The sequence below is a fragment of the Carassius carassius genome, chromosome 3 (assembly GCF_963082965.1).
Source record: "Carassius carassius chromosome 3, fCarCar2.1, whole genome shotgun sequence".
Lineage (NCBI taxonomy): Eukaryota > Metazoa > Chordata > Actinopteri > Cypriniformes > Cyprinidae > Carassius > Carassius carassius.
In genome coordinates this window covers 9,505,377-10,658,809 of record NC_081757.1, presented here as the reverse complement: position 1 = coordinate 10,658,809, position 1,153,433 = coordinate 9,505,377, and the positions used below count along the sequence as shown (strand labels likewise).

The following is a 1,153,433-nucleotide window of genomic DNA, read 5'->3' as shown; positions in this document are numbered from 1 at the left end:
CTTGTCTTAGACTCAGTAACACACCACAATAGACATGTGGGTTCAGTATCTGTTTGAAATTTCTAACAAATGCCTTGACTGTTCAGATGCGCATCTGTTCAGCACAGCAGCAGTGCGCGCCGTTAGTCCGGTGAATATTCACAGCCACAGTGATTCATTCATTGACTCATTCATTCGTTATTTGTTTTTGTTTTCTTCAGAAATGGCTTTCTGTAACCTTTAGGGGGTCAAGTTTTTAAAAGAATTTCTTTGAAACGGTACACTTTCGGGGCGCGAATATGATGATTAGAAGATGCGTCTTACGCAACCCTAGCTTTTATTTGGCGCCCACAGTTAACTCATATTAAAAGTCTTTTTAATCAAATCAGTAAGGTTTATTGTGAACATCTGTAATAAGGTTATAAATATTTCAGTATTTTTGCTGATTAAATAATGAACTTAACGCACGGTGCTGATGTAGCCAACCGTCACTATATGAACTTGCGTCCTGACTAACTTCTGAGGTTACTTAAACATTGTGGGGGGAACTATTAAAACATCCATCTATCTATCTATCTATCTATCTATCTATCTATCTATCTATCTATCTATCTATCTATCTATCTATCTATCTATCTATCTATCTATCTATCTATCTATCTATCTATCTATCTATCTATCTATCTATCTATCTATCTATCTATCTATCTATCTATCGTGTAAAATGAATCCCCTTGTGCTGAGAGTGTCGATGAAAGTGACCTATTCGTGCTGGTGTCATCTGTTACAGATGGTACGTGGTTTCAATTACGGTCACCTTTTGATCACAATCACTCAAGGACAGTTATGTAATTGTTCTGAGTATATGAGACGACCATTGCAGACCAGAACTCAGAGCTCCAGCTGTTTCGCTCACTCTCTCTATCGATGTCTGCTTCCCGAGGCGCGCAGCTGATGCGCAGGATGAGAGAGGAAGAGGATGCTCGTCATATATTCAGTTTACTTGTTTGGAAACCTAACAATTCTCATAATATTATAAAGTGCGCGTTTACATGATAGTTACACGTCTTTTCGCTTCTAAGATGAATGCGATGAGTTCTCGAGCGCGTGCCGATAAGTTAAATCCATCGATTTCTTCATTCCGTTTGAAAGAGTGTGACTTCTGCAAGCTTACGGATTCTCTCCCTTATGCTTTTTCGATCTGTTTTAAGCCAAATTAAACCTGTCCCGAGTTTGCACAGTGAAATCCAAGGGGTTTCTGTCTTTTTCTGATATTTTCCTAAGACATTCTTCGCTCAGGCTGTCTGCCGCTGTCAACCTGGACGCGTCTCTCAACGTCGCACTGCCGCCTAGCGGAGACAGAGGGAACTTCTCAATCTCTGATTCCAGCGCACGCTGTCACGCATCTAACATATACATATAACCTAACGTCTTGTGAAGTGAAATGCTAGTTGTTTGTGAGGGGGAAAAACGAATTAAGGCATTTTAACTATAAGCCACTGATTTAGGACAAAATCTAGAATCCATAATAAAACTTCCTTCAGTGACAAACTCTATCACCTCTTGTCATCTCACATCAAAATCCACCAACATGTTTGTTTAGAACTGCTTTTAATTGTTTTCGCTTAGAAATGGTACTCGATCTGTTCATACTTCTCTCCTGATTCAGACGAGGCAACTTTTTACTGAAGAAATCAATATTATGAACAAAGGACCCACATTTTAGTCAGAAGCAACTATTTGAAGTAAAAACACCTTTTTTAAGTCATGGACTGGAGTCATGTGGATTACTTGTGGATTGGTGTGATGCTTTTAACATCTGTTAATCTGATGGTACCCATTCACTGCAGAGGATCCATTGGATCTACTATTTCTACTATTTTTGGACTACTATTTCTTTAAGTTGAGGTGTGATATACAGTATAAAATAACTGCAGCGCTTTTTAGCTTGCAATTTAAACACCAACCCAGCTCTATAACATGAATCTGATATGCAATGGCTCTGAGACCTTGTGACACAGCATTATGCCCTTGTATAAGCATTACATAATTCAAAGTAGGCTTTCATACGTAAATACACACCATTGCTGAGGTTGGATCAAAGCTCTTAAGACAAGCAACACTAACACCATTTCAAACCGAGGTCAGAAGATATAAAAGAGGGGAGAGATTACATGAATAAACATCTATGGGTCTCACACACACAAACCTGTAGTAACTATATATATATTATACAACTTTCCCTTCCTATTGAGGACACACTGAGGAGCATGTTCTGTGAGTGTGACATGACTCACCAGTGCTATTCAAACACAATGAAACCATTCTGAGTTGGCTCACAGTAATGAAGGAAATGACAGTGGAAATAAGGTACAGTGACTAATCACCATTAGGGCCACACACACGATTAAAGGATAAACCAAACCACCAAGTTTTCAAATCGTATACAAATAAAACCGTTAAAGGGAATGTTTCCACAGACACATATCCAAGAAATAATCATTAATGATCCACTTTTCCATAAAGTGATTAACGTTGCTCACATATTTTCCAATGTATACAAGACTTCAGTTCCCAAGATGAACAAGCTCTGATGAATCATTTGCTGTTCTTTATTTTGAACAACTACAACTTCAGGCGCTGAGAGAAACCGAGCATTATCAGCTGTCACTGTGGCGCTCATGATTCCTCAAATTGAGTTATATATGACAGATAGCAGGTAGATCGTTATCTGAAAATCATCAGCATATCCCAATTCACTTTGATTACACAGACCACAGCCGGAATAGAAGGGTCATCAGGAGGTCTGATGGCTTTCAGCTGCTAATCTGGTTTGCATTACAGCTAGTGGACGCAGTTTAGCCACAACAGTTTACAGTACATTACCTGATATAGAGGCTGAATCATTGTGTCTTGCCTATAAAAATCAAGCCAGGTCATTTCCATTGTTTCCAAAAACCATTTTAAAACCTTGTAGTATTTATTAATGTTTCTGAACCTAATCAAACTGTCACCCTGGAACCAATAAAACATTATCACTGGCTTAAAGAGACCAGGTAAGTCAGAGTGTAAGAACACCAGCAAGTTTGTCACTCAGTGAAATCGTGTCAATCCCATTCTTTCCCTTCAGTGAGAAGAGACAAATGGCATCTCTCCTTTAATTGGATAGACATCATCAGAGGTCATAATCATGGAACAATGTGCAATAAAGCACATTCTAGGCATCTGATAATGTCAGTCCAATTGTATAGTAAATAAATTAGCTTGGATTAAGGGTTTCAGTAGTTAAACACTGTGGTTTCCATAAAAACCGGTTCAGAGACACAGGAACTAAATTTCTGCCATGAATTCAGGCAGAGCCCCATACGATTTTCAGCTATCTTAGCTATCTAGTTCTTCTCTGTATTTACAAGTGCTTCTCAATAAATTAGAATGTCGAGGAAAAGTTCATTTATTTCAGTAATTCAACTAAAATTGTGAAACTTGTGTACTAAATAAACTCAAAGTCTTTGGATCTTTTAATTGTGATGATTTTGGCTCACATTTAACAAAAACCCACCAATTCACGATCTCAACAAATTAGAATACTTCATAAAACCAAAAAAAAAATATTTAGTGAATTGTTGGACTTCTGGAAAGTATGTTCATATATTGTACATGTACTCAATACTTGGTAAGGGCTCCTTTTGCTTTAATTACTTCCTACTTCGGCATGGCATGAAGGTGATCAGTTTGTGGCACTGCTGAGGTAGTATGGAAGCCCAGGTTTCTTTATCAGTGGCCTTCGGCTCATCTGCATTGTTTGGTCTCTTGTTTCTCATTTTCCTCTTGACAATACCCCATAGATTCTCTGTGGGGTTCAGGTCTGGTGAGTTTGTTGGCCAGTCAAGCACACTAACACCATGGTCATTTAACCAACTTTTGGTGCTTTTGGCTGTGTGGGCAGGTGCCAACTCCTGCTGGAAAATGAAATCAGCATCTTCAAAAAGATGATCAGCAGAAGGAAGCATGAATTGCTCCAAAAGTTCTTGGTAAACGGGTGCAGTGACTTTGGTTTACAAAAAACACAATGGACCAACACCAGATGACATTGCACCCCAAATCATCACAGACTGTAGAAACTTAACACTGGACTTCAAGCAACTTGAGCTATGAGCTTCTCCACCCATCCTCCAGACTCTAGGACCTTGGTTTCCAAATGAAATACAAAACTTGCTATCATCTGAAAAAAGGACTTTGGACCAATGGCAACAGTCCAGTTCTTCTTCTCCTCAGGAGTGGCTTAACAAGAGGAATACGACAATTGCAGCCTGTGTGTGGAGGCTCTTGATGCCTTGACCCCAGCCTTAGTGCATTCCTTATGAAGTTCTCTATAATTCTTGAATCCAGTTTGCTTGACAATCCTCTTAAGTCTACAGTTCTCTCGGTTGGTTGTGCATGTTTTTCTACCACACTTTTTTCGTTCCACTCAACTTTCTCTTAACATGCTTGGATACAGCACTCTGTGAACAGCCAGCTTATTGGCAATTAATTTTTGTGACTTACACTCCTTGAAGGGTGTCAATGTTTGTCAGAGACCATTTTGAAGGCTCAGGAAACCTTTGCAGGTGTTTTGAGTTGATTAGCTGATTGGCATGTCATCATATTCTAATTTGAGATTTTTTGTTAAATGTGAGCCAAATCATCACAATTTAAAGAACCAAAGACCTAAACTACGTCAGTCTGTGTGCACTGAATGTATTTAATACACGAATTTCACAATTTTAGTTGAATTACTGAAATAAATTAACTTTTCCTTGACATTCTAATTTATTGTGAAGCACCTGTACTTGTGCTATTGATTTATGACAGGAATCATTATTTACTGCTATCAGACGTAAAAAGCACCAACACAATGAGCCTCTGACTAAAGATGGAATACACTACATGTATTTTGTCCAGATTTTTGCTCATATCTGCAGTCTTAAGTCAGCACAATATACAAAGGGTCAGTGCCAATCTGCAGATTTTAAGCAGTCAGAGCTGACAGATTTCAAGGAAAATCACAGTATATGATGGACACACATCTAGAATCAGACTATGATTTCATGTAGTCATTTATTTTTGGTATTTTTTGCATTTTTTAAAAACATGCATCTCTTAATAATAATTGTGCTTAGAAGGACTTGAAAGTGTGGTAGGGTGTGATCCTCACTTGTTTAGTGCATGATGCCTATTTTTTTCCTCTGTAAACATTTACAAAGTCGGCAAGTGTAAGCCGACTAGTGTTTGGAAACCTGTTTACATTGTAAAGTTCATGTAGAGTTTTTTTAAAGTCAAAAAATGGGAAAAAATGAGCAAGATAATTCTGAGCGAGGCCCAGTAACAGCATTATAAATATAGCTCACCGGAAAATAAAAAATACTGTAATCATTTACTCATCCTTTGCACTCAAAACCCTGTATGACTTTTTGTCTGTGGAACAAAACAAAAAAATTGTGGAAGAACATCTTCATCTACAACTTGTGCTCTATATTTCAAGTTTTTACATACCACTAGAGCTGACTATCATCAGTAAATAACACCTTGGCCTTTGCACTACTTCATTGTATTGCTTAAGACTTGGAATATGGTGCATTACATTTATGACACTTTTAATAGTATTGTCAAAGAAATGTAAAATTGAAAGATCCTGCATGTATAGCTTTATAGAGCCTGTCAAAATTGATAAGTGAACTCGGTAAAGAGGTTAATGACTTATTTTGGTGACCTGGTGTCAACTGAATAAACACAATTATGCACAAAAGACAGATTTGAAGACACACTGACCCAGAATTCTATGCAACATAACAGGAACAGCACATAAATATATTGAAACCAAAACTCACATGGGATAAAATCTACTGGAACATGTTTGTAACACAAATGCAGCATCTCAAGTCACAAGCACAGTTCAAAAGGACATGTGTGCCCCACACTAACTCAAAACCAAGGTTGCCTCTAGGTCCATCTGGGGTCGATTCAACAACAAGATGCAGAAAGTGTGTTTCACATTAACACAGTCAAGTTATTTCTCATGTCCTCTTGTCACCCTGAGCCTGTTTTGGGGATATTGAATTACTTTGTTCTTTGCCTCCTATAAGGAATATTTGAATGTCAGTGTATAATTTGAGGCTAGCTTGTTTGGTAGTTTGCTTTGGGAGTACCTGGTTTACATGTACTTCAACAAAAACATAATCAATCTTGTGTAAATCTTAAGCATGGTGGTGGATCTGAAAGAGGCTCAAATGGAAATTGGGAAAATGGTCTAAATATGTAAAATACATGTGGGGTCAGGATTAAATTTGTCCGTACGTTTTTGGCCAATTTATTGTTCTTGTTTATTTTGTCTCTTATCTGAGATCAAATCTTTAAAAAAAAAAAGGGTTTAGGATCCAGTGTGGCAGGAAGTCAGGTACACTTCACTCACTGTGCCAGCTTTTGGGAGTTTCCAGGCCGAAGCTGAAAACCCAGGAGTAGAGCTGCAATGATTCACTGGATGAAAGAATGGAAAGACAAGGTCAAATGAGGTGGGAGAGACAAACAGGTGAGTATGTCATAAGCATACACGAGAAAGAGAAATTTACAGTAAAAAACTGGCTGCTGGCTTTACCAGAAATTCACAGTATTACAAGATGGAATAGTGGTGCCTGTTTTAAAACTCATAACTGTATATTTAAGTGAAATAATGATAACATTCCAAGCTACTTGCACTTTCTACATCCTGTAGAAGTGTACAGAGTTATAAACACAACAACAAAACAGCATCATTGAAATAAACAGCACTAAAATGATGCAATAAATATGAATTAAATAAAAGAAAATGTAACGTAAAACATCCTAATGTACATTACTGATGACAAAAATAAGAATATCCAAAACATAAGGATATGTTATGCGTCTCTTCTGGGAATGTTCTTTTATGGTTTTTCTTTCTAATTATATGCTACTTCATAGTGTTAATTTGCAAAAATAGTATTTTACAGTAGAATTCCATGCAATACAATTTTTCTTTTTATAAGATGAAAAATGTAACCAGTAATACCATTTTACGGTGATTTTCTGGGAGAGTGATGATACATTTTTTTAAGTAAAAAAAACTACAAATAAATCAATGAAATTTAAAATCGAAAGAGAAGTGATAACAAAAATGTTTCTCATGCTCATTACAATACTAATGGTACACTAGTATAAAGATAACAATAGTCCTAAAGAAAATGAGTGAAAAATCAAATATCAATCGGGTAATTTGAGCAGGACAGACTTAAAAGTTGTTATTGAAAGTCATTTGACTATTGATCACCAGGAGCTGGCTATTTCAACAAGTAAAACTTTACATTTTATGACAGACTAATATTAGAGAACTAATCCACAATATCTGCTAAACTTGAAATCTTTACCTTGAGAACTTTATCTAAGTTCTGTAGTTTATCATTTACCTATAAAAACATCAGTAAAGTGTGAGACGATTTGTATTAGTATGTTTTCCCAAAAGGATGCACACATGTATCAGCTTGTTTCTTGGTAAATGACAATTACGCACTGATATTAGCAAATAATTATTGACATAAATTTCTTCCAGAAATTCTGCACACCTCCTCACTTTGGGTGAAGCAAGAACATTTGTGACCTGCTGCTCAACGACAGATATATTCCTGTACCTCAAAACGGATGGAGAATAGACGATACAGATGAGGGACAAAGGAATATATTCTTGTGAATCCCTTTCAGTTTTGCTGTAAGAATGTGAGTTTAAATGTAAGACAGATCCAAATGAGCTAAAATCCTTCTCTGGGTTTACGCTGAACAAATCAGTATTATAGAAATGATTTATTATTGTAACTACTTATGTAATAAGTCCAATAACAAAAGACCTCCAACAAAAACTAAATAAAATAATAACTAATAGCTGAATAACAAAAGTAAATATTTAATATTGTAAGGATGTCAGAACACAACATGTTTGAAACGTTTCGTCATTGTTTGCTTCTCTTAGTTTAGCCAGCATATGCTCTTGTTTTGTTCCCTGTCAAATCACCTGCCTTGAAAACATCTGTGACTGAAACCGAAAGACCGTAACTGAAGTGACTCTGGAGTGGGCAAACATATGGAGAGCAGTTCCACAGAAGAGTCGATGCCTCAGAACAAGACAAACAACACTCACACTCAGTGACTCAATATCTTACACCTATTTTTAGATGCACAACAGTAAACCGAACGTCCCTCTGAAAATAACAGAGAAATGTTACTGCAATGATGTTCCAAGATCAACAAGGAAACTGGTCCTCAAACAGGTCCTATTTGGGCAAATCAATTCAAACTGTGTTTACACCAACTGAGGCTATGTTGTGAACCAAAGAGAACAAGTCTGCTCTCGAAAGCAATCATCTGAATATCTCCCAGACCTTTTCCTGTAGGTCCAACCCTAATAACACACCTGAACCTGAGATGATCAAGGTCTTCAGACTGACTGGTAACTTCCAGGCAAGTGTGTTGGAGCTACAGGATGTTGGACCTCTAGAAGGAGACTTGAGATCCAACCACCATACACTGTTTTTATGAGAATTGTTTATTATGATTAAACTGAACCATTTTCTATTTTAATACTTTTCAAAATGTAATTTACTCCTGTGAAAGCCAAAAGCTGAACATTTAGACATGTTTTATTATGATTAGCGTTGAAAGCTATTTTTAGGCAAGTAATTTTGGTAAAAATAGCAGTTTAAAGATGACAAGATTTGCCTTTTTTTAACATACCCTTCAGCTTTGACATGAAATCTCTGAATCGAAATAGTTGTAGAGACCCTAAATCGCTTTTTTTTTTTTTTTTTTCTTGAAGAGCAGAGGTTTTTGATTTCAGGTCAAGCGTCTAAAATAGAGATATCAGCATTTGGACAGTAACAGGACCCAAAAGAATCTGACAACTAAGGGAGTCCAAATCTAATCTAACCTAAATTCCTAGCAACTACATTCCAAAGCAGTCATTCAATCCAATTTTGTCTAACCAATTTTGTCTAAAAGAGGGAAGAATCAAAATGCCAGGTCCTTTGTCTCTAGCATCAGCTGTAATGGACAAAGTGTGGTTTAGGTTTTCCAGTACATTTTTTATTATAGTCAGAAACAGGTTGCTCATTTACCCCCTGCTTTATGTCCTAAAAGTCAGTCATGTAGGAAAACAACTTTTGTCATGGCAAGAGCTGGAGTGCTGGCCATATGTGAGGATGCTGGAGAACAGAGCCTTCAAAGTAATTGTAGACTTATGATTTTTAGAATCTTAAACAAATTTGTTTGGTCAAAAAGTTGATGCTGAAGCAATTCAAAGTAGACAAGGCATTACTTAAGGCCATATTGTAGATGACTGATGGAGATTTACCACACATAGTGTGTTAACTAAGAGGAAAACGTGGAGTGATTGAGCGGCTAGTTGGATGGAGATAGATGGCTCAATGATAACCCCCACTACCCACTGGCTTTGTGGGGGCCAGTGCTATTAGCATGTCCATGTAACAATAAATCGCCAATCCCACACACACACCCTCTGTGCTTCACAGCAATGATAGATGGGCCCCTTCAGGCTTGTGTAGAACCAGGGGTGTGTGTCGCTGTCAGTGTTCAAATTAAACCCGAGCCCCTCCCAGAATCCCTCCCAAACACCTTGACTGAAGGGGAGGACACACAGAGAGCGCACAGAGGAAACCAGAGTTTTGTTTCTGTAACCTTTGACTCCCAGAGCCCATCAATAACCTCCCAGCAGCACTGAGAGAGGGAGGGTGGGCTGCCATCCATCTTCATTGGGGGAGAGGAGAACGTGCGCTCGCTGTCTCTCCTCTCTTCCTCTATCACTCCATCTTCTCCCACACTCTCACTTCACTTTCACTCACAACCTTTTGTCTTGTCAGTTCTCCCTCCTTTAACGTTCGGGTTGTCTCCTGTGAATCTCGATGTTGATGTACAGGAAATCAGATATACAAATTGGCCGAGTTGAGATTTTCACCTCAACTAAAATAAACCGAACCAACTAGAAATAATAGTGAAACCAATTTCTGCTTCTAAAATGTTTTTTAGAACAACAAAGCACAGGAAACTATGAACAATAAGGTTTTTATTTATATAGGTTGTTGAAGGAAGTCATTTTGTACTTACCAAGGCTGTATTTGATTAAACAGTAAAACTGTGAAATATTATTGCAATTTAAATTACAATATTCAAATAGAAAGCCATTAATTCAGTTTATTGTAATATACCCCCCTGTGATGGGAATGCCTAACTTTCAGCAGCCATTATATCAGACTTAAATCAAATATGGTGATTTGAATATTTCTTATTATCATTTCTTATGTTAAAAACAGTTGTGCTGCTTAATATTTTGTAGAAACTATTATGCTTTTTTTTCTTTAATAAAAAAGAAAGTTCAAAATGACAACTTTTTTTGAAATATACATTTTTGTAACATTGTAAAAGTCTTTGTTTCATTTAATTTAACATATCATTGCTTAAAAGTATTCTACAATTTTGACTATTTTATTTATTTATTTATCATGTTTTTCTCGGGTCTTACACTAAAACCAGGGGAACTGGCAACGATAGGATTTGATGTAAAGAAACCACTTATGTTAACCCTAATTAAAGTTAAGGTACTAATTTGACACATTGCTGACTTATTACACATGATCAGTTTAATAATCAGTCTTATATTTACACTGGGGTTCATCCATCTCAATACAAAAAAGTATGCTGTCAACATCAAATACAGCTTTGATCAGTTTTCCAAGTGATTGTTGGTCACTGTCCTGGTACTGGACAGATAAACTGCGGCATAGAGAGAAAGAAACCGACTGAGATTAGTTCACAGATCACCATATTTCCATAATCAGTCAGATATGACACCAAGGCAGACACTATGCAAACAACAAGCCACTGTTCTTCCCTCTTTGGCGTTTTCATCTGACCCATTTGCAAACACTCTCGCAGATTCTAACAATAACTTATATAAAGGCATAAAAACATGCAGGTTTTTTTTTTACTTTCTTCCGTAAGAGACAAAGATCAATGGGTGACATGCTATCAGCCCTCGCCATCGTTGGCAAACTGCTTTTATCCATTTCATTTCTTTTTTTTTTTTTCTTCTTCCTTTTCTGTTCTGGGCAAATGTTTATTCTATGATCCCCTGCACGCTATGATGTCTCTCTGGATATTGAGACAGTAGTGACCTCACCTGACCTCTGCTGCTCCTGACACACAAAACAAGGTCTCTTTTACTATACATTCAATGTCTTTTAGAAAGTTGGTAAAACAAATATTTCTAAAGCGAATTCATTATCAGATATCAAAAATACTGAATTACAATGCACCTCCATTCATCTTGGGTTGTTTTGACATTTTGACTATATTCTAAGGCAATACTGATCCAAATGCAAGGTCTGCCTCAAGAAATGTTTATACACCGAACAGACACAAGCATATAGCCTACAGTATAATATTCCCACACTATGCTCTACTGGATCTTCTTAATATGTCCTGATAAAAAAAGTTGGAGTACTTTACTGAAATTGCTGACCAATTTTATGTATGTGGAAAATAACATTATGTGCAACAGATTTACTTAATGGGGATTATCCATTTTACAAAAAAATAAGCAAAACATAAGCAAAAAAAAAAAAATTTAATAAAATAACATGCTTTTCAGTTGAAATGCATATTTTAAATTATGTAAAAACCTAATTGTTTCTCTCAGCATCTGAATGTAGCTATATAGTGCTTACAACTTGGAATTATGCAGTTGCACTATATAATTATTAAATACACACATGCAGTTCATTAGTATATCCCAGTACTTGCATAAACATTTAAAATGTGATATAAAAAAACTATTTAAAATAATTTATCATTTGGCAATTATTCCTTAATTATTTCCTAAATGTGCATGCAGAAGAGCATGATCTCCAAAGACATTTTCTCAGTGTCTTGTAAAATACATTATTAAATCGGTTTCATCCAGATTTGTTTTTGTAGCACAACCCGGGAGATCGCAACATCTGTTGAAGCAAGAGATACATCTGTTTCTGGCAGACCATCCGTCGTCGTCGTCTTCTTTGTAATGGCCCATTTGAGGACACAGGACAATCTTTTTGTTCTGCTAAAAACAACATGCAAATGTGAAGCCTGATCTTGATCACATCTTCTCTGTCATCTCTTTCCTTCTCTCTAACACACGCACTAAACTCAAATCTTTAACCAAACATTGGTGTTGGGGTATTTGTAACAATGTAAAAGTCTTTATTGTGATGAAATTAATGTGTCCCTGTTGAAAAAATAAGATAAAATCTTACTGTCCCTCAACTTATATGTACCATATTTTTGTACCACATGTGTGGTATTTTAGGTCAGGCTTAAAATGCGATACTCAGGAGGTCCCAGTCGAAGGGTTATAGAAAACTTTCCAAGAGGACTGCATCACTAAATTCCCTCACCATGGGTTATATGACAAAAGTATAAATCATTCAAGCAAGTCCTTTATCTTGGACCGCAAGAAGAAACAATTAATCTTCAGTTTTACATTTGGCTCAACAGGGCCGTAACTGCCAGAACTTCCGAACTCCGCCATCGGTCCCGGGGCGCTGAGATGGGCAGTTGGAGGCAGGATTCATCATCCGGTTATAAGCTGGCACTGTTCGGTTCCTGAACCCCAACAAAAAGCCTGTCGCGCTCAAGTGAGCCCCAAAAGATTTGTTTTGCCTGACTCGCTCAAAACATGTTGGAGACCAACAGATCCGGAGGGCCACGGTGTCTCGTCTGAGAGGATGAAGGAAGATGTGTTTGTGGTGTGGTCACAGTTCAGTAACGTTCTCCACACACAGACATAAATGGTGATGGCAGGGGGCATCTCTCACTGCATGATGGGACAGTGATCGCACAAAATTGGATAAGGCAGGTTTTGTGCCACAATGAAAAGGCGGAAGATGGAGTAAGATAGAGTGGGAGGAAAGGAAAGAGGAAAGAGTTGTGTACATCAAGCAGTTCTAGGTCATGTGAGGTCTCATCAAAAAGGCATGGACCACCATAAAGCTCCACTGCACTGCATTCATATAAACATTTTGAGGCTATCAGAGCCACTGACCTGTGGTTCGTGCACATCTGGACAAGTATTAACAACTTAACCTTTTAAAAAAAATGGTTAATTGAAATAAAGCGTATAAAATCTAAATATTAAAGGGTTAGTTCACCCCAAAATGAAAATTCTGTCATTAATTATGCACCCTCATGTCACTCCAAACCTGTAAGACATTCGTTCATCTTTGGAACACAAACTAAGATATTTTCAATGAAATCGGATAGCTATCTGACCCTCCATAGACAGCAATGCAACTGAAATGTTCCCAGGTCCAGAAACGTTACGGTCCGCCATTTTGGAGAGTACCCAAGAATGTATTGGACCATTTGGAGGTTATCAGCATTGTTTACGTTTGGAGTAACTACGTTTCTGGACCTGGGAACTTTTCAGTTGCATTGCTGTCTACGGAGGGTCAGATAGCTATCCGATTTCATTGAAAATATCTTAATTTGTGTTCCGAAGATGAACGAAGATCTTACGGGTTTGGAACAACATGAGGGCGAGAAATTAATGACAGAATTTTCATTTTGGGCTGAACTAACCCTTTAAATTAAATGCTACCTTGGCAACAAAGTGGAATAAAATAGGTTGAAGTAATAAAACACTAAAATTGAAACAGGTGTAAATTAAAGCTAAACAGAAATTAAAATAAAAACAATAATGTAAAAATCTGATAAAATACTAAAAATGAAACAATTAAAATGTAATCCCTTTAAAAATAATATCATAAAATAAAACTTTTAAAATATTAATACTATAATGGAATACAGACCCTGTTCCCAAACTAAAAGTAAAATGCCATTAATATTACAATTCAGATGCAAAATACAAATACACATTTTCAATTTATTATTTGTTGGCATTTGCTGCATTTATTAGTATTTTAATATTCATCAGTGGTTTAATATAACAATCTGTACAGTGCATCTCTAACTGGAGTCAGTACTGTTCTCTACAATCAGAGCTGTTGGCTAAGGCTGAATGTTCTCATGTGTGCTCACATTCACCCACCAGCACATGTCCATTCCCTGGTCATACGTCCAGGACCAGGTGCTGTGCGAAGGCAAAAAAAAACCCACAATTAATTATAGGCATGAAAAAATTCATGACTGATTCCAGAAGACAGCTTAAAATCATTTGACATAGCGCTCAGTCTGTCCCTAAAAATGAATAATTCCCTTTATCGTTTAAAAGTGTTGCACCCATTGTAAGGGACAGGCTTCAAATACATATTTTGTGTCAGTAAAATTGGAAATGAAAAAAAAAAAAGAAGCAGCAGCAAACTTCCTTTAAACACAACAATCTCTGCTATCTAAAACTCTCAAGTCAATTAGAAAAAAAAGAAAAACTTAATATTGCACCCTCATTCCTATTAGAGAAAACATCAACGTTATGGGAAGACGACACTGTTTAAATACTAAAAGCAATTTATATTAGGTTTTAATGTACAGCTGTGTAAATAAACTCACATGACTGTATAAATGTGCTGACATTAGCCTGCTCTAGTATGTTCCCCTACCTTACACATCTTCAGTCAGTTTTGGCATTGAATGCAGGCTGATATATTTGCAATTAAATAATAACAAGTGACAAAAGCCTCTATTCTGCATATTTGACGTCTAGTCAAAAAACACCAAACTTTAATCTTAGCCTGGTCATTTTCAAGACGATAGTAAACTAATCCTCTCTAAAACTGCCACAGAGCTGTTGCTCTTTAAGGTATTAAGCTATAATCTATGTCTTGGCTGTAACAGACTAAAGCTGAAGTATGTCAAGTATACAATTACTACACATGAAAGATTTAACAAGGGCAGTAACTAGATTCCCTGTATTGAGAACTTCCATCATTATAATCAGCACTCAAATAAACCCTTGACCCATCTGTGAGAATATTCATTTATATTCTCACACATATTAAAGGGATAGTTCAGCCAAAATGATAATTCTGTCATCATTTATTCACATATGCTCCAACCCTGTATGACTCTTTCTAATATTTTTTGGCAGCCAAATAGTTTTGGCTATCACTGACTTCCAATATAATTATTACAGTTACAATAATATCACCTTTGTGTTCCACAGTGAATAGAAAGGTTTGGAATGAAGGGAGGGTGAGTAAATGATCAATTTTAGGGGAACTATCTCTTTAAATGATCCGTTAGAAATTATGACCGCAATATTCAAGTCTAGTTAGAGTTCCAAGTTTTCCTTTAACTTTGCAGCAACTGAAGTAATAACCACAAAACAGTGTAACTGTAGTTGTCAAATTCACAAAAGAGATAATACTTTAGAACTATTGTAAAGGCATTTCATATTGTGTGAAGGAAAGCAGTCCTTTTGTAAGACGCTCAATACAAGGCAATAAAAGGCAACCAAAACCTGTTTTAAAGAGAAAAATATGATGTGTTCAGGTAGTCACATAGGAAGACGTGGATACCATATCCCACAGGTACGGGATGGTTTAGCAGGTGGACCTTTCAGAGAGGTGCATTTATATGTGAATGTTAGTGCAAGTGTCTGTGTGGGAATAGAACAATACGTCCAACTAATAGAGGTGCATGCTGATGCGATGGCTTTCTCAGGCTTGGTTGGTGGCGATGAGATTTCTCAGCTGTTTGACAACGGTGTCTATGAGCTTCTGCTTGTCCCGTTCGTTTTTACGGAACTGAGCAAACATGTTGTTCTTGCGGCTGGTGTCCTTCATCCTGCACACAATGAATGAAGCATAAGAGATCATCAGATTGAAAAAAAACAGGAAAAAATTGATTGGTTTCTTCCACTTTGACACTCTTGAATCCTCAGAATTAAATGCTCGTAACTAAAGAGACCAAACAGAGAAAGCGTAACCAATCCGAATTCGTCATTCAAATGACCCAAGATGAATATGAAACAAGAGGGCAATATGTCGGTCACAGGGTGCTGCACCACTAAGGAGCTCGAGGAAGGGCACAGAGTTTCACTGTGTGGTTAAGAAAGGCGCTCCATATGGTGTTCCATGCAGGAGCCTTGGAGCAGTCCTGCATGGAGATTCTAATGAGCCTGCTCACTTTCCTGCCACTTGTGCCAAACGCTTCTTCTCAGTAGCCTGGAGATCACTGATCCAATGCCTGCACATTCCTCTCATTTGCAACCAGACAAATCCTGGCCAAGCTCTCAGAGTTTGACAAAATACTGAAGTGACCCATCATCATAAAGGAAAGAAGAAAAAAACAAACACATTATTCTATTCCGTCTGTAGTCCTCAACCTTAAATTTTTTTTTCAAGGAGGCAAATTATGAAAAAAAGCATTTTCCTTGCTCATTTCAAACAGAAAATTGGCAACATTTTTAAATGTCAACAAAAAAAACCTTCCAATTCAAAAGTATGGGGTTGTTGTGTTTTTGTTTTTTTTAATGATTCTAAAAGAAGTCTCTTATAACCACCAAGGCTGCATTTATTTGATCACAGTAAAATGGTAATTTAGCAAAATATTATTACTTGTTTCAATACATTTTATAATGTCATTTATTAGTGATGGCTGATTTTTCATTATGTTCAGTGTCATATGGTGCTTCCGAAATCTATATAATATACTGATTTAGTGCTCAAAAAACATTTCTTATTATTAATGTTTAAAACAGTCATGCTGCTTAATATTTTTGTGGAGTCCAAGATACTTTTTTCAGAATTCTTACATGAATAGAAATTTGAACATATATAAATCTTTTGTAAAATAAATCTTTCTTAAATCTTATTTAACCTTGTCTTACTGTCACTTTTGATCAAATTAGTGTGACCTTCCTGAATACAAGTATTAATTTCCTTTAAAACTTTCTGATCCTAAACCTTTTATAGCAGTATACATAAAAGTACATAATTTTTTTAAGGTGCAGTAACAAAAAAAAAGAAAAAGAAAAAGAAAAAAAAACACGCCTTTTTAGGACAGTAGGTAGAACGGGCCAAACTTTAACTCTTTTGCAAGAAACCATTTAATTAACATTCACAAACTTCACAGAAACCATACAATTCTACAAAGTCTAGAATAAGGGCACTATAAATACAGAATTTTATGTTACAAATATTGTTGAAGAGAGAGTCGATCTGTTACGGAAGCAATTTCATTATCACCATAGGACCAAATGCACTAGCTCTACTTCTGCCAACTGTCTTATTCGCTAGAAGTATTAGGCAAGATAGCCATCGCCACAGATGCATGACTGTATTGATATATTGAAATGCATCACTGCTTTATTACAGAGAGCTGCCTGTGATTACCATAGTGATAAGAACCACCACCGCCTAGTCCGGAATTCTTGCTTTATTGAGCAGGAGAGTTTGTGACTCACTTTTGGTGTTCAACAAAGAAGAGTGGAGATTGAGGCAGACAGAGTTTTAGAGAAGTGATGCTCAACTGGTTCTGCTTCAGGCAAGGATTTTACATTGAAGATTAGCTACTGACCAAACACAAGCAAAATTGTTTACTGTAAACTAAAAGTATTAACATGGCACAGACCTGTCTTTATAGTTTGAGTGTTTGGGTTTAAAATGTTTCTTGAATTTTGATGGTTTAATGCTCTTGGTTGGCGATAATTCACTGCACAAAACATACTGTGGTCGGCACAAACCATGTTTATTCTCACTGTAAGTGAACTCATATTTCCTTCTACCTTGTGTGGATGAGTACACTGGCCTGATGTGGATAGATGCTCTGGGGAACTAGGAGTGTCACTTAAAAATGAAAAAGCAAGTTATTATCAGTGTATTAATGTAATGTATTCACTTTTGAAATTGACAAATAAATTGACACTCAAGTCATTAATTTTCATGTTAAAAATAATAATAGTACAAACCTGATTCCCAAAAAGTTGAGACACTGTACAAATTGTGAGTAAAAAATAAATAAAAATTAACAAATCTCAAACATTTTATAGAATATATAGAATATTGATAACATATCAAATGTTGAAAGTGAGACATTTTGAAATGTCATGCCAAATATTGGCTCATTTTGGATTTCATGAGAGCTACACTTTCAAAAAAAGTTAGGACAGGTAGCAATAAGAGGCTGGACAAGTTAAATGTACATATAAGGAACAGCTGGAGGACCAATTTGCAACTTATTAGGTCAATTGGCAACATGATTGGATATAAAAAGAGCCTCTCAGAGTGGTTGTGTCTCTCAGAAGTCAAGATGGGCAGAGGATCACCAATACCCCCAATGCTGCGGTGAAAAACAGTGGAGCAATATCAGAAAGGAGTTTCTCAGAGAAAAATTGCAAATAGTGCAATTTTACTTCGGGCCCTTAGTGAAAAGTGAAGTGACATTCAGCCAAGTATGGTGACCCATACTCAGAATTTGTGCTCTGCATTTAACCCATCCGGAATGCACACACACAGAGCAGTGAACACACACACACACACTGTGAGCACACACCCGGAGCAGTGGGCAGCCATTTATGCTGCGGCACCCGGGGAGCAGTTGGGGGTTCGATGCCTTGCTCAAGGGCACCTAAGTCATGGTATTGAGGGTGGAGAGAGAACTGTACATGCACTCCCCCCACCCACAATTCCTGCCGGCCCGGGACTCGAACTCACAACTTTTCGATTGGGAGTCCGACTCTCTAACCATTAGGCCACGACTTCCCCCACGACTTAGACGGCACTGCATCACATACATGAATGCTACTGTAATGGAAATCACAACATGGGCTCAGGAATACTCTATAGGTCAAAAAAGAAGCCATATATAAACATGATCCAGAAGCGCAGGTGTTTTCTTTGAGCCAAGGCTCATTTAAAATGGACTGTGGCAAAGTGGAAAACTGTTCTGTGGTCAGACGAATCAAAATTTGAAGTTCTTTTTGGAAAACTGCGACACCATGTCATCCGGACTAAAGAGGACAAGGACAACCCAAGTTGTTATCAGCGCTCCGTTCAGAAGCTTGCATCTCTGATGGTATGTGGTTGCATGAGTGCGTGTGGCATGGACAGCTTACACATCTGGAAGGGCACCATCAATGCTGAAAGGTATACCCAAGTTCTAGAACAACATATGCTCCCATCCAGACGTCGTCTCTTTCAAGGAAGACCTTGCATTTTCCAACATGACAATGCCAGACCACATAATGCATCAATTACAACATCATGGCTGCGTAAAAGAAGGATCCAGGTACTGAAATGGCCCGCTTGCAGTCCAGATCTTTCATCTATAGAAAACATTTGGCTCATCATAAAGAGGAAGATGCGACAAAGAGGACCTAAGACAGTTGAGCAACATTACTATTCTTAAACTTGAGCAACTTGTCTCCTCAGTCCCCAGACGTTTGCAGACTGTTATAAAAAGAAGAGAGGATGCCACACAGTGGTAAACATGGCCTTATCTCAACTTCTTTGAGATGTGTTGATGCCATAAAATTTTAAATCAACTTATTTTCTCCTTAAAATTATACATTTTCTCAGTTTAAACATTTGATATGTCATCTATGCTGTATTCTGAATACAACATTGAAATGTGAAACTTCCATATCATTGCATTCTGTTTTTATTCACAATTTGTACAGTGTCCCAAATTTTTTGGAATCGGGTTTGTATAAATAAAATTGATCAATCATCTTAAATGCAACAATTAAACCACATGTATTAAGCATTTACAAAACCATAATCTGTGTCCCTCACGTCCAAGTTAAAGTGCATTTTTACATCCCTGGCAGCATGTACATACAACTGAAAATGCTTGCTATGACTGACGTAAGTTTGGTGCATTTCTATACCATATTCTTCTTATTCTAAATTTTTCTTGTTCTTAATGTTAGAAAATTGTATATTCAACAAGTACCAGTGAAATATTGGATATCCCTGCAATGAGGTATGACACACAACCACATTAACTCCTGGTCCACCTCAGTTTGGATGCTTACTCCACTTAGAAACAAATCAAGATTTTACTGGAATTAGTTTTTTGAAATAAACTAAAACTTACATTTAATCTTAATTTTCCCCTCTAAGCAACTAAAAAGCCTTGTCTTTTCAAGTACACTCCAATAAAGGAAAGCTTTTCTCCTGAAGCCAGTTGTGCTCTAATTCCACACACACACACACACACACACTGTATTTGTGTTCAGTGGTGTGCTAACCCACGCCAGGCTAAATAATACAGATCACTTTCACAGAGACAGAGGGGCAAGAGGGTAAAGCTGAGGTAAGTGCAGCTCAAATGGAATCAGGCGAGTGTGTATGTGTGTGTGGTTGTGTAATGCCAATCCAATGATGCCTTTATATCACAGATACAAGATGACAGCCAAAGGAGGGAAGGAGGGAGGGAAAGAAAAGAGAGTGACAGAGAAAAGCTGATCGAGGTCACAAGTCTAGCAAATACACACATAAACAACACTGAGGAATGCATGCATCCTGCAAACAGATACTGTAAGACGCTATAATGACAGCATGCAAAACACTGACATTAACACTCACACTTGTATGTAATGTACAGTAAAAGTCACAATGTGATCCAAACCTTAAACATAGCATACACTGAATGTGAATATTTAAAAAAAAATGTTATGAAAGGTCCAGGTATTATTTCACTCCAAAACATTGAAAAAGATGTAAATAATATAATATTATTTTTGTGTTTTTATGTATTGAGTGTTTATAAATGCATACCTAAACAATAATTGATAAATAAGTTATCAATGATAAATACTGGGCAAATATTTTCTAATAGAATTAAAAAAAAAAAAAAAAAAAAACAACCAAAGAGGAATATGAAACATCTTTTTTTAATGTAGGTTTTTTTTTTATAATAATGGAAATCTAGGTATAAATAATGCTTTACTGTCATGAAAACAATGTAACAATACTAAAATCTTAAAAAAGGGTTCATTTTCTACTAGGGCTGTCAAATTGATTATTTGCGATTAATTGAAATAAAAATAAAAAGTTTGTTTACATAATATAGGTGTGCAATGTATATATTTACTAGGGCTGTCAGTTTAACGCCTTAACTTAATTAACTAGTTTTAAGTTAGCAGTTAGCACACTGGCCTCGTCCTCAGATCTGCACATCGTCTTAAATTTAATAAAGTTAACAACTCCATAAATTCAGTAATGCCCCAAAATTCAAGATATTGCTGCAAAAAATGCCCCTGTATGTTTTTGTCTAATATATATAGAAAAAGATAAGCAATATCACACCAGCAGTGAGAGCAATATCAGACGAGTGTGGTTTATGCCGGATTAACAACACAAGTTTCAATGTGATTTTATACAACAGTTCTGTAAATAAGAAGTTGATTTGCGTTATATTTAAACAAAATATTATGCTTTTTTGCACAAATTTGCAGAGTACATATTACTAGTGTTGTCACGGTACCAAAATGTCAGTATTCGGTACCAATACCAGTAAAAATCCACTGTTCTCAGTACCAATTTCAGTACCAAAGCAAAACTTTGATTATACATTCATTTAATCCAAACTGTGTGCATATTTAATTTTAAAGGGCTTTTGAATTTTAAAGCCAAGAATAACAGCTAGCAAAAAAAAAAAAAAAACCCAGACCTTCTTTTCTTACTGATATGAGACAATGTTAACCATTTGTACATTCTTTAACAAGCATATTAGATGCACAATTCATTTAAAAGCCTCTGGCATGTAAAAATCTTAAATATCATCATTTCCTCTTTTTTTTTTTACCCTGATATAAATTATAAGAGGATTAAATAGTTAACTTAGTTCATTAACTTAATTCTAAATTTTCATTTTATTAGCGTTAGCCGCACTTATGCTAATGATTAACTATGATACATAGACTGAATCTGTATGTGTGTGTGTGTGTGTGTGTATATATATATATATATATATATATATATACACACACACACACAGGTGCTGGACATAGAATATCATCAATAAGTTGACTTCACTAATTCCATTTAAAAAGTGAAACTTGCATAATATTCATTCATTACACACAGACTGATATATTTCAAATGTTTATTTCTTTTAATTCTTATGATTATAACTGACAACTAAGGAAAATCCCAAATTCAGTATTTCAGAAAATTAGAATATTGTGAAAAGGTTCAATATTGAAGACACCTGGTACCACACTCTAATCAGTTAATTAACTCAAAACAACTCCGAAGTCCTTTAAATGGTCACTCAGTCTAGTACTGTAGGCTACACAATAATGGGTAAGACTGCTGATTTGACAGTTGTCCAAAAGACGACCACTGACACCTTGCACAAGGAGGGCAAGACACAAAAGGTCATTGCAAAAGAGGCTGGCTGTTCACAGAGCTCTGTGTCCAAGCACATTAATAGAGAGGCGAAGGGAAGGAAAAGATGTGGTAGAAAAAAAAGTGTACAAGCAATAGGGATAATCGCACCCTGGAGAGGATTGTGAAGCAAAACCCATTCAAAAATGTGGGGGAGATTCACATTGAGTAGACTGCAGCTGGAGTCAGTGCTTCAAGAATTACTACACACAGACGTATGCAAGACATGGGTTTCAGCTGTCGCATTCCTTGTGTCAAGCCACTCTTGAACAACAGACAGCGTCAGAAGCGTCTAAAGACAAAAAGGACTGGACTGCTGCTGAGTGGTCCAAAGTTATGTTCTCTGATGAAAGTAAATTTTGCATTTCCTTTGGAAATCAGGATCCCAGAGTCTGGAAGAAGAGAGGAGAGGCACACAATCCACGTTGCTTGAGGTCCAGTGTAAAGTTTCCACAATCAGTGATGGTTTGGGGTGCCATGTCATCTGCTGGTGTTGGTCCACTGTGTTTTCTGAGGTTCAAGGTCAACGCACCCGTATACCAGGACGTTTTAGAGCACTTCATGCTTCCTGCTGCTGACCAACTTTATGGAGATGCAGATTTAATTTTCCTACAGGACTTGGCACCTGCACACAGTGCCAAAGCTACCAGTACCTGGTTTAAGGACCATGAAATTTCTGTTCTTAATTGGCCAGCAAACTCGCCTGACCTTAACACCATAGAAAATCTATGGGGTATTGTGAAGAGGAAGATGCGATATGCCAGACCCAACAATGCAGAAGAGCTGAAGGCCACTATCAGAGCAACCTGGGCTCTCATAACACCTGAGCAGTGCCACAGACTGATCGACTCCATGCCACACCGCATTGCTGCAGTATTTCAGGCAAAAGGAGCGCCAACTAAGTATTGAGTGCTGTACATGCTCATACTTTTCAGTTGGCCAAGATTTCTAAAAATCCTTTCTTTGTATTGGTCTTAAGTAATATTCTAATTTTCTGAGATACTGAATTTGGGATTTTCCTTAGTTGTCAGTTATAATCATTCAAATTAAAATAAATAAACATTTGAAATATATCAGTCTGTGTGTAATGAATGAATGTCATATACAAGTTTCTCATTTTGAATGGAAGTAGTGAAATAAATCAACTTTTTGATGATATTCTAATTATATGACCAGAACCTGTATATTTATTAAGATATATATTAATTGCATCTAAAATAAAAGATTTTGTTTACATTATATGTGTGTGTATATTTATTATGTACATATAAATACATGCAAGTATATATAAATATACATGCATGTATATATTTCAGAAAAATATTTTATATATTAAATATATTTATTTATAATATAAATTATATGAATATAAATATAGACATAAATACATGTAAATACTTTCAAAATATATACTGCATGTACGTGTATTTATATATACATCATAAATATACACAGAAAATACACACATTATGCAAACAAAAACATTTTTGGGATGCAATTAATCATGATTAATCAATTTGACAGCCCTATTTTACTTGAGTTTATTTGACATGTAAAGCATTGTTTTGTATTCTTTTTCAGGGTGAAATACTACCTGGAAATTAAATGAAAATCACCCATGTAAAGGGCACTCTCATCACAAACACCAAATGCAGAGTACTTACGACCGAGAAATCCTGCTCATGAGAAACATAAGATGAGAGAAAAAATGGTTTGCATCTGATCTAATGTCTTAACATAAGAGCATGTGGTTTGATGAGTGAGGAGAAGAGCGAGACACCAGTGTGAGACTCACTTTTCTAGGAGGGCCAGAGCCGTGTGAGGATTGACTCGCAGGTACTTGCAGGTGGGTCGACCATAGTCAGCCAGATATGTCGACCAGTCCCACTGAGTGAAGAGATCCAGTAACTAAACAAGGCAGTGACCAGTGCAAGGAAGAAACGACAAAGAGAGATCATTAAAGTTCATTAAACACCATCGCTGGCCCTTGTTAGATCAGGCCAGTTCACTTCTCCCAATGTTACATAAGAGAGCAGGGCCTCTTAAATGAGATTATAGAGGAGACACAGGGGAAAGCAACATGACAAAGCAGGGGATTAGAGGAGAATGGAGAGAGGTTAAAGAGAGAACAGCCATTTACACTCTTTCACCCTCTTTCTGACCCGGACCTGACCAGATAATGGGCCAGTAATGACCCGTGATTGACCCGGCCATCTACTGACCTTGCTGGAGCCTGGCCAAAAATGCACCCCTCAGCACTGGCTCAATAAACAACAGAGCACATTCCTTCCTCCCAAACAAACCCACTCACACAAACACACACATTTAGTCGCAGATTCAGTGCTGGGAATGCAAACAAACACAATCAAACATGTCATCAAACTTTCAAAAAGAAAAAAGGCAATTGGCTATACAACAATCCCTGTATTCAATCGCAAGCAAGATGCACAAAGGACGGAGAAAAAACATTTGCCTATGTGCGTATGAGGAAAATACATACATGACAAAAATACATGGCTGTAAGTTAAATTCACTGTTATAATTGATAAACAGTGGTTTTTGTGTAGTCAAGCTATAGTCTTCAGCTGTCTTTCCAAGTATATGGTAAAAAAAAAAAAAAATCCTAAAATTTGTAGGATTAAATATACGTCACATATCAATTTTGTCTTTCAACAAACATACAAAGCTGGGGACAATCAAAGTTTGATTCAAGTTTATAAATCAATGAAGACGAAGCCAAGCTAAAATTGCTTGTTAAGTGAAATATCAGTAACATTCCATGTGCTGCTAACCTGCAAAATTAGCGTAAATTTTCAGTAGTGTTTCAATGAATGAAGTCACTTTCAAACCAAGGAGCTTTGTATGATCTGTATGGGAAAATGTTTTGCTCTCAAGCAAAATTCCTTATCATATTCCCGATGAAATAACTGGATTTCGCCTTACCTATGAAAACAATAGTAAACAGTAATAATAAATGCTGTCAACTTCGGGGCATAAATTTCTTCTAACAGTAAGGGAGGACAATAAACAATTTCTCTAGTAATTTTTGAAGGGGGCACAAATAATACAGCTAAAATTAGGGCTCAATGATTAATTGCATTTGTGATAATATCGCGATAAAAAAAAAAATCATCACAGTGGCTGCGATTACACTCGGTTACGTGACACGCAAGAGATAAGAGGTGTGTTCGACTGGACTTGAAGATTAATCGGTGTATGACATCAAAAGTATGGCAAAAGAAAGCATAAGGAGATGTCTGCTTTCTTATAGCTCTCACAGTTTCTAAAGCAGTGATTCTCAAGGTGTGGGGCACACGGGCCATCAGCAGAAAAATTCAAGAAATATAACAGTAAACAGCCAAAGGACGTAACATAGAATGGGAGATGGATCGGTTTGAGAAAGGGAAGAGAAAAGCCATAGATGATGTCACACAGGTGCAGGTGCTGGTCAAAATATGACGAGGAATATCTTGTTCTCTGCTTCACTCCTGTGTCTATACCAGATGCTACATTTGCAATGTTTCGCCACAACAGCTCTACTGTAAACTGGACGCGACAAAGCGACCGTTGCAAATCATTTAACTTTGTGTCAGTACATCATAAATAGAACAAGGCATCAGTTTAATGTCAGGTTTTATCACACAACGCCACATCCAGTGTAGACAGCGTCACTGAATGGTTTTACTGTATTTTGCCGCGGCTCACGTCCAGTGTAGACACACTGTTTAATGTCGTTGGTGAGGAGGAAAGCCTTAAGTGTCGTATGCCTTAGCGGACAGCATTAAACCCAGAATAAACAAATAACAGAGAGAATAATAATAATAATAATAATAATAACAACAACAACAAGTTATTCTCTCTATGCTAAGTGATGCAGGTATTTTTTCCCCGTATGTTTTTTTATTTATTAAAAAAGCATACATTTTTAATAATGTTTATTAAAATTATTTGGCGCAACCAAAAACGTTTGAGAACCACTGGTCTAAAGTTAACGGACAGTGTTTAAAAAGTGCAGTCCACATGTTTACATGTTTATTACAGTGACTTTGAATTGCCTAAAGTAGTGTGGTAAAGCAACATATTCTGCAATCTACTTTTGTTTGTTTAATTTGTATATTAATGTTTACACCAGGCTTATTTTTCAGTGCTTCATGTTGTCAAAGTTATTAAATGCTTATGAGGTTGGAAGTTCATCAAATCAGTCAATATACTACTGTGATTGTAGTTGTTTAATAAAAATTTTATTCATTTCAATTCATGCATCACCTAATTTCATCATAACACAGGCCAGGCCTCACAGTGTTGCCAAATCTGCGGTTTTCCAACAAAATTTGGCTACTTTAACACTGTTGCTGCAGGTTGAAGCGACCCCAATAATGTGATATTTAGCCCCTGAAATGCAAATTTTACCAGGCGACCGCCTCGAAACACGGCTAGTTTGGGTTAGTAATTGCGCAGGTTTTGTTGTGAAAACCTGTCAACCCTGTCTGTGAAGCAGGTAACGTTATTATGTAAGTGTAAGTAAGTGTAAGTCGTGACATTTGCCAAGTATGGTAACCCATACTTGGAGTTGGTGCTCTGCATTTAACCCATCCAAGTGCGCACACACATAGCAGTGAGAAGTGAACACACCGTGAACACACACCCGGAGCAGTGGGCAGCTATAGATCCAGCACCCAGGGAGCAACTGGGGGTTCAGTGCCTTGCTCAAGGGCTCTTCAACCATGGGTATTGAGGGTGGAAGAGAGTGCTGTTCATTCATTCCCTCCGACCTACAACTCCTGCCAGCACAGAGACTCAAACCTGTGACCTTCGGGTAACTAGTCCAAATCTCTTTACGGGCAGCTGTGGCCTAATGGTTAGAGAGCCGGACTAGTTACCAGAAGGTCGCCGGTTCGAGCCTTGGTGCTTTTTTGAGATTCTGCCCCTGTGTTTATTGCTAATAAACGAATCATCGAAAAATACTGTACATTGGCATCATCTGTTTTAAAGAGAAAATAACTTAATCTGATGTTTAAGAGAATAAAATAGCACTGACAGCTTTTTAATCATATTTTTACGGGAGACAACCCTCAGATGAGGGGGTCCTATCACCCCCCAACCCCACGCGATTTCCGCCTATGGTCACCTTTAGTCTGACTTCACAAAAAAATACTTGTACAATATCAGACTAAAGCAATTATCAAGTTCATCTGAAATCAAACTTAACAAACAACAGATTTAACCACCTGCTTTTCATACCATGTGCACACACCCTGTGTGATGACAGATAAGCACCTGCGTAAGATAAGTGCTTTTTGGATTTGCATTCATATCTTGTTTGTTCCTTTCTTCTCTCTTCTTCCCGCTGGCATGGTCTGCACAGACCCATCAAGGGAGCAAGGCTGAGAAGAAGCGAGAGAGAGCAAGAGAGAGAGAGAAAGCGAGAGAGAGAATGAAAACCGCAAGGTTTTGCTGCTGTCATTTGTAATCTGAATGCACTTGCATTCCACATAGTGCAAGCTAGTGTGTCAAACTCGTCCATGACCCTGGTTTCACCTTTGCGCTCTGCCTCTCCGCCCCGCCTTCACCTCCCAATGAACTTCCACTCGGTCTCTCTCTTTAACCTCGGCGTGACCCCCGACAGTGTTATCGGCCCTTTCTGAACAAACAGAGGGCCATGCTAGAGAGGATCTGGGGCATGGGGGCGGGCAAGCGGGCTCTGGATTATCACTTCCTCTCATTCTTTTAAAAGAAAGAATGATGGAGAGAAAGGGAGGGAAGAAACATGACGTAGCACATTGATGAATAACACGCTCTCGGTTCCCTCTCAGCCTCAGCGTCCACACTATCTCTCCCCACTCTGGGCCGTTGGATAAGGGCTTATAACAGTTATTATGACCATCGTACTTGTTTGTTTGGAACGCAGCAGGAATAGCTATTCTCGTTAATAGCCTAGGGGTGTTGGGAATTGACTGCCGTGTTATTCTTTTCTCCCCTTAGACTTGTTGCTCTTTCTTGCAGCGTTCTGGAAAAACAAGGTTTGATTTGCCACTTTACTGTTGCAATAAATCTAAATATGCTCTGGTGGGGAGCTTGTTATGTAATGATCACCTTTGCCCTAGTAACCTAGTAGCCACCTACAACGGCTTGTGAACAACCAGCCGATGAAGTACAATTATTCATCACGACTTAATGAGGTCAATGTGAATGAGCTGCTATGTAAAAGAAGGAAAACTAAGATGAGAGGATAACGTTCTTAACCTCAAAGTCAATTAGTTTTGTGTTCTCTAGTCACTAAAGTTAATGTGTTTTGTTCTCTTTGTGCCATCACTGCCACTATCACTTCAACCACTCCTTCTCCTCTCACCCCGTTTCTCGTTAGTTCTCCTCTCACCTCTGGCTGCCCTCTGGCTCTCAGCGTTGTTTAGTGCATTCTAAAACTGGGCCGTCAGCCCCAAAGGCTCACGCAGGCCAAAGTCAGTTGAGCTTGAGCCTGAATAATAATAACATTGATAATAACCAGCACAGAAAAGAGAGATCAGCCTAGTAAATAAAGCAATAACAATAACCCTCAACTCAAACAACCAGAAAAAGTGGCCAAATTAAAACTTAGTAAAACATATACGTGGCTGTCCTATATTCAGGAGGGCCTACTCCATTATCTGGCAGAGTAGCTTCAGGTTATGTCTTAATAAAAATGTATTTTAAAAGTCTATTAAACATAGGATGAGTCACAATGGGCTGGTATGCGAGTTGTGATTTGAACCGCAGCAAATGGGTTCAAGTGCACGGTCGTAAATGTGAACGACGAGTAAATCTGATACAGATACAGCAGCAGCAAACATCTGCTGGGAGCAAATAAGAGCATAAGAGATTCATAACAATTTCAAGTGTACTGTGAGAAAGAAGCCAGCAAAAAATAAATAAAACAACTGAAATCAAGAGGATAATCAAAGAAGATAGTAAGTATCTTTGTTGGCCTCTTCAAATGATTTGTAAACAGTTTTCTTTGATGTACTCAAAAATTTTAATTTTCCTAGTTTAAAGGCCTAGTTCACCCAAAAATAAAAATCCTGTTGTCAAATTCTTCCTAACCCATAAGATTTTCATATTTGTTTTTTATAAAACCAAGCGTATTTGTACCTCTATTGAAGTCAATTCCTCCAAAACTTTGATTATTAAAAAACAAATATTTGATCAATTCATGTACAGAGGGCGAATGGAAATGAAAGTGGAAATGGAAGATCAACAGTACATGATTGATGCGAACAAACCTAAGAAAAATTCTAATTGGTTATGTTTGAGATTATTTTTTATCATATTTGATGTTCTCCATGTATGTGCATTGATCAGGTTTATTTGTGAATAGAAACATAAATCTGTTCCCCATATAAAGTAATCTTCATTCTTGGGTGAACTATCCCTTTCAAGTGTTCAATTATATGTCTCTTGACATTTATCACTGATTCTCTGTCAAGTGTTTCAATACCAAATTTTCTTCAAATCAACATTGTGTTGCAGCATTTTCAATAGGAGTAAAAAGAAGAAGAAAGAGGTGCAAAACATTTTGACGTGCAAATTTGCTGGGTCTATGGCTAATTAAAATCAGAGGGTGGACTGAGAAATTTTATAGAATAAATAACAATTGTGATCCCCAATCATCCTGTCCACCCCGAGTCAGTTAACAAGTGAGTTACGAACTCACAGCTTTTAAGATGCCTAGTTAACATAAGATGCCTAGTTAACATATTTTCATTCTGATCCTTATGCCATCACCGCTTATAAACATTTCTAGAGTTTTTTTGTGGGAAATCTAAGGAAAGTCATGAAAAGAGTCTTACAAAATTGCCATGTGCAGATATAAACAACTTATAATGAACAGCGAGGTCCGAATCAAAAACCCTTCACTCAGCTATCCATGGTTCTGGATCATGTGAATGCAGAGAGGAGCGGAACGAAAAAAAGGGGAAGGAGCAGCACCTAAAGCATCATTCAACATCAGTCAAAGTTCACCGGGAGGAAAATGATAAGCAGTATCTGGGTACTGAAAAAAAGGAAAAGTGGCTCCCTGATTCTCAAGCAATATTTCAGTCTGCACAGTAGTAGCAGACAGAGGTCAGAGGTTAACCATAGAGGTTATCTTGGCTTAAGCTTTATCTACGCTAAAGCGTCCAGCAAAGCAGCAAGCATGAGACACTCAAACACAAATCTCAGGCTATGCAAACATACACACTCTTAACTGCTGGGAAAGGATACTCATGTCATTCATCAAGGATTAGCAATGTTGAAAATGTGCTATCTTTTCTGTCAAAAAACACTTACAAATGACACAGTCCTAGAAGCAGCAGTGCTGGAGATAACAGCAACTGTCAATCAAAACAAGAGAAAGAGTAAATAAAGATTAAGAAGCGAAGACAAAAAACACAAAATAAAGTGGTTCATAATTAAAAGATGACGAAGTGGAGGAGGAAGAGAAAAATGATGAAGAGGTAAAGGAAAAGGAGGCAGCAAGGGAGAGCAGGAGAAGAAGAAGAGGGAGTTGTGCAGGATTCAGATGAGAAGGGTCAAAGAGAGGGAATAAAAATAAAGGAGAAACATGATCTGAACTTTACAATAAGTTTCAAATCATTATCTTTAGTAAATACGCGTAAGTAACAATAGAAAGAAACATTTATTAACCTAGGTTGATATTAACATTGTAATATAACAAATTACAATAGATATTTTCTACCGTTTTGTGACATATCTGAGTGAATCGGATTATCGAAATGAAAAAAAAAATTTGGGGAAAAAAATAATGATTAATAAGTGCTGTTGAAGTGTTAACCATTATATTTTATGATGTATAATGCATTAACTTATAAAAACAAATACCATTTTATTGTAAAGTGTTACTAAGATATTCAAGTAAAAATCAAAACACAATCTTTCCACAATCTTAAAGACATAAGACATAGCTCACTCAAAAATTAAAATTCTATTATCATTTACTTATCCTCACGTCACTTTTCTTCTGTGGAATGCAAAATAAGATATTTTGAAAAATATCACATTGTTTTTTCTTTTCTTTTCTTTTTTTATATCCATACCATGTTCTTCAGAAAATCATCTCCTGTGGTCTGGAGAAGCAAGCAAGTCATGAAGGTAAATGAATTCTCATGAATTTTCATGAATTAGCTATCCTTTAAGTCCTATAAATAAGAATTTTGCTGCATATTATGTCAAAACAGTGGCAGGGAAGTATGTTTATAGAGTGTACCAAAAAGAGACTATACCCCTGAACTGAACTCCAGAGTGAGTAGGGCATAGTGATGCTCTCATTCAAATAGAATTCACCCTGCACTGAACTCTGAACAGAGTAAAATCTGAGTTTAAAAATGAACAATGACCACTTACTATTGGTCCACTCTGCTAGGATGCTGGTGGGGCTGTTCCACAACTGAGTGGCTCATATAATTACATTAGGAGAAGCAGAGACTTACATGATTAAGACAGGACAGAAGTCTCAAGAGGGCTTCAGAGAAATTTCAGATGAGCAAAAGCTCAAGCCTGTAGTCTTCTGACAGCCGTAACCTGATTAAAGGGTTTAGACCACAAAGAGATCATGTGAATAAGTTTCCACCTTTTCAACTCAATGACAATACTAAATTGATGCAGAGTTTTTACTCTTACTGGGTGTGTATAGAACAAGTCACTATAGCACAATGCTAATCTCTAACTGCAAAATGAACATTTGCTGAGGAAACTCTAAACAGGTTCAAAACGCATGAGGGAGGTTGGGGTCAGTGGGTTGTCAAGATGGCAATGGTTGCGGTGGATGATACACTATGTCTCTAAGCTGAACCCCACTCGGGTCATTGTTCTGTTATCAGTCCTTTTCGCTCTGTTAGCAAGCCACATCTGGGACAAGTGAAAACAGCCCTCTTCCTGAGGCCACAACCTCTGAGGAGCCATAGTCTGGGGAAGACTTGGCCTCAAACTTACCTTCCTGTCCTCTTCAGACAAGGAAGAGTTATCTCAGGGGTTATGGTGTGGTGAAGTGGTCACAGAGACCTGAGGAAAGTGGCTACATCCCACAGAATGCAAAACAGTCTCATTTCTGAAACATTTAAAGATTTCAAATAGCTGCGTAAGTGAACCTTAGAAAAACCTGGTTCACTGAAATCTTAGTAAAATCGGATGACAAACTATGACAGAAGGATTACAAGTTATTTAAAAAATGTCCAATATTAAAATGTAAATAATAAGTGTATAACTATAAATAAATAAATATTTAAAGCATTTTTTATATATTACTTTAATTAAAAGGTCCTACATAGTCTTTGGGTCACAGAACAGTTGATTTGGCACGTCCCTCTGTATACTCTGTGACCTTCTGGTTGACTTGTTTTGACACTTATTTTAATAGAGTTACAGACTGTAATTCATGGACATTTGACAGCGTTTACTTTAGCCTAGGGGAAGAGGTGGCCTCACTTTCAACTTCCTGTCCATTCAGGAAGAGAGTTATTGCCAGGTCAAAATGACAACAAAACAGTCACAAGCCCTTTCAGTCGAATGCAGGACAGATCATCTAAGAATGAGTGTTAATAAATGAATGCATAACATCTATGGATGAACAGTAATGTCTCGCAGGTGGAATATGAGCTCATTCTCACTGTCTATTTCTCCATATAACCCTTTTAAAGGTGTTGCTGCTGGTAATTAATAACCATTAGACTGAAAAACTTGGAACTAGACTGGGGAAGACATGACCTCTCTTTTACCTTCCTGTGGATTCCGACAAGGTAAAAGTTATTGCTGGAGCAGCAGTGTGACAGAACGGTCAGAGCTAAGAGCTGGTAGCAAGAAGTTAAAACAGTCTGCAATGTGCAAGAAGAACTGAGAGGAACACAGAACAGAAAAAAAAGAGTAAGGGTGAAATATTTAATACAGAAGAAGTTTTAACATTCTTAAATACATGCAGCCAAAATCATGTTCTATGCACGATCTACATACAGTATGTAACCTAATGTACTCAACACTGACATAAGATTACTCTTATTCTGAAGTAAATATATGATAAAAAAAATTATGAAGATGTACACAATAGATTTGAGCCTTTACATAACTGAGGACTGATTGAGGATTGATCAAAAGTGTTGGTAAAGATTTTACAAAAAGGTTGAATACAAAAAATTTGTATTTCAAATAAACACTTTTTTAACTAATTTTTTAACTTTTCATGAAATAATGCATTATGGTTTTCATAAAAGTATTAAGCAGCACAACTGTTTTTAACTTTGACAATAATGAGAAACGTTCAGTTGAGAACAAAATCATCATTTGGTTTTACTGTTTTTACTTCAATTTGATCAAATGAATGCAGACTTGGTGAGGACAGGAGACTTATATATGCTAAACAAACAAAAAAAAAAAGGTTTGAAATAAATGCTTTTAAAGATCTGTCTTTAAAGGTTTTGTAAGCTAGTGCAGAAAAGGCACTTTGCCAATGGAGAAAAAAATGGGATTTTTACTTTCATAACTTGACTAACGTGCTCTATTCTGAAATGTGCTAAAACAGGAGAAAATGCTGTGGAATATTCAAATATGAAAAGGAAATTCAAAACAGCTTTATTACGAGCTTTTGTTGAGGCATTTCCAGAAATCATATTGGTGTCAAGGGTGTCTCTCGTTCACATTTAGAAGAAAAGAGCCTTTTTAAGGCTTACAGGAAATGGACAAATCAAAACGACTCTTACAGCTGCTGTAAGAAAATGAAGATGGAATGTGGATCGGAGTGTGTTTGTGTGTGTGGTGTGGTGACAGACAATAAACCAGCATTACAGAACTCCTACCCCTTTCACAGGGCATGAATAACGATATAATCTGATCAAAGGCTTTTTTGGTGATGGCGTGGTGCTGTCTCTATAGACATGAACTCTGATAGACCTTATGATCAGGGTCACCAAAAGGCTACAGACTAAATACTGCTTACTCATGATCACCACAGCATTAAGACAAAGAGATAAACAGCTGCCAAAGAAAGGGAAAGAGAGACTGAGAGAAAGAGAGAAAGAGAGAAAGAGAGACTGAGAGAGAGAGAGACAGGTTGGTGCTTGTTATCCCGATGGAATTCACCAAATCTCATTTACCTTACTTAATGGGAAACAAATTGGCATTTGTAAATGGCCTACAACACATTGCGCTTTCCAGTAAGAAGGTGATGAGGGTTGAGATGGAGGTTATTAAAGAGGCAAGACTGGTAAAACAACTTTTAAAGGGATCCTATTATGCTTTTTAACTTTTTTCAACTTTGGTTAGTCTGTAACGTTGCTGTTTGAGCATAAAAAAGAAGTCCACTTCAAAGGGAGATATTTAATCTATCAGAAATCACTTTTCAAAAACTACAACGAACGACTCGTTTGGAATACAATGCATATTTTCGGGATTTGTGATATCACAAATATCGACGAATGGGACGAGACCTTGTTAAGCTGCACTAGAGAAGGCAACGAGTGATAGCACTATGTCGGAGTCATGCTAGCTTTCCCAAGGCAGACAAGCTTAGAGTGGTTATAATCAACTGGGTTTAAATCGCGCTCAAATTGATTTCATTTTGACGCAATATTTAAACTGAAGCTAGCAGATGGCTATGGTAAGGGGCATGACATTTCCTGAACCAGGTGCAGAGTGCTGTCAATCACAACACAAACTGGCCCAGCTAACCAATTACAGCACATTTCGCATTTCAGAAGGCGGGCCTTCATTTGATAAAGGAACTATTCGAGCCGTTCATGCCAGACTGGGAGAGAGGTGTTGTAATAATGTAAAATATGTGAAAAATAATGTGTTTTTCAAACAACCTAGAGTGAGAGCCTGTTCTAGTACACACCCAAAACAAAATCAAGACCTTGTAAAAGAGCATAATAGGACCCCTTTAAGTACAAATTCACAGAGGAGAACGGGAAAATAAGGAAGAAAAAAAAAAGAGGCAAAAGAAACGGCAGTAAACAGAGAAAAAAGGAGAGAAGGGGAAAATAATACCAGCCTCTCTTTTCAGTACTGCAGTGCTCTCCCATGAGGGCATAGCCCCTGGCATGGGACTGATCTGAATGGAAGGTGAAGTGGTACGGGTGAGGGGCTCAGACTTTAGATCCCTCCTGACTCCCTGACTGGACCAAAGCCAAGGTTACCCGAGGGTCAACTCGCCCCTTCTCTCTTTCTCTCTCTCTCACACTTTCCAGCATGTATAACATGCATAACACACACAAACTTACTGCTTTACCATACAAACCCCCTCGGCCTGCCAATACTAACTGAGCCTGTGAGAGACGGAGAGGGAGAAAGAGCGAGACAGATAGCACGTCAGGCTTTTCGTCCGCTGGCTCCAAGGGAATGCGAGCAGGGTCGGCCGGAGGCCACTCGACTGGCCCACCCCCTACTCGCTTACGCTCTCTCCCTTGGATGGAAAGACAGAAAGAAGGCTGGAGAAAGTGATTATACCTGGTCTGGTTTTGGCTGTTAACTAGAGGAAGGTCAGCCAGCGTGCGCCAGGGCCAGGATGAGTTCACTGTCCAAAATGTCACATTCATGCATCTTCCCGCTCGCTCTCCCATTCTCTTTCCGCATCACTTAGAGTTGTCAGCTATTTGCTATAAATAATACAATGAGTGAAGTTAGCATGCATAAACACAGCTATTTGTGCACATTAAAAAGATGAATATGCACAACAATGTTGCTATGTGCATGAAAACAGTGTGAAAATAGGAAGATCATGAGCTGTCGTTTTTTTGACATTCCAAATATGTAAGTTGCTTTCTAAGTTGCAATCTATCTATCATTTCATAACAATATGTATCAGTAATAATCAATAAAAAGGAATGATAATAATCAATAAAAACAAACATCTACTTATAATAATTAAACCTTAGTATGGCATTTGTTCCCCATTTATTGTCTCCTTTACAGCTAGTTGTTCTGCACATAGGAACATTGAGCACAGGAACATACAATACATGCAAATGGAAATTGGCAAATGGCTTTGCATGTTCATTTGCATTCGGGCTCTTTTTGCAAATAGCCTATAAGTCTTAATATTAACGTTATGTTGTATAAATAAAGCGTATTCTACATGAAAGTATGAGTTTAATCCCATTGATTAAAAACTTGCTATCAAATCCGTCACTCTAATGGTCATCTTCAGCGCATGCCTCTCAAAACAGAAATGCAGAACATTAATAACTACTGTCATTTAGGCTAACTTTATAATGAGAGCACTATTGTAAAAATTGTGAATTGTTAGGGTTTTGCTGACGTTTAGTGTTATCGATCTTTTAATCAAAACATGAAAACATTATTTACCCCGTTTGTATCTGCGAGGCATTTGTTACACATTTTCCCTGCGTGTTAACATCAGGAATTGTGACTGTAGAATGTCTGACTTAACTCAATGTATTTTGCCCCGCCCCCAAACATATGATTCAATTATCAGTCGAATATCAGCAAGATTCAAAAATTCCGATTTGACTATGAAAAACCTTAGTCGGGGACACCCCTAGTAAATAAAGAGAGAGGCAAACGCAGGTCTACGCAGAGACCAAGCAGCTCCGAACACAAGACGACGCATCTTTGCATTGCCTTCAGCTCCAAACATCAGGAGAGAGTGGATGATCTTTATTTTTAAAGGGGGGGTACAATGGTATTTCGTGTATTCAGAGTTGTTCACAGTGTTAAAGAGATGGATTCTCATGCTAAACATGGACAAAGTTTTAAAAAATAATTTAGAAGAATGACTGAGAATTTCTGTGCCGAAAATCTTATTTCCGGGTTGGTACAAGTTTTGGCTGTTTTTTTTTTGATCGTGGATCTAATGACGTAGAAGAGAAAGAAAGGCCTTATTTGAGCATTTCTCCTGGATAAGCGCGCCCGGGCACACACATTGACCAGAGGAGAGCGAGACCGCGAGCATCAACGAGCTTCAAAATCATCAGCAGCGCTGCATAGGATTTGTTCGAGAATGCCTCCAAATAAGTGCATTTTTGGATGTGAGGGAAAGTTTACCGTGTTCAGCTTCCCCAAGAACCCAGCATTACAGTGGATGCAGTTTGTTTTTCCAGGGCATCAACGGAGTGTATCAAGTGCGTTTGTGTGTTCTGTTCATTTGAGTGACGAATGTTTTATAAACAAGGCCCAAGTCGACGGTGGATTTGCACATCGTTTGCTATTGAAACATGGAGCCGTCCCTGTGATAAAAGTCCCTATTCAAGTACAATTGCATCAGATTTATGTATTTTGTTGGAAATCAGCACATAAGTGAATATATGTTAATGGAAACAAAACGAAACATCAGTATTATAGCTCCGCTCATGGCATGCCTCCAGGAGCTCGGCTTTTTCCGGAAAGAATCGGAAAGCTGTATTTTTCTTATAAATATGATAAAACTAAAGACTTTTTGGATATATAAAGGATGCAGTACTACTCTATAGGTACTCAAGATTAACATGAGATTAGGTGAAACTGTGTATGTTATGTACCCTTTAATGAGGTTCCAGACCACCTCAGTAAGAACTTGGTCTTTTGTTTTTTTGCCAAGGCTTTGTGCTAAACGAAGCACAATTTGACACAGGACTTTTCAGAAAGATTGAAACTAAAAGACAATGCTGTGCTGACATTACTGACAACACTCTCCGATTACTGTATCTGAGATTAATATCGCACCACACAGGTGTGCATAATTTTTATTACATGGTAACTTCCGAATCTACAATCTGCAATACCTATTCTGCGAGTTCTGTTGAGGGGGGACAAAACAGGATAGAAAATATCCTATTACTTCTAAATTAGGATTTGGTTACCTTTAAATAATTAAAACTGTGTCAACTGTTTTTGTCCATACAATGAAAGTCAATTCCAGACGATTGATATTTTGTTCATCATACAAAGTGATCTTGTCACTTCAGATATACCAGTTAGTTGTATGGTTTAATTTCAAGTTACTTTAATGTATTTTTGGACCTTGAAGAGTCTGTTGACTTTCATAATCTGCTGAAACTCTCTACAAAACACCTTCTGTGTTCCACAGAAGACTGACAGTAATACAGGTTAGGATCAACACTAGGGGGATCTTTTTAAGATTCCTTGATCTTTCACATCATCCACTGTGCTTTTATATACGAGAGAGAAATACAAAAAAGGGTAAGCTGGAATCGGTTGACAGTTTGTGTTCATGCTGGAGTGAGAAAGAAGATGCATGTCAGTGCCATCCTCGTAGGGCTGAATGGGACCCTGCCGCAAAAAGAGATGTCAACCCCCTGCTCAGAGAATATCTGCTCCCTCACTGACTCCATACAAGTAGGGCAGCTCATCCATCTGACCCCTGGAGACCTGTGACAGTGCCTCAAACAGGCCTTTCACTGACACACACCAGCCCGCCATTGAGAAGGAGCAGGGGGGATGGATTTAAGCATGACACACTCACTGGGCATTGAGAGGAAGCAAATGGGGGACGATTAAACTGTGACACCTGTCACTGGCTTGTTTAGGTCGACTATGGAGAAATGGTCTGAGGAAAGCGCTGCCTGTGACGTTTCTTTTTCTTTCTCATTCGTTTTTACTTATTTTCCATAAGCAAAGACATCGAAGTTCTGTGGTAGTCTTCATTCTTTCAAACTTTCTATCTCACCCTGAAGGAGCCACACAAAGAGCTGATCTGTGGGAGGCTGTATCTGAACAGGGTGAGAAGAAGAGCACAGCCCATATGGTTTCATCCTCAATCTCTCGTTCCTGCTCACCTTCACTGCCTTCTGTCTGACCTCAGCTACTGAACCAGGGTTCAGGGAGACTGCGGTTGACCGAGAGGCTCCATTAAAAACACAAACACACACTCGAGCTCTGGTTCATCCTACTGACATCACTTGAAGGGAATGTGGGACAGAGGTGGTCTTAAAATCTCCCACCGGCCCCAAAGGTTCCACGGTTCATTCAATCAGTGGACTGTCAGTGGATGACAAGAAATTGACTGGAAATATTATTAACTTTGAAAAAAAGTAAGGGAAAGAAATGCAAACATTAAACTGCAGGTTGTTTATTACTATAAACCTTTTTTAACAATTTGTTTACACTTTTTTAAAATGCTTTTTAAATAAAATATATATAAAATAAAAAAGAATAGTTCTCCACTAAAAAAAAATACTCTCAGTCTCAAACCAATATCATATAATAAAATAATGAAAAATATAAATAAATAACTATGATTACAGTGCAGCATTACCAATCCCAGCTTGCCTGCTCATATTAAAAAAATATATATAACTTTTCCAAAGTGTAAAGTGCAGCATCAACAGTTTCAGTTTTTAGACCTGCTCAGATTTCGTTATTGCGTTGGACCGATCGGAATTAAGAGCAAAGGTCTGTTTAAATCCCGACGGGAGCTGCATTTGAATTACAATCGTTTTTTTCCTAGTTGTAGTGATGTCCACACTTGCATGATGCCTTTTGAAAACCTTAGGCCGGTGACACACTGGCATATTGCACCTGTCAAACATAGTCTATTTTGCCGTCAATACTGTTGACGGTGTCCTTTATCAGTAGGCTTTATATTTATGCTCAACATGAAGTATAGATATTGTTGTCGTGGAGACAGGAAATAGATATTGTTGTCGTGGAAAGATCCTGGTCTGTCGGCGGCCTCCCTCTATGTCACCTACAGTAGCAGCAGAGTGCCAGCGCCGCATCAGCCACGCTTCTGGTGTGTAAAGACACAGAAAACGCGAAGCAGCCGTCACTCAACTGACACGCAGCAGAAACGCCACGCTCACACCACACAGCCAGTGTGTCACCGGCCTTAGAATCAGCTGCAGGGCAGGATTTGCGCTGAACGCGGAGAGTTCCGCCACTTAATATGTTTGTTTGGAAACACGAAAATGTACCTATGTTCCACACCCAAAAAAATTGCATTCGGTCATTCGGTACACACGTACACCGTACCGAAATCCCTGTACCGAAACACTCCGGTACATATATATATATATATATATATATATATATATTAGTGGTGGGCATAGATTAATTTTTTTAATCTAGATTAATCTCACTGTGATTTTAAAATTAATCTAGATTAATCTAGATTAAAATGGCTCATTCGAATTCTGCCGACAGCATTCAGAATATGTGTGTTACCCAAATAAAATTGACAAACAGTAAGTTTTTGAGAAGGGGTTTATCAAGCTAGATGGTGCATTAGAAAAGGGGCTCATCTCCTGTTTCCAAAATGCATCACAAAGTGCTTGAAAAAGCTGTAAACTAATTCCACATTGCACAAGGTGCAAACAGCCTTACGCCTGTTTCACACATACTCCGTCTGCAATGCGTATGCGTTGCATATTTTTTTATGCACCCATGTTGATGGATTCCAGTTGCGTTCCAGGAGCGTTGCGTCTGCAGCAGTGCAGCGATCGTTTACGTACCGAGTAGCGGACTGCAAACGCGTCCTGTGTGAAAGCACATCGAGTCCGTGCTGCACCACATACGTAACGCACACGGACTGCATACGCACTGCAGACGGAGTATGTGTGAAACAGGCGTGAGCAGGGCCGTAGCTGGGGTCAGCGGGGATCCGGTAAAGGTTGTACCAGTGGGCCCTGTTTGAAAAGGTTTAATTTGTATGTTCGTTTATTTTTATTTATTTGTGCTATTTACACAATGTTTAAGTTTTTTTCAAGTTTGTAGGTGTCAAGGTACAGAAACCAAAAATTAAATGTAAAATAGCACTGGATAGTCTTCAATGTAAAACTGAAATATACAATCAAACCTACATCTATTCAGACACCTTCAACTTTTCTCACATTATTACAGTTTTGCTATATATATCAAAAATTATATCTGGTGTCTGAATAATTTTTGGTTTGACTGTTAAAACTATAAAGTAATTAAGTCAAGAGCAGTGAGTGATTTTCATTTTCTTGGATTAACATTACAGCAGCCAGTAGCTAAATTAGGCGCGGTCACTTTAAGAGACGATGAACGCATCCAATATAATACACATCCCATTTTTTTCCTCAACTGTTTACTTTCACATAAGAAATAACTGACAGTTTTTTCGAGCATAATTTCCAAAGTTGATATTTTGAAATATATTGTATGTATTTGTGGCACAAGAGCAAAAATAAGCAAATTCGGTGTTCAAGTGTTTTGAGACGCTTTCTCTGCGTGAGCCCTGGAACACCAGAACACTGAGAGTACTGAATTGGGCTTTTTCACATCTTTTTGTTTGTTCAAACTGCGATTTGTATTTGTTCGTTCAGGTGCAGGAGGGACTTCGAGGAGAACTTCGCAAGAAGAGAGCTCGGTTCAGTGTCGCTGTTCGTGAGACACGGCTCTCGATCTCTCTCGTGCACACCGAACACAGCGCGCGAATAACCAGCTACTCTGTTCAGCTTTTCCGCGTCTTGTGTTTGGATGCTTTGATGTTTAAATCGACAAGCGGTAAGGCTTAAAAACAAATGAAAAAGATAAGCTTTCGTGACGATGCACAGCAGTGGCCCGTCAATTTTCCTGAGCATCTTTTTAGGCTGGCCTTTTCAATCGGTTATATAAAATATCAAGGTGAAAGTCATCATAGCTTGCTTAGTATAGACCTAGCTCCCAACCTAACTTTGGGAATAGATTAACGGCGATATTTTTTTTATCGCCCGATAAGAGTCTCCCGTTAACGCAGCACGTTAAAGACCGATAATGGCCCACCAATAATATATATAGTTTTTATAGTTTGAAGAGGAGAAAAAAAATACCCCAAGACAGTGTGAAGGCGCAGGACATCACAGCCAAGATAGCACAAATCAGGGGCGTAGATTACGCGGGGGACATGTCCTCGCACTTTTATCATCACGGAAATTCGTCTCCCACACTTTGTCGGTCAAGTGTGTTCGAATAGAGGTTTTCAAGAGCTGGTGTAAATAAATATAGATTTAAACTCAAAGAGACAGGATAGTCTCCGCATGACCTGATGTTTTATTCGGACCCAGAATAAGGCGAGTTGAACATCAAGGAGCGCTAAACACTCCTGCAGTGTGTGTGTTTCATTCATACTCAAAGACTTTTGAAACACGAAGACATTAATATACGATTATGACAATATATGGTTTTTCAAGTCATCTCCAGCAGGTGATAAAGTATATGAACAATAAATTGCTAATTGACATAGCATTACAGTATAGAAATTATTCTGCCTTATTATGTGATAAACAGTGTTTGTAGTATATAAACAAATCATTATTATTGGTTATTGTCCAGCAGTTATAGATTTCTAAGCCAATTAAAAGCTAGAAATTAGAGAAAAATTTAAGTTGCCTATACTACCAGTCAGACGTTTTTGAACCGTAAGCTTGTTAATGTTTTTTAAAGAAGTGTCTTCTGTTCACCAAGCCTGCATTTATTTGATCCAAAGTACAGCAAAACAGTAAAATTTTGAAATATTCTTACTAGCCTATTTAACCCTCTGAAGTCGATTAACGCAAATATTTTATGAGGCATTTTCTCCTGATAACCCCAAAAAGAAACTTAAATGACACTTTCAGTTTTGATCGTACAGATAAGAGCAATACATCAATCGAATCTGTAAAGGGTCTACTTTTTTTTGTATACAGACTTAACAAAACTTTGTGCACTTATAAAATAAAGATAACAAACAAGTTGTGTTGTCTGCGGCCTTTGTCTGTGCTGATCTTCATTTAGATACGCGTCATTAAAATGAACTGTAACTCAGAGCCATGAGAGATATATCTATAGAAAGCCTGACATGTCTACTTTTAAACTAAACAAGAAGCTGTTTGCTTCGTGATGAGAGGAATAAGTCATAATTCACCCCAAAAAGATGTGATGTGGTTGAGGATTTGAGATTTGGATTTCCTCAGAAAAATAGAATGAAGCACTTTATTCAGCAGAGATCATAAACATGAGTTTTATTTATATACTTGTACTAGTTTTCACATAACGTGTAAACATTTTACTAGTTAGTGTTTTTCCAAAGACTTTTTCAAAACTATAATTCCTGACTAAATGTATAATCAAGTGAAACATTATGAAGTTTCAATAACAATATACAATACTATACCATTCAAAAGCTTGATGTAAATAATATAAATGTAACAAATAAATGTAACTAACAAAAATATTCTCAGCTCTTTTCAACATTAATAATAATAATAATAATAATAATAATAATAATGATAATAATAACAATACATGATTTTTTTTGTAGAAAATAAGATTGTTAAAAGGATTTCTGAAGGATTGTGTGACTGGAGTAATGATGCAAAAAATAAACTACAAACATAAAATTATATAAATTTATTTTGTCCTCACATTCTTTCTTGTAACTCTTCCCTCTCAGTGACACAGATGATTGAATGGCTCATTATGCAGCTAACTATGCAGGCCTTTGTCTTCTCATGTGTAAATCACAATGATATTCATGATAGTTATGATAGATATGACTTTTTTCCAACAAAAAGTGTCTTAGAAAATTTAAATCAATATATTGTTTTCTATAAGTGAGTAAACAAGATGTTTTTTCACATAATTTAGAAAGAAAAATTCTAGGCTACAAGCTCCAGTTCTCAAAAGTCCCAGGAACCAATGTTCTGTATGTGTTTTTTATTGCCTTATTCAAGTGATTTAACATTTTTAGTTTTTCACTAACCACGCATAACATTTTTTTTTCTCAAAAACATAATCATGTACATACATGCTGCTCACATATTATAATAGCCCAGTATGTGCTGATTACAGTGAGATTAGACTTTAGTCATTTAGATATTTATAATAAACTGAAAAAAGCACAAATGTCAGGGCATGACAAAACTTCTCCAGGCCCCAAAAATACCCTTAGACTCCAGAGGGTTAAAATAGCTGTTTTCTATTTGAATATATTTCTAAATTTAATTTATTGAACATCCTGGATCTGTTTTGTCGCTCTTCTTTATTCTTTTTTTTATGTATTATAGAAGTATCAAATCAAGACTCGGTATCGGTAGATACTCAAAATCAAATGACTCTGACTCAGACTAGATGGCAAAAAAACCTGATCGGGACATCCCTAATTTTTATCTTAATTTGGGCCTTCCGTTTGTAGTGGCAAGACCACACCATAGCCTGATGTGTATGATCAAAATAATGTTTCAGAGTTCAAAATATTAGCAACATTTAAAGGGACAGTTCAACCCCCCAAAAAAAGAAAATTCTGTCATTATTCACCATGATGTGGTTCTGAACTTGTATGACTTCTGTGGAACAAAAAAGATAATATTTAAAAATGTCTGTGCTTTTTTTCCCTCTATACAATAAAAGTCAGCGGGCTCCAATATTGGTTTGAATTCTTAATCTTTAACTGCATAAACTCAAAAACAACACCGTTGACTGCAATGATGTGTGTATAAGGGAAGGTGGCATTACGGTTGCAATCACGTGGAAAGCAGACTGACACTTGATTCCCTCTCCCAAATGCACAAGTTAGACAGGGAAATACCAAACAGCAATTTTGGAAACAGCTGGAAATCCCACATCTAGCTAGATTTCAGTTTTATTTTCCAAAGCAACATTTATTTTCCCCATTTTCAAGCTCATTCATATCTTAGCCAGTATTTCTACTTCTTCAGTAATGATCACATAACGCCCTGACATTAATCAGTGTTTAGTGGTAGTTTGCTTTCATTTTGACTCACAACCTTTCACTTTTACTTGACTAGAAACTGTTAGTTTGAAATCATATGTATAGATCAATTTTTCCCCAAAGCCTGCATGTTGGTACATGCCGAGCAGCAACTGCCTGAATGTTCCTTGAATGGGACAACTCTGAACCTGCTCTGAACTTCCTCCAATACCACAGACAATATGAAGATTAATTATAGTGTCACAAATAAGAAAAAACAACTACTACAGGAAAGATACACTACCATTGAAAATCTGGGATGTCGGATTTTTTTTTAATGAAATTAATGCTTTTATTCAGCAAGTTTGTATTAAATTGATCAAAAGTTACAGTATAGACTTTCAACTGATTTCTATTTCAAATAAAAGCAATTTTAAAACTTTCTATTCATTAAAGAATTCTACAGAAATGTATCAGTTTCAACAATATATTAAGCAGCAGAAATGCTTTCAAAATGTATAAAAATATTTCTTAGCTGCAAATCAGCTCATTACAATTATTTTCATAGGATTATGTATCACTGAAGACTGGAGTAATTACTTGAATAAATTTAGCTTTGCCATCACAGGAATAAATTACAATTAAAATATATTAATATATTATATATTATTTATTTATATATTAAACAGGAAACAGTTATTTTGAAATGAAATATTTCACAATAGAGATCAATGCTAAGGATTTAGCGGGCCCACAAAAAATAAAATAGCTCCTGTTTTCATGGTTTTTGAACGGTTATCTTGTATTCTTATAAATAAGCTTATATGACTTTTAGACACCAATTCAACTTAACAATTCTCTATTTTGATACCACAGCAAAAATCACTAGCTAAAAATAAAAAGAAATATAACTATAAAGAAATATAACGAGTGACAAATGAACAAATTACAAGTAATAACGCAATTAAATATAAGCCTATAGCACAAAAATAGCAATGAAATAATGCTTTAGGTTTTTATGTTTGTAGATGTTCAGGTACAGAAATTGAAAAATCACATATAAAATAACATTTTCATATTCTTCACTCTTTGTTGCATCTTGATTTTTTATAACCATTTTAAATTAGAGGCAACCACTGCATTTTAATCATGAATTTTGAATGATGAAATGTTTGATTTATATTAGACTATATAATTTCAAAATCTGAAGCAAAAACAGAATAACCTGACTTTAGCTTTGTAAAATTATGCAACAAAAAACATTTGCACGAAAAAGAAACAGCAGGTGGGCTGAACATGCTGCGTCCCAATACGCATATTATGCATAACCAAATAGAATTAATATCGAAAATAGAATTAATATGTCCAAATCATAGTATGTTTAAAAAAGTATGCCAAAGATTCCCGGATGGTCCACTACTGCATGGTAGAATTCAAATTGCAGATCCATGCAAACTCTAATGGCTAATATTGCACACAACACATTGTACGAGGATTCGATTAGAACTACAAACACGCATTAAAAGTGTTAAACTACAAACATGGCAGATATACGCAACTGACGGACAGATAGAGAAAAGGATTTAAGTGATAATTAGTTAATGTCTAACCTGATGAAAAAAATATTAATGTTATCCACGTTAAATTTCATCTGCATCAATACTTTGAACTTTTATAATGATACATTTGGTCATTTTTTTAAATGCATCATTATGCAAACACAAGAGTAGAGTTCTCAGCATGATAGACCTACGACTAGCAGATCAACATACCTCTTCATTTCTCTCCAATATGGCAGAAAATTCACTTTCTGCCAGCAGGTGGCGCTTATGGTACAGTAATACAGCATTTCCTTGGATACTGCTGTTAACACGGTAGCACTGCGTGTATTAACACTAATTTAAATGCATCATATGGAGACAAAATTAAAAAAGAAAATGCCATTTCTGGAAACAGTTCCATTCCCCTCAAAAACACATTCATATAAAATGTTAGGTTTTTCTTCCTATGCTTTGCATAACGTGAACAGTGATCTTGTTCTGTCTGCTACAGTATTTTCTCCTCTTTGTGTCCATCTTACACCGTGTCTCTACTGGACGCTACAGTTGTCGTGTCGCGCCGCAACAGCTAAAGTCTGTCTACACTGGATACGACAAAGCGACTGTTGAAAATCATTTGAAATTTGTGTCAATACATCATAAATAGAACACAGCAGCAGTCTTCTGTCTGGGATTTGTCGTGTCGAGCCACATCCAGTGTAGATAGCATCACTGATTATAATGGTATCTATAGTGTTTTGTCAAGCCGCGCCACTCGTGTCCATACTGAGTTCAGCATCTGACTTAAGCCTCTGACCATTTACAGACTGATTATAATAATAACAATTTTCCACAAAAATGACCATTGGGAAAATAATTGCAGTGCAGCTTGTGTGCAGGCATGGAACTGAAGTGTATAAATTCAATATAGATTAATCATTGTTAAAGCTACAAAGTTACTTGCCAGGATGGGTATTTTGACATACAAAAGTATGTATTTGCCTGTTCAGAGGGCTCACGTATGTCAGCGATGTGGCTGTCTGAGAATGCTCTGTTCACACAGAACACAGCGTGCAAGTGCTGAAAGGAGTTTAATTTTTTAATGAACAAGTCTTAAAAACACATGCAAATGATAAAATGTTGTGATGACGCTGCAGTGGCCCGATCGGGCAAGTGACAAATCAGTCTACTGTCCCAAACGTCTTTCACACTGTCACCGGGCCATTGGGCAGAGTCCTTATTGTCGAGCTCTCCAATATTACAGGTTTTAATATATTTTTGATCAAACAAAGCAGCCTTGGTGTTTTCTTTTTTGTTTATATTTGAATCTTACTGACACCAAATACCTGAATTGTATATGCTTAACACACACACACACACGGCAATATTTAAACCTCAAGATAGCCTGCAATATTTTAATTATATATATTATGTTGTGTATCAGCTACACAAAGGTCTTCATCTTGAAGTTTGAAAAGGAGAACAAAATTGCTCGTTTTGTTACGAGAAGTCTTGTAACTGAGGGAACATTCTCCAGATTCCTTGACTCTTCAGAGGAGATTGCTGACTGAGAATTGGGAGCAAGCAGCAAATTTCCTTAAACCGCAGTGAACACTTTTCAGAGGGGGCTTCAACTTTCTGGCCCGCCAAAATGTCCCCGCCTTGCACCCTTTTCACTATGGGTCACTAACGGACTCTTGAGTTTGTTTAGCAATTACCAAAACACATGCACAAAAATGAAGAAATATAAACAGACTCCAAAATAACCCTGAGTATTAAATCATTGGATGGTGCAAGAACATTATAAGGATTACATTTCAATCATTCGTTTCTGTACAAGCATCAAACCACGCTTAAACCAACATAACCAACTCTGACAGCAAAATTTCACCTCAGAGCTCAGTGTTATCACAATAACACAAGAAAAGTGATGATAGAGAAAAAGAAAAGAGGAAATAAAGAAAAAAAAATACTGTAAGAGACTGTGAGGAGAGGAAATCAGACACAGCTGCCATTGGACATCTAGTTAGAGTAGTATGGACACTAAGAAATTGCCCCTAGGGTTCAGAAGGAAGCAAGCACAAGCCTCTAGTGGTGTCACTGGTGTTAGACTTTCAACGCCAAGAACTAAGAGAAAGGAATGGATGGGGTTAGAGAGGGGAAAAGCATTTTACATTGAATTCTTTTAACAACGTTCCAGGAATTCTAGGATAATGCCTGTGGAAAGGCCACAGGAATGCTTAGCAGCCTCATGGTTCCCAAATTCACGGGACCAGGATAATGTTCCCCCACCCCCTCTACTCTTCAATGCAGTGCCCCAGAATAGGTAATGAAGGGTGTGGAGGAGAGACACCACCGTAGGGGATGTAAATAAATGTCTCTCAACGATCACTCTCTATGGAAAAAATTAATGTTGGAAGCAACGGTATTCCATCTTAACTTCTGAAATCCCCTGTGGCTTTTCTGCACCTGTACCAGAGCACCAACTTACTACGAGCCCTGCAGGGTTACCCACAAATCAAAACTGACGTGAGAATGCCTTTAAAAATTACAATTCATTTAGAGAATTTATAATGAATATGAATGTAGAATTGCTATTTTAATTAGAATGTAAGACAGCAGAATTAGAATGAATGTAAATTCATATAACTAGTTTGAAAATATTTTAAGTTTGAAGATTATACAGGAACACAGAATGCCACAGACAGATAGATAGATTGACAGACAGACAGATAGATTGAATGACAGAACCATAGATTGATAGATAGATCCATCAAAACTCTCACAAAACTCTACTTAAATCAGCACTTCATATCAAATAACATTTCTGTGAGTCCATGAGGGCCTCCACATCAACCGAGGTCTGGCTGCTGGTTTGTTCCACCCCCACCCCTTGGAGCTGAGAGGAATTTGGGAAGGCAGAAGATCGAAGGCAAGAGTTGAGGCATGCGGCAGCCCAGAGAACATGCACTGCTGGGGGGCCAGCCTCACCGCAGAGGCCAGCAGGCCTCCGGCAGCAAGGCCAGCCAAGGGTTCCCAGCACCACAAACCTTTCCTAATATAATCTGCTAATATAAGACTCCTAAATATAGAACTGGAGCCTGCAGCACGCCATTTATAATCTTTTTTCTGATTCTTTAGATTCAATTGTCTGTTGTCACTCTTTGCATCTTGCTAAAATAAACACATTTTGAAATTACAGAAAGGCTGAGTTCACAAAATGTTCGTGAATGACAATCAATTTCATCTTAAAGGAGGTTATTTATATTCTATATGGTTCAAGCAACTCCTGCTGAGTCCAGCTTTTATGTCATACTTTTTCCCTGTTTTCCTCAAATCTGAACTGAAGGGTTAGCTTGTTCCCTGACTACATAATACCCCTATTTTTATGTATGTAGGTAGCCAGGCATTCTTCATGTGCTCATGCTATACATAATTAATTTAGCTATGGTAGATGAACCCACTCTCAAATTCAGCCGTGACCTCTGAAAATTTCAGGTAGGCATTTCATTTGAAGAATCAACCAAACACCAACGTATTTAGCACTCCAAACAGCAGTATCCCCCTGCTGTGTGAACATGGCTCATGAAATCATGAAGTCATTCATCATGTCAGTCCTCCATCAATCCTCTTACTCTTCACCATTTAAAGCACTTTGAAGCAGAGCCTGGACGTTCTTCTTTCCTTTTTTTATTCTTGTCTTTTCAGATAGGAGAGTGAATCCAGGTTCCAGTCTCTCACCAAAACCCCTCCCAATGCTTCCGGAACATTTCGTTGTCTATCTCCATAAGGATTGACCCGCGGCCCCATCCCAGGACCCGGGAGACCGGGATACAAACGGGCCCTTCAGGTTGATTTATCGGGCGCATTCAGGACCAGGCTCGTAGGGGGACAGAACGGTTCTGACGTCTCTGAACACCAGATCAACCCCTTGAAAAAGCCACCTTTTGAAAGAAGACTGCACCTCTACCGACTTCCATCAGATGCTATTGAAATTATAATAACAATAATAGTATTAATAATGAAAGATATCTTTGTAGAGAGTCATGCATCATGACAGCTCAAAAGCAAAACATGACATTAAAAAAAGCAAAATGGCTATTTTGTTCATTCTTTTCTTCAACATCCTCTTTTCTCCTCTCTTTTTAAAAAAAAACAAAGCAAAACCACACAAGCGCCTTCATGGTGAAGTCAGGTTACAAAAAAAAAACTAAAAAAAAAAACTAAATGGAAAACAAGTGGCACTGCATCATGATGGCAGGCGGGACAAAACGGAATTGTTTTAGTGGAAGAAAGAGCTATCCGTCACTGTCTGTCAGCTCATTCATCCAGTACTCCCTGAGCATCCAGCCCATCCGTCATCCCTTCTCAGTCTCTGACACCCGCCCAGGTTGGCCACTTCAGCAACGAGGGAGGGGGTCGCAAATATGGACCCTTATAACCCCACTATTATTGCTTCCCATCCTCTCTAGATCTCAGAATTCACGAACACACAAGCTACATTTTTCTTAACGGCCTCTTTTCAAACTTTCATTTGACGTGTCCCCCTAGATACAGTAGTCGTTTGATACAGCTGATGCACAACAGAATATAATTTTTACTACTATTTTATACTATTAGTTGCTGCCTACTTTATTTGGAAAGACATATAAGAGGATAGAAAATATGAAACAAACAGCGAGAGAAGTAAGATCGTAATCAAACTTGATTCTCCCATGTGTACATCACAGATTTTTTTAAATGGGGAACAAAACTGATTCATCAATGTATTGCAATAGTGTCTAGAGCAATTCTGAATTGAACTGATTTAGATAAGTTCAGTGAGATGCACAGACACTCACTCGATCGCTGTTTTTTGCAGTATGGAAGACGTGAGTACCCAAGCATGACTGCACATGAAAGCCACAATGGTGCAAAATAATCAATGTTCAGTATAAAGAATATTCAAAGTTTTATGATATTAAAATAAAATCCATAGGAAAAAGGTGTTTCTTTTGCAACAAACATTAACAAGACCAAACAAAAACAAAAGTGGTTTTAGTGTGGGTTTTGTAGTTACTACAACTGTCTCTGAATCAGAGCATGGTTGAATCAAACCTAGGAGATCTGGTTATTAACTCCTGACAAAATGTCAAGTTGCTGTGTTTTGCCTTTGCATGACAGAATAAATCCAATCAATAAAGATTTCTGGGAAAAGATGATAATCGTTTCTGGAAAAAGACTAAAATTACGAGGTAAAGGAGTATGCATGTTAGGCTACAACATTTTGAATGGTCAAATGAACTGCAGCAACAAAATCTATTCCGTGCTACCAAAGTGCTATCAAAATATTCTCTGAACATAAATAATGGGATGAGAGAATAATTCCTTGGGCTGTTGCCTTTCTGGTTGCAACATCACCTTGATGTTCTTCTCAGTGTGTTTCAGTTTGTGTTTTTCAAGCCAGAGCACAGGCCAACATTTGCTATAAAAGGCTCCAGCTCTGCAATGTTCAAGTTTGCAGAGGTGCAAATGGGATAAGATGACCCTAAAGAACTCTCTAAAAAAATTCTTACCTTAAACCGAACGGGAGGAGGTCTTGATGCCACCTCCGCACCACAATGGTATATACAAAACCACCAAGGTGAATATCAGGCCAGGCCTTGGGACCACAGATATGAATACAAACACACACAGGCTCACACACTGAGGAAAGAAACCTTGAAACAAAACTAAGGCTAGCGTGGAGGTTTAGGGGGTTGGGTTTGGCGGTAGAGGGGAAAATAAGAGAAAGAAGGGTGGGGGGTGTTAAGGGGTAAACAGGGGAAAACAGAAGAAAGGGGAAAGAAGAATGAAAGAAAAGAAAAAGGAGTGGAAAAAAACAAAGACCTACTTGTCTCAAGTCGATGAAGGCGAGCAGCAGAGTGTCCCCCTGGAAGCCAGGCACCGGGCCGGCCCTGGCAAACCCTGTGGGAAAGAGAGAGGGATAAAGAGAGCAGGGAATTCGCCATGGAGCGGGAGATTGGCAGACGGATGACAGCCGGGACAAGGGGAGGACAGGGGGAGGTTCAGTGGGGGTGGGGGAGGTGAAATGGAAGGGGGCTTTGAAGGTTTTGGGGGTGCTGGCAGAGGGGGTGGAGGGTTAGTTGGGTGTTTCAGGGCAGAGTCATGTCTCTTGGTCTGCCACCGCTTTGTGTGGCCCATTGGAAAAAAATCATCATCAAACTCTCATTAATTCTCCCCCAACGTTGATCTGACAAGCCAGATAGAGGCAATGTGTGGGGACGAGGGGGCTGCCTTTACCCCGTAAACCAAAACCTGATGACGATTCCCATGAGGCCGCTCTCCCAGTTCAGTGGCATGGTACTGAGCGAAGGGGCCGACGAAACTTGTGAAAAGCCAATGGGCTGGGGGTGTGTGGGGAGCGCAGGAGTTGTAGAGGTTTCAGAGGGCCATTGGACCTTTCTGTGCCTTTGGACGGGAACCCGTAAACAAGCAGCTTCGCCATTCTGAAAAACGGAACATTTGACACGCGGGGACAAAACAAGCCGGGGCCAGGAGAAATCCCTTTCACCTTGTGATGCTGTGTGCCTTTCTTGCCTCTCATGCAAATTACACGCCTGCCATCTTTATTTCTGACCCCCGCAAACGCTGAGCCAGCGACTGCTTACCCTCGCGCTTTTGTTGCAGCGTCTCGGTCCGAGATTCTGTCAATTTTGCGAACTTCCTACTCGCCTTTTTACAGGAGAGCGAACTGCAGCAAAGGCGGCATGGTTCACATGACGCGTGTCAGAGCGCATCTCATCAAGATTCAAGAACAGGGACCTCTAGGCTTTCACCTAACTGCCACATACCAGCATAAAGCCCTGTTAGTGACTACGCTAAGAAACCTCTCGAGGGATAAGCAAGGACAAGCTGTCAAGACCTTTATGCTCCCCAAAACTGAACAGGAAGCAACTCATGATGCTCGCTCCCTTTGAATGTTCCATCGCCCGCTTGCGGTGCCATACAGAGCAAAGAGGCACAGCAGACTCGGGAAAGGCCAATCTCATCTTAACAGAGCCTCTTGTGGGCTCGAGATTAAACTGCAGTGGTATGATGACTGGTAACCTTTAAGAAAAGAAAGTTATTAGAAGGCATTCTAGTATATCACTGAAAGTTAATCTGTATGTACTCAATCTTAAACAAAGAGATTATAAATTGAGTTACTCTTTACAACTAAGTCCAATTCCTTAGTTGATGCACTGAATATAATTAACAGTATAATTTTAATGATTAAACTACTAAAACTGAAGTCATATCTATTGAAGCACAAAGACCCCTTTAAAGAGTACAAGAGCTTGTCACTTGGCCAGTAACTTTAAAGGGACATCTTTGAACATATTCACCCCTAAAGGATTCATAATTAATGGGGTACAAAGTTGTCCTTTAATGTCTGCACCTTTAAGAATACACAGTGACTTGTGTCATTCTTTCTTTTTAAAACAGTTTCCAGACAATAAAAAAGCAGCAACCAGAATACCTGCACTTTACAGTTTACCCAAATTTAACATTATTTAGGTTTGCTTGTAATCAAACACATTACACATTTTTGGGCCTGGTTATGATCAAGCTTCATGCAAAGATCCTTATCGCTTCTTGAATTCACTGTGTCTTCACATTCCCCTGCCTCCCCACTGCACAGACACATCCAAACTGTTGATAGATTTAACCACAAACATATCATCTGTGCATTCAAGTGGTTACATCTTTAAGAAGCTATTTTAGTTCTGTATTATTTCCTAAGACCAAACCTTGAAACTTCCAGATACCGTAAACACAGTGAACTCATTCACCAAGACTGTGTATGGGGGAGGCAGTTTTCTTTTTACTTGAGTAGCATTTTGATTAAAGCTGTGGTTTGAGGCATACAAATACATGGGGGGGGGGGGTATCCAAATCAACAGTACGTGGTCTCTAAAAATAAAAGCAATCACTGATATGTTACTTATCAGGCTGCTTGGTAAACCAAAGCAAACCACACCAAAAAGGCAGCATACGGTGTGACTGACATGACCGTTTTATGACATGGGTCTTTGAAAAGCCATGAGGAGAGATGATCCAAGCGAAAAGTCTCAGGCGCTAGCCAAAAATGTTCTCCCCTTTTTCTCTAACTTTCACCTCAATCTCTTTTAAGTGGTGTCAAATAAAAAGTTGGTTACAGCATTGTGCAGTAAATTTGTAATTGGGCCACAACAGAATGAAGCACAATCATGCAATCATGTTTAAGTAGGCTTATGAATGGTCCAGGTCAAACTTACTCTCGCACTCTTTTACATCCACGTTGAACTGCTGCAGGGCTCCCATAGACACTTGCCTGACATCAGCCTCCAACAGCAGTTGCAGCAGAGAGGTTGAAAGGTGTTTACAGGCTGACATACATGCCGTCTGAGCCACCTTACCCTGCAGAGCAAGAAGGAAAGGGAGATTAAATAAAAAAAAAAAAACTGTGAGGTTTACATATGGGGTATCTTTCACATACAGTATGACCCTCTCATGCAGGTGGTAAAACTATGGACATTTATTTGAATAAAGTTTGCATGTTTCGGTCCTGATTTTCATCCCTGTCAAACTGAATCTCATGTGATACTCCTTTCTTTCAAATGACTGGCAGAGTCTGCTGCAGAGTCTGTTGCATTCTAGTCTCTAATGTAGTCTAGTCTCCATAAGCACACACACACACACACACACACACACAAAACACTACTGATATTGTATTTACAACCAAACAAGTCAGCGCTTTCATGCAATTCCACAAACATAAAAAGTGGAGCTTAGCAGCACTCTGGTGGACATTTAAGCTGGGAGAACCGCAGTGCTGTTTAAACATCAACACACGTTCACCATCACACATGCAGATACACACACAATTCCAGATCCAAGCCGAAAACCTCAAATATGCCCTTGTCTGCTTTCCAGCGCCTTCCTGACAATCAGGCTAATACTTCAGGGGAGATCCAAAGCTATTAATATGACACTAAACCTGAAAGAAAACAGCAGACTAGAGGGCCAAGAGTCTATGCGGTATTTTTATCTGATGGGGTCAAAAAATAAAAACAAAACACCATTATACAAGAGGACTTCCTGCACAATGGAAATAACTGGGCAAAAAATCTAGTGAAATGAGGGAGGAATACACAGTAAATCCATAGGAGAGAGGAAAAGGCCTTTTTTTATCTATTTTTTGCGCATGTGAGATCTGCAGAGAATGGAAGGAAAAACAGAAATCAAGACAATGCCCCCTTTGCTTAGTCATCTCGTCCTTTCCTCCTCTTCTTCTGTCTTTCTCCATCTGCCATGGAAACTCCACTGTGGTCATTTCTTAAATGAAAGTCACCAGCATTAACCAACCAATGCTCAGGTTAAATTAAATCAAATAAAACAAGCAAATGTTTAAATATCTTAAAATATATATTTAAAAAATCTAATTAAAAATTAAAAAGTAACAAAATAAAAGAAAATAAAAGCTTAAAAAATATTTAAGCCACACTGAATGAATGTCACTGGCATCAGTGATGGCATCAGAAAAGCAAATAATGTGTGACCTATTCTTAACTAACTTTTCTGAGCCAGATCTAACCAACTACTCCAAAGTTCATCACTTTAGCTATGGACATGTTTTCCACTTGCTCCATCTTTAAAAAGGAATTCCACTTCGACACTTCCACATTGAATGAAATGAACCTCATTTTTAAAGGTGTCTTAAGTTCACAAATACTTGTCAAGGTCACTTAACATTGTAAGCATGTACCAACAGCTGCAGCAAAGCCATAAGGTTGTTCTTACAGAATCAGATGCCTAGAACTGGGGAGGGTCAGCATCACCATACAGATCAGTTGGCCATATGGCTATGAACTTCACTTAGTATACAGTACAAACACACACCTGACCAACAAAGACCTGAATGGTTCAGGTCAGGTGGGGTCAAGAAGGAAAAGAGGAAGATGGAGGAGTGTGATTGTGTACTGCGTGGGGTCAGGTCCCATGTGTAATTGCTCTAATCCATCTCCAGCAGCTTCTGAAATACCTATGGCCTATGTGTTAATCTTCAGATGACATGGATATAATGAAACAAAAACAGTTTAGTGTGTTCAACATGACAGGTACAGAACACGGTTTACCAATACTGTAGAACAATCAGCACAGCTACATATACGTACACACATTGCAGTAGTATTCAGCCAGCCACTAATCAGGCTGAAGCACTAACTAGGCGATTATAGATGATTAGAGTGCATGCTATGCACTGCAGTGATTAAAAAATGAACACGCTTGTTTTCCGGCCTACCGTCTGTGTATGTGTAATAGCCATAATAAATCACAGAGGCCAAAGTAGTAAGAGGTTTGTTGTTTCTGGTCTTCATGGTGGAATGAAGACACACATGGGTACCTGTCTCCTACTGGGGATACACTAATCACTCATGAGTCATTTGGTCTGATTGGAGTGAGGCATTTATAAACTCAATGTGGTAAGCTTTGATTTTTTGCAACAGTCTCATAACTGAGGATTGCACAATCGTGGAGGGGGTGAATAGATACTCCTTAAATATTGATCTGTAATTTATAAGTGCATGCATTTTTCTGCTGTTCAATTAATGAAGAAATGAAATCATTACTGCACTAGATTACTTGCTGGAAGTTTTTTGTGTCACTCGTGTGAATAAAAACATTGCGTAATGCTCTCCCTTTTTTTATACAACTGGACGTGTCAATAAGCTTTTCGCAGATTGGTTTGCGCAACAACGCATCATACAAATTTTCTGCTCGAGTTGAAAGATTCAGAAGATGCAACTGAGGTAAAAATCACCCAATGCAATTTTGCATCTATTTGTGTTTTTGCATTGACTTTGTATGTAATCTACTTGCATGAATACTTAAATTTGGTTAGCTGGGTCAGTGATTCTCTAAACCGCCGAGCGCACGACTGCACATCCAGATATTAGGTTAGATTAGGTTTTGGTGTAGGGTTACATGTAATTATGCATAATTAATTGTTATTATAATAATAATAATTACATGTAACGTGTAACAAGGACACCTTAAAATAAAGTGTTACCAAATTCGCTTTTGGTGTGCACACAGAGTTACTGTGTTACAGAGTTACTAGCAAAGAAAATGACATAAGAGCAACTGGAATTGATCAATTTACATTTCTAATTTAGTCATTTTATTATTTATTTTAAATAAGTATTTTTTTTACGATTTCAGTTTTTTTTTTTTTACAGATAAACTGAACTAAATAGTGAACAAAAAAACTACTTTAAAAGGCATCACATTAAGTTGGCTGCCTTTGAAGAGACTAAAATAAATAAGTTGTAATGACTGTAATGAATTCAAAATGTTGAAAAAGATGATGTCTAAACTCTTGAACAATAGTGCATGTATCACATTGCGTATCATAAGTTCATAAGTGAAGAACTTTTATATGGACTGAAAACAGTAAAATTCTCAACCAATTAATCTCAGATGCACCCATTTACAGGCTTCAGCCAGCCATGTATAAATCTGAACAGATTAGCTACTGTCAACACTTATACACAGGAGCCATCGTTCAAAGATATGTGTGTTTAGGGTCTGATTTAAACAGTTCTGCTTCGTATGGCACACCCCTCTCACAGTAGCACATTTGTTTTACAGTTCAGGGCAGGGGGATGTTAACAATTAGCTCAGGGGCTCAAAGGAGGGCTCAAAGGAGGGAGGAAATTCAAAAAAAAAAAAAAAAAAGAAAGAAAGTAGGAATGGGTGAAATGAGCGAACAGTTTGAGGCCCCTTGCACTCCTCCTCTCCAGTCCCCTTAATTAAACAAAGGCTCATCAAAGCCCTCATTAAAAGCTACTCAAAAGCAATTGGCTGTCAAAATAAACAGAACACATGGTACAGTGAGACAGAAAGAGAAACAATAATAAAGCAAGAGAGAGATAAAGAGGAGGTGGAATACTAGAACAAGGGGTTCTGGACAGCACGCCAAAGATGGATTTCTTAATAATAATAATATGTTTGAAACCTCACAACACTTCTACAAACAACCCCAACACACACCACATGCGACCCCAGAGAAAACTCAGCAGAGAGCGCAGACACTCTTTCATTGCACTCATATTTCAAATGCTCCCGCTTATTTATGCAACACACACGATCCCCTGTTTGTAAAAACAACGAATGTACACTCACGATATCCTAAAAAGAAGCAGAGACTATCGCTCGAGGAGAACCGAAGCCTGTCTGCGCTGATTACGCTCCGGTCGGAGGAAGGGTGATAATATGTGTTGAACTTTTCGACACCATGCTGTACTGTTCCAGCATTTCACAAACACAAAAGGAAAACTGAGACGGCAGCCAATGAGTTTGGAGCTCAAATCATGTTTTAGTAAATAATGACAAATAGCGTTCGTCTTACAAGGTGCTTGATGATATTGATATGGAAGGCCTTTCTGTTACCTCTGGGTTTCCACAGCTACAGTACAGTAGGCCAAGAAGCAAATCAGAAATCCAACACACTTTGACACCTTGCTTTGGAAGTGAATAAAAGAGCTGTTTGAAAAGTTTTAACAAAAGCCAGGTGAAGTTTTCAACCAGAAAAAATGTGATCACTGTGTGATCAAAACAGAAGCTGTGTTTCCCACTATTTGAAAGACATTATAAAGATTACCTGCCTGTCTAAAACCACCTATTCACACTTTGCACATTTTAGGATACTGTATTAAAAATACTGAATGGAAACACTCAAAAGAAGGAAAAGAAAAAATATATATTCAGTATAGACATTTTTTTAGCATGAAGACGAGATTTTATTTGAAATGGAAAGGCTGCTTTATTCTGAATTTTTTTTTTGCAATGTTTTAAATTAAATTCTATTCAGAGTCAAAAACACCTAATGACGAAGCAATCTTTCCACTGTTCAAAAGTTAGGAGTCAGTGTGAATTTTTAAAATGTGTTAAAAAAAAAAAAAAAGCCTCTTTTGCTCACCAAGGTTGCATTTATTTAATCAAAACTACATTTTAAAACAGCAATAATGTGTCAAATATACATTTACTAATGTACCAAAAAATGTACATTTTAAAATACAATTTATTCATGTGATGGCACAGCAAAATTTTAGTAGCCATTACTTCAGTCTTCAGTATCACATGATCCTTGAGAAATCATTCTAATATACTGATTTGCTTATCAATGCTAAAAACATTTGTGATGCTTTGTAATGCTAGATCAGCATTATTTGAAATAAAAAGTATAGTAAAATTACTAATGTTAATGTTTTTAAGTTGCTCAACAAAAGCATTAACTTCTGTCAAAATAAATAAATAAATCATACTGACCCCAAATATTTGAATAGCAGTGTAAGTTGTTGACAGTAAATGTTGGTGATTTAAGACAACACCAGCAACAACAACCATTGGTTATGCAATGAAGCTGAGCAGAGTTCAACTTCAGGCAAATGTACATTGTAAATTAAACAGCGACTACAAATGGGAGAGCAGACAGGGGAGCTCATGTGATCCACCTCATACATGTAAAAAGCGACAATCAAGATTTTGAAACAATACCACTACCAAATGAAATAAGGAACACAAAGCCAGTGATACTAGCAGACAGAGTGGACGTCTATGTTGTGGCTGCATAAGACACTACAAGATAAAGCAAAAACACTGAAGATGGTAAAAACACTGAAGCATGTCAGTTTATGAACAGAACACCACGTAGAAACAGCGTGTTATGGCACAAAAAAGGCTCCACAACCCTTACTGACCTGCCAATAATTCAGTTCCATCAAAAAAAATTAGTTTTTTTTCTCAATAAACTTCAGGAAAAGAGTTGACATGATTTTTTTTGTTTTGTTTTTTGTTTTGCCTCAACCCATTTATAAAACCAATGCACAGCCAGGAACTCAAATCCTGACTGGTACCTGTCGTTCTCCTTGTTCTTTAGTGTACATGAGTGGGCCTTATGTGTTTAATACAGGCCTTAACATACTTGGACACAGTAAATCGCCATCATATGATCCTTAAGTTGTCAGTACATGATTTTATGCAAAGATCCATTTTCAAAAAGCTTGTTTACTCTGCATGTAAGTGTATGCAAAGTAACTGTTGGTGCAGGGCACACAAAAACTCACACCATTAGCTTAATTTTACAGTAAAGATCTACAAACAAATTCTAGAAACCTAAGCAGCACTACTGTCACCTCATTTGTGTTCCATAACAAGCATTAAAACATCATCCAAAAATCTATGAGTGGGTCAGATGAACACCAGGCAGCATGCGGAAGTACTGTGACGAGAAATGGCCAAGGTTATGCCTGAAGTTAGACCACACTGCAACCATACTCACCGGCAACGTGGCGTGCTCTATAGCATTGCCCTACAGAAGATAGACAGAGACAAAATTCTGGTCAAAGGTCGAGTTCATGACTCCCCCTGAGTTCAAATGAAGTCGGTCAACATCAGCTTGGCAGAACGGTTTACGATCGATACTGAAAGTCCCTCTGAGTGTCAAAGATGGTTTGTGGTCAGGTGGGAGAGGCCGAGCAAGCGAGGGTGACTGATGGGACTGTGGCTTTGGAGTCATTACCAGAGTTTTTGGCTGTGAAATTGATTGCAGGGCCGCTTTCACACACACAAAAACGATCAGTTCTTGACCTTTCCTGAAAGCCATCAGGAGTGTAAACTGGGGCTGATTGAAACAGGATGCACTATGTTCACATGCAGAGCTGGAATGTGCAAACACAATAATATAAGCGATATATCTGGAAGAGTACAAGATCGTTTGACTCTACGTGTGTTGTTCGGTGTTTTGTGTGTACGTGCGTGTATGCGTCGACTGAGAAAGTGAGACATTCAGCCTCGCTGTAACCCGACCTGGGGTTGTACAAACATTGCCCCCTGTTGGTGAAATCCAGCCAACAATGTGAGGGCTGTCTGCAGTGAACTGAAAGGGTCGTGCTTCTCTGTTACTGAAAGCTTAGAAAAAGGGCAGTCAGGAATTTAAGAGATTACAGGAGCGCAGGAAGCCGCATTACTGCCACCATCCCTGCATCAGAGACAATCCCAGCCAGTCATGCAGAGACGGGAAGGTGTTTGGTTGAGGCCCGTAGGAAATAAAACTCTTAAATTCTTTGATTATCAGAAATCCCTCATGACAGGGGTCAGGGCCGGGCTGTGCCAGTGCAAGACTTCCTGAACAAAAGCTGAAACCTAAGGTCACGCCACACAATCTCTTTAACTGTACGTCAGCTGAGCCACACTGGGGCTTGCAAGCCTAGAACACTGCAATCCTCTTACTTGCTATGAAAATGCTTAGCTTTCCATCAAAGTTCAAGTGTACTGTTGAGTACAATCTCCTTTAAAGTGATGGTGTCAAATAGGGGAGACCACAGGCTCAGGCATGTTGGGTACAAGCATGGATTATGGCCTGGGCCAACAAAGCCAGTGCACCAGGACAATTCAGCTTTAGTGAGCATGGAAAATCTTGCCAATCTCAAACTTTTAAATGGTAGTGTGTATAAAACTGAAGTAAATAAGCAAAAGAGATGTAGAGTGAGTGCCACCCTAGATGGTCGCCTTTGTCGCCACAAGATATCATACTCCTTAAAAATAGAGTTGGTATAGATTTGAAGTAAAAGTTGAAAGCTGCAATATCAGGAAGGATAGAAAGCCAAAATTTTAACCTTTTCTTAGCGGTGTCCAAAAAATATTCAGTTATCTTAAGTAATCATGTAATTAGAGTGCTTTTACACAAAAATAATAAAAAAATATTAATAAGTATGTTAATGAAATACTCACGGGCAAGTGAGTGAACACTGCAAAGGTGCTACAGAGAAAAGCGATGAGATCACTCAGGTAGTCACTGGCCTGCCCACCCCCCTGTGCTGCCGTCCAATCATAATCAGCCAGCTGCAGAAACTGGTCAATCTTTAGATTTAGGTTAGTGTAGATCTCCTCTTCAGCAGCATGTCTTGCATCCTATACAGACAGAGAAGTGATCCCTAACCAGTCACAATATGTTTTGTAAAAACACTGAATAATAATCCACACAATCCATGTGTGTAGCGGGAGGGTGTGACATGCAGGTTTGTACCTTGAAGGTGGAGGTTCCATAGAGTTTGGTGGCATTAATGGTGTCAGGAGGCACATTGGTTATGTTGGAGATGAACTCTTCTAGGTAGTGACAGGACTGCTCCAGGTGAGTGGTGTTGATGATGATCTGAACCAACTTTGGGAATCAAATGTGATTAGTCAAATTATGTCGAATCCTTTTTTGTCGAATTCAGTTTTTACTGACAAAGTGCAATTAGTTATATGCATGAAAAGGTTTTGCAGGTTTGTGACAATGAAGACTGGAGTAACGGCTGCTTAAAATTCAGCTTTGCCATCACAGGAATAAATTACATTTTTCGATGTACTGGAATAGAAAGCAATTATTTTAACTTTTAATGATATTTCACAGTATTACTGTTTTTACTTTATTTTTGTTAAAATAAAAGCGGTCTTGATGAGCATAAAACTTCTTTACCAACCACTAACGTTTAAGTTGTTAAACTTAATTTACAGTTATGTTGCTGAATCAGCATCTTTTATTGGTACAGGTACAACATTTAATAATAATGCAGCATATTTTCAACTGCATAGGTAGTACAGTCATCACAGAGAAAAGCAGTGATTTGGGGAAAAGATTCTGGAGGCATGAGTTAATAACAACCAGCAAAAGCCCCAAGTGTGGGAGTAATTCCAAAGGGGAAAGGGCATAGAGAAGAAGTCAAGGGTGCGTTTAAAGGGACAGAGAGAATCTGTCTGTGGGAAACAGACCTGGAGCTGCTCTACGTTCAGTTAGCTGTTCTGTGGTGCGGAGTTTGAGGTCCACAGGCAGGGCAAGGCTGTCAGCAGCAAGGCGCTGAGGCACATTGTTGCTAATTGAGCCCAGACCTTTAACTTGGACCCGGTCTTCCCTCCCTCTCTTTCTCTAGTCATGGTGCACCATGCAGGGAGGGAAGCCCGATGTAGAGCCCAGGTCACACTTCCGCACCTCCGCCAGATCCGGGGCAAGACAGGGGGAGGAAGGAGCTTGATATCTGATCTGGTGCATGTGTGTGTGTGTGTGTGTGTGTGTGTGTGTGTGTGTGTGTGTGTGTGTGTGTGTGTGTGTGTGTAAATGTAGTAGTAAGACTAGACTTTGCTTTGCAAACTACATGAAACCAACAATAAAGCTTTTGCTTTTTCAAAATACAACACTGAATATCTTTCTTTCTCTGCTATTCTTTCATCATTTTCTCATCAGCGACACCCAACTGAACTGAACACATCTGGATTTGAGGGGTTATAAACAGGCCAGACTGCAAGCAGAATAAGCAGAGCAGAGAAGAAATTAACCACATTTGAGCAAGATACACGGGCAGAATATAGCAGGGATAGAGTGAGAGCAGGGTGCCAGTGCCAGCCAGGGGCAGGTAAATTTGCCAAATCTGCCTGTCACTGTTGCGCACAGTCCATTTCAGAACGGGCTTTGACATTAAATGCTTTTGTTTAGAAACAGCAATGCACTTTTGCTGAAGTAACAACTTTTAAAGAGTCTGACCATTATTTGATCAAGAGCCTTATTTGTGAGCACTTTAATAGAAATCCCTTCGAAGAAAGCAAAATTGTTAACTTGATTTTGACATTTGCATATAGTCAATACTCTACTTGAAAACTTTATAAAAATTAAAAATTAAAAAAGGAGTGTAATTTAATGCTTTGATATAACATGTTGGTAATTAAAAAAACATTAATGTAATAAAAAATAACAGGAAATATTCTTATAATTCAAAGCCAGTTTTCCAGTCCAGAAAAGTAGAATTCAGACAGCCCAGATAATAATAATAATATTAATAATAATAATCCTCACCTCTGCCAGTCCTACGTTTTTCTTCTTTATGGCATAGTGTAGACAGTGGCTAAGGGTTCGTGTGAGCAGGAGGTTTGTAGACTTGCGAATCATGTCATCAATTTCTGTGGAGCTGAACATGAAAATTCACCCAATTAGCAATATAATTATAAATATATATTTGTTTATATCTATAAAGCAAATCAATAACCACATATTCAGATTTGGAGGGACAAAATGTATTATTAGAGGGCTGTGTCCTGCTTCATGCTCAACAAAAAAGGATTCACTTATTTCCTTTTTATTAGAAAGAATATGTTATTAGCTGACCTTAAAAATATGTGAGATGCTAAATGTCTAAGTTGATTAAACCACTTAAATACACTACTGTAAAAATATTGGGGTCAGCAGTTTTTAGTTTTGTTTGTTTGTTTGTGTTGAATAATAACTATTTTTATTTTGCAAGAATGCATTAAATTGATTAAAAGTGACATTATTAGTTACAAAAACAGTAACATTGACTGTAAAGATATTGTTACAAAAAACATTTTCATATAAACACTGTTCTTTTGAACTTTCTATTCATCTAAAACTCCTAAAAAAAAAACATTTCCACAAAATATAAGAATATATTCCAATATCGCATAAGATTTCAATACATATTAGGATGGTTTCTAAAGGATCATGAAATGCTGCTTAAAATTTAGCATTTCCATCAGAGGAATACATTTTAAAACAAATTAAAAAGATAATACAGTTATTTTAAAATGTAAGAATATTAGTGGTTTTACTGCATTTTTATCAAATAAATGAAGTACTGGTGAGCTTAAGAGACTCTCTTTCCATAACACAAAAATCTGACTCCCTATACTTACTGTAACATATATAAATATAGATTTTCGAAATATGCATTTTGTGCTACTAGTCCCATTGAACTCTTCTTACAACACTTGCAAATGATTTTCTTTCAGATCCAACATATGGAGAGCAGAATCACGAGCGAGATGTTTTTGTGGTCCAGACTTACATAAGCACAGTTCTGACTCACAGTGTGTCCTATGTGCTTTAATCCTTAATACTCCACCTCCTCTGAGAAAAAAAAGGCACAAAGTGGAACCAAAAAGATGCAGTGAATAAGATGGAGAGGCCTACACACATGAACACTCACAGACTATGGGCTGGATTTAAAACCACTCTTGAGGGCCCAATAACACCCTCTGGGTTTCAGTAACACATGTTCCAAAACCAGAGAACAACCACACACAGATATATGCTTTAAATCAACAGGAGTGGAAAAGGGGGGGATATCACTTTTCTTTACTCTTCTCTTCTGTTTTATTGAAGACCGATGGGGGTGGGGAGGAGTAAAGGGGGCTACCGCTCATTAGTACAGCTGAAGCTGCATCTGCCTCTACCCCCCCCCCTCCCACAGATTGGTTCACAAATAATTAAGAAGAGAGTCAAAAGAAAGAAAGGGACAATATGTCTCAAACGTGTCCATCAATGTGAGCCAAGGCCCAGGGTGCAATAGTTTCCCCCCTCGATCTGGGCAACAAACGCATTCCTCGCAAATTACTAAATCGTCTCTCATTGTGTTGAGAAAAGCAGAGGAGGAATTTGAAAAACGTTCCTCTCCTCAGCAGGGGGAGAAAACTCTGAGCTCCCTCCGCTGACTTGGCAGGAGGAGAGCCAAACGGAGCAGAGAGATGGAGGACATAAAGAGAGAAAAGGAGGTGCTTTCCGATCAAGTTGCTTCCAGAGCAATATACAGATTAAAATATTAGCATCTACTGTCCCGCTGCAAACTCTAGGTGAATTCGAGACATTTTCGGTGTTGGTTCTGTGCAAATTTTGAGCAAATGACATGTTGGGTTACGGTCATCGGTTTACAGATGTTGATTACCATAACATAGCTCTGATTTTGTTCATTACTATATGGAAATGTTCCCAGTACAGAACCTCAACTAGGGTGAAAAAGAAAGGCCTGGCTTTAAATCGAGGCATTGGTCTTTTTGTGACGATTTGGAAACTGACAGTGTCTGGATGAATCCAAAGGCCTCTGGCTATTCCTCATCTTAAGAGGGAGGGGGCTAAGAAACAGAAAGAGAAATTGTAGTCTGATTAAACACAGACGCTTTACTGGCATTTACATTTGATTTATTCATCCATTCAACTCTCTCGCTTTTCTAGTGAAAATTAGGCTGGGGGTGCGGTCTGATAAACAACGATCTGAGAGGAACAGATGAGCAGGGAACCAACGGAGACTGAAATTGTCCAATTTCATTCATTGGAAAATGAGAAACTAAACAGAAGGAGCAAGCGAGACAGATACAGCTCACATCAGTTAGCACATAATGTATGTTCAATAGCTATTCAACCATCACAAAGAGTAACATTACAGCTAGCTTCAACTCAAGGGTAACTTCAGGATAATACGGAAAATGCGCATTTGTAAAGTGGCTCTCGTGACGGAGGTCTAAAGTTCGCTGGACATGCATTGGTGGGGGGAGAGGGGTTTTGGTTGCACACGTCTGGTCTCCAGGCACTTGCACATGGACTTGAGCCCCTTTCTTCCCCCTCTGACCGCATCTCATCTCAATATTAGTGGAGGGAGACCACAAAGACTAATTGCCTCCGGTAGACTAGTCTGGGTAGTATGCAGAGCTGTACCTTTGCTCCTTTGGTGTGTCAGTCATAGGTTTCCGTTTCCAATAGCAACAGGTTTTTTTTCTCTACACCATTACATATATACCCAGAATCCTGACCCCATCATTCAAGACCTTTTGTTGAACGCCATCTGGCTTCCTCTTGCCCTCTTACTCAATCGCACTTGCTAATAGGGATTCATTTTTACAAATATGTCAAATACGAAAAGATCCAGCAAGTCGAGACATTATTTGACAGTATTCTTAAATTAGCTGTGTGTATGGGGGATTTTGGCTTGATCTGGAGCCCTTGGACCCCACACGCCGAGGCACAGACTCCTGTAAGCGCAGCCAAAAGAGGTCAAATGTTTGTTGTTGAATTTTAACTGATATTTGAGCGTGGGGATCATCCACATTCTAAAACCACATAAGGACATGACTGATGAATGTGAGGAGGTAGTGAGTAGCCAAAGTCTTGGTAGGGGTCCCAATAAAAGTGAGACAACTTCCTCTGCCAACAAACATATAGTGTTATATCATGGCATAGACACCTTTAAAACACGATACAAATGTAAAATACTAAATGGCTTCTTTTTCAGTACTAATCCCAGAGTTTAAAAGCCAATGTTTGGATTTTACCACCACACACACAGAATAATGTTTAGTGATAACGGGACAAAAAAAAACAATTTATCAGACAGAATCTATAAATCTAGACAGCCATGTAATAAATTAGTTTTGATAATGTTCTATACATGTTTTTACTATCTAACCTAAGGGGGTTTTATTTTTAATTGAGGACCAGATTGAGAAAAATTGCAATCTTATAAATTTCACCAGTGTGAATGCATGCAGATTAAATACTTAAATTAAAAAAAAATAAAAAATAACAATTAACTTTGACAAGAAAGAGAGAATACCACTGTTCTTGGCTGAATAACTATAAACATATTTCTAATTATTAACACAAATTGGACATTAAAAAGCTCAAAAAAACTAAAACTAAAATACACAGTGTGTAATTGTTAAGCCCAATTTTGATCAGGGTTCTGCTTCTCAGTTACAATTTAACAGCATCAAATCAGCATTACTAATGTATGTTTATTACATTTAATAATTATCAATTGGAGACATGAAAACAATTCACTTTTTACTCCTAATATTTTACTTGAACATATCCATTTCACATAAACTTAGATTAAAGTTACATTCAAACATTTGGCAGATGTGTGCAAGACGTGCAGATGTGTGATTTTGCACAAAATTAAAAGAAATGTTCCACTTATTTCAGACGCAAGGTTTAACAACAAAAAATTGAATAAAACAAATCAATAGAACAACAATATAACAATAATACTCATAATTAGTTGTTGCAAATGTTTTTAGCAAAGTTTTTCCCTTAAATCATTCTGCAGACAGTATTGGGCCCCTCCGTAGGCTAAATACTTTGACACCTCTTGATATAAACCAAGCAGTTAACCCTTAACGTCCAAAGCAGCTACACGCTGTACAGGATCTGGACATGTTAGAAGAATTTAGCACGCACAGACTCTGTCAGACAGGAAAAAGGTATTATTCCTCATTTAAAGTCATTCTTGCAGTGATTGTAGAATGCATCTCCAAAAACAATACTTGCACAGGTAGTCTTTGGACAGGGCAATCATTGCTTGAAATTAAGCCAATCAGCCTTTTCAGTCTTTTCTACGGTTATCATGGGCATCATCTATCTGACCACTCTACAGGTGAAACTGTTCAGAGTGTCTGGCTGGCTAGACAGTGTCTCAGACACTTATCGCTAATGATGATGATAATGAAGTAGTAATTTGGTAGGATGCAGGTTTCTACATGTTCTCGATTCTGAATCATGTTCCCTCATTTCCCCAGTAAACCTCTAAACTGCAATACACACCCAAATACTACACAAACATACACACAAGGATTAGGATACCCAACCGGGACATCCGCTTCTTAGGTAACCAGACCTGATGGGGCGCTCAAAGAAAGAGCCAGAGAAAGAGAACATCAAACGATAACAATCGGGAGGACTTGTCTTAGTGCATGGTGCAATCAGAAAGAGGCAGACAGAAATGCCAACGATAGTTCTGCAGACAGTGACCTTTAGCCTCGACCCCTTGACCTACAGTTCCGTTTGGGAGATTAGGAAATGGGGTGAGATATCAGATCACAACACAACGTGACTGGGGATAAGGGGTGTTTGGGAGATTAATGGTTGGAGATTTTAATACAAAAGTTTGAAGGTTTTGTCCTAAAAGGAGTTGACGCAGAATTTGAATCCTGCCTGAGTATGGTACTTAGTTTGAGGAACCAAATTTTTTTTGAAACTACTATATTTTAAGGTGCGCTATTGAAAACCTTGTCTAAATTAATTATGTCCAAATTAAAATTGTCTATTTAATAAATGACGCAAAGGCTATAGAAACTAGAGCTGCACTGATCGACCGGTCAGCTGATTCTGATCCCCGGCCGATTGATCTGTGCACTCACTTCTCTCCGATTTCTAGCCAATCCATTTTGTTACCAGCAACACAGGCAATAACGTCACGTCAGCTGCGCATTCTCGCTCTCTTCTCTCTGACGACCCCTTCTCTCTCACACATGTCCCATTCGCTCCGGTTAAATGGTGCTTATACTGCGCATTATTTTAGTAATTCCTGCAGGTTTCACGCTTACACCAAAAGCGCACACACCACCACTGATTTATATTAGTGGAGCGCACAAGCCACGCTTAGTCTCAAACAGCTTGTGAGCCACAAATACCAAAATTATTGGCTAACTGTGCTAAAACATTCAAATACATACAAAATTACCTCAAAATGCCCGTCTTGGCGAGTATTCAGTTAAACACAGTCAGTTTTGGAACATTACATAGTTGAGAAAGAGAAGGTATGTTGTGCAACAGTATATTGGGTCCATGGATAAACTCTTAAAGGGACCACAGTCCAATATTCCTGCTGATGTCTGTCATGTTAATCATAGAACAAAAGACAAAGAAAATCACTTTCTGCCTGAATACGTTTTATAATTTTAATGGTAAGCATTAATTTGCAATTTACAATTGTTTGCTTAAATTTCTAGTATTTACTTGAATGAGAACTTACTTAACCTGAAAAAACTTAGCTCTTTTTATTCTATTACATTTATTTGTGCTTTTGTTTGCAATTTTTTTTATTTGTTCTTATTTTATTACTGACTTTTTACTTGTGTTTTTTTTTTATGAAACTTTGTTGAAGAAAAGTAGATTTTTGTTTGTATATGCTGTCAATTATGTCTCTTAGGAAAAAAAAAATCGGAATCAGCTAAAATCAGTATCGGTAGATCACACTAACAAAAAAAATCAGAAATCTGAATCAGCTAGGAAAACTGCAATCGGTGAATCTTTAATAGAAACGAATATATAAGAGTAGATACCAATTGACAAAAATGTTCCCTTTTTCAAAGTGTGCAGTTCAGTTCAAGCATTTTGGGTCAAGTACATTTTTTTTTTGTTTTATATTTTTATATTTTTGAATATAAAATAACTGTTCACTACTTGAATACATTTTAAAATGTAATTAATTTCTGTGATTGAAATTTTTACATTTATCTTTTTTTCATTAATATAAAGTTCAAAATCACATTTATTTGTAACAAAAGTCTTTTGTAAAAAAAAATATTTACAGTCACATCTGATCAATAAAATTTGTCCTTGCTGAAAAGTAGTATTATTTTCTTTAAAAAAAAAAAAAAAAGAAAGGAAAAAAAAATGTAGTGCAATTGTGGATTGTCAGATAGATTTTGATTGTTTTTCGTGTTAACAGGCCTTAGTCTATAAATGAATAACTAGATTATAGTGGTGAAGCTCCATTCTCCATATCTCCTCCCTAAATATAGTCTGGATTCAAATTTAAATTTCAATTAGACGAGCAAGTCACTAAAAAGTTCATACGCAGGGCATCCTTTAGTAAGAGCAACAAGAATAGCAAAACTTGCCTTATTAAATTAAGTTCACTCTCTGATGTTACATAACAGGTTGCTAAACAGGTCTTTAGTCATTTTTTGGGAAACCCAAGTGTGCTTTTTTTCACAACTGTTTGTTCTGATACTTCTCTTCTGAGAAATATCATGAAGGGAGATCATACCCAGTCGTTTATTCTGTCCAACAGTCTGCAGACTGGGAATTCAGGGTAGGCCACACTAAACAGCTCGGCGCATCTGGCAACCTCATCAGTAATTCTAAGAACTCATAAACTGACCAGAGATCAGTCAACACTGGGAGAAATTCCTTGAAATAACACCCACTACCACCAAGCATGCAATTAATTAGGAAAACACACAGAAACGGTTTGGTGCCAATGGAACTTCCTCTCTGAAGTTCAGCGGCCACTCTAGGGGATACGCAAAGACAATGGGGCAGGTTTAGTGACTTCATGGCAAAAGAATGGAAGTTTTAAAAAAAACTCTGTAAACTGGCATCCAGGCAGCATGATTTGCATATAAGAACATTTGGGTGGGAGGATTATACATGCAGGTGTGAAACAGTTTAAAGAGTGTTTGCACGCTCTTACCTAAGGTGTAAGTCCTCCGAATATTTCAGGCAGGCATAGATGAATTCTTTGAGTTGCGAGTATACTTTAGGCACAAATTCAGAAAATGGCAGCTTCTTCGGAAAAGGCATCTGTTTGGAACAATTATAATAAGAGTAAGTAAATAAACACAGTATATATTACAGCACAGAGCAGGTGTTCTGAAGGATTTAAAATCAGAAATGTCAAATGTCTTTTTTGGTCGTGGACAAATGTGGTTCTGGAGTGCATTTTAAAAGATGCCTTGACGAGTACATCCATTGTAAGTGCTTTAAATGCAATAAAAAAATTGCTCGAAATTAAAAATATTGATAATCTTTAACAAATGCTGTTGATAGAACACTCTGGGAGATTTCCTTTATAAAGGAAACACAAATGGAAGCTTAATTACATGAAAAAGAACAGCTGCAAGTATGACCAAGAAAGGTAGCATCCTTGATTACTATAACAGTCTTGGGCAGTAGTTCTTGTTGACGTCAAAGGGAGAATTCAAATGTATGGCTTAGCTCAAGTATTTCAGGGGATGTGCATGTTAGTAATCAACTCCTTGGACAGCAGGAGGATATTTGTGCCTTCGAGGAGACCGGAGGGTGTGTAACTGAGGAAATCTGTGAGAAAATCTGCGGGATAAAAGCTTTCTTATGCGTCTAATGTTCACCTTGTCGAGCTCTGGATCCTGGAAGGGGAACTGGCCTGCTATTCGCTGGTACTCTTCAGGGGACGCCACGGGAATGGGGCTGTAGTTGTCCTGATCCAAGATTTGCCTGAATAAACAGAATAAGTGTGAGGGAAAAAAGACCTGACTTCACAGATGAACTGATCATAAACCTGAGGGCAAGAGCAGGATATTAAAGAAGACTAAATAATCTAAAAACCATTTACTGGACTCATGAGCAGTGTGTCTGTGTTTGTGCAACTCAGTCATGGCAAACACACATAATACATCTCCCTGAATGCCTGTTCCCACAGTAATGACATTCCGATCCATTCAACGAGTCCAAAGCATCATTCGTTTATGGAGTGAGTCAAGTGTCTCTGACAGGGAATGTAAAACGACTCCAGCAAGGTTACAACAACCTTTCCATGTCATCTGCTCTCAAGATTCAGCTGAACAAATCGTAACCATCTCCCTCCAAGGAGCTTAAACATATTTTTTTCGACAACAAATTACATTTTTTTTTTTTGATTAAATGGTTTTTAAAGGGATCTCGGTACAAAAAAAAAGAAGAAAATATTTGTCCTTCAAGCAATATATGATTTAGTCATATGGGGATAATTTGATCAGTGATTTTAGATGGTTTGGCCAGACCAAATTTCCTTGTCCTTCAACCGTCCTGCAATCCACAACCTCTGCAAATATAAATCTCTGAGCAGTAAAGGCAGTTTCCTTAAATGGTAGTTTGATATAGGGCATTAAAAATGGATATTTCATAAAAAAAATGGATGTGTGGTTAGCAAGTATTGAATTGAAGAACAGAACAAATGACGTTCAGTGAACACAGTCTGATTTAAGTTGATTTGGACATAACCCTATTAGTGTAATTCCTTCAGTATGGATTTCTCAAGGGTCATAAGGTGATAACCAAATCATCATTATCCTTACTCAAATGAGGAATAGAGATGGAAAAAAGAGAGAAAATGGAGAAAGAGAAGGCAGAAAGCACCTAAAGGACTGATTCCACTTTTTCAGCAGGATCTCTCCATATTGATCCCTCATCTCCAGCAACATATCAAACAACTGGTTTACTGGAAAACCATAACCCTGCAGGGAGAGAGGGTGGATAATATCCATTTCAGTTCAAAACAGAAAGCAAATGAATGCAACTCTAAGCAGAAAACAGGAAGAAACTGGGTTTGTATATTTACACTTGATATTACGATTAATTATATGGAAATAAAATAAACAAAATACTAGTGCTGTAAAATCAATTAATCGCATCCAAAAGTTTGCGTTTACATAATATACTTGTGTGTACTGTGTATATTTACATGTGCATATATAAATCCACACACATACATGTATGCATTAAGGAAATATATTTAATATATTTATATTTACATATAAACCATATATCAATTTAAATATAAACATGTAAATATTTCTTAAATATACAAACATATGTGTGTGCATTTATATATGCACATGTAAATATACACAGTACACACAAGTATATTATGTAAATGCAAACTTTTATTTTAGATAAGACTAATCGCGATTAGTCAATTTAACAGCACTACAACATTTGTAATGTCTACTCAATGCTTGTCTGTCACAGTATTTTTATGTTATATTCCCTTTTCTCAGAAAATATTTCTGCATGTGTTTATTTATAACTACGTGAAGTAATCAACATTTAAGTTGATCAATCTTATCCAGTGACACCCGAAGTTCTTAAATATTATCATTAGGTACTACCCCACTCACCTGCAGTGTATCTGCAAACAGCACAATAAGATTCTTCAGATCTAATATCAGGTCTGGATCAGTGCAATAAGACTATGGAGACACAAGTGAGAGAGAGGGATGGATTACAGCAGAAGCAGATCAATGTCAGCACAAGGATTTAGATTACCTGACAAAAACGCAAGAAAAGGATATCTTTTCAAAAGAGCTGTTGAGTTGCAGAAGAGCATTGGGGATCTCTCTGAAATTTAAGACTATTCTTTTTAGAATAGTGTTTTTAAATTAATAGTAAAATCAGGTCTGCAGTTTGCTAGTTACATAAGGACAACAAACCACAAAGATGTGCATTTATACTTTTGCTTTTTGCAGTCCTGCAGTACTTTTGCAGGAACTTACTACTTATAACATGTTAACATGTAAGGTACATTTGTGTGTAATTTACACTATTGTTAAAAATGTGTCAATTTTTCCTTCTGAAATAATTACTTTTATTCAACAAGGATGTATTAAAATTGATCAACAGTTACAAAAATAATTCCATTTGAAATATTTCTAACTTTATTTGTATTTTCTATTTGAATCATGACAAGGTTCTGAATGATCATGCAACAATGGCTTCTGAAAATTCAGCTTTGCCATCTCATTTTAAAATACTTTAAGTGAAAAACAGCTATTTTAAATTGTAAGAATATTAACTGTTTTTAATGCATTTTTGAACAAATTAATGCATTTTTAATGCAATTTTACTAGAAAATTAATTAAAATTAATTAATGCAATTTTACTAGAAAACCACAATCCTAAAAAAACCCATCAGAAACTCCAGAGGGAAGCCATTACCCTTCCAGGCTGCCCATAAAAATGATCAGCTCAGCTTGCTTAGTGTATGTTAGGCATGTAGTGTGCAGACATACTGAATGTGTACGCAAGGCTGCAATGGTCTTTGAAAGGGCCAGCTCCCACAATTCCTCCACATAAGCCCGGTTTACCAGGCCCTGTGTGGTGTGCAAGATGTGGTCCTCCACTACAAAAAAACTGCAGAACATATACAGGGAAATACAGAACAAATTAAAGAATGCTGGAAAGGGTATGAAAGAGAAACAGTAAGTACATTATACCATATCATTAAACGTCAATAATATCCCAAATGGGCACAATTAGGCTTTCCAGCACACAAAAGCCAGAGTCATTGAACATCCCAGCAACATTCCCCCCAAAAATCCCAGAGATCCTACAGTGCGAGTGCCCTAAGCCTTTTTTTGTGCCACTTAGGATGTTTGTAGAAGCCTCTATTCCAGACACCAGCCTTTCCGATATTCCCCTTCAGACGCTCGGAATAACACCAATCTGCCACTCCACATCCCCAGAACCATAAATTCTAAACCTAAGAGTGTTTTTCGGCAGCACTGGGATGGAGAATCAGGAAGGGCCAGAGGAAAGGGAGCGTCTGGCTAAAGGGAGGGTCTGTACGCCAAGCCAAAAAATGATTTGGCTGTTTTAATTTGCTTCTATATAAAAAATGAATGTAGTAAGCATGTATAATTGATTTTCTGTTAATTTGGCCATTCAAAACAAAATGTGCACTGCACTTACCCGACAATTTGATTGAAGTAGCGCCTGTACCCCTCTAATGTTTCATGCTGGAGACCACAGGAAAGAGAAAGAAGGGTTTATGAACATCAGTTAACTGAGCAGTCTACTATTACAGCTCTTTTTAAGGTTTTTATTATATAAGAAAAAAAAAACTAAATTACGACCTCAAACATTTTTTCATTTGTGTCAGAATTCTTTATTTGAAAGAATGTTGCCTTTGTTACTTCAATAAGTCATATCCCTGACCAAATAACAAAATTCCTGTACAACACTTCAACATACACTACCGGTCAAAAATTAAGGGCTATAAAATTTTTACAAAAATTTGAAAAGAAATTGTGTGCTCACTAAGGATGCATTAATTTGATAAAAAATAAAACAGCAATATTGTGAAATATTATTATAATCTAAAATAACTTTTGTTTTTCTGTTTTAATTCATAGTCAAATTTAATTTCTTATCAGTGCTGAAAACAGTTGTGCCACTTAATAGTATACTGATGGAAACCATTTGAAATAGAAAACATCTGTAACACTGTAAATTGTCTTTACTATCACTTTTGATCAATATAATACATCCTTGCTGAATACAAGAAATTTTTTTTACTAACCTTAAACTTTTGAACGGTACTGTATACTGTATTTTGTAATGACATTGAGTGCAGAGCCATTAAAAAAATAAAAAATAGAAAGAAATTTGGAAAATATGTACAATTCAGTTCTGCTATAAGGAAAACTTAAGTGTTCAACAGCTGAGTTATATTTTAACTGGAACAACGTTCCCACATCCTTTTCCAATCATTGTTCTAGCCAACGAAACCTATATGAACATCTATATTTTCAGGCCCTAAATAAACTATACATGTCAAGTCTCTTGTATTCATCTATTTTCAAATAAGCATGTTGTACGTTATGTAATGATAATGGCTTACCTCACAGCTCCCGAGAGTTTATTTGAGGTGTGGTTAGTTAGTGATTGGGGGAGGTGCAGTGAATATGATCGAAGGGTGTAAAACAGACAGTCAGACAAAGCATGTGCTCAGGCCGAGTGATGGCATACCATGTTAGAGTGAGGCTGGAGCACTAGTCGGGCCTGTTTCCGCCGCTGCTTCCTGTAGTAGTTCTCAAACGTGTCCCGAGCACCCTGGGTAAAGCAGACACACATTCTAAACACCCGAGTTAGAATAAGGCTGTTTATAACTAAGAGAAGCAGTTGACACAGGAAAACAGATTTTCACTTACAGAGGATGTACTAAACTTCAAATAAGAGCATATCGGGTACTTTCTCTCTCCTAATCTCATATTACGATTCAGAAAACATCACAGCAGAGGCTTGTGGTCTAAAAACAAAGGCCCACATTCACCGCTTAAAGACTTTATCTTTTTTCCAGAAACCCAGAGTGCAGTTTCTGTCCGCCTTACACAGACTGTTATCAAAGTCTATTCAGGCACGACACCAACACATGCACACACGTCCCGATCAGAACAGAGTGCAGAAAAAACACCGTAATGCACAGAGCAATAGAGATAAAAGCAGAAAACAGTGGCAGTACGGTGGGACTTATCGCTATTTCCAGTCGAGGGCCTCTGAATTTATCTAGCCAAAGCTGGTGACTATACCTCTTCGACAAAGATAATAAAACAGGACAAGACCTGACCACACAGAACCATTTCGTAAATGCTCGGTTTCAGACCTAGTGAGCTTTTTTGCTGGTCCGCAGTCTATATAGGTTGTTATAGATTGGACTATTTGTACAATATTTTAAAGATTTTTAATAGACTTATGCACTATATAAAATGAGTATTCATAGTAGACAACTTTTACTTTGTCTACCATTATGAATGACTTGTTGCACTGATTAAATCACAAGTCAGGATACATGAAATGAATTATAATGCAGCTGTCTAAACTTTGCATCAGCCTTCACGTTGGTGAATTAATGATGACTTAAATACTGTCTATGAAGAAAGCTCACTAGGTTTTCGAATAGAGTTGTAGTCTACAACCTTGTCATTTAGCTGATGCTACAGCGAATTACAGCATACTTATTATGCAAGAGCCTTCAGTAAGGGCACAATAGTAATACGGAGTCCCTTGGGGGTTTAAACCAGTAATCATTTTGGTAACAAAGCCCAAATAGTTAACCCAGACCACCCAAATGTAATGATGTGTGGGGAAGAATGAGGTTTGAGAAATAAGAATTGAAGGAGAAAAAAGTGGGCACAGAAATGGAAAAGCATTATATAAATTTGAATGACTTCAGAACAACTTTAAACCTTTAATAACAGCAGGGATCGAACAGATATTCTGCTTCGACCACAGAGGCCTTCAGAGCACAATGAAAGACAGAAGGTGAAAAAATTCAGTGAGGAACATAAGAAGAAAGTATAAGAAAGAAAGAAACTTGCTCCACACAAAATTTCTCACTAAAAGTGCTGGGAAGTCTGATTCATTTTAGCCAGTCGGTTCATTCATCAACTTATTAAAAAAATGGATTTAATGATTCATGACCACTTACTTTGAAGCTGCAACTTGTCAAACTGTAAGCTGCCCATAATTTAAAGTAGCTTCCCCAAAACTGAAAAGTCCACAGTGGGGCAAAATGACTCCTACACAATACACGGTCATTGACAACACTGGCTCTTTGGAGCAGGATGTGTATTACCTCAGAATCCTTAAAAAGAAATTTTGGAGAAGGAAAAAAGGATGTTTGAGAAGGATGCCATGTTCTGTATGAAGGGAATTTAACCGAGTGTGTCCATCCTGTTGGCTATGCAAGCTCTTCTGCGGTTACTAGGACGGAGAAGAGCAGGTCTACCAACTGCAGTCTAAACGCAGTTAATCGTGTCCAAACGCTCCATCTCTTATATATGTTCCTTAACCTAAACAGTCAAAATCAAAGGAAGACAGTGCCAACGTCAACTATTGAAGAAAGATGCGGACTAAAGTTCAGCTGAACTTCCCTCCACAGAGGTCTAGGTCCCCTGATCTCCAGAGCTCCACTAATAAAGACAGTGACAGATACAGTGGTGTTGGCCAGCTGAATTTTGGGTGTGGTTCTCTGGGTCGGAGAAGTAGGATGGAGGCCTGAACTGTGGTTCTCCTTCTCCAAGGTTTCCCACTGCAGCTATCCCATCACAACCAACCTGTGTTTACACTGATCAGAACACAGACCAGTACAGTCAGAAAACTGAGATAGTGTTCAGACCTTAAGTTCCATCAGGAGTAAAGAGCAGTTTAAGCTGGAAGAGGATACAGGAGAGTAAGAGAGAAAGTAACAATGCAATTTAATCTATCTCAGATGTTCTTGTCCAGAAAATTGACTCGTGTGCAGCTTTAAAGACATTGATCAAGAAATCAATGTATTCTTGTGCAAAATGCTACTAAAGCAACCACCAATACATTCTAATAACAAGTCAAAATGGACTAAATATATGACAGAAATAATTCAAATGAATAAAGAGTGGGCACATAGAGGTAGCTATGACCCCTTGAGATCTCCTTCAGCCTCTGATCTCTGACACAGTAGTGCCATTAAATCTCAGTGGCTGCACTTGAGGTCAGACTGGTTTAAAAGGAAAACACCATTTCAGTTTTGCTTTTTTCTGGAAGTGCAAAAACAATAAGCATTTATGGTAAGTGCAAGACCTTGAGGCACAGAGGTCACACTTTCAACAACTCATGCTTCCTCTTTTCTCTGTTTTCTATTCTATTGCAGTCCCCTGTTCTCTTTTAATTCTACCACTCCAGAGGAATAATGTGTTTCCTCTGTCTATTTGAACTTTATTATCTGCAGATTCATAAAAATGTCAATTCTTTGACGGCAGTGTGAAGAAAAACTTAAAACACATTGTCTTCAACTGAAGTTTTTCCAAGGCAAACTTGACCAAAGAACAGGTTGTACCCTCTGGCACTCTGACCTCTTCCTTGTCCTGTTTTCTTTCTCCATCCTTATTATTTCCATCCCTCGGCTTGACTTTCCAATGGGAGTTCAACTTCCTGTCCCTCCACACTTATAGTTCCAGGCCTCACAGGCCTGTACTGTCTCACACAGATGTTAAAAAAAGGCAAGGGACACTATGGCCAGGTCACAGCCCTCTGGTATGAAGGAAACCCAGGTGAACCCCCTCAGATTCCCAGCTTGGGCCATCTGGAGTGCAGCCAGCTCAGAAGTCAGAGCAGACCCCAAAAAAGGGCCATTGTACATCTACAGCACCAAGGTCATGAGCAATTTCTATATTTGGCTCATTTCCCTCCCTTTCACAAGTGTCTCTCAGTCCCACTCACTCTTTTTACAGTAGCAAGTAGCCGTGTTTACATAAAGTTTGTTTAAATTATCAGGAGCAATGTCACACTAAGGCCGATCGCCATATAAACATACAACAGCCTCAACAACTTCCTTCCTGTGGGGGCGTTCAGGACAGTGAATATACAGTGAATGGGAAGTATCTGCCATATGTGCGTTCAAACACTGGCATTCAAGTGGATGTGCTCACCGTTTAAACAAAAAAGTCCTTCAGGGACGTATAAAGTGCAATTCTGTTTGTTTTTGTATAAGTAAGCAGTGTGATTTCCCAGGGTCTGAGGTGACTCAAGGGTCACCAGGGAAAGGACACACAAAAACTTGAACATTCCTTCTTAAAAAGAAACACATCGACTCGCTTATCGGGGCTCTCTTCTCGTTTGTTTGCTTTCGTTCCTATAACCTCAAGACAGTGTTTGTGTGTGTCCCTTCTATGACTCCCTGGTCACTTTCAAACAACTCTTGTCCTTTACTTTTCCTCCCTTTCCTTTGCGTCCTCAGACGGCTCCTAGACCTGGTCTCCAGAACTGCTCAAAAAAGGGCAAGACGTGAACTTTAAAGACTTCCTCTCTACCCCGATTCCCCAGCATACCATTCTCACCAGCTTCCATTACAAAGACCATTGTAGTAATGACAGTTAGTCTGCTCACACTTGAAATATACAGGGTCATAAAAGTTAAAACATTCCACCAACTCAAACAATTCGGGAGTCTTCAGGAGGGGCTGTCAGCACGTACACTCCGAAAACAAACACGTGCATATTCACATCCACCCAAGCACATAGATCTACACACAATTATTGGTCATATTTTGAGGCATACAAAAAAAGCAAACCGTTTAAAGACTCTTGACTCCATAAATGCATGTCTAGCAAGTTAATAGGTAATAAATTAACAGTGATGCATTTAAAAAGTGTTTTTCATTACTTGTGGCTGTGTCAAATGCAATATTTGTTTGTGCAGGAAACATTCCAGGGTACATTTGGGTGGAGAACATGCTGGTAAACTATGGAGCAGTTTCCACTGGCAAATTTCAGCAAAGTCATTAACAAACAACTGTGGTAACTGCTTTGATTTAATATCACCAGCTAGCAGGGATTAGAAATACATCAATTACGGGCTACAGGATTTGTTGATTATTGTCAATTATTTCAATTTTGTAATTAGAAATACGATATTAAAAAAAATACCCTGATAATTAAAAAAAACAAATAGACATTTAAAAAAGTGCATGTGATCCTTTTGACTTCAAATTAAGTTATGTTTTAGCCATGGCGATTTAGATTTTTTCAATTAATCATGCAACCTTACACAGAATCATAATTATTTAAACATACACCAGCGTTCAAATGTTTGGAGCCAATACATTTTTTCAATGTTCACCAAGGTTACTTATTTGATCAAAATACCATAAAAACAGTAATTTTGTGAAATATTACTGTTTTCTATTATATATATATATATATATTTATTTGGTTAATAGAAAGTTCACATTTGTGTTTTTGTAACAAAAGTCTGTACTGTCACTTTTGATAACAAATAATGCATTCTTGCTAAAAAGTTTTTTTTTTTTTTTGTTTTTTTTTTGGACCCCAAACCTTGAATAGTAATGTAAAAGACTCATTCATAATATAGTCACATTAACATGTATCACACATTTTACATGAACAACTTCTCACACACACACACACAAATGCACATTCGTTCACACAAACTCACATTTTTGTGGTTTTAGGGAAGAAAGTGCAGGTTATATGTGTGAGCATGAGGGCCAACACAGAGGTCATATTCCGAGAAGAATACCTGAAAACCTGAAATAAAATAGATTGCAAACAGTACTCACCAATACAGTGTAGATGTGTAAACAGCGATACACAGGAGAGAAGTCCACCAGGTCCTGTGCACCAGGAATCTGCAATACAGTGCGAGTCAATGAGAGACACATCACCTGTACAGATGAGCAGCACTAAAGCAGGAAATCACTAGGAACAGACAATATGAAATGGTATTTTTCAACTAGAATCCATTTTGAATTCAAAGATCATTCAAATGAATGCAGTGTAATAGCTTTTACCAGATTTAACTTGTCACAAAATACATTTTCTTTCTCTTTAAATCACTTTGACCTGAGCCACCCTTGACCTTACCGGTAAGGAAAGACTCTTTTCTAAAAGCAAGCAAAAAAAAAATGGACAACTAAACAATGTCAGCTTTGATCTGGTGCCCACAAAATGGCAACCAGGGACATATAAACCCAACTATGTTATGGCACCACCAACAATAACCCAGAGAGAATGTGGAAAAAACAATTCAGGTCTTGATGCACCACTGGGACGGCGCTGGAAATGTCTGTCCGGTTCAGGGACGGCATGTTCACATTAACACGCTCCCCTAGAAACAGTTTACAGACAGGACAAAGGGGCGCAAGGGGACATCGTTCAGGTGGCATGGGGTCATTAAATGGGCAACGATCTGCATCTCTGGATACAACCCGTTTCTCAGGAAGCCCCTGAGTGCAGAGATTTAGGGAGATTAAGGGCTGGCACAAGCGGGAGCCAGAAGAGGAAAACACGATGACGCACAGGCTGATTGAAGCTTGGAGGGAAGGGAAGGGGGAAAGGTCAAACAAGAGGGCAAAAAGCATTAACCTTACCAGGGTCACTTAAAGGTAAGTTTTTCACTTTTTCACTTTGACTCATCAAAATGTTGAGAGCTGATCAAACAGATTTCAAAATGGTTTAACAATTCTGCTACATCATGAAATTGGGTAAGAGATGGCAACATTAGTCAACAAATCACATTTATTTAGCAGCTTTTTCTCAGCTGCTTTGGTGTAAAAGTGTCTGCTCAAAATAACAACGCACACAGAAAACAAAAGTCCATCACCAGTGCTTCAGCACAAACACAACAAGTGCCAATCTTGTGTTGCTTCGGTCTGACCAAGTGAAAACACCATGTCAAAACAAGTGAAGAAGTCACAACACAAACAACGCTTATCTGAGCACGTCAAAATAAACTCAAAATAAACAATGAAGACCGACTGAGAGTGTCTTGACTGCGTCACTTCAATTGGACCGGGAGGGATCATCTTTTCTCTCAGTGCTGGTGACGGCAGCCACAGCTGGGGAGCACGTCTTGCATGCTCCACACGTCTCAGAGGAGCGGGGCAGCCCTAATGACACTAAACGACTGCAGAGCTGAGACGCTCCATTAAGAAAGGGAGGGGATCCCGGACTGGGCAGGCAGCCCAACAGCAAGTCCATGGGGATATTAGAGTAAAGCAAGAGAAAGGGACTAACACTGACAGAGGAACTAGGATTCATCGATATTCAGAAATGGTTCCAATTTTATTTTTTTATATGGAATTGAATGATTTCCATGACTTTTTGCTAACGTGGATGGAACACTGTAAAATACTGTGATAGTGTTTTGCAGATCTAAGTCGATTCTTCAGAAGACATGAATCAGTCAGAGTTGAATAAATCTGACTTACTAGCTGACTGATTCATTCATGTTTAACTCAAACTAAAAGGATCAGTTGACTTCCAGAATTTTCCGATAATTCACTTTCATTTTTCAGTAGAAAAGAAATTAAGATTTTTGAAGAAAACATTCCAGGATTTTTCTCCATTTAGGTTTTATTTATTTATAATAAAAAATAGTCTTGCACTAGTTCTGCGATGAGCATCCACAACTTGCATGATGTAGGTGAAAGTACCATCCCAGTTTTTAAAAAGTAAACGTGCAAAGATTAAATCAAACGCACTTTACAAAAAAAAAAAAAAAAAAAAATATGTCGAATGATTTTGAAGTTGGAGGAGAAAATCTGTCCGTCACATGTGACTAAGTAATATGTAAAGTTATGGAAACACATCACAGAGCTACTGCAAGATGATTTACAAAGAGGATTTGTGGTTAGACCCTAGATAAGAGCCTCATTCCTCGGCTGGGTATGAGTAGAGTCTTTTGAAGCTGCACTGAAACTGTAATTTGGAGCTCCATCCTGTGGGTCCCTGTTGAAGTCCACTATATGGAGAAAAATCCTGGAATGTTTTCCTCAAAAACCTTAATTTCTTTTCGAGTGAAGAATGAATGACATCTTTGATGGCATGAGGGTGAATAAATAATTTGGACATTTTTACCCTGAAAGTGAACTAATACTTTAACCAGGAACCATTACTTTGTGCTAAAGGATAGTTGTTCATTTGACAGCATGTAGTAAAAGAAACATTCTATGAGTTGTGGTGTTAGAGGAACACCAGTCATATGGCCATCATTCTGAACTGGACAGTTTTTGCTCCAAACACGTGATCAGCAACAGGCTAGATTTTTTTTATTTTGTTTCTTTCAGCCAATCACTGTTCTGGACAGAAGTCTATAAATAGAACATTACACAGAGACGAGACACACTAAAGGCTGACTAAACTGGCAAATTAAAAGGCAATCGGTATTAGAATCAGCTCATTTGCTTGTTTTAAAAATGGCAAGCAGAACCAGCCATGAAATATCATGATCGGTTCATCTCTATTTGGTCTCAAAAGCACTAAAAAAGATTCCTCCCTAAGAAGAATCGGAACAAGAATCGATGCATTCCTTATGATTTCCATCTCTATAAAGAAATGAGACAGAAAGAAAAAGAGAATAATACCTAAAAAGATGCATTTACATGAATTTTCTTTTTCTGGTTTCATAAACTGCCTGTGAACAAAAATTGACTGAAAACTTGACAAAGGCTTGAAATCAGTTGAAATGCTTAATGGTTTTATTGTGACTCCTGAGATAAATTTTTCCTCTCTCACCTCATCTTTCTCTTCATCCTCCACATCCAGTATCCCAGAATCCTTTTCTGAAAAGGGGTTGCTTCCAGTTCTCTCAACCTCCTTTCGTATCCTCCGTCCACTCGTTGATCGCTGCTGTGACGTCACCGCATTATCACGAGCGATCTGCACCTGTGCCTGGAAAACAAACACAAACACACATGTGAAAGGGAACGTGTGTAAAAAATATTTGAATTATAGACACGTACACACACACACACACACACATTTATATTAGGGTTGGGCGATGTCTTCAAATTTGCCATCGGATGATGTCTACAGTGAAACATCGGAATGGACGATCACATCGGCAGGGGGGTTTATTGGGGAGGTGTAGCTGATGTGGTGCGGTGCCAAACGACAACATTAGTGTCCGTGTAAGGAGAGATGACTGAAGACGATGGGGAATGATTTGCAGATCCTCAGTACCACTGACAAACATAATTTTGTAAAATGTGTTGTAAGAACTGATCCATAGTATAAACAGTACGCTGGCCCAACATCGTGATCTCGATCACACAGGGGTGATGGATGATGGCATCATCTATTTGCCCAACCCTAATTTATATACACACATATACAGTATATATGCACTTCAAAGTAGGGAAGCAACAGATCCAATCTGATCCAGAAAATTCTGAGTATCAGCTGATTCCGATCCAATCTGATACAAGGGGAGTTTATAACGTCAACTGAAGTTATTCTAAAAAAATCATGAGTGCACAATTTTACAAAATCTAAACATTTCATGAAATAACATTATTTAGAGGGGAGCAAATGAACATGAATAAGTGTAGGACTAAATATGCTAAAATGTTACACATTGCTCTTTTTGTAAAATACATTAATGAAAACATTTAAATGTATTTATTTATAATTAAATCTAAACTATAAAATTAAAAGACAATTATTTTAAATGTATAGCACAGTAATGAAGGCAGCAACATATGATCGATAGGAGTCCTTTCTATCATTTGTTGCTGCCTCCATTACTGTGCTATACATTAGATTATTTATAGCCTTTCTTTTTCTGTCCTATCATCCTACCGATACTCGATTCGTCAGAAAATGCCAGTATCGAACATTCCCATGTATTCCCCTACTTTAAAGTTGTTTGCAGAAAATAGTATTATCTTGAGAAACAATTTTGATATTTAGTGAGCGCATTATTTATATATATATATATATATATATATATATATATAGACACACACACACAGTCATGGCCAAAAGTTTTGGCAGTGAAATACATTTTGTGTTTTGCTGCTTAAGCTGTTGTGTTGTTCATTCAAATTGTTTCTAGATTATTGTGTGATCAGTGATCAGGCTTTTAGGCAAGTCATGCCACTTGGCCGGCATCTTCACAACGCCTTCGGGCAGCTATTTCAGACTGACAAGGCCAGGCTCCTATCTAAATGAATGGGCAGAGAGTCAGAACTGCACTTTCACCGGTCACCGGGACATAAAAACTACATGTATAGAAACAGCAGTAAAATATAATAAAAATCGCTGAAAAATGTTGATGTCTTTGCCCCAAAATAAGGTTTAAAACACTTTTCCCCCACAGGTTATACTTTTACTATGCATGCGCAAGGGTTCCTCAACTGTGCGCATACGTCAGTGGAACCAGACGATAGGCTTAAATGTTTCCCGGCTTGACTGTTAAAAGCAGATGATTGGCTTTCCAGTGGGAGGGGCGGGACATGTGCATACAACCACCATCTTTGCAGTTACGGGTTTTCCTTATATAGTTGTATTGAGGATTGAGGAAGTGGCACGTCTCTTATAAATTGTCTCTGGTACTAGTCAGTTGAAACCACGGTTACACTTTATTTTACAGTACGTGCACTTACATGTACTTACAGTGTACTTAAAGTGTACCTACCTAAGAAAGTACTGGTAGTATAAGGTAACTACTTGGGGTATGGATGGTTCATTGGTAAGTTCAGGGTAAGTACCTAGTTAATAACTTGTTATTGTAATTACTATAATAAGTACATAGTATGTACATGAGTAACAGGACTGTAAAATAAAGTGCTACCGAAATCACTATCATACTAAATTGACTGTGAGAGCAGATTGACTGTTATAAAAGGAGGGAAGAAGCGCTTCCAATCGTTGTGTTCATGTTAGCAAAGGTTACATCCAAAAAAAACACGTGCAGCCATCGTCGCTTTGCATCAAAATGGCCACACATGCAAGGATAATGCTACAAAGTATATTGCACCTGAAAGAACCATTTACCGGATCATCAAGAACTTCAAGAAGAGAAGTTCGACTGTAGTGAAGAAGTCTTCAGGAGTGAAGCGCCAGGACCGTCTCCTCCTGAGGAGTCAGCTACAGAATCATGTCTCCGACAGTGCAGCGTTTCTGCAGGAATGGCAGCAGGTTGGTGTGAGAGCAACTGCATGCACAGTATGGCCAAAAGTTCTAGACAATGGCCTGGGATCAAAAAGTACAGCAAAGAAGCCACTTCTCTCCAAGAAAAACATCAAGAACAGTCTGAAATTCTGCAGGAAGTACAAGGATTGGACAGCAGAAGACTGGTGCAAATTTATTTTCTGTGATGAAGCTCCCTTCCAACTGTTTGGGACATCTGGAAAAATCTGGAAGGTGAACGCTACCATGAGTACTGTGTTGTGCCAACAGTGAAGCATCCTGAGACCATCCATGTGTGGGGTTGCTTTTCAACCAAGGTAGTGGGCTCTCACATAATTCTGCCCAAAAACACTGCCATGAATAAAGAATGGTATCAAAACCTCCTGCAAGAGTGACTTCTTCCAACGATCCATGAGCAATTTGGTGATGATCCATGAATTTTCCAGCATGATGGAGCTCACTGTCACAAAACAATAGTGATAAAGAAGTGGCTCAAAGATCATTACATTGAAATTTTGCATCCATGGCCAGGCCACTCTCCAGATCTCAATCCCATAGAGAACCTGTGGTCAGTCCTTAAACACAAACGTGAGTGGGCAAGCAGAAGCCCACAGATTGTGATCAACTCCGAGAACTAATATGGCAAGAATGGATTGCCATCAGTCAGGATTGGGCCCAAAAACGAATATCAAGCATGCGAGAGCAAACTGCAGAGGCTATGAATAAAATATACTGTAAATATTGACTCATTATTTTTATTTTTTTTGCCAATAAAAGCCATTCAAACTTTTTTCATTGTTTTTCAGTATACCATAGAAACAAGTGGAGAAATAAAATACAAATACTGAATCAGCAAACTTATAAAAAAAAATTTGTCACTGCCAAAACTTTTGGCTATGACTGTATTAATGCTGTCAAACGATTAATCGCATCCAAAATAAAAGTTTTTGTTTACAGAATGTACTGTGTTCATTTATTATGTATATATAAATTCACATATGCGTGTATATATTTAAGAAAAAATTTGTTTATATTTTAAAATATATTTATACATGTAATATAAATTATATGAATATAAATATTTTCTAGATAGATAGACAGACACACAAAATTCTAATGAAATCTCACCAAATATAAAAATAAAAATAACATTCTCAAGATAATACTAATTCATGCAAACAATTTTCAAATGCATACAACACTTAATTCTATAACAATGAAATGTATATTATCAATCAAATAAACCATGGGGTGAAAAAAGAAAGGGAGAAAAAAAAAAAGAGTTTAGTATTCATTAATTGCACAATCATGCACTCAAGAAGGAACAAAGTCTGAGCTTATGTCAATCTTTTTCCCTGTGACATTCCAAGTCAATAGCGATATTGTGCTACACAGTGACAAAGCACGTCTTTCCCATCAGTGCCAACAAAGAGAAAGGCACCTGGGAATAAGGACTTCCCATATGCAAAACGTGAGAGTTCAAATTAGTATTTTTCTCAAAAGAACACTATTCTTTAATGAACACCGTCTGACGTCATGACCAAGGTCAATGCTCACGCAACTTTCTCCTTACAGACCCCTCAAGTTATTTGGTGAGGGGCAAGATTCGGGGTTGGAGGGCTCTTAAAGCAAAAAAAGGGCCTCTTTATAGAAAAAGTGAATGGAGAGGAAACTTCAACACCATGAGGACAACAGAATAGAAACCAAGTAATGACAACAGGATGCAAGGTGGATGTTGTAGCTGCTCAGCAGTTCCACAAAAGGGAGTCAAGACTACAAGGTTTATTCTGATTATTCTTCTTGAGAACGAGAGGGTCTACATGCACTAATTGTACTGCGTAAAGATTGAGTGTTGTCATTGTATTTATCCTAGAATTGTGCTACATTTGTTTCTTTAGACTTGTCTGAAGTTCTAGTCCTCTTTTAATCTTGAGTAGAGGCATGTGCGTCATAGCAAGGACGAGGGTGTATCGGATGGTGGCACATGAAGAGACTTTTACAACTCAAGAATTCCTTCCCCATTAAGAGCATCAGAATTAAAGGGGATTCATTAAAAGAAGAGATGAGAACATTTCATCCCAATGTTCAAGCCCATTATTGTTCATACTTCTCACATATCTCAATGTTTTGGTCATGATCTTTTAATGAAAGAAGAGCATCACTTTGTCCCCAACAATTCTACATTCTACAGAGTAATGCTGCAAAAATTTCTTCCCTACAGGATCCCCTGAAGGGACCAAACTTCTTAATTTAAAAGAGAAAAGCATATTAGTTATCCACAGCTGCAATTTCAGGATTTAAACAAGAATGTAACTTTGTAAATACATTGATGGCAAATTCCAAATGAGAGAAAACTAAATCTGCATCCAGAAAACACCATGTGTTGTGTTATGTAATGTGATCTGAACTTCTTTACTTCAAAAATATCTGTACTTTGTAACTCCAACTTCCCTGAACCATTGCAAAAGATGTACACAATCTCAAACAAATTATATATTTATAAATAAAATATATAATTTTTTATACTGTATGCACTGACATTTAAAGTTACTATTATCATTACTAAAGTTCTATTTTTAAATAATTATTATAATGCTTGACTGACTGGTGTAAAGTGTACTTTCAGATATTAAAAAACTGTGCCATTTTACAAGCATATATATGTGTGTGTGTGTGTGTGTGTGTGTGTGTGTGTGTGTGTGTGTGTACAGTATGTATGTATGTGTGTGTATATAAATGTATTCATCAATTTTATGCACATAGTGTGGATAAGCTACAAGTTAACATGTTAGCAGTGTGGGCGCACTTCACTGTGACCAAAAAGGATTCTAGAGTAGCAGTACGTAAAATGTATTCAGCTAAAATAATTATAGAAATAGTAATTGCCAAAGAACTACTACTGGTTTAATTTGTAACCCAGCACATTAAAGGGATAGTTCACCTAAAAAATTTAATTCTGTCACCATTTACTCACCCTTATGTCATTCCATAAAAGAAGATATTTTGAAGATTGCTGGTAATCAAACAGTTGGTGGTTGTCATTGACTTCCATAGTAGGAAAATATACCATGATGATTAGGGCTGTCGAGGTTAAGAAATTTCCCCTGCGGTTATTATGGGTGGCTCAATAGCACGATATGCGGTATTACCGCAGTTTTTTTTTTAACATACCTAATTTATCCTGATTTTGCTGCATACAAAGCTCTATCGTTGAGTTATAAAGCATATATTGTTGCTTTTTTAACTGACAGAGAGACACGTTTTAAAACATTTTTGTTTATTGTTAAATGCCAAACAGCAACAAGAACATGCGTTTTCCAATATTTTTTTTTTTAAAGAAATCAAAGAGTTCTAACATGTATTACACGTATTTGCGCGCGACTTTGGACAGCAGCGGAAATCTAGACTGATTATCGCGGCACCACTGGCCCACCAGGACAGTGGATTTGTATTGGAGTCGATGCAGTCCTCATGTAGATAGCGTGTGAGCTCGTTATCTGCTCACGCACTCTTGGGTATGGGCACTGACGCGGAGGTTATCCGTGACTTCAGCAGTATGCCTGTTACTTTCACAGCTGTATTTTACAGATTTCACAAAGGCTTCAGCTACTGCTAACTGTCAGCTGGTACCGGTCTCAGCTGTTCTTTTTGATGTTGCTCCGCGACCTGATGCTTGAGGGGGCAGCTGCGCTGGATGACAGGGGACACTCTAAAACGCTTACCATGAAAAACGCTTAACATGGCTTAATGTACTAAGATAGTGATATTAACAGACCAAACTCACTAAAAATCATACTAATAAAGTATACTATCTATAAAAAAAAATCAGATGATCCCTGAATATGAATGCAACTCGTTTAATAACATACTGTAAAGTATTTTCCTCCCATAGAAAACCATTATAAGAAAACGCTTAATGTACTAAGACAGTGATTTTTAAAAACCAAACTCACTAAACATTATACCAATAAAGTATACAATGTACAAAAAAAAAAAAAAACAGATGAGCCCTGAATATGAATGCAAGTCGTTTAATAACACGTTAAGCCTTATGGTTTTCTATGAGAGGAAAAGGCTTAACGTGTTATTAAACGCATTGAATTCATATTCATCTGATTTTTTGTAGATAGTATACTTTATTAATATGATGTTTAGTGAGTATGGTCTGTTAATATCACTGTATTAGTACATTAAACCACGTTAAGAGTTTTTCACGTTAAGCGTTTTAGAATGTCGTGATGACCTCAAATTAGATGTATTGCCGCATCACATGAACCTTTTTGCAGCAAATTTTGCATATTGCCTCATCTATATTCGCTGGCTCGCACTTTTCATTGGCTTGAAAGCCAAAATGTTCCCAAACTGGCGACGTGACATTAGGTTTTGGGACCAGATCGAGCGCCTCCCATCATTTCAGCCGGCCTATTCAAAACAAACGAAGCACCATAAAGCTACAATGGCTCGCGAGAAAATTACAGTCGTAACCATATTGTATCATTAATTTATTTAACATTGAATGCACAGTGACAAATTGAAAAAACAAGTAGGCCACAGCCTCATAAAAAAAAAAAAAACTGAACACTGCGGTTGCCGCGGTTTCTGCGGTTGCTATCTTTCCTCTGTGGTTTGCTTGTCAATAGCGCGGTATTACAATATTGCGTTTATCGCGACAGCTCTAATGGTGATGACAGAATTTGCATTTTTGGGTGAACAATACTTTTAACTATATAATTACCCAAATTTAATTAGCCAAACTTTATTTTTGGTTTTGTTTTTAGCGAAATGAAAAATTTATTTAATCACTGATATATATATATATATTTTTTTTTTTTTCAATGTATACTTAAACTTACTATAAATCAACAGTTTTGTACTCTATGGTTGTTTTTAAAAAAATCCTTGAACTACTGCTAAATAAGTGGGTCAGTCTCCCACTGAACACTCCAGCTTTGTTAAATATTCAATCAAAAACATTTGCTTGGATTTACTAATAGCCCAGTCCACTGTTTTGAATATTCATATGATTGCCTGTGGAAAACAATGTTGCTTTATCAAGGTGATGATTTCCAAAGTAGTAGATATAACCAACCTCTAACCAACACAAAGCAGAAGACAAAGTGAGTATTTTAGCAGTCATTCTGAAGTTAGTGGAAACATTTGTCATTTAAATGTTCAGATGTGTTCCTAGATACAAAACATACAAACAGAGTTAAATAAAACATAACTGGAATAGAAAGGGGATAAAAGTGACTCAAAGAACAAAAGGGATGTGGGGGAAAAAAAGATTCAAAAGAGAAGGAAGATTCACATTCAAACTTGAGGTCTATAACATAATCTCTGACTAACCACTTCTATATACAGTACTCCACACACATACACAGACTCTCTGTGCTCCACAGCTTACAATGGAGCCATTATTACAGCACTGGATCTCCCAATATATTTATTTTCAGATCATTTGTTAGTGGAATTAAAACAATCACAGGCTCAGAGACTGGGCCTAATTTCCAGTGGAATAGGAACCAGTCTGCACGTCTGGATCACAGAGCCCCTAGACAAATAGCCTTCTGTTATTAGTGGTTCGCTCGCGCGCTTTCTCGCTCCTCTGGAGTTGAGGATGGAAGAATGGAGCAGGGAGGAGGGAAGGAGAGCCATCCAAAGCTCAAGAGAAGCCATCTCTGCTCTGGAAAGGGAAGTGGATCCACTTGAGGTTGAGGGTCTTGCCCTGAAATAACCGATTTATTGCCCAAAGGTATTCAGTGGTAGTAGAAATGCCATCTGTCTTGTGACATCAGCCTGAAGAACGTGGAAACTTCAAGTATTTCTCCACACTACACTAACAATGTGACCATAATATGGAGTGATGGATGGGCAAAAATGACTAAAAAGTGGACAAATACAGAGGCAAAAAAGAAAAGTGAAACCCCTGAACAGAAGAGAAACATAAATGATGGGAGGAAAGGCGCTCTGTTCTTCATCAGTCAGCAAAGAGCAACCAATCCATTCTTCTCTAGCTTCTACAGTCAGAACGTCTCCAACGTCACTCCACCACAAAACCACTGGAGCAGAAACCCACAAAAAAGGAGAAAGAGCGACGGCACCCTCCTGTATTTAACAGCAGAAACCACTACTGAAGCTGCAAAAAGGCCACAATGAGCGCCAACATGTAAGCAGAGCAGTCACATCTGTTTGCAAGGAGAAGTCGCAGGTCTGAACCAGGAGCCAGCGTCTGTGTCAGCAATCAAAACTAAGAGTGTTACAGATTGATTCTCCAAGTTAACAGAATGCTTGTGCAAGGTGACATTAGAGCTTGATTTATCGTTCACTTGGTTTACTTTTGAGGAACAACTCCATAGCTTTGCTCTAATCAGCACGTGCCGGGTTACAGCCAAAACACACACGCACGTGAACGCGCGCCAATACGACAAATCTTACAGGACTCAAAGACATGCAAGAAAACAAACTTTAATAGGAGGAATGTGAGGCTTTGGCAAGTGCCGGCTGGCCAGCCACTTTGTTCAAAGGTTACTGGAGTTTGAATTTTGGTTTAACTCTACACCAACATTCCACTTCTGCTGGAGATATTACAGAGCAGCAGACACAGGCAGAGTCCGGAATGAACTCTGCTGCCACTTACTGGATGCAAACGAAACTACAAGGTGGAAAACCTTTGCTAGTGGAAAAAAAAAAGGTGAGTTGAGATCAAATAAAGGCTGTTCTTTTGGTTTACATGTCAAGAAATAAATGGGAACATTTTTCTGAAGAAAAAAGTAAGTAATGTGAAACTCCTTGACATAATGCCAGGGTGCTGGTATATTGCTATACAGTTGTTATAATGTTTTGGGCAGGTTACTTAATGATCAAAGTAAAAACAAATCCCAAAGTCAATACAATTTGCTGATACAGGAAATAGAATTGACCTAAAATAGATTTAAATACATACTCAGCTTTGAAACGTTCTATTCTACAAAGAAACCTGAAATCATGCTTTCCCCAAAAACATTAAGTATAACAACTGTTTTTGACATTGAAAATATTTTTAACTGTTACTTGAGCACAGTATATTAGAATAATTTCTGACAGATTATGTGACACTGAATACTGGAATAATGTCTGTTATTATTCAGCTTTATTTCTATATTAAATCAGAAAAATGTTTAAAATTGTTATAATATTTTTACTGTTTTTACTGTATTTTTCATCTAATAAATGCAGCCCTGGTGAGCATAAGAGACTCTTTTCAAAAACATCAAAAATTCTTACCAACTTACCCAAACTTTTGAACTGAAACCTAATTTCATATTTGGGCATGATCAGAAATTTAAAACCAGTGCTAAATTAACAGTTACTTAATACATGCCAATCGACAAATAGATTGAACCTGGAATCTCAGCTAAAGCAGATACTTGAGGTTCAGTTGCAGTTTCCACCAAAACACATTTCCCTTCTCTCTTTTATTAGTAGATAAACCTGGGGATATGAAGTCAGGCTCCAGTGGAGAACGATTCATTCAAACAGTATGTTCCCAAAAGAGAGTCGCTGAAGATCAGCTCCAGCCGTACTCTGGATCAAGGCTTATCTCAGAGACTCGAGAGGTAGTTGAAGTTGGCGGCCAAGACTAGGTCAAACATGGATCGCATCAGCCTCAGCAGAATCTGGGTCAAATGGAAGGCCATGATGGGAGATGGTGAAGGCCGCTGGGGTGGGAGGAAGAGCAGCTAACCATGTTTTGAACCCAAACAGCCGCACATGGTTAGGACACCACGTGGGTATGATGGCACAAGTATGTGTGTGCATTTGCCTGGGTTGTTGTGCATGCTGCGAAGCATGTGTTCAAGAGCTTGAACCACTGATCTATAAATAAATGACTGGATCGCTCATTGTATTCTAAACTGCAGAAGGACAGTGAAGTCACCAGAAGTGTTCAAGCCGCTATCTTAAATTTTCATACCGGCAGAGAGGACCCTCGAGTCAGAGCCAAACCACTGACCTAAAATCAGTATAAGTGTAGGTAAGGTGTATGTAATTAATGTTTTACTTCAGATGTAATTGGCGATGTTTATGGTCTTTTTGGGTAGGATAAGCGATATATTTAAATCGTTAAAGTGATTCTCCACCCCAAAATTACAATTTTGTCATTAATCACTTACTACCATGACCCGTAAAAGCTTGGTTCGTCTTCAGAACACAATTTAAGATATTTAAGATGAAAACCGGGAGGTTTGTGACTGTCCCATAGACTACAAAGTAAAATATACTGTCAAAGTTCAGAAAAATATGAAAAGCATCATCAGAATAGTCTATCTGCCATCAGTGGTTCAACCGTAACGTTATGAAGCGACGAGAATACTTTTTGTATAATACCTCTGTGTCTCTCCACATCACCGTACGGACTATTCTGATGGTGCTTTTCATAAGCATTTGAAAACTGAAATGAAAAGCTTAACTTACCGTGCATCATCTCAGAAATGTATGGAACGTTAGTCAGTTATTTCTCTGAATAATGATGTGTATATTTATAACGCCTTGATTGAGCGACATCTATTTCAGACTCTCCAAAATTGTGTAAATATGTTTACTAGCATTGCAGTTTCCATTTAAAAATGTTAATAATTAATTTAACCACCGTTTAAATTATTACCTGCTTCAAAATAAATGCTGTTAATGAAATCATTGCTGAAACATTTGCAGTAAACCTACTCTACGAATAAAAACACAAACAAAATTACAAACAATTAAGGTATGTGTGTAACTCTTTATACAAAGCATAAATCTTCAGACTTCAGAATGAGCACTTTGTCATGAGGTCTAGTCCCTCTGATGTTTATCATGTTCATCTGATGTTCGCTACTGTGATGAACATAACTTTTTATTAAGCAGGGAAATTCCTGACACTAAAAAAATAACCTTTTAAGGTTAAGCCTAGAGTGTTTGCATTGTAAGCATGTACAGGGATACTTCAGTTACTGTTTTCTCATTCAATTTGCACTTTATCCGATTAATTCAATTGAATGTATGGGGATACCAATGTGGCGGTGCGGCGGCTTAACTTTTATAACGTCATGAGCAATCCAGTTCTCTGTTAAAGATCAGTGGTTTGAACACAGTTCGGTACAATTAGCTGCTCTAAGCCAGAGGCCACTGGAAGGGTAGGACAGGCACCCAAGAAAATACATAACCAAAATCACATGGACCAGTGTGTTTCATTATCGGTTTGGCAATCTATTCCACCTTGCATCCAACCAATATTACACTCGGGGATTAATCCGTACAGCTTATGTAAATGGTTTAAAATGGCACAAGAACTTATTTGCGCATCTGCATGGCTCTCTGTGGGGTTTTGTTACGGTCAGTAGAAATTTGTGGAAAAAAAAGGGGGATATTGACCGATTGTTCCCAATTTGACTCCATCTTGTGCAATCTACCCTTCACCCTGTTACGTGATTCCCTTCTTTTCTACTCCCTTAATCGCTTCAACAAATCCCAATTCTGAACACAGATGACCCACTAGACCAAGCAAACTCCAAACACCTAAAGGCACATGTGGTGGGCAGGCTGAAAAATTGCAACAAATACAAGCATTAAATTTTACATTTTTACTATTTGAACTTGAAGTTGATGAGAAGTGACAGTAAGTACTTTTACACGGTTACAAAATATTTATTTTTCCATAGTAAGACACATGTCTTGAACACCAGATCAACATATCAAAATGATTTCTAAAAATCATGTGACACTGAAGACCTGGGTCATGCACGCTGAAATTCTGAATAATTCACATTCTTTAAAAAATATATCAATATAGAAAACGGTTATTTTACTGTATTCACTTACTGTAATCACTATACTGGAGATATAATGTAGAAGCAAATTAGTTAATAAATACTAACTTTAACTACCTTTGATGAATACAATCATGCAATGTCTTCATAAACAGTACAACTTTAATTATATTCTGGTTCATAAGGCAGGTCTGTAATATGGCATGTTGAACTGATGTATATTCAGCTACCGCAATTATCCTTACAAAAACTAAATGGGAAAAAGTGTCAGCTTTAAATTTAAGGATAAAATGTCAAATAATTTTTAAAACTCCAAAGAATGATACCACATGGCACTAAAGGAAGAACACAAACTAACAGACGAGAATTCCCTTTGAATAACAAAGCAGATGATCAGATTCCGAGAGCAGACCATTAGAGAGTTCAAATTAAACAGTCCCCACCATCCAGATTGGACCGGTCGAAACTCACCAAGTACCAGAGCTTCGGGAGCCAACAGTTTACTCAAACTATGAACCAGGGCGCAGGCTGATGAGGAGAGAGGAAAAAGGGACAAAGTGGAACGAAAGGCTGGGACGGTGCGACTGGAAGCAGACCAGCAACAGAACAAACGGGTATCTCTGATTACAACTCATGGTGTCCACATGCATTTGCTCACATCAGAAGGTGAATGCATTAAAACCTGCTGGTAGAACACGCATTTACTGTACCTCAGTATAGTGATGAATACACATATTGTTTGATTCTCCAACTTGCACTCTTCTTCTTCAACATCATCAGAGACTAAATTAACTTTCCAGAAACCAGTGTTGGGGAAGCTACTTTGAAACTCTAGCTCTCCAAGCTACATGCTACTCATAATTTGAAGTGATTAAAGTACAGTAAAGCCTCTTTTGAGAAAAAGTTACAAAACTAGTCCCAGAAACAAAAAGCAGCCAACTACATTACTATTAAAGCTGGTAGGATAATATTAGTTGTTAAATTTAAAACTACATGATTATGTCATTCATAAAAGCAGCAACACAAATAATAAACAGAAGACTGTCAGCAGTGATAGACACTTTGGGTGCACCTAGTTTGAGTCCCAGATTGTGGACCTTTCCCAGTCCTGTTCCCCTTCTTTCTCCCACTTCCCTTCTTTTAAAAACTTACTGTTCTATCAAAATAAAAGGCAAAAATGCCAAAAATCTACCTAAAAAAAAAAAAAAACTAAATACAGTGCATCCTAACATATAGGATATAGCTGGAACCATCAGCAGAATTTAACTATATATTATGTTAAAAGAATACATATGTCACACTTCTGCACAGGGACACAAATGAGTAAATCATTTCTTGAATCGTTTCATTTAAACAAACCGACTGAACTAACAGGAGAATGGGTTGAATTTCCAACGCTTCATAGAAGACAGAAGACCGTTTAGGAGAGCTCCTCAGCTCGCTTGGCTGTAAAGCTGCATGCACAATAAAACGTGAAATAAAAACCAGCCATGTAGTGTTTCATTGCATAACACCTGGAAAAGCTACACTAAAAGCTGAACCAACTTCAACTACTGAAAAATGTCAGTTAGAAGTATCAATGCTTTTGTGTTCTTGAAAATACTGTGGAAAAAAGTGAACACGTTATAGCACGGCATCACACACACACACACACACACGTGCGCCTGGCTTTGGTCTTTTTCAGTGAGGAATATTTGAACTCTTCTGTGACATCTTTTTGGCTACTTTTACTCATAATTAGGATCAGCAACCGGTCCATATTAAAAGGAACTGCTAGCGATTAGAAGAGCAGAGGACTTTTTTTGAAGAAAATGGGAAGGTGGCGACTGTCTGTGCAAAATTAGCACTAAGGATTCTAAGGTGTTGCTAAGGTATCTCTAAATGGTTTTAACCAAGTAGCAGCGGTACTCAATCTCTTTGGCTTCAAGGCCCCCTACTGTCCAACAATATTCAATATCTCCTTAACTTTTTGTCTGTGATTAAGAATTTGTAAATATATTTTTACAAAAAATATCTGCCCAATAAAATTATATTTTCCTCTCAGTGAGCCTCAAGATTTTTAGTGCAATGTGCAATAAGTTTAGCAAAAGTAATGCCTGCCTCAGAAACCACCACCAAAGGAGCTTTCACACAATAACATCTATCACGGCTAGTTTTATTCCTCAGTGAAGAAGGATAAGAAAGAAAGTAAAAAAAGATATGTTAAAGAGAATGGAAAAAGCAAGACCAGATTTTTATAGTGCTTGGGAGATCTTAATGTCTATTTGGCATTTCATATTCTAATGCTCTCCTCACCCCATCTTGGTCTAATAACTTTAAAAGAAAGCAGAGGACTTTTCTGCATTCCAACGAAAAATCCACCCAATTTCTCTCATATGTGTTCCCTGGGTCTTCTCTGTGTCTCCGTGCACTGTCCTTGAAGTAGTGTCCATACACAGTGTTCCTCAATTCCTCTGGCATAAACAAAAGCGACCTGAAACGATCTTTGATTCGGAACAGATTGGTAGCTCTTTTTCCTCCAGACTAGATGACTAGATGGTCAGAGATAAGATGAAAGGAAAAATGGGGCAAAAGCACATTAAACTACCGAAGAACAAGGACTCTGTCCTTCCCTCAGAGACCTCACGTTCAAACCCAGTCATCAGGTCAGATGCAAGCACATGAGGCAACGGTCAAAGAATAGTTCTGATCCATCTCCAGGCATTACTCACTCTCTCGTTCGCTCACACAAGCACACACACCTGTTTCATGGCAGTCTCTCCGATCTTATCCGAATGCTTGCGGATGCTCTCCAGGAAGTCTTTGAGGTCAGACATGGAGACGTCTCTGATGTGCGTGCGCAGGCGTGGGATATTCTCTGACATGATGCCGCAGAAACGATATGATCCAGCTTGAGGCAAACAACTCTCCTCCAACTGTTCCAGGGTTCGTAGTGCTGGGTAGTATCTGGGTGAAAATACAGCAGGATCAGCAATGATTGCACATATCTGTCACTTCAAAAACCTTCCCACTATTAATGACCTCACATGCAGGGCTTAACAATAAGGTTTTTCAACGGCGACAAAGCAACAACTTTATATAATATTTCTTGATGCATTTTCAAATATATATATATATATATATATATATATATATATATATATATATATATATATATATGTGTGCATTAATATTTAGTATTACTTTTTAAATGTTAAATGTTACTTTTTAAATGTTATTAACTTTTTATACTTTTTTTTCAGATTGTCTATACTTTAACAAAAATATAACAAGCATATTATTTTTACTTTTATAAAAAAAAATTATAGTAAAAAAATTCATATTTAAATATTTTATTTTTTATATTTATGATTTTAAATAGAACTCCTACCATTTCTTTATTAACCATTTATAGTGAATTTTACCTTGGTGACAATGCATTACAATAATACAATCCTTGCTAAGCATGAAAAAACACATATTGTCCATGACTGACAAACATAAGATTGCACTAAAAGACAAATGACAGTCATGTAAACTGACCCAAAACTCAAAACTCTCCCCAGTCCATCCTTACTGTTGAGCCTTGCACATGCAGTACACGTTTTTAACCTTTGGTTAAAGACTTAGATCTCAGCATGATAACAATTTAACCCAATCAAGATGATCTCAGAGATGAGCTATGCTCATCACACACACGCACACACACTCAATACAGCATCAGAGTCACGCAACATTACACAGCAGACCCGACGCTGGGGAGAGAGTCTCTTTTGGCCGACCCTGCTGCTACCTCCAGGCTAATGGCAAAACCAAGCACACGAGAGAGAGAGAGAGATGGAGAAACATGGAGAGCAGAGATAAATAAAAACCAAAATGGATGGAAAAGTTGCAGGCCCATGCCGATGCTCAGGTCACACGGAGGACACGAAAAGACACCAAACCCAATGTTTCAAAAACATTTTGAGTGGCACTTTGAAACACAATTTAAGTGGACAACTTTTTAAGAGGTTTTTACATTTTTGATACACAAATATGACGATCCCTTAGAGAGGGACACTATTTTTTAAATATAAAAGCAACTATATATTTTTTTACATATTAAAATAACTACTTCTACTTTTTAAGAAAAAATGCCAAATAAATTACAATGAATTAATGTATTAAGTATTCTACCCCCTACCAAAGTGATTAAATGTCTGAATATTTTCCATTAAATCTAAATGTATTTTACAGTTAACTTTAACAGTCATATTATATAGTGTATAATCTTACTTTTTCTTTCTCACATTTTTCACATATGGCCCCTGAGGGTTGGAACATGCTTGTATAGAAGAGCTGAGTGCTCGTGAAGATGCAGGTTAAAGTCCTGTATCATCTCCACCTGTTTCCCCTTTCACTCCCTCCATCTTTATATTAGACGTCTACTATCCTTGACCATAAAAACAAAAAATCATAAATAAAAAAGATGCCTGATTATGCTGGGACAGTTCAATGTATGCAGCTGCTAAGAAAATCCAATCCAAATGTGTCCTCTGTGTCTCTGACTCCTGACAACTGCCAAATGCTGCTTTCGACATCTCAGACATCTGAAAAACTCTCTCTCTGTGTCTGTCTGGTCACTGCTTCAGTCACGTCAGACTGGATGAGATTACTCCAGTGGTCTACAGTCTGTTTTAATCATCAACACCTCGCTCTCTCTCTTTCCCAGCAGGGAATGTCCTGTTCTCAGATTAGCTTTTTTTAAGTAAAGGTGTTAAAATATTTTAGACATTGAACTGCACTTGTGTATTTCAGTTAAACCTTGATAAGTTTAACTCTAGTGCCACCTAGTGCTCATCTGCAGCTTACATACTGTAAAAAAGGCACGTGTGCAGATGTCATACCTTTTGGCCCTCATCTGCTCCTGCAATTTGCTGTACATCTCCAACACTGCAAGAAAAAATGCAAGTGGATTGCATTATGGTAACACAGTCAAGAGAACAGCATGTGAGCTCTCAAGCAATTACTAAAAACACTACAGTTCAAAAGTTTGGGGTGGATAAGGTGTTTCTGAAAGTCCTTTATGCTCAACAAAGCTTTACATTAGAAACATAATATAATTATGTTGTGGTAAAGAACATAATTATATTGTGTACATGACTATGTACATATATATAATAATTTTCCAGTGAAGACGTAATATTGTTAAACATTATTACAATACAGAACAAAGCTGAATTTTCAGCAGCCATTACTTCACTCTTCAGGATCCCATAATCCTTCAGAATCAGAAATCATTCTAATATACTGATTTCGTGCTCAAGCAGTAGTGCTGCTTAAATTTGTGGAAAACCTTTTTCAGGATTCTTCAATAAATATAGAACGTTCAAAGAAGAGCATTTATTTTAAATAGACGTATTAATTACTTAATTATTAATTAGCATTAATAACAACTTTTGAACATTAGTGTAAATACAACAAATATCAGATAAGCAAGATGTTTGAAAGCGCTCAGGCAGAGAGGCCTGATGTTTGGACCTGGTAAGCAGTGTGTGAGTTTGTCGATGGTGGTGGCGATATTCCTCTGCTGCAGACGGCACTGTCTCAGCTCATCCATCGATGTCAGGAGCTACAGAAGACGTAACCACCATTTTAATAATGCTTAATGTTATTAACAGATATTTGCTTTTAATGTAACATGTTTTGAATCAAAGACTAAACTACGCACACACCTCCTTGCCATCATTTTGGAGCTTCTGATTGGTCTCGGTCACCTGACACTGGGAAGACAAAGCAACCAATTATCCAGGCGTGATCAAAACAGAAACACAAACTATATAGGTTTGGATTTTTCCTGACATATAACACATGAGTGGTTGAAATCTTTTTTTAGTTCAGGTCTTTAATGTTGCTCTTTTTTCTTCTGTCTGGTTTTACAGGATTTCCTCAAACCCTCATTTTCTCTTTCTGCACCTTGAGTTTCTGGGCTTCTCCGCGCACTTTGAGCAGCTCAGTAATGGAGTCCACAAAGCCCTGGAAGTGATGGTTGCACATCTTCTCAATTTCGCGGTCGTGGTTGCGGATCCGCCCTTCCAGTTTATCCATGAAGAGTCCATGTTCCTGTCCATCATAAACAGACCTTCCAGAAAAAACAAGGACAAAATAAAAACAGTGTCAAATTACTATATATATATACAAAAATATGTAGTCTATATTACATCAACGCTACATGGAACAGATTATACTATTTACACAAGTACACGGAAACCTGAAAAGATTATCAAAAGACATATGAAGTGCCTTGTTGCTCTTTAACTGTTTTGAAGTTATGTAATATAATCAACAACACTATAAATGAAATGGACAGAGTGAGTGAATGCTAATGAAGTCTCTTTAAAACGTCAAATCTTTCTCCATTGGCGATGACACTAGGTGTTTACCACCAGATGGCAGTAGAAGATATAAAATAAAAACTCCTCAAGAAGCTTAGCGCTTCAGATGAATCCAAGAACATTTTCTAAGTGCATATGTTTTTTTCCATTTGAAAACAGACCAAACATCGCATATAACAAGGGTTATTTGAAAATATATGCAGTTTTATACCATATTGTGCTCTGCAAACACAAAAGAAAATTGATCTATACCACACAGCATGTGTTCTTGTAGATTCCATACTTAATTTTACACACCTGACTGAGGTCCATAACAAGTTTCCAGTACAAGTGACAATTGACCACAATTAGATTAGATCCGATTCAATTCGGTTTGGTTATAACTAAGGTGCTCTTCTCAATAAAGACCGTGCCCAGAGCAGTTTCACGGACAATATTGTCTTAATACCTGCAAGTTAGCAAGCTAATGGTGACAATGGACAGAACAAAAAAAGCATACGATAGTAAGGGAACAGGTTTAAGGTGAATCAGGACTCAGCAAGAGGAGCCCATCCCTCTCTGCTTGACTTACATATCTCTCTCCCCTGATAGAGGTTATCATCGTATAAAAGTGAACCATGATTAACAGACAATGTCATAGTGAGGAGGACTGTCAGGGAAGCAAACTATGTCCTTTTCAGTAAAATACAGACTAATTCAGGAAACGAACACACCAGGACATGGCTTCACCTGAGCACAGCCTTCCTGTCGCTCAGGAAATGTTGTCCATTGGCACAGTCTTGACGTCACTGGTGGCTTCCTCCACAAACACTCACACAGTAAACACACCTCAAATCCAGGGCTGCAAGGTGAACGCACTTCCCAACCTGAATTTAGCATTTTTATTTAGAGGAAGATGTTGGAAGGAAATATGAGCACTGTACAGGAAAAAAAAACAAGAACACTGGGACAGACAAATGAGCAGACATGTGCCTCAAATACTCAACTATTAAAAGTTGTTATAAGACAGAAGACCACGTTCTCAAAATAAATCTGGAATGACTTGATTTTTTTTTTTCAATCGAGAAATATCGGATTGGCCAGCACTCACAACGATGTGCATCATCAATGAGGAGATTAATATGAGGGATTATTTTGTAATTAGAAAAAAAAATTACAATGTGCATCGATAAGTCATTTGAAATAATCTTGACTCAAAGTTCTTATGCCCGATTCTTTCCTCTTACTGTTTCCTGTCTCATCAGACACAGTTTTAACAAAGCCCAAAATGATTGATGTTAATTTAACAATACGCCAAAAAAGAAACTAATAAAAAGAAAACCACTAAACATTTTGAAAGTAAGGGTCGTCTTCAATAATCTGTGTTGCACAACTCCCTTAGCAAAAAATCACAAAAAAAAGTAAAGGGATGGGAACAAAAAGCTGAACAACTGTAAAAAGCTCAGCTGGAGTGAAACTCTACCACATCTGGCTCAAGGACACCTCTCAGTCCAGTTATTTGAATGAATGAATTAATGAATGAATGAACGAATGATATAAGCATCAGACATCATTGTCCAGACTCTTCCTTACAGAGTCAAATTTAAAAAGTCAAAACAACATTTCTTTGCACTAATATCTCCTACTACTTGCATGAATTTAATGATTTTACAGCACTCACAGCACGTGTAAACCATGAATCAACCTTACTTGATTGGCCATCTGGCTCCCATTGTTACAAGCACTATTGGGAAACCGGGTGACGTTCCCAAAACTGAAACATGACACCCTCCTTGAGAAAAACTGGAGCCTGACATTTTCCCAACACTCCTTCGTAGAGAAATAATGGATATATGATAGAGAAGGAAAGAGAGAGAAGACTAAAAAGAAGAAGCAGTTTAAACATGTCACACACTCTCTAACATTTCAAAAATGTCCTTTTTTATTTGCATATGAGAACACACAGACATGCCGGTCACTTAACAGAAAAGCCGTAATGTCCAGAAATGTGTTGTAGCAAATCAGTGGACCATTACTTTGCAATTACTCTGCTTTTCTGCTCTGATATGAACACCAAGGGTGTCATAAAGTGAGCAGCTGAAGGCCATCTGTTTCTCCCATTCCTGAAAAACAGCTGTAAATTCAGCTTTGCCATCACAGGCATAAAATATATTCAAATAGAAAAACAGTTATTTAAAAGTTAGTGACACTTCAATATTACCATTAGATTATACTGGATCTGTTTGAACAAATACAGCCCAATTCATTTGGTCTAGGAATGCCAACATAGCTCTAAGCTCTCTCTCTCTGTGTGTGTGTGTGTGTGTGTGTGTGTGTGTGTGTGTGTGTGTGTGTGTGTGTGTGTGTGTGTGTGTGTGTGTGTGTGTGTTGACCTGTTACACAGCATTCCTATTCACAGCATTTCCTCTGCAAACTGTCGTCACCCTCTACTAACTTAAGGAAAACCTATGCTTATGTGTGCTATTATGTCATATCCTGCTGGCCAACTGAAATCTAGAGATAGCTCGATGGCAGCTGGGAAACAGAATGGATCGGAAATAGAGCAGAGGATCTAAACTTAGAAGCCCCACAAACACACGTCAGCACCTCACACCAACAATAGCAGTGCACTTTTCTGTCTATGATGTAATGGCATACCTACTGACCTGTACCTTTATCTTTTCAAACTTACTGTACCGGGTAGTTCAACAGAGACAGAAATGTGTAATAAAAAATGTAAAAACACTGCCTAGTCTTCACTGTATGTGATTAAAGCTATACAGATGGCTGCAACTGAGAGCTATCTTTATGAAAACCAAAAACTTTTTACATATACATACATATATATATATACACACATATATATATATATATATATATATATATATATATATATATATATATATACACACATATATATATATATATATATATATACACACACACATATATATATATATATATATATATATATATATATATATATATACACACACACATATATATATATATATATATATATATATATATATATATATATATATATATATATATATATATAAGACCTGAAATAAAACTGTTACAGTATTTTAGCTATGGTAGCAATTCTGGTATTTTACTAGTACTGGTACTGACCACTGGACACTAACCACAGGAGAAATAACAATTGAAAATGTTTATTATTATGTATACAGGTATATGGACAACCTCTATGATGACAGATTCAACAACACTAGGACACTTAATGATATGATCTTAGCAATGATCTCTGGGCCAAAATTGCAGATAATTTAAAAAAGCTATATATTAGACCATAAATAGGAGCAAATGCTGAAATGACTTATCTTTTCCCCTCCAAGGTTTCTATAGATATCACGATATATCGATATCGTGAATTCTTATGGCCACAATAACCGTGATATGAAAAATCGAATATCGTGACAGCCCTAATCCAAATAGGTAGCATCATTTTACCAGCGGTGTCCAGTACAGCTGTACACCATGTTACAGCCCAGTAGCACTACTGCAAACAGGAGCATGTATACAGCATATAAATTTTCTGTCGGCGCGGACATTGCTTTTCTGGTGAGCATGAGCGGTAGTCGAGCGAAACGCACATTCACAAAGCGGAATATTCAGTGGAGCGTCAAACAACACCGTGAGGAGGAGAGTGAAATATGCGCGGTGAACGGGCAGGGCGCAACGCGCCATATATTATTATTATTATAATATGTAGCCTATCTTTTTTGCTCGCATTTTCAGCCGTTTATCTCTTTGATCATTTTCGGGTTTACAAATCCGAAGTAAATCCATACATCCGATTTAAACGCAAAAGGGGCGATACTATATGGTCTCGATTTTTGCCCCCACCCCCAGTAATTACCAAAATTATTCTTTAGCTTTCTGAATTGGTTAAACCTCCAATATACGTAAGATTTTTAGAAACAGGTGTAAGCTATTTTTAATGCTATAATATAATTATTGCTGTTATCTGTGAAAGAAATGCAGAAAAAAAGTGCTCTTTTTTTTTCAAATTAGTAAAAAAGTACATAAACAATGCCAACAAGCATGCAAGCTGTTATCAAAGGCAAAGGAGGGCATTTTTGATATTATGTTAATAAATATGTAGTTGTTTTAGTTTGTTATTTGTCCAAAAATTTCAATAACATTTTTAGAATAATTTTTTTTTTGACTGATTCTTAAAATATTTGTGTTTTGTTTTATGACAGGTGGTTTAATAATTGTTACGCACTGTATGTATTCATAGCATTGAGTTGGCACATTTGTTTTAAGGACACAGGGCAGAATATGGAATAGTGTGTTTTTGTCAGTAAAATTAAAATAAAGAAAATAGGAAAAATAATCGGCCAACTAATCAATTATCAAAATAATTGTTAGTTGCAGCCGTACTTTAAATATCTGAATGTCAGTCATATCAATATGGCAGAAAATTAAGGCCCTGTAGAGGGAAGTTCCCTCATTCCCTGACTATGGCTGCAACAAATAATTAATAGAATTCATAATCAATAATAAAACTATAGGAACATAGGAAATGAATGTGTAGTTTATCGTGGAAATCACTTTAAACATGGACATACTGCTGCAGCACAACAATTGCTTTTTATAATGTAATTGCTTTACAGATTAACTTTATTTCATGAAGTCTCTGCATTCTCATACATTACATGCAGTGAAAGCAAACACTGTCCTGAACAAGGCTTGGGCCTCAGGTTCTGCTTTACTGACCCTGGACTAGATCCTTCTCTGATGGCGAGGACAGAACTCCATCTGGAGGTTCTGAGGTAACATTAGAAGCTCTAAAAGAGGAAATAGTCGTTCGCAGTACTGGCTGAACACTGAAATCTGATCACTGTCTAACAGAGGGAAGAGTGCGCAGTCACTGCAGTTCATGACTCAATCATGGACTAATCTCAAGTACCCAAATAACCTAATTAAACTTTGGGATTTTCACCTGAGATTCAGAGCCAAATTACAAGAGGGTAAAAATGACTTCACAATGAGATTCTGTGCAATTGCAAAAATTACCTTACCTAACAATATAAGAGCATCAGTAAGAATGTGTCCAATCACTAAATCAGTAATCAGTAAAAAAATAATAATAATAATTATATTTGCAAATAATTATGAAATATAGACAGGAAAAAAAAAATGTAAACAAAGCATTCAAGACTTCTTTCTAAAACATATACGGACCCCAAACATTTGAGTGTATGAAACTATTGCTAACAACTCTTTGATTATAGCAGCAGCACAGAAAGAACACAGATGCATGGAAACATGTTAAAAAAGAGGCACGTACCAAGAACGGCACGGCACAGAAAAACCTGAGGTCATGTGGGAGGTGACAGAGAGTGGGACTGAAAAAAGAAGAGAATGGTAGCAGTAGTCACCCTAGAAACTGTAAATTCCTCTGTGGGTATAAACACAGCAATAGTGAGGGCAGAGATGGGCCACAGTGCAACAGCTTAGAGAAAGAAAGAGCAAGCAATAAATCCTTCAAGCTGAAACAGACTGATAAATGATGACTGTAGCAGTGCAATACCAGAAGTAAAGCACTGAGAAACACCGAATGTTGCCCAACCTCTAGTTCAAAAATGACAGATTTTCCAAGTACTTCTTGCACACAGCAGAGCACAAAATGTCAATCTTAAATCTAAAACAAAATGAATTCGAGAGCGGTTCACAAGACTTAAAGGTCACAAAGATTAAAATTAAAGATGAACCAAGAAACGGTCTAAAAGTATGACAAATGCCACTATTTTTGTTATGGGTCACAAATATAAATAGGATATATGAATGTGAATGGTATATGTGTGATATGTGAAATGTTAATAGGAGATGTCTTAAATGGTGCAAAAAAAAAAAAAAACTTTTAAAGCTCTGTACATGCCAACAGGATTTGCCACGGGAGCACTGATGTACATGAACCAAGTGACAAACAAAACATTACCAGGTGCACAAGTAATTAATGTCTTTTTTTATTATTATTATTTAAAGTCAAATCAACTAAATGAAAACAACAGCAGGCAGTTTGATTGTGTATAAAACAGAGGAAGCCATTAAGCGCTTATCAAAGCTTTAATCTAGTAAACCACCAAGTCCACTGTGGAGAGAAAAGGAAAAAAATATTTTAAACACTTCTCTTGGACCACCAGTGTGTGTGTGTGTGTGTGTGTGTGTGTGTTTTGCAGTGACTCAGCTGGGTGTGGACCTGGCTGCACCTTTGTGGTAAATTGGTCTCTGCTTGTGACTGCAAACACATTACACATAGAAAACCTTAGCCAAAACTCTGCTTTGCTTAGCTGAACAGAACAAAGCAAAACACTTAAAATTTTAGTAAAATGGGGCTCCATACTGCAAACAAATATTTTCTGTCGAGATTTACTGAGAAGCATTCAAATTCTGCATAGAAAACAAAAAAACAGTCTTAGATCATCCAGGTAACCACATGCAGTAAGAACCAGGTTTATATATATATATATATATATATATATATATATATATATATAATTTCAGCAATTTATTTGTCTTGTGGACTAAATATGTATATATATTATATGTAAAATATCTTACTCAGGACAGTACTAAATAAAAAACAAAATGCTTTTTTGTATGATCTCTGTTTTTTTTTTTATTACTCACATTTTCAGATTCTGCAAAGGTTGGGAACAGAGGTCTGCAGCTAGTTGCAAGAAACACCTTTAGTTATAAAAACCGTTTATCCAAAGCAGAATGCTCCTAAAAATTTTCAGTCAGGGGCTACAGTGCTCCTATGTAGAAATGTAGCTTATAGCTCAGGACCCAATTGAAAAAATGTCTAAAGTTAAGAAAACTGGGATAGTAAAAAAAGAATACAAGAAAAAACAGTTATATAACAGAAACTAAAGAAAGTGTATTGTCATAAAGGGTTTTTATAACTAAAGGTGTTTCTTGCAACTAGCTGTAGACCTCTGTTTCAGTCTTGGACCCCTGAAGATGGAGATTTCATTCATCATCAAGGGTATTGTTTGCAGGTTTAATGTGTGTGATTGCAGCTCTGTTGTAAAGGTCATAGGTTGCCAGTCTGAAGATACCCCACTGTTCAGCAAGTAAATGGAACGTAATGGAGAAGAGGAGAGAAAACTGATAGGCGGCTTGTGGAATGAATGCCAACTTCCAACTGTGTGTGCATACTTTTGTGCTTCCAGATTGGTTAAAATGTATAATTAACTTTAGTTGCCTCACCACTAGTAATATTATTTACATAGGGTTAGGAGTAGTTCTAAATCCCAAGCCACATCTAGGGACCAGAATATCATGCAAACATATAGTTAAAAGAGCCTAAACCACTGACCAATGAATAAAATATGAAAATGTAGCTCATCATATTGTTATATAACTAAATACTTTACTGAATATTTTTACAATATTTTTTTTTTCAATGCAAGCAATGGAAATCCTATGAAACATTGATATACATTGTTCTCTGCGTCTGTTCTTGAAATAAGCAGACTTTGAGAAATGTTTCAACACGATAATTGCCAAAGTGCTGTGAAATGTTTGTTGAAATTCCTCAGGTGGATGCAGGAGGGAGTCCAAAATATTTAAAACATTCCTCTTGACATAAATGGAATGAAGAATCGTGTTTCCAAAGCTTCAGTCCTCTCTTCCTTTTCAAAGTGGTTAATCACAAAGTCCAGGAAATCAAGGACATTGAAAATACACAGTACTTTAAAACTTTTCACAGAAACAAGAGAAATTGGATGTGGGGGAGAGAGAGAGAGAGTTTGCGAGTGATGAGACGGTATATGGAGAACAAACAGTCAAGTGTCTAGCATGTGACAAGAAACCCGAGTACTCATTCCTGGTACTCTGAGATAAACACTTACATACAAACACACTGAAGTGTACAGCTCATAATCAAGACTCAATATTATTCCTTCAGATCTTCTTACATTTGAGCTCTAAGGGCCACATACACACTGCAGTTTAATATGGTGGTCACTGCTTAATAATGTTATATACTTGTGATAGGCACTAGTATGGAGTCATGTTACTGAATTATGAGCATTCAGTTACTATACACAAAAAAGGCAAAATTATTAATCAGACGGCCATTTTCTCCAACACTGCACAGCAACACTATTTAAAAGCTAAAAAGAGGTGCACATATAGTTTGGATTAAAAAAAACAATTTGCAAAAAAAAAAAACCTTGCATAGTTACTGCAGATATGTAAACTCAAATACTTGTGGCACTTTTAGTCAGTCTTTTTATATAATATAATTGCAACAATTGTGTAACAGGAAACAGAATGTTATGGCTGAATGTTATACTTTTGCGTCGGACATACACCGTAGCTTTAATGCCGTAGGATGTGCGTCAGTTTTCATTTATACTTCGGTGTCGTTGTCAGCGTCTACGTGCTGTACACATGCAAACCGCTAGTCTGCAGTGTCCATGGGAATGTTGCTTGTGTAACCCGCAGACCACGGTAAAAGGTGAAGAAGAAGAAGCTTGTCGGAGAAGCATCAGCCGTGATGGCACAAATAAATATCAAAGAACAGATCATTTATTTAAAAATACAAAAAAAGAGAAAACAACAGAACAGCAGGAGATGGCATTCTTTCAATCTCCACAAGGACTTGTACCAAAGCAGGACAACTGTTTGTCACGAACAACAAAGTGATGTAATGCTACATTTTATAATAAGTGATAAGACACTTGTTCTTTGCTTTGTTTTATTTTTCAACATTAAAACATATTAAAGTGCAAAACACACAAAACGTACTCGGTTACTAAACGTAACCTCGGTTCTCTCTAGAAGAGCGAACGAGTACTGCGTCTTAGCTAAGACGCTACGGGAAAAGTCTCTTTTCACGAAATACTGAAGCAAAAAATTATCCTTAATTTTGTATTTTTGTAAAGCGCATTTGCAGCAGTACACAGCCATAGGCGAGACGGCTCGTTCGCTCATTGGCTTGTTCTGCGGCAACTGCTTCGCGCCCTTCTTGCCACTTCCCGCCGAAACGGGGGTGGCCCAACCTATAAAAGGAGCTCGAAAAGGCTGACTCACCTGATTTATTTCATCGCCGAAGCGAACCAGAGTGAATCGTACGCACGGCAGAGAACGCAGTACTCGTTCGCTCTTCTAGAGAGAACCGAGGTTACGTTTAGTAACCGAGTACGTTCTCTTACGAGAGCTCTCTCGTACTGCGTCTTAGCTAAGACGCTACGGGAACCCAATGTAAAACGCCATGCGCGCAGGGATCACACACCAATAAACCTGAAGCAACGCCCAGGATTTACAGTGCACAGTCACCTGAGGGACTCACAGAGAGTCCAGGACAGAAAGGGGGAAAGCCCTCCGTCCCATATCTAGCAGCATCCAAGTAGATGCGGCAATATGACATCACACAGCGGAGGCAAGGCCTGACCAATGTGGCAATGCGGGTCTTACGCAATACTGCCCATATAACAGTCGGCAGCGCATAGCGCTCGTGAACTCAGAATTCCCCTCAGGGCCCTGATTCGTCTATACCGACAGCAGCCTTGCTTGCAAGGCGGGAACCTCCAGGTTATAGAACCTGATAAATGTAGACGGCGAGGCCCAACCCGCCGCCATACATATATCCTGCAAGGAGATCCCAGTAGACCACGCCCACGACTCTGACGCCCAACGGGCACTGAAGGCCCCTGGAAGCGTAAGCTAACGCTATGGCGTCAACTATCCATCTGGATAGAGTCTGTCTCGAAACAGCCATTCCCTTGGAACGTCCACCGAACGAGACAAATAGCTGCTCCGTCTGCCGAAAGGCAGCAGAGCGAGACACATAAGCTTTTAAAACCCTGACAGGGCAAAGAAGACTCGAGTCTCCATCCTCCCCTGACACCGGCAGGGCAGACAGGGCAATAACCTGAGCCCGAAACGGCGTGTTGAGGGATTTCGGCACATAACCGTGCCTAGGTTTGAGTATGACTCTTGAGTCATTGGGCCCAAACTCCAAGCACGACTGGCTCACTGAGAGCGCGTGCAAATCACCCACACACTTCACAGAAGCGAGAGCCAACAAGAATACTGTCTTGAACGACAGATGCTGAAGGCTAATTGATTGGATCGGCTCGAAAGGGGGACCCTTCAAGGCCTCCAAAACCGCCGTGAGGTCCCACATAGGGACTGATGGAGGTCTGGGAGGATTCAGCCTCCTAGCTCCTCTGAGGAACCGGATGACTAAATCATTCCTTCCTATTGACTGACCGGACGCCGTTTCAGAAAACGCCGCGATGGCAGCCACATAAACTTTGAGCGTGGATGGGGCTCTGCCCTTATTCAACAGCTCCTGAAGGAAGGAGAGGACCTCCGTCACCTCACAACTAAGGGGTGAATAACCTCGAGCTGTGCACCAGCTGGAGAACACCAACCACTTCGAGGCATACATACGTCGTGTCGACGGAGCTCTAGCCTGAGTGATGGTATTTAGCACTCCCACTGCGAGATCAGCGGGTAACCGTTGAGTGCCCATACATGGAGGGACCACAACTCCGGTTGAGGGTGCCAAATCGAGCCCCTGGCCTGCAAGAGGAGGTCTCTCCTCAACGGTACCGGCCACAGGGCGACATCTGCTAACTGCATCAAATCTGGGAACCATGGTTGGTTCTTCCAAAGAGGTGCTACAAGCAGTATTGAACATCTCGTTTCTCTCACCCGTTCTATCACCTGCGGAAGGAGGGAGACGGGAGGGAACGCATAAAGCGGGCAGCACGGCCATCTCCGTGACAGCGCGCTTTCGTTCTTGGAAAAGAACGCGGGGCAGTGAGCGTTTTCGTGGGACGCAAAGAGGTCCACCTCCGCCATGCCAAATCTCTCCCACAACAGCCGGACTTTTTGCGGGTGTAGAGACCATTCGCCCGAAGGAACATTGCCTCTGGACAGCCTGTCTGGACCCAGATTTTGCAGTCCAGGCACATGCACTACTTTCAGCGAGCGCACGTTGCACTGAGACCAAATCAGGAGGCGTTCCGTCAGCCTGCACAGGTTTCGGGACCCGAGACCGCCCTGGCGATTTATGTAGGACACTACAGACATGTCCGAACGGACTACGACGTGGTGATCCTTGATATGGGGACAAAAGCGCATCAGCGCGTTCTCCACTGCCAGCATTTCCAGGCAGTTGATATGATGGAGCTTTTCCCGTTCTGACCATAGGCCAAAGGACGGTCTGCCTTCGAGCAGCGCTCCCCATCCCGAAGTGGAGGCGTCCGTCGACACCATTTTCACACTCGGGGAAGTCCCCAGGCTTACACCTGATCGGTACCAGCCGTTTGCTGTCCAAGGTGCTAGAGCCGCAACACAGCTCTGATCGACCTTGAAATGCAGCCGGCCAGATGCCCACGCTCTGCGCGGCACCCGAGCCTTCAGCCAGAACTGCAGGGGGCGCATGCGGAGCAGGCCCAGCCGCAGAACCGGAGATGCTGAGGCCATGAGACCCAGCATCTTTTGACAGTGTTTGAGCGACACGGTCGCGCCGCAGCGGAAAGAACTCGCTGCGCGCTGAATGCCCATCTGTTGAGCGCGGTGGGCGTCGAGAAAACTGTAGCGAGTAGCCTCTCTTTATAATGCCTAGCACCCAATCCGAAACCCCTGGAAGCGCTGACCATGCATCTGCATGAATGGCTAAGGGCTGGATGCGAAACGCGCTCTGTTGACTGGGCAACGGCGGCGCTCGAGTGCGCTGAGCATCTGAGGCAGGGAGCGCGCTGATCACAGCGGGCAGATCGCTCTTTCTCGACCCCGTTCCGGCGCTTAACCGACTGGAGGGAGGCTGAGTGGGTCCCGTGGGACTCGATATATCTGCGAGTAACCGTGGGCTGCATGTGTGCACTTTTACCACTTTCAACTCGCTGTCTGCCTGTGCAGAATGTACGTGCACGGGCCTCGTTTTTACAGAAGCCCCGCGCCGTATGTGACAGTGTATGTGGGCACTGGGAAGTGGGCACGTTTACTATGCGGCGCGCTCGACCGATCCGTGTCGATCTTATGTGCGCTAGCCCTGTGTGCAGGGATGTGCTTACATGTGGAGATGGGCACTGGGTAGTGGGCATCGTCACTGCATTTATAGCACCATCGGCCGTGGCCGGACGAGCGTGCACGGGTTTCGTTTTTACAGAAACCACATGACCCGTGTGACATAGTAATTGTGGGCACTGAGGGGTGGGCACGTTTACTATGCAGTGTGCGCGACCGACTTGAGTCGACATTATGGGCGCAGGCCCTGTGTGCAGGGCTGTGCTTACATGTGGAGATGGGCACTGAGGAGTGGGCATCGTCACAACATTTATAGCACCATCGGCCGTGGCTGGAACACCAGAAAAAACACTCTTTTTGTGAAACATCTGGGTAGCCGTGATAACGGCTTTTGTGTGCAGGCAAGCGGGCACTCGTGCAGGCTTGCGCATTGCAGAAGACACTGAGGCAGTCACAACTCTTGGAACTGCAACAGCGGCGCGCTTGGGTGAGAGCTCGGCCGCAGCGGAACTCGAACACCGGCGCTTTCCCAGCAGTGCTAGGATGCTTTCGGGGCTTCTGGCTTCACCGCAATGCTCTGCCGCGGCTCCCGCGGCGCGGGGCGACGGCTTGAAGAGCGAGAACGGGGTCCCGAGCTGCGTTGCTGACGCTGTCGCGATGACGCAGCAGGAGGCGGTGGGCGCGACTGAGAGCTCTGTGGGGCCGGTCTAGAGCGGCTAGCTGCAGAACTGGAGCGCTTCGGCAAGAAGTGCTTGAACGCCTGCGAAGCTTTCTGGTCCTCGGCGAATCTCTCCACAAACTCATTGACGGAAGATCCGAAGAGGCCGGCAGGAGTTAGCGGCGCGTCAAGGAACGCAGCGCGCTCAGACTCCTTGATGTCAGAAAACGTCAGCCACAAATGCCTCTCAGCCACCGTAGCGGAAGCCATAACCCGTCCCATGGCCTGTGCAGCGGACTTAGTAGCGCGGAGGGAGAGATCCGAAGCACTCCTCAGATCCGCGAGACAGATCGCTTCAGGTCCCATCTCATCCTGCTTGCGGAGAAGATCGCCCTGGAAGATCTGTAGTGTAGCCATAGTGTGTAACGCAGACGCTGCCTGCCCAGCAGCAGAGAATATCCGTGCGAGCAGCGATGACGTCATGCGGCAGGCTTTGGATGGTAACGCCGCCTTAGTCCGCCGTCCAGCAGAGGGCGGGCAAAGGTGCGCTGCTATAGCCTGTTCCACCAGCGGAAGTGACAGGTAGCCTCTGTTCTTAGCACCGTCCAGTGTGGAGAATGCTGGCGAAACAGATGAGCGGATTCTCGCGGAGAAAGGAGCGTCCCAAGCCTTCGCCACTTCTTCGTGAAGCTCAGGAAGAAAAGGGGCGTGCTTTGAGCTTGAGGAAGAGCGCTCATCCGGAAGATAGCTACCATCCAGACCACTCGAGGCCGAGGCTCGCCGCGGCCAACGAGAGTACACGCATCAGCTCCTAATCGATATCCCCCCGTCTGCTGGGCCTCTGAGCAGCGGGCGCGAGATCCACGGAGCTCGCCCAACCCTCACTGCCCGAAGCAAGCAGAGAGCACGTGTCTTCTTCCTCCGACGCGGGTCTGAGATCCACTTCCTCAGATGACGCGTCGGCAAGCAGCGGACGCTGAGCATCGGGAAGCGATGCAGGAGAGACCGGCGAAGCGGAGGGAACCGGCGAGCTCGGCCGAGCTGGAGGCGGTTCTGGTAGTCGCTGCGAGCGGCGCTTCTTATGGCGCTGCGGCGCAGCGGATGATGCAGGCTTCGAGAAGGATGCCAGGCGAGTCCTCAGAGTCACCATAGGCATCAACTCGCAATGAGGGCATCTGCCGTCAGCGAGCGCGAGCGCTGCATGGTCCTCACCCAGACAGGAGACGCAGATGACGTGACGATCTCCTTCGCTGAGCGGGGCTCTGCACGAGCCGCATGAGGGCATCTTTAAAAAGACGCAGCTCTTTTGTGAATGTGCGTCGCAGGGCGAACACACACACAGGATATAACAGAACAAGGATGTAAAGGATATGGGCGCCGGATAGCGCAGCAGGAACGGCAGTGGAAGGCGGCGATGCCAGCGGCTTCAGGATGGCTCGTCCTGCTGATATGCTCTTCCAGGCAGCGCTTGCTTCCTCGTGATCCAGCGATGCGTGAGCTTCGCTGAAGAGATGAAAAATCAGGTGAGTCAGCCTTTTCGAGCTCCTTTTATAGGTTGGGCCACACCCGTTTCGGCGGGAAGTGGCAAGAAGGGCGCGAAGCGCCCTTATTGGTCTGATGTTGCATCAGCCTGCGCTCGATAGGCTGTGCAGTTGCCGCAGAACAAGCCAATGAGCGAACGAGCCGTCTCGCCTATGGCTGTGTACTGCTGCAAATGCGCTTTACAAAAATACAAAATTAAGGATAATTTTTTGCTTCAGTATTTCGTGAAAAGAGACTTTTCCCGTAGCGTCTTAGCTAAGACGCAGTACGAGAGAGCTCTCGTAAGAGAACTAGGGTACTAATGGCGCTTTTCCATTACCAGTACCAGCTCGACTCGGCTCGCTTTTCGCTCCGTTTTCCATTGCAGATAGTACCTCCACAATAGTACCTGGTTGTCATAGCGACGCTGCAGGAAACTGCCGTGACGTAATCTTCTACGCGACACACACCCGCTACCCACACACACAGGACAATGGAGGAAATCGAGTGCATGTTGTTTTTGATCCTCGGGATGTGGCTGTTTCTCACAGCAAGAAGACAAACGTTGTTTCAGGAGAGGCTGAGAGCAGCAAAACGAAACACCGCTGAAAAAAACAGGAGAGTTTGATGACGCAGTGAATAGTGACGATTCTCTCTGACCAATCAGCAGTCTGCTGTGTTTTCACGTCACATTATAGTATTGCCTCAGCTCGCTTGGAACCTCGCCGGAGGTGGTACGAAAAAAAGTACCTGGAAGCCGGTACAGGTACAACTTTTACACAGTGGAAAACCAAACAGAGCCGAGTCGAGGCGAGCCAAGGCGAGCCGAGGCGAGCTGGTACTGTGTAGTGGAAAAGCGCCATAAGGTAGGGGTACTAGCAGACCAATCACAGTGCTTGAGAACATGATGTCTGGCATGAAATCACCATGGCTTGTCAGACATAGCAACAGCAACTAATGGGGGCAGGTCTTTGCAAAGTCAATTTAATATTTTCATATTTATAATGTTACAACCCCTATGCTACACTGTAAAAAATAATTCTGTGGCTTAGTAAATATTACAGAAATTTTTAACTTTATTAACTTAATAAAATCTCTGAATATTGTGTACTTGATTGTTTGAGTTAAACATACCAAAATAATTGAGTAAAAATCCAACAGTTCATTTTATCTAAAATTTACAGATATATTTAAGTTGTTTTCAATAAAAAAAATTTGTATTTGACTAACCAATTATTTCTTTATAATATACTTAATATATTTGTGAAATATCTATCAAAATATTTGAGAATGTTGAATTAAACTGATCTGTTTCAAGAAACAAAAATATTACTTAATTCAAATCAATATTATTAATATATTTAACACAGTCTTAAAAAATGCACCCCTCCCCCGTCCTCTGACGTGACGACAACTCGACGGTTGGTTGAGTCAGTGAGAGCGGGCAGTTTGAACTCTCCAGTCTCCAGACAACAGCTCTCTTCTCAGCGTCGCAGATTTGGTGCATTTCCTCTGTGAAATTCAGGTTTGTGTATGTTTTATTTTATCTATAAAATCTTTACTGTGCTTTAAATCATATTTAATGCAAAACAACATACAGAGGCGTAATTCGACACCTAAACGAGAGTCGCGCCTGTCTTTTTGCATGATTGAAACGCTTTGCATAAACACATGACTTCATTCCTAATGATAATAAATATAATTATTATCATTTGGATGATAAAATGTCCTCAGAACCGTCACTGTTTGTTTATTGGCAGGTTATGTCAGTCACTCGCAGTATCTATCGGCTGTGAGTGAAACGCAGGACGGCGGTATGAAGTTCAAAGTTCACCCGCAGAGGCGAGTCCGTCTCCGGCACGAGGACCAGCGCTGATCCGGTGGATATTGGGTTGATTTGATTACACTTGAATTAGGCTACCTGAATTTTTTAATATTTAATTTTTACTTATAAAATGTTTGTTAAAGGAGTTTAAATGTAGGCAATATTGTATACAGTGTAAAATGTGCTGTATTGCTGTACTCATTGACAATAAAGGCCAATGTCATGTATACTGGTGGTTGTGTGGAGTACTATTTTACAAAGGTTTAGAGAAAATAAAAAGTTAATATTACTCATTAATAAAAACAGTTAATATTACTCATAAATATTGTTTTTAAATGTTTAAATGTTCAATTATTTCTACTTAATTTTATTTGTTAATGTACCAGATGCAGTTACTCAGATTTACCTAATTTTTTTACTTGCATTTACTCAATTCATACAGTATATTTCATTGATTTCACAGCTTTAAAATTTACTCAATTTTTTTGAGTGTAAAAATGTTTCCCCAATAAAATTGAGTAAATAATAGTTAAACTTTTTACAGTGTACCCTCAGTTTGGAAAGCTCTAAATTAATGGATTTGCTTTCATATTCACACTCAAAACCCAAGACTAAAGATTGAAACTGCAAAAGATTTATCTTTATAACTAAATGGTTGTTCTCTTTTAACCAGACAGACTGAAATGGGTTTAAGTAATCTCCATTAAAAACAAACCACTTCAGTGCCATCTTAAAGTTGAGGTATGATGGAAGTAGCAACAGATCATTTCTTCTGTATTGTGATTGGTGGTCGACCGAGGCCGATATATCGACCGATATTTGACATTTTCAAATATAGGCACTGGCCGATACATTTTCTGCTTGGCAAATTTGTTTGAGGTGGGACTATTAATTTGTCAGCGCACCAGAGAAAGGCAGTAATATACAGTCGTGGCCAAAAGTTTTGAGAATTACATAAATATTTGTTTTCAAAAAGTTTGCTGCTAAACTGCTTTTAGATCTTTGTTTCAGTTGTTTCTGTGATGTACTGAAATATAATTACAAGCACTTCATACGTTTCAAAGGCTTTTATCGACAATTACATGACATTTATGCAAAGAGTCAGTATTTGCAGTGTTGGCCCTTCTTTTTCAGGACCTCTGCAATTTGACTGGGCATGCTCTCAATCAACTTCTGGGCCAAATCCTGACTGATAGCAACCCATTCTTTCATAATCACTTCTTGGAGTTTGTCAGAATTAGTGGGTTTTTGTTTGTCCACCCGGCTCTTGAGGATTGACCACAAATTCTCAATGGGATTAAGATCTGGGGAGTTTCCAGGCCATGGACCCAAAATTTCAACATTCTGGTCCCCGAGCCACTTAGTTCTCACTTTTGCCTTATGGCACGGTGCTCCATCGTGCTGGAAAATGCATTGTTCTTCACCAAACTGTTGTTGGATTGTTGGAAGAAGTTGCTGTTGAAGGGTGTTTTGGTACCATTCTTTATTCATGGCTGTGTTTTTGGGCAGAATTGTGAGTGAGCCCACTCCCTTGGATGAGAAGCAACCCCACACATGAATGGTGTCAGGATGCTTTACTGTTGGCATGACACAGGACTGATGGTAGCGCTCACCTTTTCTTCTCCGGACAAGCCTTTTTCCAGATGCCCCAAACAATCGGAAAGGGGCTTCACCGGAGAATATGACTTTGCCCCAGTCCTCAGCAGTCCATTCACTATACTTTCTGCAGAAGATCAATCTGCCCCTGATGTTTTTTTTTGGAGAGAAGTGGCTTCTTTGCTGCCCTTCTTGACACCAGGCCATCTTCCAAAAGTCTTCGCCTCACTGTGCGTGCAGATGCGCTCACACCTGCCTGCTGCCATTCCTGAGCAAGCTCTGCACTGGTGGCACTCCGATCCCGCAGCTGAATCCTCTTTAGGAGACGATCCTGGCTAGTGTTGTCAAAAGACCCGGTACTTCGGTACCAAGTCGGTACTAAAAAAATTTAAATGTGATGGTACCAGGTTTCTTTAAGTACCGGTTGTACCGAGGTCCCGTTCGAACCCGGTTCAGCGCTATGATTTCCGCGAAGCAGAAAACGAGGACGGAATCTCAAAATCCAGTCATGAGAATGAAACTTACATTTTAATATGGACAGTCATGGAATTCGTCAAAAAGTTAGCATAAATTAATCAAATCAAATCTCCATATGGACCAGTCTCTGTAAATGTTAAGCCGCAAAAGTTGTTTGAAATATGAATCCGTGTTCTGCGCGTCTCTGTGTGAATTAATGAATGACAGAGACGTGCGGGTTTGTTTACTACATAGACTGAAGCGCACGACGCTTGCATTAATTTCAGCATCTGAGCTTCAGAGTTCTCTCTCCATCAAGCGATCTGAACTTTTCAGTTCATCTCAATGGACGCACAGCTCACCTGTAATTGATGCTCTGTAAACTCTTTGTGAAGGCACGCGACTCACCGTCGCTTTACTGATAGCGCTGTTTCTCACACATGCAAAGAGAGAGAGAGCGAGAGTCTTACCACGTTGAATCGACACGCTATATGTAAACTATTCTTTGTTGTCTTCTCCTGTCAAAATAATGGAGTTCATTAAGAATTATTCATATTCATTTTCGAACAAGCAGAAGACATACCGGTTTCTCCGGTAGTGGGCGGAGCTAATGCACAAATGGCAATTTCATTGGCTGGCGCTGATCTCTTACCGTCCCTGTTTTGATTTCAGCAAATCAGTTTGACCGAACGCAGACAACGTGATTAATATTCATGAGCCCAGCAGCTCATCAATTCATAGTGCATTGTATATACATTAGTATGATAGTGGAATTAGTAGTAGTATTATCTTTTAATAATAATTAATATGATCTATTACTATTTTTCACAGAAACCCTCAATGACCAAAAATACCTTAAGCATCACCACCAGTCTTAAGTTCAGTTAAAATGACAAATATGCATTCATTAGGCCTAAAAATAAATTTTTACATAAAGGCATTGTGCTAGAAATATTACTATTATTGAGTAAAATGTATGTGATACTGCTACTGTTGAAAAAAATTTATAAAACTTAATTTTTTAAAGAAATAAATCACAATATTTCTTCCATGTTTTAATTTTAATAGCAAATCCCCTTTATTTACCAAAAATAAAATGTTTAAATTTCATAAATTAAAAGACAAATTAAATTTGGGTGAAACTTGTTTACTGTTTTTCATAATTATATAACTTGTAGAAAAACTTTAAACACAATTGTAAATAAGTATAAAGAATGGCATTGGTTTTATTTTTAGTGCTAAAAAGTTTTTTTTTTTTAAATTAGCATATTTTTGTGTTTTGCTTTGGTTCCGAAATTGGTATCGAGAACCGTGGATTTTCACTGGTATCGGTACCGAATACTGAAATTTTGGTACCGTGACAACACTAATCCTGGCGCTTGCTGGACTTTCTTGGACACCCTGAAGCCTTCTTTACAAGAATTGAACCTCTTTCCTTGAAGTTCTTGATGATCCTATAAATTGTTGATTTAGGTGCAATCTTAGTAGCCACAATATCCTTGCCTGTGAAGCCATTTTTATGCAATGCAATGATGGCTGCACGCGTTCTTTGCAGGTCACCATGGTTAACAATGGAAGAACAATGATTTCAAGCATCACCCTCCTTTTAACATGTCAAGTCTGCCATTCTAACCCAATCAGCCTGACATAATGATCTCCAGCCTTGTGCTCGTCAACATTCTCACCTGAGTTAACAAGACAATTACTGAAATGATCTCAGCAGGTCCTTTAATGACAGCAATGAAATGCAGTGGAAAGGTTTTTTTGGGATTAAGTTAATTTTCATGGCAAAGAATGACTATGCAATTCATCTGATCACTCTTCATAACATTCTGGAGTATATGCAAAATGCTATTATAAAAACTTAAGCAGCAACTTTTCCAATTTCCAATATTTATGTAATTCTCAAAACTTTTGGCCACGACTGTATATATGCACTTGAACACACAAAGCTAAATTTCTCCCTCTTGTTCAATGACATCGCTAACAGTTCCTTTTAATACAGATAGTCCACCAAATAATCAGATAGAACGGTTAAACAAAGGAATTAATGTATACAAAAAGTATTATAACGATTGCTTTTATATTATTAGTAATAGAAAGGCAAACATTATAATACTTTCTTGTTTGCCGTCAGCATGAAGCAAATACACATTTATATCATTTAAACAAATCTTAGAATGGCTGATGAACATTTAATATTACAAACCTTGCAAACTCAATCCAGCTGTGAGATCTTGTGAAGTGTGCAGTGTTCTCTGAGTGACGGTTAATTTATTTGTGAAAAATACTTTGTCATCTAAAGTATGTTTATTTACATTTATTTTTTAATCCATTAGCAAATTATTTAAAATTTCTTAAATATTCCTTAAAATAAATATCGGCATCTGCTGTCAAAAAAAACAATATCGGTCGACCCCTAATTGTTATAAGAGTTAAACAGGTTATCTAAAAAGAAAACTGCAGGGTGGGACTTCACTCCATCCATCAGATTTTGATTAGATAGAGGCAGAATTGAATGTGAGCTAGCAGTTGATTGTAAGGGGTAGGTTTAGAATACGTCACCAGCAACAATTCTGACGTTCCATTTCATAGCCATTTTTAAAACTACCAGATATCTTGGGATGGATGAATGGACCAAGGAATGGCAGTGTGCATTACGCTACAGGGCTTAACCATAGGAATGTAATCACAAGTCCTGACGTGTGTGCACATTATGAAACAGCCAATCACTTCTTCTATAGAGAGATGAAAACTTGTACACTACAGACTGCATAAAGCAATTTCTAAAACTATCCATAATCAGTCCATTTATATTACACAGTCTGGGGAAACTGACTCACTAAGGCAGACCAACCCAGGATTCTCAGCGTTCTCTCTCTGATATAAACACACATTTCAGACCTAGAGCCCCAGAAGTCTTGTATGATCCATCTTCATGTGAGGCCAAATATAGTTCTCACACACTTAGGGAGTTTCATTTAAATACTTTGTGATTACAAGCACATGAGAAATGAAAAAATGTTGCATGAGACATCAACTATCACAAGGACACAATATAATATAAACAGCCCATGGTACAAATGCTGATTTCTACTAACAAAAGAAAACACATTGTTTTTTGTGGGAAAACAAGTCACATTCAGTGACAGCTGTGCCACAAAAAGCTAAAAAATTTAATCCTTCAGAAAATAGTACTAAAATAGAGATATGAGGATGTTAAACCTGTTTATATCAACAGATTAAAAGTAACCCACTATCAAAACATCCAATCTTAAAATGAGAGGCATTTAAAAATGGCAACAAAAAAAAGCTCAAACAGACATCTAAATTAAGGAGACAAGAAAAAAGACAGCGGAAATGATGATCAGGAGCCAGAGGGGGAAGGCTGTTTCAGCCAACCATTAAAAAGAAATGCTGTTATCGATTAGCTTGTTTACAGTTTATTGAGCCTTGTCTGGCAATGTGTTGTGCCATCCATTGCAAGGCATCTAAAAGCACATCAGAATGCAAGAGGCCCTGCACTGTCCTCTGGAAACACAGAGAGAACACACAGCCCATTAGCTCCACACAGCCAATTAGCAAACAAAAGTGATGTACCCTTGCTTTACTACACAACTTGACCTTAAAGTATGATACATGGGAAGTCTCTGCATTACTTGAGGTGCTTCCAGTGTGCAGTAATGGTAATAGTCCAGACTCAGAGATAAGAGCTGGATAAGCTGCACACATTTACTTCTGCTAAACAAACAAAAAATTACCTGGGGTAGTTTGGAAGGATACAGGTCTTAATATATGTGCTTCTGAATCAATATAAAATATGTCCAGGTAACATTTTTAGAAAAAAAACAAAAATTTACCCTCAACATTTTCATTACATTATACATAGATGTAAAACATTATTTTGAGATTCATATTTATTTTCTATTATTCACAAAGTTGATTATTAAATTCTTGGTACTGTGACACTGCATTTTTATATCCAATGTATATTTTATATACACGCATTTTATATATATACATCACGTTTTTTTTAATCTATTTTTTATTAGTTTGTATTAGAAATAGATCTGGATTAGATTAGATTGGCTTACATTACATTTTATGCTTAACTGACATTATTATGGCCCTTAATTTTCTTAGCAAATTCTTAAAAAAAAAAAAACTTAAATATATTTATTTATTTGCCTCCAACCAATCGATGACCAGTGGATAGAAGCAAGTACCTGCCTTTTTGCAAGGGGTATCGGTTCATTTTTCTTTTGATTTGTCATTTTAACCATAAGATCATGAAACGTATAGCTTTTTTCATCTTATCATGCCCATGCACTGAAAATACTATTTTTTTTAACCACAAAACAGGAAAATAAATTTCTCACCATTTTTCTTTAGTTGGTCAGCAAACATAATAAAGGAAACCTCCCCTTGTCTTTTTATGTGAAGCTGTCTTATGGGACTGCTGTAAAATAACCAATCACAAACAATGACTAAACATGCAAACATTAGCAAGGCTAGGAAGCCAGTCTGTGCTCGCAATTTTACCTCATTCTGCAAAATCTCATCAGAGGGTGTGAGATTATTAAACTGTTATCAATGTCCCTCACACACCCTGCTAGCACCAAAATTAGCATCACACAGTTCCACTATCTGAACAACATGTAAAACAAACTAGTCATCAAGTAACAGCAGCTGTATTAATTTAGTGATTGGTAGTAGTATCTGAAAAACATAGTTGACAGATGCAGGTCAGCTATGTGGAAAGTTAGTGGAAAAGGTACACTTATATTCACTGTTATATTCACACTATGCTCTCTACATTCTGTGTACTTGTTCAAGATATTGTGAATCAAATCATCACAGATCAAATTCACTGCAGATCTTCACTGTATACAGCTCAAGTTGAGTCATGATGCCTTCACGTCCTGGTAGGTGACATAAAAAATTACTCAATGAGAATAAATATAGGCCATGAAAGATAAACTAAAGCTGAACCAACTAACCAAAAATACTACTGGCTTGTTGATTTCATCTCAACATCCTATGTAACGCCCCTTTCCATAATCGTGAGCTTCATCTTTCAAAATAAATGTAAAGACAGTTAATAATGTCCTTTAGATTAACCATCAGTTCAAGCCCGAAAGGGGAACAGAGTGGCATGACAGACACAGTGATGAAGCTCATATATGTTTGCAGTACACAAGCCACGGACGGTTAAGACAGCTGATTGTCCTAGCAAAGTCAGAATTACCTCCTCTCCTAGATTCACGAAATGGTCATCCATTAAATGTGTTGCTGTTCTGTTGTATGTAATCTTAAAGATTCTTAAATTAATCTACTTTCTGAAGCCCAAATAAGCACCGCCTTTCTTTGCGTGAAAATTTGGGAGGCATTACTCAAATATTTCCACATAGTGATGTAGACATGTGAGGGTGTGTTTAAATGAGCCGTTTAAGGGGGCGTGACAGAGTCTTAACTTTGATAAAGAATCTTTGGATTTGAGACTTTAGTCTTTGCAACTTTACAGATTGTAGAGCTTGGAAGCTTGGAAAACTCCAAAGAGAAAGAAACAATTGAAATCGCATCATATGACCCCTTTAATCTGTGGTTTGCAAATGTAGCTCAATCTAGTTAAAAACTTGAAACTCCACAAGAAGTAACTATGCTAATTTGGTGACAACTGATTTTGGTTTTCATAAGCAACTTTTAATTTTCTAAACAAATGTGTAATCAAGCTCTAACGCAGAAATACATGTTAGGAAAAAGCAAAAAGCCTACTGTTTTAAGGAGTTAAAACCCTTGTTTAAGTTACTTCCCTAAATACAATGGACAGCAACAACACAACACAGTGTTCGCGTCTCTTTTGGTTTGTTTTCAAATAAAGAGCGTTATTCATTCACTCAAATATCCGCCTGCTCTCCGGGAGCCATGTGAGAGGAATACTAACGAAAACTTCCTCTAAACCGCTACTGAGCACCAACTTTACCAGCCTGACAACTTGAATGGAAGATTTCCTGGCAAGCCTCTGAGTGAGAAGTTGAGGGAACAAGGAGAACAGCCTCTCCGGGAACCTTTGAACCAAAATGTCACATCGCAACCAGAGCCCGTTAGCCTCCGGTATGGTTAAATGAAGTCTTACCGGAGTGTTGGCCCGATGCAGTTAGTGTCTGTGCTCTCAATCTCACGCAGGATTCGCTCGTGCTCTGCCGCTGTCTCGGCGCTCGCCATCTTCCATATCCTCGCGACGCGCTCTAGAGAACAAACACACAGCGCCCAAAGAGAGAGAGAGAGAGAGAGGGAAAAGATTGGAGCTTTTACTTCCGGTATTACTGTTAAACGATTCATTACGGCAAAATAACTTTTAGAGCGGACAAAACAACATTGTATTTATTTATAATACTTTATTGAATACATATGGAGGATAGGTTTAATTTAAAAGTACATTTTTATTATACAATTATGGACTTTTTATACCTGTGTCACAATATTTAAAAAATAATAATAATGCAGGCTATTTAATGAGGGCTAATGTCTTCAGTCAGGACTCAATATATAACACTACGTGAGAATTTTGATGCTAATTATTACAACCCCTGCGTAATATCAACTCGAAACACAAACCATGCGACAGCGACATCTTGTGCTTTATGTACCAAACACACTACCATTTGGATATTAATAGTTCTTAAACGTGACATGGACATAATTCTAATTCAAGACATATAAATAAAAAAATGTCCAAAACAAATATGTACCCAGTAATTTTATTATTATTCCTTTTTAGAATTATATATTTTTTATTATATATTAATATAATAATATCATTATTTATAATAATTATATTTCTATTCAGTTCAAGTTTATTTGTATAGATACATTTTTCACGATACCAATCGTTGCAATGCAGCTTTACAGAAAGGAGTGTTAGGAGTATTCCTTTTAGCACCGAAGATAGTCCAGCAAGGACCAAAACGTTTGCTTCTGTGTGTGTGTGTGTGTGTGTGTGTGTGTGTGTGTGTGTGTGTGTGTGTGTGTGTGTGTGTGTGTGTGTGTGTGTGTGTGCGTATGTGTGTGGTCACATTTTTTGTTTGTGTACTTTAGCTTTTGTTGCCACCTTCATGTAAATATTCAGGAATACATTTTTGTTCAAAATTACCTTTCGTTTGGTATGCGTTTTTTTCCCTTTGCTTTTTGTATTTTTCTCTGTTCCACGCACCCAGTCATAAATAACTAGCGCAGAATTGTGTCCTATTATTCCAATTAATTGTATTGAATCATTATCGCATTCATTTTCATAAAAGCTTTTATTTTTTTTATTTGCTACCAAACGTTTTATCATTATCAATTTATTTTCAATGCCACTATTGGCTGACATGAATTTCTGAAATAAAAAACTCTTTAACTTCCCACGCTCCTGATAAACGAAAATAAAATTTCTAAAATTATGAATTATTAATTTAAAATTAAAATTATGAAAAAAAAATTAAAATGGGTTTTCTTTAATTTGTTTAGGGCTGAAACGTTTAAATACAACAACGCCTGTGTGGTTAACAATTAATTACTTCACCCCGTGTCCTGCACAGATGATTTGCTGGTGCGCTTCTACTCCGCACAGCACGGGTGCGTGTCAGGACCGCAGCAGGAATCCAAACAGAGCCAGTCCTAAACAGACCCAGATCACCCGGAAGACTGTACGAGGTACGCCGACAGACTCCAAAAATCGGTGGGTTACTAATAGTTTAAATATTACTAATCAAACTTATACAAGATGCGATTTTGAAGACACTACAAAGTAGGGCTGAAACTTTTAAAAAAGTTATCAGTCCGCGGTTGTCGGACGGTACAACCTCTTTTTAAGGGTTTGGGGTGGCACTGAGCCTCAAAGTTGTACGTTAAACAAGTTTCCTTTTGATCCCCGTTTTTGTGTGTGACCGTGTGAGATTACAATCTCTTAATATTTTATAATTATGGTTGCCATCATAAGACGTAACTCGATAAGCATAAGTAGTTAGCATTTGCAGAACTAAATTTTAAAAACCTGGTATTAGTTATACTGTTATTGTTATCTTTGTTGTCTGATAATGCAGGTTATTTCTTTGAAACTAGCAATAAGAAATATGTTTGTGGTCATTTTTCACTGTAAACGATCGTTTCTTTTTGTTTTGTTTTTTGTGGTGGTGGCTCAAGAGAGAAATACTGCGCAACAGTGTTGCCTACATTAAGCAAGCAGTACTGCAATGTTTGGCTCATCTTTACCAGTAGCTTATGAGGATATATTGTTGATCCTGACTCTGCTTTTAGTTGATCTGTTTGATAAGCCATTTCAAAATGTGAAATAACACACAAACTGCAATATGTTTCAATTTACTTAAACAGCATATTTAAAAATGTGCATGAATGGAAATGTAATTAATCAAGTTTTTCTTTTAACTTGCAGTTTAATCATGGAACATATGTTCAGTATCTCTGACAATGAGTCAGAGACCGAGACATCGGAAGACCGTGAGAAATCAGGCCAGATGAAAAATAACAGTGGATTACCACAGAAAAAGCAGTATCTCCCGGTGCCTGATAAACTGAAAGGTGAGTCAGTCTCAAGGGCCTGTAGGATAGTTACAAGAACACACGTCATTTCTGTTGTATTCTGGATACACAGTGCAGCAGACCACAATTACAAGAGTGTTATGCATTCATAGGCACTCTGTGGTGGCATTGGTTTTTCTTTTAAAACCAATAATGAATCCAATTTATTTCACATTAAGAGATACTTTAAATATATTCTAACGTAAGGTCTGATCTGATCAAGTGTCATTCAATATTAAATGTCATTGTAGGAGAACAACAAGGGAGACAACGGTATCTTTCCATGAATGATGAAAACCTGCTGGAGGCAGCAGATGAAGGCGATTTGGTTGGAGGTGATCCTTTCAGGCCAAGATCTCGCTCGGCTCCTCCTGCTTTGTGGGCAGCTAAGAAATATGGCCGACAGCTAAGGAGAATGAGTGATGAGTTTGACATCCTCCTTGATAAAGGGGTAAGGAAACCTAGTTCCATTAAGAATAGTGATCAACACGCAAGGCAAATTAAAACTCTGTTTAACCTACTTATTAAGCTATGGGAAATTTTAAGGATTTTCTTATCTTACATCTTATCTTACAGATGAAGAGGGTGAAGAGCGCAGGAACAGCACGTCAGATGCGGCAGTCCCCCAGCTGGTTGGCCTTCCTTTGGAGTCACAAAGAGTCTGATGCCGAGTCACGCCCCGCAGAGTGACTGACAGTGAATGAATGATGGAAGAAGAGAGAAAAGACGACTACTGTACATAACAATTGGTGACAGAAGAAAAGGATGCACTGCTGTGAAGAGAAGGAATAATTCCATTGACTGGTTTTAAACCCTTTTCATGAACTGCACTGGGACCATTGACTGTGGAAAAGCATAATCAGTTTCCACTGGCACAAAAAAATGACAAAACCTCCTCTCACTCTGCCACATTGGTTTTCATGTTCAGATGAAATCAAAAGACATTGAAGGTATTTTATCATACATTATCTGTTAAAGGACTTTTTTACAATAACTTTAGACTGTCAGCTGTAAATAAAATCTGTTTTTACTGTAAGGGGCTTTGGCCACTTTGAAGAGTCCTTTTTCTTTATTACGATCTCTTGAGTCATACAAATCTACTGGAAGATTCTATAACTAATAAGCCCAAACACATAAAATCAAGAATGGTTCTAAATACCCAAAAGACCAGGGGACATAATCAAAGATTACTGGTATTACTTGAACATAACTGATTTTCAATGCCTAGTAACTTTTCTATTAATTAAAAACAACATTTTATTGTGATGTTATTGTTTGTAACCAATATATCCAATTAAGAAATGAATAAATCACTTTCATCAAGATTGTTCTTACTTTTCTCTGAAAAGTCAAACTGCAGTTGTTTACTACTCTTTTGTTTTATGTGAGGTGCAAATTGTAAAAAGAGGTTGAACTTGGACATTTGGCTTAAAAAAACAATCCTGACACTATTACAAACTGTTAGCCAACTAAATATTCTCTATGGGAATATGCTAATTCCTCAGTTTTTTTTATTCTGGTTTAATATACTGTTTGCATCAGAACATCTCTCATAGTTCCTTTTCAAGTGGTCAAGCAAAAGATAAAGTAAAGCTAGATTCAAGATTTTATTTGTCACGTACAAGTTATATGACATACAACAAGCAGTGAAATGTAGGAAGCAGACCGACGGCACCATCTTGGATCTGAATGAAATAAACCATGAAATAAAGAGCCATTTAGATTATTCCGTGGGATGTAAATTTGTAAATCTGAACAACATTGGAATTTCGGTAAGCCTACATTTTTTTATCAATGAGTTGTCTTTAAGACACATGTGTTGGATCCCAGCAGAACTTCTCCCCGCAGTCAAGAGCAGAGAGCTTTTCCACATCCTCCTCGCTAATCTCAAAGTCAAACAGACGCCCATTCTCCTCCACACGTTCTGGTTGACGTGATTTTGGCAGTACTGGAACGTTCTGTTGTATGGCCCACCTCAGCAACACTTGGGCTGATGTCCTTCCATACTTTTTTGCTAAATCCAGAACCACATGGTCTGATAGTAGAAGCCCTGTTCCAAGAGAGGAGTATGCCTGAAAACACACCTCTCTTTTCTTGCAAAGTGCCCTCAGGTCCTTTTGAACCAGCTTTGGGTGGAATTCCACCTGAAGAACTGCTGGGGGCACTTTACAGCTCTTCAGTAGCTCCTGCATGTGCTCTTCTGTGTAATTAGACACCCCAATGGCCCGAAATTTTCCTTCTGAGTAGAACTCCTCCAAGACTGTCCAGCTCTGAGCACGGTTTTTAGCGTTTCGTTTATCCCCCGCTGGAAGCCCCTGAGTACCTGGCCAATGAATAAGATAAAGGTCAATGTAGCCCAATCCCAATTGCTCCAGGCTCCTCAGGCAACCATCTCTGGCTTTGGACCCCTGATCTTTGGGACCCAGTTTACTAGTAATAAAAACATCTTCTCGAGAGAGGCCATATTTGGGCAACAGACAACGGAGGGCATGACCTAATTGTGCTTCATTATGGTACACTGCTGCAGTGTCAAAAGCACGATAACCAGCTGTCAAAGCTGCATCTACAGCATTAGAAGTGTCCTCTTGACCCTGCAAACGGAAAGTGCCCAGTCCCAACAGAGGCATCCGAGTCCCAGTGTTGAGAAGTACATGTGGCTGAGAGTCAGTCATTTGGAGAAAAGCTGTAGTGCATAAAGAAGTGACTAAGCATTTGTAATAAGAATAATATAATAAATTATGCATTGAGATGATAAACTGGAGAAACAGAGACGTAAACTCACCCTGCAGGTTTTTTGAAAATGAAAAAACAAACAGGCGCCAGTGAATTCAACACGTTCAAGGTTCAATGATCTGTAAATAACATTACTAATTAATCTACGTTCTACTTGTAACGAGTAAGCGATAAACTTTACCATACAGCCTTATCTATGTCACTGCTGTACGACCCGCTCAACCTAACTGAATCATGTGACAGAAAAGGGGCGGGATGTCTTACGTCTCAGTGGAAGTCGCTTTTGACCAATCAGAGTAGGTTTTCATGACCTTAGGGCGGGAACGCTGACAGCGCCTGACAGACCCGTGCTCTTTTTACAACGTTCTAAATCAGTTGGCGCGAAATACTTGAGGTGTTACGGTAACTTATAATTTTGCCTCTGGATGTTTATTAACAATGCAATTTCCATTTATACATAAAAAAATAAAAATAAACGGTTCTTTGTTGGTTTTATAAATGACAGAAACTCAGGGAATTGATCATTTGTCCTAGCAAGCTTGAGTTGTTTAGTAATCTGGATTTCTGTAAAATATACACATATGCATGCATTTATCATATAGGTAATACGATACTTCTTGTTTAATATTTTTCCAGTGAAGCTTCCATTTATACTCAAAAGAGTAACAATGTCAATCCAGGCCTTTTCCTTCCCTGCGCCTGAGACCAGATTTTTTCAGGCTGGACAACAAGTCTTCAAATTCAAGATCAGAAGAGGAGACATGAGCAGGCAAGACCATACAAGCTTATTTTATTTTATTATATATAGTATGAGCATGCAAGACCATACAATTTAAGTATGTTATATTATTTTGAATACCTTTACGATTTTAACCTTTACAATATACCTTTACCTTTACAATATAGTCTACCTTTTGATATTGGTTACAAAAAGAGGTAATTTCTCTAGAAATATCTGATTTGGACATTGTCTTTTATAGCGTTCATGAAGAAGAAATGCTGTATGGAGCGCTAGTCAGTGAGGAGCTGGAGGTTTGTTAAGACCAGGATTATCATTTTGGATTTGATTTCATAAACCTTGGGAAGATTTCATTCCTGATCTGATTTTGTTTTGCAGAATGCTGTGCGTGCGGTACTTGCAAACCTGGATGGTCTTCACCCCTTCACCACCCAGCATTTCAACATTTTTCCGTGTATGCTTCTCTGAATATAACTTAAACTCAAAAATGAAATTGTCATTCCAAACCTGTAGAGCTGTTATCTTTCTTTTGACATTTTGAAGAAAGTCAAGACCCAGACAGTTCTGATTACTTTTAACTTCCATTTTATGGGAAACAACGCTAAGACACTTTGTAAATAACATTTTTTTATGTTCAACAGAAGGTTTTACCGAACTATCCCTTTAATTGTATGAAAGAACTTAAGGAGTCTTGACTTTGACTCTTCTTTTTTAAATGTTTGTCATTTTAATAAAAACTGAACTGCTGTTGCATTCAGAGTCAGTTAAACTGTCTCTGGTTAAACTAAAGGTGATAACTACTATTCTTACAAATAATGGACCATTACTTCCCTTGACAACACACCACTCTTACAGACAAAAGTAAATGGGAACAAGTGTCCAAAATGAAGTTCATGAAAGAGGGTGTAAAACTGTCTCCGTACCCCTTCCTTATCACGCTGTATGTGGAGTATCGTGAACCAGCCTTTCCATATTCAGGTGGGAGTCCTCTCAATTTCACATTTTCACTGTGAAACATGCTTTAAATGAACTTTGACTCTTGTTCAGCAGTGAAAAATACCAATGCCTGGAACACACCGGTGAGTGTCTTTTGTTAATTATTAATTTCATAAGTTATGTTGTTAATTATTTTGTGGTAAAAATTCCATATGTAACGTTTTGCCATGGTGCTTGATTCCTATCATTGTGATTGTCAAAAGCTGATGAAAGTAAATGTAAATGCCCACAGGAGAAACAGTCTATATTGAAAAGTCCACTGTGTACTAGTGAGCCAATGAGGACAGACCAAGCTACTGCAATGGATCATCCAGAAGAGGGCACTATGAACCAACACAAGTATACTAAGCAAACCCCAGTGTGCTTTCAGTAAGTGTGTTGGTGTGCTGTAATAAATCAATGTGAAGTCTTGTCCTTCACCCCTGCAAATCTGTCTTTCCCTCAAAGTGTATTTTGTTATTTTTATTCCAACACTTGTAGGGTCATTTCTGTACTTCTTTAAAATTCTTGCTGAATGTATAATGTCACGATGCAACATAATACAACAATAGAACAGGCCCAAACTTCATCGCATGACTCATATACAGCAAACAGATGCCAATCATTTAAAAGGCCATTCGGAGGGATGATGAAACCAAGCCATATAATTAGAGGATGGTGTTTAAAAATACTTTTCATGGGACCTTGCTGTCAGACAGACACAAGGAGACATTTGTGGGATTTTCCACTTTGTTTTCAGTTGATAAGCTGATAAGATTGCTGACCCGAGTGATGAGATATTGAGTCACAAGCAGCAGTTATGAAACAGCAGAGCGGAGGAGCCTGAGCATGGGGCGCCATCTCAATGAAGCTGTCACTCAATCTGCACACAGAGAATAATAATTTAGCTGTTAAAATAACATCCCATCTCATCCAATTCCTCCGCATAGACAGAGATGCACAAATCAATAAGCCAGCGGAGAACAGAATTTGACATGTACTTTTAATTCCGTCATGTCCTCATTCTGTTTGTGGTGGGCGATGTTGGTTCATTCTGGCGAGGACTCCAGTAATTCGGTGGAGTTTACACAACTCACCTACTGCAGTATCAAAAATAGATGTCTTTTCGTAGGGAATTTGTGTTTATGTGTGCGAATCCTCAGGCTCATACGCTTGCAGACTTGCCTAAAACAGGTCTTTTGTTTTTATGTTAAATGTGCTGGAAAAGGGAACAGGAATTGGATATGTCAAAAATAGAGAACAAATAAATCTTTCTTTCTTTCAGGGAGTCCCCTTCCTCGGCCAGTGGTGCAGAAGAGATGGTTTGTGGCAGTAAGGTTAGTGGATGAACGTGTGTGTTTTGGGGAGCCAGTTTTTCTCTCCATCACTTACACACACACTGTCTCAATTGTTAATCATTTTTAATTGCCCCTGCAGGGTGCACAATCTGACATATTAGCTCGTTCGGGTGGCATAACTACTCCATTATGTTAATTATAGAAGCTGATAAAAATAAAAAACCTGTTTCAGGTACTTTTCATTTGTGAGCACATCCATCATTGGCATGTTCTTGATTTCTCTCTCTCATTTCTATTCTGTTGTAGATTCATGCTGATTCACATGTGACTTGTCTTCCACCACCAATTGTGCATGATGGTAAATTCCTTATTCAATATATGAGTGTCTTTCCTAATATATTAGTGATCCAGCCCAAGTAAGCATTTTGAATCCCACAGTTCTGCTCACAATTGTTTCTGTTATTAGTCAACAAGTCACTTCCCTTTTTTAAGTTTAATGGGATAGTTCACCCAAAAAATGAAAATTCTGTCATTATTTACTTACCCGCTTGTCATTCCAAACCTGTATGCACAAAAGAAGTTGTTGTGAAGAATGTTGGTAATCAAAAAGTTGACGTAACCACTGACTTCTAGTATGTAAAAATACTATGTAAGTCAAGGGCTACCATCAACTGTGAAAGTGAGTGAATGATGACAAAATTTTTGGGTGAACTATTACTTTCACTATCAAGTAATAAGAAATGTTAGTTGTCAACCGATATGGGCTTTCAATGACCAATGCTAATGTATCTAGAAAGCTGGGTGGCCAATGGCATAGAAGAATTCAGTGTATACTAACAAATGAGATGTACTAAAACTAGCTGAAATTAAATCTTATTTTACACGACATTTACTCAAAATTCTCAAATGAATGACAAACAAGCTTATTCATTGACAAAGACATCAGTAGAATCTGTAAGTGACTGGTGCAAACATTGAACTAAGTTACTTATCATTGATTGAAACTGTTGAAGTAAAATCTAATGATTATTAATCTTATATTGGTTTTTAACACATTGTTTAGCTGCCCCTGAAAGTCCTGACCCAAATTCAACAACTGGACAGAACACTGGGATCATCACTAGAATGGCCAGGTGAGATATTGAAGTGTATGAATCTGCTTAAAGTTCTGAGATTGAAAACTCAGAATGGACTTATTTGCTGCATGTTCTTCATAATGTTTTCACAGCTCGCTGTTCCCCTTCTCTCTGTTCTTCCGTAAGAGTCCTGCAAATTAAAAAATCCAAACCATCACTCCTTTACACTTACAGAGAAGAAAGAAAAAGCTGTTTAAATTTTAAGCTTCTTCAAGGTTTTGAATTGCACTTGGTTCGTTTGTGATGTTGGTGCATTCTGTTTGTGTAATTCTTCAAAACGTTTCATTTTAACTGTGTTCGAATGAGAGTTTCAAATATATACTAATATTTCAAACAGTTGCTTTGGGTGAAAATTCCTTTTGCTGCATGTCACTGTCAGTAAGCCTGAAATTACATTGTATGTTCTTTTATGTGCATTCACCTGAATAGGGTCGTTAGAACAGCGAGTTTTGTTGGCTTTTTTGTGTTTTTGTGTGTCTGAGTGTGTGCGTGTTGTTGCAGCGTTCACTAAATTGAGTTTGTGTGTGGCAGACCACTCTCAAGAAGGTGAGGTCATCGGCCAAGGCTATACACGCCCGATCCTCTTGTCTCAAAATCCACACCTGCTTCTGACTGCCTTTGCAAATGATTACAGGATCAGCAAAGAATTAGTTGAAGCTCTCCTGTATCTGTCAAAGACTTCTAACTTTGGGTTCATGACTCAAGAAAAAGCCCAGATTTATCTCTCTTGTAACTTGGAAACCAGTAGAGTCATGAAGAATTAGATTATTAATACATCCGCTTGCACTTTATAGCAGCTGCCAAAACAACAGGAGAGGGCATGGCCTCACGTTTTCACTTGTGAGCTGATTATATTAATATCCCGACCTTTAAACCTCTGTGTCAGTCAAACTTTTTGAGAGGCTGCCCCTGTATAAATCTTAATATCTTTTTATAATTACACTCCATTCTGTGATAAAAACCCTGGAGACCTTGAAATATGAATCATGCTGAGCGTGTGTGTTGTGGGGAGGTGGGTTGAGAGGATGTTGAATTATGTCATCCATTCCTTTTCCAATGACATAATGAATTGTGCGTGTTAGAAAGTGAATGGATTAATAGTAGTTTGCTAGTATAGTCAGCACCCAGGAATGCATTGTAAAGGACTTTCAATTTAGCCTTTACACTAAAATAGCATCAGGATCAATGACGGCATCAGCATCAACAACAACATTTACTGTACATGCACATCATTTTTTTAATGACTGCTTCTATTCAGCAAAGAATAATTCAGTTGATCAAAATTAACAGTGAAGACTGACATTGGTACAAAACGTTCTTAAAATAAATTATTCTTTCTATTCATCAAAAAAAAGTATCATGGTTTCTGCAGCACAAATCTTTTCAACTGATAAAAATGAGAAATGTTATATATCATGTAACACCAAAGAAAATTTAGCTTTGCCATCACAGTCGTACATTTTGAGTGATTACATATAAAGTGACTTCAATTTTATGCGTAATCTGATAATATTGATAATGATAATTTGATGATATCTGTTTATGCTCTATGAAATAAGTTCCAAACAAAGGCACATCAGAGCATTTGCATGTCGTTGAGGAGCACAGTGGTATTTTGTTTCTGAATGAATCTGCATTTTTGAAAGAATTTTTTGAGGAAAAAAATCAAGAAAAAAAAATGTCTTAACCAAAAATGTATTTCTTTAGTATATTGACTTCTCACAACAGTGTTAAATATCACCCAAAATGACATTTGTTTAAACGTGCAAATATAAATAAATGTTTAGGTAGATTTTTGAATAAGATGTTTACATGACCAGAAATTCAATTTAATACTGTATATAACAGCTGTGTTGACACAATATCTGCAGTATTGGTCTCTGCAATTAATGGGCATGCATAATTTTCAATTTAATGTGGTCCAAAAATCCAATTCATCACTGAAATTTGGGAATATTTCCAAATATTTAGATTTGTTTATATATATATATATATATATATATATATTATATATATATAGATATTTGTTTATATAGTTGTCATGCAGTCTTCATATTTACATGAATTGTTCAGATATTGTGCATGGATTTACAGACCTAAAGCAGTTTGTTTTAAGATGATTTGGCCATATCATGCATGACAAAGACCAGAGCACGAGAGATGAAATCACGTGCAAAAGTTTATAAAGTTAGGCAACATGAAAAGAAATGGGATGGGAAAGGGAACAACAGCAAATACAGAAAAACATTGGAATAATTGCAGTGGGGAGGGTCCGGTACTCCACATCCTCATGCATGAAGACACACTGGTAAGTGGGTGTGACTATGCTGGAAGCTGAGGGCTCAGTTCTACCTGCACTACATATATGTGCCCTGTGAGAGAGAACTTCACACCTGCACACCTGTCTGAGGTCAGCATCTCATCTGAACACACTTTGAAGCAGTATCCACATCTACAGGTACAACTTTGCCTTTTTCACTTAAGTCTGATTATTATACATGTAATGTGGAGGTCTTTGTATGAGATATTAATGTAACTGTAATGCTGATTTCTCTATTACCTAATATTTATGCTGTAGACGAAAGTTATTTCTGAGACATTTCCCTGAGGGGAAGTATAATTATTTTAATTTAACTATCCATCCATCAGTCCGTTCAACAGCAGCAAAAGCAAGATTCACACTCCTTGCTTTAAACAATTATAATTTGATTTGTACTTTCATGCATGTAGATTGTTGGACAGATATTTAAAATGTAGATGTATTTTGTTCAAGTAAGTTTACTATAAATAGACACTTTCTTTTTTTTTGCCTTTACTATATATGTATTTTTTTCTTTTTAGGCCTACTATATATTTATAGGCTGTATGTGTGTGTAGTTTTGAAAGACACTTTCTTTTCGTTTTTTGCCTTTAAAAAAAAAATATATATATATATATATATATATATATATATATATATATATATATATATATATATATATATATATATATATATATATATATATGTTTTTAAAATAAGAAAGAAAGACAACTAAATCCAGCGTAGGCTACATTTATATTCTGATTATATTGGTAAAAACACACACACACACACACACACACACAATTTCATAATTGTTCTGAATTGTTTCACATATTACCCGGTGAGACAGACACATCCGCTGATAATAAAATGTAGTTACTAATAAATAAATATATACCCGTTTACGGCATGGAAACCTTCACACACACTGTGATGTGGAAAGTGGCAGATTAATTTTCAGATTATTTTGACAACTCCCAATAATGAACTCCCAGGACAATAGTCAGGAAAGTCTGGTCAGTTCTCACAGAAATTATTCTTGTGAAGGGCCAATTGACTTAAATGTTTATTTAAACGGTATGAACTCATTTATTAAAGTCACGTAACACTAAAAGATGAAAAGATCATTTGGTTGACCTCGGATTCAGCCACTGGTCCAGTTTAGGAAAGAGTGTATAACAACAAAATTACTGTACTGGTATTATATTCTAGTGGCATTCTGGACTGAATCCGCTTGAATTGTTGTCACTCTTGCAGATAACATCACCATGTTCCGCTGCGTGACATCTGATCTGGCAGTGCTGCTGCTGCCTATGCTTCTGCTGCTGTTGCTGATGCCTAGCTGGAGTTTTCCAGCCCTGACCCCTGGCTGCCACCTTTACCGTGAGTGGAAACGACCTCATTTTTATGAAGCAATCACTCTTGTGAAAAGAAGTACTGATTTACTCCTCTGTCTACACACAGCATTCAACGTGACCATACGTACAGACAAGCGAGGGACCTGCCGAGGAACTCAGCTGGTGTACGCGTGCGTGGGCTACTGTGAGTCCAGCGCGTTCCCCTCGCGCTACTCTGTGCTGCTGGCGTCAAACTTCACGCGCAACATAACGTCTGCTTCCCGCTGCTGCACCATTAGCAAGGATGCCAAGGTACAGCACTGTCACCATCAACTAACCATTGTTATATTACGAAGACCTATTTTACATCAGAAGAACCAATTATGAACCATTATGACTAAAGACTTTAATTGTTATGGTCCTCTATAGATTTCTGGACATAATTTCCACCGGCCCAGTCATGCAATAACAATCTATTTTATTCTTTTAGGTGAATCGTTTCAGAATACATTGTCAGAATCGTTCAAGAGAATTGAAATATTTTTTTTAAGATAACATGTTGTTCCTCCGGTCTTTTCTCAGATCAAAGTTCGTCTGCACTGTCCTCGAGGCCGACATCATGATGATATCGAGATCTTGACTGCGCGTGCCTGTCGTTGCAACATGTGCCACAAATCCCGTTACTGAGATCCCACGTGAAGAACGTGACACTCATGCAGTACTGGACAAGACTAAACTATGCAGTTGGTTTTTTGCTTGTTTTTATTTTACTTGTGAATTTACATACAGATATTCTACCATTGAAAAATTTGGGGTCAGTAAAGATTTAATACTTGTATTCAGCAAGGATGAATTAAACTGATCAAAAGTGACAGTAAAATATTTTGCATTTATAAAAAATAAAAATAAAAAAACTATTTCAAATGAATGTTCTTATTTTGAACTTTCTATTTATCAAATAAAAAAAGTTTAACAATTTCCGCAAAAATATCAGGCAGCACAACTGTTTTCAAAATTGATAATACAAAGTATTTCTTGAGCACCAAATGAGCATATTAGAATGATTTCTGAAGGATCATGTGACGCTGAAATAATTTTAAATATTATTTAAAATTTTAATATTTAACAATATTACTGTTTCTGCTTACTGCTGCCTTGGTGAGCTTAAGAGATTTTCTTTTTTAAAAACATTTCCGCCCTCAAACTTTTATACAGTTTAATACGATAATCTCCTTTACTTTTGATCTTGTATCTAAAGTTCTAAGACGACACAGTTTGAAACAGCATGAGTGAAATGTTCTCCAGTGTGGTGTAAAGACAGAAAGCAAATGGCTACATAAAGCAATGCAATATAAAACAAAGGCAAATAGCATCAGATACTCTCTAGTTCAAATACAAATCACTTTTCTAATGTCGGTGCCACCTAATGACATAAAGAATGTATCTTACGTAATATATATTTATAAGGTGATGTTTGCACAAAATCTGTCTATTCGTTTGAAATAAAGGAGTACATGATGTTTTCTGTGTATGTTTTATTGTGACATGTTTTGTGAAATCTAATGCATAACAATATTTTACATAACAAATGAATATTTTTTACATAATAAGCAAAGAAGAGAATGTGTATAAATGAGTTGTATGTATGTGTGTGTGCCCTTAAAAGGTTTCACACTCTGTGTGGTTTGAGGCGCAGTAGGTGCAGTCACACTGTAAGGCCTGAGGGTAATGATAGATTGGGGAGACGCCAGGGCGACAACCTGGTAAATGTGCTGTCAGGTGCCGTGTTCGGCTATAGGTACAGACACGGTGGTGCCTCTGGATATACGGCGGCTCTGGAACTGGCCTCTGTGATATAAAACACGCAGAAATAAATACTTATACACCACGTGTTCTCATATTTTTCTATAAAAAAGTTGAATATTGCAGGTTTTGGTCACCTCCCAGGTGTGGCAGCGGCCCCAGCATGCATCAGTGTTTATTCGCAGACTCCTGCATCCTGGCTTCTTTGCCATGAAAGCAAAATCACGTACCGCACAGCCACGAAAACTCTGCAAGGTCGTCACAGCCATGGTGGAATAAAACCCAGGAAACAGGAGCAGAAAGGTCACAGCATACACTAAGAAGTGGTCAGGGTACATTCTGAAAGAAATTATGAATAACAATAATGTATTTCATGAATTAAAAAAAGGCTATATGCCTGCTGTTAAAGCATTGCTTAGAAGTTTCTTTTTTTTTAATCTATTAATAAATTAATAATCTCTGAGAGACAAGATTATGAAGGATTCATTGCCTTTTTCTGGCTACTATTTTCGTTCACCTGCTCCATTTATACCCCCCAAAATACTTAAAAAAAAAATATATATATATATATATATATATATATTAGGGATGTAACGGTACGTGTATTCGTACCGGACCGTTTCGGTACAGGGCTTTCGGTATGGTGCACGTGTGTGCCGAAGTGTGCCGAATGACCGAATGCAATATTTTGTATGCGTAACATAGGTACATTTTCGTGTTTCCAAACGAACATTTTAAGTGGCGGAAGTCTCCGTGTTCAGCGCAAATCATCTCGGTTATGTATGTAACCACGGTTCCCTGAATAGGGAACAAGATGCTGCGGTGACGTCACCGTATTGGAACACCTCTCGGTGTGACGAATGTCTGAAGCCCTATACCATCCCACTAATCCTATTGGCCAAATAGCGATTGCCACCGCCATACGCATGTGTACGCATTGTATACCTGAGTGCCGTGCGCTATTTCGTTCAGATTTCATGAACTGAAGTATGCTATCAAGGTACGGAACAGCCTGGACCGCAGCATCTCGTTCCCTTTTCAGGGAACTGTGGTTACATACGTAACTGAGATGCATGATGCGAGAGACTGAGCGCGCAGGAGAGATAGTCTTGCTGTCATCACGCGAGAGTCCAAGTGTATTCCCAGAAGATTATCCGCTGAAAGGGGATTAAAACACTCTTCTAGAAATTTGTGCATAAGTGCAGGCTGTTTAGATGATTCAGCACAAGATCCCGATGGGAGTGTGCTTGAGTCTGCGATTGTGCTAACACCAGCCAATCATCCAGGCAACTCAATACACGAACGCCCTGGAGCCGCAACGGGGCCAGAACTGTGTCCATGCATTTTGAAAATACTCGATGAGCCAAGGCTAAGCCGAAAGAAGAATACAGTATTGATACGCTTTGCCCTCTAAAGCGAATCTGAGGAACTTCCTGTGTCTCTTGATGATCTGAATATGAAAATATGCATCCTTCAGATCGATCGTGACAAACCAACTGTTTGGTTGAATCTGAGACAGAATAGACTTTACCGTTAACATCTTGATTTTAATCATCTTGAGTGCAAGATTCAAACGGCGTTAATTGTCACTTTTATTTAATTTACCAAAATAGCGGCTGTAAAACCTGACTCCATCTGAGAGGGGTCTACTTTTATAGCCCCTATTCCCCGCAGAGATGCTCCTGCCGCAGCACCACAATTTGGTTAACAACCATGGGAAGATTTCCACGGCAAAAAGGCGGGCCTTTCTGAACTGAATGGTGTATCCGTGACAAATTGTGCGTAACACCCATAAGTGAAAATGCCGGGCAAGCGTTGCCCTGCGGCCCATAAAACGTAGTGGTTTCCAAGCCTCCGCCTGCAGCGTTCCCACATGTATTAACGTCCTAGCACGGAAAGCTCACAGTGTCCGTAAGCAAGGAAAGCGCATGTGTCAAAGTCACTACATTTCGTTGTGTATAATCCTGAAGCATATCCACGGCAGAATTAAATCCAACAAAATGAACATCGGGCCACGCCGCTAGCGTGATTACGGCAGCTGTGTGAGCCGTCATAAACAGGCCGTCTTAGTCAGCCTCTTGTGTTGTCCCTCAAACTCTGAAGGCTGGATTGTGCAGAGTGTCTGAGGGGGCGCTCAAGTGATAGCTCGATCCAATGATGCTCGAGGTGCCTTTGCTGAGAGACAGTCAGTGTTAGAGCATGGGGACTGCAGTGAGAGGGTTGGATGTGCATTAACGGTCCAACAGCGCTCTCTAATGGAGGGCACAGTCCCTGACGAACAGGAAGGGAAGCGCATGCATCAAAGTCACTGCATTTCGTTGTGTATAATCCTGAAGCGTATCCACGGCAGGATTTAATCCAACAAGATAAACATCGGGCCACGCTGCTAGCGAGAACGCGGCAGCTGTGTGAGCCGTCATAAACTGGCCGTCTTTGTCAGCCTCTTGTGCCGTCCCTCAAACTCTGAAGGCTGGATTGTGCAGAGTGTCTGAGGGGGCGCTCAAGTGATAGCTCAATCCAATGATGCTCGAGGTGCCTTTGCTGCGAGACAGTCAATGTTAAAGCGTTGGGACTGCAGTGAGAGGGTTGGATGTGCGTTAGCAGTCCAACAGCACTCTCTAGTGGAGGGCACAGTCCCTGACGAACAGCCAAAGTATAGGAACTGCTGTAAGGGGATTGAGGACGAGAGGCTTTTGCCGTCCAACTCAGGTTTTTGTAATGTCGGCGAGATTAGCCAAGGTGGCGCTCGACCGTTAACATCCCCGTCATGGAACGGTTCACTGGTCGGGCAGCATGTTTGGTAGCACTTAGCACCAAATCTGTTGCCCCCCGCAGCTTTTTCAAAGCCTCCAGTTGTAATATCTTTCTTGTTAAGAACCGCCATAAAGTGAAATAAATTTGCCTAGATTAGAAGTGACTCGACACGCCTTCGACGAGACTTTAAGCCGCGGCCGAGTTCGGCGCGATCCGTTCAGCTAGAGAGTTCGTCCACCAGCGGCATTGCTGTATAACAGCAGTCCGCCATGTCAGCAATGGTGGCGAAACCTGCGGCGTTCGTGAAGTGCGCTGATTAAGGCTGCTTCCAGGACCTCGAAACCTCTTGGTGGAGGTCCGTGAAGAAGGGTAGCGGCTCAAGGGGGGATAGTTTATACACCACGCGGGTAACCACATTCAACAGCTCACTGAGGAAGGGGAGGCACGTTTCTCCTGTCCGCTCGGAGGGAGAGAACCGCATATGCCGCGGTGGACAAACATAGTTTGTAAAAGCAAATCTGCTGATTAACACACTCGAGTGGGGGAGAGCGAGCAAAGTGGAAAAAACTCCAGCGCATCACTGTATTCATAGTCCAAGCCGCACACATCGCCCCAAACCACCACCTTGTGCGGCACCTCGGCGACCGCAGAAGCGTAACGGTGGGGGTTAGACGCTAGGCGACCTATAGAAAATACACTCCAGAGCGCAGAACTGTAGCCGCAGGCTATCACAGAGAGAACATGTAGAGAGGCTGCTAAACGAACCTCTCATGAGTGCCTCCACGTGATAAACCCATTATACGGCTCTTGCCTTTCGTTGACTCATCGCGTCCGCGAAGAGGAGCTGAACACTGCTCGAAGAAAAAACCGCTGAGAACGCGAGATGGTTTCCATAGGGCACAGATGATTCGCTTTCCTGAAGGAAATTAAATCTGAGTGAAATAGAGCGCGTCACTCAGGTATACGATGCGTACGCTTGCGTAGGGGCGGTGCCAATCGCTATTTGGCCAATAGGATTGGCGGGATGGTATAGGGCTTCAGACATTCGTCACACCGAGAGGTGTTCCCATACGGTGACGCCACCGCAGCATCGAAGTGACCTATGAAAGGGAACCCGCCCTGCAGCTGATTCTAAGGCCGGTGACACACTGGATGTGTGGCGTTTCTGCTGCGTGTCAGTTGCGTGGCGGCTGCTTCGCGTTTTCTGTGTCTTTACACACCAGAAGCGTGCCTGACACGGCGCTGGTGCGCTGCTGCTACTGTAGGTGACATAGAGGGAGGCCGCCGACAGACCAGGATCTTTGCTGTGTCTGAAATCGCTCACTCATTCACTAATCCCTATATAGTGTATGGCAGTTGAGTTCACTATATCAGGAAGGAGTGAACAAATAAATAAGTGAACGGATTCGGACAGTGACGTATAGCCTACACTGCGCGTGAGACTTGGAGCTGTTGCAAAAACATTGCCATATGTACTTTTATATTACATGTACCTAATTTTACAAAATAATACTAATAGCAATAATACTCAAAATTACTTTATATTGCAGCTATACATACCTCCGCTTCAGCTTTGTGGTTTCATCGATGATAATTTACTTATTTTTATTTTTTTTGTAGTGCTTTTATGTTTATAAGCATTAAATGCTATTAAAATAACGTACTGAGAACAAAAATAAACACACATAAACACGTTCATAATTATGTATTTATTATTTTTAGTATCTTGACACTTGCTCAAGCAGAGTTGTTTTGAGCTCAGATAAGATGGTTGTAAAGCGTCCTCAGGCGACCGTTAATTTTACATCAGAATACACTACCTGTTATTAACGAAAAAATGTTAATTATCCATCAAATTATCATAATTTTTGTAAGTTAACAACGATGCCACCTCAGTAAATTAGTCAAATATTAAACTGAGTTATTGCCTACATAACATATTATAATATAAATAATGTAGGAAAAAGGTTAAAACAGAAAAAATAAAAATGTAAACTTCATCTCTCATTCAAACTCGCTCGCTCCCGCTCCTTTGGTGCGTTCAAGTCCTCCTGGGAAGTTCGTATGCACGAGGAGGGAAGTCGTGCTTACGACGGCATGTGCCTTCAAGTCACTTTGGTTGGAGCAAGATGGCGGAGTACTTTCTCTTAATTAAAAACACAAAAATACAGCTATTTTCTTAAACTCTTGTTCTAGAAAATGAAGAACAAAGAAATGTGCATTAGGTATACTTCGTTTTTTAATGTTTTAAATTAATTTAAGAAGCCGCTGCCAACTTTATTGTTATAAGTTGCATTGTTATATTATAATGCCATCATATTATGCGTCGTCGATTAACTTACTGCGCTGTAAATAGAAAAGCCTGACAATCACAGCTAAATACCTTTAAGTATTGTATATTCCGCCATGTTAATCACTGACACGCCCCCAACTCGTACAGATCGTGGCTTAAAGAAAATCCCGAGCTCCCCACTGGTATTTACGATATTGTGGTGGCGTTCATGTGCATTCAACTCGTAAATACGATCTATACGAGATGACTTGAACGCACCATTTCTTCCAGCTCGACGCTTCTCCATCTTGTAGCAGAACTTCATCTTGTAGCAGAACTTCACTTGCGTTAGCATCCCATTGACTCTCATTCATTTTGGCATCACTTTGACAGCGAATAACTTTACATCTGAGGCATTTAAAGACTCCATTTGTCCATTATTTATTTCTAAAGATACACGACAATTTATAAAGTGCTCCATTACATTCTATGTTACATTATGGCCCCGTAGAAACAGTTTTTGTAAAAACAGGCTAATGATTGCGTCATAACCACTCGACTCTCTGTCGCACAGTAGAGAAATTACCGTACAGACAGGAGGAGAAGCTCGCAGGCAATCGGGGAGTCGTCAAGAGAGAAGCCCATAGATACAAGCCCTGGCGTTAGATTTTAAAATACTATACAAAATAATTAATCAGAATACTTACTCCTGCTCACTCACGCCAAAGAACTCCCCGCTCAAGCTCGCCGTCTCTGCAAGATTAACGATGGCAGTTTGCACGCACAGCTACTAGAAGATTTACATCTGTCAGACAGGTTGCTGACGTCATCAAGCTGTCACGGTTGGTGAAGTCTGTGTGTTTCGCGTCGGCACTGATTAGTTTGTGGGCGTCTCCGTTAATTGTCATCAGCAGCAGCTGTCACTCATTACACACTCCCTATATATTGGCTTGTCTCACGTCTTGTGTTTGTGAGAACATTGTTTAATGTCGCTTCCTCTGTCTGTTGGCTTCAGTGTTGTATGCGTTTGGATGTCCGTGTTTTCCCCGGAACCTCATCCACTCTCCGCACTTTCACTCAGCAACAAAGACTTACCTTCGGCTCTATTCCCCGCAGTTCCTGTGCCATCATCTCCTGCTGCCTTCTCACCGTCATCACCCGGATTCCTCACCACCATCTTGGATTGTCGTCTTCTCAGCATCGTCTTTGTACTGCTGTTTGTTTTTTTACTTTTATTAAATTGTTAAACTCGCTATTGTTTCCAGTCCTTCATTCACCCAGTCGTCACAGAACGTTCTCACCCACCATGGAAGCAGCGAGCACCAACACCCTCACGGACTTTATGCACCACAGTGTGAAACGCATGGATCAGCAGCAGGAGAGTATCTCGAACACCGGACGCGCTGTCCAAGCGCTGGTGGCACAGGTGTCCGAGATCACCCAGCAGATCCATCAGCTCACCTCTCCCACTGCGCCCATCGCACCGCCTGCGCCGCTCGTCGCCCGTGAGACCCCCCAGGATCACTTCCGGCCAGAGCCGCGACTTCTGGTGCCAGAAAACTATTCCGGTGAGCCAGCTTTTTGCAGAACTTTTTTGAATAAATGTTCTATGCCTTGCAGCCCCGCACCTTCGCCACCGAGGAATCCAAAGTGGCATTTACGCTCACGCTACTGTCGGGCAAGGCGGCCCTATGGGGGACGGCGGTGTGGGAAAATCAACATCCGTGTTGCGCCTCGTTCCACACCCTCTCGGAGGAGATGAGGAGGGTATTTGATCGAGCCGCGGCCGGCAGGGAGGCCGCTCACCAGCTCTCTGACCTTCGTCAAGGTACATCTTCAGTCACGGACTACTCCGTCGAATTCCGTACCCTGGCGGCCGCGTGCCAGTGGAACGAGGCAGCGCAGTGGGATCGATTCCTGCATGGGTTATCCGACCGTGTTCAAAAGGAGATCTACCTCCTCGAGCTGCCCCCCACACTTAATGGACTAATAGACTTGGCCTTACGAGTTGATGCACGGATTAATCGCCTGGGTCACCAGCCCAGTCCTACGCGCCATACCATCTCTCCAGTTAGGGGGCGCTCGAGTCGAGAGAACGCGGTCGGTCCCGTCGACGACCACGAGTCCATGCAGGTGGGTAGAGCTCGGCTGTCCTGGAGGGAGAGGGAACGGCAGAGGTCCCAAGGACTATGTTTATACTGTGGAGACTCGGAACACAACATCTCCTCATGTCCGGTAAAAGAGTCAGCCCGGTAGTAAACTTGAGGCTACTATCGGGTGGGATCTCCGCTGGGAAGTCCTCATCAACCCTCCTTCCGGTGCAACTGCGGTGGAAGAATCACTCTCACGACTGTCACACCCTTGTGGACTCCGGAGCCGAGGGTAACTTCATCGATTCATTCCTCACACATCACCTGAACATTCCTGTCCTGCCTGTGTCTCTCCCCATCCAGGTCACCGCACTCAACGGCCAGGAACTGCCTCACGTCACACACCACACAGAACCCATCACACTACTCACTTCTGGCAATCATCGCGAAACTATATCCTTTTTTCTCAAGGACTCCCCTGTTGCTCCCATTGTGTTAGGTCACCCCTGGTTAACTAAACATAATCCACGAGTGGAGTGGGGTTCCAACACAGTCACATTGTGGAGTGAAAGTTGTCATGAATCTTGTCTGGTTTCTGCTTGTCCTGTTGTCCCTGTTTCTGTCTTTCAGAAGGAGAACATGGTATTGCCAAACGTGCCGTTCAGGCTCTCCAACTCACCCGGGGTTTTCCAAGCACTCGTTAATGACGTGTTGAGAGATATGGTAGATCAGTTTATATATGTTTACCTGGATGACATACTGATTTTTTCTTCATCTCTCCAGGAACATGTTCAACACATCAGACGAGTGCTCCAGAGGTTACTTGAGAATGGGCTTTTTGTCAAGGCGGAGAAATGCATATTCCATGCACAGTCTGTACCCTTCCTAGGGTATATCGTCTCGTCCGAGGGAATACGTATCAATCCTGACAAGATTAAGGCTGTGATAGATTGGCCATCTCCAGATTCCCGTAAGGCCCTACAGCGGTATCTGGGGTTCGCCAATTTCTATCTGCGTTTCATTCGCAATTTCAGCCAACTAGCCTCACCTCTGACAGCCTTGACCTCTCCCAGTACTCTGTTCAGGTGGTCGGACGCAGCTGAGGCTGCGTTCACTAACCTCAAGAGTCACTTCATTTCGGCTCCCATCCTTGTGGCCCCTGATCCCACACGGCAGTTCATGGTGGAGGTCGACGTGTCAGAGGTGGGGGTAGGAGCAGTGTTGTCCCAACGTGCGGTTTCGGACGATAAGGTACATCCTTGCGCATTTTTTTCTCATCGATTATCTCCTGTTGAACGTAATTATGACATTGGTAACCGAGAGTTGTTGGCTGTCAAATTAGCGTTAGAGGAGTGGCGTCACTGGCTGGAAGGCTCAGGGGTTTTCAGTCATTTTGAGTTTACTTTATCGTACTGCCCGGGTTCCAAAAATGTCAAACCCGATTATTTATCACGTCTTTTTGATCCCTCCGCCTGCCCGGTGACTCCCGAGTGTATTTTACCTGAGAAATTAGTGGTCTCAGCACTCATATGGGAGGTCGAGTCGAAGGTCAAGACGGCCTTACAAGGGGTAACGCCTCCATCTGGTTGTCCACCGAACCGTTTATTTGTGCCGGAGGAGTTATTGTCAGAGGTTGTCCAGTGGGGTCATTGTTCTAATGTGGCTTGTCACCCGATTTTGTTTTGGCTTGCTCAGTTTGCGCCAGTGGTAAGTCATCTAACCGGCCTCCTGATGGGCTTCTTCAACTGCTGTCTGTCCCTTCGAGACCCTGGTCCCACATCGCTCTAGATTTTGTTACCGCCCTCCCGCCCTCTAATGGCATGACGGTCTTTTGACTGTAGTGGACCTATTCTCGAAGGCGGCACATTTCATTCCCCTGCCCAAATTACCGACAGCCAAGGAGACAGTGGTCACTGTCCTAGATCACATCTTTTGGCTTCATGGCCTCCCGGTAGACGTGGTTTCTGACAGGGGATCTCAATTTATATCCAAATTTTGGAAAGAGTTTTGTAAATTGCTAGGAGCGTCAGTTAGCTTGTCTTCGGGTTATCATCCCCAAAGTAACGGACAATCTGAGCGAGCCAACCAAGATTTAGAGAGGACGTTGTGATGTTTGGTCTCGAAGAATCCTTCTTCCTAGAGTCAACAACTCTCTATGGTGGAGTACGCTCACAATTCGTTTCTCCATTTCAGTGTAGTTTAGGTTACCAGCCACCAGTCTTTCCCATTCTGGAATCTGAAGTCGCGGTCCCCTCCGCTCACGCGTTTGTTTGCTCCGGATGAGGGAGCTCACTAAGGCTAAGGCCGATCGCCACCGGTCAAAGCCTCCCGTTTACTTTGTGGGTCAAAAGGTGTGGCTTTCTACTAGTAACATTCCTCTGCGTTCCGTTTCTAATAAATTAGCTCCCAAATTTATTGGCCCGTTTACTATCACCAAAATCATTAGTCCGGTGACAGTCCGCCTCAAACTACCTCCAGCGTACAGGAGGATACACCCAGCCTTTCATGTGTCCAAAATTAAACCCGTGTTTTATGCACATATTAATCCCCCTACTCCGGTTCCCCCGCCGCCGCGTCTCGTAGATGGGGAACCGACTTATTCGGTAAATCGTATTCTGGACTCGAGATGGAGGGGATGAGGATTCCAGTACCTGGTGGACTGGGAAGGTTACGGTCCGGAGGAGAGGAGTTGGGTACCTGCTAGGGACATATTGGATCACTCCCTTATTGATGACTACAATCAGCAGGTAGGCCCTTCTGGGAACTCCAAGAGGAGTTCTTAGAGGGGGGGGGTACTGTCACGGTTGGTAAACCGTGATCTCTGGGTTTTTGCACTTTGTGGTGAAGTCTGTGTGTTTCGGTCGGCACTGATTAGTTTGTGGGCGTCTCCGTTAATTGTCATCAGCAGCAGCTGTCACTCATTACACACTCCCTATATATTGGCTTGTCTCATGTCTTGTGTTTGTGAGAACGTTGTTTAATGTCGCTTCCTCTGTCTGTTGGCTTCAGTGTTGTATGCGTTTGGATGTCCGTGTTTTCCCCAGAACCTCATCCACTCTCCGCACTTTCACTCAGCAACAAAGACTTACCTTCGGCTCTATTCCCCGCAGTTCCTGTGCCATCCTCTCCTGCTGCCTTCTCACCGTCATCACCCGGATTCCTCACTACCTCAACACCATCTTGGCTTGTCGTCTTCTCAGCATCATCTTTGTACTCGCTATTGTTTCCAGTCCTTCATTCACCCAGTCGTCACACAAGCTTAGTTTAAGTCTGCGCGTCAGAAACGGAAGTGCTAAAAATGGGCTTCACTTGTCTCAACTGAGTTCCAATGGGGTCGCTGTGTCCATTTCTTTTACTGTCTATGGCATAGATGTATCCTTCGCTGCCTTATCCCACAATCCCGTGCGTTCCATTCTGTGACAGTTAAGCCAAAAAATAAAGATGGCGTCTGAAAGTTGCAGCCGGTGGTCAGTTTGTGTGTAAATGTATGTTTCTGAACAACGTTTTCCACTTTTTATGTAATTTCTAGCGAGAAATTAATATTGCAGTAATGAGATATCCACTTAGTTATCACCAAAGCTCTCTATATCTTGCTGTAGATCATTAAACCATAATTCCGCCTCAGAAGCCTGTCCGAAATCCGTTTCATGAGGTGCCTTCGGGCAAAAACGCTGCCTGCAAAGTCATTGACTGATTAGACAGCAAGGTAGCAAGTCACCTGTCTAAGTTTTCGGATGCAGCCTACATCTGTTGTACACTCGAAATCAGAATGAATTGTGGGTAAAAAGTAGTGGACAAATGTAGGGAATGAAGTAGTTCACTCAGAATTCGGACAGCACTACAAAATGGCTGACACCCCATATAGTGCACTATATAGTGAATAGAGATCGCTAATGTGTCATCATCATGACGTATTCCCAGTGGTGAACACAAAGCATTTTGGGAATCCGTGGCACAAACATTAGGCGCCAGACTTCTTTGCATGGAGGGAAGAACGTAGTGTTCAAGATGCCGTCTACCTGCTGTGTTATAAACTGCAATAGTCGTTCTCACGATGGAAGTGGCATAAAGCTTAAGAACGGAATAGTCTTTTATCGTTTTCCAGCGTGGAAACATAATAGTACAAGCCATGTTTCAGAGGTGACAAAAAGGCGACGAATGGCATGGATAGCAGCGGTAAGGAGGCCAAGATTACCTTCGATAGCACTCCATAACACATGATGGTGTGTTCAAAGCATTTTCACAAAGGTAAGTTACAATTACTCTCTGTAAATGTTAACTGTTAACTAGCATGAAATGGCTAGAAAATGAGCTTAAGTTACCAATGTACTAAATTGCTACATTGCAATTTATTTGGTGACTGTGATTGCAGGCAAACCTGCCTATGAAATGTTGGAGTGTGATCCTGCTTTGATGCAGGAATAAATTAGTTTAAAATTAAAATAGGAAAGTCATTTTAAATTGTCATATTTCACAATATTACTGTTTTTATTATATTTTTTTTAATCAAATAAATGCAGCCTTGTTGAGCAGAAGATGCTTCTTTTAAAAACATTTAAAAGTCTTACTGACCCCAAACTTTTGAACGGTAGTGTATGTTGCCCCCTGTGTATAGCTAATCTGGATTCCTCAGGAATAGAAGTTGTGATATGACACGATTTCTTTATATTGTTACTGTCAGACACTACACCTGCACCTGAGATGGAAGGTCCTGTGAATCCACCTCCATCACCGGGCACTGTCCACACCACTAATGAGACTGAGCTGAAGACTTTGCTGGATAAAATTGTGGTTGTGTGCTGTGCTTTGACCAATATGTGTCCAAGTATTGTTGTGAAGGCGTCATGTTAGATTTATAGACCATGCTCACATGCTATGTTAACTGGCCAAATATACCCATAATTCTTTGCGTTCTGATGACGTTGCCGCCCAGTTGGTCACATGTGTTAGCGATCTCTATAGGGAGCGGTTTCGGACACAGCATATGTTTGACAGGTGCAAAATGCCAGTGTGTCACCGGCCTAATGTTTTCAAGAGGCATCACGAGAGTGTGAACATCACTACAACTAGGAAAAAAATGATTGTAATTCAAACACAGCTCCCGTTGGCATTTAAACAGACCTTTGCTCTTAATTCCGATCGGTCAAGTCCTTTCAGGCAAGTCGTGCCACTCGGCCGCCATCTTGGCAATGCCTCCGGGCAGCTATTTCAGAATAACAAGACCAGCTCCTATCTAAATGAATGGGCAGAGAGTCAGAACTGCACTTCCACTGGTCACCGGGACATAAAAACAGCATGTATAGAAACAGCAGTGAAATATGCTAAAAATCGCTGAAAAAATTTGATGACTTTGCCCCAAAATAAGGTTTAAAACGCCTTTTTCCCCACATGTTATACCTTTACTACGCAGGCGCAAGGGTTCCTCAACTGTGCGCCTACGTCAGTGGAACCAGACGATAGGCTTAAATGTTTCCCGGCTTGACTGTTAAAAGCAGATGATTGGCTTTCCAGCGGGAGTGGCGGGACATGTGCACACAACCGCCATATTTGCCATTACGGGTTTTCCTTAAATAGTTGTATTGAGGATTGAGGAAGTGGCATGTCTCTTATAAACTGTCTCTGGATCGGTCCAACGCAATAACGAAATCTGAGCATGTCTAAAAACTGAAACTGTTGATGCTGCATTTTACACTTTGGAAAAGTTATATATATATATATATATTAATTATGAGCAGGCCTACGAGCTGGGATTGGTAATGCTTCACTGTAATCATAGTTATTTATTTATATTTTTCATTATATTTTATTATATGATATTGGTTTGAGACTGAGAGTATTTTATTTAGTGGAGAACTTTGCAGCAGTATTTTATTTCTTATTCTTTTTTTTTTATTTTATATATATTTTATTAAAAAGTATTTTAAAAAAGTGTAAACTAATTGTTAAAAAAAAGTTTATAGTAATAAACAACCTGCAGTTTAATGTTTGCATTTCTTTCCCTTACAGTACCGAAAATGAACCGAACCGTGACTTTAAAACCGAGGTACGTACCGAACCGTGATTTTTGCTTACCGTTACACCCCTAATATATATATATGTATATATATATATATATATATATATAATCTAAATATATATAATAATCTAGCCAGTATTGAGCACCGGTGTTCTTGCACCTCTGATTGCATTTACATTGGTGTGACCAGCAGACGTCGCCAGCGTCTGGTATTCCGGGGGTTCTGAACTGTGAATCATAATTCTGAAGAAATGAGGTAAAAAGCTTCAGAAATCCCCCCTCTTCGACACACCAGTTAAAAATCTTCAGAAATCCCCATTTTCGTGCCAAAATGTTTTAACTGTCATATAATACCCGAACATACAGCTACAGGCTAACTATAACAACTAAAAAACTTTTATGCACGCAGTTATGGGGAGAAGGGATTATATATAGGCCTATATGGGTGTGTGTGGGTTTTCCTTGTTTCTTTTAATGTAACAATATTTGTAAATGTACAGTTTTATAATATGAGACAGAACAGTCTAAATTTTACATTATAGACGTTTTAAATTTTTAGCCTGTATGTATAAAATATGGTCGTTCTTTCTGAAGGGCATCAGTGGGCAAAAAAGCTTTGGTCATGTGACTGTTTACAACCGCCATGGAAAAATATTCACTTGAAATCAAGATCCTCTGCACTTTCATTTACAAGACTGTTAAAAATATATACCTTAACGACATTTAGGCTAAATCAGAATTAAACACAAAACAGCAATAAAACAAGAAACTGGAGGAGATTAACTCACTTGTTTGAGTCCACAAGCAGAGGCTTTTATGAAGAAAATTAGCAAACTGTGTCGGTTCGCCAAATGCCTTGCTGTTTTAAAGCTGTTGCTGTTTTAAAAGAACAGTCTGACATCACACTAATTATAAATCCCATTAATCTAGGCCGGAACATTACAACACACTATATGCAAACTTAACCAATCACGTTTTAAACATCTGCTCGTGTTTCAGGAATGAACTGAATGACATCAGCTTCATGTCAATGATGTGAACTGTTTTCAGCCTGACCAAAACTGGTCAGCTGTGAATCAACAGCACATTTCTGAAGTAAAAGAAAAGGTATAAATATGGTTGGCTACTAACAAGTGAACAAAACCCCCAGATGTGTCAAAGGTTTTGAGTGAAAATAATGACAAAAGTGTTCATGATGCGGAGATATTCAACACAAGTTTTCATGTTTACATCCCACTTTTATACATTCATATCCCAAAAGCCGCTTGTCCCCCAAAAATACATTGCTATGTTTAAACACAAGACATTGATCAAAAGGACAGTGCAACTTTAAAGTTTAAGTGATGCTACGTATGCATACAATTTCAGTCCATATTTATTGCCGTGTCTATTCTATTTCATTTTTCTTTTCCATTTTGTTCCTATGAAATGTGATGTTTCTGCAGATACCAGTTTTCTCAGAGGTCAACCAAAGGAAGTCAATCCAGATGCTTTCTTTTGAATAAGAACAAGACTGTTTGCTTTCTTCATCTTTTTCTTCATATGACAGACTGTAAACCAATAATCAACAGTGGCAGTTCATTTGAGCATTGATGCACACTCAAAGTGAATGGTATATTCTGATCTAATCCCCGTTTTCATCTAATAAACTTCTCTACAACATCCACACACACTCACACACTCGTGCATTCTTAAGCTTTTTCAATATGCCTACGCACACAGTTCCTTCGCATTAGCAATCCTCTACATCAATAAATATAAGCAACCAATTGTACTGAAATACAAAGAGAATGTTTGCAAGCAATTTGACTTGAAAAATAAATAAATAAATAAATAAATAAATAAGTAGCAAATATTTAAAACAGATGAGAATACTGCTAAATTAAAATATTTCCAATGTGATTTAAAAAAAAAAGGGAAAAAAACATAAGAACAGACTAAAGTGTTGTCACTTCAGAGCAAGTTTAGTTTTACCTAGCAGCATACTTCAGTCATGTTATGAGGTGCTACACTAGAATACCCCCAACAACACTATAATCAGACATAGATATCATATTTATAGATATGTATATATATATATATATATATAAACATCAGTTATGTTAGCATAGAAGTGGTACTCATAGAATAAGCTGTAGATGTAGGAACATTAGAATCTGTACTTTTAAAGAATTTTCATCTTTAAGCTCATCATAATTCATTCCTCTTCAGCGTTTGACAGTATGCAGAGTCTGTCTGTTGGTTGATGGACGGGGGGCTCGGTTCGGGCCCGAGAGAAACGAAGCCAGTTCTGGAATGACAATAATGAAGGATGTACGTGTTTGATAGCGAGTGTGTGCATGTGTTTCACCCCATGCAGGTATGTTACTCTTGTTGAGGTTGATGATCCCGGAGCATGAGGAATAGAAAGAAAAGAGCAGAGAGGCAGGTGTGTGAAAAGCATGTATGAAAGAGTAGGACGCATGTGAGAGGTACTCATTTTTTTCTCTTTTATATCTCACTCGTTGTGTGTGATGTGTGCTTCAGTGTTTTTCAGATATCTACATATGGACAGGCTGACGTTCATGTGCTTGTGACGGTAGTGTCTGCATGGTGTGTGCATGTGTGTGTTTTCAGACGGAGATTGAGGCATTGATTGGTTCCCAAGTCAGGTAATTATTGTGTTTTACAGTGCTGTGACATTGTGTGTGTGTGTGTGTGTGTGTGTTTGCGTGTGGTTTTTAGGTGGTGTTGGCAGCACTGGTCTCTGACTGGCTCTTGGTTGTGTTCTCTCTCTCCTGCAGGTTCTTCTGGTTTCTGCTGGCCTCGGTCAGACTCTGAAGCCGCCGGTCCTGCAGATCCTCCAAGTTCCTCCACAGCTCCGCTCTCTCCTTCTCTTTCTTCAGCTCCCTATAGAGAGGACACGGGGATGGGGAGGAGTGTCGAAGCATAAAAGGCTTTAGGTGCAGATGAGAGGAAGATAAAAACAATCATAATATGTGTTGTGTTCACATTTAGTTTATAATATAAAAATACACATTTCCAGCCTAACTGGTGCATCATTTATTACAAAAAAAAAAATCAAAAAAAAAAAAAAATTATATATATATATATATATATATATATATATATATATATATATATATATATATATATATATATATATATATATATATATATATATATATAAAATAAATACAGAATAAAAATATATTTTATAACTTGTTTTATAACCTACTCCAGATTCAGAAATTATTACTATTATTTTAGGAAAAATATTTGCATTCCAGAATTGGTTTTCAGTGGCATTTTTACCTTCACCTCTATTACCTCATATTACACAAGTGTTATTTTACTGTATCTTACATAATATTTTAGTAATTATTAATATTTTGAATTAGCTTTTTTATATTTGTATAATTTATTTTACATTAAATTACATTGCATATAGATGTATTACGTGTTAAGATATCTTCATATTTACATATAACCCCAAGCTCTGGTACATTTTTGAGCTTGATATACTTCAGAATTACTTTATTTTGTCTTTGATGTCAGCTATCAATTTGATGTTTTTTATTAGTTTTTATTTGTTTAAAAATACATTTCAATTTCAATTATATTTTAACTCATTTCATCCAACAACCTGGCTTCATTCTGGTATGTATTGACCACTTTTTTGTATGCAACCTTGTCCCACACTTTTACAGATTAAATATTTCGCTCAGAAATATATCTTCTTACATAAACAAAATGAGTTGTAATGCTGCTTCATGTTGATTTTAGCACTGTCATGAACTCACTTCTGTTTCTCCACTTTGTAGGAGGCAGTGAGATCATCAAAGAGCTTGCTGTTCATCTCCATGAACGTCTTCAGCACATTGTAAATAAGAGAGATGATCGTCCTAAAAAGACAACAGAGGAATGTCTTAATGTCAATAGCATTAACGTTAGTGAAGAGTTTCTAGATGCGTGTTAGAATGACACTGACTGGTTCCAGTGCTCTTTGGAAACTCTGTACAGCGTGCCGAAGACCAGAGGCAGGATGACCTGGCAGTTCTCTTCTATTAGACTCAGAATGTACTCATTATTCCAGAAATACAGAGCCCGCTCTGCAACCTAAGAGAGAATAAAGAGACAGAATGAGGGACCTGTACACAAACAGATGCATACATCACCTCCGCGTGTTCACAAGTACTACAGGAAGACGTCTGACGAGCAGCGCAGTGTGGGAGGAATGCTCAAGTGTGAAAGAGGAAGCTGACCTGGAAATGAGGGCTGGAGATGCAGGCAGCAATCTGTTTGAATAGAGGCTCCTGCACACGGATAAACTGAGATGGTTCAATCACGTCCAGAATCTCCTCGATCTCCCCCAGAAACATCACCTGAGATCACATGACAGAATTACATACTATAAAAACACAATACCAAATATTTCCATGCCAGCAGTCTTGGAGTGAAGTCCATTTTCAATCAGCTACGTGAGTGGATTTCTTTCAGCAAAATATGAATTAAAAAAAATGTCAAAATTCATAACAAACAACACAACCTTCAACATCCGCTTAAAATTTTGCTATGTAAATTAATTCACCTCAACATGTCAACCATTGGTCTGTTAAAAATATAGTATTAGTCTGTCTCTAGTGATTATCACTAATCCTGTTTTTATTCACACGTTTTTTTTTTTTTTTGAATGAATGAATGAATAAATTAATGAATTAATAAATTAAATATGCGGCTTGGAAGAAAACATAGTTTTATCTGAGACAGGGTTTCCCAAACAGGTGCTCTATAATTATATAGAATGTAAAATTGTATTAAATAAATGAGGCTGCTATAATTGTGATATTGCTTAGTGTTATTATCAAATCAAAGACTGCACTTTAATTTAATAACTGGTCTGATGCACTGCGTGTTTCAAAATGATTCATTATTATAATTATCAAATATTCATTTAATATTTTACAATATAAGTGTAATTAACTAGAGTTAAAACACTACTTCAAATAATACTAATTCTTTTTTATCAGAATCAGAGAACTGTGAACATGCATATGTGTTACAAATTACTAAATATATTTACATAAAATCTCAGGGGGTACTTCAAATGAATATGAATACTTCAGCACATTGTAAATAAGAGAGATGATCGTCCTAAAAAGACAACAGAGGAATGTCTTAATGTCAATAGCATTAACGTTAGTGAAGAGTTTCTAGATGCGTGTTAGAATGACACTGACTGGTTCCAGTAATTATCAAATATTCATTTAATATTTTACAATATAAGTGTAATTAACTAGAGTTAAAACACTACTTCAAATAATACTAATTCTTTTTTATCAGAATCAGAGAACTGTGAACATGCATATGTGTTACAAATTACTAAATATATTTACATAAAATCTCAGGGGGTACTTCAAATGAATATTTTCGGTCTAAAGGGTTCGGCTGACAATGGAAGTATGGGAACCCTTGTCTGAGAGGTAAAACTTTGCCTCAACTCACCTCTTTCTGAGTGCATGTTTTGGGCCAGTATCTCAGCAGCCCCCTGATGATCTAATGAAGGACAGAAAACAGAAAGACGAATACAACAATCATCTTTTTTGGTGTGACAGTACAGATATAATAGTATTAGTTAGCAATTCTGGTATACAAATGAAGTTGCAAGACTTACATGTTCTGTAACTGTGGCATCCTTCTCCATGAATTGCACCACACAGTAAGCCAGCTACATGAAGAGAGCACAAAAAGATTTTAATAAAGTCACGTACAGGCTTATTGATTTTAGCTGCAGGTGCTTATGATTAAAGGGTATGAGAGAGAGAGAGAGAGAGTGTGTGTGTGTGTGTGTGTGTGTGTGTGTGTGTGTGTGGAGCTGTTGGTCAGTGCAGCCATACTTTAGGGAGACTGTTCATTGATTATAGTGCAAGCAAACTCTTTCACTATGAGAAAAAGATTACAGCCCTTATCTTCCTTTCATGGTTTGATCTGAAGCACAGAGCTAACTTCACAAATAAACCATTCTTCTGATCAAGATACTAAATGCCACAACATGGCTTTATCATCATTCCTCCAGCAGTCAATGCACTGACGTGACGTATGTCTATACTAAACAATAAATATGAGGGTGCCAATAATGTAGACGTAACTGATAGAAGTGTCGACAAATGCTTTTAGACAATTTTCTGGATTAAGAGAAGAGTTTTATATGAAACACACGTGTGTACATCTTAGATACTGTGCACTAAAGCAACAGTAAACCTGCAGTATAAGCTGGATAGATGTAATAGCACACATGAAAATAACATTACAGTATTTTTATTTCCTATATGTTGGTTGACTTGATCAGCTTTTAACAGAGACAGTCCCACTGGAAGAAGCTTGGGTTATTTGCCTTGCTCAAGGGCATAATGGTGACAGCACATGTCCTGTTCCTTGCAAGCATCACACCAGACAGTGACGGAGCTTGCCTTTTCGGTACATTATGTGGGTGTAAGTGAGAAAGCCTGGGTTAGGTGCAAGCTCTAGAAATTGGATGAAGTCCAAATGCAAACATAATATATATATATATATATATATATATATATATATATATATTAAATATTAAATTAAATATCAATATAGAAACTGAATATAAATATAATTTAAGTTATATAATATATGTGATGTGTTTCATTGTGAAATTACTTTCATACAGCTCTGCATTAAACAAGTTAATATTGAGTAACTTCAGTTTTAGACCCAATATTTTCATAATTTGTTAAGAGTTTTAAGAAAGCCACCTATAAGAAGAACCACAGAGACTCAACATGACTAAATGATGACACATATGCTGCATTTATTTCCAGATTAATATTCCCTCAAGATAGAGAAACGCATGAAGCACCTGAGACTCTGAGATTACAGGCAAAAGTGTGAGAAAATGATTATCTTCCAAAAGCTGTGTGGGTGGGTGTGTGTGTGTGTGTGTGTGTGTGTGTGTGTGTGTGTGTGTGTGTGTGTGCCCACATGTGATATGGCCACAAGTGAGTGTGTGCTTTTTGTTACCACGGAAGCCCTTTTGCACTGTTGCCTGGGTGAGCTGTTATGGTGGTGATGGTGAGTGTGTGTGTGTGTGTGTGTGTGTGTGTGTGTGTGTGTGTGTGTGTGTGTGTGTGTGTGTGTGTGTGTCTACTTTGGAAGGGATGATGTCACATAAAACCGCTGTCTTTCCCCAGAGGGTAAGAGCACTGTTAACTCTTGATTTATTTTTCTCTCTCTTATTCTTTTCCAAATGAGAACATCATAATTATCCTTTTAGTTCTCGGTCTATGTAGTGCTTTACAAAAAAGTTCAGATGTTTATCTTGTGAGGTTATGTTTATGTGCATGTGTCTGAATTTATGTGGAAGGAAATGGAAGCCTAATGGCTTTAGAGTAAAACAAATGAAGAAAATAATGTTAATTTGTTTTGCATTATTTCTCCTAATATGCCACTTCATATCTAACAATCATAACTTTATATTTTACAGCTGCAACCTTGTCAATCATAATTATGCCTTTATCTCATAATTGCAGCTTTATTTCTTCATAATTGTGACGTCATATCTCACAATTACAACTTTATAACTCACATTTGTGACTGTATATCTCTTTATTTCTCATAATTTTGACTTTATACCCCACAGTTATGAAAGTAGTTGTTTATTCTTTTAATTTTATGTCTCACAGTTATCTTCTTTTTTTAATAGAAGGAAAAACAGTCCTCCATATCTGTATGTGTGCATTTGTGTGGGTCTTCATGTGTTTTGTCTACCTGAGAGCCAACCATAAATGGTAAATTACAGCTCAAAGTAAAACTAAGATTAAATCCCAACACTTTACAAAGCTTTGGTATCTTTTAGCACAAGATAAAAATCCCATGCCCAAGAGACACCTCAGTGAAAATATATCCCCTGGTGTCATTCAGTAGTTTGAGGCTCAATGGGGACTAAGCTCTAATCATCCAGTATAAATCCCCCAGACTTAACTCAACCACTCACCATTAGTTCCTGTGCAAACAAATAAAATATTAACCAAATCACAACAGCCACAGGTTACACGCAGGTCAAAAGAATCATCGAAAAGCACACTTAATGCTGGTGACAAAACAGTTTATAAAAATAGAGTTCGGTATTTAGCCTTTCATCTCACTGAGAGCTTTCCAGAAACGTGTGATGTTCTGAAGAAGCCTTGAGGGAAGTGTGATTAAGGATTTGGCTGCACTGTGCTTATGTTTCTATGGAAGCTACATAAAATAAGTCTGGCCATCCAAAGAAATTCCTTGGGAGAGCTCTATAGGCCCTTGTGGCAAGTAGGAAGTATAAACAGCCCGGAGTGTGGCCACTGAATTATGGATGGTGTGATATTGACAAGGGAAAGGGCGAGTGTAGCAATGTAGGACAAGCACTTTCAGAATACACACACACACATAATTATAGACATATTCAAACAGGCAGTACTAATATTACAATAGCACTTTCAGACAAAACATGCTGTTAATATATATATTAATCTACTGAAAGAATGCATTCAATACAGTTCAAAGGTTTTTTGGGTCAGTAAGATCTTATTGCTCACCAAGGCTGCATTTTCTTTGATCAAAAATACAGTGAAAACTGCAATTTTTTTGAAATGTTATTAATAAACAAATAAATCATCTTATTGACCCCAATTTTTGAACAGTGTATGTGTAAACAGCCGGGCATACACACACCTTTATATACACAAAGGCAAGTAAGTTTAGACTTTAATACAGTGGCCCCAAAATGTCCAAAATTGTCAATAGTCGCTAAAAAAGTTTTTATGTTATTACATACAAATTTAAAACCATGAGAATTCAGAATCCCATAGATACATAGATAGAAATACATAGATAGAAATCCACAGACAGACAGACAGACAGACAGACAGATAGATAGATAGATAGATAGATAGATAGATAGATAGATAGATAGATAGATAGATAGATAGATAGATAGATAGATAGATAGATAGAAATCCACAGATAAGACAGACAGACAGACAGATGGATGGATGGACGACAGACAGACGATGGATGGATGGATGGATGGATGGATGGATGGGTGGATGGACGGACGGACGGACGGACGGACGGACGGACGGACAGACAGACAGACAGACAGACAGACAGACAGACAGACAGACAGACAGACAGACAGATAGATAGATAGATAGATAGATAGATAGATAGATAGATAAAGTTGGAGATTATCACATTTTTGTCTTGCAATGACTTTTAACCAACCAGTCATTTTAGTGGATGTATCATTTCTGCTCAAGATTACAGCTTAACAGATATAATCACATAACAAAATAACATTAACCCGAGTTTAGAATGACATGACATTAAGTAAATGATAGTTGTGGGAACTTGTACACTTTTTGGGGCCACTGGATTTAGTGTTAGTATTTAGCGGCCCCTTGTGGTAGGACAGCCCATTACAGTCCATTAATTAACAGCATTAGATCTGTATGAGCATCCCAGTGTGAGTGTGTCTGGGCGTCTGACTCTAACCTGCGCATGAAAAATGGAGAGAGACTTGGCAGTGTGCAGGGGGATCAGGACCCTCACCAGGAACTGCTTGTGCTCTGATTTGAGAGGCAGAGCAAAGCCATTTATGATACTGGAGGAGAGGAGAGGAGAGGAGAGGAGAGGAGAGGAGAGGAGAGAGTAGTAGGCGGAAAAGAGAAAAGGCATAATAAACAGGATTAGTATCAGTCACCCTGATGATGCTCTGTATACTCATTCGCCACATTATTGTTCATCAGATAATCCCCGACTAAACCCCCTCATCCTTCCTCTCTTTCTGACTGTCTCCTCCTCTCTTTTCCTTAGTTTTATCTTTGTTCTTTAACTCAGGCTGTTCCTCCCATTGCTTAGATGTTATTTAATTCCATTCCATCCATACTGTCTGTCTTGATTTCTCTTTTATTATACGATCTTCTTCACTCTTTGTCTTTCTCTCTCACTTTACATAATCATCACATAATCATCATTCTTTCTCTAATTCTTGCCCGTCACTTGCCTTGCCTTCTTTTTCTTCTTATCTGTTTACTTTGCTTATCTGACTGCATGTGGCAAAATATACATTTATTATCTGGCTAAAATCTATTTGAAATACACAATGCACTGTAAACAGCATCAAGGTTCAATGAAACATATAATCTAAATGGAAAACAGTTTCAATTTGCGGCGCTTCTTTTAAACATATTTTTGGACATTTTTCTGTATTTTATAAAATATTACACATTATATATTTCATAACAATTATTCTGTATTATAATATTTCTATAATCTTACTCAAATAACTTTCAAATATACAAAATGGCCTGAAAATCTGTTTTAAAAAACTGTTATATAACATATTCATATAATATACTGTATACTATCAATATCCTTTTCCGATATGTTTTTGACCATATATTTAAAAAATATATAATAAAAGAACATGAAATGCAATTTTTTTCTGCATGGGACCCATCTTTTCTCGCTCTAATTCTGCAGCTCTCTCTCTTCAGTAGTGATCAGAGGGATGTGTGGGTGGGAGGCACTATAAATACTACTGGCATCAACCTGAATTTAGACCTCCATCCCCAACACTCTGACTCATGCCTCCCCCTGGTTGTCTCTCTCTTCCCCTGTTTCTCTCTGTCAAAAGTTTGCTTTTGTTTATGCTATTAAACACATTGACATACAGGCACCATTTTGTGTGCATTGAACCCAATATGCAAAGCAGCACTGGTTTTGCTGAGAACATGGCTGTGAATTATCGGGCTGGACACGCTGAGGATGGGAAACATGACTGAAGAACATGCGGCAGGTACATGCAGAGGTCTATGCAAAGCGTCTCAATCACCAGCTCACACACCATAAACCTGCTGCCACATTAAGTTACATAACACTATAATTTACTCATTTAATATTATAGTACAAATGTCATAAGATATTATATGTACCTCCTAACTCTGGAAACACTGAATAAACCACCTTATAATCTTCTCATTTACATTGGCTTGCTTTATAAACATCATCTGATCTGATTTTTAACACACAGTTAGTGTGCTTTCTATTATGACAGTTTGAAAGAATACCTTCCCAAAATTTCCAAAAGCTCAGCAACTCCATTGAAACGCTCAGTTTCATAGATGAACCTGCAGAGTTTAAAAACAGATATAATGACAGACATAAAGACTAACAAAAAGCAGTCACTGGCTGTGGAATATCAAGAGTGCGCATGTGTTCTGTCTGTATGACTGACCTGAGGAAGATGTTGTTGATCTGTTTGCGGATGTAGGCCCTCAAGCCCAGAAGTTTGCCATAGACACGGTGCAGGATAGTCTTCAGATATTCTCTCTCTCTGGGGTCCTCGCTGTCAAATAACTCCAGCAGCTACACACAAACACACACACACACACACACACACACACACACACATGTAGCCAGCCCTTTTGCACTTTATTGAAAGCACTACTTGTGAGTATTTATAATAGGTGTAAGTAGAATCAAAAATACAAACAGTCCAACACGGAGGTTAGACTGCCTGCTGGGTGTTTGAGAAATAGTGCGGTTTGACTATGATATGATACACATGTAAAATCTTATATTGCTGCTCTAAGATATCAAGGATAAAAGAAAAAAAAACTATTCAACAGAGTGTGCCAAAACTACAAATTAGCAATGTTTGTCTTAATTAATTTTATTTATTATACAATAATGCAAAGATAAATGCAGAATTACATATATTTTATTACATTTCAGCCATTTTATATTTACATAACAGACCTCTATGCTTATACATCTAAATCTATACAAGCTCTGTACCTGTAGAACGAACTTCTGGTCCACGTAGCGCTTGGCAAGAGAAGGCTGGAAATCTGGACTCTCAAGAAAGCGTAAAAAGAATTCATACACCAACTAGATATATAAAAAAAAAACGATAGGAGACACAGAGAGAGGAAATGGCATCAGAGCTGGTTTCTCACCCCAAGGTGTCAGTATACAGTATGTGTTTGTGTGTTTGTGTATATAAGAACTTGAGAATGTACATGTACCTGTAAGTGAGGCCAGGAGGCTTCCAGAGCTGGTTCATCCTCCTCAGGGTCAAACTCGGGGTTCTCACTGGGTGGGAGGGTTCGAAAAATGTTCACGGATATCTACAGGAAGAAGAGGGTTTGAAAGGTTGTGTTTCACTAAAGCACTGAAATATTGAAATGACCATTGTCACATAGCAAATGACAAGTTATAGTTGACCAATAAATTAAAATTCTGTCATCGTTGTTGGTAACCAATTTTTGTTGCCATTGTCATAGTATGGACCAAAAAAAAAACACTGAAGAAACATAAAACCATTTCTATGTAAGTCACTGTAGTTCTTTCAACATCGCTTTTCTATGCAACATTGGCTCATTATAGATTTCACAGAAGCCTATGCTATTTGCTTTGCACAATTGTGCATTTCGGTTAATTGGAGTTTCAGGTAAATGGAATTTCACTTTAAAAGATGTTTGTACATTTTCTACTGATCAGGGCAACAGTAATTTATTATTACCTGATTTACATAATTCCTCTAGTAAACAAGGGGCTAAAACAAACGCAACACAACAGCATATGCAATGAAGTATAATATCTGAAGGTGCCAATTCATTCTTAGTGACCCCCCCACCCCCACCTCCTTTTTGTCTTTTACATCAAAACATAAAAGGACCGGTTAACAAAAATCAATTGCTTCCCAATTAAGATGTTTTTGTATTTCAGCTACATACTGTACTGGGCTAATGTAGCTAAACACAAGGAAATGTAAATGCTTCCGAGTCTCTAAGTGCACTTTAGAGCACTGGAGATCCTGTGCATGCCTCAACAATTTATCTCCCCCTGCCTCCTCTGCTCTTTTATCAAATCCCATCCTACTCCATCACTTTTCCACTTTTTTCGCGATTCATCTCACCATCTTAATAGCCTCTGGGTACAGGGGTTCGATGAGGACTCCACGACTGGTGGCCACGCTCTCCACAAGCTCGTTCAGCGCAGCACGTTTGATCTCTTTCCCCTTCAGGTCGGCAACACAGTCCAGAAAGTCAAAAAGCACACAACACTGCTGCAGCTTCTTACAGAACAAGTCATGAAGTTCTGCCACTGGAGCATCTGTGGGACAGGAAGATGAGATCTATTGCACAAATATACTTAAACAATATACACAATTACACTACACATTTACTATTTACTATGCTTTTCCTAGTGCTAATAAACCTGGCATTGCACACCACTCTTAAAAAATAAATGTTCACTGGCATCTATGGTTAAATGAAGAACCTTTAACATCCATAGAGCCTTTCCATTGCACAAAAGGCTCTTTATAGTGGATAAAGGTTCTTTATATGATTAAATGTACTTCACACTAAAATTAAATAATTATTTTCAGAGCTGTTCACTAAAAGGTTCTTTAAGGAACCCAAAATAGTGTTTCTATGGCTTCGCTGTGAAAAACAAATCTTATATTTTCATATTTCATGAACATTGTTAACTCTGGGAAAAATTGCTTATGTTCCTTCATTGTAATACCTTTGAATAAAAGATACCCGCTAAATAATGTAATATTACAATCTTAAAAATAAAGGTTTGTCGTAGCAATGCAATATAACATTTTATTCAATAAGCTATTGAAATAAAAAATTATAAAAATACACTAGCACTGTTCTGGATTATTTAAATGAAAAAGAATGGTCACCCAAAATTTAAAATTATGTCATCATTTACTTTCCCTTATGTCGTTGCAAACGTGTATGATTTTCTTTCTTTTGCAGAACACAAAAGAATATATATTATATCGTTTTGGTGACTGTTGCCTTACATTACGAGGTGAGAAAAAAAATTGGTTACTGAGTCGTGTCATAAAAGTTGAGTAAATAATGACAGAATTGTCATTTCCATTTGTTTACTGTAATTCTTTTCAGTGCATTTTAAAGTAATTGTTTCTTATGCTACACGCTTACAAATAAAGGTTCCAGAAGTGGGGTTCCATAAGTAACAGGGGTATATTTGTAGCCATAGCCAACAAAATATTCTTTGGGCCAAAATTATAGACTTTTCTTTTATGCCAAAAATCTTTATTAAGTAAAGATCATGTTCCATAAAGATATTTTGTAAATTTCCTACAGTAAATATATAAAAAATGTATTTTTGATTAGTAATATGCATTGCTAAGAATTTCATTTGCACAACTTTAAATGCGATTTTCTCAATATTTAGGTTTTTTTACACCCTCAGATTCCAGATTTTCAAATAGTTGTATCTCATCCAAATATTGTCCTATCATCACAAACCATACATCAATGGAAAGCTTTTTTATTCATCTTAAAATATAAATAGGCCCTTATGACTTATGGTTTTATGCTCCAGGGTCCCATTTTTGGTTCCTCAATGAAGCCTTCAATGAACATTTCTTAAAAGAAACATTTTTTTGTAGTGTGAATAATCTAAAGTTTTTTGATCATCTAAAGAACATTTGTCCACTATAAAGATCATTTTGGGCATGGAAAGTTTGCATGAATGTTCAAGGTACTTCTTGGAACCATCAATGACAACAAAGAACAGCTATTTTTTGTAATTGTATGCACACACGGCACAATTACATTAAAGATTGTTGGAGTTACACAGACATTTGGATCTATAGAGTATATTAATGCAGATTTCTTGAAATGGATGGACGGTGTGCTAATGAGAAATAAGTGGAGGCGTCTGGTGCTAACAGGATTAACGGGTGCTATCTTTAACCCTGCGCTGTCTCGCCCCTCTGTGGACGTAGCGCCTTGAGCATAATAACCATGACAATCCACTCCATTCATCCAAAAACTTAGCCCACTACCGTTCCTTTACTTCGACATGTGAATCACTCTCTGTGTCTTTCTATCTCGCTCTTTCTTAAGCCTCATCATGGCACTTTATACAATTACTCTCTATTAAAAATGGATTAGTCTTAACAGCCTGCAAACAGCTAGACTCAAACCAAGTGGGCTGGAGTGCAGCAGGTTAGGTCAAAGGAGACAGATAGAATAAATAATAAACAGACAGTGCTTGTAAAGAGATCATAAAGAGAGGGATGTGATGAAAAGAGGTGATTTTGTAACGGTGTGTGTGTGTTTGTAGTCAAAGGGAAGGTTAATGTGCAAGAGAGCATGACACAGCCATAGCAGTCAGAATAGAAGAAAAAAAACTAAATTGTCCAGGGAAAAGTGTGAGAGAGAAAGAAGGTGGAGACACAAGGAACTGGAGATGCATAGCGAATGAGAGGAAGTGCAATTCATGAAATTGGAATTTGAAATTAACTTAATTCATGGAAAGAATGTAAAAACTATAATTACATATGTGAAGAAACTGCAACAGTTTTATGTTGCTCCGGTTAGACCCGTTGTTGCTCTAATAAACATGCTGTAATGTTGTACATGGAATGCTGCTAAATATAGAGCAGCCAATAAGCAACAGTGGGGCATAGAGAAAGAGAGAGAGAGAGAGAGAGAGAGAGACGCATGCTAGGGGAAGAAACAGTGCAAAGAGAGCAGGAGAGATGATGTCATCCCTCTACCCTGTCCCTCTCATCATTATCTCCTTTTACCCCTCCTCTCCATCCTTCTCTCACTCTCATTCTCTCTGTGGGTCTCTTTCTGTGGCAGTGTGATTTTAATGAGTAAACTCTTTCTGGTTAAAGAGTTATTACTGCATTTGGGTGGCACTTGAAATCCTGTATTTTTGAACCACCAAACCCACATAATAGCAGAGCAAAAATACTGCACAAAAAAAAAGGAAAGTTGAACTGCCACGTTTCACATGAGTTTTTTTGATGGAATATTGTAAGAAATTAAGAATTCCACAGAAAGTTAACCTCAACACCAGTACAGGAAGCTATAATATAAAACAAATAAATATGTATAATGCTATATTATAATATCTCTCAAATCAAAGCTTTTAATTAAGCTCTATGGTTAAAGCATGACTTAAATAAATATTAAATTACATATATTTATTGAAAGAAAATTTTATATTATAATATACCATTTTGATATGTTTTTACAATACTACAAAAATATTTCATATAAATGCTGTCATTTTAAACTTTATATTCATTAAAGAAACAAAAATGTATCACCATTTCTACAAAAATATTAAGCAGCGGTTTATATTTTTCGGTTTTCATTGATAATAACAAGCAATGTCTCTTAATCACCAAATCCACATGTTAGGATGATTTCTGAAAGATCAAGAGACACTGAAAATTTAAAATTGATATATATATTCCTTCACATTTTATACACAAGGACATGTATGGCTCAACAATAGCTCTCCCTCAGTACAGTGTTCTTATAGCCTCACATGCTCATCCACTTCACTCTCTCTTTCTCTAATGCTCTTTTTCTCTTCCCTGTCTCTATAATCACTCACTTCCTCTTTTATTCTCTCCCTCTTCCTCTCTTGCCCTCTTTATTGATCGGAGGAGGCCAGAGATGGAGCAGGCCTTCTGTGTTCTGTAACCTAACACCGGCCCTGACCAGCTGGACCCTGCACAAAGAAGCAGCCAGATAAACCCACCCCGAAAAAGAAAAAAAAAACACTTTCTTATACACAGACATTTGTTACCCTGAAACAACTCCAAGGTGAATGGCTAACAGATTTGAGAAGCTAGATAAAACTCACGAGGACTAGTCATGGAGTCACTCCAGAGGTTTAAATGCAAAAAATAACACAAATTAAGTTGAATAGCAGAACTCGGAGGTCTACAAATGAGGGTAACTAATAACCCAGGCTAGCAAACCTAGAACTTTTAGCCATATTTTTAGCTATTCGACCAATCAACGATTCAGGTCATGTTTTGGACTGAGCATCTCAGCTGTTTTGCTCACTTTCCCTATACAGCACACAGATAGAGACTCGCAGGTAAATTCAGAGGCGAAACAAACACTCACAGCTTCTGTGTCAGGTGGTGTTTGTCATGCTCTGCAAAGATAATCTTGTGTTTAAAAGGCATTATACATGTCACATCTGCGTAAATATGCTGTACCATTAATGGAGCTTAAATATGTAGCAGGTAAAAGTTGCAAACAAAAAAATCCTTGTATACATGTATTACTGACTGCCATTCTAATAGGCCTTGGTGTTATTTAGATGTTGTGATTATTAAAGAGGTTTCACTTTATTTTTTTGCCATGAGGGAGATAATGATTGTTACCTATTTTGAGTTCAGTAGAATTAAGAAACATCCCAAAATTGAGACTGGTCAAACCCTAACTTTAATTTTCATCAACAGTTAACAGCTATTTTTACATGGCTAGCATTTGTCAGTGGTTTAATGATATTTTACATGAAACTGATGCTTTATGTGGTATAATCAAACACAATAGCACATGCAACAGAACTGTGCATTTTATACAGTTGCATATTACGAAATAAAACCAGAACTAAATAAACCTAGTCATATGGGTTAATAAATACACTGTAATTAGCAAGAAAAAATTTGATGTTGATTTACTGTGGAGATGTGTTTCAGTGGCATGTGAATGACTAAAAGCAGGTCAGTTAGATGAGCAGAGATTCAGTCTGGACCCCCTGTGACACACCAACTGGCAGCACATCCTCAGCTGGAGTGTCTGATGAAAACTGGTACCACTACATCAAACTTCACTGGAAATGTCGCTCAGATGATTCCCATATTAGACTAAGCGAATCATATCCTGCTAAAGTGTGAATCATGAAGTCGTGCACAAACGGGATAACACTGCATCTGTGTATTCTTTGTGGAAAAATATGACAAAGTTTCATAGCTACTCTGAAAATTAGGTGCTATGCATCTCATCTTTATTATTTAAGACTTTAAGAAACACACTCTCTATAGCTGTTTACCTGAGCTTTATATGTTCTTGTCACAAATTGTGTCACTCTTACATTCTATAAATTAATGGATTATGTTAAACTAAAAACCCACCACACTAAATACAGTTACTTCCTCATCCACCTCCCAGTTTGTGGCTTACAGTTTCTCCATCGCTTCAGGTTGATGGACAAAATGAGCTCATGGAAGTAGAACTATTAGTCTCCTGTCTGAGGATGCTTTTAACCACAAAGCTTCCTAAACTAAAACAAAGTACTTGGCACTGATTATGACAAAAGAGAACAATGCATTCAGAAAGTATTTTTTCCTTCTAGTTAAATTAACTTATTTACAGTTTACTCTATGCATTTGATTTGGACTACATGAAAACTTGTTGCTGCCATTAACTAAACTGGACAGGGAATATCTGATTCCAAGCAAACTTTGCATAGGACTGTTGACTATAAATGTAATTTTGGTGTGTTTTGTGTTATAGATTCTATGGTTTATGTTGAACAGTTCATATTTAAATCTCACTGCAATGAGCAATCTCTTGCCAACATCCTATATTTTATCATATACGAAAAGTTACACTGCCATGCTAGCTAGTACTGCAAACGATTTCATTTCAGATACTTGTATATAATCTTATTGGGATTACTCAATTAGGTTTCTGCTACCCGACACAAGGTAGAATATCTCAGTTTAGCTGAATCTAATGTTACAAAAATTGCTTTCCAACAACATATATAACCAATATAAGTTCAGCCAAAACACTGAATATTTTAGTTTGGGCTATATACTTTGAATAACTGTATCATGAGAGGAAATTCTGCTCACAGAGGAGTCCTTGTTACATTTGGAGTCCTTATGAGGTACCATAACGTCTCTCAAGGATGCTCAAGAAGACATTGAGTTCATAACCACTAAAATGGCTGTAACAGCCTATTTCAGTATCAGGGGATTTGTTTTCATTTTCATTATTTCCTAACTAACATGCCATTAAAAGCCAACCACCTGACTTCCCAATTAAATGAACCTACCTTTAAGTAAGGGCAGCGGCGTGAGCTCCACCTGGGAGCTCTGATAGCGGAACTGTGAGGAGCTGTGGGACCGTCGCTGCCGGGCACGGCGCATCGAGCGGCGGGGGAAGCCGTCTACCTTCTCCGCGCTCGGTACAGAGAAGCCCGTGGTCGGCGATGATGGGCTCGACGGAGGTAGCTTCGTAGGGGTCTCCATCGCTGCGAAGGTGGTGCTCAGCAGAAGATTGTTCGAGGAAGGAAGCCAAAGGGGAGAAATGGCTCCTAAGGGCTTGTTATTTAGTCAAAATATATATTTTTTTAATCAACAAGCAGGGCTCGACTAAAGACAGAAGTTATCTAATCTGGTCAAAAATGTAGACAGTGATGGTGGAGTAAAAGCTATCGGTGTTCAATTTGACGCGTCTCTCGCTCCTGTTACATTAACCCCCCCAAAAAATGAGACTCGGAAATAAGCACAAGGGTGGATGTGATTGTCTATACCTTCATAAAGAGATATTCAGGCGAACATACATTTCTACAATAAAGACATCTATGCCGTACTGTCGTCATCAGAAAGTCATCGGCCTAAATGTGGTCTTTATTTAAATATTTATAGGCTAGAGGCATAAATCGGTACTGTATTAAAACTCGGATGTAGGCTAATAAGCATTCTATCCAGTGATCACGGGCCAATCAATTCATGTTGAAAAACAAACGGGCGATTCAAATCCTGTCATTTAGGCTATCTCCTTCGCACAGGTAGAAATGCATCACTTATTAATTAAAGGTTATCCTCATATTATCAGTCACCAGTTCTGCGCCTTTAGTCCTTTTCACAGCCTTCCAGCGACCTCCTATTAAATCCGTTACCGTGCAGTCGGTTCGGTTCGGGCCGGTCAGATCCACACAGGGCGGGGATGAACTGCTTCAAGCGTGCCTACATGTGTAGAGCATCACGGCGGCCGCTGCAGCACTGAGACACCCTCTACCTCCTTCCCTCAAATACAAGAAACCGCTGCTCAATTAGGCTACTTCTGTATCACATGGACGGTGACAGTCTCTCTGATTTACCCCGTCGCCCTTCCTCTGCGCGGATTGTTCGTGTTTTCCCCGTTAATTTATTTCCCAGCAGTCAGTGTCGGTCGTTGTCTTCAGGTGGTGCAAGTAGATGTAGATGCTACACACTGCGGATGACGCTCACGCGCTCTTATTTATTTATTTACTCATCTTACATCCACGCAACCCTCTCCTAGACATCGCGCTGCTATAGCTATATCGTTGACTCTATTCGCCGTTTAAGTGACTATATAAATGTTAGTTATTTGTTTTTCATCCGTATCTTAATTAGACAGCTGTCTTCTACCTCAGCCCTTTCCCTTCTCCTCCCTCACTGGCTGACACAGTCTGTGTTAGCCGCTGTGTTCTGGGACTGTCAGGTTGGCCATTGTTCTTGCTTCATTCGTTCATTATTCCGCGCGCTCACCCGTCGCTGTATCCTCGGATTTTTGTTCAATCCGTCGCTAACTGCGAGTCTTGTATTGGTCGAAAGGCGACGTGCTGCTGACCTACCTTAAAGACTACTAAACGTGATGCTGATCGTTATGGGCGTTTTGGCTATCGAGAGACCCTCAACTGCTGTACCGCCGAGAAAGATCGAGTGCTGCTGATATCATGGCTTGTTTTAGAGAAAATATTCATTCATTGGCCGTTTCTTATGAGTCATTGACAAATGCGAATGTTTACACAATTATTTAAAAAAATCAAGTTAAAAATGTAAGCCTACAATTTATATTATAATGACTTTAAAATTAGGCTACCATTTGCATAACCACCAATTACAACACAAAAAAATAAAAACAAATTCACCTTTTTTTTATGAAATACTAAATTTTTTGTAAACGTTAAAAAAAGACTAAATAGGCCAACTTAAAATAAAAAAAACAAAACAAAAAAAAAACATACTAATGCCTAAACATACTCTAGCAGAATATCCTCCTCATATGATTAAAATAATAAAAGGGCATATAGGTCACGCATGCTGATTTAAAAAAAAAATGTAATTAAAAAAATGAAGAATTAAAAACTGTCAAATTGTTTATGCCACCATTTCCTTTTATTTAATTTTATAGGCAATCTACAGTTACACCTTTTTCACTATAATCCCTACTAAAGCATTAATTCAAGCTAATAAAAAAAATGGGTTTGAACAATGAACAAAATGTTAAGTTTATTCACAGGACGTACCTAATGCCGTTTCACATTTATAAAATATTTCTCAATGTTTCCCAGTTGTGTTTTAAATGTGAGGTTGACATGATACATTTGTTTTGGGACTGCAACAGGATAAAATCATACTGTACAGAAGATTACTGGTAAATCCTTTGCATACTCGGTCTCCGTATCCATATCTTTTGAATTGTAACATTTGAATCGTGTCTTGACCATGGTACAGAATGAAAAAAGTTAAATGTTTGTACATATTTGGTAAAAATATGAGTCAGGCTACTTCTCTTAAACCGTTAAAAAAACTAACCTATGACTTACATTAGAGGCCTAATGACTTTTGGTATACTTGGTCACCTCTATGGGCTGACTATAAAAATCCACTGACCTCAGTACATATTTTGATTCTACGTATATGTTCATCTATTCTGGATTTTGGTTTGATCTTTCTTGTCTTCTTCCTACACAATGTCTTTGTATTGTAAGACAGCGATTGACTGTATATGTTGCCATGGGATACCTATATCACTGCTGTGTTATTGGCATATATAGATGTTGTGTAGCATGTCTTGTAAGACATTGCAGCAAATATGTACCTTTTTTAAAGTACCTTGAAACAGTGATATATTTTGAAGGCGCTTCAACATTGCCCAAATACATAAAACTACACACAGTTGCTTTAATCTGAATAAAATCATATAACTGGACAGGAATGAGTGTCATTGACCCATATTTCAATAAATAACATTTACAATTATTAAAAATAATTTAATGAAATAACTGAACATTTTCATATTACAAATCAAAATGGATTAAAGTATGGAATCAATAAGCCCAACATAGGCTGTGGTCCTACATATTAAAAAAATATAATGCCGTATCTAAAATATAGCTACATGTAAATGCCACCTGTAAGTATTGTTTATATAATATATTCACACTTTAATGGATTATGTTTTTTATAGCACCATTAGCATTTGAACACCACAAAAAGGGCTGTTTGCAAGATGTAGTAGTGTGTAAGCCTTGTGACCGAACAACTGATTGTACAGCACCTCAGAACTGCTGTAGACACCCATTTCCATTCACTGAGTCCCATGGACACCAATCAGCACTGTCGAGGAGGTCTGCTAGAGATAAGTCCACTGAATCAGTGTCTGGTAAGAATGCAAGTTCTGGCAAGAGGTTGGGGTCAGAGTTGAAGGTGACATCTGAGGTAGAGGGTGTAGCTGTGGACGGTCCTTCTGTAACATTAACTGATGGTTCAAATGGACACTGCTTAGTGCAGTGAGGTATATGTTGTTCCAAGGCTGTGGTGTAGAATTGAAGCTCCTTCTTCAGTTCAGCGATTTCTTTTATGAATGCGGCATTAGACTGCTCTAAGGTTTGGAGTTCCTAGGTAAAAAATAAAATAAAAATATATATTTTCTTAATTAGTTTATAGACAATACAATATTGGCATGACTTCAAGCAGAAGTAACAAAATTTAAGGAATGCGGCAGTAATGCAAGTAGTGTCAAATAAAAAGTCATTTAAAACAAATTTGACCTGAGCTGCTTTTCCCACACATAAAGTTCATAGGTCATCACACCCATTATTTAAAAATATAACAATAATTCAGACTTCCTCATATTTTGTTAGTCTTAGAAAGGATCTGAGATGTGATTATTGGGTTGGATAAAAAGGGGAAACTCCTAGATTTGTACATCATCTGGAGTGAAAATGAAAGTGAATGTATGACATGTCAGATGTTGAACTGAAATAACCAGTCAGCCACTAGAATAACTAATCTGTAAGCTGTCCCAGTCATGCTCTATGTTTCCAAGAAATGCCTCCTCTGCACTGAAAGGTTGTGCAATACAAATGCTCCTATACACACACACAGACTATAAACTATTCATTAACAAACACACAAACAATATCCTCCAGAGAAATAGACCTTCTTATGAAATGTATGATTATGGCACATTACTTCATGATTCCAAGTAAGAATATAGGCTATGTGGACAATAACAATAATAAAGAATAAAAGGTAAATATATAGTTGTGTGAGTAATGCAAATGAAAAGATACAACAAATGCATGGATTTGAAGAGGTAAAAAATAGGGACCGAGCAACACAAACCCATTAAAAAGGGGAAAAAGAGAGTGTCAAAGGTTTTAATTTGCTATTCACCTCATGCAGTATGTCTGCCTTCTCTGTGTGTTTTCTGCGACTCTTTCGAGCTGCATCTCTGTTTTTGTCTCTGCGATGGTGCCTGTGGTCCTCTGCATGTGTGCTCTAAAGACAATCATCAGATCATATGATTTACACTATATAATATAAATATAGATTTATTTATATATAAACAAATAATACATATTTTAGATATAACAAAATAATACAAAATATAATAATAATAATATTAATATTTTTTTGCTTGTAATAACTAAATCATTAATAATTAATTATTGAAATTAATTCCTACCCAATCAAGAGGACTTTGCGAATCACTTTGAGAGAAAGGACTTCCCTGGTCAAAGTTGTCCATGACAGCAGCTGGCATCTCCAAGTGCACTGATGCTTTTCGACAGTTAAATCAGAACAAAATGCTTGCATGTATACTTTCAGAATAAATCAACGGTCTTTAGTAGTATTTCAGTACTGCACGAAATGTTTCTAATTGAAAAGCAAGCGCGTTGAAAGAATGCTGAAGCAGAAGTAGGCTAGTCTGAACTACTGAAGTAGAGCGCCTGGTCATGATTTAAACTGCTCCGAGGTCTTTGTGATGTTGTCCGTGGGCGGCGGAATGAGCCAATAGCTCTGTGAATGGCCTGACGCAACAGAGAGCTGGACTCGAATGTTTTCGGTTTCGAATTATTTTAAATGGCCCGGTTAGCGGAGCAGGGAGATCATGGCTTCCGGCACGGTACTGCCAGTATGTAGGCTGTTCATTTCCCGCTTTACACTGACAAATACTGGGAATTCCAAGCAGGAAGTCCAAAGGGGTGTAGCTGTGAGGGATCTGAAGGCTTATGTAAGATATTATCTACAGGATGTCATTATTACCGAAATTAATATAACAAATTGACAAAATGAATCCAGCATTTTTTTAAATACTCATATAATTTAGTAGGAGTTACAAGCTTCTGCATGGAGAAATGTTTGCAATCGTGTCTTTCATTTACAGGCATATGGCGGCAACTAATGGACAGAATCTGCTGCAAACATAAGTGCTGCATTTTCAAGGAGGGGAAAACTGATACAAATTAAACAAACAAGGAATTTACCGTAAGGGGGGTTGTGCTGTCCAACAGTTAATGTAGATGCTAGACTTTTCTTTCGATGAAAGCCAAAGGACACTGACAAACATTAAAACTATTCAATTAGCTACACATTTTAGACCACAGTATTTCTGATTCATCATATGTTTATAATGAGATATAAACAATAAAATGATGATTGTACCCCATTACAAATGTATTATTATTATTAATAATAATAATACCATACTGTACTATGCTGCAATAAACTCCTTCACTGAGGTCTTCTCATTAATATTCTCATTATTTTTCTTAATTGTAATTTACCATAAACCCCACTAATACAAATGTTCTCTGTATTAATGTAATTATGGTTGCTTGTTTGTAATTTTTTATATTTTATTTTTATTCTAAAATATTCACCCTTAACCCTATTAATAATTAATATTTGGCAGAAGGTTTTGGCACAGAAGACCCCAAGTGACATGTCATTACTAGTTTTTATTATTTTTTAATTCTTAATTTTTTTCCATGAATTTTGTCTTTTTACAGATACATATGTGCAATTCAGACAACCTTGCTTTCATTAAATCCTATAGGTTAACTGAGTAAAATCATTACATTTTCATTTATAGTGTTTAAATTAAATTAAAATATGTAAATATTAATATGCTTGCATATAAATCAAATTAAATTGTAAATATAATAGTTGTTTTTCTTTAATGACACTTAAAACTATAAATATGAATAAGAATTAACAAATTTAATCTATACATTTTGTAAAAGTTTATCAGGGGTTAAAATAACAGGCCATAGCTTACTCCTCTTAATATTTGACACTTTGTGCTATAACAATTAAGTTAGTTTGATTTTAGTTCCCCTAATAACACTTTGGCTGATACATCATCATCCATGCTAAACTTATATCTAAATATGTAACAATTTAAAAGTAAATCCACATTGTTCACCCTCTCCCGTCCTACCCAAATAACAATACGGTTAAACTAGAATGGATGACCAAGCGATCAAACAATCAGTCAGACAAAAGAACGTGAGACGAACCTACTTTACAAGAAGTCGTTTTGGTGGAGCTCACATGTTTAGAAAATGCACATAAGGGGGCGCTATTGAAACTACTGAATTTACAATAACTTGCAGACACGCCCTTGCCGGGGTTTTTTCCTGCGCCAATAGAAAAAGGCCAAGAATGAATGACAGCTTGAACAGCCAATCATATACCTTCAGCTCCATCTTTTCGAGCTCTCTAACCAATCATAGTGTAGTTCTCATTACCTGTGATGCTAAAGACTGTTGTGGGTCCTTAACCTTTCTGTATAGAGCTCTTGACAATGCTGGAAAAACAACCATCCTGAAGAAGTTTAACGGCGTGTCAGCACGATCTCTCCAACATTAGGCTAAATACACTCGATCATAAAGAGCACGGCAGAAAATCTGATGGTGTTATATAAGTTTTGCATAAGTACGAGGTTGAGAGCATTATTAGATGCTAATTTTTAATTAAACTAATTGGCAAAAAGGCAATTATTTTGGATGCGATTAATCGTTTGACAGCACTAATATATATATATATATATATATATATATATACACACACACACAGAGAGAGAGAGAATGTGCAGGTATACAAACGGTTTACCAATGTTACTGTGATACATAAACAAGTGAATTATTTTTTGGTTCTCTTTTTCTTCAGAGAGACTATAGGTTTAAGATGAATACCAGGGATGTAGGTGGCCAAAAGTCACAGATCATACTGGAGGAATTATTTTGAGAGTACAGATGGACTAGTGTGGGTAGTGGACAGCACTGACAGATTGAGACTGGAGGACTGCAGGAAAGAACTGGGGGCTTTATAACAAGATGTTAGTGGACCAATATCTTGGACCTATGCAGAGTTTTATACATTTGATACATTGGCATCTTTTAGTGAACATAAAAGGCCACATAGTTGTGAATCAATAAAATGTGGTGTGTGGGTTTCTATATACATTACACTTTGTAATTAATGCATTCTCTTGAATAGCAATTAGCAGGAGCCACTCGGTTAGTTTTTGCCAACAAACAGGACCTACCTGGTGCTTTATCAAAAGATGCCATTCAAGAGGCGAGTCTTTTGTTAAACACAGTCATCTGTATTTTTATGAAACGGAATTGCTGTTGGAGAAATCTGTAAACATGCTTGTTTTCTAAATGTTGTGCAGGTTTTAGCCCTTGATGACATTAAGACCCATTACTGGTGCATTGTGGGATGCAGTGTTACATGTGTGGACTGGCTATTTAGATATAGCAGCTCGGCTCTTCACAGCTGACTGATGTTTTAACATTGGAGATGGACAATGAAAAAGAAAAACCCTGAATGGACTGAATATGCAATGCAAATGTTTTTCCAAATAAGATGGATGTCTAAGTAGCTGTACTACCAACAGGTAGTGAGTTTTTGAAAGCCCACAAAGCGATACACTTTAAAAGCTTGGAAATAGAAGCTAAATTGTTTTCCTTGCATGTGGTTCAACACCATTTGTAACTAGCCGAGTGTTCAGCTGCATTAAAAGATACATCATGTCTCCAAAGAAAACTCCACCTCAAATCTGGTCATCTTTCTAGAACAAGCTGCGGTCTTTTTACTGCCATTTAAAATTACAGGTCAGTCTTTAGCCTTCCTCTTTTGATTGAAGATCATGAGAGGGAGGCCGCTTCTAATCTAGCCACATTTTATATTAATCTTTCCTCCCCCTCATCAGAACAATTAAAATACCCTTTAAAAGGGTAGCAAATAACAGCATTGCTGCTTTTTAAACTTTAACACGGTTCAAGTAATCTTCCCAAGAGAAACAAGTTTAATTGAGCTTGAATTTCTCAATGGAAACAATTAGATTAGTGCTGACACTGTAGAATAACCATTTTTTGGTGTGGTAAAGCAGCAAGTAAGTAAACATGACACAACACTACTTCTAGCTCGAGTGTGAAGCTTTACATACCAACACCAAGTTGTAAAAAAAAATAGACCATTCATGATGCATAAATCTAGTGCTGTGTGAGCCTTTTGCTTTACAAAAAAAAAAGGAAACAAAAACACACAAACAAGGTGATGACTCACTATTTGAAACTGCAAATTCAGGAGACTTTTATTTTGCAATCTTCAGAATAAAGACAAAGAAAAAGTCACGAACACCAGTCACTTTAGTTCAGCAGATCTATAGTACAGGGATGAACATCAGGTTTCAGCAAGTTCAACTTCTCCGATGCAATTTAAGTGACCTGGGGGTTATAAAAGAAAGTGTCTGAGAGACTCTTAAACTAGTACATTTAAATAGTCTACATTTAATCAGAATTATCAATCAGTCATAACACATCAGACTGGGGCGATATAAGTCATCATTAAAAATGGAATCCAAAACCAAGCCAATATGAAACGAACCTTTAAAGTCAGTCACAAAACTACCTGAGGGGAAAGAGATAAGAATCAGCTAAATGTTTGACAAGTACAGATTTTAAATTGAATCCATTTACTGAGGTCAGAGGTTACCATTCAGTCAGATAAATCAGACTGGGGCGGTATCGCAGTCATCACACCTAGTTCACATACAACTAGTTTATAAAAAAAAAAAATAAAACCCCAAACACCCACACAACATACCAGCTTCAATACGTTCAAGGGAGCAGAACTTTAAGAATCCCCTGCAGTCCTGAAAGGAATCAATGAGGGGGGGAAAAAAAAAAAAAAATTAGGGAACATCTGAAGAGAAAACATATCTACGTTAAAGCTGGTCCTTCTCAGACTGTTGGTAACCCCAACGAGTCATCCCCTTATTGCCCAGGCAATACCAGTGGGTTCACCTTTTCAGGTTCTGGTATTGACACCGGGCGTAAGACATGTGCAGATTACATCATAAAAGGACCAGCTGCAATAGGGTCATTGTTTATTAGAAACAATTCTCACCTGTTAACTCCCCACATCAGGTGTGCCACCTAATAGATTAAGAAAAAAAAAAACTTATTAGGTTTCAGATGGGAGAGCTACAATAAAATGCAGATACAAATGTCAAATCTGTAACATCAGTAAGCTTAATTTAATTTATCAGCAGGACTTCAGACGAACGAGACTGTAAAAATCATCATAGTTACAGATGGAATCAAGCACTGAGAGGTAAAAGTTAACTAAAGACAATATCCAACGGAATGATATAGTAAGTGCATATGCTTACCCGTTGAGCGTACTACAGATGTGAAACCTTTAGAGAGAGAAAACAAATCTGGGTGTCACTTCAGACACAGAGCATGCAAAATGTAGGTGGAAACATGTACTGTAACGTCATTCACAAAGACTTATCAACAGGTTTTCAGACGAACGAGATTCCAAAAAAATTAATCATACATTACAGAGGGATTGAGTATTAATAAGTAGCACATGGGAACAAGTAATCTTACCCAATACCACCAAAAGGACTTGAGCCACTCAGTCTTGGACAAAAAACAGCCCTGTCAAGAAAAGAGGAATGATGTAGACATAGTCATAGTCATATGTAAAATCAGAATGATACGCAGCAAATAAGTCTCTCAGGTGTTCGTGTCTTTTCACAAAGGATCAAAGTGAGCTAAGTATCTTCATCACAGAGACTGAGCTAAACACTGCATTTAAAAAAAACAGCAGTACCTCGGGAGTTCCAGGTCTTTGGTGAGAGCTCATCATGCAGGCACTACCTAAAAGACAAAGAGCTTTATTAAAACTATAGAGAAACAAAACCAAGTTCATTGCGGTCTGACCAGGGTTTTGGGGACTATAACACAATGGGTCAATAAAGTGGTCTAGATATTAAAAACCCTCACCTCATGATGTACCCTGACCAACACGACAAAAGGAGGCAAATTACCTAGAGAGGGGAAGGGGGAGAAAAAAAAAAAAAAAAAAAAAAAACGCATTTTAAACAAATTAGCCACGGTTATAAAAATAAACCAAACCTGTACATAGTCTGATCATACTTTGGTGACTAGAATGCCATGTGACAAATCTGTCGTCCAGTTAAGATATAAATACTTAAATCACTTCAGACAACAGATTTGATACCCTAACTTGGAATTCGAAAAACTACTTACCAACACAACCCATGGTCATCATGCTCTCAAGTTCATGAGAAGGATGCCTTAAAATAAAACATAACAATTAGTTCCTGCAATAGGGAGGTGACTGGACTAGTCATCTACCTTATGTCAGAACAAAAAAGGCAAACATCACAGGAATTCAGACATATGCTTGTCTTTTGAAATCATCATAAATGATCGGTCTTAAAAAGAGGACCGTCAACACTTGGAGAGCTTACCTTGAATTTAACAGATCTCGGTCTACTCATCCCAGCAGAGGGCATGGAAACTGCAAAACAAATCCTTTAATAAGTGCCTGCATTCACAAACAAGCTAACAATAATGCTTTGCACTGTGAACTAGATGTCCAATGCTACTCAGTTAAGAACCGTTACATCAAAGCAATTCAGGAAGAGAGAATTCAGAGGTCATCACAGTAGCACTGGAAGTCAATTCATACATTCAGCACACAAGTGCTGCAGTTACTTCTTGGATGTGGTAGACCACAATTCAGGCCTAAACCACAGAACTAAGATCCTGGATCAATTAAACTTCGTTATAAAAAGGAGCCATGCAGTACATGTATGTAATAAACTAATATGCAGTAAAATTGGTTTCATTAGATGTTATGGTTTCAGTTAAGAGCTCCTTAATATCAGGTTTACATATGCAGCACAATCTAGCATGTAAAATGCATCCAATAATGCCGATGGAGTATTGTGCCCTTATAAGCAGCGGTTTAACGCAATATTTAAGTGATCTTCAAATACGAAACTGGCCAAAAGATTAAATTAATTAGATTTCCATGTATGCTTTAGGAAAAGCACTAAGAATTGCACCCTTACCTTCCCATAAGCCCATGCAAGTCATGCTCCTCGTGGTCGACAGCTGCAAAAGAAAACCGTGCAGTTGAGACACGTGTTTGAATTTGAAGCTTTCAGAACACGGAGGGTTTCCAATAAAATTCCGCGAAATTGACGTCAGTCTCTCTTCAGATAAATATAGTGCAATCACAGTATTTCAGTACAGGTCTGTGAGTTATCATCATTGAGAGATCTTGCCAAAGTCTTAAAAAAGCAAACCAGCAGAAAATACGTTTTAATAACGTTATAGAAGCATGTAAACTTTGATAATAATTGGAAGATTTCAAATAATAGCAATAGATAAACCAGGATGGGTTCAGATACAAATCAAGAGACTCGTGGGCCAGCGGATTGGAAATACCCAGAAGTTACCTAGTTAAGGACTACGGACTGGAATATACGTGTAAATGCATACTAAGAAAAAAAATAATTACATATAACTTAAGAACACTTTGTAGAAAACGACGCAATAAAAAAAACTGAACAACTACACCATAGATAATATAGATACTGCAAAACACCTTACCAGAGAAGAAGCTGCTCCAAAATGGACGAAGGGAAGGTCTCGGCGCCTTTTATACTTGTCACGTAAAATCCACGCCCATTTTACAAACAACCAATGAGGTTACTGGATCGCTTTTTATCAAAAGCGCCAACATTCGTTGTGGTTTATGAATTAAACAATTAATATTTAATATTAAAATAATAAACTGTAACTGCACAAAAGTATGTAAAACATTTTTTTCCAGTGCACATAATAACATATATAGCAAAACTAATAAATGCAGCATAGTGAGAGCAGACACTTAGAGGCAAAATAATGTATAACACAATTTGAACGTATAACACACGTATACGAGTATCACATACACAGCTGTAGAAGTTTTATTATTATAATTATTATTTATTTATTTATTTATTTTATTTTTGTTTGATTGTTGATTTGTAATATAAAAAGCAGATGAAAATCATAACTGTCAATTTTTAAGATTCACATTTTCCACTAGATGGCACCATATCTGCACCGATATAAGTTGCTGTTAGGCCTACAATTGATTTGAAACTGCAAAGCTACTCACAGTAGTCTACATCTATGTAGTATGTAGTATGTACAGTCGTGGCCAAAAGTTTTGAGAATTACATAAATATTAGTTTTCAAAAAGTTTGCTGCTAAACTGCTTTTAGATCTTTGTTTCAGTTGTTTCTGTGATGTACTGAAATATAATTACAAGCACTTCATATGTTTCAAAGGCTTTTATCGACAATTACATGACATTTATGCAAAGAGTCAGTATTTGCAGTGTTGGCCCTTCTTTTTCAGGACCTCTGCAATTCGACTGGACATGCTCTCAAACAACTTCTGGGCCAAATCCTGACTGATAGCAACCCATTCTTTCATAATCACTTCTTGGAGTTTGTCAGAATTAGTGGGTTTTTGTTTGTCCACCCGCCTCTTGAGGATTGACCACAAGTTCTCAATGGGATTAAGATCTGGGGAGTTTCCAGGCCATGGACCCAAAATTTCAACATTCTGGTCCCCGAGCCACTTAGTTCTCACTTTTGCCTTATGGCACGGTGCTCCATCGTGCTGGAAAATGCATTGTTCTTCACCAAACTGTTGTTGGATTGTTGGAAGAAGTTGCTGTTGGAGGGTGTTTTGTACCATTCTTTATTCATGGCTGTGTTTTTGGGCAGAATTGTGAGTGAGCCCACTCCCTTGGATGAGAAGCAACCCCACACATGAATGGTGTCAGGATGCTTTACTGTTGGCATGACACAGGACTGATGGTAGCGCTCACCTTTTCTTCTCCAGACAAGCCTTTTTCCAGATGCCCCAAACAATCGGAAAGGGGCTTCATCGGAGAATATGACTTTGCCCCAGTCCTCAGCAGTCCATTCACTATACTTTCTGCAGAAGATCAATCTCTCCCTGCTGTTTTTTTTGGAGAGGAGTGGCTTCTTTGCTGCCCTTCTTGACACCAGGCCATCTTCCAAAAGTCTTGGCCTCACTGTGCGTGCAGATGCGCTCACACCTGCCAGCTGCCATTCCTGAGCAAGCTCTGCACTGGTGGCACTCCGATCCCGCAGCTGAATCCTCTTTAGGAGACGATCCTGGCGCTTGCTGGACTTTCTTGGACGCCCTGAAGCCTTCTTTACAAGAATTGAACCTCTTTCCTTGAAGTTCTTGATGATCCTATAAATTGTTGATTTAGGTGCAATCTTAGTAGCCACAATATCCTTGCCTGTGAAGCCATTTTTATGCAACGCAATGATGGCTGCACGTGTTTCTTTGCAGGTCACCATGGTTAACAATGGAAGAACAATGATTTCAAGCATCACCCTCCTTTTAACATGTCAAGTCTGCCATTCTAACCCAATCAGCCTGACATAATGATCTCCAGCCTTGTGCTCGTCAACATTCTCACCTGAGTTAACAAGACGATTACTGAAATGATCTCAGCAGGTCCTTTAATGACAGCAATGAAATGCAGTGGAAAGGTTTATTTGGGATTAAGTTAATTTTCATGGCAAAGAAGGACTATGAAATTCATCTGATCACTCTTCATAACATTCTGGAGTATATGCAAATTGCTATTATAAAAACTTAAGCAGCAACTTTTCCAATTTCCAATATTTACGCAATTCTCAAAACTTTTGGCCACGACTGTATACTGTGCATAATGTGCTTATTTTCTGTATTCATCGATTCCCTAGATGACCCACCCTAATTATCAAACTGTCCAGACCAGTCATAATAAGAGAACACTGCATGGGATATAGTATCCCACAATGGAATGCGTCTGGCTTGACCTTCCATTCCAGTGTGTGATGAATGCTGAACCTTATCAACCACAATGTTTAACATGACTATTTTGCTATGTTAAGAATAGAATACTACTATACAACTTTTCTTAGTATGTGTATTTGTATTTCCAAAATGTATTTCATTGAGCTTCACTATATTTGGCATATATCTATATATTTTGGTATATGTATTTGCTGTTTAAAACATTATTATACTTTTTTTTTTTAATGTATGGGAAATAACACTACAACACTTTTGAGCAGTAGAACAGAATCAAGCCAAACTGATTGATTTTTTTCTCACTTTCATTTTTATTATAAGTACTGCTTTGTCACAATGCAGATTAAATGAGACATTACAAATACAAATTATCCTGCATTACATTAGGAAACTGGGTTCAGCAAGTAAGTTAGACAAGATAAATAAGTCCCAAGAAAACAAAAGCCATCTTCACTTTATCTCTAGGCTCAGTTATTTATATACTTCACTGCCAGTGATATTACCTGTTGATGACATTAAAAAAAAAAAAATTCCATGAGCTCCCAGTTTTTTTTTTTTTTTTTTTTTTTAAGAGTTAACTCTTTGGTACAAAACCTGTAATTTACGTTCATCGCCAAAGTACAGGAACTCTGCTACTGTTCACAGCTCATAAACATTATCACATCAAATAAAAAAGATCTGTCCACATTGGATAATTATAGGCCTCGTGTTTCCTCACAAGGGAACAAAGATCAGGTAGACGCCTCTTTAGTTAGCACTGTGATAACAAATTTATACACTGATAAAAAGTTCAAATATTGACCTTTCATTTCAGGTTACATAATGATCAGTTTAAAACAAGATCGATGGTTATCAGTTATATGCAATTTATATGCATATTAAATATTTGAGCACATTTAAATTAATAAATGAAATTACTCATCAATTTGAAAATACAAATCAGTCTGTTCTGCTGTTATCTGAATTCTGCTAAAACACGATTCCTGTTCAATTCAGTTTTGTTTGATGGTGTGGATGAAGAGGAGGTTGATGATATAGGTGTCAGTGTCACACTGTACAGATTGGCAACAAAAGTCTCCCATCCTCGACGGAAAGCTCTGTCCACGGCCTAAAAGTAGAAAGGCAAAAATAAATGATAAAGCCAATTTATCACAGAAAACAACACCCTTTATATGAACATACATCACTGTTAATTAGGAAGATGTTTGTTCAGTTCTACAGGGTCATTGCTCTGACAGAGAAAGAATGTGCCCTTATTAGCTGAACTAAAGGACAGAATGGAGGTGACAGGGTTGTGTGGTTATTCACATACATTCCTCTAATCAAGGTCACCTTGTGTGCAAATGAAAAGAGTTGTTGTCCCTGTATCACTTCCATCTGTCCGATGACCATATAAGAGAAAACAGTTCAAGAAAAGGACTAATACACAAGAGGGTGGGAATAAGGATATAACTATTAGGGAGGGTGGAGAGATGAAAAGGAGAGACAAGCATGCTATATTACACCAAATGTAAACAGTTATGGCCTGATGGACCCTATAGCAGAAATAACAGACTGCTTATTTCTGCACAATGCAGAAAAAGGAACTTTAACCCATATGCCTCTATAAAATATCTTCCTTTTTTAAACCACAGATGGTTATAGAGTAACCATAGCCCTGCCTGCTTAAGTGACCTGCCAAATAGTAGCTATTAACTCCTTAAGACTGAAATATTATAAGTAGATACTGGGATGATGCATAGGACATTGAAGGTATCGCAGTTATGCTCGGATTTATTCACAATGATATTATTATCAAGCAAAATTTGGAAATGGTCTGTAGACTGTCTGTTTAAGGTGCAATGCAAACCAATATTTTGTATTAACTATTGCCATATTAAACACCAATGGCACAAATATGGGAACACATTTAGTCTAGTTATAAAATAGCACTGCCATACGCTTGTATCTTTATCTACACACTGTTATGTGAACAATCAGTCATTAACTAATGTAATCTTACGGTGTTGTATGCAGTTTCTGTTTGATTCACTAAAAAGAATCGACTCATTAGAATCATTCGTTCTGACTAAGCGGGTTGCGGCCATGGTTTTATTCACCAAAAAGAATCGTTGCGATAGCAACGGCGATTTAAGTAGATTGCAGTTAGGGTATTTTAGTAGCTACGATATTTAGGCGGAGGAACGGACGCCAACGAAACCGAGCGCAATTCGGCGCAATTTTTCAAAATGAATTAAACAACCAACCCTAAGGACTAAATCTCACCTTGCGATAATTCTTCAAAGTGGTCCTCTTTATAACTTCCATTGACTCTCCATTCAGTTTGCCTTCTGCCTTCTTCTCTTTTCTTGTATCTTCCATTTCCCGTTTTCCCTCTTTCTTCCCTGATAACAGAATCTGGTCATCAGCATGCTCGCTCACAGAGAAATGGATCAGTGTTGCCGTTTTGCTGTTTTCCAGGGTTTGGGCTACTGGTGAAACCTCTGGGTTTAGATCTACAGAGGTGGGCTTGTTGGTCTCATCACAGAGTTCTTTTTCTGAGTAAAATTTGTCATATTTTCCCTTCCTGGAGCTCATCCTGCTCCAGCGGCGACTCAGTCTGCTGGGCTTTTTCTTCAGTAAAGTGATCCCATCATCATCCATCATTCCCTGATTAAAATCAACCACATGGTCATCTTCTTCTATCCAGCCTGGAGCTGTACTATTGTCTTGGGTGCTCCGGATTACGGTTCCTATCTGTTCCTCTGTGGTCTCTTTTTCCATCTGTACATTGTCTCCAAACACCTCATCCAAGCGCCCATAGAATCCATTAGCCTTGTCCAGAAAAGGAGGAGAACAAGGGGCCTTGTTCTTTCTGGAGCTCCTGCCGATAGTCATGGTCTTGTGAACTAAGGAGGAGATGTTAATCCAGTCTTTGCAATCTAAAGAGGAAGGAAGGAAGAAGGAAACATGTGACTTTGACGTGTGATGGTGGTCATCTGTTAAAAATGTTGGGAAAAGATCAGCCTTATATTTGTCATGAGAAAATTTTCAGAAGACATTTCTTACACAATCAAACAAAAGAAGAAGAGCAGCAGCATGTAGGCTTCCTTTGGGCTATTGTCGAAATTAAACATGGCCTGAGGTTTATCTCTCCCCTCCATCCCACATTAATGTGTGTTTATCAGTCACGTCATAGGCACACTGTTTAAAGTTCATTCTGTGTGTATACAGCGTATCAGTAAGTTTCTATTTAGGAACAGCATGTCTCCTAAAATGACAGGCTACTCTCTGCTTTATGACTTTTTGATAAGATCAACTCCAGCCTGTCATTGACTTTGACTCCAATTGGTTGTGCTGGAACTGCAGCTGGTGCCAAAACAGATGACTCAAAATCACTCATAATGTCATACTGTGCAGAGATTTACACAGTCATTATTGCACGTTTTTGATATTATTCATCTAAGGACGTGCATTAAGCTGGGCTTTCCATATATTTCACAAATAGTTGAACTACAAATGAAATGGAACATGAAATTAAGAACAAACTATGAATATTTTATCACATAAACGTTTTAGTAAAGCCCATAACTTACATATAGGAACTTAAAGTTAAAAGATATCATAATACATGATTGATGAGAACATATTTTAATTTAAATGCTGTGCTGAAGACTCCAAAACTTTGGAAATGTTAAGGCAGAATTAGTGGTGTAGTTTTCTTATGTTTGAAGATTTCTCAGTACTGGTTTGAACGTGTCGTATATAAAATTCAAAATGTTTCAGTAAAGGTTTTGCTGTTTGAAAGAAAGGAATTGACTAATTATAGTATATCATTTGATATTGTCAATTATAATTTATACATAAAAAATAATATATTTTTACCTGTACTGCTATACAAATAAAGAGTCTTATTTATCTATTCAGAATGCTTCATAATAAGCTTAAATATGTATACACTTAACATACAATGCAAAAATGTGAATGACAGAAAAATTAATAACAATAAACATACAAAACAAAACCAAGATCACTGGAGGTTAGTAATTTACCTTGTTGGTGTTTTTGCGTGAGTCTGCTCTCACTCGCTCTCTGTGTTCTGTGCCCAACTCACCTTACTCTGACACACACAATTGTCACACTGTCTGAACCGGTCGTCACTCAAGCACACTAATACCTCCCTCTCTCTCTCTCTCTCTCTCTCTCGGTATCTGTTTCATTTAATTAACTGAAGAAGGGAAGCAGCCTACAAAAAATAGAAAATGCTAAGCATTAGCCAACTCAGACCTAAATACACAAACAGTTTCTAAATTTTACTGCGCAAGTTGTAAAGTTGTAAGTACAAGTGTCGCCAAGAGCCATTACCAGAAGAACTGACTCACCTGAGCAGGACTCTTAAATGTGTTTTTGGGATTATTCACTGGGTGGGAACATGATGCACTGTGAGGGATTTCCATTTCCAAAAGGAATACTAATCCACTGAGCTCTCACTGTACACAACACACATACTCATAGCACAGTGTACCTAAATGCTCTTGGTTATTTATATGATTTTCCCCCTCAAATTAATCTTGGAATACATAAAGAGAGTAAAACAAGGATCTCAAAATATAAAAGTGACAGTGAAGGAAAGAGAATGATTGCAATAAATACCAGGACACATTAGGTGTGGCCTCTAAATGTCTGCTACAGGGTAATACTTAAGAAAGTGCATGTTATTGTATGTCGCAGTGATGCCTAAAAGTCTTTGGATCTCATGCGTTCTTTAAAACAATTTAAACAACAGTAGTTGTTTGAAGAATTCTCTATCCTTATGCATCTTCCAGATAAAAAAAAAGTCTGAAGAAGAGTTAAGGTCATTGCCCTGTGGCGACGGCCCCTACAGGATATATAAAAACAGCTGTTTCACAGGTGTGATTGGCCCACAGGTGTGAGGACACAGGATGCTGCAGTACTATTGAGTCACTATAAGGAGGGAGTACTGTCTGGTTGTTCATTCCTTGTGGTTTATAGAACTACATATATAGTGAGAGATCAGCAAACTCATAAAAAGGTGAGGATTTGTCTGTTCAGGATGGCTCCGAATTAGACATGACATTCAAAAATACCTGAGAAAATTATCTGGCAATGGCAACTGCTTTTATTTTTAGCAAGAGAAAGCCATGAGACACCAGTGGTGTTTAAACATCAGGGTAACATGGTTTAAGTGGCCTTGACATGATGGTCATTTGACATTCAGAAATAAACTATACATTACAAACTATGATTTGACACAAAAAACAAAGGTACTGAGTACTTGACAGCTTTGATGAGGGAAAGCTAGAGAAAATATAAAACTATTGACCTAAAGATTTACATCTATGCATCTGGCAGACATTTTCATCCAAAGCAACTTACACTGGATTCACATTTGATCAGTTTTTGCTTCCCCTGGGAACTGAATCCATAACCTTGGCATTTCTAGCACCTTGCTCTACTGTTTGAACTACAGGAGGATGTTATAAATGTTATAAAGAAGCAATTTATTTTACATTTATTGCAAAATGTACATATATGCTCAATTATTTAAGTCATTTGGGAATGTCGGGAGACTGACTCTATACTATGTAAGCAATATTTACATTCAATTCTGCGATTCTTTGCAACATTGTGCGTAATTCGGTTTTCACCAGGAATCCCACTGTTGAACATGATTATTTAAAAATAAGTTGAAATATTGCAGGCTGATGGCTTAATCAAAAGCATGTTACAACCTCATCTGTCTTTAATAGTTTACACATTATCGTTAAAAATCAAAATGTTCAACTTCCGAAACTGGACTTTTGCACACTACTCAACCTCCTCTGAGCTGTGGCCAGTTTAATTCACATGGAATCTGACAAAGTGTGCTAAAACCGAACTGTCCACTACATTCTCGCACTATCTACATTTCACATCAACACAGTAATTCTAAATGTTTTCACATTCTGTAAATATTTTCACCCTTTGTTTCACTGGATCAAGTGATCTCATCTGTACTTTACACTGTAACCTGAAGCTTCACCAGTGCCACGTACCCAACATGCCACTGGATTAAAGATAAGCACACCATTGTGATTCAACAAAGATTGTTCATGGCATAAGTAGACACCATATATGACCTCTTTATATCCTCCATTTTTCAGTGAAGAAAAATATTATCGAAGACTTTAAGACTTTATGTGAAGACATAAGACAAGTACACCTAGACTGAAGGAAACAGAGACATGGACAGCACAGACATAATGAGTTCACATTATAAATACTTTTCAAGCAAGCCTCACATTGTACAATTACATTTATAATCTATAAATACAAGCTCATCTTATTTATTGATTCCATATGTAAAATTCTCTTTAAAATACTGTTCAAGTGTACCAGTGATAGGGATGGTTTATGGAATGCAAGAAATCCATTTTCCTTTAGGCTACATGTTCCTTTGCAGTTTTTTACCCCTGCATTCATCACTTCCTTTCCTCATTCCTCATGTCTTTGGCGTGTGGCTCAGAAATCACACTTTTACATTTTCACCTCTTGCCATCAGAGAAATCAGAGAATCTGTTTGGCACAATGGAAGCGTCGAAGTTTGGTGAAGTTCAGGCATGTTCTGAGGAGGTGCTGCAGCTGCTCACACCTCCACATCTGGATCTGAACCCAACCCTTGCTTCTGCAAAGCGTCTTCCCTCTTCATCTTTGGCTTCTCAGTTCGGGTGTGCCACACCAGCACCTGAGCAAGAGCAAAATCATTTCAATTGTAAATAAAGGAATAGATGACCCCCAAAAAATCAGTTTACTCACCCCTAAGTCATTCCAAACGAATCTGAAATGGCATTTAACTTAATAACAATTTAGAGAAATAGGTCATGGCATTCAGAAAAATCTAAATATTATAAAATATTTTTCATATATAGTGAAAATCTGAAATGTTGCCTTGACAACTAACTAATATAACTAATAACTAATAAAAATGTTAAGCTGAAATTAAATTAAGCTTAATAAACACTGAATATACACAACATGAACATACAAAAACAAATAAAAAACTATAAACCATGAACCAGTCAATTGTTTTTTATAATCTTTAAAGTTGTTCAAATGAAGTTCTTAGCAATGCATATTACTAATCAAAAATTAGTTTACAGTAGGAAATTTGCAAACACACCTTCATGGAACATGATCTTTACTTAATGTCCTAATGATTTTTGACAAAATAAAAATAATTTTGACTCATACAATGTGTTTTTGGCTATTGCTACAAATATACCCCAGCGACTTGAGACTGGTTTTGTGCTTCAGGGTCACATATAATGACATTTATGGAGAATTGTTCATTTTAAAGCTTTACAGCTCAGTCTCTGTTGAAGAGAACTATTTCTTTTTCCTGCATGACAATGCAAGCAAATCTATTTTAATAACACTATATAAGCCAAAACTCCACAAAACTATGATGTTTAAGGTCATGTTGCATTATCTTAACATGCACAAAAGCTGGTTAATCACCACACAATAGGAGCTACCTTAGTGCACAGGTCTGCTTTGGGTTCGAGGTCATCCATAGTAACCAGGTGCTGAAGGAAGCTGCTTTCCAGGAAGCCCATCTGAGCATCACCGTCGAACCGTGCTTGGGGATTGGTCAGGATCATCCTCAGGGACACAGCAAAACCAGCCATGTCGATGGGAAACGGGCGGTTGGGACGCCACCCAGTGTGGAAACGCACAACCTTCCCATCCTCCACCACGGGCCGCTCAAACTTCATCCCACCCACCAGACCCACAGGCCACACAGAGACACGGTATGTGTACCGCATCTGAGGGAGACAGAAACACCAAAAAGTGATGGATAATGACAAAGAAACACCTCCTGTCCATATGATCGTAGGTAAAGACTATGTACAGATAACATTTTGAGGAGGGCTTTGAGAAGGAGTTTGATCACATCTCCACAAGAGAACATCTGACACATCTGTTACACCTCAGTACAACCCAAACACAGCTCCATCTGGAGGTTTAACCAGAAAACTCCTGAAATGATCTCATGTTAGGTTTTCTCACTGCTATTCTCCTAAACAATATGTACAACTGCATAGCTTTAGCATTTAAATCTAGTAATAATCATTTTATTAATAAACTTTTCAACATATCAGAAAAAACTGAATTGATTTGAAAAAAGCTACAGAAATTATGGAGTGATAAAACTCAATTTTCAGTTTTTACAAATTTAAACAGATTTTTCCCTCAAAAACATTTTTAGACAATAACGCAAAACAACAAAACACACAAAAAAAAATGCAGCCTTGATGAGCATAAGAAAACTTGGTCTCAAAAACATTTTGAAAAATCCTATCAACCCCATACTTTTGTACGGTAGTATACACTTAACCATTAAAAGCCCTCACCTCTTCGAAAAGCTGCAGGCTGTATGTGTTGTCATCATCAGCAAAGTACACCACAGCCTCCTCGAGTGCAGCCGCTTCCTTTCCTTTAGCAGCAGAGCCCATCTCCCTGAGCCAGCGCAGACCCTCGTTCCTCTGCTCAGCCCCCCGGGGCTTCAGCCAGCTGGGATCTCCCTCCTGCAGCTTCCTGTCTTTGGGGGTCAGCTTGTATAGATGGGTGTAGGTCAAGCCAGATGCAGCCAGAAAGTCTGTGACCAGCGGAGTCGGCTGAGGAGCGTCCTCCACCACGATCCAGTGCAGCTGAGGAACATGGAGGAAGGTGTGGGACAAACGAGTGAGCTCAGCCTTCTGCACCAGTCTGGAGAGAGGAGAAAGAGGGAGAAAGAGCGGGATTACAAACTAGTTTTATTCTTATCCACAAAACATGCAAACTTCATCAAACCTAATTCTGGAGATATTTCAATGTCTAAGGGGCCATGCATACACACAGAACACATTTTTTGCAATAAGAAAGCAATGAGATGCAGGGCAGTGGAACATTTTAAAAGCCATGCTAGAGTATTTGTCATATGTTTAAAAGAATGTAAATCTTAAATCTATTCAATTGCTGCCTTGCAAGCACTTAAATTTCCTTCTGCAAAACATTCCTGCACTATTGTAATTCTGAAAAAATCTGCTCACATACCTTGCATATGTGGGTGTTATCACATAAATTCTGGGCACATCAGTCTTCTTCGACAGCTCTGATGTTTTGATGTGTTCCTGCAGCTTCTGCAGCTCTCCTCTCAGCTGAGAGATCTGCTGATCTTTAGACATGTCAGGATCCCTACAGTCACAGCGCTGGCCTGCACCTAGAAATCAATGGCATGCTCAGAAATGAATGATTCAAGGGTGAATGAACAAGGTAGTGATGATAGTGATTCCAGTCTTACCCAGCTGCATCAGCGCATAGATGAGTCCTAGTAGTGACACCGTGAAGTACAGGACAAACACCGTCTTCAGCTTCAGTCGCATTCTCATGATGAGCTGCTGATGCTGAAATCAACTCTGATGGAGCACGAGGAAACCGCTGATCATAGACACAGCCCATATGAATGCATTATAACAGCCACGAAATATGGCTTAGCGAGAAAAATAAGCTATTGTTTGCAGATTCCCAAATACTCCCAGTGCATCCTATGACAACAGCGTTTAACTAATGTATTTGAATATACTAACTTACACTCAATGATATGTACATTACAGATATCTGTGCATACTAGTGAAGTACACTATGTACAGCCCATAGACAGTAAAAGAAATGGACACAGTCAGCGACCCCTTCTTCTTCTTCTTCTTCTTCTTCTTCTTCTTCTTTTAGAGTTTAACTGGCGGTTGGCAGACCAACTTAAGGTGCATTTACCGCCATCTACCAGACAGGAGTGTGGTCGTCGAGAATAGTTAGAGGGAATTGTTCACCTATGCGCATCCTTATGATAAAATATGTACATTAAATACGGTAGAACAACCCCGTATTTTTGAGAAACCTCATAACTTGATTTTTAACACTTTTAGATACATCTCCTAATAGATTAACTAAAGTAAGCGCTTTCCCTTCTTTATATAGGACTGATGTTAAACAACTACGCTCTTCCATATAATTATTACACTCTATTAGGACATGTTCAACTGTTTCTGGCTGACCGCAATAATCACAACCTCCTGTCTGATGTTTCCCTATACGGAATAAAGATCTATTGAGACCTGAATGGCCAATCCTTAAACGTGTCAGCACTGCCTCTTCTCACTTCCATCCCTAGATCTACCCCCTCCCACATTTCTTTGCACACAGTAAAGATGTCTGCCAGTGTCATTACTATACCACTGCTCTTGCCACATCCCAATCACTTTTTCCTGAATAATAGATTTCCCTTCAGCCTTGCATAGAGGGACATTGATGTTAACCTCATCCAATTTCAAGGCCTGTTTAGCTAGAATATCCACCTCTTCATTTCCATCAATACCTACATGGGCAGGGACCCAAACAAACTGAACACAAACACCTTTACTATGCAGCTGAAACAATATATGGTAAATTTTGTATAATAGATCTAGTCTGCATGACTTTCCTGTTTTTATGCTAAATAATGCAGCTTGACTGTCTGAGGCAACTACAGCTCTGTTTATGCCCCCAATATAATTCATAAACAACCAATTAAGAGCTAAAGCAATGGCAGTGAGTTCAACAGTATACACTGCAAGATAATCAGAAGGTCTTCTTTTAATTTTGATGTTATATTGTGGAATACTCACTGCCGCTCCTGTTCTGCCATTGTTGGGATCTTTAGACCCATCAGTATACAGTACAAGGTGTTCTTTAAACTGCTCAAAATAATTTTGAACAACAAGACATTCTGGGGTACCGCTACTTTCCTTTTTCAATGCCAGTTGTAGCTGCAAGTCCACTACTGGCATAACAAACAGCCATGGAGGTATAGATGAACATGGTACAGTCGAACTGAACTTAAATTGCGTCAGGCCTACATTCTGGGCTTTAATATCTACAATCCACCCAAAGCTATAGTCAGTGTCGGCCCGAGCCTCTTGGGGGCCCTAAGCAGAATTTGATTTGGGGGCCCCCCTCCCACCACATGAAGTCACCTGTGGTTGAAGATTACTGACACAAATGTCACACTATAATGTTACATTATAAATGAATACAGTGAGGTTATGTATTAATACAAAATAAATAATAAAAAAATCGATACTTAAATAAAATACTTTACTCTTAAACTTCTGAATACAAATTGTCACAAAACATGAAATAAATAATTTGCAAATGCAAATGTGCATTAAATGTGCAATCTTTTAAATAAAACCAAAATAGACAAACATTAATATAATCAAAAATATAATGTTACAAAAAAATAGATAAATAATGAAAGCAAACATAAGAATAGCAAGGGTTCAACAATGACAATTGTACAACAATGACCTCAAAATCGTTCCTTCCTAGCTTTTCTGGAGGCAAAGTCAGTAAGGACATCACAGTCAGTGATGACATCATTGTATGATATTGCTTGGCATAGTTGATCGAGCAGAATGAGTTTGTTTTGCCATCATTACTTACACAACAATCAATTCCACACCAGTGACCACACCTAACAATTCATATTCTATTGGCAAATGAGGCATAATTGCAGTATGGTGAAAACTTAACATGGTGATCTACTGCAGCCTATAAATATGAGGATAGCACTGCTACATCACTCGCCACCATATTAATATATAAATAATAAAGAAATAAAGAAATATGGCATCCCTTTCACTTAGAAGGTTAAGTTCCCATGTTTTCTCCAACTTAAACTAATATCTATAATCAATACGTGAAATACACCTAGATAAATGTATATTAATAATGCAAGACATTTCACTGTTGATGGCGGGGATTTAACGTTAGCTCTGGTGATGGCTTATGAGTCATGATTAGCTGCTACCTCAAGTGACGTGAGCACAATTTGTCCCAGCCAGCAATGACATGTGGGGCCCAGATGGGTTAAGTTCGGGTTCCATGGTTACTGTGTGGGCATGGGCTTTGGCTGGGTGAAATCAGCGGGTCCCATGTAGGTTTTGTAGTATGAGTCCCACATAGGAAGCCCATATGGGCTGATTACATGGGCCCCATAAGGGACAGGCATGGGCCAACTGGGCATGGGTTTGAACTGAGAACACATATATGGGTCCTGCATAGCATATTTATGGGCAAAATGGGCAAAATGGGCATGGGTTTGATCTGGGAATGCAAATATGGGTCCTGCATGGTGCATTTATGGGCCAAGTGGCCATGGGTTTGAACTGGGAACACATATATGGGTCCTGCATGCCATATTTATGGGCTGAGTGGGGATGGCCGGATGGGTTTAATCTGGGAACGCATATATGGGTCCTGGATTGGCATATTTATGTGCTAAGTTGGGTTTTAACTGAGAACACATGGGTCCTGCATGGCAGAGGCGCAAAGTCATGTAGGCCTATTGAGTTATGTAATTACTTACTGTACAATTTTTAGTAACTTGTAGTAACTCTACATGTAGGCTAATCAAGTATGTTGAGATTGAGTAATTGTAACTCAATACATTTCAAGTCACGCTAGTCACCAAAGAACAAACATTGCATATATGTAGATCTTTTGCCGAAACAATCCATCAGTCATTTTTGTTAGTCGTGCAGAAAATGAAAAATGTAACTTCCCAAAAATGTAAAAAAGAACAAAATAGGTCAAAGTTTACGCTGTGTTGAATTATGCTGATTAGTGGACTCTCAGAAAGGTTGCAGGCCTACCGTAACAATTCAAATAATAGCCCAGTCCCTGGCGCCTGTCCCTTGGGGCAGAAACACATATTTAGACAACTAGGGATGCTCAATATTATCGGCCGATATTGGCTTTAAAATTCAATATCGGTAAATATCGGTACCGGTTTAAAGATCCTTACAGAGCCCACTTTAAGCCCATAGGCGCATTCACGGTTGAATCCTGGTGGGCAGGTGGGGCCCAAATGGATCTGACATGAATTACCCAGACCCACATAAGACCCTTACAGGTCCCACTTAAAACCCATCTTGGCATCCACGGCTGGCCCCCGTGTGGATCCCGGGTGCAAGCCCATTTTAAACGCCCTTTAAGCAGTTTGGGCCCAAATGGGTCTGTCATGAATTGCCCGGTTAAGATCCCACAAAACACCCTTATAGATCCATTTTAAAGCCCATCCACAGCTGGATCCTGGGTGCAAACCCACTTTAGACCCATTTGGGCAGGTGGGGCCCAAATCGGTCTGACATGAATTGCCCAATTAAGACCCATGCAGTACCCTTACAGGTCCCACTTTTAGTACGTCTGGGCTTCCACGGCTTGCCCCAATGTGGATCACGGGTGCAAGCTCATAATGGGGCCCACATTTATCACCGATGAAGCCCTCATCTGGGCCCCACAGGTCATTACTGGCTGGGGTGCTGCTGCTGCACAAAACATACTGTAAATAATCATGCAAACATACATTTATCTTCCTCTTTTTTCTCCTCCTCTGTCCTTTTCGGCACCAGAGGGATACATCCTTTTTTGTGACATGGCTTATCATTTATATCATTTATTACAGTGACGCGCACTTGCGCGCCGGCTCGAATTGTCAATGCACACGAGGTGTCTAGGCGCAATTGCGCATGACTCAGTTGGGGCCAGGGGGCCCAAGCAGCCGCTTAGTTCGCTTATGCCTCGGGCCGGGCCTGGCTATAGTAGTTAGACTTCCAATGTTCCCAACAATCCTTCAACACAGCTTTTGCTGGGTGAACACAGCACACGGCGACCCCATTGGATTCAACGGAGAAAAATGAAGTCAATTAGAAGCACGCACTTCCTGGGGGTAGGGCGTACTGCACAGACTCAAACTGAGCTTGATGACGTAGATGTCACGTGAGCAACCTGTACGTCTTCTAATCGCTGTGCCAAGAAAAATCTGAATCACCCACCGAATCTTGCAGAGAAGGCGAGTGTGAACAGGAGCAAGACTTTATGCCTCCACGTACCCCCGATAGCCTCATAGACATTAAAAGATTGTCTGCGAGCTTCTCCTCCTGTCCATATGGTAATTTCTCTACTGTGTGACAGAGAGTTGCTGGTTATGATGCAATCGTTAGCCTATTTTTTTACAAAAACTGCTTCTATGGGACCATAACGTAAGATACAAGGTAATGGAGCCTTTTATACATTTACGTGTTTCTTTAGAAATAATTAATGGACAACTGGAGTCTTTAAACGCCTCAGATGTAAAGTTATTCGCTGTCAAAGTGACGCCAAAATGAATGGGAGTCAATGGTATGCTAACAGCAGGTGGGGGTCCGCTAGCCAATGGCGGCGCCCAGGGGTGCTTCAAAAAAATATAAAAACCCTGCCCCCCTGGTACTGCCGCCCCATTCATCCACTGCGCACTACCAACATCTTCCGCTTTGTGCAACACATTCAATGATCTCCATCCAGAAGCATGGAAATAAATAGTTCCGCCATCTAACTTTTGTTTAGCATACGAGGACATTTGAACCCTTTAACCGTCATTACAAGAACTGCCTAAAACACTTGTGAAACAGCCGATTCTTTTTTTTTCTAACCTGTGAAAAAAAAACGCTCAAAGTGAATGTACTAATTCTGAAATGCCATTTTAATGTTTAAAAGACATCTTTTTGAGTTCGTAAGTTAGCAATTTAATAATAAATTCTCTTAATTTATTCTACATATAAGCATCTCTGGCAGAATATGGATACAAGTACTTTTGCTGTTTATCTATGCTACAGGCCAAATTCATTTAAAAACAAAGAAATGTATACTTTTATTTGGCAAGGATGAATTAAACTGAAAAAAAAAATGCACTAAATAAACAAACAAACACAATTATAAAAAGAAGAAATGTTAGGTGAAAGCAGCATATTAAAATGTTTCTGAAGAATCATGTGACTGAAAACTGGAGTAATGGATGCTGTAAATTCAGCTTTACAATCACACCGATAATTAAAATTTTAAACGTATTAAAACAGAAAACCATCACCATTTTTATCTATTATTATTTCACATTATGCCTGTTTTACTGTATTTATGATAAACAAATGCACCCTTGGTGAGCAAGTTTCCAAAACTTAATGACCACAAACTTTATAATAGTAGTGTATATTTCTAAAATCTCTGTAATCGTAAATAGTGCAGTTGATATCCCTTAGCTAACCATTGCTTAAAATAATAAGCGTCCTCATAATACTGATGTTTAACTTCTGTCCTTTCCTCAATATGAACTTCAAAGGATTCGAACAAAGCAGCCTTTCTTATTAAGACCAAGGGTGGTGATTGCACTTTTTTTTCTTTTTTGCTTATGATCTACCAATAAATAGTTAAGAATAGGTTATGCAAGATTCATTTGAAACAAAATGTTAAAACAGCACCACTGAACGTCAATAAGTCAAACAAGATTCCTTTATTTGTTGCAAACAAATCAAACACATAACAAAGCTGGAATGACCTTTCGTTTCAGTTCAACAAGAGAGCACAAGCCCAGAACACTCATCTCTCAAACAGTTTTGTGTATCATTTTTCCAATGTCTTTGAAGGCAAATAAAATGTACATGGCAAACGGATTATATACAAAAAAGAAAAATGGAAATATACAGTAATGACATGATAAAAGAATGTTATGATAAAAACTAAAATGAAAGTATATTTCTTACACTAAAGGTCCACCACAGCTAACATGCCAACCCCTGTATCAAATCAAACAGCAACATAATCCTCATCCACCAATTCCCAAATACAGCGGTTATAAAACATTTTGTTAGAAGTTGAATGACCTGAGACAGTCTAGGTTGAGCGATTACTAATTATAAACAGTACAGATCGTCGTATTGTTTCTTGAAGTGATAAGCAAACATCAGCTTTTAGTTAAAATACAGTTACCCTGAAAAGTGGTATAGAGTGAAACTGGTGTAAAAACCACTGTGACCAACACCTGCATTCACTCACTATAGTAATAAAACCGCTGAGTGACACGCAGTTTCTGGAGAAAAAGAAGAAAACGCAGAACACAAAGACATACGGTTGAGCCTCACCATGCTGATACCTGAGGTGAAAAAGGTTACATTTGGCTCACAGTGGCCTTCACTGCCATTTTGTCGTCATTCAAACCTTTGAGACTGAAAATGTCGCTTACTATGTGAGATGGTGAATGAGCGTTTTAAGTTAAAAACCAAGAGCAAGCATCAACGGGGTTTCATTGCTGATTATGCACAGGAGAGACTGTTTTAAGGGCTTTCTAAGAGGGGATTGTGGGTGATGGAGCAGGGTAGGGAATGAGGATGAGGAAGCTCTGAAACAACAGAGGAAGGCTTGCTCTTAATGGCAGCAGCCTCCACAGTGGCCGCCCCCATGAGCATGTCCCGACGCCTCGCCGTACTTTGTTCTCCGGCTCAGAATCTCATAGGAGCAGTCTTCTCCACAGCAACCGGACATACTGGGTGACGATTCGTCAATCTCAAACCTGAAAGCAAGAGGACGGCTGTTGGTGAATTCGTATTTAACACTGAATAAGTAGAGCAGTCACTTGTTGCTATGGCAACTGCTATCAGTCAGCGTTCTGTCGATGTACAGGCCGGTATATAAATCTCCATTCAGAAGAGGAACGGGGATTTCATGCAGTGAGGAAGTGGTGAATGCGTATGAGTCCAGAAGGATGGGACTTACTGTAAAGCCTCCCTAAAGAACTGGTAAGCACCGTGGTTGTGTTTAAATACAGTCAGCATGACCTTTTTCATTTGCGTGCTGAGGGAAGACACAAGAACAAGAAGAGAACGATGAGTTTTGAGTTCAAAAGCAATAAGTTCTTGGAATGCTGGGTTTTGTGATGGTACCTGTTGGCAATAAGCTGAAGGATTTGGATGAGAAACTTCCCCAGGCCTTTCCGCCTGACTTTACTCTCCAACTGAACTTCATAACTGGGGAGACATTATTAGAATCCGTCAGACACAAACAGCACTCTCTTGAGGTCATGTGTCTTATATGACTCAGAGAATCAGTGAAGTCACACACTGCAAAAATAACATGCAAGAAACACTCCCACTTATATAATGTGTGCAATGAAGGTAGACCGATAGATACACATGCACAATACTAGAATTATGGCACATATTAATTAGCCAATAATTTTCATGTTAAAGGGATAGTTCAGACACAAATTAAAATTCTTGTTTAATTCCTCACCCTCATGTCGTTCCAAACCCAAAAGACCTTTGTTCATTTTTGATGAAATCCGAGAGCTTTTTGACCTTCCCATAGACAGCAAAGCAACTGAAATGTTCCCTGGCCCAGAAAGGTAAGACATCATTGAAAAAGTCCATGTGACATCAATGGTTCAACCGCAATTATGCAACCGGAATTATGCAGTGTATTATGATCAATCACGGTTGAGCATGGACTGTTATACCAATGTCCTTGGAATAGTCCAGTTGCGTTGCTGTCTATGGAGGGAAAGAAAGCTCTCAGATTTCAACAAAAATATCTTAATTTGTTTTCCGAGGATCATTGAAGGACTTATGGGATTGGAACGACATGAGGGAAAGAAACAAATTGACAATTTTCATTTTTGGGTGATCTATCCCTTTAAGTACAATAATTGATCAATTCTGTACTTTACTATACTTTAATTTAGGTATTAACATTATAATACATACAATATGAAAAAATTATATTAATTTTTAGATTTTTTTACTTCTTTTTTTTATAGATTTAAATGTGTTAGACGATGCGAAGGAGTACAAATAAATAAATAAATAAATGTCTGACATCAAAAAAAAAAAAAAAAATCTAATAACATTCAACAACAGATTTGTTATAATCCCCAAAGAGAAAATCATAGCTGTCCTATAAGTAATAATTAAAGCAACATTACCAATATAAAACCTCATCTCCACACTCTACATCAAATCGAAAGTTTGAAAATGCTACAGTTGTGGAGTCAGCATCCCGGACCAGGAGATACCAAGCTCTCTCGTCCTTCATCTCCTCCCTTTTCTCCCTCTCCTTCCATCCCCACTCACTCTGTTCATATCTGCCAAAACATAATGGAACACAAATGTATTTTGTTATTAACCGCCCAAATTGACATTTCTCCTGGAACTAGATTTAATAAATATCAAAATGACCAGCAGCAGCAATGTCCTCCAGCTTTGACCCACAATCATTTACTGGCCCTCATGTCACTCCAGGCCTGTATCCCTTGTATTATCTGTGTTAAAGAAGCCCACCGACTTTCATTCATTAGTCAGAGTCTTGGAATGGCATGAAGGTGAGTAAATAAGTTCTGTGTTCTGTACTTAAAAGCAAATGTTAACTATTTTTGGGTGAATATACCTTTAATGGTAAATAGCAATAACTGACTTCCATTCAACCCAAAACCTGTATATAAATGTCAATAGAGTACAAAAAAAAGTATTCTTTAAAAATCTCTGCATAAAAAAAAAATGCCAGACACTAAAAATTGACAAATAAAACATCTAAAGCAGTAACAATATGGGATGCTGGATTACCCCACATGTTGACTTGCTCAATACCTACAGCGTCTGCATGTTGGCTCTAGTCAACTCATAGGCCCACTCCACTGTATCTGGACTCAATGCAGTTACCCGTTTACACTCAATCTCCAGGTTTAGCCTGTGACAGATTCAGATATTCACAATATTAGTATTGGATATCAGAAAATGAAATGATCTGTTTACCAGTTTAGAGGCAGCATATGACACATCCGTCAAAGGGGAAACGTAGGGATAGCGTACCCATTTCTGTCATACTTTTTGAACACAGGCATTGCAGACAGAGGATCTTCAAGCTGTAAAAAGCCACAGAACACATTCTGTTAGTATTTCTCTATTGCAAGAACATTAACACTGCAATTTGAAGACGCGTGCACATATTTTGAAAAGGTTTTTTTCAGATGTTCTCAAAGCATACCTTATTGGCAGCCTCCACCTTTGCACAAACTGCATCCATAGCTGCCCGTTCTTCAAGTCTTCTCTGCTTTTTTTCCTTTGCTCTGTTTGATTTTCTCTAAATAACAATATAAAGATATTGTCAAACACTATTATCAGATAAAGAGTGAGGAAAATGGTTGGAAATATTTATACTTTATAACTTTGAGTTCTACTTTGGGAAAGAAAGCAGGGTGTAAATGTGTGTATAATATATACATACAGTGGGTCCTAAAATTAATACCACGACTTAGGTGCCCTTGAGCAAGGCATCGAACCCCCAACTGCTCCCCGGGCGCCGCAGCATAAATGGCTGCCCACTGCTCCGGGTGTGTGTTCACAGTGTGTGTGCACTTCGGATGGGTTAAATGCAGAGCACAAATTCTGAGTATGGGTCACCATACTTGGCTGAATGTCACGTCACTTTCACTAATTTAACTGAATTTTGATTTTGAAAATCTGTAATGCATAAACTATATAAATAAATGAATTAAATACATTTTAGATATTTAAAATCTGGGTATTTTATTATATGTTCTAGGATTTTGAAAAACTGAATGTTATGTAAATGAAGAGGAAATTAATCAAATAATCATACATTTTCAGTACTTGTACAAACATACATAAGATCCTCTGAAACGTCACAAATCAGAAAGTCGCTCAAACTGGTATGCTGACAATTATATAATTAAAGCTTATAAATGACATAAAAAAATAAATAATAAATCACTAGTATGCTAGTGTATTCGTATGGTACTTTTTGAACCCCGTTGTATACCATAATTGAATCGCATCAAATGAGACAGCACACAAAATGGAGGAATTAACAATTATTTCACAATATGATTTTTTTGGTTTTCCTTTTTTAAATAGCAACTACTAATTCACAAAAAAAATAATTTATAAAAAACAAAAACAGCAACTTTTGTTCAAAGCTGACAAACTCAAAATGGCCAAGTATTGTCCGACTAACCAATAATGCTGCCTTCGAAATATTTTGCATTAACACATTTATGTTTCCATTTGTTTCTTTGTAGATACATGTGACTGCATGGAGGTAGAGACAAATTATTGGACACTTTTTAATAATGATATGCATGTAAACCTGAGGGTTTGATGCCTGTTTTTAAGATTTGTATTGTGTGTCGAAAATAATACACCAGGAGGAAATATCTGGCTGGAGGCACAAAAAGCAAGCTGCTCTTTAGTTCCATGTACATTAATGGCAAGAGAAGCAGGAAACAGGTGCTGAGAAGAACACAAAGCACGTGGAGCAGAACAGTTTTCTGACGGCGGCGGGCTCAGTGCATGGAGTTCACTAATGCCAGACATAAATCTATCATCCAAACTCGAGCAAGCAATGATGCTGTCGCGAGGAGGTTTGATCTCGCAGTGGCTGCTGGCATCGTGCTAATTAAAAGCCTGCACGAGGAGCTCAAAAAAACTGTTTTTACACATCACCCTCATATCTCACCAGCTCCTCGTGTGACTAATGCATCGACTATTGGAAAAGGACAATACAGGCAGTCTGAGGAGAACAGCAACAGTTTGCCTTGATACAAATGTATCAGTGTTTTTGTGCTTAGTGTTTTAGAAATGGCGCAGTCGACGAGGCACATGAAATGAACCAGTAAGCGTTTGAAGAGGACACTTGTGTTACTCGGATGGACACTACAAGAATCTACTCAGGACCTGAGCATCTTTAAAACACCAAAATCTCCCCACCACCCCGTAGTTATTCATGAGTTCCGCGTTTATCTCCATCAAACACACACATTACACACACTCTCTCCGGGGAGAATGATTTGCTTCCATCAGTCTTTGTTCAAATTGCCGCACGCATTTATCAAAGCCCAAATAAGAGCAAAGCTAACAACATACAACACGGACAGACAAACTCACCCCCATTGTGCAGGTTTTATACGACCACCTCGACGCGACTAAAGCACTCTAAATAGCTTTAAAGAAGTTAGAGATCTGAAGATGAGATGTGGTGTGTGGTAAAGAATGTTAAAAATGCTAACGAGCGAGCTAGTCTACAGTAACACAAGAGCTCGAAGGTTGGTAGCTTAAAAAAACAGTAATCTATAAAGCAGCTAGCGACCGCTTTTTGCTTTTATTTTTCCCTGCCAGATTCGCGCCAAGAAACGGCCACGAAATTTCCGCGCTCTACTCTGCCTTTCTTTATCTCCTTCTCCTTTCCTCCCTCCCTCTCTTCACTCTTTCTTTCCCTCTCAGCAGCATTGGGCATTAGCCGCTGAGTCTTGGGGAAATGACGACATAGGGTTTGGGGTTAAGGGTCAAGCTCTCTCCACATGCTTCCTCGCGTTGAGGGTATTTTGTGACCTAGAGCCATAAAGATATATTTATGTAAATGACGAGCAATTGATACTAAAGGCAGTTTTCTTAAAAGTTCTGGTTTCCCTTTGCAAACTGAATTTGTAACATCATTTCAAAAATGGGAAGATAGAGGATACTGTTCAATTACTTTATTAAAATACACTGTAATAAAAAAAAAATGTAATTTTAAGTTTAATACTGTGCATACATATTATATTAAAAAGTTTTATTTTAATTATTATTTGAACTGACGGACAAACGTAGAAAAAAATATAAATCCTTGTTAGAGCTGTTTTGTAGCCTATAATTATGCATAAATTTTTTCTTAATCAGAATCAGAATCAGAAATCAGAATCAGAATCAGAAAGAGCTTTATTGCCAAGTATGCTTGCGCATACAAGGAATGTGTTTTAGTGACATAAGCTTCCAGTAAACAGAGACAACAACACACAGACAAAAAAAAAAAAAAAAAAAAAAAAAATTTACAGGAGAATTACAAATTGGCAAATAAATAAGTGTATAAACAATTGTGCTATAAATGATAATGGAATAGGATTGAGTGAGATGCAGGAATGTTCTAGGATGGAGGGGTAACAAATAAATATAAGGATATTGCACATTTTTGCATAAGCATACGTTTAAGTGGGAAACATTTAACTGTTCATGAGGTAGATTGCCTGGGGGAAGAAACTATTCTTGTGCCTTGCTGTTCTTGTATTTGCGGCTCTGAGGCGCCGGCCAGATGGCAAAAGTTCAAAGATGGGGTGACTTGGATGTGAGGGATCCAGAGTGATTTTCTGAGTCCTTTTCCTCACTCTGGATGTGTACAGTTCTTGGAGGGTGGGCAGGGGAGCACCAATAATCCTTTCAGCAGTCCGAACAGTTCTCTGTAGTCTTCTGATATCTGATTTTGTAGCTGAACCAAACCAGACAGTAATTGAAGTACACAGGACTGACTCAATGACGGCTGAGTAGAACTGTTTCAGCAGCTCCTGTGGCAGGTTAAACTTCCTCAGCTGGCGAAGGAAGTACAACCTTTGTTGGGCTTTTTTCACAATGGAGCCAATGTGATTGTCCCACTTCAGGTCCTGAGAGATGGTGGTTCCCAAGAATCTGAATGACTCCACTGCAGCCACAGTGCTGTTCATGATGGTGAGTGGGGAAAGTGCAGGGGGGTTTCTCCTAAAGTCCACAGTCATCTCCACTGTTTTGAGCGTGTTCAGCTCCAGGTTGTTAAGACTGCACCAGACAGCCAGCTGCTCAACCTCCTGTCTGTAAGCAGACTCGTCACCGTCCTGGATGAGGCCGATGACTGTAGTATCGTCTGCAAACTTCAGGAGCTTGACAGAGGGGTCTTTAGAGGTGCAGTCGTTGGTGTACAGGGAGAAGAGCAGAGGGGAGAGAACACATCCCTGAGGGGCACCAGTGTTGGTGGAGCAGCTGTTTGACATGAATTTCCCCAGTCTCACTAACTGTTGCCTATCTGTCAGAAAGCTGGTGATCCACTGACAGATAGAGCTAGGAACAGAGAGCTGGGTCAGTTTGGTTTGGAGGGTTGTTGGGATGATGGTGTTGAAAGCCGAACTAAAGTCCACAAACAGGATCCTCACATAAGTCCCTGTTTTGTCCAGATGTTGCAGGATGAAGTGCAATGCCATGTTGATTGCATCATCCACGGACCTGTTTGCTCGGTACGCAAACTGCAGGGGGTCCAGTAAGGGTCCAGTGATGTCCTTCAGATAAGCCAGAACCAGTTTTTCAAACGACTTCATGACGACAGACGTTAGAGCCACAGGTCTGTAGTCGTTAAGTCCTGTTATCTTGGGTTTCTTTGGAATGGGGATTATGGTGGAGCGTTTGAAGCAGGAAGGCACTTCACACAACTCCAGAGATCTGTTGAAGATCTGTGAAAAGATGGGGGCCAGCTGGTCAGCACAGATTTTCAGACAGACTGGTGTAACGCCATCTGGGCCTGGTGCTTTTCTTCTTTTGTTTTTCTTGAAGACCTGGCGCACATCATCTTCACAGATTTGAAGAGCAGGAGGTATGGAGAGGGGGATTGCAGGAGGTGTTAATGGTTGTGTAGGGAGATGGTCAGAGTGGGTGTTGGGGGTTTCAAATCTACAATAAAACTCATTCAGGTCGTTAGCAAGTCGTTGATTAGCCTCAGTGCAAGGGGATGGTGTCTTGTAGTTTGTGATGGCTCTCAGTCCTCTCCAAACTGAAGTAGAGTCGTTGGAAGTAAACTGGTCTTCCAACTTTTTAGCATAGGTCTTTTTAGCCGCTCTAATCTCTTTGTTCAGTGTGTTCCTGGCCTGATTGTACAAGACCCTGTCCCCATTTCTGTAGGCATCCTCTTTGGCCTGACGAAGGTGTCTGAGTTTTACTGTAAACCATGGCTTATCATTGTTGAATGTTAAATAAGTCCTGGTAGGAATGCATATATCCTCACAGAAACTAATATAGGATGTTACAGTCTCTGTGAGTTCGTCCAGATCGGTGGTAGCAGCTTCAAAAACGCTCCAGTCTGTGATGTCAAAACAAGATTGTAAATCCTGCTCTGTTTCGCTGGTCCATCTCTTCACAGTCTTTACTACAGGTTTAGCAGATTTAAGTTTCTGCTTGTAGGTCGGTATAAGATGAACCAGACAGTGATCAGAACGTCCCAAAGCTGCTCGTGGAACAGAGTGATATGCATCCTTTATTGTGGTGTAACAGTGATCCAGTATATTACTGTCTCTGGTGGGACAGGTAACATGCTGTCTGTATTTTGGCAGTTCACGGGAGAGATTGGCTTTATTAAAGTCCCCAAGAATGATTAAAACAGAGTCCGGGTGTTGTTGTTCTGTGTCTGTGATCTGATCAGCGAGTTTCTGTAAAGCTGAGCTCACATGCGCTTGAGGTGGAATGTAAACACTAACCAGAATGAGCGAGTGAAACTCCCGCGGCGAATAGAACGGCTTGCAGTTGATAAACTGCGTTTCTAGATCAGGACAGCACATCTTCTTTAACACAGTTACATCTGTACACCACCGTTCATTGATGTAAAAGCATGTCCCGCCGCCGCGCGATTTCCCCGTTGATTCTGCGTCGCGATCCGCTCTAAACTGCTGAAAGCCCGGCAGATGGAGTGCGCTGTCCGGTATGGCGTCATTCAGCCAGGTTTCCGTGAAACACAGAGCAGCAGAGTGAGAGAAATCCTTATTTGTCCGAGAGAGCAGAAGGAGTTCGTCCGTTTTGTTGGGTAGAGAGCGGAGATTTGCGAGATGGATGCTAGGCAACGGCGTTCGAAATCCGCGCTTCCTGAGTCTGACGAGCGCGCCAGCTCACTTTCCCCACCTGCGCGTCCTGAAGCGCTTGATCAGCGCCGCTGCTCCTCCGATAACAATGTTCAGTAAAACGTCTGTATAATAGAAATCCGGAAAAATATCATGTGGTGTGTTCTGCCGAATGTTCAGCAGTTCATCCCTGGTGAAACTGATCGTGTTTGTTAAACAAAAAACAGGAAAAACGAACAAAAACAGTACAAACACTGGAGAGCCAAGCACTGAAGCAGCCATGTGCGGCGCCATCTTGGATTAATTGTAACAAATTGAATCAAAAAGAACAAATAGAATGTTGAAATATGAATGCAAACAGATGCTCATATTAATTGAAGAGTTCATTTGCAAAAACAGATAACTCAGTTTTTAAAAATGTTCAAAAATCATGCTTTTTTATCCAAATAATAATGAAACTGCAATTGGGTTGTTTTGATTAAATTGTAATACCTAAAAAATAAAGCTAACGCAATAGTAACGTGATAATTTATGAGAATTAATCAAAACGGAGTTATCTGTTTTTGAATACAAACTCTTCAATTCTAAATTATGTGCACAACTGAAATGGCAAAACACGTTGTATCATATTTGTATGTACATATTTAATTAATGCAATATTATTTAAATTCATTTTAATGGAGATTTCAGTTTGAGTGAATGACCACTTTAAAAAAAATGTTCGAGGGAATGAAAAATCGGAGGCCTAGAATGGCCCTGCAGCACCTCTTTTGTCCACGAGGTTGCACTAGTTGACAGAACAGAAACTTTGCTTCTGTTTAGGTAGGAACTGCTACTGTGTGTCAGAAGAACCACCGTGTATGAAGATCGCGTTGTTTGAAATGCATCGAGTGCGCTTCTAAACGCCAGTGGTACTTAACTACAACACGTAGATTGGTCTGAAGCTCACATCTAGGACGCTTTTTGCCAGAATCCCTGGTTTAACACCCACTGCTTCTGACCATGATAAAGAAGGCACAGCAACAGCCATACCTTAAAGGGTCTGTCCATGTGTTGAATTCAACGAGCGCTGCTGTATATTCCCGGGCCACGCCCCTCCCGCAGATGGCCCGTCACGAAGCCCCGCCCCGAACCTTTTGTTTTCTGGTAATCTGTCTCGCGACGGGGAGAGATGGCATTTTCAGGAGGGGAAACAAGGGAGGGGGTCAGAGAGTTCAGAGCTGTTAAAATCTCCCTTTCCTCTGCGCCACAACTCACACTGAACCTTGATGCATGATCGATAACTAGTCAGTTATGATGGAGTGATTGTAACTGTTGTTACAGGGTATACATATACAAAACCAGGCCTAAAAGCCCATGCAAATCTAGCACGACAACAAAGGGTTGTGCAATCCATGTTAATGCTAAATAAAATAGAGACAGACTCCAGCTACACCTTTAGGCCTGTGGTTGCACGCAGAGATTGTTACTCCTGAAAAAAAAAGAAAGGAAAACCTCTTTTTCTGCTTGGTGTGCATGCGTGGGGGGGGGGGGGGTAGAGGGGAGAAGTGGAGGAATAGAGAGAGGGGGAGGGGAGGAAAGAGGAACTCAGAGGTGATGAGGATGGAGGAAGACTAACAGAGGAAGAGGAGAGAAAGAGAGAGAATCAAGTAAGGAGAGATCATCATACAGGAACTAAGGTGAGTTAGAGAAAATGGAGATGGTTCTTTTGTACAGTAATGTTACTGGCAAGATGGCACGAAGAAGGGGAGGGAGGAGATGGTTGGAGAGAGAAACACATAGACATAGAGGGGATGGCTGGGAGGGGTCTTGTGCCACAAGTGCTGGTATGTCTGTCTCTGTTTTTGCCTGCAAGGACCACAGAGAAAGAATATCAGTGTTATACATGCAATCCAAGGAAGGAACTGTCCATCATTTGGGCCTGCTGGTTGAAAGTGTCAAGAGGGGGTGTTGGAGACCAGTCTGAATCCAGGCTTTAATCCTTTTATGTCAGTATTAGCATTGTGTCTAGATATCAAGTTTGTTCTCACCTGTAATACCTCCAGGTTATGTTTAACTAATGTAGATCAGAAACCATGGCTTAACACAGTGTGAATGTATTAATTTCTGTAAGACTCAGTTACATTTTATCAACTGAATATGGTAAAAGAACTATAATTCACGATATCCATCATTAAATTCTCAAAATTATGCCAAATAGGCAAGTTCTAGTCTTTTTTCCTCTGTCTCATGCATACATTAGTGAAGGGTCTGGGCAGTCTCAGCACTGCATTGCACAGCTGACGAATCCCTCCGCGCACACAGTAGGAAGTAGTTCCGTGTGATTTAATGTGGGAGCACCGCAGGTAAAGCACAACGTAATGGGTCGCTTTTAAGTTGGTTTCATGAAAAGAACTGTATGAGATGCTCTAAATATGTTTACATATAAATGTAGCCGCATTTAACGGCTGAATAACGGTTTTATGACGGGAGGGTTTCATTTAACGTTTTTGTTTTTAATAATGCGCATATATGGAATGCGAGAGTTACACTGACTGGCACGAAACTAGCCTTTACATTGTCAGAATCACTGGTTATGAATTTGACGCCGGTTAAAGGGACTATGTAATTGACATGGAAGTTAGTTGGGGAGAGGCGAATAGCGCGGAAGGTTTTCTCGGTTCTGAGGAGTCGTGAGGTCTCCCCGGCACATACACACGGATAGGATCCCTATGCGGCCGATGCGATGAACTGGAGAGAATGAGAAACGTGCGAATATCCACAGAAGCTTTAACGTAGTTGTATATTAACAAACGTTCGTAGTGCTGATGTTTTTAATAACACTTTTTGTCGCTTTATAAGTTTGAATACGAGATAAAGCAAGCAAGCCAGGTAGTGAACTGCTATTCGGACTGGGAACTAACGTTTAAAGGCAAATGTTCAGCCAACAACTGGAATAGGGACATAAGCGTGGCTCTACACAAAAGGACTCAGACTTGAGTGAGCGACTGTGCGGAAAGTGAGGTGAGGGGAAAGATGCCTTTTTTTCTGTTTTTCTACTTTTTAAGTTTGAATGTTGGATTATTATTGCCCGAGCGAGATCCGTGCGCGTTTACTCACAGAAATGTTTAAATGAACAAGGGACGGATGATTGGATGGTAGTCGGAGTGATGCGACCTCTCGGAGTTTAAGGGGACAATCGATAACCGTTTTCCGCTGAAACACTATTAAGAGTTGATTGGGCACTCTGTTAAGCCAAGGGCAGTTCAGTGCCTCATACTGAGTGTTTTGGACGCATCTGAAGCGCACGTTTAATTCACACTGAGCCCGACGGCAACTTCAATCAGTAGAGACACTGCTCGTGACGTCACGTGCCCTGTTCAACGCTTCGTTTTATGACACATAACGACTTTTTGTTTTAAGAGCAAATATCTTATTTTAATTTTTGACGGCGAGTTATAAAGATAATCGTTTAGACGGGATTAATTTCGTATTCGATTATGCTAGTATTTCATCTCGCCAGTGTATCTTTTGTGTCCGTTTAGATTAGAAACATTTTAGTTTGATGTTTGTGTAACGTTAGTTGTTTTGTATATTCAAAATCAAAATTCAGGCAGCATTTTGAGTTATTATTAATAAAAACAGCGAGGGGTACAGTTTGGTGATTGGCTATCACAATGGCATTCGCTTAAGAATGAAAGGCTTTGGTCATTGTTTGGTTTTGTGAAGGATGGTACGTTATCTGTTGTTCTGGAGCTGCATGTACATGTTTGTGAAGTGATGGAAGTCAGCTCTACTGTTCACTCCCGGCATCGTTCATCTTCGCCAAACAAAGACTGCTTGTCCAGCGAATGAAAGTCTCATTTACTGGCGTTGAAACACATGAAAGTTATCTAAATTCGTTAAGAGATTTAGAAACATAACACTAATGCGTATATCCCGCGCTTTGTGGTTCGATACATCGGTGAACTGCTCCACTTGCCGTCAAAACACAGCCAAGTGCATTTAAACATCACATCTTTCACTGTCTTTTCAAACTTCATTTTCGTACACAAATGTTTTAATTAATTGTGACCCTGGACCACAAAACCAGTCATAAGTAGCTTGGGTTTATTTTGTAGCAACAGCCAAAATACATTCTATGGGTCAAAACTATCGATTTTTCTTTTATGCCAAAAATCATCAGGATATTAAGTGAAGATTATTTAGACATTAAGATATTTTGTAAATTTTCTACCATAAATATATAAAAACAGAATTTTTGATTAGTAATATGCATAGCTAAGAACTTCATTTGGACAACTTTAATGGTGATTTTCTCAATATTTTGTGTTTTCTTTTCTTTTTTGCACCCTTAGATTCCAGATTTTCAAAAAGTTGTATCTCTGCCAAATATTGACCTATCCTAACAAACCATACATCAATGAAAAGCTTATTTATTCAGATCATGTATAAAAAAAGGCCCTTATGACTGGTTTTGTGGTCCAGGGTCACAATTTGTAGTATTAATTTGAGGTTAATTTTATCACCATACTGGCTGTTCAGAGAGAGAAAAGATGTGTGGGCTATATTATATGACCGCTAAAAAAATGTTACTTGAAGAAGTTGGTAAAGATTCAAAATGCAAAGATAAGATTTGTCACTACACAGCAAATTAAAAAAAAAATACTTGAGGCAACTATTTGTAGAACCACACAAAAATCTGTGTGTTGTATATATATATATATATATATATATATATATATATATATATATATATATATATATATATATATATATATATATATATATATATATATATATATATTATGATGGGTCAGTGAGAATTAATTTGTAAACAGTTTTAACATTTTTCAAAATATGTGTTGTGTTCCACAAAAGAAAGAGAAACAGATTTAGAATGACATGAAGGTGAGGAAATGATGACAGTTTCCATTTGTGGGTGAACTGTCTCTTTAAGATGCTGAAAACAAAGGCCAGTGCTGATCCCCTTGAAAACACTCTCTCTCCCCTCTAGCCATGCCATCAGTGATGGAGCGATCAGGCTCTGGTGTGCTGTCCCGAAGCAGGGCCAAAACAGTCACAAATGGGAACAGCCAGCACTCTGAGGAAGAGAGCAGTGATGAGGAACACACACATGGTACGTCTGACACATTCACACACAAACTCCAAACCACCATCTGCACCTTGATTCACTTACATGGTAGCAAAGTATCAATCTTAATTGATTAATTTAAGTGTAAAATATCAGTATATCAGTGTCTGTCTGTGTATTCTGTCAAGCATTCCTGTTGTCTTTTCCTCCTCTCCCTCCCTCCACCCACTTTTCTCACCCACTTTTCTTCCTCTGCCCTCTGTGAGGAGGCACTGCCAGTTTCTAACTCTGCCTGCCTGTGTTTTCCCCTCTTTGACTGTCCTTTTCCCTCTTGCTCTTTTAAAGCAGACAGTATGATCCGCGTTGGTGGGGACTACCAGGCACAGATCCCAGAGTTCAAATCAGGTAAAGAGGGAGAAGGGAGTTAATCCCAGAAGAGATGAATATATATCTCTGAAATCCATGCAGTTTTTACAGTCTGCATGAGCATGATAAGATAAAGGGCTGTGTGTAGGTGTTTTTGTGTGCACTCAAGTTTATGGGGAGTTGGAGAGAACACAGCTATAGTCTTGGAGTATACAGACATGTAGACAAAAACAGCAGAGAGGCATAGAGAAGTAAAAAGCAAGGTTGGAGAGGAGGTATTTGAGAGAGGTTGTTGTGTTGTGTGTCAGACATGTTTCTTCTTTGTGTTGACAGACTGTGCATCTCGCTACAGTGACAGTGACCAGAGGAGCATGCTGGTCTGGTCACCAAACAGCCAAGTGTCTGATGCCATGTGTAAGGAACAATTATTCACACATAGAAATTACTAAAAACTGCTGAGAGTCTGACTCAGGCTATTGACGAGGAGTGCTTTAGAAAAAGAAACGAAACTAGTCTTAATTTTTAAAGGGAAACCAGTATAATGTAGGGCTGTACTCACACAGTCATGATGTGATGTGATTATTTTTCTCATCTATTTTAGATACTTTCACCTGTTTTCTAGATGCAAAAATATATACATGTATATATGTGTATGTTTGTGTATGTATGTATGTATGTATGTTATGTAGATATGTGTGTGTGTGTGAAACTGAAAGTAAAATTTTGAGATTATGTTAATTTGATTAAAGTTACTGTATAATCTCTGGTAATGTAGTTTACACTTCAAGCCTAAAGTAGTTTTTATTTTTTTAATGGTTAATCTGAATTCGATTCTTTTTAAAATGGTTAATCCAGATCTGATTGATTCTTTTTGAAATGAAAAAAAAAAAATCACATTTGAATCAAATCGAAACCCACTATATCATTATTTTGAATTGATTCACAGCTTTTATTTAAAGGTATTTACATGTATTTACATTTACGTAACGTATTATAATGTTATATAATCATGGTTGTGGATTTTGTTGTGAGGTAGTTGAGTAATACCCATATACAGTGTACACTGTGACCATATCTGCCATGTTGGATTGTAAAGAAACTGCGTTTTCCATTCTCTCACTCTCAGTGGATGAATATATTCTGATGGCCAAAGAGAAGCACGGATACAACATGGAACAGGTACCATTTCGCTTAAATATGAGGCATGATGGGTAAATCCTCTAGATGGAGGCATAGATCACTGATGGAGTCCTCCTGTCTTCTGTCAACAGGCTCTTGGCATGCTTCTGTGGCACAAGCATGACGTGGAGAAGTCACTGGCTGACCTGGCTAACTTCACTCCCTTTCCTGATGAGTGGACAGTGGAAGACAAAGTTCTGTTTGAACAGGCTTTCAGCTTTCATGGCAAGAGCTTCCATCGCATCCAACAGATGGTGAGCGGGTGGGATGGAGGCAAGATGGGTTATATAAGAGTCATCTGGTGCTCTCACATCTGCTTGCAACTCCAGAAGTATAGAATCCAGTGTAGAATCACACATATATGTAGAGAGTCACAGTGTGGTCTCGCTGTCAGCACTATGAACTGGTTGTCATCCATTTCTAACATGGAAATAATTGAAAAATGTTTCAAAGCATCATGTGCTTTCATGGAAGCAAGAACATCTGAGATTTTGTACAAAGAAGTTCAAATGCTCAAAGTCACAAATTTGATACGGGACATCTTGTTCTTTTTCACTGTACATGCTTAGTCATAACCATCTGTTATTTTTATTTCTCAGCTTCCAGACAAGCTGATCTCAAGCCTGGTGAAATACTACTACTCTTGGAAGAAAACCAGAACCCGGACCAGCGTCATGGACCGTCAGGCACGCAGGCTCCTTAGCAAGAGAGAAAAGGATGAGAGGTAAAAGGAGAGCAAAAGAGAGAAAGATAGAGAGAAAAGACAATGAATCATTACAAAGTGTGTATTTTTGTTTCTGCCAGTCACGATGAGATTGAGGAAGGAGATCCAGGCAGTGACAGTGACTTTGAGATCAATGCCAGGAAAGAGGTGAGCCTATGGTGTAACATACACTAAACTCCATATTAAACTATTCAATACAGTATTATTCTTTTATTCTTTGATCGTAGTTATATTACATACAGCTTTTAACTCCATATTAATTTAGAGACTAAATGGAATATGAAAAACATCAGCAGTTAGGGACTAATGAAGGCAAAAAAGTCACATAAACACCCAATTTACTTTAAACATTTACATGAATTTTAAACTAAAATCTTAAATTTAAAAAAATAGACTGCATTTACATGACTGTGTTTACACTGCATTTGTGCTGCTTTTCAGACGGCAAAGCAGAGCTCTGGAAATGGAGGAGGAAGTGATAAAGGTTCAAGCAAGCCTGGTCTGACTCGGAAAGAGAACCAGGGTGCGCAGTACCGTCACCACCCGCTTCGCGCTCGCCGCAGGCCTCCTAAAGGCATGCATCTGGAACAGGACGACATTGTTGGTCTCTCAGCATCCACTGATTCAGGAGCTGTTAGTCTCAGACAGCTGGACACACAGTTAGTGTCCCTGAAGAGACAGGTGAAGTGCCACGCATCAAATCACAATGCTTTGGGTAGTGTTTTTAAATCGGAGAAACTTGCAAGTGAATATACGATCGAGGAGTTCGATCGAGCAAGTGTTCAAAAGGTTCGGATCAGTTTTTTGTTGTTTATATTCAGAAAGGATTTATCAAATTGAAATTTTTATTTAGAATTTAACCTTATTGATTAAATAAAAAAAAAAATCAAATAATGCTTTGAAAAATATATTTCTACAGAAATATTAAACAGCAGAGCTGTTTTCAAAATTGATTATAAATATTTCTTGAGCACCAAATCAGCATATTAAAGTGATTTTAATCATGTGACACTAAAAATTCAGCTTTGCCATTACAGAAATAAATTTTAGAGTATATGAAAATAATAGTTCAGTTTAAATGGAAATGGTAATAACATATCCCAGTATTAATGTAAAAAAGAAAGACAGACCCCAAACTCTTGATTGGAAATATAACTACACAACAATCAGCACTTAGAACATTTTTGCCTCTCTGTTTTGCTTTTAGGTCCAAAGCATCAAGCAAACCAATAGTGTGCTCAAGCACAACTTGGGTGATGGAATTGAAGGCTTAAGACCATCGGAGGTATGTTTCTACCTGCATTGCTCTGATATACAAACTACAAACATTTATCATTTACACTCCATTAAAAAACTGGCATACATGTAGAAGTTAAAAAAGAAAGACATTATGAAATCCATGTAATGTATTTTGACAGTTTGAATGTACAGGTTTAGTTTCTGAGATACTGATAAGGCCTAATTACATAATATTTTTAAAGTACACATTTTTTTTCTCTAAGAGTTTGCCAAACCTGTAAATAGATTCTGGGCAAAATGCCAATGTTCTGCTACATGATCATTTTACTCCCTGTGCTGCATTTCCATCAGCCCACCCAAAAAATCAACTCTCGCTGGACAACGGAGGAGCATCTCCTGACTGTTCAAGGTGAGCTGGATTATTGTCTCTCAGTTCCTATGATCCCTGAATATACATGTAGCATTTAACACTAATGGTTTTAATTTTGAGTTTTCAGTGTTTAGACAAAATAGCATAGAACGTCAGCAGCTATTTATTGGTTATCAAGCAGCGCTGTAACATCATGCATCCCTGGTTAAAGCTTGTATATAAAAAAAACCCAATGCTTCTGTAATGCCAGGTTTGAGATCAGAGAAGACCTTCGCAAAACTAAAGAAGCCAAAAAGATCACTTCTTTACATCAAGATGATATTAAATAGAGGATACTCTAAACTATTCAATTAACCAATGAGTTAACATAAAATGTATGGTACAACTAATATCTGTCCTAAAAATATGGTTTCAAGCTAAATTAGTGAGTACCTAGTCACCAGTATGCAACTTTTTATGAGGGTGGGAAATTGTTCTAACCTTGCAGTGATTCAATTTAGCATGAAATCAAAATGGAGAATTCTTATTACAGTATTTATCATCAATTATTTATCTTTGCACAGTTTCCGGTTCATGCTGATTTGACCAAAAGTCATAATGCATGTGTATTCAGAGCAACACAAAAGGAATTCCTATCACGTACCTTGTTGCAAAGCAAGATACTACATACTGAAGTAATAAAAGTATTATTCTGCTTGATTACTTTTGTTTAATTTTAAGCATTGCTGAGAAGTTTTATCATTTTTTCATCCACATTCTCTCCAGCCATCAGGCGATACGGTAAAGACTTTGCAGCCATAGCGGACGTGATTGGCAACAAGACGGTGGCGCAGATCAGCTCATTCTTCGTCAGCTATCGAAGACGCTTCAATCTTGAGGAGGTGCTACGTGAATGGCAGGCAGAACAGGAAGTGGTGCAAGGGGGCAGTGGGAGGGCCGTGAACATGGAGCTGAACGGGTCGTCAGGAGCGGAAGATGATGAGGTGAGAGAGAATGAGGAAAAAGACTATTTGAATTTGTCAAGGCTTTTGAATAGGACATGTTCCAGCAGGCAGGGCTTATTCATCTTAGAGATAAAGAACAGTTAACAACAACGGAGGAATTCATTTTCTTTTTTCCATCTTTCTTTGTTGTTACAGGTGCAGATGGATGGCGTCTCTCCGCCTCTTTCTGACAGTCCACTGCCCTCTTCTGATGTTAGTGTGGCTGGGAACCCCAACTCTGCCCAGTCCTCCCCACCCCTCACTCAGCCTCCACCCTTACTGCGCCCTGCACCCCCCTCAGCACCCCCTAGCCTGCTGCGGCAGCCTCCCCCGCTGCAGACACGACCTCTACAAAACCGGACGCCCCACAATCACCCTCCCCCTCCTCCTCCGCTCATCAGACCCGCAGTGGCATCCTCGCTCCACCAGGGGGCACTGAGGAACCCTCTTAGTTCCTCCTCTGCAGGACAGCTGCCACCCTCACTAGTGGGGCTAAAGGTGGAATCCCCCCAGTCACACTGATCGCCATGTAGTATTTGCCCTTTTATAACGGTTTAAGACACCCAAATAGTCATTTAACAGAGAATTTGTTTTTAAATTGCTATAAAAGGGCAATGTGTAGTAATGCCTCTCAAACATAGGAGAAAAAACCCCCCGAGGTGAACTGGAAGCAAAGCTGGAAATGCACCAAAACACATATTTAGCAAGTCAGGAAGGATTAAACTATACAGTGTGATCCGCTTCTCCACTACAGGACCAAGGAGAACCCTCCATAAAATAAACCATAGTCTTGCCAAAAAACCAAACCCTGCTGCCCCACAAACCCATCTGTCCTCAGGTTCTACAGCTTTACCTCGTGAACAGTCTCAAGCACAACAGCTTCCACTGTAACTACAGCTATCTGTGAATCACCTTCTGCAATAGATGCTCAGCGGAAGTTGGAAGTTTAACCAAAATTGTGGGGTAAAAACCTTATACACTGGAATTAAAAACTGCCACGAAACAGACTCATGTGAGTTCCTTCCACAATCGCTTTGGCAACAGCTGCATATCATCTAGTGTGCATGACTACAGGCACTAGTGAGTGTTCTGAAGTGCACCTGGTGTCAGGATACTGTGTATACTCACTCTCCCATTGAAGAGCCATGCTGATAGAGTCATACTAGGTGAAGCGGTTTTGTTGTTTGTATAATTAGGTCTTTAAGATATTGTTAGGTAGTGAAGTTATGTAGTACTAGTTAATATTGACTAAGCACTAAGTGATGCAAAATACTTGATTTTTTTGTTGCAACTCTGGAATACACTGATTTCATATCGCTCTTAAAGGCACAGACACAGAGGCATCAAAACACTAAAGATGATTCCCGAGGAAGCTCGTGCAAGAGTTCTCGTTTCTTCCAAAATGTTGTATGTATGTGAGAACTGTTTACATGTGAACTGGATTTGCTTGTGACTATTTTTGTTTTAGATTTTTTTTTTCAAAATAAAGTGAAAATGACCAAATGATTTTGTTGTTAATCTGCAGGTATTTTAATATGCAAGACGTTACTTTATCAGTAGGCAATATACCCCAACCATGATGGTAGCTGAATGAACTCAAGTTTCAAAACCAAAGCAGTGCACTCAGGCTTTGTTGGTACTCTGAGGATGATCATCGATTCTATTGGATATAGATAATCTATTAGAATAGATAAACAATTTAAACTAATTTACACGAAAAGAGAAAGCTGTCCATGAAAGAGGAAAACTAAAAGAACATCTTGCCAAATCAGTGCAAGTGAAAGTTACTATTACTGTATATAGTTCATAATATAATATACCATGAAAGTGGCTTGGCGAAAAATAAATTTAAACTTAACCTAGCTAGCCAGCTAAACCGGCTTCATGTATAGACCCCAGGTGTCAAATTACACATTTTTTTCGAAAGTCCAACACCCATGACATCTATAGCTCTAACAGTACGAAATAAAAATCTAATCTGCCAATTAAAAAAAAAAAAAATAAATAAATATATATATATATATATATATATATATAGGCCTATATAAACTTTGTTTTCAAGAATCCCAGACGTATTTTCGGCTTACATGTGTGTGAACGGACTCGTACTGGACAGTCATTCAGAGCGAGTAAACCACTTTGGTTTAGGGACACTCGTGTTTTGTGTTTGTTGAGAGTGTCAGGGGTGATTTTAGTAACTTTAAGACTTTGAGATACGAGATGCCTGTCAGGTTTTCAGCTGCAGTCACCGTGTTCATCCGTAGTTTTGTGGTTTGAGCGCGACTCAAACTTTCAGGCTCTTCTACTCCGACATTGTTATACATAAAAGCCGCTGATGGTAAATTAAGATTTGAGGGATATAAACGCCCTCGTGTGTCACCTAAGATGTAACTTTCCAAAGTAATAATAATTGTCGCCATATTAAATATATTTTTATATAATTATCACTGTGGTTATGATACTCACACGACAAGCTTGAGAACCAAAAAAATGGGTCTGGCATCACTTCGTTGATCCACTGGCGAATGATGTATTTAAGGGGAAAGTTTGAGACTCACGTCTGTTATTAAAAGCGGTTGTCAATTCCAAACACATGCACTCAAAAACAAGTTTGTATTCATATTACCCTCCCGCCGTGTTAATACAATAGATCCTCCGTTTGTGTTAATTAATCACTTGGTCATTTTACAATTTGCAGTTTTTTTGTTTTTTTTTACCGACTGTTCATTTTTGGCAAATTACATAGAAACCGATGGGGTGTTCGTCCGCTGACCCCTAATATCATGGTAGACAAAATTTGTACAGCTTTTCCTAAACACATCTTGACATTCATGACCCAAATGAGGAAAATGTCACACTTCAACAATGCGCAAACACTTCATCCATTTTTAAAGCGGTTTAAATGTGGGTCAAATGCCACAAAAGTAAGGGTTAAGTAAATAAAATGTAATTTCTAGATAATTCCTAGATAATATTTACATTTCTTAAGGTTTAAGTACTGCACCTATATAAAAACTTTTTTTTAATACATAGCTTTCTTCATAATAGTCAACCTTAATATGTTCCTCATACAGTATAAATGGTTCATTCTAAATTGAAATATATAGCTGCTTTTATAGTTTAGGTTAGGTTCATTGTACATGGGAATCTTGTTTAGGACAACATATAAATTAACTCAAATTCATCTTGAATAGGACACAATTGTTACTATATGTCAATTACAAACAAGTATATCAAGAGCTTAGATTAGTAATCAAACATATCTTCAGAGATGCCCCAAATAGGTATTAAATGTCAGAACATACTGCATCAGTTTTAATACAGTCAGCTTGAATTTAATTGTTTTATTACTATTATTGATCATAATCATCTTTGCACAAAAACAAAACAAAAACATTTGGTGTATTTTTATGCGAATGCCCCTAACCCACCAGCAAAGAGTCTGACACAAATAATAAGATTACAGCAACGAAAAACTTGTGTGAATAAAAATAATCAACCCTGAAGAAAAAATAAACAATACTTAAGATAATTGGATCCCCAGCACCTTGAACAAATGATCATTTGTGAGAACAGCAAAGTACGACAAAAAAAAAAAAAAAAAAGATAATCATTATTTTCTATGAAGATATAAAACACACATGTGCACAGCTGTCCCTCAAACTGGTGACAGACTTTTTAAGGAGATCTGATCCCAACGCTCTTCCTCTTTACACGACAACAGAGGTGCCGTGCACCCGATGTCAACTGTACAGCTCAGGAGAAATGGATGGAAACTCTAGCTCATAGTCAGTGTACCTCTTTGCTCTCTCTTTGATGCAGACACATCTGCAGGTTGGTTCCCATCTGCTCGAATTACTGATCTGCTTGTGTGAGAATGACATCCGAACTGATTTCAATAGTGAAAATGATGATGCCAACAAAATATTGAAATTAACAGAACGCCAATATTTGACTCTTCATGGCAGGTACTTATTGTCTCAAGGCTATGTATTAATAGTCTCTGCATTGAATAGGAAACTAAGCAAGCCTTTTGGTTATTCAGATATAACACTCCATCATCTCTCACAAACACACATACACATTCAATCACAACACCTTTTCATACAGAGTGTACCACCAAATGCATAACGCCAAAAAGCAACCCTCAGACGAAACCGAGGTGGAAAGTTCTTGGCTTGAACCATGAAAGGTGTTGGATGCAGAGAAGAAGAGCTCGACATCAGTTCCTTAGTCACGAAAATGGCATGGGAATGATTAGTTGCAAAGATTGAGTCCTTTTCCAGTGACTTTTTGTGTTGTTTTAAGTGTGAGGAGAGTACTTGCTGCCCCATAATCCTTTGCGTCAAAGCGGGGCGAGAGTGTGAAAGGTTCAGTGGGAGTCATGTGGTGCTTTTTCAGACATTCTTTATACAAAGGCATAGCACGATCAATAACACGAGACCACAAAAGAAAAAAAAAAAGAATTTGTTTTTCCTAGGAATAATATTAAAACATAATAATTGGTAAATACAATAATGAAACATTTCATTTCTATAAGAAAATAAAAAGGCAACAGAAATTCACCCATTCCAGTGCAGCAAATCTAAACCCAGCCGATTAATAATTAAAATCACCTTTACCAGAATTTACAGTCCTCTCAGTATTGATCAAGTTCTGGCCCTTACTGAACAATGGTGAGGCCTAACCCTGACAATAGAAGAAATAAACAGAGAGAGAGAGAGAGTGTGTGTTTGTGTGTCTTAAGGGGGCACAAACTTCTGTCCTAAAGTCCCCATCTCCACCCTGTGAATACTTTAGGGCCACCCCTCTTACAAGTTTGGCGTGTTAAGCTCTATCTGTTTCAATAGGCAATAGGTGCGTTTGTGTGCAAGTGTACAAATAGAACGAAATGAATTCAAAATTCATTTGTCGCCTTTCTGAATTGAACATGTTCAGGACAATGAACCAAGAATCTGCTGAGATTACTCTTCCAAAACTCCTCAATGAGCAGGAATGAAGGGCCAGTGTGCTACTTTTTTCCCCCGTTTGTATGAATCTGATCTTATATCTCTCTCTGTACCTAGCTATACCAGCAGGTTGTGTTTGAGCAATACGATCCTCACTCATTCCTGTTCAGAGACTCTAATTTGCTACTTTTTCCACTTTTATCATCTCTTTCTCCTCTCACAGTTTCAGCTCGTTGGCGATTTTGGAGGCGATGTTTTTGAAGGCAATAGACTGCCCGGATATCCTCTTGAAGCGCACGCCGTTAAGCGAGAGGCGGGGCAGCTTGCACACCTCCATCTCCCATTGGACGAAGTCGTCGCTGGCGGGGTTACCAGCCATGCACAGCAGCATGTAGTACTCGCGCAGCTCATACTCGCAGCTGTTGGCGTCAAGAACTTTCCGAATCTCCTTCATCATATCGCCAGGCTCCATGGAAGACGTGGTCTTCATGCTCCAGGTGAAGCGGAGTGAGCGAGGCTTCACCTGTTCTTTAACTGAGGACACGGGAGCGGCCAGAGGAGTCCCGTCCCCAGGGGGCGAGGAGGAATCTTTGTTTTCGTCTTCCGGCCCTACGCTGGTCTTCTCCGATTTCTCTGCGCTGCTGAGCATAGATCTGTAGAGACAGGGATGGAGAGAAAAGGATGGAAGTGGGGAAGGTTGAGAGAATGTCGGTAGGGGGTGAACGAGGACAGAAAGGAAGGAACAAGAGAACAAAGAGGATGTGGGAAGGTGCGTGGGAGAAAAGTGAGAAATCGTTGAGAGACAAAAAAAGAGGGTTGAGGGAAATTGAGGGTGTTGAAGAAAGAGAGAGAAAGGATGAGGCAGTGGACATGGTTGGAGAGAGACATACGGCAATAAACAACTGGAAACATTGCAGAGGAAAGCATACATGCATCTGTTTGTGTGCAAATTGATGTGGCACAAACACATGGAACAGTGAAAGGCTTCTGCTTCAAGTGAACACCTTTCATTTAGGCATTCTTGTATCTCTCGTGCTAAGGATGTGAAGTCACACCTCGCATGCTTAAAGTAGAACGTTTTTTTGACTCTTGAGTGATTATGACAGTTGTGGGAAGCCTGAGCCTGTTTAGCTTCACGTTGAGCCTTTAAAAAGCTGTAAATCTCCCTCTCATAAGAAGACTACATATGATTCAGTTTGTTCAAATGACTTAATGTTGTTAGTGCAGGTCCGAATTGAGGAAGATGTGTTCACAGAATTAAATATTTGATTATTATAAGCAGTCCCCAAGCAGAAAACTTTTTAACTGTGCATGTGTTTGCCATGTAGAAATGGAGAGACAGGCAGTAATCTGAAATGTATTCATTGTAAACAAATTTAAGACACAAATTATGAATCAATTAAAAATCAAAACACATCCCAGGTACTCCCACACATGATCATCCACGCTGCGATTAATCCTCCAATTAAATCCCACCGGGTAACTACTAATATTTGTTAAAAACCAATTATCAAGCATTTAAAAGCCCCTTTTCTGCCCAATTACACCTCCTAAAGATCTACTGATTAGGTCTGATGAAGAAATCCTCATGTTTTGTTCTCACCTGGTCCCCTCCTCTTGACCCTCTCCCTCATAGGGGCTCCTCGAAAAAAATTCAAGAGTTTAGTCTTAGTCCGAGTTCTAGTGCAACTCATGCAGTACAGTGATCAGGAAGGACAAGGACTGTCTAGCACCACATGAAGTTATGAAATCATCTCCAGAACCACCACACTCCACTGATTCACTTGTTCATTCCTATTTGAAAACTCATTTCAATGCTACTTATGCAGTGTATCGCCTGTAGCCTCCTGCCCACAAAAGAGTTACAGCAGTGAAGTTATACAATCAATACAACAGCTCAGTACCCTGTGTGATATTGCTATGATATATATATATATATATATTTACAAAAAAAAATTGCACACTCAACGCAGTTACTGAGCTGATCTACTGTATGCAACTGGAAGTGTGCATGTGTAATGCCAATGAACAGATGAATCAGATGAATCTAGACTGCTTCAATAACATGAAGTGGGGTGGAATGATGCAGGTCTGTCCAAGACGCTCTTAAGGATTCTACAGAGCCCCATCACCATGGTAACTACTGCATCCAACAGTCACCTGCCCCTGTAGTCTGTCTGACCGAGCACACAAGCTTCCCGAACATACCACCAGACACACAAACAGACAAACAAGCCCTTAGCAAACTGACAATACCGTCAGAGCCCTTATGCTAAGAGTCACATTAAAAAAAACACCACACTGAAGACAGAAACACACCAACTCAGTCACGTGGTTAGACAGTGAGACAATGAAAGAAACAGCACAGGACTTTGTTAGCACGTCATACGGAATGGTTAAAAATAGAGCAAAGCAGCATTTGAGTTGTTTATGCACTGAAAGAAACACGAGCCATTACATTTGACGAGTCCTGCAAAGAACAGTTGGTCACCAACAGACATGAGTCACGTAAAATACAGTCTTCAGGTTTGACCACCAGAGGGCGCAAAGACATACATTTCCTTTAATAAACTGCTCGCTTATGCCCTCTGCTGGTCTCTAAAACGATATAAGCACCTCGCATCCCTTTAGTTACTAAAACATGAACACAGGTTATCAACATAATCATGTCAGTGGAAGAAAATGTCTTTGTTAATTCAAACTCCATGTTTTTGTGCCAGTGGCCCAAGTGGTTAGTAACTTCAGACAGATGGTAATGTCCATTCACCAGGTGCCTGTGTGTGTGTGTGTGTGTGTGAGTGAGTGGGTGAGTCATCAGTCAAACAGATTCTGACAATGGCGCATAAACAGAGTGAGGGAGAGAAAAGTGTGATGGGAAAAGTTTGGTTTTAGGTGTTTGAGCAGGACAAAGCCTGATAGCTGGCCGGTCTCAGCTTCAGAAGCTGTTGTCATTATTAATGAGCAAGTGAAAGAAAGAGAGATGAAATGCTTCTGAAGACGTTCAGCTGTTCAGATAACCATTCTTGATCCATCAGTCTTTGTCACCCTTTAACCTTTTTCCTTTTACATTTCCAGCTCAAAAAATATCTGATATTAACATTTACATTTACAATGGCAGACTGCCTTTAGCATAACAACATACTTTCTAGAAGTGACATTTACATGATCATAATTAATATTAATTGTTAACGGTATTTTGTTTCCCATTTTTTGCTCAGCTATTCAAGCAATGACTTCCTCTTTGAGCCAAAATGAGGAAGACATGGTGTAAATGACCTCTTCCAAAAACAATTGCAACATACACTAGCGTTCAAAAGTTTCTTATGCTCACCAAGGCTGGATTTATTTAATCAAAATACAGTAATATTATTACAATGTTTTCTATTAGAATAAACTTTAAAATGTAATTTATTCCTGTGATGGCAAAGCTGAATTTTTAGCAGCCATAGCAGCCATAACTCCAGGCTTCAGTTTCACATGATGCTTTAGAAGTCATTCTAATATGCTGATTTGGTGCTCAAGAAACATTTATGGTAACAGTGAATTTTTTTTTTTTTTACACAGGGTAATTTGGTGAATATAAAGTATAAAAATCTTTTTAAGACAACAAATACCTTTACTGTCACATTTGATCAATTTAATGCATCCTTGTTGAATAAAGCTATTAATTTCTTTAAAAAAAAAAAAACATACAGACCCAAAACTTTTGAACAATAGTGCATGAAAGTAACTGTGCTTGTGGATTTCTTTTTCCATGACACCATATCCTTTTAGCTTAATTTTGACATCAGGTCCTGTTATCATAGCCCTGTGTTATTCGAGCAGGCAGAGGCACTAGTCACACACAGAATCTGGGACACACAGGTGAGGTCACCAGGTAAACTGACAGGGAGGGGAAATAAAAGGATGGAGACGGGGAGGAGAGGCACTGGGTGTTACTGTGAAAAGTTGAGGACGGTAGTGTTTTTAGAGCTGAAGTTGGTTGTAAGTGCTGGTCATGATGACACTGCACACAAAATAAACAACCAGGAAAAAAGGGCCAATCACAGAACACACTGAGGGATGTAGATAAGGAACAGGGAAAGAGAAATAAAAAGGTCAAAACAAGCCTTAAACAAAGGGGGGTTAGGGTCATCGTTGCCTACCTTCTGGGGAACCTGAGTGACAGATTTCTACAAAACAAAATAAAAGAAAAAAAGAAGAAAAAAAGCAATGTATGTATGTAAATTAAAGGGCAAAAAAAGCAAATGAAAATGTCAAAGTGGTCGGGTTGCCCTGGACACAGCAACAAGCAGTCTGGGGTTATTGATGGGCTATCTGTTTAAACTGTACAAAAGGAGCAAATAACATTAGTAATATGGGTCACTGCATGCAATTAAACTATAAAGTCAATTATTAACACTCATAAAAGGGCTGGAATGCTTACACAAACTAAGTAGAGCTAAACCGGCTAATCTGAAGTATTGTTAAAGCCAACATGAAATCAAAACTGACCCAATTTACTTAATTCATGGCACAATAAGACTGGAAATTTAGTACATGTGCACAGATAATCATTGCAAATTACACTAAAGAAAAATAACTTTTCATCATTTAGCTCCACCTCTGAAATGACTAACCTTCATGACTGGCATAGGCCAGTAATAACGTAAACCAATAGCTCTCTTATGCTCATCAAGGCTGCAGTTGTTTTGTGTTTAATAATACAGTAATATTTTTACACTCTGTATTTTTTAATACTGGTTAATAGTTGAATACTATTACAATTTAAAATAACTGTTTTCTATTTTAATATATTTGTAAATGTAATTTATTTCTGTGATGGCAAAGCTGAATTTTCTTCAGTGTCACGTGATCCTTCAGAAATCATTCTGATATGCTGATTTGCTGCTCAAGAATCATAATGACCCCAAACTTTAAAATGGTAGTGTAATAAAAGTTGCAGATATTACATATATTCAAAGGCATTGCCATTAAGGTATAACCACATACATGCCTGGCCCCATTTTGGCATTGAATGCCCATTTTTCACTAATATTCTGCTTCATTTAGAAAAATATCATATCTCAGAAGTAAAAAGGGGTTGAGAATGCCATTTCATGTTGACTTTAAGAAAAGATGTTTACATTCATTTATTAAAACACACAAATCTGGTTCATCTCGAACCATTCCCACACTGGCTTGAACGTATACACAAAAGGACACAAAAACAAACAGATATACACAGACAAAACCCTTTCTTTTGAAATCTGAGACTGAATAGAAATGAAAGAATAATACTGAACATGAAGGTGTTCTCATGTTCCTCAAAGTGCAACTCAGATTATTCATCTAGCAGTTTAAACATGAGTTTTGTGCTTTTGAAGAAGCAATACAGCACAATGTAAGCCTTAGGTTTTTTGTAAACTGGCACTAGTGAGTGGATGCCAAGGTGTCCCCTCCACAAGTATTTATAGAGCAGGGGAATGCAATACCTTAGCTGTTACCAAGGATACTGTCGCCATGGAGGTGCGGAAAAGGTAGATATGTGTGAGATGATGAAACTGATGAGAAATCTGCATGTGTTTAAATGAGCTGAGATTCATGTTGGGATTATGGATACTGACAGCACTTTGATTGCCTTATGAAGGCCTGACCTTGCGGGTGAAATGATGACAATACCCAAGACTCCGTTGAACACTGCGATTGCATGTGCAGGCGTTTTGCAAGAACAAATCCACTTGTGAAGCTGTTTGATCACAGACAGACAACCAACCAGCATACTAACTGAATATAATGACAGACACCTATGAGATAACCCTCAGCAGGAGGTGTGAGAATGTGCTGATGTGTTCGCTTTTGTCTATTTTTCATCATCACCTATGCTATCTTTAACTGATGAATACATCCGGCATTCATCACACTCATCCTCACACCACCATGCTCGGGCAAAATCGGGCTACTCGGATTGTTAGCACCTCCTGAAATCAGTGACTTCCCCTGTCATTGCTCCAGCTCCACGTCAATCTACTGATTCATCCAACACTCGTTGTCTATCTCACCTGCGCACAAACTTGGAGGTGAACTTGCTGAAGATGCCGGAAGCTACGGGACGTCGTTGTTGGCTGTTGCCGTGGGAAAGAGAAGGGGAGGCGGGGGCTCCGTGGTAAGGAGAACCCTGTTGGTCCCGTGCGCCCCGCTGCTGGCCGAGGTGGAAAGTGTTGCGGGTGGGCACCCCTCTAGGGAAATTGGTACGGTCCGTCCCAGCTGCGCTGCTGATATTGTGGGCTGATGGGGAAGCACCAGGTGCTCTCTGTGGGGGATCACTGTGACAAAGCAATTTTTCCCCAGAGAAAAGGAAACAAAGAAAGATGAGGACATGGCAGGATCAGTATTTATATTCATATTTTTTTTATAAAAGCGATTTCAGTAAATATTTAAATGCATTTTAAATGTTTTATATTTAAACAAAATTTACTATTTAAAAAAGCTTTTTTTTTTTTAAAAAGAATCCTTGTCACACGTTGTTACAATAAATTATACATATTCATAAATATGTTGTTAATATAACTCAGTACTTAAATATACAATTACACTGTAACAATGACACTGTAAAATAAAGTGTAACCTAAAATGAAAATTAAATATATTTAAAAATATGTAATAAAATATGGAAGGTTGATTTTCACTACTTATGTCTGCAGAAAGAATAGCAGATAATGGGTGTTTCAAACCTGCTTTGTAAATATGAAAAACAATTGATTTATGTATTCATAAAACAATCTCCATAAAATCATGTTTAACTTCAAAAATACAGATTTCAATTATGGTAAACCAATAGTTAAGGTATCAGAAGCCCTGTTCTGGCTTTTACAGTGCTCAAGTACTTATATTATGTAATCTCAAAATAATAAAATATGTGGACTGCAGAGAAGAGAACACAGACATATTTCTGGCCCAATGCATAGACACACAATCCGTCTCTCTCTCTCACACACACACACACAGATCAGGGATATTGTGAAACTTGTGCACTCTAATTTGTGTGTGTGTGAGTCAGTGTGTCCAACCAAGCGTGTGTAGTGAAGCAGCACACCTCCCCCATAGCTGTCCTTTCTGCACACTGTCTGTGAAAATCTCATCCAACCATGACAGGTCCATGCCAACATCTGTTTAAGTGCCAACCAGTGTAGTAGAACCTGGCCAGAACCAGTCGCCAACTGGCACAAGCACAGCCAGGGAGGTCACATGACTCTGGGTAACCGAACCCACCAAAGCTAGATCACAAACACTGTCCAACCACTTCAGCCAGGAAGTGAAGTATGCTGGACCCTTCTCAGAAACATAGCTGTGTTTGGAATAACAAACTATGATCTGCTCTATAAACAGACACCACATTATCATCTCATTTAGGGACATGTTTATAGCTCCTGATTTGACAAGGTTACACACACTGGTCCACTTCTAGAAAGTAAAAACATAAAAAAAAATTTTTTTTATAGCCAACATGAAATCAAATTCAACACCATTTATTTTTCTTGTCTTACTGTGCAAGTAATTATTTTTTTTTTTTGCATGTTATTCTAAAGACAAATATTATGACTATAATAAAAAAAATGCAGGAATTTTAGGACCACAGTAATTCCGAAATTAATCATATTATGCAAGTAAAATGGGTTGTAAACATCATTTCATGTTGACTTGGAGTAAAACAAATTAGTTGATTCCTGAGGATCAGCATTTACAATGCCACTGACTCAATTTCTCTCCCTTTTTCACCTCAGTTGAGCTGTTTTTATTATTATTATAATTTTTTTTTTTACATTTCGGCAGCACCACAATTACTTACCTTTTGCAGATCCAGGTATGACCTCAATACACTGGCTAAAAAGGACCTTCTCAAACCCTCTTTACACAGACGTTTACAGCAGGTCATCACTTAAACTTAAGGATGGATTAAACCGGGGGGCCTGAAAGACTGCACATCACTGGGAGAGTGTCCAACTTTAACATGGAGCAAGAATACTCAGGGGCAGATTTTTGGGAAAAATTAATTGACTAACTCTGACTGTGCAAACTAATACACACAAACACAACATCTTAGCAAAGGACTCAGAAGTTCCCATGATAACACTGTATAAAATACAAGCACTCACTCTAGAAAATATGAGCAGGAGCTTAAGAACCAAACCCATGCCACTGGGAAAACACATCTGCACTTTTGACATGTCGCATCATACATGTTTCATGTGTGTTCTGACATGCATATAGTATTATTCACATATTCCATTTATGTTCTCTCTTGAAGCAGAGTTTTTCACAGTGGCAAACCACACAGTCCTAAGCTGTCAAAGTGAAGGCCCTTGCACGTGACTCATGTTGATGTTCTTCTTGGCAGCAAAGCATCAAACTAGTGTTATCACTGACACCAGGTTATACTCATGTAAATTGTTGGAATGTTTGATTAGCCTCTTACTTTTCATAATCATAAGATATAAGAGCAATTGATCCAGTGGCAGCTAAATGTGTCTTGAGACAGTTGCATGAACAAATTTTTCTTTCTACATTTACATTTGAAGGGGTCATTTTGTGTTTAGACAGTTTGTCATTTCACAGTTTGTGAATAGATAAGATCCCTAAAGTTGCAAAGACTAAAGTCTGAAACCCAAAGAGATATTCTTTATAAAAGTTAAGACTAGTCCACACCCCACTTAAACGGCTCGTTTAAACACACCCCCAAGTCTACATCACTGTGTGGGAACATTTGCATAACACTGCCCAAATGTTTAGACTAAGAAAGGTGTAACTTTTATTCTCGCTGTAGTATCGTTGCTGCCGCTATGTCATGGAGACGCTGTGTGTTTCGTTCGTTTTACAGAGTTTCCTAAACAATGCCGGCTGTTTGTGTTGCGCTTGTTGTTTGTCATTTTCCAATCACAAATGCAGACATGGTTTTATGTTTCTGCGGCGCGATGCAACGCAATCCATAAAAAGATAGTACAAGTATAACATTTCCGTCACACACTTGAGGTATTCGGCCAATCACAACACACTAGAAAGCTGTCCAATCAGAGCACACCTCACTTTTCAGAACGATGAGCTTTGTAAAAACGTCATGTTACAGAAAGGCGGGGCATAGAGGAGAAAAAATAATGTACAGAATGTGAAAAATAATGTGTTTTTTTAACCATAAACCGCATAAACATTTCATTACACCAAATACACAAAATGTTTTTTTTTTAGCATTTTCATATGACCCCTTTTAAGCATTCCCTGGGAATCAAACCCATGAGCTTGCCATTGCTACATCAGTTCTATGTTTTTCATCCGTTTGCTGTCACTATTTTCAGTTAAACCTTGTAAAATCTCCATTCCTGTATGCTATTTCTAGCACTTGTGGAAGTCAACACTTGTGTTCTGACATGAGTCACGTGAAAAGAATTTGAGAGACAGAATAAGCCACACTATGTGCTGTACATGGCCCCTCACTCACTCATATATACAGTGCACAGATCTGAATATATGGCCCTTGCACTGAGGTACATTTCACTCCAGAAGGGAGAAAGTGCACAGGGGGCAGAGATGTACAGAGGAGTGAGAGAGACAATGTAACAGGGCAGCAGTACCTTCTCTCAATGGTCCCCAACCACGCTCGGAAGACGCTCAGCTCACTGCATGCAACAGACCAGCCATTCACTTAAAGCAGCACTGACAGGCTATTTGAACCACTCACACTCCACGCTGCCTTAACTGCAGCGCTATAAATTATGGTATGTTCCTGGTGTGGTCAGTGTTTAGTGTGAATATGAGGTTGTTATTAGTAGCCTTACAGTGATGGTCAAGAGAGGATAGGAGACAATGTTTAAAAGAACAGACATTGCTGCATGTTTCTTTTTTCCAGTGAAGCTGGTTGACCAAGAAAGTCTTGCTGGTTTGAAGTAGTAGTTCACTCAAACTGAAAATTTAGTGTGATTTTTCTGGATGAGCCTGATGTCGTTCCAAACCTGTATGACTTTCATTTTTGTCCATACAATTCAAGTCAGTGAGGTCCAAAAGAACTCTTGACTTGCACGGTACAAACAAAAAAAAAACTAAATTTTCCAAAATACCATATACAGATCAGGAATGATACAAGGGTGAGTAAATTATGATATAACATTTTTGGCTGAACTATCTTTTCCCCTACTAGTGAAGAAGCCGTTACACAACTGTGGGGCACAAGCCAAAACATATGCTGGTGTCCAGCTGTGCTGGTCTTTTCAGAAGGGATATGAAAATGTGTCTTGTTTTAGCCTTGTATATCAGCCATCTCCCAGTGTTGACATTGTTGACATTTGTCATCCCCTGACTTCCTGCAAGCTCTTTCCTTGACAATTAAATGATTTCTAAGAATGCAGAAACCCCCTGAGACATGCTACATTTCCCAGATTTCATCACTTTATGCGACACTGTTCAGTAGTTGACATGACTGGTTTCCTGTTGGGTTCTCTCTTTGGTGGTGTGAGGACTTGCCTGGGCCGGTGTGAGTGCAGGTCTGCGGGGCAGGGATGGGCGGAGGTGGAGAGGGACTTGTGATGGCGGGTGCGTGAGGAAGAGGATGAGGAGAGCACGGCGCCCGCTGAGGCCGTGGAGGAGCGGGACCCGGGTGTGTTTAGGCTGAGGGGAGAGAGACAGCGGCCCCTCCATACACACACACAAATCGACGCACACACAAAAACGAGTGTGTACGTATGTGTGGAGGAGAGGGAGGGAGGAGAAGCATTCCATTAGAAACAACACTTCGCACACATTAGAGAGAATGATGAACACAGAAAGACCAACATACAGATCAACAAACAGGCAATAGATAGACATATATGGATAGAAAAATAGATAGATGAGAGCTTGATAGTTATAGCCATAGAGAGATAAATGGATAGAATGATAACAGCAATAGACAGGGCGACAGAGCAATAGATTGACAGAATACAGTGTAAAGGCCAAAGTATACTTTACTTCTTATGCGTACACGAGGAACAGTGTGCATGACGCGAATTTCGTCATCAGAACAGTACGTGTGTTCTGTACTCACAAGACCCAAATTTTGTACTTTGTACACGAAGGTTGCACATGTGCAGTTATACTGCAGTAATCAGTTCTTCCACAAGGTGGCAACACTGTCCCGAGCAGTTGTTTCCCAGTAGAAAATGAAACTAAAGAGATAGAACAACAACTACAAAATAGCGGAGACTGCAACCACAACAGACGCTCACATTGACAAGTGCTTGTGAACGAAAGGGTATGAGACAGCTCAGCTTTGGTTTAAAAGAGTTCAAAAATATTTGTTATCAGTCATAACGGGGAAAAACAGAGCAGACATAGATGAGGCTTTCTAGAAAACATGTCCTTTTATGAGCAAATGTGTCGATTTCTCACGTTCATGCACAGCATCAAATGGAGTATACATTGAAAGGCTACGCGTTCAAATGTAAGGCTACAAAAACAAAGTATACTTTGGACGGATAGACAAACGGATAGACAGACGGATAGACAGACGGATAGACAGACGGATAGACAGACGGATAGATAGATAGATAGATAGATAGATAGATAGATAGATCTGGGTAACTGAAGTAAGAGACAATGGTGAATGGTACAGGAGAGAGGCGGAAGATGGAGGGAGGGAGAAAGAGGTCAAACAGAGTGCTGATTTCACAGAAAAGCACAAAAGAAACACACACACATACACACACAACCACACATCACTATGCAGGGATTAGTTGAGCCTGTGGTGGAGAAATAACATGCTATCACCTTGCTATGTGGCAGAGAGAAGCTAAGCCTATTACAGACGACTACAGCAACCTTACAACAGAGTTAATGGTGCTTTTTTCCATCACAAGCTACCCTAATCCATTTAAAGCTATACATACACTAACAAAGACACACAAAGTCACACACACTCACAACGCAGACAGAAGAAAAACAAAATGAGTGTTCAAAGACAAACGATCCAGGAGAGAGAGAAAGAAATGAAAAGAAAGAGGGATGTGTGGGGAATATTTAACCCGACACACCGTCTGAATGCCTTCAGATAAGCTCATGAGAAAACACACAGGCAAATCAACAAAACCTGCAGTTGCATTAAAAGGACAAAAGGTTATAACTTTCAAAGACCCCATGAAATCGTTTGATTAAAATAGTTTTCTTTCCTGTGTCGAAACATTAGTTACTTAAACAGGAAGTTGGGGGATGGCATAGCGCAGGACGTTTGTTTTTAAATAGCCTTTTGTATATACAGTATCACATGATTGCTACTTGCTATTGCTAGCCAAAAGTTGATGTTAGGAACAGATGATGTTCTTATTCTAGAAAGCATAATTTGAATTCATGGGGTCTTCATCATTTATCAGTGTTATCATAACATACATACTACAGTAACAGAGCACAACTCCAATAACAACAGTTAAAGGCTTGTTCACACCAAGTTCAAGTGATACTCTGCCCAAAAACATCTCATCATTTACTCACCCTTATGTCATCCCACAGGACTTCTGACTTACTTTTGTTTAGACATACACAAAGATTTTTCTAAAACCAATCAATCTTTCTCCAAATAATGAAAGTGTACAGGACCCCTGCCTCAGAACAAGACATATGACAGTTGGCCAGAAGTGATAGGTTATAGTTAAAAAAAAAGTTTTACTTCAGACATTGATTCAATAACTTCGGCCGTGTGGATTACCTTCATGTTCATTTTGTGTGATTCTTGAAGCATCAGCTTTGGGAAAGAAAGTCATATACAGTCATATCTGGGTCGGCATGAGGGTGAGTAAATGATGAGAAAATTGAGAGAAAGTATAACAACTCCTTGCACCAAAACCACACACATCAAGTCCAACGATGAAAGTTTAAAAAATTAAATTAATAAATCCTGGTCAATGTGACCCACAGTACTACTGTGAATATACAGTAGTCTTCTGCACTCCTGATCCTATGCCATAATTTATCTTACTTCATGTACGAATACATATTCGTTTTTTATGTAGCAACTGTTCTGCATATACACTACTGTCTGGAGTCTTTAAGATTTTTTAAATTAATTACATTTTTTCATTATTCTTATATGTTCACCAAGGCTGCATTTACTTGATCTAAAATACAGCAAAATAGTAATATTGTGAAATATTATTACAATTTAAAATACCTTCGCAGTCACTATATTTAAAAATGTAATTACTCTTGCGATGACAAAGCTAAATTTTGTCATTACTCCATTCTTCAGTGTCACATGATAATTCAGAAACCATTCTTATATGCTGATTTGATGCTCGCTTAAGAAAACGTATCAAACCATAAAGACCTTTTTTTCAGTTGGTTGATAGGTCAGTTCCTGACACATGACCTAAAAGCTAATATCTTATTCGTCTCAGAGTTTGTTTTCTCCATCAAAACCATAAACAAATAATGGCACTAACAATAATAATAATAAAAGTACAACAAATGATCCATGTGGTATGTTATTCAGTGCTTGGTACAAAGGAGTTCATAGAAATGCATTGTTTCCTTTTGAAATTTTATCATCCCTGTATATTTAGACTTGGTCTGAACAAGCCTTCATTATTACTAACGGCATAGGGCTTTCTGCACTGGAGCTGACACTTGTTGACAGAGCAATAGTGCACATTTAAAGTTCAAATTCCCACAGATACGTTTGGTCTCAGTTGATTAACCACTGAAAATTTTTTAAACTACAAGGTACATGCATGTCGATTTGACTCATGACCACAATTAAAGCATCTGATGGTCACCATTCAACACTTTGGTAGCACAGAAGAAATCATCATCATGCAACAAGAATCCAGTAGGCAGAAAGCTCTATCTCCATTTTTAAAAATACTTCTCATGCATATGCTTATGCATAACTGATATAGTGAAGACACTGGAGTGTGTGAAATGTGAGTATAAGCAGCAATATGAATGCTGGAGGAGAAGGAGTTATGATGCATGAATGGTTAGTGGTGCACAGGACGTGAAGGATGAGTGACTTAGTGTTTTTTGGCGATGATGGTGGGAGGTTTATATGGGGTTTAGATGATGCTTTAATGCATGCATGTGTGACTGGGATTTAACCAATTAAGGCATCTAAAATGTTTTCAAAAGAATACTCTGGTGATGGGACATTTTTCTCTGTAAATTAGTGTGTGGGTCTGAATGAGATGGTTCTCTAGGCATCACTAATCCGGCTGAAATCCAGGATGAAGTATGCCAATCTGGCACAACTTGGCCTTTCTGTAGATCAAAAGCATGCCAGTCTGGGCTCCATGGCAGGTAACGGCCAACAGCACAGGGACAGGAGATAGAAGTAGACTGTGTGTGTGCAATGTAAAATAGAGAAACTGATGACTGGTTGTGTTAATGATCTTATCTAGAGGGATGAACTGTGCCCGTATACGTGTGTGTGACAGTAAGAGAAAGGTTAAGTGTTTTTCTGTACTTTGCCTTTTTTGAGATTTACACTCTTTCAACAGATGCATGTGTCTTTGGATGTACCTGTCCTTGCCGTTTTGCACTCCTAAAGTGGCTCTCTCAGAAATGGGGGAATTTCTGCTGCGGCTTGTGCCCGTGGACAGGATACTATTCTGAAATCACAAACACACACAGGTGCAAACCAATGTTGTTACTGTTAACTAATGCCAAATTTACACTCCAAAGCTTTCAGAGAAGTACTTTTGAAGTGGCATTTAGGTGTCTTCACACAGAAGGTCTAAAGCTGCTCGGAGTGGGCATAAATGCATTTACACAGCAATGATAACCATATATTTTGATACTAGGTACTGGCGTGGGTCACAGCTGGCATTATTTAGTCAGGCTTATGTCTTTACACAGAATTTGAAGCAGGCACAAAGTAGCCCTAACTCAGCTATGTAAAGATGCCTTAAAAACTGCTCTCTCATTTAACACACATTATTTCAGATCATCAGCTCATTAGAAGAGAATTGTGTTCTGACTGACATGGTCCCTACACAATGTTCCTGTGGCTCAGTGGTAGAGCATTGCATTAGCAGTGCATAAGGTTGTGGGTTCGATTCCCAGGGAACACATGTTAGGTAAAAATGCCTGAATGTACTGTAAGTCTTTTTGGATAAAATAATCTGCTAAATGCATACATTTATTTATTTAATTTATTACTCTCTGAAGAGGGGAAATCTGTTGATGTTTACTTCACTTCGGAACATTTATTCACAAATTTTTGCTACGCCACAGCCTGCTGTGTCTTCACACACAGACGAAACTTACTAGAGAAGTGTGGAGTGTGACATAATATACCTTTTTAAATAAATACAATTTATATTCACGTCTCACGCACTTGAATGCCCTTTGAATGGAACATATACGTTAGCTTCGAACTGGAGTCATGACAGAATATCCTGTCAATCACGAGCACTGGAACTGAAAACCTCTGCCCTAGAACTATTAATAACTGTTTTTGTAAACTGAAATAAGGCTGAAATAAAAATTAAATATAAATATTAGATGAAAAATAAACATACAAAAAAATGTAAACAACAACGAGAAAATGCAGCCTTGGCAACTAAGTGAAATAAAATAAATTTAGATCTTCCTCAGAGGACCTCAGATGATGCCAATTCTCATAAAACATACACAACTTCCAAATTTTGCTACAATCATTAACGTCTAACTAAATGCATGAATTTTACTGTACATTTCTGCTATATGGACATCAATGTGACAGTCACCACTGATAAGCTACTACCGAATATAATGTAGAAACTTTGAAATAACTTTAAAATAAAGCTGCTTTGCAATGATTTGTGTCTTAAAGAAGTGGTATACAAACAAAATTGAATTGAACTAAAAAAAAATTAAAGCTAAAATGTAATTATTGTTTTAATAATAAGAAGAGTAGCAGTTAGACAATAGATAAGGCCTATTCATACAATAGTATTTGCATTTTAAAAACAAAACGAAAAGGCACAGCATCTAAAGTTGTGCAAACCTAGAAACTAGTATTATGTTTATTATGTGGTGTGTTAAAGCTCAAAATAACATCCTCTGTAGCATTTTCACAGAAATAACTTGAGAGCAGGAGCCATGAGCTTTGGACGTGCCAAACATCTCTTGGTCAGTGAGTGCGTTTCAACCCTGGGCAAGCCCTTCCAGCCATCTGCTGCATGAAAAATATCAGTGTGGAAAGCTGCAGGCTTTTCAGAGCACCCTTGTGTAACTAGGAACAGAAGCAGTAGTTAAGATGTTTAAAAATTACCCTTTTATTATGTCAAAAGCTTCCTCTATCCATAATGTAATTACATGTTCTTCAAGTACATGGAAACTGAACTAAAGAACATGACGTGACTTTGGTACTGTATTAGTCCTGTTGATAAACTTGATTGCCCTAGCTTGCAAAAGATCAACAAGCACTCTGTCTAGATAAACGCTCTAATTAATATAGTTCCCTCTTTTGCATAATTGTGTTTTATAGTTTGAAAAAACGTCTTTGTTTGGCAGTCGAGAGTGAAAGTGACAAGACAAGAGGGGGCATAGAATTGGGAAAGGATATAAAAAAATTATATTTTTATACTGTACATAATGCATAACTTCACTTGTAGAATTTAAAATGATTTTAGTTAAGTAATTTAATTACACAAAATAATGTAGAATTTAAAATGTTTTTTTTATCAGTTTTCAGACACAATATAATTTTTTTTTATTTATTTTTTTTATAAATCTCTAAGAACCATATATCACCAAACAGAAACACACTTACAGTAGAGGGCGTGGAACTCTTTTTGCGTTCGCTGGAGATAACTGGACTGGGTGGAACTTTGGTGGAGCTACCTGAACCTTTCCTCCCAGAATCCTCCACTCTATGCTTGTTTTCTCCCTGAGGCCGTTTCGAGTATGAGCCTGAGGGACAAAGAAAAGACAGAGTATGAAGGGCAAACAAAGTACGTGTGAATGTGTGTTCATAAATGTTCTTCATTCACAAATTCTCCCAATCCGCTCACCCTGATCTGTTGGTCTTCTGACAGGTTTCTGAGTGGATGACACACTGCGCTGTACCATATGAGGTGGAGAAGGACCATTGCTGTTAGTGAGATCACTTCCTGGGCGTGGCTTTAGCAACAAGTTGACACCCTCGTCAAGCTGCGAGTCAGAAATTTCAAACAAAAAGTTCATCATTTAGCTGCCTCTGTGGGCATTAAAGTATGCGTGTGTTTATGCATGTGTGTACCTCTGAATTCCTATAGTCAAGCAGCAGGTAGGTTGCCATGACTTCATTGTATTTTTGTTTGATGAGCGATTCCTCTATTTCCTCTTGACTAAAACCCAGCTGAAGCATCATGTCTAAATGGGCAACATACACACAATGTCAATGCAATACCTTTGTGTAACACTTCCAAATCTTGGAACAATTTCTTAACATCTAAACTATTTCAAATGTGTGAGAATCACACACATACCTGTTCTCCTGGGGTCTTTGTAGTCAGGTTGGGGCTGAATGTAAGGCTTCAGCTCTTCATCTTCATGACCTACATTCATCCAGCGATCCTTCATGATCTGCTGCTGAGTCAACGGCAGACACAAAGATAGAGAATGGTGAGGGATGACATAACCATATCCCTAAGTGTTTTTAGGCAACCAGACCATAAATCATAAATATTGGAGAGGGTTTTTAATCACTCGCCCTTCTCCTCAGACTTGACGCACACAAAGGTTTGCCAGATTGATGACACCAACACAAATGAGTGCACTTGACCATAAATTTAATTAAATACACTGTGTTTTCCGCCAACTGGCAACCTGTGGTGCCGAAATACAATTGGGTAAACTGGCAATGGGCGGGTTTCACAAACCAAAACACAGACCAACATTCCGGCCCAGAATTAACATTTTCAAAAGGAGAATCAGTGACTGTATAGCATTGTTTTTCAGATAATCAAGTATGTTAACTTAGCATGTTTCTTAAATATCGGCAAACATATTGTATTTTTATGCTTTAGTTGAGTCAAAAAACTAAGGCCTTTGTATTTTAGTTTACAGTCAGATATCATATGTCTAAATCAAGCGCACCTCCAAACTTCCCCTCTTGGTAGGATTGAGGATGAGAAACTTCTTCAGCAGGTTCTCACAGTCTGTGGACATGTAGAAGGGAACCCTATATTTTCCTCTTAAAACACGCTCTCGCAACTCCTGCATAAGACGAAGAGAAAAACAATGAGGATGATACAGTACAAATGAGCAAGATAAATAAAAGGACCGAGACAAACACGAACATTAAGACAGATATTCAGTGTCTCCCACCTTCAGGTTCTGTCCATCAAAAGGCAGCGATCCACTGACCAGCGTGTAAAGTATGACCCCGAGACTCCACACATCCACCTCTGGACCGTCATACTTTTTGCCCTGAAAGAGTTCAGGGGCGGCATATGGTGGGCTTCCGCAAAACGTGTCCAGTTTATTGCCCACCGTAAACTCATTACTGAAACCAAAGTCAGCGATCTTTATGTTCATGTCAGCATCCAGTAGAAGATTCTCAGCCTGAGGGAGAAAAAGAGGATGGCATAATGGTAAGAAGTTTGATACAGTGAACAAGAAGTGTTAAGTTAAGTTAACACACACATCTCCCTTTTTGACCTCAATGCTCAATTGTCTATCGAAAATGCCTGTTTCTCTTCCTTCAGGGTGTTTGCCCAACTTTTCCTAATGAGTTCTCTCATGCTATTGTGTGTGTTTGTGAATGTGTTGAGACTTGTCCTCTGTGCTGCCACCCAACATCTACACACTAACTTTAGCCGCAAAGAGAGGTCATGTTGCCTAGCAACAGATGCAGGGTGCTAACTGGGCTCGGTTTGCAGAGTTAAATATTACTCTGCCAACAGAGCCAAACTTTTACAACATGCAAACACACAGCGACAAAGAAATGGATGAGGCTTGAGCAGCACGAAAATCTAACAAAAGTGATATTATATTGCCTTAGCAAGAATGAATTTGAGAATTTCAAATGAGAACCAAAATAGATGACATGTATGGAAAGGGTTATAAAGCCATTTCTTAGGCTTTGGGACTCCAGCGAACCACGGTCAGAGCCATTATGTACAAATTGAGAAAACTTGGAACAGTGTTGAATCTTCCCAGGAGTGGCCGGCCTACCAACATTACTCCAAGAGCGCAGCGACAGCTCATCCAGGAGGTCATAAAAGAACCCAGAACAACATCTAAAGAACTGCAGGCTTCACTTTATTTATTTAAGGTCAGTGTTCATGATTCAACAATAAGAAAGAGACTGGGCAAAAACAGCATCCATGGGAGAGTTCCTAGTCAAAAGCCACTGCTGACCAGAAAAAACACAAAGGCTCGTCTCACATTTGCAAAAAAAATATCTTAATTATCCCCAAAACTTTTGGGCAAATATTCTGTAGACAGATGCGATAAAGGTTGAACTTTTTGGAAGGTGTGTGTCCCGTTAAGTCTGGCATAAAACTAACACAGCAACATTTCATAAAAAGAACATCATACCAACAGTCAAACATGGTGGTGGTAGTGTGGTGGTCTGGGGCTGCTTTGTATGGAGCTAATATTATGACAAAATGATTTGAAATTGAATTGTGTAAATTTGAATTATTTGCAAGTGTAATCTAACAAAATTGAATTTTAGGTGGTAGTTTAAATAGTTCTAAATTTGATTTTTTTTTTATGAATACTGAACATTTGAAATTTATTAAATTGAAATGTTTTATGGCTGAATTTTATAGACATGCATTTTCAAACAGCTATTTTTTTTGTTCTGAATTCTTATACTGCAAATATTCAGTTTAAAAAAATTCAGATTCAAGTTTTCAAGATGAAGAAATTCGGAACTTCAAATTCAGTTTTCTAAAATTCAATGTCAAAAATTCAAACTCAAAAATTCAGATCTTACAGAAAGTAGGTCACAGGTCATCCACAGGGAAGAGTAGATTATCTCAGAAAAGTCGAACATAGCATTTTGCCCAATTGGGGACTGCGGAAGTTTTCCAGCGCGAACGTGGTGGTGGTTCAAGAGGTTGCCACTCTCTGACTCTGATCATGAATCGCCTGGAGGTAAGTGATTCTTAAACATGAATGATTTTGTGTTTATATGTTAGGTTAGCGTTCTCAGCACGTGAGACATTTGTCTAAGCGATCTCTGGTGTTTGTTTTAAAGTATATTTTGTGTAAAATTGATTTGAACGCCACCGTGTCTACTAGGCCTAAGTTACACAGACAGGACGCGAGCGACGCAACACAGTACTTGAAGCGACTGTTGCAAAGAGCTGGGACTAGGTCAGAAATAGGATTGGGAATCCGTGTGCTGTTGGGGATTTCACAGGTCGTGTCGCACCGTTCGCGTCCGGTGTTGTGTAATATTCGGTTCTCTTGAAAAACTGTTCCCGTGGGTGGAGTTTACTTGAATATTCATGAGTTCCCTAATCAGTGCACGCTCCTCAAATCGCTACTTGGATTATTTTGAAAAGGTAACGAAGTGTCTATGTTAAGCACTGAAGCATTGTAACAATGTCAAAACAATGCAGTTTGTGTAATATTAATCGTCTGTAAGCTGATTTGCTTGATTGATTGCAGGCACACAGAAAAACAATAAGCGAATAACCTATGCTAACCTTGGCATATATAGTCTCTTAATCATATTTTTTTATCTGTTTAGCTTTTTATACATTTCATTTGTGGGGCATTAATTGCTGTTTGAATAGTATGATTAGCTAAGTTAGGCTACTGGTGACTATTACTGCAGTGTGTTCACAACAATGCTTGAAACAAATATATATGCCGCCTAATGAATATAGCTGTAGGCTAGCTATCCTGTGTCATTTATAAAAAGTTTAGTTTGTATTAAGCCAGTGTTTCTGTTACCTAAATAAGTCACATACATAAGCTACTGAAAACAATTTTCTTGCAGTGAAAATGTTAATATTGTAATCAGTCTAATTTGTAATTGGTGCATAAACCTTAAAGTAGTGTTCTGATGCAGTCTTCTTGGACATAGGTCAGCAGCTACTCCAAGTATATTATTTTTACATTTGGATAAGAAATCATGTGTCTCATCATCACCAATGTTATAATATGGCTTTGATTTGCTTTTGTGATGTTTCCACATATATTGATCATCCTGTAAAGTCACTGTCTGTTTCAGACTGGATGAGAGAGCTGAAGTCACTGGTACAGTAGCTGATCACTGTATGAACTGGACATACATAGAGGGTGTTCTCATCGAGAGACAATAAATATCTCAGACACTGACCTAATTTTGCATTGCTTCATTCCATGCATACTTTAACACAACTTTCCTTGTCTTACCTATTTGAGTTAAATTCATAAAGCAATTACTTCTGTACTTGTCATAGTAACATTTAATGAATGTAATATTTATGTGATCTACAATATTGTTTTTTTTGTATAATCTTAAACCATAAACATACTTAAAGATAACATGTTATTTGTTAACCTGCATGCCATGTTACTATTAATACACATCATAGATCTGTCAACATTAAAGAGTGTTGTTAAATTATTGAAATATTAACTTTAATGAATCTCAGAGGATAATAATTTCGGTAAGCGACAGGAGAACAGAGTTTCGCTGACAAAGAAACATTTGGGTTTCATTGTATGTAATAGTTGTAAAATCTGAAAAACTATTTTGAATAAGATGTTCAAATGTTAAACATTATTTACACAATGGATCACTATTCACTATTCTTAAACATGACATGATGAGGTTGTTTTTCAGTGCCTATGGTCAAAGAACAGACACAGTGTATGCTTAGGCATACAGATACAATGTATGCTTATGATATTCATTATTATTATATTTATTATTAGTAGTTCTTTCTCAGATTGTCTAAACCGTTAAGCTCTGTATTTGACTGTTAACTCAATGCAATAAAGAAAAATCTGTCCATTTTAAAAAGACTGTTCATTTAAATATAAAAATTAACTCACATGTTGTTTCAATGTTGCATGACTCACTCTGTAGAAGATATTTTGAAATCTTAAAACATTTACTCCGTGACGGAAGTAAATGTGCATTTATAATAATAAATACACTGATGGGGCTGTGAAGGCTGGTAAAAACTGGTTATTAAAAAAAAGATTAAAGAAAGCATGACACAGGATGCTCACACCGATTTTATTAAGACACAGATCAATTTTGTAGTGGTTTGTTTCAGGTTTTGTATACAAATTGTACTAGTCTCTCTCCACTGACAACTAGGTAGTCTAATCAAAGCAAACTATTAAAAATAAAGCCCCTCAAATGAAATATATAAAAAGCGAAATACACCAAACAGCAAAAACTATATTAGGTAAGATAGGTTAAATTAGCTTATTGATTGTTTTTCTGTGTGCCTGTAATCAATCAAGCAAAACATGAAAGACAATTTATCATATTACACAAACTATCCATTGTTTTGGCACTGTTGCAGTTAATGCTAATTAACGCTTAACATTGACACTTCGTTACCTGTTCAAAATAATCCATTAAAACAAAGAGATTTGACGAGTGTGCACTGATATTTTCAGTTACATTCATTTGCACGTTGTTTCAAGGACACGCCCACAATAAGGGTACTAATGAATATTCATGTTAACTCCACCCACGAGAACAGTTTTTCACGGAACCGAATATAACACAACACCGGACGATTCATGATCCGAGTCAGAGAGTGGCAACCTCTTGAACCACCACCACGTTCGTGCTGGAAAACTTCCGCAGTCCCTAATTGGCCAAAATGCTCTGTTCGACTTTTCTGAGATCATCTACTCTTCCCTGTGCATGACCTGTGACCTACTTTCTGTAAGATCTGAATTTTTGAGTTTGAATTTTTGACGTTGAATTTTAGAAAACTGAATTTGAAGTTCCGAATTTCTTCATCTTGAAAACTTGAATCTGAATTTTTTTTAAACTGAATATTTGCAGTATAAGAATTCAGAGCAAAAAAAAAATAGATGTTTGAAAATACATGTCTATAAAACTCAGCCATAAAAACATTTCGATTTGTTAAATTTCAAATGTTCAATATTCGTTTAAAAAAAATCAAATTCAGAACTATTTAAAATACCACCTAAAATTCAATTTTGTTAGATTACACTTGCAAATAATTCAAATTTACACAATTCAAATTCAAATCATTTTTGTCATAATATTAGCTCCATAGCTTTGCAGCTTCAGGAACTAGATGACTTGCCATAATTGATCAGAAAATCCTGAAGGAGATTGTCCAGCCATCAGTCTGTGACCTCAAGCTCAAGTGCACTTGGGTTATGCAGCAGGTCAATAATCCCCAACACACCAGCAAGTTCACCTCTGAATGGCTCAAGAAAAAACCAAATTAAGGTTTTGGAGTGGGCAAATCAAAGTCCGGACTTAATCCGATTGAGATGCTGTGGCATGACCTTAAACAGTCCATTCATGCTCAAAATTTATCCACAGCGATGTGAAAGACTCATTGCCAGTTATCACAAATGCTCGATTGCAGTTGTTGCAACCAGTATTTATTTACAACCAGAAAATCATTATTTCAAAACTGCATTTTGTATTTACTCGGGTTATCTTAATGTAATATTAAAATCTTTTTGATAATCTGAATTCTTTTAAGTGTGACAAAATGCAAAAAACAGGAAGGGGGCAAAATCCTATTCATCACATAACTGACCCCAAACTTTTGAATTATGTATGTTTTTTGCTTGCAACTAGTGAGGGCAATACTATTGCAATCATTTTAATTTCCTTTGCTGGGGCAACCAGCTCTGAATACAATACAATCAACATGTCTGCAACTTGAAAGAAATGCAATATAGATCCTGCAATCCAACCTGAACTGCCAGAAACCTCTGTAGCCACAACAGAGGTGTGGCTTAATGGTTACTACACAAACACACACACAGAGAAATAGAGATGCATCACTATTACAGTACATTTGCAAATCTGGGGCAATGCTATTTTGTGTAAATTTTTTGTGGTTGTCCTATTAAATCAATATGGCAAACACTGCCCTCTATTGTAATCGATACATCTCCAGCACAGCAGTGACATTATTTAGTGTACACCTCTGTGCGTGTGTTTGTGTGTGTGCAAAAAAAGAGACAAGCTGATAGAGAAAGAGAAAAAGAAAGTGGTTCAGACACCGGTTGCAAGAGAATTACATTAAGTTATTACACAGTGACTAACTTTAAGGTTCAAGAGTCACTATGATGATGGTTTGGACCAATAAGCAACTTCAGTTACATGGATAGAGTATCATCATGGGAATGTACATCCAAAGAGACCCTTCTTTTCATCTTAACAAGGAGAAGATCTGGGCTCAGCAGTTCCAAAGTTCAGAGTACACTCATGATAGCGTGTGTGTGTGTGTGTTAGGACTCATTCCTTCACCTGGACTTCTGTAATGGACTTTGGTGACAGACACAGAAGAACTACTAAAGACCATGTGAAAGATGAAGGTACAGCTGAATGCAGATCTTGCTGCTCAGAGCATGTTTATACGTAACAGACCCTAAGGGCCCTAATTCACACACACAATAACACATTCTCACCTTAAGATCTCGGTGTACAATACACTTCTGATGGCAATACTGCACAGCTGAGACAATCTAGAGAGATACAGAGAGAAGGTGTGGTGAGTAATCAGGAGAGTAGGTGAAGTCACTTTGGCTGCTCATGGGAGTTGTCGCTCTTTAATTGAGCTTTTTTATCAGTAATTAAGCCATCGTACACACAGCAGAGTTAATGAGCGCACACACACACACACACACGCACGCGCACACACACACACAAACAAACGCTCATACTAGCAAAAGAAATACCACTTGGCACCACCTGTTACAAACCACTATTGATTGTTTCAAACAGTATATGCTAAGGCTCCATTTATTCGATCATATATACAATAAAAACAGTTTTATTGTAAAATATTATAAATTCTGTACAGATGTCAGATGTTCTTGCTTCCATTAAAACACACAATTCTGTTTGGATCATTCTCACATCATCCTGGAGAACACGATTGTCAGCTTTTATGTTAATTAATGTTAATTTTCCAATTCAACTACTGCACTCAAACTTATGATATGATCAGTAATTAAAAGTTAGAATAGAAAAATGGAAGCATTTTCACTCAGACCCCACTGTACGTACATGTGAGCTTTGACATTGAAGCATGACTCACTCACACGCACTCGCACTGACCTGTCTAAATTTGGCACGCGCTTCCTTTTCTTTCATCCTCCCGTGAGCAACAAGGTAATCAAAAACTTCGCCTTGGAAATGGAAGAGGGGAACGTTGCAATAGAGTAGAAAAATGACAGAGAAAGGCAAGAGGTAAAGAAGAAGTGGTACAAGTAGAGGAGAAGAACAGACAGACCAGGCAAAGGAGAAAGGGAGATGGGAGAATTCATGACATTATTTAAAATGCAGTGTCCTGATTTTTAGGTCTTGACATGATTGACAGCTGGCAGTTCTAGTCTTTCAGCCCACTCACCTCCACTGGCATATTCCATGACTAAATACAGCGTCTTCTCTGTCTCGATCACCTCAAATAACTTCACTGGTGGAGAAAAAGAGAGATGATCACAAATCAAAACATGTAAGAGACTATTCACCCCGAAATTGAAATTTAGGCACATACCAAACAAGAATTAACAAGAAAAGACACATCTCTATGAAATCATTCACATCTTTATCTTACTGGCCCAAAATCAATAGAGTTCAACAGCGATGACATTTTTGTAGGTCAAAACCTGAAACAGGTTAACATTTTACTTCTGGTTCCATTGTCCTGAAGTCAATTTTTAAATAGGTTTTTGGTTAATTGGCTGAAATAAGGTCTGTGGTTAACACAAGGCAGACATTTTCATGTTCTACTTATGACATACATACACATACACTTATTCACTTTTATAGCCTCACTGTGTTTATAACTGCTTTTGCAAACTATTCTAACATGGTGTTGTTCCTAAAAAAACACGCCATCAATGGAGGACTCTATTAGCAATAGGTGGCTATGACTGAGTTGCATTTTATCTTTCGATGTATACAAATAAATCAACTGTCAGTTCAGATTCAGAAACGGTGTGAATCTTTTTAATTGTTTGTATTCTGAACAATTCAATGTGGTACATTTTCAGAGAATTGTGAAAATTTGCCATTCGACTCGATTGTTGAAATAGTTTACTGCGAAGGTTTTCTATTGAGGTTAACAGTACTAACAACTGAGCTTGAGAAAAAAAATCATATCACTGATGTAGCACATCTACACCTCTACAGCACAGCATTCATACTTCGTGGGATAACACCATATGAGTTTGAAGTATCAAGAAAAGCAGTGGTGATAAATACATCTATTTCTATATAAAAAAGCTACAAAACCCATCGAGCAGCTGACAAGATTATAAACAAAGTTTAGCGCTAAAGTTTACGCTTACAAACTGCATTAGAATTAGTCTCCTGAGCGGAGCAGCAAGAATCTTTTCTCATGAAAAATATCTCATAAGCAACAATAAAAACGAACAAACCCTAAAGGAAAAAATGGAAATGCTCCAAATCCAAACAAACAGCATCTAATAAAGAGAGATGCATTAATAAAGTAGAATTATAAAATAAACAGGCTTTAGGAATCGGTTTTAAAGCTCAGCGCTACGCTATTCATCACAGTCTATTCAACGAAAACAGGCCACTACTGTTTGACATTAATGCAATGAATAAAATACATAATCCCTACTTTGTGTGTGTCGTCATGGAAAAGATCAAGGAGCGTTTCAGATCAATCAGTTGTGACTCTGTGATGTGATACCAGCACAGACACACTCGGCCATTGAACAGAGAGAGAGCAAAGAATCTGAATCAGGACTGAGTCCACAGCGCTGCATCCTCAAAGAGGGCAGGTCTTTTCTTTCAGATTTCTGCTCTGTTCTTTGATATTTATGAGCAGAAGTTGAGCGCTAATGAGCTGGCATTTCCGTCAAGACCACCGTCACAGCACAGGCGCACACACACACACACACACACACAGTTCAATACATCAGCAGTATCTGACTTATCAGCACATATCAAACAGTCCATTTCCTCAACATCTATGACATCAAAGCCTCAGGAATGCCGATTTCAATGATCTCAGCAGACAATTCTGATGATTCATGTCAGACGCTGATTTGAAATATTAAATTAATTCTATTAACTGTGGTGTGGCCAGTTAGATGGGTTCTTTCTAAATCACTCACCAATGTTTGGGTGATTCAGCAGCTTCATGATTCTCACTTCTCGGTAGAGCTGCGAAAACACAATAATGAGAGAAGGTTTGAGAAGATTGTAAGCATTGACAAGGTGCTATTAACCTGATCTTTGTGATAATGCCAGATACATTCAACTGAATGGATAGTTTACAAAAAATGGCCCCCCTGACTTCCATAGTATTGAAAAAAAAAAAACTATGATACTAAAAATACTGTTTAATCAATAAGTCAAAAACTGTAATATTGTCTATTTTGTTAATATGTTTAACACTTCTGTTACATGATCCTTAAGAAATCATTCCAAGGTGTTCATTGTAGTATTCAAGAAATATTTTGCCTTATTATTATTAGAAGTTGAAAATGGTTTTTATGCTCAATTAAGTGTGGATTCTCTGATGAGCAACGCTTGAAGAAAAGCATTAATTTCAAATAGAAATCTAGTCTTTTTTCTGTCATTTTTTATCAATTTAAAGCATCCTTTCTGAATAAAAATACCTTTCAAAAATCTATTTATTCCAAAAATCTTTTTTTTATATAGTCAAATGTTTCTAATCCCAAAATATCCTACTTGTGAATGGAATTGTATTTATATTTTACAGCACATACATTGTTAAATTTTCACTAGCAGCAGGAACAATGCATTAACCTTATTTCTTTAAAATCCTCCAGGATTCTGCTGTAGTTACAGCAAAAAAGTTAATGGTACATGACTAGCGTATGTATGTGTGTGTGGGGGTAAAGCAGAACCCGTTCATTCCCATGTCAGAGGAAATCCTTCAGCCTCTCTTCCTGTAATTACCCTTCTGTGCCCTCTCTCCAGACAGATATACAGATAAAGACAGGAGATCTGCAGACTCACTTTTTGAAGACTAGAAGAGTTGAGCTGTGTCTTGTCTATGATTTTCACTGCTACCTGAGACAAAAGAAACACAAACACATCTTTAAACATCTCTCTAAATCATAAAGTTATTTTTTTTCAAAAGGATTTACCAGAATACCAGAAGTAGAATAGAAAGATGACTCTGAATGCTAACTGTGCTTGATCTATATTTGCATGTTTCTGCAAATTCAGGCAACAGAAGCATGTCCCAGGGGTTGATTTTTATTAAAACAGATCAACTTTCAGATTTCAGCTCATTTTATTTGTTATATGAATATCATATTACAATTGGCTTGAACAGTTTTCACAATGCCTTCTCTTATTTTTGTTACTTACTTAAATAATCATAAATCTTTTTAAGGTTTATATGACCGTCCCACACATTCTCACCGTATCACAGTATCAGTGAAGAACCTGCTTGGGAATGGTGAAACGTGTTAAATGAATTCAAGAGAAGATCCAGATAAATAACCTTCTGTGTATTTGATTACTTCTTCAAAGTCTGAATTGAGGCGAAATTCACATTCACTATTATTTTTTCACATCCAGTCCACACCACAAACAGAGGTGATTTGAAATTAGATTTAGCATATCTGAAGCCCGTTGCATGAACACAGTCATTATGTTAAGACTGTGTCTTAAGAACTAGTCTGACTAACTAGCAGTTAGTCGAAGGATAAATTGTAATTTCTCAAATTAGACATTTACATTTTTATACAACTGACTAAAAGTTATGGGTAGCCTTTAAAATAATACTTTTAATACTTGTAATACTAGTCTTAGCAGTTAATGCAACAGCTCCTGGACATGTATCACAGTTAGACATGATGTAATTTAGGATGCATCGTGTATAAACGGTCAAAAACAATTAAATAAGTGTACTATATGATATGCCATTACTCTGTAACTGTAAATTAGGAAAAACACAGGAGATCTTATTACCTCTTTAGAAGTGAGGACATGTCGGGCCAGTTTAACCTTGGCAAAGTTGCCCTTGCCGATGGTCTTCAGCAGTCTGTAATTTCCTATGTGGGGGTTTTCATCCACCGTCGGCACCACATTCCGACTACGTGACACACTGGGACGCCCTCCTCCTTTGGCATCAGAGTGAGTCTGACAGAGAGATGGGATATGGGGATCAGAAAAATGTTTCAGATGGCCACACTCAGATGACTCTCAAATTCTGCCCCTCTCTCACTTTCATACACACTCACACATGCAGATAGATCTATCAGACTGATTTTCAAGAGGAAAATACAGCTACATTCACACAGCTGTAGAAAATTGTTCAGTCATTCCGGCATGCCAAATAATTGATTGGTCAGAACCAGATCAGTGCGTTTGAGTGATATGTGAGATATGAACAGAACCACAGTTGAAAACTTGTGTATATCATGTCATTGTGCTCTAGAACACAGAAAGTATAAAATAAGCATTTGAAGCAGCATTTGTTGAGTATTAAATACAATCATCTGACAACTTTTGACTGCTGGTAAGAAGACTTTTTGTAGTTAATATGGAAGGTATGGGTACAGTTTACTACCATTCAAAAGCTCGGGTCAGTAAGGAAATTAATATTTTTAACCAGCAATGACATAAGTAAAGACATTAATGATTCTTCAAAAAATTTCAATTTCAAATAAACTTTCAGTTCATCCTGAAAAAATGTCTCAGTTTCCACAAAACAATAAAGCAGCATAACTGATTCTGATTTTCAAAATTGATAATAGTAAGAAGTGCTGTGCTTATTGAGCACCAAATCAGCATATTAGAATGATTTCTGAAGGTTCATGTGACAATGAAGACTGTAGTAATGGCTGCTGAAAATCTTTCATGAGAATAAATCACATTTTAATATATTAAAATAGTTTTTATATATATATATTTCACAATATGACTGTTTTCACTGTATTTTTGATCAAATAAATGCAGCTTTGGAGAGCATAAGAAAGATTAAAGAAAATGTAATAATGGTAGTGTAGTTGCTGGTTAGCTCGCAACTGAACAGGAAAAAGATTCAGAGAAACACATACGCATTCAAATTCTGGGTCTGAAGATATGCATATTATGTAATGCATCACATGCACCGTGTTAATTTATGACTTCCTTCAGCACTCTCAATGTCCTTTTATTCTCTGCCCCAGCACCAAACTTACAGACAGTTTCTTTTTTAATCATTACTACTATTGATCATACGACGCATTAGAAATAATGGACAGAAGTGGCAGTCCTGAGTAAATGGCATAAGCCAGCCTTGAACTTGCATTGCCTAAGCAACCAGACTTCTCCATAGAAGAAGAAAAGTCAAACAGGTTTAGAATGACATGGCAGCGAGTAAATGATGACCGAACTTTCATTTTTGGGTGAACCATCCCTTCAATAATGCTTTTCAAGGGAACAAAATGATGAGTCAAGAAAAAAGAAGAGGCATCACTACAGCAATCATAAAGCATTCTAGTGAATGAAAAAATCATAATCTCATAAGAGTCCCTTGACCCCACCAAATAATCTCAACTCTCCCGTCCAAATCAAGATTAAATCCCAATTTCCCACATTACCCCATTAGACTGGAGGAACATACAGATTAGATTAGATTGGATTGGATTAGATTACAGTGGATTAGATTAGATTAAATCAGACGGGTCCATCTGCTAAACCTGAAAACACACACACACACACACACACACATGCAATGTGCTTCTCTAAGTTTTCCCATTTTCATTCAGTCACAAACATAAGCGTGTTAACATTTACACAAGTAGCATCACACAGCATTTATCATTTTAATCTCTAACTTTACAGAAATTTCTCCATTTTGTTCTCAAGCTAAAGCAGAGCTCATTAAAGAGAAAGTTCAATCATCAAGAGGGACCTAGCCAACTCCATGAGCCCTGTGGTGCGATGTGTGTGCGTGCAAACCACGGTTCACATATCCGGGCGCTGTACTTCATGACAGCTCCGTCTTCAAAGACCAACCGATCAAAGTTCAAAGCTATTAATGTAATGATTGACGTCAGTCCACTAAATGGTGCACACTCAGAGGTATGTGTTTAAATGAAGACGCTCTTTATTTCTTTACCCATTTCACATGATGCCAGTTTTGAAAGAGGGGCAACTCACGAAAAAAAGCATGAGAAAAGCTGGGCTAAAACAATACATCAAACCCACACTATCTGTGTCTGTCTGAATGTGTGTGTATATAGGTAAACTGATCCAAGAGCAGTAGCGAAGGTCAGGGCATGGAAAGCTAGAGATTGACAGTGTGCTGACAGGAACAGAGGGGCAAGGACTTAATGTATTAGAGGGCACATGTGCAGGTATGGCTGGGGACTCAGATTTTAGACCTTGGTATAGCTTGTGTGTGTGCATAGTCATGAGAGTGCTGAGATTATATCAATACATCACTCATAAACAGCAATGAAACACACTGCTACAATGTCACAATGCACTTTTACAATGGCACTCTCCTTTCTAGCTAATCTTTCTTCTTTATCAAGCAGAACTTCACATGAGACCTGCCCCACCGCAATGCAAGAATACTGACAAAAACAAGAGTATAAGTATCATTTACAATAGCAGTAGTGAAAAGAAATGGTTAAATCTATTTAAAAACAAATCATTTTTAATTAGCATTTACATGTTCTATGAATTGTTTGTGCTTTTACCTTAGCAACATACTATTCTCAATCTCTACTGGAGTCAAATGCGATTGTTAGTCAGGTCTTTTGTGAGTGTCACATGAGCAACTTGTGTTGCATGCATGAGTGACCCTTAATTGAGTTGCTGGACTGGACATATAGCGTGTCAAATCAGTCACTTCCAGGATCCATTTCAGCTACAATGCTTCCTTAAAGGGACAGTCCACTCAAAAAGTCAAATTCTCTCATCACTTACTTATCAGTACAAACGTTTATGACATAATTTTTTCTGTGGAATACCAAATGCTTCAGTGATTTTTGGCCATAAAATGGCAGTCCAATGTTATTTGAATATCCTCTTTTGCCGTCTATACAAAACAAAATCAGTCATACAGGTTTAGAACAACATGAAGGTGAGTAAAAAATGACAGAATTCTTATATCCATTGATTCTTTTATCTACGATATGAAAACAAACAACTTCATGTCGCTTTCAAATGCTGTCAGAATCAAGCATCACTTTCGAAAGTAACTGCTTACGTAGACTGCAGAGAGCCCATGAGGATTTTAAACAGAACCAGAGTCTCAAAAGGGCTCTTTTTTGTATCTAGAACTATATCCTTTGGCATCTACCTTACTATTAAAGAGTCATCTAGGACGAAGGTCAGTCTGGGTTAAATAAAATTCCCTTTTTTTGGGTCTTTTTCTGGGTCTTTTCCTTCACTCCATATTATCATCTATCTCTCCTTGTAATTACACCCTCCACAGACAGCAGTGAGGATAGGATAATGTTCTCTCTGACAACATGCTGTCTGTGCCGGAATCTTTTTTAGGTTTACTGGGAGTCCTGCTCACTTCAGCATTAAACCTTAAATACCAACTTCTCCGGCAGCTCTGAGATCCTGAGTTTAGCTGACACTGGTTCAGCTCAGTAGGAAGCTGATCAAACCCAAAAGCTGCTCTAAGTGCTTCACGGCACAGAATTCTGAGACCAGATCTAATGTTTATTGACCTGGTGATGAGTTTCATCAATGATCTTTCAAACTTTTCTCAATGGTCTCTTTAAAGGTAAGATGGATGAGTGAACCACAGGCACCAGGAACCCTATAAACACAAATGCTGTAGTAGCTGCAAAGCATGCCCTATTGTTCTGTTTCAAACACACACACTCTTGCACGCAATCTAGCATGTCTTTAAAGAAGCAGTCAGTCGCTGGGTCGTGATTGCAGCGTTGCCATGGAGATCTGTTGTTCGTCCTCATGCTATCTTCTCTTTTCTTTACCTTTCTAAAGGACAGCTCCATTTCTTGTATCTCTCTCTTTCCTTTTCCCCCTTCTTACTTTTCTTCATCCTCTCTTTCTCACTTGCTGTGGTGAAAAGGAAATTGGCGTAATGATATTCCAAGTACAGAGAGTGAAGCCCATCTCTGTCTAGAAAAAGAGAAACTCTTTTTAACACACACAGATGCGGTCATACACACCCAGAAAGCGACCGTCACGATGAAGAACTATAAATACTTCACCACCTACAGATACACCATCTCTCCCTCTCTTAAACCCCAGTGTTTTCTACAAAATTCAGTTTTTGTGAACCTCACTCCCATAATTGGTTTTAACTACATACTAAACAAAACCATTCTATTTTTAGTCGTTTTGTTCATTAAAATGCCAGTTATTACAATGAAAAGTCTTTTCTGAAGGTCTAACTATTCGTTGCAATATAAACATCCAGACAAGTCAAACTGAGCAACTATTCAGACTGATTCAGTGATTCGCTAGATGGATCCAAACAGTTAAAGGGATAGTTCACCCAAAAATGAAAATTATGTCATTAATAACTCACCCTCATGTCGTTCCAAACCAGTGAGACCTCCATTTATCTTCGGAACACAGTTTAAGAAATTTTAGATTTAGTCCGAGAGCTCTCAGTCCCTCCATTGAAACTGTGTGTACAGTATACCGTCCATGTCCAGAAAGGTAAGAAAAACATAATCAAAGTAGTCCATGTGACATCAGAGGGTCAGTAAGAATTTTTTGAAGCATCGAAAATACATTTTGGTCCAAAAATAGCAAAAACTACGACTTTATTCAGCATTGTCTTCTCTTCCGTGTCTGTTGTGAGAGAGTTCAAAACAAAGCAGTTTGTTATATCCGGTTCGCGAACGAATCATTCGCTGTAACCGGATCTTTTTGAACCAGTTCACCAAATCGAACTGAATCGTTTGAAATGGTTTGCGTCTCCAATAAGCATTAATCCACAAATGACTTAAGCTGTTAACTTTTTTAATGTGGCTGACACTCCCTCTGAGTTCAAACAAACCAATATCCCGGAGTAATTCATTTACTCAAACAGTACACTGACTGAACTACTGTGAAGAGAGAGATGAACACCAAGCCGAGCCAGATAATGACTCGTTCACGAGTCAAGAACCGGTTGCATCAGTAGTTCTGACAGTTCGATTCAATAAACCGGTTGAAGAAAACGGTTCACCGGATCTTTTGCACTCGACATAATGGCATCATTGGTGATGACTGCAAGCCTTCGGTTTACCTGGGCTCATAACATTAGCACAGAATCAGTTAAGAATCAATCACCAAAAGAATCAGTTCGGTTCAGACTCTCTTAGTGTCGGTTTGCTTCACGCTGAATCACACATGCGCAGTATCATCAGCTCCTCGGTTCTCAAATTGGACACGTCTGACAGAAACGGTTCTTGACTCATGAACGAGTCATTATCTGGCTCGGCTCGGTGTTCATCAGTTCTCTCTTCACAGCAGTTCAGTCAGTGTACTGTTTGAGTAAATGAATTACTCCGGGATATTGGTTTGTTTTAACTCAGAGGAAGTGTCAGCCACATTAAAAAAGTTAACAGCTTAAGTCATTTGCGGATTAATGCGTATTGGAGATGCGAACAGTTTAAAACGATTCAGTTCGATTTGGTGAACTGATTCAAAAAGATCCGGTTACATCGAATGATTCGTTCATGAACCGGATATAACAAACTGCTTTGTTTTGAACTGTCTTACAACAGACACAGAAGAGAAGACCATGCTGAATAAAGTCGTAGTTTTTGCTATTTTTGGACCAAAATGTATTTTCGATGCTTCAAAAAATTCTAACTGACCCTCTGATGTCACATGGATTACTTTGATGATGTTTTTCTTACCTTTCTGGACATGGACAGTATACCGTTCACACAGCCAGTGTTGTGCCTGAACGCGTTCATTGAACGATAGTTCATGAACTCATTCATATTTTGGGTGAACGTGAACTGAATGTGCTGTATTAATGCCTGATGAACGTTACTGTGAACTCGTTCATTCTGGTGTCTGTGAACGGCACGCTCTCTCAGGTAAACTTCGTTCAATAGGGTGCCAGATTTCTATAGAGCCTTCCAGGCGAAAACCCGGCTAAAACACACTGTAAACGGGTCTTAATATGTAGCGGAAAAACACCCAATCTGGCAACACCAGCCACCAGTGTCGCACCACCGTCCGCCGCATGCGTGACGCGTCCTCAAAAAAAAACAGCAAACGACAGCAGCATGTAGCAAGAAGGCGTATGATCATTTAAAATAATTTTATGATGTTTATGACAAGGTCGGTGAGAATGGGACACAAAGCATTAAAGCAACAATGGGGAAATGCTGTCCCCTCAATGCTAATGTAAACCCTGGTTGGATAAGGATTCAAAATTGGATATGAAGATGAAATCTGACGCATAGCTTCATTGTTAAAACTGATAAAATAATTGCTGTCTGTGATTCAATATGGGCTGTGGCAATAATTTTGAAAAATAATAGCTCGCAGCAACGTATGGAAAAAAAAAACTATGAACTAGTTCATTTTTGGAACTGTGAACTTTGTAGTCTTGTAGTTTGAACTATGAACTGAACTAGTTCATTTTAAAATTTGTGAATTGAACTTTGAACTAGTTCATGTAGAAAGTGAACTTTCCCAACACTGCACACAGCTTCAATGGAGGGACAGAAAGCTCTCGGACTAAATCTAAAATATCTTAAACTGTGTTCCAAAAATAAACGGAGGTCTTACGGGTTTGGAACAACATGAGGGTAAGTTATTAATGACATAATTTTGCAAATTGGGCGAACTAACCCTTTAATGTCATAATGAAACAAAGTCGCGATAAATCTTCTTTTTCTGTAAACTTGTGTAAAATCAATGCAACTGATAATCGGGAAAACAATATGGGCAGGTACTTGTATGTTGGTTGTTGACTGGGCTTTGGTCCGATTTAGCCTTGCCCTCTTCATGCGTTTTCTTTCATTAGATAGCTATCATTAGCGATCAGATTATGAAACGGTGGACGAGGTGTAAATGCCCTCTGAAATGCATTCAAGACAGACTGCAATCCGATCGCACAAACCACTTCAAGAGGTGGTTTGAGATGCATTTCAGATGCAACTGGATATTTGTAAATGAATGAAAAATAAAGACGTGCGAGCAAGTTATAGCTATACCACTGCAACACAAATCTCCACATATATGGACCACCAGAGATAAGCATCTCTCTTTAGCAAGTATTGATGCAAATGAAACTCATCATTCGGCATCGCACCTTCACCTGTCCAACAGTCATCTTCATTAAAAGTGCTGAACGCTAAATTCTTTCACTATCGCTAATGATGCCCTTTCATTGTTGCAGTCTTTGATCTTGACATCAACTGATGATAAATAAAACACGGTGCATATCTGTTGCTGTCTGTGATGTGATCTCCATTGAATCTGCATGTGGTGTGGGAATTTAAGCTCACAATTATAATCTATTTTTGGAGACACAATTATGTGGCCAAGTGTAAATGAAACAGTTTCAACAAATTGAATAGCCATTTGATTTAAGAAAACACACGAGGTGACAGAAGTAAATGGGCTTTTTGAGATGTGGCCATTGAACTAAAAAAAAAAAGTGAGCTTACAGTCTATTGTGAAGAGAGTTTAAGTGGACTAAAAGATTGAGGAAGTCTGCCATTAAAATATTTTAACATTAGAAGAATTTTAACTTTAACTTGCGGTTCAATAAATGAACCGATTCATAAGAATTATTCATATGTGAATCATGCTACAATAGTCATGCTGCATGTTCAGCTATGCTTTGCAGAAGGCAACAATTACGTAATATAAAACTGCTTTGACCTGTTTTTCAGTTCCAGAAGAGGGTGGAATGAAAAAGAAAGAAGGAAAGGAAAGAAAGGAAGGAAACAAAAGATTGGAAGGAAAAAGGAAATTAAGGGAGCAAAGAATGAATTATTAGTAAATAGGCAAATAGGAAGGAAAAATGTTGGATGAACAGAAAGATGGATAGAAAGACAGATGCAGAAATGTTTCATTAACATCACCATATTCGGGTGTTTCTCACATCAATCGAGTCAGATACAAACAAACAAAGGCAGAGAAGCATGGATGAACTGAAGGATGGATGAATGGCGGACAGAGACGGCAGGTAATGCATGGAGCTGTAAATCTCACACTGCCTCTATTTAGAACTAGTGTCTGGAGGCACCCAAGGGCACAAACAGAGAGCAGATGGAGTGTCTCTCTCACTCTCCCTTTTTTTCATCACACCTCTCCCCTCGCTTCAGCTCGTCCTATGTCAGGAAACTGTCAACAGTGAATAAATAATGCTGATAATCATACACTCTCCCTCAATGAGCAGAAATTCTAGGGCCCTATGAAATCCATTAGATTTTTTCCTAAATTATTTTTTTCTTCTTCCAAATTCATTTTTTCAGTTTTAATTTGAACAAAAATTACATTTATGGCCCTATGAAATGTTTTATTTTTTTCTCACCAAATTTTTACAATTTAAAAAAAATTTCTTAAAGTAGCCTTATTATTTCTTTTTCCACCTCAGAAATTCTGTGTTGTGTATTTACATTTTTCTGGAAATCAAATTAAGGCATAAAACATTAATTTAATTTAGCTTTTATTTATTGAAAATTAAGCAAACTTTATTTTTTCGCACACAATAGAGATTTACTATTCAAATTAAAACATGGAAGAAATATTTCATCGACGTTCCATGTTAAACTGTTAATTCTGTTTTTTTTAGTGGATTCCAGGATTCCGTCCGTGTTTTCCGCATCGTGGAAATCATAGGGCCCTACAATTCCTCTGGGATGTAAAGCTCCACAGGGTGGCCGGCTCTTTCCGGTTCACTGCAGGGTGTGGTTAACGCCCTTCTGCCCTCATGGAGTGTAGATATCAAACACATACACCTCTAGTGACTGTTTACCTGAGCTGAGCTTTAAAAACATGCACAGAGAAAAACTGAGAGGGAAAAGAGAACATGATACCAAAGGGAAAGCTGTAGGGAGATGAGATTATTGCTTCTAATGTCTTTGTTCCCTTTTATTACTTTACTTTTCCTTATATGCTTTTAAGCTATATTTAGTAAGTTACAATTGTTTATTATTCATTTGTAATTATTATAGTAATTATAATTCTACAAGTCATTTAATAAGAATGCACGAATAGTTTTGATATTTAAGTCGGTAAACGTATTAATTTAAAAGATTGATTACAAAACTGGATAGTGAGGTGCCTTAAACATTTAACATCATAAAGGTATAAAACAGTCACGCATGAATTCACCATTCAAAACGAAAGCACTAATGAAGATTAAAAAAGGTGCTGAGGTACAAAAAAATCAGTTCACAAAAACCAGCATTGAATGTCCTTTCTCTCACACACTCCTACATGACGTCAAGCGCCTGAAATCAGAGAGAAGGCCTCGGCACTCCCTTCAGTCAACTTCACACCCAGTGCAACTGGAAAGGCCTGTTTACACACACACATACACAGCGTTTTAAACTCTGGACTTGATCTCAACATGGTGACTCCATGCTCGCCGTCGTAAAAAATGCAAAGCCGTGTGTAAATGTTAGCCCTGTTCGAGCTGCTGAAGGTCAGGGAGCTAAACAGGGTTTATAGTCCACTGTGTGCAGTCTTTTAAACTCAATCTTCAGCCGCCCAACCTCGTGTTCCCAAACACATCCAAACTTTTCACTTTCTGACAGTATTCAAATTCCTCCCCCGAAAGGTAAATCTGGTCTCTTGGTTTTTTAGGATTATTTCATTTGTTTGGGTGTGGCGGTTTCAAAGATATGTCAATGGAAAAGTTGAGGTGATTGCCCTCTTTGAATATTTCCTACAGTATTTACAGTATTTCTACTGACTTTCCTATTCTACATTTTAGACAACTGCCAAAGGAATAGACAAACATTTCATACTGTATATATGAAAAAATAAATAAAAAGATAGTAATTTAATTTAATTTTTAAATTTGAATTAAGAACAACAACATAAGAAACAACCAACAAAAGATGTGCAATTAAAATGTTTTCTTGAATACACTATTATAGTATCCTATATGTCAATACAAGTACCTGAGGTCAACCTAATGATGCTTACCACAATGATTAAGGAAGTGGGGGGAAAAAATGTACAAATATATCGCTGATAGTTTTGCAACCTTCAATTATTAAAGCAATTAAACAAATATTTTACTAAATAAAACTTCCACATAATGTACAAATGAAATTTGAACATTCATTACTAAAACAAACAATGTCTAAACATGTTGTGGCATGGGCTGGTATGTTGTTGACCCCCACTTGACTGATTCATTACACATGCAACTGAATTTACTCACCTGTGGCACACTGATTGCAACCAACAGTTATGCTGTGACTTCATGTCTTTGGGCACTTTTACATTCAAGCTTTTTGTGACTTGATCATGAGGTTTGAAGATCGGTGTTTAAAGACAGATTTGCCTAATGTGAATAACAGTATGGTTCACTTTTGCTGAAACAAATCCAGTCAGGAAGTGATTCACTACTGAACTGATCATCTATGTTTTATGAGAGTGCGGTATGCTACCCCAGAAAAATCAATGTGGGACGTCTATGGACAAAATAAGAAATGTCATATTAGAGATATGGCCAAAGTTTCTTTATAGCAAGCCACTTCACTCTGTGATAATTTTATATGTAGGCAACAGTTAAACAAGTACAGCTTCTGTATAGGAAAAGGCTAAAATCTCTAAAACTGTTTACCAAGATGTTTTGATAACAATATCCAATCAGCAATCAAATCTTCCAACAATGGCATCACAAAATCCAGGCCCAGCAAATGAGCATGTGCATTCTACAGTAAACAAACATTAAATTTCTTTTAATTGAAAGGCAAAACTTTATTTTCTAAAGTTGTTGTATTGTTTTCTCAAACAGAAATTAGTGGTCCGTCTCCTCCTCGTAAGGTCTTACTTTAACAAAGATGATTTTATTTTAATCCAGTAACATAAAGGTCACTAGAACTCCGGATCAATCTCACCAATAATGTGGCAGCAACCACCAATAATCATTAAAAATAGTTGGGAGAAAAAAAACTGCTCAAAAGCTATTGTAAACTGTTCTAGCCCAATTAATTTGCTCATTCCACTATAGAAATAAATTACAACATATCTGAGAAAACACAGCAAGACAATCTAATGTGGTCGGATCGCTGTATTGTTGGTCTTGGCTTCAGCCATGTAAGCCTCCAGGACCTGAATGGGAGCCATTTCCACAGAGCTGATTACATGGTGATGTTCTGTCTAGTAATTTATCAGCAATGACAGTGAGCCTAACGTCATGTCGTCCACCCCTTGAGATTTAACCACACCTAATCCCCTCACAAAGGCCGAGAACACGTGGATGCAGTTCAATATCTTGTGGTGACTTAAATTATGTAGAAACGTTTTTTTATTTCTTGTCTAAGAGAATCAACCATTTGAGACTGACGATGAAAAAGCCCTAAGATCATGGCAACCCATACTTTATGACTTTATAACCTGCTCTTTCACCTGCACTTTCCTATTCTTCTCTATGTCAATACTGGCTTTTGTTTGTGTATATAAAACATGGATAAACCTGAAACCAATTTTAAAGGGACGTGTGGGAAAGGACGTGTTTATAGAAACCACATCTAAAAGATGTTTTTATTTCCTTAAGTGACGACTGTGAGGCAGTATTCTAATCAGAATTGAAACACTGAGAGCCATGTTCCACTCCAGATAAAAACAACAATATAACAGAGCGGCTGAAGCGACAAGATGATAGCATCCTAAAGAAGCATTTGCATATGATTTATAAATCCAGGAATTACTATTATTTGTCGTTTGCGAGCCAACTTTACACAATGGACTGTTTATATCCAAGCATCTCAAAAGATTACATACCTGCAATGCTATCTAGTCCTTGCAGATCAGTTTTGACTGAATGGATAATATCAGGATTATTTCTTTCACAAACATAAATTGCTGGCATTTAAAAAAAAGTTTTTTATTCCGTTGAAATGATCTGTCTAGTGGAGCGAGAAGTTCTAATGGAGTAAATCACTGCAGTGGAAAAGTGAGTCTTTGAGACTGATCAGGGTCAAACGGACCTGACAGAGATCTGTGCTACTATGGAGGATGTCCAAACAAAGCACACCAGATTGAACAGCACAGAACGCTTTTTGAGGACTTCGCCAAGATGTGAGCTGTAAAACCAGGCAGGTGCAAAGACATTTCTAAAAGTTCACAAAAACGACAGCAGTAAGCAGAAACAATGACGGTCATTATAAATCACAACCGGCAAAAAGATGTTCATTTTGCATTTGAGAAATAAATGTTCTGTCATTATTTACTCATCTTCATTTCATTCCAAACTTTTTGTTCATACAGTACAAAAGGCTGTGATTTCTCAACTATTGTTGGACCCAATCGACTTTTTACTGTATGAACAAAAAGCTGGGACATTTGTGGGTCAGTACATGAGGACTGAATTTACATTTTTGAGTAGAGTATCCACAAAATAGTGATATATTCATAAATAGGGATGGGTACCGAAACCGGGTATTAAACTGGCCCCGGGGCTAAATTATGAAAGACCGTGGTATCAGTAAGATCTGACGCTATCGATTCTGCTTTCGGTACTGGAGGGGAAAAAATTTATGTACTATGTATTTTTGCTTAATAATGTTATCGTGCACATTTTATCTCACCAAACATTTCTAATGTGCGATCATATTAAGACGTTTGTCTGTGAGATCTAGCAGTTTTTAGTGCTGCAAATGCATTTATCCATTGCTGAAATGTCCGCGTCTTCATAGAGAGAGCAGGTTGCTTCGCAACGCTTTGGAAAGAAGAAGAAAGGTTTTCCACGCATTTTAGGCGCGATATGTGAACGGCCCCTAACACAACACAAAGTAACACAACACAAAGTACCGATAAGAATACTGTTAAAGTCCCGGGCCGTTAAGCAGTATCGGTAAGAGTAGTAATACCGTTAAAACCTTAATACCCATCCCTATTCATAAAAGCTTAGTGACAGTTCAGTACACATAGCAGGTAAACAATGGCCAAAAATTACCAAAACATCTTCACTTCAATCAACATCATTGGCGATGTGGTACATTTCCAAATAACACAGCAAATTCAAGCTGGTGTTACATTTCAGAAGTCAGACCAAAGGCGAAATTGCAATTTGGGCAACCACTTTTGAGTAGACCTTTCAGATTAAATGATTTCCTTCTAATTTAGTACATATTATGTAACATAAATCTAATTTTAATTGCAGAATGTGCTATTTACTATCTTTAAATGAAACTAGTGTTGTCACGGTACCAAAATTTCAGTATTCGGTACCGATACCAGTGAAAATCCACGGTTCTCGGTACCAATTTTGGTACCAAAGCAAAACACAAAAATATGCTAATTTAAAAAAAAACTTTTTAGCACTAAAAATAAAACCAATGCCATTCTTTATACTTATTTACAAATGTGTTTTAAGTTTTTCTACAAGTTATATAATTATGAAAAACAGTAAACAAGTTTCACCCTAATTTAATTTGTCTTTTAATTTATGAAATTTAAACATTTTATTTCTGGTAAAGGGATTTTCTATTAAAATTAAAACATGGAAGAAATATTGTGATTTATTTCTTAAAAAAATAATAATAGTAATATTTCTAGCACTATGCCTTTACGTAAAAATTAGAACTTTTAGGCCTAATGAATGCATATTTGTCATTTTAACTGAACTTAAGACTGGTGGTGATGCTTAAGATATTTTTGGTCATTGATGGTTTCTGTAAAAAAAAATAGTAATAGATCATATTAATTATTATTAAAAGATAATACTACTACTAATTCTACGATCATACTAATGTATATCCGATGCACTATGAATTGATGAGCTGTTGGGTTCATGAATATTAATCACGTTGTCTGCGTTCGGTCAAACTGATTTGCTGAAATCAAAACAGGGACGGTACTAAATCAGCGCCAGCTAATGAAATTGTCATTTGCGCATTAGCTCCGCCCACTACCGTCTTCTGCTTGTTCAAAAATGAATATGAATAATTCTAAATGAACTCCATTACAGGAAAAGACAATAAAGAATAGTTTACATATAGTGTGTCGATTCAGCGTGGTAAGACTCTCGCTCTTTCTCTCTTTTGCATGTGTGAGAAACTGAAAAGATGGAGAGAGAACTCTGAAGCTCAGATGCTGAAACACTGCGCTTCGGTCTATGTAGTAAACAAACCCGCACGTCTCTGCCATTCATTAATTCACACAGAGACGCGCAGAACACGGATTCATATTTCAAGCAACATTTGCGGCTTAACATTTACAGATACTGGTCCATATGGAGATTTGATTTGATTAATTTATTCTAACTTTGACAAATTCCATGACTGTCCATATTAAAATGTAAGTTTCATTTTCATGACTGGATTTTGAGATTCCGTCCTCGTTTTCTGCTTCGCGGAAATCATAGCGCTGAACCGGGTTTGAACGGGACCTCGGTACTACCGGTACTTACAGAAACCTGGTACCGTCACATTTAAAAAATTTTAGTACCGACTTGGTACTAAAGTACCAGGTCTTTTGACAACACTAAATTAAACATATATCAGTTTTGGCCAAAAAAATTCATATAAACCCACTAAAATCTTTATTACATTAGCAGTGAATTACTGCATTGCCTGCCATATGCTTAAAACAAATCCTATACAGCTATATGGCTTTAGCTATATTATTTAGCATGATGTGCACCACATGCAGCATAGCTGACGTCACCTGAAAAGACATTTCAGAGACAGCAACTATATTTTGAAAAACATTTTCCTTTCGGAACAACATGCAATAATTAACTGCTTATGGTTTGACCAAAAAACATTTTATAAGAAGCAAATGGTGGCCATTTGGACTGTATGTTAACTTCACGGACACAGAGTTCCCGAACCACATCATTTAGCAAAAACATCAGAACACAGAGGTCAGAGGGTGAGAAACAGGTGAACGCCCTTCCTCTCTCTCTATCTCCTAAATCTGTGTTAGTGGGGTCTGGGATTTCAGGGATCTGTAACACAAGCCTGTGGTGTCAGGTCACAGTATCAGCAAGGTGACACACTGAGTTACTGAGAACAAGGAAACCCTGTGTTAACACTTATTGAGGAGGTGTGCTTTTCAGACATGGATGCTGTAAAGCTGGAGAACAGAGTCACAGGCCAAACAGGCCTCAATTCAGGCTGAACATGAAGGTCTGTGAAGAGTTATATGGAGAAAGAAAATCATGTTTGTGTGTTCCATGTATATTAAAATAATGAAACAGCAGAGTGAGTGACAGATAAAACTTCCAAAGATGCAAAACACGGTCCAAGTCATAAACATAAACACACTGTCACGTGTCCGATCTTTTTTATGCAAAGCATCCTTCCCTGCGCCTGCTCCACCCCAATGGTGGATAATGCAAAATAATAACACATTTTCATAGCTCTCCTCCTACATAGCAGGCTGAAACTCACACACAATCTCACTAGTATGATTAACACCAGTGATTCACTCCTCACACTCTTCCTCTGCTAAAACAGACACACTCTGAGCAAGAGGTTAGAGATCTTGGAGAGGGCATCCGGAGATCTGGATAAGGATATAAAGTCCTTCGCTTTTCATTAAGCCACTTAAAGGAAAACACACACATTAGTGCTGCCTGTATTGTATGAAGCTCAGTCAGCATTAGTCACACTGGCATGAGTTAAAATGAGCACTGAAACTGTCCTCCTCACTCTGAATGGCTCAATTTTCTGTCCTCTGGCACTCGTGCTGCAATCTCTGCCTCATCACATTGAGAGGGGCAAGGCTGGCTATTTTCACTGCCTATGGTCTTCATGTTTCCCAAATCCAACACACTACCTGTTGACTGATTTCCTCATAGACTAGTGGTTCTAAACCTGTTCAAACATTTAAATGAATGTCCTTCGTTTGTTAAAGTACAGAATTTAGGAGTGCCCATATATTACAATAAGTAACTAAAAGAATTATAATTTAAAAGTAATTAAAATTAATCTTGAATTTGAATTGTTTTAAATTATTTTTAAGCCTGTTTTGTTTTATTTTAAATCCATCCTGAGGCCTCTTGGAAGTCTGCTTCTTATTAATTTAGAGAAAATTATCAATATCCGCATATTAAAATAAGCAAATACTTATAATTAAAATTAAAATAATTAAATTCTTGAATTCCACAACATTGGGAGAGATTTTTTTTTTTTATCTTGATTTTTAGTTTAGCTTATTAAAGCTGGTTTTATTTTAAGTCATCTTGGAGGTTTGTATTTATTTTGCCTGATTTTAGACATTTAAGCCATCTTGTGGTCGCCCGTGGATGTTTGCTAAGGCTCCCCAGCGGGCCCCGGCCCCTTGGTTGAGAACCACTGCAATAGATGGGTCTAAACACCTTGTTAACTTCATCAGCATTGGCTCGACTCATTGTTATATCAGTGGACATTGATTATTAGTATGAGGAATAGATAGGATTTTCAGTTTCTCCACTGAACAAAATTACAGAAAAAGACATGATTAAATAAGCCATAAAAGACACCAGATTTAAAACATCTACAGTGAGGACCATGAATGTAGCCTCGACAAGCCTATCAGTTAACAGCTATGGGAACATGTTGAGTCAGGGAAACTTTTCCTGAACAAAGTTTTTTTTTTCTTCCAGTCACCTGTCTTATAGCCCAGCAAGCATGAGCGAAACACAGTTCAATAGAAAAGCAAGCATGACGTAATTCCCAACACCAAAAACACATTAATGTATAGTTTCTGTGCGGTCAGTGTGAAGATATGGCTCACCTGGCTGGATGAAGTCTCTATAACACCTACTCCTTGAGGCCGGGTTGACATTTTCGCCCAGAGATTCTCAAAAACAGGGCAAAAGGAGGAAATGTAAATGCAAGATCGTTTTCAGTGGTTGACAAGCATTTATAAGCTTGTCGTTAGAAGCTATTCGTCTGAGTTGACAGAATTAATCAGTGCTGCTAGCTAGCCTGAACTAGCCACGCAGACAGATCAACAAGTTGAAGCCCAACATCAGTCCATATGTGAAGAGGAGAAAAAAAAACTTGTTTTGAAGTCTCCAGTTGAAAATAAACAGCAGGTCCTTGAGGAGGATTTATGAAGGATTTGAAGTCTTCTCAGGGAGACTAACATGGAGCTCACTTACATTTATATTCGTTTCCCAACCGAATGAGCGAGAGTTTAAAAACAATTCATATCCTCCCATAAATGACAGTGATAGAGAATGAGCAAACGAAAAGGGTCTCTCTGCGTGCGATATTACGTGTTAGACCAGCCAAATATCACAATTTTACCGACCTTCAAAAAGAAAGTGTCAATAAAGGTGAAAATACCTCAACCGTCAGTTTGAGATAAACGAAACAACTAAACACGGATGTAAAGACAAAACAACCGTGAGTGATGATAACGAAAGACTGGCAAACCAAAGACGGGTTTAAAAAAAAAAAAAAGATCAATCGCGAAAAACCCTCAGTATCCACGAAACCGTCTTCAGCCACTCACTGGATCCCGGTGACAAACGGTTTTTGAATGAAAGGAAACGTCTGAGGGCTCGCGTCCAAAGACAAACATCCAGAGTCAGCTAGTATAATCCATGATTGGCTTCGGGGCTGTGCTGAAACGGGTTCCTTGGTTTAAGTGGAGGAGGATTGGTGTCGTACTGCGGCCGAGCTGCTCAAACGCTCGTGCCTGATACCGGAACAAGCGCGAGGCAACATGGCCGATCTCCGGAGCGAGCGTAGGGGGGCAGAGCAGGGAGGGGCGGCGGCGGATCCTCTAGGCGTCAGTCGGTGCTCGCATACTGCGGTATTCGCGGCAGTAAAGGCGACTGTAGACGTGGGGTGACATCATGCGGTCGTTGTTACCGTGGAGATTTTGAAATCGAGCAGATGCCTGGACACAAGAAATGGCATCTGTGTGCCTGACCTGCTGTGTGATTGTGTGAGAAGTGTTGAAACAACGGAAGCATAGAGGCATTTGAATTTCCAAAAGAACATTTAATTTTGAACAGGTCTGCTGCAACGGTATTTACAGATAGAATTATACACGGTATGAATACATTTACAGCCATTTAAAAAGAACAAACCAAAAAATCTTAAAAAATCTAAGTCTAAAACTAGGCATGTAAGATTATATACAAAACCCACATCACGAAGCTTTTCACAGGTAAAATCTGAGGGTGTGTGAAATCACAAAATGACTCCATCTTTGACACATAAAGGAATCGTTGAACCCCAAATTAAAAACCTGTCATTGTTTACTCACCCTTATGTAAATCCATAAACAAGTGCTGTTAATTTGTGTAGTGCACAAAATGAGAATTTCTGAAGAATCTTTACACTACACTAGAGCACTTTCTGTGAGAAACAAAATTGGATTTTAGGGTTTCACAAATCAATCATCATAGTTCTTAAATCAGAATTGAGGTCATAATGTCTCCATGATAGCTGTTAGTTTAGGTCTTTTTTTCAACAGCCAATTTATGGCTTTAGAAGACGTGCAATATAACAGAACAAAAATGGACTTGGCATATTGGATTTGGGAGTCATTGTCACTATGGTTTTCTTAAAAAAAAAAAAACTGAAGACTTTTACATTTGTTCTTTGATGTTCTATAGAAGAACAGAACACATTCAAAACCAGTCTAGGGTGGGTAAATAACAGTGCGATTAACTAATTCTATTTAGGAAACAGTCCACTCTCAAACAAATGAGGACATAATGCAGATACCTGAATGAAAGTGTAACATACCCTCTTTACATAAACAAATATCAATGAGATAACACGCACACACAAAAATGCATGTAAACCCAACTCTTGATCAAACGTTTAGTCTAGTAGCTCCTCTGCTGGGATGGTGAAAAGGTCAGAGAAGAAGCTCCCTTCGTTGTCACCACCACCAAAAACCAGAAGTGTTTGTGGGGCTGACTCTGGAAGTTCCTCTTGTTCATCTGTACATCCCTGTAAAACAAAGACAATTATTATAAATAATGAACTGAAGCCACTTGATAAAGCTGTTCATAATTTGAATTGAATGTTTTTACCTTTTTGAATATTGTGGGCATAGTAATGATAGAATGTCCAGCTCGGGGTACAGAACTGAGCTGGGGACAAGCCAGAGAGGACCAGCAACTAGTGTCTGAAGAGAAAGAGAAAGAAGGCTGTCTTTATACTCCAGGATAAATATAATCTTTAAAAAATTGTCTCTGTTATTTTTAAGTAATTAATAATTTTACTCTAGGCATTTACATGTAAATAAATACATTTACAATTTTATAAAATATTTACATTTTTAAATAAATGCTGTTAACTTTATATTGATCAATCCTGAAAAAAAATGCATCAGTTTCCACAAAATCAGCATGTAATCAGCATGTTATAATGATTTCTGAAGAATACTTAAGTGTAGTAATGCAAAATATTCAGGAATAAAATTTTATGTCAAAGCTCATTGTAAACTGTTATTTCATATTACTTTTACTCTGTTTTTGAGCAAATGAATGCAGCTTTGGTATGTATAAAATATTTTCAACAACAAAAATCTTTGAAAAACCTTTGAACAGTAGAGTATATAGTAACAATGACAGTCCTGGCTATGGAATTGGGGCATAAAACCTTATTCTTACCTGTGTTGAAGACGAATGCATCACTCAATGCGTTGTTCCCATTGTAGCCCCCATGAATCAGGAAGCTGCAGTCTGAAAGAACCGCACAGCCATGCCAGCTGCGATACAGTAAGGGTCAGAGGTCAAATACTCAGTACATCTAGGCTGATCAAGATATATTCAGTCATGTACCCATAAGGCAACTGATTTAATTTCTATTATTTATTTAATTTGCAGCAGAGACCATGACTTAAAGAACAAACTATTCTTTGTGACAATTTACTCAGTGTAAATAATTTTTAAATACCTTCTGGGAGACGGGGCGGTTCCACTTGTCTTCACAACAGAAAACTCCATCAGACCTGAAATAGGTGGTGTCAGTGTGGTATTTTAGGCTGACTAAAAGAACACCTTTAGTAATTAATGTGTGAAAACACTATGAGTCATATCAGGTATTAAATATGCAGAAAAATCTAGACAGATCTATTGAATTATAACGGTTTAAAACTAGAAATAATATAAAGTGTTGAATCTTGTAGACTCAAGCAATAGTAATAAAATGACTTTTATTAGTGGTGATGAACATTACGTTATTGCTTATTTTCCCCAGTTAGATAACACCTGAATTAAGAATCTAATAAATATTGTAACATTTACAATTCTTGCAGTATTTACCAAGGTCTAGCATGAACATGTCATTGAAGCATACAGGAGTGTCCCATCCTCCAAACACAAAGATCCTCCCCTGCATCACACATGCTGAGTGCCTGCACAAACAAATCAAAAACAAAAACACATGCACAGTACAGCTGAAAACATCAGTCATGCAGTTAATTAAATATTACATCATGCAACTTTGAATAAAAAACTTAAGTTCCCTACCCAGAGCGTGGCGCAGGCTTATCTCCATTGACAATAGGTTGATACCAGATGGCCATTTCAGGGTTAAAGATGTAGATGGAGTCACTGCAGCCGTCTGGTTCTGGGTGTGGGCGAGGAAACACTCCTCCAAACACAAAGAGCTCTCCTCGAAACATACTGCAGCTGTGGTAGGCCAGAGGAGGCACTTTACCTTGCGCCTAAAGGAGTAAATGAAATTCAAGTCAGCTTCATAGTATTTTCAGAACCTAAAACCAGATGATATCTATGACACAAAAATAAATATTATGTGCCTAAACATGTGTTACAGTAATACTGTATATTTCTGTGAATGTTTTAAAGGGTTTTGTTGTCAATCTGAGAATCAATTGCAGACTAACCTCAACCAAAGTCCAATGCCAGGTTTGTGTGTCTAGTATGTGAACGTCATTAAACCATTTCTTATGCTTGGAGCCACCAAACACAAAGATCCGCTTAGATTCTGGGTCATAGGTCGCTGTGTGACCAATGCGGGCCTCAGGGGTGGGTCCTTCTGCAAGGGTTTCAGCAGGTACCCAAGAAAGATCCTCTGAAAAAATATTAAGAGCAGAGCTGCATCTACCAAGTAAAAGCATATTACAATCTACTGACATGAGTCAATGTGAAATACTTACCCGTGCACAGTTTCCAAATGGGGTCTTTGCAGAACTGCATTCTGGCATCTTGTCCTCCAATCAGAATTGCTGTCTGAGGATCAATGGGACAGAGAGTTTGACCCCAACGGCCTGACGGCTTGTCCAGGGGAGCTGAAAAGACAGTGTTAAACATACAATAACTACCATACCACATTATTCATGTTACTCGTGTACATGTTCCACATTTACGCAATGAAAATATTCACTCACCAGTTTGTGAGGGGGTTTTGGCCTGCTTGCCTTTAGCTTTGTGGCTCTGAGAACTGGAAGTAGCAGTCTGTTCCTCCTTTTGTGAGAAGAGACGTGTCTGACCTCCACGATGATTGCTCTTGCTCTGTCTTTGAGGCGTCACCTTTTCAGAGGCCTTAGGGCAGATGTTCTCCTTCCCTCTACCTTCATTAACTTCCTCCTCCTCCTGTCCTGGAGATCGCTTCCTCTTGCCTGGACACTCTCTTAATGCAGGTACTGCGGGAATGCACTGGAAACAATGAAATGAGAAGACACTGAAGACAAAAGCTCAAGAAGCAGCAGCCGTGACAGCAGCAAGTAAATAACAAAGAACAGATCATTTATTTAAAAAAAAAGAAAACAACAGAACAGACGCCATTCTTTCAATCTCCAAAATCTTCAATGGACTTGTACCATGGCAGAACAAAATTGTGTGCCACGGACAACAAAGTGATGTATAATGTTAATTTTTATAAAAAAAAAAAGGACAAGACACTTTTTATTTGCTTCATTTTATTTTAAATATGCTGTAAAATAAAAAATATAAAAGTGCATAAAACACACACCTAACTTAAATACATACGGAGTGAGAGGTGTGACATTTTTGGAGAGGTGCATGTCAGGCAACGCACAACCTAAGGCCTAGTTTTGACACAGATGTATAAATCGCCTTTACTAAGGCAGGTTAAACTCACCTCTGGAGTGCATTCCATCTGTGAAAGAGTCAGCCCCGGATCCAAAAGCTCTGTCGTACCCTTTGGAAAACAGGATCATGGGTCAATTACTGTATGCACAGATCCAAAGTCTTCACACAAAATGCATTACATCTTATATCTCATATACTACGGATAATCTGATTACACTTTCAGTAAAGACTGTAACATCTTTGACTAGTAACGGAAACAGAGTCATGATGAAATGGAAGCTGTGACAGATCTTCAGTTTTGTGAGTTACATCAAAGTGAAATGGATGATTGACAAGTACTTGGTTCTATCTATTGACTGAAGCATGAAGTCGATTGCAAGAAAGGGAAAGGATTTAAGTAGGCTAAATGACTGAAGAAGACTGGCATACATCACTAGAAAGAAATGTAATGTGTTCACCCGAAGATTTAGTTATGACATTGATGAATAGTTCAAATAAATCAACATGTTTTATGCTCTTAGAAACTGACGAATTTCCATTTCATTCTCACTGTAAAAATCAGCACAGAAGATACAAGTCTCCAGATTTTATCTGGGCTTTGTTGTGTAACACAAAATGAAACGGAGCTTGAACTGTCTCTCACCCCAATGAGTTTTACAGTTAAGGTTGCTCCACTGGACCAGACACCATCCTCACCAGATTCCCATGACAGACATCTGAGAAGAGGAAAGGTTTAGTTACGGATTAAGGGTTAATATTAAATCGTACTAGACCGATTTAACGAAAAATGGCTAACGTACTTATTGAATGGTGTTAGTTTTCCCATATTAATGGGTATGTTCATCTCATCAGCCAGTTCCACAGAGACTGAATCTCTCTTTCCCCAGTCTCCTCTGCTGAAGAGAACCATCAGATGGACACCAGGCTGGATCTCAATTGAACTCTGCCATCCTTCACGCCTGTTGTGGGAAATAAATGATGAAGAACACAATCAGCTCATATAAAGAACATAGGTTTAACATGGTTAGCTACACAAGTAGCTGCAGTACTGTTGATACTGTGCACATGTTTGTAGTTGCGCAAGAACTTTACAGGGCGGGAGACAGCAAGGTCGTATTTAATTAAGACTGCTTTAAAATATTAAAACGTATTAAGCAATCTAAATATATTTCATGTACGTAACTACCTGAATCAATGTAAGTGTGCACAGCTTAATTTGCATTAAAACAACATTAAATAATCAGCTAAATGCATTTCCAATCATGTTTGTTTATCTCAGTGAATGTTACCTTAAGATCTGCTGTGGTGGTTCATCTACTCCAAATATGGCATAAACACCAAAGTCATCCATTGTAACGCTTTTAAGTCGACACTCTCCAAAAGAACAAACGCTAGAAATGTAATTTAATTAAACTCCAATAGACAGAGCTCTATCTCCCGCCGACCTAAAGCACAATAAATATAAAACTCGCGCCACCGCCACCACGTTTCATTCACGAGGCACAATGATTGGATGAGTGGGCGGGAACGCGATGCTATCGACCAATCCGATAGAAGACGCGAACTTGTTTTCCGGTTGTTGCAATGTAGATTGACAAGTGAATTCAGCCAATGGATGAACGACTTCATTACAGGCGGGATGCGTGATCGTCATGGAGGAGGGATATTCTTCTGATGGTCATGTTTGGTAATCTGTAGAAAAATAATTTCACATCATAAATCATAAAGTGAGATCACAAACACGGCAAAATGATACAAGGAGAAAATGCACATATTATATTATGATGTAGTAAGCTTACATTTGCTATCTAGTATGCTCTGCAAATCAATACACGTCCGCTGGTGACGCCTGCTGGTCTAATGCATGTAAATGGATGGAGAGATGCTAACTGTGTTATTATTTGCATATTGCAAACAGTTTTACATAAAATAGTTCCTTAACTTTCCATATACACAACTTCCCGAGGTTCGATATATAAAAAGGCTTTGTTATGGTTTTATTTTAATATAAATCATTAAATGCATTAAATTTTTTTTATTTTGTTATTATTGTTGAACGTTTCATATATTAAAAAAAAATGTTTTTTTATTAATTCATCACGTGACTCAGGCAGGCTCCGCCCATCATTAGCTCAGCTTTGAGCCTCAACGTTACAGGTGAAGAAGAGCTGCTGACCAATTACTCGACGCTTTTCTAATCAGGTACAGTGAAACTCTGTGTAATTATTGAAATGTCTCACTTTTTTTGACAGTATTGTTACATTTTGACACACTACAAGTAATTTGATTTGTGAATTTACGTTTAGCAAGCACTTTTGTAATGAAGTGCAGTTAAACTAAACGAGTGTCAGTTTGTTATTCCATCACCTACACTTTAGCTCATTATTTCGTGTATATTTTTATATACATGTAAGGAAGGCAAATGTGAACGTTTGTTATTAGTATTTCGTTATCAGTCACACACTGGCAAATTAACATTAGGTCCTAAACTATAAATGAGATACACCTGTTATATTTCAGGCTCAGTAAAGTACAGTCATTTTTAAAGTATATAATTTTACAGTATTCTACAATTCTGTATGTTTTAAATTCTTTCAGCAGATAATGGCAAATCTCGGTATCAATGCAGAGGGGAAGCGGCTTCCACGAATGGCTGCCACTCTAATGATGCGCTTTACCGCTGAGAGGGAGCCCACCTTTGGCGTCCCCAGAGCCAGTTTCAGGCCTCTCACCCCTAGCAATGAGTCTGAAGATTCTCCATGTACTGGAGAAGAGAGTCAATCCACCATCCCAGAGTTGCGCCACTTTGTTGATACTGAGGAATCCTCTGCTGTGAAACAACAGACCCTAGAAGACCAGTCATTGGAGTCTCCACCCCGAGTTGACGACCTGGGCTCTGACCCAGAATCCCCTTCTGCATGGAGTCTGAGCAGTGTTACAGGAGGTGAAACCACCCTAGAAATACTGGAGGACAATACAGATAGCTCTCTTCGGAGGGACCAGAGAACTGGAGGTTTGACTGGAGTTTCTAGTAAAAAAAAAAAGTCAATATATGTTTGGTTGCAGATGTTTCTTCATTACCAGTGTTGTCTCAAACTCTTGCTCTTTTAGTGAAGTTCACAGACTGGCACAAATGTCGCATAACAGCTGTTTGTACTGAACGTTTTGACAAGCTGCTCAGAGAATCCCCTGAGTACCACAACACTAAGAGCTGCTTCGCTGCTTTTGTACTGGAGAGAGGTGAGTGTGTGAGAGGTAACATTTCTAATTTTCAATCAGTTTAACTTGATGTACTGAAAACACTACACTGACAAACTACAGGTAACTATTAACATAACAAATACACAGTAACTAATAAAAATGACAATAAATGCCAAAATTACTAAATCTTGGAAACTACACTTAAAATGCAAGCTATATAAATAAGAAATATTTAAAAGGAACGATACAAAAAATAGTATCTCCATCATACAAAATAACATTGGTGTGAGATACAATGCCAACCAAAGAAGACCACATTCTGTGCATGGTTAAAGATTGAAGCAGGAAGATTTTTCTGTTGGGCCAATAGGTCAGATTTGTACTTGCCCTTTTTGTAAATTTATAATTTACATTTATTTTTTTGTAAATGTGTTTTTTTTTTTAATAAATCCTATAATTATACATTTAAAAAAAACTATTATTTTAAATTTTCTCTGATATCATCACATCACTTTTGTAATAAAAAGTAGAAAAAAAAAATTTCTACAAAGAAAATTTGCAATATTAGCTGGAAATTATACCATTATCTTATTTAAACAGGAAACCCTGACAGTTCATTTGTAAACATGTTTAGTTTGTAATTTTCGATGCATTTTTACTGATCCCCCAAGACTATCACAATAGTAACCTTTGCTCTATCTTGTTCAATTTCAGACATGTTAACCTATAATTTTATCTTAATTTAATAGAAAACCAAATGTTGAAACATTTATTGCATTGTGCATGTATAAACCATTACGATTTGTATATGTATATGTGTGCAAAAATATATAATATGTAATATAATATGTATAATTTTCTATGAATTGGATGCATGTGTCAGAGGTTCTTGACACAGGTGGGCAGCGCTGTGAGGAATATGAAGTGGTAGCTCTTGGATCAGGTCAGAATTGCTGCAGTGGTTGGCTTTCTTACACAGGATCTGTCATGCATGACTGCCACGCCATTGTCATCGCCCGCAGAGCCCTCAAAAGGTGCAAGAAAATTAAATCTAGACATATTTCTGTACCCAAGAGCATTGAGGAAGAAAAACAGATTTTATTTGAATTGCTTTATATGAATGCTGTTTTTAGTGTGTGTCCAATATATATTTAGAAATGTTTGGTTTCTGCTTCTAGGCTATTTGCAAGTGAAACTACTATTGTAAATGTAAATGTGTAAAAAAGGTCTGTTGTCCTGTCTGGTGTCACAGGTACTTGTACAAGCAGCTCCTGCTGTTCTACAGTGCTGATCCAGAGCTGAAGAAGCGCTCCATACTGGAAAATGTTCCATCTGAACGACTGCTTCAGCTCAAGCCACACATTTACCTTCACTTGTACACTAACAAAGCCCCCAAAGGAGCAGCTCAGTGCATAGTTTTGTAAGTTTAACTACTTTGTTTACGCTCTGTTGTTTGATCTCCACTGTGTATATTAGAAAACTCTATTGTGTATATTAAGAGTATTATATTTAGAACATGGTGAAAAGAGATTTGTTTTTCCACAGACAGTCTCAGAGCAGTGCTTACTCCACTCTGAAGCTGCAGTGTCATGCTAAAGGCTCTCTCATCCCTGCTGCCTTCCTGCTTCCAAGTGTGTGGGGTGCTCGCATCTGTTGCATGTCCGACAGTGCCAAACTCACCCGTTGGACTGTCACTGGAGTGCAAGGGGCGCTACTGACTCATTTCATCAACCCAGTCTACATTACCAGCATTGTACTTGGTAAGCCGTTCACTTTGGTAGGTGACAGAATGCTCTCAGAATGCTCTCAGTGTCCAAATATGGTAATTGGATATTGATTGATTAGTCATTTTGAAATCTAAGCAAGAAGGGAGAAGAATGACAGTATTTATTAAATAAATAAAACTCAGACAAATTACATATTTAAATGTTTTTCTTGTGAAAATAATTTTCTCATGACTTAAAAAAGCTTGAATGTAATCCTACACCCTTTCCTCATTTACTATACATGGATCCATGAATACGCAAATTAGCCCTTCCTCCACTCAGTCACAGCAGCCAGGGCCTCGTGATCCACGGACAATAACTGATAAAACAGTTTTTACTACTGGACAACTACAGTGGATACTGTAACAGTCGTTAAAGTCACTTTTTGATGATGTTGTGACCTCAGAACGCCTTGAAGACTCGAATGCATCCAAGCTTGTGATTTTTAATTCACGCCCGTGAGCAATGCGCGTGAAGTGCGGCTGCCAGTGCAGGAGAGATGGGTCTGACTCTGGGCTAGTTTTACTCGCGGGTTATAATTCAAGTTAGCAGTTCTAAATTTGCATTAAACCACTCGATTTAAACTAAATTTATTTCTGGTTTTGTGCTGGTAATCCTATAGGTATATTTTGCGTGCAATCTCTATGCACGCCACATTTGTATAAATGGAAAAAGCCATATACTAATGATAGGAGTCTATCCCTTAACATGATTGGTTATTGAATTTTGTGACTTAGCAAACGCATGGCTGTTTCAAACCCCGTTTCTGGGACTGCCTTTGGGAAACTACAGTTTTAAGGAGAAATACTCAGCAATGGTGTTGATTGATGGATTGGCACATGGTTTGTCTCAAAGCTAATTAAAAGCACCACATAGATAAATTGACAAAATAACTTGATTTTCATTCCAGGGGGACTTGAACATTTTCTTTATTGTTGCCTAGGCGATTCCAAGTACTGCTCAGAGAAAGTGTCTGATATCATTAACAAGCGTCTGGGCACGGGCTGGAATGATGCACTGCCTCCTCCATTCAAACAAACCACCATCTTCTTCCTGAGTGGAAAGCATGTGGGGCCTGATGAGAACACAGACCACTGCAAAGACCTCAGCATCAACTGGTGTTTGGGAGACTCCAGTATTGAGATTCTGGACAGCACCACTGGTTTTGCAATCAACAAGTCAGTCATACTAAACAAACGAGCTTAAGACAGCCATCTCTTATGCAAAGGTTTAATGCTCTAACAGTTATATTTGAGGGGCTCTTTTGTAACCAAGCCACTTTGAGACTGAATCTAGTTTCAGATTTTGCAGATATTTATACTTCTAATCAATGCGTTAATCAGTATTCAATGACAAGTCAATGGTTTAATGTTGTATTGTTTTTGTTCAACCACTCATTTTGCCTAGATTCATATCCATTGTGTTGTCTCCTATAGTTTGATATTATGTAACTCTAAAATAAAGTATTTGCATAAAACGTCTATCACTATTTAAGAGTGTGGTCTTATTCAGGCTTTTCTTTACTCCACTCAAATTCATTAGCTTTCAGTTCCCATAATTTATTTTGTATTTCTCTCTTTCAGTTCTCCATTTGTAAGCGGTCCTGGATCATCCAGCAGACTTTGTAAAAGAGCATTGTACTTCTGCTTCAGAAAAGTCTCAGCGCTGGCAGGCCACCATGACTTTTTGTCATTCACTACCTACCGCAAAGCTAAAGTATGTACATTTATTTTAGTTTGGATAACAATATTCACACGTCAAAATTATTTTATCATACATTTTTTGGGGTTCATATGTTAAAATTGAGGTTGAATGTATGTGATTGTGCCATTTCGTGCTATATGGTCTGTTGTCGTAAGCTGCTAATCTGCTTTGTTCTGTCTAGATGGCTGCCCAGCTGTATCAGGAGACCAAAACTCAAGTCAGTATGCAGTTTTTGGCCAACAATGCTGGACCGTGGAATTCTAAACACTTGGTAGATTGTTTCAGTCGTTGAACAACCCTTGAAATTCACTTTGGTTCCCAGACATTTCAGGTACAACAGATAGTCATCTTTCCTGTTGAATGTTCATTGACGTTTGAAGATGTGTTCATTTACATGTTCCTTATCAGATATCAGATATTCACTTCCACTGAAAAAAATTCTGTTCTAAAAGTGGAAGAGCTTTAGCAGCTATTTTGACCTGATAGTTCATTAGTGTTTGTGTGGTGGTTTTTGTTTTGAAGTTTTATTTCAGTTCTGTGATCTGTTGTTTTATTGTTTGTTTGATAAAAAAAAAAAGATTGCAGTGAAAAGACTTTGTTGGCTTGCCATACCTACACATAAATATTAGAGTACTATTACAAGCCCATTCATAATTTATGATAAAAAATAATAAAACATTGTGAAGTTGTTGTGATGTGGCTCTTTATTGAAAGGAATTAAATAATTGTTAATTAATAGTTAATTACAATTCAAAATGGTAAAAATACTTCAAGTACTTTGCACTGGATATTATTCTTGGCCATATTTTATTATTCAGACTCATCCACCCCAATGTCTATGGTGGTTATCACCCTACTGTATGTTATGCTGGTTGCAGGTTATTGTGTTTTTATAGATATATATATATATATATAGATATATAGATAGATATAGATATAGATATTATATATAGATATAGATATTATATATAGATATAGATATATATACTTGTATGTATGTATGTACAGTTGAGTTCAAAATTATTCAACCCCCTAGAGACTGCAGTACTTTACAAATACAAGCTTTTCTGAAGATCCAGGATATAATAAAACTTGCATCTATAACAGTTCACAGGCATATTAAAAGTGATATTGTCAATATATAATGTAATATATTTGAGTTATAAGATTTTTTAATAATACTGCTATGTCATAATTATTCAACCCCTATTCAACATTGCTGTTTTTAAATCACTTATTTGCATGGTGGGGAATAAAACGGTCTCAAAACACAATTAAGCCTTTAGAAATTAGCTTGAGCTGTTACACATACAGTTTGGCCCATGCATGTATTGAACTTGAGTAGCAAAATGTCAACAGAGATCTCACAAAAGCAAAGGAGAAGAAATATTGTATTACTTTCGAAAGGCTAAGGCTATATGATGATTTCCAATACATTGAAAGTTTCTAGAGACAGCTCTCAGCCTTATTCCTTAGCTTAAAGTGTGTTTTACCAGAAAATCTTTGAGGGTGTGGAAGAAAAAGCACAATATCATAAAATGTTTAATCAGAGCAACTGAGAAAAAACCTGCAATGTACAGCCAAAGACTTGCAAGATGACCCGATGAAAGGAGGAAAACCATTTCAATGCAGTGTGTAAGAAGAACACTAGACAAGTATGGCCTTCATGTTGAGACATCTTGATAAATACCACTCTTGATCAAGAAGAACTAAAAGCCAACTTGAACTTGATAAAATTCATTTGTGTGGAGCTCTGGAGGAATGTTTTATGGAGTGATGTGACCAAACTGGAACTTTTTGGACCCATGGATCAGCGGTATGTCTGCTGCAAAAAAGGCAAAGCTCATAAGCAGAAGAACACCGTCTCCATCATCAAACTTGGAGGTGGATCAGTCCTGTTATGGGGTTTCTTTACTGTCGAAGGAAGTGAAAATCATGACTGTATGAAGGACATCATGGATTCTTTAAAGTGTCAGGCCATTTTGACAAGAATTGTGATGCTTTTAGTGCAAAAACTGAAGCTGATGATCAATGGACTTTCCTGCAGGCATATCTGGTTGAATTTGAAGAAAGCAGTGGCAATGTGAAAACCAAAGATTATCAGTGATCTGAAAGCTTTTTCAGGTGTGGAATGGGACAAAACTGTAGTAGAGAGGTGACAGAAGCTTCTAAACACTTATAGACAGCGTTTATTGGTGATTTTAAAGAATAAAAGATTCTGCACAAAGGGGGTTGAATAATTTTGAACATGAATGTTTAGAGTCAATTTGAATTTTATCATGATTCATCAATGTTCCATTCTCAGAATCACTCAAAAGTGTATTAACAAACTTTCTCTAATACTTTACTGATGCCTTTGTTAAATTGATTTCATAAAATGTTATCCTCCACAGCAAATTGTCTTGCAAGTCAAGGGGGTTGAATAATTTTGAACACATATATATATATATATATATATATATATATATACTTGTGTGTGTGTGTGTGTGTGTGTATATATATATATATATATATATATATATATGTGTGTGTGTTTGTGTGTGTGTGGGGGGGGGGGGTGCCTGTGAGTTTTGAAACAAATCGTATATTAGAAATGCATATAGTGCAGTTTGACTGAACAATATAGCTATGTGTGAAGTAAGAAAACGCCGGGAACTATTAAGTTCTGCTTTATACATTTTAACACGCATAACATCTTCACATATTAAAACATAAATGTCAAGAGAATGAGCTGCTGTTAACCACGACTTTGGCTAATTAAACAGGAAAGTAACAGTAAAGTGATCTCTGTGAATGGATATGTTTGTACTTTTGTAAAAAATAAATAGCTTATCTCAACCCGAAAGTATTTTGGTTTGACTGACGTCTCATTACTCCGGATGTGCGACATTAACCTACAGCTGAAAGGCGAAAAGTAGGCTATCCCTTGTAGGATTGCGGCAGTACTGCTTTGGCTATGAACTGATAGCGGAGAGCGGATCTTGTCCAGGGGTGGATTTACAAACCTCAGTGTCGTCTTTATGGATTTTATTTGTACGAGTTTAAAGTGATGAGCTGAACAAGGTCGGTAATCAGGTTACATACGGTTTTGTGCCCTCTTTTACTCTGGGGCGAGGTTGGAACTTGATGTATTTCCTTATCTTCGGTTTCCTTATCTCTTTGTTCACCTCTTGAATCGAGTTTCTGTGCACCACTGTCGTTACATTTTGTTGTTTTTGAAAAAACAGTACATTTTACTCCTTACAATTTTATTTCACCTTGAAAAGTACATTATATTTTTATTTATCTTATGCACATTAAATATGGTAAACAGAAGCTCAAACATGCTGTCAAACAATATGTCATTATATGAATCATTAAGTATAGGAATTAGGACTGTCAGCGAATATTTTCTTAATCTTAACAATTACATGCTTTTCTAATTAATCTAGTCACAAATAATTATTTATCAATATTTGCTAAGACTAGCTAAGAAAAAACTCTTAAATGTCCCAAATAAACATTTAAAAGATTAATTGTCCTTTTAGAGAGTGACGTTGAAAAGACAACACAAATAAAGTGGCCTTGAAGAAAGTTAACGTTGTGTGTTTTAATTCTATGACTCTCCTCATTAATTCAACAAATTCTTATTCAGTCTGGAATATATTTCTAGCCTCTCCATCACATCTTGCTCTTCAAAGGGACAGTTCACCCAAAACTGAAAATTCTCTCACCATTAACCGAACCTCTGTCGTCCCAGATGTTTATGACTTTCTTTCTTCACATGAACACAAGCGAAGATTTTTAGTCCATATACTGAAAGGGGACAGGACCACTTCAGAAATCACACAAAGTGAACATGACGATCAAGATTAAAATATTGGTATTTGTATTTTTCTTACATATGCTGATAGTTTCACTTAAGAAGACAGTGATTTATTAAGAAGGTTTGCATGCGTTACTGTCATAATCACTTTGTGTACAGTTTTTGAAGTGTCATTTTTGGATGTCCTATACACTTGCATTATATAAAGATATTTTATTTTTCTCTAAAACTCTTAGTTTGTGTTCATCTGAAAATGAAGGTCATATAGGATGGCATGATGGTGGAAAGGATGGAGTTTCCTTTTAATCCCTTTCCCTGTATTTTTTTTTTTTTTGGTGTTCTGCTGGGTTTCATTTTAATTGTTGTTGTTGAACTAAATATACGTTTGACCTGTGCTTTTGCATTATTTCGTTCTCTCCCTTTAACCATTCTTCTGTATTGTCTGTCAGGAAAAAAGTACTTCTATTTTTTAATACTAGAGTACAATTTATAGTTGTACTTTTTTACTCTTACTCAAGTATGTTTTTGACCAGATTATTCTAATTTTAATTGAGTAAAACTTTCATTGAGTACTTGTACTTTCACTTTAGTAAACTTTTTTTTTTACTTTTTACACCTCTGATTTTTATAATATAAAAAAATACAATCTATAATATCTACTTGTTCTCTTTTTATTTATTAAAAAATTGACCCTCTAACACTAGCATTCTTCTTTTTCTATTCTGTCTACTTGTTTTCTTTTTATTTATTACAAAAACATTGCTGCATGTACTGCAATAGACTAATGATAGATGAGTTGATTAACCCTGGAAACCACTGTATTACTGTCGGAGAGTGAATTTACATTTTAAACTAAAAATGTGTCATTTTAATAATTTTTTTGTTGTTGATCTTTTAAAATAATTTGTAAACAACTTATAGACTAATGATTCCAAACACTTTTTTACCCTCTTCCTCATGACTAATCTCTCAGAATTTGATTATGACAGGAGCAGAACAGAGGATGGCGAGCACTCAGCAATCTGCACAGGAATTCCTAGGAAATGGACAGAATCTGCTAACTGGATCTCATTTAAACTGTGATCCTGTAATTGAAGCCTTAAACCAGTGCAAATTCTTTGAAACTCATGAGCTTAATTCAATTGAATGTGCGGAAATTACTCAGGATAAGATAAAGATTATACTTAACCTGGTTATTACTAAAGGTGAAAAAGCATGCTATAAGTTTTTAAAAATTCTTGACAAAAAAAGATTTCAAGTATTTCCAAGACATGCTTCGGGTTCTCCAGATTTACACCACTGGATTAGTTGTTTCTCCTTCCAGGAAGAACCAAACACAGCAGGTAGGTAACAAGCACAGGAATTCTGTATTCTCCTACTTCTCGTGTCAAGTAGACTAGATAAGTGTATTATTATTCTTAGCTGTAGTTTTATTGATAGCTTTATTTAATCAGAGGCGTATAGTGAAAGTTGGGGAAGGCAAAGTGGGAAAGTGGAAGAGGAAACCTGCCTTGGTATATTGAAGTTCATTTACTGTTCTCGATCAATGAAGTCTCAAAATTTAAGGAATTTGGAAACAGGCAATGCTAGACAAACAAAATACATTTGTAATTGTCATTTTGTGACATGAACATTTAGTCTATTTTGACTGACCTTTTTTAAGACCGGAGCATATTTTCAGAGAAGTTCACTGGTTTTCACTGTACTGTTGTAGATATCTTAAGACTTTTTTTTATGTTTTCCATATTCAGATCCTTGTATTAAATACCAGGGCCTTTTGAGACGGAAAGCAAAACAAATACTGGAAGATAAATGGAACCAAAGTATGAATTTCTTAAAAAATGAGCAAAAAGGAAAACTCTTCATGTACGTGCCCCTTGTTATGGACACAGATTCTAGTACAGGTGCAAAGCTTAAGAAGAATAAGGGATTCAAGAAATCACGTTCAAAGAAACTGAAGACCTACATTCCAACAGCCAAGAAAATGTTGTCTCCCAAAGACTTGCTAATGAATGATGAGAAAAGCATCCTGCTTGTGGGAAAACCTGGAGTGGGAAAAACAACAGTTGCACTGGAGATACTTAGACTTTGGACAGAAGAGAAAAACATTCCAGTGAGCTATATGTTTTATTTTGATGAGCCATTGATGAGAGTCTTCTCTCAGTCTCCATATCCTCAAACCTTAAAGGATCTTCTTTTTCAAAAGTACATTTCCCCAGATAAAGCGCCCAATCAAGTCCTGGAAAATATTGAGAGCAATTCAGAGAATGTTGTTATAATTTTTGATGGTATCATGGATGTGATTGGAAACTCTGTGATTAAACAACTAATGGAGAAAGAATTTCTAAAGGATGCAAAAGTGTTGACCACTTGCAGACCAGAAGCTGAGGACACAGGTTATTTGTCAGACTGGCGGTCTTATCGAGTTGAGGTTCAGGGCTTTAATCATAAGTCCATCTTTGAATACTTTGAGTGGATGTTGGGAACAACAGATGACATTGGTGCTTTGGAAAACCCAGAGTTGTTTAGTTTATGCTCCGTACCACTGTATGCCTTCATAGTAGCTGCCTGCATTTCAGTAAGTCCTACTGAAGCAAGGAATAAGCCATTTACAGTTACAGAGATGTATGTCCGAATTTTTCGCTTTTGCATGAAACAACACGGGCACCAAGATGTGGAGCACTTGGATAAGTACATTAAAGATAACAAGAGGGATGTCATAAACTTAGCCTTAGCCTCCTATCAAGCAATGCTAGCAAAGACAGTGAACCTGACAGCTTTGGATCATGAAGACAAGTCTGTGCAAAACGCTTTCTTGACAAAGCAATTCTGGAATCCATCCACAACCTCTTGCAAAGTGTATGCATTCCTGCATAATACAATGCAAGAGTTTTGGGCAGCTCTTTATCTAGTTTTAAATCCTGACAAGATTACCAATGTACTGGATAAATGCCAGAACGATGAAGATGCGAAATACCTTAAATATATTATGCCATTTTTGTCTGGACTTCTTTCCGATAATGTAGTGGAGCTCATAAAGTGTTTGGTGCCAGTAGAACAGATTGAAGCCACACGTGTCAACTACTTTCAACAGATTATAGATATTTTCCTTTACACCAAAGAACAGAATCAAGAAGGCGATTGTGAGCAGTTTGTGGAAGCTGACAACATCTTATTTGTGTGCCGATGCCTTTATGAGTATCACTTCCCTGAGGCATGCCAACTCTTCCTGCAAAAGGTTCAGTATGAACTTGGTTTAGAAGAACAAACACTTGATCCTTACCAGTGCTGTGTAATATCCTATGTGGTCAATCAAGCTGTGCATCGGAATATTGATCTGGATCTCACAGATTGTAGCATCACTGATCCCGGCTTGAAACTACTTCTAAGCTCATTGAAAAATCTGAAATTTCTCAGGTAGAAGAAGTTAAGTTATGGCTTTTGAAAAAAAAAAAAAACAGTCACTCCCTTTCATGATTGTCTAGCAATTGCAAAATGATATGATGTATATTTTTGTTCCTAGGTCAACAAGCACATTGAAATCTCAAATGTGGAGAGTGGCTCTTGCAGCTGAGCAGTTTTCAGATTTTGATAGCTTGCTTAGCTTATTCAGCTTTGAAATGCATCTCTCTGCACTTGAAACACTAGACCAGAGAGTGTTTCAAAGGATAGGAGAAGTCCTTAAAAACAGGAGATCAGAAATCAGTGTTCATCTTTTCCTGCATGTAAATGAAGAAGTCATATCCAGATCTTTGCAGAAGGCAATTTTTGAGAGCTTACCCAATATTGCAACCATTAGGTACAACCATTTTCACTCATTTTTATTACATTTTTACACTTTTTCTATATACTTAACTCACATATATTCTGTATGTTCATAGGATTTTCCCCCATCAATTTAAAGTAGCTATAGAAATAGAGCTCTATCTTCAAGGAGCTATTTATGAGACCAGTCAACGATGTGTAAGGAAACTGCTGTCTGTTTGCAGCAATAATCAAAGAGAGACCTTTTATGAGCAGTGTAAATTCTTGCTGAAATTGCATGAACATGCCAAGAACATGGATGTTCTTCCAGTTTTGCAACCTGTTTTCTATGCATTGCCACATACTTGGGTTGTACAACCTTCAAACCCATCAGTGTCACAACTTCTCCAAACCATGCAAGTTCTAAATTTAAGGAAGCCAGCTGAACTACATCATGTCACATATGAGCAGAGTGAACTTAAAATAATTCTTCAATGTATGCCTTACATTACAGAAATGAGGTGAGTTTTTAAAGAGTTTATGTAAAACAACTAGGTATAGTTCTTAAGTATATATACATTTTTTGTATACAATGCAGGTTCAGTGCTGCTCTCAGACAGCCCAAATACATCCACAGAATTGTGAAGATTGTTGCTGATCTTTTCATTCTTGCATCTGAAAGTGGAGGGGGAAAACTAAGAAGCCTTTCTGCAGCATGCAGTTACTCAACCTTTCCCTTTGCTGAAGACAGCAAAGACATGCAGAGCTCTTTCCTCATGGATCTCTTCACCCAGCTGAAGGAAAGTTCATCATGGAACATAACGCTTCCAGCATTGAAGCCCATTCTTCAGCTTGCCCCTGCTGTATGGACATTGGACCTACAAAAACTAGAGAAGACTTTTGCTCTTACTGAACTACTGAAGCTTCAGGCCATCAAAAAATCTGTGGAGCTCACAGGCTGGTCATGTGAAAGTGAAATACTTAGGAGTTTCCTAAATTGTTTACCCTATATTTCACACGTTTGGTGAGTTGATTTGCCAAGTTAATTTGCTTTAAAATGCATGATGTTTCACTTGGTGGTGTAAAAGGTTCATCTAAAAATGAGAATTCTGTCATAATTTATTCACCTGTATGACTTTATTTCCTTTGCAGTACACAGATAAAGTTATTTTGAAGAATTTTGATAACCAAAAAGTTTTAATCATGTTTGACATGCATTATATAGACAATACACATTTCTAAAAAACGTTTCTTTTGAAGAAAGAGTCATACAGTTTAAAAACACATGAGGTTGAGTGAAATATGACAGCATTTACATTTTTTGCTGGACTATCTCTTTAAGTTATATCTAAGTCATATTTTAGTGCGCTTACTTGCATTTTATTTTTATTTGTGTAGTAACTTGCTATTTCTTTATAGTTGTAATGAGCAGTTTTTCCAGTCTGTGTGCGAAGTCCTTTCAGCAGACAGCAAATGGAATCCAATACAGATTGCTGAGCTTTTAAGATCCCTTGGTTTTAGCATTTCTTTGATAGACATGCTGCCAAGTCGCCTCTGCAAAGCTGTTGGCAATGTTTTTAAACTGCTGGACAAAGAGGAGAACATCTCCCTCAGGCTTCTTCCTCAAATGATCTCTTGTCAAGGTTGTGGCTGCCTCTTTTCAAATGTGAAAAAGATTGAAAACTTGAGGTAATCATTTTTACGACGTAAATTCATTGTACAAATTTCGGTGTTCTGACCAAGTAACCTTGCTTAATTTTTTCATTGTTGATTTTTTTACTTGATGATTTAACTTTTTTTTTTTCCCCCAGAGTAAATGAGGTAGCAACTGCAAAGCTGGCAAGACTGGTCATATCAGATCAAAAAATAAATGCTGTAACTGTGAAAGAGCTGTCTTTGGTTTTGGTTAACTCTCATCTACCAGAGAGACCACTAGGCCAGCTATTAAGTAACCTAACTTCTCTTCTAAGAGTCTGGAGAGTCCACAACTTGAACCTGTCTGAATTTAATATTGAGCCTCACTGGCTCATTTGTCTGCTGTGTCATCAGGGTCCCTTGTCCATTAAGTAAGTCTGATTATTCTTCTGTGGAATATATATATAAAAAATGTTTTTTTTTTTTCAAAAAACCTTGAAATGTTTATTTACTTGAAAATTATGAAAGTTATATTAATAAGAATTCTGTGACAACAGATTTCATGAAGCGACTCTGCAACGACTGGCAGAAATTGTCTATGATGCTCAAGATGAAAATTTGACACAGCTGTTCCTGGAGAAAATTGATGGTGATTTATCACCTTGTAATTTGTCCTGGGAGGTTTTATCTTACCTAATACAGGGCACCACAAAGCAAGTGACACTAGACCTTGCAGAGGGTAGATTTAGTGTCTTGAAAGTTCCAAGCCTTCTTGCTTTACTGGACAAAGTGTGCTTTAAAAGGCAATATCTTTACTGGTGTACATATATTTATTCATATCTACACTTTATGATGTTGTTAGCATTTGGCATTCTAAAAAAATCTTTCTTATAATGCAGGATAAGCCCCCGGTTTGTCAGGGCTGCATTGAAGGAGATATACCAAAACCATGCTGGTCATCTGATTGTGAAATTAGTTAAATCTTCAGCTAACCTGATCAACCTTTGCATGAGAGAATTGAATTCAACTGACTGCAAAGCCCTCTGTTTTGCACTGCACTATAGTGATGGTGTTAAGCTCAACCTGTTGAACTCTGTCATACCAAATCATGAGACTGACAGCATCGTCAAACTTCTGCACAGAGTATCTGATCTGAGGTAATGTGCTCAAATAACTTTTGTTCAGCTTACGTTTAAAATTTGCATTACATTGTACTCACAGTACTACTGCTTTATGGTACTAGGGTTGATAGAAAGCTGTTGTTGAACTTTCTTCATGCGTCTAAGGACATGGAAAAACAAGGATATTTGACGTCTTCCCTTTTGACTGCACTGAACCACAAACTGGACTTCTCCTGCAATTCTTCTCTCGGCAGTGGCCGTTCTGGTCAAGAGAATAGGGAGCTTCTAACTATGAGTCAAAAGGATTTTAAAGCCATTTCTTCTGCCGTTAAAACATCAACGTGTGATACAGAATTGATTTTATACGACTGCCAAGCAGATGATTCTGCACTTGAGATTCTATTCCCTATTCTGGACAAAGTAAATCTTCAGTGAGTCCTCAAAAAAAAAATTGGGCATAAATTAAGGTCATTAATTTGATTGTGAGATTTCTACAGAAGATTAAATGATTCAGTTGCAAAAACTTCTGTTTTACAGTTTGGGCAAAAGTCTTCTTTGTCAGGTTTTAACCTTGATTTCCAATGCCCCCATGGCCATGTCTTTGCAATGGGCATCGTCACTTTCCAAAGCTGTTGGAAAAGAGCTAAACCTCAGTGGCATTCCTCTTAACTATCGTACATGTGAGTCTCTGCAGTTAGTTCTGGATGACAAAGAGGAGCTAACACATCTTAATCTCAGCTATTGCCAGATCACAGATGCATGCTTGGATCTTTTGCTCCCTCACCTCCACAAAATTGTGATTTTAGAGTGAGTATTTATGGGCTAATTTAAGAAAAGACTGGGCTGTTTTTTAATCTCTATTTCTTTATTTAAACCATATGATTAATGATTTCTCTTAACACTTTTTTTTTCAGTCTTACTGGAAATGACATAACTGATAAAGGTGTGCTGAGACTGCGCAAATCCTTAGATGAAAACAGTTTCACAAAGACCATATGGTGATTATGGTGTTAAATTTTATATTTTATGCAGCTAGCACTTTACATTGAAAAATGTTATCTGGTAAAAAAAAAAAAAAAAAGAAAATTAAAAAAAACTGATAATTAGTTCATTTTAATTTCCCTTATTCCAGGGGTGCAACCTAAATGTTTTGGATGTATCCTATTTAACACAGTAATTTAAGATAATGAAAAATACTCTACAATGATGGGGATTTTTTTAGTATCATAGTATGTCATAGTGCGTGTCTTTTTATGGTAAAGTTCTCACCATCTCAGTTGCTTGTAGCTTTATCTGTTTGCTTGTTTAACTAACGGTTTTGGTTTGTTCTGATGTGTTAAACAGAACTGAATTCTTGATTAATCTTAATTCAAACATTTGCACAGCCTTTATGACAACCAAATAACAGAGATGGGCCTTTTGTTCGAAGAAGCACGCTTTCAAACCCAACAGGCTAATACAAGAAGATGCATTCAAACACAGGATTACATCACAAAAGATTTGAGATCAAAAAGTGAGATGGGAAAATCAGTCAGTTCTTTTGTTAAGGTACTGGTACCAAGAATTTGTTACTTTTGTATTATGCTACTAAAAGCCTAAATCATTAGTTGGGTGAAGATGAAGGAATTATATTTTTGCTTTATGAATGGTAGATATAAGTGGAATGTCAGTGAAAGCCAACATTATTATGAAGAATCACTCATGGGCCAATTGCAAACAGAATGTTAATGTGGTAGGAAAGGGAACCTCAATCTTTATTTAAAGATGGGTGGTAAAGTGGGGGGTGAATAAATAATCACAGAATAAGATTTTTTTGTGAATGATCTCTTTAATTCTGCCTAATGAAACAGGCATGCATTTAATCTTACAAAGCAAATCAACCCAATGTGTAAAATATAGGGGATACGATTCAGGAAGGCAAAATTACACAATTAGGATACATTAGGATATATTGCTATTTCTTAAGTGATTTCTCAGTACCTTCTATCAGTAATCAACATCTTATATTGTAGACAGAAGATCTCATAAAGAAGTTTGATCCTGAACTAGCAGTAAATAATGGCAAGATGATCTATAGGTCAGTAAATTCTCTTTGTCTTTGAGGTATGACTTATTAATAAAAAATGACTTTTTTTATTTGAAATAGTTTCTCAAAAAACTTTTTTTTTTGTGTAATTGTCTTGCAGGTTTCAATGGAAGACAGAAGGCCTTTTCATGTGCAGTGCAACAGGGCTAGTATTTGGACTGAAAGGAAGTGGATGTGTAGAGTACTATGTGGCTCACTGGGATATGCGTCTTCTCATCAACACTCACTATGAGCCTGCTGGACCTCTGTTCGATATCAAAACCTCTGCTGGAGAAATCTATGAACTTCACCTCCCACACTGTGAGACGCACGGTAAATTATAAAGCATGTCACTGAATGGATACCCTCTGTACATGGATAGCCTGCATACTATGAATATTCAGTTTATTGTAGAGAACTGAGATTATTGCATATCAGTTCAGTTTCATTATCAGTCATTAACAGTGATGTTGGCCGCCTGAGCTCTGCTGTCTCGACTGTGATTCTGATGCTGCTTCATCACTAAAATGGAATCTTTTAAATAACTGGTTCTTTGAAATCATTATTTGGGGGCACTAACTGACTATAAATGGTTTCTATAATGCTATTAAAACTGAAATGACTATTGCATATTATTTTACATTTAGATGGGATGATTCTTGGTAATTTTCAGTATTTAATAAAATGTAGTTGACAGTATATCAACTCCACACTAAGGATATATGCCTTACTGTATGTGGCCTTGATGAACAGCTCACTAAGATTCATATTATTGTGCCATCACATTGGGTTTTGATGGATTAAAGTCTAAAAGTTTTTATCAAAGAAAAAGCTTATATAAAAAAAATTATTTGTTTGAGCAGAAAAACTTTATTTAAAAATATTAACATAATACTATTTAATCCCAACTGTGTGAGTGTTTTTTTTATTGTTATTATTATTATAAATCTTAATTGGTTTTTGTCTCTTTTTTTTACCACTTATCCTTTTATCTACAGTTGACGCAATTGGAAGTCTTTCTGTTGTCCATATATACAGTGAAGACTCCTGGGAACTCCTCTCTCCAAAGAAAATTTCAAAAACGCATGTAGCTGTAAATGTCTGTAGGTTATCTAGGTACGGCATTGTGGGTGAGAACGATCAAAATAACAAAATCATCAATGGCCAGGTGTTGCTGTTCCAGGAACCTGACATGTCATTCACTCAGCAAAGGCTTTGGGTTTTTCTATTGCCAAGCAATGTCCCACTCTCCGAGGTCTGATCATAATTTGTATTCATTTTATTTTAAAGAGGTTATTTTTAATACACATCACTCATAGTCTTGTTTTGCCAACAGATTAAAGAACAGCAACAACAGTATGTGTTCATTCAAACCAGCTCTGACTGCAAACTAAAGATAAATTCAAAGTATACTCTGATCTCAAAAAAAGCCAAAAGAGTCCAACCGAAGGTATTTGAATTCAGAGATGGTTTCTCCCAGACCACAAAGTTGTTTTATCACCGTGAAGCTAAACTGGGTTACGTCACAGAATTAGCTGATTTTACTAACCTTAGAAAATGCTATTCAGCCTTTTTTGTGTATGATTGTTTTTTTGTGTCCTTTAGGAAAAATTATTTGAACCCTTGCAGGCTGGAAATCACCATCCTACATTTGAAGTCTTCTTAGATAAAGATGTGGCTGAACTGCGAATCAAAATTCAACTTAAGATAAAGGAAAGTGATACGGTTAACTTCAAAAATGCATGGAAGCGTTTGATAATTCTCAAGAAAAACACAGGTAATTAAACATTGTTGATAATTCAACATTTCTGGTAGTTAAGTAAGCTTTGGAAATTAATGTTCTTTTGTTGTTGTTGTTCCTCATATAACTGATAGATAATCATGCACAATTGAGATATGAAGGACATTCTAACATTCAAGGTACCATAATTATTTTTGAAGTTCCCTGAGATTCACATAATGCATCACTTTTAAAAATGCCTTATAATTATTTGTCAATTTTTGTGTTTAGTAAACTGTGAAACCTGGACATCTGCTCTTGGTGAAATCATGGAGGATCTTAAAAGTGAGGAGTTCAAGAAACTAAAGCATTTAATGATGCACACTGGGAAAAGATCTCCCATTTGTTCAATGAAACTTGAAGAAACAAAAGACCGGTGTGAGTTGGTGACTTTGGTTCTTAAGGAATGGGGATTCAAAGAATCAGTGAAAGCCATATGTGAGTTCATGAAGAAGCTGCCTCGCAATGATGAATCTGTGACAGACCGACTAAAGCCATATGTGACAATGTTCGGCCTTAAGGATTAGAGCATATCACAGACTTTTCAATCATACTGAAGACAGATCTCACTGTAAAAACACTTTTTATTAGCCTAACGCTCAACAACAGATTACCTCGGTGTGGCAACATTTATCAAGCCTTGAATAACTGTTAATTGTATTTTTTTACTATAAATTCTAACCTGTGTATGTGTTTTGTAATTGATTTTGTAAATTAATTGTATAGATGTTCAGGTTACTCAGGCTATATGTTTATATACTGTATTTATTTAGCTGATGCTTTAATCCAGAGTCATTAAAAAAAATTAAGGAGACGGCAACATGAGAAGTGCTGCAATTACTGTGTGGGCTATTTCTATTTTTTGTTTATATGAGAATCATATGTCCAAATATTTCACAAATTAAGTGTAGATGTGAATCATATTTGTTGATTAAAGTCAACTGAACAAAAAGGAAACGATAAAAGTTTATTTATTTTCCAGTATAGTAAGATATTTATTAACAAACTTGCTGCAGTCATGGAAGATCTACACAAACCAGCACTGCTCACCTACATAAAAGGTACAAAATTATCAGTATGTACTCGAAAGGTTACAAAGTGTCACTAAGAGCGAAAGAGGATACATTGACCATCTAAATCTTAATATTTCACATACACCAAGAATATCATCTTTTTAATACTTAACATCTATACTTTAGCCTATTTAAAGGAATGACCATATAGCTGTGATTAAAACAGGGCACATTGAATCTTGTTTAATATTAATTGTTTGTCTGTTTGTTTTTTGGTCACAATACCAATATTTATTTATTGGTATTTATTAAACATAATTTATCTGTACTTTTTAATCATGGTGCGTATCATCCTAGAATATTAAGATCTGAATCGAAATATTTTAAACTTGCTTAGTTTCGTATATATATAAAAAAAAAATTAAAAAGCATGAGTACATTATAGTTTACACACATATTTTTTTTTCTCTGCCAATCGGGCATTTTAGAAATTTTCCCTCACTATTAGGTTACAGAAATCACTGGTATTAAGCCGATTTTACACAGGGAGTCGAACATCCAAATTGACGTGTTTTATCCATATTAACCTCAAGGGGAGCAATGTCTCACTTTTCTTTCACAGCTGCTAGTTATCTCATTACACGCAATTAACGGTTTTTTTTTAGCTCACCTACGATTTGGTTGTTTGATACTGAGATCCCGAAGTTCGAACATCATCCATATTGTATTGTTGTTTGTTAATACAAAGTTTACTTTTTAGTGAATCACTCAGTTTTAATTGAGACGGGTAAAAAAACCAAGATGAGGTCTGTGACTCAGCGCACTTCAAAGCAGCTGCTGCACAACAAGTTCGTTGTGGTCTTAGGCGATTCAAGTAAGTACTTTCGAAGATTAATAGGTATTGTGATAATAATGGCCTTCGTAGTTTTTAATAAGACTTTTATCTCTAGTTCAACGTTCGGTTTACAAGGATCTAGTCCTCGTGTTGAGGAGAGATGCGTATTTAAGTGTATCACAACTAAAAAGCAAGGTGAGTATCTGGATTCATGTTTTATTAGCTGAATGTTTTATATATATGATTCTAATTAAGATCTGTGTGTGCCTGTCTGTCTGGCCTCGCCATTTTCGTGTTGTCAAGCTGGGTTTTGGGACATTATAGCTGGATGACCATCTGATTACCAGATACCATGTCCAAAAGTTCAGCTATCTATACTTATCATCATCATCAAGATTTTGTCAACACACTCTCTAATGTACAGTTTTTGATCAATAAATGTGTGAATAGAGGAAAACCCAGAGCTGCTGTGAATATTGTTACTTCTGTAATAACCGTGAGAAGAATAGGAATTGTTCCGTTTTCCAGTATAGATTAAGCAATGTCTGATGCATCTCTCTTGTCCATATTTCCCAGGGTGAGTTTTCCTTTGAGCAAGACTGTCTGGTAGAAGGCGGCCGGCTCGGTGAAATGAACAATGGCACTGCCTATAAAGAAGTGAGACAGTACAGAACGGATCACCACTTGATCCGTTTCTATTTTGTCACGCGTGTCTTCTCAAACTACATGGAGAGCATCTTGACTGACTTTGAAACAGGAATGAAACCAGACCTGGTCATCGTCAATTCTTGTGTGTGGGATATATCAAGGTGGGAGTGGTCTTCACATCTTTTTACAGCCATAAGATATTTAGAATGCCGTAATGTAATTTTTGTTTTACTGCAATGTACAGGTACAGCCGTGAATGGGCAACCAAATATAGAAATGACCTTCACACATTCTTCAGTAAACTGAAGGCCATTTTGCCTCCAGAAAGCCTGGTCGTGTGGAATATGACCATGCCTTTGGGAAAGAAGATTGTGGGTGGATTCCTGGTTCCAGAGGTGGGTTACAAAAAAAAAAACTATGTTGTGATGGTGAGAATCAATAATCCCGGACTTTTTCATCTTGCCCACAAATTCAGATTCAACACATGGGTCCCACATTGAGATTCGACGTGATCGAAGCAAACTACTTCGGAGCCACTCTTGCCAATGAGTACGGCTTTGATGTTCTAGACTTTCACTTCCAGTTCCGGTTCAGCCTGCAGCATCGTATGCAAGATGGTGTACACTGGAATGCTGTCGCCCACCGGCAGATTACATGCCTGCTACTGGAGCATGTAGCACAGGCGTGGGGAGTGGAACTGCCAGATCTTGGTGAGAAATGTATAGGGATGCACAAAAAATGTGGCTGATATTTAATGCGCATCTTTTCAGTAAAGTCGGTTCTGTAATCGGCTGTAAATCTCTACACGTGTGATTTCACGTGGAGCAGCGTTTACTACACAGAACCGTTGTTCACTGACAAGCTGCACCAAACCACAATCATATTTTGCGCATGTTTATCGTGCATCCCTAGAAATGCAGGTTGAGTTTGTTGTCGTTGTTTAGCTGTAGAGTAAAGGTGCAAAATACTGTAAATTTCTGTAATTCTGGCATCAATTTCTGTTCCAACAAAACAGTTCACAGTCACATTTTTGTTTAATGACTTGCTTTAGAGTACATAGAACATTTAGTCACCCAATTTTAATTTCTTTTTCTTATTTTTGCAGACCAGGTTAAGGCAAATGTTCACCCACCATTACATTACAGCCATAACTGGAAGACTGCTACATCAAGTGTTCCCGTACGCCATCAAGGTGGATTACTGTACAATAGTGCAGACTCAGTATGATGTTGTTTTTGAGTAGATTTAATAAGAATGCACTAAATTGTCAAAGGATACTCAAAGAATCATGATAATTCATCATTTTCACCAAATTAAGCAACACTGTTTTTGTTTTTGACCAAATGAAGTCTTTGTGAGCATAATAATTTATGCCAATCCCAAACTTTCTTAAGTGTGTATATATTATAACTAACTTGCAACATTTTTCCTGTAACATTTCAATCATTTAAAACATGCCTTTTTAACAGGTCCTCTATATAGCAACGAGAGAGGCTTCAATCCCCCTGTGATGCCTGCCATCCACTATAACACTGGTAACATTCGAGCTATTCCTGAGAAAATGTACTTAATCAGCACAGTTATTCTCATGATGATTCATTTAGGATCAACTAATAAGTGCTGGGGGATGGTGTAGTCATAGATCTGTATAGATGCCATATTTGACTGCACCAGATACATTCGAACGGTCAACTTAACATTATTCACCATAATAATCAATGAATATTCAAAGATATACGTGCGTATAACTTGCTGTTTTAGACGTACACGGTCAACTTGCACCTCAGAGTTCGCAGGCTGTTCCAAAAATGGCAGATGGCTTGCATATCTCAGACGCTAATGAGGCATCTACAGTCGTGGCCAAAAGTTTTGAGAATTACATAAATATTGGAAATTGGAAAAGTTGCTGCTTAAGTTTTTATAATAGCAATTTGCATATACTCCAGAATGTTATGAAGAGTGATCAGATGAATTTCATAGTCCTTCTTTGCCATGAAAATTAACTTAATCCCAAAAAAACCTTTCCCCTGCATTTCATTGCTGTCATTAAAGGACCTGCTGAGATCATTTCAGTAATCGTCTTGTTAACTCAGGTGAGAATGTTGACGAGCACAAGGCTGGAGATCATTATGTCAGGCTGATTGGGTTAGAATGGCAGACTTGACATGTTAAAAGTAGGGTGATGCTTGAAATCATTGTTCTTCCATTGTTAACCATGGTGACCTGCAAAGAAACACGTGCAGCCATCATTGCGTTGCATAAAAATGGCTTCACAGGCAAGGATATTGTGGCTACTAAGATTGCACCTAAATCAACAATTTATAGGATCATCAAGAACCTCAAGGAAAGAGGTTCAATTCTTGTAAAGAAGGCTTCAGGGCGTCCAAGAAAGTCCAGCAAGTGCCAGGATCGTCTCCTAAAGAGGATTCAGCTGCGGGATCGGAGTGCCACCAGTGCAGAGCTTGCTCAGGAATGGCAGCAGGCAGGTGTGAGCGCATCTGCACGCACAGTGAGGCCAAGACTTTTGGAAGATGGCCTGGTGTCAAGAAGGACAGCAAAGAAGCCCCTTCTCTCCAAAAAAAAAACATCAGGGACAGATGGATCTTCTGCAGAAAGTATAGTGAATGGACTGCTGAGGACTGGGGCAAAGTCATATTCTCCGATGAAGCCCCTTTCCGATTGTTTGGGGCATCTGGAAAAAGACTTGTCCGGAGAAGAAAAGGTGAGCGCTACCATCAGTCCTGTGTCATGCCAACAGTAAAGCATCCTGACACCATTCATGTGTGGGGTTGGTTCTTATCCAAGGGAGTGGGCTCACTCACAATTCTGCCATGAATAAAGAATGGTACAAAAAAACCCTTCAACAGCAACTTCTTCCAACAATCCAACAACAGTTTGGTGAAGAACAATGCATTTTCCAGCACGATGGAGCACCATCAAAAGTGATTACTAAGTGGCTCGGGGACCAGAATGATGAAATTTTGGGTCCATAGCCTGGAAACTCCCCAGATCTTAATCCCATTGAGAACTTGTGGTCAATCCTCAAGAGGCGGGTGGACAAACAAAAACCCACTAATTCTGACAAACTCCAAGAAGTGATTATGAAAGAATGGGTTGCTATCAGTCAGGATTTGGCCCAGAAGTTGATTGAGAGCATGTCCAGTCGAATTCCAGAGGTCCTGAAAAAGAAGGGCCAACACTGCAAATACTGACTCTTTGCATAAATGTCATGTAATTGTCGATAAAAGCCTTTGAAATGTATGAAGTGCTTGTAATTATATTTCAGTACATCACAGAAACAACTGAACAAAGATCTAAAAGCAGTTTAGCAGCAAACTTTTTGAAAACTAATATTTATGTAATTCTCAAAACTTTTGGCCACGACTGTACATGTATATCTATGGTTATTAGTCATGTTTTTTGTTGAAATGAAAGCAATCGTTCTTACACTAATTTTCCAGCTCCAGCCTGGACACCAGGCCAAAAGATGAGACCGTTCAGTGGCTATGCTTCACAGTTTTACAGCAATGGTGTACCTCCCCACTTTACAACAGGATACCAGAGCTTTGAAAGGGAACCCTTCTACAGAGGTACAAATAGATTTTAAAAAAAAATTCTAAACCATCTGTATCTTAATGTATTATGTTAATGTAAAATTGTACTAAACGTCTGGTTATTTATTCACAAGGTGTTCATTCAGCTGCTGCCCCCTACTGGCCAGTGAACAACTTGGTCATGAAACACAAACAGAGAAGACCATATAATCCTTACACACGAGAGAGACCACGTACTTACAGATACTGACTCCACTCTGTTCTCATTGTGTAAGGCCGGAATGAGGCGTTGTTGAATCTCTTCCTTTCAACTTTTCAAGTAAAAATACACATTCTTCATGATAATTATTAAGCACCTTGTTGGAATTTTAGGAACTGTTGTTTTGGAGGGTGCGTACGTTTAAGTGCTGAAATGTCATTTATTTTTTTATAAGTCATGCTTGTTTATAGAGCCTTTCAATGTTATATGATTCTCATTATACAAAACTGTGATATTGTAGTTGATTTGCCATTGATGGAAAAATGAAGCACCACAGGACAAAAAAATTATTTTAATTCTGAAATAAACATTTATTTTATACAAAAGTCTGTAAAATTGTTAGTGTAATTGTATTGTTTCCTATTCATCTGATACAATGTAAATGGGTTTTTGATTAAGCAAGCACATTGTGTAAAAAAAAAAAATTTGCTACAAAAACTTTTTCACTTTGAAACCTTTTCAAGTGTACAAGATGAAATCTGATAGCAAGAATAGCTGACCCCTCTCAATTCTCCCAGCTCTTGAACTCTTACATCAGCTGCCAGTGTAGCAACTCTTAACTTGTCTCTCAAGCCATATAAGCCTGGCATCAGGATCCTCATCCTTTCGCCAAGGTTTCATAAAGGGGGGAAGGTGTGGTCTAGTGGTCAGAGTTTGACTCCTAACCCTAAGGTTGTGGGTGGAAGACTCGGGCCGGCAATACAACGACTTGGGTGCCCTTGAGCAAGAGCCCCAACTTCTTCCCGGGCTGGCATCATACTATTGCTGCCCACTGCTCTGGGTGTGTGTGTGTGTGTGTGTTCACTGCTGTGTGTGTGCACTTTGGATGGGTTAAATGCAGAGCACGTATTCTGAGTGTGGGTCATGTCACTCATTGCTTCACTATCTGTCCAGCCTTAACTTGACCTTTAGACCTAACTAAAGCATCCTTGTTCAATATTAAGTCCAGACTGCTGCCCCCAAAGTATCCTCTCAACTGTGTGCAGTCAAGAAAGGATTGAAGGAGCAGAGGATGGGTTACATGGCTGCACTGACGTACAATAAGGGTGCTTCTCCATAAGTTTCACTGCAACTGAAGAGATGTCAGCAGAGCACAGGTGACCTTGATGGCACATGGAAAGGTTTTGTAGATACAAGGTGCTAATGCAGATGTGCCACAACCCATGTCATGGATGTTCAATGAGCCACTCTGGGAATGAGAAATGCCCTGAAGTACAGGAAGAATTAAGTCCTGGACTGAGTGAAATTCAAAGAACCACTCAAAATGTTTGAATTTGCCTTTGCTTCCATTTTCTGTGTAGAATCTGTCCCATGTTGCTTTGTTGTCCATGTTTTCAATCAACTCAGCTGTGAACACAAGTTTGTCTGCCAGTAGTGTAAGGATTGGGCAGTTTGTTTAGAAACCTGTTTGGAAATTATTAATTTAGCATGTTTTGTTTGGTGCCGCATAAATCGAGGTTATTACATGTAAAATACAAATATTTCACAGATTAAGAAACAACTATTTTTAAATTGCTTTAGTACCTATGAAAATTACACATAATCAAGTTTGGCTCTAATGGAACCAAACTAATCCTGCAAAATATTCCACGTTGTTATGACCAAAGTACATTTGATAAGAAATTAGGGTGGGAAAAAGCAAATACTTGTCAAACTAGTATGATGCCGTATTTGTGCCTTGGGTCAGGGTCCTCAGTGGCACTGCAAGCCTAGTAAATAACATAAAAAAAAAAAACAGCTCAAGTAAAGGTATTCCGTATTAAACAAAACACCGGCAGCATGACACGACCCGGAAGTGTACGTGAGAGAGGGGGTGATGGTAAAAGAACTCCATCAAGATGGCGAATGAACAGCAGGAATCATCACAGGGAGAGATGGAGGGTAAGTGCAAAAATAACATTCCGCCACGCAGTTTAAAAGATCAGCTGACGTGCGTAAACATCTCGCAGGGATGCACGAGGGAGCTTGCATTAGAGAAACAATCTGCTTTGACTGCTGCAGAGCAGAGGAGGAAATGCAGAGCCTTAGATGAACAAAGAGTAGGCTCTTCGCTCATACAACCATGATTAAATCCCAGTCTTATATTTGCATTACGACTCAAAGACTTTTATTTTACGCTCTTGATTTAAATAGGATAGACTTATTTGCCAATCAGCTGCAGACCGTAATATAATATTAAATCAGAGTTTATGGATGTAAGTGGTGAATCTCTTGTGTTTTAGTTGCGTGGTAACAGTTACAGGCGGTTATTGGGGTGCGATTTACGTGGAGGTCTGACCCCTGCAAAGAAGGTTTGGTCTCCCACTGATGATGAATGTCCAAACTAGATGTGGGGGTGGGGGTCCGGTAGTAAGTAGGTTAGACTATGCATGATATGGAGATATACTTGTAAATAGTAAGATGCATTGTGGCAGTCCCTGAAGTGGGTCGCATTGAACTTAACGTTACCTTAGCGGTTGACACTGCAGCGCTCATTCATAGACATGGACGGAGCAAGAACACCTAAAATGCATACGTGCAAGTTTAATTAATTAATTAATTACTTTGTTAAATGCATAAATTAAAATTGAATTTAATTGAGCTTTTATCCAAAGCGACTTACAGTGCATTCAGGCTATCAATTTTGACCCCCAACCTTGCGCTTGATTGCACAGTGCTCTACCAATTGAGCTACAGGAACACTAACAAGTTAGATTCATTCAGCCGAGTGGTAAGGTTTACCCTCTTCGACTTTATTTTGCACTGAATTTACGGAGCAACCTATTTGCTTAAATAATCATAACATCAACAGCAACGCTGACACACAAGCGCGCGCTTCTATCAATTAGATGCACGTGAAATTTCTATTTTGAATGTATTACTATAACAAACACTGCGCGCTTTCTTTCAGACTCATCATTGGCTGGTAGAAAGAAAATAAAATGGTTACATAAACGTTTTCACTTAAAAATGAAGATAAGGTAAAGGTGTGATAATAATTACATTTTAGACATAATGTCAGTAATTGTCAGTAAATTACTGACAATTACTAAATAAAGCCATAGGAGAACTGTGCTTCTCTGATCAACACGCAGCGGTGTTTCATTAAGAATCCACGTTTTTAAACGAATCGAGTGAGGTCCAGGTCCAGTTTTTTCTTTATATGTATACTTATTTATTTTGCAGGAGTTAACTGCCTTGCACATGACGAAGCCATTATGGCACAGCAGGACCGTATTCAGCAAGAGGTGAGTGTTCAGAGGAATGTCACATAGAAAAAAGGCTTTTAATTTAGATGTATGGTAACGGTTACTGAACAAATCACTGATGATATTCTCTGTTTTGTCAAATTGGTAGCTGTTTTTTTTAATTATAAATACAATTGTACTTAAATGACACTTTAACAAAACATATACCACTCTGTGATCATTTACTTTGTTCTAAAAACCTTTTTTTTCTTTATTCTAAGGGAAATTTTAGGCAGAATGTTTAGGCTGGTTTTTAATTCCATACAATTAAAGAAATGGGCTTTAATTAAAGAGAAAAAATGCACCCTGGTTGAAAGTAGTCCTCACATCTTGTTGCACAATTTTCCAAGTCTTTAGAAGCCATACCATAGCTTTTAACAATCTAGAATTTAAAGCTGAAGTATTTAATTTCTGCCATTAACAACACAAAACTGAATTGTCTGTTGACACCAAGAAATAACTATATTAACATCCACACCAATAGTAGATAACAGTCTGTTTATTCTAAGGAAGATGCAGTTATCTGGCACTTTAGATACTATAAAATAAATTTTATCATCCACACCAATGCACAAGAGTGTTCTGTTTATTATGAGTGCATGCTGCAGTTATGTCACCCGCTGCTTTAAATTCATATCAACTGTTTTTGAAGAGGTTGACAGCTTTTTTCTTGATTCACGTTCATTGTATGGAAAAGAACAGAAACATTCTGCTTAACATCTCTCTTTGTGTGTAACTGAAGAAAGCAAGTCAAATAGGTTAGGAACAATACGAGGATGACTGAATGAACTAAACCTCTAACTGCTTGTGATTTAATAGATAGCCACCACTAACCCTTTAGTGTCGGACAGACAAGATCTCTCTGTGCTTCAGGGTGAATATGCTTCAGAAGACACCATTTACCAGCTCAAGATAAAGGTCGCCACATTTTTGCAAGCTTGATTTATATGTAGTAAGTGCCTGAAACCTTCTGTAAAACTGTTATTCTTACATCTTTATCATAGGACCTTCAAAAAAAGTATTCCTGTATTCGAAAGACACGGCCGGATGGAAATTGTTTCTACAGAGCTTTTGGCTTTGCACATTTGGAGTCACTACTGGATGACAGCAAAGAGCTGCAAAGGTAGTGTACTGTTGGATTTGGGTGCCTAATGCAGATACCATTTCTTTTGCTTGGAATAGTTAAACTAATTCAGGAGATAGCAGGTACCTTATTTACACGAAGTTCCATTTTCTAAATCATTTGTCTTTGTAATGAATTTTTAAAAACCAGACCTGTCTCAATTTTGGCTCTTTAGGTTTAAAGTTCTTGCAGCTAAAAGCAAACTGGACCTTGTAAACCAGGGCTTCACAGAGTTCACTATCGAGGACTTTCACAACACTGTGAGTTGATAATTGTATCAGTTAAAAACTCTGCCCTATTGACATGCATTTTTTTTTTTTTAATGTCAGGAATTTGACTAATTAAAAAAAGTCCAAAATGTCCAAGTCCATGTCAAGTATACAGGTGAAACTCAAATTAGAATGTTGTGGAAAAGTTAATTTCAGTAATTTAACTCAAATTGTGAAACTTGTGTATTAAATAAATTCAATGCACACAGACTGAAGTAGTTTAAGTCTTTGCTTCTTTTAATTGTGATGATTTTGGCTCACATTTAACAAAAACCTACCAATTCACGATCACAACAAATTAGAATACTTCATAAAACCAAAAAAAAGGAACAAATGTAGTGAATTGTTGACCTTCTGGAACGTATATTCATATACTGTACATGTACTCAATACTTGGTAGGGCTCATTTTGATTCAATTACTGTCTCAGTTCAACGTGGCATGGAGGTGATCAATTTGTGGCACTGCTGAGGTAGTATGGAAGCCCAGGTTTCTTTGACAGTGGCCTTCAGCTCATCTGCATTGTTTGGTCTCTCGTTTCTAATTTTCCTCTTGATATTAGCCCATAGATTCTCAATGGGGTTCGGGTCTGGTGAGTTTGTTGGCCAGTCAAGCACACCAACACCATGTTCATTTAACCAACTTTTGGTGCTTTTGGCAGTGTGGGCAGGTGCCAAGTCATGCTGGAAAAATGAAACCAGCATCTTCAAAAAGCTGGTCAGCAGAAGGAAGCATGAAGTGCTCCAAAATTTCTTGGTAAACGGATGCAGCGACTTTGGTTTTGAAAAAACACAATAGACCAAAACCAGCAGATGACATTGCACCCCAAATCATCACAGACTGTGGAAACTTAACACTGGACTTCAAGCAACTTGGGTTATTAGCTTCTCCACCCTCTTATCTGCTCTTATCTGAAAAGAGGACTTTGGATCACTGGGCAACAGTCCAGTTCTTTTTCTCCTTAGCCCATGTAAGATGGCTCTGATGTTGTCTGTGGTTCAGGAGTGGCTTAACAAGAGGAATATGACAACTGTAGCCAGTTGTGTGGAGGCTCTTGATGCCTTGACCCCAGCCCATTCCTTGTGAAGTTCACTTAAATTCTTGAATTGATTTTGCTTGTCAATCCTCATAAAGCTGCAGTTCTCTCGGTTGGTTGTTCATCTTTTTCTTCTACACCTTTTCCTTCCACTCAACATTGTTAACATGCTTGAATACAGCACTCTGTGAACAGCCAGCTTCATTGGCAATGAAAGTTTGTAGCTTACCCTCTTTATGAAGGGTATCAATGATTGTCTTCTGGACAACTGTCAGATCAGCGGTCTTCCCCATGATTGTATAGCCTAGTAAACCAACCTGAGAGACCATTTTGAAGGCTCAGGAAGCCTTTGCAGGTGTTTTGAGTTGATTGGCATGTCACCATATTCTAATTTGTTGAAATAGTGAATTGGTTAATCATCTTCAATTAATAGAACCAAAGACTTGGTTCTGAGCATTGAATTTAAATACATGAGTTTCACAATTCGAGTTGAATTACTGAAATAAATGAACTTTTCTATGACATTCTAATTTGAGATGCACCTGTAAGTACCCCAGCTCTCATAGTAGAAGTAAATGAATGTTTACAGCACTGAATTACCCCTTTAATTATACATTAAAATTATGCTCACTGTGGTTTCTCTCTGTTGTCAGTTTATGGATTTGATTGAGCTGTGTGAAAAGCAGCAATCACTTGGTGAACTGCTGAGCTCCTTCAATGACCAGAGCGTGTCTGACTACATAGTGGTTTACCTGAGGCTTCTCACCTCGGGATACCTGCAGCGGGAGCATGTGTTCTTTAAGCACTTCATAGAGGGTGGCCGTTCTGTCAAAGAGTTTTGCCAGCAGGTGAGTGCCACCTAAAAGTATTACACGTAGACTGGTTTGTCTAAGACTGGGGGAAAAAATGAGTAAAAAAAAAAAGTAATACTGAGTAATAAGCCTTAACATCTAATCATCCATGTTTTGCTTTTTAGGAGGTGGAACCCATGGCGAAAGAGAGCGACCACATCCATATCATTGCCTTGGCAAAAGCATTGAATGTGCCTGTATTAGTGGAATACATGGACAGAGGCGAGGGTGGAACAGTGAATCATCATGTCTTCCCTGAAGGAAGTGAGCCACGCATCTTCCTGCTCTACCGCCCAGGCCACTATGACATCCTGTATAAGTGATGCTCCGTTTCCATCGTGAAGAAACCATCCCAGTTCTAAAGCCAAGTTGAGCCATACATGTGTATGTGATGCTATGATATAATTAATCTTAAAGTTTTCACTCTAGTTCCCCCCATTACGAAATGTTTTTTCAGTGCAAACAGAATTCTTAATCTCTTAAAAACTGACTCTGCATCAAACATAAGCATTATTAGGGTTGTACAGTAGGTTTTGTGGTTGTAAATGTTATCAATTTTCTTTTAGTGTTTTTCCTTTGTTATACTGCCTTTCATGAGTTTTATTAAAGCGGTTTAAACCCAATTAGACTGAAGTCTGTTTGTGGTTTCAGAAATCATTTTAAAATTCAGAAGTGGAGCTGGATCCAAGCCAGTAACAAGAAAATGGTAAACCAGCATTATGTAAATTGGTTTTAATCTCAGATAGCACAGTGATTTAAGTGCTCATTTTACATTAATCTATCCAACAAACTACACCTTGAGCAGACTGATGTCTACTAAAAGTAGGTTTGGGTAAAGTGTTTAATCATCTTAATCATGTTTAACTCCATCCCATAGACTATAAAGAGGTGTCTGACATTCGTCTGTTGGCATCCTTCTCAGTCATGGCTGTTTTCTGTGGGAGTCACACGAGTTGGACAGGATCCATCCAGCCGGACCAAGTACAGCAATCGAGATAAAGGCCATCACAAATACGCTCTCCTACAGATGTGGGGGCAATGATATGATTATACAATACTGCCAAAGCAATCATTGTGGTTTCATTCAATATGTCCGACTGGTGAAGTTTCAAATCCGCTTGAAATCAAAAATGTACAATATTTTGTTAGTGCACAATGCTAGGCTTAAAGTCAACAATAAATCAGTGCAAGTTAATCCACTGAAAAAAAAAAAAAAATTAAAAGTTTTTGTAATCTTTAACAACAAAAACACTATAGAAAGGACTTTGATACGGATCCCATATAGCCTCACAAAGAATGATTAGTTCAAGAGCCGGATTGAATCAAAGCACTTTGCTCACTTCAAATCAATCATTTTAAACCAAAACTTGAACACTCCCGAGTAGCAGAAGGAAAAAAAGTTTGCAAAACGCATAGCAAAAGACAACAGTATGAGCGATGAACGCTAAATGAGATTCAATAAAACGGCAAAAAAAAAAAAAAAAAAATTCAACCCATAGGTTCTTCTAAATTAGGTGAACCATGTCTACAACAATGTGAAGAGATGATACTTAGTGTAAACACTTCTAATAAAACTTTAACTACCAAAAAAGCAACTTAAACAATTAAACTATGTATCATGTAATAATAATTACATAAGAGATTTGAGCATTTGAAAACCGTTGGAAAGAACCGATTCGTGGAAAGCACTCGGACTTTCCTATTTTCCTTCACCAGCTGTTGAACTTACCACAGCGCCGACTCCGCTTTTTGCAGATGTAGAGTTAATGTAGAAACGCTGGGTTAAGACGTTTTTTTTGGTTGTATATCTTGTGCATTTGAGTGCTCGTACAAAGCCAAACATAATGCAAGTTAACGTTAGCCTATTGTAAACTAGCACTGAAGAAGTAAGACCAGAAAGCACAATGTTTGCGTGTTTCATATAGAATTTCAAGTTTCCCGCCAAGTATTAATAAGCTCACCTCAGCACTGCATTCTATCCAATCAACACCCTTGTTAATTATTAATTAGTATCTACAAGCTATTAATCTATTAAACCACACCTCAAACATGAGAATGATTAATTAATGCTAAAACAATGTTACATATGTTTTGTCACAATCAATCAGTATGCTGATAATGTATTTTTTAAAATACCAACTCCTTAGTTGGTTTAAGGTCAATTGACAAAATCATCATGGAAGGGGCCTACATTCGTGTGACGTCACACAGACAGGCTTGAGAAAGGGGAAACATTTAACGAGATAGATACAGACGGTTGTCTGGGAACGCCCCGTCACGTGATGTGAATTTAGCCCGGTGGGGAAAAGGGACAATGACGCTGAAGAGTTGCTGTGTCGTTTTCTGTACCTCCAATAAACTAACAAATTATGAATTGAAGTTCTACATCCTTCCTAATAAACATACAGAGCCGGAAAGGATAACAAAATGGCTACAAGCAATAAATTGTGAGGATGATCAAGGGAAGTTGTGGAATCCCAAGACTAAGCATGTGTATGTGTGCAGTCGGCATTCATCACAGGCAGGCTATATTAACATCGTGTTCATTATTAACGTTAAAAGGTTGTTTCAGAAAGTGGCATGCATATATAATTAGCCTTATCATTCTACCTGAAGCAAAACTATGTAACGTTAGCCTAGTGTCGAACATAAACCCACTTAAAAAAGCGTGTGGACAAGTAACAACTTAGTTTTGTGTCGAACTTTTACACTTTCATTCATAAATTCACCCCGTCTGTGTTTGCGAAACGATTGAATCGCGGAATCCAGTCAAAAATAGAACTTGCTGTATAAAGCAGAACGTCACGGAATTTGGCTATTTTTGAATGAATACATCTACAGTACGGCTGTAAAATGAATCAAATATCGATATGGACTAGTGTATATGAATATTAAAGTTAAAAGAGACTACAATTGTTCTACGTGTCTCTGGGAATGAGTGCTCAATATGTGCATTTTTGTCATTCAGATACACGATGTTCGCAGTGTTTTCCCCCACGCCGACTCCGCCCTCGCCACGCCCCCAGCTATGACTAGATGCCGACTGTATCTATTAAAAAAAAAAAAAACACTGGGTGGAATTTTTTATCATTACAGGGTGGTTGTGTAAACACACTGCCAATACACATTTCAGTTCAAATATTTTGTAAAAAGTGCATGTAGCATCATATGATCCCTTTAAACAGTTTTGGAATAACATGCCAAAGCACAGAGCAAGTCTCAAATACAACATTTAAAAAAAAAAAAACGGCATAACCCTGATAGGATCTTGTTTTTAATTGTACATGTGAATCTTTTCAATTAAAAAAAAAAAGAGGACATTTATCAATAGACCAAGTATTTCCTTTTATCTTCAGCACTATGCTGTTTACAATGTATGATACAACAAAATGAGCAAGAATAGTTTATGGTTATTAAACTATACATTTTATACAAAGTAAAGCACATTTACCTTTTTGATCTGCAATTTTGAAATACATATATTCACTCCTTGTTTCTATACAACAGGCTCTTCAAATACAAATTAACTTTACCTCCCTCTTCTTTGTCTCTCCTTAATCTTCATCTCAAGCTCCTTGTTTCGCCAAAAAAAAAAGAAAAGAAAAAAAAAAAGACAAAGACAAGACTTTCAAGGCAGTAAATGGTCAACGAAGCAGCATTCTCCTTCCTTCTAAAGAAATGTCCAGTTTCTCATCAAAGAAAAGGAAATCTAGTAGCAATCACCTCAAAAGTTGCCATGTTGTGAGATGATACAGAAGGGTTAAACAGTGCATCTCATTTAACTAAAACACGTCAATTTAAGAGCTTTGGTAAAGCAAGGCTGATCTTCTGAAGAAATTTATGCATGTCATTTCTCAAAACAGGCACAGCATATTTATATTCTTACATAGATATACATGTTATCTTTGGCAATAATCTGAGAAAAGTGTAGCAAGTACTATAAGACATACTGAATATGAAAAGTAAATATAAATGGCCCCTTTTGAAAACACTGCAATAATATGCCACACCATTTCAAGAAAAGTTCCAGTTATGACAGAATGAAACTTCTGTGACTTAAAGATGCACTTTAGGCATCCACTATGTACATGTTTTCATACGAATACTTAACAAAATATCTTAAATGGAACAATAACGTTTACCATGCCGAAGAACGGAACAAAATTGAATACATGCATTGTGAGGCCGTAAATTATTAAAGCAATTTGACCTTAAAACCAGAATGAAAGATATTGATATATATTGTGCGTATGAATACATACACACATAAATAAATAAATAGCAGTGCATGGACAGTCACTCCCCCTGCTGTAGTCAATGAGAAGTATATGCACACATGCGTTCTTTGGCGGTGTCAGATGTTGACGGAGTAAGCGCAAAAAAAAAATTAGTGAAAAAAAGTGTTTTCGTATTGAACTGAACATTTGTCTGTCATATTTGTGCTTTTCTGTACTCAATTGGCACATCAATGTAATGTCCTTTCTTCAAAACATACTGCAGTTCAAGGTTATTTTGGTCCTGTTATATATGCACTCATTCAGCACTTTTTAGTATTGTCCGTACCCCATCCCGAACCCCAGCCCCAGGCCGAGGCTCTCTCGAAGTCCCCTAAGCTGCTCCTCGCCAAGCCTGATCTTGTCATCCAGTTGCTTCTGCTCTACCAGTAGGGCTGCTTTCATCTTCACAAAGTGACTGTAGTCCCGCATCTGTTCTGGGGTCAGGCAACATTCCAGCACCTTGCCAACTGCCTGTTCACGCCGGTCCACATGCTCCTTGAGCTCCTGAGCCTCTCCCATCTGCACCAGCAGCTGCTTCTTCTTTTCCAGAAGCTGTAGCTATGACATGACAGAAAGAATAAGAAAAAAATGCTAAGCAAATCAAACATGCAGAAGGATAAAAACTCAAGGTCTAAGGCTGCATTTTCACTGTAAGTCTTTACGCACATATCCGATTTTTTTGACCCATCTGTTTACATTCACTTTCGATTCGACTGGTATCTGATATTTGTTTTTATATAAACCCCATCCAAAATTATTTATATAATACACGTCAAGTGGCCATTATTATTTTTGCCAGCATGGACAACAGCTGTCATGGATGATTTGCAGCACAAAATCTGATATCGGATATGCATCGGTTTAAAATCCACATTTGGAAGTGGCTCAGATCGGATGTGGAAAAATCAGATCTCGTGTGGAAACGTAGCATAATATGCTTGTATAGTGCTTTTTACAATACACATTGTTTTAAAGCCACTTTAAAGAAAAAAATATGATGTCAATGTTTATAAAGCTATCTTTATGAATTATAGTCAAATTTTGCAGATCGGAGCTGGACAACAATACAATTTACATTGTGCAAAGATACAAATCAATCAAGCAGTTGAGATTTGCTATATTATTATACTTTATATTGCTATATGCAAGTATACACAAGTCAACATTGGAAGTGGATCAAAATCTTTCATCAAAGTTTTCCTAAAACCAAAAGGCATTCTTGTCTTAGGACAACTTTGATGAAAGGGGTTTGATCCACTTTAATTGTTGACTACTATAGACCTTAGTCAGGGTAACATCATATTTCATTTTTGATAGGAAACGATGTACAGTGCATTCAAATACTGTTGTTTAACGACATACTGATTGTTCAACTGATGAAAAGAAAAACTTTCAGCAGACAAACAGAATTCCTTAGGACAGTTTTAAAGTTGTGAGGACCTTCATACAGTGCATGCCATTGTAAAGACAGTATGCCTATCTCTTACAGCCTCATTTTCATCCACTCTCAATTTAATAAGACATCTAAACTGACTTAAGGTCTATACTGCATGTATGCAGATGAAGTTGGATGTATTATATATCCAAATTTTAATATATCGCTGGGTGATAATATAGTTTAGATTTTGCAATATTTCTCTCCTCACCCTCTCTTGGTGGCCAGTCTCTGGGTCCACACAGTCCAAGGCGCTTTCTACCCGGATCAGTCTCCCAGAAAGAGACAACAGCAGGCTGGTCACCTTTTCTAGGTCACCGATGAACAATCGGTACTTGTCCACCTCGTTTGGCTTGCAGATAGCGAGCACCAGGCTCTCCACCTCTTCTCCCAGCTGAGCGTTGGCACGAATATCCTCTTGCAGGCCCCTCTGTGCCTCACGCAAGACACCCAACTTTTTACGAAGGCTCTCCATCAGCTGCTTCTGTAAGTGTAAACATTTACTATGAGAAGTGGCATGTATATACACATACATTACTGTTCAAAAATTTGGGGTCAGTATATATTTTTTTATTATTAATTTAAGAAATGAATACATTTAATCAGCAAGGTCAATGAGCAATTGATCAAAAGTGACTGCAAAGACTGTTTTGACTGTTCAAAGACCAATTTTTATTTTAAATAAATGCAGTTTTTTGATAATATTGATAAATGATAATAAAAAAGTTACTTGAGCACCAAATCTGCATACTATGTGATCATGTGACACTGGAGACTTCTGCAACGGCTGCTAGTCACTATTATTCTATCACTGGAATAAATTACGAAGCATGAAATAATCGAGCCATACATTTCTGAACCTTTCACCTTATAATTGAGTTCTTCCTCCTCTTCTTTTCTCTCTGAGATTTCTCGAAACCTGGCAAGAAGTTGCGGGTTGTCAGCTGACATGTCATAACAGGCTGATCGTGAAGCTTGTCCTGTGGATTTTCCCAGTCTAGAGGGCCTAGGAAAGAGTCATTGATCATTCAGAAGCCAAATATTGGAGATGAAGATGTTACAATCTTTCTGACAGAATAGAATACACTGACAATTCATGTAGAGTTTACATTGAAACAAGTCTGAAACGGTATTATATTGGTGTACCTCTCTAGTGTTCCTCCGCTTATTGGGTGGCCCCCTCTCCAGCTCTCTCCACCCATCTCTTTATTTACACTTTGTGGAAATAACTCTCCTATCAGCTCTTTCCTAGATAAACCATAATCATCCTCTAGAATAGAGTCCACCAAAGCACCCCACGTCCCTCTAATGTTTCTCGCTGAAGGAGCCCCTTCCTCAGGCATGTTGTCAATGTCTGTCTCCAGCACAATAACGGGTCGAGCAAAACCCTGCATCTCCATCCTGTCCTCTCCTTCCCTTCTGCCAATTTCTCCTAACCGCTCATTCTCACTGATCTCATCTATGTCCGTTTCCAGGGGCTGGTTTCCATCTTCAATACTGCTGGGACTGCGGGAGGAAATAAGCTGGTTTTTGTAAACTGTTCCAGGGAAGCCTGCTTGATAGGGCTGCAAGTGGTAGTTGTTCATGGAGAAGTAGGACTCAGGACACACGGGTCTAGTTGACAAACTTTTCTCTGGGACTTCATGAGACCTGGTAGTGACCTGTGCATGGTAGTGAGGGCCGGAGCTGTCCCACTCAGCTCGATGCTCAGAAAGGATTGGCTTCACCAGTGTGACTCTAGGCTCATTGTGGACAGGTATTCTAAAATAGGGCAGACAGGAAGGTAGTTTATAAAAATACATACATAAAAAATGTCATTTATTCACTACCATTCAAAGGTTTAGGGTCAGTAAGATGTTTTTTATTTTATTCATTCAGGATGCATGAAATCGACCAGAGGAACAGTACAGACATTTTCGCTGTGTTTAAAACAAATGTTGTTCTTTTGAACTTTCTATTCATCAGAAATTCAAAAAAAATTTTTTTTAAAAACAACCATTTCCAAAAACATATCTGGCAGCAAATGATAATAATAAAAAAATGTTTCTTGAGCACCAAATCAGCAGATTAGGATGATTTAAGGATCATGTCACAGTGTAGACTGGAGTAATTAATAATAAATAATGAAAAAAAATTCAGCTGTCATCACAAGGAAAAACATACATGTCTTATATGTCATGCGTGTGGGGTTGGAAGGTATGTTTTACCTTGTGCGTGGTTCATGCTGTGGCAAAGGTTGATGAAGTTCCTTCCTCGTGTCTCTCTCTCTTGGGGGCAGAGCTACAGGTTTGAAGGCCCGACGTGTAAAAGCAGGGCTGGGGGGAGCCACCGAGTACTCTTGACTGCAGCAGTGATGGCTCTCTGAAACCTCCCTCGGAGGAAGACTATAGGAGCGCTGACGTGTCGTTTCAGACACACTGGGAGGCTGTGGTCGAGGTGGAGAGGAAGAGGGAGAGTTATAGAGTGGTGGGGATGAGAAGAGGTTATGGTGGGATGCCCGTCTCTTGTGGAACTGATCCCATTTCGGGGGCGGTGGACGAGGAGGTGGAGGTCCTCTTTTCTTCTTTACTTCACCAACACATACTCCATTCTCATCCAGGTCACTAAGAGTGGACGCACGCATTCTGCTTGGCGTGACGTTGGTGTGCTTATGAAAATTTTGAGTTTCCACATGAATGTCATTTTCTGACATAGCACGGTTTCTAAGGGGTGAAAAAAGATGCTCCTCAGTGCGGCCACCTGTCATGTTGCCATACTGACCCATGAAGCTACGAACAGCAGCACACTCTCCTGTCTTGAAGTCTCTCCTACACCTTGAGTAGTCCCTGCAGAATAAGAAATGTTATGCCATACTTCTTATAAGTAATGGCTTGTTAATAGCCATACATACATGAGTAAAACACATGCAAAATATGAGCAATAGCAGTAAGTAAATCTATTGAGACAGAGATAAAAATAGAAATCTTACCTCTCTGTTAAGCTGAAATTTCTGTTTAGTTTTTTTGCTTGTTCCGGTTCCTGCACAGGGTGGACCTGTAAAATATGTTTGCAATTAATTAAAATATAAATTGAACCATAAATAATATAGAATAAAAATAAATTAACAGAATAAAAAAAAAACGTGTTTTAGATTTTACTCAAACCTACTACAAAAAGAAAAAAAAACTACTAAACAAGGGAAACTAGGTAAAAAGATAATAGCAATATACTTGTGATTTATGTAACTCAATTTTCACCTGATACCGACTTATTATTTAGCATATGGGGCATCTGAAACAACCTACTGTAGTTGACCTTCAAAACCCTGGCATTTAAGTGCCTCGTTCAAATGGGTACTACAGAGGTACGGCTTAAGTAACCATACAAATACTAGTTAATTCCCACGGCTGTTGTGCCAACCATCTATAGCCAAGATATTTAAAAGCACACCATGAGCAAAATCTGATAACTGCCAAAATAATTGATACTGTTCAAAAACATTCTGTTCTGAGAACTGTAAGGGGAGTCAGTACAGTGAATAGTATTTCTGATTCTCATCCAGTGGACATGGGCTTAATTCCACTAGAAGGAAAATTCCCTCTTGGATTAACCTGAATTTGCCCTCAAGGATAAAAAAAAAAAGGTCTAAAAGATCTAAACACACTAAAGGACTAAAATAGCTCAGAGATCAGTTAGATTATCAATTCATGTTTTAAGATTAAACTCTTAATACACTTTTACAGTAAAAACCAAAGGACATGTATTAAGACTAGTGATTGTTACGATGGAATACATATTCAATATTCCTGTCACAGAGCCAATTCATGGTTTTTATACAGTTCTGGCCAACATTTGGCCTTTTGGGACCCACATTTCAAGATATCCTGCATGAATGGTAATATTAAAATAAGTCTGCACTAAAGACTCAAAACAACAGTCTCATTCCCATCTACATGGCACTATACCAAAGGGTCTTAAAATAACAGCTTGAGTAGAGAATGAACAGTTTCATCCTTATTCAATTCCAACAGTGTGCAGAAAGATCAGTGCATAAAGAAGATATACAGTATAATATTTGACAGATAACAGAAGTACCTTTTTGGCTCCAATAAGGCAGGCTATTTTCAATTCAAAATTATTTAATTGAAATCATAAGTAGTTCAATGATTTTACAAAATGTGCTTGTAAGGACTCATCTTTTAGTTTCTAAGAGCCTAAAACTGTAAACAACCACAATAAAGAAAGGAAATCACACCCTTTTCTTATATTTATATGTTTGATTTCCATCTGTATTCATGCTCAAGCTATTCATTATAAGCGAATGTACAGGCTATTCATTATGAATTCATGAGGTTGTTATTTGACAGTGATCTGCAGGAGTAAAGCTCTTACTTGCATAAATATTTTAACGTCTCCATTTTGCAAAGATATATATAGTGCATACTATAAAATTTGCATTAATAAGGTATTCCCCCGGTACTTGCTACTACTGTATGTAGCTAATATACATAACATTTCACTAAATACATACAGCAACCTAAGGTTTTTGCCCCAAACATTACTCCGCAGATCCTTGGGGGTCCATGAAGTTACTGTCTGCTGGAGAACACAGTGGCACACTAAACCTAGGACATTGCAGAGTATTTAAAAACAGGTAAATAACAAAACTATGCCAATGCTAATTTAGTATATTGTAATAATATTTGTTATAGTGGTACTCAGAAAATCTGTATTTTTTATATTAGTGGCTCCCTGGGTTGACTGAGAGCCTGGATCAGAAAAGCTTCACAATCCTTATTTTAGACAATGAACAATGCTAAATTCCTAATCTTACCTCAGCTGGGGTGTAGCTCCTGGCCTTGTAGGGGGGATTCATGTGGTAGTCATCATACTGATTGTGCTGTGTGGTCACTGGGTGGAACGCTGAGCAAGGCTTTTGGATGTTGGTGGTAGTGTTGCTATAGAAATGCTCAGAGGACTGCAGAGAGGAAGGAACCTGAGGACTGGGCGGCTGTTTCCGAAAGGCGTCGTGAGATAAAGACTGAGGAACCATGTCATCGCTCTTATTGTGTTCAGAACTAACGGTTTCTCTCCTGGATTCCCTTTCTTGTTCTCTCTGCAGCAGTCTTTGCCTCTCCTCCCAGTCTTTTACCCTTTGCTGCTCTTTTTCCCTCGCTTTCCTTAATCTTTCCTTCTCCCTCTCTTGTTCTTGAAGTTTCTCTTGCTCCTTGACTCTCTCTCGCTCTCTTTCTTTTTCCTGCTCTCTCTCTACCAGTTTCTTCCTCAATTTTTCTTGGTCTTGTTGAGTACTCATAAACTGTCTCCCAGTTTCCAGTGAGTTGACGTAGGGCACATCTTGATACGAAAACCTCCTCCGGCCCAGGTTAGTGACCATTTCAAGAGGTTCAGGTGAGGATGGATGGTTCAGTCTACTCGGCTTCTCTAGTCTCTGATTTCGACTTGTCAGGCTTGACAAGTTTGTTACAGACTGACTCAACTTTCTGCTAGTCTCCTCAAAAAACCTCCTGCGGTCTGCAAAGGGAGGGATATCACACTCGTCCGATCGACCTAAGCGACTACTGGAGGAACCTGCCCTCCCTCTTGTTGATCCCATTTTCCCGGACCATATCTGTCCAGTAGCATCATTTCTCTTAATCTCTGAGGTCTCAGAATCTGGTTGAAGCTTGTATTCTGGTGTCCAGCGCCATCTCCGTGGTTTACCTGCAGGGGCTATCTCCTCCACCACATGGACACACACTTGTATGGCATTTTGAGGGATCTGGGCTTGGGTCTGAGATGTCTGGAAGCACATAGCCCTGGTTCTGGAATGTTCCTTAACTTGGGTTGTATCTTGCTGAGGTGTCCGTTCGGATATTTGGATAGTCGGAGGACTGGTAAGAGGACTTGAGAAGGTTTGGGGTCTGGGTTGATGGTTCTCTGGAGGAGCTACTGCCTCCATGTTGAGATCTGCAACCTCTTCTTCCACAGTCTCCTCACCACAAGGGTTTCTGCTCTTCTGCAGCTGGGCCTTCTTTCTCTGGATCTCATTTCTGAGGTTTGTGGCAAAACGTTCACTTCTGCGACGTGACTTGGAGCTACGGAACTGACGTTTCTGCGACTGCTTTGTGACGCTACCATCATCTACGCTCACTTCTTGCCCATTCGCATTTAGATGAGTGTCCACACACACGTTAGCACCTACAGACCCAAAGTTCTTCTCACTGGTCTGAGAGTTAGCAGTAGAGAATCCATTCTCAATGGGATTTCCAGAGACATTACTGGGCTGCCCTGAGAAATTCTGTCCTGAATCTAGAGGTTCCTCCTCTAACCTGGGATCTTCAAGTTCGGAAGTTGCCACTGAACCAGGTGTGGAACATCTACTCATTCCCCACTTGGCCTGGGCCGTATTTGAACTAGTATCATTTAGAAAATTCGGTGACCACTGACAAGTTGGAGATGCGCGATTATCACTTCTGTCACCAGTAAAATCCATCATATGCAGCTGAGAAGCTAGAAGTTTCTCAGGTGCACTTTGTCTGTGCATTGCTGACTGGACATTATGTTCTGGTTGGGCATCAAAGTTCTCATCTATATTCCTTTGTGAAAAGGGACTGAGAGGGGGTGTAGACACCACCACATATTCTGAATAGCTCTCCACGTGTTTTTTCTCACAGTCAGTTGCTTTGCTATCTCTTTCAGAGTCTGTCTTGGAGTTGAAGGTGTAATAAGTTTCATTGGTGCATCCTTTAAGTTCTTGCTCAATGTCTTGTGTTCCATTTAAATAAACACTACCAGTCAGAACTTCATGGATTTGGGATTGATCTTCAACCATGCAGCTGGTTACACTTGGGATGCCTACAGGAGCAGACACACAGCGTTTATCTGTTGGTTGGCCTCTAGTAGCCCTAAAACTGTCCTTCCTCATGGGTGGCTGCGGTGGCGCACAGTTTTCCTCCTCACAGCTATAGGACGATGGTCGGACTTTAGCCTCAGTTCTGTCAGACAGCATCTTGGAGTGTCCACGCTCTTCCTGCTGGTTTCCATGGCCAGTGGGGGCACAATGTTGGCCTCCGTCTGGATACCTGCAGGAAGAACCAAAACCCTGGAGAAGACTGTCCATAGAGTTGGTATCCTCAGGCTTGATGGGGACAGTGTAATCGGATGTGTTTGAGCTGGCTGAGAATGAGCTGTAAGCAGAGTCACGTTTGTTGTTGAAGATGACAGGATCAATGGGAGAAAGCTGACTGTCATAGTAACCCTGGTTGGGAGGATTCTCCAGACTCTCCATACTTCCTATTGAGCTACTGCGGTCTGTGCTGTAGTGCCTGGAGATATGGCCCCACTGCATTGACAGCTCACTGCACAACAAAACAGAAGTGAACCATTTTAGACACTGTGACAAAACCATAAGGATTTCAAAGATTGCTTACAACAGATTGCTTTTTTTTTTTTTGGTCATCCTGGAATTTCAGTATCAAATAATGAAGTACTGTTTTGAAATTTGCATTTGGCTTGTAAAATTCCTTTAGCAACTCCGCAAAAGCTGCAGTCTACAAAGTGTCTTTTGCCGCATATAATGCAAAATGGCACTGATTTCAAGAAAGTATTTTGAAATCACATAAAGAGTATTCAGTTCAATAATATAAAAAAATAACTAAATGCAATAAAAAAAAATAAAAACATTGTAAAAAATCTATTGTAAGCCTAATTTCCCTTCATTTAAAATAAACCTCAGCATAAATAAAAAAAACAAACCTGTATGTTTGTCTCAAATTATTAGTTTTATGACTATTTTATTTTAAATTGATAAAAATATAGGCCTTTTCAATTGTGTTACAGGTGTTGTGATTAGGTTTCACAGTTTCGGAGGAAAGACACAAAAGAACAAGTCCCCTAAAAACAAACATTAATGTTGAAGTTGAAAGTTAAAGATTAGTCCCTTAGGTCACTGCTATGTTTTGTACTACAGGTTTTCTTGTGTGTTTTTGGTCACTTTGCTGGTGATCTGTGAAGAATGTCTGAGTCATACGTCTGAAAATAGTGGTGGTATCCGGTAAGCCACATGTTGACATAAGACATGAGATCACTAGCTTCCTCTCTGATTGTTTTCCTTGTGAAATTTGCAGGAAGCAAAATTCCCTAATTCAACAATAAGATCCATCTCTCTCTCCCGTGCACACACAAAGATCTGTAAAATCTATTAGTTTAATGTTCACATTGCAAATTATATCTATATCAATTTAAACCATGGAAATGCTAAAAAGAAATGAATCATCATACAGAATAAGGTGTGTTTCCATCATCTTTATGACGATTATTACACTAACCTATTGTCACCACCGGAGTGCCAAGGTACACTGAGAGGTGCGAAGTGGAGCTGCATAGCCGGGGAGGCATCTGAGGGGTCACCAGTGCCCGTAGTGCAGGGTGACTCTGACAGCTTCACCAGGTGCCAAGAGTGTGGACGTATCACTGGGACACTACGCCTGCTCAAAGAACAGAGACATAAGCGAACATGAAGTCATAACATTAACCTAATATTCCTAATTACCAATTACTGACAAAAAGACAACCACAATCAGGAAACAATATACCCTATACTCCAAAGTAGTCAGTAGTCAGTCTTAAACACATACAGGAATCAAATACAGTATTTTCAAGATAATGTAAATGTAATTTATTCCTGTGATGTCAAAATTGAATTTTCAACATATGTTACTCATACAGTCTTACAGAAGTCCTTCGGAAATCATTTGGAGCTCAAGAAAAATTATTTGTTATTATTATTATTATTATTTGTGCAGTTTAATATTTTTTTGTGGAAACCACAGGATTCTTTTTCTGAATAGAAAGTTTAATAAAAGTAATCTTTCAAAATCTTACTGACAACACTTTTGAATGTTAGTGTATATAAATTCAAAACATTTCTTAAAAAAACAGTAATATCTATACTGACTTAATGTAGCAATTTAATGCCAGTTCTCAAAAGCGGTTATTATAAAGCATAAGAATATTTATTGCAATACAACAAATTAATACATATTAAAGAGTTTAAAACACAAACGTTATTGCCACACATGACATTTAGTAAACAGAGGCATAAAAAAAACTGAAGGAAAAACATCAACACAGAGGCACGTCAAAATCAAAATATGTGTCTTTTCATTATCATCTCGTTCATTTCACCCACAAACAATAAGTGTAATTAATATTTCATTCTAATCACCTTTGCAATCTCAGGAAAATCGAGATGACAATTCTCATGACTACAGTTCATAACTACAGTCATCCTCATCCAAAAAAACTTATAATCCAATCAAAAACATTCAATCTAACACCAAACTGATCTGAGGCTCCATAAGTACAGCTATCTAAAGGCAAAAGTAAAAAAAAACAACACAAAAAAAAAGTGTAAACATTCAGTTATGACTGAAATCTGGTCTATTAGAATATGATCTGTCCTCAGAGTTTTGACTCAGCTATGCATAAAAAAAATAAAAAAAATAAAATAAAAATCAAGGCAATCAAACTTTTAAACAAAATAAAACAAGCAGAAAAACACTTGTTTTTACCACAGCAGTACAGTTCCAGTGAAATACACAAAACAGAAACCAGGCTGAAACTACGGCTGGTTTGACCTCCACTTAAGGTTTTCTGCACAGTACGAAATGTCTTGAGATACTCACAACACTTCAGACAACTCCAGATGTTCTCAAAGTAAGAGAAAAATTCTTGAAATGAGTCCCATCTAAGACTGTTCAGCTTCAGGTTCAAGGTGAAGTTCAGGTCTAAACCATCAGTTGACACTTCGAGTCAAAGGACAACCCTGAGGTCTGCTGTTTCTGCTGTGAGTGGTCAGTCTTTATCAGGACCCTAATGACTTTGACGCTCACATGAGTGAAGGCGGGCGGTCATTTAGCTGTAATGAGGCAGCCTGAAGCTCTGACCAGATTCCTAGTCCAGGAAAAAATTAACAGACAAACACTCCCCCCCCACTTCCCCTCTCAAACAGCAACATGCTCTCTCTCTCTCAATATTTCAAGTCACAACTGAAGACCAAACATTCAGTCCACTAAACAGCATATTCTCTCTCTCTCTCTCTCTCTCTCTCTCTCTCACACACACACAACCTCCCACTCACTCGCTCTAATGACATTAGGGGGAGAGGAAGCCGTGCTCAGACGAAGAGGAAACTATGTTTGGGGGAGATAAAGCGGCAAGCCACTGCTAAAATAATACCTAGCATTCTCTCCTATTATTGTTTGAATGGGGGAAAAATGTGAGGGCCGCTTCCTGTCTCCCTGGGAGAGCAGTCAATTTCGGCCAGTAGTGGTGAGAGAGTGAGGGGGGTGGACAGAGAGAGAGAGAAAGAGCAGAGGAGGATATACTGTATGTGAAAAACGGGAAACAAATCGGTTGAACAAGACAAAATGATTGAAGCGGTGCATTGTCGTTGGGGCATGAGGCCAGGTACATGTATTCTTGCGCTTTACAATAGTGAAGAAAGCACAATGATACAAAGCACATCTGAGAGGCAACAATGTGCGTTCCAGCAACTGCCTGAGAAAGAGAATAAAATGAAGTTTAACTCATGTCAGCTGTGCTTAATAAACAGCTTTTCCTGCTCTAATCAGAATAGCTGATGAAAGTCAGAATGGGGTCATTCTGACTAACAACTACAACACTGACAACACAAGAAAACCCAACAATCATGTGTAGGACAAATTACAATTGTGCACAACCTCCCACTAATGGGCTCTTCAGTTGAAACTATTAACCCGGTCATTATTAAAGGCAAAGTTCACCCACAAATAAAAATTCTGTAGACATTTATTTCACCATGTTGTTTAAAATGTTCTTCAGTTGGACATGGAAGTAGATATTTTGAAGAATGTTGACTTAACTCAACTTAACTGTTTTGGTGTCCATAGACATCCTTTGTAATATTTCTATCGAGTATTCAGATTTTGTAAAAAAAAACAAAAAAAAAAACTGTTGCATAAATTAATGAACTGTACTGTATAGATGATTCATCACTACACAGTGACTGGACGCCCTTCTGCTACACACTCAAAAGTATCTACTTTTTTATATCACAAAAAGATTACATTCTTTTATGCCATAGTATAAGTAGCCAAATTGGGATGCAGCCCATCTTTTACGCCACAAATTTGAGGTTACACAAGTGTGTGGAACATTAACTTTGGATTCAAAAAGCCATTAAACCATGGTTAAGTCCTTATGTGATGCCATTATAAAATCATTATGGTTATAGAGTTTCTGTTATACCAGCATGTTAAATTTACGTTGAAATTCTTTGTAGTAACAGATCGTGAGTGATAGGAAAGAAGGGTGGATAAAGCATGAAATGATAATATCTTGAGGTGTGAGGTCAATGGTTATTGTGAGAAAGATTGGTGACACACACACACAAGTCAGTAGTACTGCATGCTGTGCTCTGGTCAAAGATCCTTCCTCTCTTCTGTTTTTTTTTCACACTAACACTAAAATAAAAGCAAATGCATTTTTTCCCCCAGTTTACTTAACCTTCTGATTCTCAAATACTGAGAAATGCAGCTTTCTTAAAACTACATAAAAACCCTCGAAAGAACAACAGAATCATCCCAAAATACTCAAAATGTCATATTGTTTAAATGTTAAAGCTTTCTGTACATTCACTTCCCAACATGTACTGCAGCATGAATATATTATACAGTTACGGTTATAGGATTATAGTTTTGCTGTTTGCAAATGACTTTAAATTTTATTAAATGTTTCTCAACTATTTATTTTCTTGCAGTTAACATCAAATTAGTCTGGTAGCAGTCCTCTTTGTCTTACTGCAAGGGATGCATAACGTACCATGTCCATATCTAATTAGTCAATCATTCAAAAATAATACACGGATCAAGATTATAATAGAGATTTTTACAGATTTCAATGCAAAAAGAGAAGCACAAAAACTAAATCATATCATTCACTGTCATTTCAGTTTCTTTGTGCTGAGAAAGTACAAAATGGTTTCAAAATACTGGTGCTACTATGTATTTTCAAACCTTGTACCATGTTTCATAGATGTATACATCCCTTAATCAACTGGACCTTTCACCTTAAATTAGCTGTTAATTTGAAGCCTATAAAATGATATGGAACAAGGTCTAAAAATAAAATAAAATAAAATAAAATAAACACACCCCTCTCCACTTTCAATCCATGCAATCAGCATTGTTTGTTCTCTGGTTGCCCGCTTCCCGAAAACAGTGAGCGAGACGCAAAGGCTGCATTCCATGTAATCACCAAGGCTTTTACCAATACGGCCACAACGAAAAAGCCAGTCCAGGAAGGGAGCAGTCATGAGCTGGGCTCTCCAGTACAATAGCTTGTTTGTTGTTTTGGATTCTCTTTCACTCCGATCTTAAAGTACTTTTTAAGGGGAAAGAATGCATGTAAAAATGCATCTTGGCCTAAAAGCTTATCAGCCACATCAAACCCTTCCTAACTATTTTGAATAGAAAAACATTGAGATGTGCCAGGTCATGAACGCATTGTCGTATTAATCACAAAAGCATTAATTGAATGAATGAAAGTATGCAAGTCTGTCGACTCAGTATTAACAAAAATTTCAACAACAGATGTTAAAACAGATGTACAGCAGTTCATAAGGCTTCACAGTTTACACCAATGATAACACCACAGTTTGTTTACACTTTCCCTGGCAACTGAACAGAAGTTAATCTAACTGATGGCCTTCATTTTATCCACATGTCCAGCATATCAGTGTTATATCACAAAACAGCTTTACCATGATGAGAACTATGGCATGGCACTCTGGGCTACTGGGCCTTTTAATAAAAAAAATAAATAAATAAAAAGCCATTTTAGTATGCAGAGTCAGATCATAACGCAATCCCAAAGGACAAACCAACACATGGAGAACTGTCTGGATTGATCACTTGGCACATTCCAGGAAAAGGAACATGTCTTCTTTGTCCACTACCACTGAAATAGAAGACTCACACACACCATTCAGCAATTTTATACTCTAATTTCACTTTACTGGTTATTCCATTGTGCATGCTCATTTTCCTATTTTAAGTGGCCATTATATGACAGAAAAAGAAGTGTTAATGTTACAGTACAAACACTAATATTTTACTAGCTTGATTTATTTTTTGTTGTTTTATTTACATTAGTTTTATTTAAAATAAATAAGCTTTCCATTGATGTATGGTTTATTAGGATCAGACAATATTTGGCAGAGATACAACCATTTGAAAATCTGGAATCTGAGGGTGCAAAAAAACTAAATACTGAGGAAATCACCTTTAAAGTTGTTCAAATGAATTCTTAGCTATGCATATTACCAATCAAAAATTAAGTTTTAATATATGTACGGTAGGAAATTTACTAAATATCTTCATGGAACATGATCTTTACTTAATATCCTAATGATTTTTAGCACAGAAGAAAAATCAATCATTTTGACCCATACAAAGTTTTTTTGACTATTGCTGCAAATATACCCCAGCGACTTAAGACTGGGTTTGTGGTCCAAGGTCACATATAGAATTCTAATATTGGCCAAAGCATTAAAATAATTATCAATTATTAATGCATCCCTAATATACACTGTACATTCTTCCTGTGCACATTTTCTTAACAAAAGACAACAAAGAAGGCCAGAAACTATAAATGATATGCACACAAGTTCAATGAAAAACATATCATACACTAACACCATACAGTGAGGTTGACATGCTGAAAGTTTTGGAATCTGAAAGGTCTTAGAGTTTTGCTCCTAATATGTGGAAAGTCAGGAGGGGGGGGGGGGGGGGGGGTGTCTTGGGAATGTAAGGAATGTCCATTGTTTTGGCATCGAGTCTCCTTTGTTCTTTCTTGTTCCTTAGCGCAGCGGGCAGGGTCTTACCGTGAGACTGCTTTCTCTAGAAGCTTCCTGAGTTGCCATCTCTGTCCTTCATAACTCTCCTCCACGGCCTCTCCAAACCACAAGATCATAAACTCATAGAGTGAAGTGCAACTGGGGTTTCTCCCAGAGAGACTAAGCAACCTTTGATAAATGATGACTGAAGTGGCTCTATACACTTTATTTCCTCATGAGAGCAGTGGTGCTTACAGCTTTAATATCAGCATTTGGCCAGTTGGCTTCTTACAGTACATTACAGCCATTGGTTCCTGTAATGTGAATTGCACATGGCTAAATGTGTCATTTATTAACTTCACCTTTTTCTATTTAAACTCTACCACAAATGCTGAGACATGGAAAATGGTAATAATTAAAACATGTAATGCATGTGGTTTATGATTTTTCCCATCCCAACAGTGTGAACAATGTGGTGCTTTGAAAATATTCTTGTTTGTTTGAGCAGCCCAACATGTACATGTCAATTTCTGGCTCAACAAAAGTTCACTCCAGGATGGTTTAAAGGGAATTCTGAAAATTCTACCATCATTTATTCTCTTTCATGATGTTCCATACCATTAAGACATTCTTCTGAACACTGGGGTCCAAACAACATTGGTCCCCACTGGTTTTCACTGTATGAACAAGAAAAACATTCCTAAAAAAACTAACCTGTCCCTTAAAGAAATCAAATTTGTAAAAAATTGAGCAATTCTGCTTGATACCACAGCACAACTGCACACAGCACTTTTAGGATTAATGCTGTCATGTATGGATGATCTAGTGCAATAGTTTTATCTAAAAACTGTGTAGAACCAACGTGCCAATTCCTCAATAAATCCAGAAGGTTATGCCAAAGCAAGACAGCAACACTTCCCTCCCTCACGTGGCTTTCCTGTAAAGACCTACCCTTCCTTTAAGTCCGAACATGTGTGTGTGTGTGTGTGTGTGTGTGTGTGTGTGTGAATTGGAATATCTTAAAACTATATGCTCACAGTCCAAATATGGTCTGTGTTTCAGACTTGGCTTGAGTCAGGGACAAAATACGCATTTCAAAACAGTTCTTCCGCCCTTGACAATGGTTATTTGCTGTAAATAAACATTTCTGTCCCATGGTTCCCAGCTCAGCTCCTAAAGCTGCTATTACAGTCAGCATGTGTAACAGGAAGTGGGAGCAAGAACTAGGAGGAACCTGACATCCAGAAATTTCAGAAGCACACTGTTTTCTGTGGCAAGAGGGGCACCACACCTCCAGACAGAGCACATTGGGTTTTGATAACCTCAACAGATCAACTGCAATTTCTTTCGGAGTGTATATTATAAATGTTTTATTCTTGTGGTATTTAGTACTTGTATGCAACTCAAATGGTTAAGACAAAAACACTGAACTAAATTGTGCAATCACAAGTTGAACAAAGTGGATAAAGTGCATAAAATCTGCATTCCAGGCAGCTGCTGCTAAACAATAGAAAGTGTGTGTGCAGGAAAACAATACAGTGTGTCTCTGGACACGGCACACCAAAAACATCCTTTAACTGTACAGCACACCTTCCAATTCACAAGACAAGCCAGGATGACACAACAGCTCCGTAAAAAAAGAAAAAAAAAAAAATTATTATTCAATTAATTAATAATACTAATTATATATATATATATATATATAAAAATGTCATTACTGAAAAATAAATTTTTTCTTCTCTTTTAAAGTTTATTTTTTTACACCAGTAGTTCTCAACCAGGAGGTCGGGACCCACAGCAAACCTCTAGGGGCACCCAATAAGTCTTAAAATTATTCAAATGTAGTTATATTAAAATACTCTTAATTAAATGCTAAAACACACACACACACTGATTTGCACAGTATTTCTGTATGCTGTGTATTTTTATGCTTATTAAAATCCTTGCTGTTAGATCTGATGTTCCACCCTGCAAAAACACATTTCAGGTCAATTTCTAATCATCGACGGGGAGGTTGGCATTAAACAAACAAACGCACACATAGACAAACATCTCCATCTTGGTGCTAACTGAATAGTCATACATTCCTTGGCCTTTAAATGGAGGTGGAAATGAGCCCTGCGTGATGCATGTGACCTTTACTGACGTCCAAAGATGAACACACACACACACACACACACACAAACACACTATTACAAAAACCTCTCTCACACATAGTCATTTTTGAGCTATAAATCAGCCATAAAGAACTTATTTTTCCGCACACAACATAACTGCAGAAAACTGATATGTCTTTTAATCTTTTTAGATGTTGCAAAAAATGTAATCGCGTTTTTTTGCTAAAGGTTACAAGTGAGGAACGGTGACTACGAAAACTCAGTGAATAGTGCTAACTGTACTGGCCTTAAATAACACAGCTGTGCCTATGTTAGATTGATTAAGTATGAATAAACATGCATTCTAAAGCCAACCCATTAGCTTTGTACAAAAACAGGCTGCATGCAAAAAGGCAAACTATACACCGATAGTCTATCCACACAGAAAAGTCAAATCCGATGCCTTGAAGGCACCAGTCCCACTGGTGTACTAACCCACAAACAAAAGAAAACAAAACACACACACAGAAAGAGAGTAGCATATGCTGCCTAGAAAACCACAGCAAGAGGGAAACCACAGGCAGGGCAATAACACCAAGACTTCAGCATTTCTGACTAGCTGCCAAATAAACGGATGTAAAAATGAAAAGGAACTTTTTCCATCTCTACACCCCTCTCCTCTCCCTCTCTCCTGAACCTCTGACTCCGTGGCTAACTTCTGCAGGGCTGGTGTTTGGACGGCTGTCCTAAACCTGGCGGTTTAAAAGTTCAGGTTGGTCTTTGACTAGAAGCGTGTTTACAGTCTTAGACTGCAATTCCAACAACTCATACCTTAAGTGCACTCAAGTAGGTTATGTTTTGTGAGAAATCTGGTGAGAATTCTTGTGTTTTGAGAATCTTTTGAGTGAGGGGTTGGACAAAAATAAACAGCATATTGAATTTGTTTATTTACTATAGGATAAAATAAATACAGAATGTCAAGAGGCTAGAGGATGTCGAGAGATTAAGAACGAGGGTAAAGAATGAGAAGAGTATAAAATGAAGTCGTAGAAAATTTAAGAATATTAAAGCTTCAGTGACACTCGTGAGGTTGTAAAAGTAACTGTTGAATAGCTTCGGAATAAGGTTATACTGGCTACAGAATTCTAAATAAAACAAGATAAAACATGACATTTTGCCAATTCCCAATGGAATGGAAAGTTTTACAATTTTATCTAAAATTTCACAAATTATGGTGGATTTTGTTACAACAGTTACAGATAATTTTAAGGACAAAATATGATAAAATATACTATAGACTGTTGAAAGGCTACAGAATGAGAGCTTATATAAAATATTAAGAGGTTTTAAAAAACTTTGAGAGGATATACTGTATAAGATTACACAACTAAAATTGTGAGGCTATAAAATTTTCAATTTAATTCAAGTTTATTTGTATAGCACTTTTTATGATACAAATCACTGCAAAGCAGAAAATTTAGTTTCTACAATATTTAGTAGTAGCTTATAAGTGATGACTGTCAGTTTATGTGCATATGACAGGAATTTTCTGAAGAATTAATACAAGACTTAGCCAACCAGACTAACTATTACAGAAAACTATTAACAGCAATTATTATACGATGCAATCACACATAGAATGAGCTTAGAGAATGATGAGATGTTAGAAAATGAGGTTTGAAAAGCTGTAGAGTATTGAAACTACTGCTTAAAAGAATGAAGAGAGGAGATTGCGGGTTTATAGAGCAGGAAGAAGGGAGGACATTATAAATAAGCGAGAGAGGAGAAAGAAGATGAAAGAGGGAGGTGTGTGGGATGTACACTCGGCTGTCTGCTAGCTGCTAATGCAGTGAGGCCTCAACACACTGGAATGTGCTGGACTCAGCCGACTGCACGTCCAGTCCAGACTCAACAACAACACACAAAGCACCTCATTTACCCTGCACACATAAATCTAGCAATAAAAGGTAAACATTTATCACAAACTGCATCAATAAAATTCTTCAAATGTTTGTGAGTGTGTGCGTATGTGTCGGTTAGACGCCTCGTCTGCGCCTCTGCACACAGCCACAGTGAGGCACTATCACATGACACTTTTCACTGTCCACATGCCTGGAAAGGCAAAAACCTGAATGGACTAGCACTGACCTGGATACAGCTTAAACACTTACTAGGAGTTATACCGATATATGAAGATCTGATCCTGGATCAGGCCACTGATCACTGAGTGAGTCAAACAGGGTGTGTCAGTCAATTTTGTCTGTCTCGGGTGAAAATACTCTCATGTCTGCCAAACTCTGCTGACGTCAACTCGCATCAAGCCAGCTAAAATAAACGCACACATAATCAGAGGCTACTGGTGGACTTCTCCCTCTGTATATCCTGGCCACAACTTCTAGGTGTGATGTTTTAGATATCAAAATTGTAGTTTCACTATAAAGGTGTGACCACATTAGTGAAATTTGTCTAAATCTCTTGGAAAAAAGGCCTACTGTCTACTGTCAATAGTGTAGTGATGTACAGAACGAAGCACAGCTCACACAGAAGTCAATTACAAACAAATGAAGCAAATTTGCAAGACAAACTGAACAAACAGTACAAAACAACCAGGACTTCTACTGAAATGACTGGATTTAACTTGTGAAAATTTGCTGAGCAAAAACTTAAATGTATAATTTGATAATTGTATATATGCGTGTTTGTCAAAATGGAAGTTTCACTGTAAAGCCTTTGCTTTTTATGCATACGTTAGCGTCATCATGTCTTTGAAACAACAGCTTAGGCCAGTGTTGCCATATTGTGACAAACTAATTAGTGCAAAAACATATGAGCATACAACATATGCATTCAATGGTAAAAGTGACCATACCTGCAGTTAGCATATATACATTTGTTTGTGTCTGCGTCAATATGGCAGTTTCCCCTAGAAAGGTGCGAACACTTTAGCAAACTTTTGAGAGGTAAAAAAATAGGTCCGCTGTTCTTTGTCAATAAAGTAGGAGTTTATGAAGCACACACAGAAGTAACTTTCAAACTGAGCAGTTTTCTGTTCGTTAAAGTGATGATTTTGCATAACAAGTTCAACCTGATATGAAGTCTGCAAAGTGAAATTTTTGCCCTTGTGCAAAATTCTTGATTGCGTGGATTCCTATGACTGTACTTTGTCTATGAAAATTTGCCAGACAACGGTAAATGTTACTGCTCTTTAAGCCAGCATATGTGTATGTCTTTGTACCTTCGGACGATGATTTTGAGAACCCTGTAAGAACCTTTGATGAGGATGAGAGCTTCTTGACGGGAGCCGTAGAGAGCCGAGCCGTTAATGTTCACCAGTTCATCCCCCACTCTCAACTTCTTACACTGCGCTGCCTTTCCTCCCTCTTCTATCTTTAGGAGAGACAGAGAGAAACAGTTTAAGGTTAAATATTATATTTATATATGTGTCATATACATTCACACACACCACAGAGGGAGGTATTCTGAAGAAAAAAGCCATAACAGATTCTTTTCTCCTGTCAAAGAGGACTTAGAGGTTAAATTCTTAAATCAGAGAAGCACACACACTTGACAGAACTTACTTACAGATAAGCACGTTTACCCACATGGCCTTGTCCATTTAGCATTTAACCACTTCCTCTTTTAAAAAATGCAGGACAGAGGGGTCAGGAGTCAAACATACATTCAATGTATACAGCCATTTATCATACACGCATACGGACACACAATACCAAGTTATTCCATCAGGGACCCTCCTACATTAAACAGGACAAACGGTCAAAGATCAGCTCCAGAGCCACGTAATTCCCATACACAAAATATTAGCCTAGTCAAAACATACACAATCACACTTACATTCAGTCACGCACATATAAATCTCAGCTTCCAAATAAACGCACACCTTTCATGTTTGGCAGACACATGCATTACTGACTATCATATTCATTTTTAGGTCTTACTTTAGAGACCATTTCTCAATAATCAAATCCTACCATAAAAGCACAGCTTTAAAATTTAAGTCTTTTCATAAATGCCTCTAATTATAAAATGGTTCATTATGAAATCTTAATTTAATTTAAAATAGTTTAAACAGAAATGCTGTTTGGAATACCAAAATAATGGGTTTGATTCCCAGGGACATGGATAAAAGTGTATGACAAATGCATATATGTAAAACTAAATAAGAAATTATAAAAAGTTCAGCATGCAATGACGTAACATCAGACAATTTTTCTTTATTTTGCAGCAGAACCAGTAAACATACTCCAAAGTAAAAAAAAAAAAATTATAAATGTTTGGATACACATGCAATCATTTTGCAGCAAGTGAGCCCGTGTTTCAACAATGAAACCAAATCTTACTGAAACATGTTCACACTTTACCATTTTGTTAGACTCATCCAATGCCAACTGCCGCTCTGCATTGTAGAGTAAACAGATGCACATGTGTTGTGTGTGAATGTGCGTATGCAGTGAGCATTGCAGGACTATTTGAATGTGGTTTTTTGAGGAGATCAAAGACAGAACATGTCCAGAGGGGGATAAAGGTAATATTCATGCGGCCGAAATGAAATGCTTGGTGGGGTTTATACTTCACAAAATATTCAGATTTTGTCTCATAACCAGGTCCAGACACAATGTTTTTGCATTTTCTGTGCTGATCTTGGGGGGAAATCCACAGAAATCTGAGAAATTAATTTAGACAGGATAAAAAAACAGACCGGAGAATACCCAGTAGCTGAATGCCTAATCAAATAAGCCAACATATTTAATAACCAGAACACGCAGGAAGAGCTTTGTAAAAAATGGACTTTCTGATTCTGTGGAAACCTGAAGAGCTCATAAGCTGTTCGCTTGTCAACTTAGGTGACCTGAAAAAGCAAACACTTCGAAGAGACCAGAGATGTTTTTGAGACACGGAAACAGAGAAGAAGATCCAGAAAGATAAATAAAAAACTAAAAAAGTAATTTCTGCATGACTGAGGCTATTTTTACACAACAATGATGTATTCAAAAATAAAAATGTTTTTCCTTGGCATTTAAAAAAAAAAAGTAAATACAACATTTTCAAAATTATTCACGTTTACACATATCCAAAAACGCTGTATTACGTATGCCAGGCCAGTAGTTGGCGCTGTCACCTTGTTAGTAAACTGTACCTGTAGGAAAGTGATGATTATATCTTGTGCAAAATGCATAAGTTTCCAGTTTATGGCTGAAAACGTTATTTTGTAAACTCACCCTGAAAGAATCTTTGAGGACTCAGAACAAGGGTTCCAGAAAAGACCTCATAAATGTCTTTTGGATAGCGTGTGATTCAACATTAGCATATTCTAATCACCTCCAGGGAAGAAATGAAATGTTCATTGCAATAACATCACTCAGATATGCTGACTGAATGACTGTCTTGTTCCCGCAGGCCTGCAGTCTTTCTCCTGTATTCAGCTGGTTTAAGATGCAAAATAGCTGGTTGCATGTAATGGAAAGATTATTCAGATGTATGGTCACAATTACAGCCTCGCTGAGGACATTGCGCTTTCTTGCTCTGTCCCTCTTTCCCATCTGCTCCAAACAGACCGTTTCCACAGGATACTATAAATCAACATCCTCAAAGCCCTTCAGACTGGACCACAGGGGCTTCGTCTCAATTCTGAGAAGATGCACGTGTTTGTTTGTACATGCAACACAGAAGTTTGTACATGCAACACTTGTTTGAGTAACGGTTTCCACTTGGTTTTCAACTGGATGAATGTGTGTTCGATCTCAGAGACCTGAATTTGTCCAGTAAATCCAATAAACTTCTGTGCGAGTCTAAATGAAACTGGTGCACAGTATGTTCTCCAGGTGCATTGGTGCAGGAGAGAAGTGATGTGGCCTGAGTGACCTTCCGTTAGTTCATTAAACTTAAAACAGTCTTTTTCCACCCTAAAATCCAATCTGCTGCACATACTCCACTGGAAAAGCCCGGTAACCCTCATAGCAGGTATATTTTATGGCAGGATATGTAACACTGTTGCACAAAGAGAACTAATTTGCATAGTTGGCAGGCATACCCAAGTGCCCCCTGGCAATAAAACAAACTTACACGCACACCGTCTTACCTCATAAGCTGCCAAAGCAATCCGAATTTCCACAACTCCCTGCGATGAAGACCGGGCAACCAAAATAAATAAAAGGATAAAAAAGCGTTCACCTGTTGTCCTCCACTAAATCTGTTTAACTGATACCCGGGACCATGATGTAATGGCACTTCATCCATGAACGTTCGTTCACTTTTAGATCTCGTTGGTTTATTTAGACAAACTTGTCGAACCGTTGGTGTCAGCTGGTCGGCACAGACTTCACTGAACTTTTATCACTTGCTCTCTTTCTCCCTCTCTTTCCTGTATGCCCACCCAGCAGTCTCCTTCTCCCACTCTTTCTTTCCTTTCCCTTGAGCTCATGTTTTCCTTCTAGGCTTGATAAAAATAACTGCAACCACACCTATGCTCCATCAGACTCGAGCGTGTGTGTGTGTGTGCATGTGCAAGAGTGCTTGTTTGGCTTGGGCATGGGCACCGACTTGCTCCCTGGTGATCATGAAATAAAGTTCACAAAGGGACCTTTATGGAAGGTTGAACAGTCCTACGTGACAAATCCCTTTCGGTCTCCCCATTCCTTTAATCTCCCTCAGGAGCGACCACTCCTTACATGCCATGCAAAGAATAAGAATTTCCGTACCCATTCTTCAAACGTGACCTGGTGGAAAATACAGCCGAGGAGGTGAATGTTAGGGGAACTTTCTGCCAGAGTATTTTGTGTTTATAAAAGCACCCGAGATGAGTAGTAAGGGCAGAGACTATGGCAAATAGTTTATTTAACTTTCCAGTCACTCCTTTTTGAGATAAAATACATTCTGAGTTTGAGCTAGAGGAGGCGAGAAACGCCTTAAATTACAAGAGAAGGACTCGAAAATTATAAGTCCCATTATGGGAATAGTTTAAATACAATAATGGCTTTGAGAGGCTATTCCTAGTTATGCTGCCAGTGTACTGAAAAATGCATTTGCACTCCCTGGCTCAGAGACCAGAGGAGGGAGGGGTGTCTGTTTATGTCTGACATTGATGAAGCAAGCTAGTCTTCACCTCTCCCTGTACAATATGATTGCTAAATTCAGCACAAAGGTGGGCTGACCAAGAATTACACACTGCATACTATCCAGTATTAAACCCCAGAAAGACCTCTCTAGTTCTGAGTCAGTGCATAGTTTAGGGCCCTATGATTTCCGCAACTAAGAAACCAGTCATAATAACTGAGTTTGCTGTATAACACAGAATGTCACAGAATTTGAAGAAATTTTGGATTGAAATATCAAAAGTAGGTCAGTATACTTAAACACGACATGGACTTGTGTCTATGAATTTTAAACTGCAATAATACAATTTAAATATGAATCCTGTATGTTCTGCGTGACTACTGATGCTCGCTGTGTTTTCAGCTTCTGACGGCTCAAAATGAACAAAAACATAATCTCTAGAACTGCTCTGAGAGTCATTTTAAAGCTTGAGTAAAACTATCATTATATCATATACAAACAGTAACCTAAAGATCTTCACAGCAGCTCGTCAAAAAAGTTTGGTTTAACTTGAAGAAACAGTAACAGAAATATTACTTAATAGGGCCTTTCGCAGAACTTTTTCATAATACCAGAACTAATTGTGGAACTACCCACTTTTGGGCATTCTCATGCCACCGGAACTGGGTGCGATTTTAGTACTGGACTGCATTTTTCGAGAACCAAATTAGCTCCTACTCCGGCGCAGGGTCTAACCAGCACAACTGGTACTACCCCTGACGTAAGTAGACACTGATTGGCCAGACACGTTCGAAAACACGCTCACTCGCCATGATTTAAAATGCTGTGTAAACATACTGTAAACGTTGTGTCAACTTATTTTACAAGTATGATGAACAGCGATAGATATGACAATTACATATGTCGTTGGAGATTCTTAGTTCTCCTTTCTGTTCTTTCAAATTGCGATATTCCACGTCCATTATTGTGAAACCCGCGAGACACAACAAAAACACAGCTACGGTCAAAGCATCCTCCATTCTCCTGTTGTTAACGTTATTCTTCTTTGTTAACATTGTTGATTGGCGTGCACAAATTACATTTCTGTCGTCCGGTTTACGTCACTTCCCAGTACACACAGTACTGTCGGTCAGGGGCTCAGGAAGATGTTTAGGGTGTTTACGGGGCTCACGCGATAGGGCCTGTTTACACTGTGAAAATAGCTTTTTTTTTTTTTCTCAATAGATGCAATTTGTTAAAATAGCAGGATATTCTACTAATTACTTATTGCCAATAGTGTCAATCATATGCACCTCAACATTGAAATTGTTAAATTATTTTTACAAAATTATTAAAAATCTAATTAAATTTTAATTAAAAAGAGGCCACCTAATTGGAACAAAAGGCCTAGACTTACACTAACCCTACCCAATCTTTTATTTTTAACTTTGATTATTTCCTTACATTTTATATAAAAAAAAAAATGCAATTTTTGTGCAATTTGAAATTTGAAAAGTGAGAAAAAAGTTTGCCAAAGGGAAGATTCAAACCCATGTCGATCGTGATAAAAAGAGTATGGGTCATACTTTATCATCTACGCCACTGAATCTGATGATTGACAATCGCCTTTCGTAATCTTGACTTGCCCAATCACACGTTGGTGGGTGAAGCTGATGTCTGCCAACAAGGCGACCTATGTGCACTTTATGTAATTTTTTTACAGTTAAACCATGTAATGTAAGTACTACTACTAATAAGACAATTATTATTAAAACATTTTTAAAATAAATAATTTAACAGAAAAATTATTTACATTAAATTAAGAGTTTTTCTAAAAATAAATATTTTTTAATAAAATTAAATTTCATAAATTGCTGTTTAATTTCATAAGTTTAATGATTTCAATTAATTAGACATGCTTTTTGAAGGATAAATGTAAAAATGTATTTTAATTAAATGCATTTACTTTTAATTGTGTATAGAAAAAATAAAACTGCTAATCAGTTGCTAAGGTGATTGGAGTGGTTTTAATGCATTGTTTCTGGTGGTTGCTTACTTGCATGCCCATGTCAAAACTTAACCCACAAAGCTCTATATAATGGGTGTTTTTTGGCCAATTATATATCTTACACCAGGCACGTCCAACAGCAAGTAAAAGGAATTTCAGCATTAAAATTGCAATGTATTGAAAGTAATGACAGATCATTTCTTCTTTTTTATGAAAAAAAAATTGAATTTAGGGTGGGGACTTGATTCCATCTACTGATTTTTGATTGGATGAAGGTTGTAAGAATGAATTGTTGTAAGAAATAGGCAATGCTAAATGACTGGATAAATCTGACAAACGTCCCCAAAATATCCATGGATGAATCATTCACAATAAGAAAATTAATATGCATTTATAAAATAGAAAGGTTGAATTTCTACTTTATGTTGACTTTCATTTTTTTCTTAAGCAAATGTATTGCATTTATTTCCAAAATAATAAATATATTTTCTCACTATCATAGAGACGTTCACTGCTGGTCATTTCAATGTTTAATATAGCCTTTTACTTTGCATAATACATGCAAAAATCATGCGACAGACATCAATTCTGGTTACATTCGTAAACAAAGCAAAAGGTTTACCTGATTCAATACTTCAGGGATCACATCAGTTCTTGTATTCATCACGCATGAGTGTGAAAACCGATCTGCAGCGAGTAGAGAGTCTATATGGACCTTGGGCCTCTGCAGCAGTGAAGAATGGGCTCCCTGTCTCCCAGTCCCAGCATCAGCCCTGGAGGCATGAGGTCACCCCCTCTATCGCTCTATAAATAACAGGGCGTCGCTCTTTGCCAGTCTGGCTCACGGCCTGCCATTGTGCCACAGCTGGCCAGAAGAATGGTCCGTCTGAGCTGCCTAGAGACCAGAAGGCTCTTACCAAGCATTGCCAATCCCACAACAAGCAAAGCAACATAATACAGGGAATACAGGGGGAACAAGGTTGCCCGTTTTATAGGAAACACTTGTACACTAGCTACAAAAAGAGAGAGAGAGTGAGTGCAAGAGAGAGATAATAGAGTGCAGAATGGACATACCAAGAGTGTTTTATGACATTATGTTCCGTAAAATTGGAATAAGTATTTCATGTTGACTGACACTAATCTGGGAGGGTTCAGCCTTTGAATAAACTCATTTGTAAAGGAATCTGTCATAACATTTTACACAAGACCTACAATATATGTTTGGACATCACCATTTTTCAGCAGTAATTCTTCAACTTTTTCCAGTGGGACCTTTAGAGGTGGAGGGTTGTCCAAGAACACTACTCTAAAACAAGTGCTGCTTTATCAACGCCTTAATGGTTTCCCCAGTCAGAAAACAGCCAGAGGTACGCAACCCAGAAACAGCCCCAGAGTACAAGGCTGATCTATTTTTATATGACAAAGATACTTTTTACTATATATCCTGTAACAAAACAGATGATTTGAAACAATGAAAAGACTCTGAACCCCTCGGGAAAGGATGCGTCGACTTGAAATGTGGTCATGGAAAAATGGAAAGAAAGGTGTAAAATAATGGGGAAGTGTGTGAGATGAAGACATCTTAGGCAGGTCTAGGAAGTGTGGGGAACATGGGTCTTGGCTCTCTTTTGCTCTACACTTATCCGGACGGAAATAACAACAGACATCACAGCAACTGGAGCGAGGACAGAGAGTGGAAAATAAGTCACATGTATGTGTGGAAATGCATACGCACCAAAAAAAAACAAATAAAATAAATCCATTGAGGAGGACAGAGAAGGGTCTATATTCCTACTAAAGTTTTACTTACAGTATAAGCAGTACACTTTAAAAGTCAGCCAAAGGGAAATTTAGACCCTAGCTGGAATAAACACATATCCTGAGCTATTCTAGCATGAAGGGAAACTCAAGACCTCAGGAAAACAAAAAACATGCCATGTATTTATCATTAGTCGTATTTTCTTGCATGAAACATAATAATGTTCCCAACTGGCTCACTGCATAGCAATTTGCTCCCCTGCAAGTGTTAATACATATTCAAAGTTGAAAATTAATACCAAATGCCAAAATCTAGGGGGGAATGCAATTCAGAACATCAGTTAAAAAAAAAATACACTATACACACACACAGCTTTCCCAGGCTTTGCTTTCATTCCACAACAATCAAAAGCAGAGTCAGAGGGTCACTCTGGAAACCCCATAGTGCCCAGAATCCGCCAGTGGCCTCCACAAGACGAGGCCTAACAGCTGCCATTCCCACCCAAATCCTCTTCAGGAAACTTCCCCTCTCATTCCTGGAATCTTAAAGGATTTTGCCTTGTTGGTGCATTTCTTCATGTTATCAGAAGACTTTCCATGCACGATTGTAGTCTGATGTGCTTTACAAAGTCAGAATATTAAGAAAGAATAAATAAAAATCTATGTTTTACAGTACAATGTACAAGTACAAAAACATATATATTTTTTTTACAATATTTTACTTTACATCATGTCTTAAATATAACAATTCCCCCATAAAATTTTAGTACAGGTAGTTTTTAATTATAAAAACATTTTATAAACATATATTTTTTCACAGTAAAATTGTGCATGTGTACATGTGTGTACAGTAAAAACACGTCATTGGTTAACTACAAATGTTAACTAGCCTAAATAATTTTTTGGTAACAATTACTAAAAAAGTTTTACAGGGCATAATGTGGTAAAAACTAGTGAAAGACCAGTAACAGCTAGGCCAATAAAACTTTATTTTTTCAGATAACTTTTAGGAATTGTGAATTAATATTTTGTATAGTAACTGAAACAAATTGTATGTGTCTCATTTGATATCATTAACTTAAAAGCAGTATTTTATGACATTTTGATAATTTTCTAGGCAATTTTGCTGAGGATCAGTTTTGACTTGCACATGATCTTCTCATTCATGGAGGCATTTGAGCTACACAACAGGGACCTATGAGCAGTTGTATTCAAAGCGCTGTCTGAAAGCTGGTGGTCAGAGAATGCATTCAAGCACCCATGCTTGTGTTGGGGTCTTCTGCTGCTCATAACAGAGAAAAGAATGAGGTTGTGAGCCCTGAGTAACCCCCTCCTCTGCAGCATGGCCTTTGTCTACTGTTGGACAAGGATTTGAGCCTCCACTCAACAGCACAACCAAACTGACTGACAGATGTATTATCCCCACTGAAGTCCCCTTTATCTGTCCCAATACACACACACAAACCTGGTTTATCTGGAGCTAAGAAAACACCTCAGCGTTACGGCAAAGCAGCAACAAAGCTCCCCCACTAAGAACACAGTGCTTATCAGAATGTTTTCCTTCAGTATCGGAGGTCACCGGTGCGGGCTGGGAGACCTCTGTCCTTGAGCTGCCCTGATCTCATACACCGCAAGGAGATGGGAGTGACGGATAGGAGCCACCGGAAGGGTGATTCTGCTCCAAGTAAGAGTTAAGAACTTGGGAATGCAGGCAACCTGGAAAAATGATATACTTGGATGCAATCAAGGTCAGAGTGGGTGAGAAGATCACTGCTGGCTTTTAGCTCCTTCATTTATGAGGAGAGACAGAAGAGTGGGGGTGGAGAGAGAGAGAGAGAGACAGAGAGAGAGAGAGAGAGAGAGAGAGAAGGTGGGTGAGACAGCATGAGTGAGAGGGTGACAAAGGCTTCATTCAAGGCTCAGGCTGGGGGAAAATCAGACAGCACTACCTCAGTGTGTTGAGCTAAGACTGAGTCTAAAGTTCCATTGTGCTCCCAGACTTTTAAAGGTGTGACACACAGCCATGCAACTGAATCAACAGCCAATGACCTATATTCACAGGAGAACATGACCACAAGAACAAGATACGATAGAAATGTAGAGACCAACAAATCATAATTAAGAGGACATGTACATAAATTCAAGTTGAAAGAAATGCACCAAAAATCATCTAGTCCATCACACAGTGTGTGATTTACGGCTTGTGTTTTGTTTCAAGGAGACTCATGAGGAAGAAATGCCTTTCTGTGGAGAAACAATTTATAACTTTCCTCAATTTGTTTGCCTTCTACAGTCTTCACTGCTAAATGCTGTTTGCACAGACTTTCTTCTCAAATCGTTAAACCAGCAAAAAATAAGTGGGGGGCATAGCTTGATCACTGAAATAAGACCAAAACAACACCTAATCCGAACACATAAGTACATGTTAAACATTGTACAGCACTGTAAAGATCACCTCATTATCCTGACAGCACTATTACAATTACAGCGGTCATGCATTAAAAACGAACAAATTAAAAATGACCAAATTACACTTACAAAATTGTTTTAAGGAATAGTTCTTCCAAAAATGGAAAAACTGGAAAAAAAAATAATTGAATCATCCTTATGAAACTTAAGAGCTTTTTCTGTAGCTCTTAAGTGTAATTTGAGGCAAATGGCATACGCATGCATATATATATATAAATGACAAGAGGAAAATTTGAATACTGAACAATTTACATTCAAAAGATATAGGATTTTACAGTGCTTTTTGATAATTTTGGAGCGAACCATGTCAGTTGTTATTGTGAGCTAAAACTATTAAAATAATTTTCAGTAACTGAAATAAATAAATGTCATAGTTTCAAAATATCATATAAAACACATCAAATTATACAAATTATCACTGTGAGAACTGAGAAGTGTTTCCAAAACCTCCAAATAAAATTACGCAAACAAGAATAAAGCAGAAACTAAACATATTCACTTTGTTAGGTAACACAGAAAGAAAAAAATCAGGACAACATTTATCACCACTGTTGGACATTTCCACAAACATCCCAAAGTGATCAATCATGCTTTAGAGGTGCACTGGGAAAACCTCCACCTTTTGATGCACGTCCAGAAACAGCAGTGTGTGCGCTCTCATAACAAGGTCTCTTTCCTCGAGAGGTGAGAAACCATTTTTGAAGTGCCGCTAAATATTGTCTGTTTTACCAAAGTTCAGCAATAGGCAAATTAAAGGAACATCAAACCACTTCCCAGTGCACATGGCACTAATACATGAGGTACAATCTCGAATCCGAATGCTCCCAAGTCTGGAAGTTCGACATGCTCTACATCACCCCATCGCTCTCCATTATGGCTTCAATTGCAAATATTGAGCATATAGCAGGCCTCGTTTCCGAAAAAGACAATGGTGGATGTCAGAGAGTCAGCAACCTTTGGACCGAAGTTAACTTGGATTGATCCATCACTGTCATAGCAGACATGGTGAGAGGAGGGGCATCATGATGGCTCAATTTAAGACCTGTCATCCCTCAGCTTCCTGCCATTTATGAATAAGGCTATAGTGAGTCTTTTAATGCCGTAATGTGTGTGAAGTGCCCTCGTCCCCTCAGCTAACCTCCTACACACACGAATCCCCCTCCCCCAGACTCACCTCCCTGGGAGCAAAGAGGACTTTGGAGTGGTTTTGACGGCTGGTTGAGCCCAAATGTTGGATACGAGGTTGGCCGACAAGCTTTTGGTGGAAGCGTTTGATGTGGTCAGGTCTCCTGCAGAACACAGATGAAGTTTGAAAACGGACTCCCTGATTATCATTTACCATGTGTCTTCACAGAAGATTCTGAAGACCACAAACTTGCATTTCATCAGACTGAGGTTAAACGGTAAGTTTGTAATTATACCAAATTAGCAAAGACATAATCATCTCCATGCAGGCCGGCGATCAGTTACAATCTTGAACAGTCCAATCCCAAAAATCTTATGATTAACAATAGGTTTGAGTGGGAAAATGTTGTGTCAAAGAATCACATTTTTAGGGATGCACTGATATTGAAATTGAGGTAAGATAAAAAAAAATTGTCTTCATATCAGGGTCGATAACCAATAACCGATATTAAAATTATATACAACTTAAAATTAATTACAAGAAAGCAACCATTCTAAATGTCAAACAAACAGTTCAAACAGTATTAAAAATTTATATTGACATTTAGATTTATTAAAGAATACATTTCAATATGATTGAGTTATAATATGATTAGACAAACTTTGAGTGAACATTAGATGAGAGATAATGCTTGAACAAATTAAATAAATAGGGCAAAAAATGCAAAAATAGTAGAAATGAGCATACACAATTATGCTGCAAATATCAGCGGATATATGAATGACATAACATTGATGAGACCTTTAAATAAAAAAGATAAAATAAAATGTCTGATAGCCTGTCCACATCAAATGTCTAATAACAAATATATTGTGAATCCCTATTTGTTTGTAATATTTTTTCTCTTTTTCTCCTCTCACATTATTTGTAAATTTCCAAGGATTACAAAATTTTCTAATATTTCAAAAATAGAGTTTACTTGGTATAGTTTACATTATACATTACATTGTGTAACATCACATAACATATGACTATACTTAAAGAAAGGGGATCAGAATAAAAATAAGAGGTTATCAAAATATAACATAAACATCAATTATCCCCAAGTAGTAAAGCATAATTAGCAAAAAAGTCACTCAGATTTTTCACATGATAGCAATATTACAACCACCATTAAGAGTTTTACATTTACAACCAAAACTCAAAGAGTAAAGAATATTCCAGTTATTAACAATTCCAATATTATCATAGCATGATAAAGATATCATTATAAAATCATATTGCCAGGTCAGTCCCGATACACTAAAACCTTTCCTATTCCATTTAAGCATTCACTCAGAGAACAAACACACATGCCTCACTGATTAGAAGTCCTGTCACTCCCAGCTCTGTTAAGAGACCATGTGGAAACACTGCTGAGTGTTTGTGGTGGAGGGGCTCAGGCAATAAGACCCCAATATCTCTTCCACCATCAAAGCCTCGCTGCCCAAGGCAAAGGCAATGGGAGCCAAGCTCACATTCCGGTCACATATCAGATCCTTCCCACACCCATAACCAGCTGTGGACTTCACCACAATCAACACATCGTTCAAAACAAACAGCTTTTTATCAAATAATCAAAGAAACAATTTATTTACTCTATTAAATCCAATTGCAATAACAGTGGGAAAAGGAAGCATTACCTCTTCTAACCGATGAGCTGCACACAGCAGTCCAAAACTGATATGATTTAACTTTGGGAAGCTATCCAGAAACAGAAGTATGCAGTTACTGAGTAACAGAATTGGGGAAGTAAATCCACTTTAAACAAAAATCATATTAAATGACGGGATGATAAAAATGGAAGTAGAAGTGGAAAATCGCTTCAAATAGAGTGCAACAGTTGGGTTCTGGAAGCAAAAATAAATTAGTTTTCTCCATAGAGCAATGGATTTTTAACAATAATTGTAAAAACAATTCTGGACAGCCCTACCATGATCTTTGAGGTTGTTAACGTCATATGCATCTGCAGATGCAACAGTTAAATAAAATAAAATGATTTGATATATTTTGCAATTATTTATATTTGTTCCAAATTTGAGTACTCACAGTGTTTCATGGGATGAGTAGTTCATTCCTCGTAAAATCTAATTTAATATAATTTTTCATTTTCAAATAATTTCTGGCTTTGAATCAAAGTTAGTTATGCTGTGATTCATCTCTGAACTGTTTGGTTAAGTGCATGGTTTAAAATTTATGGAGAGACTAAATGGAATAAATGGGGGGAAAAAAACACTTCCGGAATTAAAGTAGTTATAAAAAAAACAAGCAGTCAGTGTTCCGCTGCACTGTGAGCTTAAACTGCCAGCAAACTTAAAACATTAACATTTTGCCCTAGTAAAACATTTCCATCTCTCTGTCCAAAATCTTCTTTCTTTCACCTCAAAAATTCCAGCGCCTGAGAATAAGTTCCACTGGCCGATTAGGAGTGGGAAGAGAGGGATGACTGGAGTGCCATGTTGTCTACATAAACTTCATAGCAGAAAAAGAGAAAGGCAAGGAAATGCACACTGTTTCCATCTCTACTTTAACTGAAGAACAAAAAAAAGAGGGGGAATGCAACGAGGGATGATTAACAAAGTGGTGAGGGGGCAGCAACAATGAGGTTTTTAGACATAAATCAGCCTGTTCTTCATGTTCAGTCAATGCCCATTTCAATGCAAAAGTCTTTGAGGTTTTTTTAAGGGGGGGGGGTACATGTTTACATGCATTTTCACAAGTCTGGCAGTTGTTTTGTCATGCACTGGCCAAGTTGCTTTGAAACCCCTAAAAAAGTTCAACTCAAAATTAGGGATGTAAGATCACTTCAGTTCATTTGAATTCCAACTTTCAGACTTTAAGGTTCCACAAAAGATACCTAATATGTCCAGTCACTGTTTGTTGTTGATAAATCTTGATACCATTGTATCTGCTTGCTGATGCCTGAGGTAAGAATGACCCATCATGGGATTTTAATGGGAGCATGTTGAACACCTGGGGGTTAGTGTTGTGTCTGGCCTTGGGCACCAGGTCCTTATGTTTGCTGTTTGAGATAAATGTCTACAGAGACCACTGGGGGTTCAAAATAATGCCCTTAGGGTGCAAAGAAGATAGGATCAGAGAGCAGAACACACAAACATGTAGGTTGTGTTCTGCCTCCAAATCAGATGGAAAAACTATCAGTGTAAGCAGCAGCAACTGGAGCCATGTGCCCCAGAAGGCTAATGCAAACACAGATAAACAATGAAATCCAACGCTGAGGGAGCCTCTGTATATCAGATTTATGATGACATCCAAATAAAGTCCTCACAAGTGAGAGAAGCAGGTAGACACAGATGCAGAGTTATGCATTGGACCAAGCATGTGTTTCAGTTTAAGCGTTTAACAAGTCCAGCAAGTGAATGCGAGGTTATCAGATTGGCCATGATTCAACCCCCAGGAAACCAGGGGTTGACACTTACTGAGAACTAACCAGCCAGCTACAAAGCCTCACTCATCTCTGGTGCTTCGCTTAAAATTATATTGCGCAATATTACAAAATGAAATCCCAACACTGCTTTCAACAACTCAGTTTTATCTCAGAACCATTAAGGCAATCTTCATCTTGAATGCATTTTGATCCTGCTGGCGATTCATTGAGAAACAAATATCAAGTGACATGTAAATGTCAAAAGCCTGGAAGTGATAAAAGCGACCATATCACTGCTAAAGTGCCAAAAGTTAAAGCACATTAAATTAAACACAGCAGAGCTAAGAAAATACATTTTACCAACTACACAGCCAAACCAGACTCAACGCACATTACAAGTTATCAAGAAGTTGAGCACCAGCATAAACAGCTGTAAACTCCTAAGACACGCTGAAAAGGCACTAATCAAATTAATTTCTTCCTTCTGTCAGAAAATAAATACCAGCCTCCCGCTCAAGACCCCCACTCCCTCCTCCCCACTGACTGAGGGGGCAGAGTCTGGAAATGTGATCTCTGGGGGTCTTGTAGGGGTGCACGATTTTGAGAAAAAACTTTGCGGTTTTTCTGACAAATATTGCGATTGCGATGCGATTTTCGATTTTTGCGTTCAATACTTTTAAGTGCATAAAACCTAAAATTATGAATAAAATATGTTGTTACTTTTACGACACAGAGGGTTAAATAAACTACATACATAGTTATTGAGGTAGTTATTGAGGTAATGAGATTGTTTGATGCTTCGTGATTATTAAATACCTGAACCTAAATACCAAAGAATAAGACATAATGGAAATGAACTTAACCACTTGGTCATTTATTTTTAAATTTAACAATCTTAAACACTGAAAAATAGAAAATGAATTCTTATTAGATTTAGATTTACAATTAGAAAAACAAAATAATTCTGTAGTCCACTGCCATTTACTGAACATGAAACTGTTATATTGCACAGTGCACACACATTTTAAAATAACTGAGACTGTATTCAGGGGAATCATTTCTTTTGCGATATAACGTGTTATAGCCGTCGTGATTTCAATGTGCCTTCTTGAGGACTTTTCATATGGCGTAACAGAAGCGAATGCAGTTTTAATGCTTGGTTGCTTACTTTTTCCATGGCTAGTCGTGGCTTCGTCTTCATCCACATTTTTTGTGCATGCATCATATTGCTGCAGGAACGCGAGATTCGACCATTTTGATTGGCTAATAGGTTTGTCACTCAAATGTCAGAGGCGGGGGAAAAAACCTCAGACTCCTGAGGTTAGGTTATTGCGGGAGTTAAAACCTCAATATCGATGCGATAAAGGTTAATCGTGCAGCCCTAGGGTCTTGTCCCCCAAAACTTCTTCATTTAAGAAAAATAAATCAAAACTTTTTATTCAAATGACGTTGGAGAGGATATGGGGGGGGGGGGGGGGGTAAAACATGATTCCCTTTAAGGAAAAAACACTAATTGGAAAAGATGGTTGTTAGTTATAGGTGGGTTATATATATATATATATTTAACCCACCTACATATAAATTAACAACTATTTATTTATTTTGAGAAAATAAATTTGCTTTTTTCAGTTATTTGCATTATGATGCATTTAAAGGGTTAGTTCACCCAGATAGCAAATTTATGTAATTAATAACTTACCCTCATGTTGTTTCAAACCCGTAAGACCTCCGTTTATCTTCGGAACACAGTTTAAGATATTTTAGATTTAGTTTAGATTTAGATTAGATGTGAACCGTTTAAAACGATTAAGTTCGATTTGGTGAACTGAATGATTCGTTCGCGAACCGGATATCCAGCTGCTTTGTTTTGAACTCTCTCACACAACAGACACGGAAGAGAAGACAATGCTGAATAAAGTCGTCGTTTTTGCTATTTTTGGACCAAAATGTATTTTCGATGCTTCAAAAAATTCTAACCGACCCTCTGATGTCACATGGACTACTTTGATGATGTTTTTCTTACCTTTCTGGACATGGACAGTATACCGTACACACAGCTTCAATGGAGGGACTGAGAGCTCTCGGACTAAATCTAAAATATCTTAAACTGTGTTCCGAAGATAAACGGAGGTCTTACGGGTTTGAAACAACATCAGGGTAAGTTATTAATTACATAAATTTGCTATCTGGGTGAACTAACCCTTTAAAGTGTGCATTTGAACTCGTTATTACTAATTATTTTGTTTAAAAAAAAAAAATCATTGTACATGAGTAAGTTCCTATCCTATACAAGGGCTTTATCTAAATTACTGCACAGTACCACAATCTCAGTTGGTTTTACACACTAAAGATGAAGTTAATGAGCTGATGACACAAAGCAGCAAGCAAGAGTCATGGTGTGCACAGAGGAAGCCCTGAGACATCTCGAAGACTGATCATTATTGCTACAGCCTTATTTTCATAATCCCACAACCTATTTCTATATAAAAACAACAATAAACTCAGCTTTTGAATGCAGATGCAGTTTCTATAAAGCAAGATGGGCAATGTAAGTGCAATTTAATTAATTTAATGACAAGTGATGCAAATAATACATACAAAATGTATAAATTAATACTTATGTCACACAAATCTCAGTGTAAAACACAAATTATTTAAGATAGCTGTAAACAGATTTTGGATATGATGTTAGCAGGAATGACTTTGACCAAAACTCATGAAAGTAAATAGCTAAGGAGTACTTTGTGCAGAAGTCCAGGTCACTTCAGCTGTGTCCAGTAAGTGTGCTGTAGAAATCTGTCTCTTATAAAAACACTGATTATACATTCATTTATTTTGGTTTTTATGGATCTTGAAAAGTCAATGGTTCACAGATCTCATGAGATTCATGATCTGCCGTTTGTGAAACTAGTAATTTAGCAAGAGCTTTAAGGTTGCTGTTGTTTATATCCATGTCCATTTCCTCACCACTAAGTTTTTACAAAGTTCCCAAACATCCACGAGGGCACCATTACAATTCATCCAAGCATAAACAGTGCGTTTAAACTTTCAGCAGAATGTAATCAAATGTTTGGATATAATCAGTAAGACGCACACTAGCATATAGGAAGGGTTTCTAACTTTTGTAAACTCCTGTCTTACTTTAGTAATGATGAGCGGCTCGCCGTGCTCTAGTCCTCCTTTCAGAGTGAATCCCCACGGAGCGCCTCCATTCAGTTGTACATGGATGTGCTGGAAAGACACCAGTTGCTCAACGGTCTCCATCATGACTTCTGTGCTTTCAGCTCCGTCCGGTCGCCATGCAATCACGACCCAACTTCATCACGACAACCGGACACTCCAGACATGAGAGGACAGGCGGTGGGCTGGCCGGTGATGGGCTTTCCGTGGACTGTTAACGGAGGAAGTGCTTGAAAATGAAGAGTGGATTTGACTGGCAGATGGAACGGCCAATTAGAAGAGCGCGTCGCTCTATCTGACCAATAAAATCGTGCCATGGGCAGGCTTTTTATCCACCGCTGCATTGTCCATTGTATGACTGTCTGGGAAAATTCAGGCCGTTATCAACTCTTGGGTCTTAACTTTCAAACTACAACGGCTGTAATTTACAGTTAATTGAAATGTTCCCCAATCGTGAGATTTTTACAGACATCAGCCCAGAAGACAATTGAAATAAACAAGCAACTCTTATTACGTTACTCTCCCATTATTATTTCATCTCTGTTATGTGAAATTATAACTTTTTTTGTTAAATCGATTTTTTTTTTGTAAAAAACAAAAAGAAAGAAAACCGGAGAATTGTTTTCTCTTTTTAACTAACGTTAATGAGGTGTGAAAAAAACAAAACTAGTGCAGAAAATGCAATAATGTAAGCTGTAGGAAAAACATGAATAAGATAGCTTGTATATTTTAAATTAATATACATTCAACTTAAATAGAGAGTAATTACAACCCTCTAAAAAAATGCAAATGTGACTTCAAGAACATGTAAACAATTTTTTACCAAAAAGTCTGTTAAACCTTATACAAGCAGTAGAGAGAGGAGTAGAAAAGGCCACTTGGAGGAGCTGTTGTTTCATGTGTTGTAGAAGTGTGACATGCTGTGGTGTCAAACTGTATTTGAACTATTTAGTAAAAGTTAAGCCTGCAGCAAGCTTATGTGATCAAAGCTTCAGGATGAGCACTTACCTTTCTTTACTAATCATTTCCACATTGATGAGCAGCTATTTCCTTATCCATTCAACTATGTGAATGACATGAGTCCAGTGATGTCCAATTTGTCATGTTGTAAAGACATCTGCATTCAGCTATTAAGCTGGAAACCAAATGATCAGAGACTGCAAAAGCATGTCTAAATCAATTACCCGTCAAGCACACGAGTGTGAAGAGAGTATGTTTAGTAACACACACTCACACACTACGCTTGATCAGCCAATTATCTGAGGAGTGTGACTGAAGAGTCATAAAAATCCTAATATTAAACAAAAAATATGCAACTATAGTGATGTACTGTACAATTCACAGAACATTCAAAAAGTTTTTTATTTAAGATTAATACATGCAATATATACATATATATATATAGAGAGAGAGAGAGAGAGAGAGAAAGTGCTGTAAAATGTCATTTTCGAAATTGTACAAAAATACAACAAAGATTATCGGTTTTCAAATTTCAGGCTTTATGCTTCAAATGTATTTTTTTTTCAGACTGGTTTTAAAAGAAGGGGAAAATACAAAGCCAAAAACAAGACATTATAATTAACATTTCAGGTCAGACCCTATAAAGCACAGGCCAACAGGGAGCAACCTTTCTGACACTGACAGTATGATGTGCTGCAATTTTCATCAAAGAGCTTTTCTCAACATGCTCTCCTTTCTCATTTTAGCAGTGGTACAGTCCTACAGAACATGCAGGGTACAAATCTGAACATGTACTAGAACAGAACACTGATCACCACATTAACAGTCCCTCAACGTGACTCAACGTGTTAAAGTGAACAAGGTATAGACCCATATAAGTAAGTAAGCAGTAATTTACCAGGCACTTTAATCCAGAGTGACTTTCAGTATATTTATTACAGGGAAAATCCCCCTGAGCAACCGGGGGTTAAATGCCTTCCTCAAAGGCACTGTGGTGATAGCTCATGGCTCTCTTTCTTTGGACGGATGAAGCCAGCAACTTTCCAATTACAGCAATAAGACATTACAATTAAGAACCATAACATGTTCTCTCATTACCCTGCTTGTGTTTATCGGTCTCTTAGCATTCTGGATTCTAATCAACATAAGCGTGCCACTTTAATGCATCTCTCATACACATGAATGAACAGCCATATGAGCCAGTTGAACGCACATGCAAGCACAAGCGCAAGTGCCCTCACGTCGATTAATACACTTGAGCACACATGTACTTTTATGCATGACAGCACCCACACATCAGCTCAGCTGTATTCGGTCATCTTAATGCTGCTCATTTTGACACTGATGTATCATAATTAGTTGGCATAGGAACAATATCTATTTGTCTATATTTCTATAAAATGTTTTGGTGTACCATCACTCTTTCTTTTCATTCTCTTTCCTTTCATTGACACCTTAAACATAGGTCTGAATTTCTCCAGTGAACCTTTTTCTGTTTCTTGGGCATTTACTGTAAGCAATGGGGTCAGAATCTGCCTGACACCATGGCAATAAACCTCTCCATACATGCGAGCAGTTTATCATCTCCATAGTAATGATCTGACCCTGGCAAATTACTGTGCCTTAAATTCACACTTGCACAGGCAGTTATATGGCCACATACTTCTAATATGCTGAGCCTGGGGAAATTTCTCTGCATCGCTCTTATCTCTGCTCACACACATTCCTATCGCTTACTGGCAATATTTTCCCCCCATTTTCTATGGGTGACATGATTTGAATTCAATACATTTTGTTGGTTAAAACTCAATTTGTTGTGTGGCATGCTGCTTTATAAATCAAAGGACAGTGGATGTTGCTTAACAAATAGTGCAATCTGTTTTATATGTAAGAGGGGTTCGTTTAAGACATTCAATGGCACAAAACACAGATATACACACTATTTAATGCAATAGCAAATTGTACTCATGAAGCATACCTATATGCTTATATCTATGTAAACATATATCAAATATATACACATATCAGTTTAAAAGTTTAAGGTCAGTAAGGTTTATATAATAATAATAATAATAATAATAATAATATTCAAAATGTTGGTCACCATTGACTTCCACAGTATGGGAAAAATACAGATTGGTTACACGTTCTTCAAAATATCTTCTTTTGTGTTCAGCAGGAGAAAGAACTATTGTGGGTGAACGATCTCCTTAATGTCTTTAAAAAATGGCACTGACACCAAACTTTTGTCTATAACAGCATGTTATTTATGGATATGATTATTAGAATATGTAAAGATAAAGGACAAACCAAATAAGTCTATATGCATAATACATTCATAGACTACAACAACATAACAGATATTATCAAAGAATTCAAGTACTCACAGAATACAAAATAAACACAGTTAAAGAGCCTATTTGTCTGGTTGTCTTCATAAGATTGTGGCTATATGAAGAATAGGAATTTTGCTTTCAGTGTGTGGTCGTGGTATTCCCTTCATTAAGGGGACCAAGTTTGACCTTGTGGAGACATTTTTTGTACTAGTGAAGAAACAAGCTATAGGCCTATGTCATACATAATTAAGTTTGTTGAACACCTTAAAATGCGGGGGGGGGATTGTGAGTGGTAGGTTTAGGGTTAAGGGGATAGGAAAAAAATCAGTTTGTACAGTATAAAAACCATTATGCCTATGGGATGTCCCCAGAAATGTGTGTGCCTGTGTGTGTTTGTGTGCTTGTAAGATTTGTAAAAGTGGGGTAAGAGAGTAAATTAGGATGCATTAGAAAACCAATAGATGAGATCAGTCATCGATTTTATGTTTCAGTCATCGATTTTTTTTTTTTTTTTTTTTTAATTTCTCACTATAGACATAGAAAAACATTAACAATTTAATTGCAACATCTCAATTTAGAATTCACATTAACAAAACTACAAAGCGTCTCTCGCTGAAAGTCACTCCCCTTCCTGTCACAGCCGAGCTTGAGCGAGCGTCGCGCTGCAGCACAAGTCATGCGCGAGGAAGCCAGAAACCGTGCAGAGGTTGGTAAGCACAGGCAGGTCTCATTCTGTTAGTAGCTTGACAACGATGATAAACTTTAACTCAAAATAATATTATAAGATGTTTTTTAGTGATCCAGGTCAATTTATCAGGCTGTAATCGACACATCGCATTTTTCTTTAAATCTTCCCCAAACTAGCCATTATAACACTTGCAGTAATAGTGTTCATCTGCCAACACTTTCGGATATTCGGTTGATGTGAAGAAAATGCATCCGTTTAATATAATAGCAAAATAAGGATCATGAATCAAAGTCTATATTTTTTAGCGATGCTTTTATTTTCATTTCTAAGATACATAGCCACCTTAGCTTGTTTTGCTAGCTGTTATTAACGTTAGCCAGAAACTGTACAATCAACGACAAAAACAAACACACTCCTCAGAAATGTTGGAACACACTGGGGTTTTTCTGCAGTTGTTTGTCTAATGGATTGTTTAATGTGTTTGCGTTTGGTGGTCTGTAAAACACAGAGCAAATCACAAGCTTCTCTGAACGCAGGGAACTGCATCACTGCAAGTAAACATAACATTAGTTGTCACCTTCCTTGAGTAACGTTAATTGAATGTCATGTACAACGGTGTAACAGGCTATACTCCAACTTAAACCGCTTTTTGCCAATTATTTGTGATTGTTGTGCATGTAGCTTTTGTGACTAATATTAAAGGGTTAGTTCACCTAAAAATGAAAATTATGTCATTAATGACTCACCCTTATGTCGTTCCAATCTTCAGAACACAGTTGAAGATATTTTAGATTTAGTCTGAGAACTTTCTGTCCCTCCATTGAAAGTGTATGTACGGACATACATTTTCGAATGTATGTATGTATGAACTGAGGTTTTACGGGTTTGGAACGACATGAGGGTGAGTCATTAATCACATAATTTTCATTTTTGGGTGCACTAACCCTTTAGAGACCACATTATATAAGTGTACTTCTATTTAATGTTAGAATCCATTTCTAGCACATTAAAAATTAACCAGTGAAGGCAAAAATTGTTTTTAAATGATGACACAGTTGACTAGTTACAGGACCTAAGCTTTTCAGTTTGACACAAATTGTAATCCCAAATTGCATAAATTGCCATAAAACATTATTTTAGATATATCGTGGAATACATAATTATTCAGGGCATCCCAAGTAATTCTGACGGACCGTATCAGAGAGATAATGTGCTGTTTGACCCTTTGCCTGTGGGTTTTGCAGTGGCACGTGCACTTTATACATAAGTAATGTGAGCATGCATGCAGAATAGCCTTTATGAGACTTACTGAGCATCACTGTCATGTTAAAGAAAATATAGCTTAGGTTTGTTAATAAGAACTCACTAGAAACATTTCAATGCTTACAAGTGTTAAAGTTAAAGGGATAATTAATCCAGAAAATATCCCCAAATCATTGCTGACTCGAAGTCATGCCATTCCAACCATGTATGACTAACTTTCTGTAATAAATAGAAAAGTACATTTTGCATAATGCCCCCATCCCCCCCCCCCACCCCCACCCATACAATGGAAGTCAGTGGTAACCAAAACTGTCTCCATTCGTCATACATGTTTGGAACCACATGAGAGTGAGTAAATGATGAAATAACTTTCACTTTAAACTCTTCATATACTGCCATGTTAAAGTGCTTATGAAAATCTTAATTGACTGTCCTTTTTTTTTTTTTTTTTTTTTTTACAGTTTTTGAATGTTTGTTGTTGCCAAACATAGTTTTTAAGGATGAACCGGGGCCGTGGAGTGAGAAAAAGAACGGCACCAGAAAAATCATATGCCTTTGAAACATGTAACGAGGAAATACGCGTGGAGATTCACCAGCTCTTCAACAAGGTCAGAAGTTATGTCCCCCCTGCTGGAAAAGAATGGACGTTGCCTGACCCAAGTGTGGTGCTCTGTGATCCTCATGTGAGTCACCCACGTTTGCAGGCTCTGAAACAATCACTAAATGAAGTGAAGAATCAACTCAGCGATAAAGACCTCTCAATATGGCACCAACATACTTGTTTCACCAACCGAGCAGGTAGTGTTACAGCCCACCTTCGCTCTACAACCAATCCAGAGCTGTGCACCCAGGCTTGGGTTAAGTTCTATGAGATCCTAGGGACTTTTAAACTTCTGCCTGACAATGCGTTGAAGAGTGGCGAGATTAACTCCATACACCTGTGTGAAGCCCCTGGTGCCTTCATATCAGCTCTAAATCACTTCCTCAAGACAAGTGGCCTGCATTGTGACTGGAGCTGGATAGCAAACACTCTAAATCCATACTATGAAGCCAACGGACGTGATTGTACTATCACAGATGACAGACTCATCACACACACTCTGCCTTGGTGGTTCTTTGGTTCTGACAACACGGGTGACATAATGCTTCAGAAGCATCTGCTGGAACTGCCGAGATTTGTGAGCAACATGCACAGTGTTGATTTGGTTACAGCAGATGGGAGCTTTGACTGTCAGGGGGACCCAGGGGAACAGGAGAGATTAGTTGCCCCGCTTCAATACTGCGAAGCTGTTTGTGCGCTTCTGCTGTTAGGAACCGGAGGCTCATTCGTCCTGAAGATGTTCACACTGTTTGAACACTCATCTGTCTGTCTGCTATATCTTCTCGCATGCTGTTTCCGTTCCGTGAACGTCTTCAAGCCAGGCACCAGCAAGTCTGGAAACTCAGAACTGTATATAGTGTGCTTGGACTATCAGGCCAAAGAACAAATTCGGCCATTGCTCTCAAAGTTAATCCGTAATTACGGACCAGACCTGGCATCCACAGCGGCGCTCTTTCCCTGCCATTGCATTCCAGACTCGTTTCTAAGTCAGCATGAAGAGATATGCTCTTTTTTCCATGCATTGCAAGTTAACACAATCCAGGAGAACCTCAAGCTTTTTATATGCATGAGTGTAGAACAGCGCAGGCGATTGGAGCAGCTCAGGAAATATGCTGCAGAGTTTTATACAAAACGTTTTAATGTTCACTACCTCCCTCGGAAAAGCTGGGTTTGCCGTGGTGGTGTGGCCAGATGGGTAAAACTCTGTGAAAGGAAGCAGATGGGCTCTTTCAATCAGCGCAAGGAAATGGAACTTCAGGGATGGAAGCAGCGCCTTGCCCAAGGAAATTATGGGCCGTTCATAGAGAGGCACTGTGCAGGGACAGAAGGGTGTGAGAATGTACTTAGTGGCCCACTGGATGAGTGCGATTTGGGAGCCTGGTTTGCCCTTGAGGGAGCTGCCCTGCCGAAAGTCTGCAGTTCCACATTCTGTGACCAAGAAATGCTAGACTTCCTGAATGGAGCTCTGGAGGAGAACCTGAGGGTCAAAGCGGCAAATCATTCTGACAGAGCTTTGCCAGTATGCAGCTCCTGCAGCATTGACTCCCCTGTAGGCATCTTATCTGAGATTTGCAGCCATCCTGATGTGACATCTTGTTTGGTGCTGGGAAGCCAGTCTTGGTGTGACGGCACACTTGTAGGCGTTAAACTGCAGCCAGAGTTTTTGCAAGGACCATACTGTTGTGAGGTACAGGATTCCACATTGCACGACGGACAACCAGACTATCAATTTGAGCTTCTGTACACTGTGCTTTTTGCTCTGCAGAAACAGCATCAGGGATCGGCCCTGGTGATTCCCTTATGTTCTGTTTTAACACGCTTCACCTCCGGCCTGGTTTTCACACTCCACCTGTGCTTCCGTTACATCACATTCCACTGCTCTTCTGGTTGGCCTCCTGCTGCTCTTGTGTGCGTAGGTTTCTCTCCACCATCAGGACTTCCCTGGCTGCTGGACTTTCTCCGGGACGTTTTGGAGAAGATGAAAAAAGTTAAGCTTGAGCTGGGCAGGCAGATTCTGCAGTTTGTACCTTTAGAAGAACTTCTCAGGGGGGAATTACCTCGCTTCCTGTCTTCCTTCAATACTGCTGTTGTTCGACAGCAGCTACACATGCTGATGCAGGTTGAATAGAGCATATACTGTATGCTTGTATTCCCTAAAATTACTTTTCAGTTGGACTACATTTAAGTATAGTAATGCCTCAGTTTACTTCAATTGAATCTGTAGCCTCAGCTTGTTCCCGTGCCAAAGTGGATATGGGATATACTGGTACACAGAATTATTTTGTTTTATGTATTTATACTGGGGAGAATAACTTTCTTTAATCTTGAATGTGCTGCATATGACTAAGGATTTTTTTTAGGTATATTTATGTAACAGTATGTGCGGTTCAAAATGTTTATTTTAGTATTTATGTTTCAAAACACTAGAAATGATATGTGTTGCCTTGATCCATTTGTCTGTCATGGCTCATTTATTAAAACGTTTTCTTTAATGCATATTTTGAGTGTTTTTATGAAAATATCCAGTTGTTGTTACCAGAAATAACAGAAACTGTTATCAGAGTTTGAGGTATAATGGTACTATATGCACATAATGTCTAGTAATATATGGAGGAGTACATCATATTTACATTTGACAACTGTGCAATTGTATTTATTATGAGTTTTTAATATTTTGTATTGTATAGCATTGTTTTCCAATTCCAAAAAAGTGTGGATTGATTAATTAATTAATTAATGGAAGTTACTTTATGGCTGAAATCTGTAATGCAAAAACTGATTTTAGTTCTGATTCTGGAAAGCTTTCATTTGCAGTGGGGATAGTGACCCCAAAAGACCAAAATGTCAATTTTATTTTAAAATTTGGGACCATTATCAAGAGATTTTTTTTTAATTGATTGATAGATTGAAGTTTGAAGTACATAAAAATAAATTAAAAAAATAATCACAATAGTGGTTAAACACAGTAGGCAAGTGGGAAAAAAATATATATAGAGAGAGAGAGAGAGTCATGGCCAAAAATGTCAACACCCTTGGTAAATATGATCAAAGAAGGCTGTGAAAATGTCTCTGCTTTGTTAATCCTTCTGATCTTTTATTTAAACAATTCACACAAATCTAACCTTTCATTGGATAATAAGAATTTTAAATAGGGGGAAATATCGTTATGAAATAAATGTTTTTCTCTAAAACACATTGGCCACAATTAATGGCACCGTTTTATTCAATGCTCTTTGAAACTTCCATTTGCCAGTTTAACAGCTCTGAGATTTCTCCTATAATGCCTGATGAGGTTAGAGACCATTCCTTCATACAGAATCTCTCCAGATCCTTAAGATTCCTAGCTTCTCCTCTTCAGTTCACCCCACTCACTTTCTATAGGCTTCAGGTCAGATGACTGGAATGTCCATAGCAGAAGCTTGTTTTTGTGCCCAGTGACCCATTTATGTTGTTTTTGAGGTTTGTGTTTGGGTTATTGTTCGGTTGGAAGATCCGAACATGGCCCATTATAAAATGTCCAACAGAGTCTGTCCCTTTTTGATTTTTTTTTTATCTGTTGGTATTTGATAGAATCCATGATGCCATGTATCTAAACAAGACATCCAGGACCTCCAGCAGAAATATAGGCCCACAACATCAAAAATACAGCAGTATATTTCATTGTACACGGGGTACTTTTTATCTCTGTGTTCACCAAACCCATCTTGAGTGTTTGAGCTAATTTTTAGTTTCATCTGACCATAGAAGCCGGTCCCACTTGATGTTCCAGTCGTGTCTAATCACTGAATATGCTGGGGATTGTTTTTGGATGAGCTAGGAGAATTTTTCTTGAAACCCTCCCAAACAACATGTATGTGACAACAATATGTAGGTGCCGTTTGACATTTTTATTTTTTTATTTAAGGTTTTCTGACCCCCGAGACTTTCTGCAATTCTCCAGCTGTGATCTGTGAATTTTTCGGCCACTCCTTACTGTGCATTAGGACGATATAGACACACGTCCTCTTCCAGGCAGTTTCGTAACATTTTATTTTGATTGGAACCCCTCAATTATTGCCCTGATGGTGGAAATGGGAATTTTCACTGCTCTAACTCTTTTCTTAAAGCCATTTCACTAATTTGTGAAGCTCAATTATCTTTTGCTGCACATCAGAAATATATTCTTTGGTTTTTTTTCTCATTGTGATTGATGAATAATTAAGGGATTTTTGGCTTTGTTTTCCCTCCTATTTATATTTATTTTATCCATGGCTGGATAATTTCATGTTCATAATCACCCTGGAGTGCTCAAAATTGTAAATATGAATGGGAATATACTTAAGAGATATTTTACTCATAAGAATTTTTAGGGGTGCCAATAATTGTGTCCAACGTGTTTTTGAGAAAAACATTTATTTCATAACGATATTTCCCCCCATTTAAAATTCTTAATATCCAATGAAAGGTTAGATTTGTCATTTTTTTTAAATAAAAGATTAAAAGGATTAACAATTCAGATTCATTTTCACAGCCTTCTTTGATCATATTTACCAAGGGTGATTATTAATCTGGCCAACAAAGTTTTGTTTGGCAATTCCCTCCTTTCCTTAAATAATGTGACTATTTCAGTGTTCACTCTAAGCTAAAAAAGGTTTTAACAAATAATAGTTAGGTCTGAGCCAAAGGCTGCGAGTTATCTGAATTATAATTTTTTTATGTTGGCAGATGTGATTCCAACTGAGTGATCCAACAAAAGACAGAGAACAGCCTATGGCCATTTTTTCAGACCAGAAATGTGTTTATGGAAATGTCTACACATACTCTACTTGAAGAGGCACTGTCTTAGTCTCATGAAGGTGAATGTTTGCACATATCTGACAAATATTTCAGTTGATGTTCTCATATCATGTCCACACTGAGATTATGTTGTCTTCTCATTTGTTGGATGTGAGGAACTCTGTTCTTATCAACTTTAATTATTTTTGTGTGGATGGATTTCTGCACAGCAAGAGTGAGAATTCTGTACTCGCATCTGCATCTGATCTGTGGATTTCCACTTATCTCCCAATGTTGCTCTCGTCCAACAGTATACACATTCAGCTGTTTCATGCAGTTTACATCTAAACCAGTGCACCAATACACACACAAAACAAAAAGTGAAAGACAGCAGGTCAAAATGAAATCTTGAAAAGTCTTTTTAGAATCTTCACAGTTTAGAAAGAATCTTAACATTAATTTATGTGTCAGTGCAACTTACGATAAAAATTATTTTGCAACTAAAGACTGGTCTACACCCTGGAATGACTCTTGATTGGTAAATTGTAGAATTCTACAGTCAAATATTTTTTGCATAACGATTGCAAGACTTGTAACCTGAAGGTCGCGGGTTCAAGTCTCAGGTCTGGAAAGAACTGTAGGTGGGGGAGTGAATAACCAGCGCTCTCTCCACCTTCAATACCACAACTGAGGTGAGACCCTTGAGCAAGACATCGAAACTGCTCCCCGGGCACCTTGGGATTGGCTGCTCACTGCTCCGGGTGTGTGTTCACTGATGTGTGTGTGCACTTGGATGGGTTAAATGCAGAGCACAAATTCCAAGTATGGGACACCTCACTTCACTTTCACATTTTTAAAAACCTACTCAATATTGTTAAAAAAATAACAATAACAAATTTCAAAATAACAATTTGCTGGTCTTCAGAGGTTTAGACTGATGGTTTGTGCTGGTCTATCAGCCTGGCCAAAGGAAAAATGCTTAAACTTCTCTAAAACTGGCAAACAGACCAGGATGGGAGACTGCCTGAAGCTCTAAGCACCCTTGTTAACATGTATGGGCTGCATTAGCATTTTGATGCAGTAAGACTTGATGAATACAAAACATATACTGGAGTAAATTTTGCACACTACACAGAATTGCAACAGCCTCCTACTGTGCAGGCCTCTAGTGGTTTACAAATGATCAACGTGGACCCACAGTTTGAGTAGAGGATTTCCAAGGATGTTCCTCCCTCAGCCTCATTACAGCATGTCCGTCGAGGACTGTCGGCTTAACTGTTTCTATGAATGCATATTTTCCTAAAATAACTCTGTAATAGATGAATATACTGCATAAATTTAAATGGCACATATTTACAGATGTATAAACATTACATCACTAATAGCTGCACAACATTTGAGATGATTTACTATAATATCTCTCACTGAAATCTTGACATACGCCACACATTCAATATTTAATCCACTGCTGTTAAGGCCTCTTTCTAACGTTACTCTCTTTTAATCTGTCAGGTGCAACCTCCATAACTCTGTGGTTTCAGCACTGAGTTAGCTAGAATGCATGCCAAGACACTGATTCATTAAATAAAGTGTTTTATTTTGTGGAGCGTTTCAATAATTCATCCAACATTTCTTATTAGACGCAGGTTATGTTTGCAGAGCTGCTTTTGTTGAAAGGTAAAATCAGTCTTGTTCGTTTGTGTCATTATATGCGCTCAGTACATTTCTTTTCACATGAACATTTTCCAGACAATATAAATATATGCACCCTCTTTACCGCTGTGTATGTAAAAGTGTGTGTGCGCATGCTCCTGTTCCTCAGAAAAACTGGCCAGCTGTAATTTGGAAAGTTCCACTGCTTTGTGTGTGTGTGAGGAAGCATCCATTACTGTTAGGACTTCAGCCTGAGTACTCTGAGTGGCAGTTTTTGTTTAGTCAGCAGCACACATAACTCTTTCAGAAGACTGACTAAATTGAACCTTTTTAAGCTTTGTTATTTAAACTCAGAGAAATAAATCGTGTTTCTTATGAACTCTTTAAAGGGATAGTTCACCCAAAAATGAAGATTCTGTCATCGTTTACTAACCCTCAAGCTGTTCCAAAAACTGTATGAGTTTCTTTCTTCTGTTAAACACTAAAGAAGCTATTTTGAAGAATGTTGGTAACCAAATAGTTGTTGGTGGCCATTGACTTCCAGAAAAACAAACAAACAAACAAACAAACAGACAAAAAACAGAGAAAGCAACGGCTACCAATTTTTTGGTTGCCTAAATCTTATTTTGTGTTCGGCAAAAGAAAGAAATTTACAAGTTTGAAACAACATGAGGGAGAGAAAATAATGACAAACATGTCATTTTTAGGACTATCCATTTAATCTCTCTTTTCTGCCTTATTAATCAAATGTATTATCTACAATGCAATTAAAAGCAGGTGCTTCAGTGGTTTGTTCCTTTATTTTAAGACATTGTTCACCCAATAAATACATTTGCTGAAAATGTACTCACCCTAGATGAGATGTAGATGAGTTTGTTTCCTCATTGGAACAGATTTGGAGAAATTTAGCATCACATCATTTACTCATCAATGGATCCTATGCAGGGAATGGCTGCTGTCAGAATGTGAGTATCAAACAGCTCATAAAAATATCAAATTCACAAATAATCCACATGTCTCAAATATACCCATTGTCTTATAAAGTGAAAAACTCTTGTGTTTCTCTCTTTGGAACTGTTTTGAACTTTTTTCGCTTGTAAACAGTACTTGATCTGTGCATATTTCATTCTTCATTCAGACAACTTTTTCACTGGAGAAAGCAATGTTATGGATAGAAGACTTGTATTTTATCTGGAAACAATGGCTTGAAGTTAGGACTGATCAGCATGTTGGTTGTAAATATCTTCCATTAACAAAATTAGGCCATAGGTTCTTTAAAGCCCCAGTATATAGATGGTTTTCTAAAATGCTTCAGGTTCTTAAAACCTTTTTGGAACCTTTTATTTTTCATAGTGTTCAGTTGAAGTAATGAGACATGATACACTCATGCATGCATATATGAGTGTGGTTTCCCTGTGCGTGACTTAGCTTGCTGAGTGTGACAATTTTGATGGTCACTTATGCACCATTAATGTTGGTGACATCATGCTCATCACAGATCACATGAATATGGCAGACGTGGCACAGCTTAATCTTGACTTGGGAGAGGATCAAACACATATGTGTGTTCCGCATGCATTCTAGCCAAAATACTGTATAGCCTAAAAACATTATTATCCCTTACATCAGATGAACAACATTCTACATATGTGGGAACATTTGTCAGATGGAATCGTACATCTGATATAGGGAGATTCTCTTTGCTGAGCTCTAATGCTGGAGACATGCCAATCTATTGCATCAGATCATGTTTTGTGGTGGCAGAAGGACAGCCATCACTGTCACTAAGTTGGATTATGGGAAATAGTACCATAGATATTGAAATCTGCTTGTGTATTATTTATTTATTTTGTTGAAACCGCATCTGGTCATAATTTGCATGCATGACCAGATGCAGATATTTATCTGTTATTATTATTGTATTTTATATATTTATTTTTGGCTTGATTTACTGAATGAACATTGTGTAATATGCTTTTTTGAGAATGTTGAACTATGAATATTAGTCAATATGGAATCAGTAAGAAATTAATACTTTTATTCAGCAAGGATGCATTAGAGTGGCATTAAAAACATTGAAAATATTGTTGCAAAAGATTTATATTTTAAATATATTTAAAAAAAAATTTAATCCTGTAAATATATATAACGGTTTCCACAAAAATATTAAGCAGCACAACAACAAACAAAGTTTCTTGAGCACCAAATTATCATTAACATTAGAATGAATTTTCTAAAGGAAAATATTGAAAACTGTATGAGTAATGGCTGTTGAACTTCAGGTTTGCAATCACAAATGAAAATGCAAAAACGTTAAAAAAAAAATCTTACCAACCTCAGTGTCGTGAACATGTTAATATTTTTTCTTTAACATAATCTCTGCCAACCTTCTTACTTGCTCCTTTTTAATCTCTTAAATGCTTCTTCTCTCATTTGGCCTCTGGCATTAAGTGCATAAGTGCAGTTCCAAGGCCATGGCTCGCCAAAATATTCTACTGCAGGTTGTGTCTCATCACTAATAATAATAATTATTGCATACAGGATTACAACAGGCTTCTCAAAGTTAATCATGAAGATGTGCTGCATAGAAACCATTCACCAGCTCAGCCAGGATCTGCAGTCCTTGAGTCTGATTGTGTGTGAGAGATTGATTGGTAATTGATAGAAATTGCATTTAGTTTATTCACAATCTCTTACTGAGATTGCTGTTTATTGCTTGTTATGGTGTATTTCTGTCCATTTTGCCTTCGCAGTTTCTCCTGTCATCTTGTATTCCCAGTGCTTTCCCAAACTAATTCTGTTTCTTTCTCATTTTCTCTTTTCCCCCTATAAATAGACTGATGTGTTCATTGGTTAAGATGTTGAGCAAGGGGGGATGGTGGACAGGAAATGAAAATCCCCCAGACCCTATAGATTCATACAAAACACACCAACATTATTATTCAGCATTCCATAGGAGCTTAAATTACTGAAATAAAGGAGCTTATCTTTTTAGTGGTTAATGATCAATGTATTTTTAAATAGAGTAAATTCATGTAAATCTGACAAATGTAGCATGTACATGAACTGACTGAAAATTTTCTATATAAAGCCTTCCATATCTTTTTCTAAATGACTCCAGTCATTGTTGGTCACTGCCAATATGCTTTAAGCAACTTTGATGCTATTTTCTACTCGTAGAAGCATACGAGCTCATAGGATTTGTGAACATTTGAATTAATTTCCATAATCCTGCTGTGATGCTCCTAGAGTACGGATCTGAACGCACTCGCCTGCTGAAGCTGCTTTTAAACGCGCAACATGATGCCGCCTATTGGTGAGTGTATGAACTGCAGACTTCAGCAGTTACGGAGGGGGTTAAAAACTGCCGTCTCTGTCAGGTTTCTTGCAGTGACTCGCATAGGGGTAAAGGAGTGCTTCAAAGACAGGACACTTGTTTCTTTGAAAACAAGAGGGAGAGAAAACCGATAGATATGGCGAATAAAGCACCAGAGCCTCTTCCTTTCCACCTGGCGGAACTCACTGCTTCCCAGTTTCTCGACATCTGGAATAAATTCGATGCTGACGGTGAGTTCAACGTCTTGGGGCGAAAAGCGTTTCTAGTTTAGTGCTACATCGGAGGCTTTACTTATCCAAAGTGATTTTAGTATTGCATTTGATTTATGTCTACAATTAATTAAACTTCAAATTACATTAAATATATTTTATGCTAAAATACAAAAGCAAAGTTTAATTTTAATTGTAATAAATAATCTAAACAATAACCTAATTTAGTAAAATATGTTTATGGATTATGGAAGAGTCACTCTGTTTATGGATTATGGAAGAGTCACTCTATGTTCCAACCGTGTAGTGATAGAGAAATACTTTTTCTGCTGTATTATTGTCAAAAATTTAACTTTTTTTAAAGAGAGGCATGAATTATTATTAGTATTTTACTCGTTTAATTTTAGATTTTTTAAAGTGATAAATGCAAGCATTTACGGCATGATTTTTCTTTGCGGTATCGCACATAAATGCATGTTTTTAATGTTTATGTTGGTTTCTTCTGAGTTCATTGAGTTAGCTACACGCTTAAAAATTTAAAAGTGAATGCAAGTGTGTGAGAAACTATATAGGCTGTTGCCAAGTTAGCCTTTTATAATCTTGTTTTTTCATAAAGTCTCTTTTTGAATTTTATGGACAGCCGTAGTTTGGGATTGGTTTGAAAGGTGAGGTTCTTATTTGCAGAATTCCGTTTCATATTTTGCTTGCAGAAGCAAATATTCTGCTCATTATGGACTGGTTGTTTGTTTTGCGGGATCTGGCAACAGTGATCTAGCGGGACGCTAACGCAAGTGGAATCCTCAGGCAATGTGCAATGCAGTTTTACGCACAAACGTATTCTTGAATTATTCAAGGAAATTGAAAAAGCGCCAGTGGGATGATTGCCTGCTATCGCCCTGTTAACTTCTTTCAGCGTTAGGCACGCGTTTTCTCAGCTCAGTAAATTTTGCCTCACAGGCATTGTTGACATTATTGATTTCGCCCTGAAATGGAATCTTTCTTTGCAGTTGATTTATGTGTCAGCGTTTGAGAGACTATGAAGATGAAAAGTTATGGGCGGGGGGTTGAGAGCCGGCGTTGTGCCCATTTTCGACCCCCTGCCAAATTATTAACCCTCTGTCTGAAATCTCGATTTGATTGCCTAATCCTAACCCCACCCCTAATCCTAACCCTACATTTATCAATACTAGGGGGGTAATAATCTGGCGGAGTTCAGAATTTGGCAAAACAGTGGTCCTGCTAGGAAAAAAATGTCGTAAACCACCCTAAAATGCTATACTGTTCTCAGTTGGTTTAAACTGATGTTAAATAGTTTTAGTTGGTCTTCCTTTGTTCAAATTGGTCTCCCAGGTTTCAGATGGATTAACTGGTCTCCCATCCTGACCTCCTGATTGCATGACTTGGCTAAGAGGCCAGCTAAAACCAGCAAACCATTTTAGGCTGGTTTAGGGTAGTTTGGAAATGAGATATATGGGAATGCCATATGTCCATCAAAAGTTGTTACAGACAACCAAAGCTAGTTTTCAGGTTTTAGCTGGTTTAAGATGGTCTTTCTGCCTGACCAGCTAAAGAAAGTGTCCAGAACTCTATAAAACCAGCAAACAGAGCTTTGCAAGAGTGGGAGACCCACTAAGACAACCAAACGATCTTAGGTTAGTTTTTAGCCTAAGACTGAAACGACTGAAGCATAAGCATTGGTTATTCTTTAAACAACCATTATCAATTTTAATAGGTTAATAAAAGGTTAAAATTAACTAGATAATTAAAAAAAGAGCTGTGTACAAGATGCAATATTTATCACTGTATAAACCAGGCATTGTTTTTTGTAGCTCATTGATTTATCTATAATCTGCATTTTTTCCTTCAGCAGTTTAATCAAGACAAGAACTTGTATTAGATCCTCATTTCATTAATATAGGGAGACTGATTGTCAAGTTGCATCAGAGAATGTGTGTTGAGCCGCATCTGTGTGTCTTGGATGTTCAGTTTAAACTCGTAATTTAATAAATGATCTTAACTTCTTTCTTCTAGGAAATGGCTGCATTGAAGGGAAGGAACTGGAACATTTCATTCGTGAGCTCGAGCTAGCAAGGAAAAGTGCGGTGAGTCATATACAGTATTGTGTATGTTCGTTAATTATGTTAAAAACATCAGCTGCAGCTGTACTTGATAAGTGGTGATCTGAATGTAACATAAGAACTACAGAACGAGACGTCTACTTTAATCTAGCTTAATGCACATGCAATCTGAGCAGATACCATCTGGCTGCTATTTTCTAATGTCAATGGAATTTCTGGTTTTAGATATTTTTTATACATAAAGTGACACTTCTGTTGAACTAGCTATTTGAAAACAAGTTGGTTAAAAACTGTGCTGTTTTTCATGTCAGACATGTTTGGTTGGTTTTCAGGATCCTTCAAATGCCTCATTCAAAGACAGGATGAAAGAGTTTATGCAAAAATTCGATGAGAATGGTGATGGGAAGATTGAGATGTCAGAGGTAAATTTCACCCCTTTTCACTGCTGGACTACAGCCACAGCAATGGTTTGAAGCTCTGGAGAGAGAACACTCTGCAGAACCACTCTTTGAGATTCAGGGAACACCAGGAAGAAATAGAAAGAGGACAATGAGGGCAGATTAGGGCTTGAAGGAGAGGGCAGAAGGTGGCATCTATCAAGGAGATAATGGAAGGATGAAAGGTGGGGGATGGTGAAAGGAATGAGTGAAGGGAGAGATGGATGAAGAGGGAGGGAGAGGATGGTGGGGACATCCATCATGATGATGGCACGAATGAATGGATAAAATGATTTATGCTGGAAGAAACCCTCACTAATCCAGTCATACAGGCCACATGAACATATGAACTCCTTCCTTCCTCCAGTTAAAGTCAACCTGCTTTGGTTATGAAGCTTTTACCATTTTTTGGCTGGTATATTGTTTTTGAATGTTGTTAGTGGTGGGACATTTCTTTCCCTTGACCTGTTTTATAAATCCCATATGGCTTAGTAGAGGTAAAATGGTTTTGAAAAGATGAAAGGAGCATTTCCATGCAGCAGATTAAAGCTTACTTCATTGGAGATCATGCAGTTAATGCAGAAGGGAGGGTTTAGGGTTCGGGTGTTTTCAGTCTAGTACAAAATCTCAAACATTCTGCTTTATCTTGGAAACTGGTAGGATGTCAGCAGCTCATTCAGACCACTTTTTCAAGGCTTGTACGAGTCAATGATCTTTTCTTCTGTGTGCTTTGTGTGAATCTAAACTGGAACCGCAGATTAGCTATGTTAGGAGTGTCATATCTGTCATCTTCTGCATTCCAGCTTTTTAGGGTTTTCTGCTCGACTTCATCAGAAAGATTTTTTCATTTTTACTGGTATGAACAGCAATCATTTGAATTTGATTTTAGTATTTGTTAACAGAGGAACAGAATCAACTCAATAGAGATGTTCGCTTTTTACAGGAAGAAAATTCATTGTACTGAATAGCAGTAAATAGATAGATGGGTAGATAGGTAAAGACACTTATAATGGTACAGAAGATTTCTGTTTTCACTACTATTCACATCCAAATCTTTTTCAGCACATCTGTTTTTTGAGCACTAAATCAGAATATTAGAATAATTTCTGAAGGGTCATGTGACACTGAAGACTGGAGTAATGATGCTGAAAATTCAGCTTTGCCATCACTTGAATAAATTGCATTTTAAAATATATTAAAACAAACAAACAAAAAAAACAGTTATTTTAAACTGTGATAATATTTCCCAATATTACAGTTTGTAATGTATTTTTGATGCAGCCTTGTTTAGCATGAGAGACGATTCCCAAAACATTAAGAAATTTGTCTATACTTAAGAATCTGTAGTCAATCCAGTGCTAGGGTTAATGATGACCATGGATACATTTATGCATTCTGTTGAAATTGAATGTCTCTTTTTATGATCTATAGATGTTTCGGATATAGAATAAGCATTTCTTGATCATGAAACTATATTTGTCCTGTATGTTGTAATACTATACCCATCCTATACACTCATCGTACAAAACATCAGATCGATTGTAAGGCTTAAAAAGTACTTTTTGCTACATAGACAGAAGGTGATCCTCCAGGCCCAGGTTTGTGTGTCAGAGCACTCAGAGGTGGAACTTGTCGTAGACAGATGGTTTCAGAGCTTTTCCGACTTTTCGCTTTGGTACAGTTTAGTGTCCCTTCAGCAGTTCAGGAATGATGAACTCCTGTGTTGAGGCCGCAAAAGATAACCAAGAGCATGAAATGGTCTCTCATCCCTGTCCAGCCCTTGCAGACACTCTCTTCTTAAGCCAGGCAGATAGGCTTTATACACAGGCATCAACTCAAGACAGCAGCACTTGGTTGATTGTGCAGCAAAAAGGATGCTTTGGATAAGAGCTTTGTGCTCCACTGTGCGGCTGTCCATGGTGCTGAAATCCCTTTCAGTGGAATTACAGATTGAGTCTAAATGTAGTAGCTACGAACAGAAAACATAGTAATTTTCAGTATATGTAATGTTTATATTATTAATATATTTGATTCATTTTATATTATATATCTATATCAAATGTAACATTCAATTTTTTATTATAAGATAAATATTGAATTAAATTAGAAGTACCATTTTTTTTTACAGTATTTTTAATAACATTGATGATGAGAATAATTCATTCTGTCTTTATCTTTTTCAGCTGGCCCAGATCCTGCCCACAGAGGAGAATTTTCTATTATGCTTCAGACAGTTTGTGGGATCCAGTGCAGAGTTTATGGCAGTATGTATAAGTGATTATTTTTGCCATATCTTATTTGAAATGATATTGACTGTCAAATCACTGTGCATATCAGAAATTTGACAGGCATGATTAATTACAATTATTAACATTGTAAAAATAAAATATTTTGCCTTTGTGTGCATTTGAGTGAAGGATAGACAGAGAGAGAGTAACCTATTTGCAGTAGGTTATCCATTATGAATGGCCTGCAATACATAAAGGAACACAGTGTGTATATGTGTGAGTAACTGGGTTAATGGAGGTTCATTTGTACAACATGGTGATTTTGTAAATAATAAAAAACATATTCATACTTTTGAACATCTGAGTTGTAGAAGAGGAGAGACTGTTCAGAAGTGTGGACATGATGAAGGCATTTTGCTAACATTACAGATAATAACACACACACATGCAATACAAAAATGCACATATTGTAATAACACACATCCTAGTAAATCACAGCAGGTTTTTCTTTACTTTAGATCAGCTCGCCAGTAATCCCAGTTTAATTCCATACCAAATACCAAATTCACTTGTCCAATACCAAATTCACTTGTTTAATCAAGGTTACATAATCACATACAAATCAGAACAATTTAGATTGAAACCCTGTCCGTTTCACCTTTGCAGGGAAGAGGATCTGTACATATATACATGTGGGAATTGTGGAGGTGTCTTAATGCTACTGTTACATTTTTCAGGCATGGAGAAAATATGATACTGACCGTAGCGGATACATTGAAGCCAATGAACTGAAGGTATAACTCGATAGGTCAAACAGAACTTCCTATAGCTATTATAGATCCATTACTAAATACAATCTTTTATTTTCCCCAGGGCTTTCTCTCAGATCTGCTGAAGAAAGCAAACAGACATTACGACGACAAGAAACTGAATGAATATACACAGACCATAGTGAGTAGACACACACAATTCACACACAGACACACACATACACAGCCACTCTTTAATTTGTGCTTTTCTTCTGCAGCTTAAAATGTTTGACCTGAATGGTGATGGGAAACTGGGATTGTCTGAGATGGCTAGGTGAGAAGGCCTCTGAGTGAGTTGAAGTGAATGCGTACTAATACAATATTTTATTAAATGTTATATTTTGTGTCTTTAGACTGCTTCCTGTGCAGGAGAATTTTCTGCTCAAGTTTCAGGTAAGATCAAGCAGTGTTAGATTCAATTCATCTTTATTGCCATTGTGCAGAGTACAAGTAAAGTATTCCTGTAGCTCAGAACAGAAGAGAGCGAGAATAAAATCATGGGTTTGATGCAAGGAATTTATAAACTGATTATGTATACCATTCCCAGGGAATGCAAAGTTGTTGTTTTTTTCTTTATTAGTTATGTAAATGTAAGTGTAGAGTTAATGAAAAACAAGAGTGCAAATACTAATATTACAAATTGATCACTGTAGCACAAAAGACATGGTGTATATAGACAGAATGTGCTTTAGATTAATACTGTGTAAAACAGAGTTCACCTTTATTTTTTTAGTGCTTTATACAAAATACATTGTTTGCAAATTGATTGGTTCAGTTTAGTTCAATAACTATAAAAAGGTAAATCATTATGAAACTATTTCAGTTAAGTTGTAAGCAACTCTTGTCTTAATTCAGTTTGAGTCAGTTCAATGTTGATTCAGTTCAGTTCAATAATAGAGTAAATGCTGCGAAATTCATGAATTATGAACAAATTGAATTCAGCTATAAAACCAATAGTGTCATTCAGTTCAATTCAGTTTAAGTTTTGAAAACTGTGATATACTGGAAGCTGGCAATTGTTTGCAGGTAAAGTAGAATCGTAGTAGCTAGTCAGAGCTAAAAAAAAAATAGATTAGATTTGCAATATGGCAATCGTTTCTGTTTTTAGAGCTGCAGATCAGATGCATGTTTTGTGCTAAAATCATGTAGAAATCACAGAATATGTATTTGGGTACATAGGTTTATTTGTGTGTGTGTGTTTGTACTGTATGCGTGTTTATAGGTTTTGTCTGTGTCTGAACTTGACGGCAAATTGGTAACTGTTTTCTGCCACAGAGCATGGGTTGATAGGGATTACTTCAATCCTACTATAGTTACGATAATCTCCATAGATTATTCTTGAACCTGGAGACGTACTGATCTGATTCTACTGATTCCCACATTCACTGGGTGCTCTCTCTCTCTCTCTCTCTCTCTTTTTTTTCCTCATCAAAACAACAGAAAATAGGTTAAGACTGAAAGAACTGGTGTACTGTATGTTCTGTTTAGTCTCATAGCATTATCAGGGTCAAAATATGGTGACCAAGATGTCCTTTGCCATTTCGCTCATGAAAAAGGTTTTATATTTTCATAAAAGGATATTATTCTATAGCCAGACATTTTACTAAAATATGTTTTGCTATATTTATTAAGTATGCAATGATAAAAATATTATCTATATATTAAATTATAATAATAAAATGCTCACAAAAATTTGTAAACCGATATAATACATGGAATAAAAAGCAATGCTTTTGAGATATGAATTGAATATTATAACTATCATTACTGGAATTCTTTATTACTTTTATATTTGGTGTGGATGTATCACATTATTATATTATATTGGCATGTTTACAAATGGTATGCATGGTTTTAATTTATTTTTTTATTTTTACTGTAGTAATGATACTATATGATGCTGCACTGTTCTGTTGTAATCCAAAGGATTTGAAGGATTATTTTCCAGTTCTGAATATTTAAATGCTCAAAATAAAATTAAAAGTCAAATTAAGTGAAAAAAAAAGTGAAAGTGAAAGTGAAAGTGACGTGACATTCAGCCAAGTATGGTGACCCATACTCGGAATTTGTGCTCTGCATTTAACCCATCCGAAGTGCACACACACAGAGCAGTGAACACACACACACTGTGAGCACACACCCGGAGCAGTGGGCAGCCATTTATGCTGCGGCGCCCGGGGAGCAGTTGGGGGTTCGATGCCTTGCTCAAGGGCACCTAAGTCATGGTATTGAAGGTGGAGAGAGAACTGTACATGCACTCCCCCCACCCACAATTCCTGCCAGCCCGGGACTCAAACTCACAACCTTTCGATTGGGAGTCCGACTCTCTAACCATTAGGCCACGACTTCCCAACCACGACTTAGTGACTACACTATAACCCTCAATAGACACTGTGTTTTGCACACACATGCACATACACAAACAAGCCTTGAGCAATAACTAATGTCTCTTTCTTTTTCATCATCAGGATTTCAAACTATCTGCTGAAGAATTTGAAGCAATCTTTACCTATTATGATAAGGTCAGATAATGGGTATATTTCTTAAGTTTGTGTCTTTGTTCATTTGTTTTTTGTTGTGGATTAGTTATCGACACGACCATATTCACAAAAACATCAACACTTTAGCACTGCTATATGATATACAACCAGAAATTCACTGCTGCATCCTCTCAGATACCATGTGTACATTATGGAGATTCCATTTTCCTGTCAGTTTTCATCTGCAAGATTTATTTTTCCAAAGTGTTATGTCAGATGTTAAACAGACACTTAGAAAATGTCTTTTTAATAGGTTTTAGGGATGGGACGATAACCGGTTTTATTGATAACCGTGATAAAATGTGCTGAAGGTTAGTAATATCGTTTAAAAATGAATTATCATTAAAACCGTGTTTGATTATCGCGGTTTTAATAACTCACTATTAAATCATGTCCAGCCAGCAACAGTCTGACGCAAGCGCAGCGCACAATGTTTTTTTTGTTTTTTTTCGAGAAGGAATGGCGAAAGTCAGTGACTTTTCTATGCTTTTCTATGCTTCTACACTTTTCATTGTAAGGAAGGAAATGCCACAGAATTTAATCTTTCTTTAAATTAAGTGCATAGAGTTGCTTGTTTTATTAGTTGTTTGTTGATTATTAAATATAAAACTTGCTGAAATGTTTTCAGTGTGAGCATCAACTATTTTTGAACACTTTCATCTCGTTTCAACAAAACCGTGATAATATTGATAATCGTGATAATTTTAGTCACTATAATCGTGATATTAAATTTTCATACCGTCCCATCCCTAATAGGTTTATGATTTAGGATGTATGTAAAACTGCTTCTTTTTTCCCTCAACAGGATGGAAATGGTTACATTGATGAACATGAACTGGATGCACTGCTAAGAGACCTCTACCAAAAACATAAAATGGTAACTTGATGTTAGTTAGGCATTTTACATTCTGTTAAGTCTTTTAATTGAAATTGTGGCACAAAAGCTGCATCTGAAGCTGCATATATATACTATGGAAAAATTCATTTAGACACAATTTAATGCTGCACAGCATTAAAATTGTTTTAAATATAAAATTATGATGATTAGATACTCAAAAATTCTATTTGGAGTTGGTAAGATTTTAATCTTAAAATGAAGATTTTTACTTCAAATAAATGCTGTTCTTTTCATCAACTTTTTATACATCAAAAAGTTTTCTCTGCACCGCTGCTTTCAACATTAAATTAGAAATGTTTATTGAGCACCAAATAAGCATTTTAGAAGTATTTCTAAAGGATCATGTGACACTGAAGACTGGAATAATGGCTGCTAAAAATTCAGCACAAGAGACCTCTTTCAAAAACTTAAATATTGAATAATACATTTAAAATGACATACATAATCCTGCACTAATTCTGCAATTCAGCAATAAATACTGGTAGTATTTATTCACAACACTTCTATGTGTGTCCTCCTTTAGGTTGTTGAGCCTCAAAAACTGTCTAGCTCAAAGAAGAGCATCATGGCGTTGTCTGACGGAGGAAAGCTGTTCCGCACAGAGCTGGAGATTGTGTTATGCAAGGATCCGTCAGTGTGAACTCTTGAGTTCTCAACTCTCACTTCCTTCACCCACCCTAATCTAGCCAAAGCAGGTGCATGTGGTGGCTCTGTTCCACCTCTTATCCTGTCAAAGTTAATCAGCATTCACAACATACTCCTCTGTCCGTGGCATGCCTTTCCCAAAGATATGGCTTCTCGATGTGTGCATCTCTTGCTTGTCTTTTTTATGTCAAAATATGACATTGTGGCATAATAATGGATAAATGGTCTTATTCTCCTGCTTGTACCAAATCTTCAATTCAGTTTGTTACTTTGTGTATGCAGCCTGCTCTCTCTCCATTCCTCTCTTTCTCTCTGTCTTTCCAATCTTTCCCATATCTCCTTTTTTGTTCCTAGCAAGACTGTAGACTGTTCTGTTTTGCCAACACTGCTAAAAGAATTATTGAAATAAAGATCAGATAATACATTTACCTTCTAAACCGTTCTGTTTTTGTACTTGTAAGGATCTGTCTAGATTTTTCTTTAAATAAAGGACAATTTCCATATTTTCAGGTTATATTTTGCAAGATACGATTAATGCCCCTAATTTAATTATGGCTGTAACTGTTTTGGAAGCAGATAATGGTAATAACGGGCACCTATTATCATTGTTCGGATGTGCCATCTTCTCATGCGTTCTATGATCTCATTTTCCATTTAGACAGATCCAAACGCTGCTAACTTATCTTTGCAGGCCTGCAAGGAAAGGCGCGCATCTTCAAGCCAAACGAGCGCCGTAGCACAATGAAGTGTTTAAAGCTTATCTTTTTCATTTTCGTGGTAGGAATGTTCTTTGTGCATCATTAATCTCTGATACAGGATAGAACAGGAAAAGGATTGTGATAAAGCAGACAGTTTTCTTGGCTTCAGTTGCTCAGTTTCACCTTGAATATCTTCCACAAAATTTTTATGCTGGTCCTGTAGGGATCACATGAATTTTATTACATTTTTTTGAGAGGAGAGGGCAAACCATGGAAACCAAGTTCCTGCAGTTTATCAACCCAGCCAAAAGGGAACTTTGGCTAATGCTCTGGTATTCCACTAACATTAATTCAACCTTCGTTCAGAATGATCTGTCCTTTAGTAATGTTTTCAAAACGGTAGCAAACTAAAATGTTATTTATAAATTGTTCATGGAATGTTTTTCTCCCCTAAACATTTTAGTTGAATATTCATCTAAAATTATTTAAATAATAATTTTTTTTAGCTACCAATTCTTTCAGAATGTTCAGAGAAAATAAAAAAAAAGCAACGTTCTCATTAAATTAGCAAAAAGTTTTAGATAGAATATTACCTTAAATATTTAAAAAAAAATCCTAACAGGAACATTTTAGAAAAAAAGTGTTAGCTGTGAATCCACCTATTAAATAGATGCGGAAACTAAAATATGCTTTTTAAACTGCTGAGGTGTTTTTGTTTCATGATTTTTGTTTTGTGACAGTTGTGATAGTTGCTCTGTCACTTACTGACTAGCTGTGCTACAAGACCTTGTGCAGTCTGGGAAGGCCATCAATTAAATATCAGCACTCTCATATATTTTTTAACAAACGTGTTTAAAATAAGACTTAACTCTGTATGGCCCAGCTCACAAAAAAACAGCATGTGCACTTTAGACGCCTCTCGAGCACTCCAGAGAGATATAGCACTCAGGACTGAAGCAGCACACTACAGAGATGTGTGGAAACAAGCTGGAAACAAATTGGAAGGCTCAAGATAGTCCTCTAGTGGCTGATACCAAAACACCAGCATTAATGCTTTTTACACTGGTGTCATGAAGGCATTATTATATCATGATAATGCTATTCTACTCAAACGATCCATAATTTACTTTTGGATATCTGAACTTATAAATATCTAAACTTATAAACTTATACTACATATATTGCTTCTAGATGCACACCCTAGGAATCATTGAATAGGTTGTACTCTAAGAATTATAGCTTGGATTCCCAGTCTAGACATCACATTTGTAATCGCACAATTTGAAAATGCATATGGCAAGACCTATAGCTCAGTAATTTGACCAGTCTTGTAAGCTTTCACGAGTTAATTGGCTGAGAAATGAATATCTATTCTTCTCATAGCACTCCTTGAAAAAAATCTTTAAGGAACACTCCATTTAAAAAAAATTGGCTAATTTTCCAACTCCCCTATAGTTAAACAGTTGAGTTTTAGAGTTTTGAATCCATTCAGCTGATCTCCGGGTCTGGCGGTAGCAGTTTTAGCTTAGCTTAGCACAGATCATTAAATCTGATTAGACCATTAGACCATCTCGCTCAAAAAAAGACAAACTAGTTTCTATATTTTTCCTATTGAAAACTTGACTCTTCTGTAGTTACATTGTGTACTAAGACTGACAGAAACTGAAAAATTGTATGCAAGCATCTATTGGTAGCCAGTGCAAATTAAATGTGGTCGGAGAAAGTCAGCTGATCATCAATCATAACTCCAAGTTTTCTGGCTGTTTTTGAAGGTGTTATGGTTGATGTGCCTAACTGGATGGTGAACTTGTGACGAAACGATGGGTTTGCTGGAACCACAAGCAGTTGAAGTTGATGGTCCTTCATCCAGCAAGAAATGTCTGTTAGACAAGCTGAGATGCGAGCAGCTATCGTCGGATCATCAGGGTGGAATGAGAGGTAGAGCTGAGTGTCATCAGCATAGCAGTGATATGAAAAGCCTTGTTTCTGAATGACAGAACCTAATGATGCCATGTAGACAGAGAAGTGGTCCAAGAACAGAGCCCTGAGGCACCCCAGTGTTTGGATGTTGCGACTTGGACACCTTACCTCTTCAAGATACCTTGAAGGACCTATCTGAGAGGTAAGACTCAAACTACTGGAGTGCAGTTCCTGAGATGCCCTTTGCCAGGATCAAGTTGTTAACAATGTCAAAAGCAGCGGACAGATCCAGCCAGGTAAGTATTGAAGATTTGGAATCCACTCTTGCCAGTCTTAGGGCTTCAACAACTGAGAGCAAGACAGTCTCGGTTGAATGTACATTTCTGAAGCTAGATTGGTAGCTGTTCAGGAGGTTGTTCTGTGAGAGAAAGGCAGAGACTTGGTTGAACCACTCATTCAAGTCTTTTTCCAATGAAAGGAAGAAGGGAAACAGTCCTCTTGTTTGAATCAGATCTCTGTCAGGGCAATGAGGTTTAGACCTAAATGACTAGTAATAAATGTAATGAAATCTGCTTTGTTTACTGCAGACTGACAATTCCAGAGACCAACAGAAAAAGAAAGAAGTGTGCTAGCAGACGTATACAAAGTGCACAGGATGTTATATTTGTGCTGCCTATAGTGCATGAAGCGTGGTTTGCAAGTGGTAGTAGTAATAGGGATATGGAAACACATTATGAGTTGGTCACAAAAAAAATACAAATAAAATAAATATAAAAATATATTACATTTTAACATCCTAAAAAGTTATGAAAGTTATCAAAGGCCTTTTGAAGAGCATAAAATATATATATAAAATTACAAAAAGTCATTTTAAATTTTAATAAGTTACAAGTTTTGTAACAATATCCTGATTTTACTGTATTTTTGATCAAATATATGCAGGCGTGGTGGGCAAAAGATACAAAAGATACTTTTGAACAGCATTGTGCATTGCTATGGCTTCCATAAAAGGTGAAATTCACTTTTAGCCAGTGATTTAGATCACATACTAGAGCCTGACATGTCGTTTGAGCATCTTAGGGTTGTGGGTTTGATATCATTTCTTTACGGTACCACTAGACTACAGCAGAGAAAAGAAATGCTTTTCTGATGCATCTGAGGAAAAACTGAATCTGATGGCAGTAAACATTCATTCCAATTTAATTAATTTTATTTCTATTACAATTTTGTAGAATAATGTACAGTAGTGACTTTTCAAAGCCTCAGATGTTTTAAGACACAAACAAGAACAAATACTTCTAATAAAAGAGAGAGAACCAGCAGTTCTTTCTCTCTCGTACTCTATAGGTCATTCCCATAATAGAAATAAAAATATACAGTGAAATTAAATAGAATCATGCTTTAACTTCTTGATTCCCAAAGACCAATGACCCTACATCCAATTTCATAATGAACAGTATGTCAGCTCACCGAAACCAAGCTTTTACACTCCCATTCGTAAAACTATGATTTATAGCTGCTACATAGAAGGACTGTGGTAAAGATTATGCACATTTTCATTTACAAAATAACTGGAAATTAAGTTTCCGTGTGAACCAACAGCTCATGATGACACTATCTCCAAAGTCATTTGCAGTCTTTTAAAACTAAGAGGTCACTTCATTATGGAGGTTCGACAGCGCATGTTCCCTTTAGCACATTTATAAGGCTCCAGCTCAGTCCTGTCCCACATCTTTTTCAATGGTTTTGCTGTGGTTTGGTCGATTATTCAGTGCAAGCTGCATTGCCCAGATGCTCAAAGGTCTCATATAAGCGAGAGAGCGGTAAATGCCTTTCTCACAGTATGCTTCAGGAGTCTGGAAGGCCATTCCCATTCGCTCCCATACAGTGCGGTAACAGCCTTCAGCAGTGTGCATTCCCTCTTCTATCATGCCCTGGGAAAAAACACAGCGGGTGTATTAGGAGTTAATTAACAGGTTGACTTCATCTGGAACCTGGTGATATGATCTTAGGTTTGATTACCTCATGTATCATTGTAGCTGCTAATCCATACACTACTCCCACCCACACCTCATCTGATTGGACACTGGAATGATCAGGCACCCCCTCTGGCCTCATCCCATTCACCGCACCCATCTGCCCGCCTGAAAAGCTCATAACATTGAGGTCAAACACTGACTTCAGCGCACTACAGATTTTCTCCTTGGGAAAAGCCTGCATAGAGAAATGGATGTAGAAAATTATTGTTAGTTCCCATCCATAGTCCACTCTTTCTACAGAACACTGACCCCTTCTGGAGTCTAAGTGACTCATGCAAAATAAATGTAACAGCATTTTATTTATTTATTTGTTCATTTTAAATGTTACTTTGTAAATCTTTACAGTGTGATTCAATTCTTTGCTGTTAGGAACTAACAATGAACAATACTTCTATTGCAATTCATATTAATTCATTTTAATATAAATCTTTAAACAATTCCATTTGTAGAATTTAACACTTTTTTTGTTGTTGCTTTTTTTTTAAGAAATGTATCATTTATAAACATTTAAAATTGTACAAAAGACTGTTCTTCAAGTATCTGCTCATCAAAGAATCTCTTCATTTAGCAGCACAACCATTTCCAACTGTGATGACAATAGTAAGAGTAAATGTTTCTTGAGCACCAAATCAGCATATTAGAATAATTTAGATTTAGAATAATAAAGAACCATGTGACACTGAAGTAATGGTTGCTAAAGATTCAGCTTTGCCATAAAAGGAATGTTGCATAAAAAAAAAAAATATTACAAAATTATATATATATATACACCTTAAATGCAATAATATTTCACATTATTACTATTTTACAACTTTTTTATTAAAATAAATACAGCCTTAGCAAGCATAAAGAAAAATCTTTAAACCACCACAGTAGAGTAAATTGTTATTTATGACACCTAATGTATTAATGTTAAGGCACTGAACCATATTGTAAAGTGTTACCTTTATTTCTTTTGTTAATGAAGACATTTCAAAATAATTGTTAAATGAACATTATGTGGTACAAATACAACCAAATGTTGATCATATTAAAAAAATGCTGGTAAAAAGTTTTTCAGACTACCTGGTAGTCATCATCCCCAAGTCCAGACGCCCTGAGAAACCACTGGCCTGCACACTGGTCTGACATTACACTGTTAGACAGGCTCCGTCCACTGCTGTCATAGTTGTAGTATTTGCCTTTCAGAGAAGGAGAAAGACACTTCACGGGGGGAAATGAATGCATTATTTTTAATGTGGTTGCTTGAAGACCAGATACGTTTTAAACAGGCACCGTGTATGCTTACACTTACCATTCCACAGGAGTTTGTCAAAGGCTGCTTTTCCTCTCTCCAAAATATCTCTGTAGTGCTGATAAACAGACTCGCAATTCAGCACACGTGCCATTTTACACATCATGCACACTGACGCCAGCCATAGACCACCACAGTATGCACTGGAAGACCACACAGGGATGTTATGACTTATGTCAAGATACAGGATTTAAAAATATACATTTAAAATAAAAAACATAATTTATATATTCTGATAAATTTGAATATATATATATATAATTTTTTAAATAAAATAAAAACTTCCTGAGTCCTAACCTGGGTCCTGTCACCTTCCATCCATCATATGTTTGGTCTGCATAGCCAGAGTTTTCTATCAGCCCATCACCATCCTTATCAAATTTCAACTCTGTTTCCATAACTGTCTAAATAAGCCAGAACATCAGATATTTGAGTAATGTGTCTTAAAACACTTGGAACTAAAGTCACTTTACATTTGCATATGTAGAGTATATAATTTTAGACTAAATACTACAATACAATAGAGAAAAACTCACCTGGCATATGGGCCACATATCCTTCAGATACTGCTCATCCTGGGTCAGGTAATAGTCTCGGTACACCTGCAGCACAAACTTCAGGTTCAGATCCTTCCAGTCAGCTGTATCGTGGATCATGTATGCATTGGCACGAACCCATGGCTCATCATCTGTTTGAAATCAAAGAGTAGGTTTTATTGACATTAATAAAATGAGGTGAATCATTTTGAAAAAACAAAGAGATATGGTAGCTACAATTAGACCACTCAAACGTGTTTACAATAATTTAACAATTCATTATGCAAGAAAAAATGATTATGGGATTCAAGATGATGATGATCAATTTCTATTTTTTCTCTATTTAAAAAATGTGACTAGTGACTTCATGGTATCCTAGTATGTACAACTCACCAGGGTCTCCAATGTCATGAGGTACAACGCCCCTGGTCTTCACTGGTGAGTATTGGCCATTCATTAGATTTAACCTCTCTGTAGGATCGTGTTGAACGACACTACCAGCTGAATATGAAAGAGAGAGGGGGAAAAGTATAATGTATAATGTATAAGTATAACGAATTCAAATACATTCAATGTTTAAATGTGAGCTTAGCTTACCAATATCATACTGCACACTCAGAGCCAGCTTGGGCCAGAGCATGATGAGAGCGAATGAAGCATAGAAGTGCACATCATATGTGTTATACATCCTGTACTCCTGACCTGGAGCGAGAGACAAAGAATTTATTGATCACCTCGATTTAAACTTTAATGAATGTTAAGTGTATAATGAACTGCGATCTAAAGTGTAATTCTAAATTTAATCTAAAACTATTAATATAAATTTTCAGTATATGAAATAAAGCTGAAATTAAATAAAATATACGTTTTAGATGAAAAATTGTAAAATTTTAAATTGAAAAATTGTAAAAAAAATTTAAATGTTACCTTGGCAACTAACAAAAATAAACAACCTTTAGTTGAAGTACTACAACTACTAATAGTGAAATAAATAAAAAAACGAATAAAAATTACAAAACACAAACTGCAAATAAAAAAATAAAAGCTAATTCTAAATGAATACTATAATATTATATAAATAACACTAAAATAACATGGATTACAATTCGGCAGCAGCAGATTTCCTCTCAGCAATGCTGGTTATATTTTTTATCATGATTTTTGTACATAACATACATAATTATATGCACAAATCAAATGTTGTAAACAGGTTTTAAACAAATATCGAGTTTAGTTTGCATGTTAAGTTAATGTTGAATGTTACAGCACAACTCTCTTACCCTCTAGGTAAGCGAAGCGGCCGTAATCCTTGACAACTTCAGGCTGCGCTGGAAGCCCCCCATCCTCAGGACGAAGCCCACCGCTGATGTCAGCATCCTCTGGAAGCTCCACCCACACGGTTCCACCATCCACAACAAAGTACAGCTCATTAAACAGAGCGGACTTATACCAAGACGGAAGAGACCTAAAAACAACACTGTGTTTAAGTCTACCGGTGGTGAAACATACATAGAATGGATGTTGAAATAAATTAAGTGAACATTTATATTCCACACAATATTTAGTAATATTTAAAAAAAAAAATACAGATGTGGTTTGTCCAATGACGAGGCTGTAAGTATATTTTTTTAAACTGACACAACAAAGAATTTTGCAAAGCTAGCGAAGGATATCGCTAATACTTCTAATCTCAAAAGGGCCAAATACCAACAGATTAATCAACCGCGCAACTGAAAAGAATAACTGCCTTATGTTGAAAAAATAGATGGAGGCCTGGAATTAGTATATTGCATGTGACTCAGGCAATGCTACTCAAAGCATGCACAATTAATTTTAGTGCACTCAACAAACCGTATGAAGGGGATTGTGGAAACAAAATGAGTAATACATACAAAATGGCATATAAGAGCTACTGTTGTCTAAGGACATAATGGATAAATCCATGACCCTTCTGTTGGTTTAAATAAGTAGTCAAATGTATTTGCAGGAAGGACACTTGCTTGCTTACACATAGTCTTTTAGATGAACGACAGTCTTTTATGCTGGGCAGCATACAACTTGATTAACCAATAGGACAGGCTGACATGCCCTCAAGCTTGATATTTTTCATAAAAAAATGACATGTCTTTTTACCCATCCTGTAGAATCGGCCTCTGCCACTCATCAATGCTCTCCTCCCAGTTACTGTAGTGTGTGAGCGCGTAGTGAGACAGAGATGGGGCAGCATCTTCTTTGCTGCCGTAATAACGTGTGTATCTCCTGAAACAAACATCACACAAATAATGTGATTATTTCACAGCGTCAAAGGGTTTAATTTCATCATTTCAAATGCAATTATATAGTTTATAAACAAAATGAAGCATATTTCTAGGACCATTAAAAGATCTTCATACAACAATTGAGCACATTTCCCGCAATTCCCATTAATGTAATGCACTAAAGTCATTAATGTTATGCAAACTAAAACAATGACATTATTTCATTTGTAGCATTTATGCATCATTGTCTCCTGGATTCTCTGAGAAAAAACAAATGAACATTGCTGCTCTAATACGAATGTGTAAGAAGCACAAACTGTGGCCCTGTGCTGAACTTAATGACTGTTGACTCAAACCCTTCCTTTCATGCAGCTTGTACGTAAACCGTACTTCTTTTTATACACAGGCACATCTCTTCCTTTTAAAATCTCATGAAATTGCATTCAAGTCTCCTATTGAAACAGGAAGTATCAAATTGTGTGTCTCTTTTAAGCCCTTAGTTATTTAATAATTAATATTTTTCTCAGGCAAAAGAAAAGCTGTAAATCAATAATGCACGTATCTGTTAACAGTTATTTTAGTCAACATTAGTCAACATTTGATAATTTAGGAACATAAACTATCATTCAAAACTTGCTGTGGATCAATTTTGTTCAAATTTTTGAAGGAAGCCACTTCAGCTGCATTTGAAATGGAAATAATGTAAAATATGATTACTTTTTTAATTACATTTTAATATATTTTAAAATGTAATTCATTCCTGTGATGGCAATGCTGAAAAAAAAATCATCTTACTGACCCTAAGCTTTTGAATGGTAGTGTATATAGCATTGATGATACATTTTTCTTCAATCGTTAAAATAGTTATGCATCATGGTCTTACTCATCTGGATTCACTGAACTGAAACAAATTTTCCCTCCGTAACTTATCATGCTGTTCACATAAAAATGAACAATTGTTCACTTTTCTGAAAACAGGCCAAAAATATTGATGACTCATGTTACTCTACATAGATTTTTGTCCAATCAAATGCTCTCTAGTGTGAGAATGTCCCTCCAAATAACAACTAATAAACTATTAATCATTACTGTGATGTATTTATCATTTACATGAAATTTGACCTATTCTGCATGTACACATACCTTTCATATATTCTTTCTCTGGAGCCAAATGTGATTTTTGGCATATCCCAGGCCAAACTGAACTCCACACTGTTGTGACTGTTAGCAGGCACGGAGCAGCTCACAGCCAGGGCTGCTGCCACTTCCTCCCCTTTCTGTGTGGGTGGGCTGGAGTCCTTAGGCGAGTCGAGCCGTCCATCAGTCATGAGGTCACTCCACAGAGCACTACAGGTTCCCTTTGGGCTGAACGCCGTCTGGTGACTGATCTCTTGGCCAGACTAAAATAAAGAGAAACTTTAAATAAAGAGAGGAAGAACAACAGCTGCCTACCTAGACACACTTCAAGGGATAGTTCACTTCAAAAAATATAAATTCTGTCATCACTAATTCACTATTACGTCATTCCAAAAATGTATGACATTCTGTCTTCAGCGGAACTTAAAAGAAGATTATCTGAAGAATGTTTTAACCATTTTTTCCCATAAAATGAACATCAGTTTGGTCCAAAACAAAAGTGAATTCCATCAACATATCTTTAGCAACAGTTTAAGCTGTCTTTAAATTCTTTTTTCTTAATAAAACATTTAAAGAGCAGTCATATGGTATTAGCAGTATCTTTGCACAGTTTATTGTGGTGAACCACAGCAATCAGCCACCCTTACAAAGCTCTTATTTGCACAGAGAAACAGGAGCTCACACAGTATAGTGGTGTGATGGAGAAACCTGTTTAGCAGAGTGCTTTTGTCTGTGCACTGCAAGTTGTTTTCATGCATTTACTACAGGCAAAACCTGCTGCTGCTAGATTTACAATGGTGCATTACCTTTTCTCTTGCAGCCATACACAGAGTATAAGGGTTGACGGGCGTCTGGTGATGTAGTAACACCCCAGACACAGATTCTCCGTCTTTTTCCAGGTGAAATGATTCATTCCAGTGGCCCCCACTCTTATCGTCTTTATGTCCAGACCCATTAACCATCGTGAACATGATGGAAACATCAAGTGCGTAGTCATTCTTATTCTCAATGTCCCACACAAACACAGCCACAGGAAGACTGGAGTCCTGATAATGAGAAAAAGATTTTTAATATTTTTTAATACATTTTAAAATGTAATTTATCCATGTGATGGCAACGTCGAATAATCAGCAGCCATACAGCTTTTATCATTTTTAGCAGTGTTGAACAGTTACTGTATCCATTTTTATGTAAAGGAAAGTGTCATACAATATAAATGTGTTATAAGTTAAAGCAACAATGTGCTTTAAATATCAAGCACATTCTAAACAGCTTGTCACCTTGTAGTCGTGAGGGATGACGGGTGACACCTGCCTGCAGGTGAGAGTGACATTCTGGCCAGGCAGGTGGTAGACGGTCCAGGCTCGTGGGTAAAGAGCATGGTAAAAGGCGTATTCACCGCAATAACCCCAGTTCCAACCCTGAAGAGTCGGGGGTCGCTCTGTAGACAACACCTGCTGGTATACCGTCTGACCACCCCTGCGCAGACACACTGTAAACTAGGACATAGAGGGGGTTAAAATAAGCAAACTAGCTGAAAGGTATTTTATTTACATAATGAATGTGATTGCGGTCACTTTTGACCAACTTAATGTGACCTTGCTGAATAATTTATTTAAAAAAAAACGAATCTTACTAACCCCAAATTTTTGAACAATGGTATGGATCTTTTTTATAGGTATTTTACTGGATCACACTATTTCTTTACCTGGTTAGCAATAACGGTTTTGTAGTGGTACATTCCAGGATTTAGTTGCCACCGGCAGAAATCTCCCCTCCATCCACGTGTGATACTGCCCCCGCCAATGCCACCAAGAGGAGCACCTGCACAAAACATGTCCTCTTTTACACTGGGTCATTTTAAAGGGATAGTTCACCCAAAACTGAAAATTCTGTCATTAATTACTCACCCTTGTGTCATTCCAAATATGTAAGACATTTGTTCATCTTCAGAACACAAGAAGTTTTCTGACCCTCACAAGACAGCAGTGTAACTGAAATGTTCTCAGGTTCAGAAAGGACATCGTTAAAATAGTCCATGTGACATCAAAGAATTGTTGAATAAAGTCATTATTTTAGTTTTCTTTGTTCACAAAAAGTATTCTCACAGCTTGAACCACTTGGAGGTTGAACCACTGTTGTCACATGGACTGTTTTACTGATGCATTGCTGTCTACGCAGGGTCAGAAAATTCTCAGATTTCATAAAAAATATCTTAATTTGTGCTCCCAAAATGAACTAAGTAATTAATGAGTAATTAATGCCAGAATTTTCATTTTTGGGTGAACTGTCCCTTTAAGAGTTGTTGTTGTTGCTTTGATGTTTCTGTTTGTCTTTGCACTTACCATAAATTTGTTTCAGTGGTAGAGCCCGAAACATATCAATAAAAGGAGCCTTCTTCTCAACCTGGGTCTTTCTGTACCACCATCTCAGATACCTGCTCAGACAAAGCAAGAAAGAATTCACTAAACTGGCCTTTCTCTCTGTCACACACAGGTATCGCCTTGAACTGGTATTGATGAACAGTGAAGGTTACAGAGTTTTGTTCAATATATTGCTCATGCATCTATGTGCAAAAATATCACACTTTGACTTCTTTAATTGGTCTTTATAGCTTCACAGCAATGCTAGTTCTAACAATGAAAACTCTGTTTCACACACACATCTCAACTTTAGTCACTCCCAAACCACTCCATCCAACTCATTCTTTTCTGGCTCACTCATTCTCCTGCAATAATGCACACACAGCTGTTTTCAGTCTTGTTGCACTCAGCACAAGAGCGCCTAGAAACAGAGACCGATTCACTCAAACATAAAAGGGCAGATGGCATTATGGGATAGGCCGAAAAAGCACTGGATACAAATCAAATGTCTCTGCCCTGGATACAAATCACTTTTTGTATTTTTTACCCAATCAAAATCTCTTATTTTACATATTTATCTAAAAAGTGCACCTTTTTTCTCTCTCTAGACTTTATTTATGCTTGTTAAGTTAACTGGAATTATTCGTTTTTCACTTACATGTAGTTGTGGAATAATCACATGGCAGGTATATGTTGTATTAAAGTAAAATTTAAAACATTGCATTTTTTTTTTTAAGATTAAAAAAATTGCAACGTTCACGTATGGAGGGTTTCGATGGATGACTGCATATGACTATCGCAGAAGCCAGTCATGCCCCTATGCTGGTATGCTAGTTAGTAATCAATCAAGTGTGGTGAAGGTTAAGCAACATGATTCATGAATACAGTATTCACATACACATCAGAGGACTGACTGTGTAAATGGAACTACAGTAAAGATTTATAAAGCTTTAACGTGGAATGGAATAGAACAGCACACAGGGTATTGACCGATATCGACACTGATTAACTAGCCTCAGTGGCCAGTTCCATGCAGCAGTAGTGTGACGTTGGAGATAAAATAATAGTTCATTAACAAAGGATCACAACAATAAAAATCCAGAATCTAAACCCAGGTCAACTGCTATCAAGCTGTTTATAGCAGGATCATCCAAAGGTCCATACAAAGAGAGGAAGTTTGCTAAAATGTATTAGTTATAGTGCAACAGTTAGAGAGGGAAAACAGCCCCACCTGATCAAGGTAAATACAACTTGCTACACAAAAAACCAGCAATGTATCTTACAAATGATCCACAAGCTTAGATTTCTGGTTTAACTAGTATGTGAGATGCAATCCACACAAAGAGCTGCCTTTTTTATGAAGACATTATCATTAACCATGAAACACTGGTTAAATAAATAAAGCTGCTAAGAACCAAGCGGACAAGGGTTTAGCATAAGAAAGGAATGAAAACATGTCCATTTGTGGTCAAAATATAACCATTGACTAATATTTCCTGTTCCTGTTTCAATCATACATACTGGTATAGAGCAAAAGGCCACTGACATGTCTATAATGGTCTTTTTCGGCAGCTTTTGATGTAAACTAATTCTATTCTTTAGTAATTGTGTTTCCTGTAGATGACGTGAGGACTAATAAATAAATGGCCAAGTAGATCTGAGGCTCTTCTATTGAAATATGATTTGTTAAACATACCTGACCCCTAAAGAAAGATGCTCGATCATGTTGGACAATGAGACGTCTTTGGCTTGAAATGGTTTGCGCTTCTCTTTGAACTCGTGGGCCAGGCATATCCGCCAGCCATCCTTCGGGACACCAAATCCTGTTTCTGTAGACACATACCGGCTCATCAGCTCAGCCAGAGACGTGCTGTCATTTAAATCCATAGTAGAGCTGTTGGATCACCAGTCCAAACCAAAACCGTAAAAATCGTCTCCCTGAATCCTCTGAAAAAAGAAAGAGTTAAAGTGTTCATGCATATAGAATATTTCCTTTGTTTTAAGGTTAAAGCAACGGATAAGACACATTGTTAATTGAAAAATGACATCTTGCCAACTGTGTTGTGCAAGTGAGAGTTGAGATCACATGTATGATCTGCATGCATGGGCAGGTAATCTACCTACAAACGCAAAGTTCTCCTGTCACCAGGGTGACGGAGCGACAGAGTTCAGTTGCTAGCAACAACCACGGGCTGGAGATGTAACCTGATCCTTTTCCTTTTAATTAAATTACAATAGTTCCCTTCATTTCACCCCTGGGCCAGGCAAATCTTTTTCTATATGGCAGAATTCATTTCGCCAAACAAATAAGATACCTGTAGATCCCCAGCCCACCCCACATCAAGATGTTATGACATACTTTATTGTACTTCAGTTAAAACCATACAATGTTACGACATAATCTGCTACACTGAAATTCAATGTAATTGCACTTAAATAAAACAACAGAAGAAGAAGAAACAAATATATAATACATTAATTATTTTTACTACTAAACCATTTTTATTTCAAAAGCAATAACAGAAAATATATTTAGCTCTGTCCAAAACTAAATCCATGATTTCCTCCCCATTATGGATCCAACGTTTCCATTGTGGTGCAGGTGTAGTTTTCCATTCCATTTGTTTGCATATATTATTGTACTTGCATTTTTCTTTTTTGGTCCATTTAGGAATTTTCTATAACTTTTTTATTTACAAAATTACTTTTTGGTCTAATTAATGTATTGTTAGAAATCTGCAAATTGCACAAATTATACACTTAATTTACACTAATTTAGACATGGCCCAAACAATGATCAGTGCTGCAAATAAATAAATAAATAAATAAATAAAAAATATGCAAACTCACATACAGCTCATAAAATTTAATTTGATAAAAAAATGAGTAAGCGTACCTTCTGAGACAGACGAGCATCTATAAAATTAAAGCACTTTTACTGTCTTTTTGCTTTAATTAATTAATACTTCATATTCCGCACTATTTTACAAAATGCAGCGCCATTACAGAATCATACTTTGGCGAGACGTATTTATTGAAAGAGGCATGATGTTTTAATGTCCAATATGCATTGGCACCCTTTCTCTTCGCCCCATTGTAAACGTCTGGCTACTTAGGTCACATTCGCTTTTAGATTGGCCATGCATAATTAATGTTCTCCTATTGTTATTGTTTCATCCACGCAGTCCACCAGAGGAGTGTAAAATCTCTCTTACCCTTGTCTGTCTGGGGTCTGCGTGTCAGTGGCGAGATGCACTTGTTTTGACGCTCCCCAGCATGACTATGTCAGTAGAACCATCCGGTGTCCCTGTGGCTGCTGCTTCCACTTTGTTGCGGTTGGATCTTGGTAATATTTCCTAAGTGAACAGCAAATGCTAAGTTTTAGAGACGAAAAGCATGTAACGCTATTCAGCATTTATAAGTTTCCGTAAGTAAACAACACATTTTCTTATGCAGAAAAGCACATCACGATCTCTCGATGAACTGGTCAAAGACAGACATAAATTTCTCGATGATAGAGCAGTACACAGGGCCCTCTGCAGGCTTATACCAATGAGCTCACCCTCGGGGAGGTAACGTACAGAAGAGAGGGGTCATTTCAGTGTTTTCCAAAGAAACACAAGCCTTGTTCTGTATCTGTTTTCTTTTATAAGTCATCTCTTGACTATTTAAAATAATAAATATTACACTTTTCTTAACTATCTTCTTCTGAGGAAACCGTGCCACCCCCCGTTGTGATTTTGGATGGGGCTTTTACGTCACATTTGCCACGGAGCCAGTGATCGTGTTTACTCGTTTATTCGAATCGGTTCTTTTGAATGGTTCAGTTCAAAGAATCATTTCAAAAGCAATTCAGTAATTCGTGTTAAGTCAATTATGTGTTTTCTAAATGTTCAAGTAAAGCCATATGTAAAACACGTATTGCTGTTTATTATGTTTTTCGATAAACATTAAAAAACCCTTTGTTATTCGTCGTTGATTTAAACGATGGCATTTTTGTTCAAATGTAAGATATATTATTTTCAAGAATTCTAAATAAATTTAAGTATCTCTTAATGTAAATGCAAATGTGATTATATTAACTTGTTTTTCTAATACAATATTTATTCATAAAGTTTTTACTGGCACCCTCTGATTTTTTTTTTTTTTTGACTTGATTGGCAAATAAATCGTTCAAACAGTGAACATCTTGAACTGATTCATTTAAAAGAATTGACTCATAAGAACATTTGTTCACGACTTGCACATCGCTATACCGGAGTTAAGAAAACGGTTTTACATCCTATACTTTCTCGTGACATGTTTTACTGAATAAATCAAAATAGTATGCATAACGAAGATTTTTTGAAAGTCTAGTTCCATTCCATGGCAGCGTTTGCTTTTGTGTTTATGAATGTAGCTTGAACCACGTTAGGAAAAAACTCAGGGAAACCTTATAATGGCCAAAACAAATCTCCAATTGTTTTGTTTTTAGGAAGCTGGAGCGTCACCGGGCACTTTTCTTTAACTTCGATGTTTAGGAATACGACGTAAACAAATCGACGGGAATAAATAAAAGAAACAACTTCGAGGTATCGTAAAGGGAACAAATAAAATAATGCTAGGAGTTCATGCTAGTGTTGTAAACATTCATCGCTGTGCACGACGCCAGCTCTTTAAATCGAGATGTACGCTGCTCTGTAGCTAAAGTCAAGCTCTGCACATATTTTGTGTCAGAGGCAGAATCATTAGGAAAGGCTTGTTTGATTAACGTTACACGTGCTGCTGCTTAAAAGAATAAGCACAAGATCATATATAAATCTATAATATATTCTACACAGTGCATAACCTACTCTCAACCCTGTCAAAAACATCTTAAACAAGTCTACGCTGGTTTGCTGGCCTTAACTGGTCTCCTAGTTTGGAAACCCCTCTAAAACCAATAAAGCATCTTAAAACCATCCCAGAAAACCATCTTAAGTCAAGTACTATCAAGTACCTTGCATATAACCTTTCTGTTTTTCTCAGATGATTGAGGTGGTGGCTTCAATGGCACGAGGGCCTGTGTTTTTGGCCGGGGAGGTTTTAGAGTGTCTTATAACCTTCACAAATCCTATATCACATCTGTCTACATCTGCCAGCAGGTAAAGAAGACTGTATTTAGAAAAGGCACTGGGTTGCTTTTTGACAAGGATATTAATGTGCTATCAGTTGTGATTGAGTCTGTTCACCTTCTGCAGTGAGATGTTGGCCTGGGCCAGTGCTCAGATCCACTGCCAGTTCCATGCCAGCGAGAGTCGTGTGGCTTTACCCACTCAGGGCACCAAGCAGGACGTCCAAGCAGAGAGCGACACCGTACTGATACCAAGCAAAGGTGAAAAATGAGCTGCTAATATCAGACTAGTTTTACTTAACTTATATTGTTACATAAAGGATAAAGCAAATCAAATGAAGATCAGTTTTTCTTTTACTGCCACATTTAAAATTGTGTGGTTTGTATGTCAGGTCACCTTTATTTATATTTACCACTTTGTGCAAAAGACATCGTTTCAAAGCAGTTTCACAGTATTAGACAGAAAAAAACAGAATCAATGATGCACACTACTTCAATTAAAATTCCCTTAATACCAAGTTCTGCTGTAAAGCAGCTGTAGCAGCTTCAGTCAGTTCAGTGCTTATTTAGTGTGATTTAATAACTTTGTAATATTCATCAATCAATATTCATCCATTGTTCATCATTAATGAATAAAGTTCAGTTCGGTGATAAGTAGCTCTACTGAAGACAATGGTAATGTTATTCAACACTGCAAAATTTGCCAGTTAGGAGCAAGTTCAAATCAGCTTTATATCCGCTCTACAGAGGTATAGTGTCATAGAATAGTGTCATCCTCCAGCTCAATTCAGTTCACGTTTTGTGTCAGTGCAGTCAAATGTCACATGTTGGAATTGGTGTTTTTAGAAGCAGGACAAAACAGTGAGTAAATTCAGAACAGAAACTACTCAAAATTTTGGCAGTTTGAGAAAATACTGTACTAAAAGCAAGTCACTTGAGTCAGAAACTCTATAAATTTCAAGAAAAGACTGATGATTGCTGAGAAAGTAAGTGAAGATCAAGCAATGTAATGATTTCAGCTGGTCACAGACCACCTGTTATGCTGAAAACCTGTCAACTTTTATGATCTCTCTATTAGTTTGGTGTTGAATTGTGCCTTTCTTGTCAGAGTAAAAGCCAGATACTTTGAGCCTATCAGAAGGTGTGCTTGTGATGAGGATTAGATTGTGATTAGATTTCTGTAATCTCAGATTTATTCCCACAAAAATTTTAGAGCAGGGATTTAGAGGAGAGATTTTTACAATTTCCCTGTTTCTTCATTGGTCCAGGTGAACGAGGCCAGTGTGTGCTGGACACACCACCAAAGATCTTGTTCTGTGACCTTCGCTTGGATCCCGGAGAGAGCAAGACTTGTAAGAAGCTGAAAATGAACCAGAAACGGATGCAGTCATGGTTAACTTTTGGTCTAAATGACCATAAATCTTTTGATAAGCGCTTGTGTTGTTTAAATCGTTTATGCCCTCACAACATCAGTAATATGAAGTGAACCCCTTAAAACAATTCCTCTTGACCCAGATAATGTTGATATGGTGGTGAAAACTGGTTCATGGCTCAAAACCAACAGTCAGCTGGCCAAAGTTCAGCTGTTCAGTCATGTAATTGCACATTATGCCTGGCTAATGTCATTCTGAACTACAGGAGACAGCCACATGTTAAACAAATCTCTTCCAGGTTTTTTTCAGCTGAGACTGCCAGTAAATAATGTTTTCCCCTTGTTCAGATTCCTACAGTGAGGTTGTGCCCACTGATGGTCCACCTAGTTTCCGGGGTCAGGCAGTGAAGTACGTGTATAAGCTCACGATTGGCTGCCAGCGAGTCAACTCACCCATCAAGTTACTGCGAGTCCCTTTCAGAGTTTTAGTGCTTCATGGTAGGGTTTTTTCCTCCCTGTTAGTATTGTCCATGCAAAGCAGAGGCTAATTATCAGCAAGCTGCATTAGAGATGCATTAATCAATTTCCACATGCATTTTTATTTTAACATCTAAAGAAATGTGTAATTTTTTTAGAAAATGTGTGAATACTTGGATGTTAAATAAATGAATTAACACAAACATGCCCGTGAATAGAGTGTCACCACAGTGTAAGAAAATCTTATTTTGTAGGCATGCCAGAGCCTCCGTTTCCCCAAGATGAGGAAGTAGCTCCCTCAAACCCCTTTCTGGAGGAGGAGGAAGGAAGCAGGAGAGATACAAGGCCGCTAGAGAGAGCTCTGGACATGCTGATGATCACCACCTCGCGACGATGCCCATGTGCGTGAGTGAATGTGGGAAGGCTTGTGTCTTTGAAGGAATGTGTGTTTGTCATTCATCTCTCTTATGTTGCGGTCCTTTGATTAGATTTGAATTCTGTGTCAGTTGTGATCACATGCACATGCATTTTCTTCACAGATATGTTCAACATCACAAACGTGCGGGGAAAGGTTGCTAAGTTCTGCATCTTTAAGACTGTGTACAGGCTCGGGGAAGATATTATTGGCATCTTTACATTCTCAGAAGGGGATATTCCATGTTTACAGGTATAGTATATAGTACAGGTCAGAAGTTTGGGGACATTATGTTTTCAAATGCATTACTCCAGTCTTCAGTGTCACATGATCCTTCAGAAATTATTTTAATATGCTGATTTGGAGCTCAAGAAACTTTTCTGATGAATAATTTTGAAAACAGTTGAAAACAATAGTAATGCTTAATATTTTTGTGAAAACCGATCTTTTTTTTCAGAATTCTTTGATGAATATAAAGCTCAAAAGAAAAGCATTTATTTGATTTAATATTCAAATAAATGCAAAATCCAAAAGTCTTTACTGTCACTTTTGATCAATTTAATGCTTCCTTGTTTTTTGTTTGTTTGTTTTTTTAATATCTAATTGACCCCAATTAGCGCTGCTGTAGTGTTCATGTGTATTTATATCTGCTTAGTATTCAGTAAGTCTACAAAGTGAGGAGGAGGTCCAAGAGCATTACCAGAGACGACCCGGCCAGGCTGTCAGTGTCACTGGTCATGGCCGACATCTAGAGTCCTGCTTGCACACAGCCTCCAGCCATTTCTCTCTCCCTGTACCCCTCAATGTCACACCAGGATTCACCACAGACATAGGTTAGAAATAATTCACGCATAAAAAGTTGTATGTTGAAAGTTAAAAAAAGGTAAGCTTTTGGTTGACTTATTGGTTTATTTCCAGTTTAGCTTGAGCCTGAAGTTTTAAATCTGTTATGAAATATATGTGAGTAAAGGAAATAACTGACCATTTTCTGATAAGGCAACATTCTCATTCGATGATTTTATTCTCTTCCCCAGTGACGTTAAGATGGCGTCTGCATTTTGAGTTCGTAACAGCGCGGGAGCCAGTGGAGGCCCCGGTGGTTCTGCAGAATCAGTCAGAAGTCACAGTATGGACGGGGGCAGAGCATGTGGATGTGGACACCTTCAGTTGGGACCTTCCAATCAAAGTGCTTCCCACAAACCCCACGCTAGCTTCATATGTTTCACAGTTCACAGGGACAAACAGCATCAACATTTGAGTTGTGTTGGTGTTTGGGCAGGGAGATCATAAAACTAACGAGTTGTTGTTGTGAGATGTCCTGTTAGCAGTCTATTTTAAATTCAAAGGTGGCTATATTGAGAGTTGTTTAATTGGTTTTTATCTTTTACCGTGCAATGAGATAACAATTCTTTATTTAAGCTACTTCACATTTCAGCCTTGATGAAATGACTGCTTTACCTCCTGTAATGTAAAGATTTCTGTATTTATAGGCTATATTTCATTCGTATGCTCCAAACTATAATGACAAATGGTTTCTATTGTATTTCATTTCTCTGTAACAAGCTATTTTGTTCCGTTTCTCTATATGCAACCCATAACTGAATAAAACTGTTATTGAGAGTTTTGATTTTTGGTGGTTTGATTTCTGAAACGGTTGTACCACCTGTTTATAAACTGAGTTTATAAACCCCGATTGGTACAAAAGGTATAAATGGGGGAAAAGATATACGTTTTCAGTTTACATCTTGATTTTGTGTTCATTAGCATTTTCAATTATAGTTACAATCCTTTATTAATTAGTAATAATCATTTGTTCATTTGAATATGTTTAAGTCATCCTGTGGCCCCCTTGGAAGTTCACTGAGGCCCCTGAGAACCACCTTTACTATTGTAGTTTTTTTTAGAAATTAAAAGAATGAGATGATTTTTCTAAACATATTTTTTAGTGTAAACGAAAATATGACACAGACAGTTACATGTAACAAATTTATTATCAAATCAAAATATGGCTTGTCTCATAAAGAGTTTTTTGTTGTTACAACTCGTTAATGGAATACACTTAATTTTGCTCTCTGAACTAAATTAAAAATATCTTGACTATTTAAGCAATGAACTGTAAAAGAGATAACAGGCCATACATTGCTAATATTTTGGGTTATAGTGATGTGATAATAGCATGGTAGAATAAGCACAAATTAATATACAAAATGCATAACATTCCATACAAATATAAAACTTCTCATCTGTCTCTCCAGTACATTGTTCAAATGCATAACTCAAAAAACTGCTTTCCTCTTCTACATGCTATACGTCAAACCACATCCTATTTTCCTTTAAACTGAGAACTTAAATGGTAATGGTTATGCTTTGAGAATACAAGTGCTATAGAAGTAATATTGCATCTCACGCAATAGTGAGACAGATGTTAGGTGACAGGCAGGTGAATTGTGGATTGAAGACTTCCTCCATGCTAACCTAGTTTCATGTTGAGTTCTCCATGTCTTGGATCAATATTGTTCTCTTCTCCGGGAATGCAGGGCAGGCGAGGATCAGAGGTCATCACCAGTGTGACCTGGCAAGTCAGAGATTCAACCCGAACTTCACACCAGGGAGGAAAGTCCACAGGCCGATGCACACTGTAATCAAGCAATTGATTTAAATTAACTGCATTGCGTGAAGGAACAAGTACATTTGCCAAAATAAGGGGTTTTCACAGCGATGCTGCAGAAGAATTTAAGAACTTTCAGTGAACAGTTCTTAAAGGAACTATGTATAATAAACATTTTAATAATCTAAAGAAGCTTTTTATATTATAATTATACCTTTGTGCAATGGAAAGGTTCTATGGTTTCTTAAAGGTCCTTCATGGAACCATCACTGCCAATCAAAAACCTTTATTTTCAAGAGTTTAATTTCAGTTTCAGTGTACCAAAATATAACAGAAAAATCTCAAGATTCCCATTCATTGGGTTCTTTTCTTTTTTATCCAACAGAGAAATTAATGCAAGATGTTACGACTCTTACGTTTCACAGCATCCCACTCCCACAGGGTGCAGGCAGGTGCACTGCACACAGCCCTGCTCCATCCAGCTCTCTCCCATAGAGTACTGCTTCCCATTATACTCACACAGAGCTGTGAAAAGAGACATCAAACACACTGAAGATCAAGTCCTGAGAGTGCCTGATCAACAAGTGCTCTCCAAATAAAATGGATTTAGAGTAAATATCATGAGACAGGACACCTGGTCTCACCTTGAGAGTTGAAGTGGCACTCCATTGGTGCTGCTGAACATTTCATCCACACCAAAGAGGCCATGAAGATCATCATCACACCATGGGACACCTTGGGATCCATCTGAGTTGTTTGATCGCCCTCTGAATTGTTCTCTCCCCTCTTTCACACCTCCATTTATACCCCCTTGCGTTCACGGGGACGGGTGTGAGGAGTGGTTTACCCCCTACCTGAGGTGTGTTTCTGGCGTGGGGGCAGGTTAGTTAGGGGGTGTGCAGAGGAAAAAGCTGTGGCTTGGCACCACTTGCTCTTTCTCTCCGGTGATTGCCATTCTCCGCTCCACTGGGCATGACCTTGAAAAACTATAGAAATTCTGACACATCCTGGGATGACTAAGAGAGGTGGGGAAGAGAGCTAGAGAGCAAGAAAAAGCAAAAGGTTGACGCGAGACAGCATGCTGAACAAATACGGATAACACGAGTTGCCAATTAAAGATAACAGGCCTAATTTCACCTAATTTGATGGTGCTGAGATAAAAAGTATAAAACTTTCCATCATGCCCAGTTTTTTCCCCCCAAAATCATAAAAATGTATGTAAATCTAAAATGTGATTAAGCCAAAAAAAAGAAAAAAAGAAAACAACAATAACCAGAAAATAACAATAAGTTACCACTCTAGTATGTCTTGTAATATCTGTGCGTGCAAAGGTTCTGCGCAATCCTCTTGCTCAATATTCTCGGGCTCTGGAACCGGCTTATATCACATCACATTTCCTTTTTTGGAAGGCGGGCCTTTATCAAACCTGGATTTTAATTGTGCAGAAATAATGCTGAAGTTACTACTGATTGTGCTAAAGTGGAACTATTACAAGTATACTTCAGGTATACTTTAAATATCTTGCATTTACAGACTGATATTATTCAAAGGTCATATGATTCTCAACTAATCAGAAATTACATTAAAACACATTTAGGCTTAATATTAAGAAATGTGCATTGTGCACAAGTAGTTTTCCAAATAAAGTTTAATTATAATTTTTATATCAGTATGTCTCAAGTGATATGTCAGTTAATATGTTGATAGATTTGAAATACAAAATTCTGGCATGAATCTCTAGATGGCGCAGTCCAATAGGTCTAACTCAATCTGACATAATGACATCATTATCACATGGCACAGCTGACTGGTTCTCTTTTGTATCAGTAGCCAATGAGCTCACTGCTCAACATTCAAAAATATGACTAGTGCTTGCCGTAGCAGTTGCAGATTGCGTCAGAAATCCTCCACTTTCCCCAGCTCCACCTGTATAGATCTGCTACAGGGTGATTCATGTATGCTATATGGGGGTTATTTCATGTTATATGTGCAGCAGCAGTATTTCTTACATGCTCACAGCAGCATGTTGTGGATGTATTGGCTGTAGCAAGTCTCTGTACCCGCTCTGCCACAGCAGCAGCGTAGCAGATCTATTCTGCCAAGACCAAACACATTAACATTGTCATGTACATTACCATGCTAAACTATCTGAGTTTTCATGACAGAACTATACTTAGTATAAAATAAATATATTTTAAATATATTATTTTTTTATACAGCAGTTTTCATCTGGGTTGTAGTGGATGCATCTGATAAGATAACATTAATTTTTTTTGTCAGATGTCAGCTGGTGGTTCTCAACATCCCTAAATAGTTACTAGGTGATCTTCAAACACATAAACACAGGCCTCCATCACAACTGTCTTCAGGTTCCTGTGACCCTGGTCTGCTTCTTTGGACTGAACTCATGCTGATGATGTCATGGTGACCTCACGTGGGTCTGGTCCAGCTGAAGATGTTCATGAGCAGGACGAAGCTCATAAAGGCAAAATTGGACCTTTATTGCCCTACCGCTGCAGGTGTGTGTTTATGACCAGAGAAGATGAAGATGTATTTCTTAACTGTTTTTTTGTTGTTAAGGAAGGATCCTAGGTAGGTGTTGAGTGTGAGGGATAAGGCTTTGAGCGGATGCCGAGAAGGTAACGCTCTTTGAGCCAGAACCAAACATTACATACTCGTTTGCACATTAGCTCATCTCTCGTCATCTTTGCTATCAAGATGGAAAAAATTGCGATAGAAGAAACAGCCGTTTTCCAAGGAGGCCCTGGGGTACCACAAAGTCTGTTTGTAGCATTCACGTCTGTGTCACCCCACAGTAGTCTGAAAGGTGTTGAAAGCTCCTCCCTGTGTACTGCATGTTGTACTACTGCTCTATGGCACTGACTAGCGCCTCAGTTTGGACAAAGTGACTCACAGTCTCTCCTCTGCTCTGGCCGTGCATTCTGACCAACGTTAGAACTGGTGTCGTATTTAAACATTTCCACCTCATAGGACATGATTTGTGTCCAATAGGAGCAGAAAATGTGCCAAAAGGCCAACGGGCAGAAGTTCACAATTTTTGGTTGTCAATTAATCTTTGGTTATTGTCGTTAAATGGAAGAAGTAACTAAAAGTGCGGTTATGAATAAGTCTATTCAACAGGTACACTTGATTTTTGGCAGCACATTTTCTGATTTAATGGTAAACCTTAGGTAACCTATCTCACTGTTTCCCAACCTGTGTCTTATGTAGCCAATCTGTAATACAGTTCTAGGAAAAGATTATTTACCCAGAACAGAATTTTAGGAAATACGTAAGAGAGTTTTATTTCTGAGAAAATGACTGAAATATGAACAAAGATGGGTTACATGTGTCATCCACAAAAATGGGGAAAACATATTATTTTGTGTGTTTTTTTAAGGAACAATTTTTAAATAAGTAATAATAATTATCTGAATTCATTAACATGTTGAATCACATTTATTTCTTTAGCACAGTTAAAAACAATGCTTTGTTGAAAAATTACACTACTAAAAATTCCAGCACTTTTGTTGTTACACATTTAAAATGTCACCTTTAAAAAAAAATTCTAAGTTCCCCTGCTTTACAAGTACCACTCTTTGGTAATCAATGATGAAAGCACATTCACTCTATGACAGCAGATGGCGCTACACTGCAGAAAATACAGCCCTTACCCTGGAAACCCCATAAATAAAGCAGCTGCACTACTTTCTAAAAAATATTTAAATAATTGTAAATAGCCATTCAGATTTGTGTATTCACTATGATGTTCATCACTTAAGTATTTAGACTTAATAAGCTATTTATTTTTAAACTTTTTTTATCATTTTAATCTGTGCTATAACATGCCCTAGATATTGTTTAAAAAGTGTTTTGATTTTTTATTGTTAATTCACACTTTAAATTAGCCTTCAATAGTTAACATTAGTTAATTAATTAATCATAAACTGCCAATAAAAAAATTCTTCTGAACATTCATTAATCTTAGGTATTCCAATATTTAATAACACGTTGTTAAAATCTAAAGTTGCAACTGTATTATTATAGCTAACATGAACTAAGACTTGTTTTTTTTTTTAACAAAGATTAATAACTTATGTAGCATAAGTAGCTATTGCTCTTTGTAAATGTTACTGCATTAACTAAGGTTTATTGTTAGTTGTTAGTTGTTTATTGTAACCTTTTTGATCTCTGTTTTGGTTAGGGAGTTAGGTTAAAATATTGTACTTTTATTTTATTTTATTTTATTTTGATTAGGGTTTAGGAAAGAGGTTTTAAAATAAAGAAGTTTTGTTTATTATTTTGGCCTTGTCAACTCCTGAAGGAAATTCCCTATTTATTTATTTTGATGGTTGTATTTTTGTTTGGTTCCATTAAAAACCCTCAAAATAATCCCCACTTAGTCTTTCTCTTTTCAAGTTGTGTCCATTATCCCTAGACGGGGCGTAACATTAACTAATGAGGTCTTATTGTAAAGTGATACCTATGGGTCTTTATAGTTCTTTTGCACTTGAATCTGTGTAAAACTTTTAACTTTATACATGTATATATATTCTGCTTTATTGTATTTAAATGTTCAGTTATTTTTGTTATAAGAAAAAGGTATTTGACCTGTTATACTGTATTATGACCATTATAGTTTAGTTTTTTTAAACTAAATTTCAATCAATCTTTATTCTATGGAGGCATTTTAGGTTACAGGATACAATGAATTTAGACTTGCCTATCCATTTTATTAAAAATAAAAATGAATACAAAAATGCAATGCACATCATTCAGATTGATCACACACACACACACACACACACACACACACACACACACACACACACACACACACACACACACACACACACACACACACAAATAGGTCCTTCAGGGGGTTCTTTGGAGTTTTTAAGGTCCTTTATAGCACCAATGCCATACAAATAACCTGTTAAGTCCCTGTATAGTTCTCTACCTCTATTTTAGTCTTTTAGTTGGGGAAACGAATAAAAATGAAATCAAAATAAAGTGTATTTCCTGAAGATAATGTGGCTCTCAACCGTTTTTGCCCCCAAGGCCCCCTATTCCAGGGCCCTCTCATGAAACTTTCTGACCTCAAAAAAGCATAAAAGGGATTCAAAACAGCTTTTGCCATTGAAATAAATTCCCATTCATCATAGCAAACACATGAGAGTGTAGTTACATATCTAAAATGTAAGGAGGAGAATGGGGCTCCTCTTATGGTTCTACATACAGTAACACTATTTGACTAAGATGCTGTAAAGCACCTTTAAAGATAGAAGCTAGATAGCACTTGAAGTGGTTCCCCATCATTACAAGCCAAAGAACCCCTTTTAGTGTGCTATTTAGCTGCAAACATTTAATCCATCATATAAGCAATTATTGATGGACCATAAGCAATTCCTGAATATACAAGTTCAGGCCTGGTAAGGTCTAGCCATTGGAAACCTTCATCATCCCAAGTGTGCAGCTGCCCTTTGGCTTCAACTCAAAGGAATGTGGCTTTAAACTTGGGAGCAAGGAAGCAGAGCCCCCTCTGTGAGTGTTCGGAACACATGAGGGGTGGCAATGAGCCTTATCCTCTTTAACAGCTGGAGTCCCCAGCGGAGGACGTAATGGACTGCAGTCCTGTTCTGTTGTGCAGTCTGACTCATCACCATTTATTATATAACCACACACTAATGTGCAGGGGGGACCCAAAGTTGCACTAAGATTTAGGATGTGAGTGATCGAATGCCAAGCTGCCAGTGAATGTAAATTAAAAGCAAGAACAGCTTGTTTTCTCAAATTTTTTTATTGGCTTGGTTCTTTTTCTGCCCTCACAAACGAGGGCAAAAAACACACTTGTGTGAAAAGAGTTAAGGTTTTTAGGAAATATAACCTATTGAGATGCCTGTATACACAAACCCACCAATAAAATGTTCATTGGATAACATACTTGGAGAATATTATGTTCATGCACCCAAAAGATGGACAGCAATTGCAAATGACTTGTCCACCTGCTGTGGAGAATGGCTGACAATGCACATAATTAACAATAATAATAATTCCTTACATTTATATAGTGCTTTTCAAGGTAAAGTGCTTTACACTGTCAGGGGGTATCTCCTCATCCACCACCAGTGTGCAGCATCCACCTGGATGATGCGACGGCAGTCATATTGCGCCAGAACACCCACCACACACCAGCTTACTGGTGGAGAGGAGACAGAGTGATGAAGCCAATCAGCAGATATATCAGCAGACATAACCTGCTGGTTTCACAGCAGATCCAACAATCACAACTAGGGTTAAGAGCAATGTTTAAACAATTGCTATTTTCTCTCTCTCTCTCTCTCTCTCTCTCTCTCTCTCTCTCTCTCTCTTTGGCAATTTCTTAATACATAGAGACCACAATGGATTGCAATTTAAATAGATTTCAAACAGATTAAAATCATAGTTTTTAATTTTCAATTTTTGGGGGATTTCTGAAATACAGGACATAATTAAATAAATGTAAGATTTAAATAAATGAAACTAAATCAAATGTTTCAGCAAATATATGATTTACAGAGATATACCTTAATTTTGTTTAAACTCAGAAACTTTAAAACAATTGTACTCAATGTACAACTAACATGCAATTCAAGAGGACCTTTAAACGCCTTACGAAATGTGTCCTCTATTACTTTCCGTTCTTCAACCAAACAGGAAGCCACCGGGATCCACCAGACCAAAGAAGCCATTTCAGATCTGTTCACTCCATTCAAGTCGCTGCGGCTATCGAATGATTCGACATCGATTATTTACGTCTGGTTATAATGTTTTCCTTTTTAAAAGCGGATCCGATGAAGCCCTGGCAGATGCTTTTTACAGCAATATTATTGTCTTAAATTAAGACCGATAGTATTTTTGATCAGCCATACTGGTTTTCATTAATCAGACCGAGAATATAAAGTGCAACGAAAAGCATAAGCTCCAGCAGATCCAGTGCAGGTCTTTGCTAGAGGCCCTGCAGTAGTTATCTCCCATCGCATGATAAATCTGCATTTATTATTTTATATCTGTTTTGTTCCATTCACTACGGTTTTTCATAACACTTCGATTACTGAAGATGGAAACAGACAAATTTAACTATCTGTATAGTTGCGATCTGGACATAAACGTCCAACTGAAAATGTGAGTATGTTTTTGGACCTTAGTCATTGTTTTGATTCCAGAACTGTCAAGCAAGCAAAATGTCAACAGAGGCTAAATAACAGTACACTGCTCGAAGACACGTACTTGCTATGTCTATCATATGGATCGATTTATGTGATTTATAATCGATTTATTTCGAGTACAAAATGTATTGCACTTTTATTTCAAATATAAAGAGAAATCTTCCTTGCATGATGTCGAATCGTTGTTTTTGCGGTGTTTACCAAAGCGAGCATGGCAACACTGTGAGTCAAAAGAATTAACACGAGTCCAGCGAGAGCTTTTGTGTTTTAGGGCTTTCATCAGTCTATTGACATCATTCTCCTTCTGCCCTCGATCTTAATGAGTCTCTGTCCCTGTACGCGTGGATCATAAACAAAGATCATAAATTATTCTTCTGACCCACGAGTGTTTGTCATAACGAAATCAGTTTATTTTCACTGTGTGTGTTGCGTTGCATTACGTGGTTTAGATGAACAGAAGGAAGCGGTCCCGTTGTGTCAGTAAACTAACTTGCGCAAGAGCTCATCACAGGACAGTGACTGATAAAACCAAATGCATGAAGAAGAGCTGCCTGTCTCCATGTGTAGTAATAACGACTTCACCTTCTTGGATGTTTATTAGTATATAATATAGATTTATGCTATAAAAATAAATATTCAGTTAAATGTCTAATACTAATAAATGATCAGAATGTATCTATGAGAAAGGGTTCTAAAAATATGGCTTATTATAAAAATTGTGCCCTTGGCTCAGTTTGCCCTGGGTTAGGGGTAAGATGCACCATCTGGGTGTAAAATGACCATCTGACATTTTATCATGTCAGAGTGGGGTTATTATAGCACAATTCGCAACCAGACCTCACTTATTTTCAAACCCTGGCTACGACCGTGGTGCCTTCCATTCTTCCAGTGTGTTTCTCTTTTCCCAATCTGGCAGAAATGATGGGTGTTGCCAAGATACAAGGGGTGGGTCAACTTACCCAGTGGCTCAACTTACCCCACTCTCCCCTGCTTCCATTGAAGATGAGACCAAAGCAGGCTCAGAGAGTGAGGGAGAGCCCACTCTGATCAAAACATCTATAATAAAGTCAACTATTACAGAGTGTGCTATCTTCTCTTTTTTATTGTATATTTGTAACAACTGGATAATTTCTATTAACAAGGACCCACCCTCCTTGTGCCCATTTTTTTGGTTTGGGCCACTGTCCCTCAAAATGTCTGTGCAAGGCCCTGTTGAAAAGGACATGTAGTAAAAAAAATGAATAAAAATGTGGCCCTCTGTTTAAGAACAGTTTTAAAGAACTTGTTTGTATAATTAGTGTGTATTTTTCCTGCATCAAATATGCGTACGCGAACACTAGTTGTGAACAAGCGTCTTGAGCTCTGGACACCTCAACAACACACACGTTCCCATAGATTTACACTACCATTTACAAGTTTGTGCTCAGGACGATTTTATTTTAAAAAAGTGCATTAAATTTATAACTGGTAAATAAAAAACCCATTCTAGTTTAAATAAATGCTGTGTTCATTAAAGAATCTTGAAAAAGCGCAGTTTCTACAAAAATATTAAGCAGCACAACTTTTTTTTCAGCTGTGATAATAAGAACATTTTCTTGAACAACAGATCATTATATCATTATGTGACACTAAACTGAAGACTGGAGAAGGGGCTGCTGAAAATTCATAGGCTTAAATTAAATTAAATTTTGAAATATATAAAATGTATACATAATCTGAAAGAGAACAAATAAGCTTTTGAATTAATATATATTGTTAGGACAATATTTGTCTGGGATGCAACTATTTGAAAATCTGTAATCTGAGGGTGCAAGAAAAAAACCAATCTAAATATTGTGAAAATCGCCTCTAAAGTGGTCCTAGTGAATTTCTTAGCAATGTGTTTACTAATCAAAAATTACATTTTTATGTATATATACAGTAGAAAATGTACAAAATATCTTCATGGAATATGATCTTTACTTAATATCCTAATGATTTTTGGCATAAAAGAAAAATCAATCATTTTGACCCATACAATGAATTGTTGGCTATTGCTAATTGCATGCATTGGCTATTGACTGGTTTTGTGGTCATGGGTGACAAGTTTACAATATTACTGTTTAGTATTATTGCTCAAATAAATGCATCCTTGGTGAGCGTTGGAGATGTGTTTCCAAAACCTAAAAACAATATCAGAACATATAAAGTGTCATGGAAAAGTCAAGGAAATCATTGATTAAATAGTTTTGTAACTCTGCTGACTTTTAGCACAATTGCTCACCAATAAAGAGGTACATTATGCAAATTCCTTTCTTCAGAAGCAAATGTTTTGACATTGTGCTGTGTTCTGAGTGATCTCCTCTCTGTTTGCTTTTGCAGAGGCAGTCTGGAGGGCAAGAGAGAGCAGAAGAGCTATAAAGCTCTGCTTGAGGACCCCATGCTGCGATTCTCAGGACTCTATCAGGAGAGCTGCTCCGACCTGTACGTCACCTGTCAAGTGTTTGCAGAGGGCAAGCCTCTCGCTCTGCCTGTACGAACGTCTTACAAGGCCTTCAGCACTCGCTGGAAGTACGTTCATTTATCAGTGGTTAATCTCTGTATGTCACACAGTGGCTCACTTTATGCTTATGAATCAGAGCCAGAAACAAAACTAAATATATCAGAGATGCTTTGCTGGGGTATGTATCATATATTTTTGTACCCAATCATCCTCTCGCATACTTGGATATTTCCACAATAAATGACAAATATGGCCTTTTTTTAATACCTTAATATTTCATTTGTTCACTGTACTGAGTCACATATGTTTTGTCACATTATTGTTGTCTTCTCTTCACCTTAGCTGGAACGAGTGGCTTCGGCTGCCAGTGAAGTACCCTGACCTGCCTCAGAGTGCCCAGGTGACTCTAACAGTTTGGGATGTGTATGGACCCGGCCTAGCTACGCCTGTTGGGGGCACTACAGTCACCCTCTTTGGGAAATATGGGTAAGTTTCTAATGTTTACAATTTTGTTAATCAGAAACAGGGCTGTGCACTGCCCCTTTGCCCCTCATCGGCTGAGGTGCCCCTCTCACCAGTCCCCCCTTCACCCCAGCTCAAAGCGGTCTGTTCCCGCTTTGTTAAAGATTCACTGATTCCGCTAATCCGCTCCATGTTTTCCTGCCGCTCCGCAGCATCACTCACAATCTCTTAGCTGCTCTCTGTTCCTGAACCTTGTTGTATTACCAGGTAGATGCTTTACGATCCACATTAGTGAGTGGTTGATCCACTGAATTAGTAATTAGTTGGTAGTTTGTTTGTTTTTTGTCTGTAATGACTCTGTCTTCTAAAAGTGTTGTACAAAATATCCATGTACTTAAAATTAGAATGTCTAATGAAATTAATGACCTGTACCTGATCAGATCTAATATAGATAACACCAGATATGGTGTTGTCGGCACACTTTGTAGATAAAAAAAAATAAAATAAAAATGTCTTCACAATTAAGAAGACAGAGAGAAAGAGCGAAGGGAGGCTGCTAAAGGCAGTTCATCATTTTAAACATGAATACCAAGCTCTAGCAAGCCAGCAGGTCAATCATCATGTAGAATATTTAGCAGTTTGTCACACATTAATTCTTGTAATTAAGTATATTTCCCATTATAATCCATAGCACATCATATTTTATTAAAACCATATTAATAGTGGGATAATTTAAGATAATTAAGATAATTTTTGATAACATTAATCATTTTTTTAACCTGTGATTATATCAAATTAATTCAGATTGTTAAAATAAAAGGTGAGGTCTTATTAATTATTTACGAAAGAGATTATTATCACAAAAGAGATTATTTTCCACTAATGTTGGCACACCACTACTTTTATACATTTATTTTCCCCCTTATCTATCTCCATCTCTCTCACTCTGTCTACTAGAATGTTCCGGCAGGGCATGCATGATCTGAAGGTGTGGCCGGGTGTGGAGGGCGATGGCAGTGAGCCCACTGGTACACCAGGAAGGACCAGCAGCACTCTGGCAGAGGACCAGATGGGCCGCCTGGCCAAGGTCAGTTGATGGATTGGGGAGCGGAGGAGCCCAGCTGAGACAGAAACTGGAGAAATATGCTTGTGGACATTTACTGTACATGAGGGATATGTTAAATGAAAAGTGGGTGACGGCAGGGAGGGATAGATGGATATGCTGATTGTGTTTATAGATTACCCAATTTGTGGAAAGAATGAGAATTGAGAATGTTTGTTGTTGCAAGGAAGTGTGCTTGTTTGTGTGTGTGTGTTTTGTCAAAGGACATGTTTTAACTGCTCTCTGTTCCAGGGTCCAGACCTGGAGATACTTAGTGACGTGAGTATGAGAGAAAACAGGACAGGAATGCTGAATGTATGTGTGTGAATGTGTGCGCGTGCGTGTATGAGTTTGGCTTGTCTCATATATTTGTGGGCAAGATATAGGACAGGGTATATATTTAGCTTGCATAATTTGACCCAGATTTTCACAAATTGGATGAGTATGTTATTTTCACTGACATGTTTGCTGCTTGACCTCAACAATTTTTTCATTCAAAGTTTTGTAAAAAGTCAAATATAATTCTCTTAAGTCAGAATGATTTGATATGGATACCGTTGATAAAGTGTAACTTGTTTTGAAGTGAGAACATTCCTTGAAATAATCATGAATGTCATTGACGTTATGTTTAGCCACTAAAACACATGTATGGCTGGTTAAACAAAGTCCTCTTAGACTCTTGCGGGCCTTTAGATGAGATGTGTTGTTGTACTAACTATAACTAACTGTTTGTTTTGAAAGGGCTGAGTCATCTTGGTGTGCTACTTACTTTGCACTGGCCCCCCCGAATGTCCTTTGGCTAATGAGCTTTTTGTGTGCTTTTGCACGCTGACATATGATTGGCTAAAGGATTGTGCACACAACGTTGTGTCTTATTGTAACTGGGCTTGCAAACATGTCTTTTTCTTTAAGTTTTTTTCTCTCTTTCTTTGCCTCCCTGTCTCTCTCAGCTAACAAAAGCTCATCGTCAGGGGCACATGGTTAAAGTAGACTGGCTGGATCGCTTGACCTTCCGAGAGATTGAAATGATCAATGAGGTGAGTGGTTTGGGGGTAAAAAGTGTCAAGATATGGAGCCAGTGTAATTTGTGCTACCTCTGTGTAAAGCTTGATTTGTTTTTTATCTACAGAGTGAGAAACGTAGCTCTAATTTCATGTACCTCATGGTGGAATTCCCTCGTTTCAAAAGCGGTGAACGAGAATACAGCATTGTTTATTACGAAAAGGTTTATCTTTTTTCTCTACTTTTTTTTTGCTGTTAAGTCGATGTTGAATCAAAATAACTCCGTTTACTTCCCTGTTAATGCACGCTTAGACAAAATGTATTAGCCTTGCTTGCTTCTAAATAACTACTGTTTAGTTGACTAGGCTGTGGTGTTAATGTTAACTGGCCAAATAACTATTAAGGCATTGAATAAGGTTATTGCTGTAGAGAAAGCAGCTTTTCAGAAATCTTGCCAATCTTGCCAATCAGTTTAATTCTGGTTAATGTAATATGTAATAAAAATTTAGTTAGAATTTTAATTAGCAGTCAGGAATGCCTTAAAACAAAGTAAAAACAAGTCCCAGGTTTTTTTTTCTTGTTGTAACAGAATTAAAATATGTTGTAGATGCCATTTTATGTTGACTATAAATTAGTGATAATCAAGATTTTGCAAAGCAGTGTAGTCTTCATCTAATAGCTTTAACTTCCTTTATGTAGTACTTGTTAAAGCCTTGTTAAGTTTCAGTGGTTTTATGCCTCTCTCTATTTACAGGATGCAGATGAATCCTCTCCTTTGCCAACCAGTGCAGATATTGTGAAAGTCCCCGACCCTCAGATGTGCATGGTGAGTTGAAAACAACAACAACAAAAAAGTCCATTATCTTGGGTTTATGGGTTGGAGAATCTGTGTTGCCACTTGATAATGTAAAGAATAATTTCATTTAAAATTAAGTTGGTAACTGATGGTGTTGGCATTCTGTTGCAGGAGAACCTTGTGGAGAGTAAGCATCATAAACTGGCTCGCAGTTTACGCAGCGGACCATCTGACCACGATCTCAAACCTAATGCAGCCACACGTGATCAACTCAATGTTAGTGATAAAGAGAAAAAAAGAAGAACACAAGAAATCTTATCAGATGTCTTTATAATACTGTTTTTCTTTCACAGATTATAGTAAGCTACCCACCCACTAAGCAGCTGAGCTCTGAGGAACAGGACCTTGTGTGGAAGTTTAGATACTACCTCACCACACAAGAAAAGGTGAGTGAGCAGAGCACATTCAAAAGTTGGGGGTCAGTAATACTTTTACGACACATTACATTGAACAGAAGTTACAGTAAAACATACAGAATGTTAGAAAACAAATTATTTCATGGTTTCAGACGTCATGATTTCCACAAAATAACTGTTTGCAACATTGATAATGACAAGAACATTTTTTGAGCACCAGATCACCATATTAGAATAATAGGAGGATCATGTGGCAGTTGAAGACTGGAGTAATGAAATAGAAAGTAGTAATAATATGTCATAATATTACTGTTTAACTGTATTTTGTTTTTAGGCTTTGACTAAGTTCCTGAAGTGTGTGAACTGGGATCTGCCCCAGGAAGCCAAACAGGCCTTGGAGCTGCTGGGAAAGTGGCGGCCGATGGATGTGGAGGATTCCTTAGAGCTGCTGTCCTCTCAGTTCACCAACCCCACAGTCAGACGCTACGCTGTCGCCAGACTGCAGCAGGCTGATGATGAGGTCAACTCTATGTGTTTGTGTGTGTTAGATTGTCAGTGGCTTAGATGATTAGCATTTGTAAAAAGATTTCCGAGCATCAAATTAACCATAAGCATTATTAAGTATACTTAAATACACACAACATTAAAAATTTTAATGTTTAGGTTCAACTGATTCCTCTGTAAATATATGTAATTCTGATTATCCTTGTAGGATCTGCTAATGTATTTGCTCCAGCTGGTGCAGGCATTGAAATATGAGAACTTCAATGATATCCAGGGCAGTCTGGAGCCTGCCAGTAAGAGAGACAGTCAAGGGGTTCTGACAGAGAGCTCAACAATAGCAGATCTGGACAGGTCAGCTACATACTTAAAGAACGTGCGTCTGTGTCAAATGCAGTGTTTTTTTCTCCAAATCATTTATATATCACATTGCTTAGAATTACAAAAGCTTTCAAAATCTCAATGTATAATCCTCAAAGGTAGTTGGATCACAAATCGTGAGGGTTACAGTTATTTATTTTTTAGTTCCCAGATGGCTTCGACTGTCACTGTGATGCCCAGCATGCAGAAAGGCAAAGAGGGAACAGATGGTGAGAACCTAGAGGTAAGTAAAAAAATCCCACTCATTTTAGATGCACAGTGGATGTGAAGATTATGTAACAGTGTATGTGACCTGTGTTCCACAGCAAGATCTGTGCACCTTCCTTATATCACGTGCCTGCAAGAACTCTACACTGGCAAACTATTTATACTGGTGAGGAATGGATCAAGATGTTTTGCACTTCTGTAATTACAGCATCTACAACAATGTGCCAGTGCTGCCGACTCCATACTAAAGAGTTATATATGAAAATATTTGGACATTGTCTTACACTACAGGTATGTAATTGTGGAGTGTGAGGATCAGGACACACAGCAGAGAGACCCCAAAACCCATGACATGTACCTCAATGTAATGAGGCGGTTTAGTCAGGCTCTGCTCAAGGTACATTCACATTCTGCACCCACATGAAGTACAACCAGGGCCGTTTCTAGCCAATTTGATGACCTATGTGAAATCCCTATTGGCGACCCCTCAGATTTTATATGTATTTATATTTATATATTATTTTCAGACACCAATTTCTTGTCACATTCAAATTGGCTGTCATAGTAACAACACTAATTTGAGGAAATTCAGGGCATTGTGAGTACCACGTATCTGAATGCATTATTGACTGTTAAGATAAACATTTTGCACATTTTATTAGCTGTAATATCATTGTGTTGCCTGTATAGCCCTATGTAACAGTCCCTAGTAGCGAAGATATTGCACATAAATCACACATATATTAATTTTATTACATTTGGATTTGGATACATGTTTAGATATTATCAATGGCTACTTTTTGTATTTATCTGTTCTTTGTTCAGTTGTTTTGTTGTTGCCTGAAACATTGATTTAAAGTGTCAGTTATTGCATTATTATTTCAGTCAAACCTATAAAACCCTTTGTTTCCTCAAACTACATATAAAAGCCTGATCGGTGGCATAAAAGTAATCAATGTAGTTGCTTAACTGTTTGTTACTCATTAACGTGTGAACTTCCCCTTTAAATAATGTGACACTCTGCCCTCTATGTGAATGTAGCTGCTCCCTTTAAGTGCTGTTAGAAGTTTATGTGATTTAGTGGTTTTAACACCCCGTAAGGGTGCATTAAACTTGACAAAGTGGTTTAATAAAGGATGCATTGATCTTGTGTATTAGAATTGACCGCCTAGCTCGCCTATGCCTAGAAAAGACACCGAGTACAACAAAGTGATGTGATAACATAAACTAATTTTCAAAAGTCGGTATGGGGACATAAGATTGTGGTCCATAAGATTCAATTAAAATATTTTTTTGAATTAAGTTATTCTTGCCAAGACTAGAAATATTGTGAAGTATTATTACAATTTAAATGAAGCTGAATTTTCTACAGCCATTACTCCAGTATTCAGTGTCACACGATCCTTTAGATCATTCTAATATCTGGTGCTCAAGAAACATGTATTAAACATTGTATCATTATTATCAGTGTTGAAAACAGCTGCATACAGTAATTTAACTGTGAAATATGTTTTATCTTTTTTTTTTTTTAAAATACAAAAACAAAAAAACATATATCCGATGGATTAAGAATATATTAAGTAATTTTTCTTCGATTCTTCTATGAACAGAAAGTTCAAAAGAAGAGCCTGTATTTAAAATCTGCCACTTTTTTTTTTACAATATGTGATGTTCATATCTGTTTCCAGGGTGATAAGAGTGTGAGAGTGATGCGTTCCCTTCTGGCCGCCCAGCAGACGTTTGTAGACAGACTAGTGCAGCTCATGAAGGCTGTTCAGAGAGAGAGTGGAAACCGCAAGAAAAAGGTGTGCAACACTGAATCAGTTTTCAAAGCTGCTGTAGACAATGAGGCATCAGTTGGTTGTTTTTGCGAAGTCATGAAGTTGTATCATTTGGTTCTTTCGGTCTCTGACAGACGGAGCGATTACAGGGCCTGCTGGCTGATAATGAGAAGGTGAATCTGTCAGAGATTGAGTCCATCCCTCTTCCTCTGGAGCCACAGATCCGCATCAAAGGCATCATACCTGAGACCGCAACACTCTTTAAGGTGTTGTGCATCATTTTATATCCATTGCATTAAGTCACACATGCATCCTTCCACACCTGACTTCTGTTTTTCCTCTCTTCCAGAGTGCTCTGATGCCAGCAAAGCTCATCTTTAAGACAGAGGATGGGGAGCAATATCCTGTCATCTTCAAACATGGAGATGACCTGAGACAGGACCAGCTCATCCTGCAGATTATTTCACTCATGGACAAGGTCTAAAGTCATCACATCTCATCACACAGTACCAAAAGAACACATAGTTCATATAATTCATTACCTCCAATTTTCTACATAGACGTCTGTTGATTTGATGTAAAGCTACCAAAAAAAAAATATATATATACTATAACTGCCAGATATAACTGCCAGATTATTTCATATAGATATATATATATATATATATATTTAGTAGTCATTCACTGTTTTCAATATTTCAAACAGTTGCTGAGGAAAGAGAATTTGGACCTAAAGTTGACTCCATACAAAGTTCTGGCGACCAGCACCAAACATGGTCAGTGCTGATTCACTTATTACATGCAGAACAAACCCACGGGCCAGTCAATTCACATACTCTATGATTTGTCTGCAGGTTTTATGCAGTTTGTGCAGTCAGTACCTGTGGCTGAGGTTTTGGCAACCGAAGGCAACATTCAGGTAATGCAGGTGTTTTAGGAGTTGTCCAATACTGCTCCTGGAAGATCAAATTCCTGCAAAGTTTGTATCTGAGCCTAAGTAAACACTCCCGAACCTGCTTATCAAGGATATCAGGATCACTAGAAACTTTCTAGCAGAGGACACCCCTGTGTTACATGGTCATAATAAGAACTGCCAGATTATTTCAAATAAAAAAGGAATGAAGTCCCATATCTTTGCATTTATCTTGGTAAACTATGTCTCCATGCAGAGTTTCTTCCGAAAGCATGCTCCGAATGATAAGGGGCCATACGGCATCAGCTCTGAAGTCATGGACACATACGTTAAAAGCTGTGGTGAGCCTCAGTTTCTGGATCCATTAGTACTATATTTAGCTCATTATTTCTTTAGTATTTAAAAAATTTACTAAATCACGATATATGTTTCAGCGGGCTATTGTGTCATCACATACATCCTAGGGGTGGGAGACAGACATCTAGACAACTTGCTTCTCACAAAGACTGGTACCTTGCATAAATGCACCACAATTTTGAATGACGTGCAAGCACTGAAAATAAAAACAGATTGGATATGTTGATCTGTCTCTCTGGCTTGCAGGGAAACTGTTTCATATAGATTTTGGATATATTTTGGGTCGGGATCCTAAACCCCTGCCACCCCCCATGAAGCTGAGCAAGGAGATGGTGGAGGGGATGGGGGGCATGCAGAGTGAACAATACCAGGAGTTCAGGAAACAGTGCTACACTGCCTTCCTGCACCTGCGCAGGTCAGTTACAAACAGAAGACACACACTAATAGTTCAGAGTCTGACTTCAGCATTGATGCATTAAAGTGATCAAAAATGGCAGTCAGTATTGATAATAATATGAAATGTTTCTTGAGCACCAAATCAGCATTTTAGAAGAATAGAAATGAAAATTCATCCAACACAAAATACTGGAGTAACTGGCTGCATCCTAGGAATAAATTACATTTTAAAATATATTAAAATAGAGAAGTTATTTTAAGTTGTAATAATATTTCACAACATAACTCTTATTGATCAAATATAATGCTACCTTGGTAAGCATAACAGACTATTTTTCAAAAACATTACTGACCCCAAACTTTTGAATTGTAGTGTACTTCATTTATGTTGTATATCAGTAGACTAGATCATAAAAACCAAACTTTTTTTCTCTCTTCATATACAGATACTCAAATCTCATTCTGAATCTGTTCTCTCTGATGGTGGATGCAAATATTCCAGACATTGCACTGGAGCCTGACAAAACTGTAAAAAAGGTATGTATGGTCCTCACATTTTGTCTCCAAAACCTCAGAGGTAAAATCAGCTGTTCATTCTTTACTCGCCCGCTGCAGGTTCAGGACAAGTTTCGATTGGACCTCTCAGATGAGGAGGCGGTGCATTATATGCAGAGTCTGATTGATGAGAGCGTAGGTGCTCTGTTTGCTGCAGTGGTTGAACAGATACACAAATTTGCACAGGTGTGTATGTTTCCTCATTTTGTCTTTTTTTTTTGGTCAGTGCTGCAAAATTGTTGAATACACCCCACAACGATTACCCAGTTTTTGCCCCAGTTTGCAGTCTTGATGCAAGTTGCCATAATTGAAAGCCAGTTATCAGTTTTTGGTCATTCAGAAAGTTGCATTGTATGTGATCAACACCGATTCTGTTTTTGTAAGCTTCAGTCTGGATTCCATCTAGTTCCAGAATATTTCGAGCTGATTTAAGAATACATATTGCTAGAAGTGTGAAAAGTTAAATGAGGCACACTTTTCTGCTCAGATTTTTAAACCCGTATTCTAGTATATTGTAGTATACTCGTATACTAGTATATTCCAGACTTAAAGTTCACACTTCTTTTTATCTTTTTACACTAATGTTTCATGTTTGAAATCCACAGTATTGGCGCAGATGAGGTGATGTCATGGCGGCTGATTCTCATGTAATCAGTGAGCAACAGATAATTGGACAGCAGCAACAAATAAATGATGGAGAAGAGAAATGGACATGTGCCAAGGCCACACTAGTGACATCATGTTTTCACCATTCATGCACTAAGTCTTGACTTTAGTCAATATCTTTGTATAAATATATATATATGTATATGTGTATATATATATATATATATATATATATATATATATATATATATATATATATATATATATATATATATATATATGTATATATATAATTGTAATAAAATGAACTGTATATGTAAAAAATAAGCCAAATAAAGATTCCAACTTTAGACTTTGTGTTTACTGTTTCGTATCCATACTCACTTTCACGTTCAAACACTCATATAAAACATTTATAGTCTGTGTTTGTAGAAATCTGTTTGGTGTTTTGGTATTTTTTTACAACAATGGTTACAATTGTTTTTACAAAAATGAATTATCTTTTAAATACATATATGAAAGTAGGCTCAAGGGTTTAGGCGTGTCCTTTTTTAAGACGTGAGTGGTTGAGTGGTTCTGATACATATGGTGGTTTCTCTGGATGAGGATGTTCACGTTTCTTCTGGTGCAGTGTGAGTCAGTTAGTGAGTCACACCTTCCTATGAGGAGAATTCTCTATGGCGCAGCTTATGTAGAGAAATGTGCCAATGGTTTAGAATGAGACTATAGTTATACAAAGTTCAACATTTATTATACTTTTCTTGGACTTGACATGGGTTCTATGGGTTAAATCTTGCACCCACCACCAGTGTCCAAACATAAATCACACTGAGCAACTCTAATTCAAGTTTTGTCTTTTGTTTTTTAAATTACAAGCCTGTACAGATATATTTGCTGTCAGTAAGTGTTTAAAAATCATTCAGTGAATAAACAATAAAAAAGTCATTTCTTGATTTTTTTCTTTTGGGCCTATATACATTATATGTGTATGCTTTACATGTTGTTTTTCAGGCTTGTGGTCTGTGGTTTATTAAAGCTAAACTAAACCCATGCAGATTTCTTTCCACTCTGCTACATTAGATCAACAAGAAACTTGACATTTAAATCTCGAGTCATATGTTAAGTGTAATAGCAATACATTGCAATACAGCATTGCAATACACAGTGAATATCTACATTTTAGAAATGAGTTTGCAAGGGGCATATTTGCCACGCATGGTTATGGCTTTAGAAAAAGTCCAAAAACAAACTTCCCCCTCAAAGTGTACTGTATTTATTATTCTACAACAAAATTTCTTTCACTGGTACAGTACCAAAATTCAACTGAACCAATTAGACCGCACAGAATACAAGTCGAGTCCACATACACTCTCTCAAAAGAGAAAATAAGAAAACATGCATAATTTTATACAAATCTACAATACAGTTTCCAGAATCTAGATTCACACTTGTTTCCTAGGAGCATTTCCATAAATATTCCAGAAAAACTAAAACCAGCAAAAATTGTGCACCTTAGCATAAACCTTAGCAGAAAATGTGAGTCAAAATAGGGAAACTCTGAGTCAGAAGTAAAAAAAAAAAAAATTCAAACAATGAATCAAGCCATACAGAAAGCATACAGTTACCCGAAAATAGCAATGCTCCTCATAGGGACTGCTTAAGGATTTATAGTGCTCTGAGTCACTGGCTTATGGGGGGATCCCAAATAAACCGTGAAGGGCAATAATAATAATGACTGCTAGGTTCAGGTCAGTGACATTTGACCATTGATGCACACATGCATGAGGAACGTGCATGATGTGACACGATTCACCCTAAAATAAAGGGAATACATGCTGAACTCAATATAACCCAGCCTAAGGCATCCAGACCAAGATGGAGGAAATAAGACAGCATGACATATATAAAATATAATAATATCATATAATACTATATAATTAACAGCATGACATTTTAAAGTCAGGATGAAATTTAAAATCACCCTTTCTATTTTTCAGAGGCATGTAATAGATCTTCTTGTGAATGAATCATCCGTATGTGCTTCTTTAAAAAAAAATCATAATATATGAATATAAGAATAAATTTGTCATAACTGCACCTAAGGTGAAAATGAAAATGTCTCTTATCCTGCAAAACTCATGTTCATCTGCCTCCATTTCCAAACAACAATAAATAAAATCAAGTGCTTGTCCTTTTTTTTCAGTATGCAGTTACAGTACACTCGGATGTACATCACAATACAGAAGAAAAGATCTGTCGCTACTTTTCCTTTCACAGCTATGTCAATAGTTAGTGGGCAAAAGGACAGAATCACATTGTTGCAAATTAATAGCACCAAAAAAAAGCATGTATTAAAAACTGTACACAGAACAAATCTGTCTTGAGTCTAAAAAAACATTATATTAAACCTTTAAAAAAAAAAAAAAAAAAAAAAAACATCAGTAGTTTCAATTTGTTTGGATGTCTTCTATTGGTCTCATATTTTTTCCACACATGACATCTTCAGACCGCTCTGGGTCTTCAGTTGATGTCTCGTCCTGCTGAGTGTGTTCAACTCGCACCGAGCTCAGAGGGATGTCTCCGGGGGACAGTAAACGGTTCTGGTTCTGATATGGAAATCCCACCTCTGTTTCTAGAATTGGATGTGATGGTAACAGATAGAACTTTTCATGTTGGACTTCTGTGCTCAACTCTTCAGACTGCGCAGACTCCTCAGTGCAGTCTGGATTGTGCAGGATGGGGCTTGTGTAATAGCCGTAGCCCAGACTTTGGGTGTTGTAGTAAGAAGACTGCTTGTCTGTAAGTGTGAAGTCAGAGAAGGAAACAACAGAAACATGGTCACCCTCAGAGCTCTCGTTGTGTGGTGCAGCTTTACTGGAGTCAGCAAAAGTCTCGTTCTGAAGTTCTAGGTCTCGAAGTAAAGCCTGATAACACATAATAGGATTTGAATTTTAAATGTAAAAAACAACTAAGATGAGATGTTCATTATGCTTAGTTCATAAATGCACTGAATGAAGAAAAAAGATTAAACAATAAAATGTTTCTACATTAGAAGGTTTTATGTTTTTTTATTGGTACTTAGAATGACTAGAATGCTTTGCAATATACAGCTAGTGAATTGTATATCATACAAAAGTATCTCTATGATATTGAATGGATGAATGTTGTTCCAAAAGTGGTTTTATGGACCCTTATTCAATTGTAATGACACATTTCTGCTCTAAATATAATTGTAAATCTCTCTATTTCTTCCTATTTAGGCAAGTCATGAAAATGCAATAGCTGATTGTTTTGTTTAGTCTTATAGCAAATGAGAACACAAAAATAATTTTCAATGGTCTCCCATGTACCTCTGTAGAGCTGTGTTTCTCCAGCTTTTTGACTTTATTTTTGCCTGTAATTATGTCACAGTTACTTTCAACAATTTTGTTGTCTAATTTAAATGTAAATTACTCAATATTAACTTATAAAAGCAATAACACACTTGCAATCATGCACATTTAAGTCCCGTACCAAAGATCTGGGCAGGGGACGTTCAGAAGATGCACACTGTCTCCAGAACAGAAGAAATACTAAGCCAAGAGTGATGAGAACAGCACACACAATCACAACGATAAGGCTTTCTGGAGAACACACAAACACATGTGCATTAGTGCTGGCAACCATTGCACGTGCAAATAAATAAATGTGCACTGTATCATTACACCACAAAATAAGTATAAGCACTTTCAATAGAAATAATGCACACCGTTATTTGCTGGTATGTAAACACACTGGGGGATGCTTGGGGGAGAAGGCACCAGCACACCCTCAAATGTGAAGTTGGCCACAGCACAGTACACCTGCCCTGGTGTAAGAAAACCAAATTCCACCTTGAATGGGGTATGCATCACTTCAGCAGTGTGTGCCTTCAAGAAAAATGAATACAAATAAAACAATGGAACTCTTAATTTCTAATCTCAATGTAAACACTTATACTGCAAACAAATAAATATACAAAACAGAAAAATGAGAGCTGTGCACCTGTTTGTCTGAGAGATTCTGTTCATTGTATAGAGTGACTGTTGCCCAGAGACGTTTAACAACATCAGTTACAAGACAGGGGCATCCCATCTCTTCCTCTTCCTCATAATATTCATTTTCACCTTCAAAAGTGCAGCTTATGGATGGAGCACAAGGAAAATGTACTGTCACCCATAGACTTCCATTGGCCATGGAGTTTGTTATGGAGGGTGGGCTGAATTTGGCAGCAGCTTAAAAAAAACTTTCATTAAAACAACTATTTTTATGATTATTATTATTATGATCTCTATATTAATATCAATAATACAATACAATATCAAATCATAAAGATATTATTATATTTCAGTTCTTGTCTAATTATATCAATTTATTACAGAGAATGCACAATAGCCTTACATATTATGAAGGAATGCATTTCTGTAATGTAATCCAGCTTTTCTAGATTTGTGCAATATTACACATTTTTGACCTTTATTTATCAATTTTTTGGAACATAGTTTGAGGTTTAATACTGACCGTCATTTACAGGGGTGCAATACAGAGTTTCATTCAGCCAGAGAAGCTCAGATGTTAGTCTGATGAAGTTGTAGATGTCTAAGGTAGGAAAGACTTCTGACAGATTACAGCTTTGCTGGGAAATCTGGATGCAGCCTGAAACATTTACCCATGATGTACTGCAACACAAACACACAATATTAAAAACTGTATAAAAAAAATTACAAGTTAAATCTTTAAGGTGATCATCTGGCCATTCACCTCCTGCAAAACGATGTAAAACAGACATTTCTGACTTTCATTTCAATAAAAATGAGACTTTTCCACTGGGCATTCAAAAAAGAAAGCAAGAAAAGGGCAAACTGAACTTGAGCGCTTGTGAGTCATTTTCTTTTTCAATTGTAATTCAGAGGAAACCAACAGCGTGCCTGAAGCGATAACAACAGCATATCTGCTCTGGGGTGATGAGCATGGATTGTTTCTCGCTGTGGGTTTCTGCTAAACCACACAGTTTCACCTCTCACCCCAGTGCTTTACTGCTTTCTGCCCCACACTCTCGTTTCTCCTCTAAACTTCCACATCATTCATAGTGACTCATGTGCATCTAAACTCCTTCTTTTTTGTTAGATTAGACTCACCCGTGCTTGCTCCAGACAGTGTAAGTTGTTTTAGGGTCGGCATCGGGGCAATCCCACTCAAGATGGCATCCGAAATTGATCGTATGCACTCTGATGTCACAGACAGAGACTGCAGACTCTAAACGAAACATATGAAAACAAGAACATGTTGCACCTGTGTATGTCACACACATGATCTGAAGTCATAAAATACACCAAATAAAAAAGATTTTTCACACGGGAAATTGTACTCACCTATATTCAACACCAACAGAAAGAAACTCAAGTTTAGGAGAGCGACAGGCATCCCCACAACAGAATGCTATTTTACAGAGAAAGAAAATATATAAATAATAAATAAATATCTCTGTTTATCAAAATGCCATAGCTGAAATATCTGATATCTCTCTAGAAAGCTGATTAACAGAAAATATTAACTATTATGATGACATTAAAATACTAAAGAAATAAACCTTACCTTTAGATGTCATTAGCTGTTACTTTCAGTGCGTGAACAGAAAAAGTGAGAAGAGGACAGCTGTCACAGCTTTAGTTATGCCACAAAACCACACTGGGACTGAACCCACTCGCAAAGACAAAACTAGAGAGAGAACAAAAGCTCTCTCTAGTGGAAATGGTAGAAAAAAAGTTATATATACACGGGGTATAAGTATCGAACACGTCACCAGTTTTCTCAGTAAATACATTTCTCAAGGTGCTGTTGACATGTCGGTAACAACCAAAGCAATCCATACATACAAAAAAAAAAACAATACAAATAATTTCAGAAATTATGTTCCGACTAATAAAATGGAATGATAGGGGAAAATTATTGAACACACTTACTGAAATTTATTTAATACTTTGTACAAAAGCCTTTGTTGTTAATGACAGCTTCAAGACTCCTCCTGTATGGAGAAACAAGTCGTATGCATTGCTCAGGTGTGATTTTGGCCCATTCTTCCACACTAACTGTCTTCAAATCTTGAAGCTTCTGTGGGCCTCTTCTATGAACTCTAATCTTTAGTTATTTCCATAGATTTTCTATTGGATTCAAATCAGGTGATTGGCCGGGCCATTCTAGCAGCTTTACTTTTGAATATATTTTCTCTGAAACCAGTTGAGAGTTTCCTTGTCTGTGTGTTTGGGATCATTGTCTCGCTGGAATGTCCACCCTCAACTCATCTTCATCATCCTGGTAGATGGCAGCAGATTTTTATCAAGAATGTCTCCGTACATTTTTCCATTCAACCTTCCCTCTTGCTAGTGTTACACGTGAAGTTTTTTTCATTGATGTGTAGTGTCATTTGACCTCCAAACATGGTGTGATTTATGGCTTCCAAGAGTTTCATTTTGGTTTCATCGGACCAGACTATAGTCTCTATATTCACATTGTCTAAATGTGGTTGAGCAAACTTGTAAATGAACTTCAACATGCTTTTCTTCAGTAACAGAGCCTTGCGTGGTAAGCGTGTATACAGGACACGGTGGTTGAGAGCATTACTTATTGTTTTCTTTGAAACAAGTGTATCTTCCAATTAAAGGGACAAATCTTCTGATAATTTTTTTCACTCCTCTGTCAGAAATCTTGTTATGAATTATGTGGTTTCCACTTCTGGATTATGGCCCCAACAGTGCTCACTGGAGCATTCAGAAGTATAGAAATCCTTCCGTATGTTTTTGCAACAGTAAAGTTGCGAAGGTCTTAAGAAAGCTCTTTGCTTTTACCCATCATGAAATGTTTCTTGTGACACTTTGGTAATGAGACACCTTCTTATAGGCCATCAGTTGGGACTAACCTAATAGCTAATTAGCTAACAGCTAATATTAACTTCCACTGACAAGGGGAAGGATTGCGTTCTAATTACTGATAGATTTCTGCTGGTGTCTTAGCTTACCATGCCTTTTGGCACTTCCCTTTATTTATGTTCAATATTTTTTCGCTGTCATTCTATTTTATTACACAGAACTTAATTTCTGAACTTATTTGTATTGTTTTATGTATGGATTTTTTGGGGTTGTTACAGACTTCTGGTGAAAATGTCATGTCAACAGCACCTTTAGAAATATATTTACAGTGAAAAATGGTGAGGTGTTCAATAATTCATTTTCCGCTGTGTGTGTGTGTACATATATATATATATTTTTTTTTTTACTGAATAAAATGTATCTTTAAAAAAGCTGCCCAGTTTTCCACATGGTACTAATATACAGATTATTATATATTAATATTTATAACTTAATATCTACATGTTTATTAATCATCATACCTTAATATCTATTAACACTACTGTTCCAAAGTTTGGGGCAAGATTTTTAAATGCATTTTTTTAAAAGAACTCTCTTATGCACACCTTGGCTGCATTCATTTAGTCAATTTGCAGTCAATCAATCAATTAATTAAGATTACATTATCAATGATGAAAACGGAGTAAAATATATCTTTAAAAAAAATCCTGCCCAGTTTACTACATGGTACTAATATACAGAATATTATATATTAAACATAATTCAGGGTATATTTATGTATTTTATATTCAGTAGTCAACATTTCAAGTAGATCAAAAAAGTTCAAAGTTTTCCTAAGACAAGAACACACTTTGGTTTTAGATGTTAGGACAACTTTGATGAAAGGTTTTAATCAGTCTGAAACATTTTATGAAGATGCCAAGTAAATTCTTCTGACCATTCGCCTCCTATAAAACTATGTGCAACAAACAGACATTTCTGACTTTCATTTTCATAAAAGTGCAAATTTTCCACTGGGCATGATTTTTTTTAAATAGAAAGCAAATGAAGAGCCAGCCGAGTATCTTTTACACCATGTGACAATTGAAAATGTAGAAAACCAATAATGTGACTCAAACACAACATAGCCTGTCAGTACTTTACTTTGTCCATATCATTTAATGTCATTAATAAAATAATACATCACTTTTTTCCCCATTCACAAATATTTTCATAAACTTTGAAATAATTGTAAAAATAACAAAAATATTGATAACACATGTCTTTAGAAAGGCATTAAAACCTATGGGAGTGTTCAAGTTTAGAGGACTAGGACTTGAGATCAGAATAATAAATGATCCACCTAGTCTAAACAATAATACATAGCATTTTCTTTCTCTTCAGAATTACATTTTTCAGCTCCATTTTAGTTTGAGTGCATTTAGCAGTAGCATCCGCTTTAAAGGTAGCGCTTTACCTACATCTCATGCATCTTTTATGTCCGAGCGCCAGGCAGAGCAATGCTTGGCTCTGTAGGTGAGGGCGGCAAAGCTTTGCACAGAAGTCGCTTCCCAGCTGCATCGCCATTCAAGTTCTTATAAGGGGTCTGTCGAGGTCCACGTGTGCAAATAGAGGGGAAACTCATCCCTGCTAGGCAGCAACCTGAACACGCTATGACCTCATCCTGTTCTGGAGGCGTAAGAGGGGTCGAGGCACCATTGGAGTTATTAACCCCCCATCCCAGAGGTTGATTTATAGGAATGGTGCCATTGTTGTTGTCAGAGTCTAGTAAAGGAGGTAATGAGGGTGGCCCGTTTGAGACCGGGGAGCTCAAGCCATTGGAGAAAGGTTTGGTTGAAGTAGCCATGGCGCCATCTAGTGTATCAGGAGAGCTGGTGCAGTCCATTTGCTCCTCAATGCTCTCCTCTAACCTCAGTCGGTTCGGAGACATCAGCTCTAGATCTAATGGAAGACCAGAATCATCAGCTACAGCTTCTGGACTGTCCATTTCAATATTCTCCTCCTTGTCCTGCTTATCTGAACACCTGACGTTGTCACTGGGTGTATTAAAAACCTCACTAATATAAGGCAGATCAGCAATACTCTCATTGCTCATCGCCAACACACTGTCCCTTCCCATGTCCATCAGATTTCCATTGACTCGATTTACATAAGTGTTCATAACACTTGGAGTATTTTCACATTTCCCATTGTCAGCAGTACCACGCAGAGACTGGATGTCTTCTGGCGTGCAGGGCAGTGACTGGCTACGTCTATGGCAATGGAGAGGGCTTTTGTCACAGGAGACGGGGCTGCTGGGGTCAGGTGGCGGAGGGAGAGCAAATGTGAGGGAAATGACAGACTTGCTGGGGGTGTCAAAGAGCTTGATTCGGCCGCCGTTGAGGTCTTGGCGCTGGGAGAAAGGGTTGACACGCATCGGTGTGGTCCGAGTCAGGAGAGGGGACGGAGGGAGGAGCACATCGGATTTACTGCGGCAGAGACGCGGGTCAGTGGGAATGTGTAGAGAATGCTTTCGACTTAAAGGTGTTGTGTTTGTGGATGGCTGGTCTGAAAAAGAAGAAAAAAAAAACATTTTTTATTTGAATGCTCAGTTTGTGTTTTTAATGCCATGCAATCTTCTTTAATCATTTTCAAGGCTAAATATATATTTAAAGGGATATTTAACTAAAAAAAAACATTTTCTTTCATAATTTACTCAACCCCAAGTCCTTCCAAAATTCAGAAATGAATTCTGAATTAATCTTTGGTTAAAAAAAAAAAACAAGATAAATGAAATCTGTTCATCATAAAAAGCAATAGTATCTCTTCACAAGGCTTCATGGTTTGGTTTGGGATGACATGGAGTAAATAATGATAGAATCTTCAACTTTGTTTAGATCAAACATAAATGTATTTTTACTTATGGACATTTAGCTTGATTTGAAAATTATTGAAAAAAAAAAAAAAATTATATATACACACACACACACACACACACACACACACACACACACACACACACACACACACACACACACACACACACACACACTGATACTAATTTGCATTATATAACCATTATAATTAAATACATTTGAGCAGAAGAAAAGAAAAGAGTTCTGGCAACACTGCCGTTTTTTTTTTTTTCTTACTCACCCTCTACATCTGACTCCATACATTCACTCTTCTTTCGATCACTCACCATCTTCTCCAGCTCTGCTACCACATCTGTGAATGAGGGCCGACTGTCTGGGTTCATCTGGAACAGAAAAAAAAAACACTGAATTTTTTAAATGTAAGCACTTCTGCCCACATTTTTGTGAAGATATACCAAGTGATCAGAATAATATATTTTTTATACTGGCTTCAAGCTGATTTTATGCATCTGAATTAGACTGGAACCTCTCCTTAACAGGGCTTCTAAGTTAACAAAAGTAAATAAATAAATGCACATTTAAGCTTTCGTGTCAACATATGCGATTTGTAGAAGTATATCAGTGTTAATGTGTGATCTTTCGTGACGGTAGATAAGAGGTCTTACACTGCAGCAGATGACTGCGAGATGGAAGAAATGAGGAGGACAGTCTCCAACCATCTGCCGAAAGGCCTCCACATCAAGACCAAAGTCCTGAAACAGAAATCACCTTATTTCAGTCTAAAGCTACAAAGCTGTATATTACTACCTTGAGGAGTACAGGCTGTACTGTAGAAGTAAATCATCCTGACAATGATTAACAGTGTAATTAAACAATGATTTATATGTAAAAGCATGACTTTGTTGGCACTGCTGTTATCTCACATGGAGTAAACTATGACCCATTTCATAAACCGAGTGTGCACATGAGATGTCTACAGGCCTGATATTCACAGACCAGGTGGAAAGGTGAACCAAACAGATATAGACCAATAAAGTGCTTTATCAGCCATTTTAGAATAATAGTACAGCCCAAAAAACCAAAACCAAACAAAAACTTTGTGAAAAAAATTTGTGAAACAATACTCGCCTTAATACTTAAATACATGTGTTTAAATAAAAAATGTTCTTATTCTAAAAAGTTTTTTAATGGTTTCTAAAAAGGTTCTTTGAAGTGAGCTTTTAAGATGGAAGTATGTTCAGTTTTTCACCTCTGTCCGTGGAAGAAAGTCGGGATCTGCCTGTATCCGGCCAATAATCTCACAGAGAATAATACCATAGGCAAATACATCCACCTTTAAAAAACACAATGCGTTTTAATTATCAAAAAAATCTGAACATAATGAACTGGATAGAACAATATTCACTCAATCAATGGGAATAATGGCACAAACTTTGCATTTGAAATTGTGAAATGACAGCAATCAGACAAGTAATGTGGGTGAAAGTCACTGAAGAGGACTCGGGGTAATGAATCATACAATGTTCGACCTTTTCATTGTAGCGTTCTCCTCGGAGCACCTCCGGAGCCATCCAGTAGGGGGAGCCAACAACAGCCATGCTCTGCTTCTCTGCCTCTTCACTGAAAACAGCCAAAGGGAAAACAGGAAAATCATTTACTTAAAGTGAACCTACAAGTTCTATTAATCTTTTTTTTTTTTTTTTTTTTTAGTACTTCTCATTTCCAAATGTAACACCCTTAAACCTCTAGTCCATTAACCCACAACATGATTGTGTGTGCGCATGGATGTATAAAAATAAAACAAAACAAGGTCTTGTAAGATCTTAATTATAGCTGGCATACTCATACGCTGCTGAGAGACACTTCCTCAGTTTTATTTTGGTCTGGGACTGTGTACTGGGCAGAAATAGACAGAGGGGAAGAGTGGAGACAAGGGAAGAGAGAGATAAATGGAGTAATGTACTGCAGTGTAAACACCATTTGGGGACGTGGGTTAGTCAGAGTGAGGGAATCTACCGCAGCAAACAGCTGAAATACTTTGTCCTTTTTAGGAGAGCTTTCCAAAAAGCCCTCATTTAGCAGTCTGCTCGCTCTTCTTCACATATACAAAAAAACGTGGTTTTACACGTAAACATTAAGTATTCGCAAGCACACCAAAATATGCATTACATTACATTTAAAGAACTACCAACAGAGCTCAACTGTAAAACTGCTCTCTTTCACACAGACTTTCTTTACAAAGCCATCATTAAAATCAACACAAATGCAGAGTGGAAACAAGTCCCTGATGACTCTGACATCACATGCACAAACTGGATGCGTTCATAATGAAACACTGTATACATAGTTTTTAAATTAGGAAGCAAAACAGTAGGCATTATCCTATGTTATTACATTGCTCTGTGGAACACTGGATTCTGATTGGTCAGTTGCAACATTCCGAGGTATGTAATCCCTTGATAACAATCGGTAAAAGCTTATAACACCGGCTCATCCGGGTAACGGAGTTCGGCGCTATACTCTTGCTAGGAACAGTTTTTCTCGGTGGAAGCTTTGCGTTTGTTTATCTAACAAAATATTAAATCTCGGCAGGTGCTGTCATTTTGCTACGATTGTTTTATACACTGTAACCGATTATAAGATAACTAACACACTGGTAACTGGTAAGATTTTGAAACATTTTCATCTTAATTCTTTTATTGCCTTATTTATGTGGTGAAATGTTGTGTAATAAGTGATTTGACTGCACCATTTCCCTGAAATGTCAGTCTAGTTTGAACTTGCCGCTTGCTCACAACTGCTGCATTCACAGAAGTTTTGAGTTCAAATATTTAAACTCAAATCAATATTTTGCTTCTAATCATTTACTTATGTGGCAAGTAGCCATGTAATAAGCAGGATAATGTACATTCAGCCAGTTGTTATCGCAGAATAACCATTTCAGACAGTGACAACATCACATGACTATATCTTCCTGCGTGTTTAATTCAGCCAGTCTACATAACATCTTGTTAGTACAACTTTGTATTTTACATTTTTTAGTTCATTTGGTGTAAGTAAATGTCTAAACATTTGGTTGTTGAATAAAACGGTAAGGCAAGAAGTGAAAATCTGGTTCATTCATAATATCGGAAAGAGACACTTTATTTTAAGGTGCCCTTGTTACACATTACATGTACTTACTATTACAGTAACAATAACTTATGTATAATTGCATCCAAGTAACCTCAAGCCAAACCCTAAACCAAAATCGAACCATGTAGTAAGTACATGTAGCTAATTAATACTACTCCATAACTAAATGTACAATTACACTGTAACAAGGACACCTCAACGTAAAAGTGTAACTTAACAGTCTAATTACATACCATGCACAGTAAATATGCAAAAACTATACATATTGTTCCAAAATAGAGTAGAATGTTTTCTTAACATTGCCATTCACTCACTGAAGATATCAACACAGAGGCAGAACAAAAACAGCACTCTGATGGCACACACGCTATGTTTGGGTGGTACACTTTAGCTACTCCATTATGTAACATTTATGCTGAGACAGTGTATAAAAAGGAAAGCGGAACAGAGACTTACAATCATCTGCTCTCATACATAAGTTTATACAGAGGCCCTATGCTGAGGAAAGAATTACACAAGCAGCAGATCACTTTAGTATCTCCCAGAATGAGTGCAACACAAAGGAATGTTAATCCACAGGATATACGGATTAAAGGTTACATATAGCAGTCTGTGCTGGCCAAACAGTTTCCGCACTGGAATATCATTAACAGTGATCCCTAACCTTAAAGATGCAATTGTTGCACAGGCGAAGGTTTTTTTTTTTTTTTGCAAACAAACCTCAATATGGCAGCACATAAGATAATCAGGTCCTTGTAATATTAAACAAAGCTTAAATGTACACAAATCATTAAAATACACAATGTACTTTAAAATATGCTTTGCATGGCCCCTCATCTTTTGCATACCTCCAAGTGATATGCTGGGAAGAGCCAATTAACCTCCTCCCTTCATTTCCTATTTCCTCAGTAAAAGTAACCCAGCAATTAGTGTAACTTTGTCTACACAATTAAAGCCCCCAACCATCCTTACACTGGGAAATCCTGTAATATCAATATTAATATGTAAAAATAAATGTATAATATTATTATGTATCCCTCCGTTCCCTTGTGAATAATGTCATATATTGCCCTCGATATGGACAATACAATTTAAGAAAACTAAGATTACTAAATATTGAAGTGCTGTTATCTCTCGAGGCGGTAACTCAACATTACGTCAGCTAAGACGTTTATGGGAACTCCTCCCTTCTCCACTTTCGCTGAAATCTTATTGGCTAACGCCAGCTGGGGACAGCTGGCCAATTGACGCGAAGCATGCAAATACTGACAGGTCAGCGGGCAGTATTAAATGCATGGGCGCGAAAATTACGTCAAGAATCTCTTTCTTCACGCTAGAAGTCTCATCTAAGTCATCGTGGAAGTTGCAATAGAGGAATACTCACCCTGTTTTTCCTCTCCGCATCCGATGGCTACTAATGCTAGATTCGGACCTTCACCAGTTCTGTGTGACCTGCCGGGGAGCCTCACAGTTGCTCGGAAAACAGCGGGAATGAGGCCCACTGCCGCCAGCGAGCCGCTGGTGGGCCCTCCCCTGTCCGAAGACGAGTTTGACGTCGGCTTGGTGGACGATAGCTTCCGCCCCGCGAACTTCGTCCTCTTCGGAGCTGGCGAGGAAAACGACTCCATGTCACTTTCGACGTCGGAAAAGGTTTGGGCGTCTCAGTGGGACCGCCCCGACCAAGAGGGCCCTGCAGACCTCCAGGAGGAGCTCGTCAGGGTCTTCGGAAAGGCCGTCACGGAGCTGGGTCTCGCTTGCAACGCACCTAGACGAGCCTGTGAAAGGTAGCTGGACTCGTGGCTCCTCCAGTCGAGCTGCTGCCAGACGGCATTGAGGCATGCAAGAGCTCGTGGTGAAGTTGTGAGCTGCACCCCAATCGGCGCGCACCCACTCTGCCACGCAGGCCATGTTCATGCACGTGGACGGGGCGGAAACCCTCCCCCCCATCGAGGAGACTGTTACCGCGCACCTGTGCCTGTCTCCCTCTGCATTGGGTTCGGACCACAGCCTGCCTTCCAAGCAGTGCGGTTCACAGCCCATATACGGACAAAGCCTATACTTCTGAGGGAAGGCAGCTTCTGCTCCTCATGCCAGGGCAATACTCAAGGTGTTTAAGGCAGACGGCGGCACAGTAGCGCTGACGTCATCAGGGATCTGCGCGCGGCAACTGATCTCGCGCTGATGGCTACTAAGCGCTCTGCTCAGCCGTTTCATGGAGCTCATGGTCGTCCTTACAGGCACCTATGGCTTACCCTAGCTGACCTGGAAGACGCGGACCGTAGGACGCTCCTAAACGTTCCAGTTGCTCCCTACGGCCTCTTTGGTGACGCCATGGAGCGTTTTTCAGAGACGCAGAAAGAGCGCCAAGGCGATGAGCCATGTGATGCCCCGTCGCTCAGTCCAGTCATCATCTGCGAGGTTCCGCTCTTCTGCACCTTGTCAAGTTCTAAGACCAGCTAAAACAGCCCGCAGTGGCACCCCGCTCTGAACCGGACGCTTGTTTCGGCCGAAACCAGCAGTGGTAAGAGCCTGGGAGGAAACATCAGGGTCAGTTGAGGACCCCGCGCCGCGAGAGAGCCAGCGTGCCATCCTTGGCCACCGTGCAGTCTCCCTGATGGACCAATAAAGTGAAAGAGTGAGTGCGTGGGAGGCCCCGCCCCCAAGCGCCATGTTCAAATGCATCATGTCCCCCATGTTACTACGGGCGACGATTGTTACGTCTGTTTAAATGCTGTTTGTGTGAGTTCCACAGTAAAAGCATGTATACAATCAACAAAAGAGCTTTACTTCCTCTTACACTCAACACTGTGTCACTCACCCTGTCTCAGAACAGTGCAGAGCCACAACCCATGATTATAATGGCCTCGCGAGGGCGCGAGAGTGCCAACACCACAAAAACACATGCATCATGCATCATGTCCCCCATGTCACTATGGGTGACGATTGCTATATGTGTTTAAATGCTGTTTGTGGGAGTAAAATTTTACAATAAGAAGCATGTATCCAAATTCTTGCACCCAACACCGTGTCACTTGCCCGGTCTCAAACAGCGCAGAGCCACAACCCATCATTATAATGGCCTCTTGAGGGCGCAAGAGTGCCACACCATTAAATAGCCGACGCAAACCGCCCTCCCGCCAGTGCTCCTAGCATCGCGGGGGCGGGGCCCTGGTCAAAACAAGCCATCAGTGGCTGTAGACCTAACGCGTCCGCGGTGTCATTTCATGGACGGTAGGAGGGCTTTCCGGGCGTTTCACCGTGGATACTGGGAATAATTCACGACGGATATTCTCTCCAATTCAAATGGAGACCACCCCGCTTCAATGGCGTGGTCTTGTCACTGACATTGCCCCAAAACAGTCCTGTTCTGCGACAGGAAGTTCTCAGTCTGCTTGAGAGGGAGCGATAGAGCGAAATTTCCCCTCAGATCGAGCGGAATGTGCATGTTGAATTATCTGGACGATTGGCTGATTTTAGCCCACTCAAGAGATGTGCTATCAGTCACGTGGAAACAATGCTTCGCCGTTTGGATACGCTGGGACTGCGTGTGAATAAGCAGAAGAGCGTGTTTTTACGAGTCGGACTGTAACATATCTTGGAATATGTTTAGACTTGATGGCAATGCGAGCCCATCTCTCTCTAGAGCATTTAATCGACTCGCAGGTCGTTTTCACTAAGGGAATTGCAGAGGCTTCTGGGACTGATGGCGGCGGCTTTTTCAGTGTGCCATCTGGGTCTGCTACATTGCGGCCGCTACAGTTTTGGCTGTAACTCGAGTTCCGCCGAGGGCGTGGTCTTCGGTCCACAAGCACATAACGGTCATTCACAGTTGCGTCAGCACTCTGAGACTTAGCCCTGCAAGCCTTTCTATCGAAATTGGAGCGGCGACATGTACCGATTCAAACCGACAACACGTCTGTGGTCTCGTACATAAATCGCCAGGGCGGCGTGCGCTCCAGAGCTCTATTCAAACAGGCAGCAAGTCTCCTGTTGTGGGCGGACCGACACTTAATCTCCATAAGAGCGTCGCACATCCCCGGTATTCTGAACCGTGGAGTGAACATGCTTTCGAGGAACGGGATTCCTCAAGGAGATGGAGGCTTCACCCAGGATCAGATCAAATGATTTGGGAGGGAGGAAGTGGATTTGTTTGCCACGAGTGAGAACACGCACTGTAAGACGTTCTTCTCGCTTTCTCACTCCCCGCTGGATCGTGGACGCTATCGAATGCCAGGGGAAGGATTATCCCCTCAACATCAGAGCTCATTCTGCGAGGACAATATAAAGACAATATAAATTCTTCCTCATGGGCCTGGTCTAGAGGTATGTCTATCCATTATTTATGTTTTGCTGCTGGTTGGTCTCCCAGAACATATTCGCCTGGTTTTACAAGCTGGATGTACCCTCTGTAGGGTCACATGTACTTTCGGTGAGTAAAGTTTTATGCATTCTGTTATAACCAGCTATACAGTAGTTACCATGGCTGCTAACTCAGTGTTATGGTTTATATGGTTTATGCAGTTGTCACCGCAAACGCCGTCGACTGTTTAACTCTCACGCTTGAGTGCTTATTGCGTTGTGTCTGCCCTGGTTAGTGCAGACCTCGATTTATTGCTTGAAGTTATGCAAATTTTGTTAGGGTCGGAGCAGATGTCTCATTGGTCTAGTTCCGCCTATCAAATGCAAGCACTCTTAGCGACATGGCCATTGGCTAGAACTGTCCTGCTTATGTGTGGGGGTGATTGACTCCATTCAGGGCTTATCTTCACTGCTCTCACGGCAGGATTTTATACAGTTCCCATATACGTCTTAGCTGACGTAATGTCTCGTTCCCGCCTCTCAGGGAAGCGAGGTTACGATAGTAACCGGAGACGTTTCTTAGGTTGACTACAGCTCAAGAGATTTTGTGTTTAAAAAAAAAAAAACTTACTCCTCAATTACTCATCAATATTTATTCAAGTGAAAATACTGGTAAAACAGTAATTGTTATTATTACAATTATATTATAACTATATTATTACATTTATGTGGAAACCATGATAAGGATTTAAGAGCTATAATGCATCATTACTGGTATTTGTAATTTAGTGTCCATCATAGTAGTATATTTTTATTTAATGCCATAAACTGAGTCGGCAGCACTGAGGCTCTTTTCATGGCAAAAACAATAAAAACCTAGCGTCCATCATAGTTATGAGTTTTAAATCCTTATGTGTTGGACCGTTGTGTTATGTGACGATGTATTGTATTGTATGCTTTTAATTTTATGAAAAGCATTTACTTTAAACATCATTTCTTGTCTGCTCACCAAGCCTGCATTTATTTGATCCAAAGTACAGCAAAAAAAAAAAAAAAGTAACATTTTGAAATATTACTATTTTAAATAACGGTTTTCTTTGAACATTTTAAATTGTAAACTATTTTTGTGATTTAAAAGTAAATGACGCTGATAATTTAGATTTGATCACAGGAATAAATTACATTTTAAAATATATTCAAATAGAAAGTGGTTATTTCAAACAGTAAAATTTGTCTGCTTTTGCTGTTAAAATGTTTGACTGGTTGTGTACGTGCAGTGAAATGAAACGTTTTTTTTTTTTTTTTCAGAAGCAACAGTGTTATTTTTTCCCCACCTTTTTTTTCTAGCCATGTGTCTACATTAACAACATGTGTAAATGCCTGCAGTGCAACAGTACATGCTTCATATCATATGAGAACAGATACTTGAGCTATTAAGGGTAAATGTCAACATCAACTCAAGCATATCGGAGGTATTTAACATCCATTTCATTTACACATGAAGCTCCGTGTACACATGTACTGAAACAACAGCAGGGCATGACTGAGCTGGATGTGTGGAGGCTGCACTAAGCTACATCACATGCTCTTAATCATTTACTCTCCAGCTATAGATACAACTGCTTTATGGAAAAGTGGAAGTTCATCAATCAGTACCTGACTGCTTCCATCGCTCTGTCTCCCTCTGGAAGACTTCAGCATATCTAATCTTATCTCTTGAGTTATGACGATGCAATTTACTGACCTGTGATCAGGAATTTTCTCTGCCAGGCCAAAGTCCCCCACTACAGCACTGCACTGCCCGCTCTCCCAGCGCACTAGACAGTTCTACAAAACAAACACATTCAGATGAACATTTGTGTATTTGTATTTATTGTTTTACAGAAACATTTGTGGCATACAGTAAAAATCCAGTATGAGGTGTCTGGAATACACACGTGTATGTGCATGTGTACTTTGACACAAAGTCTCTGTAATAAAGACCCTTCTACTGCATGTACCTTTGACGTAAGGTCTCTGTGAAATATGCCCTTGCTGTGCAGGTATTCCAGGCCTCTGGCAATATCAAGACTAAGGTTTATTCTCACAGACCAGGACAGGAACACATCACTATTCAACAGCTGCTCCAGGTTACCGCCATTGATGTACTACAACACACACAGAGGTCAACTTTTTTAAAACCACCTGATGTTAAAGTTAAAGTATGAAAATGGTTTACGTTATACCTCACGTCAACCCATGAATGACTCTCATCTTATAATTGTCTCTGCACATTAAACTAGTATAGAATGGAGAACAAGGATGTTCCACAGTGTCTTGCTATAACCAAATTCCATTGCAGGAAAGGCAATTCCAGAATGCTCTGCATTAAGCTTAGTGAAAACAATATATTTAAATAAAGAAAGATTAACTGCTGAAACATTTGGGATCAAGAAGATTACTTTTTGAAGAAATTAATATATCTGTTCAGCATCTATAACGTTATCGACTTTTTTTCAAATTAAAATAAATTAAGCTCCTTTGAAGTGTCTAATAATCAAAGAATCCTGAACAAAAATCATGGTTTCCTCAAAAATATTAAGTAGAACAACTGCTTCCATCATTGATAGTAATAATAATAAAAAAAAAATCTTGAGCACCAAAACAGCATATTAAAGTTTCTGAAGGGTCTTGTAAAACTGAATAACGGTTGCTGAAAGTTTCCAAAAGGAATAAAATATAATTTTTAAATGTATTAAGATAGAAAATTTTTTACAAGTAAAATAATATTCCCATTTATTACTATTTTTCAATGTGCTTTTGATCAAATAAATGCAGCCTTGGTGAACATATAGCTTCAAAAACTTGAACAAAAATACCATACTGACTCCAAACATTTGAACAGTAGTATATACACCATTCAGTCTTAGAGTATAAAAAACTAATTTGATCAAATCGTGTTGTTGTTTTTTAATGCTTTATCAGCACTCTCACCTCTGTCAAAGCATGAAGATGTCCCTCATGTACACACACTCCCACAAACCTAAAGGGACACACACGCAGAAAGAGTAAAGGGTGTTAGAAAAAAAAAAAAAAAAAAAAGCAGAAGGTGAAGAAGTTCCTTCAAGAGTGACCCATCTCAAGAATGTGAGCTGGAACACCTGTATTTTGAAGGCAATCTTAAGCATGCATGAAAAACACACACACTCTCTCTCGCTCTCTTACACACACACACACACACACTTAATTCAAACACATGCGACCACACAAGCTGGTGCAGGTTAAGCAGACAAAAGACCTAGACTTCATGCCCTGGCACATGCAAACAAACACACCCCCGCATTCATGTAGCCATTTGTTTAAGATAAATATATTTGTATTTCGTGAGTAATAATGTGTTGCTCAATCCTCGACTCCCCAGCTTCCAATTAAATATTTTACTCTACATAAACAGTGGCTGCAGTTATGGAGGCAAGACAAAAGCCGCCATCCTGTGACATCAATATTCATGTTCTCATACAATGCAGTGTTTATAGCCCAACAGCACAGACTTTGTCCTCTAGGTAAGCTGGACTTCAACAAAACAAAACAAAACATTCTTTCCATTCCAGAGGCAAGAATGGATACAAACTTCTAAATGTGAATTTAGAAATAAATTAATGAATTATTCAAATGAACACTTAGAAATTCATAAAAATAAACATCTAGTTGTAAACTCTCCTGGCTATAGGCTGTGTTAGTACACAAGAGAGAGAAGAGCCATCAGACCAGGGACAGGTGATATTATTTCCAAGCTAACCCTCACAACTCATGTACTGAGATGGTACAGTGGTATAGACGGCATCAGATTGGAGTTATGGTATTCTGACTGTGCTTGTAGCAACTCAGCGGCCAAGTCTTGATCAAAAGGTATCAAAATGGCTAAAACCGATTACAGCACATTTAACTATTACTTAATTAAAAAAATATTTAGCAATTTAATTTAACATCATAAACTTAAGAACTATAATAATATAATATAATTTTTAGAAAAATCAAATTTCTAGTGACAATCTTAACGACAAAAAAAAAAGTCATAAATCATAGAAGTACTTTTTATTTTCTATTTTGGCAACATCCCCACTGCACATATATGGTTAATATTCAGTGTTTACCAGCTCTGTTGTCAGAGGGTGTGCAATGCAGACCTGAGTATGTTGGGATGTCCAAGGCGGTTCATCAGCTGTACCTCCTTAAGCATGTTGGCTTTATTACTGGCCATGGTGTTCATCTTCAGAGCCATCACCTGCCCCGTGGTACGATGCTGCACCTTCAGAGAAAGAGAAAATACTTGTGTCACAGACAGACACTTCAGAGCTCTATTCATGTCTGGGCCAGCTGGACAGAGATCTCTGGCCCTCTTCTCCACCCAACACACGCCAACACACACACGCGCGCACACACATGCACGCACACACATGCACGCACACACATGCACACACACGCACGCACGCACCACGCACGCACGCACGATTCATCCCAGACTTCAAAGTCCCTGGCTGCAGGAGACATTATCTGTACTCAGGAGGAAGCACAGTGGAATCTAGATTGAAAATGTGGAATATAAAAGTTTAAAGTTAACATTTTCAAATCCAAGTTAGTTACATGAAACATTTAAAAAATTATTTAAGGTTATGTACTATTTGTACGTCACTAATCAAATACAGGCAAATTTGTGGTACTGACCGTGTGAACTTAGATTTCATTAGATTTCATTTGTTTGAGTGGCTCATCAGGGCACATCTCACAGGAGACATGAGACAGACCCACAACACACCTGCTGGTATCAAGCTGGAGGTTTGCCTACTTAAGCTGTCTGGCCCATATCTGGACTCAGTAGCAGCCCCAATAACACGAATACGCTTTCAACAAGCAGTTGAACTGAGAACCATAATATTTTGGTTCATAGCAACTACAAAAAATTATTTATGAAGCAGAAATTATAAAGTGAGTTTCATTTCATCAATGTAAATTAAAACAGTATGCTGTTGACTAACTCTAATGTTGTCTGAACATGTTCCCTTGATGAAAAGAGAGATTTCCACACACATGCACACACTTAAATAACCCAAAGCAAGAATTTCCCTAAAGGAGTGAAACTATCTGTATCCAAGCTTCGAGAGTATTCTTCATCTTTAATTGTCTATACAAAAGCAATATGACAATGTAATCAAGTAAAGGCAGAAACCCATCCCTGATTGATGACACCCAAACCTGTGCCGTGCTGTCTGGTGGGCTGATCTTGCCTGCAGCGCCAAAGCGTGCAAGCTAAGATATCATGATTACAATGAGCACCATTATCTGCTTTTGTGAGTCTCATGAAGATCAATAGCAGGAAACTTAAAAATCCATAAATGATCTGATATAACTCAGCACTGCAGCTTGAGTGCGGGAGAGTGTATGATTTCTCACACATCTGAGGGTGTGCATGCACTCCTTTTATCAAAGGTAAACAGTGCTGAGGTGCAATGCATTCTCAGCGATGGATACAGAAGACGCCCTAAACACACATTATTATTATTTCAGCATCCTGTGATAAAAATATCTGTGCAATGAGAATGTATGTCCTTTAGGCAACCAAGAAAATCTGTGTTTTATATAACCGAAAGGTTTGATCTGTGCATATTTCTCTCCCGATTCAGACTAGATGGATGAATATTATGGATAGACGACTAGAGAAAATATTAGCTGGAAGTAACGGTTAAAGCTGAAAATGTCTTGAAATTATTATTTTTTTTTTACAAACATGCAGTTTTTCACTTCACAAGAAACTAATTGATAGACTGGAGTCTTGTGGTTTATACTTGTGGATTACTGTGATGTTTTTATAAGACTCTCATTCTGATGGCACCCATTCACTGCAGAAGATACATTGATAAATAAGTAATCTAATGCTAAATTTATAAATTTTCTCCATCTACTGGGTTGAGTACGTTTTCAGCAAATTTCCATTTTTGGGGTAAACCATTCCCTTAATATGGTAAAACATGTCACATTGAGCTGAGGTTACTGTACACCTGGTAGCTGAAAGCAGCATCCAATCAACCTAATTTTTTAAACAAGCAAACAATGGGTGGGGGATGTGTAGAGCTTCGGGAATGACAGGTGTTCAAATTCTTTGGAGTTTTCCACAGAACTCAAAGAGGACAGAAACCACGCAGCCTGCCTATAAATAATCTGGACAGCATTTGTTTTTGATAAGGAGAAGAGATGTGTGTTGGTTTGCCAAAAAATAAATACAAAAATAATAAATAAAAAATTGCACAAGCTGCATTTAAACTGGGGTTGTCACTGCACAATATGCCAGAGCAAGTGCACTGCACACACTAACACACAAGGCAAACAGTAGCTCAATGAGCATTTAGCTTGCTCAGTATACTGTTGAGTGTATGAAAAACAAGAGGTGTAGGAGTCTGGATGAGCGTGCATGTGACGAATCTGATATCTATCATCATACTTCTCATGTTGCCATTTAGACAGGTGGTCTGAGACAGCACTTACCGGAGCATCATTAGCACCCACTCTCATGCTACAGCAAACTGCAAGAGAGATGGTTAAAAGTGCCCCATAGAGCACCTAACAGGCCCTAAAACATTCTCAGTCACACAAAACATTTTTCTTCTTTACAGCTTACATCTTTTTATAAAATGACGCTTACCACGATCCTGCGTTTTATGTTTTACATTCATACCACACACCATGTATGTTTGTATAACATTCAAATAGAATTCTTCATATACTAGCATTTACACCCAGTTTAGCACTGTTATTTTTTAAAAGGGATGCACTGATAATAAATATTGGACAGTTTTTATAAGCCAGTATTCTTTAGGTTACGACAAATAGAAGATATAAAAACTCTATATTGTGTTGTCGAAATGAATTTTAAATGAAACACTAAAACCAAAGAACAACACTTACAATGCTATAGATTAATCACATTACAATGTAGGCTACTGTATGAAAACTTACACTATTTTTAAGGTGTCCTTGTTACACGTTACATGTACTCACTATTAAAATAATTATGTATACGGTAATTATTCCTTATATTCCCAACCCTAATCATATAGTAAGTGCATGTACTGTATTTACTTAATATTACTCCGTATGCAATTAAATCTATAATTACACTGTAACAAGGACACCTTAAAATAAAATGTAACCAAAATGTATATACATTTTGAGATCAGCTTAAAATTAAAAATTACATTTTGTTATATGTCGTTTTAGAAGAATTACGTTTTACCTTTACCTAAGTTAATCTAATGGAATATCCAATATATTATTTGAATATTCTATGGTCTACCTAATACATAATCTTGAATATTGACTAATGACTGATATGGTGTAGATAAACTGTGCAACCTATAATGTGCATATATTGTAAACGTTTTATTCCAAGTAAAACATTTCTTGCAAGGACAATCAAAGTTAAAGGCAATACAAGAGCTAAACTAAGCTTCTAAACCTAGAACTTCCAGTCAAACTCTTTAACTGTCATGCTGCCATATCACAAACACACACCTACAAACTGAAACAAAATGTATTCACAAGCAGACTTCAAATTGTTCAGACTGCACTTATATTTAAAACATACGCAAACTCAAACAAACATGCGCAGGAGCTCTGTGGCAGCAATGGAGCTTGACGTTCATGCATGCCCTGACTAGTAAAAGACACTGAGGAACAAGAATAGAAAGACAGAGAGGGAGAGAGAGAGAATGCAAAAGGGAGGCACTAAAGGAGACTTTGTGTTGTAAATCCAGGCTTTCGAAATCATGTCAAAACTAGCATGCAAATTGTTTAAAAACCTCAAAATTTCCAACCAATCACAACCTATCTTTAACGATCAGTTCTTGAATCCCCTCCCACTCAAACTACACTGACAAGAGCAGAACCAAAATGTACAGCGAGAACATTTAACTACACTCCTCTCCTCATATCTATTTTTAAATGGAAGTGAGCCCATTTTTAAAATGCATGACACCAAGGAGGAAACCAGATACCACCGATAAGCATCTTTTCTAATTGCGGAACCCAAGACGTGTTACCGTGACATCACCCCTTTGTCAAACGCAGATCAGCGTGCAGTCACCAGACTCATTACTGTATTTCAGGAACACACTAGGACTCAAGGAGCACACTCGATACAGTGACCTTAACACAAAGCTCAAATGTACAGCTAATAAAAATAGAACCTACATCTCCATTAACACTACTGCATTGTCATTCATCAGATTTAGATAAGAAAGTTATACCACCTACAGAGGCCCCAAAAGTGTCTGGCTGCTTAACAGCACCAAGTGTAATGTGAAAACAAATTGTGCTACAGTTGCTTTTTTAAATAAGTATTACAAGTTATTTTTTCCCCATTTATTCACTGACACCACAGGCAGAGGCCCTTCCTCCAGGCTGAGGCTTAATAAATTATTATTATTAAAAGTAAATAAGCAAGCCCAGCTCACGTGACAAACAGTAAAACAAAATAAAATGCAATGCATTACTTTCAATAAAAAGTAACACAATTAGTTACTTTTAATGAAGTAACACATAACTGTAATGCATTACTTTAAAGGTAACTTTCCCCAACACTGGATACAATGTTTACCTTGAATAAACCATAAGTTGCTTTGGATAGTGTCTATGAACTGCATAAATATAAAGTACATTTTTTATTATTTGCAAAGTGCAAACTTAACATATTTTGCAACGTATATCTTGCTTTGAAACAAATGGCACTGGGTTTGATATTTTGTTATTTAATGCAATGACTTTCATGCGTTTTTAAAAGCAGATTAAGTGTACAAATACTTTTTGGGGCCACTGTGCAGTATATATACTACAAACCATGCTGCATGATTCTATTTCTATCACGTGAAGAAACCTAAAATAACAATTTTATTCAACAATTCAACGGTCAACGTAGCATTTTGTAGAGTATCCACTGAACACAAACAGCATACACCGTTTGCGTTCAGTGGATACTCTCCAGAATTGCACTATGGTGACGTGGAGGAGACAAATTGTTATATATTTTTTTCTTTGCATACAAAAAGCATTCTTGTAGCTTGGTAAAATTACGGTTGAACCCCTGATGTCACATGGATTCTTTTACCGATCTCCTTGCTATGTTTCTAGTTATTGATCGGGTTACTTAAATTGCGGTCTTTGGGAGGGTCAGAGAGCTCTCAGGTCTTACTGGTTTGGAACGACATAAGGGTGAGTAATTAATGACAATGTTTTCATTTTGGGGTGGAGTAACCCTTTAAGACTTAATTCTGGCTGTCCACCTCCATCAGATTCATGTAGAAGAATCTCACATAAATAGCTACTTTGTTTTGGCCTAAAAGGAGCAATCATGCTGATCCCACAATGAGCGGAGCATCAACCAAAGAGAAACACAAAATTCCCTTGTCTTTCATCACTTGTTCTGATTTTATCAAGATAAGCAGAAAAGGGGAGAGAACTAAAGTAGTTAGCAGAAGAACGTAATGGCTGAGAAATGTTTTTTTTTTCATTCCAGAGTCCAGATCTGATGAAATAACCAAGCTATTATCTGAACAGACAGACGAAAGGGGTTTTCCTGACTAACCAATTAGAAGAGAACGAACGAACGGAAACATTTATCAGTCAAGTGAAAGTCCTTACTGTTGACAGACTGCACAGAGTTTAAAAAAACAAAAACAGCACCTGAAGGATCTGTCATGACAAGCATAGAGATTGCTCAATAGTATTGTTGTAGAATGAGAAGAACCTATTAAAAACTAACTAAAAATACCCTCACAACTGTGGACCATTAAATGGACTGCACATAATTAGAAATGTCATTTACATCTTTCATAACCCTTGCACTTAAAAAACAGAAACAAATAGCAGCTACCACACATTTGCATATATATTGACCTGATCAGCAGTGACATTTTTGCGGGCAATAACTGGCAGAAGTTATTAATGTATCTGGTGCTTGGTTAGTAAATTGGGTGACAGGGTGAACTATGAGGGATGGCTAATTAGGTCTCTTCCCTCTCTGTCAGTCTTGGTCTCATATGCACGCACACAAACACAGGAGTAGAGTTTCCAGCACACCTGCGCACCTTGTCAACGGGTATCCACTTTCACACCAACACAGACCTACTGTCCTTACAAAGGTCACGACCCCTTTTCTTTAACAGGAAGGGAAGACCCAGAATGACTGCTGCTATCATTACAATTTTCCAAAGTGGTTCATAAATTGATGGTCTTTCAAATCAATCATTTTGCAAGTGTAAAACAGATCATAAATCTGCAGAGCTACAAAACCTGGAGGCATATTATGACACACAATCAAGTCAGCTTAAAGCGAAAAGATGGTTAGTTGTCCAAAGTCAGTAACAGAATCATATCATATACAAAGTCGATAACAGGATTATTTTTGTTATGTAGTACTTTTTGAGCTCTGTAATGTTCATATAATAAAATATTTATATACAGGTGCATATCAGAAATGTGTTCTGCCCAGGCTTAGGCACTTAAAGCAAAACAATTCACAAATGCCAAGAAAATTTACAGGACGGGATGTAACAGAATGGAAATAAAGACAGGAACTTAGTCATTGCTCACTGAGGGATTAGGTTAGCCTAATGGCGTCAGAACCATTATTTTTGATACTTTTATCACCTTTTGATAATATAGCCTAATTCAGAACTATAGACTTTAAAAACTCTAAAGCCAATCAACCCCATTGATAAAACAAATGCATTATGATTTGATTCAAAAATGTGCTTTTGATATAAGAAAATACTAGTTATTTTTTAAATTACTATTATACAAGACTAAGAGGGTGGAAAGTGAAAAGGCCAAAAATGATATCGGCTTAAACTAAAATAGTGAAGTGTTTCAAACTTTACGCTTTTAAAATTATGTGAACACAAAATAATTACTTCCATCCTATGTTTTTTTATTCAATAAATTTAGTTTTCTATGAAATATGACAGCATAACAGACACTGCATAACAGACTTGACCCAACAAATTCTCTCTACAGAATTATGCATTTGTTTACATGCAGTGTTCCTCTGTACACTTTGTGCTGTAAATGCAGCACGTGCAGTGTATAAAAACACAAACAAACGGCATGACAGAAATGACATATTTACCTTGAATACCTCGGAGAAGAAACCTGAGCCGATCTTCTCGCAGATAAAGTCATCTATTCGCGCCAGGCTGGACACGGCGCTGCGCAGAGCCCGGTAAGAGGACGGCCTGGGACGGTGGGCTCCGTGAATCCCGTGCAAAAGAGAATCAGAAGCCTCCGGATCCAAGTCATCCTGATCCATAACGATGGTCCCGGATGACATTATCGCTCGCGCTCTAAATTCCACCACGAGCGTTTACATATCTCTGGCGCTCAAGCAAGACTGCAGTTTCAAGGTCTCTAATTGTTTTACAAGAAGAAGAAAAAAACAGCGGGTCCACCTTTCGATCAAGTTAAGAATGGCTATACACGATAGCCCCCGATCTGCGCGTGACCGATCTTCAGGTCTAGTGCGTCGTTTCCTCCATACTGATGCCTGGCCTCATTTTCAGTAGCGTATCACATTCCTGTTTCAAAAAAGAAATGAGAATCGATCTCAACAAGTTACATTTAAATCCTCTGCTCATCACTATATGTTTTTGTGGTGAACATGTTTAGTGAAGTTGGACTAGTGTAAATGATGCACGGAGGAGGCATCTTCCGCTACAGACGAACTGCGGATGATGAAGAGAGGCGATACGCGCGGTCGTGACCTCTCTAAAACACTGTTTTATATCGTTATTTATTTTTAAAATTAACCTTGTTATGGTCATTTCATGATTTTGCCGCCGTGCCGTTTTCGTGATGCTTACCTGCGCTGCTCTACAGGTTTAAACTTGTCGAGTCACCAACCTTCCAATTTTCAGTCTGTTGTAAATCTCCTAAAATAATGGAGCGTTTGCTCTGCTCCCCTCGTGTTTCATTTTCAGAGCGACTAAACGGCCGGGGGAACCCCTACTGGCATCTGTGTATGCAAGTCGCAGGAAATGTGTGCAGACTGAGTTTGAGTTCTTATTGGCAGCGGCTCACCTGGGCGTGTCCTGGGCGTGTCCAGCGGCGGATGCTCACCTGCGCAGTTTGACAGATGAACTGACGGCGCGCCACGCCCCCACGATTTTAACCCAAACCCCTGTCAACTTAAAATAGTCTATTTTACCGGTTTTTATTAAGGCTAATTCGCTAGTTATTAGTTGTGCGAATATGACTTGTATTCATTTGACAGAAAAGAATAGACTTATTGTGATTTAAACCTATTTATGACATGCAAATCTATAATAAATTTGAACGTAATGACAGTAGGGTCATGTTCCATTAGCTGTTTATCAATGGCTTTTCCAATTTTTTATATTTTGCCAAAAATAAGGTCACGGTGCTATTTATCCCTGTAAGGCCCATTGTTGTAATATTACAACATCAGTTTTAGCTTGACTAAAATAAATCGGTATATAAATAAATATTTTTTTTTTCTCTAGACCACATTTATACAACTAATAGGTCCTATTCTTCAGCCTTGTAATGCTATTGGATGTTAGATGTAAAAAAAAAAAAAAAAAGGCCTATTTACCTGGCCATAAACTTAAAATGTGTATGTAGATCATGTAGATATTAATGTATCTGTGAATGCATTGATCATTTTAGATTTTTCGTTTTTTATGTCAGTGTTGTAATTTTGCAACGTTGGGTTAAAGAGGTAGCAAATTTTGCCTGTGCACCTTCTTGTTTGCCTAAATATCTGCTTGCCTCATGAGGGACAGGTAAGAATGTCCTGGGATGGGGGGGGGGGGGGGGTTAATAAGAGCTATTAGCATGATAAGTAAAGGGTACAATAAGCTATCAGACAGTATTGTACTGATATTTTTTGGAAAAAAAAGACCATATCATCATTGTCATTAAAAGTGTCCTGACTTTTTTTTCTCATCATTTGATAGAACCCACACACCAGAGATTATAACGTTGCACTGCAACACTAAACAGCATAATTCTGTAGCCATTTCAGTAATGTTTATTATTTTTAGTAGGTTGTTTTGTTAATCCAAGACAAACTTGCCTACAGTGCTGTGAGATATTTTATACGAAGACAACACCTATCAAATCTATGTATGAATTATTGAGCAAGACCGTCACTGTTAAGTTATTTATGAGCTTTAAAAGTGCTTTTGTTTTGATGGTATTGGACACCCTTTTAATTTTTTTTAAATTTTTTTAATTTGTCAAATGTGTGGCTCCCATTTTTGGATAAACAAAAGTCTAATATAATTCATGAAATATATGTTAAAATCTTTCATTTAAAAACATCAGCTTTCAGCTATGTCATGACTTATTGACTCATAAAGTTGTGAGCTGAATTTGATGGTGCAAGAATATAATATCTCACAGTAAATAAAGCACGCATCTGGCCTCTTGAATAAATGAGTCAAAGCTTGAGCGCACACAGCTCATTAAATCCAGACTGTATTAAATCCATAGACAGTAAAAGAAATGGACACAGCGACCCCATTGGATTCAATGGAGAAAAATGAAGTCAATTAGAAGCAAGCACTTCCTGGGGGTCGGGCGTACTGCGCAGACTCAAACTGAGCTTGATGACGTAAATATCACGTGAGCAACCTTTACGTCTCCTAATCGCTGTGCCAAGAAAAATCTTAATCACCCACCGAATCTTGCAGAGAAGGCGAGCGTGAACAGGAGTACATTTTGGTAAGTATTCTGATTAATTATCTCCCTTGACTTTATGCCTCCACGTACCCCCGATAGCCTCATAGACAGTAAAAGATTGCCTGCGAGCTTCTCCTCCTGTCCATACGGTAATTTCTCTACTGTGCGACAGAGAGTCGCTGGTTATGACGCAATCGTTAGCCTATTTTTTTTTTACAAAAACTGCTTCTACGGGAACATAACGTAAGATACAAGGTAAATGAGCCTTTTATACATTTTTGTGTTTCTTTAGAAATAATTAATGGACAAATGGAGTCTTTAAACACCTCAGATATAAAGTTATTCGCTGTCAAAGTGACGCCAAAATGAATGGGAGTCAATGGAATGCTAACAGCAGGTGGGGGTCCGCTAGCCAATGGCGGCGCCCAGGGGTGCTTCAAAAAAATATGAAACCTGCCCCCCTGATTAAATCCCCTCTGTTGCCGTTAATTTGTGTAGAGTGTCTATCGTGTGTTATATGCCGTGAAGAAGCCGCTCATATTACTCTATGCTGCCATCTAGTGTCACAAGACTAACAAAATTACCTAAAATTAAAATGTGAGTCTTGATATACTAACTAGAGGGATCCACACATTCTTAAACTTGCACTTTTTAACTAAAATATGAAAGCATGTGTTATATGTGTTGCTATACATATGTGAAAAGCAACTGAAAATTATGTTCAAATAATTATGAATATTAGATAATTGAGTTCATAGAGATTTTGCTGCATCTCATACAATACAGTGCTTGAGCCTTGTCCACACATTTCATTTTGAATATTTATCTAGCGCAAATTTAGGTAAGCCAAATGTGTTACCTATTTTGAATGCAAACTTGTTTAAATAAAATAAAAGGCATTTCATGGATAATTTAATTATTATTATTATTGTGCCATGTGATAAGAGAAGAAATGTGCATCACAGGAATGACTGTTCACAGGTCAGTATCACATCATTTCACTTTGACAGAGAGAGAAGAGCAAAGAAAGAAAATTCTTGAGCAAATATTTGAAACATGCATACAATAATTGCAAAAATGCTGAACATTTACTGTATTATTTAGAGCTGTACGATCTGTTATTTAGAATGTACACACTTTCATTATTTAAATAAAAGTACATATATATTTCAGATTCATGATTATAAAAATCATTTTTAGTTATATGTCATTCATTGTAATTAACAGATGATATGATTAGTGGTGCTGAATTTTTACCTGCACCATTAGTCCAAGGGCTTAAAAATGGATAGAGTTTCTCTGTGAAAGCCTGACCAGTGAAAGAGTAGATATGAGTTCTGGACTCCACATCATAAAAGGAGACCAAGCCTTCCTCATAATCCACAAACACACCCACCTTCTGAAGCGTCACATTCAGAAAGAGAGAGACAGGGGAAGACTCACAAGCTTTTTACTCTTTTGAGTTACTTTGCCACAAAGTCCAATTACCACTTTCAGGACACAGGTTGAGCGCCCCCTTCCTGTTAATGGATTCTCTTGCCACACCTAAACTCCACTCGGTCTTTCCTGTTAGGGTTGCTGGGAGAAAAAGGGACCCAAGAGCAGATTCGCAGTTTGCCAAATTTATTGAACAAAAACAAAGGCAATAGTCCAAAACAAACGCTGACAATCAGCAACCAGGTAAGGAATCCAAAACTGAACTGTGTACGTGAACTGGGTACTCCAAAAAGAAAAAACAAGATTAAATAAACAAACAGGGCATTAAAACTAGGCACAACTAGAGCAAAATAGTTTTAAGGGCAGTAGTGAAATGGATGGTAGCCAAGACACACTGACAGAGAAGCACAGAAAGAGAGAAGCATAAGTATTGAAGAAAATCAATGCAAAATTGAGAGACAGGTGTGTGTGAGGAGAGCTGGAACACTAATTAGAATAAGGTGCCGCTGTGAAGGCAGAGTGAATGGAATTAACCACTTAAGACATAACACAACAGAAGGCCTGATGATCAAACCAGCGCCCTGACACTTTCCCTTAACCTGCACCTCAAAATAAAACCTCCCAGATGAAAAGCCCTTGTTTCCCAGGACAATCACATTTTTATCAAATCTCTTGTCATAGTCTGGGCAGTATTTTTCCATCTTCAGACAGGATCAGTTCAGGGTGAGCTGTGTCAGGATCCAGAGTCACATCCACTGAGCGAGAGAATTTTAATCAAATATTTTAAGGTTTATTTTTAATAACTGAATGCTAATAATGTAAAAAATGCTGCCCTTATCAGATCATTTAAAGGAATAGTTCAAATGCTCTGAAAATGTACTAAATGGTGTTTTATTAACAAAGTTGGGTTCGGGAAAAATTCTGAGCTCAGAGCCCTCCCCTTGGACAGCACGCCAAATACGCATAACCTCTTTTCTGTTTATAATATGTAAGCGTGAACTTGTGAACCATCAGACAATTCAAGATGTAAATAACCTTCTGTAAATAGAATTGTACATGTAAATGTTTCTTCATCAGAACAGTTTTAGAGAACTTTAGCATTACATCACTTGTTAATTGGTGCCGTCAAAATGAGGCTCCAAATGGCTGATAAAAACATCACAATTTTTTTAACAAAGTGATGGACTGGAGACACATGGATTATTTGTAGATTATTGTTATGTTTTGTATCATCTGTATGAACTGTAAAAACTCATCTACATCTTAAATGGCCTGTGGATGTGTAAATTTTCATTTTTGGATGAACTTTTCCTTTAAGGTACTACTATATATACTAGTGAATAAGATCAAACACTGTTCCTGCATACTGCTGTATTCTCTTCAACACTGTGACATACAGTACATGACAACAAAAGATAATGAGAACTTTATTAATATTCAGACACATTTATGAATTGAATTTGCTTTTAAAATTTTAGCTTGCATATGGGATTGAGCATCTCGACAGAAAGAAGAAATAATACTCTGAAGCTTGATGCATGTGATTAGATGAGTGTATGTGCTCATTTAATAATAAATGAATGCAACAACCTTACAATTGCAACAAAAACTGCCTTTATAAATTCCTAAAAAAGTGAAGTTTGATCATTCTGTAACTGCTGATTAACTAAGCCATTAATTGTGAAATAAGAATCTGTAAATATACCTGTTTGACTATCATCTAGAGTCTTCTGCAGTCAGAGCTCTTCTCAGAGTCTCCACACTCACACAAGTATTAATACAGATCCCAGTCCAGATCTTGGTGTCTAAAGGCCTTCACAGGGATGGATAAATCTAAAGGAGGAAAGAGAGAGGAATCCCTTAGTGTGTTAAGTGTTGTCTTGTGATGTGAGCAGTAAGAGAGACACTGACCTGTAGGAGGTGCAGGTGATCTTCAGTGTGTGAGAGCTGCTCCAGCTCAGTGTTTCTCCTCTCCAGTTCAGTGATTTCCTGCTCCAGCTCTTTAATCAGCTCTTCAGCCTGATTCTCTGCAGCTGTCTGCTTCTGCTCCATCACCTCCAGCAGCTCAGACTGACATCTCGCTGTCTGCTCTCTCTTTTTCAGTGTTATTCTGATAAGTCAGATTCATAAAATGCAAATATCTGACTATATATATATATATAAAATAAACTGAAATATTTATTTATTTATAATAAACTTAAATATTTATACTTGCTTTTCTGAGCTTTACTGAGTGTTGGATTTGTTCAATCTTCTTCATTCTGTCCTGGATCATTTGCTGCACATCTGTCTGAGTCTTTATCAGCTGACTCTATGGCCAGGGAATAACAATTAAAAGCAAGCTTCACAAAATGTAACAAAGCATTTTTCTAAAACATACATACAGTGCTTAATTTGTAAATTGCGAGGTCCCGGAACAAAGCGGGGTTACGGATCCGGCATGTAATTACAGGAGGGAGAGGTAACGGAACACTCGCGCAATCACATTGCTGGATCAGTTAAAGTGATTTTAAGAGCGTGCACCAGTTGCATTTAGTCTGTAAGGTCATGAATAACATGGAAATGCCATGCGATTTCAAAACAACAATTTCTAGGACTAAAAACATTTTGTAAAAGTTGTGGACTTTATTTTTCAAATCTCTGTGTAATAGAGTTATATTTAATCAGGTCCTAAATTTCTGGGTGTAGGTATATTGCATGGTTTTAATAATTCTCGCAGCTTTCAAGTTTATAATGAGGGAAATTCTTGCATTTATTCAACATAGATTTGAATAATAAAATAAATCAACACAAACTATTAGATTAAATAAGTCATTCGAACCCAGTCTTCGAATTCATGAACTCTCGGAGCGCGCTTCTCATTAACGCATCTTGGCTGTACCAAAGCGACCTGCTGCGCACTGCGATAGAAGACTCACATTTCGATCGGGACAGCTGACAGAACTGTCACTTGGCTAATCAGGTAATTGTTGCATTGTCACAAAAATGTATAATTTGAACACCTACCTTTTAAATATTTTAAGTCATTTGGTACTCGCGCGCTCCACATTCTGTGTGCCCTCACAGTCACATCCAAAGCTCGCGCGTATAAAGCTGCCTCGCGAGTATAATATACGAGTTATTTTTCATAGTTTTTTCTTGTTTAAGCATCCAAATACAAACAATATGATGTCTGATGGGTTTTGACAAATAAAACGGTTTCATGGCACACTCTACTGAAATACAGGGGGAAAAGAAAGAAAAGGCAGAAAAATCAATAATTAAACAACACTGCTTGTGTTGTATCAGACACGTGCAATTAACATTAGGCTATATAAAAACAAGCTCAAATGGAGTTAACAACGTCTTTGGCCGGCGAATGAGGAGATCTGTGTTTTGTCTGCATCTGAGGCAAGTGCAGCGCATTAAATGCCATCATCACCTTTTACAGGTTAGGGTATAACCAGTAGCGTAGCCAGAAAAGAGACTCTGGGTGTGCATATGAAAATATGGGTGTGCCACATTTATTGTCAGATTACTGTGCAAAATTATGGGATAGTATTTTTGTCGCACTGTTTCCGTCCAACCATACTCCTAGTGGTAATTTGCAGGTCATGTCAAAATGTAGTTAATTGTTAAATGTAATAATTTTCTTCCAAATACGATAATTTTGAACTTCTGGTACGATACTTGGACATTTCCAATCTGGCAACACTGTCTGTTGATGTTGGGCCTGGGGAGGGAGAAACATCCTCATCAGGCGTAAGGTTAGGCCTTGTGTCTGGCTGTCCATCAAGCCAAGGTTTTTTGCTAAAATAATTAAGAAAGGATCTCTGCGACATATTGCTAGCTAGCAATGTGCAATCAAAAATTATCTGTTTATGTCATAGACTGCTAGGGTCACAGTCAGCTGCTGTTTGCTGATTGGTTGGCAGTCCAAATGTCGGCAGATATATTTTAACAAAAATAATTTAAAATGTAAATTACATTTTAACATTTTTAGCATTATTGCACCATATATTGGATTCTTATTTCTGTGCCCCTGAGAGTATGATTTAGAATGTTCAGTGGCATCACAGAACTGCCAGATTCAAACAGCTTTCGCGCGTTGGCTGACGCTGAGCCAGAGACGGATGCGCTCAGCGCTTGTCATATATCAATGAAGTTTACTCTATTCTTTGTTCAGTTCAACAGCCACTTTAGCCTGTCCAGCCAGACTTACATCAAGATGTTTAGTCTGGAAACTCTCCATAGACGAGGCTTACTCCGAGGGGCGGGATAAACGGCTGTCTCTCAAAATCCCTCTGCACGCAATAGGATAGCGCTACAACCAATCAGAGCAACGAAGAAGGTGACGTAGTCAGAGCGGTATATTAAACTTTTTCCGTATCCAGTCGGCAAAACTCCAAACACATCTTCCTTTTTTAAAAATGACTTAAGTGCCGTTCTTTGCTCTTTTCTTAAAGAGAAACTTAACTCCAAGTACTCCAGAGTTGCGGCCAAAGCCGATTCAAAAGATCGTTGTTCGACAGCTGCAGCCGCCATTCTTTGTTTTCAATTGGCAGCCGTCGCAACTCTCTGTCGTCATATGTTAAGCCCGCCCCACCTGCTCTATACACGACGTGATTGGCCTGACCCAATCTGGGTTTTTGCTGCTAGAAGGTGTATTGAGAGCGAGCGCCAACCTCCCGCTCTCTCTCGTGAGGCCAATAAGGAAGTGACTAAAACTGCAATTCATCGACTGGCCGCTTGAGGCTGGCTGCAAAACGGAGTCAGTCCCATAGACTCCCCATGTTAAAATGCCCAACTTTACAGCAGGAAAAAACATGTTTACAGCCTGGTTCAAAAAATGATTTTGGTCTAAATAGCTAATTTTGCCCTTCATGACAACTGTGAGGGGGGTGAATTTTTGATTGTCCGGGAGAGTCGCGCGGTGACGCGCTGCCAAGATGGCGACGGCCCGCTCTACACACTTTAGGCTTCAAAAACTCTCTTCAGGAGTCTACGGGTGACGTCACGACACTACGTCCATGTTTTTATACAGTCTATGATTGAGAGTTGCTAGAATGTACTCTAGGCGGCGAAATACATTTTGCTGCCACTAGGGTGCGTCTAGATTTCTAGGCTACAGCCACTTACTTTCATGTATTTCGGGAGAAACTGGGGAATTCAAGTGCTGTACGTTAAATCCGGCTGACAGGACTCTGAACTGCAGCGCTCATCTCGTTATAGATCAAGATAATTTATAAAGGTTTTTAAACGAAGAATCGGAATATCAGATAGTTGACATGGTAAGCAAGTTTGTGTATATATTTTAATAAAAAATGAAATAAAACGAATACCTATACATCTGTTAGTGGCTGCGGTGTGTCACGTGACAATCAAGACGCGTCGCCATAGAAACAAGGGGTCAGTTAAAATATTTGTAATTTACGCGTGAAAGGGTTGATTTAAAAATATATATATATTCTAAGTAAACAACAATAGCCCAAGTTTAGTAAACATTTTTTATTGAGACTATAAAAAATAATTCTGCATCTATTTTATGTGTGACTTGGCGCCGGTACAGGATGGCTGCCTCCGTGACGTGCTCTGCATATGTTTTTGTCTTTTTGTTAGTTTGTCCTGTCTTTAGTTATATTCCTGCAATCAGTTTCACCAGGGATGAGCTGCTGGACATTCGGCAGAACGCACCACAAGATGTTTTTCCGGATTTCAATTATTCAGACGTTTTACTGAATATTGTTATCGGAGGAGCAGCGGCGCTGATCAAACGCTTCAGGACGCGCAGGCGGGGAAAGCGAGCTGGCGCGCTCGTCAGACTCAGGAAGCGCGGATTTCGAACGCCGTTGCCTAGCATCCATCTGGCAAATCTACGCTCTCTACCCAACAAAACGGACGAACTCCTTCTGCTTTCTCGGACAAATAAGGATTTCACACACTCTGCTGCTCTGTGTTTCACGGAAACCTGGCTGAATGACGCCATACCGGACAGCGTGCTCCATCTGCCGGTCTTTCAGCTGTTTAAAGCGGATCGCGACGCAGAATCAACGGGGAAATCGCGCGGCAGCGGGACATGCTTTTACATCAATGAACGGTGGTGTACAGATGTAACTGTGTTAAAGAAGATGTGCTGTCCTGATCTAGAAATGCAGTTTGTCAACTGCAAGCCGTTCTATTCGCCGCGGGAGTTTCACTCGCTCATTCTGGTTAGTGTTTACATTCCTCCGCAAGCGCAAGTAAGTCTGGCTTTACAGAAACTCGCTGAGCAGATCACAGAGACAGAACAGCAACACCCAGACTCTGTTTTAATCATTCTCGGGGACTTTAATGAAGCCAATCTCTCCCGTGAACTGCCAAAATACAGACAGCATGTTACCTGTCCCACTTTAATGAAGCCAATCTCTCCCGTGAACTGCCAAAATACAGACAGCATGTTACCTGTCCCACCAGAGACAGTAATATATTGGATCACTGCTACACAACAATAAAGGATGCATATCACCAGACATCCCAACCTGCAAAAGGTCATTTCAGGGAGCCCCCCCCCCCCCCCCCCCAAAAAAGGGAAGGAAATAGATCTCAGCTGTATTCACCTTCTCAGTGAGACTTTGCCTATCTGAATGGGAGAACTGAGATATATTGGAGCAGCCTTACCTGCGCTTAGCCTCCCTAACATGTTGTGGTCCCTAAAATATATAAAAGCATAAAATATTATTTCTATAAGCTATAGGCCTATGTAATTATTCGTTAATTATGTTTAAATATGTAGATTACTTTTACTTTTTATATAATCTGCTTATACAATTTATGTAAACGGCATTTATTTATTTTCCATTGCAACTTTAAACAGGTCTAAGGAGTTTGTTGTTTTCATGTAGCCTTGGCAACTAGCCTGAATAATATGCAGATGAAATGAAACTTGTCAACTCACCTCAACATGCCTTTTGCAATCATATAACCCCCCATGGGCAATGCTTGAGCAAGACTGTCATTATGTTTGACACCTATAAGACAGGGGTACACTTTCGTGTAGTCTGCCGTAAAATGTGTCTTATACTTTTTTTGTTTTGTGGCACTCTCCCTCTGCCATGGTGCTCCTGTTTCTAGATAGACATAACTGATTAATTTTGTTCGGGACTCGGGAGTAGAGATAAAAGCCCGCCCACACTGACAATTGATTGGTTGATTTGCAGAAACAGGCCAATCAGGATGCTCTCTGTCTTACATGCGCTTCGCACACACGCACATTAGCACACACACGCAAGGTCTCTCGCTCCCTCTCCCTCTCTGCCGTGCGTGCGCTACACGGTTTGAAACACAGTATCTGTTTCGCATGCGCGCTTTTGCTCGCTCGGTCTAGATTCCGTGAGATTTTAACTAATTTGCGGGTCTCAGGGAGCCACTTTCAATATGCGGGAGACTCCCGGAACTTCCGGGAGACTTGGGATGTCTGTATCACTCTGTTCCACGAGCAGCTTTGGGACGTTCTGATCACCTTCTGGGTTATCTTATACCGACCTACAGGCATAAACTAAAATCAGCTAAACCTGTATTAAGGACGGTAAAAAGATGGACTAATGAAGCAGAGCAGGATTTACAATCTTGTTTTGACATCCCTGATTGGAGTGTTTTTGAAGCTGCAGCCACCGATCTGGATGAACTCACAGAGACCGTAACATCATATATCAGTTTCTGTGAGGATATGTGTATTCCTACCAAGACTCAACTAAATTACAACAATGACAAACCGTGGTTTACTGCAAAACTCAGACAGCTCCGTCAGGCCAAAGAAGATGCTTACAGGAAGGGGGACAATGTCTTGTATAAACAGGCTAAATACACACTGGAAAAGGAGATCAGAGTGGCAAAGAGGAATTATTCTGAAAAAATAAGGACTCAGTTCACTTCGAACGACTCAGCATCAGTGTGGAAAAGTCTAAAGAAGATCACCAATTACAAGACACCACCCCCCAGCACTGTGGAAAATCAACGACTGGCAGACGATCTGAACGAGTTTTACTGCAGGTTTGAAAGAACACCCATCACCTGCCCTGAACGCCTCTCCACACAACCGTTCACACCAATAACAACTCCTGCAACCAACCCTGAATGCCTCTCCAAACAACCGTTCACACCATTAACAGCTCCTGCAACCCATCCTGAACACCTCTCCAATCAAGCACTCTCACCATTCACACCTCCTGCATCCCCCCTCTCCCCTACACCTGCAATACAGATCAGCGAGGATGCGGTGCGCCAGGTCTTCCGGAAGCAGAAAAGGAAAAAAGCACCAGGCCCAGATTGTGTTACACCAGCCTGTCTGAAATCCTGTGCGGACCAGCTGGCCCCCATCTTCACAAAGATCTTCAACAGATCGCTGGAGCTGTGCGAAGTTCCTTTCATGCTTCAAACGCTCCACCATCATCCCCATCCCAAAGAAACCCAAAATTACAGGACTAAATGACTACAGGCCTGTGGCTTTAACATCTGTAGTCATGAAGTCATTTGAAAAACTGGTGCTGGCTCACCTGAAGGACATCACTGGACCCTTTCTGGATCCTCTTCAGTTTGCCTACAGAGCAAACAGGTCTGTGGACGATGCAGTAAACATTGGACTGCATTATGTTCTGCAACACCTAGACAGACCGGGGACCTATGTGAGGATCCTGTTTGTGGACTTCAGCTCGGCTTTTAACACGATCATGCCAAACCTCCTCCTGCCCAAACTAACTCAGCTCTCCGTGCCCACCTCCATCTGTCAGTGGATCAACAGCTTCCTGACAGACAGGCAGCAGCTAGTGAGGCTGGGAAAATACACATCCAGCACCCGTACAATCAGCACCGGAGCTCCCCAGGGCTGCGTTCTCTCCCCACTGCTCTTCTCCCTGTACACTAATGACTGCACATCTAAGGACCCCTCTGTCAAGCTCCTGAAGTTTGCAGACGACACCACACTCATCGGCCTCATTCAGGACGGTGACGAGTCTGCTTACAGACAGGAGGTTAAAGAGCTGGCTGTCTGGTGCACTCTCAACAACCTGGAGCTTAACACGCTCAAAACAGTGGAGATGATTGTGGACTTCAGGAGAAACCCCCCTGCACTCCCCCCACTCACCATCATGAACCGCACTGTGACTGCAGTGGAGTCATTCAGGTTCCTGGGCACCACTATCTCTCAGGACCTGAAGTGGGACATTCACATTGACTCCATTGTGAAAAAGGCCCAGCAGAGGTTGTACTTCCTTCGCCAGCTGAGGAAGTTTAACCTGCCACAGGATCTGCTGAAACAGTTCTACTCCACCATCATCGAATCCATCCTCTGCACTTCAGTAACTGTCTGGTTCAGCTCAGCTTCTAAATCTGACCTCAGAAGACTACAGAGGGTAGTCCGGACTGCTGAGTGAATCATCGGTTCAACTCTCCCATCTATTCAAGAACTGTACTTATCCAGAGTGAGCAAAAGGGCTGTTAAAATCACTCTGGACCCCTCACATCCAGCACACTCCCTCTTTGAACTATTGCCATCTGGTCGACGCTACAGAGCACTGAGCACCAGAACGTCTAGACACAGGAACAGTTTCTTCCCTCAGGCAATCCATCTTATGAACAGCTAATACACACTGAACACACTACACTTTATATTTATATACACATACACTTAATTTATCTAACACACATACTTAGTATACACTTAAATTTTGCACATAATATACATGTACATACATAACTGCATTTTTGTAATATACCTGCCTACAATTGTCAATTTGTATATTGTCATTCCTTATCTACTTATTTGTATATTTTGTATTTTTATATTCTTTTATTATGTGTTTTATGTTCTGTTGCTATCATTCTGTTGTACTGCGGAGCTTCTGTCACGAAAACAAATTCCTCGTATATGTGTAAACATACCTGGCAATAAAGCTCATTCTGATTTTTAGGTGTGCCAGCTGCCACTGTGGGTGGCACAGGCACACCCTGGCACACCCGTGGCTACGCCACTGGGTATAACGTTTATTGTTGCTATGGGCACTTAGTTTTTTCTTGTTGTTTAATACACTTAGCCAAAATCTCATGATATAAACGATTAAGCACTTATGCACAGCAGGATATTTAAAACGTACAAAAGTATTTTGTCTAGAGGGCAAAAAACCTACTTCTCCAGTCTTCAGGCACACACAAACAATAGCCTTAACAGACATAGTGTTTGAGTAAAGAAAAGTTTGTAGTATTCAAACAGTTATTTGTTTACCCTTGCTTTATCTGTCTCCTTCAGGCTGTGCGCGCGCATCAATCTGAGTGAAGGCGCGTGAATTTACAAGGTTTCGCGAGAGCTTGGGATCAAATGGGAATACAAAGTTTTACAAGCTCCTTTAAATACTTATCATTGGTTAAATATTTCTAAAACCCTGTGATTTAAATTAATAATAACGAATTATAATAGAGATATTAATTTTGGATAATTTTTAACGGCACACATCTGGCTATTCTCTGTCTGCCATACGGAAATGCCGCTCCTGGAATCCGGATCCGGCTTGTTCCGGCACAAATTAAGCCCCGCATACATAAATACAAAATAATAAAGTAAAAGCTATCCTGAAAAAAAAACAAAATAATAAAGTAAAATAAAGTAAAAGCTATCCTGAAAAAAACAAGGATTACATATACAAAGATAAACTAAGGGACTGCAAATCTTTTTTTGAGTAACTGAGTAAAATTTTTTTTTCTAAATCATGTTTGGTATTTCCTACCTTTTTCTCTTCAGTCTCTTGCTCTAAAGGAACACTGTTGTGAGCCTTGTGTTTGGTCACAGTGCAGATCACGCACACACATGTCTGATCATCTCTACAGAACAGCTCCAGAGGTCTGTCATGTTTCTGACACAAATGATCCTGGAGATTTCTTACAGGATCTATAAGTCTGTGTTGTTTTAAACCTGGAACCCTCAAATGACGCTCCAGGTGAGCCTCACAGAAAGAGCTCTGACATGCAGGGCATGACTTCAGGGCTCTCTGTTTTGTCTCTGTACAGATATCACACAACACTGTAGGTATTTTCAGATGATTCTTCTTTTTGTAGTGATCTACAATCTCTCTGAGTGTTGACCTTGAGCTTAGGTTTTTGGTTGAATGATTCTTTAGAAATTGGGCAGCTGTAGTCATGCCCACTGTCCCAGCATCTTTTCAGACACATCTTGCAAAAGTTGTGTCCACATGGAGTGGAGACTGGATCAGTGAACACATCCAGACAGATGTAACACTGGAGCTCCTCAGTCAGAGAACCAGCGGACGACGCCAGGGCTAAATTTAAGTGAGATATAAAAAGTACATTTATCACATTAAATTAAAAAAAGCTTCAGATCGATAAGCCATTATTTTATGAGGGTTACTGACTTACAAGATAAATTCCTCCTTTTCTCTTGTGGTTTTGGAGATTCTGCCATTGCTTTTGCCCTTTTGAATATTTAAATAAATAATAAAAAAGACACATCAGGTCTTATTTACAGTAAAAATCATCACCATTCACAACAGTAAAATAACAGCACATACGTCTTAAGACTTCGAAATATTTCGTATGTATGTTTATTTCCAAAATAATGAAAATAAATAAATATGTTCATATGATTAGAATTCATATTAAATGTTTTCATCTCATGTTAGCAGTAGTAATAGGTGGTTACCTTTTAATTTTTAAGGTCGAAATATTCTTGGATAGACAGTTGTCTGCCGGGGGAATGACTGAAACAATATTTTTGCGTATGAGAGGGGAAAACTAGAATGTAATCAGTCATGATTTTAACAAAACTTAAAGAATACATATTTAAAGTATGATTTCCCCCATGTGAATAAAACATTTTTGTCTTTTTTATTTTATACTATATTTTATTTTATTTTAACTTTTATAAGCAACAACAACAACAAAAAAATCATTCACTATGGAAGAATATAATATATAATATATTATTAAAATGTACTTGCGCTAACATTAAATAACAATTAACAGTTGTATTTTTATTAACTAATGTTAACAAATATGAATGTAACATATGAATGCTCATTGTTAGTTAATTCATTAACTGACTATAATGGAACCTTATTGTAAAGCATTGCCCAATTAATAAACAATTAGTGCTATGCTGTTTTATGCCTTTTTAACCAACCAACCATCACATAAATACAAGGATTAGAAAGGAAACCTTTTGTTTAAATGTCAGTTTATAGAACAAGTCTGCTTACAGAGGTTATTGCACAATGGGACAATAAAAAGGATTATTAAGTTTGGATGATGATAAAATCATTTATATGAGATGTGCATATACAGAAGGACTGACATATTTTACAAACACCTGTGCTAAACCAGATACACATCACTATGTTGTACATCGGACTAGAAAGGGATCCTCCTTAGATCAAAGTATTAACTTGGATTTACTATGAACTTTCTCGTCCCATTGTCTCTTATTGACCCTAGTGTTGTTTCTACACCTGTGTACAAACATAAGTGTGGCGACTGCATATGTACTGTATTGTACTGTAAGAATAGCACTATATTCTTATGTGGGAGATAAATGAGGTCAAAGTTCAGCATCTATAGAGATAAATTGCTTTGGGAGTGGCATGTGTGCACTGCGCTTTACATTTCTTACCATGTGATTTTTGCTTTCGCCACAATGGCTTTGACAGTCGGAGAGGGTGTGCAGCGCTTCCTGCTGGTCCTCGTGCCCAGGCTGTTGCTGGCTCTCTTTAGGCTGGTCTCACCCGGCACAAAGCAACCAAAACATCTCCCTCCAATCAAAAACCCACTGCTTACTCTCTCTGCAGTGCAACTGGCTGAGAAGATACGCAGAAGAGAGGTTTGAGCTTTTACTTGCATTAGTTCTGTCACACCTGAGCATTAGGGATTGTATTTAAAATGAGTATATAGGTGTTATGTCGTTGTGATTGAGAGTGATTGAGTTAGTTTTGGGTGCTGGCCTTGGTCTATAGTGGATTAATGAATGAAAGATAACCAATAACTGTATCATATTGTATAAAGAGTAGCCTACCCTGTGTGTTTTATGTTCTTTTTGCACATTTAAATAAAAGCTGTTTCACAAATTTCACTCTGGTTATATTTTGCCAGGCATCAGTGGCTATAGCGTGCATCAAGAATCACAGGGCAGCCCCCAAATGAAATGTAACTTGTTGCAGTAACAGTGTCTCTATTCCAAAGGTTAAAATTAAATATCTTGACTGGACTTAAGTAATCTTAGTTTATCTTTTCAGCTTTATCATGGACAATTGTCACAAAGGGCTATGAAGTGCAAATGATCTGGCACTATAAATGCAGATCATGGCTCAATGCCTATAACCTTACGTCCAAAGCTCCTACATGTGGAGAAAAAAAGAAAGAAAAAAAAATTATATATATATTCTGCTTACTAAATAACAAATTTTATTTTTTAAAACATATTTTATTAAATAATATTTAAATGTATTATTAAAATAAATCTTCAAAACTGAAATTAGCAAGTTTGTTTATATTCCACAGAAAAAAAGCATATAGATTTGGAGCAACATGATATACAGTCAAAAGGATCAAAAAGGTTAATTTTTTTCAGCGATGCCATAGAAAAACTATTTAGGGTTCCCCAAAGAATCCTTCAGAAAACAGTTCTTAAAATAATTATATATAATAATAATCTAACTATAATTTGTTTCCATTATGAAGAACCTTTTGTGGAATGGAAATGTTAAAAGATTTTCATGGAACCAAAGATGCCAACAAGGAACAATTTTCAAATAAGATATGAAACCTATGGCGAACATACTAAAAATGATTACCGTATTTTTCGGACTATAAGTCGCACCTGAGTATAAGTCGCATAAGTCCAAAAATAAGTGACGAGGAATAAAACATATATAAGTCACACTGGACAATAAGTCGCATTTATTTAGAACCATGAACCAAGAGAAAACATTACCGTCTATATCCGCGAGGGGGCGCTCAATGCTGCTCAGTATAGGCTACAGGAGCACTGAGCAGCATAGAGCGCCCTCTCGCGACTGTAGACGGTAATGTTTTCTCATGGTTAATTTCTCTTAGTTCATGTCAAATTAATTTTGATAAATAAGTCGCACCTGACTATAAGTCGCAGGACCAGCCAAACTATAAAAAAAAAAGTGCGACTTATAGTCCGGAAAATATGGTAATATCCAAAGCCAGCAATAGCACTTTAGACTATAAGCGTGGAAAGCGTTATAAGCATTATAAGTCCTAAAACAACATCACTACACTGACAGATTCACCACTGCAGGCTGGACTAGACTAAAAGAACCATTAATTCTGTGTTTTGCCATGCTCTTTTGTAATACTGAATATTAATCTATTTGACTTGTAAGTTTAGGTTACTAGTGAAGAGGTTGTGCAGGCCTATATTGACAGGATACAGGAGGTGAACCCACTGCTCAATGCTTTGGTCAAAGACAGGTGAGCACTTGCTTTAGTGAGGTATAACAATGTCAATGCATGACTGTACAGGACATTTCACTAGAAGTGCACCTTGTCCTCTCTTTCAGGTTCTCATTCGCCATTCATGAGGCCGCTCGTGCGGATAAACTAATAGAGGAGGAGAATGAAGGAGAGGAAGTTCTGAGGAGCCGATTTCCTCTGCTGGGAGTTCCTCTGTCTGTCAAAGAGTCATTCTCTCTTCAGGGTACATTTCCCATAATGCTCTCTGCCTTGCATGTATCAGTATCACCCAAAGAGGTTAATTTTGAGATTCATCCCTGCTTATCAAATGACCGTTCACTAAAAATATGGACATAAAACATTTATTTGAAAGGTTATAATGTTACTTCTAAAAAATAATCTTACCTTTATATTGGTTAAATGACAAAACAATGTCAACTCAAATATTTAATATCCACATAATTATGTATTTCTTTATTGTAATAATTATTTATATGAATAGTTTTGTATAATGTGTCATCAGTCTGCCATTGTCGCAAGAATCCTTGCATATTGCTTAAAATATGTTTTACAAAGATTGCGACATTCAATTTGATTAGTAAAGGCTGCTTGTTGATCCAGGATGGATACATTTTTCCCACACTCCTCTACTGCTCACTCACAGAGACAAGCTTCTGAAAAGTATACTAAAAATGATATTGATTCATGTTATCTGACTGCTGCAACAGGTATGCCCAATTCTGGTGGGTTGAAATCCCGCCGTAAAGTACTCGCCAGTGTGGATGCTCCTCCTGTGGCTCTGTTGAAGAGAGCTGGAGCAATTCCTCTGGGAGTCACCAACACCAGTGAGCTTTGCATGTGGATGGAGTCCAGCAACCACCTCTATGGGATCACCAGTAACCCCTATGACCTCGAGAGGATGTGTGGAGGAAGCTCAGGTCTTGCTAAAAAACCCCCCAGAAAAATAGCTTTTTATAAACCTTATTGACTGTACAAAAATGATACTGCATCAGTCACTGTTTGAATGATTTTGAACTGATGTTCAAGCTTACATGACATGTTGAAAGGATGACAAAATTATTGTAATGAACACCAATTCTTTCTCCGGTAGGTGGAGAGGGAAGCATCATTGGTGGTGGTGCATCTGTGATAGGCATTGGTTCTGATATTGGAGGAAGTATCCGCATGCCATGTTTTTTCAATGGGATATTTGGCCATAAACCTTCAAAAGGTATGTTTTTGCTGTAGGAACAATCAGAAAAAACACACAATAATCTTTCTGGAAAAAATCTGTATATATCATTAAGAGAGTGGGTTTTAATACCTTTCAGATGTGGTGTCAAATGACGGTCAGTTTCCTTCATGCACGGGTCTCCAAAATGACTACTCAGGTTCTGGTCCAATGTGTCGCTACGCTGAAGACCTACTCCCTCTTCTGAAGATTATGGCTGGACCCACTGTAGACAAGTACATCTGACAAAGATATAAACCGGATAACACAAATAGTCAGTTTTGACACCAAGTATATATTTTCTAGGCTCTCCCTCTCAGAAGAGGTGGATCTGAAAAAGTTACGTTTCTTCACTGTAGTAGATGATGGTGGATCTCCACTGACATCACCAGTAGACAACCAGCTCATTCAAGCTCAAAAAGGGTGAGAAAAACATATAATACATAATATAAATATGCACAAATGCTTCTCTAATCAGTTGCATTGCTGTATACATGTGTAACGGGTTATTACTTATAAATTTGGACTTCACTTTATGAACCAATTAGGAGATCAGAAGATTGTTATGTTCGACTACGGAGATGGAGAGTTATTGCTGAGGGATGACAGGACACCACTGTTAAGGTAAGTATATAACTTTTATAAATGTTTGTTTGAACACACAGGCCTTTCCCCTTTTAAAGTAAACACAATAAAATAAAATAAATAAACAATTAGAAGTGAATCACTTAAATTCAATGAAAAGAAATAGAATAAGTCACTGAACAAATCACTGTCAGTTTTACACTAGAAATACATTAATAATGTACCCAACAGCAAATTGACAAAACCTGTTCAGACTCAACCACAATTTTGTAATATCACGCTCACGTCGACGATAGGTTCAATTTCCAAATACTCAATCACTGATATCAGTCTTTTCTATTAGATATCTCAGTTCTCAGTCCCGTATGGAGAAGGAAAAAACAGTCTCTGTGCAGGAAAAGTTTTACCTTGAGCAGGGAAAAACAAAATATGAAATCAAGATACTCTCTTGGTCCTTTAAGATGAATTTTCTTCTTTTTTTCGTCCAGTATCCGATTAGGTTGGCTCGCCATCCATGAGAATCAACTCCACTCAGAAAAAAAACCTGACCTGTTCAAAAGGCCAGAAATGCACCACCGCATTTAGTCAACAATGGCATCACATAAGGTAAGTATCTCATCATCAGAGTAAATTAACATTTAACCATACAAATAAAAGTAATCAGTGTTTTACAATATTGTACCTTTTACAATATTACATTGCTAATAAACATTTCTCTTTTCAGGCACGCGCACGAGACATGCACGTGAAGCAATTTGACTCCAAGTGAAAATGACTGAACTCACTCAGCACAATGAAATTGTACAATAAATAAAAATACTCCAAAAATACAACATAAATCTTATGAACATAACAAATGAAATAAACTTCTGTTTTTCTCACAAAAGTAGTGTTGTGTTTCTTATTTAAACATTAAATTCAGCATACACACATAAATGAACTCACCACATCCAGATATTCACTTTCCAGCAATACGACGATGTAATTAACCCATCGATCGTCACAGGAGTAAAACAACTACAGAATCCACTCAATATCGTCCTCTTTTAACAATCCTGAAGAGATGTAAAGACTATTTTTATAGTTTTACTCAATTATTTCTCAATTTTCTTTATGACTAAACTAGACGAATTTCTCTCAGACTTCTCCACTCTCCGGTCTCGCGCATCTGCTCTGTGGGCGGATCACATCAACAGTATTCTGATTGGCTGAACCAATAACCCTAAATATTACAAATTATTTTTCCCACATAATTTATTCAACGAAAAAGGTTTGTTGACATCACCAATCTTTAATTATTTACGTTTTTGTGAACCCATTCATTTACAAAAATATATTTTATAATACTGAATTAGTCTGGGTTACATCCTCCCCTCCTAACTGTGCACGTCCCGTGACACAATAAAGAGTGACTCACATTTTATACATCCTGTATTGAGGATATCTCAGCTAAACTATTCAGACTTTCAGTGCCGCTCAATGCATTAGCGAAAGCAGTGTTTAACCCTTGAAACAAGGACTGCACTACATGTATCAAGGGGTTTCCAAGCTGTGGATAGGTAAGTATTTTACCTCTCTCTTCGTCGAACCGATCGTCTGGGTAAGTCTCCTGAATGCTTATTTTTCTCCACATCGGAACTCTGGTTGTGTCCACTACATTCATCTTCAGCATTTACTTGGTCATTAACTGGTGTTACATCAGGTAAATGACTTGCCTCTACATATTCCGCAACATCAGGTAAGTATTCCACTGGAACTTCAACAGGTAAGTGTTCCCCTACAGCTCCAGTAGGTGAAGCTTGCTCTTGAACATCTACAGGTGAGTCACTACTCTGAACCTTCATAGCTGCATCATCTGCTGAGGATGAATGGACAACCTCAAGATTAGGAGAATCTTCCTTCAGATTGTTCGGCTTAAGAACTTTATGAACAGTAGTAAACCTTGTTTCATTGACTGGATATATACTTTGTACAGGATCAGGAATTTCATCATCTGTCTCGAGAGCAGAATCCAGACCATCAGGGCCTTGTGAATCAGGATTCAGCCGAGTCCTGCGCCTTGTGGTAGGTTTACTCACAGCTGGTTCTAAGGTTTCAGAAACAGGTAGGAACCCGCAAGGAAGCAAAAGATCTCTATGAAGAGTGCGAAGCGGACCATCCTTTGTCTCTGGACGAACCGTGTAAACTGGTAAGTCAGAAACGCGTTTCACAACGACGTAGACTTCAGATTCCCATCTGTCTGCTAACTTGTGCTTCCCGCGGATACGGACATTCCTGACTAACACACGATCTCCAACTTCCAAAGAAGAATTGGTCACATTTTTGTCAAATCGAATTTTGTTCTTTTCAGCAATTTTCTGTGCATTTCGTGAAGCAACCTCATAACTCTCTTTTAAGTGAGACTTAAGATGTTGAACATACTGTGAATGAGATACTTGTGAACTGTCTTTACCAGGTAATCCCAAAGCAATATCAAGTGGCAACCGAGGTTGACGGCCAAACATCAGTTCATACGGGGAAAATCCTGTGGCTTCATGCTTGGTGCAATTATATGCATGGACCAAAGGTTTAACAAAATCCTTCCAATGGCTTTTATCCTTTTCTTCCAATGTTCCGAGCATGTTTAACAAAGTCCGGTTAAATCGTTCCACAGGATTCCCCCTAGGATGATATGGTGTTGTTCTGATTTTTTGGATCCCAGCAATTGCACAAAGTTCCTTGATGGTATGTGACTCAAAGTCTCGTCCTTGGTCACTATGTAACCTCTCAGGGAAACCGTAATGCACAATGAATTGATCCCATAGGCACTTTGCAACGGTTCTTGCTCTTTGATTTGGTGTTGGTACAGCCACAGCATACTTGGTAAAAAAATCAGTAATCACCAAGATATCACGAGTGTTGCTCTTGTCTGGTTCAAGAGAAAGAAAATCCATACAGACAAGCTGTAAGGGTCTTGTGGCTTGGATGTTTACCAAAGGTGCACTTTTTTGTGGCAAAGTTTTCCTGCGGACACAACGATTGCAGGTCTTAACTTTTTGCTCTACTTCAGCTCCCATCCTTGGCCAATAGAATCTGGAGCGGACCAGATCCAGCGTCCTTTCCATTCCCATATGACCCATTTGATCATGCAAACTGCTCATAGCAAAACTTCTGAGATCTTCTGGCAAAACCAATTGATGACTGACAGAGTCCCCATCTCGTCGCCGCCTATACAGAACTCCGTCCATCAACTCAAGACGGTCCCATTCTCGTAAGTAAAAGGGAAAATCTGGATATTCCTTCCTTAATGCAGGTGGAGGTTTTTCACCTGATTCCAGACACATTATCACCTCATGAATGATTGGATCAGATCTCTGCTTTTCTATTAATTCTCCCTTCGTCAAATCAGGTAAAGCAGGTAACCCACTTAAGTTATTTTCTTGCTCAAAACACTCAGGCACTGCTTCAGGATGAAACGCAAGGGACTCAACCAAGGTAACACCAGAATCATCAGCCTGTTGGATAAAATGTTTATCGCAGATGGCTCTGATTGCATCATTATCAGTACTCTGTAAGGTTTCAGCACCCGTTGTATGGTACTGCACAAACTTCTGGATCCTCTCATACTCTTTTGACGACAATTGATCCTCTGACTGCTCTTTGTGTGGTCGCCTTGACAAGCTGTCTGCATCAATGTTTTGTTTACCAGCCCGGTACTGCAGCTTAAATGAGAATGTGGAAAGTGCAGCGAGCCACCGGTAGCTAGTAGCATCAAGCTTAGCGGTTGTCAGAAGATAAGTCAATGGGTTACTATCTGTTACGGCAGTAAATGTGCTGCCATAAAGATAGTCATGAAACTTCTCCGTTACAGCCCATTTAAGGGCAAGAAACTCAAGTTTATGAGCTGGGTAACGGGACTCGCTTCGCGATAAACCTCTGCTGGCAAATGAAATCACACGTTGTTTCCCATCCTGCTCTTGGTACAGTGCAGCCCCCAGTCCTGTGGTGCTGGCATCTGTATGAACAACATAAGGAAGTTTGGGGTCCGCAAAACCCAAGACAGGAGCGGTGGAAAGCTTTTCAATGAGGGTCTTGAATGCTTCTTGGCAAGCAGTCGTCCAACGACCACCAAAAGGCTCTTTGGGATCGTAATACTGACGTTCTTTATCAGCCTTCTTACAACTTTTCCTCAGTGGTGGATAACCAGAAGTCAGGTCATTCAGGGGTTTTACTATTTGTGAGTAGGCTTTAATAAACCTACGATAGTAGCCTGAAAAACCAAGAAACGACCTTAACTCCTTAAGGTTTCTTGGACATGGCCAGGTTTTTATAGCCTCAATCTTTTCAGGATCCGTTTCCACCCCACGCTCGGATACCACATGCCCTAAGTATCTGACAGAAGTCTGGAAAAAACGGCACTTCTCTGGCGAAAGTTTGAGCCCGTATTCCTTCAGGCGAGCTAAGACTTGCAGCAGCCGCCTCTCTTGTTCCTCTAGGGTTTTGGAGAACACAATCAAGTCATCCAAAAACACAAGCACTTCTTTTAGATTGATGTCTCCCATACACTTTTCCATCAGCCTTTGGAAAGTGCTTGGTGCATTGGTTACCCCCTGTGGCATCTGATTAAATTCCCAAAACCCCAACGGACACACAAAAGCAGTTTTGGGCTTGTCCACTTCTGCAACTTCAATCTGGTAATACCCAGATTTCAAGTCTAAAACAGTAAACCACTTCGAACCATTTAAAGCTGAAAATGTTTCTTCAAGGTTCGGTAAGGCATAAGCGTCCTTGACTGTTTGAAGATTTAACTTCCGATAATCTATACAGAGTCGTACATCGCCATTTTTCTTCCTGACCACCACTATTGGCGATGAGAAAGGGGATTCCGACTCACGTATGACTCCGCTTGACAAAAGCTCCTGAAGGTGTTTTCTTACTGCTCCAAGGTCTCGTGGATGGATTGGTCTAGCGCGATGTTTAAACGGGGTCTCATCATGTAATTTGATGGAATGTTTCACTTTCTGTGTATGTCCAAAGTCCAGATTGTGTTGAGCAAAGACTTCTGGCATCTCACATAGCTTTTTGGTGATTCGGTCCTTCCACTCCTGTGATAGTGGAGAATCACCAAAATTCAAAGTGAACATTTCCTCTTTGACCGCCGTGTGCTCATTACTTTGAGAAGCTAACTTAGACACAGCACTGTCAGAAGAAAGTACCGACTCCAACGCATGGATTTCTGCAATAACACACCTCTGCGGGATAGTGATGTCATGATCGGTTTCATTTGTAAGAACTACAGGAAGATGGCAGGATTTCTTAGAAGGAAGGGTAAGTAAGCAGTTTTTTACAACAACTCCTCCAGGTAGGGAAGATATGGAGGGGTGTTCCACTACAACCCACTTATCAGTTGAAACTCCACTCACATGGGCAATCCCTTCTAAAACGACAGTTTGGCCAGCAGCCATGACTTCAGGCACCCTACCCCTCAACCCAACATGACCGAGAACACCAGTTGTGCCATATTCATGCCGCAATCTGAGGGTATTCAGAACAGACCTGTAGCCAAACAATGAAGGTTGGAATGTGGTAGAACTCACTTTCAAGTGTTCCTCATAAAGGGTGTCCAAAGTATTTGTCCCAATCAGGACTAAAGGCATGGTGTGGGACTTTGGATCTGGAACCACCAAAGCAACGGTGGGTACATCAACACTTGTACCAATGAAGTCTGCCGGGAAGGTCACAATCAATTCTATGTACCCAATGTAGGGTACAGAAAGACCATTCGCACCTTCAACCTCCAACAAATCAGAGAGGGAATTGATAGGATATTCTGAAAGACATTGCTCATAAAAAGACAAAGGAATAGTGGTAACTTGTGAGCCAGTGTCTATCAAACAATTGCATTCCTGCCCTGAAATAGTAACTTGTGCTATACATTTTTCGCCAATCAAACCCTTGGGCAATCTGGAAATGTTCATCTTGGAGCAATGGTTTTGTGTGGAAACTTTGGTTTGAAGGGGACAGTTCAATATTTCAGTCCCTGGTTGTCCCACAACAGGAACTGATTCTAGTTTAAAGTGCCTTTTGTGATGTTGTTTTGAATTTCCCACTGGGATTGTTTCTCCCTCAAAAGTTTCCGCTTTTCAGCCACCAGGGTTGGGTTGGACTCTGACTCACAGGAGGAGGCAATGTGGCCATCCTCCCCACATTTAAAGCAATACCACGGCCTGGGTTTGTCAGTTTGTTTATGATTCACAGGTATTGTGGCTACAGCACTCTGTTTGCTTGATCTTTTCTCTGTGGAAAAAGTTTTCCGATCCACTGCTTGCGATGAAGATTTCTTTGGGGCATCAGCTTTAGAGGTAAGTTTTGCTAGTTGGCTCTGGAGAGTCGCTATCTGTTTTCTTAGCTCTTTAGCTTCTGTAGCCAACGACAGCACATTGGTGGATGAAGTTGGGTCAGTTTCATCAGACACCCAGGTTCTTTGGGTATGCATCAGTGCGCGCTGCTTAGTACCACCTAGATGTTGTTTCATACGCATGGTTTTTGCAGCATGTTTATCTTCCTCAGTCCGTAGCATCAACAACAACTGTGCAAAGGGTGGAGGATCATCACGTTTTTGTGCCAGTCGCAGATCAGTAATCAAGCCATCATCCCAGCAGCCCCGGCAGAACTGCTTCAAGAGATGCCGGTCTGCTTCACTGGGTGAAACACCACTACGCTTAATTGTTACACCCAAGGCTGCCTGAAGCCTAGACAGGTAAGCTGAAGGTCTCTCCCCTGCATCCTGCAAGGTATTCATAAATCTAGCAAAGAGCTCGTCACCGTCTTCTACTGTGCCGAAAGCAGAATCCAGTAACTGCAGGTAAGCTGCTGGAGAAGAATCAGGGCTCAAGTGTTTAATAACATCAGCAGCTGGAGACAAAAGACTGTCCAGGATCTTTCTTGACGTATGAAGATCAGATATTGCAGGATCTTTCAGAACAAGATCAACACTAGAACGCCATGAGTCATAATCCGTTTCATTGGCAGGTCTAGGTTTTCTCCCAGAAAATAATCTGAGTCGCATAGGCGCGTGCACCTGAGTAATAGCTTCTCCATTCCTCACCACGTGTTCAACAACCAACCTCTGGACTTCAGGTGGGTTAAGTATTGTGGGAGAGGTAAGAACTGAGGTGTCAGCCACGTAAGAAGCAGCAGGTTGGGTCTGCTGGGTTCCTCCTTTGTAAGGCTGAGCGGTGAATGGAGTTGCTTTGCCTTCAAGCGGTTCTTGACCAGATAGTCTAATCGGGTCTTTGTCAGCAGCTTCAGATGTAGTGCTTGCTGGGAGAACCACAGAACTCATTTCTGTCAGCATTTCACTTAGCATCACTTCAAAATTTGCCCCACTGAGTTTTGCAATTTCTTTTAACCCTTTGAGGTAAGATCTAGTAGCACTACCCCCCAATTGTCGGGTGTAAACACTAGATAATGATCTGACTATGTAAGTGACATTTGGATCACTGGTTAGCTGGTAAGTAAATGGCAGCATGGGCTCTAACGACTGTAAAGCACTGCCACTGTCAAACTCAATAATTAAGTCATGATAAAACTCAGATTCAGGGTCCTGAATTTTCACTGACCTATCAATAGAACCATGTTCTTGCAGAAGTTTTATCAGTTCGTCATCCTCTGTTGTTCCAGTTACCCCACTAACTATTACAGCATTTGGGATTTTGATACCTTCTTGATCAATTACATCCATTTTGACAGTGAACTGGTTGATTTGTCTGAGCACTAAAATGGGTTTAAATTTCAGCTGCCTGTCCTCAGCAACACATCGCCATCTCCTGGCTGGCTCGCCAATGTTATGTAACGGGTTATTACTTATAAATTTGGACTTCACTTTATGAACCAATTAGGAGATCAGAAGATTGTTATGTTCGACTACGGAGATGGAGAGTTATTGCTGAGGGATGACAGGACACCACTGTTAAGGTAAGTATATAACTTTTATAAATGTTTGTTTGAACACACAGGCCTTTCCCCTTTTAAAGTAAACACAATAAAATAAAATAAATAAACAATTAGAAGTGAATCACTTAAATTCAATGAAAAGAAATAGAATAAGTCACTGAACAAATCACTGTCAGTTTTACACTAGAAATACATTAATAATGTACCCAACAGCAAATTGACAAAACCTGTTCAGACTCAACCACAATTTTGTAATATCACGCTCACGTCGACGATAGGTTCAATTTCCAAATACTCAATCACTGATATCAGTCTTTTCTATTAGATATCTCAGTTCTCAGTCCCGTATGGAGAAGGAAAAAACAGTCTCTGTGCAGGAAAAGTTTTACCTTGAGCAGGGAAAAACAAAATATGAAATCAAGATACTCTCTTGGTCCTTTAAGATGAATTTTCTTCTTTTTTTCGTCCAGTATCCGATTAGGTTGGCTCGCCATCCATGAGAATCAACTCCACTCAGAAAAAAAACCTGACCTGTTCAAAAGGCCAGAAATGCACCACCGCATTTAGTCAACAATGGCATCACATAAGGTAAGTATCTCATCATCAGAGTAAATTAACATTTAACCATACAAATAAAAGTAATCAGTGTTTTACAATATTGTACCTTTTACAATATTACATTGCTAATAAACATTTCTCTTTTCAGGCACGCGCACGAGACATGCACGTGAAGCAATTTGACTCCAAGTGAAAATGACTGAACTCACTCAGCACAATGAAATTGTACAATAAATAAAAATACTCCAAAAATACAACATAAATCTTATGAACATAACAAATGAAATAAACTTCTGTTTTTCTCACAAAAGTAGTGTTGTGTTTCTTATTTAAACATTAAATTCAGCATACACACATAAATGAACTCACCACATCCAGATATTCACTTTCCAGCAATACGACGATGTAATTAACCCATCGATCGTCACAGGAGTAAAACAACTACAGAATCCACTCAATATCGTCCTCTTTTAACAATCCTGAAGAGATGTAAAGACTATTTTTATAGTTTTACTCAATTATTTCTCAATTTTCTTTATGACTAAACTAGACGAATTTCTCTCAGACTTCTCCACTCTCCGGTCTCGCGCATCTGCTCTGTGGGCGGATCACATCAACAGTATTCTGATTGGCTGAACCAATAACCCTAAATATTACAAATTATTTTTCCCACATAATTTATTCAACGAAAAAGGTTTGTTGACATCACCAATCTTTAATTATTTACGTTTTTGTGAACCCATTCATTTACAAAAATATATTTTATAATACTGAATTAGTCTGGGTTACACATGCAAAGTACTTTATTTGAAAAGTTAATTTTTTATTTATATTTTGTTTCTGATCACAGGTGTCTGCACGCTTAGAGGCAGATCTGGGAGTTACAGTTAAGGAAGTTAGTTTTCCTCAACTTAAATACTCTTTTCAGATCTGGGACACATTCTTGGCTTTACCTGACAAAGATGGCAAGGTGTAGTAAGCCACCTGAAGTTGCCTTGACATTCAATTTATTAAAGGTTGTAACAAAATGTTGTAGCAACAAGTGCTTATAACAACAATAATGGTACACTCAGAGAAGAGCAAGTTTGAGTGTGTGTTTGTGTTTTTTCCAGCCTCCAGAGCCTTTTGTTGAGCTAATGGCAGATGGAGGCTCTGTGTGGCCTTTTTGGGAGCTGATAAAGAGGATTTTTGGGAGATCTGAACACACTGTGGCTGCTATTGGTAAACTCAAACCACTATTATTTTAGTGTCTCGAGATACTACTATAATTTTTTATCATTATTTTGAATTAGCTTTTACTTCTAGTGTTTAATTTAATTTAAGTTTTAGTAATTTCATAGTGCATTTTTGTCATTTTTATTTTTGTACAGTTTTTTTATTTTATTTTAGGTTTTAATTATTTTAGTACATTAAAGGTGCATCTCAATAAATTACAATGTCATGGAAAAGTTAATTTCAGTAATTCAACTCAAATTGTGAAACTCGTGTATTAAATAAATTCAATGCACACAGACTGAAGTAGTTTAAGGCTTTGATTCTTTTAATTGTGATTATTTTGGCTCACATTTAATAAAAACCCACAAAATCTCAACAAATTCTAATACTTCATAAGACCAATAAAAAATTTTTTTAGTGAATTGTTGGCCTTCTGGAAAGTATGTTCATGTACTGTACACGTACTCAATACTTGGTAGGCTTGGTAGTACTCAATTCGTCATGGCATGGAGGTGATCAGTTTGTGGCACTGCTGAGGTGGTATGGAAGCCCAGGTTTCTTTGACAGTGGCCTTCAGCTCATCTGCACTTTTAGTCTCTTGTTTCTCATCTTCCTCTTGACAATAGCCCACAGATTCTCTCTGGGGTCCTGGTCTGGTGAGTTTGCTGGCCCGTCAAGCACACCAACACCATGGTTATTTAACCAACTTTTGGTGCTTTTCGCTCTCATCTGAAAAGAGGACTTTGGACCACTGGGCAACAGTCCAGTTCTTCTTCTCCTTAACCCTGGTAAGACGCCTCTGACGTTGTCTGTGGTTCAGCAAATTCCTTGACACTTCTGTGTGTGGAGGCTCTTGATGCCTTGACCCCAGCCCCAGTCCATTACTTGTGAAGTTCACTGAAATTTTTTTATCAATTTGCTTGTCAATCCTCATAAAACTGTGGTTCTCTCGGTTGGTTGTGGTTCTTTTTCTTCCACACTTTTCCTTCCACTCAACTTTCTGTTAACATGCTTGGATACAGCACTCTGTGAACAGCCAGCTTCTTTGGCAATGAATGTTTGTGGCTTACCCTCCTTGTGAAGGGTGTCAATGATTGTCTTCTGGACAACTGTCAGATCAGCAGTCTTCCCCATGATTGTGAAGCCTAGTAAACCAAACTGAGAGACCATTTTGAAGGCTCAGGAAACCTTGGCATGTCTGCGTATTCTAATTTGCTGAAATAGTGAATTGTTGGGTTTTTGTTAAAAGAACCAAAAACTTCAACTTTATTGAGATGCACCTGTAAATTTAACTAAATAAAAATATGAAATGCTAAGAATAATGTAACGGTTTTGATATTTTACTCTTTTTCAGTTAATATTTTATTTCAAGTAACTAACTTTTTTTAAATGGTTTTAGTTCTTACTTAATAATTCTGACTTTAAAACTTATGTATATACTGTATAATTTTGGGGAAACACTCATTTTTTTAACTGTGGTTGCTCAGAGTTATTGTTCTGTTCTTGTCCTTAAAATGTCTTTCGAAACATCAACCTGGACGAGACTTAATGCTTGACATGTTTTTTTCTTGTGGCTGATTTCAGGTTTGGCTTTGATGGAGAGATCTCACAGCTCTAGGCCATCTCAATTCATCCTAAAACAAAAGGAAGAACTGCAGAAAGAGATGGGGGATCTGCTGGGGACAGATGGAGTGCTGCTGTACCCCTCTCATCCTCTACTCGCACCCAAACACCACCATCCCCTTTTTACTCCATACAACTTCGCTTACACAGGTAGCAATTGCTTAAGCAGAAGAGAAGTTACTAAAAATATCAGGACACATTATAAGAGTGGTCAAACAAAAATAGACTTTTAATAGATGTTTAATTTTAAAACCAGTAAAGTTGCAGCAAGGCTAATTAATAACAAATGTGTCTAACAGTAGTAGATGGAGCAAAGAAAACAACAATATATTTGAAAACCATTCCACTAATTTCTACAGGGATCCTGAACATCTTAGGCCTGCCAGTGACCCAGTGTCCACTGGGATTGAGTAAGGAGCGATTGCCTTTGGGCGTTCAGGTGGTGGCTGGGAAGCTTCAAGACCATCTGCCTTTGGCTGTGGGTCTCTACCTGGAGAAGGCTTTTGGAGGCTGGGTCGATCCTGGAATGGCTTAAGCACTGAAGACACTGGAGGAAATGCTGGAACTATTGGCATGACATAACATGTAAATAGACAATCTCAACCAAGACTGCTTCATCCAGTTGATTTAAAGCAACAGGCACCCAAAAAAATATCATGCACTCAAATCGTTTCATACCTTTTATAAGATGTTCTTCTATGAAATACCAAAGATATTTTGTAGAATGCTGGTAGTCAAACAGTTGTGGTGTCCATTGAAACATTTCTCAAAAAATATTTTATAGTTTCACTGAAGAAAGTAATTCTCAGAGATTTGGATCAACATGAGTGTGTGTAAATGATGGCAGAACTTGTTTTTGGGTGTACTATCCCTTTAAAACAAATAAGTGGTTAAAAAGCTATGGCCTTTTTTAGGTAATATTTAGACATGACTTGCAAAATAGTGTAATAATTTTAGCAAATCTATACAAGCAGATTTATTAACAAATACTACCTGATTTTAGCCAAACAAAAGGACACCGTGTAACAGGTTTGCTAAACAAACAAAAAAAAAACCTTCCAAATACCTTTGAGTTAAGGTGTAGGTGTAAACAATTTGTAGAATAAGTCTTAAATTAAACTTTACTGTCTAAACATTCAGCTGGAATCACTTTTCCACTTAAATGTATTGTACCAAAGATTACTTGTTTCAGAAATTATACATCGCCACCCATGTCATTAAAATCTTGCACAAAAATAAAATGCAAAAATAACAACTAACAACAACTAGGTGGATGAAAAGGCAATGATTCAGTTATGACTGTGGTTGTCCAGTGCAACATAAATACAATATTATTTACACTAAAGCTTCAGCAAACGACTCAAAACAAAAAACATGTTTTAATTTATTTCCTCCTTTTAAAAAAAAACAAATCTTGAAGAGTTTTACATTTTGTTTATTGTTTTCATTTCTTTTTTTTTCCATCCAAGGAGGAACGTAAAAACATTTTAAACATTCTCAGTGTGAAAACACATGGACAGACTTTGTTTCGTTCAAAGGACACTGTAATAGAATGTTCGCGCCTTTTTAAGATCTCAATAACGTGTCAATCAAAAGTAGGTTAAGACACAAACTAACAAGCCCGCTTCAATTTCACCTCATTTCTCAGACACTAAGAAATCTGAAATGGGTATAAAAATGAAAGACGATACAAACATTAACAAAAAGATAATGAAAACAACTGTCTTATAAGAGGTTCCCTGTCTTTGGCAACACAGGAACAGAGATAGGACATGAGGTCAACCAAACAGGAAGTCCTTTTGAACTGTCTGAAACCAACATCCAGAAATTCACTAGCGCGTATTCCCAATCCACCTCAGAATTTGGCCCGTAAATATGTACAGTGCATGTACATTAAATTTGTATTTTAGAGCACTCCTCGGGTGGCGTTGAAGAGGGGTGTGTGAATGTATACATATGTGTCTATGTAAACGCGCTGAGCAAGTGTTTGTGTGTGTGTGTGTGTTTGTTAACCCGGTCCTCCTCAGGAGACATTGGTTATAGGTTTGTATTTCTTGAGGCGGGTCCATTGCCCAGTAGAGTAGTTCATCTCAAACACTGTGTCCACCAGCATGGTGGTGCTGCCGGTTCCGTCCGCTTTAGGCAGTACTTCTGTGTGCTCGCTCAGTTTGATCTGAATGATGTCACCCTGCTCTGGACAAGGATTTTCTATTAGGAGGAAAGGAAAGATAAACATTACAAGGGTAATTTAGAAAATAGAGGAACAGCCAATTTTATCAAACCCATAATACCTCGAGATCCTGCCATGAAGCCCAGGATGAGGGCTTTTTCTGGCCGTGTAACTTTGTTTGCAGTCTTGAACATTTCCTGCGCAGCATACATCTGTTCTCTCTGTGGGGAACCAAACATGCAAGATAAGAATGAGACTTCCCAGACTATAAACTATGATTTCAAAGTTTGAGGTTAATCTGACTAAAATTAATACTTCTATTCAGCAAGGATGCATTAAATTGATCACAAGTGACAGTAAAGACATTCATAACAAAATAACTCTCTCAAATAAATGCTGTTCTTTGGAACCTTCTATTTATCAAAAAAAATCTGGGAAAAATATCAACATAAAAATCGCTATCACAGGAATAAGTGTCATTTTACTTTTTATTTTTATTTTTATGAAAACAGTAATTTTAAATTCAAACAATATTTCCCAGTATTACTTTATTATTAATCTATTAAAAGCAGTCTTGATGAGCATGTGAGACTTCCTTTTTTTTTTTTTGCATAAACCCAAACTTTTGAATGTCAGAATCATTGTCATTCTCAGTGTCAAAGGCTATATGGAGGGCAGACTTCTGCAATTCTGCCATTTTCTCAAAACCCCTTTTAATGAACTTTCTGAATAAAAGCATGGTCTAGTAACATTTTAAGAAAGCAGTACGGTCCAGTAAAATATCATTATCACATCCGTCAATCAGAAAGGTTTTTACCGTGAGCGACAGGTTCTTTTTCGGTTGGGTTTGTGGGGGTGCTGGCGTGGGAGCAGGCTGCGCTGCAGTGGTGGGCGGCTGCGTGGGCATGTCTGTCTGTGCTGCTGTGGTGGCAGGGGGCGGGGCATTGTTGGTGGGCGTGCTGGTTGGTGTGGTGGGTGAGGTGGGGGCCGTGGGACTGGCAGTGCTGGCATTATACATGGGCGGCCGCTGTTTAAACTGGCCGGGTAATGAAGCAGAAGCAGCATTTGGGGCAGTCGACTCCTCTGACTGCCGGTTTGTAGTTTCACGCCCTGAACCACCCGCATTTGCTAAATATGAAGGCAAAAAATTAGGGTTGAGAAGACTTTGAGCTCACATTTAGCTTGGCTTCCTGTTAATATCTGTTGTGTCTTAAAATAATTTCTGCTGTAGATCATTTCTTTACATTCATCCCATCCTGCATCTGTCGATGGCTCACCTGGCTGTGTCTCTGAGCTGGGAATATAAGACGAGGAAGGAACCATGCTGGGGGTGGCGGGAAGGTAACTGGTTGATGGCAGGGTGCTCTCGTTAGTTAACGCCCCAAGTTTCTGTAGAAAGGAGCAGAGAAACCCATTTGAGTTGTGTTCTGACTTACATTTAAAGCATTCATCATATGGCTAAAAAGATTTCCAAAAATACCTGTGTGGACACCAGGCCTGCTGCGTAGTCTGGTGTTGCGTTCTCCACCACCGCCTCTTCTTTGGCCACCTTCTCTCCAGCTTCTGTGTCTGAACAAGAGCAAAAAACAACAACATTATAACTACAATGTACAGCACAGAGGTACAGGGTCTACGCGACTGAACAATCTTCTTAACCTTACCCAAAGTCTTTCTTCTCCTCTTAGCTTCTCTGCCAGCTCCTACCATATCCAACTCAGATATATCCAACAACTGCAGGAAAACACATAATCACATAACCTGACAATATAAAGCATGATGATGATATCCATGCTAAGAAGGGAAAGTTCCATTCATGATTCATAAATCAAGGTGTTACCTGAGACAACTATTTGCTCTTAATAACCATTCAGTAAAGAGTAAAACCTATTATATATACCCAAGTTAGTCACTGATTTTATAACTGGTGATTGCCGGACAGTTACCTTGACTCCCCGTTCCTTGCGCAGGGGTGTGCGGGGCGGGGCGATAGGGGTTCTGTTACTGGGAGGGCTGAACATGCTTGGGGTGGTGGGGCTGCGGAATGGTGCTTTGGGAATGCCCTTCAGAGGCGCTGAAAGAAGACAGACAATCATTATTAGAAATCTTGTGTGTTGTTAAGAGAACATAAGCACACTACTGTTCAAAAGTCTGGGGACGGTAAGTTCCTTATGCTCACCAAAGCTGCATTTATTTTATAAAAAAAACATTATTGTCAAAAAATGTTTTTATAATTTAAAACAGTTGTTAAAATCGGTTTTATTTTCATATATTTTAAAATACAATCTGTTTCTGTAATGGCAAAACTGAATATTCAGCAAACATTACTCCAGTCTTCAGAGTCATCTGACCCAGAAATCATTCTAATATGCTGATTTAGTCATACTTTGAATTATCATCAATGTTAAAAACAGTTGTCCTGCGTACTATTTTTTTTGTGAAAACTTTGATAATTTTTGATGAATAGAAAGTTCAGTTCAGTACAACAGAATTTATTTGTTTACATTAGAAATGTCTTTACTGTTACTTCTGATTAAGTTAAGGTTTTTCTTCTGAATAAAAGTTAATTTATTTTACCAAAAAAATGACACAGAACTTTTGAAAATGAAAAAAAAAAAAAAAAAAACTTTACCCCAAATTTTACAAAATTCAGCTTTCAACCAATTTTTAATCGATTTTATTGGATGCATTAAGTCATGAAGTCCTCAAAATCATAATATTAACTATGGACATACCTAATGCAATGACATTCATACTTTTTCCCCATCCAAATACTTTTTGGGGCCACTGTGTATAAAAATGTGACCCTGGACCACAAAACCAGTCTTAAGTCACTGGGGTATATTTATAGCAATAGACAAAGAAACATTGTACGGGTCAAAATTATTGATTTTTCTTTTATGCCAAAAAAACATTAGGATATTGAGTAAAGATCATGTTCCATGAAGATATTTTGTAAATTTCCTACCATAAATATATCAAAACTTAATTTTTGATTAGTAATATGCATTGCTAAGAATTCATTTGGCAACTTCAAAGGCAATTTTTCTCAGTATTCAGATTTGATCTGATCTTGTATTTAGATTTTTTTTGCAGCCTCAGATTCCCGATCCTAATAAGCCATACATCAATGGAAAGCTTATTTATTTAGATTTCAGAAAATGTATAAAACGCAATTTCGAAAAACTGACAATTAAGACTGGTTTTGTAGTCCAGGGTCACATATAAATCTTACTTGTGGTGTCAATCTTCTTCACTAGACCTCTTCCTTTGGAGTGAAACGGCACTCCTGCAGTTTTCTTTAACTGCTGGGCAGTCTCTGTGGCTTTAAAACAAATATAATGAATAATAAACAACGACAATAAACATGACAATTATCTCACAAACAGTATGGTAAACTCATTTTAAATGAATGAATCCATACTGAAAGTGAAAAACAGTTGTTCTTGCACAAAGAGTTCATGAACACACTTACATTTCTGCAGCAGCTCAGCTCTGAGCGTAGCACTCTTGGGTTTCCTCTTGAGCTGGAAGTGCTTGATGGGAGGAGTGAGCGGCCCCACCAGTGTCGTCAAAGCACTCTTGTTCAGATACTGACACTCAAGAGGCAACATGGATGACGCTTCACATTCATTTACTGGAAAAAAGGTGCGTCAACAGTAAGTCTCAGCAGGTCCTTTCTTACAAAAGTGCATGTGCACTTGCAAATAACTGTATACAGAAAATCGTCATCAAAAGCAAAGCTAGCTCTCAAAAGCCAACAAGAATCCAAACAAACAATCCCAGACACATCCACAATAACTGTACAATCCATTCTGATTTGGTCACTTACTTTAATATAGAGTAGTAATAATAAAAGGCAATGATCAATCATAAAAACACTGATTTTAAGATATAAAGATTGCAGTTTCAATATTGCTATTGGTAACAAAGGCCTTTTTGGCCAGCCCTTCACAGTCGGTTAATAAATAGTGTACAAGGTGATTTTTAGTCCAAGGCAGTAATATAGTGCTCAGAACACTTAATTTTTAACTAGACATACAGTCTGTAAAGCATGACACTCATTGAGCGACACACAGTGCACCCACCAAAGATGTCTGTCTGCTGACACACATATATACAACAAGCTGCCAAACTAAACAAAATGTGCATTTCTATTGCCTAATATGTATCCAGTGATTTCAGATAGACCTTTCTCACGCAGCTCTCCAAGTATGTCCTGCACATTAGGGTTCTGCTCCTCCAGGTCCAGGTTTAGTGAGCCGGTCTCTGGAAATGATTTCAGGATGTCAGCCACCATTAACACCCACGGCTCAGAGTCCACAGTGGCCAGCTGAATGATCTCTGACAGAGCCTCCTTCATCTGAAATATGAGGAAACAATAGAGACGGAGAATTAAACACTGATTTAACCTAACAATAGAGACAGAGAATTAAACACTGATTTAACCTAGTCAGTCTTTAAATACATCTGCTACCACTGCACTGGAATTTGTCTCATGTTGCCAATATATCTTTCCAGCATTGTTTACATTATCACCATTACATATTTCCTTCCTTTTTTAGTGCCCTGAAGCAAATCACACAGAAAGAATCACGACAGGATTAGACTAAATTAGATAAACAATGGACTACAACAATGTAACACACTTGAAGGAACTTTAAATAGTTTTTAAACATAAATCCAATATTAAGTTTGCAAATGTTTTTCCATAAGTTACACGGCTATAAAATGGAAGCTTGCTTTATCACTTCATGCATTTGCAGATGAAAGGCAATAAATGTGTTAGCAAATGAAACTCACTAAAACATAACATCACAGACAGTATTTTCAAGTTTAGCTTTAGAAACACAAACATGACTTCTCACTTTTTCTATTGTATGGGGGGGGGGGGGGTCTTTATACAGGCAAACAATTATAATAACAAAAAAAGTTTTGCCCATAAATAAATGTTTTTGTTTCAGTAAAGCCTTTTTGTTTCTTTAGAAAGTGAACATATCAATCAATATAATCATACTACCCACATACGTATTTTACAAATAGTTTGTTTTCATACGTTTATTTTATATTATTAATAATGATTTTTGACATTTAACGTTAATAATTACCTATCGTCTTATTTCAATGCTATTTTATTGTAATCTCGTATATTGCTTTTTTTTGTAATTACTTATAATTATTTGGCAATACTGTCAAACAATCATGCCAAAACATAAAAACGTTACTACTTTTATTTTTTAGTTTTTTAATGGCAGTAGTGGTTTATACAAAGTTACAAGAGGTTTACAGGACTAACAATGCCTGGACTAACCGTTTCATTTTGGCGGAAACTAATTACCGTGGTACATTATCTTACAGTTTGGGGCGTCCAAACAGAAATAAACTCCATTCAATTAAAACCGCAATAACACTCCAAAAGTTGTCAGCATGTTTCCAGAAAGGAGGCTAGTGAGTGAAGACCGAGAGACAGCAGTCTGAGCTCAGCTCTGCTGGAGACTGACAGGAACCACACAGCTGCTGCACGAGTCCAGCGCTGGAAGCCATGTTACTACACAGCAAAATAGAAAACAACTACTGCTAATGAACAACATGCCACCCCAATAAAGCATGCTAGGCTCGGAAGCGAGGAGAGTGTGTGTGCAGCAGCGGCAGCAGGTCGCACCTCATCCACGGTCCTGCGCGGGAGGTGCAGCATCCCCAGCAAGAGCTTCAGCTTCACCGGAGGCGACAGACTGGAGAAACACAGCCGTATGTTGTCGATGACCGACACGGTGAGCAGAGAAGCGATGCTCGAAGGCGTCCACAGCTCGTCTGTCGAGCCCAGTTTGTTGTGCAGCCACAGGCCGGTGTCGCTCTCCCTCATCGACGCCATCTTGGAAAAAGACGAATAATGAGTTCGGGCATTTTAACAGGCTACCTAAGAAACACACACACACACACACACACACACGCACACACACACACACACACTACCGCGCACTAGGACCAGTGTGACCACAGCCAGAGAGAACCTTTGACAAAAGCATATGGGCAGTATATTATTGATATATAAGTAAAATCAATTATAATATATAAATATAAATTATAATTATAAATTATGAATTATTAATATATATATATATATATATATATATATATATATATATATATACACAGTGGATGATTAATAATAATAAAAATGTTTTCTTTTTTATTATTAGTAACCATGCATTTATGAATGTGAAATCTGGCCAAAAATATACTGTTAGTGGAATAGAATGCATTGATCTAAGACAGAATGCGCTTTTATTGGAATCTTTATAACAACGAACATATAAGTGCAATAACAAATTACATCAAAATAAGTATAATAATAAACAGATAATAAAAAAATAAACCATGAAAAGCAATAAGAAAATCACTATCTATCAAAAATGTTATTGAAACATCTAATAAAATGTGTTAAAGAGCGACACTGTTCTTAAGTAGTCATAAAAATCAAAACTTACATTACTACATTCAAAACGAGTAACGTTGGAAGCCATGTGACCCGCGGAAGCCAATCAGAGAGAGAAACGTTGCCTGGGCGTACTTGTTTTTTGTTGTTGTAGGACTCCATCCTACGGTGCTCCGCGAAGGACAATAGACCTCGAAAACTCAATCGACAATCCGCAGTGAAACTGCGTCCTGAATGGCGGTGGTTTGATTAACGGTGCTACCGTCTTTATCAGAGACTACAGGTAATGCAAATACGCTGCGTTTTCTTTTTATAACACGTAGTAGATGAGTGTATCTTTTTAGTGGACATATTTGGAAATTACCACATTTTAGCTGTACAAGGACAAAGGTAAAATAAAGTACACGGACGACAGTATCTTATTCGCGCTTTTGTTGGTCTGGGTTTTGTAAGGCCTTGTTATAAATAGCGTCAGTTAAATGATTAAATATGACAGCGTTGCTCCTCCTGTGTCTGTATGGGTGTTGATGTCTCAGGTTTTGTGTGTACAATGATGCTGCGCGACAGGATAAGGCCAAGCGGAGCTCCGGCGACAGTGATGCTGCTGCTGCTGCTGCTGCTGATGATGATGCAGCTCCTCTGTTTCAATCCAGTTCATGCCGAGGAATCAGGGACGGTCATTCCTGCTGAGAGTAAGCCTTTGAGTCTGCATGCTTTATAGACGTGTGGTCAAACAAGCATGTATCATTGCATATGTCATTAGAACACGTAGCCCTTGGGTAGGCTTTGATGTTTCCTGGGCATGCTCAGCAAAGTGATAAGCAATATTTATATACTATTATAGTTTTGATTAATAGTTTTTTCATTTTTGATCAATAGGCCGGCCATGTGTTGATTGTCATGCCTTTGAGTTCATGCAGAGAGCCTTGCAAGACCTGAAGAAAACAGCTTTCAACTTAGACTCACGGGTAAGATCATGAACTGGGAATTGAGACATAAAGCCATTCAATGCAGTCTTTTCAGGACAAGGACCCCTCGGTAAACTACGACAAATTACTTGTTAGGCCTAACTATTTATTTATTCTAATGTGGGGCAGACAATATAACATTCAGTTGATATTTACCCTTTTAACTTCAGCTTTTACAAGAATTCATTTGAGAGCCAAACATAATTTTCAGACCGTATTAGTATCACTGTGGTCCTCTTAGAGGGGTAACAGACACCCTACTGAAGAGCCCTGCTTTCATGTCCACTCCAGTAATTTTAGCAAGTAAGGAATCAAGCTGTGGAAAAGGTTAATGTCTAGTCGATCTGGTCAATGAAGCATCTTTCAGAAATTTTAGAGACAGACACCAGAGGGCTTCACTTTTGCTGTTTTATCTCACGTGTTTTCAGACGGAGAGTTTGGTGCTGAGGGCCGAGAGGAGGGCACTGTGTGACTGCATGCCTGCCAGCAGCCTGCGCTAGAAACCAGCTGTACACACTGCATTCAGACATAGAAATCTTTATATAACTTAAGGATACTACCTGCTCTCTCGGTCATACACACTATCTCAAACATGTTTCCCGTCACATTTTACATAAAGCATTTTATCTTTCATTGTAATATGTGCATAGAGCATCATAAATACACATTCCTGACTAAAGACGTCACAACGCAACATTCCACAGTTTAAATGTCATCGTTGAGAGGCACACACATATTATGGCAGCAGCTAATACATCAAACTTTCCATAAGTGTGTATTAAGAGAAAGGGTAAGTGTTTCCTCTCCAGGCACAATGCACTGCAAAATATACTGTAAACGTTACATACATTTTTTATCATAATTATTTGCACAGCACACTATATGGTTTTTTTTTTAATGTTAACTGCTTTTTATATTTTTGTTCTAGAAATATATGATCAACAGTCACAATAGTCGAGCAGATATTAGATTTATTAAATATCAGTATTTAAAAGTAGATCTTCAGGCGTTGTTTTAGAGAGTTTGCTGTAAGATTATTAGATGATAGATATATGATTATTAGACAAGTACCTGCATGTAAAGTGATAGTCTAGAATTTTTTATGAGATTTATGAAGGAGGAATAAGAAAAGATGGTTTCCTATAGAGATTACTTTGTTACAGGTGTGAACTTACATCTTAGTACCAATGTCTTTTTATGTGTAGAGAAAGTGCATTAAAACATATGTGATGTATTTCATGTTGTAAATAATTTATTTAATAGGCTTTTTACTAAACCCTTTGTCTTTTATCTCAACCCCCATAAAAGTGCAATTAACCATGAAATCGGTGAATATGTAATAACTCACCAGATTAGCTGAAATCAGCAACTACAGTAAACTATCTAAAGGTTTTTTGGACCTGAACCCCTTACAAGCTGTTCGAAGACTTCAGCATCCAGCATTTTGCAGCACTCTTGCTTGTGAGGCATCAAATGAGCAGATGGGGGCGCAAGGATATAAAGGATCATTATAACCGTCGTAGCACTGCAGCACTTCACGTTGGGGTGTGAAAACTCAGCTCTGCAGAGCAAGCAACGGTAACACTTTCTATGAAGCCCATATTTATAATATATTATACGGGTATTCCGAAGGCATTATAATAAATGTATTATACATTTATTATAATGCCTTCGGAATACCCGTATAATATATTATATTATAATGCTTACGCATTTGGGGTTATAACTTTTAAGATTATGATTATTTATAACACAATGAACACCATATTAAATTACTTTTACATTTATAATGGACTAACCATTGTTTATTTAAGATCTGCACAGCATCTTGTAAGTGGTTAGGTGAGGAGTGTTATTTGAGTGTTCCCTGTGAGGCTAATATTAATTTTGATGTGAGATATAATTTCACCTGAAATTTTTTTTAAATATATTTTAGGATAAATTTTATTATGATGGTCCCCTTTTAATCGATTGACTATAAGCAACTTTACAACTACATGTCAACTAACTCTCATTATAGTATTAGTAGGCTTAGGTTAAGGTTAGGAGAATGTTGACGTACTTGCAAATTTAGTTATAGTCATTTTGTCTGTAAGGGAACCATCAAAATAAAATGTTAGCATATATTTAGCAGACATACTAATACTCCAATGACTGCTAGTTGACGTAGTTGCATAGTTACTTATCAACAGCTGTCTAAAGGGTACCATCAAAATAATCAAACTGATATTACAGTAAAAATAGTTCAAAGCAAATGTTTCAATTTCAATGTATTTTATAAAGCACAACTAAACACAACTACCGTTGACCAATGTGCTGTACAAAATAAGTAACCTTTAACAGAATTAAAACAAAGTCACAAATAAAGCAAATACAAATCATGACTAATAAGCCAAATCAAATGAAATTATTTAAACCTAGATTTAAAAATGGACAGTGTATCAGGGGCGGTTCTGATTTCTGTAGGAAGATCATTCCAAAGTAGTGGCAGACCTAAGCACTCTTGCATGTTGGTGGTCTATCAACAGATCAGAGAGGTACAATTTTTAAAATTTTAAATCTTTGAAATGAATCCTGTAGCAAACGGGTCACTAATGTAATGACTGAAGGACGGTTAATATGCTCACGCTTTCGAGCTCCCGTCAGGACTCTGGCAGCAGCATTTTGAACCATCTGAAGGCAGTTTAAGGAAGACTGAATGATCCCCAAATAAAGAGAGATACAATAATCAAGCCTTTCAAAATTAGTAAAGAAAGTACGTACTTCATTTTTACCAGTGTTTGCAACTGATAGAAGCTTGATTTCAAAGCTTGATTGAATTGTCTATCAAGCTTTAAGGAACTGTCAACGCACCCAGATTTTTCACGTATGGCTTAACAATTAACAATTAAGGAACATCCATGCTTTAACATCCAAGAGACAGGCGGTAAAACGGTCTAATCCTTTCTTATGTTTCAAAGGAAGATAAATTTGAGTGTCTTCTGTATAACTGATGTATTAAAGAAGGGTAAAAGAAAACTCTGAGTAAAAAGTATGTACCTTTTTTTTTTTAACAGATTGAGGCGCAGAAAACAGTTGCTCTTTTACAAGAAAAAGTGTACATAAACATGAGACGCAGAGCACTAGCATAGTCACATGCAATAAATCATTGCATGTTTCAATCAAAGTAAAAAAAAAATATATATATATATATACTCTTGGAAAGACATGTTTATCACATTTGAATATAAATTTTTCACAAGCTTTGGAATAAAATAACAATAATTAAAAAATGATTCTAATGTTTGATCAAACACTCTTAGAAAAGAGGAACTAAACCAAGTTCATAAAAGATCCAATAATATTCATAATATACAACTCCATGTTTATTAAACTAGTTTAGGAAGCAAGCTAGACAAGAGAAGATTGATTATTGATCAATCGGATCAAAATAAACCTATGTTTCAGCTTTTATGATAGATGAGCTCAGTGTAATGGCAAAAAACAATGTTGGGTTTTCCCTGTAACCCCCTGTTATTGTTTCCAACCACCTGGAGAATGCGCTTACAGGGTCAGACTCACAGCCCGAATCCAAGAAAATCCAAATGTTGTCATGGAATGTTTGTTGATTTTTATTGCAAATAAACAAAGTACAAAACAAAAACTGTGAACTGATTTAAATGACTTTAAATCTCCCTTTGTAGCGCTTAGAGTTTAGCTTTCTCCTATAAGCAAAAAGCTCCGGCAACACAGATCCAGGCCGAGGTCAAAGACTGTATCTGCTGGCACGCCTTCTCCTCCTCATGCTCTGAACGCTCCAATTTATATGATAGCGCCCTCTCCGGGCAGTAGAACATATACTACTCAAAGACAATAGAAAGGACAACTATAAGTAAATTTTGAAACCAAAAAATAAACTCAAATGCGGCTCCTACACACCGGCCCCTAATTGTTCTCTATAGAATCAATTATTTAAAATACATTTTAAAAAAAAGGAGCCAGAAATCAATAATCTCTTAATGCTTTAGAAAAAATATGTATATATGTATACATTACATCCCTTATTGGTGATCTTAAGGAGGCGCCAGACACTCTTCAGTCTCCAGAATTCGGCACAGCTTGGTAATGGGCCTATCAAGGATTGAAGTCTGTGTCTGGAGCTTCACGGATCGGACCAGCCCCTTTCGATCAGGCTTGGTCTCTAGAACTCTTCCTAATGGCCATGATCCTCTAGGAGCAGTGGGGTCAACCACTAGAACCAGATCTCCAACATTCAGGTTCTTTTTCACTACAGTCCATTTTTGCCTTTCCTGGAGTAGAAGAAGGTATTCTTTGGTCCATCTATGCCAGAAAAGATCTGCCATGTACTGAACCTGTTTCCAGCGGCGTCTAGCATAAAGGTCTGATTTCAGGAAGGTTCCAGGAGGCATAATGGGCTGGGTTTTTAGGAGGAGGATGTGGTTTGGGGTCAGCGGTTCCAGGTCATATGGGTCTGAGGACACTGTGGAGAGAGGACGGTTGTTTAGAATAGCCTCTACCTAACAAAATAGAGTTTGAAGACCCTCATCATCGATGGACTGTTGATGGAGTGTGGAGTTCAGCACGTAACAAACAGATCTTATAAGTCTTTCCCAGACTCCGCCATGGTGCGATGCTGCTGGTGGGTTGAAACTTCATTCGATTCCATCAGGAAGCAGGGCATCCTGGATCCTTGACTTGTCCAGCATCATCAGAGCTTTCTTGAGCTCCACCTGAGCACCCACCAGGTTCGTTCCGTTGTCAGATCTGATGTGCTTAACCTGCCCCCTTCTTTTAATGGTGCTTCTTCCTCGCCTCACTTCAATCGGGCCAAAGTAGTCCAATCCGACATTGGTAAAGGGAGGGAGGTCAGGTAGGATTCTTTCTAGCGGCAAATCTGCCATTTTCTGCTCACCTGCTTTGCCCTTCAAACGTCGACACATGACACATCTTGAGAGCACCTTTCTTGCTAAAGAGTTGGCCTTACTAATCCAATATTTTTTACGGAGCTCTGAGAGCATGTGATTCCTGCCACTGTGACCACAGCGTTCATGAATGCGTCTTAAAAGAAGAATTGAAATGTGTGAATCTTTGGGCAAGATAAAGGGGTGTTTGGTTTCATCAGGCATGGCAGATTTATGCATCCGCAAGCCTAAAGATCCTGCTGCTCCTTTTCACTTTAGGTGGGGTCATTTGCAGTGTTGTAATTTCAGCTTGGAATGCTTGCCTCTGAACATAAGAGATAACTGACCTTTCTGCCTGTAAGAGATCTTCCACTGTGAGGAGTTGTCCACCAGGTTTGGTCCTAAAAGCCTCTTTGGGCTCGCCTTTTGGCTGTGGGAGCGGGTAACGACTTGATATGATGGAGAGCCCTTTTGTTTTTTGATTCTCAGTCTCAAGGCCTTTTTTAGTTTCATGTACCATGCCACTGCTTTAAGTAGCCTAATCCAATTTGAAAAGTATGAAATAAGCTGGTCTGTGGGTGTTTCAGTGGTCACCACTGTTGTAAGCACAGTAGTGTTTCTCCTAACCTCTGGATCATCCTGTAACACTGAGCCCAATGCCTTCACCTCTAACCAACCTTCCTCAGGTTTCCATAGGAACTCTGGGCCATGCATCCACCTCCTTTGCTCCATGAATTTGCCTGCACTCAATCCTCTCGAGGAATCATCAGCTGGATTGTCTTTACTTCTTACGTATCTCCATTGGGACAGCTCCGAGTTATCCCGAATCAGCGAGACCCTGTTTGCCACATACGTTTTAAATCTTGCAGTTTCACTTCTAATGTACTTAAGTACAGTTTGGCTGTCAGTCCAGAAAATGGAGGGCTTTAAGGGTAGATGTAGTTCTCTCCTTAGCATTTTGTCCACCTTTACCAACAATGCTGCAGCAGCCAACTCCAGACGTGGTACTGTGATGCTCTTTAAAGGAAGGACTCTGGACTTTCCCATGAGAAAGGTAACATGTATAATGTCCTGTTCATTAGCTTGTCTTATGTAGCTTACTGAGCCATAGCCATTCTCACTGGCGTGAGCAAAGTGGTGTAGTTCTGCACACTTTGTTGTCCCATAGCCTTTTGGTTTCAAACAACGTGCTACACTGAAGCTTTTTATTCTTTCTAAATTGTTTGTCCATTCTTCCCACCTGTCTACTACAGCTTGGGGCAAAGGTTCATCCCATCCAAAGCCTCTCTTGCATAGCTCTTGTAGCAACTGCTTGGCTGGGAGAATGAGAGGAGCAAGAAACCCGAGGGGATCAAAAATGGAACTTACAACAGAAAGTATGCCTCTGCGGGTATGTGGCTTCTGGCCTAAACTGATGTTAAACTGGAAATGGTCAGAGTCCACGCACCACTGCAGTCCTAGGGCTCTTTCAATTGGCAGGCTGTCTTTGTCAAGATCTAGTGTTTTGATTTCTTTTGCCCATTTTTCTTTTGGAATGGATGCTAGAACTGCCCGATTATTGCTGACCCATTGAGTGAGTGAGCTGGAATCCACCTTTGTAGCATAGTGCGGTGAGGTCTTTTACTAGCTGGATGGCTTCAGACTCTTCAGCCATGGATTTAACACAATCATCCACATAAAAGTTGTGCCTGATTGTTTCAGCTACGTGCAGAGGAAAACAGCTTTCATTGTCATCAGCAGTTTTTCGTAATGCAAAACTTGCGCAACTTGGGGAGGACACTGCACCGAATATGTGCACAAGCATATGGTATTCCTTTGGGGTTTGACGGGTGTCACCCTGTGGCCACCACAGGAAGCGCAAGTAGTCCACGCCTGATTTCTCTACTCCCACCTGATGGAACATTGACTTAATGTCAGCCATAATTCCTATAGGTTCTTTGCGGAATCTCCAAATGACTCCGACAAGAGAATTGGTCAGATCAGGACCCTGTAGTAGCTCTGTGTTGAGGGATACACCTTTGTAAGTAGCTGCACAATCAAACACCACTCTAAGTTTCTTCTTTTTGGGGTGGTACACTCCGTGGTGTGGTATGTACCATACCTTCCCAGGTGCCTGTGTGAGTTCTTCCTCTGGGACCTCCTCTGCATAATGATTTTCAAAGATGTCATTGATAAAGGCAATATATTCTTGTTTGTATTGTTCATCTTTTTTCATTTTTCTTTTCATAGTTTGGAGGCGCTGTTCTGCAACTTGGCGATTGTTAGGCATGCTGACATCAGTTTTCCTAAAGGGCAACTTCAGATTGTAATGTCCATCTTGTAAGACCGCTTCATTGGCTATCTCTAAAAACCTTCTGTCCTCAATTGACATTTCGGTCTTCTCCTCAGATACTACCTCACTAAAATCCTGGTTATATTGTAAGATCAGAAGCTGTTCTAGACTAGCAACCGCTATCATATTCACAGTCACACTCTCTGCACTGCAATCAGCACTTCTTAGTGGCCCGTTTACAACCCACCCCAATAAGGTTCTAACTGCATAGGGGCCCCCACTTTGACTAACAACCTCCCATGGTTCTAAGCACTTTGGAGCATTTGTGCCAATCAACAGCTCCACCTTTGAATTAATGCTGGGAAGTTTGACTCGACTTAGATACTTCCATTGTGCTAAGTCTTTCTGCTTGGGAATGCTGTTTGTGGTAACTGGCATTTCTTTTTGAGTGAAGAGATCAGGAAGAGGTAAGAAGTTATTGCTGTCTAGTGCTGAAACTTCTACTTCAGATACGACATGAGTTGGAACAGTTTTTTCTTGATTCATTGTGCGTAGAAGAATGTGTGCTTTTCTACCTTTCAGATTGAGCCGAAACATAAGATCCTCGGAGCAGAAGGGGGCAGAGGATCCAGGGTCCAGGAGAGCATACACCTGTAAGATTTGGCTGCCCTTTGCTGCCTTAACCAATGTGTGTCTTGCGCTACAGAAGGGGCAAGAAAGATCAAACTTCATCTGCTTTTGGGCAATAGTTATACTAGTGGCAAAACTACTGCCAGATGACTTTGAGGCCTGTGATTTGACTGGGGATCTAGCCTTTCCTCTACTAGCCAACTGATCTTGAAGATCACCAAATACTGGATCAGATGCTATGCGAGCTTGTTTTTCTATAAAGCAGACTAAATCTAAAATCCTTACCCTTACAATCCTCAGATTTTATTTGGGACCAGGATAGGGCCTTTTCCAAGTAAGCACAAGAGATCTTGTATTCGTTTCCAAAGTTTTCCTTTAGTTTAACTCCTTTGCTCTCTGGTAGCCTCTATCTTGTGACAAGTACTCACAGCTCTTGACCAACCTTTGTGCTGGGCCTCTTGTATATTGAATAAGAAACTGCAATCTATCTTTATTGTTATCAGTTTTGCTTTCAACCATATTTTCAAAGGAGTGAATGGCAATACTACGTGTAATGTTTTTGACCTTGATAACTTAAAACAATTAAATGACATATATAATTATTCACTGTTACATTTAAACATCAGAAGCCTAAACAAACATCACTCTGATTTAGTTTCTCTACTATCTAATTCAAGTTGTCATTTTGATGTTATTGGATGTAGTGAAACCTGGCTCAATGATTTTTCAAATACCGATTTGCTTGACCTTGATGGATATAGTCTACACATTAAGAACAGACCAAATAGATCAGGTGGAGGGGTCTGCCTCTATGTTAAAAGTAGCTTCCAAATGAATATCTGTGATTTTTATTTGGAGGATGATCTCTGTGAGTCCTTATTCATTGAGATTAAAAATTATAATAAAACATTTATCGTCGGTATAATTTATCGCCCACCAGACTCTGCCCTTGACACCTTTTATTGTAAACTGGAAGATCTATTACATAAACTGAATAACCAAAAAAAAGACTGTATACTTCTTGGTGACTACAACATTGATATTTCTAAGGAAGATGGGGCAAAATATGACTTCATGAACACATTGCATTCCTCCTCTTTTTTCCCCACCATTGATAGATTTACCAGAGTAACACCTACTTCCAAAAGTATTATTGACAATATCATTACTAATATTCAAAACATCAAGCTGGAGACAGGAGTCGTACAGGTTGACATCACAGATCATTTTCCAATTGCAATATTTTTTGGCTCTGGCAAATCAGTCTCTCCTCGACTCTCTAAAATTAAATCTAAAATCCTTAATCAGAAAACCTTACAGCATCTAACTGTTAACTTACATGCCAAGTCGTGGGCTTCTGTTTATGATAGTGCGACTCCTAATGCTGCATATGACAATCTGCTAAAGATCATTCAAGACTCTATCAAGGATACAATTCCTGAGAAGACTGTCAAATGCAGCACTACTCTCCAGAACCCTTGGATTACAAAGGGAATTTTGAAATCTATTAAATATAAGAGTAGGCTTTACAAAATCTACATGAAAAATCCTTCTAGTTTAAATAAAGAGAAATATATTTCATATAAAAATAAATTAACGCAGCTCATTAGAAAGAGTAAAAGAAATCATTACACAGAACTTCTAAAAGCTTCACAAGGGGACTGTAGGAGGTCATGGAATGTCTTAAATGAAGTTCTCAATAGGAGACATAAACCGACTGCTCTACCTGATCTTGGTGATAGTAAAGCTGACCTTGCACAGAGTTTCAATAATCATTTCGCTTCAATTGGTGTAAATCTGTCTAAAGAGATAAGTCAACCCAAGGGTGTCACTTTTAAGCAATTTCTTTCTGGTAGTTATATTCATTCTTTCTTCATGATACCGACAGACAGTACCGAACTCCTCAAGATCATTCTGGACTTGAGGAGCTCATACACTGCGGGTGTAGATGGAATATCTAGTAAGATCATGAAGGCCATTGCGAACGTCATTGTAGAGCCATTGGCTCATTGTATTAACCTTTCTTTACTTACTGGTATTGTACCTAAAATGACAAAAATCGCAAAGATTATTCCAATTTTTAAATCGGGTGATAGAAATGATATGAATAATTACCGGCCCATATCAATTCTACCCACTTTTTCTAAAGTAATGGAGAAGGTAGTATACAATAGACTTAGTGGCTATCTTGATAAATTAGATATTCTTGTTTCCTCTCAATATGGTTTCAGAAAAAAGAGCACAACCTGTATGGCAATACTAGACCTAATTGAACAAATTAATGACTGTATTGAAGAGGGAAAATGTGGCATTGGTATTTTCTTGGACCTATCAAAAGCCTTTGATACCATTGATTTTGATATCTTATTGTATAAACTACAACACTATGGTATCAGAGGTTTAGCACTTGAATGGTTTAGAAGTTATCTATCTGAGAGGGAACAGTATGTCCATGTCAATGATCATAATTCTACTTGTAAGCCCATTATCTATGGGGTCCCCCAGGGCTCTATTTTAGGGCCACTCTTATTTATTTTATATATAAATGATTTTGTAAACTCATCAACATTATTTCATAAAATCAACTTTGCAGATGACACAAATCTGTTTACATCACACAATAACCCTATTATTTTAAAAGATATAGTCAATTTAGAGTTAATCAAAGTTGATTCTTGGTTTAAATGTAATAAACTATCATTAAATGTAAGCAAAACAAATTTCATAATATTCAAATCGACCAAGAAAAAAATATTTAAAACCACTGACCACTGCTTGATTAAAATTAATGACCAAATGATAAAAAGAGTGCATTCTGCTAAATTCCTGGGGGTCCTCATTGACGAATCTCTTACCTTTAAATGTCATATTGATCATCTTGTAAACAAACTGTCAAAGTATGTTGGCCTGTTTTATAAGATCAGACACATTCTTCCGCTGTCTGCCCTACTCTTATTGTACAAAACTTTTTTTGAACCTCATCTTAACTACTGTAATGTGATATGGTGCAACACCTTCACAAGTCATCTTAAAAAACTTGCATCGTTGCAAAAAAAAGCCATACGGGCTCTGTCCTGGTCAGAGATAAATTCTCCTACTCACCCTTTATTCTATCGTTTTGAGTTACTAAGATTAGCTGAGTTAAACAAATATCAAAATGCCTGCCTTATGTTTCAAATTGTCAATTGCCTGAACACTGCTCTGAGTAGTCTTGTTCCTATCTCCAGCCGCCAGCATACATACCAAACGAGAACCAAACCACTCATATTTGGAAAATATCGCCGACATGTTCGCACCAGTATGAGCGTTGTCTGTAGGGGGCCCCAGATTTGGAACAGCATTGACGATGGTCTTAAGGTGTTGCTCTCTATCTCCAACTTTAAAAGACATCTAAAAAAATATTATCTATCAACCTATATTTAATATATAAACTGTCTTCTCATGGACTACTGGGATCTATGTGTATGAATGTATGTGCATGTACTTTTATGTATTGGTGCGCTTTTGCACTTTGTTTACTTACCATCGTTTTGGTGGCAGGTGGTAACTGTGTACCTTGTCTGTACCACTTTTCTTTCTTTTTTTTTTCATGAACTATGGGCCCCTACCTATAAGCTTTTTTTAGCTTCTTTGGGGGACCCATTCACTATACCAAATTCTGATTTTTGTACCCCCGCTGTATTATAGAATTTACTGGTAATGGTATTTGTGAATAAATCTACTACTAAACTACTAAAATGAATGACTTGTACTCAAGAACTTGTCCATCAAAGAGTGGAATGCTACCTTGCGGTAGTGTAGACAGAAGTTGCTGTTTCATAAGAATCTTTGTCAATTCACTCTGCTTTTCCAGAATTTTGATCATATGGCTTTCCTGTGCTGATCTGGGTGTAGGAATTTGCCATTGAGATACAGTGGACTGAATGGCTGGGACTGAACTTGCAAGTGACTGGGAGATAATAGGAGGAATACTGTGAGCTGAGGTCTGCTGTAGTTGTGGCCGGATATCACTGCTAGCCCTGGGCTGGAAAACAGGTCTGCTGTGATACCTATCTGGGCCTAAATTAAGAAGAGGAGTTTGAACCTGAACACCTGGCCTGGTTTTAACTACTGGGGAAGTCCTGTCATGGAGATACAGTGAGCTAACAAACTTTTCATCCATTGATTCTGTCTTTACTTCATCTGCTTCTGCACCTAACAAAGGTATCTGAACTGTGATATCAGACTGGGCAGGTTTATACATTTCTATTTCAGCTTCTTTCAGATAATTAATTTTTGCAGTAGTGGCTTCAATTTCAGAATGCAACTCTAAAGATTCTCTCTTTTTTCTCAGAATATGCTCCTGCTCCTCAATTGCATGCCTTTCTTGCAGCTTTGCCGCTTTAGCTATTAAAGCTACTCTCTCTGCCTCTGCACTAATGCGCAATGATACTGACGATGTATGTGATCTAAATGATTGAGCATCAATATCAATATCAGAGTCCTCTACTTGGGTGACAGAAGAGGAGACTTCAACTAAAGCTTGGGAACCTGGGTTTTCTATGGCTGACATCCATTTTTCAACGTTAGCCATAAAAGCCATTATCTGTACATATCTAGGCTGATACCATGTTTCGTGGTCTTCTTGTTTTGCCTCCTCATCCAACATTTCACTATAGGAGGAGTGCACGGCTTTGAACTCCCCAAGAAATTCATTAAACTTGATCATGTTTTGTTTAACTTCATCAAGAAACTCTGGCTCAATCATTAAATCATTCACAATGTTCATTCTCCATGTTACATGTGACATTTTTCCTCCTCTAGATGACCGCAATTGCGCGACAGTTTCACTCATGTCTTTAACAGGAGTTGTTTCTTCTTCATTAGAATCAGCCATGGCTCTCAAAAAATAAAAATCACAAATTAACTTCCAAAATTCACAAAAAATCTTGCTTCAATCAATGCAAAAGTCCTCAAAAATGTAGAAATAGTTTGTATTCCTTCCAAAAATCAACATATCGTTGCATTTCATTTGTTCCAATTAGGCTGTGATTTCATTTTTATATATTTGGCCTTGCTTTATGAAAGTTGAAAGCACATACCTCCATCAAAGTGTTTCTTTATTTGGCTTGCCAGGCTTAGATCGACGTTTCCTTCGTCTTCATATCGTGTAGTTCCAACATAAATTTGTCTTTGACAAATTCACAGCAATAGTCTTTGACGAAATGTAATGGCAAAAAACAATGTTGGGTTTTCCCTGTAACCCCGTTATTGTTTCCAATCACCTGGAGAATGCGCGTACAGGGTCAGACTCACAGCCCGAATCCAAGAAAATCCAAATGTTGTCATGGAATGTTTGTTGATATTTATTGCAAATAAACAAAGTACAAAACAAAAAATGTGAACTGATTTAAATGACTTTAAATCTTCCTTTGTAGCGCTTAGAGTTTAGCTTTCTCCTATAAGCAAAAAGCTCCGGCAACACAGATCCAGGCCGAGGTCAAAGACTGTATCTGCTGGCACGCCTTCTCCTCCTCATGCTCTGAACGCTCCAATTTATATGATAGCGCCCTCTCCGGGCAGTAGAACATATACTACTCAAAGACAATAGAAAGGACAACTATAAGTAAATTATGAAACCAAAAAATAAACTCAAATGCGGCTCCTACACTCAGAGTAAAGAAGACAGAAACTGGTCTTGGGCCAGTAATAATCAAACTTTAGCTTCACTCCTAATATCCACCAAATAAGCAATACTCTGCCCTAAACAGTTTGAGTTAGAAATGCACATCTAAAAAGAAAATAAATGCCAATACTGATCTCAAACCAGCCACAGAGGCCTTGGAGTGTGTTTCACCAGTGAAGTGAGAGGCTCATGAATACTTAAAGATGATAATCCCTTAATTATGCATACATATTTTTGCAGAAGCCTCAAATGAATTACTCATTAGGAGGTCAAACTATGAAATATAGATAATGAAATATTTGCTTTTCCCCATTCCAGGCAAGAAAGAGAGAGAGAAATGAGCGGGGGGTCTTCAGAGGAAACAATGGATTGTGCAATAAGTGTGAAGAAAAAAGATTTTCCCATTACACACATTGTAAACGTGTGTGTGTGTGGTATTCAATTGATGATCTGCTATGAGGGACGCCCTGTTGCATTATGCATCTGCTGACACCTCCACAATTCCGGCTGATTTTGAAAAAATACAAGCTGTCTGTTGTTTAGTTTTTTTACCCCAAGGAGATCAAATCTCAAAGTCTGTCTCTTCCAGGATGGAGAATCCGGTTTGTTCCTGTTTCCATCTCTCCTCCTCATGCCCTCCCTCTCAATCTCAGTCTCAAGCGCTCTCTCTCTCTCTCTCTCTCTGACCCCGTGTCCTGATGCTGACAATAGTGTCTGAGTGGTTGATGCCCCTGGCACTAGGCATGAGTCCCAGAGGAAAATGGACACAGTGTGCGGATGGTGGGCATTCTGGGACCCACCCACATGCAGATGGGATTATTTTTAGAATCAGAAATCCTGGAACCAAAACACAGACACAATGTGAGACTGATTGAAATAGAATTCATTTTAAAACATTAAAACAAGCCAATCATCTATTCATTAGTCATGATCTCTTTGCTCTCTGGTGACCTCTACTTCACCTGTCATTGATGACCCCACAATTTCAGCGTGTACAATCTTTCTCCACTTTTAGATTGTTGTAATTCATCTCTAGATTCTGTAATACTCTGATTTATCTTTGAAATGCATTATTGCACTGCCGCTTTTTGCCGGCTCCTGAATGATAAACTGCTTGTGCTCGTGTCATCATTTTAAGATGCTTTTAATAAAAGTATCTGCTAAATGATTACATGGAAAACACCCAAACTGTCACTGACTGAATTTGCCACTTTCTCTTGACCCCTAAATTTTGATGGATTGGTTTAATCAACAATTAAGACTACTAACATTGCTTCACGTTCATGTCTCTTTTCTTTTCTATTTTCCTAACCTCATAAAGTCCCTGAGAATAAAATATGATATTAACAGCAAACGACACGAGAAGGTCACATTGGTTCAGCTTGGGGGAAGGACCTCACCTGACCCATGTGGTTCTGGGTAAACGGCATTCATGGTGGTGTGTGTTCAGTTGATAGATCAGAGGACACAGCATCGCATTCAACATATTAACGCATGTTGGTTTCCTGCCAGTTCCTCTTACTCTGTTTTTATGAGTTAAAGCTCTGTGAGGAATATTAGTACCATCTGTATTAGTCCCTTTCTATTCTGCTGTACTTCTATTCATCTTACCCTAATCACATATTAGTAGTATGAATATACTATTTCTTGTATTTTTTAAATAATAGAAATAAATGATTACAGAAATAAAAAAGCTCTTTTACTGAGCAAAGGAAAATCTGTAGAAAAAAACAACAGAAAATTCTACTTTGTAGTTGCCATGACAAGTTTGCTTGGTTTGACTCCAAAATTGGCTCACTGTTCTATTGCGATCAAAAGGACAAGAAACAAACAATTAAAGAGAAAGATAAAAAAAGTCGAGACAGCTTACATTTCTTCCATTCTTTACCTATTACACACAGTTGGAGGCAAAGCAGCTCAAACATAGTCTAATGAATAAATAATAAGGCAAAACAATTTCAGACATTTCAGACACACATAAATGTAATGCAAAAAGGTTTGCACATTTAACCGATCTGATCAGTTCTGTTCAATTGGTTAACCAAGGTACCGTAAACAAGTATATGAAAGTATATGTTCATAATTGAAAATTGACTCGATTGTGTTCATAATTGAAACAATTAACGGACAGGGCATAAACATACTGTTTTTGTTTAGATTTTTAGATTCATAAATAAATAAATGCAATGGTAACTGTAGAACAGAGTAGTTTGTCAGTGCCTTTTCTTTAGAAATAAACAGCTAAACAGACTCATCTAAAAGTCTTTTCTCTCTCAACACTTTGAGAAATGACATTTAAAACAGGATAAACATGTTGTCTCGATAGGTTACCCTGTCACATCAAACACCTTGACAAATGTCAAACTATGTTATGTAATTCAGAAAGACACAGTACCGTCAAAACATTTGAGGGAAGACTTTTAATTAATTCAGAAAAGCAACATTAATTGATCAAAAGTGACAGCAAAGGCATTAATAATGTTACAAAAGATTTATATTTTAAATAAACGCTGCTCTTTTAAGCTTTCTACAAAGCAAAACAATCCTGTATCAGTTTTAATAAGACACCAGCTGTTTTTTTTTAAGAAATATTTATTGATCCCCAATCGGCATATTAGAAAAAATTCTAAAGGACCATGTGACACTGAAGTCTGGAGTAATGATGCTGAAAATTCAGCTTTGCATCACAGGAATTACATTTTCAAATTTAATTTACAGACATTTTATTGTAATAAAAATTCACAATATTACTGTATTTTTCATTAAATTAATGCATCATTGGTGACCAATAAGAGAACAATACCAAGCCCAGAAAGTAAGAAAATATATAAATTTCTGACTTTCAGCGGTGTTAGGTATTTGTAAATATTGACCAACTACCATGGAAAGTAATGAAAAATGTCAAAACAACCTCAACTCTAGATAACCTTCTTGTGCCTTTTGAGGTGTCTATCAAAATCAAGGTTATGAAGACTCTTGAAGCTATTTTGTGCTCTATCTCATGTGCTAATATCCCACAGTATATACAGTATAAAACACAATCCTCATTTCTTACTTGAAAGACAGAATGGCACACTAAGTGGTGCTACCATTGACTCATGACTCATTTTTGCAAAAACTAGTCATTTTGAGCAATTCTAATTCTGCACCCAGTAGAACGTTGAGTGTTACTCATAGACCCACTGACCCACCAGCACAACCCTTGCCAATCCTGGATCACAAATTAACGCACGTGCACAATCGCACACACACACTTCTATTCACAGGGGGCCCTGGCCATCAGTCATTATAACAATCACTGGGAACAAAGCGGCAATAGATTACTCACTCATGCATGAGGATAGCTCTCTAATATTTGTGCTATTTAAGCGCATATTCACACATGTGCAACAAATTAATTAATTAAAAATAATAAGGTTAATAAACAGTGAAACATATTTAAACAACAACAAAAAATGTGTATATTTATTTTTTAAATGCAGGTGTAATAATAGTGAGTTGCCTCTACAATACAGACTGAGATTAAAAAGGACTAGCTCAGCTCAGTCTCAGATGAGCTTATGAGCACTTATTATCTGAGAATACAGTTTAGTGAGTCTCTTAGGATCTTATATTCCCAGTGTTTAAAGTTGCATCCTTAGCAGGTACTATATTAGTGAGAAAGGAAGATTTATTATACAAAATCACACACACACACAACAAGCAGTCTACCACCTTGCCACACAGATTGATCACAATTTCTGAAAACCTGAAAGGTCAAGGGTTACTGCAAAATGGAACCCACAATAGGCAGATTTTGTGGCATCGGACATTCGGGGTCAACCCTTCCTTCTGGACCGCTGAGGTCAAAGGTCAAGTTACACAATGAGGACAATGGAAGGAGAGACAAGCGTCTTATTTAAAAGGAACTTTTTTTTTTTTTTAATTAGGGTTGTTGAGTTCTGATTAATTAGTTAAGATTCTTTTTCAGCTTTGATATTTTCTATTACTTTAGGAAAGCTACTTGAATGTTAATTAATGAATTCAAGTAATTATATAAAATGTGACGCACACATACATAGGTAATGTTGATATTCTTTCTCCCATAACTGTTTTGTTGCCAAGATTCTTCAAAATATCTTCTTTTCTGTTCAAAAAGAAAAATTACAATAATGCACTTTAAAAAATAAAAATTAAATAAAAAATAAAAACATCTGACAGATCAATTAATATTCTGCCAGAAAATTAAAGTTTTTATTAATATCCTGGCATAAAAATAACAGTAATTTTTCAGATTTTAATATATTTTTTAACAGTCTACATTTTCAATCTAACATCATCTTCACAGTAACTGCTAAAAATGAAGGAACTAGGAGAGAGTGTTGTTCACTGCTGGAGCGACTCTCTAGTTACTGTCTGCTCTTCATAACGCGCGCATGCCCGCTGGCACCTCCAGACCGGCCGCGTGCACGCAGATGCTGATGCTGAGAAAAGACCGCATCTTCACTAGAGCTATAAAACCCGCGCTTCCCTTCTTTTTTAATTGTTGAGGGACGTCGATTTCGCATTATAGCCCATGTTATGTATAACTGCACAAACATTAAGAAAAAATACGACTCTTCCCGTCTGGGAGGGGGAGGGGCTGGAAGTGTAAGGGCGGGAGGCGATCCAGTCTAAACTAGTTCTGTACAATACGCCTGGCTTGCGACCTTATTCAAATCGAGGCGATTTCTTTAGGACATCAGTTACTCTGGAGTAGCCAACACCCAATGCGTTTAAAACTGGACAGTGACGTAATCTGGACAAATGACATGTGAGCAGGATTATTGTGTTTATTCCTGAGATGGAAATGTAAAAAAAAAAGAAAAAAAAAAAAAAAAAAAGAAAAATCGGGCACTTCATATGGGAATCCAAAGAAAGGGTTTCTTATCTCACATCTCGTAGGTATTACCCTCATGATTATAATGTACCATAAACGTGTTGTCCATGAGACAATATATATATATATATATATATATATATATATATATATATATATATATATATATATATATATATATAAAGTCTCACATATCTATATTAGTGGCCACCTATACATCAATACATTTCTCGCGCATGCAGATGAGAAATACAAAAGAAAGAAACAGTATTAGACATTTGACAGACCACACATACTTTATCGTTTTCTGTGCAGTACAAAATACGGTATGATGTGCATAAGCACAAAACATTCACGATTGCTCATATTCATAAGCGACTTAATTCTAGAATATCAAAAGTCGCTTAGAATTAGCGCATATGGCCATTGGGATCTGGGGTCTCAGGAAGAAAGGGGTGCGCGCCGGACGAACTTAAACCGAAGGGTAACATTGCAGTGCAGTAAAAGTGTCACTCACACACGCGTAAAACACGCAATCCTGCGCACGCTGGTATGATGCCATTGTAAATTGTGCAGCCAGTCCGGGTGTCGTGGATCCACGCAGACTGATGTTGCGCACTCTTTATACAGTCCATGGTTGCGCAGCATCGATCGTGACGTTGCTGATACTGCAATTGCAATTCTGCAATTCGTGGCGACACCTCTCGCATCACACGAAGTCATGGGTTCGCCCTCCTCCCAAAACACAAACATGCGAGGAATTTTGCCGGTGTACTGACGGGGCAAAAATACTTCGTTTCAAAAAGACACATTATGGTGTGTCTTTTGTGGTTTCGCCTCCCATTGCCGTCATGTGGCACGGTGCCACATCCAATCAGAGAGATGAGGAGAACACCCACACCCCAGAATCTGAATGCGGCTTTGGAGCATTATAAATACCGCATGTGATGCACCGGCAAGCCTCGGTCGTGAAGAAGCTCAGGGTTGCAGAAGTACATCAATCCTTTTTCTTTCCATAACAAAGAAGACCATCACTCATCTTTCGTTTTTTTTCTCTCCCAAATTTCAGTTTATTTCTGGCCAGTTGCATGCATTGTTCGTCTCCCAAAATGGTTTGCGAGACTAAAATCGTTTCAGACGAACACGAGGCCATAGCTGGGACCAAAAAAGATTCAATTATAGTTTCCTCTGCGCAAATGTGGACGTCTTCTTCGCCTTCTCACAGTGCGCTCGAGAGTAAGGTGGAAAAACGGGACCAGGTTTTTATTCGCGAGTTTGAACGTTCAGACCATAAGGAGGTGCGCCGGATCTTCAGCGAGGGAATCATGGAGCGGATACCCAACTCGGCATTTCGGGGGCTAAAACAGCAAACTAGAACCCAATTTATGTATGCTTTTCTCACAGGTATGTGATCAAACTGTGGGTATACGATGAGCGTAACGGGTTTCTCCGCAACATGTGAAAATAAGCTCCGAGCTGTTCATATATAAGTTAATTATGTTACAATAAAAAGGATCGAACTAAAACGGCGAGCCCAATAAATTCAGACATTTTTACGTAATCTTGGAAACCTTTTTTTTCGTAAAAGAAAATCCCAGTGAATATCAGTAAAGGAGTCACAAAGGCAGCAGCAGATCAGAGCATGTGGGACCGGTGAATGAATGAATGAATCCCGCGCAAGACGCCTCCTGTTAGTGCACGAAGTTGTGTTTGTTGCCTGTTGAGATGTATATGATATTTTATTTACAGGGAATTAATAACATGTAATGATTTATTTCCTTTTCATGTTGACTAATCATTTTCAGTGGTTTCCAACTACAGGCGGTGTAACCGAGCACAGTGGCGATCTGGCTAGACGGCAACCTTTTTGTGCGCTACATTGAAAATATACTTGTGCCATACAGCTGAAAACAATGGAGTGTATTAACAGTGTCCACAAACTTACATACTACACGCTTAGAGAATACGCTGCATCACTGTACACATAGTGCGACAATTGTTTCTCAGATAAATTAATCATAAAGGCTCATTTTCGAGTAGGGAAGACCTTGTGAGCACATTTGATAGTATGTTGGAGTTGACAGCACGTCTGTGTTGACAGTAAACAGCGCGCATCGTGTTGCAGTGGAGTGTGCGGATAAAGCATGTCGTGAAGGATGCAGTGTTGCAGCGACACAGTTGTACTCGAGCGCACCGTCTTGTCAACATCCTCGACACATGCAGACTCCGATTTTCTCGGGTTTAATTACAGTTCCTGTTATAGGCCCCACCATTGCCAATTAAATATCCAGGCCGTACAAATGTATAAAGTTACTGCCTATTTCTTTTTAAACAGGATACTCTATGTAATTACTTTGCATTACATCGCACTGCTCAGGGTGTGTCTGCACATTTGATGTCTGTTTGTCTCTCCTCTGCCAAAAATCAAACATTTGATTCTCTTTTCTGACAGGTGTCGTTTATTTTTTTCCATTTCTCCATAGTAATGTGCTATTTTATGACCAAATCCTTCACACTGACCTTCTGCACACCGTTTATTCTAATGGGCACACGTTATTACTACAGCAGAAAAGTCATTCTCAACTACCTGGACTGTGCTCTGCACACTGATATGGCTGACATTGAGGCATATTATATGAAACCAACAGGTAAGGCATAATTTCAAGCACACACACATTCACAAAAAAAATTACCCTCACAACTAGGGTTTCAACCACTGATCTATAATATGTGGTTTCAACAGGTTTTGACACATTTGTGAGGACACTGTAAGAAAATATGGCCCTCACAAGTATAGCCAAACCTGGACACACGTAGGACCTACTGGTCAAAAGTTTGGGTTTGTAAGATTTTTTTTTAAAAACAAGGCTGCATTTATCTGATCAAAAATACAAAATAAATAAATCAATTTAAGGTCTCTTCAGAAATCATTCTAATATGTGATTCTTTGATGAATAGGAAGTTCAAAAGAACAGAATTTGTATAAAATAGATTGTTTTTTTGTGACAATATAAGAGTCTTTACTGTCGGTTTTAATCATATCTAATGTCTCCTTGCTGAATAGAAATATATATTTCTTAAAAAAATGTTACTGGCAAACTTTTTAATGGTACTGTATGCACTTAATGTTAGTCTGGAGATTCTATGGTGTGTGTGTAAGCAGTTCATTGTATTGGTGAAGTCACTGACGTCTATATATATATATATATATATATATATATATATATATATATATATAAACATGTCTACGCCAAATAGCACCTTGGCACTTCATAGTATATTAATGCTAACAACTATAAACTTCACATTTCATTGCTGAAATATTAACAATATTTTACTTCAAAAGAGAGAGAAAAAAAATAGTTCAATGTATAGACATCCCATAATGCACCAGCTTCCCCAATCAAACATTTATCTCACCAGAACAAATACTCTACCCTGTGATACTGAGGTTAAATACTGCACTTTAGGAGTCCAAGAAGGGATGAATAGCTGATGTGTAGCTTTAATGCAGGACTCATGAAATATGCAGAAAGTCTTTCTCTCTCGGTTCTGCTCTTGAGGATAACTGTTTGGAGTCTTCTCGCCCTATTGATTGAAGGCAGGAAAAATGCTGAGACAAATTGTAATGAGGCAAACTCAGAATTACAGCTATAATCCTTAATGTACCCCAAAATAATAATAAAAAATATTTATAATTTCCTCTTGTAACTAAATTTTAAAGCACTAGAGAACTTACATAGACAAACATAGAACTTAGTGATAAATTGAGCAAATACTATTTTGATAGATACTATTTTGGTAGATAAATTAGCAGTAGATGCAGTACAGTAAAGAGAGAAACTGTGTATGTTATTGTGATACAGTAGGAAACATACTAATAAAAACTGTAGATATTATTAAAAGTACACTTGGAAAGAGACAAAATAATGGAGATTCGCTAGGGGCTCATCAGTACCCTGGTGACTTGCAGGTACAAAGTATTCTTCAACATTGTTGTCTGTGATTGGTGTTCTGGAATTGTCAGATCGTAGTAGCATGAGCAGATTGAGTGCTGGGTGGTTGAAATCTTGTATTACTCCATGGGCTTTCCTCAGACAGCGTAAGTGTAGGGACAGAAATTTATTGCCCATGATAAACGCTGTTGCAGAACTTCACAGTCATTCAGAACAGCTGCCATACCAAGCAGCCAGATGCTGCTGGTCAGAATGCTCTCTCCAATTCATCATTAGAAGTTTAAAAGGGTCTCTTTTACACCCCTAGTGCACACATTTCTATTAGATCTGGACCTGTGTAGGCTGTCTGTTTACGCACATTACTGACTCAGAATGAGTCAAGCAGATTTGCTCTGTCACTGGACATTAAAGGGAAGTTGTGGAAAATTGGTTAGAGTTTGACTTCTAACCCTGAGGTTGTGGGTTTGAGTCTCGGGCCGGCAATACCACGACTGAGGTGCCCTTAAGCAAGACACTGAACCCCCAACTGCTCCCCAGGCACTGCAGCATAAATTGCCATCCACTGCTCCGGGTGTGTGTGTGTGTGTGTGTGTGTGCAGACAAAAGATAACTGGCATCGTTGCCAACCTATGGTTGTTGCCCTTTAGTGTGTGTCTGATGGTGCTGTATGAATTGGCTTTAGAAGAATATTGTCCATGCCCTGGAGAATGACATAAGAGTGACATAAAATGATACACTCCCATAAAGTTCAAAGGGTCTGTACAAAAAGAAAAATAGAATACTCAAATATAAATCAAGGATATATTAATAGATAATTGTGACAGTAGAGACCGGTTACATAAAATGCCTATTTCAAATAAAGGTTGTTCTTATTAACTTTATTAAAGAATCCTAAAACAATTTTCAAATTTGATAATAATAATAATAAATGTTTCTTGAGCACTAACTCAGCATATTAGAATGATTTCTAAAGGCTGAAGTGACACTGAAGACTGTAAGAGTAATGGCCGCTGTAAATCCAGCTGTGTCATCACTGGAATAAATTACATTTAAAAATAGAAATATATATATATATATATATTTACAAATTGTAATAACATTTCACAATATTACTATTCAAAAGAACAACTTTTAAATATTATTTTAAACATTATAAATGTCTTTACATTTTTATAAATGTATTGCATCTTCATTGAATGAAAGTATTAATTTATATAAAAATAGTTGTTAGTCCATGGTGCAGACAGTTTCTCTGCATACGGGCTTCTTATTTAGTCCTGCATCAAATGAAAGAGAGAATTGAAGTCTGGGGTAAGGAAATGGGGGAAGGTGTGAATCAAAGCCCCGCTGAGAGCATGTATGGTAGTTTTGTTTAGTGGCAGCATGCAGACAAAGCATTCTCCCAAGGGATTTTCTCTCTTGCTATGCTAATGTAGAATCCTGCATCTGAAGAGGGATTGGTAGAATATATGGGTTATCTGCCAGGGTGAGCTAGATGTTTCTTTAATGCACGAAACACCTATTTGGAGATGCAGGGACAGGATTTCTGTCAGACACTTGGAAAATAACAAACACCCCATAATATAAAGCATTAAGATATCACTTTAATATGTGAAAATACACAGACAGATTTGTTATGCTACCCACAAGTCACTAATGAGAACATTAAATGGTATTTGTGAAACATTTAATTTCCTTAATGTGATGCATATTCAGCAGGAAGTAATGTGAGATTGGACTTTAATTTTATCCATCTGGATTTGATTGGATCATAAAATGTCGTTCATTATTCTTGGCTGTTATTTTTCGACATCTTAGTGGCCTTACGCATAATACAAGAGAAGCATTTATCAGACAGTTGGGGAGGGGCTTGTGCAAGTGTGTGTTTGTGTGTGTGTGTGTGTGTGTGTGAAGTAAAACTAATGAGTTTACAGCAGGAGATTTTGTCACACGGTGATTAATAGTGCTCCTCAAGCCTGAAGCTAATGTAGTCATGACAACAACGTCAAAGTTTAGATCAAAACTAAAGATCAAACTGATAATCTCTTCGTTTTGATTCCCATAGGCTCTTGTTTCTGGGTGGCAGTTCTGCAAGGCCAGGTTGTGGGCATCGTGGCAGCGCAAGGCCGAGAAGACGACAACACTGTGGAACTCCGTCGCATGTCAGTGGATTCTCACTTCCGTGGAAAAGGCATCGCCAAGGCTCTGGGTCGACGTGTTCTAGAATTTGCCATGTTAAACAACTACTCGGCCGTGGTTCTGGGAACAACTGCAGTCAAGATGGCCGCGCACAAGCTGTACGAGTCTTTGGGTTTCCGGCGAGTGGGAGACACTGAGGACCACACGCTGCCTGGGATGACCCGTTCAGCGCTGGAGAGGCTCTTCTTCCAGATTCGCTACAGCCGGTACCGATTGCAGCTTCATGAAGAGTGAGAGACAGACAGTTAACGTGAGCGCAGAAGACAGTTAACGTGAGCGCAGAAGATAGAATATAAACGACGATGCCGGCAATGACCCTGAACTACCCACTGACCTGGTTCTCTTCTTCTAGCTATTTATTTGTGTTTTGGCCTTTTTTTTTAAAGTCATATCTGTTCCTACAACCTTTATTTTTATTAATTTTAATTTTATACATATTGTCATGATCATTGTTTTTGAAGTGTGGTTTCATTCCTTTGACCACACTGGATGTTTCTGCTCTTATACTTTCTTTTCATGGCCATCTTGCCCTGAAATGCCATGAACAAATCTTAATTGGATATAAATGTAAATTTGTTTGCAGAGACAGATTCTCCCTTGAAACACATGAATCAAGGCAGCTGCCGCTGACCTTTTCCCAAACCATTCTATAGGCCGACCCACAGGGTAGCACAGACCACTGTTAGCAAAGTGATCATGATCCAGTGGACATCGGAACTGGAGGGAAGGAGGTAGTAAGGTTTGATCCACCTTTTCAGATGCCACCTTCCTCATGAGGAAGTATGAAGCAACAGCAGCAGTCTGGTGGAGTCAAACAGTCCAACTAATTGTAATTTTTAGTCCAAAGGACAGACATTTTAACCATGTCTAACCAATGAGCAAAAAGATCTAGAAATGTGGAATATTGTGAACTGAGTGATTTATATCTCTAAGCACCCTCCGTTTAATAGGTTACGATAACTTTGCAATATAATCTTTATTTGTTTTGTTAAGCAGGTTCCTAGTGCTGAGCCATATTATCAACATTAGGAAAGGTCAAAAATTTATATAAAAACATAAATGTTCATCATGTTAAAGAGAAAGATAAAGAAAAATATGTTTCTTTACACTTTGTGGCTGACAAAAGTAACAGTCAGTGAAACTCGCGTTTACAGATATAATAAGTCACTTTTCTAAAATCTAGAAAAAAAACTTGAAATTTGATCTTAAAAGTACACCCATTTCATATACTGTGATCAGCTGTATCACCAGTTGTCATTGATCTGAGTTTAGCACATATCTATTTGTGTACCTATTTGATGAAGCTTTAATAATGACTTGATTAAACTTTTGTACACTTTGTGGGTAATTTCACAATTCACATTAAGGGAAAAATAATTACTACAAAATTGCTGAATGGTGGCCATGCTTCCCAGTCGGATATCGCTCCTCTGATGCATTATCTAAAAAACAAACAAAGCAAAAACAAATGCAATCAGACTCCAAGTGTATTCAAATTCAACTTGGGTGGCATAAAAGCAGCAATATAACTGATAAAACCGAAATTAAACAGAGCACAAATCTAAATTTGGATATTACCAAAAAAAAAAAAAAAAAAAAAAAAAAAAAGGATCTGTATAAGTAAACAGTATATAAGGCTTTATATTCTGCAACTATTCAATATATTTATGTGAAATATTTGAATACATATGACATACCCATAATCTCTCTCTGTCTCTATCCTCCTATCACAGTACCAGCACAGGGAGAGATACAAACCACAAAGAGCCTCATCTGTGACACAATGTTGTATAAACTTAAGAAACTAAATGTGATTTTAAATACATAGAAGTAACATGTAGTGCAAAAAACTAACAAAAAAAAAAAAAAAAAATAGAATAAAAAAAAATAAAAAAAACATGAACATCGTCAGATTTCCTCAACTTTAACCCCACCCTCATTTGAATATCTGATTGCAACCCTGGGCCAGACCTCTCCCTCCCTTACCCAACCTCTCAACCCTACCCCCATCTCTGCATGCGCCACGGAGTCTTGTTGCGCTGCCTTTTTCCCATTCTAGCTTGTACTATCCCCATACCTCCCTCCCTCTGGGATGTCACAGTAGCAGTGTGGGGAGTTGTGGGCATGGCTTAGAATGTGAGATGGGGCGGGGTCAACCAAACAATGGACTACCCACCAGCTTGCTGCTTCAATGACATCACAGCTGCCAATAGTAGAATGCAAAAGCAATGCAAGTTTGTGGCATGCCTCTGTACCTGGTTTGTGCGTACGGTGCCTGCCCTGGAAAATAAGTATATTTAAAACTATGTAAAACAAGCTTCTTTTTTAACTGAACATATAATAAATATGTGTGTTTCATTGTTCAAAGTAAGTGTTGTTGCATGAAACGTCTTTGCAAGAAAAATCAGCAAGAAAATACCATCATTCACATGGCAATTCTTAAAAGCTAGAGCGGTTTCTTTTGATATTTCTATGTAATTTCAGTTCATTCTAAAATTCTTATCTTTTAGGATATCGAGAAATGAAAATTATTAATCTGAATGCGCCGTTTTGACTACTGTTCAGTTGTGATACTTCTCACTTTACTGGTGAGGACGTCTTTATTTTTGCCATGTGGGTTGAAACAAAAAGGCACCAAGAAAGCAATTCACTAGACATAGCTTTGCCAGTTGCACAAATTTTTGTGGCCAGTTAAGCTAGGTTTGAATGCACTTAACATCCTTAAGAAGAAAGGTTGGGTTGATTAAATCCTTGATGGGATATTTAAACTATCAACATGAAAGGCAGAGTAACCTAAAGCAAACTGGCTACAGATTGCTTACCTGAGATCTTGTGAAACATTTGCGCTAAACTCAGAAAGGCCAAAACAATCCACAAATAATCAAACACATAAATGGAATACAGTATAAAATACATAAGCATGAAGTTGTATTCAATCCAACATTTAGGAATCAGTATCAGATCAACTGGAAAAATCACACAAATGTCTTAATGGGATATAGTGCTAGTGCTGGCAGATGTGAATGTACACGGCAATCAGCAATGTATTGCATATTTTGAAGATCCAGATTCGAACAGTGTTTGATGTACTCGAGGTCTTTTGCTATGAGTGTTATTCTTATGCTGTAGTGCAACTGCCTTGAAAATCCTCATCTTATTATTCTGAATGCAGTTAGCATGGGATTGGGGATTTCATGTAAGGTGCATGTATTGTTGCCAAATTGAAGAGAGCCTTATTGTAATGCTACAATTGCAAGCGAGTGCAAGAACACCATGATCACTGCTTGTGTTTAACTAAACCGTTGACCAGTCCCTGATCATGCCGCTAGTTTTGCACATGCTAAAGGCTCAATCAAACTGGATTTATGTATACAGTTAGTGTGTCATATGTGGTTTAGATTGGTGACTTGATTGGCTAGTGAATGTCTCTGAAAGTTGGAAAGTTGAACAGTGCTCAAGAGAGTAGCCAAGTTGTTATGCAAGGATAAGAAGCTGGGGTTTTACTCAAGTCTTAAAAAATAAATAAATAAATAAAAAACCCCAGAACTAAAGTGCATTCTTTGTATATACATTTCTAGTGTTAGTTCGAAAGAACAGTTGATGTTAAGGCATTCAGATTGACCTTGGTAACCTGCATGAAAGAGATGGCTGCTAAGAATGTTTAACTTTAGAGAGGAGAAAGCAGTCAGAGAAAATGCACAATGGTAGATGGTCTTGCTTCATCACTGTCATCCTTTAGGTGGTGCATGGAAATAAGCCAAGGTACTAATGTGTGTAGCTGCTCCCTTCTCCCTTATTTTTTTACAGGTTGACAGCACTCCATTAATTGGGGCTTCAAGTGGCAAGGAATTAGTGGAAAATGATTATTTCATTTATTTATTTTTTTTTTTAAAGTTAAATTTGACAAAGTCGAGATGTTTGCTGTATTTCATTTAATTTCTTTTGCCATTTGTCATCTTTGTAGAATTAATTTTGAAAATCAAGTCTATGTGCCAGTTTATCGAGCAATAATACAAAGTATCACAGTTGAAAAAAAAACATAAGAACATGATCCATGAGATTATAAAAATGTTAAAATGCTGCATTGATGTTCAATCCCTCATACTTTACTGGTGACAGTCGCTCAGATGTTATTGGTATTGGCACAGCAACATCACCACGGGCAAGCCAAGGCCTGACAAAGTGTGAATGTGAATTTTTTTTTTTGTATATTCTCATTGTTTTCTTATTTCCTCATGTTTACTTGCATCTTGAATTCTTCAGTTTACGGTAGAGTTTTATGTTGTACTGATATGACGCCCGCAAAAATAATTGAAAAACCTTTGCGACTGGGTGATGTCATGGGCCTCTGAAAGTTGCGTCACGCTCTGAACTACGATTGATCAGTCTGAAATATCCACTGTCTCCTGATTCACAAGGAGTGCAGTCTCCAACAATCTGTGACAATGATCAAAACAGACAAATCAACACCACAACCAGTTTTATAAGTGGTGCAATACGCACAGGTCCATATTAACAAAGCTTTTATGATTTTTCTTGAAAAATCCTTTTTTATTAACATTTTAATATATGTAAAGTGTAATTAACTGTAAATAGCATTTGGGGACATTTTATGATCATTTTGTAACAGAAACTATATGAATATAACTAAGATGTTTACAAAAAATAAAAAACAATACACTTTGGGAAACAACCGCAAACTGAGACACAATTCTAACGATACAATCATCTTACGTTTGTGCCAGTCAGAGCAAAAGCAACTTTCAGAGACCCTGCATCCTCTCAGCACTTATTATGGGCTTTTAGAAGCATTGTAAAGTGCTGGTGGGTTACTAATCATTGTAAATTACTGCTAATTTACGGGTAAATCCCTGGAAATACTTTGGAAATGTATGGCACTTAAAAGATCATTTCACAAGTTGGCAGTAAAAATTTTTCTTTGCTTTAGAAATGCTCATGTTTACAATTTCTGGTGTAAGTAGGCATTAGTTCCCCCATTTATGTCAGCGTGGTCACATTTCGGTTATTGGCTGCCTATTACTATAGAAACAAGCCCACACAAAGCTCAGCAGGGAAATGATATGCAGCCATACATGGGGGCGGGGTCTAGTATGATAATGAGGGCTGGGAAGAATGGAGTTTAGGGAAAGAAAAAAGGAGGTTTGAGGTTTTCACTACAGTAAATCTGACCTAGCTTTACCTGTTTGGTTGCAGTGATCACCTGGTTCTTTGTGTCTGAAATCATTGTACCGCCTGAGTTTCCTTTTGGAGGTTTTTTTTTTAACTGCTCTTTAAGTTGCCCCCTTTTCTTCCATTTCCTCAATACACAGGAACTTTGTAAAGATGTAAAGAAAAGTTTTCCTGATTTATGAAAAAAAGGATGTACATACTGTATCAATTAAAGGAATGATTCATAAAGCTTGTACACATGTGTCTGAACAGGTTTTAAAAGCAACAAATGCACACACATCAATGACGTTCAAAAGCAAATTTTACTCCTTGCTAAATATTAAAATAATAAATGTATGAGAGCATGTTACAGGCCATATGTGACAGCGCTAATGCAACACAAATCGCCATGGATGAGTAGCTGAGTATCTCTTCAGCAAAAAAAAAAGTGTAAAGTAACGCAAATGAAACTGAAAATAAGACTGAGACGCTCAACACACAATCATATTCATTAACAGTAGTGAGACTAATCCCCCTTCTCACCAAGAACGATAACTATAAAGATAACGACATTAGCGTCCACACCAGCGAACGATATCGTCTGTTTATTCTGAGCGCACGTGCGTCTGCCGCTTTAAATCCTCGAGCACTGATTGGATGTCAATGCTTGTATCGTTCATCAGGTGGAAAAAAATCGTTCTGAAAATGATTCCAACGATACCGTTTCTCTATGCCTTTATGGTTATAGTTGTAGTGTGAACACTGCTATTCTTTAATATTGAGAACGATTTTTAGAACTATATCTTTATCATTATCGTGCTTGGTGTGAACGGGCCTTAACTTATCTTTCTAGAGCGGATGACGCTCTCTCTGTTGTTGCGGTCTCTGATCTTAAAATTAGTTGTTGGTGAATAAAAACATCTGTTGCTTTTGTTGACGTGAACTCCGTTAAATTAGCATATTGCATGGGAAATTGTGGATCGTATATGTATCCATTTATGTGGCCAAGTGTAAATGGAATAAGTTTTAATAAATCAGATAGCTATCCAATCAGAGAAAATGCATTAAGTGTAAACCAGATGTAAACAGGCCAACTGTAATAGTTATTAGCCTTAAGTAATTTGGAAGACTCAAATAATTGGTTTAAAACATACTAAAACATCTCATTACTGACCCCCTATTACACATCCTAAAGGATCTTCTCTTTTACCAAATCTCAGTGACGCTGAGCACTAATTAATGACTTTAAAACAGAGAACAGACAGATCATGTCCTAGCAGGGTAATATGTTTCCACTCTTAGTGTCAGACCTTTAAGAATAGGCTTTCAGGGATATCATGACATTCAGAGGGAGTTACAGCCTTCTGCGCTGTTACCGCTTCTGAATCCACAACAGCAACAAGCACAGCGACTGAAACATTTTTCAAGGGCGTGCTTGTATCTATAGAGTGTATTGCGAGGGGGCACAGAAGACCTGACGCCACAGACGGACACTTAAATCTGGGTCAGTGTGTGTGTGTGGACTGTGTAACCATGAGACAAAGATACAGAAAAAGGCCAGTGGGTTGCTGCCAAGCAAGTTGTGAGGTGCCGTGAAAAAAAGAGATAAGATTAATGTGTTTAAAATGGAGTGAGTGAGACTCACTAAATGAGGACTGAGTTTATTAATATTCATCATGAGACAGACGTTCCAACACAGCAGCTGAGAAACAGCACCTTCAGCCCACCAAGCCAATAATACATATGAAATTAAGTCATCTTGATGACAAAGGCCCATATTTATTATTTGTTGAAAGATGTATTGAAGAGCATATGTCAACATAAGATGTACAAACAGTGTAAATGAACAAAAAACAAACAAAAAAACTGTATTTAATAGCTACTTCTATTCTCGTGCAAAGAGATACTAGCTTCTAACAGTGAGAAGAAGAACCGAATCCAACAGTAAAAGGATAAAAATGAATTAAGAGAAGCCCCCCCCCCCCCCCCCCAGAAGAACTGGTACGATCCAGCTTGCTCCTACCGTTGCCCTCAGATACATCAGTGAGAAACAAGAATTGGGAACTGCAGCTGCCCGGTTACCATAGTTACAGGATGGAGAGGAAGAGCAGGCGACTCAGAGAGAAGTAGCTGTAGTTGTGCAGGGGAGGTTCATGTCGCACAATGAACCCCATGATGGTCCCGTGGACATTGAGACTTTGAGGGGCACCTGAAAATAGAGAGAAAAGAACTGGGATCACTAGAGTGCCTGATCTAGATCTGCTGCATCATTTAATTTTACGGTAATTTAAGGTCGTCTGGAAATGCAGTGAAGCTTAATTAGGTTACCAATCAAACCCTATGACGTAATGAATTGCCTTTATAGTGGATAAATCTGTTTGAAAGTCTGTCTGATATGATCAAGGCTTCTATTAGAGCTATAAAATATGTCTGAAGCAACAAGGAAGAAACGTAGATCACGGCTTGTTACTTTCTCTATATTCAGAAGCTCTTTATTGTAATAAGATAAATTGACGATCATTTAAATGAAGTTGTGTGGGTGTACACTTACAGAGAGATTCACTCCCAAATTCTCAACGTGCTGAAGAGATTCCATGGTCTTCTTCACCAACACTGTTCACCAACAGAATATTCACAATATTTAAATGGCCTGTGCTTTTGTCTCTAAACTAACTGATCTAATACTATCTCATAAAAGATTTAACAATGAAATATTTTGATTAAAATATTAGTTATGCTGTATTGACAGCATTTGCAGCTTAATGTCATTTGCTATCAATGTCACTATCTTCATTATATTCATTATGTTTGCTGACTGAAATAAAATAAGTTGAAAAACTAAAATTAGTAACTGAAAATAAAAATGGAAAATAAAAACTACAACTGAACCAAAAAAAAACAAACAAACAATAAAATAATAAAAGTAACTAAAAAATGTCTAAAGTTTAAACAAAATATAAATTTGATATAGAAGTATAAAAGCTAATTCAAAGTATTAATAAAGATATCTAACTGTATACAAATAATATTAAAATAAGACCACAGAAAAAATGAGAGATTATTCACTCAGAGCTAATTGAAATGACCTTTTATTTCACCCAATTTATTTTATGTCTATATAAAAGGACTTGTGATGTCTCCCTCACCAGCAAACTGCTCCAACTGTGAGAACTCCACTTCAAACAGCAGCTCATCATGGATTTGAGCCACCAGCCTAAAAAGATATAGACATACAGAAACTAGATCAGTCATAATGTGGAGATATAATAACCAGACTGTGACCACCAACCCATGATGCATTTAGTTTTGGAATGTGACGGCAATATTACATTAGATGTGTCAAGTATTCTTATTGCTCTACACTGATCTGCAAGCCATCTATTGCAGACATATCTTCTAACGCTCGCTGAACAGAATAGAAAGAGACTTGGAGGGAGGGGGGCAGGAGAAAGAACGAAGAAGGAGGGACAGAGGGATGCTAACAAAGATAAATGACTGTAATATAGAGAGCTGCATAGCAAGTTAAGGGATTCACACAGAAGGGCTGAGGGAGAAAAAGCGATTGAGAAAATCAGGGATGTGTGTGTGTGTGTGTGTGTATAAATATATATATATATATATATATATATACATAAAAGAATAGAAGGAAAGGCATCCTTGGATAATAAATATTGTATTAGCACATGTAAAAATGAATATAAACCTAGATTAATAAATGCTGTGAAAACAATTTTCTTTGTTAGTGAGTGATGCAACAGAATGCATTAGAGGGATGGTTGTCCAAAATAAATAAACCTGTATGACTTACTTTCTTCTTTGGAACATGACAGTAGATATTTTAAGAAAGGTCTTTATGTTTTTATGTCCATACATTTAACGAACTGAAACTTTCTGAAAAAAAATATATAACTGCATTTCACATAATCAAAATGTATTATTCAGCTACACTTGGGATTATAAGAGATGGAGGGAGTGGAAAGTTGGACAGATGAATGGATGGATGTACCTGGCAATGTAAGGGGCAGAAGCCACTTGAGAGCAGATTTTGATCATTGCCATTTTGGCTAGGTCTGCAGCTGAGCCTGATGGGACACACACAGCCATTGTGACCATCAGAGATCTGGCAAACGTTACAAACACAAGAAGAAACGCACAAAATACCCTGTAGTACAAAGTTGACGGCCTGTCTCTCTGCTTGGTTTCGAAGGCTCCAGTCAGCAGAGTGAATGTGAGGGAGGGAACGGCGCCTTCCCATTATGGACTTGACAAAACCTAAGGCATCAATAAGAAAGAACACGCACAGCAACTTATACTCTTTTTCAGCTTTGTTATACTCAGTCACTCATTCACACACAAACTCTTTACAAATCACTCATGCCAGTGCATTCCGGGGTAAGTCAGACAATAGGTCAAGCTTTACACATAAATCCCTGTTGGAAAAGAGTGAGGTCAGCCAGTGGACTCATTCAGAAAATATTTTTCCCAGAAGCACAGAGACGCCAGGGGCGCGAAGTTATGGGGCACATAGAGTTGCATACGAGTAACAGTGTTCAGGAATGTGTGTGTGGCTTAGCGTGGGTATGTCGTATGAACAGATAACACTGATGATGCGTCACTGGAATGTGCTATTGTATTTCTCTTAGTATTCTTCTTCTTAGTATTTTTATGGGGAAAATGTTTTTAATTTTATTAACAGATAAAACCAGGTGACATATGCAAATAAATTTCCTTTGAACAAACTTCACTTCTCTGAATCAGATTGGCAGAGGTGTAAAATAATTGAGTATTTTTACTTGATTACTGTACTTAAGTATTATTTTGGGGGATTTGTACTTTACTCAACTACAATTTAAACTGACTACTTTTACTTGATTATACTTCTGAAGAAAAAAACAGTACTTTTTACTCCTTAAAATTTTATTTCGTCTTGAAAAGTACATTATATTTTTATTTATCTTCTGCACATTAAATATGGTAAACATAAGCTCAAACGTGTGTGCCTGACGTGAGAACTTGTTTCCATGCACTAAACACACACATTTCTACTTCAATTATGACTTTCATCAGGTAAATGTCTGGCTTCAAAAGTTCACCATCAAATCTGAGGAAGCATATTGAGGTAGCAAAGTTGCATTTTCCCGCAAAAAAGTTTATTCATTATATGTTCTGTTTTGATAGAGCCATTAGCTATTTAATATAGTAGCTGAATGCACAAAATTGAGGGCAAATAAAATCAGTGATGAGAATTTAAACATAATTAATATTTTTTGTGGGATTTTATTTTTTTATTAAATGTTACAAATCTCCCAAAAAAAGTGTTTAAATAAACATTATATGCTAAATTAATTGTAATTCATGTTTAGTGATGTTCTTACCAGGTGGTGAATAAGTTGTATTTACAATGTCATTATATGACTCATTAAGTAGGAATTAGTTGTCAGTGAATATTTTTTTAATCTTTATAATTACATGCTTTTCTCATTAATTAATCTAATTAGTCACAAATAATTATTTATCAATATTTGCTAAGAAAAAAACTCTAGATGCCCCAAATAAACATTTACAAGATTATTTGTCCCTTTAGAGAGTGATGTTGAATAGACAACACAAATAAAGTGGCCTTGAAGAAAGTTAACGTTGTGTGTTTTAATTCTATGACTCTCCTCATTAATTCAACAAATTCTTATTCAGTCTGGAATATATTTCTAGCCTCTCCATCACATCTTGCTCTTCAAAGGGACAGTTCACCCAAAACTGAAAATTCTCTCACCATTAACCGAACCTCTGTCGTCCCAGATGTTTATGACTTTCTTTCTTCACATGAACACAAGCAAAGATTTTTAGTCCATATACTGAAAGGGGACAGGACCACTTCAGAAATCACACAAAGTGAACATGACGATCAAGATTAAAATATTGGTATTTGTATTTTTATCGTTTCACTTAAGAAGACAGTGATTCATTAAATGGGGTTTCATGTGTTACTGTCATATTCACTTTGTGTACAGTTTTAGTTTTACAGTTTTTAAGTGTCATTTTTGGATGTCCCATACACTTGCATTATATAAAGAGGATTTTTTTTTTCTTTCTAAAACTCTTAGTTTGTGTTCCTCTGATAAATGAAAGTTATATAGGATGGCATGATGGTGGAAAGGATGGAGTTTCCTTTTAATCCCTTTCCCTTTATTTATTATTATTATTATTTTTTTGGTGTTCTGCTGGGTTTCATTTTAATTGTTGTTGTTGAACTAAATATACGTTTGACCTGGACCATTGCATTTTTTCGTTCCCTCCCTTTAACCATTCTTCTGTATTGTCTGTCAGGAAAAAGAAGTACTTCTAGTTTTTTAATACTGGAGTACAATTTAAAGTTCTTTTTTACTTTTACTCAAGTATGATTTTGACCAGATACTTGTACTTTTTACACCTCTGCAGATTGATAGTTAATGTTAACTAACTGGTGACCATTTTAGAGGACATATGAACTACCCTCAAGTTCACAGAATAACCACAGGTGTAGGCCAGATTAACTACCATACTTTTCGACAAGCAGAAAATGTCCAAACCTGTTTTTGTAAAAGCTATTTTTCTTTGCATTACCAACATTTAGAAACAAATAACATTTTCAATGACATATGTTTTTTTGTGGCTTAAAAAGATTCACCACTTCCATTATAATTCTGAACACAAAATAAGATATTTTAATCATTTTAATATTGGTGACCAAACCATTTTGGTAAAACATTCCATTGTATGGATTAAAAACAAGACATGTCTCAAAATATCTTCTTTCATGTTCTACAGAAGAAAGTCATTTATTCATAAAGGTTTAGAACAACATTAAGGTGACAGCGTCAACGATGACTATTCACCTTTGGGTGTAATATCAATTTAAGTGTCCAAATAATTTTTGGGGAACTGTGGTTCAGGTCCACCATCACAGCATGTATCAGAAGAGAATATGTTATTTTCCTTTTCACCTCTGAGAAAGGTCCTGTGTCTCTCTAAATCAAAAGCAGCACAGGGTGTCTCCCTGAGCAGAAGATTAGATGCAATCACTCTGCTACTGGAACTCCCTGTTCTAGAACAGATTACCAAGAGAGAAAGCTCAGTCTTTACAGCCCTTTCCTGTTTCATTTTCTTGATTCTTCCTCGCTCTCAGAACCTGATAAAATTTTCAGCTAAAATTATAGCAGGTGTTTTGTTGCTGTGTGAGAGGCTTTGTATAGATTCCTCCAGTATTTATTGTGTAATGAGCACACTGGTAGCAATAATAACGTTACCTGCTTGACAGATAGTTATGTCTACAACAGACACGAGTGCTGTTGGAGTTGTCTAATTTGGCCAGGTGTATTAATTTCGGTGGTGGGGGGTGGGGGATGGCAATAAACATAACATTTCTCAAGATACATTTTTTGAAGGGAACACAAATAATACTAGCCTGGTAAAAACAAACTCTGCTACTTTGCTTTGCTTCGTAGACATAGTCTTGAAGGGCATAATTGACAAGCGTTTACTTTCTCATGGGGGGATTAATCATCAAATAATTAATCGCAACCAAAATAAACGTTTTGGTTTACAAAATATATGACTGTGTACTTTGTATATATAAATAAACACATGTAAATATTTTCAAAATATATACTGTATGTGTGTATTTATATATACATATTAAATAAACAGTATACATATGGTATGTACATTTTTTATTTTGGTTGCGATTAATCGTTTGACAGCACTAATAAATTTATATAGCAACAAATCAAACGCGGTCTCTTTTATTACTAACCTTATGCGATTATATTTAATGATATAATTACTGAATCATCTTTTTTTTTTTTTGGCGGTTTTTACCTTTATTAGGAGAGGACAGTATTTAAGATAGGAAGCGGAGAGGGAGAGAGGGAGAGAGAGAGAGAGAGAGAGAGAGAGAGGGGAGGGATAGGATTGGGAAAGGTCCGTGAATCAGGACTCGAACTCAGGATGCCTGGAGCGCAACAACATTATATGTCCACGAGGCTATTGGCACTGAAGGGCCTTTATTCTGGCTGTTAAATATTTATACTTAACTAATATTTTATGTCACCTTTTATTTAGCTGTTCTTTATTTTGTTTCGCCATACATTGTATTAATGTTTATCATTCCAATAAAATAAATACTCCATACTTTGTAATAATAGTAAAATGGCCAGTAAACTGTGCATTTGATATTTTAAAGCAACACTGAGATGAAATATGATGGACTATAATGGCAGCAGAAAATATAACTATTTAAGTCACAGCAGGAGAAGTAAAAGAAAGAGTATGTGTGACTTAAGTTCACTGCATGGTGTAAAAACCATGATGTGTGTAATATCAGTGAAAGTGTGGCAGCTCTATATTCACACACCGGACTGTGAAGTGAGTGAGTTTTGTGAAAGAGTGTTTGCTTAGTTTTTTCAACACTACCCTGTGTTTATCACACACACACACCTTGTTTGTGGCAGTACTGGATGGTGTGCTGAATGAAGGCCGGCACCTCTCTATACGTCTGTAGGAAAGTGTCCTGAAAACGACTGGCCTCCTCTGCACTCACACCAAGAATACCAGACAACCGCTCTCTTCCTGTGTGTTAGGGTGTCGAGAAAGAAGGAGAGAGAGAAAATCAGTGGACAAAAGCAACTGAGAACAGAAATATTCCATGCTTAAAACAGTTCAAGGTGAGACAAAAAGACAAAATGAGGTGAGATGAGGCACACAATGATTTTGAGAAATAGGTTAAACTGAGCAGCCCATTCTCCCCATGTTGCTATGACGACAACTACCATGACAACAACGATGAAATAAATGATGAAATAAATGATGAAATAAAAACAAGATATTATGGGAGAGTGATTACTTTTTTCCGCCTCTACTGATATTGCTTATGTAAAATATCACACACAACATTGTCATCTGTTAGCTAAACAACATTCTTCCAAAAATGTGATTTTGTGTTCAACAGAAGACTGAAATTCATACACAAAGGAAATGATTGGTTCTGTGAATTATTACAGAAATATTTGAATGAAGAATCACGTGACACTGAAGACTGTCACATGACACTGAAGTAATGGCTGCTGAAAATTCTGCCTTGCCATCACAGGACTAAACTACATTTATAAATATATTAATAAATAGAAAATTATTATTTTTAAATGTAATATTTCACAAAATTACGGTTGTACTATTGTCTAAAGTTTTGTTGTTGTTTTTACCATTTTTTATCATCCACCAGGCAAAAATGATAACCCTGATGTTGTATAAAATGAATAGCACACCTCACCTTATTAGCCACACAGATTGGAGTCCAGTATCATCATGTCCATAGCACAAATAAGCTGCGTGCAAGAGTTTATACTTGGGTCTAATGGTTTGTTCAGATCCCTAACCCTACTAATAGTGTTAACAACACTAGTAATGCTTTGCTAGCAGTACTAATGAATACCTAGGAAATATTGGCATCAGATGTAGTGTAGCTACTAACTAACCCAAAGAATTTTTCATCAGTCCAACTACAGAGTAACAACTAGTCATATGACATAACCAATGTTACATGCTTTAATTTACGCAGTGACCTGTTGAATAAAGCAGGACCAAGTACATATACCAGGAAGACTCAGGTTCATTTTTATCTGACCTTCTGTCTGCCTGTAATTGAGATTATTTCTAGACAGAGAGAGATGACTATATGAAGCATGCGAACAGGGAGATGAAGGCAGCAGGATGCAAGCAGAAGTGATAAAGATTGCGTCACTGTGCATTCTCACTGGTTCAGAACATTTGCTCTCTAGTTCTCCTCCTTTTGCCTAATTACTCCATCTCTAAACCATCCTTCTCTCTGGGATACTCAATAGTTAATCTCTCATATTCTGACCCACTTGTGTCGTATGTATGTCCACCCCCCCCCCCACCTATGCCTATGTGTATGTGTGTTTAATTTTCTCCTATGCTACACCTCCTTTTAGTATTTGGTAACCATGGCAATCCTTCGCATTCTGCAAGATTATCAACATATGCTGACACTGTAGTGCTCTCACCCCCTCTGTCTCTCAATCACTTTCTACCAGCACTCAGTCACTCATTATTCCCTTCCTCACACTGTCTCTCTCTTTCTCGGCTTTCCTGATATGACATTATGGTCGAAATGAAAATGTTTTGTTCTGCCTCGACAAGCCGAATGCCTCTGTAAGAGTGCAATACATTTATTTTTCTGTATTCAGCAACTTCAGTGCTCAAACACATTTTGGTGAGCCACTTGTGAGATGCTGGATTGAAAAATATAAATGAGAGAAGAAGAAAAAAGACAGAAAGATAAATTCAAGCTGACCCAGTTAAAGTAAAGTAGAACAGTGACACCCTCCTTCAGTGCCTCCAAACACATATAATAAGATTCTTCTCTAGTAAGGTTGTGGTCATGGAGGGCACATTCCGGGAGATCTCTGTTAGCAACCACTATGAACAATAAGGCTCTCTGCACTTGACTCAGAGTAAAGCCCTTCAGTCTGGCCCATAACGTTTCTCTTTATTTCTTTCTATCTGTACCAATGTCTATCTCTTTCATTCTAAAAAAATAAATGTATGTATCTCTGCTTTGCTTATGCCACAATTATCCATACATATACGAATAAAGATAGTTTACTTAATTTTTTTAAACAGTCAAATATTCATCAAATATTTTTTGCTTGTTTATTTATTTTTTCTTTCTCTCGCTTATATTTAAAGCTTCCAATTCTAAATTGAAAATGTTCCCAGTTTTTACTAAAAGGATACACTGGAATTCAAAAGGTTGGGGTCAGTAAGTTATTATTATTTTTTTCTCATTTAAAATTCAGTTTCCAAATTCAAAATGTCCAGTTTTTTTTAAGGGCACCGTAGTATTCCAAAGTTTGTGGTCAGTTTATTTTAAAGAAATGAATACTTTTATTCAGTAGTGACTTGTGCCACTACTGATATTGATCTACAATATAATACTTTCATTCAGCAAGAATGGATTGATTAAAAGTAATAGTAAGGCCATTTATAATGTTACAAAATGTTTCGATTTCATATAAACAGTGATATTTAACTTAATAATCCTTAAAAATCCAGAAGAAAAATGTATCACAGTTCCACAAATATATTAAGCAGCACAACCGTTTTGAATGACAGTTTCAAAATTTAAAAAATACATTTAATAATTCAAAATTTACAATTCTGACACTCATTCACCCTCATGTTGCTTTAAAGGGGTCATATGATGCAATTTCAAGTTTTCCTTTCTCTTTGGAGTGTTACAAGCTCTTGGTGGTTGAAGAAGATCTGCAAAGTTGCAAAGTCTCAAATCCAAAGAGATATTCTTTATCAAAAAGTTAAGACTCTGCCACGCCCCCCTTAAAATGTTCCCACATGTCTACGTCACTATGTGGAAATATTTGCGCAATGTCATCCAAATGTTCACGCAAAGAAAGAAGGTTTCAGTAACTGCAGTAAGTGTTGAAGCAGCCATGTCAGGGAGATGCTGTTTTTCTTGGAGAAAGCAAAAGCACTTCATTTGTCCTTCCAAAAGTAGATGCATTTAGGAATCTTTAAGATTACTTACAACAGAAAAGCAACGCATTTAATGGACGACCGTTTCGTGAACCTAGGAGAGAAGGTAATTCTGACTTTGTTACGACAATCTGGCACTTCTGAATCAGCCACTGTAAGTATGTTTTGTTATTAGTTTATTTTCAAATTTGAAGTTCACATTGAAGTCAGCTGTCTTAACCATCCGTGGCTTGTGTACTGCAAACACATATGAGCTTCATCACTGTCTGTCACGCGATTCTGTTCCCCTTTTGGGCTTGAATTGATGGTAAAACTAAGGACATTATTAACTGTCTTTACATTTATTTTGAAAGATGAAGCTCACGATTATGGAAAGGGGAGTTACATGTTTGCAGTGTTCGGCCAATCACACTGCACTGAGTCAGTTGGCCAATCAGAGCAGACTGTACTTGTATAGTATGTACTTAAATACTTAAGGAGGGCCTTTATAGAAAACGTACTCGGTTACTAACGTAACCTCGGTTCCCTGAGATGAGGGAACGAGTACTGCGTAAGCCAGCTTACGCTATGGGAAAAGGTCCCCTTTTCTCGAGAATATGAAGCCAAAAATTATCCTTAATTTTTAATAATGTAAAACGCGGCTCGCGCGCTTATTGGCTGTGCTGTGGCAACTGCAGCAACCTATGGTGAGGCGGCGGAGAGGAACGAACCAATGGGGGCGCTTCGCGCCCATTGGACGTCAGAGTGCGCCAAAATAGGCGTGGCTGGAACTATATAAGCCGCCGCTTTGCCATAGGGATCAGGTTTTAAATCGACTGAAGCGATCACCCGATCCGAGCACATAGCACGGCAGGTTACGCAGTACTCGTTCCCTCATCTCAGGGAACCGAGGTTACGTTAGTAACCGAGTACGTTCCCTTTCGAGAGTACTCTCGTACTGCGTAAGCCAGCTTACGCTATGGGAACACAATGTAAAACGCCGTGCGTGCTCGGGAACTTCGACCTGTCACAGCCCGAGGCGAGAGCCCGGGGCTTTATAGCAGGAGAAATCCCAGTCCCAACAGCCAACCTTAGTGAGCTTTATATAGGGAACGAAAAAAGGGGGACGTGATAAGGCTTAGCACGTCTATATAGAAAGTACCCTGGCCTGCAGGGCAGGGACTTGCAGATTATAGAATCTAATAAATGTGGACGGAGAGGCCCAGCCTGCCGCCGCACAGATATCATCCAGTGGTATCCCGCAGGACCACGCCCATGATGAGGCCATACCTCGGGTGGAATGGGCTCTGATGCCGAACGGGCAGCGAAGGCCCTTAGATTTGTAAGCCAGCGAGATAGTGTCTACTATCCATCGCGATAGGCTTTGCTTCGTGGTGGCGAGACCTCGGGTGCGCCCACCAAAGCATATGAAGAGCTGGTCCGACCTCCTGAATGAGGCGGAGCACGCAATATAGGTTTTGAGAGCCCTGACGGGGCAGATGAAGCTCGTGTTGCTTTCGTCGCTTTGCGAGGAAAGGGCTGACAGCGAGATGACCTGTGCTCTGAACGGTGTTGAGAGCACCATGGGGACATAGCCGTGTCTTGGTCTGAGAATGACTCTGGAGTCATTAGGCCCAAATTCGAGACAGTCAGCGCTTAGAGATAGCGCATGTAAATCTCCCACTCGCTTGACTGAGGCCAGAGCCAGTAGAAAAGCGGTTTTGAACGAAAGAAGCTTCATGTCGACAGACTGAAGCGGTTCAAAAGGGGGGCCCTTTAAGGCCTCTAGGACCGTAGACAGATCCCAGGAAGGGATTGAAGGGGGTCGGGGAGGGTTCATCTGACGAGCTCCCTTAAGGAAACGAATGACCAGTTTGTTTTTTCCCCAGTGATAGGCCGGCCACCGGAGCATGAGAAGCTGCAATGGCTGCCACATACACTTTGAGCGTAGACAGGGATCTGCCCGCATCTAAACGCTCCTGTAGGAAGGAGAGTATCTCCGTCACGTCACATAAGTGAGGGTCTAGGTTCCGTGTCCCGCACCAGGTGGAGAACACTGACCATTTCTGCGCGTAAAGGCGCCTGGTTGAGGGCGCTCTGTCTTCCGTAATGGTCTTTAACACTCCCTCAGGGAGGTTCCCGGGTACCCGTTGAGGGGCCATACATGAAGGGCCCAAAGTTCGGGGTGGGGATGCCAGAGCGCGCCCTTCAGCTGCGTGAGGAGATCTTTCCGCAGCGGTATTGGCCATGGGGCTGTACTGGACAGCTGCATCAGCTCGGAGAACCAAGGTTGGGTCGTCCAGAGTGGGGCTACTAGCAACATAGCACATCTGTTCTTCCTGACCCGATCGATGACCTGCGGTAGCATCGCGACCGGTGGGAAGGCATAAAGCGGGCGTCTGGGCCAATCGAGGGCCAGCGCGTCCCTGCTCTTTGAAAAATATATTGGGCAATGAGCGTTGTCTTCTGAGGCGAAGAGGTCGACCTCTGCCCTGCCGAAGATGCTCCACATCAACTGAACCGTTTGTGGGTGAAGAGACCACTCCCCAGGGGGAACATTCGCCCTGGAAAGCATGTCCGGGCCCCGGTTCAGGATGCCAGGTACATGCGCTGCCTTTAGCGAGCGCAGGTTGTAATGTGCCCATGTCAGAAGATGTTCGGTCAGGGTGTGCAAGGTTTTTGACCTGACACCACCCTGGCGATTTATGTAGGCCACCACTGACATGTTGTCTGATCTGACCAGAACGTGGTGGCCGTTTAAAAATGGGAGGAAAGCTTTCAGGGATAGTTCGACCGCTATCATCTCCAGACATTTTATGTGTAACAGTTGCTCCGGGCTCGACCAGAGGCCGGAGGCAGACCTGCCCTCGTACAGGGCGCCCCAACCGAGGTTGGATGCATCTGTGGAGACTACTTTCCATTTCGAGACAGCGCCCGTGCTTACGCCTAACTGATACCAGTTGGCTATTTTCCAAGGGGCCAGAGCTGTGATGCAGCCGTGGGTCACCTTGATGCGCGCGCTGGAACACGGTCTCTCAGCCAGCGTTGTAGTGGGCGCATGCGCAGCAGGCCCAGTTTGAGAACCGCAGAGGCTGATGCCATCAGACCTAGCATTTCTTGAAATCGTTTGAGCGGGTAAAGAGACCCGGCTTTGAACGACACGGCTAGATGCTGAATAGTGAGAGCGCGCTGTGACGTCAGACGCGCTGTACATGTCACAGAGTCTATGTCTATCCCCAAAAAGGAAATCCTTTGGCTGGGAGACAGAGCGCTCTTGACAGTGTTGATCGTGAGACCCAGGCATTCTAAATGGCTGATGATCCAGGATCTGTGTGTCTTCAGTAGTTCCTCGGAATGGGCTAAAACTAGCCAGTCGTCGAGGTAGTTCAATACTCGCACTCCCCGCATTCTCAGGGGTGCGAGAGCGGCATCCATGCACCGTGCAAACGTACGGGGCGCTACGGAGAGGCCGAATGGAAGAACCATGTACTGATAAGTCTGCCCCTCGAAGGCGAATCTCAAGAATGGCCTGTGATGAGGTGCTATTTGAATGTGAAAGTAAGCGTCTTTCAGATCCACTGAGAAAAACCAATCCCTCGGGCGAATTTGCGCGAGTATTTGTTTGGTAGTTAACATTTTGAACGATCGCGTCATAAGCGCTTTGTTCAAACGTCTGAGATCTAGGATGGGTCTGAGACCGCCATCCTTTTTTGGTACGAGGAAGTAGCGGCTGTAAAAGCCTGACTCGCGCTGCGCAGGGGGCACAGTTTCTATCGCCCCTTTTGCAAGAAGGTTTATCAGTTCGGCGCGAAGGACGTGTGTCATTTCGCTTTTCACTTTCGTTTCGACCACGGCGCGAAAGTGCGGCGGTCTGCGAGCGAACTGGAGCGAGTAACCTCGTTTTATTATATTCAAAACCCAATTTGATATGCCGGGGATGGCCTGCCATGCAGCGGCTCGTGCGGCTATGGGTTGAATGTGCTTCGGGCACTGGCCGCCTGTTATGAGGGGACCAGTAGCTCGAGTATGCTGTGCTTGGGACACTGTGGTGACAGCGCTTATTTGTAGGGTTGCGCACTGAGAAGTGGGCACGCGCGCTACATTTAGAGCACCTCCGGCGCGAGCGGGAAGGTGGGCATGAAAGGGGACCCGAGTGTGTTTTTGTGACACTTGGGGGAGTGTGTATACATGTAGGGGTGCGTACTGTGTAGTGGGCACACTGCCTACATAGAAAAAGCTCTTTTTGTGCTTTATTGAGGTCGCCGTGAAAGCGGCGTTTGTGTGCAGGCGTGCGTGCATTGTAACAGGCTCGTTTACTGCAGTATAGACATCTCCAACCGCCTTTAGTGAGGGGATTGGAGGAACTATGTGAGGTTTCTTGTGTGGTGGTCCGGCCGCAGCGGGACTTAACCACGGTCTTTTCAGCACGAAGGTCAGGAGGGCTTCGGAGGCTCGGGGTTCAGCACAATCCTGGGCCGAGGTCCCCGTCTCTCTGGCGGTTTGCGGCTCGTAGAGCGAGAGCGGTGCTGGGTTTTGGTCGCTGGGCGAGACTAAGTCTGGCTGCGATGGCTTCGAGGTCTGAGGGGGCGGCGCATTTCTACGGCGTCCCGCAGCAGAGCTAGAGCGTTTCAGCAGGAAGTGTCTCATTGCTTGTGACGTCTTCTGAGCCTCAGTGAAGCGTTCAGCGAAACCCTTAACCGACTGGCCAAAGAGGCAAGAAAGGCGGATTTGTCGGCGTCTTTCATCTCCGTGAGCGTGAGCCAGAGGTGTCGCTCTAAAACAGCGAGGCTTGCCATGCTTCGGCCGATCGCTTGTGCTGTGGTCTTTGTCGCACGCAGGGCTAGATCAGTAGCGCTGCGGAGATCTTTAAAATCATAGGTATCTGGGGCAGACTCGTCCAGGTTACGGAGAAGTCTGGCCTGAAAAACCTGAAGCACAGCCATGGTGTGTAGAGCCGAAGCAGCTTGACCAGCGGAGGTGTATGCTCGGCCAGCGAGAGCTGAGGTGGTGCGGCACGGTTTGGATGGATGCACGGGCTTCGACCGCCATCCTGCGGCTGAGGGCGGGCAGAGGTGTGCAGCAATTGCCTCCTCGAGAGGGGGGAGGCTCTCGTAACCGTGGTCTCGGGCGCCGTCGACAGAGGAGAGCGCTGACGAGACAGAAGTTTTCAAACGTGCGGAGAATGGGGCTTTCCACGACTTCGTGAGTTCATCGTGAACTTCCGGGAAGAAGGGGGCGTTTCTTTGCGGAGGGGCCGAAGGGCGCCCCTGCAAGAACCATTCGTCCAGCCTGCTTTTAGCGGGCTCGTCTGGAGGAGACCAGTCGAGCTGAAGGTCGCTGACAGCCCTTGTAAGCACGCTAGTAAGCTCCGCGTCGATATCAGCGCGTTGTCCGGTGCAGCTGGGGGCTGTAGAGGGGGGGGGGGGGGTCCGCAATGGAGCCCGACCATTCCTCACTACTGGACGCGGCGAGAGAAAGGCTGTCGTGTCTGTCTTCTTCCGCCTCAGGTGCTCCGAAGGAGAAGGGGGCGCTGGTGAGCAGAGACTGGCGCTGCTCGTCCACGAAGAGGACAGGGGAAGGAGAGAGAGCGGGCGAGGCATGCGGGGAGTGTTCCGGCGTGAGCTCGCGTGTAGCAGTGTGCTCAGGCATTCTCTGATCGCGGCGTTTCTTACGCGGCACTTGAGAGAGAAGAGGCGGAGCGGGTGGAGCGTCGTGGCTGGTTTGAGCTAATCGAGCCCGCAGGGTCGATATAGCCATGTTGTCGCACTCAGGGCAGCCGCCCTTGGAGAGTGCATTCTCAGCATGCTCGCGGCCCAGGCAGGAGACACAGAGGATGTGGCGGTCCTTGCTGGGCAGAGGGCCTCGGCAGGAAGCGCAGGCCCGAGGCATTTGAAACAACGCCTCGAAATTTGCTCTTTTGCGAAAAAGTGTGATGCAGCGGCAAACACACTTAGCTTTTTAAAGGATATAGTCACGCCGGATGGCGCAGCAGGAAGCGAACGCTGAAGGCGGCGTCGGGATGAAGCACGAGCTGACGTCCTCAGATCTGCGTTGCAGTGCTATCCCGCTGAGAGGCTTTTCGACGGCGTGTAGAGGCTTCTCCGGAGAAGACAGCGAAGTGCAGGTGAGATCGCTGAAGGAGATGAAATCTGATCCCTATGGCAAAGCGGCGGCTTATATAGTTCCAGCCACGCCTATTTTGGCGCGCTCTGACGTCCAATGGGCGCGAAGCGCCCCCATTGGTTCGTTCCTCTCAGCCGCCTCACCATAGGTTGCTGCAGTTGCCACAGCACAGCCAATAAGCGCGCGAGCCGCTTCGCTTAGGTCTGGTGTGCTGCAGCACTGCGTTTTACATTATTAAAAATTAAGGATAATTTTTGGCTTCATATTCTCGAGAAAAGGGGACCATTTCCCATAGCGTAAGCTGGCTTACGCAGTACGAGAGTACTCTCGAAAGGGAACTACGCATTTGAGAGAGATTGGGCATAGAGGACCTACAATAATTTACAGTATTTGAAAAATAAGCATGTCAACATATTCTGTTACACCAAATACACAAATTAATGATCTTTAAAAAAAGCATCATGTGACTCCTTTAAAGTTATATATTTTTTTCCCATCTGCTGCTTTTGAATTCACATCTTTTGTGCCTAATGAAGTGTTGCTAGTAATGGCCTTTTGACTGTAGACATTCCTGTGTGCCATCACCCTGTCAGTGCTGTCAGGATGTCATTTTCTTGCTGCTCCACAGTAATTAGTAACATGGTATTTATGGTTCAGGGGAGCGCCCATGAGCAAAGATGCCAGCATGTAGGACTTCATGATACTGTGTGCAATAGGCACTAAAGAGAAGCTGTGTGGTTTAAGTTACCACAACAGCACCTTTAAATGCAAGGTCAAATTCATGATAAATGTCATGTTCTGAACTTCCTGTAGATTGAAGTGATGGTGTGCATGTATTATGAGTAAAAGTTCTCACCAGCTCCATAAACCACAGAGTAGACGATACGCTTGGCATGCTCTCTGTCCTCCAGACTTACTCTGTCCTCACTCACACCCTTCCTAAAGACAAAAACAGAGACATTTATATAATGAAAGTGCTAGCAGTGCTGGTATGCTGGAGGCATCACTGTTTGTAAAGTGACAGGGAATCAGAGGCTGTCCAGCAGATGTCTTACTGCATTAGAGCAGCGGCCAGTGTGGGGTCAGCACTCACACTTCAGCACTTCAAATCTCAGCTCTTTTGGGTGAGCAACACACACACACACACACACACACACACACACACAAGAAGTAATATGCTAACAGCAATGCTGTGATGATCTGTGGTCATTAGAAAGCGAAGTATATTTCTATTCTCACACACAAACTGGGCTCATGTCAGCAATCAAATCACACTTTGTCTTGACAGGCCCGTCACCATGCGCTACGGTAACTGTGGAGGTGTGAGCATCAGTCTGGTCGTCTCTCATCTCTCTCGATCATTTCTCGGCCTTGCACTCTGTTTGGTTGAGTGCACACAGCCTCAGGGTGAGTACTGACTGGTACTGCAGGACACTGTGCACTCTTGTCAGCCTATTTATTACCTTTTGCTTGTGTGACAAACAGAACATCTAGCATTCTTTAAACTCCTTTTGGCCAACTCTCTGTGACTTCTTAACCTACTACCCAAAGTATGAACATTACACTTGGTTGGTTGGTTTGTTTTTAAGTACCACAAATATGAAGTCTCTACTAACTACTAGAGACTTCACAATTATAAATTGTTCATCATCCACACACACACACACACACACACACACACGTTTGGTTTCCATGTTTCATGGGGACATTCCATAGGCATGATGGTTTTTATACGGCACAAACTGTATTTTCTGTCAACCTACACAAACCTACCCCTCAAAGGAAACTTTCTGAATTTTTAGATTTTCAAGAAACTTAATTCTGTATGATTTATAAGCTTGTTTCCTCATGGGAACCTAAAAACATGTCCCCACAAGGTCAAAATTTACTGGTAACATGATAAATACCAGTTACACATACACACGTTTATTTATGAATTGTGGGAACTTTCCATAGACTTTTATTCTGACCTAACATTATTTTTTTACCCCCCTAATCCAAAACTAAATTTACCCCTTAAACCTGCTTGCCTTGTTACACTATCAGATAAACATAATTTACTATTTTTAATAAAAAAAATGTGGCCGGTCCCCACAATGTAAACAATTTCAGGGTTTACTAACCTTGCAGGGACATTTGGTCCTCAAAATATAGCATAAAAATGTAAAGTATACACACACAAACACACTGAAAGGGTTTCAATGAAATAAAGTATTAAAAATATAGCAATATACAATATAAACAAATCGTTTCATTTACAAAAAATGTTATTGCTAAAAAGGTGGTATACCATCATTTCAAATGGTTTAAAACCATAATGAGTTTATTAGTGCAAAGACACTAAGGGGTCCTGTCAGCAAGACAAAATAAAACACTCATGATGCCTCTGCTGCCATAGCAAAACAAGCTTTTAAAGTAACTCTTTCCTGCACACAACATACTAGTCCCTTTCTCATGACCAGATCACAACAGGTGTACACAATCATTCCAATGTTTGGGGCTGGTAAGATATTTTTGAAAGAAGTGTCTTATGCTCACAGAGGCTGCAAAAATTTAATAGCATTGTGAAACATTATTACAATTTAAAATAAGTTTTCTATTTGAGTACATTTTAAAATGTTATTTATTCCTGTGATGGCACAGCTTAATTTTTAGCAGCCATTATTCCAGTCTTCAGTGTCACATGACAAATACATACAGAAATATATTTTTTGCAACATTATAAATGTATTTACTGTCACTTTTGATCAATGCAACGCATCCATGATGAAAAAAATTAATTCATTCTTAAAAAAAACAAAAAAACTTTCTGACCTGACCATGCATGCTTATAAAAAAGCTAAACAAAAAAAAAAAGCAAAAATGTGTTCTGTATGTGCATTATATACACTAATATATGGTAGTGTGTACCCACCACTGAGCTGCCAGCATGGTGAAGGCGTCTGCTTCAGTGTTCTGAAAGATTCTCAGAAGCTGTGGGTCAGCTGACAGGTGAGCCAAGAGACGCAGCTCCACCTGACAGAAATCTGAACACACACACAGATTCAGATGTCATAATGACCTCTTCCAAACTTAATCTTCAACCACAACTTTTCATAACTCCCATTCCTAATAAAAAGATAAAAGGGGAAGAAGATGACAGTGAGTGGTGTGTGTGTGCTGGCATCTCTCCCATCTGTGTCAGCAGGAACAGTAATGCACCCAGACGCTTTTCTGTCAGATGAAAGCAAATGTGTGAGAGGATAAGTTCACATTGCGATACAGTCTGTGTGTGTATGTGTGTGAGATAGAGAGAGAGAGAGAGAGAGAGAGAGAGAGAGAGTACTGCACACTGCAGTGACTGTCAGAGTGCTGACTCACCCTCACACACACCAACATTGGCACTCAGCATCGTCCATTATGTAGACTATGAGATAAATTGTGTGCATAAATGTTTTATGTAAACTGGTATATCAAGCCATTTCAGAGTATTCTGAACTTTATTTGATAAGGTAAAAATGGAGTGAGGTCCTGAGAAGAGAACAAGTTATTTGGTTGTTACTGGCCTTTATTGATGTGTTTGTGTGTGTGTGTTCAAGACCAGTTTCAGGGAAGAAGGGGAGGAAATGGCTTATCTTTGGCAGAAACAGCAGCTCAAGTGTAAGTTAATCTGATCTAATTTGTCCACCATCAGTTGAAGGTTTGAACGGACAATGAAGATGGCAATAGAGCTCTTCCTTTTGGATGCATTTCATTGCAAAAAATGTTCACCTAAACAAGTTGAATAAGACCATATTAATAATTTCAAATTTTAATTTATTTAGATATTTTAGTTTAATGTTTCTTTGAAGACCAGATGTCCATTTTGGATTGAACTACATCCAAATTTATTCTCTAAATGAGATTTCTTTAAATGAGCTACTGTCAACCTTTTCCGGTATCATGATGGCTAGAAACACAATAGCAGCAATTTAAGTTATGATTAATCTAATATGCCTAAAGTACAGACCCATATCACCGTAACTGCATTCCCTTTACAGCTTCTTAAGGCAGTTTAAGTCTGATTAAGTCTATTCCTGGACTAGCTTCCTGTGTTTCTAGTAGCTTGTTAAATGTCAATGACCTTGTGTCATGATAACTTTTTGTCACAGTTCTCAGAATAATGACAATAAAGGTTGAAGATAAACATGTGTATGTAATACATGAAGTCATACAAAACAGCTAAAGGAACAATCTTGAGTAGTGAGCAAACATCAACTTACAATTACTTTTTGTTTTGTGCATTTCTAGTTCAAACCCCACTTCTCAAACAAGTAACAGAAGAAAATGCGAGCGGAGCATGTCTGCGTAAAACTCATTAATCAGTGTAAATCAATGAATAAATGTAAAAAATCATACTGACCACCGTTCAGCAAAATTTTGTGAATGAAATCCATTTATTTCAAAACAGGAATCCACATGATCAGGAATTTAAAGTGAAGGCTAAAAACTTCATGTTGATTTCAATCATGTTCAGTTTGGCTGTGTGTATTCACTATAAGAAGAGTGCTAGAGTTTGAAATTCTGGTTCCTAGAAGCTTGCTCTTGTTTTTAGGCATTTGATCTTTAGATCGATTGGAAAATCAATAGTACAATGTTCAATCAGTGGTTTATAATGAGTTATTATGCAAGGTTTAATCTTAAATATTATCCAAAGTTCATTCAAGCACCAACAGTCAGAGCTTTTTTTATGACCTTTTAGTGCCAGATTTTTGTCTATGGTTCAAAACTAGATATCTGGCCTTATAAGAACATGTTTCCTTTACTTGGAGCAAGCTAAATTAAGATCTGACAGAGAACATAGAAGAGAGTGGCTCTATTAATATGAGTCTGGTCTTAGTGCAAAAATAGTCCCACATTGATTTATAAATGAAAAGATGGTCTAAACATAGGCATATGAAATCAATACCTTCATAAGCAGAGTGCTTAGATACCAGATAGATGTGTTTCCTGTTCACACAGATGTAAGCACAATGTATGATTGGTTTGACCAGACAATTAATTGATCTGAACTAAACAAATTACAAAATGTTATTTTAGTATTTATTAATTTATTGTTACTTTGAATTAGCTTTTATTTTTATAATAATTAAAAATGTATTATTATATTCTGTTATATTCTTTTGGCCTTTTTTAAAAAAATGCCCGTATTAGTAATTTTAGCACTTTATTATTATTTCTTAATTATTTAAATCAGTTGCCAAGTCAATATTTCATTAAAGCTTTACATCTAATATTAATATTTCATTTTAAATTAGCTTTACTTTATAATTACAATGCAACCAGCAAATACACTAACTTATAAAGATGAGTCTGAGCTAGCTTGTTTTCATATTGCACAGGATTAAACGTAAAAATCTTAATCATCACAGATAGTAAAATTGTGGTTTTATATGAAATCCATCCTGTTTCCATTTTATTTCACCCATTTTTTCCATCTCCTCTCACTCTACCATCATAAAAGTAAATAAATAAAAAATAAATATTTAAATACCTTAAACAAAATGGGGGATAAAAACTCAAAATGCTGTGGCTCTGTAGTTCAGTGTTTGCTTCACCTCACTCCTCAGGAAGTTAAAAGAGGGCTTCCATAAAAAACAGTTTATTGAAAGGTGGTATTGACTGATGCAGCTATTAAAAAAAAAGGTTGTAAGGCGTTGTGGGAATGATGGTTTAGTTAAAAAGACCCTGATATAAAAGGATAAAGCGAAATATTATGGTTTGACCTGAAGGCTCAGGAGAGATGCAGGGGATAAAATAGGGGGAGTTCAATCTGTGCTGTAGAGGCCACCAGACAAGCAGGGAACGAGGGATGACTTTGTCCTCATTCTAGCCTCTCTCTGTTCTCCTTCTGGAAACATCCGGGCACACTGCACAATTTGATGTGACAAGGCCACCACAGGGACAGGAACTCACGCTGTTACTGAACCACCCCCCATGCACACACACTAAATATGCACATGTCAGCAAACAAATAAAATGAATGAGTACCCCTGAGACTGAAAAAATACCAAAGAGACAAAAAACAATTAAGTGATCTCACATTACTCCTTTGTATCACCATCTCTCTCTCTCTCACATACACAGAAAGTTTAGGAGATTTGTGTAACTTTGCTGTCTGGCCAGCAGATGAGATTGTGGGCCAGAACGGGCTGTTTCCAAAATTGTGATTATGCTATAGCCATGGGGTCTGAAGGCTGGCCTCTTCTGCTGGAGGTTACACTGTCCTTGCTGTAACACCGTTATATAACAACACACTGACACACCTCACACACACTCAGTGCTGTCAGAACAAACAAACACATACCCAGACAAACAGGACACATCAAGTACTAGTCCTAAACACAGCATTAGTGCTGTGCACATCACAGCACAAACCCCTAAAAACAAAATAACACATCAAATAGAGGTTTTGCTTTTCAAACACACTCACCTGCAGAGAGGAAAGTCCAACCCTCTTGTGGAATGAACATGGCACGTGGGTGGACAGTCACTATTTCAGAGATCTTTCCTATACATACATACATACATACAAATACAATAAACATATAATCATACTGATTCAGCAGTATTACACAATTTACAATACAGTATCATATTTCTATTTTAAATCTTCGCTGAAACATTATAAAAACAAATGAAGCTCCACAATCAATGCTGTGGTGCATAAATTCACATGTAGCATTTAAATATATATATATATTTTTAAATATCGGCCATTTAAGGAGTAACATAGTTACTGGTGCTGAAAGGGTCCATGTCAAGGACATGAAGAGAGAAAGAGACTCGATGAAAAAAGTAGGAGATTGAAAGTCAAGGAGCAAGAGAAAGATGAATGAAGCTCTATGCAGTTGTTTTTACACTTTATAGGTAGTGCCTAATTGACCTATAGGTAAGCCCCTTCCCTCAAAACGCAGATGAGCCAATGACAGTCAAGTATCAGCAGAACAGGGAGTGGAACTTGGGCATCTAGGTTTCAGTGCCATAGAGAAACATTGTTAGATCCAAAGCTTTCATCAGTTTGATGGTGTTTATGGTACAGAAATGGAAAAACAATGTGCCTGCGGTACTTGATTCCAAGGTAACATTATGGTAACACTGATTCCAATATCCTGAGAGGATAGGCAATAGAATTTATTTTATTACATTTCCCAAACAAAATAGAGCAAAATGTCCCTAAGCATTCAACCTTCTGGTTGTCATGCACTCATTAAGTTACAATTTTCATCTGCACAAGCAGAACATTGTCATCTTATGCTTCACCAAGGCACCGGCGGCGCCGGGGGGTCTCAAGACCCTGCCAAGAAATGCCTTGACCCCCCATTTGACCTCCCAACCTCTTCCTGATTAAAGATTGAAATGTTTCTCTTCCAACTACGCAGAACAATAATAATTAACAATTTATTCAACATTTATTCGTACACTGAACCGAGAACCATTTCTGTCAGACATGTCCGATTCGAGAATCGAGGAGCTGATGATACTGCGCATGTGTGATTCAGCGTGAAGCAGACTGACACACAGAGCGTCTGAACCGAACTGATTCTTTTAGTAATTGATTCTGAACTGATTCTGTGTTAATGTTATGAGCGCGGGTAAACCGAAGGCTTGAATCAAGGGCAATCATCAGCAATGACATTACGTTGAGCGCAAAAGAACCGGTGAACCGGTTTTTCAACTGTGTCAGCCACATTAAAAAAGTTAACAGCTTAAGTCATTTGTGGATTAATGCGTATTTGAGACGCGAACTGTTTAAAATGATTCAGTTCGATTTGGTGAACTGGTTCAAAAAGATCCGGTTACATCGAGTGATTTGTTCGTGAACCGGATATCACAAACTGCTTTGTTTTGAACTCTCTCACAACAGACCCGGAAGAGAAGACAATGCTGAATAAAGTCGTAGTTTTTGCTATTTTTGGACCAAAATGTATTTTCGATGCTTCAACAAATTCTAACTGACCCTCTGATGTCACATGGACTACTTTGATGATGTTTTTATTACCTTTCTGGACGTGGACAGTAGACTGTACACACAGTTCAATGGAGGGACTGAGAGTTCTCGGACTAAATCTAAAATATCTTAAACTGTGTCCCGAAGATGAACGGAGGTCTTACGGGTTTGGAACGACATGAGTTATTAATGACATAATTTTAATATTTGGGTGAAAGTTTGAGCATATTGTTTGCAGACTGCAATTGATTAGTTAATTAAATTCAAAGTAGTTCATGTGCTGTGTTGTTTTTGTTGTTTAGTAGCAGTAATATGCAGTTATTAGTAGGGATGTTGCGGTGACGGATTTTTTCCACCGGTTAATCGGCGTGTAAAAAAACCGGTAATCCCGGTGTCACCGGGGTTGCGTGTCGGGGATTTCGGGAGGCCGAAAATGCAGTCGTGCAGACGTGCACACGTCTCAATTTACTTTCACTTTAATTAGCGGCAATTCAGTAGCATTTGTTTGAATTAATCATGGGTTAATTTATTTTATTCTTAATAAAAATACACAAAACAATAAGACACTCGCTTGTATTACACACATCTTTATTGCAAAATGAATAATAACTTAACACACCATGCAAAAACTAAACGAAAGCACTTATGAAACACCTTTAAAGTGCATTTATAAACAAAACGAACCACTGCACACATCGTGCAAGTATCAAACAAGACTCGTTAAATAATTATAAATATTCATTAAATAAAGTGCCTGCCTTTTTCAGCAGAAAAAAAACAAAAAAAACAAAAAACACCGCACAACCATCGAATATGAAACGAACGAACATCAAAAACTTCGTTAAATAAGGTAGCCTACCCGAATAATCACTGGACACTTAAGTGCAAAAAAAAAACAAATATAAAAATTAAACTCACGTTAAGCTGTTAAAAAAAAGAGGTAGGCCTATTAACTGCATACACCGTACAAAAAAAATTATAAATAGGCTAAATGAGAAACAATAAACGAAAAACCTTCATTTTAAATTGCAACAGTTCGCTTTGAAACCAGATCTTCTGCCATCCTTTGCCAGTTAGCTCGCCTCACTCTCCTCAAATGATAAATGAAATCGGACACCTGCTGCTTTACTGCGGCGCTCGTTCCGCTCACGCTAAATTACGAAGGCACGTAGTCACTAACTGAATTAAGTGCTTTATCGCTATAGGCTAAAACTTCAACACGATGGGGACGGTGCCGGTGGTCAAGTGCTATGACCGGTAGGTGGGTTAAACACCGTGTATCACCGGTAACACCGACTATCGCAACAAGCCTAGTTATTAGCCGTGTCCACTGTATTTTTTGTTGATTTTCATGAGACCCCCCCCCCCCCCCTGAAATGACCAGGACCCCCCACTGCCCCCCCAATCAAAATTGTCTGGAGCCACCACTGCAACAAGGTATCTCTTTGGCTAAAACTAGCTAATGTCAAAGTTAGTGAGTCAATGCTATTAGAAACTTGCTTCGAGTTACCCACCGTGTAGGCCTATTAGTATATGCAATGGAAGCATAAAGCCCTTTCAGAAATAATTTTAAAATGCTGATTTGGTGTTCAAGAAACATTTTATTATTATTATCAATTTTGAAAGCATTTGTGCTGCTTAATATTATCCATCTTTTTTTCAGGATTCTTGGACAAGAATTCCAAAATTGCTTTGGTCCCAAACTTTGAACAGGTAGATTATATCTTATCTGTATACACACACACAGACACACACACATATATTATAAACATACACACACACACACACATGAGTGTCCCATTACACACATACTTTACCTTGGATGTACTGTTCCTTAGAAATCTGCAGTGGCTGCTTCGGAAGAGCTTGAAAATTCTGCAGGAGGAAAGAACCAGTTATTATTCATTTTGAAAGCATCTGATTCAGTCACCCTGAAAAGCACAGAACAGTGCCTCTCGCATCCAATACCACAACACAAAGATTAGGTTAAATTTAGCCCTGGCTTTGACAAATATGCAGACTTTAGAGCACTTATAAAATGCCAATTATGGCCACTAAAGCGCAGTGGAGCGGTGTTTGTCCAATCAGAAAATGAATGAGATCTGTCTTACTGTTTTTTTTTTTATATTTCAAACTGTCTCTATGAAGAAATGTTAAATATGCTTTGCACTCTATCTATTTAGAGAGGGATGAAAGACACTAATAAGATGAAGAAAATAAAGTATTAATCTGGTAAAGTCATGAAAGCTGTTTGCCTGACAGACGGTCTCCAGTCTCTGGATCGGAAACTGACCCCTGTCCTCATGCTCTTAAAGCAGAGGGTTGCTATGAGTAGTCGGTAGTGAAACCATCATTAGTCCTACTTTTCCTCTGGAGTACAGAACTAGTGTAGACAACTTTCATCTTTAAAAAACAAATTAAGCTCTCAGGATCTGGAAAGAGCTATTCAGTACTCATCAAATGTACAGTATGTGAGATAGACAATGATGCAAAGAGAATGAAACATGTTAAAGGGAAATTATGGCATGTACAAATGTGTGTGATAAAGAAAAGGCAAAATGTAAAAGGTTTGTGTCTGGTTTTGTCTGAATGAGAAGAGATTGCTAGTTGGAAGGTCAGGTTCTCTCTCCTCCCAGTGCTTCATTACAGCTATAAATCTGCAAACGATGAGAGAGAAGAAAGATATACAGCTTCAAGGCCAGTCTCACACACACACTCCAATCTTTCTCTCACACTCATTCAGACACAAAGTGGTTCCCTTTCAGTTTAACTGTGCAGTCATGTACATTTTAAATTAAAAGTATTTTCATTACTTAAAGTTTAAAACATTGCCTCCATAAAACATATTCAAATCTCAGTGCTGATCGATTGACCGCTTTTACATTTAATGTGAAATGTGAAGAGGAAAGTAGTGCTAGATCAGCATTCTCAGCCTCACATGATTGACCAGCCCATGTCTACATCTCTATTAGAACTGCAGTATCTGTGATATGATCCCATCCAAAGATCAGCATTGTGCTGCAGTTTTTAGCACGTGTGTAGGAACGACATGAGCTGATCTCAGGTTATTGTGTGCAGTTAATCTGTCTGAGTTTGATATATGCTGGTAGTCTGGGCGAGAGGAAGAGCTTTTAATAGCAGCTGATGCTCTCTGCTTCTGTTTGAGTAGCTCTATTGATCTATAGTAATATAATACAGACAAAAAGAGAGGTAGAGTCTCTGCGAGAGAGCAAGAAAGGAGTTAGAGAGAGAGGGAGAGAGATTATATTTTTCTTATATATTATTGTACACAGCTCTCTAGAAACCTTGACTATGACTGGTCAGTTGCAGTATTGCACAGTCCATTGCTTTTGAATAAAGATGTGTAATTGACCAACGTTACCTTTCTTTTCACAAAAGAAAATACCTTAATTGTCCAGTTTTATGATATATTGCCATGTAATTAGACAGATATAAATAGTCAGCCTGTCATTTGTGTAAAATAAACCAATGTTTTGCTTCGCTTTTAAAAGGTTTTATTCATTATTTATTTGAGACGATTCAGGATGACTACAGTCTGAACAGACTCTGAAATTTTCAGAAAAACTGATTGGAATCATAAACTGAAAGATGGGGAAAAAGAGAGAAACCGAACAAGTAAATGATGACAGAGATGGGGGAAAGCGCAGAGGGAGGAGCACAGTGGTATTGATCTGAGGATCAGGCTGGACTCAGTGCTTCACTCCAACTCTAATCCGGCTTAATCTGGACAAGAAAATGCTGCTTACTATACTTTTCTCACACAAACACACACATGGGCACATTAACACTCTTACATATACACTGGCGCTGAACACACTCTTTGAAAGTCAAGGCTTGAGAGCGATCTGCCTTATATACCCCTTTCTTTTTTACCTCTCTCTGTTCAGTTCTTTCATTCCTTTACACATTCTTCACTCTCATGGCAGGTGATTTTTGCTAAGGTTGTGGAATGCAGACTGAAGCACACAACTCATCCACAGCTCAGCTGATCAATTATTCAATAGAGAGAGGGAGAGAGGAAGAAAATAAAAGGAGAACCAAAAAAAGGGGGAGTAGGGGGGTTGAAACAGAGGGTGCATGTGGGGGGTTGCAGTTGTCAATTCAAACAGCAAGATCCATCAACGCTCAACAGCAAGTTACTAGACTTAAAGTCACTAAACTCACTACAAAATCAAAATGGCGAATACCCTTTTATATAAAATATTGCAGTGTGTATTATAAATGGTTTGTCCATGGCACACACATTATTACTTTTTAAATTCACATACCCGCATAATCTTAATCAAAAACACTGACATGCCCTCACAATATTTCTTCTCTGATGACATGTGCACTGATACGGGGGCGGGACAATAATCCCTCCCGTCCAGCAACATAAACAGAAAATGACAAAGATGCAATTATCCAATCAAATCCTGCCCTACATTTTTACTTGTTTAAGAAGGCAAAAAAAGGTCAACACACTATGAAGATAAAAAAGAAAAGAAAAAGACAATTTGAATCGATTGTAATTTGTTAATTATCAGATTTTGATATTCACATTTCTAAGGCCTCTAAATGATTAAATTATCAAAAATATGCCGAAACCCTGTAGTACACAATCTACTAAATGCCTTCAGTCCTCTAATTAACAGTAATACTTTTTTAGCAAGTATAAAATTTGTATTTTATGTAATAGTAATCTGTAATACAAGAGCTCACAGATTTACATTACAATCTATCAGAATTTCATCTTACTTTTTGCGTCATAAATCAGCAACTGCACTATTTTAGCTCAGTTTCAGCCTTTGATTAAAACTAAGGGGACACTTTATGAGCCATTAAAGCCTGTTGTCTCAAATTTGAACCCCCCCCCCCCCCCCCCCAAAAAAAAAAAATAATAATAATAATAAAAAATTTTTTTAATTGTTTTATTATTTTGGATCACACTTTAGTTTGGAGACCAAGACTCACTATTAACTATTAACTACGACGCTAGTTAACAGTAAGAATCAAAACATTAGATTTTTCTGACAATGATTTTATATGTCAGACTTTACTGGGCTAAAATGGTCTAAAACTGAGCTGAGAGCAGGTGGAAAAACATCAGTCAAAAAAAAAAACAAAAAACATAGACGATAGTTTATGTGCAGAACTTTCTGAAAGAAAATCTATCCAAATACAGTATGTTCAAGCAGGGTCCATGTATTATAAAGAATGAGGGAGTTGGTTGATTCATGATCTGTCAGATCTGCCTGCTCAGCTCGACCAACAAGCTTCACCGGGGGCGTGATACTAATAGATCTGACAGCAGGGAGCAATTGGCCCAGCACTCAGAGTCGATACACTGCACACTACGAGTAACCTGCAGAGCGCACTGCAATACGCACAGCCTCAGTGGTGCAACAAACCCACCCACTGTTCTTCTCTGTTTCTATATCACCCCCCAGCACAGGACTTCCTTTCATTTAAAACCTCACACACACACACACACACACACACACACACACACACACACAGAGAGAGCTGGCACTGCAGGAGCGTTGCCAGGGTGACAGAAGGCTGGTCTCCACCCTGTAGGCCTCTCCCCTCCTGAACATATGCTGCACCAGCATTAACACACACATACAGTGGCCGTCAATAAGACAAGTGATCTTTCGCTCTCTCACAGTAACAAACAATAGTCTATCGCTCACTGCAAACACTCACAAACAATGGCTGTCTCACCTGCCTTGGTTTAGACAGATTTTACTTCCATCTTTAGTTTTTTATTCTATCTGTGTGTATGTCAGTCTGTCAATCATCACTGTGGCCTCAAATTAATGTGCGACATACTGCATCCAGTCACAGTGTGGGTTTGTGTGACAACGGTGGCATCACCCTGGTTACAAAGACAGATGACAAGGCAAAAAAGAAACCATGCAGCTTGGGTCAGCTCCTTCAGTTTCTGCTGACACACACACACAATCAATATGCATCACTCACACAGACGCCACTCTGTAGTTCCCAGCAGCTGTTGAGTCAGGTCCTCTTAAATTATGAGAGCAGAATAGGAAGTGTGTGTTTCAGTGCAACTATCACATGGGGAGGCCTGAATTTATGCATGATGAGCGTGTATGAAAATTTGTAACTGTACAGTGAATGTGTTTGCTCAGTGGATGTAATAGTGTCACACCTCTTCCCTGATGCGACATTCGGTAAAATGGTAATTTCCCCTAGGACAACTGATCGGTTTAAATGCAAAGCATTAGTTTCATGAACGAACAATGAAAAATGAATTTTTACAGCCTTTATTAGTTTAGGTGATTTTATAAATGTATTGTAGTGTTCAAAAGTCAAATTTCTGTTTTTAAAAAAAGTCTCTTATGCTCGAAATGGGTGCATCTATATAATCAAATACAAAGTAAAACAGTAATATTGTGATATAATATTACAATTAAAAAACAACTTATCTATATTAATAAGTAATTTATTCCTGTGATCGCAAAGCTGAATTTATGTTAACCATTAATTTCAGTCTTCAGTGTCACATGACCCTTCATAAATCATTCTAATATGCTGATTTAGTGCTCTAGAAACATTTCTTATAATCAGGGTTAAAACGGTTGAGCTGTTTAATAACTCTGTTGAACCCATGATAAAAAAAATGTACAGGAATATTTCCATGAATAGAAATAACAGCATTTTTTCTTAAATATAACTATTTTTGCAACAATGTCAATTTCTTTATTTAATTTGATGCGTCCTTGCTAATAAATAAACTCACTGACCCAAATTTTTTTAACTATAGCATAAAATAATACAAATGTGATAATTAACTTAATTAAAAATGTACATCTAGAACTAAACTGAACCAAAGATGAATAAATGCTGTAGAAGTATATTATACTGTATTATTACATAGTCTTACCTAAAATGCAAATATGACATTTTCCCAAAACAGCATTTTACTGTGGCTATTCAGCTTTGATACAAAAGTTCTCACTTCAGAAAGATGATCAGCCTCACAGCATCACACTCCAAAAAATGATGATTAGCATGCAACATTTTACACACACTTTTATCAAAGGTGACTTAAAGATACAATTTGTAAGATTTTTGCAGTAAAATATCCAAAAACCACTAGGCTAGTGTTATATATTTTGTCCAGCTGATTACTAACAATATCTCTAATGTTTTCAACTACTTGTAAATCATGAGAAAATTCCCATTCTAAACAGTGACACGGGGCAGTGCAGTCGCCTGTCAATGACGTAGTTACCCTTTGTTACCGCCTTTACTGACGTAGAAACCACGTGACAACAGTGTTTTGGACAAATGCGGAAGTAGCTTCGCAACAAACTTCAACTAGAAAGAGAAGCCGATCTCGCCTGTGTTTTGCTCGACAGGTGAGTTGTTTTGATTCGTATCTTCACAGAAAACGTATGCTTTTATAGCGATCAACAAGATTAGTATTATGGGGTGCCAAATGTGGGGCATCGCGTCTCTAGACCCGCGCGAGGACGCGTCTGATCCATAGTCTGATCGCGTCTTTGCATTGACTTTGTATGTAATCTACTCGCACAAATCGTTGAACTCACGTTAAATCCATGATTTATCTTTCTGTCTGATTTATCCCATCATTCCACGCTCCTCCTCAGCGTCATCAAACCACGCGATTGTTATTGTTTTGGTAGTGCCCTCTAGTGGCAGGTCCTACCATCTGTACCTTTAAATGAATGAAGGATACAACATAAACAATTCATGCCAATGAGGCAAGAACATGAGAAGTTCTGCAATACAAAGCCCTAAAACTGCTCAGAAGAATACAGGCTAGAGCAAAGATGAAAATGAGAGATGCCGAGTAAAGTGAAATTATATAACTTCAACATCTAAGCTGCCCCAGTGGGAATGCAGCTGCTGGCACTGTAAGGTTATCTACTGAAGAAGAAACAGTTGAAATATAATTATTCTCAGTCAACAGCCTCTATAATGGCTCTACTGCTCATGGATGCTGCCATCTGCTGGAGGCTTTGCTACACAGCAACTAGCTCAACTTACCGCAGTACACACCAACGGCCACACCGAAGATGATTATTACATAGGGGATGTAAGCTGAAAGAAGAGATACAGAGCGAGAGTTTGAGTGCGCCTGCACTCATTAGCGGTTTAAGACGTGAGGTGGGCCAGTTACAGTTGGCCAGTAACAACTAGAGAATCTGCTATATTGATTCAGAGTTTAAAGAGGTTAGGATGATTAATTAATTGAGCAATGGTAGCACAGAATTCACCAACTGTCCCATCAAAGACCTTTACAGACCATACACACCACAGACTATATCACATTCTTTCTCAAGTATATAAACTATTTTATGTTAGGGATTCGAGTAGCCCCATTTTATTTACATCATTTTTCAAGAGAAATTACCCCATGCTGTACACCCTTCCCAGTGTTTCTGTACATTTTCTGTGGCAACAAACCCTTCAATCACTGAGGCGATGGGTGAGAATTAAATGAAAGTAATAACTACGTTAACTACGGCCACGTTCACACTGTCAGTTTTAGGGATTGACAACCACGTTTCCTTACAGTCCCGAAATGTCCCATTCAAACAGCTTACTGTACAGTACCTCGAATACGGTCTGTATGAACATGCAATGAGAGTCAAGCACACTTATATGCAATCGCGTAATTTTCTGTATCTCACGCATGACACTAAATTTGAGTCCCGCACAGAACACAAAACTGACGAAAACTGCTCCAGTGCAGTGAATCTAAAACATTCAGATGATACACAACTTATTTCTCCATCACTGTAACTTTTTAACAGAGTGAAACCACACACGAGCGGCTCTCTCGCACTGTACTACAAGTTGTCCAGTTCATACAGCGTGTGTTTTCTGAGAATGCTGTTGTGAGTCCAGAAAATAGACGGGTGTGAGCTCAGCTAAGAATGCAGATGTCACCCCGTAAATAACTGTATTGTGTGAACGTAACCATGTTCAGGACTGACAACCATATTCTGCAGCTGTGTGACCGTGGCTGCTGTACGTTAACATATTTGTCAACTGGAAAGAATCACCGAAAGCAATACCTGCCAATACCCATCACTGATACAGATCATTTTAAAGCCTTCTTTTTATCATGTAGAATTATTTATGATCCGATAAATTTTTTTAGACATTTATTCAAGGTCTGAATTTCATTTTTGAAAATGAATTTCTCTTAGGTGACTCTTGTCAGAGGATTTTTTTTTCCCCATTTGAAGGGTTGTGGGGGCCATTTTTTCAAAAATATATATTTATCTCACCTAAATGTTTGATCATGCACTGTATTTTTGTTTTTACATTCGTGTAATTGTTGCACAATAGCTTACACAGCACAAGCGATTTGTGAGCTGTATGTGAGGTGCACACATACTGTTTTCAAGTGCGTATGTAGTCCATGTATGGTAGAGTAGCAGCACGGACTGTCCTATAACACAGGAGTCTGCTGTCATTATTTTGATTTTAAATCCAAACACTGTTACTTTTGCTTTTTCAACATTATGATTCTTTTTTTACACAGTACAGTAATACAATCTTTCATCAATTATTCAATGCTTTTTACTTTTGCATTTACTTTGTTGCTAAAGCAAACCATTAAAAAAAAAAACTTACCACTGACAGAAACAGTCAGCTCTACTGCCTTTTCTTTTGCATTCAAAAGGGGTCATATGATGCTTTTTTAAAAGATCATTCTCTTGTGTATTTGGTGTAACAGGATATATTGACATGCTTTAATGTTCAAAAAACACATTCTTTTTTAAATACTGTACATTATTGAAGGTCCTCTCTCAAACATCATTTTCTACAAAGTCCCTCCTTCCGACTAGCGCAGTCTGCTCTGATTGGCCAACTGACCCAGTGCATTGTGATTGGCCGAACAATGCAAGCACTCATTGGAAATGTAATGCCCCTTTCCATAATCGTGAGCTTCATCTTTCAAAATAAATGTAAAACAGTTAATAATGTCCTTAGTTTTACCATCAGTTCAAGCCCAAAAGGGGAACAGAGTCGCGTGACAGACAGTGATGAAGCTCATATGTGTTTGCAGTACACAAGCCACAGACGGTTAAAACAGCTGACTCCACTGTGTGAACCTTTCTCTCTCTCTCACCACACACGCACACACATGCAACAAATTGGAACATTCAATAGCAAATATTTCAACTAATAACAAAATATAATTACAGTAGCTGATTCAGAAGTGCCAGATTGACGTAGCAAAATCAGAATTACCTCCTCTCCTAGGTTCACGAAACGGTCGTCCATAAAATTCATTGCTGTAAGTAATCTTAAAGATTCCTAAATGCATCTACTTGTGGGGGCATGTTTGAACGAGCCATTTTAGTGGGGTGCGACAGAGCCTTAACTTTGATAAAGAATGTCTCTTTGAATTTAAGACTTTAGTCTTTGCAACTTTACAGATCTTCTTCATGCACCAAGAGCTTGTAACACTCCAAAGAGAAATGAAAATTTTTTATTGCATCATATGACCCCTTTAAAGCTTTATTACAAGCAATCCTGCGGTTCAAAAAGAACTTGAATTAAAAAATGTATAAAAAAATTATTAAATTTATATTTTGATAATTATCGTTATCGTTTATCGCCCAGCCCTACACAGTCTCACACATTGGAGTCATCATTTTGAGCTCTTCAAAGTGATTTGCAGCAGTCTTTGGTAAATTCCTGAAGTATAACTTTAACTTTTCTTCCCTGTGGCACAGCTTTAGAAAAAGCACTGCAAAGCAAAACATGTTGATAATGCTGATGCACAGATGTTTCTAAAAGCCTGCTAGACAACAGAAACCACAGTAAGATGTCCCTCACATGCTCTCCGTCTCTAATTAGCACACTGTTGCTGCATTGCCCTCTTCTCTCGCTGCTGTTACTCATCTGCTACTGTTTGTGTGGCAAAGGCTTAATAAACAAAGAAACGGAGCCCCATGCAGAAAACCAATTAACATTGGAGGTTGTTGTTTTAGAGAAAATCAAACCAGGCACTGTGAAAATAATAACACAGACATACATCTCATTGACTCTTAATGAGATACTTTGGCTTGTAGATCCTAGTTTGATGTATGATGTTTTTGTTTCAGCACGATGCTCAATGAATGTGCACTTGTTTGTAGTGGATAAATGGAATAAATGCTTTGTTAGGACAGTCAGGCTTTGTTGAGGATTCCCTATTGCACACTCCCCTTGAAAACATAAAGGTGGATAGATAAACAAACGTGTTGGTGTTCAAGCATACAGTACACACACATGCATAAACACCTGTGACGTGTGACCCATTTTTTTAAGCGCAGATGTTTTTCTTTGTAAAGTGACTCATCAAATACAGTTTAAAGACAGAGATCTGGCTGCAGATTTCAGTGTGAAAATCACTGTCCACATGGGATCTTCAGGTCTGTCGAAATCAGGTGGGTGGATTTAAGGTTTTTAAAACTAAAGAAATGATTATGTAATTTAGAGGTTGCTCCATAGGTAACTGGTATTTGGTTTAACACCTTCACAAACTGGATCCCATCTGGATCGCGGGTCTGGCAGCTCACGTCTCTGGTGGCGCGGGAGTCCCTCAATGCACCCTTCCAGGACCCACGAGGACACCAGTGTCCATGCACGGGGAAGAGACCGGTCTCCCGAGGAGAGGCGCGTTGGGCTTTTGAACAGCGGTGGTGATGAGGCTCCATTTCCTTCAGTTGTGCCCCATCACAGGCCGCCAGCCCTGACTCGTCCAGCGCCCCTCCTCTCACATATGGTAATTAGAATTTCATTGATCTTTAGCTATATGAATGTCCAATAACAATTCACAGAACCTAAAATTACCAACACATTTACATGAGGTTGGTGGATTGCTGTAATTAAAAATAAACTAATTAACAAAAAACTGGACAAACAAAATGTAAAAATGTATATTAGCATCACTGCATACAGAGACGAAATTCTGCAACTATATAATTAATTCTATTGCACAAATGAGATGGACTAAAATGTTGAATTTAAGTTGCATTGAAATGGAAATATCGACAGTATATCTGAGTGTAACAGATTATCATGCTTCTATTCATCAATTGCTGACTGGATTTTGAGATGTAGACACAGCATTTAAAAATATAGGCAGATCTGAATGTGAGGTTGCAGTAGATTGTATAAGTCTGGCATATGACAACAGTATATTGAGTTCTGAACATGTCGAAAATTGATCGGGTTTCAACCAAGAAATATACATTTCAATTGAGAACTGTAAATTACAAACCCTCTCCTCATTTAAGGCCAAAGCTCGTGAAAATTCACTCCATAAATTAATTTAGACATAATTTTTATCAACTCCAGTTGACTTAACTTGACAGAGCACTTCATAAAGATCTACCTGGTGCATAATGCAGTCAGTGAAGAATAACTAAAATAGTAAACTAAAATAAATTATTGGTTTAATGTCCTTTTAAGGCTTTTAAGACTATCCAGCAGAAAAGCAAACATTTAAAGGGGTCATGACATCAGAAACCAAATTTCACTTGAAGTCTTTGTATTAGTGTTGTCAAAAGACCCGGTACTTCAGTACCAAGTCGGTACTAAAAAAATTTAAATGTGACGGTACCAGGTTTCTTTAAGTACCGGTAGTACCGAGGTCCCGTTCAAACCCGGTTCAGCCATAGACAGTAAAAGAAAGGGTTCATCGCTATGATTTCCGCGAAGCAGAAAACGAGGACGGAATCTCAAAATCCAGTCATGAAAATGAAACTTACATTTTAATATGGACAGTCATGGAATTTGTCAAAGTTAGCATAAATTAATCAAATCAAATCTCCATATGGACCAGTATCTGTAAATGTTAAGCCGCAAAAGTTGTTTGAAATATGAATCAGTGTTCTGCGCGTCTCTGTGTGAATTAATGAATGGCAGAGATGTGCGGGTTTGTTTACTACATAGACCGAAGCGCATGACGCTTGCATTAATTTCAGCATCTGAGCTTCAGAGTTCTCTCTCCATCAAGCGATCTGAACTTTTCAGTTCATCTCAATGGACGCACAGCGCACCTGATGCTCTGTAAACTCTTTGTGAAGGCGCACAACTCACCCCGTCACTTTACTGATGCAAAGAGAGAGAGAGCGTGAGTCTTACCACGCTGAATCGACACGCTATATGTAAACTATTCTTTGTTGTCTTCTCCTGTCAAAATAATGGAGTTCATTTAGAATTATTCATATTCATTTTCGAACAAGCAAATGACATACCGGTTTCTACGGTAGGGGACGGAGCTAATGCGCAAATGGCAATTTCATTGGCTGGCGCTGATTTAGTACCGTCCCTGTTTTGATTTCAGCAAATCATTTTGACCGAACGCAGACAACGTGATTAATATTCATGAGCCAGGCAGGTCATCAATTCATAGTGCATTGTATATACATTAGTATGATAGTAGAATTAGTAGTAGTATTATCTTTTAATAATAATTAATATGATCTATTATTATTTTTTTTTACAGAAACCCTCAATGACCAAAAATATCTTAAGCATCACCACCAGTCTTAAGTTCAGTTAAAATGACAAATATGCATTCACTAGGCCTAAAAGTTAATTTTTACATAAAGGCATTGTGCTAGAAATATTACTATTATTTAGAAAAATGTATGTAATACTGCTACTGTTGAAAAAAATTATAAAACTTTATTTTTTAAAGAAATAAATCACAATATTTCTTCCATGTTTTAATTTTAATAGCAAATCCCCTTTATTTACCAAAAATAAAATGTGTTTAAATTTCATAAATTAAAAGACAAATTAAATTTGGGTGAAACTTGTTTACTGTTTTTCATAATTATATAACTTGTAGAAATACTTTAAACACAATTGTAAAGTATAAAGAATGGCATTGGTTTTATTTTTAGTGCTAAAAAGTTTTTTTTTTTTTTTTTAAATTAGCATATTTTTGTGTTTTGCTTTGGTACAGAAATTGGTACCGAGAACCGTGGATTTTCACTGGAATCGGTACCGAATACTGAAATTTTGGTACCGTGACAACACTACTTTGTATAGTTAATAAGTTCTGCAAGTTGCATAACTTAAAATGTCCTCATCATCAATAAAATAGCATTTATGTAATAACCCTCAGAAAACGGCTCATTTTAGATCCTATGGAACAAGGTGATGTCAGCTGGGCACAGTCATTTGCATATACACTCCCTCCAGAGCAAAACATTGTCATAGGCCCCAGCATTAATGGCCTTACACTTGATCACACTGAATGTAAGTATCCCAAACAGATCACTACCCCTATCTTGTCTACCCGGGATACAGTATGCAGATGTGCATTCGTTTCTGACAGTCCACACGCTCCAGTCTGCTGTCAGGAAACGTGAAAGAATGTTTGCTTTGATGCATTTGGTTTAAACATTTTGTTCGCGTCTTTGTACAGATATCAGAAGGATCCCAACGTAAGGAACAAGTGGATCGTTTATTTTGAATAGCATCCCGGATCATGCCAGAGGATTGTTCGGACTTTGAGTATTTTTTTGTTTGTTTTTTTGTGTAAACAAGGCACAGTGCCATGGAGTGTTCACAAGGAAACATTTGTTAAAAGATGAAACAGTACTAGATCTGCAGTTTTATCAACTGTAAGTAAATGCTTGATTTGTTCTATTTTTTTAATAAAGATAAAAGATTGACAAAGATACACATTACAACTACACATAATATACAAATAAAACAAACGGTGCTTTATTTTCAGGTTCAATGGGTGTATTTAGCAGGAGCATTCAAGAAATTTGATGAACAAATATAAAAATAAAACACTATAGAAACGGATTCCTAAAGCAACTGTATTACATTTCTTTAGTCAAGAGCAGTGAGTGATTTTTCTCTTTGTGTTTTGTTAACGTTAAAGGAATAGTTCATCCAAAAAAAAAAAAAAAGTCTGTCAGCTGTCGGTCAATTCTGTCATAGTGTTTTATTTTTATACCACCATTTGCTCACTCAAAATTTGATTTGAACCTGAATGAGTTTCTTTGTTCTTCTGAACAAATGCCATTTTGAAGAACAAGGCAAACCAAAAAGTTGCTGGTCAACAGTGACTTCCATAGTAGAGATGTCAATGATTAATCGATGATCGACTAATTGTCGATAAGAGATGCAATCGATTAAAGCTGCCGATAGTCTGTTAACCGATTTAATGTTGGGCTGCGTGTAGATCATGCGCACTCAACATGTGCGAGCAGCAATTAATAGGCACTGTGATCGACACTGACAATACGTTTTCCCAAAGCATTCAGTGATGTCATTCACAAGTTTCTGCATGAACCTCACTAGGGCACAGGTTCTCATGTCCTGGGACAAAACGGGATGCTTTAAGGAAAATGTATAGCCTATGTAAGTAATCGGCCTAACACAAAAATAACAATGTTTTCATAATTGTTTTTTTTTAGATATGCGAAATATATCTGACTTAATTAAGATTAACTGATTTAAAACAGAAGTGTGGCGCTCCATAAACAAGTTCACAGAAAAAAGGATGACAACGCATACTGTTTGTTTGCTTTATTTTATAAGAGCACAAATTTTCTGTTTTTATTGTGAGTGTGCACAAATGAAATTAAAGACTTTTGTGGAAAAGGTTTTTATTATTTTTTTTATTATGTCTCAGCTGTTTCAATCATGCTGGAACCTGGTGCACACTTATTTTCTAGCGATTCAAGCTTACATCGCAGTCTGTTCATTATCAAAATAAAATAAAATGTGAATGTAAAGTACAAGCCTAGTTTACATTATAAATAGTAGTTTAACATTCAAATACATTGCGAATATGAAAACATTTGGATATGTGCCGAATGAGACATGAGCAATATCCTCCAAATAAATCTATCCAAAGCCGCGCTCGCTCGTCCTATGCAGGCACGGATGCACTGTCACGATCTAATGCACTGTATGGTGGATTTTTAAAAACAAATAGGCTAGGCCTATCGGAATGCAAAAATTCTAAGTCTGATATTTTCTAGAACAGAATCCAGCAGGATCAAATTAATATGAGCAACAATGTGGCTTTGGCACATCCTGTCATGCCAGTGACTGCGCCACTGCAACAGACGCATTTTGCTGCATTATGGTTAATGATTAATTGATCGTTAATTTAAACGATGATCGATTATGGAAATAACATCCCTATTCCATAGTATTTTTTGCTACTATCAAATTCAATGTGGACCAGCAACTGTTTGGTTAATAATAATAATAATTATTCATTACATTTATATAGCGCTTTTCTAGGCACTCAAAGCGCTTTACATAGTCTGGGGGTATCTCCTCATCCACCACCAGTGTGCAGCATCCACCTGGATGATGCGATGTTACCCACATTCTTTAACATATCTTCCTTTGTGTTCAGCACAAGAAATAATTAATACAGGTTTGGGACAATGTGACTGAGTAAATAATGACAGAAATTAAATTTTAGGGTGATCTATCCTTTCACAATAATGACAGTAGGCTGCATGTTTAATAGGCCTACTGTCCCTTTACGACCTGCAAGCATCTAATATACAGGCACGTATACGTTTTTCTCACAACTGTTTACTTTCATTTTAGACAAACAACTTGAGTTCACACATAAACCTTGTGTGTTTTGACAGTATTAGCGCAAAAGATAACTTGTTCAATAATCAGATGCTGTTTGAAAGGCTTTAGCGCATGCTTTGGGGGTATGCAGAGCTCAGAGAAAGCACAGATCAGACCAGCGTGAGAATTAAACATTTAAAAGCACATGCACATAATGACAGAGTAACTCTACTGCTGAGTTAACACTGCTGTGAATGCGTGTGGCGTTGTACAGTATATGACGGCACCAGAACTGCATGCTTATAGAATGTGTGCTGCAGCACGATACTAAAATATTTCTTCAAAAGCAGATCGTGGAGACATTTTTATTGCCCACGATCAAAAATAGTCATATCGCACACCCCTTTTATGCCCCCTTTAAGTATGCCAGATTTAACAATGGATATACAAGATCAATGAATTTAAAAGTTTCAGTTTTCAGTTTCAACACAGCATTGGCCAATCAATTGGCCAGGAATGGTCAGGGGGCAGCGGGCCATACTTATTGCTGAGACCTGCGACAACAAATGCATATGATCACTAGGGATGGGACGATAACCGGTTTTATTGATAACCGTGATAAAATGTGCTGAAGGTTAGTAATATCGTTTAAAAATGAATTATCATTAAAACCGTGTTTGATTATCGCGGTTTTAATATCTCACTATTAAATCATGTCCAGCCAGCAACAGTCTGACGCAAGCGCAGCGCACAATGTTTTTTTTGTTTTTTTTTCGAGAAGGAATGGCGAAAGTCAGTGACTTTTCTATGCTTTTCTATGCTTCTACACTTTTCATTGTAAGGAAGGAAATGCCACAGAATTGAATCTTTCTTTAAATTAAGTGCATAGAGTTGCTTGTTTTATTAGTTGTTTGTTGATTATTAAATATAAAACTTGCTGAAATGTTTTCAGTGTGAGCATCAACTATTTTTGAACACTTTCATCTCGTTTCAACAAAACCGTGATAATATTGATAATCGTGATAACTTTAGTCACTATAATCGTGATATTAAATTTTCATACCGTCCCATCCCTAATGATCACACATGCACACTCACACATTCTGAGGGAACAGCTGATGGAATCTCTTTTCTAACACACAAATGTAATCCCGCCTGCTCTCTGTGTGTCAGAACAAAATCTAATTAATAAGTTCACACAAACAGTGAGTCACACACCCTGAATCAGCATTATACACAGCTCTGTGATGCTTTGGTGCAGCCAAATTCAAATGACTAGAGGAAAGCCATGCATCAATCTGAAGCAACACCTACCACAGCTATGACTCATCCAATGAAAGCTGGAAACTCTTTACATTATGGAGACAATTTGTTTCTCATGTTTATTTGAGTTTGTCTAATAGGACTTCAAAACACCTTGAAAGAGTGTTTCAATGAAGTGGTAAACAATGAAAAATGCAGCAATTCTGAACATCATATGATTCGCAGGCCTATTTTCCTGAAGGTATTATTTATCAAATGCAAGAAGATTAGCTCTCGGTTGTGAAATGCAGGATAGAAGACTTTGGATTGCATATAAAAAGCTGATATGAAGCCAACAAGAATACAAAGAAATAAAGATGAGGAGAAAGACGTCTGTCCTCATTCAACTGTTCGTCGGTGTTATTGTCAAGGGTGTCTCTGTGTATGTCTCTGGATGGATAAGTGACTTCTGGTCTTCTGTTCAAGAATACTTGGGGAATTCTGATCCAAAGGCGGATCATTTTTTGGTTATGACTCTAAAGCCTGCAAAAGCTTTGCCTTAAGCAAACCCGTATTAAAGCTGAATTAAAAAGCTACTGCCAGCCTGTTTTATTTGTGTCTAGGCAGATTTGTGTGTATGTTCAAAGACAAAGGGGGAGTGAAGAAAGCAACAGTGAGAAAGAAGTGTGAGTGTGTGTGTTATAGAAAGATATCAGAACAAGGCAGCCCGCCCCCTCTGCAGCAGAGCAGAGACAGCATTCATGTTTCTCCTACAGCAGGGACAGAATCTGTATTACACACCAAAAATTCCAAAGGACAAATAAAATCCCAAAACCACTGACTGATTATGGGAATCAGATATGCCATTAAAATTACACAATTTACTGTATGTGATTGGACAACTATCTACAATCCCTATCAACTACATTATTCCTAACAGTCTCAGTTTCATTATCAAAAAATAAAATATGGCATTTGTGACTAAGGTCTACACAGACACAGACAGACATGCACATATTCACTCACAACTGCTGTGTTCGATACAACGATGTATCGTCAGAGAAATTTGTTGCCTGATATAGAGATATAATCTCCGAAACAGAGCTTCCAACTTGTGCAATACGGAAATATATGTTAAGTGTCTTATTTGTTTTTGGCAACCTGGCAACCATGTGCACGCGCTCTCTCTCCACTGTGGATAAACGCGCTTGCTTTCTGATAACACCGGTTAGCTTGCAGTTTAGCGATCTCTACTTCAATCAGAAAAGTGTCATTTATCATGTGTATGTATGAATTACCACCGCTTTGCTGTGTTTCTCTATAAACAGTGAAGCTGTGGATTTAACTGCTTTAGACAATGATGTTACCAGCTCCTTGTTAAGAAAGATAATGTAGCTCTTCAGCGATTAAGCGATTTATAGATTAAATTGTAGTTTGACTGAGTGCTAAAAAGAATGTCTGTGTGCGCAGCGTGATCTAGTGACTAAATGTGTGTGTGTGTGTGTGAGATAGTGAAGACGCATTAGTTTAGAAGTCTTCTATTTTATATATTTTTTTGTAAACGTAGAGTGTGGCTGTTAAAAGCAATGTTAAAATAATTTTAATATATTAGGATGAGTACATTATAATAAAAAATATTATAATATTATTAATGGGCTTAAAAACAAGATTCAAACAATCAGGATATTGTACATGGTGGGGAATGCACATTGTAAACAAAACATACAGGTGCATCTAAAAAAATTTGAATATCATTTTTTTTTTCATTCAAAAAAGCAAACTTTCTCATATTCTAGATTCATTGCATACAAACTGAAATATTTCAAGAGTTTTTTGTTTTAACTCTGATGGTTACTTACAGCTTAGGAAAATAAAAAAAAATCAGTATCTCAAAATAAAAGCAGGTTTAATTATGCACTCAATATTTGGTTGGGGCTCCTTTTGTATGAATTACTGCTTCAATGCGAGGTGGCATGGAAGGGATCAGCCTGTGGCACTTCTAAGGCATTATTGAAGCCCAAGTTGCTTTGATAGTGGTCTTCAGCTCCGCTGTATTGTTTGTCAGATGTTACTTATCTTTATTTTCACAATACCCCATAGATTCTCTGTAAGGTTCAGGTCAGGCATGTTGGCTTGCCAATCAAGCACAGGAATATCATGGTCACCAAACCACTTGGAAGTGGTTTTGGTACTGTGGGCAGGTGCTAAAGTCCTGCAGCAAAATGAAATCAGCATCTCCATAAAGCTTGTCAGCAGATGGAAGCATACAGAGCTCCAAAATCTCCTGGTAGATGGCTGCATTGACTTTGGTCTTGATAAAACACCAGCCTAACACCTGGCCTAACACCAGCAGACTTCAGAATCTTCACACTGGACTTTGGATTCTGTGCCTCTCCAGTCTTCCTTTAGACTCCAGACCTTGATTTCCAAATGAAATGCTAAATTTGCTTTCATCTGAAAAGAGGACTTTGGACCATTGAGCAACAGTCCAGTTATTTTTCTCCTTACCCCAGGTGAAATGCTTCTGACATTTTTTTCTGGTTCAGGATTGGCTTGGTTCTAGGAATGTGACAGCTGTAGCCCTTTTCCAGAAGACGTCTGACTATGGTGACTCTTGATGCGCTGACTCCAGCTTCAGTCCACTCCTTGTGAAGTTCTCCCAAGTTCTTGAATCGGCTTTTCCTGACAATCTTCCCAAGGCTGTGGTCATACCTGTTTGCTTGTGCACCTTTTGCTACCACACCTTTTCCTTCCAGTCAACCCTCTATTAGTGTTGGGTGATATGGTCATTTTTCAAATCGTCATATCGTCAGCCCGTGAGATCGACAATACACAAAATTATCGTGCATGGGTGGAAAAAGAGAGAGACTCTTTGTTCTTGTCATAAAATAACTATTTGGTGTTTTAAACAGCACAGGTGCACGAGAGAGAGAGCCTATGGGATCACCAATAATTGAAAAAATATCCCTTTAAACATACTGATAAACTAACGTTAAATATAAAAATACGTCTGTGAAGGGAGACTCCTTCACCGGCTACAGGCTCAAATGCTCTTTTACTCACACGCGCAAGGTGGGTGGATGGGTGGGAGTGTGTGTGTGTGCTCTTGTTTTTGTGACATATCAGGACAAAACTTTGTATAATGACATGAGTATGACACAGGTATTACAAGCAGATGGTGACTTATGAGGACATAACCCATGTCCCTATTTTTCAAAACGCTTATAAATCATACAGAATTAGTTTTTTTTTTTAGAGAAAGTAAAAATGCACAAAGTTTCCTGTGAGGGTTAGGTTAAGGGGTAGGGTTGGTGAATGGCGATAGAATATACAGTTTGTAGAGTATAAAAACCATTACGCCTATGGGATGTCCCCACTTTTCACAAAAACAAACGTGTGTGTGTGTGTGTGTGTGAGAAATACAGTGCTGAAGTAAAATACGGTGCTGAATTATAATAGGACGCCTAATAAAAAAATAAAAATGATTATTTTAGTTTAATACATTAATAGTAGAATGAGCCTAATATCGTCTTGACTATCGACAGAGACATCTGCTATCGTCGATATCTCTGACTATCGTCGATACACGATACTATCGTCTATCGGCACAACCCTTCTCTATGAATATATTTTGATACAGCACTCAGTGAAAAGCCAGTCCTTTCTGCAATGACCTACTGTGGCTTTCCCTCCATGTGGAGGGTATTGATGATTGTCTTTTGGACAACCGTCAAATCAGAAGTCTTTCCCATAACTGTGGTTGCATGTTCTAAATTAACGAGAGAGATACCCAGTATTTATAATCAAAATTAGTCAAACTAATCAATTGAATATTGAATTTAAAACTTTCCGAAGCTGTAAGTCGTAACCATCAGAATTCAAATAAAAAAAACACTTGAAATTTCAAGTTTGTGTGCAATGAATCTATAATATAAGAAAGTTTGCTTTTTGAAATTAAATTACAAATAGATAATGAATAAATTAGATGCACCTGTATGCCATTACTTATATTATACTGTGGTTCAGTTATGGAGGCCCTTTATAATGCAAATGGTCAACTGCATGCTCTGCCAATAACTTTTTTATTAAATTCTTCTTAGGTGAAATTCAGTTCACATATTGTGATACTTATCGTATCGTGACCTCTGTATTGTGATACATTTCATATCGTGACTTTGCTGGTGATACACAGCTATAGCACGCATAAACAATCTTTCAAAGATTTTAGGTCAGTATGTTTTTTTTTTAATTTAATTATTTTTTTTTTTTTTAGTTTCTTAGCTTCACTGCATTTATTTGATCAAAAACACAGTAAAAAGAGTAAAGTAACATTGTGAAAAATTATTACAATTTAAAATAATGTTTTTCTATATTAATATATATAAAAAATATATTTATTCCTGTAACGGCAAAGCTGCTATTACTTTAGTCTTCATGATCCTTTAGAAATTATTTTAACTTTTTGAAATAGTACTCAAGAAACATTTCATATTGTTATTCTATGTTGATAACAATTGTGCTGCATAATATTGTGGAAGCCATCATACATTTGTTTTTGAAAATTCTTTGATGAACAGAAAGTTCAAAAGAACAGCATTTATTTGAAATGCATTTATGAAATCCAAAATATATTGTAACATTACAAATGTCTTTACTTTTGATCAATTTAATGCATGGTTTCTGAATAAAAGTAAGTTCAAAAGAACAGCATTTATGTGAAATGCATTTATTAAATCCAAAATCTATTGTAACAATTACAAATGTCTTTACTTTTGATCAATTTAATGCCTGGTTTCTGAATAAAAGTATTAATTCCTTTAAAAAAAAATTAAAAGCCTTATTAACATCTAACATATGAAGGGCTCACAAAATACACAGAATATAGCACAAAATCAGCTATGAAGAACTGAATCTAATCCTTCTTAAATCCAGATTGCCTGAAAGCTTCTGGCTTAGTCTTGCTCATGAATAATTTTAAAAAAGAAAGAGAAGGAAAAGAAGTAAAGTAAAGTACGAAAGGCAAAATTGTAGGGGCATGCCTGCTGGTTTGATGACATAGTGAAAAAACTAAACTCACCCACTGGAACACAGAGAAACAGAAGTATTATAAAGTTAAGCCGAACAGGGAAATGCAGGCGAATTTCAGCTTTAATATCAAAGCTATTCAGTATGATTCTGCATCATTTGAACTCTCAGGATGATCTATCCCTAGGCTGCAATTAATGGCCGATGATTTTTCTCAATTAGTCCTAGCAGCTAATGAAGCTCATTTATATGCTAGCTCATCAGTGGAAATGAATTTTTAAACGCAGTGGTTAAAGTTACAATACTCAAATGGACAAACTCCCAGAGGTGACTTAAATGAATACAGCATGAAGGAGACACAGATCATTCATAAATGTATGTGACAAGTGTGAGGTGTGAGGGATGTCTTAGAGCCCCAAATAATCAATTAAAGCCCAATTATTCTAAAGAAAGAATGATGGATTAAAAATTTATCTTGAGATATTATTAGAGGACAGTGATCTCTCTCTGTGTGTGTGTAGTGTTGCAACAGTGTAAATCGTACAGCAAGTGAATTCTGGACCCTGAGACAGACCTAGAGATGATCTATCGATTTTTCACAACATTAAAGAGAGCAAGAGAGGAGGAAAGGTACAACATAATGGAGCAGCAAATAGTTGTATACCAGTCTCAGAGGGGCTTTTTTCATAAAAAAATAGTGGGAATGTGTGCATGTGTCAAAGAGAAACACAGTATGACAAAACACCTAGAAAAGTGAAGGAGAGAATAGGGAGGAAAGATAAATAGTAAACAGGCATGTGATTGAGAGTTGAAACGGCAAATTAGAAGCACTCACAGGATGTTTAGCAGACAGTCTGCCACTCACTGTACTTGTCTGATTCCATGTGGAAGAAATAAATGTCTGAGAAGCAGAGAAAGAGAAAAAAAAGCACACAATTTACTAAACAATGATAATATGTTAATTCTGTCAGCTTGAGTCATTTAAAGAGCATTCAAAAGGTTTTAAAATAAATAAATAAACAAACAGAAAACATTGGATAAAACAATAAATATTAAAAATACAGTTACAGGGGTTAAAGCAAAAAAAAAACTGATCCTGAACTTTTTTTCCGGGGGTGGGATGGGGCGGGGCAGCACATGCAAGGAATGCAATGACTGTAACATCTTTAACATTTGAAAGGATACTATGGCAATAAGAATGTTCATTTTAACTGGTTAACTGCTAACAGACCGTTTTTTTTTTTTTACCAATTAATACAATCAGTTAAAACGGATTTAAAAGTAATTTATTTATTTTCGGTAATTTATCAAAATATTTAAAAAGGTTTGCTGCATTGCTAAAATAGGCTATGCTACGTGTATAAAATTATGTTTTTAGAGAAAAAAGAAAAACATAATGTCGCCTATTAATAAGTGACATTTTATTATTTCATTCAGAAATGGGCCTAATGCCGACGCAAAATGTTTACAAACATTATAATAAACACTGTAAACATATCTATGCTTTTTAGTTCCCCTCACTCCACAACAAATCCTTTCAATTAACAGTATCCTTTAAAAAATAACAAGAATAAAAAATAGCCTATAAGAAGTTATAGCAACATAAATGACAAGCCAAAACAAATTCATTTAGGCTAAAATGAAACAAACCAATGTTGGGTCTCTCATTCGACAAACAAATCTAATGTTTCCCTATTCGCGATGTATTTGAATGCCAAATTATTATTTATTATAGCCTACTTCACTCGCATTACAATATCCACATAAAACAAAATGTTTTGCATAACATCATGGCAGTATGGGGATAACACTTAACAGCACAAATTTTATTACATTTAAATTGAACACTGTTTTTTTTTTTTATATGTTTGACTGACAAAAAACTTGAACAGTCTCGCTGCATTGTCTTCTGTTAAATGGGCGTATTCAAGCCGCGTGCTTCAAGTGAAACATTATGATATCTCAAAAGCACGTTCAGCGCATGGGCGTGGTCGCATTAGAAGATAATGAAGGGAGACGTGAAAAACGGACATCGCATTGTTTTCATATGGATTACTTTATCAGAATATTTGTTTTCGGCAGCATTTGTTTAGTTTAAAAGTAGACATGTCAGGCTTTCTATAGATATATATCTCATATCTCTTCGTTGAGTATTCACTGAGTTACAGTTCATTTTAATGACGTGTTTGTAAATGAAGATCAGCGCAGACAAAGGCTGCAGACAGCACATCTTGTTTGTTATCTTTAATTTATAAGTGCACAAAGTTCTGTTGTTATTATGTCTGTATACATAAAAAAAAAGTAGACCCTTTACAGATTCCATTGATGTATTGCTCTTATCTGTACGATCAAAACTGAAAGTGTAATTTAAGTTCTTTTCGGGGTTATCAGGAGAAAATGCCTCATAACGCGTATTCACGTTAATCGACTCCAGAGGGTTAATGACATAATTTTCATTTTTGGGTGAACTAACCCTTTAATATATTATGTGTGAACAGGATCTTTTAAAAAAATCCCAGTTAATATGTTCTGGCAATCATATATAGTTTGGTTGAGAGTGAAAGCTGCTCCGCTCATACCATTGGTAGGCAAACTCATGGTCCCGAAAGTGATATCAACAAGATTTTTTTTTTTCTATGTATGTAGGATTATTTTTTTCCGCAGCCAAACTTTGCATGTCGTAAATCCGTCACAGTGCCAGAGAACTTTAAGCCCTACAGTTACGAACCCTAATTGAATGTTTCAAAAGGAGAAAGAACAGGAACATGGTCAAAATAATGACTCAACTGTGACACTCTTGTACTGCCACCTAGTGTGCAACATTTGATTTCTAAAATTCTCTATGTCAAATGTCTCACCTTGCTCATGCAAGACAAAATGCCATCCACAAATGCAGTCTTGTTTTTGTGAATCTGTCTGTATTCAAGTATGATTTTTGGGAGTGGATGCAGCTTCTGTAGTTGTAATAGCTAAAATAGAGTGCAAAAAAGCCAGAAACTGAATTAAAAATGATACATTCTACTTTCAATTTTAGTTAAAAGAATCATAGGTGATGAGTAAATAAAAAACAATTCATACTCTTAGACATATAAGAATGTCTAAATAATATGCAGAATATGCAGTTACATGACAAACCATAATCTAACCCTAATCCTATAGTAAGTACATGCCGTTAATTAATATTGAGTGTTTAAATATAATTACACTGTAAAAAGGACACCTTAAAATAAAGTGTAACCACAATAACGTCCATGTGAACACCTCATGTTATTTTGCACATATAAGGACATTAAATGTGTACTCACTGCTGTTTCTGATGTGGACTGCTGTTTTTTGATTGTTTTGGGAAGCTTTTTATTTTCACAAAGTTCATGTAAACGCAGCTTCTCGAATAGGATCTGAAAAAATAGGAGGTTTGTAATACATATTTCTAATTGCATTACAGTAACTATCAACGAATAAGTGACAACAAAACCTATCTAATAGACAACATTTTTGGGCATCTTGATTATGCTCAGAAATGATGTCAAGGCAGATAGCTAGCAAAGTATCAAAAGCCTTTCAAAAACACTGACCAGTCTGAGCTGTGCACTGCTGGACACCAAGAACTTCTGACCTGCAGCCTGGTGAGCCTTCTGCTCTAACTGCTTCAGCTTAGACTGAGAAAGAGAGAGAGCACAAGAGAGAAACTTGTTCGAAGGGTGCTGCTGCACAATTAGACACATTCAAATACAGAAGGTACAGTAACACCCCACACAGGACAATCCTGAAGTGTTTAATTAATAAATTCCCTTCTTCTGGGAGAACTGGGGGAGGATGAGAAGGATGTACAAAGCAGAAGAATAATAGAAGAGGAGGAAATGTGAAGAGTGCAGAAGTTGAAATAAACATACACAAAGCACTCGAGAAAACAATATATATGTGAACTTGTGAGGGAGAAGCCAAGAGATATGAAAGGAAATGGTAATGTTATTTTTAAGAAAGCAGATGCCAGCAGTGGTAGATCTAATCATTAATATTAACTACAAACAACAGAATTCTTCCTCAGGGAAGACAGCCTGAGAAAATCATGGTTTATGGCTGTTTATAGAATCATAATAGAATCATACACACTCTTACCCCTAGCAACTCCGAAGTATTTTTCATGGCCTCCTTGTCCACATGCATTTTATAGCTTTCCATAACTAAGAGAGAGGGGGGGGGTGTTAATGCAGCAAGTCAAAAGTATTGGCTTTATTGTAAATGCAAGCCTAAATATAATTCATTAGACAGTGATATATAACTCCCTTCTTAAACAGCGTTTAAAGATATAATGAATGAATGTGTTGTACTAAAGGTTTATTCAATCGATTTAGTAACTAAAAAATTTGAAAAATATATTAATTCCAATGTCATTCCAGTGCCTAACTCACAGATTACATGATTAAGCAAGAAAATGCATTTGACAGCATCTGAAACAACAGCCAAAATTCATATAGTGTCAATTGTGGTGATTTCAAAATTTCACGATAAACAACATACAGTGATGGAAAAAGAAATGCCAGTGACATTCAAAAAGAAATGTAAAAAGTTTTCAAGTAAAAACTGAAATAAACTCATGATTATACCATGAAATTAATAAATCAGGGAAATGCAATGACATTATGAGTTAAATCATTCACTTTTTATCTCTATAATCTGTTTGCGCAGACCTGCCAGAATTGGAATCATCTTTTGTTCTATGCCAGAATAGAGCTGCCACAGCCCCTGAGTCTATAGACAAAGAAACAGAAAATTAAGAGAAAACTGAGAAACACTGTACTTAATGCTTTATTTAGTAAAGATTCATTTTAAATTACCTGAAGCTTGTTATGTAGTTCCACCATTAGATTGTATAAGAGAGACAAGTTTGAGATCACTTGAGTCACCTTTTAAAGCAGTAAAGAAAGGCAGAATGCCACTGTAAAAGTGTAATTTCAAAGTCGAAATTCAGACACACCGCTGCAGTTTTTTCTGAACACCATTTGTTGAATCAAGTGTGTATATCTGACCTTGGCTTGCCCAAGCACAGGTTGCAGTGATGTGGACGTAACTGAATGCGAGTAGTGCTTGTAAAGCAGGGTCTGAAAGCAGGATGCAGAATCGGCAGGATCTAACAGCCACGCTGCAATCTTAGGATCCATCACATGACACTCCAACACTGCAAAGAAAAATATAATACCCACATTACTACTGTTCCCACATTAAAAAAATTAGATTCATTAAAAGTTAATATTTCATGGTAATTTTAACATTACTATTAATGTATTTACAATTTCTTCTCATGATTTTAAGAGCATCTTGTGTTCTTCAACATAAGCAGGAACATGAGTTACTATGTAAGTTTATACTACATAAGTTTATATGAGTTAAAATAAATGTCACATATTTGCTTGTTTAATCATTGACTTAGTAAATAAAATATTTATGTTAAAATTTAATATAGAATTTTCACTTTTCAAATCAACTTTTTGCTGTTTTAATACAATATGTCCTAAAACATTGTTTATATCCTGCTGAAAAAAAAACGATTTTCAATGTAGTCATTTGAGTTCCTATTCTATATAACACGGTAACTGTTTAAATAGTCAGAGATAAAATTCAAACTTCATGTGTGTGCCACCTTGTTTCCAGCTCAAGTCTTTGCTGAAGTGTTTCAGTGCTGTGCGAAGCAGGTCTTTAGCTTTAAAGCATACAAATGGCTTTGTGTCACACATCATCTGCATGAGCATTTCTCTAAGGACGCACAGACATACAGATACAAAGTAAAACACACTGAACATCACCTACAGCATCCACAAATGTCATCACCTACACTAAATTCCAAATCATATTTGTACCAATATCCCATTAAAGGAAAACAATTCAGTAATGCTACTTGTCGACAAAGACAGCAGTTACATGTACAGTAAATACCTCTGTCTCTTCTCGTTTCCCCTCCAAACAAAAACACACCTGGTAAAGACATCCTGCTTTTGTGTATAGTCTTGTTGGGCCCAAGCTGGTGCCTGCTCTAGTCTGAGGTACAAAACCCTGATTGGTGGTTTGTCCTGTGGTCCCTCTGAATCCAATTCCCTCTTTAGCAGAACCAGCAGGCCACACACTGAAGGGCGCAGCTTCTTTAGGAGAGACATTGAATATATCTGACAATTAATTCTCACATACAGTACCACTCATACAACATTCAGTTTGCCACATAATTTGTATTAAATCTATCTTAATCTTAAAAAAAAAAATTATGTTTTGGATAGAAGTCTCAAGCTCACTTAGGCTGCATTCATATGATAAAAAATACTGCAAAACTTTAACATTCTGAAATGCTATAACAATTTAATATAACTGCTTGGAAATATTTTAAATGTAATTCATTCTTGCAATGGTGAAGCTGAATTTTCAACAGCTATTAGTCCAGTCTTCGGTGTCAAACTATCATCCCCTTTTTTTATTTAAGCAGTAACTATTCTGCTCAACCATTCTGCTTTAAACAGTAGTGTACAGTATATCCACCAAAATTTGTAGTACAGCCAAAGCTTAAAAGTTTAGCTCAATGAATATCATCTAGTGACTCTGTAAACACACCTGTTCTGGGTCCAATTGCGTGGTGCCATCTTGGTATACCATGGTAACTACAAATGCTTTGACTTTTCCTGCTTCTTCCAACAAACACTGTCTTTCCTCTTTTGAGAGATGGCCTGTGTCACACACCCTGGGATCAGAGGTCAAACTAAAGGCCCCTTTAGTGGTTGCAGTGGTTCCATCTTCTTTTCTGTCTGTTTCAGAAGGCATTTCATTGCTTCGTTTGGATCCTGAAAGTCTTGGATCAGAGAGCTTGGGGGATTTGGAGTGATTTGGCTTATTGCATCCTTGTCTCTTTAATACTTTCTGTGGTCGGAGAGGATGAGTTTGTCTCTTGACGTTAGGCTGTGAAAGTTTTGGTTTTTGGAAAGTTTTTAACCCCTTTACTTTTGCCTTGTGGAAGAGCTGTGAGGGGAACCTGAGGGCTCTGAGGGTCTTTTTGCGCAACTCCTGTGATGAAATTATCTTAGGAGCTTCCTGTGAGGGTCCAGGGGGTTCCCATTTATGCTTTGGAAATGATTCCATCTCACCAGCCTGTATGTGACAACATACAACAAAAGACAACAAATGCAAGTAAAGTTAAAGACAAGGACATTTGAGTTCAAATGAGCTTCTATTACATGGGAAGAAAATTTTACACACAATTCAAATAAAGCCAAATTCATAACTTCAAAAAGCTTAAATCAGCAGCAGACAGCCATCCACACACAATCCTCCTTTTCAGAGTTTGGCTGTCAGTGCCAGACAAATCAGCTTAAAAAGGCTTCAATAAGAGAATATGTACACACAGTTCCCAGGCTGTCACTTGTAAAGCTTTGTAAAGCAGTTTTTAGGCTGATGCACCAACACTTTTATCGCTCTTAGGACAAGTCTTCGTCTGGTACTTCTCAACCTCTGAATGACCCCTGTGATTCTTTACGTAACAGACATCTGCAGCAGGAGATTTCCATTATTCATTAGTAGGCTGTTTCACCTTGAAAGGAGTTCAAATACTACAAAAACTACACCAAGTATTCAGGCTCAAAACATTCTTGCACACTAGATAACTGATCCCCAGATAAGTGAGGCTTTTTAATGTTCATGCTATTTTTAGAACATCAAGAATTTAGTGTTTTTTGTCCAGGTAAGTCTGTAAGCAGGTGAAATGATGCTGTCCTTAGCACTGTATGTGTGTGCTTACTTATTTTCAGTACTTGTTCACTTCATCACTCTGCTGCTCTGTACTTCAAAACCCTGAGGAAGAACTCTTTTTTTTTTTTTTTACATAAATGCCATAAATGCAGATTGATGCTTTCATCTTTATTCCAACAATGTAATGTGTGCTGTTAATGGCACCTCTCTGAGCCCTCGGAGTACAGGGAGACCCTCATAACTGATCCCTTAAACACTAAAGACTTTTTGCCTGTGCTGCATTTTCTTATTAACAGTTTTAAAGAGTACACCTTGTAGAATAAAAGTTGTTTGCAGAATAAAGTCAGGACATTGTAGGGTATCAGAACGAATCAGACAATTTAAGATTTGATGCTGCTAAATTCTCAATAAAACTGTTTTCACTTTATATATGTTACTGTTTCTGTTGTCAGACAAGAGAATGAATATGAAATAGTGACTGAGATGCAATCCATTAAGACTTCATAACCAGCTTTCCCTTCAAAGATGTTAATCTGCACAAAAATCCTGACAATCAAGCCGTCGTCTGATGAAATCAACTACACATAAGATAAAGACAATAGCTGTGCTGTGATTTCGGCTATACTTTTAAGTAAAAATAGAGAAGCAACATAATATCTGAAAGCTTGTTGCTCCTCTCAGTTGCTGAACAATGCAGACGCACACAGAGAGAAAAAGGTGTGTGCACGCGCTGGGAAAGCAAGACCTCTGGCAGTACCAGTGTTCTGCACCCTGCCAGATTATGCCTTGTATTGGTTAGGTTTAGGAATAGGTGTGGGGGAGGGGTTGGGATTAGGGGTGGAGTTAGGATCAGGCAATCAGCTAGCAAGTCAGCTAGTCTCAGAAACTAAATAGGCCTAAGGTTTGGGCAAAACCTAAAGATTTGTCGCAAGCCGCTTAAAAAATAAAAGAAGTCGATAAAAGTGTCTGCAAAGTCATTAAGTTGGCAACACTGTGCATCTCCATTTTTCCAACCACGGGCTAGGCCATGGGTCAAATAGAAAACGCGTGCGCCTTGCTAAAATTAGTGCCGTTAAAATAAATTTGCGTCAATGCATTAATTTTGACAGCCCTAATATATATATATATATATATATATATATATATATATATATATATATATATATATATATATATATATATATATATATATATATATATATATATATATATATATATACAGGGTGCGATTTGCCGGGGGGGATGCGTGGAATTTCCCCCTTCTGGTCAATGTATCCCTGCCTCTGCTTAATTATTTTTTTATTTTTAAATTTACCCCCCCCTCAAAGTGATCAGTGCTATTACACTAGTAGTGAGACGGATCACAAAACTTATCACGGATCCGTGGTTTGATTAAAGTCAATTTTATTTTAAAATGCACTACTTTGTCTGGCTCTGATATAGCTGCCGCGCAGCCTCTCTGAGACTCTCTGGTGCTGCCGTATGAGCGCAAGGTCTCTCTTTCCCAGCGCGAGCCTCTCTCTGCATCTGCGAGCGAGCGCAGAGAGCAGCAGCACTTTCAGTTAAAAAAAAAGAAATATATTCTGTTGCTTCTAATTCTATTTTACAAGCAAGTATAGCCGACATCAGTCACAGCACAACCACTGACTTTATCGTATGTGTATTTTATTTCATTAGTGCAGATTAATGTCTGAGAGCTGGTTATGTAGTCTTAATGGACCACATTTCAGTCATTATAATATTCATTCCGTTTTCTGACAACAGAAACATTAAAATATAGTAATAAAAACAGTTTTATTGAGAATTAAATTAAATGGCTAAATTAAATTGCAGTATGTGAGCATAGGGAGGCAATACAATACGACGCACTTACGTTATAAATATGCTAATTAGCACATGACGCCATCTAGTTCATGTTCTCATTATTTATTTTTATGAATTAAAATGTTTCAAAACATCCCCCCCTCTGTTTTTTTCACAAATCGCACCCTATATATATATATATATATATATATATATATATATATATATATATATATATATAAATAAACAAATGAGAGAAAAAAACAGCAAGCAGAAACTGAAATTATAGGCCTAAAGATGAGTCAGAATTGTGGGCTAGTAGAGTTTCACAATCTTATTTCTTCCTTTCCAAAATCTATTTAGCGCATTGTTAGCAAAAGCTAGGGGTGGGTGATATGGCAAAAATATCACATATACAACAATTGTACACTGATTATTATTAAAGCAACTGTATTAAAGTTCTTCAGTCAAGAAGATTCTTCTGTCTGTCAATTCTGTCATAGTGTTTTATTTTTATACCATCATTTACTCATTATCAGGTTGTTTTAAACCTGAATAAGTTTATTTTTTTCCTTCTGTTGAATGTTATCTATTTGATCATTTCTATTATTAAATTAAATTGGGACCAGCTACTGTTTGGTTACCCACATTCTTCAAAATATATTATTTTATGTTTAGCACAAGAAATAAATTAATACAGGTTTGGGACAACATGTGACTAAATAATGAGAGAAATTACATTTTAGGGTGAACAATCCCTTTAATTACAGTCCACAGTATGTTTAGTAATTCTCTTTAAGAGCCACACACATCTAATATACAGGCACGCATCCATTTTTCTCTCACTTTTACTTTCAGTTTAGACATAAGCAACTGTGTTCATATATAAACCTTATGTATTTTGACAATTTTAGCGCAATCTGACGCGATACATATCTTAGCACAGTAAGGCGCTATATGGCAATATTTTAGTGTGCGTGCACATTGTAGGTGTATGGGCACTGGAAAGGCGCATGTCAGAACAGCACGCAAATTAAATGTTTAACCGCAGCAAGTGTAACTTTCTCACTGAGTTAATACTGTTGTGAGTGTATGTTGCGTTGTACAGTATATTGAACCAGAGGTGCCAGAACTGCAGCTGATTGAATGTGTGCTGTAGCACGATATTACAATATTTCTCCAAAAACAGATAGTGGAGACATTTTTATCATCCACGATCAAAAACTGCCGTATTGCACACCCCTAGCAAAAGCTAAACATCAAAAAATATTATATTATTATTTACAGCTAAACATCAAAAAATATTATATTATTATTTTATTATATTATAATATTAGTTTCAGTTAATAAAATCAGACAAACACATCTCTGATGACATATCATCTGAGAGAAGGACTGTCTTCTCTCAGCACTGGAGTGAGTACATTACTTGAGAATGGGGCTGGAGGCTGTGCTGCACTCCATCACTGGGTTGGGGTACAGTGGATTCCACCTTTCCATCTCGCTCTCCAACAGGCATCAGAAATGTATTCTCATCTGGCTGGGGAGAATCTGTGTGTATGATAAAAAGAGTGAATAGTGTCTAAGGCTACGTTCACACTGCAGGGCTTAATGCTCAATTCCGATTTTTTTTTTTAAAATTGATTTTTTTGCCGTTCACATTTCCAATTAAATGCGACCTTTTGTGATCTCCTGTGTGAACATAAAATGACCCAGAAGTGATCCGCATGCCCAGAAGAGTACTCAACGGCCAACAACGTCACTCGTTGTTTGCGGAAGCAGCTAAACATGGATGTCATAACAACAGTGTAGTCAACAGCGGAGCTCGTTTAGCAATATTAAAGTTATTTAAGCAGCATCGTCCGCCATGGTTGTTGTTTATCTTCTCATTCTCACCTACTTCAATGCATAATTATGGCGTTTGTAGTGTATCAATGACGTACAGGTCGGATACATGTGACCTGGCCGTTCAGACGGAGGTCGCATTTCAAAAGATCGGATACGTATCGGATTTAGGACCACATACCCAAGTGGCCTGGGTCATTTGAAAAGATCGGATCTGTGTCGTTCAGACTGTCATGAAAAGATCAGATACAGGTCGCATATGGGCAAAAAAATTGGAATTGGGTCATTTCAGCCTGCAGTGTGAACGTAGCCTAAGCGTTGTCAGTGGCATGTGGATGCATGCATCTCATTTCTGCCCATTGGGTAGTGTCTGTTTGTTGCATCATAAGCTTGTATGTAGCTGACATGCACAAAAAAAAAAAAAGTAAAACCAATATGCCACTTTTAAACCATTTTAAACTGCGTTTTGTAATGATTAATTATTATCTTGATAAAACTTGGTTCAACAAAGGACTGGTCTACAAGAAAAAAATATTTGCAAATCAGATATTAACTCTGTCTTCAAAAGGCAGTCTTACCAGTCTTCATAAGGCAGACAGACTTGGACAGGGTTAGGAAAGTTCGGTCCTAGAGAGCCGCAGTCCTGCAGAGTTTAGTTTCAACCCTAACCAAACACACCTGAACAAGCTCATCAATGTCTTCAGGATTACTAAGACTACAGGCAGGTAAGGGTTTTTTTCAGGGTTGGAGCTGAACTCTGCAGGACTGTGGCTCTCTAGAACCGAACTTGCCTGCCCCTGGACTAGGAAAATGGCTTACATGTGATATAGTAGGACTAGGGTGGCCATATGCGCCATTCATACGGGACACGTCCCGGCCAGGATTTTAAATCTTTATAGCTCTCATGAATGTTACACAACGATCAACCCGCACAGTGCAAATAGCAAAAACCTGGATATTTTAGGCATTATTAAAATCCTGGCTGGGGTGTTTCACGTGTGAACGGCACATATGGCCACCCTAAGTAGGTCTGCAATATGAAGATTTGTCAAAATATGTATTTGTACAGTCTAGCAGACCATCAAGCACTGTACTTGTTCTGCTCTTGGTAATCGCTCTTCTTTCACAGCCACTGTCTTCTTTTTCTTCCACTGAGTCCTGTATTTCACCTGACCTAACAGGTATGTCTTGCACACATTCAAGGACAGAGACACTTCCACATATTTCAGCATGTACAAAGCTTTCCACTGGAAGTGACAATTCAGAGTTTCTGCTGTTTTTCCAGTAATGGCTGCTCTCCAGGTCCTCATACTTAGAGGTTGGTTTCTCTACATTTGACATATGATTACTATGCTGCACTTGTATGAACACAGCTTGGTCAGCTCTGGCCTCTTTTGAGATGTCTTCAAAAACAGACTCACTGCTATCTTTTGCTGTCAACGCCGATCGACAACTCCAAAACTCTGTCTGTCGAGTCTTCTGCTGCTTGTCCACAATATTAATCCTCTTTTCTTTTTCTTCAGATGCTGGATGACAGTTGTTAGTAGGAAATGTAAGCTGCCCAGAGCTGAACCTCTTTACTGGAGGAGCCTCATGTTGATCACAGCCTACTGGGTCTTTTTCAGATGAGCTTGCTGGTTGAATCCAACTCCTCTTCCTGAAGGTCAGTCTATGGTTCTCTGCTTCTGTCTTAAAGTCTGGTCTAGCCTGAGGGCTCCCAATGCTATTTAAGCGGAACATATGTAAACTATCTTCTCCCTGTGCTACTGGGATATAAGGCTGGACATTGGGCTTTATCATATCACCAGCATAGTACACTGCAAACTTCTCATTCCTGGTCACATCCTTTAACTTGAAGTGGTTTGAATCTTGCACCAGATCATTAGAATCCCAGGTTCTAAAGACAGAAAGATAAAATGATAAAGACAATAGAAACTATCAGTGTAAACAGTTTAAGACTAGGATTTTCTACAAGCTATACAAGATTACCCCAAATGTTGTCCCAACCAAACACTTGTCTGAACAAAGAATTCATATTGTTGAAATGTTAAAGGGATAGTTCATTCAAAATTCTAAATTATGTCATTAATAACTCACCCTCATGTCGTTCCAAACCCTTGAGACCTCCATTTATCTTCGGAACAGAGTTTAAAGGAACACTCCACCGTTTTTTGAAATAGGGCTTATTCACATTATTTCCTACATTTAGATAGGTGGGCAAATGCATTTTTGTGTCAGTGCATGCATTGTTTTAGTTTGACTGGGTCGGCGTTAGCTTAGCTTAGCACAATGAATGGAATCCTTTGTTGCCAGCTAGCATGGCCTGAGTAAAAGTGATCAAAAAAATAAAAAAAAACCCACCTAATTACTTCTTGTGGCCTGCGTATTCACAACGAGTACAAATAGCGATCCAGATTAACACTAGGCGATTTCCTAGGCAGATATTGACTTGGGACTATATTATGGGGAAGCACAGGCGAAGCACTGCTGCTTAGGCGAAGCACTGCTACTTCGGGGCAGAGATATCACGCAACACATGAAATCCCACGAATTCCGTCAACATAGCGGCGTGCAACGCGTCAAAAAAACAGAAGAAGAAGAACATACTGGCGTGACCTGCACCGAGTGTCTTCGCTTTTGGATGATTTATTTTGAGAAGTTACAGCAAACATGGTTATTACCTGCATAGCAAAAGGTTGTGAGAACAAGCAAAGGACATACACGAATTTGGTGAACTGGTTCAAAAAGATCAGGTTACATCGAATGATTCGTTCGCGAACCAGATATGACAAACTGCTTTGTTTTGAACTCTCTCTCACAACAGACACGGAAGAGAAGACAATGTTGAATAAAGTCGTAGTTTTTGCTATTTTTGGACCTAAATGTATTTTCGATGCTTCAAAATATTCTAACTGACCCTCTGATGTCACATGGACTACTTTGATGATGTTTTTCTTACCTTTCTGGACATGGACAGTAGACCGTACACACAGCTTCAATGGAGGGACTGAGAGCTCTCTGACTAAATCTAAAATATCTTAAACTGTGTTCCGAAGATAAATGGAGGTCTTACTGGTTTGGAACGACATGAGGGTGAGTTATTAATGACTATTTTGATTTTTGGGTGAACTATCCCTTTAAAGCTTTGTGAGCTCCTATCATGAATAAATGATGCAGTTACTGTTATAGGATTATTGTTTTGTGGATTGCTGACTTTATTTAAACTTTTTTGTTGTTGTCATTATTGCTAGTTATTTTTTGTACTTCAACGTAAAGAGCTCTTTTTTTCTTTTACATTTGTTGTCACTGTTCCTGAGGTTTGTGTGTCTAGTTTTGAGACCTGGAGTATGTAAAACTATTTATATCCTTTTTCTGGCTATCTTAGTATTGTAAGTTGTTATTATATAAGCAAAGACAATGTTGTCTACATATTAAACTTAGTTATTCATTTAGGTTTGTCATTCATAACTAATCAAAATTAATAATATAGTGACTTTATACACATTTTTTCTTCCAGGAAACAGAATAAAATAGTTTACCTCAAGAACATTGTTATTTCAGTTGCTGACAATCAGCATTGCACGAACAAACTAATTCACATTGGCTAAACAAAGTGTCTTTACTGAGAATAACTTAAATACTATTGAGAGAAATCAAAAGTCTTACTACAAGTTGACCTTTTTTTTTTTTTACGTTTTCTCAACTGTATTTTAGTGTACACAAAAGTGTACTTTACATTATTGTTGGCTTAATATATGCACAGCAAATATCTAAATAAAAACTGTTACTGTAGATGCTGTATCAGTGGTATTACTCACCTGTTTTTCCCTGCAAACAAATCTTGATTTCTGTCATCTCTGCCCTGCTGCTGAGACAGTCCGAAACCTCTACCAGATAAACCTGTAATTTTTAATAGTTAAAGATTCCCTCAGACAAAAAAAATATTTAAACCATTTTTAACACCTGTTTGTGAACTAGTCTTTCTTAAAGTCACCAAGCATAGGTCAAAAGTTTTAACTTGAGTGTTAATACCCAATATAATGCAGCTTCCTGTTGGCCACAACTTGCCTCAAGTTAATAATATTGTTAGAATATTCTGTTTCTGACTCACTAGCTCTGCTTCTGTCTGTTCTGTGCACATACTGGACCCGGAGGGCTGCTATGACGCTCTGTGCTGCTGCAGAGAGAGGTGCTGTGTTCAGACTGCTGCAGAGGTAGCTTTCCATCTTTTGCTGCTCTTAGTCTGTCTTAACCCTGTAGACACACATTCAGAAAAACAGCAGTCCAATCTAAGCAGGTGCTAGATTCATATCTAACATCAAAGGGACCAAACATGCACATGCAACATAATTGGCTCTGGTCATACTCTTCCACAACACAATATATGTGTGGAAAACCATTGTTCCCATGTCTGTCTGTCAGTCAACTCAGATCTATCAAATGATAATATACTTAGTCGCCTGGTGCTTTTCAGGTGGTCTTATTTAATGAGTTGACAATCCTAAATGTATTGAGGCAAAGAATCAAACTGCATTTATAAAACATTTAAAACACACACAAAAAAGATTTGCTGAAACATTGAGATAACAAATTGTTTATTTACAAAGATACAAGTTTTAATCACCAACAAACTATAAGTAATATATACAAGGTTCAGTACAACATTTGTTGAAAAATGCAAATTGACGTAAAATTGTATGTACTAAATACAAATATGACATGCCTAAAGAACATGAACTTTTAGCAGATATCAGAAATAAAGAATAAAAAAATTTTTTTATATTAATCCTTCGGAGCTCCATAACAGAAGCAACAATGGTCCATGTACTTATCTGCATATAACAATAATTATACAGGGACCCCTGTATTGTTGGCTGGAGTAGACAAAGTCTTTGTTCTGATTCTACATAACCCCTGCTTGAGCCTCTATATCTCTCACTGCTCTGCTGAGCAGTCTTGGGTCCAGATGGAAATAAACATACAGTTCCCTCTCTCTCCTCAGGGTGGCACTGCGTTCAAGCCTCCCTCGTTTGGACTTCAAGTCCCCAACTATGTCCTGAAGAGATGTATACAAGGCCTTCTGCTTGACCTCCAACTCATCAAGAACTATTGTGAGCTCCTAAACAGAGAGAGTGGGTGGAAAACAAATCAGACAGAGAGCAGGAGGTGCCAAGTACAGAAGCAGGCAGAAAGTGTGACAGGCATAGTAAAAGTCAAAGAAGGGAAATGGCATGTACATGACAGTGTGTACAGTGTAAAATAGTTTGAAAGGGTGAGACGAAGAGCAAGGAGAAAGAGATGGAGTTAAACAACTTGTAATTATCCCTCTTCTGCTTGATATGTTATGGAAATACACATAACCCAATCTACACATGAACTCCTTATTAAAGTGCCCCTATTATGGGTTATGAAAGGTTGATATTTTGGTTTTGGGAGTCCCCAACAACAGGTTTACATTCATATGCATTTATTTTTAACTTATTTGTTTAAAAACTTTGTGTGACGCTAATCTGAGGTGATTGGTCCGAGTGGTCTCAATTTAATTTCATCATGAGCCTGTAATGCAGGGATCCTCAGGCCATCCTTAAAAATATTTTGGTTTGCAGTAACAGTAAATTTTTTTAAAAAAAGGGTCGGTAGGTCGGTCTATATTTTTTTTTTCAAGTTTCAATGTAAAAAAAAAAAGTAAATTTTTGTGATTGTGATGACGTCGGTATGAATTTAAACAAATTAGCATACTGAATTAGTCACTGACTGGGTCTTCAACCCGTGCCTTCGGGCGCATCATTGCAAACCTCATTTTGATGCAGGCTATATAGACCACAAACAAATTTAAATCTTTGTCAAAAACATGTTTATTGCATGAATTTCAGGTGAGAAAAAAATGAGGTACTGTTTTACATCCACCGCTACGTAGCCTATCAATGCAACCTACAAATGAGAGAACTTTTACTTTGCTTTCTTGGGTTGTCACTTTTGTGAAAAAAATCCTGTTTGATTTGAGTGACGAGTGTTTATTGAATCGATTGTAAAATCGATTTTGCATGTCTAAAGTTTTATACGGCAAATAACACCAAATATAGGTAAATCCATGGACAACAGGCAGGAGGAATGTAAAGATTCAATATATTGGTAAAGACCAATATTTCTGATGATTTATTGGCGTGAAGTTACGTGCAAAATGACAAACAAGAGTGCAACATTTTCGAAAAACAATAAGCAGAGTGGACTGCCATAATGCAAAACATTTACATTGCAGGCTTCAACATGCTGTGTTTACGATTAAATTTCAACAACAACAAAAAATTATATCAAAAGGCTTTCTTAGGCTATCAAAAAAAATGTTTTTCGAATATTCGTCGAATTTAAAATAAAAATCCACATTCGAATGCGCATATGAATTTTAGGTGTGCATTAAGGAAGCTGCCTTATGAGCCCCGGTACGTGTTCGATTCCATCTGGCCGCGCGCACAGCTGTGTCTACACAACTTTCAAAGGCGGACGAGCTCGACACGCAGTATCTGCTTTCTCATCTTTCACCTCGTGTACGCGCACGAGATGCGATGACAATATATGTGTCATTGCATTATAAGGTTATGTTTGCCTATCCAGTTGAAGCCACTTAAAAAAAAAAAAATCAATGTGGAGAAGATCTTGTTTACATCAAAACTGAAACCAAGCCGTTCACACAGAACGCATATTTCGCGCATCTCATGTTTTTAAATGAAAAAATGTATCCTGTGTGACTGGTTTTCCGCCCTTTTTATTTATTTAACAATGCATGCATACATGATGCTGTTTTGTTTATAGTTCTTTAAGCAACTTAATTAATAATAATTGGTTCAAAAACATTATCTTAAATATTATGTTTTTTTCACAGTCATGTATTCTAATGCTTTGAATAAATATGCAGTAGCCTAATATTTTGCTCGATGCGCTATCTTGAGCCTCAGAAGAGAAGCAAAAAGCTTTTCTTCACCCTAACTGAAATTATGCATTTAAAATTCGAATACAATTCAAATTTTGATCATAGCCTATTTAAGTAAAAAAAATCGAATTTAGTTTTTTCAGCTATTTTGACAGCCCTAGGTGATTCAAGCCCGAAACTGTATGAGACTGAATACCGGCTGAATTCACATTTCTGTTGTAAAAAGAGAAACATTGTGCAGAAGTATTATTTGCTGTTATGCGTGTTTGTCCGAAGCTGCAGTTGCTGTGTGAAGCCTGTTCAAAAAAAAAAAAAACCTGGACGCGCTCCGAGAAAAAGGTCGTTAAAATCATTTTCTTATTTTCGTTTTCGAAACTTGTGTTGGTTGATTCGTGCTTGATTCGTGCAATAGATTTTCGAACATAGAGTGACAGTCGACACGTGTGGTCACGGTTTTAGACTAGAGAGGAGAAGGGATGGGAAAAGATCTGGGCACAGTTTTTCCAGAACTTTGTGCCAAGTTAAAGCGGTGTCGAGCTGTTTTAATGAATATTTTTAGATGTATTATGGTGCCCGAACCCGTATGACTTTGAACAGTGACCGCGAACATTTAGTTTACTGCAGCCGCAGGCAGCCATCATTACCAAGCGCGAACCGTTGACTCTGACAGTGAGTGAGAGTATGAGACGAAGAAAACGCACAGGACACAGTGTGACATCCGTGTAAACACAGATGGCGTCACTGGTTTTTTTTTAATTAAAGAAGATAGCCTTCATTTGTATGTAGGCCAAGGCAATTTATATATTTACAATACTTAAATATAATTAATAGTATTTTATTGCGTTTGTATTAGTTGTTTGAAGAGTAAAAAAATAATTGGTCGGTCTTAACGCAAATTTACAATCGGCAAGTCGGTCGGACTAAAAGCAAAAAAAATATATATATTGAGTCGGTGCTAAATTGACAGGGTCGGTCGGGTTACGGCAAACAAGAATATTTTTAAGGATGGCCTCAAATCTGGCCCACAAGATCCACTTTCCTGCATATTTTAGCTGTAATCCTAATCAGACAAACCTGAACATGCTAATCAATGTCTTCAGGATCATTAGAAATCACAGGTAGGTGAGTTTGATCAGGGTTGGAGCTAAACTCCATGGTAAGATTTGAGGAATCCTGCTGTAATGCTTGATAAAGCCAGTACTGCTTTGTGTACAGCGTTACCGGGTAAACAGCTATTTTGACCACATCAAAAGTGCACCTAGTGGCAAAGAATGAATTAGTATTTTTAATTTTCATTCAGACCAACGTGAAAATTGAGCTTTTCATTATTTAAATGACAGCAGTCTTACATGCATTACACAGGGATGCAGGCAGACTTGTGAATAAAAGCATGTGCAAGCTCACGTCACGTTGCTGTGCGTGCAGTCATGAAAACTTAATGTTTGCAATGCATGCGTTTTTACAGCACTGCAGTTTAAAACAACTGATTTTAGGCTGTTGAAACACAAACAACAGAGCTATATGTGCGCGCTGTCTCTGTTTCTTGTGAAGCTCGTGAGCATTTTAGCAACTTTATTGGCTTTGAACGATTGCATAAACACTTATATGTGTCCAAATTCAAGAATCATTATAAACACAGTCATTTAGGTCTTAAGGGAATGTAAACAGTTTCAAGAGAAAGCTCATATGTAAGTATTGGATCCGTATTTTGGTCTTAAAGGGGAAGCGGTCCAATATTCGTCCTGTGTGCCAATCATGAAAATCTGTCACTGCTATTGACTAAATCACTTTTGTAACTAGAATAAGAAGAAAATAAATGATTTTAATGATATAACTTACACAGAGAAGATTAATTAATTTACAAAATCTATTTCTTATTTATTGTACTTTTTGTCCTATTGGTTGTAATTAGTTTCTTGTTCTTATTTCATCACTGACTGTTTATGTATCTCCATTGAGGTTGAGTTTTTTTTATTATTATTATTTTCTTGTATTAGTTTGATATTGACATTGGTGACGAGGATTATGAAAATTCTATGGTATCAAATCTTAATATAAAAAACCTTTATTCAGCCCTCTCGCAGCTGTAGATGGTAATGTTTTCTCTTGGTTCATTTCTCTAGGTTCATGTCAAATTAATTTTGATAAATAAGTCGCACCTGTTTATAAGTCGCAGGACCAGCCAAACTATGAAAAAAAGTGCGACTTATAGTCCGGAAAATACGGTATATTAAGATATATATCGTTATCGAGATATAACATTTATCATATTATGATATAAGATTTTGGTCAGATCACCCATATGCTAATGTTTCATGTTGTCCTCAACAAGAAATGGCTTTGGGATTCGTTTTAAATGTAACTTGTTTCAATGATTCAAAGTCGACTTTCTTTTGAGAGACAATAACATTATACACAGCGTGCTTTCAGATTTAAAACTTTGAAGGATGTTTTCATTCATTTAGAGCGGTGTTACACACTACATGAAGGGTAATTTTCAAAAATCCATAATAGGGGCACTTTAACACTGAACTCTTACTTCAGTGGTTCTCAAACCGCTCTATGATGTACACCCAGCACTGCATGTTTTGTATGTCTCCCTATATTGGACACAGCCACTTCACGTCTTGCAGTCTCCACTAATGAGCTGATGAGTTGAATCAGGTGTGATAGATGAGGGAGACACACAAAATGGGCAGGGCAGGGGGTACTCCAGGACAGGTTTGAGAACCACTGGCTTGGGAAGAAGAGTAAAATATTAGGCATTAAAATTAATTATATAATTGTTTTAAATGTCATTCCAGCTGCTATGTCTATTTTTATGGCAAATCCATGGTAAAATATAAGAATAGATCAAACTAAAAAGTAAATGTTTTAGATCAATTTTTAATACCACTTTTTCAGGAGTAACTTTAAGGGGAAAAAAGCTTTAAGGGTCTCAGCAGAATTAAAGTGTTTAAACAAGAAATATCACAGGTGCTGCAGAAATACAAAAGAAAACACAAGCCATAGACAATTTTAAACCTTTTCACTAAGAATGAAAACACAAAAGGGCCAGATATACTAACAGCTCAAATCAGTGCAAACTCTCTTTTGACATAAAAAAAAAAAGTTGCTCTAAAGCCATGGATTGAAAAATCTTTTTTTGTTTTTAAGTTATTTTTGTGGCTAACCTTGTTGCAGTTGTAGAAGTTTACCTTTCAGATGCAAAATGTATTGGAGAAGAGCATTTAAATTAATAGGGGTTTGCAGTACTACGTTAAAATTTTTCATTAACACCCAAAAAAGCACGTCTTAATCATTACGCTCCTGTATTGTTAGTGGATTGCCTGCATCTGATTATCACTGGCTCTGCTTGTTTGTGACCCTGTGCTAATTTGAGCTACTCTTAGTAAATTGTATTGTTCATTATGGATATTTGCATGCTGTGTTTGTATTCTTTTATTTGAACATTTTCCGTAGATCATCTGCAAAACTTTTCACTCCCATCTGTGCTGTTAAGGGCTTGCAGTCTCACGCTAATTTGCCCTGTTTAGTAAATCTGGCCCATATAATCTTAAAACAGCAAATAAAAATAAAAACACAGTGAATAAAATCACCAAAAACCCCACCACCAAACAATTACGACCAGCCACTGAGAGGTGCATGCATTTTATAAGTAATAAATTTGACGATAAATTTTCTCACGGTTCTTGGGATTCACAAAGGATGATGTTGAAAATGGCAGTGAGATTGAGAAAAAAGAACAGAAAGACATACCTGTGCATGAGGGCAGAACTCCAGTGCAGGTGTGGCTGTAGCACATACCTGCGGCCTCAGAAGAGGCTGCACAATGTCCGAGTATGCCACTTGGTCGAGTGCATCTCGGTCACTTTCTAAACGAGCTCCAGTATAGGCTTGCTCTCGTCTGGCCCCATCCAAAGCCTCTCGTACAGTGACCAAATCCTCCTGTAGTTTAAATGCTGCTGTTTCCAGTCTACTGTAGGTTTGGAATGGATCCTCTTTCTCCACGGGGGCGTTACCCAACTCAAGCATCTGCAGCAACCTGAGGGATGAACATATAGAACAGATAGATATAGATGAAGATGAAGATATAGTCTTACAAACCCAAACTGCATTACATAGTACAAAACTTCTCCCCATTCACGGTGGGTTACCTGCTAAAGGCTGTGTCCTTGGAGGTGATGACCTGTTGTTTAGCATTAGAACCAAGGTAAGGGACTTGAGTTAAGTGAGGTTGTGTCAGAATGTTTTGTCTCTGAGCAGCAGCTTCTGCTGCCCCCTCCAGCCTCTTCAGTATTTCATCAAGCTGTTTCATCACCCTCTTCCCCATAAGGAGTTCTGCATCCTGGGCCAGACGCACAAGTTCAAAGAAGGCCTTTTGACGGAGAAGTTGGTCCCGAACTTCAGTCTGCCTGGATGTGTAGTAATTTTGTCTGGCTAACTGAAGAGCGAGGTCACCACGCACCACAGGGATATTAAGGAGGCGGGCACAGTCTCGTAATGCAGATCGTACTGGATCTAACATAAGGGACTGAATCTCAGACTGAACTGAGAGGATCTCAGAGTGCAGATCAGGTTCAAGTCTGCTTGCCTGTGAGTAGCACAGAGACTAAGAGAGGAAGGGAATGAAAATGAGACACATTTAGAGGTATACTCAATTTAAGGGATGAATTTTTTTTGCTTTGGCACATGTTAGAATAGAAAATTGTTAAAATGCTGTTTCTCACATCTACAAATTTCCAGTAACAACACAGTGCTGATGAATAACTACAGATTAAAGATATTTTTCCATACCAGTAGCAGTTGACTTAGGTTGCAAATATGAACTGAGATTGAGATGATTTTAAATTGTTTTTTTATTATTATTATTATTACTGAACAAATTATTTTACTAAAAATCTATGTACACTACTGTTAAAAATTTGGGGGTTTGCAAGATTTAATTTTTTTGAAAGTTTGTTATGCTGATTTATTTGATCAAAATACAGTGAACAGTAATATGAATTATTATATTGTAAAAGTTTAATATATTTTAAAATATATTTTTATTGTAATAGAATTAGAAAAAAAAGAAGCATTATTTGAATTGGAAATTAGCTTTAACAAATTATGTCTTAATGCAACCTTGATAAAAAATAAAAGTTAATTTCGTAAAAAAATTTTTTTTTTTTTTTTTTTTTTTAAGTTTTACTGGCCCCAAACATTTGAACGGTAGTGTCTGGTTTCGAAAAAAAAGGGCAGAATGTAATTACATAATTGTCATAAATATTAACCATGTTAATAAGAAACAAACAATAATAATATGTTGCTCTTAAAATGTTCTATGGCACTGTATAGATATTTATAAACCAATCATGGAAACTGTAATTTTGTTTATTATTCACCTCTGTGCTGCTGTTTAGTTGCTGGATGAGCCACTCTTTTGCTGCTTTCTCGCCATGCTCCTTTGCCCTCTCTTTCACCAGCTGGTATTGGGCCACTATATATGCCCACTGCAGTTGTGCCATCTCCTTCTTCCTGAGCTCCACTAGTCCCTCATCCTCTTTTTCCTCATTCTCACTGCAACAGCTCAGATTGGTCAGCTGGCAGTGATTGGATGTGGAGGTCTCCATCATGTCTGAGATGCCCTGAAAGAACTGACGCTGAGTGTAGGAAGTCAACACTTTGGTGAATTGCTCCTGTTGCTGGAGGAAAGGCTCTAGAGGCAACTGGGAGAGGAGCACTGGGGTCCTTGGTTGAGGAACTAATTGTGGAGCAGCTCCATCTTCACTCCTTACAGAATAAGTGTTGGTTTGGAAAAAGCCAGCCAGTTTGGTCGTCTCCTTTGACAGGTTCTCCCCAGCTGAATTGGTGTATGCATTTTCAGCTGCCAAGGCAGAGTTGGCATCTTTTACTGTATTCCCTCCTTCCTGCAGCAGTGCTTGGGATACAGAGGAGTTCGCACCCCAGTTGGTAGCTAGCATCTGCAGCTTATTGAGTCTGCGTTGTTTTAGCTGCTTCTCTTTGCAGAGAGCTTGAAGTTCTGTCTCGAGATCCTCAATTGTTACATTTCCCTCTCCACTCAGCGTAGAACTGCTCCGTGACACTACACCTCCATCTACAGGCAAACAGGTTTTAAGCAGCTCACCCAGTGTCGCCTCATCCAAGATGGGCTTACCGGACTCCTGGAGTGCCTTGTATGCTTGCAATTCTTGTGGCGTTACAACATTGCTGCGGTTCAGTCGGTTGCAGACAACACTTAAAAGGTGTAGGTTATCTGGTGCTGTTTCAAACAACCAGTCAAACTCAGAACCTTTCAGCATAGACGCCCGTGGGAAACCCAATCGTGACAACGCCTCAACAAATTGAGCTCCATCCAGCATGACTGCTTATGTCAACTTGACTTTCACTTCAGAGATATTCCCTTATCCTAAGGCAGATGGTCAAAAGACATTTTAGCGAGCCCGAATTATGTATTTACAAAGAGATGGCCCAACTGAAGTGAATGCTGCATATAACTGTACTGTGTGCAAATTGAAACACATAAACATACTACCATTCAAAAGTTTGTCACACCCTTCAGAAACCACTCTAAATATAATCTTACAGACCCATAACTGAACATACACACTCACATTCATTTAGCTACCTATTTAAATGAGGATTTTTATTGTTTCTAAGGCTTATTATAACTAACTCTACATAAACATCATTTTTATATTTTTTACATTCAAAACCAAATATGAACTATTGAGTATTTGTATGGTCTCACAACACCTGTAATGGCCTGTACAAGCGATATTCAAAGACCAAACTATAATTAGCTGTGGCAAAATTCAAAGTTTAACAATTTCAGGTAACATTAAACCGATTCTTATTGGTTACAAATAAACAGGTTGCTTTGCTGTTTGTTCATCTAAGTTTCATCAGTTCATTTAAAAAGCTAAGAAACAGGTACAATTATTTTTACTTTTACTTGTGCATGTTCTTAGTTAGATACTTTCAGTTGGGTAAAATTTTGACACAGTATAGCCAAGTACGTTAGACCCACATTCGTCTGCTACAGTTGGAAGTGACTGATTGACCGATGACCAGCTAACTTACTAGTTACTTCGTTGTGGTTATTTATCCGTGAAAAACAGCAAACAGGTTTGTAAAAAGCAGTCGTCACAAACGTCTGTGAACAACGTAACATACTAACTGATAGCAAAACACACGTAAATACGGAGATATTCAAAACAGAATTATATTCAAAAAAAATTACTGTAGGAGACCGATCAGCAGTCAGAAGTTTCAGAGGGAGTCAGTCATGACCAATACCTCAAAGACAGCTAAAGTCAAAGTGGCCGTAACTGTACGTTACCGTCAGTATTTTGAATTTCAAGAGTCGTTAAAAACTAGCTGACGTTAACGTAACGTTACTTGTTAAACGTTTGCATTTAGCTACATTAGCTTGCTTTACTGGTTAGCTAAGTACAAACAATACATTTGCCATCATTTCCTTAAAAAAAAAAACAGATTTTTACATATATTTCACAAAGCAGTGTATCATAAATGTCCCTACCTTGAAAAACAGAACCCTTCTTTTGATGTATTGCAGAGTCTGTCTCGCGCGCCATTACGAAATGCCCGCGCTTGCTGTCGTCACGTGACGTAGGTGGTTCCTCGACAAATAAATTATTTCAAAAGCCACTTTTTTTACTTAGATGGAATAATGTTATAATACGTTTTAAAACGGTATAAAAATACATGAATTGGACTTTAAGAAGAAGGAGATTAAGAAGCGTCTTCACTGAAGATGATTGACAAATCTGGTGTGCCAATCAGATGGATACAAAATGTCACGTGATTAAGATTGTAGGCGGGTGTTCTGAAATATGTTTTCTCTTTTCTTTCATTTGGCGGCGCATACATGAATATTCATGAGTTTCCTGTTTCGCGTTAAATCGACTCTGAAAATATCAGGGGGGCAGGGTTTCATATTTTTTTGAAGCACCCCTGGGCGCTGCCATTGGCTAGCGGACCCCCACCTGCTGTTAGCATTCCATTGACTCCCATTCATTTTGGCGTCACTTTGACAGCGAATAACATCTGAGGCGTTTAAAGACTCAATTTGTTCATTAATTATTTCTAAAGAAACACGAAAATGTATAAAAGGCTCCATTACCTTGTATCTTACGGTATGGTCCCGTAGAAGCAGTTTTTGTGAAAAATAGGCTAACGATTGCGTCATAACCAGCGACTCTCTGTCGCACAGTAGAGAAATTACCGTATGGACAGGAGGAGATTCGGTGGGTGATTCAGATTTATCTTGGCACAGCGGTTAGAAGACTTACAGGTTGCTCACGTGACATTTACGGCATCAAGCTTAGTTTGAGTCTGCGCAGTACGCCCGACCCCCAGGAAGTGCGTACTGTCTATGCTTCTAATCGACTTCATTTTTCTCAGTTGAATCCAATGGGGTCGCTGTGTCCATTTCTTTTACTGTCTATGGAAAATATTAGTGCGTTGTCACTGAAACACTAGATTGACATTATGAATGACATTATACTTAGTGTATAATTGTTAATATATAAAATCATTTATAGATTGTGTCATGGTTAATGATTGTTGTAATGATTTTATCTGAGTAGGTAGGCAATGCTCCAAGTAAATAAGCATACAACTATTACGCATTTTTATAGTCCCTAAAATGTGTTGTTTGTTAAATATATAACTTGACAAAATTCAAGTCTCTGCAAACTAGGAAAAAATTACAGGCAAAAGTGCAAGTAGCAAACTGATGAAATGAAACAGATAGTACATTAATTACAAACAAACAGCTTCTCCACATGAACTGCGATTTGGTTGTAGGCTGTCATGCACTTCCATGTGACAACTTTTAAAGAAAAAATAAATAAATTAAAAAGTTAGGCTACTTCCTATGAGTCTTCACATTGCTCCTTATTTCTCACCTTACAGTCTTACAATACAGTGAGCAAGTTTTATTGTGCAACCATAGGCAACACACAATGATATACTTCTCAAATTACATACTTTTAATACCAAAACAAAGGAATATAAGAAACTATTTGCAGCTTTTGGCCCATCTACTTGTTATGTTTTCTAACGATAGGCTACCTCTGGCAAATCAGTGGCTGTAATCATTGAATAAACATATAACACAGGAAATAACATTTTGTGCACAAACGAACAATTATATTCTAAGCTTGCTTAACTTCGCTCGAAGCAGAATTGTAACATTGTTGAAAAGTTTTTGTGACCCGGTGAAAACGCTCTAATATTTTCAGAGTCGCTTTAACACGAAACAGGAAACTCATAAATATTCATGTTTACTCCGCCCAGTGAAACCCCAAATATCCCCTACACCAAATATTTCAGAACAATGGCCTAATCAGTTCTCTACTGTGTGCACAACAGAAAATATAATAGAGAATCAGAAACCGACTTTGAGCTGAAACTAGAGCAGCTCTCTGAGCCCAAAGGTGGAGGTTTGTGATTCTTAGATTTCATATTTTTCCCATATTTGCTCTGTTGCATACCAAGTGGAGTTTATTCTTGTTCTTCAGAGGTTCTTCTAGAGGCAGTGTTCCTTAGTATGGACCCTTACATACGGTGAGTGAAGCTGTAATGTTAGTTAACAGGTGCATTAACATTTGATTTTAGGTTCTTTTGACATAAAGTGAAGTCATACTGATCCTGCATGTTTAAAAATGATTCCTTGTTTGGTTTGTTGTGAATTATTCGATGCATTAATTTCCCCAAATATACTAGTCCTAGGTTTTTTTTTTTTTTATCTATTTAATTCCTTCTAGACCATTCAGCCGTGTTCGAATGCAAGCAGGAGATGTGATGATCGGAACTCAAGTTGCCAAGTAAGAGAAATAATAATCATTGATTGTCTGTGAGGACCGAATTAAAAAATAAAGTAAAAAAGTAAAGTAAAATTGTGTCCCATAACATCTGCATTCTTTCCTCAACATTTTAAGAGAAACCATGACTTTTTTGATAAAAGTAAAATGCAAAATTTCCAACAATTTGGTCATCATTACAAAAGAAAACCATCTGTGACACATTAACAGTCAATGACCGTAATTGTGTAATAAACAGCAATATCACTAGAGTCGTGGATGCCTAGCCTCAGGATATCTCCTTCTCCCATGCCCTTGGGAGCTTACTGCTTCTTTCATACCCCCAATTGTTTCTTTTGCAGATGGTTTCAGAAGGTAGGTCAAATGCTTAATCGACTGCGATATAGTCATTTTCTGATATTTCTTTTAAAAACATCTCAGAAAGATCAGCTTGTATCAAAAAATGAAAAAACTCCCTTTTCAGCTAAGATAATTTACTTGGTCTTCTTTTATTTGAGGCACCACACATGAATGTTATATGATAAAATGATACATTAGTATATAATAAATAACATTAACTGTACTCCACAGGTTGACAGCACGGTTCGGAGGAGATCTGTGCCTTCAAACCAGGAGAAACCTTACTGGTGAATGCAGCTGCAGCGGCTTTTGGTTCTGTAGTGGGTCAAATTGCCAAACTACAAGTTTGCAAGGTTGTGGGTTCAGCAGGAAGGGATGAAAAGGTGGCCTACCCTAAAAGAGCTGGGCTTTGAACAGGCCTTTAACTACACTGTCTCCTCACTAGAGGAAGCACGGAAGAATGCTTCACCTAAAGGATATGACTGCAGTTAACAATACATAAAAAAGGACAACTTGACAATCTTGATTATTCAAAGATTTGGTTTGGTTTGCAGGTGGGCGGCCTTTTTTCGAGTGTTGCTATTACACAGATGAAGGCATTTGGGGAGTATTGCTGTATGTGGAGGAATATCACTATATAATGACACCAGTCCACAAACAGGTTTGGTTAACCGACATTTAGTCATTTAGCTGACGCCTTCATCCAAGTAACTCTCATGTGATTCTCGTTTTAACCAGTTGTGTCTGTTCTGAATAACCTTTACACTAATAGAATCAATACCTTTGTATAAACAACACAAAAGCTGTTTAGTCACCATTAGTGAAACATAAAAGTAGACTTGAAGAATTGGGTAGAAGTAGACTTTTGTCCATTTGCAGCAGTGATGATGTGTATTTGTCTTTTTTAGGTCCTTATCCACACCTTCAGATGGTTTTTAAGCAGTTGAAAATGGAAGGTTTCTTGGTAGGCAGGTGGGAACATAAAAATGAAGAGTCACTGAAGCGAACATTGACCTGGATGCTGCTAGTCTGGTTATTACTATACTATGCTTTATTTAAAAACAATTGTACTTCTTCTCAGTAAGTATCATATATTAATAATGCTGCCGATTCTCTTGATTTGATTGTTCACAGGGAAAGCTGAAGTGTAAAGAACATGTTACTGTTGGCTTTGAAAACATGCCTGCTGCATTCATGGGGATGCTGCGAGGAGAAAATACCGAAAAAGACATTGTTAAAGTCTAATAACAAGTATTGCAGTGGTGTCCTTTATTTTGTTTTACAAATAAAGTCTGTTTTTGTACATTTGCAACATTCTCTAGGACAGATATGCATAAAACAAGAATAATATGATACGTGTTCTAATATTAGAAGCATCAAGGAGATATTGATCTCAAAAGATTAGGCCTATCAAGTCTGTTGCTCAGCATTATTCAGCATTTGTAAATCCTGTCATAAAAAAAACCCAGCAGAATATGTTTAGTCATCATGAACTAAATGAACAATAGTGATAGCATATAAATCATTAACTGTCTTTAGATGGTCTTTATAGTAAGACGGGTACAGACAGGCAAACAAAGTCGCTTTTTAGAGGTTTCTAACAAGACACGTTTTCTTTGAAAGTTATTTTGATAAATAAATAAATGCATGTGGTATTTTGGTATTTTTACTACCTGCACTGGGTGTTTGGTGGTAATGTACAATGACACAACAAAAATATCTGTCTGAACACTGACATCTTGTGGCTATTTATGAAGGAATCGTAGTTCATAGTGAATGTTCATGAAGAAGAGACCAACCGGGTCATCTTATGTGTGGGGCAAATAAAATATTTATATATATCATTCATGACAAAATGTGTAGTAGCTTTTGTGTTACATTGATTAAGAATATATTCAAATACATTTTAGAATAACATATTTCATTTTAAAGGTATATGGAAAAATGATTTTGATTTGGGCTTTGTCATACAGTACAGTGACATGCAATGTATATGCAATGTCATGGTTATGAGGTCATTTCAAAGTCATCCTGACTGTGCATTAGAAATTATTCTGATATTTCTATATAGCAACAAATAAGAAAATAAAATACATTTTTATCCACAAACCATCAATGTTTATGTTTACCACGCACAGGGTGTATTCACACTAGGAAAGTCCGCTAGTTCACTTACTTGGGTCCGGAACAAATACAATGTTAATTGTATTTATTTATATATATATATATAAATTGTGGTTCACCTTCACACTGGCCTTTTTGCAAGTGAACCATAAATGAAAACCAGTAAACAAAAGCACTCGTGTGCTAAGGTCATCCATTCACTGGTTCATCCGTTCAACCTTACCAGAGTTGGTTTGGAAGCGGACCGAGACCACCTCTTCAGCAGAGTTTCGGTACGGTTGTTTGGTCTGCTGTATTCTCACCCTCCTAAAAGATCTGCACCAACTTGAGTTCGATTCAAGCGAACCAAACAAGACTGTTGTGAATACTTTTAATTCATAATGTTTGTATGTCTGTTCACAACAATCCTGAAAATTGTAACATTTAAAAGTAAGAATAAATCTACACTGGATGTCAGATAAACCCTGCAAACTGTTCAGCTCCTCGGACTGAGGACCCTTAGCCCTATACATTGTATGACAAAGCCAATTGAGATCACGTCTCACTTATCTTACAGACTGATTTAATCCACATTGTGTGATGCCAGGGTAACCTGGGGTGAAACCTCCTCTCCTAGAAGATTGTTTATAACATTAATAAGGACAAATGTTTTGTTATTTAATATATTTAATGCAGATAATACAATTTAAATACTGAAAGTCCAAGGTAAACAATATTCAGTGTGCAGGTGTGAGGTTGTGTGTGTAAATCTGCAATGTCATTTACGTATGTCAATAGAGATGTTTTGTTATGTAAGAGTATTCATTGTCGTCACTACAATAAAAGCAAGCTCTGTTCTCTCTCAGAACAAATTCCAGTTTGAAGAGCTCTGCCTGTGCAGCTTCTGACATACAATCATGGTTAAGGCAAAGACGTGGATCCTTAAAAAACACTTTGAGGGCTTTCCTAAGGAAAGTAACTTTGAACTGAGAGAAGAAGCTCTGCCAGAGCTTCAAAATGGAGGTATGGGTAATTTATATATTTGTCTTTTTGTATACCTTTGCTGTGCCTTGCTGATTTATCGTAATAATTTTTGCTTCAGACGTGCTTGTGGAGGCAGTCTATTTAAGTGTTGATCCATATATGAGGTAAAGTTGTCTCAGTCTTATTAGAAGAACATCTCTATATTTAATGTAATTCTATGTGGTGTGTCTAGCCAATATTGCCTTCTGTTGTTTTTATAGATCTCTGAGTAAAATGTGGATAAAAGAGGGGGATGTACAATATGGAACTCAACTGGCAAAGTAAGGAAGTATTACTATGTATATTGTAATGTATAATATTGTTACATTTTATTTAACCCGTTTTGTTAGTCACATGCTGTAGATTAATTTTACTTAGCAGAACATTTACAGAAACAAAAAGCATGCTCAGTAGTGAGAAGGGGAATAAATCTTATCCAAGTGATCATAGAATGCTGTATCAATTGAAATATTGTAATATGGAAGAAGATCAGAAAACCTCTAGGCAGCTGAATCTGTGGCTGAAGCGGTCCAGTTACTCACAAATTTGGTTTTCGTTTGCATCATCTGATGAAGACACTTCCACTTAAATGAGTGGAAAAACATTTTGAGCAACAGATGAACAGTAGAAAAATATTTTCTATGCATGTTTATGCAATTATATTAGTAAGTTAAACCACAAAGTTGCATATAAGTGAGGAAACAGGTCTTTTCATAACCAAAAACATTTTACATCACTGAATAAATATCTTAACTCATGTCTTGCAGGGTAGTGAAGAGCAAGGACCCAGCATTTCCTGAGGGATGCTACGTGGTTGCTAATTGTGGATGGAGGACACACACTGTAACCAAAGCAAAGGGTCCAGCCGGGCCCATCTTGACTCGGATAGTATCCGAATGGCCCAGTGATATTTCAATGTCCCTGGCTCTTGGTTCCTTGGGGATGCCTGGGTAATGTAACCACGACTTTAAAAAATGATGGCAGTGGCAATTCTTTTTTTTTTTTTTTTCTTTTTTTTAAATATAAATATCAAGTATGTATCCTAAATCCTGTCTCTTTTATCCTCTAGTTTAACTGCTCTGTATGGTCTGGAAGAGGTGGGTAAGGTACAGCCCGGTGAGACGATTCTGGTGAGCGCAGCAGCAGGTGCTGTAGGTACGATGGTGGGGCAGATCTGCAAGATCAAAGGCTGCAAGGTTGTGGGCTCAGCAGGAGGTGATGGCAAGGTGGCCTACCTAAAAGAGCTAGGCTTTGACCAGGCCTTCAACTACAAGACTGTCTCCTCACTGGAGGAAACACTGAAGAACGCCTCACCTGAAGGATACGACTGCTACTTTGAGAGTGTAATTTACTTTATATGTGTATTTTTGTCTAAAATACAGTCTGCTATTTGTTAACAAATCTTTTACTTCATGTTCTTTAGGTGGGAGGTCCCCTCTTTACCGCAGCACTCAAAAACATGAAGCCAGGAGGCCGTATCGCTGTGTGCGGTGCAATAGCCACTTACAATGACACAACACCACAGATGTGTATGTCTCATTTCTACTGAGTCCCTCCAATTGAAGAAAAAAATATCAGATTTTAATATTAGAAGATATAAGAGGGGGAAAAAGGAAATAAACGCTTTTAAATTGTTACACTTTACAACCTCTAGAGGACAGTATAGGATATGAAAAATCTAAGCAATCTAACATTAAGTTATTGAATTTGTTTCCTCTCACAGGTCCTTATCCTCACCACGAAATAATTACACGACAGCTGAAGATAGAAGGATTTATGGTGGGATCTTGGCAACACAAAGATGAAGAATCTATCAAGAGGATGCTTAAATGGATGAAAGAGGTAAGCTGCTTTAGAAATGAATCATTCTGAACTTGATCGTTACACCCTTCATAAGATAATGGCCATTACACAGCATATAACAACAGCAGCCTGTGAATGAGACAGAGAACTGGTATGAAGACACATTGAATTGTTTTCCTGCAGGGCAAACTGAAGGTGAAGGAAGTGGTAACGGTTGGCTTTGAGAACATGCCAGCTGCCTTCATAAGGATGCTGAAGGGCGATGGACTAGGGAAGGCTATTGTTAGAGTCTAAGGCATTCTTAGAAATCCATCTGTTGTGTTTTTACATCAAATACAATATGACACATTTGGGTAACTTGAATATGTGTAGACAGAAAAACTTAGTGTAGTCTGCTTGTGTCTAAAGGGGAACTAAATGAATCCCATTTTGTCTTGTCCACTAAGTTTTTTTCTTCTTCTTTCACTTCAGTATGTTTACAAATAAAACCAAATAAGCCTCATATTTATGTTGTATGTGGTAATATCTTTCCATATCTTCCTTGTCTGATTAATAATGTTCATTATTTCTGTATTTTTCATTCTTCTGGGTTCTAAAATAAATAAATAAAAATGTAAAAAGCAAAAAAATATGTATTGCTACTCCACAAACAATTCTTTTTTTTTTGTCATAGATTTTTTATTGTTGCAAATTGCATTTTTACATTTTATACCACCCCAACCACCCTATACAACCATACCCAGCCCCAACAAGTAATCCCCAATAAACACAATGACATCTGGGAAGAGAAGAAAAAAATAATAATAATAAAAAAAAAATAATAATAATAATAAATAAAAAAATGTAATAAATTAAATAATAATAATACATGAATATATACATATACACACACATACACGTACATATAACAATTAAGAAACTAATTAATAATAAAATAAGGGTTATATACCTACACTCAATCTACATCTAAGATTTGTAAATTCTGAAAGAATGTGATAAATCTTTTCAAAAAAAGATTCCCCCCTACCTCTGATATTGTACTTAATTTTTTCAAGTTTTAAAAAAAAATCTTTGAGCCAAACTGAAATAGAGGGGGGTTGAGGGGAGGTCCAGGATAAAAGTATTCTGCGCCTAGCAATAAGAGATGCAAAAGCTATGACATCAGCCTGTCTCCGGCTTAAAGGCTGACACCGAGAAGGAACACCAAAGATTGCAATCAAAGGGCAAACAATTAACTCGACCCCTAGGACATCGGAAACTATTTTAAAGTAAGAATTCCAAATGTTTTGCAACTTGGGACAAAAGGCAAACATATGACTAAGATTGCATGGTGAAAGTTTACATTTATCACACAAATCTGAAACATTGGGATATATTTTAGAAAGTTTTGTCTTCGAAAGACTCCACAAACAATTCTAAAGAAATCCATAGAATCTACTTAAATGGCCGAAGAAGAGGAAGAGCTGATTCAGAACATGTCAGCTGTTACGTCACCACTCCAACATGCGGATATTTTTGGTTACTCTTCACAGGATTCAGTTAGTTAGAGGCTAAAACTCTAAATGTACTTCAGAAACTTGTTTGAAATATTTCATGATTCCAGGTGTCTCTGTACTTGTCTTGACGATTGTGAAGTAGACACAAAATCGCAGTAAAACATGTTTGTTCATGAGCAGACATCTTCAGTTAAATTAGTGTCTAGCACAAAATAATGTAAATCGAATGCTTAACAGAAAGGTAAGGTACATTAACATTGAGTAAAAAATAAGTTGATGATTGCATTTTACAGCCACTAGGACAGGGTTAAACAAAAACTGGACATGAATTCAAGGGAATGTTTTATTAGGGAATGTGTCCATAAATCAGTTATTAATTACAGAAGTGTGCTTTCAAGATGAAGATATTAAAATAGGATGTCTTAAGGCTTGGCTTGTTCAACACTGAATATACAAAAGCAGAAGATCTGACGGTTTGAGTCACTGTGATTCTGTACAGTAGGAAGTGTGACAAAAAAAATCCAAAAGAGATTGATTTTTTTTTTTTTTTAGGTTGAAACAATTGCTGTTGTAATTGTTTTTGTATAACTTTGGTTTTATTACCTTAGCTATTTGCCCATAGGTAAGATTAGTGATGGTTTTCAGAACATGTCAGCTGCTTTCCTACATACAGTTTTCTTCTGTGATAACACATTTTGTAATGTCTAAAAACCTCTAAAAGGTGTCAAAAAAGGCATTAAATGTTCTTTGTTTACTATAAGATGCATTATACATGTGCAAGAATGTATGTGCAGTGTGCATACAAACAGTTTGTATAGCCTTACGGCGACACACTGGATGCGTGGCGCAAGCGTCTCAGCTGTGTGGCGTGTCCGTTTTTAATTCGGCTCCCATGTTAACAGGTTAGAGCTTGCAGACTGCCTGCGTGAGACGCGCGTCTCAGGCGCGGCTCGAGCCATGCGGAAAACGCGTGCATGCTAGAAATAAAACCGACGCCTATTTTTCACGTGACACGCGCGCGTGTTGGAAGTGTTTCCAGGCAAAATATAATAGGAAAATGTTTATATGTCATTTTGTACACAAATACATATTAATTCATGACATTTTGATACTTGAAAGTCTATAGGTTGACATAAATTCAGATATAAATGTAATTTAAAAAATAAATAAATAATTATCGATTTTCAAATATTGAACCTGTCAAACATAGTCTATTTTGCCTTCAATACTGTTGACGGTGTCCTTTATCAGTAGGCATGTAAAAAAAAAAGTTGATATTGTTGTCATGAAGACAAGTGCCTGGTCTGTCGGCGGTCTCCCTCTATATGTCACCTACAACAGCAGCAGCGCGCCAGCGCCGCGTCAGGCACGCAGCCAGTGTGTCACCGTATGGCAAGCCAAAGTGGTCACAACCGCCTGCTCGGGCGTCTGATTGCACATTGACACGTCAAAAGCGTGCGATTTTACAGCAAAACGCGCGTCCTCGACGTGTGATTTACCATAAAATTGCGCGTCCTTAGCGTGCGCTTTGGAGTCAGACAAAACGCACGTTTTGAACGTGTAAACAGGTCTACCAAACTGGCGGTGCAAACGTCTTTTGAAGTATCCAAACAGGTGAAAGAAACATGCGCTCTCCTAGTGTTTTCAAAATGGCACGCTGAAAGCGTGTGCTCACTTCATAGGGCAGAAGTCTGTAATGATTCGTCCGCTATATATGGGCTATCACGGTAAGGCATTGCTACAGCATACATATTCTTTTTTTCCACTCGGTCATAATGAGGGATGTTATGTCGTTTAAATGACACATTTTAATTTAATGTGGTTAAGCTTCATTAAAGAAATGGGTCTGGTACAGTCTTTATTATAGATCAGTGGTGTGGTACAGTTTACACAAATGTTGTTCATTTTAGCTGCTATCTAAAGTTACATCTGCAGCACCATGTAGCACCAGCACAGATGACCACCACGACATAATAACTCTTGAGAACGTGATATTATGTCGTGGCCACGAGTTTCATGCGTAAACAAACCTGCGAGACCATACCAACACGGGATTGTCAGAGTTGGATTAATTAATGTTTTATTTTGAATTAAGAGATTATTATATTATTTATAATGTAAATTATTTCATTACTAAATTATTATATTAACCATAGGCCTTGGCTACCGGGCTGTAGTGAACTTCAGCATTCAAATAAAGTTTATCTTGAATAAATGTTACATAAAGTGTACAATATAAAATAGGCCTACAAGAAAAATATTTGATCATTGTCTTGTGAGTCTGTTATTTGATCATCTTTTCCCCGTAATATTTGTATATTATTATTGTCCTATAATTATTGGTTATATTTTTATATTATATTCGTTCATATTCATCTTTTCCTTTGATTTCGATCTCTTTACTTAACGTTCTGAATGCTTTTGTAAATAATAGCGTACTGTAAATGGTCGACATGCAAATCATGCTTTGATTATGCTGACTGGAATTTTTGTTGGAGTGCAGTCAAATTCATTTTAAGACATATGGGTATTCTATAGTCTTTGGTTTAAATTTAACATATATTTCATTTTATTTTGGCTAAATAATAGACCATAATTATAAGTACAATAGTGTTCCGTTGAGGAATTAATCATTCACGTAGTATTGTCACGTTTGTAAATGAAAACACAAGATGCTCATTTATCATTTATCAGACAATTAAGCCAAGAAAGTTTTGAATTTGTGTTTGTATTTATGCCCATGCGTGATGATAAATGACCATGTTGTGCTTTCATTTACAAATGAAACTATTCGTGAATTATTAATTCCTCAACGAAACACTATAGTATTTACAATTATTGTCTATTAATTAGCCAAAATAAAATGAAATATGTTACATTTAAAATGCATTCCAGCAAAAATTCTAGTCAGCATAATCAAAGCATGATTCGCATGTCGACCATTTACAGTAGGCTATTATTTACAAAAGTATTCAGAACGTTAAGTAAAGAGATCGAAATGAAAGGAAAAGATGAATATAAATGAATATAATATAAAAATATAACCAGTAATAATAAAATAATAATAATATACAAATATTACGAGGACAAGACGATCAGTTAATGAACAAAACAAGGATAAAATATTTTTCAGTCAAATGGAAACACCCATATATGCAGCAATCATCCTTAATTTAAGAAATGTGGCAAAACATCTCTTGAGAGAAGCTCATATTATTAAATTCTACACATTCAATCGCAACTTCATTGTGCTCTTAGTCCTTTCGAGGCGAATTTAACAAAATTGGTCAGCTCCCGACAGCATCATGTGTTTTATTTATGGGGAGTATATTTATGTATTTATTTCAATGAATGTAATCGATTAATCAGGGCCGGGTTTCCCAATAACGATTGATCTTAAGCTTAAGAATGTTTTCTACGAGTCATTTCACAATCGTTCGTTATTGTTTCACGTGCGTTTCCCAAAAATACACTTAACACAGTTGCACGTAGCTGTCCTTTAAGTGCTACTTAGGAGTCGCTATCCGTTTATCAAGTGCTGAAATGTCAGCATGACTCTTCATTGTAGTACACAATCGTTTATTGACGTTAACCTAATGCTGCGTTCCAGACAGACAACATGGATATAATAACTATAATACGATACAATATTATAATATATTATAGTGTATAATATTATACTTTACTTTTAATTTATATATTTATATGTTATGTTAGGTAACAAATGTTAGCCTGAATGCACTGTAAGTCGCTTTGGATAAAAGCGTCTGCTAAATGCCTAAATTTATTTAAATTAATTTATTCATATACAGTATTGAGAGAGAGAGAGAGAGAGAGAGAGAGAGAGAGAGAGAGCTAGACGTTATTTCCGGGTCTAATACATAGCTGGTTTTTGTGCACCTCAGCAAGTAATTGACATATTTTACCCCCAGTCTTTGAAACATTTCCTACATTACTTATCTTATTCTTTTTTATTCTTTTTTATTTATTTATTTATTTGTTGTTCAGTCATTTAATGTAAATTTGTATTTCTATTTTTTCTGCCATTTTTCTGCCCTGTAAACTGTACCACACCACTGATCTATAATAAAGAGTGTACCAGACCCATTTCTTTAATGAAGCTTAACCACATTAAATTAAAATGTGTCATTTAAACGACATAACATCCCTCATTATGACCGAGTGGAAAAAAAGAATATGTATGCTGTAGCAATGCCTTACCGTGATAGCCCATATATAGCGGACGAATCATTACAGACTTCTGCCCTATGAAGTGAGCACACGCTTTCAGCGTGCCATTTTGAAAACACTAGGAGAGCGCACGTTTCTTTCGCCTGTTTGGATACTTCAAAAGACGTTTGCACCGCCAGGTTGGTAGACCTGTTTACACGTTCAAAACGTGCGTTTTGTCTGACTCAAAACGCACGTCTTGGACACCCATTTCTATTATGATAAACGCACGTCAAAAACGCGCGTTTTTGGTGACTCCAAAGCGCACGCTAAGAACGCGCGTTTTTATGGTAAATCACGCGTCAATAACGCGCGTTTTGCTGTAAAATCGCACGCTTTTGACGTGTCAATGTGCAATCAGACTCCAAGCAGGCGTTTGTGACCACTTTGGCTTGCCATATCACTGGCCTTAGGCTACAACAGTTTAGAAGGCTAATCCACCACGTCTGTCGGTGACGTGACGTCCCGGGATCTGTCAAGTCATTCTGACTTGCTCATTGCAAAACCAGGATTAGTGATGGTCTTTTTTAAGATAAGTGAGCATCCTTCACTCCTTATAGAGGTTAAAACTAAATATTTATGCCTCAAGCTGCGCTAAACTAAGGTATAAGGCATTTTCTTAGCTTTATCTGCTGATTATATGTCTTTGTAGTCTGTAGTTGTAGGAGGGTTTTACAGAACCTCATAATTCCATGATTGGTCCGTTGTCTTTATCGAAGGCGGGGCTACGTGACGTTCACGCTAATGACGTGGGCTGACTGTTAACGAAGCAGGAGCTTTCACGAGACGAACACAGTAGACCACTAGAAGACTGACTGACATACATCAAAACGACCAAAATGGTTATCATAATTGAGGATAAGGTATGTATTTAATACCAAAATTTGAGATGCTACCTTGACTTTGACTGTAACTCTTTATAGGTAATGTACGTTATTATGTTCTGATGTCTCTGAAAAAAATGTATTCGTATTTTTATATAGATTAAAAAAAAGCTATAGCCGCATGTAGTTTTTATTATTATTATTATTATTACGAAACGCTGCTTGTGGAACAAATGTGGGCGGACGTTTAGCCTACACGTTAACACCTTTGGTTTACACCTGTTTTTATAAAGTCTATGGTTTACACACAAGAACGTGTATTGGTTTCTAGTTTTAAAGAACCTAAAAGAGTACAGTAATGACAAGTAGAAAACGAGAAGTACATTCAGTTACTTTTTAAAAAGGACATAAAACGTACGATTCAATAAGTGGCTGTTAGTTAGAAAGTTTTTGCTTCCTTACGTTAAACATCTGTGCAGCTGTAATGGGAGATCGGACTCAAATCGGTTTCTGTCTTTCGAAGAGTTCATTTCACAAACTGATTCAGTGGTTCTTTATTTTGTCAAGTAATTACGTCACGGCGCAGTCTCTGCTATAGAGTTTGATCTTATCTGTTGTCATATTAGTCTAATGTTTTAGAAAATCTTTTGTTCAGTGCCCAGCTTTTGTCAATAGGTTCATTAAAAACCAGACTCGATCTATCGGTAGTACTGAAACGAGTTGCTTTTTCTCTCCAGTGGAGTGTCCTTCTGAAGTGTTTTGGTTCTAGACATAAAAAATGTGAGGATTAAACATTAATATACATGCATTTTAAACAGGATCTACATTAAATTGTTTTATGATGGTACTTATAAAGTAGGCCTAGTAAATGAGTTTAAACAAATGCAATACAGTACACATATGGGTACATATATTATTTTGTACATCACCATTAAAATGTTGTATCAGATATTAGTTTACAATAAAGTAGTAGGCCTACGTGTTTGTTTTGCTTTCGTGTAATTTCACTAAAAAGGATATGAGCTGTATTTCAGTATCTCAAATGGAAAGCAAAAGCTGTCACCCCTTTCTAGTCATAAGTCATATGGCTCTTTTATAAATATTTGAAAGTCTTTGCCACTCTGATTAAACCATAGCATTATGACTCATCATGGCCAGTTTCAGTGAACCTCAGTGGGAAGGAATGTGTCAGTTTGGAAAATGAATCAACTTTTCCTCTCTCTGCAGCGTGCCTTCGACGATGCTCTGAAAAATGCTGGGGACAAGTTGGTGGTGGTGGACTTCACAGCCACATGGTGCGGGCCCTGCCAAATGATCGGTCCAGTCTTTAAAGTGAGCATTCATGCACTGCTGAATATGTCACCGCATCTAAGATTCAGAGTGACATCTGGAGCTGTAATGTTTCTTCTATAGAGGCCTCCGGAATCACTGGGAGTGGCTCTGTTGTTGTGCTGTTGGGGCAGTCGGCAGGGAAGCTTCCTTAAGAATTAAAGCATGAATCATTTACAGAAATGCAAATGAAAGGCAGTCCTGATAAAGAAAGCTGATTCATTCCTTAAAGGGTTAGTTCACCCAAAAATGAAAATTATGTCATTAATGACTCACCCTCATGTCGTTCCAAACCTGTAAGACCTCCGTTCATCTTTGGAACACAGTTTAAGATATTTTAGATTTAGAGCCTCCTGTCCCTCTATTGAAAATGTATGTATGGTATACTGTCCATGTCCAGAAAGGTAATAAAAAATTCATCAAAGTAGTCCATGTGACATCAGAGGGTCAGAATTTGTTGAAGCATCAAAAATACATTTTGGTCCAAAAATATCAAAAATTACTACTTTATTCAGCATTGTCTTCTCTTCAGGGTCTGTTGTGAGTGCGTTCACAACACTGCAGTGACGCTGATGATGTATGACGCTGCTGAGGTGTTATCTTTGTTATTGGGTGCACCAGAAAACACGTCAGCAGCGTCATACATCAACTGTCACAGCAGTCGCGCTCACAACAGATCCGGAAGAGAAGACCATGCTGAATAAAGTTGTAATTTTTGAGATTTTTGGACCAAAATGTATTTTTGATGCTTCAACAAATTCTAACTGACCCTCTGATGTCACATGGACTACTTTGATGATTTTTTCTTACCTTTCTGGACATGGAGAGTATACCGTACACACAGCTTCAATGGAGGGACTGATAGCTCTTACTGGTTTGGAACGACATGAGGGTGAGTTATTAATGACATAATTTAAATTTTTGGGTGAACTAACCCTTTAAATATTAATTAGACAATACATAGTCTACACTGAGATTTTGGTGTGGTTGACAACTAACCACTAACCTCAGCCACAGCCTACATGTTTTTATACAGTACTTTTAACCTGGTTTAGACAACAAAAGCAAGCACATGCAAATCTCACAGATGAAACGGAAGGAATGAAATATTAAGTTCAAAGGAAGTGCTTTGATTGCAAGCTTTGTGGTTTGCTTTTTACAACTGCCTTTTCCCCTCCACAGGCGCAGTCTGAAAAACCAGAGAACAGTAATGTTGTGTTTCTAAAGGTGGATGTGGATGATGCACAGGTTAGTCACCTGGTGTCTTTTTTTCTATGATGAATATACTTGAAAGCTTACAGACTTCTGAACCAAATGAGCAAAACACCCTTTTTACATAGATTTACCATCTGGGTTTTACTGTGTTACTTTCATTTGAATACTGGCCTTGCTATCTCCCTCCCGTGGACAAGGGTGTCTGGTGTAGTATCATGTATTTTGGATACTCACAGACAGCCTAATCTTTTGTAAGTGACCCAAAGACATTAGAACATCCCAGCACACCCGGTTGCTGTTCTCTTGATCGGCTTGCTGATACTCTGTTATATGATTCATGGGATATTGGAAAGGATATTGGCTGTCATTCAGTTTTATCAGAGGTAGATTGAGAAAGTGCCAGAATGGGACAATTCTGATGGTAGCCCATGTTGTTATGGTTACAAACACTAGCTTTTATTACAATGCTGTGTTGCAAAGCAGATGGGGGATGGGACGGGATGAGTGTGTATTCAAAATATGAATTCTTGATACATTTTTGCAATTTGTTGAAATGTCATGTGTTTTACCTGACATTTAACCTGCAAGGTAAGGATGGCAAATGTGAGCTGAGCGTTTGAAGGTTCTGTGACTAATTTCAGGAATGGTACCAAGAATAATTTTAAGATGAAATGAATATGAAACACATTTTTTTCTGACCGTATCATGGATTTTTTTTATTTTTGACAACCTTTGAGTCCTGCTGTGGACATAATTTCATCCCTCTTTTACAAAAGTGCTCAGACTGGCTAAGCAAAATGAAAAGACAAAGATGCTTATCATTACACAGTAGACTGAATAAACCTGTTCAGACCTGATCTCCACAATCTCTTTCTCTATCTAGGATGTGGCCGCTTTCTGTGATGTCAAATGTATGCCAACATTCCATTTCTACAAGAATGGAAAGAAGGTAAAACATAATCTCTGGAGGTTTACTGCTTTTTTATGGTATTTTTTTAACCTGTTTCCTCCTAATTGTTGTGCTGTAACTGATTCAGGTATTGTTTTTTTTCTTTCTCAGATTGATGAATTTTCTGGATCAAATGTAGATAAGCTGTTGGAGAGGATCACTAAGCATAAATGAAGAAAAATACACAAACCAACCACTGTAATAACTAATATACACAGAAAAAACCATTCTCAACCTCTAACTCATTCGAATTTTGTTTCATTTATTTGTTTTCATTTAGTTAATTTTACCATTCATTTATATCTTGTTTTATTTTAGATTCTATACAGACAGAAGACTTTTTGTTAAATATTTTGACCCTCTATAATGTCTATCTCTAATGTATTTTCTGTTGGGTTTGTATGAAATTAAACCTTTAAAGGACATTAAAAGTTGACTTTTACAGCATTGTTGTATTGTGCTGGTTGCATCAAATTGTTCACATCAAATGTTTATTAGTCAAATGAGAAGCAAGTAGAACAATCTGAACGTTTAATTGAGAATTCTTCATAATTAACTCTGGGAATGAGAATTACAGTTGGTTTTCTTATAGTTGTGTGTTCTGTTTTAATAAAAACATGGAAAGAAAAGTTTATATACATGTACATTGGACAACCACATCAACATTTTTACACATCGTACAAGTTCATGTATATAGCAGCAGCATATATTTAATACTGTTTCATTTCTACATGAAAAAATACAGCTTTAATTTACAAAACCACTTTCTGAGGGAAAGAGAAAAATGTGCTGTATACAAATCTCTGGCATTATGCCATCATGTTCCAACACATTCAGACTTGAACTTTTGTAGCGTGACACATTAAAAATGAAAGTATGCAGATCTTCTTTTTCTGAAAGACAATAATTAATAATCAAAGATCAGCTGAAGACTGTTAAAAATTGTTTTTGACCCATAAATTGCCACCATAATCACTAAATACATTTCAAACATTTATGATAACACTTGCTTGAGGCAATGGAGCATTTGCTTGTACAGTTCAAACAAACCATGAAAAAGTATTTAAGCTCATTTAAATCTTAAATCGACCAAGTGTCCAGTAAATCTAATTGTGAATCACTGCAACAAGGCTGCATCATCTAATTTGCCGAGGGATGCACGTATCAAGCTGACTAGCTGGAAACACTTATAGCAAAAACTGTCAGATCAACAGTACTTTGCTTAGAGACTGTATTTGCTCAATAAAATCTTGACATTGGTACTGAATCAGTGAAATAAAGACTGGAAAGAAGCAAATTACCTAAAAGAATGAATCACAAAAGAACTGGGAGCAGTATCCATTTCCTATCCCTCTGCTCACTAAATGATTGGATTGAGAGCATCTGCAGTGCTCCAGGAAATGTAGGTTTACTGTGGGGGTTTACTTAGGGATATCATGAAACTAGGTGTGTCTGAGGCATAAATCCAGTGTTCAGAGAACAAGTATTTACTTATCTATTCCTTACTCGTCTTTCACAATCAGCAGGAATCTCTGAGCTGAGTTCTTTAGTGTTCGTTTTAATATTCTGGGGAAGCGTTGAGGACTCTGGTACAACAATTTTTTCAAAATCTTCTATGTAATATGCATGTATGCACATGCATATGTTAATATGAATTTGTCACATATACCTAGTTTGTGTGGCTTACCTAGAGCAGTCATATCCTCCCCATCCTTGACTGCAGTGACACCTGTTTGGCCGGATACACCGGCCTCCATTCAAACAGGGCATGGAACACACCGCTAAGAACACACATAAAAAAAGCCAAATCCAGTGCATTAATTATGAAATAATAATAAAAAAGGATAAATAACAGGAGTTATTAATGACATAAAGTGAATCATTTTGAATCAAGATCTGAATGTAGTGCCTTTTAGCACATCCTGTCACTTCTGGAACTCCATCTGCAGCCGACACAACAGTTAAAAGAGGACTCACTTTTTTGTGTGGACCCTTTGTGTTGCTGACTTCTGTTAGGATTATATTCAGTGATCATATCTCCAATGTATTGAGGTCCTAGGCCACTGAGTGATTATTTAAACAAGTAATTATACTTGTAGCAACACATTCTTCAATGCATTTTGTTGCTTGATATAATTAAATTGTATAACTTGTCTTGCTTTGTAGGTTTATCTGGTTTATTTAATGGTGTATCTTTCTTATCGTTAGCTTTAATGTATATTGTTTGTCTTGGTGCTGGAGTTTTAAAGAAAAAAGAGAGGAACTACATTGTTTCTTTTATTAACACATATGTACATTCACATAGTCTGTTTTGGAGCACAATCAGATGGGCTCTTAAAAGGGAACATTTAACCCTCTGTAACTTCAGAGGAACAAAGCATTTTGAGAATTCATCTTTGCCCTAGAGACATGAATCAACACCGGTTAAGACAAAACCCCAACAGCAGAATGACAACCAGTGAGTAATCAGTAAAATCAGTAGAACAAGCACTGCAAGTGACTCTGCATGCAAAACCAGAGTATGCAAAACCCTATCAAGTTTGTTTTAATGGATTTAAGCAGCTCAGCAAGTAGGTTTGTTTGTCTTGGTGCTGGAGATTTAAAGACCATTAAATGCATGCAGTTACAGTCCTGCTGGTGATGTTCTCAATAAATCTAATAACGTTTCATTAGGAAATGTAAAAATAAGAAGTGTGCGGTATTGTAAATGTGTTCTTGTTCTTTATAAGTCATACATTCTGTAGATAGTCATGGTATTGTGAAAGCAAATGCATCAATACACATCAATATGTCAAAGAAAAGGTGTTGTTTCAGCAACAGTTTAAGTTAAACAAGACAAAAACAATATGTTAGACTTAAATGATGACATAAAACCTGTTTAAATATATGTTACATTAAACTTCAGGTTAATAATAAGTATGAATAAATAATATATTTCATTAAAATATTATAAAGTTGTTATAATACAAATATTATAATGTTATAATATATTTGCTATTATACAAACTATGTTTTTAGATGCTGGTCATCATTTCTCTGGCATTTTTCAGAATTGTTTTCACCTACTGTATTACATGTTTTGCATTTCATTTAAATAGTCCTTCGGTGTGACTTTTATATTTATACATATTTATTATGAGTTCATAAAACTTAATGTAGTATAATTAGAAAAAGGCAGTTTTAAAATAACTTAAGGTAAAGTATGGTGTAAACACTACTCTTATGTCAACTGCCACCTATGTGTTTTTAATAATTGTGTTTTGTTTTACTGCTTGGGCTCCTGGGATCTACTGCATGTCACGATTAGAGTTTGTCGTCACAGGTGTTGCCTGGCAACAACCTGAGTATGACATAGGATGACCCCGGGAGAATGAGCCCCGGCCACCATCCCACCATGAGGTGAAATTGGCTATTATTAAATGCTGTGAGGTTATGACTTATTGTGTTTCATTCATCTCAACTTGTCAGGACTAAATAAAGCAGGTGATGTTTCCACTCCCTCAAAGTTGTAGATTTGTTATTTAATTACTCATACAAGACCGACAACATTAGAGGAGGCTGCTCTGATTGGTTAAAGGGATAGTCCACCCAAAAATGAAAAATCTGTCATTAATTACTCAGCCTCATGTCGTTTCAAACCCGTAAGACCTTTGTTCATCTTCAAAATACAAATTAAGACATTTCTGATTAAATTCAAGAGCTTTCTGACCCTCCATGGACAGCAACACAACTGAAATGTTCCTATGCCCAAAAACACAATAAGGACATCGATTAAATAGTCCATGTGACATCAGTGGTTCAACCATAATTTTACAAAGCTACTTTTTGTGCACAAAGAAAACCAAAATAACAATTTTATTCGACAATTCTTCTCCCCCTCTTCTGCCAGAGGACCGTTCCTCTGCTCGTAAACAAGGCTCAGCGAATGTGTGTTCTACGTCAGCAGCATCGCACAAATGAACGAAGATGTTCTGAAGCTAAACAAAGGTCTTATGGGTTTGGAACGACATGAGGGTGAGTTATTAATGACATATATCATTTTCATTCTGAGTGAACTGTCCCTTTAACTATCCTGCTACTAATCAACATTTATGTAATACATTTTCTCGACGGCAATTCACAAGTGAGTATACACAAACACACACTCTTACCATTATGGCAGCGTGTGCCTGTCCATCCTGTTGGACATTCGCACTGGTATGGAGCTACACAACGTCCTCCATTGAGACATGGTAGGATGCAGATGGCTGCAGTAAAAAAATATGCAATATGAAACTGTGTGATTTTTGGGTTGAAAAGATAGGAATAATCAGAATAATCAGCTTGTTAAAACTTTAGTATGAGGCAAAACGTTGTTTAAACCACTTGGTCTCTTTCTATTTCCCAAACATTAATTTATAGACATTCACACCACACCCAGCAGTTTTGCTTCTTGAGAAAGAAAAAGTGAAGCCAAAGAGAAATGCAGCTTTGTTTGAGTGCTGCTGCTGCTGTTATGGTGCATAATTGTGTGTGTACTTACGCTCCTCGCAAACTCGGCCCATCCATCCCTCTGGACAAGAGCAAGTGTTTGGTCTTTGGCACACACCTCCGTTCTGACATTGGACCCAACAGACAGCTGTACAAACACACAAAACACGATTGATACAGTGATGAAACTGACACAATCACAAAAAAGTAGCAGTGCAATCACTCTCCTAACAGAATTCCAAAATACCACACAAAACATGCAGCATTAGATGAACCAGATGTTAGATGTTAAGACCAGTGTGAAACTCCACTGATCAGAATTAGTTTCTACAAGCACCCAGACCAAGCAAGCCAATGACTCCAAAGCTGAAAGAGAGGCTGAGAAGGGCTTACAATGTAAAGTACAGTGTAAAAACATCATCATGCCAAAAATTAAAGCAAAATATCATGCCTTGTTAAAAAGAGTGACATTCACACCAAAGCCCATGTCTATAATCTCTGTGGGACAATGCTGTTGTTCAGGGACTATTATAAAAAAATTTCTGGTCGTGGATTGGTCAATAAAACATTCTATCTATGCTAAAATATGCAATAAATAGCATCTTTGACATTAAGTAACTGTTAGTTACATACTACTACATAGCACAGAACACTCTATAACCTACTGACATCAATACAATTACTGCTAAATTATTTTAAATAATAACAAAATGTAATTTTATAAGGAGACTGAGGCAGCATAATGGAAGGCAAATCTTATTTCTTATCCTACCTTTCAAATTTTTGGGTTCCGTAAGATTTTATTCATGTATTTATTTGCCAAACGTGACAGTTACGTTGACTTACATTGATATCAAATTTATTTTTCAAACAAATTCAGTTCTTTTAACTTTTTCTATTCATCAAAGAATCCTTAAAAAAACTGCATCACAGTTTCCACAAAAATTATTAATCAGCACAACCATTTCTAAGACCGATAATGAGAAATGTTTTTTAAGCACCAGACTGAAATCTTAAGAATGATTTCTGAAGGATCATGTGATAATGAATGGCTGCTGAAAATGTAAAAGTAAAAAATCAAAATATTTCACAACATTACTGTTTCACTGTATTTTAAAAACCAAATAAAAGCACCCCTGAGGTCTGGTACATAAAAAGCTTAGACTAATCTTACAAATCAGTAATCTAATTTCTTTTCTTTAGTCATAATTTTTTAATTCAGTTACATAAAAACGTGGATTAGTCTAAGTTGAATCCAAAAAACAAGACCAATTATCCCTGGCTAACTGCTACTTAGACTAATTTTTAACCCACTGTCTTAATATAAAGGCTAGATTAATGCAACTGCCCCCTGATAAGCATAAAACTTTTTTCAATAACATTAAAAACATTATAAATTATATTTCTAATATATTTGCAATAATTACAGAAAGGGCATGGAACTTTGGGATTTGTGTGAATAAGTTTTATTAGATTCTTGAGACCGAAAATTTGCAAATGTGGCTAGTTAATCTTAAGCCACTGACTAGAAGTGTGGTCTAATATCATTGTCTAAAGTGCTCAGTGCCTGTGTAAATGAGCAAGACCAGTCAAAAGGAGTCACAAGGTTTTGCAAAGATGAAGAAAGAGGCTGAAGTCAGAACTCCAAGTGGGATTTAAGGGCAGTTCCTTGTGCTACCTTTGCAGGTAGGGGGTGGTGTCCAAGTGCCATTCTCCAAGCACACACTCCTGCTAGAACCCTCCATGGTGTAGCCTGCGTAACATGAGTACACCACCACATCTCCAAACTGGAACACTGCCCCACGGACTACCCCATTTGCCACGTACAGTGGTGGGCCGCAGGACACCCCTGTGTGTGATTAAAATGGACCGGACCAGTAAGTTAGAAAGGAAGATTCTCAGCTTGGCTGAGCAGTCCGTTGAAGAACTTAAGAAAGCTTTTTGGGGCTTTCATGGTTGATTTTGAAATGTCAATTTCATGCTCTCTCATTTCAATCTTTATAGAAAATTTCACATTTCTTTCGTGTAACACTTGTGTACTAGTTTTGGGAGCACAAAAACAAAACAGGAGATCATAGTATCCTCCATATCTGATAATAGTGATGCTACAAGCAGTGCGTGAAATAACAACAGGTGTCTCACAGAGAGAAAAGTGAATACATACACATACTCTCAGCATCAGACTTCAGAAAATGGGTTGAAATGTTTGTAAAAGATAAAAAGAGAGAATAAATGTGCACACACACACCAACACATATATTTAGTAGTACGTATATCATACTGCAGAGCTATAGCATGCAAAACGCCCAAAGATCAAAATATCAAATTATAGAAAACAAGCAAAGGAGCATTAATTAACTATGAGAGAGTAGGCTTCTAATATTCCGAATGATAGCATGCAGAAGTAACACAGATGAAAATACAGGTGAATGTTTCCGACAAAACACAGATAGTAGGGATACCATACAATATGAAAAGCAGCACTAATTGTGATGCTGCAGCCTGAATGAGTAACAAATGATATTTGTCAGATTTTACTCCTCAAGCTGCTGTAATCAGCAGCTGTGCTTGAGTCAGAGTGATTAAACGCAGTTGAAGTGTATTGGCTCAAAGTCCAGAGTGTCAGCTGAGCAAATTTCCAGCTCGCCAAATCAGGAAGTCAGTTTGCTTTCTATTTTGTTGATATGCAAGTTGTGTGTGCTGTAGGTTTTTTAGTAGAACCACACAGGATTCATGGGATTGAGAAGTGCAGCAGAGACAAGCTTAAATGCCAAAACAATCTGAAATTAATTTGGGAATAAATTCTAGTACAAAATGCTTTTGAGGCTATAAATTCATGTTTTTTTTTTTTTTTTTTTTTTGCTTTGTAAAATACAGTAAAGGTGGAAATAATGAATGTTTGTACTCACTCTCACACACTGCACTGATGGGGGTCCAGGTCTGATCACTCCTGCAACTTAAGGTGGCAATAACTTTTCCCTTGTTACCTTTGACCCGCTGACCTTTAGGACAAGTGACTGACACTGACTGGCCTACCAGGAAAACCATCGGAGTAGTGTTGAAACTGCCGCCAGTCCAGCCAGGAGGAGGGGGGCATGATTTGGCTGTGGGGGTGGGGGGATAAGATTTGAGTCATTTACTGTGTGTCTAAACTATTTTATCTTTAGATACTGTGAATGGAACTGATGACTAACAAAAAAACCCAGACCAACAATGAAGTAACATATTGATTCTTAGAAATGTGACATTTAGTTTGCGTGTTCCTTGTAGGAAAACAAGGTATTCTGTGGTAATCTCACTGATGAAGGCTTAACAAGAGACTTTCACTAGTTAGGTTATGAAAATGTCTGTTGGGCAAAGAATGTCTGCTTTTGAAAGGCTTGTGAGTGTACTAAAAACAACAATAAGTCAATGAACAAACAGTGTATTGTAAATCATAGTGCATGACATACGTATACAGACAGGGACCGGCGAACTCCAAGAGCCGTTTCCCACACACATAATGATAGACTCTCCCTGCAGTGTGTAGCCTTTGTCACAGTGGAACTCAAGAGCACGTCCGCTGGACAGGTTGTGCTCCTGCACCTTTCCATTCAATAAGTCTGCTATCCTCTCACAGCCATCTGGAACTGATAGTTTGTGTATATGTACATTTGTGAAAAAGAGAAAAAAAGAGGAGAAAATAATAAAAAAGGTTAAATAGAGGAACACAGAGAGATTTTGAACTTACACTGTGTTACTTAAAACCTAAAGAGTGACTGTGTTACTTAAAACCTAAAGAGTGACAGTTTATCTGTTCTTACATTCACATGATGGTGTAGGTGAGCTCCATTTTCCGTCTGCTTGACAAGTGAGGTTCTGTGAACCAATCAAACTCAGCCCTGGATGACACGTGTAACTCACAATACTTTGGTATGTCTGACCACTGGACACAGTAACTGCATGGAGAACTACTGGTGGAGGACCACATGACACAGCTAAAAACAAGAGACAAAATAAGAGTTTAGGAATCAAGCTGAATGATTTTAATAATAATATTAATAAATAAATTTTCTTACTACAATAAAATGTTTTGCATTGTGAAAAATTCTTACCAGCACACACTGGCTGAGTTCCACTCCAGGTTTTATCACCTTGACATGTTTGAACAGAATCACCCTGGATGATGAGAAATAAGAACGCAATGTCATCATCACACACTCATCATTCTAATAAAGATGAATAAGAGGAAACCAAGATAATGTACTCTTGGTTTCCTCGTATTCATCTTTATTAGAAACATTTATTGGGCAATGATTTGGGGGAATATGGCATTAATTTTGTTACAAAATTATATAAGCTTTGTTGACAGAATTTATTTGTTTTAACTACATAAGGTCTAATGCCTGTGTTGAACTGGCCATTGTTTCCCTGCCTATGACCTGAGACACTGGGATAGGATCTAGCATCCCCACAACCTTACATAAGACAATCTTTGTAAAAACTAGACGGATACAAATAATGTACCTGTAGTTCAAAACCTGGTAGACAAGTATAGCTAATAATATCTCCATAATTGTAGCTCTTGCCCTCAGCCAAGCCATTGATAATGGGGAGAGGCTTCTCACAAATAACAGGCACACAAGACTTGGAAGAGAAAGGTGGAGACCATTTGCCAGAGACCTGGATCAAATAAACGAGAAATAACATCCTGAGACATAATTAGACAAAATTATCACCAAATGAAGCAAGGAGTGTCCACAGAAAATGGTCATCTTGACACATCACTTACTGAACATTCAGATAATCCAGATCCTTCAAGATAGTTCCCTGGTCTACAGGAGATAATGATTGTTCCCCCTACAGGTGTGAGCTGCTTGCCTGTAATGACTACATGGGTGAGGTTAGCAGGCAGGCTGCAGGGTGAAGGTCGACATCTGACGCTGTGTTTGGACCAGGTGCCATCACTTTGACAGGTTATTGAGTCGGTCTTTGTTGCCAACTCAAAGCCTTCTTTACACCTGTGTCAAGTGTAAACGTTCAGTTTAAAGCAACTCAGCATTTTTATATTATATATTATTTGTACTTAGTTTTTATTGGATGTTTCTGTTATGTCAAACTACCTGTACTGAGCTTTACTGCCATAGGTCAACACCACTCCAGCAGTCTCTGCATTTGGGACAAGAGGAGGGACTCCACAAGAAACAGGTTCACAGTTCAGATTTGGCTCTCCCCATCTACCCAACCCTCCACAGGACAGATGGGAAGAACCTTTCAAATGATACCCTGGCCTACATCGGTAAATGACAGTGTCAATGGAGTAGGGAGCAATGCCTTGTACGACAGCATTAGGCACAGCTGGAGGAGGGCTTGAACATCTCCCTCGGGTGCAGATGGGTACTCCTGGACTCCAAACTCCACCCTTGTCACATATGGCCTCTGTGGGGCCAAGAGTTTTGTAGCCTTCATTACATCGGAACCAGATGCTTGCACCACAGGTGTGGTCTCTGCTGAGAATAGCACCGTTCTTAAGAACTGGGGGACTGCAAACACAAGGTCGGCATTCTGGAACTTGCCCCAGCCAAACACCCTCAGCAGCACACCGCAAAACTGGACTGCCAACTATCTCATAGCCTGGGAAGCAGATATACTCCACAACATCATCAAAATTAAAGCTTGATCCATTCAGGTAACCATGGCTAATGTCCTCAGGTGGGTCACAAGTGACTATGTCACACCGCGGAGGAGGGTCATCCCATAGTCCATCAGCTCTGCATATTAGTGTTGGATTCCCTGTCAAGATGTATCCAATGTCACAAGCATACCTAACCATTCCGTTGTAACCATAATCCGTGCCAGTTATTTTGCCATTTTCAATTACTGGTGGTTGACCACAATTGGCCGGAGGGCACTTTGGAGGAGCCTCACTCCAACTGCCATTGGCTAAACAAACACTGGTCGGTGCTCCTTGTAGGATGAAGCCGAGATTGCAGCTGAACAACAACCTCTTTCCAAATGTAAAGTCTTCTCCTCTTACTAAAACATCCTTTGATACAACAGGTCGCCCACAGGAGATTGCTCTACAAAATGGAGCTTTGCTGTCCCATTTCCCATCAACCTGGCAAGTTCTAAATTCAACACCCTCAAGGACAAACCCTTTATGGCACTCATAGTGTATAAGTGCCTTGAAGTGAAAGGATTTTCCAATCACCTCACCATCCGAAATGCCTCCAGGATTACCACAAGAGATGGGCAAACAGCGAGGAGCGTCATCGCTCCACTGCTTCCCAGAAATGCACTGTCGAATGGTCTGTCCATTAAGTTCGTAACCATCCTCGCAACTGTACTCTGCAAGGCTGCCATGTGCGCTATCTGTTACCATAACTGATCCATATTCAGGGCTGGGTGGAGTCTCACATTGTGCCGGAGCACACACAGGAGCAGTCCCATTCCACGCGCCATCTTCTTGGCACATCAACACGATGTCACCTTTCATTTCATATCCAGAATGACAATGATATTGAACCAGGGAACCATGTAAAAAGCTGTTGTCTACAGGTAAATGCTGGCTTGTAAGTATGTCCTCTTCTCCTGTTGGTTCTTTGACCTTTGAGTAGTCACCAAAATCAATATGAGGAGGCAGACCGCAGTCAGCAGGCATACATTTGGGCTCAGAGCTAGACCAGCCATGTTCTTCGCAAGTGAGATGATTATTACCAACAAGTAGGAAACCTGGAAAGCAGCTATAGAAGATAGTAACCCCAAACTTGCGGTCCCGTCCTTCTACAAAGCCATTCTCAATTGGTTTTGGAGGAGAACAGTAGATCTGCACACAAGTAGGAGCTTCCTGGTGCCACTCTCCATTCTCCAGGCAGGTAAGCATTTCTGGGCCCTGTAAGCGGTACCCTCTGTGGCAGGAATATGTAATTGATTGGCTAAACTGAAGCTTGAAGTACCTAACAGAGCCATTGGGAATCTCCTTGGGTGCAGCACATTTAACAGGGTGACATACAGGTACACCTCCTATCCACTGTCCACTTTGACCACAAAGCACAGTGCTGTTACCTGCTAAATCATACCCTGCTTTACAGCTATAGACAGCAGTACTAAGATACATTAGTCCTTGAACATCCACAATTCCATTTGGTATGTCCTCAGGGTGTGGGCATTCAACAGGAATGCATTCGGGATAAGGTTTACTCCAGTTTCCATCTGCCTGGCAGCGGACAAAAGCTTCCTTCCGGAGTGTAAAGCCATCCATGCAAGAATAGGTCACCACACTATTAAAGTAGGACAGTGTGTCAGATGGGTCACCAAAGGCAACTTCAGGGGGAGGTCCACAAAAGACTTGTTTGCAGACTGGAAAAGAGTCATTCCACTCCTGGAACGGGGTACAACGAAGAGTTCGTGCACCATGGAGTACATACCCTTCCTCACAAGAAAGCTCCACAATGCCTGAGTCAGAATCTAATCCACGCAGTACAAGGTGATTCTCCTCTAAAGGTGGTTCGGGGCACTGTACTGGGGAACAACGTGGGGTTACACTCTTGTCCCAATTTCCAAACTTTAAACAAGTCCATACAGAATCTCCAATGAGTTCATATCCTTCGTTGCAGGTAAATTCCACCTTGCTGCCGACTTCAAAGGTGGAGCCATGATAACGGCCATTTTTTATATCAGGTGGGGTAGGGCAGGTGAGGAGAACACAAGCAGGAGGATTGTTGTTTGACCACTGCTTATTGGCCATGCATATACGGTCAGGCTTTCCAGTTAGGCGATAACCATCATTGCAAACATAGGTTACTCTACTGCTGTATACGTAGCCATACTTTCTTATTTGGCCCTATGGGAAAAAAGTATCATACATATTTAATCATGGATTACCATATTTTTCGGACTATAAGTTGCACCTAAGTATAAGTCGCATCAGTCCAAAAATACGTCATGACGAGGAAAAAAACATATATAAGTCGCAGTGGACTATAAGTCGCATTTATTTAGAACCAAGAGAAAACATTACCATCTACAGCCGCGAGAGGGCGCTCTATGCTGCTCAGTGTAGGTTACAGGAGCACTTTTGAGCAGCATAGAGCAGCATAGAGCGCCATCCCGCGGCTGTAGACGGTAATGTTTTCTCTTAGTTCATTTCTCTTGGTTCATGTCAAATTAATTTTGATAAGTTGCACCTGACTATAAGTCGCAGGACCAGCCAAACTATGAAAAAAAGTGCGACTTATTGTCCGGAAAATACAGTAAATAAATGAATTGCAAATATTCCTTAATAGGGATGTATCAATATTAAAATTCTATTTAGTTGTGCATAAATATATTAGAAATAAAACACTAAAAATCAAATCAATATGGTACCAAAATATCATGAATCACTGGGAGACAGTATTGTATTTACCTGGATAAAACCATTTGCCAAGCGAGGTGGGCTGGGGCAGGAGATAGGTTGGCATGTGGGCAAGACACCTCCCCACTCACCATTGGCTTTACAAATTCTCCTCTTCTCTCCTCGAATGAAATACCCTTTATCACAGCTGTATGCAATCACAGCTCCAAAACTATAATTGTTCCCACTTACATAACCCTTCTCAATACTGTCTGGCTTTGAGCATCTGACAGGCATACAGCTAATGTCCAAAGGCGAAGGTGTCCACTCTCCCCCTATCATGCATTTCAGGGTTCCTGTTGTGTTGAGAACAAAGCCCTCCTCACACTTGTAGCTGACCTCTGTGTTGCTTGCATACTTTGGTTTGTTGATGGAGTCCAGAATGGCATGAGGTAAATCCGGGGGACGAAGACAGAAGTTGGCAATGCAGTGAGGAATGCCAAATCCATCTGGGGGTGCCCAAACACCTTGGGCATTGCAGAACAGTTTTGTATTGTTACCAGCAGTGTAGCCATCATCGCAGAAGTAGATAGCAGTGTCTCCAAAAAGCTGGTGTCCAGTGTCAGGTAAGGCATGGTCAACTTGGGGTGGTGGTCCACAAGACCGAGGCACACACTGGGCAGCATTATGAGTCCAATTGCCACTTGGGAGGCATTCTTGAGTTTCTACACCAAGGAGGGTGTAACTACAATAGGACATATTTTACAAATTGTTATTAGAGTGACTGAATTATTATATATTTATATATTATATATTTATTATATATAATATATTATATTTAATAGAGCATCAAACATCAATTCTTGATAATTACAAACAAAAACTGTACAATCTGATCAAATCCTTTGGCAACAACATATGCATATATGAGGTTAATTACCCCTCTTTGCAAATATAGATGATCCTGCTACCCAGTGTAAAGTTGTCACCCTTAATCACAGCATCCTTCAAAGGAGGAGGTTTGCCACAGTCCACTCTGGCACACATGGGGGGAGGAGATGCCCACTCTCCTGATGACTCACACTTTAGTTCCACCGCACCCTGCAATCTTTACACCCCAAAAAAAATAATAATAAAAAAATGGAAAGTTGACACATTCTCTGACATCTAGATTGTATAAGAACCAACAATTTGAAAATGTTTTCCTGTTATTACCAGGGGTCAGCAACCTAATGCACAGTGATTAGCTAGGAACATTAAAAATGGCATTTCATGACAAAAGGTTTGCTGACCATTGTCCTATACAGTTACTGTTACACTTTTTAATAAAGTCAGTGATGAAAATGTATCAGACTTTACCTATATCCTTCTATGCAGCTGTAGGTTAGCGTGGAGAGGTACACTTTCCCGTTGAGGGTATACTCCGCATACTCCACCACTGGAGGCTCACCACAGGTAACAGGCTGACAAACATGGGGCTCTCTGCTCCACTTCAAATCAGATTGACACTGGCTTTCTATTGGCTCCTGAGGGACATAGCCCTTCTCACAACTGCAGCGGATCAGAAAATGAAAAGGTTATTTACACAAAAATGCTAAAAAATATTATCCTTTCCCATTATGTTTTGAAACAATAGGATCTCTCATATTTAAACAGGTCTTTTTAAAATCTACTATACAATACCTCTAGAAACCGACTCTACATCTAACAGTGACAGTGATACCTGAAAGTCACCTTGCTTCCGTATGTGAAGTTTGACCCATTCATGGTTCCATATTCAGGGAGAGTGGGATGAGCACAGGAAAGGGCTGTTGGTGGAAATCATTAGAAACAGCTTATGCTCAGCGTTTGGTGCAGACCTTAGACAGTAACTGTCGTCATCACTGCATTAAATCACTGCAATGCATCCAGAGTGTATCGGGAATCCACCATAACAAAATACATATAACACTAATTGACATACAGTAATGTGAGATGACAATGTATAAAAGCCACATAAAAGCTGCTGGTTGAAGTTCAGACTAATGCTCAGTCTGCTGGATTGTTAACTGCTAAATTGTTCCAGTAACATAGACTGAACAAAGCTGATACATTTTTTATCAGATTAGGTACCTATATATGCACAGACATCTTATATTTTCATAATCAAGCCAGTTTCCCATTGATATTGAGAAACAATTTGTGTGTGTGTGTGTGTGTGGGTTGGATTACATTTACACAGACGACTGCAACCATTTGGATCCCAACACAAGATTGTTTGTTACTATCACCCAATAACATTCAGTATATTTCGACAGGAATATTTCTAAATATTTTTATTATATTTCCATTAGTACTAGCTTGACTCCTTTTACTAAAGAATAAATCAAGAATTACGTTCAAGTAATTGTTATGCATGCAAGCTTTGTTTTGTTATTTGCTATACCACCGTTAAAATGTTTGGAGTTGGTATGATTTTTTTATTGTTTTATAAATCTCTTGCTAAGGAAGGCTGCATTTATTTGATCAAAAATACATTTAAACAGTAATGTTGGGAAACATTATTACAATTTAAAATAACTGTTTTCTTATCTAATATAGTTAAAAATTTTATTAATTTTTTTGTGATGGCAAAGTTAGAATTTGTTGAAGCATCGAAAATACATTTTGTACAATACATCATACAAATACAGCGCATTCACGATGCTGATGATGCTGTTGACGTGTTATCTTTGTTATTGGGCGCACCAGAAAACATGTCAGCAGCGTCACTGCAGTGTTGTGAACACACTCACAACAGACCCGGAAGAGAAGACAATGCTGAATAAAGTCGTCATTTTTGTTATTTTTGGACCAAAATGTATTTTCGATGCTTCAAAAAAAATTTAACTGACCCTCTGATGTCACATGGACTACTTTGATGATGTTTTTATTACCATTCTGGACATGGACACAGTAAACCGTACATACATTTTCAATGGAGGGACTGAGAGCTCTCGGACTAAATCTAAAATTTCTTAAACTGTGTTCCAAAGATGAAGATGAAGAGGTCTTACGGGTTTGGAACGACATGAGGGTGAGTCATCAATGACATAATTTTCATTTTTGACTGAACTAACCCTTTAATAGTAATTATCTGAATAAAACTATTAATTTATTTCAAAACAATCATACTAGCCCCAAATGTTGAACGGATCAGTGTATGCAGATCTGAAAGTTAGGCCTACCTTTGCAATATGGGACATCTCCCTTCCAAATTCCTTCTTCTGTGCAGGATAGATGGGATGAGCCGATCAATTCATAGCCTTCCTTACAGGAAAAGACCACCTCACTGCCCATGATGAAATTACTGCCCTCACGTTGCCCAGACTCAGGGACACCTGGATCTTTACATTTTACCGGCTCTGGTGAGAATAAAATAAATAAAAAATAAAAAACATTTTTTTTTAGTTAATAAACATGTTACTGCGTGGACTGTAAGCTTAGTCATTTGCAACCTGTGGAAACTATAAATGTCCAGTTTAGGAGATTGTGTTACCTGTACAGTTTCTTCCATCGCCACTGTAAGGAGGTATGCAGGTGCATATATGAGAGCCATCTGTGTTTTGACAACTAGCATGCTCATCACATTCAGAGCCCAGGGAACATTCATCCACATCTGTAATATGAGCATAAACCAACACAACAAATACAAACAAAATGTAAAATGATATTTTAGGTTCCAGGTGCCCCTTTGTAAAGTGATGCTTGATAACTTTTGTCTATTGAAAGCTTCTCTCAGGTTCTGTTCCTGATATGCTGTGTATCTTACCCAGACATGCAGGTGGGTTGCCAATCCATTTACCATTGTTGGTACACAACATCTTACTCTCCCCTAGCAAGTAGAACCCTGGTTTACATTGATAAAGCACTGTGCTCCCAGCATAGAAATCCTCTCCATGATACTGCCCATGCTCCAGGTCAAGCGGAGGACCACATTCCACACCTACAGATAAAGAGAAAGGCCCTGGTACAGATTAATGATGGTCCTAGTACTGGGAAATGAGCAATGTTTATACTACATTGTGAGAATTTGGAGTACATGTGAGTATGTGCACAAACTATTCACATATCTGTGTTATGGAATGTGTTTATCTACATTTGAAAATGTTCCATTTAAATTGCATGATTGTACATCAGTGCAGTGTAAGTATATTTGTTAATGTGGCTGGCTGTTTAAACAATCACATGTTTAAAATGACCATTTTGAACTTGTGGTTGCTAAACAGCCAGCGCATGCTTTTGTGTGTCCTCCCTTGCATATCTGTGCATTCACATCACTCACGTTCACATATTGGTTCGGCGTGGCTCCACTGGCCTCTGTTTAGGCACTGCTGCACCGGCTCCCCCACCAGATAGAACCCGGGACTGCAAGAGAACTGCACCTTAGAGCCCGGACTCACAGCTTTAGTGGATGAGCGTAGTTGAGGAACAGAAGCATCCACCAGGGGGCAGTCTAACAAAGACCAAAACAGTGGACAATAAATGTTACACTTTCTCACCAGTACATAAAAACATATGTCACTGATTTATTAGTTATTAGATTCATTAGTCTCAAAGTTTATAATCACGTATATGCATTAGGTTAGTACATATAAGCATGCTTTTGATAACATTTGATAAAAATATTGTTGTTACTATGTGGTAGTTAATCTCCTAAAATTAGAAATGTTATGGAAAATGCACTACAAGGACAACAGTGTTTTGTTCCCCCATGCAATGACTGAATAATAATAATATTATATGACTTGAATTGATTCTCACCAGCGCAGAAAACACTCTTGCTGCTGGTCTTTACTCGGCCCGTGACACCTCCTAAGAAGTCAGGCCACGCAAACACGTTTCCTTTCTGCAGATCACGTGGACAGCTACTGGCCAGAGACTTGATCTGAAAATAGTATAAATATAAACGTTTTCATTTTTTCGGTCTCAGTGAACTCTGTAATCTGGTAACTTAAGAGTAGGAATAAAAGATGTTTATAAACTGTTACCTGCTGAGGTGTTAAAACATAGTTCCACATATTAAGCTGGCTAAGAGTGCCCACAAAGGACTCCACTGGGTTGAAGCCATCTCCCCTCTGGTCCTGATCCTGTCCAAGTACCAGAGCACCCCCTCCTGTTTAAAACAAGTATAGAGCAAACATTTCAGTTTTGGGCACATATTCTCTTTGAAGCACCATAAGCAATGATAGTGCCTTAATGAACTGGCAGTCTGACTGAATTCATTATTAGGTAAAAAGGTCAACCTGGTATGGTAGTGCCAACGGATAGTCCTTTCCCTCCATCTGAAGGGCTCCCATCGATATAAACTCTCCAGTCACCATCCATGCTGCGCCATGATACACCAATATGGTGCCAGAGGCCATCATTTACTGCTGGGCAGTCAGTGATCCGCTCCTTGCCATTAATGTACAAGACCCACCTGAAAGTTAGAGAAAAACAAAAAGGAAGAGGAAAAGTGACAGATAAACAAGAATGAGGTGTAGGTAAAATGAACTTGCATGATGTAAAACTGTTAAACAGCTCATATAATGTAACCATATTTAGTGTAGTTATGTCAATAAAGCTCTCACCCATTATAGTCAATGAGAAGGAAGGCATTGTCACTTCCCTCCACAGCGTAAGAGATGGGAGTTCCATAATTAACAGTGTCTGATGACCTCATCCAAAATGTACATGTGATCTGTGTAAGCGATGGCATGTGACCATCCATCATCACATAACCATGAATACCAGAAACTTCAAACTCCAGATCAAAAGAGTAGGGCATTTCTGTTTGAAAAAAAAGGAGAAGACAGCAGATGATATGTAATTATGAATATGTAATTATGTAATCATTTTAATTATCTGAACATTCATAATGTAATTGTTTTATCAGTATATTTGTGGTTAACTTGTATTGTCACTTTTGAGGTTTAACCTCAAATAAATAATATATATTTAAAAATTACATCATTTAATTTATAAAAATACATTATAAATAATTTTCTTATTGCTAATATTCATCTCTCTGAAAGATGCAGAAGTTCAAAGCAAATATTTTTGTAGCTTGATTCTAATAAATGTCCTTTTTTAACTGGGGAGGACGTTTTCGGTTCTGAAAAATGACTTTGTTGTCACAGTAGATCCAACTTTATCTGAAAACTTCTATGAAAAATGTATTCTTTATAACAGGGTGTGAAAATTAACAGTCTAGTGAATCATTTTAAGTACTGCTAGGAACTTTTCTGTGAACTTTTCTTAATTCAATTTCAATTAAAGTGACACAAAGACCATCTCTAACAAGCCTTTCTCTCTATGATGATGATTTTTCATGATGATTTTTCATCTCTTTCCCTCTATACCTGTCTCACACCTGGTTCCGTTGAACCCAGGAGGGCATCGGCAGGTGAAAGTGGCCACTCCATCCACGCAGGTCGCGCCATTCAAGCACAAATTTGGATCACAGTCGTCTACGTCCACCTGGCATAGTCTGTCATTGTATCCATTCAAACATTCACACCTGATCACAAATGTGAGATAAAGTCTGTCATCTATCATATGTCAGATGTAATAAATACAATGCATTACAACCATCCTCCTAATTCATATGCATTAATAGTTTCTACAACGCTTCCTCACTAACCTGAAATCATTGATGGCATCTACACATTTTCCTCCATTCAGACAGGGGGCGCTGTAACACTCATCCACATCAACCTCACAATTGTCTCCAGTGAAGCCCTGAGGACATGTACAGAAATACCCACCCTCCAAATCTTTACAGACACCTCCGTTTTGACATGGGCTGGAAGCACACTCATTTATTTCCAACTCACAATGTGGACCTAGTTATAAATGACAAAGATATTCCTTGTAAATTGATTGGTGCGATTCAATTTAAGAACTTCCAGTGTAATGTATTATATTATAAATGACATTATATGTAAGTGAACAGGTGTAGCAGAGGTGAGGTATTGACCTGTGAATCCATCTGGACAGCTACATGTAAAGTGATTCACTTCATCCACACAGAGTCCTTCGTTCAAACATGGAGAAGAGCTGCACTCGTTCACCTCTGCCTCACACATCAAGCCTTCCAGAGACAAAATATAACACAATATCATTTTACCTCAAACTAGTGACAATCAACAAGCAGCCAATACTTAAATATTCCTATTAGAATTGATATAACCATACTGAAAGTGGATGGAAACTTGGCTATTTTGAATATTATTACTTTAAAAATATTAAGCAGTTCACACACTGTTTGAGATCATATTTCATTATATTTGTCTTCGTACGTTCAATTATTTTCTTTTAAATTTTTGCCTTTCTTGCCACTTCAAACAAAACACTCCAGACACACACAAGCACACGCACACACACACACACACACACACACACACACAGTTGAAAAAGAACAAAAACACTTAGATTCAATTCTCCATATCTAGGGCAGCCACATGCTTAATCATGGCCACGTTTTAAAGAGGAGAGACAATGGCTTGAATGGAAAAAGTGCTGTAAGGTTCTGAGAATGAGAGCTTGTGTAGTTCCACAGCCAGACTCAAGAGATTCAGAGACAGCTAAATCCATCACAATGGTTAGACTAAAGGAATGTTTCAGAACCCTCAACAGAGAGGAATTTTGGATTTGGGGTTTAATGGCCTCAAACATTTCAACCGTAGACCTCAGCTTTTACAGTTACATTGGGATTCCGCAGTGTGAAGCTGAGCTGATGTCACTTTTCTCTTACCCAAAAACCCAGGCTGACACTGACACTGGAAATCTCCCATGCCATCTCTGCACAAGCCACCATTTTGACAAGGAATAGAATCACATTCATCAATGTCGCTCTCACACTTGGCTCCTGTAAGGCAATGAATGAGGAAAATGAGGGAAAACGTGGGCAATGATTCATCTCTACCACAGAGGCTGAGGTAACTCTATCAATTTATTTAGTATATTACCAGACCAACTGAATTATTAAAACAAATTAAGATGGCTCAACTGAGTTGTACCAAATAAACTTGGAACACATTGTAGTACGTAGAACTACAGAAAGTAAACAAAAATGGTACATATAAAGGTTAGAAAATTGTTTTCCATAAGCCGACTGAACTCAACAGCTGGTTCTTCAATGTAACTATTGAATTATGGCTACAGAACAAGCCAAACCTGTGAATCCTGGAAGACAGGTGCATACATATCCAACACCAACTTCCTCACAAGTGCCTTGGTTTTGACATGGATTCAGAAGGCATTCATGGAACATCTGCAGGAGAGAAAAGAACTACATTTTCAGCTATTTTACTTCATCCCCCAGGGGGTGCTGTGACACCAACAATAATACAACAATACAACAGGCAACAACAATAGGTTACAACAATAACGTTCACTTTTCACCAAAAACATATATGAATGTCATTTCATAAATTTCATTAAAAAATAGCAACGCAATTGTCATCTTCAAACAAAATGATACAAGATCCTTCTTTAGTAATATTTTAACTAAAGTAAAAACTAGTGACTTTATGATGTCAGCTTTTTTCAAGTTCATGCAAGTGAACTTAAATTAGGATCACATACTTAGGAACATGATACAATACTTTTGTGAAATGTTTTTTGTGCCATCTTTCCTTAAAATATTACGCATATTATTTACAGTAGTATTAATGCAAAGTCATTTACATTTATAGCTCCAAATTATTTTTAGGGTCACTATATGTGATCCCAACTTACAAAGAACATTATTTGGGTACCAACAACTGAGAGTGAGAAGACAACTCACCTGGCTACTGACTTGATAATCCTTTCTCACAACAACTTCTGGCGCTGCAGTTGCACTTTCCTCTTTAGGCAGGAAACTAGAGCCAAAGCCTGAGTCAGACCAAAAGAAAAGAGGGGGAAAAAAGTACAAGCAGGAGACAGAAATTAGAAAATGAAACAGACAGAATAAGCACAACACACGCATAAAAAAGATGTGAAAGAGGAGAATTTCTGCTGTCAGAACTGGAAAACATTTTCCAAAGGCATGCATCATCCTCATCTTTTCCACACTGAGACACTTTTTCCTGCGTGTACAGAGAATCAAATTCCATTATGTGCATTGGATTCTCATTGGAAGTCGTTCATACATCTATCCAAAGTCTGAAAATGTCCTATATATTCCATTGATGAATGAATGAAAAAACTCTCTACACTCCACGGTGTTGCACAAGCATCACTTCATATCACATTAAAGGTGAAGCGTGACATTTATGTTAAAATGCTTCCGCTTTCCAAGCATACCTACAATAAGCTGTTTAGCAGAGAACTGACGAGTGGAAGCAACCATTATTTTTGAAGGACAAAACTGAATGGTAGAGTACTGAATGGCAGGAAAATAAAGTGATATAAAATGACTAGAATAAATGTAAAAAACATACTGGAGCACTGCTGGATAGCTTTGGCCCCTGTTATTGTGGTGGTACCATAAAAGGGGCAAGAAAGACAGTAGGAACGGCCCTCTTCAGGCTGGTAATAATCTCTTGGACATGGGTAACATGGAACAAGACCTGTCCGGGAGAAATGACCTGCAGAACATGGTACTGGAAAGACAGAAAGAAAGAGAAACCAAATGGTAATTTTCTTATTAATCAAGCTTTTATGTTTATCTTATATGTTTAAGGACTTCTTAGGTGTGCTTTAGTAATAATTCTTCAGTTGTTACATCTCACCACCACACTCGTAGACATCTAGAGCCCCTCTATTGACAGTGGTTGTGGAGGGAGGGCAGGGCAGACAGGCCCGGGAGCCGAAATCTGGTTGGTATTCCCCTAAAGGACAGGACTCACAGGTCTCCAACCCGGCTAATGATGAGCTGCCAGGCTGGCACTGCGCTGGAAACATGCACACACATGCAGGTATGTGCACATACACAGAGACACACTTAGAGATCCCATCTACAGTATAAACAGTTTTCTACTGGAATGGAGTGATGAGAAAGTTTATGAAAAAACACACAGGCGGATCATTTTAGATAGCTACTGATTTTAATTCTAGCTTACTGATTACCTTTACACTCTGCCAGGCTTCGTGAATGGAGGTACGGAGTGGAGAAGCCATCTGGGCATGACTTACACTCCATCTGCCCCTCCTCATCCTGATACGACCCTCTCCAGCAGCTCTCACACTCGCCATACTCCAGGGAGAAATACGTCCCTACTGGGCATTGCACTATGGGTCAAAACCAACCAGGAGGTCACAAAGGTGTTTGTTACCAATTCATATGCAACTGGCTGGCACTTTGTAAAACCGTTTTTTATGGTAAACTTGCAGTTAATTTGTGGCAAATTTGCAGCAAACAAAATAGTTTGCCGCAAATGTTTTCCAGACGTTTGCAGCTCTTCACCCTAACCCAAAAACATTTAAATGTCTCATTTTGTGCCCTTTTGAATGTATCTTGTGGATTTCACTGAATGTGTTTCATTTTTAAACTCACCACACACCCTGCCTTTGAGAACAGACCCTGGCTGGCAGTACAGTGTCGCTTTTTTTTTGCTTTCCAAGGATTTGGGGTCCGCTACGATCATCTCTGACGACACATGGAAGGTAGAGAACGGTTGCTTGCTCAGCGTCCGCTTAAGCCGATTGGTCAGCTGCTCAAGTGCCCTCAGCAAACGTCTTTGATTGACTATTTCCGCTGAGTCATTCCTCGACAAGGGCAGTGGGATGCTTGCTGGGAAAAAGGAATGGTGTTGGGAGAAGTTGCAACAAGCTTTGGATGTAAAACTTATTTTTAATTAGGCACAGGCCCTAACTAGTTAGCTTAATAGTTGGGATTTCTCTACCTGTGATGTTGAAATGAATTTGTATCTTTTGCTCTCTGGTAGGGCCAGTGATTTTACGATGACGTTTGGTCCTCATGTGATAGCCATGCTGTGATGAACCATCTTGCTGCAAGTGGTGCTCTGGAGCAAAACCAGTGTCAAAATATGCATAGTCCTGGCCACTTTGAGAGCCCCAATTACTGCCCCATCCTCCAGGACCTGAGGAGAAGAAAAAAAAGACAATTAATTACAAATTTAATCTGTAAGAAAATAATTTTAAAATAATCTTAAGAAAAAATAGTTTAATTGTATTTAAAAAGTGCTCATTTGGGGGGATTTTTGTAAAACAATCTTATCAGTGAATATTAATATTAAATTATTAGGGTTATTTCAGTTAGTAATTCATATAGCAATTTATTTAATTTTTTACTTTTTTATATATTATTTTATTTCATTTCAGCTTTCTTTCAATTACCAAAAAGTGAAAAGGCATGCCATTATTTACCAATAGCAAATCCATTTGGATAATCATAGTTATACTCCAGACACTGTCCAGGTAAAGTCATTTCCAGTTTGCAGGTAACATCTCCACCACAGATTTTAGGGACCTATGGGATTATGATTATAATATATATATATATATATATATATATATATATATATATATATATATATATAAAACGATGAGTCATAAAAGATATAATTCATAATTCATAATAAATAAGTCATGTGGCCACATACATGTACTGTACATTTATATATACTTGTGTTTTAGATCTCACCATATCTTTAAGAACAGTTGAAAACTCCCCCGTGAAGGACTTTAGCAAGTCAAGGTCATCACAGCGTGATGCTTTAAATAGCATCTCAAATGGTTTAAAACCATTGTTTGCCATTCTGTTCACTGTAAATGGGAGATAGAAGACACATACATAAGCTCAAAGAAAAGCATAAAAATTTGGAAAATTGTCTGTGAAGTGTCTAAGACAGTATATGTCTGAATCTGTAAGTTGAAAATACGAACAGTAGAGCAAAATGAAAGACAAATGTTGAGCAAGAAAGCAATACTCACAGGAGCAATCAGGTCTGTCTGGTGAGCGGGGCGGCTTCCAGATTCCATTATTGGCACAAAAGTAGCTGTGCACGGCATCCTGGGTGAGACTGTAACCCTGTCTGCATATCAGAGAGCAGTTTGTTCCCTCCTCTGTCTTGGAACAGGAGAAATCCCCATTCACTGGCACGAATGGCTTCTCACAGGTTGAACCTGAGGTTAGAAACAGCCTTTAGCGCCACTGAATTAACTAGTTTATTTAAATAGGAACAGTGCAATCTGGAAAAAAAATCACAGCATTTATCTTAACTGGCTAGACAGATCCAAAGTCAGATTATAGCAGAGTACTTTATTTCTTAAGAAAATAAAGCATGCTGTGTGGAATAACATTTCTTAATCAACAATGAGACAGTCCATGCAATGTCCATGCAAACATACAGTACCTTGTACAGTAATGATGAGTTCACAAGTACGGTTGTTTCCAGAAGGGTCTGTGGCTGTGTAGTACACTAGAGTTTCTCCAACGGAAAATACATCTCCAGATGAGTGAGTACTAGAGATATTCAGATAGGCTCCTGAGAAAAGAAAATAAACAAATAGATGACTTAATACAGACTAGGAAGCAGCACACTATTATATACACAACCATTCAAAAGTTTTGGGCCAGAAAAAAGAAGTGATACTTCTATTCATAACAGATGCATTAAATTGATCATCAGCAACAGGTTTTAAATTAGCAGCATATTAGAATGATTTCTGAGGGATCATGTGACATTAGACTAGTGTAATGGCTGGTAAAATTCAATTTTACTATCACAGGGATAAACTGCATTTTAAAATATATTAAATAAGAAAACAAATTCACAGCATCACTTTTACTGCCTTGTTAAACATAAAAGACTTCATTCAAAAACATTTAAACATCTTACTGTCCCCAAACTTTGGTACAATAGTGAAAACGTTGTGTAATGTTATATAAAATCAACATGTGCCTGTATATTTAATTTGCAAAAAAAAATCAAAACAAAAACAAAACCCCATCTCTATTAATCTCTCTTATAGTAGCTATAACCACTTACAGAGTTCTGGGAAGGCTTTCTACTAGATGCTGGAACATGGCTGAAGGATTTGTTCCCATTCAGACAAAAGCGTGTCCAATTCATCCCAAAAGTGTTCAGTTGAGGCCAGGTCTGGGCTTTGTGCAGGCCAGAGAAGTTCTTACACACCAGACTCAGTTATCATTTTTTATGCAGACTTTGCTTTGTGCACTAGGGTATCATCATGCTCGAGCATAAAAGTGTCTTCCCCAAAATGTTGCAACAAATTTGGAAGCACACAATTCCCTATAACGTCGCTGCGTGGTGTAGTAATAAGCTTTATCTTCGCTGGAAATACTAGAATAGCTAAACCCGTTAATTAGACAGGGGGTGTACACATAGTATTGGCCATGTAGTGTATATAGGCCTGCATCTGTTTGCAATATTGCAGACAGATTACTTTAGTTGTTCAATTTGGCATTAGCCAATGATGTAACAGGTACTTTCACAGACATTACCACAGAGAGCAATGTGGAGCTCCACAGGGACTTGCTCTGGTCAACCACAAAGTCCTACAAAGGGTGCTATGCTACTGTACTGCTCCTCATGAGGCCTGGGAATAATTGGCCTTGGTGCCAGAGGAGAGTAATTGCTAGATTGTTTAATGACGCAGAACTAAGGGTGCTACACTGCGGTCAGACAATAGAGTCTTTCAAGAATCAGATACACAGACACACAGGCTTATTTGCATGCACATATCAGTAGCCACAACTGTAATGAAACCTCCTTACATATATCTACTAAAATAAGGTTTTGTGACCACACTGAGGCTGCTTGTCGACGTCACACCACACTACCCCAACGTCAGCATGTTTTGTTTTTCCATGCCTACACCCTGACGCTGGTTTATATTTAGTACAGACAAAACTCCCTCCAAAACCCGGCAGACCCAGACATTTGTCAGACAGTTTGGAATAGCCCTGGAACTTCTCTCTGGAAAAGTGTGTGTGTGTCTGTGTATTCACGTCTGAACTGGTTAAGAACAAAATGAATTATTTTACAGAATCTGCAGTGCATGTGCAGTTGAACAAATGCATTTGTGTGTACAAATTATCTATCTTATGTTTTCTTATCTAACACAACAACTGTGGTTAAATCCATAACCACTGTATCATAAACTTAATTTCTTTCTTTGTTACTGTATTTGCAGTTATAGGATAAAACTAAGTAGTTTTACTTGTCCAAGACCAAAATCCTGACTCCAATCCTTATCGCTGCTTAAGGTGCCAAATCAATAAATATTTTTTGTAGGAAAACATTTCCTACCCAGAATTCTTAAAATGTTCATAAATCAAACCATTTCCATTCCTTTCAGCTACTAAAAGTTCATTCAACCTCCACAGGTGTCCTGAATCGAAGCCTCTCTGTGATGATTGTACCAAAAGTCAATTCCTGAAGATTGATTTTCTCATGCACCAGATTCAAGATCATTCCAGTAAGGCCTACAATATTCTGGACCTGTTTACTATTTTACCTAAACATAAAAATAAAGTATAAACATGGCCTATCAATTGACTTTGTTCCTCTTTTTGCTGTCTATATTTATTAAAATAGTGAAAGATCATGTTAAATTATTTGAGTACAACCAAATATTCATGAGTACCCTTTCTCCTATTTAAAGGAGTGACTGATGGTATCATTTGCCAGAAAACATGCAGCCTAATTTTAAATTCTGTTTAGTGCACCTTTAAACACTTCATTTTGTTGTTTTCACGCTCTTTAAAAATAAACTTGTATTTACCAGAATTGTCTGAAAACTGAGGTTCTTCCCAGTATACTGCAGTTTTTTCCACAGTGGCTTTAACAGCGGGTGGAGATCGACACCTGTCAATCAAGGGGGGTTCCATATCTAAGAGAACAGAGTATAGAACAAAGCAATTATACTGCAAAAGGCAAACAATAATATATTATATTGCTTTGGCAAAAAACACAGCATTTAAATTAGACCGTGTAAATGACTATCTGTTGTAGATGGAATCCAACCTCACCAACTACAGTAACAGTGAAAGAGCAGTTGGCCTTGTTTCCTGTGCGGTCGATCGCTGTGTATGTTATGAACTCAGTTCCTACAGGGAAAGGCTGCATGGGGTTTAGAACAGGGGTCACTTGCACCACAACCTGAGGAAGAAATGCAAAACCTCATGTTAAAACAAACACACAAAACCTGCGCCATTGACTTAATATGGAAAATACTAAATGATGTAAAACTCACCTCATCTCCAGAATTGTCCCTGAGCATGGGTGCACTCAAACTGATGTTAGCTGACCTCTGATGTTCATCTGTCTTTGTGATGACATCACCAGGACACTGAATCCATGGAGGCTCTAAATCTACAGAGGAGAAAATCAGTTCAGGGCACGAAAGTCTCCATAACGTCAACACCATTACCAATTACTGATTTAATTACTGATGTAAACATGACATAATGATGTCACTCATTACCTCTAGCTATCTCATCTTATGCTCCATGTAAAACATCTGTAATGTAAAAAGTCATCCCTTTTGAAGTGGAACTATTTTATCAACAAAAAAAAAAAAAAAATAGTCTAAAAAGTTCATGCAAAAATGAAAACTCTGTCACCATTTACTCAATCTAATGTTGTTCCAAACCTGTAAGAGTAATTGTTTTTTTTATATTATCTATTTACAGAGGTGTATCATGCAGCTCAGAGTATAACATGCTCATGTAGTCTGCACTCTCTGTCCAAGCCAAACAAATTCTTCACTGGTACAGTAATAGGGCCAAAAGGGACAAAAAAGAAAGTTCTTTCATGATTTTTTTCCTCACCCTCACATCGTTCCAAATCCATAAGTCTGTTCCTTTCATGATACAACTCTAGATTCATGTGAATTCTAAGTGCACAGAGCATTTGTTGGTGTTGCTGTGTTGACACCTAATGACTGACTATTAATATCACATTCAGTTTGGAGTAGAGCTTATTAATCACACAGCCTCTGCTTAAACAAATACTTTACCATTAGACTAATAGGTCCTAGAAAGAACCGGATCAGATGCAAACGCTGTCTTCTGCCCTAATGATGAGCCACAAACTCACATAAATACAGAAAACACATTCCCTCCTCTCATCTGTAAACCTTAAAGGTTCAGAAGTGAATGCCAAAACTAATTGATCCTTTGGTTGGTTCCAGCTTGGAGGGGCAGTTTTGATGTTTTATGATCTTGGAACTCTTTAGTTTTACACAATGGTGCAACTTTGTTTGATGATCTTCCACTTATTCTGTTCTTCATCATCTTAAGGTTTCGCAGCAACAAATTTAAAGCACCTGTTTTACTGGCAGCACATCTGTCCCATTGCAACACATCATTTTACAGCAGAACAAACAGGGAGGTTTCAGCCACATGTGTAGATGCACAAGGACATGCAAAACATAATACTGTTTGTCATTATAAACACAAACCGAAAATAAATCACCTGTACAGGTTGCTTTTTGTTGATTGTCACTCCAGGTTCCAGAAGGCAGACATCTGACTTCAGAGTTACCGATGAGACCGTAACCACGAGGACAGTTTAACTGACATGACGCTCCGGTCCTGATCTCATTCTCCCCACAGGCAGGAGGTGACAAACTGATATGCTTCAAAGTAACAATCGGAGGACAGCGCACCTCTTAGAAAGAGAGAAAGAAAAGGAAACACAGTCAAACATAAACAACAAGCATTTTCCACAAAGATAAATCAAAATAATGAGAGAGTGAGAGAGAGCGTGCAAAAATATCTCCAGAAAGGGAAATGTAAGAGCGGTTATTGACCACACTGCTTGACATTCTTGGACACAACCTCAACACATGCATACACGCACAAGCAAATGATTTTTAATCTGACATCTGGATCATCCTGTCCTGCCAAAGCGAGAGTGAATGATGAGCACAGAAAGAAATCAAGTGAAAGAATTACAGTGAAGACAAGAAAATGTGTCATACAACTTAAATGGGACAAAGCCATTGCTGGAAAATCAGTCCAAACAATCCAACTATAAAGATCGAAGAAATCGAGAAGAGCAAAGCAATGCTGACTGACAGACTCACAGCTGACTTTGCGTAGCTGACTACAGAAAAATATATGTGATTACAGTTTGAATTTGGCAGGACCATAAGTCTTGCTGAGCACTAATGCACAACTATCAGTTAAAGATCATTTTTATTTTCAGAAATAATCACCCTTAAATAAAAACTTTCGTATACAACTCAATTGCATATAAGGTAGTTTTCGTAAAAACTTGTCTTCATGATACATATATAAAAAACTGTAATTAAGCTCCCTCTAGTGATTTTATAGCTAAATAACAAACTGTGAACACTGGATAACGCAACGTTAAGTGACATTGTTCGCGAGCTGTTTTATTTGATGTGTTTCTTTCGACTGAAACACTGATTGAGCTATTTTTGACTGAAGCTGTACTTTTTCTTTTAACATACCTTCTAATGTTTATTTTGCACTATAACTTGTAATAAAGTGGCACTCCGCATTGCTGTTTGAATTGAAACTGCTACAGTTATCTGTCGTGCCACATTTAAGAGTGTCAAAAAAAAAAAAATTATTGCTTGAATTTTGTGATAAAATGTACATGATTTGAAAGCTGAGGTTTTGTTCCAGAAGTAACAAAGCAAAAATCTTTTTTTGTGAAAATAGGATAGGAGGCGCATTACAATTGTTTTCTGAATGGAAAATTTTAATTTGTTTTCTCTTCAGGTAGGTCACTACATCAATTTGCAGCCATTTTATCCCTACATAAACACACATAGAGCTACGATCTTACCGTCACACCGGGGCTGTGGTCCACTCCACTGTGAGTTGGCCAGACAGGTGAGTCTGGCTCTGCCCTGCAGCCTATAGCCCTGTTCACAGCGCACCAAACACTCCAGCCTATAGGGGGCGGTCCGCTCACTGCAGTTCAGTACCCCATGACGCGGAGGAGAGAGATCTGGGCAAGAGCGAACTATGGGAAAATACCACACACACCAGACAGGGGTTAGAGTATTGCACAGAAGGGTTGGTCCTATGTTATTAAAACGCTGCTGTATTGGACAGACTTTAAATTATCCCAATTCAAAAACACACAGACAGCTGGGAGAAACAAAAATGGAAAAGATGGACAGACTAGAGAAGAAGAGAGATTTTAAGAGCAAACAGGAGGGAAAAGAGAAAACGATTGAGAAGAGGGTGGCTGGTAGCTAAGTCTGTGGTTGGGACTTTGAGGCCTGTAATTTATTTCCAAACAAAGAAAAACCAAAATATTGTTATTTCAGGCCTGAGGTCATAAGAAAGGGAATTTTTAACAGGTCAACTTGCATACATACATCTGTCTGAGTGTGTGATTTGGTTTGTGCATATACATATTGTATTCATTTGTTCAAGTGTGTAAGCACTCACATAGTTGGCAAAGCATTAGAGTTTACTTTCCAGCTATCTAAACACACATGAACTCAGAGCGCTGCAGGCCGACGGGCAGAGAAATGGCTTTATGAGCCTCTCTCCACACACACATACATACTCAAAGGCTGCAGTATATTAGCTTTTCTGGGGGTGATGAAGCATATGGGGTGACTAAAGGCCCTTTGAGCTTCCAATTCTGTAACACATCAACTGACAATAAAACCAATATGTTTTCAGCTTTAATTTGCTTTCCACGGAAATAGGGGCAAAAAATAACACACAAAAGTGGAGAGTGGGCAAGCTAACGAAAGATCAAGTAAAACCAAAGGAAAAGAAAAAAGCAATACATATATCAGTTTTTGTCCACTTTCCAGGACCGGTGATGTCATAAATTCCAGGTGTCCCTCACCTTTGCAGCTCGGATGAACTCCTGACCAGGTCCCGTCCGGCTGACAGAGTCTGATTCCGTCTCCCTGAAGGTCAAAGCCTGGGAGACAGCGCACCCCACATGCAGAGTTAAACTGATTATTACACACATTCTGGATGAAGAAGCCATTCTCTGGAGGAGATAGAACTGGACAGACCACCGCTGCAGCAGGGAAAACAAGAGAGTGGGAGAGTTAAAAGAATTCAATTTAGTGTTTGAAAAGAGCACACATACAGACACATATCTATAAACAGAAATGTTAGCAGAGATGTTTATAGATATAAAGCAGATAGATCAGCACCTTGGCATGTGTTGTTGTGTGGTCTGTAGCCTTCTGCACACACACAGTCTGATACATCTGTACTCCCAGGTCTGGATGTGTGATGAGGGTCGGGGCAAGGAAGGCAGGTACTCACACCTCCAGAAACTGCTTCAGGTTTATATGTGCCAGATGGACAAGCTAAGAAAGAGAAAAAAGTAAAAGAAAAAGGCAATAAAGAGAGCTTGATAGCAATGATTTCATGAAATGGAAATTCACCTGAAGCTCTTATTATGTGAACAATTTATCCATCCGTTTCATTTTTGGACCTTATAAGGTTTAATCAAAATATCATAACTCAGTCTTACATTTAAACTAATGACATGACCTCACAAATCATTTAGCCCATTTAAACCCCGCCTCTTTCTTACAAACTTGCATTAAGATCAGCCTCCACCTAATCAACAACTGAACCAAGTCCGTGATCTGATGCTACTTCCACTACATTGTGATTTAGAATGACTTTATTTCATCACAACGCAGATTTCACACAGCAACATCTCTGAGACAGTTTCTTTGCCACCTCCAATTTGGTTTCAAAATGAAATGCAATATTAGATCCACCTTTTATCTTTGCTGTTGTCATGCTAATCAGTGTGTCTTTTTTTCTCCACATTTATTTGAAGTAACCTTCAGCTTCTTTCAGAACTTTCAATCTTCAGTGATTAGTAGTAGTGATTCATACTTTTAAATGTTTGTTTCAGTTAGTTTCAAAAAAAAAAAAACGATTAAAATGTTTAATGATGCAGTAAACTGTTTCCCATGACTGTGATTCTTCTGGAAATTCATTTATGCCACATTAAATGGACCTTTTTGTGGTATACATGCCACAGTTAATTCGGCCCAGTGGATTCGTCAAACACTAGACACAAACCCTTGTGATAAGATGCTGTGTCAGATAACATGTTACTGAACTGAAAGACTCCCCAACACCAACTTTCCATTGTTTAAATAACACATACAGTATGTTTTGGAGGTTAAGAAAAGATTCGTTAAATTCCTAGAGTATTTCTCAGGCTATTTAGAAAAGTAACTACTGGGACAATTTTGGCTGAAACGCTTAAAAACCTCCCCACATAAGCTCATGTTAAATATCAAAGACATTTCATTTGTGGAAGGAGGAACAACCCAGACACTATTTATCAATAGCTGATCTGTACAAGTCAGCCAGACGTCTTAACTTTGTCAAAGTGGAGAAAAAACACTTAGTTTGGACCTCATTTTGAGATTAAATTAAGGTAATAGGACGCTTCTTGCATCATTTTTAAAAGCAGTCACCTAATTTCTCCTCTGTCAGTCCATCTCGCACTAAGTTCTTCAGTGGTACCTACTGCCAGAAGTCATCTTGACAGACTGTCTGGTTGATTTAACAACAAAACCCACATCTAACAAATTTCCCTTCACAGGTGTTGTTTATATTAGTGACCATCATTAAGCTGACGGCTCAAACGTCTAGTCAGACAACCACCGTTTTGTTTGACTAGTTACATAACATGTAATATGCTAGAGTTAAAGAGGTTTCATCTGAGCCTCCCTAACAGTACCCTTGGCATCATTTCTAATATTTCACATTTGGTCATTTTTCATTCAAATAACACCCAGCTGCTTCTGAAACAGTTGCAATACTGTGCTATTCTGAGTTTTGATGGGGTGCTGATGGGTGGCTATCCGCTCTGAAACACTAGGCCCAAAAAGACGAGCAGTTGGATACAGGGCAAAAGTCAGAGAGAAAGAAAAGCTAACAAACACTAAGACGCAAACAGACAAGCAGATGGTGGAATTAATGTAAGAAGAACTGAAATAAACAAAGAGAGACATACATTGAATCTGAGACAGGAAGACAGAACTAAACAGACAGATGGCGAAAAAGAATGTAAGACAGGAATACAACCAAAGCCATTGAAAAAAAAAGTGCATCTGTGCTCAAGTGAGAGAAACAGCATACAGATGGATAGATGGAATATGTTAGAGCGAGAAATCAGAGAGCTGGAAAGATGGTGGGTTTCCGTTCTCAAAAAAGTGCTGGGAAAATGTTTTTCAAGCAACTCGTTAATTATATTTCCAAACCTTTACACACATGCCATGATGTTTTAGTGTGTCTATTGAAGACGATTTGTCACTGATTCAAATGGCTTTTAGGAACAGTCTGATGGCTGATGGCAGCATCCAACAGCTAATGAAGTCATTGATATGGGTGGTGAAACATCTTCATTGGAAAGTCGAATTGCTTGCAAATGCATTCTACCAGACATTTTGCACTGACCTGGTTCAAAGAAAGTGTTCACAGACATTATGTTTATAGTACAAATAGCTAGCTAATGCTGTATTTTGTCACATTCAGTACACTTTAGTGCCTAAAATATATTACATTGCCTGCTAAATTACACTAATCAGATTAAAATGAAAACCACCTAACTGCACTATGGAAAGCTTCTAGTTACAGTATAGTAAAGCAACACTTTATAAAAGTTTAAGCTAATGTCTGAACTGTTAGCACACCTGTAAAGTTTTTTATATCTGTATGTGATTTAAAGCAGCTGAAAATGCACCTTTATCAAGCTTAAGTCACCAAGACAAAAAAAAACATGTTTCATAATCTAGTTTTCTAATAAATCTGGCATTGTATTCTGTGACAAATTGCTTATGTCTCTCTTTCGTAAGTTGCTTCAGATGAAAGCCAAATGCATTAATATAATGTAAATGATATGTGTTAATGTTATAACATTCTCTAATGTCTTTTTAAAAGATCCTTTTAAAATATTCCAAAGTCAACATCTAACATATGAACATTAGCATGTGTTTAATGGTGAATGTGTAGCTCTGTTATATATCAGGTTCAGACAGGATAAGCTCTTTGATAATCATGTGGTATAAACTGGAACCTTTAGCTATTTTTACAGTTTTTAAAATAAGAAGGTCACAAGTTCAGCGGCTAAGTCCAGTATTGGTGTTAATTTGGATTGCTGTTTGCCTGCTGCATGTCTCATAACTCTGAGGCAATGAGTTAAAACTCTCACCCTCCCAGAAACCCACAACAAAGGAAAAGAGAAAGAGGGAGAAAAAAGGGCTTCAACCCAACAGATGGACAAGAACTTACAGTCCAAAGAAAGGATGTGAGTAAGAAGAGGGAGTGAACTAGGAAGGGGAATGAGGAGGTTTACATTGCTAGAATGTTTTTTAGCATTTCAGCTGGTTTAAGGTTATCTTATTTAAAATGTCTGTTGAAGTTGTGAAAGTCAAACCCAACTGAAGCAATTTTTTTGATAATGGAAATGTTTTAAGTAGCATAAACCGTTTTGTGCAATAAAACTACAGCCAAATGCATGTAGCTCATACAACAGACATTTATCAAAATGTACATGTCTAAAGATGTTTGAAAACCAAAGCGAATAGACACTGGCTAATTCTAGAGTTCAACCACATTACAGGCCCCACTAGAAGTACACCGAACAGAGAATAAACAACTTCATCACGCTATGTTGGGCTTCTTGTAAAAGACACTTTAAAACACTCACTATATTCTAAAAGCAGGACTGCATGCCAGAAAATGGTTTGTAGATGCAATTTAGATGCAATAACAATACACAATTGACAAATTCTTACACTGCATGGGTAGCAGCTTCTAAAAATATTAGAGAAAATTATCCTACCTTAACCCAATTGTGTGAGTATGATGTTAGATTTTTGGTAATAAACAATAATCCACATCTGCAAACCACAGGATGCAACAGATGCACTTTAAAAACTATTGTAAATAACCTTTCTAAATGACATCACCATTCATGCTACCATTGGTATACCACATTCTCCTGTTTTCAGCCACAAAAATTTCACTCTGCATGTTTATATGGATTTCATCCTTTCCTCTTTGTTCTGGGTTTAAACAGGAGGTCAGCCTCACATGCAATTGTTATGCTTTGTGTCATTGTGACAAAAGATTTCCTTTTTCCATCTCAGCTCAGATCTGGATTCTGGAAAAGAGTAACCGTTATACATTAATGTAACTCAAGCTGTAAATCAAAGCTGCTGAGTACATTTTGTATGACAACATAGGCTATTTAAATACTATGGCACTTTCAATTTTCATGTCTAATTTAATGTTATATTGAGATCAATTCAATTGAGATGACTGGGAAAAATGTCCCAATTAACCCAAATTCACCATACAGTAATTTCCACATAAATAAAAAATTAACTTCAATTAAATTATTGGGCAATCAATGGTTAAATTCACTACAGAGTATGTAGCTTTAGGATCTACCGGCAAAACAAGAGCAGGACAACATTAAGTTAAAAAAAAAGAATTTTTTTTTACATTTTTTCTTTTCTTATTTTTAAGTGTTCCGTCTTTCTCTGTTGTAGGTTAACATGTAGCAAAGGGTATGAGGTTCAGTAGCAAAGACGCCTATTTACAGTGACTGACAACACGTTCTTTACAGAGAAGGGAGGCTCCTAAAAGCATTTGCTGTGAAGGACAGACATGAAGGGAGACAACTGATTAATTCACACTAAAAAGGCCACTGCTATATGAAGAAAGGCAGGAAATAATGACATGACAGCTGCTGGGAGAGGTGAAGAGGGAGAAACATAGTGAAGCTGACAGAAAACAAAGTAATAGGTCATAAAGAGAGAGAAAAATAGGGTTGTACTTTCAGAGTAAGCCTTTAAAGCCAAACCAGGTATCATAAAACATTTCCAATGGGATTTTTAAAGGCAGTGAAGGAGAAATGGAGGGCAGAATAACCATTACAGCATCCCGAGCTGACGTGAAACTCACTCACAGGTCATTCTCAAGAATGTAATCGGAACAAAATAAATCGGGTCTGTTCGGCCAGCATGGGGTAGTCGTTTTACACAACACACATACTGTATATCTGTTTTTATAACTGGATACACTGACACAGTGAGCTACACTGTAATTGGCAAGGGGGAAATAAGAGAGATGGGGGAGGAACGCTTGCAAGGTTCGTTAGGTTCAGCTACTGACTCTTTTCACAAGATCCCATTTGTCACCCCCACCTGCTGGTGGCCCTAATTGCAGCCAGTTTACAGTCAACACACACACACACACAATTCCTAACAAGCAAATGCAGTGTCATGCACACACCTCTTGTATGCACAAGTAACAGTAACTTTACAAGATCACAGTTTCTAAAACCTATAAACTTGCCTCCTTTTTTACAAAGGCATTAATCAACACAGTTTACCACACAGTGGCAAGCTGAGGAATTCTTAATTTGTCACTGAGGAACTAAGCTGTTATAGATAGCAGCCACTGACCTCAGACCGGCAGTTACTTCCAGTATTTAACTATTACTCATCACCACTGAAAGTGCAAAACGGATGCGAGGTCAGCATAACAACGCAATGTCTCAACGACCAAGAGAACTCATTTAGAAATCTTCACATGCCTGTCTTCCTGGAACTAAAATCTTCACTTTAATCTGATCTGGTTTAAAATACTGGGGTGAATCCAATTGACTCTGAACCTTTGTGTCCCTTGAGATCCAGAGGCATCTGCTGTTTTTGGCCAAAACAATCCAGGAGCAGAGCATACCAGGAGTTGAGCAACAATCTGCTTTTATCTGGAAAAGGAAATCCAACGGCTCAAACGATTTTTTGAGTATCTTCATTAGAAATACATAAGAAGACGTATACAGTATGCAATTGTACTGTACATACAGTAATGTAAAGCCAGTCATTTTCGTTAACACAGTTATATAAGCTGATAATATTGTTGAATGAAAAGCACACATGACTTGTCTCTTTTAAAATATCCCCTAAGTCTTAATATCCAACTTATCCCAAAACATCTGTGCTATGGACAGTTCTAACTTACTAGGTGATCAAAGTTATGGCTTTTGTTTGATGACAAAACAAAGGCAAAAAAACTTGACAAGCTTTTTGTGCTCTAAATATGAAAGATTTATCATATAAGACTACCTAAACAACAATAAAAACCACTCACAACAAACTCTGTAGCATCATGGCAATGTGTCTTACATGGGCAAGCATTACCAATATGTGCAACAGACTACATCAAATAACCAGATGATGCCATGATCTCAACAGTACAGGTCTAGCATGAAATCAGCCTAGAACAAGCTGATGAAACACTGATGAAACAGTCCAGCCCAGCTAGGATTAAAAAAGGATGACTTCATACAAAACAGAGTTCAAATTATGAAAAATCAAATTAGGAATGAAATTAAAACAGCTGACAAGTATAACGCAATTAATATAAAATACTCTATATAAACATGAGGAACAAACACTCAAGAGCAGAAATGTGGTTAGGGTTTAAGACAAAGTCGTCAGTTTCACACTTTATAGAACATAGAGCACTTGGAATGATAAAACTACACTAAAACATTTTTCCATATTGTTTGCTGAAGCCCAGATTGGCTCTGCACTGCTGCAGAAATAAAATGTTGCTGAAGCCAAACATGCATTACAGCATCTCTTCTGACTTCATTGCTGGCTCTAAGATATCAAGGCAGGTAGGAAACCAGTTTCATTGCTAAATAAAGATGGAAAAAAAATAAGACAAAAGACAGGAATTGGCCATGTGGAATGGAGGTTTGGACAGTAAAGAGGCATGAAAAATGAAAAATAAGATGGAAAAAATGTTGAGGCCTGGGGGAGCTCTGAACCCTTCACCTTGGATTTGTGAAAGGGAATATTCACCTTTTGTCTGATGTGTGGTATGGAAGAGATCAGACATACTAATGGAAAGAGAAGAAAAAAAGGAGGAGAAACAAAGATGAAAAAAGCAGAAGAAGCAGTAAAAGAAAGAAGAAACAGTTTAAGTACACTAAACAGACTAGACTTCAACCTGCATCTCCCACATAAGCACCACAGCTCAATGGCCACATAACACTTACAACCCAATCAAAAAAATAAAAAATGAAAATAGGATTTACAAAAATCAAAAACTGGTGTAATGGCTGCAAAAAAATTCAGCTTTGCCATCACAGGAATATATTAGGCTACATTTAAATATATCAAAAAGTATTATTTTGCACTATAATAATATTTCACAACAGTATTGTTCTTACTGTATTTTTTTGTTTGAATAAATGCAGCCTTGGTGAGCATAAGAGACCTCTTTCAAAAACATCTGAACAATTGCCACAGCAATGAGTGAAATTAAAGTGATAATTTGATTGTAGTCCAATGAAACTACATAAAGCAATACAGGGCAGGCCAATACTAAAAAGAAAGATGTCTACAGCTCTAGAGCTGGAAGGATTGTGCTTGGGAAATACTACGTTTTGGGTTTCAGACTTGGAGAGGTATTAGACTGTAGAGTTGTTTACTGGAAGTCTGCCTGTCACATATCTGATAAATGTCTTCACTCTCACTGCAGCCCTCCAATCTTCCCATCTAATATATCATATGTACTGACGCGTCTCTTGGTTTAAAACCAAATGCATGTTATTACGCGCAAGACACATGCACAAAGGCATGCACAATTTTATGCATACATATGCACAGACAAAACAACACATTCTGCTTTACAGGCACTAAATGTAGCAAGAGTACATTTTTACTGACTCTAGAGACCATATGGGGGTTATTATTGGTCACAGGGTTGCAGGGAGTTGAAAATGAGGGGGAAAGAGACAGACACAGTGGGAGAAGAAGGAGGTAAAACACACAAAAAAAGAAAAACACTTTTGCAACATTTCCTCACTCAGTACCTATCCGACATTTCCCAGATTCCTTCTTTTCTCCTTTATTCTGGAAGTTTTTTTTTTCATGGATAGATTTATGTTTGTCTAGGGGCTCACATGTGGAATCTAGGGCGTTCTGCTGAAGGTAAATATTTACGAGCCCTGATTTGAGGAAATAAAACAGTGTCTCTTCCTCAACTATCCTTGACCTCTGACATCTGACAACCGTTCCCTGTCACACACCAGCTGAGATGCATTATGGTGTCTACATCTATGGTGATGTATTACACATGCCAGGTTAACCTAGAATGTGACTCTGGATAAAATGTCAGGTCATTATAACACCACTGGAATGCTTAAGACAAACAAATCCCAACACAGATCTTCACAAATGGTGTCATTCATCTTTCCTTTGTACTCATTCATCAATGTCGCTATCTTTTACTTTCAAGCGATAGTAGCAGGAGGTCAGTTCAGATGAAATGGACTTTAGTCTTGTTATTAAGCACCTTTTAGACATCAGGACAATGCACGTTTGGAGGCTTTCCAGTAAATTCAAATGAAACAGGGCAACTATCTTTTTAAAATCCCTACAGATCAACAAAAGATTAAAACTTGACCTGTGGGAATAAACTTGATCCAGGCTATAACTTTTCTGTGCACAGAAGCAAAACAACACGTCCGGAAAAATACTGCTATTATCTATGACTGAAAATCATGGCCTTACCAGGGTCAGCTTTTTGTATTTTGCTTCTTATGATATGTTTTATTGGACTCATTATTAAAACAGTCCCCATATCAGAAACAAGAAACCCTGGTCTTCATTTAGTTTTTCCGGTGACTTCCATAGAGTGAGCCAAACACCTGCTATAAGTTTGTATTCTGTCATTAATTACAGAATTCTGCTGCTAATTAACAGTCAGACCGAAAATAATTGTGAGGAATGCAATCACCCTGGTAACATCTGATTCAAATTCACAATTGAGTTCATGGCTTCCGTTATCACATCCAAAATAAACAGGAAAATTAACACAATAAAACAGGACGACAAAATCTACTCAGTGTCTTTTGCTAACTTTCCTCCCTTTTCAATGACCACCAGTTATGACTATTATGCATCATGTCAAATATGCAAATAAGTTCAAATAAAAAAACCGCAGCAACCTTAACAACCAGATCTATGAAAACCTTTTTAGAGGAAAGTGTCACAGTGAGGCTCTTATTATGAAAATGACTCTTACTTTGACACAGGAATGTGAACTGTATGTACATGCATACTCTTCTGTTTTGCGCAAATTGAACACCAGTTAACGTGTTTATGTCATTGATCATGTGTTATGTGATGTTGTTCCTATCCTCATCATGTAATTTCTTCCTCAGTTTGACAATTAATGATTCATACATTTTACTATGTTGATTTATGGTGTTGTGTTAAGAAGTAAAGCGAGACCAGTGATCATGTTAAAAGTTTATTGTTTCTATATAACAGCTTTCATATTATAAATAGTCATACTTACGTACTGGAACATTTTCCCATCCTAAACGGGCAAAACCCACAGGTCACAGTAAATGCCCACCATTTTGAAGAACCCATTCCCGCCTATAGATGGCACAGTTTAGTGTTCTCATGTTTGAGGGGGGAGGCTGGTGATCTGCTTAATTTTTGTTTGAGCATTTTTAAGCATTAATAATTAGCTGAGGTTGTTTTGTTTCAAATTTCCGTGTTTTGTTTTGTATTAGAACAGTTTACTTCTTTGTTGCTGTTAAAGTACAAGTATTTGTTTTTCTTAAGTACTTGTTTCTTTATTACCTTTAATTAAAATTACCTCCAAGTAAGATGGCCTCCAAGCAAGATGGCCTCTCAGATTTGTTTGGAGACTTGTAGAGTGAGTTGTGGGATGTTTTAGAAAGAAATTGATGTCTTCTTAGTCAATTCGTTTGACACAGCCAAATTAGTTTGAACAGTTTTTTTTTTGCTTTTTTATTTTTATTGTAAATATATTTGACACACCAGTGGGAATGCTTCATTTTTGCACTCCTGGGAATAAAAATTCTGAACTTTGACTCCATTGTCACGTCACCTCATTTTTATGCCTCCATCTGCCAGTACATTAGGAGCATTGATGCTTATGTTGTTCAAAACATCTTTGGGGCCCTTTTCTGCAGTTGACACAAAACTGGCTCCCTTACCGTTGGTGTCAGAAGTTTTTTTGAATCACTTAGGTGACGTGGACATACTTTTTTTTAAATGCCACCGAAGACAAGGAGTAACCCTGATGAGAACTCTAGACCAGATGTGGACCAGAGTGAAATCAAGAGGGATCCAGATGAAAGAGTGCAGCTTACGATGGTTCCTTGGGCTGGAGCTGATACTGCTATTACGGCTCTGGGGTAGATGTTCTAGTCCTTTATGAAGGATCAGAAAGATCCAGATGATCAACAGGAGAGAGAGATAGGCTGTCGAGAACAACATTTTAAAGTGTTCAGTCACCACATCACACAAATGCAAACTGACATGGAACTTGTGTGTCTTGGAGCAGTATCGGATAAACCAGCAGCAAGGGTGATAGACCGGGAGCCGCATCTAGCGAGACTTAAGAACTCGTTTGACGTTGAGCACTTTTTGCTGATGTTTAAGAAACTGGCAGAGCTGTACCAGTGGCTAAAGAAGACTGGGCCATCCACCTCATACCGTTGCATTCTGATAAGGCCAGATCTGCATTTGTTGCAATGGACCCTTCACATACATTGTATGACTATGATTTTGTTAAGACATTCAGTTCCTTCACGTCTTGTACCCAGACGTGAGGACTTGGGTCAAGAAGTGTGATGTAACGACTGCTGCAGAGGCTGCCAGACTGGTTGAGGCATATATCACAGCCCGTAAAGGAACAGAAAATTTCTGCTATGCAGGAATCCTTCCTGGGGCCAGAGGTGAGTCTGAGGGACCTGGGGACTAGAGTCCTTAATCCCACACAGAGTAAAGACATTACTCCTCATGCAACTTCTCAGAGTGTACCTAAGGAGGATGTTGTCTGTTTTCATTGTGGTCAGCCAGGCCATACTAGAACTCTTTGCTGCCTGAAGAAACCTCAAATCGCAAGTCTTTGTTATGTTTCCCATTCAATTGAGTCATCCCCCATGAAATGCAATTCACAGCCGTTAGGTCTTACTTGTTAAATGGTAGACCAGTTTTAGCCTTGGTGGCTTGGTGACATATACGCTAGTGCAGTGCAGGTATGTGCACGGAAGGGACTGGATTGACACTGAGACTGTTACTGTTTGCTGTGTGCATTGTGACAACACTCCTTTGCCTTCTGCAGAAGTGTATATTGAAGTCTTGAATAAGTCATATTTAATGAAGGTGGGGATTGCTGAGACTCTTCCCTATCCCATCCTACTTGGCACTGATATGCCCATGTTGGTGGAATTACTGCAGGACACAGAGTGATGTGGGGTAGTGACAAGGGCTTAGTCAAAGCAAGCAGTGCAGACAACACTAAATCTAGGTGCAGATAATGCTTTGCAATCCTTGCCTTGTTGTTATATTGATATTGAAGCTGAGTCTGGTCCAACAAAAGACAACAGGTTGCAACGGCGTAGAGGTTGGGTAGCAGACATGATTGACACTGTGGGACAGGCTAAGGAAGAGGGTGCTGAACAGGGGTTGTATAAATCAGACATTGTGATTCTAAAAGATCTAGCCCAGTTAAAGAGGGAAGACCCAGCTTTAGCCACTTGTTTTGATCAGGTTAAGAAGAATGTTGACTATGATGTTTTACTTGATGCCGCAAAATATCCAAAAGCATATCCATTGATAGACGTTACTACTAAGCAGATAGCTTCAGCTTTGTTGAAATTCTTTTCCCAAGTTGGCATACCAAAAGAGGTTTTATCAGACCAAGGCCCTAACTTTATGAGTCACAAACTGCAGCAAGTTTATCAGCTTTTGGGCATTAAGAGAGTGAGAACAACCCCATAACACCCTCAGACTGATGGTCTTGTTGAATGGTTCAAATATATTAAAAAAGTCTGTTTAAAGTCTGACTCTGGCAAAGACTGGGATAAATGGCTGCCATACCTTCCTGTTCAACTACTGGGAAGTAACCCTGGCTTCAACAGGATTCTCGCAGTTTGAATTGCTGTATGTCCCAAGTGAGAGGTCCTCTAGATCATCGTTCCCATCGTTCGGCACACAAGGGGTTCTTAGCGAGCTCTGTGGGGGGTCGCGTCATATTTTGAAAAGTGTTGAGCAGTGAGCATTAAGGAGAACGATCATACTGCATTAGCTAATTTTAGAAAGTACCACTGATTCACCTACAGCAGCTTATAGTAATGACTTCTTATGGCGCTTTTCCACTACACAGTACCAGCTCGACTCGACTCGCATTTGTTTGGTTTTCCCACTGTGTAAAAGTTGTACCTGTACATACCTGCTTCCAGATAATTGGCCAACACTCCCTCTGAGTGGAAATTAACCAATATCACGGAGTAATTAATTTACTCAAACAGTACACTGACTGAACTGTTTTGACGAGAGAACTGAAGATGAACACGAGCCGAGTAGCTTTGTATTCTGACTCGGAGAGCTATGCAGCCTGCGCACTGTGACTCGGTGTTGTTTCAAGCTCATCATTCTGCGCACAGGATGCGCATAAGTGCTCTGTGGTGCTCTATATTGGCGCCTTGAGTATTATAATATTTTCTGCTAAATCAAAGATTATTAACAGTCTTTCTTTTTCTGTCCTATCTATGATTTGTTGCTGCCTTTATTACTGTGCTATAGATTTAAAAGAAACGTCTTTTAGATTTCTATATAAATGTATATACTTGTTTTTTCAATAATGTATTTTACAACAATACAAAGAGCACTGATAACATTTTACCAGATTTGAGACTTATTCACTTTTATTTGTAGATAAAATATTTCAATAGATTTGATAAAATTATTTTGCTCCCGTGATTTTTCTAGAATCTAGGGTATCTTTTGCTGCTGAAAAATCTACCAACCTAGTTTATAGTAATATTTTTGTAATCGTTTATGATTTTATGATTTTATATATATATATATATATATATATATATATATATTGTTATTTTTCATTAAAATGAAGTTGTTTATATGTAGTAGAAAAGAATGATGATCAGGTCAACACAGAGAAGTATAGAAATTCTATATTAAAAAAAAAACTGTGCTGGTATTAGATTCGATCGGTAATGGCAGATACTCAGAATTTTTGGTATCGGATCAGATCGGTTCTAAAAAAATGGTATCGTTGCATCCCTATACTGGACCCAGGTGAGGAAGCTCCTACCAATTAGGCTTGCAGTGCTAGCAATACTAGAAAAACACAAAATGCAGAAAAATACCAAGTTAGTTACCTGAACTTTGGTTTAATTTTTTAACTTTTTTTTTTGGTTTATTTATCTCGTAGCACAGAGTCCTTGTCCCAGCCACAGTGCATTATCTGCACCAAAGTCCTTGCTAATGAATGCATTAGGGTTGGGACGATAGATGATGCCGAGCGCCATTGTGATGCTCAAACCAAAACCCGTTTTTGAATGCAAGGTACATTTTTTTGTTTCACTATCACTTTCGAGATTCGCGATCGCACGTACTCTGTTTATACTATAGAGCAGCAGTCCTTACCACACATTTGACAAGATTATATTTTTGTCAGTGGTACTGAGGATCTGCAAATCATTCCCCATCGTTTTCAGTCATCTTTCATTACACAGTGTCTACACCAGACACAAAAGTTGTCGTGTGGCGCCGAGCCGCATCAGCTAAAGTCTATCTAATTTTGTGTCAGCACATCATAAACAGAACGCGGCAGCAGTTTACTGTCAGGGATTTGTGGTGTCATGCCATGCTGCATCCAGTGTAGATCTGTTGACTGATTTATATATAATTAATCTCTGTTATAGATCAGTGGTTCTATAGTATTTTGTCACCGCTCGCATCCAGTGTAGACACGGTGCTAGGAATTGTTAGTCATTTTCCCTTATAAGGATTCACGCTCCTGGCACACCTCCCCCAATCCCCCCGTCGATCTCATTGTCCATCGCAATGTTTCACTGTAAACATCGTCCAATGCAAAATTTGAAGACATCGCCCAAACCTAGAATGCATGAGGCCATCCAAAATAATAAGACATTTGCAGATAACTAATTCCCAATACTGCAACAAGCCCAGGGCATTTTTTGAGGGCAAGACAAAAGAACTAACACACACACAAAATGAGATGAGGGAAGTATATTTTTTTTAAATATAGTATACAATTGCTGAAAAAAAATCACCAAAGCAAAGAAAGGACATACAATTGCAGAAACAATCATTTTGCCATGCGCAACAGAGATTGTCAAGGAATTATTTGGAGGGGATAAGTCAAAACAATTGGCTAAGATACCATTATCAAATAATACAGTTAAACGTCACATTGCAACAATGTCAGAAGACGTGAGGGGACAGCTTTCTGGGCAACTTCATGGTAATAACTTTGCACTTCAAATAGACGAGTCTACCAACATGTTCGTAATGAATGGGAAAATTAGATTTTTTGTTTTGTAAAGAGCTCCGTACCACCATGACAGAAAACAATATTTTTGAAACTTTGGATAATTTTATGAGATCAAATGAGATAAACTGGAGTGGCTGTATTGGGGTACTTAATGATGTAGCAGCTGCGATGACTGAAAGGCAGTCCAGGGTGCAACATGAATGAGTAGAGGCTTTCAAAAGAAAACTACACATGTGGAATACACGTGTCTCCTCCGGAATCAGTGACATGCTTGAGCACACCCATGCATTTATTGCAGACAGACACTTGAATTTTATAACCATTCAACATCAAATAACAGTACATCTATCAAAGGTCCTGGAGAAATTTGATAGTTATTTCCCAGCTCTAACTGAGGAGCAGGCAGCTGATTTTCTGTGGATCAGAAACCCCTTTACTGGGAACATTGAAGCAAAGCTTCCAGCTACTCTGACATCAAGACTTCTGGAAGAGCTTATAGAAATATAATATAGCCTGAAAGCACATTTCAGTGAGGTTCCATCGGAATCATTCTGTTCTGAAATGGCTGAAGAACACCCAGTCTGTAACACAGCTGCAATGAAGGTGCTGATTTACTTTAGCATCACCTACCTTTGTGAAGCTGGGTTTACAACCATGGCAGCCCTTAAAACCAAATACAGGGCCAGCCTGACCCTTGAGGATGATATGCGTCTTAAGGATGATGAATGTGTCTTGCCCTGTCAAAGATCTCTCCACACATTGACCAAATTATTGCTCACTGCCAGCAGCAATCCTCACACTGATTGATAAAGCCTTACAAATAACATGCAAGTACTTAGGTGCCAGACAACAGTCATTTTGTAGTAGCCTATGTAAAAAAAACTCCTACACACCAGTGTGAATACTGATATTTTTGTTATTGCATTTTAAATAGTGCCAATTTATAGGCTACTCCTAGGCTTATGTTTTTAAATTACAAATGGCCTGCTGATATTTTTGTTATTGTATTTTCAATATTATATATAAGCTATTATTTGTGCATAAACATATCTTGTTATAGTAATAAACATACAGTTTATTTGAAAACTAATTTTTTTGTCATCCTTGCTGCAAGCTTACAAGAGCGATAATATCATTAAATTTGAAGGGTGGCCCAAAAATATTTTCTTGGGAAAAAGGGGGTCTCAGACAAAAAAAAAGGCTGGGAACCACATGAGTAAGAACACTTTTAGTTAAAGACATTTGTGAGTAAAAGTTTGCACTATTCCAAATCTATTTCTCAAAACACCAGATTCATTTCCTGAGTTATGTTTGTTTAATATACAGACTTTAAAATAAGATTTATAATAGACTTCAAGGCATTTACATGTGACTTCTCATTGGTATTAAGTGTCTCTGCAGAGAAAAAGAAAGAAATAATACTACAAAGCGACAAAGTGTGAAAGCAAGTGTGCAATAATAACATCTGTCGGAGGTTAGCTCTCCATCACATGAACTCTGCAGTTCACCCTGCGTTTATACATCTACCACTTTTCTACCACCTCATTCCTCAGTTTAATTAGTCAGTCTGATTATTTTAGAACAGTTAGAATAGTCTCAATATGAGCTCATTTTTACCACAGCATGAAAAATAGCTTTAATAGAACTGCAATTCATGAACGTAAACACAAATAGATCTTAATTCAAATGAAGCATTGCTTTTTCTTCAAGCAGTTTTATGAGGTGAACAATAGTAGGGTTGCCAGATTCAAATGAAGTTAAGTAAGCTGCAAAAAAATGTTGACATAGCATATTATGTGCTATTTTGCAGTGTACAAAGAGATGATTGTGAATGTTTTAAATCATGTTTATGGGTTTGTTATGAAAGCAAAATGAGAGCTAAAGCACTACTTTGGCATCAAGCTTCAATGTCCCATCTATTTGTAAGCTGCTTTCTCTGTCACTATGGATATTTGGTGGAAGTGTTTGTTTTATATCATTTCAGGAGAGGAATTGGCTTTCAGTTCACATTTCACCCTTAAACATCCCTGAGCACATTTATCAAGTACTAAACTGGACTTGTCTCTAGAAACTCCATCCATTTCTTTAAAACTTTTGAACTGAAATAGAAAATCCAAAATTTGCACACAGGCCAGCACCCTTACCTGTGCACTCATGTTGAAGTCCTTTTCCGTAATATCCTTTCTCACACACACAATCGTACTGTCCTGTGTGTGTACCGCATTTACAGCTGGCCATTATGTCACAACAGTCCTTTCCCTCTTCGCACAATGATGAACACAGCGCCAGATCCTCCTGAATATAACTTCCAGTTGGAAGATCTGGAAGAGAAAATGGCAGTGAATATCAGACTTTTCTCTGAAGCAAAAGAAAATAATATTGGCCTCATAATTTATCTATTTCTTCATGTCTAACTGAACTCCAAGCGGCTCTGGAAAAGTAAGCATGTGTGTTTCGGTATTGGCATCTTCTGCATAACTAACAATAAAAACCTTGGCTTTGGCAGGACCATTTTGTCTCCCTAAATACAAACAAATGCACTGCTCCAGATGTTGGCATACACAGACTGGCTATGCAAGCTGAAGGAGTCTGCACTATCTTGGACAAATGATATGACAAACATGATATTACAACGGGAGGTGAGAACAAACGATCCCACAGCTTTAGTCAGGCCTACCCTTGCCCAAAGCCAATGATTGATCTGTTGCTATCCAGAGGGCTTCTTTGTTTTATATCTCTCTGGGTTTAGTGTAGGTGGGTGATGTCATCATGGAGAAAGGGGTCTTGTGAGTTCATGTAGCTGATTGAGTTCAGAGCTCTGATAAGAAGAATCTGCTATAGCCAGACAGCCAAAGGAAATAATAACACTGTATTATTTTTGTACCAGTTTTCTTTTACGCTGGGATTAAAAGAGGTTCATATTTGTCAGGCTCAGGAAAAATGAGCTGGACTGGCCTTTGATTTCCCTTTACAAACATTCACCGTGGTAACCATAGTTTCTGTTAAAATATCACAGCAAATGCAATTTGTACAGTAAAGCAGCTTGGAATTATTCACCACTGACATCAAAATAAAGTTTGTTTTCCTGTTAACTATGGTATTTAGAGGAAACTATGGTTACCATGGTAAATTTTTGTAAAGTTTGTATTTATATGAAGAAAGACGAGAATTTTTGCAATTAATTTTTGGTTAACGCCTTTTAAACGCCCCTTTTTTGGTCCAACTTTAACTCCTGTTTACATAATGTTTAACACCACCATTTTTGGCAGGGTTTTTTAGTACTACTTTAAATAGATGTCCCAAAGTATTACAGCGTGAAACCAAGTGGTGCTAAAATGTTCCCCTAAGTTGTATGGCAACAGAAAACCAGGAATAAACTTTTACCTAATTATTTTTATACAGTCCAGAAACTTTGGCTTATGTCGAATAGTGACAGCAAACGCCATTCATTGATTTGTGGAGAAAAAGAAAAAAAAACTGGTAGTGATCACGTGCTATAATTGCCCAATCAATATATCTGCCTCATAAATATGCAAATAAGAACTTTCAGAAACGAGAGTTGCCAAATTGGGCTACTTTAACAGTGTTGCTGCGGGTTGCTTTTCATGCCCGCGGGTTGAAGCGACTCCAATAACATGATATTTATTCACTGGAATGCGAATTTTAACAGGGGAACCCCGCCAAAAAACGTGTAACCCAACACTGCATACAAGTATGAAAAGCTCATATTCTGTATTCTCACCTTCGTGAAGGGCGCGTCGAGCCAGCGCTTCAAACTCAGCGAAGTTGTGCACTAAGTAGCAGTGCTGATCCTTGGGAAACGAGGCCATGTCGTGTAGCTCGCGGATGTTCCCCTGCCAGATGCCCAGCGTGAAAATCTCCACGCCTCTCTCCCTCAGCGCCGCCGCCACCGGCCGTGGGTCTCCGCCGTTTGAGTAACCGTCAGTGATGAGGAAGATCGCCTTTGTGGCGTTCTCACGCGACTGCCTCAGAATTTGCTGTGAGTTAAAAAAAAATTGTAACGTTACATGTATTTTATGTCCTTATTAGGGAAAACCCATATAAATCAAAGTATTATTGCCTGCTATATTACTATAATATAAATTATTTATAATTTTCACTTTGTCTTGATAATCCAGCATGGATTACACATTTAGTTATTTCATGAGTTAGTTGCAAATGCTTGAACGCATTAATTTATTTATGTAAAGAACAGATTCAAACAGACTGTGAGTCAGAAGCGCCAAACTGCCCTTGCAAATTTGGAATTGCCCCACTTTAAAGAAATAGCCTTCATGCCATGGACGCATTGTAGGCTACTCTTCCAGGAAACATTCCTCCATAAAATGCGCTGCACACATCTGAATATTTGGGTTGAACTGTTCTGGAACAGTGTTGTCAATACAACTTAACCACTGATTTCTAGTTGTGTAATCTTTTGGAAGGCCAAACAAAGTATTTTCGCTTTTGTAATGAAACACACAGCGTCTCCATGATGGTGGCAGCAGCGGTGGCAACAATACTACAGTGAGAAATAAAAGTTATGCCTTCTATTCTTTGCGTGAACATTTGGGCGGCGTTATGTAAATCTTCCCACACAGTGACATAGACATGTGAGGGGGTGTTAAAACGAGGCCCATCTTAGGAGGGCGTGGACTAGTCTTAACTTTTATAAAGAATAATTCTTTGACTTTAGTCTTTGCAACTTTAGGGATCTTATCTAAGCACAAACAGCTTGTAACACTCCAAAGAGAATGGAAAATTTTTAATTGCATCATATAACCCCTTTAAACTCTTGAACCGAGAAATGGATCATGCAGATATGTGAGCTTGATCAACAGATTCATTTTTATAAAAGAAAGATTCATTCATACTCATGACAGCCCAAGGAGAACTTGTTTAAATGTAAAGATTTTTAGCCTAGCTAATGTACGGCTTCAGAAGAACATAATACACAGGGTGTAATGATAATTTGTGTGATACTTTTATGATGCATTTATCATTATCAGTTGGCATTACAAAACCACCAAAACAGCAGAAAATGACTGTCTCATTGGCAAACATAGCTACATTTTACACTCACGTGCATGAACATTTGTTTACAAGACTTTTATGTCTAAACGTGTAATTAAGAGGCTTGGTTGAGGAACAGAGAAATTCTCTTCATTTTCTCTAAGGGCACTCTAAGTGGAGCACAAGTCTTATTGCTTCAGACACAGAGAGAGGAGGGGATTGTGAAAGTCAATGGACAAGGCCAATTCAAGGACTGGTAGAAAACAGAGCAGCTTTTCTCTTTATTGTCTAATTGGCTGCAGTTCAAGCATCTCAGACAGAAACAATAATTACAAAGCCTCGAGTCTGACTTCCAATTACACACACATAGTGATACAAGCACACACCTCAAATCTCTGCAGAGCAAAAGTGGGTGTTTATCCCCATGTGGGTGTTTTCAAACTGCTGGGTGTTTCTAAATCATGCAATCTAAATGATCCCACTTACCTAACCCCACCACTAAACCTAACGTCACTATGATGTCAACCAATCAGGTATCATGGTGTAAAAACACCCTGAACTGGTAACTCCCATTACTTTCCTGCAGAGACCTATACTTGAATGCATTGGTGCTTTTCACTGTCTTCTCTCTCTAACACACACACAGACCCAGACACAAATATACAGTTGCTGCTGGTTGTCACCACAGTGATGTCACTGTGGTGGGGCCCTATATGGGAGTTGGCCTACTGGCTAAAACAGGGTGTGATTGTGGGCATTTATGGGGCGGCAGCTCAAAGACATTGAAGGCGCAAGGAGTTTTAGATATGAGTCAGAGGTGGTCATGGTACACAAACATGTCTGCACATTATTAGAGCAGGGTAGACAACTGTCTGAGATCACAGGAATAAGAAAAAGAAAAACAGTTACTGACGCGAGATGTGAAATTTGATTACCAACCACATATACTGTGTTTGCACCCACAGAATTACACACAACTGTAGTCACTCCTACACATTATAAACCCACTTTATTTTTATACGCAAACCGACACATCTCGTCCCCCATTGAAGCAGCAGTGGTTAATCACTCACATTAGTGGCTAATTTAATTAGTTCAGTTAAAAGGTATTTTGTGACAAAACAAACTTTACAAGTAATTCAGGCAATCACAACATTATGGGTGTATAAATGGCTGTTTGTTTCACTCATAGTGACAAATTAGTTTACACGTGATAGTTACTTGAGTTTCGGCTGTTTGGCAGCCTAAGACCATAAAGGGTCACCTGTAAAGTAGTCTCAGCCTCTCTTCACTGACCATCTGATGCATGTTGCTGGAAAATATTTTCTCAGTCTGCAATGCTTTGATGTGATGACTGACTTTACGCAACTTCTGGGAGTAAGAACACAGGGTTTTTTTTTTTTTTATCAGACTGCCTGGAAACAAAGTTGTGTTAACAAGGTACCAGGGTGATATAAAAAGCACTTTGAACCAGCCGAATCACAAAGTGTACACAATTTTAACTATTCTTGGTGTTTTCCACAATTATTTGTAGAGATTCCTTTTTTTTTCATGTAGTATAAACTTTTTTCCATCTTAAATAAACTCTTATATGTTTTTGTAGTGATGTGAAGAAATCCCCAGTGATCCTGTCTGAGAAAAAAGAAATTCTTAGTGTGAGGAGCATTTTAATAACATTAAGAACACTTTTCCGCTATAAAGAACCTTTTGTGGAATGGAATGGTTACATACTTTTTTTGGAACCATTGATGCCCATTGAGAACCTTTATTTTTTAATGTAGCTTATAAAAATTAAACAGAGAGTGGCTTGTCACATTATATGTCAGTCAGACAGCTTTTCTTGTCTAGACAAGCAGTTCACAGACAGAATAAGGTACAGTGTGGACCAGACCTTATGCTATTCAGTTGAGATCAGTTGTGTGTTTTTATGTATGTCTAAATGTGTCACTATGTTTTTTTGCAAGTATAATTAATACATTACAACTGCAGTTAATCCTGCTTTGTCATACAGACATCTTTGAGCATGCCACATTATATAATGTTTGCAGTCTGACTTAGCATGATCTAAACACTAACATGTGTACTGTACATGTTTTTAGACATCAGAATAGGAGCCACCTCTATAATTGTTTCGTAATGTTACTGGTTTTAAGTTTTGACTTGAATTTAGGCAAACAATCTACTGTCTAGCACTAGCCTCCATGTTGAGTTTGACATGTCTGCACAGAATCTCACATTCTTTAATCAGTAAGTCCTTTACAGCTGCTAACGTAGACATAATCCTCTGTTCAGTTCCTGTATAGGGTAATGGGCATGCTTAGTGAACCATGATCATCACAGCAAGGTATTCTATTTCAAAACCTCTCAGACACCTTACCATGTTATAAAGCTGATGTCAGGTCAGTAAACTCTTAACAAAACCACTGTGTTCTTAACAAAAATCTGTGATGTTTCTGAGTTGTGTTATAGGTTTTTTTAGCTCAGCAGTTGGCAGCAGAAAAAAATAAATAAACTAAAATAAATATTTCTTTAGCTTCTAATAGAGTCATGTACATATCTCTGTCTGAAACATTCCAGAATGGAGTAAACATGTGACCAGAGTGCATTCATTTGCTTGGTTGGAGGTCTGAGCTGTTTTGACATGTTATGGTTCCAGTGGCAAAGAATACCAGCAACATGAACCTACACTGCAAAAACAAGCCCACTAGATGGACCAAACCATTTCAATCAATTACTACATCTTTTTCCACAAGTCTGCAATAAATCCTGTAAAAAAAACATTTAAATATTAAATATTTTTCTCTGCAAAGCTGAGCTGTTGAAACCCTAGATATAAACCACAGTTTGATTTCGCACATTGGAGACTCCTGTTTCATGCCTTAAGTTTATATGCCTCCCACTGTGCACTATGTTTTCCTTTAGTTCTCCTTGAGTGATTACAATTGATTTCATTTCCTCAACATGTCAGACACCCTCGGCCAACTACACCTTGTTTAGAAGGACAGGAGCAGAGATCGTTGGGCTAATGGATGGGGTAGGCCTATGCATCTACCGACTGCTGGAAGTCCCTAGATCCTTATTACAGTTCTCTCTGTCTGTGAAATGAATTGAAGAGGATGTGCAAGTGTGCGTGGTTGGATGGAGTTTGAATAAAGGGAGTGTAATTGGGCTGGATAACACACCGGGACAGAAGGATTGTGGAGTATGGTTAGTTGGTTCCTGTCAAAACACCATTTATCAAACCAAGGACAGTAAGGCAGCGAAGGAAATCATTTTTAAAAGAGAGAAGGCCTTGACAATATTTCATCTAATGCAAGGGCAAATTTGGTCTCTCTGGTCCTCTGGTGCTGCCAGCCATGTACTAGGAACTCAGTACAAGAACAAAGTTATGCAAAAGCAAAAAAGAGTCTGGATTTGGTCCTTTAAATTAGATTTCTCTTATTTAAGATCTTTATGTCAGAACTGAGAGAGACAGAAAATTTAGCAGTTCTTTTTATGAAATGTATTATGACATCCCCTGTAATTGAAAACAAATTTGAATGATAGGACTAAATACTTGTGAAACCAAACAAGCCTCATCAATATAACCAGACTCTTGGTTTGCTAAATGACAAGAGGCAAATGACAGAAAAGCCACAAGCCACCAAATAGATGTCTGTGAAGGAGACCAAAACACCGTGAAGGAAAAACAATTAGGACAAAATGGTTCTTAAACATGAATTGGTGACTGGAGATACAGGATATTAGTTTTGTGGACTATGTGGTTTAAATAAATAATTTAGCATTTAAGTTAATCGCTTAATCAAAACGCGGTGTGATGTAATGCCTTTTTTAAAAGGAAAGACTCAAAGGGATGAATTACCAGATAAATGATAAAGTCTTTACTGTGGAGTGCATCAGATATTGTAATGATTGTAAAAATATTTCTTCTCAGTATTAAATGGCTTTTTGTGCATATATTAAATGCTTTAATCATGATGTTGCTTTTATATTAACTGATTATACTTTAAAATTACAAACCTCATATTGATGTTTTAGAACGTTTACTTAACAGTTATTCTCTCAGTAGATGTAAAAGTGCACAATTCTTTAGTGTTCCTGTAGCTCAATTGGTCGCGCATTGCGCTATCAAGCGCATGGTTGGGGGTTCGATTCCCTGGGAACACATGATAAGTAAAAATTGATAGCCTGAATGCACTGTAAGTCGCTTTGGATAAAAGTGTCTGCTAAATGCATAAATTAAATTTTTTAATTTAAATGTAATTCTTTCAAGTATCTTGGTATTTAGACTCATTTATGAAAGTATTCTATTCAGACAAGTTCAACTATAGAGCAACAGCAAGATCTGATTCACAGGGAATGTACATAATAGTAAAAAAATGAATGCATTGTAAGTTGCTTTGGATAAATACATCATAACACGTAAATGTAAGTGCATGTAAACTAAGACCGCATCCTTTGTTTGCCCACCTACTGTCCATCGTTCCTGCCTCCCTTTTTCTGTTAAACCAGAGCTGTGCTTTTGAGCTGCAGACGTTCTCTGCCTTAAAGTTGAACAGGAGAAATCTCTGACAGTTAAACTCTAATCTCTCCTCTCTACAGTGATCCTGTATCTGTTTGGGCTTCCCCAATGTTCAGTTTAGTTAAAAAAAAATAGCCTCAAGGGCCCAGAGCAGAAGAGTGTCAGCATTCCTCAAGCCACCCCAGCTGGACCTGATTAAAAACGCCTGGTTGAGAAGTAGTGACTGAGGGGACAGTCAGCGTTTTTATGTGGAGTGACTTGGAGCTGATGCATTAACATAATAAGAAAATAACTATTTAGAAAACAGAGTATTTAAATGATTTAAAAAGGCCCATAAAATTCAGACTGCATGTTCTTGATGGAAACCACCTAGCACTGGAACCCATCCGCCCATCAAATAAATACTGCAGACGCTTTTCCAAATGGAGTAGGCTAGTTTAAAAAATGCTCAAATTATAATTTAGAACATCCATAACTACATGGTTGCCTGTGAATAACAACAGTGCACATTTTGATATTATGTAACTCCACTGTGTATAATTGTGAAACTTGTTTTTCTTCATAAAAATGTCTTTCACTTCATGATCATTATCACACGTGGGAATGATCTGTGCAAGTGAGACGGTGAGAATTAATAAAATCTTAATAATTAAAGAAATTTCAAACTCATCCTAGCCAAATTTTATTTATAGCTACAACCAGAGCCAAATAAAAGCACCCCATACTATTAACTTTGGGTTCTCATCATGAAAAGCATTGTGAGGGCAATGACTGAAATATCTAGAAATTCACAACAGCACGTAGGTAAGATATTTTCCAGACCGGTGTCTAAGAAGCGCACGGGTCACTAATGTAAGGCAGTAATTGCACAGATGGGGGGGAGAGAGGAATCTATTTTCAGGGAGAACAGACCATGTGTTGCTGTTGACAGGCTGAACTGATATCCATTTCAGCACTTCCGTGGCTTCTCCTCTGTGGTATGTCCTTCCCTTCCCCCTCAACACACATGTACACAAGCACATATGAGATCGTTTACAATTGCAGACACACACAATGCACAGCAAGTGCATGCAAGTGCTACTTCGAGTGTTTTGGGTGAAACCTGACTGTTTTTTTGCTTTTTGCTTTGAACTCCAAAGGACATAACTGTGGCCTTAGGTATTTTAAGTGAGACTCCTGGAAAGCCTGTACAGAGCTGCCAATTACTAGCCTTCATATCATAGTGTGGGCACAGCCACAGACCAGGCGCCTTTGCATAGAGCCCTTATTAAGATGGTCTGCCTCTGGAATTTTAAAGTTCTTTTAAATAAATAGTGCTTCTGACACTTTGTGTTCTTTTAGAAAAATATTGCCTCCTCAAATTTAGAGTGTTTAGAATAATAACATCAGTAGTCTTAGTAGATTTTTTAAATAATAGGGCTTCAGGAACAGTCTTTCATCAGTGCATTTGTTTTTCTTTTTGTAATTGTACAGACAGAAAGGTTTTGCCATTAAGTTACAGATGCAGCCAGGTTTCAAAGTGAACAGCATATATTGCAAGCATTTATAAACATAATAGGGCATGCAACACAGATTTTTGTCCTTTTATTATTTATAAATATTATTATTATTTTATTTTTCAGGTATGGAAAGCAGGCATTTTGTAAAGTGTGACAGTCATATTTAAATCAGGAATTTAATATTTTTAATGCTTAAATAAAGGCATGTGGTTGGCTTTCCCTGTGTTTATTATTTATTAAGACATTTTAAGTCTACATGCTCTATTTGTCACTTGAAATAATCTCTCTGATATGATTATCTGTACTGTGATGGATGAGTTTGGGTTAACTTTGGCCAGACCTAGAGAAACTAAAGTGAAAATAAATCAAAATTCACTCAAATAACCAAAAAATTCTCAATTTACCACATTTTGGAATTTCACTCTTAATTTAAAACATTGTCAGACATCACCTGTTGCCATTTATGAATCCCAAAGCCACAGTGGTCTCTTAAAACAAAAATAGCATCTGGGAATTGCAGGTGATTCAGGATGATGAAGTGGGCCTCCACAGATGTTAGTTATGCTCTCTTGGTGGTGCATGTATGCAGCTGGTGGAAAAACGCATGCTTTTATCTTTTCATGCTTCAGAGCAGAAATGTGACCTCTCGCATGACAGAAATGACCTCACCATATGGGGTCATTAATAGTGCTAAAATAAACAGAAACTCTGTCTTTTGTCTGTTATTTTCTTCCATTTTTCTCTCAACAATATTATGCATTTTTTGCCAGTAGACTGTGCAGTAGGTGGTGCAGTCAGACTGAGAACACCACCACCGCTCTATATTTGACTTACTCCAGCATCCAGTTACCACTAATCACTGTGTTGAAGCATTTTGCAGTTTATAAATATTCCAAAGTGCATTTGCGTGTGTAGCTCTCAGGGTGTGGAATGGGGCTCTCCTGGAGCTGAAAGTTGTGGTTAATAGCAGGAATAATGTGAGAGCAGACTAAAGGTTTGGCATGAGGTGAAAACTGCAGGCGAGACTAATTATTTTGCAATAATAAAATTTCTGTGACTATGCTCCAGTAGCTACGTGGAGTTTTGTTACCAAATGAGCCACTAAGGGTCTTATTCTGTGATTCTTTTTGAGTTCAGCTGCTCCCCAATTTTTATTTTTTTTTATATTATGAAATTGACTGTACTGACAATTTCGTATGAAATTTACATTTAATAACTGTCACTCACATTTTTGAACATAGACTGTATAGTGCACGATTCAAACTTAAATTTTATAATTCATGACTGAAAACATTTTGTAACATGATATTGATGTACCATTTACATGGTAATGCAATGTCTGATTTTAAAATGGGTTTTAAAGGAGGAATTTTGAGATTTTAAGTTTTCAGTTGATATATAATTTCTGATGATTTCTAAAATGTGATAGAGAAAAAGGCAACGAAGAAGTCTTTTTTTTAAACAAAGGTCAAAACTCCTGTTATAATTTAGATTTTTGAGGGTGCACTCTTTTCATAAATTAATCTGTTACTTTTCCTACATAATTTTTAACAAAAACATTGGTAAAATATATATTTGGGAGTCTTAGACCTATCCAATGATATATAGTTTGTCAAGATTAGATTAGATTTAATTGTAATATAGTGAAGTAAATGTAGGCGTCCCGTATACAGGACGGGGTGACAGTTAAAGGGTTAAACAACTGAATTGAGCTGAATGATGACATTATTGTCTTCTGAAGAGCTGTTTTAGCTGTATCATATTTGTTTCATAATTTGATGGATTTTGCAGAATCAACACAGTTATTTAACTGAACTGAATCAACATTGAAGTGAGATAAAAAAAAAAATGACACTGATGCCTTCAGTAGAGCTACATATAACTGAATTTAACTTGTTTCACAATTGATGAACTTAACACAGTTATGAACTGGACTAAATCATCATTGTACTGACTCGTGCTATATGATGACACTATTGTCTTGCCATAATTGTTTTACAGAAGAATTGGAATTCCTCTTGTATTTAAAAAAGTTTGCTTAAATGATTCTGTTATTTTTACTTTTCATTTACGTACTGTGAGACTACTTTGAAACAATCTATATTGTATAAAATGCTATATAAATTGTTTGTTGTTTGTGATTTGTAGATAAATATTAAGGATAAGAATGTTTAAAATATATTTTTACACACAAATTCTGTCTGATAAAAAATATTTTGGAGCTTGGCAAGAACAAAATGTACATTCATCAACAGAAATGCCCTTGCCGTTATAGGACTTTTCTCAAATTTGACTACCAGGAATTTGGGGTATGTATGAATTTAATTTACGTAAGATATATCTGGATTGTTACTTGTTATAGCTTGTTTTAATGCTTGTTTTGTCTCATTTTAAATCATATTGTGGTCCACTTAACATTTTCTGAGCCCCCCTGGTTGACAACCACAGTTCGATAGCAGAGCATCATTTTGTCTACTGTGGACAAAGAAACAATAATACATGAGATGTGATTTTACCCGGCTAAGTGTTCCTGCTTCCCGGCAGAACGGGTGCTGGACTACTGATGGATGAAGACCAGATGAAGGTTTTCTCATGCCATCATGTTGCATTCATTTTACCGTCACATGTGTGTCCAGATTTATAGGTGCTAAAAACCAATTTCTGGTGAAGGTAAATGCATACTATTTGTGTCTTAAGGCAAAGCGCACAGTAACAAGCGACCAAGCAATATGTTCCTGCAACACAACTCAGAGACACAATTAAGCCCCTAAATAGGACTAAAACTGATTCATTGTAAAACATGTTGCCTCTTCAGACAGTTAAAGACCGAATGGCCCTTATCTAGCTGTCTGCAGACATATCTGTGGCTCTCAGGCTGGTTTAAAGGCATTCCTGACTGTTTTATCAGGGTTCGTAGAGTACAGGCTGTCTCTCATAAGGATCTCCCTAATCAGTCTTAATTAATAACACAAAAACAGCCTCGGGAAGTGCCAGAGTTTCATAGTGCATGCTTGCCAAAAAGAAGCATTCTGTACAGCCATTTCTATTTCATTGTTACGATTTTCTCGGTTTTTTTTTATCCACACAGGGCTTTTTAAAGCTATTTGTGAAAAATAGTGATCTTCTACAAGTAGACACTCACTTTGCATTAATATAGATAGATAAAACATTGTACCTGTAAGCATTCATAGTAAATTTCCTGTCATTTGTATCAACACCAGACATCACGTTTGTGTTTTGACAGCTGTCCCAGATCTTTCATTCTGTTTCTTTGCTTTTATGTCCCTTTGCTTTAATTTTGCACAGCACATTCTGAGACTTACTGACAGATGTTTTCGCAGACACAATATGAGATATTTGGACACGTTGATCTGTCTAGACTCGATGACAGTAACGCTCCTGCTGCCTTGTGCTTCAAAAACCAGGTCAAAAGGGTCAATGGCACTTTAAAGAAACATTCTCTGGAATTTCTGATGGGGGACTGTAGGAGGAAGGGTCACATGGGGATGAAATGGGAGGGATGTATGCTAACAATAATGCAAAAAATATAACTGCCCTTTCACCTCCACACTACTTGCATAAGATAAACGAATAGTCATTTTTGAGGAAGAATGACTCTTGATACATATGTATGCGTTAGTGGGTGTGTTTTCAAATGTGCTTATATAGAATTCCCATAGACTTCCCCTTCTTAATAGAATCCCTACTGGGGCAAAGGAAGAATCCTTGTCGAGGTGAGCATTCATTGGAAATTTCAAATCCATTTGGTCAAGGACTTCGATGTAATGACTCCCTATGGAGGCTGATCAGAAAAGCAGGCAAAGAATTTGGAAAGCACTAAAAGCATTCACTAACTTTCAGAAGGACAGCAGAGAGAGAGAGAAATAAGTTTATGGAGAGCTAGTTCTGCTCTGGTTTGGCAAATGGACAAGGGGTTGGGGATCTGGCAACCCATGATGCCCACTAAGTGCAGACAAACACTGTGGCTAGAGCAAGAATCAGCAGGAGCGCTGGGCGAACCAAAGAGAGATTACATAAGAACTTAGATCCGTAGATGTCTATCTTTCTGTCTGTCTGTCTATCTGTCTTTGTACTTTTCTTTATAGTTAATCATTGTAGTTAAATGGCAGATTCTCAAGACAGGTTTAAATGGTTTACCACTTTGCTGTTTATAAGTATGTTGGGTTTTTGAGACTACACAATGCAGCTTTTATCCTTCATCAGGCATAGCAAAATAAAATGCATTTAGAGCCAACCCAACATTTCATTCTCCAAATGCAGTGGAGTAAATGAATTAGAGGCTTGGCAATTGATGATGTTCTTGCTAAAAGGCAAATCTGATCAGAGAGATTTGGCCTCGGCTGGGCAGTAGAACTGTGGATAAGGCCTTTGACCACTGCAGCTCTGAAAGATTGAAAATGTGTCTGGAAAAAGCTCCCAGACCTCCAAGCCATTTAGACTCATGGGAAGGAGCCAAAAAACATGAAATATTACAGTTTGACTACAATGCCAATTAATTGCTTATGAACAAAAGGACTTTCCTGCTGTGCTTCCATAATACATTTGCAGATCTGGGTTAACGAAACCATTTTTCAAACCACAAATGTCATTCAGGATAAGAAAATGTCTGAAAACACGGACGTCATAATCATTTGTAACGGAAAAAGGGAGTAGAAGCTGCAGTAGGCTGCAAGATGAGGCAATAAATCATTTTGCTGCGATTTATAGCATTGCTGTTAAGTGAGACTGGGTAAGGTTTTTTTTATTTTTATTATTATTTTTAACAAATGTATTTATTTGAAATGAGTCACTTCTGCTGTCTTTCGTCTTTGTCTGGATCTTGAAATTCTAAAGTTGTTCCAGCTAGAAACCAACAACTCTGTATTTCGCTATTTTTCCAAGTATTTAGTGCAAGTTAACTGGGGTCAAATCAACCTGCATGGCCCTACCAGGCACTTTTTTTTAAGTACGGCCACTGTTCTAGAAAGCCCTACATAGATAGTTGGTTTCTGTGGTTATCTGTCCCAGATCACAGTGCACATAAAACCATGTGGTGTTCACTTAGAGATGACATCTGGAGGTACCTTGCCAGGAATGGAGACTTTTAAGTGTTGTTCATCCATCATTTTGCCTTTGCAGTTCTGTTTCTGCTAAATGTGCTTCAGTGATTGAGATTTATTAGCTATCTGTTTGTTTATAAGTTAAAGAACATTAAAGAGCAGTGGAGGAGCATTGAAAACATTCAGCATAAATCAAAGTTCATCTCAATCAACTCAATCTAGATTAGGTGGCTAGACACTTAATGTTAATGTCTGTCATTTCCTCTTTTATCTATTACATTTCATTTAGTGCTTAAATTCTTTCTCACATGCACAGACATTGTGATTACACAGCTGCTCTTACCGCTGCACGCTGGAAGGCCCCTCTGGTGTAGGTGCCACCTCCTCTGTAGGTGATGGAGGGGATCTCTTTGCTGAAGAGCGAGCACTTGTGTTGGTGGGCTTTGGGTGCAGACACATAGTCCACTCTTGTAACCACATGACTCTTGGAACTAAATGTGACCAGCGCTACACGTGTTGCCTCCGGCGCCACCGGAAAATCTGACAGCAGCTTCCGCACGAATCGCAGCTCACTCCCAAAGTTGGAAGCTCCCACGCTGGACGACTCATCCACGAGGAAGACCAGATCCAGACAGCCTCCCCGTTCCCGAAGAAGACGCACATTCCTTCGGAAGACTTGGCCGAGACGTTCCACTTTGCTCTCCACGCTCTCAGAGAGGTTTTGCCGGGTTTGGGCCACCTGACGCAAACCCTGCAGTGACAACCGCTGAGCCTGGCCCAGCCAACCAGTACAGCATGACCAGTACAGGAGAAGTAAGGTGAACCTTAAAGTCAATGTAAGTCTTAGTGTCACCATGATAACGCCAAAAACTCCCAACGTCCTGTAGTGGTTATGAGGGAATATTGAGGCGTATAAGTTTGTTGCAGTCCTTCTCTTCTTTAGCTTTCTCTATCTTTTCCAAGCAGGGTGAGTCTCCTATCTCTCCGCTGGTCTCAGGCATCTGTGGAGCTCCTGCATTTCAGACACCCTCCAAATGCATCTCCCCTCTCTCTCAAAATCATTTGAAAAGCGAGTCAGTGAAAAAAAGTTCGGTGAGAATGAGCGAGGGTGTGTGCGCTGGTGCGGGACTAAGGGAAGGAGTGAGAGAGAGCAGCGGCAGAGGAGGAAAAAAGGGGCAGTCAGAGGCGTGAGTGTCTCTCTCTTTTCTTCTCGTCCCGTTCTCTTGCTTATTCCCTACTTGTTCAGCCCTTCTCTCTTTCTTTTTCCTCTGCTTGTCCTAGAGTGCTCCAGACTGTCCGTCAGCCAATGCCTTTGTAACAGAATAAGTGTGTGTGTGTGAGGGATAATGAGAAAGAGAGAGACGTTTGTCTATCGGCCTGTCAACATGCCCAAAGAAAACATCAGCACGGGGCCTGTTGATCAAATCCATATGTCTGGTACTCGTCTCCCAAAGATACCAAAAGAGCCATCTGCTAATGAGAATAATCATGAGGAGCTTTAGACAAAACAAGCATGAAATGGATACAAAAGCAACACAATTTACTTGACAAGCAGAAAAGCTCTTAACAGGTTTTAAATCGAAGCAGCATTATATTAAGAGTCCACATGTCATGTGAGTTCTGTAAGCAGAGCCTCCAGTCTTTATTACTTCCTCTTGTTTTCTCTTGGGGGTCTTGTGGGGAGAGAAATCTCAAGTAGGATCTGACCCCCCTCTCTGTCTCTTTTATTTGTTCCTCCTTTCTTTTGTGATTTTTATCTGTAACCGAAACAAAGTCTCAATGCTCAACGCAGTTTTAGGTGGGCCGGCCACAATTGGCTGTATAACAGAACATTTTGAGCAAGGCTGAAACTTAATTAATACAAATGAATGCCACGTGTGAATCCCAACTGTAATGGCTTTGACATAACAGAGCAGACAAGGATTTGCAGTTTTGTGAGGTTATAGCTCAAAGAGCTACTGATTCTTAAGTGAACCAACATGCTGAGTGTTAAGTGTGGTCTTTAAAGTTAATTGTGAACTTTGTGTCTGAGAGCAAAAGAGGACAGCAGTGTTTGGCTTGCCAGGCAGCACTAGGACACACATCCCTCTGCTCACCATAAAGAGACCCAAAGACATCACTGAACAATATATATATATATAATTTTGCATGTTTTTATCTTACATGCCATCATGGTAACTGTAAATATACAGACACATTTTAAGTGATACACATGCACCATAAATTCACTCTAATCTGTCAAGTGGTCTCCCTCTGTCTTTCATCTGATTGGCATTGTGAAGGTGACACATTCTTGACATTTATCCAAACAAGAGGGGGATATGTCAAGATAATACAAACACCTAATTTCTTGTAGTGTTAATCACTTCACTCTTGCTTATTTGTAGCTTATATATATATATATATATATATAAAATAACGTCTGTGTTGCCAGTGCACTGATGCAAGTTGTTTAAACAGAAGAGTTTAAAATTGGGAGATTTACAATACAAAAGGGTTTTTTCTCATTAACTACTTGGCAAAGCAAAGTGTCTTATGTAAAACATAAAAACAGTAGAATAGTGCCCTCTACAGGTTAATAAGGGTACTTGTTGTCCAATTGTTCGACTTGAGAAACCTCTGCTTGTCGTAATTGTAAGTGAAACTATTTTTCAATACAGAACAATGGTTCTGAATCTATGGTCCAAGACAAAATAGCCCCTAAAATTATGAAAAATAAAATTCATTTCAAATGTTACATATATATATATATATATATATTACACTCACATTTAAAACAAGCTAGCTTATTTATCCACATCTTGTTTATATATATATATACAGTACAGACCAAAAGTTTGGAAACATTACTATTTTTAATGTTTTTGAAAGAAGTTTCTTCTGCTCATCAAGCCTGCATTTATTTGATCAAAAATACAGAAACAACAGTAATATTGTGAAATATTATTACAACTTAAAATAATAGTTTTCTATTTGAATATACTTTAAAAAAATAATTTATTCCTGTGATGCAAAGCTGAATTTTCAGCATCATTACTCCAGCCTTCAGTGTCACATGTAACATCCAGTCTATCACATGATCATTTAGAAATCATTCTAATACGTATTCTGATTTATTATGAGTGTTGGAAACAGTTCTGCTGTCTAATATATTTGATGAATAAAAGGTTAAAAAGAACTGCATTTATTCAAAATAAATTTTTTTTTAATAATATATATTCTAATAATATATTTTCTTTACTATCACTTTTTATCAATTTAACACATCCTTGCTGAATAAAAGTATTGATTTTATTTAAAAAGAAGAAAGAAGAAAAAAAATTACTGACCCCAAATTACTGACCAGTAGTGTACATATTGTTATTACAAAATATTTATATTTTAAAAACACAGCTTCTTTTTTTTTTTTTTTACTTTTTATTCATCAAAGTATCCTAAAAAAGTATCACATGTTCTGAAAAAATATTAAGCAGCAGAACTGTTTCCAACTTTGATAATGAATCATCATATTAGAATGATTTCTAAAGGATCATGTGATAATGATCCTAAAAATTCAGCTTTGCATCACAGAAATAAATGATAATTTAAAGTATAATGAGCAGAAGAAACTTCTTTCAAAAACATTAAAAATAGTAATGTTTCCAAACTTTTGGTCTGTACTATATATAAATATATATATATGTATATATACATATACACACACACACACACACACACACACACATTCTACTGTACGAATGTGAATTTTACATTTCCTTTAGCCAAAGGCTTGTTCATTTCACTTATATTTGTCAAAGATAAAACTTAAACAAGAACTTATACAATCATATTTGTATCCTTTTGAGATTTTTTTATTTAAATCTTAAATATTGTAAATATAATATTAAAGACAAAGAGAATTTCCACAACTTAAAAAAAATATTTGTTTTTATAATTTCTCTCTGTTATGATTTATGTCAAATTTAAGTGGAAACTCATATTTCAAACTCATAGCTCATATTTATATAGCATATTCTGCTTGCTCCATCTATTGGTGAAAGGATGCATGTGTGCCCTGCATAGGCCATTATTGGATACTCAGTGTTTTGACTCCATAAAATAAAAATTATAGATATGTAATATTTTGTCCATGCTTGTAAACTTTGAGGCCATGTATAAGCTAATGTTGACAAACATCACTTTTAGTGGGTTTAGTAGGCCCAGTGGTGTAGCGTCTTATATGAAGGGTATGCAGGTGCATATGGGCCTGGGCTGTTTGAAGGGAACATTTAATTGAAACGAGGGAATGAATAGAGCCCTGCATGGACCTGGCCTTTGTCCAGCAGCTTGAAAATACTCAGTCCGACTGATCCCGTGACTTTTTTCTCTCTCTCTTCCCGATTATACAGATATTAAAATAGTTCAGTTTTGTTTTTTAATGGCAAAGTGGTCATATTTCTTTTTGTTTCTGTATAAAGTTAATTAAGTCATATGTTTGGAACATTTTATGTTTGTTAAATTCAAGTTTTGTTTTTTTAAAAGGAACGCCCAAGCGGCAGACAGTGAGTTGAGCATTATGTTTGACCAATTTAGCCTTTTCAAACCAACACAACTTACCTAAAATAAACAGACATAAAACACTTTCACATTATTCATTTAAACATTTAACCAGCATAAATGAGCACTTTTAGGCATATATCAAATCGTTTGTGCGGAGCGTGGAAGCTAAAGCTAAAGCTAATTTTTGCTCTTAAAGGTAAGAGTATACATCATTGGGAACTGCAAAGGGTCTACTTGTATTTTTGTGCACTCACAATATCAACAAAACCTTGTGCTTTTGTAAAATAAGGAAAACAAACAGGATGCACTTTCTGTCATCTTGGTCTTGAGCAGGAGCGCTTCACTGACATGCTAAATATATTTATAGAACGCTTTAAATTACTATTTTAAAAACAAAATATTTTTTAAATCGAAAACAAAAACTCTTTCATTATGTAATCCATAAAGATGCATTTCTCTCTAAAGACACGTCCTATGAGGAAATGGCGAGTCATGTTCGTCAAATTCATTTTTGCAACATTTTTTTATTAAAAAATATTTCCAATATCCCCTCACTATTTCTTTTAACTTGTTCTGCCATGTTTTGAAAAATAACTAAATAAATAAGATTATCATCATAATATTTTAAGAATAAAGTCAAAATTATGATGATAAAATCAAGTTATATTAAGTGAAGTTAAATGAGAATTTCACCTATAGGCCTACTCCAAAAAAAAAAAAAGTCTGTGGCATCCGTCATTTGACTTTTTTTTTTAACTTTGATTGATCGATTCATGAGACATTCGTTAGTATTAAATTGTTCAGATTTTTTCAACATGCATTCAAATATTCATGTTTTATTTCATGGTGCAAATATTAAAAAGGAAAATATCATTGATTAAACAGTGTGTGAATACTCACGATTCATGTAATGTTATTTACTTTAGAAAAATCAACAATAGAGGCTTAGTTAAGTTAACTGAGTTTAAGCCCATAACATTTGGGGGGACCCTTAAACATTTTTTGCATATGGGCCCAGGGCTGACTCGCTATGTCATTGAGTAGGCCATTTTATTTTTTAAAGAGCACAGAATCAGAAATTGATTTAGGGAAAATATAAAGCAATATTTGATCTAAATGTTGCATGCAAACAATTTTATTTATGCTTCATATGCTTTTAAATTGTGTCAACTTGGATAGATGCTGTTTAAAGCCAGATGTTGTAGTTATAGCATGCACCAGCAGGGGCTAATGGGGACATCTAACCAGCCATACCACACACAGCATGCTCTCTAGAATAATAATATCCCTCCCTCTGATAGAACCAACCAGCAAGTAGCAAATCAGTCCTTCATGACTGTGAACAAAACCTATTGCCTTTTTAAAACAATTTTTCAAATGACACATCAAAACCTAATAAAACATAGTGTTTTCATGTTTTAGTAATTTTTGCTTAGGTTTGCTTTAGCTTAAGCTAAATGTTTTATTTTTTTTTTTTTACTCTAGTATGCACAAGTCAAGTACTGTACACAGGTCAGCATTATCCCAGAACACAACACGTCTGACATTCTGAAATTAGTATGTTCAGAAATGTTTCTTTTCAATGTTTTTTTTTGTAATGGTTGTTCATTGGAAAGCATCTGCTCCCATTGTGTCTGTCCTCAAACAGCCAGCGCCCACCATAAAATGTAACGATCGGTATGGTGGTGCAGGTTCTCAGAGATATTTTTAGCGCAATCTCTGACGTAGACATGAATAATACATGAGCCCTGCGGTTAAATGACGGACCACACCATGCTTTGACATCACAATACATCAGTGATGTGAGATAATACCATCTGCAAAAGAAAAAGCTGCATTTATTTAACGTTTAACTTATCCGGTTAAAATAATACAGCCAGAGATGCAAACCATATTGCATGTGTGAAATGTAAAACGCATTACAGCTGCATTTCTGAGAGAGGAATTTGATCTTTCCAAGAAATAAGGCATAGGAAAACATGTTCCTATCACACACTTAAGAACAGAGAGGAAAAAAGAAACCACTACTGTCCCTTTCTCCAGTGATTGACAGAGAAAAAAGCTGACCCACATACCAACCAAACAACTTTGTCTGGTTCCACACTTAACAAAAGAGTAAATCTGTTAATTTTCATAAAAAAAAAAAAAAATCTCAAACACGTGCAAAAACCAGAAGACCCTCAGGGGAGCAAAAGTGGATGTCTCTGATGGGAGAGCAGAGCCTAGGAATGAAAAACAGACTGAGGGAGGAGAGGAAAAGCAGGGAAACAGAGGAGACTGGATTGAACCAGAGTTCCAAAAACATGATCACGCTGAGGATAGAAGTGAAAACGGAGAACGCTGGGAAGAGGGGGAGAGACTGAACCGGCAAATTGGAAGGAAGAGCAAAACAGTATTCCAGAAAAGCAAACAAATATGACAGGCAGGCACACAGAATTTAAAAGAATAATTGAACCTTTTGTTCCAAACCTGTGTGACTTTCCTTATTCCGCAGAACACAAACAAGAATGTTTTGAAGAACATTGGTAACCAAACAGTCTTGCTGACTTCCACTGTATAGACAAAGAAAATTAAATGAAACAGACAAAGATGTATTAAAAACTCAGAATTAAGATGTGACAGGAATTGTTTAAGCTTTAATAGTATCGTTATGAGATGATGAAAGAGGATGATCAGTTCAATGATGGTTTGCTAAATGTAATTAACACTCTGCCATTGTGCTGATGATGAAAACACTGATCCCAAACCACTTTGATTGATCACTGAAACACCCATCTTTGATAAAAAACAAAAGACAGCCTCTCACTCCACAATAAATGTAAATACACAGTCAATCAGGAAGAAACAAAGTGGGAAGGGTGCAAGCAGAGTCTTGAAAACACAGATATCCAACTGTATGTGTTGATTAATGTTGAAAGGATAGTCCATCCATTTACTCATCTTCATGTCATTCCAAACCTGTGTGTGTGTCTATTGCATAACACAAAAGAAGATATTTTGTACAACATTTAACTCCACTGACCACAGTGTATGGACAAAAGATGCACACTTTTCTAAATATCTTCTTTTGTGTTCCACAGAATGAAGAATTGTATAGGTTTCGAACAACAATTTTGGGTGCGCTATAAATTTCAATAAAACTTTTTTTCACACAAATACAAACATATGCATATGAGTTAAAGACAAAACAAAAGAAACACTTATGGCAATCAGACAAGATTTAAAGTATATATGCTGTAGAACTGAATATGAAGCAAAAACATATATGTAAATGTAGTGTGTGTTCTGTGTTTGGATGAATAAATATGTTCTTGGACATGTTATTCTTGGAGCACATGTGCTCTGTGTGTATGGTAAACACATATCAAATTACACTTCCTAGAAATATTCGTGCCCCCTCGCTACATGCCTCTCTCATTCTTTTTTCTTCACTTACACTCTTTCTTATTATCTTTGTCACACAAATTCATAAGTTTCTAATTCTTTGTATTCACAAAAAACACAGTTTGGGCATGTATACATACTGAAATACAGCCTGTCCTGTTTTTCATTTCCTCCATTCCCTTGCTTCATCATACCTACTAAGGGAACTTCATCCACATTGAGTAACACTCCTTCTCATGCTGTTGTAAATAAAGTGTCTAAGCAAAAAAATATTACTGTGTCAAGCTGGAAACCAGCTGTAAATTAGCAGAAAGGGGTGCTGCTTGGGCAATATCTTTCTATATCCTGGTGTTTATTAAGTCTCTTAATGTGATCTGGCTATAGTTACGTTTTCTCTGACGTTAAGCTGGGCTTTTTTGTCTTGCTGAGCTCTGTTTTTGTAATGATATTGTCATTGCTAAGATTTTTTCCAGCCATTGGGCAGTAAACAGAACTAAAAGCTTAGGGTATTAATTAACCTCATATCTCTGCAAATCTCAATGGTTTCTAGTGCCCTCTTATCACTGAGAAAGAAGAGTATTTGTGTGTGGCATTTAAGAAGACAGAGAGACAAAGACTAATAGTGGCCATATCAATGTAAGAAATCATTCATCAGTATGTTGAAGGCTAAACGCAGTTTAAACTCAATGCTCTTTCTTTCTCACCAGCCATGATCCTTTTCCTCTCTATCTTTTTTCTTTAGTTTAGTTTCAGTCTGAAAATGTGTAACAGATTTTGACATGTTGTTCACAGTATTTTCTTTCTTTACTGGCTGTATCTTCCCCATTTTCTCAGCCCTCTTTTCCCCTCACGCATTATAACTTCAAGTTTTGTGTTCTTCAGCATTTTGCACTCTCCACAGGTATCGTTTATCAAACTGATCAGATAGGAAAGTCTCCTTAAAAACGGCTGTCTGTTTCCTGTGTACTACTTTCTGAGTCCTTCAGCTGAACGTGCCACTCACTCATGTGGATTTGACATGTTTATCTGTCCACTGTCTTGCTGATTAAAAGGAGGAGATTGGGTCAGTCCAGATGAGATTAGTGCAGTCAAACACACATTCACACAGTTGATACATGCCCGTTTACACTTAGTGAGGGTTGAAGGGCATTTCAAATATTTTTAGATAACATTAACCTTTTTCAGATGATTTATAAAATATTTATGTCTCTGATGGCAGGCATAGTTTAAGGGAACAAAAAGCAGGGAATGCATTTAACAGAAATAATGCATGACAAATATTCAGAATCTTTCAATTTATTTTATTAAATAGAATTAAAATACTGCAATGCAAAGAAATTATTATATTATATTATATTATATTATATTATATTATATTATATTATATTATATTATATTATATTATATTATATTATATTATATTATATTATATTATATTATATTAATTATATTATATTCAGTATTTGTTTTGACTTAAGTATTTTTTGTCACCCAATTTGCACGTTTTTTTCTAGCTTAAAACAGGTTTCTGCTTAAAACATGAGAAAAATGTTCCGTTAGAAACTACTGTGATGTGATGTTGTGAAAATTTAACCACTATTTTGAAATCTTCTCTCCTTGTCACACTCATTGAGTTTCATGAATTAGAGATGAAGAGTTAATGAGTAAACAGTTTGTATCAAACTTAGAGAATGTGTGTTGATGTCAAATGAATTTCATCTCATATCATGTCATAATATGAATGTCATATTAACCTGTAAAAGCTGCTCTAATGTCTTTAACCGTGTACTATCTATTTACTCAGATACACGGCTGAATGGTGTTTGTAAGATGGTATTTAACCGGTTGAGTCTGACCCAATGCCCTGCTTCTGCTCACTGAGCAAATTAATGAGAAAGAAGGCCATCATGAGGGCCACGTGTGGCTCTGTGTACGTGTGTGTGTGGAGCTGTGCGTGTGTGTGCCTATGACAGCCATTAAGATATTAAGCAATAGCCCATTTATCTATGACAGCACAGCTGTGCCAACACAGGTTTGGAGTCTTCTTGTCCATTTTGATTTACATAATAATGAATGATGTGATGCAGTGGCAAAAACATTACATTTACCTCAACTGCTCTCCAACTCTTTTCTGTCCATCTCTTGTTTCTGTAACACTTTGTACCTCTCTAAAAGAAATGGACTTTGCCCAACTAAGACAATTAATATGCAGTTTTTTATTGCTTCTGTAAACATTGGCTGTGTCTGAAAGCTGAAAAATGCTGCCTTCATAGGAAACATATTAAGATGGCAACAAGACACATCCTGTCTATTATGGTGTCTGGTTGGATTTTGATTTGCTTTCTGTGGAATTCCACAATTTGTATGCTATTTTTGGTCTATGACCCATTTTCCATTAAGAAATAACCAGTGTAGTCACAAAATATTTGCTTGGTCTAAAGCTCACTTGAACTTGTTCTTGATCATTAGATATGATATTATGGTGCCTTGGAGGCCTGTCTTAAACCAGTTTCTAGGAGGTACACTACACCCACCTCAACTTAATAAAACTTAAGTTCAGTTGATCCCACAGGTGTCGCCAATAGCAAAGTGTTTCTGAATTGTGAATATATGTTTAAATACATAAAATCACAACTCTTTGTACAAGTAATTTCAACTTAATTTATAATAAACTGACCTAAAAAGCCAAATTCAATCTCATATAACTTAATTAAATTAAGTAATAATAAAAATTATTAAAAACAATGTGGATTTACTTTTAAATTGTAGCATACATTGGCATGCAAAAGTTTGGGAACCCATTGCAGAATCTGTGAAAATGGGAATAATTTTAACAAAATAAGAGAGATTATATAAAATGCATGTTATTTTTTATTTATATAATATATTATTTACATATAGTCCACAAGACAAATTGCTGAAATTATTAAAATAGCCCCCTTCAAAAGTGTGTGAACCCTTGGTTCTTAATACTGTGTGTGGTTACCTGGATGATCTACGACTGTTTTTTTATTTTACTTTATTTATTTTTTTTAAGGGTTGTTCATGAGTCGCTTGTTTTGTTCTGAACAGTTAAACTGAGCTCTGTTCTTCAGAAAAATCTTCCATGTCCTGCAGATTCTTCAGTTTTTCCAGCAGAGACTGTATGAATTTGAGATCCATGTTTTCACATTGAGGACAAATGAGGGACTCAAACACAACTATTAAAAAGTTTCAAACATTCACTGATGCTTCTTAGGGGTGAAAACTTTAGAACAGGATGAAGATGTGCGAATTTTTCTTATTTTATTGAAATATCTTTTTTTTTATTTAGTACTGTCTTCCGGAAGCAACAGAAGAAAATCGTAAAATCATACAGTCACTGTGTTTACATAGCAACACTATGAATGCAAATGTAATGATTTCACTCAGCCTACAGGTTTTAATGAAAGCAAAGATGTCTGAAATGTACATCTAATTTATTACATTACTAAATAATAACCCAATTAATTACAATAAGTAATACATGTAAAAAAAAAAAAAAAAATTTTTATTATTTTAAATATTTATAATAATACATTCTTAAACAATAATACACTAGCCATTTGGGGCCTGGTGTCTAATTTGAGCTTTCATTTAAAAATAAATACTACAACTTCTACTCCATTTACATATTTAAAAAAATGTAAAACATTGATGTGTCCACAGATCCCTCGTTAATAAATAGGCAGAACAACATACCGAGTCATAATATATATATATATATATATATATATATATATATATATATATATATATATATATATATTTTTTTTTTTTTTTTTTTTTTTTTCTAAATGTAAATGTAAATATACATACACCTCAAATGTCTCTGGGGAAAAAGTGATCTTTGAAAGTATATTAATATATTAAAGTATATATGTTTTGTACCTATTTGTTAATGAGGGATCTGTGAACACATCAAGTTTTACACACACACACACACACACATATATATATATATATATATATATATATATATATATATATATATATATAGACATATAGACATATAGACACATACACCCGAACTGCAACGGAAAGCTTACACGCCGTTGCTATGGTTACCTCCTGTCATGGTTACTACGTGAGTGGCAGGTGCGTTTAATCATGTTAATACGTGTAAGTTACATTCATACTAGAAGAGCATTTGTAAAGCATTTTAAAGTCCCTCAGGCTTCCTTGTGATACAGTATTTTTGTGTAATATTTATCCCAGGCTTCGGAAGCAAACACACTGAGATGTTTAGAAAGAAGCGACAGAAGAATGAAACCGTATGTTGTTCGGTTGAGGTAGGTCACATTCTTTACCGCGCTGTTCAACAGCTTGCCAGGGCTTATGAGGGAGGTGTGTGTGTAGCCCACAAAAACAAGATCAGTGAAGCGGGGGGAAGGGGAGGAGGTGCGACTGTACTTACGGAGGCAGGTTAGGAGGAGCCTGACAGAAGGAGTAAATACTACAGACGGTGGAGGCTCTTGGGCCACTGGTGCTCTGGAGATCACCGGAGACGCGAGCTGTTTTCAGCGCAGACACTCAACTAACGTTAGTCCATGCCACAACGATGCACGCTTTGTCTTTGAACGCATTGAACGAGGAAGCACCAGCTATTTGATAGGTAACGTACAGGAAGAGGGAGACATTTATGAACAGGGTTTTCTCCTGCGTCGCGTTTTGGTTTAAACGGCATATTAAAACCTGGATAACCTTCACAGACTGCAACAAACTGACTTTTTTTTTAAAGTTGCGACTGGAATATTATTGAAGTTTTTTGTTATACGCTCGAAATTAGTGCTGTGTTTGGATTTTTAACGCAAGGAAAGGAAATTAACATTCAGTTGCATCGACAGTATCTTGCCTTATTTTAATTGTATTGTATAGCCATTAACGGCTGTCGCACATCTTTTATTTTTTATTTATTGACACGTGCTTCAGAGCAGCCTCACGTTGTTAAGAAAGGAGAGATAAAGCGCACATATCATATTTTGTGCGAGATAGTATACGGGCTGTATATGTGTACATTAGAGTCTCTATCTGAGATCTGACCAGCAGTACGCGGCTCTAGCATCACCGCTCAATATCAAGGACTGAATATCTCAATTAGCAACATGACGGATGGACCGAGACAAAGAGGCAGCGCAGCCCCGAGCACGAGCGAGGATGCAGCCGCAGACACGGCCAATGCCGCAGGACAGTCATCGGTGGCGCTGAAGAAGGAGATTGGTCTCGTCAGTGCTTGTGGCATTATTGTCGGTGAGTGTTCTGTTGTTCCTTTAAATATATTTTTCATAGGGGTTTTTAACGGATGTAGCATGCGCTTGATTGGATAATGCTGAATGAAACTGAAATCTTCCAGTCTGCTTCTTTCTACCCCCAAAACACACCCTACTCATAATGTTTTCCTAAAATCAGTGGAAAATGATAGCTTATTGACAAGGGTGTTGAAGAACCTAACCCTGATTGTAAGACTAAAACAGATATTTCCTGAAAAGTTAAATCTCAATTTTGATTGGTTGATTGGAATGCTGTTACAGTTTAACATGTTGTACTTGGTGAATCACGCTCGCCATATTATATATATATATATATATAGGCTAATGTTGTTGTTACTCTATAAAAATCATCATGGACATTATGTTTTGCATGTGTTGCAGTTTAATTATTTTTTATAAATCGTTGTGATGATCAGTAAAATAATCAGTATTAATCATACAAAAACTATAGATCATTCTCTTGTAGTGAAATATTTACAATGTAATGAAAACAAACATGTACATATAATAGAAGAATATTATTTACTCAAGCAACAATGAAATCTGTCAGCAGATTTGGGAACTGAAATTTTTTCAGTATCACTACTGGGGGATATTGTGGCCTAGTGGTTAGAGAGTTTGACTCCTAACCCTAAGGTTGTGAGTTCGAATCTTGGGCCGGCAATACCATGACTGAGGTGCCCTTGAGCAAGGAACCGAACCCCCAACTGCTCCCCAGGTGCCGCAGCATAAATGGCTGACCACTGCTCCAGGTGTGTGTTCACAGCGTGTGTGTTCACTGCTGTGTGTGCACATTGGATGGGATAAATGCAGAGCACGAATTCAGAGTATGGCTGTATGTCATGTCACATACTGACTACCTTTGCAAAATAGGCGTGTGCTTTTTTCAGAATAGAACAGTATGGTTTAAAATACATATGAAACAAGAAATTTACATTTGTACCAGCCAAACTTTTGCCAAATTAGTGTTCTTTTATTAAAAACAAACAAATAAATAAAGCCAGTCAAGTCGGTCAGTGGCAGAGAAACCACAAAGTGAGTTGGAAGTGAAAACAGGAAATGTGACTGAACTTTTGTTAAATTGTTGGTTATTGTCGAGTATGTTGCAGAGCAATTCTCATTTATTTCTTTAGGCATGCAGCATTAAGCTATAATAATATATCTGATTTTATGATAGGAGTTAATGAAAAGTAAAACCAACCCAAAATAATCCCTACTCACTTTTTAACTAAAGCTATATATGATAATCCTCTTCAGCAATCTTGATCAGGTCACACATTCACATGCTCTCAGTCGCCCCACGTGAACATTATTATCAGGTGATTGCCACTTCGGATCCATCAAAGCTTTCATCAAGACTTTGTTCTTTGTGTGCTTCATTAAATTTATCAGAATGCTTTATAACTGCTGCCATTCTAATCCTTATCAACCCCTTCAATGCGATATTGAACCCTCATTTACCTGGAAATAAAGCATGGACCCGAAAGTGAAATTTCTTTGGGTTTTGTTTAGCCCCAATTTTGGATGTTGATTTTCCTGGATTATTAGAATGGAAACGAGTGCCAGTAACATAATTTTAGAAGAGGAAAGGTTGACAAATCTTCTGTAGGTAAATGAAAGAGTAAGAGATTGTGAAATGCTACAGATATCAAAGTGCAATCTGTCCTCAAGTGTTACAAAGAGATGCTTTTCGGATTCAGAACATCATACATCAAGCTGTATGTGTGTCAGACTAGATCAACTCAATTAATCCTCTAGTAAGATGATTAACATAAAATCAATATGAAAATAATTGTTATATATAATCAGCATTGAATATAATTGGATTGTGTGCTCTTCAACCAATAAAACTAAAAGGTCTTTCTCATTTGCAATTTGATGTAGAACCAAAAACCAGTGTTGATATGGGGTTTGTGGTGATCATACAAATCATTACAGATCACAGTTGAACCTATTCTATTTAATGAAAAGAGACCATGTTTTGTTCAAATGGCTTGCTTCGTTTAACCCAGTCTCTGATTTTTATATGTGAATTTGTAAAAGGGAAACATCTGGCTAGCAAGGCTACAGACCCACAGAAACAGTTGGATCAATAGAGGCACGAAAGAAAATCAATAGGACAGTTGAGAGGGATTCACTTCAGCAATCATGAGAGCAAGAGTCATAAATAAAAGTACCAAAGTACCAGGATTGTACATCACTGCACAATATATGAGCCATGACTCTGTACAGTGATTGACATGCAAATATGATAAGCTGATAGCAAGTCAGTTTCACTGTGGCCACTTTGGCGCCACCATGTGCAGCTATAATGCATGTAGGCAATCAATGACCTAAATCCTGAACAAAGCTGCAGTCTTGTTAGCAAAATTTCACAGGCAAAAACCTTATTGTCCATTGTTAAAAGTGTAGTGATATATGAAGCTTTCTGGTCATGCCAATTCACATGACCAACTTAAACCATTGCGAAACCCATGTGGGGAAATCTTTTGCCCTCAAGTGAAATTCCTGATGTGTGGATTTGTTAAAATTACTGGATTTTGTCTGTGAAAATTGGCCAAAAACCGCAGATGTGACTACACCGTAACAATGCTATCATAAATGTAGCTTTTTAAAATCTAAAACCATAATACAAAACTGGGGCAAAACTGTTTTTTAAGCTGGTGCAGCTAAATTGCATGCATGTTCTACAGTAAAATGCCAAATGACACCTTTGTATAAAAGGCCTTTACACTGAAAGATGTGACTTCTATGTAGTGTTTGACAAGGCTTAGCACAGTACGATTAGATCAATGTGAGTGGATTGACAAACTAGAATGTTAAATCAGGAATTGCTGCTGTGTTGCCGGTGATGTTTGTGCGGTGAGCACTCACTAGGGAAGCAAAAGGATGCAGTATGAACAGGAAATCCATCCACATTTTTTTCCGCTTTAGTCAGCAAGACTTCTCAATCTACAAGTGTGCACAATAATCTATCAGCCCCTTTAAGGAACACATCTTAAAACGTGTTGATGTCCACATTTCACAGCTTCCATATAGTCAAATAATACTCTAGCTGGCTGAAACCAGATCAATCCCTACATGCTTTGGCAATAGTAAAAGATACCTCTGATTGTATAAAGTTGTGTAACTTGTACTTTGAGGTCATGGGACATGCTGAAGTTTGTGATAATCATATCTTGACAGTTTTTTCACAACAGAGGTTAAAGGAGAGAACTGAAAAGGGAGAACAACCAAAGACAGAAGCTGAATGATCCGGTCTAGTCATAAAGGTTTATGGATATTCTTTTAGATGAGATTATTCTGTGAATAAGTCATGACAGCAGTGGTTACAGAAAAGAAGTCATCTGATTAATTGTTTACAGTGGCTATGTTTAGCAGACACTTGTATCCAAAGTGATTTACAGAACATAATTGCTGTGACATCCCCACAGGAAAACCTAAACTGGTTCCCTTACTTTAGGGCAAAGAGCTTTCCAGCTCACGCATATCTGAATTTCCACATGAAGCAGTTTGTGTAAAAAGCCCAGATATGTGGTAGGGAAGATTAAAGTATATACCACAGTTATAGTCCATGTGCAAAGGAAGTAGTCACTCCACAAACTGACTCGCATATTAAATCGGCAGGTTTTTCTTAAGAAATCTTTTTACCTTTTTCCAGTTTGCCTGAGTCACATGGGAGTTTACCTCTGACATGGTTTAAGAGCACTTCACATGGATTTGGTGGAAATGCACCTTTTTAGTAAAGTGTGACTAGTTTTGTGTGTGTACCTTTTATTGCAATAGATTTGTTGTTTTAAATTAGATCTGGTTTCGTTGTAGTAATGGTGGTTTACATTTGCAACTTATGGAATTAATGCAATGAATGCACAATGCATTATCTCATAAAGTACAGTGACCTCAAAAAGTAGTTGTATGCTTAAAAGTGTATGAACATCTTTGTATTGTATAACAAAATATCTAACCACCTGGAATTTATTTTATATGACAAACACTCTTTTCAAGTATTTCAGTTCGAGATGATTGAACAAGAATAGATATATTTCCCATAATTAAGACTAAATATATTGTCGCAATTTTTGGTTTGTCTGCGTATGTATGGAAATATGAGTGTAACTAATTCACACTTTGTTTGATATCTTTTGTATCTAATGAAATTAAATTTAGGCATTTTTAAGGTGAAATAAGTGTCTAAATATGTTTGGGGCCAATATATGTATCACAAACAGAAATGGATCACACATTGGTGGTGTACTACTGCACTAAGTGCACACGTTTTTATAAAGCTAGACAAATACACACTCCCCATGTATATTCTGTGTGTACTTGCTCCATTAGTCACACTGAATACTAACTCAGCAAATTACAGTCTGCTCTCTGTGAATTGTTCTCACCACCTGCTTTCTCTCTCTTGATTCTCCCTCCTCCTTGCTTCTCTCATTTACTCTGCATCACTGACATTTTCATTTCCTTTTGATTTATACACTGTCCTGCTTTTCTTCAGTTTTTTTTAATATCACCTATTTTCTCTTTGTTTCTCTTTTGCTGATCTCTATATTTCCTGAAGTGTGTCACACTGTCATCTCATCAAGCCTTGCTATGTATTTTAGGGTGCATAAAAGTAGGGAAGTAATTGTATATTTATCAGCCAAAATTGGGAAACTTTATGTGTCTGTCTATTTTGAGATTCAGATCATCATCTAACACTAATTTAAAAAGATAAGAGATAGATTAGGACAAAAATGTAACCATTTAAGCACTATCTCTTGAAGAATGGTTCATCTTTAAGAGCACGCTGGAGTGAATTTCTGTGTGCACATAATTATAGTTTTGTGTAGTACTGCGTTATAATTTACTTTTTTCAGCAAAGTAGTGTAGATTTATAATATGGACCATAACATAAAAATAATTATTGACTTTAAAATGTATATCTAACGCATTTCTACAAATCTGAAATTTAAATCTTTAAATCCTTACTCAAAATAAAGTATATTTTATTCAAATGGATTTTAAATTTGGAGCACTTAAGTAGATTCAACCAGACATCCATTTGGCATAGGTCTGTTACACATAATCAGTGCTTTGTTGGAGTTCATGGTGAGAAATGAAAGCTTATATAGTGAGATGGCAGGTCCAGTTCTTTCTGTGTTCTCAACATCTTTGTTTTTCTCCTTTACAGGTAATATTATTGGCTCTGGAATCTTTGTCAGCCCAAAGGGAGTACTGGAAAATGCGAGTTCAGTGGGCCTGGCCCTCATCGTATGGATCGTCACAGGCGTTATAACAGCGATCGGCGCACTCTGCTACGCTGAGCTGGGTGTTACTATCCCCAAATCTGGAGGCGACTACTCTTATGTCAAGGACATCTTCGGAGGGCTGGCAGGGTGAGGTTTTTAGCCACACACTGGTTTTAATATCAGTTCCAGAGGCTACTTCTAAACAGTCAGAGTCTGAAGTCTATATTATTTCTAAAAGCTGTATCCACTTTTAATTTTTAAGTAGGTGACTTATTATTAGTAATGGAAACCTTAGTGTGTAGGGTCTTGACAGTAAGTCAAAATAAGTCAGAAATTCAACTTCAAGAAAGTCATGACGGACAAAATATTTGTAGTTACTGTGGACTTTTTCCAATTTTGTGGAAATTGTAATGTAATGTGCAATAAATATTATCAATTTCATGTAAAATCATAAAAAGCAGATAGCTAAAAACATTCAGAATGAATAGCTGCTTCTGTCCCCTCAAATGCCTGTAATCTCCTTTCACTGAGTAAGCACCATTATCTGTCATTATATTGTAATTAACTTGTTATCAGCATTAGCATTGCGGCTGTCTGGTGAAGTAGTTGTATCTGCCATTAGAAATGTATTAAAGGTACAGGTTGTAGGACCTGCCACTAGAGAGCGCACTACCTAAACAATAACAATCGCGTGGTTTGATGACGCTAAGAAGGAGCGTGGAATGATGGGATTTGTTGTCTTCTACCCAACCGCTGAAGGCCATCAATCAGACGGAAAGATAAATCATGGATATAACAGAAGAGGTAAAGTTTTATAAATGTTGTGTTTTATGTCATAATTTTATTATATTGAATTAGACCCGAGTAATGGAAGGTTTACAACTAAATACATAACAAACGTGAGTTCAACGATTTGCGGGAGTAGATTAACGTTACATACAAAGTCAATGCAAAGACGCAATCAGACTATGGATCAGACGTGTCCTCGCGCGGGTCTAGAGACGTGATGCCCCGCGTTTGGCATGTATGCCCCATAATACTAATCTGTTGATCACTATAATAGCATACGTTTTCTGTAAAGATATGAATCAAAACAACTCACCTGTCGAGTAAAACACAAGCGAGATTGGCATCTATTTCTAGTTGAAGTTTGTCGCGAAGCTCTACCCATCTAGAAAAGGCAAAACACCGATATTGATCCTCACTCTTTCTCTCCTCTTGTCCCAAACTCTTATCGGGTCATTCGGATGGCCCGTACGCTTACGTTTACGGGAGCTGTCCTTGTCGACAGAACCAGCGGCAGACTGTAAACAGTAATTACGTTCCATAAATAAGTGACACAATCCACCATAAAACTTGCAAGAAGAAGTAAATAAGGAACTGCTTGAAGCAAGCTAGTGGTTTGCTGGACACTATATACTACTTCCGCATTTTTCACGACACTGTTGTCATGTAGTTTCTACATCAGTAAAGGCGGTAACAAAGGGTAACTCACGTCATTGACAGGCGACTGCACTGCCCCGTGTCACTGTTTAGAATGGGAATTTTCCAGGGGGGCAGGCTTTCATATTTTATTGAAGCAGCCCTGGGCGCCGCCATTGGCAAGCGGACCCCCACCTGCTGTTAATATTCCATTGACTCCCATTCATTTTGGATAACTTTACATCAGAGGCGTTTAAAGACTCCATTTGTCCATTAATTATTTGTAAAGAAACACAAAAATGTATAAAAGGCTCCATTACCTTGTATCTTACGTTATGGTCCCGTAGAAGCAGTTTTTGTAAAAACAGGCTAACGATTGCATCATAACCAGCGACTCTCTGTTGCACAGTAGAGAAATAACCGTATGGAGAAGCTCGCAGGCAATCTTTTACTGTCTATGAGGCTATCGGGGGGACGTGGAGGCATAAAGTCAAGGGAGATAATTAATCAGAATACTTACCAAAATTTGCTCCTGTTCACGCTCGCCTTCTCTGCAAGATTCGGTGGGTGATTCAGATTTCTCTTGGCCCAGCGATTAGAAGACTTACAATTGTCAGACAGGTTGCTCACGTGACTTCTACGTCATCAAGCTCAGTTTGAGTCTGCGCAGTACGCCCGACCCCCAGGAAGTGCGTGCTTCTAATCGACTTCATTTTTCTCTGTTGAATAGAATGGGGTCGCTGTGTCCATTTCTTTTACTCTCTATGGAATTTTCTCATAATTTACAAGTAGTTGAAAACATTAGAGATATTGTTAGTAATCAGCTGCACAAAATATATAACACTAGCCTAGTGGTTTTTGGATATTTTACTGCAAATATCTTACAAATTGTACCTTTAATCCACTAATAGGCAGTAACAGGGCCGGATTGGGACTCATTTTCAGCCCTGGAGTTTCATGCCTTAGACCGGCCCACTTTAGTTCACAACTGAATATATTAAAATAATGTAATTAAAACCTCAGAATATAATTCCCTATAGCCTTGTAATTCATTGTATTTTAAAAAACATCATTTCAAATTCAGTGCAAAAAGAATAGCCTAAGTTTTGCTTCACAGTGAAGATTTGTTAGAACAGTAAATAACAGGATAGTGTAAGAATCTCTTTTCTTTAAGATTTAGTATTCATAAATATCCAAACATTAGCAAGGTGCAAGGTGACTGCTCTAATGAATGATACTGCCAGTGGACAGCCATTAGCTGGTGACTCAGTCGTGACTCGATTTCACTCAGCAACAACAAATGATGGTGAAAAAGAGAGTCTATACTAAGAATAAAGGTATTGCTATATGCAAATAGCACAATGCCTATCACTAGCTAAAAAGAATCATGTTATTACTATTATGTGCTTTTTTAGATCAAACAAAGTTATGTAGTTTTTTATGGAAGTTTTATAACATCAGTGTTGTTTTGTGCTACAGGTTTCTGCGGTTGTGGATTGCTGTGTTGGTGATCTACCCCACTAACCAGGCGGTTATTGCTCTTACCTTCTCCAACTACGTCCTGCAGCCTCTGTTCCCCACCTGCTTCCCCCCAGAGAACGGTCTGCGTCTGCTTGCTGCCATCTGCTTGTGTGAGTACCAGAAGGAGAAACAAAAGGTCTCATTGTCCTAGTATTTAGGAATGTTAGGGATTTTGACATGCACATCAAAATGACTATTGATATTGCTATAAGGCCTCCATTTAGAATTTAAAGCCTACTGTACCTAGTAAGAATTGTCAATTCCTCGTCACCTGTCCTGGTAATGCATATAATAAAATACTGTTAAGATACCATTAACACAAGAATTAGTATATAATAAAAAAATCACATTTTAAAGAGTATATGGCTTTGATGTAAAAATATTTTAAGGTTATCTGAATGTTTTGAAAACTCAAAAGATGACAAATTCAGCATAAATCCTGCATTTTGAATACATTGTTTGATGTTGTTTACCTCCCAGATGCAACAACAACTTACACAATCACTATTTCCACATCTGCCCTTGATTCACTTGTTCACATTTGTATATTTTAGACATTTTTCTCTGATAGCGCATACACACGTTGCTGCCGGGAATGGGAACTTCATTACATCCTCTTATGTTTGACCATAAGGTCAAATCAAGCTCAGGTGAAAAAACATTCAAAGCCAGGGCAAGAGAAACGGAGTTTGGGGACTGACAGAAAGAGCGAGATGAATTGATGTGTGAATGAAGAAGGCAGAGGGGTCTTATCTTCGGAGAGTGGACAGAAAAACTGTGGGAAAATGTGCTGAGGATAGAGAGGGATGAGAGTGAAAGAGAGAAGGATGTGTGAAGACGAATGGAATGATGATTTTCAAGGCGTCAAGAAGCCTTGAGCGTGGGCTTTCTGCAAACTTCACGCTTGAGCTACAAATACTGCATGCTATATGTAGACAGACAAACAACAGAGACCCTATTAAGAGAGAGAGAGAGAGGTCAAGAGAAGATATTAGGTGATATTTCACCTTTCTTCAATAAGTTTACATTTTAAGAACAGCTGTTTAGATCGTTAAGTTATTAATTTAATAACATTTCATAACCTTTGTCCTTTTATGAATCTGAGTCAGAATTATCTATTTAACTTTTGGCTTGTAAACCAGTAGAAGCTCTTTGTCCAGTTTGTAGGGTAACAGAGCTAATCCAGCATTCATTGTGTAGGCTATTAATGTAGGGGGACTGTATCGAGATCAAAATGTTCTGATCGGAAGTTTTTTTTTTTTTTTTACTGACCAGATGTGTTCAAGCTGTTCTGATTTTTTTTTCAGAACAGCTGAAAGTTTAGCCTTTGTTTTTTTTAGAGAACGACAGGAAGTATATGAAAGGGCAAAAGTGGACACTATGGCACAGTTTTACAGTATGTCCCTACTCTTGTACCCTACTGCTTTATACCGTTTTACCTCCTTAATGCCTTTTGTTCTAGAACAGTACAGCAATTCTGAGAAAAGTTTGTCTTTAAGTGTGCGCACAGCTCTCTTTCAGAACCAGCCTAATTAGGCAGAATTTTAAGGGAACATAGGCACATTCTTTAGACAAACACTGTTGAAAAAGGTAGTCAGAAAAACTGCAATGTAAGACATCTTCTTTTGGCCAAAAACTGGAAACATTGCATTTATGTTTTACAGAGAAGACAATCCAAAAAGGCAATAGTTGTGTCTCAAATGAAATGGCACACTATGCCCTTAGCCTTTGCTACAAAAGTAAAGCTGTAGGTCGATTAGATCATAAAGGTTTTTTCATCATAAAGGCACATTTCCTTTTTGAAATTTTCAGCATAAACACCCTATTTATACTACAAAATGGCATAAGTTTGCAAAATAGAACACCACTATTCTGACAAGCTCAGTGAAAAAGCTCTAAGTGTTAAGTGAGAGAAATGTTAATATTATTCTTACTGTATAATAGTAAGTCATTAAATTTTGTAATGTACTAAAAAGTTCAGTCTACTTAAAAACTCACAATTTTACCCAAATATGTATGTGCACTGTGGTTTATCATAGATGGTTAACTTAGCGACATGCTAACGGTATTGAAATCAATTGTGAGAAAAACAAAAAATTGCCAGTGGCATGCCGTTTGTGTTCCAGATCAATCCATTTAAGACTGCAAGACAGTCCAATTGGTTTTAAAACAGAGCACATTGCGTTTAACAGGCTGTTGAATGAGAAACTTTATTTAGCACATGTTTGTACTTGCATCAAATCCAGGATATCAAGACGATAACTTGTTAGTAGAGAAATTCTGGCCTTTGTGTGTGTGTGTGTGACCTCCACTGTAAGCAGCTTATTGCAGTAAGATTACTGTGGTCATAGGAATGTTTCTGCATGCTTGCGTTAGCACTGTATACTATGTAGTGCAGACTTTACTACCTCAATTCTGTAAAGAAACAGTCTGTAACTTTCTTAGTCCTGTCTCTGCTTATTTTTCTTTTCCAAAAGAGTTTCACAAACACCACCTTCTAAGACATCCAATTTAGTCCATTTCCCAGAATGCATTTCCCTTATCTCAAGACATGACTGGGCTCAGTCAAAGGCACATCATTGCTCTGTACAGCGAGGCAGTGTTGCTTTTACACAGAGATAAGACATAAGGATTACACCTCCTTGCCCAAAGTTTTGTAGTGTTTGGTTTGACTTTTTTCCTTCACATTAAATTAGGCAGGGTGTTGCTTTGCACTGTTAAGCTGTTTGTGTCCCATTATACAAATAGTAATTATCAAGGATTTTGTGCAAAAAATACACCACTCCACCTTACTTGCAATTGACTTGCATTGTAATGTCAGCGACTGTCGTGACTAGACGCTGTTCCAGGTGTAAACAGTTTGACACTGAATGAGAGCCTATAATTCTCACTGTTTGGCCACACTTTACACAGTCTCAATTCACGCCCAGTTACACTAGTTTTGTACATAATTGCTTTATTGATAGGTTAATCAAATATACATAGAAATAATGGTCTGTTTAACTACCTATTTTGGTGGGAGATTTGAATTACTGCTTGTGTACAAGTATATTAATAGCATGTAAATTCAAAAGGACAAAGCTCAACTCTAATGTACAAATTATGAGGCAGCCTTTTTGCATGTCTTGCAAGTTCTCAAAAGTGCAAGACTCAAAGTTTACTTGCATGCTCAGGTTTCTTGCGTCCCTCTGGCTTTATGACCAAATATGTCTGTCACATGCCATCAGAAGACTATGCATGTGACCGTGAACGTTATTTATTAGTTAACTTTTTCATCAGAAGTTTAAATAAGTAAAAATGTTTATGAATGCATAAGAAAACATATTTTACACGTTGTAACTAGTAACTTTTTGTCCTGATTTTTAATCACCTATTAATTTTTAAAAAGCACAAAAATTGCACGTAATTTCTTTAAAATCATAAGGTAATTTTTTTTTATAAAAACATCTGCCAAATCAATAAATGTAAAGGTAAAATATCATATTATCATTAGTTTGTCCTGTCTGTCTGTCTCAGATGTTGCAGTGCATTCAAATGTTTATACATATATTGAAAAATTATCCTGGAGGTCTATTCCGAGCTTATCATTTGTGTGTCTGATTAATTCCTCATAGCTGAAAACATTATTTTATAAGCCTTTGGCATACTAGACTGCTCAAACTGCAGGGGCTATTAATCTCACCAAAGGCTCATAATGTGTGTGTGTGTGTGTGTGTATCCAGCCTTGTAACCCCATGTCTTTGTGTTTCAGTGCTCCTGACTTGGGTGAATTGCGCTAGTGTGCGCTGGGCAACACGAGTACAGGATGTCTTCACTGCAGGGAAACTTCTGGCCCTCATTCTTATCATCATCATGGGCATAGTACAAATCTGCAAGGGTAGGCACCATATGTCTCATTATGTGTGTGTGCTTGCTATATATTACTGCCCATTCATGAAGGTCTGTGCTAAATGTCAGAGTGTACGCATATGTGTGTGTGTTTGCACGTGTGCACATGTGTACGTGCTGAGCTTGTTCTTGTGTGTATGTTTGTAGAAGTGTGCATGTGTGACTCCCTTTCCTCTTGGGCACATTGCTTCATCTCTAGTAGCTCTGTAAAATCTCCAGAAAACTAAAAGCACAGCACTTCCCCTCTCTGTCTCGTTGTCTCAGCAGAAGTCACTGGGTTTAAACCATCTAATACAAAATAACACTGATAATGCAGCCTTTACAACTGATGCGTCAGAGAGGATTTAATAATGATCACACTGCTGACGGTCTGTTAGCTCAGACGCTGACCTGATATTATTAGAGTGACAGATGTGATTCCACGCCAGATCTCTAAAAAAAACCTGGATTTGGCTTAGTTGGCACTGGCTTCTCTTTAATGTGGGGTCTTCATGGTCACATATATTCTCTCAGAGAGGGTTCAGAGAATACATGTGACCCAAAGATATGACCCTAGAAATGTGGTATTAATGCTATGGCTTAGGGAACAAAAAGGAAAATCCAGCCCAAACCAGTTGTAAGTTTTGGAACATGGCAGCTGGTTTCTAACTGGTTCAGGCTGCTTTAGGTAGATTACTACTAGGATGGTAGGCCACATTGATCACATGCACCTTTGCTGGTACCTAGTTTTTTAATAGTCCAAGATGGTCTCCCAGTTTAGCAAGGTTAGTACAAGCTTGATCCAGCTGATTTTAGCTTGATTTACATAAACTTACTAAAATCACAATGATATTTTTGTCCAGAGAACTTGACCTTCATTTGTTGTTTTTGTGATTAATCTGTTTCAGGTGAAAGCTTTTGCTAAAAATAGCTGCGATTAAACTAGCTAATAAACAAAGCATTTTATAATGATTATGCCTTTTAAATATTTCATTTCTATTGTTCTCTTTCTTCTTTCTCCAGGCGAGTATTACTGGTTAGAGCCGGCCAATGCTTTTGAGCCGTTTCAAGAATATGATGTTGGTCTGATCGCTCTAGCATTTCTACAGGGGTCCTTTGCCTACGGTGGCTGGAATTTCCTCAATTATGTCACAGAGGAGCTCGTCGACCCCTATGTGTAAGCCAATTCTCATCCAAAGAGCTTACAGTAATTTAACACTGTGTTCTCAATATTTAATTAGCGTTAACAAGATACAAGTTTGTAATATCCAGCAGATAACCACATAATGGATCAAGAGTTGGAATGGTGTGTAGTATATTAAACTGCACAAGTAGAAAAGTAGGATCACTGCATAATTTTACACAGTGCTCTGAAGTGGCAGCTGGAATCTGCCTGTAGTTTAACTAATGCCTGTAGCTGAAATAATGCAGTGTAATTCTTCTGACTAAACACTTTTGTTTTTTATTTTTCCTTACAGGAACCTTCCCCGTGCTATTTTTATCTCCATTCCCCTTGTGACCTTTGTGTACGTTTTTGCTAACATTGCTTACGTCACTGCCATGAGCCCTCAGGAACTACTGGCTTCTAATGCTGTAGCTGTGGTGAGTGACCTGTGTCCATTCTTCCAACTCAGACACTACCAGATTGCAAACTTAATAACTGATTTGCTTTATGCAGATTTTGACATATCTACCAAAGTATCAATATTTAAAGTTCTTTGATTGATACTTGGAATGAGCTTTTGATGCCATCCCGTATACCATTCAAACAGATAAATCAGACTCAAGAATCTTTTGCATTCAGTTCTGATGACTTTCTTAATGTAACAGCACAGATATAATGGACATGTTAATGCATGTATTCGAGCAACGTCCTCTTTTCCTCTGCTTGTCTCTCCTTCACCGTTCTGTTGATCTCTCCCAGACGTTTGGTGAGAAGCTGTTGGGAGTGATGTCATGGATCATGCCCATCTCTGTGGCCTTGTCCACATTTGGGGGGGTCAACGGCTCCCTCTTCACCTCCTCTCGGTCAGTCCCTCCATCCATCCATCCATTCATTAATCCATACATACATCATTCATAAACAAGCCTTAATTATCTATATCTATCTATCTATCTATCTATCTATCTATCTGTCTATCTGTCTGTCTGTCTGTCTGTCTGTCTATCTATCTATCTGTCTATCTGTCTGTCTGTCTGTCTGTCTGTCTGCCTGTCTGTGTCTGCCTGTCTGTCTGTCTGTCTATCTATCTCGTTTCTGTCTCTCTGTGTCTTCACACACTTGCTTCTAATGACTATACTAGCATCCTAAATAACAGTATTCTTGGGTCCTCCTCACATTGTTCAGGTTGTTCTTTGCGGGTGCACGTGAAGGTCATCTACCTAGCTTACTGGCTATGATTCATGTGAAGCGCTGCACCCCAATTCCAGCCCTTCTCTTCACCGTGAGTATTATATATACCCCCTTCTCCCTCTTCTTTATACCTCACTCTCACTTTTCTTGAGCATGAATGGTTTTCATGATGTTGCGACATCAAACACCCTCTCTTGCTCTCTTGCAGTGCATCTCAACACTTCTGATGCTGTGCACCAGTGACATGTACACACTCATCAACTATGTGGGTTTCATCAACTACCTCTTCTACGGTGTGACTGTTGCGGGGCAGATCGTGCTGCGCTTTAAACAACCAGATATGCACCGGCCAATTAAAGTAAGTCCTAAAAATGACTAAAAGCCAGTGTAAACAAAAACAATACATATTAGCAAGTTTTCGCTCATTGATTTCAATAGTTGTTTACTTTTTGCAGATGACTTACCATCTGTTATCAATCCGTTATTCTGTTCAGGAGATGTATTTATATTGCTATAACCTTCGCATCATGTTAAGATTGTCCAGTTCCAAGTATATATATGTCCCATTTAAGAGAATTCTTCCTTCTGACTGCTAACGTTACCTCTGCTACTCACAGATCAGTCTGGTGTGGCCTGTCATCTATCTGCTGTTCTGGGCCTTCCTGTTGATTTTCTCTCTGTACTCGGAGCCTGTGGTGTGTGGCATTGGCTTGGCCATCATGCTTACTGGAATCCCTGTCTATTTCTTGGGCGTGTACTGGGACAACAAACCACAGTGTTTCAATACATTTGTTGGTAAGTTGAACACAGTTCAAAGATGTGTTAAGTTGAATGATAACATCACTATATTACATCTGATGAGAAACCATGTACCTGACACTCTAGTAATTTATACTTTTATGCAGCAAGGATGCATTAAACTGTTAAAATTTATAATGATATAAAAGAGTTGTATTTCATTTTCTATTTCTATTTCTATTGATCAAAAAATCCTGAAAAGTTGTATAGTACTTAAACTGAATTCCTTTTTTTGTGTGTGTTTTTAGACAAGATGACATACCTGGGTCAAAAGTTTTGTGTAGTGGTCTACCCAATGGAGGAGGAGAAGAAAAACGAGGAGTCTGAAGAAGAGATTGAACTGAAGGAACAGTCGGTTCCACTGTCAGCCCAGGATGAGCAGACATCGAAATCAGCTGACTGCTGAGCAGACATATGGAAACATACTTATTCACTCACATACGGGCAGCCAGATTTATTCAGATAGACACTGGAAATGATTTTTCACATACCTCTGTATTTTGCCTTTTCATAAAGAGGGGGTTGCACTGGAGTGCAGTGGCTAAGCTCAGGAGACGAATGAACAGAGACTAGCTGCTCCACATGTCATGTGGTTCTGCTGTAGTGGTCTTATACAATGTTCTCCGTTCTCTCCAGTTTGCTAGTCTCTTAGCAACTGCTTTCTACTCCATTGGCTGTGCAACAGAATTACAACATTAAAATGTGGGATGACGTAAATCTCTAGAATGTATTACTTATAAACAGTGGTTTGGAAGGGTCTGCATTTTTTTAAAAAGACCTTTCTGAAACATTTTTTTTTTCTATGAGAATAAAATTCCGTTTAATTTATGCTAAAAATGCCAAAACACATCATGGCTTCGCCTGAAATGGTGGCAGGGTTCATTTTATTTATTTATTTATTATTTAGTACATTCTAATGTTCTAATTCTTAACCCCTCTTTATTTTTCCTTTTTATTAGTTATCTCCCAACACTCCCAGGAATAAATGTTTTTTATAACCCAAAGCTGTATTTTAATTTGACATTTTCTCATTTCAAGTGTATTTCATCACACCAAAACACTCAGAAGCATTTCTTTTTATATATTTTGATATTTTTGATTGTCCTGTTCTAATCATATTCCTTTGTCATTATGATTTTCTTTTTTTTTTTTTTACATTTTATTCTTTTACCACATTATCTCTCTTTGTTGAAGGAAAGCTCTGGGATCTTTTTTAATCATCATATTTTTAAGGCATATATATAAGAACCAATTGTGGTGGTTCAGAGTAGATTTCTACCAGGTTACTCTGGTACTGATACAATTTAAGCTCTTTTATTTGCCTTAAAACTTTTACATTAACGTTATAAAGTTATTATCACTGTTGAAGAGTATTTTTCTTTCTGATGTTTTTGAAGGTAAAAAGTGTTCAGTGAAAACTTAAAGAGGCCATTGTGAAATGAAGTGTTGCAATGGTATCTTCATTCTGTGTGGACTTTACACAGAATATGGCTCCTGACGCCATCGGCTTTAGAGCCACGGTCATAACCCACAAGTTTGCTTTCATGCAGCTTAATTATTTCACAAGTATATACACAAATATATATTCAAAAGTGCAGAGCGTTTGGTTATACATGGTAAAAAAAAAGAAAAGAAAAACAGTAGTGATGCATAGATAGTGTCTGTGATGTAGCTGAAAGCCTGTGAGAATGTAATAGTTTTGGTCCTGTCATTTAATATGTGAATATTCGAAAACTTGAAATCAGTTATGTCAGAAGAGCTTGTTAAATCAGTCTTATAATGCACAATATTTTATAACTGTGACGGTAAATGTTAATGTAGGTGCAATACAAGGGACTAGAAACAATCGATCAAGCTAACAAAGTCTGGATGATTAAATGAATATACTAATAATTGAACTACACACTTTAATGGAGAGTCTTAAAGATAATTAATTTTCTAATAAAATTACTTAAAATATATTAATCTGTGTAAGTAAATAATATATGCTCAGTTCAAGAATACATGATTAAAGTGTTCAGTATGTATTTCACTTGTCCATACAAGCGTGTAAGGCTTTTTAGTGCTCACAGGGTTTTTTTTATTGTGCCTCTGTATTGATGTCACACCTTTACCCACATGTGAAAACTATGGAAAAGTGCAAATTATTTTTTATTATTATTTTTGCAGATCTGTAGTGTGTAGGTGCTGTATAAAAAGCAATATATATCAGTGTAATTCATTGCACATTCATTTTGCATGAGCTTTATCCCCCATATTCCTTAATATCAAATCTATAACCTTCATACTTAACAAAAGAATCACTGCCTTTTGGTCCCTCTGTCCTAGTCAGGTAGCGAAGAGGTCTATAATCATCCATTATTCAACCGACTGCGTAAACTTTAATCATTGTATGTATCATCAAAGGTGCAGAGCATCTTTGGTTGACGTAAAGCTGCTCCTGAGCTTTGCCTCAGTATCCAGCACTGCCTACTGTGTGCTAAACACAAACACTATGTTTATTTTATATGGAAGCTGCGACTCTTGATTGTGCTGCAATATTTGGCTTTCCTTTCCACGCACACACTATCATACAGGTGATACCAAAAGCCATGTAAAATGAATTCTGTCATATTTTTGATTGTCACATTTGTAACAAATGATTGATGTTAATATTTGGAATGTCATCACAAATAAAAAATTACTACTTACACATTACACAACGGGGGGTGAACTGTTTGTACCAGAGTCTTCTTGTTTACTATATGTTTTGTATTTGTTTGACCAGTATATATTAAAATACAAATAAATCTATACGCTGAACAAGGGAAGGCTCGTTTATTCAGTCTGATAGGAAAATCTGTGCTACACTGCCACCTACTGCAAGTTAGGAGAATTGCAGATTGGGGTCATATTCAATATTTTCACAGCTGTCACATCTGTTTAATAATGTAAAGGTTTTTCAACTCACTTATTTATTTACCACATGGGTTGCACGTTACGGTTTCTCTCAGTCGCTTTGGCTCATTTTGAAACAATCTTATTTTCTAACTATATGTGTAATTGTTTTATGGGACATCACAACTATAATGCATGTCTGCAAAACATAATTTTGTGCTTCAAAACCTAGCTATTGTGTCAGTAAATTGGCCAGTGTCACCAAAATGAAAAGTTTTGTCATCATGTGGGCCATATTGGTCAAAATGTTTAAATTTTTGTTTGTTTTTTGGTAGACAATCTTTTAAATCTTTGTCATATACAAATGTACTTTTTGTTCTACTTTTTTGTTGACATTGTAAGTTTTGTCTAGCTGAATGCTTCGGTGTATCACACTAACATTTTTAGATGCCGTTTTTAACAGTAGATAAAAAATACGGAATACACTGAAAAATAATATGCATATTTAATATACAATTTGTATGCAAAATATTTGGATGCATACATTTTTATTGGTGTGGTGTATGTTAACAAACAAAACATTTATAGATCTCAAATATATGTCTGACAGATTTTTTTAAATGTAAAGAATCATATTGCATGAGATTTTAATTTCACTAAAAATCTGTAAGCCATGTGCATTTAGTTGTGCAAATAGTAGAAAATGGCACTACCTTTTTCTGAAGATGTAATAAAACTTGTGGTTTACATGAATAAGTGTGAACAATTAATTGATTGTTCAGAAATCTGACTTAAAAACTTGAAAACTCTTTAAATGACGAAAGAATAATCACTGTTACATGCTTAAATGGTTGCATCCATTTTTATTGACAAACTGATACTTCAGTTTTACCTTGATTTTTAACATTTCTTGTAAACGTAACAATGATGCTCTTAACAAATTAACAGGGAGTGGCATAAACAGGAAAAAGCTGATGGATATACCAACAAACAAAGAATGCAGTGGCTACCATTCGTCAGTCCAGATGGTTCAAATGGTTTCTGGTGACATGTGTGATTGAGTACATATCTAAGGTGGCTAAGACAGGGCTAGCGGTTACACAGATGAGAGGAGGCTGCTGGGATACTGGTGGACCCATCCACCTCTCAGTGCAAGAACCAGATGCAGCACAGAGCCACCCTGGATCTTGTAATCAGCTGCCGTTTTCTCATCATTCCTGAGTTGTATAAGATTGAGGGTTTAGAATAAAACTACAGAAATATTCAAGAGCATGATTTAATGTGCGCATTAAAATACATTACATTTGTTTTCCGCTGTAGATAAGTCTCTGTTGCTGGGGTGGGATTCCCTCTTTCTCCTCCACTCTCTCTTTTATTCTCTCCACCTGAATAAAAAAGACGCATCAGTACTCTTTACTGTCAACTGCGGGTTTATTTGTTAACATTCGCTGTAAATCATAAAGCATTTTATTTTGTACCTTGTCTGTGGGCTCGATGTCGATCTCGATTTCTTTGCCAGTGAGTGTCTATATAAACAATGACGACGATTAACGTTAATTCGTTTACGTTAGACATCAAATTTCACTCTGAATGGGTCTTTTTTATCATTTACATACCACCGTTTGTTATAATATTATCTATGTATGTCATACTGTAATAAAATGTTGTTTGGTGCGAAATTCCTTGCTGAATTAAAGGAAATTATTACACTAGCTCAATCTAGAAGCATCCTGAAGAACCGGATGAGAACTGTACTGAATGAAAGAACTGCTCTTTGTACATTACTTACCTTGACTTTAATTAGCATTGTGGCTTCGTCTGTTTTAGAAATACATGCAGGGAAATTGAATGCGAATGTAATTAGGCGATGGTGGGAGAAGTTCAGACACCTCTAATTAAATTATTCCCACAACTTCACCACCGAGGTTCCTGCGTCACTGAAAAATAATTCCTACCGTTCTATGCGTCTGTAGGAAACGTTCCGAGGGTCCGTGTGGAAAATAATGGCATTCGCTGACAGTTGAGGATATAGTAAAATTAAGTTATTGATTTATAATTTATTATTTAAGTACACATAGCTTAGCGAACTAACTCTAAATAAAAAACTATTTCACTTGAATTAAAACTGACCGGGAAAATTTTAATTTGCGACTTGTATTACGACAGTACGCTGTAAATCAATCGTTGACTGTAGTTTTTCGCTGAGCGTTTGAACTTGAATTTGAAAGCAATCAGTCAGCATAAAGACTACAGTACACGCGCTAAACATCCGCCCTCCTAAAACGACCTCCTCCAACTCGGAAACCGGTTTCATTTTCTGTTTTCGGTTTTCATTTTCCATACCGCCTTTAAAGAACGTGCTCATCTGCAATTATAGGTAACGTTAGGGCAGTATTTATTTTGTAGCTTGTATATATAAAGACACGTCTGTAATTGTTTGTAATGAACAAAAAAAAATGTTGAGACAAGATGACAGAAAATTAGCACAATTATGATCTTGTGGCCTAGATTATCTGACAGCCAAGACATGTGCAGAACATAGAACCAGATGTGAAACATTTATGGGTCATTTTATAGTATTATTTTTTATGATGCATTGCTTTACTCTTCTGTCTGAAATTGAATAAATAATTGGTATTCTGAAATGTGTAATTCTAGAGTTAGAGTTTTATATAATTATGAAAGAGGATGTTTCCTGTCTCACCCTGTATAACCCTCCCCTTCCTCCCTCTTCATCATCTGCAGCTATCATAACTGAAGGGCTGGGAATGTTTTTCTTTCCTTGTCTTGTGTTTTCTCAGACAGTGAGATACGGTTAGAGCAGTCTCAAGGTCATCCTCTTCAGCAGCCATGCCACGCATTGAAAATGATATCAAGCTCGACTTCAAGGACGTGCTGCTTCGACCTAAAAGAAGCACTCTCAAATCTCGCAGTGAGGTTAGTAACTCTAAGCATGCATTTATTTGCATTCGAGATATCATATAGATAGAGTATTAGTTTGGTCTGGCCTCAGTTTAATATATGTTTCATTGCAATCGCACATGTGGTGCAATGTCAACTACATTTTAGGTTCACTTTCATTACTTTTCACACTCTTCTGTTTTAGGTGGATCTCATGCGCAGTTTTACATTCAGAAATTCAAAGGGAAGTTACCGTGGCATTCCCATTATAGCCGCAAACATGGACACCGTGGGGACTTTTGAAATGGCCTCAGTCTTACATCAGGTGTGAACGAAATCTACTCCAATTTCACTGAATTATATGATTTTTTGTGCTCTTTTAAACAGACTGCAGGTTATATTAATTATTATATTTTTTTGTCATAGTTTACTCTCTTTACGGCCATCCATAAGCATTATTGTGTGGATGACTGGAAAGAGTTTGCATCTAAACACCCAGAATGCTTACAGGTGAGCAATATCTTTGCTAGAATATAAATCTACACAAAAATCTCAAGACTATTGATATTTAAATTATTTGTGGCGCTGTCTTTGTTTCTCCAGAGTGTAGCAGTCAGCTCGGGGACCAGTGATGGGGACTTTGAGAAACTGGGGGCTATTCTGGCCGCTGTCCCTCAGATTCAATACATATGTGTGGATGTGGCCAATGGCTACTCTGAACACTTTGTCAACTTTGTGAAAGACGTGAGGCAGAAGTTCCCTTCACACACGATTATGGTCAGTCACCCAACAACAGATCAACATTTCATTGAGATTGTCTTAGTGACAGTCATCTTAATATTTTGAAATCCATTTGAATTTTGTAAGCTGGTAATGTGGTCACAGGAGAGATGGTCGAAGAGCTGATTCTTGTTGGTGCTGACATCATCAAAGTGGGCATTGGACCAGGTGACATCATCAGTTGTCTGTCGCCACTGTTTCGGATGGTGTTCTTATTCATATTAAACCAGTTTCACACATATGCTCATGTGTGCAGGTTCTGTGTGCACCACTCGTAAGAAGACCGGTGTGGGTTATCCTCAGCTGAGCGCAGTCATTGAGTGTGCTGACGCTGCACACGGCCTGGGTGGACACATTATATCTGTGAGAGTTCTTACATTAACCCTATAAACCCTTACATTACACTAATCCTATAGCCTCTAAATTATCAATATTAAAAGCCTGTTACACATAGTCTACTACAAGCCTTCTGTCCTATGATTGATAGCCTCTGACTGAATAATTCTACAGCCATCTTCAGGATGTGTTATGAAGTAAACATAAGAATAAGCATAATATTGTTCTTAATATTTAAAGATGAGCGTTTATTGGACTGAAGCAGCTTAAGTTTACTTGGTTTTCCATATATTATGTTTTAGAAATGTCATGTTAAAACGTAGGTGTCAAGTATGATAAAAGAAGAATGTTTTATTTTATTTATTATTTATTTATTTTATTATGTTTTATTTATCTCATTTGTAAGTCGCTTTGGATAAAAGAGTCTGCTAAATGACTAAATGTAAATGTATCTCTTAATCGTTGTTGTATTGCATTGCCTCTTAAAAAATGAAAACTACAGAACTTTGATCAGAAAACTAAGCTTTTAAATGTCATTTACTATATCTAATTATTATTTTGAAATATAATGACAACTGATATTTATTTGCATTTTATGTTGGGGTCTCTTACACTGTTTTACAAATCAAAATGTAATATTGCTTTTTGTCCATATTATAAAAACAAAAACAAAAAACATGCATACAATATCTAATATCATGCTCCAAATTGTGTATTTTTGCTCAGTTTAGGTCTAAAATTAAATGGAGGTTTCCCCCTTGAGTATAAGCTCCATATTCTAACTATATTACATGGGTCATAAAAGCCTGATGTATTAAATATAGACCAATTTATATATATATATATATATATATATATATATATATTATAATTTTAAATAATTTTTATTATTATTATTTTATTTTTTTATTAATTTGAAAGTTCAATAAACTTTTCCTGACATTATGTCAGGCTTTATAGAGTTAACAGTGAAGAGTAACAGACCATGCTGCCTGTGTGCTTTGTTAACATATGAGCTTTGATGATGTATTTGTGGGATCTGTTTTTCGTCTCGCTGTAGGATGGGGGATGCACCTGCCCAGGCGACGTCTCCAAAGCATTTGGTGAGTTTTGGTAACACTGCATTGTAATAACACCATAAAACAATAAAACAAGACATTTCAGTAGCCAAAAACGTTGGATTCAGACATTACTTGTTGCCTTACTACCTTTGAATGCCACATTTTCTAGATGTTGCTCAAAACCAGTGTCATATTAGGCTTGTATTTGATCGGCTAAACTGTGTGACAGGAGCTGGAGCTGACTTTGTGATGCTGGGAGGAATGCTTGCTGGTCATTCTGAGAGTGCGGCGAAATCATAGAGAAAAACGGCAAGAAGTACAAACTATTCTACGGCATGAGCTCAGACACGGCCATGAAGAAGCACGCAGGAGGTGTAGCAGAGTACAGGTAAGCTCACAAGAAACCCTCTCGTGCTGGAGCCTGTGGATTGTTTTATCTAGTGGTTTGAAAACTACACTACACAAATATTATTTGGTAAATTAGCAGTCAAGTCATCATTAAATAGCACTTTATAAAATACAGATTGCAGCAAAGCATATTAATAGTAATGAACAAGAAAATAACAGAATCAATGCTACAGATTTCTCCAAATATGATTTAAATTCTGCTGTAAGATGTTTTATAAAGACAGTAGCATCATTATTCATCTCAAATCATTTATAGTATCAGAAGTCAGTCCTAATTAGTCAATCGAATGGCTAGTTTGATTTACAACTGCAATTTGATTAAAAAAGATAACATTTTTGGATTTTAACACCACTCTTGAGTTGATTAATATTGATTGTAACTTTTTGCGTTTTCAGGGCATCGGAGGGTAAAACGGTTGAAGTGCCTTTCAGAGGGCCTGTGGAGGGGACGGTGAGAGATGTCCTGGGTGGAGTTCGTTCCACCTGCACATACGTGGGTGCTGCTAAGCTTAAAGAGTTGAGTCGTCGTACCACCTTCATTAGGGTGACCCAACAGCTCAACACAGTATTTGGTAATGATAATTAAGCCAGTTTAAACAGGTCCATATTAGGCCAAATTATGCCAAATAATGCAGCAGTCATTTTATTCTCTCTGCAGTCAGATGCACACATATGCATGTTCACTCACAAACACACATATACCTCACATCATCATTTAGTGTTATAACAAGTATTTATGGGCTCGCACATAAGCTTTTGAAATCAAAGGCTTTCCCCAGATGCTGTATTAAGGCCTAAAGCAACTGCATGAATTTCAAAGTATTATTTATTACTATTTGAAAACTTCTAATTTCGGAATTAACTGTTGAGTTTTTAAGGACACTGTAATACCAATTTCTTTCTTTTTTAGTCTTATACTATATTGTAGTAACAGATGAGAACATACATTTGATTTAACTTATTACATTGTACTGATTTATGCAGTTGATGTTTTAGTTCATAAGCTAAAAATCTTGAGCTTGTTTTCTGTTCATTTTTTCTAAACAACCTCTGTTAGAGCCTTATATTTTATCCAGAAAATGCAGGTACTATTTTAGACTTTGTTGTAGATTTTAGCTCAACGTCTATGCCTAATGTCTTATATTTATATTAGATTTTCTGATAACATTCTGATTTCTCATTCTGTTTTCTGGACCAACGCAGATCCTTGAAAGGATTATTATAATATTAGTGTTCTGTTATACAATATGCTAAAGACCTCCATTATGATTATGAACAACCATTATATTATAAAGATTATATTTGAAGACCATGATAAAAGGGTATTTTGTTAACCCTTTTAATGGATTCTCCTGTGATTGTAAAAGTATATGCATGGTTTTATGCATTTTCTACTTGACTCTTAATTAACCTTAATACTTTTGACATTCCATCGCTGTTTGTGCTCTTATTGATTGTGATTTAAAGTTGCTGCTGGAGTCAAAATGAATGAGTGTTGAAGAAATAAAATTTTCCCCACTGAAAACCAGATGGTCACTCTATATCTTTATTACATGCTGTTAAATAAATTTTTATATTTATATTTTACATAAGTTCAGTTATTTCAGAGGTAAATTGTTATAATATCATATCCCTGTAATATCCCAGTATTGTATTGTGAAAATGAATAATTTCAAGCATCTTTAAAGAATGACTTGTGCTGTTTGCTTTGTAGGTACATAATGTTTAATATATTTAGCAAAGGAAGTATTTGTGTATAATTTGAATACAAATAATTGTGTTTGTGATTATAAAGCCTTTGTTTGTCAAGGTCAGTGTGAACATTGTTTTATTCAGGGGTGTGATTCTTCCGGAAAAATCCAGAAATCCGGCTTTTCCGACCTGAAAATGAGGCTCTCGTAAATCATGCAAAAAAAAAAAAAAAAGAAAGAAAGTTCGGGGGTTGGGAGGTGGGTTCGGGTATTGGTAAACATAATGACCGCTCACCGCTGTCGACGTTTTTTGTGCCTCTGATTCATGTCGTCGTGTCACTCCGCCAGTAGTCCAATAATTTGTCAAAGTTCAAAGTGTACACGCACCGTTCTGAATGCCACACACCCAACCATCTACTCACGTGAACAGCTTCAGTTGACTGACGAAGACCGTGAACACGGGTGATTCATGTAAGCAAATCCAATATATTGTCTTTCATTTTTATATGCAGGTCTAGTAAAATTTAACCAATCTATTGATCACTTTTGTCATGCTTCCATAACATTAATGTTAAACGATTCTGGGCTAATTTAGCAAAGTAACGCTATGTTTGTTATTGCTTACTTCTAGCTAGAAAGTTTAGCAGCTTCTACAAGGCTCGAAATTGCCAACATTTTTGTCGCATATGCTCCTGAAATTTAATCTGTGCGACCTAAAAATATATTTGGGAATAACATTATATGCGCGGAGCATATGAGCATATCTGTCCACTAACGACACGTCCGATTTGCGAACTAATGACTCATTTGAACCGATTCACTTTAATGAATGCTTAAATCTGATCTGGGTCGAGTTTCCCGATGACGATGTATCTTCGCTCTGAAGAGCGCTCTCTACGTGCAAGGTTACAAACGCTCGCCGCAATTCCACGCGCTTTTCCCAAAACTTTACTTGACATGAACGCATTCTACGCAGACCTGCCAACCTGCATGCATCTTGCGTACCGGCTACGCATTTTGACCTCAAAGTACGCTGGTACGATTTGTAACTCTAAACTACGCAAAAATCTAGTGACGCCTCTGTCCACGCGCAGTATTCAAAACAAGCAACAGATAAAGGTGAAAAGTTCAACCAATCATAGCGTTTTTTGTTTTGCATTTAAATAATTTCTGCGTTTATTTCTCACCTAGTAGCCTATAGTTTATAGTTTCAGTTCAAAGCGGCTCGCGCTCGCCCCGTTAGATATGGAAGGCCAAGAGGGTCAAATTCACGTGAATTTTAACGCGTCAACAACACGTTAAATACGTGTATTTCACACGCAAACAACACGTATTTAACGCGTTAAATACGTGTTGTTTACGCGTTAAAAATCAGCGCGTATTTAACGTGTATTTCACGTGTTAAATACACGTTAAATACACGTGAAATACACGTGAAGTACGCGTTAAAAATCAGTTTGAACGGGTCAATGTCATTGGCTGCTGAGGACTTGGGTCAAACCACTTCTGTGAGCTTAGAGGGGTGTACCATTCATAGACAGTCAATCACCATTTAACATGCTAGATCAGCTTATTCAGCCTTATTATTTAGTCTTTTTTTCTATTTTTTTATATAGCCTATAGAAATAATATATTTAAAGGCAGGGTAGGTAAAAAAAATGTATAAAAAACTTTTTTTCCAAATTTGTTTAAACTTTATTTATATATCAATACATAATTAAAATGTAAGTACTCTGAAAAAGAAAGTATAAAAATCGAGTTTCTGTAGACCTCTCACGACTGTTTTAAAGACAGCTCATTATTTCGATTCACTCCACCCCCTCCCTTCTGGGCTCCTATAGATTATTTATCGTCTCTACTACGGCTCGCTAAGTAATGTTATGTTAGCTATATTACGCAGCTACGTGTGCTAATGACACATGCTTCATGAAAAAAGAAACAAAAAAATATGTTTGATCAAAATACAAAAAGAAAGATTTACCTGTCCAGCAGAAATAAAGCCATCAAAGAGTCACTTTTCAGCCCCTTGAGTTCCCTCAGTTCTCGCCATCGCTGGAAAGCCACGCCGATATTAACTCGCGTTTTATTTCTTTGTTTATCCAAAGACTTTTTGTTCATTGCCTTTTCTTGTACTGTTACTGTCTTCCTTTTTTTGCCTGGTTTGCCTTCACTAACTGCATAGGCTGGTACTGTGAATTTTGCTTGCTGTTTCTCTGCCATTGTTTTGGTATTCCTAGGATCCGTGCCTGTTGAATTCCTCAAATCAAACGTGCACGCGCAAGTGGGCAGGTCATGTGTGGCAAAAGGGTGGTTGCCATGGTTGCGAGAGAGTGACAGTTGCCTAAGCCAATCCTATGTTTCGTCCCGAAATGGAAATAATGAGCTGTGTTTAATACAGATTAAACGGTCTAGAGTCACTCGATTTTTATACTCTTTTTATCAGAGTACTTACATTTTAATTATGCATTGATATATATAGAAAGTTTAAACAAATTTGGAAGAAAGTTGTTTATACATTTATTACCTACACTGCCTTTAAGTTTCAGTTTTAGGAAAAAAATATTTTTTACCACTCATGCCTTTTTGTAAATAAACACATTAGTGGATATTTTAGCTTTAATAGTGGTCACTCTTAAAGGGTTAGAAGTAAAGCAACAAATCTATTTTATGGATGGTAACTGTAAAATTATTACTGAAATATAATTAGTAATTAGTTACACTACTAGTTAATGCAAAAGTAATATAATTAAAATAACTAAATTACTAGTAACTACTTACTGCTCAACTCTGACTTTCAGTAAAAAAAACTATATATATTTGGACATTCTCCTGCTGAGAAATAACTGATAAAAATGTAAGAAAAAATTTAGTGTTCAAGAGAAATTATTTATATCCGTCTTATTTGATATTCAATATCTCAGGACATAAATAAGGTTAGTTAAAGTGTATCTGTTTCAAATGTTTTGGTGATAGTATAAGACTTAAGTTAGCATCAAGCATTAACATTTGTGTGGGGGAAATAGTTACAATGGAGGTAAGTAATCAATTCAGGTTTAAGATACAAACCATTGAAATCAATATCTGTCTTTAGAAAACAATCATCTTAGCAATCAACAGATTTTATTGTGCTTACATTTACAGCTATCGCCAGCAGGTGGCACTTATTGAAACCTCTTTTTGTTCAGCAATTCTGCACTTTTTGTTTTGTGATTATGCACTCATCAGACAATCAGTAATTAGGTACACAGGTGATGTTATAAGACATAAGCATTTAAGACTTTCAGGATTAAAATGAGAGCTTGTACTAGGGTCAGGACAACAGAAGTATTCTACTGCTACCACCATACCACCGTGAGCCCCCCCAACCCCCCATCGCATCATTATTACTAATCATATTTTTCAAACTGCTGAATTAAAATCAAGAAAAAATAGATATCATTTGAAAGCTTAGAGTCTGAGCATTACAATGCATATAGCATGTTGATCAACTCCAAAATAGTGCCAAGTTATTTGCTGAGAAAAATAATAATAATCATTTTGCCATGTACTCTAATATTTATAAAAATATCACACAACTCGGATACTCATGTGCCATATGTCATCTGAAAGGTCTCATGAAGTAGAATAAAACAATAGGGTTCTAGGCTAATTTGCACTTGTTACACTAGTGCGCCTTACTTTTTTCTTACAAGTCCACTTTTTTAAAATCGCTGTCCATATAAACAATATTGACTTGTAGCCTAAAAGATTAACTAACAATCTGGTCAACATAATGTTCTTTATTTGAAGCACAATTCTACAAGAAAGGTAACTTACTGAAAAAGTTTTGGTGCTTAAAGTGTTTCACTGAGGTGAAATTTAAACTTAAAACATCTCAAGATATATGAAATAAAAGGAAAATCTAAATTAAGGGTTTTAAGGGCTTCAAACTGAACATCTCATGGCTCAATGTCTTATGGACTATCCTCCATTGCAGTCACATGCCCCTCGGATGGCCAACTCCTGTAGTTTGGCCTTCTTGATCTTTGGCCTTGGCTTATCCAGCTGTTCACACTCTCTCTAGCATCAAAATCTTCCAGACTTTGCCCCTCTACACTGATTCTTATCAGATCTTCACTGTGTCTGAAAAAATGGGACAAATCAGACAAACCTGTCTGATTTGAACAGGTGAACAGTCCCTAAACAGCTTGTACTTATTGGATCAGCTATTAAAATAGTTCAGTTTTGTATGTAATAGCAAAGTGATTATATTTTGTTAATATAATATATTTTATTAAGTTAAGTTAGAAAAGCGTTTGGAGCATTTTATGTTTGTAAAATATAAGTTTCAGGTTTTTTTAAGTAACGACCAAGCTGCCAGCGGCAGACATTGAGCCTATGTTTGATCAATTTAGCCTTCTCAAATCATCACGACTTACCTAAAATAAAATCTATAGATATAAAACAGTTGAAGCATATGAAAATGTTTAAACGTTAGATCCAGATAAATGTAAGCTATATCCAATAGTTTGTGAGGAGATGCTTCAGGACAGGGAGACGGCAGCATGATCACTTGCATTTTTTCCCGTGGATATGCCTCATTTTTGCTCATAAAGGTAAGTCTAATACATTATTCGTAACTGCACACACAATATCAACAAAACAGTTGCTCGTTCTGCCGTGTTGTCTTTAATAGGAGTACAAAAATTAACCGAAACTCAGTGAAAACATATATATAATATATATATATATATATATATATATATATATATACAAGCTTTAAATAACTACTTAATGAAATAAAACAAATCAAAAACTCTTTCATTATAATCATAACCCATAAAGATGTACTTATCTCTAAAGGCGCGTCTAATGAGGAGATGACAAATCGGGATCGCAACTTCATCCTTGTGACACAGATTCAGAAAACACTAGTTTATTAGTAAATAATTAAAATACCTTCTTCTTAAGCCTATTATTTGAACGCAGAACTGTTCAGCTGTGCTGCTGCGGGACACAAAACACTGTCGAGCCACTCTTTACAGTCGTGGCATCACGGTCTCGTGTTGTTTCCACCAGCGCAGCAAGTTTTTTTTTCATCGCTAATTGATGAATGTCTAAAATATTAAAGTAATAAGAAGTCTAAACAGACTGGAGGCCCGGCCCACATCTGAAAAATCGAAGCCCGGCTCGAGGGGGTAAAAAGCCCATCGGGCTCAGGCTAAAATGCAGGATTCTAGTGTCTGTTGCGAGACCTTCAGAGTCGCAGAGACTTTTTTTCCCCTTGAATGGCTCGTTGCACCGGTGCGACCTCAGAGTTTTTTTAGTCGCACCATTGAGAAATTGTTTGAGGCTTTGAATAAACTGGAGCAAGTTTTGTACAAGAAGTCAACCCCAGACCGATATAATAATAATAAAAGGCCTATTGATGTCACCGTTTTATTTGTAACTTCATAAAACAAGATTTCAGTGTAAAATTATGCACCAGAATTTTATAGTAGATTCTCCTGATTAAAAGAGCCCAAAACTATCTGTCAAATCTGTCATTTATATCTAAAGATTTATAACACACATAAAACTGCACAGAGAGCATGTAGTTTAGCCAAAAATCTATGGTAGCTGTCATGTAGGCTTTTCACTCATAACTTCATGGAAAAAGCATAGGCTATATCATAAAAAGATACGTCACTATTTGCAGATTAAAAACTGTCGAAACTCACCATAAAACATCATTTAGATCTAAATATATATTTCATAAAGCTATAACACATAAAAAAAAATTAGGTAATGTATCTTAGCAAAAAAAAAAAAAAAATCAGAGGTTTCAGTCCCGTGCCGCTTTACCTCTTAACTTCACCAAACATGCATAGATCCTTTGATCAGATCGAAAGATTTCGTTCATAGAGCTGTGACACATGAAAGCAGACTGGCACACTGAGGCTGCAAAGAAAAACAGCTCGATACTTCACGTTTCGTTTTCATTCATAGCTTCATCATGCATAGATCATTATTTTCAGAAAATTATCCCAATTAAAATGAGCCCAGGGATACTGTAATCCATGGATAAGATCCAAATATATTACTCATCTTGCTATAACACATAAAACCCAACTGACACAGCACAACAAACAACTTTAGTTTCACTTTGCGCTTTTATTAATAATTTCATGAAACATTCATATATCATGCAAAATCATACGTCATTTTTTTCAGAAAATTCTCCAGATTAAAAGGAGCAAATTCATCGTAATTTGTTCACTTGATCTAAATATATTACTTACGATATTATCACACACATGAAACCATTCAATTGAGAAAAAAAAACAGGTTACGTTTCCATTCACAACTTCATGAAACATGCATAGCTCATGGAAAATGTAAATTTCTTTAGATTAAAATGAGCCCAATTATACAATAATCTGTCATTTAGATTTGAAGATATTCGTCATCGAATTATAACAACAACAAAAAAAAACTCCAAATGCGCACATGCTGCAATATTCTCATGGTTTTACCTTTATAACTTCATGATCATGAAACATGCTCTGATTGTGAAAAATGACATATCATTATTTACAGCAGATTCCAGTCCAAAATAAAAACAATCCATTACGATCTTTCATATGTATGTCATGAATCATTTGGAGAACTCTATTAAACATTTGACAGAACATAGTGTTACAACCCCTTGGCTCAAGGAGTAGCAACATGAATGGAGAGTCCATACAACATAATCAAATTTGCACAAATATGTATTTTAATCAGAAAACAGACATAACTACATTAAGGTAAAACATAAAAAATATAAAGATACAAAAACACAACATGAAGCCTTGGACTGGAGAGCATGAGAAAGTCCGCCTGACCACCAAACAGCAAGACCAGCAGAGACCAAGCCCCAATCTCCTTCCCTCCCGAGGATAAGAAAGCCAGCATCTTATAAGCAGCATGGTTAATCACAATCAATTTTCCACACCTGCAACACAGCACTTAAACTAAAGACACAAAAAGTGTTACCCCATGACACCTGCTGGACAAAATAAAGTACTACAGCCCCTTGGATCGTCACAGTAGAATCAGACTATAACTTTTGACTATCCTTGCTATATTCGTGGAGTTATGAGTTGGTATTTTTGTGTATGGCACTCAGAAAGCAACAGTATTTAAATAGTATACTTCGGTGAGTCCAAAGCTAAACAAAAAGTCCTGTTTCATTACAAAATACTGTAACTTTTATAAACTTTATACTATCCCCACAAAATTGTAATTAATATTTATTAAAAAATAAATATTTCATAAAACTGCTATTTAAATATATTATTTCTATAGGCTATAGAACTAAATAATAAGGCTGAATAAGCTGATCTATAGCATGTTTAATGGTGATTGCCTGTCTATGAATGGTACACCCCTCTAAGCTCACAGAAGTGGTTTGACCCAAGTCCTCAGCAGCCAATGACATTGACCCGTTCAAACTGATTTTTAACGCGTACTTCACGTGAAATACACGTTAAATACGCGCTGATTTTTAACGCGTAAACAACACGTATTTAACGCGTTAAATACGTGTTGTTTACGTGTGAAATACACGTATTTAACGTGTTGTTGACGCGTTAAAATTCACGTGAATTTGACCCTCATGGCCTTCCATAGTTAGAAGCTCTGACAGAAAGGCTGCGTGTGAGGCTGACAGAGACTGACAGTGTTTGAGATGTGCTGTTTTCCTTAATGCTTGACTTACATTGCACAGGTATATTCTGTAAATGTTAAAATCCAATAGAAAATTTCCATTTTGCTGTCAGAAGTGCATGAGTTTCAGCTTAAGCTATTCTCAGCTAAACTCCACAGACTTCATTTAGAAAGAGCGCCGCAGCGCGCATGCGCTCCAAACAGACAGCGCTCAATGAAATATGAGCGCAATAACTCTGACTAAAGTATACATTTTGATGAAATACTTGTAGCTGGACAATAAATGTGACATGTAGAATTTTAAACCTACAAGTAAGTGTATTTGTATGATAGCACAAGTGTAATGGGTTAATCAAAATAGCCTTTTTACTCAATTAGTCTGTGATTTTTATTATTTTCATTTTTAGTTTAGTAACTTTAACTTATGCTTTAATATTTTTTTTTAGATTGCAATGTTAAAATGTAATGTGACTTTAACCCTTTTTGCACATAATATATGCCTACATGCTTACATTCACTTTATTTGTTTAATCCAAATACAAAATACCAAGATATATAGGCAACAGTATACCGCAAATCAGCTAAAAAATACAGAGATATGAATTTTTGCTTATATTGCCCAGCCCTATACAGAAGTGTACTGGAGATTTTTTCTTTTCTTTTTTTTAATAGTTAAAAAAAAAAACTAAATAGCAAAAATTAACTAAACAGTTACAGTAAACAGTAAAAAACTGTAAAAATTGAAATCGTTAACTCGAACACACCACCAAATCATTGACAGATTTTTTTTGGAATTCATCCCTATTTTTGCCCAGTCTTTGAAGCATATTTCCCACATTACTCCTTTTATAATTTTTTTTGTTCAATCATTTAATTTAGATGTGTATTACATTTTTTCTTCCCTTTTTAATTATTTAATTTATGAATTCATTTAAACAAAAAACAAGTACAATATTTTTTATTAATTTATTATTATACTATAGGAATTATGTCACTGTGTGTGGGGGGGGGGGGGGGGGGCTTTCGCCACGTCATGGTAAGTGCACCTTATAGTTTCCTGCTTTTTTGTCCTTTGCCAATCACACCTATGTTTATTATGCTTAAGGTTTATGAGCCATATTTTATGCACAACACATCAGATACATAAAATTCAAATAGAAATCAGATTCACATGATTCCATCAACATGTAATAGTAATGACTTTATGAATTTCTTCACTGATAAAATAGATAACATCAGAAATACAATGACAAATATAGATTCTACAGTGTCTAATACTTCAGTTTCATCCATCGTACCCAAAGATAAACTGCAGTGCATTACAACTATAAGACAGGAAGGGCTAAATAAGCTTATCACTGCATCTACAGTTGTGTTCAAAATTATTCAACCCCCTAGAGACTGCAGTACTTTACAAATACAAGCTTTTCTGAAGATCCAGGATATAATAAAACTTGCATCTATAACAGTTCACTGGCATATTAAAAGTGATATTGTCAATATATAATGTAATATATTTGAGTTATAAGATTTTTTAATAATACTGCTATGTCATAATTATTCAACCCCTATTCAACATTGCTGTTTTTAAATCACTTATTTGCATGGTGGAGAATAAAACAGTCTCAAAACACAATTAAGCCTTTAGAAATTAGCTTGAGCTGTTACACATACAGTTTGGCCCATGCATGTATTGAACTTGAGTAGCAAAATGTCAACAGAGATCTCACAAAAGCAAAAGAGAAGAAATATTGTATTACTTTAGAAAGGCTAAGGCTATATGATGATTTCCAAGACATTGAAAATTCCTAGAGACACAGCTCTCAGCCTTATTCCTTAGCTTAAAGTGTGTTTTACCAGAAAATCTTTGAGGGTGTGGAAGAAAAAGCACAATATCATAAAATGTTTAATCAGAGCAACTGAGAAAAAACCTGCAATGTACAGCCAAAGACTTGCAAGATGACCCGATGAAAGGAGGAAAACCATTTCAATGCAGTGTGTAAAAAGAACACTAGACAAGTATGGCCTTCATGTTGAGACATCTTGATAAATACCACTCTTGATCAAGAAGAACAAAAAGCCAACTTGAACTTGATAAAATTCATTTGTGTGGACCTGTGGAGCTCTGGAGGAATGTTTTATGGAGTGATGTGACCAAACTGGAACTTTTTGGACCCATGGATCAGCGGTATGTCTGCTGCAAAAAAGGCAAAGCTCATAAGCAGAAGAACACCGTCTCCATCATCAAACTTGGAGGTGGATCAGTCCTGTTATGGGGTTTCTTTACTGTCGAAGGAAGTGGAAATCATGACTGTATGAAGGACATCATGGATTCTTTAAAGTGTCAGGCCATTTTGACAAGAATTGTGATGCTTTTAGTGCAAAAACTGAAGCTGATGATCAATGGACTTTCCTGCAGGCCAGTCATACCAAAGTACACATCCAAATCTACTACTGCTTGGTTCAGGGATCAGTCATAGAATGTACTTGAGTGACCTGTTCAGTCTCAAGGCTTAATTCTCATTTCAAATATCTGGTTGAATTTGAAGAAAGCAGTGGCAATGTGAAAAACAAAGATTATCAATGATCTGAAACCTTTTTCAGGTGTGGAATGGGCCAAAACTGTAGTAGAGAGGTGACAGAAGCTTCTAAACACTTACAGACAGCGTTTATTGGTGATTTTAAAGAATAAAAGATTCTGCACAAAGGGGGTTGAATAATTTTGAACATGAATGTTTAGAGTCAATTTGAATTTTATCATGATTCATCAATGTTCCATTCTCAGAATCACTCAAAAGTGTATTAACAAATTTTCTCTAATACTTTACTGATGCCTTTGTTAAATTGATTTCATAAAATGTTATCCTCCACAGCAAATTGTCTTGCAAGTCAAGGGGGTTGAATAATTTTGGACACAACTGTAAACCAACAACATGTTTATTAGATCGTGTACCCATTAAATTACTGAACGAGTTGTTACCTGTAGCAGAAGAACCACTTCTCAATGTTATTAATTCGTTGTTATTTTTAGGTCACGCCCCAAAAACATTCAAGCTATCGGTTATTAAGCCTCTTATTAAGAAACCACAACTAGATCCTAGTGAACTGGCAAATTATATGCCTATTTCAAATCTTCCATTTATGTCTAAAATAAAAAAAAATGATCAGTATGAAGAATTTCAGTCATGTTTCAGGCCCCACCATAGTACAGAAACTGCACTTTTTAAAATTACAAATGACTTGCTTCTTGCATCAGATCAAGGCTGCATCTCATTGCTTGTTTTACTTGATCTTAGTGCTGCGTTCGACACTATAGATCATGACATACTCATAGATCGATTACAAAACTATACAGGTATTCAAGGGCAGGCTTTAAGATGGTTTAGATCCTACCTATGCGATCGCTACCACTTTGTTTATTTAAATGAGGAGTCATCTCATTCATCACCAGTAAAATATGGAGTGCCTCAAGGATCTGTCCTGCTATTTTCAATATACATGTTGCCCTTTGGTAATATTATTAGAAAATATGTGTTTACACTGTTATGCTGATGATACTCTACTTTATATCTCAATGAGACCAGATGAAACTTATAAATTATCTAAGCTAACAGAGTGTGTTAAAAATGTAAAAGACTGGATGACCAATAATTTTTTCCCTATTAAATTCGGATAAGACAGAGAAATTACTAATTGGAACAAAAACGGTACACAGAATCTTGTAGATTACAGTTTGCAACTAGACGGATGTACTGTTACTTCTTCTACAGTCAAAAATCTGGGTGTTATATTAGACACCAACTTGTCTTTTGAAAACAATATTTCCCATGTTACAAAAACAGCATTCTTCCATCTTAGAAACATTGCCAAGCTATGAAACATGTTACTTGTTTCTGATGCAGAAAAGCTATTTCATGCATTCATGACCTTTAGACTGGACTATTGTAATGCACTGCTAGGGGGTTATCCTGCATCTTCAATAAACAAGCTAAAGGTAGTCCAAAATGCACCGGCTGGAGTCCTTACCAGGTCAAGAAAATATGATCATATTACCCCAATTTAACAGTCTCTGCACTGGCTACCTATTAAGTTCTTTATCAGTTACAAATTATTATTACTTACCTATAAGGCCCTAAATGGTTTAGCTCCTGCATGCCTAACTAGCCTTATACCAAGTTACAATCCATCACGCTCCCTAAGGTCACATAATGCAGGACATTTGGTAGTTCCTAGGATAGCAAAGTCCACTAAACCAAGTAAAACTAATTTGTTTAACCCAAGCTACAGAATAATATTGCACATTCGATCAGATATAACTTCGGTTACAAATTATGAGATGCATTATTTGAATGTTTGGCAAAAGAGATATGTTTTTAATCTAGATCTAAACAGAGAGACTTTATCTGAACCCCGAACATTATCAGGAAGGCTATTCCAGAGTTTGGGAGCCAAATGGAAAAAAAGCTCTACCTCAAGAAAATGGAGGTAGAGCTTTGGGTTAAACAAATTAGTTTTGCTTGGTTGGAACAGCAGTTTTGCTAATTATGTCTCTATTTGTTTCTCTGTTTTGCCTGGTAACTAGGATGTACACAAGCTCCAGTCTGGATCCAGAACACCTGAGAAAAGATGATGCCAACCCTCAGACAACATACAGAACTACCAAATATTCCTACAAGTGTGATTGCATCATATAATAATTGCTGTTAGTGTTCATCGTCTGGTTGACTACGTTTTGTAATAATTTTTTTTTCACGCGTGTACAGTGAGGAAAAGGTGACGATATACGCTCTCCTTCCTCCTGCATTACACCACAGCTACACTGAGAAAACACAAGACACAACACGTACCAACACGTAGAGGTGAGGAAAACATCTTATTTGTCAGTGAAATGCGTTCCTTTCTAAGTGTTTGTTCCATTGGGGTGCATCACCCTTGCTTTCTGTTCATGTAAGAGCAATTGTACTAAGACTTTTATTTGAAAAGACACTTTCAAACTTTATTTGTATCTTCATGCAAATCTTTATTGTAATACAAATTCAAGTTTATGTTGTATTTTACATCCCATATCAAAACCAGTTTGACAGGTTCAATTTGTTTAAAAAGGAGGGGCAAGGAGCGATATCTTGTGTGTTTGTACAATCATTTGGGTTTTTATTTTTCTCTCACCAGCGATGGCTTCTTCCGTCAGTTCTCAGGTTGAACAGTTCCTGTGTTCAATATGTCAGGATTTCTTCTCTGACCCAGCAACCATTCCGTGTGGACACAACTTCTGCATGGAATGCATCACTCAACACTGGGACAGCAATATGAAGACTCAATGCCCACTTTGCAAGAAGGACTTTCACTTAAGACCAGACCTTGGCATCAACAGAGAATTCAGAGAGCTCACTGAAAGACTGAAGAGAGGAAAAAGTCCTGTCCAACCTGGTGCAGTACCCTGTGATGCCTGTACAAAAATAAACAGAGGAGCTTTGAAGACTTGCTTGCATTGTGAAGGATCTTTCTGTAAAACTCACCTAGAGCCTCATAACACTGTAGCAAAACTGAAGAAACACAAACTTATCGACCCTGTGGAGAATCTGCAAGATTATATATGCACGAAGCATGAAAGGCCGCTGGTGCTTTTCTGCAGAGTTGATCAGAAGTGTGTGTGCCTGTCGTGTGTGACAAAAGACCACAGAACCCACAACACTGTTCCTGTAGAGAAGGAAAGTGAAGAACGGAAGGTGAGAGATGCTTAATCTGTGTCTGTGCTTCAATGGTTTTTAAACTTTGCTGTAAAGAAATTAACATTTTTGTCTACAGTCTCAGTTAGGGAGAAGACAAGTCGAGGTGTATTCAATGATTCAGAGCAGATTGAAGAAAATTGAAGAAATCAAATGCTCGGTAAAGCTCAGCAAGGTTAGTTTTGTTTTATTTTCATTGCAAGGTTTTATTTAATGTGTGAATGATCCCATTTATTATTTACATTTGGCAGATGCGTTTATCCAAAGTGATTTCAATTTCATTTAAGGTATACATTTTAGCTGTTCATTGCACTCCTTATCCGTACCTGATCTCCCAGTTGTGGCGAGAATCAGATTTAAGGTTTTGATGCTGGCTTTCAAATCTGGAACAGCACCTCCTTACCTCAAACCTACAAGTGAGCTAAGGTCACTTTGTGAGCAACATCTTGTTCCTTTACAATGAGTCAAAAAGTCACTCTCCAACACCCTTTCTGTTCCTCTCTGCACTAACAAATACTTTATGCTGGTTGGAGAGTGACCAGTTCACTTAAACATACACTCACACCCCACAAAAACCTTCTCTGCATTTTGCCTCTTCTCTAGCTTGCATCCGAAATGAGTTAACCAGTAATAAACCTCTTTTGAGAGCCACTTTAGATAAAAACGGCTGCTAAATGCATAAATGTAAATTTGGTGGCCATTTATATATTAAGACTGAATTTAAATTATCCTTAGCAAAGCTCAGAAAAAGAGAGAGCAGACATTGTCGAGCTGTTCACTGATCTGATGGACTCCATTGAGAGATGTCAGTCTGAGCTGCTGGAGGTGATGGAGCAGAAGCAGACAGCTGCAGAGAATCAGGCTGAAGAGCTGATTAAAGAGCTGGAGCAGGAAATCACTGAACTGGAGAGGAGAAACACTGAGCTGGAGCAGCTCTCACACACTGAAGATCACCTGCACCTCCTACAGGTCAGTGTCTCTCTTACTGCTCACATCACAAAACAACACTTAACACACTGAGGGATTCCTCTCTCTCTCCTCCTTTAGATTTATCCATCCCTGTGCAGGCCTTTTGACACCAAGATCTGGACTGGGATCAGTACTGACACTCATCTGAAGGAGGACGCTGTTAGGAGAGCCCTGACAAAACATCAAGAATTCCTCAGTAGTGCAATGGTGAAGATTACAGGAACTGGTGAGCATATGTTATGTTCAGTATTTTGTCTTGAATTTTTATGGTGAATATATTGAAATGTAATTATTTTGTAAGCATTCAACACTGTTAAAAGGTAAGACTGACACAGTAATCAACTGTATAATCTTTTTCCACAGAGCTAAAGAGACTTGAGAAGTTTACAGGTACAAGTCATCTATGTCATTTTCCTACATCCATACACAAAAATGTTTACATTTCTGAATATATTGTGGCCAATTTTAGTCATTTGAACTATTAAAACTCTACTTGAATTTGTCAAATAATGTCCAGCAGTTGATAAATATGCATGGTTAATATTTTTTTGTTTTCTGAAGGTCATAAAAAATCTCTACTTCAAGTGTCTGAATTTCAAATAGCTGATTTCATGGCTAGCATTTTATGCTTAATTAATAGATACAAACTAACAATATTTTTACACTTTTTACATCATTTGACAAAATTAATGAGGGATTGGAAATTACACACACAAATTCTATACACAAAAGTGATATTTTCCTTGATGTGTTTTTCACAAATCACATTTCTCACAAATCTCATATTTCATCTCAAACTCTTCAATGACACTGAAAAATAATGTCAGTTTTAAATATATAGTAATGGATATTCACATTTTAATACTGAATTTCTGGGATAAGTGTAAATCAATAAATACATGCATACAGGGCATTTGAAAAGTAACCAAAATCAATGATAAACACAGGGCAAAACATTTTCAAGATAATTTTAATGGGACAAATACAGGAAAAGCTGACGAAAGACCAATTTACTATTGTCTATTGTTTATTCCATTCAATGTATATGTTAAAAAATGTCTGCTAATTATTTGTTCTGATCTCTCTCAGTGAATGTGACTATGGATCCTGAAACAGCTCATCCGAAACTCTTCTTGTCCAAAGATGACAAACAAGCTGGACATGGAGAAACACGGCAGATTGTGCCGGACAGTCCATGGAGGTTTGATACATGTCCCAGCATCCTGGGGAAAGAGGGATTTTCTTCTGGGAAATTTTATTTTGAGGTACAGGTGAAAGGGAAAACTGAGTGGGATTTAGGTGTGGCGAGGGAGTCTGTTAACAGGAAGGGAATAATAACTCTGAGTCCAAGGAATGGACTCTGGACTCTGTGGTTGAGGAACGGAAATGAGTATAAGGCCTGTGACTGTCTGTCTGTCTCTCTCTGTCTGAAGGTCAAGCCCCAGAAGGTGGGTGTGTATGTAGACTATGAGGAAGGTCTGGTCTCATTTTATGATGTGGAGTCCAGGTCTCATATTTACTCTTTCACTGGTCAGGCTTTCACCGAGAAACTCTATCCATATTTCAGCCCAGGCTTTAATCATGGAGATAAAAATTCAGCCCCACTGATCATTTCACCTGTCGAAAACAACAAGTATATTTTAGCCAATTATTAACCATTTGTAATTAAAATTAAATAAATGACGGAAGGAAGGAATGAAGGAAGGATGAATGACTGTCAGTGTAATACATTACTATAATTTTGTTTTGCTAGTAAGACCACTTTCTTTGCGCAATAATGTTCCAATTTAAAATAAAGATCTTTAAACTTGCTGTTTTGTATTTTTACATAATATTTTAACTTATGACTTATGTTTTGCTGTAACAATATGCTGTCACAATATATAGCAATACATAAATTCAACAATGTTCCATGGATAGCAACAATATATTGTGTAAAGTTTAGACATTTAATTTAAATTTAAAATTTTCTTCTCATACTGTATAAACGATTATTACAATGTGTGCCTATAAACAGAACGAAATCTTTCATCAAAATTGTAAACGTTCTCGGTTGACATTATTGAATGGAAATCTTTTTCCGGCTGTTCTGTTTTAGTTGGAGACATCCGGTTTCGGCCACACTGCGTATTTAGAATAAAATGCCATTCGTTTTCCTTCCAAAACAATTCTACCTTCTCACACTTTGCCAGGGGTGTATTCCAGAAAGCTGGGTTAACTTACCATCTGATTAACCCTGAACTCTGGGTTGATTAACCCTAAACCTACTTACTCAGGGTATGTCGGTTCCAAAACACCAGTGTCGAGTTAGTTTAATCAACCTACTGCTAATAACCTCGAGTTAATGTGCGCGCACGGCGAACAGATAAAGGCATTTTCAATGGAACGCCGAATTCAGGAGTCACCATGGAAACTAAGAGTGAAAAGTCACGTGCCGCGTACTTCTCCGAAGCGGAGTTAGAAGTTTTAAAGTTGGCTTACTGCTGCACATGCGAGGAAAGACAATTGGCTTGGAAAACAATAACTTACAGCAGGGGCGTAGCCAGAATTTTATTTTTGGGGGGTCCCATCTTAAAATGAGGGGGCAACTCATTATACACACACACGTTTTATTTATATATATATATATACACACGATATAAACATGCATATATATACACTATATCTCTTAACACCTATAAATAAAAACAGCTTAACACCTGTTCACATTTAAATCAGCATATTTACTTCACCATTTCAGCAGAACAGTCATAACAGCCCACAACATAGCTCTGTGATTATTACCTTTTACATGAGTCTAACCTTACGTCGTAGAATCTACGAGGGCAATTATTAAATGATGTCATCATACTCAGTCCAGAAAATCCACCAATTTACATTCGAAAAACAGAAGAATATAGACGGTTTCAACGGTAACAACATAAATGTTACTGCGCATGCGCGCTTTTGCGGACCTAACTTAACTTCCGGTAGACTTCCAAATAGAATCAATAACAACAGTAGCCTGGTTAAAACCAGACCCTTTTCAGTTGAAACTGAGTTAGGGTCTGGCAAAGCCTATTAGACGTCTCGTTTCTAAAGGGGAGTCACCGACGGACCTCGTTCAAATGCCTCTGGGCGGTTTCGAACGAATGTTCCTCTGCAGCATCCATCTTTGTAATGTACAAAATCTGCTTTACCGTCGCTGCGCTGTCGTCATCGTGTAAACCCCGCCTCAACGTTTCTGATTGGTGCCGCGATTTCGGCGGCACAGAAACGAGCTAGATAGTCCTCTTTGCCGGACTATTCTGTAGAGAGAATTGAAATTCGCCGGAAGTAGTCTGGGTTTTCCCAGGCTATAACAACAGCCAAGTCCCTCTAGAGTAGATATTTTTTGATAACAAACAAAATATGTTTGCTGCGTGGATCAGGAGGACTTAATGAAAATGCTAATTCATTCTTTGCCAGCAGATGTTGTTTTAAAGCACAGACATAAAGCGCGAGAAATTTCCCCAGTAACAGCTGTACTCAAAGCAGAGCTGGTACCCTCACACGCTGCTTTATCAGACATATAACATGCAAGTCTTCCTTCAGAAATACAGCGATATAAAAACACCTGTGCCTCGTTTTGATATTTAAACATATAAATGTAAGGAATTATTATTATTAAACGTGCAGTACATAACGTTACTCATGTTTATTCAACGAAGCCTTTTTGAAAATCGATCAGTTTTAAAATTGTGGCGAGTCTCCAAAAATAAATAAATGTATGGGAAACACATCCCACTGCACAACCACCTGAGCCCAACTTCAGTCTACTTATCACCTTGACTTTAACTGCGTTTGTAGACGGCACCGCTAGGCAGACCGATATACACAACACAGACCGGAAGTTAACTTAGGTCCAGGCGCGTGCGCCCGATGAAACCGTCTATATACAGCATAAGCAAATATATATACCGCATAAAATCACAGCATTTTTACTTCCCTGTTTCAGCAGCATAAACTTTAGCTAAACGGCTATAAACCATGGGATTAAGTTACCTTTTACATGACAAGGCGGATCTACGGGGGCGATTATTATTGAACTATAATCAAGCCATATGAACTCATGTACCATTTTGGGGAAAAGCAACGATTCTTTCCGGCAAACTCAATGGAAGTAAATGCGGTCATCACTGGCTGTGAATGCGGTTCATCAATTGCAAATCATTGGGAATTATGCTGATCTGTGTCGTGGAAGTCTCACCGCTACACTCCTGTGATGAAATAGGCGTTTCTGTGTCCTGAGAAGACTCAGGTGCCACTTCCCTCGCTGTCGCAGAGCTTTTTTGAAAAAGCGTAATATACTTTGCGTGACAGCTGCCATTGTCGCCGAATATTAATGAACACTCAAGCGAAGATGACGGCGTCAGTTACGCACAACACGTGACATAGGCTAATCAAATCAAGTTTGAAAACAGCCGCATTTTACCGTGCAGCATTTTGATTGGTCAATCTATCAATCAGACTGACAAATCAACATTTTCTTATTTTACTTATTTTATTTTAAGCAATCGGAAATCTGAGGGGGCCGGACATGTAAATGAGGGGGCCAAGGCCCACCCAGGCCCCCTCGTGGCTACGCCATTGACTTACAGAGTAAATGCGTACGTATTTTATTATTATTTATTTTATTACATTTTAAATATTAAGGAGCCAAAATATAGCTATTACCTGCACATTGATGATATGGACAGACTTCCTAACAGTCTCTCTTATTGATAGATGGAGCTTTAATAGGAATGTGGGTGCCATCAATGCACCCAATCATGTTTGGGAACCCTGAAATTAAGATTAATTACAAGTTTAAGAAGTCTGTGTAGCCTTTACGCGTGTGTTCAGTCAAAATAAAGAAAAAAAACCATATAATCTGTGCCTCTATGTCCACAGGATCCTCATCAAGAGGGCACGCCATGCTCGGAAACCTCTCTGAAACAAACTAATCCTGCAACATAACCTGCTCCGGAGCAGGTTATCCTCAGAGAGTCAGTTGCTATGGTTACTTACATACCCCGAAAGTTACCTCCGTTTTTGGAACCGAAAGCAGAGGTTATCCGCTTACTTACTCCTAAACTTACCCGGGTAAGTCACATAACCTGCTTTCTGGAATACCCCCCAGAAAGTATTGGGTGCATGAAACTATTTACATAACAGCCGTCTTCCATTTGATTAACCTGTGATAGGCTCGCTGGAAATCTCGACTTTTGAATAGACATGCCATTTTATATACTTGTTTTACCTTGTCTTATTTGTCTGTGTCGTTCTTATAAAAGAGATTAATTCTTTCACATTTAACCTAACTAAATAATAATAACTGGTTATGATTATTGTGAAGGAGTGGGAAGGCCGACATCCATTACGTGAATTCTTCCACAACTTTTTGTAAAAGCAGGTGGATTTTATAAGAAATGGCAGAACCCTTCTCAACACTACCAACACGCAGACATAGAAGAGAAAGTATTGATTTGCCACCATGTAAGTCTTTGTGGTCTTACAAGGTAACTTACAAAATGTAACTTAGAATACATTCATCTGATAGTAAAATAATGTGTATTTGAATTCACTGAACATGAACTATACTGTGTTAAGAATTGCATTACGTCATGTTTTGCTGCTTAATTTTTAATGAATATTTGGGTAAGGAGTATTATTAACATATTATTTATTCCAAGTAATTTCCCCATTTTCCAGTTATGGATCTCTGCAGCATTCCTCTTCAGACTGAGGAACACAAGTGTCCAGTATGTCTGGATGTGTTCACTGATCCAGTCTCCACTCCATGTGGACACAACTTCTGCAAAAGCTGTCTGAAACAATGCTGGGACAACAGTCAGGATTACAAATGCCCTTATTGTAAAGAAACATTCAGCAAAAGACCTGAATTAAAGAGCAACACAGTTCTTAGAGAAATTGTACATCTCTTTGAGAAAAACAGAACAGGTATGCATTTATTTTAAAGTTCAAAAGGTGTTTTTTTATAATCCCTAGTCTCTAAACTTACTTTGGTGTGTCAAAACTAACTGTTCACAGTATTTGCTCATTTGCTCAATTAATGCATTTATTTTGCTTTCAGCCCAGTTATGCATCAGTGGTCCATTATCTGAGGAGCTCCAATGTTCCATCTGTTTGGATCTATTCAGTGATCCGGTCACCGCTCCATGTGGACACAGCTTCTGTAAGACCTGCATGGAAATGTTCTGGGACAGCAGTCAGAAATGCATCTGCCCATTTTGCAAAGAAAACTTGGACAAATATCCTGATCTAAGGTGCAACACAGCTCTTAGAGAGATTGTGCAACTCTTTGAGAAAAGCACAGGTAAATATATTTGTATTTCCAATGCATTTTTATATTGTAAATTTTAGCTAGTAACATGCTTAGTTTGATAAGTAACAGAAGGACGGTATAAAATAAGCATTCATCTTGTGATATCATTTTAATATCCAAAAGATGGCATATTTGTCCATGTACTTGAGTTCATTTTCGCACATTTCTAAAGGCTACAAAAGGGAACCCGTGATGTTCGAATATTCACAACCATTAGAAATGGAGGACCAAGAAGAGACTCTGTGCAAACCTTCAGGTAATCATTAATAGACATTTCCTATTTAGAACTAAATAACGGAGATCTCCTAATTTTCTTATAAAGATATATTTAAAATATAAAGATGCTAGTATTTAACATAAAGTATATCATTACATATCAAATTGGCTTCTTTGTATCAAACAGTTTGTGGATATTTTACAAACATTTATTAATATAAAATTAGTATTGTATTTATTTTCACACATTATTTTTAATTACATTTTGTTGTGTTGTTTGTGAAGTATTTTTTTCTTTTCTTTTCAGAAACGGCTTCCTCAAGCAGTGTCCTGACAGAAAACCTCAAGTATTTGATTTGTCTGGAGCTGTCCACTGATCCCATGATGACCCCATTGTGGACATACCTTCTGTAAGGCCTGCATGAAGGAATTCTGGGAAAGCAGTCATGAAAACACATGTCCATGCTGTAAAGAAAATTTCACCAAGAGAGTGGATCTTAGACACTGTGAGCGTCAGTTGTCTCAGTCTGAAATCCTGATGTGGCAGAGCTCTTACCTTGAGCCTCATGAGAAAGTCACGATGCTTGACCGTGTGGAGGATATCAATCCTAAAATAATCCAGAAATCTAACAGAGCTCTGGAGATGTTCTGTGGAGGTGATCAGACATCTGTGTGTCAGTCCTGTACTGAGGGAGACCACGAGACTCACAACACAGTTCTTGTAGAAAACAAGAGTAAAGAGAAGAAGGTAACATGATCATTTATTTACAACAACAATAAATGGTAATTAGAAATCTTAAAACACACTGGATGATGTGTTTTCCCTTCTCATCACAGACTCAGGAGATGAAGACGCACAAACTTGTGCAGCACATCAGAATCAGAATCAGAATCAGAATGAGCTTTATTGCCAGGTATGTTTACACATACGAGGAATTTGTTTTCGTGACAGAAGCTCCGCAGTAGAGACCTGCGCGGGACACAATTTTCAGTCCTGCTCCCGCCCGCTCCCGCAGTGTTTAGTACCGCTCCCGCCCGCTCCCGCAAAGATTTGTCATTTTTAGTCCCGCTCCCGCCCGCATCTGTGATATTATGTCCCGCTCCCGCCCGCAAATGCCCGCAAGACGGCAGGCAGGATCAGGGGCGGCGCTAGGACGTTTTTAGCCCCGAATAATTTTGTTAAATTATGTCTCTCATAGAGCAAAACAATTAATCAGAAAAAGAAATGTGAATAAGATTACAGCAGCCGTGATTACCTAATCATGTGCATATTACAGTTTTATTTATATTTTTCCATTTTGCATTAAAGCGATGTGCTTTTTTGCATTGTTGAGCAGCGTTGCGCACTTGATATTCTTGATGCTGCTCTGATGCACTACATTACGCAATGCTCTGTTTGTTGTTAGGATGACTAAAAGTTCAGCGGTCTAGCTCATCAATGTCAAAATGATTAAAGAAGCGAACGAATGCCTGGTGAAATGCAAGTAGATAAAAATGTAATATTTGACTGTTTTACAATAGAAATGATCAACTACCGACAGTAACCTATCCGGTGACGCAAATTACTCAACTTTTTAATTTATTTATTACATTTTGCTTTTTTTAATTGAAAATATGCTATAATTTCCTTGATTCATTTATAATTAAAAATAAAATATTATTTGCAAATAGTTACAATTATTTCACTAACAAAACTTAAGCCTTTCTTTTTCTTAATTCCCTTAAAATCGCGTTTATATTAATTAATTCCTTTAAATAAAAATACCCAATTTTAGTTTAGGCTGAAGACCCGAATATCCAGTGGCAGGTTAAACTTCCTCAGCTGGCGAAGGAAGTACAACCTCTGCTGGGCCTTTTTCACAATGGAGTCAATGTGAATGTCCCACTTCAGGTCCTGAGAGATAGTGGTGCCCAGGAACCTGAATGACTCCACTGCAGTCACAGTGCGGTTCATGATGGTGAGTGGGGGGAGTGCAGGGGGGTTTCTCCTGAAGTCCACAATCATCTCCACTGTTTTGAGCGTGTTAAGCTCCAGGTTGTTGAGAGTGCACCAGACAGCCAGCTCTTTAACCTCCTGTCTGTAAGCAGACTCGTCACCGTCCTGAATGAGGCCGATGAGTGTGGTGTCGTCTGCAAACTTCAGGAGCTTGACAGAGGGGTCCTTAGATGTGCAGTCATTAGTGTACAGGGAGAAGAGCAGTGGGGAGAGAACGCAGCCCTGGGGAGCTTCGGTGCTGATTGTACGGGTGCTGGATGTGTATTTTCCCAGCCTCACTAGCTGCTGCCTGTCTGTCAGGAAGCTGTTGATCCACTGACAGATGGAGGTGGGCACGGAGAGCTGAGTTAGTTTGGGCAGGAGGAGGTTTGGCATGATCGTGTTAAAAGCCGAGCTGAAGTCCACAAACAGGATCCTCACATAGGTCCCCGGTCTGTCTAGGTGTTGCAGAAAAATAATGCAGTCCAATGTTTACTGCATCGTCCACAGACCTGTTTGCTCTGTAGGCAAACTGAAGAGGATCCAGCAAGGGTCCAGTGATGTCCTTCAGGTGAGCCAGCACCAGTTTTTCAAATGACTTCATGACTACGGATGTTAAAGCCACAGGCCTGTAGTCATTTAGTCCTGTAATTTTGGGTTTCTTTGGGATGGGGATGATGGTGGAGCGTTTGAAGCATGAAGGGACTTTGCACAGCTCCAGCGATCTGTTGAAGATCTTTGTGAAGATGGGGGCCAGCTGGTCAGCACAGGATTTCAGACAGACTGGTGTAACACAATCTGGGCCTGGTGCTTTTTTCCTTTTCTGCTTCCGGAAGACCTGGCGCACCGCATCCTCGCTGATCTGTATTGCAGGTGTGGGGGAGAGGGGGGATGCAGGAGGTGTGAATGGTGAGAGTGCTTGATTGGAGAGGTGTTCAGGATGGGTTGCAGGAGCTGTTAATGGTGTGAACGGTTGTTTGGAGAGGCATTCAGGGTTGGTTGCAGGAGCTGTTAATGGTGTGAACGGTTGTGTGGAGAGGTGTTCAGGGCAGGTGATGGGTGTTCTTTCAAACCTGCAGTAAAACTCGTTCAGATCGTCTGCCAGTCGTTGATTCTCCACAGTGCTGGGGGGTGGTGTCTTGTAATTGGTGATCTTCTTTAGACTTTTCCACACTGATGCTGAGTCGTTCGAAGTGAACGGAGTCCTTATTTTTTCAGAATAATTCCTCTTTGCCACTCTGATCTCCTTTTCCAGTGTGTATTTAGCCTGTTTATACAAGACATTGTCCCCCTTCCTATAAGCATCTTCTTTGGCCTGACGGAGCTGTCTGAGTTTTGCAGTGAACCACGGTTTGTCATTGTTGTAATTTAGTTGAGTCTTGGTAGGAATACACATATCCTCACAGAAACTGATATATGATGTTACGGTCTCTGTGAGTTCATCCAGATCAGTGGCTGCAGCTTCAAAAACACTCCAATCAGTGATGTCAAAACAAGATTGTAAATCCTGCTCTGCTTCATTAGTCCATCTTTTTACAGATGTCCACATGATCCAGGACACAATGAAGATAGATCACAAAATCAAACACTCTGAAGTGAAAATGAGCAAAGTGAGTCTTACAACATATTAATTTATATAAAAATGAATGGCAGTCCATATTCCAAACCACTTGTCCTAACTAGGGTTGCAGGTGCAGCGTAAAAACATATTTTATGATATACGTGTTTGATCTGATTACCTTTTAATTAGAAATACAAAAACAAAGAGAAAGAGGAAGCAGACCACATTGAGCTCTGCACTGATCTGAAATACGCCTATGAAAAATGTCAGGCAGTGAGATCATATACATGTATTCTTAAAGCACTAGAATCACAAAGTCATTTCTGATATTCACAACACATTTTTAAGAAGTTTTTGATATTACTATATTGAGCTATATGACAGTATTCACCCCTCTCACCACAGACTCCGGAGATGAAAATGCTCACGATTGTGCAGCAGATGATCCAGGACACAATGAAGATAGGTCAAGAAATCAAACACTCTGAAATAGAGATGAGCAAAGTGAGTCTTACAACATATTATCCATTTATTAAATTTTTTTAGCGTTTTAGCCCTATGCAGGGTAAAACTATTATTATATTATGTGTTATACAACTGTGATATTATATTGATTTGTGTGTTTGATTTGATTTTTAATTAGAAAAATGAAGAGAAAGCAGACAACATTGAGCACTGTGCTGATCTGAAATACTCCTTTGAGGAATGTCAGGTACTGAGATCAAGTAAATGTATTCTTAAAGCACTAGGGTCATAAAGTTATTGCTGATAAACAACACATTTTTTTAATATCATTATATTGATACACATTTACACAATATTTAAACATGTTGTAAAGCTTATGTTTGTTGCTCATCTCTCACAGATGACATTTTTTGTGCTCTGGGGGAAGACCAGGATGTAATATGTCATTTCTGCTTTCATCCTCTTCTATCTACAGAATGTTGCCTTTGCCTGTTAAAGGGGACATATTATGCCCCTTTTTACAATATGCAATATAAGTCTCTGGTGTTCCCAGAATGTGTCTGTGAAGTTTCAGCTCAAAATACTTCACAGATCATTTATTATATCATTTTGAAAATGCCTATTTTGAGTGGAAGTTTATAGTTTTTTGGGCCTGTCTCTTTAAATTACAGCTCGGACCTGCTAAAAACATCTGTTTTGGTTCTGATTGTCATGTTTATCACGCAGAAATAATGCATTTTAAACCATATTAGTAGCTTCTGATATAGGGTTTCTGAGTGCACACATCTGAAGCACACAGACAGAAAACAGCTGTCACAGCATGTGAGTACAAAACTCTTTCACACAGACGTTTACATTAAAAACACACATGAGTTACAAAAACAGTTGGTTATGTCTGTGCTCTGTGCTCGTCTGTGCAGCCAAAGACAGAACAGTTAGCATGTTTTGTTCAAACTTTCGCCATAGCATTATAGCTGGTACACCATTGTTGCTTGCCAAATCAAAATGATGGCGTGGTGGGTGGAAGCTTACTAATTAAGGGGCGGTAATATTATAATGATCAGACACACTCGATTTTTCATATGCTTGCAGAAAAGGGCTTACCAAAACAAAGTTACTGGATTAATCTTTTTCACTTTTCCTTGTCTGGTAGATGCACTGGGGACCTGATTATAGCACTTAAAATCTGGAAAAGTCAGATTTTCATGATGTCACCTTTAATATATTTAGAAAAATTAAAATGATATAACATAATTTAATCACAAGCCACATGGTTGTTTGGGTCTATTACTGTTTAGTTTTATAATCCTATTGGAGTCATGTTAAAAATCTTTCGGTAAATATGATATAGCTTCTAGTAGGAAGAAACTCCTGGTACTGGCAACACCCCCCTCCCCTTTTCTCTCATTGGTTTTTAAAAAAAAATTGTTTTATATTATATTATATTTTATATATTGATCTATAGAGATTTATAAGCTGAATAAGCTTTCCATTGATTTATGGTTTGTTAGGATAGGACAGCATATGGCTGAGATGGCTGAGAATATCTGGAATCTCAGGGTGTGAAAAATCTAAATATTGAGAAAATTGCTTTTAAAATTGTCCAAGTGAAGTCCTTCGCAATGCATATTAATAATCAGAAAGTCAAATTTGATCTATTTAAAGTAGGAAATTAACAAATATCTTAATGGATCGTGATCTTTACTTAATATCCTAATGATTTTTGGCATACAAGAAAATGCGATAATTTTAACCCATACAATGTATTGTCTATTGCTACAAATATACCCCAGTGACGTAAGACTGGTTTTGTGCTCAAGGGTCACATATTATCATAGTACTGACTAACTTATTTTTCTTTATTATTATTATTTTATATTCTGTTCTGTTTTAGTGGTTTGTTCATACGTCAAGTACGTGATTGTTTATATTTTTTTTTATATGTTAATATATAAGTACAAATCGTAAAAAAAAATAAAACTAAAAATAAAAAAGCTTTCTTGTATCTCAGTATGCCTTAGCATTTATAGGTAAGATGAAGAGTGTAAGCACTGGCTTCCAAGCATTGCTGTTTGTCAGTGGAATGACTTGTATCTTGCTCAACTGGTCATGTCTGGGATGACGCCACCCGTTTTTCCAAAATGAGTAAAGTGAGCAGGCAGAAAAAATGTTTGAGAAAGACTTTTGGAAATGACATTAGTTTGCATAGACATTCCACACCTTGAAATCACTTTGATTGCAGCTGTTTTAGATTTTGCTTGTTTACTCACTCTATACTGTAACCACATCATTTGAAAACTTTTGTAATCTTGTTGACTGAATAAATTCTAAGGATCATGTTGCTGTCCACTGACTTTTGTATGCACACATAAAAGCCTTACAAGACTTTAAATAATAATGGTATATTGATTTGTACATGAATGACTAAATAAGTAGAAAAAGGGCTAATTGTTTATACAAAAATTATTAAAGGTTTTACAATTAATTAATATTAAGCTTTATTTTTATATAAGCTATACATTTTACAAAAAATCTTTAAATATTATAAAATGATCTTTGGTATTTCAACGGAAAGCAAACATTGTTTAAAGTGTTTAAAGGGTTAACGTTACTCCACCCCCCCCAGATTTTTTTTTAAATTATTAATCACTTAATACTCCCATGGTGTAAAAGTTTGCCTTCAGAACACAATTTAAAATATTTTTGATGAAAACCTGGAGGTTGTGACTGATGTGGAGAGACAGAGGAGACAAATTGTTGAATAAAGTCATTATTTTTTTATTTCTTCGCGTACAAAAAAGAATTCACCCCATTGACTGCCAAGTAAAATACACTGTCAGGGTCCAGAAAAGAATGAAAGACATTGTCAGAATAAAATAATTTTTCATCATAAAATTATTTCAATATATGCATAGCCAAAAACACATGTTAATTATTATTATAATTTTTTTTTAATTTCTGGAAAAAAAAATAACTTTGCATTTTTTGTAATTATTGTTTATATATATACATTTTATTTTTTTAACCGTTTCATGCATGAATTATGAAAACCTCAGTCAGGATTTTTTTCCTATGTGTTTTTATTGCTCTTAGGGCATGAAAAACAAGAATTGATTTTTATATAATTTTTTTTTACAAATTTTTCAAAGAGATCTTCAGATGTCCACTTGAGTGGACAGCATGCGGTTGGTTTAAACTGAAGATATACTGTATTAAATATAAGACAATAATCAAACAGATAAAGTATGTGAATTTAACAAACTAATCAATGCAATTATATCAAATAACGTGAAAACTAAAATATATGCAAAAAATATAAATGCAAAATATTGCCATGGCTTCATACAACTTCATACAAGTTGCACTTCGTGTATCTATGATATCAGAACATGAGGACGTGATTCCATCAGAATTTTCTACTGCCTGTCAAGGTACAACTGTGGAAACCACTCAGATGCTCCCTCCAGTGCACCAGAGTATGGAGATTTACCCTTATTAGCTGATAATTATGATTATGTTCAAGATGGACATGCACATTTCTATCATAGCCCTCCTCTGAATTGAAAAAACCTAGCGATACGTTTTTTCAATCTCATCTGAAATGATCAGTGTTGGGGGTAACGCATTACAAGTAACATGCATAACCCATTCAGATTACTTTTTTGATGTTACAAGTAAAGTAATGTGTTACAAGTAACATGCATTACCTAATCAGATTACTTTTTGATCTAACAAGTAATTAACTACAAGTAACATGCATTATGTAATCAGATTACTTTTTGATGTAACGAGTAAAGAAACGCATTACAATAACGCACATTACATAATCAGATTACTTTTTGATGTTATAAGAAAGGAAACGCATTACAAGTAACATGCATTATGTAATCAGATTACTTTTTGATGTTATGAGTAATGAAACGCATTAAAAGTAACATGCATTACGTAATCAGATTACTTTTTGATGTTATTAGTAAAAAAACGCATTACAATAACATGCATTATAAAATCAGATTACTTTTTGATCTAACAAGTAAAGTAATGCATTACAAGTGTCATACATTATGTAATCACATGACTTTTTTCGATGTCAATGAAAATTACATTCTAATAATACAAATACATTTATTTACAGTAGAAAAAGTCAATGCATATTAAGTTTTTAAGTTTTAAATTTCAAAAACAATATTCACATTATAATTATGAATTGTAGCTGAAATATAGCCATTGCATGCATGACGTCCACTACAGTGGACATGTGATTAATCAGAGTTTTCTCTCAATCTAAAATCAAAACTTGGAAAATTTTACTGTGATATGACTCATTAGATATTGCTTTATGCTGCAATATTTTTTTACCTACAAGAGTCTCCTAGGATAGAAGGAATGGGTGGATATTCTGGAGCAACTTGGCATGTCTGACTGACCCTTGGCCATCTTGGTTTGGAGGGGGAAAAAATCGAAACACAAAGGCTTGCCACTTGGTTGCATTTATAGGATGATGCACCAGGGTCCAATGAAGAGATTGATGTGCAACCTTGCCATTAAAACCCGTGCAAATTCAAGAAAATGCTTTTTTAATAGCTGTCCACTTTAGTGACCACTATGCGTGAAAGGGTTAATTACTTTTTGATTCCTATTATTTGTACACTTTTGGTTCAACAATCAGTTCCCTCTGATGCATTGGGTGGGAGGCGTCTGTGGCCGGTATGAAGGCTCATTGGCAGCATGTACTCTGACCCTGGCTAATAAACACTTCCTGTAGATGAGCACTCCAGCAGACAGTAGAGAGAAAGCAGATATGATGCTCAGCACTGCTGCCACAATGACCTCTGCCTCAGACAGTGTGACGGAGGAGCGTTGCATGAAGCTGGGATAAGGAGTGGACATGTCTTTCTCCATCACATCATCACTACTATACAGAAAGATATAATAACTTATAGAGACACTCAACTGCCATAGAAACATGTTGTGTTTTGAGTTCTCTAACTGTTGACATATTTTGACATATTTTCATAAAACAGTTTTAAGATCTGAAAATAAAAGATTAGAATAACCTCTCAATGGATGTGCCAGCGTTTATTAGGTCATCTGCCTTTTGTCTTGATCTAGGAGGAGCTAAATCAGAATATTTACATATTCTGTTGTCTGGACAGGAGATTAAACCCTGATAACCAGACACCTACATGATTTGGAGACAGAAAGTAAGAACAAATATAAAGGCAGCCGAGTGCTATGTAAAAAACAGTAAATGTTTAAGTCATTACACATATCACAATGAGTTTTATCACAAACCTCAATGCGCTTTCCTGCTGGACAATCCAACCAATCAGAATCCATCACCCGAATTTGATATTTGTTTATTCCTGTGCACCTGTGTCTGTAACAATGACCTGCCACTGGTGCACTAGTAGTCACGTTATTCTAATAAAGGCAATGTAAAAAGATTTTTACAAAATTAAAAGAGCCTTTAAAAGTGAATCTAGTATTGTAAAACTGTAGAATGTGACATCTTTAAACATTTATAAATATTTTTGTGAGATGTGAGAACATGTGGCACCAGTCTGGTGAGGTTGGAAATAAAACAGCGGCTGTCAAAGCCATAAATCTCTCCACTCCCTTTCATTCCACTCCTCTTATTCTCCTCTTTCCAGCACTCACTCTGATGGAGAAAAGTGGCATTACAAATGAAGTTTAGTTATAATGACAACAAAGTGAGACACTTATGAAAGAGAAATAGAACTCTAAACAGAACACAGCAGACTCACAGCATTACCCAGGGGTTTGAAAATCTGGCAGCCATCCAGGTACTGATCAGTGAGACACTTCCCCTTGTGGAAGTGAAGGTAATGACAACCTAATCCACTAGGAAGAAAAGCGAAGACAGTTCGTCACATTCACTACATTTACTCTAAAAATAAAACAGAAGTTATAGAAATATTTGAACAACTTTACAAAATCCATAATTTCTTAACAAGCCCACTTTCCAAAACAGCAAAAATATAGCTTCCTTTAAATACCTGTGATTATTCACAAGAGCATTATTTGTTTGATTACCTGTCTTTACAAAAGAAAGCAGAAGAATTGCGACAGGTAGAGACCGACCCAAACTGATGGCCTTCACCTAAAACAAACAGAAACAGAAACAGACCAGGAATGGTAAATCAGTGGACACGAAAGTCCAAGTTTTGACTCTAGCCTCAACAAGTGCATAATATTTATCTTAATGCATGTCAACCAGCAGAATGGACTCAACAGTGGATGTCTTACCTTCTCCCCACACCAAGCTCTGAGCTCGACTGAGGTTCACTGAATACCAGCCTGTGTCCTGAAGGGCAGCAAGTGTGATGGGATCGATCCGAATCAGTGACGGTTCCACCAGTAAAGCTGCCATAATGGAACCCTGAAGCACACGAGTCTCCCAGTGTGACGAGAGACCATCTGAACCAGCATCCTGAGAGAAAGAAAGATGGGGAGGGGATGTCATTTAGTATATCATCTGTGTTTTACATTAGGCAGCGGATGTTTACATCAAGAAAGGTAGATGCAATTACACAGAATGATAGATATTGTATATACCAAGTAAAATAGAACATACTGTATAGCATTTTGTTCACACTAAGCTTGAACAGTGATATATAATATAGATGCTAAAGTATAAATGGAAATATGTTTTCTGTACTAAATGTACAGTATATCATCAACGCAACAATGAGCAGAAGGAGTCAAAATAGCTTTTTCCCACAAGTCTGTGTACGGTACATGCATGTTATTGTAGTAACATGTTTTTATTTAAAACCCTTAGGGTACCTTGAAAATGCCACAATTTATACTACCATTTAAAAGTTTAGGGTTTAGGGTAAGATTTATAATACTTCTGAAAGAAGTCTTTTACATTTTCAAAGACTGCAATGGAAATACGAAAAAAAAATGAATATTGTTAAATATTATTACCATTTAAAATTATTTTAAAATAAAAATACTATGGCATAAAGTATTATGGCATATATCAAGGTATCGTGATGATACCATTACAGTGGCAAGTCACTGGTACAGAAGTGTTTTGTATGCAGTGGGTACCTTGTTCTCTAACGGAGCTCCAAGGTCAGGGTGGGTAGAGTTGAGGTGTTTCTGCATTTCTCTGATCACAGTAGGAGAATACAGTCTAACCTGGCCCATCTCATCTGTGCTGGTCACCTGACCATGAGACCAGCAGTATACGCCAGCTTCATAACACATACACAATGATGACCAGTAAATGCACAACATAACAGGGCTACGATGAACACCATACCTCTATAGATATTTAGTAGATAACAGATATACCCATTTACATAAAGAACATTTAGAAAAACTAAAGCAGGGTTACCTACCCTGAGAGGAGAGAGAACAATCCTTCCATTGGCTGAAGAGATCTTTACTGAACCCCAACACGTGGAACAGCTCATGGATCACTGTCTGTACCAAAACAAAATAACAAAGAGCAATCTCAATGTATCTGTTTTTTTTTTGTTTTTTTTCACCAGTTCATTCTTGTCAGCAGGGGCGTCAGACTGGGGGTAAAACCAGTACTGATTACCAGGGCCCCAAAGGAAGAGAGGGCCCTTGAAAAGTCTGGAATATATATTTTCAAGGGGGGGGGGGGGGGGGGCATTAGGACTGCCTATGCATAGGGCCCGGGATCATGTGCAGCGCCCCTGCTTGTCAGACACACTCACTGTCACCTGCACAAAATGCCCATGTGTGTATCTTTCCATACTGAGTGTCTCTCTACAGATGATCATAGCCCCAGCCACAGGACGCCCCTCTGAGTCGCTCTGACAGTGAGCAGCATAAGCCAGTATACCAGACTGAAGAGAGAGAGGGGGAAAATATTACAGATATTGTGAGACAACCTGCAATAATTGTAACAAACTCACTATTTAATTCCCTAGTGAAGACCCATTTTCTTTTTTAAAAAGGACACTTGACTTTATTACCTGCCTGTGCAAAACAAGGTTAACACATAGTTATTACTAAAAAGGAAAAAATATACAGATCTGAGAGAAATCCCAGTGAACGTCTCTACCTCTGCTTGGCATTTCTCTGTGCTGTGAGTGAACACATACAGCAGGAAGTCAGTGTCAGGAACTCCAGTCCCCTCTGGCCTCAGCACTGTCCGGACTGGATGCTCAGGATGTGGATAAACAGCACAGCCATTCAGGTGCTCATCTGGGATCTGTAAACAGGCCAGACTCAGCAATAAGAGCAATATTGTGAGTAATGTGTGTTTATGTATGAAAAGACTCACAATTACGCCAAGGCAGCTCTCGAATCTGTAGTTCTCATTGGCTCTGCCACATCTGAGGAGAATGAAATATGGTTGACTAATTATAGTAACACTTTTTTTTTTAAGTCAGAAAATATCCAAATTCATATTACTACTACTTACAAAACAAACACATAGACCTACATGTAAAAGACATGTAAACATACTTCATGTGGTTAACAGTGCTGTTGTTTCTCCAGATGAACTTGCAGTATTTGTTTATGTCTCTGTTCAGCAGCAGACTGTGTTGAACTGGCCTCACTATGATCAAAACATCCATATAAAGTTACTAAAGAAGAGAATATGGGATAAATGTGGTATTTAGGTTCCACTATACATGTTTTTTTCTGTACTTCATATTAAAACACCACACACCTGACAGTAAACTTGAAACTTCGCCCACAGCCTCATCGACGGCTGGCATTAATCTCTCTGACTCCAATTCTGTGAGGGCGGGGCTTTCTGAGGGGACCCAGATCTTGATTCTGATTGGTTGTGGATCCGTCGTGGATTCCAAATGTATCTCTGCTCTTTTAGGTCTTTGATGTTTAGAACTGTGGGGCGCTGGATTTTCCTCTGACGCAGTTTCACTCATGGACCAAAGAGCAGATGCGTATTTACCAGTGGGCGGGGACACAACTTTGATTGATCTCTGAACTTGGTCAAAGATGCACTTCTCCCAAGTACATGGAAACCATGGCAACAGTAAAACGCCAATACAAATACGAAACGCAAAAGGCATTATTTACTATAGTATAAAAGAAAAAGAAAAACACAATTAATTGGAAAAAAGTACATTTTACAAATGCTTAAGAAAATATTATCAAGTAAAAATCCGTGATAAAAAAAAAACTTGTATAGGACATACTTTCTTAAATTTAATTATAACCAATTACAAACTTTTAATAAATTTTCTTCGAAAAAGAAACGAGTCTAAATTTAAGTATTAACACAACCGTCCAAATGTTTAGGGTTAGTTTTTTTTTACATCTGAATCTCTATCAGCATCATTACTCCAGTCTTAAGTGTCACATGATCCTTCAGAAATCATAATAATATGCCAATTTTATGCTCAAGAAACATTTATTGTTATTATCAGTGTAGAATCAAGCTTTGTTGCTTAGTTATTTTTGTGTAAATCATGATACATCTAAGGGCTTTGATGAACAAAAAGTTCAAAAGAGGACTTATAAATGCAGCATTATTAATGTCTTACAGCCATTTTTGATCAAATTAAATTAATGCTTGCTAAATAAAAGTAACAATTTCTTTAAAAAAAATCTTACAGACCAGTTTTTAACAATAATGTAATTTACAACATATTGAACCTTTTTGATCACAGAGAAAAATAATCAATAGATCTCTCACCAGTACAGTCTCAGTCCTTCTGCTTGTATTTGGAGATGGTGAACTAGGACAATTGCATATCTGTTTGTCTCTTTCTCTTGTGAGCCAAACGACCAGGTATTCCTCCTCAGGACATGAGCCAATGACTAACAATGCAGGCTTTGGTGTGCAAATAAGACAGTCACCTCTCATTGTTTCACCTTTCAAAGAATAGCCACCTTCTCCGCCTGTAACACTTGTCTGAACATACAAAGCTTTCTAAAAAAACACTCTAGAAATGTTTAGATCTGTGTTGACCGCATTCACCATTACTTTACAGATTTTTTTTTTTTTTTTACATTCACAGCAATTTTCATATACACAAGAAACTAAGCCATAACATTAAAGTAGACACATTAAATCACACAAGGAACAATAAAAGTGCAAATCAGTTTAATCTTTGCAAATTTTTCAGATGGTTTAGCAAATATATACAGTGAAATTCATCCTACCATCATCAATTAAGATAATTCCCACCTATGTCTTTCTAATGCGATCACCATTCAGCAGATGAGAGTTCAACATTTCAGCACTGAAAAATACATAGATTAAAAACAACATCGACAAGGTAAAAGGAGTGAAATGACAGATCATACCAGCAGTTGAAACAAAGTGGCTATAGATATGGCACTACAACTGGTTGCCCGTTTATTGTCCACTGAGCCAGAAAAGTATGAAATCTAAAATTTTCATTATGTAAGACATATTCGAGTTATTGATATATATATATATATATATATATATATATATATATATATATATATATATATATATATATATAGTGATGTCATTCAGGTTGGTGGTGCATATGGAGGTGCGAGTGAAACCTCCAAGGATTGTCTAAATTGAGTGGCTTGCCACTTTTAGCTAGTTCATTCTCTCATAAACACACACACACACACACACACACACACACACACTCACTCACTCACTCACTCACTCACTCACTCACTCACTCACTCACAACACACAAGTCTTTATTATTAAGTTATTGCCACAGTTGCCATGCACTACCATATACATAGCATGGATGAGTTCTACATCTGTGTAAACTTTTGTGCAATTGTGCTTGGCCCTATGTGCAAGCACATACACAGTCACATACTGTCTAGTGATGTACAGGAAGCTCAATCAAAGGCACTTCTGAGGAACACACACAATAAAATATGTGGCCTGTAGCACTATGAGGTAAACTCACATGTATGTACATCTCACAACCATGTCTGCAGATATAATAATAATAATAAAAAAAAATTAAAAATCCAATTCTAACTAAAATCAATCTTTTTAACCAACATCGCGGCACAGGAAAACACAGAGGAAGATTTCGTTAGCCAGCTGGGGGAGACTCTTTGTGCAAATGTTCGTCTATCCACACTTTAGAGAAGTGCACAACCAACACAACTGTCCGCACACAGTCACTTGTCAAATATTTCTGACACACATTAACGCAATACTTTTTCTCTTAGGTCAGGAAAACAGATGCTCTAATACAAGTTAAGGCACCAAGTCAGCACAAGAAGCAAACATGGTGACGCTCAAGTGCTGAAAAGAGAACGCCAGGAGAGCAAGAACAAGATGAAGACAGAACCAAAAAGGACAAGAAAGAACGAGTCGCTCATGTTAGCATGGGCACATCATCTTCAGAGGTTGAGTCATCAGACAGAGGAATCAGCAGCACTTCATCTTCAGAGGAAGAAGAGGAAAAAGAGGGAGATGCAGAGAGAGGAAGAGAAGTAGGGGACGGTGAGGGTCTGAAATGGGAAATGCTCCACCACAGACTGTGGAAGAGAGATGCCAGGGAAGGACTGCTTGGGGGCGCAGTGACGGGTGGGGTTTGTTGTGTTTCAGTGACTTCGATTGGCAGGATAGAGAAAGGAGGTGGGGGAGAGGGAGGGGGAGGAGGAGCCTCTGCTTGCTGCTGTGTTGCTGTCTGTAGGGATAAAGCCAGTTTTTGAGGAAAGGACTGACTGGCTGCTCCTGTAGCCACTGAGGAGACTCCAGAACTTGACTGACCGGGCTCAGCGCTAGAATTAGCAGCTTCTGTCTGTTGGGAGGAAGAGGCGGTGGTCTGTGTCATCCTAGGGGCAGGTCGAGGAATTAAACCCCATCTTCGTAAGCGGCGCACAGCTCTGCGGACAAACCGAGGCCTGCGTCTCCGCCGCAGAGTGGAAGCATTGTCTTGCCTGAGGAGCTGTAGTATTCCTCTAAGGGAGAGTGAGGCAGACTGGGAAACAAAAAAAGAGAATTGTGGAAACAAAAACATGCAAAAGTGAAAAAATTCAACACACAAATAAGAGAACACAGGCTATAAACACTTCTGTTCGTAAAAAAAAAAAAGTCTCTTATGCTCACTCAGGATGAATTTAGTTGATCAAAACTATAGTAAAAACAATACTGTCAAATATTATTACAATTTAAAATAACAATTTGCTATTTTAATATACATTTAAAAATGGAATTTATGGCAGTGATGGCAAATGTTTATTTTTAGCAGCCATTACTGTTACATGATCCTTCAGAAACTATTCTAATATTCTGATTTGGTGCTCAAGTAACTTTTGAAAAAACTTTTTTTTTAAATTATTATTATCATTGTTGAAAACAGGCTCCTGTTTAATATATTTTATTTATATATTAAGCAACTGCTTAAAGAATTTTGTTTCCAGGATTCGTGGCTGAAAAGAAAATTAAAAAGTACAGTATTTAATCATTTGATTATCAAACATTATAAATGTATTTACATTTTTCAACTTAATGCAGATAAAAGTTGCTTAAAAATGTTAATTTCTTTAAATAATATATACCTTTATAGCAGGGATAGGAAACATCGGTCCTGGAGTGCTGCTGTCCTGCAGAGCTTAGCTCTAACCCTAATCAAACACTGTACTAAATACTAAAGCTACAGTCATGTGAGGTTTTTTTTTCAGGGTTGGAGCTAAATTGCAGGACATTGGCACTCCTGGACCAACGTTGCCTATTTTTCCTTATGAGATTGTATAAAAATGTTATTAATTATGTTTAATTAATAATTCTTACATAAAAAACGTGATGAACTGCATGTTTTTTTACCTTGATGCAATAAACAGTTTAGAGGGCTCCTAGCTAAGGCTGAAACGATTCCTCGAGTAACTCGATTACAAAAAATGATCGAGGCAAATTCCTCTGCCTCGAAGCCTCTTTTAATTTATTTTAAATCTCACGTCAGGTTCTTTCGATTATTTTTTTAATGTGAAACAACGCGTCTACGTCCCCCACAAAGCGGAAGGAGACAAAAGCGCTGCGTCCAAAATCGCCATCTGCAAGGAGTCAGCAGTGTTTTGATTTGAGGGCGCGGGCAAACTTAAAGAGAACGTCGTGGCGTGTGTCCATTATAAGATAGAGCTGGCATACCACAACTAGGGCCCTATGATTTCCGCGATGCAGAAAATGCGGAGGGAATCGCGGAATCCTATGGAAGCATATGGGTAGCAATATTCAATTTGGAATGTAATATGCAAAATGACAATCCAATATGTAAAATGGCAATGCATTTCTGTATTTACATTTACATTTTCCAATACATTTGTGCAACGTTTGGTGCAAAATGAAAATGAAAATTAAATTACATAATTTTCATTTGCCATTTCATACACCAGTTTTAATATGTGAAATGAAAACTAATTTTAACGCTTTATAAGTTGCAAAATTAAAATTAAAATGTATTACAGAAATGATTAGATATGTATAACATGTTCAAGCAAAAACTGTGGCAAAATTATCTTTTAAATGCTATTTTTCTTAAATTCATTAACACTCACAGTCAAGACACTTACGATTGCATTTTCATTCAGTGTCCCGCAATGAATGTAGCAAAATTCAATGTGCACATTGAAAATGCATTCCGAGCCAATCACGTGTCCGCCCCCTCCCGCCATGTCAATCACTGCGTGAACAAGGCGGGGCTTGCAGAAGGTCAAGAGACTCAAATCTCAAGAAGAGGATTCAAGTGAGAGAACATGGACAAGACAGTTGGTCTGTGTACATTTTGATCATTTCGGTTTATGGCTTCAATATTTCATTCGCACTTGTGGGCGGAGCTGAAACGCTCCTTTCATCTGATGGTCGAATCGCTCCACCTTCAGCTCGGTCTTTTCATTCTTTCAGACAGAATAAGAGTCAGTGCGAGTGAAGCACTGTAATGTCTGAAACCACCGCTCACTTTTAATTAGCATAATATTTGAATCAGATGTAGCTGGGCACATAATTCGTGCTGCTGCGACTTGCAAGAGACCCCGTTAAATTATTTCTAGGTTATAGTATTGTATAAATATTGTCCCACTGATAAAAACAGTGCAAATAGTTCTGTCTCCTTGGATAACAGTGAAGTGGAAATAAATATAGTTAAATTTATGAAATAAAATTAAATAGGATTTTTTGGGAAGGTAAGTCTGGCCAGTTATACAGCAACACGAGTCAGACGAGTCTGAAGATCTGAGCTGAATTTGGTGAAACATTAAAGTTCTAGTCTGTGTCAATTACTCTCATAATAAATAATAATAATAATGTTACCCGTATTTTTCGGTATAAGTTGCATCAGTCCAAAAATACATCATGATGAGGAAAAAAACATATAAGTCACACTGGACTATTAAGTCGCATTTATTCAGAACCAAGAGAAAACATTTTCGTCTACAGCCGCGAGAGGGCGCTCTGGGGTAGGCTACAGGAGCACTGAGCAGCATAGAGCTAATTTTACTATTTTTATTATTTCAGAAATGTAACTTTATTAATTTTTACAATTATTTATTAATGTCACACACACATACCTAGTGCCTTATGACTTAAAATATGAGAGTGGTAAATGTTACAGACATGGAACTGTTCAGTCTATTTTTGATTTTTTATTTCCACTTCACTTTTATCCAAAGATACAGAACTATTTGCACTGTTTTTATCAGTGGGACAATATTCATACAATACTACAACCTAGAAATAATTTGCAGGTCTCAGCAGCACGAATTATGTGCCCAGCTAAATCTGATTCAAATATTATGCTAATTAACAGTGAGCGGTGGTTTCAGACATTACAGTGCTTCACTCGCACTGACTCTTATTCTGGCTGAAAGAATGAAAGGACCGAGTTGAAGCTGGAGCGATTCTACCAATCAGATGAAAGCAGCGTTTCAGCTCCGCCCACAAGTGCGAATGAAATATTGAAGCCATAAACAGAAATGATCAAAACGTACACGGACCAACGGTCTTGTCCATGTTCTCTCACTTGAATCCTCTTCTTGAGATTTGAGTCTCTTGACCTTCTGCAAGCCCCGCCTTGTTCACGCAGTGATTGACATGGCGGGAGGGGGCGTGTAGTTAATGGGCGTGTGCACATTGAATTTTGCTACATTTATTGTGGGACATTGAATGAAAATGCAATCGTAGGTGTCTTGACTGTGAGTGTTAATGCATTTAAGAAAAATAGCATTTAAATGATAATTTTGCCACAGTTTTTGCTTGAACATGTTATACACATCTAATCATTTCTGTAATACATTTTCATTTTATTTTTGCAACTTATAAAGCATTAAAATTAGTTTTAATTTTACATATTAAAACTGGTGTATGAAATGGCAAATGAAAATTATGTAACTTAATTTTCATTTTCATTTTGCACCAAACGTTGCACAAATGTATTGGAAAATGTAAATGTAATTACAGAAATGCATTGTCATTTTACATATTGCATTGTCATTTTGCATATTACATCCCAAATTGAATATTGCTACCTATACGCTTCCATAGAATCCTGTCATAAAAACTGAATTTACAGTTTAACGCGGAATGGCACGGAATTTTTCCAAATTTTGAATGAATTAATCAAAAATACGTCATTGCACTTACATCAAATCACGATATGGACTAATATCTGTAAATATTAAGCCGGAACAGTCTATTTAAATATGAATCCTGCATGTTCTGCGTGTCTGTGTTAATGAATCGAGCAGAAGCGCGTCTTCATTCATTAAACACACGGAAGCACGCATGACGCTCGCGGTAATTTCAGCGTCTGCTGTCTCACTAAATAAGGATGTGAACACATGAACTACATCTCCAGAACTGCTCTGACAGTCATTTCATGAGCATTTGACCGTTTGATTTAAGTAAAATTAGCGTCACATCACATACACAGAACTGTAAAGGTATGACAACCCGTCAAAATAAAAGTGTCCTGACATTTTATCCTTTCAATATCGCGTCAATATAATTAAGCAAAACATATTTTATCCGATTACTCGATTAATCGGTGGAATTTTTGGTAGAATACTCGATTACTAAAATATTCAATAGCTACAGCCCTATTCCTAGCCTACTACCTCATTGGGGTTCTCAGTAGGGAAGTCTTCCACTGGTGGAATGATTCCCTGAGCAATCAGCTGGCCGTAAGAGGGCGGTGCCTGCTGCTGGATCAGTTCAGCCTCTTGCCGAGTGATTGGTGCGAACATGCTGAGAAAACAAGGAAACAGTTCACAGAAATACTGTCAATAAAAGCTACTATTATGACATAATACATACTAATGCTATAAAAAATAAATAAATTCACTGACATTCTTGTAGAATCGTTCATCTAATATTACATAGTTATTATCTGGTTTAGATTGTTTTACCTGTACTCTCGAGTGCGTAGGGAGTACAGCTTGCAGGTGCAGCCCATTGCAATGACTAGCAGAAGTCCACAAACTAGACTTCCAACGGTAGCTGCGGTTATGACTTTTCGGGGCAGGGTCACAGTGCAGTTAAGCTCATCTGTGCCGTCCTTACAGTCCACCTGTCCATCACAGCGCCAGCTTTCAAACACACACCTGTTGCAATTATTAAACATTGGCAGATTTTAAACACAGATTCAGCAAATTCAGCTTTGCCATCACACAAGCTACGTTTTAAAATATAAATCTTAAATAAAAAGATATAATGAATATATTTTAGGGGTGGGCGATATCTCGATATTTAAAATATATATATATATATATATATATATATATATATATATATATATATATATATATATATATATATATATATATAAGGACAACTGGCTTCATTATATGGAGATACTTCAGTTTTAAGGCGTAGGGCGAACGGCAGGCAGATGTCTACTGTAGGGCCCTATGATTTCCACGATGCAGAAAACGCGCACGGAATCGCGGAATCCAGTCATAAAAATGGAATTTACAGTTTAACGCGGAATGTCAAGGAATTTGTCAAATTTTTAATTCATTAATCAAAAGTAGGTCATGCACGTAGATCAAATCTTGATATGGAATAATATCTGCAAATATTAACCCGGAAAAGTTTATTTAAATATGAATCCTGCATGTTCTAAGTGTCTGGGTTAATCAATGGAGCAGAAGGGTGTCTTCATTCATTAAACACACGGACGCTCGCGCTAATTTCAGCGTCTTTCCTCTCACTAAATAAAGACGTGAACACATGAGGAACATCTCCAGAACTGCACTGAGAGTCGCTTCATGAGCATCTGACCGTTTGATTTGAGTAAAACTAGCTCATATCACATCATAGACTGTAGTATCACATACACGGAACTGTAACGGTAAACCCGTCAAAATAAAAGTATTTGACAGAAATCTATTACTCAGCAGAATGTACATAGCCCACTACTACTACTACTATTAAAATGAAACGAACATAATTTTTTAAGGAATAATCACACAACATCTCTTCCATGTTTTATTTTTAATGGTAAATCCCCTTTGTTTACCAAAAAATAAAGTTAGCTTAATTTTAAATAATTAAAAGATAAATTAAATGAATGTTTTATGCCTTCATTTGATAACCAGAAAAATGTAAATACACAGAATTTCTGTAGGGAAAAAAACATTTCACATAAGGCTATTTTAAGTAATTTAACTAATTAAGTTGTTTTTATGCATTTAAATAATTACACATGCTAAAACACAGAATTAGGTAACAATAAAACATATCGTGAAGAAAAAATAAAACGTTTCATAGGGCCCTAAACATGTAATATTTGGAATATTTGTTTTTGCAGTAGTTTTTGGGGGGTTATATATATATATATATATATATATATATATATACACACACACACATATATATATATATATATATACACACATATATATACACATATATATATATACACACATATATATATATATATACCGAGACACACACACACTGCCCTCCACAAGTATTGGAACAGTAAAGACAAAATTGCTTTCTCTGCTGTGGAGTCAACACATTTGCAAATATGATTAGAAGATGAATATGCGACAAAACTACAGAATGTCACATTTTATTATTAGGTCTTTCGTCACATACATGTTTTACCAAATAAAAAGGAAAACTCTTTGAAAGTTCATCCCATTATTTGATGTGAGCATAAGTATTGGAACAGTTGAATTTAAGGCAGATGTAAAAGATTAAAAGCTAATATTTAGTTGCAGATCCCTTGCATTCAAACAGAGCAGTGAGTCTGCAGCACATAGACATCACCAGACTCTTGGTCTTTTGCTTTGAAATGCTTTTCCCCAGCCTTTAATGCAGCCAATTCCAACTGTTGCCCCTTTTGCGGAGTTTCTGTCTTTAGTCTCTTCAGCTGGTGAAATAAATTTTCAATTGGATTTAAATTTGGAGATTGATATGGCAATCTAAGACTTTACATGTCTTTACCCTGATAAAGTACTTGACTGAACTGGCAGGGTGTTTTGGGTCATTGTCCTCATCCAATATGGGTTGCTTTCTAATGAGTTTGGTGGCATTTTTTTTAAATATTGGTAGCCAAGCTGATTTTGTGCCATTCCAAATTAATTCAGCTACTGCCATCATACATTAAGTCATCATTAAAATGAAGAGGTCCTGTTCTAGAGACAGCCATGCATGCCCATGCCATGACACCACCTCCACCAAGTTTTACAGATGAGGTTGTATGCTTAGGATCATTTGCAGTTCCCTTTTTTCTCCACACCTTTGCTTTCAAATCACTCATCCATCCATCAACTCCATTCCAAAACTCTACTGGCTCACATTTGTGAAGAATCCTGCCTTTATATTTTTGCTGCTGATCAGAGGTTTGCATCATCCTGCAGACTGTAGATTGACAGAGCATCACCCCAGCTGTCTGGAAGTTGTTGGTGATTTTACAGGCATGTATTTTAGGGTTCATTTTCACAGCTTTTATGACTTGTCTGTCATCAACTACTGTTGTTTTTCTCAGCCGATCAGGTCATCGTTGGTTGCTGATGTCGCCGGTAGTTTCCAGACTCTTGATTTCTCCATGCCCTTTGTTTTTCCCTATAGTTCTAACTGACCTCCTTTTTTCTTTTAGCATCAAAATTGCTTTTCTTTCAGAGTCAGCTTCCTTGTCTTCATCCTGGTTTGTGTGTGTCATCATCGAATACAAGACTTAGAATGCAAAAGCAATGGATATAACTGATAAGACACATTCTCTGCTTTTAATATCTGAAGAATGAATGCAACAGGACACAGCTGAACACTTAGAAAGATTAGTAAGGCAACTGTTCCAATACTTCTGCTCACATCAGATAGGGAGATGAAACTCTAAAAGTGATTATCTTCTTAGATGGTAAAACATCTTTGTATTGAATCACCCAATAATAAAATGTGACATTCTGTAGTTTTGTCTCATATTAATCTTTTAACCATATTTACAGATTTCTTGACTCCACAGTAAACAGAACAGAACAGTCTTTACTATTCCTATACTTATGGAGGGTACTAATATATATATATATTTTTTTTTTTTTTACAGTAGTGAATACTTGTTAATGCACATATACAAACCTATCACTGTCGCAGTGAAATGTCCCAGGCTGACAGATGGTACATTCTCTTTCATCAGTCCCATCTGCACAATTAAGCTGGTAGTTGCAACGATCATGAATCGAGAAACACACTGTTCGTCCTGTCTGATGAATTCCTCCCATCCCACAAAGGAATTGCCCAGCCGGGCAGCCCCAGCATCCTTCCTCATCTAAGCCTGTTTCAGGACAGTCCCAGTGTCCATCACAACGCTGCTTTGCAGTGTAACAGCCTCCCATTGATCCTCCACAAAGTTCTTCCCATGGAAGGCAGTAATCCTTGATGCGATAGGTTGCATTAAAGCCCCGCCCTTCCATTGAAGGTTCCATATGGTAAATCAGCGAAAGCAAGCCAGTGTGGGACTCCACCTCCACTTCTTGGTTATTGGATACATCGTTGATCTGTAATAGCCAATGAGAGGGGGTGCAAGACTTATTATCACAGGGCGAAGTGGAATGACAGTTAAAAGAAACAAAAAGATTGGGATAGATGAATCTGCATTGATCAAGCTACATCATCTGTCATACAAAGTGTGAAACTCACTGTTTTGATGATGTTGCCTGTGCCGTGGGGCTGGTCTGTGATTGTGATCATGTCTTGAGGACCCAGCTCCAGTTGCTGAAGCTCTAATTTGAGTGGTCGTGAATCCTGGGGGTCAACCGTCCACACACACTCCACCGGATGTCCTGTTTGTACAGGCGGAGTAAACGAACCATAAAATGCTTCCAAGTATCCCCCACATACATCATCTATGGGTGGTTCAGGGCTAACATCGTTACATCCGTCCTCGTCAGAGCCAAGCTCATCACCCACACCAAGACATTCAACCCGTCCGTTACACCGCCACGATGCAGGGAGACAACGTTCACTGTAACATTCAAATTCGCTTGGAAAACAGGGACCTGAGTCTAGAGAAATTGGGAAAAGATTAATGAACCCTGTTAAATGCTTACCAAAAAGCTAAAAAAAAATTTAAAAAAGGGATTTTACAGTCTCTCTAGATAAAGGCAATGAGAGGAGAGGAAATGTGAACATTTTCCTTCAACCGTGTTGCACTCTACCTTTAATATATGAAAGATGGAACCCTGTTACTGGGTAGATATGAGGGAAGAAGTGGTGTGTCACTGTAATGTTTCCCCCTGACATCTCAAATGGTGCTGGAAGCTGAGAACCACAGAATTTGGCTGGGGAGCCAGTGAGAGGAACCACAGACACCCATTCCTGCCCACATCTCATTTCAAACTGGGAAAAACTTCAAAAGAGATGGAAACAAAGGAAATGACACATTTTAGGGATTGTTTACTTTGTATGGATCAAAGCAATCTCTCACCTTGTTAACAACAAATGCCATTTATTCACTTATTTACAAACTGAGATACGTTCATCATTGAGCTGACTTTCACATTTTACATTCATATCATTCTGTACAGTATCACGAAACACAAAAGCTTTAAAAGGGTCATATGTCGCGATTTAAATTGTTTCTTTCTCTTTGGAGTGTTACAAGCTCTTGGTGCATGAAGAAGCTCTGTAAAGTTGCAAAGACTAAAGTCTTAAATGACTCTGCCACGCCCCCCCAAAACGGCTCATGGAAAGATGAAGCTCGCAATTATGGAAAGGGGCATTACATTTCCGATTAGTGCTTGTGGTGTTTGGCCAATCACAATGCACTGGGGTCAGTTGGCCAATCAGATCAGACTGGGCTTGTCGGAAGGAGGAACTTTATAGAAAATGATGTGTATATTTTTAAATACAGATGCATATGTGACACAAAACTGGAAGCACTTCAGGAGTTTCGAAGTCATCATCGGTTGGTTGAATTCTACAGGATTCCTGGTAGAAATCTGTGTTCTTTAATGTTCTGCCTGGAAACGAAAATGCTTATACTTGTATATACTTATGTGAAAATATATGTGAAAATTATATGTGAAATATATAAAGTTCACGGCATATAATCTTTCAAATACGTCCAAGAGTTTTACACACCAGTCTGTTATTGTGGTGACATTTCCATGCCCCAAAACATGACGCTGAACGAAAAACAAACTGTGACTGGTTGTTTGACATGTCAGTCATGACATGGGCGGGCCTTGCCCAATGAAAGCTGCCATGGAATCCAGACCTTCAGCTGTCAGTCTAAAGGTCTGGCTATGCGAGACTACCCAATGCCTAACCCTTATCCTAACCATATATTAAGTACATATAGTTAATTAATATTACTTAAATTTACAATTACACTATAACAAGGACACCTTAAAATAAAGTGTAACCAGATATGGTTTAGGGTTGTTAGTTGCTGATAACTGTGAGTAATTTTCTGTTATTACTGTAAGTACATGTAACACATTTAATGAAGACACTGTAATAAAAAAAAATTATAAAAAGGGTTACTGCTTTGATTTCTGGTGTATCAAAGATCACAAATAAATGGCGATAAAATTCTGCTGGTACCTGATGATGACACGCTCCCCAACTTTTGAGGTTATCAACCAACTGCAATTGAGTGGACGGGAAGACCAGGCATGGTGGGCAGAGTTACGAATCTCTCCTTGTCTGGATTTTAGTATTTTGGGCAAATGATCACAACGACCTGAAACTGACAGTTAAAGCAAAGACATCTTTAAAATTGTGCTCTGATCCTAAATTTCTATGTGAAATTATGAATTTGATTTATTGGAGTTCTTTGAGAAAATAGTTCGCACATGAAAAGCTGGGATTTAAAACAACAAAATACTTATTTAAATATATAAAAAACATCTAAAGACCCCCAAGCTGTCAAGCAGGAATTAAAGGCCAGTCATGTTGGGAGAAAAGGTCCATTGTCTAATGTCATTTGCTGTCTAATGTCATTTGCTTAATTAATGCACACAGAAGTCACTTTAAAACCAATCAGCATTCTGTATTTTTATTTGCATTAAATACTTGATGCAATATTTTCACAATGACTATTCTGGTTAGGAATGTTGTATATTTAACTGGGACATTTGGTGTGAATTAAAACAGTGTTCAGACTGAAACATAAACAAAGACATGTCAAGCTCTTACTTACCAGCACCGAAGGCCAGCCCCAAAGTGTAAGGAACTGTCAGAGCAAAGACACAAAAGTTGATCACATAAAAACAAGGATTGCTAAATGTTGTTTAATGCCAGTTATCACAATGTAAATACAATCAACCTTTTGTCTACCGAGCTTGACCCTAAAGTCACAATAGGTAAGGTAAAGGCAAATTACAAAAAAATGTTACTAAAGCCTGCCTCAGATATATACAGTACAATAAGACATTTGTTCTGTCTATGCGTGATACACACTCAAGGACAAAATCATGATATCTTACCTGATAAAAACAAAAGACCTAGGCTGCGGGAAACAGCCATTCTAACAAGCCAATGACTGTCGTCGTCTCATAAAACACAAATTAAAATACAAATATGGAAAACAAATATGGTCGGTAGATCCATCAGCTCGCCACAATTACAGGCGCCATCATCACCAAAGCGTCTTGTTGGAAGTGTTTAGCTGTGAAGACAAAAAAAAAATTACCATCATTTACACAAATGACAACGGAGAACTGGAGCTCAGTGCGAAGCTCGTTTTTGGTTTCCAGAAAACTGACTCAATCAGAAACTCATTGGAGTTACCTCGACAAATGTCAACATATGAATTAGACGTGAAAATAGTCTGTGATTGACTAATAACACCGCGTAATGCGTCTTTAGAAAGGATGACTTCCTGCCTCGCTCTTTTCTCAACAGTTACGCAACTCTAGGCAGAGTAGCGTTTGCACTGCAATGTTTAGATACGAAACAGTCAAACTATTAAGTGACATTTTATTCATATAACCAAGACATATGTGAAATGGAATTAATAGGCCAGACGACCAGCGTCTACATTAACGCATTGTTCCGAAAGTTTGGTTTCCGACTTCAGCCAGCCGTTCTCACTCGCCTGATTTTAGCTAACGCTAGCTGGCTTCCTGGTCACTTGCTTTACTTCATAATAGGCCACTATTAAGAGCTGGTGCCATGATATAACCATTCGAAGTTAGTTAGTTTTGTTTCACTGGTAATATTGTTTTATAACTTCGTCTTAAGCATACCTTTTTCTCCTTCTCCTTTGTTGACATTGGTTCTCAGACACTTCCGTAAGTTCTGGTCTGTATGTAGGAGACAGTGCGCCACCCATCTACGGCTCTGTGACGCTATGCACGCCGCTTTCTGCTGGTAATTTTCAGCTTTTAACACTAGATGTCATTTAGTGCTTTATTTTCAGCATTGCCATAAGTTGATGTAAGTAGGCAACTCTACTATTTTTAACATCGGTATTAAGTACACTACCATTTCAAAAGTTTAAACGCAGCCACTTTATTCCACATATTGTGATATCAAAAAAAATATATTCGCAAGAATAACAATTATTATAAAAGTGTTTCTGCATCCAGTGGCAGGGAAGTTAGTAGCCTAACAGAAAAAGTAAGAATATAGGTCAGGGACAGCAGCCAGGAAAGAGTTCAAATCCGTGACATTTTAATTCAGTTCAAGTTTATTAGTATCTATAGCGCTTTTTACAATACAAATCGTTGCAAATCAACTTTACAGAAAATTAAGTTTCTACAATATTTAGCTTATCTATTGTTACTCATTTTATGTATATATGGCAGAAATGTACGGAAAAATCAATTAAATACACAATCAAACAGATGATGAACACTATTAACAGCAATTATTATACGATGCAATCAAACTTATAGTACAATTTGGTAGTTCTGTATGTTATTTGAGGGTTGGCATCATCTGAGGTGGTGACATCATCTTTTCTCAGGTGTTCTGGATCCAGACTGAAGCTTGTGTAAATCCTAGTTACCCTGTGGCAAAACAGAGAAACTAAATTTAAAGAGAGAAAGTGTGTTTGAACCCCGAACATTATCAGGAAGGCAATTCCAGAGTTTGGGAGCCAAACGCGAAAAAGCTCTACCTCCTTTAGAGGACTTTGCTATCCTAGGAACAACCAAAAGTCCAGCGTTTTGTGACCTTAGGGAGCGTGATGGATTGTAGCGTGGTATAAGACTAATTAGGTACACAGGAGCTAAACTATTAAGGGCTTTATAGGTAAGTAATATTATTTTGTAACTGATATGGAACTTAATAGTTAGCCATTGCAGAGACTGCAGAATTGGGATATTATCATATTTTCTTGACCTGGTAAGGACTCTAGCCGCTGCATTTTGGACTACCTGTAGCTTGTTTATTGAAGATGCAGGACAACGCCCTAGCAGTGCATTACAATAGTCCAGTCTAAAGGTCATAAATGCAGGAACTAGCTTTTCTGCATCAGAAACAGGTAACATGTTTCATAGCTTGGCAATGTTTCTAAGATGGAAGAATGCTGTTTTAGTAACATGGGAAATATGATTTTCAAAAGACAAGTTGCTGTCTAATATAACACCCAGATTTTTGCCTGTAAGTGACGTGACATACGGCCAAGTATGGTGACCCATACTCAGAATTCGTATTATAGAATTTATTACAGAATTAACAGTAATATAGTAATATAGTAATATTACCAAGTGGTTACAAGTATATTGAAAATAGCATAGGAGATCTTTGTGACAATCAATATTTGAAAGTGAAAAAGTGAAAGTGACGTCAGGCCAAGTATGGTGACCCATACTCGGATTTAGTGCTCTGCAGTTGTCCCACCAAAGTGCACACACACACCATGAACACACACCCAGGGGTTCAGTGCCTTGCTCAAGGGTACCTCAGTCCTGTATTGAAAGTGAGAGAGAGCGCTGTACATTCACTCCCCCCCAACTACAATCCCTGACAGTATGAGACTTGAACCCACATTTTTAGAGTCACAAGTCCAACTCTCTAACCATTAAGCCACGACTTCCCCAAAAATTTTTAGTATATATCTCGCCATGGCGAGCTCTCTCAGAGTGGGTGATAAATGAGATGACCGGTGATAAAACTGGTGATAAATTAAATGACTCCTCATTTAAATAAACAAAGTGGTAGCGATCGGATAGGTAGGATCTAAACCATCTTAGAGCCTGCCCTTGAATACCTATATAGTTTTGTAATCGATATATGAGTATGTCATGATCTATGGTGTAGAATGCAGCACTAAGATCAAGTAAAACTAGCAATGAGATGCAGCCTTGATCTGATGCAAGAATTCAAGTCATTTGTAATTTTAACAAGTGCAGTTTCTGTGCTATGGTGGGCCCTGAAACCTGAAATTCTTCATACAGATCTTTTATTTATTTATTTATTTTGCAGGAAGGAGCTCAATTGACCAGATACAACATTTTCTAAAATTTTACACATAAATGGAAGATTCTAAATGGGTCTGTAATTTGCCAGTTTACTAGGATCTAGTTGTAGTTTCTTAATAAGAGGATTAATCACCGCCAACTTGAATGATTTTGGGATGTGACCTAAAGATAATGACGAGTTATTGATATTGAGAAGCGGTTCTTCTGCTACAGGTAACAACTCGTTCAGTAATTTAGTGGGTACAGGATCTAATGAACATGTTGTTGGATTAGATGCAGTGATAAATTGTCAATTGAATATATTATTATTAGTATTATTATGTTGTTGTTGTTGATAATGTTGATGATATTTATTTAAATGCTTGTTAAATTATTTTGAGAGTTACTGGTATTATGCTTTTTTTAAGTTACATTTACAGTAAAATGTTATTGTTTTATTTCAAATAAAGTGTCCCAGTTTGCCAGTTATAACAAAATTGTGGTCTATATGTGTTTGTGGAAGCATTTTACGTTTTTGTGTTTAATATAGATAAATAGTAATGTTTGTGTGTAGCTACAGTGTTGGGACAAAATCGTTTAAACTGCTAAAATCTCTTTTAAATTTAACTGGGAGTGTATCTAAAACTTTTGAAGAAGAACAAAACACTGATAATAAATGTATCGTTTAATTAGCTCACAGATACAGATTAGATTATAGTCGCCCAGTAGATGTTTGTATCGGACATAGAATGAAATTCGCTTAAAACTCAAACTCCGCCTGAAAGTCTGCAGGGCCGGGCTCGATTCTCCGTTAACTCCTCCCAGTGAACGCAGACAGATCGTAAAATAACCACGTCTCCAAAGCCGCTTGTGGAGAGAGAAAGATCAGCGAACAAAAGAAAACGCAAGATGAGAATATAGAGCAAAACTAAGACAAATATATTTCACCTCTGAAAATAGTTTTCTCTTTTTGGGATCCCTTTTTACTTTTGACCATTCGTTAATAATGATTATTCATACTCCATAGGTTAGGCAGAAGTCAGGTATTGTTATTTTTTGTACTTTTTGAGTTTTAAGGAAACATTTTCACTATTGGAATGGTCTGAATCAGGAGAATCTGCTGGAGAAACTTAAACGAGAAATCTGTTAGAACGGTGCCTAGAGCATTTTTTTGTGTCCCGAGTTCAGTAGTCTCGCGCATTAAGGAATGTTAGCGCAACTGCAGCCATTACTCGCCCTCACCAGCATATTTCTGGTGCAAAGTGGGAGCAGTGACAAAGAAGTCAGACCAGAGGTAACTCAACATGCACTGTTTTTACAGTATTGTGTGTGTGTGTGTGTGTGTGTGTTTCTTTCCACTGTCTGTCTGTCAAGCCTGCATTGCTGGACACAGATGCGCTCAGATGTTTCCGCGTATCAGGATTTCCTTCATGAAATGTATTCGTGTACCTCATAATTCACTGCTGAATACAGATGAGAAAGAGCTGTGTCTTTCCAGACCCCTAAATATCAGGTTAGAAACAAAAAATGAGTGAGTCAGAGGCTCCAGGACTCCTATTTAGCTAGACAGGGTTAGTTATTAAAGTGGCGCAAGTCTAGTTTTGTGGTGTCCTGCATTTTTAGGTTCATGTGTTTCTTTTGTTATTTCCGTTGACTGAAAAACGGGTAAGTTGATATATTAGTAGATATATCAGTTTGTTTATACACCCAGAGGCATCCTAATGTCTGCTTCATAAATAGGCCTGTTAGACACATAACTGTGAGTGGGAGAGAACGACTGACTGTTTTTCAGGACGTTTTGGCGTCTCTGTTACAGATGCAAGCCAGGAAATCTTAATGGCCTAAAATAAAGAAAACAAGATCAGAGCGAGGATTTAAGACATTTTAATAACTGTCTCTAGTCATATCCCTTCATTCCTTACTCTCGCACTCCTTCACATTTCTGAGATGGTTGAGACATGTACCCAAGGATAGTATGGAAAAAATTCAGCTCCATATTCCACCAAAGTTTTCCAAGATGATTACAGTCTCCTCATGTGAGAGTCGCGTGATCGAAGATAAAGGTTGCACAAAAGGTTTAATCACAGATGCCAAGTGCAAGTGCAACTGCTGTTACTCTTCAGACTTTTGGGTTACCTTTAACACAATATCTATTAATATGCTTTTACCATATCGTCCATTTGGAATTATAAGGTTCTATCTGACATTTTTGTCAAAACTGAGTTATTCACATATTCTTATTCTGTGTCAACGTATTTACATTATGTGATAGATTTTTTAATGTTGTGTACATTATGGGACTTTTTATTTAAAAAAACAATAAGGTTCTATCTACACAGTCGAATGGAACACAAAAACTTTGAAGCTCTATATCTCAAAACAACTCGGAATGCAGATAGAACCTTATAATTCCAAGGGGACGATATGTGCATGTACAAACATTTTTCCCAACCATTTTTTTTTCATTTGTTTCAGGAATTCTGAACTAATTAACTAAATGCATTAGGCCTACATTGGGTATATTATGACTTTTCCAGGAATTGCTAGGGTTTAACAATGCCTCAGACAACATCCCTGCACTTTTGCTGTTGTTACAGGTGCTGTTGTTTTGAATTCTGTACTAAAAAGAAAGAAAGAAATTTGGTTTTATTTCTTATGGAAAACAGCTGGGTATTGCCCCCCTCTCCAGGCCATAGACGAGAGATGATGTATTTCTTTAAGTAGTATTACAGATGCAAAGCATCTGCTGAAACTCTGCTGAATCTTTCAGACCTTCATCAGCTGAAGCTTAATATGGATAAAATTCACTTTAGATGTTTAATAAGATGTAAAACAATTAACCTCAAACAACAAAATCTCTCTTTTTAATAATTGTATATATAAATATTTCCATGGAAAAATGATGCAGTTCTGCACTATATAAATGATTATGTGAATTAAATATGGATGACAATCTCATGCATCTGTAACTGCTGGAATTAGGCAATTCACTCGCTGTGTTCTTAGATTAATAGCAATTGAGAGAAACTGAAGTTTTTATGATTTTTGTAGATATGAGAAGTATTATGCTGTATTAATATTAGTTCATTGGCTCAGTTAAATGGGTCAGTGATCTGATCCTCCACGTGAAGATGCAGAGAGACACGGGCACTAATGTCTAAACTTTTCAGTTTTTTCCATTGGCACAGACAAAGAGGAACTACTGACTCAGTCCTTCTGTCGTGTATTCAGACTCACCTCTGCCCTCCTTTTCTTCTTTTTCTTCTTTCTTTTCTTCTACCCTTTGTCTTTGGAATTCTAACTTTTAATCTCTAAAATCAAATTTTTTCCCCCTTCAACCTATTTTTTTCTCTCTCTTTAGCCATAGTTTGCTCTTTTCTTTCCCTTTTGAATACATCAGGAGCAGCAAATCAGCTGTTAAAATCATAAACGCAGCTTTTTCCCCGTAAGCGTGGAAAGTTTGACAGCAATGCTTTCTGTAGAGAAACTATAAGAATTAGAGATCAGGATAGTTGTGGCCTTGTGGGCTGTGCACAGTTTAGTGTAATGTTAAAACTGCACACAGCCTACCAGAAAAACAACATGTTCCACTTTCCCAAAATGGAATGTGTTTTCCCATGTTGCAACACCATAAAATGATGAAATAGTTTTTCAGAAACAGCCATCTCAGGAAGCACATAACCTTCTTTACTCCATTAGTTTTAAAGGATAGCGGATTTATATTTTTAATGTAGCATGTGTTAGCCTTGCTGGCATGTGATGTCATAGCCTGTGCTTACACTTAACCTCACATCTTCTGAACCTGCCAGTCATTATCCGGTATGAGTTAATGGTTACTGTTAAAATCTGTTCCCAGACCTGTGCATGATGGCAGCGTCTGTCTTGATTATTACATAAAGGCTACCTGTCTGCATGGTAATAGCTGATGCATGGCCACACAGGGACTCGCTCTTCCTCAGTCAGGGGAACGTTCTAAATAGAACCTTTGACGGCCACTGCTGGGAGTTCCAGGCCAGCAGAGCATGCTGGGATTGCTGGCAGCATTAAGAGAAGACCTGGGGCTTTTCGGGAGGGAGAAGAGTGGCCTTCAGAGGGAATAAGAGAGAGAGAGAGGAAAACGTTTTCAGTGTTTTTACAAAAACGGGGTGCGTCACCACAGCGGAGCCACCAAACACAGAAAGCACTCATACAAAAAATGAGGAATTATATGACAGACTGAGAGAAAGAAAAATGGAGCAAAGGGTGACCAGGTTAACACTACACTTTCGTGTTATCCCAATCTAAACTTCCTCGACCGATATGGCCAGTGTTGACATGTCTCAGTGGAAACTCTGAAGTTGCTCTCTGGATACATTTCCTAATCAGTTCTGTATATATAATATGCTAAAGTATATATTAAGGCAGCTACACAGTTCTTGTGCAGCAAATTTTCAATTGGTAACAATCAATTGAAATTACAATAAATTGATCTATCATTTTGGTATCCATATATTCAGACCGTTTATAGGACACTGAATATGTGAAGTGAACTACAGTATGCTGTCTTTGTTTAACATACTTAAAACATACATAACATACTAACATAACATACACACTTTGCTGTCAAGAGATATCCGGGAATATAGATGTAGAAAGTGATAAATCAACCTCAACACTTAACAGCTGACAACATTTCAGTGGATTCTGTTTTTATGTCGTTTCAAGCGATTCACATTTCTCAGTATTTGTGACTCAGAAGGTTCTGTAAACTTGAAAGTACGTATTTGTAGTTTCTCTGCCATCATGGTCTTCCTTCTTTTTCTCTCTTGCCTGTTCAGAAGAAAGAAATAAATAAAGAAAGAAATAAAGAAAGAAAGAAAAAAGAAAGAAAGAAAACAAGGGAGGCAGTCTGAGGTCACAAGGATTACTGAAAACTGCTTGTAATTTTTGCTGACACTCTTTGTGGTTGGAATGGAGACACTGGCTGTCTGATCCTTAAAATGAGACTTTTACCACTAAGTCTAACAGACAGTCACTCCTAAACATGTAACCTTTGTGTAAACAGCCCAGATAAGCCCATTAGGTTACAGCTATAGCTATAATCAGGGCCATAACTACCAAAGACATGAAGAGGACACATCCCTCTAGTATTCAGAATAATGATTTGTGGGTTTTCAATAAATTATTATTATTTATATATATATATATATATATATATATATATATATATATATATATATATATATAAATATTTTCCTTTTGATAAAATATATATATATTTGACGTATAGAGATACAGTATATTAAATAATATGTAGGTATATGTTCTTTGAAACCAAGATAGGCTTTGTCAGATTTAGTGAAATTCTAGTGACTTTTCTTCAGCAAATATACCCCTAAAATTATGACTAGGTTGGAAACACATACGTCCTTAAAGTTAAATTAGGGTCATAAAGTCTCAGACTCACAGTTACTCACAGTTACAACACACACTCCACAGTTAAAGCCTTTAAGATTCTCGAGCATCCACACACACTCTCTCACCCACAAAAGTTTAACCAGGTCATAAGCACACACACACACACACACACTAACACACATCTTTGTGTTTGCACTGTGGTTCATCACTGATGTTTGTAGACTTTGGCAGGTTTGTGTACAATTAAATTTTATAAATTCAGACAGCATGTCATGTGGATGTGGTGCTGCACTGAGACATTTGGAACAGCGAGTACACCCACAACATTCAGCCCAACCTTTAATTCGTTGAGGTCACCTTAACAGCAGTGACACCTGCACTATTTCATGCTCTGACACAAGTGATGTTTTCCAGAGAAACTTTTTTCTGTGTCTCTGCACTATATCACTTTATTGGTGAGTTTGGTTCATTACAATGATAAAAAGGTGTTGTAGTGTAGCTGCATGTGTGCTAATGCGACGTTCATCCTCTCTCAGGCATGGCTCCAGCAGTATGGGTATCTTCCTCCTGGCGATGTTCGGGCTCAGGCAATCCGCTCTCCTAAATCCATCACCACTGCGATATCCACCATGCAGAAGTTCTATGGCCTCACTGTCACTGGCACTATGGATCCAGCTACTCTCTCGTAAGTCTAGCCAAATCTATCTCATATATTTCTATTTAGTTAATTATAACTGTTTTAAAATAATGTGCAATGCGTGACTCAATAGTTATATTATGTATGTCTTTAAACACAAATGGATGGAGTATGACCTGATAGAGCATTAAAGGTATAGTTCACCCAAAAATAAAAATGACATCATTATTTTCTCACCCTCACATCATTCCAGACCCAGACTTTGTTTAATCTTCCAAACACACATTAAGTTATTTTTAATTAAACATGAGAGGTTTAAAAAAAGTAATAGGTTCAATAAAAAGAAATGACATTATTGGTTCTCACTAAGCTTCCATGTATACCAAATGTGTATGTTTATTTAGATGTAAAGAAAAAATGGACAGAATTTATATTTTTGGGTGGACTAACCTTTTAAACATTTGATTTGCAACTGTTTTCTTAGGTGACTGAGTCGCATATTATTGAGTGACTTTATGTCTTGCATTAACATGATGTTGTCAGGGCCATGCAGCGGCCAAGGTGTGGAGTTCCAGATAAATTTGGCTCTGAACTGAAGAGCAATCTACGAAAGAAACGCTATGTTATCCAGGGCCTAAAATGGGAAAAAAAAGAAATCACTTTCAGGTATGGAACTCTATTTGAAAAACTAAGGAGAACATTAATAATACATTTAATGCATATAAAACTGTGGCCCTCTATACACCTGCCATTAACACTTGTATACAAATAGTAACTGGATACGCTTTAGCTGGATTACAATTTACACATTGCATTCCAATCCAAATTTAAACACTCAGAACACATAAATAATGATTAGCATCTTTAGTACATTAATCTGGTTCTTCTTTTTCAAAAGTGGAACAAGTTATCAGATTATAGGGACATATATTTTTTTTAAAACTGGCAGTTTCACTTCCTTCCTAAAAACACACACACACTTAGCAAATAAGCACAAATGTTTTCTTCTCAGTATCCAGAACTACACTCCTAAAGTGGGTGAACAAGCCACACATGAGGCCATCAGGAAAGCCTTCAAGATCTGGGAAGCTGTGACGCCACTCAAGTTCCGTGAAATCCCATACAGTCAAATCAATGGCAAGGTGGATAAGTTTGCAGATATCATGCTTTACTTTGCGGAAGGCTTTCATGGAGACAGCACTCCATTTGACGGTGAGGGAGGTTTCTTGGCCCACGCGTACTTCCCTGGTCAGGGTATTGGAGGTGATACCCATTTTGACGCGGCAGAACCTTGGACAACAGGCAACGTTGACCAGGGAGGTGAGCAGAGAATAAGAGAATGTGGAAATGTATCTGTCAGCCGAGCAAACTTCAGGCGGGGCTTGTCAATTCAGTGATCATTTATATTTAGAGCATTGTTGTTCTGCCTTTCTTTTAGGTAATGATGTGTTCCTGGTGGCAGTGCATGAATTAGGTCATGCTCTGGGTTTGGAACACTCAGGCGATCCGTCTGCCATCATGGCTCCGTTTTACCAGTGGATGGACACTGAGAACTTTGTGCTGCCTGATGATGACAGACGGGGGATCCAGCAAATATACGGTAGTCAGTTACATCGCATAAATGCATTTAGTTTCATTTATTTATTATTATGTTCATTTGACAAGCCAAGTAATTTAGAAAAATGTGAAAGTGTATAAATTAATTCAAAAGAATAGCCAACATAAAAATAATGTATAAGATAAAAGAACATATAAAATTATTAAATTGCCAAAAAACAATTGTAGATGTCTAAATCATTTACTGAAAAGTCAGTATTTTTTTTGTGAAGACATTTAAACAGTGATACTACAGATGCAACAAATACATATTATAAATAATATCTGTTGATATCTGTTTCTGTCTTTGAAAATCTTTGTGTATTTTAAACAAATGTTGAATTAAAAGAATGCATTATTCAAAGTATAGTGCATTTTGTGAATACCTGCAAATAATCTACTTCAATCAGTACTCTCCAGTGTTTAGTATTTATATATTTTGAATAAATGTATATTTGAATTATTTTCATTTTAATTTTATATCAATTTTAATACTTTTGTATGTTTGGGAATTTTTATTAGTTTATTTATTATTTATGTGTATAAGTAGTTAGTTATTTTATGACCCTGATGCTCACCTGTGTGATTCAACAGGTGCTGGCTCTGGTGAGGTGCCCCATCCTCCGGCCCCCCGGCCCCCCACCCGCAGGCCAGACCGGCCTTCCTTTGGCCCTGACATATGTGAGGGACACTTCGACACCATCGCTTTTCTCCGGGAAGAGATATTCGTCTTCAAGGTACAGCTGCATGCAAATTAAGTTTGTGTGTACATACCATATGTTTTGTGTGTTTTTAACATCGACACCATCTCTACTCCACAGGAAAAGTGGTTCTGGAGAATGCGTGATGGTAAACCTCAGCAGGGTTATCCCATGCCCATTGGACATTTCTGGAAGGGACTGCCTCCCTCAATCAACGCAGCCTACGAACGATCTGATGGAAAGTTTGTTTTCTTCAAAGGTGCGTCCATCTTTTTTTCACCTCGCATTGCATCTCTGGTTTTAATAAGTGTCACAAATTACAATAAAGCTTGTTTTTCTGTCCTCTATATAGGTGATAAGTACTGGGTGTTCAATGAGGCCAAAATGGAGGAAGGTTATCCAAAGACTTTCAAGGAGCTTGGCACAGGCCTACCAAAAGACAAGCTGGATGCTGCTGTTTTCTACACACCCACTGGCAACACCTACTTCTTTAGAGGAACCAAGTACGTTTCCAGTGTTACTCACCATGTCCTATTCAGTGTGTGATTATAACTCCAATGATTTTGAGTCATATGGTAAAAAACTGCTTTGTCTTCTTTTTTGTGAACCTCTACCTTTCATTTATTTTCATCATTTGTCATACATGGCATTCTTTTCTCTTTTCTCAGATATTACCGTTTCAATGAGAAAAGCAGATCTGTGGATTCAGATTACCCCAAACCCATCAGTGTATGGCAAGGAGTACCAGATAACATTAAAGGGGCCTTCATGAGCGGAGATGGAGGTACAGCAGCATTTGTTCTTCTGTTTTCTTCCTGTGGGTTCTTCACTGTCCTGTTTACCAAACCCCCCCCCCAAAAAATCACTGAGCAAAACGTTTTCAGTTTAACATGATTCCTCAGAAATCATTCTTATGTGTTGCTTTGGTGCTCAATAAACATTCCTTATTATTATCAGTGTTGAAAACAGCTGTCTATTGCATAATATTTTTGTGGGAACCATGACTTGTTTTTTCAGAATTATTTGATGAATAGAAAGTTAAAAAGAACACCAATTCATTTGATTTGATTATAAATATCTTGATCAGTTTAAATGTATCCTTGCTAAATGAAATTATAAAATTCTTAAATAAAAAAAATAAAAAATCTGATCTCAAACTTTTGAGGTTTAAATGTATGGCTGGAGTGCTGTACTGACATACCAGAAGCCAGAACTCAAACTATCTGTTTATAAAGAACTTATTTACCATTTTAGAGGTTTAGAAATTTAGAGTCACTTTTACTGAATCAACTTCTTCCACGTTTTTTCAGCCCACACTTATTTCTACAAAGCCAATAAGTACTGGAAGTTTAACAACCAGCTCCTGAAGGTGGAGCCAGGCTACCCCAAATCGGTCCTGACTGACTGGATGGGCTGTGAAGGAGAGGAGCCCAAGAAGAGGCTTGGCACAGATGAGGAAGTGCTCATCATTGAAGTGGACGAGTCAGAAGGCGGAGCCATGGGAGGAGCTGCAACCATTGTCATCCCTCTCTTTCTTCTGGCCTGTGTGCTTCTCACTTTGGGGGCTCTGCTGTTCTTCCGGCGCTACGGCACCCCTCGACGCCTCCTCTACTGTCACCGCTCTCTGCTCGACAAGGTTTAGAGATGAACACGAAAGGCAGGGAAGAGACAAGAAAGAGGGATACAAGTAGATGGCGTTTGGAAAGATTTTAAATGGAAAAATGTTATTAGGATGAAGTGAAAATGAATGTCAGACTGTAAAGGTGTGCAAGCAGGGAGAGATGAAAAAGTAAAGGATGTGTATCGTATGCTTTTCTATTTACATGTACTTCTCTGCCATTAATTAAAAAAATCCAAAATGGAGTGGGAGATAAGAGAGACAGACCAGAGCCCCCATCCATCTCTTAACATGGTTACGGTTTATCAGTGAAATGCACTTTTGTTCCTTCAGCCTTCTTTTCAGTATATAATCCCTCCTTTCTCCTCTCTGAAAATCTCCCTCCCCAGAACCCAACTTGACTCCAGCCGGGCGGCTGTTTGATTGAAATGTTCTATATTCTAAATGATCTCACTTATGATGCATTAACGCAGATTTAGCTTTTTTTTTTACATAACTGATCAAGTGAAAACCTCCTGCACCCCATTACGTGCCTTTGCCATTGAATTAATAGTATGGAAGGACTATTATAATTGACCTTCCTTGCACCTTTTATTCACCAAAGATATTTGCACAAAGTACGGCTCGACTATAGAGACCTGCTGTACGTGAAAGGTCAAAGGTTACAGGTCAAAGTTCAGGGAGAGAGAAGCCGAGCAGCTTCTGGAGTTGGCCAGTTTGAAAAACCCCTATAGAGCAGAGCTGACAATCCGTTTCAACTCAAAATACTATTGTTATTGTAATGTGTTTGGTACATTTTACTTTGATTAACTATGTCATTAATGATTTCCGTTGTTATTATAACTATGGTTATTGTTATTATTGTTCTCCATGTGTAGTCTTACCTATTTTAAATTGTCATTTCAAGTCCTGCTGGACACAGGCAGAATGTGACTTATTTCAAATTAGCTTCCGATCTTTTAATGTCAGTATTAAGGGCGGAAAAATCCAGTTTCTATAATAAGGTGAGATTTTCTAGCTCTCCACCTCGCAGAAACAAATGAAGATTTATTTATGAACAGTAATGGTGCTATGGGTTTTCTCACTACAGACATCAGTATTAGACATTTCTGAAGTAATTTTAACAATGATAATGGTAATGATATTTATAATGATAATGATATAGAGTAAATGTAAAGGATTACTTTTTTTTTCATACTTTTTGTACCTGTAAATGAAAATGAAATAAAGTTCATTTTTAAAAATTATTCTCTCTCTTTTCTGGACCTTAAAAATAAATTTTCACAGTATAAATTCTGCTCGCACACATTTTTACTTTTGCTTTTCTGCTGAAAGTTAAGTTTTTATTTATTGATGAAGTTTTAATTCATATATTATTAACATCTTAATTTAAATCAACATTCAAGATAAAGATATTGCTTATATGCAATAGCTCAATGGGCAACTAAGTTATAAAGAAAAAAATAGGTACTGTCCCAAAGAACATTGTTATGTGAAACTGTATATGAGATTTGAGGACCAAAACTTACAGTTCATGTATGTAAATATATCAATCTAGTAATTAATGTATAGATGTTATTATGCTTGTTATAAAAAACTGATGAGTGTCTTTATGTGTTCTCGTATCTGGGAAAAACGAGAGACCGGAGACAGTTGACTGTACTTTCTAGTGAAGGAGGAGCATTTGCTTCTCTTCAAAGTATCCTAAAACTGTTCCAGCTGACAGAGTCAGAAAAAAAAGCGCTCTGCCATTTCCACCTCCCTCCCGTCTTTCCCCCTCCTCATTTCTCCACACAGCAAAATTGTTCTCTTTTATGATACTTTTAAATGAACGGCCTACCACAAACATCTCTGAGCTGTTTTTTTTCTGTCCCCTCCCTTTCCAATCTCTTTCTCTTTCTCCCCCATCTTTGAATCCCCGTTCGCTGTATTGCTCTTTGCATGATTTTTAATAGGTACAGTGGTGAGCATGTATTAATCTGATACAAAATTGCCAGTTCAGCATAATGATGACATGAATGGACTTGTCAAATTACTGATGATTACTCTGTATTTGTTGCTTTTGTTCTGTCTCTGGCACACGTTATCCTTCTGACAAAATGCCTGCAGAAAAAAAAAAAAACATCCGTGTTTGATTTTCTGGAAATTGTGGCTGCCCTTATTAACTTGTTCAGCAAGTAGATTACTAAAACATACATATATTATTTTTACATATTAGATTTCTACTGAAACTGTGTAATCTGTGTTCATGGGATGGACAGATGAGCTAAGCACGGGACAGGAAGTCTGGCTCTGGTCATGGTGGTGTGAGAGAGCTCTGGCAGTCATGTTTGGTGAGATCTCGTGGGGTGGCCAGGGAAAAAGTACACAAACGCCCACATACACGCTGAGCTGGCGAACAGGACGTGGCCTGGACAGTTGCTTGCAATTCAGACTGTGTATATGTGTTTTTTGTAACCTACATTACTATACTTTACCACACTTTACCACACACTGCTGACTGAGAGGTGAACAAAAGTCAAAAAAGTCAAGAGAGGAGCAGAGGAGGGCAAGTTCAAACTTGTGTATACTGGGAAAAAAATGGTAACCTGCAATTGTTACCCTAAGGACCTATTTCTACCCGATTCAACTCATTATTATTTTGTTTCATCTATTTAGGTTGATTCATAAACATACATTTTGTTTAAATTAAAGTATGTATATTGGGTAATTTCATAATTATTCTTTTAATACAAGGACAGTACATTGGCCATATCTTCAGCTCTGAGCACTTTTGATTTTTGTTTAAAACTGAAAAACTTAATACACTTTAATTTTTTTTGTTCTATGAAAGTCACATTAAAGCTGGTTTAGAACGTTTTTTTTAACCATACTTTCATAATTTATTTGTGCTGCTTTACAATGGCCTATTTTTGAAGTTCTTTACCATGTCTTTTATGTATATATTTGATTGTTTTACAGACCTGTCATCTTAAAACATGGAAAATCGTTATAAAATTATTATTTACATGAATTTAAAACTATGAAGTCGAATTCACCTTTTATTGTCTAAAAATAATTGAATGATTGATATCTATTTGTCTAATTATCACTGTTTTGCCCTAATAATTTTTTCTCTCTTTTTTAATGAACCAAGAAAAATAGAGTGTCATGACATAAATGAGATAAATAAGAGGCAGAAGATATATGAAGAAAATAAAGTGAAATCAAGGTAAATGTCACTTTTGAGCAGAATATTTTAAATTGTGTGTCATTTATAATCAACCAAAATCTTTCTATCTCTCCCTTAGACATGCTTCTGAAGTGTGTATTGCTGTATCCAAACCCAAGGCCAAACACATAACCTTAGCATTGTCATATCCTGTTAGGACCCACTCCAAGACACATACAGGCCCCCAGTCTGCCATCCTCACACACTTTTGCTTTTTTCCTCTTTTTTTTCTGTATGCATGCTAAAGGACTGCACAGTCACCTCATCTTTCGTCCCTCCCCTCCCCTCCCTATCCTCTGCTCTCTTTCTCCTCCTGCACTTCAAAAAAACATCTGGATCTCATTCTGTGGAAAACCAAAACAACACAAGGGAGCGAGAGATAGAAAAAGGCGGAGAAACGAACAAAGGAAAAAATCTGTTGGTAAAAATCAAACAATATGAAAAAGATCAGCATATAAAAACTCGCCTTGATTTGTGTCTCAGTGCCTGTTAACAATAGTATTTTCTGAATGACACAGACCAGGAGACAGAGATGGATAGGTTCAATAAAACGTAAAACTATAAAATATATGCAATCATAACTGTGGTTTTGAAGTATTCAGCGGTGTGAGAGAGATCTTGGGTTTCTGTTGTTTTTGTCAGCTTACATCTTAAACAAAACTTTCTCATAGTGCTGACAAAAATGGTTGAATCTGATTCAGGGTCCAGTAAAACACCAGAGGAAAAAATCTGCAGTTCAGCAACTGGAGCCATAATTATGGAGAGAGGCTGCTGAAATCAGCAGGAAGACCTGTGTGTGTGTGTGTGTGTGTGTGTGTGTGTGTGTGTGTGTCTCTGGAAGAGAGAGAGAGAGAGAGAGAGAGAGAGAGAGAGAGAGAGAGAGAGAGAGAGAGAGAGAGAGAGAGATCTGATGTTTCCAACACATGTAGATTATATTATGCCATATTTCTCTATAATATTACTTAAATGTATATTTTGCCTCTGTAAATCTAATACTTTATCTTATTTTATTTTATTTCTAACTTATATACTTACACTCATCCATTTTGCACTACATGCTTAAAACTTTTTATATATTTTTATTGTTACAATTACTATTATTATTTGTCTTTCTGTTAATACATATGTGCACCATTTGTAAGCAGCCCAACCTGCAACTGCTTTGGCAATACAGCTGTATAGTTTTTGTCTTAAATTGAAACTGAATTGAGAGAGAGAGAGATCTTCTTTCATACTGAAGACCTAAGGACTAGAAAGAAGGTGAAGGTAAAGGCTACTGTTTAGAGAATAATAAGCCTAAAAATCCCCTATATTTCAGAGCCATACTGATTGATTTTCAAGATTCAGAGGTTCTCTGAAAAAATAGGAAAGTGAAATGGCATTTTGCGGCTAATATAAAGTAGAGTCACTATAGCAACACCCTTAATTACTTTCTCAGGCAGGAGATGGTATGGCAATAGTCTCATCTCGATGCTAGTCTGTACCTTGGAATCCATTTTATAACAGCAAGTCTGTCAAAGAAAACAACAACAACAACAGATGGCCACAGAAAGACTAGCGAAAAATAATACAATTAAAAATTTGAACACGTGGAAGCTGAAAAAGGGGGAACATGTCCGTCTGCATTATGTGCAGGAACTTTTTATCCCACGATGGGAGAGACAAGGTCAGAGACAAATGGCTGCCAGAAGATCAGCAGCACGGATGGAGAAACACTGCAACCCAGTGGACTCAAAGAATATGGCATATTTTTTCAACCCCTTTTGCCATATTAAGTGTATGTAATACATCCAGATTCAGTTTACGTAAATACCTCTATATAGGCTATATATATAACATGTCCACAACATACAGTGTAAACTTAACAGTGTTTTCAACTCTGAAAAATTAAGCATAATACAATGATTTCTGATTTGGAACAATGATGTGACAATGAAGACTGAAGTAATGGCTGCTGTAATTCATATATATTTTCCACAACACAAAAAAATTATGGTTGACTGCGTTTGCCATTTAGTAGCCATATCACCCTGTAGCCCAAGACTACTCGCCCACTAAAGCTAAGCAGGGTCGAGCCTGGTCTGTACCTGGATGGGAGACCTATCGCCCTGGATTTCAGCCCGGGCCAACGGACCCAAACTTTTTTTTACACTCATAGGGCCGGGTTTCGGCCAATTTTCACATCATAGTTCAGACGCGGGCTGGGCATCAGGCCTGTTTTAGGTTTCTCCTTATTTTATATTTAGACATCCATCAATTAAAAAAAAATTGGAAAAAGTAATTACCATGAATGGGTCAGGGGGACATAGTAAGGAGATCTGAATTACATTTACTAGTGTTTTCTGAGTCCATGTAGCAAGGATGAAGTTGCTGAACCTGAATCGACATCTCCTTAGACGCGTCTTTAGAGAGAAGTGCATCTTTACGGACTATGATTATAGTGAAAGAGTTTTAATATTCGATTTCTTTTATTAAGTAATTTAAATCGTTTTACAGATATATTTGTCATGTCTGTGAGGCATGGATTTGCTGAGTTTCGGTTCATTTTTTGTGAAGGGCTCCTATTAAAGACCGATACGGCAGAAAGCATGGGTGCGCATATTAGAGCTAATCAACATGTTTAGAATGAAACCATATTTAAAAACATAATATTATTCATATCATATCATAAAATATCATCTTGTGTTACTACTGTAAATGTATATTCAATTGTTATTGGATCTTCTTCAATACTTTCTGAATCTTTACTTATTTAAACGACTTTGTTTCTGGATTTGAAAATATTTTTTTTTATATTAATTTAATAACAGCATATTTTTTGAAATTTTTTTTTTAAATAAGCAGAAAATAGTACAAACTTTGCTAAAGTGATTGTTTTGAACAAGTATTAACTTAGACATTATATATACAAATATTTTTATATTTATATAATATTTTAGCTGAAGCCATGTGTGGGGTAAAAGGCCCCTCTTGCCACCTCATACAATTATAAGATTTCTAACTTGAATGATTTATTTTCATACAAAATCTGTTGCTCCATTAATGTTCAAAACAAACCAACAAAAATTTCTGCAATTATACATTTGACGCACTGAATGGCACATTTTTTCTAAAGGAGGGCCTTTATCCCCGTTGTACCCTATTACTCTTCTCTTTATGTAAAGAAGTATTTTAAGTTGTTTCCACTAAAAAACGTGATTGCTTTTGCGCCTCTTTGTCCTACAAGGCACGCTTTAGCTTTCACTGTCCACACAAACGATTGGATATAGTGCACTTCTATCTAGGTTTAACGTTTAAAAAATGTTTCCCTGCATTGTTTTATATCTAAAGATTTTATTTTAGGCAAGTCGTGATGATTTGAGAAGGCTAAGTTGATCAAACTATGAACTGCTCACTGTAAAACATATTTAACTAACAAAAATGCTCCAAAATGTTTTCTAAGTTGACTTAAAAAAATAAATAAAATAAAAATAAAATATATATATGTATATATATATATATATATGATCACTTTGCCATAAAAAACGAGTCTATTTTAATAGCTGAAACAGTAGTATTAGTAGTAAAAGACAGCATCTGTTTGTCCCCTTCCCTCAGAACATAATGTCCTCCTACAATCAGCTTTACAATAAAAAAACTGTTTTATTTTCTACCACTATGTATGTATTGTTATAGTGCGTTGGTGTTTAACAATCAAAACAGAAATAACACCCAAGCCTTTTTGTCCTGAAGTATCTTTATTTTTTGTTCTTTAATAAATTTCCTTTAGGTTTTAGCAATAAGGATTTCAGATGCTCTTCTTTCTGTTTCTCCTCTTCTTTCTTCTCCTGCCATCGCTTCATCCCTTCATCCACCTCTGCACTGAGATACACTGCTCTCCTCTAAAAGTGCACACAAATGGAAACATGGAAACATTTCAAGTGTTTTCTTTAAATGTTATACAAGCAGGAATAAAACAACAATCCAAAAACATAAGAGTCTTACAGCAAACTCCTCTCTTTGCTTTTGTCTGCGGATCTGCCCCTTCAATGGAGGTGCAGGCCTTCCATCTGAAAATCACATAATTTACACAAATCCTTGTCAGCGTTTATATTCTCTTACAAAGATTCACTGCTGACAGTGTTTTGACAAATACCATATACAACTGACACATACAAAAGAACTGACAGCAAAACAAACACCGCATTGTTGCCTTTGGCTTTTAACAAAATATCAAATAAATTTCACCTGCATATGACCAGTCAGGCAGATCTGTTAATGGCCCATATTCTGATCCACTACGTGCTAAACCATTTCTGCAGACAAACAAGGAGCATGACAATGAAGCATGTAAGAAAATAAACCACAGGATTAACCATTGCTAATAAAAAATGTACGCAAACGACCTGATTTATTCAGTATTAATTAAAATTTATTTGAAACTGTATAAAGGTTTATTTAAACATTTCTCCGTTGTATCACCAACATCCATATTTATCATCATCCCAATTAGGGTGACCAGACGTCCCCGTTTACTGAGGACAGCAATGGTTTTTGGTTGTCCCTGTTTTATGGCATATTAAAAAGTGCTCACAAATACAATGTAAATATAGAGTGCAGGGCTGACATTTGTGCAGTGATGTTACATACTAACTATGCATGTTAAATTATGCATTTTTGTGTATACTACATAAGGCATAAATGATTGTTTTGCACACGATATTAAATGTTCCTGAAACCGTCCGCAACTCCAATATGAATGATCAAATAAAAAAAATAATAAATAAAAAATAACTTATACCATTTTTAACTAAACCGTTACACTTGCAGAATTATATTTGCATTAGACACAAAATAGCCTAAAATGCTAAATAATAAGACTAATTAAGGCTAATAAAGATCCATTTCCAAAAGCATAAAGATAAAATAACTATATACTTAAGTTTGTGAAAATAAAAATATTAGCAATGTTCTCAGTTAGAAAAGGTACAAATATTTGTGAAACACTGTTTTATTTACCAAATGTCTTCAATATTATGGTTTTATTTTTGTAGCGTCATAATTTTGTTATAAAACTGCTTTGATCTGTTTGATATTTGCAATAGTTACTATTTTTTATTGTCTGATTTTTGGTGAATTGTACCAAAAACAGAGTGTCCGTTTGATCCTCAAACATCATTATAGTTGCTAATTATAATATTAGTGTATGGAACCCACAGCAATTTAACAACAAATGCACTGTCCAAGTTTTTTTCATTTGTAGATAATCACAAGTGCGATCTCTACAGCTGAAATCACAAGTGAGATCCACACACTAGGAAATGACCCCAGTTTTAATTTAATAAAAATCTGGTCACCTTAACCCAATCACATGTTTAAGAACAATTTGTTAATGTCAAACTGCAGCGGAAACTCACTCCAGTCTCCACTTCTTTCCTGCGAGGGTCACACACGACGATGAGAATGGGCGAATACACTGCCTCGACACTGAAAATGATAAGTGAAAACAAAAATCACCCATTAGGAAAAATTTACTGTTCACTCATCAGCTGTTAGTTTATGACAGAGTATTAACACCATAGACGTTCATTAGCACGCTGGCTCATAGCTTGCTTTTACTACAAGAATGACGTTTAGACGCATTCCTGATAAGCACAATGTCTGTTTTCCAACAAAGGTTCACAAAACAAATATTCTGCTAAATATTGACTAACACACCGTCTCACCTGCTGTGCAAAACGTCCTCAAGGATGCTGCCATTTTAGACTATAGCAAACTACGGCAAGCAAGAGGTTCAAAATAGAGCCTCTGCATTGGAGTACGGCGCCGTGACTTATGTCTACCAGTAGATGATGCTGAAGTAACATTAAATACAACACAGACTCACCTGTTGAAAAAACTGCACTTAGTTTATTTTTAGCCTTTCTAATCACAACTTGATCTGAGGACAAAAGATAACAAACAAAAATAAAACAAACGTGTTAGAGATTGTAACCTGAGAATTATTGTGGCGCTTTTATGTAAACAAATGTGTCCTTGTGGTGTTTGAAATAGAACGTTGAATGAACTTTAGAATTTTTGTATTTAAAACCTAACTTGAGTGACTGACTGACGTGTTCTAATTCATTTTGCAGTTTTAAGATTAGAAAAGCTCTTGTAAAAACTCGACACAGAGGCGCCTCAGTCGGAAGACCGACCTTTAAACACCTTCCGCTTCGATAATAAATGGATCCCTTCATTCCTCCTGTGTACGGGCTCGAGCGCTGCTGAGTAAGCGCTGAAACATTCTCGCGTGCGCTCCAGGACAAGTCCCTACTCGCTTGTGCGCGCTCCCACAAAACCGCAGGAGAAGCTGCAGACGAGACCAGAAGGGGAGGAGGGAGCTCCGGGGTAGGGAAAAAACTGGTTTTAAACAAAAGAACAGCACTGGGTCTTTTTAGGGTCTCGGTGGGATTGAATACAGTAACCATACGACAGCAGGTCAGTTGTCACCGGAATTTATGCCACTCGGTAACTATGGAGTAGTGAGAGGCATTTTCCGGGAGGGTAGAAAAGAAAAAACAGTTACATTGTTGCGCTCGCGAAAAGCACACACGCAGCCGACTCACGCTGTCCCAGGGAACTTAGTGATATCCCTCCGCACATTCCACAGCCTAAAGGCACGGCACGACCAATTAGGCCTTAGGGTTGGAAAAACGACACAGAAAATATGTAAGGTCTTCGAATCGTTTGCATGTTTACAGGTTTCCGTTTTTTAAACGCTTTTTTTTAAGTCGAATTAAATCGATTTTCCGTCACGTGTTGCCACATTACGTGTAATAAAACACAAGGTGTTATAAACAAAAGAGAGATGGTTTGATTCATGACTGCATTCTACTTTCGTTTGTTTATTTCCTTATTTACAGACAGTTGACTCGTATATATTTAATAATTAAACCACTCATTCTGAGCCCTAAAATGCCTATTTGTCTTTTTGTTTTAGTCATTTGATAAATGTGTGCGATTATGTCAAGGTTGTTTGTGTAAGTCCAAACAGTAGGCTGAACCAATGGGCACAGCCTGTTTAAGAAGTTGGGCGCTATTCATGCGCGCTGCCCGGGGGAAAGGTGTTCCGGTCGGGAAAAAAAGCCACAGAGGAAGAAGAAAGGGGGAGGAAGGGAAAAAATTTGTAAAGAAAGAAGCTGTACGTTGAATATTTTAGCGCAGTTTTCCGGCGTGGAGTGCGCAGTCTTGTGTTTATCTCTGCGAATATGTTTGGGTGAGCGCTACGAGAACTTCCTCCCTTCGACTCGCTGCAGCTGGTTTTGTATTGTTACACGCCTTTGAAGACTTCCACTTCTGGGGAATAATGGTCATTTTCTTTCAATCTGGACTGGGCAAAGTGGAAATCCTGCGGGACAACAGGAGGCTTTGATCTGCCTTGTACTTTTTTTTTGCTGAGGAATAAACGCTTTTGAGTTCTCGGATACGGACGGCTCATTTATCTGTACGTTACTGAGAAACTTTTTTTAAGTTGCTTTTTTGAAAGCCGCTAGTTGAGTCAGAAAGGGGCCGTGGTGTATCCCATAACCTGTGTGTTTTACTCCGACACAATCAAAGGAAACCGCGTTGGAATTTCTTCAGTATTCAAACTCCGTTCTTATTTTTTAAACAACCGGCAGCGCCGTTTATATAAATCCACAAAGAACCAAGTGGTAATTATAAGACTTGCAAGTGGTTCCGACAACAGTGGAGCAGTGTTGCGGATGTGACTGCGAGACTCCAGCGTTTGAATGGATCGGTTCTGCGCGAGTTTGGGAGCGGAATTCAAGACTCTTTGAAGCCTGACGGTAGTTTTCACACGTTCATTTACTCACTGCTGAAGACAAGGCCACAAGTAGCTGCAAAAAGGATCGCAAACAAATGGATGAACATGTTCCTGTTCACACGCATGTTGAGCAAATTTATCACAAGCAAACAGTTTGGAGACAACCCGTTTGTTTTCAAGTCTAACTAGTACGACATGTAGCCTGAGGAAATGTCATAGTGTTTTTATTTATCTTCAAAGTCACATATTTATTTTTGTAGAACATCAGAAAGTATTATTTGTTTTGTTTTTTATTGTTATTTTGTTATAACCTTTGGATGTCACGTATCATCTGCTGTTGAAACACTTGAATGATGCTTGTGCCCACACTGTATTTCACTGTATTTATGTAGTACACTATTTAAACTGTAGTTGTTTTCAGGTGGCATCTAAGAGGAATTCAATTCGTACTTTATATTTTATATCATTGAGCGTACATTTAAAAACACAATGGAACGGTTTGGCAGCAAACTAAAGCAAAAGCTCAAACTGAGTGACTCTGGAAGTGTCAAATTCAGCAAAAAGAAAAATGACTTGGCCAATGCAAATAACAACAGTAACAATGCTAATAATGGGACTTTGGCCCAGATCAGTGCACCCGTGAGCACCTCTCAGTTCCCGCTCTCCTCTTCCTCTGTAGAGGTGTGTGGCCAGTCAGTAGGAAGACCTGGCAAAGTGGCCGCTTCTCAGAGAATTGCACCCTCGAATACCACCTCAGCTACCGTACCTGAGGATTACGGGCCTGGGATTGAACATCACCCGTCTACTCTCGCCCCTCTGCGGCGTCGGTCGCCCCAGCAGCGAGCATCATGCTATTTACCAGAAGTGGAACAGGGCAACTCGCCCAGAGATGAATGTGACCCACAAGGGGCGTACAGCCCGAATTCTCGTGCAGCCTTGAAGCAGCGGCGTTATTCTCTAGAGCTTCAGCAGCTCGTTCGCCGCCAGCAACTTCTCGCCCAGCCTCCTCCGCTGTCGTCTGTACCACCTCCGTACCCGACCCACAGCTCGGCTGCCCGTTCATCCACAGTGGAGCCCGGCTTCCTCCACGAATTAGAGCGCCACAAGCGCTTGTCTCTGCAGGAAGCTCTGTTCTACAAGCGTTTGAGCTCAGGTGGTGAACCTTGGGACAGCGGGCGACCTGCTTCCCTATCGCACCCCCCACAGAGGACCCATGACAGCAGCATAGGGGGGTTCTTTTTCCCCCCTGCACCAGCGTTGAGCCCCTGCTCCTCTTTTAGCTTACAAGAGTCTGTGTTGGCAAGCCCTCGCTCCAGTTTTGCGAGCAGTACTGCTAGTGGAGGAGGCGGAGGCGGCGGGAGTCCCATGGGAAGTCGGTGCAGCAGTAACCGGACCAGTGGCATTAGTTTGGGCTACGACACCCGCCATACACCTGTGCCCACCCAACAGCTCCAGCTCTCCTCGACCCAAGTCGGTGGTGCCACCTTTGGTCAGGCGTACTCCATACAAGTGTCCGGGAAAACAGGAGCCCCCCCAATGGAGGTTTGGAGGGACTGTCTCGAAGGGGTGTCGGGAGTTGGAGGAAGTGCACAAGACAGCCGACACTCATATCCGCCCGCGCTAAGCACAAACACTGTCACCTTCCACCGAGCAGAACCAGAATGGGGTCCCACTGACCAGCGGGGATCAAGAGGCGATGGAGTGGGCGAGAGGGCGAGACACTCTGACTTGCTAGGAACCCGATACCAGCAGGAGCTCACCCGCCTGCTATTGAGAGATGCTGCCCTGGAAGGAGAAGCTTTATTTGGAGGCCTGACTTTAAAAGAACAGCCCTTGTCTGCCACCATCCTATCCAGCTCCCTATCTACTCCAGCCCCAGGAGGAGCTCCAGGGACATCCCTGGAAGATCAGTTGGCTGGAAGGGAGTCAGTATCATCTGTGGATCGACAAGAGTACTTCGGTGAGATCTCAAACTCATCCAATTTGGCTAGCTTATTTATGACTAATGATGTGTGTCTCTCTGGCAGTAGGTTGTGAATGTGTATGATGTGGTGAGATGAAGACTGCTTCGGACCTGCTAAAACATGCAGACATTCTTGGAAGCAAAAAGCAAGACAAGAAACCCATCCAGTCAGACCTCAAAAATACATACTAGCCCTCCATATTCAGGCCGTGTCTCTAACTGACCATTATAACTAACTCGCGAGTCACCAAGTGGATATATAACCCCTCCACCCAAGGCTACACAGAATTCTGAACCGACTCCAAAGGCAAAAATATCTTCCTAGAGCGAGCATAGTGATTATGTATGACCCCAAATTACAGGCTCTGTGATACATTGGTCATACCAAAGAGCTATGAGTAATACAGTAGGACAGGCTCAGTTAAAAAGAGGTTTCTCTCTCTGTGTGTGTGTGTGTGTGTGTGTAAGCGTTTTTAGCTTTCAGCCAGCCACAGTTTGAGTGAGGGTGTGTTCATGTGTGTTAGCGTGCACTAGCGTGTGCTGGCGTGTGCTTGTTTAGCTCAGGTATTTGAGTCCTGAGGGAAGGCTCTCTCACAAACTCAATTGTGAGGGTTGGGTGTGTGTTTGTGCCTTCTGTGTGTGTAGCGCTTTGTTGCAACAAGGAAACCTCTCTGTTGTCTGAAAAGCACCTGTGTAAAGTTGAAGACATTACCTCATTCCGACACATTACAATGTCTAATTCCTGCATCCAACAGCCTATTAGTCTTTTTTTCGAGTAATGAAGGGGTTGCGGAGTTCAGATGTATTGGTGTGTGTACTGTTACTACAAGAAACAAACCCACTGGCTGGTATTATGGGAGAATAATGCACCAGTCATGCGGCACAGACACGTATTTTTGAGTCCAGACAGCTCTGCCGCCTGCGTTTTATGTAATTGGTATGATTGGATGATGACCTCATTGTCCTAGATAGCCACTTGAGGTGTGTGTGTTTTGTGAAGCCTCTGATGCATCTGTTTATAGTGTACTCAGTGTTTGTGGTTGTATTCTTGTTTTCAGGTACATGTGTGAAGTGTAGTAAAGGTGTATATGGTGCAGATAATGCTTGCCAGGCTCTGGACAGTCTCTATCACACCCGCTGCTTCACATGCGTTTCCTGCGGTGAGTTATCAGTCTATAATGCAACACTTAAGTCATATAACCAAAGCCAGTAATTCAATACCTCTTCATTTGGGTCTGTATATCTCTCATGCTGCTCTGAACAGCTGTCTTATCTTGTTTTTACTTGCAGGGAGAACACTCCGCAACAAGGACTTTTACAACGTCAATGGCTTGGTCTACTGTAAGGAGGATTACATGGTAGGGATGACTTCATGTGGTCTTTTTAGTATTTATTTCAGTTCGTGTTAAGGGGTTGAAGTTACTCTGAAATGATTATTTTTTATATTAATGTATAAAACTAAAATAATATTTATGAGAAAGATATTATCCAAGAGCACACCTGGTATTCCATCTTTTTCCCAATCTGTCTTCATGACAGTTCTCAGGCTTCCAGGAAGCAGCTGAGAAGTGCAGTGTTTGTGGTCACCTCATCCTGGAGCAGGTAAGCGTTCTCTGCATGAGGTCAGTGTCAGTGTTTGAAGCTTGTATAGGTTGAGTGTTAACTCTCTCTGTTTGTATGTGTAACTCAGATCCTGCAGGCTCTAGGGAACTCCTATCACCCTGGATGTTTCCGCTGTACGGTCTGCTCAAAGGCTTTGGACGGGGTGCCATTCACAGTAGACTACCTCAACAATGTCTACTGCGTCTCTGACTACAACAGGTCTGTTAGTGAACTGTGTAACAAGTGACATGCCAACAATGCAATTGGTCTAACATTACCAACTGCTCTGATGCTCTTTCTGCTAGATTTGTTGCCATTTAGGTTTAGTTGCGAGCTAAAGAAAGCTGCAATTTTTTTTCTTAATAGTGTGGCAACAGTGCAACTGATCTCTTGAAAAACACTCATTATCAAAGTGTTAGAGGCTAATGCATTACATAACTTGGATTATTTTTGTATTTACTGATAGAACAATTGAAAATATGACCATTCCCTGTATCATAGTCACTAACTTTGCAGCACAGTGTCTATATAGTGACACACAGTGCAGACAAACTACTGTTCACAGCAGTAATGGGCATGTCGTGCAAGAGGGGAGTAAATTGTAAAAACCTCAGTGGGCAACGCTGCCTTATAGATGAACTTCTACCTACTGCCCAGTAAGAATAAAAAGAGGAATAATGATTTTTTTTTTTTTTTAAGGAAATTAATACTTTTAAGAAAGGATACATTAAACCGATTGAAAGTGAAAAGAAAAATAGTTTTACAATGTTACAAAAGATTTCCATTTCAAATAAATATTGTTCTTTTGAACTTCCCATTCATCAAAGGTTCCTGAAAAAAGGAAATCACTGTTTCCACAAAAATATTAAGCAGTTGCAACACTGGTAGTTATTTTTGATCACTAAGTCACATATTCAAGTGATTTCTAAAAGATCATGTAACACCAAAAATTCAGAGTTTTTAGTGAAATAATTAAAATTCCATCAAATAGTAACCAATTTATTTGAATTTAAATGTTAGCAGCTAATAGTTTTGCCTGTTGATTTGAATAAACTTATTCACAAAATATATTTTCCTCTAGTCAGCCTTTAATTCCCATAGTAAATCCCACGTGTTTGTTGTCCCATTGCTGTTTGAATGCTACATCAACATGGGGCATTTACAAGCTTGATGTACATTGTTTTTTTCTTTCTCTTTTTTCTTCTTCAGGCAATTTGCTCCAAAATGCGCTGCCTGTTTACAACCCATCTTACCTGCTGAGGTAAATGATTCCCTAGTAGTGCAGCAGATGCTTTCAGATCAATTCAGGAGAAAGATTTTGATGGTATTTGTGTGTGTTTCAGGGCAGTGAGGAGATCCTCAGGGTGGTGTCAATGAACAAAGATTATCACTTTGAGTGTTATCACTGTGAGGTGGGTATTATGGAGAGTAGTTTGGATAAGATGATTGTCATCTTTTGGTAGCATACCAGACAAGTGCATTATCTACATGTTATGGCACAGGCTTGTAATGACCACAATTCTCTCGTCCTCTTCTTCAGGAGTGTGGGAAGCAGCTCTCCGATGAGCCTGGATCTCAGTGCTTCCCTCTGGATTCCCATCTCCTCTGCCACTCTTGCCACATGAGCAGAGTGGGCGTCACACATAACCTTCCCCCTCACAACACACACTGAAATGAGAACTAATGTGCCTCACCAGGGCACTTTTATATATGCACACTAGTGATCGCTGTAAATTGATGTCTTTCTAATGTCTCTCTTTTATGCCAGCTCTATTTTTTTGAAGATATTGAGCGGGGAGAAAATGTTTTCTCTTGAGATTTGAGGTCATGATACATTTCAAATGCAAATCCCAGTCCTGGTACAAACTACATCACCCCTAGTGGCTGGGAAATGCAGCAACTGAATCCTGCTGAACAGAATATTTCTGAGTTTAAGATTATTGTTGCCTGCTAATTTCATTGCTAGAGGGAGCTGAATGATTACAGAACAGTTTTACTCCCATATCTGCTGTTTGCTGTAGAAAACAAAACAAAACAAAAAACCAACAAGGGATATATTTTTTTGCTTAACATTTTTCTATATTTAATATCACTAGCAAAGATTTTGCACTTAAACTTGTTTAACTATTAAGAGATTTTTTTTTAAAAGTGATTGCAAAAAGATTAAAAGCATTCCTGTATCGGTTTTAATAAATCTTTTCATGTATGAATTAGTGTTTCTTGTATAATTCACACATTCAATTGAGAAATCAAATACCAACGACTTTTGTTTTTATGAGAAAGCACCCAAGACTTATACCACAATTTCTCGAACAGACACGTTTCTATATAAGCACATGCAGAACATATTTAATCAGTTTTTCAGCTTGTGAAAACTTAAAGTGCTGCAGAATCTTTTATGACCTCGCTGTCTTAAATACACAATCTTCAGTCTACTTGATGTTACATTCACTCCAAATGCTGCTAGTTATTGCTGCATCTATTCTTAACATTTAAAGAAAAACACACACACACACACAACAAATTCCTTCAGTTTGTTTTATTATTGTTTGTACATTCTGCACATTCAAAAAAAAAAATCCAAAAAAGAATCTTTTGAAATATATCTTCAAAACTACAACATTAAAATAATATTAAAAGGCCTCTTGCTATCTTCTCTATAAAGGTTAAATTTATACCTTGTCTGATTCACAGAGCTGAACAGTAAACAACTTCATAAGACCAGTTTGGGGGCAAAAAATAAAATAAAAAAATTAAGAGAACAGACGAGGGTGGAGATGAAAATCTAGCAAATGAATCTACAGTGTGGTTCATAGCATTGGATTTCAGTAGTCATTTTAATAATCTTACACAAAATAAAAATAAGAAACCTTCAGTGAGATCAGTGTCGACAGCAGGACTAGCTCTTCAACTCAACAGTGGCCAAACATCTGGACAGGGGACTTGATTTAACAATTTGGAAAAATATTAACTGAATCTGGATACAGTGAATAAAAAGAAACGCAAAATAAAAAAAAAATAAAAAAAAATTCAAGCCCCATAATTACACACTTTTATAAACGACCCACTAGCCTGAAGTGGCACTAGGTAAACTATAAATACAAAGACATGAAGACTATAGGGTGGTGAGAAGGAAAATATGATTTATATAGTCTCATATAGTTTCTATTGACTTTGGTGTTGGTGAGCTTTAGACAGAACACCAATACACACACATATCCATAAGATTATTTTGAACTTTGAAAATAAACATTCAACAGCCCTTCATTATGTTTAGTCCAGTTTCATTTGAGATTTAAGGATAGATGATTTGAGAGTGACTGAGACGTATGCAGATATGCACAGCGGCGAAACACTGGTGACATTATCACCGAGAAGACAAAATGTTAAAGGGACAGTTCACTCAAACCAAAATGGTCATTTATTCACCCTCATGTTGTTCCAAGCCGGTTTCTTCTATGAAATGAGCAACGGGTAAGTATTTCCATTGCTTTTTTTTCAGAGAAACATTGTCTTAACCAATACAAATAAAGTCAATGAGATCCAGTGTTGTTTCAACTTCCTTAATGGATGAAAAACCTGAAACCTTCTGTTTTCAGTAAAAAAAAAAAAAAAAAAAAAAAAGTTAGAAAATGACATGAAGGTGAACAGATGACAACACATTCATTTTTTGGGTGATCTATCATCCACCAGGCATTCATCATCCTTGGAGCGGTCATCATGTTGAAGACTTTGATCTTCCAAACCCTTCTCTCTCTGCACTCAGTGTCGTCTGTCTCTGGAGGAGATGCTACGGCTTTGTGAGCTTCTGTTGCCCCCTGCAGTTTTTGAGTCACTACCACGGCCCCTGTGGACATCTCTCCTCTTTTCTGCCTCTCTGCCCCTCTCTTTCTCTCTTTCCTTACCTCTGTCTCTCTCTCCCTCAGTTGAACGTCTCACAACACCTGCTACTCCTGCGTTCCCTCCCTCTCTGTCACGGCCTTTTGCACGCTCTCTCCGCTCTTCTTGTTTTTTGTCCTCTTCCTCCTGGAGTTCCTTCCTTCTCTTCTCGCGCTCTTTTATGCGCTCAGCACGCTCCAGAGCTCTTTGTGTCGCCTGGGAAAAAAGCGAAGACTTGAATAGGGGGGGGGGGGGGGGTGGGAGGGGGGTTAAGTGGTCTTCGTGACTTAGGCTAGAGGAAGTCATACTGACCTGTTCTTCTGTGAGAGGTAACCAGTATATACAGGGAGCTGCTTTAGTTTTGTGGAATAGGTCATCAAGAAGTTTTACAGGAGGCTCTTCTGGTTTATCTGGAGATCAAAGGGGAAGACGATGTCAAATTAAGCCAAAGCAGAAGAATATGTGATGACTTTAAACATTTCACAAGATTTCATTTTCCTCACCTTTCTTCTCCGTTTTCTTCTCTTTGCTCTTGCCTCTCTCTCTGCGTTTTCGGTCCCGTGATCGTGACCTCCCCGTTCTTTCCCGGTCATCCTTACCGAAGTCCTTGACTTTATCCCGGTCCCACTCCCGTTCAGAACGAGTCCTCTCTCTCCTCTCCATCGCTCTTTCCCTCTCTGCCCACTGGTCTCTCACAGCTGCAGCTCCTCCATCTCGCTCTTTTGCTCGTTCCTTCTCTTTTTCGTGGTTTGCTGGTGGCAGTGGGTGATGGGCAGCAGGGCGGGCTGAGGTTCCTGAGGCGTGAGGGTCATGACCTTCACCTGCACGCTCACTGGACAGGAGACCTTTATGGAAGTTCACCTGGAGACCGAACAAAATACAACAAAATGAGAATGGTGTAAAGTTTGATTATAATCAGAGAGGACGAGCATGACTACAATGAAGACAGGAGCAGCAAAGAAAGCAGTAGAAACAGATATAGGCAGACCTCATCCTGCTCGCAAAAATCCACACGTAGTACTTTGGGATTACTTGTGGGCCATTTCACACCATGCAGTGTTTCTCGAGTGGCCACAGCTTCCTCTACAGTGGAGTACTGAGAGAATATGACAGATTTGAGGTTAAAAAACAAAAACTAATGGCATCAGGTGGCACAATATAATTTCACTAATGAATTATGAGATAACACACTAGAATAAACAATGCAGAATAAATAACACACTACTGCTGAATAGTTTGTGGTCAATAAGATTGTTTTAATTCAAGCCTCTTATGCTCACCAAACCTGCATTTAATCACTCATACAGGCCAAAAAAATTAATTTAATTGTGAAATCACAATATTTCCACAAATGTAAAGCAATTTAACTGATTCCTGCATTTTCAGCAGTCCCTATTAAAAAAAGAAATTAATTTTCAATCATTTTTGTTCGTTTTATTTTGTCCTTTAAAAAAAAAAGTGTTCGTTTCTTTCAAAAACAAAATCTTACTGATTCCAAACTTTTGAACTTTAGTGCAATGAAAATATAAATAATAATAACAACAACACACTGTGACGTAGCAGTGAGATTTGATCTTATCGATCCAGAAACCCTCCTCCACCAATGTACCAGTCCGGTTTAACAACTCCTTCAGCTGCCCTAAGGTGAAAGGTCGTACCTACAGAGAAAGAGTTCAAATCAGGGGTCAGAAGGGCAACTAAACCTCCAAACTCAATCTAAAAACACAACAGGTGAGTGGCAATATTCATATGGTCAAATTATTTTCGATTCAAATTAAATCCAACTTCAGTGAGTAGTGAAATGAACGACGTGATTTAGTGCTTACCAGGTTGCAGACGTGTATGATGTGGGAGGTTTTTCCACGAGGAGGAGAAAGCTGGCGACCCGTCCTTATAGGGTCATCAATAGTTATGGACACACCTGATTTCTGCTGACTGATGGACCGTCGCACCAAAGAATCATTGGGAGTGACTGAGAGAGAAAAACAACAATATATAATTACAATTCTACTTTAAAAAAAAAAAAAAGTTTTAAAGTATGTTAAGATTACTTAAAAAATGCAACCAGCAAATCATGAATTGTCACCTTTTTTGGACTCGGCCTCCTGTATTTCCATTATAACATCAGGGGACTTCTCCCGTTTCTTTTGTTTTTCTGTCTCTCCTTTAGTCCACTTCTGCTCTTCTTCATCATCCTCCTCTTCCTTCATTTCTTTCTGCCCATTCTCGTGTCCATCAGATGGGACAATCTGGACCAAAAGATACAAAAAAGTTTTACTGAATAGTAGAGGCAAACCATGAACTTCAAAAGACGATGACAAAATGCTTTTCTACAAAAAGGTCCATTCCTAAATCAATAAAGCATTTAACTTTTTAAGAATGATTTAAAGCATGTTTAAGTTATTACTGCAGTACTGTGCCCAGGTGTTCATAGTACCAAAGACAAACCTTTAAGGCACAGTTCACCCAAAAATGAAAATCTGTCAATTTATGAAGCCATAAATATTCCAAACCAGTAAGAGTAATTTTTTTGGTTAAACAAAAATGATATTTTGAAGAATCTGAATAAGCAAACAGTTGCTGGTCTCCACTGACTTCCATAGTATGGGAAAAATAAACACTACGGAAGTCAATGAGGACTTTGATTACCAACATTCTTTAAAGTATCTTCTTTTGATTTAAGCAAAGGCTATTAATTTATACAGGTCTGAAATGACTTGAAAGTTTATTACTGTATGAACTATCCCTTTATTATTTGTTTTGGCAGCTACCAGTGACAAGCCTTTGTCATGCTCACCTGTGTCACTGTGCGTCTGATCTTGAGACCCTGATCCTCTTCCGGTTCCTCTCGCTCACGAGGCCCAGATGAGTCTTCATCCCCAGAGAGACGCCCCTCATCTGGGTGCAGCTCGACCACCGCTTCCTGTAGGGGCTTGATGTCTGGAATTAATGTCTGTAAAAGTTTTGTAGTTAACATGCCAAGTTAGGTAAAATTACTCTTATGCAGTACAAATACACGAAGCTGACCAGCAGTATGTCCATACTAGACAATGTCCATATATTTAATATTTACAACAATTAAACTTGAGAACACTGCATCACTGAACCTGTAACACTGAATTTATTCAAGCAGGCAAGCAGGCTGTCAAAAACAGGTAGTGATTCATCATGTATCTGTTAAGGTAATGTGGGAGCGGTCTTGGATAATTTACCTTCAGCGATTCAGTGGTGATGCTGATTGACGGCTTCTTGGCAGTGACTGCTGTACTAGAACCCCACCTTCTTTTTCTGCTGGCTCCACCCACAGGCTCTGCCTCTGATGACGCAATCTCCGTTTTACCTAGTGCCAAGGAAAATTAAACACCAAATTACACAACCTAGAAACAGATCCAGCTGTAACTGTTAAAAGAACATAGCAAAGCATATTATTCCTAATTGGCCTTGTAACTTTTTTTACTGGAATGGTACTGCAAATTAATTCAGTTTCTTTAAGCACAGAAGAGCATGCTTTATTGTAATTGGAACGGGGTTTATTTCAACAATATGCACATCACATGACGTTGCAATGCACTGCTTTCTTTGTAGAAGCTAAATAATAGGATATATTGATATTGGTGAAATTTAATTCATTTTGCACTCTAGCCAGAATTGTTGTTTGCACTTGAAAAAAAAAATACTTTGTGAGGACAACATCCTGCCAAATTTACAGGTTAACTATCCAGATCAACAGGTTTTAATACGATTTCCTTGTTTTGGAGGAAACACGCAAAATGGGCTACCTGCAGCTACCTGTCAGTGGACAACGGGACAAAAGAAGTAGCATTTTGAAGACACTTACTGCTCAGGGAGATCTTTCGGGCAGCAAACGATTTTACAGCGGAGCTCTGAAATGAAATAGAAAGGAGGAGAAACAAGATCCCAGTGGATGTGTGGAGGAAGAGCCAGACACAACAGACATTGGGAAAAGGAGGGGAATGGGAGAAAGGAGAAGAGGAAGAACAGATGCATCGCTATCAGTTACATCAATAATGTACAGTTGCATTAACAAACTGAGGCTTTGAGAATCCCATCATTATTATAAGCTTTCTGAACTTTAAAAGTCCCTTATTTTTGTTATTGCTTTAGTTTTTACTTTAACATGACTTCGGCTAACACATGCTTGACCAAATTCCCTACTTTCCCATATGTACTGTAAAATACAGGATTACTAACACCCTCTAACCTCATCATTAACAAAGCAAAAAACCTTCTTTCCACTTTAAGTAATTTAAAAACAAATACATCTTGGGAAAAAGGGTTTTCCTGGTACCATTGACACCTGATTCCTCTCTGGCTTGGCTATGGCCCAACCGCACAGCAGTGCGCACTGTATCTAGGCAACAAAGGTCCAATCAGAGGCGGCTGCTGAGTGAGGGCGAGATACGATCACAATTGAGTGTGCTGATTGACCGGCTGACAGGAACTGCACTTTGTTTCAATAGCATTTTTTGGCTCTTGCGGTGAGAATTTTGATTCAAATGGTCTTTGAAAGTCTTTGAAGTTTTTGTTGAATGTTCAGGAAGCAACAGAAGTCTGTGGCAAAAAACTCCCGGTGTCCACGCTAGCTGGGGAGATGGCATCCACACTATGAAACAACAAGAACCATGTGACGTTTGACAAGCCAAATTCTGGGTATAATCTGTCAAGGCATTTTATCATTGCCATCAAGTCCTTTGTACACACAGTCTGCCACAAAAACTACTGTGCGCAGATGTCCTTTTCTTAATGTCTTAGGTTCTCACTCTGGTGCAGTCCACAAGTTCATCTGGGAATTTGGGTGAGTAGGAAGGTTTTTTTTTTTTCTCAATCAGCCAGGTACAAAGTTCTTTGAAATATTCCATAAAGTCCATTTGTATTGCAAGTTTCAAGTCCTTATATTAAAAAAAAAAAAAAAAAAAAAAAAAAAAAAAAGCATGGCTGTCGATAAACTGATGAGACACAAATATGGCAGGAAAAACTGCTTGTAGTAAGTGAGTCCATAAGCCTCGCTTCATTATCTCAGATTGTTCGACTCGCTGAGATCAGTCCACGGGCATGTGAGAAATAGCAGATGTCTGCGTAATGAGTCTCTGCAGATATCAGTTCATTCAAGTACTGAAGTGTGTGCAAAAATAGCAGGGGGCGTCAAGACAGCTGTGTTCCCTTCATGTTGACAGGAAGCGTCCATCTGATGCTTGTGTTTGGCCAGTGTAAATGCTCTGAAAAATGTCTCTGTTGGTGAGCATCACTCTTTCTTTGGCATACTACGACTGACGCCTCCCCCGTCTCACCAGCTATTTTGGCTTCTCTTAAGCAGTCCCATCAGGAGGCCACATCAGTTTTGTATGATGAGGCAGTGGCCAATGATCCGGCCGGTTCCGTCAGGCTAAGTGTGCAGTGGTGACTCTGGGGGCCTAGCTCAGGTACAGCCGAGACGCTTGGGCATAGCGGGGCAGGTGATGTAGGTGGTAGAGGAGAAGAGGTGGTGGCGGTATGCAGGTACCAGTATGAGCAATGGAAGAGGGGAGGGCACCTTCACAACAAAGCAATCAATGGGATTTTAAACCACAAAACAGTCAAACTACCAGATCCAGAGATAAAGAAAAAGGGAACAAGAGTGAGAGACAGAGTGGAAGAGAGAGAGAGAAATAGCTGGAAAAGAGAGGACAGAGAGAGACTAGAACCTACATCTCAAACTACATGTTGCCAGTCTATCATACTGCGCACTACAACTCAAATACACACTGCGCTGTTTAACTAACACTTATGGCACACTATGACAAGGACTGTTTTATAAAGGGATGATTTTAGAGATGCAACTTCTCAAAGGAGGGGTATTAGTCTGAAAACTTTCGAAAAGCAGTTGCCTCTCTAAACTTTTCTAAAGCACCACTGCTAAAAATATATCATGAAATAAAAATCGTTAATCTCATTAATCACCTGACTAGGGCTGTCGCGGTTAAGAAATTTCCCCTGCGGTTATTATGGGTGGCTCAATAGCCGATATGCGGTATTACAGCCGTTTTTTTAATTTATTTTTTTACATACCTAATTTATCCTGATTTTGCTGCACACAAAGCTCTATCGTTGAGTTATGTAGCATATATTGTTGCTTTTTTAACTGACAGAGAGACACGTTTTTTGTTTATTGTTAAATGCCAAACAGCAACAAGAACATGCGTTTTCCAATAATTTTTTTTTAAGAAATCAAAGAGTTCTAACATGTATTACACGTATTTGCGCGAGACTTTGGACAGCAGCGGAAATATAGACTGATTATCGCGTCACCACTGGCCCACCAGGACAGTGGATTCGCGTTGGAGTCGATGCACTCCTCGTTATCTGCTCACGCTCTCTTGGGTATGGGCACTGACGCGGAGGTTGTCTGTGACTTCAGCAGTATGCCTGTTACTTTCACGGCTGTATTTTACAGATTTCACAAAGGCTTTAGCTACTGCTAACTGTCAGCTGGTACCGGTCTCAGCTGTTCTTTTTGATGTTGCTCCGCGACCTGATGCTTGAGGGGGCAGCTGCGCTGGATGACAGGGGACACTCTAAAACGCTTACCGTGAAAAACGCTTAACATGGCTTAATGTACTAAGACAGTGATATTAACAGACCTAACTCACTTAAAATCATACTAATAAAGTATACTATCTATAAAAAAATCAGATGAGCCCTGAATATGAATGCAACTCGTTTAATAACACGTTAAGCCTTTTCCTTCCATAGAAAACCGTTATAAGAAAACGCTTAATGTGGCTTAATGTACTAAGACAGTGATTTTTAAAAAACCAAACTCCCTAAACATTATACTAATAAAGTATATGATGTACAAGAAAAAACAAAAACAAAACAGATGAGCCCTGAATATGAATGCAAGTTGTTTAATAACACGTTAAGCCTTATGATTATTTTCTGTGGGAGGAAAAGGCTTAAAGGCACAATATGTAATTTTTCTGCTTTAAAAATAGCAGAAATCACTATATGTTATATATTTTTTTTAGTTGTGTACTTACATTATCCCAACCTTTTCCACAAACTTTCAAATTCGGAGAAAATTAGAGTTTAATTAGAAGACACGGCACGTTTCTTTATTTCCGTTTTGTCGCCCTCTAGTTTATCTAACTTCCTGCGGAACCCGGCGGAACGCCAAATACAAAGGTGAACAGAAGCAAAGAAGAGACGAAAAAGAAAAAGTAGTAGCTAGCCTTGATCAAGACTATTATATTTTATATTTATATTGTTTATATTAGTATTTATACCTCAATCAATAACATAGTTATGGATCATGATTATGCTTTGCCTTCACGTTCTGTGAAGCGCAAACGTACAGGTGAAATAAATGACCCGAGAAGGTTTTGGGACAAGAGAAGAAACAAGACACGGGTAAATATTGGAGCTGCATTTCCAAGATGGAGAGAGCTTTGTGACAAGCTGAAACTACAGAGTATTTCAGTATTCGGTACCGATACCAGTGAAAATCCACGGTTCTCGGTACCAATTTCGGTACCAAAGCAAAACACAAAAAAATGCTAATTAAAAAAAAACTTTTTAGCACTAAAAACCAATGCCATTCTTTATACTTATTTACAATTGTGTTTAAAGTTTTTCTACAAGTTATATAATTACGAAAAACAATAAACAAGTTTCACCCAAATTTAATTTGTCTTTTAATTTATGAAATTTAAACATTTTATTTCTGGTAAATAAAGGGGATTTTCTATTAAAATTAAAACATGTAAGAAATATTGTGATTTATTTCTTTAAAAAATAAAGTTTTATAAATTTTTTCAACAGTAGTAGCAGTTTCACATACATTTTACTAATAGTAATATTTCTAGCACAATGACTTTATGTAAAAATTAACTTTTAGGCCTAATGAATGCATATTTGTCATTTTAACTGAACTTAAAACTGGTGGTGATGCTTAAGATATTTTTGGTCATTGATGGTTTCTGTGAAAAAATAGTAATAGATCATATTAATTATTATTCATATTAATTATTATTAAAAGATAATACTACTACTAATTCTACTATCATACTAATGTTTATCCAATGCACTATGAATTGATGAGCTGCTGGGTTCATGAATATTAATCACGTTGTCTGCGTTCGGTCAAACTGATTTGCTGAAATCAAAACAGGGACGGTACAAAATCAGCGCCAGCCAATGAAATTGCCATTTGCGCATTAGCTCCGCCCACTACCGGAGAAACCGGTATGTCTTCTGCTTGTTCAAAAATGAATATGAATAATTCTAAATGAACTCCATTACAGGAAAAGACAACAAAGAATAGTTTACATATAGCGTGTCGATTCAGCGTGGTAAGACTCTCGCTCTCTCTCTCTCTTTTGCATGTGTGAGAAACTGAAAAGATCGCTTGATGGAGAGAGAACTCTGAAGCTCAGATGCTGAAATTAATGCAAGCGTCATGCGCTTCAGTCTATGTAGTAAACAAACCCGCACGTCTCTGTCATTCATTAATTCACACAGAGACGCGCAGAACACGGATTCATATTTCAAGCAACATTTGCGGCTTAACATTTACAGATATTGGTCCATATGGAGATTTGATTTGATTCATTTATGCTAACTTTGACAAATTCTATGACTGTCCATATTAAAATGTAAGTTTCATTTTCATGACTGGATTTTGAAATTCCGTCCTCATTTTCTGCTTCACAGAAATCATAGCGCTGAACCGGGTTTGAACGGGACCTCGGTACTACCGGTACTTAAAGAAACCTGGTACCGTCACAATTCATTTTTTTTATTACCGACTTGGTACCGAGGTACCGGGTCTTTTGACAACACTACTACAGAGAGATGCCGAACTCGCTTGCATTCTAATAAACAGGTATGCATCCATTCAGCTAACTGTATCTATCCGTATATTTTGTGAAACGATGATGTCTTGTGTAAAACGCAGACGGACTAGCTCTCATGTATAGTATAAAGTAAATCCACATTTGTTCTATATCTAGCTGGATAAAGTAGCTTCAAATGCAGTTCACTATCTTGTTCGATATCATAGTATAAACGTATTTATAATTAACGAAATGCGACCGTGTTTTTTAACATATATTACTACTAGCTAGATGGAATATTGATTTGATAGGGGTCTGATAATTCATATATCTTTCCGTTCGAAAAGATGTGATTGTCAAAATACTAAGTGCAGAATGTGGGGAGCGACAGAGCGCGTGTTCCAATGACAACAACTCCCATGAGCCCACGCTCTTTCCCGACGTCATCGAAGTACGTCTTATGTTATTATTTTGATTGAGTGACCCCTGGTGGCCAAAAATCCCATACTGTACGTTTAATATGTTATTAAACATTTTGAATTCATATTCAGGGATCATCTGATTTTTTTGTAGATAGTATACTTTATTAATATGATGTTTAGTGAGTTTGCTCTGTTAATATCACTGTATTAGTACATTAAACCACGTTAAGCGTTTTTCACGTTAAGCGTTTTAGAATGTCCCGATGACCTCAAATTAGATGTATTGCCGCGTCACAGGAACCTTTTTGCAGCAAATTTTGCATATTGGCTCATCTATATTCGCTGGCTCGCCCTTTTCATTGGGTTGAAAGCCAAAATGTTCCCAAACTGGCGACGTGACATTAGGTTTTGGGACGAGATCGAGCGCCTCCCATCGTTTCAGCCAGCCTATTCTAAACAAATGAAGCACCGTAAAAGCTACAACGGCTCACGAGAAAATTACAGTCGTAACCATATTGTATCATTAATTTATTTAACATTGAATGCACAGTGACCAATTGAAAAAACAAGAAGGCCACAGCCTCAAAAAAAAAAAAAACTGAACACTGCGGTTGCCGCGGGTTGCTATCTTTCCTCTGCGGTTTGCTTGTCAAAAGCGCGGTATTACTATATTGCGGTTATCGTGACAGCCCTACACCTGACTAGTTTTAGACCATTTTAATTCATCTTGACATCTTTTAAGCTACAACAGGATTTACATTTAACACAAAAAGGCATAAAATCTAAATGTGTTAAAATGCACTTTTAAAATTAGCACTGATTCATCCACGCTCACACACAATGACCTCAACAGTGTCTAATTTCACACATTATTAGCCATCCACATCCCCCACACACTGCTGCCACATAGTAAAAAGGAAAAACAGAAGAGGATAATGGCAATAATAGTCTAACATCCAGTCCTACATTTAATCTAAAGACAGACAACAAATGTGAAATCACTTTGACTCTAAAAGATTCACCTAGAACAGCCTTAAAAACTTGCCTCCCTGTGGGCCTTCTTACCTCCTCTGGGCGGGTGTTGCTGGAATCTGCCCCCTGGTGGTCAGGCTGTTGCATAGCGCTCTCTGAATGAGAGTGGCCCTCCAGTTCCATGACAACTTGGCCTGCAGGCTCAGAGAGAGCTTCCTGCTTTACATCCCTAGAGAAAGAGTCAGCGAACAAGAGAAGGGAGATAGAAAGAGAGTGAAGGGTAAGGTGGCTAAGGCTGGTTAATGTGGGTCACTAACTATAAATAACTGCCTGGCTACATTTTTTGCATTATTGACACACTATTTTCCTATTTAATACTGTAAAGTTGCTTTGACACAATCAGTATTGTTAAAAGTGCTAAATAAATAAAAGGTGACTTGACTTGACTAAACGACTCTCACTGCCAGCATCACACATACATACATACGATGATATATGCCATGGTAGTAAAACTTGAAAACATTGAGAGAAAAACAAATACATGCGTATCTTGCAATTGGCTGACTGTCATCAACACATTCAAAAAGACAAGAAAAATTTAGTGGGTAGGAATTGAGACGTAACAAAACTGTGAAGATTAAAAACGGGAATATAAATGCAGTGCATTTATGATTCACAATACAACAGATATGTAGAACAATATATACACATCTCAGTATGTTCATAAAAATGTATTGTCACCGCAGTCTATTAATAATTCAAAAGTTACAATAAAAATCAAGCAAATGGCCTCTTGGAATTATAGAGGTTCTGCTTTCTGGCCCTTGAGCTTTTCACCAAATAAACTAGCACAGCTTTCAACACTGATAATAAAGGTGTACTGAGCACTAAAACAGCATATCTGAATGATCTCTGAAGGATCATGTGACACTGAAGACTGTAGTCATGGTTGCTGAAAATTCAGCAGTTCAATCATAGGAATAATTGACATGTTAAAATATTTTAACATTATTACCAAAGTTATTTCAACTTCTTAAAAAAAATATAATAGAAATAACCTTACCAAACCCAAAACCTCTGAAAATTTAGTGTACATTTGATGACCTTCATAACAAACCATCAGCTCTCACAATAACATAAGCATTTAAACACATATAACGGACTTGTCTGAATTATATGCAACACTTTTGATGTAAAAAATGTAAACCATGGCAAACAAAGCACTGACAGGGAAAAAGATTCATTGTCTCCTGACATCCCCATAACATACAGGTGATACAATCAAATTCATTGTTCAACAGATAACCAATCCCTCTCTCACACACATAAACACACCTGTGCACCACACCTTGACACCGTGGTCTCTAGAGATACAACAGCCCTAATGCCATTTGCTCTGAAAAACTGCCACGGGATTCTCAGAGCACAAGGCTTTCCCTTTGTATGAAAGCAGTCAACACATGCTGAGGGGAAGGGGGACGGGTAGCCAGAGCCCCCGTGGACAAAAAAGCCAAGCGCTTAGAATACTTAACATTTACACATGAATGCGAAGAGGAAAACCTGAAAGACGGCCTTAAACTGAACTACAGTAGCCTCAGAGTTCATTTTCCGTACATTAAGACACTTGCTAACAGTTAATGAAGAATAATTTATTCACACTGACTGTCAAATAATAATCATATACAGAATGACATTTTTCAAAGTGCGATTTCTTTAGATAAAAACACATATCTGATTTTCCATCACTGATGTCATTGCTCACTAGGGAACATCCCCTTTCCCCTTGAGGACTTCCAATTCCTAGTGTATATGAATACATTTCTTAAGATTTGCTTCCTTTAAAGAAAATAGTTTAAACCTAATACACTTGTCTATATGGACCACGCAACTATCATTTGAAAAACAAAACTTTTAGCACATGATCATTCCTAGTGTTTCCTGACCACGTATTAATTTCAGCATTAAGTAACAGGTTTACTACGCTTAACTGCTTACATAAATTGTTACACTGTTAAATGGGCTTAGGTGAAATGCAAGCCGAGTTAACATTGTTTTATTCATAAGATGAGATGTTGAAATCCTTTTCATCGTGGACATGGGTATCTCCAGGATTAATTTAACACTACACACATTTATCATGATTAAAAATTGCTGACATCCTTAATGAACCCAAGAGCCTAAACAAGACCCCCTTCCTCCGATTTCATGACCAAAACTCCTGCGTTCAATCCTATTCAATCCAATCTACTGAGATACCCATAAACATTCTTTTTTTGGGCAAATATGCGCCGTTTGATTCCATTCGAACGTTATGACGCCAAACATTCTATCTTGGTGGGCAGCAGCTCACTGGGGTTTAAGACACAGCTAAAAGCCCTCGAGATTTCGAGACGGAATCTAAAATAAAATAAAACTGTTTATTTTGACTCAACTGAAGACAATACAGGGTCAACAATACAAACACAATCGCTCGATCGATTGAGCTCATAGTTTAAATGTCCATCACCTAAACGATGCGCCTAAGCAGCGCTGGAGGGTATTTCTAGAAACCACCTCTCCCTCTCAACCCTTACCCGTTTTTGTTGCCGTCCGACAGCATAATGTCAGGCTGTAACCGGGACCGCGACGGCCGATTCTTTACCGGTTTTGCCGGTCGCGGATGCGGATGCGTAGGAAGAAATGTGAGAAGCGGACGCGCTGCAAGGCTGTGCTTTTTTTTTCTTGTGCAATGCGTCGATATAGTCACGGCGGCGCTCACAGAGCAGCCATATTGAGCAGCGCTGGGGAAGTAGTACGAGCAGGACCCCTCCTCCGAGCCACGCCGGTTGATAGGCTGTCGTATAGAACGCCTGATTAAAAATATAACCGCCCTCTTATTTCATATTCCAAAGTCAAATGAACTGTTACGTAGACGGGGTTTTAAAGGTTTTCATTTAGATTACCTTATTTTCTGACTGCTGTACGTTTCTTACAATTAAAATAAAGTTTGTGAACGCTTAAAGGCTCAGTTTTTAATCAAAATTATGTCATTATTTATTTTCGTATGCTACATAATTGTAATTTTTTTTCGCCCTCAAGTGGTTCCAATGACTTATTGTAAGGACAATAAATAAATAAATATCTTAGTTTTATTTTATTTTCCACATTAGTAAATAATGTCAATATTCATTTTTGGGTTAATGTATGGGTTAAAATAATTGTGATCAGCTCTTCATCCAACTAGATAATGGCAATCCAGTTAAACAAATATTACACAAATGTTTTCATATTCAACTTTTTTATTGACCACAACTGTTGACTGTTTTTGGCTGGAAAATAAAGTATTTTGGTAACACTGTAGAATAATGTTCTATTAGTTAATGTATTAATTAACATGAAAAAAAAAAACAATTAACCATAGATTTATTAACCTTTGTTAATGTTAATGAAAATGCAGTTATTCAATGTTAGTTCATGCTAATTTACAGTGTATTAACTAATGTTAACTTAACAAGCAAAATTTTGATTTGAATAATGCATTAGTAAATGTTGAAATTAACATTAGGATTAATAAATGCTGTAGAATGATTGTTCTTTCCTTAGTTCATGTTAACTAAATTAGTTAACTAATATTAATTAATGGAACCTTTTTCTAAAGTGTTACCAGTATTTCTAACAGGTTTGACATCCAGCATGCTGGGTAAAAATGGAAACCATATACGTAATCCATGGATGGAAGCACATCACATAGTTAAGCATTATTATATGGAGGAATTGACCAAATGTCCTGATCCACACTTCCACAAACAGCCAACTGATGATGACTGATCCACACTTACTGGAAACATTGTGTTGATTTCTGCTGCTAAATGTGGGTTACTCCAGATACGCAAAGCAAAGGTTCAAATACTTTTTCACTCTCAGATCACTTTATAATGCATTATATATTTCCACTTTTTTTGTTTTATCAGGACCTCTTTATTTGGTCAAATGACTTTGAGAACTGATCTCAATATCAAATTTACGCAGAACTACAGAAAATTATTTTGCCTTTTGGGTGGTCCTGCATCTAGACAAATTACAGTGTTTCCATGGATGGCAAAGGGGAGACAATGGTTATGAAAATCAATGAGGTGTGAAAGATAGTTTCACTGAAATGTGTGACTTTAATGGCAAGCATCCAACACCTTTTGACCAATGAATTTTTGTGCCTTTTCCAGTCATTTGAGCTAAAATGGCAATTAATAAAAACATTTAAGTTGAACCACGGTCCTAGTGCCGAACTGCAGTTCAACTTAAATCTGACAACACATTTTTTATATGGTTTGCTATAAATAACACATAAAATAAACAGGGTTCGGCTAATGCATGTTTTGGTTAATGGATGTGCATTCTGGCTTCCCTATACATTACAACAACAGCAATAAAAAAAAAAAGAAAAAAAGTTGACAATTCACTCAGTCTTGTTCAATGCAAATGCCGGAACTCATGTAAGCTTTGCCAGTTTAAACATTTAAAAGCCAGAAGACGTGGGTTCGTGCAAATATAAACTAATATAAAATTCTTTCTGAAGTATTGTTTAAATGGACAAATTCGCACAAAAAATTTCAAAATGCCCGTCCTGGTAAGTATCCTACAACAGACATAGCCGGTTGAACGTACTATATCAGTGCTCTTGATTGAATAGCTTTTGTAACTTAATTTATACAGTCAAATATGCAATGCTGTTTTACATTTAATTACTTTGTTCAATTTCTGTACTTAAAAACTAAATGTTAGACTTACCTAAAAAAAAGAAAATCACTGTTTTTTTTTTGTATCTTTACTCTTTTGTATTTATTTTTGCTGTTGCTTGTAGTATATTCTCTTATATTCTAGTATATTCTTATTTGACAGTAAAATTTTTGCCTAAACATAGCACACACCGAACCGTACCGAAACTGTGACTCTAAAACCATGAAACAAACTGAACCACTAGTAAGTTGAACCTTTCCACCCCTATTTTGTAGCATACAGTGTCACAAACAGAATGAGACCATCCACTAAAAAAAAAAGTCAAAGATATGCAGACTGTTGTTTATTTGAATTCTGTCACTCTCTTGTGACAGCTTGTGCTGTGACACACCGGTCATCTGATCGTAACTCAGCGATAGACTTTTTGACTAAATTATTTTGTGTGTGTGTTTTGTGGGGAATTGGGCTGTATCTGTATGATTACCATCTGTATGAGAGGACATCAGCATGTGAAAACTGACTGAATGACCTATCAGTGTGAGTGTGGTCTATGAACTGTCATAAGTGTGAGACTATTATTAACTATATGGCCGGCCATCTGTATTATTACCATCTGTATAACCGGCCATCTGCATGTGATTACTGATTGCATACCCAGCAATCAGTGTGAATGCTGTATGTTTGGCAAACAGAGTATGTACTAGACAAAGCTTATTTTTTTCTCCTTTTTTTCCATTTTTATTACTCAAATTATTCTTATTGTATTTTTCTAGAGCTCAAATAAATCACTTGTACGATGTCTAAGATTCAGTCTATTATTTTTAATCAAAAAAGTATGTAGTGATATGTATGACTCAACTAGTTTGTAGAAGAACCCTTACATTTGTAAGTGTTACATTTCGTGGATATTTTTACTCAAACAGGGGGTGGAGGAGACTAGACATAGTCTCAGAAAAATGGCTGCAGGAATTACATTTTTTATGGTATCTTCTTCAAATTTGAAATATAAACTCATGAGACATGTAGCTTTTAACCAATTTCTTTTTTGTATTGCTCCAGGACTGATTTTATTTTTTTTGTATATGAAAAAAACAACAACATTCAGTGTGGTATAAAAGAAAAAAAGGCTTTTTGACTAGGGATGTCAAAAATTAATCAATGATTGATTAATTGTCGATAAGAGATGCAATCGATTAAAGCTATCGATCGTTGGTTAACCTATTTAATGTTGGGCTGCGTGCAGCTCGTGCGCAAAACACGTGCGAGCAGCTGTGAGTGAGGTTGACCATATATAAATACATCATCATTAATTAATAATGTACAAATTAAGCTTTTAATGTAATTTAAACTTTAAAAGTACATTAAAATGAAACAACACAAAGTTCTTCAACATGGAAACCAATAGAAATGTAGTAACTAAGTCGTTTCACCAAATAATTATTTCATATCGTGCGCTTTGCAGGGCTGTGGGACATGGTGACAGGACATATAGTCTATTCATTCCTGCAACTTGTTAACTCGTTACGACTTATTAATTTGAGGCAACTTTTCATGTTTCATAAATTTTCTTAAATAACCCATGATTTAAGTGAATTGAGGGAACAAAAAAAAATTTAACGAATTCTTAATTCATGAAAAAATGGGATGCTTTAAAAACAATTCTTAAGTAATAGGCCTATAATAAAAGTCACAAATTGTTTTCATTAAAAAAAATGTGAAACATAGCCATTCGATCGTACTAGTGCCTTTATCAAAATAAAATAGTCAACCCAACATACAAAAGGTTACTAATCTAAAGGATCTAATGCACTGTAAATGCTGGATTTTTAAAAAAAATAGGCCTACCGGAACACAAAAATCTGACATTTTCTGGAACAGGATCCAGCAGGATCAAACTAAGTACTGATCATAATACTCACACAAAAATGTTTGATGTGAGCAAGAGTGTGTTTTGCTGCAGCAGCTCCGGTGGAAGCGGTTCTCTGACTGCGCAGCACAACCACACGCGCCACAGTTACGTTTGGGATAATTTTATTTTTAATGCCATAATGTCAGCTGAAAACACTGCAATTTTGTTTTAAAATACAACAACGAGCACAACAAAACAATTTCAAGAGGCCCGTTCAGCAGTCTCCAATTCCAGAAAACAGTAAAAATTATCTCAAACATACAGCGCGCTCTCTTCATTTTACCAAATGATCATAATCACATCTATTAATTTTATAATCCTGCTACTAGCATTTTATTTAAACTAAACCCCCTTTAATTCGGGTGAGAAAGGGTTTGTTTTTTTTGAGTGGGTTTTGTGCATCCTGTCATACCAGTGACTGCATGTCGCTGCAATGGATGCATTTTGCAGCATTAAGGTTAACGATTAATCGATGAATTGATCGATAATTTCAACGATGATCGATCATGGAAAAGATCGAAAATTGACATCCGTATTTTTGAACATTATCGACTCCTAAAGTGTCTTCTTTCCTAATATACCTAAATTGAGTGTGTAGCACACTGCTGTCAGGAACTGTTACCATTCTAAGTTTTTTTTTTTTTTTTGTATTTTCAGTTGTGAGTCCCAAAAGTGGGGGTGCAGATTAGCAGACTAATAAGCAAGTTGAACTCTACACTGAAAGCATTGTGTTTTTGTACCTGTACAATACAATGTAACTGTGTCTATGAAAGACTTTACTGACCTTGAAGATTGAGCCTTTTTTTCTTTAACATCATCTTTTCTGTTTTCTTCCTCACCCTGGTTGAAGTAAAGAAAGACAATTTTATCAAAATTCATATTAACAGTAAATTCATTGCATTATGTACTTTTTATTGTTTCTAGAACTCTCTGTGTTTGTCCTCAGATCACACTACCAGTGTGAGAAGTTGAGCTGAACTCATGTACACCCAGTCTGACTGGCGCATCAGTATTAGCATGGCAGAATCATCATCAGAACACAGTAAAGGCAGAAGTAACCAGCAAAATTAAAATGCGTAGGTCTGATATGTGGATAAGCCAGTTACGCACCTTCTTTTGGGTGGGTGGGCTGGATTTATCCTGTGAAGGAGAGCTTGAAGAGTGAGAAGATGAGGATTCTGAATCGGTGTCAGATGATGATGACTGACTTGGCGGTGACAAGCGTCGTTTATGACCTTTCTCTCTCCGTGAATGGTCTCTTGTTGTATCCATTTCTTCTTCTTCAGATGTAGAGTGTGCAGATTTTAAAAACTTTTCACTCTCTCCTGCTGGTTTAGGTGACTGCTTTGGTGGCTCTTGCTCTAAAACTTTCACTTGTTTCTCTTCCTCGTGTTTTGATTCAGGTGTTGTTGTAGAGGCCTCTGGATCCATAGCAACAACTTCAGAGCACTTCGGAGCTGATGTGAGCACTGACACCTGCTCTGGTTTGGAGGATGATGTAAGTGAATCAGGTGGTGGGACCGCTGAGAAAATGTGCAGCCTTCTAGTTGGGAAAGTGGAGGGTGATGTCAAATGTAATGGTGCAGAAGTCTCATCCACATTCTCATATTCTTTTTCCTCGCTTCTTTTTTGCTCATCTCTCTCCTCCTTCAACTCAGATTCTTGAGTATCTTGTTGAGCAGTGGGTACTGACACTGACACCTCTGACCCGAAAAGTGGCTGAGCTGAGTCTTGCACTTCTGCTTCACCATCGTCCTGCTCTTCAACTTCCATCTCTACTTCTCCTTCCATCCCTGCCTTCTGTGCACCATCAGACACGCCCTCCGATTCCATTTTGCGGACCAGCAGGCTAAGTGGACCAGGTCTGCGTGTGGATAGGGGTTCTGGGCTGCTGGATCTAGAACTGGAGCTGGACTCCTGTCTTTTGAGGGATGGAGGAGAGACCATGCCTGCCCCTGGAGCAGCACCTTCTGCTAGGCCTGCTGCCTCATCTTGGTCATGTGGGCTCTGTTTGGGAGTGTCAGGTAGCGGGAAAGACAGCTCTGGAGGTGGAGATGGGGGAGGAGTAGGTTGACGGAGCTGCAGAGGTGGCTGGAGGACTGGTTGAGGCTGGGGAGGGATGTGCTGTGGTGGTTGAAGCTTTCTGCGGGATCGTTGGGGGACTGCAGCTGGTGGAGTGTGTACAGGAGGAGCCCGGACATTCTTTTTCCCATGTGAGGTAGGACCCCATTCATCATCTTCATCACTGTCATCATCATCATCCTCATCATTGTCATCGCTATCAACTTCAGCACAAGCTGCAGCCCTCGCGGAACGGCTGAGCTGCAACACTGAATGGGCAGGACCTGCTTCGACCGGGGCCGTTCCCTCTCTTTCCTGGGCACGGGGCATCATGAGAGGCAAGCCTTGACGCTCAGGTTGTCCAACGACACGCACAGACAAGGAGGCAACTGCACGTGGAGGAGAGGGTGTTGCAACCTCCTCATGGCCAGAAGGGAAAGAAGGATGCCAGATCCTCCCAGCTTTAGTGTCAGGTGACTCTTGAGACACTGGAACAGGGCCTGTATCCAACCTGTGTGATCCCAATAACCCAGGGTCCTGTGGCAACCCTCCTCCTCCGCCTGCCTGGGTTGCAGGCAGATGAGAGTGTAAGATGTGATGCTGGAAAACAATGTAAATGAAAGATCAAACACATCCATGAAAACTGAGGAGATGTTCCTAGATACACACTTTTTAAGTAATTTTTTAGTAGTGATAATGTAATGCAATCTAATAAGTAGGGCTGGTAAGCGATTAAAATCTAATTTTTTATCTAATTGCATGATGTGGTGATTAATCTAATTAATCGGACATCAGATTTGGAGAACTTACTCTGAAAATAAAAAAAAGTAGGTTCAGCAAGAAACATTTTGTTTGATAAAATATATAACATTTATTTATGATGAAAGAATTGTCATTTTTGGTTGAGTGAACTTTAATAATTTATTTTCTCAATTTTATTTTTTTACTATGAAAATATTACATTTAATGAAAATATACAAAAAATAATAAACTAAAACTAATAGCGGCATTACAAGATGGAAATATAGACTAGAAAATATATTTACACTTGCCCTGTCCTACTTCCATGACACTGAATTATTGTGGAGTTGGCAGTTTTAATCTTAACAGCTCTTAACTCTGAAAGTGCACCAGGTTGCATGATGGTGTAGCCGCACTGGGTTGTACATTATAATTAACTCAAATGATATATAGGGAATTTTAATAATTAATCAGGAATATGATTAATATATACATCTCATATGACAGTTACATTAAAATTATTGAAGATGAAAAATAGGTCAATTGTATATATCAATAACTCATTACAGGGCACTGTAATTTACTCATTAATATGTCAATATTCCATTCTTCATATCAATTATAGTGATATCTCTTACTGTAAATTACCGCAAATCAAACAGTGGTTTGTCCAGCAAACGGCCGTAAGATTAACTTATCAACTTTCAATAAAGTTATCACTTCTTATAATTCAAGGAAAAATATTCTCTGGCCATGAAAAACATTATCCTATCATTATGAAATTTTGGTTACTAAAAAATAAAGAGCTTGTAGCTAAAGATCAGACATTTCATTGACTCGTGATGTGAGCGTTTCAGACAGAGGCAATCATGAATATATATTGGTTTTTAATAATTGAACTAATAATATATCAAACTACAAATCACACATAGTAAATACTAGGGTTGTAACGATACGCGTATTCGTATTGAACCGTTCGGTACGAGGCTTTCGGTTCGGTACGCGGTACGCATTATGGACCGAACGGTTCGTTGGGACTAATTAATTATATTTGGAAAATAAAAAAAATTGTGAAATATAATGATATGCGTTCAACAAGGTAGCCCAATAACCCAAACGACGTAACAGGCAACGCCCCTGACACCCCCGAAGAAGAAAAAAACACCAACTTATATGTTTATGTTAGGCTACTCAGTCAGGCGCTCGCTCACTCAGTAATACGCGCTGAAGGCTTGTTGCAAAATGGCCAATGCGTTTAACAGACCAGAAATAGAAGATCCTCCAATAACCAACAGGTCTGGTGTTTGGGTGCACTTTGGATTCCCTGTAAGCTATAATGGTGATGGCAAGAGAGTGGTGGATAAAAAAAACAACGATATGTCGCATCTAGGGTAGGCCTACACCAGCGGGAATACAAAAAAAAAAAAAAAACACCAGCGGGAATACTTGAAACATGTCAACTCATTTACGCCGACATCACCTTAGTGTGTCAGTATCTGGGAAAAGACGGAAAAAAGGTGAAACATACATGCAACAAACGGCATTTAGACAGACATTTGCAACGGATTCAAACAGGACAAAAGACATCACCACGGCGATTGGTAGGCTACATTTACGTTATAGCCGCGGATGTGAGACCTTACTATTTACCATTGATTCTATCATCACCATTATAGCTTACAGGGAATCCAAAGTGCACCCAAACACCAGACCTGTTGGTTATTGAAGGATCTTCTATTCCTGGTCTGTTAAACACATTAGCCATTTTGCAACGAGCCTTCAGCGCATACTGAGTGAGCGAGCGCCTCTGTAGGAAAACGTAGGTTTTAAGAACATGCTTAATGTAATTGAGCCCTGTTACAATATTCCTTCACGAGCCCATTTCAGACAGACCGTAATTCCTGCTTTGTTCCAAAAAACATAAGCCCTATAGAGAACAAATTGAGTAAAAACACACTCAATATAAAGAGTTATAGAGTTCCATATAAAAAGTTACATCTTTGTATTTGTTCATAATAAAAGCTGTTTTTGTTTTATACAGTATGCTGCTAAGAAAACACCATAGAAGATGGGTAAAGAATAGCTCCATCATTGTTCAATGTAAAAAAAAAAAAAAAAAAAAAAACCATACTTTGTTAGTTTTTATAAATAAAACATTTTTTAAAAATCAAAGAAATTTTTCTGCCAACTTTTTCTTTTTGCTGTATCTAAAACGTACCGAACCGCACCGAACCGAACCGTGACACCAGTGTATTGTATCGAACCGAACCGTGAATTTTGTGAACCGTTACACCCCTAGTAAATACGCGTACGACAATACAGACAATAACTTTGTACAAGACATAACGGAATCCAAATGAGGGAGAGAGAGAGAGAGAATGAGTGAGAGAGGATGAGAGAGAGAGGTGAGAGAATTAGGCGCGATCACAGAATAAGCTCAGTTATGCAAACTCACAGACAGTAACCCTTGAAAGACAACAACGAATCAAATCACCTTGAAAAGGTAATAGACAAACTTTAAGCAGCATTTAAATCTCCATAGAGAATGATACTTGCATGTGGTCTCTTTGTGACTCGCCAGACCAGCATGCGTGCGTGCGTGGTCCTTTGTAGCTAGGCGTGTTCTTTCATGTCTTCCGGGGCTGCTGCAGAATCGCGCGATATTTGAAAGGTCCAACAAACGTAATGATTCAGAATTCGTCTTCCTCGTGTAGAGAGAAACTTAGTAAGTAAAAGAAATGAAAACAATGGAGATGAAAGCTCCCAAAGGAGCCATGAGAACGGCTGTTCTCTCAGCCGCCATGTTGAGAGGGACCAGACAGGGACAAGAGAGCGAAGAAGAGCGAGAACGGCAAGAAGAGAAGACAGGGAGGAACTTCCTGGGTCAGTTCTTTATGGCTTGACTGGTTCACGCCTCTGTTTGCGTGAACAACCAATGAACGTCCGCGATCTGAAGCGGGAAAAACGTTCCTTTGTCTCTGGGGAACCACCCCCTCGCGTGAGTTATAGCTGACAGAATTGAACATTCACAGTCGGATTTTTACAATTATAAAGATACCATAAATGACATATATAACTGATAGAAACACGATGTTACATTCATATGCAGAATTACACACATTTAAAGTTTGAATAACACACGATAAAACTGCAGATACTCCAATTTATATGGGGAAATATCTACTGCACAAAATGGCAATACTCAATACATTTAGAATACATTGAGAAAATAAAAGGGCACTCTTCTCTTTTCTAAGAGTTAGCTTAACTGTCCTGTTATCCCAGTGGGATCATAAAGTTTTATGAGCTGGTCAGGAGTAGGGTTACAGAATCATGACTCTTATTTGAGAACATTAAATTAGGAGAAGCATTTCCAATTTACAAGTCAGCAATTTATAATCCTCGCATAACAGGATTAACCATTCTATGCAACACACAAACCTATTCAAAATACATATTATTAAGGACTTACATAAAGAGCAAAAAATTGTGTGTGTGTGCGTGTGTTGTGGAATGTGTTTCGTTTCTCCTTTGAGGCTGCTCACGTGACTGTGGAATTTCTCGTCCAGAGTGTCGTAAATAATTTAAATCCAGCCAGGCTGGCGCCAGGTCAGGCATTTAGTTTAGAGAGAGTTGGGTTTATATGCCTGAATTCAAAATCTACAAGCTTTGGGTTTGCATTGTTTTAGATTCAACGAACCGTGATTCATTAGTTCAAAACCAATTAATCGATGAACTGTATATCCGTTACAATGGGCTAGTATACATTTATTCATTTATTTTTGCATTTAGCAGGCACTTTTATCCAAAGCGTCTTACAGTGCATTCAGGCTAACATTTTTACCTAACGTGCTCCCTGGGAATTGAACCCACAACCTTTTGCGCTGCCAACGCAATGCTCTATCAATGAGCCACAGGAACACAGCAGCGCAAAATATAAGGTAAAACTGCTTTTTTTTTTTTTTAATCATCTTGTCTCAGTTACAAATTTGACTGGTAAATGATAAAGAGTGATAGCCCCTTTTGTATTGCATTGCATATGAGGGATGACATTGATAAAAAGACATGCTATTTGTGACTAGATATAACTTTTGATACTTTGCGGTAAGTGTCTCTCTGATCGACTTTGCCCTATCAGAGCGGCTCCCATGAAATTTTTTATAAATAGTGAAGACCTCTGACAGTCTTACAAACTGTATCCAGTATCATAAGAATGGTGTGTTACATTTTGTTTTATGTAACGTTTTCACAGTTTACACAGGGCCTGCTGTCTTGTCTCTTTGGCTTGTTGTTTCTGATTGCACTTTAACCTCAAGGGGGAAATCCATGTCAAATCTCAGAAGGTAAAATCAAAACAAAAAGTTAAAACTTGTTCTTTGTCATCTGAATAATGAACATCTGAACAAATTCGGGGATTTTTTTTTAATTTTTTTTGGCCATATCACCCAGCCCTAAATTTTAGGGACATTTTCTAGGCTCCATCACGCAGTAAGTTGTTACCCTGCCTCATATTAGTCATCAATCGACTGTATGAAATGGCAGATGATCCACATAGGTCTGGGGCGGGGCAAGTGTGTTAATTGCATTATTTTTCTCCTTAATTAATGAATCTAATTAACGTGTTAATTACCAGCCCTACTAATAAGCAATAATAAGAGCAAACTTCCTAGTATTTCCTCAGAGCACACTGCAAGTGTGAGGAGTTTAGTTGAACTCACTTACACCCAGAGTGACACATTCAAACTCTGGTGCATCAGTATTAGCATGGCAAGCTCATCATAGGAAACTCTCTAACTAATCTACATGATTGCATATATGTGGTGTAAATTCAAACTGTTTGTATAGAAAACCAACGCTGTCAAAGCAGGCAATGATTGTTCTGGACATCTCCCTAATCATTACATCTCTAGTATATTACAAGCCACAAATCAAATCACCATGTGTATTTTCTGATCAAATAATTCTGATGAATAAATCGAAGGCACAACTACATCAAATAAAACTTTACTTTGTGCAAACATTTAAGTCAGTTTTATACAAAGACTAAGTGTGCTTACTTTCTCTGGTAGAAAGGAAGAGCTATCTTTGGTTGGTTTGGGTTCATCCTCCTCAGGACCAGCAGGACTCTGTGTCTCTGAAAGCAGCATATTGCAAAGGTCATGTATAGTTTATTTAGTAAATATATATAGTTAATATATATAGTTATAAAGTAAGGTTTTTTTGAAGGTGAAAAAAAATGTAAACAACCTAAAGTGTCTGAAGTTGAAAGCATAAATGCTGGAGTAAGTCAATGCCCCTATGAAATCCTTAATGCACAGGTTAAAAATGTAATCTAATAAGCAAACAAAGAATAGCACTGTTGGATAGCCATTAACAACCACCTAGAATTTCCTCAGAGCACACTGCAAGTGTGAGAAGATAATTTAACTCACTTGCACCCAGACAGACTGGTGCATCGGTATTAGCATGGCTGGCTCATCACTGGAAACACTAAATTAGTGTATGAGACTTCAAACATTATGCATCACTGTATGTTATAACACCGAGCACAGATGGTGTAGTTGAGTCAGTGTTATAACCTGCGTGTATATGTACATGCAAGTCTGCTTACCATCTGCCTCGGTGGCCTCCCGGGCTTCTCTCTCCAGTCTCTGTCGGAGGAGCTCCTGCTGTTTGGCCAGGTACTGCTTTATAAAGCTGTTCTGACTCATCTCCTCTCCAATCTGATACATACACAGAGAGCACACTCCAGTCAAGGTCATCTCATTTACAATTCTTGGAGCCAACAAGCATGACAACCTTGCGGTAGTCATGTAGTAGACGTTCAGATGTAATAAATGACATATTTGTGTGCTTGATTTATGATTAAAATTAATAATTTATGTGATGCCCTGATGGAAGTCTCAGTAATTCCATAATTCAATTTAGCTTTTTATTATTTAGAAAAGTTGTATGGATTGTCAAGTAAACCGAAGTTCACTACAGGTAAATGTGTTCCTTTATTTAAAAACATACTAAAATGCCTATTATTTAATAAAAAGTAACGACTATCAGTCAAAGGCCATGTTGTATGCAACAAGTTTTAATCCATGTTGAAAATTTAAAAGAATTAGAAAAGAATGCATCAATACAGTAAGCTTTATAGAATGCTGAAACATTTTAAACAAAGAAAACTATAATTCTATAATCTATAAATGACGCAAATTAAATTAAAATGTCTTCCTTACCTGAGAATTGGGCTGAAGACCAGTTTGATGGGTAGATGTTCGTTGGAGATTCTCCAACATAAGAGCCTTTAAAAACATAGCAGATGATGCAAATTTAAATACAGATGTAGTCATGCACATTAAACCCAGTAAACAAATGAACAGTATTTTTTATATACACTATGTTTAGGTTCCTAAATCCGATCAAGCATGTTTCTTGCGATACAAACCTATGCAATACACTCTTAGTATAATGAAAAGGTCCGAGAACTTCGAAAATATCTCACTTACCCAAGCAGCACAACATGACCGTTTTCGGTTTGATACACGAGACAGTGAAGAAGCGTCGCTGAATGAAGTGTTTATATTAGAGGTGACAGTGGCCTTATTAGCCTTTCACATTATTCGCTACATTAGCACGTACTTAGCAGATGACTCCGTTAATCTGACAGTTTACCGGTCGTCATGCTAACCGTCGATGGAAAATAGACACTGAAAGAAAAAGTCTCTCATGTGAATACGATTTTGAACAACTGAAAGTGTAAAGTACTCCGACCCCCTAAAACGCGGCATTTATAACCAAATTAGTTTAGTGATTTACATATAATAGCCCACAGGAAATGCCCAAACTTGATTAACGAGCGTTTGTATAATTTGTAATTCCAGTTTACATATGTAGAAACTATAAACTACTGGTTATTTCTACCATGTTTATAAATGTGCAAGTGTCAAACGCGCATCCAATAACACCACACTGACAAGCGCGCGACCCACTGCAAACATACGACGCGCGGGCACGACGTCAACTCCGAGACCTCGGCTTGTCATGACCCACAGACTGTTTATAAAGCACCCGTTCTGCTGTATTATCTCAATTACGTGATATAACTGCACAAATAATGGAAAGCAATTGCCGTGCGGCGCGGTAAACGATTCAAACTATCCACATGCACGCGACGAGCATTCCCGCTCTCGAAGCAGCGATACTTGGCCTGTCTGTCGCTCTCGTCTCCTGCTCAACTTGACAGCAAGCGTAAGGTTTAAGCCCGCAATTTGACCAAACTCACCCCTTTCAAACGTTTAATGAGTGCATTTTTCTGTCCACTTTTGGCGAGCCCTCTTTGCTCCAGGGCGGCTTTTAAATCCGCCACACGAAGCGAATGAAGCGGTTTGCCGTCTAACGTAACATCCTCGAGTTCCGCCATTTTGCTTCACGAACTTCTGGGGCCGTTCACGAGCGCACTGTGTGCGCGTGACCGAGCACTGATCTCCGGAAGAGAGGGCCAGATAGACATGAAAACAGAAACAAGTGGCTGCGCTTATACACGGGCATGAACAAAGCTTTCAGCTCTGCTCCATGCGATTTGTAGTCTGCATCCAGGATATTTAAGTTACAACAACAGTTTAGAATTGCACTCATTGTGACCCCCGTGTCCTTCATAACACAACACAAGCAGAAGCGCATGGCTTAATTCAGTTTCTAAAATCATCCTAAAATCTGTCAGTTTGCTAGTCTACCAGGATGCTCTATTTGCTGGATTAGATGGGTTTTCAGTACTTTTCACCTGATTAAACTTGGAATCCAGTCTGTTCACAAGCTAAACCTCGACTGTTGAACTAGTTAGACCAGGAAAGGCTAATTATCACTGAAACATAATCAAGCAAACACAATTGTGACCTTTGACCACAAAACCAGCCACAAGAACCTCAAGTATATTTGTAGCAATAGCCAACAATACATTGCATGGTTCAACATTATAGATTTTTATTGTAATCATAAAAATCATTGGGATATTAAGATCATGTTCAGTGAAGATATTTTGTAAAGTTTCTACCATAAATATATCCAAACTTAATTGTTGATTAGGAATATGCATTGCTAAGAACTTCATTAGGACAACTTTAAAGGCGATTTTCTCAATATTTAGATTTTTTTTTTTTTTTTTTGCTCCCTCAGATTCCAGATATTCAAATTGTTGTATCTCAGCCAAATATTGTCCTCTCCTAACAAGCTTGTTTATAATGTATAAATCTCATTTAAAAAAAGAGAGAGAGAGAGAAATTTGACCATTAAGACTGGTTTGGTGGTCCATGGTCTCATTTTAAACAAGAAAAATGTGACACAGGACAAAACAACTGAAATAACCACAACTTTGTTCAGTAACAAAAATGTATTTTGAAGAATCTCAACATTTGACAAGTACCAAAGACTCCCTAAATGCAAAGTACCTGTGGAGTGTGTCCTACAAACAAAACGTCAAAATGAACATCGACATAATGTGAAGAAGCACAAAATATGCATGTCAAAAATACATTCTGGTACCAAATGAAAAGAAACATCACATTCTTAAAGCAAACTTTGAATTATTAATGCAAAGTCGCGTGAAACATCCCTGGTTATGTGTGCATATATTTCTTTAATAAGCAACTTAAAGCCATGCAGACATTTAACAAAATCAAATAAATATAACTATATAGGGCCATCAAATCTAAGCATTACTATAAGCACTTAATTTAAGAACTTAAGATAAATGAGTCTTTTGAGAGGAACGCTTGCTTGAGGACTTCTATAATTGAAATGTTTACATATACATAGTTATTTTTTTACAGAGGGACATGATAGCTCATTCAAAAGCATAAAATATGATGCCTGTCTGTCTACCAGAAGTATACTCTGAAGTACCTGTTGAGGTGTTGTATTTGTTTCTTTACTTATCCAAGTCGTTTGTGTAGTAATACTGAAAAAGTCCACCTGATGGCACTTCGAGTCAACTAACACACCAACACCAGAGGAAAACTCTACATCAGCTCCGAATTCAATTCACTTGACTGGACTTCTCAGCACTTTTGAACCACTTTATAATCCACTTTATCTATTGTGATAGGACTGACAAAATAGGTAAAAACTAAAAAGGCCACTTTTTTTTTCCAAAAAGGCAGTAATAAAGGAAAGGCTCCTTGAGATTTAAACTGACATTTTTTTATGGCTGAATTATTCAATCGCAAGAGCCAGTAAGTGTAAAGATGTAAACCGAACCAAAGTCGAACAGCAAGAATAACACTGATAGCATCGTACCGGTGGCCAACATGTAAATCCTGTATATAAAAAGGAGATGTGGGTATTTACAGAAAAATATGGCGGAAGGAGTCATAAAAAGTGAGCGGATGGTGGAATTAACAGATGGAGGAGTGGGCTGAGATTCAGAATATGAGGGTGTCTTGTAAACATTACGATACATTTATGACACCGACATGATTTTTCAAGACAGGAGGGAAACAGGTGCATGTTTTAACATGTCTGAGCACTGTTCAATGGGTAAGATACACAAACTCAGTCTGATTAGACCCAAGCCTGTTTGAGTACAAGATACTGTAAGCACCAGCATTTCGACTGCCACTATGGAAGCTACTAGATATATATTGCCGTTTTCAGAAATGCTGCATAGCCTGTTTAAAAACAAAAACCCTGTATGATATTTATTGTGCAAGAGTTGTTGCCCAAACTGCTTCACCGTTAAGCTGCCTTTGTGAGCATGTGAACAAACCGACTGTGAAGGTGTGAGAAATATGGGAAGAAAAGATAAATGAGTGAAACAAAGAGTGTGAAAGCAAGACGCTGAATGAACCTGACAGACAGGTTTATCTCTGAATCAGCATTATGGGAAATGCTCTCCCAAAATTCAATAAATTGTTGTCTTACTCATTCAAAAAGTACCGTTTTCTTCATGTCTGTTTAAATAATCGAGCATTCCTTCTTGTTTAACATTTGAAACTAGATTAGCTTTATCTGTTTGGTTACATGCGCAGAACATCTGAAACCTTGTGGGCTGTCAAATTAGTCACTTCAATCTCTATAACACCAAGGCCACTTCACATTTACAAACCAACTGAATAATTAGACCAGGTTACAAGAGCAGCCTTAAATACAGAAGATCACCTTTACCTCATGGACGTCAATATGGTTAAGGGGACAAAATAAAGCTATTAAAATGTGCCTGAGGTTACAAACATCTTCAAACAAAACATCCATCAATAAGTTATCAAAACCTATAAGTGTGCTTGGCACCACGAAAAAAGGAAAAGAAAGATATAAGGAGCAGTATAAAGTGTAAAAACCAACACAGGCAAGCAGATACACTCCAACATATACTCACCAACTGTTTGATCATTTTATCACTGTTGAACTAACACAAGCAGTGACACACTTCTGATGAATCTTCAAAAATGGTAATAATAAGGCATTCCACTGAGAAAACAAGGTTAAACCGCCCACAAATAACATCAAGATATCTCAGCTAATCGCTGCAAAAGCCCAGAGAAGCCAGCTGCATGCTGGGATAGATCAGCTACCCTGTCCACCATTTCTTGCGTAGCAGGGACCGAAGGATAATTCTGGGCTGCACCCTTAGTTGCCACAACAACAGCCTTCAGAGCTTGGCAGAGGCGTCCACTGGAGGTGGTGACCTGAGGAGACAAACAGTGTCTGTGTGTGAATGTGTTTAAATAATGTCACCTGCTTATCATCGCTGGAAACTGAGCCGTCAACATGTTTACCAAACGCTGTCCACTTCCCAGACTGCTCATGCTGACTATTGCCCATGGGTTAGCAACCGTGACTCAAAATTTGATTTGTTGTGGCGTGAATCATTAAGTTCATTTACTGGTAATCAAGAATTTGTGAAATAACATTTCTAACCAGAGTATCTATGTTCTAACCTTTGCTCTGAGGTCTGAAGAGCTGAGTAGCCGTGCAAGTGTATCCCCAATAAAGACAAGTTTGTGTGCGGTTACAATGAGACTTTTCCCCCTGGAAACGAAGACTCGGGGTGGTTGGTTCCCTTGGACACTTGTGAACAGAGAATCCATTGCATCGGCCAGGCAAGAGAGATGAGAGAGACTTTGGGAGGAGTAGAAAGAGAGTAGCTCTGAATCCTCTAGAGACAGAGAGACTTGAGGTGATGGATTCATCTGGAAAGAAACATAAGTAGAAGTTATTCCTACAAATGCACAAATGACATAGACCCTAACCTCCTTGAAAATGCCTAAAATTGCGTAATTAGAAGCCTACAGCATAGCTGCAAATCTGGCATTTCAGTATGTTATACTTAAAGTTTAATTAGGCTGAGTTTGTCATTTGGAATAGTTTAACTATGACTTAATGAATGAGCTCTGTTTTGAGTTGAATTCCTACAAAATGAAGAAAATATGTCTTGAATGTACATGTTTATAGTTCAAATATTGTCATTTTTATATCACTGAACATGTTAAGAAAAAACTGTGAGTACAGATCAAAAATACATACATTTAAGTATGTAGAATTTAAAATTAAAATGTTTTTAGGTAGTTTCTTGCTCAGTAAGTCTGAATTTATTTGATTAAAAATCCAATCAAACATTAAAGTAATAGAATTTAAAACAACTCTTTCCTATTTTAATATATTTTAAAATTTAGTTTTTTCCTGTGATTGCAAAGCTGAATCTATAGCAGCCATTACTCCAGTGTCACATGACCCTTCAGAAATCATTCTGATATGCTGCTCTGGTGCTCTAGTAACATTTATTATTATTATCAATGTTAAAACAGCTGTGCTTCTTTTTATTTTTTGTGTAAATTGAGATAAATGTATTTCTGGATCCTTTGATGTATAGAAAGTTCAAAAGAACAGAATTTACACGTAAATATTTACTGTCACTTTTTATTAATATAGTGTATCCTCGCTGAATAAAAGTATTCATTCTTTTTTTCTTTTTTTTATCTTATTGGAACCAAACTTGTAAATGGTAGTGAATTGAGGAGATTGCAAAGTTTGATCCAAATCAGTCAGCAATGGTGTCTGATTAAGATACTATTTAGGTGTTACTTTCTTTCTGCAATGGCTTTTCTAGTGTTTAAAAGACTTACTTTATTATCAGTTGTGGTGATAAGCTGTGAAGAACTGTGCTCTGTATGGGTGTCTGGTGGAGGCTCTGGCTTCCCCTAAAACAGAGCAACAAAAATCTAAACGTCCACAAAAAGAGAACTGCAGACCAGAGAAAAGTTTCAACAAAGACCAATACAGGCACCAAAACACGAACAGACAGTGAAAAGAGAAGTAATGAACACGACAGAAAGATAAAGTTGGCATGAAAGTTACTTTGTTACGGTAACTGATGTTTTTGTTTGAAAAGTACAATGCTTCAAGCTTCTGCCTGATAAACACTTGTGTTCATCGTTAAATAAAAACTGACACAATAACATCAGAGTGTAATGAACATTTACTCTTTTTATGTTTGAATGCTCTAGTTTACGGCATTATATACATGCATACTCCACGATCTTTTTATAAAACAGGTGTCTAACCTGCAGTTTGACGTATCCCACACTATCACCTACAGGATATGACGGTGGTGGTGTAGGAGTCAGGCCGATTCCTGCATACTCATTCCCTTGGTCCTCGTCCTCCATTCTTCCCACAGTGGGGGCTAAAGAAACGGGTGCTGGGGCCAAAGGGAAGGCAGGGGCTGGCGGAGGAGGCAGCGGTCGTTCCTGGATCCAGCTGCCCTTCCGTGATCCCATGTCCCCTGTGATCGGTTTGACCTCTGCCACCGGCAAAGCAGGAAGAGGTCTCCGGGACAGAGACTCCTGGGAAGGTAAACGAGGTCGTGCTTGACTCTGTAAAAGAGAGATGGAGTCTTCAAGGGCACAGCGGACCATCGTGAGCAGACCGTCGGTTGGAGGGGCAGTGCCACACACTGAAAGGGCAGGAAGGAGGTCAGAGAGACGGGACCAAGTCTGCTGGAGAACAGGAGGAATATCACCAACATGCCCAGCCTTCCAGACAGAAAGGATCTCAGCCAATGCAGAGGCGAGGTCTCGGGATGGGGTGGTGGCGACAGAGGTGGCGGTCAGAGCAGACTGGACTAGAGCCAAAAGAGATGCTTTCCACTGGATGTCCCCGGAGCCGGTGCTTGACACGGATAAACGGCATGTTGGGATTTCCAGAGTGAGGGCAGGCATGTCATAGATGCCTCCATCAGGTTCAGACACATCTTCAGAGGTTAAGTCTTGCTTTCTAGGACTGGAAATCGAATAGGTACGTCCATTTCCCACAGTCTCTGCAGTTAATCCCGGCATTTCGCTTGCCTCCAAGGGTAAACCAGGAAGACTGGGAACACTGTACACATCCTCATCCCCTGCATCTCCAGCCACGGCAGCTGATCCTGGAATGTTGTAGGTTTGCTGCTGATGGTCAGAGGAGGAATTTAGGGCCAGAGTGGGAACATCATAAATCTGAAAGATATGAAAGTGTTACTCACTGTTTACTAATTCATAAAGCGTTACAAAAGATTTTGGAACCATAACTCCATTCAGCTGTGCAAATTGTTCCATAAAGCATGAATCAAGCTTTTTTATGACTGTTATGTGGGAGTCTCGGCTACTGTTCAATTTAAGACTGAAAAAATTGTGCATCATACACTAAACAACTGAGGACCACACACTACTAAACTTTCAAGTAATTCCGAACACAACAGACTCATTCCTAAATGTGACTTGTTGCTAGGAGATGCATGACAAATAAAAACAACACGTGTTTCATAATCATTTAAAAATATTAAACAAGCTTGATTTCTCTTTGGGAGTGACAAGATTGGACAGGATTAGGAACGAGTACATCAGAGGGACAGCTCATGTTGGACGTTTGGGGGACAAAGTTAGGGAGGCCAGATTAAGATGGTTTGGACATGTTCAGAGGAGGGAGAGTGAGTATATTGGAAGGAGAATGTTGGACATGGAGCTGCCAGGCAGGAGGCAAAGAGGAAGACCAAAGAGGAGGTATATAGATGGAATTAATGAGGATATGAAGCTAGTGGGTGAAAGTGTCGAGGATGCAGAAGATAGGGATAGGTGGATAGAGATGATTCGCTGTGGCGACCCCTGAAGGGAAAAGCCGAAAGAAGAAGAAGAAGAAACAAGCTTGATACAGTCTGAAGCTAAAAAGTCTGTGCTCTTCATACACTACAGGATTTTGGGTGAAATATGTCAACTCTGCCGGAATCAGTAAGACTAATTTGCCATGTGGCAGGTTCCACTTTGACACTGAGTAATAGTAATAATAATAATAATAATATATATTGATTAAGAGCAAAAATACCTTAGAAAACATGATTATACATCCGCTACATTTATTTACAGTTGATTCTCTCTGCACAAGCACCAAAATCCATTACTGAGGATTCAGTGAGGATTAATAAGAAAATGAGAGAGGGAAAGGGGAGAGAAAGATTGTGGGTGGAGGGCTGAATAGAGCCACATGGGTCTGGCTGATCTGCCCAACCCGACAGACTGCTGTGACTTGTGTGAACAAGAGAAAAGTGTTACATGCGATTAGCTCATAGCAGAAAAAAGGTGTGGTTTAAAAAGCAAAGGAATAGGAGAGGAGTGTGAGAATGAGAACCAGAGAACAAGAAAAACAACAAGAGTAAAAACAAAGGAGAGATCATGTGAAAATGTGGAGATTGTATGTAAATGTATAAAACCTCTGATATTTAAAAGTAGATGGTTTTTTTTTTTAGCAATTTCATTTCAAAAACACATTCTTTTGAACTTTCGATTCATCGAAGAATTCTGAACAGTGAAATTAAGAATTTTTCTTTCTGAGGGATCATGTGCCATTCAAAACTGTCTGCTGAAAATTCAGCTTTGTGTCATAGGAATAAATTATACATTTAAAATACATTAAAAAGGAAGACAACTAATTTAAACTTTAATGATATTCAACAATGTTAATGTTTTGATTATATATTTTTATCAAATAAATGCAGCCTTGCCTAACAATAAGATACTCCAAACTGTTGGAAACAGTAGTGAAGACACATTGCATTAGCATTTGATACCAATCAAAACTAATGAGCATTGGTACTTGAGTGGCTCACGATTAACCTCAATGTACTACTTTAAATGTGTGGTAGTCCAAAAGAGATATGAGAGCTATGAAAGGGGGCATGATTTTCAGCGAATAAAAACTTAGGTTCTGGTCTGTTCCTCACACAGATCTATCATATGCCTTCCAAAGACATTGTATGGATAATTCTATGGTGCTTTTCGCCTGATTTTCTTTCAGGTAGACAACCTCTGAGAGCAAGATCAACATTCTGCCTTGCATTTCCTTTTGTGTTTGATTTCTTACCTCTGAGCCATGGTCGGTGTGTAGAGGTACAGCACGAGGGGTGTTATAGATCCCATCATCCTCCTCAGAAGGCACTGCAGGAATTGGACGCTGCCACCTATTTGTAGGAGGTGTATCATACACCTGAGGAACACAGGGATAATCATTAAACATGGCATACTCTCCATTATTTCCTCAGAGAAAAAACCTCAGTCTTCTGCGGAACTGCAACCTATTTCTTTTTTCCAATCAAGTTCTCATTTATCTTACCTCCTCATCCTGAGAACTTGCACTCTCTCTCTTGGTCACTGTTTCACTGTTCTTCTTCATCTCATCCACTTGCATGTGTCCATTTTTACTTCCCTGTCTCTCTTCTTCCAGCATGTTTGTCTGCGGGGGTACAGGGTGGGCCTGGAGAACAGGGTGGGTGATTGGAACCAAGTTAGACTGAGGTAAATCCTTCCTGGTCACACTTCTAACAGGGGGTGCTGGAGGAGGCGGTTTGCGACCAAAATTTGGGGACCCCGGTACTCCTAACTTTCCTGCCCTGGCGAGTAGAGGGGATTCTCTCAGGCCACCCTGGGCCAGTTTTCCTCGACCAACCGGAGGAGTTGAAGTACCACCCTTTTGGGATCCTCGGGCCGGGGGAGGTGTCTGCTTCAGATTCTGGCCTGGGGTTGAGGCTCCAGACACTCCTACAGTTCCAGCAGGGTGTTTGCGGTCAGATTGAGGGGTCCTGGATATGGCACCTCCAGGTGGGGTTGGGGTTTGGTACATCCCTGGGGCATCCTGGCCAGTCTTACTCTGAGAAGGACTAATTATAGAAGATGGGCTGCTTTTAGGTAACATCCCATCTGTAAGTCTTGAAGTCATTCCCGATACACACTGTCCTGCCACTGGGGCACCACTTGTAGGAGTCTGATATAAATTCTCACTGGTCAACGCAGCGACAGCTGGTCTAGGCACCAAGTAGCATCCCTCAGAATTACCAGCCCCTGCATCCCGTGGACTTAAATACTTAGCCTCCCCTGCTGTTTCAGCTGCAGACCTGGGAACAGCACTTGGAGTCAGGTACACTGAATCAGATGTCAGTGCACCTTGTGATCTGTGCTGTGCTGCCACTGGCGCAGGTGAGGTGGGAGTCTGGTAGAGGGTCCCTGACTCGTCACCCCGTCCTCTAAGTGAGGGTGAGCGGGGTCGTGCCGCCACACCAACATCCCCCCAGTCCGGACGAGGCCTAGTTCCGGAACTAGAATGTGATCGTGGTCTTCCTCCATCAGAGTGACGCAGCTCTCCAGACCTGGCTGGGGAAGGAGCAGTCCCAGGGCTCTGGTACACTCCTTCAGCTACGCTGGGTGGTGAGAGATACACCCCATCTGGATCTTCAGTGCTCAGTCCATTTACCCTGCCCTGCTGGCTAGTCGATAGACGGACCGAGTCCACACTAGGAGCTTGTCTGTGATCTGTACCTGTGCATGTAGCCGGAGTCTGAGCAGTTTTGAGGAGGCGTAAACGGTTGGCGGGGGCAATTCCTTGGCGGCCATGTAGGGAGCAAAGCCACCACCCTGGTCCGCCATCCTGCTCCTGGTCCAGAACCATCAGGATATCACCTTTGCGGAACGCTAACTCCTCTGGGCTTTCAGCAGCATTGTCAAAAAGTGCCTTTGCAAGCACCGTCTACAAGACAGTAAAAAACTACTAATCAGGAAAAGGAGAAGAAACTAAACAAAGCTTTAAATAAAACCTATAAAGACATAAATTACCTCTGGACTAGCTTATTTTTTAGTCTAGCTTTCTAATAAACCTAGCACTGTACTCTATGACTACTGCTGGATCTGTGATGAATTGCTCAGGTTCTTCTACTGTAATTGGCTTTGGATTAAAGCATCTGTTAAATGCATGAATATAAATGTAAATGCGACAAAGGCAGCAAAACATAATAAAGTCCTGCATAAATAAAAAAGGGAGACTGACATGCTTTAACTGAGTCCTTCAATGGGAATGGGCTAGGACAGCAATATATTTCACTGGACTGCTAGCAACAATGTATTTCAATTGTTGTTTAAAGTCAATGTACTCAGTTAAACTGAATTTATTTGAGCCTTCAACTAACATTGAGCTGCATTGTCTTAGTAAGGGAAATCAAAAAAGGAAATAAATAGAGGATCTAACCTGGCCACTTCAACCAGGTTCATCAACCTGTGTGACCAAAACAGTTTGTTTCCCCATTTACTTAACAAACAGAACTACCACATCATCACAACAACACAAGGACAATGAAGGCCATGGCCAACGCCAAAAAAAACAAAGTCTCATAGCTTAAGCATTTTAAGAACACACAAATATGGCTTAGATTAAGAAGCTTAAAAGATGGTCAGTACATAGCAATTTAATTGCTGACCTAAATTCTTGTCATACATAAAGCCTACAAAAGAACTGCTCATTTAAATGCCTCTGAAAAGGGCAGTGCTTATGAGCTGTACAGTTAAGAGTGAGTGACGTTATGAATTTAATGGGTTGCCTCAAGGTCTTCTGTATTCAGGACACCACACTTCTGTCTTCATGGGTAAATCAATATTGATAGAGAGAATGCATAAGTAAGGGCAGAGGTCTGTGATTATGGGAGAGAGAGAATTAGTGATTAAGGGAAAGAGGCGCTGAGTTGATGATAATGAGGAAGACTAGTGGGGGTGGGGCTCAACATCTGTCCCCCAGTTTTAGGGCCTTTTGTCATCTCTTTTTCTACCTCTAAATTTCCCTTTCATTCTCTCATTCCCCCCAGGGGATATGGTGCTCTGAGGCAAGCTGAGCCCCGGCTCCCCCTCCTCCATATTAGCAGTGGATATGAATATTAAGGACTGGACAGCAGAGAGTGTTTTACAGTGCTGACTTGCACACACTTACCGAGAGGGACATGATTGAAGCTGGTTCTCCGCAGTTTTTGGATGTGTTAATTCCACATGGGCTCACCACAGGAACTGTATCCTGTTCACATGTGCACTGTGTGACTCATCTGCATGTTTTGCAGATCTGGTTTTCCATTAACCTGAACTGTGCAGTGGCGGTAAATACGATGATCCAAAAAGATTAATTTCTCAAAACCATGATTGTCGTCCTTTGCATTCTGTGATTTTCATCACATCTGTCAGTTGCCGCACATATTGAACCTAGAGGATCAAAATAAAGGCATTTTAAATTAATCTTAATAGTATAGTAGTAGTGTGTTAGTAATACAGAGTTCCCTCTCAGTCAGCTGCAGCAGCTAAACTAGTCAGACCAGCTGTGGGGCTCCACCAAAAAAGATCTTATTTCAGGGGAATTTGGCTGTTACTTTTAAGTACAGCTGTAATGTGGTATTTAAATCTGCTCACCCTTACTGGACAGAGGATTATTAAAACTTAGTAATTATTAGTTAACATAAGTGAAGACGTTTTTTATGTTTATTTCTTGTTTATAATTTTTTTTCAGTTTAAAGAAATGAAACATAAAATCATTTCAGTAGCTGTGGCACAGCCGCCTACTAAAGGCTAGGACACTGTCCCTTTGATAACATCTATATATGTTTTTGTATTTATTAAAAAGATGGCAAATTATAATCATATCTACCTAGCGTATTTCAAGAAATTTTGCTAAATTAAACCACACCAGGATGCAACAGAAGAAAAAAAATCACAGTCCTAAGCCACGTTTCGTTTTCCATCCAATACATCTCAAGGTTTATTTTATGCAGTAGAACCCCAGTGAGACAAACAGAGGAATAAATAAATGAATAAATAAAATAAAGAAAACAAGAAAAGCCCGAATTCTCCGGATAAACCAGTGCAAAGGGCATTAGGCATATAAATAACGTTCTTTCAAAAAACGGGTTGCATTTTAATTCAGTCACAAAGACGCAAACAAGCGGCGATCATCCAGTATAATAGCCTACGTTAACTAAATATGCAATGCTCGTCTTACCTTTCACATGTCTAGAAAAACCATCTGGAAAAAACAAAAGTAGGAGTCAAACATCGCAAATCATATCTTCTCAAAAGACTGCAATGCACGGCTGTTGTTTTTCTTCTCTTTCTTTGGGGATACACGTCTCGCTCCGCCAGGCTTCGCCCTGCCCTGGCCTTCTTGGTTTTGAATTACAGTTGAGCGCATATGGTCGCTCCCCCTCATTGTGCCCAACACAGCACGATTCCTACAGCGCTTCACGCCCTCTAGTGGAGGACTCACTATATCTATCTATCTATCTATCTATCTATCTATCTATCTATCTATCTATCTATCTATCTATCTATCTATCTATCTATCTATCTATCTATCTATCTATCTATCTATCTATCTATCTATCTGTCTATCTGTCTGTCTGTCTGTCTGTCATTTGTTTTTAGATACATTTGCAAATGCTGCTTGTGGTTACAGCTGTCTCTAATGTAAACTTCTGACCAAATACACATTAAAGAAGTATAAATATCTTTCTAACTACACAGACTAGTTATTTACTCTTGTAAATTTCTTAGGATGTTTCTGTCAGATCGGAGAAAAGCCAAAAAAAATGGCAAATGCAAAAAAATAAATAAATAATGATTTATTGAATTTACTAATCGTTTTTAAGGTAAGAGGTTGTGATTAATTTATTTTAGCTACACTTAAATAAACTAATTTATTTGACTAACTTTCAACTAAGTTTATTAAAATGTAGCTAAAATAAGTAGTTTGCAACCACTTACTTTAAAACAAACTGTATATTATTTTAATATATATATATATATATATATATATATATATATATATATATATATATATATTATACTAAGAAAATAGTATAAAACAATTATTATAATTTATTTTCAGTGTGATATGCACAAGCTGGAATTCAATATACTTTCAAATAAAAAATAACATCTCTAAAGGAATAGTATGATAAAATACATACTAACCATGAAAAGCCTTTGTGATGAGTTTTTTTTAAGTCACATTTATATTGTTCAGTGTAAAAGACATAGTTTATTAATGATTAATTTACTTTCAGTTGCTCTGCGTTAATATACATGCTCTAATTCAACAATACGCTGGGTTATACTGTTTAAAAACATTAGCTATAGCTAGACAAAACAAAAACAACAGCAGAAATTAAATAAGAATGAACTTGAGTTTTTTGTGTCTTAATTAAAAATGCCCATAAAAGCCATAAAGCCAATTAATGGTATTTACATTATCTAGACTGAAAATGTTTGGCATAATAAATGTCATATTATCTGAGATAGGTTCCACACAAGTGGTATCTTATGGGCCGTAACAAAGTTTCTTTCTTATGCTTTAGATTTACGATTTATACTGAAAACAAGCGTAACACACCTTGAACAACAGGAACTGCACTGAACAAACACAAAGCTTTGTTACAGAACAAAAGGACAGGGTCGCTGCCAAGGTTTCTGATAGTGCTGTTTAAATATTTGTTGACCTCACAAAGTGCAAGTGATCAGGAAAGACTGCACTTTTCTGTTCAGCTCCAACCATATCCTATTTTTACTAAAAGCACCACTGCAATAATCAAATTAAATGCAAAAACAGCACAATAAAATACTTAAATAATATATTAGGTGGATTTTTAAGAATGAGTGGTTGATTAATTTTAATAAATAAATAAATTAATATTCCTTGAGACTAGCATCTTCCTCCAGAGGGCGCGTGAGGGCTCAGATGGATCAGAGAGTTGATTCCTCCACTGAACGGCATTACATTTTTGGGGGGTACATTTGTACACTAAAATGTAAAACATTAAATCATTTAATTCCAAATCTTAATACCCGACATAAAAAAATAAAAATATGGCCCATAAATCTATACGAAATCATATTTAAAAATATCCAGTCAAGCTTCCGGTAATCGCACTGATCTGTGATTGGTCAGTTCTCACCAGCGTTGTAGAACGTTACAGGAACCAAGCAAAATTCGAATCTACTCTCTACTTCCTTCTTGGCGGTTTGTGCAATAGTTTACACCTGATTAATGACACCAGAAAAACATTAGTATCCATCAAATTGCATATAAAATCAAGAATGAACTGCAATAGGATAAATCTTATTCAGAAGTGTATTTCCAGTCCAATAAGAGACGACTTCCGGACCGTTTATCACCGCCCTTTCTCAGACCCATAAAACACAATCTACCAGTTTATAATATTTCTACGGTAATGACGTCCGAGAGACGTTGATCTTTATTACTTGCAAAGTGCCACCAGAACAGCAGGCCTTCTCTGCTCGTAGGTAAAGCTGTATTTCTTCTTAAGATATATTTAACAATTATATTAATCTCATCAGTTTATCAAGGTTTAAAATAACACGATTCGCTCTTGTCTCACTTCAATAATAAATGCGTTGTTGTGCAGTTAACGTTAGTTCTGTTTAAGTAACATTTAAGCAGGATAACTTGATGGTGTTTGAAGTACCTCACATAAACACTTTTTTACTTGAAATGCTTGTCAAGAAATATAATTAATGTTAACGGTAAAACTATACTGTGTAACTGTGTTCCCAAGATGACCTTTAACCCACTTAGAAATTATGCAGACTCTCCTTCTGTTTTTCTCAAGACAATGTTGAAGGCTGTTACCAGGTGCCTTTGGTCAAATCCTGTTGCTGGCAGAAGAATGATGTCCCATCACATACCACAGAATTTGTCAGGAAAAGTTGCTATAGTAACTGCATCCACAGATGGGTATGATGCTTTATTTCCATTCTTGTCCAACTGCTCTTTAGTTGCACATCTTTGATATATAAGGGTGTGTAGCTGTCAATGCTAAAACATATGTAAATAAGTCAACATGCATCCTAAATATAATGCTGACACACCCTTGTACTCACTGATCTTCTCAGGATCGGGCTCGCGGCTGCGGAGGCTTTGGGTCAGAGGGGAGCATATGTGGTTGTGAGCAGTCGACGTCAGGCCAACGTTGACAAGGCTGTGTCCCTCTTGCGCAGCAAAGATATCAAAGTAATAGGCACCACATGCAATGTAGGGAAAACAGAAGATAGAGACAAGCTCGTTAACATGGTGAGGAGTTTCTTTATCACTCTTTTTAGTAAGTATTTTGAGAATCATACTGGGGAATATACACAAATGTTATGAGTAGCCCAAAAGTCTGTACAAACTTGCTAATGTATCATATATTGTAGGTTATATTTTGTAGAAATTTGATTTTAAAATGCTGTTATGTACTTTGTTGTTGCAGACAATTGAACAGTGTGGCGGTGTGGACATACTGGTGTCTAATGCAGCGGTGAACCCATTTTTTGGGAACATATTAGATTCTACAGAGGAAGTCTGGGACAAAGTATGACAAAGATATTAGCCTTAATTAACTTTTTTTCTATGGGGTGAATGTCTATCAGTATTGATTTTTGCTTTATGTCTATCACAGATACTTGGAGTGAATGTGAAGGCTTCTTTCCTTCTAACCAAACTGGTTGTGCCTCACATGGAGAAAAGAGGGTGAGAAATCAAGGGTGGGGGTTGGGTCTATATATATTTTTTATAAATAACCTTCATATCTGAGCCTAACTAAGGACTTTTTCATTTCCAGGGGTGGGTCAGTTGTGATTGTGTCTTCAGTCGCAGGGTACCAGCCAATGCAAGTATGGTGTTTACTTGCTCTTATGTAAAATGTAATCATGCAACACACCCTGTCAAAATGAAGTGATAGCACTAAAGTGGTTTCTTTAATTGGGTTTAACTTTATCGGCTGTTTTTCATTCAGCAATAGTTGATGGATCACCTTGCTGTCACTCTTTGACTCCTAGGGTCTGGGCCCCTATAGTGTGAGTAAGACGGCCCTGCTGGGTTTAACTCAAGCGCTGGCTCCTGATCTCGCCCAAAGTAACATCCGGATCAACTGTGTCGCCCCTGGCATCATCAAGACACGTTTTAGTGCTGCTGTAAGGATTTCCTACACATTTTTGACGGCTTTCATTTTCCGAGCTTCTTGGAAACTCGTCTTTGTTTAATTTTAATTTATATCACAAATTATGGGCTTTACAAAGTTTATCTGTATGACCCTTTGCTTCTGTTCTTTTGTAGCTATGGGAAAATGAGAGTGTGCTAGAAGAGTTCTTGAAACAGACGAGCATAAAAAGGTTTGTACAGTTGCTGTAAAGACAAGGAATGAAATAGCTTTTAAACTAATAGTAGAGGAGCTTCATATCTAGAATTGCATGAGCACGAAAATAAATTGTGCCAATAGCATTACGCATCACAAAAAATATTACATTATTATGCTTTTTTATTTTTTAATAGGTAAAGTGTATGATTTTATTATTAAATGTCATTCCCATTACCTGTAAGGTAGCATTGCAATAATTGTCCACAAGCTATTCCTTTCTTTTCATAAGCTTTCATTTGTTGCTTTCTGGTGAGAGAAACCTGATTCTTATGTAATGTCTTGATCTCTTAGACTTGGACAGCCAGAGGATATAGGTGGTGTGATTGCCTTCCTGTGCTCAGAGGAAGCCTCATACATCACCGGAGAAACCATCACTGTAACGGGAGGCATGAACTGCAGACTGTAAGAGGAGCGGCATGGAGGCAGTAACAGTAATCATGTACTTGTACATCAGACAGAAACCTTCTGATTCAGTGACCTAACGCAGCTGTAACAGCTGGTGTAGAAATTCATAACACATTTACAAACGTTTAAAATTTAATAAAATGATTTTTTGCAGATTTTAAATCACATTCATTTAATCTTTTGATGTATACTTTTCCACACCTTTCAACCAGTAAACTGGCTTTTCCAGTCATTTTGGAATACTGGTATTACTATTTTTAGATTTTAATGATACAAATGTTTACACTAATTTTAGCACAAATGTTTTAACTAATTTTAATTAATAGAAACTTACATGACTTAAGATGTTTCCAAGTTTTCTCTGATTGAGGGCACGTTATTCAAGATGATACATTTCCAAAAAAAAAAAAAAGAGCAAATACATATAGCAGTAAGCACAATTCTTTATTTAAATACGACATGTAACAACAACATAATACAACATGATACAGATAAATAAAACGAATATAAGTGATTATAATTATTAATGCGCACTTCGTAAAAGCAGGTAGGTTTCCTTGGTTGCAAATGTACTACATGGCAGAGACCTTGTTTTTTATATATATAAATTCTAAGACTTCTGATTAATACATGCATTATCTATAACAGCAAACACTGCAGAATCAAAGTCTTTAAGCAAGAATGATGTTCCGAAAGTGCATCAATGTCTGCTTCCAGGAGACATATTGGAACAAAACACAGGATTCCAGAATTCCCGAAGTGTGGGCACATACGTACCATTCTTTGTTTTGCAATACTGCTGACTGAACACCTGACAGGACATTTCAAGAAAGTCAGATTCACAGTTCAGCCACATATTATAAACCTAACCCTAGAATCAAGAATTTGGACAATATATATATCTTAAAGGCCATTTTGATAAATTTTCATTTACATATTGTTCAGCAATCAAATAATGCAATAGCCTTGTGCAATGTCAATTTTATGGAATATGGATTATGCTGTTCTAATAGAACATACATGATTGGTTTAAACACTAAATAGGGCCACATACACACAGCAAAATTTTCAGGCTGAAAGCACATTAACATGCGCAAGTGAATCCCCTAAATAAAATGTTTGTGTACTTGCTGTAGCTGTGATATTAGCTTGGTTATAAATAGGGATGGGAACCGGGAACCGGTTCTTCTTCAAAACTGATGCCCAGTGAATCAATTCCTTGGAACCGTTTGCTTGCCTGCTTAACAATTCAGCCTATTGTTTCCTCTCGTTGCAAATGTGTGATGACATCACACACGCGCTGCATTGTTTTGGTTAAAAACGCAGCAAACATGGCATCGAGGCAGAAGCACTCTAAAGTTTGGATATATTTCACGCGAAAAGATGACAATACAGTCACTTGCAACAGTTGTAAAAGTTCCATTTCGTCAAAGGGGGGGGGGGGGGGCTACCTCCAATATGCAGAAACATTTGGCCACACAGCATGCGATTCATTTGCAGGACTGTCACGTATTTGATACACTACTAAACGACACAACAAGTGAGTCAAGCAGCAGCGGAGCTAACAGGATGCCATCTGTTATTAATGCAGAAGGTAACTTGTCTCCAGGCAACTTGTGAGCACCATTTCATTGTGTCAACGTTTACTATTCGGATAATCTCCATTTTCATTGTCCATCAAATTTAGATGATGATGATGATGATGATAACGTACAGAGTCTTGCTGGCTCGGAGGCTGCAGCAAGTATCTCTCGTGCACCTCTAGCTACTTTGTGTATATGTGCTTTGTTCTGTGTCTTCCCTCACCAAATGAGAACCGATTAGAGAATCGATAAGGAATCGGACTGATAAGCAATATCCATAATGGAATCGGAATCGTTAAATTCTTATCAATTCCCATCTCTAGTTATAAAGTTTAGTTTATAATACATAAACAGTTCTCTGTAATCTACCACAGGGCTGGTGAAAGCAACTAAGGTGCAGAGACAGATTTGTATAAAGAAAGACACGTACCTCCTTCTCTGTGATTTGCTAACACCACTCCTGGAGAACAGAGACACACATTGTAGACTCGCTTTCAGTGGGAGCGAAGTCACTGCATTAATAACTACTTGCTCAGTTTGGTCCTGAGTGACACTAACATGGACTTAAGCATAACTACCAAAGTTCTCTGTTAGTAGAGGACACAAGTAGAGTAAAAACTATATTTAGCTAATGTGTATGTGGCCACAAGAACTTGCTGTAAATCTTGTGCAAATACTCTTGAGAAGCTCTACAGGCTGAATTAGATTAAATCTACACTCTAGTTGCTGGTTCTACATAGCGGAACACTTTTGTTTGGTTGTCTGAATCATGTAGATGCAGTTACAAACCTTTCTCTTGACACTGTCTGTTCTCTCATCATCAGAATCACCAATGATGTCATCTGATGATTTAACTGAGGGAGACGGGGAATCTAAAATAAACGAAAAACTAAAAGTTACACCTCTGGCATATAAAAGCCCCAATTTTTGTAAAAAATTATTTTATTTACTTACCTGGACTACCGACTGGAAGATGCAGAACAAGGGGAATACACGGAGAGCAAGTAGAAGTTCTTAAGGAATAAGAAATTCAGATAAAGCTTAACAAAATCTTAATGGTTTCAAATGATTATAATATTAAAGTAAATTGAAATCATGTTCTTACGGTCTATTGACAGATAAAGTCATGTGTTTCTCCGGTGTTGGCGTTGAACTCATATCAATAAATTTCCTCTTGCGCGTCACAGAGTTGCTGTTTCCCACATGGTCTTTTGAAGCAGTCTTGCTTGGAGACTTCGTGTTTTCCTTCTCATCAGAAGATAAATGATTCGGGCAGACAGGAAGATCGTTGTAGTTTAATCTGGGAATGACAACTCTCAGCTGGCGCTTCATGCAGGAAATGAGGAGAGCACTCATTTCTGCTTCTTGCTGTGACTCGATGTCCTCAGAGCTTCTCCTAGTGGAATATTTTCTCGTATCATCTTGCCCTCTTTTTCCATTTCGGTTCTTAATTTCAATCTTTTTGGGTGGGTCGTTTGCTCTCTCACTACTCCCCTTCTTACGGTTTATTTCTTCTTTGCTGCCCTCCTCCTCTTCTTCATCTACTTCGCTGCCAGATGACTGAGTGATCACTGTGACCGACATATTTCCCACAAAATACTCCTTTTCTGGATCCTTCTCCAAAATCTCTTTATTAGAGCATGATCTGATGATTTGTTTGCTTCTGGTAGTTCTAGATAGCTCAGTAATGGTTTCAACTTCTTGTCCTGAACTTGCCACCTTCTCATTGTTTTTTTGGAGAGCATCATTGGAAATGGACGCAATCACAGGTGCAACCTGTGACTGGGTTTCCTTCGCTGTTCTGCGAGTGGTTCTGGGTGCTGACGGGGTGGGATTTGTGATCATGCTGGATATGCGAGTGGATTCTGACTGGATGGTTTGCAGCACTCTACCCGAAAGAGGGAGGGAAAGGGAAGAGAGGATCGCGTCACCAGTAGACGACTGAAGAGATGCTGAAACAGAGAGAAGTAAAGAAAACAGAGGATGACAAAACAAATGCTTAGTGACATAATAGGAAAGAATTTAGTCTTGTGCTTCCAGCAATTACTTGATCATTCAATCTCCCAGACTCACCTGTGCCGAGGTGTCCGAGACATCTTTCATGCTGCAGCAGAGTCCTGAGGAGCTGGGGCTGTGATGCAGAGCGTGCACACTCCTCCAGAACAGCAGGGGCACCACTGAGCCATGAGACTGTCTGAATAATACATCACAATACAAAATGGTAAGCATAAACAAAACAGTGGTCCTTAAACCAAATGGCAGTATTAGCCCTTGCAATCAGCATTTGACCGAGCAGGGCACTAGTCAGCATGTGCACACCTCAATATTTTATTCAGGCATTTAACTTTTTTACTTTGGTAATTTTTAAGCAAATATTGTGGGTAAAGTACGATACTTGGAACTCAAACTTGAAAATCTTTTTTTATTTAACATTAACTACATGTTGCAAAAATAAAGTTCACATGTAACATTGTTTTAATATTTCAGCAGTGTGCATGAAAGTGTTTCCTTCTTCCTAAATATTTTAGACAATTTTACCAATAATAAAGGCTTAAAATGTAAAATTTTCAGAAAAAAATTAAATATAATATTATTCACATGTATTTTTTTTCTCTCCTTTATTATATGACATGATAGCACCAAAGGTTATTTTCATGACACGAACAGAAGCTTAAAATTACAACAACAAACAAAGAAAACGATTATAAACAATGAAAAAAAATTTATATATATAATTGAACTGAATTTATTATTAATTATACCTGAGCAAGATCTGGAATGGGTAATAGTTTATCCAGTCGAATTAGAAACTCCCACAATAGCTTTTCTAGACTGGCCACATAGTTTCCTCCATAGTGAAGATGGAATTCCTCCTGAACTCAAAGATAAAACCATATCAGTTGGCATTAATACAATTTTGCATTAATTGGAAGATTTTTAGGCATGTACCAAATTTAGCCAAACAGTGGCAGATAATTTAGAAGTGCCTTCTGTCATTGCCTTCATATCTAAGATGTTTATAGAAAGTAAAAAAAAAAAAAAAAACCTTGAAGAACTGTTTTCTGGCCGTTGCATTCTTCAAGAGAGAGTTCACCAGGGTCTGGAAGTTGCGTTTAGCTTCTTCCACCTTTTGATCCTTCCTCTGAGGATAAAAGAAGGTACAATCCTTGTGGTGCATGTAACTCTTGTGAAATTATATGCAAGAACACTATTTTAACTTCTAAAGAAGCTAGATGAGAATAAAACTATCAAAATATTATGAGACAAACAAGACTCTGCACCAGTGTCAGGGCCAAACTCACCTTTCCGATGGGAATGGAGGAATCTTGCAGCTTGTGCAGCTCCTGGAGGATAAGTTGAGCATCAGGAGGATCTGACTGACGAAGCTCTTCCAAGATCATCTTAGGTTAGCAGGATAAAAAGCAAAGAAATATTTTTACTATTTACAGACTATAAAAAAAAAAGTCAAATAAATCTTTGAAAACAACAAAGTTTCAATATATGACCAAAGGATACTTAAAGTATGGCAGCATAAAAGAAGACCGCTGGGAGTTTAATTTTTTATGTGACATAGTACTTTTCAGCAATCTCACCAGTGCCCGCAAACCCATTGTCAGCCTGGCCTGATGTCTGTAATGAAGCAGCCCAGGTACAGTCTCACAGAGTGATGTTATGGTCTCCTCCAGCTTTCCATAATGCACTGCATCCCTCTGCAGCATCACCTTCCACATGGCTGCAGACATTAGGCGTAAAGGTGGAGCGATAAGCTGCAGAGCTGACAGGGGTAGAGGTGCATCTGTTGGAAAAAAATAAAAGAAAATATCTTAAGCAATTATAACAAGCAAAATGTACTGAAACTCATTATTATCATTATTCATTATCATCAAATTAACTTTATATACACAGAGAGAGAGAGAGCAAAAATTGACATTAAAATAATGTCATTTTTAATATGGATTTATATTTCGGCATTTCAGTGCTGAAAATGTCAAATTAACTACCCATACAGACATTCAAACACTGACTCTATATTTAAAGCTCTGGTTATCACATCTATAGTTAGACGTGCGTTCCGAAGTAAACACATGAACTGGAATAAATCTGCACAGAAAGCCCCTCACGTCTAAAGACAACATGAGGAAGTTACCACAATGAAGCAGATCAGGTAACTGTCGTTTTAATATTAGTTTATTACAAGCTACACTGCGCAGACCCACCTTCGTTCATAGTGTTATTCGCTGTTTTCATTGTCCTGTCCGTCCGGAAAATAAACAACTCTGCGGTTTTGGAGATGGCTTTCTTGATTCCTAAACTTAACAATAACAGATCAAACGAGGAGTCATCAACAACATTCAATTGAACAACACAACGTGATAACGCTTAAGCTTTCTGTTTCTTGATCTATATTTACAACAAACACGCTACGTTTATAAAAACAACGGATGATTAATAACAACGTAATGAAAGTCGCGGTGGGAAAACACTTCTCGCGCCAAAGTGACGAAATACTGTTTCCGGTTTGAAGTGTACAAAGACGATTTTTTAAAAATATTTTTATTAGTGGGCACAAACGTTTGTAAAAGCTGTCTTTTAATTGAATGCTGCTACTGACCTTGAGAATATGCCATGCTTTATTTGTTTTAAACTAAAGTTATACACTTGTTTCTTTGCTTTTTTTGATATGACGTTTACATGAGGAAGTTGTTTTGAGTTTCAAAATAAAAGTCTTCTAATTTCAAGTACTGCAGAATCCAGATGAAAATGAAGCAGATGCTTCCAACGCATTCCATAATAATTTCAACTGACAAATAAAATCTATCTATCTATCTATCTATCTATCTATCTATCTATCTATCTATCTATCTATCTATCTATCTATCTATCTATCTATCTATCTATCTATCTATCTATCTATCTATCTATCTATCTATCTATCTATCTATCTATCTTCTGTATGTGTCTGTCTGTGTATCTATCTATCTCTGTAATATCTATCTTAATTTATATTTTTTTTTGTAAAGTAAAAAAATAGGATGCAGAGACACATTAAAGCAATGGTTTCAACACTATCAGGTCTCACTGCTTATTACATCATTCAAACCTTGGCTCTGCCTGTAGTATACAATCAGAGAGAAGACCTTGCCCAATGACACAAGCTTTCAGACTAGATCATCCTGCAAAGTCAAAGTCCATTTGGCTAGCAGCACAACACATTATTGTCAAAAAAGATATTCTCCAGCATCTGTGACTCAGTATCACCAGTTTACTTCGAACAGTCAAACAGAGTCAGAAAAGACTGTAAACAACTGGCACTGAGGTGATCATAATGGAAACAACAGCCTCCCTGTTCAAGTAAGTAACACTCATTTGTTGATATTCAGTACTGCTATTTACAATAGACATATTCATCTTTAGAAGCATACTTATGAGTAAGAAGCTGCCACATACATTTGATCAAAGTTATCAGTAAATATATACATATTGACATATTTAGTTTCAATGGTTTTGTCGGAGTTTGTCCTTGGCTTTAATACTTGACTTTAACGGTTGGTCTTTCACAATACATTTGTTTCACTCTATTATCAGCTCTTTAGATAAGACAGAGTCTGATTATAGCCATGCACTGTCTGTACTTCTCTCACTTTGATTGATTATTCTAGGAAAGGTGATTTTTGTTTGTCATTATTTTGTCATTATAAACTCTCCTTCTACCATCAAACAAAAAAAACAGGATTTTGAAGAATCATATTGGTTGCTCTTATCCATGCAGTTCTAAAAAATGAGTAGGCCTAGTGTTGATTTCAGACTTCAAACGAGACACAAAAACACCAAAGTGTTATAAAAGATATTGGATAGCTTTGTGTTATTACCAGATCGTAATGTACGTTAAAATCCAATGATCTTTAAGAGATAATCTTTGCTTTTAGTGAGCTGTGATCAGATCAGTAAGTTACTCAAACTTGAGAATCAAATCAGTCTGATTTATCGCCAAAATAATACAGACAAACTTTGTGAACTGGACAATTCAATGATAAAATAAAAAGAAACATTTGTTTACAAATGAGGCATACCACATGACAGTGAGTAAATAATGAAGCATTTGAGCATTATTGTGCTAACTGTTCCTTTAAGTGTAGTTCTTTTTCTACACCGACTCTTGATAAACCCATTTTTGTACTCTTATTCTATTTCCTTTGGCGTTTTGCCTCCTCCTCATTCCCTATCGCCCTTTCTCTCAGGTCAGTGTCTCGGCGGGTTTGGTCGCCCCCTCAGCGTCCATTCAGAGTGTGTTCCTGGGACAGAGAGGTCAAAAAAGGGGTCACTGCTGGAACTCTAGCGGAGCTCAAAGAGAAGGTAGAAAGCAAAACATCTGTCTTTTAGATTTAGATACACTGCTTAATAATCTCACCTATTGGGGCTTTTAGTGGTTTAATCTTTGTGAAGCACCCCCTACCCTGTGTTAAAGCTCATCCAGTTTTCTGGACATCCTACAATGACCAGTCATTTATCATAAATGCTGTTGTGCATTTGAAGATTTGGGGGCATTTTATACTGTGATTCTTACCTCAGGCAGCCCAGGCTCTCTTGATATCTACTGTGCTGACTTTGGCGTGTGAAGAGGATGGGACAGAGGTCGACTCAGAAGAGTTCCTCTTAGCTCTGCCGGACAACACTGTTTTCATGGCCCTGACACCCGGAGAGACCTGGAAACCTCATCCTGTATGTATTTTTGTTTATTTCAAGTTTTTCATCTGGAATCATTAGTTGCTTTTGCTTTTTCATTCACTTATGAATATTGTGTCATTTGTATGGTTCAGCTCCTTATCATAACTTCACCTATCCCTCCTAGTTACGTCAAAGGGGGGGAAACAAACCAAGTGAGAGTAAACCAAGTACAGGGAAAGACATTGCTCAGATCACTTTTGACCTTTACCGTACTCACCCCAAAGACGTATTCGGCTCACTAAATGTTAAAGCCACATTCCAAGGGCTCTACTCGGTCAGTGCAGATTTTCAATGCTTGGGGCCAAAGAAAGTCCTGAGGTAAACAGACTACAGATGGAAACTAATTGTTATGGTTTGTTTTACTATTTATTTGTACAAAACAGCCTTTTTCAAGCCACTGAATTGTATCATGCACTATTGCTGTCTTTCAGGGAGGCCCTCAGAGTCATGTCCACTCTACTCCATGCTGCTGGACAATTATTGATCTCATCTGCTGCTGTAATTCGCCGTATTATCCACGGGGCAGATCTTCTTCAAGCCCAGCATGGCAAACCTATAGAGTATTGAGAATAACTGGAGTATAAGGAATAACCAGAGAAATAGGACATCAATCCGAGATCACTAAAAATGTAAAGATGTTTTTTCTAAAATGTTTCCTAGATAGGTTTATATGGCAACAACACTAAGGTTCATTTTAACATGAATGAATTAGGTATAATAAACAAACAACAGTTAATCTAGGCAAATGTTCATATACACACCACACTTCAAATGTTTGGGTTCAATATAATTTATTCCACTGATGATAAAGATAAATTTTTAGCCATTTTTAACAGCCATACTCCAGTCTTGAACATTACAAATCATTTTTAGTATCATTCTAATATGCTGATTTGGTGCTCAATAAATATTTCTTGTTATTATCAATTGTAAAACTTCTGTGGGAATCATGAAGAGCCAGTTTAAAAGAACAGCATTTATTTGTTGGTGGATGCATTAAATCTAATGCATTAAATTATGTTAATGGGCTTTATTGTAAATTGTGAAGTTATACTTTGCTTGTTTAATGGAAGATTGCTCCAGTTGTTTCTATGAAAACTGCCCTTAATGAGTTTTTTTATTCTTATTCTTATTCTAGGACTACCCAGTGTTACTTATTCTATGTGTTTGACCTTCTTTATAAATGTTTATTTTAACTTTACCAATACTTTATTCATTATGTTTACGTGATAGACTGCTTTATAATTTTATCTTTCTCATTCTATAAGTCGCTTTGGATAAAAGCATCAGCTAAATGAATATATGTATATGTTATGTACATATGAAATTGTCATAACAGTGAATGTTTGGAAAAAGAAAAATGTTTTAAGATCAATTTATTAAGTAAAACCAAACTGGTACAAAAAGCTTCAGCACAAAAAAAGGACAGTCTCTCTATAGTCAGTTTACTCAATGCATAGACTAATAAACTCCATATTAACACTACTTAAGATTATAATTAGTCTTCAAATAATAATAACAAATCACAAACATTTTGATTGGGGGGAAAAAAATCAAGCACATAAATTGTGTAGTATTATGTCAGAATAGTGTTTCCATCAAAGAAACATATCTGTGTAGCACACTGTGAATCTAAAAGATAGCAGTTATGCTTATAACTTTAAATACAATTGACCTTTGTAAAAGCAAACATCTACATATCTTATCTCAAAGTACAACTTAAACATGAAAATGGCAACACACATGCATTCGCTCTGTTGAGTCACACCGAGAACCACAATGAATAGAACTCTGATAAAACAGGCCACAAAACAAAATACATTGTGCAGTCATTCAGTGCCTTGCCATACACAGTTTTGTGTCAGTTACTTTAAGGTACATATTCTAATACTAAATATTTTTGATTCAAGTAAGATGCTTAGTTTTGGAGATATATATATTGCATAACAATGTTGTGAGAGGTTCTACCAGGCCCTGGATCATAGCATTAAACTGGGATGGAAATATCCAGACAGGTTAAAGGAGAGAGAAAAAAGGTTTGTGTAACATCTTTGGCAGTGACGTGGAATTCATTTTCCACCTTTCTGCACAGCTACAAATGCCATCGCAAACTGACTTTGCTTCTGAGGTCAGAGTTCACCCTCAGGCACAATTGGGATACTTCCCCTAAAAAGTTCATTCCATGTTGCTGCTTCGCCCCGTCCACCTCCTATAATTAACGCAGAATCGCCCAAACTCAACCCAGAGCCCATGTTCTCAAATGAAAATCTCCCCCGTGAATATTTCCCCGCCCTTTTCTGTTGTTGCGTTATAACATTGATGATGCGTTCCCTCTCCTCGGAGGTCATCCAGCGCATCTGATTGTGCTTGACATGATAACGCGTGTCTCCATACCACTGGATGATCTCTGTCCGCGTCAGACCCGTCTTCTGCTGGAGTATCAGGTAGTCATCGCTTGTGGGCCACTGGCAGTCCAGGAAGCTTTGCCGCAAAATTTCTAACTGTTCCCTCGTCTTCTTACGAAGTCGCACATTCGGTTCTACCCGGCCACGAATGAATGCCGGAGAAGGAGAGGGAGATGGAGAGATGTCTGCAGAATGTTGTTGAACAGAAGCACTGCCATCATCAAACTCGCCTTCATCACTTGCTACCTCCTTGGTCTCATTCGATTGGTTGACAGGTCTATCATCATCAGCCAAATCCACGTCGACCTCAAGCCCCACCTCAGTGTCATCAACCTCATCATTGTTGTAAAAATCAGCACTCGGTAGAACATCGTTCTCCGGCTCGTTTTGAGAGTTCTGCTGTCTTAGCTGGAGTGACCGATTGTGCTTTAAGAGCTTAGCTAGCCAAGCCCTGCCGTTCCTGCGAAGCTGATAGCGGCTGTCAGCGAACCATTTGCGAATTTCTCGCCGATTAAGTCCAGTCATTCTCTGGAGCCGCTGAACTTCGCCGTCAGATGGCCAAGACTTCTGTACAAAACTCCGGCGCAGAGCCATCAGCTGCGCTTTCGATTTTTTCCCTGGTAAGCAGTGTACAGACTGTGAAAGCTCAGGGAGTTCGGGGTATGACATTGCGGCGTGTTGGTTGTACGATGAACGTCCAAATGAATCTAGCAGCTGAACTTCAGTATTGCGAGGTGGTGGTAGGTTTCTACTGTCACTTTGGAATTGGGGATTAACTTGAGGAACTTGTGATGTAGGTGCAACGTTTTTGTATACAACATTATTGCGGAGCAACTGCTGTATGTCATTATTGGATTGGGAAGCATTATTCTGGCTAAGATGCAAGCAGTTTTGGTCGCTGATGATGTGCTGAGGAACAGTCCGGCTGGGTTTAGGCGTCTGGTCTCTCTGCTCTACATGGGCAACTGCTGCAGGTGGCAGTTTAAAAACATGCTGAGGATCCTCACGTCCCAAACATTCCTCCTCGTCATTTATTTCCACACACTCCTCAGCTACTACTCTTTTCTGAATGTGCCACAGCTTGCGTCGCGTCTCTTGGATGTCTTCGTCAGCCCAGCTGATCCCGTAACGTACCCGCTGCATCATGAACCACGCTTTAACTCGGTCTGGCGGTAACGCACACTTTCGAGCTAGAGCACTCGCCTCCTGCGACGTGGGGTATGGGAATGCATTAAATGCTTCTACGAGTTCTGACACGGCATCTAGCTCGTGGACCTGCTCTGAGCGGACCCAGATAAGCTTTAACCCCTCGGATACCAGTGGAAGACAAACCAGGTTAGTCTGGTTGTGGGTCGATGTGCCAGAGGAGACTGTTTGCCTCTTTTGGCAGGACTTCTTGGTCCCTGAAAAGCAGGGTGACTTCTCCTGAGGTAACTTGGGGGATGAGCTCTGCGATTTTTCAAGAGCAGGTGAGTCGTCCATCTTTTCTTCCTGTTCCTTGGGATCCACAGAGGGTGAGGTCTCATTTGAGTCTTCGGGTGTCTGAAGGGCAGGAGATTCTGTTCCCTCAGTGGTGACTGGCTGAAAAGGGTGAGATCAAGACATATGAATATAAAATGCATCAGATAAGAAATTCTCTCTTATTTGCTTACAGTTACAATGGCACAAATGGTCATCTGTTGGCTGTCAGTCATTCATTTCTAAACCCTGGCCGCGATCGGTTATGTTTTCCCATTATTATAATTGATTTGTAAATAAATGTCTATGATTTTGCATAAAGGACTTTGTCTTCTTGTCGGCATTTAATGTTGTTTTGTTACTTGCTACTGGGTGTCTGTGAGAACAAAAGACAGGCGTAGAAAATACTATAAATAGTTTTTAACGTGCACAGTAACTGAAATTTAAAACTGTTAAAAGAAAGACTCAATAACTGTTGCACAGATATATAACACTATGCATCAATTTATATTCCCTTTGTGCCTAGCACTTTTTAATGCAAAGCAATGCGTGCTGGGACCAGGGTTGCCTGGTTTTCGCAACAAAACCAGTCCAATTGCGTTTTGAGGGGGGTTTCCCAGGAGGAAAAAAATAAATTCGCCAGGGATCCTCCAGTAAAATGATCATTCCAGGGGCTAAATATCACGTTATTGGGATCACTTCAAACCGTGGACATGAAAAGCAACACGTGGCAACAGTGTTAAAGTAACCCAATTCCACGGGAAAACCGTGAACTTGGCAACACTGGCTGTGACTCCGTGTTGCTTCAAGCACATCATTCTGCACACCGGATGCACATATTGTAAGACGTACTGTATTTGTTTTGTCCTATTGTATCTTTCATATGTTATTGCCTTATTAAAAATATGATATACATTTAAAAGAAACCATATTTAGTGCAACACTTTTATTTGTTCCCCACAAAATCTTTTCACTAAATATTTGGATTTCTAAAATGATTGTGCACTGATTTTTCTAGAATAAACTTTGCTGCCGAATGTAAATATGAAAAATAACATGAAATTCTCTTTAAGTAATGCAATTCTTCATAAACTGTAAACTGCCATTCTAAAAACCTATTGGATATTTCTGAGAGAACACATGGCTTTAAACTATATATATATATATATATATATATTAGGGATGGGACGATAACCGGTTTTATTGATAACCGTGATAAAATGTGCTGAAGGTTAGTAATATCGTTTAAAAATGAATTATCATTAAAACCGTGTTTGATTATCGCGGTTTTAATAACTCACTATTAAATCATGTCCAGCCAGCAACAGTCTGACGCAAGCGCAGCGCACAATGTTTTTTTTTTTTTTTTTTTTTCGAGAAGGAATGGCGAAAGTCAGTGACTTTTCTATGCTTTTACACTTTTCATTGTAAGGAAGGAAATGCCACAGAATTTAATCTTTCTTTAAATTAAGTGCATAGAGTTGCTTGTTTTATTAGTTGTTTGTTGATTATTAAATATAAAACTTGCTGAAATGTTTTCAGTGTGAGCATCAACTATTTTTGAACACTTTCATCTCGTTTCAACAAAACCATGATAATATTGATAATCGTGATAATTTTAGTCACTAAAAATCGTGATATTAAATTCTCATACCGTCCCATCCCTAATATATATATATATATATATATATATATACACATACATATATATGGCCTTGCACCACAAAACCAGTCTTGTGTGTAAATTTTTCGAAATTGAGATTTATACATCATCTGAAAGGTGAATAAATAAGCTTTCCAACAATGTATGGTTTGTTAGGATAGGATGATGTTTGGCTGAGATACAACTATTTGAATAGATACAACTATTTGAATAATCTGGAATCTGAGGGTGAAAATCGCCTTTAAAGTTGTAAAAATTAAGTTCTTAGCAATGCATATTACTATTCAAAAATTAGGTTTTGATATATTTATGGTACGAAAATTTACAAAATATCTAAATGGAACATGATATTTACTTTATAGAAAAATAATTTATATATTTTGACCCATACAATTTATTTTTGGCTATTGCTAAAAATATACCCCAGCGACTTAAGACTAGTTTTGTGGTCCAGGGTCACACACATATAATTAATTTAGATTAAAGACTCTAATATCCAATATAAAATTAAGCATTGTTGGCATTTGTGATTGTTTTCAAACAGGTTTCCCTGCTCACTCCCCCTCTGCCATTGGTCAGTCAAACAGATAGCCCCTACCCAAATGCACACCACTGATTGAGCAAATGACATTTTACCACAGTATTTACACTTCTCAGGTAAGAACAATAGTCTTTGTCTAGTAAATCAGAAGGAATTTACATTTAAACAGATATGCCTAAACTCCATTCAAAGCATCTCTAGGTGTTCACATAACTAACACAAACTTATGCACATCGATACATGACAAAAGACAAAACTTTACTTTTTCGTTAGCAACGCTCTTTTCCAGGTCACCATTTAAACAGGGTGTCTCCACATCTCTCGCCCGCTCGTCCTCCGGTGTTTCACATCCCTCGCCCCTCACCGAGTCAGAGAGACTGGTGACAGGGTGAGCGGTGTGCAGGTGCTGGCTGAGGCATTTAACGTCTTGCGCTATATAACCACAAATCCGGCACTCGTAAGCGTCCTTAATGGTCATCTCCCCGGCATCTCCTCCAGACTTTACCGCTGGGTCTGGAGGTGAAGAGTGCGTCCTTGTGCTCTCGAACTGCGGAGCTGCGCACTGCTCCATAGCAACCTATGCACAACCGAGCCAAGACGCAATTCATACAAGCGAACACAGAGGATAGGCAGTTAATTTTCTCCCGCAAAGTCGGTATGCAATACCCTCAAGTATGCAACGAGTTTCATTGGAATAAAATAGTTGTATGCGGAGTCGACATGCAATGTTGAAGGCTGAGTCCTAATTTATGGCCACACTGGTCTGAATATGGAACAAAGGCGTGCTAGCCAACGTGCTAACACAAACTCTTGTCGTGCTGGCTTCACACAGATGCATAGAAAGTAAAAATTGACAGTACAGACGCAACCCGGTATATTTATTGGTTTTCTGATGTAGTTACTTGAGAAATAAGGCAATTAAAAGCGTTATTCCCTGCTGATCGCACTCGTCTTCGGGTCGCACACTAGCCTAGAAAACTGTCACAGGTTTGGTTTGTCGCATCCTCGGAATGTGAAGCTAGAGCGGCTTCAAAATAAAAGTTCATTGACAGCTGTTCTCATTTTGTTTCGAGAAGTTTTTTTGCGATGGTAAAATAGCTTTTCTTTAACAAAACACCAGTAAATGTATGTGCATACACATTTGCGCACATACAGACAGATACTGAAGATGGATTAAGAACTGGCTATGTAAGTGGCTTATTAAATCAACACTTTCAGGGATGTCCTCATTTACACTGAACAAAATTATAAACGCAACACTCTTGTTTTTGCCCCCTTTTTCACGAGCTGAACTCAGAGATCTAGGACTTTTTCTATGTACACAAAATACCTATTTCTCTCAAATATTGTTCACAATTCTGTCTAAATCTGTGTTAGTGAGCTCTTCTCCTTTGCCGAGATAATCCATTCACCTCACAGGTGTGCCATATCAAGATCCTGATTAGACAGCATGATTATTGCACAGGTGTGTCTTAGGCTGGCCACAATAAAAGGCCACTCTAAAATGTGGTGATGGTTGTGGATGATTGGTACAACAATGAGCCTCAGGATCTCGTCATGGTATCTCTGTGCATTCAAAATGCCATCAATAAAATGCACCTGTGTTCGTTTTCCATAACATACACCTGCCCATACAATTCACCGCCACCATGGGCCACTCAATTCACAACGTTGACATCAGCAAACCGCTCACCCACACGACACCATACACGCTGTCTGCCATCTGCCCTGTACAGTGAAAACCAGTATTCATCCATGAAGAGAACACCTCTCCAAAGTGCCACACACCATCGAATGTGAGCATTTGCCTACTCAAGTCGGTAATAACGACGAACTACAGTCAGATCGAGACCCCAATGAGGATGACGAGCATGCAGATGCTACTGCAGTTTCTGACAGTTTGTGCAGAAGTTCTTTGGTTATGCAAACCGATTGTTGCAGCAGCTATCCGGGTGGCTGGTCTCAGATGATCTTGGAGGTGAAGATGCTGGATGTGGAGGTCCTGGGCTGGTGTGGTTACACGTTGTCTGCAGTTGTGAGGCCATTGGATGTACTGCTAAATTCTCTCAAATGCCTTTGGAGATGGCTTATGGTAGTGAAATGAACATTAAATTCATGGGCAACAGCTCTGGTGGACATTCCTGCAGTCAACATGCCAATTGAACGCTCCCTCAAAATTTGTGACATCTGTGGTATTGTGCTGTGTGATGAAACTACACATTTTAGAGTGGCCAGCCTAAGTCACACCTGTGCAATAATCATGCTGTCTAATCAGTATCTTGATATGCCACACCTGTGAGGTGAATGGATTATCTCGCAGAGGAGAAGTGCTCACTAACACAGATTTAGACAGAATTGTGAACAATATTTGAGAGGAAGGGCCTTCAGTTTTTGAAATTGAGATTTATACATAATCTGAAAGCTGAATAAATAAGCTTTTTATTGATGTATGGCATAAAAGAAGAATCAGTAATTTTGACCCATACAATGTATTTTTGGCAATTGCTACAAATATACCTATAGTACTTACGACTGGTTTTGTGGTCCAGGGTCACATATATATATATATATATATATATATATATATATATATATATATATATATATTAGTTCAATTCGTACTGGTATAGTAATTACATTAAAGCAGAACAAAAATGAGAGAACTTGCTGAGAACTCGAAGGAAGATTTTGAGTTGAAAGTTTTTTTTTATTTCATTTTATGACAGTCTTATGTTTCACATGGGCAAAAGAGGATTAAGTAGTTATTTTATTTAACTTACTGATAAACTCAGAAATAAGTAATGAGGAAGGGTGTATCAAAATGTGGCTATATTAGATGTCTCCATAGTAAAATAATAAAAGTCACTAATAGACCATCAAAAACATAATTCCATTAGTAATACATTAACAGGTACCATAAAAATGACCAAAGGTCGGTTGCTGTGTATATAAAGAAAGTATTAGAGGGCTACAGAGAAAGAGATCATATAACGTTTGAAGAGAAAACAAGAAAATTAGTAGCAAGTATGTCGGCTATGCCGGAAGTTCCCAAGAAACACTTTGTGAGCTGTGATTTATGTGTGGAGGTGAACATAAGATGAACATGGAGGTGGAGGACCTGCTTAAAGTGTGAAATCTCTATGTGTGCTCAGCACCTGCAGACCCACCTGACCTCTCCAGTGCTGCTGCAAACCCATCCTCTGACTAATCCTGTAAAGTCATGTTCCTCTAGTCAAAAGGTCAGCAAATGCTCAGCTCATGGCAAGCGTGTGGAATACTACTGCCTGGATGATCGCATGCTGGTGTGCATGTCTTGTGCCATCGAGGAAGGACATTGGCTGCATAACATGAAGATGCTTCAGACTGCCCATGTGGAGCTGGCGGGTCAACTGAAAGAAGACTTAAAAGCACTGGCTCAGAGGCAGAACCAGGCTAAACGACTGGAAAAATGACACAAAGACCAAATGCAGGCTCCGTAGAACTGTGTTGGTCAGCTGATCGAGACTGGATCAACCCTGAAGGATCTGGTCTTCACGTGTTTACAGACTTCAGTATCAGCAAGACTGGGCGCACTTCAGACTGCCCAGTGAGCTATCAATTTGGCTCTAGAGGAAGATGATGATTTCAGCTGTACCATGTACCAGTGTACATGAAGCTATGATGGAGGCTCGCACAGTGGATCTGAAACAGGGCTTGGAGTCAGGACCTGATCGCAGTAAATTAATTAAGATGATCAGAAAGGATGGAGAAATTATTGTGGAGCAGGTGCACAAACTCCAGAGAAGGTTTTTTGCTTTTGCTGATCCTAAATTCCACTCAGTTATTCGGGATGATCAAAATCCAGTCTCAGAACTGACCTTTGACCCACAGACCCTAGGGCCTGAGATGACACTATCTAAAAACCTTAGAATGGTATTCTGCAGCTTCTCTGCCAGAAACCCCTCAGACTGCAACCAGTGTTGACCCGAATCTGATCCACATCTGGCCTGCATGGATTTGACACAGGTCAGATGTGGGCCGGATTGGGGCAACACTACGTTGCTGTCTGGGCAGACCAAAGCTTCTTCAGGCCCGTACAGGAAACGGACTCTTTGTTGCCTGCAAACTAAAGAAGGTGTCAGTCTGCCCTGGTTCCTTAAGCTCTCTGAGCATTTTGACTGGACCATTGACCTTTGTGATACCAAAGCCATGAACGGGAAGTATTCAGTGGTATATGGACTGAAGAAACAGATAAATTCTCTCTTATCTTTAAAATCAGAAGATGCAACACAAAATGGACCGAAGAGATCTACATATTTTCAGACTTTTTCAGAGTCTCCATTTCTCTGTGAATTCCATGTCACTGGTTCATGGAAGATGGAAGTGATCTGGGACTATGCTTCAAAGCAACTAGCCTTTTACAGCAGAAATAAACAAACCAAAACTCTTTTACTGAGTAAACATAGAATAGAAATACAGACACATACTTTGTCCCTTTATTACTTTTGAAAACTTTACCACAACTACAAAACACACACAAAGAGCTCCATCGGATTGCTCAAACCCATCCCAGGAGGTCTTAGGGCCAAGGCAGTTCTTATACAGAAATACTTTGTGTGCTCAAACAATAATCAGGTAGGGAATAATCAGAAAATAAAATGTCAAAAGTGTTATTAGTGTACTTTGTTTTTCAGTTGTGTTTTATTTATTTTGAAGAATATTGTTTGCTTAAAACTTTTTATATTTGTTAATGTTTTCTCGCAGTAACCCATTTCTTGTTTTGTGTTAAAATAATTTAATAGTTTAATCTTTTTTTTGAAAGTTATCATGTAGGATGCATTACTAATAGTTGAGTTCATTTAGAATAATCATATATCAAAAACATAATTATATTCTTGTCAAAATGCATACTAAATCCTAGTTTTCTATTTTCTCTTTAAAATGTATCCAGTTGCTTAAGGCATAAATGAGGTGAGGAGTCAATTATTACAACTGAAATATGCAATTATGAGCTCCTTTTTTGCTTATATTTTTATTAGCCTAAACTTCTTGTCATCCACTTTCTGGACGAAGAATCTCTTTCTTAAAATGATATATTCATATATATGCAATGTATTTCCATCTTACATATAATTTTATCAGTAGACAATATGTAGTACTGTAGGAAGATGTGTATAGAGTCACTTGAAAAATCCTCATATTCATAGTGGATGAGATTTCTTATATTTGTTGTGTAAAACTTTACACCAGTATGTCACTTTTGCTAAAAGTGTATTACCAGTGGTGCGATAACTCTTAAAATCAATGATCGTGTTTAAAATAAAATATTTCTTCAAATGTAAAGGTCAGTTACTCTTTCAGTCCACACACCACACATCAGTAAAACAAATTCTCAGTCATTCAAAAATAGTGTGATGTTAGCAGGTTGTATGCGGGAACTTCCACAAATAAAAAAATAAAGTCCAGTTACAAATAAACTCATTTTGACACTCTGTGACCTGGGCAGATTTAAAAATTCACTGTTTTAATCATGGCTTGTTTATAAAGTTATACATTTTCACAACAGAGTATACTTATGACTTGTTAAGGGACTAAAAACATCACATTAAAATGTACTTTACAAAGAGTTACATAATTTAAGAGGAAGTGTTGAAAACCAGATGTCAGCAGTGGTTGAAAATAAAATTGAATGAAAACTGATTTATCATACTAGACAATGCATATACTTATCTTTTCTTTGCAAAGGCTGTAGTAAATTCACATGGGTTTAATTCCCAGTGAACGCAAGACCTGAAGAAATGTATACCTTGAATGCAATGTTTTTGATACATTTTATATAATATAATACAATTATTTTTTTATTTTACATTTATAAGTAAGTTTATTCACTCTTTGAAATCTACAGATGAGATGATCAGTGGGGCAGAGTATTTGTTTTTAATGTTTGTACATGGGTTTAAGATCGGATAGAGATCCTCAGTGAACCACTGATCAGAGAAAGAGTAGATATGAGTCCTGGACTCCACATCATAAAAAGAGACTAAGCCTTCCTCATAATCCACAAACACACCCAACGTCTGAAGCTTGACTTTCAGGGAGAGAGAGACAGTTGGTCCTGCACAGGCACTATACTGGTTCACATTTCTCAAGCGCACTGTCCAATAACCATTCTGAGGACTCAGTGTGATCTTCCGCTTTCTGGTAATGGATTTTCTGGCCACTCCTATATCCCAATCAGTCTTCCCCTTCACCTGCACCTCTAAATAAAACCTTCCAGATGAGAATCCCTGCTTTCCCAGGACATTCCCACATTTATTAAACCTCTCAGGGTTGTTTGGGACATTCTGTTTTTTTTTCTCCACGTCGCACTTGTTTCCCATCTTCAGACAAGATGAGACAATTATGAGCTGTATCTGGATCCAGTGTCACATCCGCTAATGAAAATGAGAAAATAATTATATTTACATTATGTGCATACTGAGAGCTGATATAAGACTACAGATGCCAATGGATTAAAAAAAATATTCCTTTCTTACTAACCTGCATATTTCCTTTTCTTTGCGAACTCTAAAAAGACATGTTTAATTTTTTTAAAAATGTGTTTAAAATAAATTTGGTCCAACACAAAAATTCCACAAATCATCTTAAGATTACGATGCATTTAAAAAAAATTATAATGAAATTAATAATTTTAGTCACAATGTCTGGTGCAATTAATGTAACATAAGCAACAGTAAATTCAAAGAATATACCACACATTTAGATATTATATTGAATTGATTTGATTTTGGAATAATGATGACCTATTAAAAACATAAGCTCACCTTTTTGGATCCTCCTCAAATAGCGAACTTAAAAAATTAAAAAATATGAATAAGATAAATAAACATTATAATTGTGCAACTATTTCTTAACGGTCAGATGCAACTACAAAATTAAGAGTTTTTAAAAGCTAGTTATTTTGCATCTATGTGAACGAGTGAAAAATGGACATCACCTCTTCTTATGTAAACAAAAGTAGCAACTGTAACTGCAGTAATGATGGTGAGAACAACTGTAATTGATATCCAAATGACCGATGCTCTCCAAATGTGAAAGATTTGACCTGTACAACAAATGTGCAAAACTGTGAATAAACTATAATTAATTCTGAATCATTGTGACTGCATGACATTACCTTGGAAATTTGAGAAAGACCCAATTCATACTTACTTGAGACAATAATGTCAGTTTGCACCATATGTCGTCTCAGTTTGACTCTACACTGATACTTGGTTTCACTGTCATGTACAGTGATCCTGCGTTTCACGTTGTAGCCCTTCACATCTTTTTGTGTCTCTTCAGTATCAGAAGCCAAATTCTCTCCTTTACTGTCCAGCCACTGAAGCTCAGGTTTAGGGTTCCAGCCTTCACATTCACACAGCAGACGAAGTCCTCCTGAATGATCGAAATCCTCTACAATTATCAGTGGAGGATTCCCTACAGCTGCAGAAATTTAGCAGAAGAATAATTCATTAATTGTACTTGTAGGGCAGTGGTTCCCAACCTTTTTCCTTGGGGCCCCCCCTATGTACATATTTAACAATCCGTGACCCCCCCCCCCCAATATATATATATATATATATATATATATATATATATATATATATATATATATATATATTAGTGCTGGGAAAAAAATAATCGCATCCAAAATAAAAGTTTGTTTTTGCATAATATATGTGTGTGTACTGTGTATAATTATTTTGTATATATAAATACACACATATGCATGTATATATTTAATATTTTAATTTATTTATATATACATTATTTATATATAATATAAATTATGTATAAATGTATATACATGCAAAAAAAATTAAATTAATACATGCATATGGGTGTATTTATATACAAAATAATTATACACAGTTCACACACATATATTATGCAAAAACAAACTTTTATTTTGGATGCGATTAATTTTTTTATATTAAAACTAACATAATAAAGTGTGATATTTTTTACTTTGAGTAATTCTGGAGCTATAATTGATTCTTCTTATGAGCATATAAAACAAAACAGCTTCTTGGAAAAAATTAAATTGTAGTAGTTATAAACCAAGGTTTATTTTCAGATTAACATTTGAGGGCAGCAATTGTTTTCGTAATGTCAAAATAAAACCTACGTAATGTTACTTGAAGGCATTATAGCCTACTATTCCTGCCAAACTTTCATGGTTCGGTTAGTGTTACTACAGTAAATCCATGGTGAATGTTGCAGATCTGAACACTGGATAGTTAATTCACGGCACAATGTTTCTTCCTGGTTTCCACGCGCTGTTTGATCCGTTAATAACGGAGAAATGTGAATGTTTCTCTCTAGATCTCGCAGCGATGTTATTACTTCTGTGGCAAATTCAAATGCTTTCTTTACTGGATCTCTTATTAGCGCTGTGTAGTAACAGCGTCGCATGATCACGATCGGCTCGCGCTGCACTGGTCCAAACTGATAAACGGTCGGTCAACCACACAATAACGAGCAGTTTCGTTCCGCTTGCATTATGTTTGCCATTTGATGTTGGGCACTATTGTGGTCGCGTCGGCGTCTCTTACATTATGAGCGCGCTTGCCACGCGCAACGCGCCTACATTTGAAATAACGAAATTGTAATTGAAATTGGCATTGTTAGCATATGATTTTTTAAAAACTTTGAAAAAATATTTTTAGATAAAATTATTAGTAGAACATTTTATGCATCTTTATTCACCTCAAAGCATATCCGCTCCCGCGCCCCCCCCCCCTGTGAACTCTGGCGCCTGCCAAAGGGGGGCGCGGACCCCAGGTTGGGAACCAATGTTGTAGGGTAGATCACCTGAAGTTTTGATTTCAAAAGCACTGTAGATCAGAGAGAATATTTCTGAGAATTGTAGTCTTAGTTATTGGTTTTCTCACCTCCAACATCAACACTAACAGTGATGTCATCATACCAGGAGTTGGACTCAATAAAACACTTGTAAACTCCTTCATCAGAGACTTGGACAGATGAGAGTTTGAGTGATGCGTTTCCATTCTGTAGTTCTGCTTGGAACAGTTCTGTTCTCCCTCTGAAGTATTGGTTCTGCTTCATGATTTTGTTTTCTCCATTTTCATAGAGATACACTATTGAGTCTTGTAGGTCAAGTCTAAACCATTCCACTCTCATGCTTACAGCACTGGTGTTGGGCTTGATGGAGCAGGGCAGGATAACATCTTCACCAGTGAGAGCAAAGAGAGGTTCTGCAGGTCCCACAACATTATACACCTCTAAGACAGAGAAAACCATGTCTGAATTGGACGTAAAAGGACACCAGTTCATTTATGGCTGTATAGGAGTTGAAGTAAGGTAACCCATCTATTTCCTCGTAATGCTATATCTTCTGCATTTTACATGACTATAGCAAATACACAAATACATGCACACATAAATCACTCTGATCACAGAACAGCTCTGCTGTGGTTTTATTTGCAACAATAAATCTTGAAATGCACAACACTGTCTGCTTTTTCTTTAAGGTGAGAATGATTACCTGATCTTAAATCTGTAACTGCACAAAACATCAGAGCCATACCAACCAGCTTCATCCCTGCAAAGAAACTGGTACATGTTAAATAAAATAAACACAAATGATTATATTTATTCAAATGCTTACCTGATTTGTCTCTTTAAAAACTCTTGACCAGTTTTTAAAAGACTTGCTATTACTTTCTCTTAGAGAAAAACCAGTCAAACCAGAAATCACACACTCACATTCAACATTCAGTGCATGCACTGTAGATGCCTATACTTGTCGGTTTCAGTGACCTTATTGTTAGCTGAAACTAAAACTATAAAAAAATTTGTTCACTGAAAAAAAAAAAAGATAAAAAATGTGAACAAAACATACAGTAACTAAATGACTAAAACATAAGCTAAAGTTAAAACAGATAATCTAGAACTAAAAGCTTATTCAAAATATTAATGAATATTATCATAGTAAATAATATTAAAATGTCACTTGGTTTGTGTAATAAATCTTTAATGCAAATAGATCAGTAATGCTTTGCTACCACTTTATGACTGATAAATCTTTATGCTACTTATATTTTCAGTTTCTGAGCACTTATATTCATCTTTAGGTGAGGTTTATTCAAGCCAGCAAATGGAAAAATGACCAATAAAATACACTTTTGCAATCATTTATTCAACCTCTGTCATTACAAACCTGAATGACTTTCTTTAGCATAACAGTAAAAAAGAAAATTTGAAAAATGCTTGAACTGTTTTAGTTACTATGTAATAAATCGTATCGTATACAATTTGAGGAATTAAACAAGATTTGAGAAAAAAGCGCCACCTGAACTGTTGCCTATTGACACACCTCTTTGTATATGAATTTCTGACATATTCATTTTCAAAATATTGGACCAGTCATTGCTCTTTCTGTATCTTGACCTGCTGAGAGGTCAATAAGCAAAGTGTTTTCTCACTTCAGCAAATACTTCTCTTGAGTCCTACAGTAATATTCATATGTTTATTGAAAGCAACTGTTGTATTACTGATGGTCCCTCTAGTGGTGTTCAGTATTGTTTGCACCGGCTGGTGTTGCGTATTTTGAACGTAGGGAAATACGCTGGGCATGAATCTTGTGCATACACTTTTGCTCCAGCAGCAGTTGCTGTCGATGAGTCTGCAGAGCATCCTGCTGTTTTTGTAGAGCTAGAGCTCTCTGGAAAAGGAATTTATACTCCTCATGCAGGCTTTTTTTCTCCTGAAACACTTTATTTATATAGGACATCAGGGAGTGAGATGCCTCCTGGGAAAAAGAGAAAGAAAATATCCTGACCTGGTAACTTACGGTGATGTGACTGTACAACTATACTGACTGAATTCACAACAGCATTCACTCACCTTGCTGGCTGATATAGTGAGAGCATGCACAGTGTCTTCTGCCTGTTGCTCACAGCTCTTCTTCTTTTTAATGAAGTCAGCCTTGAGAGCCACCAGAGACTCTGAATGATGACACTGCATGGTAGACAACTCCCGCTCCAGCTCAGTGATACGACATGACTGCTGCTCTTTTAGAGTCTACAACACATATAATTCATAAATACATATGTAAAAAAACAATCATTCCACCTCAGTGCAGTATGAAAAATTATGTCAATCTGAAAACGATGACACAAGTTTCAACTTATTTTTAGAAACTATTCAGTTCAATACGCTTTGAAGAAATGTTATAACTGATACCACTAGTTCATATAAAATGAAAATGCTATAGACGTCAGGGGTCTTTGAAAGGGGGCCTGTGACTCAAATGAGGACCGCAGTGTTAATGCAGGAGTCTGTCAATTGATCTCATATATAAAAATGTGTGTTATAAAAAAATTATGATGATTATTCAAATGGATATGCAATGCAATATATGTAAATACACAAATATTTAAAATAATTGTATAGATATAATCTGTTCCATTTGTCTATTCATCAAATGATGCTTAGTTAAAAAAGGTAGAAGATCCTACATATATAAAAATGGATGTGAAAATCCAAATTACATTACATTTTAACCCCAGTACAAATGCACACAAAAATATAAGAAAAAAGATCCTGCTACCTTAACCTCTTTCAGGTCTGCAATTTCACTATTTAGCAGGGCCAGCTGATTTTCCGTCTGCAGGATCTCCATCTGCAGCTCTGAAAACACAACCAACACACATCTGAAGCGCAACATTTGATGTTTTAATAGCATCTAGCGAAGTACTGATTGCATCCGTTTGTGAACTGATTTGTAACCAAGAAAGCATTTGACAAATTGTGTCTTCAGTCATTTAAAGCACATTATAATCACACATTTGTTCTTCATAATTATTTCCTGCACAGATGAATTAACACTTGTCTTACCACTGGTCTGCTCCTCATGTTTGTCCTGCATATTCTGCCTCTGTCTCTGGAGCTCCTCAAGTTCCTCGTGACTCTGATCACTCAAATTCAATATTGCATTCTGCCTCTTCTCTGCTCTTTTAGACATATATGACATGTACTCTTTCTGTACAGAGAACAAGAATGATCTGTATATATCTGCGAACATGATGTTGATCCGTGTTACTTTTGAGAACTTACACTTTCAATACGGCTCTGAGCTATCTCAATCTGAAGAAATTCATTTTCTTTTCGTCTGGAGTTGATTGTGTGTTAAACTTAATAAACTTCGATGTAAATGGACACCTTTTATATCTGTCAGTTAAAGTTACTGGGCTGGACTGTATTAGGATTTAATCATTCCAGTTTCAAAATAATTGTGATGGTACACTGACTTCTAAAAATGGCTTCTGTTTCTTTCCCACAAAACTATATACAATTGCTTTAAAAGTATAAAATGGTTAGCTGGTCTTAGCTGGTTTAAGCTGGTCTAGATGGTTTTGCAGCCTGGTCAAGATGGTTGGCCATCCCCAACCAGATGCAAGTGCTATAAACTCCTCTAAAACAAACAAACCAGACTTGTCTGGAGACAAGCTAACCACGGTAACGTTAATGTCATTTCATTGAAGAAATATGTTTCTGTTTGTGTAAAAGGATACTTTTGTTCAACTCTCCTCTTCAGTGTGCATAGGTTTTCAGTTAGGGTCTCATATCTGTGGGTTTCAAAGCAATATTAACTAGACTGATGTACTGTCTACATCAAAAGTGATTCATAATGTTCTTTATATCTCTACAGAGATAACTTACTCTCTGTGTAACAGCCTCCGTCTCTCATCCTGTCCATCGCTCTCCGCCGAGACATCTGCGTCCTGCTGGCTCTTTGACTCGCTTCTCTTCTTTGACGACATCCTGAAAACACCTAGACAAAATGTTAACTCGCATACAGCACGACAAAAGGACTTCTAACGTATTAAACGTTATTAGCCCAACGAAGCTTAGCGAATCAGTCTAACGTTAGTTCTTCATTCTTTTCCGCTCCCGAAGTTGGTTGCACCGTGTAACCAAGACAACCATAAATAACATTCGCTTAAGGAGCCAGATTCACAGCATACATGTATACAAGTTTGTTTTGATAATTTATAATTAAATCAAATCGTACGCGATTCATAATCAAGCATAATTAAATGTTATTTCAGAAAATCAAATGCGAAGAGCATTGTTTGAAATGTGTTATGTTGATGTGACACACGGTGGCCGCTAGATGGCGCGAGATGCTCTACTGGAGTCAGGGTTGCCACGCCCGTATGTTATAAGCTAATATGTATTTTTTTCATAAAGTATTTTATTATAATGGGCTAATGCAAGTTTTTATCAGACTTACTGGACTCATTATTATTGAAATAATGTGCTTTGAATTACTTTCAGAAGTCGTTTTCGACGCTTTTTAAGAAACTCGATCACTTTAAGTAGCAGATGACATAACTGCAACTCTTATAACAGAATGTTTTCATCCTTTGATGCGGATGCTAATATAGTTTTCGTTTTTGTTATAATTATCCTTAAAGTTATTGTCTTTGGTGTGAATGGATTAAAAAAAACATTGAAAATTTAAAATGTCTTTGCTATCAGCTTCTGTTTACTGTTTAAGCCTCGCTCTACAAAGTCGGAGATTGACTGATGGTCAGTTATGTGAAATATTTTAATATTATCTGTACATATGCGATATACTCATTTAAAATTCATCATTTTAACATTTTTGTTTTTGCAAGTATTAATTCACCCTTGCTAAATATATTTCACTTAACCAGTGATTCAGTGATTTTTATGATTATTTTTAAGCTAAATTAGGTAGCTCTTGCTTATTTTGGACTTTTTCCTTTTTTTTTTAATCGAACCACTGTTGGAGCAAGGTTGCTTGTTTTTTTTCTTGTGTGATCTGGCAACATCGCGTAGAGTGCTTTGAGCGAATAGACGGGAGGAGGCAGAACCGAGCTGACATAGACAAGAAACGTCCACGTTTGTCAGTTTGCCAATGTTTGATTACTGAAAAACAACGCATAACAGCAATAATAAACGCATTTCTTCTCTATCTTCATGCCTTGCCGCTTCAGCTCGCATGCTCAGTGTGTGTCGGAGGAGAGGATGCGTGGCTAAAGACCTCAGTCCGGATGACAAGGCGCGGAGAGACTGAAGAATCCGCATCCTGAGCATCCTGAGCATCCCGACAGACAATCACAGCGATGATGGAGGGGCCACACGAGTTTTTATGCGGTGTTGTTGAGGGTACGTTTAAGAAACCACATTTATCTGGGTGCTTGGGTGGGAGCCACAGATACGACCAAAGAGATACATGAGATTTATTCGTTAAATGGCACGTCTAACGTGATTTAGTGCGGTAATGTATTGTCAAACTGTTATTTACTCAAATTACTTACTTACGCCAAGCTATAAAGACACATATACTTAGCCTCTAAAATAACCCATTTTCTAATTTACGGGCTAGTAGGGCAATTCATCTTATTAAGGCGCCGTGGAGCATCCTGGGTATTTATTTCCATATTTATACTGGACTGTGATAGGAAGCAGCTGGCCAGAAACCATAACACACACACACACACACACACACACACACACACATTTTCAGTTACACACACATTTCCGTCCCCTGTGCACACACAGGTATGTTGTGCATATCTCCTAATTGGTCCCTTACTCTTGTTTGCAGCTCAGTGTCACATTATTGGCTCGGTGGGTGATTTGTCTTTTTTCTCCTGTGGAAATGTCACCCTGCTGGATTCCAGTAGCTTTTTCTTACTGACCCACATCTGTTCCACAGTTGCAAACTTTAGGACCACACTGGCATGAATATCCAATATCAGGGTTGTCGCTAGAATATGTGGGAAAGAAGAGAGGAGACACACTTTGTGATCTATAAATAAATCTAACTTTACTTGCAATGATATATACTACGTAACAAATCTATGTAGTCATTTATATTATTGCAAATTGTGAACAATAGTATCACCCAGCTTTCTATATAAAGTTAGATATTTAAGTATATCCAGCTATATCTGCATACATACATAAATACATCAACTGATATATACTATACAGCAAATTTGGACTGTTGCAGAATGTAAACTTTATTATTACCCAACTGTAATTTGCTAAGTACAACTATAAAGTATGATGATATTAAGATATCATTAACATTAAAGTCATGTTTTTTTTTTCTGTACACTTGCCTTGACAAGTCACTGCCAGAGGTGGGTAGATTAATGACAAATTGTAATCCATTACTGATATAACTATAACTACATGGCAAAAATTGTAGTTAGTAACAGTGAAGTGCTGCAACAGATGCTAGTTTGTCATGTTACAGTGAAAAGAAGATGAATGTAGAACATCCAAATTTCAGTCATACTCTCCAGTCGTGAAGTTTAAGTTTCAGACGTCATGAGACAATATGAGATTTTGACTGCATCTTATTTGTATTCTGAAAAGCACTATACAAATAAAATAGACTTTTCTTGACTTGAATAATCACGTTAATAAAGCCAGACTGCTGTTAAGTAAAAGATACACTGAGTTTCTGAATAGAATTTTTCATCCTGATGGCCAGAGCCATACATTCCATACAACATCTTTCTATGTAAATGTATTCTATACAAATTATTGGTTTGTTGTTGTTCACATACCAGTAACCAGTCATGCTATATTCATAATTACTGAAGCAAATCAAGCATGAATATATGCGTTGTTTGCTTTTCCCATCAGAATGGCTGGCAGCATGAATAATAAATAATAACCAACCGCTGTATTTCCTAATGCAGCAAAATCTAATCCTAGAATGCTAAAGCAGCGTAATGATGTGCGCTCCCAAAAACTGTCAGTGCCAAATTTTATAAAGTTTTTGAAAGTTAAGATTGGATTTGTCTTGTGAATTTATTTATCAGCTCTCAGTACAAGTTAGTTTGAGTTTATTGAGAGGACGGATGCATATTGTAAATGTGGATATGGATGTAACATGTATTGACTTGTTTTTAATGCTACAATAATTTAATAAATATTAAATATATATTAAATTATACATAAATATTTAACTTCATGAATTACATGAATTCTGTGTATCTAAATGTTTTACTAATTATTCTAAAAAAAATTTGCACAAGCAACCATAAAAAGTCTGTGCTTGCTTAAAAAATCTGTTTCTCATTTAAGCTTATTTTGGCCAAGAACTAGATGGAAAGAGACCACGTGACCAATTTGTGAAATGACCAGCCATAAAGTATTCAGAGTGAATTCAAGTAGTGCCGTGGTAGTCTTCATATTTTTTTTTTTACTTGAACTATGCATTTTACTTGTTACAGAGTACCTCAAACAAAGCTTTGCTAGGCTACATATAATCCTGCGCTGCTTCCCAGTGTCCACCCCTAGCGATGGCCCTGACTGCTATTACATAACTGGTCCAGTATAACATGAAAGCTCCAAGCCAATATAATAACAGTCTGCCCAAAATCCGACTGTTTTGAGTGGGTTGCAGTGAAGAGGAGGCAGAAGAGAACCGAAATATTGAAGCTTTGTGTTATGGTTATGAAATTCTGCCTTGTATAAATGGAGAACAAATCACGTGTGTGTCTGCATGTGTTAAAGGTGTGATTTATCTGTATATTGCACTCTTTAGGATTCTATGGGAGACCCTGGTCAATGGAACAAAGGAAGGTGCTATTTCAGTGGTAAGTATGGGATGGGATGACGAGATTGCACTTTATATGCATTTGTATATCAGGGACACCAAATATTATATATTATATATCTGCATTTATGTAATGTAAAATGGGATATTTATTTGGATCAACATGGTGGCATCATAGCAGTATGGGGGGCAGCACAGAGCTGCTGGTGCGTTGCAGAGGTGTAAAGTTGTGTAGGCAGAGAGACAAATGGCTTTTTATGACTAATGACTGGACACTGGAGCCAGCATGACTCCACTGAGCCAGTTTCACACTTCTTCATACATTAGCCATGGTGAAGTCAGTGGCAAGTCCATTTTGAATCAGAGCATGGGTGAAGTAGAAGAAAAGAGAGAATGTATTATTATTATTTGCTATATTCTTAAAGGAATAGTTCATCCTAAAATGACATTTTGCTGAAAATTTGCTCACTCTCAATACATCTAAATGAGTTTGTTTCTTTATTGGAAAAGATTTAGAGAAATTTACCATCATAGTGAATGTGTGCCATAAGAATAAGAGTCCAAAAGCTGATTAAAGCATCACATTGGTAATCCACACAGCTTCAGTACATATTTGTAATACATAAATCAACCATTAGGGTGTTTTAGATGTTAATTGATGGATGGAGTGGTGTTTTTATTATCTGTTTGTACTTTCATTCTCATGGCACCCATTCACTACAAAGGATCCACTTGTGAGCAAGTGATGTAGCGTTAAATTTCTCCAAATCTGTTTCGATGCACAAACATCTTGGATGGATGGTGAGGTAAAGGGAAGTCGTGGCCTAGTGGTTAGAGAGTTTGACTCCTAACCCTAAGGATGTGGGTTTGAGTCTTGGGCCGGCAATACCATGACTGAGGTGCCTTTGAGCAAGGCACTTTAAATATCCTGAAAATGTTCATCTTGGGGTTATCTTTTTGAGGTATCCCTGCTGAAAACACCATCTTTCCATGATGGTTCAGCCTGATTTAGTGCTGGTCTAGCTGGTTGCCATTATGGTTTCCAACAAAAATGAAGCTGTTGGTCAAGCTGGTTAACCTAGGAAGTCTTCCTGTAGGGGACAGCAACACATCAACACTTAAAACAAGTATTAGCTGCTGTCCCGTATTGAGTTCTTGCTCCCATTCTGTCAGAAAGCAGTTTTTCTCTCTCTCTGCTGCAGCACTAATGAACAAGCTCACACTTTACTCAGTGAGCTGACATTAACTAGTAGATTCGATCAGCAAAAAATAAGTTCTCCTTCCTTTAAGTTTGGTAAAGCAGATTTTCTTAAACTTGATATATTCGTTCCCATTCTGAGACATCTTTTTAAACACATGGTATATGGCATACACACTATGTGAAATATTACTGATTTGTATATATATATATATATATATATATATATATATATATATATATATATATATATATATATATATATATATATATATATACTTGGTTTGTGATGTCCAAATCAGTAGAATTTACAGTGTGTGAGAATCCATCTGCACAGGAAGAAAGGAGAGAAGCGAGGGAGTATCCCACCCACACATACAAGTGAAAGAGGCACTGGTCCAAACTCAACCCTGGATGAAAAGATTAATAGTGCAGGCGAAAGAAAGGGAATGAGAACTTTTACACGCTCGAGTGAGAGTGAAGCGATTGTGCTGATGCAGTAGATGAAGGGAGAGAAGGAGGAAAAAAAGGAAGTGGGGGAGAAAAGAGTGAATGATAGATTCTGTCTGTGCATTAGAATTTTAAATAGGTTGGAGAGGGAGAGACCCAAAATTAGCTTTGTGTATGTGTGTGTGTGTGTGTGTGTGAGTGAGTGTGCACATGCTTGCTTGAGGTTAACCTTTGGGGAGGTTCTTTAATATTTTAGACAAGCACTAGCCTCAATCTATTTAGGGAGTCTGCTTTTCTCCTGAGACGCATACACAGACACACTCATTCTATGGTAGGCAAAGATGTAATATTTAATCTATAGTTAACTCGGTTTTTGTCTGAAATCTTGATTAAGACGTTAATCTGGAAGAAACCCATCCTCTGAAACAGTCATTTTACAGATCACAGAGTACTTGGCATGTTGAGTTTTAGAAAATAAACCGTCCTATAACACTTTCATCACTAGTTTATTTAATGTCCACTAGCAATGTCCAACAGTATATAGGCTAAACATCATGTGCTAGTTTGCAAAGAAGAATTAAATAATATTTTTTTTTTAATAATTTCGGCAAATGTACAAATTGATTCTACATTGTGCACTGACATGTTGAATAATATCACTGACATGTTGGTTACCAAATATAATAACTTTTGATATTTTTAAAGGGACAATTGCAAAATGATTACTCTACTCATTATGTAGATTGTAAAAATGTAATATTTTATTTAAGATTTGGCATATTAAGATTTGGGTTTAAAGAATTAAATAATCTGGGGCATGGATGAAGCAATAAAATCTTAAAGCCATTTTTTATTTTAATTGCAAAAGCATGGCAAGAAGTTCTTAAGATTTCTTAATGTTTTATTGTGACCTTTACATCACAGATGTTCCCATGGGACTTGAAAGTTCAAGTTAAATCTCTGTATTGGTAATAGTGCGCAATTTATGCAGAAATCATGATCTTCATTTAATATTTATTTAGAGGCTATTGTCATTGCCACCAAAATTATATACTATATTAATATATATTACATTAAGAACAACACTCAAATATCACACTGCAGATAAACTGGTTCTGTTCATAAATAGGTTGAAATTCATAGATGGGCAGACCATTCACTTTTCTCCTCTGCAGAGGAATCGACCCTTTGCTGTTGTTAAACTCACACTCATTCCCTGCAGGAAATGCGATCCCTTATATTATTAATGATGCAAGATCAATGAATGTCTCTATTTTCTGCCTCTCTCTCTCTCTCTCACTCTCTCTCTTTCTCCCTGCTGTGCCTTGTGCTCTTCTTATACAATATTCTCAAAACATGATTGAAAATTCATTTTAAATTCTGAAATGATTTGTCTCTTAATTCACCTTTTCCCTATTGTCCCTTTCAGGATGCAGATGTGGAGTTTGAACACATATCTGTATGGTCCTAAAGATGATCTGAAGCACAGGTTACTGTGGAGGGAGGTTTATTCAGCAGAGGAAGAGGGTAAGTATATTTATTTATACACAATTCTTATATATTTCAGATTACAGTATATAGAAACACTGGGTTAAGGTGTTTATTTAATCTGTCTATTTTAATTTCATCCTTTTTTCAGCTAAAGGCTTTCATTATTTTTATTATTACTGCCTCAAAAATATTAATATCTAGAAAACATAATCTGAGCAATCAGAATATGAATGGTTGGTCGTTTTAGCAGAGATTGTTAAATTGTATTTCCAAGAATAAGATTCCTAAATTGCAACAAAATCACATTATTATACAAACATAATAGTATTAAATTGTATTTTGCCATTATATGCCATTCAGTTATTGATGTGAGCTGCTGCTGTGTTAGATTTTCATATCTTAACCGAAATGCCTTTTTCGGATAATTAACTATATAGAAAGATACATTTTTGCCTGCATTCAGTGTAACAGAAAATAGTGTGATTCTAGTATGGTATTTGTGGCACCATTGTGGCCGTATCACACCTGAAAACCTTTCACATTTTCATTCTCTCTCCCTCTTTCTGTCACGGTCTCCAGCTCAGTTGAAAGCTTTGGTGTGTGAGGCAGAGTCGAGGGGTTTGACATTTGTATACGCTCTTTCTCCGGGTCAGGACATTGTCTTCTCCAGCTCTTGTGACCTCACACTGCTTAAACGCAAACTCAGACAAGTAAGCAAACTCGCTTCATCTCCCTCTCAATTTTATCATGCTTTCTTGTGATGAAAGACACATTTACACTGTTGTTCTATTTGACTAATATGTGTTAGTTCATGATTGCCACTATTTCTCCACTAGGTGTCAGATCTGGGCTGTCAGGCTTTTGCCCTCCTATTTGATGACATTGATCACTCCATGTGCCAGTCAGATACAGAGGCCTTTTCCTCATTCGCTCACGCCCAGGTTACCGTGGCCAATGAGATCTTCCGTTTCCTGGGGGAACCACCTGTCTTCCTATTCTGTCCCACTGGTTAGCTAATACATAAATATGTCAAGCTTAGTTCATTACAGAGCAAAATTCAGTTTAATAAAGTGGCACATTTACTTAATGTTACCTTAAAGGAGTAGTTCAAGCAAAAATTTAAAGTTGCTTAAGGTATATTAACTCTCAGGCTATCCAAGATGTACAAGAGTTAGTTTTTTTCATAAGATTTGGAGACGTTTAGCATTACATCAGTTGAATCCAATCCATCAATTAACATCTTGTAAAGTAAAACCTGTGTGTTTGTAAGAAACAAATAACTCATTGAGGCATTTAACTTTAACCTATAGCTTCTGGCCAAAATATCCATAATCTATACTTTGTCCTCTCACATCAAAATTCACTAACATATATGTTAAGAACAGTTTTGTACTGTTTGTGCTTCTGAGCAGTTTTTGATGTGTGAATATTTCTCTCCAATTTTCAGACTAGACTAGAGAAAGCAATGATTTGAAGTTAAAAATGCCTTATTGAAGGATTTATTTAATACAAACACACAGCTTTTACTTTAAAAGACATTATTTGACGGACTGGAGTTAGGCAGATTACTTGTGTATTATTGTGATGCTTTTATCAGCTGTTTGGACTCTCATTCTGACGGCACCCATTCACTGCATAGCATCCATTGGTGAGCAAGTGACGTAATGCTATAATGGTAAAATTCTCCAACTCTGTTTCAATGAAGAAATCAAATAAAATAAATAAACATTTTGAATGACCTGACACCGCTCTTCCCATCTTAAAACCTCATCCTCTGTGCCTTTTTCTTACATTGTTCACTCCTTCTTTCCCTCAAACAGTACTGTGCTGTTATTTGTTTTCTCTCTAGAGTACTGTAGTTCTCTGTGCACTCCTAGTGTGTCAAAGTCTCTCTACCTGCTGACAATTGGGGAGGATCTTCTCCCTGGCATCTCTGTCATCTGGACTGGTGAGAGACATTCTCAGTGTGACCTTAAATGATGCATACTCACTGAGTGTCAGTTTGTAACAGAAACCACACTTCTAACATTCACATATTTGATCACATCATTCTCCTACAGGAAATAAGGTTATATCACGGGAACTGAGTCCTGAATCACTATCTGAGGTCCAGTCGGTGCTTCGAAGGCCACCCCTCATTTGGGACAACCTTCATGCTAATGATTATGACTCCCGACGTGTCTTCCTTGGGCCTTTTAAGGGCCGCCCCCCTGGACTCAAGGCCCATCTGAGGGGTCTGCTGCTAAATCCAAACTGCGAATTTGAAGCCAATTTCATCCCTCTGCATACCCTGGGAAGCTGGTATAAAGAAGGAAAGGAGGAGGGGAAAGGTGAGAGCAGAATGGAGGATAGAGAGGCTTATATATCATAGTATGGCTGTAGTTGTTAAGATTATGAGATTGATTCCCAGGGAATGCAAAATCTGATAAAATGTGTATCTTGAATGGAATGTAAGTTGTTTTGTATAAAAGCATCTGCTACTGTAAATTAATGAATGTAAAAATGTAGAGCGTTTAAACATTGAATGAACAAACATACAGTAGCACTCAATATTAAATATTGAGTATTCAATATATTAAATATTCTGCCCCTTGCTGACCTAGTGTAACCTCTGTAGGTGATGAAGAGGCCTATAGTGTGGATAGAGCATTGTCATCTGCCTTGCAAGACTGGATGAAGGAGCTCAGCCTTCCTCTGCAGCCTGGTAAAGCATCCTGAAACATCTATTTAAAAAAAATAATTCTATTTATTTGCAAATTTTATTTATGTACATTAAATATATTTAAATTTGTATTTGTTATGTCATAAAATTGAATAATGACTGAAACATTTTTATTAACATTTTATTATTTTATTAACATTTTAGTGCTAATTAGTAATATTTGTAACTAGCATTTTTTAATATATTTTAAAATGTTAAGTTTTACTAATGTTATGTGATTTTGTATTTTATTAGTTGTATAAAAAAAAAAAAAAAAAATATATATATATATATATATATGTGTGTGTGTGTGTGTGTGTGTGTGTGTGTGTTTTTTTTAAGTTTCAATTTCTGTTTATTTCAGTTTTAGTTTCACTTATTTTGGTACTTAAACTTATTTTATTTCAGCTAGTTTTAATTGATTATTAACTGATTATTGTCACAAAGATCTGTAAGTGCTGACATTGCTCACTGTTTCTTTTAGGACGTCAAGTGAGGCCAACAGACCTCAAGCCCTTAACGCTCTCTGTTAAATCAAAGTCCTCCGATAGCTCAGACAATCAACGTGGAGCCCAGCCTAAATGTCCCATAACCTCTTCCCGGAGCACAGGGGCACTCGCTAGCGATGAAATCCCAGCAGACCCTCTTATGAGCCAGGATCTGAAAGCTGGGGAGAACCAGGTCTCCAGGAGCTTCAGCCATGAAAAGATCTCTAGAAGGGGATTGTGTTCTGGGAAGGTTCCTCTCAGCGAGGCCCAGGTCCAGTTGCTTGTAGGCCTGTACTACCTGCCTCATGAACATGGACCACCTGCTCAGAATCTGCTGCAGGACCTCACGTGGCTCAAAGCCAACTGTCACTGCGTCAGTGTCAATGGCAATGGCAAGAAGGCCTCGCCACAGAAGGTGAAAAGATCCTTTTTATTAAACATATTCACTATTAATTCACTTGTCTTTTGATATGTTTATAATAAAGTTGATGATATTGAGATTTTAGTAATGATTCACCATGAAAGTAGTATTTGGTTGAGGTTTTTGGTGATTATTTGTGCTCTCTCAGGTAGAGGAATGGCGGGACCGTGCGGGCCGTTTCCTGGCTGCGTGTGATGATGTGGCTTTACTTCATGGTGCTGTTGTGAACAGCATCAATAGGGCTGTTCTCTACGACCTTTACCCTTACATCTGGGACTTGAGAAACACCCTGTTGGTGGCCAAGGCTTTCATCTGCTGGCTAGGTGAAAGAGACAGTAGGGATGATTTGATCTTGATGATCTTTTCCTGTCATGTAGGCCTTTTCCCTTCATGTGATAAATCAAAAGTGAGGAACCCATCTCCCATCTTCTCACAAGCACATTTCCTTTCACAGAGGGCCGTATACTGAGTGAAGGTTCTCCACTAGGCTCTTGGAAGAACTGCTTCCACTGTGAGTGTCAAACATGCATACATCCTATACACTGTAGCGTATTCATTTCTGCATATTTAGTTTTCTAAAGTCTATACTAGCTTTGTGTGAAGAAAAGAGAGAAATGTAGAAATGTTCAGAAATGAAACATGTTCTGGTTCATGTTAGTGTACACTGCTTTTCTAATGATTGGTTTTATTAAGTAAAAAAAAAAATAGATATATTTACAACCCGAATTCCGGAAAAGTTGGGACGTTTTTTAAATGTTAATAAAATGAAAACTAAAAGACTTTCAAATCACATGAGCCAATATTTTATTCACAATAGAACATAGATAACATAGCAAATGTTTAAACTGAGAAAGTTTACAATTTTATGCACAAAATGAGCTCATTTCAATTTTGATTTCTGCTACAGGTCTCAAAATAGTTGGGACGGGGCATGTTTACCATGGTGTAGCATCTCCTTTTCTTTTCAAAACAGTTTGAAGACGTCTGGGCATTGAGGCTATGAGTTGCTGGAGTTTTGCTGTTGGAATTTGGTCCCATTCTTGCCTTATATAGATTTCCAGCTGCTGAAGAGTTCGTGGTCATCTTTGACGTATTTTTCGTTTAATGATGCGCCAAATGTTCTCTATAGGTGAAAGATCTGGACTGCAGGCAGGCCAGGTTAGCACCCGGACTCTTCTACGACGAAGCCATGCTGTTGTTATAGCTGCAGTATGTGGTTTTGCATTGTCCTGCTGAAATAAACAAGGCCTTCCCTGAAATAGACGTTGTTTGGAGGGAAGCATATGTTGCTCTAAAACCTTTATATACCTTTCAGCATTCACAGAGCCTTCCAAAACATGCAAGCTGCCCATACCGTATGCACTTATGCACCCCCATACCATCAGAGATGCTGGCTTTTGAACTGAACGCTGATAACATGCTGGAAGGTCTCCCTCCTCTTTAGCCCGGAGGACACGGCGTCCGTGATTTCCAACAAGAATGTCAAATTTGGACTCGTCTGACCATAAAACACTATTCCACTTTGAAATAGTCCATTTTAAATGAGCCTTGGCCCACAGGACACGACGGCGCTTCTGGACCATGTTCACATATGGCTTCCTTTTTGCATGATAGAGCTTTAGTTGGCATCTGCTGATGGCACGGCGGATTGTGTTTACCGACAGTGGTTTCTGAAAGTATTCCTGGGCCCATTTAGTAATGTCATTGACACAATCATGCCGATGAGTGATGCAGTGTCGTCTGAGAGCCCGAAGACCACGGGCATCCAATAAAGGTCTCCGGCCTTGTCCCTTACGCACAGAGATTTCTCCAGTTTCTCTGAATCTTTTGATGATGTTATGCACTGTAGATGATGAGATTTGCAAAGCCTTTGCAATTTGACGTTGAGGAACATTGTTTTTAAAGTTTTCCACAATTTTTTTACGCAGTCTTTCACAGATTGGAGAGCCTCTGCCCATCTTTACCTTTGAGAGACTCTGCTTCTCTAAGACAAAGCTTTTATAGCTAATCATTTTACAGACCTGATATCAATTAACTTAATTAATCACTAGATGTTCTCCCAACTGAATCTTTTCAAAACTGCTTGCTTTTTTAGCCATTTGTTGCCCCCGTGCCAACTTTTTTGAGACCTGTAGCAGGCATTAAATTTTAAATGAGCTAATTAAGTGGATAAAAGTGTAAAATTTTCAGTTTAAACATTTGCTATGTTATCTATGTTCTATTGTGAATAAAATATTGGCTCATGTGATTTGAAATTCCTTTAGTTTTCATTTTATTAAAATTTAAAAAACGTCCCAACTTTTCCGGAATTCGGGTTGTAGCAAAAGTGTTGCAAAACATTATTTCTATTCTACATTCTATTCAATTAAGAGTTTTGGAAAACAAACATTACAGTTTCCACAAAGAGATTAAGCAGAATAAATGTTTTTAACATTGATAATAATATTGAAAAAAATTTGAGCACCAAATGAGCATGTCATAGCTTTGCAATCACATGCATAAATTAGATTTGCAGATTTAAAAAAAAGAAAAAAAGTAATTGTAATCTGTAATAATGTTTCACAATATTGCTGTTTTTATTTTAGATAAAAAAATGCAGCCTTAGTGACCAATTCAGAAATAATAAAAAAAATTACCAACTCCAAGCTTTTGAACAGAAGTGTATTCAAACAGTAGTATGTTCAAATATCGTTCATCAAAAATATGGTGCATCAAAAAATCAACACATTACACGTCTCGTAACCACCTGAAATATGACACATTTGAATGTGTTCACAGTTAAGTAACACAAAATGATTTGTTTAAACCTACTGGTTCCTGCAGTGGATTGATGTTTGGAATTGTTCACAGGGTGTGGGGCTTCTTCGGGGGCGGAGCTCCATGGTGTGGAGGCGGAGCCATGGGTGTTTAAAGGAGGACTATCTGGAGAGGTGCAGGTAAGAATAATATAATTAATGATTGAGTTACAAATTAGATTACATTAGGTTAAAGGACCAGACTGATTTGTTGCAGTTTTTCACAGTCTCCTTGATGTTGTCCTGTTTTGCTCTTGTTTTGTCTGTCTCTGGTGTTTGTGTGAATCAGATGCTTCTGCCTGTGGGGACCAGCAGTGAGTTGTTCAGTCACCCTCCCCCTCTGTTCCCCACCTCTCGACTTTATAATATACGGCCATTCCAGCAAAAAGACAAGGTGACTCAAGCACACTTGGAAACCACTTGACTCAATCTCATTACACATTTCTGACCCATTTTTTTCCATAAGTCTAGGTGGAGCTGTACCGAATGGTGCGTCAGTTGCATCAGAGGGGTAAAGGGAGCCAGGATGCTGCCATCTCCCATCCAGATTTCATTGGGGACAGGCAAGAATTGCTATCAAGCGTATTATCTGTATTTCCTTGATGTTTTGCAGTCAAGAGGTATATGAGAAATATCAGCCTCATTCTGGTGTGTGTTTGTGTTTCAGGTGTCTGGGTGCGTCTCTGGCCTTGTGCCCAGAGTACAGCTTGGTTCTGGAGGATGAACTGGGTGTATGTGGGTGCGCTGTGGGTATTCTGGATGTCCGCTCCTTTGCCAAAAGATGTCAGGCCACCTGGCTACCTGCTATGAGGGACAAATATCCTTCACGCCCCCATGGAGCGAGTGGACATACTGCAACAAAGTTAAAGAGTTAAAGCTAAACACACAAGCACACTTATTATACAGTACTTTTAACCACTTCAGCTGTTATTTAGATTTTTTGAGAATAAGGCATATGCAATATTGGACCCACCGGTGGGTCCCCAGAGTTGATGTGGTTAAAATGGTGCATTATAGTAACATCTAATCCTGGCACTTTCTCCTCCAAACCTCTAGGAGGTGCTGTTGTATTTCCACGAAGAACAGGACTATCCAGATTCCCTGCTGTATCATTTCCCATCTCAGCTCAGACTCGAGGCTCTTCCTGAACTGGTGGATTGTAGCGTCAGTCGTAGCCTCCTCACAGCCCTGCTAACGGCCCTCAAAGCTAACGGTGACTTTAAGCATGTTTCCAGACTGGCTGATAGTGTCATTGAGATTAGCCTTGAGTATTTCATTTCTCTTTCTTCCTCAGGTTCACAGGGTGTATTTTGCGAGGTCCAGCCTACAGATGGATTACGGATGGAATTTCTGACAAAACTGGGATTTCTGGAAATCCTCCGCGGAGAAGCACGGCCTAGAGAAGGTGTCGTTTTGGGGAGGCTGTTATAAGCAGATATCCGAAACACACATGATCCAGCTGAAAGGAAATCAGATTTCAAATGAACATGTTGCCATGTTTGAAGCTGGAGCTGTGGTTATAGTTGTGCTTAGAAAAATGGTTGTGCTTAGAAAGTCCTCTGGTGAAGCATTAAGGTCTATTCCCCAAAACAATCAAATAAAAAATAAACTAAATGCATTTTGCATGCCAAATTCAAATCCCAGGTCAGATGAAAAAAAACATTGTACTATGATGATCTGTGATTTTTGAAGGCTTTTTAAGCATTTGCATTTCAGAGAATAACACAAATTTGGCATCAGACTGATTGTTATTCATTTTGTTTTGTTAAAATACTTGGTTTGTGAATATTTTATTTATAATAGTACAAGCCACAATAAAAATGTACAAACACATTTAACAAAACAACCCATGACGCTGGACAATAGGTCTGGGCTTCAGAGAAATGTAGGTTTATGGTATGTGTTTACACTGAAAGTAGCTGTGGGACTATCAGAGATTGTCTATAGGCACCTTTTGTGATTATTTGAACATTTCTTGACATGTTTTCACATTGGTCTTGGTGTGAACAGGCCTTTAGGCTTTATGGTCAAAGCTGGGAGCTTTGTGAAAAAAACATTAGGGACAAAATGAGAACGTAATAGTGATCACTTGTTTACAGCTTCATCTTTGTTAATCAGCATTCAGTGTGCTTTCTCGCTGAACCATGCATTTGGAGCTCTTTTATTGGTTCACATAAACTTTTGGTTCTGCATTTGGGGATGATAAAACTTGCTGTTTTTTATTGCGTGTGTCTGTGTTGCAGCTATGGATGGTTGTAGGAGCAAAAAGCACAATGTTTCTCTTTTATATTCAACACACACACACACACACACACACAAACTTCACCTAGCCAGTCATGGTCAGGCTCACAAAGCAGACTTTAGAAATATCCTGAATATTGTCATGAAATAGACATGAAATAGCTCCTGGAGTGTGCTGAAGGGACCCTGACCTCCCAAGATCGATGAATCATGATGCATCTCACAGGGCTTTTTATAGATCTTTCTTTGAATGAACTCTCTTTTTCTCTCGCACATACTCACTAATCTTCTGAGAGGCTAAATTATTGTTATCTCTAGCTACCTATCTTCTGTCTTTGTCCCTTCACACACACACACACACACACACACACACACACACACACACACTGTAGGCAGGTCTGTCCACACATTCAATAATATGCCTTTTGATCTTTATTCAATAGCCTTTTTTAATCGCCATGGCAATCATAAAAAGAAACATAATAAATTAAATCTGCTTTTTTGAACCATTGATTTGATATCGTTTGATATAATCTCACTGATTTGAGATTATTTGCTAGTTTTTGTACATTTATGGTTAAAGACATTTGATTTTGCATGCTAACTTTACTCTCCATCCATTTTAGAGCACTTTCACTATTTCTGCAGGTTTTAATGTTGGAATTTTGATATGTACACTGAAAGGTTTCAGCTTAGATAGTAATATTTAATGTTAAATTGTTTGCATTTAATGTTTTTAAGGATTATGGTACAGTACAACTGCAGTTTTTGTAATAATGGAATAAAATGTGTTTACAGCATCATTAAAACCTTTCCTTTCTCGCAAAAGGTCTATGTTTTGGCTGCATTTGTTTGATAAAAACCAAGAGTATTGTTAAATATTAATTCAATTATATATATATATATATATATATATATATATATATATATATATATATATATATATATATATATTTATTAAAAATACAAATTATTAATTTTGATGTCAGTAGAATTTTCAATCCAGTACTCCAGACTTTAATGTCACATGGTCCTTCAGTAATCATTGTAAAGGCTGATTTGGTGCTTAAGAAACTTGTATATTATCAATGTTGAGAACAGTTAATATTTTTGTGGAGGTTGGTTTTCATGATTGTTTGATGAGCATTTATTTGAAATAGAAATATTTTGTAACATTCAAAAAATACTTTACTCTTTCACTTTTGATCCATTTAATGCACCCTTGCTGAAAAAAAGTAATTTCTTTACAAATGTCATGTGCTGTCACAGTTGGATATTTGTATATTTATGTAAACACTATACATCAGATGCATTCGTATTGGCCGCAGACCATTGCTTGTGTGAGTGCAAGTTCTGTTCTGGTGTGGTTACTTTTCCAGTAGGAATTCTGTATTCTTTGAGGTTTTTTCCTGTCAGCAACAGCATCAGAGTTCCTGTCAGAGTTGCAGCCCAACTGCTTGCTGGGAGACCCAACTGCACAGGTGAGAGGGAAACAAACAAAAACTGTCTGAATACAGAGATGAAACCCAGAGGGTGTGTTGGACAGAGAGTGCATATGTGTGTGTGTCCACTCACAACTCCTAGCAGGTTGCTCAAGGCGATGTCTGTGTAAGCTGAAAGCAAGGCTGAAGAGAGAATAAATAATTTAGTTGTAGAAAAATGAAACAACACTACAAAGAATGTTTCTGTGCATTACTCACCATTTGCAATAGATAAGAGATGTGTTCTCCAGCTTAGTATGTAAAACACTCCTACAACCATGCAACCCAGAGCACCATTAAACCCTGAGAGGCCAGAGTACAGAAAGCTGTGCTGCACTGACATAGACAGACCTGCAGAAGGCAACAGAAAGAACTTGAGCCCATCCAGTTATTGACCTTGGCTTAGGGGGTCAGAGCTTTGCTAGTGTTAGACTAATGGCTGGTCAAACCTGCAGCTTATTCTGGCCAAAAACGACGCACTTTGACAGGTTTGTTTTGTTTCATGTGCAATTTTGGGGCTGAAATATTACTACAATAACACACTGGGATGTTAAAAATAATTTAGACCGAATTTGCGATAGGCTGCAGCAGGGATGACATATTTTTTGTAGCCCAAATCCATAAACAAGTTAGCATTAGAACTTCTGGTTCCATTATCCTGAAATCAATGGTTTTTAGGTTAAATGCCTGATTATCATGATGAACAAAATGTTTAAGAACTTCACAAAGCTTATTTTCTGCAATAGAAAAAATCCTTTTGGGTTTTTGTTGAGGGAAACGAGGGTGATGCTAACTTCCAGGTTAGCCTACAGAAATATTTAGCAGCTGGTGGTAGAGCTGTAGCCTATATCATGCAAGCAAAATGCCATCAATGGCTCTGGTGATTGGCTAAAACTAGTTTGTGTCTGGAACAGAGTGGCCAGTGAGTGAATACGACAGCATCACATTCTCTGGGACTGCATGTAATAGGCCTATTTGAGCAACTGCCATTGAGGCAAATATGAATAGGATCCTACTCCTAAGAAACTCAGGTATTTTGACTTCCTTACCATGGTTGTATACTTCTAACTGTATACTGCATAGTATTGACTGAATTGCCTACTATGCGAACCTGTAAACAATGTGCAACAATAAAGTTTTCAAAATGTATTATGCTTCATTGCCTAAAGAAGGTATTATGTATCTTATATGACATACTTCTTTCTTATGGGTCAGTTATTGAATTTCTTGGGTATTTTGTAAAATAATATTTGATATCTGGTGTGCACAAATGTATTCCGAGGGTTTGGGTCCTTGATTGTAGTACTGATTGTGAACTGAAGGTGGCGATGTATATTCATTACAGAATCTAGTTTCCAGTCTTTAGTTGCTGCTCATGTTCCTGTCCAATGCTTTCAGACTTCACTCACCGCCCACCATTCCCTAGAGCTTTCTTCTGTTTTAGCACATTATCTTTCTCTCTCTCTCTCTCTCTCTCTCTCTCTCTCTCTCTTTCTGCATTTTTCCACAGCATGGATCTATTCGTTAAAACTCAAGAACATGCCTCTTACGGTAACTGATATATATATTTCCTTGGCTGCATGCTCATATTTGATAACTTCTTTGCCTAAGTACACCATTTAGTCACCATCTGCTTTTCCTGACCATGGTACAGCTATACAAAACTTGCACCTTTCCATGAATTGGGTATAGACTGGATCATTTTTGGTGAATACTATTAATACTGTTAAATGCTATCCATCCATCTATCTTCTAATTTAATAAATTTAGTTTAATTTGGATCTTTGATCATTTAAATTAATGGTGATTATTGTTATATGGATTATAACAAAAAAAAAAAAAAATATATATATATATATATAAATATATATATATATATATATATATATATATATATATATATATATATATATATATATATATATATATATATATATATATATATATATATTTTTTTTTACATCAGGAGCCTGTTGACAGGTTTACAGATTTCAAGCTGACACAAACTGGTAAACATCCGTAGACGACATACTAATAAAACAGTTTGTGTTGTGTTGAAAATTTCTATTTCTACTATGGGGTTTCATGATTAGTGTGTCACTTAAATAGTTTGAGATTTGAAGAATAGATTTAAAAGATTCCTTCTCCAGCACACACACACACACACACACACACACACACACACAATCTTGAGTGCAGAAGGGAATCGGGTCTTCATTTCCAATGCAAATGCTGTGAATCACAAGGCATGCAATATTTTTTTGGTGTTTCCATAACTCATCTCTGATCCGGTTATATAACGCTTACAATACACTATGCTGCAATTCTATAAACTAAATTTAACATCTGTGACCCAGAATGGATTCATTATATTCCTAGTTTCAATATCACCATGGTTACGGGCTCCTCTTGTGCATCCGTGTGTGCGGGATCATCAGTTGTGAACCCATGTTAACTTCAGTGGGTTTATACTGTGAGTCATGAAGAGAGGACAGCATGAACAGCCTGTCGTCTAAACACTGGATCTCATTATCAGTGGACCACACTTCGTGCTGCGGGACAGGATTACTAGTCCCCGTTCAGTCTCGATTTAGTGAAATCTTTGGACAAACAAACATATAAACCCCTTTTAGTTCTATTGCATTTCTTATGACTCTTCTTCTCTACAATTAAACCAAACCTCTGAACTTAATATCTTTGGTGTGGAGGGTCCTGAGAATTAATTGTAGACTTATTTTGTTGTGGATTAGACTTAGATGAGATGAGATGAGATTCATAAGAATCATATTCTTTTAAAAGGACTTTATGTCTTGGGTCTAATTGTGAAAGATTCATCAGGGCTCTTTATTCCATTTAAACTCCTCAACTACCTGTCATACAGAAACAGTTTTTCACATTCCAGTCAATTTCCAAAGATTTACGAGCTCATTATGAGTATAATGAGGAAAACAGATTTGGCTTGTCCCAGAAATCATGGCTTTAATTTAAAACTTTTATGTTTATTACTTGAAAATATTATGTAAATCTAAATTTAAGCTTTATTTAGAGCCAAATTCTGGTAAGAAGGTTTACAAAATTACAAACCTCATTTAAATGAATAGGAAATAAAACGTTTGTTTCAGCTCCTGAGGTTGATCATCAACATTATTCATGATATCAGATCAGAAAACCGTACCTGTACAATAGCTTGATAGTAATTGGGAAGATCTCTAAAAGAACACTCTTAAGAAGAGTGGCTGTTTCTCTGTAAGCTTCTTTCTGGTAAAATACAGATGTAATTTCATACTGTGGCAAGAGAGGACTTCTACACCAGGGAGAGAGGAGTGAACCATAAATCGATTAAAAAAAGAGGAGAATGGGATGGTAAGATGAGAGCAGGGATAAGAGTGGTATTGATTGGATGGTGAGGATGTGTAGAGTGTGTGTGTGTGTGTGTGTGAGGGACGGTCTACAGATAACGGGTCTTTGGAAGTCTTACATTCAGGGCAGGATCCCAGTTCCCAGAAGTCCCTCTGGCACATGTCTACCCCTCATGCCCCCACCCCCAACTTCTGAAAAATTATTATTTATTTTGCCCACATAAAATTATTTGACGTTTTTTTTCATGTGCATTCAGAAGGGAATTGAAATTAAATTAAATTGAGAATGCATTATCATTTCAGTCGCTGAATCTGCAGGTAGCAGACAGAACACAGAATTTGAATGTAAAGAGGCAGATATCAAATTAATTGAAATGTAAGAAATTCGACAGTACTTTTTTAATTTAGAGAGGTAAACTCTGTATGTGAGTGTAATGATAAAACCTTTCATATTCATCCGGAAGAAGGAGGCGGGAACCGGCGGACAATCAAATAACCTTTTAATACAAAATAAACACAAAACAGCGCACCAGCCCCTCACGGACGACTGGTGCGCTCAAATAAAAATCTAAACACAACTAAAAGCCCAGGCCTGGTCCTCTCTCGTCCTTCACTGTCGTCGCTCCAGTTTTATATCCTTCCATCTCCTCCGTGGGCCTCGAGACCGGCGGGTCGAACAGGTGTAGTTCATCTCCAATCACTCCACCGGCCTCGCTCCCACGTCCCTCGGCCCCGCCCCACTCGTCACAGTGAGAGAGATGTGTGAAAAGTCACTTCTGCTTACTAAGGCTGCATTTATTCGATCAAAAATACAATAAAACCAGAAATATTGTGAAATACGATTACAGTTTTGACTGTTCTCAGTTTTATTATATATTCATCGATGTATTTTATTTAAGCATGTGAGACTTGATTCACATGATTCTTCAAATCATTCTGATTTGCCGCTCGAGAAACATTTCTCATTATCATAAGAGTTGCATACAGTTGTGCTGCTTTTTTTTCTTTTTTTGGAAAATTTTTCTCATTTTTAAAAATCATATCAGTTATTCAATCAGTTAAAGAACAGCATTTATTTGAAATATAAATATTTAATAACATAATAAATGCCTTTTGATCAGTTTAACCTTTAAAGAATCCATGCTGAATGAAAGTATTTATTTCTATAAAAAAATACAGATCCCAGACTTTTGAACAGCAGTGAATGCACCGAGGGCCCTGATGTTCAGCTTCGTTTATCAGTCTCAGAAGGTGCAGCCTGAGACTTTAGAGGCCCCAGACAGTCTGAACCACTGGCTCCATCCATAATCCAGCACTGTTTTCTCTCCATCTGTCTTCTACAGTTCAAACCCTCTAGCAATCTGAACCCTTTCCAAATTAAATTTAAATGTTCTGCTGACACACAGACAGGGTAAGAGACAAGGAAAAGGCAGAAAAGGGATTCTTCCTTTCTAAAATCAACCCCCTCACTACTACGGGGAATAACAGACAGCTGTCTTACAAACACGGATATACCGCTGAGTCCCTGACAAGCCCAAAGACTCTTTGCTGCTCCTTTATGGAATATTACATGAGAGCTTTGAAGTTTGTGAGCGTGAATCACACTGCAGGCGATGAAATGAAACAGTGTGTGTTATGTGTGTGGGTGTTGTGCTGGGAATGAGGTATACCTACTCCTCTCACTCTCTCTCTCTCTCTCTCTCTCTCTCTCTCACACACACACACACACACACACACACACACACATACACACAAAGTCACACAAAGTCTACCCAACCTCTGTAGTGTCTTTGTGTCTGCGATGACTCATATGTCTCTGTACAGCTGTGTATAGAAAACATAAAGGAGAAAGAAAGACTGTCTGTTTATATGGGAGAGAGAATGAGTGAAAGGGTAAAAAACATCTTCCATGGTCTTGAGGTGGTAAACGTAACAGTAAAACTGGCTTATTATCAAACGGCTGGTGCAAATCATTATCTTCTGCATAGTGGGCATTTGAGGAAATCTGTTTGCAGGCTGCTTTAGCTGAGTAAATCACAGCTACACAGCCAGAATACTCAGCACAAAGCCCTAGAGAACCCAAGATTTAGCCAAAATGTATGATTTGTTACAATTATCTCTATCCCACATCCTTCCAAGCCACTATGCAGATGCTCCAAAAAACTAATTTACTATATATTGCTACGAAGTGTCTCTTTCATAGCTCAAACGCTTTCTCATATTATGTTGAAGTAACAATTTTGAAAAGAAAATAGATACCTTTTCAGCATATAGAAACAGCATAGAGCTTTATAATGAATGTGGATGGCATTGTTCAGATAATTTGGTCTTGGATTTTTTCTGAGAAAATTTTCATATTTAGATCTTTGACTTGTTTGGTTTAAATTCAGTCATGTTGGGGTCTTGGAGAAACCTTTGAGATATAATTTCTTCAGAACACTGTTCTGCTGATATTTGCTTTTAATTTCTGACTCACCTGCCATAGTGCTAATGCCAGAGCCCAGGAGGGCATAGACAGCCAGGATGGGTGAGAAGAGGAAAACAGCACCCAGGATGAGCAGAGACGGGCCTACAGTCCCACATGCAAAGATCTGCCCTACGCCCAACACCACCCCCTGCAGGAGCTGATGGGAACAGCAAACACACCTCTAGATGAAGCCTAAATACATTACCAATGTCTTTATATTACATATCAATGCATATTAATGTAAATTTATCCTACCATGTAAAAATATGGATTAAAATAAAATTTGAATGTTTTTGAAAGAAGTCTATTATGCTCGCCAAGGCTGCATTTATTTGAATAATAAAAAAGTAAAGCAAATAGAAAGTTAAAGAACAGCATTTATTTGCAACAGAAATATTTTGTGACATTCTAAATGTCATTTGATAATTTTTTGAATGGTAGTGTATCTTTTTATTATCTATAGTAGCTTATCTTAAATACTATAAAATATCCTTTCCTGCTTTGATATATTTTCTATTGAAACAGGAAACCGACGACATATCCATTGTTATAGACATTATTAAAATTATCCTAAATTATGTTAAAAGATTGTTTTGTCAGCTTTTACAAGCATATAGATCAAAATCTTGCACATTTACTGATATTATACCCATCTTATTCCTGTCACAATGCTGTGCATGAATCATTTGTTGACTCAAGCTAGATATAATATAATGTAATTTTAGAAGCCAATTTTAATGGGCTTTTAACTCTGTTTCTTTCACATTGAATATTTATGACAGCGAGAGATAAAAACAGATACATATATAATATAAATATAAAAATATAAATATAAAATTATATAAATATAAAAATTATTCTCCATTATTTCTGTCAGCCCTGTGCACCCATCATTACCGGATCAAGCTGTTTCCATGGAGACGTGGTAAAAGCACATATACTATTTAGTGCAAAAATACATAGGCTATAAACAGCCCATGACAGTCAGCTGCTTTAGTGTGTCAGAGAAGGCAGATCAGCCCAATGCACCCTAATGTCATTCAACAGACCAGATTAATGCAATAAATATGATCATCATCATGACATAACACATCTCAGGAGAGATGTGAAATGGAAGCATGCTGAAGATATATGGAGGAATGAATAGACCACTGTGTGTACAGATAAAGGAGGTTAAAGAGGCAAAACAGGAAGATGGCAAATAAAAAGACAGAGCTATGGCAGACCGAGAGTGGACAATATGACAAGGGAATGAGAGGCAGAGCGAGAGTTGACAATATAACTAAATTTAATCAATAAGATGGCAGGAAAGATATTTTAAGAGCATGAATGGCAAATAATTTTTGGTTGCCTTTTTAAATCACCATGTTGCTGCAATTCTGTTTCATCCACTCACCTGTGGAACATGGAGTTGAGAGTGGTTGGTGTTTCCTGGCGCCCCTGGTGGCTGGGCAGGATGGTTGGGAAAATAGGGGTTAGAAGTGCCAGTACAGGCCAGATACAGCAGGATGACTGTGTTAAAGGGGAAGACGCTCACTGGTAAATCCCAGCTATCCAGAACTGGAGCCAAAGTGCTGGAAAGAAAAGTCCTGAGACAGGAGAGAAGAGGGTTGTTTGGGTCTGGAATGGTGAGCAAATATTTGTTTCGTCTTATGAATGCGACAGAATAATGTGTTTCGTATCTGTGAATTGTATGCATCTCACGTTGCAGCTCCACCGAGACACACAGGCAGCAGAAGCCACCAGTACCAGTCTCCAGCCGAACTGAACACTCCCATTAGCAGAGCCACCAGCATCCCATTAAAACCATGAAGGCCACTGGATACTTCCTCACTGCAGGTTAGGATCACATGTCAGACTGGAATCAACATGTACTTCTCTTCTAGCCATGTCTGCCATGTGCTTAGATAAATTGTGTTTTTCAATAGACCAGGGGAATACTTAGATGCATCATTAGATGCAGATACAGTGTGTTCTCTTACGAGAGCTCTCTCGTACTGCGTCTTAGCTAAGACGCTACGGGAAAAGTCTCTTTTCACGAAATACTGAAGCAAAAAATTATCCTTAATTTTGTATTTTTGTAAAGCGCATTTGCAGCAGTACACAGCCATAGGCGAGACGGCTCGTTCGCTCATTGGCTTGTTCTGCGGCAACTGCACAGCCTATCGAGCGCGGGCTGATGCAACATCAGACCAATAAGGGCGCTTCGCGCCCTTCTTGCCACTTCCCGCCGAAACGGGTGTGGCCCAACCTATAAAAGGAGCTCGAAAAGGCTGACTCACCTGATTTTTCATCTCTTCAGCGAAGCTCACGCATCGCTGGATCACGGAGGAAGCAAGCGCCGTCTGAGAAAGCACATCAGCAGGACGAGCCATTCTGAAGCTGCTGGCATCGCCGCCTTCCATTGCCGTTCCTGCTGCGCTATCCGGCGCCTATATCCTTTCAATCCTGTTATATACAAGCTGTTCTTTATGTGTGTGTGTGTGTTCGCCCTGCGACACACACTCGTAAAAGAGCTCGCGTCTTTTTTAAGATGCCTTCCTGCGGCTCGTCAGAGCCCCACTCAGCGAGGGAGACCGGTACGTCATCTGTGTCTCCTGCCTGGGTGAAGATCATGCAGCGCTCGCTCGCTGACGGCGGATGCCCCCACTGCGAGCTGTTGCCATGGTGACTCTGAGGACTCGCCTGGCCTTTTTCTCTGAGCCTGCATTCTCCGCTGCGCTGAGGCGCCGTAAAAGCATCGCTTCCAGCGGATTCCGGAACCGTCTTCAGCTCAACCGAGCTCGCCGGTTCGCCCTGCTTCACCGGCCCCCCCTGCATCGCTTCCCGGTGGGCAGCGCCCGCTGTTTGCCGGCGCGTCGTCCGAGGAAGTCGATCTCAGGGCCGCGTCGGGGGAAGAGGACACGCGCTCTCTGCTAGCTTCGGGCAGTGAGGGCTGGGCGAGCTCCGAGGATCTCGCGCCTTCTGCTCAGAAGCCCAGCAGACGAGCTGACATCGAGAAGGAGCCGGGGCGAATGATCGTGTTGGCCGCGATGAGTCTCGGCCGCGAGTGGTTTGCACCAGCGCCCCCCCCTCTCGTTCCCGGCTGGATGGTATTTCCCTTTCGGATGAGCGTACTTCTCAAAGCCCGCCTCATTTCTTCCTGAGCTTCACGAAGAGGTGGCGAAGGCTTGGAACGCTCCATATTCAGCACGAACTCGTTCGTCTGTCTCACTAGCATTCTCCACACTGATGATGCTAAAAACAGGAACTACCACTCACTTCCGCCAGTGGAACAGGCGATAGCGACGCACCTTTGTCCACCCTCTGCTGGACGGCGGCAAAAGCGGTGTTGCCATCTAAAGCCTCCTGTGTGACGCTGCGTCGGCGCTACTAACGATGGCTGCTTCATCGAAGCGCAGGTGTACGAGTTCCGCTGTGGCCGAGCTCTCACCCAAGCGCGCCGCTGTTTCAGTTCCAGGAATTGTGACTGTCTCAGCGTTTTCTGCAATGCGCAAGCCTGCACAGTTGCCCGCTTGCCTGCACACAAAAGCCGTTATCACAACAGCTTCAGCAACGCAGCTCGAGACCCCCGTTCTCGCTCTACTGGCCGTCGCCCCGCGCCGCGGGGACCGCGGCAGAGGATTACGGTGAGGCCGGGAGCCCCGAAGCCATCCTGGGAAAGCCATCTACGCATGCTGCATGACGCTGCGTCGGCACTACACACGATGGCTGCTTCATCGAAGCGCCGGTGTACGAGTTCCGCTGCGGCCGGGCTCTCACCTAAGCGCGCCGCTGTTTCAGTTTCCAGAGATTGTGACTGTTTCAGCGTTGTTTGCAATGCGCAAGCCTGTACGGTTGCCCGCTTGCCTGCACACGAAAACCGTTATCACGGCTACCCAGATATTTCCCTAAAAAAAAGGTGTAATTTCTGGTGTCCCGGCCACGGCCGATGGTGCTATAAATGAAGTGACGATGCACACTGCTCAGTGCCCATCTCCGCATATAAGCACAGCCCTTCACACAGGGCTCGCGCCTATAAAAGCGACTCAAGTCGATCACGCGCACTACATAGTAGACGTGCCCACTCCTCAGTGCCCACAATCACTATGTCACACGCGTCATGTGGTTTCTGTAAAAACGAAACCCGTGCACGTTCGTCCGGCCACGGCCGATGGTGCTATAAATGTAGTGACGATGCCCACTCCTCAGTGCCCATCTCCACATGTAAGCACAGCCCTGCACACAGGGCCTGCGCCCATAATGTCGACTCAAGTCGGTCGCGCACACTGCATAGTAAACGTGCCCACCCCTCAGTGCCCACTATTACTATGTCACACGCGTCATGTGGTTTCTGTAAAAACGAAACCCGTGCGTGCTCGTCCGGCCACGGCCGATGGTGCTATAAATGCAGTGACGATGCCCACTACCCAGTGCCCATCTCCACATATAAGCACAGCCCTGCACACAGGGCTAGCGCACATAAGATCGACACAGATCGGTCGAGCGCGCCGCATAGTAAACGTGCCCACTTCCCAGTGCCCACATACACTATGTCACATACGGCGCGGGGCTTCTGTAAAAACGAGGCCCGTGCACGTACATTCTGCACAGGCAGACAGCGAGTTTAAAGTGGTAAAAGTGCACACATGCAGCCCACGGTTACTCGCAGATATATCGAGTCCCACGGGACCCGCTCAGCCTCCCTCCAGTCGGTTAAGCGCCGGAACGGGGTCGAGGAAGAGCGATCTGCCCGCTGTGATCAACGCGCTCCCCGCCTCAGATGCGCAGCACACTCGAGCGCCGCTGTTGCCCAGTCAACAGAGCGCGTTTCGCATCCAGCCCTTAGCCATTCATGCAAATGCATGGTCAGTGCTTCCAGGGGTTTCGGATTGGGTGCTAGGCATTATAAAGAGAGGCTACACGCTACAGTTTTCTCGACGCCCACCGTGCTTTTCAGCGCGCGTCGAAACTACGGTCAAAACAGAAGTAGCACACATACTTCGGGCCGAAATATCAAAACTGTTGAGCAAAGGGGCTGTAGAGCCTGTGTCTCAAAGCGAGGGGGGGCTGTACAGCAGATACTTTCTGGTGCCCAAGAGAGACGGGGGTCTCCGGCCCATACTGGATCTAAGACAGCTGAACAGGCATTGATGAAACGCAGTTTCAAAATGCTCACGACCAGGAAGCTCCTCGCGCAGATTCGCAGAGGGGACTGGTTCATGTCAATAGATCTGAAGGACGCGTATTTTCAAATACAGATAGCGTCAAACCACAGGCGATATTTGAGATTCGCCTTCGAGGGCCAGGCATACCAGTTTGCAGTCCTGCCATTCGGCTTGTCCGTAGCTCCTCGTACGTTTACGAGGTGCATGGCTGCAGCGCTCGCTCCTCTTAGACTCAGAGGCACACGAGTGCTGAATTATTTGGACGACTGGCTGGTTCTGGCCCGATCATGAGCGGAGCTCATGGACCACAGAGCCGTTTTACTCGATCACCTCGAGAAGCTCGGCCTCAGTGTCAATTGGGTGAAGAGTTCGCTGAACCCCAGTCAGATGATCCTGTTTCTGGGTATAGTTCTGAACTCGTGTTCCATGACGGCGCGGCTGTCACCACAGCGCGCGATGGGCATTCAGCGTGCAGCGAGTTCTTTCCGCTGTGGAGCGACTGTGTCGCTCAAACACTGTCAAAAGATGCTGGGTTTCATGGCCTCAGCATCTCCGGTTCTGCGGCTGGGCCTGCTCCGCATGCGCCCCCTGCAGTTCTGGCTGAAGGCTCGGGTGCCGCGCAGAGCGTGGGCGTCTGGCCGGCTGCATTTCAAGGTCGATCAGAGCTGTGTTGCGGCTCTAGCACCTTGGACAGCGAACGGCTGGTACCGATCAGGTGTAAGCCTGGGGACTTCCCCGAGTGTGAAAATGGTGTCGACGGACGCCTCCACTTCGGGATGGGGAGCGCTGCTCGAAGGCAGACCGTCCTTTGGCCTATGGTCAGAATGGGAAAAGCTCCATCATATCAACTGCCTGGAAATGCTGGCAGTGGAGAACGCGCTGACGCGCTTTTGTCCCCATATCAAGGATCACCACGTCATAGTCCGTTCGGACAACATGTCCGTGGTGTCCTACATAAATCGCCAGGTCGGTCTCGGGTCCCGAAACCTGTGCAGGCTGACGGAACGCCTCCTGATTTGGGCTCAGCGCAACGTGTGCTCGCTGAGAGCAGTGCATGTGCCTGGACTGCAGAATCTGGGTCCAGACAGGCTGTCCAGGGGCAATGTTCCTACGGGCGAATGGTCTCTACACCCGCAAACAGTCCGGCTGTTGTGGCAGAGATTTGGCATGGCGGAGGTGGACCTCTTTGCGTCCCACGAAGACGCTCACTGCCCCGCGTTCTTTTCCAAGAACGAAAGCACGCTGTCACGGAGATGGCCGTGCTGCCCGCTTTATGCGTTCCCTCCCGTCTCCCTCCTTCCAGAGGTGATAGAACGGGTGAGAGAAACGAGATGTTCAATACTGCTTGTAGCACCTCTTTGGAAGAACCAACCATGGTTCCCAGATTTGATGCAGTTAGCAGATGTCGCCCCGTGGCCGGTACCATTGAGGAGAGACCTCCTCTCGCAGGCCAGGGGCTCGATTTGGCACCCTCAACCGGAGTTGTGGTCCCTCTATGTATGGGCACTCAATGGTTACCCGCTGATCTCGCAGTGAGAGTGCTAAATACCATCACTCAGGCTAGAGCTCCGTCGACACGACGTCTGTATGCCTCGAAGTGGTCGGTGTTCTCCAGCTGGTGCACAGCTCGAGGTTATTCACCCCTTAGTTGTGAGGTGACGGAGGTCCTCTCCTTCCTTCAGGAGCTGTTGGATAAGGGCAGAGCCCCATCCGCGCTCAAAGTTTATGTGGCTGCCATCGCGGCGTTTTCTGAAACGGCGTCCGGTCAGTCAATAGGAAGGAATGATTTAGTCATCCGGTTCCTCAGAGGAGCTAGGAGGCTGAATCCTCCCAGACCTCCGTCAGTCCCTATGTGGGACCTCGCGGCGGTTTTGGAGGCCTTGAAAGGTCCCCCTTTCAAGCCTATCCAATCGATTAGCCTTCAGCATCTGTCGTTCAAGACAGTATTCTTGTTGGCTCTCGCTTCTGTGAAGTGTGTGGGTGATTTGCACGCGCTCTCGGTGAGCCAGTCGTGCTTGGAGTTTGGGCCCAATGACTCAAGAGTCATACTCAAACCTAGGCACGGTTATGTGCCGAAATCCCTCAACACACCGTTTCGGGCTCAGGTTATTGCCCTGTCTGCCCTGCCGGTGTCAGGGGAGGATGGAGACTCGAGTCTTCTTTGCCCTGTCAGGGTTTTAAGAGCTTATGTGTCTCGCTCTGCTGCCTTTCGGCAGACGGAGCAGCTATTTGTCTCGTTCGGTGGGCGTTCCAAGGGAATGGCTGTTTCGAGACAGACTCTATCCAGATGGATAGTTGACGCCATAGCGTTAGCTTACGCTTCCAGGGGCCTTCAGTGCCCGTTGGGCGTCAGAGCACACTCCACAAGAGGCATCGCCTCGTCGTGGGCGTGGTCTACTGGGATCTCCTTGCAGGATATATGTATGGCGGCAGGTTGGGCCTCGCCGTCTACATTTATCAGGTTCTATAACCTGGAGGTTCCCGCCTTGCAAGCCAGGCTGCTGTCGGTATAGGCGAATCAGGGCCCTGAGGGGAATTCTGAGTTCACGAGCGCTATGCGCTGCCGACTGTTATATGGGCAGTATTGCGTAAGACCCGCATTGCCACATTGGTCAGGCCTTGCCTCGGCTGTGTGACGTCATATTGCCGCATCTACGGATGCTGCTAGATATGGGACGGAGGGCTTTTTCCCTTTTCTGTCCTGGACTCTCTGTGAGTCCCTCAGGTGACTGTGCACTGTAAATCCTGGGCGTTGCTTCAGGTTTATTGGTGTGTGATCCCTGCGCGCACGGCGTTTTACACTGGGTTCCCGTAGCGTCTTAGCTAAGACGCAGTACGAGAGAGCTCTCGTAAGAGAACGTACTCGGTTACTAAACGTAACCTCGGTTCTCTCTAGAAGAGCGAACGAGTACTGCGTTCTCTGCCGTGCGCACGATTCACTCTGGTTCGCTTCGGCGATGAAATAAATCAGGTGAGTCAGCCTTTTCGAGCTCCTTTTATAGGTTGGGCCACACCCGTTTCGGCGGGAAGTGGCAAGAAGGGCGCGAAGCGCCCTTATTGGTCTGATGTTGCATCAGCCCGCGCTCGATAGGCTGTGCAGTTGCCGCAGAACAAGCCAATGAGCGAACGAGCCGTCTCGCCTATGGCTGTGTACTGCTGCAAATGCGCTTTACAAAAATACAAAATTAAGGATAATTTTTTGCTTCAGTATTTCGTGAAAAGAGACTTTTCCCGTAGCGTCTTAGCTAAGACGCAGTACTCGTTCGCTCTTCTAGAGAGAACCGAGGTTACGTTTAGTAACCGAGTACGTTTTCTGAGATAAGTGTGTTTTCTGTGTGCATGAATTGCTTTAGAGTGTATTGCTTTAGAGCTGTATTATATTTATTCTTTTTTTGTTATATCTGTTTTGTTAAAATCATCTCATCATCACTTGACAACAGACTGTTTTCACACAATTGTTTGTCTAGGCCGCAGCTGTAAAAGCAGTTTGTGCCTCTGAGATTTGTTTTTGTAGGTTTGCATCTGTTTATTCTTGTAACTGCTTGTGTTTGTGCATTCTGTTGTACATAATATACAGAACAATACATGTTTGTTTTTGCCTGAGTATACTTTTATTTGTGCATTTGTGCATGCAAATGTAATTTTATGAATGTGTGGGGGTGAAAGTTCTCACCGGTCCTGTCCCAGGATTATAGCTGTGAAGGTGGAGGCCAAAAGACCAAGCATCCCCAGCAGAGCCTGCCAGGGGCTCTCCAGCAGCAGCGCTGCCAAAATCAGAGCTCCACTCAGGGGGTTGTTTAGTAGAATCACACATGAGATCCCACGCAAAATCCACTCAACCAGCTGCAGCGGGAAGAATTTATCTGGGAGAAAATAGAGAATTCACCAAAAATGAATATTCTGTCATCATTTATTGGTGTTTCAAAACCTATATAATTTTGTTTCTTCTGCAGAATACAAAAGATGGTTAGCAGAATATGTTAATAGCAGGTATTGCTCTCTTCACAAAAGAATGTGGATGGGAAAAGTGCTGGGTAGTAACCAATTCCAAACTGGATTACGTAATTGAAGTATTACATTTTATAGTGTTCAAAATCAGATTACAGTTACATTTTTATGGATTACAAGATTGCAGATTATTCACACAGTGGCAGTATTATTAATCATTTATTGATCTGAATGTTCTGTACAGTAGAGTAGTGGTCTCTTACCCTGCATGTGGGTATGTAATTTCTGCATTTCTCCAGTGCAGTACAGCAGGGCACTGTCGAAACGCTGTTTTAGGCCTCCGGGCCGCTGTGGTGTGTTTTTTCCAAAATCCATTCAAATTCTGAAACCATGCGGCCACTAGAGAATTTCAGTCTGAACTCTGTTTAATCCAGACTTCCACTTTCCTACACTGTTCTCTCCCCTTTTCTCTCACCTTCTCCCCAGTCTTTTTTTTCAGACAGCCTACGTTCTGTACTCTCTCACTTCTCTTGTTCTCTCTTCACATGTGAAGGTTAATATTATATCTTATTTAACTACATGTATTGTAACACATTATCCCTGACTAGACAGAGATGGACAAAGTTCAGATAGCATCTTCTGTATTTCTCTGAATGATCCATGTTTCTGTTACCCTTGTGTTTAGTTCATTTGTTATAAGATCTGGTCTGTATTTCAAGCAATTGCAGCGTGAAACAACATATTGGTGTTTCTGCCTTAATTTTTTTTCATTTATCACTTCAATTCAAATCAAACTAATTTTCTCATTTTTATTTGAATCCGATTGTCTATAAAGTCCTGTCTTTTAAATATGTAAAAACTAATAATGCAATACACAGCCCAGCCCATCTTTATAAATGAATAGACATTAAAAAAGTAAAAGAACAGAAACAGAACTTCATTCATGTGTTTGTATTCTGTGCCGAGAGTATCATTTGTGAACCCAGACTGCATTATATAATCAGCAGTCAATGCTGAAAGAGGGGCCCACAGTTCAGTGTCTTTGACATGCCTGTTACAACATAAATAAGTCCTGCCGGAACAAAAGAGGTTTACTTTTCAGCTTACAAGGGGTCAGTGAGTAAGCAGTTTGTAGTCTAAGTGAGTCTGTCAATGAATGACGTAAACTTGTTTCTGTTTAGAGCTCTAGAGGGAGGTGGGGTTTAAATAGATAGATAGATAGATAGATAGATAGATAGATAGATAGATAGATAGATAGATAGATAGATAGATAGATAGATAGATAGATAGATCTCAATCTATCACTCATTTTCAATGTCTTGTTATTTTTTTACTCTCCCGTGTTCAGTCAGCGGTTGAATTATTGACTGCAGTCAAGCTGAATCAATGAGTGCCAACAGAAACTAGACAGAAATACAAAGACACCCACATAAGCACAGAGAGGAAAAGCAGAGAAGTAATTGTCCAGCCCCTCTTCTGATGCTGTTTATGGGATATTTGTGAATAGCATAAAAATACCCAACATGGCCTGGACAATCACAGCCTGTCTGAATAACTAAAAGTAAACCAACTACTCACAGTCAGGTCTGCATGAAAATAACAGTGACTCTAGGCATGTGTAAGCTTTCATTTCTCTATATGTAATATAAAATAAGCAAATGTGGCTGTATGTGCAGAGTTGTTTCCCAATCTCACTTTCCTCCCTGTGCACCTTTTAAACTCTTTTTTTTTCAGTCATCAATTTTTCAGTTAGAGCATCTGTGTGTGTGTGTGTGTGGGTTGAGGAGACCCAGAAGCAAACACGCCCTTCCATTGATTGATAGTCACCCTGACTCAAAGTCTCTGAGGTTCTGACTGATGAAGAGATGGATTGTGTGAGGCAGGGAGAGCATATGTTGAGTGGAAAACGCTAGAGAAAACAAAGCAATAAATGCAAACTTGTTGTTTTGAGTTTAGTATGCATTTTGCACATGCTAATGATGGCTTAATATATATAACAAATTTTGTGTGTATGTTTGGGTGTGTGTGAATTTCTTTGTGAGTGACACAGAGGACATTGTGATTTGGGATTTGAGTGACATTCTCCTTGCGTGGACAGAACTGGTCGATACTCAGTCATTTACAATGTCTCACGCACACACACACACACACACACACACACACACACACACAGGTTCTAATTGAGGATGCACAGACTGTCTGGCCAGTTGTAGATCGTTAGCCCTGCATGTGCTGGAGTCAGAACACTATTATCTGGCTGTGTAGTGCAGTGGCCTCGTGATCTGTGCTCCAGTTCACCCCACCCACAGAGCTCACATCTGGGTAAAGCTGCCATGGGAGGCCTCAAGTAAAGCTGTATGTGTTCTTTTCTTAAATGGACAATTCAACCAATTCATCAGCCTCATGTCGTTCCAAACATGTACTTTCTTCTGTGGAACACAAAACATATTTTTGATAATGTATCTGTGTTTTCGTTTTATGCCATATAATAGAAATCAGTGGTGTTCATGGTTATTTTGGACCCCACCAACTTTCATTTGTGTTCTCCAGAAGAAGAAAAAAAGTTATTTTGGTGTTGCAACAACATGAGAGTGTGTAAATGGTGTCAGAATATTCATTTTTGGGTGATCATTTTTTCTGATTTGCAGTAGTGTTACTTTGGATTTAATTATGAAGAGAAGCACGCTGATACATTAAACATTTCTCTATATGATATAAGTAAGACATATTGTGCATTCCTCTATGTGCTTGTGTTTGTTTGTATAGAAGAGTGTAGGTGGTGTTGGTGAGTTAGAAAACACTAAGCAATTGACATGTTTTACAGGACTGCTGCTTTTTTGTTTTTTGCACACACACACTCACACACACACACACACACACACACACACACTGTTCCTCAGTGTCATTGATTGAATAAGCAGCACGCCTTAAAGGTTACACTGACAAATCCAGACAAATGACATTGAGAGCTGTAAGAGTCTGGTTCTATTCTATGGAAATGGCTAAGCAAATGTTCTTTCGCATTGTGTGCTTCTCTGAGTTTCTTTTTTCTTTTTATTTGTAAAGAAAAAGTGTGCTTGTTATGTATACCTGTACTCGATTTATATAATCCCGCACTGTTATATATTCCTTTATAATGTACATTTTTCTATGATGTACTTGCAGTTTGTTATTCAACAACATGAGTTTAAAGGTTTTCTTTTATTTTTTCTTCTTTTTTTTGTACAAAATTGTGTTGTACCCTAAAGTTTTAATATAGGAGTCTCATTCTAGACCAATTTTGTGATTTATTTGTATTTGGCCATTCAGCTCCACAACCAGTCTTTGTGTCCTTTTAAAGGTCAGTCTTGCTAGAAGCACCAAGCACAAATTAGGTTCCATAAAGGAAGAGATAAAGGAGAGCAGTTGGGCTGGCCGATTAGATCTGAGGCTAATCGATAGAGGATATATGATCTGGTTCAGTTTTCAGCAGCAGAGAGAGACTAATGTTTGCAGAGAGAGAGAGAGAGCGTGAATGTGTGTGTGTGTGTGTCTGTGAGAGAGAGAGAGAGAGAGAGAGAGAGAGAGAGAGAGAGAGAGTAGTTTAAAGAATGTATGCCACAGCCGCTGAGCTGACTAATGGCTGTTCATAGCAAGTCTTCAGATGACCACAGGGAATAGATGAGTTGAGGAGGAGAGATCGGAAATGAGATATGGATATGGATAGAAAATGAGTGAGATGGTGTGAGAGGACATAAATTGTTCAAGAGTCCTTTTACCACAAGAGGAAACTGAGAAAACAGTTTTCTGCCTCCCCCAATCTCTCTTTATCTTGCCCTTTATCTATTTTTCTTCACAGGAAATGAAGACAGTTTCTCTTAGTCTCAGCCTTAGACGACACATCCCTGGATTGACTGCAGTAGATTCACTGGTCATTTGATGCTTACTGCACACAAAAGTGACAAGTTTCAAATGGATTCGCTGACTGATGCGTAGCTTCAGGGAGTTGGAGTGCACAGGCTGTTATTTTGGAATCAACTTTTTCAGATTTACATGTCCCTAAATGTCACATAGAATTATATTCTCCTGTCTAGCAGGCAGTTCTTGGCCAAAATAAACTGCAAAGTGGGCGAAACTATTAGATTATTATTGCTATAACTCAAAACTTTCTCACTCTGAGACTCTCTTTACACTGCTCTAAGGAGAGAGTTTTTGGGTAATCTCAATAATCCACTATAAAAACTTTCACCCATTAAAGCTCTGAGAGAATGTGCTGGTGTGGGGGTGTATTATGTCCCTTAATTCAGTCATGCAGAAGAGGGGCATCTGCCGTGACTCACACTGCTGGTTCTTCTGGGCAATGGGACAACTTCTCACAGATGTAGATGGAGCTGTGCTTCGCACAGAACGGGCTGGGAACCAAGGACACTTCTTATTCAGAACTGGCTTTATATAAAACAAATGAAAAATACTGGAAGTGAAATCTGTTTGGTCTTCGGTGACGCGGAGGAGAAGAATTGTTGTAAAAAGTCATTGTTTTTGTTTTCTTTGTGCACAGAAAGTATTCAAGGCCTAGGAACATTCAGTTTCATGGAGAGTCAGTAAGCTTTCGTATTTCATCAGAAATATCTTAATTTGTGTTTAGAACGACATGAGAGTGAGTAATTAATGACAGAATTTGCATTTTTGGGTGAACTATACATTTAAGGTTTATAGCTTGACTACAGAACAACTGACTCGCCCGGTTTAGTGAATCAAGTATTGCTTATCAACCAAATCCAATAATTTAGAGAAAAAAAACATAGTACATTTTTTTTAATGTTGACACATTTTAATTTGTTTAGCAATGTTGTTTAATATCTAGTTCTTAAATGTTTTAAAAGAATCATTAATATAACTGTCAAGGAACCAGATCCAGTGCTGGAAACATTCTCTATGATCCCAGCTCTCAGATCATTTACAAAACACATGGCAGATCAGCCTTGGAGAGCAGCCTGGGGTTTAGAGTTTTTATGTGAATGGAGAGGAAGCAAATAAATCCTGGGTGAGTCTTGTTGATTTGCCCTTTCTCTTTCTCTGTGTCTCAATCCTCTTATTCTAGTGACTGGCATGCTTTCCTCGGAAGTGCAACTGCCTGGTATTCAAATCACACACTATCATTATCGAAATACTTATTTACCATTTTATGTTTGTGTGTGCTGGGCTGTTTGCGTGCTGGTGTGCCATCCATCATGTCTCCCAGCGTTTTGTGGGTGCAGCAACAATTTGTCATGTCACACTCCTGCTAGTTTGATTTTGGCCTGCCAGGCATACTTTCTCAGGGTAACGACTGCTCCCTCTTTTTCTCTCCCACTCCCTCCTTCCATCCATCCTCCCTCCTTCATTCATTCACCCTCTCCGTCTCCATAACAACCAAAGTTTAGCCTTGACAGTTCAGTGGAATGGTGTCTTTTCTGTGCAGAGTTCAGTAATTCCTACTCTCTCTCACACACACACACACACACACACACACACACACACACACACACACACACACTCTCTCTCTCTCAAGTGCAACGGCTCTGCCTTGTATTCACTGAGAATCTCAAGTAAATGCTTCTTTGCAGCCTATAGATCTCCTTCACACCGCATCTGATACACATACACAGAGCTTATGGAGTAGTTTAGATTCAATTTGTGCTGATACTTGCTGAAGTGTTTGATCAGTGTGGGATGGGTTCATCTCTGAAAACTGGGTCAGCATAATTCATACTTCTCCCACTGAGACATAACAGCATGTGTGTGCATGTGTGCTTGTGTGTGTTTGGTCACGTTTTGCCAACATTGTGAGGATCAAATTTCCCCACAAGGATAGTAAAACCTGAAATCACCTACATAGTCCACAAGGAAGATATCTTAATATCTGTAATGTCTTTAAGAATATGTAAAAAAAAAAAAAGCCAGAAAGGTTTGCATGATATTTAAGTTTAAGGGATGTAAAATATTAATTCCGAACACTGCAGCTATCAGCCTTATATGTATTGAAAACCGGAAAATGATTCTTCATAAATTATTCTAATGGTTCTCATTATCATCAATGTTAAAAACCCTTTTGATGCTTAATATTTTGAGAAACCATAATATATTTTGCCAGGATTCTTTGATACATAATTGTTTTTAAATCTCACTCACACCAAACTTTAGTATATCATGGTTTTTCACAAATATTTAATTATAAAGTTTGAAAGGATCATGCGATACTGAAGACTGTAATGGCATAATGTAATGTATGTAATGGCTACTGAAAATTCAGCTTTGCCATCACGGGAATAAATGACTTTTTTTAATATATTATTGTATGAAATAGTTTGGTTGCCATCTAGCCAAAAACCAAAAGGATTCATCCTTTCAGTAGCAGTCTCTTGTAGAATGTCTCTAATTAAAGGTGGAATTTATATATTTATTTGTGTGTGTGTGTTAAGAGAAGAATGAGAGCCCTTAAAAGGCTTCTGTGGTTGTTTAATTGTCATGGCCGTTGAAGGTCATGTAGTCCCAGCGGTATGAGTCAGCATAGAGCTCATCCAGTGGCCCATCATCTGGACACATTCACCTTTAATTAACGACATTCAGACCAAAAAATAGCAAATCAGTTTCCTTGACTTTTCATTTATGTTTTTTTTCTCCATTCATCTAATTTGTCTCTTTGACTGTGTCTTCTTTCAGTCAACCCATTTCAAACATTTTAAAAGCAGTTCAACTTCCTAGAAACTCATTTTCCTGGAAAATATAAGGCTGTTATAGAAAATGTGATTACAGTTTATTTTAAGGTCCAGTTCTTGCTAATAAAAAAACATTAACTATGACTTTTGCCTCGATAAACTTCACTTGTTGGATCCGTACAGCCAAATGTGACTTTATTTACTATCAAATCCTTCTTTAATGAGGCACCCTTGGTGGTCAAAAAAGGTTTAAATTCTTTTAACTCCAACAGAGTACAGGTGCTTCTCAAAAAATTAGAATGTTGTGGAAAAGTTCATTTATTTCAGTAATTCAATTCAAATTGTGAAACTTGTGTATTAAATAAATTCAATGCACACAGACTGAAGTAGTTTAGGTCTTTGGTTCTTTTAATTGTGATTATTTTGGCTCACATTTAACAAAAACCCACCAATTCACTATCTAGACAAATTAGAATACTTCATAAGACCAATAAAAACATTTTTTTGTGAATTGTTGGCCTTCTAGAAAGTATGTTCATTTACTGTACATGTATTCAATACTTGGTAGAGGCTTTTGATTTAATTACTGCCTCAGTTCAACGTCGCATGGAGGTGATCAGTTTGTGGCACTGCTGAGGTGGTATGGAAGCCCAGGTTTCTTTGACAGTGGCCTTCTGCTCATCTGCATTTTTTGTCTCTTGTTTCTCATTTTCCTCTTGATAATACCCCCAAAGATTCTCGATGGGGTTCAGGTCTGGTGAGTTTGTTGGCCAGTCAAGCACACCAACACCATGGTCATTTAACCAACGTTTAGTGCTTTTGGCAGTGTGGCCAGGTGCCAAATCCTGCTGGAAAATGAAATCAGCATCTTCAAAAAGCTGGTCAGCAGAAGGAAGCATGAAGTGCTCCAAGATTTCTTGGTAAACGGGTGCAGTGACTTTGGTTTCAAAAAACACAATGGACAAACACCAGCCGATGACATTGCACCCCAAATCATCACAGACTGTGGAAACTTAACACTGGACTTCAAGCAACTTGGGCTATGAGCTTCTCCACTCTTCCTCCAGACTCTAGGACCTTGGTTTCCAAATTAAACACAAAACCTGTTCTCATCTGAAAAGAGGACTTTGGACCACTGGACAACAGTCCAGTTCTTCTTCTCCTTAGCCCAGGTAAGACACCTCTGATGTTGTCTGTGATTCAGAAGTGGCTTAACAAGAGGAATACGACAACTGTAAGTGTTTGAAAAAAAATATCATCAGAATATCAACATGCCTTATAATTATGCACTTGGTGTAAAGTGTTACAGAAAATTTTTATACTTGTACACTATAGAGGATTTCTTGTTCTTGTTCTTGTTCTGTTTTTGTTTTTAATTTTTTTTAACAAATTAATTATTTAGCCAGTACATTAAAATCTGTTTTGGATTCAGCTGGTAAAACACAGTAAGATAGCAATGTTTTTTTTTTCTTTTTCAGGTTTTATTTGGTAGGACATTTTCTTCATTTACCCACAAACTGGGGTAAACTAAAGTACATGAGCTGCTGAAAAGCTTATAATTATTCAGTCATAAAACTGTAAAATTAGAATTAAATTAAAACATAAACATGGTTATTCTATATTGTGAATACTCTCTCATAATCCAGAATACATATAATCAGTTACTACCCAGCTCTGTATAATAAAGATAATACAAATACACCTCTGCATCTCTCACTAAACCAGCCCCAGCTCTTGTGTCTCTCTCTGCTCTCTGGTTCAGACCAGGTGATCTCTCACACTCATAGTTACATTTCTGCTGATCTGAGAGCAGTTTTCCTTTTTCATTTTAGGTAATAATAGATCTGAATGGATGACGCAGTGCCTTAATTAGCATTTTACGTCCTACTCAAATGAATCTCCTGAGCTTGTGATGACAGTGTCTGGGGAAACTCGCTTGTGAATGAGAGTCTCTGTGTTGTGTGTGGAGGTGTTTGGGTGTCAAGCCTGATGAGACAAAAATAGAAGATCCAAAACTTGTAGATTTTGTGCGCGGATGCAACACGACCAACAAATGTGTCATCAGTGAGTTTTATTCAATACCTCAAGGAACTGCTGTGTGTGTGTGTGTGTGTGTGTGTGTGTGGCCTTAGGCCCATATCGCAGTGGTCCATTTCTATTCTGTGGTTTAATCTTATTTTCATCCATTTAATAATTTATTTCTTTGTCGAGACAGTCACTGGCTGCTCTGAATGCCAAGAAGTCAGAGCCGACCTCACATGTCTCTCTTGTACATCTCACATCACCCTAATATTTCATCAGGATCCTCCATCAAATGCACAGACTCAGTGTTCTCTCATTTTCTTCATCTCTTTCTAATCCTTTCCCTTTGCCTTTATCTCGCTCCCTCTCTTTCATTTCCACCTTTCTTCTTTCTATCGGTTTATGACCATTTCAGTTCCAACTGTTCTCCAGTCAGAAAACCATCCTATTCTACTTGCACTTTGTATCCTTTTATCTATTTCTTTCATGTTCTCTCTCAAATTTAAGTTCCGCACTTCCAAGTTTCACTTAAGGTTTATTGACAAGACAAATGACAGCATTTTGTATTGCCAAAGATGTAGCAGTTTAGACTTGCTTCATTCACTCGCTCTGTTTCTCAGCAGGGAGACAGCAATCCTTCGTTTGTCATTTCATGATATACTGCCGCATTTAAAATGCATGTCCATTACATTTGAGAACTATAAAAGATCCCAGCGCGCAAACACACACACAGTCTGATTCACAGCTGGATCTTGGAGCTCCCGCAGAGCTGGACTGGACGGGGTGTGTCTGACTGCAGGAGGTGCTTTCTAATGTGGACGTGGATGGTCTTTTCAGATACTAGCTTTGTTTCACATAACATTTAACGAATTAATCGATTATTATTAAAAATGTATTTGCGGTATTTGCAGTATTTGTTTATTGTACAATGCACACTTTTAATATTCAGCCTACAATGTGTTTTAATGTCATTATTAGTGAGGATTGAATGATCTTTGAATAATATCAGTCTTCTAAAGCAAGATATTTAAAGTGTACCTGTAGTACACTTGCAATGGTTCCACTTTAGAACAATTAAATATACTTAAGTGTATCTTTAGTTCGGACCTCAGCTCTACTTCTGTACAATTAAATTGCTTGAAGCACAAAATTAATTAATTTAGCAGTCTTCAGTTATTCCAGTTTAGTATACTAAAAGTACAATTGCAGGGTAATGTTATTAAGTACATAAATATGTAAATGTATTTGTAGTATATACTGTATACCATAACATATATGTATTTCAAATACATCTCAGTGTATTTACTTTTCACTAGGGTTCACACTTTTAAACATACAAAGCTTTTAAAGCATTTTACACTTTTTAAAACAACCTAACGTTCAAAGTCTTGGCAAACATTACTGATTAACAATATTGAATTTCTTTAAAGTTTAATTCAGTTTTATTTGTACCTCTTTAAATTCAAACAGACTCATTAATTATATATATTAAGGATTTAAAAAAATAGATATTAATTAAATATAAAGAATATGTTGCTTCCTTAAAATATTTAGAGGAAAGTTACAATCCGATTAAGTCTTTCTGTCTTAAGTCCCTTTAAATAAATTGCATGTTGCATTCAAACTTATATTTTTCATTTACCTAATTCTTGTGTATGTTTGTACTTTTATGCCTAAAGTATAACATTGTTAGCTTAGCAAAATGTGCCAATTACAAACTGTCTGCCTATACAGCAATTCAGATGATTCCTGTGTTTTATTTAGATTTAGTTGGTGCCTTAGATAATAGCTTTCTATGTCTGCAGTAGAAAACATAGCAGATCTTGACTGAGAGGATCAGTTTCTCAGGTTTGGAGAAACTGATGATAGAGTCCGAGCTCTATTTTGACATTATTCTCTCCATTTTGTGTGCTGACAGGTGTGAAGGCACATCTGTCTGATGGATCGGCGTTTGTGTGTGTGTGTGTGTGTGTGGTTTGACCATTGCCCAGCGCTCTTTATGCTGATCTTTTCTCTGATGTATAACTGGAGAGACAACAGCTGACTCATAATTGTATATTAACTTACGTCAGAACCTTAGTCATCTTATAGATTTGCATGCACAACACACACTTTTTTCACAATTCCTGTCACTTTATGATTTCCCCCTCTCTGCCTGTCCTCTAATTTGTAACGTTTCTCTTCTAGCCTCAGCATGACATTTTCTTGAACTGTCACATTCATACAAACGTCCGTGTGTTTATATCAGTACATTTCTTTTGCTTTCCAATCTTCTTTTTAATTGTCAATCTTCAATACATTGAATGCGTCTTGTAGAGAAATTTGACCTGAATTCGATAAACACAACTGCCTCTTTGCATCTTTATTTGAGTGTATGTTTGTCATTTTTGAGTGACTGACTCTTAGCTTTTTTGTCACTCTCTCACAAGGGTATGTGAACCTGCTTTTATAAACCTGGAGCACTGACACATCAGTGTTGTGCTCAGTGGACTGACGTTGATGGCTAAGAATAGAGCTTTAGCTCATTTTGCCACCGATCCAATAGAAACAGAACATTCAGGCTCTTCTTGATATTCCAAGCCTTGGTAACCCACCCACAGGTTCTGTGAGGATAGAGTTCTTCCTGATGCCAAGACGTTATAATAAATAAATAATATTTCAATTTAAAGTAATCGTTTATATATATTTATATATAAATAAATGTAATTTATTCCTGTGATGCAATCCTTCTGATGCCGATTTGGTGCTTAAGAAACATTTCTTCTTATTATCAATGATTGTGCTGCTTAATAGCAATATAAAACTTTTTATAGGATACTTTGATGTTTAGAAAGTTCAAAAGAACAACATTTATTTGAAATATAAATGTTGTGTAACATTATAAATGTCTTTAATGCTACTTTTGATAAGTGTAATGCATTCTTGCTGAATAAAAGTATTATTATAATTTTTGTTTTTTATGTCAAATTGTTTCCTGAGAAAATGTTTTGGACATTAGGTATTTTACTTAATCTGTATCTTTCTCTCTAATGCTTATCACTAATATTGATTTGAATGTGATGTAAACCACTGACTCAGACTTCCTGCTCATCACAGTAAATAGTATTAAAATGAATATTGCTCCATCAGATGGAATCAATTTAGATGAACTATATGACATAGGAGACACACTGTATTTCTTTCTCAGAACTGGATGTTTTATAGTAATACACATATACATCACTTCCACATTCTGTCTCACACTCCACTGGAAATGAACTAACATACACACACACATACACAATAATGTACACACACAATCACACACACACTGCATGCGGTCCTGTTCAGTTCGTGCAGTCGTCCTGCAGTAATACATCAGTCTCTGCTAGTTTGTGCCTAATTTAGGCTGCTTCCACACCATGTTAACTTACAAAAACGTCAAGCAGAAAACACAAAAACAAACCAAAGTTGAGAAATCAAGTATAAAAGGAAGAGAATAAATGAATTTTAACATCTGAATAAACAAAAGATAAAAGCATCTCTTAAAAAATTAACAGGTCATTCAGTTAATTTACATCATCACATTACCAGGATTTTCTTTAATTTTTATCGCATAATGGAGTATTATTGACAGTGAGTAGAGAAGAACAGCAATAGCAACATGACATTCCGTACTGTACAATGTGGTGATCGATCAGGTTTCGAATGAAGCATGAAGAAAAAGCGCATCGGGCATCTGAGACAGTCTTTGGAATCATTAATTGGTCGGGTTCAGCTGCCGCCTCCCCCTTTAAGAAGAAGCCCCACCCCAATGATATGACTGAGATCAGTTGATTGACAAAGGACATTACTCGCAACAAGTCCACAGTTCAAATCCTGCCCACTCAACCATGAATTTCCAGTGACAGTTCCTAGGCATCTGTTGGCAATGCAACCAACAGAGCTAGTCTTCGGACAGCGCGTGCCACTTAGCGATCTGTCGGCGCGGGTGGTCGCAGATCTCGCGCCAGTGCTCACCAGCAGTGCCGGGGGAGGAGGTTCCCAGGAGGAGTCGGCCGATGACAGGTGTACGGGACGTTCTGTCGGAGTCCAGCAGGAGGAGCTCCACGCTGGTGTCTCGCAGGCTGTCTTCCGAGGGCAGGTCGAAAACGAAGAGTTCGTTGAAGACGGGATTGGGGGCGCACTTTTTCACATGCGTCTTCTTCTTACACACTCGCTTCTTCCCCTGGAACAGGTTCACCTTCACGTAAGGGTCTAAAAAAGACAGCAGGAAGAGAAATAAACAGAGTGAGACAGAAATCAATTCTTCAGGCGATGCACAGAAATGATACATTGTGCACTGGGAGATAACAGACGATACAGCTTAAGAAGTGTTGATCATGGTTATTATAGTTGACTGAAACCATAGAAAAAAAAACGTTACTTGAAATGAAATAAATGTAAACTAAAACGAAATATATATAAAAAATATTTTATTTATTATTTAATCTAGCTGGCAAGGCAAAATTTCTCATTTAGTTTTACTTGATCTATTAAACTAAGCTATTTTAAAAAACATTCTAAGAAGGATAAACCGCAGGATCACCTATTATTATTTAAATGTATATATTATCATTATCATTATTATGAATAATGAAATTAATATTTATAATATTATTGATATATCAAAACTTACTTAATTAAAATGATTGTAATAAAAACATACAATCAAAATGTAGTTATTATTATTATTATTATTTTAGATTTCCTTAGTAAGTATTGTTTCTTCAAAAAACATGCAGATCTTGAAATGTCTTGCCAAATGAGTCTCACTCTCCCCCTTCTCTCTCTCTCTATATTTATATATTAACCATGGTGCTTCAGCTAATGACAGCTTCTATCTGACCCGTGCTTTAACCTCACCTGAGGGTCCACTGGAGTCAGTCTTGGGCAGGTGGCGGGCTTTCAGTACCACTACAGTCAGAGTACTGGTGGTCGACTGATAACACAGGGATAGAAGTAGCTCTCCTCGACCAGCACTCCTCTACAGATAAAGATAAAGAACCGAGACATTTATTTATATGTTCTTGCAAGGTTTGGACACAATCAGCATCACAACCCCAAAACAACTTCTTTTTATGATTTTACATCTGAGCAGCTAACGCTAGGCAGGTTTGAGAAGACAACTTCTACGTGCGTTAAGGTTACAGGCAACTAACTGTGAATCATTGCCTTGGCACAACACCAATGTATGACTCCAATTATGTGTGAACACAGCAGCATGTTGCCTTGGCAACACATCAGCAGGGTTCTGCTGCTGCCACGGCGATGACTTGGAATGTTTCTCAACCGATGAGGCATAATTATGTGTATTTAACTATATGCATCCACAGTCACCAATAAAAGATAATAGCTTTCCTTTCATCTCAAATGGAGTGAATTCTTATGCACATAACAGTGAAATTGTGTTGCCAAAACAAGATTCTGTCAAAGATTATGACTTCTGCCCTGTTCACTATTATTTTAATAAGGCATGTGGCCTTTCAGTCCTCAACAAAGCCTTTAATGCATTTAGGAGTGCATTATATGTGACAAGAAAATTGGTGTAGACTATTTGTTAACAGGTTAGTTCATTTAATACATGCAGTCAGTATTTAAAGGCATGAACACTGAGTCATGTGTGGCTCATTAGTGGGTCAATTAAAAATTTACAACCTGTGGGCCTTAAGATGGATGGCAAAGATTATTTATTGACCGAGTGGACAAAAAGACACCATTAATTGTTTCTCTATCCAGACTTGGGTGTGTCACTGACTGTCCGCAGTAAGCAAGACCAAATACTGACGCTCTTTGACTGTCTCTATATATAATACATTGTTATTATAAAATAGTTTTTTTTTATTTAAAGACATGCATATTTCTGTATATATGTGAAAATTTAATCAAAAGAATTATAATTAAAGCTATTCTTACCCTGACATTCCTTTTAATGATGTCTCGGCTCATGAGGACGCGCCCCTCGGATAGGTCGATGTCAGCCAGAGGAACAAGGGTCTCTCCGATCACTTCGTCACGTGAAAAGCGGTCAAAACTCAGCACCATGAAGTGCAAAGCCAGCTGGGAAACCCTTGCATATGGGATTCCATAGAAGCTGAAGGTCTCGTCGAAGGCTGGGTCCAGAGTCTTCCTCAAAACACGTGTCTTCACCTTGTGCTTCTTCTCAGGCAGCAAGGTCAGCTTGATATATGGGTCAGAGGTCAATGACTGTTCATCCGTGGGAGACAATCTGTGTGCCTCCTTGATGTGAACCATGAAAGCCTTCTTCTCAAAGTTGTACTCAACCGAAAAGTAGAGTGTCCCCAGGCCACCCTCTTTGTCCTGAGATTTCTCCACAGCTGGTGTCGGTGTCTGACTGGACAGAACGCTTTCTGGAGTACCAGTCTCCTGGTTACCACCTGACCCAGAGCCTGCTTGCAGAGACGGGATGTCCAAGTCTGGGGAGCTACGCACCTTGAGTTGGAGGGTTGGTGACTTGGAAGGGAAGTTTCCGTTAAGATCTCGTTTCTCCAGGTCCAGATGGAGGTCTGACCGCCCATCACTGGGACTGAGGGTCTGTTTTCCATGAGCTTCTGGTGTCTTTTCTCCTCCAAACTTATTCTTTCCATTCAGGCTCTCAGGATAGATGTCAACTCCCTTCAGCATGTGAACAAACTTATAGGGTGGGGTCTTATTACTAGCCTTGTTGGCTTTGCGCTGACAGCAAATCCATGCAAAGATGGAGACGCTGAAGACCAGGCCAAACACACTCACCACTGCCACGCTCACAGGAACCTCCGCTATGAATAAAACAGGAAATTGAGGGGAAAAAACACCAATAATTTATTTATTTAATAAATGTATGTAGACTTACTGTTGCCATGATATATTAAAACACCTTCAATAGGGGAAAGTACAGAGATAATATAAATTGTTTTGCATCTGAGGCAACACAAACACTGTCATGTGTTGACGTTAAAGGTTAAAGCCAAGTAAAACCATGCAAAGAAAAATAATGCCACTTTTTCCTCAGCGAACAAGATCTCAGGAGATCACAGTCTGTTAAATAATGGCAGAGATTACTATTTACATTTACAAAGAACTTCTCATTTAGATTAAGCTACAAAAGCCTGACAAGCGTCAACCATGTGGTAGTGCTTGTAGTGTCTGTGTATCTGGAAATTTCCGTTTTCGTGGTGGGTCCAGCACCTCTCCAGTGGATCAACTAAGACGCTCTGTCAGCCTTTTGTCTTTCTCTCAGAAAACAAATCACGTACTCTTATGTGACCAAAATGTTATCACCGAAGGCTTCTGACAAACATCTCTACGCGGTTATGCATCTTTACCAGTGATCTCATAAGCTACTAATAGAATATTTATGCCTATCCTCGCGCATCAGGGAAAAGCAGTTCTTTAACCATGCACAAATACCATATGTTCTCCGAAAATGATAAATAACAACAATTTACTCACCGAAATGTGCTTCTTCCGTCGTCACTGGTGCCATTGTATGCGCGCGCTCTGTCCAAGGTCCTGAAAAGATGCTTCCAGCTCGCGCTGCCGCTCACGATTCTTCACGCGCGTTAAACTCGCCCGTTCGCTTCAGGCGGAGACTAGAGACACGAGAATGAATAATTTAATGCTTGTAGTAGATTAAAAATTAACGTCTGTTTATTGTCGTTCCAAAATAAACAGAATAAGCTAGATTTCCCTCTTTCCCAGAGGTTTCCTCACACCCGCCCAGTGCTGATACTCGCTGCGCTATGAGTCTGCCTTACAAGCGACGCCCCTCCAGTAAGTTCATCGCTTCTGACGCAGTTCTGACGAACACGACGCCTGAAACCACTGCCCTGCGCACTGATACCAAACACAGGCCTGTTAATCATTGTGATTGCCCAGGGTTTATGGCATATTATGTTTGTTTTCAAACGTATCTGAAGCGGTCTTTGTTGTGGTACTGTTAACGGGTAGGACTGAGCTGATGACACTTAATTTCATTTGCACAGGCCCATCACTCTGTTTGAATTGAGTAAACACATGAACTAATCTCTTTTATGTTTCCTGGAAGTGACATTTGATCATAATAATGTGGGTAATAAAGTAGTCTGCCTTAATAAATATCATTAATATGACCTTAACTTATCTGGTTGGACATATAAAACTAATAGTGGACTTGTTTGTTTTTTGTTGTTTTGGCAGCGATGCATATGATCTGGTGTCTTTTAGGCCCTTATTTAACTCTTTAATAAGTTTGTCATTGGTAACAATGTTCCTGTCCTTATTTAACATCTGTTCAGTGTTCAGTGTTCTCATCAATGAAAATCTGTCACACTCTTTCTTCATCACTTTGAAGTTTTACTTAATAATATGCAGAAGGGACTCTACACAAAGACACAAAATGTATTTGGTTCTTCAGTGGTTCAATGCCTATTAAAGTCGCTATATAGCCCCACTGCCATACAATGTTTAGTTAGAAAAAGGATTTAAAAACAACATTAAAATAAAGTGTATTATGAAGATAAAATGGTTCTCAACTTTTTTGCCCCCAAGGAAATATTCCAGAGCCCATACATGAGACTTTTTGACCTCAGAAAAGCATAAAAGTGATTCAAAACAGCTTTTGCCATTGTAGTAAATTCCCCTTCATAGCAAACATATGAGAGTGGAGTAACATATCTAAAATGTAAGGAGGAGAATGGGGTCCATTTGACAAAGGTGCTGTATATCACTTACAGTGGTTCTCTGATGATTACAATCCAGTGAACCATTTGTATTCATCTAAAAGGCATGCTGAGACTATAAGATGTTAAAATTGTAAAATTATATTAAAATAATCTTACTCAGCTGTGATACAACGTGTAAACTAACATAATTTTATTAAGAAATGTATCTCATCCCCAATGCTTTTTATTTAAAAATCTTTTTCATCATAACAGAAAATGTATAAAAATAAAATATCTTAGCCTATATGAAGAAGCTCTGAATAGACAATTGGTGGCTTTGGGGTCAAAAAGGTTGAAAACCTCTGGTTTAAATGAAGCCAGATGAACTCCATCTTGTATTTCTAACTGGACACTGATTACAGCAACAACCACAAATCATCATCAGCATGCATTCATTTCCTGAGTCACCTTATCAGCTGTATTAGCAGCCAAGCTATATTTCAGGCAAGCAGGTTGGTCTAGCACACTCTTTCTAGGTACAGAATTTATAGTCATTTCAGCTAAACCTTTTTATCCAGAAGTGAGTACACAAGGGCAGTCTGCCCGAAGCAACCTGAGGTTACATGCTAAGCTCAATGGCATTGCTCATAGCTCACTCTGACTCAATCAGTATCCTTTTGATTAGCAAGACTACCATAGACTCTAGTCAGGGACAGAGTACACATTCATGTTTGTGCAAGAAAACAAAGCTGTGAGGGACAAATGTACAGTCTGTTATTATTGTCACAGCATATGCTTTACAGAGTTGTTAGTTATGAGGATTTTGTTTAATTTAATTTTTGTATTTTCATTGTTGCATTAGCAATCAAAAGCAAGTAAAAAAACAACAACAACAACCACAAAAAACCACATCAACCAAAAACCGAATTAGCAAAGAATTATATATGGCGTGTACGCTGACTAAGGTACATATCATACACATCTACTCCATTTTAGCGTTGTATTTATTCAGTTTTGTTGTGGTGAGAGTTACAGAAATTTATCAATAAAAATATTTTGTGTTCAAGAACAAACAGTGTTCAGAAAACATTTACCGATGTCCTTCAAACCCAAACTCACACATGCATGCAGTGAAGGTCTGTTAAAAAAAGTGAAAGTGAAGTGACATTCAGCCAAGTATGGTGACCCATACTCAGAATTCATGCTCTGCATTTAACCCATCCAAAGTGCACACACACACACACACAGAAGTGAACACACACAAACCGTGAACACACACCCAGAGCAGTGGGCAGCCATTTATGCTGCGGCACCCGGGGAGCAGTTGGGTGTTCGGTGCCTTGCTCAAGGGCACCTCAGTCCTGTTTTTGCCGGCCCGAGTCTTGAACCCACAACCCTAGGGTTAGGGGTCAAACTCTCTAACCACTAGGCCACCCCCCCGTACTTAAGGATCGAAACATTGAACACTGGTGGTGTTGTATTGCATCATTTTAGTATGCAGAACAGAGACCTGACTCAATATAATTTAAAATTGAATTGAAGATTAATAACCATTGTATTCATCTATTTTTTTAATGTCACCCTAAATGTATGAGATCATACTTTTTATTAAATACAAAATAGCATTTACAAGGAAGAATCTTTTGTGGAAGGCTCAACACAATAGAACCATATTGACTCCACACAAAATACATAACATAAAAAAACCATACTTTAAATAATATAACAAAATAATAATAATATAAAGAAAATGTAATTACAACAAGAAACAAACAAACCCGTTTTAATGCCTTTTGATTTTTCATTTTATTATAAGGGCATCTGAGAAGTATTTTAGACAATTTCTAAATATTATAAACAAATGAGGAGATTAAAAATATCTACATTTATGTATAAAGTATTTTGTTAATAATATAATATTATTAATCAAATCGTAAAACCGCACATTAGGCTACTTGTAAGGTGAGAGTTAAACTATCAGCAACCACACCCCTCTCTACCATCCAGTCCTGCACTGCTTTACAAAAAGACTGAGACAAATTACAAATGTTCTGTATCTTCAAAGGAATGTTTGCATAAATGAATGTATGAGATTACACTTCTGGCTCGTCACCAACACTCCACGTCACGGCCAGCGCCTCGTGCTCTGTCTGTGGGTCGTTTAGGCGACAGTGACATCTGCTGGTTGATTTGTTAAGTGGCGAAGGCTACAAAACACAAGTTCACCATGACTAAGGTACTGAATTTAAAACTTAAATACATTTTTTTACACATTTAATGAGATAATGAACAAATTAATACATCAGTGGCTCACCGTTAGAAACAGATGCCGTTACTTTTATTATGCAGGCAGAGCTCGCGCGTGCGTAAGAACAACGGGCGCGTGAGTGAAGAGGAAGTGCCGTGATTCTCTCCAAAATGGCGACGACCATAGAGGGTGGTAATGCAGGAGCTGCAAATAAGAAAAAACACCTCGGAATCCCCGAAGCAATATTTGTGGTCAGTGGGAGTATATGAAAAATAGTTAATTTTCATGTCCGTGCTGTCCACAGTTTCCCGTGAAAGCGGCGTGTTGGTGTTTAACGGCTTTCTTCAGTAGAATGCGCCCTGCTCTTCTCCTTATGAGGTTTAGGCTTTGCTTGCTCATGTCTTGAAGGTGCAGTGGGCTTTGAGTGACAGATAACACACGATTAATCAGTATTTAAGTACTATATAGGATGTAATTCATTCAAGGAATCCCATAAGATGTTGTTAATGAGATGTGAACTGTTCCTGCTTCTGTAGGAAGATGTGGATGCCTTCATGAAGCAGCCGGGCAATGACACAGCAGACGCCGTGCTGAGGAAGCTGGATGAACAGTATCAGAAATATAAATATATGGAGCTCAATCTGGCTCAGAAGAAACTCAGGTTTGGTTTTGATCTATTCTACGCTGTAGAGTAATAAGCAATGATTAGATTCTGTGTCAGTGCTAAAGGATGTTCTTTTTTTGCAGAATATGTCTGTTTGCCTTGCTACTAGTTTCCTTGCATCATTGCAGACTATTGTTGTTCTTTTGTTATAAGGAACAAATAAACATTGATTTATTACTGCTAGGGGTATAACGGTACGCAAAAGTCACGGTTCGGTACGTACCTCAGTTTTAAAGTCACGGTTTGGTTCATTTTCGGTACAGTAAGGGAAAGAAATGCAAACATTAAACTGCAGGTTGTTTATTACTATAAACTTTTTTTTACAATTTATTTACACTTTTTTTTTCTAAATACTTTTTAATAAAATATATATAAAATAAAAAAAGAAATACTGCTGCAAAGTTCTCCACTAAATAAAATACTCTCAGTCTCAAACCAATATCATATAATAAAATATAATGAAAAATATAAATAAATAACTATGATTACAGTGCAGCATTACCAATCCCAGCTTGTAGGCCTGCTCATATTTAAAAATATATATATATATATATATAACTCTTCCAGCATCAACAGTTTCAGTTTTTAGACCTGCTCAGATTTCGTTATTGCGTTGGACCGATCAGAATTAAGAGCAAAGGTCTGTTTAAATGTCGACGGGAGCTGCGTTTGAATTACAATCGTTTTTTCCTAGTTGTAGTGATGTTCACACTCACGTGATGCCTTTTGAAAACCTTAGGCCGGTGACACACTGGCATATTGCACCTATCAAACATAGTCTATTTTGCCTAGGCTTTATATTTATGCTCAACATGAAGTATAGATATTGTTGTCGTGAAGACAAGATCCTAGTCTGTCGGCGCCTCGGCAGCCTCCCTCTATGTCACCTACAGTAGCAGCAGCGCGCCAGAGCCTCTTCAGGCTCGATTCTGGTGTGTAAAGACACAGAAAACGTGAGGCAGCCGTCACGCAACTGAACTGACACACAGTCCGGTACGAATACACGTACCGTTACACCCCTAATTACTGCATTAAAAAATCTGTTTAATTGCTCAGAGTACAAGCATGAAATATTATCGCTAATGAAACTTCACTGATATTTTTTGTTGTATTTGTTAGATTGAAAAGCCAGATCCCACAAATCAAACAGACGTTAGAAATCTTACGGCACATGCAGAAAAAGAAGGTGAGCCCATCACAATATCTAGCTCCCATATCTCCATATATGCAAATGGTTGGAGGGAAGCAAATCAAAGATCAACTCTCTAATGCCTAAACATTTGCTTTTAAATGAATAGTTTTCTGTCAATCACACTTTGTCCCATCTATATTAATTGTTTGTTTTCCTGATCTTAATTATGTATGTCCAATCACAGGACACTACAGATCTCATGGAGACACATTTTCTGTTGGCTGATAACGTCTATTGCAAAGCCTCTGTCCCACCCACAGATAAAGTGTGTTTGTGGCTTGGGGTAAGTGTTGACTACAGTGTGTCATTGTATTAATAGTGAACATGAACTAAGCAATTGATAATATTTAATTTCTTAAATACCAGTTTACAGATGGATAAAACCAGGCTGCTCTTGGTTATAGAAATACATCATATTATGTAAATAAAAATAGGGTGGCACTTGAATATTGCTGTTTTGACATTTTCAGTTTTCAAATACTCCCTATATCTTTTCCTTATTAGACTATTGTGCAGCTCAGTTGTGTTTTAAGAGGTTTGGTTAAGCTTAAGCTCCTCATGAACTGATGAAACATGATTGGCAATGTATCACATGCCTGTCTGTTAACTGTTAGTATGACAAACTAGCTTATAGCCATGTTTTTTGTGTTTGTGTGCCAGGCTAATGTCATGTTGGAATATGATATTGATGAGGCCCAGGCACTGTTGGAGAAAAACTTGGCCACAGCTTCCCGGAATCTGGACTCTCTGGAAGAGGACCTGGACTTCCTCAGAGATCAGTTCACAACCACTGAAGTCAGTATCCTTAAAAAATGGCAAATAAATAGAGAGACTCAGGTTTGTATTAGTTCTTTTCAATAATGATGTGCTAATTGAATTTTATTAGTTCTTTACTTATAATATTTTAAATTTGTCTTTGTTGAAAATGTAAATGTCAGATCAATAGCGAAGATATACAGACTACCATTCAAAAGTTTGGTTTAAGCAAGATGTATTAATGTTTTTTCTAAATAAATTGTCTTATACTCAGTAAGGCTGCATTTATTTGATTAAAAAAATATAAATGCAGTATTTGAGGTGTAGAGCGGTGGAGAGCACTGAGACACTTCCTTTTGTTGCTTGTTATCAAATATGTAATTATAAATCTTGTTTAGAGTTAGCAATGAGGCCAGCTGTGAGAGAGATGGAGTTATGCACTGCTCTAATTTGGTGGAAAAGAAGTAATAGTCATAGCTATAATGTGATTGGAAACGAAGACATCTGTAGGTTTCTTTCAAGGAAGAACTCCTTGGCTAAATCCGATACAGACCATAAGTGCCACCTGTTCTCACCATCTGCTAGAATCCGTTAGTGAAAGTTTTGTTGAAGATTCTCGTGTCATCTAAGTTTAACATGTTCTTTCAAGTGGCAGTGTAAGGAAATACTTGCCAAACTTTTTCAGATCCCCCTTAACCGCTACTCTCCCAGATATGGCACGTGTTTACAATTGGGATGTCAAGAGAAGGAGCAAAGACAACCTACTCAAATCTGCTGAGCGGTCCTAATAGAGGAAGCCTAGTTTGGTCCCACCCCACCCAAAATACTTACCCATCAGAACATTCACCGCCATGTATCTGTTTGCACCGACACCAACTGTTATCTATTGATTTATTACTTTTTAAAGTATTTTTTGAAGTAAAGAGGTGAAAAAAAACAAACAAGTAATAATGGTAGTTTTCTTTTCTTTTTTTAATGATGAATTATTAGCTGTTTAATAGGGGGCCTCTCTCTCTCAAGGGTCTACACATTTGTCTTCCTCTGCTCTTTTTCCTCTCATTTGTTTTCTGGTAAAATTCTGACATTTCTGTTCTGTTAAAGCGAAACGGTTTAAACTTCTATGGACTTCAAATTTCTTTTTGTAGATTTTTTCTTGCCAAATCTTGGTGAGATCTTTGTCAAAATGCAGCATGCAGAATATCAGGGGACATTCGGTTTCATTTATCAGCCTCCTTCCTTCTCCACTGATGTCTGTTTTTTCATCTCTTGTCCTTCATCTGTACTCATTTGTCACATTGAATCCATTAAACACTGAACAAGGAACTAATAATGAAGCGATTTGGGACAAAGGCACAAAATCGATGAGATGGTCTGTGTTTTTAATCTGCTTACAGTAGCTTTTTATAATTCCTCATCTGATTAAAGTTTTGGCAGTGATCGGGATGACTAAGCTTTGCTGAATCCAACTAATTAAATATGTGCCTGCAAATCTGTCCATTTCTTTCAATCTTTGACAATCACTTATGCAGTACTGAAACTAAAAATTTTGTCTTGATATTCTACTGCCTTTTAATTACACGCTTTTGGAGCAGTACACCAGCTGTAATGATAATATCATCATTGAACTGTTCAATGGTCTCTCAATTCCTACAGGTCACGGGTGAAATGTTAATGAAGTTATAATATACAACCAGAACATTTTTTGCATTTTATTTTAATCCGTAGTACATTTCAAGTTACCTTGATGAAGAGGTACAGGGTGTCTTAAATTCACTGAAACAGCAGTGTTTGTACAGCCAGTCCTTGCAAATCCACATAAGCCACAAAAAGCTTATAGAGCGAGCAAGTGGTCAAACCAATCCAAACTCCTCTCGTTTGACCCCGTCTCAGCTATGTTTTGAAATGGCTTCATGTTATCTAATAATGTGACAGATTAACTACTCAGACATTTGTGCACTGTTATGGACCGTATCGACCGACATATCAGATTCGAGAAAGTGGCTATGGAAATATTTTGTAGGGGTGAGAGTAAAAGTGAAGAGCAAGTCATATAAAAAAGTAAAGATGTTATAGATGAATAAAGTAAGGGTTGAATACGTGGTGATGCAATCTCTATAGATACAGATGTTTGAATGTGTACAAGGTCAATGGCCCTCACTGGGCGATTAGAAAACCTATAGGAAGAGCTTGCTTTTTCACATTAGATAGTACTGTACAATCACAAGCGGTGACATCAGAAACACTCTTTGGGATAAAAGGTGTAAAAGATGTACTTAAGTACAACTGATTAAGGTTTCTTTGTAATTCTGGTGAGCACCAGAGGCCTCTAGTGGTAATGTGTGATAAGTGAAATGTTAATATTTGTAAAATAATGCATGTTTATTAATCCATCTGGGTCTCATGGATCTACTTTTAGTAGTCTCTTATGAATCTCAGCATTAGATCATAAAATTACCCTCTTGGGTGATATGATGGATTATCATTTCAGGTGACGTTTATCTCGCACCATTTCAATTATAATGGAATTTTGTTTTGTTTTTTCATATGGGAATCGTTACAGATTGTGTTTTTCCAGTCTTCGTATTCTTCATGTAGTATATTGCAGTATATCTCCTTTCTGTTTGTCTTTACTAAAATAATCAGACACTTGACACCTTCAAATGCAGTCAAATGTTTCAAGTCTGAGATCTTTGAGTCAACAGAAATGCATATCTCAGCATTCATCATTTAAGTCAGCAAGTAAAACTTGTTTTAGTCAGTTATCTGCCCCATGATACAACAAATAGAAGATACCTGGAACAAGCTTGTTCTCGATACTGCGATGTCCATAGCAAGAGCATCTTCATTTGGGAAGTCTAACTTTCGTGGCTCAACAGAATGAATGAGAGATGTTATAGTTAAAGTGCAGATATTGTTCTGATCAGCCTTTCAGCAGGAGTTCTGCAATAGCCTTTTATTCTTAACAGTTCAATTTGTCCATTTACAAGATTGTGGGATTAGATAAATGAGTAAAGTAATATAGAAAAGTGAAGCAATATGGCATGGTGGGACTCATTTAGACATTCAGCAGGCAGGAAAGGGGTGATAATCTTAATCAGGGAGTTGAAGACTGACCCTGTGATTGGAGGAAGTGGGGTTTTTTTGTCCACCAGGGCCCAAATGTTTCATAAGTACCAGTGTGGCGATTACTGACTCAGCAGAAACACCGGCGGTCACCCTTTGTCACTTCTTCTGACGAATGCACCACGTTCGGTACAAACCCGCTCTTCACTCCCTCCCAACCTTCCTGGATGGTAATCTCCCCACTCTTCACCAGCTCGAATATATCCCGTGTTAGCTCTGTAAAAGCCCTCTCCACGTTTATGGCATCACGTGCTGAAGTCTCCACGTAGCGCATGCCGTATGCAGCTGCTAGCTTCTCTGCCTCTTGCCGGCTCACCTGACGCTGTGGTTCCAGATCACATTTGTGGCCGACCAGCAGGAAGACAATGCTGTGGGGCTGCACATGGCTGCGTGCCTCTTCTAGCCACTCGTGAACGTTCTGGAAGGAGCGACGGTTGGTTATGTCAAAGAGCAGCAAACCTCCCACAGAGTTACGGTAGTATGCTCTGGTAATAGACCTGAAGAAATCATAACAAAATGAAACGATGTTCCTGAATTTGAATTGAGGTAGTATACAGGATGCAGAATTGCAATTCAAATTTAAATGTAAACAAGTAGAATTAATGTAGGCATGAAATGTATTTTCTAAATGCATGATAATGATCTGGTCTGAAATGATTCATCCATGAAAATGTATACATATTATTCTTAATTTTTAAATCAGATTGTAATGACTCCAGCTTTCGGTAAAACAACTGATTATTTGGAATTTTCACAACAATTGCTACATATTAAACACCAGTCTAAATAAATAAGGTTTAAGATTAGCTTTAAAAAGGCCCAGGTCAGTAATGGTGCACATATCAGCAGGAAGCTTATTCCGGAGTCTTGGCCCAGCTACAGAAAAAGCCAAGTCACCCCAGTGTTTGTACTGTGACCGTGGGACTTCCAGTAAAAGGTGATTTGTTGACCAAAGAGCCCTGTTTGGCTGACGAAAAGCCAGCATCTCAGTTACATAAGGTGGGGCAAGACCATTGAGAGCTTTAAAAACAAACAATAACATTTTAAAATCAACTCTAAAAGACACTGGAAGCCAGTGGAGCGAATAAAGAATTAGGGTTTGTGCTCATGTTTGTGTGTGTTTATAAAAATTGGGCTGCAGCATTCTGCACCAGTTGAAGGTGCCTGAGGGATGACTGTGAAACACCAGCATAAAGCGCATTACGATAATCTAATCTTGAACTGATAAAAGTATGAATAGCTTTCTCAAGGTAAGAGCGATTCAAAAATGGTTTGACCTTGGCCAAAAGACGTAACTGAATGACCATGCTGTCAATTTGTTTAGAAGCAGCATGTAAAGTGAAAATAAAATGGGCCTGAGAATAGAGCCTTGTGGCACCCCGCAAGAGAGAAGTGGTGGAGGAGGACGAGTCCCCGATCACTACAGAAAAGTTTCTAATGCCAACAAAGTGATTAAGGTGAGACAGAAGGACTTCATGGTCAACTGTATCAAAGATCAAGTAGCACTAGAATAACAGGGCTCTTGACATCAACAAACCATGCAATGGTTGTGCACCTTTAACAGTGCAGACTCAGTTCTATGTTGCGATCTGAATCCAGACCGGAATTTCTCAAAAATATAGTTATTTTCTAAAAAACAACTTTTTCTAACACTTTTGAAAGAAAGTGCAGGTAGGAAACTGGTCTGAAATTAGACAAGACTGATGGATCCAGATTTGTTTTTTTAAGAAGAGGCCTAATCACAGCATGTTTGAAAGAGGGATCCAGATCCTGAGCTAAGACATATATTAATGAAAACCAACAGAAAAGGCCCTACAGTGGTAAAAAAAACTCTTTTAGCAGTTTGGTTGGAACAAAGTCCAAGGGGCAATTTGTAATTTTCATTTGTTGCACTACTTTATTAAGGAATGACAGTGAGACCAGTTCAAACTGTTCAAACACCACAGAATGTGCTGCAGAGACAGCTAAATCAGTTCCAGAGCTCTTACTCCTGAGTTGACTGACAGACTTCACTTTATTAATAAAAAAAAAAGTGGAGACTGAGGCATCAATCAGAGGACAGGTATGTTCACAATATAATTAATTGTGTTAATCACCCTGGGACAATGCCAACTATTGGTGATAATATTAGACACATATTTTGACTTTGCCTCCTTCACAGCCCTCTGATAATCAGAAAGACAGCCCCTTAATACTTCCAAAAACACATGTAATTTGTCCCTCTTCCATCTCTGCTCTACCTGTCTACAGCACTGCCTAAGGGCACGGGTGGCATCATTTATCCAGGGATCTGCTCTTAGCTTAGTAGATATGTGCTTATAAGAGACAATAGAGTCCAAGATTCCGGAACAGGTGGAATTAAAAGATGAAAGAAGCATGGCATGCAGGAGAGAGATTCACTGAGGGCACAAAGTTTAGACTCCATAAAAGCAGCAGTAAACTCTTCAGCTGTTGAGGAGGTGAGAATACAACGATAAACATGGTGAAACAGGAAATTCAATAATAATGGGGAAGTGATCTGAGATGGCAGTCTCAGATATTTCAGTAAGGGAGACAGAGAACCTATGAGAAATAAAAAGGTCCAAAGTGTGTACAATAAGATGTGTGGGTCAATCCACTAATTGGAATAAATCAAAAGATGTCAGGAGTCATTTAAAATCAGTGGCCAACTGATCAAATGAACAGCAAACATGGATGTTAAAATCACCACAAATCAAGAGTAAGTAAGATGCTCAAACTACGTGTTTATAAGAAGTGGAGTGTGGATGTACAACAGAATATGTCCTGTAAAACTAGAAATGAATCTAAGGAAAGTGACAGGAGTGGAGACAACAGGAAATGTAAACATGCAACAGAGGGCAGAGATGAAAACAAGGTAGATGGAACTTTTTTTAAAGGCATCAGAGTGAGACTGTAAAAAAAAAAAAAAAAGGTCTGAGCTTGTTTAGGAGTACTGCTGGGAATGCACTGAGCTGTGAATGGTGCCGAGGGGCATCTGGATTTACTGACATCACTTTAAGTCGAACATTTGTGACACTGTAGAAGGCAGTGATTTGCCTATATTTATATTTCCTTTATGAGTTCTGCGAAAAAACTTTTGTTAGTAAAGAGACCTTGAGCTGCATTGATTATATAGACAGTATCTGATTCACCTAGGGTGAATATATAAAAAAAAGAATCAGCGGTGTGTGAATCAGCCTGTCATCAAGTCTGGGAGAAATACATAAGCACGGATATAGAAACACCAATCAGGTGGATGATAGGGGCTCCTGATCAGATAAGCTTGATGCTTTAACTTAATAAGGTGGAGGTTTCTCTTGATGTGTAAGCAACTATTTGACAATGCGCAATAGTTAAAAACAGTTATATTATTTATATAGATGTACATCTTTATGGAATTTGGGGTCTATAGGATTTTAATTTTATGAAGTTAACCTCCTAAACAACTTTATATGAAATGTAGTCATCCTATGAACAATCAATAAATGATTGGACAGTCAGGCTATTTACAGTGATGCAGAATAATGAGAACGGTGTATAATGTAACATAATCCAAGATAAAGATTTACAATACCTGAAGCGTTCCTGGCCTGCAGTGTCCCAAATCTGCAGTTTAATGCGTTTCCCAGGTTCAATCTCCACCAGGCGGGAGAAAAAATCTACCCCGACTGTTGGGTCCGACACTTGTGCGAAACGGCCTTCTGTGAATCGCCTAATTAAACATGATTTTCCAACAGTGGAGTCCCCAATAACAATCAGTCGAAATTGGTAAAGCCAAATTGCCTCCATGTTTATTTCAGGTCTGTCAAAGCAAAAAGAAGAGAAGTGAATTATATGTTGCCAAAACATGCGTGATGATTGTCAGGACAGAACAGAAAAGAGAAAGATGCATTTTTATGTAAACCTGCTTTACAAGTTTGCTAAAAGGAGAAAACAGAGCGAATTTGTCTTTAAAGCTTTTGTAACCTCTTCTGAGAATGTGTTGTAGTTATCTCTGTCCTTGCTTTCTGTGGGAAGGTAGTTGAAGCACAAAATTATCCTTTCAGAGTTTGATTTTAAGGCCTGCATCAGTTAAATTATTCTTTATCTATCATTAACATACAGCTTAAGATGTGATGTGTATATATATATAGTCAATTCTATATGATTGCCATATTATTTTAGTATCAACGGAATGCTTTCTTTCAGAAATGGAAGGATATAGGCTACACATAATAATTTGTTTTAATGCATGTGTTAATATGTTCTTATACATGTGCAACTGAAAACAACCAGTCTTACAGTAACATGACCTACTGACAGTAGGCTATGTGATGGCAGTTAGATTACTGAGATTTCACTGAGGCTCACCTTTGGACTACAGTAGCTGGCTAACGTTGGCCTTGTCCTAATAACGATTACTAATTTAACTGATTTAACAAGCGTTGTCTTTGTGTAGAAGCATATAGGGTCCTTATTCGCTGCCATTTACTTACGTTGTTTTTGTTTGGTCGGTTCAAAGCTACCAAACGGCAGATTCCATAGTCTTTAAAGGATTGAAGCCTCTTTAGATACCGCAGGATGAAACGACGGACATAAACTATTTACATAACATATCGAAAATAAACAAAACATTCGTCTCTACGAAAAATCAGACAAACAGGTGCAAACCAAACAGCGCCGTGTAGGCGGTCTGTTTTGCTTAGATGTTGCTGAAGATGAGTCGGCGTGCTGTTGAAATGATCCCTGCCTGGATCAAAGTCGCGTAAAAGTCAAAGATGATTTATGCCTGTCATGTTTTGATCCACGCTTGGAAGATGGAGAAATGTTTGGATGTTTTGTGCTGATGAAATGGAAGCGACAGTAGAAGCATCATATAGCCTGACTCATCCCGCATCAGCACCAGTACCACAATCCTCCTAATAGCAGTCACAGACGGTAAATATTTCAATGCTTTCTTTGTTCGACTCACTTATGTTTTTTCATATATAATTTTATGCTGGTCTTGGGGAACACAGGCCTACTTATTTTTTATTTATTTATTTTTTTACATATAAATGCATCGATGATATAGGCCTATAAGTTATCAGTTAGCCTGTGCCAGATTTGAATGTTTCACTAGACTACATCCTTTTGTTAAAACGTTACAAAAAGAAGTATAGGCATAGTCTACTCCTTCTAAACTATCTTCCAGTTACTTAGCTTATGTAGGCTATACATTTTCTATACGTACAGTACAGAGGCATTTACTTTTCTTGTGCGCCATCTATTTCAAGTTTTACGAGCAGGCGAACAAAATAACCAGTATGACGGGAGTTGTAGTTTATTCTCGAGACGAGACTAAACCCTGGACTAAAATCTCCAGTCCTAAAGTTCAGTTAGGCACACTGTGATGGGCTTCTTGAATAGATCAGCAGTATAGGATTTGGCTTGAATGACTCGACAGCGAATCCACAGCGCGATGAAAAGTTGTCGACAGTCAGGCAAATGAAGTGCGAAACTTCTCGGCTCTCGAAGAAATGCTTTTTTGAAACGCACTATTTGACAGCTGTAAGCGCGCGTCCTCAACTCCAAAGAAACGCAGTGAATTTTCTTTCGTTTTGTTTGTCATTTTTACGATCCGCGAAAACCTAGATGTTGTGAGAACTCCGTCCAGAATTTAATTTTACATAACACAAAAGCTTTCTTTCTTTTTGGATCAGAGTGTCATGTACTCTAGGCTGCTGACATGCAGCAGGAGAGGTTACTCAAAGTCCTTGTCATTGGAGATTTAGGTGTGGGGAAGACTTCCATCATAAAGCGTTATGTACATCAGATTTTTTCTCAACATTACCGCGCGACTATCGGTGTTGACTTTGCTCTGAAAGTCCTGAATTGGGATCACCAGACAGTCATTCGACTGCAGTTGTGGGACATCGCAGGTCAGTTTGTTTAAGTTGTCTTTGCCTGCAATGTTAATGATTGTCACTACTTTATCTAAAAAGTCAACAGGCTTATGTAAATAAATGAGCAGGGTAGAGAGGAGCCTTCAAGCGATGTGACATGACGTAGCTACTGAGTTTTAAACTATTCTACACAACATTTTCTGATTCTTGTATGGCTATTTTATAGTATTATTCATGCCATTTTGGACCTCAAACTCAAACAATAAAAGATCATGCCTATATGATATCTGTCAGCTACCTACATTTATACATAAAAGGCAGCTGTTTCAGTCGTCTTAAATATATAATCAAAAGAGTGCCAAAATCTACAGTAATCCACTTTGAATTTATATTTACTGTTGAAAAAAAAAAGTCAGACAAGTTTCAGCCCTTTCTAACATTCAGTTTCCTAGCACTGATGTTTTTTTTTATTGACTGTACACAGTAGAAATATTATTTCTTGGAAAAATAATCACAGACAGTTAGCTATACAGAAAGATGGAAAGAGATACTAAAAATGTTACTGTAGTAATGCTTTTAACACTTGGCTTGAACAATGCTCTTACAGTCCATAACATGCCTTGTTTGAGATTTTCCTGCTCTCAGCTGGTGTATGTGATGTCACAGTGCTATGAATGATTCTCTGTTTATACTCAGAATAAACTAAAGCACAGGGACAGGAATCTGTGTCTCGTGTTTATATTCACTGGTCTCGTGGTTATATTGGTCTCATGTGAGGGTCCTCACATCACCAGCTCCAGAACAAAACATTCACACAGTGCATTTAATTCAGCATGGCTGACAGATTGGAAAACTCAGAAATATGTTAACATAATTCTAAAAACTAGAGATAGATTTTTTATTTTTTTAGGTTCACGATTACAACAATTAATGTTAAATTAACAAAAACTGGAAAGATTTACATAAAGGTTTCTATTAGCATAGTTAGTGACAGTGTTATGAGTGGGCCCAGTGCTCCTGAGCTTGAATTTAACTCAAGAGTATCTGGAAGATTGCATGACAGTCATCCCTAATTGAACGCAGTAGTTTTATGACCTCACATAGGACCTTACACAAATTGAATTTCAAGGTATTCCACTGTGAACCCTGTGAAAGTCTAATTGGCCTCAGTTCGCCTTAATATTTGCCATGATAATGCATTAATACAGGTTAGGTCCATTTAAGATCCTCCATAAAAGAACTGTTCTCATTGTAAAACCTTGCCAATCTGGTCATGTCTTTTTCTATTTGGTACTATGAAATAAGGATTAAAATGTATGTAACCTTGATGATGCAAGAGTTGGAAACAATGCATTACTGTAGGTGAAAGCTAGTGTACTGTAGAGAATGATTGTGGATTTTATAAGAGCTTAAAGATTTTGTTTTGCTTTTCCAATGTGGTCAAGCTATTTTTTTTCTAATGTGTCATTTGTGATATGGGAAGATGTTCATGTTGTCTGCAGTCAAGGAATTCATGCACATTTCTGAATGGCTGAGTAGTGTGTTCAAGTTAAAGTCAAAATTTAGCCATTCTAAGAAAAGAAAAAAAAATATTGTGAAAATATTACCAATATCAATTCAAAAAAGTGAACAAAAATTACTTACATCCAAGATGTAGACGAGTTGTGAATGGGTGCCTTCAGAAAGTGAGTTCAAACTGCTGATAAAAACATCATACACCAGTAATCCACACAACTACAGTCCAAAACTCTGAATGTACATCATCAATTAATTTCAAAACATTGCTTCAAGCCTCTATCGATAATTTTGCTTACTTCAGTGAAAAAAATCACCTTGAATAAATCAAGAGAAAAATATGTAAATATCAAGCACCGTATACACCGAAAATAGGGAAAACAGTTCTAAACAAATATCGGTTGGTGGATTTGTTGAGAGGACAACAGGGGATGGACTTTATTTACTAGAAGAAGCATTATTATAGATAATGGAGTGCTGGTTTAAAGTTAAAAAGCCTAAGGATGGATGTGTTTCTTAGAAACATGGAACATGTTTTCCAGTTCACAATACATTAAAGTGACGTGACATACAGCCAAGTATAGTGACCCATACTCAGAATTCGTGCTCTGACACACACACCATGAACACACACCCAGAGCAGTGGGCAGCCATTTATGCTGCAGCACCCAGGGTGCAGTTGGGCGTTCGGTGCCTTGCTCAAGGGCACCTCAGTCGTGGTATTGCCAGCCCAATACTCAAACCCACAACCTTAGGGTTAGAAGTCAAACTCTTTAACCACTAGGGCACAAATTCCCATTATTTAATAGACTGGAGTCTTGTGGATTATTGTGATGTTTTTATCAGCTGTTTGAAGTCTCATTCTGACAGCACCCATTCACTGCAGAAGCTCCATTAGTAAGGAATGGTATGGAATGGAATGCTAATTTTATCCAAATCTGTTCATATAAAGAATCAAACTCATCTACATCTCGGATGGCCAGAATGAGAGCAAACTTTGAGCAAACTTTTACTTTCGAGTGAGCTATTCCTTTAAATAACATACACAGAAACTATCTTAAAAAATTTTCCCCATTTATTCTCAGGACAAGAAAGGTATGGCAACATGACACGTGTGTACTACAGAGAGGCTGTTGGGGCGCTGGTGGTTTTTGACATGACTCGTGCTTCCACCTTCCAAGCTGTGTTGAAATGGAAAAAAGATCTTGATTCTAAAGTCGCCCTTGGCAATGGGCGTCCCCTACCAGCTGTCCTGCTGGCCAACAAGTGCGACCAACAGAGACATGGTTTGTGTTCCAAACTGCCCAAACTCGACAATTTCTCCAGGGACCATGGTTTTGTGGGCTGGTATGAGACGTCTGCAAAGGTACTGATTATAGACTATATATTTTATTATATTACCCTAGCAAGTGACTAGATGGCTTTTTGAATAGACATTTCTATTCATATGATATTTTCCTATTTTTAACAGGACAATACAAACATCGATGCAGCCATCATGTGTCTTGTAGAAAACATAATGGCCATTGACACGGAGGCTGTTCCTGTGGAATCAGACCCTAGTGTACTGATCCTCCCTGCTTTTGATTATAACCTAAAAGAGCGCAGTGACTCTAGTTGTTCTGTCTGTACAACATTCCAGTCCAGCAGAAAACCCCACAGTGAATTATAGGGTGAAAAGATGAAAAGAACACTGAACAGAGTGGGAAAGAAAAATATAGAGAGAAAAATAGAGAATGGTCACACCCTTAGTTGGGCCTTCAGATTGAGCTGATGTAAGATGTCGTGGCAAAGACAAGACCATGAAGCCTTAAAACTTACATGCACTTACATTTACACATACCAAAAACAACAGTCATCAATAGAACATGCCGCGTTTACTGAGTTTTCTCTGATAAATACTTAATAATGTTATAGACTTACAACTAAATAAGGCTCTTGTGGTTATACTGCAGCAGAATAGCAGTGTGTGCACATTTACCTCAATTTTGTGTCTATTAAAGCCCCTGACTTGAACTCTGCCTCCTTAAAATTTGTGCATGCATTTGTGATGGCGTAGGGTGTGCTATTTTAAACACAGTCTACAGCAAGCTTAAACACGATACTTGAAGCTCTTAAAACACAGTTAAATATTCTATTATTGCTTATGAACTTAAGCTAAATGTAGATCCCAGATGACAATATCTGATCTAGCTATGTTTTTTCTTTAGAGATATACCTGCACATGAAATTTTTTCACACATAATAGCTGATACAAAATCATTTTTGTTTTTCATTTTGTATACAAGGTTTATATCAAGGATCAAGGATGATGTAAGATCTTGAAATGATAGCGACTTAAATTCAAAGTTAAGCAGTCATGTGCAAGCAAACAAAATGAATTCCATTAGTGTGAATAATCAGCGGTGGATTCACACATTCAAGTGTTATGTGTGTGCGCGTGCGTACATATACAAAAAAATGAAAGCATCAGCATCAGACATGTAATTGCACAGAAGTGTCTCGGCTGACACTGAGGAGGCGCATGCCTAGTGTTTAAATGTGTCTCTGAATGTTTGAGTGTTTTTCATGTCATGACCCATATGCTTACTGTCTGCTCACAGCAGTAATTTTGCACCATGTCTGTTTTGTCTGACTTGCAGTGGTTTTTCTTCAGCACCTACCATCCTTGCTCCGGTGCCCCTAATTTATGCATCCCCACAGCTCTCTTACTAAATAGGTTTCACTTTTTGACATGATCTGAGCAGGTGTTTTGGAATGTGTAACTCTATCAGTATAGCTGCATGTATCTTGTAGTTATAATTTAACACCTCACAATACAGTAATCAAATGTACATTTTTTATTTCTCTCTGCTTGTTGGACTGCTTAAGTGGTCTTTGCCACGTACGAGTATGCCACTTAGAGCATGTCTAACAGTGACCTTTGCTAAGCCTACTTTTTATTCAGCAGACCTGATGATGAATATTTTTATGGCAATGTATACGTCACAGTTTGTTTCAACAAAAAAAGAAATGGCCTTGTGTGTCACTGAACACACTCCCCATTTTTTCCATCTCCAGTCTTGCTGTATTAGCATGTATAAACATTTTGATATATAATAATAAGAAATAATACATTAATTAAAAGGTATACAATTATTTTATATACAGTACAGACCAAAAGTTTGGACACACCTTCTCATTCAAAGAGTTTTCTTTATTTTCATGACTATGAAAATTGTAGAGTCACACTGAAGGCATCAAGGGCTATTTGACCAAGAAGGAGAGTGATGGGGTGCTGCACCAGATGACCTGGCCTCCACAGTCACCGGACCTGAACCCAATCGAGATGGTTTAGGGGTGAGCTGGACCGCAGACAGAAGGCAAAAGGGCCAACTAGTGCTAAGCATCTCTGGGAACTCCTTCAAGACTGTTGGAAGACCATTTCAGGTGACAACCTCTTGAAGCTCATCAAGAGAATGCCAAGAGTGTGCAAAGCAGTAATCAAAGCAAAGGGGGGCTACTTTGAAGAACCTAGAATATGACATATTTTCAGTTGTTTCACACTATTTTGTTGTGTATATAATTCCATATATAATTCCACATGTGTTAATTCATAGTTTTGATGCCTTCAGTGTGAATCTACAATTTTCATAGTCATGAAAATAAAGAAAACTCTTTGAAGGAGAAGGTGCATCCAAACTTTTGGTCTGTACTGTATTTTGATTTATTTTTACATAATATTAAAAAGATTTGAAGTTGTGTCCCCAGATTATGTATAAACTCTGTTATCATCCTAATTCCCTTTTATTAAAAGGATGCTACTTTCTGTAAATAATAATTTAAGAAATGTTTTAGGCTTGTCAGAAGGAGGCGGTTTTAAATATTCAGCATATACAATTTTATACAACAAACATCTGGTTATAATAACAGAGCTAGTTATTATAAATTACAATGCACAAACACAATCTTCGAGTGACTGATTTAATGATAAATTTCTAAGAAAAAATGGAAATTTTTCACAACTGAGGCTTTCATAGTGTTATGTGCAAACGAAGGCTTAAAATGCTTTATGACTTTGAGAGGTACTTGCACATGTTATCATTTGGAACAGTATAGGGGTGAGCTGCACGGGCTAATGATCGAAAGAGCATTATTTCACGCTTATAGAAGTACTGTGTTACAGGTATATTGTAGTGGGGGAACGTGAATAGGAAAGCGATGAGGATGTTGCTCCTTCGACGCCCCAGCAGAAGGATGTGATAGTGTCGCGGCGCGTCGTCGTGACGGAAAGATCAAAGGGAATTCGGTAAAAGTGTGTTGGACAGCAATCTGTTAACGGCTTTCGTGGTTATCGAAAGGTTAACGACTGTCGGGACCAAATCATCTTTAAAAAACCGCGAAGAGAGGCGGTGCAAGATGTTTTCCTGAAATCAAGTTTGAGCAGATATTTTGGTAAGTAGCACTTTTAAGAAAAACGTAATGTCAGAAAGGGTTCATCAAAAGTAAATTGCAATTTGTAAAAATAAATAACAAATAGATTTAAATTGATGTTTTGCTGTGTTTTCCAAAGATGAGACAGCCCAGCGGTAAAGTCTCCATAATGTTGTGGAAGGATACAGAATTGCTGCTTCTGTTTATTTTTCCATTGATTTCAGGTACAGCATTGGATCCTCTTACTTATAAAATACTATTCATATGGTGTGTTTATTACCTTTTATTAGACAGTCAGCTGTCTTGCTCTCTATTAATTAATATTTAATTAATAATTAGTGGTATCTTGAAAGTATCTTTTTTTAAATAGTTGTAAAATACTGTTTGTTTATTAACTGTGTATCCTTTATAGAAGTGTTAATCAATAAGGTGTTTCAGTAGATTTTAGGGTGGCATGACAATTAAAAAGACCAAACATTAAAATGAAAACAAAATGTATTTCTCTGTTATTACTTATACTATCTCTAAACACTAATACAGTGTACACAATACATGCATAATATATGTATAAAAGAAGATAGCCCTATCCTTTTAAAATATATTAATGAGATACTTTATTGTGGCTGGTGGACATTTTTGGAAAATATACACAGAAGAAAATGTGCATTATAAAATACAGTACACAAACTGACAGGTAAAGGTTATTTCGCAGCAGTAGGAAAGATATTGCAAATGTGATGCTATAATTTGTCTGATAAATAAATAAATAAATAAAACTAACATCTCATCTCTTCTCTTCTGAATTTCCCAGCCCAGAACACTGAACTACCTGCAGTAATGGACAGTGACATTCTGACCGAATTTGCTTACCAACCTGGGCCATCGTACCTGAGTCTGATCCTGCTAGCTCTGACCGTGGGACTGTCTGGCAGCGTTTACCTATGTGTGCTGCGGTACATTTGCACTGGCTGCTGCCAGCCTGTAGTTGTTGGACCTGAAGATGAGAGCATGTCAGGAGTGGTGTGATAGCAACTTTTGTTTGATTCATGACTGTAAGATTGGTATGTGTGTTTAAGCACTTATGCTGGTCTTCTTGAGTGGTTAAATAGACATCATTGTTCACGCGTTCACAAGGCTTTGCCATATTTAAGTAATATGGTTGAAAACAGTGAAAATCTGGTCAACCATTCCTGTTAATTTCAAAATAAAATTGCAACATTTCAATCAGAGATCACTGAAAATCTCTGATTAAAATGTTATTGTTTTATTTTAGTTGAACAGCGTGCAGATTTTTGTTGCAATTGAGCACCTGTTGAAGATGTTTTGGATTTGCATATTTCCTCTCTTTACACATTGGTTTAGGAATACCCTATGTTTTTATTTTCCATGTTCCTGATGAAATACTTAAATATAAATTTTTTCATTCATGTAACAGAGCTGAAGGGTCATCTAAAGGACATCAGAATGTTTCAAATGTAGGATAGAAATTGTATAATAAATTGCTTATCGCTTGTTGCGCATTAGAGATAAAAGCATCTGCTAAATGAATACTTGGAAATGTGAAATTCACAGCTCTAAAGCCTGACTGTATGTTGGTAGTAAAATAATGAATTAAGGATCTAGGCAGACAAGCATTTAACTATAAGGATGACACAAGTGTTGAACGAATGAGAGGGAGAAGTAAACCATTTTAACAGATTTTGGATGGTCTGTCAGTCAAGAGAAATCGCTCACAAATCCTCTGTAGTAGAACACACTGTACTTTAAATGAATGTAGGCTATTAAGAGCTTTTGTAAACACAAGGTAAACAATTATGAAGCCATATGAAACCATTCAAATTTTTTCATTTTTTGGGGCCATAGATTTTAGTTATTTTTTTATTATCAAATGATCCAGAATGTGTTTTTAGAATGAAGTCATCCAATGCAACTTTTCATTACATGTATAAGCCCAATTTGAACCATATTGTATTATTTTAATGTCAACATCTCTTGTTTAATTAAGTAGGATGCTCCCTGAGCAAGTGATCAGTCAGTTGCAGAACCTGTTGCCAAGGGCTACTGCTGGATCTAGTTGCCATGGAAATAGTTGCATCTGTTTTCCTCTAGATGGGGCTGTCACATCAGCAGATCAGGTCAACTAACTGCAAGCCGTATTCAAAATATCTGCTACCTTAGATGTTATAGAAATGCTTTTGTAGATCAGTTTAATGTTTTGTGGTTTCTAGTGTCAAACATATTAATATTCATTGCAAATACAATGTCTTTGTGTATATGAATATCACACCATGGATATTTTTTTAGTAATTTGATAGTAATTTTGACATTGATGAAGAAAAAACAGGTTTACTTACACAAATGTTGTCTTTGTTAATCATAAGCTCAGAGCTCACTGACATATAGTTAGAGTGTCATCAGTTTTTAAGCAGACTATATATAGCCATAAGTTCAAATCAACTATTTACAAATAACATTTCTAGAATGAGACATGTTTTCATGCTCCTCCCAAATAAAGTCGATGTTTGACACCATTGTGGTTTTGCTCTTTAAACCACTTCCTCATACAAAGAGGTGTGTTTAAATGTTGCACTTCCCATCTGAAACATTTTCTTTTGCTTACCACATGTTTGACACAATGGGTTTTAATACTTTAGAGAAAGTCAGGTATTTATTTATTTTTTTAATTCAAGGTCATCTACATGTTTTAACACTTCAATAATTTACTTGTTCACTGTTATAAACTACATTCTGCAGGCCTATGTATAAATCTAATTAATATAGACATAAAAATTGGAAGCAAAATGTGTTAAATGTTTGTCTGTTATTTGATGGCATTTGTGGAATATGTTGTATTATTTTAATACCTACCCCCGGTTTCACAGACCAGGCTTAAGCCTAGTCCTAGACTAAAATTTAAGTCTGAGCTGTTTTAAATGAAAGAAACTTGCACAGACTGGTCTTAAATAATATCAGTGCCTATGTTTTGTCTCAAGATGCACATGTGTTTTATTTTTTCTCCTAAGGCACGTTTATAAAAATTACTAAAATGTCTTAAATGTACTATGGCCTAATCCTGGTTTATATGAAACCAGGCTTTAGTGTCTTTTAATTACGTTTTTTAAAATTAGTGTTTAATTAACAGATCATCATCCAGATTTTGGGCATCTTCTCTCTTCTCTAATTGAGCATTAAACAAAGAAAACGACTCAGTACATCCTGGTTGACACTGATAGTTTCTGATCTTCATTTCCCTTCATGCTTCAGGTGTCATAACGCGGTGAAAAGCACAGGTCAGCCAGTCATTCACATGTGAATAGACAAGGGCAAGGACACCTGAAAGCTTTGTTGTGTTTCTGAAAAAGTTGGATATCGTTTTCAGAGAGACATGCGGACATATAGGCTAGTCACATAACAATAGGTTGAGTGACTGAGTCAATGCATTTCTGTGACACATTCCGAACATATTTATACCTCAGAAGATAAGAATGTGAAATTCAAACATCAAATTTTTGAAAAGGAGGTTCGTGAGATTGTTATGTTGACTAACAATGCCAAACAAACAAACAAGTTTTAAAAAATAAAACGGATACGTTACATTTATTCAAAATTTAGAGCATTTTATGAAATCATCGGGGGCATTTATGCAAATGATTTATGGATCATCTGTCAAAAAAAGAATAAGAAGAAGAAGAAGAAGAAGAAGAAGAAGAAGAAAAAAAGAATCACAACAAGAGTCCAAGTAAAGCGCGGCAATGCTGTTTCCCACGGAACGCGTGAACGCCGCCCAATCAGACTCTAGCTTTTCGTTCACCTGATCACAGCGAAGCCATTTTGTCCTGAACGGCTCCGCCAGCGCATTCTTTAGCAAACCGGAATAACGTAGAGCTGACAGTTCAAACCACAGCTACAGACGCGGCGTCAGACGGGGGGTTTACAGCTACACCACCCCTCGTTCAGTCCCGAGCTACTCGACGTCTCTCGGTCTAACCACAGGCGGAACCGTGTCGTTATCGCGGACTAAAGGGAGACTTTCAGCGGGACGGAAAGGAAGAGAACCAGGCATCCGGTTAGACGCGCTGGCTCACCGGGCTGGAGTCCAACTTGAGCCGGACACTTTCAGCTGTACTCGTCGGGATGCATGCTGGACTTGTTCTTAACAATATTTACTCCTCTTTTTGAATATTATGTGTTATATAGGAATCGATTAGGCTCGCGCGGGATTGTTTTTGTTAGTAACGTTCGTTAGTTGTCTAATATAAGAAATCTTTGGAGAGCTAACGTTAGTTCAGACGTGATTTATCTACTCAGCTGGCTGGGCAGATAGTTTAGGTTGTCGATCAGATAAGTCGTCTAAATAGATTGCTTACATAATACATTTGTTTTGTTACCGGTATAGTTACATTTTTAAGTTAATCCAGCTTTCTTACCGCCTCTTTGCCCAAGTCTCTCATAGGGTTTGGTTTGTGTGTCTATGCATATTTTTCGCAAGCAAACCTGTTCAGAGTTCTTGACTGGTTAGGTCTTGCTACCAGAATAATAGTAGGTTTATAAAGGCAGGAAAAACCACAGAACAGATTTGCCTATCTAATCTCAAACTAGTCTGTCGGTTCTTCCCATATCCAGTTTGTTTTCTTTTAAAAGGTCTGTATTGGTGAGGCTCAAGCTGGCTGGCAGGTGATATTTTCTGCCTGAATCCTCTGAGCTGGGCTGACTGATAGCTATGACATTTTCCAACAGTTGTTTTGTATCTTCAGACTTCAATATTTCCAGTTTCTGCTCTTGGTGCCAACGTTGTATTAGTAATATTAGCTAACAAAAGCTCAGTTCGCCCCTCCAAAGTAGTTACGGCATATCTAGTTGTGACATTTTTACTAGTTAGGTCAAGTTTTCCTTCCTTTTTTTTGCTACTAGTGTGTGAATTAGTACCAGCTGACTTGGTGGCTGGTTCGAAACGGTATCAAACTCAACAGTTTGTATCGCGTTAGTGTATTTTTGTAAAATCGTGGAAAGATATACCTTTTCAGTGAGACCAGGTCAAGTTTAGCGGTAATTTTTCGTATCTCAGAGTTGAATAAAAATGTCAGGACAGTCCATCACCGATCGCATCGCAGCGGCCCAGCACAGCATGACTGGATCAGCCATCAGCAAAGCTGTCTGCAAGGCCACAACGCATGAAGTCAGTGGACCCAAAAAGAAACATCTCGATTGTGAGTATGCCAAATAATTTATTTATTTTTTATTCACACGGTCTCTCCGTAGGTATTCCATCCAGAGCACTTTTTTTAAAAGCTCAAAGACTTACTGCATCCCTGGCATGCAGTTCTACTAGCCTTGCACATCCTCAGCTGTCTGGACACCGGTGATGAATTGGAACGTGCTCGTGATGGGAATGCTGATCCGTCTTTGGACGCGGTCAGTTCAAAGGAGCTGATGCCACTGTAACGTGGACAGTATACAGTCATTCACTAGATTTGTGGCCCATTTGATATTTTTCTATAATGCTGTATGTGTTAATTCAGCAGTGTTGTAGAGGGTATGTCACTGTGCAATCAACCTCAATATATTAATATCTGCTTCATAATAAGAGGCTGCTTGAATCAGAGAACGCAGCTGTCAGGATTTCTGATGCATCGTGTTTGAAGTCATGCATTGTGTGTAATGTCTTCATGTCTTGTGTCGTGTGATCCCTCCTTAACAGTCATCGCCGAGACGGTGTGAGAGCGGTGAAGGTCAATACAAGCGTGTGTGCAGTGAAGCATTGAGTCATTGATTCTTTTGACAAAAGCAGAGTTAATGCAGAATGCAGCATGTCAGTTTCATCATCGCATAGGCAGTGTTACAGCATAGAGGAAAAGATTTTGAAAAAGTATTTGCACGACTTGTATCTGATCTACTGAACATAGAGAAATGCATCTAGGTGTAAAATGCTCTTCATCAAGGGATTTGTTATTAGACCTTTAAAGGTGCAATAGGAGATCTTGGAAAATGCCAACATTAGCTTGATAGCACTGAAAGCAAATGTCCCACCCTCCCTGCAATCGCTGTCCAAAGCCACGCCCCCTGAACGCATTTATGCTCACAGACCAGAATACCAGAGACAACATTACTACAATAGGCCATATCAGCAGTTTCCAATTCCAGTCCATGTTCCGAAGTGAAGTAAATCCCTGCTCAGGGAGTAGGGAGCAATGAACATTGTGTAGGGATCATATCGATTGGAACAAAGTTCATTCATGTAGCTCGAGTTGGTCATCTGAATCGGGTGTGTTAACTAAGCGAGACGTGTAAAATATTCGCGCGAGCACTGGAATTGGGAACCGCTGGGCTACATCATGTGTCATTAACCAGCGAGAAAACTTTAAAAGTACTACAATACCAGGAAGGAAGACCGGGTTGTTGATGTTTGTCTGCCATTCTAGCTCTTTCTGCACAGCATGCGTGAATGCGCTAATGACGTATTCTGTCTCTGCGTGAACAGGGTGTGCAGAGGTATGCATACGTTTACAGGCAAGTGGGAAAGCTATTTAAAATGCTCGGACCGAGTGTTTTATTTGGATGGACATTTCTTGGTCCTACGCCTTCCACAGAATATATAATACAGATAAATAAATTTAAACCACTTAACTTAATGATTGCTATCGGGATGTGAGGAGACTTTCAACCAGTATAATAAAAAATGTTTCTGAAGACAATCACCTATTGCACCTTTAACTGCAGCAGTCTGGCTGCTTTGGCACCTGTCATGCTGTAAAACCCCTGACTTGCATGAAAATGATAAAGTCTGATTGGGTTGTTGTGTGTTTGTGTGTCTGATTCATCAATGTTTGCAGAACACAGCTTCATGTTTAGTCTGGATTTGTTCCCTGTGTCAGCCGTCCTGTTGTGTGGCCTAGCAGCAGAATGTTCAAAGTGTCCAGCTCCAGTGGTTCTGGTTTAATCTTACACACACTGCATAATACAATATTTTTCATAACTGTAACCCAACACAGTATTATTGAAGGTCAATTGTTGCTCACTTCCTGTTTTTTGTTAAAGCAGAAAAGTATTATTATCTAAAAGCATTACTTGCTTAAACCAGTTTTCAGAATTGGGAAGTTTCACAAGCCTGACTTGACGTATGTTGTTTTGCTTTCGTGTTATAAAGACAACATGCAGTATGTCATAATTATGTATTAGGGATGCATTGGTAGCATATTGGTTATTGGCTGAGATTAGATTTTTTTTTTTTTTAATGCTTACTGATATTGTAAGTATCAGTTTTTAATATTTAGATTACTTTTGGCATTGTAATATTCAGTTAAAGTTAAATGTACCATTCAGAGAACCTCAAAAAAATATAGATATATTTTTAAATCTATATATTTATGATGTTAATGTGTTGCTCAAATTCATTTATTGCATGACTCTTTTTATTTTTTATTTAGAGAAAATAGTATGCAGTTATTTATCAGTTATTTGCAATAACTTTAATGGCTTATGTGTATCAGCCATATTTATAATATCCATGCATCCCTGTTATTTATTGTAGTTTAGAATAAGTCCTGTGTTAATAAGTTTCCGTTGCTTTATCATTTTGGCTAAAGCAATCTGTCAGACTGGAAATGTAGATAGCTGACAAAGAAGTTATGGCTTTTTTTTTTTTTTTTGAAGGTTCAATCTTTTATTTAGTTTTGTCCAGTTTGCATTCACTTTCCTGTTCTGTGCAAACAGCAGTGAGATTTTTACTGAGTCAACAAACAGATTTTGCACCCTGACCTCTTCGGAAGCAGTGAGTGGGACACTTGAGCCTTATTGTACTGAACTGAAATCTGTGCTCAGTCTTGCATTCTAACAAATAAACTAAATGAGAAACTGTTTCCAGCTTTTTACAGCCATTTACAGGTCCTCTTGATCACTATTTAACACAAAAATGACAAAGGCTGTCTGTAATCAACAGATTCTTTCTTTTTATGTACATTTGGGGTGTCAGGTTGCACTAGATTTTATCAGTTGGTAAAGACTGCAAGGTTTGTAGCATTATTATTTTGACAGCCATTTCAAACTATTATTAGTAAGCAAAATATTCTCAAGTACAGCTAGAAATGTATTTTGGAGTTACATGCTCCTTAAATACGGAATAAAAAGAAACCATATTGATTTCATCTAATGGTTGTTTAGCTCCTTTCTGCCTGATTGGGTTAAAGCTGTGCTGCTGCAGTCAAGCAAAGTTTTGCCATCTCTGTTTGAAAAGCTGCAACTGCAGCTGTTTGCAGAATTATCTTCCTTGCGTGGATTGTGCTCCGGCGCGGCTCCAGTGTGGTTGAATCTAATATTTTGAGGAGTATGTGTAGCAGACAGTCAGTCACCGCACCGGTGTGGATATTTGCTGTACTTCGCAATCACAGATTGTCATATATTCCTAGCCTATGTCTTGGAATATATGACACAAATAAGAATTTTCACCGGAAATTGTCATCTTAACAAGTAACAAGTCTGCCATGTTTATTTTGACCAACTGAGGAAAAAGCATTACAATAGTTTGTGCTAACATTACCAATGGTGATTTAATTTAAGGAACTCATATCACATCAAACCATGCAAATTATTATTATTTTTATACTTTTCTCAAATTATTAATGCTAAAAACATCAGCAATGCGTGCCAATGCGTACACGCTTATACACACTGTACTCGTAGTGTGTATAAGCGTGTAGATTTCAATTTCTGTACAGTCTAATCTCTAATTATCATATTAAGAAATCCTTTAAACCCATACAGCAAACTTTGCTCCCTTCGAACTGGTTGTCTTTAAAACACAAATCTTGTGTAATCCCTGGCTATCTGTAATCCGAAGCACATTTAAAACTGGAATATAATTAAATTTAATTCATATGTGTATCATAAACAAATCCTTTCTGGATAAAAATTAACCTTCAAAATTATACATTTAATTATTCTAGCTGCTGTGAGAAAAGGCTATAAACGATCCGCCACCTGCGGGATCTTCGCATGCGATTGCCTAGAAACCGGGACAACTTCTTTATGTTTACAGACGTGAAGTAATGTTGAGGCAGCATGCTCGAATTTCCTGTGAAAACCTACCCGTATCACTCAAATTAGAAAACATTATAAGATAACAGTTGTCAATCGGGCTAAAGTAAGGTGATTCGTTTTGAACATGGGCTGGTTAACTTGCTCAAATATTGATTCCGGATAATTTTTAACCAAAAAAAGTTAGGGATTGCAGCTTTAAATTTTAGAAAAAATAAACCGTTTCCAAATAGTGGAGTAGTTTTAGAATGTTCTTAGAAATATATATTTTAGATCTTTTAGATCTTGTTACTTTGGCAGTTGCATTGGATCTTGTGTTATTTTTTGCCTTGTCACGAGTGTTGCATTCTTATGACGCACAGGTTAAAAATGTCAGGTGTCAGATATAAACAGATAAATATAAACAGCCCCAAACTTGTTTAGGAGAAGCCAAAGGAGCTGCCTAATTTTTGTATGGGACTTCTTAAAGTCTTTCAGTAAACCCACCAAACTGATTGCATTCAAATGTATAATTTAGCACATGCCTAAACCAGACTTTACAGCCCTAATCAATAATCGTGAGACTATTCAACTAACAGCAATCTTAGTCTGGAGTGTGTTAGGGTTAAAGGTGAAGTGCTGCTGATTTTGAACCAGACAGCTGAAATAATGCTGCGCAGCAAAGACAAAACAGCCATTCTCTAACATGTCTGGGGAAATACCACCCAGCCATTCAGAATACAGATTACCCTTCAGGATGCTTGGTCCACTGTTTACAGCCATCTGCTTCACAAGAGCAATCTACTCCACAGATAAGTAGCTTTTACTTATGAACTCATTGTAATTTTGTGGATGATGGATGTAGTATTGCTTGAGAAGCAAGTAAGGAGAAATAGACCCAGGAGCTGAGGTACTTAAACTGATAAAAGAGGATGCCTTTGAAGTACAGTATTCGGTAATGGAGTTTTTTTTAGGAAGGAGAAGCAGTTGATCAATGTTTGAGCATCATTCAGTGTGAGGACACAACTATAAGAGAGCTTATACATGCTGCATGACACATTGCTTCTGTGCCTCTCACACTTCTAGTGCTGATGTGGCCTATTTATAGTTGCTGAGGGCCGTTGGCTCTGTTTGATAGCTTGTTTTGTACCTTATAAGAGTACCTTGGCTCTTATTCCGACATCTCTGCAAAACCTGGGACTTTATTTATGACGCATCTCAGAGGAGAGAATTCTCGGAGCTCTTCTTTTTTTCTCTCATGGCTATATGTCCAAAACTACATATTCTCAAATTCAGAAACATAACTGTAACATTTTATTGCACAAAACTATCATTGACCTCCCAAAAACAGACTGACCCAAATAGGACGTTTGAAGTCTGAGAAGAATAATTACTGAAATTAGGGTTTAGACACCAAATTAAATAAAAATGATTAAACTTTCCATAAGCTAGACAAATTGTCTTTACATGAATTCTCTTTAAAGCATCAAACATAAAATAATAGTAATAATAATAACAAAATAAAAGTAAATATAATATTTTTAAATGAAAAAAAAAAAATTAGGGTCCAATTCTCACCATTAACAAACCATAAACTACCACTTTTGCCTCAAACTCCTAATTTGCTGCTTATTAATAACTGGTAAGTTAGTTAAGTTTAGATATTGGGCAGGATTAGGGATGTAGAATATGGTCATGCAGAATATGTGCTTTATAATTACTAATAAACACCAATTTGTTAACAATAGACACGCTAAATAAGCAACTAGTAAGTATTGAGAATTAGTCCCTATACTAAAGATTTATACCAACATTAATGCATTAGCAGTCATGCTTAAAGACTCAAAAAATTTTTTTCTGGTTTTCATTTTAACATTTTCTCTGACTGTGTGAGAAATAAAGTGTGTACTGATATGATTGCGTGGCTTTCTGTTTTGCTTTTTATTAAAGACTAGAGCTTTACATAATTTTTCAAGCTCTGTTTCCAAGTTGCTAATTAGCTGCAAATCTGTGCTGGTGAAAAAAAAAGCGAGAGGGAGAAATATGGGATTGACGTGAGGAATGGCTGCGGTATTCCACAGAACTGTTGTCACTGAACTCACTGTCCAGGAATCCCTTATAGACCCTTTTACAAAAATGTCACCGTCATCACATTTATGTTTTTATAGCACTGCTCAAAGACTGACCTCGTCTCACCATATTTCAGCTTGATTGTTAGAGGGCCATCCACCAAACTGACCCCAGATAAGCATAATTTCCAATCACAGCAATAAAGGCCATCAAAACACGCAGCTGGGAAGGAAATGGAGGCAGAGATACAGACATAGCAAACAATCTCTCAAAAAGGAACCCAGCTATTTTTAATATAGCTCCCAGGTTCCCCAGACAGAGTGAGCACAGACGTTTATTTGGAGAAGAATTCTCCTTCAAGCTAGCTGAAGCGGTTAGCCGATAAAAGACTGTGCGCTCATTAAAACAGTTTGCTGTTCTTATCTGCAGGTTATTGAGGTTAGTATTTGTTTTTGAGCAGAGAGAAAAATCTCAACAGGTCTGGATGCCCTCTAATCTGAGTGATCAGCTTTTCCACAAAGGAAACCGCTATCCTTTTGATATTGTCTTTCATTGATGTAATAAACCTTTTTGTGCTCCTCCATTTGAGTTCCCTCTTGTCAGTAAACGTGGCTAAACACCACACAACAAAAATTGCCTAGTGGTTACATTGTTCCCTAATTACTATCCTGAAACCCTTTTTGTGGTCCCTTCAGATTCAAAATTTGAATCTTAGGAGAGTTTTTGCTTTTAATACAATGACAATAAATCTGGGGTGATGGAAGCTCAAATGCTCATTACTGTTATGGGAATCAGCTTGGCAATACAGATATTGACGTCTGGATCAGGATACATTAATATTTTAATTTTGTGTTGTTGTGAACTGAAATTGCAATTTAGTAACTAGCTTCTCATTCAGCTTCTTTGGACTTCACTACTTGGCACAAGACGTACTGAATTGCTACTTTGCTTCATTGTAGAGCAATAAAACTAGTGAGTTTGTACACAGTGATGTATACTATAGTTCCAGCATGTTTATTGTAGCACAAAAACTCAGGCCATCCTTAAAAATATTTTGGTTTGCAGTCACAGTAAAAAATAAAATAAAAAAAGGGTCGGTAGGTAGGTCTATATATATTTTTTTTCAAAAAATAAAAATAAGTTTCAAAGTAAAAAAAGTAAAATTTTGGTGATGGTGATTACGTAGGTATGAATTTAAACAAATTAGTATATTGTGACGTCACTGACTGGGTCTTCAACCCGTGCCATCGGGCGCATCATTGCAAACCTCATTTTGATGCAGCCTATATAGACCACAAACAAATTGAAATCTTTGTCAAAAACATGTTTATTGAATGAATTTCAGCTGCATTCATTTGAAGAAAAAAAAATGAGGTCGTGTTATACTGTTTTACTTGCATCCACCGCTAGGTGTCAATGCAACCTACAAATGAGAGACCATTTACTTTGCTTTCTTGGGTTGTCACATTTGTGAAAAAAATCCTGTTTGATTTGAGAGACAAGTGTTCATTGAATCGATTGTAGAATCGATTTTGCATGTCTAAATACGTTTTATATGGCAAATAACACCAAATATAGGTAAATCCACGGACAACAGGCAGGATGAATGTAAAAATTCAATGTTTTGGTAAAGACCAATATTTCTGATGATTTATTGGCGTGAAGTTTCATGCACAATGACAAACAGGAGTGCAACATTCTCGAAAAACAATAAGCAGAGTGGACTGCCATAATGCAAAACTTTTAAATTTAAAATGAAAATAAATGTATGCATTTAGCAGACGTTTTTATCCAAATCGACTTACAGTGCAGTCAGGCTATCAATTTTTACCTATCATGTGTTCCCGGGGAATCGAACCCCCAACCCTGCGCTTGATAGCACAATGCTCTACCAATAGAGCTATAGGAACACATTTACTGCAAACTTCAACATGGTTGTGTTTTACGATTAGAAATTTCAACAGAATCAGAATCACATTTGTTGTAAAAAGAGAAACATTGTGCAGAAGTATTATTTGCTGTTTATGCGTGTTTGTCTGAAGCTGCAGTTGCTGTATGACAGGTTCCAAAAAAAAAAAAAAACTAGACGCGCTCCAAAAAAAACCACACACACAAAAAAACCTGGACGCGCTCTGAGAGAAGGCCGTTAAAATCAACTTCCTATTTTCGTTTTTGAAACTTGTGTTGGTTGGTCCAATCGATTCGTGCAATAGAGTTTCGAATAGCTATAAAGTGACAGTCGACACGGTTACAGTTTTAGACTAGACGGGAGAAGGGATGGGAAAAGATCTGGGTACAGTTTTTCCAGAACTTTGTGCCAAGTTAAAGCGGTGTCGAGCTGTTTTTAATGAATTTTTTAAATGTATTATGGTGCCCGAACCCTTATGACTTTGAATGGTGCCCTCAAACATTTTGTTTACTACAGCCGCAGCCATCATCACCAAGTGCGAACCGATGACTCTGACAGTGAATGAGAGAAGACGAAGAGAACGCACAGGCCATAGTGTGACATCTGTTAACCAATAGTGTAAACCTAGATGACGCCACAGGTTTTTATTTAAAAGAAAGAACGTAGCCTTTGTTTGTATGTAGGCCTAGGCAATTTATATATTTACAATACTTACTAAAATATAATTAATATTATTTTATTGCTTTTCTATTAGTTGTTTGAGTAAAAAAAAAAAATTGGTCTGTCATAACACAAATTTACAACCGGCAAGTCGGTCGGACTAAAAGCAAAATAAATAAAATAAAATTTGAGTCGGTCCTAAATTGACAGAGTTGTATTTTTAAGGATGGCCTCAGCAGACTTGCACTGACTGCTGGTCAGTCTGTTTTGCCAAAAACACTTATTGAACTTAAAATATAGAGACTTTTGTGCAATAAACCATTGCAATACTCTGGAATGTCAGTTCCCAGTCCACATTTAGTGCATTATGGGCCAGTTCTCCTAAAGTAGGGGGTCATGCAGGACTGACCTGGAGTCAGTGATTAGTACGGTTGGAACAGGTAATTAGCATGGCAGCTGTGACTGTTCAGAGGTGAGCACCAGCTATGGTCTTCTGGCTGACAGCTGGACAGACTGTCAGGCCACCTGGTCAATTTACTTCCTCGTGTACACACACACACACACACACACACACACACACACACACACACACACACACACACACACACACACACAAGAAAGGCAAAAGGCTTCCTGCCAAACTTCCTATTCCTCATCAAGGCTCAATTCTGATTAATTTGTAAGCCTGGGCACTGCAGAGAATAATCATGCTTTGAATCAAAAGCACTTTAATTTGTAATTTCGCTCATTTTTCATTCTTGCAAAGAGTTGTTTTTAAATCAAAACCAGTCTCTTCCGGCCAATTATGGTGACGATGTGTGCATTGCAAATCCAAGAATGTTTTTAGCCTCTGTCATTTCCAACTGGTGGCAGGCTCAGCCCTGTATGGATGTTTTCAAAGGGTTTCATTGTCTGTCAGTCTAACAATAAGACTTTGATACAGACTGAGTGAAGATGGGTGACTTCATCGCTCATAGCCTCTTCATTTGCTGCACTGCAGTGACATCACTGGGCCAAGATTTTCTTCCACCTCTTCTCTTGGATTCGATTCTTGCCGCTGCACCTCATTTCGTGCACCGATGCACACATCTTAGCATGGAGCCATGCAGGTGTGTGTGTTTGTAAGGGATAACGTGGAAGTGTTATTGTCTGTTTTAGTGAAAGACTGTCAGAAAGTCTATTTAAAGTCTGCGGTGTGAAGCGCTACCTTTTCTCAGTTACTCTGGGAATCCACTTTTATGATCACAGTATGTGACGCACAGAAGCCTTGTAAATTGGAGATTAGTATCAATGTTGTGTAATGATTTAATTTGATCGCAATTGAAACTAGAAAGACCAAATCTGCGTTTTTAAGTTTCTCTTTAGCAGTTTGCTTTGGTTTTGTCAAGTACGGCATCTCAAAAACGGTTTCCATCCATGTTGAACATTTTAATAATAATAATAATAATAATAATAATAATAATAATAATAATAATTCCTTACATTTATATAGCACTTTTCTAGGCACTCACTTCATAACATTACAGTTGAACCACTGATGGCAGATAGACTATTCTGATGATGTTTTTCATACTTTTCTGGACATTGGCAGTGTAATTTACTTGGCAGTTAATGGGACAGTCACAAGCCTCCGGGTTTTAATCCAACATATCTTAAATTGTGTTCTGAAGACAAACTAAGCTTTTACGAGTTTGGAACGACATGGGGGTATGTGATTAATTACAATATTTTCATTTTGGGTTGGAGTATCCCTTTAAGAAATTAATAGTACAGTCAATAGGTTAATTGTAAACAAATAATATCAGAACTACTCTTCTACCTTTGAAGCTGGGGCCTGTACCATGAAGCTAGATTAGCTGGCTAGCCAGGTAAGTTTCAGGTTCGTTTTCACCAATCCTGGGTTTTAGGTACCAAGTAAGTGGCTTGGCTTTTAGCGGCATTCATTGCCATAGTAAATTACACTCCACGGCTAACCTGCTCCGGGGGAGATTATGTTCTGGGTTGGAGAACTCAAACTGAAGTTGGACCAATCAGATGTGAGAAAAATGACACATGTCTGACACAAAGTCATTCCAGTTTATCTTGCTCCAAATTAAAGGTCACTAATGCAAAAAAATAAAAAATGAAAAAACAGAAGTCTGGCTTTAATGATAATTACTGAATCATTTTATGATTTATATAATAATTGTGATTCATATTATTATTATTATTTATCTTTTACACACAAGCAATTAAGTTTAACAATCGTTTGTTTTAAATAAATATGAATGTATACAGATCATGTAATATAAATAAGCTGTAGTATCAAATTTATTTAAAAAAAAAAAAAAAATCTGACCTTACATGTTCGAGTCTATCACTATATATTTTCAAATGTATAAACTAAGTTAACAAGTTCCACTCGTCACTGCACTGATAGAGCAAGATTATTTATTTTATTTAGGGTGTCCATATGTGCCGTTCATATGGAACACGTCCCGGCAAGGATTTTAATATTGCCTAAAACATCCAAAGCAGTTTGACCAATAGCATGCAGGTATTGGTCATAATTGACCAATTGGGGGGCTGTGCGTGAGAAGGTGAAAACTACAGGGAACGATTAAAGCGATGCAAAGCGTTTGACTTGAAGCGTTGCTGCACATGATCAAGAAAAGACACCAAAGTAGGTTTGCGAGAGCGAATCGAAAGCTTTAGGAGCTGTCTGCTCTGCTCTCTATAGCTCATGAATGTCACACAATCTGGATATTTTAGGCAATATTAAAATCCTGGCTGGGACGTGTCCTGTTTGAACGGTGCATATGCCCACCCTAATTTTATTTGTCATCCTTCATTTTTCATATGACATTTAAATTTGTCATATTCTTCAATCTCTTAACCTTTAGCAAAACCTTTAACCTTTAGTTTTGAATCTCACTGGGTCTCTCGCGAAAAGTAAATCAAACTTGCTTTGTGTTGCAAGTAGGGATGGGTATCGTTAAGGTTTTAACGGTATTACTACTCTTACCGATACTGCTTAACGGTCCGGTACTTTAACGGTATTCTTATCGGTACTTTGTGTTGTGTTAGGCAGTCGAAAACTTTGTATTTCTCTGTCTGCACATAATGCACTTTTGAAAAATGCTTTGAAAGATTGCTTGTGTTTCCGCCCTTGCATGCAAAAATTTTGTTGCACTTATGACAACCAGCGTTGCATCAACTCTAGTGAAGTATAACCACACTTTGTAACGTTTTGCTGTCTCCGCCATCGTCACTCTTTGTATTAAGCAGGAGTTTTCATACTGTAAGGGGCCGTTCACATATCGCGTCTAAAAAAGCGTGGAAAACGCTAGGCATGCCACTTTCTGATTTTTTTCCCCCAAAGCCTTCAGACACTTGCGCTCCTGAGGAGTCTGCCGTTGCAAAGCAACCATGACCTTCTCTATCCATGAAGACGCGGAAATTTCAGCAATGGATAAATGGATTTGCAGCACTAAAAACTGCTTGCAGTAGCACTGCTACTAAATTAATTTAAAAATCCACATACAGCTATCAGCTGTTCCTTCATCTTGGCTGAGCTTTCAACGTTGTTACGGAAAAGGTGAGGAAGTTACATGACCTGCGGTGCGCTAGCGGCATTCTGAAAAGTTGAGATTTTTAACACCGCGTGCGCGTCGCGACCGCGTCGCTTCCATTTTACATTTGAAATAACGAACATGAGCACGCAAAAGACGCGATATGTGAACAGCCTCCGCGGCGTGCATGAGAGATCTCGCAGATTTCACAGACAAACGTCTTAATATCGCAAATTAGAAATGTTTGGTAAGATAAAATGTGCACGATAACATTATTAAGCAAATCTCTTCGCCATCGTCAATCTTTATTATTAAGCGGGAGTTTTCATACTGTTATGTCTGTGCGTGCGCCGCGCTCGTTGTGGTGTGTGTGTCTGTGACTAATGGGCCTTTCACACAGGACGCGGTATGCACGGCGCTTGCTGCTGGGTTCAGCATTGCCCTTCAGATACAACGCGATTTGCGCTGCGCTATGGCGTAGGCGGAGTTTTAAAAACTTTTAGCGGGAGCTCTATCATAGTCTGTTGTTCCTTGAATGGAGATATGTCTCCATGACACAGCTTTCCTGACGATGTCCCTATACTACCTCAAACTTGTATTGTACAGCTCAGGAAATTCTGACACACACATCCATTTTTAATTCCGTGCTTGTTTTGGATCCCCCCATTCTATTGGTCGTGCTGGTAATAGTCACAGAGCGCAGTGGCAAAAGTTGAACTATTTTGAACTTTGACCGCGGTGTGCGCGCAAGCACGTAAATGATGCGCACCGCTGCGCTTGCGCTTTGGTCGACGCAGCAACAAAACGTCCTTGCGCGGCGCAAGCCATTGAGATGAATGGGTTTTATAGCACAGCGCCGCGCATACCGCGTCCTGTGTGAAAGGCCCATAACAGACAGCCTCCGCGGCATGCACGAGAGATCTCGCAGATCTCACAGACAAACGTCTTAATATGATCGCACATTAGAAATGTTTGGTGAGATAAAATGTGCACGATAACATTATTAAGCATAAATACATAGTACATTAATTTTTTCCCTTCCAGTACCGAAAGCAGAACCGATACCGTCAGATCTTACTGATACTACAGTCTTTCATAATTTAGCCCCGGGGCCATTTTAATACCGGGTTTCGGTACCCATCCCTAGTTGCAAGGCAAATGATTGGCTGTTCGCCAGTGATTTCACACATTCATGTGCACGCCCTCCACAAATTCAGGATCAAAGCCTGAGTTGACAAAGAAAGTTGATGAACAGCATTATGGTACCAACAAAGTCGGACTGGAGAGGTTTGGTTTTGTCATCTCAAAACTAATCCTGTAACTCTGAATTTGTTCAGCTACCATCATGGTACAAGCCCCTGGTCAGGTGGTATAAGTCGGAGTTATGAGTTCAGTGAGGATGAGATGTAATTCCTATATTGCGTGAATGCACCCTGTGAGTGTGACTATAGCATTTTATGTGCAAATAATTTATCCACATTAAGCCAGTGTATGTTTTTAATGCACATTTTAGATATTTTATTGGCATCTTGGTTTTTTCATCTAGAAGTTTTTAATGCACTTGTAGTAAAATTCATATGTTATAACCTGACTGAAGAAGTAGCTCTAACTGGACTGGCAAATGCCTATTTAATAGTTTTTGCTTAATTAGGCATCCTAAATGTTTAAGAATGCACTCTTAAAAAAAAAAAAAAAAATACTTATGCTTACTTTTAAATGATTGATACGATAGAGTTAATATAATATTGGTGTTATATATGCAGTGTCTCAATCTCATGTCCAAAGGTGTACGACCACATACATTATCTTTGCTTTAAATTTTAAACAGGAATGGGGAGTTTCTTGGTTATTTATGCCTCTCTCAGTCTTTCTCTGTTTAAGACAGTGGACTTTGTGATCAATACCACCAAATGTGTTTGGTTTTATCTGATTAAATCAGCACATATCCTCACTTTAGACTAGTTTTTCACTCTCTTTCTCTTTCCCTCCCCCTCCCTCCCAAAGGAGCCAATCAGCTCGCAGGCTGTCCTTCTGACCATAATAGAAAGCGAGCAAGAAAGAGGAAAAGAGAGACCGAGTGCTGGAGCAAAAGCCATGATGCATTTCTAGACTGGAGAGAGAGCGAGAGAGAGAGATGGGTGAAAACGCTGTTGAACAGACAGCCATCTCGTAACTCATCCCCCAACAGGCTGCAGTATGATTTTAATAGTAGTCACACTGCGTGAATATGCATTAATCTTGGGAAGAGAGGCTGAATAACTCAGTGGAGTTGACTTGAATCTTCAGGATTGCACACATTTATTAATGCTGTTTGCAGTACTATTATAATTGCTCACTATAAGTACTGGCACGTAACTCGATTGTTCTATGGGCATAAATGATACCTTAAAATGTGCTTCTGTAAGCTATTACTTTTCTAAACTTACAGACTTTCATTTTTTTTCCTGTGGTGCGGGAGATATCAAAGACATAATTATAAGGTGGGACCTGAGTCATATCTAGAGACCAGAATATCAATAGTCTTAGGGCTGGGCTCTTTGCACTTGGGCAAGTAAGCAGCCACCCAGAATAACCTAGCAACCACCCTCAACACCCTAGCAACTAGGGCTGTGTAAAGACCAATTTCAGTGTTTGCAAACAGCAATGACATTTTTTTTGTGGCCGGAGCCTATGTGGTGGGAGAAAATGGCAGTTTTAATTAGAGCCCGACCGATATGGATTTTTGGGGGCCGATGCCGATATTAACTCGAAAAGAGCCGATTTATAAGCCGATATTTTGATTTTAAAAATAATCTGGATATTAGACCCATTTCCTATAAACTGCATTTACACAACATTCAATAGCAAAATATCTGCCTGTTCTATATATGTGGGCTGTATAAACCATTTTCCAGAATGGACTATGTTAAAAAAGAAGCCTTAGATTACAGTCTCAATGACTAAACAATTGCACATCAAAAGTATATATTTTTTAATGATCAAAAAACAGTCTGGTTTTAAACATTTAACACTTTTACTTTCTTCCAGTTGAAGCTGGTTTTAACAGTCTGTGTGTTTACTGTAAATAAATTATAATACTAAAGTTAAAGTATTTGCAGAAGTAGTCCCACACTTTGCTGCTACAGCATTCACCTTTTTCAGCCATCTGTAGGCAGAAAGAGAGACGGAGAAAAAATAAGCATGTATATTAATAATATCACCATGTATCATTACTCATGTCATCATTAGAATTATAATAATAATAAACTGGGATCTCCTACATAGGCAAAAATGAGAAATATATATATATTTTTTTTTTATTTGTCAAGCAATAGGTATTACCTACTTATATTTAACAATATTATTTCAACATTTTCCTGTTATGTCTGTAAAGCTGCTTTGAAACAATATGTAAAAAAAAAAAAAAAAGCGCTTGTTCAGCTCACATTTATTTACATGTCCCCTCTGGTTTAATTATTTCTGACGCACCTACTGTAGTTACTGTAACTACACTATATTTGCTCTCACAGAACATCGTCTTGCCTACTATTACCGGAAGATTACGGAATCAATTCGAAGTTGAATGGTTAACGTTAGTGTCATGAACACACCGCTGTCAATTTTGAGAAGAACCACCTTCAAACAAGTTAATAGCAAGCATTTAAGGGGCCTGCTAAAAAGGAAGCTATTAGCGTTAGAGTAACGTAACCAGCCTGAATTCACCAAATTGTTCTCTGGACCTGAGGGTAGCCTCTTCTTCCTTGCTTCTCTCTTAATTCTCATCAGCAGGACTAGCGCTATCGCTCGCTTCTTACAACGGGACAAATACATGTTTGTTGCTGACCGAAAGGAGGAGGAACAGACTATGAAAGAGCTCCCGCTAAACGTTTTTAAAACTCCGCCTATGCCATAGCGCAGCGCAAATCGCGTTGTATCTGAAGGGCAACGCTGAGCCCAGCGGCAAGCGCCGTGCATACCTCGTCCTGTGTGAAAGGCCCAATTACGCGGTCATTATGTGGGAAACACACCGCAATAGAATAAGAATAAGTTAAACGCTAACGTTATAGTTTGACCTCCTATTAACGTTCGCGCTCTTCCACTGATAAACATGGTATTAGCTTTGTGGCTAATCTAATATAGCAATGCATTAGCGGCTGTAAGTGATGTTACAGAATATTTAGAAGTGATAATGATAGGACCGTTAGCTAGAACTACCACACAGTTTTTATATACAGGGTATGAACTAAATCTACAATCATTTCACATGACGAACGACAGACTCACCGTCAAAACAGTTGATCGCTTTCTTCTGTAGTGGACTTCTGGCGCTGTTTTTAACTCTGGAGCTGCAGAGCTCCCTCTGGTGGGCACACTATGCAACACTCATAACATGAGTGAAGCATGAGACTCTGTTTCTCATGTTTCATCGGCCGTTATAAATGCCGATGCCGATTTAAATGCAATTAGCTTATATCGGCCGATAATATCGGCCGGCCGATATATCGGTCGGGCTCTAGTTTTAATGTAGCAGTCTACGGAAGCCATTTATATCTCAAAATTCTAAGTTTTTTTTCTTGCATTTCCCAGATAATATCTCATAATTCTGGCAAGAAAAATCAACTCGTCATTCTTTTTATAATCCCACACTTCTGCTTTTTTCCTCAGAATTTTGTTTAAAGTTGCTTCTGTTAACATTAGTTAATAAACCATGAACTAGCTTTAATGATCATTAAATTAATATTTAATATTTTTATTAATTTACAGCATAGTACAGGTTCAATTTTATTATTATTATTATTATTATTTTTGATTAATCTGTATGAATCATTGTGGTCCAGTCTAGCTGTCGGTATCAGTCAAATCCACTATTGGTTGACCAATTGCCCCCCCTCCCCTCCATAAATTCTTCAGAATATTTTATCAGTCTGTTCAACAGAAGAAAAAAAGTCATACAGGTTTGGAGCAATGTAAGGGTGAGTAAATAATGAAAGTTTGTTTTTGGTTGAACAATCCTTTCATTGATGTAAATTATACAGGGATCCTTCTTAGTTAACTATGAAAATGTTAACTTTAAAAATTAACAACAGGACTCAAACTATACTGTTGATTAATAATCAAATGTATGCATTTGGCACTGTTCCCACAGATCCATCAAAAGTTTTAATATGACTTAAAGTTAGTTATATATAATTTAAGGCTAGTGGAAGTCTTAAAAATATTTTTAAAATGTCTTTTCATTTTAAGAGGTTTTACAGGAAAAACAGAATAACAATCTGGTATAATAAGATTATTAGACTTAAAAAAACTGTGATGGGTTGCGCTGTCAAGGGTATAAAATATTAGTTACGTTAATTCAGCACAATAATACATTTTTTGCCTTTATTTAGATACGATGTTACCATATGAGCAAAATCTGAAAATGTAAAAACGAAATAACTCCAAAGTGACTAATATTGCATTAAAGGTATACATTTTATTAGTTTGTGGAAATCAATATTTATTTATAACCCTCTACATACACCTTGGCAATATAAACGCCATTGGCTAGTACAATTTTTACCAGACATGGGGACTTGTGACTTGGTGACTTGGACTCGAGTCGACTCGAGTCGCTATTTTTAAGACTTGTGACTTGACTTGACAAAAAATAAAATACTTGAGACTTGACTCGGACTTGGAAGTTAAAGACTCGGGACTTGACTTGACTTGAGACAGGATGACTTGAATGACTTGAGTGTTAATCACATTATGTTTTCAGTTTGAATATAAAATATATAAATTATTTTTAAAAAATAAAATTGATTACTCAGCTGGAGCGCAGGCTGAGAATCGCGTTGTCATGTCATGACATCATCAGTCATGCCCTCTCTACCTTACGCAGACTTACGCCCTCTCTAAGTGGGCGTGCACTTAGATCAGATATCACATCACATCAACATCTCAGCTTGAGGGGTACTGAGGGTCATCGCTTTTGTCGTCAATAATTCGCGCCTAAAAACGCGTGGAAATCGCTAGTCGCGCCGCTTTCTCATTGTTTCCAAAGCGCTCGGGCAGTTGCGCCCCTGAGGCGTCGAGCGTGTCTCACCGCGTGCGCGTCGCGACCGCGTTGCTTCCATTGTGAGCGCGCATACCGGTGGCGCATACATGGTGGGATAGACCACATCGTGCTCGGCTTGCAGACAAGACTCTCGAATCTTATATTTTGCAAGTGCAATACCTTGTAATAGAGGTAATGACTTACGGATGTACTCTGAGAGAGAGATTGTGTGTGTGTGTGTGTGTGTGTGTGTGTGTGTGTGTGAGAGAGAGAGAGAAACACTCGTGCTTCACCTGATGAAGGAAACCCAAACTGAGTCTGACTCCAATCACAACCCCAACATTCAGAAACTAATTGACAAAAATCTGAAGTATAATTATGATGAAAAATGAAAAAAAATGAATTTGAGCTCCAAACCAAACTCCAGTGTTATTCGGCCCTAAACAGAACCACAAAACTGGCAAATTACTTATCACTCAAGCAATTAAAAGAAAGACAAATCCTTTCAAAATATCGACTCCGTGATCATGATTTGGAAATAGAGATTGGTAGACATAAAAGATCCTGGCTACCGAGAGAAGAGAGACTGTGCAAACACTGTGAGCTGAATCAAACAGAGGATGAGAAACACTTCCTTCTTGTCTGTCCCAAATACAGCACTACAAGAGAAACATTCTTCCCACAGTTTGAAGCTTTGAATCCTTCATTCTTGTCTCTAAATGACTCAGAGAAACTACTCTGTATACTTGGAGAGAATGAGACGGCAGTCACAATAGCTACTAAATATTTATACACCATACACACCATACGAAAGGGATAATTTATTATATTCAACTGTTTTATTTTATATTCTTAATTCTATATAATTACTATTATTAATATTAGAAATATTATCTGCTGCTGCTATTTTTATTGTATTTTATTGTAATCATATTTTATTCTGTATCTAAATGCTAAATTTGGCAATACTGTAACTCAAATGTCATGCCAATAAAGCAACTTGAACTTGAGAGAGAGAGAGAGGAGAAATGTAAGAAAGTTTAATGTTGTATGTAAACTGTGTTTGAGGGGAAGTTGTGGCCTAATGGTTAGAGAGTCAGACTTGCAATCGAAAGGTTGTGAGTTCGAGTCTCGGGCCGGCAGGAATTGTGGGTGGGGGGAGTGCATGTACAGTTCTCTCTCCACCTTCAATACCACGACTTAGGTGCCCTTGAGCAAGGCACTGAACCCCCAACTGCTCCCCGGGCGCTGCAGCATAAATGGCTGCCCACTGCTCCGGGTGTGTGTTCACAGTGTGTGTGTGTGTGTGTGTGTTCACTGCTCTGTGTGTGTGCACTTCGGATGGGTTAAGTGCAGAGCACAAATTCTGAGTATGGGTCACCATACTTGGCCGAATGTCATGTCATGTCATGTCACGTCACGTCACGTTGTTTGAGAGAGAGAGAGAGAGAGAGAGAGAGAGAGAGAGAGAGAGAGAGAGAGAGAGAGAGAGAGAGAGAGGGGGGGGGTGTTCAGAGAGGGGTCTGTTGGATGTTTAGCTGTTATTTGTTTTATGGACTCAATGTTTAAAATGTAAAACATTTCTGTTGGCAGAAGTGAAAAATAAATAATTTTATGAAGTTACAATTTTGTTTGATTCCATGATGTATTTTACTGAACATGAGTATTTACAATGCAAATCCAAATTATTTTAATTTACTGTTACTTATATCTTGTCTTTAACTTTATTAAGATCAGATTCTGCAGGTAAAATTACAATAATAAGGTGACTTGACTTGGACTTGACTTGACTTACTACAGGACTTGACTTGACTTGACGACATAACTTGTCCAAGAAAAAAATACTTGGGACTTACTTGAGACTTGAAGGTTAAGACTTGAGACTTACTTGAGACTTGCACATGTGTGACTTGGTCCCATCTCTGTATTTTACACACACACACACACACACACACACACACACACACACACACACACATATGATTCCAATCAGCTTATTTTTGTAAAATGGCACAGCTTCTTAATCAGTCAGTCAAGCATTATATTATGGTATTAAGCACTATTTAATGATAGAACTTTAGTGATTAGAACTAAAACTTGATAACCATGTATGAATGCATATTTGTCATTTTAACTGAACTTAAGACTGGTGGTGATGCTTAATGATATTTTTGGTCATTGAGGGTTTCTGTAAAAAAAAAAAAAAAGTAATAGATCATATTAATTATTATTAGCTTCTACTAATTCTACTACCATACGAATAATATACAATGCACTATGGATTGATGAGCTGCTGGGTTCATGAATAATAATCACGTTGTGATTAAGAACTGATTAAGAAGTTCTTTCTGTGTTCACTGCTCCGTGTGTGTGGACTTTGGATGGGTTAAATGCAGAGCACGAATTCTGAGTATGGGTCACCATACTTGGCTGAATGTCACGTCACTTTCTTTGTCTGCGTTCGGTCGAACTGATTTGCTGAAATCAAAACAGGGATGGTAATAGATCAGCGCCAGCCAATTAAATTGCCATTTGCGCATTAGCTCCGCCCACTCCCGGGGAAACCGGCATATCTTCTGCTTGTTCTAAAAAGTTGAATAATTCAAAATGAACTCTATTATTTTGTCAGGAGAATACGACAAAGAATATAGTTTACATGTAACTCGTCGATTCAGCGTTGTAAGACTCTCTCTCTCTCTCTCTCTCTCTCTCTCTGTGCATGTATGAGAAACAGTGCTATCAGCAAAGCGACGGCGAGTCATGCGCCTTCACACAGAGTTTACAGAGCGTCAGATACAGGTGTACTGTGCGTCCATTGAGATGAAGTGAAAAGTACAGATCGCTTGATTGAGAGCGAAACTCTGAAGCGCGCAGTCAGTGTTCAGCGAGTGAAAATGTGCTAATCTTATAATAGCCTTGAACACACACACTGGCGAGTAAAATCTAAGAATTTATTAGCCAATGGGTATCAATAGACATAATTTAATCGCCCAGAGTAAAATTTAGACGCGTATGCCAGTGATTTACTCGCAATGTAGAGGGTTGATTCAACAGATAAAATAATCATCTCAACCAATAACTGCTCTGTCAGTGCCAACTGAGGTAAATTGTTAAATTGCACTTCTGTGTTTCACAGAATTCTATGAAAATTATTATAAAGTTCCTCAATGTGTACAGTGTAGTGCAACATATCCTCAATTTATAGGCCATTTGTACCTCACTGGCATCCTGTAAGTGTGTTTTGTAGATGTATAGCCCATACTAGTGTACCGTCTTTTTTTGCCAGATCCTTGTGATTCATCATCAGACTCCAATTGGGAGCTGAACTACTTACCACTAGAACTCCCTATTAGAACAACAGACAGGCCCACAGGGCCAAAATCTAACAGATACGGAGGAGTCGTCTCCCTCATTACCTGCTCTGTGTGTGAAAAGATGTTTCTCTCAAGGGAAGGGGGTAAAGAGATTTGCCTTTGAAGAACAAAAAAAGGAACACTATGGGCTGTAGGAGCAATGTCTTCATTATGCAAACAGGACAGAACAGAAACAAGAGTTTTTGAGCCTCTGATGGCGTTCAAGAGATGCTGCTTTCGGATGCGAGTACGCAAAGCAAAACTGGGATGCTGCTGCATGTTTAAAGACATGACGCTCTTTGGATCTTCTCTTGTCTGTGAGTGTTGCATAACAGAATGACTGGGTTAGAAGCCTGTTTAACCCTCTGTGTAGCATGCAGAGGGATATTAAGAGCTTCCAGTGAGATCTTCTTTCATTAACACCTGCTGCAAATACTTTCATCTGTGTTTCTTGCAATGCAAGGGCCCTGCTATGTTTGTGTCTGTGCTTTGTTTATTGAAACATCTTGAGCGGGATCTTTGAACCATTCGAGATGTGAATCAGTGATGTGTGTTGCTCTAACATGTGCACCATGTGTGATTTCAGACTTGATCCACTGCACCAATGAGATGAATGTGAACGTGCCCCAGCTGGCTGACACTCTGTTCGAAAGAACCACCAACAGCAGCTGGGTTGTGGTCTTCAAAGCGCTCATCACTACACACCACATAATGATGTATGGAAATGAGGTGAGAGATTCTGCCCTGGTGCTTAATTTTTTATTTATTTTAATGTGGGCCCATATTTTCACCAGCATGACACCTTTCTACACTGTTATCATTAAAGATCCAGCTCGGTCAAATTGACCTACATGACAAATCACACCTCAGCAGTCACAATTTTCCTGTTTGTGACTGAGCATGTTTGAGATATACACTTCTAAGCCCAGCTACATGCATAAATCCTCATCCAGGCATGTTCATCGTGTACATTAGAATTACATTTTCTTAGTTCAAAGCAAGTGACCCTTTGAGACCTCAGTTATGTCAATTAATATTTTAAATATTTTAATATTTTACACTACTACTCAAAAGTGTGGAGTGTAGATTATGTTTTTGAAAAAAGTCTCTTTTGCTCATTAGGGCTACTTTATTTTATAATACAGTAATATAAAAATACATAAAAACTGTAATATTGTGTAATATTTTTCAATTTTTTTTACTGATGGCAAACCTTTGAATGGAAGTGTATTTTTGCACATTTAAATGTAGGATAAGCAATTTCAGAAAGCTAGCATTAGCAAGTTAGCTTTGAAAGCAAGATCCCCACCCTCCCTGCATAATCACTTTAAAAGCCACGCCTCCCCCATAACACACAAATGCGCTCAGGCAAACCAGAGACTAACCTGTGACACGATGAAAGATGGTGTTGGTGGAGGGTTGAATGCAACACTGTCAGATTACCTCATGTCTCATTCACAGATTGAAAAACATTACAATACAAAGCGCATAATGTTACAATTATTGTGCCTTTCTTTCTCATTGGACCGCACTGTTGATGTATCATGTCTTCACAAACGGTGCGCAGAGGTATGAAAATACATATTTTACAGGCAGATAGGACAGTTCGGACTGAACATTTTCATTGGATGAACATTTTCTGGTCCTTTGCAGTCCATAGATGATATAAACATGCAAATATAGACTGCTTAATTTACCAAAGTTACCGGGATATATCGAGGATTTCAACCAGCATAACAAAAACTGTTTTTGAACCAAAACACCTGCCCTGTCCTTTAAATCAGATGCAGATCTAATTTCTGATTTGAGCTACATTTAACCATACTTTTAGTGTGTCCTGTGTGTGTACATATAACATTTGATTTCACTAGTTTTTGTATTACATCGTCATGAGGGACTGGTCGACAATATGTCAAACTCCTGTTGGATGTTTCTAGCATTTTGAAATTGAAAAGAAAAACACTTGTAGCCATGTGCTGTTAGTACAATACAGTGTTTGAGTTTGAAAGTCTGCACGGTTTATAAATGCAACAATGAGAGTTAGATGCTTCTATTCAGGCACAAACACATAGTCCACTAATGAAGAACAGTGGGTAGTTGAGAACAAGACACACACATACACTTTAATGATATATGCAGTTAGGATGTGACCTAGATGTGCACGTGGCTCGCTTAATGCATTGCTACAACATGAGCACCTTGCTACATTATCTAAATGAGGACGTACCAAATATTTGTTCTCTTTTTATGAAAAGCTAATTGTAACTATTTTACACACTACTTTAAAACAAAAACTACTTTTTAAGAATTAAAAATTATTTTAATTACATTTATGAATACTTTTCACACTACTATTGTGCGTATCCCAAAAGGACATTTTATCCGTTTCGGATAATGTGTGGGCTTCAGTAAAACTGCAGTGAATTCAGCTCTAAGAGATTGAGTAAGTTCAGTGAAGGATTCGTCTGCTTTAGATCAATAACTCATGAGTCATTTGCATGATACATTAAAGGAATTGCCTCAGTGTCATTTCTTTGTGAACTTGACTACACCAGTATGATTGTTTTTAAGTGCAGCCAGTGAAGAAAACACATCTATTGTATCGTACCATTGTTCTTTTTCAGTACACAGTCCTTTTTATCTCATCACATTCAATTCAGACTGCAAGCTCACAACTCGGGTGAAATATAATTACATTTTCTGTAGCGCTGTAGATTCTGCAGGAAACAGCATAAAAACAATGGCAGCACTAGTGACTCTCACACGCGTCCGTCATCATTCACTTGGGCTATAAAATAAAAAGTCCTTCACTTTAGTTTCTCAGCCCGCCAGTGTCAGAGATAGAAAATGTGCAGGACTGTCCTTCAGCACGCCCTGTTCTGCGGCATGACGGGGCACTAATCAGCCAGGGGTGGTTTTTGTTATCAGAGCTAAACGTCTGGTCCAGGTCGAGTCTGATCTTAATCCTTTACCCCATTATGGCTTGAAAAACATAAGTTTGGTTATCGCTGTCCGTTGAGGGGCAGAGACGTTTGGAGGACATTTGTCTTGTCAGCAGTAACCCTGTAAGAGGGCACAGGAAGGGCCACAGATAAGGTGTTGTTGATAAGGGCGTTTCCACATGCGTTTGTGCAAATAGGAGAGAGAAAGGGCGATGTCACTCACTGATGGCCTAGATGGAGAGAACACAATTTGCTGTAGTGACGTCACTGGAAGCGTATGTTGTATAGGTTTGAGAGAGAGAGTGAAGGGGGGATTAAAGAAACATCTGGTTTAGGATCAGGAACTTTAAGAGACAGAGAAAGGCAAGGGACAGAAAGAGAATTGGTTGGATTTTTTTTGATCAGCTGGTTCATGTGGGGTCACACAGTGGACCAATTGCTTAACCTTGTATGGGGACACCACTGCCCCGTCATCCATGGAAAACGGTTCATTTTAGATACTGAGGGAAGACTGAGTGGGCGAGTGAGCTTATACTTGAGATAGAGAGAGTCTGTGATTGTGTGTGAGGGAAGGTTATTGGATCTAGTTAACACTGGAGGCTTAGCTAAACTTTTGTCTAATAAAGATAAATAACCCCCTGTATTTAAAGAGATATGCCTCAATCTCTTATGTCTTTTTGCTTTCGACATTAACTTCTGAGTGGAATAGCCCATAGACAAAACAAAAAATTGTTCATATTCAGAAATACATAAACAATGACCAGAAGATTGAATAAAAATCTGATTGAGTGAAACAAATTGAATATGAATGCAGAATATTTGTCACTTAAAAAGTTGGCATCTTTTTAATAGTCACTGGGATCATACATATATATATATATATTAGGGCTGCAACGATTCGTCGACGTTGTCGACAAAAATCGATAATAGAAATAGTCGACAATAAGTTGTCGCCAGACATGTTTTTTCCGACCGAGTGAGGCATCTCTCTTCATTACAATCTCTGCCTAGAGTCGCACATGCGCATTAGCTTCTCTGCTGAGCGATAACATACATAAATCGAAATATTGAGAAAATAGCCTTCAAAGTTGTCCATTTCTATTGACGATAGTGCTGCATCCATTCACACAAATGTGCCTGCCCCTGGTTTACAGGAAGAAAATGTTTACTTGATTTTAATTTATTTTTTCTTATAAAACAAAATAAATGTGCCTGTCCTTTATAAAAATGATAGAGTTTCTTTATTTATGCATTTATGTCTATACTGACCGAGCGCTGTGCCTAATTGGTTTTAGACAGGGCATTTTTATTTACTTTTAGTATGAATCGGCCTATCGGCAGCAAAGTTCACTAAAATATGCATTTTTCATTAAAGTACCCCCTTCTTTCTTGTGTTTACTATAATTTTCCACAGAATTAAAGCAATCTCATGCTAAATTTTAGAAAAATTTTATAATTATTCGATTAGTCGACTAATCGTTTCAATAGTCGGTGACTAGTCGACTATTAAAATAGTCGTTAGTTGCAGCCCTAATATATATATATATATATATATATATATATATATATATATATATATATATATGTAAAGCTCAATAGGACAGTCCAGAATCTAACAAGTTTTTAATTTTAAGTGAATATCCACCGCTATCATCTCTTAAACATATTTTGGTAACACTTTAGTATAGGGGCCAATTCTCACTATTAACTAGTTGCATATAACATGCCTATTATTAACATATTGTCTATTTGGTTTGGCAAAATGTGTGATTGTTTGATCTACTCACTGTTGTCTAATGCAGCTGTGTCTACAGAAAATCAGTTTCTGGCCTTATTATGCAGTGAAAAAAAACCTGGACTTTTGAAATGTAATTAACTTTCACATCTGAAAAGTCTTTCTTGTACAGCTGGTGTCACATAGGCCACATGGGCTCCTGGATGTTAATCAATAGCCAAATAGCTTTAGGCATTGTTTCAGGCTATTGCAGTAATTAATGCAACCTTTCTGAAATATCACTGATAGTTAACACAGAAGATTAATGTCAACTTAAAACCACCAAAGTGTTTCAGTATTTAATAAATCCATGTAAATGTCAGTCTTGAAAATGCCTTTTTCTCTGTGAACGTCAACACAGGTGCTCAGCATGTACTCAGGGATTCAGTCTCTGATTCATACAGTGCACTTGCAGAAATAAGCTGCAATTCAGTCATGCTGTGTGATGGTTTAAATTAATTCATTGCTATTTATAAGATCAGAATGTGCAATGTATAATCCATGGAGTTGTGTCAGTTGCAAGATCCTTCTGTTTCATAATTTCAGAGAACATGTAATTGAGCATAAGAGAATAATTGCTTCTGTTTTTCAGATGATCTATAAGTGATATGAAAAAAGACTAGATATTATAATACAAATTCATACATACAAACATTTGTTTGAGCATCCTGTAAAATTTGGAAAAGCGTCTCAAACTGCACAGGAAAAACAAATGCCGTTTCATGTTGAGTTTGAAGGCTTTTCTGAGATAGCTGTGAAATGGGCTGCTTAACATTCTGGCCATGTGCTGACTCTGAGTTCAGGTCTCTCCTGTGTGGGATCTGTTTGCATAATGGATGCTGTTTGTGAGTGATGTGCGCTAGGTAAGGTAATTATTACCTTTATGAAACATTCTCTCACTCCCCTGATGACTTTTTCTTCTTTACCCTGCAGGCAGGAATGGCAAATCTGGGCAGAAAACAAATGGCTGCTGCTCGGTAATCAGTAATTCATAAGTAGGGAATACAGATAAACCACATGTGGGAATTGGTGACTCACCTTGTTGGATTGGACCATTGACTTTTTTTTTTTTTTTTTTTTTTTGCGGTAGTATACAAAGTGGTAGTGACATAGGGCTTCTACTCAGTTATCCATGATGCTTTTTCACTGCTATAAGCTGCTGTCCACACTGGTGTGCAGGAAGGTCATTTTTATTGATCATTTGCATTTTTTTTTTGATGGTGAGATTTTGTGAGCGTTAAACAACACTACATCAGTTTGTATGGTGCTTAAAGATTATTATTTTTTTTTTGGTCTCACACTTCTGTTTTGCATTCTGGTACCGTCAGTTTAGCTCTGAATCAGATTTGATTCCAGCTCTCTGCTTTCCAAACTGAATGGGTTTTGTTTGAAAATAATCGCTATCAAACAATGCACCTCTTTTCGCACCCTGTCATCATCTTTTTGTGCTCTGCGTTTTTCTTTAAGCCTTTATTTCTTTTTTCTAACCGCGGTAATTGCTCAGGCCGTATCCATAGAAACCTCAGAACATGTATGGATCGAGAGAGCGAAGACCAGCAGCCGGCACATTATCAGGGCATCATCGTGCAGCCTATTTGCACATGTTCCCTGCAGGGTTAGCACACCAACATGCACACATACAGATTTCACATAGCAGTTCCAGCGCTGCTTCTGGATCTTTTCCTGACTGCACCAACAAAATCAGTGGCTAAAACATGAGCAATCCCTTTTTCCAGATTGCTGATATCTTCCCTCAGCCTGAGTTGCTGTGTTAATAGAAACTGCTCTCTTTGGGAAAGAAAGCTCCCTGCCTTAATAATAAATGATGCTTCACTCTCACGCTACTCGAGGTTTGTTCTCACATTAGTTATTTGCTAAGCAGAGAATGCCGGACCCTTTCTGGCCTATCAGTCTGTAATTTGTCATTTCTTACTTCTGACATCCATTTTGAATAACCTCAGCTACGTAAAAAAGGCATTGAGAATGAGGATTTCATGCAGAGAAGTAGGCAGGCAAATGTGGATTTGCAGACTCCACTGAATTAGTAATCTATATTGATCTACGCTCTGGAATGGAGCAATGTTCTCTGCAGGTACAAACTGGCTTGGCAATGCATTTTCCACAAGGTTTCTCTCTGAGGTTAAGTCATGGTGCCAGAGAGAACTAGCTCATGCTTCGCACAGCTGCCATCCTGGGGATTTTCGTCATGGTCTGAATATGGTACGCCTCACTCTGCTTCTTGTCTGGAAATCCCTAAGGATTTCAGACCGGTATTTGAGGCACCAGTGCAAAGCGGAAGTATCTCAGTAGTTTTCTGTGAGAATGATTAGGAACACACTGTAAGAGCAGATTTTTTTTTTGATGCCAAGAACGTTTGAAATTTTGAAAGGAGTCCCCTTTCTTAAATATTTAGACATCCACAATGTATAATTTTTTTTATAAAGATTAATTTAAACCGTAAGGAAAAAAAAATATTTTGTGAAATCTTGTTAGCAAAATTTAATTTGTGGCTTTAATATTGTCATTTTTCTAATAAAATTTAATTTATTATCTGTTCTGTACAGATTCATAACCTGTAGATAAATATATCCAAATAAATGTTAATTTATTTCTGTAGAACTGCAAAAAAAATATATTGTCCCAGATAAGCTTTGTCATTTTTTTTCTATATTGTTAAAATGTAGCTGCATTTTTGCCATTTGGCTGCAAAAATTCTTAAAGAGAATGAGGAACCTCACGCAAAGCCTCAATCACATGACCAGGGCCAACTCAGGCACCATGAGCTCACCAGAGATCAATCTTTCAAAGGGTGTGTGGCCTCTTTCCCTCTATAAACACAGCAGACTGTCAGTCTACTGTTCAGTGGATCGCCACTCTTGATCCTTCAGCTGAAGCAGAGCTCTTGGAATGCAGCATTTTCTTTAAGCCTCCAAGTCCTTCAGATGCATTTTAGGAACCTGTGATTTCAGTGACTCTCCACCTTTTTGCCACAGGCTGAAAATGGCCCCGGCCAGGACTATTTTATTCCTCTGTGCCAAGCAGATTTTGCTTGACTGCAGAGCCTGTCACCAGGTCCTCATGCTGGTTCTTCCCTGGGGTGAAACAAGCCTAAGGCTCCATCCCAGTACGTAAAAACTGTTTCCTGCTGACTCTTTTTCTTTGGTGTACTGATTTACCAAATAAGATCAAGGTTACACTTGCTGCATTCTGGTTTAGACTCAGTGTGGAACTGATAACTTTGTAGTGTCTTGTAAATGACATTGACAAATACAGTTTCTAGGAAAAACAATTTGTTCTATTCAGATTAGCTCACTAATCGTTTGTTGTCGTACCAGCCTAAAGTGTGTTGCAAATAGGCACAGGCTATTTGCGCTTGCACTTAAAGGGATACTCCACCCAAAAATGAAAATGTTCTCATCATTTACTCACTCTCACAATGTCCCAGATGTGCCGTCCCAGTTACTTTCTTCTGTGGAACACAAACCGATTTCTTTTTACAAAAGAAATAAAATAAAAAGGTTATTAAAGTCCTTGAAAGTTGACTTCAAAAACCATGATAGTAATCCATACAACCCCAGTTATATGTGAATATATGTCTGTTGAAGCGATGTCTAATATATGTGTGTGTGAGAGACATACTCATACCTCATTTCTAAATTCATGTCATTGATGTTGTTAATGATTCATCCATGCATGCATTTATTTTTTTGCACTCATACTTTTTTTAATGAAAACAATCTTGATCATTTGGTAAAACTACATATTTATCTTTGGTGTGTATACTAGACTTCTCCAATTATTTAATCAGTTTAAATCCTGCCCTTTTCTTTCAGTCGACTGCAAGCTAACATTGAGATCTGCCTCAATCCAATCAACAATCGAAAGATATAACCGAGCCCCCATCCTCCAATTTCTTTTTTTTTTTTTTTTTATGGTTCTACTCTAATGTGCATCACAATACGACAGTTAAATATGTCTCTGCTTTAGTTACATAACGATTTTAAACCCTGTGGTTGTTTGAGGGGGCCGACCTTTGTGTGCGATATAGTGACTAAATGAGATGTGGATGAGATGAGATGTGGATCTCAGAATATAATTTTTGTGATCAGATCACAAAACATTGATTGGTGGTGAGCTCCGTGTAAAGGTAAAGCGAATGTTTGAGAGTCTGTTTTACTTCATGTACACCACATACATGAAAGAGGTCAGAATGCATCCTAGTAGTAGTATATCTAAAAATTCCCATCATGTCTGTTCACAACAGCACCCAGACTGCTGTGTGCTTCTCTTTGCTCTTTTCCTCAACCCACAGCTGTGTGAGCTGATGGGACGGGGCTGGATGGAAGAGGGGAGCTGCAGCAGACGTATTTGGCAGCTCAGAGAAAGCTCAGAGGAGTCTGGTCTTGTACACGGTTCTAGGTTTCACACAGTGTACTGCAAATTCAGCAGCAGGGAGTTTCTGCACGTCAGGGATCAAGTCACTCCTGCATTCTGACATTTTAAGAGCTGCAGAAATCACATCTTGTATATGACCATATTTTGATTATTTCTTCTCTGTATCCGCAGCGTTTCATTCAGTATCTGGCCTCAAGAAACACACTCTTCAATCTGAACAATTTCCTTGATAAAGGTGCATTGCAAGGTATGTCAGAAACATGAACACCTTTCCTGTCTCTAAAGCACTGTACACACACTAATGATAAAGCCCTCAACCTTTTCCTCAGGCTACGACATGTCCACGTTCATCAGGCGGTACAGTAGATATCTCAATGAGAAAGCCCTTTCCTATAGGCTGGTGGCTGTGGACTTCACCAAGATGAAGAGAGGGTGGGTAAACCTCAGTTCTGCTTCTGTAATATTGCCTCCCTACAGTCAAGATTGTGTTCAAACACATTGTCTCAGCAGGACTCAATCTAATCAGGCTAGCTGATTACTCCGATAATTAAGTTGCTTTTAAAAGCTGATCAAGTCGCAGATTTTTTTAACTGCTAATTAAGATTGCGAGTAAGTGGTGGCGAGTTCTGATTGTTTATCTGTTTGTTGTGCAGTGTTGATGGAGTCATGCGCACCATGAACACAGAGAAGCTGATCAAAACGTTGCCTATCATTCAAAACCAACTGGACGCGCTGCTGGATTTCCAGGTTTGTGATTGAGAATATGTATGTATGTATGTATGTATGCTTTAAAACTTCCCAGTGATTCAAATCAATTCAGAATGTATTTCTTTATTTGTAAAGAACTGTTTCTCTTCTCTTTTTTTTCTTTCTTTTTTTCTTTCTTTCTCTGGTAACATGCTTCATAATCTCCTATTTAAAAAAAAAATCCATGTAATGAAAGTTTGTGGTCGGTAAGATTTGTTTAAATGTTTTTGAAAGTACTCTTCACTGCATTTAGTTGATCAAAAATGCAGTAAAAACAGTAATGTTGTGAACTGATTAACATATAAAACTGCTGTTTTCTATTTTAATATATTATCAAATGTAATTTATTTATGCATTTTTAGCAGTTAATTATTTGGTCTTCAGCATCACATAATACTTCAGAAATCATTTTAACATTTAACATGTGGTGTTCAAGTAACATTTCTTATTATCAATGTTGAAAACAGTTGTGCTGCTTAATATTTTTGTGGGAACCATGATCATTTTATTTTTTCATGATAGAAAGTTTAAATTTATACGAGATCTGAATCTTTTGTCACATTATAAATATCTTAACTGTGATTTTTGACCAATTTAATGCATCTTGCCAAATAAGTTTAGATTTTTCAAAGAAAGTCTTACTGACCCCAAGCTTTCAAATGGCAGTTGGTATGATGATGAAATGCAAGAACATTTACAGTATTAAAAGTCCCTTAGTTTTAGTCATTTCCACTTAGCTTGGATATATTTGTCGGTTTATAGTGCAGATTGTTTGATTTGTGCCTGTGATTGAAGTTATAATCAGTTCCCTTAAAATCAAGTGACCCTGAATCCCCATGTTGGAAAACCATATTTTAACAGAACAACATTGATGTTGGGTCAGTACAAGCTTTTTGGTATGATGTGTACGCTCTCCAGTGGATGTGTGGGTTTGTGTCTGTAGGCTAACCCTAATGAGCTGACTAACGGAGTGATCAACGCTGCCTTCATGCTGCTCTTCAAAGACTCCATCCGTCTGTTTGCTGCCTATAATGAGGGTGTTATCAACCTGCTGGGTAAGAGTAATCCACTCCCTTTCACTCTGGAGAGCATCCTACTCTCACACTCTGCTTTAGGGGTTACTAACGTCTTACTGCATTCTGAGCATAGAACAGTGCAGTTGAACCACAAGAGCTCAGGTCTTTCTGTATGCTATACATATTAATTACTAGTATGAGATACTTTCATCCAAATTGAACTGCGTCTGTGTACCACAAATAAGTGTTATTCAATCAATCCTGCTGTTGGTAGAAAACGTTTTGTATATTTTTTTTCATTGCTTGGACCGTATGTGACCCTGGACCACAAAACTCTTAAGTCTTAAGTGTTAATTTTTCAAAATTGAGATTTATACATCATCTGAAAGCTGAATATATAAGCTTTCCGTTGATGTATGGTTTATTAGGATCGGACAATATTTGGTCAAGATACAACTATTGAAAATCTGAGGGTGCAAAAAATCTTAATATTGAGAAAATCACCTTTAAAGTTGTCCAAATAAAGTTCTTAGCAAAGCATATTACTAATCAAAATTACGTTTTTATATATTTACAGTATTAAATTTACAAAATATTTTCATGGAACACGATGTTTACTTAATATCCTAATGATTTTTGGCAAATCAATAATTTTGACCCGTACAATGTTTTTTTTGGCTATTGCTAAAAATATACCCCAGCAACTTAAGACTGGTTTTGTGGCCCGGGGTCACATATTATCTATAACCGCTGTTGAATAGGTCTCTCTAGACTAACCCTCAACTTTTTGCAGCATAATTTGATGCTTGTAACTTTAGCTTGTTACTTTTTGGTTGATTCTTATAAAAAGATTTAAATGAAGCGAGGCCAGATTTATGAAAGATTTACATTTTATACAATTAGTTTTTATTTATTTTTTCAGCTATTTTTTCCCCACTTTCTTGTCCTGAATATAGCCATGGATGCTGGCATGGTGCTAAATTATAAGCAAGCAAACAAATATTACCTGAGCGAGTCTTGATCTTGTATCTCAAGAGGAATTGACATATTCAGAACCAAACTGTGTGCGATACTTGTGCTTTCTTTCTTATCTTTGACCTGATGTTGCACTTTCATCCATTGTTTGACCCCCTTAATATTCTAGCAGAAACGAGGCTTTAATTCCTCTTCAGCTATTGCTGCTGTTTACTCTGTTTGATCTCTAATTATTCAGTTAAGTTATTCATTTTTCCATGATTTTTATTGTTTTATTATTTTTTGTTGTAGCACGTCTGTTTAGGTTGATGGTCTAAAAATCCATTAGACTGCTAGCTCTTATATGCCCCTGTCTCTGTCAGACAGCCCAGAGTGTTTTGACAGTCCTCTGATGGGTAATTGCAGTCTTTATCTGTTTGAGTTGCTCTGCTAATCATTCTGCTTTCCCTCTTGTCTATCTTTTTTTTGTCCTCCTGTTTCAGAGAAATACTTCGATATGAAAAAAAACCAGTGTAAAGATGCCCTGGACATCTATAAGAAGTTTCTGTACAGGATGACCAAGCTGTCAGAGTTTCTTAAAGTGGCTGAGGTACCAGTGCAATGTGTGCGCGCACGCACACACACACACACACACACACACACACACACACACACACACACACACACACACACACACACACACACACACACACACACACACACACACACACAGTGCTTTGATACGACAGGTCTGAGATTAGACAGGCTGTTCAAGGATCCCTCCGCTCCCACAATTTATCTCTCTCTATCTCTCTCCGCCTCTCTCTCTCTCTCTCTCTCTCTCTCTCTCGCTCTCATCTCTCTATCAAACAATGCTCTGTCATTCATATTCACTAGAATGATGCGTGCACAGATGTCATACATTTATTCCAGCACTGCAATGCATTGCACAGTCCTCATGGATTGTGTCCATATAAACATACATGTGCCTATCCTGCCAGAAGTCATTCGGATGTCACTAGGTTTCATCCTTTGTTTGAGTTGAGGTTGAACTGACCTCTGTTTTGGTTTCTCTGTAAGCTCCTAAAAAAATTGCAACTGGTAAAAAGAGATTGAAATAAAAGCATAACATTAAAAAAGCATAACATCAGTCTGTTGATTGAGGGTCTCATTGGGTACATTTGTACACCAAGTACAACTGTTTAAGTTTATTAACTTGCTAATTACCTGACATACACTACCGTTCAGAAGTTTGGGGTTACTAAGATTTATTTTTAATTTTTTGAAATTAACTTTTATTCAGCAAAGATGCATTGTTTATCAAAAGTGACAGTAAATAGATTTATTGTAACAGTACCAAAAAATTCTATCTGCAAATTATTGCTATAAAAATCTTATTTTATGTCAAATAAATTCTGTTCTTTTGAACTTTCTATATATAAATTTATCAGTTTTTCCACAAAGAAATTAAGCTGTGCAACTGCTTTCAACATTCATCAAACAAGTATTTCTTGAGCACCAAATCAGTATGTTAGAATGATTTCTGAAGGATCATGTGACACTGAAGACTGGATGCTGAAAATTCATCTTTGCCATCAAAGAAATAAAATATTCAAAGAATTCACAACTCAAAATATATTAAAATAGAAAACAGTTATAAAGATTTAGAAGTTGTAATTATTTTTCACAATATCTTTTAAAACAATACAAAAATCTTACTGACCCCATATTTTTGAACGGTACTGTACATATGAAAATTAACCCCCAGCAATCTCCACAATGATTAAAAAAAAATCTTAACTCCGTAATAATGAATGACTGGATAAGCTTTGGAAAATCCATGTAAAGTTATTGGTCCAAAGTGTGGGAACCCTGCAGAGAGAGTGTACTCCACTAAGACTGCTTTATACAGTGTGAAATGAGCTGTTTCTCTCCCGTTACCCGTACTGAGTCCATTGATGGCTGTCGTTCCTACTGTGGATTCACATGGCATGAGACCTTTAAAGTCTCTCTCTTCTTCTGGCCCAAATGTAGATCAGTTTGGTGTTAATAGGACTCTCACTTACTCCTCTCTCTCTGACACTGATGAATTCACGTGCTGCAGCCTTCTTTCTCTCACTTCCCCTCTCAGTCCATCCAGCCAGACGTTAGACTGTCTGGTCTTATTTCCAGACTGGCTCTTCTACTCAGGGATTCAATATGACAATGAGTCTCTGAGAACAATGTCCATCACCATGTGAAATTCTTGTCTAATTTTCTTTATTTACCCCCACCATTTAAAAGTCGTCATTTGTAAAAATCGTTTTTGAATGTTAACCACTCCACACTTCACAGTCAGCCATGTCGAACATTATCAATGTCTATGTCCATTCCCATTGGTCCTCTGTGGCTCTCGGCATGCCACACCTATGTTATTTTTTTTCCTTTCATTTTTAATCACTGCATGAGTTAATGATCCTTTGTTTCTTCTTTTTTCAAATTCCTCCCCCCTCTCCTCGTTTGTTTGTTTGTTTACCTTTGTTTTGTTTTGTTTATGACACAGCAAGTTGGAATTGATCAGGGTGACATCCCAGATCTCACTCAGGTCAGTGTACATTTCATTTCCACTTTCTGTTTCTCCTCTACTTCCTGACTACGCTGCTGCTGTCGTCCATTGTACCACTGCTCTCTCTTCCTTCTCTCTGTGTTCCACCTGTCCTCGTCCTTTCTCTGGTTGTCTTACGTGCTGTTTTTGTACCCATGCTCACTGTTTTTTGGACGTTCTGTCTCTCGTTTTTTGGTTTAAAAAGTCAGGCTTAATATTAATCGCTTTAAGACTTGTGGCTTGACAGACGTTACCAAACACTCCTCTCTCTGTTTAGTTCCCTCTCAAATAGAGATGATCACACTGTTTCAGTATGACTTTGTGGGGTTGCACTATGCACGGTTCATATTTGATGTCTTTGATTGAGTTTTGACATTACAGAATGGGGTTAACACACTATATTGAATGAGGTTTATTCCCCTGCGGTAACACATTGTTTATTGTTCCTTTCAGACGACTAGAGGATCTTACCTTGTAGGTGGTGGGTTATATGCACTGCTTGTATATGACATAACTCTGCTACTACTAGTGCTGGGTGATCTATCAAATATTTACAACATATTCAGTCATTTTTTGATGAAAATTAGCCAACAACTTTAATGCAGCAATTATTTTTATCCAATTTATTAGAAACCTGTGCCAGTATTCCAGTTTGCACTCAGTATTATCTAAGTGCAGAAATATTTTAAAATGTAAAAAATATATTTTTTATTTAAACCAGGGGCATATAGCAAATAAACCTTAAATGACTCATAGTACACACAAAACTGATGGATGTTTCTGTAGAATTTTTTTTTTTGTAATTATTATGGTTTAATAATATATTTTTGTATTGTTCCATATAGTAGTACTGGAATGAAAGCAAAATTATTAAAATTTTATTTACAAATAAATAATTGAATTATGTAACATGTAATAATTATGGAAATATCAATCTGTTCTTTTGATAAAAACATTGTTAAAAACATGTTTGTTTATTTTTAACATCTTACCGTATTTTGAGTCAGAATCTTGGTTTAGTCAAAGTAATTCCGTAAATGAAACGCCATTTTTGGAGTTCAATACATATTGTATGTGTTGAAATAAAAAATCTTCAAAAAGTAAATATTGAGGTAATCTTTTTTATCTTTTTTTTATTTTTATCTGTATCTGTATCTCCCAGCCCTAGTTTCTTTCTGAATGCATCATCTGATTCATCCCTTTAAAACCAGGCTAACTGATTGAATGTGGCCCGAACCTCCATTCTTTTCTCTGTCACTTTGCAGGCATGGCTGTACATCGCTATTTCTGCTGATCTGAGACCAGATGTGCAGTTGTCTCTTTATAGTTTGATCAAATCGTTAACTCAGATCAGCATAAAAGCAAATCTCCAGCTGGGTTGCATGACTGCTTCATGCTTGCAAACCCCCTGACCATCAAAGTTGGAAAAGGTGGAGCTCTTGTGGGTGCTATATGATTTACCCAGTGCCCTGTTTCTCCTTTACATGAAAAAAACTGACCTAGGTTTTTAGGATTGTGATAAAGGATGAAGTGAGGTTACATGAGTACTTTATGTAGCTGCATGCACATCTAAAATGGAGTCATTTAATCAAAAGCCTGTTCGTGCCGTGTCTTCTCCAAGGAAATCAAATCAGACAGGAAGGAAGCAAATTAAAAGCTGTTACACTTTCATCTTTCTTTTTTTATTTCACTTCTGTGGAAGTTAGGGGTAATCTTTAGGCGCTAATCCAATTCCAAAACGATTCTTGATCTACATTTTTCCTAATGAATTATTCTTCTGTGCATATACATCTTTACAATTTTAAATTTTAACCAAAATAGTAGTTTATATGCTTATTGTTTATAGTTGGAATCTCTCTGTGTCAGTAGGCTACTGCCATCTTAAAAATAGGGCTGCATCACAAACGGCATAAATTTAATGCATATCTATGGTGGAAAACACATTGTCAAGCAATGCGCACGTCTCACAGCGCAAATTCTGTGCAATGATGTCCGCCGCATTTCTCATGCCATTTGTGGGAAAATAAAAAAAAAAGCATGCTCCGAAGGGAGAATCGTGTTACATCGGAGAATCTATTTTTTTTTTCTCCCACCTCTAGTGGACGTATGACAGAACTAGTAGTTCCAAAGGGCAAAAAAAAAAAACACCACAAAAAAATAAGAAACGATACATACATTGTGTAAATTAATTAGTCTTCACTGTTAATTATATCTATATCTGTATCTATATATTGATTGATCAAAAGATATTATTAAAATGTGTATTATGTATAGATTATATATAAATATAGACAGAACGAATATTGGACAGCTTCCCCTTTAAGACTGAAGTCCAAAATACAGTTACATATGCATTTTCTTTTTCAGCTGTTTACGCTCTCTTATACGGTGCCTGGGAGATGACATGGTCGGTTCACTTAGTTTTGTCATGGCCACAACATAACTCATGGGAATGTGATATGTTGTGGCCATGAGATATTAATTCATGGGAACGTGATTTTATGTAGTGCCCACGAGATCATTTTGTCGAGGTAACAACATCCTTATGTTGTGGCCTCAAGATGCTATGTTGAGGGAATGACATATTTTTCTCATGGCCACAAATTGAATGCGTAAACAAACTGCGTGACCATAGCAACCCGGGAATATCAGAGATTTATTCATTAATATTTTAATTTGAAATAAATAATTATATTATTATTATTATGTATTATTAAAAGACCATAATTATAAATATTTTAGTGTTTTGTTGAATAAATCATTCACGTAGTTTCGTTTTGTAAATGAAAACAATTTATCATCACACATCGGCATAAATACAATCATAAAGTAAAAACTTTATTGGCATAATTGTCAGATAAATGATAAATGAGCGTGTTGTGTTTTCATTTACAAATGAAACTACGTTAATGATTAATTCCTCAACGAAACACTCTAGTATTTAAAATTATGGTCTATTATTTAGCTGAAATAAAATGAAATACATGTTAAATTTAAACTGCATTCACGGAAAAATTCCAGTCAGCATAATCAAAGCTTGATTTTTATGTCGAGCATTTACAGTAGGCTATTATTTAAAAAAAAGTATTCAGGACGTTGAGATCGAAATGAAGCAAAACATTTATATAAATGAATATAAAATATAACCAATAATAATAATAATAATATACAAATATTATGTGGAAAAGATCAGTTAATGGCCTTATTGTAGGATGGATAAAAATGTTTTCTTCTAGGCCTGTTTTATATTATGCACTGTATGTAATATTTATTAATGATAAACTTAATTTGTCAAATTTATTGTGAAGAGGAAAACCCCTTGAGATGTAACATCTCGTTTTTGAGGGGACCTCAATTTTTTTTGAATGCTGACTATTGCACGTAATAAAGTCCGGTAGCCATGGCATATGGTTAATATAATAATTTAATAATGAAATATTTTCTATAATAAATAATATAATAATATCTTAATTCAAAATAAAATATTAAAGAATAAATCTCATAATAGGAACCCATAGTCTTTTTATTTTGTACATCCGAGATGTATATAACATCATATCGCACAGCCCTACAGTATGTGGAAATGATACATTTTCCCGCTTAGCCGAAATGTTCGTTTTTAGTTATTTTTGTGACCCTGGACCACAAAACCAGTCTTAAGTGTTCCTGTAGCTCAAGTGGTAGAGCATTGCGTTAGCAAGCACAAGGTTGGGGGTTAGGAAAAATTGTTAGACTGAATGCAATGTAAGTTGCTTTGGATAAAAGATAAAAAATTTGGATAAAAATGTAATTTAATTTAAGTGTCAATTTTCCGATAAATTTTCTGAAAGCTGAATAAGCTTTGCATTGATCTATGGTTTATTAGGATCGAGGCCGAGATGCGACTATTTGAAAATCTGGAATCTGAGGGTGCAAAGAAAATCTAAATATTGAGAAAATCGCCTTTAAAGTTGTCCAAATGAATTCTTAGCAATGCAAATTGCTAATAAAATGTAAACTTAAAAAATTAGTTTTGATATATTTACGGTAGGAAATTTACAGAATATCTTCATGAAACATGATCTTTACTTAATATTCTAATGATTTTTGGCATTAAAAAAATCAATAATTTTGACCCATATAATGTTTTTTTGGCTATTGCTACAAATATACCCCAGAGACTTAAGGCTGTTTTTTTGGTCCAGAGCACATTTGAATTGCAGACTGCTGCATATGTGTTTTTCCTCTCTTTTGGCTTCTGTTTTCAGTGGAATGCATTAGACCCAATCTGCCCTCTCAGCAATGTGGATAAAAAGCCAACCTAGATCAGATCCAGACACGTTGGCCAGCGTTGCCAGCTAGGCACAGTCAAAGAGCTTTCCTTACCCTTAGTCCATAAGAGCAGTTTATACACGGGTTTTCTGTTCTGGAAACTTGGCACAAAGCACCTGCTCTTTTCACCAACCATGAGCTCTGAGCTTGTGCTAACATTTGCTCTCATTTGAATGAAGCAGCACGGGGTGTGTGTGCTCTTAGGTGCTAACATACACATCCCGTGTTTGCTGATGTGGGACCTGTGTTATGCTTCCTCTTGTAATTGTTAAGATAATTCTTTTCAAAAGAAACAAATCCTAGATCAATATAAAGGGCTAAGAGGAAGGTTTTAGCTAGATTTGCGATTCAGCACCAGAAACTCTTGCAGAAACCCCAGAGTACTAATTCCAAAAGCCAGTGTAAAAAGTTTAATGTCATGGTCCAATAATGAGTTATATCAGTGACCTCATGGGTATGTCTGTCATTTGAGGTTTGGATCTTCCAGTGTGCATGCCACTTCCTCTCTTTTGAATCCGTACTCTTCCTCTCTCTTGTTTTATGTGCTTGTTTATCCTTTGCCTGTACGCCTCTTACTAAAAGCTTAAAGCATGCTCCTGTTATTATTTGCTGAAACTTAGGTGGATCGAGTGGGTGAATGTGTAAGTGTGTTTGACCGTGAGAGTGTGTACTCTTTTAAACTGGATCTGTATGTTCTCCCTTGAGTTCTTGACCCTTCTCTTTCTCCTGCAGGCTCCCAGCAGTCTCTTGGAGGCTCTTGAGCAGCACCTGGCCTCTCTGGAGGGAAAGAAAACAAAGGAGCTCTCCGCCGACAACAGGTACGAAATCCTACAGTTCTAAATAAATAAATAAATACAGCATCAAACTGTAAAACACTGTTTGGGCAAACATCTGTGAAGACATTCACTAAGACATTCTAAAATAAATCCGTATAAATTGAGTGGATTATTCCAAGTCTTCTGAAAAACATGATCACTTTACATGATTTTATTTAGTACAACACGAATTCCGGAAAAGTTGGGACGTTTTTTAAATTTTAATAAAATGAAAACTAAAGGAATTTCAAATCACATGAGCCAATATTTTATTCACAATAGAACATAGATAACGTAGCAAATGTTTAAACTGAGAAATTTTACACTTTTATCCACTTAATTAGCTCATTTAAAATTTAATGCCTGCTACAGGTCTCAAAAAAGTTGGCACGGGGGCAACAAATGGCTAAAAAAGCAAGCAGTTTTGAAAAGATTCAGCTGGGAGAACATCTAGTGATTAATTAAGTTAATTGATATCAGGTCTGTAAAATGATTAGCTATTAAAGCTTTGTCTTAGAGAAGCAGAGTCTCTCAGAAGTAAAGATGGGCAGAGGCTCTCCAATCTGTGAAAGACTGCGTAAAAAAATTGTGGAAAACTTTAAAAACAATGTTCCTCAACGTCAAATTGCAAAGGCTTTGCAAATCTCATCATCTACAGTGCATAACATCATCAAAAGATTCAGAGAAACTGGAGAAATCTCTGTGCGTAAGGGACAAGGCCGGAGACCTTTATTGGATGCCCGTGGTCTTCGGGCTCTCAGACGACACTGCATCACTCATCGGCATGATTGTGTCAATGACATTACTAAATGGGCCCAGGAATACTTTCAGAAACCACTGTCGGTAAACACAATCTGCCGTGCCATCAGCAGATGCCAACTAAAGCTCTATCATGCAAAAAGGAAGCCATATGTGAACATGGTCCAGAAGCGCCGTCGTGTCCTGTGGGCCAAGGCTCATTTAAAATGGACTATTTCAAAGTGGAATAGTGTTTTATGGTCAGACGAGTCCAAATTTGACATTCTTGTTGGAAATCACGGACGCCGTGTCCTCCGGGCTAAAGAGGAGGGAGACCTTCCAGCATGTTATCAGCGTTCAGTTCAAAAGCCAGCATCTCTGATGGTATGGGGGTGCATAAGTGCATACGGTATGGGCAGCTTGCATGTTTTGGAAGGCTCTGTGAATGCTGAAAGGTATATAAAGGTTTTAGAGCAACATATGCTTCCCTCCAAACAACGTCTATTTCAGGGAAGGCCTTGTTTATTTCAGCAGGACAATGCAAAACCACATACTGCAGCTATAACAACAGCATGGCTTCGTCGTAGAAGAGTCCGGGTGCTAACCTGGCCTGCCTGCAGTCCAGATCTTTCACCTATAGAGAACATTTGGCGCATCATTAAACGAAAAATACGTCAAAGACGACCACAAACTCTTCAGCAGCTGGAAATCTATATAAGGCAAGAATGGGACCAAATTCCAACAGCAAAACTCCAGCAACTCATAGCCTCAATGCCCAGACGTCTTCAAACTGTTTTGAAAAGAAAAGGAGATGCTACACCATGGTAAACATGCCCCGTCCCAACTATTTTGAGACCTGTAGCAGAAATCAAAATTGAAATGAGCTCATTTTGTGCATAAAATTGTAAACTTTCTCAGTTTAAACATTTGCTATGTTATCTATGTTCTATTGTGAATAAAATATTGGCTCATGTGATTTGAAAGTCTTTTAGTTTTCATTTTATTAAAATTTAAAAAACGTCCCAACTTTTCCGGAATTCGGGTTGTAGGTAAATTTAATTTAGTAAGTATTGATCAATGCATCTTACATAGAGCTCATTAGATGTTGTATACACAGCCAATGCTCAACCAGTGTGGTCTTTTCTCGCATGTCCAGCAAGCAAGGTAGCAGAGCTTCCATGTTTGCCATATTAATCAGTAAATGGACAATTTCCATTCTGCATTTCCATCAGCAGGGGAAAAGCAATGGTGCTGAACAGATATATCAAGAAAAAAATTATTTATTTTCTTGTTATACCTGTTCATGCATTTTTGTATTCACTGCTATTACTGTGCTACACTGATGATCATAAATATGACAAATTAGTGTAAATGTGAATATTGAGTAGTGGGCTAGGTTGTGTAATAACCTGGTGGTCATGGCGTAAAACCCACTTTGTGTAAAATAAAATGCCTTTTATTAGGCTAATAAATCTCATTCTTCTCATGTGAGTTTACGTTGTTGTTTTTTTTAAACATCAACCTTTTTTATTACTTTGAAGATAAGACAAAATATTTAGTCAAATGCAAGTTCCTGTATATGCTGTATAAATCCTCTTAATGTCACAAGCCATATGTTGAAGCACTTGATACAGCAACAACAAACCATTAGCAAGAGATTTATGTACAGCCACATACTGTAAGATATGACTTTTATTGGCTTGTGTAGAGTGTTAAATTAATCAGGTCCTAAATAAAGAACTTATAGGAAAGTCTCACTTCTGTGCATATCTGTGTTTTTCTCTGTAGAGCCAACACTCTGTCCAATGCAGTGTCGTCCCTCTCCAACACGGGCATGTCCTTCTCCTTCTCGTCCAGCAGGATGGATGAGAAGGAGAAACAACTGGCCCTGGAGGAGGAGCAAGCCCGTCTGCAAGCTCTCAAGGTGGGTTACAACCTATCCCATTATTTTCTGTGAATGAACATGTTCTAATTACCAGTTAAGTTTGAAGTGTGGACAGGAAGTAATGTTAGCTGGTTCTATGTAGAGAATAAAGAGAGCATACGGTAAAGGCATATCCCAGCTCCACCCAGAAAAGTTCGTTGCAACTGAGATTTGGCAGAATTGAAGCTGCTGTTCTGGGAACATTTTGTTCCACACGTACAAGTGTATGTGTGTTTACACAATACGCCCTTGTACCTTCAATGATTAGCCTGCGGCAGTAAGTGGTCAGCAGGGTTAATCGAACCTCTCTGTCCCCATCAGGATTTACTGTCATACCTAGTGGGACACAAATACTCACACCAACACACACACACACACGCAAACTGAATGACAGGAACGTCATTGGTGTGGAATGTATCCTCAGCTGCACCACAGCTCTATATCTAAATAGTTCAAACATTCAAAGCAATTTCAAAGTCCAACATCAAAGTATTTACACAGCCCATGTTCGGATAAGTTTGTGTGAAATTGAACTGGTGTTTTCTTTGTGATTGTTGTGTTCTCAACACAGTGTTTTAGAGTGCTGTCACTTTCTTCTTCTGTTTTCTTTTCTTTCCACATTTTCTTGTTGTTGCAAAGGGCATAAAACCTTGCCATGTCGCAACCTACTTCCTCTCTCTTTAGAAACTAGAATCTAGGGCTGCACGGTTTAAAAAAGTAAATTGAAATTTTTATTTTATGATTAGGAATTAAAATCTAAAATGTAATTTAAAGGGAAAAAGTTTTAGGTTTGCTTGTTTATAGGGCTGTGCAATTTGGCCCAAAATGTTGTGTTTTATCTATCAGTATGATGATACTAATAATAATAATGTACACTTTTAATAATATATCTAAACATTATTACACACAATAATAATTATTGTTCTTGTTTTTATGCTAAATAGTTCTTATTTATCTTTATTTAATCGTTATTGCTAAATAAAAATTATAAAACAAGAAAAGTTACTATTGTAATAATTTCACTGTAAAGGAGAAAATAGGAAAAAATATATAATAACTTTACAGTACAATTGTTCAATTTAACTAATATTTATGCCCATCTTGATTCATTTTCAGATGTTAATCCATCAAGCTTTTATTTTGGCAGAAATCCACAAGTAGCTCTTGTAGCTTTTCTTTTGTTTACAACAATTGGTTTAACTGTGCTTTTCTTTGGATTTTTGGGAAGATGGTCGACACGTTGTATTCCCAAATGCATGTTCTAAGTGACTTGAACTTAATGTAGAGAGAAGGTTGCATGGAGCAGTTTTTGCTGTGACCAATGTCACAGGATCCTGAGCTGCTCATGTGTAAAAGAACACAGTACACTGCATTGGTCAAAAGGCCTAGTGGCCAGACTAAGACCAGACTTGACTTCAGGTTTTGGTTGGAGGTCTGATGTCACATAGTTGTTCTAGTGAGTTGCTTAGCTTAGATGTATTGACTTTTTTTTGTTCTTTTCATATGGTTGGCCTAAGCTGTTCAAGTAGTTGATGTTTTTGAGTCAAAGGAAGTATGACCTGGGAGATCTTCTCTGACTTCAGCCATCTCTTCTACAGTATACACACACACACACACACACACACACACACACACACACACACACACAGTAGATCGGAGCTGTAGCTGACTGGCACTTCAGCTGCCTGAGTGGCTCTAATCTGTCTGATTTCACAGAGCTCAGCTGAAGGAAATAGTCTTTTCAGTGACCATCACAGGAGGAATGAGCCGAGCAGCCCAGTCTTTAAATGCTTTATGTTCTCTCTGTTTTCTTCCTGTGTTTTGTTATTGTATAGAATCAGCATCTGAAGGAGAGCAGCATACAGACCCCCTCTGCCTCTCCCAGCACACAGTCTATGGGTAGTGCCAACAACCACACTGCGGGCATGGACCTGTTCACCAACACCACAAGCCCACCCTCAACAAACAGGTCACTAACATGTCTTACAGGACCGCAGTATATATTATATATAAAATAAACTCACTGAAGACAAGTAAACATTCAGCAATTAAGTAAGAATAAGAAAGAAATGTAACAAATAAATTAGAAATGCTACATATGTCATATAAAGTAATTAAATGTATAAAAACAGTGCATATTCTTATCTTTGTAAATTAAGTGTATTTTTGTTTTCTTATTAATGTTACACAAGTTATTTAGCTGTCACTTTAAGAGCTGCCCAGATCCAATATACTGTTACACATTTTCTTTCTCAGCTGTATGCTTTCACGTAAGAGCCAAATTACAGTATACGAAGATACTTGCAAATACAGGTATTTTGACACAAGTGTGTGTATTTAACCGTTCAAGGCCTATAAAGTGGCAAAAATAACTGTTAAGTACTCCTGCGCTCTATGAGCAATGTCTTCATGTGCACGCGCCTCTCTGGCGGGATGATTTATAGTGAAATGAGTTCTCTTTTGTTGCTGATTGCATTTCAGTGGCTTAAAATAAATAGCTTTAAACCATTTAAAAACGTGTGCAAATGATACTGTACATTTTTGTGACCGTGTAGCATGGCAATGTCACGTGAGCATTTAACTATGAAAGAGACAGTAGTTCAAAATCCCTACAGGTTGACAAATTCCTACCGGTATATCGCCCACCCCCACGTACAGTTAAATCAATTTAAACTTAAAATTTCGAAATAAAGGCTTATGCCAGACAAATGAAGAGATATTTAAGATTCTGTATACTTCTTAGTGACATTCATAATATGAACTTGGATTTTTTCCTTTTTTTATTGAAGCACATCTCAAAATGTTTTATAACATGAACACATTCAAAAATATATATTGACAAAGTTGCAGAATAATAAGTAGATTTTCACTTTAAAAATTGTATTTATTTAGATATTAGTATCAGTGTTTCAACATCTTATATACTGTACAAAACTGCAAAGTTAAATTTTGAAATAATTCAATAGATATCTGGTAGTCATCTAAACTTATTTGATGTATTTGACAACTGTTGGGTCATTTGCTGGTTTTAAAACCCTGTTGGAATCAAGAATCTCATGGTTGTGGCAGTTGCCTTGCTGGTGATGCAACTCTCACAACAGGATGATTGTTGTAAGAAGTGAGCAGACAGAATCTTTTCAGCATGTCTGGCTTTTAACATTTATTTTTGAGGTGTTTGAGGTATTTTTTGACTCATGAAAACGTGCCATTGGTGAGAATGAAAAAGCCTTTGTACCATGATTTCAAAAGACCAATCCATGGCTGTGCAGTGTAGCCTCCATTATACTTGTTACCGTATTTTCCGGACTATAAGTCGCACTTTTTTTCATAGTTTGGCTCGTCCTGCGACTTACAGTCAGGTGCGACTTATTTATCAAAATTAATTTGACATGAACCGAGAGAAATTAACCAAGAGAAAACATTACCGTCTACAGCCGCGAGAGGGCGCTCTGTGCTGCTCAGTTCTCCTGTAGTCTACACTGAGCAGCATAGAGCGCCCTCTCGCGGCTGTAGACGGTAATGTTTTCTCTTGGTTCTAAATGAATGCGACTTATAGTCCAGTGCGACTTATATATGTTTTTTTTCCTCATCATGGCGTATTTTTGGACTGATTCGACTTATACTCGGGTGTGACTTATAGTCCGAAAGATACGGTAGATGAAAGAACTGAGCCTTTCTGCTTGACTTTCCTTTTCATACCCTTCAAAGCCTTTACAGAACACACAAAGACTGATAAACAGCATATTTAGACTGTGCTTTACCCTATGTGTGAGAGTGGAGGGAGTACTAGATGTCAACGTCTACAGAAAAAGGACATGTCATTTTGGGGTGAAATATCCCTTTAAATGTTTTTGAAAGAAGCACTCTTATGTTCACCAGTGCTGAATTTGTTTGATAAAAATATAAACAATATAAACGGTAATTTACAATTTAAACTCTTTCTATTTTAATTAGTTCTGGTCAACGATTATTCGTGATTAATCACATCCAAAATAAAAGTTTTTGTTTGTATAATGTGTGTTTACCATGTATATTTATTATGTATATATAAAGACACAAATACAGTATATATAAAGAACATTTTCTATTTACATGTATATATTTATATTCACATAATTTATAATATGTACAAATATATTTAATATAATTTTTTTTCTTGAATATATGCATGCATGTGTGTGCATTTATATATACATAATAAATATGCACAGTACACATACTTTTTTTTTTTTTACATAAAAACTTGTTGGATGCAATTTATTGTTGCCCAGCACTAATTTTAGTATATTATAAAATGTTATTTATTTTTGTTCAAGTTGTAATAGTTTTTTTCATGATTCTTTGATGAACAAAGTTAAAAAAGGAAACCCTTTTTAACAGTATAAAAGTCTTTAGTGTGACTTACCAGCTTAATTTAACTGCTGAATAAAAGTTTTCAGTTCTTTAAAAAATAATAAAAAATCTTACTGTCCTCAAATATTTGAAATGTGGAGTGTTGTATTGTTGCATCCATCAGATGTCTTTTGATTCTTACTTGAAGTCTACTGAACATATAGCATGAGAACGTATGATTTTGTTAATTGAAAACCTTCAAATATTGTTTAGCATAAAATGTTGATTGTATGAGATCTGTGTGGTAGAATTTAAATGTTTAACATTTGTACTAAACTCTCTTTCTCTTGTACAGCATGCCAAACCTCAACAGTGACTTGTTTGACCTCCAGCCTGCCTTCGTTCCTGCTGTGCAGAGCACTCCTATCTCCACCGCCAGCAGTGCCTGGGGAGGTACGGCCCACTCCACCCACACACATACACCCAATCACCGGTGCCGCATCTATCGTTTTACCGCTTTAGATCACTGACCTTTAATTTAGTCCCTGAAAAATCATTAGAACAGATCAATCCTTTGTTAACTTGCAGTAAATGTTCATTTAATTATCTGTTTGTTCACTTACTAGTTCATTCCTATGTTTCAAATACTGTTTGGTGAGATAATGGTATATAGATTGTTGGGCGAAATGCAGTATTTTCAAAGAGCTGAAAAAAGCAGCTTGCTAGGTCTTGCAACCCAACCAATGTTTTGTTGTGATTGTGGTCTCCATCCATACCCATCCATTCTGTAGGGTTAGAACAATGTTTTCTTGATATTCCCAAAGCGTGACTGATTTATTGATTAGGATGCTTTTCCGCTGAGGGATTATCGCTCTGGTTGGGAGCTGTGTTGAGTGTCAGAGGTTCATTTTCAGCACTTCAGCACATCTGCTGGGCTTGTGTGAATTGAGGACACAAGGTGCAGAGTGTAGAGACACTGCCAGGATTTGTAGGTCACAGCATGCACTTGGAGCGTGCGCTTTACAGCTAGTTGGCAGGTGCGCCGAGGGCTAGCCAGATGCACAGCGAGACTCAGGTCTCCAGAGACCCACATATACTACTAACAGCGCAAAGACACAGCAGTGTAGACAGATGGAGGGATGAGGGTTTTGTTTTTTTAAAAAAGAGAGAAAGACTGCTGAGTAATGAGCAGAGTAATGAGAAAGAGCCAGAGGCACAGATTTAAGCTGTAAATTATTATTTACATAAGAAATCATGGAATAATGGGAATCCACCAAAATTTAGGCAGTTTTAAGTGCTTCAGCTGAAAATGGTATTAAATGACATTTTCAGACAAAAACCCATTTGATAGCATTCTCAGATGGATGGAAACTGTTATCAGAATCTTTATTGTAGAGGAAAAAGTATGCGTGTAAAAAGGTCCAGGTTTAACTGGGCTGCAAAAAAAAATTATATTGTGATTATTTTGACACGTGAAATGATGAACATTTAAAAAAAAAATTATTGCTGTTGTTTAGATCTTCAGGCAAAAAAACATAAAATCGCTTTTGAAATGGCGTCTGCAAAAACTACAAACTAAAAAGAGTAACAAACCATTATTAAGCCTTATTGTTACTCAGATTGTATTTAGATTAATTTTGCAGCACTCGAATCAATCTAAAAGCTGGCAACTTGCAAGACAAAAGGTCATGTGTACTTCCATTCAAAAGTTTTTTCAGGATTCTTTGCAGTACAGAAAGTTTAAAGTATGAATTATTTGAAATGGAAATATATATTTTTTTAAATCTTACTGACCCCAAACTTTTCTGCAGTAGTACAAGTGAGACACGTGCTGGCTGTACAATATGTTTGGTAATTTGAACTTAAATTTGAAATGATAATTTTGGTTTTGGTGCGTCACTGTCATGCAGTCAATCCTGACCTACTAAACAACTGGAAAAGTCATCAGAATTCATCTGTCAAAAGATGAGGGAAACAACACAGCACAACAAGCATGTGTTGTGTGACATCTTTCCATCTTTACATGTTTTGTATGTGTGTGTTACTCTCAGGTCTAGAAAGCAGCATTCTTCATCCCATGACTTCCATGCCCACCATGAACGTAGATTTTGATGCTGTATTTGGGACTAAAGCTTCCAATAGTGATGTGAAGCCATCAGCTGGTAAAATGTCTCACACGTGTGATTATTAATAACTGCGCTTATTAATCTCTGATGATTTGACCCTTGCCGCGTTGCTTAATGACTGCAAAACTTAGTAACCTTCACCCTAAAATAAACCTCTTCTGCTGGTTCATGTATGGTGAGTTTGTGGAGCTTTGCCACTGGAACGCTGAAAGAGACTGTGCAGCCGGCTGCAGCACCTGCCCGTCTGACTCGGTTCTGGAGGGATTGGGAATGTTCTTTGGGGAATCGCTCATGCTTTTTTCCTCTCCACTTACTCACTTCGCTGCTCTGTGGTTGAGGACAGTCTGTTATCATCCCTTCATCCATCTACTGTGTGTGCGCGTGAGTTAGTGGAGGCTGTGTGCTGACTGGCATTTTTCTCCATCTGTTAATCGCCTGTCGCCACACTCCTTATCTGAACACAGAACAGACGCACACACATTTCCACTCTGTCTGCCCCATCTTCCTTTTTTTCTTTCTTTGGCCCCTTTTTACTTACCTTTTACCCCCCCACCCCCACCCCCCCGGTTCCCTCTCTTCTGCTCTCTTTCCTGGGTTATGATGGCTGATCTGATGAGTTGAGTGAGGAAGTAGAACTGTATAAACATGGCATGTGTCAGCAGACTGTCTCTCTTTCTTTCTCTCATTTATTAAAAGAATTAGCAAAAAGATCAGTTTTTTTTTTACATTTGAAAACCAGTTGCCTCTTCAATTAATGAAACCTGTCAGATGTTTGAAAGTCAACATTAAATTGCGTTCAAAACAGTGTTATTATTGGTGTAATATTTATGTACTGTTACAGTATTGTTACTATTTTGTATTAGCCTTTATTTTTATAACTTCAGTTTTCATTTTAATTTTGGCATAATATTTGTTTAATTACTTGCCAAGGCAAAAAAAAAAAAAAAAAAAAGTTTTTCATCTAATATTTGTATTTTATTTCAGTTTTATTTTAGTTACCAAAAACTAGTTTGAATAGTTTTAGTTAAAACAGCTACCCGAATTCACAATGCATTTTACTTTTGTAAGGTGAGACATTTATGCAAATAGTGGGCAATCCTGGGCAAAAGTTATTTGTCATAAAGGTTAAAAAAGAAATTGTGCATACTGAAGGTCAAGTTCATTTCTGAGAGCATTGACGTATTGTAATAACTATTGGTAAGATTTTAGGTAATTTGTGTTCATCTGCAACAATATCTAAATAGCTGTTGGTTAACATTTAATCATTAGCCTGTGTGCTCTAAATGAAAAAAAAAATCAAAGCCTGAGAGTTGTTACATTTTATTTAAAGACTTCAAAGGCATTTTCCTCTTTGAAATAACATGCACTGATTAATCATCCACAATAAGACGAGAAACATGTATTAAGAAAAAAAATTACAATATTATGTCTCCATAAGGAGAAGAGTAAGAATAAAGGGGGTGACATAATTTTCCAGTTTCTTTAAGGAGCCCTGTTGTGTTATTTCCACTTAGATCTCAGGGTGGTTTCTCCCGTCCTGACCTAATGTTCTGCTCTAGATCTCTATGGGTCTTTTGTCATGCCGTGAGTGGCCTGACAGAGGCTCATCCCTGCTGCTAGCATCATTATAAACATCAGCAGGACTGCAGCACGCTTTCTTTCGTCTCACTCCTGTCTCTCTGCTCTATAACACTTATGGCCTAACCAGGCCTGATGCGACAAGTTTCCAGCAACAAGCAACTTAAGTGTCCAGATTGAAAGCATAACGGCTGCGTGATGTGATACTGTGACATCCATCGAGAGTGTATTTGATGTTTAATGTACAGTGTACATATTGAGATTTTGCAATGATCCTGTTTTTCCTTCTTAAATCTGATATCTAAACTAGCATGTGCTATTACAGAGTACTGATCTGTACAAATTACATTTTATCCTTTCAGCTAACCTTAACCATGACCAACACACAGAAACGAATTTGGTTTAGTCAAGTCTAACTGATATCCAATTCTTATAAAAAGGTCAGCAGTGCAGAAATATATAACCTTTATTGCTGGTTGCTTGTCCTGTCGCTTCTGGTTAGGTGTCAGTCTGCAGCAAAAATAAATGGTTTGCCACTCTCGAAATATTTAACCAATGGAATAATAAAGGTTTATCTGTTTTTTTTTCTCAGGCTATGATGCATTAGGCAACTTGATGAAGCCCACGGTGACGGTTCACACTCAGGCGCCGGTCATGGCTTCTCATACAGGCAGTAAACTGTTGGCCAATGACCTGGATTCGTCCCTGGCCAACCTCGTAGGCAGTGAGTCCCTCTTCCCCGCCGCATTATTGGTCTGTTTGTGTGGCTTTCATTATTTACTTGGTCATAAGTCCCAGACCTTCAAATTGCATTTGTGCTACTCTACTGAACAGAGAGTCAGCAGCCATATGGTGCTATACGCTATGGGTGTGTGTGTATGTGTGTGTGTGTGTTGAACAGATATGAATTATACCCAACCTAGGGGAAATGAATGGGTCTCTGATGCCTCCAGTGCTGTAAGTCTTCCAGTATTACGCTGATGTTGGGCTGTTCTAACAGTCTTTTTCTTTTTCCCGCTCTCTTTTTAGACCTGCAGTTTGGGGGGACTCAAGGCAAAAAGTGAGGATTTACATTTAATTATCGAAGTCATTTCAAAATGTAAAAAGAAGCAGTGTCTAGACTCTTTGCATGTGTTTGCATGCAGATCTGATATGTGGACTCAGCCTGGAGAGAAGAAGCTGACCGGTGGCACTAACTGGCAGTCAAAGACAATGAGCAGCACCACTGCCTGGAGCCCCGCCCCCTTGCCACCTGCTGCCATGCCACCTGCCGCCATGCCCGTGCCACACATGGTGAGAACACACACATGGACACACACTTAGATGCACACACTCACTCACACATAGTGATATACAGGCACCTAAATGTACTTGAACTAAATTTCAAAATGTTAGGGTTGGCATGTCACTAAGGCTGCATTTATTTGGGTGAAAATACAGTAAAGTCAGTCATACATTTTACATCTTAACTTTTTTCTGAAAATATTTCTTATTATTTATGTTGTTTAATATTTTTATGCAAACCATCATAATTTTTTTTTCTTTTTTTTTTTCTACCAAAGTTCAGCATTTATTTGAAATATAAACCTTTTGTATCGATATAAAGTGTTAACTGTAACTTTTGATCAAATGAATGCATCCTTACTGACCCCTAACCTTTGAGTTATAGTGTATATTCAAACGATAATACTTTATTTTCAATACACCTCATTCTGATTGGTCACTTGCAGATTTCTGCAGTCAATTTGTTTTCAATAATGTCACTAAATTTCGTATTTTACCAGGCAACTGATTTCTTACATCTTTGTGCTTTGCAGCACTCTTTCTTCTCACATAACAATATTTACATTTAATATTTCATGTCCGTTTATTTATTAGTACTGTAATGAACAGTCAGCTGGCCATTATAGCAAAATAAACAACTTTAAAGTATGAATGGGCCTTCGCTTTGTTTCCCTGTGACCGAAAAACATTACATTTATCCATTACTTAATATATACAGACATTCTTGCATGCATAAACATTCTCATCCACACACAAACATAATCTCAAATACTCTTAAACTTACAAACCTGAAGGAATCCATCTGTTGTAAAGTTCAATTCACACCAAATATCCAGATTTCATACACTAGAATTCAGGAAAAAAAAGTTATTTGCATCTTGTTATATTGTGTAGCTTCAGGAAATATGAGTGTGAGTGTGTTTCTTGTTCTCAAGTGGTGTGTATTGATCTAGTCAGGCAGGTGATGTGCTAGTCTGTTCTGAGACTGGACTGAGATGAGTTTTCACTGTTTACATGTGTTTATGGCCTCTCTTGCCTCTCTCTCAGGGCGTTCAGAGTAGATTGACCTCTGAACTGCTTTGAGTTGAGAGAGAGCAGATGTCTGTGAATAACTAACCTTCAGTGTCTCTCTCTCTGTCTCTCTCTCCACCTTTTCTGTGGTCCACATCTTTCTGGCCTGTTTCTCCTCATGTCTGACGTCTTCAACTCTCCTCGCTCTATGTGCTCTCTATGTTTCTGTCTTTCTCTATCTTTCTTGTGCTTAACCCAGCAGACTGGAATGTTCTATACTAGTTATGTAAGTACCTCCTATAACTGACAGTTCTATTATCTTGAGTATCGTTTACGAGGGATCGATTCTCTCTTATTCCCTCACTTTTACATTCTCACACCTTATTTCTTGATTTCTGTCTTCACTTATTTGGTTCATTGTGTTAAATTTTCAATAAATGTAGTTGAACCGTGGGTGAAAATGGGCAGTTACTTGGGAAAGTTTTTGTATCTAAATAAAAATGAAAAAAATTCTAGTTGTACATGTGCTTTAAAGTGAAATACAAACCACTGTCAAATTATAATGTTGTCTTATTGGACATGTTTTTTATTTTTATTTTTTACAAATTAGTTTTTTTCTCATTTGGATGGAAGTTTAAAAGAAAATCTAAGTAAATTACAGCAGTATTGTACAGATGTTTAGATATCGGTGCATCCTTACCTAATAATAATAATAATACTAATAAATGATAGTAGAATTGTTAATATATATGGTAATTGGTAGTTATTTATATCATATGCATAATGTATGTGTATTATATAACTTATTTTAGCTTGTTTACCACAGTGACTTTTTATGTTTCATGTACTCTTGAGACTAATTAAAAACAATAGTTTGATGTTTCTCTGTAACTAGATTTCTCAGACTGTAGGAATGGGCTAAATTTCTACTTTGTGTGAAAAGGCCATTACTGTAACTTCCAACATCCTCCGACTTCCAAAACCCTCTCTATTTCTGATAAACAGAGAGAATGTCATATGTTGATTTCCCTGTGACATATGAATGTTTGTTCGGTCTCTCATGCCCTTTCTGTAGCATTTAATGTATTCATCTTTTTGGAGCTTTGACTTGCAAACCAGACTGCAAATGTGTGCGTTTGGGGGCTGCATCTTACATCTTACGTAACCTGTTTACGATTCAAAACTGATGAATACAGTACATCATTTGTGCCAACAAATCAATTCTTTCCATGTTCTGAATGAAGTGCCAAATAAGGTTTTAGGCTTTTAAGTGAGTGTCCGTTTTTCAGGTAAGTCTTTAATTTAGGAAAAAAACTATTTCAGACATACTCTACCGTTCAAATGATTGAGCTCAATATTAATTTAAAAAGAACTGTTTTCTATTTTAATCTGTTTTAAAATTTTATTTATTCCTGTGATGGCAAAGCAAAATTTTTCGCAGCCAGTCTTTAGTGTCACATGTTCCTTCAGAAATCACTCTGATATACTTATTTTGGTGCTCAAGAACATTTTTTCATTATCAATGTTGAAAACGGTTCAAAAGAAAATCATTTATTTAAAATGGAAATATTTTGGAACATTGCAAGTGTCTTCACTCTCACTTCTAATCAGTTAAATGCGTCTTTGAACGGTTTAGTAAAATGACAGTTTTATTTTTTGTTTCATTTGACTTATTTGTTTTATTTGGGTCCAAATGTATTAAAAAATAAATAAAAAAAATGTTTTACTCATTGTTCTGTGAAGCTTTTTAAGTCTTGGGAACATGTCAGATTGTTGAATTATATAGTTTTACTTCAGTGTTGCATGTGTTGAATGGACAAGCCCAGAAATCAGTGCAGGCGAGTTGAAGTACTCCTGACCTGTCATGAGTACAAAAGAGAGTAATTAAATGAATCAGACATGATTAGTGAGCGCGGAGCTGTTGGATGTGTACTACAGTAGTGTTTGATCAGAGAGTGTGCCATTGGTCATTCGATCATTGAAGCATTGTTTGATCATTCAGTGCACTGATGGTTGATTTGTGATCCTTTTTTTCCCTTTAGGCTCCTGCTCCCATGGCGTTTCCCATGACAACACCTCAAGTGCCTGTGTATGGAATGGTGAGTATTGTGACCTTACAGTGGCTACATGGATATTGTGTAGATGAATTGCAGTAAATGGTTAATAGCTAAAAGAAAATAACGCTGAATCTTGTGTGTGAGTTTAGGTCCCTCCTCATCTGGGACAAATGGGAGGGGTTCCAGTAATGACCCAACAGCCCATGTTGTACAACCAGCCTGTTCTCAGACCCACTAACCCTTTCACCCCCATCCCTGGAGCCCAGGTACACACACAAACACATCTGTAGTGGCCTCGCATACATTTAATCATACCACACTACTGTAATACACCAAACCTTTACCTTGTTTTTCAGTTTCACTAGGCTGAAATTTAATGTTGAAAGCTTAATAGACCTTCTACTGTCTATTTATACCATTAATATTAAACAAAAAAATCAAATAGGATTACATTAAAATAATTAACAGTATTAATAGTTACTTAATTTTAATATTGGTTTAATAGTAAAGAAGACTTTATAAGATTTTTATTTCTTTTTTGTTGAAGCAATCATTACCTAATTGAGAAATGCTTCAGAGCTATATGCCATTGTAATTGCAACTTATTTCTGTGGTTAATATTTGCAGTTTAATATGTTAAATATAATGAATGCAATTAACACGGCATCGATTTTAATGTTTATTATATATTTATTGATAAATTAATGTGCAAAAAAAACTTTAAAGTGGGGAAAAAATTGACTGAGCTCATTCAAACAGATTTTCTTTAATGAAAAAAATATTAAAAATAATAATAAAATAGTCTGAAAATTTGCAGTGTATACCTGGCTTTTAATTATAACTGTAATGTTAAATGGATATAATTACTCATTTTATACCAAGCAGTGAAAAAAATACCAAAAAAACAAAAGTTTAATAAAGGCATCACTATAAATATTGGTATAAGTGATACTGGCCTTTATTTGTAGGGCCAGATGCCATGACAAATATTTAAAATATCCATTTTTATTTTATTTCTGCCTTTTATTTTGTTTTCATATTAATCACAGATTTTAGTGTTAGGTACGGTTTAAAAGTGTTTTAATTACAGAAAACTGTTACTATTTTATGTTTTAATTTATTGACAGCCTTATATTTAAATTTTAAATGTTTCTATAAAGAATTATTACAGTATTTAACTTTTTAAATGAAGCATTTTTAAATAGCAGTACTAGTTTTTGCTGTTGTATTGAGAGTGCTGAAATTTCACTGTTATTCAAATTTCATCAGCAATTTCACTGGTATTGTATTTTAACAACTGAAATTGTAGTATTGTAACATCCCCATCACACACACACACACACACACACACACACACACAAAACAAAACAAAACACAGCTCCCTGCCTCTGGCCAAGTACACAGATGCTCCATTTACAAGACGTTCAGTGCTGCTGTATTCACACGGTCATTACTGAGCGCTTCAGTGCGGTTTTGCTTATTTATAACTCTTTGTGTGTCTTTTTACAGATGCAGTTCATGTAAGTAGCACTTAAGCAGAGCGCCAAACAGGACGGCTGAACAGAACAACAAGCTAGTGAGAGGAGGATCCGACTACCACCAAATAAAAGGAGATCGAGACAAAAAGAAAGAGCGTGCATATGGAGAGGAATGTGTTTGTGTCAAGAATGCTTACTTCACTGTCTGAAACGGCTCACCCAGCACACACACCCCAGATGAGAGCGCATAGTGTGTCATTTTTCATCTCTTGAGGTTCATTTCTTTCCTGGGGCACGGTGTCTACTGGCAGGTGTGATACATCATAGAAATCGTGGATTTTATTGCAGATATTAAATTACCATGTACAGAGCACTCTTCTTTTCATTTCTTTTTCTTCATAATTAATATGAATTAGAGCCCAACACGGTGGACTTCCTGTTACTGTCCTCTTTTGCTCTGTTACGAAGATGCCCAGGCTGAGTTCAGGAAAACAGTGAATGTCAAAGTAAATCCCCTGAATAGTACAGCTTACTAGATCATAAACATGTTTGAATGGCTCATTAACACAAGGCCCCGGCTTCTCATTTCAAAATAAGGAAGGAATTTGAGCCCTTATATAAGGTGCTCTGCACCCCCAAGCACTTTACACATGCATTTATGTGTAACATAGTATATAACATTGAGCTGGTCTCTCTTATCTACAACGTTAGTCGTCTAATGTTAACAATTAACATGTTACTGTTAACTGCTGGCTACTGTTCAAAATGGTCAGTCAATCCTTATCTGTTTATACTGGTTTAAGGGTCTCCGTTTCAGATGTGATGGTGGTCTTGCACATACATATGCACACATTGGTGTTACGTGAGCCACATGAAGAGCCCCCTCTCACTGGCCTCCCACCGATTTTTGTCACTCCAAGAACACTGATAAACATATCTGCTCCTGCTCTTCTTTGTTAACCAAACATGTAATGCATTTACGACTACATCTCACACTCTGAGCCCACTCCCCCATGTACCACCCACCCTTGGGAGCATCGGAGAAGGGTGAAGGGCATGTGACCCTATTCAAAAATATGTTTTTAATGAGGGTTTTGTTTAATCCTATGTTTTTTTTAATCCTTTTTGTTCTAGAAAGCATGTTATATATTTGATTATTTCAGAAAATGACATGAATCTTGGTCTGTTTGGTCTGTGTTGCCAAATTATGTGCATTTGTGATTCGAGAAATGCCATAAGCTAGCTCTTGTACTCAGCGCCTGACAGCACTGTTCCTTCTCTGAAGGACGTGCGTATCGGTGTTTGCCAACTTTGGAACCAAAATCAGTAGCTAAAATCTACTTTTATTCTGTTTTTGTGCAGTTCCTCGAAATATGGGGCACTATTAACAGGGTATCTTTATTTTTGCTTGTGCAGCCAAAGCATTTTCGGCCCTCCTGAAATCCCTTTAACCCTTTCTAGAGCAGGTTTCCAATTCAGCCTTCACATCATCCCATAATTCCTGCTTTGTTTCTTCATGCTAGATTTAGTTTTTATTCTGCATTTACTGATGGAATGTTACTGGAGATATGGTGTGGTTGCAGATGTGCCATAGTAAATGAGTTCCAAGAAGCTGTGCTTTACAGTGAAAAATCACTATATACAGCTTCATGGAGCTTATTGCTTTTTTAAAATGATCACTACCCATAGCTGGCAAGGTTTCAGAACATAAACACAGCAACAAACATTTATTGGTTACAAATAATAATCCTTCCTCTAAGCAAAGTAGTTCTTCTACAGTGTTTATCAGAATAGTTGCTTAGCAATGCACAGACTCAGTGGTACAGTAATACTGGTGTAATAAGGTCACAGGTGTGTGTTTAAAGAGGAATGGAATTTTCTATTTTGTAAGATTTTGTAAGTGTAATTTTTCATTTGAAGTCTGAGTTTGACTTTCCATCAGTTCACGTGTGGTCTTTGCTTTTGTATGTTGCTAAAGACATCACCACTGCAAGTTTTATATTGTCGCTGTAATGCGTGCTGTGTGACCGCATGCCCGTTCCATTTGTAGAAGCAATGTGTATTGTGTTTCTCTGCTTGCTTAATTCTGTGTGGGTGCGCGAGTTGGTTACTAATTCTTTACTGAGCGTCTCTTAACATGCTTGTGAGTTAATTCTCCTTTGAGCGCTGTCAGGGGGTCCAGCAGGTTCAGACTGAAAGCTTTTTTATATGCAGGCTCAATGTTGATGCTCTCTCTGGGTTTGCAAGGTAACGGGGCACTGAGGAGCAATGCTCTTTAATTAGGATCTGTTCTATTATCCTGTCACCGGAGGCTTGAAGTGTGTGAAGTGAGCGAGTGAATGTATGATTGTGAGCTTCAGGGATAGTGAAAGATCTCAAGATGTACAAGGGTGCTATCATGAGCCAGGGTTACCATGGTAATCTAGAGTTTCTGGTCCTTGGCACAGGTTGATGAGCACAGCAGCGTTTCCCTCTCAGTCATATTTTGTCTTTTTTATATATTATTAAAAGCTCTGCATGCATTAGCAGCCCAGCCTGTGGTGAAGACCGTCTGAAGATGCAAGTTTCTTTGGCAACCTCGTGCTTTTGGATAAACCTATAGGCTAGTTGACTTGTTTCACTGGTAGCGGGTCATGAATGCTTTCTCTCTGACACGCCAAAGGCTTTTTTTCAAATGGGTTTTGCTAAGTTGAGTCTTTCAAGGAACAAACTTTCATTTTTGTTTAGAATCCTTGCTACTGTATGTACAGTGATGTTCTTGATTTCACAGCTCCCCCTTGTGGTTACTGTTTGTCATCTTTCATATAAACAGCTGCTACTGTAGTTAGTGTTCTGTTTGCTGTTTATGGAGCAGTTGTGCACACAAAGCAAAGCAAATGTCTGAGTGTATTGGACTCACCGCTGTACATTCATCTTTTATTTTAGAGCATCCGGCCAGACTGAAGAGCAGCCATCTCCAGTGTACTTCTGAACTACTTAGCCTGATTTTATATGTCTCAGGCTCGGCTCATTAGCTGGCCTGGAATACTTGGCTCAGCAGCAGCCTCTCAGAATCGATGTGTCAGACCTCTGCTGGGGATGCTTGGTCTTCAGGGTCCTTTTCACCTTCATGCTGTCATCGAGCTGTCCTGGCTTCTCTGGCTTTAATGATTTTGTTTTAGGTGGGTTATTTGTCTGCTACATTCTTATTAGCATCTTTTTGTCCTTATTTTCCTGTTACAGAGATATATGCAGTATATTTAGAAATATATATTCCAGTAGAAGCGCCATCATCCTTGTGCATCAGCCCAGGGGAGCAGTGCAGCAACCTTTTTTTATCCATTTATCATCAAACCTCCATGTTTATGCCTGTTCCCCTACCTGTTTTTTATTATTTTTTTTATTTTATTTATTTATGCAGACCATAAGGAGGAGTTTATTCAGCATGTTGAAAATTAAAAGCAGAAATTGTGGGATTTTGTTTAACTTGTTTGTCTTTAATTTTTGTCTGACTTTTATTCACATAAATAAAGCCTGTTTTTTTTCCTTGAGTTGTTGGTTATTTCTGTTTAGTTTCATTTTGTCTGTCATTTTATTCATCTCATCAATCATATTCCAAGTCGAAAAACCATTTCCCTCGAGTTCATTTTGGATGTCCAGCTCTTTTGTTTTCTCTTTTCTGGCCTCTTGAAATTGCACTTCATGCCTGCCTCACGGCCCATAATGCAGGGTTTTTACAGTATGAACGCATGTTTTGAATATCTGGTCAAATTTGTGTAGTGCCGTGTTGTGTTGTTTTTGCGACTGTCAGTGTGATTTCTGTTGAATCTATTGCACGAGTTTCACTGCAACAAGAACCACCTGATTATTTCTTTGTAGCACTTTTTAACAGTGGACTCAGAAACAGGAAAATCAACCAATGTTCTTTTGTGTATCTTATGTTTAAAGACCAACTGTTTTGTCCAAACAGTTAAACGTGTCTGTGGAGCGGGTTATAATGTATGGAAAACGATGTACAGCAGCGCATACCATTTTGTGGTCCTTTTTATTCCCAACTTCTCAGCAAGTCTTTGGCTGTTCAGTCCATCTAAATGATAAAACGGTTCTGTGAGAGGTCTAATTACTCTCAAGTAGACTGTTTCCCATCATGGCATTAAGGCAATTCCTGGACTATGTGGCCAGGCACTCAATCTGATTTCACGAAGTAACTAAATCTGGTTTAGATTGTTCAGTTGCTCTACTCTTCTGAAGGTTGCTGTCTGTGATATGAAGCAGTGACTAGTGATATTCGCTTCTACATAAATTATTTGAGCTCAACCACATTCTATTTTTGAATTCTGTACCGTTGGGGAAAAGGAATCAGACATGTCTGGTTGTGCTTGTACATCAACTCTCTCAAGTCTGGTAGAATGCTTGTGAAACCTTTAATCTGTAGCTAAACCTGAATCAAACATCCTCTTCATCGGCTTCTCATGTGGTTTCCCCGTGAGCTTCATGAAGCACGCAGCACTGGTTGAAGTCAATGCTCTTATGATACCAGTCTCTCCTGAACTGTAGCTTGTACGCCTGCAATGAGATGCTCAACCCAGGACCAAGAGACCTGAGGGATTTAACTCCATTTTCTTTCGATCGCTTTATAATTTGTACCTGCTTTCTTGCATGTTTTTTTTGTATCTGACATGCCTGGGAAAGTGTCACAGTTCCATGTAACGTTTGCAAAGTTCTATTAAATATGGTGCTGTTTTTTAGTAAGCAGTTGTTGTCGTAGTGATGGACGGGTTCTGTGTATATCTGTTATTTTTATGATTTATAAGTGGTTGGTTGTGCTGATCTGGTCTGTTATATTCCTCCTCGCGATTTTCGCTTGAGTCAGTTTTTGTAAGTTCTTTCATTCTTTCTGTCTCAGTCTGTTTTGTTGTCTGTATTTGTGAAGAATTTATGGTTGCAAGCCTCTAACCTGAACCATGAGTGAATGCCTTGTGAATAAATGGATTTAACGCTCGTGCTCACTGGTTTCTTAATAAAGGACATTTTTAACAGATTTCATCTCGCTGACTTATTCCCAATGTCTATTAATATTAATCTACACAGTCAGGAATTGTACCCGACTCCATTTCTCAAGGTTTCTCTTCTGTTGTTTATTGACTGCATTGCCTTACTATTTTAGTTTGTGCCTGTTGTTTTGTTCCAAGATGTAGTTTGCTATCAGTTTGTGCTCCCACTGTGCATGTGGATTGGTTGTTAAAACCTAGATCCCACTCCTAGCTGCAGAACACACAACCATATAAAATTGCATCTTCCTCCAAGAGCTACTATCTGACTATATGTGTGTGTGTGTTTGTATGTGTGTATAACGTTTACTGCGTTTAAGCTAACGGAGACTTGTTATAGCACTTGTATATCATTGCTCTTTTGTTGTTTTTGATTGCTTCTATTGTCCTCATTTGTAAGTCGCTTTGGATAAAAGTGTCTGCTAAATTTAAATGTAATATAAAAAAAATCACAACAACAAGCAGTTATTTTCTTGATTTGTCAGCCATTATTTACAAGGTTAGTAGAGTAAAAAAGTGAAATCATAACCCAACTTTAGTGTAGTTTTGGGAAAGATGGGTTTTGGTTTATTGTCTGTCGTTTGTTAGTGGTTTTAGTGATTCAGCTGTGTCCCCTGCTCCCATCGGCCCCTCTCTATAGACCCCAGGAATGTCACACTCTCTCAGACAGACCCCAACAGCTGTAAGGAGAGAGAGCGCACATGGCACTGGCTATTTTTAGAGTTCATTCAGACTAGAACATCTCTCTCTTTCCCTGGACGTGGCTGTTCCTTCTGGATCTCTCCTCGGCTGAAAGTTCTGGAGAAGTTTCCCTGCGGCTGTGCCAGTTCATAAGTACCCGAGTCAAACACAGGACAGAGCATATAAACAAGGAAAAGAGTCCAACGATTAAAGTGAAAATCAACCTGAATATCTAACAGGCCAACATGGCTCTACTGTGTTACAACAGAGGCTGCGGGGGTCGATTTGATGCTGACAAAAACTCAGATGGTAAGATTTTAATGTATTTTTACTATTTATTAATATATAGCCAATTGGGGGAAAATAGTATATCTTGAACTGTATACATTTTAATAGTCCATGTGAAGGTCATGGCTAAATAATGGCAACTCAAAGAAGTGCTTTATCACTTTCTATGCCAGTGAAACGGTTGTTTTGGAAACTGAATTATATAAACGGATATAGGAGGCGGCAGGGACTTAACTTTGATTTCATTTTGCAAAAAGATAGCCTCCATTTATTCTTCCATGTTTTATTTATACATTTTAAATCGGAAATTGTAGAAAAGGGGATTTAGCTAGGTTTCTTGGATCCATGAAGTCTCAATGACATTTGGAGGTGTTCTAATCCAATGTTACTTCCATAAAATGGCTTAATCTTTCTACTGTCTCCTCCGCTGAGCATGTCCATAAAAATAGTAATGAGGATTTATTTCTGTAGATAAATGTCTCCTACTAACTCTATTTTCTCTCTCACACACTGAAGATGTCTGCCAGTTTCACCCCGGAGTGCCAATCTTCCACGACGCCTTAAAGGTGAGCTCTTTGTGTTTAGACAGCAGCGCAGACCGCCGGGCGGCTGCTCGGTTCTGTCGTCACTTGATAAGCGCGTCGTCGGCGTGTTTGCCTCCTCCTTAGGGAGCCTAATATCCATGTTTTTGTTTTATTTTGTTCTTGGCTGTCTGATGTGGTTCTTTGTTTGGGTTTTTGTCCTCAGGGCTGGTCCTGCTGTAAAAAGAGGACGACAGATTTCTCTGAGTTCCTGTCAATCAAGGTATGCTAATAAGATGCTAATCGCGACGGTTTCATCTCACGCTGCTCTTCACGCGCTGCACGTACAGTAGTACAGACTGAATATAAATCTGACATGATCACAATACTTAAAATAATGCACAATTTCTTAACTTTACTTACTGCAAGTTGGCCTGTAAGTGAACATAAGCTATTATTGTTCAAATCTGTAACAATTTACAATATTGTCCATTAGTTGACATTAATCAATGCATTAACTAATATTAACTAGCATTGAGCAATGCATTTGTTATAGTTGTTTATTCATCTTTGTTAACGTTAATAAAAGTGCAACTGTTTATTGCTAGTTCATGTTAGCTCATGTTAGCAAATACAACTTTGGATTTTAATAATGTATTAGTAAAGATTTAAATTAATATGTTAATATTGTTATATTAATAAGTATTGTTATAGTTCATGTAGACGATTAATGTTAATAAATGGAACTTTATTGTAAAATGTTTTTGTTTATAGATTAAAATGATCAGACTGCTAAATGCTGTAAATGTTCATTGGTATTTCATGATATCAATTGTATTAGCTAGTGAACTGAACCTTCTTGTAAAGTGTTATAAAATATACCAGAACAATACAGTCCACAACAATCGAATTTGAATTTTTTCAATTCATTAATCTCTCTCTCTCTCTCTGTCTCTCTCTCTCTCTCTCTCTCTCTCATTCTAGCTATAAAAGTGCTTTGAATAACTATAAATATATATTCATTATAAATAATAGTCTATGGCAGTATAATTTATTGACGTTTCCAGGTCTATACATTTTTGAATTGAAATTAAGTCATTTTAAGTCCCTTGGAAATTATCTGAGGCCCCCAGTGTGCCCCGGCCTCCAAATTAAAAACCACTGATTAATAAAAACAAAAACTGTCAATAAAATTAGTTCAAACAAAGCATGGACAAGAATTATATTCAAAAGTGTGGCACACGTTCACATATTTATATTAATTTAGCAGATGCTTTTATCAAAATTGACTTATCAGATGACAAATTATCACGTAGCAGCCGATATTAGCAGTACTGAATGTCAAGCTAGAACAGATATTTAAGTGAAGTGAAGTGAAGTGACATTCAGCCAAGTATGGTGACCCATACTCAGAATTTGTGCTCTGCATTTAACCCATCCGAAATGCACACACACAGAGCAGTGAACACACACACACACTGTGAGCACACACCCAGAGCAGTGGGCAGCCATTTATGCTGCGGCGCCCGGGGAGCTGTTGGGGGTTCAATGCCTTGCTCAAGGGCACCTAAGTCGTGGTATTGAGGGTGGAGAGAGAACTGTACATGCACTCCCCCCACCCACAATTCCTGCCGGCCTGGGACTCGATCTCACAACCTTTCGATTGGGAGTCCGACTCTCTAACCATTAGGCCACGACTTCCCTGAGAGAAATAAGTAATTACAGTACAAATAATTGAACTAATCTTGCCGTCCTTGTGATGGAGAGACGTTCACATTCACACAATCTCAGACATGTCATTTAATTTGCTCTGTGTCTGCTAATTATTTTCTCTGTCACAATCAGCTTCCTGTGCTTGTCCTTTCAGGGTTGCACTCGCGGGCACCATAGTAATGAGAAGCCTCAGGAGCCTCTGAGACCAGAGGTGACGTCTGAGAAGGGAGATGTGAAGCAGCACAGTGGAGAGGAACTTATATACCAGGGACCCAAATCTGCAGAAGCCCTGGAAAAAGAGAGACCCAGGTATACAGAGTACATATGCAGCTCACACACAGTGTGTTCTGTTTCACACACCAACCCATTGCTCCGAATACAAAATTAGTTTTCTTTCTCTGAAGCCCTCCTTTGTTTCTTTCAAAGAAGAGAAGTACAGCTCCGTCTGACTGTTAAATAAAAACAGACAGTGACATGTTTTTCAAATCTCTCCTTCCCAGCTCAGATGAGCCAAAGACAAAGGTGCGGGTGAAGATCGCTCCCTCTCTGGCTCAGATCGCAGAGAAAATGGAGATCACTGAGAGAGAGAAGCTAGGTGAGCGGTTCCTGTTATTCCTACAGCTCAGGATCACCTGCAGCACAAGCACAGTGACACTAATGCATTGATTCTCTACTGCTTTTGCTAAACATAAACATGTCCTTAAATGAATTAATGCATTAATAAAAACGATGTATTCATAGTAATATAAGAAGTTAGTATCAATATTATAATGTAAAAATATAAATAGATTTTTGTTGCTAATAATTCACAAAATACATTGTACTCAGCACAAATATTGTTTAAAGGGGTCATGTGATGCTTTTTTTTTAAAGATCATTATTTTGTGTATTTGGTGTAACAGAATATGTTGACATGCTTTAATGTTCAAAAAACACATTATTTTTCAAATACTGTACATTATTGTAGGTCCTCTATGCTCCGCCTCTCTCAAACACGTCGTTTTCTGAACATTCAATAGCAAATACTTAAACTAATAACAAAACATACTTACAGTAGCTGATTCAGAAGTGCCAGATTGTCGTAACAAAGTCAGAATTACCTTCTCTCCTAGGTTCACGAAACGGTCGTCCATTAAATGCATTGCTGTTCTGTTGTAAGTAATCTTAAAGATTCCTAAATGCATCTACTTTTGGAAGGACAAATAAAGTGCTTTTGCTTTCTCCTAGAAAAAAACAGCATCTGCCTGACATGGCTGCTTCAACACTTACTGCAGTTACTGAAACCTTCTTTCTTTGCGTGAACATTTGGGTGACATTACACAAATATTTCCACATAGTGATGTAGACATGCGTGGCATGTTTGAATGAACATTTTAAGGGGGGCGTGGCAGAGTAGATACTATATAGACTATATAGACACATTTAAAAAAGCAATTAAAAATGACCAAAACTCTATTACTAAAATAAATAAAAAAATGAAACGAAAGTTAAAGTGCATGCAGAAAACATCTAATTTTAATCTAAAACAAAATACTTAGAAACTATAGTATATCAATGATACTAAAATAACACTGGTCCAAATCATGTTGTTTTGTTAATGTTTTAGAGGACGGGGCATATTGCACACAGCCTGCCCAAAAATAAATAAATAAATAAATAAAGCATTTATAAGTTAAGAGCCTTTCTATTTAGCTATTTTGACTGTGCAAAATGGCATGGATTTAATTTATATTATTTGCTTTACCATTTTATTTATTTATTTATTTTTGGCCCGTGAGTTCCATCGCTCTAGTGAAGTGTTATGTATTTATGTTCATGTAGCTCTTGGTTCTCCCAAAGCTCACTTCAGTCCTTGACAATAGTTGATGATGTGACTCCCACCTGTCTATAATGTCACTTACAGTAGGACCTCTGTGTAAAAACAGCAACACCCTTCTGTGTTCACACGTCTGCTGTAGGATACTTGTGTTGTGTTTTGTTGTGCTGCATGACTGTCATTTTTTATATAATGTGACTATTGCACATTTTGAGAGATCAGCAGACTTGTGAAGTTCCTCTAACAGTTGTTTTGTCTTTCTCCTGTCACCTCTTCCCTCTCGCTGTCCTACAGAGTGTCAAGTCATCTTGGTTGGGGTGAAGTGCAAGAATGCAGGATGCAAAACAGTAAGTGCTCATGTAATATGTACATTACAACAAACCAATCAGCTGGCATTACAAAATATACAGTTCATGCCATCTAGTGGCCTTAATAAAGCATGACACTGCAGCGCTTCATGTAGAGGCAGATTTCATGAAGAATCAATCCTGAGCTGATGAGTGTTTTAGTGTAACAGTACTGATCCAGCATCAGTCTACTTTGGTCCTTACGACTAGTTTCATGAGAACAGGAGGAGCAGAAACCGACTCTAGTTTGTTGTAATGTTGAATGGACTCAGAGCAGAATTAATGACTAAAGCCTCCCTCACTGGGATTTGACCTTAATGCCTTCTGTTAAAGCTTCCCATCATCTTTAATGGATTAGTTTGCCGAAATCCCAAAAGTTCATCATGTTAATTACTCAGCGGAGCTCTTCTTTAGTCCATGTGAGAACTAAACCTGTATCAGCAGGGCTGGGTGTCATTCACAACTGAATTAGGTTCTCTTTATTTTTGTTCTTTACACAATGAATTAACTATGAGCATGTTATCATCGGTGGTTTGAAATGTCACCGGGAATTTAATTGAATTTTATATACTTCATTAAATGTCATTTTTGCACCATGGTCTTTCCATCATTCCCATTCATATTCAGTTTCAGCCCCTGTGGAAACCAAAATCTAATCTCTTGAAGTGAAAGGAAGACAATTCTTCATTTGTGAATTGTGCTCAGTCCTGCTCGTCTGGGTAAAGACACACTGTTGGTTCTCTGTGCTTTTTCTTCAGACAGCACGTATAGCTCTGTTACAGCTTCCTGCTCATTTATCTATTTGGATGAGTAGAAAAATGAGTGTGTTTTCAGGTGTGAAGGTGGTAAACGGATGACACAGAGCTTATGCTGAGTTCAGGTGCATCAGCACTTTAAAGTTTAGTCCTGTGAGTGTTTCTCTGGAGCAGAAATGTCTAGTTTAGTTTGAGGTACATCTGTGTTTTTTTTCTGTGAATATCAGTTCAAATGCTTTTTTTTTTGTGATCGTTTGTGTGTTCAGATTTACCAGGGTCCAGAGACAGACGCAGAGATCTGCACATATCATCCCGGAGTTCCTGTCTTCCACGAAGGGTAAGAAACCTGCAGCATTTGGGTCTTTATTTGGAAATATGACTGTCTGTAACTATATCTGCTGTAGACTTTAAGTAGGTACCCAGTTCCTATATCTATTAAACATTTTGCAGTACAAGCAAGGCCTGTTTTCATAAAGCTTCTCGTTGTCAGAGAACTGATCTAGATTCAGATCCACAAATGCAGTCGAATTAAACAAGAGAACATGAAAAAAAGTGTCCACATAAAGATATTGTTTTTATGAGATGAGCTGGGAGATGCATGATAATTCACATCTGCTTATCATTGTCTAGATACAAATACTGGAACTGCTGCTGCATAAAAACCACTGACTTCAACGCCTTCCTGGATCAGAAGGGCTGCACAACAGGAAAACACTGCTGGATCCCCAAACAGGTAACAGCTAGTGGACTCTTTTAATCAGTGGATATAGTTATTTACATGGACACATGCTGTATATTCAAGAAATGATCTGAAATCTGTATGTTGTGTGTGTGTTGGGTTCTGCAGGATAAAAAGAAGGTGGCTTGCAGGCATGATTGGCACCAGACGGGAAACCAGGTCGTGGTCACAATCTACGCCAAGAACTCCAGTCCAGAGCATTCCTACGTGGAGGCAAACCGCACAGTGGTGAGTTCAAATCCAGCTTTAAAAAAGTCAGCATTCAATGACTTTTATAAATGATCTTTGTCCATAAATACATTCTCTGTCAATCTGCAGTTAACATGCCACATTCAGTTTGAGGGTGACAAAGTGTTTCATAAGGACATCCACTTGTGGGGGGTAAGATTGCTGCTGTACATTCACACTCTCTTATGATTTAGCAATGATATATCCTCCTGAAACTTGGAAAGTGATATTTTTTTTAGTTTAGTGCATAGGAAACAATTTACAGTTTTTGAAATTCCAAGTCAGACTGTGTCCACTTCTGGTCTCTTAGGTGATTGACGTAAAGAGCAGTTTTGTGAACATGGTGGCCTCTAAAGTTGAGGTGACCATGCAGAAGGCTGATGCTGTAGCCTGGGGGAAACTTGAGGACCCCAAACACAAACCTGAGCCAGAGGTCACCGATGAGATGAACACTGAACAGGAAGACGTCAAACCCGACTGGTACATCTCAGATGATGACATCAGTGAATCTGACTGGGAAGACGAAGAGGAGGACAAGAAAGAGAGTGAGGAGAAAAAAGAAGAAAAACAGGCAGATGATGGACCCCCTGAGCTAGAAGAGTCTGTTGCTGTCCCCCCAGAAAAATGAACATTATTCTGAGAGTTTTGATTTGTTTACAAGATCACACAGGATTTCTATAAACATGAGGCTGCTGCTTTCAAACTGTTAGCCATTTATTTTGTTTTTGCTTCTCACACTGTTTTTTTTCCTATTGTGTATTATAATGTTTTAAAGGTTTGGGAAGTCTTTAAAACTCGTCTTCCATAGTTTCAGAGATTTTGAAAATATTGCTTTAAATGTTTGGGGTTGGTAAGATATTTTAAAAATAGTTTTTAAAGATTTGTAATAACTGTTGTGTATTATATTTTAAAATGTAATTTATTCCTATGATTGGAAAGCTCAATTTTCAGGAAGTTATCCAGTCTTCAGTGTCACGTGATCCTTTTTAAAATCATTCTGGTGTGCTGATTTGGTGAAACATTTCTTATGTTAAAAACAGTTGTGCTGATTATTTGTAAATTTTCTTGCCAATTTTATTAAATAATATTTTTAAAAATCTTAGTGACCCCCAGCTTTTCACTGGTAGTTATACTGACAAAGCAATGAATGAACTGTTCAATAATAATCAAAAAAAATGTTTAAACACGAAGTATATTCCATGAAACTATGATAATAAAGTGCAATGAGTCAAACAGCAATGGCCACACTTTATTTTTGCGTCAAATTAACATCAACAATCCTGAAGTAGGTGATTTGCAGTCAGACAGAGTCCCAAGGCCATAGAAGCTTGACTGCAACCCATATGGCAAAATACTTTAAATAAAAAGGATAAATAATACAGTTTAAAAGTAAACAGTAGTCTTGACAATGAAGAGGATTGGTACCTGTTTTGGTTCTTTTTCTCAGTTCAAAGAGAAAATTAAAAAATACATTTTCTGTTCATAAAATCATTGCCTTCCGCTTGTACCTGATTACCAAAGTCATAATCCACGTGCTGATACGCAGTGATGCTCAGAGTAACGTTTGCTATGTCAAATCAAAATTAAGCACGCAGCAACAGTTCGTCACAGATGAGGAAGTTTGAAACAAAGACATGCAAATGTATAATAAAAAATACAATCCAACTTTGAGGGGCACAATCAGCACTTCGACTGTCCAGAAACTTTCAAATCTAGACCATATTTGTCATTTTCTTTTTTTACAGAGCAATACTGCTAGACTTTGGCTCACAACTATCAAGAAAACAATTAAGTTGTCCAGTATGGTGTATATTATTTCTTTTTATGGAAAAATGTTACACTGTAACATCTGTTGATAAATACTGTTTGTGATCCACACATTAGGCAAGTTCAAGTTTTGCGTTCCCTCAGGGTTTCCATGTACACACTGACCCCGAAAAGGGGCGACAGTTGAATAACATTCATAAATTGGATTATATACTGTCTTATATGTAACATAACTCATCATAGGGTTTCCATGAATGGGGTACCAGTTTTCATATGATAAAACAAAACACACAACCTTTTAAGTTTGCTTTTTTTAAACATTTGTTTTCTCTATTAAAGTGCAAGGCGAGATAAAATACATCTTGAAATGTACGACATACAGCATCACTTTCTTTCACAAGATTTCCCTGCAGAAAAAAGTAAAGAAACAGCTCACTTTAAACCACTGCGCTCCATTTACTCACTTGGCACAAGAGTTACGGCACTGAAGCTTCTAGAACGACGGCTCAATTGACACACTAGTGATACACTTGGCTGACGATCCGAGAGTAAAGAGAAAAAGTAGACCTTTATTTCCTGCATAAGGGCATGAAAGGCATGCAGAAACTAGATGGTCTTTGATGGAGAGAGATACAGAGACTAGATGCAGATTAACTATTCAGCCAGTTTGACGAATAATACAGGTCCAGCATACATTCATTCATCAGGATATTCCTTTTTTGCATCTGTTCAATCGTCTTCATTTTAATACAATTGTTTTGTTTGATTTAGTTAGTTCCTTTGTTGTTGATCAGGCGGCGACAGGACGGGGCCAAAGAAATGTCTTTTTTTTTTTTTTTGGAGAGTGAAGAAAGTTTATACAGTAGTTTGTGTCTGACGGCTTGAATACTAAGAAACAAAGAAAAAAGTAACAAGATCATAAAACGAACAGATTAGGTCGCGCACGGGAAACAGAGAGAGATGATGGACGATCCACTTCCTGCTCTCTGATGATGAGCATTTCCCGTGACGCCTGCCATCCGCAGGTGCAGAAGAAACGTAACAGAAGCTCAGTAATGCAGTGCCGGGCCACGCACAAACACTGGGGTGGGGCATGTGTCTGCACAGGGGCTCTCCTGTCCTCCCTCACTGGGCATAAAGCAGCGTCCCGTGGCAGAGTGGGTCCTCATGACAAACCACTTCGGCTCAGTTGCCCGCAGGATCCACATCACACATCCCGCCCTTGATATCCCAAGATCCTGAGCGGTGCAAACAAATGTGTAAAAGAATAAGGTACAATTAATTTGGTGTGATTAATTATTTAAAAAATAGGGGTGGGCAATATCTCTATATTTAAAATATATCGAGATATTTTTTAAACACGATATGGATTTTGACATATCGTATATATCGATATATTGTTTAGATTTAATTCTGATTCAGCCACTTTGCTTGTTTGTCTTCTCTGTGCTGGGCTCGCCCCTGCTCACTCGCCCCCCACTTTGTCCCCCCTCCCCTCACGTGTACAGAACTAGTCTAAAAAAAAAGTCTAAACAAAAGGACAACTGGCTCCATTATATGGAGATACTTCGGTTTTAAGGCGTAGGGCGAACAGCAGGCAGATGTCTACTGTAGGGCCCTATGATTTCCGCGATGCAGAAAATGCGCACGAAATCGCGGAATCTAGTCATAAAAACGGAATTTACAGTTTAAAGTGGTATGTCACGGAATTTGTCAAATTTTGAATGAATTAATCAAAATTAGTTCATTGCACTTTCATCAAATCGCGATATGGACTAATATCTGCAAATATTAAGCCGGAAAAGTCTATTTGAATATGAATCCTGCATGTTCTGTGTGTCTGTGTTAATGAATGGAGCAGAAGCGCGTCTTCGTTTATTATACACATGGAAGCTCGTGTGATTTCAGCGTCTCTAAATGAGGACGTAAACACATGAAGAACATTTCAAGAACTGCACTGAGAGTCACTTCATTAGCATTTGACCATTTGATTTGAGTAAAACTAGCTCATATCACATCATAGACTAGTATCACATACCCAGAACTGTAAAGGTATTTGCCAGAAATCTATTACTATTGTTCAGCAGAATGTACATAGCCCACTACTACTACTATTAAAATGAAAGGAACATAATTTTTTAAGGAATAATCACACAACATTTCTTCCATGTTTTATTTTTAATAGTAAATCCCCTTTGTTTACCAAAAAATAAAGTTTGCTTAATTTTCAATAAGCAAATAATATTTTTTAATATTAATATTAAAAGATAAATTAAATGAATGTTTTATGCCTTCATTTGATAACCAGAAAAATGTAAATACACAGAATTTCTGAAGGGAAAAACATTTCACATAAGGCTATTTTAAGATTTTTTTTTTAACTAATTAAGTTGTTTTTATGCATTTAAATAATTACTCATGCTAAAACACAGAATTAGGTAACAATAAAACATATGGTGAGGAAAAAATAAAATGTTTCATAGGGCCCTAAACATGTAATATTTGGTATATCTGTTTTTGCAGTAGTTTTTGGGGGGTTATTTTTCCTGTAAAGATATCGAGATATATACACCGTATATCGAGATATAGCAAAATATATCGAGATATATTTTTTGCTCCATATCGCCCAGCCCTATTTAAAAATAAAGAAAGTCAAAAGTCTGGAAACAATGTTCTTAATGGAGTCTCTCATGCATACTAAGGCTGCATTTATGGACTCAGGAATACAGTAGAAAGACTAATACTGTGAAATGTTACAATTTAAAAGATCTGTTTTCTAAAATGTAATGTATTTCTGTGATGGCAAAATAAATAAAATAAATGCAGCCTTGGTAAGCATACAAGCAAGAGACTTGAAAAAAAATGTTAAAACCATAATGCTTAAAACAAAAATTGAAACCATAATGTTTTGACAAGTACTGTAAATTGCACAAGGAATTCTATGCAACACATGAGTTTATGAGATGATCGTACATAATAAGTTCCCAATCAGGCCGCAAGTGCACTCCACTGCAGCTGGATATGAAGCAGCATGATGGTGAGATTATGAGGCTGGTCAATGTGTCTCTTACCTGACAGAGAGCTGCTGGACCGCTGCTTGTGTAATCTCTCTCTCTCCTTCTTCCCCTTAGGCATGATTTTCAGCTTCATACTGCTTTTCCCAGGCACACGGGACGGGTCCTGGAAATTAAACGAACAACAGGAAGACAAGAAGAAAGAGAGAGAGTGATGTGCAATGCAGTCCAAAAGGATGTATACTAAAAATAGAAAACAGTTTTATAGATTGTAATAATATTTTACAATATTGCTATTCTACTGTGTTTTTGATCAAATAAATGCAGTCTTCTTGATTTCAAAAACATTAAAATTATTTTTTTAAAGTTGAAATCATACCATATCTAAACAACTTTTATTTGAAGTAAATGAATGTACTTTATACTTTCAGAATCCATCTGATGTGCTTTATAGATAAAGTAATGCTAACTACTGTATAATGCAAGTCTAAAGGGACACACTCAAAGTTAAGCTCTGGAGACAGGAATGCTGTGTAGGACAAACCTCTTCAGAGCAGTGCATGCTGGGACAGATCCAGTGAATGTCCTCCAGCTTGTGTAACTCAGCGCTGAGGCTGTCCACTGTGGAAAGAAGCTCTTCTTTTTGATAAGGCTCCCACTGCTACACACACACACAGAAAATGTCTTTATCATATTTCAGACTGTACGTCTGTACAAAAACAGGCCAGAGAGAAAGAAAGCGACAGAGACAGAGAGAGAGACAGTGATGCCGCTCACCAGCAGTTTCCCCTCCAGCAGCATCTTGGTCTCTTGCTGGAGAACTTTACTGCTGTTGACAATGTCTACAGCTGTACTGCGACTCAAACCCTGCAGAGGAATCCCACACATGGTCACAGTTCAGGTTTAGTTTGACTTCCTGACAGACTCTTGCTGTTCAGTGATTAACACACAGTGTTGTTTAGTTCCTTCAGTTATTCTTCTATTGGCTGCTCAATGGAGGTCCTGTGGAGAACAGCATGAGCAGCTCAATAAGAACATGCTGAAGGTCTCAGCCTGAAGACTGGAAGATGCACTAAAGCTTTAAAGCAGAGCTGAACTGAGCTGAGCTGTTCCTCATCACATCCCTCGCTGCTATGAGCTATGAATATATACAGTATACAGTGGGGCTCTCACTCAAAACATTTAAACTCATAAAGTGAGCAGAATGGTCAGTTTTTTAAAGAATATTTGTGACATTAACTGCATCCTTGTTTCCGCATCGGGGTTTTAGAGTTTGTGGAGTTAATGTAGCTTACAGTAAATGCTGTTGTCATTGAAGCAATCATATTCACCAGTGGAACCACACATTTGGACTGTATACAGTATGTTGTACTGTTCAAACGTTTGGCATTAAGATTGTTTAATGGTTTTAAGGTTGCTTTGGTTACTTGATAAAAATACAGTAAAACAGGAATATTGTGAAATATTATCACAATGTGCACTATTCCGTATATTTTCAAATGTAATTAATTCATGTGATGTAAAGGTGATTTTAAGCAATGTCTTTACATTGACTTCCAAAAGGCATTATGGTCATGTTTGACCAATTTACTACATCTTTGCTGAATATACAGTACAGACCAAAAGTTTGGACACACCTTCTCATTCAAAGAGTTTTCTTTATTTTCATGACTATGAAAATTGTAGATTCACACTGAAGGCATCAAGGGCTATTTGACCAAGAAGGAGAGTGATGGGGTGCTGCACCAGATGACCTGGCCTCCACAGTCACCGGACCTGAACCCAATCGAGATGGTTTAGGGGTGAGCTGGACCGCAGACAGAAGGCAAAAGGGCCAACAAGTGCTAAGCATCTCTGGGAACTCCTTCAAGACTGTTGGAAGACCATTTCAGGTGACTACCTCTTGAAGCTCATCAAGAGAATGCCAAGAGTGTGCAAAGCAGTAATCAAAGCAAAAGGTGGCTACTTTGAAGAACCTAGAATATGACATATTTTCAGTTGTATCACACTTTTTTGTTATGTATATAATTCCATATATAATTCCACATGTGTTAATTCATAGTTTTGATGCCTTCAGTGTGAATCTACAATTTTCATAGTCATGAAAATAAAGAAAACTCTTTGAATGAGAAGGTGTGTCCAAACTTTTGGTCTGTACTGTAAGTATTAATTTCTTTCAAAAAAAAGTACTAACTCCAAACCTTACAACAATAGTGTTTATATACAGATTATAAACATACATTATTTTATTGTATTATTTATAATTTCTTTAGAAACATTATTACCCTCTACCATGTATTTTAATTGTAGGTGATCAAAAATGTTGAGCTGTAGATGATAATGTAATTATCCCATTCAAACAGAATGAAGCAGCTGGAACTGAGTTCAATTTGGTTGTTGGTCCAACAACAAAATAGTTTTGTTCACCTCAGGACTGGATGGTTTGGAGGGGAAGGCCTCACTCAGGACCGCAGCACTGGCATTGACAGAGTGAGCTAATTCCTGCTCCACCACCTTATGAGTCTTAGCCACCTCCCGAATCCTACAAAACATCATCACGACACAATCAGCTGCAGCATAACACATGCTCTTCCTTCACATAAGCCTTTAATACATGCTAAAATGACTTGTGAATTAATACAAGGAAGTGTCACATTTCTGAGGATTAGAAGTTACAGTAATGGGTGTGCCATCAAATAGTTATGAAATAGTTATGTTTCCCACAAGTATATGCATTGATATTCACTGTGGCGTGACATTCCAGTTGGGTTACAAACTTCATTTGTGTGGATGTCACAGACTCTTCATTCAGAAGACACACACAGACACACCTGTTGATGAGTGTGTCGGCCACTAAACCAAGCTGCTGCACCTGCGCACACTCCTCTTCTGTCAGATACTCCATGGACTGCTGGGAATTCAGTCGGGGTCGGGCTGGGCGGCTTTCACCTTTCCGCTTGTCTTCCCATGATTTCAGCGTGCTCTCAAAGGCCTAGTGTCACAGCAACACACAATGTTGACACATCTGCACTAAAGTTTGAGGTCAGAAATTGACATCTGACATTGATAATAATAATAGTAAATATCCACTGAGCACTAAGTCAGCATATTAGAAAGATTTCTGAACAATTATGTGACACCGAAGAGTTAAAATTCAAATGAATAAATTACACTTTCAAATATATGGAAATATAAAACTAAAATACAAACAATTTAAAAGATTTACTTTGGATTGTAATATTTCACAATAATACAGTTTTTGCTGTATAAAAAAATGCAAAACTTGTACACACTAATAAATGCTAAATGAACCAAACTTGAACTGACTTGAGCTGGATGAAACACTACTGCTTTCTCTAGAACGGCTTTATTTCTTAAACATCTTTGTTTTTTTAATGGATACATTTTTTGTTACTTAATTTTAACTGAATCAACACTGAACTGATTTGTGCCGTCTGTAGAGCTGCTTATCCTTGAAATGAACTCATTTCATAACTTTAATTTTTACAGTTTATAAACTGAACTAAGCCAGCACTGAGTTTGTATAAACTTGATGACATTTCTTCTATCTTCCTGTTAAGCTGCTTTGAAAAAAATCTATTGACTATAACAGTATATAAATAAAGGTGACCTGACTGCAAAACTAAGCTGATATGCTTGTTTTTCTGGTGAAACTGGTTGACCAAGGAGGTTTTGCTGGTTAGGTTAGTCCAGTGGGGACAGCAGCTTATCAGAATCCTATACAAGTGAAAACGATCACGCAACAGATAGAGGTGATCTGTTCAGTCAGTTATGAAAACATTTCTAAAAGACGAGAGAAAAGAAGATGATCGTGCACACACACTGACCCGGTCTCTGGTGAGCATCTGAGCTCGGTTCCTGTGGACGATTTGGACGATGCCAGGAGGCTGAATCCAGGCCTCGCCGTCCACCTGCACAGGCACACCTTCATCACCCAGGATCGTGATCTTCACCTGCCGACACTGAGGAGACAGCCAGTGTCAAGTACATGCCAACTCATATGACTGATGTAAGAACAGTTCTAAATGAGGTTTCATTCACCCAGGTGATGCATATTATAAAACAATGTACCATAAATGACTTCAATGAAACATAAATGACATAAATGAAACAAAACAACATTATATTACATGGTGGAAAAAAACTTTTCTCTGAATGCTGTAATTAACCCTAATCTCCTAACTAAGTAAACAAAGTACAGTACAATTAATCAGACATTGTGTAGTCACTAAACTGTTGCATTTCTTTGAATTGAAATTGCAAGTCATTTTGATTATACTGAATTCAAATTCCAACATGGCTTCAAAGAAAAATGATTTTTCAATGATGTTTCAGTGAATTGTGGGCTTGAGTTCAGACCTGTGCGATGCGGTGATGCTGCAGGTTGATGACTCGAGACATGGCCATCTGCATGCTGCCGAACACAGCCACCACCTCCAACTTCTTATCATCAAAAGATGGAGCCCCGAAATTCTACATGAATACAACAGCAGACAGAATTTCAGAATGTCCACCACATTCTCATGATCTGAACATTTATTTACACAAGTCTATATTTATCCTTTTCTACAGTATATCTGCATGTTTTAAGGTAAGAAACTATGACAAAATCAGATGAAACCCAGGAAGGACCAGAAGTCTTATGCACACCCTGACTCTTGCTGGGAAATGACATCATGATATCCCTCTGTACTAGACCAATACACTTTACAGGAAAGAATCTGTTACAGTAATCCGAGTTGGATAGATCCGATGACAGAGTCACTCCAGTTAAGATGGTTATCCTCTGTAATGTATATATATATAACTTTTTTTGCACCTATTATACTGCATACTTAAGAAATATTCCATGAGCAAGAGCATAAAATATATCTTTTTTTAGTCTTCTGTGTACTATATATTAGCACACTTATTGCATTTGTACTGTGTACAAAGCTGTTTAACATTCTCATCTTGTTGTATTTTCCATCATTTGCTCTCCTCACTGGTTTCACATTGCTTCTTGTTTATACGCCACAGCACACTTTATCGCACTGACAATTTGTTCTTGAAAAATGATGCTGAAAGGGAATTGATGGATTGATGAGTGGCTGTAAATGTGGTTGATGCATTCTGAATGTCATATCTGTAGGAAGAAACTCTGGCCAGGAGCCATTGCTTATTGACATCTCAGAACATTAAAGAGAAGCACTGAAGATAAACTCAGGGCACAGAGTCATCTGTTCAACTCTGAGATGATTTTCACTTTGTTGAACTGAACTGCCCTCTGGAAAGTAAAGTAAAGTTAAAGTGCTGAACACAAATTCAGTTTCATTGATGGACTCACATTGTCCTCTTTGGTGCCACCCCAGAAATTAATGCCTCCTGCATAGCTGGGGATGTTCAAAACAGCAAGGCCCTGAAGACTCGGCAAGGACATGGGCACTCCATCACACTGCACACAACGACAGAAAGAGAAAAAGAGAGTGGTTACATGATGTACAGTGTCTCAGAAAAATGTCTGAAACACGAAACCATGACCTCTTATACAAGTGAACAGTACATGTGCAGGTACACATACACATACACACAATGGAAAAGCAGCAGTGTGTGAAGTAAAGTAAATGGCACAAAGAGTGTTTTCTCTTTCCATTTAAGGTCAGAATGAGAGAAATGCATTCAGCCCAAATGTCAGCATCTTTCATTCTCTGCGCTCATACCTCCAGCTGGACTCTTTGTTCCAGGTTCTTATAGGTTTTCTGCACCAGTTCTTTGGTCCCTAGTACTCCATACCACATCATGTTTTTAGTGCGACTACTGTTAAAAACAAAGAAGACTTCACAGTTTCAGTCAACATTACATAAACAACAGCATTTGGCAAAATGCAAAAACATTTCTATGGATTAAGTGAACACTGTTCAGATATCATTAAATATTTTTTCGCTCTTACCTGCACTTCTTTGGGTGTTCGTCTCTCTTATTGTTAAACTCAAGAGATATTTTGGCATCCAGCCCAATGCCAAAATAGTTATTCATCACACACTTTTCAGTGCATTGCCTGTGGAACAAAGAAACAATCAGAATGAATGTGTGTAAGCTGAGTCACTCACGAATCAAAAATATTTTTGGAGTGCTAAATGAACAGCGAAGGTAGTTGTGCTCATCATACTGACACTGTTCACAATAAACTGTTCACTGTTCACTCATTGAAAATCTAAATTTATTGTATTTATGTATTTATTTATTTATCTATAGATAAAATTGTAAGCAATGTCACAAAGGTAAAGGGTTTTGTATTTGTTAGACAAGTATATTTTAATGATGGATATGAAAAGAGCTGTCCTTTTTAAAATCTATTAAGCATTATATAATATAATGTATATACTGCTGTACAAAAAAAGTTTGGGCTCTGTAAGATTTTTCCTTTTTATTAAGAAATTAAAATAAAGCAAGGACACGTTTGTAAATTGATCAAAATTGACACTTTACATAGTTACAAGATTTCTTTCTTCTTTCTATTCCTCAAAAATAGATCATGGGTTCCACGAAAATATTCAGCAGCAGTACTGTTTTCAACAATGATAATAAGATTATCAGAATGATCTCTGAAGGATCATGTGACACTGAAGACTGGAGAAATAGCTGCTGAAAATATAGATTTTCCATGGCTGAAATAAATAATATTTTAAAATATATTAAAATAGAAAACATTTATTATACATTTTAATATTACTAAGTGTAAAATATTTCAGTTTTTAGTGTATTTTTGATCAACCAAACTCAGCCTTGATGAGCATAAGAAATGTAATAAATACTGTATTTTTATATTTATTGTCCATATCTTTTCATTAAGAGCCGCTCATATACAGAGGTGGCAATGGTGAGTGGTCCCATTTGATCAGCTGTAGCCTTTGACCTTATATTTATCTCCACGGTTGAGTTTAGCTGTTTGGGGCTTCATGATTTGTACAATGCACACAATATCATTATCACAACAATTTGAGTATGTCCTGATCTGCTGCTAATAATGTAATTCTACAGACGATGAAATGTGTAGATTTCCATAGTGTTGCAACGCCATGCACAACAGCCTTTACTTATTTTCGGCTAATCTAAAACTGATCTCTATAATTAATTAAATAATCCTAACATTGAAAACATGAGTCCTGGAAACACATATAGTAGGCTGTGGTTAAAAACATAATATGTTGCATTTCTGGGCATCATATAGGTTTTTGAACTTTCAAATGCACCTATGAGGCCCACAAACACTGTCCAGACATGCAGTTCACTATAGGTTCCAAAGCACAGTCATAGAGTATGCAGTAACCAAAGATCATCTCTGATAGTCAAATGAAGGACTCATTATGAAAACAGATTTATGTCCACTGAGACTGTGCTGGAATAGTGTGTCAGGGAGTGGAATGGCGAACACACTCTGGGATATTACACTAACAACAAGGTTTTAGAGCTACTGGAACCTCAGATGTCATTATGGCACTTCTCTGGAGAAGGATAAGAGCTCTTTAATGCACACGTGTGTGTGTGTGTGTGTGTGTATGTATGTGTGTTTGCACAGCCTTACACAGAGTCTTCAGAGAAAAGCACAGGGCTGAAGCTCTCTGACTTCTCCAGTAAAATAGGGGCTGTAGTGGTTGGACTCAATGTGTTTTGACCTGTCAATGAAATTAAGGTATAGACAGAGATGCAGCCATTAGAAGAGAAAGAGAAATATTACCCAAACACAATGATACTTAATTTGGGTAAACTGATTTCCTTAAATCAGTTGAGTTTTAAAATGTATAAGTACTATGAAAAGATTTAAAGTGTACTAAAAAAGATAAACTACATTTATTAAACTAAATGAAACACTGAAAAGTACTTTCTCAAACACTTTGTGAACCTGAAAATTTCTCGTAGCCTACAGCTTTCTTTTAACTAAATATAAGAATGAGTCTAAGAAAGTAAAGCATCTATCACTGCAATGGCATATGCAGTTATTGCTTTTTTAAATATTGCAAAAATATAGACTTAATGTTCTTTATCCCATCCTTCAACCGAATCACGAGCTCTACTCCTCTGTGCAGAGGCAACCCCTGAAAACTCCTGACATCACAGAACATTAAACACTAACAGATCTCACTCTGCAAAATCACACAAAACAACAGACAAATTAATTTCAACACTTACTCCTCATATATTTTGAGTAAAGTTTATTATTAATTAAATTTTAATTTATTTTTCTATTTCTAATTGACAGAACAAACACTTGTCAAGTGAAGCTAGTTATTTTCTTTGAAAAAGCTAATTCAAATGTACACGAAGAGCTGATTTTCACTTGTTCAAATGACTCAGAAATACTTGAATCAGTTTCATGTGGCAGTGATATATGTTAAGTAGAGTATTATCAGTTAATATACAGTATTAAGTATAGTTAATACAGTATTATAAAAATTATAACTTGAATTATATTATATACAATTATATACAAACAAAGCACAAGTTCTTATGGAAAACTGGTTCTTTAGTGCTGCCCTTTATGTCAGCTAATGCAGTGTTATGCATGTTGATATATTGGATGTTAATTAACTCTGTTGCTACTTCGAGCGATCCTTGGCCTTTTCCTTTTTCCCATCTCCCTGCTCACACAGAAATGTCTGAGGGACGACCTTTTTTTCAGACAGTGTCTGGGGTGGATGATTTAGGTTCTGCTTCAATTTAACTGAAGCAATGTTTCCCACCAGGACATTCTGCACACATATTGTTATTTTTTATCCCTCTAATTTATACACCAAATGTATTCTTTAGTATTAGTTTGTACAGCAAACCTTCATATTCACAAAATGAGTAATGATCCTTTAACTGTGCGGTTTCATTCAGGGACTGTGGTGGGTGGTTTAATAAGCCACAGGTTGAGGCCAACTGTAATTTGGTTTGCTATTTTGTTAAGAACAGCTGGCATATATTCAAATGCCAATGGTTTGAATACAATTTCAAAGCCACAGATTAATTGAGAACCTCTAAGGATCTAATTACCTGGTACCATCTACAGTATTAATATTCATAAGCTGAGTTTATTACTCACGTGGCTCCGCCTCCTTGAGGTCCTCACTGCTGCCTATTTTGATCGATGAGGAGGACGGCATTCTCTGCACCTGGGTTTGTCTGTTCTGCTCGTCCACCACTGAGAGAAAACAGTACAATTAAATATTGACTGAAGTGGTCCAGTAGCCACATGTAACATGCTGTGTCATTCCTGTACTGTACATCTGCAAACAATGGACTTCAGCTTTACCTTATTTAAATACAATCAAGACAAGCACGGCAGAAACTAAAAGCTGAAGTGTTTTTTATTAAAGCCATTTCATGTTGGGTGAAAAGCCCTGGGCATGTTTTGATGTTTTTTAACAATTATCTTAATGAAGTACAATAGCTTTGCCTTACAGTACTCTACAATATATAAATGATTTGTTTGACTTGAGGTTTATTCTATGTAATCTAATCCTAGCCCAAAATCCAGTTACTTTCCACTCATATACGGTGAAGGATGAACCTTTTTCTGCCTGATCTATGATTTGTCGGAGTGCTTTCTTCAGGCTGTTGGCCCTCAGCATCAGCTGCTCTTTTGATCTGAAGGGTCTGGACTGATCAGTGTCGCTCTCGTCTGGTGAGATGGACCCGGATGGTACCAGCTGGGCATTGGCGTCTTCAGTGAGAGCCTTAACCAAAGAGTCCAGCTTCTCATTCAACATGGCACACTGTGAGAGACACACCAGCACAAATCAAAACAGTTTTTTTGTTTTTGCTTATAAAGAACAGGACTCTTCATTTGACTCTTCATTTAAGTGTCTATTTATCTGTTCATTTAAGTAATCTTTTCACTTATTTTCTGAATGTTCATTTAGTTTCTCTGTTCATCAAACTCATTATTTGTCTGTTTATTTAACAATTTACACATTCTTTGGGCTCATCATTTAAATGTTTAATAAGCCTCAAGATTGACCTTTTTTGCCATAGCATCAGCCTCCTCTTTATTCTCTGTGGCCCGTTCATAAGCTTTGCCGACCTCAGCCACAAAATCATTCACTGTTCCACACAGAAACCTGTGACAGAAAGAGACCGGAAGACAAAAGGATTTTTAAATATGTTTTAAATAAAATAAACATAACCCTCACAACACATCCACACACACAAACCATCTTTATACTCACTTAGCAGATGATATAACGTCACTGTGTTTGTCAGAGTCCAGGATTTTGGTCAAATGAGTGGCAACAGAATCGGCATATTGTGTAATCTGGATTTCGGAAACATCATTTAGAAAACTTGCAATTAAATTCAAAGGTTGGAGTTGGTAAGATGTTTTATGTTTCTGAAAGAAGTTCTACCAAGGCTGCAATTATTTGATCAAATTACAGTAAAAATAGCAATACTGTGATTTCAAGATTACTTGTAAGGGAGAGTCTGATGGATCCTCCTCCTTTACAATAGCTGGAGTCTGTTTGGTGGGCACTTCATAGGTCATCACACTCCATCTGTGACATAACACACATTCAGGAACAGAGAGACAGGTTTGGTGAGAGTCAATCATCCACCCATTGGCTCATTCGCTCATTCATTCAATCTTTCTCTTTTACTCTGTCTCTCACCTGTCCAGCATCTTGGTTGTAGCTCTCTCCAGTTTCTCCAGTATCTGCAGCAGCTGAGCATCATCATCACACAGTCCTCCCCAGCCCAGCACACGTGCCAGGTCATTTCCTGTGCCCAGCGGCAGCACGCCCAGCTGGCACTGTTACACACCCAACACAATGAAGACGTGACCCTACTGCATGTACAGTACACTACTTGTGTCTGTAAGATTTAGAAAAAAGTCTTCTATGCTCACCAAGCATTTTTCCCCCCAAAAATACAGTAAAAGCAGTAATATTGTGAAATATTATTCACATTTAAAATAGCAATTTTTATTTTAACATAATTTAAACGGTAATTTATTCCAGTGAAGGCAAAGCAGGATTTTACAGCAGGCATTATTTCAGTCACACAACTCAGATTAAGAAATCAGTCAAATATGCTGATTTGGTACTAAAGAAACATTTCTTATTATTAGCAATGATGAAAACAGCTACTTATTTTTATGGCAATCGTGATCATTTTGTCAGCATTCTTTGATGAATATAACATATTTATTTGAAACAGAAATCTTTTGTAATATAAAGGTATTCTTAGTCTTATTTGATTAATTTAATGAATGTTTTTCTGACTTGGTCTATTTTAACATCAGAAATGATTGTTTTCATAATCTTTTATTTAAATGTAAGAACTATGTTTTCTTCTGGTTATTCGGACCTGTTTGTGCAGGCTGAGTTTGTCCAGTTCAGAAAGAACCCAGCCCACGCTCCCATCTCCACCACACACCAGGATACGAAAGGTCTCAAACTTCTGGAAGAGACGAAGCCTGTATACACAAACAAAAACAGAAAACAACAAATATGGTTCAGAGTGCAAATACACTTGGCCAACAAATTTGTATGTTAAAATATGTCAGGATACTATTGGTTTGAAAGCACATTTTGACTAAAAATGTTTCAGTTATCAAACAAAAAAGTTTGTAAAAGTTGTAAAAGCTTGTTTAAGCTACTGTGACTGATTCCTGACAGTTTTATTGCTTTACAAAGCCTTTTAATTGCTATTGCAGTGTGTGATAAGCGGGCGTTAACCTTACCCCAGCTGTGGGCCGCCATTCATGAGGTCAAAGACCTGTGCCGGGTTTAATAGCTGCCTAAACCTGCGCAGGAACTTCACGCCCTGGTTGTCACCACTCTTACTGTTCACCAGAACCAGCAGAGGACTCGAGCAGGATGGACTGGTGGCTTTCCAGAAGCCTGCAGGAGGCAAGGGATGATGAAGAGGGACAATTGAGGGATTGGATAGGGAGGAGAGAGAGAGGCAATGAGAGAAGGAGAGGAGAGGAGAAGAACTTGGGAGGGATGTCATGTTTAGAAATGTAACCAGCTTTAAACACTGTCTCCATTGCAAATGTAGCAGAAGTAATGGCAATACAACTTAAAAATTAAAAGTACATTTTTAAATGTACGTATTTTGGCAGTACAATGAGAACCTGACTGTCACAGTACTTTTGTAAGTTGTTTTGCTTGTTTGTTTCTTTCATTGTTTTCTGGTCATTGCTTTCAGAAAAATATCCAAAACGTAACCAGATTAAAGTCATCAGAAAACATTATGCTACAATTTGTTTATGTGTGTGGTTTGAATCTAGGTGGGATCAGCATCAATTAGAATTTTGTTTTTCTTTATTGTCACTTTTGACCTTATTTACCTCAAAATGTTGAATGATAGTTAAATATTACATATTATATTATATATAAGTAGTTAAATAACTAGAAAATATTATTTCAGAAAGTCTATATTTCTTCAGATATATAATGGATATATTTAATGGTCATAGTGACGATTATACTTCAAGTAAATGATGTCATTTGCAAGTCCACACACAAAAGCATGTAACAATGTATACAGGCATTATAGAGACAACTGAGCTGATGCAGTTGCCAGGGCAACCCTTACCGTCAGAGTCGATGCTGTTAAGTGCAGTGGGTGGAATGATGGAGACCTTACACTGACCCAGAGGACAAACCTTTCCCAACTGCTCCTTACAGCTGTTATGCACCTACACACAGGAAATGCAGATATATCACCGGCTACTCATACCCAGACACACTGGTTACACAAGGTACACACCTGTATAAAGATAGGAAAGAAAGACTCTAGAAAGACTCTAGGTGTTTACGTGGTATCTAGTTGTTATGGTAACAGAGTGAATTGGGTGTGATATTGTGGGTGTGGTGATATATGCAACACTGTGATCGGTTTTAAAAATTAAGCAGGAAGGTGACGTACGATAGCTTTGCACCAGAGACACCGCCAGTCCTGTAGTCGACGAACGCTACCGCAGTTTCGATCGCACACCACACACTTTGCGCTGACCGGCAGGTTCCCTTCCAACCACTGGTGTGGCATTGAAACCTGTACACACAACACATTGATTCAGGTACAGCACTGGATATACCACATGCATAATCTATAATTCAAAGATACACTTACTCCATCCTCATCTTCTAAGATGTCATTTCCTATAGATGCCAGAGTGGTCCACTTACAGTTATTTGTGGATCGTATGGCACAGCGCTTGTGGGCTTTGAACTTACACACTAACGCATGCAGAGAAAAGATGGCATTAAACAGATCGCCACTAGAAAGTGATAACAAGCTGAGGGCAATGTTCCTCTTCATGACTCATTGATTACGCTATAAACAAACAACGTCATTGTTGGTTCTACAAGCAGAATAAATAACGCATGAAAGGGTAAATGGCACTGAAAAGGGAAATCCAAACAAACTGATCATAAAAAAAGACTAAAATAATGGGAAACATGAAAAGCATAGACAACAATAAAAAAAGCTTTGTGTTTATGTTTACCTTCACAGGAAAGACCATGAGAGGTGACCCCCGGCAGAGCCTCTCGACACACATTGCAGAAGGTGGGCCGGGCATGTGAGCAGGCGTACCAGTTATGCATCCCAGAGAAGTGCTCCATGTTAAACTGACTGGCCTATGATCAGTACAATCATATCAGCGTTTTGGCACTATAAATACCTAACCAATAAAATCTAAAGGAGTGATTCTCAACCAGGGGGCTGGGGCTCAATTTGGCAAGATAGAGTTATTTTAGTATAAGCAGGATACTATTAATATTTTGAATTAGTTTAAATGTGTATATTTTTTGTTTTCATTTTAATTTTACTTACAAGTTACTTACAAATTTTACTTTACTTGAGAAAATACATTGTTTATATATATTTCAGTTAATGTTTCATTTCTCAAGTAACAAATTATTTTCTTTATATTGTTTTAGTTTAAGTTTCAGTTACCTATAATAGTCCCGCCTCAAGATGACTTACATTTTAATTTTCATTCACTGTAAATATGTGATGTAGACCTAGAAAATACAAAGACTTGCTTGGGATCATTTAAGTGTTATTAACGTTATTAAACTGTCTGGTAAGAAAGGCATGAAAGATTTAAAAAATCAAATGGATTGACATGCTTACTCCTTTACATCAATATTTCACCTAAACATAATAACAGTTATAGCAATTACTTCTGCTGCTTTCATTTATTGATTACTTAACTAAGAAATCCATGTGGAGGAACATCAAACTGGATAATGTGCAGCCATCACGGGCATCAATGCACATTAACTGAACCTTTCAAATGATTATGGAGAGGTCAAAGGTGAAGTTTTAAACACTAACCTCATAAGTCTCCCATTTCTGCACAGATTTCAAAGCGCTGATCCAGTCTTCCATCTCCTTCCTGCTCTCTGCACACAACATCAGCTTACGGAATGGAGTGATAACCTAGGAGAGTGAGCAAAAGACATATAGCTGTGAGCTATTAAACGGATGTAAATAATGAACGAATGAATGAATGGGGCTGTCTCAAAATCCAGTGAGATCCCCACCTGCTGTAGACAGCATATTTTAAAAATCGCTCACTAGGTTTTGAGAAACCCATTGGGAAGAGGTTTTTACTTACTGTGAAACTGTTGTTGATGTTCTTAGTGCTGGTCTCGGCCACGCTGGCATCTGAGAGGTCGACCTCATCAAATATGAGAGACTGCAAGACAGTAGCATGTTTCTGTCACCAAAAAACAATGAAACAAGCACCTATACAGCACCACCTGAGGTTCAGTCTGCTCCAGAGGAACACAGAGACCCATGCTTTTACCTTTGAATCTTTGGCATAGTAGAGAGTCCTGCCTCGCAGTTTAAAGTACCTCCTCTTCCATCTCTGAAACGAGCTGGTCTGTTTGAGTAGAAGACCCTCCTTCACACTCTTCTACAAAACATATGCAAAGAAAGAGAAAAGAGATTTAAAATATGGCATAAAAGACAGCTAATGCCAATACAACAACTTGATTGTTTTTATAATAGTGTTCATGAGTCAGTGTGCAAACGCGTTTCCCTACTGCCACATTTTTCATAATGAAGCATTTTCATGCCATGCTAGAACTGGCTATTTTTAGAAGCTGCTTCACAGCCCATTGGATTTACTGGTGTTCATAAATTGCTTCTTTTGCACATGCATGAAATTCAGTCTTCTGCTTGTTATAACTGAGCATAATAAGAAATGAACACACACAAACCCCCGAGGCTTCAACTTGCATTAACAGTCCTGTAGTTCAATCCCAGTGGCTTATCACCAGTACCAGATGAAATTTGGAGCTTTTGACACATTTTCTATGCTTTATTCCCCACATTATTTATGCTGTTTTTGACTGTTCTAAACATGATAAAATGTGCTCTTTTGGTAGCTGGCAGTACAATCAAATTTTTTAATAATTCTGAGGAAAAGACTAATGAGGACTGGAATATTAAACTGAGTCTCTATCGGATTTACCATAACACTGAAAAACCAGTTAGATCACTTTCTAACACTTCCTTTTTTCTTTGCATTGCTATCGCTTAATTGTTCACAAAAAACAAACAATGGTTAACCATAAATGCATTACGGTAAGCTTACAGTAAAACCTGATCTGTCGCCTAGCAACATTTCTGACTCAAGTGCTTATAACACTGAGAGAGGAACTGCCACATTTCCAAAGTTCACCATGGACCTTTAAAACATGGTCATGTCATCAATTCATCTCTGACTTTCATCATAAACCTTGATGCTTCAATCTGCTCAGAATGGCAGAGAAGCTATAAAAGACTTTCAACAAGTAATCAAATAAAGCTGTTCTCCGTGGCACAGTAAAATCAAATTACAACAGAGTCTGTCCCTGTCTAAACATGCAGGGGCATATTCTGTCCTCTCTCATGACGTGAGATGTGGATTTCATAAGTGGATCGTGGCAGAACAACGACAGTAGCTTGGTCAGCAGTGAGACAGGCTGACGAGACAGAAACAACAGCGTAACTGTCACAATGAGTACAAAGAGAGTGAGAGTGTTGTTACTAAACATGAAGGAAATCAACATGAGTAATCTAGCCAGGCAACCTGCCAAGAGTAATGACGTACATACGAAGGGAGTGAATTCATTAACGGAGTTTATGGTCTGGTGAGAAATAAAGAGTGTGTGTATGTTCTGTATGTCTCTGGCTCTATTCAGAATAAAAGTCAAAGAGCCGGATTCTAATTTTTACACAGTCCTTGAAAAAAATAAATCTGCTTAATTGTACTGAAAATGCATTTATAGTATACTCCAGATATAAAATTAATGACAGAATTAAAATAATTACAATTTCAATAATTTTAATAATCTTTTGTTGTGCTTTAAGAAATACTTACAGTATTTTTGATGTGTCGACTAACACACAAAAGCCAATGTACTTAATTTTAATTTGAACTGCAATCATATTTAATATTTTAAATGTACTGAATTGCATCATGACCATTACAAATGTATTTCAATACAGGTACATGGCATACAAACATAAAAATGGAGAGTAAGTTGAGGGTTACGTCACACGTGTGTATGTTTGCGTGTGGGGGGTGGGGGTGGGGGGAATCAGATTTGAGCCACTTTCAGCCGCAATGTCAGTATAACCTCTGAGTCACTTTTGCAGGTGATTAAATTCTCCACATGCCTTTCAACAGGTGTCTCATTTTCTCCACCATGACTCCCAGCAGAGCTCATAAATGTATGTGTCTGGGGACATAAACTGCCCTCAGAAGGTAGTTAAATCTGTCAAATCCTCCCTTTGAGGACATCTGGGGGTCATTTTCAATTAGAAAAACCATTTACAAAATAGAATTAAATAATGGTTTCTTGGAGTAGATTTAGGGACTGTTTTAGTTTACAGTCATATTTAGATTAATATAAAAATAACAGAAGTCTATTGTATGTATATACTAATTTAGGAGATTATCGCAAATGAGTGTGTGGGTGAGGTTTTGATATTTTTCTTGAAAACAAAGTCAATTACATTATGGAAACAAGGTAATATATTTGTATTTTATAAAATATAATTAGCTCAGAAAACAGAAAATGTGTGTGTGTGTAATAAAATGAAACAAATGTACAAAATGTGATGGATGAAATGGTTAAAATGTGAGAGTCTAAACTTCTGGATATCTGCCAGTGAAGCTTCCCTCTACACTGAAACAAGCATCAGACCCAGACATCACTCACTTCATCCTTTCAGAACAGAGCTGGTTCCACATTCATAAAAGATGAGGACATCTTTGATCTGTCACAGTGTGCAAGCAAACACACACACACACAGACAGAGTGATGTCAGCTGGTGACTCAGAGGAACTCGAAGGACAGACATTCTCACACAATGATTGCTATTTTTGTTTAATCTCCTCTTCCTCTTCTAATCCCCCTCCTCTCTCTCTTTTTAGTTACTCTCAAATCCGCCGCTTCTGTATTCTCCCTGCTGTTCTCTTCCTCCTTTCTCTCTTCTTTCTTGCATCATTCTGGCTCACCCTGTTCATTCCTTTCCCTGTTTTCTGTCGTTCTCTCCTTCTTTCTCTTTTTTATCCTCCTTTTTTGTCATCTCTGTCATCTGAAGGACACAGTGCATCTGCAATGCCCTACATAGTGCTGGGACTACAAATCCCATGATTCCTTTCAGCAAAGCTGATTAGATCCAAGTAGTTGTAAAACCTAGCGAGAGCTACCCGTTAGCATTCCCATTTGTGTCAATGGGAATTACTCTGGATGCTGCCATTTCAATTTATGAGTACTGAGTTTATGAATGCTTTTTTTTTTTTTCAGCCAGTCACATGTACATGGCTAACTTTGAAAGAAAGATGTTTGGCCCCATGTGGCCCCATAATTATGTTATTACACCATCCACCAGAAGGAAATAACAGGCACAGCTAACCTGCCAAATCTTGACCTCCGGATGAGTCTGTTGTTCCCATGCAAATACCTGGCTTTGAGGTGCTGTTGTGGTGTGAATACAAACAATTCAGTCTTAGACGTTCAGTCTAATTACATTCCCCAGGTCCTCTCTGCTCTGAAATTAACCTACCTTTTGTAAAATATGGCTTTTGCTTATGAATTTCCCTGCAATCTTTGTAAATTTAAAGCCTTGAAATACTACTAAACGTCTTAATTTTGTTTTTCAAAAACTATTGGGATGAATAAGTCATCTTCTGACCCTTGAATTCCCGTTAAAGTGGATCTGAGTGGCTTTTTAAGTCAAACCAGTGCGGCTATTAGGACAATCATGTGTCATTATACTCATAATATGACTCAATAACTCCAACCCAGCTCGGTAACTATGCAATCTATAATAGTGAAAGAGAGAGAGACAGAAAGATGATTCCACTAAATATGCAAGGGAACAAAAGGGAAAATATAAAAGAAAGCATTACCTTCAAAATACTAAATCCCTTAGCCATAAAAGCGTCATTAACAAATTATACAACTCCAAAATATATCGCTTGTCCATTCAGGAATTGTCATCATAGATAAACAAATCACATGCAATAAATCTTTATTAAGTGTCCATTTAAAATAAATCAACCTGAGTGAGTAAGGCACAAATGCTTACCATTTGTAACAGTACAAACTTAACATGTTCCTATTGACCTTAATGGAAAAAAATAACACTGCTTGTATAGTTTACAATGACTGAACACAATCAGACCAATAGCCCAATTTCAGCCAATCACCCTTATCTATCAGTTGCCATGGAAATACCAATGAGCTGTCAGCAAACACAGCTGTCATTCAAACAATCAGTGTTCCAAAGGCGTAGTCAAACACTGTGTGACACTAACAGCATGCAGGGCCATAAGCTACACTATCCAGAAGCACAGGTCAACACTGTTGCTACATTTATCGATACAAATTAATGAAGACACTTTCTTTGTTCAGCAAAGCCTGGTTAAACACAAATCTTATTCATCAAAACAACAGACTGTTTTTCCCTTAAGAAATCCCTTGTTGATTCAGATATAAAACCATCCATTTTCCTCCTCCTAGACATTTCATAAATAAAAAATAAAAAAACAGAACTCTCTAAAGCTTTGTTCAGACAGGCAGGAAATATCTGATGTTTTGGTCATATCTGACTCATCTGTCTGTAGCAAAGAATCAAACTAAATCAGATTTTTACAAACAGTAAAACATCTAATTCATAGTCATATCTAGTAAGAAATCTGATTGAAATCTACTTTTATAATATGTCTCTGAAAGGTCAGATCATATTACAAGTAATAGCCTATTTGTTTCGTGAATGATAGCTTAAAATTAGTTTTTCTCTCCACACAAAGCTTTTGTGACCTTTTTGTAATATCATAAAAACTGCTCAATATTGTCTAGAGCTGTGTTCAAATACAACTCATATTTGCTCACACTTTATATAGAATATTATACATGAAAGTATAAATACAGTAATGCCTGTCAATTATCTTTGATGTGCCATGTGAGTTCACATATGCAGAGGCACAATTTCCTGATGCAGATTTACCGGATATTGACTAAACAGTCTGAACAAACGGAATAAGATTGCATCACTTACTGTACAAAATGACACTTCTAAAGATCAGATGGGATTAATGTGCGGTGTCAACAGTATGAAAGACAGTTTGGGTTAGATGGTACAGTCTGGTTAAAGTTGAGTTAGAGCCAGATCAATTACCCAAAGCGCCCACAGAGACTACGGGTCCCTTTCACAGCTAGTAATTATCCTAATGAACTGATTACAGCCCCTGCAGTAGAGCCTATGTGTGTGTGTGTGTGCAGCTAATTACAGACTAAATCACACAGCCTGAGAATTTACTACCTCTGAGGTGTCACCCTCAAGAAGCCAAGACTCATTCAGTAACGGTGTCAGATCTTACACATGCAATGTGCTAATAATGAGAACTGTTGCACACATACTGTGCAAATCACACACCATTTAGCAAGTTTTATTGAATGATTAATAAACACATCATGTGACACACTAAATATTGCTAAATATCGCTAATATTGGCTTTACAGTGAGCAATTCAAAACCTTTATATTTGGTCTCATTCAAATTTTTTATATGGTTTAAAATGGGAATAGTTCACACATGAATGAAAATTTGCTGAAAATGTACTGTGTGTCTTTATCAGAAGGGATAGCATAACATCACTTGTTTTGAATGGATGGGTGCCGTCTGAATGAGAATCCAAACAGCTGATAAAAACATCACAATAATCCACAAGTAATCCACACAGCTCCAGTCCATCACTTAGCATCTTGTGAAGTACAAATAAAAATTGTTTGTAAGAAACAAATAAAAAATTAATCATTGCATTTCACCAAATCTTTTCTGATGAAGAAAGAAGTTCAACGACATCTTGGATGGCCTGAGGGTGAGTTAAGTTTTCATTTGCTTTCATTTAAACTTTAGTTGAACTAAAAACCCGTACTTAAAATTAGGGCAACATCACAGGCTGAGAAAAAGAGAAAAAACACTTTCAAGTCCTAAACGGGAGGAGGCTAGCCGCCAGACTGATGTACATTAAAGACAGAGAGTTCTTTGAACGTCAAAATGGTCAAGTGATAGATATACTCATGCACATAAAGAGAGCAACCATGTTAGTCTACAGTTTTAGATATATGAGTTTATTAGATGCTAAAAATAAATGCATTTTGAGCTGCAACCACAAGGTGTGTTGCACCCCTCAAAAGGAAGTGGTGTTTGAATGATATGTGCATGTAGAAACACATGTGATCCAATCTACAGACCGCCAGGACACACAAGAACACTCAGTGGTCGAGGGTATGATGGTTTTTTGGCCGGCGACTGGATCAGTGGAGATGAGAGAGCTGATAAATACTAATCCTACATTACACATGGCCACAGAACATCAGTGTGCATGCTGATCCCTCCATCAACAGGCTTTCAAAGATGTCTTCTCATTATCTTGTGACAAATGAAAAATGGAAATTGAGTAGTCAGGAGGCAGATATGTTCCTTTTTACAGAGAAATGCTAATTCATATGTCTAATAAAAGTGTAATACTCAGTATTTTATAAACTTTTTTAATTCACTTTTTTTAATTTTTTCAGTTTTCATTTTAATTTGATTTTAAATTGTAATAATTTTGTTACAAGCTGTTTCTGCTTAGGCTTAATTACATTTTGTATCAGTTTTAGTTTGACTAATTTTAATCAGCTTGCTCAAGAGTCAATTTAGTAGCTTCTTCTTAAATAAGTGGCAATAACATGCAAATAATTAGTGACATACAGTAGGATGACATAGCTAAAATGATTCTGGTTAGCATAGCTCACATAATCTAGCGTTGGAAATATTTGACAAATGTTTCGGCATCTCGGCAAATCAGAGCACAGTTTGACATTACTGAGATCTCTTCCATAGAGGATAAGGATATAAGATTACCAAGGTCTTTAGCACAATTAAATTGGGATTAATCTGTCAAAGAAATGTTTCAGTTACCATTATTAACCTAGGTCTAAGTGATTTCATGTACATTATGTATATAATTAAGAAAGGAATTCATTGATGATAGGATCATACTCTGTGCTGTGCAGTCAGGTATGACATCATCTGTGACTGGATATTCCTTATGGATTCATTTTCATTTTACATTTGAAAAGGACATGAACTGCAAGCTGTTATTTCACTAAGAAACTTGGCAAAAAGATAAAGTATGTGTTCTGTATTCAACAGAGGTCCAAATAAATGAGGAAGCACGTCAAACAAATTACATACTGCAATCACAGACATTCCTGTCTGGGCTGTAACTTTTCCTGAGGTTGTGTGAAAAAGCACTGACATGTTTGAATTTACCTGACTCCAATTGAAAAGGGCTTTTGTCTAAGGATGACAAACCTGAGAAGCAGAAGCCCTCATTAAATCTCATGTCTGTAAAGGAGCAACATTGAGATATTAAAAAGATCTTATCCGAATACAATCCTGGCCTACTCATGGTTCTGTGACAGATGCTTTGGACAAAATTTGATAATAACAGTGTCTGTGTGTCTTTAACTGTCCAGACCATCCAGTTCTGTTATTTATTACAGGCTTTGCATTAATGCCTCGATAATCAGATCAGCACAAACGAGCATGTCCTGCTAACCCAGATAAACCTTATGACGTGCGCGCACACACACACACACACACACACACACACACACTGCATCATCTCTCATATACAGAGAGTCTAACCCAATACACATATGCACAAAGCCAGTCATGAATCATCTGTTGACAGGAAGAGATCACCAAACGGATAAGACCGGGATAAAACATTCAGCCTCACAAGCAAAAAAAAAAAAAAAAACTACACAAAGTCAAGTGGAATTAAATGGAATAGCCTATCCAAACCTGTGAGAAGACACTATTGCTGATTGTCTGTCCTTCTGTTGTTCTCACTGAACTGTTGGAGGAGGTTTCCAAAAAGTCTTCTTCTCTTAAGTGGTTTGCATCTCCCTGCCCACCTCCATCACAGCCAAACAAGAGCGGGGCAAAACAACACACACTGCCTGGACACAGCCTGGGCATGATGGGTCCCTTCAGCCATCGACATGTACACACACACACTTACAGACACACAGGAACACGCTGAGTTCCTTCTGGCTGCACCTGAAAGACACACCTTCTTTTTAAAAAGAACTTCCTCTTACAGGTGAAGTGATAAGACCGCCTATCCTATTACACCCGGACCTACCGTCTGAGAGGCGTGTGAAGGTCTATTTTTAGAACTAGATAAACTTGTTTGGTAAGCATCAGTATTAACATAACCACAGAAAATCCCAAGCAGCTATAGGCCAAGACAGATGTTCCTATTAGATTAACTGTGATAATGAACCATCCTTTGGGAACCAAAAAAAAAGGAGATTGGTGAATGGAGACTGCTGCAAGATGTCTTTTGTTTGTCAGAATTTTTTTTTTCAGAAAATAAAAATAATAATCACACATTTATTTGAAAGTTGAAAAGAAATTTGCTCTAATATGCAAAGACACAATACATTTTTATAAATATACATTTGCTAATTGCTAAATAATTTGCTAATAAATTTCAAAAACAATTATACAGAAACACACAGCAAATACCACACACATTTTAAAGTGAAACATTTTATTTTCTTGTAAAATGTACTCCAATAATCTTTCTTTATTTTTATTTTCATTTTTATTTATAATTTGAATTTTTTTTTATTTCTCCTAAGGCAGGAGTTTTCAAACTTTTGAAAGTTGAAATATGATGATCTCTTTGAGAGAATTCAATCCTATAGTATAATTATGCATCTGTATTTACATTTATAAAGACACATTTATACCTAAAATTAAAAATAAAAACAGTATAAACATGCATCAGATATCAACTGGAAAATAGTTACATTCTATACTATATATATATATATATATATATATATATATATATATATATATATATAGTGCCTTTAACCCCCTGCCCTACATTAGAGAAAGAGCTAAGACAAAGTTGATGCTTTTGTCAATTCCATGAAATGTTATGAGCTATGAAAGAGCAGCCGGTGAGGGATAAATATTTCCTATTAAACTTCTGAAGCATACAAGCTTGTTCCAAAACAAACCTACATGCGGAACATTCAGAAACATCTAGTAAACATCTTGACTGTTACAGAAACAGGTGGGATGTGGAAGAGATGAGCAAGATGCATCTGGTGAGAGGTGGAAAAAGATGGAAATACAGACCAAAATACACAGTGAAGCATGAAGGGTGGGCTCTGATTGGATTTTTTCTGTCAGTGCTGGAGAAGCAAACACTGTAATGAGCAAAACTATAATTGACAGCAAACATTGAGAGAAGTGTTTCTCTGTCGTGTCTATGTGCAAACCTCCACCCAGACTCTTTATCTTCTCTTCACACATTACTGTCCCAGTCTCAATGTGTCTGCGGTTTTACAGCCTGGTAATGAGATAAAACATCTCTGTACTACAGCGCAAGGCTGAGTGAAGGAAGATATCATTCCTTATGGCTCTGTTTATGAGAATAGGATGAATGAGTGCATTTGTGGATTGCAGTTCCTACTAAGGACACTAGGGGGCAGTAGTTGCAGGAGCTAAAGCAGCACTGCAGTTATTTGTAACTGTCTGTTGCTGTCTCTGATTCACTGATGCTGATCACACACACACACACAACCATACCACAAACACAACATTCACACTGGCGCAATTTCACATGTGAAACATGCATTTACACAGCTGACGTTGCATGGCGGCCCATGATATTATGATGGCATGCTGGGTTGTCATAGAAACTACACTGGCTGGGGAGACGGACTATCTAAAGGGCCACCAGGCCACACACACATCCACATTGTAAATCAACACAAATTCCCACATCAACATGCTGGGTTGAAGGCGACCTGCTGCTGGAGAGGAAATGAAATGCTTTGTCACTTCCTGCGAGAGAACGAAGCGAACGCAGGGGGATTGGCAGAGTCACACAACATATGGGGTTGTGCCAGCTAATCTGCGTATGGAGAGACAGCCCAGTGCCAACATTAAACCTAATGAACCCAGGCGTCAGATTTAGTGTCTGCATCAGAGTCAACATGATTCCCTCGGTGGATGTAGAGCGGAAATTCTCCTCCGTATTTAGACTGATTAAACATGACTGGATCCAAGTGTAGATTATCTTCCTGCGCTATTATGATGAAAATTAGAAGAGGAAGTTGAAATGTCACTTTGGGAAATTTGATGAACATATGAACATGCACAAACACGCCATTGCTGTGGGAGATCGCTCTAATCTCATTGCAGTTACTGACGACTGCTTCCAGCATTCGCCACAAATCTGAGACTGATTCACACATAATCCTTTGAGTGAGAGAGAGAAAGAGAGAGGAAGAGAGTGGAGGTTCTTTGCCTTCTTTTCTTTCATTACAATCTAAGATGGAAATAAAGGTAGAATTGAGGAAGAGAGTCTTATGATAAGAGTGAGCTGACATACAGCCAAGTATGGTGACCCATACTCAGAATTCGTGATCTGCATTTAACCCATCCAAAGTGCACACACAGCAGTGAACACACACACACTGTGAACACACACCCAGAGCAGTGGGCAGCCATTTATGCTGCGGTGCCTGGGGACTAATTGGGGGTTCGGTGCCTTGCTCAAGGGCACCTCAGTCGTGGTATTGCCGGCCCGAGACTCGAACCCACAACCTTAGGGTTAGGAGTCAATCTCTTCCCCGCCACAACTTTCCCGAGTGTGACTCAAAACATTTACATACAGGATCAGCAATTAAAAATTTAAAGTAATGGATTGGTGTGAATATTTTGCCAACAGTATTGTCAAAATATCAGTCACAGACACACACCAGTGTTAATTTTGAAAGGGATTTTTGATTTAGTCTTGGTCTATCCTGAGACAAAAATTCTTAATAGTCTTAGTCACATTTTAGTCATATGAGTCTTATATAGTTTTAGTCGATGAAAAGTCATCGCATTTTTGTCAACTTTTAGTCATTAATTTTAGCCATTAGTTTTAGTCAAGCTGCAGTCACTAACATAAATTTTGGTAGTTACTGTATGTCTTCGAACAAAAATTGTCTTAATTCTTCTCTCTTTAGACCAATTTAGACCAAAAGTTTCATTTTTGGGTGAACTATCACTTTAACAGTAGTGAAAAGGAAGCAACTTATAAAAATTATAGTTGTTGATATATAACATATTTAATATATATAACTTATAATTTTTGAAAAAGAAGCAGAATAAGACAATAAGACAAATATGAAAGAGATACAAATTCAACTAATTTTTCAGATACAGAAGGTTTACTTAAAATATATTTTGTTGGTTAACATTATAATGATATGGATAGGTAGCAATGCTGTCCCTTTAAGACGGTAGGCATGCATGTAATACTGACACACGTTCAGTTTTCACCCACCTGTCCACTTAATCCATAACTGTTTTTACATGAGATACTCCACACGATAGACATTTGGACTGCTGTGTGTGTATTCGTGTAATCGTGTGATGTATATGAAAATGGGAAAAGTGGAGCATGCACGTAAAAGAGCACTTCTATCAGCGCAATTCTGCCTATCCCAGGAAAAAACGGGATGTCTGGTCACCTCATGAAAAAAATTCAATACATAAAATATAAAATTGAAATAAGGTGGAAGTAACATGTAAATAAAATACAAATTCAACAAGACATTAATAAACGTAATTAATATCCCAGATTAACAATCATGAATAAAACATCAGGAAGGCTAAAAAGAAAGAGAAGAGATTATTGTGCATCACACGAACTCAGCGTGGATGGAGGCTAAGGGAGAGGAAGAATAGGGACTGAAAAGCCCCACAGAGGTGACAACACCTATGGAGTAAACTCCCGCTGCTCGTGTCATAAGCGCTGGACTGAACAATGGCTTTGTGACTGAAGTCCTGTCACTGCTGCTCCCTTATGAAACACACACTGACACTGGGCTCAGTCACGACATCCTCCTCAACACTGAGTGCTCTGCCGCTTGTGCCGTCTCCACAGGAACAATTCCCAGCCATTTCTGCGACAGCGGGATGAGTGGCGTTCCACTAAAGAGCCTATTGTCCCTTCACACACTCCTCCACACACAAGCTTCTGACCAAATCATCACACATATGAGTGGAATATGTCTGCTGCACAACATACGAGCATGAATTACAAATGAAGTAAAAAAAAAAAGGTTCCATGGAAATGTCAAGTATTTCCATTTGATTTAGGGGGTGCAACTGGTGTGGTCTCAGCGGGCCACATGCTGGAGGGGGCCCCGTGGTGAACAGACCAAGGTATTATGGCATTATGATTGGTCAGATTACCTGTCAATCAACCTCCTTGCGATGGGACAATGGCCAATTTGTAAAGTAAACATCCCCGTTCACAAATTGTCTTGAAAGCAAAACTATAAAACACAACAAGCTTAATCAAGTCTTAATAAATCCCTACACCACAAACACATAGTGAATCCAGTGGGAAGAATATATTATGAACCACAGACAGCTGTTTTGTATGTTAGTGCACAGAGAAAGAGAGAGAACTGTTGCAGACTATCATTCCACTTAACCTTTCTAGTAAGAGACACACACACCTGACCCAGCACCTGTTCTGTGTGTGCAGGTCTCAGCTGTACACCTGTGTCATCTCCTTTCCTGACAGTGTTCATAAGTGAATGTTATTATATTTCAGCGTGTGAGTGTGCTCTGTGTGTGTGTCTCGTCAGCAGTTCTTCTCTTTACTGGCAGCACTTGACTTCCTCAGGCAGTGTAATATTTTCTGCTGAATTAATCAATCACAGAGCATGCTCTCTATGCAGATGAATCTCGCAAGATAAATGAAGAGAACAGAAAGTTTCCAAACATTCAAATATAATCCTCTTAACGTCAGTTCACATTATGAGTAAGGCTTATAACGACTGAGGCTGTACTGTAGGCATCACCTGATCACACATACACACATCAAATATTCCACCAGAATGGTGAGTCAGTGCTTGGCTGGGGATCTGAGGACCTGTCTCAGATCTGGTCTGCATCTTCCCTGACTTTAGTTTTGAAAACATACAATATATTTTGATCCAAAATAATTTAATTTAGCATCTTTACACAGCTTAAAGTGCTTTCTATAGACACAAATGACACTTAAGATGACTGTCTTTGCTTCCTACTGATGTGGATAACTACTAATTACAGCTAATAGGTTGGTCATATTTTTAAAGGGATGGTTAAATGCCTTTTTTTTTTCCTCGGTTGTCCCACTTATAATGTAAAAAAAAACATCATTCAGAAGTAATAGGCTATTTCTGTCCTGTTTTAACCCCCCTCACCAGAACGCTCTGTTTGAATAGGTGTGGCGGATTATAGACTGGGACGTAGATGCCCAATGGTTTGATAGGCTAACAGTTATGCAAGTTTGACAGCCTACATCCTTCAGAGATGGATGCATAAATACTCCGTACATATCAAACAATCTGTATTAACAGGCAAAGCAATGCCGAGCACATAATAAAACTGTTACTCATGTGTTGCGAAATTACTATCAGATCCAATATATTCAGCACAGCGCTAACTTTTAGTTTCAATCTTTCTAAAAATTCTGTGTCGAATTGTGCCTTGTTTGTAAACTAATCCATGGTAAAATGAAGTTAGCAAAGGACAAGTTCTTACTCACATGGTCTGGATCTTCATTAAAAATAAAGTTCATTTACTCTTCCCTAATGTTGGGATCAGTAGAAAAGCAACACAAAGACTGTTTTTCCACAGCTTGGCATTGCAGAGCTGTATTTGGAGCCATCTTACTGGTTTGGTTTCTGTGTAAACCCGCGTTCGCCTCTCTCATTATTTACATTACATGGACAAATCGGTGGGCGGGGATATGATGTAGATACAGGTGTTGATCTTCTGTGGAGGCTTGTTTAGCCACACTATTACCTCAAGTGGCACATTCCACAAACTGTCATTTTAGCGGGTTTTAAAGGGCACCTATTATGTCCCTTTTTACAATATGTAATATAAGTCGCAGGTGTCTCCAGAATGTGTCTATGAAGTTTCTGCTCAAAATACTTGTTTTAGACCATGTCTCTTTAAATGCAAATGAGCTGCTGCTCCCCACCCTCTTTTTCAGAATAGAGAAGTGCCTTTACAGCTCGTAACTGCTAAAAAAAAAACGACAACATCTGTTTGGTTTTGATTATCATGTCTATTGTGCTGAAATCACACATTTTAAAGCTATATTAGTTTAAACTTCTGATAAACGGTTTTCTGAGTGCAAACATCCATAGCACGTGTATAGAAAGTGACTGCACAAGGCACGTGAGTACTAAGTTCTCTTTCACACACGAGTTTATGTTAAAAACACGCATAAGTTACAAAGACACAGTTGGTTATGTTTGTGAAGGTAAACATCTGGGAAAGAAATCTCATGTTTACAGTACCTATGCTGCTGACATAAAGAATGACATAAAAGCAGAGAATCACTTACTGCTCTGGACTGAATAATGCCTATAGCCTTAATAAGAAGACATTTCTTACTTGAATGCTGCTTTGAAATGCTCTTGCGTAAAGTTAAAGATGGCGGATTCTGTGCGGCTCACTCAAGGGGGTGTCTCGGCTAGATTACGGCAGTGTCAATCAACAATCGTGGGTGGGGCTGGTACAGTAAATTGTGATGTCCAACACACCTTTATGTCCAAACATGTGAAAGTGAATTTTGCATAATAGAAGCCCTTTAAGTTCTGAAACTTACAGGATGTTATTTTTTTTTCTTAAAGTACAATGGCCTCTTATATGTCAAAATATCAATGAAATTTGGGTTTTTAATTTCATGACCCATTTAAAATGTTTTTGAAAGTATTCTTTTAATGTTTTTTACCAAAAATACAAATAAATACAAAAAAAATTATAACAACTTATAATAACTGTGTTCAATTTTAATGCATTTTAAAATGTAAATTTATTCCGGTGTTTGCAAAGCTGAATTTTCCGCAGCCGTTACTCCAGTCTTCAGTCTCACATGATCCTTCAGAAATCATTCTAATATGCTGATTTGGTCCCCAAAAACATTTTTCATTTATATCATTGTTTAATTCAGTATAGCTGCTTAATATTTTCAGAAAGATTTTATACTTTTTTTTTATCCCCAGGATTTTTTCATAAATGAAAAGTTCAATAGAACAGCACACATTTATTTATTTATTTATTTATTTATTTATTTATTTATTTATGTCTTCAATTTAATGTGTCCACTGAATATAATGATTAATTTCTTAAAAAAAAAAAAGGAAAAAAAAGAAAAAAAAATAATTCTTACAAACCCCAAACTTTTAGTTTACTGTCATTTTTCGCCAGTGGGTTTAAGCAGCTGAAGTGGTGCCAGTATATCTGGCCCATAATGAAATTTACTTTGGTGGAAAAGCACAGAATGGGCCCAGGCACTGGCACCACTACCGCTATCTCAGCAGTGGCAAACTATAACACACATACATACAAACGGTGTGTGTCCAGCACCCTGTGATCTCTCTCTCTCCTTAGGAAACCATGTTGCCCAGTGTGACCAGCAGACAGTCCCAGCGGCTCATTAACGAATCAGGCCTTGCATTGATCTGCAAGCTAATTATGACTCACTCTCTCTGTCCTTTTCTTTCTCTTGATACCCAATACACCGCCATATGAGTGTGTGTGATGAATACGTGTGTCGCCATTCAAACTACCTATTTACCCAGCCTTACGTCAGAGCGGATCTTCCATTGCTCTGGTCTCAGAAGGAGGATGTGTGTCGATATCCTCTTCCACAGGATAATCAGACAGTATCATATAACCTGTTCCAGTTCAATTACAGTAAACCACTCCAATCAGCGGCCTCCAGCAATAACACACAGCTAGTGACGTCCAGTTGGTATGTGTGTGGGCACTGGAAAACAAACTAGACCTTCTCTACTTCAGCCACATCATCATTTCTCCATCTATCTATTTCTCTTGCTCTCTCCACTCACAAAACACTACCCAAACGTACAGTGGTATTACCATGAATTTTAAACATGCACCATTCCAAAGTACATGAATATTGCAATCATTCAGCACTACTGTATATACCAGAGTACTGTAATACATCACATCATCATGGCATCTCAGCCCTTTATCTCTCTCTCTGTCTTTATATAACAGGAACAGGTATGTAGGTGGATCCCTCAATGCCCCAAAATAGCCCATAATAAGGAGGACAAGAATCTCACCATGGCGACCTTGCTGTGCTTAACAGAAGAAAGAATCAAATTTTGAAGCATTGAAACATTAAATACATGCATTGTTGTTCAAATGTTTGGGGTCAGTAAGATTTTACTTCTTTTATTTGGCAAGGATGCATAAATTTGATCAAAAGTGACAGTAATGAAAATTATAATGTTAAACAGGATTTTAAATAAATGCTGTTCTTTTGAACTATGTTCATCAAAGAATCCTGAAAAGGGCAAGAATCACATCAGAATGCTTTCTTAAGGATCAAACCCGAAATTTGATATGAAAATTCAGCTTTGCCATCACATAAATGAATAACATGTTAAAATATATTAAAGCAGAAAACCCTTATTTTAAAATGTAATAATATTTCACAATATTATCTCACCTGTATTTCACCGGTCCTAAATCTAAAGCATTTCAAGTAGTGACACAGTGGGGCTTTAGAATTTTGATGAAATTAAAAACAACAAAATGTTGCTAAAAATAAACAAAATATTCATATTTTACAATATATCTAGCTCACTAACAAAAAAGTGACATTAATCACTCTTTTACAGATGATCAAATGCTCTTGCTTCTAAATTTGTGGAGTTCAAGTGCAGCTGTCTTTCATGCAAAAGGGGAACAAACAAAATACAGTACTAAAACGTTCTGAAATCCATGTGCATTTTTCAACTTTTGACTGAAATTGTTATGCTGATAATATAATTTGGTTTGAAAAAAGCAAATCTGCTGCAGGGAGTTCCTCTGTCATTTCAGTGAGAATGCAGAGACAGTATTTCCACAGCCTGTGACAGCTTCTGTAAGCGTCAAACTTTGCATACAGCTCATTTGCATACCAATTTGCATATAGTCTCAGGTCAAACAGTCACGCTGTTGCTAATAGATGTTTATAAGCAACTGTGTTAGTACAAGAGATTCAACACAGAGCCAAATCTGTGTGTGACTGTGTACAGATTACAGTACATATGTGCTGGAGAGCATTCAGAGCCTCTTGAAGAAAGAACTCCATCTGTGTGTGTGTGAGTTTGTGATTAAGTGTGTGTGGGTTTACATGGGTGTAGAAGAGAACGTCTGTTGGATAACTGCTTTAATTTTTGCTTTAAGATTTACTATATTTTACTTTTTTGCTTACTCTCCTTATTTCACTTTATTAGCACAACTTCTGAGTATACGCAAACACGCTACAATACTTTGGTAGTACTAAAATGTATTTTTTTTTGGTTCCACCAGTAAAACACTTAGTAAAAAACTCAGAGTGCATATGTGTGTGTGTGTGTGTGTCAGACTGCGTGAGAGTGTTACCATGAGTATGTGTGTCCAGTGTGGTTGTCCTTCAGTGAGTGGCGTGAAAGGCTCTCCCCTTCTCCTGCTCCATCCACCATGCAAATGAGCCCTATACACAGCTCTCAATAACACTCAACACACAACCTCCGTGTCCTCTCTACTGTCATGTCATCTTTTCTGTCTATTTCAGGTCTGTGCAAATCACTTCATTTCTTTACCGATCTCAAATCATTGTCTTTTTATACCATCTTGTTTTCTTGAGTGTTCTTTATTTAGCAGAGCAAGGCCCTAATTTACATAGCCTATGGCCACTGTGAGAGAGAGAGACGGAAAGAAAGAAAGAGGGAAATTCCTTTGGTCTTCTTGATGTACTGGAGGTTGCATCCACATCTCTCTCACCATCTCTCCCTCCCGCAAATGCTCAACACAAGCCAAATAGGGAATCGAAGAAGAAAACAATACCGCTGCCAACTATCTCTCAGTGTGTGTCATCCTTTGCATATGATCACGCTGTTGCAGTCAGAGATGTTTTTTTCACATCATCTCTCAAATAACTGACCCATGTCCCATTTTCTCTGCTCTTCTTTGCATCTTGTGTGTTTTTAAAAGACAACATTGATATTATTGAAAATAGCCACACAATTCAAATCATATTCAAAACATACAGTTTGTGAATAAAAATAGCCATCTAAAAATAGCCCACATTAGAACACATGATATAATATGTCAAGGGTTTAATTGTTTCTCGGCCCACACACGTTCACCTTGACATGCAAAATGGACAGATTTACAAGTCAAATTTCAATTATATGACGCCATGCCAGAGACAAAACACCACATGAACATCTCTTTATTGGTGTCTTTTTTAATTTAATTATTATTTGATTATTAGTGATGCTAGCTATAACATCACTAATATTATTGTTCATAATTACACTGCCATTTAAAAGTTTGGGATTGGTAAGATCTTTAAACAGTCTTACTACGAATGAATAGTTTTATTCAGAAAGGAAAAAAAAACAGGTCATGGCTTCCACAAAACTATGAAGCACCACCACTATTTTCAACAGTGAATACATTTATATGGACAACAATATTCAGATTTTAGACCGATTAAGACAATAATCTGATTAAGAATCTACCATGTAAACAAAGATTTTTGATTACCTTAATCTGACTAAAGTCATAATCGAAGTTAGTAAACCGAATTAAGACGTGGAGTATTCCTATTTTATTCGCATTATTGAAGTGTAGTATAGACATGTACACACCTTAATCACATTATTACTGCTGTGTAAGACTTGGCCCTTGCAAACACCCACAACACCCTAGCACTTCTGCATGGACATCAGATTATCTTCAGAAAATGTATGTTTACTTCCTCACTCTTGTTTGACAAAGATAAATAAATCAAAAATAATTAGAAACGTAAAAACCAAGTCACTGATGATCAAAATATTCCAAGAAGAATTCTACATGATGTTGATTTTCTAAGAGAGGGCCTGCTCAATGTGAACACATTTCTAGAAAGTGAATAAAAATAGACATTGCTAGGAGCTATAGTGAGTGAGAGGAAACAAAACAGTGTGTGTGTGTGTTCTCCACCGCAGTTTGTTAGGGTCAGTGTGAAGAGCTCTCTCTGGCTGCCCCCTCAGGCCCTGATGTTGTGTAACCACCGCATTGCAGTCACACACACAAACACATAATGACTGAAGTGGCATATATGCAGGATAACACAAGTGTCTTCATGTGTAACTATGTTTGGGTCAAGTTTTGTCAACACTGTAGAGACCAAATACCTTCATAGTGATAGTAAAACTTGAAATCATACTGTACAATATGAACCACTCAATATCCTCTGGAAGGGAAACACCTTATAAACATACTAATAATGTCATAATAAAAATGTAAAAATGCAAAATTGTATTCTATGATAGTTATGTTTCATATAAAAAAAAAAAGCAGTGAGGCCATTGCAGAAAAAAAATACAACGCTCATTGTGGAACTCCTAAAAACAGCACAAAATGTGATGCAGCAGGCGAATGCATATGGAAATTAAGGAAAGGATTTCCAAAAAAGCTAAACTAAAGTAAAGAACTAAAAAATGTATACTTCTTAGCTAGTCACTTTGGATGTTTAGTAGTCCAACATCCTGAGCCATAGTGGAGGATAGGAGATAGAAAATATCATTAGCTCAATAAAAAATAAATAAATCAATGGAAAACAATATATGTTTGTGTATGTTTTGGTGTTTGGGGCTGGAATTTCCTGCACTCGTAAAAATGAAGGTTCTTTATTGGCATCTATAGTTCCATGAAGAAGCTTTAACATTCATGGAACCTTTACAACGCACAAAAGGTAGATTATAACACTGTTATTTTAAGAACTGTTCATTAAAAGGTTATTTTGTGTTCTGCTCTGGTATTGCTTCAAAACCCCCCTTTTTTGAAGCCTTTATTTGAACAGTGTATGCTAAAAACTACAATGCTAAATTCATCCCACAGAGAAAGTGGGCTAAAATCTGCAGATAAATATAGAAAAAGATTTTCTATAAGATTTGCTGTTTTTGCTCACAGCAGGTGTGTGGAGCCTGGCCTGAATCTTCTGCTAAAACTCCAACAAGTGTTAGAAGAACATTTCCCATTGTTTTTTTTGTTTCAACAAGCAATCATGGACAAGTGGTAAAGACTGAGAGGAGAAAATAATCTAACCACGGGAACACACACTCTTGTCCCTGAGGGCACTGTGCAACACACACAGCTTGACATGATTAGAAACCCAGTGGGAGACAAGTTAAAACAGTACAGATGGAGAAAGTGGGAAGGGGCTGGATAAATGGCACTCTGTCTATTTACCAGTGACATCTTTCCAATATCCAACAGCAGGTGATAAACAACGTGAAAATAGAACAAGAGACAGAGGGAAAGGCTGCTTAAGTAAATTTAAGAGGAAAAACCCTTTCTCTGCCACACAGTTATTTCTCAATATTATTTCTTCACCAATTTCATGCAAACACACAGACTTTCAACCATCTGTGTCACAATGTTGCTGCGAAAGAGACAGAGGCCATAGACCGGGACCAGACTGAGAATAAATGTAGCTTGTCTTAACTTATTCCACCAAACTCTATAGTGACAGCTGATCAGCCTCGGAATGAGAGGGAAGCAACAAAGACAGCTCCCAATAAACCTTGTTAAGCCCAGCGGAGGGTTGTGGTGAAATCTGTACATTGCAACAGGCCTCCGGTGTGCTCACTGCAACACCCAGCTCTTACATCGCACTCTTAGGCAAGTTTCTGAGAGTTACAAAATAAGTGAAATAGGTCAAAACAAAACTGTGCTGGGTCATTCTACTGGGCAATGGTGGTTCATTTATTGCAAAATGTGTTTTCAACAAGTCTTCAACTTTAAAGAAAGCCTTTTTAATTTTCAAAAGGAAAGATCACAAAGATCATGTAAAGTCACAATTTAGAAGAAAAAAGTCACAAATGTACAGTAAAGCCACAATTATGAGAAATAAAGTTGATATTGCAATATATAGGTGCACTTGTGGGTGTGTTTTTTTTTTCTACAGAGGTGAGAATAGGCTTCCATAATAACAGATCCATCATGCTGTCTTTTCTTTAATGATTTGAAGTTTTGTTTAGAGAGAAAAAGATAAGAGGCTCTTACAGTATTTATAAACAAACTTTACCCAAAAATGAATATTCTGTCACCCTCATGCTGTTCCGAATGAAACATTTAAAAAATATATCTTTGTTAATGATCTATGAAGAGAGTTAAGTCATATAGGTTTGTAACATGGATGAACAAATGATGACGGAACTTGCCTTTTTGGTAAATAAAAACAAAAGTTTGTGACGTTTTGAGCAAAGGAAGCACAGATGTGGTTTGTAGTGCAGGACAAAAAAGACATACATGGTACTTAATGTTTTTTCTCACACATGCACATATACAGACACACATATGTGCAGCGATGTCTTCTTTTCTTTCATCTGTTTTTTTTTGGTCTCTGTTTCTGTACTCAGGCATGCTGCTTCCTTCCCAAACCCTCAAACACACTTGATTGAGGAGGTGTGTGTGGGTGGGTGCAGAGGGTGCTTCAATGCTTTCATCTCAGGGTGACACAGAATCCCTCCCTAGTATTATATCATCTGCACCTGCACTCAGTGTGTGTTTGCCTATGTGTGTGTTTTTATGCACGCACAGGGGCAACCACACCTGCCTCCTTAATGTAAACTATATTGATGCTGACAATATCTTAAGATGGTAAAACACTAGGAACCCCCACCCCCACACCACCCCTCACCACAGAGTATGAATCAACAAAGCTTTATTGGAATGACAGTAAAGGGTAACAGTGTAGCTAAAACAACATTGTACTTCTGCATATTGTGCTTAAAACATAGTTCAAGGGATAGTTCACTCAAAAATAGAAAAGTTATGTCATCATTTATGTCATCATTTACATCATTGTTCTGTTGTTTCTAACTTGTATGACTTATTTCCTTTGTGGAACATGAAAAACAATATATTTTGAAGAATGCTGGGATACTAACAACATTGGACCCCACTGACATCCATTGCTTGGATAAATAAAATAAAATAAAATAAAATAAATAAATTACAGAATTTTCATGTTTGGGTGAAATAACCTTTTAAACCTAAAGAAGTTGAGAAAACGGACCACAAGGGCACAAAATGAAGTCTTTTTCACAATTCAGAATAAGAGTGCTTCATTTCTGATTGTCACAATGCCCCTTTCTAACCTTTTCTTCTTAAGTTTTAGGAATTTTTTATGCCAGCCCTGTTTCAATGGCTTGACGTGCTCATTCAGTCTGTACATGCTCAGAAAGTAATAAGATCCTCTTCCATTTTCTTTCTTTGTTTTTTTTTTTTTTTTAGGGACCTGGCATCTTTTCCCATAATTCCAAATAGGTTTTTCATTCCAAAATTCATTCCAAATTCCAAATAGGTTTTTCAATAATAGTCCAAAATGCAGCAGCTAGAGTCCTTACCAGGTCAAGAAAATATGATCATATTACCCCAATTTTACAGTCTCTGCACTGGCTACCTATTAAGTTCCGTATCTGTTACAAATTATCATTACTTACCTATAAGGCCCTAAATGGTTTAGCTCCTGCGTACCTAACTAGCCTTCTACCACGCTACAACCCATCACGCACCCTAAGGTCACAAAACGCTGGACTTTTGGTAGTTCCTAGGATAGCAAAGTCCACTAAAGGAGGTAGAGCTTTTTCACATTTGGCTCCCAAACTCTGGAATAGCCTTCCTGATAATGTTCGGGGTTCAGACACACTCTCTCTGTTTAAATCTAGATTAAAAACGCATCTCTTTCGCCAAGCATTCGAATAATGTATCTCTTAAATTGTGAGTGTAGTTGCATCTGCATTTTTATTCTTTAGCTTGGGTTAAACTAATTTTACTTTGTTGGATCAGCAGCTATGCTAATGATGTCTCTATTTTGTTTCTATGTTTTGCCACGGGATCTAGGATTTACACAAGCTCCAGTCTGGATCCAGAACACCTGAGAAGAGATGATGCTGACCCTCAGAGGACCCCAGATGATGCTAACCTTGAATCAACAAACAGAACTAACAATTATTGCTACATGTGTGACTGCATCCTATAATTACTATTAATTAATAATATTGATAGTTCATCATCTAGCTGACTACGTCTTGTATTATTATTATTATTTTTATTTTTTCTAAAATCCTGTCAAACGTGCACAAACTACTAGCTACTACTAAATATTGTAGAAACATAATTTTCTGTAAAGTTGCTTTGTAATGATTTGTATTGTAAAAAGCGCTATACAAATAAACTTGAATTGAATTGAATTGAATTTTCTTCCCTTCGGTGTATGACTAAATCAATGATTAATCAATGAAGCTAGTTGCAAATTCTAAGAATAGCTTTGTATCCTAATGATCATATTGTAAAAAAAAATGCTTGTGTTCATTTTATTTATTTATTTTATTTGATCTCGTAATTCTCAAAATGTCATAACTCTATCTTCTGGTGAAATTACATACAGACATCTGACATCTGTATCTGGTGATGTATAACAGACTCACATTTAGATCTGCTTCCATCCAATCAGTAACCAATGGATTGAAGTTTCTACTGTATATATATCTTTTCAACAATCTGCAATATTTTTTAAACAAAGCAGCAAAACAACAATAGCACACTGTCTTACTCTGTATGGACAAAAGCTTTTTTAGAAATATATTTCAACAAGAGAACATTTTCTGTAAAGCTGTTTTAATTATGCACTTCAAATATGCATTTGAAAAGTGCAATACAGTTAAACCTGACATAAGTTATAAATTAAAATTAAATCCAGTTAAGTACTGTATGGCGTTCCACAAGGATCTGTCCTAGGCCCTCTGCTTTTTTCAATATACATGTTGGCCCTACTTCCTCTTCAGTCAAAAGTTTTATTAGACAGCAAATTGTCTTTTGAAAATCATATTTCCAATGTTACAAAAACAGCCTCCTTCCATCTTAGAAACACTGCCAAGTTACGGAACATGCTACATGTTTCTGATGCAGAAAAGCTAGTTCATGCATTTATGACCTCTAGACTGGACTATTGTAATGCACTGCTAGGAGGTTGTCCTGCATCTTCAATAAACAAGCAACAGGTAGTCCAAAATGCAGCTGCTAGAGTCCTTTCCAGTTCACGAAAACATGATCATATTACCCCAATTTTAAATTATTTGCACTGGATACCTCAGGGCTCTAGAGTGCGACCAATTTTGTCACGCATGTGACCTATTTTCTCAATGGTGCGACAAAAAAAAAAAAAAAATCAGAGGTCAAACCGGTGCGACCAGCCGTTCAAAGGGAAAAAAGTCTACACAACTCTGAAAGTCTCCCTGTGGTTCAACAACAGACACTAGAGCCCTGCATTTCAGCCCGACCTTTTTTATGCCCCTCGAGCCGGGCTTCGGGCCAATTTTTACATCATAGTTCAGAGTTCATCTGTTTTAGACTTCTCCTTACATTTATATTTTAGACATCCATCAATTAGAGATGAAAAAAATTTCGCTACCGCGACTGTTAAAAGCGGCTCGACAGTGTTTATTGTCCCACTAGCAGCAGCGCAGCTGAACAGTTCTGCGTTCAAATACACGTAATGGGTTTAAGCTTGCCGCAAAGCACCGGCAAAAGTAATTACCATAAATGTGCCGGGGGGGGGGGGGGGAAATTAAGGAGATATTTGAATTATTTACTAATAAACATGTGTTTTCTGAGTCTGTGTAGCAAGGATGCAGTTGCCGATAGTTAAAGACGAGACAGCAGAAAGCGCATCATGTTTGTTTTCTTTATTTTATAAAAGAACAATGTTTTATTGATATTGTGAGTGCACATATATAAAAGTAGACCCTTTGGAGTTATGAATGATGCATTACTCTTGCCTTAGCAAAAATGATGGTGTATCCACTGAAAAAAATGAGGTCACCTCAATGTCCTGCAAAGCGTCTCCACACAAACTATTGTTACTTATATAGATTTGATTTTAGGCAAGTCGTGATGATTTGAGAAGGCTAAATTGGTCAAACATAGATATGTCTGCCACTGGCTGCTTGGTCGTTTTATATATATATATAAACTAAAACTTATATTTAACAAACAAAAAATGCTCCAAACGTTTTTCTAAATTAACTTGATTAAAATTAAATATAATCCCTGCTATTGCATACAAAACTGAACAATTTTAATAGCTGAAACAGTAGTATAAGCTGTTTAGAGACTGTTTAGCTGTTCAAATCAGACACTAATGCATCCCTTCATTCAGACACAGTCTAAGATGTGATAAGAATCAGTGTAGAGGGGCAAAGTCTGGAAGAATTTGCTGCTAGAGAGAGTGTGGCAAGCTGGTTTAGCCAAGGCCAAAGATCAAGAAGGCCAAACTTCAGGAGTTGGCCATCCGCGGGGCATGTGACTGCAATGGAGGATAGTCCATAAGACATTAAGCCATGAGCTGTTCAGTTTGAAGCCCTTAAAACACTTAATTTAGATTTTCTTTTTATTTAATTTATCTTGAGATATTTTAAGTTTAAATTACAGCTCAGTGAACCACTTTAAGCACCAACACTGTTTCAGTAAGTTACCTTTCTTGTAGAATTGTGCTTCAAATAAAGTCTTTATATTGACCAGATTGTTAGTTAATCATTTACAAGTCAATACTGCCTATATGGACAGCAATTAAAAAAAAAAGTTAACTTGTAAAACTGCGGTGTTAAATGCGATGCTGTCACAAATTTGGATGCACATAAATTTTGTGCTGTTGCACCTAATGAAAAAAAAAATAGGCGCACCAGTGCAACCAGTGTAAAATGTTAGTCTAGAGCCCTGTACCTATTAAGTTCTGTATCAGTTACAAAATATTATTACTTACCTACAAAGCCCTTAATGGTTTAGTTACTGCGTACCTAACTAGTCTTCTATCATGCTACAACCCATCACGCTCCCTAAGGTCACAAAGCTCTGGACTCTTGGTTGTTCCTAGGATAGCAATGTCCACTAAAGGAGGTACAGCTTCTGGGTTCAGACACACTCTCTCCGTTTAAATCTAGATTAAAGACACATCTCTTTAGCCAAGCATTCACATAATGTATCTCATAACCTTGTACTTCAGTTACATCTGATCAAATGCACATTTTCACTCATTTTCTGCTTGGGTTGAACACATAATTTTTTGCTTAGTTGGAACAGCAGCTATGCTAATTTCTCTCTATTACCTTCTCTGTTTCTGCCACAGCTTCAGTCTGGATCCAGTCCTTACAAAGACCTGAGATGACCGAACACCTGAGAAGAGATGATGCCAACCCCCAGAAGACCTCAGATGATGCAAACCCTCAGACAACATACAAAACTACAAAATTTTGCTATTAGTTTGATCGCAACACATAGTTGCTGTTAATAGTGTTTTCCGTCTTTCTAATTACATGACATTAACTAACTGCTTGATTTTTGCCATTTGGACATCAACTAGAGATATTCACCACTGATAAGCTACTACTAAATATAAAGTAGAAACTTAAATTTTCTGTAAGGCTGCGTTGCAACAATTTGCATCGTTAAAGGCACTGCACAAATGAACGTGAATTGAAATGAATTAGTTAAATGTGTTGAAATGTGAAATACTTGAATGCGTATATTATGCTCTCTTCTCTAGAGCTGTAACTGCAAATCTGAGTTTATACATTTTCAAGAGGACTTTGACAATTAAACACTAGAGAAATGAAGAGTGTTCAGGTCCTGCCACAGATTTTGAATAGAATAATTAGTTTTCAGATCGGGGTGTAACTTAAGCACCAAGGTTTGATTTAGTCCTGACTCTTCTGAGCTGCATGTTATAGTGTGTCGAGTAACTGATACATGCTGCTCAAGTGTTCACAGACAGGATGTGCTCTAACCTTAAGTACAGACCTCAGAGCTGCAGGCTTTTTTCAGAATAACTACACATTCACACATGCACAACCATAAGCGTTTAGCCTTAAACCTTGATAGCCCAACCCTAACCGTAACCCTGTGTTTTCTTTCTCTCTGAGAGTTTCTTTCTACCTTTCTCATTCTCTCTGCTGCTCTTCTTTTTTGTTTCGGTTACCTGAAACCACTTTTTCCTCAATCCTTCCTTCTCAACTCTAAAAAGGCCTTGTTAATTCACCATACAACATTATACCCAAGCAAACACATTGAAGGCCAAAGCTCTACTATTTTTGCAAATTTTCGCAAACATTATTAGGCAATGATCTCTTCATAGCAGTATGTGCATAAGAGAGAGAGAGAGAGAGAGAGAGAAAGAGAACATTCAACCTTTAAGACACTTTTGTCCAGTCTATGTAGGTGTTTGCTGTGTGGGTGCGTGGGTGTGTATGTATATGAGAAATATAGAAACTGAAAAAGCTCTCCTTCCTGCAGCTATAATCATAACAGCACTGAACAAAATGCTTTTTTCACTGTATTTATACAGCACAGTTCTGAATAAAACTCAATCTAACCAATACCTAAACTCATTCCTGTTTTAAACAACACAGTGTGCACATGTGTTGTGCACACACCCTGAGAACAGAAAGCAACACCGTCCTACTTTGTTCGGCTTCAGTTTAGCCCTCTAAACAATGAGAGACATTTCTCCAATCACACCGAAGAAACCTCAAGGAACTGATCGCTACAGACCATCTATAGTTACAGACATGAAACACAGCCTGAAGAGAGTGAAATATGGATGAGAGACACTTTCTCAAGTGCTACGTGTGGAAAAACGTGAAACAAACAGGATTGAGGAACTTGTAGAAAACGGCTCTGTGATTAAAAGTGAAATATGAGACATCATTTTAGACTCCACCTCACTGGCATCAGACCTGACAGCAGGTTCCACAAAGGGAGAGAGTGAGTATGTGTATCCTGTTCTAATAAGATTAGACGTTGAGATGGGATTAGTTTCATCCTGGCGACATTCCCATTCCAGGCTGCCCTAAAGACAAGAGCATCAACTTAGCTGCACTGTCAACATCTAAACTAATGATCACAAACAGAGCTTAACCTCACAGATGGCGCTTCATAAGTGTGTGACAGAAAAACAGAAAATATCCTTTAATAATCCAAATAATGTGTTTCCTCCTGTTAAAAGATAATACAGATTTGAATTCTTCTGGGAAAAAGTGGTCCTGACACACTGAGAAGTGATGCTAATGCAGATGATACAGATTTGAGCCTGGCCTGCAACATCTCTCCCTTGCAGGAAATTTATGATATTTTATTCTGGCTTGGCACTGATAAAGTTGTAAAGACGCTAAAAAATTAATCAATAGATGATTAAAAATAGAGATGCATCGATCCGATACTCAGGATTGGTATCAGCTCCGATACTGGCATTTTCTGCGTATTGGGTATCAGTCATACGAGACTGATCCAAATCCAATATTGTGCATATACTATTATGTGTTATTGCTGAGCCCCACGAAAAGCACAAAAACATTATAAAGCACCAAATAATTTTTGGGCACTATCGTTTAGAAAATGCCTATTTGGAGTGAAAGCAGAAACACGCTGTTTTCGTGCATGTCTCTTTAAAAGCAAATGAGCTGCTGCACCCGCCCCCTTTTACAGAAAAGGGCTGTGCCTTTACAGCTCCTACATCAGATGCTCTGCTACAAAAATATCTGTTTGGTTTTTATTATAATGTCTGTCACTTTGAAATCATGCATTATAAACCATATTATTTTAAACTTTTAATAGAGGTTTTCTGAACACACACATTCAAAGTAGAAACGTTCCAATTCAGGGGTGGTAAAATTATAATATGAACCCCTTTCTACAGTACGTCACAGTAGAAGGGAATTCTGAGCGGCTCATTTTTTTTTAACAAGCTTAAGGCTTACCAAAAAATTAAAATAAATTACTGGGTTGTTCATTTTCATATTTCCTGGGCTGGTAGATAAACCCAATTATAGCTCTTAAACACGGAGTAGTAACTATGCAGTAACTATGACCTGGAAGAGAGCGTCAGTTTCACCTTCAAGGTGAATACAGGTAAAGTAGGACACTTGAACTTAATGTGTACATATTACTAAACATCTGCATTGAGTTTTAAGCATGTCATATAATTGCATTCACCCTATCTATTAGACATGATGAGCAAACCTTCTGTTACTTCACACCTCCTGTCAACTGTAGCATTCTGGGAAATCTGACCACAATGTCATGGCACCCCGCTTGCTTTCAGTCTGTTTCCCTCATCTAGCCAAATCTTTCTCTCTATCTTTCTGTGCATCTCTCAGTATGATCACTTTTGGACTTGATTCTGTTGGAACGTCACAGGATATAACAAGCACACTAAAACCACAGCCACAAATAGACCTGCACCAGCGTAAAAATGACTGACCTGCTAGCAATGCTTAATGGAGGAGAGAGAAAACAAGAGAAAGAGAGAAAGAAGAACAGTATGAAACTTCTTTGCAAATGAAACCAAAAACCACTTCCTGGATGTACTGATGACAATGGCCCACATATAGACAGTGTTGGTGTAGTTACTCAAAGAATGTAATATATTACTCATTACTAGTTACTCCTTTCAAAAGTAATATTGTTACTTTACTTTACTTTATCAAATCACATAAGTTTTTACATACAGTAATATAATATACCACATGCTGATCAGAGGGGTGTGGGAGGGATGTAAACACAACAGTGTACAGATCATCTTTTTCCCTAACAAAATCAATATAATGCAATATTTCTATCTGCTGAATGTAAGCTTTTCCATATTCCAAGCTTGCCTGCTGCACTGGGGACATCATATACATGTGTGAGTCGTGAAAATTATGACAATAAATCTAGGAACTATTTTATTGTTGGATTTTAAATCAAGGTTGAGGCATCAAAAGTAACTAAGCTGTTTTATGGATGGTAACTGTAATATTACTAATTGGTTACACTACTAGTTACTGCAAGTAATATTATGAAAGTAACTAAATTTCTAGTAATTAAATGCTGCCCAACACTGGATCTAGAAGTGCTGATCGTAGATGATCCGTGATCCGTACGGACCAGACCCCACGGTTTGGCACGCATGCGATTCACGGATTAACTGTTAAATTAAACCATCATAGAGTTAAAGTTTATAGTTTGCATGTGTTTTGTCTTGCAAATTTACCAATTCAAAAATGTTAAACCATTCAAGCAAAAGAGAACATGCACACTGTTTTCTACTGCTACCACTCACATCCAAAGCAGGCACACAGAGAAAGAGAAAGAGAGAGAGAGAGAGAGAGAGAGAAAGAAAGAGAGAGAGAGAGAGAGAGAGAGAGAGAGAGAGAAAGAAAGAGAGAGACTGATTCACACAGATTGATTCCTCTTCCACTCTATTTGAACAGAAACATACACACAAAGTTATGTTAAAATACCCATTTGGGCAAGTATTCTGGTAAACACAGTCACTTATGTCTTAAGTGAACCAAAACAGCTGAGAAAGAAAGCGGATGTGTCAGTATATTAGGTACATGCATTTGGTCTTAAAGAGACAGCAGCCTATAAATACTGTACCTGCTTCTGTCTGCTAAACTTAACTTATGCAGTGAAGAGCACTATTGGGGTATTTTACAATTATTGCATTTCTGCACCTGAATACTAGTGTTACTGACTTTATTAGTAACTTTATGTTATATTCATCCATGCATGTAATTTTTGTAATTTGCTGATCCAAAACATTCCAAGATCCGTGACTCAAAATCCGTAATATGGTCTGAACCATGACTTTTATGATGCGTTGAACTACTACTGATCTCCACCTTACAACCCAAAGAGCTCTATTTTGACAACATGTTACTGCTGTAGTAATGGGTGACCTAACATTGCTAAACTAGTTGGCATTGTTACATGTGTTCAAACCAGACTACTCTTAACATCAATCAAGATATTGATGTGCTTCTTTCTGAATCCAGATCGTCAGGGCACACATCTAGCTTGCATGCATCTGTGCTCAAATGTGTGCGTTCAGTGTGAATTTAGGTTTTCACACAGGTATATATGTGTGTGCGCAAGGCTTGCGTGTGTCCTCTGTTTACACTGCAGTGTTGTTTGGTGCAGTGCTGATGCATGTGGCCACCGCTGAAAGCTTTTATACTGGACCGCTCCAGATTTGACAAGAATTGGGCACATAACAATGGCCTTTGATTAGAGAAGAGGTCTGTGTCTCTCTCTTCTAAAACTCCTCAAGTGGACCAGAGTGATGGTGTAAAAAAAGGATAACTCATTCTTCCGTTCCCCCCCCCCCCCCCCCCCAGCTTTTTGCCTGCATGAATGTGTAGACTGTCACCATCAGATGCATATTACTCTGTCACTGGCCATGCCCACAAAACCAACAGTTCTGACATCTAGATTAAGGTCATTCATCCCCGCTTCAGACCCTCTGTGCCTATTTTTCAAAGCAACAGTGCAGATCTTTGATCTCAGATGTCTTTTTTCATAACCGGATGTTTACAAGAAAAGGACAATCTGAAACTGTTTATCTATAGTCGTGTTACTATATTAGCAAAAGTATCATGATATCAAGTAGCATTACGATCAGAAAAAAAGAAACAAAGATGTCGCTGGAGCAGTACCCTTTCAAAAGGTACTAATCTGTACACTTTAGGGACTAATACTGTATGTTTCACTTAGAGGTAAATAACATACAAAGATACAGCTTCTAGTTTTTCCTGCCCCAGTGACAGCTTTATTCCTTTTTTTTATGAGAGTGAACCTCTATAATTGTGTTGATCAACTTTTTAATGTACAGTTGTTATAAAAAAATAAAAATAATATATATATTTATTAAATATATATATATTTAATTATATATATATATATATTTCTGAATGTATCTTTTAATTTCTTTATTTTCACACATTATTGCAATTCAGTTTTCACAGAAAAATTAAGGGTAGACTTTGTTTACAGTAAACAGGGTTCCCACACCTTGATTAACTTCATATTCAAGGACCTTTCAAGGACTTTCCAGGTCCAATACTCTCAAATTCAAGGACTTAATTTAGGGACACGTTTGAAGTAAGAGAGAGGTTACATCGTGTTATCTTGTAAGGAACATTGTTACAGTTTTCTTGTGTCAAACACAGCTATGCAGGAAAATAAATAAATAAATTTGGCCATATGACAGAGAACTGATATTCTATTTGTTGTATTTCTGTTTTGCATAAAACTGAAGAATATTCGGTACATGCTAAACTGTATTTTAAAATGATCTGATATTAACTTTTGCATGGATTTTATTGAAAAGAGCTTAGGCTCATGTAACCAGAAGTTTTAAGATATATGAATATGCTTTTAAGTTTTTCTTGCCTCATGGGTTTACATTATATTAACAAGCAAAGCAATGCAACATTAATTTCCGGGTGTGTCTGTGAAACATAAAGGTACCATCCTAGTAGTTTTGTGCGCGCAAGAACCATATTGACCATATTTTAGTTTTCCAAAAAGAGGACAGTGGGTGTGAGCGGGGCGGGGGCCTGGGGTGTGGTTGGTGGTTAAAGTAGTGCCCACAGTAGTACGACCATATCCCAAATATATAAACTGAAAATATGTTATTTCCATACCTAAAATACATATTTTACAGTCACTGTTATGCATATTGATCATAAACACAGCTAAAGGCTGATTTATACTTCTGCGTCATACCTACACCATAGCCTTTACGCCATATTTCATTTATACTTCTGCGTTGTTGTCCTAGTCTGCTGTGTCCACGACGTGCATGTTGCTTTTGTGACCAGCAGTACCACGACAAAAGCCGAAGAAGAAGCGGCTCGTCGGAAAAGCATTATAGCCATGATGGCGGGCAAATAAATATCAAATCATTATTTAAAACTACAAAAGGAGACAACAACGGAACAAGAGAAGATGGCATTCTTTCAGTCTGCACAAGGACTTGTACCACGTTAGATCAACATTGTTGGACGATGTATAATGCTATGTATGCATGAGGTGCACATCAGGCTACGGTGTAGCTACAGAGACACTGAAATACTGCTGTAACATACAGTAAGTAAACTGTGCAGCCCTAATGCATACACTAGTATGGAACCAGTGCTGTAAACATATTAATAACATTTGACAATAATGATTGAGCTAAAGTCATATCTGACCTAGAATCAGTCTCCCTGCAAGAGCATTACTCATACTGGGAAAACCATCTGTGATCATCAATAGATCTGAGGGAAGAAAGACAGAGGGATATTAAAGTAAAAAGGCATTCAATGTTGCTAAAAAGGTGACTGATCAAAAAAAAAAAAAAAAAACCTGACTAAACTCTGTCTACACTAAGTTGAGCTTCACTGTTCTGACTGAAGTATAAACCCTTGGACGCTTCCTGTTTTGTGGAGTGTGTAGCGTGAATCAAAACCCTCCGCAGCTATTTTTAGCAGCAAAAACATGCTCTGAAATGCAGAGAGTGTCAAAAAAGGAAACACAGAAGTAGACTTCCTTCCTGCTTCCGTTTTCTTCATTGAAATTATGAAAAGAATAGATGAGAGAATGTGAGTGGGCGTCAACATGGCCTGATGGCTTCCATTTTGTCCTGACTGGAGATGCTATTGCTGCTACGCGTGTGTCTGTGTGCTCATCATGACTGATGCTGTGTTATGACATGTGCTATCTGTCTTCATTAGCAAAGAAGAGAGATGGAAACTGACATGCACACTCTAATATCAATCAAACTAACAACCCAGTAGCTAATTCTTCCTCTTTTTCACGGACACACATTCAACTTTTTGACTGGGCTCATTCATTTCACTTGTGTCCAGTGAAGTTTCCAGCATTTCATTTTTTGAAAGCAAAAAATAAAGGCTGCATAAAGTGACAAACTGACAGTCAGTCAAAACACAATTCACATTTAACATACAGTTACATGTTAGAACCAATGACAATTTCAAAATAGAAACCAAACAACTCACAAAGAGGTAGATTGGAGATTTGATTTATCACTTGTCAGTTTATCGCACCTGGATTGTGTGTAACATAGAAGCTCAGTAGACAGCATGTGCTGGGTTCCCCTGGGCAGCTGTGATGATTAGAAAAGAGCTAAAAGCTACCTGCTGCATCTGTGCCTCTCGTTCACTCGTCCTCTGCTCTCTCTGCCACCTGTCTCTCTCAAACATGTGCCCTCACAATGTGAGTAAGACAGTGCTCATGACGGTGGACTCTTTCTCCAGAGGATGAAGGACTGCTAGTGTGTGCGTGTGTATCAAGATGAGAAAAAAAATGAATACACATGTGTGTCTTAACCAATGTTACATCGCTTAGTGCTAACTACTGTACAAGAGAATGCTGGCAAGAAGAAAGACAGAAAGAAAGAAAGAAAGAAAAAGAAAGAAGACTGCAATTATGCTTTGAAAAAATAAATGTTAGACATGAAAAGCAATAAAAAGTCTAGCCTGTGTAAACATTCTGCTATAATTATGTAGTCTTTTGGCAATGCAGATGCATTTTTTCATCATTTTGTTTTGCTCTAAAAAGTACTAAAAGAATCTTTAATCAGTTAATGCCAATCTTTAATGGATCGAAATCAGACTGCAATCATTAAATTCCTTACGATTTTCATCTCTTATTCCTGGTGCTCTTCATTTTTTTGTTAAAAACCTTTACATTAGTAAACACACATATCTCGCCCTCGCTCTCACACACAGACACGTTCGTCAGCTAGTCCTGTTATTTAAATGCTCTGCAGTCTTTCTGTCCCCTTTGAACCTTCTGGACAAACCAGAGATCCTTCAGGCCTCTGTCAGCCTCTCTTTCTCTTTCTCTCACACTGTCTCACTATCTCTCTCCTTTCTCTTCTCCCTCTCTCCGCTCCATTGCCTTAATGGACTGTCAAGGCAATGATGGACGATGCTTTTCTAATTAGGTTTTCAAGTTTAACCTAGAAAGAGAGAGAAGGAGAGAAAAAGAAAGGGATAAGAAGAGAGAGAAAGTCAAGCAAGAATAAGAAAGAGATAAGTCAGGTACTGCAAGGTGAACGCAAAAAGTAAAACAAGTGTTAAATGATCAGAAGCTGAAGAAGGGCTTTGAAATTAGGATTCAGTTCATTTAAAAATAAAAATCTGTTCACTCAATTAATTTATACTCATTGTTATTCCATATGCTTGTTACACAAGTTCATAGTGGCTGGGAAAACAGCACAGTCCATATGATTTAATCTAAGCATTCTGAAGCTTCTGATAGGAATAAGTCAAAAAATAGCATAGATTTCAAAAACATGAGCGTGAGTAAATAACTGACGGATTTTTGGGGGAGATATAAGGAGAATGAGTTCATGAAAAATATTTATATGCATTAAAGTCTCCCATCTGTGACTTCTAGTTCCCTCTGTCTGTCCGCATCTTGCTCTCTCTCTCTTTCTCTCTCTTTGTCCTTTACTATAACGTATTTGAGTATTAGAGTCTTTCTCTATAGAGACCCACAGAATCCACTGTGACAGAACATCAATACAAAAGGGGTTAAAAGCTTTTAGAGAACGAGATGAGAGACAGAGATACATACATACAGCCTGTCTTTCCTTCTAATTACTTTTAACTTATTAAAGACAATCAACTTATCAGACAGCCCATAAAACATAATTCGATGTTAATTAGAAAACAAGGTTCTGTAATTGTTCTAATTTGATTATGACATCCTGTCTATATACAGTATCCTAAAGCTAAAAAGCCAGTTTAGACAAAATAAGTGGAGCAAAGATGATGGTTAGAAAGTTTCTTGAAAGTTCAGCTGTCACAGCTGTTTTCTTTCTGTCTCAGAAATATCTGACATAGTTTAGCAGGTGATACCAGAAAACAGGCAACCTTGGCCATCCAAAATTAACTATGAAATCTCATGTTACCCAAACCATTAAACAGCCATTAGTGCGAGACTAAACTCACTCTGGGTTACTCTCAGTCACCACATAAGGTCACATTCTGGGTTTTACACACACACACACACACACACACACACACACACACACACACACACACACACACACACACACACACATACACACACACACACACACACACACACACACACACACACCATAACCCTTGACCTTTTCCTCCCAATGAATACAGTTGGTCTTCAGTGTCATCCACATGAATGTTCAAACAGAAACACCCAGGAGTCCAAGAAACATTCACAGTGCCCTTCAACATCAACATCAACATTGTCTGCATTTTTTAGTCTTCTTGCTACAGTGTTTTTGGACAAAGTTTTCTAATGCAGAATCACTAAATCCAGTAAAAACATACTGATGTGGCTCGGGATGCACTATTAAAACACACACCACACTATTTTTTCTATAAATTAGAATTGAATTACTTAACATAAAAATCAGTAGTGAAAAAAATCATCAAAACATTATAGTGTACAGCATGAAAAAATAACATTTTGAGATGTTGAGGATTACAATTACCAGTGTTAATTACAAGTGTTTTTAACTTAAGTGTTAGACACTGCCAAATGTAAATCTAATCTAAATGTAAAAATAGAGGAAATGAGGATGCACAATTAAAAATACAACATACTGTATACAATTATACTGTAAATTTATAAATTTGCCAAAAAAGACAGACGTTTTTGACATCACCATAAACAACATTTAACTAAGAAATAAAATAAAAATTATATATATATATATATATATATATATATATATATATATATATATATATATATATATATATATATATATATACATTACAGACCAAAAGTTTGGACACACCCTCTCATTCAAAGAGTTTTCTTTATTTTCATGACTATGAAAATTGTAGAGTCACACTGAAGGCATCAAGGGCTATTTGACCAAGAAGGAGAGTGATGGGGTGCTGCGCCAGATGACCTGGCCTCCACAGTCACCGGAGCTGAACCCAATCGAGATGGTTTGGGGTGAGCTCGACCACAGACGGAAGGCAAAAGGGCCAACAAGTGCTAAGCATCTCTCGGGGAACTCCTTCAAGACTGTTAGAAGACCATTTCAGGTGACTACCTCTTGAAGCTCATCAAGAGAATGCCAAGAGTGTGCAAAGCAGTAATCAAAGCACAAGGTGGCTTTTTTGAAGAACCTAGAATATGAGATATTTTCAGTTGTTTCACACTTTTTTGTTATGTACATAATTCCATATATAATTCCACATGTGTTAATTTATAGTTTTGATGCCTTCAGTGTGAATCTACAATTTTCATAGTCATGAAAATAAGGAAAACTCTTTGAATGAGAAGGTCTGTCCAAACTTTTGGTCTGTACTGTATATATATATATATATATATATATATATATATATATATATATATATATATATATACAGTACAGTATATATTTACAATGTTATATTTATACATTTCCTCAGTGTCACACCCTCCTCTCCAGTGATTGTACAGTTTACTTCTCTTTTTGTAAACTCTTAACTACAGTGTGCTGTAAATTCTGCCCCAATTCTCATCTTAAACTTTGGCTGAATTTGTCTTGTGTCATTCTGCCTCACAGCAAATGGACTGAATGGACACACTCTGTCTCTCATCTAACAAACACAAAACTCAACAACACACATACTTTCTCTTCTTGCCTGCCTCCAGTTTCAGCACACAAAATTAATGATAGCACTAACAAAAAGGTCAGCGAGAGAGATAGAGTCTTATGTAATTCTTAAACCCTTGGAGAGGAAGGAGGAGAACAGGGCCATCTAACACATGGAGAGTATTGACAGTGTGCACTGATAAACGAGACCCTCAGAGGAAACCTGTTACAGGATATATGTAGACACATCACTGTTACTCTCTTCTTTTTCCTAATTCACAAACACATACAGTATATAAGACCCCTGCATATTTCCTCCTCTGTTTATTGTATCTCATTCAGTCTCATTTTTCTCTCTACACAAATTCAGCAAGAAGAATAAATTTATTTTAGCCCTTTACAAATTATCATCAGTGTTACTCAGGCTAGGTAATATAACCTGGTGAAAAACTTACATCAGCACAATCGAGCAGAATTCACAAAATGTTGCCCTGCACACTTATTTCTCAGGTCTCCTCCTACAAATTAATCATGTCATCATCAATGTAATCATAGACAGAAACACACAGGGCATGTTTGGAATGGCATATTAACTACTAATTTGTAACGTAGCATGCACTATATATACTGTACATATGGGGTTTACATACATACACTTCAATTCAAAAGTTTGGGGTCAGTAGATTTTTTTTATGTTTTTTTAAGAAATCACCAATGCTGTGTTTATTATAGTAAAAACAGTTATATTGTCAAATGTAATAAAAAAAAAATAATTTTAAAGATGGCAAAACTGAATTTTCAGTCGAATAATCCTTCAGGAATTATTATAATATGTTGATTTGGAACTCAATAAACATTTCTTATGGTTATCAGTGTTGAAAACAGGTGTTTCTTCATATTTTCTGGCTTCTTCGATGAACAGAAATTTTTAAAGAAAGAGATTACTTGTGAGTACAAAGATTATTTAAAATAGTAAATGTGTTTATTAGATTTTGATTAATTTAATGTGCCCTTGTTAAATAAAAAAATACTGATTTCAACCTAAACATCATCTTATCTGTTTTTAACATCCAGCATGTCAAACATACTGTAGTATATTAAAATACATGTTTAAGTTAATAAAATAAATGTACTTTTCTATTTAAAGGTGATCATCAAAACACTCATATGGGGTAACTGTCTAAGACATTTACAAACTCACAATACGTTAACTGTGATTTTACACATTTAAATGTCAGTGTGTGCACAGCAACAACAGGTAACAAATGAACTCAGTCTGGCTGAAAAGACATGTCACACTTCATAATGCTTAGCAGGGTTTAACAAGTATGCTAATGAAGGGGAAATCACTAATGAGCCAGAGGAAGAAGCATGCAGTGTTTGCTGACATCAATCTAAGCACACACACAAACACACAATTAATTTTCATCAGGCACATAATGTACTGAAAGTCAAATTCTGCTAAGCAGCATTAGCCTGTCATTAGCCACGCTCGACATCTGATGACCCTCCAATAGACCGCCGATGACCATTTATTTACTGTCTGATGCTGCAGATAAAAATAGTAAGTGCTGACTAAAATCACCATTTCCTGTCTGACTTACTGGCTTTAGATAACCTCAGGATACAAGTACACACAGATTTTTTGAGTAGTGTCGTTACAACACATGCTTCACAGAGAATAATTCATTAATTCATTCAGTATAATCTACTGCGTGTAACTTTACTCCTTAATGGTACATAAATCAAAAACCAACTGTGGTTGATCAGACAGTCTCTTTCTGTTGTTTTGGTCAGATAAAGCTGCGTTGTGGATCATAGTTCGTGCCGCAAATCAGAAGTCTGGTTACACAGGGCTAGCTCGTGAAGCAGTATACAATGATTCAGATCATTACATGCTGTGTACAAAATAAATCCTTAGGTCCGATAATGTAAAATATAGAGTGAAAGGGCATCTGCAAAATTTACCTAAAGTTCTATGCCTCTATCAAGTAATATGGTAAGTGCTTGTAAAAATACCCTTATTTTCTGTTAAGGTTTATGTGTATGCAGAAATTGTTAAAATTAAAGATAAAATTTGCAATTGATTTCTATGAAGTTCTATTTGTCATATTACTTTTAAGTCTGAAAATTTCACAAACAATTAAAAAGCAGGCCATCAGTAAGGTTTTCTTGTTGTTGTTGTTGTTGTTGTTGTTTGTTTTTAAAGAACCCTGAAAAAGAATCAAGGTTTCCAAAAAAATATTAATCAGCACAACTGGTTACATTATGGATCCCAAACAATTTCAAATGTTCCAGGTTGTAAAAAAAATTTAAATATCAAAGAACGTTCACATCAAGTATTAGCAAAGTATTAGACACAATTTGACTCAATGAAAATGTTAACTTAATTGGCATCTGTGTAATTGCCAGATTCGATTAGTTCAGCTTCACTGACTTGCTGATACTGACTAATATTCGGCTAATTTCATCAACCGCACTGTCAAGATAAATATGACTGACATTTGCTGATCTGGGATCAGGTTCATCTTATTATAACTATGATCTAAATGTTCATGTACACAAAGCTATTGCTTATTTGAGATCAGCTTACACTAAGCAGATCAGATGATTTAACTGATCTGAGGTCAGTTTTCAGCTGTTTAACAGAGAGCAGGCAAAGATGAAACACTCAAGCATGGCGTTCAAGGCCTGATCTGAGATCTGTTTTCAAGGAATCTTCTAGAAATGATCCAACAAAGCTTTATATGATTTATTATGGTGGCAGTGCAATAAACCTTTGCACTCTGTGAGTAGCATTACAGAGTGTTAAATGTAAAAAAGTTGTTCAATGGGCCAAGGCCAAACAGTGTCACAGAAATAAATAGCTAGTTACTAAGTGACTGCTGAGCCTAACTGTAGAAGATAGAGACATCTATAACCTCACATTGTTCTGTTATAATGACACCCAACTCTCAGGCTATAAAACAGGTGGCCTCACTGTGCCAGTCACTTTTAACACTTAGGATCTCACATGGGTCAAAGGAGAAAGCTCACCTGATACATGAATACTGAATGGTGGGGGGTGGGAACACAGGTGAGGTACTAAATTCTGCTACACTTTTTGCCTGCAGGGTCTGTATTCAAGTCTTATTCTTTTGTGGAAGCTTTCTACCACAGGATAAAAAATACAAAAAGTTAATTGCAACTTTTTATATCACAATTTAGACTTTTTTTTCCTCAGAATTGCAAGATATAAAAGTCACAATTGCACGTTAACCTCTGATCTTTACATCTCATTCATGTAAAAAGATATAAATGTGCATTTCTTATAACCGTGAGATGTAAATTAAGAAGAACTTAGAACCGTGAGATGTAAATTCACAACTGCAAGAAAAAAGGAACTGTGGTTTAATAATTACCCTTTTTTATTTGTATTTTTGGTGGAAGCAAAAAAAAAAGTAGAATTGTGAGATATTGTTAAATGTAAACTCAAAATTGTGAGAAAAGAAGTCAGAATTCTGAGTTTATATCTCTCAATTCTACATTGTGGGAAAGAAAGTCTGAAATTTGAGAAATAAAAAAAGTCTATAGAATGAATTGTGGGATAAAAAGTCACAATAACCTTCTTTATCCTATGGTGGAAACAGCCTTCCATATTCTTCCGACATGGATAGCTATAAATAACATTTATATAGGGAATTTTTCACTCTGTCTGCTTAACAATTCTAACAATTCTGCTGTTCTCATCTAATCAAAATACAACACAAAGCTGACACAATAAACAGGGACGTGTGATGGGTCAAGGGTCAGCGTAGCCCTCAGTATGTTCATGAACAGACTGACCTCTACACCAAATTCCCCTCTTTGTCAGGACATACAATCATTCAGCTTCAAACTAATTGTAAAATGAGCTCAATTAATCAATAGCACTTGGGCTTTTGATGAACAAAAATACATGTGCATCCACTCTGAAGACTAGATGCTGTCTTGTGTAGCATAATAAGATTGCTAATGACTGTCTCATATCCTTTTGTCCTTTCAGCAATAAACATTAGTACAAACTGTCAGTAATATTGTACATACACTGTACTAGTCATAGCATGCCAAGTATTGACTGATTCTGAGCCATCAGTGACTGTCCCCTGGATCAATATGTACTGCAGCTTCGACTATACAATGTCTCTGTGTGTGTGTTTGTGCACACTTGTTATTGCGTACTTCATCTTTTGGGGTATCAAAGTGTGACTCCAGCCACTTTTCTCACAGAAAATAAATAAATAAATATGTACTAAGCATGATTGTAGTAGTAAAAAAAGTGAACAACCTTGGCTCGAATCTGACCAGAAGTGGACACTTTTCGGATGAGTTTGTGCGAGGTCTCCTCAGGCTCCCCGTCACTGTCCGATGATTCGTCACCCGCCTCGGCTTGAAGGTCCGGAGAGGTCAGGGACTCCCGGGGCTCCCGTACGTAAAGGACATTTGGATTGAGCTTCGAGGCCATGGCTGTGCAGGGGACACGGTTTTCACAGCACTCGTCTCCTCCTTTGTGCCAAGTCAGCTCTGAAACAGAGAAAGCATTGCTCAATGGCAGTCAACGGTATTGATTCCCAAAGAGACGACTTCTGCTTTCATTTTAAAGCTCTATAAACTATAGCGTTCATAGCAAATTCACTTCCTCTGTTTTGATTGTGCTGAGCATTGAGGCCAACAAAAGAAACCACAGCACAAACCAAAAGACGGTTAACAACAACAGGGGATTATTTAGTCTATTGCATAACAGCATTAAGGGTCACTGGAAAAGGATATCTGAGGTGATAAAAAGAATCTTCTAAAACACAAGATCTTGTGATCTTTGTGTTCATGCTGGTTTCATGTATAAAAAGTGGTCTAATAAACAAGTAAAAAAGTACCGAAATATTTAAACCTTGAATACCTCAAATTTAATTGTTATTTTCTGTCACAGAACAAATTGCAAATTGATTTGAAAAATTGACAAAAGTTTTCAAATATTTCACATATTAGTCAGATTTTCAAACAAAATTTTACCTTTTTTAAAGAAATAATAACGAAACATTATGCTAAACTACTTTTTTTTAAAATGTCTTATTTTTCTAATTCATCTGTTACTATATATATATAGAGAGAGAGAGAGAGAGAGGGAGGGAGAGAGAGAGAGAGAGAGAGAGAGAGAGAGAGAGAGAGAGAGAGAGAGAGAGAAAATAGATACCATCGGCACCATTAGACTTTACCTTAAACCTCACAGAATCACATATCCAAATTAATTTTAATTCATAAAGTGAAAACTTATTAGGCTAATCACACAAAATGCATCCAGGTCATACTTATGATTTTTTTTTTTTTGCACAACAATAGATCCAGACAAAATAATGAGAGGCACGCCATTGGCCCTTAAGCAGACGGTGAAGCCCATTAGAGCTCAGAATCGATACAAACCCATCTGACATGATCCACAGACGGTCGCTGTCAGGGCTTTGAGAGGTGCATGAACTCGCTGACTGTTGCGCGTGTGTTCACAGCTGCGCATTCGTTGCGCTCACAATCATTCGTTTAGGCGACACTCTGTTATCACCTTCCTTGCCGTTAATGTAATTAAATCGCCCCCTTGCCCCAAAACATTACCTTAACGTGTCTCCACAGAGAGAAAAAAAACGGCGACGCTTTCTGCATCGGACTTCAGTTTATGGCACACACATCTCCTGTAAACATGAAATAACTACCTGTTATGATGTCGCGCGTCGGCTGTCTACGTGTGAAAACGAGCCAGTCGCTTATAGCAGAGCAGTAAAGAGACGTTAGAGTGAATAATGCCATTACTAATATTTAAACCCATGCGTCTAATGGATTTGAGGAGATTATATTGACACGGATATCTCTGACTCAGTAACACACCAGCTGTGCTCTCGTGTCTTTCAAACCTAAAACAGCCGTATTGGAGGCAGCAGTAATGCTGTACATAGCTATACAATTTCGCGAAATCACGAGAGCGGCGTCCTCCAGCTCCTTCGTTTGAATAAAAGCGTTAACGGTTTGATTCATTGAATGCTCGCGGCGTTCGGCCACCACTTTCTGTATTGACAAATAGACTCAACTGTCACTCTCGCGCACGATTCCGTGTGCCACGGTTAGTCTGACTAAATGTAAAGGTGGACGTGGATGTGGTGTTTTACCTCTATGGTGTGCTGTCGGTTCCCGTTGACCCTCGTTTGCGTGTTCTTGTTGCTCTCGGTGGGCTCTCGCGCAGCGCGGTGAGATAGCCTACTGTCAAATCTGCTCCTGTCGCGCACATACGCGCGCTTACGCATAGCATCGGATAAGATTTGAATCGAATGGGAGGGGTGAGCGTCTGTGTGTCAGCACATCTGGATGGCTCGACAACAGATAACGAAGAAATATTTGAGAAATGAATCCCTCAGTATTATCGTTTTACTGCCGTTCCCTATGCAGATAGCCTATATAATGTTTCGCTTTTGAAACTTTTGACTCCGGGGTGTGAAGGGAAATCTTCGCTGAGGAAATAGCCTATGTGACTTGTTGCTACACGTTGGGTTGCTTGGCAATGTTCTGACCATTGAGGAAGGCACTTGAGTAATAATGGGTTAAGTAGCCACAGCACCGTCCACTGGACAAAAAGATCTAGTGTGCTATCAAGGATCTTGACCTAGCCTTTTCTATGATAGAAAGAAAATACATTTAATTCCTTAAATCAATTGGATATTGGTTCACAGTGAGTTTTCTTTACACTGCAGTGGAAACATTATCGATTTTTGGAGCCTGAATACAATTGGACATGTTAAAAGTAATGCATAAAAAAAGTAATGCAGTTAATTATAGCTAGCAACAGCACACTAAATGCCATTTATTTTGTGTAGCAGGAAGTGCAAAAGAAAAGAGTCTCGTTACACCAAATGCAAAATAGACTACAACTCAATCCTAAATCTAAGCACACTCAACACTTTACCAACCAAAACCATTAAAGCAGCATCATAGCTCATCTAAATCCCAATACAGCTGATCATTAAATACTTCTCTCTCCATTTTCCTCATCTTGTTCCAAAAATAAATAGCCTAAACAATTACTGGATAACAAAGTTGTGTTCTTTCAACCTGAATGAATGATATAAACGGCTCAGACTAATACAGAATAGATTCATACTGATACATGTTGTTCTGAGACCAGTTTTAGTCACTGTTACTCTCATAATATTACATTACAGTCATTAGGTCAGTGAACTCTCTCTAAACTGCTGTCATCTTCCCTGACTTCTCTTGTAACTCATTAAAATTAACTATAGCATTCAATTTATGTTCCTTTTGTAATATAATTCTTGTTTTACATCTACTTTCACAATAATGAGCTCTTGGTTATTAGCTCCTGAGGAATGCACATCCATAATACCGTAGATTGATGCTAATTTTCTGTCAATAGAATGATATGAAATTGCAACAAACTGAAGTGCTTTCATGTTTAATACACACCAAAGCTCTATGCTCTTAATTGCCGAAATGAGTCCATTTACATTAACCTGCAGCAGCCACTATAATCAAACTATGGGCTTGTTTTTTTTAAATAAATAGAGTACCACTATAGTAAAAATTACTATTTACTTAAATCAGAATCAGAAGAATTCTTCTTCAGAATGAGCTTTATTGCCAGGTATGTTTACACATTCAAAGAATTTGTTTTAGTGACAGAAGCGCCACAGTGCAACAGAATGACAGTGACAAGACACCGATAATAAAAAAGAATAATGTAAAAATATACAAAATAGACAATGCAAAAAAAAAAAAAAAAAAAAAAAAAAAACAATTACGGTGTACAGGTATGATGTGTGCAAATTTGAAATGTATACAAGTATGGTGTTAAATAGGTAATGTATATAGTGTTGTATGTTCCAAGATTATTGTTAAGTGTTCATGAGATGGATTGTCTGAGGAAAGACACTGTTCCTGTGTCTGGCCGTTCTGACTCATCATTTAGTAAATATATGCACCAATATCAAACAATTCTCCACTGATCATCTGGATAGCTAATACCAAAAGACTACATGTATCCAGTAATTAAAAAATAATTAAATTGTTGTAACTATTTTGTTTACCAAGATACATTATACTGGTTGAGGTATCCAAATTTGAATAGTCATGTCAATACCATGTATTTTCACACAAAAAAAGCCCTTCCCTCCTTCCGTAGGATATCAGTTCTACAAAAGTTAGAATTTAATAGGAGAGAGATATAAAATGGGTGTAGGCTACATTTAATTTTTTGATTCCTCTTCTCAATGGTAATCATCAATAATAATTTAACTTCTGATTAATTTCTCATTCTCAGTTAACCTAAAAAGCCTTAAAATATGTATACATTTCTTAAAAGATATATAAAGTAGTTAATGAGTAATAAGGGACACCCCACGCCCACAGACTATTGGCAGAGCAATTATTTTGGATGTAGCTTTCTGCTGCCACCCAGCGGTACACATGAAATCACACTTGTCTGTTTGATGAAACGGGTCCCAATTAAATAATCATCAAGGTCACTGAATAATTATTTTCTGCTTCAAAGCATTACACCACCACATCCAGTGTATTTAATTTGTTTGCTCCAAATCTAAAAACTAGCTGCTGTTGTATACACTCATCCAGTGAACACTCAAGAGCTGCTATGAGATCAAAGAGATGTTTCAGAAAGCCTCAGAACCCGAAGCTCGCGGAGAAACACTTTCCGGGAAGCTTTCGAGCCCCTCGAGGGCCGAGGCACGTCATCCTTCGCGTATCCACGTGCATTTAAACGACTGCAGTTCACATGCAGAGGGATTACACATGTACACTTTCAAAAAACTTGCACTCTTACATTTTTAAGATAATACAAAAAGATAAGATAATAAAAAATATTATAAATCTGCAGTAGCTTTGTCCTGTTGATTGCTTACATAACGTGCAATCATCAGATGGTTCATGGGTCATTCTATGGAAACGCCCATTTTTCTCTCCCTAGTCTTTACAGAAATATTACACTTGAAAAAACACTTTAGGGTTACATGTTGTGTGTGTGTGTATTAAAATAGAACTGTGTTATTTGAACAATTACACCTTCTTGAGCCATCAATATGTGACCATATTTGTTTTTAATTAAAGTACATTATTTTGAGGTCAACAGGTTTTTCTACCATCTAAAATACAATGATGTATTCATAACTATAAAATATATGATATAAATGACATAAAAAAACAAATGAAATGCCAAAAAATAAGATAAAATAGCCTATATAATGAAAGTAGTGGTCACCTGGAGTTGTCACTAGTGTTACCGTTTAACAAAAATTGTTTATTTTGAAATAAAAATCAGACTGATGACATCACTTGACTTCTTTATTTCGTGAAGATCTATGAAAAAAGGCACATGTTAAGTTCACTGTCTCTTTTCAGTTAACAGAAATGATCTCATTTATTTCAAGCTTTTAGTTGAAGTCACTGGTATGACCTACTGTATTGTTAGGGAACAGTTAAAAAAACAAAACACCTCATTTAAACATGCTCCCACATGTATATGTCACAAGATTTGCATAACACCGCCCAAAGAAAGAAGGTGTCAGTGTTGCCAACTTAGCAACATTTCAGACTATCTTAGCAACTTTTTCTTCCAAAAGCACCTAGCAGCAAATTTAGCCATTAAAAATTTTTCTTTGGCAACTTTTAGCCATTTTTGTTTAGTGAAAAGGCACACATTTTCCATCCAAATTATACAAAAAAAAGAGGAAACCAAAGATGTCTAGCAGTACACACATCAGGTGAATTAAGTTAGCTAGTTGCAATTGTTCAGTTTAATAATAATAATTTTATAATTTAATAATTGTTCATTTATGATACACTTTATTAGTAGCTTGTACCTGCGATTGTTGTTCAGTAAGTACAATGTAATGAAAAAATGAAAAAGACACTAGTAATTGTCCAGGACATTATCCATTATATACTGTAAACCAAAAACACAATGCGTAATTTAAAATGCAGATAAAATACCAATTCAGAAAAACATAGCACATTTTGCCCTATTTTTACAGACATTTCTTAGAGTGTAACATACAAAATAACTACTAATACACTGCTTGATGCATAATTGTTGAGAATGTGCAGTATTACTAGTTTACTAGTTATAAAAAAAATTGTAATAATTAAAAAATGTTCAATAATACAATGCATTCAAGCATAACTGTATTTTACAGTTATTTACATTTTATTATATTATGCATATAATTTTAAAAACAAATCTAAAGTTACACATATAAAGATTTTTGCAGAGATTTGATGTTGTGACAATTTTGCATTGTGATTATGCAATGCCGTCATCGTGCAATGACATCATAACATCATTTATCAATTATTAGCAACAAATCGACCTTTCTTTAGCAACTGTCTCTGAAAATTAGTTGGCAACACTTAAAGGCGTAACTTTGATTCTCGCTGTAGTGTTGTTGCTGCCGCCATGTCATGGAGATGCTGTGTGTTTCGTTGCGAAAGCGAAAATACTTAGTTTGGTCTTCCAAAAGAGGACACAGCTAGAAATCAGTGGTTAAGTTGTATTTACAACACTGTTCCAGAACAGTTCAACCCAAATATTCAGATGTGTGCAGCGCATTTTATGGAGGACTGTTTCCTGATCCTGGGAGAGAAGACTACAATGCCGGCTGTTCTGACTCACAGTCTGTAAGTACGTTTTCATATTTAAAGGATTTGCCACTGACACGAGTTTTGAGCAGTGTAGAGTAGCGCTTGTTGTTTGTCATTTCTCCGATCACAAATGCAGACATTGGTTTTATGTTTATGTGCATGTTGCAATGCAATGCCTTCAAAAGACAGTATAAGTAGTTATAATCAGTAGTTATGCCCCTCTGAATGCAACAAATGGCTAGTTTGTAATGGGTTTTATTGTTTTTGTCTTGTCTCGCTGGTGTTCTGACCGGGACACGCATCACAGTATGGTAAGGGGCATAACATTTCCTTGAAGGCTTAAAGGTACAGGTTGTAGGACCTACCACGAGAGGGCGCACTACCAAAACAATAACAATTGCGTGGTTTGATGACGCTAAGTCATCAAACTTTGCTGCAGCCTGGAATTGAACTACTGGTTTCGTCTGGTCAGAGGAGAATTGGCCCCCCAACTGAGCCTGGTTTCTCCCAAGGTTTTTTTTCTCCATTCTGTCACCGATGGAGTTTCGGTTCCTTGCCACTGTCGCCTCTGGCTTGCTTAGATGGGGTCACTTCATCTACAGCGATATCGTTGACTTGATTGCAAATAAATGCACAGACACTATTTAACTGAACAGAGATGACATCACTGAATTCAATGATGAACTGTCTTTAACTATCATTTTGAGTTATTGACACACAGTTTTCCTAATGAATGTTGTTCAATTCCTTTGATGCAATGTATTTTGTTTAAAGCGCTATATAAATAAAGGTGACTTGACTAAGCGTGGAATGATGGGATTTGTTGTCTTCTACCCAACAGCTGACGGCCATCAATCAGACGGAAAGATAAATAATGGATTTAATGTGAGTTCAACGATTTGCGCGAGTAGATTACATACAAAGTCAATGCAAAGACGCGATCAGACTATGGATCAGACACGTCCTCACGCAGGTCTAGAGACGCGATGCTTCGCGTTTGGCGTGTATGCCCCATAATACTAATCTTGTTGATCGTTATAATAGCATACATTTTCTGTAAAGATACGAATCAAAACAACTCACCTGTCGAGTAAAACACAAGCAAGATCGGTATCTCTTTCTAGTTGAAGTTTGTCGCAAAGCTAATTCCGCATTTGTCCCCGACACTGTTGTCACGTGGTTTCTACGTCAGTAATGACAGGCGACTGCACTGCCCCGTGTCACTGTTTAGAATGGGAATTTTCTCATAATTTACAAGTAGTTGAAAACATTAGAGATATTGTTAGTAATCAGCTGGACAAAATATATAACACTAGCCTAGTGGTTTTTGGATATTTTACTGCAAATATCTTACAAATTGTACCTTTAAGGCATTTGGCCAATCACAACGCACTAGATAGCTGGCCAATCAGTGTACACCTCGCTTTTCAGACAGATGAGCTTTGTAAAAATTGACACGTTTCAGAAAGGGGAGGCAAAGAGGAGAAACAATAATGTACATTATATGGAAATGTTTTTTGAACCTTAAACCATATAAACATTTCATTACACCAAAAACACAAAATAATGTTTATTTTTAGCAACATCATATGACCCCTTTAAGATTTAAAGGACTGCATCATTACTTGTTTATAACAGTTTTTACAAATATTTTCACTGTTAAAGCAAATACATAGTTGCACAAATGAACAAATGAAACAGCTGCAAGAAACTATATAACGACAGACGGATGGATAGATAGATAGATAGATAGATAGATAGATAGATAGATAGATAGATAGATAGATAGATAGATAGATAGATAGATAGATAGATAGATAGATAGATAGATAGATAGATAGATAGATAGATAGATAGATAGATAGATAGACTAATTTAATCCATTCTCATTCACTGACATGTACATCATTCTCATTTAAATCAGATGATGAAATGCTGGGACAGGGAGCCTCTTTGATGTTCAGTGAATGAAGCAGGTTTGTTTGTGTGTTCTTGTCTGACTGTGTGCATCATTGATACAGATGTAATTACACATGTAGCCTGCAATTACTGACGCAAACACTTTTGTACCATGCAGATTCCTTGTGATATAAGCATCTCTTCTGTTCTTGTCCTCTTTTGTATAGTCTTCACAAGGTGGGTGTAAATAAATATTTAAAATGTGTGGATTTTTGTCTCAAAGGAACTGAATACTAATTATGCAAAAGAGCACAACTGGAACAGGATTATAATTTTAACAGCAGTGCACAGGGGAAGTATGTAAGCAGAAACCGCTAATTGGTTCAACAGTTGAGGAATATTATCTAAAGATCAGTGAATCATTTAGAACAATCCCTGTGGACTCCTCAACAGAGTGAAGAACAGTCATTGCCCTTTTGCATTGACTAGAAATCAGCATTGCCATTTCTTCAGTAATTGTAGGATAAAGATGAGGCTAAGGGTGCTCCTTCCTGTGGTAGTAGCTGGAGCAGTTTTAGAGAATTAATAGCAGCACAAAACAGAAAACAGAAAAACAATCAGACTTCCAAATGGGGGAACAACAAAATTCACAACAGAATATTCCTAAAATGTTTTGCTCAAAGTAAACAGAATTAAAGAATAACAGATGTCATTCTGCCAAAATCAGCTTCAAATGTGTAGACAATCCAGTCAATGGTTAATGCACAGTTTCTGTTTTGAGTAACTTCTGGTTTAAGTAATTATTTAGGTATAAATTCCAAATTATTTGGGTTTAAAAGAGAGAAACAGATTAACAAAATTCACACCAGAATGTTGCTGAAATGTTTTACTCAAAGCAAATCAAATGATGGATTAACAAGCCCATTTGTCTGTAATCAGTTCCAAAATATGCAGACAGCCTTGTCGATGGATAATGTGAAATGGATAAAGTTTTAAAATATTTATATTACTTTTATGGTAAAAATTATCTGGATAAAATACTACTAATAAAAATCTGGGTATTAATAAAAAACAATAAAAAATAATAATCCCTTTGACCATCAGTTGACCACTTCAGAATATTGCACTTCAAATACTGTAGGGTGAAACCTTCCCAATTTCATTGCAAGAATACAAACATGAAAGACAACATCATGATGACTGATTAGGATCATTTTGTAAAATCCAAATATATATGCACCCCCACCCATGCCTCATCTGACCTGGAATCTTCACACAGCTCCTACTTTCCTTTCTTGTTTTCACACATTCCATAAATACACAAACGCCCAGACCCCTGCTGTCTCCCTCTTATGGCTAATATGAAATGACAAGTTCTCATCAGTCAGACAGGCCATTGGTGAAAGCTACAGAAAACTCTTTCCTGAGTGGATGCTAACACTTGTGTCTGACTCCCTTTGGGATTACTCTTCACACATGGGCACCTGCTGCTCACACAAGCCAGCCAGACCCCACTGGGCACAAGTTAATCCCCCATCGAGTGAAGAAGAGATCTTGACAATAGCGAGAGAGAGAGATCGCACAGAAAAAGAAAAGCAGAGAGATAAACAGCAACTTGTGCCTATAGCTATAATACTTCCATTAATAGATGGAAAAACTGACCCAGTTAGATCCTTGGTATCACCAGCTCCATCTTAAGGCAGAAATTAATGTAGGCATCACTCACACACACAAGTTGTGTGTGTGTGTACTACAATGTATATTATAGATCTTTTGGTGAACAATTCATCCATGTATGTTTCATTTTCTTATTTTCCCTTGTACCCTATATAATGGCTGCATCTGTTGACCTCAAAATGTCATAACTGCATTTATTCTGCCTAAACCCCATCCTACAGGCTTGTGTTCATCTGTCTCCACATCTCAAAATCCAAGGCGATCTATAGAACCAAGTCACGCAACAGTATAGATAAAACTTGTTTGAGGTCAAGCATGTAAATCGTCCTTGAGGTTGAAGGTTTTTATTCTAATGTGAAATTCAATTAAATCCAAATCCTTGCTCTCAGTCTGTCTGCCGCACTCTCACTTTTCTCTGAAACAGGAAACGATTACAGTTTGACACATGGAGATGGAGGAAAAATGAAGTTAAAGGGATACAAAAAAGGAGAAATTAAGATGGAAAAAAGGTCGAGCCTCTATCTAGCAGACTATCACCTTCTGAAGATGATGGCTAGTAAAAAGCTTAAGTGGAAATAGCTCCAGCTTGCTTTTTACCTTTCTTGCATGTGACGTTTTAGACAAATTTCACCCAGGCTTGCTCCATAACTCATCCATAAATCAATATGCACTACAATTAACCGCTATTATTCACTCAATACACCATTACAAACCTCTAAACTGCAGCATTTTGTAGCAACTAAGATAAATTATGACATTTCACAGTCAATTCTTATATAACTGAACTTTCTAATAATCAGCCATCAGTAGTTTTGCATCACAGGCTCCAAACTATAATGCTGATTATTATAATCTGATGAAAATGATAGTGCCATTGTTTAGCACAGTGTAACAATAAAACGGAAACAGCAAATACCAAACAGCCTAAATGCTTAATATATTTTAATATAACATTAATTTTCTTACTGTATATATTGACTGTATATACTGTTCTTATTTCACTGAAAATAAATACAATGGAAAAATATTTTATTTATTTTAGAAATATTTGTTAATTTCAACATTGAAAGTTAGTTCAATTTTGTATTGGTGTTTGCAAAAATGTTTTTCTTTTTCTTTTTTTGCATGTTCTTTATCAGGATCTACACTACTTTCCCTGGGTGAATCTTCACAGATTTGTTAGAGACTACTAAAGATCATAATAGGCCACATATATTACAGCACTTCATACAAATCCGGCTGGCACAGGAGCCTCTTACTATGCTAAAATGATGCTCACTTACAGTAATTTTGAGCGTTAAATCCTAGACCAAGAATACTGCACCATTTTTTTTACTTTGTGGTGTAGTTTGCTCCACTCACTCAAAAGACACACAGCAGTATCATTAAGACAGACAGCAGAAAGAAGCCTGAAAGAAGCAGAGGGCTGCATTAAACAGCCGCTCTTGCTGGAGACTGAAAACAGTTTTAAATTGGAGAGGGCTGCGACTGAGAAAATCACAGTAAATAAAAACTTCATACTGAGAGTGTTTAAGCTGCTGCTGTCAAACAGACAGTGAATAGAAGCACACAGGCTTACTCACAGTGGATAAATACATTTGATGAGGCAGTCACATGCACACACATACTCACGCACACAATGCTACAGCATCTGCTGACGAGTGAGTTCCAGCATTTGGGAAGCGTCAGCAGGTTTTTGCGCGGTCGACGCAAGTTCAGTAATAGTCTTCTCATCTGAATTGAGGACATGCAATGCATTTAATTAATCATCAATACAGCATCTCAGGACAACTTAAGCACCAGATTGACATGCACGTGTTCATTTAGATGGTCTAAAAAGAAAGTGAATGGATCTTGGCTATAGTTGCTTACACATAATACACACAAAGATCAACAGAGCTATGAAACATACCAGGACACAACTGTTGGCTAATAAGTTAATTTAAATAAATGGATTTTAATAAATAGGTTTAGCTCACAACAGGATGAGTGAGCAGTGACTCACTAGATTTTTGTGCAATTGCATTTCTTATTGACATTGTGCATCAAAGAATTAAACGTGCAGACACATGCATGTGATAATGCAGGAACGTGTTGTAGATTATTTTTGTAACAGTGCATGCATACTTGTGAGAAAGGTATGAGAGAGTGATGATGTAATGGCTTACCCACAATCCTGCGCAGAGAAGATGAATGGGGGAGTGAGAGTGAAGGTGATTGGTGGGAGCCCCCATCAATGACTAGCCATTGCAGGGCCAATGCTCAACCAACATTGAGGTTTATTGTAATTCTGATCACGGCTACTTATTCATAAGATTGTCTTTCAGGGAAAATGCAATGAAAAAAAAAACAGCATTCCTTTAAACAGTTCAGTGCCCTACCTTCTCTCTCTGCATGTCTCTATTTTCAGTACACAAACAAAACCCAATTTCATTGCATTGTTCATTTGAACCTGTACAGTTCCTTGTCCAGTTTTTGTTTTGTACAGTGTGCACAGGTTTTTGTAAGACGTATTAGAACAGCCCTAAGTGTCACGACTCACAGCAGGTAAAACCTTGGTGGCATTTACTGCAACAAATCTAATTCTCATGATCATCTGCCAGAATTTGCTAGCAGATGCACAATTCGAGGAAATGTGACTTTCTAAAAATACACAGACTTGTAAAGACATCTGCTGTTGGAGTATTTGACAGTGTCCTCAGTGGGAGACGCACGCACCACTGAACACTCATCCAGCTCTTGAATAAAACACACTCACACCTTTCACCACTACAATCAGTCTTTAAAAAAATACAGGGCATCTGCTTTTAATAATTATAGATTTATCACGATTAAAATGTTTCCCAAGAATTTCGGCGGCAAATATGTTGCGTAATATCACGTAAAAGACACATAGTCATAAGAGGGAGACCCGAAATGTAACAGACACACGCAAAGTAGATTTACTTGGATATCTAAAACAACAGCGGTGCTCTGGTTTTGTACGAGCAGGACAGTTTGGTGTGGTCGGTAATCTTGGGGAAAAATAAGAAAGAATCGTGTTGTTTTACGCAAAGCGGTAGCGGCTGCCGGCGAACCACACAGAGTGAGACGCGCTCGTCTCTTCTATCTTATAGTTAGATTCGTGTTGACTGAACGTGTTTTATTATTAATATTCCGTCCACAGCATCTCTGATTCACAGACTCGATCATGACTGTTGTGAGGACTCTTGACGTCAGAGGGGAGAATCATCGGTGAGGTCCAATGGGGGGAATATCAAGCGAGGCAGCGCTATCGTCCTACCAACAGTATTAGCCATGCTAACCGACGAGCACCTCGCCTTTCCACAGGACTTAACCCGCCAAAGATGACAGTTTTGCTCAACTGCGTGAAACAAAGGGCAATTTAGTTCTTCTTTTATGTTGTTCTCCGTCTCTTTCTGGGTCCTCCATCTAGTCTCGTATGACAGGCACGGACTGCGCGCAAGCTCGGGGGAGAAAAAGGCATTGCAGCTTCATGGCACTGAGGTACCGTCTGCTGATGCGCACTTGTGCTGTCTTTTGTGAGAAAAAACCTTAGATAAACGTGTCATTAAATTGCGATGATTGTTTTTTTAACCGGTAGGCTACCAGTAAATTTAAACGAATAGCCGGAGGGTTGACCTCTCCAAGCCCTTTGCAGTCTTTTCTTTGTAAGTTTATATATAGCCAGGTCTGTGAGGTGGAAATTTATGAATGAATGAGTCAAAATGTGTCTGCGTCTATGGCGTCAGGTGAAAGCGCATCATTGTGGATTCTGAAAGCGTATACACGATGCCTTCATAAGAGACCCGTGCACTGAGGTGGCGCGTCTTATTTTTAGACAATTACTAAAAATAGAAACAAAGTGAAGGGCGTGCATTTTGTCGGGACCCTGCTTGATTAATAGCCTTTTTGCGATGAAATTCACATGCAGCAGCAAACTAAGCGAAATATTGTACATTTACAGGTTGCCTGGATGCAATTTGCTACAATGTTTTGCTGCTTACAAACGTGGTTATTAAGTTAGAACTTTAAGAAGAACTATTCAGTTTATAATTAACCACAAATCAACACTTTGCCAGCTGTTATGATGAAATCTGAACATTCTAGCTAATGACAAAATTTGTAAACACATATCCTACTTAGCCTAACAATTTCATTCTTGACTGCCTAAGTATAAGAGACTGTTTCATCAGGTTCAGGGGGCTTCAGGCATGTTTCTATTGACAGATATGCTATTCCCACTGCCTTTCCACTGACATACACATTCTCTATCTTCACTACCGCACCCCTCTCTCTCTCTCTTTCACCCCCCTCCCTACCTCCCTCCCCCCACCATCAGCTATGATTCACTCTCTTGCAGCAGCAATGAGCAACCAACTTCAAAACACCTCTTCCCTCTCCACGGCAGACACGTGGAATCTCCTGGATGTGCGGAACTCATCACCGGTGCGAACGGCAGAGCTGAGGCCGCTTCCTGTTAGCCCGTGGGACATTGCACTGTGCGTGACAGGCACGCTCATCTCCTGCGAGAATGCAATCGTGATAGCCATCCTGTTCTACACACCCACCTTGAGAGCCCCCATGTTCATTCTGATAGGGAGCCTCGCGTTTGCAGACCTTCTCGCGGGACTCGGCCTCATTCTCAACTTTGTCTTCATCTATATGCTGAACATGCAGTTTGTGACTCTGATCTCCGTTGGCTTGCTGATTGCTGCCTTCTCCGCATCTGTGCTCAACATCCTGGCCATCACGGTGGATCGCTACTTGTCCCTCTACAACGCTCTGACCTACCACTCGGAGCGCATGGTGACATTCACCTATGTCATGGTGGTTCTCATTTGGCTGGTGTGCATCATCCTGGGCCTACTGCCAATACTCGGCTGGAACTGCCTCCGAGACGAGGCCAGCTGCAGTATCTGCTGGCCGGTCACCAAAAACAATGCTGTGGTGCTCGCGGTGACGTTCTTGCTGGTGTTTGCCCTCATGATGCAGCTTTACCTACAGATCTGTAAGATTGCCTTTCGCCATGCACAGCAAATCGCTGTCCAGCACCAGTTCATGGCCATTTCCACCACAAAAGGTGTATCCACGCTCTCTGTCATCCTCTGCACCTTTGCTGCATGTTGGATGCCCTTCGCCATGTATTCGATTGTGGCAGACTCCAGCTACCCGATGATCTACACGTATGCAACAGTGCTGCCGGCGACATGCAACTCGGTCATAAACCCAATCATATACGCTTACAGAAATCCGGACATCCAGAAATCCCTGTGGTTAGCCTGCTGCGGATGCGTGCCGTCCAACTTCTCCTTGCGGCCAAGGACATCGAGCGATGTATAGGTCGGACTCACAGAATTAGTTTGTACTGTGTCAGTGTTAATGATATGATGTCCTCCATTGGTGGGATCCCAGTCAAACGTTGCTGGTTGTGCAGTAGTTGTTGCGATCCAAGAAGTCAACCTGCTATGTATAATTAGATGTCTTTAATGCATAGTAGACCTCTACGCACAACATTTAAAATTATACCAGATGTGAGACCGTTCCAGTTGAACATGATCTGGATATTCCGAGATATGCAGTACATGCCTAGTGACACAAATCAATATACTATTTATCTTAAAAAAACAAAAACAAAAACAAACAAACAAAAAACATCATTAATAGCTAAAATTATTACAAAACTGACCTGATACGTATAAAGAAAGCTGTAAATGGTAGACAGCTTTCGTGTACATGCTCATGCTATATGGAGCTCTTTCAGCACCACGGACAGCAGCAGGTACAATGAAGCTATTCCCTATTCCCCGCCTCTAACACTTAAATCTGTGTTCGCTTAAAAATGTATGAATGACAGAGAGAAAACACGGTCCTGTGGGCAAAAATTATAGAGCTTCTGGCATTTGTCGCTTTACAGCCAATTTTATCAAATCACTTTTTTTAGAAACTGAAATTATAGTGCAAAGGAAAAAAATGACCTCTTTTCATTTCAATGTGATTATTTTTTGCTACACATCATTGGTGGTGAAATTTCATAAATGTAAAAATCCCTGAGAAAAGCCAATTTGTTTAGACATGCTGAACTGGTTTATTGTCTAGCATCCCTAATGACATTGAAATATCTTCTGCCACGAAACTAAGGCAAATCATATTTTCACACATTTTTGGTCTCTGGAATCTATTGAGCACACATCTTGGTGTTGGTGCAAAATGGCAGAGTTAATGAAGGTCTGAGCGCGAAATGAGGTGTCAACCACAATACTTTAATTTCAACATCAGGCAGCATCTTTCAAGGCAATTTTGTGTTAGGCCAACTGAGACATGAACGCTTAAATAAGACGAGTGCTTCTGAACTGAAATCCCTTCTGTCCCATTTTAGCTTAGTTATCTGATCTTTTAATAGGCCTTCATGCAGATCTATTTACACACAAGCCTGACCCTAACATTGATCCCTGATCTGATGGACTAATTGTACATTCTACACACTCAATTATATCTGATAATCACCAGGATCATTTTTCTGTAGGATTCAGCCAAAATGACCTTGAAATAACATGTAAGATTTAAAAACACATCATTAAATCAGCCGAATTGGATTTATACTATGCTACACAACCAAAAAAACAAACAACATAACAACATAACAAGCTCAAAGGACAAAACCGAGAAACACTATGCCTTTTTCCAAATGGCACAAAAGAAACATCACTAAAAAGTTGTCGTAATATTTTATATGCATAGATATTTGTTGAGCTTGACCGTAACAAAGCCTTGTGTTTTCGAGGGGGGTATGAATGTCACAGCTGTTCTTTGATGACCCCTCATTTGCGGCAAATATCTTAATTTAGGCCTTACCTTCTCTTTTGCAATAACAAATTAATGTGTACCGTTCATTGATAGAGCTACAATCACAATGAGGCCATCGACAGAGCTAATTTTACTTCCTGACTTGAACATGATTAAAAAACAGACTGAGAATAGTTTAGTGAGACCAGGGTGTTTCAACTCTATAAATCAATTGTACTGTTTTCTAAGATGTGCTTTCACATTATAGTACAAGCATTTAAAGTTGGCCTTGGGAGCCCATCCAGGTGCCCCTCGACTAACTACTCTTAGTGACCTGTATGAGATCTGATGGACTTTTACCTGGAGATATTTCACAGTCTGGACACTGTGGAGCAATTTATTTATTTTTTTGCACGATTGTGTGATATGCCTGATTGTTTGTGGTTGTGTGTGTGAAAGTGAGAGAACCATTTGTTTATATACCACTCACTTATGTCAGGAGTGGAGTTCAGTGACCTGTCACACTGTGCCCACTTATAAAAAATAACCCACCCCACATAGTACACAACAGTTGGCAAATATCAGTGTTTTTCAGCAAATCTCTACCGTTATGTAATGTATCTTCACTACAGTGTACTCAATGGGATGCCATAGATTCAGTTTGTTCAGGGGTAAGCGGTTATTTTTCTTATGCAATGCTGTATGGAAATGTATATTTTTATACACATCAGGGCATGAGTTTTATGATGTTGTTTTGGTGTGTGTGTGTATATGTGTGTGTTCAGTACCTGTATTCTTATCGATGGTTTCCTAGAAAAAGCAAACAAAAAACTAAAAACAAATGATCAAAAAAAGTGTTGGCAAGACAGAAATATAATTTCACTTACTAGTGTCTTATTGATTTCATGCATTTATCAGATCAGTAAAAACAAGGATTATGATTTGTAACATCACCTGACTATGTCGACAGTACCATTCACCTTCAAATTTGCAGCGGTTGAGGCACAGATTGGTGTGCAGATAGTCGACATCTAGGCAGCTTGACTATTTAACACAGATAGGATATAATTTGTTTAGTAGCGGCTAGTATGAACAGTTGGGTCTAAAAGTTAAAGCTCAGAAATAGACCCAGAGAACCAGGTGGTGTGCACGTTCTATGCCAAGCCAATGGCTGGGTTCCACCTTCTCTCTTAGACACTGTAGTCCACTATGGCTACCGGCAGAGCAATGCAGTCCTCTCTTTAGCGTTCTGTTGGACTGGGACAGCCCTTTTGTGTGCCAGACTACAGACAGATGGTCCTCCCCCAGCCTCATGCTCAAAAGTGACCTATCTAATTACCAACACCACAGATATCATCACAGAATTGAAGTATGCCAGGCAGCCAGCCATGTAGAATTTCACATATCTTCAGTCAGTAATGGACAAAATATAAGATGACTGCATTCCTCTGCAGTTACAGTACAGGTGACGGAGACTTCTTTTTGAGAGTTACACTGAACAAAAATCTAGTGTGAGACCAGCGTACCTTAGTCTTCAGTTGTGACGTCAACGCTGGCGTACGTAAATGGAGAGAGGTTGTCTGAATGACGGCACCTAACCGCATGGAAGCACTATTACCACTTAATCAGGCCCTGCTAAAAATAACCTTGAAGAGCATGAAATGTTGCATTTATCTGGGGTACTTGAAATCCGTTTTCTGGGCCATTAAGCCGAGCTCTGTGTTTCCCATCAACAGCTACAATAGAGCGAGAAGGCGCCGTCCTAAAATAAGGGAGGGGAGAGAGACAAGCCTTTAGAAGATCCTCTGGGGTTATGTAACCACTGCACCCAAAATGAAGCTCATTCTCTGAAATCCTAATCTCTGTGCATTACAGATGAAGTCTCACTATGATCTACAATCACTTTTGCAATCATCTATAGTGCTAAAGGAATGTTTTTGTGTAGGTAAACTGTCAGCACAATAATGTGGCCCTTATTAGCAAGCGGTCAGAGATGTGGATGGGTGCTCTGATACTGTGATGTAATTGTTGTTGATCATTTTCTTGCTTTGTTTTTCTTTGTATTGTGAACTGAAATCTGACAAGTACGATGCACTTTAAGAAAGGTACATGCTACACATTGCAATGTAAGTGTGGAATGTAATCCTTCCTAAAAAATGATTTATTTTTTATTACTGTAAATACGACAATACTGAAACAAAAAGAGAGTGAGTGAGTGAGAAGGGGGAAAAAAAACAACACCACGAGGAGATTACTTTGTCAAATAAAATTCTGCAAACCTAATCACAGTCTATGGTTTTTGGTGTTTTGTTTGTGTGTGTGTGAGGGGGAAGGACGGACTCAAACCGGTACAGGTCATCGTTTGAAGGCGGCTCTGCTATAAAAGGCTTGGGTATGAATTATTCAGCCTTTCCGTTTTACGTAACGTGCGCTGTCAGGATCACGGTGAGTGTGGGATCTGAACGCCAGAGATCTTGTCGAGCCCACGCTGTGAGGTGATGGGCAATTCGCGCCTTTTTTTAAGGGGTCATCGAAGCGCCTGCTGTAGAACTACTAAGTTATGTTCACTTATAAAAAAAAAATTATAATCGATAAATAGGGGGACTCCTCAAAAAATATAAAAAACTTTAAAATTTGAAGAATCTCTGTCAAAATATTTTCTTTTATTTAATTAATATTACTTGGTACTTAAATGTATAACTACACTGTAACAGGAACACCTTAAAATAAAGTGCAACCGAGCTTTTCATTTAATTAATGTGTAGGCTATTCACTGATGTTTGTGATATTATTTCCTGTTCTATAAATTAAGTCATCAATTATCATCAATGAAATTTAGTTTCTTTATGGTTAGGACCTATAGATCATTTCTAACAACATACAATTTCTGCATAATTATACATATTTGATTTGCTGTAAGATACTTCAAGAAAACTTAAAATTAATTATATGCAACATGTTTATACCTGGAATTCAATATTAACATTGAATTTGTTGCAAGCTTACAAATGTTAATTTAATAATGATATAAAGATTATAATAACTAATAAGTAAAACAAATGCTAGGGCTTCTACTAGCAAACAAGGGCAGACAAATTTTAATCCGTTACCGATTCCGAATTACATGACAAAAATTGAAGTTAGTAACGTTATCTGTTACACATTTATAATCAGACTACTTTTAGATTACTTTTGACCCAACTCATTTATCAAATTGATTTAAATAGGATAATCTTGTACCATATTGATAAATATTCAAAGAGTGAGGAAATGTTTTCCTGTTATTAACAACATGAAGTGCATTAAACATTATATTACATCATGGGTCGGTTTGTTAAGGAACTGCAGTGAGTTTTTAATGAAAAGCTAATATATATATATATATATATATATATATATATATATATATATATATATATTGTCAAATAAAAAAGTTGGGACACTGGTACAAACTGAGTAAAAAAGGAATGGAATAATTTACATATTTCATAAACTTATATTTTATCCACAATAGAATAAAAATAACATATCAAATGTTGAAAGTGAGACATTTTGAAATGTCAAGCCAAATATTGGCTCATTTTGGATTTCATGAGAGCTATACATTCCAAAAAAGTTGGGACAGGTAGTAATAAGAGGCCAGAGTTAAATGTACATATAAGGAACAGCTGGAGGACCAATTTGCAACTTATTAGGTCAATTGGCAACATGATTGGTTAAAAAAAGAGCCTTTCAGAGTGGCAGTGTCTCTCAGAAGTCAAGATGGGCAGAGGATCACCAATTCCCCCAATGCTGCGGCGAAAAATAGTGGAGCAATATCAGAAAGAAGTTTCTCAGAGAAAAATTGCAAAGAGTTTGAAGTTTTCATCATCTACAGTGCATAATATCATCCAAAGATTCAAAGAATCTGGAACAATCTCTGTGCGTAAGGATCAAGGCTGGAAAACCATACTGGATGCTAGTGATCTTCAGGCCCTTAAACTCACTGCATCACATACAGGAATGCTACTGTAATGGAAATCACAACATGGGCTCAGGAATACTTCCAGAAATCATTGTCGGTGAACACAATCCACCATCCCATTCGCCGTTGCCGGCTAAAACTCTATAGGTCAAAAAAGAAGCTATATATAAACATGATCCAGAAGCGCAGGTGTTTTCTCTGGGCCAAGGCTCATTTAAAATGGACTGTGGCAAAGTGGAAAAGTGTTCTATGGTTAGACGAATCAAAATTTGAAGTTCTTTTTGGAAAACTGGGACGCCATGTCATCCTGACTAATATACAGTGTGTTTGTGTGTGTCTGTATGTATGTGTATATATATATATATATATATATGTGTGTGTTTACCAGCATGTCATGTGGCAATAACCAACGTCAGACATCTATGAATCCGTGTCCAACATCCATGCAAATGTGATATTTAATTATTAAAAGATTTATTAAATATTATTAATAATTAAAAGAAGATTTGGTCAAAAATGCATCTGAGAGTGATTGACTTGACAGCATCAAATAATCGTTTATTGCGAACTGAGTGGCACTAAACAACAACTGTTAAAAAGCATAAAAGGAAAATGCGGTCTATTTAGAGTTAAAGGGTTAAACATGATAAAACACTAAACAAACCCGCCCGGAGGTAAAAACTTGACACTTCCCTCTGCAACAATGTTAACTCTTGCCAATGTTGTCTCAAACAAATACACACACACACACACAATGGAGAGAAATAAAACGGTGGACAGTGGTTAATGGAGTTCACTTGGTTATTAGACAGAAAGAAAACACTGAAATTGATGTCTCGAAAAGAATGAACTCATGCGCTCTTCAACGGTAGACTAATAAGTGAGAAAGTGCGCATCCTGCTGGTAATCTGGATGAATCACAACCAATGAATGCGCGTAAAGGCAGGACAGTAAGGTTTGCCCACATAACCTGCCTACTCATTCACTCATTCGCTCACGAACACGCACACGGTGAAAAGCAGGGATGAGTCACCGGGCGCGCGCGCCGACGCATGCGGGCAGAAAGTGAGAAGTGACAGTATCACCGCCTCAACAGCACTGAGTCACGCTACAGCAATACTGAGACTGTCACCACCAGAACTGCTCCAGGACACAAACATATAGAACGCATCACACAACATGACCTTTTCTTATACAATGTTATTATTACACTTTCAATGAACTGTAACGAAGACAATAAAGACAGCAAGACTTTAACGAGCCGCCAAACAAAACAGATTAACACTCTTGACTGGGAGCTAATGCATCTGGCGCATGACTAGAAGCTCATCTGTTACTGTTTTGCCCTGTAATCTTCCCTGAATCATAATGAGTCTCCCTTCACTCCTTCTAAATGGTCTCAAGAAAGAAGACGTACTAAACCATTTTCTGAGAACTCACTAGTAACCATTCCCTACAGATTTTGTAAAACATTTTTCCAGCAAACAGGCTCACTTTAAAAACCCAATTAGTTAGCTCTACAAAAAGCTGAAGGAGACGATGAGGGCAGTGAAACAGGAGGGAGATGCGTCACAGATTTACAGCTGATCATTCTCCTGCTGTAAGTCACGACTGTGACGGAGGCACGTCTGACCTTCCTCAAAGTTAAGATCAGGTGAACAAGACCCCGGTCACCCTCACTTCTCTGGCAATTTAGGAGGGATGAGAAAGCTTAATAGTAAAAAAATAAAATAAATAATAATAATTAAATGAGGGAAGGTGAAGGAGAAGTTAAAGTAAATTCTGAGGATCATGTAGCAACAAAGTAGGCTTCTCAAGCACTGCCGGCCTTGGAAGCAATGTGATATAGCATGTGTAAAATGATAGGGTTAAACTGAAGGATACAATCCATAATTCAACAGAGACAAAGTTTAAGGAAAGGATGGACAGGCAGTGAGATTAAAGTGAAATGTAATGGTTATGTAATACAAGAAAACATACTTGATGCTTGCAGTATTAAAACGTTTCCCACACACTTTAGCCAGTGAATGTCCATGACTTTGCTAGTCGATTGTGGTTACCTCAAGATGTGGTTACGTTATGATTTTCATTAAAATTTCATTACATTACTGGAGTAGATTTCTGTTTCAGCATGGGCACCAATCCATAATTTAACTAATTATACATGCACAGATTTAAATAAGAAATAAATAACCTGCAATTTGAATGCGATGTATGGTGGAAACAGATTGCATATTTTAGATCACTGCATAACTAGAAAATTATTCACACCATTAGAAATCAGAAATGTCAATTTTTTCACAATTAAAAAAAAAGTCCATGATTTTCATGATTACAAGAGGGTTCCTTAGATCGTAGAAAGCCTGAATTTTTTTTATTAAGGTACACAAAGCAACAAATCATTAAATTGCACAAATCCAAGGTACCTTTAGACATTACTGATTCGACTTTAGTGCATGCTATTACAGTTTTTTTCGACTGCTAAATGACAGTGAGCACATCTGGAGCTACATGTGCAAAACTCTAACTACAGTCTGCACTAGCAACAGTCACCTAAGCTAAACAGTTCACATCACCTGCAAAACTCATTCCAAGAAACACAACTCTTAACACATGGCTCAAAACAGGCTCAGTGCAGCCAAACACTACACACAACCCTCACTGAGATAACACACACTGTCACTCAGAACACACTGAGAGGAAAAACACTAGCATCAAACACCAATACAGAAAATACTCACTTCATGTTTACAGTGTTTGAAATCTATTCTGTTTTGAATGTGTGGTTCACAGTTTTGACAGCAGTGTGTTAGCATTTGAACAAAGTGCTGTAAATCCACAGTGTTGTGCAGGTTATGGTTAAAGTCGTGGGATAAGTGTGTAGAGTTTTGAAAACTGTGTTCAAGCAATGAAAAACGAACTAGAGTTTGGTCCACATGAACTGCTGCTGTGCAGACTGTAGTTACAGTTTTGCACGTGACTCCAGTTGTGCCCACTGTCGTTTAGCAATCGAAAAAAACTGTAAATCATTTAAAAATAGAATGAAATATAAATATCAAATGTTGCCATAAACCACACTGAGGAATGTTTTAAGAAGCATTTAATGGCAGTCCATACATGCATGCAGCACTTGCCTACATTACATTATGTGTGTTTTTTTTAATACATCAATTTTCATACTGTTTCTTAACTATATAAATCAAAAGTTCTGCCATTTTAACAAAGTTCTATACATCACATTGCTTAAAACACAAATGACTTCATTCTTTACATACAAAACACAGGCTAAACACAGCTCATGATAGCTGTTAAAAGTTTGGAGAGGTAAACATGAAGCCTCACTATTTGTGCAGTGAGAGACACATTTAAGCAAATAAATAGAAAATAAAAGCTGAAATACTGACGTGCTCTTATTCTGTACAAATTAGCATATATAGCATTTCAAATGCCTCCGAGGGCAAAATGATTCAAAACGGAAACACTTGCAAACAAAACTAAAAACCAAAAATGCAAACCAGCTGTTCTTACACAGCACATTGTTGTAAGAGCACAGCATTCTTCATTGTTGCCTGCTTAATTATGCTGTGTTTGTTGCCTTGGTAACAATGCAGTGACATCTACTGTGGTTATAGTGAGATGACTGACAAGTGAACCGTTTGATCCTTTAGGGGACCTATGGCAACGCATTTACGTATCCATTTGAAAAGACACTGACAACTAGGTTTTTTTTCAATCTCTTAAAAGACCAGGAGGGAAAAAAAAACAAACAAAGAAATTGATTCTGACAAGATATACAATCCATAAGTACTATCACAGCACCACTTGTACCTCAAAACATTAAAGTATTGTGTTTAATGAGACTATAGATGAATAAGAGCCCATTTCTGTTGTCTTTTGTTGTTGCACTACAAGTAATTGTCTACAAGTAGCAGCAATCACAATTTGTGTTTATGTATTGGTGGATTCAGAATGCACCAGTATAATAACAAGTCTTTTTACTTGTGTCTTGAAGCCCAGAAAGCAAATGAAACATCATTCCAATCCATTAAAATGGGTAAAATTATTCAAATTAGTTACATCTAGTGAAATAGCATCACCAATAACGAACGTAAAGCATCACCACAAAGCCTCTCTGCATTTTTTAAAATACAGAAAATGTTATATTCCCAACTGAATTTGAATACACCCTTGATACAGTTTTCCGATTGAGATTGTCTATCCATGATATTCAATTAGTTGGGATATTTGGAATGCAAACATGAATAACTTTTATCAATTTTAATCAACAAATGAAAATCTAACTAAACATCTATTGTGTGTTTGTGCTCTATCTGAGCAAATTGCTCAAGAATATTGCTTTTTAGACTTGCAATGTTAATTTCAACTGGTTTGCTATCTGCTTGATACTTGGTCAACATGCATTCAAGAGGTTAAAATGCAGCCGTTTGTTTGGGCTTGAATATCTTTTTTTTTTTTTTTTTTTTTTTTAAGTAAATGCTAAGTATATTCGCCTTAAATACATTTAAGTCTATATTCTCTGTCCTTCAAGTTGTAGTCCTGGGCGAGTAGGACTAAAATGAACATTGCATGTTCTAATAATTATGAGGTCATATTCTAAGGTTAGTGAGAGAGAGAGAGAGAGAGAGAGAGAGAGAGAGAGAGAGAGAGAGAGCAGGAAAGAGGACAGATGGTAGGACCACCACATTCAGAGTATGTGATGAATAGTGTCAGGCAGTGGACTCAAGCCCGCTGCGTAGAGGAGCCGATCTCTAACGAACATTGTTCTATGGGGTCAAAACTCTCATTAAACTTCAATGTCAAGGCTTCAATTTAAGATTGAAGAAAATGTAAAAGTCTCTGGTTCTGTCTCTTTGAGACTTTGTTTTGTTATACAGCCCCTTTTAAAAAAAAACAAAAACACAGGAGCTCTGTTATTTAAGTGCAGACAGACATCGGCATGCTACATTAGTTGTGATAATTCTGTTCTCTGAAACCTATGCTCTAATGCTTACTTCAGGTTTTTTTATTCTTCTATTGATGTTTTCCTGTCTCAGTCTGACCACTCATTTTCGTCCAGCTCAGAGTCTTCATCAGATTCGCTATACTCCACGGCGATGCGACGGGATAATATAGTGGCCACGTCATTTCCAACTGGCTCCTTCTTTGCTTCCTGCTCCCGCTGCTCTTGCACTTTACGCAGCTGGATCCCTATTACAAAAAAAATAAAAAACTTAAAAGTGAGAACCAGAGATACAAAGTTGTATGACCATTATTTCATATATTATTAAAAGGATCAAATCTCACTAAACCTGATAAGAACTGATAAGAAATATGGCTCTAATAATAATATGGCCATAATAATAATAATAAATGAATGTTCAAAAGTCTGTGGTAAGACGTTTAAAACATTTTTAAAGAAATCTCTTACATTCACCAACGCTTCATTTATTTGATCAAAAATAGTAATATTATGGAATATTATTGTGATTTAAAATAACTGTCTTCTATCTTAATACATTTTAAAATGTAATTTATTCCAGTCATGAAACCCTGAATTTTCAGCAGCCATTATTTTAGTTTTCAATGTCACATTATCTTTCAGAAATTAATTTCATATGCTCAAGAGACATTTGTTATTATGAATGTTGAAAACAATTGTGCTGTTTAATAATTTTGTGGAATTGTGACATTTTTAAAAAGTTTTAAAACTGTGACATTTTAGAAAAAAACTAAATATAAAAGTACGTTATAGTCACCATTCGACACCATAACACTCAAACCCCACTTTATGTGTGACCTCTGACCTCGTCTGATGGCCGCCAGCAGGTCGCTGCGTGCATCGCTCATTGGGATGAGAGGAACCTGGCCCTTCCTGGGGACAACCGGTGCTTCCGCAGGGGCAGCGGGCATGGTGTGGGAGTGAGGGTGCGGGTGGGGGTGTGTGGGCGGCCCAGGTGGAGGTGGAGGGGGGGCTGCGGGAGGAGGATGGGTTGGGGAAGGGGTATAGGATGCAGGGAGGGCAGGGGTTGGAGGAGAAGGGTTGTAAGTCTGGGAAAGAGATGGCATGGTGCTGGCCGGGGCAGAAGAGGGGCCAGTGGGACTGTCAAAGGCAGTCTGGGCAGAGGGAATGAGTGGAGGAGGTGGAGGAGGAGCAGGAGGTACGAAATACTCTCGATGCTGGGACTGCTGACCACTGAGATAAAAACAGAGAAAAGAAATGAATCAAACACATTAACTGCACTCAGGAGATGAGCTATAAGCCTGAAACAAAACCTAAAGTCAAACAAATTAAAGTACTACAATAGCTCAAACAAATCAATATAATTTAAAAATAAAAATGGCAAAATAATTGTTTTGCAAAATATCTTTACCAAAACTAGAAACTGTGAGTCTGTGAGATTTCATTTTTTACATTTACATTTAGCAGATGCTTTTATCCAAAAAAAACCAAAAAAAAAAAAACAGTATTTTACCAGTATGTGTGTTCCCTGGGAATTGAACCCACAACCTTTTGCGCTGCCAACACAATGATAACCACTGAGCCACAGGAACTCTTTCTTTTTTGAAGGATTATTGTCTTGTTGTGAGTGTTTGGTCATAGAAATGATGCGATGAAATTTTACACATGATCATATATGTTTTGTAAGCTATTTAGACTCTGAAGAAATACATAAATGATAAACAGAGCAATTCCAAGAGAGCCCACACACCATGGTGCTCAGGCCCTATAAACTGAGAATTTAGACTAGGGTTTTGCAACCCCTAGGGGTTCATGGTGGAACTGCAGGAAGTTCATGGGACAGAGAAATCGATATGCAAAAGCAAACTGAATAAAATACAATATAAAAAATAAAGTATAAAATTATACTCAAATCTTACATACAAAATCATTCAGTCATTCAATTTATTATTCATTATATTTATTGAATGGTTAGAATGTTTATTTTAATTTTTAGAGGGTATTTCATGTAAATAATTTAGATGATTAGATAACACAGCTTTATACCCTTTATATTACAGAGATTTACAGAATTAAGAGAAGCCGAAGAATAACAGACCTGTAGTCTTTAGCCTGCAGGGGACGTGGCCCGTTGAGAGCGGGGTCTGGGACTGCTTGGCCATGGGAGGTCTGAGCCCTTCCAATGGTCTGTCTCCCGGGTGGAGCAGAGGAGGAAGCGGCCGGCCGATACCCACGGTCCAGGGACTGGGTCTGGACATGAGAGGGGGCCATGAGGTGCTCTTTGCCATCGGCAGCGGAGTAAGCGCTGATCACGGCCATCTGCTGAGCTGGGTGACTGGGGCTGCCTGGGTAAGAGTGCTCACCCATGTCTGAGGCAACCGACCTTGATGATGGAAAAGACACAAAAAAGGAAAAGAGAGAAATATTAAATGCGATCTTGAGCTTTAAAAAGAGTATTATAGATTCTAAAGTTCAGCTTTATTGAAAGCACCTGTGTGGCATACTGTTTATGACAATAGATAATAATTTTCACTGTTGATTGACAAAATTAGCCCCTCACTGGAATTCCAAAGACTTCAGGGCAAGCCACTGCACCAGAATAAGTGTTAAAAGACACTATTTTTTTATTTTTTACTTTATGATTTTTGACAGCTTACAACAACATAGCACAATGAAATTTCTCTCTGCCTTTTTTCAAACAACAACAACAAAAACCCCAACATAGAAGACAACAAAATTAGACATTTAAGGTTAGAAAATTAAGCAGTTTAAATACCATTTGTCAATGTATCACCTACTTCAATCATCTAATTGTTTAAACTAATAAAAATGATTATAAAAACTAACAAATAAATGAATAGAACATAATTATGATGTGACGGTTTAGATTGCTCTGGTATGACTCTACAAGAGTTGGCAGCTTAAAGTGTCAACAGATGGCAGTAGTGAGCTATGATAAACTGCACCCCACTTACATTGCCACTGAAAAAAGTCAAAGGAAAAGAGACCACCAACCTGTTGTCTGGGGAAAGTGAGCCCTCAGAGGACATCCCGTGGTATGGAGAAGGCGTAAAGCGGGCGTCTGGGCGGAACTCCTTATCATACGCCATTACGTTCCACTCCTGCCTACGATTCCGAGCCTTACGAACCTTTTTCACCTCACGACTGGGGTCCTCCACCTGCTTCTGCTGCTCCTGAGTGAGACAGAGAAAAAATGAGAGAGGGAGAAAGAAAGGCTAGTGTTGTAAAAAGCCCAGGGTTTCATCACAAATCACATTTGGTGAAAGAGGTTTAGACTGTCAAGCTAAAAGAGCAAAGTCTCACACACACAGACTGTAGTGTCCACATCTTTCACTGAAAAGTGCTGTGAAGAAAGTTTTCTACATATTTCAGGGAATGCATTAAACACACACACACACACACACACACACACACACACACACACAAGAAAAGCTAGTGAAGAGACTGTAGGGAAAGAAAGTGAATGCACAAACTGGAGTCCGCAAAGTGAGGGACTGACAGATGAGAAGAAGGACTGACAGAAATGCAGGTCTCTTACGGAGGATAGGAGGGGGCTTCTGAGATGGGCCTGTCTGGAGTGGGACTTAGTCTGGTCTGAGGGAGTCTGGCCTGAGCCGCTGGTCTGGAGAGAAGGGGCAAAGTCTGGGGGAGTTAGAGCGCTCATTCATGCACACATAAAAGTCACATCCACTGATGGGTTTCCTTCTGCTCTCTCCTTTGCATATAAACAAAAAAGCTTCTGGTTTGAGGAAAGGAAATCAATCGGAGAAACAGTTTTTACAGGGGACCCAGTAGTGCTATGGAAGCAAAGGGAGTTTGTCTGATGTCCTTAGTATTGTTGATAAGTTCAAGTCAATCTTAACCATGTACAACACCACTTATTTTGGTATCAACTTGGTACCGAAGTTCCACTTTTGACATCCTTACAGCAGTGTGTGATTGTGGAAAGAACACATTGTGAAACAGGACGATAAAGTGCACACAAAAACATATTTATGCAGTAGACACACACACACACACACACACACCTTCTGTCTTCTCTTTTCTTTTCTCTTGTCCTCTGTGGCTTGCAGCATTTTCTCCCTCCAGAGGATAAAAAAGTAGGAGGGGTCCGTGTAGAACTTCAGTGCATCCTTCTTATCATCTCTATAGAAAGAAAGAAAAAGAAAGAGACAAATGATTGTTGCTACAATAGCATTTGCTCAGTGTAGACCTGTAACTCTCCAAACAAACAAAACAACTTGCTAAAATGAATAGGGCTTTCAGGCATATTTGAGAGTGAGAATATTCTAGCAGAGCACACTTGATATGCAGCAAGTGATTTATCATTTTGTCACAATAAACCCGAGGTGCACAAACAAAAAGGAAATAAAACATGCAATTGAAACATATCTTCATTTTTAAATGGAACATTTTAATACTATAAAGTTGTATATAACGCAACATTTACATTCAGTCCACAGCCTTCAATGAAGTTTGATTTTTGGCCCTTCATGGTAAAAAGTTTGGGAACCTTGAGACGAGTTAATAATGCACAGGTTGCAGTGATGTTGATCTCACCTGTAAGGGCTGAGAATATTGAGAGGAGGTGGTTTGTCTCCACGGTGGTAGAGCTCCAGCACAGGATTAGGGATGGAGTTTCTGGAAACAACTTGTTGGTCCTGAATGGTGGAGCTCTTGAAGGCCTTTCTCATGTTGATATCTTGCAGAGAGACTGAAGATGTGGGATAGAGAAAGAGTTCAGATATATATTTGTGTTTATGTTTACTATATGGTGAATAAAGGTGTGGTTTGACGAAGACAAATGGTCCCTTGATCATCATAAAGTGTTAAAGGGCCTTCAAGTAAAGCTGTGTGAAATCCCGGCTTAAGTCTCTTATGTGTTTGTTAAAGAAAGGACGAAGCTGTCCATGAGACAGCAGATGGTCAATCTCTTATTCACATGATCTGCTTCTCACCCTAATCGGGAATGGCACAAACATATGATGCTGCTGCGCATTTAAGAGCAACGTCACTGCTTGGCCTGCCCTAGAGCATGTGGAGCTCCTGCCTCACAATACTATGTTTGTTTGTTTTATTTGTTTTTTTTTTTCAATAGACAGAGCTGTTTGGTAGTGACTTCAGATGTTTTGCTTGCACAAATCAAAAACAAGTATGAGATACTGAAAAGGTGATTAACCTCAACCCCTTATTAACACACATTAAAACTTCACGGACATCACATTACGGTCAGTCAAAAGATGTATGATAACCAATGACAACCGTTTAAAATGGCCTTGTTAATAGGTGTGTGACAGGTTAGTGTATAAATTGTATATAGTGTATATAATATATATATATATATATATTTATATATATATTATCAAAATTATAAACTCAACACTTTTGTTTTTGCCCCCATTTTTCATGAGCTGAACTCAAAAATCTAAGAGTTTTTCTATGTACACAAAAGGCCTATTTCTCTCAAATATTGTTCACAATTCTGTCTAAATCTGTGTTAGTGAGCACTTCTCCTCTGCGAGATAATCCATTCACCTCACAGGTGTGGCATATCAAGATACTGATTAGACAGCATGATTATTGCACAGGTGTGACTTAGGCTGGCCACAATAAAAGGCCACTCTAAAATGTGTAGTTTCATCACACAGCATAATGCCAAAGATGTCGCAAATTTTGAGGGAGCGTTCAATTGGCATGTAGACTACAGGAATGTCCACCAGAGCTGTTTGCATAACCAAAGAATTTCTGCACAAACTGTCAGAAACTGTCTCAGGGAAGCTCATCTTTATGCTTGTTATCCTCTTCGGGGTCTCGATCTGACTGTAGTTTGTCGTTGTTACCGACTTGAGTAGGCAAATGCTCACATTCGATGGTGTGTGGCACTTTGGAGAGGTGTTCTCTTCACGGATGAATACTGGTTTTCACTGTACAGGGCAGATGGCAGACAGCGTGTATGGTGTCGTGTGGGTGAGCGGTTTGCTGATGTCAACGTTGTGAATTGAGTGGCCCATGGTGGCGGTGGGGTTATTGTATGGGCAGGTATATGTTATGGACAACGAACACAGGTGCATTTTATTGATGGCATTTTGAATGCACAGAGATACCATGACGAGATCCTGAGGCTCACTGTTGTGCCATTCATCCACGACGATCACCTCATGTTGCAGCATGATAATGCATGGCCCCATGTTGCAAGGATCTGTACACAATTCCTGGAAGCTGAAAACATCCCAGTTCTTGCATGGCCAGCATACTCACTGGACATGTCACCCATTGACCATGTTTGGGATTCTCTGGATCTGTGTAGTATACAACAGCATGTTCCAGTTCCTGCCAATATCCAGCAACTTCGCACAGCCATTGAGGATGAGCGGACCAACATTCCACAGGCCACAATCAACAACCTGATCAACTCTATGCGAAGGTGATGTGTTGCACTGGGTGAGGCAAATGGTGGTCACACCAGATACTGAATGGTTTTTGGACCAATATTTTTTGTGTACATAGAAAAAGTCATAGATCTTTGAGTTCATCTCATGAAAAATGGGGGCAAAAACAAAAGTGTTGCGTTTATAATTTTGTTCAATGTGTGTGTGTGTATATATACCAAAAGAAGAAAACTATGACAAAAAATACATTGTATTGAAAATGTACAGTCTGCCTCTGATAGAAAGCAGTGCAAAAGCTGAAAAGAGCTGTTAGATATTCTGTAACATCAGTCATGCAATGATCTATGATCCTGTGTGGAAATTTGTCAACTGTGGGCCACTGCTAAATTATTTATTAGGTTTTTCTACATTAGTGTAGGGGATGTCTGTTACTGAGGGGGTGTGGGCTTGTTTTGATGTAAAGAATGATGGACTACCTCAATCGTCCTCTAATTATGTATGCCACTGGAGAACACTCACAATATTGAAGCACTAGCTGTGCCTCACGGGCCACTGTACTGCTTTACTGAACATTAATAATTCAAGACTGAGCATACAGGCTGATCTGATGGCACGAATGGGGTATATGAGGTCAAACCTGGGACAACTTATAAAACAAGGGGGTTCTGCTTTTCAAAATATGGACTAAGAGCCAAAACGCAATGCTGTTGTAATGGAAGAGAAAAGCCCTTTCCTTGCTCATTTAATCAAATACCAACAAACTGTCTGTCTAAAACAGCTATGACGTAGCTTACCCTTTCAATCTTACACCCAATTTCTGTCTTCTTTGCTATTAAATTGGTTGTCTTTTATATTAATAAGAATTAATAAAAATTATATATAGTTCTGACTTATTTTTATTTGACTTTTTTTAATCAAACCTCTAAATGTCTCTTTTGTCCTTGTGTGTAGTCTGTTCAAGTGCAAAAGAAGCTCAGTTTTAAGTCTGGATGGCTGGTTATAAATTAATAATTAGAATGGATGTTAAGAGGGGGATGGGATGACATTTTTGGATCAGACACAACCATGAATGCCAGAAAACCATCACCCTTTCTGGTAACAAACAAACAAAGAAACAAACAAACAAGTGCGCGCACACACACACACACACAAACACTATTCCGTCTCTTCCTCTCTGTGAGATGTCTTGATACTCAGACATTCTCCTCCTCCTCCCACTCCCCGCTTCCCAACCCTGCATTCTACATGCAGCACACAGAAACCCCAGATCACCATCAGGTCAGACACACACATTAGAGAGCTATAAACACACACACACATGGCCCAGAAACCATACTCTGCGCATTCCCAGCAGGTTTTGCTTTCGGCACAGGTGTGGTTGAGAGGTCATCGCTCGCTGTGAATCAGGTGATAATGGAACGCTCAGACTTTAAAAGAAACGTCGATGTGTCTTCTCTGTAAGTGAGGGGTCACGGGGGAGCTAGAACATATTAAATCCTCTTTATCGGCTCTCCAGTTATCGATCACAGCTGGGGGGAATGTTTTAAATAGGCGAGGACATCGTTAGAACATGTAACATGGCCCAAATCTTGATTTTGCATACGGACAGAGAGTTTACAGATAAGAATCTCTTCTCTTATGTCCATCAAACACATAGACTGACATCACAGTCTCCACTATCTGCTTCATTTATTCATTGAGACAAGAGATGGTGCAACCAGGCACTGGATTATTCTATTCCACAGAGAGAAGAACAAAAGAAAGAGATGATAGGAGTCGAGGGAGGAGTAAAGTGATACGGTTTGATGTCTCTCTCTTTCATGGCAAAGAAAGCTGGGTCATCCCTCTAACTACAGGCCAAAAGAAGACCATTATAGAGGACAGCACTCAAAGGCAGACACATTCTCTCTCCAGCTGCTAGCTGCTACAACTGAAAGCTTGTTAAATTCTGGAGATGATGCAGAGATTAAGCTTAATGCGTGATGTTACCCTCTTCCACGGTGGAGTCCAGCTGGGTGACTTTGATAGCCAGCAGGTCCACTCTCTCTTGCAGGTTATTCATACGCATGTAGAAACTGTTGGCTTCATTAAACAGCTCTCCAAAGATGTCCTCTGCATGACGACCTGCAAGACAGACGACGACAGAAGCTAAGAGAACGGTGTGCTGAAAAGATCCACTGAATTTTCATGCTAGGTTGGGTGTTGTTCAAACTAGTGGTCTAGCATAGTCATGTTATTCATCACCAAATCTTGCTCAAGCTGGTGGACCAGAATGATGCCTTCTGATTTATTTCAACAGACAACATATAAAAGATTATATAAAGAACAAACAATTCAATGCAACTAAAAAAAGAGAGAAAAGCAGGGTGTCACTCACTCAGGCTGCCCAGTTGTTTGATGATGGCTGCCAGGGTGCTGTTGGTGACACACTCCAGTTCACTGGGCACCCCATCAGGCAGAGCTCCTCGACACAGGTGCTTGGGCTCGATACTCCTCTTCACCAGCGGCATGACTGACTACTGCTGAGAGAAAGAAATAGGAAGACCTATTAAGACACTTAATGAACTCAAACACCACATGAGGAGGTATATTTCCGGAATATACACACACACATACAGTTAGGAATTTTTTTTTTAGTTTTTAGAATGTGTCATCATTTGTAAAAGTATATAAGAATTTCCTGAACTGACTTCAAATTTTTATTTTACTATATTTATTGTTTTTTTAATTGTTAAAAAAGAATAACTATTAAAATAGCAAAAAAAAAAAACAGATTTAACCTGAGAATTGTCACAGCAAATATAAAAATAAGACATTTAAGAGAAAAATATATTTTTACAAATTTTTTAATTATGTTTTTTTGTTTTAAGTTCAGGATAGGTTTTATTTAGATTTCATCTTTTAAAATGTATATGATAATTTCCTTTATTCACTTACAACAAACTACATTTTTCACTTAAACTATAATATACAACAACAACAACAACAAAAAATCTTACATAAATTGTAATATCAAACTAAAACAATGGCATGCATTGCAAAATATACGATTTGCTTGATGCTCCTAAGATTCCAAAAGTCATTTAACCAAAAATCGTGTTAGTCATTTAGATCACTATGTTCAATAATCAATATGTCACATAAAACCAAATGTTTAAGTTTGTATAAGTTTAACACATGCGTCAAAGCAGCACAGGTAAAGCAAGTGACCATAAAATCAACTGACCCAAAACTCTGCCACACAGCCCTTGGACATCTTCACTGTCTTTTGTTCAATGAGAGTACAAATAAAAGCCAATGTAAAGGTAAAAGTGTTAGTATGAAATTTGAAATCAGTTCTACAAAATCAAATATCACAATGTAATATGGTTACATTGTCTTGGCATTTTATGCTGATTAATCATTCACATATATTTAATACAGATGTCTGAGATAAGTGGGCCCCTGTTTCAGGAAAAGGACCTACTGTGGTCTGTTCCTGTTTACAGACCACCAATGACCACAGACAAATGCTAATAAAGACAGTCACTGGCATCACACACTGATGCAGGAGTAATGGTTCAGTGACCTGGGCACACAGACAACATCGCCTGGCAACTAAAGCGGATGGGTATGCTGCTAATGAGACATGAAAAGAGCACTGTTATAGCCCGGTGGGACAGCAGACGTGTGTGTTCCCCTGCTTTCTTTGTGGTTCTAGTTATTATTTCGGTCTGAAAGTGATTGGAAAACCAGATTGTAAAGGTTAACAAACCTATTAAACTATTCAAACGTTTGGGGGCTGTATTTTATTTAATTTTCTTAAAGAGAAATACTTGGTTACAAAAGATTTCTATTTAAAATAAATGCTGCTATTTTTTAATGTTCGATTTATCAAGTAATCCAAAAAAAAAAGGTTAAATGTCAAATCATGGTTTTCACAAACATTATGATTTTTTTTCATGATCTTTTCATTTAATTCTGCTCTCACAGTGTGAAGCAGACACTGTGGCCTGACCCATTTAATCAACATCATGTGAATTTTTCCACTGGAGTACACTTGAAATCTCTCTTTTTTTTTTTTTAAACACAGGGACAGTTTAAAACTATTTTCTCCCAAATTCTTCACTTCTAGCTCTACTAGCATTTTTACAGTGTGGGAATATTTTACTGTGGGAATAAAACGCAGTAGACCAGATACTGTATATTTTGTCAATAATGGAAGGTATTTTAAATTATGTGTCAATGTTTTTAAAATATCAATATGATGGAATATTCTTCCTGCTTTTCATCAAGTGCTGGCACACACACCATCATAATTACACAGCTGTTCAATAACAGATCACTTTGCACTAAAACATTCATACTCTTTTTCAGTCTGTCTTCTCTGAATCTCTCGGTCTGCTCATGAATAAAGCAGCAGAGCTGAGTGAGACTGTAGAGGCGCAGGGCTGTAATCCCTGAGAGAGAGAGAGAGAGAGAGAGAAAGAGAGAGAGAGAGAGAGAGAGAGAGAGAATATCTGTCTGTGTTTTTTGGGGGGAATGAAAGGACACATCAGAACCCTGTGAAGTGCTTGCCCACATTTACATTCATGCATTCAACAGACACTTTTTCCCAAAGTGACTCTGACTTTCAGAGAATTCATGATATGATTTTATCAGCACGTCCCTGAGAATCAAGCTTATGACCTTGGTATTGCTAGTGCCCTGTCTTGCTAGTAGAGCTACAAGAATGCTACCTACCTAGACAGTTTTGTTTGCTGCTGACTAAGGACACCTCTATGATTCTCAAATATGCCGTTTAGGCACGCAGATCTCAACGAATTAAGACACGTACACTTAATACTAACACCATGTCCCAACCGGTCCTAATCTGTCATGAAGTAACACATTTTATTGAAACTGATGACAGCCAATCAGAATCATTCCATCAGAATATGTGTTTAATAAAACACAGTTAAGTGGCTTTTGGACCAATATGATTAAACCATGGGTAGGACTTGCATATCTGGCACTATCCATGCAAAAAATTTGATTAATATGGAAGAAATAGCATTTATTGATATTCCGTTGTTTAAAGGTTAGAGAAATTTCGGTCACACTTTATTTTAAGGTTCAATTCTCGCTATTAACAAACCATTAACTGTGACTTTTGTCTTAATTAACTCCTAATTTGTTGCTAATTAAAAGTTAGTATCTCGATGATACCATCATCTCACTTGATATATGAAACCACTTGAATTCTTAGATACAAGCTATTCAGATGGTGAGAATTATGGGAAATACACAGAGAAAAAGCAGTGAATGAAAGAGAGAGAGAGTGAGAGAGAGACAGACGGAGAGAGCCAAAAGTGTGCCACCTTGCCAGGAGGGGCCTTGGTGTTGTTGCCATGGAAACAACACTGAAACGGCTTCTGAGAAAGGATTTAGAGCGAGCTAGAGAACGAGAGAGAGAATTGAAAAATGGTGCAGAGAGAATCCCCCACTATATATCTCAACATCATGTCAAAAATGCAGCAGAGCCACACTCACTCTCTCATAAACCCCTCCCTCTGATATATTCTGGCATCCGCACAGAGATCTGAACAAACACACTTATTCATTTAGTCATTTAATGACTACCTGAACATGTCTGAATTTCCCAGTCTCTCTCTGAAAGCAGGAGGGGTTCAGGGACCCCAGGGAGAGCAGCGGGAGTGAATTCATGAGATTTTGTAATGTGTGTGGGGGGATGTAAAGCAGTAACATACATGTGGAGCGCTAAGCGTACGTGATTCACCTCATTAATCAATGCTAAACATTTATCCAGTAGCATCGGATTAGGAGTAGAGACTGACATTTTTTCGGGAATCCTGTAGGATAGGAAACAAAATCACTATAAAATCACGTGATTGGGATGGGACAGGAGAAAAGGTCAGCGGGAGTGGGAGGGACCGGGAATCGTAATAACACAATGATACCCAACTTTATACACAAATATACCTTTTATATAAATAAACTACATATATTAATTCTGAACTTAATTTTAGTTGCCCTGTCTCTTCATGTGGTTTAAAAATCCACTCCTGTGTCACACTTTAATTAGGAGCAGTCATAGTACAGCAGCAGGAGTCTGTGAGTGTGTTGTTTCTGTTTGCATAACATTACATGTCAGAACGACCCACTTTTGTAGATGTGTAGGTCTAAGGGTTGTTTTAAATGCAAGTCAGTGTCATTTATTATCATTGTATGTGTGCAAAAGCATCTGCTCTTTATGAAACAGATGGCATTTATAATAGAATTAAAGGCCCAGCTCTCCCTCTCTACAGGTATGCGTTTAAAAGTCAATGGAACACTATCAAACACTCGTCTCCCACTGTGAACCAAGTGCCTGCGGTCTGCTTGTAAAATATCACACACCATATCATTAGCCACGAACACGAACAAGTTCATTTTCTGAATAGGTTTTGATTGAATTCAATCCACCCAATAGATAATTCTACACAACTTACAAGTCTGCATTTTTTTTTGGTCAAAAAGGAAAGAAACATATAGGGCTTTTTCAATCAATCGTTTTTTTTAAATGATGCCAATTCAATACGTTTTTATATTGATATAATGTTATAGTAAAACTACAAATCTGTGGAAGCATTTGACATCATGCACAAGGCGCCTTGATTTTCGCCATGAATGAAAAAAACAAAAAAACAAAACAAATCACAACAAAAACAATAGTACCACTGCACCACTACTACTACTAATAAATATTAATCAAACTTTAAGGAACAATCACACATTGTTTTCTTATTAATTTTAAACAGTAAACTTATGTTTTGCAGAACATTGTTTGCCAAAAATAAAAGGGTTTAATTTTCATTTGATTAGGATAAATTAAATCGCTTTATGCCTTCATTTGATTACCAGAAAAATTAAGATATTTTTTATAAGGCCCTATTATTGTAAAAAAAAAAAAAAAAAAAAAAAATAGGACCCTATACAAATAAATAATATGTTTAAAATACAGGTCTGCCTCTCTTAATTAATTTTTATTAATTCACCAACTGTAAACTGAGGTTTACTGTTAACGGATTAGAAATATTAATAGTTTTTGTATTAAAACTATATTCACTGAATGTAAAAAAAAAATAGAGAGAATTGAGTCAAGAATCGGATCGAATTGGGACATCTGAATCAATACCCAGCCCAAAGTAATATTGGGAAATATTATTAATATCTAAAATAAATGTTTTCTATTGTAATGTAGTTTAAAATGTAATTTTTTCCTTTGATGGTAAAGCAGCCATAACTCCAGACTTGTGCCTCGTGATCCATTAGAAATTATTCACATTTCTTATTATTATTATCATCACCATCAGTGTTGTCAACATTTGTGCTGCATTTGATGTCTATCACTTTTGATTAATTCAATAATTAATTCATGCTTGCTGAATAAAAATACTATTTCTTTAAAATAAAAGTCTTGACACCCTAATTTTGAACAGTAAGGCATATTAAATACACACACACACACACACACACACACACACACACACACACACACACACACACACACACACACACACACACACACTTATATAAGGACAGCAATGACTATACCTACTGTTATTTCATATATATAAACAGTAAACACAAAAATTATTATATTTTTCTTCACATTTTAAAATATTCAAATATTATATGTTTGAGGGAGACTCTGATATACCATACACAATCATTACTGCATTTCATTCAAAATTTAACAACAAATATTTCTGTTCATATTTGTAAACACACACACAAAACTAACAAACATCCTCTACCACCAGACTCATCCCTGCCTCCTTTCTCTTCCCAGCAACAGTTTTCAAGAGGAAATTATGATATAAATGTCAAATCAAGAGAAGCACAAATAGCAGAGCTGCAGTTGCAGGTGGATCTGATGAGGAGACGTTTGTTTGTGTTGCTCAGATTCCAGAGCCCCGGATCCCCCTCTCTGCCCCCCCCCACCCACCGCTGGCCCCACTTCACCTCTTTAATGTCAGGATCAACGCTTGGGCTCTATGATCAACCCCCAGCCAAAGCCACCAAACAACCCCCCCCCCCCCCCCCTCACAAAAAAGAAGGAAATATGATTACATTTTCTTCCCTTATCCCACATATCCAGAACTGTTCAGAATACAGAACAAGAGTGTCATTAGTCCAGACTGAGAGGAAGTGTTGCCATAGTTTCCTTTCATGCCCCCTGGTTGTTGCTTGATCAAAAAAGAAAGAAGAGCAGAAGCCAAACACTTGGATAGACAAACAGCTAGATGAGCAAACACTGTACATTAACCCTCTCAAGGTCAATGACTCCAGACCACTGTTGTTTTAGTATTATTTATATGCCATTATAGTTTGTTATTATATTTTTTGTTATATTTTAAGTAATTTCTATGTTTTTGTTTTACTAGTTTTTTTTATATTCTTATTTAGGTTTCATTTATTTTTTTTATTTCAGTTTGGTTTTATTTTTATTTATTTTTTTCAGTTTGTAACGCTACTAAACTTTTTTTCAGTTAGTTGCATTTGCAACATTTAAAATTTTCATTTAGTTAACCACTTCTAATATTTATAATTTATTTCAGCTTTATTTCAAGTAAAGGGTTAGTTCCCCCAAAAATGAAAATTAGATTACTCCCCCTTAAGTAATCCTTGGTGTATATGACTTTATTCTTTCAGACGAATCCAGTCAAAGTTATTTTAAAAATTGTCTTTGAGCTTTCAAACATTTAATGGCACTGAGCGGGTTGTTGCAGTGCATCAGTCCAAAAGAAGTTCGATAAAAAGCACCAACCCTTAATAAAAAGTGTCTCACACGGCTCCGGGGGGTGGGAGTGAACAGCGAATCGATTTGTTTCTGTAAGAAAAACAACCATATTCAAAACATAATAATCACTTTAATCTAGTTTGTGCTCACTGTTGTACACGGAAGCAGCTTCAGGCAGATAATGTATAGAGGTCTGCTTTGCACATGCACCGCTCAGAAGTGACGAACGTGGAAGCGCAGGAGAGAGATCAAAACAAAACAATGATCACCAATTAGAAGTAAACATCAAGGATTTGTAAAGAAGAATGTTGGAGGATTTCGATATAAGCCAAGAGAAGACTTTCCTTTGCTAAAGTAAGGAAACTTTGCTTCCTTTGCTCCTGTAAACAAACATTGGTTTCCACAAGACTCAACAGTGCATGTGCAACACTGACCTCATACATCATATGCCTGGAGCTGCTTCCGTGCACAACTGTTGGTGCAAGCTACATTAAAGTGATTATTAAGTTTTGAAAATTGATATTTTTCTTACAAAAATGCATTGATTCGCTACAGGATCAGTATCAGATATGCCTTTTGCCAACCAAAAAGATTCTTTCTTCTCATGAATAATACAGCTTTAATGTGACATGATAAAATTGGTTAGATATGGGTTTCTCTGGTTTAAGAAAAGCCCAAGCGTTAACATTAAATAAGAGTATAGTTGTTAAAGTGGAATGGGCTTCAGGGTTAGTAACACTCTTTCTGTCTCTCTCCTATGAACTCTTCTCACTCCGTCACACACAATTAAATGTGCTGCATTCAGCACAATCAGGACAAATCAGCCAAGCGAACATGTGCCCTGGGGTCCCCATGCCACAGTGCACGAACCAATGGCCGGATAAGGCCCGGAGCAAAGGGGGTCACTCCCTGGAGCGAGTGCTTTGAGGTCTGCTCTGATCCAAGACCTGCTTTGTATCTGGAGCTCCATTCGTTTTTTTGAGGATATGGATGGGTCCTTCATCTGTGTAAATGGGGCAGGCTAACAAGAGACAAAAACTGGGGTGTTTGGAGAGACGGGTGGATTAACTGAAGAGTGATATATAGCTGTGGGCTGAATAAAGATGGATGAAAACTTCAGCCCAGAGAAGACCTAAATTAATGATTACCTCAGTTTGATTAAAAAATAAATCACATTTTCTATTACTTCTACATTTCTAAATCTATTTTCTAAATGCATATTATTGATCTTGAACAGGTCATTCATGCATTTTTCATTTAATTTTTACTTTTTTTGAGCATGTCGTTTTTAATTACAATATCATAACTCCGTCTTCAGTTGACATGACAGACTTTTATATGGCAATGCATGTCAGACTTCTCCAATCATTTAGTCCAATCAACAAATAGATAAAAGCAAGTCCCGCCCCAAAAGTTTTTTTTATTTGACAATGGGTTTTATTCAGATTTATGTCACAGTATAGAAGATAAGATCTGCTGAAATTAGAGATGTGCAAAATGTGTTTAAATCTTCTAATTACTGGGTTGTCTAAATGACTAGATGACTAAGTCCCAGGCTTCCTGTATAATTAGATTGAAGGTCATTGCACAAAACTTATATAAAATGTATAAAACGTATAAAAGTCTTAGTCCTCACAAAAAAAGTTGAAGACCTATGGAATCAGATGCATAAAAGTATTGATAAAGACAGCAAATTTGTTACAAAAGTTTTTTTTTTAAACAAACTGGGTGTTGTCCGATGCATTTTGATGTTGGACAAGTAATCAGCAATCCATTGGTCTACCCATTATCATATACCAGAGATAGCAGGAAAACAAACCTTACCATGCTGACTGACACTAAGCCTGCCTTTAAACTGGCAGAAAAAAAATAAAATCTGATTTTTTTTGCCCAAAATAATTTTAATAGTAAGGCCATTCAAAACCCGAGGATCTACCATGTACAATCACTCACAATCATTTTGGGTGGGAATTATGTACCATATTTTTTGGACTATAAGTCGCACCTGAGTATAAGTCACATCAGTCCAAAAATACGCCATGATGAGGGAAAAAACATATAAGTCGCACTGGACTATAAGTCGCATTTATTTAGAACCAAGAGAAAACATTACCGTCTACAGCCACTCCACGCCCTTTCGCTGCTGTAGACGGTAATGTTTTCTATTGGTTCATTTCTCTTGGTTCATGTCAAATTCATTTTGATAAATAAGTCGCACCTGACTATAAGTCGCAGGACCAGCCAAACTATGAAAAAAAAGTGCGACTTATAGTCCGGAAAATATGGTAAACACATATCGAATACCAGTCATGTCTAAATTGAATGTAAACAGACGGGCCAAAAAAAAAAATCCGATACAGTCAAAAGATCAGATCTGTGCATTAAGACATGCAGTGTAAATGCAGTCTTATAGTCTCAAATTTAACTTTACTAATTTTATGTGCTTTTGTCATGTAGTTTTTGTTAGGTGTATATTTAAAAAAAAAAGGAGAGAGGCCATTTTCAGAGCATCTGAATATAAGTCCCACTTCTATGCTGTTCTGGAAACTTGCTTTTAATCATAAACTCTGACAGAGAACCCATTAAACAGATTTCATATGAACTCCATGAACTCATAAGATCCCTGGCACCATCCAGACACACTGGGCTGAGACTGATGATAGTACAGCAGTGGATAGATTCACAACATCGATGATGACCACCGTGACAACCATGTTAAGTAATTGCAACAACAATGCATCATCGATCATGCCCTACTGCTGCCTGATATTGCAGAGTAAGCACGCTGGTAAAACAGGCTGTGTATTTAGGTTTGTTTTGGGGTTTGTAAACAGAACCAGACTCAAAGCATCTACTCATAGCTGTTGACAACTGAGATGAATAAATAAGAGAAAATGAGAGAGACACCCTGGTTTTGTCCAGCTGTCTCATACCCTGTGTCCTGGAAAGGCCTTTTCGATGGGCTCAATAGACAAGCCATGCTTGCATTTTCTTTTTTTATGGTGGCAGGTAACAAAAGGCAAAGGCAAAATAGCAGCAAACAGCACTTTTACACAGCCATTGCTTTTCATTTGCACACAAACACACAACAGAGGGGAGGGGTGGCCTGATGTAGGACAACAGATAATATACTAAACTGACTTAAAAACAAAATGTTGTCTGGAATGGACATTTCTGACCTCTACTGAGACTCCTACTGTACATACTCTTTTTACTTACCTCCAGGACAAAAACCTACGGGTATTGCCCAAGTGTTGCTTAACCATCTAACACAGGCCAAGGCAGTGAGACACACAAATAGTGATACAGCTCTGGAAAACTCATAGGAAAGTGTGCCCAAACTACACAATGTGGCGGAGCTCCACATTCAACACACCGCTGGGTTAACTAACAACATGACACAACAACACAACTTCACACAGTAAATTCTAAAACAAATTGTGGGCATTTAAAGGCATAGGTCACCCCAAAATGAAACTTCGGTCATCATTTACTCACTCTAAGACCAGTGCAAGAATGTCAATACACCACTCAATTTCTCAACATCTCTCACAAATAAACCGACTTGTTACCTAACTAGTAACCTACTGACTTGAGATTTGACTTGGACTCTTGAATAGTCTTTACTACTACTTTACTAATAATTTTATAATTTGAATATCACCTACAGTATCTACAAATTAAAGGCCACTTTAAAAGTTGTAAGCACATATAAATAACAACAAGGTATAAAGGAGAAATATTTTTAGACAGTTTCAATTAAAGGTCTCTGTCATTTGCTTTGAAAAAAATTAAAAGAAAAGTAGGCATTTAGAAAATGAAAAAAAGTTGTTTAGTGGTTCTTCATTTAGAAAAATTTGACTTTCTGAAAGAAGAATTTACAAGATATAAGATTCTTCACTTGGACTCTATGTTAAAGACTTCAAAATAAGACGTCTTAATGAAGTGTATCTCTAATAAAAAGAGATCATAATAAAATGTGACATTTCAAGAATGGTAAGCACGCTGGACACCAATCATTTACACTGGCTACTATCAAAAACTTGACATTAACCCCCTGGGGTGTATTCCAGAAAGGAGGTTCAACAAACTCCGAGTTAAAACTTGAACTTTGAGTTGACGTACCCTGAGATTGGAAACTCTGAGTTTTCGGTTTCAGAACAGCCGAACAGAGTTCAATCCAATCGGAGTATGTTGACAGTTTAGCGTGTGAAAAATGTATGAAAAGCCGTGATCAATGGAGCTCCGAAATTACAATTCACCATTGCAACAGCTCCCACCAAAAAGACTTCCGGATACTATGGGATACGTAACTTTTATTCTAAATCAATATTATTAGGTGAAAACTGGCAAAAAGGTATTTTATTTAAACTAATATTCATTTTCATGGTATCCCACGGGCATAAAAAAAAGTGGCAGCAGAAAACAAATTAAACATAAAACCAATTCATTCAGGTAAAGCTTCAAGCGTGAAATGGGTGTAGGTTAATTGACATTCAACAAATACCCTTTAGTGTATATCTATTTCAATCTATTTTTCCACATAGTCTAATGCTTTTTCACATAAATAAATGTTCTTTTATCCAACATGTTACATTTCATAATGTAAAAAAACATTTAACTTCTATTCAGTAGCCAACAGCAAGAAGGCAGAGACTGGGAGAACCTGCACCAGCATCCCTGAAAGATGAAGAGGAGATGACCACAATATCAACATTAAAATCCAACAGGGAAAAATATGATGTTGCTTTAGTATTTGTAGAACATAAAGATGACAAATTAAACTGTGAATAATTTGTGTTTATTTAACAGTTGTGGTGGTGGTCAAGGTATAGGCTATATCTTGCACTACGCTTCCATCTGGTATCCTTTCATTCCATATAGTAATCAGCTTCATTTCGGAAGGTGCGATGGAGAGAATGTGTGTGTAATCAATGAATCTAACCACACTGGAAATCCTAAAGGAAATTCAAATTATTAGGTTACTTAGAGGTTGCAACCAGATGTTATCAATTTTTATTTGAAATAAGGCAAAAATCTCAGCAATAAAAGCGTGAACGAATGAATTATGTATTTAAACATTGTTTATGCTTTAAAAAGGGGGAGGATATCAAAATAAACTGGGTTTTGTGAAGAAAATCTGCTCCGACCAGGTTAGGTTACTATGGTAACTTATCAAGAGGTTTAGTTATGTCTTTTATTGGAACCAAAAACACTGAGTTTCCCTTTTCTGGGGTTAACAAACTAAGTTTCCAACAAAACCCACTTTCTGGAATACACCCCTGGGGCCTGTACCATGATGGTAGATGAACAAATTCAGAGTTGCAGAATTAGTTTCAAGTTGACAAAACCAAACCACTCCAATCCAGCTTTGTTGGTACCATGATGCTGATCATCAACTTACTTTGTCAACTCAGGCTTTAATCCAGAGTTTGTGGAGCATGTGCAGATGAATGTGTGACATCACTGGCAAAACAGCCAATCACGAGCCTTGGTTAAAGGTTTTGCTAAAGGTTTAGAGATTGAAGAAAATTATGAATTTAAATGCATTTACAAAAATAAAAAAAAAGGAGGCTACTCGTTCATGAGGACGAATAAAAAAATGATCTTGCTTTATCAGTGCAGTCACAAGTGAAACTTGTTATACACATCGATAGAGACATAATTATGTAAGGTCAGGTCATTTTTTAAGCATTATCTACTGATTCTACAGCTTATTTATTTTACATACAATCTGCTGTATATATTAAAATTAAAAGTAAATTGATAACAACTGTTAAACTAAAATTGCTTGTGTGTAATGGATTATTGATCATATAAATCATATAAATTAACTAAGTAATGTTAATTATCATTAAAGGTAGATATTTATTTGGTACTAGTGACCTTAAATTTGGAGCAAGTTAAATTGGGGAGTGACTTTTTTTTGTGTCAGACATGTGTCACTTTGCTCACATCTGATTGGTCCATTTTCAGTTTGAGATCAATAACTCAGAACATAACTTGCCCGAGAAGGTTAGCTGTGGAGTGTAGGTTACTATGGCAATGAACGCAGCTAAAAGCCAAGCCACTTTCATGGTACCTTAAATCCAGGGTTGGTGCAAACTAAACTGCAATTTACCTGGCTAGCCAGCTAATCCGGCTTCATGGTACAGGCCCCTGGTGTCTGAGGCATTGTTTTGGGCCCTGGAGATGAGTTGACATGTATAAAACAGTATCAAAATGTATATAACAATTAAAATAATTATTGATATTTTTATGTAGAAGTGCCAACCAAATATTGAGGTTCATATTGAAATGCACTAGACATATAGTTAATGCAAACTTTGTTAAACACTTCAGAACCAGACTCATATTTACATTTACTCAAAGGCAGGTGACCGAGAAAACTAAGAGAATAAATGGTAGACAGACTTTAAAAAATAAAATAAAAACATTATGACCCATTATGGTTATGTTTATCATTATATGTTAGGTGATTTACCGCAAGAAATATCTACATATCATCAGCCACATGGAATTCTGGAGACAAAAAGCCCTTTAGGCATACTAACCCGACGAATGATAAATTATGTAAACATAAAAACATAGATGTATTATGTCGCAGTTCCTAATAAAGTTACCAGCCTCAACTGACTCGACATATTATTTGTTTGTACCACAAACAATATAACGCACACCCCGTATTTGCACGGCACAACATTAATCCTCGTCACATCCATTACACACACACACACACACACACACACACACACACACACACACACACACAACACATCACACCACACCACACACCACAGCCTTTTCATGTGATCAAAACAGCACCTGCGCGCGACGTTAGCGTTAGCAGCTCAGCTTTGTCCATGCCCACGAGAGATACAAAACCGATTAAAAGCCTGTTTACCTTTATATACCAAGCGCTGGCGCGGCGTCTCTGTTTCAGTCCGTATTTTGCTCTCCCTCTGTATTGTTACATCGCATGCATCGATTAACTGCTATTTTCTGCAACGACTGATCTGGATAACGGTGCGCGAGTCAGGTTCAGTTGTTTGTAAATCACGGAACGATGCGCCCAGCGTGCGCGTTTCCTTGACAGCGTTGAGTCTTCTGCTTGAGCGCGACAAACGCTGCCCTGCGCGCATGCGCAGACCGAAGCCTTGAACACCTCCCACCAAAATAAGCACATACTGGAGCAGAAGAGGAAAAAATAATCAACACTTCACCTCTGAAATCTCCACAAGGAAGTCAGTAAAGACAAATGTATGAGCTTTTCTAAACAGAAATTTCCTACTGCGAAAATGCTAGGAACAAATCGTCTAAATTCAAGTTTTGAATATTAGAGCTGATATTATGCATGATTTGCTAACTATTCTGTGCATTCGTATTTCATCAGTAGATGGCAGCATCCTTGATGGTGATAAACATACATAAGACACATTAAAATGTACTTTTACAAATGTTAAATTTTAACAGCAATGAAAAATTCTTAAGTAACAATGTTACCTAGTTAAAGGTACCTTACCATATACATTGAACATTTATATATATATTTATTCTACAAGACAATACATAGGCCTATACATTTTCTATTAAAAATGTAAATGTTTTTACAAGTAAAAATGTTAAACTTAATATTTATATATAAATAATAAATGAACACATCTGCTGCAAGTACTGTTTAATTTATTTATTTATTTTTTACTTTAAGTCTTCATGTGGCCTGTTTTATTATCTGCAGTTTACAGCACCATTTTTACCATTTTAATTATTTTTTTAAGGTATTAAACAGATGATATATTAACATGATATTATTATCTGACTAATTAATTTTATGCTATCTCATAGTACTTAAAATTGTGTTTTTTATTCAGTATTTTGTCTGTAGATACCTGAACAGATGGCAAAATAGATGTAATTTCCACATAACCATTTTAAATAAATGATTGTGTTTAACAGATGGCATTAAGTAATTTAGTCTGAAAAAATGTTTAATGAAGAAAAGTAAAAAAAATAATACAATGTCAAGATTTTCCACACACTGACAAATTTGGTGCTGTCCAGGGTCCTGGAATCAATTTGATACCATTGCAGGTAGATGTACCCAAATTCTTCAGGATACGCTTCACTTTATAAAACTTTACAAACACAGTGAGGTGTACTGCAGAATGATAATCGTATTTTATTAAATAAATAGCAGCTTCACAAAATTATACCACTGTGAGGATGATGGCTTGTTTGTTTGTTCTTGTAACAAAAAAGGGATTTGGTAAAACATTCACAGGCTATGGTATAAAAATGGGAATTTGAACAGGGGAAGGTGATACAGGAGAAATTCTAGAGTCTACACAGAAAACAGCAAGAATTTACAGCTTTATACATAATAGGTTCCTAGACATCTTCAAATGAACATTTTTTGGTCTTACAGACCAACATTTGTTGCCATGGACAGTTTGTCCATATTAAGTCAATTGTTTCAGTACTCTTGTCTGTTGTGCAGTTTTGCTTCTTCTCTCACTCTGTCATGACCACCTGATTCCCAACCTTACATTCACAGGACAGCATGTTCCCCAGAGCTAGAGGTTGATTCCTTCAATACCTGTTGAAAAAAAATCCTTGAGAAGCAGTTTGGACTTAGACCAAAACTCAAACCGTGTTTGTTATGTCTTAGCATCAGTTTTATGTTAAGTATGACCTTTGGTATGACCAGAACACACCATTGTTCTGTTTGGTCCAGTTTTCTAGGTCACTGTAAGAAGTAGTTTGAAGAAAACGACTGTTCTGCAGTCCTTTCCTTCAGCAAATAATACAACCTCTGTGTTACTGGATTACTCAGTGGCGGTTCTACATGGAGGCCTAGGGAGGCCCGTGCCTCTGTAGACATTTCCCTGGACACCCCTGTGGCCACCCCCGTGCTGAAAAAAAAAGTAATATGATTTTACACGCGAGCGCCAAAAGCGGAACTAATGTGATGCAACGTTCTACACGGGTAAATTTAGTGCAGCGCACCCAAACACTTAGGAACCATAGGAACTCGATGCAAACATCGCGCTTTTCGGCGCCTCCCGTTTTTTTTACGGAAACCTTGTTTTCTCTCCTCTGCGGCTGTCATTTACAGCAGGATGCATGGTAAAACTCTCTAATATTATATACTCACATTATAATGCTTGATCTGTAGATAAAAAGGCTGTGGATTTGCATAAAATGACTTTATTTTGTGTATTTGTATTTTATGTTTGTTGCTGTTTTTAAAAGACTCGCTTGTGCCTGTTAGATCACACACGTTTTAAAAGCCGTAAACTTTTAAAATCACTTTGTGAGCTCAGTTTTGAAGCGTTTCATATTATCATGGTTTTGCGCACTGAAAGATTATTAAAAGCTTATTATATTTTTAGCCTGCACAATACATTTAAAATAAGCATAATTTAATTGTATATTATTTCTGTGTAGTGTAAGCATTATAAATATATACACTTCTGAATTCTTGACATTCATATATAAATATTAAATTGTGAAATGTATGATTGCCTGATTGAATTTTATAAGAGTACTAATAGTAATTTGTTTTTATTAACATGTTTAGTTTGTGTAAAATTACTGTGTAGATTTTTTTCAAGAATTACTTTTTGTATTTATTTGCATTACATTTAAATAAAATATGTTGCCATTTTTGATGTGCCCCTCTGGTTAAACACTGGCCCCTCCTTGGCCCCCCTAGTAAAATTTGTCTAGAGCCGCCACTGGGATTACTGCAACTCAAAGGATTCATCATATCATATTAGAGATGTTTACAAGTTACACGGACAATGATCTGACTTGCAAGTGTATTAAGACAGCATAGCTTCATCCATATTGTTATGCAACTAGCTTGGATGACACAGTAACTTTTTTTGGCTTCACTTTTTTTTTTTTTTGTAATTATTCAACTGACCACAAGAGGATACTATGACTCTATCTGTCGAATATTTGCGTGAACTGCAGTCTCTTATGCTGCTTTAGTAAGAGACTGGGTGCTCATGCAGGACTTAATGGCATTCAAAAATCTGAACCTGTTAACACAAACACACACTTTACATTCCCTCTCCCATTTCTGACCTTGGTCAGATTATTGTTTCTGCAGCTGACTCCGCATACATTCTATGCTATGATACAGCTGAGGTTGCGTAGACATTCGACATCTCCTAAACATCACATGTAGCTCGTTCCTGTTTTCCGTGTCACACTAAAAACTAATTTTCAGACAGTGCTGGTGTGTTCTATGTGGCTGTGACTGCTGCTGATAGACAGCTCTGATATTCCAGGTTTCAGCTCCAGTCCGGGGTCAGTGTCCATGTCGTGGGGCTCCAGATTTCGGATTCCATTGCCGTCCCCATTGCGGCAATTACTGTTCCGGTCAATGGAAACTTTCTCGCAGATCAGGATGGGTGTGACTAACGCATGGGATGGACAAGGAGTGTTTATAACGATCGGTTTGAGACCCACCTGTCTATACTGGCAGTGCATGTAACTTGAAAATGCCCTTCGGTAGGTCTTGTTAAACAAAGTGTACACTAAAGGATTGACCCCTGATGAGATATAACCCACCCAAACGAAAACATTGAGCAGTTCTGTAAGCACAGGCTCATTACAGGCTTTATGGCAGAGGACATACAGAACGTTAGTGATGAAAAAGGGACACCACATGATGAGGAAAAGGAAGAACACTACACCCAACACTTTGGATGCTCGCCGCTCGTTCTTGATGGCCTGCATCATGCCTCGTCGCCCATGGGTTCCGGCTGGGTCCCGTCCAGCGGGAGAATTCATTTGAGATGGGGCTTCTGAACTTGGGATTATTGAGATGGTGTCTAGGGGCACGGTCAGACCGAGCATGTTTCCATCGCTGTTGCTGATCCGTAGACAGTTCAGGCTGCTGCGACGGGATGCCGGCGGTGGGGCCAACTGGGAAGTAGGTGGAGCTGGAGGTTGCAAAGGCTGTTGAGAAGAGGCTTTGCCCTCGTAGAGGAAGACTGAGGCCTGACGCTGAAGTGCTTGGACGGTGAGACAATACGTGACCACCATGATGACCAGAGGAATGAAGAAGGCAACAAAAGAGCCAACCAATATGAAGTGTTCCTCATTCAGAGCACAGTTGCCGTTTTTCAAGACCTTTTCTCTGTTATGGAGTCCGATCACTGGGATAGGCATCGAGATACCTGTTGTTGGAAGAAGTAGGAGAGTATCAAACAAAAATATATATAAACAAACATCAAAGAAACAGTCAGACTAGCAAATGAGAAAGGCAGCTGGAACGCAAGATGCCAGAGACAAAAGACCAAAGGCTTCCGCGAATCGTGCTCAGAGATCTATCCTCAAGACAAATCCTCTCTCTTATCCAGCTAGATCAGTATTCCTGATGGTAGAGACTGAGGATCTTTTATTTCATTAGAGCAGATGAATGAGAGTGTCAAGGCTGAACTTAATGCTGCTTTGAATCCAGATAAGAATCAAATAAACATTGGGCTCACGTTCAAACGGGACAGAGGTGAGATGTGTGGACCCTCTGTCATCTGCACTGACATTACTAAGTCTAACTAATATTAGCAAATGAGACATGAAGCCTCTGTGGAGACAAAGAGAGAGATAATGGGGGATACATAGAAACAGTATTGTTTTCGTTTTTATGAAGAAAAAAAAAGACAAAAGCACATAAAGTTACTAAAACATACACAAAAATTTAAATGAACACTGGAAATAGTCAAATAAAAGCACACTCAAAATTAAAAAGGAAAGGAAAGCCTGTGTGGGTGGAGAAAAAGAGAGACACCATGTCCGAGATATTGTGTGTGTGGGCTTGCATTAATAAAAAACATGGTGAGAAGAGTTTTATCTTTTCTAGAAAGTTTAGTGGGAGACAGAGATGGAGAGTGAAAGCTAGAGAGTCTTTCTATACTTAAACACAACTACCAGTGATTTCACTGCAGACAAGTTTTGTTACAGATCAATCATGGTCACTCTACATTATATGTCACAAGTCGGACTCTAGATGGAGCTAATGCAGTAGAATGTCAATCCTTTGGCATCCCTCACACAAACTTTACTTTATTGAACAGTAGGTGGTGATCTTAACTAGATGTATCTGATTACCAAACCAATCACAAACATTCAATTAATCCAAGCTTCACTGAATTTTGAGGCGCCACTCTGGGTGATGGAGAAAATCACCACAATCACCAAAACTGGTGCTTTTTTACACAATGTCATTTCAAAAAATATTCATTGTTGCTGATCTGAGGGGCCTGTTAGACCCAGCTGGAGCCTTGAAAAAAACCTCACAACACAATCTGCCATTCTGGGAGGTCCTATGAGATACAAACACATTCCAGTAATAGATTCAACAGGATTGCAATGGACTGACATTGACTTCAGTAAGAACAAATGCTACAGCTATTCAATCTAAAGACCTCCACTGAAAGTGAAAAAATTGTGCATCTCTCCTTTTTTCTGCAGGTTTTCCTGGCATTTCCTCTACTGGTTATCTGGGATTGATGTACATCTCAAGACATTTTTTTGTTACAAGTTTTTGTAAGAAATAATGCATTTTATTCAATTTCATCATATCAGTGTTTCTCTAACCTATTGAAATAGTCCAAACTGCAGCAATCTTCATCATGGCCTTGGTGCGGGAGTTGAACCGACTGTGCTCGATTGGATTGCATATGGCCACGTAGCGGTCGAGGGAAATGGCACACAGGTGCATGATGGAAGCAGTGGAGAAAAGCACGTCCAGATATATCCAAATAGGACAAAGAGCGCTAGGCAATGGCCAGGCATAATCTGGAAGACAGAGAGAGAATGCTTTGTAAACACCCTTTATGAGACAGTCATACACATGAAGAATGATGCTGAGAAAGAAGGAAAAAAAGTAAGAAAGAAAAAGAAAGGATATATAAGAGAAACAGAAGGCAAAGTGGTTTTTCAGATCACATTATAAAAGTCCAGATGAGCTAAGATGAGCAGAAGAGCAAAAAAAAAAACTGTTATGTCAGCAGGCTTTAAATAACCAACATTAAGAAACAGGTTATGTAAAGAGTAAGTCATTTAGAGTTGTGTAGGCTCATGGATGAGAGCGAGAGATACAAAATCACACTGGGGCACAACTGCACATTTGCAGAGGGGTATGCAAGATCAGTGTTGGCGCCCCCTGTATTCTACAGTAGTGGCCCCCAACAATAACTCCTGCAGAAAACTTTCTGCAAGTCAGTGACCAAAAGCCCATTCACTAGCTTGTGCATTGAAGGAAACAAACTTATCAGGAGTGAAAAATGGTGGACCCCAGGTAGTAGAACATCTTTTTTTATTATTTCATTTTTATTTTCAAAACACTTAATATTGCTCACGTTCAATATATATACAATATACATCATTAATTTCCCTCAAAGTTATTCATATTTTTGCACATTTTATATAAATATGAAAACCAAGTAAAATTTACTTTAAAGAACATCTTCATTTTTTCATTTTTACTATTGACAAAAATTTGCCATGCTAAATTGAATATTTCTGACAACCTGGTAGAAAAACAAACCATTAAAATGAATGTCATGATTCCCACTATGACCACTAGATGGCAGCATAGTATCGTTAATTGTCTCATTTACCATTTCCACTTTGTAATATAGTTCTTTTCACAGTTTTGCTAATGGATTTATATCTAGACATTATAAAAAAATCACAATTCTAGCATTTAAAAATCTTGTTTTTGTCAAAATTCAGCATTGTTTTGTACTGAAGTATGAAGTAGCAAGAGTTTAACTCATCAGATCTACTTGATACTACTAGATAGTTTATATCCTTGTTTACAATCTTCTCAGTTTCTCTCAAACGTATATCGAATGCCCATTCCCAAACATTTTTATTTTTTAATTTTTTTGAGCAATAGAGACACTTCGAAATGAACAGATATTTGCCCTCTTCGGCACTGGTGGAGCCAGGATGTTTTCATAGGGCTGGCCAGGAAGGGGCCAGCAACCAGTCTGTGGTGGCACAGAAATCTTCACTCATTTCAATATAGAAATGTATTTGACTATACTGGACTGTTTTAATGCCTAATACAGAACTGAATACAGTTACTTTGTACGTAACTGTAATTGAGAATTTGTGAAGTTGTAAATTAGATTAGGTATGACCATTTTATTTATTTATTTATTTATTTATTTATTTATTTATTTATTTATTTTTAATAGGGCTCACTCTAGCTTTATTGCTCAGTCTGGGATTCAACACTCCAAAAGCTTGTTCTCCATCATTGCACAGGCCAACCATGGATGAGACATGCAGATAGTTCAAAGATTATGGAAACCTTCAGTGCATTTTATATAATCAATGAACTCTGAAAAAAGTCAATGTTTAACATTCTATTAGTCGACAAAATGAATTCATTGCAACAGTTTTGTCAAACCTAAATCAAGCTCTGTACAAAAGGGGAAAAAAATCAATTTTAAATCCCCATCTGCAATAATGTGAAAAAGGGCAGAAGTCAACAGCACATATGCTAAATGCCAGAATGTAAAATGAGCTTTTTATGCATTTAGTTTTAATTTCGTACTTTACAAATTAAAGAAAATAACATATTTTCTAGTACAGCTGCACTGTGCTCACATTTAGCCTACTTGTACATTAAATTACAAGTAAAAATTACATATCTTTTTCTGACATACAACAACTTCTCAACAGACCAGGGTTGCCAGGTTTTCATAAAGATACACATATCCAATTTCTACTCAAAACTAGCCCAAAACTAGCCCAATCATGTTTTGAGGGGGTCTCCCGATAAAATTTGCGTTTCGTCTGGATAAATCCAAGTTTTTTTGGCATGGTACCACATGTAAAATTATTATTTTAGAGGCTAAATATCACGTTATTGGGGTTGCTTCCCGCAGACATGATAAACAACCCGGGGCAACAGTGTTAAAGTAGCCCAATTCCACAGGAGAACCGTGGACTTGGCAACACTGCATCAGACCGCAGTTCACTGTTGTTCTACGGAAGCTCATTTGGCACCTGTACCTATTTTGGGCTTGTTTGACTCCCACCTGCCGTCTAAAAAGTGTCCCGTTTTTTGTGGTTGTAAAGAGATACAGCTTTTCCATCACTTAAGTATAAATAAATTTTTTAACTCATTAAAAATGCTAAAAACCATTAAATAAAAATGTTTCACTACATTAGTTTTAAGAACTAAGCTTTTGATTATTTATAACATTTATTAAAGAAGATTTGGGGCCCCCCAGTGCGGTGCACCGCTGCATGCCCCGTTTCTGCACCACTGGAAAAATAACAGAATTGTAAAAAGGATAGTTCTGGTCTTGGCTTCTGATTTGTCAATGCAGTGCTCCAGTCATGCTAAAAATCATTGAAATAGCAAAAGTTTGATGCATACTGTAACACCTGTTCACCACAATATGTCTAAACCAATATTTAATAAAAACAGTTTTTGTTTTTCTCACGAGTGTTTTGGTGTGCAAAGTATGTTAGGATGGTCACCACCAAGAGCAATCAGTTCTTAAAAAAAAACTATGTATGCACCTTTCTCCATTATAACAAACCTTGGCTCAAAGGAAATGTTCCATGTTTGTTAAAGGGGTGGTTCACCCAAAAATGACAATTCTGTCATTAATTACTCACCCTCATGTCGTTCCAAACCCATAAGACATCCGTTCTTCTTATGAACACAAATTATCATTTTTCTGACACAAATTAAGATATTTTTTATGTATCCCATGAGCTTTCCGACCTTCCAATTGAAAGCAAGTGTCCTTACATGATCAAGATCCAGAAACTTAGCAAAGACATCAGTATAATAATCCATGTGACATGAGGGGTTTAACTGTAATTTTCTGAAGCTATGAGAATACTTTTTGTGTGCAAAAAAAAAAGAAAAAGATTTTATCAAAAATAATTTGTGTTCTTTGGTGTGGTTTGGAACAAGACGAGGGTGAGTAATTAATGACAGAATTTTCATTTTTGGGTGAACCATCCCTTTAAAGGTTCTTTATGGAACCATAGATGCCAATGTTGTTGCCTGGGTATTTTCTAGAGTGTTTAATAACTATATTGATACTAACTGGCTCACATCAAATTATCACATAAAGGATACCAAACCTTATATTTTGAGGTGGCATTCATGTCTATGCAACTTATTGTGCCATCAATAGTGATAGTGATGTTTCCTTTAGCTCTCAAAAAAAATAAAAAAATAAATAAGGTTTCAGAAGACTAATATTCAACTTTTTGCTAAATTTGAGTTCCACAAACCTTGAAATAAACAAGAGTTGGGAACAAGTAATAATATCCTGTAATACAAAATTTCGAGCTTCAATTGATAGGCTTTTAAGTGACAGAAGTGGCAAAATGAAAACGCCCCTTTAGAGAGGACACGCTCTAATGCAGGGTCAGATACTCTTACAGAAAGGTCTACAGGGGCATGTCTGACGGTTCGGATGACATTAGCGCCACGTGAGGTGTGAGTCACTGTCAATTTAACGTTTTATTGAAGCCCAGGGCAAGTGCAGGCTCTCCAATCATGGGCTGAATGAGACTGGTCCAAATCCAGACAGCATTGTGGAGCTCAGAACACCTGGACCGAAGATGAGGGGAATGTCTGTTTGCCAAGTTAGCCAAATTAATGATAAGAGAGTTCTCTGCTGGTATGGGACCAGCAAGTGTTCGGACACAGAAGGTGAGCAAAGGGGTTTTCCTCTCCTCGTTTATTTGTCTGTATCTCTGCGGTGGTCCCATTCATGTTCTACAGCACATGCAATTACACCTTTCTTACATGAAAAAATTACAACAGCAGATCTGCAAGGTTAGAGATTATGTGGTTAAATAAGGGACGAGAGGAAGAGATGAAGCGTGAAGTCAAGGAATTAGGTCAGATTCAATGCCTCAAATGAAGGTTTAATTCCTGCAGGCAGAAAGAAAGACAGCCAGTGGTGTGGAGTTACTAAAAGTAGTCATCACAATACATCCCAGATACAGCACCAGGCACAGGAGAACCAGGAGAAATCCCAGTGGAATGGCTGCCAATTTGGCCGGCTGTCCCATTTTGTTTTTTTAATATTATTATTACATAATTGCCTGCCAAATGTACTAAAGTGATTATTTCCAAATTTGCCATTTGATAATAAATTTTGAATAAATCATGAATCGGTTAGTCGTGACTAACAACGCTATTCTTTAGCTCACGGAGGCCAAAGAGTTTAATCAATGCAAGAGACTCGAGAATAACTGGAAGTGCCTAGGTGGTGCAGAGAGGCAAACTACTGACCTGTTTAGGAGGACATCAAGTGCAGGTCAGGATCATCTGTGAATGAGTAATTGTAATTTTGTTTTTGTTTAAATAGTTAAGACTTAAACTCCTAGCAAGTGTTAACAGCAGCAGCCCATTACTGATCACTCAAAATACTGAGGGAGCTATGGCAGACAACAACACAACCAAAAATGAACAATGATGTTATGATAAATAAATCCAAAAACAATGGTTACTATTGTTAAACCATGGTGACCACAAATTAGCCATGATTTTGTTACACTAACCACAGCTTAACAATGGAATTTGTAGTAAAACTATGGTCACAAATGGTAATAAATTCGCAAAAAAAAAATGGACTGTTACTATAATAAAACGATGGTTAGTGCTGGGAAGTCCAATTTATTTGATTTAATTCATTTGCTGAACAGTACATTTTAGTGAGAGGAAATTTTTTTTTACAATTAACAAGTAAATCATTTTCTAAAACGCTCTAAATACACACACACACACACACACACACACAAATATACATACATATACATATAAAAGCTATATTAAGTCTCATGCCGTCACCCTACACTAAAAAGAAAGGTTCTTCATTGGCATTGAGGGTTCCATAAATCACCTTTAACATCCATGGAATCCATCTTTGTACAAAATCTTCTTTGTAGAGCAAAAGGATTTTTATTAATTTTTTTATTATTGGTATATTCTTCACTAAGAAAAAAATCTTATTTTAAAAACAAGGAAATTCAAGGTTCATTGGGGAACCCATAAATATTTTACTATATTGCTGCAAAAACCTCCTTTTGGTACCTTTATAAGTGTAATTGATCTCTAAAATAAGTAATTGATCTAACAATTAAAAAAATATTCCTCTTTAATAACTCGTGTTTATCTCCCTTTAGATGATTTTACCCAAAGCAACTTACATTGCATTCAAAGTAAACATTTTGCCAGCATGTTACTCAGTAATCAAACCTATCACCTTGGCATTGGTGTGGTTTTGAGGCAGACCAAGAACTGCGGGTTGAAACATAATTAACATTTTAACCATTGTATTACTGGGGTTTAGGTGTTAATGTTTGAATTCATGGATACAATGGAAAGATAAAAAAATTAAAATAAAATAATGAATACATATAAAAAAGACAGACAAAGTGAAATTTAGAAAACAGACTAGGGGAAAATAGAGTTTCAGAGTAGCAGCAAAAATAGAAACTTAACCTTAAGAGGCCTAGAACTGCTCTTTTGACACAAGACAGAATTGATTTGTAAGATGTCTTTTAGCACCATCTGAGCTGCCGAGTATCAGTATATAGCTCATCTTAAACATATCCTGCCACTGTATGTTCCCAGAGATAATGACTCTAATGCCTCTCTCTCTGATTTCACTCTATTGCACTGTCTCGCTCTTTCCTTGTCCATCTTTGTCTGATCCTCAGTGATATGGTTTCTATGCTTCCTCCAGACATTAATACATGTGAGTAGGCCACACCACTCCATTATAAAACCCATATCTCACCCTTTTTTCATCCGTTTTGGAGATGATGCACTGGAACTTAACACAGATTAAACAGACTGAATCAAGGTCAGACTGCTATATCTTTTGAATCTCACATGCCAGCTCTTTCACACATACATGGTATACCCCCCCCCCCCCACCCCACCAAACACACACAATTGCACACGCTATTAGACACCAACAATGAAATGAGGAGTTTGAAATCCATCATTGCCGCATCTACTGCAGTGGAAAAATATTTTTATGTCTTTGTGTGTGTGTGTGTGTGTGTGTGTGTGTAGGCACAGGCATGTCTGAGTTTATGAGCGTGAAAGCATTCGTATGTGGGTGTGGAAAGCACACGTTCACACATTCTAAAAGTTGATGATATTTTGCTCTGACAGCTTCCTGGTAATGGCCATCACAGGCTCACTGTTTATGACAACATGCCGCTGAATCCCTCCACTCCATCTTTATCTGTTCAATCTGTGTGCTTATGTGTGTGTTGGGGGGGAGGGTGTGTATCATTCCGTCATCTGGTTGGAAGACACCAGAAACCCAAGAAACGTATGGGCACGACACCAAAGGTTGATGTTATTTAGTCTCAGTTATGTATAAGAGAGTTTGCATGTATTAGAGTGCTGTTGAGTTTTTAAAAATACACTTCAGTGTGGACTGTGTTTTTGTGCATGCCAAAGTCATTAACTTAGAGAGTGTTTATACAGTTTTCAACTAAAAACAGGAAACATTTTATGCGTTCTGGGCATTCAAACATAACAGCATTTTTGCAGCCTTGAAAATTTAAAAGTGCCCCTATTATGGATTTCTGAAATAACATCTGTTTTGCTATTGATTGTCATTAACTTATTTGTTGTAATAGCATTATTTACTTTTCTTTTTAAGTTAAAATTAATTTAAAATGTTTAAATTCTTAGTGCATGTGATTCTTGGGTGGGGAGGGGGCATGGTCCATAGGAAATAGTCTTTTCTTGCAATTGCAAGTTTATATTATAAGTTTTATATCTCGCAAATTGTGAGTTAATTTAAATCTTTTTTTTTTCTTTTTTTTTTATTATCATCATTTTTTTTAATTCCATGCTGGCAACAGGCTTCCTGAAGTTTAGAGTGAAATACTAAAATAACAAAACCAAAAACTAAAACGTAAAAAACTATAACGACTATAAATTATAAAAATAAAAGGAACAAGATACAATATATAAGGAAAATATAAATAATAGAAAATAGAAAATATATATAAAAAAACATCTAATCAATCTATGTGCATGCATCCATGACCATTTGTTCTCTCTCGCCACTAAATTGCATCTTTTCCGATGCTCTGTTTGCTCTGAGGGTCTGTAGGCTGCTGTACTGATCAATATCTCTTTGTGATCAATAACGTCCTTCCCTCTCGAACTGACAAATGCAAGCTCATCATGTGCACTATCTACAGCTGACAAGCAACTTAGATCATTTAAAAAGGTAGGACATCTTCCATAATCAATATGAAGGGAGTCTGAGAGAGCTCAGCTAACCCACTCATGTCCAGAGATTGGCGAGGCGATGCATCCTGAAAGAGCTCCCCCATGGCTGAGGAGAGATGGACAGTGTGGCCCCCTGTATGGATAGCAAGAGCCAGAAATACTCTAAAGCAGACAGCTCAGTTGCTCAGAGGCAGCTGGACTGGAAAACGATCTGAATTCTGCCACAGGCGATATTTCTGTGGGCTTCTGAGCAAAGCAATGCCAAACAAGCTTCTGTCTCTCTCAATGTGCCCCCCACCGCCTGCCTCTCTCTTTCTCTCGCTCCGTGAAGGGAGATTTCACACTATACAGTGTTATAAAGCTATTAAATCTTGCCTCCTCTGGCCCTTTCCTTTCTAACTTTGTCAGTGCTCTGTACCATACATAATTAAACTCATGTACAGTCTCCCAACTAAATCAACCTAAACCCTAACTTAAAAAAAATAAAAAAACGTTATCATCTCTTGAGTTTTGGTAGAAAGACCAATTAAATGTGTTATTTAACCAGGGTATATTCTATGGTGTCATTTGTATAATGAGCCATGTTATTTGGAGGAGAAGGACTGCCTTGCACGAGTGAAAAAGCCCCTGGGTCTTAGGGAAATGCCACTGATGTTATATTACGGGAAGTGTGGCTTCTCGTGATGCTATATGAATTATTTTAAAGTTTGCATCCCATTTTAATTTTTATACACCCTAAAAGTCAATGCACACTGGCCTATAGGTCAACCCAGAGACATATAGAGAGAGAGTTGCGACAACTCCATTGACTCCAATGGAACGCTTTTTTTACAGCAATGGCGGCTCGTGGAGCCTCTAAATAGTTCCCGGAAGTAACTAGTAACGAACAACCTTTTAATTGTTAAATCTGTTCTCTTAATTCAGTTTCATCCATCGTGTTTGGAATTAGAAAAAAGGAGTCTTAACATATATTTTATTTGCAGGGTGGGGAAAGTTAGCTAACTTTACATAGCCTATTACATTAGTTTAATATAAAGTTTGATCACGTGTTTCAGTGGTGAGGGGAAGTGGTAAAAATTAGGTTATAAAGTTGTTCCTTATTACACGTATTAAATAATTAAATTCCTTAATAATAAAATGCACCCTATTGATATAAATTTAGAGTGAATTGAGTTTGCAAAATGTGATTCATTGACTATTACCTGTCTATATTATATAACCTGTCTATATTATATAATACTACTGTATTATGTACTTAAACTTGTTAGTGTATAAAAGTAACATACTGTAACATTCTGTGGGTGCTGGTAGGTGGAGGATTAATGGTGCCACTGGACTGTTCTGTGAGTGCTGAGAGTGCTGAGGGGACCTTTTTTTTTTGAGAGCTGCATTTTCATTCTTTATTTTTCTTAGTGCTGCCTGTGCATTTTTTTTTTTTTTTTTTTTTTTTTTTTTACATTTTTTCTTGTCTCTTTAATTTTTTTAATAGACCCAGGTAACTGGCCGATGGTTCACTGGAATGCTGACTGGCTGCTGACTGACTTGCTGCTGGCTGAGTGGGTAGTGTCACCTGTCCCTGTCTCCCCTCTCTATTTCTTCACTGTCACTTTCCCTTCTCTGAGTGTCCTCATTCTTTTTTTCCTCAACCTTTGTAACTGATAGAGGCAGAATACATGGTATTGCTAATTTTAAATATTGAAAATATCACATCACTTCAAAATGAGAAATATTACTTCAATTAGTACGAGTTTGTACTTATTATATATGTATCACCTGAAATAATATAGCTGTAATCAGCAGCCAATTGCTGTATGTTTACAGGTCTAGGGGTGCATCGTGGAGCAGGGCCCTCCTCTTTTTGACCACAGGACGATGCACAAAGATTGTGGGAATAGCATCTGGTCTCAGCCTACTCTTTAATTTTTTGGGCATGACAAATTGGTTTGCCTCAAAATGTGCCTGCAGAGTGACTTGAGTTTAGTTTCCACACACAACTTTTTTTTGTCTACCCACATATGGTACATATCACATGGTGGATAAATGCACAGTTATAGGTAACACTGATGAATCCCTGCAATGTCTCACCATGAATCTCAGCTCCCTGGGTTTTGCAAGGCTTTGCTTGTTCCTTATTTCTAGTAAATCATAAATGCAAATAGATTTAAGTATAATTACCTAGCAATTTTTTGTTGTTGTAATTTTTATTTATATTTAAATTGCTCCTGCTGACTTGAGCCAACCATTATTTTCTCCTCTCCATGTCAGCGGGGAAGCCATACATTCGCACACCTTTCTCTGACCGAGTGGAGCATCCCGATGCTGCACAGCAAACCATGGTGGATACTATGCAAGGACAACATGAAAGAAAGGACACATACAAAATGCTTGGCATGCTATTAAATTTATTAGAAATGTATTCATGAATTGCTAATTAGTTAATTGCATTTATTTGAATAAAAATACAAAGTAATCTTGTAATATATAATTATAGTTTAAAATAACGGTTTTCAATTTTAAAATGTAATATACTCCTGTGATGCCAAGCTGAATTTTCAGCATCATTACTTATGAATGGCAGTGTCATGTTTATATGTGAATATGCTTATGAGTATGCTTAAGTTGTTTTAAACCTGAATATATTGTGTACATGAATAAGTATTGTAAGAATTATACTAGATATAATAGATATATTATCTATAATACAAAATTATATTACTATATGTTATTGTAAGAATTATAAACAATAAGCTTTATTTTACATTTACTTAACATGCTAATTACTGCTGCTAACAGTATAGTGCAGTGCGAGCTGAAAATCAACTGTCACCAGCCTGTCTCTGTACTATCTGAAAGTCATACATAAAAAGGCAACAGAAACCGTGTTTATACAACTTAACGTTAGCCTGAAATACGTTTTTAAAATAACGGTAATTGAACACTAATCCTCAAAAATTATCTGATTTGATTTTTTTTTAAAACAACATCGCTGTAACTACATACTCATGCTACATACACATGTTGGTGTGTTGTATAAATATATAAAATAAATGCATTTATTGACTCCTTATTACCAGATTTCGCAGTTCTGTCACTCTACTCTTAACAGTTTGAATGCCCGCTAACGCACTTCCTGGAACTATATGAAGTCGACACGAATCACGTGACAACCAAACATTTCGAACTTCCTTTGTCGCACCTCTCTCTCTATATGGCTCTGGGTCAACCTGGAATACTTTACCCACAATACACCACTCCAAAGTTGACATTAGCTGTAAAGATGACATTAGCTGTGTCCTAATTCAGAAGCTGCATCATTCGAAGGCTAAATTCGAAGACCGACTGCATCACTGCTGTGTGATGAGAACGGTCCTAATTCGAAGGCTCCTTCAAACCTACATTTCTCAGGTGATGAAGGATACAACTGATGGATCCATCATGCCCTAGGCTATTCCAAGATTACTATACTGATGATGACAGGACTATTTGAGAGAAAATACTGGATTACAATTTTAAATTTATGTATTGGGTCTTAGCTTACTTGAATATCTAATGATGCTAATATACAAATGTAAAAAAAAATATATAAATCTTTAAAGTGGTTTACATGTTCACATATCTTACTGAGACATGATTTTATAGATGATTTATACTTATATCAATGAACGGACCCAGGTCAGCATATTTAGACATGTTTTGAAACTTGTTTTAGTTTTCAGACAGTTTTATATTTAAGGAAGGAAATCTTGATATTTTTGGGTCCATGGCATCAGATGAAATAAAGCCTATTAACTTACTATAGTAACTTACAATAACTTACTATTACTATCTGAAAAATGTAAATTAAAATAGTGTTCAAAAGTAAGTAAATAAATAAATAAATAAAAATAATACAATAAATAGGTCTTTATGCAAATATATATTTTTATATTTCAGTAAGGTTATATTTGGGGTTCATGTCATCAAAATTTTAACTCACCATACAGGATGTTAATGAGCGAGATAGGCATGACCAAGATGCCGACCAGCATGTCCGCCACTGCAAGCGATCGCAGGAAAAAGTTGGTTGCGTTTTGCAGCTTCTTCTCCAGCGACACGGCCAAAATAACCAAAATATTTCCTCCTATCGTCAGAAAGATAATCACAAGAATCAGAAGGGCTGGCCAGTTCTTCTCTTTCATTGACTCCTTTTCAACCCCTTGAGGAGAGAATGAAGAAGAGGAGGAGTTATTAAAGCTGTAGTCAGTTGCGAAGAGGCTCTGGTTCAGGCTCACGGTGGTATTCCCAGGCCAGACCATCCAGCCAACGAGGTCTAGGGAGGATGTCGTGGAGCCAAACCCGGCCAGAACTGGCCCACCAGGTGCCCCCATCTTCTGATGTCTTTTCCTGTCACCCTGTATCAATCTGAGCTCCTTCCACTCATGGCCGCTGACAGCCACTTACAGGAAGAAGAGTTTGGAAGTTCAGAAACGTTGAAGTGGTCCACTCATAATGCTATGTGAAGGAGAAATCTACAGCGCTGAGGATATCCATAGCATTTTCTGGTGCAAGTTTCTAGCTCTGGATCTTATTCATGGAAACTGTATCTGTAAAACACAATGACAGACACACAATAGAGCAATGAATACCAAAATATATCAACTCATAGATAAAAGGCACTATAAAAGAACTCTGAAAGGATATCACAGAGTTACTCAGATAAAATAATAACGGGAATCAAAGTCACAGAATTGAAGGTTGTGTTAATTTTGTACAGTACAGTGTCTAAAGAATGAATGACAGCACTGCTGAATTGATTCAGCTGTCACGCTGTGAATATCTCCATCATAATATTGGAGGAAGCACAAATGATCAGTTACAGGAATATCCATCCATTTCAGGCAACCAGTAGTGCCCTTCTCCCTGTGGTAATAGAGGCTAATTGAGTTCACAAGTTAAAATTATATGCTACAATCCGAGTCTCTGCGAACCTGCTGCATTGCCCTACTGAGAGCAATAATTCGCCAAATCTAAGGTTACTCTTCATTAAATTACCTGGTAATAATAACACAAGACACTTGTCAAAGGTAATGTGATGTAATGTCATTATTTTCATGATGGACAAGTGGGTAATTGTCACTTTATACAGCAAGTCACTTTGCGCTTGAACCGAACGATGTCTAATAAGCTTCGGTAATTGCAGTTTTCACCCCATCGGTTAGGCTGTGCAATATAGTAGGTGTAGACTGATGGCACGTTACGTGCATGGGAATAACAAGTACCCACAGTGCTCTGTGGCCCACAACTAACCATACATGCTTTAATTTGGAGAAAATAGGCATTAACTGTAGATAAGTTGAGAACTTTCTCCACTCCTCCAATGGCTGTCATTTATCATGACTACCAGATCAATACTATGATTATTTCAATATATAAAGGTAAGATTATCAACTTTATTTTCATTAAATGGAAATATTGGTTGGTTCCCTCAACCAATTGCAATTTGTTGAAAGTAAGGTGAAAAGAAGAACCACAGTATGAATCAGTAAATCAAGGTGAAACAAAGCCATTCCTCTCTAAACTACAGAGATTGTCCCCTATAGATGGAAAATGTGAGTCACACAGAAAATATGACACAACCTTTCCCGGTTTACTTCTACAATGCTGAGAAACAGGTTTATTCACTGCAGGGGATGACAGTTTTCTCATATACAGACATTTTTCCCCTTCATCTAAATGGAGAGCAAAATTTCAATGCCCCTCAGACGCAGAAGAGTCTGTGGTAGTTCACCTCTTCTCTGGAGACTGCAGATAAATCAAACGACAACAAAAAGTAAAAGGACCCTACAATAAATAAATCACTGGATAATGACTTGCTGTGCAATCCACCTCACACATACACAAACACGGGAGCACCCTAAATGCAGTCATATACAGGTTCAAGGAAAGTGCATAAAAGCCACAAGACTTTGAATTTACAGTCAGCCCTAAATCTTAAAATGACCCTTCACATCCCATTATAAAAGAACAGAACATCTCCTTTGGGAAACATGATGGTGGGCACAAAAAAATAAATAAATAAAGAACACCATGGGCTGCAGCGGGCTAAGAAAAAATATCAGCATTAAGGGGCTCGGTCTAAAATAAGCTTTTTTTCTTTCTTTTTTTTTTTCTACATCGTGAGCCCAGAGTATATTTTGACACCACACACTTACATAGAAACATTCACAATACAGTTCAAAAGTTTAGAGTCAGATTTTTTATTCAGAAAAGCTGAATTAAATTGGTTTAAAAAACAAACAAACAAACAGATACGTTAAATAATTAACTGCTGCTCTTTGAACCTTTTATTCATTAAAAGTATTAACCCCAATCAGCAAATTAGAACATTTCTGAAAAGTCAGCTGTAATGATAAAAACCTTTGTATTCATCCGGAAGAAGGAGGCGGGAACCGGCAGACAATCAAATTACATTTTAATAATACAAAATAAACACAAAACAGCGCACCAGCCCCTCACGGACGACTGGTGCGCTCAAATAAAAATCAAAACACAACTAAAAGCCCAGGCATGGTCCTCTCTCGTCCTTCACTGTCGTCGCTCCAGCTTTATATCCTTCCATCTCCTACGTGGGACTCGAGACTGGCAGTGGGTCGCAGGTGTCACTGATTTCCCAATCATTGCCGGCCTCCCTCCTTGTTCCCACGTCCCTCGGCCCCGCCCCACTCGCCACATACCCCCATCGCCCCTCACAGGCCGGGGGGTACCCTCGAGACTGTGCTCTACCCCCCCCCCTCCCTCCGGGGGGGACCGCTCACGGGGACCTGCGGGAACCTGGGGGTAGGACAGACGAGGCGAGAGAAAAGGAAATGGAAGGAGGAGCGACGCACTGCTGCTCGGCCCTCCACCGGCTGGGCGATCTCCTCCGCGGTGCCTGGCGGTGGCACTGGACGGCCCTCGGCGGAACTGCACGACACCCCTCCGCCGCCCGGTGGACGGCGACGGCTCCTCCGGTTTTGGGCAGCCGGCAGGAGTCCCCCATTCCCTGCTCCTCCGGATACCTTCACGGTGGCAGCAGGCTCCGGCCCCCTGGTGAACGGCGCCGACTCCTCCGCTCCCTCACGGACGGCAGCTGCCCCTCCATATCGTGGGCGGTCAGCTTCCATATCGTGGGCGGTCCCCCCCGGAGGGAGGGGGGGGGGGTGAGTAGAGCGCAGTCATCAGGGGTACCCCCCGGCCTGCGAGGGGCGATGGGGGTATGTGGCGAGTGGGGCGGGGCCGAGGGATGTGGGAACAAGGAGGGAGGCCGGCAATGATTGGGAAATCAGTGACACCTGCGACCCACTGCCGGTCTCGAGTCCCACGTAGGAGATGGAAGGATATAAAACTGGAGCGACGACAGTGAAGGACGAGAGAGGACCAGGCCTCGGCTTTTAGTTGTGTTTTGATTTTTATTTGAGCGCATCAGTCGTCCGTGAGGGGCTGGTGCGCTGTTTTGTGTTTATTTTGTATTATTAAAATGTAATTTGATTGTCCGCCGGTTCCCGCCTCCTTCTTCCGGATGAATATGAAGGTTTTTATCGTTACAGTGGTGCCGAAGCCCGGGAGAAGGAGGGACGCGCTGCTGAAGATCCCTCGCCGCTGTGGTGAATCAGCGGTGTCATGGAGCAGGCAAGGATTGTGCCGCCATGGACGCTCGAGGCGGTGGTCTGGAGCAAGTTGCCGGGGACGGGTGAGCTCGCTGCCGGCCGCCCGCGATGTGGGATGGCTGCCGTCCGTGAGGGAGCGGAGGAGTTGGCGCCGTTCGCCAGGGGGCCGGAGCCTGCTGCCTCCGTGAAGGAATCCGGAGGAGCAGGGAACGGGGGACTCCTGCCGGCTGCCCAAAACCGGAGGAGCCGTCGCCGTCCACCGGGCGGCGGAGGAGTGTCGTGCCATCCGCCGAGGGCCGTCCAGTGCCACCGCCAGGCACCGCGGAGGAGATCACCCTGCTGGTGGAGGGCCGAGCAGTAGTGCGTCTGGGAACCGGAATTTTATTTTATTTTTCTCTCCCCTCTCTCGTCTCTGTCACTCCTCCTTCCATCTCCGTTTCTCTCGCCTCGTCTGTCCTACCCCCAGGTTCCCGCAGGTCCCCGTGAGCGGTCCCCCCCGGAGGGGGGGGGGGGGTAGTGCGCAGTCTCAGGAGTACCCCCCGGCCTGCAAAGGGCGATGGGGGTATGTGACGAGTGGGGCGGGGCCGAGGGACGTGGGAGCGAGGCCGGTGGAGTGATTGGAGATGAGCTACACCTGTTCGACCCGCCGGTCTCGAGGCCCATGGAGGAGATGGAAGGATATAAAACTGGAGCGACGACAGTGAAGGACAAGAGAGGACCAGGCCTGGGCTTTTAGTTGTGTTTTGGTTTTTATTTGAGCGCACCAGTCGTCCGTGAGGGGCTGGTGCGCTGTTTTGTGTTTATTTTGTTATTAAAGTTTCATGTTGATTGTCCGCCGGTTCCCGCCTCCTTCTTCCCGATGATTAGGAAGTTTTAATCATTACATCAGCTTTGCCATCAAAGGAATTTTTATAATAAAAACTTTTTTACTGTATCAAATACATGCATCCTATGTGAGCATAAGAGATTTCTTTAAAAACCCATACCAACCCTGAGGTGTTCAAATACTATGGGATCAAAGTATACATTGGAAAACTGCAAAAACAAGCCAAAACCTCATAGTTTTAATGAAAAGAACACTGAAAGGTGAACTCTGAGTTAACAAAGCTGATTGTGGTTCACCTGATGAGAATCTTAATCTGTCCAACTCTCATTCTCTCTCTATTGCTCTCTCTCAAACGATCTATTTTCCCTTCAGACACCTCTTCATCATCCATTAATGAAGTGGCTGAGAGTGCACTCCCAAACTATGTGAGATTCTGCATTCCAACAAAGGGGTAATTAGCCTCCTCAGCAGAAGCCAATCAAGGCACTGTGAATTGGGATAAATTGGCATGAAATGGAACGACTACACAAAACAAGGACAATGCTCAAATACCTTCCAGCGATTCAAATCTTTAATCTGGTAACAATCAGCACTGGATTAGAATTTGGGTTAATTTGGAATGTTTTCAATGTGGGGAAATGTTTCCAAAGCATCCCAAGATTCCCTTATGATCCACCAAAACCACGAATAAACATTCATGTTTTCTTGTTTGAATAGGATGGGGGTAAATAAGAGACAAACAGACAATAGAAAATGGGTACAAATATGATTCAGCCTCAGAATGCTTCAGAGACTGACCTTCATGAAAGTGTTCTTAAAACTGGTTGTCTCATTTCATATTTGAATTGGAAAATGAAATGCAGAATTATTTTTGCATGATGGGAATCGTGGGCAGACGAACCTGCCTGAGGGAACTAAAATTTCCACCCACTAAGGAAAGTTTAAAAACCTTTTTGCTTCCTGACAGGAAGGTTAAATATTCTCCTAAGCTAAATCTGAGTGGTGTGCATGTGTGTGGGTGAGTGTGAAATAAGGATAAGAAATGAATGCTGAGTAGTTAATTAGTCCTGGTGCTGTCGACCGATATCAACAGAGACAAATGAAGAAGAGAGCAAGGCATGCATTACGAGACTAAGATTAGATTGAGTGACTCTGACAGCACCACTAAGTGAAGGAATCTGTACGTGTGTGTCTGTTGAATTACAAATGTAATATTACGGCTGCAGTCGCTTTGTTTGATGATATAAATGAAACATAAAATCAGGCGAGCAAGAGTAGCCACATGTGTGCGTGGGGTCTGGCACAAATAAACAGACTTACACGGATCCCCGAGGACCCTAATAACACAATGGGCAAGCGCTAAACATATGCATATCCAGATTTCTTCTCGGCATGTGGTTGCGAAATGGACCCCAATTGTTATCCCACAGAGAAGACTCTCACGGTTCCTAATTTATTGTTCTGTTTAACTCGGCACTGCTTTTCATAACTGAGACTTATCATTTTTGTTCATAGGGCTGGAAAGCGGTATATAGATTAAGAAAGTAACCAGCAGGCTTGAAAAGCCATTTGCTCACTGCCATTCAGTTCAGCACTTTAATGGAACAGAAAAAAAAAATTCCAGTCTCAATTTATCCTGGTAGGGGGGGGGGGACGTTACATAAGAAGCGAAAACTTGTTTCTATGGAACAGAAGCCGTTTCAGGATTCATTTTTCAAGTGTGCCACGTTATGAAAAATTTAACTAAACCAAACAATAAACAGCGAAACACAAACTTACCGTATTTTTCGGACTATAAGCCGCACCTGAGTATAAGTCGCATCAGTCCAAAAATAAGTCATGATGAGGGAAAAAATATATATATAAGTCGTACCGGACTATAAGTCGCATTTATATAGAACCAAGAACCAAGAGAAAACATTACCATCTACAGCCGCGAGAGGGTGCTCTATGCTGCTCAGTGGTAGAGTACAGGAGCACTGAGCAGCATAGAGCGCCCTCTCGCTGCTGTAGACGGTATTGTTTTCTGTTAGTTCATTTCTCTCGGTTCATGTCAAATTAATTTTGATAAATAAGTCGCACCTGACTATAAGTCGCAGGACCAGCCAAACTATGAAAAAAAGTGCGACTTATAGTCCGGAAAATACAGTACTCTGCTAACTTTCACCCTTGGCCTTTTCTTTTCACTTTATTTTGCAGTTAGCAGGGTGAAATACTTAGGGCAAGCTTTTGAAAGAAATTCACTAAACATCCTTAACACAGCAACAAATATTTTGTCTTTTTATACACATTTACATTAGGCTACATAATTCATCTGCAGCTTGCGGTACATGACCATTATCTGTCTCTACAATCTGCTTTCGTAAGATAACCCAGACTAATGATTTGAAATCTATTCATATATGTCTATTTCGCCCTGCTCTGCACATCGCTGGAGAAGGTCATTCAGATAATAACTCAACTAATATGGGAGGGCTGTTACAGGAGTCACTAAATCAGACATATGATTCTTGCTCCTGTATTATTCTGGCCATTATGGAATCTAAAAGATGAGAAAGCCTATGTTATTTGTAATTTAGAAAAAAAAAAAAAAAAAAAAAAAAACAACAACATCGAAATTCAAAAATTAGCATGCAGCATGTTTATCCTGCACATTGGATATTCTGGAACAGATCCTCTGTGACAAAGGTTTAGACTCGCAGTAATTTGGTTACAGGACCATTTGACATGGCTTTTTGCTCATCCACCTGTTTTCCTTTGAATCAGATGCTAGTCACATGCAAGCCAGACTGCTAATGTGCATTTAACAGGCAGGAATCAATAACTAATCGATACTGTTTCATAAAGAGCTAATAATGAGGAGAATACACACATACGAATAGTATTTGAGAATATGAGAAACCTCTCTGAACCGTGAAACGATGCTTTACTTGCTTGGCCTAACATAAGTCACTCTGACACTTTTGTGAGACAAAGCTTTCAGAAAGTCTTAAGCGTGTGATAGGAACACCCATCTCATTCATTAGATGCTTTCCTGGATGAGTGAATATGTGGACAGATTTGATCTGAGAAACATGTGAGACAACAACAACGGGGGAAAAAAACTTTAAAATGCACCTGCAATTGTTTACTAGAACTGGTGTGGTTGATAGAAGTTTCCTTTCAAATGCCGTTCCAGGGTTAACAGCTCATGTGTGCTTGTGCCTACAGCAAAACGCATCTAATATAAGGAAGAAAACGAAGGCACCAAATTCCAAAGAACAGGTAGACACATGGCATTCTGGGATTTATTTTTTGTCTTTTTTGCATTCCATTTGAAACTATTTGAATTTGAATTTGAATTTTTCTATTTCTTTTTGTAACAATGGTCACTGGCGTGCCTATGAGCAGCACATCTGCCCATCTCCAAATGATATTTACCAACAAAAAAAGTAAAATAAGCCTTCTGTGAATTTATGCATGAGGTCAGGCTGGATCTCTGATATCAGCACTCAACCACTCATAATCAGCTGTTTCAGTGTGAGGTGGCAAAATGTTGTGTATCGTTCTAAAAAGTGTTTTTAAACACTATTCTGTGTTTTTTTTAAACCCTATTCTAAATATTATTTCCATTCTGAAGACAATAATGCTTAGTAGAAAATGTACAAGAAGAATCAGTGACAACAGGGACTGTATGATAGTTCATTAAAAGGCTAAATTGGTATTTGGTATTGAAAACCAAATACATACAGCATAAACAAATTACATTTAATAAATTCCAAGACTGTTTTAGGTTTACAGAATATCCAATGATGAAATAAAAATACTTGAAAAAAATGATCTTGTGTATGTATTCACAAGTATAAAGCCTCTTTTTAATTTCAGAAACGAAACCTTATCTGGACCTTAGGAATGCTAAAATGAGATCTCTTTGCATTCAGTAGAATTTCAGCAATTAAAGTGTGGATATCTTCAATATTGCACTCTTCCTCTAGATTTTTGTTTTAGTTCAGCTTTTATTATTTTCTATCTACTTGCAGTATACATTTTTTCTTTAAATTTTTGCAGGCCTTGGGGAGTGGGAGGGTTATATTGGCATCCAGGGAGACAGTCTATTGATTTCCATCTTTCTTTCACTTCTTTCAAGCTTTTCAATTCTCAATCTCTGTCTTTCTGGCACATTTCAGGAGCAGTTGGTGAAGAGACCGTTGAGGTGCTCTCTGCCCTTGACTGAGCACCATCAGCTGCAATTTCACCCCCTTTGCTCTCTTTCTCTCTCTAAGTATCTTCCCCTCCCTTTCCTTTTTTTCCTTTCTCTTTTTCCATCAAACAGAGCAACACCTCTTGCTTCTTCTGTGGGAATGGTGCTTGCATTTTTCTTTTTCTATAACCTTTTTCATGATTTTACTCAATGTACTGTATGAGCCTGACTGTTTATATAACACCTGTTTTTTTTGTATTCGAACACACTCACAAACACACTATCACTTCTCTTTTGCACCATGTGGCTTACTGTTCCTCTAAGAGTTTCATTAGTATCTCTTCATCCTACTCATATCTGAGTTAGTCTTATTTTACATACCCTCCCGACCTGCTGCATCAGTCTTTTTTTCCTCACTGAATAAACACTCATGATAATTGCCGCTCATTTGCTATACTAACATTCAGATGAAAAATCACTGTGATGCTGAAGTATTTTGCTCTGTGTGATCTGTAATCTGTTTTTAGTTATTCACAATTATAATGCAATATATCAAACATAAATAAAAAATTCTTCTAGTCCAATTAATGACCACTTCAATTTCTTCGCTTCCTCCCGGTGACCCCACTGCTCACTGATGACACCATGTGTTAGTCTATCCCTCGTTCTCTTTTCCGTAAAGCGGATTCAATGGCACTTGAGCTGCTTGAATATTCAAGGGCAATCAGCGAGACACAATGACCCTGAGCGCTACACTGGCCTCTACAGCAAGGTTTAACCAGAGGAGTGGTCTGGCTTAATGTTAACGCCGCATAGATTGATGGATCAGTGGTCTTGAAGGATGTAAGAAACCTCAGAATGCCTTCTGCCATCCTGATTGATCCATTAAATCATCCAGAAGTATTCACTAGAACAAACATGGAGTCATGTGGGGGAATGATGATGATCTGGGCAGAGCTGGGCTTTGAATGCACGTCTTGGAGCTGATTGGATTCAGAAGCACCACCTTGCAATATGTTATAGGCAGCTTATTCTGCTTGATCAAACATTGATCAAAGACACTCTTAAGGTAAAGCAAAAGAAGTCAGCTGGGGGGAGGGGAGACTTCTCTGTTGATTACAATGAACAATAGATGATGGATGGATGGACCGGACGAATTGATAGACTGACAGACTGACAGACAGACAGACAGACAGACAGACAGACAGACAGACAGACAGATAGATAGATAGATGAACGTATGATAGAACCATCAAACTACATTCTTCTGCCCAGCCGTTAACATATACTGCAGTAAAACAAAAGTTGTCTGGACTGAGGAGCTTCATGCTGTCCTTGCGTTCAATCCCCAGTGATGCTCCTAAAATAAAGCCAGTTACTGAAGCCTCTGATATGGCCAGCAGAAGAACAGAGAGTATGAATTCTCATTAGCAAAGAGCTCTTGTCATAGGGCATCCAATGCCCCCCTGCACACTCCCTTGGCATGACAAAACAGCAACAGGACAAGGACACCTTGCATTTCATTAAGCATACAACCTGTAGCTGTGCCTCAAAGGGGATCATTTAGAAACCCAAAGATGGCCAAGTGATTGTCCTGCTAAATGTGAAGTTAATTTCATTTGTAAGGATATTCTTAGCCATCTATGACCATCTATGCACTTAATATTACCGGATATAATGAAAATGTGATTAGTTTTACACTGCAGAAATGCTCAGATGAAAAATGTACATTGTGTTCCCTGTACAAAAATGTGAAAACTAGGATGGTGCAATATTATTATCAGAGAGCAATACCATGAATCAAATGAATTTGGTAATCATTCAGTACCATGGGTATATATCAAATATAAAATTTATTTGATTTTACAGTAGTGGTACTGTTGGAAATGAAAAACAAAGAGACACTTCACTTCATACATATCATATACACTTCATATTTTATATATATATATATATATATATATATATATATATATATATATATAAACCTAACCCTAACTTCCATCCCTTTTGGGACGTCGTAACTTGTATCTCAGTGATGTTCTATCAAAAGCAGTGGCAGTTAAATAGTGCCTGTCAATATCATCAAAATGGGATGATTAATGAGGGGAGAAAATAAAATGAATCCTTTTTGTAAAGAAGGGCAGAAAAACAATAACTTCAAGAGTGGAATCCATCGATCAGCGTGAAACAGACAGATGGTGTAGTAGATGACAAGTTTCATCTCTCTCTTTGACTCTCTCTTTCTGTGATTTATGACAGGTGTTAATTGTTGTGTTAATGGTTCAAGCCTTTGTGTGAGGATGAGAGTGGGAATGAGAGACTTATCTAACATACATCGATATAAGCACACATACAGTACAAGTTCTCACCAGTTTTGGGGGGTGCAGAGGCCAGGGACCCGCCATAAGCATTAATGGACTCTCACATGGAAAAATAAAAATAACTTAAGGGCTCCTGCTCTGTTTAATTAAAATAATAACACATTCAATTATTAAAATAACACCACCCTGCAACATTTTTGCTTAATTAAATCTATTTTTGGGTGAACTATCCCTTTAAAATAACAAAAATGTTGGACACTTGTATAATAATTGGTAACACTTAAGTTAAGGACCAATCCTAACTTTTTACTAGTTTCTTATTAGCATGCGTATTATTAACATATTGGCTGTTTATTAGTACTTGACCATATTCTACATCCCTAATCCTACCCAAACAAATTTACTAAATATTAATAAGCAGCAAATTAGGAGATTATTGAGGCAAAAGTTGTTCAGTTACTGGTTTGTTAATGGAAAGAACTGGACATTAGAATAAAGCATGACCAATTAATTTATAATACATTTTAAAGAATAGAAAACAGAAGAGATTAAATGCCAGGAAAAAATTTTTGAAAAAAGAAAGAAATAATTAATTAACAACAAAAAAAGAAAATAACAGAAAATAAATATTTCAAATTATTGCCCTGACCTAACACTTCCGCGCACACATGCAAATAAATGGTTGTTTCTGCACTCAGGCCACATCTTCATCTTAAAAATGAGGAACAGACTTTTGGAGGACGTTCACAGTCTGTTCTGATTACCATGGCATCCCAATGCCCACGAATCATGAGACAAATCCCTGGTATTATTTATTTATTTTTATTCAGGATGCATAAAACCATAATTATGTCGCAAATGTGTGAGTGTGTGTTTGCTGAGGAATGTTGTGAGAGACTATGGTAATTAGGATTTATCTGTTTGTTCTGAAACTTTACTTGCTGACACAAATCCAATGGCTTTCATTGCCCACCCACAGACCCAGCAAATAAATAAATAAATAAACAAATGAGAAAACAAATAAATGGATAAGAAACAGCTCTAAAAGTGGGCTGCTTTAGTGCTGAAATTCCTACATCTCTTTCACTAAACTAGCCACTTGAAAAGACATCAAATCATTTATCAAACATTCCTGTCCGGCCTGTGTCTCATCCCATCCATGTCACTGCACTCAACGGCCAGGAACTGCCTCACGTCACACACTACACAGAACCCATCACTCTGCTCACCTCTGGCAGTCATTGTGAAACCATATCCTTTTTCCTCATGGACTCCCCTGTAGCTCCCATTGTGTTAGGTCACCCCTGGTTAATAAAACATAATCCACGAGTGGAGTGGGGTTCCAACACAGTCACATTGTGGAGTGGAAGTTGTCATGAGTCTTGTCTGGTTTCTGCTTGTCCTGTTGTCCCTGTTTCTGTCTTTCAGAAGGAGAACATGGTTTTGCCAAACGTGCCCGCAGAGTATCTGGACCTGAAGGAGGTGTTCAGTAAGTCCCGTGCTTCTTCTCTTCCTCCGCATCGTCCCTACGACTGTGCCATAGATTTAGTGCCAGGTAAGTCTCCACCTAAAGGCAAGTTATACTCTCTTTCTATTCCTGAGAGGGATGCCATGGAGAAATACATTTCTGATTCCTTAGCATCTGGGTTCATCCGTCCTTCCTCTTCTCCAGCGGGGGCGGGATTCTTTTTTGTGGGTAAGAAGGATGGTTCTTTGCGACCTTGTATTGATTACCGAGAGCTGAACAACATTACGATAAAGAACACTTATCCGTTACCACTCATGTCTTCAGCTTTCGAGAGGTTACAGGGAGCATCCGTTTTCACAAAATTGGATTTACGTAATGCTTATCATTTGGTCCGCATCAGGAAGGGGGATGAATGGAAAACCGCCTTTAATACCCCCAGAGGGCACTTTGAATACTTGGTGATGCCGTTCGGGCTCTTCAACTCGCCGGGGGTTTTCCGAGCACTCGTTAATGACGTGTTGAGAGATATGGTAGATCAGTTCATATATGTTTACCTGGATGACATACTGATTTTTTCTTCATCTCTCCAGGAACACGTTCAACACGTCAGACGAGTGCTCCAGAGGTTACTTGAGAATGGGCTTTTTGTCAAGGCGGAGAAATGCGTATTCCATGCACAGTCTGTTCCCTTCCTAGGGTATATCGTCTTGTCCGAGGGAATACGTATGGACCCTGACAAAGTTAAGGCAGTGATAGATTGGCCATCTCCAGATTCCCGTAAGGCCCTACAGCGGTTTCTGGGGTTCGCCAATTTCTATCGGCGTTTCATTCGCAATTTCAGCCAACTAGCCTCACCTCTGACAGCCTTGACCTATCCCAGTACTCAGTTCAGGTGGTCGGACGCAGCTGAGACTGCGTTCACTAACCTCAAAAGCCGCTTAGTTTCGGCTCCCATCCTTGTGGCCCCTGATTCCACATGGCAGTTCGTGGTGGAGGTCGATGCGTCAGAGGTGGGGGTAGGAGCAGTGTTGTCCCAATGTGCTGTCTCGGACGATAAGGTACATCCTTGCACGTTTTTTTCCCATCGATTATCTCCTGCTGAACGCAATTATGACATTGGTAACAGAGAGTTGTTGGCAGTCAAATTAGCTTTAGAGGAGTGGCGTCACTGGCTGGAAGGCTCAGGGGTACCTTTCATTGTTTGGACCGATCATAAGAATTTAGAATACATTAGAACTGCCAAAAGACTCAATTCCAGGCAGGCTCGGTGGGCACTTTTTTTCGGTCATTTTGATTTTACTTCATCGTACTGCCCGGGTTCCAAAAATGTCAAACCCGATTCTTTATCACGTCTTTTTGATCCCTCCGCCCGCCCGGTGACTCCCGAGTGTATTTTACCTGAGAAATTAGTGGTCTCAGCACTCGTATGGGAGGTCGAGTCAAAGGTCAAGGCAGCCTTACAAGGGGTAACGCCTCCGCCCGGTTGTCCACCGAACCGTTTATTTGTGCCGGGGGGGTTAAGGTCCGAAGTCGTCCAGTGGGGTCACTGCTTTAACGTGGCTTGTCACCCAGGGATAAGTTGAACTAATGGGTTGGTTAAACAACGATTCTGGTGGCCACGTATGGCTCGTGACGTCCGCGATTTTGTTTTGGCTTGCTCAGTTTGCACCAGTGGGAAGTCATCTAACCGACCTCCTGATGGGCTCCTTCAACCGCTGTCTGTCCCTTTGAGACCCTGGTCCCACATCGCACTAGATTTTGTTACCGCCCTCCCGCCCTCTAATGGCATGACGGTCGTTTTGACCGTAGTGGACCGGTTCTCGAAGGTGGCACATTTCATTCCCTTGCCCAAATTACCGACAGCCTAGGAAACAGCGGTCACTGTCCTAGATCACGTCTTTCGGCTTCATGGCCTCCCGGTAGATGTGGTTTCTGACAGGGGATCTCAATTTATATCCAAATTTTGGAAAGAGTTTTGTAAATTGCTAGGAGCGTCAGTTAGCTTGTCTTCCGGTTATCATCCCCAAAGTAACGGACAGTCCGAGCGAGCCAACCAAGATTTAGAGAGGACGTTGCGATGTTTGGTCTCCAAGAATCCTTCTTCCTTGTGTCAACAACTCTCTATGGTGGAGTACGCTCACAATTCGTTACCAGTGTCAGCTACGGGCCTTTCTCCGTTCCAGTGCAGTTTAGGTTACCAGCCACCAGTTTTTCCCAGTCTGGAATCTGAAGTCGCGGTCCCCTCCGCTCAAGGTTTGTCCAGAGGTGCCACCGCACCTGGACCAGAGCCCGCGAGACTCTGCTCCGGATGAGGGAGCGCACTAAGGCCAAGGCCGATCGCCACCGGTCAAAGCCTCCTGTTTACGTCGTGGGTCAAAAGGTGTGGCTTTCTACCAGTAACATTCCTCTGCGTTCCGTATCTAATAAATTAGCTCCCAAATTTATTGGCCCGTTTACTATCACCAAGATCATTTAATCCGGTGACAGTCCGCCTCAAACTACCTCCAGCGTACAGTAGGATACACCCCGCCTTTCATGTGTCCAAAATTAAACCCGTGTTTTATGCACGTATTAATCCGCCTACTCCGGTTCCCCCGCTGCATCTCGTAGATGGGTAACCGACTTATTCGGTTAATCATATTCTGGACTCGAGACGGAGGGGACAAGGATTCCAGTACCTGGTGAACTGGGAAGGTTACGGTCCGGAGGAGAGGAGTTGGGTACCTGCTAGGGACATATTGGATCACTCCCTTATTGGTGATTACAATCAGCAGGTAGGCCCTTCTGGGAACTCCAAGAGGAGTTCTTAGAGGTGGGGGCACTGTCACGGTTGGTAAACCGTGATCTCTGGGTTTTGCACTTTGTGGTGAAGTCTGTGTGTTTCGCGTCTGCACTTATTAGTTTGTGGGCGTCTCCGTTAATTGTCATCAGCAGCAGCTGTCACTCATTACACACTCCCTAAATATTGGCTTGTCTCACGTCTTGTGTTTGTGAGAATGTTGTTTCATGTCTGATCTCTGTCTCCTGCTTCTGTGCTGTTTGCGTTGGATGTCCGTGTCTTCCCCCGGAACCTCATCCACTCTCCACACTTCCACAAAGCATCACGACTTACCTTCGGCTCGATTCCCCGCAGTTCCTGTGCCATCCTCTCCTGCTGCCTTCTCACCGTCACCATCCGGATTCCTCACCGCCATCTTGGATTGTTGTCTTCCCAGCATCGTGTTGTACCCTTGTTTGACTGTTTCATATTCATTAAACTGTTTAACTCGCACTTGTTTCCAGCTCCTCCTTCACCCAGTCGTCACACTGCAGCCCTTCGCAGCTAAGATTAAGCCCTAATCCTGCTCTCGGTTACACAGTCACACATCCACCTATCAAGGTTGCGTATGGATTTTGGCTTTGTGGAAATGAAGTACTGAGGGATGGAGAGAGTCCCTCTTTCTTTAAGTTTATTTTTGCCCTCTAAACAAACAAGAAAGTAAGCAAGAGTGCCAATTTTGAAAAGCTTTCTGTAATGGTTTGTCCTAACAGGGTCCCTGAGACTGTTAAAGGGGGTTTGTGTCATTCTGTCATCCTCTTCACCTCTTTGAACCTCCCTCTGGGCTTTTTCTGAGTGTTTGCTCTCAGGAAGCTCCTGGAGTTATTCTCACTTCATAGTTTCCATGAACACTGTCAAGGGAATACTGAATGTACTGCCATTGGGATGAAAAGAGTGTGGAAGAATGAAGAACATTAAGATAGCTTTGTGCAACAGCCTTTTCATTGTTCTTGCTCATCATTATTCAACATGCAGCATGAGCATAATTTCATTTGATGTCTGTCATTTGGTCACATTGTCATAAAGTGCGCAAAAGCGCCATTCACTCAATAAACTACTCGTTTGTTTCTTCAGTCAGGCATTTGGCCATCCATTTACTCATTCGTCACTCTCTCATTTACATGCTTACTCATTTACTTGCTCCCTCATTCATTTGCATATTAATTAATTCAAGCTTGCTCACTCAGTGAACTGCTGATTCATTTCTATGGTCATCAATCCATCCAGTCAGTTGTTTTCTCACTCATTACTCAAATTTCTCCCATTCACTTACTCACTATTTGACTTATTTACCCTTTTCATTTGTTTAATCATTCAGTGACTGAATCACTAATTTAATCACTCATTCATTTACTTAGCAGTTCATTTTTTTCACTTGCTTCTTCACTCACAGATTTAATTATATTATGATGGATGTATAATTTATAATAATTAAAATAATTATAATTAAAATATGTATGTTATATATAAAATGATTTACTAAATATGAAATCATTTATCATTTAATTAATGAATAAACAATTTATTTATGCAATATCTTATTCATTCACACTTGTCAACATTCATTCTTTCATTTTCTGACTTGAAGCAATCAAAAACAACAAAAAGAGAAAAAATGATATACAGTACAGACCAAAAGTTTGGACACACCTTCTCATTCAAAGAGTTTTCTTTATTTTCATGACTATGAAAATTGTAGATTCACACTGAAGGCATCAAAACTATGAATTAACACATGTGGAATTATATATGGAATAATATACATAACAAAATAAGTGTGAAACAACTGAAAATATGTCATATTCTAGGTTCTTCAAAGTAGCCACCTTTTGCTTTGATTACTGCTTTGCACACTCTTGGCATTCTCTTGATGAGCTTCAAGAGGTAGTCACCTGAAATGGTCTTCCAACAGTCTTGAAGGAGTTCCCCGAGAGATGCTTAGCACTTGTTGGCCCTTTTGCCTTCTGTCTGCGGTCCAGCTCACCCCTAAACCATCTCGATTGGGTTCAGGTCTGGTGACTGTGGAGGCCAGGTCATCTGGTGCAGCACCCCATCACTCTCCTTCTTGGTCAAATAGCCCTTGATGCCTTCAGTGTGACTCTACAATTTTCATAGTCATGAAAATAAAGAAAACTCTTTGAATGAGAAGGTGTGTCCAAACTTTTGGTCTGTACTGTATAGGTGCTATAACAAGTCTCAGTTAGCTTAAACACAGTACATGTAGCAAGGGCTTTTAAATAATATAATAAATAAAAAGAAAACAGATAGAATAGAAAAAGAATAGAGCAAGCTAGTGTTAGAGGTCTTTTTGATTTTTTATAGATAATTGTATAATAAAAAGAAAATAGATAGAATACAAAAAGATTAGAAATGTCGTTCGATTTTTTTTTTTTTAAGAATAGAATTAGATTAGTGAGTGTTAAAGTTAGAGGGTCAAATAAAGATTGAAGAGATGGGTTTTAAGCCGATTCTTGAAGATGGTTAAGGACTCGGACTGAGTTGGGCAGGTCATTCCACCAGGAGGGAACATTTATTTTAAAAGTCCGTAAAAGTGACTTTGTGCTTCTTTGGGATGGCACAATCAAGCGACGTTCACTTGCAGAACGCAAGCTTCTAGAGGGCTCATAAGTCTGAAGTAATGAATTTAGGTAAATGGGTGCAGAGCCAGTGGTAGTTTTGTAGGCAAACATCAATGCCTTGAATTTTATGCGAGCAGCTATTGGTAGCCAGTGCAAATTGATAAACAGAGGTTATATGTATTCTTTTAAGCTCATTAAAAAATAATCTTTATGTTACAGATATTATTTAATAATGTAATACAAGTACTAATGGTTAATTCATTCTTCATTTCATAGGTATTTTCTCACTTTCTCCTCTAATTACATGCGTATTCGCTTGCTAATAATAACAATAACATGCTAATAATGACAATAATTAATTTTTAGACCTTTCAGAATCTCAAGGTCACTTTACAAAGTAAAAAACAAAACAACAAATGCACATAAGTCTAAATAATTAAATCACTCACTGAACTGAATGTCCATTGATGTATTCTAATAATTATTAATATAACAAATATAAATCTATTAATATTTTGTTGAATAAATATATTGTTAATGAATTAATGCATTCAATTATTCTCAACCACTCATTCATTCAACAATGATCTTATTCATTCACTTACCCATTAACAAACTCATTCTGTTATGGATTTTCTCATTCATTCAGTTCCCTCATTCATGCATTTATCCTGGTAATTACTAAGTTACAAAAACTGTCTCTATACATTGATTCATCCTACAATATCTCATTTTGTGATCAATATTCTGCTCTAGTGATTGGAATTAATGCAGAAAGGACAATCTGTTCCTCCCTGTGGGCCCTTCAACCTGCAGTTCTCTTACGAGAGCTCTCTCGTACTGCGTCTTAGCTAAGACGCTACGGGAAAAGTCTCTTTTCACGAAATACTGAAGCAAAAAATTATCCTTAATTTTGTATTTTTGTAAAGCGCATTTGCAGCAGTACACAGCCATAGGCGAGACGGCTCGTTCGCTCATTGGCTTGTTCTGCGGCAACTGCACAGCCTATTGAGCGCGGGCTGATGCAACATCTGACCAATAAGGGCGCTTCGCGCCCTTCTTGCCACTTCCCGCCGAAACGGGTGTGGCCCAACCTATAAAAGGAGCTCGAAAAGGCTGACTCACCTGATTTTTCATCTCTTCAGTGAAGCTCACGCATCGCTGGATCACGGAGAAAGCAAGCGCCGTCTGAGAAAGCACATCAGCAGGACGTGCCATTCTGAAGCTGCTGGCATCGCCGCCTTCCACTGCCGTTCCTGCTGCGCTATCCGGCGCCTATATCCTTTCAATTCTGTTATATCCAAGCTGTTCTTTATGTGTGTGTGTGTGTTCGCCCTGCGACACACACTCGTAAAAGAGCTCGCGTCTTTTTTAAGATGCCTTCCTGCGGCTCGTCAGAGCCCCACTCAGCGAGGGAGACCGGTACGTCATCTGTGTCTCCTGCCTGGGTGAAGATCATGCAGCGCTCGCGCTCGCTGACGGCGGATGCCCCCACTGCGAGCTGTTGCCATGGTGACTCTGAGGACTCGCCTGGCCTTTTTCTCTGAGCCTGCATTCTCCGCTGCACTGAGGCGCCGTAAAAGCATCGCTTCCAGCGGATTCCGGAACCGTCTTCAGCTCAACTGAGCTCGCCGGTTCGCTCTGCTTCACCGGCCCCCCCTGCATCGCTTCCCGGTGGGCAGCGCCCGCTGTTTGCCAG

The 1,153,433-nt window shown here is 38.0% G+C and overlaps 64 protein-coding genes, 2 long non-coding RNA genes, 7 other non-coding genes and 2 pseudogenes across 117 annotated transcripts in view; 32 read left to right on the top strand and 43 right to left on the bottom strand.

Annotated features, from left to right (window-relative positions):
• LOC132118923 (uncharacterized) overlaps positions 1-186,069 on the bottom strand; it is a 350,882-nt gene extending 164,813 nt beyond the window's left edge. Inside the window, exons 1-11 of one of the 5 annotated variants that reach the window (XR_009426079.1) lie at positions 185,645-186,069; positions 185,039-185,088; positions 184,815-184,861; positions 184,548-184,591; positions 184,375-184,421; positions 184,149-184,199; positions 183,926-183,952; positions 183,661-183,689; positions 183,358-183,406; positions 183,139-183,162; positions 182,837-182,978 (exon numbers count right to left, since the gene is read on the bottom strand). This is a non-coding gene — a long non-coding RNA (uncharacterized LOC132118923). Of the gene's footprint in view, positions 1-182,836; positions 182,979-183,138; positions 183,163-183,274; positions 183,294-183,353; positions 183,407-183,651; positions 183,690-183,925; positions 183,953-184,148; positions 184,200-184,374; positions 184,422-184,547; positions 184,592-184,814; positions 184,862-185,038; positions 185,089-185,644 lie in introns of those variants that run through there. The other 4 variants (XR_009426076.1, XR_009426081.1, XR_009426080.1 and 1 more) reach the window with 4 other exon arrangements.
• Positions 15,663-127,591, bottom strand: LOC132118756 (exocyst complex component 6B-like). Of its 2 annotated transcripts, XM_059528662.1 has the most exons (23): positions 127,438-127,591; positions 102,824-102,989; positions 102,583-102,630; positions 102,389-102,479; positions 101,755-101,800; positions 99,631-99,835; positions 84,711-84,866; positions 81,755-81,823; positions 76,669-76,752; positions 75,610-75,656; positions 74,931-75,051; positions 74,040-74,111; positions 73,279-73,376; positions 72,273-72,378; positions 71,597-71,706; positions 64,408-64,519; positions 62,605-62,739; positions 62,310-62,489; positions 60,859-60,888; positions 54,791-54,932; positions 52,384-52,457; positions 24,160-24,272; positions 15,663-15,813 (listed from the first exon to the last, which is right to left on the bottom strand). In XM_059528662.1, the coding sequence occupies exons 1-23, from the start codon at positions 127,524-127,526 to the stop codon at positions 15,687-15,689; spliced, it is 2,421 nt and encodes an 806-aa protein (XP_059384645.1). In that variant the 5' UTR covers positions 127,527-127,591; the 3' UTR covers positions 15,663-15,686. The 2 variants fall into 2 exon arrangements, with proteins under 2 accessions (XP_059384645.1, XP_059384646.1); XM_059528663.1 differs by lacking the exon at positions 60,859-60,888.
• zgc:101765 (uncharacterized protein LOC450036 homolog) lies at positions 131,476-132,855 on the bottom strand. The gene is made up of 2 exons (XM_059522224.1): positions 132,664-132,855; positions 131,476-132,564 (listed from the first exon to the last, which is right to left on the bottom strand). The coding sequence occupies exon 2, from the start codon at positions 132,551-132,553 to the stop codon at positions 131,687-131,689; it is 867 nt and encodes a 288-aa protein (XP_059378207.1). The 5' UTR covers positions 132,554-132,564; positions 132,664-132,855; the 3' UTR covers positions 131,476-131,686.
• On the top strand, positions 133,599-137,444 carry LOC132114071 (membrane-anchored junction protein). The gene is made up of 9 exons (XM_059522213.1): positions 133,599-133,646; positions 133,732-133,807; positions 134,209-134,331; positions 134,404-134,432; positions 134,582-134,718; positions 135,614-135,665; positions 135,933-135,984; positions 136,690-136,759; positions 136,855-137,444. The coding sequence occupies exons 1-9, from the start codon at positions 133,611-133,613 to the stop codon at positions 136,901-136,903; spliced, it is 624 nt and encodes a 207-aa protein (XP_059378196.1). The 5' UTR covers positions 133,599-133,610; the 3' UTR covers positions 136,904-137,444.
• On the top strand, positions 139,127-141,483 carry gpha2 (glycoprotein hormone subunit alpha 2). Its single transcript, XM_059522202.1, has 4 exons — positions 139,127-139,220; positions 140,322-140,447; positions 140,529-140,713; positions 140,984-141,483. Exons 2-4 carry the CDS (start codon positions 140,333-140,335, stop codon positions 141,086-141,088), a joined length of 405 nt encoding a protein of 134 aa, XP_059378185.1. The 5' UTR covers positions 139,127-139,220; positions 140,322-140,332; the 3' UTR covers positions 141,089-141,483.
• On the bottom strand, positions 142,061-142,584 carry LOC132114057 (glycoprotein hormone beta-5-like). Its single transcript, XM_059522190.1, has 2 exons — positions 142,342-142,584; positions 142,061-142,249 (listed from the first exon to the last, which is right to left on the bottom strand). Exons 1-2 carry the CDS (start codon positions 142,540-142,542, stop codon positions 142,061-142,063), a joined length of 390 nt encoding a protein of 129 aa, XP_059378173.1. The 5' UTR covers positions 142,543-142,584.
• Positions 157,191-175,880, bottom strand: LOC132118740 (serine/threonine-protein phosphatase 2A 56 kDa regulatory subunit beta isoform-like). The gene is made up of 13 exons (XM_059528661.1): positions 174,255-175,880; positions 168,301-168,497; positions 167,408-167,509; positions 167,178-167,270; positions 166,615-166,745; positions 166,448-166,507; positions 164,871-164,979; positions 160,990-161,043; positions 160,821-160,871; positions 159,581-159,700; positions 159,307-159,434; positions 159,119-159,220; positions 157,191-158,225 (listed from the first exon to the last, which is right to left on the bottom strand). The coding sequence occupies exons 1-13, from the start codon at positions 174,448-174,450 to the stop codon at positions 158,057-158,059; spliced, it is 1,512 nt and encodes a 503-aa protein (XP_059384644.1). The 5' UTR covers positions 174,451-175,880; the 3' UTR covers positions 157,191-158,056.
• LOC132118724 (basic leucine zipper transcriptional factor ATF-like) lies at positions 176,431-179,485 on the bottom strand. The gene is made up of 3 exons (XM_059528660.1): positions 178,925-179,485; positions 178,633-178,737; positions 176,431-177,851 (listed from the first exon to the last, which is right to left on the bottom strand). Exons 1-3 carry the CDS (start codon positions 179,000-179,002, stop codon positions 177,513-177,515), a joined length of 522 nt encoding a protein of 173 aa, XP_059384643.1. The 5' UTR covers positions 179,003-179,485; the 3' UTR covers positions 176,431-177,512.
• Positions 183,040-183,106, bottom strand: LOC132128834 (small nucleolar RNA SNORD31). The gene has a single exon (XR_009428392.1). It is a non-coding gene; the product is annotated as a small nucleolar RNA SNORD31 (small nucleolar RNA).
• On the bottom strand, positions 183,230-183,298 carry LOC132128828 (small nucleolar RNA SNORD31). Its single transcript, XR_009428391.1, has one exon. It is a non-coding gene; the product is annotated as a small nucleolar RNA SNORD31 (small nucleolar RNA).
• LOC132128839 (small nucleolar RNA SNORD22) lies at positions 183,490-183,616 on the bottom strand. The gene has a single exon (XR_009428394.1). It is a non-coding gene; the product is annotated as a small nucleolar RNA SNORD22 (small nucleolar RNA).
• On the bottom strand, positions 184,273-184,337 carry LOC132128817 (small nucleolar RNA SNORD29). Its single transcript, XR_009428389.1, has one exon. It is a non-coding gene; the product is annotated as a small nucleolar RNA SNORD29 (small nucleolar RNA).
• Positions 186,070-188,771: 2,702 nt separating the features above from the next.
• Positions 188,772-192,629, bottom strand: sb:cb1058 (uncharacterized protein LOC394209 homolog). Of its 2 annotated transcripts, none has more exons than XM_059528659.1 (3): positions 192,500-192,629; positions 190,734-191,389; positions 188,772-189,576 (listed from the first exon to the last, which is right to left on the bottom strand). In XM_059528659.1, exons 2-3 carry the CDS (start codon positions 191,343-191,345, stop codon positions 189,424-189,426), a joined length of 765 nt encoding a protein of 254 aa, XP_059384642.1. In that variant the 5' UTR covers positions 191,346-191,389; positions 192,500-192,629; the 3' UTR covers positions 188,772-189,423. The 2 variants fall into 2 exon arrangements, with proteins under 2 accessions (XP_059384642.1, XP_059384641.1); XM_059528658.1 differs by lacking the exon at positions 192,500-192,629 and adding an exon at positions 191,517-191,800.
• A 1,271-nt stretch (positions 192,630-193,900) lies between these two features.
• b3gat3 (beta-1,3-glucuronyltransferase 3 (glucuronosyltransferase I)) lies at positions 193,901-198,134 on the bottom strand. Of its 2 annotated transcripts, none has more exons than XM_059528646.1 (5): positions 197,791-198,134; positions 197,544-197,709; positions 196,862-197,216; positions 195,983-196,273; positions 193,901-195,192 (listed from the first exon to the last, which is right to left on the bottom strand). In XM_059528646.1, exons 1-5 carry the CDS (start codon positions 197,876-197,878, stop codon positions 195,094-195,096), a joined length of 999 nt encoding a protein of 332 aa, XP_059384629.1. In that variant the 5' UTR covers positions 197,879-198,134; the 3' UTR covers positions 193,901-195,093. The 2 variants fall into 2 exon arrangements, with proteins under 2 accessions (XP_059384629.1, XP_059384634.1); XM_059528651.1 differs by having other exon boundaries at positions 197,544-197,703.
• Positions 198,135-203,831: 5,697 nt separating this feature from the next.
• LOC132118673 (N-alpha-acetyltransferase 40) lies at positions 203,832-209,681 on the bottom strand. Its single transcript, XM_059528639.1, has 8 exons — positions 209,291-209,681; positions 207,372-207,467; positions 207,197-207,249; positions 206,979-207,074; positions 206,314-206,472; positions 205,277-205,360; positions 205,110-205,187; positions 203,832-204,906 (listed from the first exon to the last, which is right to left on the bottom strand). Exons 1-8 carry the CDS (start codon positions 209,294-209,296, stop codon positions 204,762-204,764), a joined length of 717 nt encoding a protein of 238 aa, XP_059384622.1. The 5' UTR covers positions 209,297-209,681; the 3' UTR covers positions 203,832-204,761.
• A 5,650-nt stretch (positions 209,682-215,331) lies between these two features.
• rcor2 (REST corepressor 2) lies at positions 215,332-224,444 on the top strand. 3 transcript variants are annotated; one of them, XM_059528629.1, is made up of 13 exons: positions 215,332-215,351; positions 218,003-218,125; positions 218,426-218,485; positions 218,780-218,860; positions 219,573-219,625; positions 219,718-219,879; positions 220,225-220,349; positions 220,430-220,496; positions 220,791-221,030; positions 221,557-221,634; positions 221,940-221,997; positions 222,724-222,941; positions 223,098-224,444. In XM_059528629.1, the coding sequence occupies exons 2-13, from the start codon at positions 218,005-218,007 to the stop codon at positions 223,461-223,463; spliced, it is 1,629 nt and encodes a 542-aa protein (XP_059384612.1). In that variant the 5' UTR covers positions 215,332-215,351; positions 218,003-218,004; the 3' UTR covers positions 223,464-224,444. The 3 variants fall into 3 exon arrangements, with proteins under 3 accessions (XP_059384612.1, XP_059384616.1, XP_059384606.1); XM_059528633.1 differs by lacking the exon at positions 215,332-215,351 and adding an exon at positions 215,649-216,009 and having other exon boundaries at positions 218,429-218,485; XM_059528623.1 differs by lacking the exon at positions 215,332-215,351 and adding an exon at positions 215,651-216,009.
• A 1,806-nt stretch (positions 224,445-226,250) lies between these two features.
• Positions 226,251-274,959, bottom strand: mark2b (MAP/microtubule affinity-regulating kinase 2b). Of its 8 annotated transcripts, none has more exons than XM_059528565.1 (19): positions 273,834-274,955; positions 256,959-257,129; positions 255,996-256,049; positions 255,125-255,173; positions 253,387-253,452; positions 253,095-253,165; positions 252,443-252,499; positions 246,176-246,412; positions 245,945-246,064; positions 245,335-245,437; positions 245,106-245,218; positions 244,879-245,017; positions 244,638-244,777; positions 242,402-242,490; positions 238,382-238,525; positions 233,932-234,195; positions 232,036-232,062; positions 229,494-229,532; positions 226,251-228,543 (listed from the first exon to the last, which is right to left on the bottom strand). In XM_059528565.1, exons 1-19 carry the CDS (start codon positions 273,882-273,884, stop codon positions 228,108-228,110), a joined length of 2,370 nt encoding a protein of 789 aa, XP_059384548.1. In that variant the 5' UTR covers positions 273,885-274,955; the 3' UTR covers positions 226,251-228,107. The 8 variants fall into 8 exon arrangements, with proteins under 8 accessions (XP_059384548.1, XP_059384555.1, XP_059384563.1 ...); XM_059528572.1 differs by having other exon boundaries at positions 229,494-229,529; positions 273,834-274,954; XM_059528580.1 differs by having other exon boundaries at positions 245,335-245,434; positions 273,834-274,952.
• An 884-nt stretch (positions 274,960-275,843) lies between these two features.
• krcp (kelch repeat-containing protein) lies at positions 275,844-280,586 on the bottom strand. Its single transcript, XM_059528534.1, has 13 exons — positions 280,377-280,586; positions 279,888-280,046; positions 279,731-279,803; positions 279,137-279,196; positions 278,424-278,691; positions 278,193-278,324; positions 277,920-278,107; positions 277,543-277,739; positions 277,336-277,427; positions 276,968-277,022; positions 276,682-276,779; positions 276,100-276,194; positions 275,844-276,016 (listed from the first exon to the last, which is right to left on the bottom strand). The coding sequence occupies exons 1-13, from the start codon at positions 280,436-280,438 to the stop codon at positions 275,885-275,887; spliced, it is 1,611 nt and encodes a 536-aa protein (XP_059384517.1). The 5' UTR covers positions 280,439-280,586; the 3' UTR covers positions 275,844-275,884.
• A 611-nt stretch (positions 280,587-281,197) lies between these two features.
• On the top strand, positions 281,198-286,463 carry adad2 (adenosine deaminase domain containing 2). 2 transcript variants are annotated; one of them, XM_059528553.1, is made up of 9 exons: positions 281,198-281,289; positions 281,689-282,100; positions 282,199-282,327; positions 283,172-283,322; positions 283,541-283,708; positions 283,834-284,048; positions 284,998-285,232; positions 285,638-285,770; positions 285,940-286,463. In XM_059528553.1, exons 2-9 carry the CDS (start codon positions 281,692-281,694, stop codon positions 286,048-286,050), a joined length of 1,551 nt encoding a protein of 516 aa, XP_059384536.1. In that variant the 5' UTR covers positions 281,198-281,289; positions 281,689-281,691; the 3' UTR covers positions 286,051-286,463. The 2 variants fall into 2 exon arrangements, with proteins under 2 accessions (XP_059384536.1, XP_059384527.1); XM_059528544.1 differs by having other exon boundaries at positions 281,686-282,100; positions 285,940-286,462.
• A 4,854-nt stretch (positions 286,464-291,317) lies between these two features.
• Positions 291,318-300,569, top strand: LOC132118577 (uncharacterized). Its single transcript, XM_059528526.1, has 19 exons — positions 291,318-292,980; positions 293,087-293,362; positions 293,445-293,828; positions 293,906-294,331; positions 294,727-294,996; positions 295,119-295,373; positions 295,500-295,745; positions 295,842-296,099; positions 296,186-296,494; positions 296,601-296,870; positions 296,978-297,061; positions 297,449-297,611; positions 298,076-298,140; positions 298,250-298,461; positions 299,127-299,383; positions 299,465-299,578; positions 299,734-299,905; positions 300,004-300,048; positions 300,140-300,569. The coding sequence occupies exons 1-19, from the start codon at positions 291,389-291,391 to the stop codon at positions 300,433-300,435; spliced, it is 5,694 nt and encodes a 1,897-aa protein (XP_059384509.1). The 5' UTR covers positions 291,318-291,388; the 3' UTR covers positions 300,436-300,569.
• A 970-nt stretch (positions 300,570-301,539) lies between these two features.
• Positions 301,540-306,543, top strand: fam113 (family with sequence similarity 113). The gene is made up of 9 exons (XM_059528514.1): positions 301,540-301,795; positions 301,872-301,951; positions 302,333-302,565; positions 302,649-302,799; positions 302,880-303,114; positions 303,510-303,596; positions 303,874-303,939; positions 305,866-305,994; positions 306,093-306,543. The coding sequence occupies exons 1-9, from the start codon at positions 301,723-301,725 to the stop codon at positions 306,206-306,208; spliced, it is 1,170 nt and encodes a 389-aa protein (XP_059384497.1). The 5' UTR covers positions 301,540-301,722; the 3' UTR covers positions 306,209-306,543.
• Positions 306,544-307,088: 545 nt separating this feature from the next.
• Positions 307,089-307,601, bottom strand: LOC132112894 (citrate synthase-lysine N-methyltransferase CSKMT, mitochondrial-like; annotated as a pseudogene).
• A 401-nt stretch (positions 307,602-308,002) lies between these two features.
• On the top strand, positions 308,003-313,355 carry LOC132118552 (ubiquitin thioesterase OTUB1-like). 2 transcript variants are annotated; one of them, XM_059528479.1, is made up of 7 exons: positions 308,003-308,098; positions 309,383-309,444; positions 310,264-310,362; positions 310,449-310,567; positions 310,743-310,827; positions 312,525-312,719; positions 312,848-313,355. In XM_059528479.1, the coding sequence occupies exons 1-7, from the start codon at positions 308,056-308,058 to the stop codon at positions 313,043-313,045; spliced, it is 801 nt and encodes a 266-aa protein (XP_059384462.1). In that variant the 5' UTR covers positions 308,003-308,055; the 3' UTR covers positions 313,046-313,355. The 2 variants fall into 2 exon arrangements, with proteins under 2 accessions (XP_059384462.1, XP_059384471.1); XM_059528488.1 differs by lacking the exon at positions 308,003-308,098 and adding an exon at positions 308,210-308,412.
• Positions 313,356-316,042: 2,687 nt separating this feature from the next.
• Positions 316,043-355,758, bottom strand: shroom4 (shroom family member 4). 5 transcript variants are annotated; one of them, XM_059528459.1, is made up of 11 exons: positions 355,368-355,506; positions 348,848-348,962; positions 337,624-337,775; positions 326,741-326,899; positions 323,248-325,771; positions 321,403-321,467; positions 320,642-321,259; positions 319,581-320,195; positions 319,302-319,440; positions 318,646-318,918; positions 316,043-317,557 (listed from the first exon to the last, which is right to left on the bottom strand). In XM_059528459.1, exons 4-11 carry the CDS (start codon positions 326,794-326,796, stop codon positions 317,270-317,272), a joined length of 4,578 nt encoding a protein of 1,525 aa, XP_059384442.1. In that variant the 5' UTR covers positions 326,797-326,899; positions 337,624-337,775; positions 348,848-348,962; positions 355,368-355,506; the 3' UTR covers positions 316,043-317,269. The 5 variants fall into 5 exon arrangements, with proteins under 5 accessions (XP_059384442.1, XP_059384425.1, XP_059384415.1 ...); XM_059528442.1 differs by lacking the exon at positions 348,848-348,962 and having other exon boundaries at positions 316,043-317,539; positions 355,368-355,758; XM_059528432.1 differs by lacking the exon at positions 348,848-348,962 and having other exon boundaries at positions 355,368-355,754.
• Positions 355,759-359,321: 3,563 nt separating this feature from the next.
• On the top strand, positions 359,322-363,750 carry cmtr2 (cap methyltransferase 2). Of its 3 annotated transcripts, XM_059528422.1 has the most exons (3): positions 359,322-359,408; positions 361,115-362,941; positions 363,020-363,750. In XM_059528422.1, exons 2-3 carry the CDS (start codon positions 361,154-361,156, stop codon positions 363,380-363,382), a joined length of 2,151 nt encoding a protein of 716 aa, XP_059384405.1. In that variant the 5' UTR covers positions 359,322-359,408; positions 361,115-361,153; the 3' UTR covers positions 363,383-363,750. The 3 variants fall into 3 exon arrangements, with proteins under 3 accessions (XP_059384405.1, XP_059384392.1, XP_059384397.1); XM_059528409.1 differs by having other exon boundaries at positions 361,115-363,750; XM_059528414.1 differs by having other exon boundaries at positions 359,336-359,412; positions 361,115-363,750.
• Positions 363,751-371,036: 7,286 nt separating this feature from the next.
• On the top strand, positions 371,037-381,271 carry calb2b (calbindin 2b). The gene is made up of 11 exons (XM_059528396.1): positions 371,037-371,229; positions 373,240-373,310; positions 373,619-373,708; positions 375,907-375,987; positions 376,689-376,745; positions 376,825-376,902; positions 376,979-377,034; positions 377,114-377,153; positions 379,229-379,282; positions 380,106-380,177; positions 380,722-381,271. The coding sequence occupies exons 1-11, from the start codon at positions 371,136-371,138 to the stop codon at positions 380,836-380,838; spliced, it is 810 nt and encodes a 269-aa protein (XP_059384379.1). The 5' UTR covers positions 371,037-371,135; the 3' UTR covers positions 380,839-381,271.
• A 3,378-nt stretch (positions 381,272-384,649) lies between these two features.
• Positions 384,650-396,792, bottom strand: gba2 (glucosidase, beta (bile acid) 2). Its single transcript, XM_059528382.1, has 18 exons — positions 396,651-396,792; positions 396,304-396,444; positions 394,785-395,035; positions 393,071-393,162; positions 392,434-392,549; positions 392,006-392,224; positions 391,532-391,771; positions 390,732-390,988; positions 389,464-389,589; positions 388,611-388,795; positions 387,928-388,032; positions 387,724-387,831; positions 387,331-387,482; positions 387,092-387,198; positions 386,795-386,937; positions 386,566-386,681; positions 385,484-385,675; positions 384,650-385,395 (listed from the first exon to the last, which is right to left on the bottom strand). The coding sequence occupies exons 3-18, from the start codon at positions 394,973-394,975 to the stop codon at positions 385,177-385,179; spliced, it is 2,568 nt and encodes an 855-aa protein (XP_059384365.1). The 5' UTR covers positions 394,976-395,035; positions 396,304-396,444; positions 396,651-396,792; the 3' UTR covers positions 384,650-385,176.
• Positions 396,793-397,506: 714 nt separating this feature from the next.
• Positions 397,507-402,064, top strand: rgp1 (GP1 homolog, RAB6A GEF complex partner 1). Its single transcript, XM_059528370.1, has 9 exons — positions 397,507-397,659; positions 398,096-398,211; positions 398,308-398,441; positions 399,449-399,532; positions 399,901-400,050; positions 400,284-400,430; positions 400,569-400,696; positions 401,100-401,277; positions 401,479-402,064. Exons 2-9 carry the CDS (start codon positions 398,096-398,098, stop codon positions 401,700-401,702), a joined length of 1,161 nt encoding a protein of 386 aa, XP_059384353.1. The 5' UTR covers positions 397,507-397,659; the 3' UTR covers positions 401,703-402,064.
• A 7,734-nt stretch (positions 402,065-409,798) lies between these two features.
• Positions 409,799-422,399, top strand: LOC132118484 (phosphatidylinositol 3-kinase catalytic subunit type 3). Of its 2 annotated transcripts, XM_059528348.1 has the most exons (26): positions 409,799-410,216; positions 412,622-412,810; positions 413,085-413,228; positions 414,162-414,291; positions 414,559-414,585; positions 415,257-415,343; positions 415,436-415,531; positions 416,063-416,134; positions 416,276-416,380; positions 416,458-416,550; positions 416,855-417,040; positions 417,233-417,375; positions 417,547-417,625; positions 417,708-417,775; positions 417,901-418,006; positions 419,298-419,414; positions 419,525-419,656; positions 419,740-419,868; positions 420,097-420,166; positions 420,245-420,309; positions 420,560-420,644; positions 420,738-420,812; positions 420,907-421,075; positions 421,503-421,593; positions 421,672-421,797; positions 422,217-422,399. In XM_059528348.1, the coding sequence occupies exons 1-26, from the start codon at positions 410,152-410,154 to the stop codon at positions 422,229-422,231; spliced, it is 2,664 nt and encodes an 887-aa protein (XP_059384331.1). In that variant the 5' UTR covers positions 409,799-410,151; the 3' UTR covers positions 422,232-422,399. The 2 variants fall into 2 exon arrangements, with proteins under 2 accessions (XP_059384331.1, XP_059384340.1); XM_059528357.1 differs by lacking the exon at positions 414,559-414,585 and having other exon boundaries at positions 409,800-410,216.
• A 1,352-nt stretch (positions 422,400-423,751) lies between these two features.
• si:dkeyp-75h12.7 (uncharacterized) lies at positions 423,752-427,962 on the bottom strand. 2 transcript variants are annotated; one of them, XM_059522178.1, is made up of 8 exons: positions 427,831-427,962; positions 427,608-427,674; positions 427,374-427,491; positions 426,757-426,914; positions 426,241-426,470; positions 425,966-426,125; positions 425,731-425,840; positions 423,752-425,141 (listed from the first exon to the last, which is right to left on the bottom strand). In XM_059522178.1, exons 2-8 carry the CDS (start codon positions 427,657-427,659, stop codon positions 424,665-424,667), a joined length of 1,305 nt encoding a protein of 434 aa, XP_059378161.1. In that variant the 5' UTR covers positions 427,660-427,674; positions 427,831-427,962; the 3' UTR covers positions 423,752-424,664. The 2 variants fall into 2 exon arrangements, with proteins under 2 accessions (XP_059378161.1, XP_059378153.1); XM_059522170.1 differs by lacking the exons at positions 427,608-427,674; positions 427,831-427,962 and having other exon boundaries at positions 427,374-427,565.
• Positions 427,963-430,239: 2,277 nt separating this feature from the next.
• Positions 430,240-451,445, bottom strand: tesk1b (testis associated actin remodelling kinase 1b). The gene is made up of 11 exons (XM_059528336.1): positions 451,276-451,445; positions 450,546-450,990; positions 443,557-443,678; positions 442,364-442,412; positions 441,391-441,537; positions 441,135-441,217; positions 433,486-433,576; positions 433,206-433,289; positions 432,622-432,708; positions 432,237-432,339; positions 430,240-431,648 (listed from the first exon to the last, which is right to left on the bottom strand). The coding sequence occupies exons 2-11, from the start codon at positions 450,744-450,746 to the stop codon at positions 430,576-430,578; spliced, it is 2,040 nt and encodes a 679-aa protein (XP_059384319.1). The 5' UTR covers positions 450,747-450,990; positions 451,276-451,445; the 3' UTR covers positions 430,240-430,575.
• A 2,595-nt stretch (positions 451,446-454,040) lies between these two features.
• Positions 454,041-466,020, bottom strand: btr09 (bloodthirsty-related gene family, member 9). The gene is given in 12 exon segments (XM_059528323.1): positions 454,041-454,684; positions 455,142-455,242; positions 455,244-455,315; positions 455,920-455,941; positions 456,261-456,292; positions 456,294-456,388; positions 456,467-456,638; positions 456,640-456,665; positions 456,771-456,866; positions 465,289-465,634; positions 465,636-465,837; positions 465,935-466,020. Coding segments are annotated over 12 exon segments (1,569 nt in total). The 5' UTR covers positions 465,981-466,020; the 3' UTR covers positions 454,041-454,325.
• Positions 466,021-467,207: 1,187 nt separating this feature from the next.
• On the top strand, positions 467,208-483,210 carry faah2b (fatty acid amide hydrolase 2b). The gene is given in 11 exon segments (XM_059522158.1): positions 467,208-467,390; positions 468,924-469,006; positions 469,096-469,232; positions 469,717-469,926; positions 470,100-470,219; positions 470,320-470,455; positions 470,526-470,653; positions 480,158-480,267; positions 480,410-480,518; positions 482,097-482,285; positions 482,495-483,210. Coding segments are annotated over 11 exon segments (1,581 nt in total). The 3' UTR covers positions 482,671-483,210.
• A 344-nt stretch (positions 483,211-483,554) lies between these two features.
• Positions 483,555-490,217, bottom strand: nelfa (negative elongation factor complex member A). Its single transcript, XM_059528294.1, has 11 exons — positions 489,965-490,217; positions 488,494-488,665; positions 487,778-487,939; positions 487,538-487,627; positions 486,249-486,376; positions 485,967-486,036; positions 485,786-485,874; positions 485,583-485,694; positions 485,123-485,433; positions 484,427-484,526; positions 483,555-484,343 (listed from the first exon to the last, which is right to left on the bottom strand). Exons 1-11 carry the CDS (start codon positions 490,172-490,174, stop codon positions 484,159-484,161), a joined length of 1,629 nt encoding a protein of 542 aa, XP_059384277.1. The 5' UTR covers positions 490,175-490,217; the 3' UTR covers positions 483,555-484,158.
• A 660-nt stretch (positions 490,218-490,877) lies between these two features.
• Positions 490,878-492,390, top strand: LOC132118454 (neuropeptide-like protein C4orf48 homolog). Of its 2 annotated transcripts, none has more exons than XM_059528314.1 (4): positions 490,878-491,021; positions 491,290-491,430; positions 491,618-491,706; positions 492,135-492,390. In XM_059528314.1, exons 2-4 carry the CDS (start codon positions 491,292-491,294, stop codon positions 492,204-492,206), a joined length of 300 nt encoding a protein of 99 aa, XP_059384297.1. In that variant the 5' UTR covers positions 490,878-491,021; positions 491,290-491,291; the 3' UTR covers positions 492,207-492,390. The 2 variants fall into 2 exon arrangements, with proteins under 2 accessions (XP_059384297.1, XP_059384291.1); XM_059528308.1 differs by having other exon boundaries at positions 490,887-491,021; positions 491,275-491,430.
• An 18,584-nt stretch (positions 492,391-510,974) lies between these two features.
• Positions 510,975-517,526, top strand: nat8l (N-acetyltransferase 8-like). Its single transcript, XM_059528283.1, has 3 exons — positions 510,975-511,436; positions 512,516-512,680; positions 516,054-517,526. The coding sequence occupies exons 1-3, from the start codon at positions 511,121-511,123 to the stop codon at positions 516,419-516,421; spliced, it is 849 nt and encodes a 282-aa protein (XP_059384266.1). The 5' UTR covers positions 510,975-511,120; the 3' UTR covers positions 516,422-517,526.
• A 5,837-nt stretch (positions 517,527-523,363) lies between these two features.
• LOC132118407 (DNA polymerase nu-like) lies at positions 523,364-595,967 on the bottom strand. Of its 4 annotated transcripts, XM_059528233.1 has the most exons (26): positions 595,661-595,961; positions 585,298-585,440; positions 585,005-585,086; positions 582,281-583,083; positions 580,771-580,892; positions 576,411-576,941; positions 575,787-575,950; positions 575,455-575,567; positions 574,844-574,992; positions 574,652-574,720; positions 574,505-574,565; positions 573,933-573,997; positions 573,389-573,472; positions 573,119-573,211; positions 572,672-572,782; positions 570,649-570,714; positions 548,792-548,849; positions 545,457-545,534; positions 541,920-542,031; positions 539,862-539,944; positions 529,829-529,960; positions 525,518-525,628; positions 525,363-525,438; positions 524,503-524,570; positions 523,908-523,969; positions 523,364-523,565 (listed from the first exon to the last, which is right to left on the bottom strand). In XM_059528233.1, exons 2-26 carry the CDS (start codon positions 585,410-585,412, stop codon positions 523,473-523,475), a joined length of 3,501 nt encoding a protein of 1,166 aa, XP_059384216.1. In that variant the 5' UTR covers positions 585,413-585,440; positions 595,661-595,961; the 3' UTR covers positions 523,364-523,472. The 4 variants fall into 4 exon arrangements, with proteins under 4 accessions (XP_059384216.1, XP_059384224.1, XP_059384232.1 ...); XM_059528241.1 differs by lacking the exons at positions 523,364-523,565; positions 523,908-523,969; positions 524,503-524,570; ... (5 more) ...; positions 545,457-545,534; positions 548,792-548,849 and adding an exon at positions 569,609-570,558 and having other exon boundaries at positions 595,661-595,967; XM_059528249.1 differs by lacking the exons at positions 523,364-523,565; positions 523,908-523,969; positions 524,503-524,570; ... (20 more) ...; positions 585,005-585,086; positions 585,298-585,440 and adding exons at positions 585,765-586,305; positions 591,874-592,159; positions 592,272-592,726; positions 593,502-594,526 and having other exon boundaries at positions 595,661-595,919.
• A 1,512-nt stretch (positions 595,968-597,479) lies between these two features.
• Positions 597,480-603,740, top strand: ptgr1.2 (prostaglandin reductase 1, tandem duplicate 2). Its single transcript, XM_059528271.1, has 11 exons — positions 597,480-597,581; positions 597,668-597,711; positions 597,912-597,971; positions 601,277-601,433; positions 601,513-601,558; positions 601,655-601,714; positions 602,201-602,383; positions 602,503-602,776; positions 602,857-602,962; positions 603,157-603,275; positions 603,420-603,740. The coding sequence occupies exons 4-11, from the start codon at positions 601,328-601,330 to the stop codon at positions 603,528-603,530; spliced, it is 1,005 nt and encodes a 334-aa protein (XP_059384254.1). The 5' UTR covers positions 597,480-597,581; positions 597,668-597,711; positions 597,912-597,971; positions 601,277-601,327; the 3' UTR covers positions 603,531-603,740.
• A 5,946-nt stretch (positions 603,741-609,686) lies between these two features.
• On the top strand, positions 609,687-699,736 carry txn (thioredoxin). Its single transcript, XM_059528198.1, has 6 exons — positions 609,687-609,825; positions 611,014-611,118; positions 612,298-612,363; positions 613,214-613,279; positions 613,391-613,504; positions 699,727-699,736. The coding sequence occupies exons 1-5, from the start codon at positions 609,802-609,804 to the stop codon at positions 613,451-613,453; spliced, it is 324 nt and encodes a 107-aa protein (XP_059384181.1). The 5' UTR covers positions 609,687-609,801; the 3' UTR covers positions 613,454-613,504; positions 699,727-699,736.
• Positions 613,791-676,793, bottom strand: svep1 (sushi, von Willebrand factor type A, EGF and pentraxin domain containing 1). 2 transcript variants are annotated; one of them, XM_059528166.1, is made up of 49 exons: positions 675,799-676,793; positions 663,104-663,359; positions 661,506-661,682; positions 645,147-645,305; positions 644,828-645,007; positions 643,802-643,981; positions 642,458-642,652; positions 641,235-641,353; positions 641,011-641,140; positions 640,764-640,871; positions 638,369-638,500; positions 637,947-638,138; positions 637,657-637,778; positions 637,380-637,482; positions 636,896-637,093; positions 636,547-636,783; positions 636,120-636,281; positions 635,783-635,944; positions 635,492-635,653; positions 634,855-634,943; positions 634,242-634,338; positions 633,820-633,933; positions 633,043-633,156; positions 632,707-632,908; positions 632,426-632,583; positions 631,655-631,853; positions 631,328-631,503; positions 631,073-631,197; positions 630,846-630,969; positions 630,367-630,537; positions 629,854-630,027; positions 629,581-629,700; positions 629,270-629,446; positions 627,787-627,871; positions 627,423-627,614; positions 627,004-627,171; positions 626,136-626,808; positions 622,852-625,571; positions 622,521-622,749; positions 622,256-622,411; positions 621,844-621,907; positions 621,553-621,726; positions 621,202-621,378; positions 620,659-620,853; positions 619,428-619,598; positions 617,802-617,897; positions 617,431-617,526; positions 614,967-615,060; positions 613,791-614,172 (listed from the first exon to the last, which is right to left on the bottom strand). In XM_059528166.1, the coding sequence occupies exons 1-49, from the start codon at positions 676,309-676,311 to the stop codon at positions 614,142-614,144; spliced, it is 10,848 nt and encodes a 3,615-aa protein (XP_059384149.1). In that variant the 5' UTR covers positions 676,312-676,793; the 3' UTR covers positions 613,791-614,141. The 2 variants fall into 2 exon arrangements, with proteins under 2 accessions (XP_059384149.1, XP_059384157.1); XM_059528174.1 differs by lacking the exon at positions 619,428-619,598.
• Positions 687,576-705,002, top strand: slc7a8a (solute carrier family 7 member 8a). The gene is made up of 11 exons (XM_059528187.1): positions 687,576-688,646; positions 693,846-694,050; positions 696,805-696,956; positions 700,598-700,723; positions 701,737-701,890; positions 702,192-702,315; positions 702,638-702,741; positions 703,061-703,157; positions 703,275-703,424; positions 703,684-703,861; positions 704,113-705,002. Exons 1-11 carry the CDS (start codon positions 688,502-688,504, stop codon positions 704,268-704,270), a joined length of 1,593 nt encoding a protein of 530 aa, XP_059384170.1. The 5' UTR covers positions 687,576-688,501; the 3' UTR covers positions 704,271-705,002.
• A 2,582-nt stretch (positions 705,003-707,584) lies between these two features.
• On the bottom strand, positions 707,585-708,699 carry nedd8 (NEDD8 ubiquitin like modifier). The gene is made up of 4 exons (XM_059528210.1): positions 708,531-708,699; positions 708,220-708,267; positions 708,044-708,126; positions 707,585-707,958 (listed from the first exon to the last, which is right to left on the bottom strand). Exons 1-4 carry the CDS (start codon positions 708,546-708,548, stop codon positions 707,838-707,840), a joined length of 270 nt encoding a protein of 89 aa, XP_059384193.1. The 5' UTR covers positions 708,549-708,699; the 3' UTR covers positions 707,585-707,837.
• A 187-nt stretch (positions 708,700-708,886) lies between these two features.
• On the top strand, positions 708,887-713,584 carry gmpr2 (guanosine monophosphate reductase 2). Its single transcript, XM_059528221.1, is given in 11 exon segments — positions 708,887-709,118; positions 709,543-709,678; positions 709,848-709,967; positions 710,069-710,152; positions 710,246-710,423; positions 710,510-710,590; positions 710,679-710,785; positions 711,819-711,861; positions 712,049-712,102; positions 712,105-712,207; positions 712,624-713,584. Coding segments are annotated over 10 exon segments (1,047 nt in total). The 5' UTR covers positions 708,887-709,118; positions 709,543-709,591; the 3' UTR covers positions 712,814-713,584.
• A 12,646-nt stretch (positions 713,585-726,230) lies between these two features.
• Positions 726,231-730,059, top strand: si:ch211-216p19.6 (E3 ubiquitin-protein ligase TRIM39). Its single transcript, XM_059528153.1, has 7 exons — positions 726,231-726,439; positions 726,756-727,312; positions 727,392-727,487; positions 728,048-728,281; positions 728,360-728,507; positions 728,645-728,671; positions 729,371-730,059. The coding sequence occupies exons 2-7, from the start codon at positions 726,758-726,760 to the stop codon at positions 729,934-729,936; spliced, it is 1,626 nt and encodes a 541-aa protein (XP_059384136.1). The 5' UTR covers positions 726,231-726,439; positions 726,756-726,757; the 3' UTR covers positions 729,937-730,059.
• A 3,631-nt stretch (positions 730,060-733,690) lies between these two features.
• zgc:153151 (uncharacterized protein LOC751646 homolog) lies at positions 733,691-739,522 on the top strand. Its single transcript, XM_059522146.1, is given in 11 exon segments — positions 733,691-733,777; positions 733,994-734,242; positions 734,376-734,618; positions 734,800-734,883; positions 735,151-735,236; positions 735,238-735,591; positions 735,681-735,718; positions 738,368-738,428; positions 738,785-738,883; positions 739,023-739,091; positions 739,245-739,522. Coding segments are annotated over 11 exon segments (1,389 nt in total). The 5' UTR covers positions 733,691-733,710; the 3' UTR covers positions 739,284-739,522.
• Positions 739,523-743,466: 3,944 nt separating this feature from the next.
• Positions 743,467-747,916, bottom strand: LOC132114014 (ciliated left-right organizer metallopeptidase). Of its 2 annotated transcripts, none has more exons than XM_059522127.1 (14): positions 747,528-747,916; positions 747,320-747,413; positions 747,135-747,186; positions 746,913-747,062; positions 746,569-746,694; positions 746,218-746,302; positions 745,925-746,070; positions 745,115-745,298; positions 744,902-744,968; positions 744,613-744,709; positions 744,405-744,506; positions 744,140-744,268; positions 743,902-744,026; positions 743,467-743,759 (listed from the first exon to the last, which is right to left on the bottom strand). In XM_059522127.1, the coding sequence occupies exons 1-14, from the start codon at positions 747,892-747,894 to the stop codon at positions 743,510-743,512; spliced, it is 1,974 nt and encodes a 657-aa protein (XP_059378110.1). In that variant the 5' UTR covers positions 747,895-747,916; the 3' UTR covers positions 743,467-743,509. The 2 variants fall into 2 exon arrangements, with proteins under 2 accessions (XP_059378110.1, XP_059378118.1); XM_059522135.1 differs by having other exon boundaries at positions 743,467-743,756.
• A 998-nt stretch (positions 747,917-748,914) lies between these two features.
• lrp10 (low density lipoprotein receptor-related protein 10) lies at positions 748,915-762,561 on the bottom strand. Its single transcript, XM_059520602.1, has 10 exons — positions 762,476-762,561; positions 761,428-761,507; positions 760,830-760,974; positions 759,440-759,630; positions 758,922-759,286; positions 758,361-758,779; positions 755,183-755,377; positions 754,892-755,021; positions 749,508-750,765; positions 748,915-749,457 (listed from the first exon to the last, which is right to left on the bottom strand). Exons 1-9 carry the CDS (start codon positions 762,559-762,561, stop codon positions 750,157-750,159), a joined length of 2,220 nt encoding a protein of 739 aa, XP_059376585.1. The 3' UTR covers positions 748,915-749,457; positions 749,508-750,156.
• A 2,911-nt stretch (positions 762,562-765,472) lies between these two features.
• mmp14a (matrix metallopeptidase 14a (membrane-inserted)) lies at positions 765,473-775,831 on the top strand. Its single transcript, XM_059528139.1, has 10 exons — positions 765,473-765,929; positions 770,569-770,717; positions 771,213-771,335; positions 771,682-771,989; positions 772,108-772,269; positions 772,860-773,002; positions 773,087-773,225; positions 773,319-773,469; positions 773,635-773,750; positions 774,277-775,831. Exons 1-10 carry the CDS (start codon positions 765,843-765,845, stop codon positions 774,606-774,608), a joined length of 1,710 nt encoding a protein of 569 aa, XP_059384122.1. The 5' UTR covers positions 765,473-765,842; the 3' UTR covers positions 774,609-775,831.
• Positions 775,832-781,513: 5,682 nt separating this feature from the next.
• On the bottom strand, positions 781,514-784,222 carry mrpl52 (mitochondrial ribosomal protein L52). The gene is made up of 5 exons (XM_059528127.1): positions 783,501-784,222; positions 783,192-783,261; positions 782,023-782,090; positions 781,780-781,844; positions 781,514-781,676 (listed from the first exon to the last, which is right to left on the bottom strand). The coding sequence occupies exons 1-5, from the start codon at positions 783,532-783,534 to the stop codon at positions 781,533-781,535; spliced, it is 381 nt and encodes a 126-aa protein (XP_059384110.1). The 5' UTR covers positions 783,535-784,222; the 3' UTR covers positions 781,514-781,532.
• Positions 784,051-790,832, top strand: ajuba (ajuba LIM protein). Of its 2 annotated transcripts, none has more exons than XM_059528114.1 (8): positions 784,051-784,164; positions 788,603-788,704; positions 788,835-788,902; positions 789,084-789,146; positions 789,235-789,365; positions 790,356-790,407; positions 790,490-790,558; positions 790,687-790,832. In XM_059528114.1, the coding sequence occupies exons 3-8, from the start codon at positions 788,900-788,902 to the stop codon at positions 790,816-790,818; spliced, it is 450 nt and encodes a 149-aa protein (XP_059384097.1). In that variant the 5' UTR covers positions 784,051-784,164; positions 788,603-788,704; positions 788,835-788,899; the 3' UTR covers positions 790,819-790,832. The 2 variants fall into 2 exon arrangements, with proteins under 2 accessions (XP_059384097.1, XP_059384089.1); XM_059528106.1 differs by lacking the exon at positions 784,051-784,164 and adding an exon at positions 784,623-787,541.
• A 1,838-nt stretch (positions 790,833-792,670) lies between these two features.
• acin1b (apoptotic chromatin condensation inducer 1b) lies at positions 792,671-820,167 on the bottom strand. The gene is made up of 17 exons (XM_059528094.1): positions 819,948-820,167; positions 818,902-818,967; positions 818,286-818,397; positions 817,732-817,808; positions 810,983-812,533; positions 810,657-810,712; positions 803,344-803,479; positions 796,864-796,909; positions 796,238-796,365; positions 795,823-795,978; positions 795,112-795,274; positions 794,852-794,997; positions 794,576-794,683; positions 794,014-794,121; positions 793,529-793,886; positions 793,338-793,435; positions 792,671-793,241 (listed from the first exon to the last, which is right to left on the bottom strand). The coding sequence occupies exons 1-17, from the start codon at positions 820,083-820,085 to the stop codon at positions 792,909-792,911; spliced, it is 3,780 nt and encodes a 1,259-aa protein (XP_059384077.1). The 5' UTR covers positions 820,086-820,167; the 3' UTR covers positions 792,671-792,908.
• LOC132128883 (small nucleolar RNA U6-53/MBII-28) lies at positions 810,810-810,910 on the bottom strand. The gene has a single exon (XR_009428403.1). It is a non-coding gene; the product is annotated as a small nucleolar RNA U6-53/MBII-28 (small nucleolar RNA).
• On the bottom strand, positions 817,347-817,459 carry LOC132128872 (small nucleolar RNA U6-53/MBII-28). The gene has a single exon (XR_009428401.1). It is a non-coding gene; the product is annotated as a small nucleolar RNA U6-53/MBII-28 (small nucleolar RNA).
• LOC132128876 (small nucleolar RNA U6-53/MBII-28) lies at positions 818,062-818,161 on the bottom strand. Its single transcript, XR_009428402.1, has one exon. It is a non-coding gene; the product is annotated as a small nucleolar RNA U6-53/MBII-28 (small nucleolar RNA).
• An 865-nt stretch (positions 820,168-821,032) lies between the features above and the next one.
• Positions 821,033-832,165, bottom strand: efs (embryonal Fyn-associated substrate). 2 transcript variants are annotated; one of them, XM_059528070.1, is made up of 8 exons: positions 831,983-832,165; positions 830,930-831,192; positions 828,296-829,702; positions 828,047-828,169; positions 825,220-826,149; positions 824,782-824,856; positions 823,597-823,848; positions 821,033-823,344 (listed from the first exon to the last, which is right to left on the bottom strand). In XM_059528070.1, exons 2-8 carry the CDS (start codon positions 830,939-830,941, stop codon positions 823,162-823,164), a joined length of 2,982 nt encoding a protein of 993 aa, XP_059384053.1. In that variant the 5' UTR covers positions 830,942-831,192; positions 831,983-832,165; the 3' UTR covers positions 821,033-823,161. The 2 variants fall into 2 exon arrangements, with proteins under 2 accessions (XP_059384053.1, XP_059384061.1); XM_059528078.1 differs by having other exon boundaries at positions 825,253-826,149.
• Positions 832,166-834,126: 1,961 nt separating this feature from the next.
• On the top strand, positions 834,127-836,728 carry dhrs4 (dehydrogenase/reductase (SDR family) member 4). The gene is made up of 9 exons (XM_059528057.1): positions 834,127-834,282; positions 834,609-834,733; positions 834,892-835,069; positions 835,248-835,349; positions 835,437-835,507; positions 835,599-835,650; positions 835,816-835,950; positions 836,093-836,148; positions 836,466-836,728. Exons 2-9 carry the CDS (start codon positions 834,612-834,614, stop codon positions 836,578-836,580), a joined length of 831 nt encoding a protein of 276 aa, XP_059384040.1. The 5' UTR covers positions 834,127-834,282; positions 834,609-834,611; the 3' UTR covers positions 836,581-836,728.
• A 278-nt stretch (positions 836,729-837,006) lies between these two features.
• tinf2 (TERF1 (TRF1)-interacting nuclear factor 2) lies at positions 837,007-842,670 on the bottom strand. Of its 2 annotated transcripts, XM_059528044.1 has the most exons (11): positions 842,380-842,670; positions 841,756-841,958; positions 841,465-841,563; positions 841,209-841,304; positions 840,925-841,035; positions 840,236-840,356; positions 839,268-840,114; positions 839,117-839,175; positions 838,952-839,034; positions 838,593-838,622; positions 837,007-837,390 (listed from the first exon to the last, which is right to left on the bottom strand). In XM_059528044.1, exons 1-10 carry the CDS (start codon positions 842,408-842,410, stop codon positions 838,611-838,613), a joined length of 1,662 nt encoding a protein of 553 aa, XP_059384027.1. In that variant the 5' UTR covers positions 842,411-842,670; the 3' UTR covers positions 837,007-837,390; positions 838,593-838,610. The 2 variants fall into 2 exon arrangements, with proteins under 2 accessions (XP_059384027.1, XP_059384018.1); XM_059528035.1 differs by lacking the exon at positions 838,593-838,622.
• Positions 842,671-843,488: 818 nt separating this feature from the next.
• On the top strand, positions 843,489-846,089 carry cideb (cell death inducing DFFA like effector b). Its single transcript, XM_059528020.1, has 5 exons — positions 843,489-843,514; positions 844,402-844,516; positions 844,733-844,882; positions 845,013-845,206; positions 845,320-846,089. The coding sequence occupies exons 1-5, from the start codon at positions 843,489-843,491 to the stop codon at positions 845,453-845,455; spliced, it is 621 nt and encodes a 206-aa protein (XP_059384003.1). The 3' UTR covers positions 845,456-846,089.
• Positions 846,090-846,249: 160 nt separating this feature from the next.
• Positions 846,250-851,984, bottom strand: homezb (homeobox and leucine zipper encoding b). The gene is made up of 2 exons (XM_059528007.1): positions 851,218-851,984; positions 846,250-848,874 (listed from the first exon to the last, which is right to left on the bottom strand). Exons 1-2 carry the CDS (start codon positions 851,524-851,526, stop codon positions 847,018-847,020), a joined length of 2,166 nt encoding a protein of 721 aa, XP_059383990.1. The 5' UTR covers positions 851,527-851,984; the 3' UTR covers positions 846,250-847,017.
• A 483-nt stretch (positions 851,985-852,467) lies between these two features.
• Positions 852,468-854,918, top strand: si:dkey-183c6.9 (tripartite motif-containing protein 29). Its single transcript, XM_059540156.1, is given in 3 exon segments — positions 852,468-852,484; positions 854,065-854,595; positions 854,597-854,918. Coding segments are annotated over 3 exon segments (870 nt in total).
• A 1,701-nt stretch (positions 854,919-856,619) lies between these two features.
• On the bottom strand, positions 856,620-860,547 carry LOC132128025 (butyrophilin subfamily 1 member A1-like; annotated as a pseudogene).
• A 923-nt stretch (positions 860,548-861,470) lies between these two features.
• On the bottom strand, positions 861,471-863,819 carry ccdc166 (coiled-coil domain containing 166). The gene is made up of 7 exons (XM_059522116.1): positions 863,664-863,819; positions 863,516-863,569; positions 863,058-863,112; positions 862,839-862,983; positions 862,552-862,631; positions 861,846-862,022; positions 861,471-861,750 (listed from the first exon to the last, which is right to left on the bottom strand). Exons 1-7 carry the CDS (start codon positions 863,762-863,764, stop codon positions 861,505-861,507), a joined length of 858 nt encoding a protein of 285 aa, XP_059378099.1. The 5' UTR covers positions 863,765-863,819; the 3' UTR covers positions 861,471-861,504.
• Positions 863,820-864,816: 997 nt separating this feature from the next.
• si:dkey-183c6.8 (protein O-GlcNAcase) lies at positions 864,817-880,165 on the top strand. Its single transcript, XM_059527994.1, has 18 exons — positions 864,817-865,139; positions 867,541-867,592; positions 870,630-870,727; positions 871,271-871,401; positions 871,528-871,699; positions 872,541-872,639; positions 872,752-873,021; positions 873,309-873,395; positions 873,877-874,295; positions 874,450-874,624; positions 874,756-874,812; positions 877,152-877,237; positions 877,386-877,490; positions 877,568-877,659; positions 877,764-877,958; position 878,084; positions 878,153-878,309; positions 878,391-880,165. The coding sequence occupies exons 1-18, from the start codon at positions 865,097-865,099 to the stop codon at positions 878,525-878,527; spliced, it is 2,376 nt and encodes a 791-aa protein (XP_059383977.1). The 5' UTR covers positions 864,817-865,096; the 3' UTR covers positions 878,528-880,165.
• Positions 880,166-880,331: 166 nt separating this feature from the next.
• Positions 880,332-896,229, bottom strand: si:dkey-183c6.7 (urea transporter 2). The gene is made up of 8 exons (XM_059522104.1): positions 896,003-896,229; positions 895,465-895,654; positions 888,349-888,477; positions 888,041-888,233; positions 886,654-886,801; positions 881,038-881,169; positions 880,913-880,962; positions 880,332-880,810 (listed from the first exon to the last, which is right to left on the bottom strand). Exons 1-8 carry the CDS (start codon positions 896,112-896,114, stop codon positions 880,634-880,636), a joined length of 1,131 nt encoding a protein of 376 aa, XP_059378087.1. The 5' UTR covers positions 896,115-896,229; the 3' UTR covers positions 880,332-880,633.
• An 11,384-nt stretch (positions 896,230-907,613) lies between these two features.
• Positions 907,614-912,218, bottom strand: syt4 (synaptotagmin IV). The gene is made up of 4 exons (XM_059527982.1): positions 911,909-912,218; positions 910,373-911,235; positions 909,323-909,443; positions 907,614-908,674 (listed from the first exon to the last, which is right to left on the bottom strand). Exons 1-4 carry the CDS (start codon positions 911,940-911,942, stop codon positions 908,364-908,366), a joined length of 1,329 nt encoding a protein of 442 aa, XP_059383965.1. The 5' UTR covers positions 911,943-912,218; the 3' UTR covers positions 907,614-908,363.
• Positions 912,219-915,441: 3,223 nt separating this feature from the next.
• vbp1 (von Hippel-Lindau binding protein 1) lies at positions 915,442-918,773 on the top strand. The gene is made up of 6 exons (XM_059527968.1): positions 915,442-915,597; positions 915,883-916,007; positions 917,130-917,196; positions 917,387-917,485; positions 917,863-918,001; positions 918,670-918,773. The coding sequence occupies exons 1-6, from the start codon at positions 915,517-915,519 to the stop codon at positions 918,744-918,746; spliced, it is 588 nt and encodes a 195-aa protein (XP_059383951.1). The 5' UTR covers positions 915,442-915,516; the 3' UTR covers positions 918,747-918,773.
• Positions 918,774-920,620: 1,847 nt separating this feature from the next.
• On the bottom strand, positions 920,621-924,871 carry rab39bb (RAB39B, member RAS oncogene family b). The gene is made up of 2 exons (XM_059527956.1): positions 924,656-924,871; positions 920,621-921,578 (listed from the first exon to the last, which is right to left on the bottom strand). Exons 1-2 carry the CDS (start codon positions 924,868-924,870, stop codon positions 921,152-921,154), a joined length of 642 nt encoding a protein of 213 aa, XP_059383939.1. The 5' UTR covers position 924,871; the 3' UTR covers positions 920,621-921,151.
• Positions 924,872-926,721: 1,850 nt separating this feature from the next.
• On the top strand, positions 926,722-930,363 carry zgc:162171 (uncharacterized protein LOC565931 homolog). Its single transcript, XM_059527945.1, has 3 exons — positions 926,722-926,981; positions 929,546-929,826; positions 929,932-930,363. The coding sequence occupies exons 1-3, from the start codon at positions 926,789-926,791 to the stop codon at positions 930,130-930,132; spliced, it is 675 nt and encodes a 224-aa protein (XP_059383928.1). The 5' UTR covers positions 926,722-926,788; the 3' UTR covers positions 930,133-930,363.
• A 2,114-nt stretch (positions 930,364-932,477) lies between these two features.
• LOC132113991 (uncharacterized) lies at positions 932,478-935,519 on the top strand. Its single transcript, XR_009425240.1, has 3 exons — positions 932,478-932,894; positions 933,013-933,097; positions 933,685-935,519. It is a non-coding gene; the product is annotated as an uncharacterized LOC132113991 (long non-coding RNA).
• A 1,182-nt stretch (positions 935,520-936,701) lies between these two features.
• si:ch211-200p22.4 (phosphatidylinositol-binding clathrin assembly protein) lies at positions 936,702-995,878 on the top strand. 6 transcript variants are annotated; one of them, XM_059527889.1, is made up of 21 exons: positions 936,703-938,080; positions 960,028-960,170; positions 968,724-968,799; positions 968,882-968,984; positions 969,206-969,299; positions 970,243-970,354; positions 971,773-971,879; positions 973,812-973,853; positions 974,307-974,327; positions 978,897-978,982; positions 981,506-981,641; positions 983,477-983,610; positions 986,329-986,426; positions 988,025-988,135; positions 990,270-990,401; positions 990,707-990,737; positions 990,823-990,970; positions 992,235-992,258; positions 994,015-994,071; positions 994,179-994,295; positions 995,539-995,878. In XM_059527889.1, the coding sequence occupies exons 1-21, from the start codon at positions 937,951-937,953 to the stop codon at positions 995,551-995,553; spliced, it is 1,917 nt and encodes a 638-aa protein (XP_059383872.1). In that variant the 5' UTR covers positions 936,703-937,950; the 3' UTR covers positions 995,554-995,878. The 6 variants fall into 6 exon arrangements, with proteins under 6 accessions (XP_059383917.1, XP_059383872.1, XP_059383899.1 ...); XM_059527934.1 differs by lacking the exon at positions 988,025-988,135 and having other exon boundaries at positions 936,702-938,080; XM_059527916.1 differs by lacking the exon at positions 973,812-973,853.
• Positions 995,879-1,001,075: 5,197 nt separating this feature from the next.
• zgc:92429 (uncharacterized protein LOC445063 homolog) lies at positions 1,001,076-1,008,368 on the top strand. Its single transcript, XM_059527876.1, has 11 exons — positions 1,001,076-1,001,527; positions 1,002,023-1,002,072; positions 1,002,254-1,002,310; positions 1,003,895-1,004,049; positions 1,004,241-1,004,335; positions 1,005,851-1,005,903; positions 1,006,925-1,006,995; positions 1,007,289-1,007,391; positions 1,007,506-1,007,625; positions 1,007,716-1,007,778; positions 1,007,936-1,008,368. The coding sequence occupies exons 1-11, from the start codon at positions 1,001,464-1,001,466 to the stop codon at positions 1,008,251-1,008,253; spliced, it is 1,149 nt and encodes a 382-aa protein (XP_059383859.1). The 5' UTR covers positions 1,001,076-1,001,463; the 3' UTR covers positions 1,008,254-1,008,368.
• A 485-nt stretch (positions 1,008,369-1,008,853) lies between these two features.
• si:dkey-172j4.3 (diacylglycerol kinase delta) lies at positions 1,008,854-1,070,933 on the bottom strand. 2 transcript variants are annotated; one of them, XM_059527854.1, is made up of 29 exons: positions 1,070,685-1,070,933; positions 1,068,821-1,069,056; positions 1,027,213-1,027,323; positions 1,027,021-1,027,101; positions 1,026,738-1,026,842; positions 1,025,902-1,026,034; positions 1,025,526-1,025,632; positions 1,025,322-1,025,447; positions 1,024,989-1,025,091; positions 1,024,129-1,024,288; positions 1,023,753-1,023,861; positions 1,023,056-1,023,195; positions 1,022,857-1,022,941; positions 1,022,618-1,022,703; positions 1,022,410-1,022,509; positions 1,021,960-1,022,164; positions 1,021,492-1,021,590; positions 1,019,992-1,020,082; positions 1,018,357-1,018,464; positions 1,018,127-1,018,223; positions 1,017,754-1,017,861; positions 1,016,787-1,016,900; positions 1,016,255-1,016,389; positions 1,015,238-1,015,398; positions 1,014,834-1,014,948; positions 1,013,184-1,013,273; positions 1,012,951-1,013,067; positions 1,012,464-1,012,572; positions 1,008,854-1,010,630 (listed from the first exon to the last, which is right to left on the bottom strand). In XM_059527854.1, exons 2-29 carry the CDS (start codon positions 1,068,995-1,068,997, stop codon positions 1,010,578-1,010,580), a joined length of 3,225 nt encoding a protein of 1,074 aa, XP_059383837.1. In that variant the 5' UTR covers positions 1,068,998-1,069,056; positions 1,070,685-1,070,933; the 3' UTR covers positions 1,008,854-1,010,577. The 2 variants fall into 2 exon arrangements, with proteins under 2 accessions (XP_059383837.1, XP_059383846.1); XM_059527863.1 differs by lacking the exons at positions 1,068,821-1,069,056; positions 1,070,685-1,070,933 and adding an exon at positions 1,034,769-1,035,016.
• A 10,837-nt stretch (positions 1,070,934-1,081,770) lies between these two features.
• On the top strand, positions 1,081,771-1,085,417 carry gpr185b (G protein-coupled receptor 185 b). The gene is made up of 2 exons (XM_059527842.1): positions 1,081,771-1,082,262; positions 1,083,098-1,085,417. Exon 2 carries the CDS (start codon positions 1,083,100-1,083,102, stop codon positions 1,084,096-1,084,098), a length of 999 nt encoding a protein of 332 aa, XP_059383825.1. The 5' UTR covers positions 1,081,771-1,082,262; positions 1,083,098-1,083,099; the 3' UTR covers positions 1,084,099-1,085,417.
• An 8,744-nt stretch (positions 1,085,418-1,094,161) lies between these two features.
• Positions 1,094,162-1,116,803, bottom strand: zgc:109889 (uncharacterized protein LOC553542 homolog). Of its 4 annotated transcripts, XM_059527805.1 has the most exons (11): positions 1,116,544-1,116,803; positions 1,104,102-1,104,140; positions 1,103,253-1,103,397; positions 1,102,865-1,102,999; positions 1,099,047-1,099,200; positions 1,098,515-1,098,632; positions 1,098,025-1,098,108; positions 1,097,481-1,097,659; positions 1,096,564-1,096,848; positions 1,095,310-1,095,698; positions 1,094,162-1,094,713 (listed from the first exon to the last, which is right to left on the bottom strand). In XM_059527805.1, exons 3-11 carry the CDS (start codon positions 1,103,383-1,103,385, stop codon positions 1,094,556-1,094,558), a joined length of 1,635 nt encoding a protein of 544 aa, XP_059383788.1. In that variant the 5' UTR covers positions 1,103,386-1,103,397; positions 1,104,102-1,104,140; positions 1,116,544-1,116,803; the 3' UTR covers positions 1,094,162-1,094,555. The 4 variants fall into 4 exon arrangements, with proteins under 4 accessions (XP_059383788.1, XP_059383770.1, XP_059383778.1 ...); XM_059527787.1 differs by lacking the exon at positions 1,104,102-1,104,140; XM_059527795.1 differs by lacking the exon at positions 1,104,102-1,104,140 and having other exon boundaries at positions 1,103,253-1,103,394.
• An 874-nt stretch (positions 1,116,804-1,117,677) lies between these two features.
• On the bottom strand, positions 1,117,678-1,134,466 carry htr2cl1 (5-hydroxytryptamine (serotonin) receptor 2C, G protein-coupled-like 1). The gene is made up of 4 exons (XM_059527829.1): positions 1,133,891-1,134,466; positions 1,122,252-1,122,452; positions 1,119,378-1,120,831; positions 1,117,678-1,118,459 (listed from the first exon to the last, which is right to left on the bottom strand). Exons 1-3 carry the CDS (start codon positions 1,134,279-1,134,281, stop codon positions 1,119,873-1,119,875), a joined length of 1,551 nt encoding a protein of 516 aa, XP_059383812.1. The 5' UTR covers positions 1,134,282-1,134,466; the 3' UTR covers positions 1,117,678-1,118,459; positions 1,119,378-1,119,872.
• Positions 1,134,467-1,153,433: the final 18,967 nt, after the last annotated feature.

Bases quoted from the DNA above. Each gene is read 5' to 3' on its own strand.
- LOC132118756 (XM_059528662.1), bottom strand. From the start codon at position 127,526: ATGGCGAGCGCCGAGACAGCGGCAGAGCACGAGCGAATCCTGCGTGAG. The intron at 75,052-75,609 runs GTAAGTGCAGTG...TATGTTCTGCAG, and splicing joins TACTTCAATCAAATTGTCGG to TTTTTTTGTAGTGGAGGACC. The intron at 15,814-24,159 runs GTGAGTCTCACA...CATTGTGTGCAG, and splicing joins GCTCTGGCCCTCCTAGAAAA to GATGAAGGACACCAGCCGCA.
- zgc:101765 (XM_059522224.1), bottom strand. From the start codon at position 132,553: ATGACTGACTCTCAGCCACATGTACTTCTCAACACTGGGACTCGGATG.
- LOC132114071 (XM_059522213.1), top strand. From the start codon at position 133,611: ATGCTGTATGGAGCGCTAGTCAGTGAGGAGCTGGAG. The intron at 133,647-133,731 runs GTTTGTTAAGAC...TTTGTTTTGCAG, and splicing joins TAGTCAGTGAGGAGCTGGAG to AATGCTGTGCGTGCGGTACT. The intron at 135,666-135,932 runs GTTAGTGGATGA...ATTCTGTTGTAG, and splicing joins AGATGGTTTGTGGCAGTAAG to ATTCATGCTGATTCACATGT.
- gpha2 (XM_059522202.1), top strand. From the start codon at position 140,333: ATGTTCCGCTGCGTGACATCTGATCTGGCAGTGCTGCTGCTGCCTATG. The intron at 140,448-140,528 runs GTGAGTGGAAAC...GTCTACACACAG, and splicing joins CCCTGGCTGCCACCTTTACC to CATTCAACGTGACCATACGT. The intron at 140,714-140,983 runs GTACAGCACTGT...GTCTTTTCTCAG, and splicing joins CCATTAGCAAGGATGCCAAG to ATCAAAGTTCGTCTGCACTG.
- LOC132114057 (XM_059522190.1), bottom strand. From the start codon at position 142,542: ATGTACCCTGACCACTTCTTAGTGTATGCTGTGACCTTTCTGCTCCTG. The intron at 142,250-142,341 runs GTGACCAAAACC...TTTATATCACAG, and splicing joins GCCGCTGCCACACCTGGGAG to AGGCCAGTTCCAGAGCCGCC.
- LOC132118740 (XM_059528661.1), bottom strand. From the start codon at position 174,450: ATGGAGACCCCTACGAAGCTACCTCCGTCGAGCCCATCATCGCCGACC. The intron at 168,498-174,254 runs GTAGGTTCATTT...CCTGTCCCACAG, and splicing joins GCCGCTGCCCTTACTTAAAG to ATGCTCCAGTGGCAGAACTT. The intron at 167,271-167,407 runs GTACATGTACAT...TTATATATCTAG, and splicing joins CCTCCTGGCCTCACTTACAG to TTGGTGTATGAATTCTTTTT.
- LOC132118724 (XM_059528660.1), bottom strand. From the start codon at position 179,002: ATGCCAGCTGCTGTCATGGACAACTTTGACCAGGGAAGTCCTTTCTCT. The intron at 178,738-178,924 runs GTAGGAATTAAT...GATTGTCTTTAG, and splicing joins CGCAAAGTCCTCTTGATTGG to AGCACACATGCAGAGGACCA. The intron at 177,852-178,632 runs GTGAATAGCAAA...TTTTTTACCTAG, and splicing joins AGGCAGACATACTGCATGAG to GAACTCCAAACCTTAGAGCA.
- sb:cb1058 (XM_059528659.1), bottom strand. From the start codon at position 191,345: ATGACTATCGGCAGGAGCTCCAGAAAGAACAAGGCCCCTTGTTCTCCT. The intron at 189,577-190,733 runs GTGAGATTTAGT...TTCTACTTTTAG, and splicing joins CTTTGAAGAATTATCGCAAG to GCCGTGGACAGAGCTTTCCG.
- b3gat3 (XM_059528646.1), bottom strand. From the start codon at position 197,878: ATGAGAATGCGACTGAAGCTGAAGACGGTGTTTGTCCTGTACTTCACG. The intron at 197,710-197,790 runs GTAAGACTGGAA...ATTGATTTCTAG, and splicing joins CTATGCGCTGATGCAGCTGG to GTGCAGGCCAGCGCTGTGAC. The intron at 195,193-195,982 runs GTAGCTCCTATT...GCTCTTGCTCAG, and splicing joins AAGCAGACCTGTGCACTAAG to GTGCTGGTGTGGCACACCCG.
- LOC132118673 (XM_059528639.1), bottom strand. The intron at 207,250-207,371 runs GTATGCTTTGAG...GGCTTTTTACAG, and splicing joins AGGTGGAGGCTGCCAATAAG to CTTGAAGATCCTCTGTCTGC. The intron at 205,188-205,276 runs GTACCATCACAA...GTCTTCCCTCAG, and splicing joins CTTCAGCTTATTGCCAACAG to CACGCAAATGAAAAAGGTCA.
- rcor2 (XM_059528629.1), top strand. From the start codon at position 218,005: ATGCCATCAGTGATGGAGCGATCAGGCTCTGGTGTGCTGTCCCGAAGC. The intron at 218,486-218,779 runs GTAAAGAGGGAG...TTGTGTTGACAG, and splicing joins GATCCCAGAGTTCAAATCAG to ACTGTGCATCTCGCTACAGT. The intron at 221,031-221,556 runs GTGAAGTGCCAC...TTTTGCTTTTAG, and splicing joins TAGTGTCCCTGAAGAGACAG to GTCCAAAGCATCAAGCAAAC.
- mark2b (XM_059528565.1), bottom strand. From the start codon at position 273,884: ATGTCAACCCGGCCTCAAGGAGTAGGTGTTATAGAGACTTCATCCAGC. The intron at 256,050-256,958 runs GTAATAAGATCT...CTTTTGTCTCAG, and splicing joins ATGTCCTCACTTCTAAAGAG to GTAGCAGTGAAAATCATAGA. The intron at 229,533-232,035 runs GTAGGCAACGAT...ATTTTTTTCGAG, and splicing joins TCACTCAGGTTCCCCAGAAG to GAGCCCCTATGAGGGAGAGG.
- krcp (XM_059528534.1), bottom strand. From the start codon at position 280,438: ATGGATGACTTTGGTGTTTATGCCATATTTGGAGTAGATGAACCACCA. The intron at 280,047-280,376 runs GTAACATTCACT...TTCCCACAACAG, and splicing joins CCACCACAGCAGATCTTAAG to GCGTGAAGGATGGCAGAGTT. The intron at 278,325-278,423 runs GTGAGTGAATAT...CTGTCTTTTCAG, and splicing joins CAAAACCCCCTCACAAACTG to CTCCCCTGGACAAGCCGTCA.
- adad2 (XM_059528553.1), top strand. From the start codon at position 281,692: ATGGCAAATCTCGGTATCAATGCAGAGGGGAAGCGGCTTCCACGAATG. The intron at 282,328-283,171 runs GTGAGTGTGTGA...TGCATGTGTCAG, and splicing joins TGCTTTTGTACTGGAGAGAG to AGGTTCTTGACACAGGTGGG. The intron at 285,233-285,637 runs GTCAGTCATACT...TCTCTCTTTCAG, and splicing joins ACTGGTTTTGCAATCAACAA to TTCTCCATTTGTAAGCGGTC.
- LOC132118577 (XM_059528526.1), top strand. From the start codon at position 291,389: ATGAATTTCTTAAAAAATGAGCAAAAAGGAAAACTCTTCATGTACGTG. The intron at 296,100-296,185 runs GTAATGTGCTCA...TTATGGTACTAG, and splicing joins CACAGAGTATCTGATCTGAG to GGTTGATAGAAAGCTGTTGT. The intron at 296,871-296,977 runs GTGAGTATTTAT...TTTTTTTTTCAG, and splicing joins CACAAAATTGTGATTTTAGA to TCTTACTGGAAATGACATAA.
- fam113 (XM_059528514.1), top strand. From the start codon at position 301,723: ATGAGGTCTGTGACTCAGCGCACTTCAAAGCAGCTGCTGCACAACAAG. The intron at 303,115-303,509 runs GTGAGAAATGTA...TTATTTTTGCAG, and splicing joins AGTGGAACTGCCAGATCTTG to ACCAGGTTAAGGCAAATGTT. The intron at 305,995-306,092 runs GTACAAATAGAT...TTTATTCACAAG, and splicing joins AAGGGAACCCTTCTACAGAG to GTGTTCATTCAGCTGCTGCC.
- LOC132118552 (XM_059528479.1), top strand. From the start codon at position 308,056: ATGGCGAATGAACAGCAGGAATCATCACAGGGAGAGATGGAGG. The intron at 310,568-310,742 runs GTAGTGTACTGT...TTGGCTCTTTAG, and splicing joins GACAGCAAAGAGCTGCAAAG to GTTTAAAGTTCTTGCAGCTA. The intron at 310,828-312,524 runs GTGAGTTGATAA...CTCTGTTGTCAG, and splicing joins TCGAGGACTTTCACAACACT to TTTATGGATTTGATTGAGCT.
- shroom4 (XM_059528432.1), bottom strand. From the start codon at position 355,493: ATGATGGAGACCGTTGAGCAACTGGTGTCTTTCCAGCACATCCATGTA. The intron at 320,196-320,641 runs GTAAAACATACC...GCCCTATTTTAG, and splicing joins CAGCATGAACCACGCACAAG to AATACCTGTCCACAATGAGC. The intron at 318,919-319,301 runs GTGAAAGGTTCA...TTACACTTACAG, and splicing joins AGGAAGAACTCAATTATAAG to AAGCAGCTGATGGAGAGCCT.
- cmtr2 (XM_059528409.1), top strand. From the start codon at position 361,154: ATGAACCGGGGCCGTGGAGTGAGAAAAAGAACGGCACCAGAAAAATCA.
- calb2b (XM_059528396.1), top strand. From the start codon at position 371,136: ATGGCGAATAAAGCACCAGAGCCTCTTCCTTTCCACCTGGCGGAACTC. The intron at 373,311-373,618 runs GTGAGTCATATA...GTTGGTTTTCAG, and splicing joins AGCTAGCAAGGAAAAGTGCG to GATCCTTCAAATGCCTCATT. The intron at 376,903-376,978 runs GTGAGTAGACAC...TTTCTTCTGCAG, and splicing joins ATGAATATACACAGACCATA to CTTAAAATGTTTGACCTGAA.
- gba2 (XM_059528382.1), bottom strand. From the start codon at position 394,975: ATGGATTTAAATGACAGCACGTCTCTGGCTGAGCTGATGAGCCGGTAT. The intron at 388,796-389,463 runs GTAAAAAGACAT...TGTTGTTTTTAG, and splicing joins AGGCCGATTCTACAGGATGG to GTCTCTTCCGTCTTGGTATA. The intron at 385,676-386,565 runs GTAGTCTGAAAA...TTCTCTATGCAG, and splicing joins TTGGGGATGATGACTACCAG to GCTTTTCCCAAGGAGAAAAT.
- rgp1 (XM_059528370.1), top strand. From the start codon at position 398,096: ATGATTGAGGTGGTGGCTTCAATGGCACGAGGGCCTGTGTTTTTGGCC. The intron at 398,212-398,307 runs GTAAAGAAGACT...CACCTTCTGCAG, and splicing joins CTGTCTACATCTGCCAGCAG to TGAGATGTTGGCCTGGGCCA. The intron at 400,431-400,568 runs GTGCGTGAGTGA...TTTTCTTCACAG, and splicing joins CACCTCGCGACGATGCCCAT to ATATGTTCAACATCACAAAC.
- LOC132118484 (XM_059528348.1), top strand. From the start codon at position 410,152: ATGGAAACAGACAAATTTAACTATCTGTATAGTTGCGATCTGGACATA. The intron at 416,135-416,275 runs GTGAGTTGAAAA...ATTCTGTTGCAG, and splicing joins CCGACCCTCAGATGTGCATG to GAGAACCTTGTGGAGAGTAA. The intron at 417,776-417,900 runs GTGAGGAATGGA...CTTACACTACAG, and splicing joins CTGGCAAACTATTTATACTG to GTATGTAATTGTGGAGTGTG.
- si:dkeyp-75h12.7 (XM_059522170.1), bottom strand. From the start codon at position 427,546: ATGTGTGTGACATACACAGGTGCAACATGTTCTTGTTTTCATATGTTT. The intron at 426,471-426,756 runs GTCAGTATTAAA...GTTTTTTTTAAG, and splicing joins TTGCACCCCTGTAAATGACG to CTGCTGCCAAATTCAGCCCA. The intron at 425,841-425,965 runs GTGTGCATTATT...TGTGTTCTCCAG, and splicing joins TTACATACCAGCAAATAACG to AAAGCCTTATCGTTGTGATT.
- tesk1b (XM_059528336.1), bottom strand. From the start codon at position 450,746: ATGTCATCCGGGACCATCGTTATGGATCAGGATGACTTGGATCCGGAG. The intron at 433,577-441,134 runs GTCAGTAAATTG...GGCTGTTTTCAG, and splicing joins GAGAAAATTCCTGATCACAG to TGAAGAGGCAGAGAAGCAGA. The intron at 433,290-433,485 runs GTCGAACATTGT...TGTTTTTTAAAG, and splicing joins GAGAACGCTACAATGAAAAG to GTGGATGTATTTGCCTATGG.
- nelfa (XM_059528294.1), bottom strand. From the start codon at position 490,174: ATGGCGTCGATGAGGGAGAGCGACACCGGCCTGTGGCTGCACAACAAA. The intron at 487,628-487,777 runs GTAAGTGTGTTC...TTTGTTTTAAAG, and splicing joins AGCTGAGCTGCTGCAGAAAT to CCACAGAGACTGCCCAGCAG. The intron at 486,037-486,248 runs GTAACTGTCCGG...GTTTTCCTGCAG, and splicing joins GCAAGGAACGGGGAGTCAAG to TTGTTGGATATATCTGAGTT.
- LOC132118454 (XM_059528308.1), top strand. From the start codon at position 491,289: ATGATGCTGCGCGACAGGATAAGGCCAAGCGGAGCTCCGGCGACAGTG. The intron at 491,431-491,617 runs GTAAGCCTTTGA...TTTGATCAATAG, and splicing joins GACGGTCATTCCTGCTGAGA to GCCGGCCATGTGTTGATTGT. The intron at 491,707-492,134 runs GTAAGATCATGA...ACGTGTTTTCAG, and splicing joins CTTTCAACTTAGACTCACGG to ACGGAGAGTTTGGTGCTGAG.
- nat8l (XM_059528283.1), top strand. From the start codon at position 511,121: ATGCATTGTTCGTCTCCCAAAATGGTTTGCGAGACTAAAATCGTTTCA. The intron at 511,437-512,515 runs GTATGTGATCAA...ATTTCTCCATAG, and splicing joins TATGTATGCTTTTCTCACAG to TAATGTGCTATTTTATGACC. The intron at 512,681-516,053 runs GTAAGGCATAAT...TGATTCCCATAG, and splicing joins ATATTATATGAAACCAACAG to GCTCTTGTTTCTGGGTGGCA.
- LOC132118407 (XM_059528233.1), bottom strand. From the start codon at position 585,412: ATGGAAAGCTACCTCTGCAGCAGTCTGAACACAGCACCTCTCTCTGCA. The intron at 585,087-585,297 runs GTGAGTCAGAAA...TAAAAATTACAG, and splicing joins AACAGACAGAAGCAGAGCTA to GTTTATCTGGTAGAGGTTTC. The intron at 573,212-573,388 runs GTCAGTGTTTTT...CTATTTTTTCAG, and splicing joins GCAGTGCACAGCTCAGACTG to ATCCTATTCGAGAAGCTGCG.
- ptgr1.2 (XM_059528271.1), top strand. From the start codon at position 601,328: ATGGTTAAGGCAAAGACGTGGATCCTTAAAAAACACTTTGAGGGCTTT. The intron at 601,434-601,512 runs GTATGGGTAATT...TTTTTGCTTCAG, and splicing joins GCCAGAGCTTCAAAATGGAG to ACGTGCTTGTGGAGGCAGTC. The intron at 602,384-602,502 runs GTAATGTAACCA...TTTATCCTCTAG, and splicing joins GGTTCCTTGGGGATGCCTGG to TTTAACTGCTCTGTATGGTC.
- txn (XM_059528198.1), top strand. From the start codon at position 609,802: ATGGTTATCATAATTGAGGATAAG. The intron at 609,826-611,013 runs GTATGTATTTAA...CTCTCTCTGCAG, and splicing joins TTATCATAATTGAGGATAAG to CGTGCCTTCGACGATGCTCT. The intron at 612,364-613,213 runs GTTAGTCACCTG...TTCTCTATCTAG, and splicing joins TGGATGTGGATGATGCACAG to GATGTGGCCGCTTTCTGTGA.
- svep1 (XM_059528166.1), bottom strand. From the start codon at position 676,311: ATGGTGACACTAAGACTTACATTGACTTTAAGGTTCACCTTACTTCTC. The intron at 627,615-627,786 runs GTATCACTGTCA...GATCCGCTGCAG, and splicing joins GGAAGCAAGGTGACTTTCAG to TTGTGAGAAGGGCTATGTCC. The intron at 620,854-621,201 runs GTATGTCATGCA...CCACCCCCACAG, and splicing joins GCCGGTCCCTGTCTGTATAC to CCAAATCATGCCCCCCTCCT.
- slc7a8a (XM_059528187.1), top strand. From the start codon at position 688,502: ATGACGGATGGACCGAGACAAAGAGGCAGCGCAGCCCCGAGCACGAGC. The intron at 696,957-700,597 runs GTGAGTACCAGA...TTTGTGTTTCAG, and splicing joins GCTTGCTGCCATCTGCTTGT to TGCTCCTGACTTGGGTGAAT. The intron at 703,158-703,274 runs GTGAGTATTATA...GCTCTCTTGCAG, and splicing joins TTCCAGCCCTTCTCTTCACC to TGCATCTCAACACTTCTGAT.
- nedd8 (XM_059528210.1), bottom strand. The intron at 708,127-708,219 runs GTACAAAATAAA...TTTTTTATTCAG, and splicing joins ACATCGAGCCCACAGACAAG to GTGGAGAGAATAAAAGAGAG. The intron at 707,959-708,043 runs GTAATGTATTTT...TATACAACTCAG, and splicing joins ATCTACAGCGGAAAACAAAT to GAATGATGAGAAAACGGCAG.
- si:ch211-216p19.6 (XM_059528153.1), top strand. From the start codon at position 726,758: ATGGCTTCTTCCGTCAGTTCTCAGGTTGAACAGTTCCTGTGTTCAATA. The intron at 727,313-727,391 runs GTGAGAGATGCT...TTTTGTCTACAG, and splicing joins AGGAAAGTGAAGAACGGAAG to TCTCAGTTAGGGAGAAGACA. The intron at 728,672-729,370 runs GTACAAGTCATC...GATCTCTCTCAG, and splicing joins GAGACTTGAGAAGTTTACAG to TGAATGTGACTATGGATCCT.
- LOC132114014 (XM_059522127.1), bottom strand. From the start codon at position 747,894: ATGCCTTTTGCGTTTCGTATTTGTATTGGCGTTTTACTGTTGCCATGG. The intron at 746,695-746,912 runs GTAGAGACGTTC...CTCTCTCTTCAG, and splicing joins CAGAGAAATGCCAAGCAGAG to TCTGGTATACTGGCTTATGC. The intron at 746,071-746,217 runs GTAGGTAACCCT...TGTGTTATGAAG, and splicing joins TTGTTCTCTCTCCTCTCAGG to CTGGCGTATACTGCTGGTCT.
- lrp10 (XM_059520602.1), bottom strand. From the start codon at position 762,561: ATGGGTGGCGCACTGTCTCCTACATACAGACCAGAACTTACGGAAGTG. The intron at 759,631-760,829 runs GTACCAGCAGAA...TCTCTTTTGAAG, and splicing joins GGGGAGCGTGTCATCATCAG to TTTTTCCCAGTTTGAAATGA. The intron at 755,378-758,360 runs GTTTGTATATGT...TAATTGCAACAG, and splicing joins TTTCACTGCGACAGTGATAG to GTGTGTGTTTGAAAGCTGGC.
- mmp14a (XM_059528139.1), top strand. From the start codon at position 765,843: ATGTTAGCGCAACTGCAGCCATTACTCGCCCTCACCAGCATATTTCTG. The intron at 773,470-773,634 runs GTACGTTTCCAG...CTCTTTTCTCAG, and splicing joins TACTTCTTTAGAGGAACCAA to ATATTACCGTTTCAATGAGA. The intron at 773,751-774,276 runs GTACAGCAGCAT...ACGTTTTTTCAG, and splicing joins CTTCATGAGCGGAGATGGAG to CCCACACTTATTTCTACAAA.
- mrpl52 (XM_059528127.1), bottom strand. From the start codon at position 783,534: ATGGCAGCATCCTTGAGGACGTTTTGCACAGCAG. The intron at 783,262-783,500 runs GTGAGACGGTGT...TATCATTTTCAG, and splicing joins GAGGACGTTTTGCACAGCAG to TGTCGAGGCAGTGTATTCGC. The intron at 781,677-781,779 runs GTAAGACTCTTA...GTGCACTTTTAG, and splicing joins AGCAAAGAGAGGAGTTTGCT to AGGAGAGCAGTGTATCTCAG.
- ajuba (XM_059528106.1), top strand. From the start codon at position 786,071: ATGGAACGGTTTGGCAGCAAACTAAAGCAAAAGCTCAAACTGAGTGAC. The intron at 787,542-788,602 runs GTGAGATCTCAA...TCTTGTTTTCAG, and splicing joins GGATCGACAAGAGTACTTCG to GTACATGTGTGAAGTGTAGT. The intron at 789,366-790,355 runs GTCTGTTAGTGA...TTTCTTCTTCAG, and splicing joins TGCGTCTCTGACTACAACAG to GCAATTTGCTCCAAAATGCG.
- acin1b (XM_059528094.1), bottom strand. From the start codon at position 820,085: ATGGCGGAACTCGAGGATGTTACGTTAGACGGCAAACCGCTTCATTCG. The intron at 810,713-810,982 runs GTGCGTAACTGG...TACTTCAACCAG, and splicing joins GCCCACCCACCCAAAAGAAG to GGTGAGGAAGAAAACAGAAA. The intron at 795,979-796,237 runs GTAAATTATCCA...AAACTTTTACAG, and splicing joins TCACCACTGAATCGCTGAAG to ACATTAATTCCAGACATCAA.
- efs (XM_059528070.1), bottom strand. The intron at 828,170-828,295 runs GTAAGATAAATG...TGTGTTCCTCAG, and splicing joins CAAGTTCTCAGGATGAGGAG to GTGTATGATACACCTCCTAC. The intron at 823,849-824,781 runs GTAAGTCTTTTA...GTTTCTTTCCAG, and splicing joins TCACCACAACTGATAATAAA to ATGAATCCATCACCTCAAGT.
- dhrs4 (XM_059528057.1), top strand. From the start codon at position 834,612: ATGTTGAAGGCTGTTACCAGGTGCCTTTGGTCAAATCCTGTTGCTGGC. The intron at 835,651-835,815 runs GTATGGTGTTTA...TTTGACTCCTAG, and splicing joins CAGGGTACCAGCCAATGCAA to GGTCTGGGCCCCTATAGTGT. The intron at 835,951-836,092 runs GTAAGGATTTCC...GTTCTTTTGTAG, and splicing joins AGACACGTTTTAGTGCTGCT to CTATGGGAAAATGAGAGTGT.
- tinf2 (XM_059528035.1), bottom strand. From the start codon at position 842,410: ATGAAAACAGCGAATAACACTATGAACGAAG. The intron at 841,305-841,464 runs GTGAGTTTGGCC...TTTTATCCTCAG, and splicing joins CCTCCATTCCCATCGGAAAG to AGGAAGGATCAAAAGGTGGA. The intron at 841,036-841,208 runs GTTTTTTTTTTT...CTTTGAGTTCAG, and splicing joins CCAGAAAACAGTTCTTCAAG to GAGGAATTCCATCTTCACTA.
- cideb (XM_059528020.1), top strand. From the start codon at position 843,489: ATGGAAACAACAGCCTCCCTGTTCAA. The intron at 843,515-844,401 runs GTAAGTAACACT...CCTTTCTCTCAG, and splicing joins ACAACAGCCTCCCTGTTCAA to GTCAGTGTCTCGGCGGGTTT. The intron at 844,517-844,732 runs GTAGAAAGCAAA...TTCTTACCTCAG, and splicing joins TAGCGGAGCTCAAAGAGAAG to GCAGCCCAGGCTCTCTTGAT.
- homezb (XM_059528007.1), bottom strand. From the start codon at position 851,526: ATGGAGCAGTGCGCAGCTCCGCAGTTCGAGAGCACAAGGACGCACTCT. The intron at 848,875-851,217 runs GTAAAGTTTTGT...CACCCTTTTCAG, and splicing joins AGAGCGTTGCTAACGAAAAA to CCAGTCACCACTGAGGGAAC.
- ccdc166 (XM_059522116.1), bottom strand. From the start codon at position 863,764: ATGTCGTCAAAGAAGAGAAGCGAGTCAAAGAGCCAGCAGGACGCAGAT. The intron at 862,984-863,057 runs GTAAGTTCTCAA...TTCTCTGTACAG, and splicing joins CTCAGAGCCGTATTGAAAGT to AAAGAGTACATGTCATATAT. The intron at 862,023-862,551 runs GTAGCAGGATCT...TATGTGTTGTAG, and splicing joins CAGACCTGAAAGAGGTTAAG to ACTCTAAAAGAGCAGCAGTC.
- si:dkey-183c6.8 (XM_059527994.1), top strand. From the start codon at position 865,097: ATGATGGAGGGGCCACACGAGTTTTTATGCGGTGTTGTTGAGG. The intron at 867,593-870,629 runs GTAAGTATGGGA...TGTCCCTTTCAG, and splicing joins AGGAAGGTGCTATTTCAGTG to GATGCAGATGTGGAGTTTGA. The intron at 874,813-877,151 runs GTGAGTGTCAAA...AATTGTTCACAG, and splicing joins TTGGAAGAACTGCTTCCACT to GGTGTGGGGCTTCTTCGGGG.
- si:dkey-183c6.7 (XM_059522104.1), bottom strand. From the start codon at position 896,114: ATGGATTTTGGAAAAAACACACCACAGCGGCCCGGAGGCCTAAAACAG. The intron at 886,802-888,040 runs GTGAGTGGATGA...TGTTCCCATCAG, and splicing joins CTCAACTCCATGTTCCACAG to CTCCTGCAGGGGGTGGTGTT. The intron at 880,811-880,912 runs GTGAGTGGACAC...TCACCTGTGCAG, and splicing joins TGAGCAACCTGCTAGGAGTT to TTGGGTCTCCCAGCAAGCAG.
- syt4 (XM_059527982.1), bottom strand. From the start codon at position 911,942: ATGGCACCAGTGACGACGGAAGAAGCACATTTCG. The intron at 911,236-911,908 runs GTGAGTAAATTG...TTTTATTCATAG, and splicing joins GACGGAAGAAGCACATTTCG to CGGAGGTTCCTGTGAGCGTG. The intron at 909,444-910,372 runs GTAAGAATAGCT...CTTTATCTGTAG, and splicing joins TCATTAAAAGGAATGTCAGG to AGGAGTGCTGGTCGAGGAGA.
- vbp1 (XM_059527968.1), top strand. From the start codon at position 915,517: ATGGCGACGACCATAGAGGGTGGTAATGCAGGAGCTGCAAATAAGAAA. The intron at 915,598-915,882 runs GTCAGTGGGAGT...CTGCTTCTGTAG, and splicing joins TCCCCGAAGCAATATTTGTG to GAAGATGTGGATGCCTTCAT. The intron at 918,002-918,669 runs GTATCCTTAAAA...CTACTCTCCCAG, and splicing joins GTTCACAACCACTGAAGTCA to ATATGGCACGTGTTTACAAT.
- rab39bb (XM_059527956.1), bottom strand. From the start codon at position 924,870: ATGGAGGCAATTTGGCTTTACCAATTTCGACTGATTGTTATTGGGGAC. The intron at 921,579-924,655 runs GTATTGTAAATC...TGATTTCTTCAG, and splicing joins GCAGGCCAGGAACGCTTCAG to GTCTATTACCAGAGCATACT.
- zgc:162171 (XM_059527945.1), top strand. From the start codon at position 926,789: ATGCAGCAGGAGAGGTTACTCAAAGTCCTTGTCATTGGAGATTTAGGT. The intron at 926,982-929,545 runs GTCAGTTTGTTT...ATTTATTCTCAG, and splicing joins GCAGTTGTGGGACATCGCAG to GACAAGAAAGGTATGGCAAC. The intron at 929,827-929,931 runs GTACTGATTATA...TATTTTTAACAG, and splicing joins GGTATGAGACGTCTGCAAAG to GACAATACAAACATCGATGC.
- si:ch211-200p22.4 (XM_059527889.1), top strand. From the start codon at position 937,951: ATGTCAGGACAGTCCATCACCGATCGCATCGCAGCGGCCCAGCACAGC. The intron at 988,136-990,269 runs GTAAAATGTCTC...TTTTTTTCTCAG, and splicing joins TGATGTGAAGCCATCAGCTG to GCTATGATGCATTAGGCAAC. The intron at 990,738-990,822 runs GTGAGGATTTAC...GTTTGCATGCAG, and splicing joins GGGGGGACTCAAGGCAAAAA to ATCTGATATGTGGACTCAGC.
- zgc:92429 (XM_059527876.1), top strand. From the start codon at position 1,001,464: ATGGCTCTACTGTGTTACAACAGAGGCTGCGGGGGTCGATTTGATGCT. The intron at 1,002,073-1,002,253 runs GTGAGCTCTTTG...TTTTGTCCTCAG, and splicing joins TCTTCCACGACGCCTTAAAG to GGCTGGTCCTGCTGTAAAAA. The intron at 1,007,626-1,007,715 runs GTGAGTTCAAAT...GTCAATCTGCAG, and splicing joins TGGAGGCAAACCGCACAGTG to TTAACATGCCACATTCAGTT.
- si:dkey-172j4.3 (XM_059527854.1), bottom strand. From the start codon at position 1,068,997: ATGGCCTCGAAGCTCAATCCAAATGTCCTTTACGTACGGGAGCCCCGG. The intron at 1,021,591-1,021,959 runs GTTCATCCTTCA...GTTTTCTCTCAG, and splicing joins CATAGATCAGGCAGAAAAAG to TGGTGGACGAGCAGAACAGA. The intron at 1,013,274-1,014,833 runs GTGAACAAAACT...ATTCCTCTGCAG, and splicing joins CCAAACCATCCAGTCCTGAG to GGTTTGAGTCGCAGTACAGC.
- gpr185b (XM_059527842.1), top strand. From the start codon at position 1,083,100: ATGATTCACTCTCTTGCAGCAGCAATGAGCAACCAACTTCAAAACACC.
- zgc:109889 (XM_059527805.1), bottom strand. From the start codon at position 1,103,385: ATGCCGCTGGTGAAGAGGAGTATCGAGCCCAAGCACCTGTGTCGAGGA. The intron at 1,099,201-1,102,864 runs GTAACATCACGC...CCACATCTTCAG, and splicing joins GGACTCCACCGTGGAAGAGG to TCTCTCTGCAAGATATCAAC. The intron at 1,094,714-1,095,309 runs GTCAGAGGTCAC...TTTTTGTAATAG, and splicing joins GCTGGCGGCCATCAGACGAG to GGATCCAGCTGCGTAAAGTG.
- htr2cl1 (XM_059527829.1), bottom strand. From the start codon at position 1,134,281: ATGGGGGCACCTGGTGGGCCAGTTCTGGCCGGGTTTGGCTCCACGACA. The intron at 1,122,453-1,133,890 runs GTGAGTTAAAAT...TCTGTCTTCCAG, and splicing joins GCTCATTAACATCCTGTATG to ATTATGCCTGGCCATTGCCT. The intron at 1,120,832-1,122,251 runs GTTAGAGAAACA...TTCCAACAACAG, and splicing joins AGTTTGGACTATTTCAATAG to GTATCTCGATGCCTATCCCA.